Source organism: Hermetia illucens, chromosome 4 (genome assembly GCF_905115235.1).
Source record: "Hermetia illucens chromosome 4, iHerIll2.2.curated.20191125, whole genome shotgun sequence".
NCBI classification, from domain to species: Eukaryota; Metazoa; Arthropoda; class Insecta; order Diptera; family Stratiomyidae; genus Hermetia; species Hermetia illucens.
This window is the reverse complement of record NC_051852.1, coordinates 52,453,650-53,553,795: the sequence shown is the minus strand read 5'-3', so window position 1 is coordinate 53,553,795 and position 1,100,146 is coordinate 52,453,650. Positions and strand designations below refer to the sequence as shown.

General features: G+C 41.4%; 32 protein-coding genes and 3 long non-coding RNA genes across 52 annotated transcripts; 19 read left to right on the top strand and 16 right to left on the bottom strand.

Moving 5' to 3' along the window:
* Positions 1–20,870: 20,870 nt before the first annotated feature.
* On the bottom strand, positions 20,871–28,224 carry LOC119655503. Its single transcript, XM_038061406.1, has 5 exons — positions 28,010–28,224; positions 21,703–21,816; positions 21,532–21,641; positions 21,342–21,477; positions 20,871–21,285 (listed from the first exon to the last, which is right to left on the bottom strand). Exons 1-5 carry the CDS (start codon positions 28,065–28,067, stop codon positions 21,074–21,076), a joined length of 630 nt encoding a protein of 209 aa, XP_037917334.1. The 5' UTR covers positions 28,068–28,224; the 3' UTR covers positions 20,871–21,073.
* A 19,351-nt stretch (positions 28,225–47,575) lies between these two features.
* On the bottom strand, positions 47,576–48,482 carry LOC119654659 (uncharacterized protein F58A4.6). The gene is made up of 3 exons (XM_038060150.1): positions 48,159–48,482; positions 47,994–48,108; positions 47,576–47,937 (listed from the first exon to the last, which is right to left on the bottom strand). The coding sequence occupies exons 1-3, from the start codon at positions 48,437–48,439 to the stop codon at positions 47,644–47,646; spliced, it is 690 nt and encodes a 229-aa protein (XP_037916078.1). The 5' UTR covers positions 48,440–48,482; the 3' UTR covers positions 47,576–47,643.
* An 8,613-nt stretch (positions 48,483–57,095) lies between these two features.
* Positions 57,096–82,635, top strand: LOC119653718 (mitochondrial tRNA-specific 2-thiouridylase 1). Of its 2 annotated transcripts, none has more exons than XM_038058610.1 (7): positions 57,096–57,253; positions 61,061–61,197; positions 64,960–65,125; positions 65,184–65,368; positions 65,429–65,655; positions 65,720–66,201; positions 82,548–82,635. In XM_038058610.1, exons 2-7 carry the CDS (start codon positions 61,119–61,121, stop codon positions 82,618–82,620), a joined length of 1,212 nt encoding a protein of 403 aa, XP_037914538.1. In that variant the 5' UTR covers positions 57,096–57,253; positions 61,061–61,118; the 3' UTR covers positions 82,621–82,635. The 2 variants fall into 2 exon arrangements, with proteins under 2 accessions (XP_037914538.1, XP_037914539.1); XM_038058611.1 differs by lacking the exon at positions 57,096–57,253 and adding an exon at positions 60,965–60,985.
* On the bottom strand, positions 75,557–101,470 carry LOC119653717 (bleomycin hydrolase). 2 transcript variants are annotated; one of them, XM_038058608.1, is made up of 8 exons: positions 101,319–101,470; positions 85,486–85,643; positions 85,181–85,426; positions 76,700–76,837; positions 76,398–76,646; positions 76,116–76,342; positions 75,937–76,057; positions 75,557–75,878 (listed from the first exon to the last, which is right to left on the bottom strand). In XM_038058608.1, exons 1-8 carry the CDS (start codon positions 101,323–101,325, stop codon positions 75,660–75,662), a joined length of 1,365 nt encoding a protein of 454 aa, XP_037914536.1. In that variant the 5' UTR covers positions 101,326–101,470; the 3' UTR covers positions 75,557–75,659. The 2 variants fall into 2 exon arrangements, with proteins under 2 accessions (XP_037914536.1, XP_037914535.1); XM_038058607.1 differs by lacking the exon at positions 101,319–101,470 and adding an exon at positions 85,705–85,919.
* Positions 101,471–101,604: 134 nt separating this feature from the next.
* Positions 101,605–103,254, top strand: LOC119653719 (actin-related protein 10). Its single transcript, XM_038058612.1, has 4 exons — positions 101,605–101,840; positions 101,899–102,048; positions 102,106–102,467; positions 102,523–103,254. The coding sequence occupies exons 1-4, from the start codon at positions 101,770–101,772 to the stop codon at positions 103,053–103,055; spliced, it is 1,116 nt and encodes a 371-aa protein (XP_037914540.1). The 5' UTR covers positions 101,605–101,769; the 3' UTR covers positions 103,056–103,254.
* A 5,739-nt stretch (positions 103,255–108,993) lies between these two features.
* LOC119655705 (probable tRNA N6-adenosine threonylcarbamoyltransferase, mitochondrial) lies at positions 108,994–117,182 on the top strand. Of its 2 annotated transcripts, none has more exons than XM_038061722.1 (5): positions 108,994–109,130; positions 115,472–115,675; positions 115,732–115,865; positions 115,994–116,455; positions 116,512–117,182. In XM_038061722.1, the coding sequence occupies exons 2-5, from the start codon at positions 115,482–115,484 to the stop codon at positions 116,976–116,978; spliced, it is 1,257 nt and encodes a 418-aa protein (XP_037917650.1). In that variant the 5' UTR covers positions 108,994–109,130; positions 115,472–115,481; the 3' UTR covers positions 116,979–117,182. The 2 variants fall into 2 exon arrangements, with proteins under 2 accessions (XP_037917650.1, XP_037917651.1); XM_038061723.1 differs by lacking the exon at positions 108,994–109,130 and adding an exon at positions 109,163–109,412.
* A 6,019-nt stretch (positions 117,183–123,201) lies between these two features.
* Positions 123,202–129,092, bottom strand: LOC119653898 (Golgi resident protein GCP60). Of its 2 annotated transcripts, XM_038059034.1 has the most exons (6): positions 128,965–129,092; positions 128,737–128,902; positions 128,253–128,680; positions 127,820–128,200; positions 127,586–127,760; positions 123,202–123,506 (listed from the first exon to the last, which is right to left on the bottom strand). In XM_038059034.1, the coding sequence occupies exons 2-6, from the start codon at positions 128,849–128,851 to the stop codon at positions 123,268–123,270; spliced, it is 1,338 nt and encodes a 445-aa protein (XP_037914962.1). In that variant the 5' UTR covers positions 128,852–128,902; positions 128,965–129,092; the 3' UTR covers positions 123,202–123,267. The 2 variants fall into 2 exon arrangements, with proteins under 2 accessions (XP_037914962.1, XP_037914961.1); XM_038059033.1 differs by having other exon boundaries at positions 128,737–129,092.
* Positions 129,093–130,040: 948 nt separating this feature from the next.
* On the bottom strand, positions 130,041–137,176 carry LOC119653899. The gene is made up of 2 exons (XR_005249776.1): positions 137,038–137,176; positions 130,041–130,318 (listed from the first exon to the last, which is right to left on the bottom strand). It is a non-coding gene; the product is annotated as an uncharacterized LOC119653899 (long non-coding RNA).
* Positions 137,177–137,329: 153 nt separating this feature from the next.
* LOC119653897 (OTU domain-containing protein 7B-like) lies at positions 137,330–151,360 on the top strand. 2 transcript variants are annotated; one of them, XM_038059031.1, is made up of 5 exons: positions 137,330–137,477; positions 148,741–148,873; positions 148,929–149,372; positions 149,424–150,931; positions 150,994–151,360. In XM_038059031.1, the coding sequence occupies exons 2-5, from the start codon at positions 148,756–148,758 to the stop codon at positions 151,219–151,221; spliced, it is 2,298 nt and encodes a 765-aa protein (XP_037914959.1). In that variant the 5' UTR covers positions 137,330–137,477; positions 148,741–148,755; the 3' UTR covers positions 151,222–151,360. The 2 variants fall into 2 exon arrangements, with proteins under 2 accessions (XP_037914959.1, XP_037914960.1); XM_038059032.1 differs by having other exon boundaries at positions 137,351–137,481.
* Positions 151,361–159,083: 7,723 nt separating this feature from the next.
* LOC119654834 (apyrase-like) lies at positions 159,084–176,944 on the bottom strand. Its single transcript, XM_038060406.1, has 8 exons — positions 176,659–176,944; positions 171,741–171,966; positions 171,481–171,678; positions 165,221–165,629; positions 164,999–165,156; positions 164,844–164,940; positions 159,453–159,807; positions 159,084–159,379 (listed from the first exon to the last, which is right to left on the bottom strand). Exons 1-8 carry the CDS (start codon positions 176,772–176,774, stop codon positions 159,283–159,285), a joined length of 1,656 nt encoding a protein of 551 aa, XP_037916334.1. The 5' UTR covers positions 176,775–176,944; the 3' UTR covers positions 159,084–159,282.
* A 3,540-nt stretch (positions 176,945–180,484) lies between these two features.
* On the bottom strand, positions 180,485–206,872 carry LOC119654667 (apyrase-like). The gene is made up of 8 exons (XM_038060162.1): positions 206,676–206,872; positions 195,705–195,930; positions 195,445–195,642; positions 185,576–185,984; positions 185,360–185,517; positions 185,202–185,298; positions 180,810–181,164; positions 180,485–180,728 (listed from the first exon to the last, which is right to left on the bottom strand). The coding sequence occupies exons 1-8, from the start codon at positions 206,789–206,791 to the stop codon at positions 180,632–180,634; spliced, it is 1,656 nt and encodes a 551-aa protein (XP_037916090.1). The 5' UTR covers positions 206,792–206,872; the 3' UTR covers positions 180,485–180,631.
* An 8,302-nt stretch (positions 206,873–215,174) lies between these two features.
* On the bottom strand, positions 215,175–217,213 carry LOC119654666 (glucose dehydrogenase [FAD, quinone]). Its single transcript, XM_038060160.1, has 2 exons — positions 215,659–217,213; positions 215,175–215,603 (listed from the first exon to the last, which is right to left on the bottom strand). The coding sequence occupies exons 1-2, from the start codon at positions 217,174–217,176 to the stop codon at positions 215,202–215,204; spliced, it is 1,920 nt and encodes a 639-aa protein (XP_037916088.1). The 5' UTR covers positions 217,177–217,213; the 3' UTR covers positions 215,175–215,201.
* Positions 217,214–227,383: 10,170 nt separating this feature from the next.
* Positions 227,384–254,541, bottom strand: LOC119655963 (glucose dehydrogenase [FAD, quinone]-like). 2 transcript variants are annotated; one of them, XM_038062193.1, is made up of 3 exons: positions 254,420–254,541; positions 229,089–229,545; positions 227,384–229,027 (listed from the first exon to the last, which is right to left on the bottom strand). In XM_038062193.1, exons 2-3 carry the CDS (start codon positions 229,465–229,467, stop codon positions 227,529–227,531), a joined length of 1,878 nt encoding a protein of 625 aa, XP_037918121.1. In that variant the 5' UTR covers positions 229,468–229,545; positions 254,420–254,541; the 3' UTR covers positions 227,384–227,528. The 2 variants fall into 2 exon arrangements, with proteins under 2 accessions (XP_037918121.1, XP_037918120.1); XM_038062192.1 differs by lacking the exon at positions 254,420–254,541 and adding an exon at positions 253,797–254,243.
* Positions 254,542–260,981: 6,440 nt separating this feature from the next.
* On the bottom strand, positions 260,982–625,973 carry LOC119655906 (flotillin-2). 5 transcript variants are annotated; one of them, XM_038062063.1, is made up of 9 exons: positions 625,511–625,973; positions 625,273–625,441; positions 284,260–284,447; positions 274,227–274,365; positions 273,936–274,152; positions 273,742–273,877; positions 273,476–273,690; positions 262,379–262,562; positions 262,136–262,315 (listed from the first exon to the last, which is right to left on the bottom strand). In XM_038062063.1, the coding sequence occupies exons 2-9, from the start codon at positions 625,319–625,321 to the stop codon at positions 262,136–262,138; spliced, it is 1,308 nt and encodes a 435-aa protein (XP_037917991.1). In that variant the 5' UTR covers positions 625,322–625,441; positions 625,511–625,973. The 5 variants fall into 5 exon arrangements, with proteins under 5 accessions (XP_037917992.1, XP_037917991.1, XP_037917993.1 ...); XM_038062064.1 differs by having other exon boundaries at positions 260,982–262,315; positions 625,273–625,973; XM_038062065.1 differs by having other exon boundaries at positions 274,227–274,335; positions 625,273–625,973.
* On the top strand, positions 289,778–304,321 carry LOC119655905 (glucose dehydrogenase [FAD, quinone]-like). The gene is made up of 4 exons (XM_038062062.1): positions 289,778–290,146; positions 302,612–302,720; positions 302,791–302,935; positions 302,990–304,321. Exons 2-4 carry the CDS (start codon positions 302,639–302,641, stop codon positions 304,260–304,262), a joined length of 1,500 nt encoding a protein of 499 aa, XP_037917990.1. The 5' UTR covers positions 289,778–290,146; positions 302,612–302,638; the 3' UTR covers positions 304,263–304,321.
* LOC119655901 (glucose dehydrogenase [FAD, quinone]) lies at positions 322,868–345,494 on the top strand. Its single transcript, XM_038062057.1, has 3 exons — positions 322,868–323,538; positions 343,621–343,871; positions 343,932–345,494. The coding sequence occupies exons 1-3, from the start codon at positions 323,069–323,071 to the stop codon at positions 345,257–345,259; spliced, it is 2,049 nt and encodes a 682-aa protein (XP_037917985.1). The 5' UTR covers positions 322,868–323,068; the 3' UTR covers positions 345,260–345,494.
* On the top strand, positions 358,526–373,039 carry LOC119655908. The gene is made up of 2 exons (XM_038062071.1): positions 358,526–359,086; positions 372,544–373,039. Exon 2 carries the CDS (start codon positions 372,561–372,563, stop codon positions 373,005–373,007), a length of 447 nt encoding a protein of 148 aa, XP_037917999.1. The 5' UTR covers positions 358,526–359,086; positions 372,544–372,560; the 3' UTR covers positions 373,008–373,039.
* Positions 372,995–375,315, top strand: LOC119655904 (glucose dehydrogenase [FAD, quinone]-like). Its single transcript, XM_038062061.1, has 2 exons — positions 372,995–373,142; positions 373,197–375,315. The coding sequence occupies exons 1-2, from the start codon at positions 373,026–373,028 to the stop codon at positions 374,904–374,906; spliced, it is 1,827 nt and encodes a 608-aa protein (XP_037917989.1). The 5' UTR covers positions 372,995–373,025; the 3' UTR covers positions 374,907–375,315.
* On the top strand, positions 402,486–490,641 carry LOC119654693. The gene is made up of 3 exons (XM_038060205.1): positions 402,486–403,041; positions 439,986–442,012; positions 488,393–490,641. The coding sequence occupies exons 2-3, from the start codon at positions 440,126–440,128 to the stop codon at positions 490,250–490,252; spliced, it is 3,747 nt and encodes a 1,248-aa protein (XP_037916133.1). The 5' UTR covers positions 402,486–403,041; positions 439,986–440,125; the 3' UTR covers positions 490,253–490,641.
* On the top strand, positions 531,338–532,378 carry LOC119655907. 2 transcript variants are annotated; one of them, XM_038062069.1, is made up of 4 exons: positions 531,338–531,471; positions 531,583–531,735; positions 531,798–531,980; positions 532,094–532,378. In XM_038062069.1, exons 1-4 carry the CDS (start codon positions 531,403–531,405, stop codon positions 532,259–532,261), a joined length of 573 nt encoding a protein of 190 aa, XP_037917997.1. In that variant the 5' UTR covers positions 531,338–531,402; the 3' UTR covers positions 532,262–532,378. The 2 variants fall into 2 exon arrangements, with proteins under 2 accessions (XP_037917997.1, XP_037917996.1); XM_038062068.1 differs by having other exon boundaries at positions 531,339–531,471; positions 531,565–531,735.
* Positions 542,537–554,776, top strand: LOC119655903 (glucose dehydrogenase [FAD, quinone]-like). The gene is made up of 2 exons (XM_038062059.1): positions 542,537–542,943; positions 552,790–554,776. The coding sequence occupies exons 1-2, from the start codon at positions 542,784–542,786 to the stop codon at positions 554,508–554,510; spliced, it is 1,881 nt and encodes a 626-aa protein (XP_037917987.1). The 5' UTR covers positions 542,537–542,783; the 3' UTR covers positions 554,511–554,776.
* On the top strand, positions 588,467–590,886 carry LOC119655902 (glucose dehydrogenase [FAD, quinone]-like). Its single transcript, XM_038062058.1, has 2 exons — positions 588,467–588,667; positions 588,890–590,886. The coding sequence occupies exons 1-2, from the start codon at positions 588,508–588,510 to the stop codon at positions 590,647–590,649; spliced, it is 1,920 nt and encodes a 639-aa protein (XP_037917986.1). The 5' UTR covers positions 588,467–588,507; the 3' UTR covers positions 590,650–590,886.
* Positions 602,878–609,837, bottom strand: LOC119655909. The gene is made up of 3 exons (XR_005249966.1): positions 609,717–609,837; positions 603,918–604,172; positions 602,878–603,856 (listed from the first exon to the last, which is right to left on the bottom strand). It is a non-coding gene; the product is annotated as an uncharacterized LOC119655909 (long non-coding RNA).
* A 330-nt stretch (positions 625,974–626,303) lies between the features above and the next one.
* Positions 626,304–656,250, top strand: LOC119655900 (CLK4-associating serine/arginine rich protein). Of its 2 annotated transcripts, XM_038062056.1 has the most exons (9): positions 626,304–626,318; positions 626,654–626,891; positions 638,753–638,850; positions 638,931–639,100; positions 639,152–640,493; positions 640,561–640,675; positions 655,396–655,471; positions 655,529–655,634; positions 655,698–656,250. In XM_038062056.1, exons 2-9 carry the CDS (start codon positions 626,793–626,795, stop codon positions 656,197–656,199), a joined length of 2,508 nt encoding a protein of 835 aa, XP_037917984.1. In that variant the 5' UTR covers positions 626,304–626,318; positions 626,654–626,792; the 3' UTR covers positions 656,200–656,250. The 2 variants fall into 2 exon arrangements, with proteins under 2 accessions (XP_037917984.1, XP_037917983.1); XM_038062055.1 differs by lacking the exon at positions 626,304–626,318 and having other exon boundaries at positions 626,429–626,891.
* On the bottom strand, positions 656,223–679,727 carry LOC119655899 (symplekin). The gene is made up of 8 exons (XM_038062054.1): positions 679,481–679,727; positions 679,224–679,417; positions 678,974–679,169; positions 678,728–678,921; positions 668,537–669,448; positions 667,629–668,479; positions 656,466–657,379; positions 656,223–656,407 (listed from the first exon to the last, which is right to left on the bottom strand). Exons 1-8 carry the CDS (start codon positions 679,565–679,567, stop codon positions 656,297–656,299), a joined length of 3,459 nt encoding a protein of 1,152 aa, XP_037917982.1. The 5' UTR covers positions 679,568–679,727; the 3' UTR covers positions 656,223–656,296.
* A 713-nt stretch (positions 679,728–680,440) lies between these two features.
* On the top strand, positions 680,441–735,068 carry LOC119653591 (interferon regulatory factor 2-binding protein 2). The gene is made up of 4 exons (XM_038058340.1): positions 680,441–681,790; positions 716,980–717,186; positions 725,452–725,753; positions 732,406–735,068. Exons 1-4 carry the CDS (start codon positions 681,103–681,105, stop codon positions 732,544–732,546), a joined length of 1,338 nt encoding a protein of 445 aa, XP_037914268.1. The 5' UTR covers positions 680,441–681,102; the 3' UTR covers positions 732,547–735,068.
* An 11,759-nt stretch (positions 735,069–746,827) lies between these two features.
* LOC119654556 (apoptosis-stimulating of p53 protein 2) lies at positions 746,828–778,046 on the top strand. The gene is made up of 9 exons (XM_038060004.1): positions 746,828–747,251; positions 747,354–747,527; positions 758,415–758,698; positions 758,810–759,077; positions 759,291–759,508; positions 765,364–767,027; positions 767,085–767,302; positions 767,362–767,564; positions 777,052–778,046. Exons 3-9 carry the CDS (start codon positions 758,660–758,662, stop codon positions 777,094–777,096), a joined length of 2,655 nt encoding a protein of 884 aa, XP_037915932.1. The 5' UTR covers positions 746,828–747,251; positions 747,354–747,527; positions 758,415–758,659; the 3' UTR covers positions 777,097–778,046.
* A 7,626-nt stretch (positions 778,047–785,672) lies between these two features.
* On the top strand, positions 785,673–871,873 carry LOC119655103 (sodium channel protein Nach). The gene is made up of 11 exons (XM_038060825.1): positions 785,673–785,687; positions 785,929–786,050; positions 786,109–786,367; positions 800,727–800,841; positions 850,893–851,059; positions 851,116–851,319; positions 851,409–852,151; positions 859,000–859,117; positions 864,043–864,152; positions 864,220–864,562; positions 870,737–871,873. The coding sequence occupies exons 5-10, from the start codon at positions 850,920–850,922 to the stop codon at positions 864,366–864,368; spliced, it is 1,464 nt and encodes a 487-aa protein (XP_037916753.1). The 5' UTR covers positions 785,673–785,687; positions 785,929–786,050; positions 786,109–786,367; positions 800,727–800,841; positions 850,893–850,919; the 3' UTR covers positions 864,369–864,562; positions 870,737–871,873.
* On the bottom strand, positions 827,877–829,639 carry LOC119655104 (vitamin K-dependent protein C-like). Its single transcript, XM_038060826.1, has one exon. The coding sequence runs from the start codon at positions 829,616–829,618 to the stop codon at positions 828,857–828,859; it is 762 nt and encodes a 253-aa protein (XP_037916754.1). The 5' UTR covers positions 829,619–829,639; the 3' UTR covers positions 827,877–828,856.
* Positions 871,874–879,454: 7,581 nt separating the features above from the next.
* On the top strand, positions 879,455–880,481 carry LOC119654545 (vitamin K-dependent protein C-like). The gene is made up of 3 exons (XM_038059989.1): positions 879,455–880,004; positions 880,057–880,235; positions 880,293–880,481. The coding sequence occupies exons 1-3, from the start codon at positions 879,581–879,583 to the stop codon at positions 880,401–880,403; spliced, it is 714 nt and encodes a 237-aa protein (XP_037915917.1). The 5' UTR covers positions 879,455–879,580; the 3' UTR covers positions 880,404–880,481.
* Positions 880,482–887,233: 6,752 nt separating this feature from the next.
* On the top strand, positions 887,234–888,278 carry LOC119654579 (serine protease 3-like). Its single transcript, XM_038060035.1, has 2 exons — positions 887,234–887,338; positions 887,391–888,278. Exons 1-2 carry the CDS (start codon positions 887,276–887,278, stop codon positions 888,129–888,131), a joined length of 804 nt encoding a protein of 267 aa, XP_037915963.1. The 5' UTR covers positions 887,234–887,275; the 3' UTR covers positions 888,132–888,278.
* On the bottom strand, positions 888,151–888,842 carry LOC119654580. Its single transcript, XR_005249831.1, has 2 exons — positions 888,565–888,842; positions 888,151–888,493 (listed from the first exon to the last, which is right to left on the bottom strand). It is a non-coding gene; the product is annotated as an uncharacterized LOC119654580 (long non-coding RNA).
* A 9,537-nt stretch (positions 888,843–898,379) lies between these two features.
* On the bottom strand, positions 898,380–899,856 carry LOC119655860 (WD repeat-containing protein 74). Its single transcript, XM_038061980.1, has 3 exons — positions 899,661–899,856; positions 898,601–899,606; positions 898,380–898,545 (listed from the first exon to the last, which is right to left on the bottom strand). The coding sequence occupies exons 1-3, from the start codon at positions 899,746–899,748 to the stop codon at positions 898,446–898,448; spliced, it is 1,194 nt and encodes a 397-aa protein (XP_037917908.1). The 5' UTR covers positions 899,749–899,856; the 3' UTR covers positions 898,380–898,445.
* Positions 899,857–905,722: 5,866 nt separating this feature from the next.
* LOC119654184 lies at positions 905,723–1,094,776 on the bottom strand. 6 transcript variants are annotated; one of them, XM_038059374.1, is made up of 11 exons: positions 1,093,276–1,094,776; positions 1,051,536–1,051,746; positions 1,050,552–1,051,120; positions 949,504–950,752; positions 947,694–948,976; positions 937,687–937,790; positions 913,848–916,014; positions 913,618–913,751; positions 913,047–913,551; positions 909,033–909,165; positions 905,723–908,970 (listed from the first exon to the last, which is right to left on the bottom strand). In XM_038059374.1, exons 3-11 carry the CDS (start codon positions 1,050,707–1,050,709, stop codon positions 907,957–907,959), a joined length of 6,747 nt encoding a protein of 2,248 aa, XP_037915302.1. In that variant the 5' UTR covers positions 1,050,710–1,051,120; positions 1,051,536–1,051,746; positions 1,093,276–1,094,776; the 3' UTR covers positions 905,723–907,956. The 6 variants fall into 6 exon arrangements, with proteins under 6 accessions (XP_037915302.1, XP_037915303.1, XP_037915304.1 ...); XM_038059375.1 differs by having other exon boundaries at positions 1,051,567–1,051,746; XM_038059376.1 differs by having other exon boundaries at positions 1,051,690–1,051,746.
* Positions 927,824–929,979, top strand: LOC119654185 (insulinoma-associated protein 1a). The gene is made up of 2 exons (XM_038059380.1): positions 927,824–928,544; positions 928,723–929,979. Exons 1-2 carry the CDS (start codon positions 928,186–928,188, stop codon positions 929,693–929,695), a joined length of 1,332 nt encoding a protein of 443 aa, XP_037915308.1. The 5' UTR covers positions 927,824–928,185; the 3' UTR covers positions 929,696–929,979.
* Positions 1,094,777–1,100,146: the final 5,370 nt, after the last annotated feature.

Genomic DNA, 1,100,146 nt, shown 5'->3' with positions numbered 1-1,100,146 from the left:
AGGTGGTAGCGGCTTCGCTTCAGTTTTGGCATTGCCGCATCAGGCCGGTAGCGTTGAGTCCCGACCCGATGTCGAGAACAGGGTCGCTGCCGCGAGTGAAAATCGCAACAATGGTGGCATAGTCTTCTAACAGTGTAAATAGCCAACACTTTCAATTTTCACGTTCGCCGCCTGTTGGGCAGCCTTCGGTCACTGGGAACGAACTGCTCTCGATCACACAAGTAATGGGATCTGCAATTTTGTTTTCCTTCCACTTTCTGCTGACGAGCTTCTCCCACTACATTTGCACCGAAGCGAGATCCTTCACAGGGGAGTCAATTGTGATAAAGCACATTAAGTTACTTTTAACAAATTCTTCTTATTTATTAGTTCTTCATTATAAATATAAAACATAATTACAAATCTTTACTTATTTGCAATTCAAAAACTCAACTTCCACGATTGTTCTGCCGGTCTCGTGACTGTCACACAGCTACCAACAAGTAGGCAAGCCACTCAGGTGGGTAAGTTTCACTTCATGGTGAATTATATTATTCTGGTGCGGAGCTCCAACGAATCTTCGTTAATCAACTGGAGGCGCAAGCGCAAGCGAAAGTTATTTGTACACACTTCAACTCTATTATTTTCAACTTCCAAATCTGATGCCAGTTTTCTAGCATTTAGGTCGTGAGATTGCGGTATTATCAGCAAAGACAACCGTGGTCATTAGCTTATTAACAAGAAAATCCACAATACATAGAACCGAGCCCACCTCCCTGAAAAACTCCTGCTCTGATCTTTCATTATTCAGTGAGAAAAAACTTTGTATTTCACTAGAATCTGCATTTTGTTAAATACGATTCTAATAATTTGATTCTATTAATAAGATCCGTGTGCCAATCTTTATCGAATGTTTACACCACATCTAGGAATACTTTTGTGCAATATCTCCTTCGAGAGCATTGCTTACTTTTAGTGCAATCCGGCGAGATCTACCGTATTGTGCTGCTTCCTACATCGATATTGATAATTTGCTGATACGTTTCTATCTGCCAGGATCAGCAATAGTTCTGGAAGCAGAAGTTTTTGAAATACTTGGAAGAAAGCTCATCACTCTGTACGGTTTTGTTTGAATGACTTCGTTTCCAGATTTTTGAATCATTCTGACAATTGCATTTTCTTCAACAGTTTGGAATTTGAACTTCAGGATTATGTTGAAAGATTGAAAATGTAACATAGAAATTCAACGTGAAAGAAGTGACCAAATCATACTCTGAAGCTCTTTTAGGATTGACTTTCCTTAAGAAATTTTTCACTTCTTCAAGGATGTTGGCAGATGGAGCCTGGTTGGTCTAAATACTTCTTCCAAGTGAGCTTCTAACACTCCGGCTTTGTTCTTATTACTTGCAGCTCAATCGTCAGGGTCTCCCTAATCATTGATCAATTGATCTTCTTAGTTGCTTTCCACAATGAATAGTCATCATCATCATCAACGGCGCAACATACCGGTATCCGGTCTAGGCCTGCCTTAATAAGGACTCCAGACATCCCAGTTTTGCGCTAAGGTCCACCAATTCGACATCCCTAAAAGCTGTCTGGCGTCCTGAACTGCGCCATCACTCCATCTTAGGCAAGGTCTGCCTCGTCTTTTTTTTCTACCATAGATATTGCCCTTATAGACTTTCCGGGCTGGATCATCCTCATCCATACGGATTAAGTGATCCGCCGGCCGCAACCTATTGAGCCGGATTTTATCTACAACCTGACGGTCATGGCATCGTTCATAGATTTCGTCGTTATGTAGGCTATAGAATCGTCCATCCTCATGTAGGGGGCCAAAACTTCTTCGGAGTATTCTTCTTTTGAACGCTGCCAAGAGCTCATAACTTTCCTTGCTAAGAAGCCGAGGAATACATGAGGACTAGCTAGATCATTGTCTTGTACAGTAAGAGCTTTGATTGTATGGTGAAGTTGCGAGTTTCGAGCGAAACAGTTTTTATAAGCTGAAATAGGCTCTGTTGGCTGACAGCAACCGTGCGCGGATTTCATTATCGTAGCTGTTATCGGTTGTGATTTTCGACCCTAGATAGGAGAAATTATCAACGGTCTCAAAGTTGTAGTCTCCTATCTTTATTCTTCCCATTTGACCAGTGCGGTTTGATGTTGTTGGTTGGTTGGTTTTCGGTGCTGACGTTGCCACCATATATTTTGTCTTGCCTTCATTGATGTGCAGCCCAAGATTTCGCCCCAATGGCCGCCTGCTCGATCTGGATGAAAGTAGTTTGTACGTCTCGTACCTCTTGCATTTACCTCAACATCACGGATTGCTTTCTCCAGGGCCAGGTTAAAGAGGGCGCATGATAGGGCATCCCCTTGTCGTAGACCGTTGTTGATGTGTGTCAGTGGACCCATGATGAAAGTAGATAGCCCGACCAGAAACCGATACTCAGACTCCTGATACTCTGGAAGCACTGATTTAAGCGGTTTTGTTGTTTCGTTGAGTTTACTTTTCGTTCGTTGATCCCTATGTAGGTAAATACCATTCTCTTCGTGCTTTATTGTGCAAACTCTTTAAAATTGTTGATGAATTCAAATGACTTTATTGGAGATTTTAATGTTGCTACAATATAACTTTATCGGTGTTAGATTTGCTTTCTAATCAAATATCCGGCGTCAATTTCTTTCTTGTATGTTTGCCAATTCGTGGCTCTATTCTTTAATCTATTCCGCGGAACATTGCACTATGGCTTATCCCGTATCACGAAGACGTCATGAGATTAATTCCAACGGTAGATTGTATTTGAAACAACCAGTAGGAAAAGAACAATATTAAGTATCAATCAGCTAAGGTAAAGTATCGCGGTAACAATATGATTGGCTGATTTTTTTCTCAATTTGGCACGGGACTACACTACATTCCATGAATGAGAACGGGATAGCTCAGCAGGCTCCAGAAGAAATAACACACTATGGTTTCAATACAACCGGCCCCATAATCGATTTGCGACTAACAAAGACAATCAACAATGTAGGTATGGAGTCTTATTGACCCCCGAAAAGCAAGTGTAGGTTCGTCCCGTACGAGGCCAACGTTAAAAAGTTTATTTTCACACCACAAACCCAAACGAAACCATCTCCTCGGCCATGACAGGCTGCAACCCTGACGGATTTCGCTTTGCACCTAAAAATCCTTCTGGATTTTACCTGAGATTTTGCGCCATTATATGTCACTCTGAAAATATCTATTAGTTTCTCTGGAATGCCCCACCTACGTAGAGCACTCCAAATATAGTCGCTGTTTACGCTATCGAAAGCTTTCTCGGAACCCATGAACAGCTGGTGCAGCAAATATCTAAACTCTGCGCAATGTTCCAAAATGATCTGCAGGTTGTTGATGTGGTCAATGCAGAAGGATCCCAGCGGAAACTAGCCTCCTCTCTGTCGAAAAAAGCTACGAGATGTTCTTTGATGCGTTCGAGAATTATTTTAACTATTTCTCTTTGCAACAGCAGGTACCACGCAGATACTCCTCCAATTGTCGCACTCAAAACGGATCTGCTTCTTCGAGATCTTAGCGATCATATCCTTCTTCAACTCTCTGGAAAAGGTATCGGATTCTCAAGATTTTCATATGAGTGGGAGCAGCAGATCACCAGTAACTGCAGACGCATCAATAAATAACTCTGCGGGGAAGCCGTCAAGCCCAGCGGCTTTGCTCCGTTTGAGAGCATTGATGGTCGAAATGATTTCTCTTCTGCTTAAAGGAATAGTCCGTGTCCACATGTTACGGCGACTACCCATTTCATCTACATGAGGAAGAGCTTTACCGGATTTGTAAGTTGTTTATCATCGTAGATGAGAACTCGACCGTTGACGTCTTTCATAGAACCACCAAAACATTTGCAACATGCAAGCTCTTTCCTGATGCAGTATACATTCCTGATATCATTGCGATCTTCGGCAACTTCCACTTCCCTGACCAGCGCAATAGCGAATTCTCTCTTGTCACGCTAAATTAATCGGGATTCCGCTCAGTATCGCAGTTCGAACGCATTACGTCCGCCACCACTCGCAGCGATCAGTAGAGCCCAATTCTTTTCATCGATCCGTTTCTACGAACCTACAGTCAGCCAGATCTTATGACGCCGTTTCGGGACGTGGCCGACGACCTGCACAGCACCTGAGAAGAGAGCACTCTGGATGGCTGCCCAATGCTCATCGATATCCACAGGCGGGCTACTCAGTATATCTGCTGCTCGATTAGCAAGATAGCTCTCCCACTGTCGGGCGACAGCCGGGTTATACAAGCGGTCAAACTTGAACTTAGCGATTAGCAGCTCTCCAACCCTGCGAGAAGTGACGAACGGAATACGCAAGCGATCGTAAGCGACCATCAGATCCGACCGCACACCCAAAAGACAACTCCTAAATCTATTGCACGCGGGTGGTCGATCTGATTGCTCGATCAGTTGAAACTCAGCTGACCTTATGGTAGGCTCTGTGCTCTCACAATGTGCCACCAATGACGAGGCGATTGAAGTTGCAGAAATCCACGAACCTCTCACCATTACCGGTCCAGGTCAAAAGATTGCGCCTTGTGGTAGAAGTCAGAAGCAATCCGACACCGAATTCGCATCTGCTACCACTTGGCTTTCTAGAGTACGAAAGCACATTGCCCTTAGTGTAACCAGAGGAAGAGTAGTACTCTCCAGAGTCCCACCATCTTACTTCGCTTAGGGCCACAATGTCCAGCTTATATCGCTGGAATTCCCGCTCAAGTTGTAGAAGGCGGGCATTCTGAGGACACCCCATTACCGAGGAGCATCCACACATTCCAGAAGTCAATCATAATTCGTTTTTGATAGCCAAAGGTCGTTGCCGTGAGCTCAGCTATCCGAAGCATTGTTGACGTGTCGGTAGCAATAACGATTCAAAATTTACAGGTTGCTAGCCTACAAATTTCTTTTCGTTTTAGTCGCTCTTACGACAAACAGGGAAAACTTTGAGTGCATTCCTAAGTCTCAACTTACAGGAAAAGTGCGGCAAAAATTGCCAAAACCATACTAGCTAACATGGACTAACAGAGTCGATCCAGTATTCTCCGCAGCAAATATAATCAACATTCTGCTGAGGATGATAAATTAGCTCAACCTCCACCAATCCTACTTATTCGATCGTAACAGTTCCCTAATGAAATGTTAGATATTGTCTTCTATTTGTAGTTAAGTCTAATGCTACTACAGTAGCTTTGTACTGATGAAGGGAGTAAGTTGCTCCCGAAATATATATATACATAATAAAATAAAATTGTAGTTTGGAGTAAGCTACTGTTCTATCAATTTTAGTTCCATAGTGGTTAATTTTTTAATCCAGGAGATGAACAAACAATCTATAGTCACGTCCGTCCCACAGCTAATTGTCCATTAGACAAGAAAAATCCATCTGTTACAAAATATGGAAGTAGCAACCACATTACCAATTACAAGGGATGCCCGATGTATATACGTTAAAGTGTAACCCAGACAACTACAATCTGCCACTAGAATAGGAATTGTAGTATCCAATATAAAATGAAATTACAAGTATCCCTCGTCAACAGGAAGATAATCATTCTCCTTATATCGGGAACTCTTCTCACTGATAAATATAATTTTATAATACCAGACTACAGATTCTACCATACGAAACACCACGATGACAACCGTCGTGAAGGTCTTGAGATTGTCATTAAAATTCGTATAAAGCGCTAAAGTCACGGAATATTTCGCTTAGCACTGTATGCAAGCCACATCTATATGCCGTAGAATGGGGGATCCTAAAACTGTTTCTACTATACATATGCTACCCTATGAGATCTACTATCTCTTCAGTTTGTAAGTTTTTCAACATCCTTTGTAGAAGATTTATTTGGTTGGAGACTAATCTTGCCTAAGGGAAAAATCCTCCAGAGTGCCACACCAACGAACGAAAACCAGAAACACGGTGCATGAGGTAAGAAAGGTTTTGTGTATTTCCTATATATTTGCACCTAGCTAGTAATGCTTATGTTTTTAGAACGTCAAACTATCCACTCATCCATTCAGTCTAAGGTTGCAGTAAATTTACGCAAAATGGAAATCTCTGACCTATTATAACTTTGTTAGTAATGGTGCTATTTCCAGGTAGTATCATGCTCTATGTATATTATTGCCCATGTTACTGCAAATTTGATGATTCTAGGATGAACTTAACGGGTGTTTCCAGTTAACTGCTAAAAATTGTAGTAATTACTACTATTAACTCTTATATATCGTTGCGCCAGGTATCTAGAGCCTAAACATTGTCTAGTTTTAGCTTCATATTTTTTTTTCAGAATTTTCGGTTGAGTGGTTTCTGAGAATAAGCCCTTGAAGTAATTGACCATTTTTGGACCCCCCCCCCCCCCCCACTCCTTCCCTTTCCAACCAATGTCAAACTAATATGTGCTTCGAAAAGTACTAAATAAGACCTTTCATTTGACACCCCACATAATTATATCTGGTGCAAAAAATGTTCATCCCGCTTTTGAATGTATGGGGACCCCTCTTCTTACACTGAAGGATATTACTCACTGCTTGGATTCGCAGTTTCCTCATTTCCACTAAATTTCTTGTTAATAAAAACAATTGTTTGTGAGAAAGTGAGTATGGTAGACAAACAATAAACCGATTTTAATAAGGTTTTGTTTTACACGAAACCAAACTTGAAACGTGAATGGGGACAGTTCGGAAGAATATGGCATAAGGATCTGAAATACTTCTTTGAGAATCTAACTAATTTTCTCACCACGAATTATTCACTTTGGTGAGCGGTAAAGAAAAAAATCCACTTCGGATTCCACTGGATGCATCCCAATTGATTTATTACAAAGTTTCCGAAATTTCTCAAGACCACATCGGTTTCGTCCTTATTACGGGAAACTGAACGTCCAACTGAAACACTTATTTGATATTGACTTAGGCTTTGGTCCCAAATGGTGAAAACTGTTACAAATAACGAAGACTCGGCAAAAAGGTAAACGCTTCCACGCTTTTCATGTCGAATAGACCAATAAGCCTGTTCACTACGCTATCAGCCGTATTCATTCGCGTTGGTCAGGTATCTTATACAAAATCAAGGAAAAAATACTTACCAATATTCGTGTCATATCAAAGCGGTGGGCACCACAAGTAACGTCCTCAGCTGATGTATACTACAGATTTGCCCAATAAGTATAAGTATTCAACTTATTTACTTCTACTGTTGTATAATCAAAACTCAAAATTCAAAATTTCCAGCTGCATTTTGGATTCAAAATGCTAATATACAAAGCAGCGATAAAGCCAATCTGGACTTACGATGCAAAACTTTAGAAGTCTATTCGCATATCCAACAATGAACTATTACGATGAAAGTTCAGGTCACCAAGGTTGTCAGTTAACCAAACTCCTCTAATAGGTTTGCCAGTCGTGAACACCGATTGCGCGAGATAATATGTGGAACCGGACGGCACGTGCTGGAGCTCCCCGGAATACTAGCAGTTCGGCGATATGAGGGCCGGGGTTCTTAGTTCACACATATTATCTCCCTGTCAGGACACAGAGATTTTCTCATGTACCTTGACTCAATAGCCAAAAAAAAAACTAAACCCACCCCATATACCACCGACAAATTCTTTACCAAGAGTGCTAAACTGCCTAACGTTCTGATAAGGGGGGGGACAATATCACAAGAAAAACTAACGCGCGAGGGATTGACGGGAAAGGATTAGCCCCGAGTTGAGCCTTGCACGTACGCGGCGGCTGGCCCCCGTCTTTCTTTCTTCTTCGCGATTTTCGCGTTTTTGCTATTGCTGCCCAAAGATCTTATCAAAAATTGTAAATAGGAAAAATGGGCCAGAATTAAACACAATATCTTTCGTACAATTCAACAGATCTAATCAGTATCGTTTTCTGACCGTCTCGATAGATTACGGTCAGAAAACTAAAGAATGGAAATCAACGCGAGCTGTTTTTTCGCGGCAATAGGAACAGCAAACAGATAAGGAAGTCCAATGTTTTCACGGAAAGATATACAAGAATAATACCAATAATACACTACACAGCTAGAAATAATTATTAGTAAATTTCTAATTTCTTCTAACGCATGTCCATCAGTCAGAATGTTTCCTCACAGTTGGTGTTGTCACCGCTGACCACAGTAGATCTACTAGAGGCAGCACCCACACTAAAATGACCCCACTTGCGAATGTGCTTGCAGAAGCTTATCTGTACACATCAGAGATGCTAAACAAGGAAAAGGCATAATCTTCATCAAATCGTATTGGTAAGAGAGAGATCGCTGAACTTTTGCTATTCTGGTACTACGACGTGCTCACCCATATAGCAAAAAGTTGTTTCACGTATTCACTTATACTTAAGCAAAAACTTGCCAATCTCACCAATACGTTGGCAAGTCCGGGCGGTATGTCAAACACAGCTGATCGGATTTTCTTTATATCTCGCTCATGCCCAAGGGCAAAACAATTTGAAATCGTACGTACTCGCACTGATTCCCCTCGTTGAGGGGCGAAGGGGAGTGTGGTAGCTTTCTAGTATCTAACTGTGCCGCTGACATTGCAGCCTCTCCATCTTGCCCCGCTACCGCCTGCTTACTTCACGCAACAAACGGTCAAGACGGTACTGGGGCACACCTTGACGTCTACGCCAGATATGACCGCTAAAAGGTTGGCTAACGTAACGGCGATAAAGGCTTTCCAATTGAGTAAAAATCTTGGATTTAGTTCTCACTAGGGCTGAAATTCCCGTTTTTAAGGTTTTGTTTGTAAAACTAAACCTTATTAAAATCGGTTTACTGTCTGTCTGTATGTCCGTCTGTCTGTCTGTCTGTCTGTCTGTCTGTCTGTCTGTCCGTCACACGCATTTTTCTCGGAGACGGTTGTAGCGATTGGCACCAAATTTGGTAGAAAGGTGGGAACTGTGAACGCTCACGCATATAGTGAGTTACATCCTTTTATGTCCAATTTAAGGGGGGGTCCCCATACATGCAAAGGGAGGGTGTAAATTTTTTTTTAATCAAATATAGTCATTTGGGGTATCAAATTAAAGGTCTCGATTAGTACTTTTCGAAGCCAGTCTTAGTTTTGACATTTGTTGAAAAGGTGGGGGGTGCGGGGGGTTGAAAGTGATCATTTTTTTAACGAACCCATTCTCAGAAACTACTCAACCGAAAAATCTGAAAAAAATCAGGGGGCTGTCACTATATGGTGCCTAGGCTCCGAAGTACCCTCCATACCGATACCTGTTCAAATAAAGTTAACAATAGTACATTACTATAATTTTTAGTAATTGACAGGTAAACCCCCCTTAAGTTCACCCTAGAATCACAAAATTTTGCAACAATACATGATCCTGCCAAATTTGGTGAAAATCGCACTATTACTAACAAAGTAGTACTAAGTCAAAACTGTCGCTTCTCTGCAAATTCGAGACTATGAATGTCAATACCACTTGAAACTGGCTATTTTCACATAATATATGCATATTTTACGTGCTACATGCTAATGGGACAAATGCACACTCAAATCTCTTTATAAAAGAAATAAACAAAACCTTTCATACCTGAAGCGTCTAGCTTCCGGTTTCCCGACTTGTTTATTAAGGTTTTGTGTAAAACAAAACCTTATTTAAATCGATTCAATGTCTGTGTGTCTGTCACACGCATTTTTCTCCAAAACCGCTATACCGATCCGAACGAAATTTGGTGGACAGATGGGAGCTATGAAATCCCACGCATACAGCAAGTGGCATAAATTTAGGTGGAGTTTAAGGGGGGCTCCCCATACATGCAAAGGGGGGATTCAAAATTTTTTTTCATCAGATATAGTTGTGTAGAGTGTCAAATGAAAGGTCTCGATTGGTACTTTCCGAAACTGACATTAGCTTTCGCAAAAATTGCAAAGTGCGTGAGTAAGGAGTCAAAACATACGCACTTGAAGTGAGACGGCACCCATTTTCGCAAACTACCCAACCTTAAAATCCGAAAAAAAGATCAGGGTGGTGCGCCTATATGAAATCTAGGCCTGAAAATATGTCCCATCTCGATATCTGCTCAAATAAACTTACTAATAGTATATTACCACTTTTTAAAAATTTACTGAAAAACCCCCCTTAAATTCACCTAGGACTTCCGAATTTGGTACCAGCATAGAGGACAATATTTCATATATATCTTCTAAATTTCTTGGAAATCTAGCTATTAACACCAAAGTTATAGCAGTTCAAACTTTTTACCGCTTCCAAAGCCATGCAAATCAGATGCTGACGTCATAATTACCCAGAATAATTGACATTCGCTTGAAATATTAAAGTCGCATTTATGAAGAATCTATTTACCTGCAGCCCTTTTTAAGATTTTGTGTAAAACACTTATGTGAAATCTAATGTTCGAGAGATATCTCATTCCAGTATCTACTCAAATAAATTTACTAATAGTATATTATCAACTTTTGGAAATTGACTAAAAAACTCTCCTTAAGCTCATCCTAGGTGTACTAAATTTTGCACCGGCATAGGGGCAGTCTCGTGCATACACATGCCAGTTCCATGAAAATCCAACTATTAGTGTCAAAGTTATAGAAGTTCAAACTTATCAATTTCGTGCTAATTAACAGCATCCTAAGCCATACAAATAAGATGCTGACGTCATAATTAACGAGAATAATTGAAATTCGAGTGAAATATTAAAATTCCAATCAAAAAGAATCTAATTCTCCCTAGTCCTTTTTAAGGTTTTGTGTATTAAAATCGGTTTACTGTCTGTCTGTCTGTCTGTCCGTCTGTTTGTCTGTCTGTCTGTCCGTCACACGCACTTTTCTCGGAGACGGTTATAGCGATTGACACCAAATTTGGTAGAAAGGTGGGAACTGTGAACGCTCACGCATACAGTGAATTACATCCTTTTACGTCGAATTTAAGGGGGGGGAGGGGGTCCCCATACATGCAAAAGGGGGTGTAAAATTTTTTTTCATCAAATATAGTCATGTGGGGTATCAAATTAAAGGTCTCGATTAGTACTTTTCAAAGCCGATCTTAGTTTTGACATTCATTGGAAGGGTGGGGAGCGCGGGGGATTGAAAGTGATCACTTCTTTAAGGGGGCCATTCTCAGAAACTACCAAACCCAAAAATCTGAAAAAAATCAGAAGGCTGCCACTATATGGTGCCTGGGCTCCGAAATACCTTCCATGCCGATATCTGTTTAAATAAAATTAATAATAGTATATTACTACAATTTTTTGTAATTGGTTAAGAACCCCCCTTAAGTTCATCCTAGTACCAGGAAATTTTGTAGTGGTATAGGCTATAATATAGAGCATGATCTTACCAAGTTTATAATACCTCAAATTTGTTGCTTCTTTGAAAATTGAAGACTTCATAGTCAATATCACCCGAAAGTGGATACTCTCACATAATATATGGATATATTACGTGCTACGTACTAAGAAGTACACAAAACCTTTCGTACCTGAAGCGTCCAGCTTCCGGTTTCCCGACTTGTTTATATTTGTTGTTGGTTAAATTGTTGGCATTTGCTAATAATATTAAACTGAGAGCGTGAAACGTATGAGGTTGACTATTATCAATACAGGACTTTCCATCAAATGATTTATTTAAATTGCTTTCTAGAAAATAGAGGGCAATGGAATTTTTAGCTATATTACACGGAGCTGTCGTGCACTCTTCGCTCCTCACATCTTTTTCTTTTTCTTCGGCCTTCAGTTCACAAGCGGGGTCGGCTCGTGGTGATCGGTTTCGTCTTTTATTTTATCAAATGCCTGATCAGGATGTAATCGCGAGACCTTTAAATCCCCATCCAGCGTATCAAGCCACCATTGTTTTGGCCGGCTTTTTGGTTGCTTACCATTGCTTTCGATGTTCTGATCAATACTGGTTGTTGAATTCTCGTTAGCGTGAATTACGTGACCACACCATCGAAAACGCCTCTCTTGCAGTTTTTCCACGATCGATGCAAACCCATATCGATCGGGGATATTCTCATTTCAGACGTAATCAAAACGTGTCACGCCACCAGTGCAATGCAACATCTTCGTCCGCATTACCGCAAGACGCCGTTCATTGTTCTTTATAGTCGGCCAACACTCAGAACTATAGAGAGTGGCAGACGGACGACATTGCAATAAATTTTAGATTTGGGACGTGCCCTGATACGTCAATCACAAAGAAGACCAGTTGAGGAATGCCACTTCATCCATGTTGCATTAATGCGTGAAACAATTTCGTTACGCAGTTCTCCATTGGCAGATAGCATTGCCTCGAGATATTTAAATCGCTGAGTTCTGGCAATGGCAGTAACCTGCCCTTCGAGATATTTAGATCGCTCAATTCTGGTAATGGCAGTAACCTGCCCAGAACGATTTCAATATCTCGGGTCAATGCTATAAGCCAATGGAGAATTACGTTATGCTCCTCACATAGGGAAACACAAAACCTTTTATACCTGAAACGTCAAGCTTCAGGTTTCCCGACTTGTTATAGTTAAGATTCGGAATTACCGGATACTTTTCAAAGTGATAATGGCGTCCACTCTCCTGTGCGAGACCAATTTATTTGCTAGTGCAGCACAACTTATCACAAATAATCGTAGAACACGTATGGAAATGACAACGTTTGCTTCTACACTGGAAAAATATCTTTCTTGCGGCGGAGCCAACAATTGGTTAAATCTTTTTTTCCGGGCGGAAACTCTGAGATTTGAGTAATTTCTTACACTTTTCCGGAGTGCGCTAAGGAATCTTCTCCACTGATAATCAGACGCCTAGACATACACACAAACCAGACGAGAACAGTGAAATTGACTGCCAAACATATCTAGGAGAGAATCTTAAGTATGTACCGGGAAATGAACGACTCCTTGTGTCGACAAGACAAGACATTCTCCCCTTCACCGACGGATAATCTTTTTATCATCATAGGAAGATGGAAAGGTTCAAAAGCTCCAGCTGGCCCCTGCCATGCAGTTATGTGAGACTCTTACTCACTAAAACCACCGCCTTCTCTTTCCATTGTCCACATTTCCTAAGTCCGCGGACTTAGGACTCCTCAATCCCTAAACATTGCTATGTATGCAAAAAAATGTCTAGCTCCGGCCAAGTTTTGCTCTGAAGAGCAAGCGGATTTGCGTTTAATATATTTCGCACCCAGGTTGTGTATTACGAATTATAAAAGCGCATAACACCTGCGAATCCCTTCGGTTACGCTGTCCTCAGGGCAGGGGTGAGGCCGCACCTGATTATTTGCCTCTGCCTTGATACAAAACAGTGAGCCTTTCTAATTTTTTAAATGTAATCCAATTAAAAAGAAGTCAGCAGCTATTGTGAATCACTTAAATTGGCTGACATATTCAATTCTTACCCTAACTGAATTGTTTTGCTCTACTTACTTTTTTAAGGCTTTGTTTACAAAACAAAATCTTATTAAAATCGGTTCAATGTCTGTATCTCTGTCTGTCTGTCCGTCACACGCACTTTTCTCAGAAACGGCTATACCAATTGACACAAAATTTGGTGAGAAGGCGGGAACTGTGAACGACCAGACATGCAGTGAGTGATATCCTTCTACGTTGAGATTTAGCGGGGTCCCCATACATGTAAAAGGGTGGTGTAAACATTTTTTTCACCGAATATAGTCATGTAGGGTATCAAATGAAAGGTCTCGATTAGAGTAGAAGCCGGTCTTAGTTTTGAGATTTGTTGAAAAGGCGGGAAGTGGGAGGGGTGGAAAGTGTTGATTTCTTTAACGGAGCCGTTCTCAGAAACTGCTCATCCGAACAATCTGAAAAAAATTATCGAGCTGCCTCTATATGCTGCCCAGGCCTCAAAATACTCTCCATATCGATATCTGCTCAAATTAAGTTAATAATAGTATATTAACAAAGTTTTTGGGGAAATTGAGTAAAACCCCCTTAAGTTTATCCCAGTATTATAAAAGTTGGTAGTAGTATAAAATATAATATAAAGCATATTATCCCAAAGTTTGATCAAAATCACATTATTAATAACAAAGTTACAGTAGTTCAAAGTTGACTTTTACCGTGTAAATTTACTGCAACTAAATATCAATATCAACTAAAGTGGGTAGTCAGATATACATAACAGGCTACGTACAAATGGGATAGTTCTACACTCAAATATACTCACAGAAGAAGCAAACAAAACCTTTCATACCTGGAGCGGCCAGCTTCCGGTTTCCCGACTGCCTTGTTCGGTGCGCGGTGTACCAGGGGCTATCAAACATGACATGCTCCGCATTCTCAACCACGTTACCACATCTTGGGCAATATGGTGATTCGACGTGACCAAATCGATGTAAATAAGCACGATAACCTCCATGTCCGCTTAAGAATTGTGTTAACTCGTAGCTTAATTCCCCATGGTTTCGTTCAAACCATCTCCGAATATCCGGAATAATACGGTATGTCAAATGACCAGTTTGCGACTCGTCCCATCCCTTTTGCAACCCTTCAATAGATTCCCGCCGTGTCAACTGCCATCGAAATGCGCTAGACTCTCCAGCTGCATACGTTTTGTTGTAGAGTCGCCGGCCTTCATTCGCCAAGATGTCTATGGGGAGCATCCTTGCTGGTACATATGCTGCTTCTCCTGATGTTGTCCGATACGCACTGCATACATGCATGTTATTCAGAACAGTTGCCCAAACTGGAGCTGCGTAGAGTAGCACGGAACTGACTACCCTAGAGAGCAGAAGACGTCGACTTTGTCTTGGCCCACCAATGTTCGGTAGTATCCTCGAGATCGTTGCAGTGATGAAAGACGCTTCAGTTACGGCGTACTCAATGTGTCTTTTGAAGTTGAGTCTTCTGCCAATAATTACTCCCAAGTATTTGAGCGATGGTTGGGAGTAAATTGTTTTCTCGCCAACTTTGATTTTCACAACTGTGTTCTTTCTCCTCTTGCTAATGAGAACTAATTCTGTTTTATGTTCAGCAAGTGAAAGGCTAGAATTTCTCAATCAGGAATTGATCTCCCATATCGCTTCATTTACATAGATCTCGATCTCGTCTTGGTGCTTTGCAGCCACTGTTATTCCGATATCATTGGCGACGCCAGTAGTTGTCACGTTGTCCGGTAGGCGTAGCATCAACACTCCATCATACATAACTAACCACAGCAAGGGACCCAGGACAGAACCCGCAAGTTGTCGGGAATATTTTTAGCCCATCGTCCGAGTCGTAGTAAAGTCTTCTCCCAAGGAGAAACTCAGCCACAATGCGTACAATATACTTCGGGGCCTGTATCTTGTCGAGGGCCTCGATGATTTTTTTCATTTTGCACTATTGACCGCATTCTTTACGTCAAGGGTTATTACTGCACAACATTTTCCTTCTTCTATTGCAGCCTGAGCCAAGCCAGTCAGCATGCTGATTTCGTCAACAGTTGATTTCGCCTTCTTTTCTGCAACAGCGAGCAGTCTGTTATATATTGCTCGTTCAAATAGTTTACCAATGGTATTGACCAGACATATCGGTCTATATGAGGACGGGTCACCCAATGTTTTACCTACCTTCGGAATGACTATTAGCTTTTGTAGCTTCCATTGCTCGGGGAATTCTCCTTCCCTAAGGCATGCCGTGAAAACTTGGGCAAACATACCTGGCGCTGTCCTGGCGGCTACTTTCAGGGCAATATTAGGGATTCCATCCAGTCCTGGAGTCTTTTTTTCAGTCAATTTTTTACTGCACTTAGAACCTTCTCATTAACCACTACCAAAACTTCGTCGTGGTTTAAATGTACTGCAGGCAAACTCGTACAATTCACATCTACTGGAAATAGAGTGTTCACTATATTCTGCAACAACTCTGGACAAGTAATCGGTGGGGAACGCTCCCCTTTTAGTGATGACATCACCGACCTATATTCGCCACCCCATGAGTCAGAGTCAGCTTCAGACACTTAAATGTTCCGATTTGCTCTTTGCGATAGCTACTTATAATTTTTTTCTCACATTTTTATATTGCACGTGTCGCTCCTGGAACTCAAGTCGGTTTCTTCTGCCCTGGGACCGTCTCCTAGCTTTGAGGCACTGTTTCCGGCATTCCCCAATTTTGGAATTCCGCCAAAAATTAGGATTTCGTCTTCGGAAAGTGCTACGTCGAGACATAGCGACTTGTGAAACTCTGTTTTGTGCGCTCCCCAATAGCAATATATCTTCCAGAAGTACCTCCTTGAACATTTCTGCTTCGAATTTCTTAGTTACCCAGCTCATCGTTATTTGTTTTAATGGCTTCATATTATTCCTTTGCGAGGTTTGAAAGACGATAGCCTGATGATCGCTGTGTGTGTACTCCTCGCTGACACGCCACTCCAAGTCTCTGATTAGAGTATCACTGACGAAGGTGAGGTCTACCACCGATTGCAATTCTCCCCTCCGGAATGTGGCTCCCCCAGAATTGGCAAGTACCACGTTCAAGCGCGAGAATTTCTCCAGCAATATTCGTCCTCTTGCGTTGGTTTCTCTGCTACCCCATTCTTCTGCCCATGCGTTGAACTCGCCATCTATTACTTTCGGATTGTAGCGACTTGCATTGAAGGATAGTCTCTCCAACAATGACGTGAATTCCTCTAATGTGAGGCTCGGTGCTGCGTAACAGCTGTAGATGTATATCTCTCCATCTATCTACTATAGCTTCGCCTCCGCAGCTCCATATCGCCGCCTTACTGATTTGGTCTGCTATCCATACTGCTATGCAGATTTTCGTATTGTTCGGATACAATGGCAACGTCGACGTTGTTTTCGAATTCACTTTGGGAAAGTAGGTGTTGGGCCGCTTAACAGTGATGATGAACGACGCAACAACCGGTATCCGGTCTAGGCCTGCCTTAATAGGCAACTCCAGACATCCCGGTTTTGCGCCGAGGTCCACCAATTCGAATCCCTAAAAGCTGTCTGGCGTCCTGGCCTACGTCATCGCTCCATCTCAGGCAGGGTCTGCCTCGTCTTCTTTTTCTACCATAGACATTGCCCTTATAGGCTTTCCGGGTGGGATCATCCTCATCCATACGGATTAAGTGACTCGCCCACCGTAACCTATTGAGCAGGATTTTATCCACAACGGGACGGTCATGGTATCGCTCATAGATTTCATCATTATGTAGGCTACGGAACCGTCCATCCTCATGCAAGAGGCCAAAAATTCTTCGGTGGATTGTTCTCTCGAACGCGGCCAAGAGTTTGCAATTTTTCTTGCTAAGAACCCAAGTCTCCAAGGAATTCATGAGGACTGGCAAGATTATAGTCTTGTACAGTAGGAGCTTTGATCCTATAGTGAGACGATTCGAGCGGAACAGTTTTTGTAAGCTGAAATAGGTTCTGTTGGCTGACAACAACCGTGCGCGGATTTCCTTATCGTAGCTATTATCGGTTGTGATTTTCCCTAGATAGAAGAAATTATCAAGGGTCTCAAAGTTGTATTCTCCTATCCTTATTCTTCCTGTTTGACCAGTACGGTTTGATGTTGTTGGCTGGTTTGTTTTCGATGCTGACGTTGCCACCATATATTACGTCTTGCCTTCATTGATGTGCAGTCCAAGATCTCGCGCCAATGACCGCCTGCTCGATCTGAATGCAGGCAGTTTGTACGCCTCAGGTAGTTCTTCCCATGATGTCGATATCATCAGCATAGGCCAATTAGGTGGACTTAAAGAAGATCGTACCTGTTGCATTTACCTCGGCATCACGGATCACTTTCTCAAGGGCCAGTTTAAAGAGGACGCATGATAGGGCCTCGCACATTGGTCAAGGTCAGCCTAGTCAGTATTATTAATTTCGTCGGGATACCGAATTCTCTCATGGCCGTGTACAGTTTTACCTTGGCTATGCTATCATAGGCGGCTTTAAAGCCGATGAATAGATGGTGCAACTGTTGTCCATATTCTAACAGCTTTTCCATCGCTTGCCGCAGAGAGAAAATCTGATCTGTTGCTGATTTGCCTGGAGTGAAGCCTCTTTGGTATGGGCGAATGATATGTATAAGGCTTCATCCTGCTGACTTGTTGGTAAAACTTCCGCGCCTGGTGCGGTTGCTCCCTTACTTTTCTAGTTCACAGACTTGTTGGTTCTCCCAGGTTTCCTTTTTCCGTCTGTGAAGTCGCTTCTCCGCTCGACTGAGTTCGTGATAAGTCTCTGCGCGTGCCCGCGTTCTTCAAGAATGCAACATTACTCGGTATGCGGCATTCTTCCATTCCGTTGCTAGCTTACATTCATCGTCAAACCAGAAGTTCCGTCTTCTTTTGTGACTGGAGCCAAGTATGTTTGTGGCCTTATCAATGATAACGTTCTTTAGGTTCCATTTCCCTTTTATAGGTGTCGCGGAGGGTTGTTGTGGATGACTTGAGTGTTAACTCTCACCTGATTGTGAGAGGGGATTCTAGGTGGTATTGTTATTCGAGATCGGAACACCATGCCAACGAGATAGGGATCCGAGTCTATATTGGTCCCCCTATATGTTCTGACATTCAACAAGGCTGAGAGGTGGCGGCGTTTAATCAACACGTGGTCAATTCGGTTGAAAGTGGTCCCGTCTGGAGAGGCCCATGTATATTTGTGGACCGCTTTCCGCGCAAACCAGGTACTTCCAACAACCATTTCGTGTGCCGCTGCTAATTGAATAATCCGCAGTCCGTTATCATTTGTATTTTGGTGGAAGCTATGGGAGCCAGCGTATCGCCTGAATACGGGCTCCTTCCCTACTTGGCTGTTAAAAACCGCAAGTATGATTTTAATATTATATCTGGGACAGGCTTCGAGGGTTCGTTCTTCTGCCTCGTAGAAGGTATCCTTCTCCGACTCTGCAGTCTCCTCTGTAGGGGCGTGAACGTTAATGAGGCTTATTTTTCTAAACTTGCCTCACAAGCGCAGAGTGCATAGCCGTTCGCTTATGTTTTCAAAGCCGATAACAGCAGGTTTCATTTTTTGGCTGACTAAGAAACCTACTCCGAGCACATGGTTTACTGGATGGCCACTATAATATATGGTGTAGCGACTCTACTCCAGGAAACCAGTCCCTGCCCAACGCATCTCCTGTAATGCTGTTACATCAGCCCTATATTCGGACAGGGTATCGGCTAGGTGCTCATCAGCTTCATCTCTGTACAGGGAGCGCACGTTCCATGAGAAAATGCGCAAATCGTTATTCCGTTGTCGTTGCCGGGTTCGTCGTTGTATAATCCGTCCGTAGTTCGAGGCTCCTGTTGCGACTTCGTAACAAGTTGTTTTCCGTGTAGAGTTATCAGCCCTACCCAACCCCCAAGCTGGAGGACCAGATGGTATAATTTGTCCTGTTTTTAGACGCGGGATACTCGCCTTCATCCTTCTCCGTCTGTAGCTTTTCGTTAAGAAAGAGCTCCCAGCGGTCACCACGTGGAGGTGGAGATAGGGTTTGGTAGTAGAGCTGTTGGTATTAGTTCAGGAAGCATTTCCTAGGTTTTATGCTCCATCGTGGGTATCAATCCTTGTTTCGTCCTGGAACCTAAACTACCCTTTGACCACCATAAACTTCATTTGACCTTATTTATGAACGCCTTTCTAAACACTTAGCATTTATTGCTTCCTGCACGGCTGTCTTGCGAGCTAGTGCAAGCTTTCGCTATGTGACCAACCTGCCAGCACTTATAGCATTTATGCACTGAACTCTGTTTCCGTAACCGACAGACCACCCATCCAATACGTACTTTGCACTGCAATCGTCTTTTTCGCTGCTTCAATAGGAAAACTTATCGACGCTATCTGCGTGTCACCGTACGCTTTTCTAAGTCGTAGCACATTAGACTCACTCACTGATTGTAATCCTAATTGGTTTTGCAAGGACTCGCAAATCTCAGATTTTGTGGTGACTTCAGCCAAATCCTTGCATTCGATCCCCACCCAATCCTTACTCATTTGTCTGTCTGTCTGTCTGTCACACTCACTTTTCTCAGAAACGGCTATACCGATTAACACGAAATTTGAGATTTAGGGGGGTCCCATACATGTAAAAGGGGGACGTAATTTTTTTTTTCACCGAATATAGTCATGTGGGGTATCAAATGAAAGGTCTCGATTAGTACTTTTCCTTTGTTGGCCTTCGTTTTGAGATTTATTAAAAAGGTGGGGAGTGGGAAGGGTGGAAAGTGATGATTTCTTTAACGGAGCCATTCTCAGAAACTACCCAACCGGAAAATCTGAAAAAATTCGTGAAACCGCCTCTATATTGTGTCCAGGCCTCAAAATACTCTCCATATCGATATCTATTCAAATTAAGTTAATAATAGTATATTACCAAATTTTTGGGAAAATTGAGTAAAACCCCCCTTAAGTTTATCTCAGAGTAGTATAAAATATAATATGAAGCATATTTACTCCAAGTTTGATTAAAATCATACTATTAGTAACAAAGTTACAGTAGTTCAAAGTTGACTTTCCCGTGTAAATGTACTGCAACTAAATACCAATTTCACATTAAATTGGGTAGTCAGACATGTTAAATGCATATACATAACGGGCTACGTACAAATGGGATAGTTCTACACTCAAATATACTCGCAAAAAAAGCAAACAAAACCTTTCATACCTGGAATGCCCAGCTTCCGGTTTCCCGATTTGTTTAATGTAGTACTTGAAATGTGAAAATGGCTCGACCACATGCCCTGTTGCTGAATTTGCATGATGCAATTCCATCAACAATGTCTACAATGTCAATGCATGTTGGTGCTAAGAAATCGACGTCTTAAACGGCAGACATTATTGGTAGTACTTTGCTAAAAAGTTGTTAATAATTATATGGATCATGCTGGCATTTTGAATAAAAATTAACCGTGGATTAACTCTCAAAAATATATTTATTCAAAACTTTAATGACTAAGTCTTCTTCTGGACACTTCGAGTGTGTCATGATTTTTTTCGAAATCTTTTCAAGGAATACGTTAAAACTGTTAATGCTAAGTAGGGACATAAATTTTCATTTAAAAGAAAAAGTGACAATTTGACTTCTCCGGTACTCTGAGTGTGCATCCCAAAACAGTATTAGGCAATATTCGAGAGAAGGATGCCAATCAACAGAAGTGAAAGTGACACCCCAAGCATACGCCACGCGGAATCACTAGCGTTGGGGATCAACGTGTTGTTACCAGGGAGATCGTTGCATCCGTGACCATTGCATACATAGCACTGCGATATATTCCGGCAAAGGTTTGCAGTCGATGAAAGACACCCTCGCACGAACGAGTTCCTTTTAGCTGAAATTGAGAGATATTAGACATACTTCATTTCAATCATTCTGAGCAACCCTTACTTGACTTGTAGATGAAGCAGCGATCATCCTCCTTGTAAAATGGACAAGGCGATGGTATCGCGAAAGAGCTTTGAGTGCAGTTGGGACTCATTGAACTGTCGCATTGATAGCATGTCGGTCGGCTCGCAGGGAAGATCTACAATATCAAATGTTAATACAGTCATACCAGGTGGAAACCTAATAATCTTACTTCGTTATTGCAAGCGGTTCGATTGCAAGTTCGGCAGGTTCCATTCATGTAGCAAGCTTCGATGATAGTTGAATTTAAACTTGCGGTGCAACCTCGAACAGTCACACCCGCTGAAAAAGGAAGAGAGTTCTGTCAATTTTGTCACCTCCTCCATTAGCATGTTTTACTTACAAACTACCCTCGTGTAGCATGTTGAATTCGAAACTGAACAGGTTTTCGCCATCATATTCTGAGGGGCCATCGCACAAACTGGATTTCCATCTGAACTGCATTGTATACAACTTTCTGAAACGAATGATATAAGTTTTAAATTTTAAATTTTGAGCTATAGAAAATAAAGACGAGATTGCATATCATAATTCTGGACAGCAAAAATGTCATCTAATAAACTGTCTCCAACCCTTGCCTATAGGTAGCATCTTATATTAATTCGAAAAGCCTAAGAGAGCAATCAAGGAAGAAACTTCCGACTTTAATCTCAGTATAAAGATTAAAAATGCGGTATCATTTCAGAGCGCATATCATCGTGGATCATGCAAGCGAGTATAAGCGTGAATAGAGTGCAAATTGATTGCACTAAATGCACTCTTCTGGTAGCATGTAGCGTATGATATGAACTGTTTCGATTCAAATGCTTATACCCGCTTACATGCTACACACATAATAGCACAGTATTTTTTACACAACCCTACCACATTCTTTTTATAATTGCTTTCTCTACCCGATTAACCATTACGTTGATGGCAGCCACTGTTAACTGGACAACGGAGAAACCGTACCATTACTTCGGCATGCCCCTTGCTTCTTCTACAATTAGAAACAAACCGTAACATATTATCTGCTTCACTAGTTCTTCCTTACTACCCAGTAAGCAAACGGGCGTATGAGAATGGTTGATTCGAAAATTTATCCGGCCGGAATTGTATATCGCCCTTCTCCATAAAATAGCTTAATCCTTACTTTACGTACTGTTTCCACGCTTGTGGAAATTTCTTTAATTAATTCACTGAACATTCCTACGTCAAACATCTCCAAACCCCACTTCTTCGTGCGATATGGTACACCATTTCCTACTCTTCATCACATTAAATAGTACAGGTCGATGGTCACTATGTAAATAGTGTTCACTAATTCGAGAGGTACCTCATTAGCGTGATACTTACAAAGGGACAACTACACTGAACCTATTCTCCCTTTGTGAAAGGCATAGGTAGTTCCGATATTGGTAAGCAAAAGACTTTCCAGCAATATCGGTTCAATGTCTTTTAAAAATTTGCTATCTCACTCGATAGACTATACATAAAAATCTTACACGATGACAACTGCGAGAAGTGCCCAGCCACCTACCACCTACCACTTTTCATGTACGGGCCGCACATATCCTACTCTCTTCATGTCTGTGTGTATATCCTCCATCTATCTACCCACCTGTAGGTGCTGCTCCCTAAACTTGCATATGAAGGTAATCAGCGACTTGACATCAGCTAAATGTAGCCAATGCAAACTGGAAGGGCCTTGCGGAAAGAATCTATTCAAGGAAAAGTGTGTTTACTTTCTGTCTTTAGGTACCTTTTTCAGTTATGCGAAAGACTGCGAACGTCGCAGACAGGAGACCCTTTAAACGCTCAGAGAACAGTAAAATAACCCTAATATATGAGGAGTTTAGAGCTGCAGCACCTTCCAGTATCTACTTCATAACCTTACTTCCCACAACCGTATGTCTTTTCGCCCCTTTAGAGTGTTTATAACATGAACGGATATTGACTCTTCAAGGGGGAAGAAGTCACAGGATTCGATTCTACCCGGAGTTTTAAGCAATAAAGTCGCGGCCGAGGCGCGAATTTTGGATACAACTACAAAGGAGAGAAGACTTTAAGTTGCATCGTCCCTGTCAAAATCTCCTTTTCCACCGGTATGTGGAGGCAGCGGGATGATAGATGGCAGTGGGAAGAAAGACATGGGCATTTCTGCACCAACAGATGCAAAGAAATCGAACGCAAGGAAGCTAGGAACTACACTTATGTTTAAAACATAAAGGTTAGTGAAATTAACTTGCAGAATGCCAGTGCGCTTTCTTTTCATCTGGCAGAAAGGGCTAGCAGAGTTACAGAATTGCCCTCTATTGGTCAGCAAAGGGGGCTAGAATCCTCTACGATGAAAAATCCACAAGACCGACAGCCTGGGTCCTCAGACGAAATTTGTTAGAAGCAAACATGCTGGGACAATTCTGCGCCGGTTGCGGCCATCTTACAACAGGACGTTAATAGCAAAAAGGAAAACGTCATAGTCACCTCTATAGCCTCCTCTGTGTCCGACGCAAGAACTAAGAAATTCGGTAACGTATGTGAAGTTAATAGGAAGAAGTTAGGTGGTTAGGCCTATGCTTAATATATTTTTGCGGAAACACCAAATGCAGTCCTAGAGGAGCGAAGCTATTTGATATCGTCAGCTTATCTCATTACTACTTATGTGGGACCAGGAGAAAAGCTAACAATTTGCATTTCAAAGATATCAACCTTGATTAGAGACTGGCGGGTTCTAGACGGGGTATACTTTTCAGAACATCGTTACAAAGAATTTAGTCTGAATATTGCGAATTAACGGACTATCATACAAACACAGAATCCTAGGAAAACTCAACTGGAAACTCTGAATCGAACGCTTTTAGAGAGAAAGGTTTGCCGAATTCAGAGATGAGGCTATGCAAACTCTCTTGGAAATAAATCATCCAGGAGAACAGGAGAAAATGTTGCGAAGGGGATTGGAATACTGCGAGAGCAGTGGTTACCAATGAAAAAGCGAGAGTTGCTATACTATCTATTGTACCCTCCACCTGCACCTGGCATGGATTTCATTTATCTAGGAGCGATTTTTCTAGTATGTCTTGCTCTAGTCTTCATACCAAAGCCTGGAAAACATTATTATTTTAACCCAAAGAACTTCAGATAAATTCGAATAAAATCACTCTTGCTAAAATGTCTAGAAGCTGATTGAGTGTCACTTTCGCCAGAAGGCAATAAGGTTCCACCCACTAAATAAAAACCAACATGCTTACCAGTGTGAAAACTGTTATGATTCTACTCTCCATTCCTTGGCCTCAAAGACCGACGTCGTAACTCTGAAAGGAGAGCACGTGATGGGGATTTTCGTGAATATTTAAGAGGATTTTGACTGTACGCCCCTTCAAGGATTTTTGTCTTGCCCCGCCAGGTATATAGTGTTGATGATACTTTGGTTAAGTTAATCTTCGCTATGCTAACGCAGATATTGCTGTGTACTGATATAAGTAGGGATCGGTACCTGACCACAAAAGCAGTGCAATATCGCCTACAGGTAAGAGCTTTCAAAGATGAGGGGAATAACCTTTCAACTTACTCACAAGTTAAGGGAGTTTTCGTATGTGACGGCTTCCAGCAATCGATTTTTTCTTTATATTTATTTTGAAAACAGAATATGTTAGGAGTATATTGCAGAAATTTCAGACCGAAATGCAAAATATTTAGCAAGCTGCAGCGAATAGAAGAGCGGGCATGCGCCATGTTGACGTTCATACGAAACGAAACTTTAAACGCGTTTTTCATTGCATAATCAAACTGAAATTTTTACACATCAGTCGTTCTAAACCGAACCACGTTTATATATTCCCGTTAATAATCTCTTATTTTTATTCTGGGTTTTCAATGAAGAGTAGGCGCTATTTTTGAACACTTTTTTGCAATTCCACCATTTTAATAATTAGCAAGCTAAAATTATAATTCTGGTTTGGACGATAGGCGCAAGTATACAGAATAAACAAATGTTAAGATTTTTGGTATCGAATTACTACAAGTAGAGATATTCCGTCTACCATTAATCCAGCTTTTTTTACAGGAGCCCACTTTGACCGTAAAAAAAAAACAAATACAAATAAACTCCAATAATAAACATATAAAAAGATTACATCGATTTTTATTGCTAGAAAAATTCGAAAAAAAAGGTTGAAATATCGATCATCACATAGGAAACCTCCTTAAACAACTGCGAGTTATTCTAAATAAGAACCTTCTTTAGAACAAACATGTAGAGGCACAAATTAAACGAGTTCTTACCACGTATCGGCTATGTATACGAAGCTCCGCTCGACGTAAGGTTTCGTAGCCTTATGTGGTAATGGGGATATGCGTTGCTATCACTAGGCCGAAGGCCGCTAAAATGTGACAAAAGAGTTGTAAGCTAGCTTGCAAAATAAAATTTCTGGATATTATCAGTGCCATGACCGAGACACCCAGCGAAACTAGATACATTACTCAACCCTTGGATAAGTTTTGGAGCAGGGCCAACCTCTCACACAAAAACGAGAGGTGACCTTTTTCTTTGGGACAATATACAATGCATATGTGATCTTAAGATCCTTAGAACGACAATCTGAAAGGACAGGCGCATCATAATTTGCAGCAATAGCCAAGAAATCGTGATGTCTTTGACCAGTCCCTTGAGCACCTCAAAAATCGTTTAGGAATGTAGAAATCGTTTGAAATCTATATCTTGATTCAATGCGGTGGAATTATTCTACTTTAGAAAACTAGCCACTGTAGCGAAGAGGGAATAAAACCTCAGATAACTTCGCGAAATAAGGTTAAATTTTGCCCATGCTGGAACACCAGGGCCAGCAATTGGAATGCCAGTAGCATTCGTTAATGCTGTTAGCAAGCTTCACATAAGGGTAAGTGTGACAGCCTAAATACCGTTCGATACACTTTTCTTTTTCGATTGGAATCAGATAAATATACTGTAAAGTTTATCCTGTCGAAAAGCAAGAAGACATACAGGGATGTGGGCATTTTGACTGGCCATAAATCACTAGCTGGAGTATTAGAAGACGTTGCAGAATGTCTCCAATGTGAATGTTCCGGTTAAGGACGAACCAGGTATTAGATTTTTGATGCTGATGTATTCTAACTACAACGAGTGGCCTCACATCTACTAACCGCGATCGAGTGATACATAACTGTATCCATGCACCGTATACAATGGGCCACTAAGGCCTTAATGCTCAGAGACTGAGCTTCTCCCCCACCCTAAAAACATACACCCAACTGACTGTTCGACATATTTTTCCTTCTTGTTCCTTTTCATGTGTAGTATGCAGAAGAAAAACATTAAATCGTATCAAATATCATCATCAATCACCCAATAAAGCTAAATTTCGTTGTGGAAGTAAAGCAACATGGAAAGACTGAACCTCGAAAATAGCGCATATAGTTCCGCCACCGTTGCTACCAAATCAGAATAGCTTCAGTGAAAATCATTCATAATCCATTTCACATCATCTGATTTCAGAGGCAATATCGCTAAATTCGCAGCAAATTGATAAGCAATTACCAAGAGAGTACCCCAGTACGAAAATTCTGGATACGAACGTATATGGCTCTGTGCATTTAACGCTAATAAACCAATTAACTCCAGCCAAATACATAGACTGGAATTTGTATTTGACTTTCTTATCACTTCGCAACTTGCTAACTTTATCGTGTGAGTAGTCAATCGTAACCCTAAGAGTGATTCAGTGGTGAATCACGGTAGAAATATTTGTCACCCCTTCAGATAATTACTGGTTCAATCAATCACTGGTGAACACTATTTGTCCGATGTTTCATAAGGTTACGTATGTATTCCCACCGTTTATTTATAGAATTATGGTTAGTGGCTTATGTCACACATTAGCGAATAAAAGTTAACCTTCACCCCAGACTATACGTCCTAATTGAATGGCTGACTATTTTATTGGAAGAATAACAATGGAAGCTACCTATAAATTGCACAATCTATAAATTACACGATGTATTGTTATGAAAGAGACCTTCAAACCCAAGTCAACCAGTTCACCTGTTTCCAACAAAACACATAGGGCTGCGTATATGCCATGTGTTCCGTTAAAAGCCCAATCCGTGGAAGCACTTAGTTCAGGTGAACCCCCACCTGGATTTGTCTATTATTTATCATAAAAGGCGTTCACTTACAACATGTTCCATGCGATTGCGCCCATCGAAATACGGTGGTTAAATAAGTTAATACATTTACTCGGGGCTGCGTCATTGACGCTGATAAAGAAGGTGGGTATGTTCCAGTTAAAGTGCAAATAATACGGACACCTTGCACGTCTATAAAAAAGGGATACCTAAGGGCGTTGGCAAATAGTTGCTATCAGAATGGAAAGTCCAAATGGCTGACACCAATTTGATCAATAATTTTAAGTTTTCCAAACGAAAAAACTTATGTAACATTCATTGCGTTTGGAAATGTTCTCCTGGAGACAGGGCAACAATAAGGAATTGGTTTAACGGGGCGGTCTGCATGTACTACTTTTTCAAAAACTAACAATTCTAAGCAAGAGTGATGCACCAATATATTCTATCAATACAAAAAGGGTTGGAATCCTCCAACTAGCAAATACTAATATCTAGTTCAAATAATCTAATTAAACTTGACTCGCAGTTACCTGCACTGGCTCCTACCACGATAAGGAACAGGCAAAATAATATTTGTGTGTTTGACATTTTGACTGGAACCACTTCACGCACTTGATCACAACTTTACACCTTGACTGGCTTAAACACTATGTCGAAGCGAATCTTATCTACTCACTAAAATACCGAAAGTACGAGCATTATCTTATCTTTTATCTTTTCAGTTAGTGCTATTCATCACTGGCTTACTTCTAGAAAAGATAGGTAACGGGGACTTCATTGTACTGCGGCCCCACATTCAATATTTCAATTACAAATTGCACTTTATAGTTTCTCCTTAATCTGAGGTTTATTATTTGAAATGCACGCGCACAACTACATATACATATCATGTGGGTGATTGTGTGAAGCTGAGCAACCAGAGAAAAAACACGAAACTGACTAATATGATCTGAATCAAAGAATTTTCCTAGGAGAGCAGGAGGTACGCTTTGTTTCATCGTCAAACTTCTTTTGTTCTTATTGTTCCTTTTTGGGTACTAAATGGCTTAGATATCTAAGTAAATCTGCACTAAGCAAACCCCAACAGAATGGAAAATACCCCATTTACAAGAAAATATATATATAAAGCAACTTAAAAAAGCCCATATCAACTAGACCCTTGCACTTTGGTAGGTGGTAAAATCTGGAAATGACAGGATAGATAAGCATATATTGCAAGAACCTAAAGGAGATCACATTGTGAGTAGATGTCCCCATTGCATTCTAAGAGCAATTAATCTGAATTATTTAGAGCAAAGTGCCAAAAGGGATGTGTCAGCGGAATCAGCGCTTAAATTGTGTAAATAATTACGGGCGACTTCTTCTTATGGTCTGTGGAATTGGTAACCAGTCTCCTAGTAGAAGCCGAGGAAGAGAATTATTTATCGACGTATATGAATGCCTCTTTGGAGAAGGGATTAGGCTGGCAAGAAGTTGGTGAATATCATACATAGAGGAGTTGCCAAACCATCTTCGCTGACATTTTAGACAGACAAGCATAAAATCGAAAGCAAAATCAGAATATTAGAAAGGATACATTTTTGGTGGCTTTAGATGGCTTTGGACTGCTAAACGGTGAAGGCAATGCTGAGTCACCAGGAGCTGACTTAAGGGGGTAATCTCGTGTGAAGGTCGTTTTTTCTTGCCTTTTTTAAAAATTTTTTGTGAAGAACTGGGTAAGAATTCAAATACAAATTTGTTACCATAGATTTATTAATATCTTGAGCGTAAATAGTAATTTTTCCAGTCCAATAGCATAGTTCGCTATTGAAATACAGAGCAATTTATATACCCATCTCCAAAAAAAAGTATTATCCTGCTGCCACGCTAGAGGGCGCTGCGATCATCTTAAAGAAAAGAAAAAGCAAACGGCGTTTCAAAGTACAGACTTAACTACAGTCCGCAAACTAGGATTATTAAAAAATATTAAAAGGTAAATTTTTGGCGCCGTGTTAAACTTTTTTTTGTCCATTTTGGTGTTTTTTCGAGGCTTCTTCAATGAATAAAAAAAACTACTGAATGAATCGCAATTATCGTAGTTTGCGGACCGTAGAAATATGTTCTGAATAGGTCGTGAAAATTTCAAACAATTTCGTTGGATAGATTTTGAGCTACGGTGACTGCCGATTTTCAACATGCAGTTTCGAGAAAAATACATTTAACAAGTAGAATGCGATTTTCAGCCATAAAACCTTAACTGACCACTTATCTGCTTCACGTAGTCCATAAATCTTAGCTTTCTTGAAGAAACCCATGTACAGCCTTAACTTAAAATCTTCTCCTTTTAGTGAAGTCATTCGAACGTCATTCGGACCGATAAATACGCGCTTCATTACGGCGATGGGCATAAATCTGGCATGTGACTTATTAAGTGTTTAGCACTCTAATTTCCGAATGACTTCGAATATCAAAAAATCACTTTGCCCATATATTCTACACTATATCTAGATATAATTGATCCCAAAAAAACAAAATTAGATTCCGCGTATTGTGCCTTAAAGCGAACCCGAACCCAACGCATGCTGGACAAGTAATTATGAACAGAATCGCTCTACCAAACACAAACTCCCAGTTTATTTAAAGAGGAAGGAACGGTTACCTTGGTCTGAATGGCTATACAGTATCTGGAAATCTCAGAAGTAGATGGGTGAATTTTACTTCTTCTTCCTTATTCAACCTGTTTGAATCGGGTTCGTCGAGCCTTCGCTTCTTAGCACCACATTCTAGGCTACTCCGCCTTTCGTTGTGACAGAGATCATGCGGCTATGGATAGGGCAACTGACGGAGGTGTCAGCTGCCGATCCCTTCTTTTCTTTCCATCCTTTCCTTCGTATTACATTGAGTACTTCTCCACTCAACGCAAGTCTATTTGTTATTTTCTATATGCATTTCCCCACTCTCACCTGTAAGAGAAATTCTTCGATATAGAAGATCCTAACTCTAATTTTCTCCCTCCCTCGCCTTCATTATTTATGATGACTTTTTCCCTATGCTTCCCTGGCCTAGCGTTCACCACTGCTTAATAGATTCTTCCATTATTCTTCTCATTTATGCACACCTGTGTCGCTCTTCAGTTGAACCTTACCAGAAAACACTACAACTGTATTCTTCATCTCGTCCTCTATAACCTGCTTGTGCATTGCTCTCCACAATGTTTAAATAGTCCTCCTTACGTCCCTCATCCACACTTCCTTAACATGCAACCAAGCATACGATTCCTCTAATATCATTCTATCGTACCTGCTTCTTTGTCATGCACCTTCCTTCAAGCCCCTATGCTCTTCCATATTCTGGGGATCCATAAGAAGCTCTGTCTGAAACTCTCAGCGAGGAAAAAAAATGTAAAGTTCAGTAGAGTCACTGATAACTAAGTCCAGTATCTTGCCAGTGTCCAGACCCGATTAACATGCGAAAACTTCAAGCTCTTCTGATCTCACATCCGCCGTTGTTATTCCACTTTCCATGTCTTTCATCAAGTTATACTGAGAATTCCCGTCCTATTTCCCTCCTCTTCTCCTCTTCCAAAATCTTTGAGAGATATATTAATATAATATGATTGATAGCCACCTTTTAGCTTTGTAAACCGTCCGTATACTGCCACCAACCTGCAAGATTTCACTGACTTCGTGACCGATTGTCTAAATTCCCGAATGGAAGTGCATATTATCTGCAAGGATTTCTCTAAGACCTTTAACTACGTTAATCTGTTAAAATTCCGTTAAATGCCAACACTTTTGTCCAAACTCACCTTAACATTCTTCTGCAGTATTCCTTTCGACGATCGACCATCGAAGACCTGGGTGTAAATTTTGATGATAAGCTTTCAGAATTTTCGGCTCCAAATGGCGTAGTACTTCTTATTTTGACTCTGTTGAACTCCTGTTATGACTTTTCAACTCCCTCACCCGAATTATCATTGAGTATTGCTTATGCTCTTGTCCCCTTTCCATAACTGTGGTTCTATTTGCCTCGAAAAATTCAATACAATTTTACCCGATCTCTATTCTTGAAATATTATAGAACTTGCCTCGTATGAACTATCCTACCCCTTTTTACTCGTTTAATTTCCCTTACTGAAAGCTTCGTAGAACCTTACCGCAGCATGTTGATGTTATAACGCAGTGCATTAAGCCCTTTTCCTAACATAGTTTTAATCGGGAGCTAAACCTTCTATTATACTTTCCCCTCTTTCAGGGGGTAGCACTTAACTAGATTATCTCCATTAATTGTCCTCTTGAATAACTAAATTTCTCTCAGCGGTATACTTGTCTCGAATATAATTGAGATGTTGTTGAATCACCCTCTGCGTGTCAAGCCACCCCTTTTTATCCGCCAAAGTACAACGGGAAGTGCAACGTAACGTACGTCGTGGCAGATGGAATTCCACCACCTTGCGGCGTCTGTGGTTTGGGCAAAGTATACAATATTATGTCTTAGAAACCTGAGTTCTTTCCTAGGGAGTGGAAAAAGATTGTTAAAATTCCGAAAAAGAGTACCCGTCTTAAATGCGATAATTAGAGGAGGCCTGTACTCCACAGTACGGTTGAAAATAATCCGTGAACGCATCAAACTGTCCCCCGAAAAATGCTCGACAGGGAGCAGGTTTCCGGTGTAAGCTTTACTCCACCGGCCCTTCGGATTATTGGGGAACAACAGCCCGAAAGTTAGATGTTCACTCCATGTGTTTTTCATAAATCTCGAAAAGGTTATCGACAGGATAAACAGGGAGTGTATCTGGAATGCTTTACGGAAAAGGGGCATTTCAAAGAAGCTGAAACTAATGGGGCAACATTTTAAAGCCCAAATCCTATTTACATATCCGCCAATTCATATCTGTGTCGTATGATCATAGTACCCTGGACTGAGACAATAAGATACATATGAAGGTAATAGGTATCAGTGGCCGCTCCAGGGAGGCCGATTAGCGCTGGGGTGCGCCATTTTGATACCACAAACTCATAAGACGATGACTGCTGTGGTAAGAGTAAGGGAACAGAGTCCAGTCGGCTCAGATCAACGCCGTTGTAGGCTATGCCATCCACTATCCCAGAACGGCTGACGAGTTGGTTGCCTTAGAATAGTGTAGTGCATATTACACTTACCTTCAGGTTTTTGATTATTGCTCGTAGTTCGATTGTCTACTGAGGCTAGTTAGCCCACCAAAAACATGCCCTCCTCGAAAGCACCTGCAAACCAGTCAAATCCTCTTATTATTAAAAGGCCTTAGCTTACTGTTTCTTCTGCTATGTAAAGTAGTGCGCGGTGGTTGTTGCGAGTGTGGTGCTAACTCGCCCGCCAGATTATGTACCTAATAATAGATTAGTCATAAGGTCAAAAATCGATCTTTCTTTAAAAGTAGACACGTCTCCAGCATTGGCAATGAGTATCCATGCGTTATATTCAGGTTTTTGATTGCTAGCTCACTGTCTAATTCAAATGTAAATCAAGTTGAAGCTTCGATTGCCCTTTTGTAATTCATCCCCACATGCTTCAACCTTTAATTTAAAAAATAAATGTATCTTTTCCAGGTTGATGAAAATGCAAATTAACATCATATTTGAAGATTTTCCTGTATATCTACTCCTTAATAAGTTTTTGTTTATCATTTTACACTCGAAGAAGAAAGTTATGGGTGTCGCGCAGCTATTATTTTCATATATTCATATTTTGTAAATATTAACATTCTTTTGTAAAAATAAATAAGGCCTTTCGCACATTCTATACAAAGTAGTAGAAGAGGTGACAAAAACTGAATTTTTAAGGTAACATATACAAAGCAAGATATTTGATGTACTAATATGGGTATAAAACTTTTATAAGACATATATTCATGTGTTTTTTAGATGATGATTTAACCATCATCATGTTTTATAGTAAAATCAAAACCGATATCGATACCATAGGAAAAATGTGCGTCATATATGTTCAATGACGACCATCTGTCACTAGTGTTTTTCCTCAATGCCCTCGATATTGCCTTTCTTGGTGCTTACATCGTTTATTACGAAAATAAAGTAAAATTATTAATTAGTTTGAAGCTCTTCCTTCATAAAAACCCGATTTGATGACTTAATATGTGACAGTGGACGAAATATGGCTCCATTATTTCACACCAGAATCAAAACAATCGTCATCTGACTTCACGTGGTGAACCGATTCCAAAGTGTGCAAAGACGCAACTGTCGCCTGGTAAGACTATTGCATCAGTATTTTGGGATGCGCATGGTATAATATTCATCGACTATCTTGAAAAGGGAAAACCATCAACAGCGACTATTACATAGCGTTATTGGAGAATTTGACGTATGAAATCGAGGAAAACTGGTCCCATTTGGAGAAAAAGAAAATGTTGTTTCATCAAGGGAATGCACCGTGTCATAAATCAATGAAAACGATGGCAAAATTGCGTGAATTGGGCTTCACCGACCAAGCCTTTCCCCCAATGACTTTTCCCCTTCTCTCACACCTCAAGAGAATGCTCGCTGCAAGGAAACTTAGCGCCGATGAAGAGATAGTCGCCGAGGCTTAGGCCTATTTTCACCATGAAGATAAATCCTTCTATAAAAATGGTATCGAAAAATTGTATGACCGCTATAATCGTTGTACCGCCCTCGAAAGCAACTATATTGAATAATAAAATCAAATTTTATCAAAAAAATGATTTTTTCCTATGTTAGCTTACAAACTTTTCAGCCCAACTGTTACAAACAGTTTTTCAAACAACAAGCCCCAACCTCAATATTTTTGTGCAAAAAATTTTTAGAATTTTAAGTTACATATTTTTCACCCTTATGAAAGTTTTGAATACAACTTCTTTTGTTTATGCATCCTCATTTACATAAACGATCAGTTTCGTTTTCTAGTGACTCCATTGAAGTAGCTCTTCCATCTAATTAAGTCACTCTTTTCCTGGGTTTCACGCTTTTCCGCATTACAGAGAATATTCCTTTAAAATAAGAATGCACATGGGATAATCCTAAGTCTAAAATAAGTATGCTTCACCCGATTCACTGTCCGATGATATCATAGGAAAGTATAGTAAATTAATGTTACTCTAATATAAACTATTAAACTGCACTTTATTCTCCTTATAAAAGTAAGTAAGTTCAAGATTTTAAATCATACTAAAAATAATTTAAAACAATACTTCATACACCTTTATCTCACGTTTAATAAAACATTGATTCGTATCAATTAGTATTTCTACTAAGCCCCGCAACTAATTTCCAGAGTATCGTGACTTACGCCGGTTTCAAAATAAACGTGTTTGTTATACCGTTGATTAGCATAATTTTCCTAGAAGAAAATATCAATAATACTCAAATTCTAATCAATGTAATCAGTAACTTGTTTTCTTTTTAAAAGTGACTTATGCCAATTCCAAAATAAACTAGCCTCACTGCAAAGAACTATATTTGTGAGTGTTACCGGTGCCATGAGCACGACATCCGCCGAAGCTCTAAATGCGTTACTTAATTTGCAGCCCTTGGATTTATATATTTAGAGCAGTGCAATTGGTAGAAGATATGAAGTTACCCTCAGTCGTAGAGAAAACTGGGACGAACCAGAAAAATGCGGTGCTAGATATACTGAGGTCTGCTACACCGATAAAACAGAACAGGTTTCTAGAGCACCTTTCGAATAGATACGAAGACTGCAATGGGCATCGCGATTTGTAGCCATAGTCAAGTTACAATAAGAGCGTTAACCAGTCCTTTGATCACCTCAGGAACGCTGAAACCGATTAAACTCTATTTCTAGATTCAATACGGTGGAACTACTCTGAGCACCTGCTTCGATTTGCCCCATCCCAGGACCAGAACCAGCAATTTTAGCGTCAGTAGCATTGGCTAATGGTGCTATCAAGATCTTTCTCTCTATAATGTTAGATGGCAACAATTTGAATAACAAACATTTCCTGTCAGAACCAAACAAACAAAGTTTATCAAATACGGCCAAGCATGGTTCCATCAGTCTTATGAAAACATTATACAATTTCACTAAAAACAAGTCGGGAAACCGGAAGCTGGGCGCTTCAGGTATGAAAGGTTTTGTTTCCTTCTACTGAGTATATTTGAGTCCAGAACTATCCCATTTGCACATTTAGTTGCAGTAAATTTACACGGTAAAGCCAACTTTGAGCTACTGTAACTTTGTTAGGAATAGTATGCTTCATATTATGTTCTACACCACTATAATTATAACTACACTATACCACTATAACTATAACTCTAGGATAAATTTAAGGGGCGTTTTTACTCAATTTCCCCAGAAATATGGCAATATACTATTATTTACTTTTGAGCAGATATCGATATGGAGAGTATTTTGAGGCCTGGACAGCATATAGAGGCAGCTTCATAATTTTTCTGATTTTAGAGTTGGGTAGTTTTTGAGAATGGGTCCGTTAAAGAAATCATCACTTTTCCCCCTTCCCACTCCCCGCCTCTCAAACAAATGTCAAAACAGCATCAAAAAGTACTAATCGAGACCTTTTATTTAATACCCAAATTTTACACCTCCCTTTTGCATGTATGGGGACGCCCCCTTAATCTCAACGTAGAAGGATATCACTCACTGCATGTCTGGGCGTTCACAGTCTCCACTTTCTCACCAAATTTCGTGTCAATCGGTATAGCCGTTTCTGAGAAAAGGGCGTGTGACAGACAGATATTGAACCGATTTTAATAAGGTTTGCAATTTCCTGTTCAAATTTGTAGAATATGTTTCACAAATATTTAATACAATACTGAGGTATTTCATTAGGGAGATTCCGCCGGTATGACTTCCCTCGAATTTGTTTTCCTTACTTGTTTATTTAAGAAGAATTTATTTAACTGCAAATCCGAAATTGAAATGACAGTCTCCTTTCTACTTAATCAATCAGTATACTACTTCAAAAAAATTGGAAATCATAATTAACGTCACTATAATGCAAACTTTCTTTGCTCGTTGAACATCTGGCTCCGGGGTATGATTCTGGCAACAAGCATGTTGAAAAAAAAACCGTGATGGGGTCATGGAAGTCAGAAAAAAGTAGAGGTGGACGCTCACTTTAGTTTGGATAACTCTACCTACCTCTACTGCACCCTACCTGATCACATATCTTTGTCAACGGGGTCTAATGCAAATGGCCTGGACCTCCAGGTTGAGGGTTCGGGGCAATGGGTTTACAACCCGTCATCCACTAAAAAACCAAACATCATGTACGGACCAAGCCTATCCTATCCTATCCTAAGGGCCGATTCATGTTCAATATAATTCCCACTCACGTCGTGTTTTGAGAATTATATAAAGGAGGGTTTAATACGTGCGAATCGCTTCGGTCAGCATTTCGTAGACCAGGAAACGTGATATAACCGACATGAGGTCGTACACGATCACGAGGTGCCAAGGAAATCTAAGTTTGGAGCCGCTTTTATCGCAGATACGAATTTCAGAGCAAGTGTTCTCAACTTCAAACGAAAGATTGTGTGCGCTTCGCATAAAAGTACATTACATGGTTTAAAATGTTACTATACCAAAAATCAACGCCCAATGAATAAAGAGTAACGCAAATATAAAGATGTCTCTCGTTTTCATAGCTTTGAGAGTTAATTACTGTTTCAGTGAGTTAAATTTTGAGGTCCTTGTTGCAAATCGTTAGCGCAAAGTCGCATTTCGATTAGTCTTTGATTCTCAACTTTCGACTATCTAATATTACTTTTACTTGGGAATCTCTCCATGCTATGAGACGTTTTTTAAATGAAGTTAATTTGAAGACAAGGCATTCCGACTGATTCCATATTAGGTTTTACTGCCCCTAATATATTTGACCAAAGTAGGTTAATGCATCTTTTTTTCGTACACAAAGGTGTAAAAAATTTGAGAACGAATATTCCCCTCCAGTTCAGCCGCGTGAACGTCCAAGCTGGAGTGGGCGCGTGTGGGATTCGTACCATCCAAAATCTACCCCTGGTCTCAGCATATGCACATCTATATACCTCGGGTTCTTACTTCCTCCCAGCGTATGACATACATTCCTTCTCTCCATCGGGACAGTGGAATGTCACCTGCTCTGTATTCTCCGGTATGCCACCGCGTCCGGGATAATTCGGTGAATCATCCACTTCAAATCGATGCAGATACTGCTTGTAGCAACCTACGTATCCCATGAAGAACTAGATAATATGGTTACTGGCCTTTCTCTGTTTTCGCTGAAGCCATATCCTAATGTTGGGAATCAGTTAGTACGTCCAGTGACCCTTCGCAGATTCGTCCCATCCGCATTGCCAGAGATCATACGACTCTAACTTTGCCACCTTCCCGCATTGTGTGTGCTCCTTCATACATCTTGCGCGATACGGCACACTCATTTCTTTTACCAGAATGTCGACTGGAATCATGCTCGCGATTACCAGTACTGCCTCATTTGATGTGGTTCTAGAAGCGCCGCAAACCCTCAAATGACGGAGTTAAATGCATTTTTAACATCAAATACCACACTGCACAGTAGCCACCAGAACTCAGCACGTCTTTGCTCAGATTCACTACCATGCTTATTGCATCCATCGTAGGATGGGCGCAACGAAACTCATACTGGCGCCTCAAAAACCCATTGCTGCCTTACACGATGGATAGCAGTCCGTCATAGATGACTCCCTTCATCATCTTCCCAATTGTATCCAACAGGCAGATTTGGCAATATGATGTTTGATCTCCAAGTGGCTTATTGGGTTTGGGAAACAATACCAACTTTTGCTTTTTCAACTGAGCAGGTGTTAACGAAAAGGTCAGACCTAGTCTCCACTGCCAGCTTCAAAGCTGCGCTAGGAATGTCATCCCAAACCAGGACCCCGTTGCCGCCTTTCCTGCCACATATTTCTCGCAACTCCTTCTCAGTTACTGGAAGTTTCACGCACGCGTTAAACTGAACCACGGTTTGCCTTCCGCTGTTTTGTTGGTGAGGAAATAGAGTGGCAGAAATTCTTCTTCTCTTCCAAAAAGTGCGGGAAGGTCTCTTGAAGTGATTTTCGCAGCCTTTTCATTACCATCCTGTAGGCCCTACTCCAAAGATTTATATCGGCATGGTTGCACAATTGTTTGAAGCAATTCTTTTTGCTCCTCCAAATAGCCTCTTTTAAGCGGCCTGCAGTTGTGTGTGTGTCTCTTCTCGACCCTCACTACCAGGCTTTTCCCTAAGTCTTTAGTAAAACCTTGCCCGGAAATATACGACTCGCAGGCTGCTATTTCGTTGTTCCACCAGTAGTTGGGTTGCCTACTGGGGAGCAGTCGCTTGTTGGGCATAGTAGCATCGCATGCTTGCGTCACCCATTGGGTGGTTTGGATGACCTTTTCTCCGCCATACCATTTAGGGATGTATCGGGCCTGAACGCCACGAAAAACATGTCCCCGTCCACCCGGGCAACCCACCCGTCATGCAGATTACCTAATGGTCACTGTGAGAATAGTCGTCCCTGACTTGCCAACCAACTCTACTGACTAAAATGGCTTTCACGTATGGCAGGTCCGCTATAGATACCAGGCCCTTCGTCAGGTTAATGTACCCGGGAGAATAGTAAACACCAACTGTGACTGAAACTCCTAGAAGTAGGAAACATCTCAAAATCCCTGTCGGTTATACAGTGTGCGGCAGCATAACTTCCTTTTTTAAAATGCGCGCCACTCAGTAAGTTGATGTCATAGCGGAGCGCTAGTGGTCTCGTTCAAGAGGGGATAATGTAAAGTTTTGTCCCGACTTGGTTCAGTCACCATCATGCGTTGAAATAGTGAGGAGCGTGCCTTTGCCGTTGAGTTTTACTTTTCAAGCGGATGTTCGGTTATTGTAACACAGCGTGCATTTCGGAATCGCTTTAATTTAGCCCCGTTGGCTCCCGTCCCAGACCGCAAATCAATTGTTACATGGGTCACTACATTCAGACAAACTGCAAGTGCGACAAAAGGAAGAACTGGAGTCCCTCGGCCCGTTAGATCACCTGAGAACATTGAAGCAGTGAGAGCGTCAATGTTGCGATCGCCACGGCGTTCTGCGTGCAAACACGCATCTGCCCTTGGACTATCCGATCGTTCTGTGAGAAGAATTCTTCGTGGTGATCTTCATTTTCATCCCTATAAGATGGCGATAGTGCAGGAATTTTCAGAACGTGACTTCAATTCTCGGATGAACGCGTGAGCTTCTTTTTGATGTCGTTCCCGAGGGTGCTATTGTTTTTTTTAGCGATGAAGCCCATTTTCATTTGTGTGGGTCGGTTAACAAACAAAACATGCGCTACTGGGCTGACACCAACCCTCGAGAATTGCATCAAAAGCATTTACATTCACCCAAAATCACAGTGCGGTGTGCAATTTCCTCAGCTGGAATTATTGATCCCTGGTTTTTTGAGGAAAATGAGGTTACAATGACAGTGAATTCGGACCGGTATGTAAACATGCTACAGAATTTTTTTTCCCACGGCTAGAAAATTTGGATTTAGGGGACACTTGGTTCCAACAAGACGGTGCAACAGCACACACTTCAAGAGCATTGATGGCTGTTTTGAGGGAACACTTTCCAGAGCGCCTTATCTCAATTGGAGGCGATTTGGAATGGCCGGCACCCTCTCCCGATCTGCCCCCTTGTGATTTTTTCCTATGGGGTTTTTTGAAATCCCGTGTTTATGTGAACCGTCCAAGAAGCCTACACGATTTGAAGACCAACATCCAAGAAGAAATTGCCAACATAACACCTGCTATGCTAACAAGAGTCATGACAAACGCCAGAAATCGGTTTACGCAATGTATGGAGACCTAACCTAACCACCTAACAGATTTGATCTTCAAAACAATGTAAATAAAAACTTTAGACATGTACCTACATTATAAAAAATAAATAAATATTTTCCGATGCATGCAATAGTTTTTATTGAGTTTTGAAAAAAGGAAGTTATGCTGCCGCACCCTGTAGATCCGATTGACATACTACCATGAAGGTATACTACAAACCATATTAAGAGATAGGACGCGGTGCAACTTTTCTTCATACCGTTATTATTATCTGATCAGAATCTTTCCTCGGTCATAGATGTGTATGTTTGTTCTATTGCATATGTTAGATTGGCAACATCCTACCGGACACGTCTATTGTTATGATTCTTTTCCTTTCGCTATTCAACCATTCTACTGTAGATATTGCCCTTATAAACTTTTCGGGCTGGATCATCCTCACCCATATGGACACATCCCCCCCACCAGTACGTCCTGTTTTGCCGAATTTTATGCAGAACCAGATGGTTGCGGTGTCGCTTACAGATTTAATCATTATATAGACTGCGGAATCGCCCATTCTCTTGTGTCAAAAATTCGTCGGAGGATTCTTCCCTCGAGCGCGGTTAGGAGTTCGAAGTAGATTCCTTTATTAATAAATGAGTATATTGTTATAATTATAATACACTGCAACTTGGAAAGTAGGTGGGCTCGCTGTTCCTTCCTTCTTTGTTTGTGCTCCAACTCCTCCATCTTCCGCCGCTTTTGTATTTTATGAGGTGCTTCTCCGCTTGTTGGCAGGCTTCCTGACTGCTAGCGTGCTCCTTGACAAACAAAACCCCCTCTCACTTAACACGGTTGATAGTCCCACAGCAGATATTAGTATAGTATATAGCAGTGTCAATATTAGTAATTATATTTCATGTTTACAAGATGTTATGGCGCGGCAGGATTCGCAGCATTCGAAATTTAGATGGTGCGGAACTCTCCACCTTTTAGAACTCGCCACGAGAGTGGAGAACTAGCGGTGAGAATGTGCCGTTGGTTGGGGGCAGAAAGAACCACATGGAGAGGAATCGTTCTTCTGCCTCCAGCCTTGCCTGCGTACAGCCGCGTGTTGGGTTAGTGAAGCGATTTCATACAACCTAAGAATTTAGGAAACGAGAAGGTTATGTTAATATAAATACGGAAATTAATCATTTTCTTCGACGAAACAGTGAGCGCGTGTGTGCTGATCACCCATCAACGCATGGTGCTGTGGTGTTTAGGCTTGATTGGTATTTTCCGGGTTTCGTGTGGAAGTAACAAACAAAAACCAGCCAAGATGAGTTTATACAACTAGAACTAACTAAAGTGGTGACCCCGATGAGCACGCACCAAAGTGCGTGAGAGGCGCCGCCGCAGCCACGCTCGCCGCCGCAGCAGCGAATCATAATTTTAATTGAATTTATTTATTGAAAAATCAATAAATATTATACCCGCTGCAGGAGACGGCGCGGAGGTCTTAAAAGTGCTCGTCATCGTTGGTTGTCCGTTCTCTGGGGGAAGTTCTGGGAAGTGATTTCTTTGTGCGTGCGTGCATTTGTGGGTTCGGCTTGCCGTGTCGACTAGAACAGTTTCACCGCGTCTTCGCTTTAACACTCGCGTCGCAAGTAGTTTTCTTTTTGTTAATCAAGATGTCGATCGACAACAAAGACGTGGCAGTCCCATCGGACCCGCAAGTGACCGCCCTCGTCGTGCGTGTTCCTCCATTTTGGCGGCGGAACCCGGCGCTGTGGTTCATACATTTGGAAGCGCAGTTCCAAATGTCCGGAATCACATCGGACGCGAGAAAGTTATGTTAATATAAATACGGAAATTAATCATTTTCTTCGACGAAACAGTGAGCGCATGTGTGCTGATCAACCAAAATTAAACAAATATAAAACACATATTAGATCATAAAATAAATTATAAATTTTAACAAATATATTTACATATATATCTAAAGGATACATTTCATTCGCTACGAAAATTCTTCCAATATCACCCATCGACGCGTGGTGCTGTGGTGTTTAGGCTTGATTGGTATTTTCCGGGTTTTCGTGTGGAAGTAACAAACAAAAACTAGCCAAGATGAGTTTGTACAACTAGAACTAACTAAAATGTATCAATGGCTATTAAAGGGGTCATCCCGTGTGAAGGCCGTTTTTTGCCTTTTTTGAAAAATTATTTTGGGAGACTGGATAAAGATAGAAATGCGATTTTTTCACAATATGTTTATTGATATCTCTAGTATATGTGATAAATTTTTTAGCTTGATATCGTAGCTAGTTTTCGGAATACGTGTCAATTTATGCACCCATTTCCAAAAAAGGTGTTTTTCGGCTGCCACGCTTGAGGGCGCTGTGTTCATCTGAGGAAAAAAAACTAAACGGCATTTTAATGTGGACAATATTCCACGGTCCGCAAACTAGGATAATTAGAAAATGTTAAAAGGTAAATTTTTGGTGGACTTTTAAACTTAATTTTTTGTATTTTATTGTTTTTTTACGGCTTTTTTTATGAATAAAAAAAATGACCCGTCCGATTGCAATTATCCTAGTTTGCGGACCCTAGAAATATGTATTAAAGAAGTCGAGAAAATTTCGAAGAATTTGGATAGATTTTCAGCTATGATGGCAGCCGATTTTCAAGATGCAGTTTCGAGAAAAACGCATTTGAAAATTTAAATGTGATTATCAACAGTAAAATTTTAACTCACCATTCATCTACTATACCTGGTCTATAGAGAGCACCCTCCATTTCTTCAAAAAAGTCTTGTAAGGCCGATTGTTGATCTCTGGTTTCAATTCTGGCTCTTTTAGTGAGGTCAGTCGACCGTCGTTCGGACCGCCAAATTCGCGCTTCATAACGGCGGTCGACGTGAACCTGACATATGCCTCCCACTTGACAACCCATTGTCACTAGGATTTTGAGAATGCCATTGAATCCTTCATTGAAAATAATTACAGCCAGAAAAGTGGCTATTTCTACGAACTTGGCCCCAGAATGAAGGTGTTTAACAACGAAAGTCCAGATCAATGCATTTAGTGACCCACTGTTATTGTGGGTCTCTGCGCCTAAACATCTGTTCAAGAGATCATCTCGTGACAAATCTTCGTAGATTGGTTTGATGACTGTTTGAACTTCTTCTGTCAAAGGTGCCTTCTCGTGGTGGAAACTATCTAGTTCTCCTTTAGCTTCCACTTTGCGCCATTTGCACCAACTGTCCTCGCCTGCTGGACAATTTTGATGCTGAGGATTTTCGTCTGTAGAATATTTATGGAAAAAAGTTGCCCAAATTTCTTGCTTCATTCCTTCAATCGAATTTGCGTGTCGACGAATAGCTAGCGCAACAAATTTAATGAGGTCGTTAATAACCTTATCAGTAAGTTTTCCAGCACCTTTTCCACCAATGCCTTTATGATTCTTCTTTGCATTTCTAAGCCGCGTTCCCATTCTTTTCTCGACATGTCCTACGCATTCCTTTTTTACTACTACGTATATTTTATTATTTGCAGAAATACCAGAGAAAAGTTCAGCGAAATCCAATAAACAATATACAAAAATTGTCGCAATTGGAACATCCATGTTCATGTTTGCTAAAAGTTTCTTTGCTGATGTTGATGCGAAGTCCTTTTTCTTCTCTGATAAGTATCGATTCCCATGAAATACTCGTTTTATAGTGCGAGCATGACGTTGAACGTTAAAGCGATCTCCCTTCGTACGATCCATTTGGAAAAATCACTGAACACCGAAACAACACAATGCTTACGACAAAATATAACTGAGTATAGCTTGAAAGCCTTTCAGTGCTCACTCTAGACTGGATTATCCTTTTTATTCCAAACAGCAAATAAGTTTAGACAATTGATTGGTTTTCCATCTTTTTATATTTATACCTGTGTTCGAATTTATAAGGCTCAGGTAAAAAAAAGATTCGATGCTCTTTCTCATCGAGTACTCTAGCTGCGGCTGCAAACTCCTTACTTGTTTAACACTGTAATTTCTGAACGACTCGGAATATCGGAAAATCCCTTTGCCCACATATTCTCCACTATATATAGATACATTTCATGCAAAAAAAATCGATTTCTCCAACCCGATACACAGGATGACCCCCTTAAACAAGAATCAGACAGATTAAAATGAACAACTTTTCGGAAATGTATCAATATCAATATTTTCGGGGGACCAATCTCCGACTTTGCATTTCGAACCGAACTCTTTCATCTAGTGTTGTAAGAGTATTCAGTTTTGCCTGACTCAATCACAGAAACCAAATTATAGATATATCCAACTAGGCTTAGGGGTGAAACAAACCACTTAATAATGCCAAATCGACCTTTAACCTTTGAGATAGCAGAGAAGCTGGTCTTAAGGTCTGCTAAGGGAAATGTACAAGGATTGAAGAACAAATTGCTAACAATGAAATAATCGCCACTCGAACCCCTAATAGCTTCCTCGTCCAGGTTGAGACAACATTTTGGAACGTGTAATTAGGAAGTTAGCAATCCATATTCGAGTCAGTATCTTCTTACACTTGGTAAAAAAGAAGCTTTGGAGGGAGAAGCACAGCGAGCAATGGATGCGACAACCAAAACTCGGTTTACCCTGGTTATTTCGGTGCACCGCCACAGACTTTATCACCATAGAATGCTCAACAAACAGCCAGCACATATTTGTATCCTTTTGAATCTTACAAGTACCCACTTGGGAACTGATATATAACCAGAGAACGATCAGATGCAAACTACTAACAATATGCGAACACGTTCAAAGGAGAACAACTAAAAACATCACTGACTCCTATTGTGGGGAAAAGGCGCATGCACCATGAGTGTTTAAAAAAAAAATACACTTTATTGTGCGAAATGCACAGTTGCCACAAAAGAGTTCGGTAATCCACGGCAAATAGAGTAACAATACCTCAAGAAGAAGATCAACATTCAAATACAGACCGTTCACTTTCAGGTGGAAAAAAAGGTTGCTATTTTTCGTGGACGGATAGGGCATATGGCAAAAGCTTTGTCAATTTAGGGCAAAGTAGCCATCCCGTCAATAGGAAACCGCCCAAAGGTCGATTTAAAATCCGGAAACTCGAGCAATAGCTTAAGGTATAATCGAGCATCTCGAGTGGCGGTTTCAAACGCCCGTGTGGCATAAAATATATAGGAAGTGGAACTCGTCGAAGATATCGGCACGAAAATAACTTTTATTAAGGAGACTTCCTTAAAATAAAGAACAAACATAAATCATACAGAGGCATGCATACTACAAACTCAAATTTGGGAAGAGCAGATGCGAAGCTACACTACAACTATGTACGGAGACAGCATGTGAGTTCCAGGTGATACAGGACATATGTGGTATAGTAGTAGATGGGTTGTTAGGAAATGGCTTTTTGACTGACCACTCAGGAGCAGTAATCATTGGAGATTGAATGTGTAGCGAACACTCAGATGACTTTTGAAATCAGAAAGAGGGCAAAGGAACCATCCGTACTCGTACACCTATTGTCGGGACTCTAACCACTCAGTGAATTCTTCGCGTGGAGTGAAACATTGTTGGCTAGTGGATATGGTCCGATTGCCACAGGGGATAGTGTGGAATATCAAACAGGAAAAGCCGTTTGCAAATCCCAGTAACACAAAGGATCTACTGATAGAATTAGAGCAAATAATGAAGGAACCACGCGCACTCAGGCGTCTGTAAGGATAGCAGTAAAATTGGAGAAGGGCACTTTTTGTCTGTCACAGGAAGTGGGCAATAATGTCCACATATGAAATTTAAATAGTATGAATGTGTAAATATACATGAAATAGTAAATAATCAGTGAATTTACATAATATATATATATTTTGTTAATACTTCACACCTTTTTCAAATATGTGTATGCAATGGCTTATTTGGGAGTGGACAAGTGATGTGACTGTTGAAGTCTCTTCTCCGTTTGCTTTTATTATAGAATTTCTAATAGGACAGTATCCTCCGCGCTGGTCTAAGAGTTGTTTAGGCGGTTAACTTTCCATTTCCTCGTATCCTACCTTATAAAAAGTTTTCCTTGAAATTTTCTCACGGGTACTTGACCCTACTTTCTATATTTGCCCTCTGTTTCCCTTGAGGCAAGGCAATCATTTTCAACAATTGTTAGCCGTTTATGCGGCATACAGATGCACGGAAGCTTACCAGTATACATGTTTTACAAGCGGAATACACATATTTCATAACAGTTAATACCGATTGCATTAACATTTTTTTGTTTCTTCCGAACATGCAAACGGTAACAATCGGCAAATCAGAATGAAAAAGAATTTTGAAAAGTTAATTTTTTAGAGTTTTCTGTATAGTAAACTTTTTCGTATATTTAACTTTTGCGAGTCTCAACTTTGAATCTCTTTTTTATTACCCGGGTTTTGTTGAAAACCGGCCATATATATACCTTCGATGAAGGGAATAATAATAAACGATCCAATAGTCCATCTAGGTCAATTCTTCACAGCCGATGACACGACTGGCGACGAGAAAGGAGTTGGATGTAAGGGATCGCTTGAATCTGGAGGAAAGCAAGTCCATTAGAGAATTATGCGACGAATACAAGGACATATTTCACCTGAAGGGAGATATCAACCATCGAATCCCTGTGATACAAAATCAGGAGCCTATTAACAAAAAACGGTATAGATTACATTAATTTTACCGGCAGCTCGTAGAGGATTAGTTAGCTGAAATGTTAAAAGGTAGCATTGTGCAAAAAGTAGCCTTTTTGCCAATATAACATATAGACTTTGTCTAAAATTTGGCTGCGCAGTTAATTAAACACCCATGACAGCAACAGATAAATAGTAATGACCGCTCCCACACGTATTTTTTCCTTTCCAATTTTATTCATTTTAATCGACTTTTCCTCCTAAGAAAGGTAGCTGTGATCATACGCAAATTCACCAGGTTCCTTTTTGTTGAAACGATATGCTTAGGCACCTTACCCAACTCTATATTTTCCCTTGCATTTGCCAAACTGATTGCATTGAAGGATCCGTTATACTGCCGTAAGTTGGCGGAAACTTGCTTACAATACAGGAAGTGTGCATTTGTTCGAAGGGTTGAAATCTGGTGTTGTAATTATTGGATTGGTTTTGCGCTTGCCGGGATTTTTCGCTAATGCTCCCCTTTGCATATTCATTGGTAAAGGCAAAATTATTTACTAATTAATCACTTTCGATATTCTATCCAGAGAAACTTGTGTTTTTGAACAATATTCCATGGAGTGCCAAATATATTCAAAATCCTCAAAATACCTAGCTATTATCACTTTAATCAACCACCAGTAACAATATAACAAAGCGCAACATCCACACCAAAGCTATCTTGCTAATTTGTTGTTATATTTCAGCTTCCTTCGATGGCGACCTTTCTTGTGTTCATATTGCAACTTCAGCCAAATCCCCTGACACATTTTCACTAGGCGTGCGTCGTATTCCGCATACTTGACTGCAAATTTGTATTGCGACTCAATGATATGCCTCGCTAGACGCAGTTTCCCCGTCTGAATCAGTGAAATGCTGTAGAATAGCTTGCATCGGACCTGGATAAACGGGTCGCCGATCCTTATTCCTAGCGCCAGCTGTTTTAGGGATATCTTACGTGCGATTTCCGCCTAAGGGAGATATCATGCATCTTGAAATTTCCCTAATTTAATATCCGTGAACTTACGCAATTTACAAAACTGTCTCCAAGAGCAGAAAACCCGCCTCCTAGAGTGGAAAGCCAAGACATCATGTTTTCGATCTCCACCTTTTCCCATATCGTGCGGGAGGTTATTTCGTTCCTTAAATCGAGATGTCAGATTGATCAATACCAAGCACAAAAAGTACGTACCCAATATAATCCAACGGCTCCTTTTCCGGCGGAATTATCCTCAAAACAAGCGATAGATCCCTCGCACACAAAAACCCAATCAGGAACCTTCTGAAGTTATGCCACTCGGTGATCTCTTGCACGAAGTAATGCACGTCGATTCCATTTGTGTCAACTTCGAGAACGTTTTCAGGAGGAGAGGTATAGTCTGGTAGCGAACGCGAGTCAGCTTTTCTTAATCTTAATTTAATTCTATGTAGGTTTTTGTCATAATCTACTATAAAGACCTTTGCCGACCGCATAGCTGTCGATAACCATTCCAAAACAATCTCTTGACAATCAGACGTGCCACACGAACAGAACAAACGAGCACAGCTGATTGGAGAAGCGAAGGGAAATTTGGTTTTCATACAAAGGGAAATAAAGGAAATTTGAAAACAACTTTGTAACGTATCATATCAGTCGCGTGGTTTACGACGGCTTGTAATAAGTTGGCGGAGATTGTCTCATGTTATCATATAGATTACAAATTGGATGAGGGACCGCACCACAAAAGGAGCTTTTCGAACGTCCACATATATTAACCTACGTCGAATGTGAACGAATGTCGAACTTTCGCTATGGACAATTTAACGGCAGGTATCTTCTAATTAATAGCAACCTTTGCTAATTTTGTAAGTAACACTTGGTAGATGTGTCAAAAACAAGTTCTGGGAGGTTTGTGACTATCAAAACAGAGTAGCAAACTTGATATTCCAGTCCCTCAAAGTAAGGAACACCGGCTTTCCGATTATTTACCGATAAAAATAAATGCATCCATATCAGGGAATGAATAGTACCAAAAATTCTGAAGATGATTGTGAGTTCAGAATGTATCTTCGAATTATGCAGCCCATCTGGTCTCCGATCCGTTCCGTAAGGATCATAGCCAATTGTCGGGAGCACAGTGCATCAAATAATTGTTATCCATATAAAATAAAACGGACTTCGTATTGAGGAAGCTTATCCGTACACATCATACGACACCCAACCACATGTAGGTACTGCTAGATGTTGAGGGCCTATAAAGTGTACGGATAAGTTTTTCCAATGCATTTGCAAGTGCGAACCGTTTAGTGTGGGTTATGTATATACAGGAGGAACAAATCCAGCGGCAAAGGGCCGCGGAATCTCATTGTGCACCTTTCGCATAGGGACGAGGTAGGTAAGCGGCCCGGGATCCCGGGTGGTTAATGTATTGGTGTATCGATGACGACTAGATGGTTTACTTGTGTGGATTTCCTCATCCTATCCTAGCAGGAAACCGATGCATCTGAAAGATCTATTATCAAGAATGTTGTGCGTGTTTGCTTCCACCAAGAAATGAATCCTTAAAGTTCTGCCTTTGGTTCTCGTGGAAATGTGGGAAACCGTAAACAGCTTTGCAATGCTCGTAGCAACACGCAATCACGTGGACACGCCAATGCGCTACATCACATACACAGCACTAACATCATCCCTTGTGTGCGGAATTTTTGCTCGCAGCTCCCAACGCGGTCGAAGATTTGCAATAATTTTCCGTCTCCATAAAAGTTCAAAGAATGCGCTTGAAGTTGAATCTCCTGTATATAGTTTTCTTGGATGAAATATTAATCTACTTTTGTCCATAACTCCTCTAGTCCTCTATGTAAATTTTTCAAGAAAATTTAATTTTTTATTTTCTTCCGAGTTACCACAATCTCGACAGATACCGGATTTTACCTAAAACTAGCACCAAGCGCCAAGGATTTAGGCTCGGACGATCCTACCTTGTTATAAGATAAAGGGGCGCTGTTGGTGGTGGCCGGTGGTAGGTTAATGGAAGAATCGGTCGAGAACTCCCCGCAACATGGGGCACGTATTGAGAATGGTGTACTTCTGCATTCAGCCTGTAACTGATAATATGGGAATTACAACGTCAAATTTCTTTGATTTCCCGAAATAGTGGCTCAAAGTTAATCTTTTTTTCCACGTATTTCCGTTCAATGTTACTTTTATGGGGGATAGCAACATGGAAAATATGCGCGGGGTGACCCGTCTTGTCAAATAATGGCACGTCAGGCTTATTGTGTGGTATGCGGGAATCAGAACTTGCCAGTCCCAATACATATTGTAAGCAGAATTATCAAGTACTGCCTGCGGCCCATATCGGTAAACCGGAGATTTTCCTGTGGTCAGCCCATGCTTGTAGGCAGAGTTTCAGTGAATTACCCTACATACAGCGTTGTCCTTGTTCCTGTATTGCACTGGTCGTTTTCCATCCGTTTTTCATTATAAGCTCGAGTGGCGACCACGCCATCTTAGAGGGCACACCTAAATCCCTCCGTCTCTACAAAGAACTCCCCAGCAGCCATCTGTTCGACAAATGACTGCCAAAGACAATTCACGTGTTTACCATGCATTGCCTTCGACTTCCATTCATCGATCCTATCTTGGTCTGACTTTATCCCACTCGGAGGATTGAAAAATCGATCCTTCATGTTAAGTGGAGTCAGCGCACAACACAACTGCATGCAAGGGACCCGCCTGCTCTTTGCTGTAAAAATGAGCGCGCAGCGAGTTGACTTGGCGGTGATGTGCCACTACGTCAACCACACCTTTGGTTCCGATGTCATGAGGCAGGTTCGTCCGCTCCATGGCAAAGTTTGAATTATGCATTCGGAATTTGGACATAGTAGTCCGTATCCGTCGCTGGACGATTTCCAGATTGGTTTTCGTCCACGGCCATATTCCCAATGCAAAAGTCAGTGAAAGGATAATGAATACATTCAATGCGCTTATTTTATTCTTCCCCGAGAGATACGATTTCAGTACCAGCTTCATTCAGCGCCATGCATACCCAAAGGGGACTAAGCGAATCCCTCTGGAAGATGCCTCTCCGTATATGGATAGGTTTTGTGGTATTAGTACCTTGAGTACACTGATAAGGTGATATGCCACCCTTCCATAACTGTCCCCAAACTTTAATAGTTTGGGATCAATGCGATATAGACGTAGGACATTGATCAGTCAGTTGTGCGGGACGCTGTCAAATGCCTTCGCGTAATCGATATAGCAACTAAAGAGATTTCTGCGGCCTCTAGTTACTTCTCCTACAATTACCGAGTCGACAATCAGTTGCTCTTTGCAACCCCTTGATCCGACTCGACAGTCCTTCTGTTCCTCGGACAGAATGTTGTTGGTCTCAAGGTGCGCATTGACCCTTCCACTAATAATGGGCGTTATGAACTCGCAGAGGACTGGTAAACAAGTAATCGGTCTGTGTCTTGCACCGTGTTTTTTGGGACAAGGTAGGTAACTCTCCTAGTTAGGAAGGGAGGGAGTTCTTCCCAACTACGGATATCTCTCTGGGGATAGCATAGTTCCTTTAAACCCTCTGCACTTTATCTTTCAACCGTCTGCTAGCATTGTCAATTCCGATTTGAATCATCCTAGCAGTTTCCTGCTTAGTGTGCCTTTTTTTGCCTCATTGAACATTGGACTCACACATCGCTATAAGACACGTGATGTTCTGTAGAATGATACGTGGACTGAAGGATTCAAAGGACGCCCACATTCCAGAGCCATGCAAAAAGGTAAGCAAGCTCATGTCAATATTTGCCATCTTCACAATCAATTTACGCAACTTTTTAGGTTTTTAGGATTCAGGATGGTCGTTTGACCATCGCTAATCCACAAAAGTCATTACACGTATTTGTCGCTGGATCCTACCTTCTGACTCTCATTTCCTCCGGTTCAAAAAACAAAGCAAGCATTTGTCACTGGATCCTGCCTTTCATTATTGTATAAGAAGAATTAAATTATTGTAGGGAAGTTTGTGAGAAGGGAATACCTCCCACTTCAAACGCTTTGTGTACATGCATTTTATCGAAGCACTTGGGGTCTCAATGAATGAGTCGTAATTTCCGGGTAATTTTTAATCAAAAGTTCTTCGGTCCACCAGCGTCCCTTATCAGAGCTAATCTACAAGAAATTGATAGTTAGATACTTTATTTTTAATTGCTAAAAGTGTCCGGATGGCTCAAGTTGTTAGAGCGCTGGGCTGTCGTAACGGAAGGTTGCGGTTCAAATCTCGCTGATGGCATAGGGATTTGTTATCGTGACTGGATGTCGGATACCAGTCAACCCAGCTATGAATGAGCACCTGAGTCAAATCAAGGTACTGCTCTTGACCATACCGACTCCTACAACGCACTGTAGTGTACCGTTAGGGTCTTGAATGAAGTGCTCTAACACACTTCAAGGCCCTGATCCATATTAATTGCTAAAAATTAACAATTTCATGTAAATGTTTATCACATTCAATAAACTTGACCACCTCCTTAATTATACTCACCATAACTACTTCTTTTGACATGACAAAGTTGCGGAAACTTTTTATTAAATGTCTGCATGATTGAAAACAGCTTACATCCTAACCCTTCTAATCCGAAAGCTTTCCACATGTTTTTGTTCCAAGTGCCACTTCTATTGCCACATATACTCAGAAGCTATGATTTTCTATCAAAGTAAAGGTCTCCGCAATAAATTTAGCCAAAACTTCACCACAAACTGCACCTTTACTAAGCTGCAACGTTCTGGGTCCAACTTCCTTGGAGTGCCTGAAACATCACCAGCGCGTGATTTGTCGGACTATTTATTTGGTGCGCTGGGATTACTTGTGACAGTAAATGAATAGACAAATAATATAGATACTTCCATTAACAGTTGCAGACTGCAGCATTGTTTGCCACTTCATTCTTGTGGGATCATGGCACCGCACTTCTTTTCCAACATTTAAAAAAACGGGATAAAGCCCACAAGATAGCTTTATATTTTGGAATTTACACATGCATCATACTTCATTTTATTCACACTTTTGTTTCCTGTTTTACTTGGGCGTGAAACTAATTTCGAAAGACTAAAAAAAGTAAGCTAACATTATATATATATATAATAAAATCTCGATTTCAAGTTCTCATTGAAAACTAACAGGAAATATTCAAAAGTCGCACCAAAGAGCAAATTTACACTCTCGCTAATAAGAATGCACACTTTGTCTCAAACAGCGTTTTTCAACTTCAAAAAGACTAAAAAGCAGTCAAGATTTACCTATCACTCAATCCATTTTTTAACTCAGGTCAGCAAAAATCCGATAACTGTTAAACTTAATAATAGTACAGGGTGCGGCAGCATAACTTCCTTTTTTAAAATGCGCGCCACTCAGTTGGTTGATGTCATAGCGGAGCGCTAGTGGTTTCGTTCAAGAGGGGATACTGTAAAGTTTTGTCCCGACACGGTTCAGTCGCCATCATGCGTTGGAATAGTGAGGTGCGTGCCTTTGCCGTTGAGGTTTACTTTTCAAGCGAGTGTTCGGTTATTGCAACACAGCGTACATTTCGGAATCGCTTTAATTTAGCCCCGTTGGCTCCCGTCCCAGACCGCAAATCAATTGTTACATGGATCACTACATTCAGACAAACTGCAAGTGCGACAAAAGGAAGAACTGGAGTCCCTCGGCCCGTTAGATCACCTGAGAACATTGAAGCAGTGAGAGCGTCAATGTTGCGATCGCCACGGCGTTCTGCGTGCAAACACGCATCTGCCCTTGGACTATCCGATCGTTCTGTGAGAAGAATTCTTCGTGGTGATCTTCATTTTCATCCCTATAAGATGGCGATAGTGCAGGAATTTTCAGAACGTGACTTCAATTCTCGGATGAACGCGTGTGAGCTTCTTCTTGATGTCGTTACTGAGGGTGCTATTGTTTTTTTTTAGCGATGAAGCCCATTTTCATTTGTGTGAGTCGGTTAACAAACAAAACATGCGCTACTGGGCTGACACCAACCCTCGAGAATTGCATCAAAAGCCTTTGCATTCACCCAAAGTCACAGTGTGGTGTGCAATTTCCTCAGCTGGAATTATTGGTCCCTGGTTTTTTGAGGAAAATGAGGTTACAGTGACAGTGAATTCGGACCGCTATGTAAACATGCTACAGAATTTTTTTTTCCCACGGCTAGAAAATTTGGATTTGAGGGACATTTGGTTCCAACAAGACGGTGCAACAGCACACACTTCAAGAGCATCGATGCCTGTTTTGAGGGAACACTTTCCAGAGCGCCTTATCTCAATTAGAGGCGATTTGGAATGGCCGGCACGCTCTCCCGATCTGTCCCTTTGTGATTTTTTTCTATGGGGTTTTTTGAAATCCCGTGTTTATGTGAACCGTACAAGAACCCTACAAGATTTGAAGACCAACTTCCAAGAAGAAATTGCCAACATAACACCTGCTATGCTAACATGAGTCATGACAAACGCCAGAAATTGGTTTACGCAATGTATGGAGAATGGGGGACGTCACCTAACAGATTTGATCTTCAAAACAATGTAAATAAAAACTTTAGACATGTACCTACATTATAAAAAATAAATAAATATTTTCCGATGCATACAATAGTTTTTATTGAGTTTTGAAAAAAGGAAGTTATGCTGCCGCACCCTGTATGTTACAAACTAACTGCTAAGTCTCCTTAAGTTTATCCTAGAATCACCAACTGAATAGAACATGATACCACCAAATTTCGTCGAAATCGCGCCTTTACTAACAAAGTTATAACAAGACAAAATTGTTACTTTTCTGCAAATTTCTTGCATTCTAAAATTATGAAAACAAATTAAAGCCATAAAAATGACGAGCTAGTTACAAATGCCCATTCGAATGTGCTTATATAAGCAATACACAAAACCTACCTGAAGCATTCAGCTTCCCGTTTCCCGACTTGTTTTACTCGTAGATTCAGATTTCGGGCCCCATAAGTACCCCTCTTCAAAACACAACCAAGTGCCTACATTAGGTGTGTGTAGGTTTGCTATAAATGTTTTTTTCCTCTCTAATAATTCTTACATCTAGAAATAGGAGTTCCCCATAATCTCCAACTACCATTGTAAATCGTAAATTCCAATGCCCCTTTTTCAGAACCCCCGGCACCTCTTCCAGTTTGTCTTTACTATGATGAAAGTGTCTACATACCTTGTCCAGAATTTAAGAAGCAGACCATTGGGATCTAGATCATTCTCAGTCCTATTCATAAACAGGATAATCGAGAAGGGTGACAGGGGGTTCCCCATTACCACACCTTTGTTTCCTTTATAGAATTTTCCTTTAAAAATCAGGTAGCTAATTGTCATGCATACCTCGGTAAGTTTCATGAGCATTCCAGTTTCCTGTTCCCACGTCAAGGATGTAATTTTTTTTCTTAGAAACCACTTCCCCAAATAGACAAACCCCTCGTTTTCCGGAATGCTTGGAAACCAGACCTTAACGTCGAATGACACTAGTCCGGTGAAGTAATCTCCAACTCCTTTCCTGATAAGTTTTTCTCTATTCCTGATGGATTTTACAACGGGTAGTCCCCTAGCTCCTTAAACCTTCCCAACAGCCAGATCTAAGGTAGACTCTTTATTCTTGGACGTACGGGGTTAGGCATTCTTTATTTGGCTAGATTCTCGACGATGTAGCAGCATTCCTTCAATACTTTTTCTACCGTTTTGATTGAATCCGAAAAAGGGTCTTTCCTTAATTCAAAATATCCTCCCGTGTGAAATTTTTCCAACATTGCCGTGTCGTAATCTGTTTTGTTCACTATATGGTGGTGATACCCTTTTATTGACTTTAAGTTATAATTTTTCCCTATCTTTGCGCTATTCGTAGTTCCTTGACAGCTAGTTTTATACACGGAAAGAGGAGTTGCTTTTTTCAATTCGTTATTTTTAAATTGAATGCCTGCCTAAATATAGAAAACGATCTCTTCTTTCAGCATGTTGACATGCTTAATAGTTCTTCCTTGCCCTTAGTGGAGGTTTGTTTGGGCTTCTTAACTACAAAGCCCGGAAGTATTTCTAGTCTATACAGAGTAATCTTGCACGACATCCTTATCAAGTAGTTCAGTTTTTTACAAAAGTTACGTATTGGAAGGCCTTCTGAAACTTGTCTACAGTCAGCGTTTTCTTACCTCGATCCCTCTGGTGAATTTTGAATGGAAGCTGTATGTCCATAGAGATATCTAATCAAGTTTTTCATTAAAAATCGGTTTACGAAGATCCTTGTTCGTAAGGTAATTACCCCTGGTTGTACTTTTACGCTGTGCGATTTAGGTGTAACTTTGTATTTTAAAACAAGTGAAGGAACCGATTGTCTTCACTCAGAACATCACTTTTTTGTGCTTTAAAAGTTGAGTAAATTTCGAGATAGACCTGGATACCGTTGTAAACCCCGATTTTAATTTTATCGATTTTATCCACGCTTTCACTTTATAAATATTCTAATTGATTTTTTATCTAAAATGGGATATATTTCTTACTCGTAGATTCGCCCTTCGGGCGCCGTTTGTATCCTGCTCTAGTACACAATAACTGCCTACATTACATCTCTTTTTTGTTATTTGCAGATTGCATTTTACAAAGAGAAAAATGTTAATTTTTATGTGATACTTTAATTAGGTTAGCTCAAGCAATCGAGGTTTGCCACCTCTCTGAGCAGCCTCGACTGTATTTTGCCCGTGTCGTGGGTTCATCTGTTACCCTCTGGTTCCCGTAAGATCGCTTACTTTTGTTCTCACATTCCTTTACCACATATAAATACGTTGTCTTATGGGATGAAGTGTTCTTCTTCCACGACGTACCGTTCTACCATCGATTTCAATTTAAAATTTATGTTTACAATTTCGTCCAGGAGTAAGTCGACCTCCAATTAACTTTTACAAAAAGCGATGTCAGGTCTGCCTAAAGACATTCTCTTTTTTGTGTTTAAAGTATTTTTTTATTACTGAAATAAATACTTTAATACACATTGAATAAAATGCTGTAGCCTCAGCTGCAGTTCAAATTTGCAACGGAACAAAGCCGATTTTGGAGTGCTTATGATGATCATGAGAGGTTAGAAGTTGCCGGCATCTGTCATTCTCAGCTGTGGATTGCAATATTTTAAAGATTTTAATATTGCACAGCACGTTCCGCTTCCTAAACATTGTGACGACTGTAGTGATTCCTAGATATAGTAAAAATTTCAATTGTAAATATTGGCATATTGTGTTAAGAAAAAAGATGTTTTTTGTGTGAAGGTAAGAAAATATTTCCCTTGGACTAAGATAGAAATCTGTCATTCAACATCAATAAAAATTGATCCAAGATAAATTTGGGCCGTTTATCTTGTATATACTGACATTCGCATACATTTTAGAATTTATCATGAAAATGTACTTTGAGATACTATTTTAGAATCTAACTCGCACCACAATTAGAATTATATGTACCAAGTGTACAACTATGAAATGCGGGACTTTTTTTCCAAGAAAAAAACACATTTATTTCGGAAGTATCGTAAAAGGAGGTTTATTTAAAATATGTTGCCTTGATAGTTACACATTTTATGCATCTCTCAGGCAATTAGTGGACATTACGTCAGTAACAATCCTTCCCCTTCACCGCGAAACATTCATCGAGTCATTTTTTCACACCAGCCAAACTCCCCTGACAGGTGTGCGAGACGTGAACACCGACTGCGCGAAATAATATATTGAATCGGACAGCACGTGATGGACCTAACCCGAATGCTAGTAGTTCGGCGAGATGAAGCCGGGTTCTTGATTTAATCATACCTACCTGTCAAAAACAGATTTTCTCACGTGCCTTGATTCAATAGCCAAACACCGTAGCCTATCGGGGTAACCTACTCTAATAGGGACGTGAAGTCTCAAGGCAGGATGATACTTCCGAAAATTTCTTTCCTTCCTTCTTTATGGGAGCCCGATGACATGACGGCCCACTCCAACCTGATTGTTCGCCCCCTACTGCTTCAAACATAAGGGGAGAAATTCTAAATACCTGGGAGGACTGACGTATCCTTATATATAACAAGTCCTGGACTTGTTAGCACTGATGAAGGGAACAAGAGGTTTTCGAAATATCGGTATTTGCAAGCTTAATAAATATCACTAGCTAATAGAAAAAGCCAGTCTTAATTACTTCAAACAAGAGAAATAAATTCAGAAAAAAAACAGTAATATTAAAATCTAAGTCATTCCAAAAAGAAAAATATTTTTCAAACATCAAAATTTTAGAAATTAAAAACGTGACTTGCAGGCAGCATTTAAATAACGAGGTCCAAAGTATAAATGACGAATGAGCCACTGCAATGAAGCAAAACGAAGAGTTCAAGATAAAGTTCTTGCAACTTGATTTTTTTTAAGTTTTCTTTCCTATTTCATGTCAACCTCTCACGCGCAATTTACCCGCTGCATCTAATAACGTTTCATTCTAGACCCACTCCCCAATGAATCTATTTTAGTATTCCAATTTCTTTTTTACTATTTTCCTCTTTCTAATAATTTACACTAACGCCTCTTCAATTCGTAATGCAGTTATCGTTTCATTTTTTTTTTCATTTCCTGTTTATTTTACTCATACTCAGTGATTCGTTTTATGATTGATTAGGATAAGATAAATACTACAGGACCTATTGGGGTACTTTTCCTCTTATTATTCTGGACATTGAGAGGTGGAGGGAGATGTAATACAAAATAAACAGCTTATGATTCTTACTTTTGTTGTGGGTTCTTGTACTGCATCCTCATCCAGCTTCCAGCATCCAACAAGAGAATTTACTTTATGTATATTTTAACTTATTTGCTCAATTTACAAGACAACTTTAATCTGTGGCTTTCGTAGCCGTTAGGTGTATCTCCTAAATATCACCTTCAAATTTACGTTTATTATAGATTTGCTTGTTCATTTATGACTCGGTATCTCATTAGCCATTCCGAATATTCTAGAAGTCATCTTGATTTATACTTTTGTCATTTTTGTTTCACCTAGTTAAGATTAGTTTTCTTTGTCCGCTGCATAAACTAGACGAAATTAAACATAGTCTTCTCAATTGAGTTCTATTTCATCTGTGCTATGTAGGGTGTTTTTCATTCACCTTTAATAATAATAATATAATAATAATTGGTGGACTCCCAGCATCGTCAACAAAAAATTCACTTCGGCCTGGTTTAGGCTTGAACTTACGACGGATTTCACTTCAATATAATTCGCACTCATCTCGTGGTTGCGGTTATATATAAATGGAGCGATTACTACCTGTCACTACTTTCGGTCACGCTGCTCCCAGGACAGAGGTGAGGCAGCGTCTGGTGAGTTACTGCTGTCCTAAAAACGTTGTTATCTTCGTCCAGAGCACTATCAAATTTTATCTCCTCGAAACCCCTATCCAGTGGAATAATCTCTCCTTTCTCCAAGCTGGCAGCTTCAAAATGAGAAAGATCTACGTTAAACTGATGATATAGCAAAATTAGTCAAACCTTGTCAAAAAATTTGTATAAAATATACCCCGAAGATATACTTTTGAAGATAGAAGAAATTGATTGGTATTATAAAGGATAAAGCGATAGAAAAAGATGAAACGAAATTGTCTACGCATTTTGTCTCATTTAAGCTATGATAAATTTAAAAGAGCAAATATGAACAATGGAAAAACGAGAAGGCGTTTTTCGTGTATGCTTAATCAGAGAGCTAAAAATGTAACTGCGTCATAGAAACGAAGAATGAGAGGTCGATTGGAGGGGCAATTATGCAACTCCAGCAAAATTGAATTAAGGCTAGTGAACTGATTTCGTAAGAAGTCTGTAAATTGTAAAGCCCTTTAGATATGCTTCTATTTTATCCCTTAACTGCGTAATGTAACTGCATGCAAGGTATAAACTTGAACTTCCCTAGTAAAAAGGAGGGAGATGAGGGAAACTGACGTTCCATGAAAAAAAATCATCAGAACTACCAATTGATATTAATCAATTTCTCCCTTTAACTATCACTTCCAGAAAAATTTAGTTTATTAAAATCTATTCGCTTTATAACACGTAATACAAAATTCCATCGGTTAGAACGTGTCAAGAGTGAGTCCCGGGGTTTAATAGTACTGAGTAAGCACACTAATATGTTCCGGGCGGAAATATACGCCGTAGGCAGATGTGCCTCCTTCAATCTCGAAAGGAACTATAGGGGACAGAACAACAAAGCCACGCTGCGCAAGGTACTTTGAGAGACTGAACAGGCTTGGCATGCACAATAAGGTGTGGATACTCTGGGTTCCAGAAGATGTTGGTTTGGATGAACTGGCCAGGAAGGGTACACGGAACAGAACCGTTCTGTGCAATCGAAGAAGTGTTGGTGGCTATGACATTCAAAAATGAAGATGAACGGTTGAGGGAGCTATACTGGGCGAATTCAACAGGAATGGAGCAGTCCAGTGTGCTTATGAAGAGATTCAAACCCAAACGCACAAAGGAATGCTCGAACCTCACCAAGAAGACCTCTGGATTATAGTGGGAATACTCACTGGTCACTGTCGAATAAACTATTAATTGCTACGGACACTGCAGCAGGTTCTATGTTGAATGTGATTAAACCTCTATACACGTTCTGGGACAGTGTCCGGCACTTATGCAAAGTAGAACGATGTACCTGGGAAAACAATTAATACCAGATGACAACTTGAAATACCTGGAAGTAGGGAATATATTACAATATTTGATGGTTATAGACTTACTTGCATACTATAGTTAATAGGTACACTATAACCAGTAAAAGAGGCATAGCAGTCACCGCGTTTTCTTTTCCGCCTTGTGAGACTTCAAATTATAAACTATTATAATTAACAAATGAGGGTTCTGAATTTGTTTTTTTAACGGATATGGTAATTTGGCAGGTTAAACTACTATTTCGGTGTAAAAAAACATATAGTAATTTTGTAACGAGTAAAAGCGTTTGAATGGACAAAATTGTGCATTAGCCAGGTGAAAAATCTACATTTTATCTTATCTTATTATAACAAATATACATTGTAAATACCAATATATATATTTTTTCAGGAAAGCAGTAATTCGCCTACCAATTTTAAGTACTTATTAAAGGAGACATCTATAAACAATGGCTTTTCGCAAGGTGCTACTGGCCGTTTCGGGAGGGATTGACAGTGCTGTTGCGGGGCATTTGCTGAAAAGTAAAGGTAAATGACAACGATTTTATTAAATTTGATTATTATACTACCTTAATGGGCACTTAAATTGTTTAACACTCTCCGGGACTCTTCTTTTGCCAGAAGTAGTCGTGCAACCCATATTTGCGCCCCCAATAAACTAGGCGTGCGGTCGCGAGATATATGTGTCGCTGGTAATGCATTTCATTACTCAATTTTTTATTTCATTCAAACGTATTCTTACGCTATGCAACCTTTGTTTTCAGTAATTTTAGTCATAAGTTACGAAACAATGTATCAACCTTGTGGATGATTCTATTCCTGGTTTCACGTTTCGGTGTTTACATTTTCTCGTTCTTGTAAGCTCTTCATGAACTATTAAAAACCTCCCAAGTTATTAGTACAATTTTCTGGTAATTAAATTATTTATATTAAAATTGTCCTTTTATGTCAAACCGTTTCTTTCCTAGCTTCAACCCCTTCGGGACTTGTCTAAATTCAATGCTAGCATTATTTCCAACAACTTCAAATGTTTTCCGACTTTCAACACTTGAAATTCCATCGAAATCGCTCTCGTTTTTTTTAATCTTTGTCAAATAATGCTCGAACCAATTTCTAGATACAGTATATCTCTCTTTTTATGCATGTCATCGCACCCTCCTGACAATATCCATCATCGTAAGCTGCAGATTTCATAGTCGATTTACCACCTCTTTCATCGCTCAGAATTTTCAGCATTTTAGCTCTCACCAAGAAGATTATACACAGGCGATTCAACGCCCAGCACATTGTTTGAAATTTTAAAGAGATGGGAAAATTCTTGCACATCTTCGATCGCGACAGGAGTTGCTCGAGTAAATTTCCGCGGCTTGCCCTGTATGTGATGCACTGTATACGCCCACATGCATGCGAGCACATGGCCACAACTGTCAGAACAATAGATATTGCACAGCTGTTTACAGCTGCTGCCCGTATGGCACCATTCCTGGTTTGACATTTCGTCACAATATGTTTGAACTTATGACCCACCAATGGACATGAATCGTCGCCATCGAAAACTGACATTTACAAATGATGGTCGCGGTTCGACGCAAAGCTTAAATGGTACGCTTTGCGAGGCTCGCGAGCGTTCAGAAATCCAAACGGAATTCAGCTTATGGTTTCGCATATCCCCGGGGGAAGCAAAAGCACAAATTCTTAAAGATTCATTTCGGTTCAATGGTAATGGATCTTAATGAAATCACCGAGCGAATGATGCTTCAAAATTCCTCTAAAGGAAGCTTAGTGGATGATGATTCATGTTTGCTCTTCTAGGAAGTGAGGAGGATGAAGAAACACACACAAAAAAGCCATCTACGCGACATCGGCCCATCGACACCAATGCCACTTACCTAGCTCGTGCATACTTGAAAAGCGCAACATGAGATTCGGTACTCCTTTGCCGCTGAAGTTGCTCCTCCTGTGTATAGAATTCTTGGCTCTCCCCTATCATCCCATCAGGCCTGTTGAGAAGGAGGAGGTAATTGGATAATTCTCTCTAACTTCGGAGTTTTCTCAGGGTCTCAAAATAAAAACTTTTTCTGCTACAAATTTTCTTTCTACGGTCCTGCTCATATTTGAATATTTCGTAAAATTATACAAAAAGGTATTGGTCGGTTCAATCCAGGAGTTGTGAGGAAAAAGGGTACATTGCCAAGGAATTCGAAACGACGTGATATCCATGTTATATGGAAGAAAGGAGAGTTTACATAATACTCACTTTGCACACGAGAGTAGAGTCAGGAATCTTTGCAATGTGGTATATGTGATGGATTAGATCGTTGGAGCCACAGTTCGGTGGCCAGTTGAACATTGAACTATTCAACGGAAGTAATAAAAATATATACCGAAAAGGAAGGTAGGAAGGAGGAGGTCAAGAGGAGAATCAGGTAAGCGCACAGAAATATGTAGCTTTCTACAGGACAAAATGCGACTCAAGGTTGAGATAATGCACATTCCTCAGCAGGGAAGCTAACTTCCGGTGGAATGACGAACAGTCATTTAGGCGAACAATTGCCAAGAGTGCGATAAGTAGTTGCGTTACTGTTTAGCAAAATAATGATACAGCTCAGAGACGATTTGGTAGGTTTCTAGGGGCTCACCCAAAAGCCATACTATAGACCACGGGCACTGATTTCATCACCATTCAGGAGTTGTTGCCTAAGCAGAGAGAAATCACGAGTACCCTTAGATGTTTGGGATGTAATATTAACTCTGTAGCTGCATAATCAAAAAGAGGAAAGGTGTTAGCCATGACATCGAAAAACGATTTTTCATAGCGAAAATTATTTTTCGGTGTCAGTTGAAGTTTGAGAAGTCAAGCAGGAGGAGAGAGGTCACTCCTCTCAATTAATTCAAATAACATAAATTAAGTTAAAGAAATTAAAATTACAATTGGTGACCCTGATTAAAAAACTACGGAAGCGGACGGTTCGTGTCAACGAGCGTACACAGTAAAGTGCTGTTCAGGAGTTTTTGCAGCAACAAAGCACGAATCATTCAAATTGGAAACAAGCCGGCTGAAAACAGAATTCCCGGATTATTTATCATGTTGTGAATTGGAGAAAAGTTCAAGAAAATTATCGCGACGGGTGCATTTCCCGAGTATTTTCCAGCTTTTCAAAAGTCGCCATCTAAAGGCCAAACACCAGAAAGAAGGGTGGATAAAAATCAACTTTCAACGAGTTTAAGCAAGCCGAAGAATTTCGTGATAGGGATTTTCCAAATAAAACCTATCCCAGATTAGGTATATTTTGAATATTTTTCGTCCATAAAAATCGGAATTGTTTGTGAATCACTTCTTCAAAACTCACAAATTTACACCATCTGCCAAATATCAACCAAATTTGACTGTATACTCTGCTACAAACAATTGCCATATAGAGTAGTTTCCAACCGACAAATCAACTGCATTGGTTAATGTTGGATTACTACCTACTTCGTTGAACACCGTGACCATTTCCATTGAAGAGTAATAGCAGCTCATTTCCGGTGTTGGTGAAAGTATGCAATAGTAAATTCCTCGATCTCTAATTCCATTGAACTTTCACGGCGGTCACCCCCTTTAAAAAATATGGCACCAAGGTCTACCTGAGGGTGACCTCCCGTTTCAAACCCCATTGGAAATCGATGCAATCGGTCTGCAAAGCTCAAGTATTTAAATATTATCATAGTAAACTTGAATGGGGGGGGGGGCACCCACATCACGGTGATGATTGCCTTCCCATTACCCTTATTAATTAGATCAAAGTAGATGACCCTATTCCTCTTCCATTGCAAAAAAAATCAGGTGAGATATTTGAATTGTCTTCTTGAAAAACCTAATCTCGACCGTTTTGCCGCGCAGCATTTTACCAGACTTTAGTAAATTCTTCTAATTATTACAAAACCGTATGCCGTCAATTTTTCATAACATGAACCTGCAATCTACATCATCAAAGTTCCACCGCTGTGGACTTCCGATCACTCATCTGTGAAAATGATTTCATCCCGATCGATATTTTCTTCAACAAATTGCGAAAGGTTTCCTCAAAGTACTCTTGTTAGAAATCGATGTCCCTCCCTCCCCCTCCTTCATCACGTCTACTGACCCATATGTTTACATAATCCGTCGTCAAAAATAATTCTTACTACTGTGGACAACCAAATCAAGACTAACAGATTGTCAGGGAACATGCTTTAAATCGTTCTACTTTTATTTTTTTCCTTCGACATATCTACAAGCCAAGTATTACAAATCAAATTTCCTTCCAGGCTACGAAGTTATCGGTGCGTTTATGAAAAATTGGGATGATTTCGATGAGTTAGGTGCCTGCAGTGGCGAACACGACTGGCATGACGCACAAATCGTTTGCCGGAAGCTTGGAATTCCGCTTATTCAAGTTAACTTTGTCAAACATTATTGGAACAAAGTATTTGGGTGAGTATTGACTTTCCTTTGCTTTTTTAAGTAAAATTATTTCTAAATAATTATCCAGAGAGTTCCTTTCTGACTACGAAAACGGCCTCACTCCGAATCCAGATATATTATGTAATCGTTACATAAAATTTGACGAGTTCTTCAACTATGCCATGAATACCCTCAAAGTTGATGCTATTGCTACTGGCCACTATGCAAGGACATCATTTGGCCCTTATTTGGAAAACTACACCGATCAAAGAGGTATGCTCGTATTGCTCCTGATTTAAATCCTTCAACAGAATTGTCTATTTTGTAGAATAGAAGTGAGACTCCTTCAAGCGTTCGATAAATTCAAAGACCAAACATTTTTTCTAAGTCAAGTGAGACAGAATGCCCTCCGCAGAACGATGTTTCCAATTGGAACGTTCCTCAAGAGAGAAGTGAAAGAATTCGCACAAGCAATTGGCCTAGATAACGTGGCAAATAAGCCTGAGAGCACTGGCATATGTTTTATCGGTGATCGAAATTTTCAATCGTTTATCAATGAGGTGGGAAAACTTTGAATGTTTTTTTTTTCAAAATTCTGGCATAATTTTATATAATGTTTCACAGTATATTGCCCCCCGTCTTGGAAATTTTGTAGACATTGACACAGGCCAAGTAGTGGGAAATCACAATGGAATACATTGTTGGACAATAGGACAACGATGCCGCATTTCTGGTTGCCTGAAACCGTATTATGTAGCTCGCAAAGACGTTAGTTCCAATGTAATATACGTAGCCTCTGGAACAGACCATCCTTCGTTACATACACAAGACGTTTTTACTGGAACCCCGTTTTGGATTCGAGAGACAGCATTCGGATCAGTCCATTCTTTGACTTGTAAATTTCGTTTTCAACACACAAAACCGCTGGTGGATTGTACTATATATCAAAGTAATGATGAACAAGTAGGACTTTATGTTAAACTACATGAACCGTTACGAGCAATTACGCCTGGACAGTATGCAGTTTTTTATTTGGATGAAGAATGTCTAGGAGCTGCTAGGATAACTCAACCACTGAATTTTGAAAATAGATATATAGAGATCAGGTGAAAATTTGCGTTTTATTCTTTATCAATGACATGAAACGATAATTTTCTCCGTTTTGCTTCTGACAACATATCGCTAAAGACCGTCCTGGAGCCCACAGCGGTAAAAAACATTAATAATGTCAACTCCCAAAGAATATCTAGGCGTCTCGAACGATAGAGAAAGCAAAGAGAAAATATGTGCGATTGGGTTGGCCATTAAAGGCTCTTTTACCACAACAATTAACGATTTAGAGCAGACAAACCATTTATATTCTAATTTATTCTTACTATATCGATAAACTGTGTATATGTCCGGATAGCTGAGTGGTTAGAGCGCAAGGCTGTCGTACGGAAGGTCGCGGTTCAAATATCACTGGTGGCAGTGGAATTTGTATCGTGATTTGACGTCGGACACCAGTCGACTCAGCTGTGAATGAGTACCTGATTCAAATCAGGGTAATAATCTCGGGCGAGCGCAATGCTGACCACATTGCCTCCTAGTGTACCGTTACGGTCTTGAATGAAGTGCTCTAACACACTTCAAGGCCCTGATCCAACATGGATTGTTGCGCCAACGATTATTATTATTATATCGATAAACTGCATGCAAGTTATGGTTGAATATTTTATGACTTTCTTTGCAATTTTCTGATAATGATGTCAGGTAGGTACTGCTTGTTTCTCCGTGTAACACAAAAATTCCGCTCTAAGTGTAGGTTCGGCAATTTAGTTATATTAGCTTTCCCGTCTGGCAGCAAATTCTTCTGGAATGAATTTTGACTCACCTAGATTACGTAGATTCTGGAACGAAATTCTCCCACCACGTTTGAAACAAAACTTTCTTTCCATGAATATTAGATTCTAAGGTTTTGCCACTTATGGGAAATTCACACTTTTGTGCTTGTTCTATTTAAACAATCTTTGAAGTTTTGATCTCCAATATATGTCTTTCACATTAAACTCTCATTATAGTATAATTAAAGAAACTTTCAGGGATTTTCCAGCACCTTATCGACGTGAGTCCAAAAGTTGACCAGGAAGCCCAACGGCCATAGTAACATCCTAGACGAAGCACCTTGGGGATTCTGAGCGTTCCCCACAAACTACGCCACATGCACTTTCCAACAAGGCCAAGACCGGCTGCGTGTTGCTATGCTATCACACATTATTCACAACGTAACATAGCCATTTTGACTAAGTCAAGTGGCCATTAAAGCCTTGTACACAGTGGTAACATCCTCCAAGCTAGTGGGGCAGTGCAGAAATGTGCTGAACAATATATGCAACACGCTCAAAGTCACTCTCCTCTGGATTCCCGGTCATAGGAACATAGAGGGGAATGAGCAGGCAGACGGACTGGCCAGGTGAACTCTGCTTTTGGCAGTCCTTCGATGGGCACAGTCTGTGTCCGCTGGCGACCGTTAAAGGTGTAATCTACTCTCACTTGTTAGAAGCCACGGACCTCAGATAGCGAAGGACACCATCTGTGCCAAATCAAGGAGGATTTGGACCGCCTAAAACGAAACCTGATCGCGAGAGTTCCTGTGCCAGGCGCTTGAAAATATATGCATATGCCCGGCACTAGCTAGAGCCAAACTACACTAGGTAAACCTTTCTTTGAGGACCTCAAAGAGGTCTCTAGTTGCGAGAGGAGGGCTGCTTTCCTTCGTGAATATTGCGGGCTGGATCTGAGATCTGAGCTAGCTGGACTCTACCCCGTTGCTCTTACCAAAACAGTTGTATCCTTATGTGTGGCATCAAAACCGTGCACCACCGCGCTAATTGGGCACATCGAAGTGACCACTGATACATATCTATCGATCAATTTTATCGTCTATCCATTATAAAATTTCATCCTTGAAAATATGTGTTTAAAGGGTTTACTAAAAGGCTGGTATGATAGCGAACAGATGACGCATGAGAAAACAAAACATTTTGTAGCTTTCTGCTGAACGGTGAAGGGAATCCACCTGCTGAACACCACAAAATTGGATCTGCGTATGTCATATATGCAGACAGTATCACAAGAACGTGTGTGCTGTGAGCTAAAGCCGGTTTTTGTTGAGGCTTTGTGGGAAACAAAATCTATCACACCCGATTTACTCAGAAACGGCTGAACCGATTGTCACGAAATTTGATGACGTGTGGTGTGTGAATCTCCTCACATACAGTGGGTAGCATTATTTTGCACGGGGTTTACGAGCGAAAGGGAGTAGTTTTTTTTTCACGGAATATGATCGTGTGTAGTATCAATTAGTACTTTTCGGAACTGGCGATGCCTTTGATACCAGGTACAATATAGGGGAGAGAGGACTCAAAATGTGTGCCCCAGAAAGTCTAACAAGCCTCATTCTCAGAACCTATCCAACCCAAAAAACAAAAAAAACAATGGTGCATCCATATCCCATTCCGATATGTGCTCAAATAAAGTTAAAAATAGTACATTACCATATTTTATAAATTTACCCGAAAACCCCCTTTAAGTTTATGGGAAAAATACTAAATTGGTACAATTATCAAAAATAATATCATGCATCATTTTAGAAAGTTTGACAAAAATTAATTTATTAATAAATTTATAGAAAGTCAAATTTGTGCATTTCACGTGAATTTATCGCTCTGTAGTACGTGTACGAAGTCATCATCATATAAGGTCATATATTTTTAATTATACTTGAAGCGCCTAGGTTCCGATGTTCCGGCTTGTTATTATTAAGACATAATACTTGTCTGTAGTTTAAGCCGACGCCTTTCTGGACTGGATAAGGTTGGAGAAGAGAAATTGTCTGCAGTTACCAGTAGATCTTTTTAATACGCGTTGCAATTAAAATCTTAGTTTTTTTTAGTTTTGGGACAAATCAGAGATTGGTAAAATTAGTGCCGCGTACGTAAAACAGCTTGAAGTTGTCTTCCTATGGTTACACCCTAAAGAACCCGAAAATGACGTTTTCTGTGACAATGCGATGTATAAAGTTATATTTTTTTGAGTGGAAGCCATATTGAACAAGTCGGAAACCGGAAACTGGATGCTTCAGGTATAAAAAGGTTTGTGTATTTCCTATATAAAATATTTGACTGGGCATTCGGCCCACTAGTAAGTATCAGGTAATGTATTGGATATATTATGTCAGAATATTTACTTTCGCGTGCTACTGACATTCAAAGCCTTAGAGTTTGCGCTGAAGCGATAATTCTGACCTATTATAACTTTGTTATTAATGGTGGGGTTTCCCACAAACTTGGGAGGATCATGCTTTAGTTTATACCCTATATTATCGCAAACTTTCATGATTGTAGGATGAATAAACAGGGTTTTGCAGGCAATTACTAAAAATTATAATAATATACTATTATTAACCACCGCTTTGTGGCAGCTTCATGATCAGATTTTTCGGTTGGATATGTTCTGAGAATGGCCTCATGAAAGAAATAACCACTTTTCAGCCCCGCCCTCCCCCCTGTACATTAAATGTCAGAACTAAGACCAGCTTTGAGAAGTGTTAATCGAGACCACAGCCGATTATGCAGGAAATGGAAGCACGAAAAAGACATCACAAGTATATAACCCGCACAGTCACTAAATATGGTTCTGATTGAAAATGTCATAAAGCTTAAGGTTCATCACGAACCTATAGGAAATATTGAGCAGCTAACATATTATCTTCGTACGATTCCAATGACATTGGGCCGTCTCCTCTCCTCCTCCCATTGGCTTCATATAGCCGAAATCACAACTCAAATTTTTGCCAGTAGTACTCCGTTAAAAGGCCCCCAAAGTTTTCATGTCCCACTGGTTAAGGGACAACAAAAAATACTCCTCTGGGGCCCGGGGTTATTTCATAAAGACTTTCGCCTGCAGGAATTCAAAAATCTTTGTTTGGTTGCATGAATCCTTGTAATTTCCCTTTCAGAGTAGACTTGACCGTGGATGCTAAATGCTGGCATTGTAGATCCAGACCCTGGGCTAGCCAATCTATCAGCTTCCTCATTACCAGCGATGTTCGAATGCCTTACCACTCACATCAGGAATGGTAAGTCCACACCAACTGGCTTTGTTTTTATTGTTGGTATTTGGTGCTGATAACGCTCCTCGACTGTCGGAACTGATGGTCTACAGATGATGCGACCCCGTCATTTTCGTCGCAAACATTCTTCTGCAACCAATAGAATTTTTACCAAGAGGTCGGGCCAGTTCATAATCGTATCGCTCGATCCGTCTTTCATAATCGACTCGTGGGTGAAGATTATTAAGTCTGTAGTCTCAAAAAATGCCATCTATCGACCATTCTTGATAACGACGGAGTATGTTTTTTCAAAAATAAATCTGGACATCATTTGGACGGCAGGCATCAAAGGCCCCATATGTTTGTCAAGGAATTTCCAAATAGCCGCATAGCCGCATGATTGCTCGCCTTTCTGACGCCAATGCTATCAAGCCGTTATTAGCTGCTTCTACTTGACCTCCAGATTGAAGATAGCTCGAATGGGGCGGTTGGCATAGTACACATTACCCCAGTAGCATCTTCCTATACATCCAATGATTGCGTTGTGATGAAAAACCCCAGGTCTTACCTATCACAAGTTTCTACAGCGCTAGAACATCACGTATTAGTTTTACTGTCATAGAATTTAATAAAATAAATATCCATTTGTTATAGTACTTTGTTTTTCTTAAAATTGACATGTGCCTTTGTGAAAGTAGAATTAAAATGAATGTTCGGAGTAGAAGGGAAGGTATATCGATTTAAAGACAAAAAACATGGGTAATTAATTATAAGGCCCAGAAAATACGGCCTGAACCGCCTTCTATGAAAAGACAAGAAAAGAATGAAAACTGCCAGAAGGAAAAAACAAGTTAAAAATCAGAAGCTCAGAGCCCAGTAAATTCATAATGCCTTAGAGGTCAATTCACGGAAAAAGCACCGTACACTAGTGCATTTGATGATGATGAATTGTGCGCAACGTCGTCCGTCCTGTCGCCCTCTATGGTTCTGAGTGTTGGCCGACTATAAAAGACAACAAACAGCGTCTTGGGGTAATGGAGAAGAAGATGTTGCGTTGGACTAGTGGCGTGACACGTTTTGATCACATCCGGAATGAGGATATCCGCGATGGTTATGGGGTTGCACCGATCGTGGCAAAATTGTGAGAGAAGCGTCTTCGATGATATGGCCACGAAATTCGTGCTAACAAGAATTCACTTGCCGAGATTGGTCTGAACATCGAAACCGATGGTAAACAACCGAAAGGCAAGCCGAAACAACGGGGGCTTGATACGCTGTATGGGGATTTGAAAGCCTTGATATTGCACCTAGATCAGGCATTCGATAGAGCCAAATGGCGAAACCGATCACGAAGAGCCGGCCCCGCTGGTAAACGGGACAAAGACTGAAGAAAAGAAGATATGAATTGTGCGCAAGTATCATAGCCTATATTCCAACCTATACTTATGGTATATGGTAAATGGGGGAACCGTTCTCAAAAAAGGATATATGAGAGTAAATTGATTTAACTAGCTTTTCTAAAATTTTCTTACACAGTTAAGTGTATAACACAAAACGTTGAAAAAGAATTCATTTATTTACAAAGTAAAAAAAGAAATGAAAATATAATGTAAAACAAAATAAAAACAAACGGCACTAAAACAAAACGATTAACTTAAAACTAGCTAAAACTAAAATAAAATGCAAAAAGGTAACAACAGTGTAAGAAAGCAAAAACCAAAACAATTAAATAGAAAACACAAAACACACAAGACACCTTGCAAGGTTTACTGGGAACAGATTTTCCCATGGTAGTTCGCCGTTGTAACAAATTTTACTGGTACTACATTTTAGGCAATTTTCCTTACCCTACCCTATTTATTTTATACTTAATACTATATATATACTTAAACTCTACGCTCTATCCAAAATATTCTCTCGCTGTTTCCCAGTGCTGACAATAAAAAAAACTCAACATTGGGTTTACAGTGCAATGCCATCGAATTATGAACACTAAGAAAATTTTGATGTATTGCCTGTTGAACGGTGAATAAAGTTAATTATGCCTCAAAAATGTTAAAAAGTTAAGGAATTTATTAAAATGGACGATTTTAAATAAAATATACTTATTTTTATCTAAAAGTTATTAATATGATATTTTGTCCTTTCACCTTTGTTTCAAATTATGCTTTCAATTCTGCGCGCCATACACTGAACACAAGATTCTATGCATTACGAGATAAGTGGGTTGATATCAGGGGACTCGGATGGCAAAGGAAGAGTGGCGATGTTGCGATTGGACAAAACCCTCATGACAGGTTTCGTTTCATGGTAAGGTGCATTGCCTTGCATAAAGATAGGAGACCCTCCATTTGCTTCCATTTGTTGCTTAAATGGCAGAAGAACATCGTTTAAGACTTTTGAATATTGCCGCTGGTTTTTGCTGCCTATCAAAAAATGCAAGATTCCAGGACTTTTGTTCATTATCACTCCACAAACCATCACTGAATGAGGGTGTTTAACAGTTATTTGAACGCAAGAAGGGTGGTATTTTTCTCCTGATCGACTTCGAATGGAATCTGTCAACCTTCCAAGTAGAGTCATTTCTAAATCAAAGCTAAGAAACCAAAATTAGTCGCAGCTTCTTTTTGCAATACTTTGTAATTGAAATTGTTTTTAATTCAAGTCGTACCTTTTCCTAGTCAGCTGCAGAGAAGGCCTTGTGCTGCTTCGAGAAATTCAAACAGATTTTTTTATCGAATTTTGCTAATTTTATCCTTTTTTGTGGGACGGTATGATTTTAAACCTGTTTCAGTTCATCGATACTTCAAATTAGTTTGAGCTTTCTTAAACGTTGCTTTCCGTTTCCCCAATAATTTTCCAAATACAATCCGACCAAACCTCTGCGTGATTTTGCGTTTGCGCTTGCATCTCGATGGTAGATTTGATTGGTGCCCCTTTCCTCCATGGGTATTTTTAGCATATGTAGAAATAATACTCACACTTACACATTCTATCATAATTGGGCAATTTCTCGGTAATTATGCCGTTTATCACGAATGAGATAAAGAGTGGCTTCTTTTTCGACTGCTGGAATATCATCTTTTCTGCCCATACTATCAATTACACGATGCACTATAACTTGAAGAAAACGCACATTTTTTAAGTCGCTAACCTCTAAAACTGTTGAAATCTACTGATTTAATAATTAATCATAATGATGTTAAACACTTTGCAATGCGTTTGATAGCAAAACTACATACACAGAATTTCATAGTTACAGTGAAATCAGCGGTGTTCATAATTCGCTGCCACTGTACTGTACATCAGAATTTGGGAAGGGAAAAGGTTTCCACTAGGGCTTTGGCGAAAAAAGGGTTATTACTATGAGATAACGGAACAGGCCTGTTATTAACTGAAAATTGAAAGAGTCCACAAAAGGATGGGTTGAATTATCGAAATGATAGCCCCTGAGGTGCAACCAAAACTTCGTCTTCCATTAACACCTAAAGCCGTAGTGCTGTATGGAAAGCAACGAATTTTACAAAACTAATCGTTGCCTACGATATCGAATTCAATAACAGCAGAAAATAATATTGGTGACAAGAAGCAACTCCATGGTCTTCGCTTTTTTATGAGAATTTACTTCGGTCAGCAAGTGACATTTTACGTCATCATATGTCGCTCTTATGAAAGCTACTATGCCCTCTTGCATAGAGCACGCCAGATACACTCCCTTTTCACGTTGTCGAAAACCTTCTCGAAATCAATGAAGAGAAGGTGAAGCGAAAATGAAAATTCAATGCATTGTTCCAAAATGATGCGTAGGGGGTTGATGTAGTCCAGATCGGGAACCACCTTGCTCTCTGTGCATCAGTTCTTGAGATGTTCTTTGATGTCTTCCAGGATTATTTTAGTATTGTTTTTGTGACGCAGGGAGGTCTAATTGTCGTACTCAAGACGGGTGTCTTTATTCGGAATCTTAACGATCATTCCCTCCTTTCACTCTCTGGGAAAAGTCTCGGATTCCCAAGATTTCCATATAAGTGCAAGAAGCAGCATCGAAATCATTATTATATGCAGCAGCTTCTGCTTCTTTAACCAGCGTAATAACAAATTGCCTTTGGTCAAGGTGCACACTACGTTTAACTTCCCGGGGTTGCGCACGGTATCGAAGCGTCAGTCACAGCAATCAATAGAGCCTTCAATCCCTTCCGTTCGTCAATTTGCTTCCATAATTCTATATTCGGCCAGGTTTTCTGATGCCGCGCGATCATAAAATGGTGATCCCTTTCGAGGCTCATGTCAAGGCCTCTCTAGTTGCTGATCGCAAAGTGGTCAATCTGATTGCTCATACGGTGTCGGTCAGTTGAAACCCAGCTGACCTTATAACAAACTCTGTGCTTGAATAAAGTTCCACCAATGGCGACGCGTTGGAAGTCCGTTTTCGAAGTAATGAGAGCGCGCCTTGCTGTTGCCGTGAACATTAATCTAACACCGGCTTCACACTTACTTCCGCTAAGCTTTCTGGAGTACAATAACACAGCGGCGCAGGTGCGAGTAGTGCTCCCCAGAGCCCCACCATCTAATCTCTCTCAGTTTCAGAATCTTCACAAACGTCATTACCAATAGCTCCGTCCTTATTTAACGTATGGAGCATAGCTGTTAGTCCAAATACACTACTTTTTGGCACTGCCGAATTCTTCATCGAAATCAATGGCGAGCAGCTCATGCAGAGATACGAACTCCGCACACTGCGATCCGAAAGGTGTTAATGTTGTGAATACAAAGGGATGGAGAGCGAAAGTCATCCGAATCTCTATCGGTCAAGTTTTGGTGTTGCATGATGTATTCCAGAATTACTTTCCCAGCTGTCGCACTTAAGATAGGTATCCTTCCCCGGAATCCTGATTAGCATTTCCTTCTTTTACTCCGCGTGAAGCCTAAGGACTTTACCGCACTTGAATGCATTAATAGCAAAAATAATTTTCTTTTTATTTGGAGGAATAGTTCGTATCGCGTATCCTTCCACATTTCTAACTACTCGTCTTCGTGGATAAGAAGTTTACTTTCCTAGTGCAGTATACGATACTGAAATGATTATTTGCAGCAACTACTGGGTAAATAAAATCTAGAAAACGCTATGCTGTAGAGATGAAAATGGACAAAGACACCGAATATATGAATCCGGAGATGGCTGAAAATTTGGAAAATTGTAATTCTTACTAAAGTGTTTCAACAGAAACGAGTACGGATAACTAGCAAATTCCATCGGTATAAAGTGTATCGACGATAGGCAGTATTGAGGCTTTGGGCTCAGTGACCCAGATTTCGGTGCTGATTGCTTTTTATTGGCAGAGTTTATTAATAAATGTACTGAAATATGCATATCCTCTTTGGTTCAACTAGCTTTTTATTCCAATCCGCAGAAATATACGACACAATTCAAAAAACAAAAGTCACAATAAAGCCAGTATTTTAAAAATGGTAATTTTATGCTTGGGCAAGAGTGCCCATGGGATCCCATGCAGGTAAAACAATGGGTTCCATTTGGAAAACATCCAAAATTTCCTTTGGTACGTTGCTTTTATCTATGACTACTTCGAATAAGAACTCCCTGCACCAGTCGCTTGTCATCACCAAGTATCCTTTCTCGCCACGATCTTCACCCCATGAGTTTTCCACGCGGAATTTTGTTGGTTTACCATCATCCTGAAAGTGAAATTGTCTCGTTATCTTTCAATCTTCATTCAGAAGGATATTTCATTACATCAACAGAAGCTGCCGTAAAAACCATAGCATGAGTCATTGCCGATTCTCCATAAAACAAACGATCGGCCTTCGACAGAGAAATTTGAATATCCGTGTCAAACATTAGCCGGAAATCATGGCTGCAAAAGAGGACGCATCAGAAAATCAATGAAATATATATACTTGCAAAAGACTTACATGCCCAAGTCCTCAATGCCCTGCTTGCCAGCGAAACGCTTGCTCACCTCGCAGCCAAACCAGACGGGTTCGTTGCCTTTCAAGCTTTTAACTACTAAATCCATCAATATTTCTACTGGTTGATTGTTGTAAAGGACTCGTCTGCCCCCTACAACGTTGCCCAGACCGTCGACGGTGTAAGTTTGGCAATATTTGCTCGTCGGACGAGGATCGTTAACCAAGCAAACCTGGACAATAATTCAACACTCAAGAGCGATCAGATTTATTTAAAGTAGGACTTACCTTATCCTCGACATTAAAATATGGCTTTACGTGGATGTTGTAGAAATCCTGTGGTGTTAAAGGCCCAACTTTCTTATACGCTTTGCTCTTATCGTAATATTCCCAAGTAAATGTTGACGACGGAATTCCAAGGCAGATGCCAACAATTTTGTAGATTTCACCCATTTGTTCGTTTATCTTATCAATTACGACGTCATCTGGCTTACCGTCGTGGACCAAGTCGGTGATGACTTTAGCATATTCCCTGAGCTGTGGAATTTGTGCTATTATGTGAGATAATTTTAAAACGCGAAGTAACTTACTTTGCTTTTAAGGATGGCATTCATTCGTTGGCTCGATTCGCAACTAAAACTTTCGGGGAAACATTTTTTCGGCATCAAGCCATATTTAGTGATTAAATTAACTAACATATCCCATTGGCCACCGTCGCAGATGGGATCCTGGAAAAATATACTTTTGATTAGCACAGCAGACTAAGTTTTGTTTAATGTAACTATTCCCGAATCAATAAAACAGCGAATGGTAGAAAAAATTTTCAAAAAAGTTGCAAGTAAGGCCGAAAGAAAGGGAAAAAACTCAATAGGAAGGAAATAGTAGAGAAAGAAAATAAATGGAATCAGATCAGTCATGAGGGATTTCTAATGAATTGGTTATCACACAGGTAATCGCGGAAAGAGCTTCCGCAGCAAAAGGCAAAAATCTAGTCTCAAGAAAGTTTCACACAATGAATGTATTAAAATTCGGAAAGAACGATGAATCAAAACTTCACCAGTTAGCACAAAGTTCAAATTGCAGCAGCACACAGTCCTCCTGTTGTGCGTAGCCGACTTAGGTTTGACCATACGGTAGTTGGTTGCTGAGCGAAGAATTATGTCTATATTTGTTGCTCGGGGGGTTTCAAGTGGTCATCCTAGCATGCAGCAATGAAATAACACTTTTCGAGGCACCAGATTGCACATATATTCTCCATAATGCTATGCTTTATTGAAGCCGTAGCGGCGGATAAGGCATTGCTGGATATGCCCTGGACAACCAATAGCTTAGGCTAACGGTAGATATTTGATAGGTATTCATTGCACTTGCACCTTCGTTTGCTTTCGATTCCCCTTTTGATGTCTATGTAAACTATCTATCTCATCGCTTACTTGCATTGTGGTGGGACAATTTAAAGCAACGGTAAGATAGCAAAGATCAACAGTCAATTAGCAAAAAAATGATCTAAACTCGACCCTTGTCTCGGAGGAGCGTATACAAGCAGTAAAGAAACACCATTTCTCGTGGACAGCTAAATTGACAAATACAAACACATGATAAATACGGCAAAACATTATATGATTCCCTTATGGAACAACCACCCGCACGCCGAGAGTACGTCGCAGATGATAGTTAACTTGTTCTTAGCATACTCAACAAGACAGTCGCCGAATTCATTTATGCGGTAGGCAATCCTTCTACAACGAACAAATACTAGGTTGGGGAAAAAGTAATGTCGTATTTTGTCAATAGATGGCGACACTGAAACATATCTCGTGTTGAACTTATCGCATCGGGTCATACTATACGGCGATTTGAAGACGACAATCTGGACTACAGGTGTCTCTTTAACAGTTTTATAATCGTATGTTTCAGTCTCAAGTCTAGCGCGTCAAAAATGGAGTCCACCAAGGAAGAAATTCGTCATATTTTAGATTTTTACTACCTGAGAGGTAAAAATGCAACGAAGGCGGCCAAAAAAATTTGTGAAGTTTATGAGTCCGATTCTGTAACGATTCGCACAGCACAGCGTTGGTTTGATCGATTTCGTTCTGGTGTAGTGGATGTCGAAGATACACGCCGTACTAGTAGGCCAATCGTCGTAGAAACCGATGAAATCGTCGAAATCATCCAAGTAGACCGGCATGTGAGCATTCGCTCGATTGGCCAGGAACTGAGTAAGGACCATAAAACCGTTTGGAACCATTTGCAGAAGATTGGATTCCAAAAAAAGCTGGATGTTTGGGTGTCACACGAGTTGACGGAAAAAAATCTCTTGGACCGAATCAACGCCTGCGATGCACTGTTGAAACGGAACGCATTCGACCATTTTTGAAGCGGATGGTGACTGGTGATGAAAAGTGGATCACGTACGAAAATCTCCCTATATAAGAGGGGTATAATGAAGTTGCCTTCTAAATGGCAACAAGCTTGCGGACAAAACGGCAAATATTTGACTTAAATCGGATAATTCTAAGTATGTTAAAAAAAGCATTAAAATTCGATGGCAAATACGACATTAGTTTCCCCCCAACTCAATATAAAATACTGGAGTCCACCATTATGTAGCGACCCACAAATTCCTAAGAAAAGGAACTATACAGCGTTTTCACTTATTTCCAATTAGGTGATAAGCGCAGACGCAGCTCTGGCGAAAAATGACAAGTTTCACGGTAAAAAAATCACAAATGAAAGGCTGCTAGTTAATTGGAAGATTTCCATCCCACAGGACACTGGGGATCTACTGAACGCAGTAATCAAGATCCTCGACAATGGCAGCGAACTCCAAGCTAAGTTATTAGAAGGATCAAATGGAAAGACTCAATAATCTAAGTCGCCATTATCTCACTAGTTTGCAATTGTCAGACCTAGTGCGAACATCAACACTGCAATCCCTGAAGAATGAAGTCAGCTTCCTGACAACGCAAGCAACCATCAGCAATAGTACATACCTCGGAATATTTGACGCCGATGCGTGTACTGGCAAACTACCACCTATTCAAGACAGTCAGGGGAAATAAATCGGCCTATTTCGATGCAGATTACTGAGATTAGGTCCCGAGGACAGTTTCACCTGCATTTAAGCGAGCGATACCTTAATACTAAATTCTTAACCGATACAAGTTTATTCGTGTGCCTGATGCCTTCGGGTAAAATTTTACCATGCTCATTACTACCTACGATCACCAAAGCAATTCAATCTGAATTTGCATCAAGAACATCTTTGCGACTAGAAGCAGACCTGATGAAGCATCATCTCTTGGTCGACTTCAAAAACAATGATTGATCGACTTACCGACCTGTCGGTACGGGGCACCGTTGCTGTTGCAGTGTTCTATATAGTTTTCAACATCATGGACTTAATCGATAGAGATGAGCTAATCCAAAGCTACGCAAAACTTCGATCTCAACATCTGAACCCTGTCTAGATACCGAGGCTGCCACTTCGAATCTTCTAGTCTTCGTGCGCCCACGTAGTCTGATCGGCGATGAGCCTACCACCTTCACCTATCTCTTCGAGAAGGTATAGTCCTTCTTCCTCCAGTCAGTGGACAAGTACTCTCCACATGGTGCACAATAAGAATGACTCTTAATGAGTAACAGAGAACAGCTTCATTTCAAACCACTACTACTCACTTTCTCGTGTCAGAGAGTTGTTGCAGCAGAACAATGGTTTCACACCAAGGCAGTGAAATACACCGGACAAGCAAAGGTAACCTGGCTTACATCAAATCGAAGGAAGGCTTCCAACCACAGACCGAATTTTCAAAGACTTCTCAGATCTGTCTGCAAATGTCGCATTTTTGGTGTCAGATTACTGCAGGCATTTTATGCCAGGGTACATCGCCACTACAACGCCGGTTGAATATTATTTCCGAGGTGGATCGCTCTGCACGATTCAAGAAAAACTTCTGTACCGGCAGGCCGCTGCGTGAAGTCAGTTGACCTGCTCCTCTATATAGCATAATTTAACCATATCTGGGTAATAAATGGGACACATTCAAACACCTGACGGCAAATGTTTGTTGCAGAAAAAAAGTCGAGCGCTCAATTAAACAAAAGATGTGGCGCATTTTTAGCTATCTACGACCATAAAGCATGTATGACCAAAGGGAAGTGTGAGAATTCCCTAACGCATTGAAAAGCAGCTTACGAAGGCCTCCTCCCCTTTCGAGCTTCATCGAGTTAATATGTTTCATCGAAACTACGCAAAACTGATGATGCAACTATACAAGTTTGTCTTGTTGAATTTTGCTGAAAAGTTACATAGAAAAAAACCATCGAGATTGAGCTCTTTAAGAGGTTAATGTTCCTGCAATTAAGAGGAAAATGCTATCAATAGAATGGGACGACCATCACAGTCCTTAGATGCCAACCCAATGAAAATTTTTAGAAATAACCAACGAGTTCATTGCTCGCCTGAAGAGCATTTTCTTTCCATCTTATGTAAAAAAAGAACATTATTTTCTCCTATAAAATAAAGATTTTTATATGTAGAAGAAATGTTTCACTCATAGAGACCAATGAACTTATCGTGGCGTCGGAGCTCTATTTGAGGTTGCGGGCGACTCGGTGGCATTCAATGCTTTTGTCAAGAGATTGATAGGTGATGGTGAGATTTTGGGTAATCTTAAATTTGACTATTGAATCAACTTTGTTTTTGCTTTTTCTGTTATTTTGCAACAAGTATTTCACGTTCAGTTCAGTTTGCTCCAATTTACTGTTCGCAACTTCAACGACGTGGAAGTGACAGAGGGATAATAGGCTTAGGCGCGTGCACACTGATAGAAAAACCGAAATAAAAAGATTTCGTCAATGTAAACTTTCATACAGACTTAGAAAGTGATTAGTAGTGAGAGTAAGAAGAACAAACAGTTACGGAAGGCACAATGAACCCGGGAAAGAGTTTGTGGCTCAGTGAAGGATATAGAAGTTATTACCTTCGTTAACGCATTCTGATGCTCCTTCGTCCCAAATATTTATTAATGTGGAATCCTTGTTGAACTGGATCCAAAAATTTGGTAATCGCACTAGCCTAGTTAAGAAAATATACAGCACTTAGCAAGATTTGATCCTTACGATTCGCGGTAGATATTAACTCAAGCTTTTTCACCTTCATCTTCAAGCAATGATTTTCGTCATTAGTTTGTAATTTTTTCGAGCTCTTTGTGTTGTTTTTTTTGTGTATTTTTTGCTCGAAAATATGAATCATTCCAGAGCAAGATGCTCCTTCTCTTCAATGCATTTACCATCAAAATTAGTTGGTACAAGAAACATTTTACAAATGAAGTAACTCTACCAAAGGGCCCACCAAATCCAATTCGAAAATTGAGAAAGTTTCTATTGCCGAAAAATCTCTAGAGAAAAGTAGCAACAACGTGATTTCAACTCATTAAATAACTTATTGTGTTAATAAGGCTGAAAAATTCCGTGACACGATCCCAAGATTCCAACTTAGATGAAAAATCTATACTAACGTTATGTTTCTTATTTTGTGTCTAGATTAAACCATTGCTTCAGTAGGCACATTCATTTCATGTTCAGCAACGAAAAAAGGAGTTATATGGAATTTACCTCAATAAAATCATCATCATCAACGGCGCAACAACCGGTACCCGGTCTAGGCCTGCCTTAATAAGGAACTCCAGACATCCCGGTTTTGCGCCGAGGTCCACCAATTCGATATCCCTAAAAGCTGTCTGCCGTCCTGGCCTATGCCATCGTTCCATCTTAGGCAGGGTCTGCCTCGTCTTCTTTTCCTACCATAGATATTGCCCTTATAGACTTTCCGGGTGGGATCATCCTCATCCATACGGATTAAGTGACCCGCCCCCCGTAACCTATTGAGCCGCATTTTATCCACAACCGGACGGTCACGGTATCGTTCATATATTTCGTATTTATGTAGGCTACGGAATTGTCCATCCTCATGTAGGGAGCCAAGAATTCTTCATAGCGAAAAACCAAAACCGTCTAATTGTTTCAAGTATAAAATTGTTGTTTCAGAACGCTGTTTCAAATTACTACAACGAAGTAAATGTAACGCGATATACAACTGGAGACAAATTAGCAACTACTTGAGTGAAAGGCAAGCAAAAAGTTCTAACCATAGTTGCTTCCTTCTACGACTCTATTGAATCTTCTTTTTCATTAGCTTTTGTCCGATTCACAAGGGAGTCGGCTCTTCGTGATCGGTTACGCCACTTTGTTCTTTTCCCATCCAGCGTTCATGACACCATTAGACGAAGTTACTTATTAGGGTCAAGTCGAACTGATCTCGGAGAACCTGTGATTGAGCGGCTCCTACTATTGAAGCAGCCAGAATCTCACCACAAGGAAGAACGATTCAATTAAATTGTGTGCGTATAATTCATTGGATTTTCTCTTCTCTTCTAGATTGTTTGGTGGAACGAGAAAATGTTCAACCTTGACGAGTCAGACGGCTTTAGGGTTTACTTGCCACACCTAAACCGTGAATCTCGTATCTTTTCAAAATGCAACGGAGGATCATTAATCATTTGAGGAGCACGTTCGGCAAGACAACATTGGCGGTGATTTCGAACAAGATGAATAGCAAGAAATACCACCGTGTTCAGCATTATATGGTGTCAATAACGTCTTGCGTTCACGGGTCACTGAAATGCGCTTAAACTATTTACAGGACTTTGCCGAGACGCCCAAACTTCTCCTCTACTGTTCTACGCCAAGTGATCGTCAGCGTCCTTGAAGGAGTGGGTTCCACTGCATGGTGCAGCCACCAGTGGAATTGTCGCGCCTGCTTATTGCCTGCCATCGCTCACGGGTAACTGGTCTGTACACCGACAAAATTCTTCGTTTGGAATAGTATCAGGGAACCCTACTCTGATGATACGTCGCAAATACATACATACAAATACATTAAAACTTAAAGCTTTCAAGTGACAGTGGAAGTCGCGCTTCCTAAATATGTAAGTTAATCAACGCCTTCGATGCTCTGCTTATTAATGCAGATATGCGGAGTACGATGGCCAGTCAGGCTTGATTTTGCTGGTGTTTATCTTCAGGGCAACTATATTTGACTCTCTTTCCAAATCCACAGCTATTTGTACAAGGTCTATGTCGTCTGGTGAGAGCAAACAAATGTCATCAGCGTAGTCGAGGTAGCTGAGAAAAAATCTCGTGGTCCATTGAGCTTCTTTCTGCTTTTGAGGTGTTTCTTGATGCGTTCCAGGATTATTTTAGCTACTATCTTCGCGACGGTAGGGAGTACGAGGGTACCCTTATCGCACTTAGGACAGGTTCTTTGGAATCTTAACGAACGTCTCCTTCTACATTCTAGGAAAGATTTCCGTACCGGTGGAAGTAGCAGATTTGCAGAAACTGCAAGTACAGCAATGAATAACACACTCTTTCGGGAAACCATCAAGCTCAGCAGCTTTACTATGTTCGAGCGGATTGATAGCAACGATTATTTCTCTTCTGTTTGGAAAAGCAGTCCACATCCGCATGTGACCAACTATTTCATCTACAAGAGGCGGAACGTCACCGCATGTGATACCATTAAGAACCGTGGTGAAATGTTCCTTCCACCTGTTCAGCTGCTCGTCATTGTGGATGGAGAGTCCACCATTGAGATCCCTCACAGAATCATCGAAAGGTTTGCGACCACATGCAAGTTCTCCTGTGGCAGCTTCAGTTTCCCTGATCAGCGCAATAACAAATTCGGTTTTGTCATTCCGCAAAGTATGTTGAATTTTCCGGGACTTCACACGGTATCGGTGTTCGAACGCGTGGCGATCACCATCGCCCGCAGCGGCCAATATAACCTTCAATTCTTTACATCTTTGAGCTACTTCCACGATTCCGCTAATGACGCCCTTTCCGGACGAGGCCAAAAACCTGCGTAGTACCAAAAAAAGCATTTTTGATGGCAGCCCAAGACACGTCAATATTCTTAGGCGGGTTACTCAGGGCATCCGTTGTCCGACCAGCAAGAAAGCTCTCCCAATGTCGAACGACAGCTGGACCCTATAAGCGATCAATGCTGAACTTGGGGGTTTGCAGCTGTCCAAACCTGCGAGAAGTGACAACTGTCGAGACGTCAGCGCCTCTCTCAGAATTTACTGTCGCTCGGTTGAAACTGAATAGATATTCTGGCAAGCTCTGTGCTTGAACAATGTGCCACCTGGGCCGAAATCTTGCAGTCAGAATCCTATCAGGAACCAGCTCCCAGGTCAAGAGAGCGCGCCTTGCGTTAGCCGTTACTAATAATCCGACTCTGGATTTGCGTCTGCTAACACTTGGCTTTCCAGAGTACAAAAGCACATTGCCGCAAGAGGGAGAGGAATATTCTCTAGAGTCCCACCATCTTAGGAAATACCACATGTGGTTTTCTTTTAACAGGAATTTTCCAATTTAATCAAAAGCCTCTCCCAGGGCAAAGGAGGAGAGATCCACCATCCACCAGCTCCTAATTTGCCAGATACAACTTCCAGACAAAGATAGACAGTTGCAGAGTCGTCGCTAAAAGCAACAAATAATCCGTTTAAAAAAATCAGTGAAAAATGTCCATTTACGAAGGCAAAGCATCCTGAAATTGCTTCATTATAAAGACACACCGCAGGTCGAACGAAGCAGTGACAGTGGCATACGAATCGATTAGCAGACCACTTCAAAAGCAAACCCCTAAAGAGTTCCAAATCAATGTTAGGACCAATATGCAGCAGCAGCAGAAGAACGTAATATGCGCGATGCATAAGAATGGCGCAAACTTTACTATAACGAATACAGAAGTATTAAAATATGGAAATATTACAAATTCTGAACAACAGTTATTGAAAGATGATTTAGACCTTCTACTGTCAAAATCATATTAAAATATAAAGGTGGGTTTAGAGACGATCGACCTTAAATATATCAGACATTGTAACAACAGGTGCTGTGAATTATATACGGACAAGTACTAGACCTTTGAAGGCTTCCAATAAAAATACGATAGTATATGTTAGAATATGACATTGGCGTTAGAATATGACAACTAAATCTTTTACCTGCAACCAAAACGATATGAGCCGTCCATCCACTTTTTCGCCTCCAGCAACGGCCATGCGCACATTGTTAAGAAAATAATTGCAACGTTCGATCTTATCCCAGTAGAAGAGATACGCTTGCGAGAACTCAAATTCATCTAAATTGTATTGTTTCATAAATGGAATTCGGATGCAATTTAAAGCTGCGAAAAGCCAACATCTCCCTGAGCTCTTTTGATTCGTTAGAGGCTTTCCTTCCGTCTCCACCTAGAAAAATAAACAAATCCCTTCAGCGCTCGCCGCAGAAAAAGTTTGAAGGAAATTACCTTATATGTATAAACATGATTTATTTGCTCGTATGCTTTTCGAGAAATGCATAGATCGAAAGGATCAACTCTCGTGCAGGCATTTTGAGCCAAGATATTTTTCGGGCATTTCAGGAACTCCTTATTCCATATTTGAAGTTTCTCACTAGTTATTGATGCTGAAAAGAAAGACACGAATGAGAAGAAAATTCCTAGAAATTTTTTAAAAAACACGAGTACCTTCTGGAGCTAAAGGATTCTTGTAAGAATTTCTTAATACTGACATATTTCTTACTAGAGAAGTTGCCAAAATATTACCAAAACGCATTCTTACAGATAGACTAAAAATGTGACAATTCATTGACAATTTCGAAACGAAAGTCCTAAGTTTTATGACATCAGATTTCAAGTGTTAGCTTTCTAATTTGGATGGAAGCCGCAAAAATTAAAAACACCTGTCGGATATGATCAGAAATTGTAAATTAAAAAGAAAACTATTTTGAAGATCTTAAATTGCTTATCTGATTCACAGTATCCCCTTGATTACATTTAACGGTATGAGGGTTTCAAACGTTGAACATGACCTAAATTCAACCCATTGTTCATTTTAGGATTCAAACACCGTAACACTCATTGAAATTGTTATGAAAGAATTGTGTAAACATAGAGCTGAAATAATAATAATCGTTGGCGCAACAATCCAATTGGATCAGGGCCTTGAAGTGTGTTAGAGCACTTGATTCAAGACAGCAAGTCAGCATTGCGTTCGCCCGAGATTGTTACCCTGATTTGACTCAGGTACCCATTCACAGCTGAGTCGACTGGTATCCTACGTCAAATCACAATACAAACCCCACTGCCATCAGTGAGATTTGAACCGCGACCTTCCATACGCCTTGTGCTCTAACCACTTAACTAAAATTAAAGTTAATTATCTCCTCCCTCTCTCTCAAGCTCGAATCTTTGAAGCGAATACAAGTGGTTACCAGTGGCTGTGATTTGCAAATATAATAACATTTCTATGTTCTTTTCTTCTTCAGCCTTTGTTCCGATCACAAGCGGAGTTGGCTCGTGGTGATCGGTTTCGCCATTTGGTTCTATCAATTGCCTGATCTGGATGCAATCTCGAAGCATTTAAATCCCCATCCAGCGTATTAAGCCACCATTGTTTCTGCCGGCCTTTTGGTCACTTACCATCGACTTCGATGTTCAGACCAATCTTGGCAAGTGAATTCTCGTTAACGCGAATTACGTAACCATACCATCGAAGACGGCTCCCTCGCAGTTTTTCATCGATCGGTGCAACCCCATATCGATCGCTGGTATCCTCATTTCGGATGTGATCATAAGGTGTCACGCCACTAGTCCAATGCAACTTTTTCGTCTCCGTTACCGCAAAACACAGGATTAACGTAGCCTGGATAAAGTGGCGTTCCACAACTGGTGTTCTTTGTGATCGACGCATCAACGAAGGTCTCAAATCTAAAATTTAAAGTAATGTCTACCGTCCTATCGCTCTCTACGGTTCTGAGTGTAGGCCGACTATAAGAGAAAATGAACGGCGTCTTGCTGTAATGAAGACGAAGATTTTGCGTTGGACTAGTAGCGTGACCTAACGTTTTGATCACATCCGAAATAAGCATATCCGCGATCGTTATGGGGTTGCACCGATCATGGAAAAATTACGAGGCCTCTTCGATCGTATGGTCACGCAATTCGCGTTAACGAAAATTCGCTTGCAAAATTGATTTGAACATCGAAGTCGATGATAAATGACTAAAAGGCCGCCAGAAATAACGGTGGCTTGATACGCTGGATGGGTATTTAAAAGCCTCGAAATTGCATCCAAATCGGCATTTGATAGAGCCAAACGGCGAAACCGATCAAGACGAACCGACCCCGCTTGTGAACGGGACAAAGGCTGAAGAAAAAGAAGACTTTTTGGATCGTGGTAGAGCAATTGAATTCCGCACACAAGTTCTTCTGGCACTAAATGTTCGGTCAAACGCTTCCTCTAGATCCAGAAATGCAATGTAAAGAGGTCGATGCTTCTCGCGGTGTTTCTCCATGAGTAATGACGCAGCGTATATTGCATCAGTATTTCCGCAGTTCTTGACAAATCCGGCTTGATTCACGATTATTTCAACAATATCGCGAATACGGTTGTAGAGAATGTGTTCAAAAATCTTCATGGTATGCGAAAGTAACTGGATCGGACGGTAATTTAAACATTCTACTGGACTATCTTTCTTTTTCCATGTTGGAACTGTAGTACTTTCTTGCCAGTCCTGAATAACCCGATTAAACAATTCACTGAGCCACAGTGTTGGATCCCAGCTCTCGCTCTCCAAAGCTCAGATGCGATATCGTCAAGTCATGTTGCCTTTCCCGATTTCATTCGTTTTATTGCTTCCCCGACTTCAGTTACGCTGACAGATGGAACTGATCCAAATGTCGACAATGATTGTGGAAGTAGAGGATGAACAAATTATTCAATTCAAATCTGCTCGAAATATTCTCCCCATCTATTCGTCGCGGCTCGACGATCGGTACCATTCTTTTCCTTTTTCTTGTGATCTCGTATTATCCATAATAAAAGACATTAAAGTGTAAATGAGTGAGTGCGTTAGGAAGTGCACGGAAGCGACCGTATGGGGACGATTTCCATGAAGAATATTTGTTAGGGGCACATTGAAAATGAAACATGCGGGAAATATGTCGACCGCCCATAGGTTTCAGCGTTTTGCTACCCTTATGGACGCTTCAACAGCACCTGAAGCGATGGAAACAATTAAAAAGGTAAAATTGCCTCCGATTATATTTCCCAAATTGTCACGAGAGACCATAATAGCGATCACGAATGAGCTTCACATCAAAGATTTTAATATTAAACTGATGGCAAGTATTATAGCAGAATTAAGTAAAAATTGTTTATTATGTATTTTAAGGTTTCATTAAAATTATATTAAAATTTCAAAACGAAATAATGCAGCATACTAATACCTTAATGGCAAAAATGATTTTACGACTCTTTGGAGGAGAAGTCCGTATCCGAATATTACGGTGACCAGCCATTTCATCCACAACAGGTGGAACTCCTCCGGATATTGTAAGAAAGTGAAATGCCACTCCAACCTCTTAAACTGCTCGTCATCGTTAACATCCCTGATCGGAATATCGAAAGACTTGCAAGTTCTTCCCTAATACGGTATACGGAATAGGATCATAATTATTTACGGCAGCTTCTGCTTCCCTAATCAACACAGAATTATTTCCCTTTTGTCACGATCTGATTATATGCAAGTTGCCGGTCAGTTTAAACTCAACCTGGATTCTCGCTTACAGTTGCGCAAGAGAAAAAGGAAATACTTCGTAGAGTCGCACAATTTTTGTGTGGTGTCTAGCTAAATTAACCTTTATAATGGCGATGATTGTCGTCGTCAAGCCTGGTAACTGTTGTTGATTGAGAATTGGGTAGGTGATGGTTTCACTGAAATATGTAAGTGACTGCCTATTGTCGATACGAGGGGATGTTAAGTATTAGGTTGTTGCAAATGAAATGTCGGATTTTTCAATGAAGTGAAGTTAGTTATGATTTTAATGTTTAAAACTGCCGCAAGGTGACTCTGGTGGTATGGGATAATTGAGTATAAATAGTCGTTCGTTCGATCAAGGAGTCATTTCAGTTTCAATCGTCATTGAAGTTCCAAGTAAAACTCAAAGAAAAAAGCATGGAAGGGAGTCAAAAACGTCTACTTTTTCTATATGAATTTAAACTTGGTCACAACGCAGCGGAGGCAACCAGAAACATTTGCAGAGCATTTGGAGCTGACACAGCAAACGAACGAACGACACAGCGGTGGTTCGAAAAATTCCGATCAGGCGACATGACCCTCCAAAGTGAACCTCGTGGACACCCAGGACCATCGATCGACAACGACGAGTTGCGTTTGATAGTGGAATCTGATCCCCGATCATCGATTCGTGACATTGCAGAAAAAATAGGCGTACACTATTCGACAGTATCTCGGCACTTACAACAGCTTGGAAAGGTGAAGAAGCTTGATAAGTGGGTTCCGCATGAACTCAACGAGCAAAACATGGCGCTGCGAATGGAAATATCCAGTTCTCTACTCAACCGCAACAGGAACAATCCCTTTTTGCGCAGAATAGTGACATGCGATGAAAAGTGGATATTGTACGACAACCGTCGCAGATCAGTGCAATGGCTAGATGCCGATCAGCCTCCACAACACATGCCAAAACCGAGCCTTCACCCGAAGAAGGTAATGGTAACTGTTTGGTGGTCTGCATCTGGAATTATTCATTATTCGTTTTTGGAGCGTGGTGAAACAATTAATGCAGAGAAATATTGTGCCCAACTTGATGAAATGCACGAGAAATTACGTGTTCAGCGGCCTAGATTGGTCAACAGAGATGGAGTGATACTGCTCCATGATAACGCCCGACCTCATGTTTCCAGAATGACGGTCCAAAAATTAAATGAATTACGATATGAGACTCTTCCTCATCCACCATATTCACCCGACCTCTCGCCAACCGACTACCACTTTTTTAAGCATTTGGATCACTTTTTGGCGGGGAAACAATTCAGCAATGAAGTAGCTGTCAAAAGTGCCTTTGAAGAATTTCTTAGCTCTAGAAACCCAGACTTTTACGAAACTGGAATAAATGCCCTTGTTCTCGTTGGGAGAAGTGCATTGAAGCTGCTGGTTCTTATTTTGACTAATAAAATTAATTTTCATAAAAGTTATAGTTTTTGAAATTTTACTCAAATATCCGACATTTCATTTGCAACAACCTAATATATAAGAATTATTACTATTGAATTGAAGAATATTGGACCGCGTTTTCGCTTGTATAGTTTACGGAAACCGAAGCATATTGGAAACGTAGGGGTGAGATTTTAACATTTTTGTATGATGCGTTGGATGATGTTTGAACACTAATGATTTCTGGTTGCCAAATGTTAAGAAGAAGCGAAGAGCTTAAAATTCCTTCAAACTTTCAGATTAGGTCCCAGCTGTGTCGTTGTTCCGCTTAAGATCAAATCATGGTTCTATCAGCCAGGTAGATTTCCGGTTCGCAATGTAATATATGCTTATATTCTCACTTTACCAGCTGTTTTTATTGATGTGAGTGAAGCAGAAATCTTACGAAAGCTCTTTTTTAGATTAAGATAAACAGAAAAGCATAACGTGCACTAATTCTTAGATTATTTTTTTTCAGAAAACAAGAATGAAGATATAAGGACCACAATGAGTACCGTTAAATTATAAAATTACAGGGCCACAGTCCCGCCTTAGCTCTTAAATTATGTCCTATAATGACTATATCGAAACTTTGTAGATATAATGCAAGAAACGGTTTTAGTCGGTTCCCTCTTGGGCACAAGTCTGCTGAGGTGACATGCTTCTTTCTTTACAAAGTTTGAAACTTGACCAAATAGATTTGTATTTTAAAACAGAAATTGAGAATGTTTCCTTTTTTAAAATTTGCTTTCTGGGAGTCATTTTCAGGCTTATGAATATCGTAACTTTATTCAAATAAACAAAAGACTACACGGTCCGAAATATTTATATAGAATTATTGTGTTTGCCCATATATCAAATATTGAAACCCAAGTAAAAACGAATAATAGTCAATAGTTTTAAATATAAAACTCCAAAACTCTGAAAACATGATCGGTCAGTCATCTAATACACCGGTGTCAATATATTGCTTAGAAAATGTTGAGATTTACTTTGTGCCCGCTTCCTTGACTCTGATTTAGACGAAGATACGGTACGTGCCCTTTTACGTCTCCCGTTTCGATCTATTTTCACTTTTCTTTTTCTACCTAGTTTATCCAACGGCATATTTTAAATAGGGACCTAATATAAGCACTAAATAGAAAAATCACCGCGAAATGTACATAAAGCACACTTTCTACTTAAACGGCTATTGTCACAAAAAAACATCTGAAAACCCCATAATGGGCATACAAAAAAGTACACGTACTAAATATGAGGGGAAAACTTCCAAAAAAGGCAGAACTGATAAATGACATAGCTGCAAGATACATTAATTTTTTTCTGAAATATAAATTTCCGGTTTACAAGTATCATGAAATTTCCTAATTCGTGTTTGTTGTTATATTGAGCTTCACTTATTGTTTTTTTCCCCATCTCTAAACAAGTCGAAAGCGGAAGCTCGGTGCTCAAGATATAGAAGTGCTTGTGAATTTCTTATAAAAAATATCACAATATCAACTTCAATCAAACTCTACACATGCTACTTTAGAGTGCAATAAGTTTAGGCGAATGAGGGATCTTTGACCTACTGCGGCTTTGTCAATAAAGGAAGGTTTACATGTAATTTTCCAGTATCGCCTGAGAGTTTTGTTAGATTATGAAAATAAGACGGGGAGTCTATTGGACGAATTTTATAATAGTATCATTTATAATTACCAAGTGCATTCCTAATGGAAAAATTTTATAGTGATTCCTTTGGAACAGTGCCGTCCTGTACACCTAAGGTGTGGATTGTACTTCTAAAAATGTTCTATTGGGACATAGACGCAATTCTATATCGAGCTAAATTTCACCTTCTTTCCTATATGGGATCGGCACTTGGAAAGTAACCTCCACTATCACTCGAAAACTCTTCGTCGTCACGACCTTCATTGTATGATCGGTACACTCTGGGCCAACACAACTTCGAACGAAAAACGATGTCAATGTTGGATTCAAACGCTCGTGAAAATGGGGTTGGAAGAGCGGAAGTAATATTGGATAAGTCATACATTAATACCTTGAGCGCCGCAATGAAATACAGTATCGCAGTCTCCCAATTGAGACGAGTTTGCTAATTTATGATGTTCTTTGAAGACCTAACAGAAAGAATGAAAACTTCATTGTTGGTTATACTATGCGGGAAAATCCAAAAATACGCGACGAGAAATGATAAATTGTAAGCTTCTTCTTCTTCTTGTGTCCGGATAGCTGAGTGTTAAGGTCGCGGTCCGAATCTCACTGGTGGCAGGGGGGGATTTGTATTGTGATTTGACGTCGGATACCTTTCGACTCACGACGAATCAGTACCTGAGTCCACTCAGGGTAATAATCTCGGGTGAGCGCAACGCTGACCACATTGCGTCCTACAGGTACTGTAACCCTGTCATGCACCGTTACGGTCTAACACACATCAAGGCCCTGATCCAATTGGATTGTTGCACCAACGATTATTATTATTATTCTTCGGAATTCTTGTAGAGAGCTGACAAATGGCAGAGTTGTTTACGCCTCAATGAATAGGATTATATAATATATATTTCAGTATTTCATTCACCCACCCACCGTAACCTATTGAGCCGGATTTTATCCACAACCTGACGGTCATGGTATCGCTCATAGATTTCGTCGTTATGTAGGCTACGGAATCGTCCATCTTCATGTAAGGGGCCAAAAATTCTTGGGAGGATTGTTTTCTCGAACGCGGCCAAGAGTTCGCAATTCTTCTTGCTAAGAATCCAAATCTCCGAGGAATACATGAGAACTGGCAAGATCATTGTCTTGTACAGTAAGAGCTTTGACCCTATGGTGAGACGTTTCGAGTGGATTAGTACCTAGCAAGTGGCAACAACGATGGGATAACTCCGACAAGGGCCGGTGGACCCATACATTGATCCCGTGTATCGAGAAATGGGTCGACCGAAGGCACGGAGAATTGAATTACCACGTGACACAGTTCCTTACGGGACACCGTCGCTTGGAAGTACTTGCATCGCTTCGATTTGGACGAGTCTCCCAACTGTCCTGAATGCGGTGCTACACCCGAGGACCCGGAGCACGTTATGTTCAATTGTCCCAGATTTCTGCAGCAGAAAAGGAGGTTGAACAGCATCTTAGGGACGGACATCGAGCCCTCCAACCTGGTGGAAGAGATGCTGAAGTCGAAGGAAAACTGGATATAGCGAACCAGAGCCTCCTCCGCGAAGTAATACTTCACGGTCGTCCCGCGGGGAGGGGCGGAAGAGTGGGGGTGGTTTTAGTGGATGCGAGTCCCACACAGTGCTGCAACCTGGCGCAGCAACGTCTTTCTAAGATTTCCACCTCCATCCACAAAAAAAAAAGTACCTTGCTTATAATATATGCATATGCTTTCACATTATACTGATATTCAACGATTTGAATTTGATACCGAGGAGTAGCTTTCTCAAATATACAATTTTTAGTTTTAAATGTAAATATATATTTCGGGAGCGACTTACCCCCTTCATCATTACAAAGATAGACAGTATATTTGAACAGAAGCGACAACATTGACCTATTATAACTGTTAGTAACAGTGCGATTTTCAGCAAACTTGGTAGGATCATGCGTTGTCAAGCAGTGTACTGCAGGATAGACTGATGCGGAACATAGCTCCCTGAGGCCAACCTATCTTTCTCTAAGGATGAGTTGTCTCTCCTCTGGGACGGTGTGTGCCTTTTCAGGGGCCAAGCCTCTCGTCTACCAAGACCGTTAGTGAGTGGTGATAGCCACACCCTGTACGAGGCGACCCTACTATTAACAAAACGCTACGGATCTAGACTGGGGAGTCGAAAAACACCTCCCCCAATCCAGGGTGTCATGCGAACCGTGCCCATTGGATAGTTTGCAGTCGGGGGTAACCGACTGTATTCGAACGGAGCCTCACTGATACCTGGTCGCCTCAGTGAGTAAGTTAGATCTTACCGTGTTACGGGGGGCTATGGCACGGCGGACCTCTTAACCCCCATACTCGTGGGAATCAAATGAGTACAAAACTGGAAAAAAAAACAAAAACCAAAAAAGCGGGGCCCCGTACCGCACCAAAACTGGTTAATCAGGCGGAGGCACGTCTCCGAATTACTGAAAGCCAGGTGACAACACCCAAGAAGGGAGAAGTTGGGACGTCAAGCAGTGGATCCAAGGTGACCATTGGTATACTGCATGGACTACAGCCAACGAACACCACTGCTCAAAGAGCAGGGACCAGCAAAAGCACGTCTGAGATAAATATAACAGACGTCAGGAAGGAGACAGGTCTCAGTGGCGCCGGGGTTAAATGGTACCTGCGCTATCTGAAGGAAGGCCTGAAACCAGAAGAGGCCCTTAAGAAGGCTCAGGACAGACCTAAGCCATCTCTACCGGAGCCGAGAAAGCGGGGAGCAGCAGAGATCAGCCCGCATGAAGGGAATGCTCCCAAAAAACCCAGACCTGAACCCACGGGAGGAGAAAACCTGGGCAGGTCAGGAGTGAAGGCAGGACCCAAGAAGCCCGGCATTAGCTATGCTAGTGCGGTCAAGGGCATTCGACTGGCCATACTGCCAAAAAGGTTTCCCGAGCAAATACTCACTCGGGAGGAACAGGAAATCATTGAAGAACTTGTCGTCAAGCAGATGATCAAGGGTTGGACGTCGAAACTGGTGTTCACCGGGATACGCTTTCGACCAGGCCTTATACTGGTGGACTGCGCGACGGAAGGTACCGCAGAATGGGTCAGAACCTTAATTCCTAGATTGCCAGGCTGGGAAGGGGTGGAACTGTCAACATGTGCTGGAGATGATATACCAGGAGCCCACATGGTGACAGTTTTTCTCCCAAAGGCCATGGCAATAGTAACAGAAGACCTCATGAGACTCCTAATTGCTCAGAACGAAGATCTCCATACTCGACTATGGAGAGTCTTCAGAAGCAAGGTGGAGGGAAAGGGTAAACTCCTCACGATCGGGGTAGATGACCGATCCCTAGAGGCAATTAAACGTCGGAGTTGTCATATCAACTACCGATTTGGCAACATACCTGTGCATGTGCACAAGGAAAAGCCAAGGAAAGAGACCTCGGAGGAGGCATCGGGTGGAAAACTTACCGAGGTCCCTGAAGAAGTCGCGGAAGCCATAGAGGCGGAAAGAACTGGATCAACCAGGGAAATAGGCCTGCTGCCCAGTGAAGAGCAGAAGCTGGACGACCTAGACCTAGGACTCCTAGGGCTCGGGGTGGACAGCGACGCGCAGGAAAGCGCCATGTCGGAGGAGGAGGGTGACACTCCGACAGTGGAGAAGAGCTCCAAACAATAACGGAGCCAATGGCCAGCACTAGCATAGCCCAGATAAACCTCCACCATGCGAGAGCTGCATCTGCAGTGATTGCAAGGGCAAATTCCAAGGAGAACATTGGAATAGTGCTGGCTCAGGAACCCTGGGTGTACCGGGGGCAGATTCGCGGTCTGCAAGGAGGAGACATGCAGGTAATTTGGGACTCCTCTTGTGAAAAACCAAGAGCTTGCATAATTCTCAAACGTAATCTAAAATACATATGTCTTTCAGAGTTCTTAACCGGGGACCTTGTGGCTATCCAAGTCTCATTGGAAGCCGGGAGGAGCACTCGAAAGGTAGTGGTAGCATCGGGATACTTCCCAGGAGACGAGAGCCGGGCTCCACCGGAACAAGTCGCAAAGCTGATGGAGTATTGCGAGGAGAGGGCGTTACCACTTCTTCTCGGCTGCGATGCCAACGCCCACCACGAAGTGTGGGGAAGCAGTGACACTAATCGTAGAGGTGAGTACCTTCTCGAATTTATTCTTAGTAATAAGTTAGAAATATACAACGTAGGGAACACTCCAACATTTGTGACCAGCACCAGACAAGAGGTACTAGATATAACTCTAGGAAATACCCTAATGAGCGGGATGGTCAGGAATTGGAGGGTGTCGGATGAACCCTCAATGTCTGATCACAGGATAATCAGATTCGACATTGAGGGTAACTCTGAAATAAAAAGAATAATAAGGAATCCCAAGAGAACGGATTGGGAATCCTACACAATGCACCTGAGCAACAACATTGCCCACCTTCAAGTGAGCGGTGACATCAGGAGCGATTTAGAATTAGAAACGGTGGTGGAAGACCTCAACACAATCGTCATTGACGCATACGAGGCCAGCTGTCCGGCCAAGACAGTCAAGTCATCAAGGGATGTACCATGGTGGAACAGAAACTTAGCCAGAATGAGAACGGAGGTACGAAAACTCTTTAACCGGGCAAAACGAACCGGGGACTGGCGGAGGTATAAAAATGCACTGACTGCGTATAGCAACGCCATCAGGGAAGCGAAACGGAACAGCTTTAGGGAATTCTGTGAAGGGATTGAACAGATCACAGAAGCAACCAGGCTGTACAAGGCTGTAGCCAAAGACGGGAGAATATCCTCTGTCTGCTTGAAAAAGGAAGATGGGACATTCACCGAGAATGAGGAGGACAGGGTACACCTGCTTCTCAGAACTCATTTCCCGGGGTCCTACCCCTCGGCGGCAGGCGACAATAATCTGCCTGACACCCCAATAACGAATAAAAGGGGAAGGAAAGAGAGCTGGAAACTAGCAAAAGAGGTATGCTCAGAAGCTAGGCTAAGATGGGCAGTGGGAACCTTTCAACCAATGAAATCTCCCGGAGCAGATGGCATTTTCCCAGCACTTATCCAGAGAGGCCTAGGAATTATCTTAGAGTCTCTTCTGAGGGTGGTAAGGGGGAGCATAGCACTGGGTTACATACCAAGGGCATGGAGACGGGCAAAAGTGGTCTTTATTCCGAAGGCGAGTAAAAAGGATCCTTTTCACCCTAAATCTTTCAGACCAATCTGCCTAACATCGTTCGTACTCAAAACGGTGGAGAAGGTCATAGACAACTATATTAGAACTAACGTTCTAAAGCGTAATCCCTTACATCACTGTCAACACGCCTACCGGGCAGGAAGGTCAACTGAAACTGCTCTGTATCAGCTGACAGAGGTACTACGGGACGCCATAGAAACAAAAGAAATTGCACTGTGCGCGTTTTTGGATATAGAAGGAGCATTCGACAACACATCGCACACAGAGATACAGGATGCCCTGAGCCGCAAAGGAGTGGGAAACACCCTGGCACTCTGGATGGGCAAAATGCTAGAAAGCAGACAAATAGAGGTACAAACAGGTACAGATTCTATTATCATGAACACCACTCAAGGCTGTCCACAGGGCGGAGTACTATCGCCGCTGATGTGGAGTATGGTAGTGGATGAACTCCTGGACGTGTTAACTAATACTGGAATACAAGTCCAGGGCTACGCGGACGACATTGTTCTAATCTGTAGGGGCAAATATGAAGATACCCTATGTGATAGAATCCAAACTGGATTAAGGGTTACTAGTGCCTGGTGCAGGAAGGTGGGACTGCGGATCAACCCAACCAAAACCACCATAGTACCATTCACTAGGAGGCGTAAGCTAGATCACCTGAAAGCCATAACATTACATGATATGGAGGTGAAACGAGAAACAGAGGTCAAATACTTGGGAATCACGCTAGACCAAAAATTACTCTGGAAGACACATGTCGAAAACACTTGTCGGAAAGCCACGAGGGCTCTGATGACTTGCAGATCCATAGCAGGAAAAAAATGGGGTTGTAGCCCGGAGATACTACTTTGGATATATACTGCAATAGTAAGACCAATGATTACCTATGGAGCGGTAATCTGGGCAGAAAGAACCCAACTCAGCACACAAGCCAGGGAATTACATAAGCTCCAAAGGCTGGCTTGCGTGTGTATCAGTGGGGCAATGAGGACATGCCCAACGGCATCCCTGGAGGTCCTTCTGGGATTAACCCCTCTCCATTTGCACATACAGATGCAGGCAAGGAGATCAATATTCAGGATGGCCGGTAGCATGAGTGAGGCGGGGAGCTGCCTAAATCGAAGGAAGATTGATATCCTTTCTAGGCGGTATCCCGAATTACTGATACCGAGGGACAACATGACAACGAGGTTTCACTTCGATAAGAAGTTTGAAACACGTTGGAGTAACAAGGCAAACTGGGAGAGCGTGGCTGCGACATACGGCTTAAACCAGCAACTGATTACTTGGTACACTGACGGATCCCTCACAGCAGAGGGAGCGGGTGCCGGTGTCATTGGTCCAAGGAAAATGTACTTTGAGCCAATGGGCAGGTACACTAGTATATTCCAGGCGGAAATTTACGCCATAGACAAATGTGCCTCCTTTAATCTGCAAAGGAACTACAGGGGGCAGAACATAGCTATTCTCACCGATAGGCAAGCAGCGATCAAGGCACTTAGGTCCAACCAGGTGAACTCTAAACTGGTATGGGAATGCCTTGAGAGACTGAATACACTCGGCTCGTCCAACAAGGTCTGGATACTTTGGGTTCCAGGCCAGGCTGGCCTGAAGGCAATGAGGCAGCGGATGAATTAGCCAAGAAGGGAGCAGGGATGCCTTTATACGGGCCAGAACCCTTCTGTGGAATCGGAAACGATTTCATGGCTATGAATCTAAGAAACGAAGAAAAACGGTTGAGGGAACTATATTGGGCGGGCCTACCAGGGATGGAGCAGTCCAGGGTGCTTATTGGGGGATACGAACCCATGCGCACAAAGGATTGCTTAAACCTCACCAAAAAGAACCTCCGAATCATAGTGGGAATTCTCACTGGTCATTGTCGGCTGAACTACCACCTAGGAAAGCTAGGGATATCTACGGACACTGCCTGCAGGTTCTGTGAGGAGGAGGACGAAACCTCTATGCACGTCCTGGGACAGTGTCCAGCACTTGTGCAAAGTAGGTCGATACATCTGGGAGAACACTTAATACCAGATGCAAAGCTGAAACTTCTGGAAGTGGGGAACATACTAAAGTTCCTAACGGTTACTGGCCTGCTTGAGATACTATGATCAACAGGAACACTATAAGCAGTAAAAGGGGCACAATAGTTCTTCAAGGACGCGGTGCGACTTTCCCTTAACAGAATAAAATCAAAATAAAATCAAAACAGTGCGATTTTCAGCAAACTTGGTAGGATCATGCGTTGTGTTCCAGCTAACATTACTACAAAATTTCGGATGAATTTAAGGGAGTTTTACAGTTAAATACTAAAAATTATAGTAATATACTATTATTAACTTTATTCGAACAGATATCGGTATAGAAGATATTTCGGAGCGTAGGCATCATATAGTGGCAGCATCTCGTTTTTTTTTCATATTTTTCATTTCGATAGTTTTTGAGAATGAGTCCGTGAAAGAAATGATCATTGTCAGCTTCCTGCACTACCCACCTTTACAACTGTCATGTCAAAATTTTGAATTTTGCACCAAATTTGGGTCAATTGCTATAACCGTTACCGTTAAATATAAAGGAATTCACCAGCCACAAATTTCCTCGCTCTCCGGAAAATTGAGTTTAACAGAAAGCCATTAAGTAGTGCTGGTAAAGATTGGCTTTTCAATACTAGGAGACGACCTAGGAGAAATGTTTATATTTAAGCGGTTTAACAAGAAGATGCTTTGATTCCTTTGCTGGCTTTATTCTGGTTTGAAACTCACTTCAACAAAAACGGCAAACAGATTACTTTCGTACCTAAAGATTTACCAAGGGGACACGTTGTCTAAGTTATCAAGGCATGCGAAAAAAAAATTAAAAAAGAAATGCACCGACTGGAAGATAAAGTGTCTTGCAAAGCGATAACAAGATCTTATCTCAGTTTCTGACACGCTGCGAAACTTTTTAGACTGACTAAAAGCAATAAGCCTTGTAAAGCCGATAAAACAATGGTAATCCACGTACACAAGGCAAATGATGGAAAATACCTGCAAATTTAAGGGAATAACGACAGAGTAAAATTAACTAGGAACAAAGAACAGGTGAATACAATAATGATCTCCGACACATGGATTCAGAATAGTTGAGGAGGCAAGGATGTATGTTACCCATAAAGTTTAGAATGTAATTAAGAGCTAGTTTCAACAGTTGTACGGAAACGCCCTTTTTCCCTCTGATGGAAATCAGTGAACAGCGCATTTCGAATTTTATTGTCATAAATCAAATGAAATCATGCGGGCAATTAAGTGAATTGTTGGAGAATATATTAATCATTTCCATATGCACCGACGTACACTTGAACCCTAAAGGGAACAGTTCTATTGTGTTAGTTTCCTTTGCTTCCACTTCAACTTGATTCTATTTGGAAATGGAGCCGCCAATTCATCAATACAAGCAGTGGTAATGGCTGCCCCTTACTCAGAAGCAAGCCCATTGTCTCATTGGGAATTCATAGCCCCTTGTATTACGGGCAATTTTGTGCTGAGTTGCAACTTTAATTATAGATAAATCTGATGTTCTGCAATCATGTGACGGTTTTAGCTCCCCGAACGAAATACGCGATTCTTGGTACGCCTCATTGAAGCGGTCGAGATATCGCTATGGAAAATTCCACCGCTACCACGTCCCTCACATTGTTCAAACCTAAACAACTTCCCTCGCAATAGCCTGCACAGCAGATCTTCATTTTTCTGTGATTCTTCGAATACATGAGAATGAAATATTCACAGAAGACGCAATAGATAACCCATTTGCAATGCAAATTTGCTCAACATATTGTGCATCTGCTCTCGCCAGTCACGACTTTGTCTGTTATCAGAGTGACCTGAACGTCCCAAACACATCTAATCTTAACTCCTAATAAGGCAGAGGAGCAAAACAAAAGATTTACTCAAATAAAAGTTGCTCCTGACCCACAATCCCAAATACGGGGAATAGATCCACAACTCTGGGGCTTCCGAGCATCACCTCTACCTGCTCGGGAAGGGATAGTGGCACTGAACCCACTTTCTCCCGTGTCTACCCTACTGACCCACTGACATATATTTGACGCCAGTTAAATGGCCTCCTATTCCCTTTCAACTTGTTAATATCAATCCCCCGCTAGAGTAAATAATTTTACGATCAATGAAAGGTAGCTTATGAACAAAGAACAAATTGAAAATTCTTATTACCGGGCATTGCAGAAACGTAAAAAAATGAAAACCTTCCGCGTAATTCACTCACTGGACCACACTCCACCACAGTATAAAAACTCCACAACAAAAGTTGTCAAAATTGACAACAAACTCGATCGGTCTCATTGAACATGGCCACCAACTTGAAGAAGTGATTGCATTGAACGTACATGACTCAGCTCAATTCGATATTTCTTTCGATCTTTTATTACTTATAGGGTATTATTCCATATTCAAGTTCTGAATGTTATTAAAAATTGCACATCCTATATTTCAAAACTAATAATCCTCCACATACTCTACACCTTAAATTATCTCATTGTTCAAAATATATTTTCAACTAATTCGACATCGATTGGACTTTCTCCGACTCCATATAAGATTAAATTCGTTGGAATGATGACAACATTCTCCGCCCTCAATGCTGATTAGTGTCAAATAAGACAAGATGCCGATTTACGAGACGGTTCTGCAGGAAAAACCGCCGGTTGTTTTGGAGATAGGAAATGCCTACACTAAGTATGCATACACTCTCTTCTGCTCATATTGCTTTATACTAATATGCTTGCCACTACAGACTGGGATTCTCGGCTGAGCCGTTCCCTCGCTTCATCATCCCAACCCAAACGCTGAATACACTTGGACAGTCAGAGAAAATTTTGCAGTATGAAAACAAGACAAAGTTATACGACAAATTCGTGCAGCTACTGCAGACGATCTTCTTCAAGTATGTGGACACTTCCGACATTTGTTTGTTTTTATAACTTTCTCATTGTCTTTGAAGGCACCTCCTGGTCAGTCCGAAGGAGCGGAAAGTGGTCGTAGTTGAAAGTATATTCTGCCCCACGGAGATCCGTGAAACGTTGGCTAAGGCTCTATTCCACCACTTTGAAGTGTCCTCGCTGTATTTTGTGCCAGTACATCTCGTTGCGCTTTCAACATTTGCTATCGATACTGCTCTCGTTGTGGACCTCGGATTCAAGGAGACCACGATTATGCCTGTCTACTCAGGCGTGCAAGTGGTCAGGGCATTCCAGGCTCAGTCATACGGAGGGGAAGCTATACATCAGGAAATCAAGAAGCAACTAGTGTCAAGCGGCATCGATGGGGCAAATCTTTCCGACGACATAATCGAAGACATTAAAGGTAACTGTGCGAACCTTTCTTAAACCAAATATTCAGAAACGGTTCCTCTCCACAGTTCGAACCTGCTTCGTCACCAAAAGGGAACGTGCAATTAAGTCGCGTGATGGCAATTTAGATTCTTACTGTCCAGATGTCGACTACCATCTAAACGGCAAGGAAATCATAAAAGTGCCAGGCTCGCTACGGGAGACAGCAGCAGAAGTACTGTTTCCTGATGATAATGAGGATGCAAGCCTTCCTAGGCTTATATTAGACTCAATTTTGTTGTGTCCAATGGACATGAGGAAGGATTTGGCGGAGAACATTGTTCTGATTGGCGGCACGGCAATGATGACGGGACTGGCTGCCAGGCTCAAAGCGGAAATATTAGATTTGCTTTCCTCAGATTGCTACAAGGAGCGTCTGTTTGTTAAGCAGATTAAATTCCACAAGCCAGTAGCAAAGCCGAACTATGTAGGTTGGTTGGGTGGCGCGATCTACGGTGGAACGGATTTGATCCTATCCAATTCGATATCAAAAGACATTTACTGCAGGAATGGGAGAATTCCAGACTGGTCGAGCTTGGATGACAATCGAGGGCTTATTTAGTTGGCGTTGATAGTTCGATTCCTTTGAAAGAGATATTTATTACCCAACATTCATCAACGTTGAAGAAAACTTTTTCGATCCACATAAGCTTTTAGTACTCGAAATTCCACAGCCGTACCGCTTCACAGCGGAACGTGTGCCTAAATATATTCTTTGCTATAAACATAATAAAACCCATATTTATTTATTTACTACTAAACTCTTGTCTGTTTTCTTACCTAGTAGCATTTTAATTTGTAAGGTGTATTGAAGGATTTATGAGCCAAGCCCAAACATGGACGAACCTTTCGTTACCTATTCAGAATAGTCCACCGAATGCAGTATCTCTCTGGCTGGTTCACTCGCGTTTTGCAAGCTCCATATTGAGTGTTTCCTTCTGTGTCTGCAGGTTTCGCGAAATCGCGTAAACAAATCGACGAGTTGACTTCCCGTCTAAAGTAAGCGATCCTATCTCGTCCGGCTTGAACAGTGCGTTGTTGGCTTTTCGGACACTTGCAAACTCTTTCTATATGACAGGAGCGGTACTGGCTCCCGAAATGCTAACCCCCGTAGCCGTTGCACAAATTCAAAGTTCCTCTGTGTGAGCTCTTGGTTGTTTGAAAGAGATAGGTGCAACACACCTCCACATTTCAGCATATGTGTATCGTCGAATAACTCAGATGAGTTGCGGGAACGTGGAATTCTGTGAATTTCTATGGAGACACCAGGTTTCTTTGCGATGATCTCGTTACAAATCTCTTGTAAACACAACATTAGTGATTTGAATTTGGTGTTGTCAAAATTATATTTTTCATTTAATAGGAATGAAGGATGAAAACGATGCGAATTTCATGGTGTGTGGGTTCTTCGGGAAGTGAGGACTGACTACAGGGTTATTTAATTTAGCACCTATGCATCCCTAGAGCTAAGTTGAATCTTTTAAATTGGTATTCGACGGAATGATTATCGCTGCGGCGAGTTGCCGATGTAAAAGCCAAAGTGATTTTCGCATGGATTGGAAGGAATATTTCCGTCCCCTCATAAAAGCTTCACTCTATATAAGGCGGTGTAGGCATAACCCTACGGTCCTACTCAAGCAGGGATTGATTTTGGGGCTTGTAGGCTCAGTATTCATACCAGTGGATGCAAAGCCCATCTAACACATCTACCACAGGTAAGACGTACGCTCCACGAATCCCAAAATGCAACTCCAGGCATTGAGCCTGCAGGGGGCCCTTCCGGTGATATGAGTGTAACTAAAGCCACCAAGGGGTCGACTGTAAATATCGGGGTGGAAGCACATCCTCCAACAATTTTCTCGAAGTATACGCTTTCAGAAAGCCATCCCGGTTCCCATGGTATCAGATAATCTCCGTTAGGGTTTTTGGTAAGAACCATTTTAGACTCGGGTCTGATAATTGATAATTAGGGATGATCAAAATGAGCATTTTGTTCAAATAGCATCAGGCACAAGGCCAGAGCTATTGGAGGAACTAAGACTTAGGAGCTGCTCATTTGGACCATGCCCAATTATCATACTTATTAAAAGTAGCGCCCAAAATCGAGCATTTGAATCATGAAGTTCACAAAAGTGATAACAGCCTAATTGACCCCAAACTTCGTTTTGATATGTCAGATAGAGATGATAATGGTCTCTAAAGTTGTTGCTGTTCCCTGATTGAACTCTATTTTTATCCTCACATTTTAGCGAATAAAATTTGGGGGTGTCTTCGTCCTTAAGAAGCCTGGTTCTTTTCCCACCGTTTCTCATTTATATTATACCATGCAGGTTTGTAACTTTTTTTATTTTGAAACTTTTTGGTATCGCAAGGGTTCATCTTTCATAAAACTTTACTTCTGGAGTCTTGCAGCTATCGATTGGAAGGTATTTCCCGTTCCGATATGCATACATTGCACTGATGAAGGGAACAAATAGTTCCCGAAATATAGGTATTTGCAAGTATAGCCTTAATTATATCTAATAATTTAATCGCTAGAAACACCGCAAGATTATAATAAGATAATTCTCTTCTTTTGCGCCCTTACTAGCTTATACTCATCGTTTCCATGCATTTCAAAGAAATTAGATTTAATTTTCGTGAGATCCTTGTTGAGTTTTGAAGATTCATTCATCATAAACCTGTCTGCCTTCCTAAAGTATGATCTATAGGTGCTGAGGAAGGGACTCTTTACGTCCCTTTTTTTAAGCTGAGGCAGTCATGGATATTCATTCAAATGCATCCGGAACGCACCAGGTTTTTAAAATCTTGTAGGTTTTTGTACCCAAAAAACTTTCAAACCGCTTTCCAAAGAGACTCCACGCAGGATTATAGCAACCAGAAAACAGCTGGAAGAGATAGATACAACTGGGCAATTATATGGTGCTTGGATAGCAGGGTGAAGTTAAAAGAGTTTTTTATGGACTGGTTTAAACTTTAAACGCGTTTTCTCGAAATCGGAAAGAAGTAGCACATGAAGAGTTTTCATCTGATCGACTTGAAAATTTAACAGTAAGAAGTAAGGCTATCTAGAGTAGTACATACGATTTTACACGTAATAAAGATATTTTTTCGTTAATAATAAAATTGGGTAGGGTGAGTTTTCGTTGAAAATGCGAATGTTTTTCTAAACCTCGTTATTTTGCAAGAAAAGGTAATTCACTAACAAAATTTATGTGATTCCCAAAAATATTATGCTCGCAGATGTTGATTCAAGGGAGTTCTACTGATCGCCACGGGGGATCTTCGAAAATTCTTGTAGTTTTTAAACGGTCCTACAGCCGCATTTTGAAAAAAAAATATTAATAATAATTTTTTTTTATTCCCGCGGAATTACTTAATTGATTGTTATATTTGTCGTGGACTATAATTTACAAATGTACTCACAGAAAAATCTTGAAAGCCCCTTGTTTGGGTCTCCAAACATCAATCTGCTGCAACGATCTCAGTCTAAAATTCTAAGTTGTATCTCAATTCTTTCATAGCATTTCTCCAATTAAGACCTATATAAAGATATGTTAACGGGAACAATAAAGGAAGAAATTGAATATTGTCGCAGTAAACAGCAGTAACCAGGCTGAAGAGAGGACGCAACATAATGGCACATAACATTTCATCTCATAGGAGTAAAGTAAAGTAAATTGAGTTGAAAACTATTTATAGATTTCTACATTTGAACGAAATCAAATAATGAAGATAACGACATTGCGGTACTTCTCCCATTTACCGAGATGATGTTGCCATGGTAGAATCTCTTTTCTTTGCATGCATTTTGATAGGCAAGTTTCATTTTTCTACTTTAGCCTCTGTCTCTTTCGGTAGTGGGGTCGATTCATCTAGATCGAGTTCGCCACTTTTCTCGGTCACAACACCTAATGTATCAAGCCGTTGCTGTTTCGGTCTGCAATTATGTCGTTCTACATCGTCTTGGATATTACGAGTGAGTTGGCGCTGGTGTGAATTACATGACGATACCAACAGAGATACCTCTCTCACAATCGCATAGTAATGGATACAACCCGCAGTTATCCTCATTACGAATGTGATCATAGCGTGTTATACAGCTGATGCAGCGTAGCATCTTTGCTTTGCGCTTCGAAAAGCGACGTTTATCTAAGTGTAATTAGGCTGGGTTTCTAGCTATTAAATTATTTGAAATAATTAAAACTCTCTAGATTTGTTAGCACTGATGAAGGGAACAAGTGGTTCCCGAAATATCAGGTTTTGCAATATCACTAGCAAATAGAAAAAGCAAGTCAAAATTATATCAAGCGACGTTTATTGCCTTTGGTAATTAACAGCACTTAGAACCATATAATGCAACAAGGCAAACAACACTGCGATAGATTTTGCATTTGAGATGTTTGTTAATTTATCTTTCGCAAAGGGCAGATAAACGCCATACCGAAGGAAATATTTTCCCTACTTGCAGATTCGTCGAGCGGGGAATAGGTGGAGGAGATGATTAGAGCATATCATATCCAAACTGGGTTACGCGCACATATCGTGCTTGTGGATTTATATAAGAGGACGAATAACACCTATCAGCTCCCAGGTCAAAGGCCTAGCAGCGCTTGAGGAATTGCCTTTGCACTGGATGAAACCGTTAGATGTCTCTTTTATGAAAATTAGGTACTGTAAAGAATTTAAATGCACTTATCCTAATATAAAAAGAAACACAAAATAGTTCCGTCAATTTTTATTTCTTACTCATGTCGCGTCTATTCGACCGAGATCTTTTCTCTTATACCGTCTTCTATCTAATTATTTCTCGGCGTATCTGCGATTGAGAGCATTTCTTATCTTATCTACTTTAAAGCCTAAAACTTTGCAAGTGGAAGGGTTTCAAGCCAAACCTGTTTTCACACACACATGTATTATTGGAAGATTTCCGTCAAGATCCATTCCAAATTTTCTCATTTGTGTGGGATTGCAAGCTATAGCAACAAGTTTGTACGTCTACTGATTGCGTGTTACCATGCTCGTCCTAGACATTTACCTAAACTTCTTCCACGACTTTTATGTCATCACTTAGTTTACATCCGATTACGCATGGATAATCAATGAGCCGGAGACACTTTAACTCTCATTACACATTCCGAATACGAAATAAGTGAGAGATATAGAGTTCATATTTTGTCTCAGTTTTAGCTTTTTAAATATTTGATTTTATCACTTAACAGGTACAAACCCAAAAATTGACCAAAAAATAAAAGAAAGTTTCTCACAACTTGGTCGGTTCCATTATCAAATGAATGACGGATTCTGGACTTCTTCAATCTCAAAACAAAAAATATTATGTTGATTTCAATACAGAAAATAGATGTCGACTGGCCTTGATAGATAGGCTGATAAAGAAGAAAAAGGAAACAATAGAACGAAACCAATTGACAACAGTTTGAACAAGAATGAAGCAAGAAAGGCCCCAACGGAATAATACAACGCATTATGACCAAAGAAGGCATTCAGTTGAAAGGATGCAGTGTAGTTTATACTTTAAAAGTGCTATTTCTACTAGGTAGTCTACGGGTGATAATGTTTATTCCGCCGAAGAAAGCAGCAAGCAGCTGACCAAAATAAAATTAAATAAAAATGGTCATTATTTAATTATGAGTTTTTATATAGTTATTGCGAACATAATGCTTTAATGATAGTGGCCAAGGTTGTATGAATTCATTTAATTAATTGATATTAATATGGGGTAACATATGGCAGAAAAAGTTTTTTTTCCGGAAACTTTAGAAGCGAAACTGACTGGTGTATACAATGGCACCTTCACTTAATATTCCACTTCTTTCACGAACATTGCACTCTGAGGTAGGTTTCGCATATGACAGGAAACAGTCGAAACAAAAAAGTGGGGCAGCTGGATAATTCGAAAACTTGGGAATTCCTTGGGCATCTTATGTACTATACGGCCATGACTTGGGGATTTTTGATTTTGACGGGTTATAAATTTGGTCACTTTTGTGGTCTTGAAATGTATAGATTCGAGGTTGCGATGTTGAGCAGGAAAATCTCCTGGGAGTTATTCGACAACTTCCTGATAAACGTATCATTTGTATACTGTGCACTTTTTCAACTTTTCAACAACCAGGAAAGGACTGTGCTTCAAACCTCCCGATAAAAACGTCGGCTGATGTCGATGTAGTGAGTGTATCTTTTATCTATAAAGTTACTTTATAATAATGAAGAATATAATGCCGATTAGGAGCTCCATAAATTTAGCTACCAGAGCGGAAGTCAGATCTCTTTTACAGATCAACTTTTCCTTGTTATCTGGATACCGGTATAAACTCAGCTTAAAACGTTTTAATAGGTGTTAACAGAAACTTTGTAGATAAAAATTACTCACATCGGGGTTTGAGGATTGAAGTTTCAATAAACAACGACGTCATATCCGTTCGTAACGTAATAAAACCACCAATAACATTTGTCACCTGTATTGTTTGCAGTTGCAGGTAGAGGCGCTGTTTTCGGTACAATGATAAGAATCATAAATGTCATTATTGACATATTTTCGTTAGGACGTAGGTTAATAGTTTCTAGTTTTATTATTCGCGATTATTGCTGATTGTTGTCGATCCTACTATATCCAGTGAGTATGATAAAATGCCAATTTGTCTCTACATATTAACCTATAGAACTTGGGAATAAATTGGTTGCTGTCACCCGCCATGCCAATTTTCGGACCCTTTGCCTTTGGTTGCTAATGCTTAATGTTGATCTTCCTGAAAGAGGCAAAACTGACTAAATTATGAAAAATAAGTCACCTACTTCGGGTTTCGTTAATTATATGATTGTTTGTTTATATCGGAGTCCTCTGATAAACTTCGACATCGGCTTTTCTTATACCTTGTTGGTCTTTCCCAAGAAACAGGTAAGAAGGGTTATTTTTATTTCAAGTTCCGGCAAGGAAATTGTTTACGTATTTAAAGGGGGCTTTACACGCAACGATAACTCGTAACAATTCATTGAACGATTTATCGCTCCAACAAATCGAAAGAGTAGAGCACTGTTTACACGCTACGCTAAATTGTAATGATTTCTTGTCAAATGTCACCCTACATCGACCCCCCAGTCTTTATAAAAGCTTTAACCATGGAGGAAGTAGTGTTGCTGTCGCTGTACATCGGTTGTTTGATGAGAAAGGTGAAAGGTTCCAACATGTCGTTACGATTCCCAGAAATTGATGCCGGCCGGCATCAACCATCCACTCCAACTCCAATCCCAATAAATCGCTACAATCTCCCGTTTACACACAACGATAAATTGTAACAATCTGATCGTTACGATAAATTGCTACAACTTATCGTTGCGTGTAAAGCCCCCTTAATATACCATCGTAATATTCACATTCAGGCTGATTTCTATATACATATAAAGAAAACATTGAAATGAAAAACTAAGAAAGGGCTGGTTTCTTTTATATTAGGTCACAGCGGGAATAAGTACAAAGGAGACTGAAATTGCATGGGCAGTGAAGTTTCACTGCTTCCTTGGTAATGTTTTCAATCAAATATATTCCCAATGGCTGAGACGCGTTTAGAGGACACGTTCTAAACACAACAAAATTTTCTTCCTTATACCCACTGCACTACTCTTCGTCGTAAAGCTTTCAATTTTGGGGAGGATAGATGGATATGTATTGGTCTAACCGGGATTGCGAGAAGGTTAATAGAATAGGAATCAACTAGTAGTAGCTTCTAAAGAACGGTGAAAAAATATATAGATTGAAATAAAACACACTTCAACCTGAATATAAAAAATATCTATATGTCATCTATCCAAATACATGTATGCTGTTAGTCTTCCAAATTGTTGTTTGGCTTTTCCTAAAAATATATAATCCGGTGTTTTACTGTTCTAATTATTCTTCTTTTCCTTTGTCCCACTCAAAGTTCGCCGTAATCGGTTGCGACATTTTATTTCATCAAAAGCCTGATCTGGACGTAGTCGCGAGGCCTACAAATCATTATCCAGCGTATCAAGCCACCGTTGTTTCAGCCGGCCTGTTGTCCCTTATCATCGACTTCGATGTTCAGACCAATCTTAGTGCGAATTATAGAGCATATCAGATGAGTTCGTATGGCACACGGTCAAATACTTTCCCAGTTTTAACCAACCCGGCTTAATTCACGGTTATTTGAACAATTTCGCGAATACGGTTGTCAAAAATGCATTCAAAGATCTTCATATTATGGGATAGCAACTGGATCGGACCGCAATTTCAACATTCTGGTAGACTACCTTTCTTTTTCCATATTGGAACTGTAATAGTTTCTTGCTAGTCAGATGATGTTTTACCTTCCTTAATAACCCGATTGAAGAATTAACTGAGCTACATTGTTGGGTCCCAGCTCTTCGCTTTCCAGAGCTCCAATGTGATGTCGTCAGACTCTGTTGCTTTCCCCGATTGCTCGAAATGTCAGCAGTGGAAGTAGAGGATGAACAAATTCTTCCATTGAAACCTGCTTAAAATATTCTCGCCATGGCGGCTCGTCGGTCGGTAAAAAAGTACCGTTCTCGTCATTAACGCAACAGAAGAATTCGATATCCTATGTGCGTTCGTGTCGGTCTTTTACACACGATACTGATCTCCCTCGCCATCCCGAGAGTCCAGTTTGTCGTACAGATTTCCGTAATGGATTGTTTGAGTCACGGCGGTCGCTTTTTTTGCTTCCCAGTTGGCATTCTTGTAACTTTGCCAATTGGCCAGCGTTTTATCGAGAAATTTATGGTATAGGCGTTTCTTTTCACGGATCTATATTTCAACATAGTCATTCCAAAGCGAAGTATCTCGGTTAATGAACCGTCTACCTGACTTTGTGACCCCACCATCCTTGTGGATCGTGTCTTTGACTTGGTTCCACGATTCTTCCACATGCGTAATGGTTAATAATCGCGTGAGGTCATTTCTTTTTCCTCCTCATGAAGTTGCCACCATTTAATGGTAGCCGAACTATTGCGTTCCTCACGCTGTTTTATCGGTGGCTTGATTCGCAAGACGGCAATCGACGGTCGATGTTGAGGGGCGATAGTCTCATAGGGAACGACTTTGCAGTCAGCAACGGTGAAAAAATGTCGGCCTCTTATGAGAATATAGTAGATTTGCGTTTTACTGCTTCCACTATTAGATGAGGCAGCCGTTTGATGAACCATGTACTCATAATTACAAGGTTATGAGTGTCCGCAAAATTGACTCTAAGCTTGTCACCCTAATTGCGTGCTCCAAACCCTTTCCCCCCGTGGCAGCTGTTGCCGTCTGCCTTTTCATCCACATGACCATCAGGGGGCACGTTACAGATTTTTGAGTCGAGAAGTTGCCAGAAGGCATCCTTCTCAGCATCAGGTTGACCTGATTGTGGTGCGTACGCGAGGAAAAAATGAATACACATAATTCATCAGACGGTAACGAAATCGTATGGCATCTTTAATGGCCTCACGGAAATCGTTTGAGGTGGCAATCCTAACACCGTCCCAAAATAGAGAAGTTTATAGCCATTTTACTGCCTTCGCGTTCTATGTCGCAGCTTTTGGCACCAGACTGTCGGGCTTCGTGTAGGGCGAGTTCCTCGGTCTTTTCAGTAAGGGTAGCAATATGTAGTGTGCACACGTATTTGATTTGACGCCATGACGTCGTTCATGCATTAAGAACCATAGCCCAATCTTCCACAGGACCGGGTCCCGTCGACTGAGCTGAACACCCTAGCATTTTTTGCTGTTCTACTGAATAAGGTAAAAAAACAGATAATGTTTCCTTCACTAGTATATAGAGTAGTGGATGAAAAATTAGGGACAAGTAAATTTTACTCATTATTTAACATTTATTCATTTTATAGTCAAATATTTGAAGGTAAAATTACTTAGTTCTTATCTTAAAATGAGCAGAAATATGTAAGAAAACTTAAATGTAAAAAACTCAGGATGGAAAAAGTACGGCCAAACTGCTTTCTCTGTATATTTACATAAGTTTTCTTATTTTAAATATGAAATAAAGTAAGTATAAATTATTAGTAGTTCCTCGTCACTACTTCCCTTCTAGACAGATTTGGAAGTAGATGATTTCAAAAAGTCCTTAGAAAGGAGCTGCGACATTGAACCGACAGATTAGCAGACATTTTATTAGAGATGCTGCATCAGTATTCCTGCGCTTTTCCCACGATTCAGCCTTTTTATCTATGTCGCAGACTTTTTCTAGAACCTTACAAGTGGCCTATGACGTTGAGGTTTGGAAACTAGGGGACTTTCGATAAGTGACTGCAGCTAAACTTGGCATGATGGCATGATTGGCATTTTCTCCTCGTTAAAAGGTACTTTTTCCGCTTTTATGATGTGTAGTTGTTTCGAGAAATACAAGTACGTTCTCTTTTCAACTAAACGGAGACGACCAACATTAGAAGCTGAAAAGCAGCCCCAAATCATGACCGGTATAGCTTCTATGCTATACCGTCTTAATGATGTACTTTTTTTCAAACGCTTTGCTTCCAGGAAGCCGAACCTAATGGTTTCCGTCTGATCCAAATACATTTATTTTGGTTTCGTTGAACTAAATCGCGTTTTCCGAATTCGAGTGTGAAATGTATTTCACTTCTGTATTTCATTTGCTTTAGGTAGGTTTTGTTCCCATCATTTTTTCCAGCTTAAAATGTGTCTGACTGATCCTAAAATGTTTCTGTGGTGAACCATCAATAATTCCTACAGCAAAGCAGAGGTTGCTAACCTAAACGACTTTTTTTAATTCGTTGAAATGTTGGTACGACTTTTTCCTGCCACTGTATACAGTTGTAATTTACCTCTTAATGGGGCATAGCACGTCAATCATACCTACCAGCGTTCGCGATTCACTGAAATGCGTTTCACCTCCCTTCAGGACTTTTTCCACTCTCTGGGAGAGATTGTGATAAAACAAATTATTTCAAAATCAATATATTTTTATTTTATTAATCAATTGGTTGAGAGGAGTCCCCGCGGTTCGTTTTGTCTCCGACCCAGATGGAACCTAAGGGGGCTTTCAGCGAGGAACCAGACGCACAGCCCTCTCAACTCGGCTGCCGCAAGTCAAAATTGACGCTTCTCGTCCTGGTCGCGTTTTCTTGCTGGACTAAGGGATTTAGTCTAGCCAAGGAGACCCGTTTGACCGTGCCCCGACGTTGAATATTATGTCGGCCTCCCTCAATGACTTCGAAGTGGCCCTCATAAGGTGACTGCAACGGCCTCCGAGGAGAGTCCGTCCCAATCAGGATATGCGCACAAGAATCGAGATCCCTGGGCATGTCAGCCACATGGTTAAGCAGTCACCACAGACCGGTAACATTGACTGCCCACCTGATGTCAAGGACAGGGTTCCTGGGGAATCTCAAGTTCTCCCCGCACACCAGCTTCGCGGGAATTCCAGCAAATTCTTCTCGATTGGCTGTCCGGAGGCCAAATAAAACGAGTGGCAGGACCTGCGACCAAGAAGGATAGTCTTGGGCCATAGCGGCCTTTAGCGTCCTGCGCCACCTTTCGAGCATCCCATCGGACTGCGGGTGGTACCTGGTTGTCCGGTGGCGTTTAAAGCCGAGAGGTTTGTCCAACTTTCGAAAAAAGGAAGACTCCAACTAGATTCCCTCGAAATAACCGCAGAAATCGATTAAATGGTTAATTATATTTTTCGAAAACAATTCAAAAACCATGCATTTTATGTAAAATGATAACAAAAAGGATCTACTTCTTTATTTTCTGTAGATGCAATATGGGCTGAGCTATAGCGGAAAATAGTAATGGCTAAACACAAAATTAATACTTTCAACGTCAACGCTTTACAACTTTTGTTTCCTATGCTATTCTATACTCCCATCCCAAAATTCATATCAATCGGTCTTGACTGAAAGAAAACGAAAGTTGAAAACTTGAATTACTGGACTAGTAGGGAATCTGAAGAAACTGCAGGAGTAACGATGAATAATAGCAGCGTTCCGTTTGAATGCATTGGTCCTCATCAACAATCGCATAACGGCCAGTTTCCGGTCTAGCCTTGCCTTAGTAAAGAACTCCAGACATCCCGGTCTTACGCTGAGGTCCGCCAATTCGATATCCCTAATAGCTGTCTTTCGTCCTGGCCTACATCACCCCTCCATTCGAGGCAAGTCTGCCTCGTCTTCGTTTTCTACCTGGGCTTGATCATCTTCACCCATACGGTTTAAGCCCACACCTTCGCAACCTATTGCGCATAATTTTATGCACAATCAAACGGTCGTGGTTTCGCTCATTGATTTTGTCGTTATATAGGCTACAGAATTGTCCATCCTCATGTAGGGGGCAAACATTCTTTGAAAGATTGGCTGCTAGCAACCATGTGTGGATTTCATTGTCGTAGCTGTTATCGGTTGTGGTTAGGAGTAGCTCGTATCCATCCAAAAGAGGCAAAACTTCATCGGTTGTCGTTTTGTAATGCATGGTGAAATCCTTTTTATCTGGGCAACTTCAAAATCCATTTTGTCATGGAGCACATTACGTTGAGCTACCCAGCATTTCGCACTATATGGGAGTTCGAGCGCGTTACGCAGCCCTTCACGTACTTCGATCCGCTCCCATGATTCCACAATCAGTTAGATCTTGTGATGCCCTGTTTGGAGGTGACGAACGATTTGCGTAGCATCCGAGAAAAAAAAGCATTCTAAATTGCAGCCCAATGCTGCTATACTTAGACCGGTTATTCCGCTGTCGAGCAATAGCTGGATCATATAAGTGATCGATTTTGAACTTGGGAGATTGCAGCTTTCCAATCCTGCGAGAAGGGGCGGATGCAACACACAATCGAAGACAGTCAGCAAGTCTCTTGGGAACATAAGGGTACATGCTTAAAATAAACATCCAATTTAATTTAAATAATTCCTGAATATCTTAGTAAGCAAAAACTAGCGCATGTAATTAAATAAAAATTGTATTTTTCAGAAATTTTAAAATGATTATTTGTATGCGAAGTTTATTGTCCCGTCGCTCATTTGGTGCAGTTTTCAGAGACCACAGTCGTACACTTACTGTTTTAGGAATCGAAACATCCTGCGATGATACGGGAGTAGGAATAGTGAAGCAAGATGGAACGCGCGGGAAAATTATTGGCGAACAATTATTTTCTCAGCAAAATATTCATACAAGGTGAGATAGATATCCATCTTAACTTGATGTTTATTATAAAAAAAGTGTTTTTTTAGATTTGGAGGGATTATCCCGCCTATAGCGAAAGATCACCACAGGGAAAATATTGATCGTGCCGTGAAAACTTGCATAGAAAAGTCGCAGATAACCATGGATGAGATTGATGCAGTTGCTGTAACTAACCGTCCAGGTGAATACGAAATCCTACTTAAATATTGCTACTAAGGAATTAAATTCATAGGACTAATTAGTAAATAGAAATAAATGAAAATTATGCACGCTAGGTTTGCAATGCGTTCTATATTTCCTTTATTTCAGGTCTTCCGATGAGTCTAGAAATTGGACTCCGATATGCCAAATATCTTTGCAGAAAGTTTTCTAAGCCGTTGATCCCTATTCATCACATGGAAGCACATGCCTTAACAGCAAGGTTGGGTGAAAATATTCCCTTCCCATATATGTGTTTATTAATTAGTGGTGGCCACTGCCAGCTAGTCATTGTCAAAGGCGTAGATAAGTTCTATTTACTTGGTGAATCGATAGACGACGCACCTGGAGAGGCATTTGATAAGATCGCGAGAAGATTAAAGCTGCAGAACTTGCCGGAGTTCGATGGCATGAGTGGAGGTCGAGCGATTGAAGTTGCAGCCTCACAATCTGAAGATCCTACTAAATTTGATTTCCCTCTTCCACTGGCGCGCTATAGGGATTGCCAATTTAGTTTTGCTGGTCTTAAAAATAATGCACAGCGATTAATTAGCAAACTTGAACAGGAAAATGGTATGTTTCAAAAAATAAAGCATAAAGATCATATTAATTTTATGAAGCATTTACAGAAACACGTCCGGATGAAGTCATTCCCGCCTACCGAGAATTCTGCAGGGACTTTCTGGGAGCCATAGCGAAACATATACGTCACAGATTGCAACGTGGAATTGAGTACTCTTTACAGGAAGGCCTGATATCGAAGGGTGACGTTCGATCACTGGTTGTGGCAGGTGGGGTAGCCGCGAACGATTTTATATTTCGTTCATGCTCTGAAGTCGCAAAGCACTTCAACTTTGAATCGTTTCGTGCTCCGAAACGGCTTTGTGCTGACAATGGTGTTATGATTGCTTGGAACGGAATTGAAAAGCTTATATCAGAACCAACATTTTCTGCAAATTTAGAAGAAGTAAACGTTATCAATAAATGTAGCTTAGGAGAATCTTTAATAGATAAAGTGGCAGCGGCAGAATTAAGCTGTAAGTGGGTCAAAATTGATAAAACAATAAAAAAGTCGAGTATTGATAGGAAGCAATGATGAAAACGTGGTGGGGCAGATAAACTACAGACTATGTAGTCTTAGATTATGCGTATTTATCATTTTGACGAAGCGGCCTTAACTTGAATTGTGATTTTTTGTTGGATAAGTTGTGAGAATGCAAGTGTTTTATTTTATAAAACTATTGCTGAATACAATTTTAGCTAGTAAACTATCTTTCAAATAAAAAAATATTTAAAATATGTTGATTAGCTTTTCAACAGCGCTAATCCACTGTGCATGAAAAGATAATTTGGAAAAAATTTCTATTTTTTAAATAATACGGCGTATTTATTGTTGAATATATATTTGGAACTCCGAGAAACGGACGCAAGAATGAGGGCCAAGCAAAAACTTGTGTACAGTTTAACAAAGAAAAGATGAATTTATCCGATTCCGAAATTATAGACACCGCATGTTGCGGAAATTGAAAACGTTCTGCTTTACTCAAATACGTTTGTTGAAGTTGAGTTTACATTGGCGAAATCGCACTGTGTTACTGTTTGCTGGATTATGCCGGATAAGAAAAATGACATCGGCTAGTAGCGGCTGGCTTCACAACTACTTGCTCTCCAGCTAGTGACTTAAACCGCTGAAGGGTTGGACGTGTCGAGACGCGTACGCCATAAGCTAATGCCTTGTCAGTCTTTGCGTCGGCCATTTCGAGGTGTGCTAGTTTTAAAATATCTACGATGTATGATTGTCCATCGACTCGATATGGTTCGGTGTAAGGGTTTTATCTTGGAATTGGTTCGCGTTCGCAAGTCATTGATTAAGAACGCGGCATTCATTGCACAAGGCATAGCTTTTCGCGGAGGTGAAAAGGTAGGTGTTTTGGAGGACTCTGGGTGCAGAAGGAACCCCGATCGGCATACGTAGTCTCTTTTGCTAGACATGTCTGAAGATCATCTTTCAAGATGGTGCGGGACCAGATTCAACAAGCTGAACTAGGATTCTCCCTGCTCACGCGAGAAAACTATTTTGAGTATGTGGTGGATGGGTTGCCATTCCGTATGGCATTTGGATTTGGATAGTAGGCTATTTTTTGCTCAGGGCTCTTCGACGGTTGTAGCTGCATGAGTGATTAGTCTAGTATTTTTTTTAAGTTACAAAAGAAAGAAAAAACATAAGAAGCACGGCTAGAAGCCGCTTTTGACGAAACTGCAATTTCTTAGAGTAATTTTACAAGACTGGAGGAATGCGATGTTTTTGAACAATCGTAGTTCAATTTGGCCAACTAGAGCCTCTAGCAGCCGCAATTCAAGTAAGCCGTATAGAATGCAGCGAGATACTTGTTGCAACATACAGACTAAGTTTCTTTTAAAATGAAAGTTGCATTTGTTTAGAAAGTAGCTAATGATATTCCCCTGTTCACATTAGACTGCAATAGGTGATGGCTATCATATCGTGCACCCACTTCTCTAAAGATTTTTTGATATTTTAGTAATGCTTTCGATGCCATCTAGATGCTATTGTCTGTAACATTATGAATCTATGGAAAGATTACTATAGCCGGATTGGTACGGTGAGTTAAAATTATCGAACCAATTATAGTATTAACTACGTTTGCTACAGAATAGAGTAGGACGTAATATAGAAAAGAGCGTTTAGGTTTTCTTCTTCTTTTACATACTAGGAAAACATCGTTACCAAAGTCGGCATTATTTTACTTAATTTACAAGTATCTTGGCCAATCGAAGTGAGATGAATATACCATACCATCTCCATTATTTTTAGGGCGATTTGAACTAGAACACAAACGATAGATTTTGTACTGAATTGTTAGCAGCTTAGTACATAGTGGTCCATCTTTGATTGCCCTTATATGGGGGTTAGCACGTCGATGCTTGGCGTGCATTATGATTGCCGGTTTATTATAGTAGGTTGCAGTTCCCTCAGTCTACATTTCTCTACTGTGCAACTCCACGTGCTTCAAGTGTAAGTGGCACATTGATCAGCCTAGGTTAGACGATTCCATTGCGCAGCAGTCAGCAATGGAGTCATCGCCCGTTCTTAACATGTGAGCAATGGATACCCACCTCGAACGTGATTCTCCATTCAAGATTGTGTCGCCCAATGACACGATGAAAACAAGTATTTTCAAACACTTAGAGCTTTCGAGTAATAGCGGCCGCCATTTACCATGTGTTGCTCCCACAGACAGGACATTGGCACGGACCAACCTCAGCTTGGTGGTTGAATTCCCTAATTTGGAGGGAGTTTTTAGATACAAAGCTGCCTATATATATAAGTTGATTGATGTCTTCAATAATTTGTCTATTGATGGAGAGGAAGAGTGCGATGGCTCATTAAACAAAGAAGAAGAAGAAGAGAACATCGAAAATCCAATTGGATATCGGCCTTAAAAAGTGTTAAGAGTACTTCATTGAAGGCATCCTATCACAGAAGAGGTTCATCGAGTAATAAACATGATTGAAAAAACACTAGAAACAACCAAATATGTTCAGCTGTTTTTGTCGATGCTTACTAATCCTTCTATAAAGCGTAAAACCATGACTTGATATTCAAATTGCATAGAGAGCTTCCAGAAGATTTCACAAAACTATTGAAGTCTTATATCTCTGAGCGAGTCTTCCGAATAATGTATGAAGAAGCTTACTTCGATCTGAAAGAACTCGCTGACAAACCGACCCGATGCAGCGTTTTGGGAACCTTTCTCTGTCTTTTGTATACCATCTTGCAGAGTATAGGTTTAGTTGGTTTTTAAGGAGTATAAGGCAATCAGACAGTCGTATTATTTCTTTTCATTCACATGTGCAAGTAATAATCTTATAGAAACGCAACACGGACAAAGACGAACTCCAGTATCCATAACCGGTTTCGAACTCACAGCAACGAGACCGAAAGGCTCACGTTCAGCCAAATCGACCCCCGCACCGACACAATGAAGAGGGAGATAGTCATGACGATAATAACAAAGAAAACTCGCTGTTTCGTTCGGTGTCTACTGGACGATTGACTTTATTATTTTACCTACACTTGTTATAAGCAATGCTACTTGCACTGTATTGCTAACGTGAAGTGAATTTGAAGCTATGAGTGTACATTTTTTCCTTCTTGTACATCTTTCTTCCTCTCTCAAAATCTGCCCTAATTTAATGGATATTTAAAAATTCAATGAAAACAAAACGTCCGGATGGCTCAGTGGTTAAGCTCAAGGCTCTCGTACGGAAGGTTGTGGTTCAAATCTCATTGGTGGCAGTGGGGTTCCGATCCAATTGGATTACTCTGCCAACAATTATTATTATTATTATATTGCACTTTGCAGCTTCAATGTTCACGTTGCCAACTGCCTCAACCGGTAATCTTGCCCCGCTAGCTGTTACGATATTACCGGTGTTGATTTTGATTTTGTTAACAGCAGTGTCATATGAACACTTATACGGCTATCGATATATCACTCATTTGATGTGGGTACATATAACTGATTGTGCCACTTCGTGTTGTCCATGCAATGCATCATTACCGCTGTGCCTAGTTTTCTTTTTCTTGTCTCTTTTCTGTTTTCGGCAAGCTTTGGTTAAATGCCCCTTCTTAGTGCAATAATAATAAATTCGCATCTCCTTTTACTGATTATTATTTCTCTGCTTATGTGGGTTGTTGCCACCTTTTCCAAGAAAGTGCCGCTTCCTCTATATTGATTTAACTTCCTGAATGCCAGATCACGAGTTAATTTTTGAAAAGATGCCTGCACAGCAATCGTAAATGGTTGATATCTATTAGAAAGTCCTTTTACTATCAACATTGCTTGAAGCGAGTCAGGCATACTGACCCCTGAAATTTTGCATAGACTCGCAGTCTTCTAATTTTGGCGAATTTATTTTTCTTATAATCGTCTCTGGCGATTCCTTTTAACTCCAAAATAACTTTTAGCACTGTGATCATATTAAACGCGTTGTCTTCTTTTGTAATGGGCGTCATGAATTGTCGATCTACTGAAGGTGCTATCAGGCCGGCCGCATTTTCTTGCTTTGTAGATTCGGTCTCTAGGGTAGCTAGATCAAGGCACTTTGTTAAACCGTGAAAAAGAAACAGACTTTTAAGTTGAAAAAAAAAAACCAATTGTAATACTTTCCACTACTACTCAATTTGTTTATGATTAATTCCATAATGTTCATTTTTCTTTTTTTTCACTAAGCACAAAGAAAAAGTTTTACTATTATCATTAATTTGACCACGCTCTGCTATCATGAAAATGGAGGTGGGTAATCGAAACGATCTTCTTTTTCTTTTTCTTCAGCCTTTGTCCCGTTCACAAGCGGAGTCAGCTCGTCGTGACCGGTTTTGCCATTTGGCTCTATCAAATGCCTGATCTGGGTGAAATCTCGAGGATTTTAAATCCCAATCCAGCGTATCAAGCCACCGCTGTTTTGGCCCGCCTTTTGGTCGTTTACCACCGGCTTCGATGTTCAGACCAATCTTGGCAAGTAAATTCTCGTTAGCACGAATTGCGTGACCATACTATCAAAGGCGCCTCTCTCGCAATTTTTCCACGATCGGAGCAACCCCGTAACGATCGCGGATATCCTCATTTCAGATATGATCAAAACGTATCACGCCACTAGTCCAACGCAACATCTTCGACTCCATTACCGCAAGACGCTGCTAATTCTCTTTTATAGTTGGCCAACACTTAGAACCATAGAGGGCGATAGGACGGACGACATTGCGGTAAATTTTAGATTTGAGACGTTCGTTGATACGTCGTGGTTAGTCAAGACGATGAAAATAAAAAAACAGAGTGTTTCCTTCGGTGTCTACTGGATGACTGATTTTGTTATTTTATCAACACTTGTAAGCAATGCTACTTGCATTGTAATGCTAGTATGAAATGAATTTGAAGTTATATGTGTACATTTCGTTCTCTCTCTCAGCACACACCATCTATCTTCAAAACTAAAGTAGTCGCATTTGTCGATGGCACCACCACTCTAACTACAGGAGATAATGCCGAAGATGCAGTAATCAAAAAACTGTTTATGTGAACTTTAGGCTGGTTAAACTTACCCTCATACTTCAGAGAATATAAAATACTTATACATGACTCTTGAGGCTAAGCTGAACTCAGTTAGAAAACCAAAAGAAAAAGGCTGAGTTAAATGAAGGACACAGACGAATGTGGTGGCTCATCGGCAAAAATCTTTAGTTCTTCATAAACAAGCTTCAACTTTATAAACAGACTATGAAAGCCAATTCGGATGTACGGTATCCAGAGAACCTGTTGAGCTTGTCTGCACCAAGCTTGCGACTGCTAAGAGTGGCGAATCCGATCAGACGAGCCGACCCTGTTGCCGAAAGGCATAAGGGCTAAAGACTATGGTATCCAGCTTAAGAAAAGCACCATGAAAGTAAATTTAAATTTATTCGAAAATAGAAGAAGTATGGAGAGCGTACCTTGGCGCATAAGAAATGACGACCTCTGTATAACTAATAACTGTTAAAATCGTAAATATCAACTCTATTACTAATATTTGATCGCATACGAAGTATAACACTCATTATATGTAGTGAGTTGCTGGCCATCGTAGGGCACATGTTCTCATGTATCTACAATTCGACATACTGATTTTTATGTGGTAATTATGAATGAAGTTTCTATAATTGCTATTTCCGATTTCGCTTTGTTCTGTAACGGATCAAGCGATGATATTCTTAGGTCGATGATATTCGTTGGAATTTTTGTTTTGGGGAATGATGTGAGGTCATTGTAACGAGAGAGAATAAAGTTTTTTAAATCCGTGATATATGACGTCAATACTCAATACTCTCAAAAAGTCGCTCAGCTTACGAGGAAAGGGCAATCTGTGAGGAATTACTCGGTGGAATAAATCCAATAGGCGGTACCAAATTCCTATTTGAAACACGACAACCCTACATCTCTAACTTGACCGAAATTTACCACAAGTGAATCAACCCTCAATATACCTACGAAGTCTTGACTAAAACTTTGAAAAAATGTACAGCGCATTGGATTCGACAAACCCAAATAAGGGAGCAATCCTATTCTTTCTGAAGAACTTATAAAGTTCAGGAGATAGTGAAGTAGTCCTCTCGAAGAATTCTGGATCATAAATTGAATTTTTCGGATTCTAGGAAGAAGGAAAAGAAGGGGCTGAATATGAATCTAATGTTAAAATGTTTTCCTTCCTATAAATTCCCTTCAAAGCAAACTAGGTACTATATATTGAAAAGAAACTTGAAATTTACTTTCAAATATGAAATATTTATTGTAATATTAAATATAGGCCAAAAAATGTAAGCAATTAGTTTATAACGAACGTTCATAGTACACTTTATAGTACAACGTTTTCGATCTCCATATGCTAAACGAATTATCAAATTTTAACAAGTACACACCTTGCCCCGGATAAATGTGCGATCCAACATAGACTTCCTTATGGCATTCGCGCCGATAAATAGGGACTATTATTGAAATTGGATTCCGCGAATTGTACGACATAGCTGCGGCGCTGCTCTCCAAATCTCGAGATTCAAAATAATCGTCACCTGTAAAATAAATGTTGCGCTTTAAATTTAAAAGTATAAAATGGAATATTGTGAAGTTACGTAGTACAACAAATAGTATATTTGTAATGTTTCTAGCGATCATAGAACTTAACCTTCCAGAGAAATGTGCTTGACGTTATTTTGAATGACCTTCTGGTGGAATTTTTTTATAATTTTGCATAGAAAGAATTGTTTTCTCAGCCGATTGACTGCATAGGGTACCCACACACCTTTTGCTTTTTTACTATTTTTAGCATTTCATTTTCTACAGGACTGTTTTAAATGATGTGTAAATGATAAGCGTACAGCACAGACATAAACAGCCATAAATGATTTTTCCAGAACATTTGTTGAATGCACTGAAGGAAGCAAATCTGCCTCTCAAAATATCGATATATGTGGAATGAGTATAATTGCGCTGACCTTCAATTTAAAAAACACCTTTTTTATTTGTAATATCACATCGTATACGCTTTGCTATCATTTCCTATATGTCTAGGGGGAAACGAAAATTACAATAATATATTCTCTTCTTTGCTTTAAGTTGTAAATATCTCTCACAACATCATCAAACTCTTTCTTTTATAGTTTCTCAGATGCAAACCATTTATAAAGACTGTGTGAGCGGAGTGGGTGAGAGGCATAGCCCTGAGGGCTCAGAACGTGGAGGTCCACTGAAATCGACGCTCTCGTGTAGTGGAATATTGCAAACTGGGTTATGGATCGCAAGGTGTGAAACTGCAGTATATCAGCGGCAAAAATTTTATGTCTAATGTGTCCACAAGCATACCTAGACGCACAGTTCTTTGCAGCGAGACTAGCTCACAATGAAAACTTTTTTGTCTAAGCCTTAATTCACTACACTTACACTGCGAATGCATAGGCCACACTGTAAGTAATAGGTAGTAACCAAACTCAACAGTGCTGGCTTATGACTGGATCTTTTGCGCTTAACTATCATAGCCTCCAAACAAGAGGCAGGGTATAATCTCTACCAAATCCTATTGAAAAGACAGGGATGAAAACAACAACTGAATCTCCGTGGTCACCCATTCGATCAAAAGCAGCTAGAAAAGCCTTTCTTGTATTCACTATTACGTGTGTTAAAATGTATCGATTTCACCAATTCATTGACAAGTCCGTGCCAGTTCTCAAACACAACTGATTTCATTTTCTGCTCTAGCCCAGGACAATTTTAAATCGTGCATACTCACATCTATTTCATTGCTTTGAAGGGCAAGGAGGATTGTGGTAGCTATATTGTATTTGTTTCAAAATTAAAATGTTCTCTGATTTTCCGTCAGCCGGCGTTTCGACTGGCATGGCATTAATGAGAACACTAAATGTCGACTGGTTAATGGCAATTTAATAAAAATTCCAACTCAATTTATACCTTCAAATCTATGAAAATATTTGCTGACATCTGTCGTTTTAACATTATGGTTTTAGGTGAATCTTTAGCATTTTTGTTCTATGAGCGATTAGATAACACTTTGCAATTTGGATTTGTCTGTGCACTTTTGCAACATCAGTACTTTGGATTGTTAGAATGCTTATTTGATTATTAAGAATAGAACGAAATGTTATATGATCGTCATAAAAACAAATTATAAGAATTTTGAGTAAGAAAATATGAAGTTATTATGTTTGAATTATAACACTTTTGAATGAAAAATTATTATACAGTATCTGCCGGTACATAGACGGGCATCATCCCATGACACCGAGTTACGAGGACCGACTGGTAAGCTTGCAGCCTAAGGTACTTAATGAAAGAAAAGGATGATGTTATATTTTTTAATGTATTTAGTAAAATTCCTTCGCTGTCCCAGAAAATAGTTGCCGTAATCTTCGATGCCGACTTTTCCACTGAATTTCATTGGTGGCCTTTCTCCCTTTTTTCCACTGCATCGATTTTTGTTTGGACTCCGGATCATTTTGGCGGATCCAAGCTTCATCAACAGTCACAATACAGTTGCAAATTTTGTCCAAATTACTCTAACACAATTCCAAAAAATCTTTACAACTCTCCAATCGTCGTTGCTTGTCGAACGATGTGAGCATTCGCGGTACCCAACGTGCACTAATTTTTTTCTTGTGCAAATTTTCATGCAAAATATCTCCAACTCGTTCCTTGCTAATCTGCAGTTCCATTATCTGCCACAATTTAATTCCTCGATCGGCCAGTACTAATTTTTCAATTTTTTTTAACATTTTCTTCAGTGACTACTGAGAACACGGGCGGGAGTTGTCCTCACAGCACTCTCCTCCTAATTGAAATAATCGAGTCCATTTTTAAACCATTGTATGGGACGGTGCAGAGTCGCCAAGAACCGATAACATTTATTCCAACATTTCACATCGTGTCTTTTCTTGTATCAGGAATAGTTAAAAATGAACCAAATAAAGGAAGGAATACTAACAATGAGTCATGTATGATAATTAGTGTTATCAGTAGTAGCCCTAAGTCTCCATACCGACACAAAAATCCGCCTGCATACCTCATAAGCTGTGAAAGCTCGTTTGCCCCCACATATTTGCTCGAGAAAAGCTCCCTTTCTTAAATAACTGCGAAATATTTCACTTCTTGGGAGAGTAAAATGGTTATGTCCTTATCTCTGGAAGGCAAAGACCATTCAGTTTTCTTTTTATTTAAATAATATTGTGATTTTATTTGTATGTACTTAAAGCGGTGCCTGAGGCACAATTTGCCAATTAATTAAAAGACACATTGTAATTTCTACAGATAGTTCAGAGATTTTGATGAACAGCTAACACAGACACGTCATTCACATAAGCTTAGGTGTGCTTTGCAGTTCACATAGCAGTGGATCAACATAGTCCACAGAAATGGCGATAGCACACGTCAGTATACATCCTAATTTTTATTATACTAAACCCAATATATCAATATGAAATTATGTATTTTCTCCAGGAATCGTTTAACTAAGTTTTTGTAGTTCCCCAAATTTTCCGACATCATTTTTGCTTCATGCCTACTTCGAGCTTTAGAGCTATAGTATTCCAACAGACCCTTTTACCGTTCGTTCGGCCACTTCATTATACTGACTTTCATTCTTTGTCTATCGCAATCACTGTTAAGGGGAGGTCAGACCCAAAAATGACCAAAAATTAAATTTTTTTTATTGCATTAAAAAATTTGTCTTTTTCTCTGCAAAATTTGATTCTAAATATTGTAATATTATAAAACTGGAACCGGAGTAAAAAAGACCGTTTTTCCGAAAACGTTTAAAAAAAAATATTTTTCGTGATCACACCACATAAGAAAACCGGAAGCTGCCAATAGTTATTGTCTTTGATCTATACTGACATATGTGCGTATAAACCCACTACAATAATGATTCTCTCACTTTGAAAATAAATTTGAGAGAGTAACATATTATGGCTCAAAATGGACGTTGAATTAACGAGAAATATTATTTGAATGCAAACAATAACTTTCTTTTGTCCGCAAATACGCGAATTGTAGTGAAATGGTGCAAATATCCATTCGCTCCATTTAAAAGCGCAGCATTAGTGAATTCCTCATGATAAAATTTACTTGCTTGCATTTGATTCATCGTCTTTCTGTTTATAGTATTTTATCTTGCAAAATTCATTTTGGAACCGTCATTCTGAATTATATGCACTAGTCGTCCTCATCCCTTGAGGTATTAACTTGGTCAACAAAGGAAAATGGGAACTTCGCCGAAACAACATTTGACATTACACAAATTAACCACGCTCAATTTCTTACCAACATAAATGACTGGAACAATACAGAACGCTGGATCCTGATTAAAGCCAATCTACTTTCAACGCTTTAAAATGATTGCTATCCCGAAAGAAACCAAATTAGTTTTCAACTAGCCCCACATCACGTTACCCACTCTCTTAACAAATTGTTTTTATCTATAAAACGGTTATTGGCACGCGTAGGCTGTACCGCTATTTAATGAGGTTAATTGGCAGTAGTATAAGTTCATTTAAATCCTATGTGGCTCGCGATAAATTGCAAACTCCTTGACGAATCTGTAGTTACGAATTCACCACAACAACTTGGAAATGATTTCACTTACCATCATCCATTTCGTCATAAATTTCTTCGTCTTCATCGCTATCGCTCACGTGAACCGTCACATCATTCGTTGCCGGCTTGCCCCATTCAAAATAAACTCCGAACCCAATATCGTAGTCGTCGGTTGAAAATTCCCAAAATATACAATTTCCAGCCTCGTGAGTAGGAACGCGCACCTTGGGGGTGAAAGAAACGCTTGCCAAGTTGTGCATCAAGCAGATAACTCCAGACTTACCGTAACAGTTTCTCCGTGCTCTATGTTAATTACCCCGTCGCCACTTCCTGAGGATACTTCAGCCTTGAATGCTTTGATGTTCGGTCTAGTCCACATCTTGGCTGGGGACACTACACCATAGTTTTGACCTCCATCCATTCCGGCCGTCGAAGAACGACTATCCTCTTCGCAGCATTCATTCTCCATAGAGCTATCTTCGCCGCGTGTTTCCAACGCCGTGGTATTCACTTCCTCCTTCGTTTCGTCTGCAGGAACATTTTCTTCGGACTCCGACCGGGCTCGGATCTGTTGCATGTACTGGTGGTAGTGCTCGCTTTGAAGTTGGCGAATCAGTATCGCTTGCTGCTCGGGATTTCGTGGAAATTGCTTCTCCGCGTACGCCTGCAAGGGCAACTTTAGCATAATCGCAACCTCTTCACGAAATGCTTCTTACCTTGAACTGGTAGAATGTTTGCTGATTTAGAATGTCTTGTAACTGCCTGCGCTGCAATTCTGAGTTATTTTTGATTTCCTCCGTTTTCAGCGCTTCTGCCTTCTCCCGTTGTTTCTCTAGCAGCTCTCGCTGCCGATTCTCGTTTTCTAAGCAGATACGTGCTTCCTTATCGCGTCTAACAGCTTCGAGATAAGGCTCCAATGTGGGACACAATTTACTTAGGAGAATGACAAAGCCCTCCATTGACTGCGATTTGCTCAAACTCCCCAAACTTTGCCACGCCGTTCTCCTGTCCTTTCCGATTACATCCAACACTCCTAGTGGAGGAGCCTTCGCCGCAACGAAGGGGCCATTAGACGCTTGCTGCGCAAACGCTACAAGTTTTAGATTGTCTTCGTAAGAAATGTGAATGGCTTTGCCCGACTTTTCTAGAAAATAAAAATTCTATCAGGTGCGACTAGGTTGGCGTTAAAAGGCACTTTACCTCTGTAGAATAGCAAGGCGAGGGCATAGAGTTCCTCAAGAGGGAGACCCCACTTGACAATCTTTTCAGCCGCCTCGCCTTCCGGCCCCTGTTTCATGTTTTCCGCGGCTTCCATGATCGGCACCGTCTTCTACCACTACTTCCGGGAATGATGTCTACGTTGACCCTTAAGAAGGGGATACTACTGTTTGCACAAGTGTTTATGTGAAATTTATCGTAGCTTTGTACTTGATGGAATAGACACGGAGGCGTAAGTTTGTTGACAATTGCGAAAGATGTTCAACATAATTACTCTGACAGCTGGGGCATGTCAAAAGTCTATCATGCCCGTGGCACTCGGCTATCTCTCGCCATCTCGCAGATTCCGCTGCTACTAGAAGACCGTGTTGAATGCGGTAAGAAGATGGATTGAGATTTAACCCTTCAATATATTAACATGGGCCACATTCGGTTGGAATTTTTTTACGTAAATTCTTGTTTTAAAAACATGGTATCGTAAATAATTTGCCTCATAGACTATTGTTTTTTCACTCTATGAATGTATCGAAAAAGTAGAGATTGCGATATGTATTTAGTTAAAAATTTCGTGACTTCATTGAGGGAATTCGCCGCTTGCAACCGATCAAAGTATGCTTTAAAACTATACAAATGAGCAAGGAAACTACACTCTCAACTTATTTTATGCTTATTTTTTACATATGAATTTTGAATGTATTTAAGAAAACCCCTTTATGGAACATAGGTACGTAATAATGATAATACAACAATTATTGAAGTAAAGATGCAACGAAAATAAAGTTCTATTTCGCGAGGACTCTTTTAATGCTGCTAATTTTAGAATCTACCCAACCGAAAAATCTGAAAAAATCAAGAGGCTGCCACTATATGGTGCCTAGACTCAGAAATACCCTCCATACCGATATATGTTCAGATAAAGTTAATAATAACATATTACTATAATTTTTAGTAATTGACTACAAATATCCCCTTAAGTTCATCCTAGCACCACGGAATTTCACAACAACGTAGGCTACCAAGGTGGTGGAAATCGCACTATTACTAACAAAGTTATAATAAGCTGTTGCTTCTTTGCACATTCAAGACTTCGAATGTCACTATCACCCGAAAGTTGATATTCTCACATAATATATGCATATATGACATGTTACGTACTAATGGGAAAAATGCACACTCAAATGTCTTCATAAAAGAGATACACAAAACCTTTCATACCTGAAGAGATCAGCTTCCGGACTTGCCTTATAAGTATTGACGGGCGTATACAATGGAGAAACCATTAGCACTTTAGTTCAACTTCTTCTATGATGGTTTTTTTCTATTTATTTGATCAACATTATTGTTTAAATTAGATATATCACCTTAAAAATTCCATTTACAAATAATCAATTATAATAATCTGAGCATAGAGTCTCAAAATAAATATTACTAAACATTTCTGTTGTATTCATTGTCGCCGCAACTTCTTTCCATAGCTCCTCTACTCTTTATCGTATAGAAAAGGGTGATTCTTCACACTTCATATTAATTTGCCGCAGTCCATCATATTGGTTAATAAAATAGTCTGAAAATGTTTGAAACAATTTCATTAGGGTTGAAGGGTAATAAACGTAAAAGCTTAGTGGAATCTAGTTTCCTTCCATTCGCAGAGCCTGCATACGTTAAAATATGTTCGTTATGCACTCTTTGCAAATGTTAACAGAGTTAGTCATAATTGTAAAAGAAAATGCTGTTATAGCCAGCCACCTCTTTTCGAACGAAAACTGTGTGGTTTTTTCGTACCCTAGTCTTGGGCCGAATTCGGCTATGGAAAGAAAGCATTATTTTTTTTTTTTAAATTTAATAGAAACTCATTGCAAATTCAATTTACTTTTTAAAATTGGAAAAAAAATCGAAAAGAAGGTAAGAAAGCCCTTTAACGAAAAAAGAACAAAGTTGTTGACGGAACAGAAAAAAACCTGTGATTTAGATAAGAAGATTATACACAAGTGGTGAAACCTCCTAGGTAAACCTTGAATTTTTACAAGCCAAAAAATGTGGCGTCCGGGGTGTGAGACTTTCCAATACTATTCATTAATTCAATGATTCATTTTTGATCCTACTTTGTCTTTCGTTTTTCTCTTCTTGGATTTAGAATACCATGACACCTAAAAATTTTCATTTAGTCGCGAAATAAAACAAGAACTTCGATTAACGACCCATACCCAATACACAAATGAAATTACCGATGTTCATATGAAAAAAATTTATTAAAAACTCTTAAAATCTACATACGATTTGTATATCTGCCAAAAACAAAAAGAAATTCTGACTTGTCATCATCATCATCATCATCATCAACGGCGCAACAACCGGTATCCGGTCTAGGCCTGCCTTAATAAGGAACTCCAGACATCCCGGTTTTGCACCGAGGTCCACCAATTCGATATCCCTAAAAGCTGTCTGGCGTCCTGGCCCACGCCATCGCTCCATCTTAGGCAGGGTCTGCCTCGTCTTCTTTTCCTACCATAGATATTGCCCTTATAGACTTTCCGGGTGGGATCATCTTCATCCATACGGATTAAGTGACCCGCCCACCGTAACCTATTGAGCCGGATTTTATCCACAACCGGACGGTCATGGTATCGCTCATAGATTTCGTCATTGTGTAGGCTACGGAATCGTCCATCCTCATGTAGGGGGCCAAAAATTCTTCGGAGGATTCTTCTCTCGAACGCGGCCAAGAGTTCGCAATTTTTCTTGCTAAGAACCCAAGTTTCCGAGGAATACATGAGGACTGACAAGATCATAGTCTTGTACAGTAAGAGCTTTGACCCTATGGTGAGACGTTTCGAGCGGAACAGTCTTTGTAAGCTGAAGTAGGCTCTGTTGGCTGACAACAACCGTGCGCGGATTTCATCATCGTAGTTGTTATCGGTTGTGATTGTGACTTGTCATCGATTTTAGGAAAATGAATAGTTACACGTTAGATAATGAATATCCAATACCACAAATTGATAATATATTGGGAAAGTTTTGCAACGCTAATTACTTTACGTCAATTGATTTACCATAGGTAATAGTTTCCACCGGCCGGTTATCCACGTTGATAATTTATCCTATCCAGGGTTGAAAATCACAACCGGTAACAGCTACGACGATGAAATCCGCGCACGCTTGTTGGCTGCGAACAGAGCCTGTTACAGCTTACAAGAAATGTTCCGCTCAATACGTCTCATCATAGGGACAAAGCTCTTACTGTACAAGACAATGATCTTCTTAGTCCTCATGTATTCCTCGGAGACTTGAGGAATACATGTATTTCTTAACAAGAAAAATTGCGAACTCTTGGCCGCGTTCGAGAGAAGAATCCTCCGAAGATTTTTTTGCCCCCTACATGACGTAACCAGTCTTTAGAAAATCCACTATACAAATGGATCATAACCCACTTATCTTTCTGGAAAATATACAAGAGGATAATGGAAAGTTGGAACTTCTAGAATATGATTCCAACATTAAACATATCATTCATGAACATTATTGTCACGAGTCAAAATACTTGTACACGATTTAAATTTTAGTCAATTCAAAAAAGAAACAAATTGCAATGAAAACTTTCAGAAATGCAAAGTAAGTTTTACAAACACACAACGCAAGTACAACAGGTGCATACAACACATAGTGATTGGAAGAAAATAAATTAAAAGGGTTCCATTGTACCTTCTTTTTCTTCAGCCTTTGTCGCGTTCATAAGCGGTGTCGGCTCGAAAAGGGATCCATTGTATTAATAAAATACTTTATGGTTGTTCAGGTCAAGAAATAAAAAACCACATCGAGCAAGTAGTTATGTGGGAATGAATAAAAGACACAAGCTTACTCAAAGATAAATATTAATAATTAATATTGAGTAATTGCGTTATTTGCAATAAAGCGAAGTATGAAAAAACCTCACCCAAACACCTAAAAAGATTAAGGAAATATATCATTTTGATAAGAGATAGAAACTTGCTCTATATTATTTGTAAAAATAAATTCTCTAAATTAATCACAACGAACAGGCAATGGGATTCAGTTAATAGGAAAGCCGTAATCTTATCGCACACGAGAGCGGTTAAACTATGAGGAAACTAAAAAATATTTGCAGGGAGAAAACATTGCTTATCACTTTTGTATCGCACACAAACTGTTGAGTGAATTTTTGAGTGTGCATAATAATAAAGAGTAAAGTAATAAAATAAACAAGTATGAATCAATAACTTACTAAATACAACAGTACATTTCTAGTTCTTAAAAATTAGTTCCTAGATACACATGCAGAGATATAAGAAGCAAACAGGATACCGTAAGAAAAGAATTAACAATTGTAAGCAGCAACCTCGGTTATGAAGTGAGGATGGAAGGATAACTTCAACCTAAATTGCTGAATTCTACACCAGCATTTCAGGTTTAGGTGGGGAAAGTGCAACAACTTTGTAGTCTTATATAGTATTTACTGAGGAAGCTATCACAATAACTGGAAATTAGGGATAAAATTCAAACCCATTAATTGAGAAGAAAATGGTATTTAAAGGCCAGTATGGATAACCGGGGGAAACTGTCTGCCTTAGTGATTGGATCGGTTTCTCGTGATGTATAGAAATCGCTAATCATGGAGCGGTTCGAAGTCTAGGCGCCACGATGACCAGGAGCATGACTCGCCTGCTGCAATTATTTTTATTTCAAACTATGGTAGGCAGTGGATGGAATAAACTTAAGAATAGCATCAATACGAACGGGATTATGACTCGCAGCAACATAATCCCGGCTGTCATTCGGAGCGTGTTAGATTCAAGGTTGTCGCCAAGGGCCCATGGGGCAAAACCAGCGTCAGTAATAACACCGCATCGCACTGCGGGTGACAGGCTCAATACTCGCCAAAGCATGCTTCTTCACCGTCAGACTAAAGTCTCTGCTAGGGTTAGTTAAAAAGAGTGCTTACAGAAATTTCGGAAATGGATCCATTGCATAGAACACATATTCCCAGGGTCAATGCAATCCCAGCAACTCCGAGAATTCCATTTTAAATCAATGATAAGTTTGCGTCTCGAATGCGTGTTGATATTTCGCTACTGCAATTACAGTCATCAGGTGCATCAGGGTGCTGCTGTGACTGGCAGACTGCACAGCCAGAAAATTCGCATGCGCTTTGGTTTGAGTGACCAGGATGTCGGTCTTACGGATTCTTGTAGTAGGAGTTTGAGGGTTACAAAATCACTACTATCGATCAAAAACGTAACCTAAACAACAACAAAAAATACCACTAACACCAAAGGAAGGAGAACCTAAAGCTATAAAACCAACTAGTAATGTAGGGAAAACACCTCAGTAAATAGAAAATGTGGAACTGCGCCAAAAGCTCAACAAGTTAGAGAGACTTACATTTTAGCTTAGCTGGTAAACTAAAGAACTAGAGCAGGGAAATTAAATCCTCAAAAGAACATCTCAGGTTAGTTCACTCTCAGCGAAGGCGCAGCCCTAGTGTAAATCAACCAAAAGGATACCACACAGATGAAGAAAAATTGGCTAGAAAAACTAACTGGACCTTGCAAACAAGAAGAGAAGAAACCTCCTCCGCTGATTAATATTAGCGGAATCGATAAGCAGCTGAAAGATAAAAGCCTACTATCGGCAGCCACGTTTGCCCTAAACAACAATGTTTGGAAAGAACACACTGTAAACGCAGATGACTACAGGGCCCTCTCGAAAAAATTGAACACGAAAAATGCAATGCAATGGTACACATACGACGACAAAGACAACAGGACTCTCAAGGTTTTGGCTAGGGGACTCCACCCAACCTGTCAAAAAGATGACATTGTAGAAGACCTAGAGGAAAATGATTTTAACATGCTAGACTCCGTGAATGTATTGAAAATGGTTAAAAATTCCAGTTAAAAAAAAGAAACGATAGTCAGTAAGCGAGGACTCCCACTGTTCAGCTTACGTTCAGCAAGAGTGAAGACCCAAACAAAATGCGAAACTTAAAGGCTATCTTTAATATGAAGCTAAAAAAAGAATCACTGAGAAAAGTCAGCGATCCAATACCCTAGTACACACGATGCCAATGTTTCAATCACACTCAAAGGTATTGTAATTGAAATCCAAACTGTGTGAAGTGTGCTGGAGATCATGAAGCATCATGTCCAAACAACAGAGCTTCCGCGGCAAAATGTGTAAATTATATGAGCCAGCACCCAGCCAATTTCAGAGGTCGTGAAGTAGCGAATAACAGAAGGTAAGACGTTGAAGACTGCTGCCGCCAAAGTTTGGTGCTCCCGAAAAACGACAACAAGAGCCATATTATTATTATTATTATTATTAAGCAGTATAACATAGAGAGACATAAATATAACAAGAAAACTAAATGATAAATGTTCTGAAAATTGTAACGTGGAATTCAAATGGATTGCAACAGCACCTACAAGATTTGGAAGTCTTCCTTAATGCTGAGGAGGGAGATGCATGCCTTATCTCAGAAAGCCACCTTACGGGCTCAACGGAAGCAGTCCGTAACTTTGCTTTATACCATGCAACACTTTCTAGTCAGCAAGCCGATTCTGGGCATTTAGGCTAACAACATCCCAAGGCAGAGCATTATTTTGAGTAGGAAGAGCACAAAAGTGCAATTTCCACTCCAGCAATAAGCCTACATACTGACCGACTGACGTAGCAAAAACATCCGATCTGACAATCCTTTCCAGGCTGACTAATAGGCAAACAAAGTGGACACTTTTCAAAAGGTACATCCAAGTAAACGGTAGCATAAATGACCAGATCAACACTGCTTATCAATTCGAGGAGGATAATGATCTTTTAAGGATGAAGATACAAGAGGCGGGTTGGAAAAGCAGCTCACGGACTGAATAAAAAATATACTGTCTTTTGTGAGGTTAACAAACCAATTGGGGAGAAATGCAGAGCTCACAAGCTTTGACAAAAAAAACGCACAACGGAAAGAAAAAAGCCTAAACTTTCTTACAAATAAGCCTTCATTAACAAACGAGTCTTTAGTCACTGTGGGGATTATCTACCTTTTTCCTTAAAAGGACACGGTCCAGGACCAGGAGGCAATATCCATTATTAGTGAAAAGATCTATGATCTACAATTTCGAGACTAACAGTATTCTGTCCAAGAGCTAGAAGGGCTGTCAAGCTGGATCGAAGGGTTGCAATCATTATCGAGATGATAGTTATAGGACAAGCTTATGGAAGCGAATGAAATCTGTTTACTTGCTATATTGATTGCGTCAAGGCTTTTAACAGTGTCCCGCATATCTGGTTAATCAATGTTTTCCGTCTGTATCACGTAAACCTGAGGCTGGTAGTTTTTAGTGACGGTCATGAAATGCGCTCATCTGTGGTAATAATTCCTAACAAGTTGTTCAGTTGCCTTTGGTTTCACACTTCACACTAATGACCATCTTAGAAGTCTATTGCGCATAGTTAATGGTCATTTATAGAATTCATAATGTCCAGGATGAGCTTTATAGCTAGAGGAGTTACGTCATCCTTCTCCGAATGCAGTGTAACGGTACCGACAAAGGACGACTCTAAACAAGAATACCTAAGTGAATACCATAAATAATCACTAGACTAGGACTAGTGCCTAATTGTTAGTTTTATCATAGAAGGTCGAAACAAACAACACATCAATAATTGAGAGCAAATAAGTAAAGGCTCGGTCGATAAATGATAGTAAGATATTCAGCTTCCTGCTAGCTTAGATGTGTCGCTGGGAGCAAGGGATCCTGTTGTATTCTGAACATTAAAATACGCCACTAAATTAGTTTCATTTCGTTGGAATGAAACACGATGGAAAATTCATTACCATAGACTGAGAGATGCCTTGAAGGTCTGGCCTTATTCACTCCATCTGAGAAAAGAGTGGAATAGTTTGTTTTTCGGCAATACTGTTTCCTTTATTAATTGTGTCTTCAGGTTTTGTAATTTCGGACACGCGTGTGCGAATTAGCTTTCGTCTGTTTGGCCTGACGATCAACGAATATACTTTGCACGTTTAAGAACCTTGTCCTCAACTAATTTGAGCGTCGAAATTTACCTCCACTGGAAACGCAACAAACAGAAAAGGAATACTCCTCTTGTCATTGGTCTGGCAGAATTAGTACATCTAAAATCAAGATGATAGTAAAGGGGAAACAACATTTATTTGGTCTAACTGTAATCCGAAAGTTCATCTGAAAAAATTTGTCATGAATCACTGCAGAACAATACCACAACAAATCACCTTACAGGCAAAGCACTCACGTTTCGGCCATTGCCCGCTCCTCCAATTTGATCAATTCATCTCCAATGCACGTTCACCTTGGCGAATATTTAGAATTCAAAATAAGTGTTTACCGCTCTTCGAGATTAGTCACGTAGTTGTATATCCAACAGATGTCATCCCGATCAATCTTGTGTTCAAAACAAAACTGAAAGGGATGCTTACATCTTTGGCATGGTGCTGGGCTGCTCACTCTTATGGTAACTCCAGGTGTACACCCACACCTCCTCTTTTACTTCTTATGGATGTAAGTCTCGGATCTACGTATGTATTGTATATAACTCATTTATGTCAGCTGTGAATTTTGATATTGTTATGTCAATTATTATCGAGTAGTTAGGAGTAATTGTTGTTTAGATTTCGGCACTCGGAAGGGCCCCCGACTCCGCCAACCACGAATAGTTGACCCGGGAAAGCAAATGTGAGTAAGTGCCATCATCCTGCGTTAGTCGTTCTGTGTTTAATTTCAGCGCAATTACAACCACAACAGACTTAGCGTCGAATATAATTAACTTTACGCTAGGCTGCTCGGTGATCCGTAGTTGAAGGCGGAATTTTGTGGGCAGACGGTTCCGCAGTGATTCACATTCCTCTATCACTTTCTTATGACTAGGAATCGAAAGGACGAGAAGGAAAGTGCAGAATATTAAAGGGACTCGTCCAGACGTAGACTCTATGTTGGTTATGTGGAAATATCGATACCAGTGGTTTTGCATCTCAAAGAAGCAGAGCGTTCTGCGTATCGGTTCCAATGGGGTCACATTATATACTGGATTGGAGCTGGTTCCCTTAAAGGTTTGACCACTAACGGTGGCGTTCTGCAGTAATGAGGTCACGGTCGGTTCCAATGAAACCGACGTTTTCTTCCCCAAGGGCAGAACCTCTTTGTTGTGAAATTATGCCAATTTGTTCACTGAATGGTACCCTTGAAATATTTGCTATATACGTTCCTGGACGTTACCTACAACTTGGAAATTTCTAGTGTTTTATGAAGAGGAGTAAAGTGAATTTCAAGGTTATATCTTTTTATTTTCGTCGTTCTACATTCTTTCAATCGTTCCCTGTAATGAACACGGATGTGATTATTATTGAGTATCCCAACATCAACTCGAATCCATCCCAACTGAACTTGAGGAGTAACCACTATGAAAGTGAAGTTCCAGTGAAAAGCTTCTTCTTAGTTTCGTTCCTTTTGTGCTTTCGATTAATACTTCGATTGTTCTTTTGGTTGTAAACCCAATTCTGTGACCTGCTAAAGGAAGTACCTGCCGTTGTTTTTTTAAAATCCAGTAGAGCGAAAAATGCAACTGCGCCAGTTATAGCCGGCCTTATCATTGTTGGAAGGGAGTTCAAACTTTTCTTTGTATATTAGAAGAATTAGATCTAAATAATGCTGTATGCTACCTTTTCATGGTCCTATGCTTTGTGCAAAAGTAGAACATATATTATTTTTCTATTAAGGGAAGTTGCACTGCGTCCTCAAAGAACTATTGCGCCCCTTTTACTGGATGCAGCCTAACCGTCAGAAATTTAAATGTATCCCCTACTTCCAAGTATTTTAACTTGGCATCTGGTATTAAGTGTTCTCCCAGGTGCCTCGACCTATTTTGAACAAGTGTCGGACATGTGTATGGAGGTTTCATCACATTCCGCACAGAACCTGCAGGCAGTGTCCCTAACTTCCCCAGGTGACAGTTTAGTCGGCAGTGACCAGTAAGTATAATCCAGAGGTTTTTCTAGGTGAGGTTTAAACAGTCCTTTGGTTTCGGTTCCCCCCATTGAGAACCCTAGACTGCTCCATTCCTGATAGGCCCACCCTCAACCGCCGCATCTAGACCTTATTTTGTATGCAGTCTCTCAAAGCAGCCGTTCCTCTTCATTTTTCAACCTGTTTCGAATTCCACAGAAGGGTTCTGGTCGATGTAGAGGCGTCCCTACTCCCTTCCCGGCCAGTTCGTCCACTGCCTCATTACCTTCCAACCCAACATAGTCTGGAATCCAGCGTATCTAGACCTTATTTTGCAAATTCAGCGTATTCAGTCTCTCAAGGCATTCCCATACCACTTTAAAGGTCCCCTAGTTGAAACTAAGTGCCTTGATCGTCGCTTGGCTGTCGATCAGAATAGCAATGTTCTGCCCCTTATGGTTCCTTTGGAAGTTGAAAGAGTCACATTTGTCTATGGCGTATTGCTCTACCTGAAGTATACTAGTGTAATTAACCATTGGTCCAAAATACATTTTCCTTGGACTAATGACCTCGGTGCCCGCTCCTTCCGCTGTGAGGGATCCATCAGTGAACCCAGTAATCAGTTCCATGTTTGCCACCGCCACGCTCTCCGAGTTTTCCCTGTTACCCCAGCGTATTTCAAACTTTTTATCGAAGTGAAATCTGGTTATCATGTTATTCCTTCGTACTAATAATTTGGGGTACCGCCTAGAAAGAATATTAATTTTCCTTCTTCCATCCTGAAAATCGCCTTCCTTGACTGAATCTATATGTGCAGATGGAGAGGGGTTAATCCCAAAAAGATCTACAGGGATATCGTTGAGCATGTCCTCATTCCCCCACTGATACACACGTAAACCAATCTTTGGAGTTTATGTAATTCTTTGGCCGTTGTGCTGAGTTTACTATTGCAGTGTATATTCAAAGTAGCATCTTTGAGTGCAACCTTGAAAAGTATTATTCTATTTGTCTACTCTCTAATATTCTGTCCATCCATAAGACTTGGATGTTTGCCACTCCTTTGCGGATCAGGGCATCTTGTATCTCTGTGTGCGATGTGTCATCGAATGCTCTTTCGATATCCAAAAACGCACATAGTGCTATTTCTTTTGTTTCTATGGAATCTCGTGATTCATCCGTCAGCTGATACAGAGCAGTTTCGGCTGACCGTCCTGCTCGGTAAGCGTGTTGATGCTGTTGTCAATGATCTTTTCCGTCGTTAAGTATGAACGATGTTAGGCAACTTGGTCTAAAAGATTTAGAGTGAAAAGGACCCTTTTTACCTGCTTTCGGAATAAAGATTACTTTTACATGCATCCATGCCCTTGGTATATATCCCAGGACTATAATAATAATGATGATGATAATAATAATAATAATAATGCAGCGCCTGCTGCAGCTGTTTCGCCACAATCTGTGGCGACCACTTCAGCAGGTTCGCGTAGGAAGCGGATGAAATGGACTGAAGAAATGAACCTCTTCATCATCCGCTCCTACTACGAAATAACGGCGGGGGCGGGTACAACATCTTACCGCCCCTTGTTGCACCAGAGATTCGTCGAGCGTTTCCCGCAATTCGCGCACGTGACTGTGCAGCGAGTCGCAGACCAGTACCGCTTCATCACTCGCAGTGACACAATCCCGGCTACCATCAGGGAACGTGTTCGACTTGAAGTCATCGGGGAAACTGGTGACCGAGAGTCGATGGGGGCAGAGGCGGCGGCATCAACAACACCACGCCGCACTGCAGGTAACAGGTTCAGTACACGCCGAAGCACTCTTCTCCACCGTCCAGCTGAGGTTTCCGCTGAAGTTCGGGACGAATTCCAAAGAGCGTGTATAGAATTCTCGGATATGGATCCTTTGCATAGACCAGGTATTCCCAGGCTCTATTCATCTCCAGCAACTCCGGGAATTCTATCTCAAATCAATGATGAGATTGCGTCTCGACTGTGTGCTGATATGTCGCTGCTGCAACTACAATCAGTTGTGTATTGTGGTGCAGTTGCGGCTATCAGATTGCACGGTCAGAAGATTCGCTTTCGCGTTATTGGTTTGAGTGACAAAAGAGATCCACCATGGAAAATTCGTCTGGAACGTCGGCGGGACTCACTAAGGCAGGACATTGCCAGACTGATTCAGATCAGCACTGGCAGTGCCAGCCGACGGGTGAGAAATAAAGTGCAGAGGGTTTACCGGAACTATGCCATCCCCTGTGAGACACCCGTAGTTGAAATTCTGGACACACTAAAACAGAAACTTTCTGTCATATGCAGTCGGTTACGACGGTATGGCGAAAGTTATTCCAGACGTGTCCAGAATGCAACATACGCGAGGAACCAGCGGAGCTTTTTCAGATCTCTCAATGAATCCCAACAGAGCGCCCAGACAATACAGTTCTCGGTGACGGAAGCGAAAGAGTATTGGGGTGGACTTTGGGGGTTACTTGCCCAGCATGCTGAGCATGCTGAGTGGATCACCGCCGAAGGCACCCGCCATGCCAATACACCTGGCATGAATTTCGCGGATGTTACCGAAGAGGAAGTTCGACGAGCCATAAACATCTCGAAGAACTGGAGGGGCCCAGGTCTGGATCGGGTGCAGAATTGCTGGTATAAGAAATTTACCAGCGTACACAGTCGGTTGGCACGCAGTATAAATGAGGTCATGAGTCGGCCGGAGGAATTTCCACCTTTCCTCACTGCGGGAATTACCTACCTTATCCCTAAGAAGGACACGGTGCAGGACCCCGCAGACACAAGACCGATCACTTGCTTACCAACCCTCTACAAATTCATCACGTCCATTATTAGTGGAAGGATCAATGCGCACCTCGAGACCAACAACATTCTGTCCGAGGAGCAGAAGGGCTGCCGAGTTGGGTCAAGGGGTTGCAAAGAGCAACTCATTATCGACTCGGTAGTTGTAGGACAAGCAACTAGAGGCCAAAGAAACCTCTTCAGTTGCTATATCGATTATGCCAAGGCTTTTGATAGCGTTCCGCATACCTGGCTAATCGACATCCTACATCTGTATCGCATTGATCCGAAACTAATAAAGTTTTTGGCGACAGTCATGGAAGGGTGGCATACCACCTTGTCAGTCCGTACGTCTGAGGGTGCTAATACCTCAGAGCCCATCCGTATTCGGAGGGGCATCTTCCAGGGGGATTCATTGAGTCCTCTTTGGTTTTGTATGGCACTGAACCCCCTTTCATGGCTACTGAATGATGCTAGAGGGCATGGTTTTGCAATAAAATATGGCCTACGTGCTAAGTGCGAACTGACACACTTGATGTACCTAGATGACATCAAGCTGTATGCTGGTACTGACAACCATCTTAGAAGTCTGTTGCGAATAATAGACATGTTCAGCCGTGATATTCGGATGGAGTTTGGATTAGACAAATGTCGAATCCAAGCCATTCGCAAAGGTCATCACGAGCCGCATGCCGGACATAGCATTGGTGACCTCCACATCGAAGCTATGACCGAGACAGACTTCTACAAGTACCTAGGAATTCTGCAAGGAACCCATGCTCGAGTTGGTGATCTGAAGGAAGCTCTGCTGTCCGAATTCCTGCGACATGTAAAGCTGGTGCTGAAATCGCATCTCTCGGGGAAGAATAAAATAAGCGCGTTGAATGTATTCGCTATCCCTTCACTGGCTTATGCATTCGGAATATTGCCGTGGACGAAGACCGACCTGGAAAACGTCCAGCGGCGGATACGGACAACTATGTCCAAATTCCGAGTGCATCACCCAAAGTCTGCCGTGGAGCGGATGAACCTGCCTCGTGACATCGGAGGTAGGGGCATGGTTGACGTGGCGGCACAACATCATCGCCAAGTCGACTCGCTGCGCGCTTATTTTTACAGTAAAGAGCAGGCGAGCCCCTTGCATGCGGCTGTCTGTAAGGCAGACTGTGGACTGACTTCACTTAACTTGAAGGATCGATCTTTCAATCCTCTGAGTGGGGTGAAGTCGGACCAGGAGCGGATCGAGGAATGGAAGTCGAAGGCAATGCACGTTAACACGTGAATTGTCTTTGGCAGCCATTTGTCGATTTTCATCTGTCTGGCTGTGTGTTGGGGAGCTCTTTGCTGAGACGGCCATTCAGGATGGCGTGGTCGCCACCCGAGCTTATAAAAAACTCATCATGAAAGAACGGGTGGAGAACGACCAGTGCAGAATGTGTGGTTCGGCGTTAGAGACGTTGGACCATCTCATTTCTGGCTGTACTGTTATGGCACCGGTGCAATACATCACCAGGCATAATGCTGTATGTAAGGTTATCCATCAAAACCTTGCATATAAGCATGGGCTGATCACGGGGACATGTCCGGTTTACCGATATGTATTGGGACCGGCAAGTTCTGACTGATCGCCATACAGCACACAACAAGCCTGACGTACTGTTAGTTGACAAGACGGGTCGCTCCGCGTATATTATTCATGTTGCTATCCCCCATAATAGCAACATCGAACGGAAATACGTGGAAAAGAAGGTGAACTATGAGCCATTGGCTCGTGAAATCAAAGAAATTTGGCGTCTCGAGCGGGTGGTTGTAGTTCCCATAATATTGTCAGCTACAGGTATTGTACCTAAATCCCTGACGGCTTCCCTTGATGTCCTGGGACTTTCGCACAGTCTGGTTCAAACCATGCAGAAGTACACCATTCTGCATACGTGCTCGATGTTGCGGGGGGTACTCGACGGATTCTCCCACTGACCTACCACCGGCCACCACCACCAGTGCCCCTTTAGTTTTTAAGTAGGTAGGATCGTCCGAGCCTAAATGCTTGGCACTTAGTGCTAGTATTAGGTAAAATCCGGCATCTGCCGAGATTGTGATAACTCGGAAAATAATCGTTGGCGCAACAATCCATATTGGATCAGGGCCTTGAAGTGTTAGAGCACTTCATTGAAGACAGTAACGGTACACTAGGAGGCAATGTGGTCAGCATTGCGCTCGACCGAGAGTATTACCCTGATTTGACTCAGGTACTCATTCACAGCTCCGTATCCGACGTCAAATCACGATGCAAGTTCCACTGCCACCAGTGAGATTTGAACCGCGACCTTCCGTATGACAGCCTAGTGCTCTAACCACTGAGCTATCCGGACAGCTATCCCAGGACTATGCTGCCCCTTAACGCCCTTATAAGAGCCAAGCCTCTCTGAAGTAGTGCATGGAAGATAGAGTGGTTTAAAGGTTCTCACTGGCCACCTTACCCTAGCTTCCAAGCATACCTCTTTTGGTAGTTTCCAGTTCTCCTTCCTTCTCTTTTGTTCGTTGTTGTAATGTATGGTAGAATGTTGTTGCTTTCCGTCGTGGGGTAGGACACTGGGAAATGAGTTCTGAGAAGCAGGTGTACCCAGTCTTCCTCATTCTCGGTAAATATCGCATTTTCCTTCTTCAGACAGACAGAAAATTTTGCCCTGTCTTTAGCTCGTTGATTGATTGTGTGGTTTGTTCGATCCCTTCACAGAATTCCCTGAAGTCGTTCCATTTTGCTACCCTGATTACGTTGCTATACGCAGTCAGTGCATTTTTGTACCTAGACTAGTCTTCAGTTTGTTTTGCCCGGTTGAAGAGTATTCGCAATTCTCTGTTCTCATTGTGGCTACGTTCCATTTCCATTCTATGCATCTCATCGATCCTGTACTTAGCCAGATGTCTGGCTAAGCCTCATATGTGTCAATTGACAACTTTGTTGAGGCCTTCCACCACTGTTTCCAGTTCCAGGTCGCTCATTATATCACCGCTCCTTTCTAGGCGAGCCATATTGTTCCTGCCTTGCATAGTAGTCCCAATCCGTTCTCCTGGGATTCCTCATTATTCTCTTTTTTGGAGTTGCCCTCAATGTCGAATCTGAATATTCTGTGACCCAACATAGAGGGCTAATCCTGATCGGTTGGTTCATCAGAGTATTCCCTAGAGTTATGGCTAGTGCCTCTTGTCTAGTGCATGTCACAAATGTTGGAGTGTTCCCTATGTTAAATATTTCTAACTTTTTGCTAAGAATAAATTCAAGAAGATACTCACCTCTTGGGTTGATGTCGTTGCTTCGTGATGGGAGTTGAGGAGAAGCGGTAGCGCCCTTTTTAAAGGTTTTGTGTAAACACAAGACCTTATTTACAGTACTTCACGAGTCTAGCGACCAAAGTTTTCATATTTGTTAAACTGTTCTGCACTATTTACCACAAAAGCGGACTATTCGGCGACTTTCGTGAGAAGTGAGTTTTGCTGCAGACGTTGCATTGGCATTGCATTTGGCACACTGCAGCCATCGCCCGCTCTCATCCGTTGCTGTTACCATTTCAATTTCATCGGTCGCACGGTAACGTAATACTTTATTAGAGACCTTATTAGGTTGAAGTATCCAGATGCCGGTTTTCAAACAGTGGTCTATGAACTTTTGGAGTTCATGAGTGACAGTGGCGAGAAAAAGTTAGTTCACCGGGGGCTCAAGTTGATATGGAACCAGAAGAAATAGTACTTTTCATTTAGTTGTATTTTAATTTTAGAAGCGAATTTCATTATCTTCAATTTAAAAACAAACTTCAGTTCCAGTTTTTAAAAACATGGTTACGAGGTAAACGTTTTTCAAGTTTTTCAATGACAACGCCTTCTTCTTCGGCCTTTTTCCAGTTTAGAAGCGAGGTCGGCTCGTCTTGGTCGGTTGTACCATTTTGCTCGGTCATATGCCTGATCTGGATGCAGTCGGTAGGCTCTCACATCACCAAATAGCGTATCATGACGGACAACCTTTTGGTCATTTTCCATCGACTACGATGTTCACACCAATCTTGGCAAGAGAATTCTTATCAGCGCGAATTACATGTGGATAGCATGAAATGCGTCTCTCTTACAATTTCTTTATGATCGATGTAACCCCATCATAAAGGATACCCTCCTGTTGCTCGTAAAACTTTCTGGCTTCGAACTTCATTTGATTCTTCTCAATGTTTGATAATTGCACTTCAGTACCGTGTTGTATATAAAAAGCTCTCCCCTCTTGGTCGTCTTTGACTACTTTAGGATTGTCATTTCACTATCGACACTGTGTTTGAGATTACCGCGGTATATTTACGAAGATTTCAGCGCATTCCTCACATAATCTGCAGATAGTGTCCTTCCCTAGAAGGCAGTACCCTACATTAATCTGTGAGCCTACTCACTCTGATCCTAAGGTTTTTTTTGGTTGGATTGAAACAATCCTACGAACGTTTTGATTCATATGTTGCCATAAGCACCCTGGACTCCTGATAAGTTCGCCTAGCAAAGTTCACTGTTTCCCTTCTTTCGTGGGTGGCTTGACTCCATTCTCCAGGAGAGTTCTGGTCCACAAAACGGCGTTCTTTTTTTTTGCTAGCTCATTTACTGCATCATTACACTCTACCTCAGCGTGGCCCAGAACCAAAGTATTTAGACCCTGTTGGACAGGCATAGCGTTTTTAACTTATCAAGGCGTTCTCATGTTAGTTCGGAGTTCGTCTTGTTGGATTTAAGTCCCTTGGTTTCCGCCTGGACACGGTTTATCTCTTGTAATTACTTTGGAGATAAACACGTAGCGAGTAAGTAAGCACATTTGTCTATGGTGTATATTTTTACTTGAAATATGCTGCCATGCCATAGAAATTGGCACAACTCAGTTTTTCCTCGGAACAAAAATTCATGCATTTGCTTTTCTGCCTGTCGATAACCAGCTTATTATTTGCTGGTGCGGTTGTCATACTCCATCTCCCAGTCTACCTTATTGTTCATTTGCCTTGTCGAGGTGAAGCTTCGTTGTCGTTATATTTCTCGGTATCAGCAATTCGGGATACTACCAGGGAAGAATGCCGATCTTTCTTCGATTTAAGTAGGAAAGGAACTTGGTTCTCATGCGTTGGCCATATTTTTATGCTCGCAGTGGCGTAGTCTTTGAAGTTTGTTTACATCAGTGTATGGTATACTTCGCTGGATTGGTGTTTATGCCAATTGCTGGTAATCCCCAGTACCAGATGGATTTTCCCGCATAAGGTGTCCCCGTATTTATCCCTACAAATAAGTAATGTTATATTACATTACAAAACATTAAAAAACATAACCGAAGTAATGTCACCTAAACTTTGGTAATGCGGTAAAATCGGGTGATGTTATAATGTTTAGATAGCGATCAATGATGATAATGTGATATGACAGGGATAAGGTGGTATCATTTTTGTAACATTACATACATCACTTACGCATCTTTGATTATCAGCATAACCCTGGGTTCTTACCCCAGTATTAGTTAGCTCTTCCAAAAGCTCATCTCCATGTTGGATCAAGGCCTTGAAGTGTGTTAGAGCACTTCATTCAAGACCGTAACGGTACACTAGGAGGCAATGTGTCAGCATTGCGCTCGCCCGAGATTATTACCCTGATTTGACTCAGGTACTCATTCACAGCTGAGTCAACTGGTGTCCGACGTCAAATCACGATACAAATTCCATTGCCACCAGTGAAATTTGAACCTCGACCTTCCGTACGACAGCCTTGCGCTCTAACCACTCAGCTATCCGGACACCATCTACTATAATACTCTACATTAACGGTGATAATGTCCCACTTTGTGGACAATCTCGGACATGGACACAGTCACATATAATTCTCATCTGTTGGTGGGGGCGCAGGGATGGTGGTTGAAATCACAAACGACTGTACATGAGCTAAACAAGGCAATCAAGAGAATAGCTGTAGTTGGTGGTGCAAAAACAACGTGGCGTTGAGTAGAATGTACGTTGAATGAAACTTACCCAGTATAACAAAGGGATAAGATAGTCCAGAAGGACTCCTGGAGGAGATTCTGTGAGGAAATGAGGAAATGCGCTTACAGAGGATTTTAGCTTAAGATAAAGCTAATCTCGTTACAAAATTGAGGAGATTCGACCACGCAAAAACTCCTAGGAAATACGAATGGGTGGCGAGGTCCATGAAACAGTTCTGAATCGGGCGAGCAGAGATGACGAGAAACCGTGAACTAATACGTGACATTGAATAACATGAAATGGACGATAACCTGATTTGAACTCTATAAATCATCTAATCCAGATGGAGTCTACCCAGCATCACGAGAATCCATAGCTGGACCAGTAATTAGTTAAAATTTACAGAGCCAGTGCTGTGCTGGGCTATATATCCGCTTTCTAAAGAAGTCAGAGCGAGATTAAACGCAGACTAAGGCCTATAAATCTCACTTCCTTCCTTGTTAAAACACTAGCAAAAGGGCATAGCACTTTCATCAACTTAATCCAAATTTTACGTCACACAAATACTACTTTCATACCAAAATCGAAACCATGATAATTAGGTTGGAATTGGAATCATTGGAATGATATCCATCCGAAAAATCACTCATTCTGATACATAGATGAATCGAGGCAGAAGACGGAATTAGGGTTGGGATATAGGGAATAAACTCAGGGCGCGACGTATTACAACTGCTGGAATAAACTTGTGTCAGGGAAATTTTACAGTGGAATGGGCCAAACTTTATATTTTTCTAACTGTCAAGTACATCACCCCAGATCAGAGTTAACCGCATGAGAATGCCAAAACCTCAAAATCCTGGCAGGAAAGAATACGATAATATTGAACTCGATTGGGTGGCACGGAGGTATTGATATCAATGAGAGGCAGATGAACGGAACTTGCATTTGAAATCAGCAGGATTCACCAGGTACATTTAGTGAATTATCTCCATGGCCTCACGATTAACATGGGATTTTTTACTGGGAATGAACTTTGGTAGGATATACCTACAATAAGCTATATACTATAGGTGGTAACATAACCCAAGCCATTTATCCATCTATCTTTCGTTTCAACCATCCTACATAGAGTAAAATATTCTTACTCTTCATAATACATTACATTCTCTAAGGCAATCCTTTGCGTTTTATCATTACTATTAATCTTATTTGCAGGTGAAAGAGGCGACAATGAGGTCGCAGTTGATATCGGAATTTATAGCGAAGACCGGATCAACCGAAGGCAATGCTGTACGTTGCCTTGAAACATGGGATTGGAACGTTAACAAAGCGGTTACTGATTACAATGGTATTTCCATTGATTTGGTATTACCGAAGCTGTCACTGAACAATTTTATTTCCAGATACTTATGGAGATAGATTAGGTAGGACAATAGGACACTTTTCTAGTCCAGAAGAAGACAGTATTCAAGCATATGGAATTTCCGAGCCTTCAAATATGTTTTCCCATAACATGTCAACGAGCAACTCATCTGCCAATAAAAAGCTGTTACGCGGAATATCGCATGCTGGCGAAAATGCCACCTTAGTTCCACAGAAGCTTACAGAAATGGCTATGGATTGGCATAAGTTGCCTCAAAAAAGCGGAGACCAAAGTAGCTCTTTAGATACTCCAGACTACACTTTCATATTACCAGATATTTCGAATTACTCTGAGGAGTTTCAACGCTTCCTTGAAAAAGATTTGATAGATTGCACTACACTGAATGCATTAGAGCAAACGAAACGATTAAATTGGTGGTGTGAAACGGGTATTTGTCGAAAATTGTGGCCTTTAGCAACAACTGGTTAGTATAAGGTATTGTATTGATCACGATAATTAATATAGTCTGTATTAGGTGACGGCAACTGTTTACTTCATGCTGCCTCGCTCGGAATGTGGGGCTTCCATGATAGGAAGCTGACCTTGCGTTCAGCGCTCTATGATCTTCTAACGAAAGGGGAATGCCGACACGCAATATACAGACGTTGGCGTTTTCAGCAGACGCGGTTTAATAAGGAAGCTGGGTTCGTTTATTCGGAATCGGAGTGGACGAAGGAATGGAAGCAGATTGTAACCATGGCATCACCAGAACCTAGGAATTCTTACGTTTCAATGGGCTCGGGACAATGCCGGAGTTCATTCTCTGAAAAAAATAAAATGTTGGGAGATCCGATGAACGATGTTCTAACTTATGAAAGTCTCGAAGAGATTCATATTCTAGCTTTAGCGCATGTACTTCGACGGACGATAATTGTGATATCTGAAACAGTTCTCCGTGACTCGAATGGGGAAGCAATGGCCCCTATCTCATTTGGCGGCATTTACCTGCCATTCGAAATTAACTCGATTGAATGTAATAGAGGTCCATTGCTATTAGTGTACGACATGGCCCATTTCTCAGCGCTTGTTCCCATGGAATCAAGTAACGATGTGCCTCCTGCTTTAGTACCGTTAGTGGATTGCAACAATACTCTCTTCCCAATCCAGTTCTGCATAGATCCGGGCAATAATTTTGACTGGAGCAATTATGATGGCACTGAAGGCAATTGGACACTCACTGAGCAAGAAAATACAGCATTATTACGAGAGTATTTAGATATTTTGTATGCTGGCAGTTCTTTTAATTCGGAAGAGGAAATTTATGAGAACTTAACAGACGATGAGTCCGATAAAAAATTCATAGAGTCCGAGGTGACGATATCTTCCAATGCTGTTGATGCGTACGCAGAGAATTCTTCGAATAGAGGTAAAGCTGCTAAGCAACTTCAAAATGTAGCGAAGCAGTTCGGTAGCATAGGAAAAAGTATGAGTAAAAAAATAAGAAAAAATATCGGATCGATCACGAAGCTTGGCAATAAAAATGTTTCGAAAAAGGAGAAATTGCCAGGCAAATCGACAAGTCAGAATTTTTCATGCACACGGATCTTATGTGCGAGATTGAGAATCAAACGACACCAATTTCAAGAGGCAATGATCCGAAATTACCTTGAAAGTGCTAAAAGTCGTTTTCAAGAAAGTCAGCTATCTATGTGTGTTTCTAGTCCGCAAACAGAAAAAACTTCCAACGCAGAACTGGACAACGTCTACTACTGTTCAAATTTAAATTGCAAATATTTCAATGTCGGAGGCATGCACCAATTGTGTAATGATTGTTACGAGAAGGAGAGAAATTCGGAGTTATTTCTAAACAATACACCAAGATACGGGACCGGAAAGTCCAAGTTTTATACGCACGCCGACGCGAATAGTCACGAGAGTATACGACATTTAGTGCCAGTACGAAGATTGAGCGAAATGGATCAAACGCTGTACCTTTCCAATTCGACGTTCTATAATGATGCTTTACCGCCTATTTATGATGAAGTAAAACTATTTTATTATTGGAAAAATGGATGTGGGTATGATAATTGTTTTTGTCATTTCAGGAAGGTATTCCAAGATCTAGATCACTCTACCGACACGGTTACAGCCCACCATTGCGGGCCAACGAGTTGGAGGACAACGACTCAGCTGCTCGAATCTTGAATTCGGTATGCTCGCCGCGTGAAAATCTCAATTTAATTGCTTTGCGATCAGTTTTAACTAATTCTGCTATTGAAAGAGATCCGGCGTCTTCGTCGAAACGCGTTTCACCGCCTTTGTTAGATTTTTGAATGTAGCATTATCTGACCTTATGCTGAGATTAGGATGTTTTTCGAGCGATATATTTAGCTTTAGTTTTCATTGAGTTGATTTAACATAGTGAGTGTACAATCGAAGGCTTTAATAAAACAGAAAACATGACTTATTGAGCAAGAAGTCTTTTCTTGGTTTTCAGAGTTAAGTGATGCCTGTTATCCATCTTCTATCTCGCGGCAAATCGATTTGGTTTCAAGAATTCCTAATGTAGCCTCAGCCCGACTCTAGGGTTTCCATCTTGTAATTCCAAGCAAAGAGTATTACAATTTTTATTTAGTGGTGCGAGAGTATTCTTTCGACAAAAAATGTCTGACAGTAGTAATTATCGATATCAATGTTCAGATTCAATTATCTCAAAGTTCGTGCAAAAAATCTTTAATTTATCTGAAGTCCTCCAGCTCTCAAACAGAAAACTAGAATAAGTTTTCTGCTTGACAGTTGTTGCATCAAAAATTTGTTGACTTCCAGAGAAACAGCCAAGTTTTGTTTGTAATTCGCCTAATGCTCGTTAAATTGAAAGACACAAATAATCAAAAGCTACAGGTAGATCTTCGTTCCTCTTTACTTACCAGAAGATCCATTAGGATCATTCCAACAAAATCATACGCTGCCCCGCCTGAAGCTGCTTACCTATAGCATCCCTAAGCGGTAGTTCATATTTTGCCTTCTTTGAATGCTTCTTTTCAGGCCGGTGTCACCTAAAAAATGGTGGAGTCATGAATGATCAGCGGATGTATCTTGGATCTCCAATGTTGGGCGTCATCTGTGCTGGAAGTAGATTAGTATTTGCCGTCATTTCATAGCCATAATCCAAATGTCCCCTGAAATTTAATTTTGCGTCAATTATCATCTCCAGGTACGTAGTTGCTTTCAAGTGCTGGTTTGGTCATCATTCTAAATATTAATAGTATTTCCTTTCCTGTGGATGTTCATCAACATCACTTCTGTCTTCTACTTGTTAGATCAGGTTGTATTATCTCCAAACACGGTTTTATAGCCATTAGTATTTTCAGGTTGTTTTATTAGCAACCTTCTGCACGAGGAATACAACTCGTGGGACCGTGATGTCTCTCTATACGTACCCGTGTTTTTTAAGATTGGTGCATTCCCCGGTACGCAGCATTCTTCCATTCCGTTGTTAGTTAAAATCACAAAGATCTTCAGGTGGTAAAAAAGTTTATTGGTCGATGCTTCACCTCCCGAACATCTGATAGCTGCGACTATTACAGCGCCCCTTTCCCAATTATGGGTTTTACGGAGGACTTTCTTGTAGTTTCAGTGTGATTATCAGAGGGGATTCGAGGTTTGGTTATTCGAGCCCGGAGCACCATGCCACCGAGATAGTAATCCAATTTCGATTAATAGTTGATTCAGTTGTTAATTGCAACGATCGACTAGCAATTAATTAACCGTAATCGCAAGTGCGAAACTTTCTTCAATTTTCATACACTAAAAAAATAGTTACTTATTCATGATAACGACTAATCAATTGTGAATCGTTAATTACAATTGACAATTAGCTTTCTAATCCCATAGGAATCGTGCGTACGAAAGTTGTAGGTATTGAAAATGAATATTTTATGCAGGTTTTGTATAAAATGAAGCATTTTTTAAAATTGTCTGTCAACCTAAGTATCACGCTCATGGTAGGTGTTTTTTTTTAAATTTTAATGTCGCTGTCAAATGAAACCGAAAGTAAATGGCGATTCTAAATTTTAAACAGGGGTTCTTTAAGTACTTAAAATAAGTAAAATTGAAATTAAAAAAAATTAATCGTAGGTTGCCTCCTTAAGGCGGTCATCCCGTGTGATGGCTGTTTTGCGCTTTTATTTGGAATTTTTTTATGAAGAACTGGATAAAGATAGAAATACCAATTTTTCACCATATATGCACCCTATATATGGTAGTATAACTTCCTTTTTTAAAATGTGCGCCACTCAGTTAGTTGATGTCATAGCGGAGCGCTAGTGGTCTCGTTCAAGAGGGGATACTGTAAAGTTTTGTCCCGACACGGTTCAGTCGCCATCATGCGTTGGAATAGTGAGGAACGTGTCTTTGCCGTTGAGGTTTACTTTTCAAGCGGATGTTCGGTTATTGCAATACAGCGTGCATTTAGGTTAACAAACAAAACATGCGCTACTGGGCTGACACCAACCCTCGAGAATTGCATCAAAAGCCTTTGCATTCACCCAAAGTCACAGTGTGGTGTGCAATTTCCTCAGCTGGAATTATTGGTCCCTGGTTTTTTGAGGAAAATGAGGTTACAGTGACAGTGAATTCGGACCGGTATGTAAACATGCTACAGAATTTTTTTTTCCACGGCTAGAAAATTTGGATTTGGGGGACACTTGGTTCCAACAAGACGGTGCAACAGCACACACTTCAAGAGCATCGATGGCTGTTTTGAGGGAACACTTTCCAGAGCGCCTTATCTCAATTAGAGGCGATTTGGAATGGCCGGCACGCTCTCCCGATCTGTCCCCTTGTGATTTTTTTCTATGGGGTTTTTTGAAATCCCGTGTTTATGTGAACCGTCCAAGAACCCTACAAGATTTGAAGACCAACATTCAAGAAGAAATTGCCAATATAACACTTGCTATGCTAACAAGAGTCATGACAAACGCCAGAAATCGGTTTACGCAATGTATGGAGACGGGGGACGGGGACGTCACCTAACAGATTTGATCTTCAAAACAATGTAAATAAAAACTTTAGACATGTACCTACATTATAAAAAATAAATAAATATTTTCCGATGCATATAATAGTTTTTATTGAGTTTTGAAAAAAGGAAGTTATGCTGCCGCACCCTGTATTTATTAAAAAAGGCAAATTTATGGTGCCTTGTTAAATTTTGGTGTTCTTTCACGGTTTCTTTAATGCATAAAAAAGCGACTTAATAAATCGCAATTATCCTAGTTTGCGAACGATAGAAATATGTTCTGAATAAGTCCTGAAAAACTTCAAAGAATTTCGTTGGATAGATTTTGAGCTATGGTGGGAGCAGATTTTCAACATGCAGTTTCGAGAAAAAAAAAACGCATTTTAAAATTAGAATGTAATTATTAACCATAAAATTTTAACTGACCATTGTTCTGCTATACCTAGTCAATAAACCTTCGGTTTCTTAAAAAAACATAGCTTCAATTTTTGCTCTTTTAGCGAAGTCATTCGAGTGTCATTGGGACCCGGTAAATTCGCACTTCATTACGGCGGTCGACGTAAACCTAACATACGACATTTTACCTGTAACACTGTAATTTCCGAACGACTACGAATATCGAAAAATGACCCCCTCATTCTGTGTGTCAGATTCGAGGAATCGATTTTTTTTGGAATCAATTGTATAGAATGTGTGTAGAATATATGGGCAAAGTGATTTATTGATATTCGTTCGGAAATTATAGTGTTAAATACGTAATAAGTCACATGCCAGATTTATGTCGATCGCCGTAATAATGATGTAATGATGTTCGAATGACTTCACTAAAAGGACAAGAATTGAAGCCAAGGCTGTAGATGTGTTTTTTCGCGAAACCTAAGGTTTATGGACTAGATATAGCAGATTAATGATCAGTTAAGATTTTATGGCTAAAAATCACATTCTACTTTTTAAATGCGTTTTTCTCGAAACTGCATATTGAAAATCGGCTACCACCATAGCCCAAAATCTAACAAACGAAATTCCTTGAAATTTTCACGACTTATTCTGAACATATTTTTACGCCATGCTGTAGATGTGTTTTTTCGCGAAACCATAGTAAACATAGTATGCTGGTCCCAAGCCCACGTAAAGGAGGAGGGTTTGAGGCAACGTACTCTGCACTATCCTCAGTAAAACAAAAATAAAATGCTGAGATTAGGGAAAGAGATAAATAGAGTACAGTTGGAGGTATTCCACTAGGCTAAATCCTACCTGATCTCTCTTGGTGACAGGTCCCGCGTCAGGCCGACCAAGCAAATGCATACAATGTCGTTACAAACATGATCATCGGAATGAGTTACAAGCCTCGGAGAAATGCTAGGGCCTCCACGCCAGTCGACGCGGCAGGACGGGCCCCGGTCCTGTCGAGAAATGGGCAAGGGTTCTTGACGCATGGACGGCGTCAGGATGTAAGCAAGTTAGTCCGAACAAAACAAATACATGTTTGCACGCTAAATGTTGGTACCCTATCTGGAAAGACAGAGAGACTCACAAGAGCCCTTCGGAAAAGGCGCATTGATATCTGCGCTTTGTCAGAAACCCGATGTTCTGGTGCCAAAAGCTGCGACATTGAACGCGAACGCGGTAAAAATGGCTACAAACATCTCTATTTTGGTAACCCACACACTCAATATGGTGTTGGCATTGCCATCTCAGAGGGTTCCCGTGATGCCATTAAAGAAGTCGAACGATTTGATGATCGGCTGATGAAGCTCACCATTATATCAGCTGATTGCACTATTCACTTCTTCACCGCGTACGCACCACAGACAGGTCGACCTGATGCCGAGAAAGATGCCTTCTGGCAACTTCTCGATGAAAAGACTTGTCACGTGCCTGCTGACGACTATATTATCATTGCCGGTGGTCTTAATGGTCATGTGGGTGAAAAGGCAGACGGTAACAGGTGCCATGGGGGAAAGGGGTTCGGAGTGCGAAATAAGGGTGGCGAGCGTATAAACGATTTTGCGGACACCAATGACCTTGTACTTATGAATACATGGTTCATCAAAAGATTGTCTCATCTTTCTACATTTTATAGTGGGAACAGTAAAAAGCAAATCGTCTATAATCTCATAAGACGCCGACATTTTACCACTCTCACTGGTTATAAAGTCGTTCCCTATGAGGCCATCGCACCTCAACATCGGCCGTTGATTGCTGTCCTACGAGTTAAGCCACCGATAAAATATCGTGAGGAACGCGCTGGCCCGCGGTGCATTAAATGGTGGAGATTTGGTAAGAAGAAAGAAGAAAAGATCTCACTCATACGATTGCCAACCATTATGAATGTGGAAGAATCATGGAACCAAATGAAAGACATGATCCACAAAGCGTCCTCTGCAATCCTCGGGGTCACTAAGCCGGGTAAGCGGTACATCAACCGCTTTGCAAAAATGATGTTGAAATGAAGGTCCGTGGAAAGAAACGCCTCTACCATAAATTTCTCGACGATAAAATGCCTGCTAATTGGCAAATTCATAAGAATACCAACCGGGAAGCAAAGAAAGCGGTTGCTGTCACCCGAGCGAACCATTACAAAAATCTTTACGATAACTGGACACTCGGGATGGCGAGAGAGATCTGTATCGACTTGCTAAAAGCCGTGATGAACGCACACAGGATATCGAACACTTTTGTTGCATTAATGACAAGAACGGTACTTTGCTTACCAATCGTTGAGCCGCAACGGATAGATGGTGAGTATACTTCGAACAGAGTTCAATTGAAGAATTTGCTCATCCTCCACTTCCACAATCATTGCCGACATTTGGAGCAGTTCCACCTGTCAGCGCAATTGAAGTCGAGGAGGCAATAGAACGAATGAAATTGGGAAAAGCCACAGGACCTGACGACGTCGCATCTGAGCTCTGGAAAGCGAAGAGCTGGGACCCAACACTGTGGCTCAGTGAATTCTTTAATCGGGTTATTCAGGAAGGTAGAACACCATCTGATTGGTGGAAAGTACCACAGTTAAAACATGGAAAAAGAAAGGTAGCCCAGCAGAATATTCAAATTACCGTCCGCTCCGGTTACCTTGACATACCATGAAGATTTTTGAACGCATTCTTCACAACCGTATTCGCGAAATCGTTGAAATAACCGTGAATCAAGCCGTATTTGTCAAAAACTGCGGAACTACTGGAACATGGAGAAACATCGTGAGAAGCATCGCCCTCTTTACATTGCCTTTCTGGATCTAGAGAAAGCGTTTGACCGTGTACCACACGAACTCATCTGGTATGCTTTATGACAACACTTCGTGCCAGAAGAACTCGTGCGCTGCATTCAATTGCTCTACCATGATCCGAAAAGTAAAGTTCGAAGTATGGCGGGTGTATCAAAACCGCTTCGTGTCTCTGTTGGTGTTCATTAAGGAAGCGCCCTCTCAGCACTCCTCTTTGTTTTTGTTATGGACACCGTTGCACGGGATATCCAACGTCCTGCGTCCTACACATTGCTTTATGCAGATGATGTTTTCCTAGCATCTGATAGCAAAAATGATCTCGAGCAACCAAAAATGGAATGATCGCCTCATGCAACACGGTCTCAGATTAAATCTAAACAAAACTGAATTTTTGATGGTCAATCCCCATGAAACAGGCACAATCACTGTCAGCGGCAGTGATCTGCCCAGAACTGAGCGATTTAAATACTTCGGGTCAACGCTATCAGCCAATGGAGAACTGCGTTATGAAATTGCTTCACGCATTAACGCAACCTGGATGAAGTGTCGTTCCACAACTGGTGTTATTTGTGATCGACGAATCAACGAACGTCTTAAATTTAAAATTTACCGCAATGTTGTCCGTCCTTTCGCTCTCTATGGTTCTGAGTGTTGGCCAACTATAAAAGACAATGAACGGCGTCTTGCTGTAATGGAGACGAAGATGTTATGTTGGACTAGTGGCGTGACAGGTGTGATGTGATCAAACATCCGAAATGAGGATATCCGCGATCGTTATGGGGTTGCACCGATCGTGGAAAAGTTGCGAGAGAGGCGTCTTCGATGGTATGGTCATGTAATTCATGCTAACGAGAATTCACTTGCCAAGATTGGCCTGAACATCGAAGTTGATGGTAAACGACCAAAAGGCGGGCCGAAACAACGGTGGCTTGGTACGCTGGATGGGGATTTAAAAGCCTTGATATTGCAGCCAGATCAGGCATTCGATAGAGCCAAATTGCAAGTCCGATCACGACGAGCCGCCCCCGCTTGTGAATGGAGAAAAGGCTGAAAAAAAAATTCACACTAAAATTCACAAAAAAAAGTTGAACACGCCGCTAAAAATTTAGCTTTTCATATTTTTTAATAATCCTAGTTTATGGACTGTAGTTAAGTCTGCACGTTAAAATGCCGTTTACTTTTTTTCGTTAAAATGATCGCACCGCCCTCTAGCATGGCAGTAGAAAAACGCCTTTTTTTGGAGATGGGTGCATAAATTGCTCTGTATTTCAATAATGAACTATGCTATCGCGCTGGAAATTACGCACGCTCAAGATATTAGTATATATGTGGTGAAAAATTTGTATTTTTATCTTGATCCTATATATATTACAAGCTTCGTATAAATTTATCTCATTAGATCGTTGGTATTCATTTTGTTCCTGCGAGTATGGCGATTACCGCGATATCGATTCCGTGTCTATAATCTTTACTAGGAGGCTAAAGTTACCCACTGAGGTGGCTAGGTATCAGTTTGACTCTTTTCGAATATAGTTAACTATCTTCAACAGTAAGCTATCTAATGGGCACATGAGACATGGTGTGTCCACGACCTTCGTCGCTTGGCTTGTTAATTAATTCTTCTCAAGTTATAAATTTCTTTGTCTCCTACTACCTTAAAGAAGATTTCCCTCTGTTTTGTTCTTTATGAAATTTCTATAAGTGGCAGGGAATATGATCTTGGTCGGTTATTTCATGCAGAACACGTAAAAATGTCAAAGACAAAACCTAAATTCGAACGTTTTAGTAAAGCTATATAAGTAAAAAATAAACAATTCGAGAACTGTTTCACCTCTACTTCAATAACTGAAGAAGTGGACAAGTAGTCGCCGAAATATGCCTATTTGCTGAAAATATAAATTTAATGAAGTAGAAACGGTTTTTTTTTTGTTTTTTTATTTTTTAAAAATATCGTATTTAAATTTCAAGGAATCTATGTAAAGCCTTCTTAATAGAATATTGGGACTTCCATATGCTGATTGGTTCCGTTTAGATTTTTGAGTTATTGATAATAATTTATACATGAAAACAGTTTACTCACATTTACCTGTGCAATTGAATGAACGAAGGATTATTTATGATTCATTATACTTCATTACACACAATTTATGTTAACATAATAATACGATCATTCGATCCAGCTATAATCGGCGATTGTTTTTTGACGTACTCTTCAAATGCGTCTATATCAAGTTTACCAATTCTATGGATAAAAAAGGTTCATTAGAATATCTTCAAACAGAGTGATTTTAACAAGTAAAATATTTCTAACTTACCTAGTTTCCTCCTTATAGTCTCTGAACATAGTAAAACCATCGCCTCCTGCTGCCAAGAAAGACGGCATTACAACTCTGTATTTTTTTTCCAAACTAAGAGGTTCGTACTCCGGAATTATGCACTTCTGGCATCGCACAAGGACCTCCACGACGCGTTTGCCAACAGGCTTATGGATATTAAATTTCACTTGGAGGCCAGATACTTGAAGCATTTTTACTTTATTGAAATGACTGCCATCATAGGACTGAGAAACAGAATATTCGAGTGCTTCTAATAGATGTCTTCCGCGGAGGTCGAACGAATCCAAAGTGTTTCCAAATGGTAAAGTAGTGACGAGATGAGCATAAGTGAGAACTGAAACGAAAATTAAGACTTTTTAAAAGATTTTGTGAAACAAAACGTTATTAAAACCGCTTTTCTCAAAAACAGTTTTTGATACAACATTAGGTGAACATATGGAAACAGTGAAATCCGATCAGCAGCCAGGATTTTGGGTAAAGTTTAAGGGAATCCTCATAAAAGCGAAGAGGGGGGGGGGGTGTAATGAAAGTTGTTTATTAGTTCATTGGTAAATTCGGAAGCGTGAGTTATGTATACGTCATCAGATGACAACGTAACTAAAATACTTAGTCAGATAAATTCCAACCTAAGTAATAGAAATAATACCTAGAAATTCTAAAGTAACAAAATTCATTTGCAAACTAGAAATCCAGAAGTCCAGACACAATGTCAGCATTTTTGATTTCTTCAAATTACAAAAATGCAAGCGTACACCGGTAAATTGCATCAGCATAATTAGAATATATAAAGCACGTAAACGTAACACTCGCCCCATTGAAGTTGTACTCTCATAAGCCGAAACTCTGTCCGAGCCTTTTTTAAATAAACTATAATTTGTCCACAAATTGTTTAGTTCTTTTTTTTGTTCGATGCACCCGCTCGCTACGAAACTCGTGCGCTTAAAAGAGACAGAGCTCATTCACAGAAACAATCCAATCGAGTTACTCGTCCGGAGTACTGTATGTTGGGGCCATAAGGAAGTTCGCTTCCCTCGCTCCGCTCTTCAAATGAAACATTTAAATTTATTTACAATATCGAAGAAGATGACCTGGTTTTCGGTATGAATCTGGCTGTAGATATATACGCGACCGCTCTTGACCTTCAGAATCTTCAATTAATCTTCTACCATAGTAGAATCTTTATATTTTTTTATGGTTAACAAATTATTGCCATTTAATTTGCTGACTGTCGACCTTGAGGCGGATTTATAAATGATCTAAACTTTCTTTATATTTTTGGCAATGATTGTGTGCCTCCACAGACCATAACAATAGGTGATTATCCCTTTCTTTCGAGATCCTATTTTCGGTTACTGGTTCAACTCTTTTTTAAGGTTGTGTGTCTGTCACGCCCTTTTCTCCAAAACGAAACACACGTTTTTCTCCAAAAAATGGGAAAAAAGGTTCATTGTACCTACGGGGGTATCAAACGACAGGTCTCAGTTAGTACTTTCAGAAGAAAATTTTGGTTTTTACGTAAATAGGTGGGTAATGTTTTATTCATGGAAGGGAATATGGAAAGATGGATTAAAAAAAAAATCTTCATGCTAGCGCAGAGAAATTGCGTATTTGCCAAGCATTCAAGATACGCCAAAACATCGCCCCATGTGGTAGTGCTCAACTGTCGGAAGCTACCCAAAACCTCTCCTCAATCCTTGGAGTGCAATATTATTGAGAAGCTTGTGGATTATGTCGGCAGTAGGCTTCGCGAAGGTACCACATCGCACAAAAATAGTTGATAGAAAGTAAATGGTAAAATACATTCCACTGCCTAGTGAAGGAGGTATATGACGCTAAAAGTCTCCATATTAACTATTTTAATTTTGCATACGAAAATAGATTTTCCTTTGTTTCCTGCCCTCAGTAAAGGTTTTATTTTATCCTTTTTCGTTGATTCTTTTCGCATTGCTTCCAACAGACTGTACGAAACATTCCTATAAAAAACAAAACCCATTCAGCTCCTTTTGCCCCCTTTCTGAGCACATATGTACTTCGTGCGACGGTGTCCGGATTTAACTAGTCTGAAACAAAACTTTATTAAAATCGATTCAATGTCTGTCTGTCCGTTTGCCACATGAGATTTATTACAAAATGGCTGGTGCTATCGTCACAAAATTTGGTGAGAGTAGGTATTCTATGAGTCGTTACAGGCGCAAGTTTTATTATTTTATGTTAGGTTTAAGGGGGTTCCCTATATATGCGAAAGGGGGAGAAACATTTTTTTTCACGGAATATTTCTTATATTGGGTGAAACGTGGGAGTGAGGACTCAAAATGTGTGTTCTCAAAACCTATCCAATCGAAAGATCTGAAAAAATCACAGTATTGCGTCTATAAAAAGTCTAGACTTTAAAAGACATCCCATTACGATATTTGCTCCGGTATTCTGACTTTTAAATTAAGTGTTAAATGTACACGCTGTTTAGGCTTCTGATTAATTCACTTGTGTGTTTCGTTTAAGGAATGACAAAGTATTGAGTGCCAATCCAATTGACAGAACAAACCAGTTAAGGAGCAACTGTCTCCCACTTTTTAATTTTTTTAAGGGACAGACGACAATTAGTCCGGTGCGCCATGAAGTGAATGCGAACTCAGGGCACTCATGTTATGTTTGTATATACATATATAAGGGAGCGAACAAGACCTTGCTTTTGATCACGCCAGTGCCACGGTGGAGCTGAAGTAGCGTGTGGTAAGTTGCCCTGTCCTGGATGAAACCGTCCCTCGTTAACTTGACTATGTTTCTAGATATATGAACCGGAGTCAATATATTCTTCCCACCACTCTAATGGCAAATTTTTGTATTGTTGGTGGTTTGAAGACTTCTCAAGATCTCACTCCATTATATCTGTATCTCTTTTCCAGGATTTTTTGTCTTATCTTTAGAAGATGATAATTTTTTTGTTCTTCCAGTTCTTTATCGTAAGACAACTTAACGATTTATAATAATACCCGAATTTTTTTGTGGGATGTGTCAGCCATTATTATGAGTTTATATAGTTCAATTATAATCTAGCAAGTGAGAAGACCTGTTTATTCCTCTTTCTTTCTTATTATTAATATTTTGCCCGGATAGCTCAGTAGTTTCAGCGCTAGGCTGCCGCAGCGGAAGGTTGCGGTTCAAATCTCGTTGGTGGCAGGGGGAATTGTATGGTGACAGAGTGTTGGATACCATTCGCCAAAGGCACCGCGTAGACTGCATTGAATGGATGGATGGACAAAGGTGTTTTGTGGACTGGGTTATATTGCCTTATCTTTACACACTTGCTTATTGTATGTTCTAGCAAATTTCATTTATGCTAGGCTAAGAAGATAATTTATCAGGTGCACTTGATCGAGGGCCTTTTGAAGGTTTATTATTTCTCAGATGGTAAGTTTTCACTGCGAGTGTGTCGGGCGATTCAATATTATGTGGGAGGAAATCTTGCCTCTTCATTCTGAAGTTTGCATGTTGGGTCCTCCTTATAGTTCGCCATGCCACGTAGTGCATTAGACTTGTTAGTGTCCTCACTATAAGCTTGCTTTTGAACCTATGGTATTAATGGGCTATGCCTATAGTTCACAGAAGTGGTCTGCTATGCATTTCATTAAGTTTTGGGCGAGGAGGGAGGTTGATCGTTTTCGATCTTGCCTAAATATTACAGAGAATATGCATTTTAGCGCCTTCTTGTTGACACATTGGCTTATCTTATGCACTTCTGCTTGATAAACAGTGGAAAGTTGGCTTAAAGGTTGTGATATGCCGTATCTCATGTATCCTAACCCCAATCCTGTCTTAGATCTATCTTGAATGAATCCAGCTCGTTCTAATTATAGTGGTCTTTTTTTTGGAACCGAAGCAATATTTGAATCAACGCGAAATTACTGCCCATCTTCAGAGTTTTGTTTCTGAATATGTTGTCGATTCTGCTTTGTCCGAATGTAAAACAAGACCAAATGTCATTCAAATGAAAACTGCTTGCTCTAAGCCTCAGAACTGCCTTTAATAGGCAGGGGGAGTGTACACTTCATAGTGTCTACATTGCCGAGTTAGGTGAGTCTTTGAGGTAAAGATAGTTTCTTAATAGCCTGTTTCTGCTCCTTTTTTGGCCGCTGTATTAGTGCGGGCATCACTACCACTTGGCATATTCAGTTTATCGTATGTCGTTTCAATCCGGAAAAGTTTTCGCTTGCCTTTTCTATTATACGCCCAATTTAACTCCAAATTAGTATACAGAATCACCCCCAGATATTTAGCGTCATTTGATAAATAAAGCTGTTTAAAAATGAATGGAAGTTTGAGTTTATATAGTTTAAACCGTCTTTTTGTTGTTTGTTGCCATCTTAGCTACAGTAACACGGAATTTTCCGGAGTGGTTAGTATGATGGCTGCAATGCAGGAGGATGACATTAGCCTCTCCATCATGGGTTTCTCAACCAATTTTCTGAATGTCTTAACAGAAAGGAGTTGAAATTTATTAGTCTAAGACTTCAATGTATAGCCCGGCACAATACTGGTTCTCTAGCTTTGAATCAGGCACTGCTCAGGAATCCTTGCCATGAGAGTGTGGGGTAGGTTCCATTTTGGACCAACTGATTTAAACCCAATTCGGTTTGTCAGTTCCGCCTCAAGAGTAGGATAAGTGAATCGGCGGCCGCAACGTGGGTGGGATGCATTTAGTCTATCAGTTTTGCTTGTTAAGGCTGCCGGTGATAGAAAAAGACAGGCAGACATGTTTGTTTAGGCTGTGAGCGAGAATTTTATGAGCTTCTTTATCGCTGGTGAACATTATTGATAACTGTTCACACACAAATATCTTAAATTCTCTTTTCCAGGCTTTCTACTTCCAGAGTTGAACTAATGATAATGCGGCTTGCGTGGTACATTCAGTTTAACTGGAGGGGCATTGCAGGCTCTTCCAGCGTAACCTTCAGGCCAAACTAAAAGTGGATGGTATTGTGCGGTCCTCCATTTCAGATTTCGATTTCCAGTTGGAAACTTTACGGTTGTCTTTAGCCCGCCTATTCTAGAGAACTACCGTAAATTAAAAACCGATCGGATCTTAAATAAACCCTACATTCTCCATCTTCTGAATTCGGTGCTAAGTGAAGAAATAACTCTTTTTCGCATTCTAACGGGTAGCGTCTAGATAATCGAGGATAATCGTGTCTGTAGCAATCAAAAAATCATACTAACAGCTTCTCATCGTTTTTAAAGCATGATGTAACCCCTCTATTCTGGCAATGGTCTGTAAAAGGATTAACAACCTCGACACTGGCCCTATGTCCTGGCTTATTCTATTGCGCATATAGCAACTCAGCACTACATCTACAGAAAATTATATATACTCGCTTCCTTTGTTAAGTGCCGTTCGGATGCTTCCGACATTGAGCAAAGAAATAGCAGCAGTAGTCCAATAGGGGCTATCGTATGGTGTTGATTTTACATACTGGAAATAAATTATGAACACTATAGATACAATAATGCAAGCGGTAAAGATCAATTACCGAATATGTTAATGCATCGGTTATGAAACTTCCCAGGTTACATTCCTCATATGTGCAGCTGTCCCTCGAAAGTGTCACTCGCGTTTGGCCAACTTGTCGATTGCCGATAATATCAATAGCTTCTTTCCAAGACTCCAGCTCATTAACAATTTCGGGATCTGAAATTTATTAATTGTAAAGAAACCCATTCCATGTAGGAGTAAGGTACATACACATACACACCTTGAATAATATGATGAGCAAGGAAGATCGGTTTGCCCTCATAACTTACTACTTCCCCGGCTCTGTCGAAGTATACTGTGATGTCACCAACATATTTCGTGTAGCAGGACGCTTGAACAATTAGTACTTTGTGGCCATTATCTTGTATGATTTCAACAGGGTATTTATCTTTCGGGGTGTCGGGGCCTAGTGGACTTTGTCCTGAATATAGAAACGTGTGAGAGTGACCTCCAACTATGACATCGATAAGAGGTCCAGCGGTTTTTGCGATTAATCTATCAGTTTCCAATCCACAATGTGATAGAACTATGATAATGTCAACCCCATGTTTGCTCTTCAGTCGCTCTGCCTCCGCTTTAACTGACTCGGATTCATCTAGGAATTTGAGTTTACCTGTGTTAGCAAGTTGCTGAAATTTGAAAAATGTAATTTTGTAACGAATGAATTCATCCATTCACGAGAGAAGTAACAGTAGTTTTCAAAACGTAGATTAGCTAACTTCAAAAGGGAAAACCATTTGACCCAGTTTTTCGAGTAGAAACTACAGAAGTTCCTACAAACTTTTTCTTAATGGAGATTTTCGATTTTTTTTGGAGAAATGCTTGATTGCTTTCTGAGCAGGCAAGCAAATTCCTTTTGAGTTGTTCGAAAACCCGACACTCGATCGGATCGCTGTAAGTGTTTGCAAATCTACACAAACCAAGCTAAATACCCTGCTCACACGTTTCCATTTACTAGGGTTTGTTGAAGGATGGCAGAGCGAGTTGAAGCATGGAAGAAGGTACCATCCTCTCCCAATTGCTAGTAGATCGTGAATTCCCAACATATTTCTGTTCTCTCAACATTTGGCTTGGTAAAGTGCTATTTTGTGAAGGGAATAAAAACGGCTTTTGTTAGGCAGCCACACCAGTCGATACAATAGTTCATTTCGATTCCACTCACAATGTTATAGCTTTCTCCTCTTATCATCGTCTTTGTTGTCGCTTGTAACATGCTTGTAAATGCCGCTTTTTTCCGTACACTCTCTCTCCTGCCCAGACTGCGACAAGATTCTCGTAGGGCCAACAAAACGACTAGTGCACACCAGAGTGTTAGAAGATTTAAAGGAGGCCGAATCCACTAAAAACAAGAATAACCCATACATAAGTCCTCGGTTACCAGACATATAATAGAGCAGGGATCGTATATGTCGTTGGACAACGCCAATATCTTGAAAGAGGTGAACGACGTTAGGAGACTAGATTCTGAGGAGAGTCTCCACATCTCGAAAATTCCTCTCGAAAAAATTAGACACTTTTAGCCAATAAAACGTAAAAATATTTTCCAAGGCAATCTTTCATTTTAAAACTTTGGCTAACAAATTACCTCCTAATTCAAACCGAGAATATATGGTCTGTGAAGCGTTACACAAGCAACGTTTCGTTCTGTTGGGTTTAAGGGAGGCCAAGTTTCCCCATATACGCGAAAAGGTCAGGTGGAGTATCAGATGAAACGGTTTAATTAGTGTTTTTCGAAAATGATCTTATTTTTTATATTGGGTGGAACGCAAGGGGGTGGGGATTCAAAATGTGTGCTCCGAAAAGTGAAACAGGTGCCGTTCCCAGAACGTATTCATCCCATCCTTATGAAAAATTTGAAAATCTAGGCCTCCGAATACATTCCATTACGATAATAATAATAATCGTTGGCGCAACAATCCATATTGGATCAGGGCCTTGAAGTGTGTTAGAGCACTTCATTCAAGACCGTAACGGTACACTACAGAACACTGTAGGAGGCAATGTGGTCAGCATTGCGCTCGCCCGAGATTATTACCCTGATTTGACTCAGGTACTCATTCACAGCTGAGTCGACTGGCATCCGACGTCAAGTCACGATACAAATCCCACTGCCACCAGCGAGATTTGAACCGCGGCCTTCCGTATGACAACCCAGTGCTCTAACCACTGAGCTATCCGGACACTACACACACGATATCTGCTCATATTAAGTTAATAATAGCATACTATTATATTTTTGAAATTTACCTGACCCGGGGGGAGGTCATTTAGTCCTTTGATTTTGCAGGTAATATTCTTGCTTCTAACATCACACCGTAATAATGTGCAACGCACGTGATTTTTGACTGGTCTAGGATGCTACTCATTCTTTGGCTTTCTTCCTTTATGTGAAACAAAACCTTATTAAACTTGGTTCAATGTGTGTCTGTCCGCTTGTCTGTCTGTTACACTCGATTTACACGGGACCTTCTGAGAACATGTGGTCTGTGTGCCCTTTTCCATGCAGCGAGTGACGCCATTTTGTGTTGAATTTTAAGGGGGCTTCCCATATATGTGAAAGGAGGGTGTACATTTTTTTTTCACAGAACATGGTCATGTGGGGTATCAAATGAAAGGGCTCATTTAGTACTTTTCGGAACTGATCTTATCTCTGATATTGATGAAACATAGGGGAGATAGGGCACAAAATGTGGGCCTCAAAAAGTGAAACAGGTCTCGTTCACAGCACCTACCCAACTGCAAAATTCGAAATTACAGGCTTGTACTAGCCGGCTGTGAAATCATAAAAACGTTATTTGAAATGCTTTTTCGACGAAGCACGAATAGTGTCGGCATTCGAAGAATTTATTACAATATTATGCCAAGCCTGATTAAATTCTAGAAAGTTTTTAGCCTTCTTCACTAACCCTGGCGACTTACAGGCTTTGTTAATTCGTCATTTTTTGTTTCAAGTTCCAGCGGCACCAAAAGTCGACGGGACGCAGTGCAAGTTGTATGAGCGCATGCACAAATAAAGTTAATGATAGCATATTACTATGTTTTAGAAATTTGCCGGAAAGCCCACTTAAGTTCAGTCCATCCCAGGAGTACAAAATTTGACATAAGCTCAGGCGATAATATTGAAAGAAGTTTGAAGGCAATCCGACTATTATTAACAAAGTTATAGAAGGTCAAAGTTTCGCATTTCATGTAAATTGATGGCACTCAAGACTGCCAATCGTATGACACGATTCACACTAAATTCGTTCTTGGTTTGACATTTGTTGGATAGTGGGGAATACGGGAGGTCGAAAGTGATCATTCCCAGAAATTACCCAACCCAAAAATCTGAAATCAGGAAGCTGCCATTGTAAGGTGCCTAGGCTCTGGAATATCCTTCACACCGATATCTGTTCAAATAAAGGTAATAATATTATATTACTATAATTTTTAGTATTGGTTGCAAAACCTCTTTAAGTTCATTCTAGCAATAATATAGAGTATCACATAGAGCAAGTGTGGTTGAAATGGCACTATTACTAACAAAGTTATAGTAGGTCAAAGTTGTCGCTTTTTTGCAAATTCAAGACCCAATGTGGATATTTTTTCACATAATATATTGTATGCATAAATTACGTGCTACGTACTAATGGGGTAAATGCATACTCAAATGTCTTTATAAAAGAAATATACAAAACCTTTCATATCTGAAGCTTCTAGCTTACGGTTTCCCGACTTGTTTAGTTATTTGCATTTCAGTGTCAATTACTCGAGGTAGAGATGTGTATGTATAAACTAATAAAGCTTGCGAGTTGTAACCAATAGAATAGATATCTGATATCTTCACCTGGTTACCAGCGGTTTTTAATTTACGTACGTAACATATATATGTATGCTTTTGTGCACGGAGTAAAGTGGAAATGGGTGAATATGTGTTAGATCTATTTTGATACGCATATGTAGTATATATGCATGCATCGTCATGCGGTAATAGATAGTGTTTGTTTATTTATGGTGAAAACAGTATTTCTGTTGTTGATTTGTATGTACATATGTGTATCTTGGCGTTTAGCAAAATATACCGGAGTATTTTCTATTCTTAGCTATGTACGAATGGAAAATCGTGCGTAGAGAGTTTCCCAAATAAGATATACACAAAACCTTTATACCCGAAGCGCTCGGCTTCCAGTATCTCGATTCGTTTTAAGATGCAGAAATTACAGTCTTCTCATCGTTTTTTGGTTTCACAGCTAGGACCTTCGTTTATTGTTGCTCTCCGGTCGTTGGGTTTATTTCTCCTGGCGCTAACGTGAACCAGGGGCTACTTTGCCAGCGATGTATTTTTTCATTCCTTTGAGAATCAATTGACTAAGCTTCATGTTGGGAGTTTCTTTATCATACTCGGATTTGCAAGTGATGTAAGTACTTTCGGGTTTACCATTTCCAGAACATTTGACACAAAGTTGTAATTTGCCATCGCTCATACAACTTGCACTGTGTCCCTGGACTTCTGGTGCCGCTGGAAGTTGAACTAAAAAATGACGAATTATCAAAGCCTTTAAGTCGCCAGGGTTAATGGAGAAGGCTACAAGCTTTCTAGAATTTAATCAGGCTTTGCATAATATTGTAATAAATTCTTCGATACCATTCATGCTTCGTCGAAAAAGCATTTCAAATAATATTTTTCTGATTTCACAGCCGCCTCCTACAAGCCACTAAGTGGAATGTAGAAACAGGATTAAAATGCCAAGTTACTATATCCTTTGCCGATGTCTCTACTACCTACTTCGTTGCTGATACACAACAGGCACTCCTTGCCATATTGTTTGTTCCCATAAAGTGGGTCCTGTTATCTGAGGTTCTGAGGCAGTAGAATGCATACCTCCAACCATTAGTAGGCCTTGCTGGTCAATGAATGGGTGAAGTTTTCATAATTTCATGTAATTGTAGATGGCCGTTTTCTTTAATCAATCACGAGGAAAATCGAGTAAGATATGCCACCGCTTTAATGAGTTTCGAGAATTGTCAATAGCGTTTCACCACATTAAATGTATTCCAAATCCCTGAGAGAGAAGCAGCCTCTTTTTGTGGACGTTTTTTCGAAAGCTCATTCCACCACAATGGGTGTTTTCGTTATTCACCCGAACTGATACCACTTAAAACAGGTCTGCGAGTCTCTCCTTTGATTTTGTGGGTCAGCAAGTCCAAGCCTTTTTGCTGATATCCCTGATCTTAGCTACCCGATTCACGACATAATGTTCCCACTCTGTCAGTTTCCTTTTTGTTCAAACCATCATAGGCGTCGACTCACTTCACTTCACATACAGGTGCAGCGCGCAGTTGCAAAGTGGAAGGTACCATTTTCATTACCTTGACTACAATAACGGACTTCATTATCTAACCTGGGAATTTAGCTGTAGATATTGGTGGCGAATGCAGATTTCGCATCACAGAACTTTTAAGAGTAATCAATCCAACGAGGTAGACGGCAAACGCGGTAATTCGATCTTGATCCTTCTCAAGTTAGAATGTCCAATCCTCTGCATTAAAATCTTCGCAGCTGTACCACTGCAGATATTTGACAATATTTGGGATTTGGTTAACTTCTTGTCTAGATCGTATTTCACCAGCTTCAGGCGGAAATTTTCTGACATCAATCCCGGGGTGACAACTGTAGACTTCTCCATGGTCTCGTACAACTCCGCTTTGCTTGCATATTTTGGGATCTCATTTACCAGGCTCGGGTCATTGAATGCCTTTCGTAGATTGAAATCGCTGATCCCAACCACTCCGTCATTTGCCCGATTAGAACTTTGTTTTATGCTGGTCTTAGCCCTGCCCAAGAAGTTGTCGGTGTGTAGTTTCACCATCCACCAACTGGGGTAAAGTTCTGGCAGACAAATACGTTGCAGGAGTTTTGCCAAACAATACTCTTGTATAATGTTGGTTGCTAGTAACGACGGATCAATTGGAGTATTGCCTTGTAATTGTTGAGTAATATTTATAATAGGGATTTACCACCAGTGAGAAAGCTGGGAGAGGCATTTTAGAACACGTGGTACATAGGCTAAAATTTGGGAACACGATGATGATTATATGACGCGGGTGAATCGAAGCAAATTACATTTTCATAATTTGAATGACGGCGGGCGAATGACCTCCCGAACCTTCAGATGGAAATTAATCACATGGTGATTCAGACTATTAATTAGGTGATGTATTACAGTTTCATGTCTAGGTCTTACAAACTAGGCCATGACTGGAGCTACAAGGTCGAACTCGGGAAGCGTTTGAAACAAGTATCTACTGCAAAGTTTTATAGTTTCTGATTGACTGCGATTGCTGTGGGATTACCAGAAAATGTAACTGAGATAATACAATTGTAATATTATATTAATGAATGTGAGATCCAGTCATGGGGAATAATTGTTCTTACAAGAGGAGTCTGTGAAAAAGATAACCGATACAACAGAAAACTATTTAAAATCTCATCTTACTTACATATGTTGTTTTCAATATGACCCCGATGATTCCAATTTTCCTGCCATATTTATTAATAATCACGGATTTTTTATATTTGCCTTGCATTGTTGGCTCCTTGTTGTCATCAATGTTTGCTACGACTATGGGGGCTTTGATTTTTTCTAAAAATGGAGTAAGTCCATCTATGCCGTGATCGAATTCATGATTACCCAACGTCTAAAACAAAATCAAAAATGATTGGGTAATGTGAATTTTACTTTTGTTGGTTTGTGCTTTACCATGGCATCAGCGGGAAGCAGGTTGAGAAAATATTGCGTAACATCCCAGCGACCAATGTTATACCAGAGAGTTCCTTGGAAATTATCTCCAGCGTTGAGGTAGATGGGGTTCGTATTGTTGCGCTCTTTCAGTAGGTGTTTTACTATGGTAACCACTCGGCCATAACCGCCAATACATTCATTTGGATCGATACAGGTGGATGAAGACCAGTCTGTTTCTTCAAATCTAGAAATATTAGCCTACATGAGTTTTTGTGCGTTCTTTTCATTCCCTTGTGGAGTATAGGGTATCTACACAGTTTGTTCGTTCTTATTCTTATTTTTTCTATTATTTTCTTTTGAATTGGACTATGATCAGTTTCCATTAACTTTACATTTATTGCAAGCGATAAGCAGTGGCACCTCACAAAGACGAAGGCAAAGAACAAGATCACTCTAGCTGATAAGAATTTAGATAAGCATAAATTGACTTCGTCGTTTTTTTCCAGCGCAAGGTTGAAACTATGAGAAGTCATCCACGCCCCTGTTCAACGGTGCACCCGGCAACAAGTGCGGCAATAATATCCGCATAACTAACCGGGCTAGACTCTTCTGGCATGTCAAGCCTTACCAGACTATCGTAAGAAGGGTTCTAGAGGTCTGTCTATAGGATAGATCTCTGTACTAGTTCCGACGTTATCTCCGTCTTTTTCTGGCTTTCTAGCGTCTCATAGAGCAGGAGACCTCTCAGATATAATAATAGCAATTATTGGAGCAACAATCTCAATCTCATTGAGGACCGTAACGCTACACTACAGCAAACTGTAGAAGGCAATGTGGTCAGCATTGTGCTCGCCCGAGATTTGACTCAGTTACTCATTCACAGTTGAGTCGACTGGTACCCGGCATTCAGTCACGATAACAAATCCGCAACCTTCCGCTACGACAGCCCAGAGCTCTAACCACTTGAGCCATCCAGATAATACTGCAATATTCGCAAGAAGTGGAACAGTACACAGAAAGTCCAGCATATTTGTGCAACTTTCAGAATTGAAGGTATTTATTTCACCAAGCGTTCTGAGAATCACTACTCGTCGAGATCGTTGGCAATGTGAGTCAGCTCGATGAACTTCATCCAGAACCTCCAGAACAACATTCACCGTGGATTTCCCAACTTTAAAGCTGAACTGCCTTGGAATAAATTTCCGGAAGCACGTATCGCTTCAGTGAGTATGTATACGACAACTCAGGTTCTCCTTTCTCTTTACTGATTAGCGTAAGCTCCCTCAGATTCCAGCGACAGGGAAAAATGCCCTGCTTCATCTCGTCAATTAGTCCCTACCATCAGCAAGCTTTGCTTTTGTTTCACACTGCGGAGTTTCTTTTGGCATTCGTTCCCGAAAAGGCGTCCACCATACCATCAAGTCTGCGTCGAAAGTCCAGCATCGTCTCATTCGATGTTAAATAAAGGCTAAAAAACGTTATTCTTAAACACCGAATTCAGATGGTTTAAACCTTGGGCAAGAATCCGACATCGGATGCTGTCGCTAATCCAGATAGCAGCGGTATCCGATAAGTCGAGATGCCATGGTTGCTGATTAGCACTAGATCAGCTTCTTTCTCCGCAGCGACCAACTCTTGAGTGGTTGCGCTCCGGTCCATGTTAATTTGTAGAATGCGAATTAGATCTTTCCAGTTCCGCCCTGAAATTTGGAAACCGCCCTGGGCTGGTGAGTGTGTAACACTCTCATCAGATGTGCCACGATCCTTGCAGAGAAGGCAACTCACGTTTTCGTTGTAGGTTCTCGCTTTGTGACCTGCCTGGCCGCTTCTACGGCATGCTGCCCTACTGTCAGATCGGTAGATTATAGATGTGTGCCCATAAGCTCTTGTAACAACAATTGGTTGTTACTAAGCCAATTTTGATTTTCCCGTTGTGAAGGATTTTCCTTGCGTATTGCTCGGCAACTTCCACCACAGCGAGTTTTTGATATAAAAAATTCGTTCGCTTTTCATTTAGTAGACATTTCTTCTCTGTCTTCAAGTTTGACCTTATAGCGGATATCGTTAAAAATGTCCGCAAATGTTTTGCCTTTCGTCAGTTTTATAAACTGAGCCGAAGGTCTAGCCCTCCTTCGTTTCATCGTCTTTGACTTTGGGCAGACGGGCTTCTAATCAGTGCTCACTCGGGGCAACGCGGTCTACTAATACCAGTCCAATGCACACTTCCCGACCAAGGTACTGAAGGGGCTGTCTCCAGATACACGCCACAACCACCACCTTAGCAGAGCTAGGTTCATATCGATATCTGTAAAGAGCTGCTAACAGCTGCGAGGCGACCCCACGTGGACCGGTCACTCGTGGCTCGCTCCTCACCTAGAGATTTTCTCACTAAGACGCAAGTATACTACCAGCTAGGGGGCATAAATACTTTCCCGAACACTCGCCACTCCCCGCATTGTGACCCGTAAAAGATCGCAGACGGTCCCTGATGGACTGGACAACATGCCAGGAGTAAAGAGATTGGGATTAACAGGTTGGGATGAACATGCTTTCGTCAATGTGGTCAACCGTCAGTGACAGAAAGACGAATGTCAAACAATATCATCATCATGGATTATAAATATGCACGCTATGTAACAGTGGTTCCACCAAGGACCAACTGTTTCATTTCGAAATATGCTAGAAAGTAGATGGGTCACATACAAAAATGTACTAATTGTCCAAGCCACGGTCGCTTGGAGCTGTATCAAATCCCATTACTGACACTAAGCAGCGACTATTCGGCTTTCTGTCTATTCAACAGCAGCTAAAGAGCTGCCTGGTGTTTTGACCTCAGGAATTGTTTCATTTAAGGTAAGGTCTGCCACTACTTTTTTTTACCATAGATATTACCCTTTTGGAGGTCTGCTATCGCCACTTCTGTGGAGTATGCTAATCGACTGCCAATACGCTTGTGCGGATGACGTGGCTGCGCTAGTTGTTGGTCGAGATCTCGGAACGGTGTGTAAAAATCCACAACGCGCCGTTGACTTAATTGACAGTTGGTGCCTCAGGCATGAACTTTCAACAAATCCAAATGAAACCCCAATGGTATTATTTACAAGAAGAAGTTAACTGAATGGTCTTTGTCTTCCAGAGATGAGTGGTACAAACCTTCAACTCTCCGAAGAAGTGAAATATCTGGGAGTTAGTCTAGACGAAGCCTGGAACAAACATACAGAGACATAGGGATTTAGACCTCATGTGGACCCGTGGTGTGGTAGGTTAACAAATAGTTTTCGCTGTAAACTAGCCACACTGCAAAGAACTGCGGCTCTAAATGCATTACTCAAATTGGATGGGATTTTTTGTGAAACAGAGAATGTGGGGGCACAGAACATTGGATGAGTTATTGGCAAAACTGAATCCAATTCTTACAATGCCTTCTGATTCTCGGGTCCCCATATATCTGTTTGGTAGAAGAAGAAGTTATCTTAAAGCATAGAGACAACAGAGACGAATCTCAAGAATGTGTCTCAACGTATACTGACGTCTACTACACCGATGGCTCAAAAACAGGAGAGGCTTCTGGAACCGGAGTCTACTTCTTGAGTAAAAACGAAAAGTGGGCTTTTCCCTCCTAAGGGCGGTAATTTCGGTAATTGACAACGGTTGAAAGGCGGGCGCATCGTAGTCTGTAGTGATAGTCAAGCTGCATTTAGGATATTGAGCAGCCCTTTGATAATTTGAAAAATCCTTCAGGAATGTAGAAATCGATTGAGCTTTTAGATTCAATACGGTTTAACTACTATGAGTATCCGATCATTGTGATATAAAGTGGAATGAAATCTCGGATGCTTTACCGAAAGAGGGTTCAATTTCCCCCACCTCTGAACCGGCACTGGATGTGTCAGTAGCATTGGCTAATGCTGCTATCAAAAACTGGGAACAAGCTCCCCATGATGACAGGTTGTAGAGCCTTAATGCTGCTAAGCACACCACACTTTCCCTGTCAGAACCAAACAACCATACTGCAAAGTTTATCCAGTCGAAAAGCAGGAAATCATACAGGAGTCTTGCGGGCATTCTGGCAAGCCACAATTCATATGGGCATATGTTTTCAATAGGGATTCTTCAAGATGATATGAGTCCATGCTATAATAAGGCAGCGGAATCCGCGGAAGATTTTTTATGTGAGGTCCTCGGCTATGGCTGCATCAGACATCAGATTTTTGGTGCAACTGCAGCGGGTAGTACCACATCTGTTAACAGAAATCCTATAAGCGAATCCGGGACGGTGGCATTGAGTACAATGGACTACTAGGTTCTGAGTGGTCCACCTCATACATACCCACACACAAACTGGACTTTCCGAATTGAACCTACTTAGCCCTTAAGGATTAGATGTCCTGCTTTCTACAGGAGCCCTCCTCGTTTGCGTAGAGGAACCATTGTAGGCAAATCCACAGAAGAGAAATCAAAGATATGTGGTTCAGCTGTTTCATGTTTGATGATCTCATTGAAGAATTGAGATGTTGTGCAGATCACTCAAATCAAACACCAAAAGCCACTAAAAATCATAAATAAATTGGCTTAACATGCGCTGAATATTCTTTCAATCATTTAGAGAGTGTAAATCTACGGCCAATATCATTTTCTTATCTAGACATTGTCTTAATTGGATTAGACTCGTGGTGATAAGTGTGAATGGATGTCAACATACATCACAACCAATTTAGATACTTTCGCAGTAGTCCAGGCGATTTGGGACCGTGGAGCGAATATGTATAGCGCATACTTGAAATGTTCAGTGAAACTAATCTGGCGTGCATGCCATTTTGTGTGAGAGTAACACTTGAGATTGTGAAGGGCGAATTATTTATTATTCACAGAGTTAATTAAACATGATAACGATTGTTATCAAACTTACATTTTATGTTGAAATTAATTAAATTACCTGGCGTGGAAGTCATTCAGATGAATAATGGACACGGGAAACAGATCATTCTGCGTTTGGACCGCTAGGGTGACTCTAGAAAAGGTCGAAAGGAAAATGCCCGCCAGGAACAACATCTATAAGAGTGTTATTCCGTTAACAATCTATTCACTGTATTGAGATGAGCTTTGATTCAAATAGCAATGATGTCTTTAATTTAATTTGATTTATTATAACTAAAAGTGACTTATTTTGATGGATGTCGAGGTTCAGCAGTAGGAGGTTTGGAACTGAAGCGACTCCAATGATTCTGTTGGGAAAATTGTAAGACCTTGTTGAATGTCGTGCGATGAGCGTACATAGGAAATTGCATACCAGCATTGCGTATAGTTTCGCATTACCTAGACATGATGAACATAAATTAAATTTTGCGATTTAGTATTTTCATGGTGAATGTTCGCGCAAATTGAATTTTGCGTTGTTCTGTAACACATGGGGCTAACATATCATTTGATTTTAGTTCTCAGTGGATGGTGGGAAGCTATAGTTTCACATTTCAGAAAACTTACTTATAGAATCGGTCGTCTTGGATGTTGTGTCGTATTCGTGCTGTCTGAAGTACAGACTCCTTTTAACCTTGAGACCGTGTGGGTACCTTATATTCCACAAAGGAGTGAACGGGGGATATACATAGAAGCAAGGCATATATTTGTAACTGACAATCATTAGCTTCCTGTGATGAACATGTTAATGATTAAAGTGAAATAGATTCTTCGACCACCATAACTTGTATCTTCATCTGCTCGCAATGACTGTTTGAACTTTTAGTTTCGTAGAATTATTGATCAGTTTCCAAAAACTTACGATCACCTAAGGGATGCTTAACTCTTAGGTCCTCGCATACCATTCTAAGGCGAGAAACGGACTATGACACACTATCAAGGAGGCAAGGATGTAGAAATGACCTGTGGTGTGCACGAAAGGTATCATATCCCTTGTCCTATGAAATTTCTTTGAGGTCGCCTACGAACTGTTTATTTTATATCTGTTTAGTGGCTGTAGCTCAAGTGGAAAACCCTGGAATGATTCAGTATGCATTCGAAAGTGACTGGTCGATCAGTTTCCGAGCCCAAGTTTGACTATATGAGGTAGTGAGCATGGCATGCGCTCTTAGCACTTAGCAAGTGATAAGTAGTATGAGTAGATTTTGCTTCTCATCACAGCCTACGAGACGCAGATTGCATATGAAAAGTTAATCGGCTTGCTCATTCCAGACCGGAGAGAATTTGAGAAAATCGTCTAATCTTTTCAGTTCGTCCTAAAGAAACTCACCGCCTTCAACATCTGATAGCCACTTCGGTTACGCTGCTTTCAGGGAATCTTCAGCGGCAGCGTCTGATTATTTGGCTCTGCCCTGGACGAAAACATAGTCGACTGCATATTATTGAATTCTTTTGGGTTAACCCAAAAGAGGTGCTCATGGACCAGAAAGTGGGAGAAAGTTTCTCTCTAATTAGTCAGGTTCGAAATCACGTAGATGAAATGTGCGGTTGGCTGCGGCTACTATAACGGCACTCCGCCCTTGTTAGAAGGTCCGTAATAAGTTTCTCTTGAAATGCAGTCTCCAAGTAGTATGTAGAATTGAAACCATTATAAAAGAGCATAATTAAAATATGTGAATCAAATACGTCAGATAACTATAGTATTGGAAATTTATGGCTGGCGAGCTCTAGTAAAGTAACTAGAGAGCAATTTCTGGGCCTAAGAACTTGCAGTCATCAGGATCAGATTTACAATAATATTTCAGACGGAGAGATAAATCACTAATTCTTATCACTAATTTCATGCCTTACTGATAGTACTTAACGTGGCTTATAACTTACTGAGATAGTCGGTGCTTTTTAAGCCGGGGATGAAGAATTTACCTAAAGTGTTCCCCACTTGTGAGCGACTAAAAGAGATGAAGGTCCTGAGGATTTAACGTGAGTAAACTTCGCAGGCATAATTCCGCACCCATGAGCCGGCAAGGAGCTTTGACCGCGATATGGACACAACCACAACCACTATGAAACTCTGAAAAGGGACCAACCACCTATAAGCGGACTGAGAGTACATTCTCCAGGAATTCTAGTGCAGCATATGCTTTCAGAGGGCCATTCTATAGTACCAAACACCCTCAGGTTAAACTACATGGCAAGAACCATTTCATATGAGTTTCTTACGGATTCGAGTTGGACGCCCTACTCGAGTAAGTGAGAATGGCACTCCCCAATGGCTTGACTGAAAGGACTAGAAGGTATAGCAATTTGTGGGCTAGTGCAGTTCTTCTTCTTTACCCTTTGTCTCATTCACTAGAGGTGTAGGATCATTTAGATCAATTACGCTATTTTTCTCGATCATAGGCTTTGTCCGGATGGAGTCGGGGCTTTCAAATTACGATCTAATATATCAAGTCATTACTATTTGGGTTGTTTTTCATCAACTCCGATGTTCAAGCCAATCTAAGCTAGTGAGTTTTTGTCAGTGTGAGTTACATGATCATAACGTGGAAGACGTCTCTCTCGCAATTTTTGTGGTGAATTCAAAAGAATAAGAGCGCAGGTTCAGGGAAGCGGCAGGTATGTAATTGCGCTCAGTTTTCATAGGATGGTGTTAAAAGTATTAACCAGTTAATTGCTTCTAAGGTTAAGTTAAAATCGTTAGTGTTGGCTAGTTTAACTATTAATTATAGTACAATATACCAATCATAGGGCTGAGTCGGGGGAAATCGTAGATGTTTTATCATTGCGTGCGGTATTACGCATTCTTCTAGTTGAATTTCGGTCTTTGCATGTAGGATATTGTCCTAGAATGTGCATGGAGGTTGCATGGCTCTACTCACAGAATCTGTAGACAATGTCCCGCTATATTCGCAATTTTCTCAGGTGGTAATTTAGTCTTCAGTGATATATGAGTGTTCCCACTATGATCTCAAATTTAGGTTCAAATAATTCTCTGAATGCGTTGATCCTTAGTTTACTGTAAGCATTCTGGATATGATAATAAGGTATCATGCGGTGGGAGTTGCTACCTCTCGTTAACTTGGTACACGATAGATGTGAAGGTCAGCAAACCCTACTTTTGATGTATTCTTCGCGTACTAATTTTGGTTAGAGTCAGGGAGTTGTTTTAATTGGGAGTCCTCGAAATATGAATTTACATATGGTATGAGGAAAAACAATAAAAATTAGTAGAATTAAGAGAAAACAATTCGATCCTGAATTTAATTTGTATAATTTTACTCAAACGCTCGTTATAAATCTTGTTAGAGAAATAAATATGTGGCCGAAGAATGGATGCAATGAGGTGATGCCAATGTCGACAATTGCTATGCTGTGCTGGGTGACCTGTCATATCTTTTGTGGGTCTAGTTGAGTTTTCCTTCTGAGGGCGTGCGGTTGCAGACCAAAATCAGAGTATGTTGGGCTGACAACTTGGCAGCAATTTTCAGGAGCATTGGGACAATGATAAAATAAGGCTGCGGTGCAAGGGCAACCATTGTTGAGTATTTTCTAATGTCGTAGATTCATTTTCTGATGCTTAAAGTGTCCGTATCAAAATGTTGATACAGAGGGCCTTTTGCTTTGGTTGCCGATACATTGCGTCAGCTATCATATCGGTACCCGAAATTTGTAGCAAATTTGTACAGATGAACACGAAAATTAAAGAAATTTGAAGACACGAAGACGCCCTTATTAGTTCTAAAATTCACTTCACTTTAGTTCGAACATTCATATTGTTTCCTAAAATACATAATTACCAAATTGAAATACTATTCCAGTCAAAAAGAAGATGTCCTTTATTTCCATTTTCTATAAAAGCCTGGAGTATTGATAAACAAATTCCTTCATCTATATCAGGATGGTGAGAGCAAATACCTTTATGCTTTGTATAAAATTCGATATGTAGCTATGTAGATTATATTTCGTTCTTTATTTGTAAAATACAACACATTTTAACGTAAAATTATAATTCGTTCATCCGCCGCGGCTGTAATTGGCGAATGTTTCTGAACATACTCTTCAAATACATCTATATCGACTTCCCCGATTCTGTTGATAAAAAAAGATAGTATTGGAAATCTATGGAGCAAAACAATTTCTAGTAGCATTTGAAATGAATTGACGACTTACATGGTATTCTCCTTATAATCCCTAAACATGGTAAAGCCGTCTCCGCCACCAGACAAGAATGACCCTGTCACTACTCTGTAGCTTTTATTCAATTCCAGTGGTTCATACTCTGGAATTTCACATTTTTGGCACCGTACAAGGACTTCCACGACACGTTCTCCGACTGGTTTTGTAATATTGAACGTCACTCGCAGCCCAGATACTTGAAGCATATTTGCTGCACTGAATTGACCCTCATCGTATGACTTCTCAACAGAATATTCAAGCGCCTCCAATAAGTATTTGCCACGAATGTCGAACGAATCCACTGTGTTTCCAAAGGGTATAGTGGTGACAAGGTGAGCATAGGTAAGAGCTGAAAAATAAGTTGGTAGCGTTACTACGTTTGTGCATAAAAAAATACTTTAATTGTAATATTTATGGTATAAAGAGAAGTTTTGACAGACGCTAACGACCGATAGCGTAAGTCAGAATGCCAGAAAGCTTATAGGGATATCGGAATAGTGGACCTCGACGCAAAACCAGACCTAGACCGGATACCGATCGTGGCACTGTTGATGATAATGTAGGTTACTTACTACATTACGTTTGGCTAAATTTTTATAGAGCTTCATTGCGATGAATTTATCAAGGAACTTCGAACTTAGCGTACTTGAATACTCGTCGTCCATGTGGAACGTCCGTTAGCTAGCACATAAATCAGTGGTAAATTAATTCTTTATTTCCACACTTTATGAACAGTCTCCGTTTGTATACTGCTCCGTATCAAACCAATACAGACATTACATTGCGTTGGAGACTAAAGCAACTACCATTTACCAACGGATGGAAAGACAAGTAAAATCTGGGGAAATGGGCTAGCTTTTGACCACAGTCCAAGCCATCAGATATAGCCGTTTCTTCCATCTAAATAACTCAGACTTCCATTTGATATTGCTTTCGACAAAAAACTTATAACTTTTGGTGCTACGAATATAAAAAAATAATAACTTTTTAACTTCGCAGTAGACGGTCCCAAGCTCGGTTGTGAAAGGCGGAGGGATGGATAGCTTCAGTCTTAATGGCTATACGCCACCGCAGCGTCTCAGGAGGTTGGTGAGGAAAGCGCAGGAACTTTGCAGTCTTGCTTACTCACTGAGGAAACTATCACCAGACCTGGCAGTTAGGGAAAAAATGCAAATCCATCTAATGAGAAGAAGGAGAAACTTAAGGTCCGGTACGGACAACCGGGGGGAGTCGTCTGACTTGGTGGCTGGGTAGGGCTCCCGTAATAGGCAGCATTGTGTTAAAATCGCTAGTCGTGAGGCGGTTCGACGTCTAGGCCGTCTGCTGCAGCTGCTGAAGGATCCTTTGCATAGACCAGGTATTGCCAGGCTCTATACATCTCCAGCAACTCGAAGAATTCTATCTCAAGTCAATGATGAAATTTCATCTCGACTATGTGCTGATATGTCGCTGCTGCAACTACAATCACTTGTGTATTGTGGTGCAGTTGCGGCTATCCGATTGTACGGTAAGAAGATTCGCTTTCGTGTTATTGGTTTGAGTGACTGAAGAGATCCACCATGGAAAATTTGTCTGGAATGTCGGCGGGACTAACTAAGACAGCACATTGCTAGACTAATTCAGATCAGCGCTGGCAGTGCCAGCAGACGGGTGAGTATTAAAGTACAGAGGGTTTACAGAAGCCATCCCACCAGAGGCCAAAGACCCTCTTTAGTTGCTATATCGATTATGGCTTTCGATAGTGTCCCGCATATCTTACTAATCGATGTACTACATCTGTTTCGCATTGATCCGAAGCTGATAAAGTTTTTGGCGACAGTCATGGAAAGGTGGCATATCCTCTTTTCAGTGCGTGCATCTGAGGGTGCTAATACCTCAGAGCCCATCCATATACAGAGGGGCGTTTTCGAGGGGCATCCGTTGAGTCCCTTTTGGTTTTGCATAGCACTGAACCCCCTTTCATGACTACTGAATGATACTAGAGGGCATGGTTTTGCAATGAGGTATGGCCGACGTGCTAAATGCGAATTGACAAAGTTGATGTACTTAGATAACATCAAGCTGTATGCTGGTGTTGACGACAATCTTAGAAGTCTGTTGCGAATAATAGACATGTTCAGCCGTGATATTCGGTTGGAATTTGGATTAGATAAGTGTCGAATCCAAACCATCCGCAAAGGTCATCACGAGTCGCATGCCGGACATAGCATTGGTGACCTCCACATCGAAACTGCGACCGAGACAGACTTCTACAAGTACTTAGGAATTATGCAAGGAACCGATGCTCGAGTTGGTAATCTGAAGGATGCTTTGCTGTCCGAATTCCTGCGACGTGTGAAGTTGGTACAAAAATCCCATCTCCCGCGGAAGAATAAAATAAGCTCACTGAATGTATTCGCTATCCTTTCACTGACTTTTGCATTCGGAATATTGCCGTGGACGAAGATCGATCTGGAAAATGTCCGGTGGCAGACAAGGATAACTATGTCCAAATTCTGAACGCATCATCCAAAGTCTGCCGTGGAGCGGATGAACTTGCCTCATGACATCGGGGGTGGGGGTGTGGTTGACGTGGCGGCAGGACATCATCGCTAAGTCGACTCGCTGTGCGCTTATTTTTATAGCAAAGAGCAGGCGAGTCTCTTGCATGCGTCTGTCTATAAGGCAGACTGTGCTCTAGTAATAGAGGGAATGGATGCTGCAGGTAAGACTTGAGTACTTTTACGAAAACGGATTCATTGGATGTATACATCCATAATAAAACCCATTTTGATGTATGCATGTATCGTCTGATGGCCGAGACTGAACTTTGCTAAAAGCTGACGCAGATTCAGAAGCCCGGTTGCCTAAGTATTACTGGAGCAAATAGTAGTAAGCCGACCGTGGCACTGGAAGCTATTCTAAATTTACCCCAATCCATTGATGATCTGATGATCGCCAATCATATAGATTTCAGATTCGTCTTCGAAAAGACATACTCCATTGTAATCTCCAAAAGAGAAGAATAGTTTATAAATGGCTACGAGTCTTTTGGGATTACCGACTTAATAATCGTCACCGACGGATTAGTCATGGAAAACGGATCGGACGCAGGGGTGTTCTCGGGAACTCTGATTATGGAACTGGGTCGACCTTGCGGAAAAATGACGCAGCACAAGAACGTTTGCGGCAAAAATGGAGCAGTCGCATCAGTTGAATCTGTTCCGACAGTAGGGCAGTATTATCAGCGCTAAACAGCAACAAAATATCGTTGGTGTGGAGTTGTCATCAGGTGCTGAAACTTGGCCGACTGAACCGAAACATTCCTGATGTGGGCGCTAGGGCACTCAAACATCGTTGGTAATGACGAAGTTTACAGACTGGCTCGCCAGGGATCTGAATTCACGATGGTGGGCCCAGAACCAGTTTTTGGCATCCGGCCATACACTGTCAAGTTCACTCTGAAGGGTGAAATGACAAGAATTCACACCCACAGCCAAATGAAGAAATTTGAACTTCTTGTGAAGGAACCCGGAGCCGCTAGAGAGGCATTTTTGTTTTGTCCCTTAAGAGGCGGGACGTGAAAGCCCAAGTAGGGCTTTTAACGGGGCAGTGTCCCTTAAACTACCACATAGAAAAAATCAGAGTGATGGTCTCGGCCATATGCAGCCAATGCGAAGAGGAAGAAGAGATGGCCTTCTCAGACTTTAGACGAAGATACCTTGAACTTTTTCAGAGAGCAAGTGTATGTCATTAGGGTAGTGGAGGTGTTTTAGAAAAAAATGACAGCATCCATTGAACCCCTCCAAGTCATCTCTCACCGATAACGAGAGGAAAAAAGTACCAGCGGCCAGATGCATCTTTGTCGAACTCCGCCTTGGACTTCAAATCCTCTGAGATTTTAACTCGATGAGGCACGTGATATTGTTAATAGCTATTAACTTCTTCGGAATCATTTGCCGTGCCATATGCATTCCCTGTTCATGTCGTTGAAAGCTTTTTCTATATCTCAAGGTACCATCGGCTATCTTGGCATCTGAGAAAGGACGTTTTTAAGGATATGGAAGTACATGTCATCCTCAGTACTTCAGGTGTTTAGATTCTCGACATGGTCGATGTCGTTTGTTATGTTAAAATTTGTTATCAAATCCCTTGGTAATTGTCTAAATTAACGTAACTTACTCATCTTTAAAATCGAAATCTAATGTGAATTCTTTCAAATAATTCGCCGGTAAATGATCCTCTCCGAAAGTAACTTTCTCTTTTGCAAAAAACGCTGTACATAATATCCTCACCTTCAATCGATGTCTAATCACGAGTAATACTCTAACCTAATCAACCAAATATTAATACTATCGGCGCGAGTGCAGCCCAAAGTCAATATGTAGGAGACTTAGCAACCCTTACCTCCTTTGTTAAGTGTTGTTCGAATTCCTCCGACGTTACACACGGAAATAGCAGCAGTAGTCCAATAAGGATGATCATATGGCGTTGACTTTATATACTGAACATTTATCAAGTTACTAAATATTTTCTTAAGAGCGTTTACATCAAGGGTTATTTACCGAGTAAGTGTATGCATCGTTTATGAAACTTCCCAGATTGCATTCCTCATAATTACAGTCGCTCTTTGAGAGCGTCACTCGTGTTTTGCCAACTTCCCTTTTGCCAATAGCGTCAATGTCCACTTTCCAAGGCGCCAGTTCATTCACAATATCGGGATCTGAAACGATAACGGCAGGTTTAAAAAAAACTTCTCAATTTAGCAATTAAACACAAACCTTCGGGGATACCATGAGCAAGGAATATCGGTTCACCCTCGTATCGTACCACTTCGCCGGCTTTGTCGAAATATACTGTGATATTACCAAGGTACTTTGTATAGCAGGATGCTTGAACAATTAGTACCTTATGGCCGTCATCTTGTATGACTTCGACAGGGTAGTCATCTCTCGGTGTATCAGGACCTGGTGGGTTCTCTCCGGTGTACAAAAACGTGTGGGAATGTCCTCCGACAATGACGTCAATAAGAGGTCCTGCATTTTTTGCGATAATTCTATCAACTTCCAATCCACAATGCGAGAGGACTATGATAATATCAACGCCATGTTCATTCTTTAGTCGTTCGGCTTCTGCCCTAACTGTCTCAGATTCGTCTAAAAACTTGAGTTTACCGGTATTGGCGATTTGCTGAAATACGAGCAAAATTTATGGGTTAACATATGTACATTGCTTTCTTTGGAACATAGTGCTCCCGTGGACTAAGAGGGTTCATTAGTTTTGTTGTACGCAGCGGAGTATATGAGTTGCGGAGAGGGTTGGTTGCGGTTGGTCCCCTTCCATAAAGTTTTACGTAGCAGTCGCTTTCTTGCAACGACAGTGCCTTCCATTAATTTTTAGGTTTTCACATTCATGCCTCCCTTGCATTCGCTGGAAGGGAAGGAAGAAAAGGCTCATTTGGGTGGTATGGGAGTAAAAACAGAATTTTTCATGATTAGAGACCAAACATATGCGTATATTGAAAGTATGTGCGTACACTCTGTTATTCATTGCATGCCACTCAACAAGGCACGGCCTTGGTTGTGACCTCAAGGTATCTCTAGGATTCTGATATATAGTTACAGAATGCTGGACTGGCACTGACGGAGGAGAAATGGAAGTGGTCGCAATATTGGCTCCAGGGTGGTGAGTTTCCCCTCAGGGGTCGTTAGCGATTTTTAAACGGGTCGCTTACGATACGGGGTGTGACGTCCCCGAGGTGCCCGAGTAAGTAGTTTTGCCCCCTAGCTGGCAGCATACCTGCGTCCTAGGTAGTAGCCTCGAGAAAGCTTCTCGGTGAAGAGCGAACCGCGAATGACCGGTACACGTCGGGACACACTGGGAGTCTCCGGAGCCGTCGACAACTCTCTGTCGGCGTCGACGGGGTGATGTGAGCGTAGCTCTGCCAAGGTGGTAGTTGCGACGTGTATCAGGAGCCAGCCCCTTCGGGACCCTGGTCGGGAAGTGTGCATTGAACCGGTGTTAGTAGACCGCGTTGCCCCGAGCGAGCGCTGATCCGTCCGTGAATTCCGGGATCAGCTAAGCGTAGGTCAGGCCTCAGGGAACTGGGGTAGGGGCTGTGTCCCCGAGGGTATACCCGTTCTTGACTATTGCGGCCCGCTCCCTTGCACACGATGCGCTGGTAACTTTTTCATGGAGAATATTCTGAAAATTATAAAAAAAAACGACGAAACAACAGACAAGGAGGAAGAGCTGGGTGCGTTTGGGCGGAGCACAAAGATGCGTCGTTCACCGCAGCGACCAGTGAAAGAGGCAACGAGGGCTGATATACCCGATGAGACACCGGGGCGCCCAAATAAAGAGGAAGCCTCATCAAGTGGTGCGACTGACCGTGCGGGGATGGCAACTCCACTACCTTGCAGTGCCCCTGTCCTGGAAGTAAGCTCAGTGAGAAACGCTAGTCCTGAGCAGATGGATTTGGGCACAAATCGAGTGGAAATGCATTCGACCGTCCTCGCTAGAGCCGAAGAGGAAAGACTCATCCGAAAGTGCGCAGCAGTGGTGAAGCGTATGCGGTCGGCAACGTTCCTTCAGAGAAACGTCAGCAAAGGCGTCAAAAACGGGCTTATGGAACTGGAGGAACTACTGGACCGCGTTTCTTTTTATAGACGCACGTGGAGAGCAGCGGAAGACGATTGTAGAGCAGAAACAGTCGCACTCCCCGCTGAGAATGCTGCTTGCGTCAAACGGACCGCAGATAGCCCTCTGCAAAGTGAACAGGGGAAAAAGTGGAAAGAGGACGACGTGCCTGAAGGAGACTTTATCGAAGTAGTTTCCAAGGCCCAAAAAAAAAGGCGAAAAAGGATAAAAAGAAACAACGGACTCCAGCGCCAGAGACACGTCTGTCCAAAAACAAGGAGGCTGCCAACCCAAAGCCAGTAGCGGAAAAAACGAGGAAACGAAGAAGGACTAGACCGTCGGCTCTGCTCATTAAGCCGACGGAAGGCAAGACATTTGCGGAAGTCCTTAGTGAAATCCGCTACAGGATGAAACCCGAGGAGAACGGAGCAGAGGTGTCTTCGATACGGAAAACGAGGAGTGGTGGAGTTCTCGTCGAACTGGGCCCAAAGACGACCAACAAGAGCACGTTCTGCGAAGCGGTCAAGGGGCTATTGGGGGAGAAGGCCCTTGTTTCCAGCCTAGAACCCATGTGCTCTCTGGAAATACGGGATCTTGACTGCCTCACAGAAAAGGTCGAAGTAGAGGAGGCGCTAAAGCGTGAATGTCCAGAGGTAACCAATGCCCGGGTAGCTATTACCTCTGTAAATGCTCGAGGCAAAAAACTTGCCGTGGTGGATGTCCCCGAGCAATATGTGAGGAAACTCCTTAACAGCGGGAGAATCAAAATCGGATGGGTAGTATGCAGGGTACGAATGCGGATAGTCCCCACCAAGTGCTACAGGTGTCTGGACTATGGACACACGTCAGCAGTTTGCAAGGGTCCGGACAGGAGGACAGCATGCCGGAGATGCGGCCAAGCGGATCATCAAGCGAAGACTTGCAAGGAAAGCGAGAGTTGTGTTCTCTGCAGGGATCGTGGTGCGTCTGGCGAAAGCGTCGCACACACTGCGGGCTCGGGACGGTGTCCGATCTTCAGGGCGGAATTGGAGAGGGCTAGGGTGCGAACGCCATGATCCGCATTTTGCAAATTAACATGCACCGGAGTGCAACCGCTCACCAGTTGCTAGCGCAGTTCGCTGCGGAAGTAAATGCTGATCTAGTGCTGATTAGCGAGCAATACCGAAACAAGGACTCGTCCTCATGGTATCTGGACTTATCGGGCACCGCTGCCATCTGGGTTCGGGACGACGTTCGACTTCGTGTTCTTGTCGAAGGCCGGGGGGACGGATTTGTCTGGATCCGGTGTTTGGGGATAACGTTTTTTAGCGTTTACCTGACGCCGAATGAGTCGATTCCGGACTTTCGGCGCCGGCTTGATGCTCTGGAGGACGCCGTTTCGAGCACGGAGGGACGAATCCTGGTTGGCGGTGATTTTAATGCCAGGGCTCTTGAATGGGGCATGCCTCAATCAGACTCCAGAGGGAAACGGATTCTGGAAATGGCGGCGAGAACCGGGCTCGTAATTTTAAACGCCGGATCCACGCCAACGTTTCGGCGCTCAGGTTGTGAAGGAAGCATTCCCGACATCACTTTTGCGTCGGAATCTCTGGCATCATCGGTGGACGGGTGGCGAGTCCTAGAAGACTTCTCGGCAAGTGATCATCAGTACATTGCGTTCGAAGTGTTTGACGCTACTTGCCGGCGAGCACCAACACGACGTTCCCCCTGCGTGTGGAATGTCGCGAAGGTGAACATCGGAAGGTTCGTCGAAGCTCTTGGAGCAGGTAGGGCCGCACTGGGGGGCACTCCGCGGGGTGGTGGTGTCGCAGCTGACACCGTCGTAAATTCAGTGATGAATCTGATAACGACGGCCTGTGAGGCTTCCATGCCCCGGAGGGGCCCCAGGCGCGACAAGCCTTCTATGTACTGGTGGACGGCGGAAATTGCCGACCTACGGAAGGAGTGTCATAAGCTCCGCCGTTTGGCACAACGTTTGTACGCCAACGAGGAGGCATGTGCCATAAAGGCACAATATATAATAGATCAGCAAAAAGGAGACTCCGCAGCGCTATAAATAAAAGCAAAGCTCGCGGCTGGCAAAATCTTGTTAATGAGGTGAATGATGACCCGTGGGGACTAGGCTATAAGCTTGTCACTCGGAAAATCGGGGCTCTGCGGAAGCCCTGCATACTGAGCACCGACCAGATGGACCGCATTGTGCGGGCATTGTTCCCCAGACACCCTGTACGGGTTGATGTAAACAGCGCGGAAAGCCTCGTGGATTGCCCCCTTTTCACAATGGGAGAACTCGAAGAAGCGGTTCTCACTATGAAAAACAGGAAGGCGCCAGGCCCTGATGGCATCCCGGCGGAAGTTTACAAACTGGTGTTCCGCCAACGGCCAGAATTGCTGCTCGAAGCGTTCAACGCGTGCTTGAAGGAGGGCATTTTTCCTTCTCGCTGGAAAGTGGCCAGACTCGCGTTGATACGTAAGGGTAAAGGAGATCCGGAGCTCCCGTCTGCATACCGACCGCTGTGTATGCTTGACACGGCCGGAAAAGTGCTCGAGAAGCTCATCAGGGGTAGACTCGCTGAAGCGATCCGTGCTGCCGGGGACTTATCCGCAAGGCAGTTCGGGTTTAGAACCGGGAAATCTACAGTGGATGCTGTTATGGAGGTCGTAGATGCGTTTAATCGAGCCGGGGCGCACAGCCGCCGATCTCGACGGATAGTGCTCCTCATAACGCTTGACGTCAGAAATGCCTTCAATTCCGTAAGATGGACAGATATGCTGGGCACACTAGAGAACTCCTTTCACGTGCCAAGCTATCTCTTGCGGATATTGAGGGATTATCTGAAAGACCGCTCCCTGTTCTATGAGACGCTAGAGAGCTAGAGGAGGATGGAAATCACGTCGGGAGTAGCGCAGGGATCCATCCTAGGGCCGGACCTCTGGAACGCTTCCTACGATAGTCTGCTGAGACTCGATATGCCTGAAGAGTCGCGCCTGGTCGGTTATGCAGACGACGTTGCGGCACTTGTTGCCGGACGCACTGTTGAACAGGCGCAAAGCAGACTTGGCATATTGATGCGACGGGTAAGCGGATGGATGACTGCTCACGGTTTCAACCTTGCGCTGGAGAAAACCGAAGTAGTCATCCTGACCAGAAGGAGAATCCCGACCTTGCGTCCCATATCGATCGGCGAGTTGACTATAGAGTCAAAACCAGCGGTTAAATACCTTGGTTTAATGCTCGACTCGAAGATGAGCTTCTTCGAGCAAATCAAAGCAGCCGCGGACAGGGCTGCAGCAGGAGTCGCGGCCTTGAGTCGGCTAATGGCGAATGTGGGCGGCCCTATATCAACTAGGAGACGTCTCCTCATGGGAGCAACGCAGTCCGTCCTTCTCTATGGTGCGGAGGTATGGGCTGATGCCCTTGACAAGGAGGTGCATCGTAAACGCCTAGCTCAAGTGCAGAGGCGGGGAGCTTTGCGAGTGGCGTCTGCTTATCGCACTGTCTCCGAACCGGCTGTGATGGTGATTGCGGGAGTGATCCCCGTTGCCCTCCTTGCCAAGGAGCGCAAAGCTATCTATCGCCGTAAGGGCGAAAACTTAAGAGAAGTGGTTGCCCGTGAAGAACGTCAACGCACCCTTAACGAGTGGCAAGTTTCTTGGCAAAATGAGCCAAGGGGCAAGTGGACTGCGCGGCTCATCGACAAATTAGATCCATGGTTGAACAGAAAGCACGGTGAGATTGATTACTTCCTTACCCAACTTCTAAGTGGGCATGGAGGTTTTCAGTCTTACCTGCACAGGGTTGGGAAGGCGCGATCTCCTGATTGTGTGTTCTGCAATGGAGTGCCGGATGACGCTGAACACACCTTTTTCTCTTGCGAGAGGTGGGATGGCCTCCGCCAGCAGCTTTATGCAGACACAGGGGAGCTCTCTCCAGACAACATTGTCAGAGAGATGCTGAAGAGCGCTGGCAGCTGGAATCGTATTGCGCATTATGTTCGGGCTCTTCTTACTACGAAGAAGATTGAACTCGACCGGCAGAGGGATCGGACGGTAAGGGGTTCCGTGAACTAACAACTCCCTTCCTCCCCTCCCCTCCCGTTGGTGAAAGGAATTCCCTGACTAGAAGGCTCCCAAAGCCGGGAGAGCGGGAGGGCTAGCCCGAAGTAATGTGTCAAACGGTTCCAGGCTAGTTCTCTGAGTGGTGTCCGTTTTCAGGACAGTTTCAGATGATGGGGTAGCCATCATCTCGAGAATGATTTCGATTGATACCTTGGCAGAGGAGATGTTGGGAATATACGACGTGAACCAAATATTGCAGGGAGCAGTCGATGGACATACAAGCTGATCTATGCCACCAACAAACGTTTGGACGGATAGTAGCATCTAGTTTCTGACGGGACATAGTAGATATCAGCGATACCCAAATTGGACACTTCATTCGATTCTCTAAACTGCGATGGAGTCCCAGAGGACTCAGAGCACATATTTCTCCACTGTCTGAGATTCATGGACGATATGACAACCGTGGCACCCGATCTCACTGCCACGGGTGCAATTTTGTTGTTATCCTATTTCTTTACGCCCTTTAGCTTTCCTTGCTTGTGGTAAAAGGCTACTAAAAGGGAAATTTTGCAAATTTTGAAATTTTATTGCTACCGAAACGTCAACAACGCTTCGAGAAACGAAAACGGGCTATGATTCGTTTCTGGAATGTCTGTACGCTCCTTGACAACGGTAGAGAGGGTGCTCAAAATGCTCATTTTCTCCAACATGAATGGGAAGTCCAACAATATAAACTAGAAATTCTGTGCCTAAGTAAAGTAAGTTGGTGGCACTCTGGAGAGTATTCCTCTCCCTCTTTCAGCAATGTACTTTTGTACTTTGGAAAGTCAAGTGGTAGCAGAGGCGAATTCGGTGTTTGGTTGCCTCTGGCGGCAACAACATGGCGCGCTTTCTTGACCTGGGAACTGCAAGATTTCGGTTAGGGAACATCATTATCGCACAATGCTACGCACCAACGGATACTTTCGATGTGGTTGAGAAAAACGCTTTCTATGAGCAACTAAACGCAGTTCAGGGGAACCTTCCAAAAGGTGAGAATGTGATCGAGATGGGTGGTCTGAGTGCCAAGGTGGGATCTGAGAACACCTTGCTCGGACATGTGATGGGGAAACATGGTTTAGGTGACTGTAACCGTCCTCGCAGGGTTGGGGAGGTGCAATCCCCTAAGTTCAATATCGACCGCTTGTACGACTCAGATATCGCTCGACAATTTGGGTGTAATCTTGCTGATCGAGCGGTAGGTACTGAGTAACGCGCCTGAGAATATTGATGAGCATTGGGCCGCCGTCAAAAAAGCTCTTTCCGCGGGTGCTGTACAGGTCGTTGGCCACGTCCAGAAGGGGCGTCATAAGACCTGGGTCACAATGACTTCAGGACTGTGTATCGTATCACGAAAGAGCTTGCATGTGGTCATAAATGATTCGATGGTCCTGTGAGGGATGTCAATGGTCGACTTCGCATCTACGATGACGAGCAACTGAAAAAATGAAAAGAACACTTCACCATGGTTCTTAATCGTATTACATCCGGTGTGGTTCCTCCACTTGTGGATGACATGGCTAGTCACTGTAACATGCGGATACGGACTGCTCCTCAAAGCAGAATCGGAAACATTTCGGCCATCAAAGTAATCAAACGAAATAAAGCCGCTGGGCTTGTCGGTCCCCCTGCATAGTTATTTACTGCTGATCTGCTGCTTCTACTCGTAAGGAAATCTTAGAAATTGTAGACTTTTTCCGTTTTAAGTGTAGAAGTTGGAGAGGTATCTGTGTGCTTCATGCCGTGGCAAAGATAACAACTAAAATAATCCTGGAACACATCAAAGAACATCTCGAAAGCTTGATTGACAGAGAGCGGGATGGTTTCCGCTCGGGATATTACTGCATTGACTACATCAACATCCTAACATTCATTTTAGAACAGTGCGTGGAATATAAATTTCCACTGGACTTGCTCTTAATCGATTTTGAAAAAGCTTTCGATATCGTGAACAGGGAGAGTATCTGCTGATAACTATTATCAGAGCGACATATGATGGTACAAAAGTCACTTGCTGTACTGAAGTCAAATCGCGGAAAATTTTGAGATCCAAGGTGGAGTCGGCCAGGGTTACATCCTGTCACTGATATTATTTCCTTTTGGTATCGGTGACGTTTTTCATGCTGCCTTGTTCGGAGGCTGTGGATGAATTCAATGGACGATGACATCTTTCCTCAAACATCTCGACTACGTTTATGACATATGTTTGCTCTTCGTAGGGTCATAGACTTTGGCCAAATAGCTTCGGATTTGGAAAAGGGGCCAAGTAGAGTTGGATTGAAGGTAAACACCAACAAAACTAAGGTTCTCATTCTGACGGGTCTTCGCGCCCTCTCTATCTGCTTTAATGGGCAGAGCATAGAAAGCGTCGATAAATTTGTATATCTAGGAACCGTGGTTTCTGCCGACTGTGGCATCGAACTAGATGTTGCCTGACATATTAATAGCGCTAGATCCGCTGTCCTGTCTAAAATTTGCAAATGCAGCTATCTTCCGTATTGTTAGAAGGGAGTAGCACATGGAGAGTGGAGTCCGCTGTTACCCAAAAGCTCTAAGCTTTTATTAATACCTGTCTGCATCGTATCATCGGAGTACGCTGGCCTGAAACTATTTCAAACGAACAACTTGGTCGGCTTACAGGCTTGCTACTCGTACGCGATGTGATAGGAAGACGGAAGTGGCAGTGGATAGGTCACATACTGAGAAGGGGCGACAATTGCTATCCAGGCCATGCCATGCAGTAGAATCAATTCTCCCAAGATGGCCGACGGGTGCGTCGCCCCAAGGGCACTTGGCGTGGAACAGTATAGGACGAGTACGAGCGTCTTGGGAAGTCGTAGGGGAACTGAAGCGCATTTACGGTAATCGCGAGCGATAGAGCATAGGTCCTCCTTCCCCATTAAAAACTTACCCCTTTTTTCTCTTGCCTCACTAGGTAACTGTTAAGTATTACTTCATGGGGTAGATTCGGCCCTAAGGTATCACGTAACTGGATCTTCGTATTCTTTTCGTAGGTGCCTCTACTTTTACTTCGTCTTGGATTGTATCATTTCAGATATTTGGCACCAACCAGTTCTCCTTTTAATCAACCATTTCTTCAATTAAGTTCCTTGGGCTAAATACTACATTCTGGGTGTCAGATATAGAGAGAAAACTCCCCTGGAGCCAGGAGTCTTTCACCACTATGACCATAGCCTCGAGCTGGTTAACGATTTTTCTTCGAAATTTCAGATAGAATATTTGTGTTTTGCTCTATTAGTTTGTCTTCAGTTTATTTGCTTCTTTTCGGGGGTTGATGTTCAATTCTGCAGATAATGACTTCCAGTAATTTGCTCACTTTGCTTCGTGGCATACTTAAGTTTTTCCAAGTGCCGCTTATTTTTTTGTTTGTGTTTGAGTTCCTCATTCCACCCGAAATTGCCTGCTGGGGTACGCTGGTCGTTTCGGTATAAAGACATCTCCTGATCTGTGTCACTCTCTCTATAGCGGAACCTTTCTGATGTTGACCAGCTGATAACGTTTCGCGGAGCGAAAGTATAAGCTCCAGCGACTTCTTTATTCTTATATACTCATACACACTTTTTTTTGGCGAAGGACCCTTTTGCCTTTTTGGAATTTGTAGGAAATTTGATACATTTTCCTATAGCTGTATAGTTTGTGTGCATCAGTAAGGTCCGTGGTCTAAGGAGGTGATTTAGGTTAGGGTGGGAATCACGTTTTGAATTCTGAAGTATAAAACTAGAGTCCCTATTTTGATAACTATTCGTTTTTAAATTGGTTAATCTATCTTCATTACATTACAGTAAGTGCAATGTCTCCTCATACTTTAGATCTCAAATTGAAGGAGCTAATACAGTGCAAGAGATGAGCTAATGAAAAAGGAGGTAAATAACAGTTTTATTCTACTTACGTATGTTGTCTGCAATATGACCCCAATGACACCAATTTTCCTGCCATATTTATCGATAATTACAGATTTATTGTATTTGCCTTGCATAGTTGGCTCTTCGCTATCATCTATGTTGGCCACAATCATAGGTGACTTGATTGTTTCTAAAAATGGAACAACCCCTTCCACACCATGATCGAACTCATGATTTCCCAACGTCTGAAATGAAAGTCAAATGCAATTTAGCAATCCGAAGTATACCTTATGTATTTGTATGTTACTATAGCGTCGGCAGGAACCAGATTAAGGAAGTATTGGGTAACATTCCATCGGCCAATATTATACCAGATAGTTCCTTGGAAATTATCACCTGCATTGAGGTAAATGGGGTTCGACTCCTTAAGATCTTCGAACAGCTGTTTCACTACGGTAATGACTCGAGCGTAACCGCCAATACATTCATCTTCATTAGAACAAGGAGATGATGACCAATCTGTGCCTTCAAACCTGTAAAATTAACAGTTTTAATAATTAGTAGGATTTATTTATTTCTATTTATTTACAATAATAATATAAATAAACCAGATCATCAGGATAACTAAGGTTAAGGTTCTTTTCAAAGCTTACTGATCGATTAAAAGTATTATGGATGAAGGAACTATAAAGTATCAATCCATGACTTCTGGAAGCTTGGCTAAGGATATCAGCTTAAAGAAGATTTAATTAATGCTCGTTAAAGAATAGGATAGACCCTAGTACGAGAAAGTAGATGGAGAATAAAATCTGGGAACCAACACCAAGAGCTCTTCTGTCCTATCTCCACCTCCAAGTTGTGATCGCTGGGAGTTCTTTCCTAACGAAAAGCTGTAGACGCAGGGGGTCTCCGGAACGGGAAAACGGGACAAATTTTACCAACTGGTTTTCCGAGCTAGGGGCTGGATAGGGTTGACAACCATACGCGGAAAACAATTTGTTTCGCAGCCACAGAAGGAGCCCTGGACTGGATGAATATGATAACAACGGACACGACAACGAACACACGAACGATATACGCAGTTTCTTATAGATTGTGCGCTCGTTGTATAGAAAAGGAGCTTTCAAGCAATTAGCCGGTACCCTGTCCCAATATAAGGCTGATGTCACAGCTTTCTAAGAGATGTGTTGGACAAGGATCGGTTTCTGGGGGAGAGTCACTACATCACAGTGGCGATCCAGTAAACTATGTACTTGCAGTAGGTCCCTTAGTCAACCAAAAAATGAAACCATTTGTTATCGGGTTTGAAAACGTTAGCAAAAGTCTATGCACTCTGCATTTGCGAGGGAAGTTTCGAAATATAAGCCTGATTAACGTTCATACTCCTAAAGAGGAGACTGCAGAGTCGGAGAAGGATACCTTCTACTAGGTAGTGGAAGGATTTCTAGAAGGTAGGTGTGGTATCGAAAGTGTACTTGGCTATTAAACCAAGTAGTAGGGATGAATCCCCATATTATCCAATTAGCAGGGTGGCACCAAATTGTTGTTGGAAGTGCCTAGTTTGTGCGGAACGCGGTCCATAAACAAATGTGGGGCTCTTCAGATGTTACCACTTATAACCAAAATAGCCACGTGTTAATTGAACATCGCCACATTTCAGCCTTGATGAATGTGAAAACATTTATCGGGCCAATATCGACTCGAATAATAACAACGCCTAGAATACCCTCTGACAATCTGGTGAGAGTATACACTGAAGCCATTAACAACAAAACTCTCCGTCACACCTACAAGAAAGAAATTAATGCCACAATGACCCCAGTTAGTAGGTTCCCTGGAGATGAAGAATCGACTAGTTCGACGCTGAATCTAAATTAGTAATGGAACCGAAAAATGTTGCATACTGAACACTGCTGCACTGCCAAAGAACGCGACCAACTACACCAAGCGGTTTACCCTCTTATGCTCAAGGTGTGCGACGGCGAATCAATGCCTGATTACCGGTAAAGAGGCATTATCCGTTCCACACATAAAATGGGGGATATCATTCAGTGCAGCAATTGTAGAGGAACCATGTACCATCCACAAGTTATTCTCTATATGTCCAGAACATCAACAGCCCATACCAAAGAAGCTTTACTCCAGGTGAAATAAGCGCTTACCGGTCTAAGCCTACCTTAATAAGGACCGCCAACCAATCTCGTTTTGCGCTGAGGTGTACCAATAGCAATTGCTCACCGTCATATCCTACGAAACTATTCTATTGGGGGGTAGGCTCTGTCTTCTTTTTCTACGATATAGAGCGGAAAAAATTGGTGGAAAATCGTTGCGGATAGGGAAACATTTGGCGAACATGTTATTAGCGTGTATATGCGGTGCGTATTTGATATATGGGTGTACATGCCTGCCTATGCGCAGGTCGGTTATAGGGAAGTAAAAAATCAACCTAAGGCTAAAAGCTGGCTAAGGGAAGAACACTAAGAAATAAAACTAAACTTGGAAGAGGAGAGTACTGAAAAAGTTATGGAAGGTCCAGAAGGGACAGCTCCCCAGTAGACTGCCTAATTACTAGTGTAACAATGAAATCAAAACGCTGTTGGTCGCATGCTTTTGGACATGCAATATTTATCAGAGGCTCAGAGGGAAATTCGGTAATAACAACTACATATTTGCTCGACAAAATAGTTTACTGTACTAGCAAGACCCAAAAGCTGTGTGCGTAGAACAAGATAAAGCTCTGCGGCAAAGTCGGAGTTGCACGATGCTTGGCAACGCATTCCTCGAAGAATCAGTAGACCCATCAACTCACTCCTAACATTAGCAACTGGTAGCAGAAGCACCAAAGAACCAAAGAACGAACAACATTGAATCGCAGTGGTCAAACGCAAACAATAACAAGTCGGGAAACCGCAAGCTGGGCGCTTCAGGTATGAAAGGTTTTGTTTGCTTCTTCTGTGAGTATATTTGCACGTAGCCCGTTATGTATATGCATTTAGCATGTCTGACTACCCACTTTAGTGTGATATTAATATTTAGTTGCAGTACATTTACGTGGTAAAGTCAACTTTGACCTACTGTAACTTTGTTACTTATATTATGATTTTGATCAAACTTGGGATAATATGCTTCAGATTATATTTGATACTACTACCAACTTTTATAACTCTGGGATAAACTTAAGGTGGGTTTTACTCAATTCCCCCACGAATATGGTAATATACCATAATTAACTTAATTTGAGCAGATATCGGAGAGTATTTTGAGACCTGGGCACCATATAGAGGCAGCTTCATGATTTTTTTCAGATTTTTGGATTGGGTAGTTTCTGTGAATGGGTCCGTTAAAGAAATCATCACTTTCCATCCCTCCCGCTCCCCGCCTTTCTTACAAATCTCAAACTAATACCGGCTTCGAAAAGTACTAATCGAGACCTTTCATTTGATACCCCACATGACTATGTTTGACGAAAAAAATTTTTACACCTCCCTTTTACATGTATGGGGACCCCCCTAAATCTCAACGTAGATAGCCGTTTCTGAGAACAGTGCGTGTGACAGATAGACAAACGGAGAATGGTAGCCTGTTAGGAAGACTGGGATGCGATCAATTCCATGATCGCTGTAATCCACGATAAACTGCGAAAAACAGAAGAAGTGAGGAAGATGCGGTTACGAACCACCCGTGTAGACGGAAGGAAACCTAGCTAAAGTAAGCTAACTCCGCCACATGATGTAATACCTAAAGGCGGTTCCACGGGATAGGAGAGGAGTCAGGAGGTGGTTTTAGTGGGTAAAAATCCCATACTCTGGCGTGCCTAAGCCAGAGTCTTTTGAACATTTCCAACTTCTAACAAAAAAAAAAAAAAACAGAGGGATAGCCAGACAGACATTGAACTGATTTTAATAAGGTTTTGTTTTGGCCCCCTACATGAGGATGGACGATTCCGTAGCCTACATAACGATGAAATCTATGAGCAATACCACGACCGACTGGTTGTGGATAAACTCTGGCTCAACAGGTTGCGGTGGACGGGTAACCTAATCCGTATGGATGCGTATGATCCAACCCGGAAAGTCTATAAGGACAATATCGATGGTAGAAAAAGAACGAGTCAGACCCTGTCTGAAATGGTGCGATGGCGTAGGTCAAGACACCCGACAGCTTTTAGGGATATCGAATTCTCACATAATATATGCATATATTACGTGCTACGTATTAAGAAATACACAAAACCTCTCGTACCTGAAGCGTCCAGCTTCCGGTTTCCCGACTTGTTAATATATTGTTTGTAAACATGCACGCCCCAACCAAAGAAAAACATGACGATGTGAAAGAACAATTGTACGATAGCCTAGAAAGACTATACGACTCATTGCCTCCGAATGTCGTTTAGATATTGCTCGGGGATTTCACCGCCAAAGTTGGGCACGAGGAGGCCCATCAAGGAACTGTGGCGCGGCAGGATTCGCAGCATTCGAAATTTATTTCGAATGTTGCGAGCGAATAGATGGCGCGGATCTATCCACTTTGCGTGGCACACCAAGGGAGTGGAAGATCGCAGTAATTATGTTTTTCAGACCTGTCACTGAATTTAATTATTAAGTTGAAAATTGCTAAAGAATATGGAAGTCCTTTTTGAAAATAGAATTTGAGTTGAGTTTACTGTATAGAATTCGCGTTGAGTTTGCTGTATAAAATTCGCATTGAGTTCGCTTAAATATTTCAATAAAAATAATAAGTAATCATAATTACTTAATTGGATTACTTAATTGGTGACCCCGGAACTCGCACCAACAGCATCAACAACTAGGATCCCGAATTCCCAGAACCTGCAAAATTGAAAAACTCAAGCACATCATCATCCCCATCAACAAATCGCAGTCTGCGCAAGCACAATCGCCCAGCAGGCAGCCGCAACAACCGATTGGAGATAAGTAAGAGTTCCGCAGCCGCAGCCGCCATCGCTGCCGCAGCCACTTTCGCCGCCGCACTCAACTCCACCATCGCCGACATTGGTGAAGTTCTATTAACGACAAAAATTCGTCCGAACAACACGGCAGAAATAGAACTTCCAAGGACTGAGAAATCCTTCCAAAACATCAGTAGACCGTACGGCAAGCGATTTTCACGCGTTCGCATCTACAGTTGAGTGTGGAGTGCCGTGGTAAACATCCCGAGTCGGAGCAGAGGCAAGAAAGAAAAACGCGAGAAAACCTTCTCTACACAGTGTACTGCGCGACACACGTCGGACCCTCACCAGAAGTGGATTTTCACGCGACTTCCCGTACGCACGCCCTCCTGCACAACACCTTTCACGCACCGGACTAGTCATCATTGCCACAACGATCAACAACGGCAACAAACGGACGTCCCCAGCACCGCCAACGCCGCAGCTACAGCCGACAAACAACGAGGAGTTATTCTTAAGAGAAATTATTATTCATTTATATATAATATTTATTTATTTATTCAGTTAAAAAAAAAAAAAATAGTAATAAAAAAATTGAAATCGCTGCAAGAGACGGCGTGCAGGTGTTTAGCATCGCGAGTCCTCCATTCTCATTGGTGGTGTTTTTGGTCTGCGCTGGATAGCGTCCGCTTCTCGTACTTTTCGTGAAACAAGATGTCTTTTGACAATAAAGACGCAGCAGGCCCATCGAACCCGCAAGTGACCGCCCTCGCCGTACGCGTTCCTCCGTTTTGGCGGCGGTACCCCGAACTGTGGTTCGTGCATCTGGAAGCACAGTTCCAAATGTCCGGCATCACATCGGACGCGACCCGTTTCAACTACGCGGTGATCGGCCTGGACGAAGAGTCCATACTTCTGGTGTCCGACGTGGTGAAGTCGACATCGTATGTGCAGCTCAAGAGCGAGTTGATCAGGCGCCTGTCGGCAAGCGAGTCGGCAAAATTAGACCACTTGCTGGCAGGTTTAACCTTAGGTGATCGAACTCCCAGCCAATTGCTTCGTGAAATGAGGCAATTGGGTGGGAGTAAGATCGGCGAAGACCTGATCAAGTCGCTCTGGCTGCGTCGGCTCCCGGAGGGCACCCGGGCGATCCTCGCTTGCGTCTCCGGTTCCTTGGAGGAACTGGCAGCGACGGCCGACCAGGTTCAGGAGGTGTACGTACGCCCAACCTTGGCGGCCGTTCAACCACCGTCGGATGAGGTGGGTGAATTGAGGCGCGAGATTGCTGCATTAACAGCCAGTATGGCCGAGATGCGGGCGACGTTGGACGCTCAGCGTTCGGGCGCCAGATCGCGAGCACGCTCGCGGTCTGCCATCCAAAAAGGACTTCCATATTCTTTAGCAATTTTCAACTTAATAATTAAATTCAGTGACAGGTCTGAAAAACATAATTACTGCGATCTTCCACTCCCTTGGTGTGCCACGCAAAGTGGATAGATCCGCGCCATCTATTCGCTCGCAACATTCGAAATAAATTTCGAATGCTGCGAATCCTGCCGCGCCACATCACTCCGCCCCCAGATGAAACCTAGGGGGTTTCAGCGACTGATCCCCGAACTTCGTTCGCCGTTAATCCACAAAGCGGACACGACGTTGCTTCGGGGCGCACGCGGGTTTCAGCCTGGACAAAGAGACCGCCTTTTTGTGACCACCGATCTCGAGCTGGAAGAAATGTTCTCCCCGCTCGAGAACGCGGTACGGGCCCTCATATGGAGGCTGCAGCGGCTTCCGGACGGCATCCGTTCTGATCAGCACATGCGTGCATGTGTCCAGTTCCTTGGGCGAACAAGCAGGTATGGACGAGTGTCGAGTGGGTGGTGTCGCCTTGATGCGCCGGAGATTGTCCCTCAGCAGACGCACCAACCCCGACTCCGTGAGACCCGATCTCTTGTCGAAGACCGGATCGCTTGGGAGTCTTGGGTTCTCCCCGTAAACCAGCTCCGCGGGGCTGGCAGCAAATTCCTCTCGGCGGGTTGTACGAAGGCCGAGTAGGACGAGAGGCAAGACTTGCGTCCAGGACGGGTCGTCGCGTGCCATAATGGCGGCTTTCAGCGTCCGGTGCCAACGTTCCAACATCCCATTGGATTGTGGGTGGTATGCCGTAGTCCGCTGGCGTTTAAAACCAAGGAGTTTGCCTAACTCGGAGAAAAGGGTGGACTCAAATTGCATTCCCTGGTCAGTGATGACCACTGCAGGGACGCCAAAGCGAGGTATCCACTCTCGACAGAGGGCTTCAGCACATGATTGCGCCGTAATGTCTTTCAAAGGTTCATTCACTCAGTCCTGCGAAACCTCGAATTCTGTTTCGTATATTTGGATGATGTTTTGGTCGCTTCTTCCACTGAGTCTGAGCACTTAGCCCATCTCGAGTGCATTTTTCAACGTCTTCTTGAGGCCGGTTTAGTCCTAAACGTTGAGAAATGCAAATTCCTTCAACAACAGGTGAGATTCCTCGGCCATTTCATTTCCCCTGAAGGAATACAGCCCGACCCAGACAAGGTGCAAGCAATCACAAGCTTCCCGCGTCCAAAGACAGTGAGGGAGTTGAGGAGGTTCTTGGGCATGCTAAACTTCTACCGTCGTTTCCTGCCCAACACTGAAGCCATCCACATCACACCCCCTCCGCGACACCTATAAGAGGGAAATGGATGCCGCAATAATCGCAGTCAATAGAGGACCTGGAGATGAAGCATCAAAAAATGATCTTCACAACCACCTGAAGAACGTTATTATTGATACGGCCACAAACATACTTGGCCCCAGTCGCAAAAGGAGTCGGAACGTCTGGTTTGACGATGAATGTAAGCTAGCAACGGAACGACGGAAGAGTGTCGCGCACGCGCAGAGACTTTTCACAAACTCCGTCGAGCGGAGAAGCAATTTCACAGACGGAAAAGGGAAGCCTGGGAGAATCATCAGGTCTGTGAACTCGAAAAGTACAGGGAGTAATCGCACCAGGCGCGGAAGTTTTACCAACAAGTCAGCAGAATAAAGCCTTATACACCTCGATCCTTATCCTGCCGAGACAAAGAGGGAAATCTGATTTCCGACAGAATGGGCATATTGGAGCGATGGGTTGAGTACTTTGATGAGCTACTAAACAACCGCCAACTGAAGACGACGGACAAATACTGCCACCACCAAGTATAGGAGAAAGATTCCGTGCAATTCATCGACTAAAAAATCATAAGTCGCCTGTAGCCAATGGAATTACAGCCAAATTGGTTAAATATGGATGCTATCAATTACACCAAATGGTGCATCAACTTGTGCTCAAGGTATGGGACAACGAATCAATCCTCGACGATTGGCAACGAGGCATTATCTGTCTCATACATAAAAAGGGAGATATCACACAGTGCAGCAATTATAGAGTTATCACGTTGCTGAGTACCGTCTATAAGATATTCTCCGATATCTTGCTAGTCCGGATAGTCCCATACGCCCAGAACATCATTGGCCCATACCAAAGAGGCTTCACTCCAGACAAATCAGATCAGATTTTCTCTCTGCGGCAGGCGATGGAAAAACTGTTGGAACATGGACAACAGTTGCACCATCTATTCATCGACTTTAAAGCCGCGTATGATAGCATAGCCAGGGTAAAACTGTACACGGCCATGAGAGAATTCGGTATCCCGACAAAACTTATAAGATTGACTAGGCTGACTCTGACCAATGTGCGAGGCCAGATAAAAACAGCAGGATCACTCTTAAGACCATTCGACATCAACAACGGTCTACGACAAGGGGATAGTCTATCATGCGCCCTCTTTAACCTGGCCCTCAGAAAGTGGTCCGTGATGCTGAGGTAAATGCAAGAGGTACGATCCTCTTTAAGTCCACCCAACTACTGGCCTATGCTGACGATATCGGCATCATGGGAAGAACCACCCGAGACGTACAAACTGCCTTCATCCAGATCGAGCAAGCACATCAATGAAGGCAAGACAAAGTATATAGTGGCAACGTCAGCACCGAAAACCAACCAACCAATAACATCAAACCGCACTGGTCAAACGGGAAGAATAAAGATAGGAGACTAAAACTTTGAGGCCCTTGATAATTTCTCCTATCTAGGGTCGAAAATCACAACCGATAACAACTACGATGATGAAATCCGCGCACGGTTGTTGTTAGCCAACAGAGCTTATTTCAGCTTACAAAAACTGTCTTCATGTATTCCTCGGAAACTTGGGTTCTTAGCAAGTAGAATTGCGAACTCTTGGCCGCGTTCGAGAGAAGAATCCTCTAAAGAATTTTTGGCCCCCTACATGAGGATGGACGATTCCATACATAACGTACATAACGACGAAATCTATGAGCGATACCATGACCGTCAGGTTGTGGATAAAATCCGGCTCAATAGGTTACGGTGGGCGGGTCACTTAATCCGTACGGATGAGGATGATCCCACCCGGAAAGTCTATAAGGGCAATATCTATGGTAGAACAAGAAGACGAAGCAGACCCTGCCTGAGATGGAGCAATGGCCTAGGTCAGGACGCCAGAGAGCTTTTGGGGATATCGAATTGGTGCGGAAAACCGGGATGTCTGGAGTTTCTTATTAAGGCAGGGCTAGACAGGATACCGGTTGTTGAGCCGTTGATGCTGATGATGATGATTCAAAGTAGTGAAGAGCCTGTGGCGTCGATGTCAATTCAAAACCACCTTTTGTAAAACCGAAAAAACGGAGCAATCATTGGGGACGAAAGTGAGAGATGAACGGCTTATATCAAAGAAACTTTTCAATCTCTCACATATAACTCAATCACCAGAACTCTCAAGACTATGGTGGAGTATAATGGGAACATTGACCCCTAGCATTGCTTCCGGATAAATTTATAAAATATGGTAATATGCTATTATTAACTTTATTCGAGCAGGTATCGAAATGGGTTTTTTTGATGCCTACATTTGATATGGATGCACAATTGTAAATTTGTTCAGATTTTTCGGTTGGATAGACTCTGGAATCGAGACTTGTTACACTTCTCAGGGCACACACTCTTCTATGTTTCCTCCAATATCAGAAATAAGATTAGTTTCGAAAAGTACTAATTGGGCCGTTTCATTTTATAACCCAGATGAGCATATTTTGTGGAAAAGAATTAGACTTCCTTTTTACGTGTATGGGGAGTCCCTTTAAATTCGATAGAAAATGGCGCCACTTGCTATATGTAAAGGGATTCACAAACCACATGTTCTCACCAAATTTCGTGACAATAGCATCAATCGTTTCCGAATAAATCGAGTGTGATAGACAGAAATACGGACAAACATTGAAGCAATTTTAATAACATTTTGTTTCACATAAAACCTTAAAACACCAATAGTAAAAGTAGAAGTCAGTCGCCTATCACCACCATTCTTCAGGTCTGGCCTTCAGTAACTATTATTTTTTTGCGAAAGTCAATCACGCTTAAAATCTTCACCGGAGCACAGGGCTAAATCCTTCTACTATATACCTCTATAAAAAAGTATAGAAATTTTACAGAACCGATGGATTAATTGAATCATGAAGGAGACCGTCAACGAGAACAACACCGACGTTGATGATTCTTGCCTCATCATATTCTCTACCTAAATTCTCTCAATAAAAGCCGTTCTTTTCAGTGGGTGGATACCCCCTAATAAAACGGAAAAGTAGAAACGAGACCGGGACGACCTAGGCCATAGATAGCACATTATAGACTTTTTTACCCATAACAAAATTGCTTAATTCAAAAACCAGTAACTTTTTGATCGAATTAATCCACGTTTACAAAGAAAACTACTGACAAATTTCAATGGCTCCATCAAGGCATGAGGACCGGTTGATGGTTTGAATCGTATTTTTGCGATGGTCTTTGGACACTGTTAACTGGCTTGTTGGATTGGTCTAATTTGAATAATCTGCCTTTGGTTTAATATGTACATTGATCTGCGACGAGTATCATTGTCTTATGTAAAACATTTCTGTTGGGTTATACCAAAAAACCGTGATGAAAGCATGACCAATGACGACAAACGTGATTCGTAACTGACCTAGAGAGAGAGACTTGGCTTCGAATCACGAGGCAGTCGCTTGAACACGAACTGAATGAACTGACCCATATTGGATACTGCATGACAATCATTTGTCTCACCTCAGAAACACAACACAAATGCAAACACAGGTGACTTTTCCTATAGATCTAGTGGGATCACATTGAATGGAAACTTCACAAGAAATTTACAGCTCCACGAATTGTTATTCACCGAATGTAACTAATCACCATAACGACCATTATTAAGATTTTATGTGCATTATCCGATATTTAAGAGTTACCTGGCGTGAAAGTCATTCATGTGAATGATTGAAACAGGAAATAGGTCCTCTTGCGCCCGGACTACAAGGGGGGCCCCGGAAAGTGCCAACAAGAAAAGGCCCGCAAGGAACATCATCACGCCTGTCGATAGCACTTCACCCACTGAACTGATGTACAGATATCCGAGTCAAACCCAATACTAATGGTGCCTTTAATTTAATCTGCGCTTATTACCTCGAGAGAACTCTACTTACTTTTATCGAGACTTATCAACGGGAACAATGGTATCAAGGCATAATCTCCAATGATTTTTGTGGGAAAATAGAGAAAATCGTATTTAATTAGAAAATTTCAGGTGGTAAAATAATTGATATCTTATCAGGTAGATGAAGATTTATTAATACAGATTTAGTTTGAATGCCATGAGATGGATAAGCGCCAGTAACCCATACACTCTCATATTTCAGAGAAAGATAGAACAAATAAATTAAATTTTTCAATTTGTTGACTTGACTATTTAATTTCGACGTAGATCACATTTCATATCGCCCCCTCCACATCTAAGTATCTTTTTCTCATTAGGGACTTATACTCGCATGCTTTGGATCGATGATTCGGTAATTCGCGACAATCCGTGGGGTTGATATTACGGGAATGTCACTATAATTATGGACTAAATAAAAACCGGCTAACGTGAATTCTAACATGAATATGAGAGACAATTTGATTCGTGATACTGGATAATTTTCTATTATTACGCCGGTTTTTTGAATCTTATAATCACTATTCTGACTTTCAAGAGACAGGAGAGTCGATTTCCCGATTCATATTAACGCCAATCACTCTTCACAGCTTCCTAAACTTACGAAAGAAAGCTAGCAAGAGCTGAAATAATACTGATCGTTCTACATGTTAGTAACTGGGTACTTATCATTCAATTTTCATTGGACGACGAATTTGAAAGTCAGCTTTCATAACTTTTATCAGATTATCTATATATTATTTGGGCGAAATTAGATAAGCAGATAAGTGCCGGGGATACTCTCTCGACTGATTCGATAGTACCCGGTACACAACACTTCAGTACAAACTCTTCCTCGCCAATGGATACATTTGAAAAATCTTCAAGCGAAATATCAACATTAATTTAATCTAGGTGTGACTCGTGGTTTAGTTTTGAAATTCTGAGTTTCCCTAAGTATGTAAAGAAAAATGGAAACAAGTCGAAATACTGGAAGCTGGTGCCTCGGGTATAAGGGCTTTGTATTCAGTTTTGTGAGATACTTTCTAGACACATTTTTGCATCTGTATATGGCTAAAATCCCAAAATATTCCTTCATATTTAGATTATAATAATAATAAGTGGGGCTTCATGTGTGCCATTCAGGAGGGAGTGGTCGCCACCCGAGCTTATAAAAAGCTCATCATGCAAGAACGGGTGGAGAACGACCAGTGTAAAATATGTGGTTCGGCGTTAGAGGCGTTGGACCATCTCATTTCTGGCTGTACTGTTATGGCACCGGTATAATGCTGTATGTAAGGTTATCCATCAAAACCTTGCATACTAGCCTGGGCTGATCACGGGAACATGTCCGGTTTACCGATATGAACCGCAAGCAGTCCTTGACAGTTCTGCTTACAGTATGTATTGGGACTGACAAGTTCTGACTGATCGCCATACTGCACATAACAAGCTTGACGTACTGTTAGTTGACAAGGCGGGTCGCTCCGCGTATATAATTGATGTTGCTATCCCCCTTAACAGCGACATCGAACAGAAATACGTGGAGAAGGGGGTGAACTATGAGCTACTGGCTCGGGAAATCAAAGAAATTTGGCATCTCGATCGAGTGGTTGTAGTTCCCATAATATTGTCAGTCCGGCATCTGGCGAGATTGTGACAATTCGGAAATAGTAATAATTTTTGGCGCAACAATCCATATTGGACCAGGGCCTTGAAGTGGGTTAGAGCACTTCATTCAAGACCGTAACAGTACACTACAGTACACTGTAGGAGGCACTGTGGTAAGCATTATGCTCGCCCGAGATTATTACCATGATTTGACTCAGGTACTCATTCATAGCTGAGTCGACTGGTGTCCGACGTCAAAGCACGATACAAATCCCACTGCCACCAGTGAGATTTGAACCGTGGCCTTCCATACAACAGCCTTGCGCTCTAGCCACTCAGGTCTCCGGACACATATTATACAATGCGTATATTGAATTAATTACAAATATATCTGCCTGAACTACTCCAAAGCTTCATTAGCATATACATATAAATACATACATGTGTCTCTCTCGAGAAATTGATATTGATATTGATATATATAATATGTTACACTTTTTGAGGGTCATATTTTGAGCCCTCATCTTCCTACCTTTTACCCGATATCAAATATGAGATCAGTTTCGAAAAGTACTAATTGAACCCTTTCATTTGATACCCCACATGGCCATATTCTGTGAAAAAAACTTGCACCCCCCTTTCGCATGTATGGGAAATCCTCGCTATATGTAAAGGGATTCACAGACTACACGTTCTCACCAAATTTCGTGACAATCGGTCTAGCCGTTTCAGAATAAATTGCGTGTGACAGACAGACGAAAACGAAAAACCGTTCAGATCTGCATCGGCTCACATATCGTTCGCTACCAGTCATCACTAAAATACCTGGGAGTAATTTTCGACTCAAAGCTTAGTTTTAAATCTCATTTAAAGCTTATTGGGAAAAAAGCAGTGACCATCAACTTGACATTAGCAAGGATGCTTTCAAATATAGGCGGCTTGAAACACAGTCGACGGTTACTTTTATTGCGAGTCGTCAGCTCAGTTCTTGTATACGCGGCATCATTGTATCAGTGTGGGCATCTGCGATAGAAATTGTAGAAAATCGCAGGTAGTTTCAGTTTCGGCTAAGTGCTCTCTGCACATGCTCCGCCTCTTGGACAACATCGTATGAGGTAGTATGCGCAATTGCAGGAATGTTTCCAGTGGATGTTTTAGCTGATGAAGCAAGCCGCTTGTACGAGAACTATTATAGGAAGCGAACCATAGCAAGCAAACTGAGCGAATGAGGTAATTGGCTGTATGGTGGATATACAGGCTAATCCTGAGCATAAGGATGTGGACTACACGAAATAATGGCGAGACGAGTTACGATTTGATTCAATTTATAAGTGGACATGGCGAGTACAGAAAGTACCTCTTTAGGTTCCGTTTAGATGAATCTCCGCATTGCCATATGAAGGTTTCACATTTTCTTAGTCTGCCCAAGATTCGAACGCCCAAGGAGAAACCTGGAGAATGAATTGCAATCAACGTTAATGGTGGAAAATTTGGCTAGCTATATGGTAATATCGGATATCGCGTGGAATGCATAGTTGGAGCAGTGAAACGGATGCACCAACGGCTAAAAGAAGCAGAAGTTGAACGGAGGCATAGAAGAGAAGCTGAAGCAACTAACACCATATAAAGTAAAAGCAGTTATTCCATGAACAGTTAATAAACTGAACAGTCCCGCGAAGTAATACACCCGCGAAGATTTCCACCTCCTTAAAAAAACAAGACAGACAAACAGACAGATAGACGGACAGATATACGGACAGACAGACAGACAATAAACCGATTTTAATAAGGTTTTGTGTTTACACAAAACCTTAAAAAACCAACTAAAAACAGAAAACTCAAATATCTCCATGGACCCTGCTGTTATTATCTTCCAAACCTGTCACAGGAATTGTATCAAGCAGACAGTTGGCATGAAAGAATACACTCAAAGTATTCGCTGGTTATCGTGAAAGGCGACCAAAAGGGATGTTGTGGGCTAGCAAAGAAGTTCTTCAAGAGGATAAATTGTTGTAGGAGAAAGGAAAAGGAAAGGAAAAGTTTTACAATTCGGCGAAAAATTTAGCATGCAGAAACGAAATTTGTTGGAATTCGGAAATTTCAAAAACTGCCTGAAGGCTAGATGGCGTTTCAGGAAGTGTAATATGTGCAATTTATAAACATGAGAAAAAATTGCGAGTGGATGCAAAGCGAAACCGATACTGATACATTGGGTAGTGCAGACAGGTCGGTGATATCTTCATTGAAGGGCAAAACCTCCTGCATCCGTACGCCCGAATATTTACCCTAAGATATTCATCATCATCATCAACGGCGCAACAACCGGTATCCGGTCTAGGCCTGCCTTAATAAGGAACTCCAGACATCCCGGTTTTGCGCCGAGGTCCACCAATTCGATATCCCTAAAAGCTGTCTGGCGTCCTGACCCACGCCATCGCTCCATCTTAGGCAGGGTCTGCCTCGTCTTCTTTTCCTACCGTAGATATTGCCCTTATAGACTTTCCGGGTGGGATCATCTTCATCCATACGGATTAAGTGACCCGCCCACCGTAACCTATTGAGCCGGATTTTATCCACAACCGGACGGTCATGGTATCGCTCATAGATTTCGTGATTGTGTAGGCTACGGAATCGTCCATCCTTATGTAGGGGGCCAAAAATTCTTCGGAGGATTCTTCTCTCGAACGCGGCCAAGAGTTCGCAATTTTTCTTGCTAAGAACCCAAGTTTCCGAGGAATACATGAGGACTGGCAAGATCATAGTCTTGTACAGTAAGAGCTTTGACCCTATGGTGAGACGTTTCGAGCGGAACAGTCTTTTTAAGCTGAAGTAGGCTCTGTTGGCTGACAACAACCGTGCGCGGATTTCATCATCGTAGTTGTTATCGGTTGTGATTTTCGACCCTAGATAGGAGAAATTGTCAACGGTCTCAAAGTTGTATTCCCCTATCCTTATTCTTGTTCGTGTTTGTGTTTGACCAGTGCGGTTTGATGTTGTTGGTTGATTCGTCTTCGGTGCTGACGTTGCCACCATGTATTTTGTCTTGCCTTCATTGATGTGCAGCCCAAGATCTCGCGCCGCCTGCTCGATCTGGATGAAGGCAGTTTGAACGTCTCGGGTGGTTCTTCCCATGATGTCGATATTGTCAGCATAGGCCAGTAGTTGGGTGGACTTGAAGAGGATCGTACCTCTTGCATTCACCTCAGCATCACGGATCACTTTCTCGAGGGCCAGGTTAAAGAGGACGCATGATCCATCCCCTTGTCGTAGACCGTTGTTGATGTCGAATGGTCTTAAGAGTGATCCTGCTGCTTTTATCTGGCCTCGCACATTGGTAAGAGTCAGCCTAGTCAATCTTATAAGTTTTGTCGGGATACCGAATTCTCTCATGGCCGTGTACAGTTTTACCCTGGCTATGCTATCATAGGCGGCTTTAAAGTCGATGAACAGATAGTGCAACTGTTGTCCATATTCCAACAGTTTTTCCATCGCCTGCCGCAGAGAGAAAATCTGATCTGTTGCTGATTTGCCTGGAGTGAAGCCTCTTTGGTATGGGCCAATGATGTTGTGGGCGTATGGGGCTATCCGGCCTAGCAAGATAGTGGAGAATATCTTATAGATGGTACTCAGCAACGTGATACCTCTATAATTGCTGCACTGTGTGATATCTCCCTTTTTATGTATGAGACAGATTATGCCTTGCTGCCAATCGTCAGGCATTGATTCGCTGTCCCATACCTTGAGCACAAGTTGATGAACCACTTGGTGTAACTGGTCGCCTCCATATTTAACCAATTCGGCTGTAATTCCATCGGCTCCTGGCGACTTCTGATTTTTTAGCAGATGAATTGCACGGACTGTTTCCCCTAAACTTGGTGGTGGCAGTATTTGTCCGTCGTCTTCAGTTGGCGGGACCTCCAACTCGCCGATGTTCTGGTTGTTCAGTAGCTCATCAAAGTACTCAACCCATCGCTCTAATATGCCCATTCTGTTGGAAATCAGATTTCCCTCTTTGTCTCGGCAGGATGAGCATCGAGGTCTATAAGGCTTCATCCTGCTGATTTGTTGGTAAAACTTGCGCGCCTGGTGCGGTTGCTCCCTGTACTTTTCTAGTTCACAGACTTGTTGGTTCTCCCAGGCTTCCTTTTTCCGTCTGTGAAGTCGCTTCTCCGCTCGACGGAGTTCGTGATAAGTCTCTGCGCGTGTCCGCGTTCTTTGAAAATGCAACATTACTCGGTATGCGGCATTCTTCCGTTCCGTTGCTAGCTTACATTCATCGTCAAACCAGCCGTTCCGACTCCTTTTGCGGCTGGGGTCAAGTATATTTGTGGCCGTATCCATGATAACGTTCTTCAGGTGGTTGTGAAGATCATTAGTTGATGCTTCATCTCCAGGTCCTCTATTGACTGCGGTTATTGCGGCATCCATTTCCCTCTTATAGGTGTCGCGGAGGGTTGTGTTGTGGATGGCTTCAGTGTTCACTCTCACCTGATTGTCAGAGGGGATTCTAGGTGGTATTGTTATTCGAGCTCGGAGCACCATGCCAACGAGACAGTGATCCGAGTCTATATTGGCCCCCCTATATGTTCTGACATTCATCAAGGCTGAGAGGTGGCGGCGTTCGATCAACACGTGGTCAATTTGGTTGAAAGTGGTCCCGTCTGGAGAGCCCCACGTATGTTTGTGGACCGCTTTCCGCGCAAACCAGGTACTTCCAACAACCATTTCGTGTGACCCTGCTAATTGAATAGTCCGCAGTCCGTTATCATTTGTTTTTTCGTGTAAGCTATGGGAGCCAACGTATCGCCTGAATACGGGCTCCTTCCCTACTTGACTGTTAAAATCCCCAAGTATGATTTTGATATCATATCTGGGACAGGCTTCGAGGGTTCTTTCTACTGCCTCGTAGAAGGTATCCTTCTCCGACTCTGCAGTCTCCTCTGTAGGGGCGTGAACGTTTATGAGGCGTATATTTCTAAACTTGCCTCGCAAGCGCAGAGTGCATAGCCGTTCGCTTATGCTTTCAAAGCCGATAACAGCAGGTTTCATTTTTTGGCTGACTAAGAAACCTACTCCGAGCACATGGTTCACTGGATGGCCGCTATAATATATGGTGTAGTGGCTCTTCTCCAGGAAACCGGTCCCTGTCCGTCGCATCTCTTGCAACGCTGTTACATCAGCCCTATATTGGGACAGGGTATCGGCTAGCTGCTTATCAGCTTCATCTCTGTACAGGGAGCGCACGTTCCATGAGAAAATGCGCAAATCGTTGTTCCTTTGTCGTTGCCGGGTCCGTCGTTTTAACATCCGTCCTATCCGAGGCTCCTGTTGTGGCTTCGTAACAGGTTGTTTTCCGTGTAGGGTTGTCAGCCCTACCCAACCCCCAACCTGGAGGACCAGTTGGTACAATTTGTCCCGTTTTTAGGCGCGGGAGACTCGCCTTCATCCTTCTCCGTCTGCAGCTTTTCGTCAAGAAAGAGCTCCCAGCGGTCACCACGTGGAGGTGGAGATAGGGTTTGGTAGTAGAGCTGTTGGTGTTGGTTCAGCAGGCATTTCCCAGGTTTTATGCTCCATCGTGGGTACCAATCCACGTTTCGCCCCGGGACCTATACTACCCTTTGACCATGCTGATTCGTTTTGTAACATTTAAGTCCCTTCACAATCAAAACAAAATTACATAACCGCCGTCCCAAACTCAACTCGCTGCATTCGAACAAAAGCGAAGCCTTCATAACTGCATCGCTAGAAAAACAATAAAAAAAGGTTACAACCCTGATTCCCCTCAGCCAGCCTCGATAGACGCCCAGTACCCAATTTTCTGTATCATCAGCTGCTGGTTTCACATTAGGCCAAGACAAACGCTAAAAATGCACAATTTGGTAATAGCGTATTTGACAGGCCCCCTTAAAAAAATGGACCCAGTTCTGCTAGTCTCGGGCGGGGAGTGGGGGTTTAGAGGTTTGTGAAAGACAATCAGTTGGAAGACCACTAAAATGGCGAAATTTTCAACGTTTTCTTCAAGCAAGCAACAAAAGAAGGAGAAATATCGAGACGTTTCAGAGAACAACAAGACCTTCCTCCCACAACCCGCACCCGGATATCCCGAGCAAGCCGGAAAACGAGGTAGGAAGAAGAAAATGATGATGATGACAATGAAACTGAAGCACAGTCTTACTGAAAATAAAATGGGGAAAATACCAATAACAACGGCGATACCTTTTACTCCACAAACGAGTGAAAAAGAGCCATTAAAAAATGGTAAAAGGAGTGCTTCCTGCCTAGTAGGCCTTAAATGAGCCTTGTTCTCTCTACCCAGTAAACGAATTCCTCTGGCACTAGATGTTGCTGCAATGTATACCACATGAGTTTGTGTATTTCGCAGGCAAACGTCTTCTCTAGAACCAGGAAGGCGGTGTAGCTGTGGCGATGAGTGGCCTAGCAGCATGTATTGCGTAAGTAGTCTCCACAATTGGTAAAAAACAGGCGAATGAACACAGTAGCGTAAAAACAATAAACTACAAATCAGTAAAGAGTGAGATTAACTAAAACAGTTCCAAGAGAATATAAAAGCAAATTCGGTCCTTTAAGAGTTCATTGTTGTTCTTCATTGCTGTACTGTGCTGAGTTGACAGCCTCATTTTCATTGCGTAATATAGATTGAAGAAAATAAACAAAAACAAACTTGTTTATTTATTTACATATATCCTTGTGATACATAATGTTTATAACTGTAATGGTAATATTCTTCCTTAATCATATCTGCAGCCTTCTCTGCGATCATCATTGTCGGAATATTGGTATTGCCGCTCACTATCGTCGGCATAATACTGGCATCAACTACACGTAGCCCCGTTACCCCGTAGACTCGAAGTCTGGGATCCACCACTGCCATAGGATCCTCCATAACTCCCATTTTGCAAGTCCCGGATGGATGGTAAATCGTCTGTGAAAATTGACGAGCTAAGCACTCCCAAAATGGGTCACTCAAATAGGTCACATTGGGACAGGCTCGTCTGATGTACGGATTCAAAGTGGCATTCAAGTATTGGAACACTCTGGTCTGAGAAACTTGGTAGGTAAACTTCAAACCTTCCACCTTAAAAGAGGCACAAGTTTAGATGAATATTTTATTCGTAAATCTCAAAAGTTACCATCACTGCCATATCCATGGGATCCTGGAAATAATTTGCATAGATTCGCGGATGAATTTTAGGATTAGCACTTTTCAGAACAATACGTCCACGGCTTCTAGGTCGCATGACTAGTGGGATTATTGTGTAGGAGTCTCTATAGATAACTGGTTCGAATACGTCTCCATAAGCGTTGATACTGATACCTGAACCCATGAGTTCAAACAAGCCTCCATCAGAACTGAAGCCTAAACTGGCCATGAACAGCTGAACGTCCGGCCAATCAAGGCTTGGATCTTGGTATTTTGTGCTGAAATATCCCATGATCTCACACAGAGGATTCGCATAGAAAGGCCCTTTGTTATCAAACACGAAATGGTCGACGTTGGGGATACTGAACATTTTCGGAATAATGAATGAGAGAATTTGGTGGGTGATGTCGTTATTAATGAGGTAACTGGCTCCACCTGCTGCAATGTGGTCCTGCAAATTCTCTCCGACGCCGGGAGCATCTTTGATTACTGGAATGTTAAATTGGCTTAACATCCGTCTGGGCCCTACACCAGATAACATCAACAACTGTGGACTTGCAATGGCACCGGCCGAGAGAATAACTTCTTTGCGGGTAAACACTTCTTTCTGAATTCCCATCACATCGAATTTTACCGACGTAGCACTTTTCGTATTTGGGTCAATATGGACTTTGTGAACAAATGATTTTAGCGATATGTGTAAGTTTGGGCGTTTATGCACTGGTCTTAAGTAGCCTTTCGCCGAGCTGCATCTTAGCCCATCGCGGATGGACCCTTGAGCGCGTGTGAATCCTGTTTGGCTTTCACCGTTCATGTCGTTATAATAATTAAGCAAATTTAATTCACGTCCAGCTTCAAGGAAAAAGTCGAAAAGCGGAGTCACAAATTTGAAAAACTCGACTGAAATCGGACCCCCAACGCTATGGTATTCACTGTTCTGTAGCTCCGGGATTCGCATGTCTTCCAGCTTTTTGAAGTAGTAGAGGACATTGTTATAATCCCACCCGACGTTACCGAACTCCGCCCAGCGATCGTAATCCCGTCTGTTTCCGCGCACATACAACATAGCATTGAGGACACTGCAACCACCTAAGCACTTGGCACGGGGCCAATGACATTGCTGTTTCTCCATAGATAGGCAATATTGATCGGAGGGCTCGGTCTTATATTGCCAATCGTATATTCCACCTTGAAATACCGGGTACATAAGAGGTATGTCTGTAAGGGCTGGCTCGTCGGGGCCAGCTTCCAGCAGAAGAACTGTCCAATCTGGAATTTCGGATAAACGCGCTGCTAAAGCAGCTCCCGCGGATCCGCCGCCAACCACTACGAAATCATACATTTTCGCTATATCTTTCGCGGGCACCGAGCTCACTCGTCCTTCGGGATCGATGATGTCGGTCCTTTCAATTTCAACTCCTTTCATGAGCAGGATTATGGCGTACAGGCCAGGTCCAAGGCTCATAAATATACGAACTAGCGTATAATATCCATGGACAGTTACCATGGTGGCCTTCCCGTTGTATTTTCGATCTAATCGCTTTAACTACCCGCGGAGTACTACGTGAACGCATTCCTGCTTGCAATTTTCTGGGCTACAAATCTGCTGACATAAAGCCTTTTTGCGAGACCCAGCGAGCTGATGGACTATTTCGATGACTTAATAAATGGTGCGTGGAAGAAGCATAAATATTTCATCACGCTTTGACCGGCTTTCATTTTCTTGTGTTCTTGTGAGTAGTAGCAAGGGATAACTAGTCATATTTCTCACTGGGCGCTACTGCGTAAGAATGCCATCAAGTATGCATTTAAATTGCAATCAGAAGCTACCAACCTTTAACTATTTTGAACGAATCCGCGTACATATGTGGCACTAGATTTCTAAGTGGGATGTGAATCAAAAATATTAAGCCAAACAAATCGAAACTATAGCATTCAATTAATTATACTCCAACCTAGGAAGTAGAAAGGTTAATTTATTGCATATATTTAAAAGACAGTAGCAGAAGTAACTTTAACAGTGGCAGATATAACTTTAAGATAGTCTTCTGGAACATAACTTCGCTGATTTGCCAGTTTATAATACATATATCTAATTTCAATATGGGTTACCCTAGCTGGGCTGATTGAATAACACTTCAACCCTATTAAAGAGATTCTGAATATAACTTCAGATGCAATAGCGATAATGGATCGTTAACAAAGTAAGATAGTTAAAAGTAAAACTAGTAGCCAAAACAACCAGTTGGTTGGAATTCCCCCACATAAACATATAAGCATAACTTCCTTTTTTCAAAACTCAATAAAAACTATTGTATGCATCGGAAAATATTTATTTATTTTTTATAATGTAGGTACATGTCTAAAGTTTTTATTTACATTGTTTTGAAGATCAAATCTGTTAGGTGACGTCCCCCATTCTCCATACATTGCGTAAACTGATTTCTGGCGTTTGTCATGACTCTTGTTAGCATAGCAGGTGTCATGTTGGCAATTTCTTCTTGGATGGTGGTCTTCAAATCTTGTAGGGTTCTTGGACGGTTCACATAAACACGGGATTTCAAAAAACCCCATAGAAAAAAATCACAAGGGGACAGATCGGAAGAGCGTGCCGGCCATTCCAAATCGCCTCTAATTGAGATAAGGCGCTCTGGAAAGTGTTCCCTCAAAACAGCCATCGATGCTCTTGAAGTGTGTGCTGTTGCACCGTCTTGTTGGAACCAAGTGTTCCCCAAATCCAAATTTTCTAGCCGTGGGAAAAAAATTCTGTAGCATGTTTACATACCGGTCCGAATTCACTGTCACTGTAACCTCATTTTCCTCAAAAAACCAGGGACCAATAATTCCAGCTGAGGAAATTGCACACCACACTGTGACTTTGGGTGAATGCAAAGGCTTTTGATGCAATTCTCGAGGGTTGGTGTCAGCCCAGTAGCGCATGTTTTGTTTGTTAACTGACCCACACAAATGAAAATGGACTTCATCGCTAAAAAAACAATAGCACCCTCGGGAACGACATCAAGAAGAAGCTCACACGCGTTCATCCGAGAATTGAAGTCACGTTCTGAAAGTTCCTGCACTATCGCCATTTTATAGGGATGAAAATGAAGATCATCACGAAGAATTCTTCTCACAGAACGATCGGATAGTCCAAGGGCAGATGCGTGTTTGCGCGTAGAACGCCGTGGCGATCGCAACATTGATGCTCTCACTGCTTCAATGTTGTCAGGTGATCTAACGGGCTGAGGGACACCAGTTCTTCCTTTTGTCGCACTTACAGTTTGTCTGAATGTAGTTACCCATGTAACAATTGATTTGCGGTCTGGGACGGGAGCCAACGGGGCTAAATTAAAGCGATTCCGAAATGCACGCTGTGTTGCAATAACCGAACATCCGCTTGAAAAGTAAACCTCAACGGCAAAGGCACGCTCCTCACTATTCCAACGCATGATGGCGACTAAACCATGTCGGGACAAAACTTTACAGTATCCCCTCTTGAACGAGACCACTAGCGCTCCGCTATGACATCAACTAACTGAGTGGCGCGCATTTTAAAAAAGGAAGTTATGCTGCCGCATCCTGTATATACTAACTTATAATATTCGTCTTCTTCTTCAGCCTTTGTCGCGTTCAGAAACGGGGACCGCCCATCTTGATCGTCAAAATTCTGATCTGTATGGAGTCCCGAGGCTTTTAAATTACCTTCCAGCCTATCAAGCCATCTTTGTTTCGGTCTTGTGAACAGAACGCCTTTGAAATTCAATGAAATAATGACTATTATTGCATAACCCTCTTTTCCACAAGTGGTTAAACTTAAAAATTCCAGCAAGTTAATCGTTTGATCAAACTCCCAAACATCCGCAGGAACGAGAGATGCAATATCATCTGTGAGCTGTAGCAGGCGCTGGAGAAAGGAACAAGTTGTTCTCGAAATATTGGTATATGGGAGAATTATTGTTTATTGACTACATTGCAAATTCTCTGCGAAAAGCCCATTAAAGAATGAAAGAATCTACAGTGGGAATCTCCACTTATATTATGTAAAAGGCTTCAACGCTGCAAGATGTGAAACTCCGCCATGTTATTTACATAGCATGCTGATCCCAAGCCCAGATGAAGGAGGTTTGAGGCAATGAAGCAATGTACTTTGTACTATCCTCAGTAAAACAAAACTAAAATGCTGAGATTAGGGAAAGTGATAAATAAAGTATAGTTGGAGTTACTCTACTATCCTCCACTAATCCTACCTGATCTCTTTTTGTGACAGGCCTCGGAACAGGCGACTAATAAAATGCATTGTCATAAAAAAACGAAAAATGAGCGCGTTCAGTAAGAAGCTTCGGAGAAATGGTAAACCATTCACCTTAGTCGACTCCACAGGACGCGAACCAGTTCTGTTGCGATATATGGACAAGTAAGTACATTATTCCGCATGTAAAATATTGGAACCTCGAGGAGCTCGCAAGAGTTCTTCGGCAAAGGCGCATTGATATTTGGACTCTACAAGAAACTTGATATTGCGATGCTTAAGGTTGCGACATAAGACGCGAACTCGGTATAAATAGTTATAAACTTCTCTATTTTGGTACCAAACACATGTAATATGGAGTTGGCATTGCCATCTCAGAGGGTTTGCGTGATGCCATCAAAGAAGTCCAGCGATTTGATGACCAGCTGATGAACGTTACTATTATATCAGCTGATTGTACGATTCATTTCAGCGCATACGCAATGCACCCAGGTCTACCCAATGCTAAGAAGGGTGCCTTCTAGCAACTACTTGACACAAAGACCTATACCGTGCCTACCTATCATTATATCGTCGTTGCAGGCGATCTCAACTGTCATGTGGATTACTTACGCCAATAACAACCATTACAAATGTTGAAAAATCGTTGAATCAATCTAAAAACACAGTCTAAACAAGTCGGGAAACCGGAAGCTATACGCTTCAGGTACGAAAGGTTTTGTGTATTTCTTTGTACGTAGCACGTAATATATCCATATATTATGTGAGAGTATTCACTTTCGGGTGATATTGACATTCATAGTCTTCAATTTTCAAAGAAGCAACAAATTTGAGGTATTATAACTTTGTTAGTAATACTGCGATTTCCACCAAACTTGGTAAGATCATGCTCTATATTATAGCCTATATCACTGCATGGTACTAGGATGAACTTAAGGGGGGTTTCTAGCCAATTACAAAAAAATTAAAATGTGTTTATTAACAACAAAAAATTGTAATTGATCATTAATCTGCTATAAGTGGACCACTTAAGTTTTATTTCAAAGAAGTCACGTAGACTCCATTGCTGCTACTTGACTTCAATTCTTGCTCTTTTAGCGAAGTCATTCGGGCATCATGCGGGCTTCATTACGGCGATCGACATAAACCTGACATATGACACCTTACTTGTTTAACATTGTAGGTAGGTAGGTAGGTATCAGTGGCCGCTCCGAGGAGCCCAATTAGCGCTTTGGTGCGCCGTTTTGATGCCACAAACTCCCAAGACCGTGACTGTTGTTATAGGAACAGGGAAGCGGAGTCCAGCTGGCTCGGATCCTCAGAGCCAGCCCGTAGCATTCACGAAGGAAAGCAGCTCTCCGACCCTGTAACTAGAAATCTCACCGAGGTCCCCAAAGAATGGTTTACCCAGTGTCCGCAGCCTGACTCGAGCTAGAGCCGGGCAATCGCAGAGAAAGTGCATGAGGGTTTCCCTTCCTTCTCCGCAGCTTCGGCAATGCGAGTTGTAGGGTAAGCCGAGCCTAGCGGCATGGTCCCCTATGGGCCAGTGCCCCGTGCAGACCGCCGTAATCTTGAATGCATTTGCACGCGTCTGGCACAGGAGCTCTCGTGATCGGGCTATGTTATAAGCGGGCCAAATTCTCCTTGATTTGGCACAGCTTGTAAGCCTTCGCCATCTCAGGCCCGCGGCTGCTAGGTAGTGCGAGTAGACTCGGCCCCCGACAGCCGCCAGCGGAACACCGACTGTGTTCCCCGAGGGACTGCCAAGAGCAGAGCCTTTCCTGGCCAATCCGTCAGCCCGCTCATTCCCTTCTATGTTCCTATGCCCGGGAACCCAGAGGAGAGTGATCTTGAGCGTGCCGCCCAGATGGTTGAGCGTGTCTCTGCACTGCCCCACCAACCGGGAAGATGTCGTCGTTGAGTACAAGGCCTTGATGGCCGCTTGGCTGTCGGTCAGAATGGCTATGTTACGCTTGGGACTCGAATCACGCTCCAGCCATCGACAGACTTCCAATATCGCCAGTACTTCCGCCTGGAATACACTGGTGAAACCTGGGAGACCATACGACTTGGATACACCGTGTGTATTCGAGAAAACCCCCGCGCCGACTCCATAGGCCATCTTTGATCCGTCCGTAAAGAATACCGTGTCATAGTCTTGCAATACGCCGCCGGTCTTCCACTTTGCCCTGGTTGGAAGGTCCACAGCAAAGTTTCTCGTGAAGTTCAGCTTGCGTGTGACATAGTCCGTGGGGGATGCCCAGATTTCTCGAGGTATTTCATCTAGAATGTTGCTGTGGCCATAGGACTTCGCTGCCCAGCATCCGGACTCACGCAGTCTTACGGCACTGCACGCTGCAACATATTTGATGTGGAGGTCAAGGGGGAGGAGATGCAGGAGTACATTGAGAGCATCTGCCGGGCAAGACTGCAGAGCCCCCGTAGCACCTGCACACGCGGTTCTTTGAATCCTATTAAGCTTCGTTCTATTGTATTTCTTCTTCAAAGCCTGCCACCATACAATAGATCCGTACGTCAGGATCGGACGCACTACAGCGGTGTACATCCAGAGAACCATCCTCGGCTGGAGACCCCATTTCCTGGCAAAGGTTCTCTTACAGGCATAGAAGGCTATACAGGCCTTCTTAACCCTCAGTTCTATGTTCAACCTCCAATTTAGCTTAGGATCCAGGATTACACCCAAATACTTCACATTAGAGGAAAGAACCAATCTTTGTTCATTCAGCCGTGGTAGATGGAATTCAGGTATCCTTGTCTTGGTGGTGAATAGCATCAGTTGCGTTTTGGTTGGGTTTATGCTGAGTCCGCATCTTGCGGCCCACAGGCACACCTTTCGCAACGCTCCTTCCATAATGTCGCTCATAATGGACAGAAACATCCCAGATACTAGTATCACCAAGTCGTCGGCATACGCCACCACCTTCACCCCGCTGCTGTCTAAAGTACGTAAAATTTTGTCCATTACTATTAACCAGAGCACCGGTGAGATAGCACCACCCTGGGGCGTGCCTCTGTTCACAGCTCTGGTCAAGTGGTTGCCTCCCAGATCGGATTGGATTATCCTGGTACTCAGCATGGATATAATCCAATGCGTGAGATACCCCTCCAATCCAATACCGGTCAAGGCTTCCTTGATGGCGTTGGTACTGACGTTGTTGAAGGCTCCTTCTATATCCAAGAAGGCAGCAAGGGTATACTGCTTGTACTGCAGCGACCGCTCAACCGTGCCAATTACCTCGTGGAGGGCGGTTTCTGTGGATTTTCCTTTGAGGTAGGCATGCTGGGACTTGGAGAAAGGCGTTCTCTCCATAATCGTCCTTAAGTGAATGTCCAGGACGCGTTCTAGGGTCTTCAGCACGAAAGAGGTCAGGCTGATTGGTCGAAAGTCCTTCGCGGACTCATGACCGCGCCTGCCCGCTTTCGGTATGAAAACCACCCGTGCGCGCCTCCAGGACTGCGGTACGTATCCTAAAGTGATGCAGCTCCGGTAAATCTCAACAAGCCACGGCACAACCCTTTCCTGCTGCTTCTGTAGCATGACTGGCATTATGCCATCTGGGCCCGGAGATTTGTATGCGGAGAAGCTGTTTATAGCCCAGCCGATCCTATCCCCGGTAATTACCGATTTGATAGTCTCGCACAGCTGGGGTTGCCGCAAACCCTCCAAGCGAGGTTCTGACTCACAGTCCTCCTCGCTGGAGGGAAAGTGCGTTTGCACCAGCAGCTCCAAGGTTTCACTAGAAGATTCCGTCCAGGAGCCTTCCGACTTTTTAAGGAAGGATGGACTCTTATGTTCCTTGGACAGAACCTTATAGAGCCTCGCGGATTCACTAGTGCTTTCAATGTTCTGACAATAGTCTAGCCAAGACCGCCTCTTGGCGGTCCTGATGGCCGACTTGTACTTCTTTAGGCAGTCCTTGTATGGCTGCCAGTATTTTTGCCTGTAGCAGATGTTGAAGATTTCTCTGGTCAACTTCCTGAGACTAGAGAGATCTTCGTTCCACCACGGTGGCAGGGTCTTTTTGCTGTACTTAGCAGGGCACGAGACTTTGAAGGCGGTATCAAAAGCCTTCTCCAGAGCCCCGACCTTTGACTCCAGTTCGTCTGTCGTGCCAATCCTACCAATTTGCGCACCGGAGAGTTTGTTCTTAATTACCTGACCAAACTTTCTCCAGTCGATCCTCCTGGGGTCTCTAAAGGGCTTGGGGACCTCTGCGGCGAGATCTAGACTGAAGAGTATCCAACTGTGGTCAGAGAAGGATCTCTGGTCAGACACTCTCCAGTCCTCCACCCTAAGAATCCCGTTGTCGGTTATTAGGGTGATATCAAGGACCTCTTCCCAACCGTCACAGTTCTCCGAGCAGGGGAAATGAAAGGTTGGTGTACTACCCCTGTTACACACCGATAAATTTGAAGTAATAATAAAATCAAAGAATGACTCACCCCTTTCGTTGATTTCAGAGCTGCCCCAAAGCGTATGCCTTGCATTTGCGTCGCAGCCTATCAGCAGGTTGGCTTTCTTTGGTGTTATGGTGTTCATCAGATGTTGTAGTTCTTGTGGCGGAGCTGATCGGTCGTGAGCCATGTACGCCGAGGAAATATACACGTTCTCTGCCCCCACCTGCTCCAGCTTGACCACAACTAGGTCACTGGAACTCAGGTCCGGGCACAGAAAAGCGTGCAGACTCTTCCTCGCAAGAATACATGCTCTAGGTTTAGCCTGATCAGCGTCTCCTGTGCTGTGGAATAGATTAAAATATTTGTTTTGGAGCCCTTTGATGGTTCGGTCGCTTCCGACCCAGGGCTCCTGTATTAATGCGATGTCGATGTCTTCCTCTAAGAGGAAGACGAGCAGATTAGCCGAGGCACACTTCGAGTGCTGCAGATTTATCTGCGTTACCCTCAGCATGATCTGCTTTCGTGGGGGGTTCGACAGCCCCCGTCGGACCGTCGATCGTCATCTCCTCCAACAGCTCGTTGGCGGCGTCGATTGGGTCAAGGTCGTCGTCCGGTTTTGCGGAGCGGAACACTTTTACTTTGGCATACCTGACTCCGAACCACACTTTGTAATCGGCCTTTTTCAGTGCCTCCAGGCACTCCTCGTTTATGCGGAGTAGTACGGGCTGGCTGTTTATCTGAGGTTCCTCCTCCTCTATAACAACCCAGTCGTCCATGGGAATCCCGTGGTTGTGAAGGCGCAGGAAATGGACCAGCTTGTCCTTCTCCATGCGGATCTTCGGCAACCAAATGCGAGCGACCGGTCTCCTGGGAATCTCGTCGTAAGGGATAGTCTTGAGCTTAACGCCCTCCCAAGCGTCGCTGATCTTAGCGACGCACGAGCCGAGAAAGTCCTTAGAGAACTGGTCCATGCAAGCTATTACGTGGAACCCACGGACCACATGAGATGAATCAAAGTGGGGAGTGAGTCCCGGGTGTTTGCCTCCGATTTCCACGAGATGTTCATAGACCATGCCCGACAGCCTAGCCTCAACACTGGTCCACACCTCCAGCGTTAGTTTGCCGCTAGCAGAATTGCCATCCGCCAGCGCCACCCATAAGTGACTCCTGGCCACATCGCTGAAGGTCTTCGCAGTACGTGGCCCACCGGCTGACGGTTGCTGAACAATTTCCTTCGTATGTTGCTTGGCGTCTGCGCTCTTGCCCACTCTACTCCGCTTTTTATCTTGTTCGACCTCGTCTTGAGATCGGTTACGTTTTAGAGCGATGGGCTTCGCCTTCTGTTCGTCAGCCCGGCGTTTGCTGTTGTATTCATCAACAATCGCCTGGTATTTAGCGAGGTCTTTTTCATCCCGCTCGTCGACAGTACCGGCCTCCTTATTCTTGGCAATCTTGCCGAGAATATGCATGGCCTTCTGGTACTGACTCTTGAGCAGGACACCCGTGGACCTTCGCTTCTTAGCCGGTTTCCGGCGATTCTTGTCGGTTTTCGTTTTCGAGGGATCCCCCGACGCTGAGGGCTTCGGGTCAGGAGTACTATGTCTGGTACTCGCTACACCCAGCCTGACGGCAGTGGATTCCAGGCTAGAATCCACTAGTCCGTCTGACGCCTCGCTCCGGGAGGTCCCTGCGGTTGGTTTCAGCATAACGGTGCTACGGCTGGCACCGAGTGTACTGCTCTCGATGGCCACTGTCTCCTGGCTGGAGGCCAGCAGCTCGTCCTCCGATGATGCGCCTGGCATCATCGCCTCCTCTTCTATCGTCATTTTGGTTTTTTTATTATTAATTGAGTCCATGTCTTGGTCCCACGAGTAGTCCGGGAAGAATGTCCACCCTGGCTGGCCCGGCCACCAGGGTAAGGGTCTTATTTGAAACTGAAGGTGCCCAAGTTATTCAGAGTTCGCATACTAAAGACCAAGCTCCCCATTGGCCACGCAGCCCTCGGCGTATGCTGTTCCACCTTGGCTTGGGGTCCTATTAGCACCTTCTCCGATGCAGGGAGGACGATCACATTGTAGTTTTCGAATGATTCGAGAAAAAACACTTTGCCCAAATATTCCGCATTATATCTGGATACAATTGAAAAAAAAGTTGATTTATCGGGTCCGACACACCGTATGACCCTCTTAAGCTAGGTGGTGTGGGTTTGCATCAGTTGTTGCTAAAACTTAGGCGACTGAGCGAATTAATCCCGATGTGGGTGCCACGGCAATCGCATGTCTTTCGCAATGAGGAGGTTGATGGCTTTGCTCATCAAGGGTTTGGTTCAAGAAGATTGAACAGAGTAGATTCAGCTCGCAGCACATTGTTCGAAATTTTATGATGGAGAAAAATTATTGCGCACATCCGACCGTCTACGGTAAATGTGCAAGAAAAAAACTTGTGGTGACATGTTGATGTCATAAAGGGCAAGGAAGGGAAAGTTTAGAGTAAGTAATACAATGAAGACCTGAAGATGGAAATCACCATGATCTGTCGTCCCAAAGGTAATTGATAAAATAAAATAGTATTCAAAGACTTGAAGGAATACTTGGAAAGCTACGTTAAAGCAGGCTAATTTCCATGTTGAATTCTCTCACATCTACATTCTCCAAATAATTCGACCGTGCGGAACTTAGGCCCTCTTTTACTTTTGTTGTGTAAATTGTTTGAAATGCCGATATACCTATAGATTAGACTATTTTTGCAGCAAGGGATTGGCGTCCATTTTTGTTTCAAGCGATATTTTAATCAGATTTTCTGGTTTCCAATTGATACAAGTAACAAGTAAGCAAGGCTATTTTGTACAATTTACTTTTTTTCGGTATGGAATATTTTCGGCGATACATCTTTATCTTCGTGGTAGCATGGATTACCACTTATGATGAGTCCGCAAAAATATTGATTCGCTGCAGAAACTCCTCAAGGAATTAAAAGATATATAAGAAATGGAAAAGAACAGTAAACATCCTGTAAGAGTATAATTGAAGAGTAAAGCATGAAGTGATACATACGATTTTACTTTATTTTTTACCTAAGTCTACCTTAAAACCTATGAGTGATAATTTAAATATATCTACAATGAAACGACAATAATTATAAATAGACTTTCTACTCTGTATATACATAAAATATTAACCAAGTAACCTGTGTCAGTTTACGGAATGTTTTATCCAATACTCCTTAATCATGTCCGATCCTTTCTCCCCAATCATGATAATCGCGGCGTTCGTATTCGCACTGACCAATTTCGGCATTATGCTGCCATCAATCACACGCAGACCACGAATGCCGTAAACCCTTAGTTGTGGATCTACAACTGCATAAGGGTCCCAGTAGGGTCCCATTTTGCACGTTCCTACTGGATGGTATATGGTCACAGTGTAATGTCGGATCATACATTCCCAATACTGGTCGGTAAACATTTGGACATGCATGCAACCAGGCCATTTATATGCAGCCAACTGCGACCCAAACCGCTGCATTGCTTTGGTTCTCGAAACCGCTATTGCTATTTTCACTCCTTCCACTAGGGATTTCGTGTCGAAATCATCGGATAAGTAGTTCGGATAGATTAGAGGGTAATCAAAGGGATTACTACTGCGTAGTTTAATAGATCCGACACTCCTCGGTCGCAGCAACATCGGGATTATACTCCAGGCGTCTCTGTTACTAATGCTTTGGAAAACAGAGTTGTAGAAAGACTCCGTTAAGCCGTGAGCTTTTCGCAACTGCGACCCACCATCTGAATTGGTCGATCCTGATACAAAATGAAACTCTATGTCGGGATAGTCGTCTGAAGCGTTAGTGTACTTTGTGTTGACGTACGCCAGTCCTTCCACTCCGCCTAGAATAGTGAGGGGTCCCTGACCAAACACCGCGTACTGCAGCACTGTTGACATTGAGTGGAATCGGTTCTCGACTATGGATACTGGTTGATTGACCAAGAAAGTTAGTCCACCTAATCCTATGTGATCTTGCATATTTTCTCCGACATGAAGGTCCTTTATGACCGGAATTTTGTGTTTGGCCAGTTCAGCTCGTGGACCGATTCCAGAAAGCATCAGCAACTGGGGAGAATTCACTGAGCCCCCAGAAAGGATTACTTCTTTTGATGCTCTAATTCGAAATAGTTTCCTGTCTCTCATGAATTCTACTCCAAACGCAATCTTTGTGATTGGGTCGATCATAATTTTCGTTACGTGAGAGTACATAGCTATGTGCAAATTGGTTCTCAATCTTGCTGGACGCAAGAATGCCTTCGCCGTACTGCATCTGCTTCCACGTCTCGTTGTTCCTTGGGCTATCATAAAGCCCGCGTTCCTTTCGCCATTCAAATCTCGATTTTCGTACCCCATTTCAACTCCTGCTTCTACGAATGAAGCTGCTAGTGGAGTGTGATATGGGGCTTCGCCAATAGTCAAGTAACCTCCAGTAGAGTGATAAGGTGACATGGATAGGTAGGGATTTGTATTGTCTTCGGACTTTTTGAAGTAGTAGAGTGCATCTCGATATCCCCAGCCGGAATTTCCCATGGCCTCCCAACCGTCAAAGTCTTTTTTGTTGCCTCGAAGGTACAGCATGTAGTTCAAGACACTAGATCCTCCTAGAACCTTTCCTCGAGGCCAATTGCATCGTCCATTATTCATCGCTGAAATGAGAAATTTAAGTGATTATTTAGGGAAGGACTATACACTTTAATCTGTACACACCTAAGCAGAATGTGCCACTCGGTTCAGCTTTGTACTTCCAGTCCATTTTGCTCAGTTGTAGGTATCCAGCCATAAGTGGCACATCCGAAATTTCAGTCTCATCGCCACCTGCTTCCAGGAGCAGCACGTTCCAGTTTTCGATTTCTGTTAATCTGTTCGCCACAACTGCACCTGCTGATCCCGCTCCTATTATTATAAAGTCATACTGTTCCAGAAGCTCTGATGAGGGTACATTGATTGGTTTTGATTCGGGGTCCATGATTTCTTCATATTGGAAGTAAGCAATTGCAGCTACCAACATTGGGACGAACCAAACGCTACTTGCGGCTGAGGCCGCCGCACCACCGATTGCATTTGCAGCTCCAACTAAGGCACTCATCTTGAAAGTTTCAAATTTTCTCTGGTATCGAATGAAATCTCAGATAAATAACTTATTCACATGATGTTGTACGCAGTCCTGGAAAAAAGATTACAGTTACTAAGGAAATGGCAATGTAATTTTTGTATGGAAATATGGAAGATACAAATCGCTCTTAGCAGGGTGGGGTGGGCTATAGTAGCTCACTAAAGACTTAGAGTGTTCAACACCTGAATTCACCAAAGATGGGTATGGCTTCACCAAATTCGTGTTCCCTTACGTAGAATTCCATGGCAAGGGGAATACAGCAACTCCAGTGCTCGTAATGGAAGGGATCGGATTCTCTACCACGACTGGCCAATCGGCATTAATTCGAAGATTTTTAGCTATTAAAGAAGGGAGACTATAGGAGAAATTGTGCTCGTACTAAGAAAAACGGGGGAAAGGACAGTGCGAAAAGCATAAGTGTAATACATCAGTGGGGGATTAAGATTTCTGCCAGCATTAAGATTAGCTTAAATTTGTTATTGTAATTAGATTATAAGGATTTATATAAATGGAAAGTTGAAATTCAAATAAATGGCCATTATTTTCTACGACTTGAGACCTTCAGTAACCATTGTCTGATGATAATTAATATGGTGCCATCCTATCTGTGGCTCAGGCGCTTCGTTAGCCCTCTAGATACTTCCAACGTTTACAGTCATATAAGGACTTTCGAAGAGAGGGGAATGTCAAGAAGAGACACTAAAGGAAATCAGAAAATTTGAAAATAAGATCGTGGGACGTCGCCAGCATACACAATAATTTTTAGTGATTGAAGAAGCTACTGAAGAAGCAGCATCGGATCTATAACAACAGATCCGGCACCGACATGACTATAGGTTGCTCCAGTTTTTTTCTGAAAATATTGAAGTTCAGCCACATCAGGAAACTGCAGAATTTCATTTTTGTTTGGAGAGAAAAGATTGATAATGACCTTTGGCACAAACATCGCAATTTGAGGCATCTCCGGTCGCTTTTGTAGAATCACTGCTTAGGGTGGAGAAGCATCTTTTCGACTGGCAGCAAGGCTGACAAAGCTGCAGGACGGTTTTTATATCTTTCTAGAATAAGAGCTATGGGTTCGATTGGACAAAATCTGTGGTATAGCAGCAGCTAAGAAGACTGGAATATTTTACGATATTGCCGAGAGCAACTATACCGAGGCTTTTTTACAATACCAGGTTAATGGAAGATCATATTTTCTATTTTGTGTATTACGGGCCAACATAGACAAGACCGAATTTAACGAAAATGGAGCGTAGAAAGTGCAGTGAACTTCCTGGCAATAAAGTGCAGACCCTTAAGCGACTAAAGACTCTTTTGGAGATAGAAGCTCAATTGAAAATTCGTAATCGGACATTTTTTGAAGAGGCTTGTTTTCTTACCCGGGGAAATGCGATATAACATTTTCCTGCGAAAGCTCAGGAAATTAACCAGAATTAAGTTTATAAAGGGAACAAGAATGGAGACTGATTAAACTTCGGTATCTCCCAGCGTGAATATAAGAGACCCGTAGAAGTTCAAAACGGAAAGGAGACTTCAATGTTGTAAAGGATTCTTGAACCAGTGTTGCAAGAGAAACTGGAACACTGCGAGAGCGGTTCTTAGAAGTGAGAAAAGAGGTATGAGGATTTTGAAGCACCTGTCATGGATAACATCTATTCAGCGATGCTAAAGGAGGGTATACCAGGTATACCTCGGAAATACATATACCGAGTTTTGGTTTGGTTTCTTTGTCAACCCCTCTTGCAGAAGGTGAAAGTAGTCTTCTCACCAAAGCTTGGGAGGGATGGCTATTTAAGGAGGGTAGCGTTAATTCGTACAAAAAAAATAACATTTTTTTATTAAAATCAATTAAGGCATGGAATTCGGAGAATATTGTGAAAAATTTTCATGAAGATATATTGAAAAATAAGGCAATGGCAGCAATTCTTCGAAAGCGTTGGTGTTGGACCATTTGAGATAAAAAAATCAATGTTCTTTTATTACACGCGCTACCTCATAAATTATGTACAGAAATCAGGGTCGGTACAATTATTTTGGAGTTATGAGAGGTACCAACTTTGAAAAGTGAGTTTTGGGTAAAACGCTTTGAAGTTTGGAAGATCAGGAACAATTCGGAATAAAACGTGGTTGCTTAAACCGCTTTATCTTCCTTAGTTTTGTTCCAATTCATCTGAAATTTACACACAATATTCTTAGAAGATTCTCCATTCAGAAAAACTTATACACAAAGAAGGCATTAATGCGATTAAGCCTAATAAAACTTCGAACCAATTACCTTAACATCATTTTCGCTGAAACGCATGGAGAGATTGGTTAAACATCACTTTTGCGAGAAAGCTCTAAGGTAACACCTAATTAATGAAAACCAAATTTGTTAATCAGTGCACAAAGTCCTGTGCGTCTGTCCGCTATTCCTTGGATTTCAAGATAGAAGACACAACTTGGAAAGGTGAATACGCCATGGGAATATTCAGGAACATTGAAAGGGTTTTTGACTGTACGTTCTTCCAAAAGTTTGGGCTGCTGCCACAGAGCATTTGTGCATGATACTTATGTAAATCTACGCTTCCGTAGTAGGTTTTGATCATTACCTGGCGACAGAAGGCTGCTCCTAAGAAGGTGTGCTACTACCGCTTTTATGGGGTGTGGTGATTGGCACACTACTATAAATTGCAAAATTTGCCAATACACGCAGGGCATACTGAGACCTTTTACACAGGTGGCTTGAAAACAGGCTAGGAGAAAAAATCAAGAAGTGCCCTGAACAATAGCCAGCCTGAGGGCGTTCAACAGTCGCTTGATTTCATCAATTATTGTTCCGGAATGAAGAATTCGTTTGAACTCTCTCATAACTCCCAAAATACTTTGGGTACATGGTCATTGTAGCGCAGAAGGAAATAAAATCCCGGATGTCTTAGTAAAAAAGTGACTCCGAGTAATTAGCATAGCCAGTGACAGTCATCTTTCCTAGCTTGAGCGTTCTAATTATTCCAGATCAGGGCTTTCACTTAATGGTGAACTGTGCCATGAAATTACTTTGGGTATTAACGAAATATGGATGATTGAGCTCTGTAAAATTTTCTTTCTTTACCATCGATACATTAACGAACTTTTTAAATCCAAAATCCACCGTAGCGTTATTCACTTTTCCGTGCTCTATACCTTTAAGCACTAGGCGCATCATCATCATCGACGTAACAATCGGTATCCCATCATGACCTACGCCATCGCTCCATCTCAGGCAGGGTCTGCGTCGTCTTCTGGCGCATGCCTGCAGATTATAGACATCAAAACATTGGGTGGGATCAAAGGTTTTCTCCCACTATAAAAATATATTGTTCCTTCACAACCTATTGGGTATGAGAAGGATACCGAGAAAAATAAGCCAAACATGAAGAAATCGAAACGAGGTTTTCTTATGTTGCATTGCTTTGGAAAACCAATTCTGGCGTATAATCGAATGCCTCAGCATTTCGCTACCGCTAATGCTTCATTTTCGGAAGAGTTTTAAGCTCGTGAGAATGATATTTTCCTGCAGTAGTCGAGATTCGCAAGATTGGAAAAGGAATACGAAGAGTCGTTGGGCCAACACCAACACTTTTGATACAAAGGGCCAAGCAGAGCGTTTTTTCTGGAATACGCATAAATGGATTGTTTTGATTCACGAAATAGAGGCGGAATATCTACCAAAACCTACGGACCTAAATAAAGAAATTAAGTTAAGAAAATCGTGGCAAAGTCACACAAGAAACACAAATGACACCTCAATAAAATAAGGTTAGCGAGAAGGCGAAGAAATCGAGTAGGGGCGACTTCAGTATCTTAGAGTCCCAAAAAAATATCTGAGAAAGTTTATCGATTACGAGAATCTAAAACTCATGTGCAAGACCAATCGATAAAGGTTAGCAATAAAATGAGGAAAAAGGACAAAAGGAAGATCCGGATTTGGACAATAATGTGAGCCGTGTCAGGCAAACATAGAAAGGGGTTTAATGTTGGAATTAAATAGGTCCAGTCAATGGATAGTTTGCGTGGCAAGTGAAAGCAGCAAATAATAATAGCAAAAAGGATGAGGGCCGCAGACGTAGGTACACAATCACTTTCTAGCAGCATACACTAGTCATCATGGTTTTTCGAAAAGGTGCGGGAAGTGGTGAAAAAACAGCAACCTCATTACGTTCCCCCTCCTTCACCTAACTATTGGGGGAAAATCCACGATACACGTTGTGTAAAAAGATAAGAGGGTACGGAACGCCCACGCATTGCAAATGGTTGTAGGTGTTCGAAATATAGAAGTAAGTGAAGTAGATACAAATTAATCTTAATAATTGTGAGACAGCTCAAGACCTGCTCTCGCCAACTATTCGTGCAGTGAATATTAACATGGTGGTAACATTCGAACCGTATCGACAAGATAATTTGGTATTGGACATTGAATGTCACAGTTCCAAAATAAATGCTGGCGAATTCAATGCGTAAGTCTTGTAGTGGGGATGCCTCCAGATACCAAATTTTGGTAATAACCTTAGGAAGCTAGACATCATATTAGCCAACTTTGGATGTGTGTTCACTTTTCGAGTGCGAGTGAGTGAGCCAACGTGAACACCACTTCAACATTCTTCGCGACATTAAAAAAGAAAGAAGCGGCGATCGTAGACGCCCATTAACAGTGACCACCAGGCTATCTATGTCTAAATAAGAAATTAAACAAGTGAGAACTGGAAGTAAACAAGTCGGAATACCGGAAGCTCGCGCTTCGGGTATAAAGGTTTTGTGTTCATCTTATGTAAGAGACGCACATATCTCTGTCCGTATATAGCTACAAATCCAACATAATCCATCATATTTTTCCAAACTACGAGACATACGTACATATTAGAGCCATAGATATCACGCTCACCCTAAACAAACAAACTGCCTATTACCTGCTGTACACATATATGCACGTATCTAAATTTATCGTACCCATATTTCCGATTTACGTCTTATTCTATCTGAATTAGGCACTACCCGCAAAGTTCATTAGCACGCATATATTATATACCTACATACACACATGTCTGGTTGACAAATAACTAAAAAACTAAAACAAAATAATTGTCTGCGACCCAATTCATAAGAATTCATTTCGTTGTGGTATTGACGAATTGATATGTGATGATGACGTCATGCGGGTTGTAGAGTGCACGAAATTCACAAAAAATTGTAAAGTTTCACCCCCAATAACTTTGTTAATAATAGTTGGATTTTCTTCAAACTTGACCAAACTGTGCATTATGTTCTTCATTACACTCATGCCAAATTTTGTATTTCTGGGATGAACATAAGGGGGGGTCCCGGGTAAATTTCTAAAATGTGGAAATGTACTATTATTAACTTTATTTGTGCAGATATCGGAGCCGGATATATTTTGAGGCCTAGATTTCATAGAGATGCACCACTGTGATTTTTTCCAGATTTTTCGGTTGGATAGGTTCTGAGAACGAGACCTGTTACACTTTTTGTGGGTCATATTTTCAACCCTTACTCCCCTATGTTTCATCTAATATCAAATATTGAACCAGATTCGAAAAGTACTAATTGAGACCTTTCATTTGACACCCTACTTGGCTACATTCTGTGAAAAAAAAATTTGCACCCTCCATTCACATGTACGGAGAGTCCCCCCTTAAACTTAACGCAAGATGGCGCCACTTACTGCATGTAAAGGGATCACCAGATTACATACTCTCACCAATTTTCGTGACAATCGGTCTAGCCGTTTCCGAATAAATCGGGTGTGACAGACAGACAGACAGACAGACAGACAGACAGACAGACAGACGGACAGACGGACAGACAGACACCGTCACCATTCTAATAAGGTTTTGTTTCACACAAAACCTTAAAAAAGCTAGAATAGTGGGTTGATCCGCTAAGACTTTTGCACAATAGCCAAGGAGACAATGATGTAACATACGAGTTAGCCGTGCGGAAAACAAATGGAATTACTACCGCCTCAAGGTAAGCAGGTTCCGAGGTTGGAGGTGGTTCTGAACAAAGGCAGACTCGAATGATTCATGAACACATATGAATGAAGCTTGGTGGAGGGAGGTGGAAGAGGCAGAAGTTGGGTCTGCTGCCAAAACCTCAGAAACATATTACATATTACCCCATTTATCTTTCACATACTATGGGAAAAAGGAGGGGATAATAGACTACTATTTTGTGAGCTAGCGAGTGGTATTGGATTTCCGTAATGCTACGCCGTCAAACTACCAACTAAACTAAAAGAGATCTAGCCTGGAACCGTTCGTCATATTACTTCGAATTCCATTCCACCTTGCACCTTTGCAGCCTTGTCCGCTGCTGCTTTGATTTGCTCGAAAAAAACTCTTCTTTGATTGAAGAGTCAGTCTAAGGTACTACCGTTGGTTTTGACTCGATTATCAAGTGCCCTGAAGTCACCCCCGAACAGGATCTGCCCTTCTGTGCCTAAGATACCGTCCTCCAAGACATCAAGTTTGCGTTGAAAGTCTGGCACCATCTCATTTGGTATTTAATAAACGCTGAAAAATGTTACACCTAAACACCGAATCCAGACAAAGCCGTCCCCTAGGCAACGGTAACTAGGAATGTCAGGGTGCCACGAAGCTGGGTCCTTGTTTAGATACTAGATCGACATTGGTCTTCGCAGCGAACTGCGCTCACAATTTTTGAGTGGTTGCACTCCGGTGTATATTTATCTGTAGTATGCGGATCATGTTAACTGCGGCCTAGCTCTGATGACTGGACACCGTCCCGAGCCCGCAGCGTGCGCAAGGCTCTCATCAGGGGTGCCATGATCTCTGCATAGAACGCAACTCTCCTTTTCGTTGCAGGTATTGCCTGACCGCATCTACGGCCCTTCTGTCAGGTTCCCGGCAGATTTCAGACGTATGCTCACACTCTGCACATCGATGTGGTATCAACGGTCATGGATCTAGTTCGGAAAGCAATGGAAGTTAGTGGGTGCTGCACGCTGGTGGCGCAAGATATTGAAATCCATCCTATTATAATAGTTATAATAATCGCCTATTCAGCTTACAAACACTGTTCCGCTCGAAACATCTCACCATAGGGTCAAAGCTCTTACTGTACAAGACATAGATCTTGCCAGTACTCATGTATTCCTCGGAAACTTGGGTTCTTAGCAGGAAGAATTGCGAATTCTTGGTCGCGTTCGAGAGAAGAATCCTCTGAAGAATTTTTAGCCTCCTACATGAGGAAGGATGATTCCGTAGCCTACATAACGACGAAATCTATGAGCGATACCATGACCATCCGAATGTGGATAAAATCCGTCTCAATAGATTACGGTGAGCGGGTCACTTAATCCGTATGGATGAGGATGATCCCACCCGGAAAGTCTATAAGGGCAATATATATGGTAGGAAAAGAAGACGAGCAGACCCTGCCTAAGATGGAATGATGGCGTAGGTCAGGACGCTAGACAGCTTTTAGGGATATCGAATTGGTGGACCTCGGCGCAAAATCGGGATGTCTGGAGGTCCTTATTAAGGCAGGCCTAGACCAGATACCAGTTGTTTCGCCGTTAATGATGATGAAACCTGACGTACTGTTAGTTGAGAAGACGGGTCGCTCCGCGTATGTTATTGATGTTCCTATCCCCCATAATAGCAACATTGAAAGGAAATACGTGGAGAGGAAGGTGAACTGTGATCCACTGGCTCGAGAAATCGAGGAAATTTGACGTTTCGAGAAAGTCGTCGTAGTTCCCATAATTTTGTCAGCTACAGGTATTGTACCTAAATCCCTAACGGCTTCTCTTGATGAGCTGGGACTCTCACACATTCTGGTTCACACCATGTGGTCAGCATTGCGCACGCTCGAAATTATTACCCCTCATAACTGAGTCGACTGTATCCGATGTCAAATCACGATACAAATCCCTTTGCCGCCAGATTTGAACAGCGACCTTCCTTAGAACTTAGCCTTGTGCTCTAACCACCAAGCCATCCGGACACAATCCTACTATATGCACGCAATATGTATCGTTCGTCGTAGCTAATGTTCTTTTTCTTCAGCCTTTGTCCCTTTCACAAGTGGGTTCGGCTCGTCGTGATCGGTTTCTCCATTTGGCTCTAACAAATGCCTGATCTGGATGCAATCGCGAGGCTTTTAAATCCACATCCAGCGTATCAAGCCACCGTTGTTTGGGCCAGCCTTTTGGTCGTTTACCATCGACTTCGATGTTCAGACCAATCTTGGCAAGCGAATTCTCGTTAGGGCGAATTACGTGACCATACCATCGAAGATGCCTCTCTCGCAATTTTTCCACGATCGGTGCAACCCCATAACGTCTCGCCACTAGTTCAACACAACATCTTCGTATCCATTACCGCAAGACGCCGTTCATTGTCTTTTGTAGTCGGCCTCACTCAGAACCATACAAGAAATGCTCCCCTTCGATCTTCTAGCGAATGAGATGCACTGCCTCTAATAGAAAACGAAGGCGAATCTGTCCGAAGTGATTGTGTGCATTTGCATCGCATCAGATTGGGCGAGTCTCGTGATCATCCTAGGACGAACGTTTAGTAAATGTGGATTCCATATATTGCTGCAAACTTACACAGCAGTGCCTTTCTAAGCTAACATTCACCCTCCATAAAACAAAATATACTTAAATTCGACCATGTTAAAAATTTAAAGTGAAATCGAAACCACTTCTTCAACTGCTTTTTCTTTAATATGTACTTAAAGAGGTCATCGGCGGATCGGCGGAATCGTCTGATCAGATTTATGTCGATCGCCATAATAAAGCTCGTATTTATCAGTCCGAATGCCGTTCGAATGACTTCGCTAAAAGGACAAGAATTGAAGCCGAGGCTGTACATGTGTTTCTTCGCGAAACCTAAGGTTTAATGGTCAGTTAAGGTTTTATAGCTAAAAATCGCATTCTAGTTTTTAAATGTGTTTTTCTCGAAATTGTATGTTGAAAATCGGCTGCCAACATAGGCCAAAATCTATTCAACGAAATTCCTCGAAATTTTAACGATTTATTCAGAACATATTTCAACGGTCCGCAAAATAGGATAATTGCGATTCATTCACTAGTTTTTTTTCTTCATTAAAGCCGTGAAAAAACACCAAAATTCGCATAAAAAAAGTTTAACACGGCACCAAAAATTTAGCTTTTAATATTTTTTAATAATTCTTGTTTGCGGAGTGCAGCTAAGTTTGTACGTTGAAAGACCGCGCAGCGCCCTCTAGCGTGGCAGCAGAAAAAACCTTTTTTGGAGATGGGTGTATATTTTGCGCCGTATTTCAATAACAAATCATTAATTATGCACGCTGAAAATATTAATAAATCTATGGTGAAAAATCGTATGTGTATCTTTATCCAGTTCTTCACAAAAAATTTCTAAAAAACCCCAAAAAAAACCGACTTTCACACGGGATGACCCCCTTAAATGTCCCTGTCTAGTAAGAGCCTGTTTTGGTATAAGGATAATAATAGCAATTACCTTTGGTGGCACAATCCTATTGGATTAGCGCCTTGAACCGAGTGAGAGCGCAATTGCAAACTACGGTCAGCATTCCACTCCCCCGTGATTATCGTTCTGATTTATCAAAAGTATTCATTTACAGCTGAGTCGACTGGTATTCGTCAGTTTTGGTATAGGAAAACTATAATAAAGGAATTCACCCTAAAGGTAGGGTTTCAACAATTTGGGTTAGAGAGCTAGCCCCAACCTCGTTGCGCTGGGTTTGAATGTCAGTCATCATGGATGTTTTGTTGCTCTAAGCTTATCCCTTGCACAGCATTAATTGTAATGATGATGAAACCGAATCTCATTGAAATCAAATAGGAAATCAAAAACAATCCAAGAAAGAGACTGTACGGATGCTCTATACTCCACAAAGGATTGTATCGTATAGGCTTGCTGAGGAATTTGAGGAATCGTCGCTTATTTGCTGCATCCAGTATCACCTTCTTGAGGTTTAATCCATTTTTGTCAACGGAGCTCAGGAATTTCCTTGACTCAATGGAAAAAATGGTGAATGAATGACGTCGTTCACGTATAAATTAAATGCCAGCAAACGTGGTTGCACCATTGATTAAAATGATTTGCTTTTTAATGAATAGTATGAAAACGTGACGCCCCTGTTGCAAGTTATATTATGCAATGTAACTATGATTTCCTAGCTAACGTAGTTAGTTGCCCATTTTAAGAATTGGCACGTACACATTATATAAATTTCTTATTTGTTCAGCGCGCTGCCTTGCCGTTAATCTAATTTTCAGAAATTGCAAATTAAAGAATATTTAATCCAGAATACGAGTTGGTGGATTGCATCTTCACGAAAGTCAAGACTTAAAAGTTCCACAATATATCCAGCAAATGAACGAATTTTATCGCTAATGATGAGTTTGCACTTTCCATGATTTTCATTTAACAAATATCATGTTGCCTTCAGCAAATGCATCACAATTAAAAATCTAATTAACAAATTGGCCCCGCGGGAAATCGAAGGTGAGATTATCACTCACCACGTGTATTGTACATTTCAACGCATGGCTGTTCATGGGAATACATATTAGCGAGTCTGGTTTCGCCAAGCAAACAGAATTACCGTGAAATGTTTGATTTGTTGTCTGTGACTATCTTTCGAACGCGATTTAAAGTGACTTAGCAAAAATTTGTTGGATCATAAACTGCTCGTACATCGTTTTCTAAAAATATATTTATCTGAGCCAGATAAGTCTGAGGAAGGTTGGCTTATCGAAAACCAAATCCACCTAAGAAAAAGCAATTTTAAAGAAACCAATCTGTCGTTATTTTGGCTCTAGGGCTTCCATGAAAAATAGAGTGGTTGCTGGTAATTTAATTCCTCTTAATTATAAATGATCCACTCTCAAGCGATATCTATTTGATGACATAGGAATTTCCATTTAGGCGATAAAATTTGGCAGATGATCCCCTAATTATCTTATCTTCAATTCATCAAATGCTACCAATTGCTAAGTAAATGTTTATAGTTTTTCTATAGGTGCTTGGAGCCTGAACGAGATATAGGTACCTGATATCAGTGATTACGTTAATTACTCAACATTTTTAAGATTGAAGACTAAATGATTGTGACTCGAAGCTCAACAAAGAAGGACGGGAGTACAGTTTGAACGGCCGAGAAATAGTTAGATAACTCAGGGAGTACGTGGGAAAAATATCACGTGATTTTCATAATAATGCAACGTACAAATTTCTGAATTTAATCTATTGAGGAATCCATTATCCATGCCTAATAAGATCCGATTTATCGGTTACAATCTTCGACTGGGTGGTCAAAGGGTAGGATAGGTCCCAGGGCGAAACGTGGATTGGTACCCACGATGGAGCATAAAACCTGGGAAATACCTGCTAAACCAACACCAACAGCTCTACTACCAAACTCTATCTCCACCTCCATGTGGTGACCGCTAGGAGCTCTTTCTTAACGCAAAGCTGCACACGGAGAAGGACGAAGGCGAGTCTTCCTCGCCTAAAAACGGGACAAATTGTACCAACTGGTCGTCCAGGTTAGGAGCTGGCTAGGGCTGAAAACCCTACACGGAAAACAATTTGTTACGAAACCACAACAGGAGCCTCGGATAGGACGGATGTTAAAACGACGGACCCGGCAACGACAAAGGAACAACGATTTGCGCATTTTCTCATGGAACGTGCGCTCCCTGTATAGAAATGAAGCTGATGAGCAGCTAGTCGATACCCTGTCCCAATATAGTGTTGATGTAACAGTGTTACAGGAGATGCGTGGGACCGGTTTCCTGGAGAAGAGCCGCTACACCATATATTATCCAGTAAACCATGTGCTCGGAGTAGGTTTCTTAGTCAGCCAAAAAATGAAACCTGCTGTTATCGGCTTTCAAAACATAAGCGAACGGCTATGCACTCTGCGCTTGCGAGGCAAATTTGGAAATATAAGCCTCATTAACGTTCACGCCCCTACAGAGGAGACTGCGGAGTCGGAGAAGGATATCTTCTACGAGGCAGTAGAACGAACCCTCGAAGCCTGTCCCAGATATGATATCAAAATCATACTTGGGGATTTCAACAGCCAAGTAAGGAAGGAGCCCGTATTCAGGCGATACGTTGGCTCCCATAGCTTACACCAAAATACAAATGATAACGGATTGCGGATTATTCAATTAGCAGTGTCATACGAAACGGTTGTTGGAAGTATCTGCTTTGCGCGGAAAGCGGTCCACAAACATACATGGGCCTCTCCAGACGGGACCACTTTTAACCAAATTGACCACGTGTTGATCGAACGCCGCCACCTATCAGCCTTGATGAATGTCAGAACATATAGGGGGGCCGATATAGACTCGGATCATTATTTCGTTGGCATGGTGCATCGAGCTCGGATAATAACACCACCCAGAAGCCCCTCTGACAATCAGGTGGGAGTTAAAACTGAAGCCATCCACAACACAACCCTCCGCGACACCTATAAGAGGGAAATGGATGCCGCAATAACCGCAGTCAACAGAGGACCTGGGGATGAAGCATCAACAAATGATCTTCACAATCACACGAAGAACGATATCATTGATACGGCCACAAACATACTTGGCCCCAGCCGCAAAAGGAATCGGAATGGCTGGTTTGAAGATGAATGTAAGCTAGCAACGGAACGGAGGAGCGCCGCATACCGAGTAATGTTGTATTCTCAAAGAACGCGGGCACGCGCAGAGACTTATCACGAACTCCGTCGAGCGGAGAAGCGACTTCACAGACGGAAAAAGGAAGTCTGGAAGAACCAACAGGTCTGTGAACTAGAAAAGTACAGGGAGCAACCGCACCAGGCGCGCAAGATAAAGCCTTATACAACTCGATGCTCATCATTCCGAGACAAAGAGGGAAATCTGATTTCCGACAGAATGGGCATATTGGAGCGATGGGTTGAGTACTTTGATGAGTTACTGAACAACTAAAACATCGGCGAGTTGGAGGTGCCGCCCACTGAAGACGACGGACAAATACTGCCACCACCAAGTATAGAAGAAACAGCCTGTGCAATTCATCGGCTGAAAAATCATAAGTCGTTAGGAGCCGATGGAATTACAGTCGAATTGGTTAAATATGGAGGCGACCAGTTACACCAAGTGGTTCATCAACTTGTGCTCAAGGTATGGGACAGCGAATCAATGCCTGACGATTGCCAACGAGGTATTATCTGTCTCATATATAAAAAGGGAGATATCACACAGTGCAGCAATTATAGAGGTACCACGTTGCTGAGTACCATCTATAAGATATTCTCCACTATCTTGCTAGGCCGGATAGCCCCATACGCCCAGAACATCATTGGCCCATACCAAATAGGCTTCACTCCAGGCAAATCAGCAACAGATCAGATTTTCTCTGTGCGGCAGGCGATGGAAAAACTGTTGGAATATGGACATCAGTTGCACTATCTCTTCATCGACTTTAAAGCCGCCTATGATAGCATAGCCAGGGTAAAACTGTGTGTATGAGAGAATTCGGCATCCCGACGAAATTGATAAGACTAACTAGGCTGACCCTGAACAATATGCGAGGGCAGATAAAAGCAGAAGAATCACTCTCAAGACCATTCAACATGAACCAACGGTCTACGACAAGGGGATGCTCTATCATGCGTCCTCTTTAACCTGGCCCTCGAGAAAATGATCCGTGATGCTGAGGTAAATGCAAGAGGTACGATCCTCTTTAAGTCCACCCAACTACTGGCCTATGCTGACGATATCGACATCATGGGAAAAACCACCCGAGACGTAAAAACTGCCTTCATCCAGATCGGGCATGCGGCGCGAGATCTTGGGCTGCACATTAATGAAGACAAGACAAAGTATATGGTGGCAACGTCAGCACCGGAAACCAATCAACCAACAACATCAAATCGCACTGGTCAAATAGGAAGAATAAAGATAAGAGAATACAACTTTGAGACCGTTGATAATTTCTCCTATCTAGGGTCGAAAATCACAACCGCTAACTACGATGATGAAATCCGTGCATGGTTGTTGTCAGCCAACAGAGCTTATTTCAGCTTACAAAAACTGTTCCGCTCGAAATGTCTCACCATAGGGTCAAGGCTCTTACTGTACAAGACAATGATCTTGCCAGTCCCCATGTATTCCTCGGAGACTTGGGTTCTTAGCAAGAAAAATTGCGAACTCTTGGCCGCGTTCGCGAGAAAAATCCTCGGAAGAATTTTTGGCCCTCTACATGAGATGGACGATTCCGTAACCTACATAACGATCGCCTATGAGCGATACCATGACCGTCAGGTTGTGGGTAAAATCCGGCTCAATAGGTTACGGTGGGCGGGTCACTTAATCCGTATGGGTGAGGATGATCCCACCTGGGAAGTCTATAAGGGCAATATCTATGGTAGATAAAGAAGACGAGGTAGACCCTGCCTGAGATGGAACGATGGCGTAGGTCAGGACGCCAGAGAGTTTTTAGGGATATCGAATTGGTGGACCTCGGCGTAAAACCTGGATGTCCGGAGTACCTTATTAAGGCAGGGCTAGACCGGCTACCGGTTGTTGCGCAGTTGATCATGATGAAACTAGGACTATCCTATAAAGACTAAACTATTTTTTGGACTACGCTTATGTTCGGCAATAATGATATTGGGATTTCCCAGAATGGTCGCTTTCTCCGACTAAATGAGAAATTCAGGGATATCGGCTGGATGTTCTTAAGGGGGTTTTCCTATATGACGGTTTCCAAAAATTAATTTTTTCTTTCATATATATTTGCAAAGCAGAATATTTTGTAACTATACTGCAGAAATTTTAGACCGAAATACAAAATATTTTTACTAAACTACAACGAATAGAAGAGCACGCACCATGTTGACTTGCATACAAAACGAACACTTTAATCGCGTTTTTCCGAAACTACATTTATTCAATTGGTAGAAAACACAACTAAAATTCTGTTGAACCGATTGGGTTGACATTTTTACACATTATTCTACACATCAGCAGTGCTATTCCAAAGCACGATTATGCATTTTCGTTGATAATTTCTTATTTTTACTCTGGATTTTGAATGAATATTTTATTTTGCCCCTCTGCCATTTTAATTAAAGTAAAATTATAATTGTTATTCGGACGATAGAGGTAAGTATACAGAATAAGAAAACCTCTGAATGGTTCATTAAATTAATTAATTACTGCAAATGGAGATGAGCTTCCCACCAGCCAGCCGTAGAGAAGTGCACTTTGGCCGGAAAAAACTAATATAAATGATTATTGTCGTTAATTGAAAATTTTATATCATAATTCAAAATCCTAATCATAATATATCTCAGTAGCCAAAAACAAGTAGGGAAACTGGAAGCTGGACGTTTCAGGTATGAAAGGTTTTGTGTATTTCTTTTGTAAATTTACCGATGGTTCAAAGATGGTCTGTGCAGTCGGTGATTTTCTCGAATACACATAGTGTATCCGAGTCGTATGGTCTCCCAGGTTTCGCCAGTGTATTCCAAGCAGAAGTACTTGCGATACTGGAAGTCTGTCGATGACTGGAGTATGATCCGGGCGTAACATAGCCATTTTGACCGACAGCCAAGCCGCCATCAAGGCTTTGTACTCAGTGACGACATCCTGCAGGCTGATGGGGCAGTGCAGAGACGCGCTGAATAGTCTGGGCGGCACGCTCAAGTTCATCCTCCTCTAGGTTCCCGGGTATAGGAACATAGAGGGGAATGAGTGTGCTGACGGGTTGGCCAGGCGAGTCTCTGCTCTTGGCAGCCCTTTGGCGGATACAGTCGGTGTCTCGCTGGCGGCTGTCAAGAGCGGAGTCTACTCGCACTACTTGCAGCCGCGGGCATTAGATGGTGGAGACTTACCAGCTGTGCCAAGTCAAGGAGGATTTGGCCTACTTATAACATAGCTCGATCACGAGAGCTACTTTGCCAGACGCGTGCAAATGCGTTCAAGATTACAGCGGTCTGCACGGGGCAATGGCCCGTAGGGAACCGTGCCACCAGGCTCGGCATACCCTACAATTCGCATTGCCGAAGCTGCGATTGCCCAGCTCTAGCTAAAGTCAGGCTACGGACACTGGGTAAACCATTCTCTAGGGACCTCAGAGAAAGAGATTTCTAGCTGTAGGGCGAGATAGCTGCTTACCTTCGTGAATGCAACGGGCTGGCTCTGGAGATTCAAACCGGCTAGACTCTACCTCCCTGGTCTCATAACAGCAGTCACGGTAAGGAGTTTTTGGTATCAAAATGACGCACCACAGTGCTAATTGGGCACATCGGAGCGGCCACTGATGCCTACCTATCCCCTTCATAAATGAGGGGACATTTGTTCCATTAATACCTAGCAAGTAATATATGCATATATTATGTCAGAATATCCACTTTCACGTGATACTGACATTCAAAGTCGTGAATTTTCACAGAAGCGACAACTTCGACCTATTATAACTTTGTTAATAATGGTGCGATTTCCATGGTACGATTATGCTCTATGTTATAGCCTACATTGCCGCAAAGTATTCATCATTCTTGGTTGAACTTAAGGAGGGTTTTACAGTCGATTACGAAAAATTATACTAATATACTATTATTAACTTTATTTGAACAGATATCGGTATGGAGGGTATTTCGGATGCCATGCACCATATAGTGGCAGTCTTCTGTTTTTTTTCAGATTTTTCGGTTTGGTAGTTTCTGAGAATGGCCCCTTTAAGGAAATGATCACTTTCAACCTGGTATTCCTTAATAAGGCTGGCTGAAAGGCGAAAGTAAAAGCCTTGGAAATGGAAACACTGGTATCAGCACCTGCTAAAGAAGGAAGCCCAAGAAATATAACACTTAGGTAGGGGTCAAGTTTGGACCGAAAGGAAAGGTAATGAGTTTCAGTCGCATCCAGACCTGAGGAACCTTAGAGAGAACGTCAATCAATTCACAATAAGAAAAATTTAATGCTGGATATGAAAAAGCCTCCTGACGAGATAGCTGGAAATTTCCCTCACAAAAAGTAAAAGTTCTTATGGCAATAGGCTCATGCAAGGGAAGAAAGGCAGCAGAACGAAATTCAATGCAAGGATATTGATAGGGTCGGAACAAAGAACATCGATGAAGTGTCACAAAAATTGAAGGACACATTCATGAGGCGCTAGAGACTTGTTGTTATGCCTTCCGGTCTGCCTTCATGATTGGGGGAAATTCGGCGCAAACCATTTACTATAGGCTTTTTCCAATGATAGAATATAGGAAGATATTACCGGAACGACTAGCTATTTAACTAATTGATCATGAGATACCTTTTTAAAATGATACTTGTCGTCACACCGTCGACTCGCGGTTATTTACTTCTTTGCTAACCAGATTCGAGAATGTGGAGGAGTCCGTTGAACACTTCAATCCGTTACGTGTCATTCTATAAAACTTTACTTGCTCTTATACCAATGTGTGGTTCCGCACAGGAACCTGAAAAACGAACAACCACCGGGATATCGTGCAAAGCTAACGAAATATAACACGTGAGTTAAACCTGGAAATAAAAAAAAATGCGGTTCGACGCGCGATTTTCGTGAAATATTCATATAAATAAAACAGATGCTAAGTAGCCAAAGCGGTTTGATAATGAATGACTAGAAGATTACAGTCAGATATTATCTACGAATCATCCTCCCTAAAGTTACGAGCTTCTGTATGGTAGCCAAAAATCGATCAAAATAAAGTCCTGGTTTACCCTCAGAAAATCAGAATTGATTCCAAATACCTACAATCATGAAATTTTTTTAAGGAATATCATTAGGAATACTATTTACATCCTGCATTTTCCTTCGCCGATTACCTACCTTGTCGTGGTTAGGGAGCTCAGTAAGGAAGATCCTCCAGGAAATGGGAGGTGACACCTGAAGCCAAGCGGTAATCAAAACCCCAAGCCAAGGTGTGACTACCGTGCCGAGGGCTGAATGGTCACAAGGGTTAATATGTGGCCGTAAACAGTGAACTCTGGGTACCAGGCGACCCCCAGTTCCAACTAGCCTTGTCTCGGTAAAAAGGAGCTCTGCTGAGATCGACCTACTTTGCCCGATAAAACTGAGGCCATGGCAGCCAATTGTGAAAGAACAAAAAAACATAAACCTGTTAAACAAACAAAATTAAACCTCAATCATGACGATCCAACCCCGAGTGAAGGGGCAACCTTAAACTCATCGATGGAGAACCTGAGTCTAGAATCATATTCTCCACTAACTCAGGTGGGAACCAATCTAATTGGGACCCAGCCTCCAATCGGCGCCACCTGCTGAGGTTAGGGTCTTGCCCATGGGTAACCACTTGTTCACGGACAGCAAACAGCCTTCGGGATAAGCGCCTTCGGGCAAACCGCCTTCGGGCAACCTGCCTTCGGACAAAACGCCTCCGGGCAAACCGAATCCGGGCAACGCACAACTCTAACACAACCGAAGCGGCAGCGGTCCTCGGACGATTATAACTTTTCGACAAATAAGGCAGGAAAGCGCGGCCGGCAACGGTTAGGTCTTCATTTGCAGCGAAGGCTATCGAAGCCGATGGATGGGTCCTGTATGACGACTCTAATCCATCCGGTTACGATATTGAGCAGTGCGAACAGCTTAGGAGAAAACTCCTCCTAGTTGTAAGGACTGCATCCTCCAAAGGCATTAAGCTTTGCTTTGAGTCGGTAGGTTTATACCGTAAAATGTTACGGCCAAGCTTTGCCGACGAAGGCACGAACGAGTAGCTCAGGCAGTACTGCTCCTTCCTCAACGATGTGTGGGAGGATGCGCGACTAACCTTGAAAAGGCTCTCTCAGCTACCATCGTTAAAAATGCTTCCTCTGGCTACCAGAAGAAGTGCGGAATGGTGCCGGGGTTCTGGAATAAATTGGTGTGCAGAATAACCTCAACGCTTCCACTTGGATGCTGTTAGGTAGCAAAACAGGAGAGAGAGCCGATAGGTCGGCAATTTTTCTCACTATCGGCGTTCCCGAACCCGATGTTAAGAAGGTTCGGCTCTACTACGGGCTAGGGACCGTCATGTTAGAAGTGTCGGCTCCTAAAACCATTGAAGGGGACGTGCAGCCCGCGGCATTTACAACTGAAACGTAGATGAGATGGTAAATAAATTTGCAGCATTGTAAAGCGGCGACTGCACTTATCAGTCGACGAGACATTTATATACCTCATAGAAGAACCGTGAGTTGTTGGTGGGGAAGTCAGGGGCCTAAACTTCCAACATGCTGACCTGTTGTATGCCAATGGAAGCGATCGACCCCGCTCCAGCATGGTTGCCTCAAAAGAATTCCAGGTTAATTTAGTTAACGACCTATGTGATGGCGACACCACATTGGCTAAACTAACCATAAAAAGTCAACAGGGAGATAAAGAGGTACTAGGGTGCTCTGCATATTTCCCCTATGATGCAGAAGACGTTCCCAGTGGAACATTCATCAGAGCTATCCAATATGCCAAAAGTAGAGGCATGGGAGTAATAGCAGGATGTGATGTCAACGCTCGCCACATATGCTGGAGAAGTTCCAACATCAATGCAAGAAGATCGAGACTACTGGAGTATCTAGTAGGAACCGATTTGCAGGTCCTTAATTTGAGTAATGAACCCACTTTCTTAAACGTGGTCAGGCGAGAGGTCATCGACATCACGGTGGCATCTTCTGACACTGCGGCTTTGATTGGAGAGTGGAGAGTATCAAACGATATCATACTCTCGGATTACAGATGCATTGATTTCGTAATGGACATGGATCCACCTCCACCCACTCCATTTCGGAATCCTCAGAAAACAGATTGGGTGATGTATAGAATAGAATTGAGCGCCCCAGTTACGATTCCTAGGAAGCGCATCAAATCCATTGCTGGAATTGAGAAGACAACCCAGATAATCACAACTAGCATGAGAGAAGCTTTCGCTGTCCACTCAAGATGCCAAAGAAGGGTAAAACACCATGATGGAACTCGGATTTGACAAAGCAGAGGAGAACGACAAGGATTCTCCTCAATCGTGCTCTGAAGTGTGATTCAGGCGCTAGCTTGAATCGCTATAAAGAAGCACAGAAGACTCTAAAGAAGAGCATAAGATCGGCTAAACGATCATCCTGCAGACGCTCTTGCGAAGAGACTAACTTTCTTGAGGCAACCTCAAAGCTGAAGCGGATTCTGGTGAAAGAACGTAGCCAGAAACTGGGGCAGTTACGTTTACAGAACCGGAGGTCCACAGAAAGCGATGAAGAAGCGGCAAACCATCTGCTTGAAATGCACTTCCCAGGCAGCATCCAAAATCTAATCTCGGGGCCAACAGGTGCATACAGCCCTCAACTGAGAGACTGGAATCTGGCATGCAAAGTAGTATCACTGGAGTAAGTAAAATAGGCATTTAACTCGTTCCATAGATACAAGTCTGCAGATCCGGATGGCATGATTCCTGCGCTAGTAACAGAGGGAATGGATGCCCTGGGTCTACATGTTCGGAATATATATCGTGAATGACTAGCACACGCGTATATTCCAAGTAAATGGCGTGATGTGAAGGTGTTATTCATTCTCAAACCAGTGAAACCCACTTGCACAGACGCAAAAATCTTCCGACCGATCAATGTAACGTCTTTTCTACTAAAAGTACTAGAAAGACTAGTAGATCGGTTCATAAGGGATACCCACATTCCTAAGTGGCCACTTTACCATAGGCAACACGTCTACCAGAAAGGCAAAGCCACGGACACAGCATTCCACGCACTCACGGAAAGATTGAAAAGACGATGGTCGAAAAAGAATACGCCTTATGCGCATTTATGGACATCGAAGGTGTCTTCAATTATGCTTCATTCGCGGCAATTTGTAATGCGGCAAGACAGCATGGAATCGAACCGCTGCTAATCAGTTGGATCCTTCACATGCTAGAGTGGAGAAAAATCCACATATCGGTCGGCAGAAGTCTATTGAAGCAGGATGTCTTAGAGGCTGGCCACATGGAGGGATTCTCTCTCCACTGTTATGGCTTTTGGTAATGGATACCGTACTGTGGCTCCTGGAGGACAAAAAAGTCTTCGCGACCGCTTGAATGCGACTCTGCATGAAATCCATAGTTGGGTGCTTCCTCAATGGACTCACTGTGAACGCTAGGAAGACTAGACTAGTTATGTTCACTAGGAACGTCAGATGGGGCAGCTATACGCTACCCACCTTAGCAGGAGCGGAAATCCAGCTGGCACAAACAGTCAAGTATTTAGGAGTACATTTCGACTCCAAGTTAACGTATATCCAAGGACAATATCAGAAATCCTGCAGATTGTTCTGGTGCTGTAGGAATGCGATAGGTAAGACCTGGGGACTTTCAGCAAAACGAATATACTGCATGTATACATCCATAATAAAAACTCATTTTGATGTATGCATGCATCGTCTGGTGACCAAGACTGAACTTTGCTAACAGCAGGAAGCTGCTTACGCAGATTCAGAGATTTGGTTGCCTAAGTATTACTAGAGCAATGAGTACAGTGCCGACTGCGGTACTTGAAGCTATCCTAAATTTACCCCCCATTCACTTGGAGGTGAAACAGAAAGCAGCCAATGACGCATGTAGATTCGATACCATTGGGGCATGGAAAGGAGCCCAATCACATGGTCATGCCTCTATCTGGAAATTCCTTGACAAAATATGGTTTCCGGGTTCGCCTTTGAAAAGACATAAACTGTCGTAACCACCGAAAGAGAAGAATGGTCGACAAATGGCCATGAGTCTTTTCAGATTACAAACTTAACAATCTTCACCGACGGGTCTGTCATGGAGGGTGGATCGGGCGCAGGGGTGTTCTCGGGGAATCCGATTATAGAACTGGCCCAACCCCTCGGAAAAATGACGACCATATTCCAGGCGGAGATATATGCCATTTCATTGTCAGCAGAAGAATGTCTGCGACCAGTATGGAGGGGTCGCACCATTCGAATCTGTGCCGATAGTCGGGCGGCATTATCAGCACTAAATGGCATCGACATATCAAGCCAGTTGGTATGGAGTTATCATCAGGTGCTACTGAAACTTGGCCGACTGAACGAAACATTCCTGATGTGGGTGCCAGGGCACTCTAACATCGCTGGTAATGAGGAGGCTGACAGACTGGCTCGCCGAGGGTCTGGATCCACAATGGTGGGACCAGAACCAGATCTTGGAGTCCGACCGTCTACTGTCAAGTCTACTCTGATGGGTGAAATTGCAAGGATTCACGCAGTCGAGTGGAGAAATTTGGACTCTTGCCGGCAAGCGAAAATCCTTGTGAAAGAACCTAGGGCCACTAGAGCGGCATTTTTGTTGCCCTTAAGGAGTGGGACATGAAAACCCTAGTAGGGTTTTTAACGGGACTCTGCTTTATAAACTACCATATGGAAAAGATTGGGGTAGCGGTTTCGGCTATGTGCAGCCAATGTGAGGAGGAGGAAGAGGTGACTGCACTTTTTATGCAGCTCCCCGGCCTCCTCAAATCTCAGAGAAAGACACCTTGGCAAGGTTTTCTTCAACGAAGAATCTGCACACTCTCTGCTCTGGAAAATGTGCTCAGATTCGCTAAAGCCTGCGAACGCCATAGGCGGGAAACCATTGAAAGGCGATTTACGGGGATAGTACAATGGGCCTAATAATGGGCTGAGTGCTCGGAGTTGCGGCTCAACCCAGTAAACTAAACTAACTAACTACCTCCTGAATTAGAGAAAGGAAGAAGGAAGGATGGTATGCATATTCATAGATCCAAGATTGGTGAAAGTAATGAACTGGTAATGAATGACAGTAACGAAATCCCTAGGCTTCTTATTATGTTTAGACGGTACTATACGAGTAGATATTTGTATTCTAGGATATTTACGAAAAGGTTTCGTCAGCATCTTTATTCTTAAGGCAGTTCGGCAGTGATTAAGTTTTGACCTTTTATCTGCACGAAATACAACTACTAACTTCCTACAAAACCATATCCCAGTCGCGAAAAAAGAACAAAGCGGACTTCATGTGTATACCGTGACGCATTGGGATTGCAGGAATAGGCAAGACAAAAAGATTATCCAACTTTAAATATACGAAGGGCTAAAAGTCTAATATTGAAAATGCTTGGACGGCTTTTCAGAACTTAAACATTCCAAACGCTTCCTTCTATTTAACCCTCAATATAGTGAAGAAAACTTTAAACTTCAGCAGCTACACATAAGATTGGCCCATCTGAGGAAGGGTACTGAGGGCCAAACGATGTTACCAAATACATCATGACATTTTTTTAAATCAGTTAAGGGCCTAGCATAATAGCAATTTACATGTCGCAGCACATATGCAGCTATGTAGCTCTTCTATGGACTCGTTCATGTGTACATACATTAAAGTCGCACAGGTGGAATAGGCACTTTGATAACTCCTTAAAACAATTTCCTTTTATAGTTACAGCTGAATCCAAACCCCGATTATCAACTTTATTTATGAACATTTGGAAAACCACCTTTTCCATCTGAGCTTAACAAAATTACCGTTTGTTATTGTGAAAAGTACGGGTTTGTCGCTCAAATCTTTTGTTTTAGTATTCAGTTGGCATCCCAAAGAATGAAGTGAATTGTCCGAGGTAAAAGCATTTCAATCGTCGGCTTTTGTTGGACAAATGTGATAGTCAACAGTTTTTTGGATTCTCAGACCTTATCGCTGATGTCATTTGGCCGAGCAACACTTTCTCAATCACTCATTATATCACCTTATCGTTAACATAAGATATTGGCGCTGCAACCCACTCGCATGCATAGTGCATTATGATGCTTTACGTGTTCACCACATGCAGAATTTCCATTTTTCTGTAACGAGAAGCAAAATAACAAGCCATCGCTACCATCATCCAAAGAAAGGGTTATATTTTCGGTTTTCACACTAAAAATCGTACGGTCAGTTAGTCACGTCTTCTTGCGAATAAAGTTTCCAAGAGTTAAATTCGAAATTTCAAGCACAAACATAGAGCGGGGCTGTCTGAAAGTGCAATTGAAAACCTGCTTTCATTGCACAAGCCTTGATGACTTTCTTTCCACACTACGCCGATTGCTTCTTCAATTGTACCGTTGATTGCTCAACACCCAGACAAATTAGCTACGTTCTAAGTAGTTAAGTTTCAGTGGCGACGGTTGACCCAATTACCTTCCCGCATTCTTGAACCCACTCAAAAGAGTTCTGAGCACCTGCCTAATACCGCGAACGCTTCAGTATCTTCCGGTCTAATTAATATTCAAAATTGTGATATTTGATACCTTCTACTGTTGTTGTCTGTGCCAGGTCTCACGCTCGCCTCTTGCACACCAAAATTATTCATGGAAAAAGTGCGTGCTGGAACGGTTAAGCACCTCTTCACCATCCAAACCACTTACACCGCGACAAAAGAAATTATTTCCACCTGAGCGTTCTGGGAAAATTCGAGCACTTTAACGGGTTGGGCTATTTCTTTCGCGAGTTTCTCTCCCACTTTCTTGTATTTGATCTATTTGTGCCGCGATTTCAGGTCACTACTACTACACACCGGAATTCGCACAGAAGCAAAGGTACTGGGTATTTTCTTCGAACCCGGAGTAAACTACACGCAATGTCGCCGACTCGACCACAACTTCTTTTTCACAATTTCACTCGACTGACATCAAGTTCATGATCATCTGCAGCGGACTGATCCCCCGTCGTAACTAAATTGTTCTTTGGGAGCGAGTCAATCACCTGATGGAAATGCCCAGTGGAGGTGGAAAGTTAAGGTGGAAGCTATCGAAGGTAGAAAGAAAGCACCTCTAGGCCCGCCAGTGGAGTATCTTACATGGGATCGCTGGTTGAGACTTTGAGGCTGGTCCGTAAATTACTCTTCAACCTCGACCTTCCAAATTGCACTTACCGCCTTGTCTTTTGGATGTTGTACTTCTAACACCTTCTTGGCCCAAAGGTGCTGAGAAATATGGTAAAAGTCCAGTAGAAGCCGCAATGGCCTGCACGGTTTGTGCCAGTATAACGATTGTTTTCAAAAGTACGAGTACATTTCCAATTACTTTCGAATGCATACTGAATTTATATTATTCATTATTTCACTTGTTTTTGTTATGTTCTACGACTCTTTTGATGTGGTTAGTTTGGAAAAAGTGTTGAAGGTCCGCGGGGCATAATATGGTTTTTGTGCCTGGCAGCTTTGATTTGATTCTCCCAATGATCAAAACAACAAAGACCTTAATATCTGTTATTAATGTGGAAGGTTTTTTAAAAAAATATTTTTCATGTTTTGCTAATTTTCCGCATCACTTATTTTCTCCATGAAATCTTCGTCAAAGACCATTTCATGTAGCTGGCGTTCAACCATCATATATTGCCCTTATAGACTTTCCGGGTGGGATCATCCTCATCCATACGGATTAAGTGACCCGCCAACCGTAACTTATTGAGCCGGATTTTATCCACAATCGGACGGTCATGGTATCGCTCATATGTCGGCTACGGAATCGTCCAACCTCATATAGGGGGGCCAAAAATTCTTCGGAGGGTTCTTTTCTCGAACGCGGCCAAGAGTTCGCAATTTTTCTTGCTAAGAACCCAAGTCTCTGAGGAATACATGAGGACTGGCAAGATAATTGTCTTGTACAGTAAGAGCTCTATGCCTTATGGTGAGACGTTTCGAGCGGAACAGTTTTTGTAAGCTGAAATAGGCTCTGTTGGCTGACAACATTCGTGCGCGGATTTCATCATCGGTTGTGATTTTCGACCCTAGATAGGAGAAATTATCAACGGTCTCAAAGTTGTATTCTCCTATCCTTATTCTTCCTGTTTGACCAGTGCAGTTTGATGTTGTTGGTTGGTTGGTTTTCGGTGCTGACGTTGTCACCATATACTTTGTCTTGCCTTCATTGATGTGCAGCCCAAGAACTCGCGCCCCCTACTCGATCTGGATGAAGGCAGTTCGTACATCTCGGATGCTTCTTCCCACGATGTCGATATCGTCAGCATAGGCCAGTAGTTGGGTGGACTTAGAAAGGATCGTGCCTCTTGCACTTACCTTAGCATCACGGATCACTTTCTCGAGGGCCAGGTTAAAGAGGACGCATGATAGGGCATCCCCTTGTCGTAGACCGTTGGTTCATGTTGAATGGTCTTGAGAGTGATCTTGCTGCTTTCATCTGCCCTCGCATATTGGTCAGGATCAGCCTAGTCAGTCTTATTAATTTCGTCGGGATACCGAATTCTCTCATGGCCGTGTACAGTTTTACCCTGGCTATGCTATCATAGGCGGCTTTAAAGTCGATAAATAGATGGTGCAACTGTTGTCCATATTCCAACAGTTTTTCCACCGCTTGCCGCAGAGAGAAAATCTGATCTGTTGCTGATTTGCCTGGAGTGAAGCCTCTTTGGTATGGGCCAATGATGTTCTAGGCGTATGGGGCTATCCGGCCTAGCAAAATAGAGGAGAATATCTTATAGATGGTACTCAGCAACGTGGTACCTCTATAATTGCTGCACTGTGTGAATCTCCCTTTTTATGTATGAGACAGATAATGCCTCGTTGCCAATCGTCAGGCATTGATTCGCTGGTGCAACTGGCCGCCTCCATATTTAACTAATTCGGCTGTAATTCCATCCGATGAATTGCACGGACTGTTTCTCCTATACTTGGTGGTGGCAGTATTTGTCCGTCGTCTTCAGTTGCTGGAACCTCCAACTCGCCGATGTTCTGGTTGTTCAGTAGCTCATCAAAGTACCTTATTATGATCCCTCTTTAACCTCAAGTGAGTTAGAGCACTTCATTCAATACCGTACCGGTACACTACAGGATTAGGCTACCCTGTAGGAGGCAATGCAGTTAGCATTGCGCTCGTCCGAGATTATTACCTTGATTTAACTCAGTGACCGTTCACAGCTGAGTTGACTGATATCTGACGTCAAATCACGATACAAATTCCACTGTCACCAGCGAGATTTGAACCGCGAACATCCGTACGACAGCCTTGTGCTCTAACCACTCAGCTATCCGGACACATCAATGAAAGCAAGAGGAAATATATGGTGGCAACGTCAGCACCAAAAACCAACCAACCAATAACATCAAATCGCACTGGTCAAACGAGAATAATAAATATAGAATACTACAATTTTGAAACCGTTGATAACTTCTCTTATCTAGGGTCGAAAATCACAACCGATAACAGTTATGATAATGAAATCGGCGCACGGTTGTTGGCTGCCAAAAGAGCCAGCTTACAAAAACGTCTCACCATAGGGTCAAAGCTCTTACTGTACAAGACAATGATCTTGCCAGTCTTCATGTATTCCTCGGAGACTTGGGTTCTTAGCAAGAAAAATTGCGAACGCTTGGCCGCGTTCGAGAGAAGAATCCTCCGAAGAATTTTTGGCCCCCTATATGTATATAACGTGTCCGGATAGCTGAGTGGTTAGAGCCCAAGGTTGCCGGGCGGAAGGTCGCGGTTCAAATCTCATTGGTGGCAGTGGAATTTGTATCATGATTTGATGTCGGATACCAGTCGACTCAGCTATGAATTAGTACCTGAGTCAAATCAGGGTAATAATCTCAGACGAGCGCAACACTGACCACATTGCAACCTACGGTATACTGTAGTGTACCGTTATAGTGTTGAGTGAAGTGTTCTAATACACTTTAAGGCCCTGATCCAATATGGATTGTTGCGCTAACGATTATTATTATATGTACATAACGACGAAATCTATGAGCGATACCACGACCCTCTGGTTGTGGATAAAATCAGGTCCAACATGTTTCGGTGGGCGGGTCACTCAATCCGTAAGAATGAGGATGATCCAGCCCGGGAAGTCTATAAGGTAAAATGATATAGTAGAAAAAGAAGACGAAACAGGTCCTGCCTGAGATGGAGCGATGGCGTAGACCAGGATGCCAGATAACTTTTAGGGATATCGAATCGGTGGTACTCGGCTCCAAACCGGGATGTCTGGAGTTCCTTATTATGGGAGGCCTAGACCGGATACCATTTCCAGATTCTGCAGAAAATAGCAAAGCTTAATATATTGCTGCTAGGGCATCGAATGTCGTCGAGTTCAATCCCATCGTTGGCGTAAACAACGCAGCCTAGATATACAAATCGGCTAATGTCCACAATATTCTATCTATCCATTTTTTGGAATCAATAGAAATCTGTTGGAGAACTAAAATAATAACAATCCTTCCCTTTTTCATCTATGCTCCTCCAAGCTTCACATTAGTCGAGTTCAAGTACATGATCGATAGGTTGGTCTCGAGGTCTTCATGCAATTAAGCACCATCCCGATTCCTGGCATGACTTGCCTTGGTGTTTCATTAGCTATCGATATGTCCTGAAATGCCAGTGAACACTAAACCTATTGCGATCATCAGGTAATCGTCGTGGGCCGGAAGAACAAGCCAAGCAGTTGGAAGCCTGTGCGTGCAAGAATGAGAAGCTCGTCAGTTTGGTTTGCGAAAGCAGTTAGCAAATAAAATATTTATGGAATTGCAGTTAGAACACGGATCACGGAATGCATGGCGACGGCATTTATTTAATCGATGTCGACACGTTATACTTTCTCAGGTTTGATTTTCAGCAGGTGTGTCATCGGGCAAAACGAGCGGTCCAGAGAGTAGTGACTATGATTAATCTGGAGGTGACGGAATATGACAGAAAGAAGCTTGAAGAAACCTCAAGCGGCCTACACAACGAATCAAGAGAACTGTTTCAGCACAGAAGTGGATACAAAACTAAAGAGAAGCGTCTCCTGAAATATATTTACAATTTATTTCTTTAGGATATCAGGCGGGGCAATAGTCTCCCAAGACATTTAGAGGGGCAGTAAAATCAGCAGTAACAACAGAAAACTTGCTGAGGATTTGAAGTAGAGTGGAAGACAATAAAGCACCGGTCCTTGCGGTACGCCAAACATAGCCCTTCAAGCTTGCTGTTAAGAAGAGGCTGGACATATTGGTGGAGTTGTTTGAGATATACTTGGTGGATAGGACCTTTCTTGAGGTGTGGAAAGGTCAAAGGTTAGTGTTGTTTCCTCAAGTTGATAAATATTCTCCTGCAGATCTATATGCCTCTTGAGCACTATAAGTGTGCAAAATATTATCGAAATAGGTAATGTGACATAATATTACTTTTTGAAAAAGGTAGACTTCAAAATAATGCCACAAATATAACCTTTCATTGCCCTAACCGTCCATATGATGTTATATCATCAACATCAAATATTAAAATCCGGCAGCCTATAGTACTAAATTTTACTTATTATTGGAATAATTTGGCTTGTATTTATTACATTTATAACGTAAAGTATACGCATCAATGAATAATGAATGAAACTTTTACGCAAGAGCAAAAAAAAAAAAACAAACAAAAAATCTCATAGGGACCTAACACAATATGTAGATAGTACAACATTTTCACATGCAAAGAACAGGGAATCGTTATTTTTGTGAACGAGCATTTATCTTTGCTTGGCATAATTAAAGTTTGTCTATCATCCACAAAATCGAGATCACCTTTTCACACCAAAGCCAGCCGAGAGAATAAATTCGCAACCGATAGTCGCCTAGGCCGCTTGTACTAGGAAAAAGTACGTAGACCAACGCCATACTCACATCAACTAGCAGCCGACATTCATTCTATTTCATAACGTTACAAATCAATGACTTAAAGCCAAGAATCTGCATCCCCATATTCACACGCACCCGAAATCATTTTCTACCACAAAACCAGTCCGAAGTCAGCCCGATATTTAGCGCCGGCAATGATCAAAATGTAGCCGCAGCTGCTGCGATTTTTACTACGAAGAACGGTAATGTTAGGTTACATTTCGAAATGTGCTATCATATTACAGCATCACTTTTTTAATGCGGTGATATTTAGTAATGCAGTAATGTTAGGGGATGCGGTAGTGTTAGTGATGGTAGTGATGTTGTAATGTTTGGTGGTTAAATGATACCACAATTTAAGGTGATATCACTTTTATAATATTGCATACATCACCTACCCATCTCTATTGAGCACTATGGGGAAAATACAGGAACAAATGGAAAAGGGTCGATGTACCCATAAATTGATTGCTAACATAAAGAGCTTGATGTAGAGAAAGCACGGATAGATAAATTACAAATTATGAAATGCAATTTCTAACGGGGCATGGCGAATATCACCGATACCTGCATTGATTCAAACCGGGCGGTTCACCAAATTACCCCAGGAGGTGGAGACTTTGAAAAAATGGGTCATGTCAGGAAAAGTGAATTGAAGTTAGTCATGTGTAGGCAGAGGGAAGTAGAAGAGGAATGAAAGATGCAATTGCGAATGTAATTGATGGACGAATGGAGAGTTAGAATTGTGTCCACCTCGCGGTATAATGCTTTAAGGTGGATTCGCGAGAAAAATGACTGGAGTTAGAAGGGGAAGTTTTAGTCGATAAAAATCTATCTCACACACTAACCACATTTGTGTCAAGTGTCTTTGAAACCTTTTCACCTCCAGAAAAAAAGGCGGGTAAGCGGTTAAGACGACATTGCATCGATTCTAGTAACGTTTTGTTTCACACGAAGTCTAAAAATCGAGCTTAATGAATATGTCTCAAGTACGAGCTATAGACAGTAGTTGGGACATTCACCTTAAATGATTCATTTTATAAGCGAACGGATGAAGCTAATTTCAACTATTTGTATTTGTTTTTATTATCCTTCCGATATTTCTTTAAGTCGCCTTGGAATAACCAATTGGCGGAAGGCTGAAACGATAATTTGGCTTCGATCGATTTATATATTGATCAATCATTTATATCTAAAAATAAATTGTTAATTAACTAAATATAAACCAAAAGTCAACACATCAGCGTTAATATTCAACCGAAATCCTTACCTCATTTTTCAAAGATGTAATTGAGAACATTATTCTATTCGGTGGATTTGAATCAGCTCCCTTGGTTAGATATTTTCATTGGATTACGCCTTATTCAAATTTGGCTAACCTATCTCAAATATGCAATCAAAAATTCTTACCTTGTCATTGTTTCACAAAGCTGGAATCGATTCATATTTTTGCTCCATTAGTTTGTACTTTGCAATCGTACGGATAATCTTTTGTGAATGCCATATCTTCGGGAAATATCTGTGGGACTACTTGGCTTTCGTGTGATACAATGTACATTTTTATAACTCCACTTTTTCATCGTTTGTATGTTCGACTTTCGAAACGGTCCACTGGATTGGCATTCTATCTTTTTGATGGCTCGATTGCTATCGGTTCAATAACAATGATCAATAGCGTTTCCACCATCTGGGGACATGCGTTCTCAAGTTCCCTAGTTTTAACATAATAACAACATTATCTCTTCCACCATAAGTAGGAGTATAGGAAACATCGTTTCATCCCTGTTAAGAGAATCTTAATATTTATCTAAAGAATTTCCTGTCCAAAACATCTAAATGAGGTCTTACTTCAAGTATTATCATTTATTTATTCTTCTTAAATGCAGACTCAATACGAGTAAATTGTACAAAATATGGGCACACGTGCGGATTTTATGAAATGTCAAACAAACAACTTTACAAAACACTGTTTCACTGTTCTAAGGCGCATTTTGAAGGGATTCTTGGATTCTTTCTAGAATTGTTCTAAATCATTTGCATCGAGTAAATACAGAAACATTCAGTACATTTTTGCTTCGCGAAACGACAACGTAATTTTGCTAGAATAATTCAAACGCCAAAAGTATACAATAATTACATGGTATTCTCTTACCAAAAATAGTTTACACATGAGTGAAAACACCGTAAAATTCTAGACGACATACAAGCGGAATTAGTTTACCAATGAAGCTGGGCGCACTATTGATACCTTACTTTAGGAGGAAAATATCAAAACACTAATAATAGAGTCAATATATTCAAAAAGTCGGCATCCACAGAATGCTTATGGTATTCGAGATTAAGTCGACCGTCATTAAGTTCAATTTTTGCTATGAAATTATCACCTCTTATATGGAAGTTGTCTGGGTGGTTTTGGGATTTACGGAGCGTTAATCATCGCTGGTTATCGAGGGAGAACCGCCACCGAACCTTCATTTTTTAATACTAAAATACCTTAAATGCAATAGAAGAAGAATAATCAAAATTGGTATGAACGAGTTAGTTGGACTGAATGTTGCATATTTGCATTCACAAATAAGGACCGCAGAAATTGGTGGTTTTGTGCGACAGAAATCAAACAAATAATGAATATTTGGTGGGTGCTGTGGGTGGATTAGAAAAAAGACCGGATTTCGGCCCACTTTGTAACAAATTAATGAGTAAATAACAGAAGCAGCTAAAAACTAATATAACAAAAAACAAGAACGAACTTATTCCCAAAGTCTATGTGAAGACCTAAAAACAAATACTTTTACCAAAACAATAATAATTTTCATGGATCCCATTTGGGCTATCCACTTATCCTAATTGAAAGTTGAACGTTAGAACAATTTCACTTTCACACTGTATCCTAGCATTACACGAAAATGATTGAAAGAATCGCAAAAAGTAAAAATTTCATCAAGTATAAACATGAACACCATTTTAGATCTAAATACAATTAAATATCATTTATGCTTTGGCACCGGGAATTTTAGAAAAGACTTTGGATAAATCGACACCGGTGAGAGCGTTGATAGCGGGCGGTAATTGGCCCACCAAACGATTAACATCGGCAGTCGTAGTGTCGTTGCCCCCGATCAGGACAATTTCCTCCGTTTTCGCAAGCGGCGCTGCAATTTCTGCTGCAATCTGTAAGAAACATTTTATGGTAACGTCAATGGATCTTTGCTTGAACTAATTATCGTTATTTACCTTGGGCAGTGATTCTAGCACGATATTCATGATGGCAGCGTCACCGTATTGTTTATAAACAGTGGCTTTCATCTTCATGCGTTCTGCTTCGGCTTTACCAACAAGTTTGATAGCGTGAGCCTCCGCTAGACCAAGTTGTTTGATTTTTTCTGACTCAGCACGCGCCGCCTCAATAGTTTGCGCTCTGAAATGATATAAATGCGTAATTGTTGAAAACAAAGTTAATAGCAAATGGTTGTAAGAGAAAGCAGAGAAAACAGCCATTAATTTTTTAAACGATGCTGTTCCGACCAAAATATCAATATTGGGTGTCCCAAAAAGTCTAATCTTCACTCAACACAATATTTATTCTATGAGAAATCGTAGTGAACACATGGAGTTTTGGAGTTATTCGAATAGTCAACTCAAATGGACTTTTGCTAATCAGGAAGCGGATCTATACCTGATCTCGGGAAAATGGGCAAAAAATGTCCTTTCAGTTCCCCCAGACGTAGAATTGGTTGCCAATTGCCAATTCGGGTAGATTATTCCCAAATTTTAAAATGGCAAGTTTCAGGAATGCGAAACTCTTTGATAGCGCCTATTCTGACCTTAAGCTATGAAATTATTATTATTAAATTCTCTCTCTCCTTCTTTATCTAGTGCCACAAGATATTACTATTTTTGCCTACCGACTGTATCCGAATGACACCTGGCCGCCTCGATGAGTAAGGCTGTTACTGGGTATCATAGCACGGAGGGCTTTCTAAATCTCTAAACAAAAACAACAAACAAACGAGACCCAATACCGCGCACAAATTGGTACATCATGCGCAGTACCACCCCTGCAATAATGATATAATAATACCCAAGATGAAAGAAGTTCGAAATTCAGGCCGTGGAACCAAGCTCAACGCTGGCTTGCGGCGAAGATCATAACCAATGATCAGAAGGCAAGGATCAGATCAGCCGAGGTTAGCATAGCAGACGTCCGAAATAAAACAGGCCTCGGTGGAGCAGACGTTCAATGGTATCTGCGCTGTCTGAAGGAAAGCCTGGAATCAAGAAGGCTCAAGATAGATCTAAGGCTTAGACCAAAGAAGAAAAAAACTGAATAAATTAGCCCAAGGAAGAAGAGTGCTCCCAAGAAACCTAAACGCAAACCCAAAAAGAAAAGCTCGGGAAGGTTAGGGAGGAAGGTAGTAGGCAGGAGACGCGGCATTAGCCATACTAGTACGCTGAGGGGAATTTGAGCGGCTATTCTATTCAGATCATTTCTGCAGCAAATACTAACTCGTGAGGAGCGGGAAATTATCCAACACCTTATCGGCGAACAGATGTATAAGGGCTAGAATGGCAACCTTGAGTTCATCGGCATATCCCTTGGACCAGGCCTGCTACTTGTAAATTGCGCAGCGGGGGGCACGATGGAGTGGTACAGGAAAATAGTCACTAAATTACCTGGCTAGAAGAGAAAAGAAATATCAATCCATGCTGGAATTCATATCTCAAGGGCACACCTTTCTAAAGCCACAACATTGGAGACAAAGAGGCTACTGAATCTCGTAATCGCCCAAGGGGGCTCCACACAAGGCTCCGGAGAATATTCAGAAACAAGGCGAAGGGGAAAATGAAAACTCCTTACGAGCGGAGGCATTCAATAGCAACAAGTTATGCATCAATTACAGATTCGGTAATATGCTGGTGCATGTGCACAAGGAGAAACCCAAAAAGAATATTTCGGAAGACATATCGAGTGGTAAATCTATTGCGACCCTAGAAGTTATAGTTTTGAGGGGCAGGTGCGGGTAAGAAACTGGACCTACTGTCTATTGAGGAGGAGGAGAGGTTAGAGGATTTAAATGTGGTTCTTCTAAGAACTAAGACCGGCAGTGAATCATACGTCATATGTCAAAAGAAGATGACGACATTGCAGAAGAGTTCTAAGCATTAATGGACCTGATAGCCAACACTAAGATAGCCCATGGAAACCTCTATCATGTAAAAGTTGCATCTGCAAGGGTAATTTCCAAGGACAACATTGGACTAGTGAACCCTGGGCATTCGTGAGTTGCAAGGTAAGCCAGATACCATCTGATGTAAAATGAGATAACATAAACATTTTAATGGTGATTAGTACAACATGAGGGACGTAAAGTTCAAACCACGTGTTTTTAAGGTTTTGTGTAAAACAAAACCTTATTAAAATCAGTTTGCTGTCTGTCCGCCTGTCTGTCTACATGTCACACAGATTTTTCTCGGAGATGGTTATGGAGATTGACATCAAATTTGGTGGAAAGGTGGGAACTGTGAACGCTCATGCATACGGTGAGTTACATAATTCTATGTCGAATTTAAGGAGAGTGTACTTTTTTCATCAAATATTGTGATGTGGGGCATTAAATGAAAGGTCTCGATTAGTATTTGCCGAAACCGGTCTTAGTTTTGACATTTGTTGGAAAGGTAGGGAGTGAGGGGGTTTGAAAGTGATCATTTCTTTAACGGACCCATTCTCAGAAACTACTCAACTGAAAAATCTGGGAAAAAATCAAGAGGCTGCCACTGTATGGTGCTTAGGTTCCGAAATACCCTACATACCGATATCTGTTCAAATAAAGTTAATAATAGTACTAGTATATATAGTAGTAAAAGGGAAGCCTCAAGTTAAAATATCAAAGTTAGTGAAATGTTCGTGGTGAGTAGTCTGGTGTTAAAAGAGTTTAATGAGAACGGTTCCCACTCAAAACATCCTTTAAAATGAGCTCCACGACGTCAAAAGTATGCAGAAGAAAATTGGAAAAATGTTGTGTAGTCCGATGAATTAAACTTTCAAGTGAGTTTTATACGAAAATTTACACAATATTAGGGCTCTCTCTCAAACGTTTTATTTACAATTATGAAAATAATGACCAAATTCGGAAATGAATGGTTTCCGCTCTTTCAGAAGTAATCGCAACGCCAGCTGTGATAGTTACATAATGTTAAGCACGGAGGAAACAGTATTGTACTCTCGAAATACATGGCTGCCATTGGCGTCCTTAAAATGGAGATTTGTTAAGGACGCATGGACAGTGAAAAATATACGAATGCCTTGGAAGCTGCCTTGATCCCTCTATTAGCGCATATTTTCGGTGACACTAACCTGAAGAGGATTAAATTCTAAACAATACTGCCTATCACGAATCAGTGACCGCACCGCAACCAGTCCCCAGATCTTAGCCCCATTGAAGTAAGTGTGCTTTAGAACAAAATAAAGGAATAACACCCACGCGCAGATAAATGTGCAAAGCTGATAGAATGTATAATGTAAATAATCATTATCATCAACGGCGCAACAACCGAGGGCGGCTTTCGTCTCATAGATTATCGTCATGATTTTGTGGTTTGACCCTAGATAAGAGACACATGTGGGAACACAATCAAAGAACATCTCTGTAAATTACAGTTTGTCATGTCATTTGTAGCTGGGGCAGGAGGAGTTTCGGATGAGGATGTGACCGTTCGTTGATTTTCCATCTCTTGATCGAGGCCCACAGGTTTCGAGTTTTCCCGCTCCATGCGGATGATCTTAGTTTCCCAGTCGTTCCCATAATTTTCGCAGTTTGTCTGATAGGTATGGATCTAAACGGCCACCCTAGTGCGAATCTTTAAAGTTTTCCACGTTATAAAACATGTGACGTAAGAGGGGCTGCAGTATCCAAAGAATTCGACCCACCTTCCCGAGTTTAGCTAACATAGAAGCTTGCAGGCGTGCGACGACGGGATACTTTAATTGAACTTCACTTAGCCTTTCAAGTTTTTGGGAAAATTCGGCTTATTGGGGTTAGGAAATGAATCAACAAAACTTGCTTCAATTCAATTTTGCTCAATTTATGAAGCAGAAAGGACTATTAAAAAATAAGGTCGTTAGTTCATTTTGTAATTGAGCAAGATTTTAAGGTTAGATTTGTTGATGCTTCCCCATAGAGTCCGGTAGATAGAAGCTTAGGATCAGTGCGAAAAGTAGAGAGTCACAGATAAACTTATCTAAGGCAGTTCAACAAGAGTTGATCGTGTTAAGAATCCATCCATATGCATTATTTTACGCTAACATTTGGAGCAGTTCCACTTATTAGTGCAACTGAAGTCGAGGAGGTAATAATACGAATGAAATCGGGGAAAACCATAGGACCTGATGACATAACAGGCTCAGTGAATCCTTTAATCGGGTTATTCAGGAAGGTAGAACACCATCTGACTGGCAAGAAAGCACCTTCGTTCCAATATGGAAAAAGAAAGGCAGTGAACGCATTCTTAACAACCGTATTCGGGAAATCGTTCAAATAACAGTGAATCGTCAAGAACTGCGGAACTACTGACGCAATACATGCTGCGCAGTTACTCATGGAGAAATACCGTGAGAAGCATCGCCCTCTTTGCATTACATTTCTGGATCTAGAGAAAGCGTTTGACCGTGTACCACACAAACTCATCTGGTATGCTCTACGACAACACTTAGTGCCAGAAGAACGCATGCACTGGGTTCAATTGCTCTACCACGATCCGAAAAGTAAAGTTCGAAGTGTGGCAGATGTATCAACACCGCTTCGTGTCTCTTTCGGTGTTCATCAAGGAAGCGCCCTCTCACCACTCCTCTTTGTTTTTGCTATGGAGGCCCTCACATGGGACATCCAAGGTCCACTGCTCTATACACTGCTTTATGCAGATGATGTTTTCCTAGCATCTAATGGCAAAAATGATCTCGAGCAACTTGTTCAAAAATGGAATGATCGCCTCATGCAACACGGTCTCAGATTAATTCTGAATAAAAATGAATTTTCAACGACCGATCCCCATGAAACAGGCACAATTACTGTTAGCGGCAGTGACCTGCCCAGAAGTGAGCAATTTAAATACCTCGGGACAACGCTATCAACCAATGGAGAATTACGCTATGAAATTGCTTCACGCATTAACACAACCTGGATGAAATGGCGTTCCATAACTGGTGTTTTTTGTGATCGACGTATTAACGAATGACTCAAATCTAAAATTTATCGCAATGTCGTCCGTCCTGCCGCTTTCTATGGTTCTGAGTGTTGGCGGACTAAAAAAGACAATGAACGGCTTCTTGCGGTAATGGACACGAAGATGTTGCGTTGGACTAGTCGCGCGACACGTTTTGATCACATCCAAAATGACGATATCCGCGATCGATATGGAGTTGCACCGATGGTGGAAAAACTGCGAAAGAGGCGTCTTCAAGGAGTTGTACGTGACGGCTCTGGATTCTGAGGTCCTCCAGGAAATAGATTTAGCAATCACAGCCATGCCAAAATAGAAATAAAGGACACAAAATATTAAAGTGTTTTTTAATTGGTCTAGCAGTTACAATGCACGGAATAAATCCTAGATGAGACCGGGGGCTACCAGTAAAAATAAATTAACTAGAGAAACTGATGCACTTTGGTAAAGAGGTCGCAAGGTGCATGGTGGCAGTGCATACCATTTTTGGCGCAGCTGGTAGGATTGGGTAAGCCATTGTACTAACACATAAGAGCTTGGAAATCCACAACAGGGGGACTTTCGCGAGCTGAATCGGAGGCAGAAGCCAAAAACAGCAGAATTTCGAGCAGGGGTCAGTGTTATTAGAAAGTTGCATAGGGCGTCAGGGGACCAGTGAGAGGGCTGATTACCCAGAGAAAAGACGCGGAATGACAACGAACAAGTGCAGACATAAACGGCAACACTATACAATCAAGATAAAATTAAAAGAGCTAATAGCAGAGCAGAGTATCACCACGAATTCAGGCGTCGGTTAGAGTACCAGTTCATTTGGCAAAAGACACTCTCGGTCTCACAAGAAATAAGTAGCTGTGTTTACATTGGAAATAGTTTGTTACCTGGACAACCGGAGAAGTAGCCATCCCAGTTGTTAGTAGCACAGACATTGAGGTTGAACTAAAAAAGAGACATGACCTGCTTGAGGGGTATTAGGGGTATCCACAGCCGTTGGCCTCCAGCAGAACGGAGAACAAGTAAGGTTCGACCAGCTAAGAAAGGAGTTGCACTGCAAATTTCTGAGAAAAAAGTAGTGGTTAAAGAGCATGCTTAGAGAGTACATTGGAAAATGCCACAAATGTCAGGTGATGAAGACATCCTTACCTATTAAGATGCCGATGGTTATAACGGACATCGCAGAGAGGCGTGTTGATAAAGTATATGTAGACATAGTGAGTCCACTTGAAAATACGACTACTGGAAATCAGTGCATCATTATTTTTCAAGACAATCTTCAAAAACTGATGAGCTGCTTTGCAATTCCAAACGCGAAACCGGAAATCGTTGCGTGAATTTACTTTGATCAAATAGTATCTCGATATGAAATACCAAAGCAACTAGTAAAAGATCATGGAACAAACTTCCTGAGCGACCTGTTTAAAGGACTCTGTGGACTGCTAAAAATATAAAAAAACAAGTCGGGAAAACGGAAGCGCGGCACTTCAGGTATTAAAGGTTTTGTCTGTAGTCGTTATGTATGTGTATTTAGCATGTCAGGCTACTCACTTTGTGTGATATTGATATTTAGTTGCAGTAAATTTACACAATAAAGTCAACTTGAGCTACTGTAACTTTCTTAGTAATAGTACGATTTTGATCAAACTTGGAGATAACATGCTTCATATTATTATCTATGTTACTAGGATAAACTTAAGGGGGGCTTTTACTGAATTTCGCCAAAAATTAATTTGAGCATATATCGATATGGAGAAAAAAAAATTTACAACAAAAGGGGGGGGGCCCCTTTTGCATGGCCCTTCTCACCAAATTTCGTGTCAATCGGTGTAGCCGTTTCTGAGAAAAGTGCGTATGACTGACAGACAGACAGACATTAAACCGGTTTCAATAGGGTTTTTCAAAAATGCAAACTAGTACATATCACCCATAATCGAACGAAGCATTGGAGAGAACCCATCGCCCGCTGGTGGAATATCTGCGTAGGGTAGTAGATGAAAATCTGAAAGAATGGGATCAGCACTTGAGATATGCGACATTTGTCTATAACAGCAGTACTAAACTAACTCCAATGGAGTACATGTATGGATTCAATCCAAATGTTCTATCAAACCTAAGACTTAAACCAGAACCATTGTACAAACATAAAAACGACTATCACCTAGTAGATGGAGTAGGTAATGTGTTGCATTCCCTCTGTGGGCGGTTAACAGCGAAGGGGAGAAGGACTTGTAGGATAAATTTAATACATTAAAATATAGTAAAATACTATACAAGAACTGGTCACACAGCTAGCGAAACGCCAGCAGCGCCAGGCCAATGAGCTGCAGCATGTATGATAGTAGAGAAAGCAACGAAGGCACAAGGGTTTCAAAAGACCTACACCAACTTGATATTACATTTATTCGAGTTGGAAACTAGATAACAAACATTCTGAGACATAACTGACACTCAGAGCAATAGGGTGCACCCGATGTTGGTAGCACTCGACCAGATCTGGGATATGCTGTAAAAATGCCTGCTTCTTCTTTAAAGGGCAGCAGAAGTAACAACACAACAATTGAGGAATAAATTATTGGTAAAAAACGTATTACCCATTCTTCAATTACCCCGTTTTACCATGTACAGAGTACACTATTACCCCACCCGGATGGGATTACATGCAGTAATTCCATTCACAGAATAATCGCACGTGACCCTTCAAAGGAATACGCAAAAAGCGATACTATTCCACCCAAGGGAAATCAGTAATTTCAAACAAGTAACAACGACACCTGGCAATGTAACCTATATCGGTAAACCAAATGCGCCGTTATAGACACTACTTCAAACCGGAAATGTCTGCTTGCTCAATGCCATAGATCGCGCATTTAAGATGCGAAGACAAATACGAAATAATAAAACTAAGGAAGCAGGGTATTCTCTCGATAATAAGCCCCAGCTACGAGATTGAGATCGAATCGAATCGAAATTCATCAATATAGTGAGAGCATAAAAAAGTCTATAATTTTCAGACAACCATCGGTTCAAACACTTTCCGTGCTGAATCTCCAGGAGTAACTACATAAAATCCAGGTTCTACCCCCACCATCGTTGGTGGGTTACACTAATTATATCGAGTGAGCATGCACATGATGTAACCCACCCGTTCACAAGTGCTCTGGAAGAAGTTTATCATCAAACAGAGCAAGTAGGACAACCATATTCATTACCACAGCGCGATGTCTGTGATGTCTGTGACCGCAATAACGACATCCATGCTCGTGATTGCGTTAATTTACGCCCGACGCAGATGGTACAGTAATCTGCGGGCTCTGCATGGGAAGCCATCATCAGTAGATAAGGATAATATGTAAATGTACAGATAGATGTGAAGTTTCCTCGACTAGAAACCGATGCGTCTATTTCTCTTCAAAAGACATACGAGATCTACGGCAACAGCTAGAGAGGCGCATGGTACATCTGCTCCGGGAAAACCTGTCGAACCAGGGAGACAAACGACGAATTGAGCGCGACCTTCGCGAGTTTAAGGAGAGGTAGAAGCCAAAAAGACCAGAACGTAGAACAGGCCGAGCAGCTAATTTCTCGGGGCATTCGAAACTAATTGATGTCGAGGGCTCAGAGATACCGTACGTGATAGGTTACTTATTTGCAAATATGTATTTCGGCCACAAACTGCTCCCCCTTCCTCAATACCTGATCAACAAAATACGTATTTGCAAATGAATAACCTATAATAAAAATTCAACTGTTTCTGATTTAGATTCTAGTAGAAAACGCTGATAAAAACGACCAAATTTAAATTGAGAGAGACGCTAGCAAAATCTTGAGAAAGAGGTGCATGATGGCAGTACATAACATGGTCGTCTTTAGACGGAGCCACTTTCAACCGCTTTAATGAATGTCAGAACATAAAGGGGGCCAATATAGACTCAAATCACTATCTCATTGGCATAGTGGTCAGGACTCGAATTACAACACCGCTTAAAGTCCCCTCTGACAGTCAAAAGAGAGTGAATACTGAAGCCATCCACAAAAAAGTGCTCCGTAATATGTATAACCTGCGCAATAATTGCAGAGGTCCTGGAGATAAAGCATCGACAAATGATCTTCACAGCCTGAAGAGCATAAATGTAAGCTAGCAATGGAAAGGAAGAAAGTTGCATACCGGATAATTCACCACTCTCAAAGAACATGGGTACATACAGAGACTTATCACAAATTTTGTTGAGCTTGAAAATGACTTTACAGACAGAAAACTGGAAGCCTGGGAGAACCAACAAGTCAAGTGTGTCTAAGAGCGAAGTTTTGCCAACAAGTCAATAGGGTGAAGCTGAAAAGTCTGATTTCCGACCGTGTGGGCATAAGTTGAGTACTTTGATGAACTGCTCAGCCCTGAAAATATCGTTGTCCCACCAACTGAAGACGACGGAAAAATGCTGCCACAACCAAACATCGAGAAACAGGGATCGAGAGAATTGCTGCCGAACTAGTTAAATATGGAGACAACCAACTTCACCAAGCGGTTCAGTGTAGGACAGTATTGATTGACAATGGCTGATGTCTGAAAACGAGGCATTATCTGGCCCATACATTAACAAGGAAATATCATTCAGTGCAATAATTATAGCGGTATCAGGTTGCTGAATACTATCTATAAGATATTCTCCGGTATCTCGCTAGGCCGGATAACCCCATACATCAGGACACCATTGAATTACACCAAAGCAAAGCGGTTTTATTCCAACCTATTTGATCAGGTTTTCTCTCCGCCGCAAGCGATGGAGAAACTGTTAGAATATAGTTATTAGTTGGACCATCTTTTCATCGACACGGCCGAGAAGGACTAGACTGACCCTGGCCCTAGAAAAAGTATCCGCGATGCTGATGTAAATGCGAGAGGCAACATCCCCTTTCACTCAAATACTAGCCTATGATTGGGATGATGATTGGGAAAAGGACATGCGATGCACAAACTGCCTACACGAACGAAAGCAACAGCAACAAATACCACTGGTCTGCTGAAAACGATAAAGATAGGAGAAAACAACTTTGAAACCGTTGAACATTTATCTTGCCTAGGATTGCAAATTACAAACGATAACAGTTATGACGACGAAATCCACGACGATTATTGGCAGCCAACAAAATTATTTGAGCTGAAAAAACTGGTCCGCTCGAAACATCCAATCTCTTAATATATTCTTCATGTATTCTTCGGAAACTTGAGTTCTTAGCAAGACAAATTGCGAACTCGTTCGATAGAAGAATACTCCGACGAATTTTTGGTTCCCTACAAGAGGATGGACTATTCCGTAGCCTATATGTCAACGAAATTTATAAACAATACCACGACCGTCTGGCTGGATAAAATCAAGCTCAATAGGTCGCGGTGGGCGGGTCACTTAATTCGTATGGATGAAGATGATCAAGCTTATAAGGGCAAAAACTATGGCAGAAAAAGAAGACTTGACAGACCCTGTTTCAGATGGAGCGAAGGCGTAGGCCAGGACGCCAGACAGCTCGAATTGGTGGACCTCGGCGAAAAACCAGGATATTTGGAGTTGTACATTTACACAGGATTAAATTGGATACCGGTTGTTGCGCCGCTGATGATAACGTTGATGATAATTAATGGTAAAGTGCAATCCGAATGCTTCCATTCAGTTTTGTCCATTTTATTGTTGGGAGATTGATGTTTTCGTTTGGGCAATTGTTGCAGGCCATGAGATGCCAAAGTGCGATGGGGACGGTCGTTTATCGGTTTCAGGTGTGGTTAAAGAAAGTACCCAGCGAGGATCCAATACGTCGCGGCTTTCCTCGCCCTGATCACGATATTCAGGTTGTGAGATGTTTGAACCCAAGCGCATAACCGAGCCATTTATTGCCGACTGTAAGGCAGGTCCACATTTCCGAACTAACCAGCACAGCGTCTAAAAGTAGTTGTCAATAGTTACTCAGAGTGGATACTTCATCATCCACAAGCCACCTTCTTCTCTCCAACTGTCATAAAAATGGTATCTCTTTATCGAACCTGACTGGCTATAAAATATTCCTCAACTTTTTATCATTGCTCATTCATAACGAAAAATGTTCAATTGAAGAAAATGGAAGAATACTTACTGTTTACCCTGAGCAATAGTTTGAACTCTATAACTTTCAGATTCGGCTGGTAAACGTACAGTTGCAGTTAACTCACGTTCCTTTCGTAGAATTTCTTGTGCTTCAATTTCGATTTGTTTTCGTCTCTCAACAACGTCGATTTGTATTTCTTCGTTCCTAATCCTTTGCTTAATTTTCGCCGCTTGAAGTTCATAAGCAAGTTGTGATTCGGCTTTCTAGAATCAGATAAATATATTAAAAGATACATTTTTATGTAACGGTCTTACAGCAGTATTGATCTCCTGATCGAAATTAGCCTTTTGCAATTTGTACATGCGAGCGTTGTCTTCAATTTTCGTGTCTGTTGAGTATTTCACGTCCATTGCGCTCTTTTCACACTCCGCTTCGCGAATGCCAGCATCTCTGTCGAAGTACATTAGGTTAGAGTACACTTGCTCGTGAGGGTATTACTTTATCAAACCTATTCGCTTCCGCTACTCCAGCATCGGCGTCCCGTTTCACGCTAGCGGTCTGAGCTTTGCCCAATGACGCTAAATATTGAACATCGTCATAAACGTCCTTTATGGTGAAAGAAAGGATTTCTATGCCCATTCGGCCAACGTCAGGAGCAGCTACTTCTCGCACAAGCGCTGCGAATTGATCTCGATCTTTGTACACTTCCTCGACAGTTAGAGTGCCTGAAAAATATGAATAAAATGAGCGAATAAGATATTTTGGAACCATACAAATACCAAATTCCATTTCTACTTACCGAGGATCGCTCGGAGGTGTCCTTCCAATGTTTGCAGGATAGTTTGCTTGATCTCTTTCACGCTTTTCCCTAGGAATTGTTCACTAGCTGTACCCAAAAGTTCGTCAGCCTGATGGTGAAAATAATACACGTTCATCATCTAAAAGTAAAAAATGAACGAGTAGAAATATTATAATAGACCTGTCGCAAATTTGTTGTGATGTTTCAAGATGAGAGGTAGTTGGTGCATGGAAAAGTTTAGTTAACTTCACATTTGACAGCGGCAATATTCGATGGAAATATCTTTTGAAATTAGGGTTAGGGAAGCAAATAGATATTTTCGGAAGCTTGACTTTCTTGTGAGCCTTATTGCAGGGATTTGTTTTACTAGTCAGCAACTGCAATATGTAAAAAGATCGGTATAATCACATTAAGAATGTTTAGATGGCGAAATTTGCCACCGTATGCCTAAACGGTATCTTAACAGACTTGAAGTTCATAGAGCTCACTTGAAATTTGAATTAATCCTTGGATGCCAGTAAGTGCTTGAAGTGAATCAAGAGAAAACCGCAAAAAACCCTTTAGAAATAACAATCGATTTTTTTCCGATAAGGATGATCGCAGTAATTAGGAATGATCTCACAGTATCTATTGATTTCCGCTGTTTGTCTCATTCAAAAATTCGAAGAAATGGGGTGCTTCTTTTGAGTGGTTCTGAACCAGCTACGTATTTCATTGGTAACGAAAAAGCTGCTTGAACGTAAAATTTGAATCACAAAGTGCTGAATACCAAATTTCTAGAATAGTAAATTCATAGCTACTCAAAAACTAATGAAAAAGAACAAATCGGTAACGAGGAGATCATTTAAACGAGCATGCATCAAACAGCAAATTGAGGTAAAATTAAACTCTAACACGTAAAAGCAACACTGAACCAGTTTGAATAGCCAAAACTTATCGAAGTGCCTATCAACCATTATCTCTAATTTATGTGCTCATTGTTTGCTTCCATCCTTTTTGATTGTTGTTATTATTTTTCCTATTTAATTAAAAGGTTAACACTGAGATAAAGTAGCCAGCCAAGGGTAAAACCAAATTCAAACATTCATGACCGAACTAAGGTCTTAACCTAAGGCACGAGATATGGAGGTGGAGATCGCTCTGAAAGTTCTTCACGGGGTGGATCCTGTGAAGGAAAGGCCACTAAAACCTGAAGGGTCAAAAATATTTATCAATTCCAGGTAGTTGAAAGCTGGGAAAACTCCAGTAGAGATTAGTTGGCGGACAACACTAATTTTAATGAATCCAGATAGTGACTTTAAGAGAAGATGGAGATTAGTAATTCAATCACATTATTCTCTGCTCAATGTAGAAGAGGGAGAAATTTGTTAGTTGGCAACGTGCAAATCCCGGAACCAGCCAATGCTAAGGTTAAGAAGTTAAATGCTTCTCGAATGGGCACCAATTGAACGGCAACAATAAACTGAGAGAGTCTAGCCCAATATAGTCCCCAGACGGAGTAGAAAGTAGGAAGCTTAGTCCATGCCTAAGACAATGGTAGGGAGAAGAATCTAACGGATTAAATTGCAATGCATTGTGAAGGTTTTGGGGGTTCAACGTGAACACCTGCTGTGTAGGCATAATCTTCGGATCGATTTGGACACAATCGGGGTTTATTTAACACTTCTGCCGCAACTAAGAATTACGACCCCATAGTTGCACAGCGTTAATCCACGCTTGAGCCCATTAGGTGCTATTAACCGGGCTGCGAGCAGTTCCTCCAGGAATTCTCGTAGAACATATGCTCTCAGCGGGCCATCCCGGTTCCTATAATAACCTCCGAAAAGGCTTTGTGCCAAGAGCTAATTAAGATGAGTCCTTTATGGACTCGGGCCTGATCGCCCTCCTCGAGTAGGAGTGAAGGCCCCCAACACCAACATAGAACCGAAAACTGGGGAATTCTTGCATTATGCGTGCTATACAAAGCCATGTATCTTTGTAAATAGTGTTAATAGAGTAAAAAATTTGAAGAAAATGTACATTTTGAAGAAGGTTCAGCGTAGTTTCAGGTGGAAATAGATAGGATATTTGACACGGCCAAAGGTTTTTCTTACAGAAAAAAGATAGGGTGAATTTGTGTTGGACTTTTCAAGTCACAGTTGCGGGAAAGAGACTAAATTGCGAAGCAATACTCAAGGATGCTTCCAACGAGTGAATTGAAGGGTGTTAAGGAGAGTTCGGTAGGGCCAAAGTCAGATTATGAAGCCAGACATCTTGAATGCTCGATTGCTAACAACACGCCAGTGCCTGTCAAAACGGAGCTAATACTAAAAGTTACACAGTGTTCTGGAATCGAGCTTCAGTATGATAAAAGTTGGCTACCAAGAGACTAGTTGAACAGAATAGTGAGAGAGTAGCATATCGAATGGCATTTGCTAAAGTTTAATGCCAATTTATTTATAGAGTCCCAGCGAACCAGCATGTCTAAATTCGACTGTAGGGACACACAGTTTATTGGAAAAGTTATAGAAGAAAACTGTTTAGGTCACCGGCGTATATAAAGTGAGGAACAGTGAAGAATGAAGTCGTTGAGTAAGAATAAAAATAAAAATGTTAAAATGTAGGAGGTGAACTATGTGTGACAGAGAACGTCGTCGGAGAGGGTAAAATAAGCCAACTTTTTTTTGTATGAAGATACGTTTTGGTGGCAAAGACCCTTGCTGCGGCGGTCCGGTGAAGTACACAGAAGCGTTTGGTATGATGGCAGGTGTAGTTTGCAATACTACTGTGGCTATCGTCAATAGGACGTTAGTCAGAAGGCCATCCTGGTTGATTTGAATCAACTCAGAGGGGAGAGCAATTCCAAGAACCTAAAAATCTGGCGAAATTGATCGCAAAGGTCCATCGCCAAATATTGAAGCTCCATTGAAGTGCTCTGTCGACACGCGCTTGCACACCTTTGTGCCAAGCTAGGGAGGGACTAATATGGCCCGGTAAAGCAGCCTAGATGTGTTGTGCGTCGCAGAAGGCTCTCAGTGCATGCACAATGGAACGTTCAACTGCCTGTTGGATCGCCGCTAACGCCAAATTATTTTTCCGCAATATGCATCGCGATCAACAAATTTGTCACAGCCTTTTTGCAGCTTCTAACAAATACCGAAGCCTGTGTATAGACCAGCGAAGACGATGCCATAATGCTTAAATTGCGAGAGTGGGGTTTGAGACGAGAAGTCACAAAGTCACTACCCTACGAACGGATATAATAAAAGAATAAGGTGAAAAGCGTCATAGTTAATCGTTTTTTGAATTTAACTTTAACTTTAACTTGATTTTTTACTTTTTAAGATTCTATTCTATTCTATATATTCACGGTTTGCCTTAGCTTCGACAGCGATAACGACAAGGTATTTTTTTAATAATATTGTCAAGAGACGTTGCACTGCCTTCTAAATGAAGAATTATGCACCTTTACAGGTTATGTGTGTGGGTTTCTGATGGGAAAGAAGCTACAGCTTCTGAGCACACAGGCCGTGTTGGACCATTGTACTCATCACCCCCATCTAAAGGAATATTCCGGATTCGTTAACGTATTGCAGGATTTCCGTTAGTGGATGTGATGCTACCCATCGCAACTGGAGAGCTTCGGCACCGAAGATCTGATGCCTGATGCGTCCATAGGCGGAGCATTTACATAGGAAATGCTCCGTGGATTCCGCTTCCTCATTACAGGTCATCATCTTGAATAATTCTTATTCTGAACATATGCCCAGTTAGTGTTCTGTGGCCTGTCAGAATGCCCACAATACTCCTGCATGTCCTCCTGCTTTTCGACAGGATAAACTTTGCGGTACGCATGTCCGGTTCTGGCAGGAAAAGTTTGGTGTATCAAGCAGTATTTAGGCTTTACCACCTGTCATTGTGGGAAGCATGTTCCCAGTTTTTGAAGACAGACTTAGCTACTGCTACTGATACTCCAATATCCGGTTCCGGGAGATTGACCGCTCTTTCGCATTTGAGACATTTCCCTCTACGCCGCAGTGACCAGAGTAGTTCCACCGTATTGAATGTAGAGATAGAGTGCAAACGGTTTCTGCATTCCTGAACGATTTTCGAGGTGATCAAAGGACTACTCAACGACCTCAATGCAGCTTGGCTATCAATGCAGATTGCGACGCACCTGCCCTTCAACCGCTCGTCAGTTAGCCAGGTGTCCGCCCTTAGGATCGCATAAACTTCGGTTTGAAAAACCGTTGCATATTGTCCCAAAGGAAAATCCCACCGCTCGTTTTTATTCAAGAGGTAGACTCCGGCTCCTTGTTCTCTTTTTGTGCCATCGGTTTAGAAGACTTCCTCTGGGACTTCCCAGTTCTCTCTATGCTTCAGGGTTACTGGTTATAGTATACTTATAAACTATAGTATGTCATTTAAACCTATAACCGACAGAAACTTTATTCCAAGTGTTTCAAACTGCCATCCCCCATAAGCACCCTGGACTGTTCCATTCTGAGCAAATTTGCCCAGTATAGTTCTATCAGCCGCTACTCTTCGTTTTTCAATGTCTGAACCATAAACCCATTTCCGACTCCACAGAATGGCTCTGGCTCGTATTACGACATCGCTATTCCTTTCCTTGTTAGCTCGTCAGCTGCCTGATTGCCTTCTAACCCAATATGGCCTGGAACCCAAAGGATCCACACCTTATTAAGCGAGCCGAGGGTGTTCAGTCTGTTAAGGCGTTCTAATACCAGTTTCTAGGCGCAGCTTCTCATCACTGAGCTATCACAAGTATGACATAAGTACAGAACTGAGTTACACTTGAATGAGTGGTTAACACTCCTCAGGGAATCGAACCAAATTTTATAAGTAGAATGAAGTTTGTTTTTCATTAAATTTGCTATCAGAGAGACAGTTGCCAATCCTGTGGGAGTAACTGCGAAATAAATGCTGGAGTCTAGACAAAAGACAAGGTTTAATAGCCACAGTTTTCACGATGGGATCCTCCATTTGAAGTGAATTAATGGGGTTGCCTTAAGGTGAATTCTGGTCGCCGGGCTATATTCGCCTTCGTGAACATCGAGCATAACATCGGATGTTGGATCCTCGGCTCTCGAAGAAAGGCATTGTTCCTGTAATTGTTAAACAGAACAAGGGCAAAAATCTCGCAAGCTAGAAGATAAAGTTCAAGAATGTCAAGTAGAAGCGATCCAGAGATATGGAGTGTTTCAGGTAGGTGCTCAAACTGGATCAAAAGAGTTTGAGGTTGCTTAGTCGTCATATAATGCTTCGGTGGGTTTTTCCAAAATGAAGATATACTACATTACCATTGGCATAACCCTTGTATCGACGTTCACGCCATTAGAGGATCTACATGCGGCACCCACTTGTTAGAGCCAACCAACCAATCAACAGAATAAACAAGAGCTGTAGACATAAACGGAATAAGCTTCATGACAATTTGCAACAACGGACAAGGTAAGTAGGCGAAGTTTCTTGAGAATAAGATTTTAAGATTATAACATGGACAAGGGTACTGTTGTATCACCGTATGCGCGAATTCTTGAAATTTAATGATAGGTTGTGGGAGAAATTTGGTGTCCCCGGTAGGACCAACACTGAACGCAACATGTTTTTCTGAAATCTCCTTTTCTTTCTTTTTCTTTTCGAACTGTTTTAACGTATATACATGCTACCACTATCAACTATGCTAAAAGAATTATGTGCTGAGGACCTAGCAGCGGTCATATAAAAATACCAGGTTGAAATCAAGAGGAGAAATGCTATGCTTGCCTCTACTTCCTAGAATTTTCGGTGACCTCCGCTTACACATAAACTAGACGATCTATTTATTTATTTAATTTAACGGACAAGAAACAGAGTAAACTCCAATTACTTATTGTCCTCAGGAGGAGGAGAAAGCAAAAATCTTATCGTACGTTTAAAACTACTTAAAGTAGAGAAGTTATAAGGACCAAACTGTTGTGCATTGTAATTTCGGCAAAGCCTAGGAATCGGGGAATGAAAGTAGACTTCCAGCTCTGCGAAGGGAACGTTGAAGATGTCTGCGTTACGTGTGTTATAAGACGCAGGACGGCAGGTGATGTCGTCAGCGGCGGAGCAGTCCATCAGACCCGAGGAAATAGGATAGGATCTACGCGGTTGTAGAAAGGGAAGGTTCAGAAAGCGGAGGCGGGAGAGGTAGTTCACAAGGGAAGCTTTTCTTAAAGAAGAGGGAACGGGTGAATTTATGTTGCACATTTTCAAGGGCAAGACAATTACAGTTATGGGAGGTTGACCAGATCACGGAGCAGTACTCGAGGGTATTCGTCACGAGGGAGTTGAAGAGAGCTAAGAAGGGTTGGATGGAGTCAAAATGAGAGGAGGAGCGAAGTATAAAGCCTGACAATTTTGCTGCTCGATTGATGACTTCGAGGCAATGGGTGTCAAAGCGGAGCTTATTGTCGAAAGTGACTCCGAGGTCTTGAGTGGAATTTAAACAGGATAAGGAATGTCGGTTAAGAGAGTAGGAGAAAGAAGTGGGTGAGGATTTTAGGGAGTAGCACATAGAGTGATACTTTCTGACGTTTAGCGCTAAACCATTAGTCGAGCACGAACGAACCAGGGTGACCAGGTTAGATTGAAGGGAAACACAGTCCATAGGCGACGATATAGCGGAAAACAGCTTAAGGTCGTCTGCATAGAATAAACAAGGACAAGTGAGGAGAGGAGGAAGGTCATTAATAAAAGATAACAAATGGCCAAGAATAGATCCCTGTGGGGTGCCTAAGGAGGAGGAGAAGGAGCGGGAAGTGCAGACGTCAAAAGAGACGCAACAGGATCGGTTGGAAAGGTAAGAGGAAAGCTATAAGACAAGTGGTATGGGAAAGCTTAGAGACGAGAGTTTGGAGAGAAATATCTTGTGATTTACAGTGTCGAAGGCTTCCATGAAATCATTGTAAATGGTATGTACTTCTTGCCGTGAATTTAGACATTTGGCGACTAAGTTAGTAAAGTCAAGCAGGTTGCAGGTAGTGGACCTTCGCTTAACAAAGCCGTGTTGCTCTTTCATTATGTGGTGGGCAAAGTGGGCGGACAACTAGTCGCTGACAGATCTTTCCAGGATTTTGGAACAGGAGGAGAGAAGGGAAATAGAGTGTGTGTGTGTGTGTGACGTATGCAGCATCAAGTGATTTTAAACTCTTGATGAGATGTGATACGAAAGCACAGCACATTTCTTGGGAAAGTAGCAAATGTAATCCAAGAGAGTGCCAAAGGGAAGTGAAATAATCGACCTAATTTACACTTCAGATATGTGAATAATGATATAGTTGATTAGAGACTGTTGAGTGCAAACGACGAAGTCATCATTTCACAAACTCCGAAATTTCTTAACGGTGAATTTGCGCGCTCTCCGCCTCTATACGCCTCAAAGCGTAGCGAGCATTGGATTTTTGTATTCTGGAAAACCTAGTAGTTACAGACGTAAATCCAATGTTAGACTGTTACCCTTTAAGGTCCAGCTTATATATACTACTTGGAAGCATAGAAAAAGACATTGATTTAACGCTGACCTTGTGAGGATAAAGGGAATGTTGAAAGGAAGACGACTCGGCCAAATTCGTGATTACTAAACAACCAGAACTGAGATCTTTGTTAAAAAGCACAGAAAAACACTCAAAATTTCCACCACTTCCAAAATTAATGCTACAGGACCTTTGTAATGTGTGTGATAAATCACGTACCGGCGACCAAACTATATGAGACGGTGCTCAATTCGAGATAGTACCGGCCAACAGAGGTGATGTAAAAACATACAGATAAGGAGAATCTGTCAATTCCATTGGAATTCGTCGTGGTAACATGTCTTAGCAATTTAAATAAGGATTATCTCCACAATGAACATCAAATAATTTTATTTCAGCTAGGGAGGGACGCTGTACGCAAAATGGGGGTTGTCAAATTGGCCAGCAAAAGCACTCCTCCAGCAAATTTAGTGTGGTACAAGCAGACGTAGAGTTTTCTAGAAATAAATGCGACTCAATATTGAGGGGATGCACACTCCACAGTATAGAACCTAACTTCTGGTTGAATTGTGAACTGCCTAACCAGCCCATGTCCAATAAATCTTTTCAGCAAAACGGGGATACTGCAGACGCGAGTGATAAATGTGTTGGTCAGTTGATGACCTGGAAGGCTTTTCAGGCCAGCAGTCAAGCGATCCAAGCGATCTTTTTAATGAAATCATGAAACCCAATTGAGAGGTCCTTAGCGATTATTCCCACTTCTTTTGCTGACAACTACGTAAAGTAATGACGGCTTTGAAATGACACTGGTGATAAACACAAAGATTCTAGGGCTTTCCTGGGTAGCTCACACGGCTCTGTACTCCGCCCACTATTGTGGAATATCATAGGAACGATATACCCAATCTTCAAAAAGCCACAGTAGTGAATAATGGCAAAGATAGCACTGATTGCAATAACGAAACAAAAGACAAACTCGCGGATCAGAAAACGGAAACTGTACTTATGATGATAAGAGGAACTCAATTTTTATGAATGTACAAATCACATCGTCCTACAATTTTTTAAGCGACTCCTGCAGTATGCCCGTTACAAAATATATAGCGCGGGTCAGATAAAAATTATGTAGAATGCAGGGGATATATAGCATACTTTAAGATTGTTCACTCCTGAGGAGGGAAAATGAGAATCGTCATGGTCACAATTTTAAAATTTTCTCAAGGGCCCAGAATAGCTGAAACTAAAGTGATGACAACGAGGCCCGCATAATTTTCCCCCCGGGTCTGGCTTTTCTCTCGGTGGCTCTAATCAAGAGAGCATCTTGGGTATATATTACAAAATTTGAAACACTCAGTTGATATGTTAACTCGATAATTACCAATCACTTGAGCTAACATTCAATACAACCCCCATTTATGAGCTTCGAGCATTTTTTCTTTATGATATCATTCTATCAGTGACAGCAATAAAACTTCATGGGGGTGTTCGCTGGTGTTTGGTGTCCCAGAAGGCTGGACTTCTATTGGATTCAAGATGCTTATCACAACTATTCATTAACTATCACTAGCAATGTCAATTTTGAAGTGAACCTTAGATTACGTTAAATAACGACATTATCAGGCAAGCAAACGAACAAACACAATTAATTTTATCAGTGTTGGATTATCTAATATGATCAGCAATCAATTACATTCTCGATTAATTGCCTCAGCCACTGTCAAAAATGTATGATTGATTGAAAACTTATTCACATCAAGTGTATCTAATGCGATCTTACAAAAAGGTACTATGTGAGCGTTGTGTTAATAGTTTAAGCTGAAAATATCTGCGCTTTTGAAATACGAGAACATTTAAAACAACTTAATCATATCATACCTGGTTCATAATAATTAGACACTAGTCTTGTAGATACTAAGGCTAATATCCTTTGTCAAACTCGGCAAAAACGTAACACATGAAAAAATAAACAAAAAGAAAATGTAGAGATAAAAATTAAAATAAAAATGAAATGAAAATGTAGAAAATATAATTTTTCTTTTTTTTTCTAAATTTTCAAATATAATTGATCTGTTTCGATTTTTTTAAAGTAAAAAGTTTTAATTTATTATATTTATACAAAAAACTTCTTGAAAGTGGAAAAAACTTTTATAATTTCTCGAAATCTTATAAATAAAGTACATGAACATGTCAATTACAAGACGATTTTCAAGCCAATTCCCTGTTGGCAGACTTTTCAAATCTTAAAGTTGTCTGTGGATGCGTGCACCATAAATTATTTGGCAAAATATCTGATAGTTTGAAATCTCAGCTTGGGGTGGAATTTTAAGGATTTAAATTACCACTTTAATGTGCCTCATACAATAATAAAAATACAACAAAAATATTCAAGATTTTCAGCACAGGAGCATGCACTTTTCATACATGCGGATCCAATATCCTAATACTTACCTAAACTAACAAACTAAACTCTTGAAAAAAAAACTATTTCGGACATTCCGTTCTATCTGTACTTTCGATATAACGTAATTAAATACCTTCATGATTTTGCATTGTGCTACCCCAGTTACAGTTAATGGAACACCTTGTGCGGTTTCGACTCCTTCGCACATGGGATTCAGAGTCATCACTTCAAGGGATAGTCGCTGTACATCTGTTACTAGCCACCAGGCCCATGCCCAACCACCAACAATGGTTCGTTTTTTCGTAGACCCACAACAGCCGCCTGGAAATATGAAAAAGATAAATGTTACTAAAATACTACGAAAGTTATATTTTGAAAACTAAACTTTTTCGTTCACATGATGCAGAATGAACAGCAGTGACGTGGTTTGGAAAGGTGGACTGAGTACGTTTTACTCAAATTTCGCTTGATTACCTCTCAGAGATTTATTTCAACCATGTAAGATAGTCCAGTCGTAAGGAAGTACTTCTTTGGTAGAGAGCTATATAACGACAAAAGTTTAACCGCCGGAGACCGTATTGGGCAGTACTTTTTCTATGGATCTAAGTGGAAATCTTAAAAAGAAGTATATATAGTTTTCACCTATTAAAGCCATCCCCACTTTTCCGGCCATTTTCCCGCCATCTTCGGAGTCAATCCAGTTCGAGGAGTTTTTCTTATATCGCAGTTTAGTTCCGATCTGAGCATCTCCACCACGACATTATGGGGTCCGGCAATTATGTCGACGGTGTCATTCAAATCCTCTGCCATTTTATCCACAAATCTCGGACAATGGAACAAATCCTCAGATGTAACGGCGCATCCGGGACAGTCGGAGGAGTCGTCTAACCCGAAGCGACCCAAAAACCTTCTGTAATACCAAGTTGTTGCTCGAGGTACCTCTCAATACACGAGATCAGTGTCCGGGTTCAGCGCCCTTTTCTTAAATTATGCCACTGTTGTTGTTATCTCCAGCACAGCTTCTTTCTAGTGGTTTTTCGAAAGTCTGCAGTCACCTGGGACAAATTCGCACGCCGTTTATGGTGGAGGTGTCTTTTCCGCTAAAAGATCCAAAGGAATCAATGTCGCAGTAACACAGACTGCGTCACCTGGTACTGTTCTATATATGCCACATACTCTCAGCGCGATTGGCCGTCATGTCCAACACACCCTCCACTTTTTTTCGGTACATCGTGCTGTCCATCCAGAATTCATTATCCCTGCAGTAAACAGTCGGCGACTGTATTTTACCCCTCCCTCCGATTTTGATAGTATTGTTTTTCCTATGACTGGTAATAAGGACCGTCTTCGACTATTCGTCCGTTAGGTCCAGTTTAGCTATTCGTATCGAGCGATTCTACTTTCATAAAATTCCACGTTCTCCGGGTGCTTCGCAAGTACAACCACCGCCAAATACTCCACAAAATCAATCAACGTTACCTCCTCTGGCACGCGAAGATCAAACACTCCGTAATTTCAGACACACCAATATGGACCCTTGGGGAACACCTGCTGTCATAACGTATTCTTTTGGCTTGCCGTCCGTCTCGTACTAAAGAAGTCTCTCTCAGGGGGAATTCTCCATTATTCGTGCCACGTTACCAGAGACACCCAGTTTTGCAAAGGGGTCCTTAATCCAAACTCAGTTGCTCGAATTAAATGCATTCCTAACATCTCCACTTACCAGTGGGCAGTACTTACCCCACGCCTTCCCAGCCAGATAAACGGCCATTACTACCACATCGAACATATAATTCTAAATTGTTCCGGAGATCACTTGAGTTTCCTTCTTAGTAACCTCGAGAATCAACAATATGTTTGCTGAGGTCCATTTTGTGCGTGTTATATAATAATCAAGCAATTATTATATCTTAAGCATTACAGCCTTGTAGGCTGCGCTCCACAGGTTTATATTGCCTTAGCACAGTTGCCTGTAGCAATTCCGCTTACTTTCTCGTTTGGCCGTTTTAATACTACTACCAAGATCGCTATATTCTTTCCCCAACTTCCATCTTCTGGTTTCGCTCTTGCCCTTTGGAAAAGTCTTTTCACTCACAGACACAGTGATTTCAACGAAGAGACTTTCTGGTGCCACCAATAGTTTGGATCCCTACTATGGTCGCCGTCGCGTTATTGTAGATTTTCATGTCTCAGTTGCCAACTGATGGTCTTTTTCCAAGGCCGTTCCCTTCGGATCGCTACTTATGTCTAGGGCTACGCAGAACTTCGAAAGCATCACTAGCTGTCCAAGTTTTTGTACTGTTTTTCGACTATCGCCTCATCCGCTTCCCATGTCGAGAATGATGGTCTGGTGGGCACGTACCTAATATTGCCTAGTACAATGTCCAGTTTCACCATGCGTTGAAATTGCCGGTAATAATTTTAAAGCTGCGGTCTCTAGTGTCCAACATCAAACCTACTGCTGCACTATTAGTCCATTAAGAGGAACCTAAAAGCTGTAGATAAGGACATAGTTTATTTTTACCCTTACAAAGGCGGCTCCCATGCCATTATTTCTTGTATGATTTGCCTTCTGCATGCGCGCACTTTCGGAAGGTTTGTGAAAGCAGGCCTTGAGCTATTTCGCAATGGTTGACGTTGATTTGTATCAACATCATTTAGCCTTACGATTCAGTTTCTTTCTATATGTCGGAAGTCTACCACCCGCAAAATGCCATCCATGGATCCCCACAATCTTTGATCAGATGGTCGTCCTCTTCTCCTCATTTCCTACACCACTTCAATCTATCGTGTTGACTAGTGCATTCTGCTGCAAATTATCGAAATCCAGGTATCCGACTTACCCAATCCATTCTTCCCTTGCCCTCGGTAATCAGTTTAACCACTGACTCCACTGACAACTGACATTGTGCACCCTTATATGCCTTTTCCTTTTTCTACAGCCTTTCTCTCCCCATCGCAGGCAGGTTCCGCTCGTTCTGATCGGTTGCGCCATTTTACTTGATCAAAGCCCGATCTGAATGGAGTCATGAAGCTTTCAAATCACCATCGATTGTATCAAACCATCGTTGCTTCAGCCGGCCGGCCTATCCACTCCAATATTCAGGCCAGTTCTTGTTACCCGAATTGCATAATTATAACATCGAAGGCGCCTCCCTTGTAACTTTTTCACAATCGGTGGAACGCCATATCAATTGCGGATATCCTCATTTCGAATGTGGTCATGGCGTGTTACGCCACTGCTCAAAAGCAACATTGTCGTCTCCATTACCGCGAGACGTCTTTTATAATCGGCTAACCAGTGACCAGGAGGTGAAGGAGTTACAAAGAAGCTCAAAAAACCTGAAGTTACCCATACAGCGAAGCAACAGGGACTGCTTCGAACAACTCTGTGCAGACTCGGATATAGACCCATGGGGAAACGCCTACAGGGTTGTAATGAAGAGATTTAAAGGTCTAGCAGTTCTGCAAATTACATATCCCGATCTCCTATTGAAAATTGTTCACGATTTGTTTCTTCAAGAGAATAGATATCTATAGATGTGGTTGTAATATTTCCAGAAAGAAAATGCTGGAATGAATAATCTATAACAGATTGTTCTTGTCTGTAAAATATCCTGGAGGTTTATCAGATCGACAATTCGTACGACCAGATCAACCACCGACTTCATCAAACTGGTCATTGGCTTAGTTGGAAATGCAATGCCCACAAAGGGTGGCACTAGTAAATATTGCGCAGTGATTACCAGTCGCACTGGTCAAACGGGAAGAATAAAGATAGGAGACTACAACTCTGAGACCGTTGATAATTTCTCCTATCTAGGGTCGAAAATCACAACCGATAACAGCTATGATGATGAAATCCGCGCACGGTTGTTGTTAGCCAACAGAATCTATTTCAGCTTACAAAAACTGTTTCGTTCGAAACGTCTCACCATAGGGTCAAAGCTAAATAAAAATCCGGCTCAATAGGTTACGGTGGGCGGGTCACTTAATCCGTATGGATGAGGATGATCCCACCCGGAAAGTTTATAAGGGCAATATCTATGGTAGAAAAAGAAGACGAGGCAGACCCTGCCTAAGATGGAGCGATGGCGTAGGTCAGGACGCCAGACAGCTTTTAGGGATATCGAATTGGTGGACCTTGGCGCAAAACCGGGATGTCTGGAGTTCCTTATTAAGGCAGGCCTAGACCGGATACCGGTTGTTGCGTCGTTGATGATGATGATGATGAATACCAGTCCAGCTAGCTAGAACAGACAGCCCTGGTACGACGCAGGCAACGGATTCAGAGAATACATTGCTCCTGCGCCTCTATTCTGAGACCGCTATTGTGGAATATCATGTACAATGATATCCTTAACATCCCAGTTGTTAGCGAAGCCATAGCAGTGAGCTACGCCGAGGACATAGTGATGATTGTTGTTGCAAAACATCCTGCGAATGGGAAATGGTATTCATCCGAAGCAATCACTATAGCACTATAAAGAAGTGGCTGGAAGATGCAGGTCTTGCACTGGCGGAGAACAAAACAGAGGCGTTGCTTATCAAGAAGCGGCGTAGGAAAACCACTGCTCCTTTCGAAACGAGGGAGCATATCATCACTTCAAAACCAGGAATCAAATATCTTGAAATTACGATAGAAACAAGGCTTAATTTCAACCAGCATCTATAACATGTTTGCACTAAGAAGTCAAATGTTAGCATGGCTCACATGTTGAGGGCCTGGGATGACCGCAGAGGTGAGCTGTGTTTTGAAATCTACCTTCCATTTAAGGCATTATAAAGTATCTTTTCGGATTTTTCGATTGGATAGTTCTTGAGAATAAGCACGATGACTCAAAGGCCCATCACTTTCCTTCTTTTTTCGGAAGATACTAATCAGAAGTCTTTCATTTGATACCCCACACCACTATATCTATTAAAACAAGGTTACAATCGCGCTTTTTGCACAGCCCCTTCCCTCTACCATAAGCTCAACGAAAGAGCAAATTTAGTTATTGACGCAACCGTTTTTGAATAAATTGTGTATGACAAACAAATATTAAACCGATTTCGATGACAACCTTAAAGATTAATTAACAAGCTAAAATCGTGTTCAATTTACTGAGCTTTCCGTTCGCTTTCGGGGTTCGGAGAAGACACCAAGAATAGAATTGGACTGTAGATTAAGACCATGCCATCAATCATGTTTTGCAATATAATTAAGCTGAAATTCTTGGCCCTGTGTCGAATTTGTAAAATTATTAATAATTTATGCAAACTAATCGGAATCAAATCGGTCGTGTGAACCTCTGCTTTGAATCTAAGCTAAAATAGACCCGCAATATAAACATGCGTCAGACCGCGTTATTTATTTGAATGTTTCGAAATGCGAAAACCTAAAAAGAGCTCAGATGACTCCTTATTTGAAAAATATTCATGAAAATTGATATGCAGAATATTGATATTCATAATTCTACGTGCGAGCCAAATTCGAAACCCAAAAAGCTTCTAAGGGAAATTGAGTCGAATGAGAATTTAGAAAGAAATCATTTTTCCGACAAATCCGATTTATCTTGGGAGTTACCTATAAAAGTTAATGATGGCCGCAAAATGGACACAGAAATACGCCAAATTAATTAACTGCAAAGACCTACATACGTGGTACCGTTAAGTAAAACTATTTAAAAAGTTCTGATGGGCCAGCTCGATGGCCCACAAGTCATAGAATGTAAATTTCTTGACACCAAGTCATCATCTTTTTGCCTTTACCACTTAGGACGTTTTGAGAAAACCAGATATAAGACACTCTGCATGGGGATTAAAAGGTATTTAAGCCAGTCAAGATTAGATACATTTCAACAGTGAGCGGTGGAAATAGCAACAAATTTCTAGAAATTAAGACTCGGTGTTTGTGCAATAATAATAAAAACTATCGTTATTCATTGAGTGGAATAAAACGTATTTCGTGGAATTATTAGTGTATTTATAGCAAAACGAAAAAACCTAAAAGTCCAGAAAAAAGTAAAAACCATTATGTAAGTGCATAATCCCTCATTATGGAGATTTAATGAATGCAAACGGTATTGTTTTTGTTTCCTAGCAGATTTTTTTTCGTAGTGAATTTGGAGAAATTACGTACGCTTTGATGCGTGTGAAATGGACTAATTTTTAGCGATTAGATTGATAAATAAGATCAATCTTTGCCGCACTTATAGGAGCAGCATTTCGATAGATCATAGACCCCCGCCGCCATAATATTATTACGATTATTATTATAATAATTTCTTTGCTGTGTTCGTGTTCATCCATTGTGCGAGATAGTATTACAAAGCGGATTCCGGAAGCGATTTTTTGAATAAGCAGTCACAACTCTTTAATGACTTCTATAGGAAATTGTAATAGTCGTACAGTGTTGAATATGAATTTTGGTTATATTCCGATGTGCTCGCAATACAATCATCAGTTATTTAGTTGAAAATTCCCCTCATACTCTTTATTTTATTTATTTACTTGGGACACTTTGTATTTACCCTAGTGATGGAAGTCTTCCCAAAATCTAAAATGTGCTTTTTGGTGATGGTATGTATTGCTCCTTCGGAAGAACCAATTTGGTATTCCCAATGTACATTATTATTGGCACCCTGACATATCAGGTACCGCTGTCATCTGGGTTCGGGACAGTACCCTCCTTAGAGTTCTTGCCCAAGGCCGAGGGGACGGATTTGTCTGGATTCGGTGTTCAGGGATAACGTTTTTTAGTGTCTATCTTACGCCGAATGAGACGATGCCGGACTTTCGTCGGAGGCTTGATGCTTTGGAGGACGCTTAGGCACGGATGGGCGGATCCTGGTCGGGGGTGACTTCATTGCTAGGGCACTTGAATGGGGTATGCCTCATACAGATTCCAGAGGGAAACGACTTCTGGAAATGGCCGCGAGAACAGGACTGGTAGTTCTAAACACCGGATGCACCCCAACGTTCCAGCACCCGGGCTGCGAGGGAAGCATTCCAGACGTAACCTTTGCGTCGGAATCACTCGTGTCGCTGGTGGACAGGTGGCGAGTTCTGGAAAACTTCTCGGCAAGTAACCACCAATACATTGCTTTCGAAGTGGTGGATACAAGCTCTCGGTGTGCGCCACTCTGGCGATCTTTCTGGCATGGAACGTTGCGAAAGTGAACACCGGGAAATTTGTGGAAACTCAGGGAACAGGTGGAGCCACGCGGGAGGATACTACTGGGGACGGTGGCGCGGCAGCTGACACTGTCGTAAATTCAGTTATGAACCTGATAACGACGGTCTACGGAGCCTCCATGCCCAGGAAGGCATTGAGGCGCGGCAAACCTTCCATGTATTGGTGGACAGTGGAAATCGCAGAGCTCCGGAAGGATTGTCACAGGCTCCGCCGTTTAACACAACGTCTAGGCGACCGGGAGAAGGCATATACCATAATGGCGGAGTACAAATCAGCCAGGTGGTCAAAGGGTAGTATAGGTCCCGGGGCGAAACGTGGATTGGTACTCACGATGGAGCATAAAACCTGGGAAATGCCTGGTGAACCAACACCAACAGCTCTACTACCAAACCCTATCTCCACCTCCACGTGGTGACCGCTGGGAGCTCTTTCTTGACGAAAAGCTGCAGACGGAGAAGGATGAAGGCGAGTCTCCCGCGCCTAAAAACGGGACAAATTGTACCAACTGGTCCTCCCGGTTGGGGGTTGGGTAGGGCTGACAACCCTACACGGAAAACAACCGTTACGAAGCCACAACAGGAGCCTCGGATAGGACGGATATTAAAACGACGGACCCGGCAACGACAAAGGAACAACGATTTGCGCATTTTCTCATGGAACGTGCGCTCCCTGTACAGAGATGAAGCTGATAAGCAGCTAGCCGATACCCTGTCCCAATATAGGGCTGATGTAACAGCGTTGCAAGAGATGCGATGGACAGGGACCGGTTTTCTGGAGAAGAGCCACTACACAATATATTATAGCGGCCATCCAGTAAACCATGTGCTCGGAGTAGGTTTCTTAGTCAGCCAAAAAATGAAACCTGCTGTTATCGGCTTTGAAAGTATAAGCGAACGGCTATGCACTCTGCGCTTGCGAGGCAAGTTTAGAAATATAAACCTCATAAACGTTCACGCCCCTACAGAGGAGACTGCAGAGTCGGAGAAGGATACCTTCTACGAGGCAGTAGAAAGAACCCTCGAAGCCTGTCCCAGATATGATATCAAAATCATACTTGGGGATTTTAACAGCCACAGGGAAGGAGCCCGTATTCAGGCGATACGTTGGCTCCCATAGCTTACACGAAAAAACAAATGATAACGGACTGCGGACTATTCAATTAGCAGGGTCACACGAAATGGTTGTTGGAAGTACCTGGTTTGCGCGGAAAGCGGTCCACAAACGTACGTGGGCCTCTCCAGACGGGACCACTTTCAACCAAATTGACCACGTGTTGATCGAACGCCGCCACCTCTCAGCATTGATGAATGTCAGAACATATAGGGGGGCCAATATAGACTCGGATCACTATCTCGTTGGCATGGTGCTCCGGGCTCGAATAACAATACCACCTAGAATCCCCTCTGACAATCAGGTGAGAGTGAACACTGAAGCCATCCACAACACAATCCTCCGCGACACCTATAAGAAGGAAATGGATGCCGCAATAACCGCAGTCAACAGAGGACCTGGAGATGAAGCATCAACAAATAATCTTCAAAACCACCTGAAGAACGTTATCATGGATACGGCCACAAATATACTTGGCCCCAGCCGCAAAAGGAGTCGGAACGGCTGGTTTGACGATGAATGTAAGCTAGCAACGGAACGGAAGAATGCCGCATACCGAGTAATGTTGCATTCTCAAAGAACGCGGGCACGCGCAGAGACTTATCACGAACTCCGTCGAGCGGAGAAGCGACTTCACAGACGGAAAAAGGAAGCCTGGGAGAACCAACAAGTCTGTGAACTAGAAAAGTACAGGGAGCAACCGCACCAGGCGCGCAAGTTTTACCAACAAGTCAGCAGGATGAAGCCTTATACACCTCCATGCTCATCCTGCCGAGACAAAGAGGGAAATCTGATTTCCGACAGAATGGGCATATTAGAGCGATGGGTTGAGTACTTTGATGAGCTACTGAACAACCAGAACATCGGCGAGTTGGAGGTCCCGCCAACTGAAGACGACGGACAAATACTGCCACCACCAAGTTTAGGAGAAACAGTCCGTGCAATTCATCGGCTAAAAAATCATAAGTCGCCAGGAGCCGATGGAATTACAGCCGAATTGGTTAAATATGGAGGCGACCAGTTACACCAAGTGGTTCATCAACTTGTGCTCAAGGTATGGGACAGCGAATCAATGCCTGACGATTGGCAGCGAGGCATAATCTGTCTCATACATAAAAAGGGAGATATCACACAGTGCAGCAATTATAGAGGTATCACGTTGCTGAATACCATCTATAAGATATTCTCCACTATCTTGCTGGGCCGGATAGCCCCATACGCCCAGAACATCATTGGCCCATACCAAAGAGGCTTCACTCCAGGCAAATCAGCAACAGATCAGATTTTCTCTCTGCGGCAGGCGATGGAAAAACTGTTGGAATATGGACAACGGTTGCACCATCCGTTCATCGACTTTAAAGCCGCCTATGATAGCATAGCCAGGGTAAAACTGTATACGGCCATGAGGGAATTCGGTATCCCGACGAAATTAATAAGACTGACTAGGCTGACCCTGACCAATGTGCGAGGCCAGATAAAAGCAGCAGGATCACTCTTAAGACCATTCGACATCAACAACGATCTACGACAAGGGGATGCGCTATCATGGGTCCTCTTTAACCTGGCCCTCGAGAAGGTGATCCGTGATGCTGAGTTGAATGCAAGAGGTACGATCCTCTTCAAGTCGACCCAACTACTGGCCTATGCTGACGATATCAACATCATGGGAAGAACCACCCGAGACGTTCAAACTGCCTTCATCCAGATCGAGCAGGCGGCGCAAGATCTTGGGCTGCACATCAATGAAGGCAAGACAAAATACATGGTGGCAACGTCAGCACCGAAGACGAATCAACCAACAACATCAAACCGCACTGGTCAAACACAAGCACGAACAAGAATAAGGATAGGGGAATACAACTTTGAGACCGTTGACAATTTCTCCTATCTAGGGTCGCAAATCACAACCGATAACAACTACGATGATGAAATCCGCGCGCGGTTGTTGTCAGCCAACAGAGCCTACTTCAGCTTACAAAGACTGTTCCGCTCGAAACGTCTCACCATAGGGTCAAAGCTCTTACTGTACAAGACTATGATCTTGCCAGTCCTCATGTATTCCTCGGAAACTTGGGTTCTTAGCAAGAAAAATTGCGAACTCTTGGCCGCGTTCGAGAGAAGAATCCTCCGAAGAATTTTTGGCCCCCTACATGAGGATGGACGATTCCGTAGCCTACACAATGACGAAATCTATGAGCGATACCATGACCGTCCGGTTGTGGATAAAATCCGGCTCAATAGGTTACGGTGGGCGGGTCACTTAATCCGTATGGATGAAGATGATCCCACCCGGAAAGCCTATAAGGGCAATATCTATGGTAGGAAAAGAAGACGAGGCAGACCCTGCCTAAGATGGAGCGATGGCGTGGGCCAGGACGCCAGACAGCTTTTAGGGATATCGAATTGGTGGACCTCGGCGCAAAACCGGGATGTCTGGAGTTCCTTATTAAGGCAGGCCTAGACCGGATACCGGTTGTTGCGCCGTTGATGATGATGACAAATCAGCCACTTCCGCCTTCTCAGCAACATCTGACGAAGATCTTCATTTAATTTCGTCTCAAGCCAGGCTATGCCGAATGCAGGGCGCAGACATATGTTGGTGAAAATTTCGAGCTTTCGAATAAGAGTGAAGACCACTTTCCAAGCCCTATTCCCGATATAGCAAGACAGGAAGAACATTGGAGCATTTCTAGGTTATAGACAAAACAGTGGTCGTGGAGTCAGCTCAGTCAATATGTACACCGAGAGCATCAAGTTCAATCTCATTGCTTGCAGCCATCAACAATCCTTAAATTCATCAATCTACCTGCACGTTTCTGCAGTCAATGAAGTCTTACAATGTCCTTTTGCGACGTTACCGACCACTTCACTCAGCCCAGAGATAAAACTACTTTTGATTTCAATTCAGTGTTCATTAATATTTTTGGTCGATAACCGGATCGCGGAGATAACTCGTATTGAATTTAGTCGCGACGTTTTGTTGCCTTGCGGACAAACCTGCAAACGAAGAAAAGTGAACCTTTCGAGGTCGATGTCACCAGCTCTTTAGTTCCGTATATTTAGAAGGCAAATCCTAAATTTGATTTGATCAGATATTCGTTGTCAGTCAGTCGAAACCCAGCTGATGTTCTGGCGGGCCTTATTCTGGAATAATATGCCTCCAATGATGAAGTGGTGAAAGTTACCAAAATCTACGAACCTTTCACCACTGTTGACCGTAACCAAAACCATATCCGGTCTAGGCCTGCCTTAATAAGGAACTCCAGACATCCCGGTTTTGCGCCGAGGTCCACCAATTAGATATCCCTAAAAGCTGTCTGGCGTCCAGGCCCACGCCATCGCTCCATCTTAGGCAGGGTCTGCCTCGTCTTTTTTTCTACCATAGATATTGCCCTTATAGACTCTCCGGGCGGGATTATCTTCATCCATACGGATTAAGTGACCCGCCCATCGTAACCTATTGAGCCGGATTGTATCCACAACCGGACGGTCATGGTATCGCTCATAGATTTCGTCGTTATGCAGGCTACGGAATCGTCCATCCTCATGTAGGGGGCCAACAATTCTTCGGAGACGAGGCAATACGGAAAGTAATATCCTATTTTCGCACGAAATTCAGCTATTTTGTAACATGTTGGGATGCGACACGTCCCATACACAAAATTTCCGCCACAATGTGCTAGTGCTCTGAGGTGACAGCGAGGAAGACGGGGCAGCTATCATGTCTGCCAAACCAAAACCAAGTGGCCGAGGAGACCCTCCATGTGGTGGCACTGGGAAACGCTGTCTCAGTTTGGTTTACTGGCCGGCGAATGCTCCAAGGCTTAATTAAGGCCATCAGACCCAAGTGTGCACTGAAACTCATCTGAATTAGCTTTGGCCACGAAACCTTACCAGGGGTATACTAGCACCATGGGAACCAGGAACGCCCTCTGAATTTACGTGTTCCATTAAAATTAATGTCCGAAAGGCTCAAGTAGTTAGAATGCCGGCCTGTCGTAGCGGAAGGTTGCGGTTCAAATCTCACTGATGATAGAACGATTTGTTATCGTGACTGGATATCGGAATACCAGTCGACTCAGCTGTGAATGAGTACCTAAGTCAAATCAGGGTAATAATCTCGGACGAACGCAATCCTGACCACAATCCCTCCTACAGTGTACTGTAGTGTACCATTACGCTCTTGAATGAAGTGCTCTTATAGACTTAAAGGCCCTGATCCAACATGGATTGTTGCGCCACCGAATATTATTATTATTAGCATTGCTGGTTCATGTACTTTCAGCGTGGTTTACTAGTTAACCCCCTAGTGGGAGGTTCATGGGGGCTGTGGTTACTTCCATGCGGACAAAGAGACCTTCCGGCCTAAAACGTGGAGTTGCGTTTCAACTGGGGTGCCGCACTCCTTAGTTCGATAGAGATTTAGATATATCTTGGAACCACCAGTATGGATGCTGATCCTCTGTATAGACTAGCACCGTTGTCGCTTGCCACAGCGGAACTCTGATTTTGGTCACAACATTTATCCGTGTTTTAAGAAGACCGTGGAGTTATGTCAACTAGACAAGTACCACCAAAAACCACCAAGCACGTAACCACAATTTGTTGGGCGGTTCCATATGCATTGCAAAACTCACTAACAATGTCTTTTAGGCTGGTATGACGATTTTTGCGCATCATTTTTCACACTTCTTTACGTTTTCGTCGGTGTTAGACGTTGATGGAATCCGAAACGAGACAGATCCACTGTCACTATACAGACACTTTTAAAGTTTTCATACCGCTCATATGCCCGAGTTTACGACAGACCAGACTCCCCAAATACTTCTTGCAACATTTTCAATGCATCAGCACACGAAATTTCGCTAACAACGTAAAATCTAAAATAAACTCTTTGCTCAACAAAATATTAAAATGCGACAAAAGGTGAAATGTTGACGGCTGAATGATGCATTGGCACTGTATGTCAGTTAAAATGGTACCAATTAAAAAAAAACGAAAATCGGCAATTCTGCCATGTTTAAATTAAAAATTTCCAGTACTTTTTGATCATAGGGTATAATGGCCACATCTTCCTCGATATGATACACCACTGAATTAAGGTAACGGAGGAATTCCAGTCATTAAGATATTTAGCGCTTGCACGATAGTCATATTTTGACCTGCTGAAATCTGTCGGCAAATAAAGAAGTAGATTCGAACGCTTTCTGCATAAAGTGTTATGTTTCATTGAGGGATTAGATTCTATTTCAAAACTCCGCCATGCTTTTAACATAGTAAGCTGGTCCTAAGCCCAGGGGGAGGGTTTGAGGTAAAGTACTTTGTACTATCCTCAGTAAAACAAAAATAAAATGCTGAGATCAGGGAAAGAGGTAAATAGAGTATAGTTGGAGTCATTCTACTATGCTAAATCCTACCTGATCTCTCTTGGTGACAGGCCCCACGACAGGTCGACCAAGAAAATGCATACAATGTCGTTACAAACATGATGACCGGATTGAGTCACAAGCCTCGGAGAAATGCTAGGGCGTCCACCTCAGTCGACGCGGCAGGACGGGCCTCGGTCCTGTCGAGAAACGGGCAAGGGTTCTTGACGCATGGACGGCTTCAGGACGTAAGCAAATTAGTCCGCACACAACGAACAAAACAAATACGTGTCTGCACGATAAATGTTGGTACCCTAACTGGAAAGACGGAGGAACTCGCAAGAGCCCTTCGGAAAAGGCGCATTGATATCTGTGCTCTGCAAGAAACCCGATGGTCTGGTGCCGAAAGCTGCGACATTGAACGCGAACGCAGCAAAAATGGCTATAAACTTCTTTACTCTGGTATTTGTTGGCATTGCCATCTCAGATGGTTTCCGTGATGCTATTAAAGAAGTTGAACGATTTGATGATCGGCTGATGAAGCTCACCATTATATCAGCTGATTGCACTATTCACTTCTTCACCGCGTATGCACCACAGACAGGTCGACCTGATGCCGAGAAAGATGCCTTCTGGCAACTTCTCGATGAAAAGACTTGTCACGTGCCTGCTGACGATTACATAATCATTGCCGGCGACCTTAATGGTCACGTGGGTAAAAAGGAAGACGGTAACAGGTGCCATGGGTGAAAGGGGTTCGGAGCGCGCAATGAAGGTGGCGAGCGTATAATCGATTTTGCGGACACCCATGACCTTGTACTTATGAATATATGGTTCATGAAACGATTGTCTCATCTTCCTACATTTTATAGCGGGAACAGTAAAACGCAAATCGACTATATCCTCATAAGACGCCAACATTTTACCACTGTCATTGATTGCAAAGTCGTTCCCTATGAGACCATCGGCCGTTGATTGCCGTCCTGCGAATTAAGCCACCGATAAAACAGCGTGAGGAACGCACTGGCCCGCCGCGCATTAAATGGTGGCGATTTGGTGAGAAGAAAGAAGAAACGGTCTCACTCATACGATTGCCGACCATTACGAATGTCGGAGAATCATGGAACAAAATGAAAGACACGATCCACAAAGCGGCCTCTGCAACCCTCGGGGTCATCAAGCCGGGTAAGCGGTACATCAACCGTGATACTTGGCTTTGGAATGATGATGTTGAAATAAAGGTCCGTGAAAAGAAACGCCTCTACCACAAATTTCTCGACGATAAAACGCCTGCTAATTGGCAAATATATAAGAATGCCAACCGGGAAGCAAAGAAAGCGGTCGCTGTCACCCGAGCGAACCATTTCAAAAATCTTTACGATAAACTGGACACTCCGGATGGCGAGAGAGATCTGTATCGACTTGCTAAAAGCCGTAATGAACGCACACAGGATATCGAACACGTCTGTTACGTTAATGACAAGAAGGGTGCTTTGCTTACTGATCGTCGAGCCGCGACGGATAGATGACGAGAATACTTCGAGCAGATTTCAACTGAGGAATTTGCTCATCCTCCACTTCCTCAATCATTGCCGACATTTGGAGCAGTTCCACCAGTCAGCGTAACTGGTGCTCAGAGGTGGCGGTGAGGAAGATGGGGCGGCAACCCTATCGGCCAAACCAAAACCAAGTGGCCAAGGAGAACCTCCATAGTGGTGGGACCGAGAGACGTTGTAATCACTTTGGTTTGCCGGTCGTGATTCAGTAGGCAAATGCTCCAAAGGCCTAATCAGGGCGATCAGCCCGAGTCTGCACGGGGACTGATCTGAAGTGGCAAATTGGTCACGAAACCTTACCAGGGGTATACTGGTACCATGGGAATCGGGAAAGCCCCTGGACTCACATACTTCGGGTGAACTCCTGTTGTATGTGAGGACAGCTCGGTTATTTGCGGTTGGCCCCCCTAGTGGGAGTTTCATGGTGATTGTGGTTATGCTCAAGCGAGAAGAGACCTTCGGGCCTCGACGTGGTTTTGCGTATCAACACGTGTGCCGTACTCCTTAGTGCAGTAGAGATTTAGGTAATTCTTGCATCCACCAGTATGAATGCTAAGCCATGCACTTGATATAGACTGGTACCGTTGTTGCTTGTCTCAGCGGGGCTCTGATTGTGGTCACAAAATCAATCCGTGTCTGAAGAGGACCGTAGGATTAAGTCTCACGACAGGTGCCTACGTAAAACACCATGGGCTTCACAGTTATTCAGGAAGGAGGAACACCATCTGACCGGCAAGAAAGTACCACTGTTCCAATATGGAAAAAGAAAGGTAGTCCAGCAGAATGTTCAAATTACCGTCCGATCCGATTACTTTCTCATACCATGAAGATTTTTGAATGCATTCTTGACAACCGTATTCGCGAAATCGTTGAAATCACCGTGAATCAAGCCGGATTTGTCAAAAACTGTGGAACTACTGAAGCAATACACGGTGCGCGGTTATTCATGGAGAAACACCGTGAGAAGCATCGCCCTCTTTACATTGCCTTTCTGGATCTAGAGAAAGCGTTTGACCGTGTGCCACACGAACTCATCTGGTGTGCTTTACGACAACACTTCGTGCCAGAAGAACTGCGCTGCGTTCAATTGCTCTACCGCAAACAAATCAGGTCAGTCAAATTCACTTGGCCTTGCCTTTTGTGAAAGAGATGACTTCGTTGGTCCTAACAACTGACAATAGTTGACGATGCATTTCAAGGAAATTCTTTCTATCTTCTCGGAATCGATTCAGATAGATCTAGAACTTTACCTATTTTCAATTTTCTTTTAACAACTTCGGAATCCAACTCTTGAACGCCACGGAAGTTGACATGAATAGGACTTGATTTTTACGACGGTCATGAATTTCATTTCCTGGACTCCCTCGGTCGTCCCTAAATTTTCTGACCCAAGTAAGCATGCGGTTCGGGGACAGTGTTGAATATGGAAGCTCTGCTTTCAAACGAGTTAAAATTTTTGAGGGTTTAACCCCTTTATTAGTTAAAGATTTCATAAAAATAGGCTATGCAATCGGCGATGGAACATGTCGGTCACTTTAATCGAATACCATCATACCTGCTTTACTCGAATTAAGACTGAAGCCACAGATCTCACCTTAAGATCGAACCTCATAGAAGTCACCCTCCACTGTCCTCAGATTGTACATCTTATAGGGTCTACAAATAAGTTCGGTCGGTTTTCACAATAGATGGCGTAGCTTGTTTTTTATTCCATTTAACCACATTTCTAAACATTCATCGGAAAGCTACTGTCAATAGCGTCAGTATAAATTATTTAATTGAAGTGTAAACAACAATACTTTTTTCATCAACGAAAATGGCCAATTTTGTACCAAATAGTGTGTTTTTGCGGGGAGTTCTACTTCATTATTTCATTCTGAAGAAAAAAGCAACCGAAAGTCATCGCATTTTGGTGGAAGTTTATGGTGACCATGCTCTATCTGAGCGAACGTGTCAGAGGTGGTTTGAATGGTATAAAAGTGGCGATTTTGACTTGGAAGACGAAGAGCGCGCCGGACGACCAACAATTTTTGAAGATGAAGAATTAGAGGCATTGCTCGACCAAGATCCACCGCAAACGCAAGAAGAACTTGGAAAAACACTTAGAGTCACTCAGCAAGCCATTTCCCACCGTTTAAAAGCAATGGGAATGATCCGGAAGATCGGAAATTGGGTTCCGTATGAACTGAAGAGACGTCGAACGCCGTTTTTTCACGTGCGAACAACTGCTCCAACGACAAGAAAGGAAGGGTTTTCTGCATCGAATAGTTACTGGCGATGAAAAGTGGATCCATTACGATAATCCCAAGCCCCAAGCCCCAGCCATGCCTCATCATCGACGGCCAAAGCGAATATTCATGGTGAGAAGATCATGCTGTGTATATGGTGGGACCAGCTGGGTGTGGTATACTATGAGCTGCTAAAACCGAACGAAACGGTCACGGGCAAACTCTACCGACGTCAAATGATGCGTTTGAGCCGCGAGCTCAAGAAAAGACGGCCGCAATACCAGCAAAGGCATGATAAAGTTATTTATCAACATGACAATGCTCGTCCACATGTTGCACAGCCCGTTAAAACATATCTAGAAACGTTGAAATGGGAAGTCCTACCCCACCCGCCGTACTCCCCAGACATTGCTCCTTCTGATTACTATTTGTTCCGGTCGCTGCAGCATGGCCTGGCTGACCAGCACTTCTCCAATTACGAGGAACTCAAAAAATGGCTCGATGATTGGATAGCGGCCAAGCCGGCCAATTTTTGGCGCGATGGTATCTATGAATTGCCTGAAAGATGGAAGAAAGTTGTGGCTAGCGATGGGCAATACTTTGAACAATGAACCAATTTTTCACAATAAAGCTTCAAATTTAACAAAAAAACCGACAGAACTTATTTGTAGGCCCTATATAATAGTCGTTGATGAAGGAAAACAATCTTGAAACTAATATCACCATATCATCCACCGATACTACTGTTCCAATCTCAATTTTATCAACTTTCATTAAGATTTCATCTAAAGTCAAGAAGCTATTGGCGAATGGCTTTGTAGGATTCCTAAGAGGTTTTTCCATGCCTAGAAATGGATGTTCTACTGATTTATACATCAGCTTCGCCTCCCCGTCTTTAGGATGAAGACAACTCGTACTTGTCGATAGAATTATTATATTTGAGCCATATAGGGTACAGCTTCTAAGGATATCCTGATGCCATAGGACTTCTTCTTTATAATATCAAACTTAAGTTTAGTTGATTTATTCGAAACAATCCTTATAGCTACGGAATAAGGAATCTCGCCTACACATGAAGGGACCTATTGCATTATGGATAGTTTCACAACTACTTTCGAACGGAATTTGTATAAATCAGGCTCGGCAGGGAAGTGGTAAGTTTAGATGAACAAACAGAAATAAAATATTTGAAAATGAAATATTTTTATTGAATTTATCGTCAAGGCTCAGATGGGTTCGACTTCATTATAATTGGCGGAGGGCTAGCCGGAACTGTGGTAGCGAACCGCTTGAGTGAAAATCGCAACTGGACAATCCTTTTGTTGGAACAGGAATCGAATCCCTTCAGGTCGTCTGTGGTAGGCGGAAGGTGAGTGTTTCTTATTGGTCAATTAAAACCGATTAATTGAAAAATTTCAAGCAGAGACGGCCGTTTGACTGACTATCAGAGAAAAAATCACCACCTATGGAGTTGGGAAACAATCGCGAAGTATTACAACACAGAAAAACTTCTCCACACCGATCGTCCAAAGCAATCTGACAATAAGGGTGGAAGTATCGGCGAATTATTTCGCAACGCGTATAAAGAAGCGGGAATTGTCCATATTCCAGATCAAAGTGCTTACGGATATCTTAACTTGGCTAAGTCTCTTCGACTATCATCAGGCGATTACGCACAGGGGAATCTTAGAATTGTTTACAACACCATCGTCACGTCTTTGAGTATTGATGAAAAAGGCTTCGTAAATGAAGTCAATTTTATACAAAATGATGATAAAGGTACTGTTTTCGCTGTCAAACCAAAAAGAGAAGTCATTATTTCAGCGGGAACCATCTCTACACCTAAAATTTTAATGTTATCCGGCCTAGGTCCTGAACAGTATTTGAACAAATTGGGAATTAAGTCCCGATGTGACCTACCAGTTGGCCAGAACCTTTTAGACCACTTTGTGGTTCCATACTTCTTTAAAGTTCCTTGCACTAAAGTGACAGGATTAGACTCAAACCCACGAGGAAAGCCTTACCAATCACTTGATTTCATTGCCTTGATTAATTCTACTATTAGCGACAAAATGTATTCGAATTTAATGAACACATGCCGAATGGTTCAATGCAAGGACACAACGACAATGAAAATGCTCCTGGAAGACCTGCCAAATGATTTAAAAAATCAAGTTTTGGACGAACTAAATACACATAATATATTCGTAGTAGGCATCCACAATATCAAGCCTAAATCCAGAGGAGCAGTAAAATTAAAGAGCAAGGATCCATTCGATCCGCTGATTATCGAGTATAATTTGCTTTCGTCGAGAACAGATATGAATACAATTCTAGCTGGAATTCGTTTACAAAAAAATCTGTTGCAATCAGAAACTTTCAAGAAGTACCGAATCACGGAACTAACACCTCGGATAAAAGAATGTAACAAAAAAGTGGCGAATTCGCAAGCATTTTGGGAGTGTTATGTGAAAGCAGTTGGAACGCCGCTGGAGGATCCTGTAGGGACGGCCAAAATGGGAAGTCAAGCTGATCCAAAAGCTGTAGTTGATGCTTGCTTCCAAGTATTTGGAACGCAAAACTTGAGAGTTATCGATGAAAGTGTTATTCCGTCTGCTATAGTGGGACCAACATATTCATATGTAGAGCAAATTGGGGAAAGGGGGGCTCAATTGATTATGGAAGATTACTCATGAAATATGATAATTTATCACTATATAAAATATTGTAGCAGAAAATGTTATATGATGCAAAAAGTAAGATAAAATATAATTTTATTATTTATTGATTTATTCTTTAATATGATATTAATATAATATGAAATGTGAATAAAATTCGTTTTAATATATCCCCAAACGGTATATTGTTGCTGATTTTACCGGCAAAACTTTCCTTAGCAAGGTACGTACGAAATCACAGAACGAACTTTTAGACGTCATCTACGTTCCTACCATCAAATAAAATCATTTTTCCAAATGATTCAATGGTGCAACAATTGGTGCCCGATATAGGCCTGCTATTCAAGAACTTCAAACATCCTGTTTTTATTCGAGCTATACCTATTCGGTATCCCTAACAGTTCTCTACCTTCATCATCGGTTTATCTGATGCAGCATCTTCCACGTTTTCTTTTTCTACCATAAAGTATTTCCGGAATGTCACAACTTGACTTATACGGGTTGAGCTGGGTTTTATCCACAATCAAACGATCCAAAATTTTATTGTTATATAGGCTATGGAATTTTCACTTCTTGGGGGGCCAAAAATTCTTCACGGTTATGAAATCGCAATTTTGTGTAAAACATAATCGTATTAAAAATGGTTTACTATGGGTTTCTCTGTCTGTCAGCTATGCACGCTTTTCTCAGAAACGCTGCACCCATTGACACGAAATTTGTAAACCCCCATGCATATAGTAATACCTTTCTATGTTGAGTTTAAGGGGGGAGCCCCATGTATGCAAAAGGATGTCTAATTTTGTTACACTGAATATGTGTCACATCATGAAAGGTTTAGTATTTTCCAAAGCTTGCATCGGTTCTGACATTTAAAGCAAAAAAGAAAGTCTAGGAGCTAGAAAGTGATCATTTCCTCCACGGAACCATTCTCAGAAACTACCAAACCCAAAAATCTACAAAAAATGGGAAGCTGCCACTATACTAAGTTTGGTGAAAATCGCACCATTCCTAACAAAGTTATAATAAACCAATATTGTCGCATCCATGCGAAATTACTACAATCTAAGATTTTGAATGTGTAAAAGTGAATAGTCTGACATGCATGTACATTACAAGAGTGGGGACAAATGTACACTTAGATATTTTTATATTAATGATACGCAAAACCTTTCATACCGGAAGGGTCCAGCTTTTGATTTACCGACTTCTTTGTGTGTATCTTTACATCTATCCCGCAATAAAAATGCAACTCACTCGTCAAATTCATTGACAAGTCAGACTAGCTTCTCTTGATAAAGGTATAAACGAAGCAAATTAGAGAAAATATTATCGGAGAACATCCTAGATTTATGAATCAGTCTTTGAGCTATTATTTTTGGTGAAAACAATGCCCTTTTAAAGACAATTTCAATAGTTCAAACAACCGAAAATGGATTGGATGGATATCTTTTTTGATACGTTACGTAAATAATTAGGTTAGGTAAATAATACGACCATGGAGAAAAGTGGCAATCCTGATAAATTATCGTCGTCATTTGCTTTAATAAACTTTACTTGATTCAAGAGAATGTAGGCATATGCATTATTAATTGTTGTTCGTGTGTGTGAGTGATTTAAAGAAGGAGGTATTCAAAAGAAGTTGTTTCCCTTGTGCAGGACTTTGAGGGCCCCTTGTGTGGGACTTTGAGGGCACGACAGTTGCACTTGCATAATAATTAAAAATTTAATTGTACACCATTTTTCTATAGCAATATATGAACACAAATAATTTGCTCGGTAAAGTACTCTCTTCTGCAATGCGATATAGTGGAGAAGAAGTTCTCCAAGTAATTACAAGCTCTTCAGAGAAGGCTTCCTAAAGGGGACATTGCGACCGTGATGAGGGATCTGAATGTCAAGCTGGGATCTGACAACACCTTACTCGGACATTTGTGGAGAATCAGGGTCTTCGCGACCGTAATGATAATGGTGGGAGGCCACGTCCGGAAGGGTCGTCATAAGATCTGGCTGACTGCATAATCTCGGAAGCGGATGGATGAACAAAAGGGGTTGAAGACTCTACTGACCGCTGCGATTGATGGCGGGCACGACGCGCAGGAACTCCGATGCACTCAATCGGAGTAAAGTTGCTGAGACTGATGGTCTCTCAGTAGATTTATTTATTGCTGCACCTGCAATTAGGTGTTCAGTGGTGGCAGTGAGGAAGACGGGATAGCAATCCTGTCGGTCAAACCAAGGAAGAAAACCTCCATAGTGTTGGCCACGGGAAACGCTGTATTACTTTGGTTTGCCGGCCGTGATACAGTAGAGGAATGTTCTAAACGCCTAATCAGGGTGATCAGACCGGAGTCTGCACAGGGATTCATCTGAAGTGGCAGTTGGCCACGGACCCTTACCAAGGATATACTGATATTATAGCAACCAGGATACTCCTTGAATTTATATATTCCAGGAGAATTCCTGTTTCATGTGCGTTCAGCTCGGTTGTTGCGGTTGCACCCTAGTGTAAGTTTCATAGGGGTTGTAGTTACGTTCAAGCGAACAGACCCCTTCGGCCTGAAACGTGGTGTTGTATTTTACCATGGGTGTTTCAGTTTAGACCTTCGGTGCATTTGCTCTTCATCGGTCTTGAGAAAGCTTTCGATGGCGTCAAAGGGTGTGAGAGTGGGTATCTGGAGTACTGAGCGCTAGATCTGTTTTCGCTGCCCTGCCTAAAATCTGAAAATGTAGTTATCTCAATACCTAAATCAAGTTGACTATTCTATGCAAGTGTTATTTCTGTGTTGCTATATAACATAGGAGTAGCATATGGAAAAGTGAAGCCCACTGTTACTCAAAAGCTACAAGCCTTCGTCGTGCTAAGTGACAACGGTATTTATATTTTAAGTACTCTATCGATTATCCTTAATTCCATACTCTTTAGATTAGTTCAACATTATTAGCAAATGTGAAGAAGTTCGCCTATCTGGTTATTTAAGCAGATACTGGATTGAGACCAGAATTTTTTCAGATTTTATAGTTTCTGAAAATTAAGTGTGTACATTCTGACCCCTTCAGAATTTTGCAGGGTGCCGGGGAGAGGGCCAGGCTCCTTCAATTATGATGGAGGCTCGTGGTGGTCACCCCTCCTCTAGCAAAGCCCTTCAAGGTGGGTTTTTGTTATGTCGTCATGGTATTGTTTTAATTTCCAATCTGACCTCGTTAAGGAGAAAGGATTAATGGATATGGATGAGGGCGAAGAAGGTTTCCGTCTCTAACACCATTAATTATGACGGTCATTCACGCTTAAAAAGTTAAGGCGCCTCAAATTGGGGCCATTTTCATGTGAAAACGGTAGAATTTAATTTTGAACCCCATCCCCAGGTGAAACGAGAGGATGATGATGATGGGATAATGCAGTAGGAAGGAGAAGGTGCCCCTTTTTAGCATCGCCGAAGAATTATGCCGGTCATCTCCCGCTGAAAGATTATGGCGCCTCGAAAAGGGGCTATTTTCATAGCATTAATAAGCGTCAGGTAGGAAGACCTTTATGATTCCTTTGTAAGGAGAACTTTGGGCATTAAATTGTTCTATTTGTAGGCAGCTTAAAATTCATTATTTATTACTTAACAATTATTTTTCTTCAAAATTTTGTACTTTGTATGTGACGAAAATTGAGAATTATTTAAGAAACAAAAAAAATCACAATCAAATTATTTGTTTATTTATTTGTTTCTTGATTAAGAGAAGCTGAATCTATTCGGCCATTAACGAAAAAAGCGAAAAATATAAATAAGTACAGCCAGGAGTTTTTTGAAATACGTGATAAACCTGATTTTCCTAGGTTTATCAAGTTATAAAAATGTCAAAGGGCTAAGGACGCACCGCATATGGACGGTATTCGGTTACTCAAAACGGTTTTCGAAGAGAGGACAAGCAGTTGGACGAAAACCAGTAGAAAAAACCAAAAGGCATTGAGCAGTTCGATGAAGACCGATATCAGCACTCCAATTTAGTAATTGGAGGAGGCAATCAAAGGATCAATCGATCGATTGACAAGCGGATCACCTATCCGTTGAAAAAATTGACATTTAATGGGCCGGGAGATTGGTCTAACCAGTGGTGGTAATTAATAATCGTTGGCGCAACAATCTATATTGGATCAGAGCCTTGAAGTGGGTTAGAGCACTTCATTGAAGACCGTAACGATGCACTACAGGATTACAGTACCCGATAGGAGGCAATGTGGTCAGCATTGCGTTCCCCCGAGATTATTACCCTGATTTGACTAAGGTGCTCATTCACAGTTGAGTCGACTGGTATCCGACATTCAGTCACGATAACAAATCTCTCTGCCACCACTGAGATTTTAACCGCGACCTTGCCCTACGACAGTCCAGCGCTCTAACCACTTCAGCCATTATGACACAAAGGATATTGAATACTAACTGGATTAATGGCCAGCGAGGCTGAAGAGATTACCTAGCCCTAAGGAGAATCTAGTCCAATACGAGTTGATTCTTAGCATTTGTCAGTACGTTAGTAAAAATTATACCTACTGAGAGCCGGAAAACACACGGGTTACATATTGAAAACGAGAAAGATATCAACGCTGGCCGCGAAGACAACGGATGAGAAAACTTTGATGGAGGTCTGGCTAGATTGGAAGATATCCCAATCCCTGCAGGAAATTTTCCTTCAGTTTTTTTCTACAAGCCAGAAACTCTTACTAGGTGCCGGTCGGAAGCTAGGTAGCTCTTTATGAGTCGATTTAATTCATTCAAGAATTCTATATACAGAAACACAGAATTCGTCCAAAATTTCACATGATTATATAAATGTATGGCTTGTAGCACTGATGAAGGGAACAAGTGGTTCCCAAAGTAACGGAATTTGCAAGAGTAAATATTACTAACAAAAAGCAAGTCTTGATTACTTCAAGTAAAAAAATGTTGCGTTAATAATCATTGACACTGAAGAATTGTTACTTTGATGAAGGGTTCAATGCTGCGCGGCCTGAGACTCAGTGGTATGATCATAAAGCTAAATAACTGTAGGCGTCAAATTTTCATTCACAGCCGTAAGGGACCGGTTGATATCGCACGATCGGATATTTCAAAGAAATATATACATGGTACAACAGGCGATTGCTATGAGTAAGAAAATTTTATTGATTAGGGAATGCTAGTTGGATCCTTTAGGTTTTAATTAGGCAGAAGTGTGATGACCGGTCAGACGCTGAACCTTGATTTTGTTAGAATTTATCTATGATTCAACATCGTCATCGATAACGGAAGCAATAGTATGTTTTCTTCCTTAACCTCAGAACCGTTAATGTGTACTACTAGAATTCCTGCTCAAGGTAGAGAAAGCGAGCATTCTGTGAGGCCTCAACGTTAAGGACAGGATTCATTCCAGAATCCAATCCTAGACCTTTTCTTGTAAATAATTTTAGGATTGAGCTCTATTTTGAAAATGGTAAATAAGACTTTCTTCTGATATCCCAAATATCAATGTTTACAAAAAGTGTTACACCCCTCACTTGCATAGTCGTAAGCTCGTAGTCCCAAAATCCCAACGAAATTTCATGTGAATAAGGAAAATGGTGGTCTAATAGATTTCGGATGATAGATATTGAATCGATTATTTGACACAAAACTTTAAAAATGACAGAAAAACACAAATTTCAGTTAAAGTAATCAGCCTTCATCTCACGACGACAGCGCAGGTTATCTTGTATAACAGGATAACTCACTGAGGTCCTTTTCTGTGTGCCCTGCTCTATAAGAAATATGCCTTCAGTTCTACTATTTGTGTTTCACCCTCTTTTCGGAGTTTCAGTAGCTGCTTGGCAACAGTACCAGTGCGCAAAAGTAGGGTACCAGTTCACAGTCGAAGCGTAATCTTATGATTGATATGAAATGTACATTGCTACGAGAATTATCATTAATTAGGTTAGGTTGAAATTTTCCAAAAAGTGTGATGGTACCTGCCTATGCTTTCTTTGGAGTAACTGGGAGATGTTGATAGCACCCGCTTTGCCCTTACCGACTTTGAAAATGCAGTTTCCTCAATGGTTTCGTGCTTGGCATCATACCGCATTGTATTGATCTAATTTATGGGTCAGTACCGGGTTCAAGCCATTGCATAGTTACCAAGAATGCAATCTTTTTGTAAAAAAAAAATTATATATTTAAAAATAAGTAAAATAAGTAAAAAATTACAGCAAACGTTTCACTGGGTTTTAATAGTTTATGATACATTACACACTTCTGGTGCCATAAAACCCACAGCGTTGCCTACTTTCCGAGACAATTTGGTCCTGCAGCTGATATCTATGATTAATCATATAATTGGGTAACTAATAATTTTTGTACTCTACCTGAAAGGTAAACGTGAATTATCTAAATCACCTTTCACATATTCTAATTGATTGAGGGTGCTTAAAGACTTCTACAAGGAAACGATAACCTTTAACCTTTAGTAAAGATGGCAACACTTAAAGTTTCGGGACGTTGGTGCAACAATAAACTTGATATATGTATGTAGCAGCTGTCAAACGCGATATAAATTACTTTTAACGTGTACAAATAAGACTTCCAAGTTTGGGTTGAAAATGGCATCTTTTGTACCAATAAAGTAGCATTTGCGGGATTTTTTTTGCATTACTTTTTCGCCAAGAAAACCGCAGCTGAAGCACATCTACGGTGAACATTGTGCATTAGATTACCTTCCAGGTAATTTGCACGGTTTTAAAATGGAGATTTCGTTATGGACAGTAAAGATAACACGGAAAACTACCGAAAAATTGTATTTAGCATGAAAGGGGTCGTGTATTTTGAGCTATTGAAAGCTAACGAAACTATGGAAGGGACATGATATCGACAACAGATTTAATGCATTTGAAGTGAACTTTTTCTGAAAAACGACAAGAATAGGAAATTCGACATGTTGAAATTATTATTCAATATGATAATCTGGTAGTCAAAGGGTTGTATACGTTCCAGGGCAAAACGTGGATTGATACCCACGATGGGGCATAAAACCTGGGAAACGCCTGCTGAACCAGCACAAGCAGCTCTACCACCAAACCCTATCTCCACCTCCACCTAATGACCGCTGGGAGCTCTTTCTTAACGAAAAGCTGCAGACGAAGAAGGATGAAGGCGAGTCTCGCGCGCCAAAAAACGGGACAAATTGTATCAACTAGTCCTCCAGGTTGGGGGTTGGGTAGGGCTGACAACCCTACACGAAAAACAACTTGTTACGAACAACAGGGACCTCGGACTGGACGGATTACACAACGACGAACCTGCTAGCGACAGAGGAATAACGATTTGCGCATTTTCTTATGGAACATGCGCTCCCTGTACAGAGATGAAGCTGCTAAGCAGTTAATCGATACCCTGTTGCAATATAGGGCTGATGTAGCAGCGTTACAGGATATGCGTTAGACAGGGACCGGTTTCCTGGAGAAGAGTCGTTACACCATATATTGTAGTGGCCATCCAGTAAACCGAGTGCACCGAGTACGTTTCTTAGTCAGCCAAAAAATGAAACCTGCTGTTGTGCTATGCACTCTGCGTTGGCGAGGCAAATTTAGAAATATAAGCCTCATTAATGTTCATGTCCTTGGGGGAGTCGCGTTCGAGAGAAGAATCCTCCGAAGAATTTTTGGCCCCCTACATGAGGATGGATGATTCCGTAGCCTGCATTACGACGAAATCTATGAACGATACCATGACCGTCGTGGAAAAAATCCGGCTCAATACGTTACGGTGGGCGGGTCAGTTAATCCGTATGAATGAGGATGACCCAGCCCGAAAAGTCTATAAAGGCAATATCTATTGTAGAAAAAGAAGACGAGGAAGACCCTGCCTGAGATAGAGCAATAGCGTAGGTCAGGACGCCAAACAGTTTTTAGGGATATCAAATTGGTGGACCTCGGCGCAACACTGGGATGTCTGGAGTTCCTTATTAAGGCAGGCCTAGACCGGATACCGGTTGTTGCGCCGTTGATGATGATGATGATGACAATCTGCGGTATTTTACGAAAGTTGTCCTGCACAGTGACTCAAAGTGGAACTCAGATATTAAGATGTTTTTTTCTGAGGCTATTAAGAGGGTACTCATGCAAATATAATATCCTTACAAAACAAGGGAATATTTATACACATTAATCTTTAATAAATGAAAGTATGACAAATGAGCAAATCGGATCTCAAATTGAAACTGACAGAAGTTTCCCTTATGTTGTAAAGAAATAATAGGGGGCCAACTCTTACCAATGAACAAAAAAATAGTATTACGGGTTGATCTATGTTAGACTGGTTTCCACTGACTGAAGTTAAATAGTAAATATCATAGTATCTTCTAAATACCAGGTTTTTATAGGAGAAGAAAGTGGGAAGCGCCTACAGTGTTCGATCTGTTATTGGGCAACGTATCTGAAAACAGTCCATTTAAAATATCTCTAATTAGTCGTACCGTCCTCAAGAAATGGAGCTTGTTGAAAGAGCGGGAAGAAAGGTATCCTTTTATAGTAAAAAGAACGTAAAGCAAAGGTGAAAATTCGCCCATTAGCATATTCTACCTGCAAATTGGAAAAAGGATACTTTGGTTTATTAGAACAAAGTAAAATTTGTTTGGATCAGACGGCAAACACTTTGTTCAGCGTTCTGAAGATGAAAAGTTCGACCAGGAGTATACCATTAAGACAGGGTTTTCCGCACCCCCACCTCATATCCATACCATTAAGATCATAATTCATAGAGTCGGATAGGTTATAATTTGGGGTTGCTTTTCAGTTGCTGGTGTTGCTGGTCTTAACTATTTAGTGAGAAAGAGAATGTATGCTGGAGGATCTCTAAATACTCTGAGTACCTTAGTACCTTATGTCGAGGAGGAAATGCCAATGAAGCACGATTTCATGCACAATAATTTTCTAGGATATTCAGAAAAAGGTGAAAGCTTGGCTTCTGTCAGCCGAATTCCCAAATATGGAACGGTTCTCCAGCTTCCACACCTTAACCCCATAAAACATTTGTAGGGTTCTATGAAAAAGTTTGTGGCAACTCATAGGTATAAAATTAAGAGTGAATCTTGGGGAAACGTACAGGGATCATTATGCAACATTCCTAATGAATTTTGTGTTAAGTTCCTTTCATTTTAAGCACTTCTTGACATCTTGGGGAAAAGTGCAGGTCAAAAACTAATTAAAGTGAAAGGAGTTGATTTTTCTACTTTTTGGTTTTCTTAAATATTTCTATTTATTGTATTTGTTGTAAATATTTCTGTTTATTGTATTTGTTAAATTAAAGATAATAACAGTTAAAAGAATTGAATGGAGTAATTTACATCACAGTCTTTCGTGTTAAAAATCGAGTGGTTTTTCAATTTTTTGCTACAAACATGCCCACAAATGTTCAAATATATTCAAGTCTGGAGATTGAAAAGGTGCATCAAAAATATGTGGGCAATGATAGAATAGGTCCCAGGGCAACACGTGGTTCGGTACCCACGATGAAGCATAAAACCTAGGAAACGCCAGTTGAGCCAACATCAACAGTACTACTGTCAAACCCTATCTCCATTTGCATTTGGTGACCGCTGAGAGTTCTTTCCTACAGAAAAGCTGTGGACGGAGAATGATCAAGGCGAGTCGTCTCCTGCGCCTAAAAATGGGACAAATTCTAGCAACTCGTCCTCCAGGTTGGCGGTTGGGAAGATTTGACAACCCTACATGGAAAACAACTTGTTAGGAAGCCACGCACGGAGCTTTGGACTGGATCGATTTTGCAATGACGAACACGGCAATGAAAACGGACGAACGATTTGCACGTTTACTCATAGAACCTGCGCTACCTGCACAGAAAAAAAATGCTTCCCAGCCGCTAGTCGATAACCTGTCTCAATATAAACCTACGTTGGACAAGAACCGGTTTCCTGGAGAAGAGCCACTACACCATAATATATGGTGGCCATTCAGTAAACTATTTGTTCGGAGTTAGTGCCTTATAATAATAATAATCGTTGGCGCAACAATCCATGTTGGATCAGGGCCTTGAAGTGTGTTAGAGCTAAAAAGTGAAACCAATTGTTATTGCCTTGAAAACATAAACGAAAGGCTATGCTTTCAAAGCCTGCGCTTGCGAGGCAGATTTATAAATATAAGCCTCATTAACGTCCACGCCCCTACAGAGGAGCCTGTAGAGTCGGAGATAGTAGAACCAGCCCTCGAAACCTGTCCCAGAACTGATGTCAAAATCATTCTTGAGGATTTTAACAGCCAACCAGGTGCGGAATCATTATTCAGGCGATACATTGGCTCCCTTGGCTTACATAAGGATACCAATGATAACGGACTGCGGATTATTCAAGTAGCAGTGCCGAACGAAATGGTTATTGGAAGTAGCTGGTTTGCGTTGAAAGCGGTCCACAAACAAAGGTAGGCTTTTCCAAATAAGACCATTTTCAACCAAATTGACCATTTGATGATTGAACCACGTCACTTTTCGGTCTCGATAAATGTCGGAACTTACATATAGAGGACCACTATCTCGTTCTCGGCGTTTCAGTGATGAAAGGTTTTGTTGATTTTTTTGTGTAAGAATATTTTGGGTAGACTACGGTTACCTTTATACATATAATACTTACAATATACCCGATATTCGATTCGACTTGGTACTAATTTAACGTAAAAGAGGCAACTTTGACTTGCTAAAATTTTGTTAATAATAGTGGAATTTTCACCAAATTTTCCAGTATGATGCTCTATACTAAAACCTTTGTAAAATGTTACCGACCTAGCATGAACTTAAGGGTAAATATCGTAACGGAGAGTATTTTGATGTCTAGGCACAATGTACGTGATTTTTTTCAGATTTTTCGGCAGGATAATTTCTGATAACCGTTTCTTGAAGTAATTAAAGCATTTCGGATCTCCCACTCATCCGTTTTACAGCTCATGTTAAAATTAATATCTGCTTCGAAAAGAACTAATTGAGACTTTTCATTTGATACCCCATATGGGTATATTCGAGAAAAAAATTACATTGAGCAGGCTTTAAGCTTCCTCCATCGCTATAACGATTTCCAGAACATTGGTGAACTAAAACGACCTCTTCTTATTTCAAGGGTAGTTAGTTCCGTGCTACGCGATGCAACTCTAATTTGGGCAACTATTCTGGTAAACCAATTAAACTGCAGAAATCTAGGAATGGCGTATCGGCAAAGTGTAGTCTGGGTATGCAGTGCTTAAGCCAGCGTGGCATATCTACAACAAAACTTATGCAAGCGAGTCTAGTATATTTCCACGGAAGCTGGCAGGTTGGGAATCTATCGCAGAATGGTAAAGGAGAAGGAATTGGGCGTTGGATATACCGCATCATTCCGAACATTCGAAAATGGAGTGGACGAACCCACGGGGAATTAAACTAGGAGTGTGGACATGGAAGTAATCGTGCTTACCTATATAAATTTGGTTAAGACTAGTTAGCATGTTGCTCGAGATGTGGTAACATGGCCGAAAATGTGGAGCATGTTGCATTTGATTGCCCCAGTTTTATTGCGCGCTGACCAATTGGAGGCTGCCGCAGATAGACGCTTAACACTCTAAAATGTTGTTGAGTTACAAAGGAGTTATGAAGCAGTTAAGAACTGATCCAGCCTCGCGACCCAATCCTTTATAGCAGCCCTGTGAAGAGAATGAGTATGAGTCTCTATAGGTAGCAGGTTTTGAAACGTTCCACCTGCCAACGGTAAAAAAATAAGTGAGGAAACCGGCAGCTGAACACTTTTGGTATAAAAGGTTTTGTGTTTCCCTGGGTGAGAATCGATGAGCGCATGACAGTTCCGCGCTCCATTTATTGAAGGGCCAACACTGTATTGATAGTCAGATTGATAATCAACCTCATAGGTTTCACACACGCAATTCAAGATTATTAACAAATGTGAGGAAATCCACATATAACAGAGCCCTCACTCCCCTATGTTCGACCTGGTATCAAAAATATCACCATTTTCGAAAAGTATAGATTGAGCTCTTTCATTTGATGCCCCAGACGACCATATTTTGTGAAAAAAAATACACCCCCTTTCACATATATGGGGAGCACCTCGTAAACAACGTGTAAAATGATGCCATCCGTTACATGTAAAGGAATTTACAGACCACACGTTCTCGCCAAATTTCGTGACAATTGGTTTAGCCGTTTCTAAGTAAATTGGATGTGACAGACAGACAGACAACGAATCGATTTTAATAAGATTTTGTTTCACACAAAACCTTAAAAAGGGATAATTAGAAGTGGATTCTTCATAAATGGAACTTTAACATTTCAGTCGAATGTTAATTATTCTCGTTAATTATAATGTCAACATCTTATTTGCATGGGTTAAGATGCAATAAAATCCCGGGAAATTGATAAGTTTGAACTGCTATAACTAACTTTGATACTAATAGCAGTTTCCACGAAATGTGACAGTATTACGCACGACACTGTTCTCTATGCTGGTGCAAAATTTAGTACTCCTGGGATGAACTTAAGGCAGTTGGTTCAATCAATTTTGAAAAGTTTATTTAAGCAGATATCGGAGTGGAACATATTGGAACTTGATAGTTTCCATTTTTTTTCTTCTTCAGCTTTTGTTCATATGTCCTCGAAATTTCGTTTGAATCGTTATAGCGGTGTTGGAAAAAAGTCAGTGTTACAGCCAGACTAACAGACAGACAGAGAAACAATGTCTGAAAATTGAATACATTTTGAGAAACTATTCAAGCACACATGCCACGCCGTCACGCAAGAAACGAATGCCCAACTTCTGGTAGAATGCCAAAATTGAAGAACTCGCAAACGCAACGTAGCAGGAACCGACCTGAATTTGAAGAGTTCCATAACCAATATAAAAAGGGGAGGAACACACTGAGAGCAGCTATATCTACAAGTAAAACTGAAAACTTCAACAGGTTATGTCAGGAAGCGGGGAGATGCATACAAGGCAGTTATGGCATTAATCAAAGGCAAACGCTCACCACCGATCATCAACCCTGATATTATTAGTACTCGCTTCCAACAAGTTTCAAGTGAATCGAACCTATGATTTCTAGATAAATCTCGATGAAATTCCTGAGATAACCACAGAAGAACTGCTGGAAGCCGCGAAGAAGATTGCCGAAAAAACTCCAGGCTTAGACGGCATTCCAGATAAAGCTTTGGTAGTGATCATCAAAGCGGTTCTAATGTGGTTCGTTGAAACATTTACGACGTACCTGAAAGAAGGATTTTCCTCGAAAATTGGAAGCAACAGAAGCTTGTACTAACCCTGAAGCCAAATAAACTTTTGGGTGATCCTTGGTTTTATAGGCCTATATGCTTATTAAACTGCGTCGGGAAACTTTTTGAACGGGTCATCTTCAGTAGGCTTGTACCGATCACAGAAAGGGAGGTAGGTCTCTCAGATAGGCAGTTCGGATTCCGAAAGGCAAGATTTACTAAATTGTGATCAGTACGGTGACGAAAATCATGGACGAAGCAATGGAGGCCAATAAATCTGGCGCCGTAGTCTCTTTCGATATGAAAAATTCCTTTAATACTGCAAAATGGAGCAAAATAATTGCATCTTTAGCCAAATTAGGCCCTACCAAATACCTAGTGTGCATAGTTATAGAATTTCTCCAAGGGAGAAAATTTTGTTACGATTCAGACAATGGACCTAAGATATATAGAATAACCCGCGGGGTTCCACAAGGATCGGTCCTCGGTCCTATCATTTGGGTAATAATGTATGACGGAATTTTAAAGCTGCAACTGCCCAAAGTAGTATTATGCAAACCATATTAAAGTGTCTATTGTGGCACAAGATATAGAGGAGATCAAGGTCCTCACAAGCGAGCCAATTTTTGAAATCAGCTCTTGACTAGTAGACGCTGGTTTGGCGCTCGCCGGGCATAAAATCGAGGTAGTTTTGATCAGCAAACGAAGTAAGCAAGCAAATAAAATAATCAGAATTGATCTAGGAGCCATAATTGAACAAAGGTTGAAATTCAAACCCCGTCTTGAGAATTTAGCAACAAACTTCCGGGGTAGCTACATTGTTGGCAAGAATGATTGGCAGGATTGATCCCCATTGACATCTTGGCGAACGAGGGTCGACGCTTCTATGACCCATCATATGCAATCGACCAGTCCTGTACCAATTAGCACGAAGTAAAGCTATTTTGGAGTGGCAAAAAAGATGGGATGATTCACTAAAAGGACGCTGGACTCACAGGATTATTCCAGAAGTCTCTCAACTCAATTCCTAAGCGGGCACGAGGGATACCGGACATACCTTTGTCGTTTCGAGCGTAACGAGTCCGCATATTACCTGGCATGGGAGATGATTCCGGAGGATGCACAGGATATGGTTTTTAACTGCCCGAGGTTCGCCGCACACGGAGCAGAGGAGGAAATCGACAACGGTGCGCACTTATCACCAGATAATATCGTGCACCACTTACTAGCCTCTGAAACAACTTGGAGGAAAAATTAATGAATGCAATACACAATCTGCTCAGGAAGGAGGAGATCGCAGGAAAGTGACAAATAACCATACGAGCCGCAGCTGGTAACTGATACTAGTCCGCGACGTAATACCGAAATGGCAATCCCGCGGGGTAAGCGAAGGAGAATGAAGTAGCTTTAGTGAGTAAAAGTCTCATATAACTGTGCTGTAGGAGCAAACGGTAGGTTTTGAACTTTTCCATCTTGCAACAAGGCATTGTTTTACACCTTACCTTGAAAATACGTTAGTGCCTGAGTTTCGCTTTGTACCACTGTATTTAAAAGGAAATTTTTATCTCACCATATTCACTAGACGCACCTCAAAACGGGTCCTCCAGGTTGGAGGCTGGGTAGGGCTAACAACCCTACACGAAAAACCGATGTTACGAAGCCACGAAAGGAGCCTCGGACAGGACGGATTTCAAAACTACGAACCTGGCAACGACAAGGGATGAACGATTTGCGTATTTTCTCATGGAACGTGCCCTCCCTGTACTGATCGAATGTTTTTGAGCAGCTAACCGATGCCCTGTCCCAATATAAGGCTGATGTGACAGCGTTGCAAGATATGCGATAGATAGGAACCGGTTTCCTGGAGAAGAGTCGCTACACCACATATTATAGCGGCCATCCAGTAAACCATGTGCTCAGAGTAGGTTTCTTAGTGGGCAAAAAAAATGAAACCTGCTCTTGTCGGCTTTGAAAATATAAGCGAAAGACAATGCACTATGCATTTACGAGGCAAGTTTAGAAATATAAGCCTCATTAACGTTCACGCCCCTACAGAGGAGACTGCAGAGTCGGAGAAGGATACCTTATACCAGGCAGTTGAGCGGACCTTCGAAGCCCGTCCCAAGTATGATGTTAAAATCATTCTTGGAGATTTCAACAGTCAAGTAGGGACGGAGCCCGTATTCAGGCGATACGTTGGCTCCCATAGCTTAGATAGGAATACCAATGATAACGGACTGCGGATTATTCAGTTAGCAATATCGCACAAAATGATTGTTGGAAATACCTGATTTGCGCGTGGGCCTCTCCAGGCAGAACCACTTTTAACCAAATTGACCATGTGTTGATCGAATGCCGCCACCTCTCAAACTTGATGAATGTCAGAACATATAGGGGGGCCAATATAAACTCGGATCACTATCTCGTAGGCATGGTACACCGGGCTCGAATTACAACACCACCTACAATCCCGTCTGACAATCAGGTCAGAGTGAATACTGAAGCCATCCACAACACAACCCTCCGGGACACCTAGAAGAGAGAAATAGATGCCGCAATAACCGCAGTCAACAGAAATCCTGGAGATGAAGAATCAACAAATGATCTTCACAATCACCTGTAGAACGTTATCACTGATACGGCCACAAACATACTTGGCCCCAGCCGGAAAAAAATTCGGAACGGCTGGTTTGACGATGAATGTAAGCTAGCAACGGAACGGAAGAATGGTTCATACCGAGTAATGCTGCATTTTCAAAAGAAGGAAGACTTATCACGAACTCCGGCGAGCGGAGAAGCGACTTCACAGACGGAAAAGACACCTCGATGCTCATCCTGCCGAGACAAAGAAGCAAATCTGATTTCTGATGAGCTACTGAACAACTAGAACATCGGCGAGTTGGAGGTCCCGCCAACTGAAGACGACGGACAAATACTGCCACCACCAAGCATAGGAGAAACAGTCCGTGCTAAAAAATCATAAGTCGCCAGGAGCCGATGGAATTACAGCCGAATTAGTTAAATATGGAGGCGACCAGTTACACCAAGTGGTTCATCAACTTATGCTCAAGGTATGGGACAGCGAATCAATGCCTGATGACTGGCAAAGAGGCATTATCTGTCTCATACATAAAAAGGGAGATATCATACAGTACAGCAATTATAGAGATATCACGCTGTTGAGTACCATCTATAAGACTTTCTAAGCCGGATAGACCCATACGGCCAGAACATCATTGGCCCATACCAAAGAGGTTTCACTCCAGGCAAATCAGAAACAGATCAGATTTTCTCTCTATGGCAAGCGATGAAAAAACTGTGGAATATGGACATCAGTTGCACCATCTATTAATCGACTTTAAAGCCGCCTATGATAGCATAGCCAGGGTAAAACTGTACACGGCCATGAGAGAATTCGGTATCCCGACCAAATTGATAAGACTGACTAGGCTGACCCTGACCAATGTGCGAGGCCAGATAAAAGCAGCAGGATAACTCTCGAACACCATTCGACATCAACAACGGTTTACGACAAGGGGATGCCCTATCATGCGTCCTCCTTAACCTGGCCCTCGAGAAAATGATCCGTGATGCTGAGGTAAATGCAAGGGGTACGATCATTTAAAAGTCCACCCAACTACTGGCCTATGCTGACGATATCGACGTCATGGGAAGAACCACCCGAGACGTACAAACTGCCTTCATTCAGATCGAGCAGGCAGCGCGAGATCTTGGGCTGCACATCAATGAAGGCAAGACGAAATATATAGTTGTAACGTCAGCACAAAAAACCAACCAACCAATACTATCAAATCGCACTGGTCAAACGGAAAGAATAAAGATAGGAGACTACAACTTTGAGACCGTTGATAATTTCTCCTATCTAGTTGTTGACAGCCAGCGGAGCCCATTTCAGCTTACAAAAACTGTTCCACTCGAAACGCCTCACCATAGGGTCAAACTCTTGCGGTACAAGACAATGATCTTACCAGTCCTCATGTATTCCTCGGAGACTTGGAGCAGGAAAAATTGCGAATTCTTGGCCGCGTTCGAGAGAAGAATCCTTTGAAGAATTTTTGGCACCATGACCGTCAGGTTGTGGATAAAATCTGGCTCAAAAGGTTACGGTGGACGGGTCACTTAATCCGTATAGATGAGGATGATCTAGCCGGAAAATCTATAAGGGCAATATCTATGTTAGGAAAAGAAGACGAGGCAGACCCTGCCTGAGATGGAGCGATGGCGTAGGTCAGGATGCCAGACAGCTTTTAGGGATATCGAATTGGTGCACCTCGGCGCAAAACCGGGAGTTCCTTATTAAGGCAGGGCTAGACCGGCTACCGGTTGTTGCGATGTTGATGATGATATTCACCAGACATTATTTCAGGTCACAAGTTCAATAGATCAACTCCTTGAATGCGCGATTTGGTTCTGATTCTGATTGATCTCGAAAAATAGATCTCTTAAACCTAAAGAGACACCGATTTTCTTTTAAGGAATGCACTTTTTGACAGAAAAATTGAAGGAGCTTATAAAATCAATCGGTTATTGCTTTGAATAAATTCTTTGAAAATTAAAATCAAAAATACTTTTATTTGACCAAAAAGTTAAGTCTTAGGCAACTAAGAATTCACAGAAAAGGTTTTCACAGAAACGACCGTTCGGCAGATCCTTAATGTCATAATGGGTGAAAGGATATTATTTCTCTTCCTTAGGCATTGATGGCAGAGGAATCCTGCTATTTATCCGCTCAACTTTTTTTCCTCAGAGAGAGAGAGTAGAGAGGAGGCGGCTAGAGTAACTTCCGTCTGTACACTACCCTTACATACCCCTGAAAGGTTGAGCCCTTTTTTAACCCTTCAAATTGAAGTTGCACGTGGCTCCTAATTTCGCAACTACGTTTGCTACCGACTAATGATTGTATCATTTCTGCATAAGCTTTCATTGCGCAAGGTCTAATTCAGTTCTGTCCTCATGTGAATTAAAGATCTTGATCTTAGTTAAAAAAATAAAATCAGACTTTCTTTAGTAATTAGTCCGCATGTTAAGAGAAAATGGCTTACATAAAACCAATCTATTTCGTTAGCTTTGTTTTCAGCCTAAATAGCAACCCACCTTCCAGACTTTATCTCGGCTTTTCTGCTTCCGCTACGGACTTTATCCAAAGCAAATAACTATGTTTGTTCCCAGGCCTGGTCCATTACATGCATGCATGTAAAATTTTGGGAGCACTACCGCCATAAGTGACTTTAATTGCACTCAAATGAGTGAGACACAAAAATTGTGAATGAAACCCCGTAAAGACAGCACATTAGTAACGATTGGAGGAGGTGGGATCCGCTGGATCAAACCCATGTAAACTAAGCCACCATGACAAGTAGAAATGAGCGCACTTTGGCGCAGTCGAGACGTGACTTTTACTTTCATATCAACAACTCAGTCCGTAAGCAAATGAATGCGCTGTTTGCGCGCTAAAGACGCGAGTAACGATCAAGAAAGCGATCCGTCGGTGTTCGGTGAAAGTGTTTTATGTGGTGCACGTGATAGCATGAACTAAGCGCATCCTGCAACATGGTCTTCCCGATCTTTGGAACCGCAATCAAGATAGTCCCTGCGATTGGAGGCTCGATTGCAAAATTCAGTGCCGCGTCTGGTACGATCGCTGCAGTTGGCAAGGCGAGTGCAGCTATCGGCGCCACCAAGCTGGGCCTTGCAATCACGGCTGCAGTTAAGACTGCAACCGCCATTGTGGGAATCGGAAAACTCGCCATTGTCCCGGTGCTAATAGTTGCACTAGCGTACTACAATTACGATCTTTTCGACCCAGAAAATCGACCATACAATGTGAAAGAAGTCGACAAGGAATATGACTTCATAATTGTCGGCGGCGGATCTGCAGGCTCGGTGCTAGCATCACGTCTCTCAGAAATACCACAATGGAAGGTGCTGCTTCTGGAAGCTGGAGGCCACGAAACAGAAATCTCAGACGTGCCACTATTGTCTCTCTATTTACATAAGAGCAAACTGGATTGGAAGTACAGGTAAGTCACACAATTATGTAAGAAGGGTAATTATATGTCTTCATAAAAGTACGCGGAGTATGTATACCCGACTTGGCACTCACGTAGGCTAGCGATCAGTTTTCAGCCCGCATCGTGAAGCAGAAGCATCAAGTGCTTTATGGTGATGTCAAAGTTCGTTTGTGGGTAATGAAACGAGTCGTTTCTTCATGTGCTCCAAGCGATGGTTACAAAAACTCCGCTACCTGCTCGTTATGTTGCTTATTGTCGGTTACCAAATCAATTAACACGCACACTTCTAACCCTGTTTCGGTAGCTGCGAAATCGAGTACCATCAGAGCAAGATACTCAGCCCGTGAGTTGTTTAACCAGGAACTCGAGAAAACTCAAGCCGTTTGTAGTTGGCTGGGCACAAATAAAGATGCAACTAATGCCGGTGGGTCACAGTGGGCAATCTTGAATCAAATTTTCCGGGACATTGACCTTCAAAAAAATGTGTAGTTCTCGTCCATCACGTCAAGTGCAATAGGCGAATTTGAATAAGAAATGCAGCCAAGATGTTATGGAAGAATACATGGAAGAAAGTTTATTACAAATGGCTAAGCTTCGCACTTTTTATTGTTGAGCAAATTTGCATATATTGCTTCTTCCACTTTTGCTTTGATATTTTATGGCTTTTTCACCGCTGACCGCATCTATGCGAAATTTCTCCGTCCGGATCTTGTCGATTTCTCTTAAGTTTGTCATCGATTTCAATTGGGCGGCGTCGAGACCTTCAAAGATGCGATTAGGGAAACTAGTAAACATAATGGGCATCAATTACTCATATGATTTTGTAAAGTGTAGAGCGAAGCGGAAGCATCTTTCCTCAGTTTCTTGAATGGTGGAAGAAAAGATTGACTTCACTTTGAGTAAATGAATTTCAGAAAAAATACATAAATATTCAACAAGTATGCATACAGCATTAAGGTTTCATAATTTAGTGTTTCTTATATAATTTGCGAACGTGATTTGGATATGAGAAGTTAAGCACGTATGTCTTTCGCGGATTAGTTAATTTTCTGCCATCACATCTATAAAACAATCTATATTTAATCTCTTTATTATAGGAAATGCACCGAATGTTCGGATATGCAATTCAAACTGAATCCCGAAAAAATGCATTGGAAATTCGAAATGAGAAAACTTTTCGATTGATCTTTTATCCATTAGGAGTCCCACTTTTCTGATTCCTATTTCTACATGCCTGATACGTGTTTGGTGAATTGGTACGTTAACCATTTTATAGCACTTTATATTAGTGTAATCTGTCTCGTTTCTTAGCTAAATGACTGAAATCTCCCCAAAACCTCTTCATAAATTAACACCTCTCTGCAAGCACTTTTCTGAAAAGTGGATTTTATTGCTAAATATAGCCGACAATAAAATTAGGAAAACACTGCCTCATTTTCATTTTGCCATAAGTCCATCTGAGATTACATTGCTGGACTTCCACAGACAGCTATATGGGATTGCCAATATTTCCTAACTGGGGCATAGCGTTTCAATCACGCCTGCAAGTCATCGTTGCCAGTTCGGTGAAATGTGATTCAGGTTTCACCAGATTTCTCGAGTAGCCTACAATCCTACCGAATGGTCCTAGGGTGAACCATTCGCCGGTAACTCTGGATTCTATTACACGGCATAGTTGTCCAACTTTGTTAATATGTGACCTAACCACGTTCACTTCCACCTTCCATCAACTGGTACCAGGCCTGTAGGCTCAACCTGATATTAGTGTTGAAGTATCTAAATTTTCTGATGTTAGATAGAAGAGCGAAGGCAGATTTGGCACTGTTAATGCGTCGGGTGACCTCAAGCTCGATGCCACCAAAAGCAGGAAAAACGTTACCAACGCCCTTGATGTTATGCCCGTTAATGCAGATAGGAAAAGTGTGATTAGTCAACGCCGAACTGAGAACCTTGGTTTGTTAGTCTTTATCTCCAAACCGACTACGCTTGGCTTTTCCTCTAAAGCCAGAGTTATTTCGAAAAAGTGAGAGAGCAAACAGATTTCATCACATAATCGAGATATTTGAGGGAAGATGTTGTGATCCATTGAAGTCCTCGGACTTTAATTTGCATTTTCTCAGAAACATGAGATTTTGCGCCATGATATGTTGTTCTGATTATAACTATTGGTTCCTCTCTACGAAATGTTCCGAAAAATGTTGAAGTGGTCGAGCCGGCTTTCTGTTGAACAAGGCTTATTGGTGTTCTCTGATGCGTTTCAGAATTACTTTAGCTACTATCTTTACAAAAGCAGGCAGCATACAAATACCTCTCCAACTATCAAATTCAGGACGTGTGCACTTTTTCAAAATATCGACAGTCATCCTCTTTTTTCTCGGATTCCACGGATTTACAGATAAGTTGAAGCAACAACTCTACAGTGGCTGCAAACAACAGCAGCAAGTCTACAGGGACTGCAAAGAACAATTCCTCGAACAGATCGTGAATCCCCGTGGTTTTTCCCCACTTGAGTAAATTTATTGCCGGGATGATTTTCTTTTTGTTTGGAAGAGCAGTCCGCATGCATAAGTATGGTGACTAGTCGTTTCATCCATATAGGTGGAATTCCACCAGCTATTATACGATCGAGAGATGCAGCGGAGCGGTCTTTCCACCCCTTAAGCTGCTAATCGATGAGGAAACTTGCGACCATGCATAAGTTGTTTCATAATGCGGTATACCGTGGTAAAATCACAGTTATATGAGGCAGTTTCTCCCTCCCTAAGCAGCGCAATAAGAAATTTCCATTTGTTACATGACATCGGAGCTCAAGCACGTCATGCTCGTTCCCACTAGCAGCGGTCATAAGAATTCTTTGCTTGTCGAACTTTTTAAGAGTTTCGGCAGTTAGGAGATATTGTGGTCGCAGTGGAAAGAAGAGCACTTTTGATGGCACCCCAACACTTTCGGCGAGATATCCGTCGTCCGGCCAGCTAGATAGCTTTCCCACTGCCAAACGACAGACGAACTCCGAAAACAGACCGTGTTGAGTTTCAAGGGTCTAAATTCGCCAATCCTGGGAGTGGTGGCGGGCGCAATACGCAAGCGAAGGGAAGCGAACATCAAGTGTTGATCTTGCTCCGGGTAGATGCCAGCTCTTCTTTTGTTTCGCCCATCTAAAAGACAACTCCAAAATTTACTGCTCATCGCAATGTCATTAATTCGTTTAAATGTACTTTATCGGTCAGTTGGCCCAACTAAACTTCTGGCAGATTTACTGCTCGAACCGTGTGCCGCCAATGGCGAGGCGGTCGAAGGTCTTGAAAAACGCAAGCCCTCTCTCATTCAGGACCGGAATATTGTAATTCATATTCTGTCTGGTACCGGCCGTAGGAGATGAGGGCTCACCTGGTAGATGCAGTAGGAATTCATCAAACAACGGATAATGCCGCAAGAGGGAGAGAAGGACTCCCTTGAATCTTACCACGCTTAATCCCAGAATGCCTAACTTTTATCATTAAAATTATTTGTGAAATTGAAATAAACAAGCATTCTGGGCAGTCTAGATATTGCCGTACAGCAGCGTTCGTACATTCCAGAATCCAAACATATACGGTTGACGAAAGCAAAAGATTGTAGCTGAAAGATCGATCATTCCAAATTATGGTAGCCGTTTCCAAAACATAAGGGAATTTGAGAATCGCAGGAGAGTGCCTATGGCATCGGCCTTGCTACGGTAGTGGGTGCTGGTACATGACTTAGCCAACAATAGAATTGCCAGTGTTTCTGTTTTTGTATGATCTATTCGATATCATTCCCGTGACAGACTTCTAACTCACATTTGAAGTTTTGCAAAAAGTGGAATGAGCACCTCACACAACATGGTCTGAAATTGAATCTGAATAAAGCAGATTTTTTTACGACCGATCCCAATGAAACAGATACTATTAGTGGCTGTGACCCGCAAAAATCGGAGCAATTCGAATATCTTGGACCAATGCTGATACTAGCTAACGGTGAACTTTCTTAGGAAATTGTCTCACGCATCAGCGCAACTTGGATGAAGCTGCGATCCCCAACTTCTTTGTGATGAACGCATCAACGAACATTTCAAATCCAAAATTTACCGCGGTATCTATGTTCAAAGTGCTGGCCGACTATAAAAGACAATGAACTTGAATGAATATTTCGTTAAACCAGTATGCTATGATCACATCGGTAATGAGAATCTCCGCGATCGGTATGAGGTGGCACAGATAGTAGTAAAATGGTGGAAGAAGCATCTTCGATAGCATGGACATGACGGTGACAAGGACTCACTTCCTCACTTGTAAAGTTTGGGTGCTAAGCCCTAAACGAGGGGACTGTGAACCAAAAAAAGAGGGAGTAAGTTGCTCTACATTTGGTCCGGTCCGGCGTTGATGGGGGCTTAGGACCCCACAATTCTCAAAAAAAAAATATATATAGACTATTGGTAAACCATATTGGAATTATGGCGGTTGAGGATATGTTCCCGGTGGCTTCAGAAAGAACTGATGATCTGAAAGAAATGGCGATGGAGAAATAGGATCTGTTGTTTCAACATGTGACCATGTAACGCCAAGATGCCAATTACCCTCCACAGGAAACTAAACTACTAGTGTAACCAGGAAATTGGGACATCGTGGTCTACAAACTCATACCAATAATGTAAATGGCACGGACAAAAATCACCTCGATTGTGATGCTCAAGTCTTTTGTTTAATAATAATCCTTTTCCCTCAGTAAGCGGAGGATGGACCACTCGTTTTCTTGATACCCTGCATTTTTTGGAGAAGTCGTTAAATAGACTGCCAAAGTCAGGTCCAGTTAATTCAGTAGCAATTTTCATTTTATTTTCTGGCAAGTGGGAAAGATAAAGGGTGGTTTTACTATCCAAACGCACAGGGGTACACGATATCGTTCATATCGTCCCTTTTATCTTATTCAGCTGTAGCGCTGCACAAATCGTGATATTTGCTAAAAAAATCGTTTTTAGTGATACGTGGTTATTTTCTAATGTTTGATTGTTGTGGTTCCTGTCGAATACAGACGTACACCGAATTACCCCAAAATTATTGTCAGTCGTTTCCAGTAAAAAGCTCATGCTTACTTAATTTTTTAGTAAGTGCCGGCGTGCTGGGTAGCTTTTTTTATTCACAAACAAAATGATAAATTAATCCTTTAGGCTTCTAGGGTTTGAAATGATAATCGGCTTCTATCAGTAACGATCAGTGTATCAGATGTACCAACGTTTTCACTAAAAATGTCCCAAAACGAGAAACGGACACTAAGAAGCATCAGTCTGTGTTGCACAGGTTCCCCAAATTGAAAAAGGGATTTTTCAGGCCATTGAAAATCTCAAAATCGGAAAGCGAACGGAAAAGTCTAAGAGCCATCATCTCACACAATTATGCGTTCCATTTTGGAATTCTCAAAACTAATCGCACTTCTTCCACGAACGCAGAAATCCTTAATGGTGGCAACAGACAAATTCCGGACAATCCTGAGGAATTCCTTCCATCGATCACGACTAAGTTTACCTTTAAGGGATCTAACCTAAGTTTCAACATATACTGAAGCATGTGAAAATTCGGACTGAACCCTATACGGCAGCGCTGACCACTAAGTCTCTTTAAATGGATTAAATATCTGCAGCATAATAAAATGAGACTATTGGAGAAGTTCCAAATTATTCATTGAACTATTATGATATTATGATGTACTTGGCTGATGATATAAATGGACCCGAGTTTTTTTGGAAAAGACCTTACCGATTAGAAATCCGCAAGAGGATACCAAGAACATTGTAGGAGGAAAACCCTCCATCAGTACAGTTGTGAAGCATCATTCCACCCCGTAATCCAAACGATGTAATCCCCCACCGCAGAATCATCTCACCTTTGATGGTGGTATCCCCCCTTTTAATCACTCAAGCATCTAAACTACCAAAGGTTGCTAAATAAAATGTTAAAAGCTTTCGACAATATTGGGAAAATACTGCATAATGAGGAACTCAAATCCACCTACCATCCTTTCTGCAAAATAGTGGGTAGTGTCAACATTTCTAGTGATTGGATTTGTGAAAAGAGTAAATCGTCCGAACCATTCAAAATAATTTATTTCGTAAAACCAAAGTATCGCTTGAATATTTTGTTCATAACATTATTGTTGTCATAGCCCTTAGATATATTCCGGGCTGGGTAATCCTCATCCATACGGATTGGGTGACCCGCCCACCGAAACCTGTTTAGCCGGATTTTATGCACAACTAGGCGGTCGTGGTATCGCTCATAGATTTCGTCGTTATGGAGCTACGGAATCGTCCATTCTCATGAAGGGCCCGAAAATCCTTCGGAGAATTCTTGTCTCGCACGCGGGAAAGAGTTTGCAATCATTTTGCTAAAAGCCCAGGTTTCCGAAGAATAAATAAGGACTGGCAAAATCATAGTCTTGTATAGTAAGAGCCTTGACCCTATGGTGAGACGTTTAGAGCGAAACAGTGTTTGTAAGCTGAAATAGGCTCTGTTATTAGCCAACAACCGCTTGCGGATTTCATTGTCATAGCTGTTATCGGTTGCGATTTTCGACCCTAGATAGGAGAAATTTTCAACGGTCTCACAAATGTAGTCTCCTACCCTTATTGTTTTCGTTTGACCAGTGCGATTCGGTGTTTTCCGTTCTTTGGTTTTTGGCGCTGACGTTGCCACCATGTACTTCGTCTTGCCTTCATTAATGTGCAGCCCGAGATCTCGCGCTGCCTGCTCGATCTGGATGAAAGTAGACTGTACATCCCGGGTTGTTCTTCCTATAATATCAATATCGTCAGGCCAGTAGTTGGGTGGACTTGAAGAGGATCGTGCCTCTTGCATTTACGTCTGCATCGCGAATCATTTTCTCCAGGGCCAGGTTGAAGAGGATGCATGATAGACCGTTGTTGATGAGAGAGTGATCCTACTGCTTTTAGCCGGCCTCGTATATTGGTCAGGGTCAGCCTAGTCTTATTAATTTCGTTGGGATACCAAATTCTCTCATCGCCGTGTACGGTATTATCCTGGGTATGCTATCATAGGCGGCTTTAAAGTCGATGAAAAGATGGTGCAACTGATGTCCATATTCCTACAATTTTTCCATCGCTTGCCGCAGGGGGAAAATCTGATCTGTTGCTGATTTGCTTGGAGTGAAGCCTCTTTGATATAGGCCAATGATGTACTGGGCGTATGGGGCTATCCAGCCTAGTAAGATAGCTGAGTGGTACTCAGCAACTGGACGCCTCTATAATTGCTGCACTGCGTGACGAGCATTACATAGGAAAATCCTGTTAAGAAAGCTTCAGAAGAATGATGACAAATAGTCCTTTAGGTCCAGCGCCAGCATTGGAATACTAAAATGGAGGTAATAGGTCGTTTCTCCAATCTCTCACATTTATGGACTTTCATCACGAATGCGCAACTTCCCATAGGAGGCACTACTGAAATTCACATGGAATGATGAGTACAACGTCCGATACCTTGGTTTATTGAAGGCCCAATATCATGTACCCTTGCGTTTACTCCTATACATATTTTCAGAGAAACAGGAAAATTTTGATGTATCTGGCACTTCCGTTGACATCCAAAATGCCAACGAAAAGGTCGATCTGAACCGTCTGAAGTATTATTTGATTTTCATATATTCCCTACAAACATTGGATGGATGAAACATGATGGATTTTAAAGGTCCTTCATACATCAGTATTAGTTGGTTGAAATGGCGCTCCAGAGTCGAACGTCTCAAATCCGAAATCTATCATAGCATCGTTCGCGCTGTCGCCGTCTATCGTTCGATTGATGATAGAAGATAAAGATGTTGCATTATAACACGCTTGGATCACGTTCGAAATGAGAACATCTGCAATCTATATAGGGTTGCACCAATCGTTAAGAAATTGCGAGAAAGGCATCTTCGATGGTGTGGCTATACAATCCGCTCTATAATGAGAAATTACTAGCTAAGATTGGATTTTACATCCATGTTGATTGGAAACGACCCAAAAGCCGACCGAATCAGCGATTGCTTACCACCCTAGATAGTAGTTAACAGCTTTTCGACTACACCCTGACCAAACCTATGATTGAGAGAACTGGCGAATTCGATCTAAACGAGCCGATCCCGCGACTTAATAAAACAATAACTAAAGAAGAGACGACATAAGTACATAGCTCCAAAAGAAGTATCGTGTCTTAATGGTTCCAAATCTTGATGAATTGCAAACCACTTCAATTTCACTGAAAAAAAGTTACATATTCACATCTGCAAAAAGACTATCAGTTGACCATACACCGCATACTCGGAATTATGGGCGGTCGGGTCTGGATCGTTGCGCACGGAAAAATAAATCAATTATGCGAATATCGTGCAAAAAGTGAAGAAAATTCAAAAATTTCACGCCAATGTCATTCAAAAGTCAAGGTCATGTTAAAAGTCTTTTTTCTATTGTCGTGTGCATGTATCACACCATCCTATGAATCTGTTCCACCCGAACAAACTGTTACAAAAAGTGGGTATTATGCAACATCTACGTGAGGCAGTTCGCAAAAAAGATGATCAGAATTATGGGCACACAACACTTTGTGGGTGCATTACAATTATGCATCACTTCGGGCTGCTTGTTGGGACTAGGTACATACTTCACAGAAATCTCTACTCGTTAGTTTCGCAGCCGACGTACTCGCCTAAACTGGCACTACTTCACTTCTGGATATTCTTGAAGCACAAAAGATCGTTCTGGAGACATTAATGACATGCCTGCTTGAAAGGCTATTCAGAAGATACATTGGAAAAAGCAGATTTAGAACCGCACTTTTTTAACAAAGTGGTACATTCTTCACTACTTCACTTCGGGAGTTTACATTCGAAGGACTCATTTGGCAGAGATAGAGGGATACATTTCCGCATATACAAGTACTTGAGAATAGCGTGTGACTCGACTTAATAATATAGCGTTTATAGGGTTGGGGGAAATTAAAGTCGTATTTGTGATCGAAATTTGACGCTTTATTTAACATACTTAGAATTATCTGATTTAAGTCAAATATGCGCCGTTTTGTTCGCAAACTTAGTGCCATTTAGAAGGCAACTCCATTATCCCCCTCTTGTAAAACCCCCCTCCTTATTTGCAAAAAAACTCAAACAGCCAATTTTCGCAAGCCTCTTTTGAGGCCAACTTAGTAGCACCAAGAGCGTTTTGCATGGACCGGAAGAGATGGTAATCACTTGGTGTCAGGTCCGGACTATACGGTGGGTGCGATAGGACATCCCATCCGAGCTCCCGTAGCTTCTGGCGGTCATCAAAAATGTGTGAGGCCGAGCGTTGTCCTGGAGGAACAGAACACCATTCCTATTGACCAATCCTGGCTGCTTCTGGTCAATCTCCTGCTTCACAGTAGAAGACCGAATTGAGGGTCTGGCCATAGTGGAGCAGCTCGTAGTGGATAATTCCCTTCCAATCCCACCAAACACACAGCAAAACCTTCCTGGCCCTCAATCCGGGCTTGGCGATGGTTTGGGCCGGCTCGCCGCGCTTCGACCATGATATTTTCCGCTTGAGGTTATCGTACGTGATCCACTTTTCATCACCAGTCTCAATCCGCTCTAAAAATGGGTCGAATTCGCTCCGTTTCAGCAGTGCATCGCAGGCGTTGATTTGGCTCAAGAGATTTTTTTGCGCCAACTCGTGTGGCATCCAACTTTTTTGGAATCCAATCTTCTGCAAATGGTTCCAAATGGTTTTATGGTCGTTACCCAGTTCCTGGCCAATCGAGCAAATGCTCACATGCCGGTCTACTTGGATGATTTCGATGATTTTATTGGTTTCTATGACAATTGGCCTACCAGTACGGGGTGTATCTTCGACATCCACTGCACCAGAACGAAATAGATCGAACCAACGCAGTGCTGTGCGAATCGTTACAGTATCGGACCCATAAACTTCACAAATTTTTTTGACTGCCTTCGTTGCATTTTTACCTCTCAGATAGTAAAAATGTAAAATATGATGAATTTCTTCCTTGGTGGACTCCATCTTTGACGCGATATAACTTGAGACTGAAACGTACGATCATAAAACTGTCCCCAACCTAATATAATAAATGGAAACCACACTCCAATTGAATACATCTAAAAAAATTTCACCCAATTATGTAAAGTTAACAGCGAACCAGTACAACTGCGAACATTAGCAATGAAACTGTAAGGGCTAACGACCTGTTAATTGTAGTGGGTTTCGCATTCCTAAAATTGAATAACCATGGTAACAACCAAAATCTTGCTGGTCGGCTAGCTTGCAACAGCATTGGAAGGATTTCACCAGGAATTTTTTATTCAGTTTAGCATAGTTGTCGTTAATGGAGAAAAGTGGAAAGAGAAGCATTCCAGAAGAACTTATAGCTATTATTAGGACATATGGTGGCGCAAAATGACACATACTGCATCAAGTTAAATCTGCAAGGAATCCGTGTAGAACTTCCACTTATGGCTAAGTTGATACCTAATAATTATGTCCATTGCTAAACAGCCAATTAGGCTAGATTAAGTAAAGATACTCTACTACTACTTCTCGAATCCTGCCAATCCATGTCCTTCTGTCAGAATAAGAAAAATTATTTGTAGAAAATAATTCAAGTGATTTATTCTCTTATATCGGTTTAATTAAATTGAAATCCCTTTATATTAATTAGGAGGCAGTTGGTACGCTTTGGTTTATAATATGGTCCTCTACCATGCCCAAGAAAGTATATAATCGAAGACGCGATTTTGTTTTCAAATTGCAATTGATCTCAATGTCTTCAACTAAGAAGCACAGATTGATAATGAATATACAGAGGATAGTACTTCTGGTACACCCCTTAACGTCGCGGTTCACTTTTTCTACTGCCAGATTAGGAAGAATGGGTGATAGAACATCCTCCTTGCCTTAGGCCGTTATTGATGGTGAAAAGTCTCGATAGTGTCTGGCCTTGCCCATCGGTCAGGGTGGACTGATGACCATACTCTTAACAGTTTGTCCATTGATTACTGCAGACAGAAAATCTGATCTATTGCTAATTTGCCTGGAGTGAAGTATCTTTGATATGGGCCAATGACATCTGGGCACATAAGGCTATCCAGGTACTCAGTAACATGATACCTCTATAATTATTGCACTGATGATATGATATGTCGCTTTTTATGTATGGGATATCTCCCTTTTTATGTATGGTAAAGCGGTGTAATGTTAGGCATTGATTCGCTGTACAAAGCTTTGAGCATAAGTGGGTGATCAGCTTGGTGGAGCTGCTCCATTCTATATTTAGTCAATTCAGCTGTAATTTCACCAGCTCCAGTCGACTGACAGTTCAGAGGCCGATGAATTGCAGGGACTGCTTCTTCTGTGCTTCGGGATGCCGCATTGGTCTGTCGTCGGGACCTTTAATTTGTCGATATTCTTCTTGATAAACAATTCATCAAAATATTCAACCCATTCCTCTAAAATGCCTATGCAGTCGAAAATCAGGTTCGACATTTTCTACCTGAAGAATGAGGTTCTCCCATTTTTAAAACTGCTGCATTACCCGATATGCAGCATTCTTCCGTTTCATTGCTGGGGTTCAATCATCATCAAATCATCGTCTCCGGCTTTTCATGCATTTAGAACTGAATATACTTATATGCGCATGAATGATAATATTGTTCAGGTGGTTGTGAAAGTCCTGGCCTACGCCATTGCTCCATATTAGGCAGGGTCTGCCTCGTCTTCTTTTTCTACCATAGATATTGCCCTTATAGACTTTCCGGGTGGGATCATCCTCATCCATACGGATTAAGTGACCCGCCCACCGTAACTTATTGAGCCGGATTTTATCCACAACCGGACGGTCATGGTATCGCTCATAGATTTCATAATTGTGTAGGCTAAGGAATCGTCCATCCTCATGTAGGGGGCCAAAAATTCTTCGGAGGATTCTCTCTCGAACTCGGTCAAGAGTTCGCAATTTTTCTTGCTAAGAACCCAAGTTTCCGAGGAATACATGAGGACTGGCAAGATCATTGTCTTGTACAGTAAGAGCTTTGACCCTATGGTGAGACGTTTCGAGCGGAACAGTTTTTGTAAGCTGAAATAGGTTCTGTTGGTTGACAACAACCGTGCGCGGATTTCATCATCGTAGCTGTTATCGGTTGCGATTTTCGACCCTAGATAGGAGAAATTATCAACGGTCTCAAAGTTGTATTCTCCTATCTTTATTCTTCCCGTTCGATGAGTGCGGTTTGATGTTGTTGGTTGATTGGTTTTTGGTGCTGACGTTGCCACCATATATTTTGTCTTGCCTTCATTGATGTGCAGCCCAAGATATCCGCCGATTACCGCCTGCTCGATCTGGATGAAGGCAGTTTGTACGTCTCGGGTGGTTCTTCCCATGATGTCGATATCGTCAGCATAGGCCAGTAGTTGGATGGACTTAAAGAGGATCGTACCTCCTGCATTTACCTCAGCATCACGGATTACTTTCTCGAGGGCCAGGTTAAAGAGGACGCATGATAGGGCATCCTCTTGTCGTAGACCGTTGATCTGTTCTGTCACTTATTTGCCTGGAGTGAAGTTTATATTAATATAAGGATAATCGTTGGCGCAGCAATCCATATTGGACCAGGTCCTTGAAATGTGTTAGAGCACTTCATTCAAGACCGTAACGGTACACTACAAGATTACAGCACTCTGTAGGAGGCAATGTTGTCAGCATTGCGCTCGCCCGAGATTATTACCCTGATTTGACCCACGTAGTCATTCACAGCTGAGTCGACTGTATCCAGCGTCAAATCACGATACAAATCCCACTGCAACCAGTGAGATTCGAACCGCGACTTTCTGCATGACAGCCTTGTGCTCTAACCACGTAACTATCCGGACACTAGTTTATATTAGCCAGCCTATGTGTTTAAACATTCAACCTCCTCGGACAACGTTCGATTAATCGTTGTCATTGGCATATTCATGAAACCTATGCGTGTCATAGTATCTCCTAATTACTTGTTGAAATCTTCATTTTTAAGGCTGTCACACTCATTTGTCCCAAAAACGATTACGCCTATCGATATGAAATTTGGTAGAAAGGATGAAACTATGAACCCGTACACATGCGGTGAATTACGCTGCTCCACGTTAAACTTTAAAGGGGGGGGGGGGCATACAAGCAAAAGAACCATGTGGGGTATCAAAGCGAATGTAGGTTTTGACAATGCTTGCAAAGGAGAGGAGTGCATGGGCTCAAGATGGGTAAAACACTTTAAGAACCCGTTCTTAGAAGCTACCCAACCAAAAAGAGCTGAAACAAAAATTATGGTGAGCCATGCGCGATATTTAGGTCTCAAAATACTTTCCGTTGCAATATCTACTTAAATAAAGTCAATAAAAGTATATTATTATATTTTGAAAATTTGCTGTGAATCCCCCTCAAGTTTCTCCTAGATCCGTGATATATTACAGTAAAATAGGTTTTAATATGAAGCTGATGGGAAGTTTTGTGGATATCCCACTATTATTAATAAAGTTCCAATAGTTTAAAATTGTAGAGAGTAGTAACTCTAAGAGATGAAATGTCAGGACCCCATTGAACTGAATATGAGGTATATTGAAAGTATATGCACTACTAGTTATATAAAAATGAAACCATCGTGTACTCAAATATTCTCACATAAAAGATCAACAAAACCTTTTATACATAAAACGCCGAGCACTGGTTTGGGACTTGTTATGTCATACCTGGGACAGGCTCCGGGAATTTATTCCACTGCTTAGCAGAAAGCGTCCTATTAATTTTTTTTTACCAACATAGTAGAGCTGTAGTGCCTTTAGTGTTGCGGGACTATTCGAATGTCTAAAATTCTCCTCTTCTTTGGAATGCTGGGGTCGTTTCAGCTGATCCCATAGCTCAGCACTGTGAATATATTCTCACTCGCGAATGAGTCATTCTTATTTCAACTCCCCTTTTGAGCCATTCCTAAGGAGAATCAGGGACTTCTCAAGTTCATGTTCACCCTTCGAGGAATATTCTCTATTGTATATTAGTACTAAGAAACTCAATTATGACCACGACATCGAGATCAAGAGATTGAAGCTCAACCAACCCAAGTATCACGACAAGTTTCTGTAGAAAAATGCAATTTAATCGGATCCTATTGAATTTGAGCTCGGAACTTAACCTCAAAATAACCATTGCTGAATGTAAAATTGTTCAAATATTTTCGGGGCGACCCACTCATTAGCTACCTGGGGACAATGGATTCCACTTAATGCGTGACCTGTACACTACCACTACCGCTTTCTGGTCAACTCGTCCACTTGGTAACTGGTCTGTACGCCGAACAATTTCTTTTGCAAAAAAGGAACAGGTTCGATTCTATTAGTACAGAGCGAATTACTTTATAACGCACGTCTACTCATTAGCAGTTTTTAGCCATGTTACGTGGAGCAAAGAGATCCTTCAATGTTTTCGTCCTGTTTTCCATCCAACTTATTGTTCTTTTACTAGGGATAATGGGTGTTACTGGAGTTGGTAAAATGCTCTTTATTATCTCTACAATTATCCTGTGTCGCTCATTTTTCTACCAGCCAACCTAGTACAATGTTATTCCCTGTATTCTAGTGTAATGTAAATATAAAAATATATTATACAAGTATATACGCTGTGTTGAAAAATGAAACAATACAATAAAAGACAATGAAGCGAAAAAATAATAAAAGAAAATAAAAGTGAACAAAATCAGGAATATATAGTGCAGACAAACATGTCATAAATCTGGTCACATAGATTATTGCTTAGGCTATAATAATAATCGTTGTCACGACAATCTATTATAGTTGGATTCGGAGCATGAAGCGTGTTAGAGCATTCCATTCCAGAACGTAACCGTACACCACAGGACTATGGTGTACTGTAGGAAGCAATATGGTCAGCTTTGCGCTCGCTCGTGATTATTACTCTGATTTGAGTCAGATGCTTATTTACAGCTGAGTCGACTGGTATCAGACATCCAGCCACGATACAAACCCCTCTGCCACCAGTGAGATTTGACTGCGACCTTTCGTGTTACAGCCTAGCGTCCTAAGCCATCCGCAAATCCGTAGATAATTAAAATTACAAATTAACACCTGCCTCAATTAGCAGAGAAAACCATTTTGAATTCAAAAATTTTTTCATGAATCCTTTACGCGAACTGCTTCGTAGATTTATATTTAAGACCTTTACCTAGCCCACCAGGCCATCTACCTTGATATAGGGGAGTAAGTAAAAAAAAAGTAATTGATGAAATCTGAGAATTGAAATGCTGTCTGCGAGCAAATAGACTTTGCCAAAAAGCAATAAAATAGGCAGGAGCTGGAATGAGGACCCTAGCTATACCAAGAAACAAACAGGAATATTTAAAAAAGAAGTCGCGGACATTACTTATAAAGTCATTCTGAACTGGCACGGCAAATGGCACCTCAATTGACTTGCCTGCATGTGTTTTCAAATCTTGAATTAATACGGAAATTTTGGAACATATTGGGCAAAACGAAGCTCTAGAAAGTTCCAGAGTTCCGAACAGTACAGTTGACCAAGCTGAATGTTCACTGGCATTTGCATAGTACATGTTGAAAAGAATGTCTTACTACTGAAGTCCCAAACATCACCTGACGTTTCTTTTTCATGTATGGCGCGTTGAAAATATGCAATATATTGCGGATGAAATCGGGTGAGGCAGTGTGTACTACCATATGAATGATCCGTACAGCTCTTCAATTGAGGCACACTAACCTTACAAACGAATTAGAAATACATATATAGCTGATGCAACTACAGATTTCAGAAAAAACTGTGGAAGATGTAAAGTCGTGAAAAAGGTCGTTGGACTCATGCATTGATCCTAGGTATTGAGAAATAGTTTGAGCGAAAGAACAACAAGAATGAGCGCATTATCACTGCACTCTTGCATCGTGTACAATAGCTCTAGTAAAACATGGCTAATTTTCATTGAAGAATAACGTCTAGACTAATTGTATTTGTCCCAATTCGTTTCCGTTAAGTATCAGCTACTAAAGTTAAGACTTCTAATCCTAGATTCTCCCACTTTAATGAACTCCAACGTTGACGTTCCCATTCATTGGAAGTTTCTTTAATTCGGAAATATACTTTCTAAACTCCTACTACTTTTATTATGTGACATGCTGACATACTCTATCAGCAAGTCACATAATTTTAAGCATTCTGGTGAAGCCTTCGGCAGTCAAAGTGTCACTGGAAAGTGTCACTCGTTTACCACAAAATGTACGTCATTTCAAAGTTCAAGCCTCGTAGTATTTGTACTAGAGGACGTGGTCTGAAAATCATAGTGGGGGAATTAAAGAAGCATGCTCTCAAGTAGTGCAGCCAACCAACGAATGCCAACTTGAAGCATTCACAGAGGTAGTGAAAGCCCATCCACTTCCCGAAATCTAGAGGAAAAAAAGACTAAGGTCATTTCAAATATTAATGAGCGCTACCTCACAATGACCACTAGGAAGTTCCCAAGCGCATGACACGTTTTCTGCAGCACTCAAGCCCGGTATATTCCTGAACCAGAAGGTACTACAGAATGTTACCCGCCGTAGCAGTATGTGATGCTACTATGCCCAGAAGGCGACTGTCACCTAGTAAGCAGCCCAAGCGCTGGTGAAATAATGAAATCGCAAAGCGGATCGCATGCGTTCGGTGACTTAACCAGAGGCTCAGTGGGAACAATCGAGGCAAAGCATACAAGCCATTGCGAAGCAATTTCATCCGAAGAAGCGAAAGAAACTGCTTCAAATCACTGTGTAAAGATATGAATCCTTGGAGCCACGCCTACCATTTGGTAATGAAAGGCAATGTTATAAGGACAAAAACCACAGCAGGTCGCTTTCTTCTGCCTTCTCAAACAAATTGTTTCCACTCCACACCACAAAAGCAGCAAAAGGCAAACCTAAGTTCAATGCAACGAGACCACCGTATCGCCCGGTCGGAGTTTTAGATACATTGGAGAAGCTAACGAAAAAGGTCATTTATAACAGAATGCTACCCATGATCTATAATGACTATGATCTGTCGAAGCACCAGAAATCACGGTGGCTGCCATGAACACAATGATCAACCTGAAAAAAGCCGCGGTAAATTACGCCAGCCGAGGTGTCATGTTGTCGTTGGATGTCAAAATATCTCACTCTTGTTGAAGAAGAGGTTACGATTGTCGGCTTGCCTGCGGTTGTCACAGTGAATGTGAAGGTTTGCGCGACATATTCGCGTGAGAAATTATGGTATTTTGCTAACCAGATAAGATCTATAAACGCCTCTTTGTTCTTGTTATGGACACCGTCACACGGGATATCCAACGTCCAGCATCCTACACACTGCTTTATGCAGATCTGCAGCATCTGATAGCAAAAATGATCTCAAGCAATTTGTTCAAAAATGGAATGATCAAGCAACACGACCGATCCCCATGAAACAGGCACAATCACTGTCAGCGGCAGTGATCTGCCAGAACTGAGCGATTTAAATACCTCGGATCAACGCTATCAGCCAATGGAGAACTGCGTTATGAAATTGCTTCACGTATTAACGCAAGCTGGATGATGTGGCGTTCCACAACTGGTGTTCTTTGTGATCGACGTATGAACGAACATCTCAAATCTAAAATTTACCGCAATGTCGCCCGTCCTGTCGCTCTCTATGGTTCTGAGTGTTGGCCAACTATAAAAGACAATGAACGGCGTCTTGCGGTAATGGAGACAAAGATGTTGCGTTGGACTAGTGGCGTCACACATTTTGATCACCTTCGAAATGAGGATATCCGCGATCGTTATGGGGTTGCACCTATCGTGGAAAAATTGCGAAAGAGGCGTCTTCGATGGTATGGTCACGCAACTCGTGCTAACGAGAATTCACTTGCTAAAATTGGTCTGAACATCGAAGTCGATGGTAAACGACCAAAAGGCAGGCCTAAACAACGGTGGCTTGATACGCTGGATGGGGATTTAAACGCCTCGAAATTGGACCCACATTCGATAGAGCCAAATGGCGAAACCGATCAGGACGAGCCGACCCCGCTTGTGAACGGGACAAAGGCTGAAGAAAAAGATAAGATCTATAAAGGCATGCGAAGAATGCAGAAAGACGACATGGTTGGAGTTGCGTATATGAAACGAGGATATGCATGAATGCATGACCTCATTCCTAATGTAAGGAACAAGTTCAAGCAGAGATATGGGGAGATAATCATATTAGCCAGCTCTTTACTGGATACGGTGATTGTTGCATCCGGTGTTCTGGAAGCGATCATATACCAGACGATTCATAGCGGATATTTCCTTGTCCCTTTTGCTCGTGGATGTTAAAGTAAAAGAAGAACTAGCTTGGAGTTGCCTTCGGAACTGTAAAGATTTAAAACGAGCTACAAAAGCGGCAAGAAGGAGGAAAGACAAAAGCCTATGAACGCGAGGTTCTAAAAGTAAATCCACTTCGTGAAGTGGAACCAGAATTTGATAGGCAGGGGTTGTCTTTGGTAGCTGCCCATCTCTCGTGAAGTGGAATCGGAATTTGATAGGCAGGAGTTGTCTTTGGTAGTTGTGAATCTCAGGCGCCTCCACTCTACTTGCAAATCTCAGGTGCCTTGAAAATGGCTCTCTAAAATTTTCGCAACTTTTTGTAGGAACAGTTCATTCGGTTTGACTTCTCTCTAGAATTGCCGCATTACGAGTATGTTGGTTAGTTGACATTTACTACGTCCCCCATTCCGTCCATTGGTCACAAAATCTTTTTTCGAAGGATCTTCTGCCACTGCATGCTTGCATTTGAGAGTTTGTGTGACTCTCCTTTGATGTCTCTGTTAAAATAAGAGCGATTTTGCAGGATTTTTTGCCCTTGGCTGATATAATTTTCGGAACCCCATAGTCTGTATTTATGTGTGCCTATCGGTAACGTGTTATATGATTTTCTGCAGCCACTAGTGAATAGAGAGGTATCCTTATTGGTAGATGCTGTGACATTTTCTATCGGCCCCTGGGCAGATATTCCCATCACTATGTTACCTCTTTCGATTAGAAACGACCAAACGCGAACCAGGATGGCAATAGCTAAATATGGTGGTGGTCTGGGAACTTACGACTGAGAAAAGCGACCTACTAAATCCAGAAATGTTGGCCCCACTTGACAAAGGCTCATACAATGAAAAATTTTGAATCTAACACGTCCGTTATATCACATAAGCATGAAGGACAACGAGAGCTATTATTACTAAAACATGGTTTCAGCCTAAATATTTCATAGTTTTTCGGAGCTTATACTTTGTTTAGCCAACATACGAAAGATGCTTTGAAAAAAAAATTATTTCAATTGAGAAACACTTCCTGTACAAGGTCATTAGCCAATTGCCTGAAAATTTAGAGAACGACCTTCCTGAGTCCAGAAAAAACTTACTTCTTCTGTTGAAGCCATGGAAGTAATAAATTAAAGAAACGGTTATAGTTCCTGATGCCAATTATTGCCCAAACATTGTCCCGCACTTGAATAATTTCAGCTCCTTAGAGAGAATTTTGTCTGATATTGGCTAAAGCAAATTGAAAAAATTCAGGAATATAACGCGCACATGCACCCTTCCGAAATTACTGTTGCATAGAATCAAATGGGAGGTACAGATAGCCATCGAATTATGATAGCATGAGATATAGTGAACAATTATTTATTTAATTTAACGGACAGCAAACAGAGAAAACTCTAATTAATTATTGTCCTCAGGAGAAGGAGAAAGCAAAAAACTTATCCTACGTTTAAAACTACTTAAATTAGAGAAGTTCGAAGGATCAAGCTGTTTTAACCTGAGATCGCCTTGTTCCTTTTAGATATGGGATATCAATATATCTGAAATTTATTTCCCCAAACCCCAACCTACATATATTGCCACTGAAGTTTCCATAGCGAGCTAGTGAGATGCTGTGACAATCTTTCTAAGCAATCGCTCAATATGACAAAATATCGAAAAGTTGCAGTTATATAACTTCTCTAATGATATCATAATTAATTTTAGAACTCAACCCCAGAACACTGCTTGCCAGGCGATGAAAGACAAAAGGTGCTGTTGGACGCGAGGAAAGGTACTCGGGGGCAGCTCGGTACTCAACACAATGCTCTATATACGTGGTAACCGACGAGATTTCGATCAGTGGGAAGAACTTGGAAATCCAGGATGGGGATTTGACGACATCCTACCATATTTCATCAAGTCGGAGGATCAGCGAAATCCCTACCTAGCAAAGAATACACGTTATCATGGAACAGGTAAAATGTCGACTTCAATGTAACTTAGATTTTCCCTCTAAAATCTGGTTTTACCAACAGGTGGCCTTTGGACGGTGCAGGACGCACCATACAACACACCATTGGGTCCTGCTTTCCTACAAGCGGGTGAAGAGATGGGATACGACATAGTAGACGTAAATGGTCCCCAACAAACAGGCTTCGCATTTTATCAATTTAATATGCGCCGCGGAGCCCGTTGCAGTACTGCTAAAGCCTTCCTTCGTCCTGCTCGATCGCGCAAAAACCTACATGTCGCACTACTGGCTCATGTAACGAAAGTTCTTTTCGATCCTGAAACAAAACGAGCACTTGGTGTAGAATTTATACGAGACAAAGCATATCACCGTGTCTACGCAAAGCGGGAAGTTATCTTGGCTGCTGGAGCTATAGGGAGTCCGCATTTGTTGATGTTGTCAGGGGTTGGACCTGATGAAGAATTAAATCGCGTCAATATCCCCATCATTCATAGTTCACCGGGCGTTGGTAGAAACTTGCAGGACCATATTGCAGTCGGGGGTCTAGCTTTCCAAATAGATGCGCCGATCAGCATTGTCATGAAACGCATGGTCAACATAAACACAGCCTTACGATATGCTATAACAGAAGACGGACCCCTAACTAGTAGTGTTGGCTTGGAAGCGGTGGCATTCATTAATACCAAATACGCAAACGCCTCTGATGACTGGCCTGACATAAGTTTCATGCTTACAAGTGCCTCAACCAGCTCCGATGGAGGCAGTCAAGTGAGGGTCGCACATGGACTTTCGGACAGTTTCTACAACGAAGTCTTTTCGGAAATCAACAACAAGGACGTATTCGGTGTCTTCCCAATGATGCTAAGACCAAAAAGTCGGGGATTAATCAAACTCCATTCAAAGAATCCTCTTCGGTATCCACTTCTATATCACAATTACTTAACCCACCCGGACGACGTAAACGTTCTTCGAGAAGGAGTGAAAACCGCTTTAGCGCTAGCTGAAACCCAAGCCATGAAACGATTCGGAGCTAGATTTTGGAGTAAACCGCTGCCGAACTGTAAGCACTTGGCCCGATTCACCGACGAGTACTGGGAATGTGTGATAAGACAATATACCATGACCATCTATCATATGTCAGGAACAACTAAGATGGGCCCTCCTAGTGACCCGTTGGCGGTAGTTGATTCGTCACTCCGAGTGTACGGTGTCCAGGGGTTGCGAGTCATCGATGCCAGTATCATGCCAACTATCACGAATGGAAACATTCATGCTCCGGTAGTAATGATCGCAGAAAAGGGAGCAGACATGATCAAAGAACTGTGGCTGCAAAACGATATATATAAACGACGAAAGGATACTTATGTAAATGAAACACTCGAGTCAGTGTGATTTCTATTAGTAGTAAATGCCAAATGATTGCTTACTTTAGGTGCTTGATTTTAAGGTGGAATTTTAGACATACTCGATCCCTTTTTATACTTTCTAAAATTCATATTTTCGCCCTTAAAATGTTCCTGCATGATTAATTTATTTTATTTCATTTTCAGTGTTTATTCCAATCCATTTTGAAGTATGTATTTTTAAGTTAAATGTTACTTAAACCGAATAAAATTATTGACAACGATTTGCTGATAGTTTACGATCTTTTTTCGGCCTCTAGAGAAAATTTGCTAATTGGAAAGTTACTTTTCAATAATTTTCAATAATTTACATTTGGTAACCACACATGTTTTGTTTCTGCAATTCACACCTTCTCAATTTCGTTGGAATGTCATTAGATTTGGCCCGAAAAACATTAGATAGGGCGCATTATAACAAATGGATAACAATTTATTCAAAAATGGTCAACATTTGGTTATATAGTAAATATCAATTTATTTGTTTTGGAGGTAACGGAGAAAGTCAGATTAAGTAAGCTTTTTCGCAAAAGATCGATTGGCCGGCGTCTGTCCGGTTGGTCAATAGACTATCGTATATATTTGGAATGGTATCTATTTGCCGCTAGAAAGACAAATATGACCCTTGGATCGCTTGAATCGATCAATATTTCCTCAAAACTGAAGCACTTTTTCAATTCTACCGAAATATTTTTCATGATAGTAACAAGTTTTTGTCTCTATGGTATAACAGAAAATCACTAGCACTCCCAACAAGAAGGGTAAAGAGATGACACTGAAAGTATCTCCTCCCATTAAAGAATGGTGAACCGTTGTCATGACTGACAAGTCCACCAGTGTACTAGCGACATTAGCACTATGACTATCATAGAAAGGATTAGACTTCACAATTTCTAAACGAAGCTAATAATTTCAAAAATGGGGCAAGGACTAATCTTTCGATTCAAAACCAATACTCCACCTGCACCAGAACTGATTGCAGAAATCAAAGCAGATACGAGATACCATTGAGATATTTATTCAGTAGTTAATACCAGTAGATCCTCTAGGTTTTTAACAAAATCTCCAGAACTGAAGATACTCATAATTTTTAAATACAAAGCAAGGAAAATAGATATTACGATTATTTATTAGATATCGCCAGCTGTAACCCTTCTCCATTTCCACGTGGTGACCGCTGGGAGCTCTTTTTTAACGAAAAGTTGCAGACGGAAAAGGATGAAGGCGAGTCTCCCGCGCCTAAAAACGGGACAAATTTTATCAACTGATCTTCCAGGTTGGGGGTTGGGTAGGGCTGACAACCCTTCACGGAAAACAACTTGTTACGAAGTCACAACGGGAGCCTCGGAATGGATGGATGTTAAAACGACGAGTTCGGCAACAAAAACGGAATAACGATTTGCGCATCTTCCCATGGAACGTGCGCTCCCTGTACAGAGATAGAGCGTTGCAGGAGATGCGTTGGACAGGGACCGGCTTCCTGGAGAAGACTCACTACACCATATATTATAGTGGTCATCCAGTAAACCATGTGCTCAGAGTAGGTTTCTTAGTCAGCCAAAAAATGAAACCTGCCGTTATCGGCTTTGAAAACATAAGCGAACGGCTATGCACTCTGCGCTTGCGAGGCAACTTTAGAAATATAATCCTCATTAACGTTCACGCCCCTACAGAATAGACTGCAGAGTCTGAGAAGAATACCTTCTACGAGGCAGTAGAACGAACCCTCGAAGCCTGTCCCAGATATGATATCAAAATCATACTTGGGGATTTTAACAGCCAAATAGGGACGGAGCCCGTATTCAGGCGATACGTTTGCACCCATAGCTTACATCAAAATACAAATGATAACGGACTGCGCATTATTCAATCATTAGTGCAGTGTGCCACGAAATGGTTGTTGGAAATACCAGGTTTGCGTGGAAAGCGGTCCACAAACATACGTACGCCTCTCCAGACGGAACCACTTCCAACCAAATTAACCACGTGCTGATTGAACGCCGTCACCTCTCAGCCTTGATGAATGTCAGAACATATAGGCAGGCCAATATAGATTCAGATCACTATCTCGTTGGCATGTTGCTCCGAACTCGAATAACTACACCACCCCTCTGACAATCATGTGAGAGTTAACCAAAAAGCCATCTACAACACAGCACTCCGCGACACCTATAAAAGGAAAATGGATGCCACAATACCCGCAGTCAACACAGGACCTGGAGATAAAACATCAACAAATGATCTTCACAATCACCTGAAGAATGTTATCATAAATACGGCCACAAACATACTTGGCCCCAGTCGCAAAAAGAGTCGGAACGGCTGGTTTGACGATGAATGTAAGCTACCAACGAAACGGAAGAATGCTGCATACCGAGTAATGTTGCATTCTCAAAGAACGCGAGCGCGCGCAGAAACTTACCACGACCTCCGTCAAATGGAGAAGGGACTTTACAGACGGAAAAAGGAAGCCTGGCAGAGCCGAGAGGTCTGTGAACTCGAAAAGTACAGAGAGCAACCGCACTAGGCGCGGAAGTTTTACCAACAAGTCAACAGCATGAAGCCTTATATACCACGATGCAACGTGTTGGGCGGTTTACCCGCGCAATTTAAATTGAAAATTGGTCTTACTTTTGTAAAACGATCGGAATAACTACTGGTGTGCCAATAATGCTGATTCTGAAACAGTGTGGTAGCCGGTTGTTAATAACATGCAGTTCTATACGCACCAACCGCTTACGTAACATCTGCTTACTGGGGGTAAAGTTCACATTTCGGAACCGTAAAGAAAGGCAGTCTGATTCGCGCTGCTTGTCAGACCTCGTTACCCGTTGGCATTGAGGCGTTGCAAAGAGCCAAACTAGGGCTATATTTCGTTGGCTGGGACACGGGCATTTTGATAATCCCTAAATATCCACAAGAGTAACCTGAAACGTGAAAACATTATGTAGTGTACCTCACATTGACAGTGACTGCTTTGAACCTCATTCATCTGACCTCTTGGACCATTCTCTCTTCTGCCTCAATGTAGATCACCCCGTTCTAAAACTTTAATATTATAGCGAGCAACTGCCTCGCTGTGTCACATATATGGAAAGAACGGTACGCTTCGTAACCCTCCAGCAAGAAGTGAAAACATCCGTTGCCAAACTTCTCCTTCTTCTTCAACCTTTGGCCCGTTCACAAGCAAGGTCGGCTTGTCTTGGGCGGTTGCGCAGTCACGAGGCTATCAAGTCACCATCGGGTTGATAGCCCTTGCTTCGGACGGCTATTTGGTCTTTTCCTATCGATGTGATTAGCAAGTCTAGCAAGTTAGCAGAATGAAGCCTTATACACCTCGATACTAATCTTTCCGAGTTAAAGAGGGAGAGGGAGATATGCCTTGCATCCACTGGTATGAATGCTGAGCCTGCACTCAGTATAAACCAGGACCGCTGTGCTTGCATGGCGGGGCTCTGATTGTGGTCACAAAATCAATCCGCGTCCGAAGAGGACCGTGGGAATAAGCCTCCACGGCAGGTACTCACGTTAAACCCCCAGGACTTTCGAGTCAAAGAGGGATCCGACAGAATGGGCATATTGGAGTTAAAAAAAAAAACCCAACCCATTTTCTTAAGAAATGTTCAACAACCAGAATATCGGCGGACGAACAGATGCTGCCACCAAGCCCAGAACATCATTGGCCCATACCAAAGAGGTTTGACTCCAGGGAAATCAACAACAGATCAGATTTTCTCCCTGCGGCAGCCGATTGAAAAATTGTTGGAATATGGACATCAGTTGCACCGTCTTTTCATCGATTTTAAAGTCGCCTATGACAGCATAGCCAGGATAAAACTGTACACGGGTATGTGAGAATTCGGTATCCCGACGAAATTGATAAAACTGACTAGGCTGACCCTGACCGATGTGCGAAGCCAGATAAAAGCAGTAGGATCACTCCCGAGACTATTCAACATCAGCAACGGTCTAAAACAAGGGAATCCACTATCATGCGTCCTCTTCAACCTAGCCCTAAAGAAAATTATTCGCGATGCGAGATTCTGGTGCTGAATAAGGTACATCTCAATAGTACAGGGTTACGCATCAACTACGAAGAACTGAATGCAGTGAAGAAGATGACCCGAGAGCACTTTTCTCGAATATCTGAAAACGCGGTCCTGGTGTGGTGAGATATTTGCGGACTTTTCCAGTTCCCATTGCTTCGCCATTGGCGACATATTGTTTAAGTTCAGAGCTTACCATGAAGTCAAATGGATTTCAACTCTGCCCCAATTCGACGATCGTCTTATCACGCGGTGGATTTAGAAACTGTTCCCTTATGTGCATAATAGAGGTTTTGACATTGACCTCGAGAGACATCATCCCTTTATAAGGGCTCAGCTTTGCTTGCATATTGCGTCTGCGACTACTCGTTTCATGTGACCCAGCTGTCATTCATCAGTGGGAAAACTACTTTTCTGATCGGACGGCAGTTGCTGTCACTAGCCCACTGGAGAATATGGATTAGCATTGGCCGCCATCAAAAGATTTTTTTTCTCGCACTATTTACGTTATCGACACGTTCCAATGAGGCGTCCAAAACCTAGCTGACAGCTAAAATGTAGAAGAGAATCGTTGAGCATAAGGAGTGCGAGGCTTTTCTATTCGCTACGAGTAATGACGAACGTTACCGTAACAGCTACCATACACAGTATATCTAATAGGCAGTACCCACACTCAATGGACCAGACTTGTGAATGTATTAGGGAAGCTTATACGTACATATCATAGGAAAAGGGGAAAAGGGAAGCTGGTGATGTGGACGCAACTGGTCTATTTCCGGTATGTAAAAACAGACCCATGCAACCCGGACGGTGTGAACCTGGGAGGGCCCTCAGTCGACGACAACGGAAAGCACTGCGAAAAAAGGCGAACTTTCTTGAGAATGAAAATATGCGCGTTGCTAATCAGCAATGTGTGGCGATATCCAGAGAAATCGGACTTTTCAGTTAGTGGCGGTTTTCATATTAGACTACACTTATAGCTACAAACATAAGAGTTAATCAAATTAACCTGCAGCATGCCAAAAACCTCTTCTTATATACTGGCAGCAAGACTGACAAAATTGGAGGACTGTTCTTATATATTTCTGGTTCAAGGGCCATGGATGCGTTTTAACAAAATTTGTGGTGTTGGATCAGTCAGAGGACTAGGCTATTCTTCGGTTAGAGATCCTTGAGACCGAAAGACTGCGTTCTGATGACAAAATCATTAGACGCAACCATGCAAAGACAATTCTGTCCCCGGGACCTTGTTGCGATCAACTTTCAATACCAGGTTATTGCTAAGAGGAGAAACGTCATAGTTGCCTCTGTTTACATAAGCAATGGTTCTTTGTGTTCTCCGCCGACGCAAAAACTAAGTGACCTGGAAGTGTATGCAGAATCAAGTGACCTTGAATTCTTAATATATAGGTTGTGGTGGGTTCAGCATATTTGTTGGGGCAGTAGCAAATGCAGTCATAGAGGAGAGAACCTGTTTGATTTCATTACTTCAGCTGGTCCGACGACGTGGGGTCAATAAGAAGTAAAGCAATTGACCTAACAATATGCACGCCAAAGTTGTTGGAGGTGATTAGAGACTGGCTAGCGTTAGTCTCACTCTTAGATCACTATTACTTACAACAACAAACGGTCTGTAATGCAAAGATGGAATCCTAGGAAAACGGATTGGATCAAGTTCAGTGAACTCCTTGGCGACAAAGTGGAGCTCCCTAGGCGGCTAAGGACTCCTTTGGCGATAGAAGATCAATTGGAAACTCTAAATTGCACACTTTCAAGTTTGAAGTGGCTTGTCCTATTTTCCGAGGACAAGGCGGTAATTCGGTTCCATGGTAGAACCGAGAACTGCAAAGCCTCAGGAAATCAACCAGACGACTTCTAAATCGTGTTTGCAAAAGCATTATGAATTAACTCTGGTTAAATTTCCGAAACTCACAGCGTGAATATAAGAATCTCGTAAAACGTTCGAAACAACATGCATACTGTGAGGAACTGGAACATGAAAGTGACGTTTCTAGGCTGTGCAGATCCTCCTTAAGGATAAGTCGGCCAAGTTGGACTCTCTTAGGAAATCGGATGGGCATTTCATGAATTCCAGAGTTAAGTCTACACAGACTCTCTTAGAATACATCACCCGAGAGAACAAATCTTAGAAATGGGAGGAAGAAAATTGACAGTTTCTACAACCCCTTTAACAAGAAAGTGTCGCAAGGAGAATTGAGACATTGCATAATCTGGCAAAACATACTCAAGCTTATGCGGATGACGTGGTTGTGCTCATTATTGGTCGAGGTCTCACGCCGTTGATTTGATTGACAGTTGGTGTCTTAGTCATGGCCTTTTAGCTAATCTAAATAAAACCAGAATGGTATTATTTACAAAAAGGAGCAAACTGAATGGGCTTTGCCTTCCAGAGATAAGGGATACAACCCATCAACTCTCCTAAGAAGTGGGAGGGGTTATTCTAGACAAGAAGGTTCTTTAGAACAAACATGAAGAGGCGCAGGTGAAACGAGTTCTCACAGCTTATGGGCTGTGTAGGCGGACCTTTGCCTCAACATGGGCACTTACAGCTCAGATAGTAATAATAATAATAATCGTCGGCACAACAATCCAGATTGGATCAGGGCCTTGAAGTGTGTTAGAGCACTTCATTCAAGACCGTAACGGTACACTACAGAACACTGTAGGAGGTAATGTGGTCAGCATTACGCTCGCCCGAGATTATTACCCTGATTTGACTCAGGTACTCATTCACAGCTGAGTCGACTGGTATCCGACGTCAAATCACGGTACAAATCCCACTGCCGCCAGCGAGATTTGAACCGCGACCTTCCGTACGACAGCCTTGTGCTCTAACCACTCAGCTACCCAGATAGTAATGTGGATAAATGTTACATTAGACCTAGGTTCACTTATGCATCCGTGGTGTGGTGGATTAAGGTGAAACAAAAGAATTGTGCGTCTGAATACCATCGGTGCCATGATCATGACCTTCGGCGCCACTCTGAATGCATGACTCAATTCGAAACCCTTGGAATTCTTTATTCAGAATACTGCAATGAGAGCAACTAGTATAGACCAATTCGATTGGATCTATGGGGAAACAATGGACGAGGGGGGCACAGAGTATTGGAAGAGTTATCGGGAGAATTGCATCCAGTTTTCGCAATGCCTTCCGATCTCTCCCGGTGGATCCGCATATATCTGTTTAGTAAAAGACATGAAGTTATCCTGAAACGAAGAGAAAACTGGGACAAACCAGAAGAATACTTGTGAGGATATACTGGCATCTTCTACACCGATGGCTCAAAAACTGTTTTCTTTTTGTTCTGGAGCAGAAGTCTACATGTCGAATGAAAAATATAATAAAGAAACGAGATCCACGGAGCAGTTTCTATGTGAGCATCCCGCCAATGAACGAATCAGACATCAGATTTTTGGTGCTGATGTGCTACAACTGCAGTGCGTAGCATCACATTCACGAACGGAAATCCTCATCATCATCATTAACGGCGCAACAACCGGTATCCGGTCCAGGCCTGCCTTAATAAGGAACTCCACACATCCCGGTTTTGCGCCGAGGTCCACCAATTCGGTATCCCTGAAAGCTGTCTGGCGTCCTGACCTACGCCATCGCTCCATCTTAGGCAGGGTCTGCCTCGTCTTCATTTTCTACCATAGATATTACCCTTATAAACTTTCCGGGTGGGATCATCCTCATCCATCCGGATTAACTGACCCGTCCACCGTAACCTATTGAGCCGGATTTTATCCACAACCGGACAGTCATGGTATCGCTCATAGATTTCGTCATTGTATAGGCTACGAAATTGTCCATCCTCATGAAGGGGCCAAAAATTCTTCGGAGGGGGGGTCAAGAGTTCGCAATTTTTCTTCCTAAGAACCCAAGTTTCCGAGGAATACATGAGGACTGGCAAGATCATAGTCTTGTACAGTAAGAAACATGTGAGACGTTTCGAGCGGGACAGCTTTTGTAAGCTGAAATACGCTCTGTTGGCTGACAACAACCGTTTGAGGATTTCATCATCGTAGCTGTTATCGGTTGTGATTTTTGACCCTAGATAGGAGAAATTGTCAACGATCTCAAAGTTATATTCTCCTATCCTTATTCTTGTTCGTGTTTGTGTTCGACCAGTACGGTTTGATGTTGTTGGTTGATTCGTCTTCGGTGGTGACGTTGCCAGCATATATTTTGTCTTGCCTTCATTGATGTGCAGCCCAAGATCTCGCACCAATCGCCGCCTGCTCGATCTGGATGAAGGCAGTTTGTACGTCTCGGGTGGTTCTTCCCATGATGTCGATATCGTCAGCATAGGCCAATTGGGTGGACTTAAAGAGGATCGTACCTCTTGCATTTACCTCGGCATCACGGATCACTTTCTCAAGGGCCAGTTTAAAGAGGACGCATGATAGGGCATCCCCTTGTGAGTGACCCTGCTGCTTTTATCTGGCCTCGCACATTAGTCAGGGTCAGACTGGTCAGTTTTATTAATTTCGTCGGGATACCGAATTCTCTCATGGCCGTGTATAGTTTTACCCTGGCTATGGAGAAAGGGTTTGGTAGTAGAGCTGTTGGTGTTGGTTCAGCAGGCATTTCCCAGGTTTTATGCTCCATCGTGGGTACCAATCCACGTTTCGCCCTGGGACCTATACTACCCTTTGACCACCCAACGGAAATCCTGCTTTACATAAACAATGGGATATTTCGTTAGACGGGGGAATCGAGTGCAATGGACCACTAGGGTTTGAATGGTCAGAAACTTTCCTTTTCCCTCACCTTAAACAACAACAACAGTAACGCCCAGAGCACAACGATAAAAGCGGGATGCAAGCTTCTTGGGAAGTCCTGGAGTCAGCTGAAGCGCCTTTCAGTAAATCATTATAAGCGAACTTTACAAAGCACCGGGTAACTCTGCCTGGGCTCTAGTTAAAATTAAAAGTTTTTATTGGAATAAAATTCCATGGGACTTACGACGACAATTAGGAAATATGAGGTAATGTAATACAAGTTGGTAACAGAGTCGAGGAAGAGCAGATTAGTAAAATAATTAATCACAGAGGAAAATGCTCAGAAAAACAGACAATTTTTATTCTTTCCACAAGGAAGAAGCCAACTCAACATTGCACCTTCCTTAATAATAGCAACCACAGCAGGCATAACAGAAAACTACAACTCGGAAAATATCTAGTACCACGCGAAAAGGTAAGTTGCCTAGAAATAGGTAATGTCATCAGACTTTAGTCGGATTGATCGGTACACCATTCGCGATGGGTACTAGCTGGTCAAAGGGTTGTATAGGTCCCAGCATAAAACCTGGGAAATGCCTGCTGAACCAACACCAACAGCTCTACTACCAAATCCTGTCTCCTCCACCTCCACGTGGTGACCGCTGGGAGCTCTTTCTTAACGAAAAGCTGTAGACGGAGAAGGATGAAGGCGAGTCTCCCGCGCCTAAAAACGGGACAAATTGTACCAACTGGTCCTCCAGGTCGGAGGTCGGGTAGGACAGACAGCTCTAGACGGAATACCGATGTTACGAAGCCACAACAGGAGCCTCGAACTGGACGAATTATACAACGACGAACCCGGCAACGACAAAGGAAGAACGATTTGAATATTTTCTTATGGAACGTGCGCTCCCTGTACAGAGATGGAAGTACCAAGCAGCCAGCCGATATCCTGTCCCAATATAGGGCTGATGTAACAGCGATACAGGAGATGCGTTGGACAGGGACCGGTCTCCTGGAGAAGAGCCGCTACACCATATATTATAGTGGTCATCCAGTAAACCATGTGCTCGGAGTAGGTTTCTTAGTCAGCCAAAAATGAAACCTGCTGTTATCGGCTTTGAAAACATAAGCGAACGGCTATGCACTCTGCACTTGCGAGGCAAGTTTAGAAATATAAGCCTCATTAACGTTCACGCCCCTACAGAGGAGACTGCAGAGTCGGAGAAGGATATCTTCTACGAGGCTGTAGAACGAACCCTCGAAGCCTGTCCCAGATATGATATCAAAATCATACTTGGAGACTTTAACAGCCAAGTAGGGAAGGAGCCCGTACTCAGGCGATACGTTGGCTCCCATAGCTTACACGAAAATACAAATGATAACGAACTGCGGATTATTCAATTAGCAGGGTCACACAAAATGGTTGTTGGAAGTACCTGGTTTACGCGGAAAGCAGTCCACAAACATACGTCGGCCTCTCCAGATGGGACCACTTTCAACCAAATTGACCACGTGTTGATCGAACGCCGCCACCTCTTAGCCTTGATGAATGTCAGAACATATGGGGGGCCAATATAGACTCAGATCACTATCTCGTTGGCATGGTGCTTCGAGTTCGAATAACAATACCACCTAGAATCCCCTCTGACAATCAGGTAAGAGTTAGCACTGAAGCCATCTATAACACAGCCCTCCGCGACACCTATAAGAGGGAAATGGATGCCGCAATACCCGCAGTCAATAGAGGACCTGGAGATGAAGCATCAACAAATGATCTTCACAATCACGTGAAGAACGTTTTCATAGAAACGGCTACAAACATTCTTGGCCCCAGCCGCAAAAGGAGTCGGAACGGCTGGTTTGACGATGAATGTAAGCTAGCAACAGAACGGAAGAATGCCGTATACCGAGTAATGTTGCATTCACAAAGAACACGGGCACGCGCAGACTTATCACGAACTCCGTCGAACGGAGAAGCGACTTCACAGACGGGAAAAGGAAGCCTGGGAGAACCAACAAGTCTGTGAACTAGAAAAGTACAGGGAGCAACCACATCAGGCGCGCAAGTTTTACCAACAAGTCAGCCTTATACACCTCGATGTTCATCCTGCCGAAACAAAGAGGTAAATCTGATTTCCGACAGAATGAGGCATATTGGAGCGATGGATTGGGTACTTTGATGAGCTACTGAACAACCATAACCTCGGCGAGTTGGAGGTCCCGCCAACTGAAGACGACGGACAAATACTGCCACCACCAAGTATAGGAGAAACAGCCGAATTGGTTAAATATGGAGGCGACCAGTTACACCAAGTGGTTCATCAACTTGTGCTCAAGGTATGGGACAGCGAATCAATGCCTGACGATTGGCAACGAGGCATTATCTGTCTCATACATAAAAAGGGAGATATCACACAGTGCAGCAATTATAGAGGTATCATGTTGCTGAGTACCATTCTCACGGCGAAATTCTCCGCTATCTTTCTAGGCCGGATAGCCCCATACGCCCAGAACATCATTGGCCCATACCAAAGAGGCTTCACTCCAGGCAAATCAGCAACAGATCAGATTTTCTCTCTGTGGCAAGCAATGGAAAAATTGTTGGAATGTGGACAACAATTGCACCATCTATTCATCGACTTTAAACCCGCCTATGATAGCATAGCCATGGTAAAACTGTACACGGCCATGAGAGAATTCGGTATCCCGACGAAACTAATAAGACTGACTAGGCTGACCCTGACCAATGTGCGAGGCCAGATAAAAGCAGCAGGATCACTTTCAAGACCATTCGACGTCAACAACGGTCTACGACAAGGGGATGCCCTATCATGCGTCCTCTTTAAACTGGCCCTCGAGAAAGTGAACCGTGATGCTGAGGTAAATGCAAGAGGTACGATCCTCTTCAAGTCCACCCAACTACTGGCCTATGCTGTCGATATCGACATCATGGGAAGAATCACCTGAGACGTACAAACTGCCCTCATCCAGATCGAGCAGGCGGCGCGAAATCTTGGGCTGCACATCAATGAAGGCAAGATAAAATGTATGGTGGCAACGTCAGCACCGAAGACGAACCAACCAACAACGTCAAACTACACTGGTCAAACGGAAAGAATAAAGATAGGAGACTACAACTTTGAGACCGTTGATAATTTCTCCTATCTAGGGTCGAGAATCACAACCGATAACAGCTACGATGATGAAATCCTCAAACGGTTGTTGGCAGCCAACAGACCCTATTTGAGCTTACAAACACTGTTCCGCTCGAAACGTCTCACCATAGAGTCAAGCTCTTGCTGTACAAGACTATGATCTTGCCAGTCCTCATGTATCATCATCATGAAGAATTTTTGGCTCCCTACATGAGGATGGACGATTCCGTAGTCTACACAATGACGAAATCTATGAGTGATATCATGATCGTCCGGTTGTGGATAAAATCCGGCTCAATAGGTTACGGTGGGCGGGTCAGTTAATCCGTATGGATGAGGATGATCCCACCCGGAAAGTCTATAAAGGCAATATCTATGGTAGAAAAAGAAGACGAGGCAGACCCTGCCTAAGATGAAGCGATGGCGTGGGTCAGGACGCCAGGCAGCTTTTAGGGATATCGAATTGGTGGACCTCGGCGCAAAACGGGGATGTCTGGAGTTCCTTATTAAGGCAGGGCTAGACCGGATACCGGTTGTTTCGCCGTTGATGATGATGACTAGCTTACCCATTGAGGGGCAGAATAGTTCATCAGGATTCAAGTAAGACAATAGAATCCTGCTAAATCTAATTCGATAACTCAACCTTACTGTTAAGGATGAAGCTTCTTGTTGACTCTAGTGTTTTTTTTTTCAATTTATTTTGTTAAGTTCATTTTCAATTAAATCGAAAATCCTCGCCTCTCTGTTGTAATGCAATTATTTTAAGGTAATCTCATTATTGCATTTATTATGGAATTCGATAAATGTAAATACATGCACCATATGATGTGATGATATACCCATAAACAAAGAAAAGACCCTGTTGTTAGGATTTTCCCAGTTGCAAACCTCTAAATAAATCGAGTTTGGCAACTGCAATTTCAGCTTGTGCAAAATGATTGGAATGTTTCGTCCCAAGTTTACGTAACGTCTTTCTACGCTGCTGGACCGCTCAAATGCGTACTGTCACTACATCTGTTAATTACATCGCCTAATCAGATATTCCAAAAGTCACGCACTCTACGCAAAATATGCAAACTGAGAGTCATCAGGCTTAAACTGTGCCAAGCTCCACATACTCGAAACTTTTCAAAACGTTCATCATAATTGATTATGAATACAATTTCGTACATCGAAGCGATTACGTGCCGCTGATATTACATAAAAATAGTCTCGCGTGAATGAACGCTCGTATCCAGGTTGAAAGAAAGTATCGGCAGATTCATTACCGTCAACACGAACACAGATACGGGCAGTAACGTGGAAGAAAGTAAAGGTGGAAAACGATTGGGCGTCTGAGAGGTGGAATTGCTCTTTTTTCCTCTGGTCGCTAATAGATTTCGACTGCGGATGGATGTAACGTAATCGTAGTTATCCCCGGCCAAGTGCAAAGTGACTGCACAACGACTCCCTACCTCGACTACCTAAATTCCAGCTCGATGGCTTCCATACTGCGTCCCAGCGCCAAGTGCATTTTTCAGACTCCACATCCGCCGGTTTTCCAGCCACCAAGCGTAGTAAACACACAAATCTCGCGAAGAATCGAAGCTCGAAGACGCGCTCGTGGTTCGATTTGTCTATCTTTTGCGCCGTGGACGCTGAGTGAAATTTCACTTTCTACCAGAACTCGCTAAATCCAAGAGATCTTGTGACGCAGAGTTTCCGTGGCGGAACACGAGCATTGCGGATGCACTTTGCACCGGAGCGTGACTAGTGGATTTGAAAAGAACTGAGAGTGCTATGTGAAGTGTGGTTGGTTAAGTGTTGCATCTACCCTTGTTGTTGTGCTGCGTAAAATGGAACCCAACTCAAAATAAAACGGCTCAGGTGAGTCCTTTTCATTTGCTACCATCGTGGTGAAGGGTCCTCAGGTGCCAGCAATGCAAACAGATCTCAGGACTCGAAACAAGCCACGTACAAGCGCGGGACGGGAGAAAAGTTCGAGCAAAAGCGCAACCAATGGGCAGTAGTGCACTAGGCGGATTAGTTTCACCGAGGAAAATCGCCTGCAGCTAGATCGCCGTAACGCCAATTCGTTATAAACAAATCATGATTGTGATTATGATTCATTACTAACACATAAATTAGCGAAAGTCAAATAATACCACGAACGTGTTAGGTTTCATAATATTTACGGCGCTTCTGTGGTGTAATGGGCGCGCTACTGCAAGAAACAGCGATAATGAGCGGATTCATTGTAATATGTGATTGGAATTAATTCGGTAACAAAGCTCTCACTCCAAATCGTTCATCGGACTCGGTTAAATGGCAACCAGTTTGCTTTGACCACGAGCGATTTCCGCGCAGCCCCAAAACGAGGATTGTATTGAAAAAATGGGCTCAGTTTACCAAAAGAGAGTTTGGACTTTTCACTGCCAAAATCACTGAACTTTGAAGCTCCAACTTTTTTAAATTTGATCCTCGCCATATTCCGCCTAGAGAGTCTTTCCTAGTGAGCCGGAGTTTAAAGCATTTATCCAAGTTTGGGATGTTTGACTCAAGGGTCAGCCGTAACATTCGCGGACTGCCAAATTTCATGCCACCCAGTGCAGCAATAGCAGATCCAAGTAGGATTATGTACGTGATCCCGACCAGAGAGTTTCCCACTATATCGGGGGTACACGCACATGTGGGCACGAACACACTTTTTGTGAGCTCATGTCGCAATTAGGGTTGCGATGCCAAGTTCCACTTTCAAATAAACTTTCGCATAGTCCACTTGGCTGTTGAAAAATTGATAAATGAAACGAAATAAGTTAAAGCTTGAGTATTTCATTTTCTTGAAGAAAAAAGGCATAATCAAGCAACGCAGTTGTTTCGGCACGAGCAGCCTGGGGGCATGCTTTCCAGCTTTGAACATGCGCTAATTACATTTGGAGAAACCGCAAGAATCCGAATTGCCTACGGATACAATGGAAATTCTCGTTAAATGTTCCATGATCGACTAAAAATGCCGTGTCGAATCTGAGACCTCTTGGAATGAATACGTCGCAAGATAGATAAAATATGCATTGGTCGTTGGTTGCTGGCCATGGAGTCGATATATGGTTTCTTCCACTGCAAACGATTTCCCTTCCTCGGTTGCAAATTGAAGTATTATGCATTCGATTCCATAAGTCTTGCAGAACAACGTTACCACACGAGCCCCAAAGCGCTGTTTACTGCATTCGATCCGAAAACACAATTTTTAATGAGTAAACTCAATCAACATTCGATTGAGGTTATTGTCCAGGTTCTTCACTTTTTCCTCAACTGCATAGAACAGAGATTTATCGTGGATCCAGAGCAAGAAATATTGTGGCCGCTAAACCACACAATAATTGAAAACAGTTGATGCCGCCTTTTCTGAAGCAGGTTTTTCTCTAATAATTGCGCTGCTGCCTCTTCTTCTCTTGGTAGGGATTGGGGTTTAGGGATCGATTTCATAAGGGGCTAAGATCGTAGTAAGCTCGAGTGTCAGGACGACGCGACGAAAAGAACATCCCGAACGAATTTCGTTAACCAAGAGCAAACTGGTGAATAATGATCGTCCAGGTACAGGTACACATAGTGCAACCTCGCACGCTTTTCCATAACGCTTGTAAATTCAGTTCACAAAACTTGGAAAGAATGTTGGCACTTCTACCGCTGTACACCATTTACAAAAGATATCTCGGATTGGTCGCTGATTCTGTGATCCACAATTGGATGAATCTTGAGTACTAAAAATTACCGAAACCAACCGCGCGTACAAAGAAAGTACTATTCGAATTTTGACGAGTATTTTTCTCTCAATTGATTCAACCTCAGTCTCATACTGGCATCTCTTTAGGATACGTACCCCAGTCCTGGAGGCGCGCACGAGTGGTTTTCATACCGAAAGCGGGCAGGTGCGGTCATCAGTTCGCGAAGGACTTTCGACCAATCAGCCTGACCTCTTTCGTGCTGAAGAAACTAGAGTGCGTCCTGGACATTCACTTAAGGACGATTATGGAAAGAACGCCTTTCTCTAAATCCCAGCATGCCTACCTCAAAGAAAATCCACTGAAACCGACCTCCACGAGGTAATTGGCACGGTTGAGCGGTCGTTGCAGTACAAGCAGTATACCCTAGCTGCCTTCTTGGATATAGAGGGAGCTTTTAACAACGTTAGTACCAACGCCATCAAAGAAGCCTTGATCGGTATGGAGGGTTATCTCACGCATTGGATTATATCCATGCTAAGTACCAGGATAATCCAGTCGGATCTGGTAGGCAACCAGACCAGAAGAACAGAGGCATGCTCCAGGGTGGCGCCATCTCACCGGTGCTATGGTTAATAGTAATGGACAAAATTGCTGCTCTGGTTAATAGTAATGGACAAAATTTTCCGTACATTGGACAACAGCGGGGTGAACGTGATGGCGAATGCCGATGACTTGGGATATTAGTATCAATGATGTTTCTGTCCACTATGAGCAATATTATGGAAGGAGCGTTGCGAAAGGACTCAGCATAAACCCAATCAAAACGCAACTGATGCTATTCACCACCAAGACAAGGATACCTGAATTCCATCTACCACGGCTGAATGCACAAAGATTGGTTCTTTCCTTTAATGTAAAGTATCTGAGGGTAATCCTGGATCCAAAGCTAAATTGGAGATTGAACATAGAACTGATGATTAAGAAGGCCTGTGTAGCCTTCTATGCCTGCAAGAGAACCTTTGCAAAGAAACGCTGTAGTGCGTCCGATCCTAACGTAGGGCTCTATTGTATGGTGCCAGGCTTTGAAGAAAAGATACAATAGGATGAAGCTTAATAGCATTCAAAAAACCGCGTGTGCAGGTGCTACTTGGGCTCTGCAGTCCTGCCCGGCAAATGCTCTCAATGCTGCATCTCGTCCCCCTAGACCTCCACATTAAATATGTTGCAATGCGCAGTGCCATCAGACTATGGGAGTCCTACGCCACATCCTAGATGAAGTACCTCGGGATATCTGGGCATTTCCCACGGAATGTGCCACATGCAAGATGAACTTCACGAGAAACTTTGCTGAGGACTTTCCAACCAGAGCAAAGTGGAAGACCGGCGGCGTGTTGCAAGGTATTCTTTACGGACGGATAAAAGATCGCCTGTGGAGTCGTCCAGGGGGTTTTCTCGAATACACACAGTGTAACCAAGTCGTATGGTCTCCCAGGTTTCACTAGTGTATTCCAGGCGGAAGTACTGGCGATATTGGAAGTCTGTCGATGGCTGGAGCGATGTTCGAGCCCCAAGCGTAACATAGCCATTCTGACCGACAGCCAAGCGGCCATCCAGGCCTTGTACTCAGCGGCGACATCTTCCAGGCTGGCGGGGCAGTGCAGAGATGCGCTGAACCGTCTGGGCGGCACGCTCAAGGGCACTCTCGTCTGGGTTCCCGGACATAGGAACATAGAGGGGAATGAGCGAGGCTCTGCTCTTGGCGGTCCTTCGGCGCATACAATCGGTGTTCCGCTGGCGGCTGTCGGGGGCCGAGTCTACTCGCACTACCTAGCAGTCGCGGGCCTAAGATGGCGAAGGCTTACGAGCTGTGCCAAGTCAAGGAAAATTTGGCCCACTTATAACATAGCCCGATCACGCGGCAAATGCATTCAAGATTACGGCGGTCTGCATGGGGAACTGGCCCATAGGGGGCCATGCTGCTAGGCTCGACATACCTTACAATTCGCATTGCCGAAGCTGTGGAGAAGGAACAGAAACCCTCATGCACTTTCTCTGCGATTGCCCAGCACTAGTTAGTGTCAGGCTGCGGACACTGGGTAAACCTGGGACCTCAAAGAGATTTCTAGCTGCAGGGTGGGAGAGCTGCTTTCCATCGTGAATGCTACGGACTGGCTCTGAAGATCCGAGCCGGCTGGACTCTGCCTCCCTGCTCCCATAGCAACAGTCAGTCGTATCCGGATCGTTAAGGGTTGAGGAGAGCTAGCGCTCTTAATGTTACGAGTGATATTGAGTTGGTGCCACCGTTGACAAAAGCAACGCACGTAGATATACAAAATTATATGTTGCCTTCGATGTTCTGCCCATTAGAGCAAATCGACAATACAGTGAACGGTCGGACTAAGAACCTTGGTAGTTAGTAGTGATTTGGTGTTTATCTTCAGTCCAGCCTAGATTAAGAGCAAGCACATGTAATCGGCGTAGTTGGTATTTAGAGAAGATATTATCAATTTAACTCAATGTTGAACTCCTCCATGTCTTTAGGACAAGGCAACATGGAAAATGTCACCGACAACGAGAAAGAAGGATATCACGGGCAGAATGCATCCCTGTCAGATTTCACTTTGTTGTTTAAATTCATCCGAAATTTTACCTTGATGAGTCACGTAACATTTTTCGATATTTTGTATTATGAAGTCAGAAGCCCCGTAGGTTTCAGTGAGACGCGCATATTTCCGTCCAAATCGGTGGCACCGCGATCCGGGTAAGGTTTTTCTATCTGGTCGACTGAAGCTACTTAACTAATTAGACCGGTGAACCATCCCTTATTGAAGACAGCCCGAGATTTAAAATCGGATAAGATTCTAACTACTACAACCAAAAGGAAATAAACGTCTTGAGTGTTAAATGAGAATACATGCCTGTAAGCATAGTCCCACAATTCAGTGAGTGTAGGCTTAGTATCTAGTACCTTTGTCGCACAGCCAAGCACAGTCTTTGAGTTGTTGGGGACAACGGGACACATAACCACACAATATGGACACTACTATGGACACACTATGGCTGCTGCAAGAGAAATAACCGCAAATAACCGCACTGAAAGTACATCCACCGGTAATTCATATGAATCATATGTTCTCAGAGGGCCATCCGGTTCCCATTATACAAGATAATCTCCGGTCGGACTTTATGGTGAAAGTCGTTTTCCTTCCAGACTCAGGTCTATTCCTTAAAGTAAATTGAGGCGGCCTTCCCCAACGACTCAACTGGGATCAGCTCACCGGGGAGAACTGCAATCAAGCTTTTCCATCAGAAACGTATCGCTCTGCGTATGATGCAACTACCACAAAATACGTTGAGCTGGTGGCTGTCTACCGCGATCACCAGGGTCATTCGTCCATATAATTGACGACGCAGAAGCCACGAGAAACTCCTTCCGTTTTTAGAAGCAACGTGTGCATATGAATTAGCGCATCGTAGCGTTAGTAATGGCTTGCATCAAAGATTTCGTCAATTATGTACATAAACGCCCATGTCATCTAGATTGCGGATATTAGAGCAGACCGGATAGACATAAAAGGCGTAATCCATCCCGTAAGACTTTGGTCCAAAAGCCTTTCAACCGCAAGCATTCCCAATCCCTCCATCTGAATACTTCTCACGATATCATTTTGCAACAAAAGTATGCCTCTCCTGGTTCTGTAGGTCTTAGTATACCGGACTACGTGCATATTAAGAGGAGAAATAGCCGACAGTACTTGTGACACAAAGGAAAACCTGTTAACAAGGCGACATGTTAACAGGAATAAAATCGATTGCGGTCCTGTACGGTCATCGCACATTAACTTAATAAAGAAAAATAAAAGAACAGAAATACAGGTAAATTATTTTTGCTAGCTAACGCAGAATTTGCAGAAGATAAGATATTCTCCACCATCTTGCTAGGTCAGATGCCCCCATAAGGTTAGTATGTCATCACTCCAGGCAAATCAGCGGCTCAGATTTTCTCTATGCGACAACCGATGAAAAAACTGTAGAAATATGGCCATCAATTAAATCATCTTTTCATCGACTTCAAGACCGCCTATGATAGCATAGCCAGGGTAAAACTGTACACCGCCATGAGAGAATTCGGCGACTAAACTAATTAAATTGATAGGATTAACAAGGCTACATAGAAGCAGCAAGATCACTCTCTAGAGCATTCACAATCAACAACTGTCTAAGACAAGGGGGCGCCCTTTTATGCAGCCTTTTTAACGTGAACCTGGAAAAAGTGATTCACGATGCCGATGTAAATACAAAAGGCATCATCCTTTTCAAGTCTAGCCAACTACTGGCCAATACTAACGATACTGATATTATGACAAGAACAACCCGGGATGTACACCCAGATTAGAATAGGCAGAGCTTGGGCTGCACGCAACGTCAGCACCAAAACTAAAAGAAGTAACAGCATCAAATGATAAAGATAAAGACAGGAAGATACAATTTTGGAACCATCGAAAACCTCCCAAATTAAGGGTTGAAAATCACAACCGATAACAGCTATGACGGCGAAATCCGGTCGAAACGTCTCGCCATAAGGTCAAAGCTCTTACTGTACAAGACAATGATCTTGCCATTACTTATGTATTCCTCAGAAACATAGATTCTTACCAAAAATATCCGACCTCTTAGTCGCGTTCAAATTGTTGGCCTCCTACAGGAGATGGATGACATTTCTATAGTATGGATGAAAATGATCCAGCCCGAAAAGTCTTCCAGGGCAATATCTATCCAAAAGAAAAATTTTCCCAAGGAATAATATAGTATATGTTTTTCGGTCATTCAAGCTATAGAGACTCTCCCCTTCTGCTTCAACTAGGTCCGATACCATCTGTTAATGCACTCCTAAGGATGTCAGGACGTTGTGTTTCGATTGGGATGGTAAAATTTCTCAGCGCTTATATACATTCAATATTGAACATACAATGTTTAAGTGCAAACTTTGCCATAAAATCAGTGGGGACTTTCAAACAATCGTTTTCCGTCACGTATTTTGACCATAATGATAGGTCTCCCTTCCTTATTCCATGGAAAACAAAAACAATCCTAGATCTTCTAATCTACTCTGCTAGAAATGTTAAATTTGAAAGTGTAGCTTCACCAAGAAAACTGTATAAAGAAGGCAGCACTTCTGTGTATTTGAATCCATAAATCGAAGCAAGCAGTTACTAGCAACCAATAGGAAATTGGTAAAGTGACATTGCGATATCACTCGGATCGATGTGCAGCACGCAACTGCGATCTTAACTAAAAACTCCGCCCGCCGAACGTCATCTTGTTTGCCCTGTAAATTTTCAAGGCTTGCCTGGACAGTTTTACCTCCTGTGTATAATTTCAGCTCCTTCAAAGGAACTGTTCTGAATTCTCATTCACAAAAGAGTTTCAACAGTAAAATTCCGAATTTACTGCTCCCATATAAAAATTTGCTAAATGAAAACTAGCAAAGATCATTAGGCTAGTTTACAAGAAAATGTATCTTCAAAAAAGTAAAAATTACAAGCATGATTTGTAATGGCGCAACTAAAGAAGAAATGCAACCTGTAAGGTCTTTATTCATTGCTAATAGATAGGTCTGTGTCCGGATAGGTGAGTGGTTAGAGCACAAGGCTACCGTATGGAAGGTCGCAGCTCAAACCTCACTGGTGGTAGTGAGATTTGTATCGTGATTTAACGCCGGATACCAGTCGACTCAAGTGTGAATGAGTACTTGAGTCAAATCAGGGTAATAATCTCGGGCGAGCGCAATGCTGACCTAAAGAGTACTATAATCCTGTAGTGTACCGTCGCGGTCTTGAATGAAGTACTCTAACACACTTCAAAGCCCTGATCCAATTGGATTGTTGTACCAATGATTATTAATAGATAGGCCTATGGGCACTAATCACCGCCCTTTTGTATTCTCTACCAAACTGAAGATTGCCTCTAAAATAAGGGCTCCTCCAATTTTTTTATGCACAGGTCAGTCTATAATATTTATTCTGGACCCTAATAAAGATTTCTGCAACAATAATGAGTAGCAGACAAATTTCTCTAAGGGCTTATATGGATGTGTTGAAATGTTGATACTCCTGACAGCATATGTTTGTCACTCTGCGCTTATAGGTACATATTTATAACCAGTAACAAGCACCTCTTGAACACGTCTGACTGTGAACTAACTTCAATTAACTTGAAGCCTAACTGCGTTACACAATGCGAATTCCATCCGGCTTCACTAGATAGTTTCTATTCAAAAATGGCTCTATGATCCTTAACGCCACAGCATGACAAATCCGTGACCAGACGAAATTGTGATAACTGGAAGATAAGATAACAAAAATAAGCTAGATTGCATCTTGAGACTTTACTTAGGAATACACTGAACCTTTGATACCAAAAACACTCCAGAGTTCAGAAAAAAAGTACCGAAAATTACCAATTAAAACCCTGCGAATGCTTTGCAGAGCCATGCCTTCATGGGGTAGATAAGGACCTGATAATCGATCTCTACTCCAATCTTAGTTGCTCGGATGGACGTTATTATTACGCATTCAGTCCCGTTCCCTCAAAAACTTTTTTTTATTGCTCCGACCATTTAATCGAATTCTACTTCGGCAGCTGCTGTTGAAAGGGTCTAATTATAATGTCTCAAAGAAGCTTCCATTTCATTCACTGAATTTCAGGACCAATGACATGCAGTGATTGACACTGATGATGTTTTTTATTCAATCCTTTCTGGGTTTAATTTTAAAACCAACCTCGCCTCTGCTAATATTCTAAACACGTTTCGATAATAGAGTAATCGTGATGTATGTTGTTTTGTAAATACTTATTTCCTAAGGTGGACAGCAGTCAGCCCTTTTGGAGTAGATAAAGAAATTCGTGATCCGATAATTAACACACCTGAAAAGAAGAAAAAGATTGTTAATAGAGAAAGGTTATTATTATTATACTTTATTAAATAAATATCAAAAACAAGCCCAAATTTTGAAATGTATTTCTTTATTCCAAAGCAAGACATACCCTGTAAGTTAGGGTTCAAACATTCACTTAAAAGTCTTCCTTGGTTGTCAAAAAGGGATAGAAATTTCAGGGCTAGCAACCTGCGAATTTTCAAACTTTACTGTTACCGAAACGTTAACAACGTCTCGGATAGAAACTGGCTTCACGGTTACGACCTTTGGCTATAAAAAACGGACCACGATTGCTTCCTGGAATGTGCGCATGTTCCTCCACCACGGTATCGAGACCAGAATACCCATTTTCTCAAATTCAAACGAGAATTTCAGCGAAGTAAATTCGGAGCCACTTTCCTCCAGGATCTTGGCTGCAAGATTTCGGTCCAAAATAATAAATACCAATTGTACAGTGCAATGTAAAAAAGAAAATTTCCGAGATACTGGAAAGGATGCTTTGTATTAGCAATTATACGCAATTCAGGAGAGGCTTTGTAAAGACACGATGACATCTGAATATCAAGGTAGCTCTGAACACCTGCTCGGACACGTGGATTTCTGAAGGTTCCCCGCCTCGCTATTGGTAGCACATTGTTCGAGCTCAGAGCTAGCTGACCGACACCGCACGAACCATCGGATTGACCACACTGCGATCAGCAGTAAATTTAGGAATTGTCTTCCGGATAAACATAACCAGAGGGGCGTTAATGTCGGTCTCGGGAAAGGTCACCATTTAATGGTCACTTGCCTTCGCTTGCGTGTTGTGCCCGACACTTCTCGCAATATTGGAGATGTACGACCCACCAAGGTCAACACTGAAAGAACTATGTTTTTAATCGGAAGGATGCTCCTATCACTGGCTGACTGCGGAATCGTGGAGCCATAGTGTGCAAAATTCCGGAAGGTTCGACGTAATGTTCAATGTATATATGGTCGCCAGTTACCCTTTCGTGGAGCATAACGCGTCAACCTATGTTCCACCGCTCGCAGTTATCCGAAATACGCTTCAACTCCTCCATGACTTCCCGAGAAGTTCACACTTCTTCTCTACTGTTCTGCACCAACTGCCTTTCGGGCGACTTACCTATCAGCCATCTCGAGGGAGTGGATTCCTTTGCATGGCGTAGCCCACAGTGCAATTGTCGCACCTCGTTAATATGTAACCCATTCACTGCCACTTACGACCATAACGTGTACAAGTGCCAGCCCTGTCCGCCGACCAAGTGCTTCATTTGTGATAGTATCAGGGCAGTATTCTTCAATGATACGACGCAGGAAGGTGTTCACAGAAAGAACACTAGCACAGGACAGTCTCAACTTGATCTTGGTGGTCAGGTAACTTTATTTCCAACACGGCAGCGAAAGCGGATCTAACCACCGTCGGCGGAAACCACGCTTCCTACGTAGACAAATTGATCGACGCCTTTGATGTTCTCCCCATTCATGTGGATAAGGAGAATGGGATGACACATCAGACTAAGAACCTTGGTTTTGTTGGTGTTTATATTCAGTTCAACTATACTTGCCTCAGTTAAGTTGAAATTTATGTCCATGTTTCTTTTTACAGTTAATATATAAATTAAGAAAAGAACTAGGCTTTTTATCCCTTATTCTGTAAATTGTTTCGGGGACCACGTGCCTCCTTCATCAGTGATAATAATTCTAATAACAATCTTCTAACAGCATCCTAATAATTTCAGAGTTTCAGAGTTATTTGTCCAAGGTCCAGGACTCGATGAGAGAGCAAACAGATATCATTAGCGTAGTCAAGGTGTTGGAGGAAAGATCTCATTGTCCGTTCAACTCCTCCACGTCCTCCAGGCAAGGCACTAAGAGGAACGTCACTGATGACACTAAGAAATACTATCGATGACAACATACAACTCCGCTTTGAACATTAAATTTTTCAGATATTTTGGCTAGGTGCACATTTGACATTTTTTGCCACCATAAGTCGCTCTGATAATAGCTACTAGTTTTTCCGGAGGGTCCTTGTTGCGTAGAGTACGCCAGATACGCTCCCTGTTCACGCTAGCGAAAGCTTTCTCGAAATCGATGAAGAGTAGGTAAAGCAAAGATCTAAACAACGCGCAATGTACCAAAATGTTCCGTAGGATGTTGATGCAGTGACGCATTAACAGCGCTAGATCCGCCTTCGATGATTTCGTTAAAATCACGAATTTTAGTTATCTCAACCCAACTCAACTATTTGATGCCAATCTTTTTTCTTTGTTGCTATATGAGAATAGCACATGGAAAGGGACTGTAACTCAAAAGCTCTAAGCCTTCGTCAACACTTGCCTGTGATGTGTCACCGGGCACTCTGGCCCCATACAATTTCGAATGAAGAACTTCGTCGATGCACAGGACACAGTTACCCGGGGATTTGTTGTTCAGAAGGCTGAAGTGGCAGTAGATTAGTCATACATTAAGGAAAGGCGATAATTCCATCACTGGCTACGGTATGCAGTTAAATCTACTATCCCAAGGTAGCCGACGAGTGGGTTGCCCCCATTAATGCCCCCATGAATGGCAACCAAATCAAAATAACACAAAAACCAACATTAATTATTTTAAATAATTTCATAATTTTTAAACCAGTTTTTCCCAACCAAAAAACCGAGAGGTTTACGACGATTTGATGGTCGAGCTGGTGGTAACCTCTCGAACTTTTGGACTAGGTGCAAATCCCAGTCTGTGATTTCTTGGAGATGAAATAACATATTTATTTATTCTTTTATTTGAAAGATAAAGAATGAAATCAAAATAAAAAATTTGGTTCACTGTCCATCTTTCTGTCTGTCTGTCACTCCTACTTATGTGAAATTTGATAGAAAGTTGAGACCTGTGAATCTCAATGCATGCAGTGAGTAACAAAGTTCCATGTTGACTTTAAGGGGGTCCAGATATATACAAAAAGGGGGGTGCCAAATTGTTTTTCACCGGATATAGTCATGATGAATGGAAGTCTCGATTAGTACTTTCCGAAACCGATATTAGTTTTGACATTGGTTGCAAAGGGAAGGAGTGCGAGTATCCAAAAAGAGTTAGTTATTTCAAGGACTCGTTCTCAGAGACTACTCGACCCAAATATCTGAAAAGAAATATGGTGGTCCATGCACACAGTTTAAATAAAGCTACTACATAAGCATATTTATTATAAGTATATTTTTAGGTAATTGGCTGTGGGAATCTTTTCTGCAAATAAACGAGGTTTGATTTTCATAAAAGCTACATCACATTTTTAACATTTTATAAAAAGGATATATCCCAACCAGGGTAGGCTCCCGTAATTCCAGCTCTTTCAGCTATACTCTTTCATGTCTATTCGGACAGCTTCTTTTTTACCTTTATAATTGCACAGGCAACTGCAAGTCAGTTCGCCTAGAATATGCTCTCCGGGATCTTCTTCGTCTTTAGCGCCTCGTTCAAGTTTCTTGTTTGACTCTTGAATCTCGGACAGTGAAAAACTACAGGGCATGGACTTTCTTATTATCGTTAACGTATCCAAGATAGTTCGGGGAATTATCCAATCGAAAGCGGTGCGAATGCTGTGCCTAGCCACCATCCAAGGAACTGAGTAATGTGGTAGTTGGATTTGTCAAGTTTGTTCCTTTGTATGAGCATTCCATTGCAAAATCCTCTTCGGAAGGTAGGTGGACCAAACTCGCCGAGTATCCTAAAACACCTATTTAAATCGATGCGCCTTTTTACTTCAATCAGTGGATTAAATGCGTTTTGACATCCAATGCTTCCATGGCACTGCACACGCCAGAATTTACCACGTCTCTTGCCATATTTAGCTTAGTAGACTTGTAACGAGGCCTATACTGGCGCTTCGATAGGCCATTGCCATTTTGGACAATGGTAATCTGTCGTAGTCTCCTCATCATCCCCACATTTTATTCAAAAAGCAACATGCTGTTGGGACGCTGGGCGGTTTATCAGATTTGGGAAGGAATATCAGCTTTTGTCCTTTCTATCGAACAGGGGAGAGTGTTTCCCTTAGACACACCGCGAAGATGTTGACAAATAGGCCGAGCCTACTCTTCACTGTCAACTTTGTTCTTTTCCTGGAAGCGCTATTCAAACTTGGGGTTTTACGGTCGTGGATCCAAATATTTTTCGCAGTTTTTCTTTGGTAATTGAAGGTGTCGTACACGTATACGGTCTTCTTTAAAAGCTTCTGCCGTCCCCAAAAAACAAACTGCAACACTTTTTTCGAGTTCGGTTTCTCCATGAATAATGCCTGGTGGTCAATGTGAGTACAGTGTCCACGTCTATTTATCAGCGAGTAGGAATTGCAGGGGACCCATACAGACTTACTCGGCGTATTACGGTAAGTTTGTTGGCGCCTTTGAATTGTGATGATAAAAGTAATGGTTTCTACGCTCTCCGACATGTTTTGCATTGAATTCTTCAAACTGTGACTTTGAGATACCAAGAGAACATTATTGAATGGGGGATGTATACAATATTTTGCTGAGTAAAGAAAGCAAATGAAGTTTATGGATGCAAAACGCATGCTTAAACTCAAATTAAGGTAAAAATCGATCTACTCTTCGATGAACTTATATATTTTTTTCAATTTAAAATTAAAGAAATTAATTTACTAATTAAATTTATCTCTTCATTTTAGGATTAGTTGCTAATAAAATGGGACAAGAGAAATCTCTACCGGATTGTTGCAACTATAAACGAGAACACAAAGATTCCACCAAATCCAACAGCAGAAAAACATTTTCCCATAGCAAATACGCAAATCGAACATTTCCACCACTACCAGCTCCGCATCACAGTTCGAATACACAATACAGTAACTCAGAGATAAGAGACCTTAATTGTTTGGCAGCTTCCAAATCTTATTCTTTGAAGCACAACTCGACATCTTCTACCATATCTTCACTTTCAAAACAAAGCAAGGACACCCAGAAAGACTATTTGGAACATCATTTGTACATAAAATCTTACCTGGACATTCTGGACGAGGACAACAAAGCCAAAAAGAAGTTCAAACCAGCTCGTCCTGGAATACGCAACTATACACCCAAGATTCTATCGAATCAACAGAAGAGTCGGGAACAGAATGAGATCTGGATTTAATTGAATGCAGATTTCAGGATGGCTCTTATGGTATTCACATCAATTTTAGGAATAATTCCACTTTTGGCAATTGGACTCAACTTTTATAGATATCAAAATAGCGACCCAGAGTCACAAATTCAAGAAGCGCAACAGGTGAATGATTTTTGTAAACTCTTTAGTTCGAAGCTAATTTCAGTCTTCTTTCAGCTACGGCGGCAATATGACTTTATAGTAATTGGCGGGGGATCAGCCGGAGCCGTGGTTGCTTCACGACTTTCAGAAGTAAAAAATTGGACTGTGTTACTGCTCGAGGCGGGTGGTGATGAGACTGAAATATCTGACATCCCTGCATTGACAGGCTACCTCCAGCTGACCGATATGGATTGGCAATACAAAACCGAGCCTCCTGACAATCGAGGCTATTGTCAAGCAATGGTTGGAAATAGATGTAATTGGCCTCGGGGGAAAGTTCTCGGCGGGTCCAGTGTTCTCAATGCAATGGTATATGTTAGAGGTAACAAACGTGACTACGACGAATGGGAAGCTCAGGGGAATCCGGGGTGGGGATATAAAGATATTTTGAAATATTTCCTCAAATCTGAGGACATTCGGAATCCTTATTTAGCGCGAACTCCCTATCATGACACCGGTGGATATTTGACTGTACAGGAGTCTCCATGGCGGTCCCCACTTTCCCTTGCATTTCTCAAAGCCGGAATGGAAATGGGTTACGAACATCGCGATATAAATGGCGAAAAACAATCAGGCTTTATGTTGACGCAGTCCACCATCCGTCGAGGTTCACGTTGCAGCACAGCTAAAGCCTTCTTACGTCCCATTCGTCGACGCAAAAATATCGATATTGTCCTCAAAGCCCAGGCCACTAAAATCCTCATAAGCAGAGACAAGAGAGCGTTCGGTGTGAAGTTCATCAAAAACAACGTGGAGCAGACAGCGTACGCCAAGCGGGAGGTTATTTCTTCAGCAGGATCCCTGAATTCAGCACAGTTGCTTCTGTTGTCTGGAATTGGGCCAAAAGACCACTTAGCGGAAATGAAGATTCCAGTCGTATCTGACTTGCCGGTCGGAAACAATCTTCAAGATCATATAGGCCTTGGTGGCTTAACATTCATCATCGACGAGCCTATATCATTTCTAAAGAAACGATTCCAGACAGTCGCTGTAGGAATGGAGTATATACTGAACGAAAGAGGACCTATGACTTTTACCGGCGTTGAAGGCGTTGCATTTGTTAATACAAAATACCAGGATCCGGCTGTCGATTGGCCCGACATTCAGTATCACTTCGCCCCGGGATCTGTGAATTCTGATGGAGATCATATTCGGAAAATTACAAATTTGCGTGAAGGGGTCTACAATACCGTCTACAAGCCAATTGTTAACTCGGAGACGTGGACTCTTCTGCCGCTCTTGCTCCGTCCAAAAAGTTCAGGTTGGGTGCGTTTACGTAGCCGTAATCCATTGCAGCCTCCGAAAATTGAACCCAACTACTTCTCGCATCCAGACGATATGAAAATTCTGGTTGAAGGAATCAAGATTGCCGTAAATATGTCGTCGACGGCAGCATTTCAAAAGTTCCGATCCAGACCTCACAGTATTCCCTATCCCGCGTGTCGACACTTGAAGTTCTTGTCGGATGAATACTGGGCATGTGCCGTTCGACAGTTTACCTTCACCATATACCATCCTACTGGTACTTGCAAGATGGGTCCTAGTTGGGACGCGACAGCTGTGGTTGACCCCAGACTGCGCGTGTATGGAATTTCAGGACTTAGGGTTGTTGATGCCGGCATTATGCCGACTATTGTCAACGGTAATCCAAATGCTCCTGTGATTATGATTGCTGAAAAGGCTTCGGACATGATAAAGGAGGATTGGAATGCGATACGAAGATGAGGATAGGCAAGCAGAATTGATTGGGAATCTAGTACCCTTCGTCGTCAATTCTGCTACCGGGACCAGTGGAGGAATGACTAAATTTAACCCCTTTTTTCTTTTAGAATGTATTTATTGCTGAATACCTCTGTAAGGATGAAACAATTTGACTTTGGTGCCAGAATAGAAAGAAAATTGAAAACATGTCCACCAGAAGACAACGAACCTCTGCATTGTACAATACTCAATTTGAATCGCTTTATTTCGCGTCATTATGTTATAATAATATGCTCTGTGAAGGTTTTCAGTATTTCGATTTGACTTTCGTGTTTGTGGTTAGATAATAGATGAAAATTGTTGACTAATTATGTTATTATGTTCTATCAAATTGTTATTATTTATTGCGTTATGATATGTGTATTTTTTAAAAGAAAATAAACTGTTGATCTTGGAAATGTCTCTTGTTCGGCTATATAAGTTTTTATTGCATATAATTGGTCATATTTGGAATCATATACTACTTAAGTATTTTATATTATACTTAAGATTGCATTTATTGCTGGTGTATCCACTTCGAAGTTTTCTTCTACTAGAGTCAATGTTCGCGTGATAACACTAACAAGCAACACAATGAAAACAAATTTATTTTCAGTGAAATTTTATCACTGACCACAACAGTAGAAATAATAAAAGACATCCAAATAATTCTACCGCAAACAAATTCTCATTGGCATTGGAAAGCTAGATCCATCAATCATTCAGCCTTTGTATTAAAGCGTCTAACTAAAGAATATAGTAGGGTATATTTCGTTAATCGATCAAATAGCGTATCAGCGACACTCGGCTCAGTTAAAGAAGGTGACCCCAGACTGCATTAACCAAGAGTCCGTCAAAAAAACGCCAGCTGCATCTTAGACAAACACCGATTACGTCTTAGCAGTTCGTGGTATATTATGTTAGTCATCCAGTCATGACAGGTCTGGTAGTTGCACCGGTACTGAGAAGAGTTCATACAACCAGTTGCATTCCTTTCACTACTAAAAAGCTGATGAAATTACATGATTCCTCCTCCTAATTTTTGTATATCTTTTGGTCGCATGGACCTAGGAACTAGGGTCAACCGAGCATGAATAACAAAATGCTTAACTGGAACCGAATTGTGCCTAATTTCAGAATTTATGACGATTGATCAAAACAAGACCAAACAGCACCCCCAAAATCCGGCAAGGTACCTCATCATAAATGGGTACGCCTCCAACTTGCTCGACTTCACCAAGGAAGTGTATACCATTTACACTGACTTTGCTAAGGCCTTCGACACTGTAAATCACAAGATACTTCTAGCCAAACTCTCGTCTTTAAGCGTTCCAATACCATTTGTTTTATTCCTTGCCTCTTACCTTTCCAACCGATCGTGACGCGTCATTTTTGATAGCTGCATATCCCGCTCCTTCTCCCCCTTCTCTAGCGTTCAGGGACTATATTTCGCTTCCATCCAAACTAGACACTTTGGTTCATTGGTGCTCTGCTAATGTTTTAACGCTAAGCGTCAGAAAGTGTCACTCTATGTGCTACTCGCTTAAATCTTCACCCACTTCCTTCTCCTACTCTCTTAACAGACATCACTTATCGTACCTAAATTCCACTCAAGACCTCGCATTCACTTTCAACAATAAGCTCCACTTGGACACTCATTGCCTCGAAGTCCCTAATCGAGCAGCAAAACTATCAGGCTTTATACTTCGCTCCCCTTCTAATTTTGCCTCCATCCACAACCCTCCTTAGATCTCTTCAATTCCCTCGTGAGGAATATGAGGAATGGTCACCTTTTCGTATTATAATACACGTAACGCAGACCTTTTCAGTGTGCTCTTCGCAGAGCTCGTAGTCTACTTCCATTCCTCGATTCCTAGCCTTTGTCGAAGTTACAACGCACAGCAGCATGATCCTTTTAACTTCTCTTCTTTAAGTAGTTTTAAGCATAGGATAATATTATTGCTTTCTCTTCCTCCTGTGGGTAGTAAGTAGTTCAAGTTTATTCTGTTTATTGTCCGTGAAATAAATAAACCACGTTCATCTATCCAGCAGAGACTGTTGGGGATGTGCCTTTTCTGTTATCCTCCCCCATTACAATGTTTCATTAGTTCCTTTGTTCTAACACATCCCTTTTTACTAATTGAAAAGCTCGCAGGGGAATAGAGTGCCATCCATTCAAATTTAATACGGGCCGCCTCCGTGATCCGGCTGTTTTATAGCAATGGGAAAAGTCAGTTGCTGCACAACCGTGAGGTAGATCGATAAGAACATGAAGCGAGGAGTGGGATTATTGCGAGCGTGGGTAAGCAAAACCAGCTGGAGTTCTACTACCGTTCAAAGGTCGAGGAGTACAGTGTAACGTACGTCATAACACAAGATAATCAACCATCGCGTTGGTGAGGGAAGTAAAAGTTGCTACAAATGATGACAATTTCGCTATCGTGGACTGCATCACGAACGAACTGCAAGTTCGTGGTTGTAATTTTGTTTCTGGTCCTGTGAGAGATGCTAACGGTAAGCTTTTGATATGCGATAATAAGCATTGATTACTTTTCCGAATAAAAAAGAAATTACATTAAAACCGCCAGCCTTGACCATCTCTTCATAGATTTATTCCTTGCAACCCCTATAGCCAATTCCAATGAGTGGAAGAAAAGGGTGATCGTTAATATTCTGAAGAAAGGCACCTGGGTTCAGTTCGCCAAATGGAGGGGTATTTGCATCATCGCTGCTATCATAAAGATAATAACTGAATAATACTGGAACGCATCAAAGAACTTTTCGAAAGCTTGATTGATAAAGAGCAAGGTGGCTTCTTACTTACAATAAGGTGATGCATGTGTGATAGAGAAGAAGCAGATTTAGAGCAGGATTTACAAAGAAATTCAAAACTTCTTGGAGTGAAACCCAAGGCATCGATGAAAGGTAAACCACAGATATGCATCAGTCTGATCATAACCCTGAAGTAGCACTCCCAATTTTGATGTCAAATCCTCTTCCCGTTTCATCCAAAAAGTCAGCAGTAGCTCTTATTCTTGTACCATTAAAACGACATTGTTTTGGAATCACCCCTACAATACTCTGGAGAAGCAGTAGAAATTATTAGTGTCAACTCAAAGAACGGAGCTTTACCAAAATCTGAAAAAATAGCGTAATTCTACCGTGCAGATCCCCGAATACCTCAACAGCCCTACTATTTTGCCGGGACGCACTTGCAAACATCTTCGCTAGGCAAGTTTCTAATGTTCCACGGATTGGATGGAATGCTAGAGACGTGGCGAGAAGCTTGGCGTGGCAAATTATGTTTATTTGATCATTTTCTTTATTCCCTTTCATCCTCAAATACTTTCGAAATTAAAAAAACACACAGAGATATTCTGAGCTAGAATTGCTTAATACTACCCTGTTTCCGATACTTTGTTCAATAAGTATCAAATCTCCGGTTTCAGGAGTACAATAACAACCCCAGATAAAAAATAGAACCAATACCATGTTTGACGGTTGCTGCTACACAAACTAGCATCAGCTTTTTTTCGTCACCAGGATCATTGAAAATTAATATGTAGACGGAAAGAGAGGAATTTATAATCGGGACGCTTCAGTAAATATCCAAAATGATGTGCATCATTTGTAGTAATTCTGACATAAGAATGGGAGCTGCTAATATGTGTGGGTGATCAAATGATAGTAAGGATCGCATGGCAACACCGTGATCTGGTACATGGCTAGCACGAATCCTGTAAAACGTTTCCTATATTTTAACATCGACAGCTTTGCTATCGAATCCTACCTGCATCTCTGCGTGGTGACCACTGTATGCTTTGCCATCAAAGTAGCAGATGGAAAAGGATGAAAGCGAGTTTTCCGCGCCTTAAAACGGAAAGAAACTGTCCACTCCTGGTAGTTCAGCGAAGCGTTGACAACGCTTTAGCGGAAAAATCAACGTGTCCAGGAACTCAGAATACACCCTCTGAGTGGACGGATCAAACCGCAACGATTTCGGAGACCTAAAATGGATTACTTTGGATCTTGGAATGTACAACCTCTTTTTGGAACGGGTGCACGGCGGGAGCTTCTCCAAAAAGTATCCCCTAACAACATTAGAATTCCCGCGCTCCAAAAAACGAAATGGCTCAGGAGCGAAGTAAATGATTGTGGGCCTTACACAATATTTACCAACGACAAAGAACGGGGAAGCAGAGAATTCGATGTAGCCGTTGTCATAAACAACACATTTAGGCAGCTGGCAACTGATTTGAAATCGACTAATTAACGAATCTGCCTAATCCGCTTCAATATGAAGTTTCTCAATGTGTGGTATATTAACTACCATGCACAAACGGACGACAAAGATGATGTCATTAAAGACGAATTCTACGCCGAACTGGACAGAATTTTTGACCGGTTGCCCTCCAATGATATCAAAGTATTATTGGGAGATTTCAACGCTAAAATTGGCAACGAACTGTTCCACAGAGGCATAACAGATAGACAGAGCCTCCATGGTGAAACAAACGATAATGACCAAAGACTCATCGACTCGGTCAACAGCAAAAATTTAGTAACAAGCTCCACTTGCTTTTCCCATAGGAACACATACAAAATGACGTGGGCATCATCAGACATTCCATCAAATCGACCACGCCCTCGTCAGCTACAGAAGGTGGACTCCTAAAATCTATGTGGAAAATTTGAAAGACGACACGGTCAAAATAGTTTACATGAATGAATGAATGAATGAAGACAATCGTACTACGTGATGCTGGTTCTCAGGAAATTATTGACGAAAAGTGGCGCAAAATTAGGCATGATATCCGGAGTGCAGTTAAAAACACCCTTGGGCATGTAGAACGTAGAAACCGTAACGTGCCTGGTTGGAAGCGATTAACAAGAAAAACACAGCTTACTGACTACTAATCGGAAGACGAATCCGAGCCAGAGAAGACAAGTACCACGAACAGCGATGCACCAAAAAGATCTATAGACGAGAACAACGAAAGTTCAATAACAATAAAATTTTAACACTTGACCACACCTTGAAGGAGAACGTTATACGAGTAGCATTTAATACAATGAAACAGATGAGGATATATTTTAAAACCGCGAACCACCATCTGTAGAGATCAGAAAGATGGGTTCAGTATTTGCAAGACCTCTTAAACCCAACGACGCCACACTTCCACCCTTTTGTCATTCCGGATGGCTCCAAGTACCCACACCCCCGACTTAGTACGAAGTAGAGGCAGCTTTGTTTACATTAAAATCACATAAAGATGACGGAATCGGTGGCTTTTCAGCCGAGCTCTTAAAAGAGGGGGGAACAGAGCTCACCAGTCGAATTTACAAACTAATCAGCAGAATCGGGACAACCAAACGAAGATGGCTTCAGATGCGGACGATTGACAACGCACCAGATATTCGCAGTTGAGCAGGTGCTTGAAAAGTGCTGGGAATATGACATCGATGTGCACCAACTGTTCGTTGGCTAGTGTAAACCGTAAAGTTTTGTACAGAATAATGATCTACCTAAAAATCCCACCAAAGCTAGTCCTCCTAATGAAAGCCAAAGTGATTAACAACGAGGGCCAGCTAAAAATCCAAAATGAACTGAAGCTTTCCTATAATGTCAGGAGTTAAGAAAGGGGATGGTCTCGCACCCATCCTCTTTAACTTGGTGCTCGAATACTTCGTCAGAAAGGTGACCTCACTGGATACCAGAGGTGCGTTACTGGTAAAATCCGCGCAATTAGTGGCGCACGCAGACGACGTGGATATTTTTGCTCAATCGACGCTTCGCGTGCAGGAAGTGTTCAAGCAGTTCGAGTCAGCAGGGAGTGGAGCTTAGAGCCAATGAATCCAAAGCGAAATACATAGAATACTGCTAGATCTGACCATGAGTCAGTCTCTATTTTCCCAATTAATTTATTTGGCAAAAAAAAATAGTAAAAAAAATAAACTAGACCCATTTTGTTAATCAAGTTCTTACGAAGAGATCAATTAAATAGTAAAAACTGACTACACTAATATTTTATCGCTTACAGACGCAAAAGAGCAAATTTTGACTTACTGCTACTTTGTTAATAATGGTAGGATTTCCACCAAACTCTTCAGTATAATTTTTACTATGAACACCTATCTTACTGCAGAACTAGGATAAACTTGAGGAGGGTTTGCAGTAAATTTTCCAAATATAATTATAAACTATTATTTACTTTCATTGAGCAGATACTTTAACGAAGAGGCCTAGATACCATGCACATATACCACCGCAATTATTTTCAGATTTTTCGGTTAGGTAGTTTCTGAGAACCAATTAAAGTAAAAATCCCTTTCAGACCCCACACTCCTCCCTTCGTATTTGCTTCGAAAAGTACTATTAAAGACCTTTTTTTGATATCCTACATGGCTATATTCGGTGCAAATTTTTCATGTCCAAATAGTATGAAATAAAGGGAGCAGCGATAGTGAAAAACTGGCCCAGAGAAGCATGTAGTGAAAAACACAGTTTTTCAAATTAGAAGAAACTTTATGTGGACGGATTAGATAGTTAATGTCCATAGATTGATGAAAAATCTGATATGAATCGGAATAGCCATCAGGTCGGCTGACGGGAAAATCACAGTTCACAGTATAATTGAGTAAATAACCAATAAAAACACTATGATACGTATGGTAATTTCATTAAGCTGGAGTGGGGAAAAGACGTGGGCACTAGGAACCGGGTATTTCAGAAAGATAATGCTGGAATTTGTGTTCTCAAGTTTACTTGATCCATGAAAATTTTAAAATGCTGGTGGTACTTTGACCTGGCCAACTAAAAGTCCACACTTGGGTTCAGTTGAAAATGTTTAGAAATCAATTTCTTTGTGATGAACAACATTTTAAAGATACAGAAAAAAGATTGAAAGGAGCACAAAAAACATAAAAAATATAATGGCCGAAAACCATGAAAATATCAAAAATTTGACATTATTAATGTCTGATAAATGTATCCAACCAATTACAATGAGCAACAATGCATTAAGCAAATAGAAAATTAGAATAAAATTCATTAAAAACTGATTAACCAGGCGGAGACACATCTCCGAAATACAGCGAGCCAGGTGATTACACGCAAGAAAGGAGAAGTTGGGTCGTCAAGCAGTGTATCCAAGGTCAACATTGGTGTACTGTAAGGACAACAACCAACAAACACCAATGCTTAAAAAGGAGGGACTAACAAAAGCATGTCTGAGATAAATATATCAGACGTCAGGAAGAATACAGATCTCAGTGGCGCAGGTGTTAAATGGTACCTGTACTACCTGAAGGAAGGCCCGAAACCAAAAGAGGCCCTTAAGAAGGCTCAGGATAGACCTAAGCCATCTCTTTAGCGGAGCCAAGAAAGCGGGGAGCGGCGGAGATTAGCATGAAGGGAATGCTCTCAAAAAATCCAAACCTAGACCCAAGGCAGGAATCAGGAAGGCCGCCATTAGCTATGCTAGTGCGGTTAAGGGCATTCGACTGGCCATACTGCCAAAAATGTTTTCCGAGCAAATATTCACTCGTGAGGAACAGGAAACCATTGAAAACCTTGTCGGCAGGCAGATGTGCAAGGGATGGAAACTTTTGTTTATATTGCTTACCGGGATACGCTTTCGACCAAGTCATATACGGGCGGACTGCGCGACGGAAGACACTGTAGAGAGGTTAGGACGATAGTTTCTAAAATACCAGGCTGGAAAGGAGCAGAACAGTCAACATGCGCTGGGGATGATATATATATATATATATATAGAGACGGAAGATCTCATTGACCTCCTAATCGCTCAGAATGAGGATCTCCATACGCGATTATGGAGAGTCTTCAGAAGCAAGGTCGAGGGCAAAGCTAAACTCCTCACGATCGAGGTAGATGATCGATCCCTGAAGGCAATCGGAGCTGCCATATCAACTATCGATTTGGCATACCTGTGCATGTGCACAGGAAAAAACCGAAGAAAGGCACCTCGGAGGAAACACCGGGTAAAAGGGGGTCCCCGAAAAAGTCTAGAAAACCACAGACGTGGAAAGGACGGGAACTAGACCTACTACCCAGTGAAGAGCAGAAGCTGGACGACCTAGGATTTCTAGGGCTCAGGGCGGACAGCGACACGCAGGAAAGTGCCATGTCGGAGGAAGAGGGCGATACTCCGACAGTGGAGAAAAGCTGCAAAAAATAACGGAGCCAATGGCCAGCAATAAGATAGCCCAGGTAAACCTCCACCATGCGAAAGCTGCATCTGGTTCAGGAACCCTGGGTGTACTGAAGGCAGTTTCGCGGTTTGCAAAGAGGAAGCATTCAAGTAATTTGGGACTCTTGTGAAAAACCAAGAGCCAACCTGAGCAACAACATGGCCCAGCTTCAAGGGGGCCGTGACATCTGGAGCGAACTGGAACTAGAAATAATCGTGGAAAACCTCAATACAGTCGTCACTGACGCATATGAGGCCAGCTGTCCGGCTAAGACAGTTAAGTGATCAAGGGAGGTACCATGATGAAACAGGAATCTAGCCAGAATGAGAAGAGAAGTACGAAAACTCTTCAAGCGGGCAAAACAAACCGGTGACTGGTAGAGGTACAAAAATGCACTGACTGCGTATAGCAACGCGATCAGGGAAGCAAAACGGAACAGCTTCAGGGAATTCTGTGAAGGAATGGAGCAGACCACAGAAGTAATATCCTCTGTCTGTTTGAAGAAGAAAGATGGGACATTTACCGAGAATGAAGAGGACAGGGTACACCTGCTTTTCAGAACTCATTTCCCGGGGTTTTACCCCACGGCGGCAGGCGACAAAGTTCTACAACGAATAAAAGACTGGAATACAGGTCCAGGATGACATTGCTTTAATCTGTAGGGGCAAATATGAGGATACACTATGTGATAGAATCCAAACTGGACTAAGGGTTACTAGTGCCTGGTGAAAAAAGGTGGGACTCCCGATCCATCCAGCCAAAACCACCATAGTACCATTCACTAGGAGACGTAAGCTTGATCACCTGAGAGCCATAAGGTTACATGACATGGAGGTGAACCAAGAAACAGAGGTTAAGTATTTGGCAATTACGCTAGACCAAAAATTACTCTGGAAGATACATGTTGGAAGCACTTGTCGGAAAGCCAGAAGGTCTTTGATGACGCCCTATGGGGCGGTAATTTTGGCAGAAAGAACTGAACTCAACACACAAGGCAGGGAGTTACAGAAACGTGTGTATCAGTGGGGCAATGACGACATACCCAACGACATCCTTCTGGGATTAACCCCTCTCCATCTGAACATACAGATGTACGTAAGGAGGGCAATATTCAGGATGGTCGGGAGTATCAGTGACGCGGCGCGCTGCTTAAACCGAAGAAAGATTAATATTCTTTCTAGGTGGTATCCCGAATTACTAATACCAAGGGATAAAATGACAACGAGGTTTCACTTTGATAAGAAAGTTGAAACACGTTGGAGTAACAAGGCAAACTAGGGGAGTATGACATAGGGCAAACCAGCAACTGATTACTTGGTACACTGACGGATCCCTCAAAGTGTGGGGAGCGGGTGCCGGTGTCATTGGTCCAAGGAAAATGTACTTGGAGCCAATGGGTAGGTACACTAGCATATTCCAGGCGGAAATATACGCCATAGAGAGATGTGCCTCCTTTAATCTGCAAAGGAACTATAGGAGGCAGAACATAGCTATTCTCACCGATAGCCCAGCAGCGATCAAAGCACTTGGGTCCAACCAGGTGAACTCTAAACTAGTAAGGGAATGCTATAACATTAAAACATGAAGAGAAACGATTGAGGAAACTATACTGCGTGGGCCTACCAGGAATGGAGCAGTCCGAGGTGCTTATTGAAGCATATGAACCCAAGTGCACAAAGGATTGCTTAAACCTCATCAAGAAGAACCTCCGAATCATAGTGGGGAATTCTCAAACTCACTGTTTAGTAAACTATCACCTAGGGAAACACTGCCTGCAGGTTTTGTGCGAAGTGTGACGAAACATCTATACACGCTCTGGGACAGCGTCTGACACTTGTGCAAAGTAGGTCATGGCATCTGGGAAAACACTTAATACCAGATGCAAAATTTAAAGATCTGGAAGTAGGGAATATACTAAAATTCCTAATGGTTATAGGCTTGCTTGAGATACTATGATTAATAGGTACAATATAACCAGCAAAGCAGCATAATAGTTCTTTAAGGACGCGGTGCGACATTCCTTTAACAGAATAATAATAAAAATTTAAATGTTTTCTTCGAAAATATTAGCTTGCAACATATATTGAAACAAAATTTCAGTCCTCCATTTTTAAGGTTTTGTGTTTACACAAAATCGGTTTACTGTCTGTCTGTCCGTCTGTCCTTTTTTAAGGTTTTGTGTAAACACAAAACCTTATTAAAATTGGTTTACTGTCTGTCTGGCTGTCTGTCTGTCCGTCTGTCTGTCTGTCTGTCTGTCCGTCTGTCTGTCTGTCTGTCTGTCTGTCCGTCTGTCTGTCTGTCTGTCCGTCACACACATTTTTCTCGGAGACGGTTATAGCGATTGACACCAAATTTGGTAGAAAGGTGGGAACTGTGAACGCTCACGCATACAGTGAATTACATCCTTTTACGTCGAATTTAAGGGGGGGTCCTCATACATGCAAAAGGGGGGTGTAAAATTTTTTTTCATCAAATATAGTCATGTGGGGTATCAAATTAAAGGTCTCGATTAGTACTTTTCAAAGCCGATCTTAGTTTTGACATTCGTTGGAAGGGTGGGGAGCGCGGGGGATGGAAAGTTATCACTTCTTTAAGGGGGCCATTCTCAGAAACTACCAAACCGAAAAATCTGAAAAAGATCAGGAGGCTGCCACTATATGGTGCCTGGGCTCCGAAATACCTTCCATGCCGATATCTGTTTAAATAAAGTTAATAATAGTCTATTACTACAATTTTTTGTAATTGGTTAGAAATCGCCCTTAAGTTCACCCTAGTACCATGAAATTTTGCAGTGATATAGGCTATAATATAGAGGATGATCTTACTAACAAAGTCATAATACCTCAAATTTGTTGCTTCTTTGAAAATTGAAGACTATGAATGTCAATATCACCCGAAAGTGGATACTCTCACATAATATATGGATATATTACGTGCTACGTACTAAGAAATACACAAAACCTTTCGTACCTGAAGCGTCCAGCTTTCGGTTTCCCGACTTGTTTTTTTTTTCATCGTTGGAAGATGGAAAGGTTCAAAACCTACTACTGGCTCCTGCCATACAGTTAAGTGAGATTTCTACCATTAAAACCACCTCCTCCTTCTTCCACTCTGCCCACGGGACTGCTATAAGCATTGCATCGTGGGGCTGGATCAGTTCTTAATTGCGGCGCATTATTGTTCGCTCCCTTTCTTGCTTTCTTCGCAGTTCTTCATGCCTTAGCTGTTGATGAATCATTTTCCGTCTGTCTGTCTGTCCGTCACACGCATTTTTCTCGGAGATGGTTATAGCGATTGACACCAAATTTGATAGAAAGGTGGAAACTGTGAACGCTCACGCATACAGTGAATTACATCCTTTTACGTCGAATTTAATACATGCAAAAGAGGGGTGTAAAGTTTTTTTTCATCAAATATAGTCATGTGGGGTATTAAATTAAAGGTCTCGATTAGTACTTTTCAAAGCCGATCTTAGTTTTGACATTCGTTGGAAGGCTGTGGAGTGCGGGGGGTTGAAAGTGACCATTCCTTTACGGGGGCCATTCTCAGAAACTACCCAACTGAAAAATCTGAAAAAAATCAAGAGGCTGCCACTATATGGTGCCTGGGCTCCGAAATACCTTCCACACTGATATCTACACAAATAAAGTTAATAATAGTATATTACTATAATTTTTAGTAATTCGCTGCAAGACCCCCCTTAAGTTCATCCTAGTACCACGAAAATTTGCAGTGATATAGGCTGTAATATAGAGCATGATCTTACTAAGTTTGGTGTAAATTGCACTATTACTAACAAAGTTATAATACCTCAAATTTGTTGCTTCTTTGAAAATTGAAGGCTATGAATGTCAATATATCATAATATATGGAGATATTACGTGCTACGTACTAAGAAATACACAAAACCTTTCGTACCTGAAGCGTCCAGCTTCCGGTTTCCCGACTTGTTTATTATATGTCTTGTCCTTTTTGTATAAAATTAGTGTAGAAATTAGTAGTCTGTAAAGATAAATACTTTGTTATTTCAATGAAAAATTTTGCATGGCAAATCGAGGCGAGCAAAATGGTATCCAAATGTGGCGACAATATCGTAGAATGGATTTATTAGATGCAGCTTATCTAAAGGAAGGAGTCGGCGTAGGCGTCAGCAATTCTGAACGATAGATTACTATCACTATTAGCAGCTTGACGACATAAATTGCGTAGTAGTGATACGAAAAGTACAACGATGAAAGATAATAGTTTAATCGGAATCGCAAATCGCAATACTCAAACGTTTCTAAGGAATCTACGAATGTGCACTGTCAGAGACAACTGAACTGAACTGAAACTCATCTGGGAATGCAAAATTACACCGAGTGGGGGATGCTGCCTTCAAAATTTTCAACTTTTAGCAATGCCCTATTTGATCTTTCTTGTTGAAACCGACCAAAAAAACCCAACCAAAAGAGAGGTACAAAATGGTTTTTCACCGAATATAGCAATGTGGTGTATTAAATGAAAGGCCTCGATTAGTTCTTTTGAAAGCAAATATTAGTTTTGAGATGGGTTGCGAAGCAAAGGAGTACGGTGGTCCGAAAGGGCTCAGTTATCGCAGGAACCCTTTCTCAGGAGCTAACCAAAAAATATGAAAAAAAATCATGGTACTTCGTGCACATATATGGATTATTGGATGATCCGCGTGGCTGTTCTCATTCGCAAGGTCGGTGAAGAGCGACTTTTTGGTCAATACTCACAGAGAATCGGATATACGAGTATATATACCGCAATTTGAATTCTATTCTGCAGATCATAATAGAAAAGTCAAGTTCAGCACACAAGTTCTTTGAGACTAGATGTTCTCCTACTGCAAACTTCCCCTTGTATTGCCTCAGTCGAGTCAGTACTTCTGTAATTGTTGACAAACTCGACTTGGTTCACAGTAATTTGAACGAGGTCGTGAATGCGGTTATCTCATGGTATGTAATAATAACCGAATCGGATGGTAATTTGAACATTCTGCTGGACTGTCTTTCTTTTTAAGGTTTTGTGTGAAACAAAGCCTTATTAAAATCGATTCAATGTCTGTCTGTCACACCCGATTTACCCAGAAACTTCTGAACGGGTTGTCATAAAATTTGGTGACAACGTGTGGTCTATATGTCCCTTTACATGTAGTGAGTGGCGCCATTTTGTGTTGAATTTGAAATGAGGCTCCCGGTACATGCGAAAGGGGGGTGTACAATTTTTTTTTAATTATTCCAAATTCAAGTCTCTCGGTTGATGAGCATCCCGACGGTTAAGGAATTACCAAGCCGCTTTGTTGATCTTCGATTCTACGCTTCTAGATGCTCGTAATGGTCGGCGATTGAGTTTTCTTTTCTCGAGAAATTACGATGTTAACATTGTTGCAACGGCGGATTTGTTTTGCTGAACAGCAGTCAACTGCCGATGTTGAGGCACTGTTGATCCTGTATGGAATGACTATGTTATTAACGAGTGAAAGAAAATGGCAACGCCTTTTGAGAATATAATTCATTTGCGTCTTACTGTTCCGGTTATATAATCAATGAGGCAACAGCTTAATAAATTATGTATTGATAAATACAAGAAAATAAACTTCAGTAAAGTCGGCAATATCTTCTTCTTTTCTCTCTGTGGCAAGCGATGGAAAAACTGTTGGAATATGGACAACAGTTGCACCATCCATTCATCGACTTTAAAGCCGCCTATGATAGCATAGCCAGGGTAAAACTGTACACGGCCATGAGAGAATTCGGTATCCCGACGAAATTAATAAGACTGACTAGGCTAACCCTGACCAATGTGCGCGGCTAGATAAAAGCAGCAGGATCACTCTCAAGACCATTCGACATCAACAACGGTCTACGACAAGGGGATGCCCTATCATGCGTCCTCTTTAACCTGGCCCTCGAGGAAGTGATCCGTGATGCTAAGGTAAATGCAAGAGGTACGATCGTCTTTAAGTCCACCCAACTACTGGCCTATGCTGACGATATCGACATCATGGGAAGAACCACCCGAGACGTACAAACTGCCTTCATCCAGATCGAGCAAGCGGCGATCGGAGCGAGATCTTGGGCTGCACATCAATGAAGGCAAGACAAAGTATATGGTGGCAACGTCAACACCGAAAACCAACCAACCAATAACATCAAACCGCACTGGTCAAACGGGAAGAATAAAGATAGGAGACTAAAACTTTGAGGCCCTTGATAATTTCTCCTATCTAGGGTCGAAAAGCACAACCGATAACCGCTACGACGATGAAATCCGCGCACGGTTGTTATTAGCCAACAGAGCCTATTTCAGCTTACAAAGACTGTTCCGCTCGAAACGTCTCACCAAAGGGTCAAAGCTCTTACTGTACAAGACTATGATCTTGCCAGTCCTCATGTATTCCTCGGAAACTTGGGTTCTTAGCAAGAAAAATTGCGAACTCTTGACCCCCCCTCCGAAGAATTTTTGGCCCCTTCATGAGGATGGACAATTTCGTAGTCTATACAATGCCGAAATCTATGAGCGATACCATGACCGTCCGGTTGTGGATAAAATCTGGCTCAAAAGGTTATAGTGGGCGGGTCACTTAATCCGTATGGATGAGGATAATCCTACCCGGAAAGTCTATAAGGGGAATATCTAATAGAAAAAGGAGACGAGGCAGACCCAGCCTAAGATGGAGCGATGGCGTAGGTCAAGACGCCAGACAGCTTTTAGGGATATCGAATTAGTGGACCTCGACGCAAAACCGGGATGTCTGGAGTTCCTTATTAAGGCAGGCCTAGACGGGATACCGGTTGTTGCGCCGTTGATGATGATGATGAAAGTCGGCAATATGCTCGCCATTCTTCTTTTTGTGTATGCCAAAGCCTTCGTGCCAACATAGCGTGGCAGTAGAAAAACATCTTTTTGGAGTTGGGTGTATAAGTTGTATATGGTTTCAATAATGAACTACGATATCGGGCTTAATTAGTACGCATGCTCAAGATATCAACAAAAAGACGGTGAAAAATTCGTATTTGTATCTTTATCCAGTTCTTCACAAAAAATTCCCTCACTCGGGATGACTCCCTTAAGTGTATTTAAAATCTTGCTTCTACGGTAGATGCATTTGATTCATTAAACCTAGCAGATGTGAATATATTGAAGAATGCACTTCTTATTCATGCTTTGTATGTTCCAAACAAATACAACCTACCCCCGCCCACATACAGAGTTGAGTTCCAATTTCTTAATATAATCGAGAAAAGTTACCCCAATCCTATCTGAATAGCACCAGTGAACGTCACTAGTATCTTTAAGCTTATTCGCGCTTACGTTGGGATCCAGACTGCCGTTTAAAATTCGCATTCATTAGAAATTGTAGAAAAAAAGACAAACGGAAGAGAAATAAAGACCATGAATTTGAAAGAATGTGATATAATCATGTAAATAAGCGATTTTTTTATAGCCCCACAGCGACCCATAAACAATGCACATTACGGTAGGTCGTCAATCTGCAATTAAAATTGGGAACCGGTTTTGATGCGATAGTAATGAATTCAGTGTTATTAATATGGTTGCATAATTAATATAACGAAATGAGGGTCCGTTTAATGAAAGATACATTTTTCCTTCATTTGAGGAGTGTTGTAGACAAATTTGAAAAATGGAAAAAAGAGTGTCCAACAAGAAAATCTGTCTTCAATATTTCGTATTTCACTTCAATAGTCCATGACTTGGTAATACAGAGGAAGAGAAGGATTAAAATCAGCGTGGAAAATAGTGTCCTTTTCATTTTGCTTTGGCTTTTTTTCAAAGTCCACAATCCATTTAGTGAATTGACTAGTACCGCAAAGCATATATTGTACGATGACAACCATGGCCAAAAAACCCAAACATATCTTATTCACTAGTTTGCAGATCAAGAAGTCAACAGTTGCTTACTTTTGGGGGCTATTACAGAGAGCCTATTTCAGCTTACAAAAACTGTTCCGCTCGAAATGTCTCACCATAGGGTCAAAGTTCTTACTGTACAAGACAATGATCTTTCCAGTCGTCATGTATTCCTCGGAGGCTTGGGTTCTTAGCAAGAAGAATTGCGAACTCTTGGCCGCGTTCGAGAGAAGAATTCTCCGAAGAATTTTTGGTCCCCTACATGAGGATGGACGATTCCGTAGCCTACATAACGACGAAATCTATGAGTGACGGGTCACTTAATCCGTATGGATGAGGATGATCCAGTCCGGAAAGTCTATAAGGACAATATCTATGGTAGAAAAAAAAGGGGTGAAATGATGACATAGGTCAAGACGCCAGACAGCTTTTAGGGATATCGAATTGGTGGACCTAGGCGCAAAGGCGGGAAGTCTGGAGTTCCTTATTGAGGTAGGCCTAGACGGGATACCGGTTGTTGCGCCGTTGATGATGATAATGATTACAGAGAAAATAAGAGAGCAAATAAATGAAGCAATTAAATTGTTCGTCTTTCGCCTGCTCCAGAGTTCAAAGAAATCTAATATTGACCGACGATTGTACGATGTAAGTTGACCGAAACTAGCTCCTGGGAACAGAAGGCGGTTTTGGGAAGCTGCAGGTTAATTTGATTAATCTTTATGTTTGTCGAAGTGTACCCTAATGTGGAAGCGACGTCCAGTGTGGATCTCTCCGAAGTTACTAGCTTATTGCCAACGTCTGAAGAAAGCTTTGCTTTTTGGTATCCGATTTCTCTGGATATTGCCACACCTGGTGGTCCAAAAACGTCCATGTCCTCACTTACAATAGGTTTCGCCTTCTTTCGCAGTACGTTCCGCTATCGTCGGCAGGTAGCCTTCCCAGGTTCATGGTGTCCTGTATGTGTGTCAATTGACTCATTACTATGTGGACTGCAAAATCTGATGACGTGGCTGTGCTAACAGTTCGTCGAGATCTCAGAATATTGTATTGATTGACAATTGTTACTTTAGGAATCGACTTTCTGTAAATCCAAATAAAACTTTTAGTAAATCCGAATGAAACCAAAATGGTATTATTTATAAAAAGGAAAAAACTGGATGGACTTTGTCCGCAGAGATGACGGGCACAACCCTGCAAACCCCCCTTCTGGATAAAAATTTTATGAATATTCTGCACTGAGGGCGTTGAGTAGTCCTTTGATCATCTCGAAAGTCGTTCAGGAATGTAAGAATCGATTCAATACGGTAGAACTACCCTGGGTACCTTGTCACTTTGGTACAGAGGGAAATGAGATCTCAGATGCCTTATCGAAACAGAATTCAACTTTTGACATGCCGATATCCGAACCAGTAATTAGAGCATCAGCAGCATTGGCTAAGGCTGTCGTCATAAATTGCAAAGAAGCTTCGCACAATGACAGATGACAAAACCTAAATGCTGCTAGATGCACTAAACATTTCTGAACAGAACCAAACAAACGTAGGAAAACTTGAAGGAGTATTGTAGGAACTCCCTACAGAAATCAAGTCGCGGCTGAGGCACGGATTTTGGACGCCACACCAGATTCATGTTCCACATGGTGAAATCTGTGGAAGACATGCTCTCTGCTTGAATTGATTGAAAACTTTGAATCGCGCACTTTTGGAGCACTTTGAAGAGATTTGTCCTATTACCCGAAGCAAAAGCGGTGAAAGTGTTCCCTGGTTAACTGGCAACTGCAAAAATTCAAGAAATCAAGTTGGACCCGATGTAGCTTTCAGAAACTCCAGAGTTCAATTTGTACAGACTCTCTTGGAAATACATCATCCACGAGAACACTGATGTGGGAATGCCTTAACAAACTGAATATGTTTGGCTGGCACAATAGATGGATACTACTGGATATGAAGCCATATTGTCTACAGAGTCTGTGAAAATTTTACATAGCTCTAGCACTAGATGCCAAGCGGTTAAACTCTGGCGATCCTACCCATTTAAAACATACAAGGGCTTTGGTGGGTTAATAGGAAAATCCACAACATCGAGCATGTTCACAGAATGATATACTCCTTCATCATTTGAACGACTCAATATCTATATCCTACAACATTATGAGAACTACAGCCAATCTATTGAGGCGCCAAATTTATTCGATTTCCCGAGCCAGTAGACCATAGTTCACCTTCTTCTCGACATATTTCCGTTCATTGCTATTATGAGAGATAGGAACATTAACCATATACACAGAACGTCCAGTCTTGTCAAGTACAATATAGCGACCAAATACATGCTGCAAAGGAAAACTTTCGAATACTGCTTCGGTTTATATCATTCCTCCTTCTGTCAAAGATTCTGGTCAATCACTTTATATACAGCATTATGTCTGTCCGCGTATTGTTTCAGCACCATCACACTGCAACCAGAAATGAGATGGCCAAACTCCGGACCACATATGCACTGGTCATTTCCCACCGCTATTCCATTATCATCATCATCATCATCAACGGCGCAACAACCGGTATCCGGTCTAGGCCTGCCTTAATAAGGAACTCCAGATACCGAGGTTTTGCCCCGAGGTCCACCAAATCGATATCCCTAAAAGCTGTCCGGCGTCCTGACATACGCCATCGCTCCATCTCAGACAGGGTCTGCCTCATCTTCTTTTTCTACCATAGATATTGCCTTTGAAGAGTTGCCGGGCTGGATCATCCTTATCAATGCGGATTAAGTAACCCACCCACCGCAAGCTGTTGAACCTGATTTTACCCATAACCAGACGGTCGTGGTATCGCTGATAGATTTCGTCGTTATGTAGGTTACGGAATCGTCCATCCACATGTAGGGGGCCAAAAATTCTTCGGAAAATCCTTCCCTCGAACGCGACCAAGAGTTCGCAGTTTTTTTTGAAGAACCCAAGTCTCCGAGGAATATATAAGGACTGGCAAGATCATAGTCTTGTACAGTAAGAGCTTTGACCCTATGGTGAGACGTTTCGAGCGTAACAGTTTCCGTAAGCTAAAATAGGCTCTGTTGGTTGACAACAACCGTGCGCGTTTTCGACCCTAGATAGGAGAAATTTTCAACGGTCTCAAAGTTGTAGTCTCCTATCTTCATTGTTTTCGTTTGACCAGTGCGATTCGATATTGTTCGTTCTTTTGGTTTTGGCGGTGACGTTGCCACCATGTACTTCGTCTTGCCTTCATTAATGTGCAGTCCAAAATCTCGCGCTGCCTGCTCGATTTGGATGAAGGTAGACTGTACATCTCGGATTTTTCTTCCTATGATCTTAATATCGTCAGCATAGACCGTGGACTTGAAGAGGATGGTACCTCTCGCATTAACATCGGCATCGCGAATCACTTTCTCTAGGGCCAGGTTGAAGGGCATCCGCTTGTCTTAGACCGTTGTTGATGTTGAATGATCTCAAGAGTGATCCTGCTGCTTTTATCTGGCCTCGCGCATTGATCATTGATGTCATAGGCGCCTTTAAAGTCGATGAAAAGATGATGCAACAGATGTCTATATTCCAACAGTTTTTCCATCACTTGCCGCAGAGAGTAAATCTGATCTGTTGCTGATTTGCCTGGAGTGAAGCCTCTATTTCATTATCAGCCATTTATAAGTACGGGTGGTGACCACGTCATCCTGGTATGACGGAGCGATATTCGAGGTTTTTGAACTGAGTAACCGGCTTGAAGCAGTTGATGATAACGGCGCTACTCTTCACCAGAAGGTGAATTGGCAACTGTTGAGTTTCTTTTCGAAGCAGGGATTAAACTGATGAACGGAACTATAGCACTTACGATCGTGAGTTATTAGCCGCGTATCTAAATATCTAATACTTTCATTTTTCCTTTGAGGACAGGCCGTTCACCTTATTCACGGACATAGGGCCCATACACGTAAGCCCGGCAAAGCGTCCCCTCACCATCTTCCGCACTTAACCTTCATTAGCCAGTTTACTTCAGACATTCACTCGCTGCTGTTCCCCGCGTATTTGAGCATCAAGTACTGCCACATCGGCCTTCAGACAACGAACCAACTAGTCGCTAACAGATGTTTCTGGTCGTCTATGGATAAGGAGGTTAATTCTTAGGCCAGATAGTGCACTGCAAGCCAGAAGTGTAAGGTCGCTAGATACGTTAAGAAGGAAGTAGGTGTATTTCCTAGCTCAACATCTGGAGATTGTAGACTCACACGGCACACACGGCTACGAGCATTCCCTTATGATCCTAGATCAGTTTACGTGGTGACCTAAAGAAATACTTCTGAAAGACATTACTGCACATTCAGAGACAGAGAACACATTCCATGCACTTATTTTATTCCTCTCCAAAAGATACGCTTTTAGTACCAAAATTACATGGTCACGTATGCGGGCAACATGGATATTTTTACCCAATCGATTCATTATTAGAATGAGTTGTTCCAGTTGTTAGAGTAAGCAGCGGATGAAATGGGATTGAGGGTCAACGAGTCCAAAATGAAACAAGTCGGGAAACCGGAAGCTTGGCGCTTCAGGTATAAAAGGTTTTGTGTTTCCCTATGTGAGGAGCATAACGTAGTTCTCCATTGACTTATAGCATTGACCCGAGATATTGAAATCGTTCAGTTCTGGGCAGGTTACTGCCACTGCCAGAACTGAGCGAATAAAATATCTCCAAGGGCAGGTTACCGACATTGCCAAAACTCAGCGATTTAAATATCTCGAGGGGCAGGTTACTGCCATTGCCAGAACTCAGCGATTTAAATATCTCGAGTCAATGCTATCTGGCAATGGAGAACTGCGTAATGAAATTATTTCACACATTAACGCAACCTGGATGAAGTGACATTCCCCAACTGGTGTTCTTTGTGATCGACTTATCAGCACACGTCCCAAATTTCAAATTTACTCCAATGCCGTCCGTCTGCCGCTCTCTATAGTTCTGAGTATTGGCCGACTATAAAGGTCAATGAACAGCGTCTTGCGGTAATGGGGACGAAGATATTGCATTGCACTGGTGGCGTGACACGTCTTGATTACGTCTGAAATGAGAATACCCGCGATCGAACGGGTTTGCACCGATCGTGGAAAAACTGCAAGAGAGGCGTTTTCGATTGTGTGGTCACGTAATTCACACTAACGAGAATTCAACAACCAGTATTGGTCACAACATCGAAAGCAATGGTAAGCAACCACAAAGCCGGCCAAAACAATGGTGGCTTCATATGCTGGATGGGGATTTAAAGGTCTCAAGATTAGGCATTTGATAAAATAAAATGACGAAACCGATCACCACAGGCCGACCCCGCTTGTGAACTGATGGCTGAACAAAAAGAAAAAGATGTGAGGAGCGACGAATGCATGGCAGCTCCGTGTAATATAGCTAAAAATTCCATTGCCCTCTATTTTCTAGAAAGCGATTTAAATCAATCATTTGATGGAAAGTCCTGTGTTGATAATGGTCAACCTCATACGCCTCACACCCTGAGTTTAATATTATTAGCAAATACCAACAATTTAACCAACATCAAATATAAACAAGTCGGAATACCGGAAGCTCGCGCTTCGGGTATAAAGGTTTTGTGTTCATCTTATCTAAAAAATTTCAACGCACATTTTTCTATCCGTATATAGTTACAAATCCAACATACTCCTTCATATTTTTCCAAACTACGAGACATACGTCCATATTACAGCCGTAGATATTACGCTCACCCTAAACAAACAAACTGCCTATTTCCGAATACTGTACACATATATGCACGTATATCAATTGATCGTACCCATCTTTCCGATTTACTTCTTATATCTATCTGAATTAGGCACCTCCCGCAAAGTTCATTAGCACGCATATACTATATACCTACATACACACATGTCTGATTAGAGTAATTGATATTCATATACAAATGACTAAAAACCAAAACAAAATAATTCTTTCCGCCCCCATCCATATGAACTTATTTCGTTGTGGTATTGACGAATTGACATCTGATGATGACGTCATGCAGGTTGTAGAGTGCACGAAATTCACAAAAAATTGTAAAGTTTCACCTCCTATAACTTTGTTAATAATAGTCGGATTTTCTTCAAACTTGACCAAATTGTGCACCATGCCCTTCATTATACCTATGCTAATTTTTGTACTTCTGGGATGAACATAAGGGGGGTGCCGGGTAAATTTCTAAAATATGGAAATATACTATTGTTAACTTTATTTGTGCAGATATCGGAACCGGATATATTTTGAGGCCTAGATTTCACACAGATGCACTACTGTGATTTTTTTCGGATTTTTCGGTTGGATAGGTTCTGAGAACGAGACCTGTTACACTTTTTGTGGGTCACATTTTGAGCCCTCACTCCCATATGTTTCACCCAATATCAAATGTTGAACCAGTTTCGAAAAGTACTAATTGAGACCTTTCATTTGATACCCCACATGGCTACATTCTGTGAAAAAAAAATTTGCAGCCTCCTTTCACCTGTATGGGGAGCCCCCCTTAAACTTAACACAAAATGGCGCCAGTTGCTGCATGTAAAGGGAACGGCAGATCACATACTCTTACCAATTTTCGCGACAATCGGTCCAGCCGTTTCCGAATAAATCGGGTGTGACAGACAGACAGACAGACAGACAGACAGACAGACAGACAGACAGACGGACAGACAGACATCGAATCGATTCTAATAAGGTTTTGTTTCACACAAAACCTTAAAAAGGGCTAGGGAGAGTTAGATTCTTCTTGAATGGAATTTTAATATTTCACTCGAATTTCAATTATTCTCGTTAATTATGACGTCAGCATCTTATTTGTATGGCTTAGGATGCTGTTAATTAGCACGAAATTGATAAGTTTGAACTGCTATAACTTTCTCACTAATAGTTGGATTTTCATGAAACCTGGCATGTGTATGCACGAGGCTGTCCTCTATGTCGGTGCAAAATTTAGTACACTTAGCATGAACTTAAGGGGAGTTTTTTAATCTATTTCTAAAAGTTGGTAATATACTATTAGTAAATTTTTTGAGCAGATACCGGAATAGGACATCTCTCGAAGATTAGATTTCACATAAGTGTTTTACACAAAATTTTAAAAAGTGCTGCAGATAAGTAGATTCTTCATAAATGCGACTTTAATATTTCACGCGAATGTCAATTATTCCGGGTAATTATGACGTCAGCATTTGATTTGCATGGCTTTGGAAGCAGTAAATTCGCGCGAAATTGCTAAGTTTGAACTGCTATAACTTTGGCGTTAATTACCTGATTTCCATGAAATTTAGCACATATATACGAAATATTGTCCCCTATGCTGGTAAAAAATTTGGAAGTGTTAGGATGAATTTAAGGGGGTTTTTCAGTAAATTTCTAAAAAGTAGTAATATACTATTAGTAAGTTTATTTGGGCAGATATTGAAATGGGACATATTTTGAGGCCTAGATTTTATCTAGGCCCACCACCCCGATTTTTTTCGGATTTTTAGGTTGGGTAGTTTCCGAAAATGAGTCCTGTCTCACTTCAAATGCGTACATTTTGACTCCTTACTCACGCACTTTGCAATTTATGCCAAAACTAATGTCAGTGTCGGAAAGTACAAATCGAGACCTTTCATTTGATACCCTACACAACTATATCCGGTGAAAAAAAATTTTGAATCCCCCCTTTGCATGTATGGGGAGCCCCCCTTTAAACTCCACCTAAATTTATGCCACTCGCTGTATGCGTGGGATTTCATAGTTCCCATCTGTCCACCAAATTTCGTTCGGATCGGTTTAGCCATTTTGGAGAAAAATGCGTGTGACAGACAGACAGACAGACAGACATTGAATCGATTTTAATAAGGTTTTGTTTTACACAAAACCTTAATATATGACCCAAAACCGAAAAATCGAGCGAGACGACGAAAAGGCCTGGCCTATAAGATATAATAATGGACTTTCCCAGTTACTCGACAACTAGCCAACATCGACCGGAATCAAATTCTGAAAACTGCAATAGCCCGACCACACCTAAACGAACAAAGGGAAAACCAAAGAAATATTGCGAGGATCCAATTGATGCAGGTTGTAGATCACCTCGAGATTTTCTAAATATAGGCCGCGGTCATTAGATCGAGATAATTACAAAGAGTTATCAGGGACTCCAAGGCTAAGCTTGGGTCATAGAGAAAGAACTTGGAGTTAACGAAAATTTGACAATAATTCCTAAGCATCAATGCAGAAGCTTGTTATTTCTCCTAGGTTTTCGCAATGCTCAAGCACAATTTAAATATGGAAAATTATCCACTGTTAATGTATGCCGTCAACCAATCAACATTTGTCTTTTTTAGATTTTTAAGTTCAGAAAATGGGTAGAGGTGAAGCATGCTCTGTTGTGTTACGGACGAAATCCATTTGCGGTACACATATCAAGTTCAGATTAACATATACGAGGGGGAACCCAAAAAAAACGGGAATTTCGTCATAACTTCTTTATTTTTCAATATTGCTTCACGGAAAGGGCGGTGTGGGCCGGCGCGTTGTCATGATAGAAGAACCAGTCGCCTGTGCGCCAAAGATCTGCCCTTTTCTTACGGATAGACTCTTTTCAAAACCTCCAAGTAGAACTTCTGGTTGACAGTTTGACCCGGGGGAACGAACTCCGCATGCACTACACCTCTGCAATCGAAGAAACAAATGAGCATTGTCTTGATGGTTGACTTCACTTGGCGAGCTTTTTTGGGACGAGGAGAGCCAGCTGTCTTCCACTGGCTTGATATCTACTTTGTTTCGGGGTCGCATCCATAGCACCACGATTTATCACCATTCAGGGTCCTCTTCGAGCTAATTTTGAAGCTCAAAACATGCCTGAAGTCGACGCTCCCTTTGCTCGTCTGTGAGAAGGCGCGGGACGAATCTGGCTGCAACCCGTCTCATGTGCAAATCTTCGGATAAAATTCTCTGAATTGAACTCCATGACATTCCCGACATCTCACAGAGTTGATCAATGGTTCGGCGACGGTCTTCACGAACGAGGGGATTGATTCTGTCGACGTTTTCATCAATTCTTGACGTTGAGGGCCGTCCTGAACGAAGTTGATCTTCAATAGACACTTCTCCATTTTTAAAACCAATCGTAAACTCTGGTTTTACTTAAGGCAGCATCCCCATCCCCCCTTGTATACCACACAAAAAATGTTGCTCAAAGCAGAACCCAAGTACCAAAACACGTAAATCAAATAAATTCAAATAAATAAGGACAAGCCAAGCGGCATATACATATCTATATTCCCAAGAAGCCACTTCACTAAAGCAACACCTACCAGAAAGACCAGGCTCATGGCAAAAATGGCGATGTCCCAAACAAACACTCCTTAGGTGGATTCATGGGAATCGAAACTATCTTCAATTATGCCTCATTCGCGACAATTTGTGACGCGGCAAGACAGCATAGAAACGAGAGCTGGAGTGGAGAAAAATCCACCTACTGGTCGGCAAGATGTCAAATTGAGGCACAACATTTTAGGAGTTCCCCACAGAGAGGGGTTCTCTCTCTCCCCTGTTTATGGACACCTTGCCATGGCTCCGGGATGACACAAAAGTCATCGCACAAGCATTTGCGAACGATCCAGTCGTAACAATTACCGGCCAATTTGCAGACACAGTATCTGACCGCTTGACTACAACTCTACATGTAGTCCTCAGTTGGTGCCCTCCCTAATGGGTTCACGGTGAATACTTGGAAGACTGGATTCATAGTTTTCACTAGGTAAGTGGGGTAGAGCTTTAATAGGGGCGAAAAACCAGCTAGTCAAGTATTTAGGAGCGCATCTCGACTCCCAAGTTAACGTGCAAGCACCATATTCAAAAACAATATTAGAAATCCTGTAGATTTCTCTGGTGCTGTAGAACTATGATAAGGGCAAAGGCAGTCAAACATCGTTGGTAATGAGAAAGCTGACAAACTGGCCCGCCAAGGGTCTGAATCTACAATGCCCATCATTGAGACAGAGCCAGTTTTTGGCGTCCGACCATCCTCTTTCAAGTCTAGTCTGAAGGATGAAATTGCAAAGATTCACGGAGGAGGAAGAGACGAACTGCACTTCATAAGCAACTCGGCCTCCTCAGATCTCAGACGAAGACATCTCGGTTGGGTTTTCTTCAACGAAGAATCTGAGCACTCTCTGATTTTGAAGAATGTTCTCAGATTCACAAAAGCCTATAAACGCCACAGGCGAGAAACCATTTAATAGGTGAAAGATCCACAAATTCGGACAGATAGAACTCTCTCTATTCTTACAGCCAGTAAGGAATCCCTGGAATCTCAAACAAAAGCCAAGCACTAATTCTTTCTGGTTCTGCCTAAATTATCGGAAATCATTGTATCAAACAATTTGGTCTGAGAAGCAATTTACTGGCGTCCATTCGCCTCTACTTATCCTCGGATTCACCACAACCACCCAGCCATCAACAACAATGGTTCCTGCTTCCGCTAACATAGTACTTTCCCGTCAATTACTTCTTTTCATTTGCAAATCCGAGACATGATGATACCAATGCTGTCTACAGCAAGAAAACATTTAATTACCCATTGAAATTTCCGGTGAGAAAAGATGTACCTCCCACGACCGTTGACTGTTATCATCATTTGCACATTGAACCTCCAGCAGATTTTTATCTCTTAATGCATCAATTCGCGTTAAAATTTAAATTCGCACAAATTTGGATCACAAGACAAATAGTGGTAGCGGAAGAGTAGTAGTGATGGATTTGGCACCTGCTTCATTGCAGGTTTACACTCAGGGCCAAAAAATCTAGCGACGAACTCTAGTCACGATTGCAATGGTGTCAACTTTTTGCATCTAAATTTGGAACTGTAACCGTTAATTAACCGAACTCACTAGGAATAATAACTACCTCAATATTAGCAAAAGTGAGGGAGCCGTCATTTGCGAAGCCAAGAGGAATCAGAACGAATTCTTCGAGCGTCCACTTTTCGCATGGATCAGGAGTGAGCAAATTGGGCACTACACTTTCTGGCAGGAGACGCGCTTTCTTGGTTCCGTAGACTAGCTAGTGACCCTGAGGCACGCTCAGCCGACCATCCTTCATTCCAGCGCCATTTCGGTTGAGAAATCTTGGCTAATGTAGGTGGCTACGTAACGCAGCCTTTACGGAATGCCAAAGCTAAGCGGATGGTCCGCTCGAAAGAAAGTTGCGCTGGAAGTTGGAAAAGTGTCACGTACGTTAAGTCGCGCCTATCTCAATGCGCGACAAAATGTTGCAACCGTAACTCCCAAACAAACAATGACGTCATCCCAGTTAGATTATTACATATTAGCTCAACCTCAAGAGCAGCTTGAAGCCGGGTTTTGTCTTTGTTAGACGTGATAAGCCAGTCGTAAGCCGTGCACTAGTGCGGAGCACGAGAGCCCCCCTTCTTGTGGATTTCTCCGGGTCCGCACCTCGCGGATCGCGTCGAAGAAGTATCTTCGAGCACGCCACAAACAAACTGCAAAACCGATTTTCAGTGCAATGGGCTTGAACGACGGAGCTGCAAGCAAGGCCCGAAATGGCTGATTGCCGCCACGGTTGGTGATTGAACGAAATGTTTAAGAGTGTAAAGTGTTTGTTTGTCTGTGAACGTTCCTACAATTTTCTCCGTTTTAACTGACTGAACTTTCTCCAGTGCAAATTTCCACTGCGCGGTTTCAGTTGATAAACAGATAATTGTATGTGAATGCACCGCGCGACATCGGATGCAACTTTGCAAGTCACGCCGACCGAGGGTCCGAGAGCCATGCAACATTTTGCAGCCAGCGGTCAGCACATGCAAACGTAACAAACTTTGTTCGCAACTGGAACAATTTATTGGCGGCGCAACCGAATGGAATTAATGCGGCAATAACAAAGATTACAAAACAAGCAGTAACGCGACAGTAAATTGTTTATTGGACTATTGTGGAGGCACAGTGGATGGACTCAGCACAAGCCGGGGTTGGATAACACTTTGCTTGGTAAGTAGACAATCAGAGTTTGCGAAGGAATTTCAGCAGGTTGAAGTGGACTGGAAGTTGGACACAGCTGGCAGGACAGCTTCCACCTTCCTCTAAACCTGGTATCGATGGAAAGCTGCTCTCGGAATATGGCGTACGCGAGCGTTTTTACACAGTCGCCGCCTCGTTAGCCAACCTTTCCACTTCACATTCTTAGCGCTCAAGACGGAATTCATGGTCTATGCTTTCAGCCTTGTGGCGTATTTAAACGCTAAAAATGCCTTAACAGATTTTATGGCACGTGCTTCCAGAAATTTGTCGTATTTCCTTCTTCAAGCTGCATTTCCAGAGAAATTTAAATACTTCTGGCTTGAGACGTTTCGTAAGATGGCTTTGAGTTGATTTCCAATCTATCCATCAATTGCATCGAATAATTGGACAAGAGTTTACCGACAAACTGAGAAAATCGAGAACATAATAGACCCAAACTAGGAGAAGGTCAGCCGCACAACCATAACGGCGTTGAGAGTACTTTAAGATATTTGATTTGTGTCAGATGATCAGAAAACACTCGAAACGTGATCGCTGCAAAAATTCAGCGGCTTAAACTTGACATGGGAGGTCAAGGTTCGACACGGAATAAATGTAAAGCAGAAATGAATTTAACTCATGAAAAGATCCCCTGCATAAATAAGTGGCGGTATGCACTTTCACGACCTCACTTCTTGCACTGAACTCAATAATTAATAACTGTATTTATAAAAAGTATCCGATTTTCTCGCTATTGCAGTAATATCCGAATAATACTACTGGGTTTGCTTGAGTCCTTGCTCTGATCTTTCTAGCATATACTAGCTCCGAACAGTTGATTAAGAGGCATGGCTTACTTTTATATCGTTTACCAATGTTTTCGGAGCTATCCCGGATATCTACTCGTTCAGCAAATAGTAGGGTATTTTATTCAAATTCCTTCCTCAGGACAAACTGTCACCCAAAATAGGACCCAATGCTGCAACATTGGGGTGAATTTAAGCCCAAAGTCCAAGACTGTCAAATCTATGAAGCAAACCCTGGTGTTCTAGGTTCATGAAGTGGATCATCTAACCAAATACTGCTACGATTAATGGTCCCGATATACTACTGCCAGAAGAATTGCCTGAAACGTCTTGTGACACATGGAAGTCCTATTGAAAAACGCAACAAAACGCCTGTTGGCTAGCTCCACAATCCATACGATTGGATCTTAACGGACAGGAAGCACACAAAGCAACTATATTTTTAGTCAACCTTAAAGCCTATGCATGTCACACCTATTTATATCCCTTCGTTGTAATAATGATAGTTTACACCATTAAAGACGGTTTACCTACACAATAAAATTTAGGGATTGACTAGCTAATATACTTCAGCTCCTCCAAAGTCATGATTTGGACTGAAATAGGACAAGGAAATAACCAGAAATCCTCAGTGCATCTAAATATCACATCGTTCCGGGTGTGGATAATTAGCCCCGTGACAATATCGTTGCCTTTCGATTTTAGGAATGTTTTACACTATACGGAAAGTAAGGACACAGACCTGCCTATGATTCAAATAGTTTTCATAGTCGATCTATATGTCTTAAAAATTTCACGTGATTCACGCTTCCCAGTACCAACGGAAAAGATGACTCCTTTTCATCATTGGCATTTTTGTATGGTATTAGAGATACTGCCCAAAATTATGAAAACCAGTGATGTTAAGGTACCGTAGAGTTTCTGAAGATAATCAAGACCTGACAGAATACGGAATGGTGGAAGCGGAGTGATGAATGTAAAGGATTGGAAGCTCTATTGATCGCTGCAAGTGATAGTGAACATGACAGGTTTTAGCCCCAATACCACGTTAAATCTCGGGAATTGTAAGGTATGTGCGTCGTGACCCCCGCTTGACCGGTTTTTCATCGATTTCGAGAATGTTTTTCATAACGAGAACAGAGAATGTTCTGAGCAGGAGGGACATTCTGGAGAAAATAATAGCTATTATCAGAGCGACATATGATGGCGCAAAGTGTCACATTCTTCACCGAGATCAAGTTCAAAGAGGAGTTCGCCAGTGTTGCCTTTTACCACAGATACTTTCTCTTCTTGCGTTCGATGACATTCTTCATGCTGCATTGTCTGGAGCAAGTGGAGGGTTTCAATGGTCCATAACATCTTCCCTTCAACAACCAGACGACGCTAATGATATATAATAATAATAATAATAACCGTTGGCGCAACAATCCATATTAAATCAGGGCCTTGAAGTGTGGTAGAGCACTTCATTCAATACCGTAACGGTACACTACAAGATTACATTACCCTGTAGGAGGCTACGCTTGTATAAAATCATGTCATAGGCTTTGGCCAAACCGGTCGGGATTATACCATTGTAAATACCAACAAAACCAAGGTTCTCAGAATGACGGTACTTTTTCGACCTACGAGTATATTAATGGGCAAAACATTAAAAGTGGTGATCAATCTGTCTATTTTGCGGGCGGTAACTTCGAATTCGATGTTGCTCGACTTACTGATCGCACTAGATCCGCCAAATGCTTTTGGACGAGTTCTTTAAGAGCAGAACAGAACTTGATTGTGGATGAGTGACGATTGAAGAGTGGTAGCTCCATTGTTCGTTTCTTCTAGTTAGGGGAAATGGCAAAAATATAAATTTAACCCCTATCGGAAATCGTATAGCCTATATTGGAAATGGTATTCTGAACACATCTAGACTGAATGTCTTGGTTTTTAAAGAATTCCCTGTCTCTCACGGTACCTTTATTGAGGCAACTACAAAAAAGCAAAGCTACCTCCTAATATTACTCCTCTAATTACGAGTATATTTTTTGAGAGCAATGCGATAAATATGGATATTTTTGTTTCCACTGTGTGATAAAGATAGGAAAGCTCCAGTGGGCTAGCTACATTCAAGAAGTGGCAGATTTCGCGGATACATAAGATGAACGTCAAAAAAGTTAAGCCAATTGACAAGCGGAAAACATATTTGAAGGACATTGAAAAGGGTCAAATTACTACTGGTAGAATTCGAACCGATTTCAAAGGCCAATGAGTTATATTTGCCATGAAATTTAGAATACTATTCTACTGTTAATTTGTTGGTTTGTAGTTTTGTTGAATTTTTTTATTGAACAAAAAATGATAATTATAATACAAAATGTGCCCTATGTGTTGGAGCTTAAGAATATATTCACAGTCATCCCGTCGTAGAAAGCGAATAAAGCAAACTTCTAGCTGCAAAATTCCGGTCCAGATTAAGGAGCATCACAATTGTATAATGCTTCCCACCAACGGAGACTTCTGATATAGTGGCAAAAGATGCTTTCTACGAGCAATTACACGCAGTCCAGGGGAGGCTACCCAAAAGTGATATTGTGACGCGATGTGATTAACACCTAGCAAGGACCTATCTTCTTCAAGTCCACCGAACCTTCATCCAGATCGAGCAGGCAACGCGAGATCTTGAGATACACATTAATGAAGGCAAGACGAAGTACATGGTGGCCAAAAACGAAAGAACGAACAACATCGAATTGCATTGGTCGAAAACAATAAAGATAGGAGACTACAGCTTTGAGACCGATGAAAATTTCTTCTATCTAGGGTCGACAATCACAACCTATAACACCTATGACAATAAAATCCGCGCAGCTGTTAGCTGCCAACAGAGCCTATTTCAGCTTCCAAAAACTGTTTCGCTCCAAATGTCTCACCATAGGGTCAAAGCTCTTACTGTGCAAGACTATAACCATGAATTCCCCGGAGAATCCTCCGAAGAATATTTAGCCCCCTACATGAGGATGGACGATTCCATAGCCTTCATAACGACAAAATCTATGAGCGATACCATGACCGTCTGGTTGCGGATAAAATGCGGCTCAACAGGTTGTAGTGGGCGGATGATCCAGCCCGGAATGTCTATAAGGGCAATATCTATGGTAGAAAAATAAGATGAGGCAGATCCTGCGTAAATCAGGACGCCAGACAGCTTTTAAGAATATTGAATGATGGATCTCGGTACAAAACCGGGGTGGGTAGAGTTCCTTACTAAGGCAGGCCTACACCGGATACCGGTTGTTGCGCCGTTTATGATGATGAAGAACGTATGATGGGGAAACATGGTTTTCGCAACCACTTTGCGATCAGCAGTAGATTTAGGAGGTGTCTCCTGGATAGGCGTAACAAAAGAGACGCTGATGTCGGCCTCGAAAGGGATCTGATGGTCACTTACGTCCGCTCTCGTGTTGCGTCCACCACTTCTCGTAAGTTTCAGGAACTGCGACCCTGCAAATTCATCATCGATCGTTTGTATGATCCAGTTGTGGCTCGAGAATAGGAGAGCTATCTTGCTAATCGGGCGGCAGATATACCCGCACGAGAATATCAATCGATGAGCTGCTCTTTTCTCGGGTGACACAGAGGTCGTCGGCCACGTACGGAAGGAACGTCATAAAATCTGGCTAACTGTGGAATTATGGAAATGGATTCCTGATCCGAAGGGGTTGAAGACTCTATTGACCGCTGCGAGCGGTGGCGGGCGAACTCCTATATCGTGCAAAACCTCGAGAAGTCTATTAGGCTGGTCAGGGAATGATTTCAATGATTTCGGAAGTGTATACCGCACAGAAAAAGACTTGCATGTGATTGCAAATCTTTCGATGGTCCTCTGAAGCACATTAACGATCGATGAACGATGAAAGGCAACTGAATAAGTGGAAAAACACTTCACCGCGGTTCTTAATCATATCACATCCGGTGAGGCTCCAATCCTCGTGGCTGAAATTGCCAGTGACCCTAACATGCGGATACAGACTGTTCCTCCAAGTAGAAAGAGAAATCAGTGCAGCCAGTCCTCAAACGGAGTAAAGCCGCTGGGCTTCAGGGTCCCCCCGCAAAGTTTATCGTCGTATTACCACCATGGGTACAGAAATCTTGGAAATCCGAGACCTTCGCGAAGATCGCCAAGATAATGGCTAAAATAATCCTGGAACGCATTAAAAAAATCTCGACAGCTTCATCGACAGAGCTGATTCCGCTCCGGGCCCTCCTGTATTGACCACATCAACACCTTAGGGATCATTTTGGAACAGTGCGAAGAGTTTAGTACTCGCTTCACTTGCTCTTCATCGATTTCGAGAAATCTTTCGATAGCGTGAACAGAGAGTCTATCTGAAGTGCTGTACGTAGGAGGGCCATTCCGGAGAAACTAATAGCTATTATCAGAGCGACATATGATACCGCAAAATGCCACGTTTTGCACCGAGATAAAATCTTGGAGGATTTTGAGGTCCAGAGCGGATTTCCCCAGGGTTGAAATACTGTAACCAATGTTATTTATTCTTTGTATCGGTAACGTTCTTCATTCTGCGTGGTCGGTAGGGATAGAAGGAGTTGAACGGACGATGTTACCTTTCCAAAAAATACCTCGACTACGCTGATGGCATCTCTCGGTAGACGGTAGAACTGACAGAACTAGCAAACATGGTGCAAAGCGTTTTCTACCAAAAAGCACGAAGATATGCACTAACACAAATTCAACGTTTCAGAAGCGAGTTTAAAATATAAGACATACGGACGAAAAGATGCTCCATAACAAATAAAAGAAGCAGCGTTTTTTTTTGCTACGAAAAAGAAAAAAAGACGACCTGAAGATCCCCCAACGTATCACTCCATATAGATTATGGGTCTTAGAAGGAATAATTACCTCCTGAGAACTCCTTCTGATATGCAATTTGGATTCAGAAAAGATCACTTCACCATCGATGCAATGAAGGTAGTAAGTTGGTGAACTGATCTTACATCAAAACGTCGACTATCCAAGTGAATACTCTACGGTACCAGAGCAACACTGGCTTTTTCACCGACATGGAACCAAAATAGGGAGCACCAGAAACACAAATTAATACCGCGGCATAGTCGGGGCGCTCAGGGGTCGGTACAAACCTCACTCGTGTGAAATATCTTGTCCGCCCTTATGGAACATCACGATGAAGTCTTACACTTGCTTTACCAAAACTAGTTAATTTGGCCGACGAGATTATGATAAAGCACATCCACGAGACTGAGACAGCAGCAAATGAAGCAATCCGGAAGATCCAAAAGTGAATTGAAGCTGCCTGGCTAGTAAGTCAAAATAAGAGTTAGAAAGCAGACTAATATATAATACCTTCAAAAGCAGCACCACTGTTGCAGGTTTCACTCTAGCGAAAGCGGAAGGACCATGGAAACTCCGGTTTGAAGTGATATCGGATAAGACAGCGCTATCCTGAGGAAACATAATGAGTCCATATCAGGAGATCGACAACAGTATGAGTTGTCAAGATGGAGAAAAGTAGAACATCAATGAGTAAATGACAAACGAAAGGTTGATGGATACATAAGTGAATTCCTCTAAAGAGTCCGGTAGATGTGTATTCATGGCTCTAGTAACACTAACACAACCCAAGGTTGTTCACAGGTTACAAAAGGGTGAAGTTCGCATCAATTCAACCGAAGCCGACATAGTATCATTTGAGATCCGTTAGACTGCATGACATAGAAGTTGAACAAGAAGCAGAGGTAAATTATACTAGAACAAAAGTCAGAAGGCATCAACTGCAGTGGAAAAATGAGGTTAATACAAATAAACCTCAATCATTGCAGGGTCGCACAAGATTTGCTTGCGCAGACCACTTACGAATCCGCATTGGAGATTGCTATCATTAGTGAACCGTACAGAAATCTTCACGGTGGTGTATGGGCCACAAATTCGACTGATGGAGCGGCGATATGGGCGTGCGGTCGACAAGCCATACAATATAGCATGGGTCAGGCGGCTAGTGGCTTGGAATGGACAAAAATAATATTCGTATATAGCTGTTAAGCCTCACCGAGCCTCACCCTGCCTGAGTTTGAAGACCTATTAGACGATCTTGTTCACGACGCAAGGGTACCAGGTCCAAAGGTGATACCCGGTGACTTTAATGCATGGGCTATCGAGTGGGGTAGCAAAGAGACTAGCGCAAGGGGGCGGTGCTTATTAAAAGCATTCGCCCAGTTGGACGTAGTTCTGGCCAACGAAGGCGATGTAAACACTTATCGAAAAGGGGGAACTGGTTCAATTGTAGATCTGACTTTTGTCAGCCCTGCACTAGCATGTGACATGTCCTGGAAAATTAGCGAGGACTTCATATACAGCGACCACCAGACAATCACCTTTGAACTAAGGACGGAGCCACAAGGTAGGAGACCCGCACCCCGGAGGCCGAAATGCAAAAAAACACCAGGATGGTCTGCAAAAGCGATGGACGAGCAAACATTCATGAAGGTGTGGCTAGACTTGCCTAGCAAAGCAGGTACCTCCACGGAGAGAGCTCTTCATGCCACACATAACATCTCTAAAGCATGTGACACGTCGATGCCTAAGAGATGCTCATTTCCCACTAGAAGACCCAATTATTGGTGGAATAGTGAACTTGCCAGCCTTCGATCGATTTGTCACAGAACCAGACGAACGGCTCAGAGAGCAATAGGTAGGATCGATCAAGAACAAAAGGAGCATGCCTGTAGTGAAGCTCGCAAGAACCTCAGGCTTGGCATCCACCGGAATAAGAGGGAATGTTTTAAAGAGCTCTGTTTGGAAACGGACATAAGTCCGTGGGATAGCGCCTATAAAATCGTGACAGTACGATTCAGAGGCCGATCATCTCCGCAGATCACGTGCCCTATGCTCTTGTTGATAATAACCCAGGAGTTATTTCCCCAGGAAGAGGGGGTACTGACACCTTCCAGCCCCCCCTGAATATGATGCCGATTCCACCAGTTACCAGGGACGAGTTGGTGGAGATCTGCAGTTGAATAGGCGACAGCAAAGCCCTGTGTCTTGATGGCGTACAATATAAGGCCTTCAAACTTGCCGTCAAATGTAGACCGAATATGTTCGCGGAGCTGTTTGAAACGTGTATGTCCGAGGGTATCTTTCCTGCACCATGGAAGCGGCAGAAGTTGGTGCTGTTGCCTAAGGCTGGCAAACCTCAAGGGGAACCGTCCTCCTATAGAACCATATGTCTTCTAGACACAATGGGGAAAATGTTGGAGCGGGTCATTTATAATAGATTACTTCCAGTCGTCGAGAGCCAAGGGGGCCTTTCAGATAGGCAGTATGCGTTCCGTAAAGCCAAATCAACCGTTGATGCCATCAAAATGGTTGCTGGCTTGGCCGAAAATTCAATTCACGGAAAGGGTTGTAACAGCAAATATTGCGTGGTGGTGATGTGAGGAATGCATTTCACTCGGCCAATTGGAATCTTATACGAAAGTCTCTGGCGATGATTGGTGTTCCTACCTACCTCGCCGCTATTATCGATAGCTACTTGCAAGAGCGGACACTCTGGTATAATACCAATGATGAACCCAAGGAGTACGTTGGCACCCCGGGTGTCCCACAGGGCTCGGTACTGCGCCCACTACTGTGGAACATCATGTATAATGATGTACTTAACCTTCCGGTTCCGGAGGAGGCCACGGTGGTAGGTTACGCCGATGATATAAGCACTGGTTGTGGTCGCAAAGCATCTCGAGGATGATGAGTTGTACACAAGCGAAGCAATCAGTGTTGTTAAGGCTTGGTTAAAGAGTGCTGGACTGGCACTCGCAGAGGAAAAGACGGAAGCAGTCCTCATCACTAAGCGCTGCAAAAGGAATTACGCCTGCATTAGAATCGGGAATCGTCTCATCACTTCCAAGCCCGCAAATACTTGCGGGTGATGATAAACGGAGGACTCAATTTTAAGCAGCACATAGAGCATACTTGTAAAAGAGCATCCACCACGAGTAGTATTATGCCGAACGTAGGAGGACCGCGGCATACTTGCAGGCTGCTCATAGCCAGGGTAGTGAGTTCTGTCATGCTTTATGCAGTCCCAGTTTGGGGAAAAGCGCTGCAGGTTTTAGGTAATACACATAAACTCAGTACGGTTTACAGAAGAACATCCTTAAGGGTGTGTTCTGCCTTCAAACCCGTCTCAGACGATGCAGTGTTCATCATCTCAGAAATGATGCCGATTGACATCCTGGCAACCAAAATGATGAACATTTATAATACCAGGTCCATCTGCCCATACCGCAGGTGAAAAAAGCCGAAAGGGAGAGATCCATAAGCAGATGACAACAACCATGGGACCAATCAGAAAAGGGTCGTTGGACTTACAGGTTGATCCTTTCCATCGGGGAGTGGCTGTAGAGAAAGCATGGCGAGATCAACTATAATCTCACCTATTTTCTCACCGGCCATGGAGAATATCGTCAATACCTGTACAGGTTTGAATTGGACACCTCGTTTAATTGGGAAGTTGGGGAGTGATTTGAGTGGGTAAAAATCCCACACTCTGGCATGCCCAGGCCAGAGTCTTTTGAAGACTTTCACCTCCTTAAAAAAAGGATAGACAGACAGACATTGAATCGACTTTAATAAAATTTTATTTCACATAAAATCGTAAAAATGGTAACTTTCCAATATAATTACTTCGCAGGCAAAATTTCATTACCAATGGGACAGAGAATAACAAAGAAAAATAGAATAGGAAGGAACAGTGTACATTATCTCCATTCATTATTTATAGGCCAAGATATTGAAGGTGATCGACAAGGATCACCCAAAAGACAGATCCTTCGTTAATAATGACGATTTTGTCGGCTGGGTTACGATTCATACACTTTCAAGACCTTTCAACTAACGTCGTGATCGGTTTCGCCATTGGGCTCTATCGAATGCCTGATCTGGGTGCAGTCTCGAGGCTTGTCACATACTGGCAGATCTTAAAATTTCCTTTACTCAACCCTGGATTACGATATGTCCATTGTCCATTCCACTTCTTTCAATGAGCTGCTCATAGCAAATCAGTGACCTGCTGGTCGTTATAGGCATTCATTTCATTCCTCCGCATTGCTTCACCCTTGACTAAACTATTCCGACACTTTAGAATTACGATATGGTCCGAGAGTGCAAGCATAAAACCATTTGTTGTTGTTCTTCTGTTGTCCAATCTTACCAAATTCATTGCATATTCAAATGAATGCAAATAGATAGCAATATCTCCATTTTATCATTACAACCCCTTTATTTATGAATGAAACGGAGTGTGACATTTGGGAATGCATATCTTCCTCGATTTTTTTTATAAAAAGTACAAAACAATGTTCAACTTACTTTCTGGCAGCAATTTCGCTTCTATTAATTTTTTTTTTTGCCGCAGCTTCAAGTGTTTGAATAAGAGCTCGTCAGACAAGATAGCAGCAGGTGCATAAGCCAAGGTCGTTTCAATTTCAACATTGTTGATAGAAGAATGAAGGCGTAAATTAAGGTAAATAAAAAAAGGTTATCTATAATAGGAAAAAAACACAATGTGGTAGTGCGTTCCGAGATTATCAAATTTGGCTGAACCTGTTTAACTGAAGTTCATGTTTCTATAAGCTGACGAGAAATCCACTTGTCAGGGCATACCGCATAATTGGAATTCCTCCGGGTACGATCCAGGTTACCTAACACTTCATGTTGATACTTTAAAACGCTATCTTTATCTTGAATAGTTAGGAAATGAGCCGTAAACATGCGAAAATCATTACACGGCTTAGTTTTTGAGTCCGCTGGCTCTGTACCACTTTCTGGTCCAATCACATGCAACAGTGCATAAAAGCTTGGATAACCAAAAACATTCTCCCATTCGCTAATTCCGGAGCTTGTCCAGTTGTGAGGCGTGAAACTGATGATGTGGTGTCTCACAAATTGGGGGATAGTGTGAAAGTGATATAACCTACTGAGCCAAGCTGTCCCCACTAATGCGTAGCCACCTCTCCCGTTTCAAAACTGCACTTTTTGCAATATCCGATCCGAGTGTCTAACAAAATTATGGAGATCTGCCATTTACGCGTGTATGGTAATTCATGTCCGCTACTTCTGATGGATGGGAACGCATATTATCTTTTGCAACGTAACATCCGAGTATGTTTGAAGAACGTGTTGAGTAACTCAATTTTTATGTTTGGCATGTTAAGTACCCACCAAATTGTTTTCCGTACAGATCATCATGTACGCGGTTCAAAACATCGTTAAATTTCTCCGTTTAGGCAGAGGGCGAATGCTTTCACCATAGCAATATCTTGAGACGAAATCAAGGGCTAGAATGCGTACTCCACTCAATTTCCACTTACAACCCAAGCCAACAGTACAACTTCGCGCAGCAGCAAACCCGCTTACTCATTTGCCTCCGTGATTTGCAAGTCAATCTCGAGCAAAAAACAAAATACCCGAAAATCTACCCAAGGAATTTTTTTTCTTCCGACTCTTTTTGATGCACTAGCGAATCTTGAATCCGCCTAAATCCATAAACCCCGAAAAGGTGATTTGTGCATCGTGTCCGCATTGCAAGCCACTTGCATTCTTGCAACAGCCACAGTTTCCAATGATATCGGTCATTCGTGGTGATAACCAAGTCAAGGTTACAAAATCTGAGTGAGCGTTGCTTCAGGTGTGTCAAATGCAAGTGAAAGTGCTCGGCGAAGAGACCAAACATGTTGGGTATACAAATGTAGATATTGTCTGTTATATAACCAACCAACGTATGATAATTGGCTACTAAAACTGTAGATGACAAAACTATAACTCGTACCGCGATCCCATTGCAAATAGTGTGACGTGCAGGTACGGGACAATATCACATAATGGGCCACAGAGAAACCAAATTTATCGTTCAAATAAAGCCGGTTTATAAGGTATTTGGGCCAGATACGTTTTGAAATTCAGAGATAAAGGCCAATAAGGCGTTAATTTTCACTGCGACATGCGTAAGGATTGAATAATCTCAAATCGACCCAAAATTTCGCAATGGATTTTTAGTAATCGATACGAAGGTGTTTGAGGGTCTCTTAAGGTCATTCTTATCGCAAAATGATCGTTTTTTCGACCACAATTGCACTTCAATCCTATTCAACAGAAGAGTAAGGCTCAATTCCAGATTATTCCGGAAAACAAAACCTTTCCGAAACCAGCTTTCCAAACAAGTTCTGACCCAACCTCGTTGCTAATAGATGCAGGAATCGTTTCAAAAGAAGATCAACCAACTGCAAGCAGATGTATCTTTTCTTGGGTGCTTCTCTTACAAATTTTACAGTTACTTGTTTCTCCACAAAATTAAATGGTAAAAGTCGCACAGATGTGCCAAGTCCTAAAAAAACGGAAATGCTCAATTATTAGCAGAAATAATACTATGCTAATAATTTACTCTGCATAAATTGAATATGTTTATGCATTCTTTGCAGTAAAAGACTGTTTTTTGCAAAACGAATGGATTACGCAATCAACAGTGCAGTTTATTGACTCATAATTTGCTTTCGGTGGAGAAAGATGCAGTTTTTGATGTATAAAATAATAGCAGATGTTGCACTTTCTAAGGAGTTGCTCTATACATATGGCTGACTTTCACCCCTTAGTGGGGTATAATGCGTTAACCACACTTACTCGCCAGCGAACATTTCCCGGAAACCCGATACTCTACTGTTCTCCTCCAAAGGTTCTTGGGGTGACCCACTCGTCGACCACTGCGTAGTCAGCAATGGAATTGTAAACCCTCCTTAATGTGTGACCTATCCACTGCTACTTCCGCCTTCTAATCAAATCGTTCGACCAAGTTCTTTGTTTGAAATAGTTTCATGCCAGTCTTCCCCGTTAGATATAGCAACACAGGAAGAACATTAGCGTAGAACAGTATCATTTTGATCTTTTGTGAGATAATTGCATTTCCAGGTTTGAAACAACGCAATGAAGGCGGATCTAGGGCTTTGAATGCGTCGAGCGAGATCAAGATCAGTACCTCCGTCGACAGAAACAAACGAAATTGAATAGCACCGTTGAGGATATGCGATGGCCCGTTAGACTGAAAAACTTTGTTTTGTTGGTGTTTATCTTCAGGCGAGTTCTACTTCCTTCTGTTTCGAACTCCAGAGGTATTGGGTTAAGGTCCAAAACCTGTTGCGAGAAAAACAGCTGTTATGAGCGTAGTCGAGGTGTTTGAGGAAAGATGTCATAACCCATTGAACTCCACCACAACCTGTGGACAGGGCAGCATAAAGAACACCACTGATAACAGGGAGAAATAGTATCGGTGACAAGACACAATGGACTCCGCAATTGACCTCAGATTTTACCTCGATGCAGCACATGATATTTTGCGCTACCATATGTCGTTCTGATAACAGATATTAGTTGCTCAGGAATGACTCTCCTACGTAAAGCACGTCAAACACACTCCCTGTTCACGCAGTCGAAAGCTTTCTCGAAATCAATGAAGAGCAAATGAAGCGATGATCTAAACTCCGCGATCTGTTCCAAGATAATCCGTAGGGTATTGATGGGTACCCAGAGCCAAAACCAGCCTGCTCTATGTCGATCAAGCTTTCGATATGTCCTTTGATGTGTTTCAGGATAATTTTAACTATTATCTTTGTAACGGCAGAAAGCATGCAGACTCCCTTCCAATTGTTGCACTCAAAACGGATGCCCTGCTTTGGAATCTTAACAATCATCCCCTTCTTCCACACCCTGGAAAAGATTTCAGATTCAAGGATTTCCATACGAATGGAGGCAGCTTTAACTGCAGGTGCAGCGATAAAAAACTCTTTGGGGAGGCCCATGAAGCTCAGCGGTTGTACTCGGTTTGAATGCACTTCTCTTATGTTTGGAGGAACAGTTCCTATCCGCGTGTTACGGCGACTAGCATTTTCATTCGCAAGAGCCCGAATTTAACCGAATGTCATACGGATCTTAAAAAGTGAATTCTATTCCTTCAACGTGAATCCTTATTTCTATCCCTTGAGCTACTTACCATCATGGCGCCATCAAGGGCTTAACGTTAATGTCCTTCACAAAATCGTCGAAAGGTTTGCGATCACATGCAAGTTCTTTCATGATGCGGCACACAGTTCAGAAATGATTGCTATTTATAGAAGCTACTGCTTCCCTGATCATGGGTTTTTGCAGAGGGATCGGAGTTCGAGCGCGTCATGCTGGCCGATACTCACAGCGGTCAACAGAGCCTTAATTTCCCAGATCACGCATCACCATCACAATGTCATTTAGGAAACCTGTCGTAAACTGTGTCTAATTGCTCATAGAAACCATCCTACTATATCGAAAATCTTCGTTGACGTGTGTCACTGCACAATTGTGATACTCCGTAACCTTGTAGTCAAAATCCTGTTAGAAACCAGCTTCCACGTCAAGAGAGCGCTACCACTTCGCTTTCAAGACTACCAAAGCAGATTGCCGTAAATAGGGTGAAAAGTATTCTCCAGAGTCCTATCATCTCGCCTCGCTTAGGCCCAGAATATCCAGCTTATATCGTTGGAAATCTTGCTCGAATAGGAGAAAGCGTGCATTCTGGGGACCCTCGATACTCCGGCGTGAGATCAAGCCGTATCCGAGGCATTGTTAACGTTTTGGTAGCAGCAGACTTTGCAAATTCGTAGACCATAAATTTCTATTCCATTTAGTCGCCTTTTATGGAAAGCAGGGAAAACTGTGAGTAGATTCCTAACATCCAACTCACAGGTGCTCTTCTAGGAAAATCACTGAAAACGTGATTTGGAGCCATGAAAACAATTTTCTTCTTACCTTCGCTGCTTTTATATTATTGTTTAGTTCTTTTACTTTCTCTAATCAGCTTATATTTCCGCCGCTAGTTCGCTCTTTCAATGAAGAACGAACCGTCTCTGCACTTTATTTTAAGTCCCGCAATTTCTAGGATGACATTGTTCGGGTTTTATTCCCCAATACTTAAACATACGTCCTTAGTTAATATTTATTATTTCTTATCAATATTACACGCCACATTATTGTCTTTATAACACAATTTTTGTATTTATTACCTACCTCTTCCCAGGCCGGCCGACGTGAACCGAGAGTTTTCACTTTTTACAAAATTTATCTTACTGACAAATGTCATAACTGACATTTGTTTTCCAGCCGCTACCAGGCCACCTATCGACTTTGCTGCAGCTGCAGTGGATGTCCGGGTAGCTGTGTAGTTAGAGCACGAGGCTGTCTTACGGAGGGTCGCGGTTCAAATCTCACTGGTGGGAATGGGGTTTGTATCGTGATTCAGAGTAATAATCTCGGTCGAGCGCAATACTGACCACATTACCTCCTACAGTATACTGTAGTGTACCGTTTCGGTCTTGAATGAAGTGCTCTTCAAGTTCCTGATCTAATATGGATTGTTGCGCTAACGATTATTATTATTATTAATACAGTGGCGGAGGCAAATTCACAATGGTGCTCCAGATTCGCGCTTCCGCTGCACAAACCGCCTGGTTTCAGCAAAGCAAGCCGTCCGCGCGAACCTATCAAAGCGCTTGGTTGACCGAGAGAACGCACCTACTTCCTTTCGAACGTGATTGTTGATCTTGCACTTCTGGCACGCGATGCACTGTCTGGCCCAAGGGTTTACGTCCTTGTTCATGGACGGCCAGAAATATTTTTCAGTGACTAACCGGTTTGTCGTCCTGATGCTTGGGTGCTCAAGATCGTGAATCACGTGGAATATTTCCCTGCGAAAATTTCCTGGAATTAATTGTCTGGTTCCCTTATTTGAGGTTTCGTAGAGTAAGTAAGAGTTTAAGCCGAAAATAGGAAACTCCTAGAATATATATTTGGAATTTGCCTTCAAGCTCTGAAGGTATTTTTGCGCCTCGGCGATTGCGTAGCATAATCGACCGAAGCGGGGACTGTGACCTCCGAAATTCGGGACAAAGCGTCTACAACAACATTGTCCTTACCAGACACATGTTGGATATCAGAAGTAAACTGGCTGATATAACTCAAATGCCTAAGCTGGTGAGCGAACCCTTTGCCGGGCTTTTGCCTAAGCGCGAATGTAAGGGGCTTGTGGTCTGTGAACACAGTGAACGACCGGCCCTCAAGGGAGAAACAGAAGTATTTTATAGCGAGTTATGTAGCGAGTAGTTCACGATCGTAGGCACTGCAGTTGCGTTGAGCTGGGTTGAGCTGTTTTGAAGAGTGGCGCCTACCGCAATATCTGAGCCATCACGAACACAGCTAAGGGAGCATCTGGCTGAGGAAATGCCAACAGTGTTGCCTCCACAACCTGTTGTTTGATTGTCTCAAACCCATGGACACCCTCAGCAGACCACGTAATTTACTTACCTGCGAGACCAAATGAAACGGAGAGGATCAACAACTGTTTGATGGTCTACAGATCCCTGTTTCATTATATTTTCAAGCTCCCTCTTCGCAACAACAAGCTGCTGGGGTATAAGAGGACGCACCTTGGAGATTGGAGAGCCGATGGTATTGATATGGTGCTGCACATCGTGCTTCACCGGCTTGGAGAAAGTACTTTCCGTAGTGATGTTGCGAAACTTTCGAAGTGTGCGAATGCGATTATCGGCAACGTCGAGAGTGTCATTTCGGCGGGTAGAAATCTTCCCTGACGTCTGTAAGGAGGTTGCGGGGTCTATTAAGGTCTTGTTCTGTAAGTCAACCAGCAGCTCATTCTGACATAATTACTAGTGTTGATAAATAAATGCAGAAGCTATAACGTCAAATTTTAAGAAAATCATCAATGCCTCGCACTCGGAACAGTAACATTCATATTTCTCACCGCTTCTGTTTATCCCGGCCTAGAAATTTCCTCCTTTATAACAACGATTGCTTTGGTTGAGTATAACTCAATATCCGCAAAATATTTTGCAACCACAATCACTGCTATGGCATCCACGTGAACCATTATCATGGCTTTCTCAGCAAACGGAGCGTTACGGAAATTTTTATTCATGATTTTCTACAACAGCTGGATCTACAGAAAACATCTGCGGAGACAACATAATCTGTCATTCCTGTGGTACAAGAGTTTTCTCTCTATCGCATAGTAGCCAATATGTTCAGCCTGAACCTTCTTATAAGGTTCTAATTGGTATATCCAGGGTAATCACTGCAAAGTGGATTCGATGGTTGATATGAAATTATGAAAACTAGACACTGGGTTTAGGGGGCTCCCCATACATTTGAAAGGGCAGTATAATTTTTTTTACATCGACTGAAACATAAGGGAATGAGGGCTCAAAGTGTGCCCCAAAAAGTGTAACAGGCCTTGTTATCAGAACTTATCCGACCAAAAAATCTGAAAAAAATCACAATGATGTACCCATTTGAAATTTAGTTTCAAAATACATCCCATTCCGATATCTGCTTAACCAAAATTAATATTAGTACATTACTATATACATTACTATATACACTTAAGTTCGTAGCATAATGCATAAATCTGGAAAGTTTGACAAAAATCCAACTAATATTAGCAAACAAAGTTATAGAAGGTCAAAATTGTGTATTTTACGTGAATTTATCGCACTCTAAGACGTATATGACGTCATCAGCATATAAGATGCACTCATAAGAATGGCGAAGTTGGAGGTTGGAAATGCATATGTATTATCAAGGAATATTTTGAATTGAAGTTATAAGCGAATGGGGAAACGTTAGTAGGGCATTTCTCACACAAGATGAACCCAAAACCTTTATGCCCGAAGCATCCGCCTTCCGGTTTTCCGACTTGTTTTAGTGGAGATCTGAAGCGCTCGTTTTGTTTACTGCAAGACCTGTTTCGTCCAATATTTTAGCAGATCCATTGTTCATCAGCCGTTATCATGCGCTTCCTTTACTAAAGTGAATAAATACCCAGCATTTTAGTGCATCCGAAATTCTTTAAGCAGTTTGCTGCAACTACTGGTCTGGCTGTCCGAGACGCATTTTTAATGTCGAAATTACCCTTAAAAGTACTCTCCAACGCGCACATTTAATTTTACATGCACATTTTAAAACAGTGCTAGAACTCTTTTTTGAAATATCTTTCATCATTGCATTCGCATTACTCTCGGAACACTTCTCTTCTTCTTCCAACGAAGGGTCTTTTCAGTTTGGAGAATAAAAAAAAGTTACAAGCATCAAGTAGGGTGTGGGTAGGAACAGTGATTGAGTGTTTGGCAAAAAATGAGGTTTTGGGGCTGAATGAGCCAATGCCTCGTCGTAATTAAGAAAACCAGATACTTGATGTGAAAAAACATCCTTCCTATCAAAGAAAACCCTGATATTGGCAAGCTCCTCGCGTTTTCGAAACGGTCCGTCCGATCAATGAGAAATCGTACCTTCGTTTTAGTGCCATTCCCGTTATCACCTGGTATGATGCTTGACAAGAAGCTTTCATCTTTTGAAAATGAAGCAGTTCTTGACAAACTTGGATGCAATTGACGGTTTGGTCGTCCTTCATCAGGCATGACATCTCATAAACAGGTGATACATCTTCAACCACATCAAAATTGTGACAAGAACGCAACTCATATCCCACATTCTTCATCAAACTGTCATCGATTTGTAAGTACCAGGGTGTTAATTTTGTGGACTTGCGGGTAGTTGGTTGACGAGGAAGGACGTTCAGGGCATTTGTCGTCTTTAATCCACTGTCGAACATCTTTTACACTTCATAGCGGCATCATTGTAAGTCATATTGAACATAGCAAATATTTCAGTGGCAGATTTTGTAAGTTTAAGATTTCGCACCAAGTCTTTTCTGCTTCAGATTATCCAATCTAAAATCTGACTAACGCAAAAATCATGTTTCACAGACAGCAGAACAGCAGCAGAACAAGGATATGAATCTGCAATAGGAAAATGTCGTGATCATCAGCTACAAACCAAGCGGATTCCCCTGAAATCAACTGAAGCTACGAAATTTAAACAGTTCAAGTATTTTCTGAACAGACCTTGTAGATCACACAACCTTTGGTGTACTTGCGGGACCTTTTCCCTCCTTTTTGAAATAAAAACGTGAGGCAGCGTCTAATTTCTTTCCTCTGTCCTGGACTAAACAATAAACCTTCTCTTTTTTTAAAAGTAGAGGGATCCGTTGTCCACGATTAGCTCGATCAGGACTCCCCAAATCTTAAAACAAAAAACAAATCCTGCTGAGGCAGCGTTTGACGAGTTGCCTCTACCCTGGGAGCTACTACAAGTCGCCTCTTTTTCAAAAGCCTCTTCTTCGCAATTTCACATAAAAGTTGGTGCCGTGCCAATGGAATGCAGATTTTGAAACCTGTCACGACCGTTTATAATACGGTGTACCAGAATAATCGGAAAAATCGAAATTTTCCAAATCCGGGAGTAGATCGAAACTTCATAATTGTAAAGTAACCGTTCAAATTTGCTAGTATCCAGGAGCTGCTTCGCAAAAGTGTCACTCCTGTATACTTAAAAATTAAGTGGAGATTTGCTATGCTATGACTGAAAATTGAACTCAATGTGGTCTTTTGACTATCCCAATACTCCATTTCCATTATAAAAATTCTCACTTTGGGGCTCAAAACAATGAGATTGGGGGTCCCATATTATGCTGCAGAAACTAAACTGCTGGGGGAATCAGCCTTAAGTCTCACGTATGCTCCATCATCTGTTTGAGGATTGTCCTGAAAGTAAGGAGTGCCCACACCGCGAAAGTTTATCAATGACCTTTAACAAACCAAAACCACACTGGGGAACCGATTTCATGCAGCTGGGGATTTTAATACTAAGCACACTCATTTGCAATCGAGACTGATCACTCCCGAGGGAAGACAGTTGTGGGACGTGCTAGGCCACGACACTAGACTTGACACCATCTCATCTGACCAGCCCACTTATTGGCCAGCAGATCAAAAAAAAATCTCGGACCTGATTGACTTTGGTGTCACTAAAAATGTGAGGGGAGAGTTGATAACGAGCGAGCCGTGCTATGAGCTGGTTTTCAGGCCACTCGCCGAGCGTACCTCCTATAACAAGCGATGCAAATAAGGTATTAACCACCAAATCAACGAACTGGTTGAATCTTCATAAGTCGATAAGCACTCATCTTCAAATCAACGCTCCCTTGAAGACGGGAGATGAAGTAGACAAAGCCCTGTTGAAATTCAACGAAATAATGACCGCGGCCGCACAACTCTCTACACCACGACCATGTATCGCCAATTTTCCAACAAATAGTACACCGCATAGTATACTACAGCTGGTCTAAATAAAGTGGAAGTTAAGAAGACAATGGCAGGCTCACAGATCTCCAGAGCTAAAAAAACAATTGGCCAGAGCAAGTCGATCGCTCTATGAAGACCTTAAGGATCAACGGGAACATGAGTTACAAAGTTACTTACGAGGACTATCGCCTCTTACATCAACTGATTTTCTCCTGTGGAAAGCTACAGAAAAGTTGAAGAGACTCAATGCGAATGGCCACTTCAAAGGTATTTCTCCTCCTCTTGCCAGAGATGGAGTCAAGACTTCCAAAATTAATCACGGCTACACCAAAGAGAAGCTTCTCATTTAGAGCCAGACAAGTTGTTCAAGTCTTTAGAGAATAAGTGGACCCAAAGAAAGCTCTAGGATTTGATCTAGTCACCGGAAAATGTTGAATGAACTTCCAGGTATTGCAATCACTCACGTGACTCACATATTCAACGCTATTCAACGTCTCGCCTATTTCCTCAAGGCTTGGAAGGTTTTAAAAGTTACAAAGATTCCTAAATATGGGAATGACGAAACGCAGGTTGCATCATACAGGCCTAAAGTCTGCTACCCATCCTCTCAAATGTGTTCGAAAAATTACTACTTTCACCACATCTAGTGGAAAACAAAGTAACTCCTCAGCAACAGTTTGGCTTTCGAGAGAAGCATGGTACAATCGAACAAGTTCACAGGATCGTCTCTGAGATAAAGAGTGCACTGGAGAATAGAAAGTATTGCTCAGCGGGTTTTTTGAATCTGGCATAAGCTTTCGACAAACTGTAGCACGAGGGCTTTTAAAATAAAGAAGCTACATCCAGTACAGTTTCATGGAATTCTCGAATCTTTTCTCATGGTGCACACGGCGAAATACCAAAGCTTCACGTCTCGTCAGTACAACATCCAATCTGAAGTCCCTCAAGGCAGTGTCCTTGGACCGATACTTTGCTCATCTATACCTCGGATCTACCAACTGACCCTAATCTGATAACCTCAACGTTTTCAGATGATACTGCCATTTTAGGTATCCACACCACCACATACCAAAAAACTTACATACCCACCTAAGACGGATTGATAAGTAGTTTGCAAAATGGAAAATTCGCGGAAGCGAAACCAAATGCTGTCATGTCACATTCACCCTGAATCGGCAAAATTGCACTAAGGTCTCAATCAATGATGTAGCGATCCCTCAGAATGATGTAAATTGTCTCGGTTTGCACCTGGATAGACGACTAACGCGGAGAAAACGTATTGAAATGAAGGCAAGGCAAATGAAGTTGGGAACAAAAAATATGTATTGGCTCCTAAACAAAAACTCTATACTGGGCTACAAACGCCTACTCTACAAATCCGTCATAATGCCAATATGAACTTACGGAATTCAGCTGTGGGGCTCAGTGTCTACATCTAACATCGAGTTGCTACAGGAAGCCCAGTACAGGATACTCCGGATGATCACCGATACTCCTTGATATACCATCGTCATCATCATCATCAACGGCGCAACAACCGGTATCCGGTCTAGGCCTGCCTTAATAAGGAAATCCAGACATCCCAGTTTTGCACCGAGGTCCACCAATTCGATATCCCTAAAAGCTGTCTGGCGTCCTGGCCTACGCCATCGCTCCATCTTAGGCAGGGTCTGCCTCGTCTTCTTTTTCTACGATAGATATTAGACTTTCCAGGTGGGATGATCCTCATCCATATAGATTAAGTGACCCGCCCACCTAACCTATTGAGCCGGATTTTATCCACAACCGGACGGCCATAGTATTGCTCATAGATTTCGTCATTGTGTAGGCTACGGAGTCGTCCATCCTCATGTAGGGGGCCAAAAATTCTTCGGAGGAATCTTCTCTCGAACGCGACCAAGAGTTCGCAATTCTTCTTGCTAAGAACCCAAGTTTCCGAGGAATACATGAGGACTGGCAAGATCATAGTCTTGTACAGTAAGAGCTTTGACCCTATGGTGAGACGTTTCGAGTGGAACAGTTTTTGTAAGCTGAAATAGGCTCTGTTGGCTGACAACAACCGTGCGCGGATTTCATCATCGTAGCTGTTATCGGTTGTGACTTTCAACCCTAGGTAGGAGAAATTGTCAACGGTCTCAAAGTTATAGTCTCCTATCTTTATTCTTTCTGTTTGACCAGTGCGGTTTGATGTTGTTGGTTGGTTCGTTGGTTCATTCCTTGATATATGAAAAATGAAAACATCCACAGTCACCTTCGAATTGCGACAGTGAGAGAGGAGATCACACTTCAGGTGACAAAGTACAAACCAAGGTCAGGTTCCCATCCTAACCCCTGGTACAACAGCCTAGTGGAAGTTCAATTTCCGAAAACTTTCATTTCGTATGTGTGTTCATTTCATAAGTTAGACATTCATAATACGATATTGCCTGCTCAGACCAGAACATTGCTGTTGTTGCTGCGTGGGTCCAATCTGTCATCGATCTTGGCAAATGAACACTAGCCAGGCTGGCATATCCCCTTTGAATTGGCAATATCCCTGTTGCGCTTGGCTTCAAAATTGTTCAAAGTTCGTGTCGAACATTGAAAAAGACCCTGCGATGTACATTTCCATGATGAAGTTAATAATGTTGTAAACGCAGAGCCTTGCAAAGACTGAAAACATGGGCTATCTCAGGTTCCAGCCGGTGAACAATATTGAATAATCGTATTATTCGAGTATGTTGGTGATATTGGAAAAGTACAATACGGGAACTAAGTATTGTACTTTTCCTATAGGTTTTTGAAATGGATCAGCGGGAATACCCCAGGGACGATCCCGAAAATTAGAGGGAATACTCTTTGTTAACGTACACTTACTCATATAACAATGACAGTCCACTGAATAAGACCATTATTACCCTTTTCAAAAGCATCAATTCAAAGCATTAATAGTAGAAATATGTATACGTGCTATCGACACCTGGGTATGCAATTTTAAACTCTAAGCCCAATGATTTTCGGATCTTTCGAATCAGTAAATATAGGAATAAAAAGATAATTACTTACACTACAACCAAAAAAATCTTCAAAACAAGATAGACCATGAAGTAAAAAATAAACAAAAAACTCGATGAATAGACAAACTGACCTAGGACCAGTTTAAAGTATACCGGCACCTGTTTCTGCTTAGCACCAAGTAAACCCGAATTAACAGAAGTGCAGCATGTCCAAATTCGTCCAAGTGCTTCGAATCATTACCGCTGGTAATGACCTACGAGTGGATGATGTAACATCTAAGCAACCTAAACATATCGAGATGAATTGTCCGCGCATTTATTGTTATACCTTCAATTGTTACCTTGCGCGAGGTCATCAAAATACACTTCAAAGTTACACTGGAGCTTCAACTATTCAAGCATTCACAATGAAAATGAGGGTCAAATACAGTAAGTCGTTAAACATCGACCTTGATTAGGAAGTTCGATGATGCCCACCGGAAGGGACTTTACGAAATATAAGCGGCGACAATTAGTCTAGGATGACGAGATATTCGAATTGCGGGGAAATGTTTTATTTGGTGATTTTTAGAAGATTTATTGATATTAGAATGCTTGAGTTTCAAACGAAATAAATGGAGAAGATAGTATAAAAAGTCAACAACTATAACTATCATTTAATTTTTTTAGACTGGCTCACACATTTTCGGAGCATTTTTTCACCACCGGTTTAAAATGATTCGGTTGGCCTGCTGCAAGTCCGACCTTGGCTACAACTTTAATTACAGGTTAATTCGATATTCAAAATCGACAAACGCAGCTTCCATATCAACTATTTGACATGCGTATGACCTCCCAAGTTCTATGACATTTGCGATGCAACCCTCACTGTGGTCACACCAATTAGCTGTCCAATAAGCCCTTCGGACAAAGCCAACAGTGGGACATCAGTGCATATACTACCGGCCCTGTTGTCCCACTTGGGGTCTTTCTTTTTCAGACCTAGGTGACGGATGAGCAACATAAATTTTCATACACCCTATCATCACTTAACGCAAGGAGTCGTCCTTTATATATCGAGTACACTGACAATATAGGCCTCGTCCTAGCCATTAGCCCACTTGGGGTATTTTCAGATTTGGGGGACAAACCAAAATCACACATACACAAGTTCGATGAGCATTGATTGCAGCTGGACGCCAAACAATGTATAAGCGAACTCGCGAAAGAAATAGATTGTAAGCTATCATAGGACTATAATTTACAGTTACTGGAGCTATTATTGTCGAGATTCCAACAAGAATCTTCTGTGTCCATCTGCCCATCTACCCACCTTTTCGCCGAAGCTCTATTTCATGAGATCTCTCATGTTGTTGTCGGGTAGTGTGCATTAAACCGGTATTAGTAGGTCACATCACCCAGAGCCAACGCTGATTGTTAAGCTAAGCGTAGGTTAGGCCTCAGGAAACTGAAATAGGGGTTTTGTTTCCAAAGGCACAACCTTTTCTGACTATTGAAGCACACTCTTTTTGACACGATGCGCTAAAATAATAAAATTGTCAAAAAAGCAGAAAATAGGGCAGATGTGGTTGATTGGCGTTTGGTTGCGCAATGACCAGCGAAGGAGAAACAAGGGCTGGCACACCCGACTAGACACCGGAATGTGCAAGCCCAAATAAAGTGCATGTCACGCAAAATGATGCAGACGCCGGTGCCGGCAATCCAAATCCAGTAACCTATAGTGCTTATGTTCCGAGAAAAAGCCCAGGGAATCGCTGAAACAACGCAGGTCGATTTAGACTTAAGCGAAGTCAGAATGCAGCCGACTACCCTTGCTAGAGCCGAAGAGGAAAAACGTTAAAAAAGGCGTGAAAAACAGGCTGATGAAGCCGGAGGAATTTCAGGACTGCATCACTTTCTACAGGCGGACATGGAAGGCAACGGAAGAAGAGCGAAAAGTAGAAGCAATCTCGTAGCACCGTAAGCGCCAAACGAAACGCAATTAGTCCGCCGCTAAACGAACTGAGGAAAGGCAGAAAGGGGAAGATGCGTCCCCAGGAGACTTTATCCAAGTGGTCCCCAGTGCCTAGAGAAAGAAAGCAAAGGAAGACAATAGTAAACGACACGTCGTCAGAAAACCATATTCCCAACGTCACAGCGAAAGGAAAAGAGGACTAGACCGACGGAAGCCAAAGCATTTGCGGAAACTCTCAGCGAAACCCGCTATAACTAGGATCAAACTCGAAGACAGTGGAGCAGAAGTGTCTTCCATACGAAACGCGAAAGGTGGCGGAACAAGGGGCTCCTAACAGAAAAGGCTCTGGTTTCTAGTCTCGAGGCTATATACTTTTTGGAAACCCAAGAAAAAGTCGAAGTGTAGGAACTTATCAAGCGTGAATATCAAAAGGTAAACTAATTTCAGATTAGGTACCACTTCTACGAAGCTTGATGTGGTGAAAGTTGGGAAGCAACACCCGAGGAAACTCCTTGACAGCAGGAAAATCGAAATTAGTTGGGTTGTATGTAGGGTACGTACACGTGCCTAGACTATGGGCTCACGACTAAGAAATGCAAAGGATCTAACAAGAACTCAGCATGGCGGAGATGCGGCCAAGTAGGTCACAAAGCGAAGACTTGCAACAAAAAGGAGAGTTGCATTCTCTGCAGGGATCGTGGCGCATCTGATGAGAGCGTTGCATGCACTGGGGACTCAAGGTACTGTCCGGTCACTGGAACTGGAAAAGGTTAAGATGCGACTAACATTATCTGCATACTATAAATTAACATGCACAGGAGTGCAACCGCTCACAAGTTCCTAGTGCAGTTAGCCGCGGATGTAAAATCTGATTTAGTTTTAATTAGTTTCATCCCGACTTATCGGATGCCGCTGCCATCTGGGTTCGAGACGGCACCCCAGCTTTGAGTTCTTGCCCAAGGCGAGGGGATTGGTTTATTTTAACTCGGTATTTAGTGATAACGCTTGTTAACGTTTATCTAAGACCGATTGAGACGATGTCGGATTTACATAGCTGGGCGCTGTTTTGCACACGGTGGGATGGATCCTGATAGGGGGTGACTCCTCCAGGGGGCATGAATGGGACGTAGCTCACCTAGCCTAAAAAGGGAAACGGATTTTGTGGATAGCGGCGAGACCCGGAATAGCAGTTTTAAACACTGGAACCATCTCCGACATGACTTTCAGATCGGAATCACAGGTGCTGTCGGTAAACGGGTAACGATTCTCTGCCAATGCGTCGAATCCAAAGTCATTGACGCTATTTGTAGGCGGGAACCAGCCCGGTAGTCACACTACGCGAGCATAACTGCGCTGGAGTACACTTCGGATGGTACCTTGCAGCTGATGCTGTCGTAAATTCAGTTATCCATCTGATAACAACAGCCAGCGGAGATTCTGTTCTCCGGAGAGCACTAAGCCGTGATAGATCTCTTATGTATTTAATACGGAAATCTTGTTCTTCAAAGATAGTTTCCTTGATAAAACAAAGGGCATGAGAAGCACTTTCAACTTCATATTAATAGACTCCCCGCCTTATTTGCACTAATGACGAAAATCACTTCTATAATGCAATCTAACAAAACTCTCAAAGACCGTTTTTCAAAAAAACTGTTTATTTGAAATTATTAGCATTTTAAATTTCAACTAAATTCAAACGCACTGAAAAGCCCGCGCCATGTTGTGTGGCGTCACAAGTCGTACCAAAAAATTTCAGTAGATCGGCAACTGGCAGTTACTCAAAAAATGTAAAAGTGTCAAAATTAATTTCGCGTCCGAAATGTCATGGAGGACGGTGAAATATTGTTTCATGCCTCGCTGTATAAATAACTCCACAAAAACCGGGCAAAAAGTTTTTTTAGCTGCTCCGAAACGAGATATTCGTAAGAAGTGGATCGCCACGCTCAATGAAATTCGGTTTCTTTGCGGTCAGATTTATATTGTTGCGAAGATCATTTCATTGTGATTCAACATTCAATAAACAATCTTAGTTAGTAATATATGAATATATGACTGAATTTAAGAATTTAGAATTTTGTGTAACTATGACTGAAACCAGTTGAAAGATCTTGAGAATTTTATGCAGTTCTAATTAGATCCCATTTCTGAAACCTCACAACTGCTCATTCAGAGAAAATTCGACACACAGCTACGAAATTGCAAGAGAAGCAGGAGATGAATGAGCCTAATTCAAATTAAGTTAGAAGAGAAGATATCCCGCAAAATGTTCAACCCGCTCAGTGCCGCATTTGCGGCCTGTGAACCTTCCGGAAACGTACGTTTTATCGCCGCCCCGGAAAAGATGCGAGTGAAGTTTCCTGTGCAACTTTGTTCGGGCATTATTTTCGTCAAAGCCGTGTAGTAAACATTATCCTTGCACATCAACTGCAAACCTGAAAAGATGTGACGTTGGTAAAATTATTTTTTCTTGCAGGAAAAAAACTTTTAATTCAACTGGTCAATCATACTTTTGATCCACAGTCATGACTGCAATATTTCCCTAAGGTACTCTGTTATCGATTTTAAACAGGAATTTGCTGCTGACAACCCCGTTTGTGTTCGTTGTCGCAATTACAAGATGTGAATAATAATTATCGATTTGTAGGCAATTATTTTATTTTATTGAATAATGGCGTCATCTCCAATTTACGACATCCGATGCGTACAGTGTAACGAGCTTGAATCCGCGCGTTCTAAGTTCCTCGATTGCGACGGTTACTGCGGGAAATCCTACCACATCAAATGTCTAGGTATTTCTGCAGTATTCTTAGAGATTCGAGCAAAGTTCGCTAAAAGCATATCTTATCGCTGCAACACTTGCCATGGCTCCACGCTGTCTGATGCAATACAGTTACTCAATAAACAGTCCTCGACCTTGGCCGCCATTCAGCGCACCGTTGAGACTTCCGCTTTGGTACCGAAGTCAAATGGATTCCCTCTACCGGCGGCTTCTACTGTATCTACTGTACCTCCAGCTGTGTCTACATCTCCTTCTGCCAAGGACGACCATACCAAGCCCCCCGATTCAGCCCAATCACTGAATTCCGCCGAAAACGTGAACCGCAACACTGGTGCAGTGCCAAAAATTCAGCGATCGACGTCGTCATCTGCATGTTCCCGACGGCTCAGGAATCCGTTAGACGAGACTGTGACTTCCGAAAAGGCGCTTTCTACTGTGCATAACAATGTAGCCTCAACATCATCTCAGGAGTCGATGCACCAGGCCTCTCATTCTGTATTGAATTCGCCTGCAATGCCCTCCTACATCAGGGTTGCTTCCACTGGCTCTACACCCCTAATCCAGCGGCCCCCATGCGACGAGTTACAGTCCACCGAGCCTCCGATCCTGTCTCGCTCCATCGCGCCTACAACGGGACAATATCCGCAGCCTCCTCAGCAAGTTTTGAATCGGAACACAGCCGCCCCCCTTTCTGACATCGTTCCTATCACCAACGAAGCTCCGCTTCCCGCTACCGCCATATATCCTGGCACTTCATCCATCCATACCAGTGGCTCCAAGTTAAAGGTGGCGTCCCCACCTAAACAGCTCTTCATCTCGAGGCTAGCGTTCACAACGTCTACGGACGATGTTCTGGAGTATATAAGGAGCAAAGTTGGTTTACTCTCTCCTCTGTCCTGCATTAAAATCACAAAAGACGACAACACCGACCGGGTCATCGCATCTTTCAAGGTTACTTATCCGCACGAAGTTGATGTCCTCGGCAACCCTTTTTTCTGGCCTGAAGGTGTATTCATAAAGCCGTATAAGCGCCCCCATTCGCGGGTAAATTTCAGGGCAACCCGCCTGCCTCGCCGAGCCATATAACTGGATACATGTTCACTGTCCGTCTGTTTTATCAGAACGTCAGGGGTTTAAGAACCAAGCTGGGGGCCGTCAATTTATCCGCGCTGGTTCAGCAACACCATGCCATCTGTATCTCTGAAACCTGGCTAGACGATGCCATATTATACTCCGAGCTCCCCGAAGGGTACTCCACTTTCCGTTGTGACAGGGACCGGGATGCTTCTCGTAAGTCCACTGGCGGTGGAGTCCTAATTACTATAAAAGATTCACTCCCCGCTGAACTCGTCTTCTCCTCCTCTGGCTTTCCTTTTGATTGTGTTGCTCTTCGTGTCTCCCCGCCCAACTTCCTCCCGTTCATTGTTTCTTGTGTATATGTCCCCTGTGCTAGCCCTTCTCACCTGTATGAAGAATTGTTTGACAGTTTGTCTGAACTCCTTACCGTCAGATTCCCTTCCCTCCCTTTCTTCCTTTGTGGAGATTTCAACCTCCCCATGCTCAACAGGCCTAATCATCCTAGTCTTCCAATTCCTTCCAACAACCTCTCCCATTCTTCCCTCCCACTTTCTTCCTTTATGTATACTTGCTCTGCCCTGAATTTCAATACCACCAAAAACTCCTTGGGCCGCATTCTCGATCTCTTCCTTTCCAACCTCCCCGAGCGCCACCTCTCTTTATTTCCTGGCACATAAAAAATGTAAAAACCGACGCTCACCATCCCGCGGCTGAATTTGAAGCGGAGCTCCCTCGTTCAAAACCCAAAACCAAGCGTAAACCCATTAAGTTCAACTTCCGCAAAGCCGATTTTGACGGTCTGAACTCAGCTTTAGCGTCTTTCAACTGGGTACATATATTAAATAATTCATCGTGTGATCAAGCTCTTAACACCTTCTACAATATCCTCTCTGACCTCCTCTCCTGTTATGTCCCTTCTTCCCCTCCCTGCCTACGTTCTTACCCAACTTGGTTCACAACGGAACTTCATATTAACATTCGCTTGAAACATACACTGAGGAAGAAGTTTCGGGCTTCTAAAAATGACGCCGACCTTGCTCACTTTAAAGCTATACGATCTACTGTGAAGTCAATGGTCAGAAAAGCGCGTAAAAGGTACCTATTTAGCGTCGAAGCCGCCCTTGCCCGCGGTAACTTAAAACCCTTTTGGTCTCACGCTCGCAACTCTCGCAATCCAACTCAATCTGTCCCTTCTTCTATCAGCTTCGCTGACTCCACTGCCAACTCCCCACAACAATCCTTCGACCTTCTCTGCACCTACTTCTCTTCAGTGTTTTCTCCCTCGAGCCCTTCACCCTCTACACCTTTCATAACCACAGACTCCTCCGAATCACTAGCCATTCCTCTCCTTACGCCTTCCTTGGTTGAGTTCCTCATTGGTAACCTCGACCCCAATGTCGGACCTGGCCCCGATAGGCTTCCTAATCTCTTCCTCTTTAACTGTAGAAAACACATTTCCCTCCCCCTGTGTATAATCTACAACAAAAGTCTAGACGAATGCTCCTTTCCCCGTCTCTGGAAAGAGGCCCTTATCATTCCTATCCTCAAGAGCGGAGACCCTTCCCTTGCTGTGAACTAACGCCCCATTTCCCTTCTCTCCGCTTGCTCCAAAATCCTAGAAAGATACGTCAACGACTGGTTGACCGCGCACTTCGGTCACCTCATTGTCAAAGAGCAGCATGGTTTCGTGAAACATAGATCAACGGCTTCAAATCTTCTGGTCTTTACCAATTTTGTTGCTAAACGCTTGAATTCACGACAGGAGGTACATGCTGTCTATACTGATTTCTCCAAAGCCTTGACACCGTTGACCATAACATTCTCCTCTCTAAACTTTCTTCGCTAGACTTCCCTCCCTCAGTCATCTCCTGGCTTTCCTCCTATCTCTCATACCGTTCCTGCAAAGTTTCTTTTCATGGTCACTCATCTCGTTCCTTCTCTCCTTCCTCTGGTGTTCCCCAAGGCTCTACACTTGGCCCCCTACTCTTCCTGTTTTTTATCAATGACCTCGCCTCCATCCTCACCTGTCCGTATTTGCTTTACGCAGACAACCTTAAATTGTTTGCCTCTGTTTCGTCTCCATTGGACTGTGCTCTCTTACAATCCAACCTTGATAATTTAGCCCGTTGGTGTTCGGTCAACAAGCTAACACTGAATGTCAACAAATGTCACTGGATGCGCTATTCCCTGAAACCCTCCCCATCATCCTTTTCCTATTCTCTCAGTGGTCAACCCCTTTCACTACTGACCTCCTTCAAAGACCTGGGTGTAATATTCGACGACAAACTTCGTTTCAATTCCCACTTCGTTGACATCATCAATAGAGCTTCCAAAATGTCTGGTTTTATCCTACGTTCCTCGTCCGACTTTACCTCAATCCAGCCCTCCTTAACACTCTTCAATTCCCTTGTCAAAAACATCCTTGAATATTGCTGTGTAGTCTGGTCCCCCTACCGCATCCGTGACGGCCGCGCTCTTGAAGCTGTACAACGCAAATTCACCCGGACCCTCTTTTACAAAAAGAACCTTCCACGGGTTGATTATCCGTCACGACTCCGCACCCTCAATCTCCCCTCCCTACAGCAACGCCGTATCTTTCTTGATATGTGTACTCTTTTCAAACTCTGCAATGGTCTGATGGACTGCTCCGCCAACTCGGATATTACTCTCCGTATCGCCTCGTCTCATGACACACGTAATGCGGACATTTTTGATGTACCCTTCGCCGAGCTCGAGATTTACTTTCACTCTCCGATCCCGAGGTTTTGCCGGTCCTACAATGCCCTACAGCTTGGTTCCTTTAACTCTATGTCTCTCTCTAGCTTTAAGCGTAAAATATGCCATTTACTTGCTCCTCCCTCTGAGGACAATATGTAATAAGAAATTTGCTTTCTGTGTATTGTCCTCATTAAATACATAAATAAATAAATAAATATCGTTGCTTCGATATTTCAATTGAATCGGGGCCTTTGAGCGTATTAGAGCATTTCATTAAGCTCGGAACGGTACACTACAAGACCTGTAGGAGGAAATGTGGTCATCTAGTTACAATACAAGTTCCTCTGCTAGCACTAAGATTCAAAATGCTTTCGCTACGATAACCTAGCGTTCCAAAAACTGGGCCAAGATGTGAATAAGATTACGAAAAACCGACCCGGTGGCCGCTGGTGTAGAGCGAACTTGACTGGGAGCCATTGCGAAAGGCATCGTAAAGTGGGAGAGCATTGTTCCTTTCCAAAGCTTCCAGCTGGGCATAAGGCAAGACGTACGGAGTGGACATCTCTCACACGCCAGTATAGAGAGGTCAAAGGTTATATGAAACGACGGCTTCCTTTCTTCTAGACGAGAGTCCTCCCCGTTTAGTATGCCGTAAGTTACGCTGGATCGCTGCCTCAGCTCTTCCATCTCCAAACTTGTCTGGACTGCTTACTTGCCAGAAATGAATTTTACTGCGGACTCCTATCAAAAATTTTGAACTACAAACCCAGCAGAACATCCTGAGTGGTGTTAAGGCAGAATAAGGACACCACCACAAAATATGGACTTGCGATGCTAGAAAAGCGACATAGAGCGCATTTTAACCGAAAAAGATAGCGACGCAGCTCGAATGGCAATACCTTTCAGCGTATAGCAAAGGCCCTTCAATCCAGAAACTTCGAGAACTCAATCCTACGAGACGAACACCAAGGTGATAGAACTCTTGAGGTATGATACGAAGGAACGGAAGGAAAACTCTACTCTACAAGGTGATGTAACTAAACGACACCTGTTTGATGTGAAAAGGACGTGTAAATCGAAAAACGCAGGCAAACTACGTAGCCTCGACATACCAAAATGAAGATGGAGCCAGAATAGGCTATCATCCAGAGCTTGAAATAATTGTAACCTAACGAATGTTGGGCCCTGATCCTAATAAACGCCTGGCCCCAATTTGGATGAACCCGACGAATGCCTATCCCACATTGGGCGCCATTTTTTAAAAGTCGTGAAACTAGGGAAAGCCACTCAAATCAATGACTAGTCCAAAGCTATCCCAAAAACCTGCCTGAAGTAATGAAGTAATCGTATTCGAATATGCCCCGAAGAGGATAGGCACATGTGTCAGTATTTAAAAATGGATCCGCTTCAGAAGGATTTATATAAGCCATTAATATTTAGCCATTTAGGTTGAGCATAAAAGAACTATTTCCCGTTTTGGGCTAAAATATATTTTTTTGTTAACAGTAGCCGTATTTCAGGAACCAGCTGTTCGTTTCTTCAGTGTGGAATTCAGGTTTACAAACTTTAGTAACTCGGAATACCGGAGCGCTTCAAGTATTGTTATGTTCACTTTATGTGAGGAACCCTCTTTGCACATTTTTAACCTTATTAAAATCGGTTTACTGTCTGTCGCGCCTTTCGACATATATAGTTCAAAAAGCCCACGGATCCTCTTCCCGCCCAACCGGACCGGGGGGCGACCAACCTAAGGATGGGCTGAAGGCAACATAAAAAGACCCGCATCACAATGATGATACGTTTTAACGCAAAGTGTGTGCGACCATGCGAAAATGTATTGCTACATCCGAAGTCGCAAACACTTCAACCAATGACGCGGTGGTTCTACACTACAGAGACATGGATCTTATATCGAAGACAGTGTGGATCAAGACTGAAACCCACTAGGTCAGATTGTTACCGGACAGGTATCTTCGGACTATAGCACAGGTTGCAAGGACAACCGCTTTTTGTACCTCCATGTATAGTCCTAAGATCGAGCATTTTCAGTGCTTTATGTAAGTTCTGCTGGATGGTCACCTCTTCACAGTTGCATAACCTACAACTGGAGTTGGTGATTGAGGAGTCGAGAAGACTGTACCGTTTATAATTTTTTGTTGGGAGCGAAGCATCCTGAATTGAATTTAAGAATGCTTCGGTCTCATTGAAAAGAACACCATTAGTCAACCATTTGTTGGAGGCTTCGATGCCTGACAACTACAAATTTTTTATGTGACCTCCGTGAATAGGTTTCTCTTTCGACATGTCGATCTTCTGTTGGACTGAAGTAATATTCGACATGGGATCCCATTCTCTGCTTCTCAAGTTCAAAGGAGAATCGAAAATATGCCATGTTTGACTTGGAACCCATATTTGGATTCAAAGCCAAACAAAACCACAATGAGCTTAGAGAGTCGCCTTGGAAAATGCCACGCCTGATTGGTATCTCTCCTGATGTTTGTGAGGATACCGATAGCTTCGTGCTCCAATTCTTCATCACTGTTCTGAGGAGAAGAACCACATTCGGATTAATTTTGCACAAGCGTAGCACTTGTAGTAACCACGAATGTGATATGGAGTCAAAGGCTGATTCATAATCGATGTAGGCTGTCGAGATATTTGTCGCGACCGTATCGATTACAAGCTGTTCTTCACAGCCTGGGAAGCCTTTTGCGCATTCTTTTTGCTCCTCAGCTATAAATTTATGAACATCAAGATGTTTTGAGATGTTCGCGCACAAAACTGAAGTGAAGATCTTGTAGATGGGAGGAACACAATTAATTGTTCGACATTTTGAAGGAGAAGAGGCACCCTGTGCCTTGGGGATGAGAAAATTTATCCCCTTGGTGAAAAATTATTCGGATCGATAATCATCTGATTAAAATGGTTTGCCAATACCCGTTAAATACTCTTGGACCGTTTAAGCCAGAAGTTGTGAATCTTATCAACCCCTGGCGCTTTCCATTACCTGTCTTTTCAAGGGTTGCTTCTACGTCCGCTTCAGTAATGTCAGGCATGGTCATTTCGGGGAGGGCTTCGCATGAACGCATAAGGTGTGGGAGCCACGCTGCTTCTAAATTGCAACGGCTAAGTTCGCTCCAAACACTTCTCCAGAAGTTTTCTGCCTGATCCAGATCGAGGTTACCTTCCCCAATTGAGTTGGTGACATTTTTATAAAATCCCCGTTGGTTCTGGAAGAACAAGGTGTTGTCTGTCCTTCGGTGAAAGCTCTTTTAATACCTACGGTTGCGATTGGAGCATACCGCAAGTTTCTGCTTCAGCACCTCGAGGATTTCGTCGATTGGCACATCATTGGAAAGATGGTAGTTTCCAATGATGTTCGCAACGCACCTGTGCACACTTGGTGCTGGATTTCCAAGAAATGCTTGCGTGACACGGTCAATCTCCTTTCTCAACTTTTCGACTTTTTTATTGAGCCGAAATACCCAGAACGGTAAAGTCCTCCTACGCATACTTCTGTTATTCGCTCGAAGATATTGATTATAGAGGCGGATAACCATGGCAGCTGCAACGTAGATCAGGCTGTGAACCTCTGTAGCAGTAATCTCGCTAGCCAAACGATCAGCCAAAATTCTATCAACGGCAGCAATGATTTTAGTAGTTTAGTTTTAGTAGTTGCCTAGCGTCTGGGAGAATCTCAGTATATTCTGTGAATGCGACCTGGAATGCGGTCAAAGCCTCATTATAAATTGGGTCGACATCCCCAGTTACTAGGCTTCTCCTGGCTACTGGGTTCATGGAATACCTTACAGGTGGAGTACTTGTGTTGCTTCTTTGAATAGTTCGGTAATTTGATGACTCCAGACCGGGCTCAAGTGAAACCTGTTGGAAGGTTTGTTGCCTAGTTAGTAGGGCAACTCGGTTGTTATTCACTATCACCCGGTACTGGTTGACGACGTTCTGTTCCGGAACATGAACGCGTCATGTAGTCGATGTCTGTGCCCTGATGGATTCCGTTTCAAATCCGTGACACGGTAATAGGCACGGACGATAAATTCGTTGAATTGGTTCATTCAAACTTTACGACGCCTAGGTCTTCCGTCTCTGGTGGTTGACGGCATAACCGCCAAAACATCCAAGGGCGAAGAGCCGCTCTGATGTTGTTGAGCGACTCTTAACCGTGCTGGGTACTGTCTTCGTGTCCCTGGGGTCCCATCAAAAGAATTTCAAATATTATCCCCAATTTTGTTCCCACGAGTGTTGGGGAGGCAGTCAAACCTGCAACAGAGCCCCAATGTTGCAATGCCTCATGGTTACTTCCAAAGGTAGGGAAGGTAGTTGGAGGGGAGCCGCTAAAATACAGTGTAACGTCACTGCAATTCATCCGATAGGCGCGCCGATTCCTTCACCCCGGATTACGGATTTGTTAAGGAGGTTTACTCCCACTGAAAGGGAAGAATCGGTAAGGGACGGCGAACACAAAGGGAAACGTTCTGCTTGTCCGCGGCTATTTATTTACAAGATTACCTTGCGATATTCGTAGCTGACCCGGTAGGCCATGTCATTATCCGCAACCCATGACACGCGCCTGGTCATATGCAGCTCTGCGTTTGCCAGTCAGGTCGGGATTAACCTGGTGATTATTCGCAAATATTATTTTGAGCTAACCGAATTGCTGTGAGTTCAGGAGGAGCAGCTACTAATGGCGGAGCGAGTTGCCTCTCAAATTAGTGCGGCCAACCATTCGTAGATGGCGGAACCGGAACCATTGAAATACAACAAACTTTCCAGAATGTTCTATATTAACGCTTATACTGATGCCAGCTTTCATATGTCTAGCATAAACTTAAGGGGGGTTTTAACGTAAATTTCAAAAATATAGTAATATGCTATTAACTTTATTTGAGCAGATATCGTAATGGAACATGTTTCGAAGGCTAGATTTTTTTCAGATTCTTCGGGTGACAGATGAACAGCCAGATAGACAGACCGACAGATACTTTAGTTTCATACAAAGCCTTAAAAAGTACAAATTATCTTACAATACAAATACAATACAAAACGTTGAATATCCTTCGGCAATTTTCAATTCCAGAAGAAGACATACTGCAGAAATTTATTTCATGTTATCTTTCCTTTATCAGCAACTTACACTTACGTTGCTGGCATTATTTCACCTGGTTCATTCCAATTTTGAAGGAACCTATACGTTACCTGAAAAAAAACGAGACAAAAAGCTATTAGAATTTATTCAAAACTAATTTTATATTGCATATTCATAATTTGTAAATATTAGCGCTTCAATTTTCTTTCAAAGCCACCCACTTATCGCCGTCATTTTTCGATTTCAGGTTTCTTGGAAATGCAAATATCCAGCACTTGGGCATATTCAGAAAAACAAACTACTCCTTAGAAATCTGAAGGAATCATTTTGCACCGTATATACTTACAAAAGGAAGGAAACCGCGCTACGAAATAACAAGAAGAAAACATGGTTCTGAACCTACTACTGGTCTCATCAATAATCAAATCTACATTCGGTGTAGTTACGACCGGCTTATGGTTGATACCGTTAATGTTAGCTACTATTACATACTTCAGATATGACCGACTAGATCCCGAATCACGTCCCATAGATCAACAGATATTTCTCAAAGAATATGACTTTATCGTTGTAGGATCAGGATCAGCAGGAGCTGTTGTTGCAAATCGATTGACGGAAATCCAACCGTGGAAAGTCTTATTACTAGAAGCTGGTCCCGACGAAAATGAAATTTCAGATGTTCCAGCGTTGGCAGCATACCTTCAGCTAAGCAAGCTTGATTGGCAATACAAAACAGAACCTTCTGACAGAGCATGTCTAGGAATGAAGAACAATAGATGCAATTGGCCACGTGGAAAAGTCCTAGGAGGATCGAGTGTTTTAAATTATATGCTATACGTAAGAGGGAATCGGTATGACTATGATCATTGGGAGTCCCTAGGAAATCCGGGTTGGGGGTTCAAGGACGTGCTGCACTATTTTAAGAAATCAGAAGACAATCGTAATCCGTACTTGAACAAAAACAAATACCATCAAACAGGGGGTCTTCTCACGGTTCAGGAATCGCCATGGCATACTCCATTGGTAGCGGCTTTTGTGGAAGCAGGAACTGAAATTGGATACGATAATCGTGACATAAATGGCGAACAGCAAGCGGGCTTCATGATTGCTCAAGGGACAATTCGTCGAGGAAGTCGATGTAGTACTGCCAAAGCCTTCTTGCGACCCATACGATTACGTCCCAACCTGCACATTTCCATGAATTCGCATGTTACAAAAGTTGTCATCAACCCAGTTACTAAGCGTGCCACTGGAGTAGAATTCGTCAAAAATGGAAAGCTCTTCCGAATCAATGCAAGGAAAGAAGTCATTCTTTCAGCTGGAGCCATCAATTCTCCCCAAGTTTTGATGTTGTCAGGTGTAGGACCAAAGTCACATTTAGAAAGTCACGGGATTAAAGTAATCAAGGACCTTCCCGTTGGAGAAAATCTACAAGATCATGTTGGAATGGGCGGACTGACATTTTTAGTTGATAAACCAGTAGCGATTGTGCAGGATCATTTCAATCCAACTTCCTTGACTTATCAATATGTTTTGAACGAAAGGGGCCCAATGACAACGCTTGGAGGTGTTGAAGGATTAGCATTCGTGCATACGAAGTACTCTAACAAGTCAATAGATTGGCCAGACATCCAGTTTCACATGGCACCTGCCTCAATCAATTCAGATAATGGTGCTCAGGTTAAAAAAGTTCTGGGACTGAAAGAGCGCGTCTACAATGATGTCTATAAGCCAATAGGAAACAAGGACAGCTGGACCATTATGCCGTTACTTTTGCGACCCAGATCAAGAGGCTGGGTACGTTTGAAATCGAAAAACCCATTCCAGTATCCTCTAATAAATGCTAACTACTTCGATGATCCCTTGGATATAAAAACTCTTGTGGAAGGAGCAAAAATTGCCCTGCGAGTTGCTGATGCAAGGGTTTTCAAGCAATTTGGCTCAAGAGTTTATAGGAAACATTTACCAAATTGTAAGCACTTGAAGCTGTTGTCAGATGAATACTTGGAATGTCAAGCGAGGACAATATCCATGACCATATATCATCAGAGCGGGACATGTAAGATGGGACCGGCTTGGGATCAAGAAGCAGTGGTAGATCCTCGACTTCGCGTTTATGGAATCAGCGGATTGAGAGTCATTGATGCTAGTATAATGCCCACAGTATCGAGCGGAAACACGAATGCGCCAGTTATTATGATTGCTGAGAAAGGAGCCGATCTTATCAAGGAAGATTGGCTTACCAATCCGGAATATAGAAATGCTGACAAGAGTTAGGAGCTTGTTGAAAACAATTAGATTTACTTGTTTTATAATAGGATTCTCTTTCATTTTACATTTGTATACTAAACATATGAACATATTTACTGTTGTACATAAAAACATAAGCGATCCTTTAGAAATTGTAAGTAATTTTATTTGTGTATTAGTTTGAAAATGTACAATTATGGTAGTGTCGAGATTTAAGGAACGTTTGAAGCTAATTGAGATCTAAAACGATTGTAAACTATTATATGTATACCAAAAACGAGTGAGTAAGATGCAAATTATTATTTAGCAAGTTAACTTACTACTTAATTGATAGCAGCCAAAATAAAGATAAAAGCTAGGCAACAGTGATTGTATAAAATAAAAGAGTAAATTATTGAAATGTAAAGAACGTAGGAAAAATAATAAATCAAAATGTAAAATAAATAAATAAATAATAAGAGATTAGTTGTTGGTGTAAAATTTTAGAAATTTTTTAGAAGTAACCGCAACAAAACGAACTAGGGAGGGGCTTAGTTGGACAAAAAATAACTCCAATTTTTACTGCAAAACAAACGGAGTTTTAGTACCCATCTTTATTTTAAGCTTTCCTGATGCACGCATATCCCCGAAAACTCCTTAGTGTATGCAGGAATGGGTTAGATCTTAGGATCTCCGCTTACAGATATCTATTTGCAATTCAGACCATCCTAGTTCTTTAAAGAAATCAAACTGGCTTAAACTTTCAAGGATAAGACCAACTATCCACTTTTACGAAATGGCCTTCGCAAGATTTTTTAACTTAAATAAATGTCCGCTAAAGCTAACCATTTTATTAAAAATCGAAGCATTTAAAAAGATATTAATTTTAAATGTTCACAATCATCAAAGAACAATACAATTTTGATCAAGGACGACCTTATTGGTTGCCTATGGGGGGCAATGCACCTTTCCTAACCCAGAAAACTTACCCCACCAAATTCCATGCACCTAGCCTTGTCAATAAGAAAAACTTACAAACTGGAAATCTGAACCCCAGAAAATAAAACTCTGATAACAAAGAATTGAAAATGAACATTTTCCTACGTCAGACTCATATGAACTGGCTTTCGCCGAGATGTTTTCATATTTCTTGTTTTCTGGTTTCTTAGTCTTCTTCTATGACGAAACACTCCTCAGTCTCCCGAAGTTTTCTCGGAAGAACGACAATTTTGGAAATAGTGCAATGTGTTTTCCACTGAGTCCCCCATGTGTTTCGGGGTTTTCAAGTTGGTCGTTTACCACCCATTCTAAGCACAATACAATAAATATAAGCCGAGCTCCATCAAGGACCCTCGCATAGGCTCAACATACTCAATATCTGACATTTCCAATACCATCTCCACACTAAAAACAAATGCTTATAACGGGTGGCCCATTTAAAAATTGGAAATTCATTTTGCTATGAAAAACAGCTCAATATATTTCAATGATTGTCCATTTATTTAGAAGGCGGGTTTATGACATTTGGTAGAGTAGGTATCGAGGAACCCAATTAGCGCTGTGGTGCCCCGTTTTGATGCCACAGACTACTAAAACCGTGACCGCTGTTATGAGAGCAAGGAGGCAGAGTCCAGCCGGCTCCTTCAGATCCAGCCCGTAGCAATCACCCTGCAGCTGGAAATATCTTCTAGGTCACCCAAAGGAGCTGGGCAATCGAAGAGGAAGTGTCTGAGGGTTCCCCCTCTTCTCCGCAGCTTCAGGAATGCAAATTGTAGGGTATGCCGAGCCTGGCGGGATGTTTCCCTATGAACCAGTGCCCCGTGCAGACCGTCTTAAACTTGTATGGATTTGCACACGTCTGAAACAGGAGCTGTCATGGTTAGATTTTGTTACAAACAAGCCAAATCTTCCTTGACTTAGCACAAGTGGTGAGCCTTCGCCATCTGAGGTCCGCGGCTATTAATTCGTGTGACTAGATTCCGCCTCTGACAGTCCCCAGCGAAGCACCGATTGTACCCGCCGAAGGGCTGCCAAGAGCAGAGCCCCGCCTGGCTAATCCGTTAGCCCGCCCAACCCGTCTATGTTCCTATGACCGGGAACCCAGAGGAGGGGACCTTGCGCTTGTCGCCCAGACTGTTCAGTGCGTGTCTGCACTCCCTTAACAGCCTGGAGGATATCATCGCTGAGTACAAGATCTTAATGGTCGCTTGGCATTTACATTTATTTACGAAAAATAATTTCTGTTAAATGGCTACCAAGACTGACTTGCCCATTCGGCCGTTCGTCCAAGTCTTCAGTTCCAATTTTTTTGAAGAACCAATCGGTCAACATTGCGCGATAGCTCAAGGGAAATGAACCGAAGACGCCCCAAACATTCACTCATTGTGGGTGCATTGGCTTCTCTTCGACGACGTGCGATAGTTTTGCTTATTAGCATAACCACCGAAGTAGAAATTAACTTCGTCCGAAAAGATGATTTTCCGGTAAAATTAGCCATCCCCGGCCAAACAATCTTTTGTCAGATCATTTACTTTAGTATGACACCCGCATTCAAAGTCTTGGAATGCAAGAAATTCGCATAGAAGTGAAAATAACGGTATGGGAAATATTTTGAGGTCGAGAGACAATGTGCATAGGCCAACAAATTTCTTAAGATATGTGGGATGGGTAGTTTCTGGGAACGGGGACTTGAAGTAACTGACTCTTTTCGGACACTGCACTCTTCCCATTTGCAGCCAATGGCAAAACTAATACCGGCTTCGAAAAGTACTAATCGGGACCTTTACTTTGATACCCAAAATGACTATATTCGGTGAAAAAAATGCATGTATGAGAACCCCCTCCCTTTAAACACACGGCGAAAATATGCAAGGGGATTCACAGGTCACACTTTTCCACCAAATTTCATATCAATAGAAGTAACCATTTCTAAGATAGTAGGTGTGGCAGACAGAAAAACAGAACTGTGAGGAGTTGGCAGGTCCCCACAAGGCGCGTCTCTTCGTGCGGATAAGGGAATGCTCGGCGGATGCATTGGGAAGTGTGTGTTCATGATTATGTCCAGATCGAGTAGGTGGGAGGACATCATCACCCGACGATTCGGGTAAAAGAATAGAAACCTGGGGGCCAAAAAAGTCTAAAAAGGAGAAAGAGAGAATGAAATCCGTTCTGAGGCGGTCATCATCTCAAGCACGGGTAGTATGTCCTAGGCAGACATACTAAGATGAAGGAATGCGGACCCTGATCTAGAAAACTTGGGGGGAAATGTAAGCAATTTTCGAAGGAACCAAAAGGAGTGGGAAAGATCCGAAAAGAGCAAAGCAAGAACCTGGACGAGATCACTTCTAGGGTGGAAATCTGCACTAGCTTAGCGGAGCAGTTCAACCTGAGCGGCTTGCAGGAGGTATTAATTGTAAGCTTCAAAAAAGCGTATGGAGGAACAGCAGCAGCTGCGCCCAGGCGGTCGGGAAGGCCCGTATTTGGGGGGCAACCTGTCGTCTTAGAGAGCAAACCTTTTTGAAGAGATGATTCAAGTGTCTTCTGTACGACGCATGAATTGAAGGTACAAGTAGCTATAATAAGCGAACCCTATAGAAGTTCCAACAATAATGTAGGGGTAGCCGACGCTACAAGTAAGCCGGCTTTGTGGGCATGCCGGGACCAAGTCAACCAGGAGGGGATATGTTGGACAGATTGGTGTTGGACGCAAAAGGACGGAGACTAAAAGTTATCGCCGGCGACATCAATGCATAGGCCATAGAATGGATAAGTTCATTAACCAATGTAAGAGGGGTCCGGTTCGGTTGTGGATTTGTTGTCTTTTGTTAGTTCTTCACTAGCACGCACTCCTGGTACATCAATGAGTACTACACCCCCAGTGATCACCAAGCAATCGTCTTTGACTTGCAAACCACGCCAAGGGGCTGGGGACCTACCCGTCCAAGAATGAGGAGAACGTCAGATTGGTCTGCAAAATCAATTGCCGAGCAAACATTCATAATTGGACCAGGATACTATATGAAACACACCCTCAGAGAGAGCCCTACAAGTTTCAACATGTGTTTGGAACTACGTGGACCGATACCAATGCACTGCAAACATACACAGAACTAACGCCAGTCTTTATGTGCAGAATTTTGGTCACGGCCATCGGGGTTGAAGGATTTTCCGTCTCCGCTGGAAGTTGAATCTCCTGTATAAAGTCTTCTTGTCCAATCTGTATTCATAATGCATGATATCAAAATCTAATCTAATCTAATAAGGCATCAACCTCCGTTGGTGATTATAGGAATACAGGAGAGAGAATCAAGCACAAGATCTTGACTGCCCTTTCGATGTATGATATCAAAATCTAATCTCTACAATGCTAAAGCAAGCCTGAGCAGCCATGCACATCGGATTGGTTCATTAGCCACATTTGAGTGATGCATGCTTTGTAATATTCTCACCCCTTCGACAAACACTCGAAACATCTTAGCTGCTTGGGTCGCGGCCAGATATTCCTGTTCAGTAACCGTATAATTCTACTGAGCCTGAGTAAACTTCCTCTACTTCTCCATCTTCTGCATAAACACCGGTTCATTGCCACATTGACTCGCGCCTGTAGGGAAAGCAGTCAATATCGTTTAATTATTCACCTCGCTCAACAACTGCAAATGCTAAAGGAACGTTTCTATTATTGGTGCTAAGTCGTCGAGATGAACGGCAGGGTCATGAACTGGCAGACCGATCGCCTGAAACTGGGAGGCAGTCTTGTCCTTGGGTGACTTGCACAAGGAAATCTACCAGAATGCATTCTTTTGGATGATATTGAGGCCTTTTTAGGGCCCTTATATAATCTTGACATGTCAAAGCCTAAGGGATTCGAAAGGCGTTATAAAATAAACAGCGATGCCATAAAAGTTTTCCGGCACTTTCAGTAAATTCATTCAACCTACAATCTTACACATTGGATGCATGACGTGAAGGGGACTCCTTAGCCTAGCTAGCACAGAAGTGTTTCAACGGAATACTTAAGTGGGGCTGCACTTTCCCTACTTTCCAAAAAGATCTGCTCTCGTGATTGGCTAGTCAATCTGGTTTGTAATAAAGATGTTCTTACCCATCATATATATACCAGAGAAATCAGGCTAGCATCAATTTTCTGACGCAGGAAAACCACATCAGGAAATTGTCAGAATCGACTTCTTTATTGCATAGATCATTACCTTAGCTATTTCAGAATATACTGCTAAACTGGCGTTTCTCCAGATTTCATGGGCGTATGACAGAAACGAGCGCCCAGGAGGTAGTTGTTTTATGTCCTTACAAAATCTTGTAACGCTATATAAGTAACGCATTTATAAGTACTTGGCGTCAGTCCCTTCTATAAGTGCAGTTATATTTGTTGCAACTGTATTGCGTTCGTAATTAGGAGTGATAAATGTCTTCACATCCGAAAGGGGACTTTTTAAACAATTTTTATTTCAAACGGGTTTTTCTCTAAATGACGTTTTTCATATTTGTGGGAATTTTCACTCAAAAGTAATAAATTGATAATTGCGAAATTTGGAGGTATGATTCTCTATAAAACTATGAAAAACATGAACCATGGACATTTACATTTAAGGGTTTTTTTTGCATAATTAGTGAAAATTGAAATATTTTTTCAACACCTGCAACCGCATTCTGGTTCATATCCTTAGAAAATAAGATAATGATGTAAAATTAAAACCTTTTTGGTTTTAGATAAAGATCGGAGTCGCTACACGTCCCGTAGTTGGAGAACTCTAGTTACGACTTTCAGTGGAATGATGTCACGTAACTTTTTAAAGTTTTCTAAAGTTTGTCTAAAGCAAAACCTTATTAAAATTGGTTTACTGTCTGTCTGTTTATTGGAGCCACAAGGTAGGAGACCCGCACCCCGGAAGCCAAAATCCAAAAGAACACCAGGATGATCTGCAAAAGCGATGGATGACCAGAAATTCATGAAGGTGTGGCTAGACTTGCCTAGCAAAGCAGGCACCTCCACGGATAGAGCTCTCCACATCACACAGAGCATCTCTAAAGCATGTGACACGTGACACGTCGATGCCTAAGAGATGCTCATTTCCCACTAGAAGACCCAATTATTGGTGGAATAGTGAACTTCTTCGATCGATTTGAGCCAGACAAACGGCTTAGAAGGCAATAGGTAGGATCGATCAAGGACAAAAGGAGCATGCCTATAGGGAAGTTCACAAGAACCTCAAGCTTGCCGTCCAGCAAAGTAAGAGGGAATGTTTTAAAGAGCTCTGTTTGGAAGCGGACATAAGTCCATGGGGTAGCGCCTATAAAATCGTGACAGGACAATTCAGAGGCCGATCACCTCCGCAAATCTTGTGCCCTATGCTCTTGTTGAAAGTAATCCAGGAGTTATTTCCCTAGCGAAAGGGGGTTACTGACACCTTCCAGCGTCCCCCGAATGTGACGGCACGAGCTGCTGGAGATCTGTTGTCGAATAGGCGGCAACAAAGCCCCGGGTCTGGACGGCATACCAAATAAGGCCCTCAAACTTGTCGCTAAATGTAGACCGGATATGTTCGGGGAGCTGTTCGAAACGTGCATGTCCGAAGGTATTTTTTCTGCACCATGGAAACGGCAAAATTGGTGCTGGTGCCTAAGGCTGGCAAACCTCCAGGGGAACCGTCCTCTTATAGACCCATATGTCTTCTAGACACTATGGGGAAAATGTTGGAGTGTCGTACTCCCAGTCGTCGAGAGCCAGTATGGGTTTCGTAAAGCCAGATCAACCATTCATGCCATCAAAATGGTTACTGGCTTGATCGAAAATGCAATTCATGGAAAGGGTTATACCAGCAAATGTTGCGTGTTGGTAACCCTGGATGTGAGGAATACATTCAACTCTGGCAATTGGAACTTATACGAAACTGATTGAAATAATAAAAACTTGTTGTTTCTTTTTCGTTGGTGTGGGTATTTATTCTCGCAAATACCGATATTTCAGGAACCACTTGTTCCCTTCATCAGTGCAAACAAGTTTGCAAGAATAAATACCCACACCAACGAAAAAGAAACAACAAGTTTTTATTATTTCAATTAATTAATCGTTGGAAACACCGCATAATTTCACTCTGATTATACGAAACTCTCTGGCGATGATTGGTGTTCCCACCAATCGCCGCTATTATCGATAGCTACATGCAAGATCGGACACTCTGGTATAATACCGATATTGGGCCCAAGGAGTACGTTGTCTCCGCGGGTGTCCCACAGGGCTCTGCACTGGGCCCACTACTGTGGAACATCATGTATAATGATGTACTCAACCTTCAGGTTCCAGAACGCGGTTACGCCAATGAAATAGCACTGGTTGTCGTCGCAAAGCATCCCGAGGATTCTGAGTTGTACTCAAGCGAAGCAATCAGTGTTGTTAAGGCTTGATTAGAGAGTGCTGCATTGACACTCGCGGAGGAAAAGACGGAAGCGTCCTCATCACTAAGCACCGCAAAAGAAATTACGCCTGCATTAGAATCGGGAACCGTATCATAATTTTTAAGCCGACCATCAAATACTAGGGGGTGATGATAGACGGAAAACTCAACTTTAAACAGCACATAGAGCATACTTGTAAAAAGCATCCACCACGAGTATGGCTCTCACAAGGATGATGCCGAACGTAGGAGGATCGCAACACACTTGCAGGTTGCTCATAGCCAGGGTGGTGAATTCTATCACGCTGTATGCAGTCCTAGTTTGGGGAAAAACGCTGTAGGTTTTAGGCAATGCACACAAACTTAGTACGGTTTACAGAAGAACAGCCCTAAGGGTGTGTTCTAGCTTCAGGACCGTCTCAGACGATGCAGCGTTCGTTATCTCAGGATAAAGTCATGTAGCGAATCGAATGAAAAGGCTCGATTAGTACTTTCTGAACCCAGTATTAGTTTTTACATTGGTTGCAAAAGGTAGACTGGGGAGTCCGAAAATATTCAGTTAGTTCAAGGACTCGTTCTCAGAAACTACTCAACCAAAATATCTGAAAAATAATATGGTGCCCATGCCTATGGTATCTAAGGCTCTCCATACCGCTACGTATATTTTTTAGAAATTGCCTGGAAACCTGACATAAATTTATTCTAGAATCATAACGTTTTGCAGTAATAAACGCTATACTAAAGAGCATGATACTGCTAAGTCTGGTGGAAATCGTACCATTACTAACAAAGCTATAATAGGTCGAAGTTGTCACTTTTGTGCCAATTTATTGCTTTCTAAGACTTTGAATACCAGTGTCATACTAAAGTGAATGGTCTGACAAACTAAACACACAAACAGTACGAGTTAACTACAAGTGGTGCAAATGACCATTCAAAAATGCTGATATAAGCAATACATAAAACCTTTCATACCTGAAGCTTTTAGCTTCCGGTTTCCCGACTTGTTTATTTTTGGCTTAAATTTTTCCAAAAAAAAAATTTCAAAACTTGTCCGAAATATGACGAATATAATGTCCAATTTCGATTGAATTTTAATTAATTCTTCCCACTAAAAAACAAGCACAAAAACTACGTGAAAATAAGCCTTTTAATGTGGTTTCCCCCTTAATGGAAGGCTAGCTGCAGGCGGGTCAGAATGGATTCACTAAAACCATGGCTTTCAGCCAACCAACAAAACCCTTAATGTCAAAGTCATGAGTTGTCACTTTTAAAAGAAGAATTTCCACAAATAAACTTTATTATTAACACATTGCGAAAGAAAAATTCTCGTCTTGACCATGTATACAAAAGTTGATTGCTTACAATTAAAGATATAAATTTCAAACTAGGGAACACAGTTTCCATCTGTGACAAAGACAAATTAAGAAGCAAGAGACCATTTGGGCTAACGCCAAAGTATTAAGATAGAAATCACAAACTGAACCACGAGAAGTGGAAAAGATTGAATAAATCCTCAAGCACGACGACAAAAAGCTGCTGTTAGACATTATAAACCTGGGACCTTGTCTTCACGGTTCAAGATTCCTTCTATCTGATAGTCGCAATTGTATGCCACCGACTAGTGTGGAAAAATCGTGACGAGCTGCTCTTTCAAATTATTTACGCCAAGTGATAATCATTTATAGGAATTGTGTAATTTAGGTAAATTAAAATGCAGAGAGCAATACGTCAACAGAATCAAAACCAGCAATTTAGAAGGGAATATCTTTGTGATTGAGGCAAATGTGCATGTGCACAGCTAATTGATGTTATTAGTTTTCATCAAGTTGTTGGTATCGCGCGTCAATCCATGTTTCGTAACTTCCTTAAATTATAAGAGATCGACGTACACAGATTTGGGTACTTTACCCTTAAAGGAGGAAGTATCGACTTTGCTCTTTGAAATACGACAATTTGATCATAGCCATGGAAGATCTAAGCAAACTCAAACTGGTGTAGACTTGCAAATGTTCTTTCTTCCAAACGAAAGCCGGTACCCCAGATAGATGACGAGAATCTGTTTGCAACTAAGTGTCTCCCCAGGATGCTTATTCGCTTATTTGTCGAAATGAAAGCTTTTAAGTATAAGTTGCATTATTCAAACTGCTAGTCAGTAAGGAGCACAATTCTGTGGCATTCGATCATTAACACGGGCTTAGGACCTACTTCGATCATGGTAGAAAGGGGTGGAATCCCTGCGGCCCCAGAGTTTTCTCGAGGGCCTGGAATAAGAATTTTAATGAAGAGAACAGATAATAAGGAGCCTGCATAGTTTTTTCCGCAGTCCCGAATAATTTTCTTCCGGGCCAAGTTTTTCCACATAATTTTCACCTTGGGCCGCGACTTCCTCTCTACGGCCACGTCCCGTACGTTGAAAGATCCATAAGACCGAGAGCCAATTTCAGATATCAAGTTTGGTAGAAGTATCCACCCTGATACAATTTTGCGCCCAGGACCTATCATATTACAATGAAAAGTTAGTGTTAAGAGGAACAATATTATAGTTGCCTCTGCTTTCTTACATTATTATTATCCGTGTCTTCCGACGACGCGAAAATTAAAGTTTAGAAGGGTATGCGTAAAAAAGTGGTCTTAAATTGTTAATAGGTTACGATACGAACGGCCAGTATATTTGTGGGAGAAGTAGCAAATGCAATGCTTAGAAAACAGACTGGGCAGAGTCCAATAAATTTCTTGGCAATAAACTACAGCTCCCTAGGCAACTGAGAACCTTTTTGGGATAGGAACTCATTTGGTGGGCCCAATGTGAGTAAATTTTCTCTCTGCGGCAAGCGATGGAAAAACTGTTGGAATATGGACAACAGATGCACCATCTAATCATCCACTTTAAAGCCGCCTATGATAGCATAGCCAGGGTAAAACTGTACACGGCCATGAGAGAATTCGGTATCCCGACGAAATTAATAAGACTGACTAGGCTGACCCTGACCAATGTCCGAGGCCAGATAAAAGCAGCAGGATCACTCTCAAGACCATTCGACATCAACAACGGTCTACGACAAGGGGATGCGCTATCATGCGTCCTCTTTAACCTGGCCCTCGAGAAAGTGATCCGTGATGCCGAGGTAAATGCAAGAGGTACGATCCGCTTCAAGTCCACCCAACTACTGGCCTATGCTGACGATATCGACATCATGGGAAGAACCACCCGAGAAGTACAAACAATAAAGGCAAGACAAAATATATGGTGGCAACGTCAGCACCGAAGACGAATCAACCAACATCAAACCGCACTGGTCAAACACAAACACGAACAAGAATAAGGATAGGAGAATACAACTTTGAGACCGTTGACAATTTCTCCTATCTAGGGTCGAAAATCACAACCGATAACAGCTACGATGATGAAATCCGCGCACGGTTGTTGTCAGTCAACAGAGCCTATTTGAGCTTCCAAAGACTGTTCCGCTCGAAACGTCTCACCATAGGGTCAAAGCTCTTACTGTACAAGACTATGATCTTGCCAGTCCTCATTTATTCCTCGGAAACTTGGGTTCTTAGCAAGAAAAGTTGTGAACTCTTGGCCGCGTTCGAGAGAAGAATCCTCCGAAGAATTTTTGGCCCCCTACATGAGGATGGACGATTCCGTAGCCTACACAATGACGAAATCTATGAGCGATACCATGACCGTCCGGTTGTGGATAAAATCCGGCTCAATAGGTTACGGTGGGCGGGTCACTTAATCCGTATGGATGAGGATGATCCCACCCGGAAAGTCTATAAGGGCAATATCTATGGTAGAAAAAGAAGACGAGGCAGACCCTGCCTAAGATGGAGCAATGGCGTGGGTCAGGACGCCAGACAGCTTTTAGGGATATCGAATTGGTGAACCTCGGCGCAAAACCGGGATGTCTGGAGTTAAGGCAGGCCTAGACCGGATACCGGTTGTTGCGCCGTTGATGATGATGAATGTGAGTAAAAGAGGGTACGTAAGAAAATCAAAACGCACACACACCACTGTTCAAGCAAAGATCGAATACGGTCATGAAAGCAATTGTTGTAAGTTTAGAGACCATACCGCGTATCACCGCAGATGAATCGCTCTAGGTATGCAACAAAATAAAGGACAAAAAAGAATCTAGACCTGATGGTATTCCCAATAAAGCAGTGAAAGCTGCAAGACCAGACATGTTCATACAAGCAATGCAAAAATAGTTCGACAAAGGGATTTTGCTTAAAAATGGAAACGATCCGTCATCATATCGCCCAATAAGGCAATAGATACGATGGGGAAGATACTGGAGGGAATAATTTCCAACAGATTGCGCAAGGCAGCTGAACATGAAAGGGCTCTTCTTAATGTGCAGTTTAGATTCAGGAAAGGTTCACCGTCGATGTAATAAAGATAGTAGTAGACAGCGGAGTCACTGCTATAGAAGGTATAGAGGGGGATCAAAAGAGTACTGCGCAGTGGTCAGTTTGGACGTGAAGAAAGCTGTTAAGTCAGTAAATTGGTTGGCCATCAAAACGTCCCTCATCCGACTGAACACTCCTGCTACCTGAGAAACATAATGTCCAACTACAAAAAGGGAGCTGAAGTACGAGAGCGACAAAGGCAATTCGTTACTGGATGGACCTAGTAACCCCCTCTTGTGGAAATCATGTACGGTGGTAAAAGTAGTAGGTTTTGCCAACGATATTGCGGAGGTTGTACCGATCTGAAAGATCAAAAGTTGGCTGGGAGCTGCCGAACTAGTGCACAAAACAGAAGTCGTTTTGATACAAGCCGGAAGACTCTGGAATACTTCACAATTCAGGTTGAAAACCACACCATACGAAGCAAGGTGTAATACACGACAATAGACTCAAATTCAAAGTGCTTGCAGAGTACGTCTAAAAAAAGGCAGCACTGTTGCAGGCAGCACTCTTGCGAATGCTACCAAATATTGTCGGACCCAAATATGTTAATAAAGTGTTGCTATCTCGAGACATTAGCTCAGTCTTGCTCTATGCTGCTCCTGCAGCTGCAGCATTAACGACTAAGGAAATCAGGAGAAAACTATTGCACTCGTAAAAATTATGTGCCCTGAGAGTGATTTGTGGCTTCCGAACGATATCAGTCGACGGCCGATAGTTACAGCCGGGCTGTTGCCGGTAGACATCTTGGCTGAAAAGATGTCATAAATCAACATTAAGAGAACGACAATCCAAGGCGCTGTGCAATTGATCAAGAGCAAGGAAACGGTACCATAATTGGTCAGATGGGCTAGCTCAACGAAAGGCCGATGGATGCATAAGCTGATTCCGATCATCCCTATGTGGGTCAATCGTCACCATACAGCCTGTAGTTACTCGACTCGCCAGCATGTTCAACCTACCCAGGCGAGGAACAAGACGCAGAGATGCAATATTCTATTACAGTGACTTCACGGCGTAATGTGCAATAAGAGCTCCATATAGCGGAAAGGGAATGTCGAGCGACAGTCATCCAGGAATAACAACATAATTGCTAACCGGCCCCGTGAAGTAATATCCCACGACAGTTCCGCAGGGTAAACGTTTAAAGGATGCACGGGTATGGTTTAGTACGTAGATGGATTTATGTCCACGAATCGTACACGTCAGCGATTTCCGTTGATGTCTTTGGAAGTTTCTACTTCCTGGTTTAGCCGAGAAAAGACCACATGGGAGAACAAGCCATAGAAGTTTGAGGAAGAAAATTAGTAGTTTCTGCAAATCTTTCAATACTAAAATGCTGTAAAAGGAACTGGAACATTGGGCGAGCGATACTTACCAATGGAAAAGCAGAAAGTGTTATAATATCCCTTGGGCATTTCAAAGCACCTGACATGGATAGCATCTATCCAACGATGCATCAGAAGGATATGAAATATCCACAGCAACTTTTAGGAACTATTTTTCTAGCATGTCTTGCTTTGAGCAGCATGCTAGAAATCTCTTGGCAAAAGGTTAAAATGTCGTTCGAAGGCTTCAAGCCTGGGAAGGCCAACGCACTTTAGACAACTTCATTCTCGCTGAAACATCTAGAGAGACTGGCGAAAAGGCACTAAAATCACACCCACCAAATAAAAACTAACATGTTTACCAGCGTGGAAAGTTCTGTGTCTGCTCTCCATTCCTTGGCTTACAAGATGGAATTCTGAACAGGTAAGGATACAATGGGGATGCTCCTGGCCATCGGAATGACTTTTGATTGTGGGTCTTTCCAAAAACTTTCCGATGCCGTCAAACAGTATGATTTCGATGATATTTTAGTTAAGTGGATTTGTGCTATGCTAACGCAGAGATTGCTGTGCTACCTGAGGACAGGAATAACCCTTACAAACAAAACCTTAAAAATCCTTAAAGTAAGACAGCATGCTAGCACAGTTTTCTTAACCTTGCAATGATCGTAAGGTTGGCTTTGAATAAAACTTGACCTAAGGAACCAAATAAATGCCATTAGGGGTACCACCCTTCTTCAAAGCATAAAAATGTCTCTTATTTATTGTGTGCCGCGGAAGTTAGGAAGAAGAGGACACCCAAAAGGGTGCGGCTCACGAATATTTGAGCCAGGAGAAACATCCATTCAGGATGTCATTCATCGTGAAACTTCTGTATCAATCGCGGCACTCGGGTTTCGAGTTTCTTCGCGCCAGGCACGCGATCAGGCAACACTTTTTGCTCATTTTTCAGTTTTAACTCCAAAATACAAATGATAACGGACTGCGGATCATTCAATAAGCAGTGTCACACGAAATGGTTGTTGGAAGTACCTGGTGTGCGCGGAAAGTGGTCCACAAACATACGTGGGCCTCTCCAGATGGGACCACTTTCAACCAAATTGACCACGTGTTGATCGAACGCCGCCACCTCTTAACCTTCATGAACGCCAGAACGTATAGGGGGCCAATATAGACTCGGATCACTATCTCGGTGGCATGGTGCTCCGAGCTCGAATAATAACACCACCCAGAATCCCCTCTGGCAATCAGGTGAGAGTTAACACCGAAGCGATCCACAACACAGCCCTCCGCAACACCTATAAGAGGGAAATGGATGCCGCAATAACCGCAGTCAACAGAGATCCTGGAGATGAAGCATCAACAAATGATCTTCACAATCACCTGAAAAACGTTATCATTGATACGGCCACAAACATACTTGGCCCCAGCCGCAAAAAGAGTCGGAACGGCTGGTTCGACGATGAATGTAAGCTAACAACGGAACGGAAGAATGGTGTATACCGAGTAATGCTGCATTCTCACAGAAAGCGGGCACGCGCGGAGACTTATCACGAACTCCGGCGAGCGTAGAAGCGACTTCAGACACGGAAAAAGGAAGCCTGGGAGAACCAACACGTCTGTCAACTCGAAAAGTACAGGGACAAGTTTTACCAACAAGTCAGCAGGATAAAACCCTTGACACCTCGATGTTTATATTGCCGAGACAAAGAGGGAAATCTGATTTCCGACAGAATGGACATATGGGAGCGATGGGTTGAGTACTTTGATGAACTACTGAACAACCAGAACATCGGCGAGTTGGAAGTCCCACCAACTGAAGACGACGGACAAATACTGTCACCACCAAGTTTAAGAGAAACAGTCCGTGCAATTCATCGGCTAAAAAATCATAAGTCGCCAGCTGCTGATAGAATTACAGCCGAATTGGTTAAATACGGAGGCGACCAATTACACCAAGTGGTTCATCAACTTGTACACAAGGTGTGGGACAGCGAATCAATGCCTGATGACTGGCAAAGAGGCACTATCTATCTCATACATAAAAAGGAAGATATCACACAGTGCAACGATTATAGAGGTATTACGTTGCTGAGCACCATCTATAAGATATTCTCCGCTATCTTGCTAGGCCGGATAGCCCCATACGCCCAGAACATTATCGGCCCATACCAAAGAGGCATCACTCCAGGATAATCATCAACAGATCAGATTTTCTCTCTGCGGCAAGCGACGGAAAAACTGCAACTGTGGACAACAGTTGCACCATCTATTCATCGATTTTAGCCGCCTATGATAGCATATAATAATAATAATCGTTGGCGCAACAATCCATATTGGATCAAGGCCTTGAAGTGTGTTAGAGCACTTCATTCAAGACCGTAGCGGTACACTAGGAGGCAATGTGGTCAGCATTGCGCTCGCCCGAGACTATAACCCTGATTTGACTCAGGTACTCATTCACAGTTGAGTCGACTGGTGTCCGACATCCAATCACGATAACAAATTCCTCTGCCCCCAGCGAGATTTGAACCGCGACCTTCCGCTACGACAGCCCAGCGCTCTAACCACTTGAGCCATCCGCACAGGCATAGCCAGGGTAAAACTGTACACGGCCATGAGAGAATTCGATATCCCAACGAAATTAATAAGACTGACTAGGCTGACCCTGACCAATGTGCGAGGCCAGATAAAAGCAGCAGGATCACTCTCAACACCATTCGACATCAACAACGCTCTACGGCAAGGGGATGCCCTATCATGCCTCCTCTTTAACCTGGCCCTCGAGAAAGTGATCCGAGATGCTATCCGTGATGCTGAGGTAAATGCAAGAGGTACGATCCTCTTGAAGTCCACTAAATTACTGGCCTATGCTGACGATATCCACATCATAGGAACCCCGATAACCCGAGACGTACAAACTGCCTTCATCCAGATCGAACAGGCGGCCATTGGAGCGAGATCTTGGGCTGCACATCAATGAAGGCAAGACAAAGTATATGGTGGCAAAGTCAGCACCAAGAACCAACCAACAACATCAAAACACACTGGTCAAACGGGAAGAAGAAAGATAGGAGACCACAACTTTGAGACCGTTGATAATTTCTCCTATCTAGGATAGAAAATCACAATCGATAACAACTACGATAATGAAATCCGCGCACGGTTGTTGACAGCCAAAAGAACCTATTTCAGCTTTCAAAAACTGTTCCGCTCGAAATGTCTCACCATAGGGTCAAAGCTCTTACTGTACAAGACTATGATCTTGCCAGTCCTCATATATTCCTCGAAAACTTGGGTTCTTAGCAAGACAAATTGCGAACTCTTGGCCGCATTTGAGAAAAGAATCCTCCGAAAAATGTTTGGCCCGCTACATGAGGATGGACGATTCCATAGCCTACACAATGACGAAATCTCTGAGCGATACCATGACCGTCAAGTTGTGGATAAAATCCAACTCAATAGGTTACGGTGGGTGGGTCACTTAATCCGTATGGATGAGGATGATCCAGCCCGGAAAGTCTATAAGGAGAACATCTATGGTAGAAAAAGAAGACGAGGTAGACCCTGCTTGAGATGGAGCAATGGCGTAGGTCAGGACGCCAAACAGCTTTTATGGATATCGAATTGGTAGACCTCCGCGCAAAACCGGTATGTCTGAAGTTCCTTAATAAGACAGGCCTAGATAGATATCGGTTGTTGCGACGTTGATGATTATGATGATTTGCTCCTGGTATATTACTTAGCTCTAATGCATGTTCTTTTAGTAACGATAGTCTCGTTGTAATGGAAGTTAACAAAAGTTCATCAAATTTTGCTAACTTTTAAATTTTGTGATAGAGTCTCAAGGTAAATTACTAAAAAATTATAGTAATATACGTTTATTAACTTCATTTGAAGAGATGTCGGTATGGAGGGTATTTCGGAGCCTATACGTTGAAGAAATGATCAATTTCGACCCCTCGCACTACCCACTTTTCCAACAAATGTCAAAACAAACACAGGCTTCATTTGATACCCCACATGACTATATTTGATGAAAAAAATATACACAAAACCTTAAAAACAGTTCCCAAACGTAAAAAATGTTAACACTTGGACACACTGACACATGTCTGCCCGGAAGAAGGATACACCAACCAGAAAGTTGTTGGAAGAGGAGCAGTACTGCCTACATCATTCGTTCGTGATCTCGTCAAAGTAAATCATGATCATTCTTATTGATTTTTAATTTGGTATCACCAGCGATCTCTCTTGGTGACATGTACCGTGACAGGCCAACCGGGAAAAGGTATCCGATGGCGTGAAAATAACATGATCGGATCTAGCCTCGGATGCACCGATCGTGAAAAAATTGGGAGAGAGGCGTCTTCGATGGTATGGTCACGCAATTCGTGTTAAGGAGAATTCACTCACCAAGATGGTCTGAACATCGAAGTCGATGGTAAACAACCAAAAGGCCGGCCAAAACAACGCTGGCTTGATACGTTGACTGGGGATTCAAAAGCCTCGCGGCTGCACCCAAATCAGGCATTTAACAGAACCAAAAGGCGAAACCGATCACGACGCTTGTGAAGGGGACAAAGGTTGAAGAAAAAGAAGAAGAAATGACGTCCTAAAGAAAATTACAAAAAAAATCGTACTAATTGGCTAACTAGAAACAATTAAAGATATTAAATATTACAGCAGGGCTAGAAAAATTACTGAATTCAAAGCGTTTTTTATTCAGGCAATTACAACTGCACATTGACTTGAAAGGTCGGAATTTCGTTCTTAATTTGATGAATTATATAAAACAATTGAATTGTTCATGCAGCACTTCACAATCCCAAAAGCTGTTCGCTTTTCATTGAAAGTTACATGTTCAGGTAATAAATACGACAAAATCGGAAAACAAGCAATTTACAGTCCTCAAATATTCAGCAGTGAATGTAAATCAATGTAAATCAGTTGAAAAAGAAATCGCTCTAAAAGATACAGAGTGCAGCTTTGATTTACCTTTTATAGGATTGAGTGCGAAGTATCGATATTAAACACTTTTTAATATATCGATATTAGATAAAGTAGTTTTAATATTTAGACTTAATAGATCGAGATCGATACGTCGTAGGATCTTCACTCTGTATCCCTTTACCTCAGGCGTTAACGCCACCCCAACACGCCCGGATTAAGCAACAACCAAACTATGAACATATCATCCGGGCATCTGCTGCATCTTTGGAAACTTAAAAATTAGTTTCCTTTCAAGATTTTTAATGACAGGATTTGATTGGCATGCATCTTATCTCATACTTGAAAAAATAGTTCCCGAAATACCGTACAAGCAAAAATAAAATAAAATGTTTTTTTAAAATGTTTGGAAATATTTTCTTTGATTTACATTGAAGTTTTGAAAATTGAAAACAGATTTAAAGCTTTCTCAAATCTACACGATTTAAAAAATCTATCGATATCAGATTTAGTTTATATTTAACTCCTTTTGGACTTTTGATTAGCATTTTGGAAGTCGTTATCCTTACTTCTGCTCTAGATGGATTGCTGAATATTTAAATTTAAGACTTTTTTGGTTTTTCGGAAGTAGAGTAGGTGAATGCGTTTACGCACAGTGTTGTACTCCTTCAACAATACGCTATCGGACTACCAACTAAACACCTCTCTGTCATCAGAGAATTAGCCCGGAACCATTTGACACATTGCTTCGGGTTAGCCCTCCCGCTTTCCTGGCTTTGGGAGCCTTCAAGCCAGGAAATTCCTTTTACCAACGGGAAGGGATGGGAAGAAGGGAGTTGTCAGTTCAGGGGACCGGCCGATTTTAATCTTCTTCGCAATAAGAAGAGCCCGAACATACTCAACATGACTCCAGCTTCCAGCGCTCTTCAGCATCTCTCTGACAATGTCGTCTGGAGGGAGCTCCCCTGTGTCTGCATAAAGCTACTGACGAAAGCCGAGCTACCTTTAACAAGAGAAAAATGTATGTTCAGCGTCGTCCACCACTCCATTGGAAAACACACAATCAGCAGATCGCGCCTTCTCAATCCTGAGCAGGTAAGACTGAAAACCTCCATGCCCGCTTAGAAGTTGGGTAAGGAAGTAATCAATCTTAACGTGCGTTTGGTTCATTTGGACATTCATTGTCGATAAGCCGCGCAGTCCATCTGTCCCTTGGCTCATTTTGCAAAGAGAGTTGCCACTCCATAAGGGTGCTTTGACCTTCTTCACCGGCAACAACCTCCCTTAAGAGAGCTAGATAGATAGCTCCTTGGCAAAGAGAGCAACGGGGATCACTCCCGCGATCACCATCACGGCCGGTACTGAGACAGTGCGATAAGCAGATGCCACTAGCAAAGTTCTGCGTCTCTGCACTTGAGCAAGGCGTTTACGATGCACCTCCTTGTCAAGGGTATCAGCCCATACCTCCGCACCATAGAGAAGAACAGACTGCGTTCCTCCCATAAAGAGACGTCTCCTAGTAGATTCGCCATTAGCCGACTCAAGGCCGAGACCCCAGCTGCAGCCCTGTCGGCTGCTGCTTTGATTTGCTCGAAGAAGCTCATCTTCAAGTGCCGAAATTTAACACTGCAGCAGATACTTATATACACAGACTACAAAAAGCGTCCACGTGTCAATAAGGAAAGACTATCCCCGTCAAAATGGCTCTAAGCAGAGTTACAATCGTTTCCTTTTGTAGATACTTGCTGGATCGACAACGGGGAGTCATCCAACATCTGACTGTTGGAAAAGATACATGAAAAGTTGAATAAAGGCAGATAACTAAAAGTGACCGCTACGCAAAGTGGAGCAAAATTAGCGCTATTCTACGCGGTTTTAATGCCATAAATCGGCCATATGGCCATTAAAAGGGGAAGAAGTAAAATCTGGCGGACTCTAAACCTTAGAGCCGGCTCGTGTAGTTCACGAAATCTAACAACTGTCTTATTTCACAATCATATCACACACCCCTACAGCGGAGACTGCAGAGTCGGAGAAGGATACCTTCTACGAGGCAGTAGAACGAATCCTCGAAGCCTGTTCCAGATATGATATCAAAATCATACTTGGGGACTTTAATAGCCAAGTAGGGAAGGAGCCCGTATTCAGGCGATACGTTGGCTCCCATAGCTTACACGAAAAAACAAATGATAACGGACTGCGGATTATTCAATTAGCAGGGTCACACGAAATGGTTGTTGGAAGTACCTGGTTTGCACGGAAAGCGGTCCACAAACAAACGTGGGCCTCTCCAGACGGGGCCACTTTCAACCAAATTGACCACGTGTTGATCGAACGCCGCCACCTCTCAGCTTTCATGAATGTCAGAAAATATAGGGGGGCCAATATAGACTCGGATCACTATCTCGTTGGCATGGTGCTCCGAGCCCGAATAACAATACCACCTAGAGAGTGAACACTGAAGCCATCCACAACACAACCCTCCGCGACGCATATAAGAGAGAAATGGATGCCGCAATAACCCCAGTCAACAGAGGACCTGGAGATGAAGTATCAACAAATGATCTTCACAATCACCTGAAGAACGTTATCATGGATACGGCCACAAACATACTTGGCCCCAGCCGCATAAGGAGTCGGAACGGTTGGTTTGACGATGAATGTAAGCTAGGAACGAAGAATGCCGCATACCGAGTAATGTTGCATTCTCAAAGAACGCGGGCACGCGCAGAGACTTATCACGAACTCCGTCGAGCGGAGAAGCGACTTCACAGACGGAAAAAGGAAGCCTGGGAGAATCAACAAGTCTGTGAACTAGAAAAGTACAGGGAGCAACCGCACCAGGCGCGCAAGTTTTACCAACAAGTCACTGAGATGAAGCCTTGTACACCTCGATGTTCATCTTGCCGAGACAAAGAGGGAAATCTGATTTCCGACAGAATGGGCATATTGCAGCGATGGGTTGAGTACTTTGATGAGCTACTGAACAACCAGAACATCGGCGAGTTGGAGGTCCCGCCAACTGAAGACGACGGACAAATACTGCCACCACCAAGTTTAGGAGAAACAATCCGTGCAATTCATCGGTTAAAAAATCATAAGTCGCCAGGAGCCGATGAAATTACAGCCGAATTGGTTAAATATCGAGGCTACCAGTTACACCAAGTGGTTCATCAACTTGTGCTCAAGGTATGGGACAGCAAATCAATGCCTGACGATTGGCAACGAGGCCTCATACATAAAAAGGGAGATCACACAATGCAGCAATTATAGAGGTATCACGTTGCTGAGTACCATCTATAAGATATTCTCCGCTATCTTGCTAGGGCGGATAGCCCCATACGCCCACAACATAATTGGCCCATACCAAAGAGGCTTCACTCCAGGCAAATCAGCAACAGATTAGATTTTCTCTTTGCGGCAAGCGATGGAAAAACTGTTGGAATATGGACAACAGTTGCACCATCTGTTCATCAACTCTAAAGTCGCCTATGATAGCATAGCCAGGGTAAAACTGTACACGGCCATGGGAGAATTCGGTATCCCAACGAAATTGATAAGACTAACTAGGCTGACCCTGACCAATGTGTGAGGCCAGATAAAAGCAACAGGATCACTCTCAAGATCATTCGACATCAACAACGGTCTACGACAAGGGGATGCCCTATCATGCGTCCTCTTTAACCTGGCCCTCGAGAAAGTGATCCGTGATGCTGAGGTAAATGCACGAGGTACGATCCTCTTGAAGTCCACCCAACTACTGGCCTATGCTGACGATATCGACATCATGGGAAGAACCACCCGAGACGTACAAACCGCCTTCATCCAGATCGAGCAGGCGGCGATTGGCACAAGATCTTGGGCTGCACATCAATGAAGGCAACACAAAATATATGGTGGCAACGTCAGCACCGAAGACGAATCAGCCAACAATATCAAACCGCACTGATCAAACACGAAGAAGAATAAGGATAGGAGAATACAACTTTCAGATCGTTGATAATTTCTCCTATCTAGGGTCGAAAAACACAACCGATAACAGCTACGATAATGAAATTCGCGCACGGTTGTTGTCAGCAAACAGAACCTATTTCAGCTTACAAAAACTGTTCCGCTCGAAACGTCTCACCATAGGGTCAAAGCGATACCATAACTGTCTGGTTGTGGATAAAATCCGGCTCAATAGGTTACGGTGGGTGGGTCACTTAATCCGTATGAATGAGGATGATCCCGCCCGGAAAGTCTATAAGGGCAATATGTATGGTAGAAAAAGAAGACGAGGCAGACTCTGCTTAAGATGGAGTGATGGCGTAGGTCAGGACGCCAGACAGCTGTTAGGGATGTCGAATTGGTGGACCTCGGCGCAAAACCGGTATGTCTGGAGTTCCTTATTAATGCAGGCCTAGACCCGATACCGGTCGTTGCGCCGTTGATGATGATGAAAGAATGGCTAAGATAGCATCCTTTGCCTGACTATAGCTAGAACTCGGCAATCACGAAACAAGTCGGAAACTTTCAGGTAAAGGTTTTTTTATGTATGTAAATATATTTGTATGCAGAACTATTCCATTTGTACTTAGCTCGTAATGTATATGTATAGTATATTTAGTATGTCAAACTACTCATTTTAGTGTGATACTGGTATTTAGTATTTTGGTTTTATAACTCTACGATAGACTTAAGGGGGGGGTATCTAAGCAATTTCCCAAAAATATAGTCATATACTGTTATTAACTTAATTTGAGTAGATGCCGATATGAAGAGTACTTTGAGGCGTGGACACCGTATAGAGGCATCTTTATGATTCGGGACTTTTCATTTGATACCCATCATGACTACATTCGGTTAAAAAAAATCTACATCCCACTTTTGCATGTATGAGTTAAGGGGGGTGAACTTACTGCATGTGTGGGCTTTCATAGTTCCCACCTTTTCACAAAATTTTGTATTAATCGGTATAGCCATTTCTGAGAAAAGTGCGTGTGACAGACAGACAGAGAGATGAGGCTTTATCCTTCCTTACCTCAACTTCGGTAATGCATATTATATTCTATGGTATAGTCTGACGGCCAATGACCCCAATAAATCACTGTGGTTCTATGAAATTCGCTTGCATCTACTTCATAGGCTCCTGCATCCAAGTTTTGTCGTATGAGAGTCAACTCCGCCATGTTATTAACATAGTATGCTGGTCCCAAGCCCCAGGTAAAGGAGGAGGGTTTGAGGCAACGTACTCTGTACTATCCTCAGTAAAACAAAAATAAAATGCTGAGATCAGGGAAAGAGATAAATAGAGTATAGTTGGAGTTATTCCACTATGCTAAATCCTACCTGATCTCTCTTGGTGACAGGCCCCGCGACAGGTCGACCAAGAAAATGCATAGAATGTCGTTACAAACATGATGATTAAGTCACAGGCCTCGGAGAAATGCTAGGGCGTCCACCTCAGTCGACGCGGCAGGACGGGCCCCGGTCCTGTTGAGAAATGGGCAAGGGTTCTTGACGCATGGACGGCGTTAGGACATAAGCAAGTTAGTCCGCACACAACGAACAAAACAAATACGTGTCTGCACGCTAAATGTTGGTACCCTAACTGGAAAGACCGAGGAACTCGCAAGAGCCCTTCGGAAAAGGTGCATTGACATCTGCGCTCTGCAAGAAACCCGATGGTCTGGTTCCAAAAGCTGCGACATTGAACGCGAACGCGGTAAAAATGGCTACAAACTTCTCTATTTTGGCAACCCACACACTCAATATGGTGTTGGCATTGCCATCTCAGAGGGTTTCCGTGATGTCATTAAAGAAGGCGAACGATTTGATGATCGGCTGATGAAGCTCACCATTATATCAGCTGATCGCACTATTCACTTCTTCACCGCGTATGCACGACAGACAGGCCGACCTGATGCCGAGAAAGATGCCTTCTGGCAACTTCTCGATGAAAAGACTTGTCACGTGCCTGCTGACGATTACATAATCATTGCCGGCGACCTTAATGGTCATGTGGGTGAAAAGGCAGACGGTAGCAGGTGCCATGGGGGAAAGGAGTTCGGAGCGCGCAATGAAGGTGGCGAGCGTATAATCCATTTTGCGGACACCCATGACCTTGTACTTATGAATACATGGTTCATCAAACGATTGTCTCATCTTCCCACATTTTATAGTGGGAACAATAAAACGCAAATCGACTATATTCTCATAAGACGCCAACATTTTACCACTGTCACTGATTGCAAAGTCGTTCCCTATGAGACCGTCGCACCTCAACATCGGCCGTTGATTGCCGTCCTGCGAATTAAGCCACCGATAAAACAGTGTGAGGAACGCACTGGCCCGCCGCGCATTAAATGGTGGCGATTTGGTGAGAAGAAAGAAGAAACGGTCTCACTCACACGATTGCCAACCATTACGAATGTGGAAGAATCATGGAACCAAATGAAAGACACGATCCACAAAGCGGCCTCTGCAATGCTCGGGGTCACCAAGCCGGGTAAGCGGTACATCAACCGAGGTACTTGGCTTTGGAATGATGATGTTGAAATGAAGGTCCGTGAAAAGAAACGCCTCTACCACAAATTTCTCGACGCCTGCTAATTGGCAAATTTATAAGAATGACAACCGGGAAGCAAAGAAAGCGGTCGCTGTCACCCGAGCGAACCATTTCAAAAATCTTTACGATAAACTCGACACTCGGGATGGCGAGAGAGATCTGTACCGACTTGCTAAAAGCCGTGATGAACGCACACAGGATATCGAACACTTCTGTTGTGTTAATGACAAGAACGGTACTTTGCTTACCAACCGTCGAGCCGCAACGGATAGATGGCGAGAATACTTCGAGCAGACTTCAACTGAAGAATTTGCTCATCCTCCACTTCCACAATCATTGCCGACATTTGGAGCAGTTCCACCAGTCAGCGCAACTGAAGTCGAGGAGGCAATAAAACAAATGAAATCGGGGAAAGCAACAGGACCTGACGACATCGCATCTGAGCTCTGGAAAGCATTGTGGCTCAGTGAATTCTTTAAGCGGGTTATTCAGGAAGGAAGAACACCATCTGACTGGCAAGAAAGTACCACTGTTCCAATATGGAAAAAGAAAGGTAGCCCAGCAGAATGTTCAAATTACCGTCCGATCCGGTTACTTTCCCATACCATGAAGATTTTTGAATGCATTCTTGACAACCGTATTCGCGAAATCGTTGAAATAACCGTGAATCAAGCCGGATTTGTCAAGAACTGTGGAACTACTGAAGCAATACACGCTGCGCGGTTACTCATGGAGAAACACCGTGAGAAGCATCGCCCTCGTTACATTGCCTTTCTGGATCTAGAGAAAGCGTTTGACCGTGTACCACACGAACTCATCTGGTATGCTTTACGACAACACTTCGTGCCAGAAGAACTCGTGCGCTGGGTTCAATTGCTCTACCACGACCCGAAAAGTAAAGTTCGAAGTATGGCGGGTGTATCAAAACCGCTTCGTGTCTCTGTTGGAGTTCATCAAGGAAGTGCCCTCTCACCACTCCTCTTTGTTCTTGTTATGGACACCGTCACACGGGATATCCAACGTCCAGCGCCCTACACACTGCTTTATGCAGATGATGTTTTCCTAGCATCTGATAGCAAAAATGTTCTCGAGGAACTTGTTCAAAAATGGAATGATCGCCTCATGCAACACGGTCTCAGATTGAATTTAAACAAAACTGAATTTTTGACGACCGATCCCCATGAAACAGGCACAATCACTGTCAGTGGCAGTGATCTGCCCAGAACTGAGCGATTTAAATACCTCGGGTCAACGCTATCAGCCAATGGAGAGCTGCGTTATGAAATTGCTTCACGCATTAACGCAACCTGGATGAAGTGGCGTTCCACAACTGGTGTCCTTTGTGATCGACGTATCAACGAACGTCTCAAGTCTAAAATTTACCGCAATGTCGTCCGTCCAGTCGCTCTGTATGGTTTTAAGTGTTGGCCGACCATAAAAGACAATGAACGGCGTCTTGCGGTAATAGAGACGAAGATGCTACGTTGGACTAGTGGCGTCACACGTTTAGATCACATCCGAAATGAGGATATCCGCGATCGTTATGGGGTTGCATCGATCGTGGAAAAGTTGCGAGAGAGGCGTCTTCGATGGTATGGTCACGCAATTCGTGCAAACGAGAATTCACTTGTAAAGATTGGTCTGAACATCGAAGTCGATGGTAAACGACCAAAAGGCAGACCTAAGCAACGGTGGCTTGATACGCTGGATGGGGATTTGAAAGCCTCGAGATTGCACCCAGATCAGGCATTCGATAGAGCCAAATGGCGAAGCCGATCACGACGAGCCGACCCCGCTTGTGAACGGGACAAAGGCTGGAGAAAAAGAAGAAGTCGTACGAGAGTCAAATATGTCTCTATTGAGCAGCAGGCAATGGGCGTGCCGCCACCAGCAAGTAGATTGCACTTCTCACTTCAGCCACCAGGACACAGAATATACCCCCCGCGAGCAGTCAAGAGCGGAACCCCTACTAGGCAGCCTAGGAAGTTCTTTAGTTCGCCACTGCATTAACTCAATCATCATCATCAACGGCGCAACAACCGGTATCCGGTCTAGGCCTGCCTTAATAAGGAACTACAGACATCCCCCCAGCATTAACTCAATGCCGACCATTTATCTTTCACGGTGGCTTGACTGTCATTCAAAATGTCTATAAATCGGAGTCGGATCTCATCTTATCCACCTTCCATATCACCAGTATCTCCATTTGGAAGACACTTGCTTAACAAGGAAATTTATTCCATTCACTTGCTTAGAATCAGGCGGTAAAGTTTCTCATAAAGACTTACGGTTATGTAATTTTTCATTCGGAGAAAATCCGTTTGCCCGCGGAAGGTGGAACTCGAATGTTCAGAGTAGTAGTAGTGTAGCAGTGGTCGCAGTACTTTTGAATTGCGTCGTATCAGTTTTGGTTGAATTTATATATGTTAAAAAAAATTTCGCTGAAAGCGGTCGTCACTATACTCTGCCGACCCATTCCACCATTAATTAGCGTATCGAAAAGATGGTACCGCCCTGAGGCTCCTCTTTGCTCACGATCCTGGTTAAGTGGGTATCTCAAAGATCTGTTTGGATTATCCTGCTTCTTCGCATAGATACTACTGTGATCAGAGCCTCTGAGAAGGCAGTTTTGGTACTAACATTGTTGAATGCTCATTCTATCATATATCAATGTCGTTTATGTCGTATCATGTCTGTTCAATAATATTGATTTACTCATAGGCTGTTGATGAAAGAGCCAATCTTTCCATAATCGTTCTTGTTGATCTCCACTAGTTACGGAGAAACTCTATCATACTATCTCTACAACACAGCTGCTATTATTCCACCTGAGCCACAAGATTTATATGATGAGAAGCTGTATATTGCCCAGTTGATTCGTTCCTTTGAGAAAACTGACCCATTGTTTGCGGCCAAACGGCGTGTAGCCTCTAAATGGTGTTTTAGCCCATAGTGGTTTTCGTTAGTTGTGCCAAGGTCTCGCCAGAAGATTCCTTCTAGAAACCAACCGATTTTTTAAGAAAAGATGTGATAGTACTCTCAACTTCGGGTCGTCCTTATTACTTATATTACCATATATTAGAGACGTCCCCATTCATTGAGAATAGACACCATTACATTATGGTGTTCAAGTCTTTATGCTACCGTTTACCGGGCACTAGACTCTTAGGTAACTTCCATTGCCTTCTATAAAATCGTAACCTTTGACTTCAGTCTATGACGCGAATGTTACCAATAAGAGTTCTGAGAAGTTTAGTTCAGGTCACCTGAGCGATTTCCTCCATCCAGTCCTCCTAGGGTCTCTGAATGGTTTGTGTGCATGTATCACAAAGTACAGATTTATTGTATTGACATTTATCATCCTATCCACGGTTACTGTACTAAAGCGATATCGACGCTTTTCTCGCTGAGGACAACTAATAGGTCAGCCGTAGCCTACTTTGAGATCTTCAGATTAATTCACAATACTGTAAACGTTGATTACGTAATGATGAGACTTTCAAGCTGGAACGACAATTTGCAACTCCTCAAACGTCTCGTCAGTGGTGTCGACTGAACCTAGGGCCTTTTGCAGCCAGACATAGACACCGCAGCGTTATGAAGGTGTAGATCTTAGACGAGCTTGTCCCAATTGAGGCGAACCCTTTAGCATCCACATCCAACTTCAATAAATGCGTTATGTTATGACTTCGAAATCCGCACAAACATAACAACTTACAGTCTGAAGGGGATCTCCTTATACTGGCCGAACCAATGAGTCAGTTTATGATCTCGATTCAAAACTTGATGAGAGAAATGATGAGCTCACTCATAAAAATAATTTTCAAATGATTGAGATTTGCCTCTACGACACTAAGCGTCTGCAAGTGCAAGCCCTCGACGGTACCGGAATATCTATCAGACCCTGTATCAAACAGAGACTGCCTACAAGAAACTTCAGTCTTAAACGCCACCGAAAATTCCTGACGCCGTGCCTATGCATTCCCCGCTCCAAAGAAGCCGCTCTATCTCCTGGAAGTCACAAGACACTGCTCAACAAGTGTGGTGGCCGCGGCTTCGCGACGGGAGCGGAATTTCATTCGCGTTTTTCGGGACTAATTTGATCAAATAATGCATTCTGTAGTGTGCAATTACCTTAAATTTCGCCGCATATTACACATTATTGCATGCATTCGGGCGAATTGATCGCGACAAAACGGAATGATCTGCCGCATCCGTCAACGCTACTGCGTATCTTGCTGGCAACATTAACTCTAGAAGTTCAAGGCCAGGTTTAGTGGGATCGGCTTATCGAGAGACAGCTGATGAGCAGAGGAGATCATTTTTGGCTGTTGGTGAAGATGATTCAGATTTCGACCTTGCTAGAAGTGTGTCTGATTCGAAAGTTGTGCTGTTCTTTGTGCCGACAAAACGAGGAGGAGGATTTTGACCGCGAGAAATCACACTTGGAAGTGGAAGGAAATCGCGAGATTTTATTGGGAGGTTGTCATTTACTTTGTTTTTTGTTTCTATTTTGTAAATTCTTTTTTTTTTAGATAACTTCATGAAGAGGTGAATCATGGGTGAGATTCGGTGAACATTTTCAGGACGGATCGAAACCGCAAAATGTCTGTTGAAGGAGATATTTATTTTGGATTGCTAAGGAGCAGTTAGGTCGTCATCCTTTTTGTGAAGTCGGTGTGAAGGATGGAACCATCTAAGGCAGGAGAAGCAAGCCTCGAGATTGTGTTCAGTCGTGGATCTCCCCCCCCCCCCCCCCCCCCCTCTATCACGGCATCCGGAGATTCTACGCGCGCAGTCGAGCTATTCCCTGTTCCTTCTAGCAAATCGTAATGAAATTCCGAGCGATATCATTCAAAAATAGCCGCTTTTCGACTTTCTTCGAAATTCAGGGCAAACACCTCAAACACACGACAAATAGCAAATTTTCCGTACTAACTACTTGGTTGGAAGGCAGTTGCGCTTTTCTTTTGAAACCGGTTTTATTTTATCAGTTACATTTAGGAATAAAATAACGGACCTCTCATTCAACCGTTACGAGGCAATTTAAAATCGAAATCCTTATCTTTTTCCCTTTTATTAATTCGTAACTAAGAAAATTCCAGGTTAACTTCTTGATTTAGCCTTGCCGATTCAATTTTCTGACCAGCCCAATGTCCGGCTTAAAAATCCAGGCAGAACCCCCCCCCCCAGCATCATTTGCATTCATAATATGCAGCATGATCAGACCTATGTGAAAACAACAACAAAAAGGTTAATGATCGCTTTTGAAATATTAGAAAAATGGCTATATTAGAATTAGAAATATTTAAATGAATTTTAAGGTTTTGGGGGAAGTTAAAAATTGATAGGGTTTTGTTAATAAAATTACAAAAATGAAAATAAAAAATTATCACTGTTAAATTGATATTTTAAAATAGGTGATTGCCGGGGATATTAAAAGGAGGATATTGGAGAGGGGGATATTAAAATGAGGATATTGGATGTGTTGAAGGAAGTTAAGCAAGAAGAAAGGATATATGCTACATAAAAAGGAAATAAATCTCTTGTCACACGTCACAGAACAAGGCGAACGAAAGTGAAATGTCTATTTCTGACTATTTTCTTCGATGATTGAGAGGCGGCCGATACATGGTAAAACTCCAGTAACCCTGCAACAGACTAGCCTAGACTATTATTTGCTCACCATATATAGTAGCTCTATTAACTTTAACGACGTAGTAAAGTGATCGTAAACTCCACAACTCAGTCATGAGGAAACATATAGAATTCACAAACTTATTTCAATGTCTCCCCGATTATCGGACAATGCTTATATGACGTACCCTCTTTTAGAAACAGTGTCAAAACTAGTCCGTTGAAACCTGTTAACAGAGATCACAGATCGCAGATTTTTTCGATGTCGTCAATATCTGTTATTCAGATACATTTGCTCATATTCATGCAGAGGTTATTTCTATCCGATTAAATACACGCAACAACTGAAACACTAACAACAGCTAATTAACACCAAATTGTTTTTATGGCTATCAATCTCCCAATGGGCTAGAATGTCGATTCAATTTCTTCATAGATGCATTTATTATCGGCGAACAAAATTGAAATTTTTATTGATATTTACTTAGATTCAGTTTCTTCAGATTAGGCCTTGAACGGGTCAGCTTAACCGATTTTTTCTGAAACCCTCATTTTTCTCTGGCAAGCTCTACGCAATGCTATAATGTTTATTGAAATGCACGCGTGAATACTGAATAAAACAGCCGTTGGCCCGTGTCTGCAGCTATTATTAAAGGTTAATTATACTATCGACAGACACTTGTCTAAATCATCCGATTAAAATGTATTTAGCAGATGAGCTTAAGACCAACATCAAACATTAAAGCAGAACGGGCTCAAATCAAGGTTTTTCAAGGTCTCCCGTGAAGATTTCAATGGTCATTTACAGATTTATAGTTTGATTTACGATTTTGGGAGCCTGTCCACGACAGCTTCATCTGTTGCCATCGTTCAATAAGTTCAAAGTCTACACATAAATCAGAAAAGCTCGTGAATTTGAATTAAAGCCTCTTCATCTAATCTAAAAACTACAGTTCCAAGGGACTATGACGTTGTCACACAATGATGACAAATAGAGCCACAACATTAGGTCCCTTGAAGAGGTCGCCAATAACAAGGATAACACCTAAAAGTTGGTGACAATAGCCATTATTAAGTACAGTGGCCGTGAATTAGTCAGCTCAACCCCGGGTTTTTGAAATATAACATTTGGTAAATATTTGAAAAAATTGGTCATCCAGTTCGTGGTATAAACGGGTGTAGATTTGATGCCACTTACGAGCTCATTCCCAAACATCTGTTAACTACACAAAAATTGACTTGATGAAGGTGAAAATGATTTCCATTAGCATCTATTTACCGCTCGTTCCGAACAATTGCATCGAAGCCATACTGAATAAGTGAATATCCGACGAACTTCACAGAATGAAAGCGACGTTCAAACGAAATGGAAACTAGCTGCACCGAATACTACATAGTACATCGACATTGTTACTTCTAATTAGCTTTTTTGTATGCGCTGGACATGAAAATTTGAAGGCAATAGCCACTAGTACATTGGCTTTGTGCAACCATTAAAACTCTAGAAACTTGATAAGTATCCCCTCATTTTTGGACAACCCCAGTCTTCAGGCTCAAAACTGATTTCCTACTACCGAAATACGTTGTTCTTTTCTCCAATTACACATAATCTGGTATATTACTATTAAATTATAGTCCCAACTTTACTTTGTCATGAGGCTCAGAAGAACTCGTATTGGTGAATTCGCCGAAATACAGCACCCTTAATTTGAATACATTTAATTGCTACTACTGTTTATTATTTAACACCCTTTCTTCCAGATAGATGTAGCTTCCTCCAGTAATTAAAAGACGTAAGCTTTTTTTTCTTTAAAATTTTTATTCTATGAAAGGTGTACTTCGGGAGCTACTTAGTCCCTTTTTCAGTACATTTGTGGCCAAACTTTGGTTAGCTAAGATACTAAAAATGGGAGAACTTTTTCTTTTTCTTCCTAAATTCCGCGATTTGCCAAATCGACCATTGGTCTCCAGGATAGACTTGCTCCAGCCACCTCAATCTTTCAATCGCGTCCTCTAGCTGGCCTCATCCACCGAGTCCTCCTACCGTTTGCGTGACTTTCCCACTGGGCGGCGTCCTTCGGGTGTGCCTTTGAAAACCCTGTTAGGTATTCGCTTGTCGTCTATCTGTTCTACGTGACCGGCCCACTGCAATTTTCGTAGTTTTACCGCTACCGATGATGCTGGGTCGTCATAGAGCTAGTATAACTCATGGTTGTATCTAATTCGCCAGTCTGCTCCATCTTTTACCGGTTACTTTACGGTCGAATGTGTCGATGGACTTTTCTAACGTCTGCGTTAGAGTCCACCCGTCACCCGTCTTGTAAATTCGGAGCTTAGCTGAGTAGTATGATTTGTTGGTCATCATTATTCGCCGCTGAACTTTGTCCTTTTCAAATTCGCCCATTGTCAGGCCTTGTCGTATGCCGCCTGTTTTCTTGATTGAATCAGGTAAAACTGAACTGTCATCTCCACGCAGTGCCTGCTGGATTACGCCAACGGCAGTCGTAACGAATGTGAGACGCTAAATTCTCACCTACCAGCAAAGGACCGGCAACCAGGACAGCAGCCTCGAGCCCATAAAGCCCGCCATCACTCGCAACGGTCAGTAGAGCTTTCAACCCCTTCCTTTCATCCATCCACTTCCACAATTCTACAGTCAGCCAGATATTATGACACCCCTTCGGGACGTGACCGACGACCTCATCGATATTCTCAGACGCGTTACTCATCTGCCGCTCGACTAACAAGATTGCTCTACCACTGTCGAGCGACAGCTGGGTCTTAAAAGCGGTCGATGTTAAATTTAGGGAACCGCAGCTCCTCAACCCTGCGAGAAGTGGTGGACGCAACACGCAAACGAACGTAAGCGACCATCAGATGGTTACCGTTATGGTCGCCAAGACCATGCTTCCCGATCACATGTCCGAACAAGGTGTTGTCAGATCCCACCTTGATATTCAGATCACCAATCATGATCACAATGTCACCTTTACGAAACTTTCCTCTCTGTTGGTGCGTAGCATTGTACAATTGTGATGCTCCTTAATCTGGACCGAAATCTTGCAGTTAAAAGTCTGTAAAAAATCGGCTGCCAGGTCAAGAGAGTGCACCTTGCCGTAGCCGTCAGAAACAACCCGACACTGAATTCGAACTTTCCAGAGTACAAAAGCACATTCCCGCAAGAGAGAGGAGTCCTCTATACAGTTCCACCATCTTACTTCACCTAGGCCCAGCATGTCTAGTTTGTGTCGCTGGAATTCCCGCCCAAGTTGGAGAAAGTGAGCATTCTGAGGACCCTCCCTACCGTTGTTGAGGAGCGGGCACACATTCTTGAAACCAATCATAGTTCGTTTTTGATAGCCAAATGTCGTTGCCGTGACGTTTCGGTAGTAATACAGTTTCAAAATTTGTAGGTTGCTAACTCACAAATAGTTATCAGTTTTACTTAAATACGCTTTCTGTGCAGAACACTTTGGTTGCATTCCCTGTTGGCGTTGTTCAAAGCCAATGAAATGATAAAGACCAGCTGCCGCCAAGGCCAACTTGCTTTTTCATTTCGTTTGTCCTTCAGGGTCCCCCCCTCCATTCATCCATTCTAGGGATATTTTAACGGCCTTTATCCTTGCGACAGTGAAAAACATACAAATGGCAGATTTCCTTTCTCACTGCATATGGTGCATGCTTTCGTGAACGCTCACGCATACAGTGAATTACATCCTTTTACGTCGAATTTAAGGGGGGTTCCCCGTACATGCAAAAGGTGGGTGTAACATTTTTTTTCGTCAAATATAGTCATGTGGGATATCGAATTAAAGGTATCGATTAGTACTTTTCAAAGCCGATCTTAGTTTTGACATTCGTTGGAAAGGTGGGGTGCGCGGGGGGTTGAAATTGATCACTTCTTTAAGGGGGCCATTCTCAGAAGCTACCAAACCGAAAAATCTAAAAAAAATTAGGAGGCTGCCACTATATGGTGCCTGGGCTCCGAAATACCTTCCATGCCGATATCTGTTTAAATAAAGTTAATAATACAGGGTGCGGCAGCATAACTTCCTTTTTCCAAAACTCAATAAAAACTGTTGTATGCATCGGAAAATATTTATTTATTTTTTATAATGTAGGTACATGTCTAAAGTTTTTATTTACATTGTTTTGAAGATCAAATCTGATAGGTGACGTCCTCCATTCTCCATACATTGCGTAAACCGATTTCTGGCGTTTGTCATGACTCTTGTTAGCATAGCAGGTGTTATGTTGGCAATTTCTTCTTGGATGTTGGTCTTCAACCTTGCTAACCGACCCACACAAATGAAAATGGACTTCATCGCTAAAAAAAACAATAGCACCCTCGGGAACGACATCAAGAAGAAGCTCACACGCGTTCATCCGAGAATTGAAGTCACGGTCTGAAAGTTCCTGCACTATCGCCATCTTATAGGGATGAAAATGAAGATCATCACGAAGAATTCTTCTCACAGAACGATCGGATAGTCCAAGGGCGGATGCGTGTTTGCGCGCAGAACGCCGTGGCGATCGCAACACTCACTGCTTCAATGTTCTCAGGTGATCTAACGGGCCGAGGGACTCCAGTTCTTCCTTTTGTCGCATTTGCAGTTTGTCTGAATATAGTGACCCATGTAACAATTGATTTGTGGTCTGGGACGGGAGCCGACGGGGCTAAATTAAATGAAATGCACGCTGTGTTGCAATAACCGAACATCCGCTTGAAAAGAAAACCTCAACGGCAAAGGCACGCTCCTCACTATTCCAACGCATGATGGGGACTGAACCGTGTCGGGACTGAACCGTGTCGGGACAAAACTTTACAGTATCCCCTCTTGAACGGGACCACTAGCGCTCCGCTATGACATCAACTAACTGAGTGGCGCGCATTTTAAAAAAGGAAGTTATGCTGCCGCACCCTGTAGTATATTACTACAATTTTTTGTTATTGGGTAGAAACCCCCCTTAAGTTCATCCTAGTACCAAGAAATTTTGCAGTGATATAGGCTATAATATAGAGGATGATCTTACTAACAAAGTCATAATACCTTAAATTTGTTGCTTCTTTGAAAATTGAAGACTATGAATGTCAATATCACCCGAAAGTGGATACTCTCACATAATATATGGATATATTACGTGCTACGTACTAAGAAATACACAAAATCGTTCGTACCTGAAGCGTCCAGCTTTCGGTTTCCCGACTTGTTTAAAGAACATTCCGGCAGACTTTTTGTCACTTATATGCAGGTTTGCTACTAATCGTGTTATCATTGGTGGTATGCTGTTAATTAGTGATAACCCAACTAACCTTAAGGTCAATGCAGTGCTTAAGCAAACCGCCGATGATAAAGCATTGAAAGTTGTAGAAATTCATCAACCTTTCATCATTATTGTTGTGGTTCACAAAACCATAACTTCCCGTCACGTGTTCTTAGAATCCACTTTGGCACTCACTAATACTCTATGACGATCGCCATCTTGGGTTTTGGAAAGATGAATAGGTAAAAACAGAATGTCCAGCCGGTGTCGCTAATATTCTAAGGATATAAGTCCGTCCTTGTCTGTGGATTGAATGAGCTGATTTTCGGAATTTACAGTATGCTCACAAATTATGAGAAAAAGTTAAAAGAACACAGAAAAGCATTATATCTACCGACACTGTGCGCTTGCCATCGAAAATAAAACGCGATTCATAACGCTTCAGGTATAACGGTTTTGTGTATTTCTTTTATAAAAACGTTTCAGTAGACATTTTTGCCATTAGTACATGTATATATTATGTGAGAACATCCACTTTCGCGTGATACTGACATTCAAAGTCCTGAATTTGCACAGAAACGACCACTTTGACCTATTATAACTTTGTTAATAACAGTACGATTTCCACTAAACTTCGTAAGATCAAGCTCTATGATCTCTCGTAATTCTCGGATGAACTTAAGGGGAATTTTGCAGTCATTTATTTAAAATTATAGTAATATAATATTATTAACTTTATTTGAATAGATATATAGATATCGGTATGGAGGGTATTTCGGAGCCTAGGTAGTTTCTGAGAATGGGTCCGTGATCAATTTCACACCTTTACAACAAATGTCAAAACTAAGACCACCTTCGGAAAGTACTAAGCGAGACCTTTCATTTGATACTCCACATGACTATATTTGATGGGAAAAAAAAGTGCACACCCCCCTTTTGCATGTATGGGAACCCCCCGTTAAATTCGACGAAGAATAATGCAACTTGCTGCATGGATGAGCGTTCATAGTCCCCACCTTTTCACCAAATTTGTGACAGACAGACAGTAAACCGATTTTAATAGGGTTTTGTTTTACACAAAACCTTAAAAACTGTTTCGCTCGAAACGTGGCTTGGGTTCTTACCAATTTTTGGCCCTTTACATGAGGATGGACAATTCCGTAACCTATATAACGACAAAATTTATGAGCGATTCCACGACCGTTTGGTTGTAGATAAAATCCCGTTGAATAAACTACTACACCTTATCCGTATAGGCGCGGATGGCGAATTACGTATGCCAGGAGGCCAGATAGCTACTAGGGACATCGAATTCCTCTTCCTGGCGCTAAACCGGAATGCCTGGAGTTTTTTAATAAAACAGGCTCAGAGCGGATATCAGTTGCTGTCCCATTGCCTATAATGAATTATTTCTTGACTTGTTGATCCTGAGTCCAACTTCACGTGCTATTGAGAGAGTTGGATTTCTTTACCCCTCTAGACTTTGGTTCGCTAAGCAGGTTTATGACCAGCAGACTAGGCAGTCTTCTATTTGGGATTCCATTACCTCCCCCCTACCTGTGAATTGAATCATGTACATATTCTTTGTTTCCTGAATTAGTAACGAACGAAGCTGGTTTCAACCAGATATCTTACCCCTAATATACTACAATACTAATAATAGAGGAGACCAAGAATGGAAGTAGACACGTAAAAATTTGGATAATGGAGATAATAAAATTTGCTCTGCACTCTCCGTTTTAGTTCCTATTGTGTATGACCAATATAAAACTGGTAATTGACTTCTTACAAGCTCTACAAACTATCGACACAGGTAATAAACTTAGGCTAAGGTAAATTATCAGCAACAAGGGTAGACCACCAAGCACTTAATAATTTCTAAGTAAAACCGCAAACATTGATAATGCATCCCTGCATGCGCTAAACCATTGAAAACAACTGGATTCAGGGAAGCATTATCAAAAATGTTAACTATCTTGAGCAACACTTAAAAACGCAACATAATTTGCTACAATATGCGTTTAATTCTAATTAGCTTTACCAGTGTAAAGGCAGTGTAATATGAATTTTATGCAATGAATTGTCCTAGATCGACAATTCTTGCAAGAAACACGCCCAGCGCTTGTATTAGGCTGTGAACTGTTACCACACTAACAAACAAAAAACAAAATGCATTTCCAAATCAAACATTTAACTGGAAGGGACTGACGCACCAGTCCAATGTCCACTTGGAGCTCGTGGCTTCAAAACCTTGAATTCTATACCCAATGTCAAGTGCCGTTGGGGCTTTTTTATGATACTTTTATTAAAATCAAATGTAGAAGAACTAAAATAAAAAGACACAGTTTACCTTACCACAGTCAGGGGACCCAAATACTACTTTTATGGAAATACAGACAATTTTTTGAAATTCAATGCCCATGGTGAAATATTTAAGTCGTTGCATTAGCATATCAAGCCAGTCTAGTTATTCTCATCAGTGGATCGCTGCAGTACCGAATCCAGCCTGCACGCATCTAGACCGCAGTTGCAATAAGTCTTATCCGATTTCTCGAAGATAGATTCTAACATAGTTGAATGACCAGATGAAAAGATAGTCGGTAGTAAGATGGAAGGTTGCCCACCATCCCATAACGAGTTAAGTATCTAGACGAGAACCGTATTTTACGACCCATCACAGGCATTAAGCCCTTGCCAATTTGGGAATGAAATTTTAATTCCACTGAAAAACATGGGATTCATCCACAAATAAATTTCAATGAAAAAATAATAACAAACTCTCAAAACCCGGGTAACCTTCACTTCGTATTTGACTATGAAATATTCAGCCGTGTACCCAAATCCAATGACTATAAAAAATGGTTACGTAACCCCAACTCTAGTTTAATCGAACTTAGCCACTTTCCGGACTGTTCAAGAGCATTTCAAATTGATAGGAGCCGCGCTTTCATTAACCGGAAGACCGCGCAATCTGGGTCGCGACTGCAGCAACCGAAAACCAGGTCAAAGTTCTCTAGCTTTCAGCGGTTTCCGCGCCAGCTAAAAAGCACTAGGTACCCTCGCCGTTCAGCACCATTTCTGCCATTGTTCAGGCAAGTACTCCAAAACAACACTCAACAAAGTATCTTAAAATTATTGCAATTTCAGATCCCTCTAATGCTGGTGCACGAATTCAAAGTTTTGAATTTGGAAATTACCAGTAACCAACGAACCAACAGCCACCTTGGCCTAGTAAGAGTCAATAGCACCTCGAACGCGTCAGCAAGCCTCCCAATCGAAGCCAATGCAAAGTCTAAGCTGCTTAAAATATTTTTTATATAAATTTCAGAAGGAAAACTTGCCTATCGAAATGGCATTCATTCAGAGACAAAGGTGGACGTGCCGTTTGATACATAGCCAGCAGCAACGAGACATGCCATTCAACTGAAGCTGCAGCACAGCAATACCACCAAGCGGAAGACAGACCCTTGACCGAATACAACGAAGTGTAAAGTTGATTGGACTTGAAACCGTTTTTTTTTTTCGACCCATGGAGAAGGTCAAGTCAGCGAGAAAAAGATAATTGTATCTAATAAGCGCCCTTTAAGCTTAATACGCAGCAATCAGAAAAACGTGTGCAAGCGATATATAATATGAATTAGAAGAGCTGCAACTAATGATTTGTGATGCACTTGGGATAATTGCTGCTACTCTGGCTAAAAAAAGTAATGAAGGTTGCTACAAAAAAATTCCTTAATATGTGAAATAATATACTATTCGTGGTCAAGGTAGGTTGATCACGATATCAACAATAGGGCTCAAACACGTGAGATCGGCCGTACTGGTCAGTGGAAACTATTTTTGACAGCCAGATTTATCTGCATTTTGGAAATCAATTTGGCTGCTGGTTACGTTTTAAGTGCAAGTAGAACTGGGGATGGATGAATTACCACCACAAAATTGTCCTCCATGCACCTTGAAAGGTGCTGCCAACACCAAGCCAAGCTAAAACATAGCCAAAGAGGAGTATGTGCAGTATGTGGACTTTGAACACCATGAGCACCTCCCATTTAAAACATTTACCCCGACGGCCACGTTTCCGGAGCTGATCTATTGGTCACCAAACTCATGCGACCAAGAATGAAATCTGCTTTTAAACCAAAAAAACTTTAACAGTAAGGAAGATAATGCCAAATGCATCATCAGAGGACGAATTACTTTCTTCCAGGCAGGAGGTAGTAGTAGTGAATCGCAGTGCAAGGAGTAATAGCTAAACACTGGAGCTGAAAACAATGACAGTGATGGCCCCTAAAGGTGAGATTGTCGGCTTCCAGTCTGATACACCCAAAGCGCACACTTAGGAAATGTTCACATCGAAGGTTTTGCAGGAAGCAAATATAGAAAAAAACGCCAGCGACAGCGACCGAAATACGAAATCTATGAACTTATAAATCATGCTTTGGGAGAAGCGCCCCAAAGGGCAGTCTGCCCTTCCAATTTATCATCAATGGAGAACGCTAGGAGACATTAGAAATATTGGACCATGGCTTAGAAACGCAAAAGTTAGTGATCCTTTCTTCAAAACTAGACAAGAGCTTAGAACCAGCCAAGACCGCTAAAGAGATGTTGAAAAAAAGGGGTATTAACCTCCCCCTCCCCCCCTTTCTTAGATCACAAGTGGAAACTATTCAGTTTGAATATCGCGATAGATGTTGCCAAAACATCCAGAGATCTTAGGAAAACTGACTGTAGGAAGTGTCATCAAATTATTGAAACTAAAATTTCCAGAATTCGCTCTAAAACCTACTGCAATCGAAAATTGAGATTCTTAATCTGATGCCCAACCCTTCAAGATCTACTAAAAGCACAAATATCGGCAACGATGTAGGGACTATCAGAGATACAAAAAGACCATATACTAAAAGACCGTCAGGACTATAGTTGCACTTTCAATATAAACATTAGTAACTCAGTAAGATTCCAACAAAAAAGGAACTCGTCTTTTTTTAGAAGCCGGAGGGATCCTGGATGGAATCCTCTGATAAGACACCCTACAAACGAAGAAAATCGTGAACTAGAACCCGGTTTAGAAGTTAAACAGTCTCATTTGCCAAAAAAAGATTAACTGGGCAATATCCAGCTTACCACCATATAAATCCTTGTCTTAGACGACATAATAAAAATTGTCGCAGATGCAATAAGGTTGCTCCATAGTTGATAGAGACGGAACTGCACTTCACTCAGGCAGGTACCACACCTGGAAGTGCGTTGGAGTGGTTTTCACACCGAAGGCAAATAGATGTGCCAATAAGGCAACGAAAGTATTTAGGCCAATCATTTGTGTTAAAAAATCATTTACGGTCTAGATACATGGTATCTTCCTTAGTATCCCTGACAATGCAACTCGGCGACATGTTAAAAACGATATTTTTCCTTTATCTATCTCTAAGCTCACGTCTGCGAAAATTGCACAGAATCAAATTAATCTAATCAGATCGGAGAGACCAGAGAGATGCCTGAAGTCGACCCCAAGAAAGGTAAACTGATTGATTGGTATCAGAAATGTTTCCCCCTGTTATCGGCGAAATTGGGCCGCAGGATGGAAACTCAGTATAAATCCAGCCAAAGGCAAAGATATCTAGATTCCACGTCTGAACGAACATTATCCTCTAATATAAGGTTTCTTTGTCGTAATCTGAGCTCAGTCTGATGGCAGATAAGGTGAGATTAGTTTGGGACGGTTTCCAACTCAGATAGCAGATGTCACTCAAGGCAACGGAGAGTATTGATTATCAGCATTCCATAAGCAGCAGCCTGAACACCCTGAAACAAGTCTGGAAACCAGAAGCTAGACGCTTCAGGTCTGAAAGTTTTTATGAATTTCTTTTATAAAGAGATTTGAATGTGCATTTGTTCCATTAGTATGTAGCACGTAATATATACATATATTATGTTCCAATATCCACTTTCAAGTGATATTGACATTCAAGCTTGAATTTGCACAGAAGCCACAGCTTTGACTTAGTATAAACTTTGATAGTAATAATGCGATTTTCACCAGATTTGGCAGGATCGTGCTCTATGCTATAGCTTACTACACAATACTACTACTACTAAAAAATTCGCGATTCTAGAGTGAACTTAAGGGGGGTTTTCCTGTAAATTACTAAAAATTATAGTAATGTACTATTATTAACTTTACTTGAACAGGAGCCTAGGCACCACATAGAGGCAGCTTCCCGATTTTTTAAAGCTTTTTCGATTGGGTAGTTTCTGAGAATGGATTCATTAAAAAAGGATCACTTTCAACCCCCGGCACCACCCACTTTCCCAACAGATATCAAAACTAAAACCGGCTTCGAAAAGTACTAACTGAGACCTTTAATTTTATCCCCCCCAAAAGTTACACCCCTCTTCCCCTTTGCATGTATGGGGACCCCCTTAAATTCGACGTAAAAGAATGTAACTCACTATATGCGTGAGTGTTCACAGTTCCCACCTTTCTACCAAATTTGATGTGAATCGGCACAATCATCTCCGCGAAAAATGCTGTGACGGACAGACAGACAGACATTAAACCGATTTTAATAAGGTTTTGTGTTTACATAAAACCTTAAAAAGAGGCTCTCACAGACTATCTACAAAAAGGAAACTGAAGTCATCATAATCTGCGAGCCTGATTGCAATAAGCGGATCTTGGCCAAAAATGTACCCCGCAGATGGCACTATTGATGTGACAATCTGGGGATCAGACCCTGCAAGAAATGATGAAAAGTAGCTGGCCAGCTTCTACAGTTGTTATACTCCATCAAGCGCGATTGTCGCTTGATAGATTCAGAAACTCTAGGAGGCATGTTATATTCAAAGTTTTAACGAAACTATATATGCTGCATGCAAACACCAAGAATGTGCCCACTTTCGTCGATAAGTTCTTGCTCTATAAGGGGAATTATCCACAACGGATGATTTGGTTTTCGGCAATTATTAAATACCTGGACTGGATAACTGACGTTAAGGTCAATTTTCAGGAGCATGTGGATTATGCCTGCGAGAAGGTGAAAAGTTTTAACCACGAAATTCACCCGCAAAGGATAGGTCCTAATAGTAAGTGAATGTAGGTGAGGCACGCTGTGCACGGAAAGGGAATGAATCTACCTAAAGCAGGTGCAGAAAAGTGGAAACAACAATGTAATTATTTTCAAAACTTTCGCTGTTACCCACACTAAATGGATTCGGCGACGACATGGCATAATTAATCATCACCTGGTATACCCGTAGACCGCTTATAGCCAGTACCTTTCCTCTACGCAACCCCAGTTTGGGAAAGGCTATGCAACTCATATACACTGAATGCGCAGAAGGACAGCACTAAGGGTATGCTCTGCTTTCAGAACCATATCAGATGATAATCAAATAATATCGAAATCAATCGAAGGATGAATTCGTCAGAGCAAAATTGAAAGGAATCCACATATAGAGCTGGGGGATTTTAACGCGTGGACTATTGAATGGGGCAGCTGAACAACAAATTTGAAAGAACGTATTCTCCTCGAAGCGTTCGCGAAGTAGAACGTGGTACTCGTGACCTCATGCACTTTTAGAGGAATAGGTCTGGGGTCTGACATACATGAGCACCGCTTTAGTTAGTAGAGTCGCATCGCAAGTCAGTGAGGACTATACTCATAGTGACCGCTAGGCAATCTGCATGGAAATAAAGGGTGAATTGAGCTAGAAAATGAGCGCTCGTAGAATTCCGGCTGGTTTGCCTGGCTGAACGGAGGGAATTTCTGAGGGAAGCATGTTTTCCACGAAGCTCAAGCTCGACATATTCCGATACGGCCAGAAAAAAATTCACCCGAATCACCCTATGGTTGGCGGAAGCATACGATGTTTTCTGGTAGAAAAACGAAATCGAAAATTTGCTTGCCGCATGTTTTCGGGCAAGGAGACCTAGGGGAAAACACGGTCAAAAAGAGACAAAAGCAACTGCGTGGCCGCGTAGGAGGCACTACTTCAAACAGGGTAGTAATGAAAAGGCGGCTCAGGTGATTTGCCCAAGATTGTTTCCTCATTTCCGCATCACGAAAACATTTGAAGGCAAACGGTGATCTAGCTCAACGAGTATGTAATACGTGGAGTAACTGCGGAGGAGCTGTGTGAAATATGTGATGGGATCGGCGACAACATGAACAAAAGTTTGGATCTTATCCTGAAATATTCCCTGCTCAGTGCAAAAGCAAAAGTTGGTGTTACTTCTTAAAACCAACAAGCCGCCTGGAGATCCAGCATCATATCGTTCGATCTGCCGATTGGATACAATGAAGAAGATGATGGAGAGGCTGTTATCCATAGTCGAAAGCAGCGATAGCTTACCGGACCGGAAACCATACCTTCAGTAAGCATGGTAGCCAATCTGACAAAAGATGCGCTGGTTTCCGACGGCTGCTGTGCCGTGTTGGCATTGGATGTCAAAAAGTCATTTAACTCCCCCAATTGGAACCGAATTCAAGGGGTGTTGTCTAACATAGATGTTCCACAATATTTAACCAGAAAATTATGGCTCTCTGATATGGGACGGATGAGGGTCCCAAAGAGTAGATCGTCACAACAGGAGTACCACAGGGCTCGGTACTGGATCCTATGCTGTGGAATGTCATGTGTAATGGAATGCTTGCCTTTCCCATCTGAGTGTGCTACACCATGCTAGATGTATGGAGGGGCACACAGAATGCAAGAACGCAGCAAGGTCAGGGTAGAATGTTCTCTGGCAAATCAGATTAGAACGAATCTACGAAAGGTCCCTGAACGCATTATCAACATCATCATCAACGGCGCAACAGCCGGTATCCGGTCAAGACCTGCCTTAGTAAGAAACTCCAGACACCCCGGTTGTACGACGAGGTCTACCAATTCAATATCCCTAAAAGTTTTTTGGCATCCTAACCTACCTTCCATCTCAGGCAGCATCAGCCTCGTTTTCTTTCTCTACCATAGATATTCCCTTTATAGACTTTCCGGGCTGGATCATCCTCATCCATACGGATTAAGTGACCTGCCCATCGTAACCTATTGAGCCGGGTTTTATCCATAACCTGACGGTCATGGTATCGCTCATAGATTTCGTCGTTATGTAGGCTACGGAATCGTCCATGCTCATGTAGGGGGCCAAAAATTCCTTTCCAGGACAAAGTTAAAGAGGATGCATGATATGACATCTCCTTATCTTAGACTATTGTTGATGTTGATGGTCTCAAGAGTAATTCTACTACTTCAGGTCAAGGTCAGTCTTGTCAATTTCGCCGTGATAAAGAATTTTCTCATGGCCGTGTACAGTTTTATCCTGGCTGTGCGGTCATAGGCGACTTCAAGTCGATGAAAAGATGGTGCAATTGTTCGCCATATTCCACCAGTTTTTCCATCGTAGGAGTTACCGAAGGGAAAAAGAAAGATGAAGGCACATAGAAGGAGACAAACGAGTGCCTAAAGACAAATCGACCCCGCGAACTAACAAAGTACCTAAGTGATGGTCCCACGAGGCTGGACCTGGAGAGTTCGGGGGTGGTGTTTCATGGGTGCGAACCCCACACGCACCCCCTCTAGCTCCGACGTTTCGTGCGGTGGAGTTGTCGTGACTTTCTAAGATTTTACAGATACGTGTACTAACAAAAAAGATTACGTAGCATCTCTGGACAGATGCCAATTCATATTTTTGGTAGATGAAATAAGAAACACACACATATGTCATCCCTCTCGAAAAAGAAGAGATCTATAATCTAAAACTCCAAAAGTCATTCAACCAAAAGAAACTGGAGAATGAGTATGTGATCAGTGCATTCGGGGACGCATTCAGTGAAAACCGACGAAAATTGAGGAGACTAGGTAGGCGCAATTGCGGAAGGTCTGCCAAATCAGACCAATGATCAGCACTAATTTCTTAACCGAAACCGACCAAAAATTTGAACAACAAAACACAAAAACGCCGAAGTGTCTTTTTGAGGCTGCCCACTTATTTGCTGCCGAAGTCCTAAACTGTAACAATATCCACATTTAGATCTCCCCAAAAGCATATTAACCCAATTGCATCACTCACTTGTCTCAAGAATTTTGCGAAAGCTACAAAAGCAATCGTGGAAAGACTCAAAACTAATGTCCATTCACCGCATAGATGCAAAATATTACAGAACCAAAGACCGCCGCAGCTGGAAATTACACATACGAGCCAAACATTTGCAACCATTTCCAGCCTCTATTGCTGGTCCGATTGCATCCACCGTTCGCCGGCTTACGTGCAGCTATCGGAAAAGTTACCTGTTTACCTAACCACCATAATCGATCCAGTACCTGTGCAACACAGCACTCCAGCCACCTGATTGTTTTCGTGAGCGATGTCGGCAGCGAAAAGGTCAAGTAACGCCGCAAACACTCAGCAAACCAACAAATCTCCGCCGGAATTAGTGACATTGACAGTGAACTACATCAATAAAGACTCCAACCGGTTGCAGCCACCAGTCAGCCAGCGGAGCTCGGTCCTCTGTTGTTTCGCAGAATGTGGAACGTGTGGATCGTGAGTATGGCCTTTAAGGACGCACCAGAAAGCTGGCGTGCACTCAGCCAAGTGGGGGTCGAGATATACAGAGAAAAGACCTGGCCATTCATTTATAGCGAGTGACTTCGTGTACAAGAATTCATTCGTATTTGATATCTAGCAGGGATCGATCGGAGACCCTTTGAAAGTGTTTCGCGCGAAGCAGCAGTCGCGATAGCTGGTGTGAATAAGTATCTTGTATCTATAGTATCTTGCATCTTGGAGAAGAGTAATCGAGTTCAGTTGGGCGGCATCGGCCAATAACATGTGTTAGCATTGGTCTGAAGAAGAAAGTGAACTTTTTCTGCAGACATGAGGCCCCATGTATTACTTACGACTATTTTGCTGGTCGCGTGCGCTATTATCAGTGTAACGGACTCGCAGACTTACATCAAGACCGCATTGGATTTCTTGGCCCGTGGAAATGAAGACTTGCGTCTAGAAGGCATGGACAACATGCCCTTGGAGAAGGAGTACGATTTTGTAGTTGTGGGAGCTGGAACTGCCGGATGCGCTATAGCCGCTCGTTTGTCAGAGAACCCAAAATGGAAGGTGCTCCTCATCGAAGCTGGTGAACACGAGAGCTTGATCATGGATATTCCGATTGTGGTGCACTTCTTGCAATTGGGAAATATGAACTGGAAATATCGGACTCAGCCCAGTAAGAAAGCTTGTCTAGCCATGAACGACAACCGATGCAACTGGCCTCGCGGGAAGGTCATGGGTGGATCGAGTGTACTGAACTACATGATGTATACTCGCGCCAACCGACGAGATTATGACCGTTGGGAAGAACTCGGTAACGTAGGATGGAGTTATAAGAATGTTCTTCCGTACTTTAAAAAAATGGAAGACAGCAGTGTTCCAAACGCAGATAAGGATTACGTAGGTCGAGGCGGGCCAGTGACTGTGTCATACATCGACTGGAAATCTAATATTGCTCGAGCCTTCGTGGAAGCAAGTCAAGAAGATGGACTGGCATATGTTGACTATAATGGACGAGTACAAGTCGGAGTTTCATTCCTGCACACAACTACAAGAAACGCCACCAGAACCAGCTCAAATCGCGCCTACCTATACCCCATTAAAGGCAAACGACCCAACCTGCATGTACGCAAGAATAGTTTGGTAACGAAGATTATCATCGACCCCGACACGAAAACAGCCACAGGAGTCATCTTCACTTCAAAGAATAAAGAATACAAAGTCCGGGCAAGGAAAGAAGTCATTCTATCTGCTGGCGCCATAAACACACCACAGTTGCTCATGTTATCAGGAATAGGCCCAGCCGACCATCTTAAAGAGCATGGCATTGTCCCCATTGCCGATTTACCCGTGGGCTATAATCTTATGGACCACACGGCCGCGGCTGTCACCTTCACTACCAACGCCACTTCGCTGCATTTTGAAGACTTTGCTGACCTCGGACATCTAACTGAATTCATGAGGCAAGGCGGCCCCTATGGTTCTCCAGGCGGTTGTGAGGCCATTTCGTTCTACGATCTTAGCAATCCCAAGGATCCTGACGGTTGGCCAGACATCGAGTTGTTCTTAGTCGGAGGTTCCATGTCCTCAAACCCAGCTATCAGTCGTGCGTTTGGAATCAGGCCAAGTCTTTTCAAAGCCGTCTGGTCTGAAATTGAAGAGAAAAACTTGAATGCATTCATGCTTTTCCCTATGATATTGCGACCTAAAAGTCGTGGCAGAGTCATGCTGAAGAGCTCTAATCCCTACAAGTTCCCGCTAATTTACGCCAATTACTTCGACGATCCATATGACGTCGACATAGCCACCCGAGGCGTCTTGAAAACCCTTGATCTCATGAACACTAAGGCTTTTAGGAAGATCAACGCCAAACTATGGGATCGACCGCTGCCCCCATGCTTGAAATTCGGATACCCAAGCAGAAAGTATTGGGAGTGCTACGTGCGTCATGTTACCCTCACAATTTACCATTATTCCGGCACCGCCAAAATGGGACCAGAAAGTGACGATACAGCCGTTGTCGATCCTAGACTGCGAGTCTATGGCATTAAGAATCTTAGGGTGGCCGACGCTAGCATCATGCCCGAAATCATCGCCGGTCATCCAAACGGACCAGTTTTCATGATTGCCGAGAAGGCGGCCGATCTCATAAAGGAAGACCACGGGTTCATCTAAGTTTAGCGGATTTTTCGTTTATTTGTATATTTGTGTACCATAGATTTGCAATTAAGTTCAAATAGATGTAAGAAAGTGATATTGTATAGAAGAAAAGTATTTGTACAGTCTCCGAAAGTCGCGGGCCGAAAATCATGAATGACTTGGGCCAGTCACTGAATTTACGCTTGATAAATGTTAATCCCACATTAATCGGATGCTGTTGTGTTGTGAAATCCCGAACACGATGTGGATTAGGATTACTGAATTTACTAGAGTTATTTGAGGATTTGTTTTGTAATAAGTTCATCTGAAGTCTTAAATGGAATTTAGATTTAGATTTCACAAGTTGTATATAAATCAGGGTTCCCGCAATACGCACAATTGATATGAAAATAAGAATGCCAAAGTTTAAATTTGAGTTTTAATTAAAATAGTTTGAAAAAACTGAATGTTGGGGATTGATGACAATATGCAACAAGAGGAATTGATTAAACGAGTTCTGAGTACGCATCCACTTGATGGCTGACTGGACCAATGGGCGAGAAACTGTTTCCCACATTTTTAGTCCCCAGACTTCTCGTTTTGGGCAAAGCACCCAACTTCTTAAAACTAAGGGTTAAGGGTTGCGGTCAGGACAGGCCTCATCTCTGCGTTGGGAGCAGCGTAACCAAAAGTGGTTTCCAGGTGTTGTTTGCTCCTTTATATGTGTACACCAACTCGGCATAGACATGGATCATATTCAACCTGAGGTTTAGATCGGCCGAAGCAGAACCAAATTTGTTTGATGACCTCCGAAAAGCTGCCATTATCAATGTCCAGCTGATCGAAACCAGATTAACTAAAATGAAGGTGAAATTTTAAAAATATTCATTTGCATATCTATTTACCAAAGTGGAGTGAAAAAAACTTCAGGTTGATCAAACAAAATTCCAGGAAATTTCACGTCGGGGACTGCTTCAGCATTTGGAAATGCTAATTGAATTCAAAATCCATATGAGCAGATTTCGGCATTACTTATGACTTTCTATGGGCAAAACACAAGGCTCTTAGATGAACTGGATAACCCCAGTATCGCAAATACTAAAACATCATCTTAGATACACTGGAATTCCCAGACTCTAAAAATATCTACGTGCACGATTGAATTTACTTAATAGCCATGGAATTGGAAGGCCTAATACGTAGAAGACAAGAAAAGTAGAGTCAGCTATTCTTAGAAATACAAATAACCAAATAAGATTTATCTTTCTTTAAGCCATGTGACAGTTCTTGTATGCGTATGTCCGTAAGGAAATATTGAACTTCATCGTCAGAACTGTAGCAGCACAGCGACTGTTTGATAGACAACTATCGTAATGACCCTCCCATGATATCCCTCTTCTCTGGGTCTACAATGACCGACTGAGTCTTTAAAGAGACTTTACAATATAATCATCATCATCATCATCAACGGCGCAACAACCGGTATCCGGTTTAGGCCTGCCTTAATAATAATAAGATCTACCAATTCGATATCCCTAAATGTTGTCTAGTGCCCTGACCTACACCATCGTTCCATCTCAGGCAGGGTCTGCCTCGTCTTCTTTTTCTACCATAGATATTGCCCTTATAAATTTCCTGGATCATCCTCAACCTCATACGGATTAAGTGACCCGCCCACCGTAACCTATTGAGCCGGATTTTATCCACAACCTCATAGATTTCGTTGTTATGTAGGCTACGGAATCGTCCATGCTCATGTAGGGGGCCAAAAATTCATGGGAGTATTCTTCTCTCGAATGTAACCAAGAGTTTGCAGATTTCTTCGCTAAGAACCCAAGTCTCTGAGGAATACAAAAGAACTGGCAAGATTATAGTCTTTTATAGTAAGAGCTTTGACCCTATGGTGAGACGTTTCGACAGAAACAGTTTTTGTAAGCTGGAATAAGCTCTGTTGGCTGACAACAACCGTACACGGATTTCATCGTCATAGCTGTTATCGGTGGTGATTTTCGACCCTAGATAGGAGAAATTTTCAACGGTCTTAAAGTTGTAGTCTCCTATCTTTATTCTTCCCGTTTGACCAGTGCGATTCGATGTTGTTCGTTCTTTTGGTTTTGGCGCTGACGTTGCCACCATGTACTTCGCCTTGCTTTCATTAATGTGCAGCCCAAGATCTCGCGCTGCCTGCTCGATCTGGATGAAGGTAGACTGTATGTCTCGGGTTGTTCTTCCCATGATGTCGATATCGTCAGCGTAGGCCAGTAGTTGAGTGGACTTGAAGAGGATGGAGACTCTCGACATCGCGAATCACTTTCTCCAGGGACAGGTTGAAGAGGACGCATGATAGGGCATCCCGTTGTCATAGACCGTTGTTGATGTTGAATGGCCTTGAGAGTGATCCTGCTGCTTTTATCAGGTCTCGCACATTGGTCAGGTACAGCCTAGTCAGTCTTATCAATTTCATCAGGATACTGAATTCTCCCATGGCCGTGTACAGTTTTACCCTGGCTATGCTGTCATAGGCGACCTTAAATTCGATGAAAAGATGGTGCAACTGATGTCCATATTCCAACAGTTTTTCCATCGCTGCACAGAGAAAATCTGATCTGTTGCTGATTTGCTTGGAGGGAAGCTTCTTTGGTATGGGCCAATGATGTTCTGAGCGTATGGGGCTACCCGACTTAGCAAGATATAGATGGTACTCAGCAACGTGATACCTCTATAATTGTTGCACTGTGTGATATTTCCCTTTTTATGTATGAGAAAGATAATGCCTCTTTGCCAGTCGTCAGGCATTGATTCGCTGTCCCACACTTTGAACATCAGTTGATAAGCCACTTGGTATAATTGGTAGCCTCCATATTTAACCAATTCGGCTGTAATTCCATCGGCTCCTGGCGATTTATGATTTTTTAGCCGATGAATTACACGAACTGTTTCTTCTATACTTCGTGGTGGCAGTATTTGTCCGTCGTCTTCAGTTGGCGGGACCTCCAACTCGCCGATGTTCTGGTTGTTTAGTAGCTCATCAAAATACTCAACCCATCACTCCAATATGCCCATTCTGTCGAAGATTAGATTTCCCTCTTTGTCTCGGCAGGATGAACATCGAGGTGTATAGGGCTTCATCCTGCTAACTTGTTGGTAAAACTTCCGCGCCTGGTGCTCCCTGTACTTTTCGAATTCATAGACCTGTTGGTTCTCCCAAGCTTCCTTTTCCTTCTCAGTCAGAAGTCAGTTCTTCGCTCGACGGAGTTCGTGATCTCCGTGAAGCATGTGCCCGCGTTCTTTGAGAATGCAGCATTGCTCGGTATGCACCATTCTTCCGTTCCGTTGCTAGTTTACATTCATCGTCAAACCAGCCGTTCCGACTTTTTTGCGGCTGGGGCCAAGTATGTTTTTGGCCGTATCAATCATAACCTTCTTCAGGTGGTTGTCAAGATCATTTGTTGATGCTTCATCTCCAGGATCTCTGTTGACTGCGGTTATTGCGGCATCCATTTCACTCTTATAGGTGTTGCGGAGGGCTGTCTTGTAGATGGCTTCGATATTCACTGTCACCTGATTGGCAGGGGGGTTTGTAGGTGGTGTCGTAATTCGGGCTCGGAGCACTATGCCTGACATTCATCAAGGCTGAGAGGTGGCGGCGTTCAATCAGCACGTGGTCAATTTGGTTGAAAGCGGTCCCGTCTGGACAGGCCCAGGTATGTTTGTGGACCGCTTTCCCCGCAAACCAAGTACTTCCAACAAATATTTCGTGTGATACTGCTAACTGAATAATCCGCAGTCCATTATCATTGATATCCCTATGTAAGCTATGGAGCCGCCGTATCGCCTGAATACGGGCTCCGTTCCTACTTGACTGTTGAAATCTCCAAGTATGATTTAGATATCATATCTGGGACAGGCTGCGAGGGTCCGCTCAACTGCCTCGTAGAAGGTATCGTTCTCCCAACTCTGCAATCTCCTCTGTAGGGGCGTGAACGCTTATGAGGCTTATATTTCTAAACTTGCATCGCAAACGTATATTCTTTCGCTTATATTTTCAAAGCCAATAACAGCAGGTTTCATTTTTTGGCTGACTAACAAACCTACTCCGAGCACATGGTTTACTGGATGACCGCTATAGTATATGGTGTAGCGGCTCTTTTCTAGGAAATCGGTCCCTGTTCATCGCGTCTCTTACAACGCTGTTACATCAGGGGGCAAAGGATATCGGCCAGCTGCTCAGCAGCTTCATCTCTGTACAGGGAGCGCACGTTCCATGAGAAAATGCGAAAATCGTTAATCCTTTGTCGTTGCCGAGTTCGTCGTTGTAAAATCCATCCTGTCTGAGGCTCCTTCTGTGGCTTCGTAACATCGGTTTTCCAGGTAGGGTAGTCAACCTCCCTACCCGCTTGTCAGGTTTTTAGGAGCGGGAGACCCGCCTTCATCCTTCTCCGTCTGCAGTTTTTTATGAGGAAAGAACTCCCAGCGATCACCACGTGGAGGTTGAGACAGGGTTTGGTAGTAGAGCTGTTGGTGTTGGTTTAGCAAACGCTTTCCAGGTTTTATGCTCCATCGTGAGTCATCCACCAGTCAATCCACGATTCACTCTGGGGCCTATACTACCCTTTTTAGCGTCGCTTACATCAAAACGCGAGGACTTTGCGCCCGGTAATAACGTCAAGCGGGAGCTCATTTCTCAACTTGGTATCTCACAGAGGCACGTATGTGCTTATTCAGGAGTGAAGCAACAGGCACCCAACAGTTTCCCAAAGGCGCGTGCCGCCACTCTGAAGAAGGGGCTAAATTCTTGTTAAGTGCGAAAGTAACAAATAATATATAATGCCAGTAAGCGTGCCGATATCTCATCGAAAAAAACGTGACGATAAGACTAAAATTGAACTAAAAGAAGGTAAAAAAAAATATGAAGAAAATGAGGTTTTGTTACTTCAAAAACAAATGTCCCACGCAGACATACTAACAAAGGTAAAAGACAATGCGATGGTCGGGATTGTTGAAAATTCCCGATGTGGTCTCGTGCCCGGGTTTGATTGCATTTTTGGAACTTGTGGGCTTGTGATTGTCTAAAGGTGGAATCAAAGCTTCCTCCTTTTCTTTTTTCTTTACGAGAAATGAAATTGCTGATACCTTACCTAAATGTCTGGGGGAAAATGTTCCTAGGGTACAGAGCAATCAAAAATAGAATATCATGCTGGAACTAAAGAGGACCGGGAAGGGCAAAGCTAATGACTATTGCAGCCGAGTAAAGAATTTGCTTCCGAAAAATGACGCGGTATGTGTAGTATAAGAGAGTGCAAAAATCTAGCTGAGTTTACTTTTCTTTCCTTCAGCCTTAAGAACTTACCGAAAACGAACTTATTTACTCGAGAGATCTCTCTCGGCTTGGCAAACTCTCGCTTCTTTACCGATATTACGACCGCTCGCGTGTTTTTTCCAGTTATCGACTCAAACGCCAGAGCAGATCAAACAACAAGACCTATCGGAGGTAACTATTTTCAGCCTCAGAGCCGACAGATGATGATTTGCGCATCAGAGAGTAGACTTCTCTGAAGAAAAATTTCATGTACGGGCATCTTATGATAGCAAGTATTGAATCGCTATTGATCGATCTAAATGATAAACAAGTTGTGAAGGAATGGTTCAAGAACGCAAAGTAGATGTTGCACAGTTAAAGGGAAGGACTGGACAACAGGTAACTTCTCAGATACGGTAAGGGTCCTGAATTGAAAAAGTCGTTGACCACAATGGTAAAATGAGGTTGATTAACCACTATAGGATCACCCAGGATCTGCTTTCGCAGACCGCCTATAAAATCACAGGTAATAAGTAAACCTCACAGAAACTATGACATGGAAATGGCGGTGACCCTATTCGATATATCACACGGTAATATAGGAAAGTATGGGGCGACCAGCAAAATCTTTTGGGCGTAAATATGCAACAGGTACATAAGTAATTTCTATGCTCTTCAAAACCTCTAATTAATTGATTTCAAAAACGTGCTGGATAGGGTAACCTGGAACGCGAAAGGGTGGAGAGTCAGCCAGAAGTCAGTCATTGTCGATAACTTCAATGCCTCGACAGCATAACGTGCGAGTTCAGGGACCAATGTAAGGAAGTAGTGCCTCTCCCTGTTAAAGGAAAGTCACACCGCCAAAATAGGATGAAATTGATTTCTGGAACGTATCAAGAAAGGAGGAAGCCGTTCGGTTATACACCTGAAATATCAGTGAAAACTACAACCTAGTACCCAGTAGAGCGTTGCCAAAGCAAAGGGTTAGATTACGAACATCCAATGCACATCTTCCGGAGACATTCTTTTACTTACAAACCCAAGTCCACCGGTAACAATTACTACGCAACCTCCTAAATCGAAGCAAGCAGATATTTCTTAAATCTGTTCCGGCAACTACCAACCTTGCCACGGTGAATGTGAAAAATAGGAAAATGAAGCTTAGTGATAATCAAACAAGAATTAAGATATAAAAAATTTCAACTTATTTGTTAGGGAGGTTTTAGGAGCAACACCATAAAATCTTAACAAAACCAAATCTGGTAGGAACAGAGCGACGAAGTCTCAAATTAGGCGAGTGGCCTACATTCGGTTATGTCGAAGGACGAAAAAATTCATTCATATCACGAAGGCATTCCATGATATAATGGATCTCATCACAGTGTGGTGGATATCAAGCGATCACATGCTCTCTGACAACGAACACAAGAATTTTGTAATTTCGAAATATTGCTTAAATTGAGGAACCAAACGGACTGATCCTTAATAGCTTAATCAGTATCTCAAAAAAAAAAAATAACACTATAATGAAATTCGGATTTAACAAAGCAGGAAAGAACGATAAGGATACTCCTTAAGTTAGATTCGATGACCAAGCCCACCGTAATATGAAATAGATATAGGTCAAACGATCATCGTAGGACCGATTTAATTCAAAGAGAATCCTAGCTCAAAAGCGCAGCGCAAGGTCGCGGCGTTCACAACGCATAGAAGATGAACGTGAGAGATTGCTTTGAGATGGTACCTGAGCTCACTACATTGGCATTGTTAATACCCGCTACGCAAGATTACCCATTGGAAGAATTTTGAAAGGCGCCGAGGTTTCTGGTTCCTCGAACGCTGAATCCACAAAACCGTTTCATATATCTACCTCGATCCCCAGGTGTAACCCGAAAAATGCATGTCCCATTACCCCAGTTTCTAAGGAACTTAATTAGGAAAATATATAAGTCAAAGGAGAACTGGCTGACGGTTAACTGGATTAATATGATCTAGAACAAGCTGCGTCAGGTGAGCGCTCGAGAAAGATCTGCTAATATAATGACATAGGGCCAAACCTTTTCCTCGATGTACTCCTTAACGGTGGACTCGTATCAGAGAGGAAGGGGCGGGGTTTTAGTATAGGAGGAACTTACATGGAACTATACTCGCATGCAGCTATATCTTTCGAAAACATTCTCACCATCATGCGAGATTGAAGCAAAACATGTTTGGACAAGATTATTTTCGAATAATCTGGCCGGATGTGAAGGTAATATTTACTTCCAAACCTGAAAGGACTACCTACATGGATGCCGGAAAGTTCCCATCGATTAATCTAAGTTACTATCTCCTAAAACGATTGCAAGGACTCGTACTTGGTTCATAAGTGATAGGTATAGCCCCCGCTTCACTGATGCCAGCACACAAAGATTGAGGTGATTTCCTTGGCGCGGATTCGTCAACTAGGCTTCGCTAGCAACTGTTCTGGTTGGGGCATACAGTCGCCACTGTCGGTAAGTGGTGCTCTTTGTGACCCTCGACATAAGAAACGAGTTTAGTTCAGCGAGAATCATTTCCGTACTCCAGGCTACCTATTGTGGATGTTGAGGGACTATTTTAAGAACCGTACCCTACTCTACGAGATCCGTGAAGGACAGCGTCGAATGAAGGTGACATCGGGGGCGAACTTTCGAAACGCCTTATACGACAGTATTCTACGATTCGACATGTTTTATGAATCGCATCTGGTCGGAAAGCGGATGATATTGTGGCACTGGTTACCGCACGCACGGTTGAGCAAGCTCAACGCACACTAGTAACGGTGATGCGAAGTATGGATTTTGAATGCTGAGTATGGATTCTCCCTGGAGAAACCCGAAGTCGCTGTGTTGACCAAGGAGAAGGTTCCCACAGTCCTCTCTATCCAGGTGGGTGAAACCATGGTCGAATCCGGCGGTGAAATACCTCTGCATCATGATAGACACGAAGATGAGCTTTTTCGGGCAGATTCGCAACACCGCACTGCCGACTGATGTCCTATGTCGGAGGTCCCTTATCCAGCAGGTGTCACTTGCTGATCAGTGCGGTTCAATCCATCCTCCTTTACGGTTTCAAAGTATGGACCGACTCCTTCAATAAGGAAATGTGCCGTAAGCACCTAGCGCAAGTACAAAGCCGTGAGGCTCTGCAAGTTATATCTGCCTATTGTACCAGCTCGGAACCAGGTGTAATAGTGATTGTGGGAGTTATTCCGACCGTTTATCATACTGCCGAGCGGAGCCTTATATACCTCAGGACAAAAGAGGGAAATAAGGAAGCTGTCATTTGTAAAGAGAGAGCCCGTAAGCATGGCATCCCATAAAAGACGTTCGGCCATGGTTCACCCGAAAGCACAATGAGGTTGACTATTACCGAACCAAGCTGCTCACATGAGTATTTTCAATCTTATCTGCACACAATCCAAAAATCACAGTCGCCTGACTGCATTTATTGCAAAGATTGGAGCGCGATAGAAATCACCTTTCGAAAGAGGGAAACGAATAGAAGAGATGCCAGGGTAGCTGAGGCTCCCTGAATCCACCCACAGACCTCGAAGCTCTCCCAAATCTACTTACCACTTACTTGAAAGTGAAATAATGCACCACAGCCAGCAATCTTACACCCACGGACCTATTAGGAAAACCATTACAAAATATAAGGTGGCTTTATGACCGACGACGATGATTTTCCGATTCGTCTCTGAGAAGATATTCTATGTTGAGAGAAGAATAGTTACCAGAAGTGCATGAATCCTTCGTAAGTACCAGCATAATAATAATCACTCGGTTGAAATTTGTTAGTGATATTGAGTCGGGATAGACAATACTGAGGCCATCGTCTTTTAACGACGTCAAAACATCATTATTAAGTCTGTTCTGAAGGGCAATGTTACAAACAGCTTTGAGAAGGTACTTGAGCTCATTACATTGGCTTTGTTAATACACTACGCTACGCTACGAAAGATTTTGCGACTAACAGATGGTGGTCCTGTGAAGGACGTTAACGCTATACTTTTCATCCGCCATGAAGAGCAACTGAAGAAATGGAAGGAACACTTCACCACCGTTATTTACCGTATCACATCCGGTGAAGTTCCGTCCCTTGTGGATGAAATGGCTAACCACCATAATGTGCAGATAGGGGCTGTTCCTCCAAGCAGAAAAGAAATCATCTCGGTCATCAATGCACTCAAACAGAGTACAGTCGCTGGAATTGACGATTTCCCCGCAGAGATATTTAACACTGCCCCTGCAGTTTCTGAAGATCTGCTACTTCGTCTCATACGGAATTCTTGAGTCGCAAAAGATTAAAGCTAAAACGGTCTTGGACGACAGAAAGCAAACTGCTTTTCGCTCTGGATCCTCCCGGATTGACAAACCAACCCCCTGCGGAGTTTATATCTTCGCTGCACCTGCTCTTTATCGATTTTGAAAAAGCTTTCAACAGTGTGAACTGACGTGCTCTAGGCTGGAGACGTGGAACTCATTCTCCCAAGATGGCCCCAAGAGCACTTGGCACAGAATAGTAAAGGAGGAGAGTGGGGAAATCCTGGGGAGAGCTGAAGCGTATTTCACCGAACGGCGAACGATAGCGGGTAGGTATGGTTAATGCGCTATACCCCACCGAGGAATGAATGGCAAACATAGATCATCAATGACTTATGAAAACCACAGTAAAACTTTTAACAAGGCACTGCCCCTTACACTTTATGTTATTTATTTAATTTAACAATTTTTAACGAACAACAAACAGAGTAAATTCCAATTAATTATTGTCCTCAGGAGGAGGAGAAAGCAAAAAATTATCCTACGTTTAAAACTACTTAAAGTAGGGAAGTTAAAAGGACCAAGCTGTTCTGCGTTATAATTTCAGCAAAGCCTAGGAATCGGGGAATGAAAATAGACTTCGAGCTCTGCGAAGGGCACGTTGAAAATGTCTGCGCTACGTGTGTTATAAGACGCAGGACGGCAGGTGATCTCGTCAACGGCGGAGCAGTCCATCAGACCCGAGGAAAGTTTAAAAAATGTGCATAGATCTAGATAGGATCTACGCAGTTGTAGGAAGGGAAGGTTCAGAAAGCGGAGGCGGGAGGGGTAGTCCACATGAGGGAAGCTTTTCTTAAAGAAGAGGGAACGGGTGAATTTACGTTGCACATTTTCAAGGGTAAGACAATCACAGTTACGGGAGGGTGACCAGATCGCGGAGCAATAGTCGAGAGTATTCCTCGCGAGGGAATTCAAGAGAGCTAAGGAGGGTTGGATGGAGTCAAAATCAGACGAAGAGCGAAGTATAAAACCTGACAATTTCGCCGCTCGATTGATGACATCAAGACAATGGGTGTCAAAGCGGAGCTTATTATCGAAAGTAACTCCGAGGTCTTGAGTGGAATTTAAACAGGATAAGGAATGTCCGTTAAGAAGAAGAAAGAAGTGGGTGAGGATTTTAAGGAATAGCACATAGAGTGACACTTTCTGACGTTTAGCGCTAAACCATTAGTAGAGCACCAACGAACCAGAGTGTCCAGGTTAGATTGAAGGGAAACATAGGCGACGATAAAACGGAAAACAGCTTAAGGTCGTCTGCATAGAGCAAACAGGGGCAAATAAGGAGGGGAGGAAGGTCGTTAATAAAAAATAAAAATAACAAAGAACCCAGAATAGATCCCTGTGGGACGCCAGAAGAGGGGGAGAAAGAGCGGGAAGTACAGCCGTCAAAAGAGACGCGGTAGGATCGGTTGGAAAGGTAAGAGGCAGAGGAAAGGTAAGAGGAGGGAAATGGGACGGTAATTCTCAGTAAGCGAACGGTCGCCACTTTTGTGAATGGGGATGATGAGAGCCTCTTTCCACAAGCCAGGAAAATGATTCTCTTCGAGACTTTTATTGAAAATAAGAGATAGAGGAAGGGAGATGGGATTACCAGTTTTGAGCAAAAAGAGGTTTGGAAGACCATCGCAGCCAGATCCGACATTGGCATCAAGTTTACCAATGAGGTATTCGACAAGGATAGGGGTAAGAAGGGGAATGGTAGGCGATGCGGGGCAGGCTACATCCACTATCGGGAGGGATTCGGAGGAAAGAGGGGGAACATAGACTGACGAAAAGTAGCGGCAGAGTAAATCACAAGATAGTTGGGGGTAGTTAGCTAAGAAGCCAGAGAATTTAATGGACGGAGGGGATAACTGAGCAGGGCAGCGGGACTTGCCAATGTGGGACCAGAAAGGTTTCAGGTTTCCGCGCTTTAGTGAGTCTTCCACGCTGGGCAAATATTCGTTTCTGGACTTACGTATTAAGGATTTGATCGAGGATCGAAGAGATTTGAAAAAAACTAAGTCAACAACGCTTCTAGAAGACAGGAACTTCTGTCTCGCAGTCTGTTTTTGACGTAGTTTTTTGTTAATTTCAGTGGTGAACCAAACGCGGTAAGAGCGTAAGCACTTAGGAGAGCAGGGAACGTAACAAGGAAGAAGATCAGATAAAATGGTATAGAAAGTGTTGAGTGCTTGGTCAGACGTAAATGGAGAGAGGAAGGGGACCCAGTTGATTGACGCCAGAGCTGAGTTCAGACCTTCGAAATTCGCTTTCCGGAAGTTGAACTTGGTAGGCTTGTGAGCGACAGGAGAGTGGAGTCGGGATATCTGAACATCGAACTCGATAGCAGGATGATGGGCGTCAGAGGAAACGTAAGACGGAGCATGAAAGGATTGGGAAAGACAGCGCACAGGAAGGTTAGAGAGGACAAGGTCAAGAGTGCGATCTAAGTGGTTTCTAGAAAGGTTAAACTGGAGGGCGCACAGGTGTACATGAAAGTTGATAGAGGAAGGGAAGGGTGGGTTGAGTTATTAGGGAGGGAGGGCCAGGAGTAATGGACCAGGAGAGCATAAAAAGATTAAAGTCGACACAGAGGATCAAAGGAAGTGGGGAAAACAAAACGATTAAGGCCCCTGATAATCTGTCGAAGAAATCCTCGTACAGAGAAGGCTGGCTTAGGCAGGGAAAATATACACACGATATGATAAAGGGACATACGTTTGGTGGAAGGACACGTATGGTAACAGAATTGTAGGAGGAGGAGGAAAAGATGATTTCGGCACGGAGAGGGAACTTAACAGCTATTAGGACACCTCCGCCAATTGTTTTGCCAAGCACAGCGCAGTCTATGTCACAACGCGGAGCTCAGAATCTAAAATCCTGTCATCCCGCCAGGTTTCAGAAATGCAGATGACATGATGTTGGAATGCTAAGGCAGATCCCTTACATTTTGATAAAATAGCGTATAGTTGTTGGAATCATTCAAGTTCGGCGAGGCAGGCGGGCAGGCCGGAAAGGTTCACGAACCTTAGACCTCTGATAAGGCTTGACGAAGACCCCCTGTGGCCAAAAGGAAGATTGGACGATAGCATCGAAGTCGTGGGGATATGTCACTTTGAAAGAAGCTATCACTCGGCCAGGAGAGCCATCCTTCGTCAGCTTCACACATGAAAGAGGTGACAAAGTTCAGTTGGTTTTGCATCTGATATAGGTCAGAATTTCATCGGACGTGGTGGAGTACGCTAGCATTGACACGAACAGCTGTTTCGGTGGCGAGGCGACGTTCTATTGGGGGCCATATGAGGAACAGAAAATAGACTCGCATTTCCTGGGCAACTATTTGGTTTTCTCAGAATTAACGAACAATGTACACGGTGGTGTTTGGGGTTACGGTTCCTCCATTTTTTCAACCTACCTACCAACCTCTGCAATGACTCGATCACTCTTCGCCATACAAGTAGCCAATCCAGGTGACCGGAGTGCATAACTTACATTAAATGCAAATTACTTACAAAAGGTATACCTGGCTACCCCACCATTATCAGCAAATTCCTAGCATACAATTATTTATTCGTTCCTCCATACGCAGAGTAATACCCGTACCTAGTTGGTCGTTGGGTCATTGCAGGCGGCATTTTTTACTGAACTATTTCGATCCAGATTCTGGTATTAATAGAATTAACTGATTACACTACGGAAAATAACTATAAAATCATTGGAAATTTTTGGTTTTTTTTTGCAGTAAAAGTGCTTAAGGCATTTCAAACCGACCTTAAAAATCACCCAAAAATATTCTTACCCCTTAAACATGCATTTTGTTTACAGAAGGAAGAAGATTCTAGCGATCTTTACATTGAGGCACTTCAAAAACGTGGGTTTCTTACCTGAAATAAGAAAATATCTAAATTAGCAAAATTAGTAAATTTGATAATATTTAAATTCATATCCTTCAAAATTAAATTTTCTACAAGCGGAATTTCACAACTTAAAGAAAATCCAGGTACAGGATGGGTTTCTTATACGATTTTGGAATGAAATTCACAATAAAAAATCGGAAAATATTAACAAATATGTAAATTATTTGCTAACCCAGCACATTTAAATTTTTGAACAACTGAGCATCATTACCTCGAGCACAATTCGCAAATGGATTGCCACAAATGCAACTCTAACCTCTCTGGAAACATTTAAAATACGCGAGTCCTCAAACACTTAATCAGAAAGTAATCAATTATTTTCGATTACGCAATTGAAATAACTTCAAACTTGATATGATCAAACATCCAAATGCCCATGATCCACATAATAATATAGAAATTCATCAACATTTTTTTTTCAATTTGAATTTTATCTGAGACCCCGGCGCATACTAACTTGCCTACTATGAAGCTGAATCATTCACAAATTTCCAGATACAATCAAATCGAATGGCCCCATAATTGCAGCCGAAGAGAATGAGCTATTCATACGTACGAGTATTGTTGAAAAACAGCTTTTTTGATACATCTGCATTCGCAATCTATCTTAAAAGATTGTAAAAATTAGATGCAACATGAAACGTCTATGCGTGGAGTTTGGACTCGATTGTACTCGAGGAGGGTAAAAGTGGGTTGGAATGCTACAGCAAGCAATGTCGCCACCTTCGTTGGGTTATATTTTTTTCAGAAGATTTGCTGATAGGTTGGGTTCCTCCCCTTGAAAGAGGGCATTGTAACACTTCGATCTGGTGTCAATGCACTTAATTATGGGAGTCGGCCACCACCTTCTAGCTACTTTGAAAAACAGACATGATACTTCCACTAAAATACAGAAAACTACAGGGTGAGCTTAAAATAACATCATTTGTGGAAAATGCAGCAATTCACTTTTACCAGTAGTTAATGGAACTTGAGAGTGGTAATTTATGTTGGTTACGATAATATTAAGGTCCACTAAGCTTACGACTAGAATTGAACATCAAATGAAAGGGAGTTTAGGAGCTTCTTATCTTCTTCTTCTTATATATAAAAATCAATTGCTGTTCGTTAGTCTCGCTAAAACTCGAGAACGGCTGAACGGATTTATCTTATCTTGGTTTTGAAATGTCCGTGGAGGTCTAGGGAAGGTTTAAAAGGTGAGAAAAATTCGAATAATTGCCGGTAAAACCCTAAAAACAGCACTTTTCTTCTTCCCATATAAACGTTTTCTTCTAAATAAAATTTAGAGTCAATTTGAACTTTATTGATATTCAATAAAGTTCAATCACTCACTATGTTCATCGGACCTCATATTACAACCAAGTGACAATCTTTTATTTCTAAAAAGACAAAAGACATCAAATGTTTCACAGCTCAGAACGTGTTGTATTGAAAAATAGAATTTCTGTTTTTAGTATTTTTGTTTCTCACCGTTTAAACCTTCTCTGAATTTCTATAAATATTTCAAGACCAAACTAGACTACCTAGACCTAGACTAGATATTAAGTTTTGTTACAAATTAAATTTCTGAATGCAACGATAATATTTGACATTAGATTTGACAACCAACTAATATGTCAATCCATCCTCTTGCACTTTAGAACACGGAAAGAAGTATTACGATATTGTGTTACGATATCTATGAGAGAACTTTCTTTACTTTGGCGATCCTTTGTGATAGTGACATTCCAGTAAATGTGCTCTTTTTTTTGATATTTTGCGATTGTGACACTTTACTGCTAAGTGAGCGAAAAATTTCCTCACTTTGATTATTTACAATTTACGATGCCGACGAGAAAACGACCTGACTTAGGTCGTCGCAGTCAATCAAATGTGCGAAGAGCTACCTCACGTGCTAACCGCACTGATGACCAGAGAGAGACAGATCAAGAAAATAGTCGTATTGCTATGTCAAAATTGCGTTATTTAGTGAGTGATAATGAAGTAGATAGGCTTAGAATGCAACGAGTTCGAGCATATCAAACACAACAACAGCAATCACGACATAATGAAATTGATCGAATCCGCAGACGGAATGCTCCTGTGATCCTTGAACGAGCTGCATTGCACTATGATCTGGCAATTGATTATAGTGCTGACAAATCGGTAACAATTGGGGAAATGAAAATAATTTGTAAATATTGTAAGGCGTTAAAATACACTCATGAATCTACTGGATTATGTTGTGCTGGAGGCAAAGTAAAATTGCCACAATTGCTCCCACCATCAGATCCTTTATGATCTTTAGTTTCTGGGATTGGAAATGATTCTAAACACTTATTGGCCAACATTTAGAAATATAACAGCTGTTTCCAGATGATATCATTTGGCGCTATACATATTATATAGGACAATTTCATGCCCACTTTCAAGGTTCTGGTATATAATATTTGTTTATAATAATCAATATGTACTAAAATGTATGTATCGGAAATAATTAATCGACAAATTTTTAAAAATTACAGATACAAGGACACTGTTACCAGTACCTGATGCAGATTATCAATTTTTACAAATTTATTTTATGGGCAATTCAGATGCGGAAGTTGATATTCGTTGTGCTCACAATCCAACAGTGAAGAGAACCATTGTCCATGAATTACAAATGTTTCTGCATCAGAATAACAATTTAGTATACATGTTCAAAATAGCATTGGATCGGATGCCATCTGATAGCCATAATATTATCGTTCGAGCTGACAAATCGATTGAGGCAGTTCGAAGTCTGCCGGGTCAGCTAGTTATCGAATAAAAACCATATTCCCAGAATCCAACATATCTAAGTTCTGAATACTATCCGTCGTATGCAAACCATTGGGTCATTCAACCAACACTTTTGAGATATTTCATGGAAAAGAGGAGAAAGTGCAAACCCAGGAACGGCAATGCGTTGATAAGTACGATACGCACATTGCGATTCTAAGTAACTGGAACGGATGAGCTGGAACAATGTAAACTTCTTCTTGGCCACAGGAAAGTTTCGTGTTTACCTTTTCATTTTCGAGATGTATTTCCGCCTTTCGAGTAACTCCGATTAGTTGGTTTTAACTGAACAAACTGAATAGTCGCACAAAACAAAGATTCAATTTGTGCATACAAAAAGGGATCTTAAGCTGCACACATGATGGCCATGATGCGTCGCGTAAGACATTCATGTCAGCAAATGCAAAACAATTCGAAAAACAAGTTTAGGTCCCTCGGCATTTACTTCAAGAACAAAAAGGAAATATTTTTAAGAAAAAGAATTATCATTTATTGCACGCAGGACGGTTTATTGGGGAAGTTCCAAAGAACCAGTTCAACAAGAATAACAATTACGAGTAGATTCGTCGGTTCAGATTTCGATGTGATCAGAATAGCCACAATTTAATTACCGCAACCGTCCAACACTGACTTTTAAATAGTACTCAAGCTTTGTATGCAAATACTCAAAATGAATAACAAATTTTTAACAGATTAATAAGCAAATAAAGACACAGTTTATGCATGCAATCAAATATTATTTATCGGCAAGTTGAACGGGTAAAAAGTCTACAGTTGACTAAAATCTTTAGGGCGGGACTTTCTTAGAATGAACCAAACCAGTTTCTTACATCCTTATTGTTCTTAAACAATGTACTAAATTACAACAGACCGGTAAATTTCAATAGCTTCGTTGAAAAACCAAGGAATTGACAAAACCAGACGAGAATGTAACAAAAATGATTCATTTATGTTCCTTTGTATCCATAACCAACAGCAATCATCAGGAGTGCAAAATAAAGAAAATTAACTCTGGGGACCGGCAAATTTGTACGAAAAATCAATGTAATCTGTATTTAATTTCCCGATTATTCGTATTTCCGGCTAATTCGTCCGATGTTATTTTGTGCTACCGATAATTAGTACCAAAGACCCAGTCCTTTGAACACCTAGCAGCTAGGGATAAAATGCACCACCAAAAATGAGAAGAAGAAGACATTTGAGGTCCGGTACGGATAGCCGGCGGGAGTTGTCTGATTTGGTGACTGGGTCGGGCTCTCGTAATGCACAGCACGGCGTCGAAAGCGCTAGTCGTGGGGCGGTTCGGCGTCTAGGCGCCACGGCGACCAGGAGCATTGCTCCGCCTGCTGCAGCTGTTTCGCCACAATCTGTGATGACTACTTCAGTAGGTTCGCATAGGCAGCGGATGAAGTGGACTGAAGAAATGAGTCTCTTCATCATTTGCTCCTAGTACGAAATAACGCCGGGGGCGAATACAACATCTTACCGCTACTTGTTGCACCATGAGATTCGTCGAACGTTTCCCGCAATTCGTATACATGACCGTGCAGCGAGTTGCAGACCAGTACCACTTTATTACTCACAGCGACACAATCCCGGCCATCTTTAGGGAGGTTGTTCTACTTGAGGTCATCGGGGAAACTGGTGACCGAGAGTCGATGGGAGCAGAGGCGGCGGCATCAACAACACCGCGCCGCACTGCAGGCAACAGTTTCAGTACTCGCCGAAGCACTCTTCTCCACCGCCCAACTGACGTTTCCGCTGAGGTTAGGGATGAATTCCAAAGAGCGTGTATAGAATTCTCGGATATAGATCCTTTGCATAGACCAAGTATTGCCAGGCTTTATGCATATCCAGTAACTCCGGGAATTCTATCTCAAATCAATGATGAGATTGCCCCTCAAATGTGTGCTATTATGTCGCTGCTACAACTACAATCACTTGTGCATTGTGGTCCAGTCGCGGCTATCAGAGATCCACCATGGAAAATTCGTCTGGACCGTCCGCGGGACTCATTAAGGCAGGTCATTGCTAGATTGATTCAGCACTGTCAATGCCAGCACACAGGTGAGAAATAAACTACGGGGGGTTTACCGGAACTACACCATCCCCAGTGAAACATCCGTAGTTGAAATCCTGGGCACACTAAAGCAGAAACTTTCTGTCATATGTAGTCGATTACGACGATATGGCGAAAGTTATTCCAGACGTGCCCAGAAAGGAACATACGCGAGGAACCAGCGGAGCTTTTTCAGATCTCTCAACGAATCCCAACAGAGGATCCAGACAGCACAGTCTTCGGTGACGGAAGTGAAGGAGTATTGGGGTGGACTTCGGGGGTAACCCGCCCAGCCAATATGTCTGGCATGAATTTTGCGGATGTTCGGACGTTCGACGATCCATAAACAGCTCGAAGAACTGAAGAGGCCCAAGTCTGGATCAGGTGTAGAACTTCTGGTACAAAAAGTTCACCAATATACATGGTCGGTTGACACATAGCATAAATCAGGTCATTAGTCCGCCGGAGAAATTTGCACCTTTCCTCACTGCAGGGATTACCTACCTTCTCCCTAAGAAGGACACGGTGCAGGACCCCGCAGATACAAGACCGATTACTTGCTTACTAACGTCCATTATTGGTGGAAGGGTCAATGCGCACCTCGAGGCCAATAACATTCTGTCCTAGGAGCAGAAGGGCTGCCGAGTTGGGTGCAGAGGTTGCAAAGAGCAACTAATTATCGACTCGGTAGTTGTGGGACAAGCAAAGAGGCTAAAGAAACCTCTTTAGTTGTTATATCGATTATGCCGTTCCGCATATCTGGCTAATCGCTGTCTTACATCTATATTGCATTGATCCGAAACTAATAAAGTTTTTGGCGACAGTCATGGAAGGGTGGCATACCACCTTATCAGAGCATACATCTGAGGATGCCAATACCTCAGAACCCATCCGTATACGAAGAGGCATCTTCCAGGGGGATTCGTTAAATCCTCTTCGGTTTTATAGGGCACTGAACCCTCCTTTCATGGCTGCTAAATGATGCTAAAGGGCATGGTTTTGCAATAAAGTAAGGCCTACGTGCTAAGTGCGAACTGACACACTTGATGTACTTAGATGACATCAAGCTGTATGTTGGTACTGACGACCATCTTAGAAGTCTGTTGTAAATAATAGACATGTTCCGCCGTGATATTCGGATGGAGTTTGGATTAGACAAATGTCGAATCCAAGCCATCCGCAAAGGTCATCACGAGCCGCACGCCGGACATAGCATTGGTGACCTCCACATCGAAGCTATGACCGAGACAGGCTTCTACAAGTACGTAGAAATTCTGCAAGCAACCCATGCTCGAGTTGATGCTGTGAAGGATGCTCTGCTGTCCGAATTCCTGGCCGTGTAAAGCTGGTGCTGAAATCGCATCGCTCGGGTAAGAATAAAATAAGCGCGTTGAATGTATTCGCTATCCCTTCACTGGCTTATGCATTCGGAATATTGCCGTGGACGAAGCCCGATCTGGAAAACGTCCAGCGGCGGATACGGACAACTACGCCCAAATTCCGAATGCATCATCTAAACTCTGCCGTGGAGCAAATGAACCTGCCTCATGAAGTGTGTTAAAGCAGTTCTTTCTAGATCGTAACGGTACACTACAGGATTACAGTACACTGTAGGAGGCAATGTGGCATTGCGCTTGACCAAGTTTATCCCAGTTTAAATCTAGGTCACCAAGAATATTTGCAAGGACATTGAATTATATCAAAATCGGACTAGAATGGGTCCTATCATCTAAAATCTACGTTTGCTCTACTCCCCATCTAACCGCAACTTTGACGATATTCCGCTCACAGAACCCAAAACTGTCCCGGATATTTCACAGTTTGCCGAGCAATCCCCGCAGTTCATATGTGTGTATGTTTAGCATAGTGATCTCCTAAAATCCAGTCACCAAATCTGGCAGTTGCGCTAGATTTATTTTAAATCCGCCATGTTATTTACATAGTATGTAGAGGAGGAAGGTTTGGGGCAACTTTATCCTCAGTACAGAGTAGAACAAATAAAGTATAGTTGGAGTTATTCCTCTATGCTAAGTCCTACCTGACCTCTCTTGGTGATAGGTCCCACGACAGGCCGACCAAGAAAATGCATCTAATGTCGTTAAAACCAACATCATCGGATTGAGTCACAAGCCTCAGAGAAATGCTTCACCTTAGTCGACGTGGCGGGACGAACCCAGGTCCTGTCGAGAAATGGGCAAGAATTCTTGAGGCATGGCCGGCGTCAGGACGTAAGTAACTTAGTCTGTGCAAAAAAAATACGTGTCTGCACGCTAAACATTGACACCCTGACTGGAAAGACCGAGGCACTCAGAAAAGCCCTTCGAAAAAGAAGCCCTGATATCTGCGCTCTGCAAGAAACCTGATGGCCTCCTGTTAAGAGCTGCGACATTGAAAGCGAACGCATTAAAAATGGATATAAACTTCTCTATTTAGGTAGCCCCCACACTAATACAGTGTTGGCATTGCCATCTCTGAGTGTTTCCATGACACCATTAGAGAAGCCCAATGTTTTGATGACCGGCAGATGAACCTCACCATTATATCAGCTGATTGCACTATTCACTTCATCACCGCGTACGCACCGCAAGCAAGTCAACCTAATGCCGAGAAAAATACCTTCTGGCAATTTCTCGATGCAAAGAGGCTTGTAACGTGTCTGCTGATGATTATATCATCATTACAGGTGACCTTAATGGTCATGTGGGTGAAAAGACAGACGATAACAGATGCCATGGGGGAAAGGGGCTCGGAGCGCGAGGGTTGGGTGGACGTATAGACAATTTTGCAGACACCCATGACCTTGAATACTTATAAATACATGATTCATCAAACGAATGTTTCATCTTCCTACATTTTATGGTGGAAATAGTAAAACGCAAATCGACTATATTCTCATAAGACGCCGACATTTTACCACCGTCACTAATTGCAAAGCCGTTCCCTATGAGACCATTGCATCTCAACATCAGCCGTTGATTGCTGTCTTGGTAATCAAGCAACCGATAAGACAGCTTGAGGAACGCACTAGCCCGCCGCGCATTAAATAGTGATTGCGAGCGAAGCAAGAAGAAGAAATGATCTCACTTACGCGATTAACAACCATTACGAATGTGGAAGAACCGTGGCATCAAATTAAAGACACGATCAACAAAGCGGTCTCAGCAACCCTCGTGGTCACCAAACCAGGTAAACAGTTCATCAACCGAGATACTTGGCTTTGAAATGAAGATCCGTGAAAAGAAACGGCTATACCACAAGTTTCTCTGCGATAAAACCGTCTCCAATTGGCAAATTCACAAGAATGGCGACCGGGAAGCAAAGGAGACGATCGCAGTCAACCGAGTGGTCCATTAAAAAGATCGTCACGATAAAGTGGGCACTCGGGATGGCGAGAGAGATCTGTATCGACTTGCCTAAAGCCGACATGAACGCACACAGGATATTGAACACGTCTGTTGCGTTAATGACAAGCCAAATATTCTTACATAAAAAAGCAATAAAACCGTCCGTACCTGAGGCAACCAGCTTCTCTATTTTTGGGATTTTCTTTAAATCGAATAAAAATACCAATGCATATCTTTCACCATATATTTAATAATATCCTGAGCATATACTTATATCAATTTTTCCAGCCCGATATCATAGTTTATTATTTAAGTACAGAGCAGTTGACCAAAAAAAGGTATTTGCCATTTTCCTCATCTTAAAAAAAAATAGATGGCATCTTAACATATGAAGTGTATCCCGGTTCGCAAACCAAGATTATTAAAAAATATCCAAATGTAAATCTTCGGTGCCCTGTTAAATTTTTTTTCTGTAAATTTTGGTGATTTCTCGGACGTGGCACACGAGATGATTCCCTTAATTCTTCAAACTCCCCTAGCCCACAGTGTCAACCTCTGCATATCTATAGGTATCGCTGGGCACGTGGACCATCAAATATCTTTAGATATGGACCGATTAATAAAAACACATAAGAAGAAACAAGTCAAAAATCAGAAGCTGGGCATTTCACCTATGAAAGGTTTTATTTATTTCATAAAGACAATATTCACTTTAATCTGATATTGGCATTTTATCCTGTCTTAGGGTATAGTAAATTTCCGCAAAATAGACAAATTTGATCTGCTACTATTTATTCAAACTTTCGAGTATTATGCCCTATATGTACTATCTTTGTTAATGAGGTTCGAAGTATCTGTGAAATAAAATCCAATAAATTACATAAAGGGCGACACTTGTTGCCATGTCAAAAGACATAATGAGACTTGACTTGACAATGCAACACACAAAAACAACACAGCATGACTCGATTTTGAATATCTTACTATTTGCCACTCTCTCAAAATGATGTCCATTAAAATTCGCATCTTCATCCCGAGTGTAATAGTGGGGTATAGCGCGCCAACCACATGCGATATCGTTCGCGCTACCTGAAATGGGCGTCAACTCCCCCACGATTTCCCAAGGCACCACTCTCTACTGTTCGCGCCATCTTGGGAGAGTGATTTACATAGCGTAGCCAGCATCTTCCACCACTATGTCAGAAGTCTCCGTTGGTGCATAACACTGTACAATTATGATGCTCCCTAACCTGGACCGGAATTTTGTAGTGAGAAGCTTGTCAGAAACCGGCTCCAAAGTCAAGAGAGTGAGCCTTGCGGTAGCCATCGGAAATAAATCGAGACTATATTCGCGTCTGCTACTACTCGGCTTTCCGCTTAAGCTGAAGAAAGGGAGCATTCTGACCGACCGTCACTACCGTTGTTGAAGAGCATACTCATACTCTATAAATCAATCATAGTCCATTTTCAATAGCCAAAGGTCGTAGCCATAAGGTCAGTCCCTATCCGAGGCTTTGTTGATGTTTCGGTAGCAAAAATGTTTCAAAATTTGCTGCAGGTTTCTAGGCCTCAAAAGCTTTATCCCTTTTAAACGCTTTTTACGACAAGCAGGGAAGACTTTAAATGTATTCTTAAGCCCCAGCTCATAGAACATCCATTCCGAGATGTTGACAAAATTCCTATGAGACTACTCTGGTCTTTCGTTTAGGTACAGAATCATCAGCGCCCTATTTATTCCTTAGCACTAATCGTAAACTGCAGAAACAGTTGACCGTTCTTTCAGACATTCCATCAGCTGTCAAACGTCGTTTTTTAATATCAAACAAAATTCGTCGGTAATGGACTGCAACCATTGCTTTCTCTTTGGGCCAAAAGCTGCATATTCAACTAGAAACTCCATTGTGCATTTGATATCAGGATTTTCTTTAGTAATATGGTTCTTCCTTGGTCTATCTGGCTTCCCCGTGAGGACCTTTGTCTTGGTTGGCGCTTCGTCGAAGTTGCAACTTTGGGAGTTGAAATCACATCTAGAATTGGAACTGTGTTCACATCAAAGCCAAAGAAGAAAGGTGGTTATTTGAATGTTAGCGGGACATGTTCACTATGGCATCAAAGGTAACTGTCGTCAAGACGTGCTTCTCAACTCTTCTATCAGCTTCCGTGTGTAATTTTTCGCTACCTTGCTTAATGATCACCAGTGCAGCATTTTTTACTCCTCTACTCCAGACTTCTCATTTAATATTTTACTGGATATCCATTCCAAGACCATCTAATGGCCTGAGGATGCCACATTCGAGACAGCATCGATTGAGAATGCGATCTATCTCGGATCTTCCCTCTTGGTCGCGGCACTCGAGTCGGAAATGTCCACGCGCGTGGTAAAGCCGTTGTTCTTTTTTTGCTGATTTAGCTCGCATGTTGATTTTCGTGCGGGCCTATCGACCGCACGAATCGCCACGTTTGATGAACTTGTAGATTCTGATGCGCACCCACGCATGGGTAAAGAACACGTGAATTTTTAATGGCAGGTGAGAGATCGAAATATTCAGAAGAATCCTTTCCTCACATTCTCGAGCCTGACTAGCATAGAGGTAAGCAAACGACTCGTGCCCGTAAGCAAGCACGAGTCGACAGAACACTTCGATGGAGCTTCAATATTTGCGGACGGACCTTCATGGTCAACTTCACGGTCTTCTTAGGTTTCTGGTACAGCTTTCCCTTTTGGTCGTCTCCGGCCACTCAAGATGGTCTTTTGACCACCACCCTTTGACTTTTTCATTACAATCCACGCAAGTGGTGAGCACCCAAAAAGCAAAAAGGCGTGTCGCCTACCTTGAGGAAGGGCCTAAAATTTGAGTAAGGAGAGGGGCAAATAGTTCCCAAACGCTGGCGCTAACAAAGGTGCCGATATCCAACTGAAAAGAACACGACGGTTGGACTAAGAATGAACCAAAAAAAGCTTTAAAAAAAAGGAGAAAATAGAGACGTCGAGGCAGTTATCATTTCTAGCAAGGACAGTAGGTGTTACGGAGACATGCTAAGAAAAATGAAAGCTGACCCCGAACTTACAGACCTGGGGGAAATATCAGCGGGATCCTGAGCCACCATGAAAAATCTGGCGAGTACAAAGTTGAAAGAAAAAGAAACATTGGAGTATGCCAAAAGAGGTATGCTCGACCAGCTGTAGAAAGTCTTAAATTTGAGGATTGAGAAATAGTAATGAGAAATAATAACTGGTGCAGGAGTGAGTATTTATAACGGTATCTGACAGTGTACAAGTGGCAACAAAAAGCTTCAATTGCCATAGGGATATTGATGTCAACGTCCCTTTATGAAACAGTGGAGAAATATTTACAATGGTATAAGAGAGTTAGGGACAATTGTGTCAAGGTCGTTTATTCAAAATTATGATTTTATCTGGTATACACATTTCAAAAGATGGCTTAAGGGGGTAAACTATTGTAGAACAAATTTTTTGGAATTATTTTCTCAAAAAAACTAAAAAGTTATCGATATTCGGTAAAAAGATGTTTATTAAAGAAGTAGTGATGGAGGGAGTGTTTGTGAATTTCATCAAAGCTGTTCAAGCCAGATTAGAAGCCTCACGTGCTATTGCGGAGATGTCTTTTGTCGTCACAGATGCGTGGACGGACCAATGACTGCAATAACTGCAAATATACGATACTGAAACAAAAATAAACCGACTAGATATCATAACAGCTACGACACTACCTAAGATTTTCTTTTTAAATTGATTTTTGCAAAAAAAGGGGCGGTTTTCGTCTAAATTGAATTTTGTGATTTCTCCCCACTCTTAGCACCCTGATACCTATACGGTAGTCTAGCTTTGCTTTGACCAGTATTGAGTTGACAGTCACCGTATAAATTCGTTTAGTTATGCTTTGGCCTGAATGCAAAATTCTAAATATCGCAAGGTGTCTGTGAGACGTCAGGTCTATAGAAATGTTATTATTTTGTGTTTGTAGGTAGTGCTAAACTGCAATTTTTAGGCTTTTATAATTTGAATAATCAGAATGCTCCTGGTTCTTCAAAAAGGGTAAAGAGTGTGAGAAATTGTGACCCTAATTTTGAAGAACAACATTAAAGTAAAGATGAATCTGATGTGATCTGTGTGATTCTAAAATTGAAGAAGAAAACAATAACAAGTCAGGAAACCGGAAGCTGGGCGCTTCAGGTACGAAAGGTTTTGTTTGCGAACGCTACACCCACAGCGATGACCAGGAAATCTTTGAGACACGTGTCGAGCCACAGAGCAAATACCCATCATGCCCTAAACCGAGAAGGATTTCAGGCTGGTCTGCTTTGAGTAGACCTTCATAGAGGTGTGCTTAGATCAATGTGATAAGACAAGCGCCTCTACGAAAAGAGCCGTCCATCGCCAAAGCATGTGACGCATCCATGCCTAGGAGGTGCTCATTCCCAGAACTAACCAGCCTTCCGTCAGCCTGCCATTGAGCCAGAAGAGCGGCGCCATCGAGCGAAGCAAGAAGATATGCTTTAAGCAGCTTGACTCAGAAGCGGACGTAAACCCATGGGGGATTCTTATAAAATCGTGATGGGACGATTCAGAGGCCGTTCATCTCCACAGTTCACGTGTCCCACCCTCTTGCGGAAGAGCATTCAGTAGTTATTCCCTCAGCAAGAGGAGGGCACCGACACATTCCAATCACCTTTGAATGTGACGACGATTCCGCCAGTCACCAGCGACGAGCTGTTGGAGATCTGCGGAGGAGTAGGAGATAATAAAGCGCCGGGCCTGGACGGAGTACCGAATAAGGCCCCTAAGCTTCCCGCGAAATCCAGACCGGACATGTTCGCTGAGTTGTTCGAAGGAGGCATGGCCGAGGGGATATTTCCAGCGGCATGGAAGTGGCAGAAGTTGGTACTTCTGCTTAAGCCTAGTAACCCTCCAGGTGAAACATCCTCATACAGACCCATATGTCTTTTGGAGACTGTGGGGAAAATGTTAGAGTGGGTAATCTATAATAGATTACTCCCGGTTGTTGAGAGCCGAGGCGGCCTCTCAGATCGGCAATATGGGTTCCGTAAAGCCAGATCAACCATTGATGCTATCAAATTGGTTACTGACTTGGCTGAAGATGCAATTCACGGAAAGGGTAGTATCAGCAAATATTGCGTGGTAGTATCCCTGGACGTGAAAAATGCATTCAGTTCGGCCAATTAGAATCTAACACGCAAATCCCTAGCAAAGGTTGCTGTCCCGCCTATATCGCTGCTATCATCAATAGTTATTCAGCTGAGAGGAGGCTCTGGTATGACACCAATGGCGGACCCCCGGAGTACGTTGTTTCCACGGGTGTCCCGCAGAGCTCAGTAATTAACCCCTTCTGCTGCTCTATGTGACCCCAGTTTGGAGGGAAGCGTTGCAGATGTTAGTTAATACTAACAAACTGAGTGCAGTCTACAGGAGTGCAGTCCTGAGGGTATGCTCTGCCTTTAGGACTGTCTCAGATGTGGCAACATCCATCATCTCTGGAATGATGCCGATTGACATCTTGGCAGATGAGATGGCGAACAGATACCATGCAAAGTCAACCTCTCCCTTATCGCAGACGAAGAACGCTGGGAGGGAAAGATCCATAAACAGATGGCAAGAGCGGTGGGAACGATCGAGAAAGGGTCGGGGGATTCACAGACTCCTTCCTGCCATCAAGGAGTGGATGGAGAGATGACACGGTGAGATTAATTATAATCTCACCCAACTTTGTAATGGAGTCCCAGAGGACCCAGAGCATGGATCCTTCCACTGTCCGAGATTTGTGGAAGAAAGGAGGAATCTAGAGGAGACTATAGGAGAGGTTCTGGTGCCAGAATCAAGAGAATTGGGATGGGGTCAACTCCATGATTGCACATATTCAAAACAAACTCTGAAAGGCAGAGGAGAGGAGAAAAGCGCCGTCTCGTACGGCACGAGTAGAGGAAAGGCAAAAGCGAAGGGGCTCCGCCCAATGGAGCCACCATAAGTTATTACGAGGGAACGGAGCCGGGGTGGTTTTAATGGGTAAAAATCCCACACACTAGTGGTTCCAGACCAGTGTCTTTTGAAAAATTCCACCTCCTCAAAAAACAAAAAACAGGCTGACAGACAGATAGTAAGCCGATTTTAATAAGGTTTTACACAAAAGAAATCCCTATGAAGTTTTTGCCATAATTCAAGACAAGTTGACTCTTCTTTATATGCCTTCATAAAGGAAATGACGCTTTTATCTCACGTTCAAAAGAAAAACATTTGTCATTTTGGTGTCATTCATGCATCATAACGAGGCTTTAGATGTTCACACTAGGAATCCGGAAATAATAGCATATTATAATTTGACCAAAGGAGGAGTTGACTCAACCGATGAAAAATACGTTCTTCAAAAATGTTTATTAGCTTTTGAATAAAGAGTTGTATTCTTAGTTAATTTTGTTGAAGTATGTGTTTTCAATTTATTTCGTAGAATTCTAAAATAAATAAAATTCGGGACATATTCTCCGTTGTTTGTTTCATTATTTTTAGATTATCTTCTAATGTGGTTAACAGAAAATGTCTGAAGCATACATAAACTCAAAACTAGTCGCTCAACTCGTTTGTAAAAACGACAATAAATAGGCGTCTGAAAGACGTCACATCTGCTGTAAAGGGATAAGTACATCACGTCTGTAGTTATGGGTTAAGCGAAAAAAAAATTAATTTTCATATCTGGAAAATTCAAGTAGGTTTGGCCCTTGAGCTCGTTGATTAACAATACACTACCAATTCCAAAAAACAAAGCATCAACTTCCTCGCCATCAATTCTGAGTGGTTACCGTTGGATAAGGTCCATTTGCTCTAGTTCAAAAGCCGTTCTTATAAAACACTGTCATATGTTACCCACTTTTCATCAGAGCTAATATTCGCTTAAATAAAGGATCACTTCTCACTTACAGTACAGCAATCATGTTTAAGGTTTTGTGCGAACCAAAACCTTATTAAAATCGGTTTACTATCTGTCGGTTACATGCATTTTTCTCGGAGACTGTAGCAGCGATTGCCACCAAATCTGGTGGAAAGGTGGGAACTGTGAACGCTCACGCATACAGTAAGTTACATCCTTTTACGTCGAATTTATGGGGGGTTCCCATATATGCAAAAGGGGGGTGTAAATTTTTTTCACCAAATATAGTCGTATCGTACTTTCCAAACCTGGTTTTGACATTTGTTGGAAAGATGGGGAGTGCGGGGTCGAAAGTGATCATTTATTTAACAGGGCCATTCTCAGAAACTGCCCAGCCAAAAAATCTGAAAAAAATCAAGAGGCTAGCACTATATGGTGGCTAGGCTCCGAAGTACCTTCCATACATCATATAGATATCCCTTCAAATAAAGTTAATAATAGTATATGAGTATAATTTTCAGTAATTGGCTGCAGAACCCCCCTTAGGTTCATCCTAGCACCTGGAAATTGCAGTAATGTAGGCTATAATGTAGAGCTTGATCCTACCAAGTTTGGTGAAAATCACACTATTACTAACAAAGTTATAATAGATCAAAGTTGTCATTTCTTTGGAAATTCAAGATTTTGAATGTCAATATCATCCGAAAATCAATATTCTCACATAATATATGCGTATATTACGTGTTACGTACTAATGGGACAAATTCACACTCAAATGTCTTTATAAACGACTTGTTTTCACTTCAGTGGACAAACTTTTATAGTTCCCAGGAAAAACACGCAAATCTTTATGCATCTCCATTGTTAGATTGTATCTAACTAAATAACGACGTCATAAACGGGCTAGGTCAACAATGCTTTGCGAAATCACGGGTAATTAAGAATGCAAAGTCAAGTTCAATCAAGTGCAGCAAGAATGTACGATATCGCCATAAGCAACATTCCGTTTAGGAATACGAGGCTGCAAGCCGGCATGTCAATGTACGTATCGCTCAGAATTCGTGCATCTTTCCTTCAGTATCATCGTAAAAATCGTGTCTCTTCACTATCAAATCTACTACAAAATTTTCAGAATTGTTTTCAAAAGCTCAGCGGAGGCAGAAACCAGCTACTGCGATTTTTTTCGCTATGAATCGAAACCGAATTTATTTTTGGCAACATAAAATAAAGCTGCTTTGAGATATGATCCCAATAAAGACTGGACAACCTCTCCCAACCGTAGACAGTTAATACTTGACCCTCAGATTTCATACTAGCCTCGTGACAACATTTTAAGATATTTGCGGAAGCAAAGTTTATGCGAGATGACGAATTTCAGATGGTAAATATCTCCAAATTTAGATATAAAACTAACCAGTTTGTGGTGAATTAAGCTTTCCATTTCAATATGCAAACGACTGAGGTTAAATACAATACAAATGGAGCCATATTATAGGCAAACCACGTGAGGAATTCGAGATCATCTTGAACTCAGTTGGTGTGGAATTAATCATGAGGTTCATGGTCCGCAGCAAGAAGTGCAAAAATTCAACAAACTTAAAAAGCTACCACCATTTCTGCTCGTAGGAGTGTCTTTTTCGTCACAAATGGCTGCGACTGCAAAAAGATATTTGCACAATGCATATTAGCTTTTTACTTTCCGTGAAGTAATGGTTCATTAGTCCGTTAAACAAGATCCCTCAATACGAGCAAAACAAAGATGGATTACACTCTCATTTTAAAAACAACAAAATAAACTTAACTGGAAAGGCTGCGTGCTAAAACAATAACAATGTTCAAACTGCCTCGTATAGATGCCAAGCTTAGATAAAAGTATCTCAGCGGGGCAAGTGATTTATAAAAAAAAGTGGAAAACTTTATTAGCAAAGAAAGATAAATTTGCACAACACTTAATAGCCAATTGATATTCGAATGAAGTGAGTAGAATTCGGTTTCTTGTATATTTGCATAAACTCATTGATGAATATGGGGACAATTTCCCTGCAGAAGGCGATTCATGAATTTGTGGATTTTATCGTGCTTTGAAAACACAAGAGGAGTGAATCTGCATGCGACAAGGTCGAATTAAATCCTGTGCAGAGTAAGCAAAAAAAGCCATTGAAAAGGATCAAATTTTTATCCGAAACTAGTCCAAAGATAACTCCAAGAGATCATGGCCGAAACCAGATATTCGGCCTTGACAAAAAAGTAAATTTTATCAGTATGTTAGTTCCTTATCGATGTCTCCCTTTATGATTGCGTTACCTTCAATGTCTCCCTGCTCAAAATTGTTCCTTTTATTGTTCAACTTCAACAGGAATTACTTAGTCCTTCATGATCTAACCAATAATAACTTTTTTTCTGTCAATACTCCTGACATGATGCTTTAGTCGATACCACCGGCCTTATTCGCAGGTATACATCATATCTTGGGCAAAACAATGTCTTCAAGTAGACGACCTCTAGATAAACGAGTACCCTGAATTGTTTGAGCCATTAATCGTAACCGCAGTCGACTCCCTCGATGATTACCTACCTTGTCGTGGTGAGGGAGCTCAGTAAGGAAGATCCTCCAGGAAACGGGAGGTGACACCTGAAGCCAAGCGGTAATCTAAACCCCAAGCCAAGGTGTGACTACCGTGCCGAAGGCTGAATGGTCACAGGGGTTAAAATGTGGCCGTAAACGATGAACTCTGGGTACTCGGCGACCCCCAGTTTTAACTAGCCTTGTCTCGGCAAAAAGGGGCTCTGCCAACTATGAAAAACAAAAACATAAACCTATTAAGCAAACACAGTTAAACTTCGATCGTGACGATCCAACCCTGAGCTCATCGATGGAGAACCTGAGTCTAGACTCAGATTCCCCACTTATTCAAGTGGGAACCAATCCAATTGGGACCCAGTCCTTAACGGACGAGCCGAAGCAGGCCCCTCCTGTCAGTACTCCTGACCCCAGGCTCCAATCGGCGCCACCTGCTGAGGCTAAAGTCTTGCCCATGGGTAAGCACCTGTCCACGGACAGCAAACTGACAACGCACAACCCAAGAGCTGTGCCAAGGTTGAGAGGAAAGAAGCGTTCGGGGCATCTACGGCTAAGGGAAAACCGAAGCGGCTACGGTCCTGGGACGATCCTAACTCTTCGACACAAAAGGCAGCAAAAAGGGCTCGGCCGGCAACGGCTAGGCCTTCATTTGCAGTCAAGGCTATCGAAGCCGATGGATGGGTCCTGTATAACGACTCTAATCCATCCGGATACGATACTGAGCAGGAGGAAACTCCTCCTAGCTGTAAAGACTGCGTCCGCGCAAGGCATTAAGCTTTGCTTTGAGTCGGTAGGTGTATACCGTAAAATGTTACGGCTGAACTTTGTCGACGAAGACACGAACGATTGGCTCAGGCAGTACTGCTCCTCCCTTAACGATGTGTGGGAGGGTGCGCGACTAACCTTGAAAAGGGTCTCTGAGCTTCCGTCGATCAAAAAGTGCTTTCTCTGGCTTCCAGAAGAAGAGCGAAATGATGTTGGGGTTCTGGAACAACTTGGTCTACAGAACAGCCTTAACACTGGTTGCTGCTAGGCAGCAAAACAGGAGAGAGAGCCGATAGGCCGGGAACTTTCGGCGTTCCCAAACCCGATGTTAAGAAGGTTCGGGAATAATCGGGCTGCCGGCTCTACTATTGGCTGGGGACCGTCACGTTACAAGTGTCGGCTCCTAAAACCATTGAAGGGGACATGCAGCCCTCGGCATCTACATCTGAAACGTAGATGAGGTGCTACATTTCCCAAGTAAATTTGCAGCATTGTAAAGCGGCGACTGCACCTATCAGTCGTCGGATCAATAGCTGCAAGACATTTATATACCCCATACAAGAACCATGGGTTGTTTGTGGGGCAGTCAGGCTCTAAAGAAGATCATAAGATCAGCTAAACGATCATCTTGGAGGCGCTTTTGCGAAGACACTAACTCTCTTGAGGTAACCTCAAAACTGAAGCGGATTCTGGTCAAAGAACGTAGCCAAAAACTAGGTTATTTACGTTTACAGAATGGGAAGTACACAGAAAGCGATGAAGAAACGGAAAATCATTTGCTTGAAGTACACTTTCCAGGGAGCATCCAAAATCTAATCTCGGGGCCAACAAGTGCATACAGCCCTCAACCGAGAGACTGGAATCTGGCATGCAAAGTAGTATTACTGGAGCGAGTGAAATGGCCATTTAACTCGCTCCATAGATACAAGTCTGCAGGTCCGGATGGCATCGTCCCTGCGTTAGTAATAGAAGGAATGGATGCCTTGGTCTACACTTTCGGAATATATATCGTGCATGCCTAGCACATGCTTATATCCCAATTAAATGGCGGGATGTGAAGGTGTTGTTCATTCCCAAACCAAGAAAAACCCCCTACACAGATGCAAAAAGCTTTCGACCGATCAGCCTAACGTCCTTTCTGCTAAAAGGACTAGAAACACTAGTAGATCGGTTCATAAGAGATACACACATTCCTAAGTGGCCACTTCACCATAGGCAACACGCCTACCAGAAAGGCAAATCCACGGAGACAGCACTCCATGAACTTACGGCAAAAATTGAAAAGGCGATGTCTGCATTCATGGACATCGAAGGTGCCTTCAATTATGCCTCATTCGCGGCAATTTGTGATGCTGCGAGACAGCATGGAATCGAACCGCTGCTAATCAGTTGGGTCCTTCACATGCTAGAGTGGACAAAAATTCACATATCGGTCGGAAGTCTATTGAAACAGGATCTCTCAGGGGCTGCCCACAGGGAGGGATTCTCTCTCCACTGTTATGGCTCTAAGTAATGGATACCCTGCTGTGGCTCCTGGAGGACAAAAAGTCTTCGCGCAAGCATTTGCGGATGACCTAGCCGTCATAATCACTGGCAAGTTTGCGGACACAGTATGTGACCGCTTGAATGCAACTCTGCATGTAATCCACAGCTGGTGCCTCCGCAATGGACTCACGGTAAACGCTAGGAAGACTGGACTAGTTATGTTCACTAGCAACGTCAGGTGGGGCAGCTATACGCTACCCACCTTAGCAGGAGCGGAAATCTAGCTGGCACAAACAGTCAAGTACTTAGGAGTACATTTCGACTCCAAGTTAACGTGGAAGCATCATATCCAGGAACAATATCTGAAATCCTGCGGATTGCTCTAGTGCTGTGGGAATGCGATAGGTAAGACCTGGACCCTTCACCTAAACGGATATACTGGATGTATACATCCATAATAAAACCCATTTTGATGTATGCATGCATCGTCTGGTGGCCAATACTGAAATTTGCTAACAGCAAGAAGCTGCTAACGCAGATTCAGAGACTTGGTCGCCTAAGTATTACTGGAGCAATGAGTACTACACCGACTGGGCACTTGAAGCTATTCTAAATTTACCCCCCATTCACTTGGAGGTGAAACTGAAAGCGGCCAACGACGTATATAGACTCGATACCATTGGAGCGTGGAAAGGCGGTCAATTAAACGATCATGCATCTATCGGGAAATTCCTTGAAAAACATCCGTCAGCCCTGATGCCGACCGATCATATGGTTTCCAGATTCGATATAACTGCAAGAAATTAGGTTTTTCAGTCCAGTAACTAGGGAAATTACTTTATAGAAAAGGAGTATACAAAAAGCGATTAGGATCCATAGTCACAACTCTGGGCTGGCAAAAAGATTGGAAGATCGGTTTATTAGAGGCACGTGTATTCCCCAGTGGCCGCTTCATTGCAGCGTATTAAAGACCTAGATGCATAGAGAAAACCTTACAGGAAAAATCGAATAGATGATAATCGAAAAGATCTTGAAAACATATTAGGCCGTCTGAATCAGTCAACACAGTAAAGTGAGCCCGGTCCTGTCAAGGAGTGAGCAAAGGTTGTTGATGTACGGTATCAGACCGTAAGCAAATTAGTCCGAGTCAAAGCAATTCCTGTCTGCATGCTCAATATTTGTACTCTCACTGGTAATACTGAGAAACTCGATGGGGCGGTGCCAAGATCTGCAGCATAGAGCCTAATAGGTAACAAGTCGGGAAACCGGAAGCTGGACGCTTCAGGTACGAAAGGTTTTGGGTATTTCTTAGTACGTAGCACGTAATATATCCATATGTTATGTGAGAGTATCAACTTTCGGGTGATATTGACATTCATAGCCTTTAATTTCCAAAGAAACAACAATTTTAACGTATTATAACTTTGTTAGTAATAGTGCGATTTCCACCAAACTTGGTAAGATCACGCTCTACATTATACATTACATCACTGGAAAATGCGTGGTGCTAGGATGAATTTAAGGCGGGTTTCCAGCCAATTACAAAAAATTACAGTAATATACTATTACTAACTTTATCTGAACAGATATCGGTATGGAAGGTATTTCAGAGCCCAGGCACCATATAGTGGCAGCCTCCTGATTTTTTTCAGATTTTTCGGTTGGGTAGTTTTTGAGAATGCTCCCTTAAATAAATGATCACTTTCGACCCCCCGCACTCCCCACCTCTCTAACAAATGTCAAAACTAAGACCGGCTTCGAAAAGTACTAACCGAGACCATTAATTTGATATCCCACATGTATTGGGACTCCCCCTTAAATTCAACGTAAGAGGATGTAACTCACTGTATGTGTGAGCGTTCACAGTTCCCACATTTGTACGAAATTTTGCGTCAATCACTACAACCGTCTCCGAGAAAAATGCGGGTCACGGACAGACAGACAAACAGACAGTAAACCGATTTTAATAATTCTTTACTTCTTTGGCCCATGCATTCAATATGGTGTTCGCAATAACATAGCTGAAACTTTGTGTTAGGTCGATACAAACGTCGAGCGATTTGATGACCGGGTAACGAAACTCACTATCTTCTCAGCTATCCCCACTATTTATTTCGCGCGCTGGCCTGACCGTTCATGGTAGCACCAGCGTATACATGATTTCCCTCACATCCATTGTGTTAATGGTAAGAGCGTTACTTTGCTTACCGACTGACGAAATGTAATCGACAGAGGGCGCGAAACTTCAAGCCAGTTTCAATGGACATTCGCCCATCTACAACATGCCGAGCGAACTGGGGAAAAACCGGAAGGAAGACGAGGTGCCTGAAATAGACATTATCAAAGTTGTTTCCAGGCCCCCAAAAAAAAGAAGAAGAAGAAAATTAAACGAAAACAACTGGCTACGACGCCAAAGACCCGTCTGTCCAAAGACAAGCAAGCTGCAAACCAGCAGGCCGTCGGCTCTGCTTATCAAACTGACGGAAGGCAAGACATTTGCAGAAGTCCTTAGTGAAATCCGCTACAGGATGAAACAGAAAGAAAACGGAGCAGAGGTGTCTTCCATACAGAAAACGAGGAGTGGCGGAGTCCTCGTTGAACTGGGCCCAAAGGCGATTGGCAAGAGTACGTTCTGCGAAGCGGTCAAGGGGTTATTGGGGGAGAAGGCTCTTGTTTCCAGCCTAGAACCCATGTACTCTCTAAAAATCCGGGATATTGACTGGCTCACAGAAAAGGTCGAAGTGGAGGAGACGATAAAGCGTGAATGTCAATGGCAACCAATGCCCAGGTAAGTATCACCTCTGTAAATGGTCGAGGCCAAAACTCACCGTGCTGGAGAGAAATATGCGAGGAAACTCCTTAGCAGCGGTAAAATCAAATTGGATGGGTAGCATGCAGATAGTCCCCACCCAAGTTGTACAGCTGTCTGGACTATGGACACACGTCAGCAACTTGCAAGGGGCCGGACAGGAGAACGACATGCAACGCGAAAGTTGCGTTCTCTGCAGGGATCGTGACACATCTGGTGAGAGCGTCGCAAACACTGCGGGCTCGGGACGGTGTCCAATCTGTAGGGTGAAACAGGAAAGGACTAGGGCGTGAATAGCATGATCCGCATTTTACAAATTAACACCGGAATGCAACAGCTCACCAGTTGCTAGCGCAGTTGACTGCATAAGTAAATGCCGATCTAGTGCTAATCAGCGAGCAATACCGAAACAGGGACCCGGCTTCATGGCATCTCGACTTATGCTAGGGTCGTTGAATGGGGCATGCCCGACAACAGAGAGAAACGAATTTTGGAAATAGCAACAACAACCGGTCTCGTAATTTAAAACACCGGATCCACGCCAACGCTTCCGCGCCCAGGCTGTGAAGGAAGCATTCCTGCGTCGGAATCTCTAGCATCATTGGTGGATGGGCGAGTCCTGACAGACTTCTCAGCAAGTGACCACCAATACATCGCGTTCGAAGTGGTTAGCGCTACTTGCCGGCGAGCACCAACGCGACACTCCCCCTGCCTGTGAAATGTCGCGAGCGCGAACATCGGGAAGTTCGTCGAAGCCCTTGGAGCAGGCAGAACCGCGCTGGAGAGCGCTTCGGAGGATGATAGCGTCGCAGCTGACATCGTCGTAAATTCAGTGATGAACCTGATAACGGCCGCGTGTGAGGCTTCCAACCCCCGGAGGGGCCCAGCCGCGGCACGCCTTCTACGTACTAGTGGCTGGCAGAAGTTAACGACCTACGGAGCTCCGCCGTTTGGCACAACATTTACACGCCAACATGGAAGCATGCGCCATTAAAGCACAGTATAGATCAGCAAAAAGGATACTCCGTAACGCGATAAATAAAAGCAAAGCTCGCGGCTGGCGAAACCTAGTCAACGGGGTAGATGCAAAAATCGGGGCTCTGCGGAAGCCCTGCATACTAAATACCGGCCAAATGGAACACATCGTACGGGCATTATTCCCCAAACATCCTGTACGCGTTGATGACAATAGCGCGGAAAGCGTCGAGGATTGCTCCCTTTTCACAATGAGAGAGCCCGAAGAAGCGGTTCTCTTTATGAAAAAAAGCATCTCGGTGGAAGTCTACATACTGTTGTTCCGCCAACGGCCAGACTGGCTGCTTGGGGAGGGCATTTTTCCTTGTCGTTGGAAGGTAGCCACACTCGCCCTGATCAGCAACGGTAAAGGAAACCTGGAGCTCCCGTCTGCATGCTTGACACGGCCGGAAAAGTGCTCGAGGGGCTCATCAGGAGTAGACTCACTGAAGCGATCCGCGCTGCCGGGTACTTATCCCCAAGGCAATTCGAGTTCAGAACAGGGAGACCCACAGTGGATGCTATTATAGAGGTCGTAGGTGCGGTTCATCGAACCGAGACACATAGCCGTCGCTCTCGACGGATAGTGCTCCTCATAACGCTTGATGTCAGAAATGCCTTCAATTCCGTAAGATGGACAGATATGCTAGGCGCATTAGAAAACTCATTTCACGTGCCAAGCTACCTTTTGCGAGTATTAAGGGATTACCTAAAAGACCGCTCCCTGCTCTAGGAGACGCTAGAGGGCCAAAGGAGGGTGGAAATCACGTCGGGGATAGCACAACAATCCATCCTAAGACCGGACATCTGGAACGCTTCCTACGATAAGTTGCTGAGACTCGATATGCCCGAAGAGTTACGACGCACTGTTGAACAGGCGCAGAACAGACTTGGCATATTGATGCGACGGGTAAGCGAATGGATGATTCGGAATGGTTTCAGCCTTGCGCTGGAAAAAAACCGAAGTAGTCATGTTGACCAGAAAGAGAATTCCGACCCTACATCCCATATCGATTGGTGAGTTAACTATAGAGTCAAAACCAGCGGTTAAATACCCTGGCTTAATGTTCGACTCCAAGATGAGCTGAAGCTGGAGTCTCGACCTTGACTCGGCTAATGGCGAACATTTTATTGGCCCTATATCTACTAGGAGGCTCTGCTCCGCGCGGAGGTATGGGCTAATACCCTTGACAAGGAGGTGCATCGTAAGCGCCTTCTTCAAGTGCAGAGACGGAGAGCTTTGCGCGTGGCGTCTAATTATCGCACTCTCTCAGAACCCATAGCTAAACCGAATGAACGATGAGATTGATTACTTCCTAACCCAACTTCTAAGTGGGTATGGAGGTTTTCAGTCTTACCTGCACAGGATTGGGAAGGCGCGATCTCATAAGTATCTGTTCTGCAGTGGAGTGGTGAACGACGCTGAACACACTTTTTTCTCTTGCGAAAGGTGGGACGGCTTTCGTCAACAGATTTATCCAGACACAGGGGAACTCTCTCCAGACAACATTATCAGAGAGATGCTGAAAAGCGCTGACAGCTAGAGTCGTGTTGCGCATTATATTCAGGCTCTTCTTATTGGAAAGAAGATTGAACTCAACCGGCGGAGTGAGCAGATGGCAAGGGGTTCAGTAAACTAACGGCTCACTTCCTCCCCGCCCATCCCGTTGGTGAAAGCGACTTGAAGGCCCCCAAAGCCGAAAAGACGGGAAGGCTAACTCGAAATAATGTGTCAAACGGTTCCAGATTAGTTCTCTTATGACAACAAGGTGTTTAGTTGGTAGTCCGACAGCGTGCTGTTGCGGGAGTCCAACACTCTGTGCGTAAACGCATTCACCTCCCTTGCTCCCAAAAAAACATCTAAAGCGATTCGATTTCAGGATCACAGAATTTGAAGGTCTTACATCTGTCTTGAGTGGGAAAATTGGCAGGTATTTGCGTACCCTTTGCCTTCACAAAGATAATAGTGGACAGAGGGTAGGCTGATTTGCGCTTCATTCCATCTGCTCTTCATCGATTTCAAGAAGGTTTTCGACAGCGACAATAGGGAGAACATCTGGCGTGCTATACGCAAAAGAGGCGTTCCAGAGAAACGAATAGCGATTATCAGAGCGACTATTGATGGCAGAAAATGTCAGGTGCCGCTCCGAAGTAAAATCTCAGAGGAATTTCAAGTCCAAAACGGAGTCCGCCAACTGTTGTCAGTGACGTTTTTCATACTGCCTCTTCCTGAGAACGTGGTGAATTTCAATGCACCATTACATATTTCCTCCCGACTACGCTGATGGCATGTATTTGCTCTCCCTCCGGGACATGGACTTTGACTAAGAAGTTCTAGATTTGGAAACGAAGGGAAGTAAAGTTGGACTGAAGATAACCGCCAACAAAACCAAGATTCTTAATTTGAAGGGACATCGCAATCCCCTTATCTGAGTTAGTGGGCAGAACATCGAAGATGTTGATCAATGCATATATCTAAGAAGCGTGGCAGCGAACTGGATATCGACCAACGCATTAAAAGCGCTAGATCAACCTTTCCCGCCTTGTCAAAAATCTGGAAACGCAGTTATCTCAACACCAAAATCAAGTTGAGACTGTTTTGTGCTAATGCTCTAGCTGTTGTTATATAGGAGCACATAGACCCCCACTGCTGCTCAAAAGGTCTAAATCTTCATCAACAATTGTCTCCGACGTATTATCAGGATGCTCTGGACTGACATAATTTCGAACTAAGAATTTGTCGGCACACAAGCCAATTACCATGGGTGATGTTATCAGAAGGCAAAAGAAGCAATGGATAGGTCGCATGCTAAGGAAAAACGGCAATCTCATTACTAACTATGCCATGCAGTGGGATTCATTGTAACAAGATGGCCAACAAGTGGGGCGCCTCAAGAGCACTTGCTTCAGAACAGTAGAGGAAGAGTGCATACGTTTCGGAAGTCGTTGAAGCGCATTTCTGCGGACCCTGGACGATAGTGTGTAGGTGGGGCTATCGCGTTATACTCCACCAAGGAGTGAATGGTAACCAAATATTTATACGCAAAGAGAACCTTTGATAACCCCACAACTCTATCTGGATTAAATCTATGATCGAGAAACTCACGGAGCTGATCACAATGGAAAAAGTGTGAGATATTTATAAGCACTTTACTGCACCTCATTTGCAAGAATTCATAACACGGCAAGACAGCAGATTGCTCTAATGACATAGGACTGTCAAAAAAATGGGTTTACTGGTAGTGTATATCCATAATGGACCCATCACTTTGTGGACCAAGCTTAACTTCGTTAATAGTAGGAAACTGTTCACAAAAATATAAAAGCTCGGTTGACCAAGCGTTACTGGAATGATAACGGGACGCCGCCTGTAAACTACTACGTAGAAATGCCAGTGATCTGTGCTACGTGCGACCACCCTACTAGGTAATATGTGAGTAGTTCTACCAGAAAAGTCGGCATCAGCAATTAAAATAAAATAGGTATCTCTCTTTGGCTTTAACTTCTATACTAGCTAAAAACTTGGATTATCCCTTTAATGGAAATAACTGAGCAACCAAAAAACCTACGTAGTAAAGTAGACTGTTGCGGACATACCAATGCATCGCATGTTTATGGCGGTATGCTATGCAGCTAACATGATATATCAACATAAGCGTGATGTAGATCCATAAGATAAATGCATGAGCATCAAAAGAAGAATGTTCTTCATTTTAATTGAAATGAAATGTCACTAATTCTACATCTGATTCGTACAAATACCTACTTTTTCTGTGAGCCTGATCTACAGATTGCAAAATATTTTAGATATCTGGTCTATTTATTTAGGGTATTTAAGCCAATATCCAAACAAAGCCGGAAGCAGATGAATATAAATAGCGAGTATGGTTGTCAAGTGCTTCAATGCTGGTATAGTCCTTATTATTCAACTTAGTTTTTCGACGATCCTATCGGTAAGTTTTCTGCAAAAGTGGCTATGACAAGAAGTCTCTCTCTATCTGTAAATTTAAAATCAATATGTAATAAATGTCCTTTTTGTGATACAGATTTTGGTTGATTTCCAGGCGTTCGAGTTTGAAGTTTTAAGATTTGAAGATGAAACGAAACATAACAAGATCTGGGATGTGTCAAAGTTCAGAATTAAGAAGCTACAACCAGGAGTTTATGCATGCTCAGGTCAGTTAGAGCTCCTGCAAACGCTGGGAAAGAAATCACAGGTACAATTAGAACCAAACGCAAAAAATAGATTGAAAAACCAAATCAAATTTTTTAATGACAGATCGCGGTCAAATTTTTCTACAGCCAGAATGGTGGAGGTGCGATGACATTGCTGCCGTTTCATATAGGCCCACAATTCGGATGTGATTTCCTAAATAATGAATACAAAAAATATCTCTCGGATTTTCCCGACTCATCTGACTTTCCGAAAATAGGAGATGATTACTATTGTCCGTTGCCGAAGGTAAGTGGCGTTTTCAACCAGGGTATTCTTGTAAAAATTCAACAAATTTTGGTTTGCATTAGTTACTATGTTGAAAGTGTAAGCAATAAAGCTTAAATATTCGTACTTTTTAGGGTGTGTACAAAATAAACTCATACAGATTCAATACAACTACAGTTCCAAAAGTTTTGAAACCAGGATACTACAAAATTCAAGGGACTATAGATGGAGACAGCGGAGATACATGTACGATGAGTATTTTCGCCAAAATCACAATATCACAAACCAGTCTACAAAGGTAAGCCTACGTTGTCAGCACTTCAGCAATATGGTTAGCGAGAAATCACAGTCTGCAGGATAATATATTATATATATGTATTTCACCATTTTGCCACTGTAAGTAAATGTCATTAAAAGGATTTGAAAGTTTTTTATTGGGAGTACATCAATACTGCATATTCCTACCTCTAAGACAATTTTCGAATTCCCGTTCAGATTCTACCAAAGATGGGAACCGGTAAATCGCGTGAATAGTTGAATGAATTAACAGGACAATAACCCACAGGAAACAAAAGGCTTCACATCGCAAGAAAATGACAAGATGAGCACAAAGTGCCAAAGTGCCGATGAATAGGAGTAGATCCTCATCATCATCAACGGCGCAACAACCGGTATCCGGTCTAGGCCTGCCTTAATAAGGAACTCCAGATATCCCGGTTTTGCGCCGAGGTCCACCAATTCGATATCCCTAAAAGCTGTCTGGCGTCCTGGCCTACGCCATCGCTCCATCTTAGGCAGGGTCTGCCTCGTCTTCTTTTCCTACCATAGATATTGCCCTTATAGACTTTCCGGGTGGGATCATCTTCATCCATACGGATTAAGTGACCCGCCCACCGTAACCTATTGAGCCGGATTTTATCCACAACCGGACGGTCATGGTATCGCTCATAGATTTCGTCATTGTGTAGGCTACGGAATCGTCCATCCTCATGTAGGGGGCCAAAAATTCTTCGGAGGATTCTTCTCTCGAACGCGGCCAAGAGTTCGCAATTTTTCTTGCTAAGAACCCAAGTTTCCGAGGAATACATGAGGACTGGCAAGATCATAGTCTTGTACAGTAAGAGCTTTGACGTTTCGAGCGGAACAGTCTTTGTAAGCTGAAGTAGGCTCTGTTGACTGACAACAACCGTGCGCGGATTTCATCATCGTAGTTGTTATCGGTTGTGATTTTCGACCCTAGATAGGAGAAATTGTCAACGGTCTCAAAGTTGTATTCCCCTATCCTTATTCTTGTTCGTGCTTGTGTTTGACCAGTGCGGTTTGATGTTGTTGGTTGATTCGTCTTCGGTGCTGACGTTGCCACCATGTATTTTGTCTTGCCTTCATTGATGTGCAGCCCAAGATCTCGCGCCGCCTGCTCGATCTGGATGAAGGCAGTTTGAACGTCTCGGGTGGTTCTTCCCATGATGTCGATATCGTCAGCATAGGCCAGTAGTTGGGTGGACTTGAAGAGGATCGTACCTCAGCATCACGGATCACCTTCTCGAGGGCCAGGTTAAAGAGGACGCATGATAGCGCATCCCCTTGTCGTAGACCGTTGTTGATGTCGAATGGTCTTGAGAGTGATCCTGCTGCTTTTATCTGGCCTCGCACATTGGTCAGGGTCAGCCTAGTCAGTCTTATTAATTTCGTCGGGATACCGAATTCTCTCATGGCCGTGTACAGTTTTACCCTGGCTATGCTATCATAGGCGGCTTTAAAGTCGATGAACAGATGGTGCAACTGTTGTCCATATTCCAACAGTTTTTCCATCGCCTGCCGCAGAGAGAAAATCTGATCTGTTGCTGATTTGCCTGGAGTGAAGCCTCTTTGGTATGGGCCAATGATGTTCTGGGCGTATGGGGCTATCCGGCCTAGCAAGATAGTGGAGAATATCTTATAGATGGTACTCAGCAACGTGATACCTCTATAATTGCTGCACTGTGTGATATCTCCCTTTTTATGTATGAGACAGATTATGCCTCGCTGCCAATCGTCAGGCATTGATTCGCTGTCCCATACCTTGAGCACAAGTTGATGAACCACTTGGTGTAACTGGTCGCCTCCATATTTAACCAATTCGGCTGTAATTCCATCGGCTCCTGGCGACTTATGATTTTTTAGCCGATGAATTGCACGGACTGTTTCTCCTAAACTTGGTGGTGGCAGTATTTGTCCGTCGTCTTCAGTTGGCGGGACCTCCAACTCGCCGATGTTCTGGTTGTTCAGTAGCTCATCAAAGTACTCAACCCATCGCTCTAATATGCCCATTCTGTCGGAAATCAGATTTCCCTCTTTGTCTCGGCAGGATGAGCATCGAGGTGTATAAGGCTTCATCCTGCTGACTTGTTGGTAAAACTTCCGCGCCTGGTGCGGTTGCTCCCTGTACTTTTCTAGTTCACAGACTTGTTGGTTCTCCCAGGCTTCCTTTTTCCGTCTGTGAAGTCGCTTCTCCGCTCGACGGAGTTCGTGATAAGTCTCTGCGCGTGCCCGCGTTCTTTGAGAATGCAACATTACTCGGTATGCGGCATTCTTCCGTTCCGTTGCTAGCTTACATTCATCGTCAAACCAGCCGTTCCGACTCCTTTTGCGGCTGGGGCCAAGTATATTTGTGGCCGTATCCATGATAACGTTCTTCAGGTGGTTGTGAAGATCATTAGTTGATGCCTCATCTCCAGGTCCTCTATTGACTGCGGTTATTGCGGCATCCATTTCCCTCTTATAGGTGTCGCGGAGGGTTGTGTTGTGGATGGCTTCAGTGTTCACTCTCACCTGATTGTCAGAGGGGATTCTAGGTGGTATTGTTGTTCGAGCTCGGAGCACCATGCCAACGAGATAGTGATCCGAGTCTATATTGGCCCCCCTATATGTTCTGACATTCATCAAGGCTGAGAGGTGGCGGCGTTCGATCAACACGTGGTCAATTTGGTTGAAAGTGGTCCCGTCTGGAGAGGCCCACGTATGTTTGTGGACCGCTTTCCGCGCAAACCAGGTACTTCCAACAACCATTTCGTGTGACCCTGCTAATTGAATAGTCCGCAGTCCGTTATCATTTGTTTTTTCGTGTAAGCTATGGGAGCCAACGTATCGCCTGAATACGGGCTCCTTCCCTACTTGGCTGTTAAAATCCCCAAGTATGATTTTGATATCATATCTGGGACAGGCTTCGAGGGTTCTTTCTACTGCCTCGTAGAAGGTATCCTTCTCCGACTCTGCAGTCTCCTCTGTAGGGGCGTGAACGTTTATGAGGCTTATATTTCTAAACTTGCCTCGCAAGCGCAGAGTGCATAGCCGTTCGCTTATACTTTCAAAGCCGATAACAGCAGGTTTCATTTTTTGGCTGACTAAGAAACCTACTCCGAGCACATGGTTTACTGGATGGCCGCTATAATATATGGTGTAGTGGCTCTTCTCCAGGAAACCGGTCCCTGTCCATCGCATCTCTTGCAACGCTGTTACATCAGCCCTATATTGGGACAGGGTATCGGCTAGCTGCTTATCAGCTTCATCTCTGTACAGGGAGCGCACGTTCCATGAGAAAATGCGCAAATCGTTGTTCCTTTGTCGTTGCCGGGTCCGTCGTTTTAACATCCGTCCTATCCGAGGCTCCTGTTGTGGCTTCGTAACAGGTTGTTTTCCGTGTAGGGTTGTCAGCCCTACCCAACCCCCAACCTGGAGGACCAGTTGGTACAATTTGTCCCGTTTTTAGGCGCGGGAGACTCGCCTTCATCCTTCTCCGTCTGCAGCTTTTCGTCAAGAAAGAGCTCCCAGCGGTCACCACGTGGAGGTGGAGATAGGGTTTGGTAGTAGAGCTGTTGGTGTTGGTTCAGCAGGCATTTCCCAGGTTTTATGCTCCATCGTGGGTACCAATCCACGTTTCGCCCCGGAACCTATACTACCCTTTGACCAGGAGTAGATCCTACAAGACCCAAATTACACACTGTTCAGGAAGAGATAGATGCTCGGAGTACTATATTACTCTCCACTCTCACAAACTACAATAAAGACATGGAATACATGGCCATAAATAGCGAACTATATCGAAAGTGACCACATTTGGGCCAGAAACCAAACAAATCAAGCAGTGCTATGGGCTTGTGAAATGTGCTTGTGTGAAATCGAACACCCGGAAGATGGATTCCTCAAGAAGAAAATAAAAGGAATCTGCATATATAGTTTCTATGCACATTTAGCACCTGAATATGAAGAGGGCTGAGCGCTAATGCAGCCCGAAAATAACAGCGGGGAATTTGAACGCTTGGAATCATGAATGTTTTCCTCGAAGCATTCGCTAGGATGGACGTGGTACTGCTGAATATTGGGACCTCGTACACTTCCCGAAGAAGAAGCACATACCTCAGTACCACGCTAGCTAGCAGAATCATTTAGCCTGTTAATAAGCATTGTAAATATCATAATGACTTCCAGGCAATCTGCATGGAGATTAAGGGAAATTCAACCCTAACAAGCTGGAGATCCGGCATCATATAATCCGATGTGCTTATTGGGCACTCTGGAAAACATAATGGTGAACTATTTCTTGTTTTGAATGGAGCAAACTCTGAATCCGCCATCCACTTGATGGCGGACCGGACCAATTGGAGAGAAAGTGTCTCTCACCTATTCTATTAGACCAAACAAGGAGCATATTGAATTAGAGGATGCTCTGTCGTTGACGGCGTTGGATGTCAAAAGCGCATTCAACTTCGCCAACTTAGATCGAATTAAATGCTTGTCTTCTAAAATAGGCCAAGTATTCAGGAACAAATTGGCAAGTTTGATTGAGAATTTGCTCTCGGAGAAGAAATTCTCGTACGGAATCGATGGCCGACACAGTGGAACTACTACAAGGCTAAGTAGTAGGCGTCTACTGTGTAACCTGATGCACTCGCAAAGATGAAATCAGTCTGACACCTCTGAGTGTCTGCAGTGCTTTTAGAAGCCAATCCTAGATAGGATTTTTGCGCGGGATTAAGTTTCATATACCAAACAAAGAGATATGTGCAAAACACAAAAATGCACTAAGATTTGAATTGTATGATCACTGGGAACGCAGATGAAACAAATCCTCGAAGGACAGACGCATAAACTCATTCGTGACATTAGGAATTGACGCAAGCGACAACATTGAAAAATGAACTACCATATCATCCTGATCCCCACAGGACACAGTGGTTGCCGCAGACAATGTCTGCAACGGATGGATTCCATTGGATGGTTCTCCGAATTGTCCTTAGTGTGATATCAAAATAACGGGAGCATGTGATTTTTCACTGCCCGAATTCGCCAGCAAAAAGAAAGCAGAAATGAGGCGCTGAACACACTTCTATCCGTCCCCATCTAGCCCCCAACATTAACACAGCGGTCGTTGAGCAGACTTCCGTATAGAAAAAAAGAACAGGGTGATATCCGGAGTACAAGAGAGCTAGTAATGCTAAAGGTCTTGCAGAAGGCCACGGAACATTCTTGAAGATAAATTCATAAAGGCAAAAGTAGCAACACTCGCTCAATATAAAGAGATGCTGGTCACTGTACTGATAAGTGCGAGAGAATACAACCCAACTTTCTTGGATAGGACAGCCGAACGGCTAATATCAGGGAACGACTCCTGCTTAAAGCATTCACGTAATTGGATATAGTACTCGTGAAAATCGGGAACACAAACACTTTTCAAAGAAGCGAATGAGAGTTTTTACCGGAGCTAAGATATATAATGTGTCCGGATAGCTGAGTGATTAGAGCACAAGGCTGTCGTGGTTCAAATCTCACTAATGGTAGTGGAATTTGTATCTTGATTTGACGTCAGATACCAGTCGACTCAACTGTGCATGAGTACCTGAGTCAAATCAGTGTAATAATCTCGGCCGAGCCCAATGCAGACCGCATTGCCTCCTACAGGATTCTGTAATCATGTAGTGTTCCATTACGATCTTGAATGAAGTGTTCTAACACACTTCCACACTGATCCAATTGCATTGTTACGCCATCGATTATTATTATTAAGATATATGAGTGTTATATTAGTGGCAAATATCATTTACGATGTTAGTAAGCATTATCACTGCCAATGATAATGAGTGGGCAGGTCAGAGTGATTTAAGCATCTTGGATCAGTGCTCTCAGCCAACAGTGAACTGCGCTAATTGCTTCACGCATTAGCACAACTCGGAGGAAGTAGTATTCCAAAATTGTGACCTTGAATATAACGCGGCCTTATATCGTCTTTAAGTATAGATGTGCCAAAAACCACCATAAAAGATAATGGGATATCATATCACTTTACACTCATTACAAAGTAATATTAGAAACATCACTTTTCATAATCATCGGCATCATCAAACCACATCAAAACCAAGCCAAAGCCAATCAAATGATAATAATCGTTGGCACAACAATCCATATTGGATCAGGGCCTTGTAGTGTGTTAGAGCACTTCATTCAAGACCGTAACACTACACTACAGAACACTGTAGGAGGCAATGTGGTCAGCATTGTGCTCGCCCGAGATTATTACCCTGATTTTACTCAGGTACTCATTCACAGCTGAGTCGACTGGTATCCGACGTCAAACCACGATACAAACCCCACTGCCACCAGTGAGATTTGAACGGCGATCTTCCGTACGACAGTTTTGTGCTCTAACCACTCAGCTGTCCGGACAGCCAATCAAAAGAACGACAATATATTCGCAAGTGATGTTCCACGTTGGTTATTTAGACTCCTTTTTGTGTAGTCATTTTTACTGCAAGGTGTAGCCGATTTATTGAAAGTAGAAGAACGTTCTCGAAAAAAAAAATAAAAAAAACTGGCCTCTGGACGGGCTATTTTAAGGTAGTTTTAGAGGCGATTTGCTGTCATAATTTTCATATTTCACACGAACAGTTCTCACCGCACCAAACGAAAGAGAAACAAACAACAAGAATATTGTAACAATAATGTGGACTTATATTCAAAATAAAACTCGGAAAGCGCACGGCAACAAAGGCGATCCACAACAGTGAATAAACTCTTTTGACACTTCCGTCAGTTTTCTGGATTGAATTGGCATCTGGAAGCGGTCGAATCTAGAATCCAATTGGTATAAGATGAGAAGCATTACTTACAAGAAGTACAACTGCTAGCCAAGAAATATTTCTCCATTCCACAAATTATTATATGTCGTTACAAATGATTGCATGTACATCTTTCAAGTATCTTAGGAACGAATTTTAATCCCAGCCTAATTACATTTTATGTTATATTTATTCTATTAATATTACATGTTAAAAGGATTTTTTACACGGTCTGCCGTAGTTAGTACAGGGCCTTGTTAGAATCCGGTACAGCCGCGCCTTTGACAACACTCGCGTCGTTAACTTAGCTTTAGTTATGTCGTTTGACAATCAAGACGCAACAGGCCCATCTGACCCTCATGTGACCGCTCTCGCTGTCCGCGTCCCTTCATTTTGGCGACGGAATCCGGAACTGCGGTTCGTCCATTTGGAGACGCAGTTCCACATGTCCGGTATAACGGCGGACGCAACCAAATTTAACCACGCGATTGTAGGTCTGGATGAGGAGTCCATCCTCCTGGTAGCCGGACATCAGGTCGCGAGTTCGCTCGCGGTCTTCTGCTCGAAAAGGGCGATCGGGTTGTAGGTCGTCAGGACAACCTACGTTCCAAAGTATTTGTTGGTACCATCGCAGATTCGGCGAGAAAGACACCAAATGTAGGATTCCGTGTAAATTCGCGCTGGCAATGCGGGGATGTTCGCTGATGATTTTTTTGTACTCGGTGATGGCAATGTGATATTACACTTGAAGGTGATACCACTTTTGTGATATTACATACAACACCTACTCATCTCCAGTCATTAGCATTAAGATTATAAAATCTACTACATATTTGTCTCACATATGTATCTGCATCAGGGCACACATTTGCCACACTGCACTGCTATTTTCGCAGAATCAAATCGTATTAGACAAAATGCGATGAATAGAGACCAAGAATACCTGGAGAATGTTACGCTTACAATGTAAAATCATTTCGCCCTAAACCAGGTAAAATTTCCAAATTTATAAGGTTGTTGCACGTGAAATGGCCGATCTGGCAATCAAGTGAAGTTAGTTGCGATTTTGCTGTATCAAACTACCACCAGTTGGCGCTGTTGGTGGCGGATAATGAAGTATAAATACTCCTACATTTAATCAAGGAGTCATTTGAGTTTTGACCATCGTCGTGATAACAGTGAATAGAAACGAAAAAAGGATGAAAAAGAGCCAAACACCTATACTTTTTCTGTATGAGTTTTGAACGGTCATAAAGCAGCGGAGGCGACCAAGAACATAACAGCGCATTTGGAGTTGATATGATAAGCGAACGAACTATACGGCGATGGTTCGAAAAATTCCGGTCAGGCGACGTAATCCTTCAAAGTGAGCCCCTGGACATCCAGAACCATCAATTGACAACGACGAGCTGCTTGTGCTAGTCGAAATCGAGAAACTGGACGTACACTATCTGACAGTTTCCCGGCACCTGCAAAAACTTGGAAAGGTGAAAAAGCTCGACAAATGGGTTCCGCATGCCCTTACAGAGCAAAACATGGCGCTTCGAATGGAAATTTGCAGTTCTTTACTCACCCGCAACAGAAGCGATCCCTTTTTGCGCAGAATAGTGACATGTGATGAAAAGTGGATATTCTACAACAATGGCCGCCGATCAGCACAATGGCTAGTTGCTGATGAGTCACCAAAGCATATGCCGAAACCAAGCCTCCATCCCAAGAAGGTAATGGTGACTGTTTGGTGGTCTACAGCTGGAGTTATCCACTGTTCTTTTTTGGCACCTGGAGAAACGATAAATGTACAGAAATGCTGTACCCAACTCGAGGAAATGCACCAAAAGTTGAGTATTCAACGGCCGAGATTGGTCAACAGAGATGGTGTGATACTCCTTCCCGACATTGTACAACCTCATGTATCCAGAACAGTGGTTCAAAAGTTGAACGAATTACAGTATGAGACTCTGCCTCATCCACCATATTTACCGGAGCTTTCCCTAACCGACTAGCACTTTTTTAAGCATTTGGATCATTTTTTGGCGGAAAATCAATTTAGGAACGAAGAGGCTGTCAAAATTGCCTTCGACGAATTTATCAACACCCGACAATTGGACTTCAACGAAACTGGCATAAATTCTCTTGAATCTCGCTGGGAGAAGTGTTTGGAATTGACTGGCACCTATTTTGATTAAATAAATAAATTTTTGTAAGCTTTAGTCGTTTCAAATTTTAGTACCAAAACGCCCATTTCATTTGCAACAACCTAATAATTTGAAAATCCCAAATCTGCTATGACACACCCTATACACTTCATCTCCATCTCCCTATCTTAAAATAAAATTAATTAACTTCTGCACACTTGTAAACAAAATTTTTCAGCAATACGACTTCAAAAGTTCGCGCGGAATTTCAACTACTATAAACAAACTTACATGAAATCAAAATCTAAACTTACTACACCCTAAGATACCGCAGAGTACCAATATCACATCACTCTAGAGCTTCATTCAACTCGTTCTAAAATGATATGCATCATGATTTCCTATTATTAGTTACAAATTCAGGGGAAGGGGTCAACGAATTGAAGACTTTTCTACTGGGTTTCTCTACGAATTACGCAGTCCTAATGTGATTTTTTCAAATTTGCTTCAGTTCCAACTCCCTTAATGTCTACGAAAACTGTTTGGTGTTTTTCGAGATATTACGAAGCTGGTTTCAGTAGCGTTATTAGATAGCCTTTCTCAGGTCAGTCCCAGTACACGATTTAATTACAGACCCCCAACGAAACTCTAAGCAGGCCAGCCGAAAAAAGCATTTAAAAAAGTGAAAGACTTTAATTGCATCTACCAATGGTACTTCATGCATGCAGCTGCTCGCTTCAATAACACCCAGCTGTCCTTAAATGGCCCGCAATGCTTTTACTAATCATCAACTTACGCGCTATGAAAAAGCGTAATTAACTTGTTAGTTTTTTTCTATCAAATCTCCAACTCATGTAAAAGCACTTCCTCAGAGGACCTTGATTTACCACCAACCGGAACATGAACATGATCGTGGCGGCAATCATCATCGATTTTGAACAAAGTTATGGTCACTTTGACCCAAGCCGAATAAATAATAATAAACATAAAATCGTTAATTTTTTGTTTATTGTAGCTATTTTGAGCCTCACTGAATAATTCAACAAAGTGGATTTCTTGCAAAAGCTCGGCTCGCGAGTGCGAAACACCCAAGACGCAAGCTAGTCTTAAAAAACAGCAAAAAAGGATCGAAGATAAATTTCAAGTGTAGTTATGTGAGCACAGCGATCATGAATTAAAAATGAGATAATGAAACTTATTTATGAATATTAAAAATAACTGAAATACAGGTTTTTGAAACGGTTCGCCCGGGGTTAATCTAAGACTTTTACTCTTAACCTGTTTCTTGGATGAAATAGATCTACTGCACCCATCTTGACTCATTTGCCTCATAAACGCTGGCTGACACACATATCCCGCTTAAAAAAAAAACGTGTAAACAATTCTGAAACTATTTTTCGTTAAGGTCTTTTTGCTTACATTCGGGGACCGATAAAACTCGTTCGAGGTCAATAATCTCGTAATCATCTTAACTGAAATCTTGAGCATTTTCAGTTTCCTCAGAATCGGCAGACAGTTTCCAGCTACACTTTGTATTTGACTTCAAGCCGGCTAACATCATCTCCACCTGTATATCGAGAGTATCTTTTTTGTGTGATATGAATCTGTTTGTGTTTTTTGTGTGCTATCTAGCGCTAGTACCTTCCGCCTTTGGAAGTATTTTGTATAATGGTCTACCCAGTATCATGTCCACATATTTAGAGGATATCCTGAATTTTGGCAACGAAAGTGTAATTTCAGTACAGAAACAGATTGTAGGTAAGTGAAACGAACTTCAAGAGAAAATAAAGGAGATAGTGGTCTCCTAATTGTCGGACAAAATTATCGCTGAAAGAATCTGCTAAGATGACAACAAATTCGGGTACAGAAAGTTTAGTATGTGCTAGTTCAAAAGTGAAAGAAAAGTGTCCTTTGATAGTATTAAATTAAATTAAATCGTCATAATAAATTAGACTGTTACAATCCAAACTTTTCGAAACACGTAACCTCAAACTTGAAAGCGATATGTTTCCTCTATTTTGAAAAATGTTTATTTATGACACAGCGAGCATGATGTGCGATACGTGATTCGATGTTGCAATCTGCCTGTCTGACCAATTTATGAAATGTGTCTAAGTCATTCAAATATTACCAAATAAAAGTGGCATTTATAATAGGAAGTATGCAATAACGTGAAAATTGAAACACTGACCTGCCTTTTGTGACTCACATACAAAATAAGATTGTTTGGGCCATTCACTAGCCAATTAGAGATACTAGAGACAGACCATATAAAATCTGGGACGTGCCTTTTGGGCTAAAAGTGTTACACCGATTTAGCTGGACACGTAGCGGCAATGTAATTGAACCTGCAGTTCATCAGGACAGTAGCACGGGACGGGAACGCAAACAAAACAGAGCAGGCTCATCATGTTAACAAAGCCCATTTTTTGTTTTACATTCCCAAAAAAAAAGATATAAAAAAGTCAATGCTTTCTTGGCGAATATTTACGTGGCTAGAGTAATAATAAGGTAGTCCAAGGAAAAGATTCGGGGAATCGAAAAACTCTACTACCATTCACCTTTCAAAAAGTGCACCAAAAATGCTATAATAGTGATTATCTCAGCCGTCCTAATCTGTGGTAAAGTCGACATACCACAATTTATGCAAGAGATCTCCATAGAATCAACAATTTTTTTCCGCTATTGTGAGTAGTTAAAAGTGCATTCACCCGATCTGGAGACATCATCATAAGAAATTTGCATTGGCTGAAGCTGGTTCCCATAATTCTTTCGTATAAATGGAATGTCAAGAAATAATAAAAGTTTTGGTTGATGTTCTCCATTCTTCCATCCGGAATCATAATAAGTGGCGGCAGACTTGACTGGAAATTAAATCCTACCAAACCTGTCTTCCACGCAAATCAATATCTCCATGTCCACAATGGAATCAAGTTGCTTCCTCCCTTTGAACTTCTCAGCTTGCCCTTGACTAAGCGCAAGTAAATAGCCAAGTTGAACATATAAGACAATATTCATGCACTCGCTCTGGTTAACATATAACATTGTTACCAAGAGGATGCCTTTTCATGCCCATTTTTGAGTGGAACATTTTTTTATCCATCATAGATTCTCCAATTCCGTTTTTGCTTATATGAGGCCACAATCAAGATAAAAAGACTTCAGTAATTATTTTTCAAACCCGAAACCGAATCCACCCTTCAATTGAGACTGAAAGCTGAGCGCCTTTTCCCAAAACTTAGGACAGTATCAGGAGCCATTTCCAGAAATTTAAAAATAAGCAAATACTTCTTAGATCATCTCTCCTATAATACCAATAAGATTATCATGATAATCTACTCTAAATTTCTATAACATCTACAAAAGGGTTTCAAGCCAACTAATATGGTGAAAAAAGTTTCGGTTCAATGGTCATCATTGGTAACATTGATAGTGTTAACTCGATTTGCCTCGATTTGTTTTAATTAATCAATTACTTGCAAGTTCTTCTTCCTTCCGCAGAAGGTTCATGACAAACCACGCCAATAAGATGTGTGTACTCCTAGATTTCCAAGGCAAAAAGGCCTTAACATGTTGAAAACCAAATACTTCCCACATTTCGATTAGAACTACATAATCATATCCCCATATTTATCCAGAAATTATTTCAATTATAAGTTGTCATGTCTGTCTGCACTGACAACTATGTCCGTCTGTACTGATGAATCACCACACAAATTGTTATTTAGTGGTCCAGAAGTGTTCTGTATTTGCTATAAATAAATCCTATGTGGCCATAGTGGAGTAACTACACATATGCACTATCGTCGATTTGCCCAAATATACTTCAGTTCTTCGCACGACTTGCGGAGAAACTTGCATTCTCCCTTGACTGTCCTGCGCAATATAGTTCTTCCAGTAAAGCAGTTACTTTCCTTTCTTAATGGGTTACAATTCATTGTCACTTCAATCACGGGTTTTTGACCCGTCATATGTCGCTCTCATAACAGCTATTAACTCTGTTATGCCTCTCCTACATAGAGCATGGCAGATATACTTCCTTTTCACGTTGTCTAAAACCTTCTCTAAATTAATGAAGAGCAGGTGAAGTGGGAAGCCAGGTGATATCACATCACCTTTTCAAAAAAGTAGTATTACAAACATCACAGTCGCAGTCGATAGTACCAAATATTACTTATCACCAGAATGATATTTTTCCTGAATTTATCACATTCGTAGTATAAAATAGTATACGATAGCGCTCGGTAGATAATGAATGGACCTCTTTTCAAACAAGAAAAGAAACAAGTCGGGAAACCGGAAGCTTGACGCTTCAGGTATAAAAGGTTTTGTGTTCCCTATGTGAGGAGCATAATGCAGTTCTCCATTGGCTGATAGCATTGAACGGGATATTTAAATCGCTCAGATCTGTTAGCGGCAGTGACCTGTCCAGAACTGAGCGATTTAAATATCGCGGGTCAATGCTATCAGCATCCCCGGGGTTGATTCGGTCCAAGAGATTTGTTTGCGTCAACTCGTGTGACACCCAAACATCCAGTTTCTTTGGAATCCAATCTTCTGCAAGTGGTTCCAAACGGTTTTATGGTCTACACTCAGTTCCTGGTCAATCGAGCGAATGCTCACATGCTGGTCCGCTTGGATGATTTCGACGATTTTATCGGTTTCTACGACGATTGGCCTACCAGTACGGGGTGTACCTTCGACATCCACTACGCCAGAACGATGCGATAAGTACAACACAAAACATGTGGAAGTGTCGCAATCTATAGACAAAATACGACATTTCTTTTTCCCCAACCCAATATTTCATTCGAATGTCACCTATTCTCCTTAATTCTGACGCCAGCACCTTATTTGTATGGCTTAGGGTGCGATATACTCCCACGAAACTGATAAGTTTGAATTGCTATAACTTTGTCCCCAGATTTCCATGAAATTTGGCGTGTGTATGCGAAATATGATCTTCTATAATAATAATAATAATCGTTGGCACAGCAATCCATATTGAATCAGGGCCTTGAAGTGTGTTAGAGCACTTTACTCAAGACCGTAACGGTACACTACAGTACACTGGAGGAGGCAATATGGTTGGCATTCCGTTGGCGCGCTGATTTGACGCAGGTACTTATTCACGACTGGTGTCCGACGTCAAATCACGATACAAATCCCACTGCCACCAGTGAGATTTGAACTGCGATCTTTCGTATAACAGCCTTGTGCTCTAACCACGCAGTTATACGGACACATGGTCTTCAATGATGGTGTGAAATTTGGTAGTCCTAGGATGAATTTAAGGGGGGTTTTTCATAGGATGAATTTAAGGGGGGTTTTTCATAGGATGAATTTAAGGGGGGGTTTTCATAGGATGAATTTAAGGGGGGTTTTTCATAGGATGAATTTAAGGGGGGGTTTTCATAGGATGAATTTAAGGGGGGTTTTTCATAGGATGAATTTAAGGGGGGTTTTTCATAGGATGAATTTAAGGGGGGTTTTTCAATAAATTTCTAAAAATTGGTAATATACTATTAGTAAGTTTATTTGAGCAGATACCGGAATGGGACACTGAGGTCTAGATTTCATCTAAGCGCACTTTCCTGATTTTTTACAGATTTTTAGGTTGGGTAGTTTCCGTAAATGAGTCCTATCTCACTTTAAGTGCGCACATTTTGAATCCTTACTTGCGCACTTTGCAATTTGCGCCAAAACTAGTCAGTTTTTTTCCGAGACCTTTCATTTGATACCCCAGACGGTTTGCATGTATGGGGAGCCCCCCTTTAAACTGCACCTAAATTTATGTCACTCGCTGTATGCATAGGATTTCATATTTAACATCTGTCCACCAAATTTCGTTCGGATCGGTTTAGCCGTTTTGGAGAAAAGTGCGTGTGGCGGACAAACAGTGAATCGATTTTTAATAAGGTTTTGTTTTACACAGAAACTTTAAAAGCAAAATTGCACCGTAGTACAATAATTTCACGAGTAGGAAACAGGGAATTATGATTCGTGAAAACGCACAGCCGCCTTGTACTCATAAGGGCGGCATGATGTATCGAAGAATACATTATGGCATTACTCGGTGATGTTTAGTGATGCGACCTCACATCACTACGAGATTATAAAAGAATACTTTTCAGAAGAGCAATACTGTCATCGTTTCTCTACTCGGTGGTGGTGGGGTGACGGTAACGTGGTATTACACTTTAAGGTGACATGTATCTTTTTTGTGATATTGCATACATATATAACACCCCTATCTCGCTTTTTGAAGTGTTTCAATTATGGAAAGGTTCTTGATACTACTCGAGAATTTGTGAAATGAATGGGTCTCAAATTTTAAAACTACAAAAAAGTAAAAATGATTCGCCCGGACGTAGAGACCGATATAGAGGAACATCCGAGACAATCTGTTCTCATGTCCATTCACCCTAAGTCTCAAATGCAAATAAATATCGCCATGAGATGCTCTACCCTCTTGGTATCTCGGGAAATTCAAAATCAAAGTTATGTTCGCTCGCACAAACTACTCAAACAAATTGAACAACATTTAAAAGAAAGTGAACAAAATAAGCAAAAATATAAAGGAGATAATACAAAATAGTTTGAAGCTTACAACATGGTACTACCTATAGACAAGACACTCCTTGTATCAAATCGTATAGTCATCGTTAAGACCTATCCTGAAGGACTATATGCTCAACTACAAGATAGGTCATTAATATCTAACTGACAACCGATTGAATGAAACAAGTTTTGAGTTATTAAAAACGATGGAAAGAAGATAAAATATTGTTTTTGATAAAAAAAAAGGCTACCATCATAGTAGGCACCAGATAAATATTATCGGACATCAATACTATTGATTGAAATTGGAAAACAATGGTTTACGGACTTCAAGCGTGGTAGTACCAACCCCGTGGATACCGAGCACAGCAGACGTCCTCTCGAGGCAACCTGACAAGACAACATAAAAAAATCATTTTATCGTTTTGCAAAAGCGGAAAATGTGATAACAGCAACCTGCAAATTTCAAAACTTCCTTGCTCCCGAAACGTCAAAAGCGTCTCGGATGGCGACTGACCCAACCGATTACACTCTTTGGCGATCTTTAACTGAGTGTACACAACGTGTTAATAGCGGTATCGAGGACCTCCACGATGCTTGCTTTCTCCAACTTGATCAGGTATTCCACTGACATAACCTGGACATTCTGGGCCTAAGCGAAATTCAATAGTGGGACCCAGGGGAGTGGTTTTCTCCCTCTTGTGGCACTATGCTTTATTACTCTAGCGTAGTGATAGCAGACGCTGCAAGGCGATCTCTGAAGACCGGGTAGCCAGTTTCTGACAGAATTTTGACTGAAATATTCTAATCCATGTTACGGATCAATACAATCATGATGTGCTGTGCAACTGAGATTTCCGAGAAGAAGGCTTTCTAAAAACAATTACAACCAGTATAGGAAAGGGTTGACCATGATGGGTGATCTCAATGTGATTGTCCGTGACAATAAAGCAATTTTCACTACCGCGTCATCGGCAGTACGTTATTCGAGCACAGGGCATACCACAAAGTCAGTTGAGTTGATGCTGTTATAAGAATTTGGCTTTCCGGTTCGCATGAACAATCCTCATCCGGTTTCAAGCTTTAGTCAATCCCTGTCCGGTCTGTTGGCTTATACTCATCATTTGCAAATCGGATGAAGTATAAAGTTCCTTGAATGAGCCATATCTCACGAAGTGTGCAGTAAGGATAAAGAGTAATGTTTAACACCATGCTTTAAAAAGTTCTTTGACAATTTTCTGTTTGGTAAAGCCAGTTGTGTATTACAGCATTTCGAAATGGATGTGTACATGCGTGCGTTTCCACAGTTTCAAACGTCCCACCAAATTTCGTGTCGAGAAGTAAAACCGTTTTTGGCAAAAGTACGTTTGACAGACAGAGAGTAAGCCGATTTTAATAAGATTTTGTTTTACCCAAAGTCTTAAAAAGGTCCAGAACTATTTACTTTATCCCATAATTGCAATAATACTGATACTAATGCTATGAATAAAAAAATTTCGCAAAGCGGCCTGAACTTCCTCTTCGTCGTAGGACCATCTTTTTTTCAAGTCTCTCTCGGTACCAAACAGACTGCCAAAACTGAACTAGAGAGAACAAAAGTTGCCATGATACTGTTACCAAGCCACTGTTTTTGCCGATCTCTACAGTCTATTATCACTCAATTTTCTAAAGGCAATATCAACAACGCAGTCAACAGAGGTTCTTGAGATGAACTATTGACAAATCATCTTCAGAATCGCTGTGGAGAACGTTATCAATTGATACATACAATCACACACATACTTGGCTCCAGTCGTAAAAAAGTCGGAACGGCTTGCTCGACGATGAATATAAGCTAGCAACAACAACAGCAAGTAATGCTGCATTCTCAAAGAACGCGGGCACGCGCGGAGACTTATCGCGAACTTCGTCGAGCAGAGAAGCGACTTTACAGACGGAAAAAGGAAGCCTAGGAAAATGAACTGGTCTGTGAACTCGAGAAGTAAAGGGAGCAACCGTATCAAGCGCGAACGTTTTACCAACAGTCAGCAGGATGAAACCTTATACACCTCGATGCATATCCTGCCGAGGCAAAAAGAAAAATCTGATTTCCAACAATATCGGCATATTGGACCGATGGCGAATTAGAGGTCTCGCCAACTGAAGACGATGAAAAAATACTAGCACCACCAAGCATAGAAGAAACATCCCGTGTAATTCATCGACTTGACCAATGTGCGTGGCCAAATAAAAGCAACAGGCTCACTCGAGACCATTCGACATCAACAACAATCTAACACAAGGACATGCCCTGTCGTGTCCCCTTTTCAACCTAATCATGAAAAAAAGTGATCCGTGATGCTGAGGTAAATGCGAGAGGCACTATCCTCCTTAAGTCCACCCAATTACTGGCCTATGCTGACGATATTGACATCGTGGGAAGAAAAACCCGTGATGTACAATTAACCTTCATCCAAATCGAGCAGACGGCGCGAGATCTTGTGCGCACATTAATGAAGGCAAGACGAAACATGATGGCAACGTCAACACCTAAACCCAAACAGGCAACAACATCAAATAACACTGGTCAAATAAAAACAATAAAGATAGGAGACTACAACTTTGAGACTGTGATAATTTCTCTTACGATGATGAAATCCGCGCACGGTTGTTGTCAGCCAACAGAGCCTATTTCAGCTTACAAAAACTGTTCTGCTCGAAACGTCTCACCATAGGATAAAACTTTTACTGTACGAGAATATTTGTCCCCCACAAGGACATGAAGGATTCCGTAGCCAATATAACGACGAAATCTATGAGCGATACCACGACCGACCATCTGGCCTGGTTGTGGACAAACTCCAGCAGAATAGATCGCAATGAGCGGGTTACTTAATCCTTATGATGAGGATGATCCAGCGCGGAAAGTCAACAAAGGCAATATCTACCGTAGAAAAATAAGACGAGGCAGACCCTGCCTCAGATGGAGCGATGATGTAGGACTGGACGCCAGGCAACTTTTAGTGACATCGGAGTGATGGATTTCGGTGCAAAAACAGGGTAACTCAGGTTCCTTATTAAGATAGGCCTAGATCGGATACCGGTTGTTGCGCCGATGGTGATGATGAAAACACGATTCTCAAAAAAAATGTTCTACTGTTTATTTAAGGCACATGCAGAGTTCCACACTCCGAACTGCCAGTATCGTGTGTACACATTCAGAGGTCGCCCTGGGTCGGCCCGGAATACTGTGTTCCCAGCTCCAAAATTAAATCCGAAAGATTTGTTCGCCCTTACCTTTTCATGAGCCATAACTTTCACTGTCTGTATGACTTTTTGCGGCATTTTCCGCATTTTTATCACTGTTCTAGAACTCTAACGACTGTTCCTAAGGACCTAGTACCTATTGAAACCCTTTCTTCTTTCCGGCCATTCATACTTAGCACTTTTCTGAGAGTTCCCGATTTTAGCACTTTTCGCCGTCATTAGCATCGTAGGACAACTGAGGATCCTGCGACATCCTAACTTGAATCGAAGAAGGTTCTTCCTATAAGGCATTCTTCTGAGCACCTCTTAAAAACCTAATTATATTCCTTTTAAATAACTGGTTCTCCAGCCTATTTGCATCACTATATTCAACGGAGACCAAGTAAACCGATCACCTATATTCGATGGAGCTCCTTAATAAAAGCTGGTATTTCGGATGCATTGTCTACCTTGTTCTCTATCAATTCAAAGAGTAGGTCGTAAAAATTGAGAAAGACATTAAGCGATATACCAGGCAAATCCTTAGACATATATAGTTAGAACTACCTAGTAAAGCGGGAAATCGCACGAAGAGAGCTCTCAGTGGAACTTATTTGGAGCCAAAATCCAACATTATACGAGGATACTTATGACAAACTAGAAGGATTTTGGTTTGTGAAGGAAAAATTTGCATTCGCCCTCAAGACCTTGACCTTATTTGCTCCGAATCTAAAAGACTAACCAAAACTAGTGCGAAACCTGAAGTTACATGCAAGCATGAAAGATTATGCCGACAAAGCAAGAGATAGATCCAAATTTTTCGTGTCCTGTGAAGTACTATATTGTCTTGATATTCCGTTCATGATTTGATCCTAGAAATTCTGACTGTATTTCCAAACATCATTCCAACAGGATCTTGCTTCAAATGAGTACACCACTGGCGTTTCCTAAAATCCGCTATTGGTATCGATCAGTCAAATGGAAATTATTACTGTGTTTAATACTAGAAGAATTAATTTGATATTATCATTTTGTGGATTAAACGTTGTTGTTGAAAAGACAAAGAAAGAGGACAAACAGCAACGTCAATCAGGAAAGTGGGAGACGAAACGGGAAAAAAAGACTCAATTATCTGGGAAACCATAAATCCAAATTCGATATTCTGACTTAATCCAAAAACGACATCAGGTGGCCGGCTTAATTTAAGCATACATTAAATAATAAATTCGAACCAAACGGTACAACAGTAAATGAATGAACCTCCAGGAGATGACCAAAATACAATAGCCGTAAGTTAAGTCCATGGGAAATGGCCTCGAAGAGCCCCATCCAAAAGATGGGAGGACTCAACTGATGCAGAGGGCATATTGCTCTTGAGACTGGTTCAATTGGTCAACCGAAATGACGTACCAGTCAACACCTGTCGAACCTTAGAACAAGAATATTTAAACTAAGCTTTCCTTAGATTGGAAGCTAAGCAACGCTAATATACAAACGAAAAAAATGCACCATTTTCGGAGCCATCACTGGAATCCGTGATGAAAATCGCTAACTCTCAATTCTTGTCTTTTATGTAGAGCTCCGATGTGGAATCCCGAGGGACAAAATTCATTGTAATTTTTGTGTAGACTTACATTACGGCAAAATGAAAATTTTATGAACAGTTGGTAGTAGGAACAGGTGACAGAAGTTCGAAAACCATGAAGTCAAACATTAATTTCATACTTCGGAAAATGGAATTCCGAAAATATTCCCAAAACCTCCTTTCAGTGTCCTTCGAATACTTTAACTTATACGTAGTTTTCTTTTTTCTTCAAGGTCCTAAAACCGCCAGACAAGTGTACGACTTCATTATAGTAGGCTCAGGGCCAGCCGGTTCGGTCATCGCCAACCGTCTCACGGAAAATCCACAATGGAACGTTCTTCTCATAGAGACAGGTGGGGTAGAAAATCTCTTCCATGAAATTCCGGCGCTTGCTGCTTTTCTACAAGGTACTTCGTCAAACTGGAACTACAAATCCACACCTCAATACAATGCATGTTACGGAATGAACAACAACGAATGTGCTCTGCCCAGAGGAAAAGTATTGGGAGGAACTAGCGCAATCAATTATATGATCTACAATCGTGGAAATAGGAGGGATTTCGATAGGTGGGCAGCCGCCGGTAATGTTGGATGGTCATATCGAGAGGTACTACCGTATTTCCTAAAATCGGAAAGGGCCAACTTGCGAGCTTGGCGGAATTCACCATACCACAATACACAAGGTCTCCTGAGCACAGAAGATGTACCTTACAGGAGCGGCATGGTAGGGCCGTTCGTACAAGCTGGAGTAGAAGCTGGTTTAAACGAGGTGGACTATAATGGTGAAAGTCAAGTAGGAATTTCATTCGTTCAAGCTAATACACTCAGAGGACGTCGTCATAGTGCAGCCAGAGCATTTTTGAAGCCAATTCAATTCAGGCCAAACCTTCACGTCATGATAAACACGCGAGTGACGAAGGTTCTGATAAATCCAGTGTCCAAAGAAGCATATGGCGTTGAATATTCATACAAGAAAAAAAGATATGAAGTCGGTGCAAAGAGGGAAGTCATCCTTTCCGCCGGGGCTTTCAACTCTCCACAACTTCTGATGCTCTCAGGAATTGGACCTCAAGAACACCTAAATCAACTACAAATTCCCCTCATAAAAGACTTGCCAGTGGGTAAACTTCTATACGATCATATGAGTCACTTTGGCCCGACCTTTATTCTCAATTCCACTGGAAACACCCTCCTGGTCAGCGATCTGAATGTGAATGACTTCAAGCAATACATTAAAGGCAGAGGTAGATTAACCTTAATCGGCGGGGTAGAAGCATTAGCTTTCGTAAAAACTCCCAATTCTGAAGAACCTCCAGATATGCCTGACGTCGAACTGATTTTTGTTCCTGGAAGTTTTGCTTCAGATCAAGGCACTGGACTTAAAAGAGGTGCCAATGTCAAGGACGATGTCTATGATACCGTCTTTAAGCAACTAGAAACTATCCCGCAAGATCATTTCTCAACGCTAATCATGTTATTCCATCCCAAATCGGTAGGATATATCCATCTCCGGGATAAAAATCCCTTCCATTGGCCCATAATTGATCCACAGTACTTCACCAGGCAGGAAGATGTAGAAACACTCTTGTACGGAATTAAAGCAGCCATACGTCTTAGTCAATCCCCAGCGTTACAAAGACTTGGCGCCAGATTACATGACACCCCTCTGCCTCAATGTCGGGAACACCACTTCGGATCTGATAACTACTGGAGATGTTCAATTCGAACCCTGTCCTACACACTTCATCATCAAGTAGCTACATGCAAAATGGGAATTCCTGAAGATCCTACCACTGTCGTCAATCCTCAGCTCCAAGTGCATGGAATCCTAAGGTTACGAGTTGCAGACACCAGCGTCATTCCATTTCCGCCAACATCACACACAAACGCCATGTCAGTGATGATTGGAGAGAAAACAGCAGATATGATTAAAGATACATGGAAATGGGGCTGAATTTCGTTTTTAGGTCTATTAAATATTTAGTTTTATGAAATTGCTTCAGATGATATGTTGCGATATCGGAGTGGGTAGTTATGAACGAAGTATTCGAATATACGTAAGGATCTCTTACATGTTTTTTTGACATACTATTTAAGTTATTAATAAGTTACAATTGCAAAGACAACCAAAACGTCCACTAATAAGCCATTATAACATTTTGTTAATATTTTTAAATTCACAGTCATCTAAATCGTTATGTATATTATTGTTGTAATATATGGTTCCATTGTGTGAAAAGCGAATATTCTTTTGTTAAAATTACATAAGTATATCCCTTGAATTATCAAATTGTCAAATAGAAATTAGGATTTAGAATCGATGCCTGATGTCAGTTTTCAATTTGCTGGACCTTGAATGGTTCTGTATGCAGCTACCAAACCTCCCACTAAATCTTTCGTGGAAATAGGCGACACGTGTACCAATGAACTAAATTCTAATTATTCCCGGAAAACGTCTGGTAAGCCAGGAACATGCAAATTTGACAAGTAATAGAGAGAGAGAGATTATAGAGAGATTTAAGCTCAGAAATAACTAAAACCCAAGCGAAACCTTTACTTTACCTCAATGCTAACCGCCGCTAGTTGCGCTCCTACCTCCTAAGGTGTAACACATGAGCTCACATATCTCAGTACCTCGTCAGCGAAAGGTATGGCCTGCCGGAGAATGATCGCTTCACCCATAGTGATTACTACACCATCTTTCTAAATCTTTCTCAGAGGATGTGACGACCGGGGGCACCGCAATCACCGAAAAAATTTTAAGAAGGCGATTCGACCGTGATGAAACTACGGGAACTGAAGGCACAAAATTTGATTGCTACTGAAGCTAGAAAACTCAATCGTCGAGCATTTAGAGCAACATCGGAAGAGATATGTATGTCATAATGAAAATGATCCCTACAGATCTTCTAGCTAACGAAGCGCATTAAATCCAGGAGAAAAGGAAAGCGATTTCGAGGTGGCTGCAGATTTCCGAAGAATCATTGGACAGGAATTATACAGGAGAAGGCAGCAATGGCAAGGTAACTCCGATGGTATTGTCGATTCTTTCAACTGTCGTGATTACGCCACTACACCCGAAAGCCTCTGACACATTATGCTCGATTGTGGGAGGTTTAAGGAGGTTGAACTGCACTTTGGAGGTAGGTACGCGACCCCACAGTTTGGTGGTGGTTCTGAGATCATAGGCAAATTGGGTCTTGATAAACGCCACAATAGCCGTGATGCAGAAAAAGTTCCAAGAGTGCAAATCTGGAAAAGCCAGCAGACGCGTGATATAAACGGGTTGCTGTAGATCATATCCATACCCGCAAAGGAATACCTCACGATGGTTGCACGAAAATATAGACAGAAGAGTGGAAATGGTTTGAATGAATGTAAGTTCCTGGAAGGCGCAGCAAATTCTTTCCAAGATTTCCACCTTCATTCGAAACAAAGTAATATGCACTGGGACGTCAAAATTCCCTTATAAAAATTGAGACTGACCTTAACAGCTACCCAGAGAGCCAGACAAGATACTAAAAACAAGTGGAAACAGATCTGGAAACAAGTGACCAAAGCGTTCAATGTTTCCAGGTCAAATTAAACGAATTGTTCCAGTCCTGGCACGGCTTGTTATACCTATAAAAATGCGTGTTATGCAAATGAAAAGCTTGAATATCCCTAAAACGCAAATTTTCAAACACAAAAATATCAGTACCTACGATTTCATGCCATTTTCAAACTCAAATTAAAATCCCTCCCCTGTGAGTTAAGACTGAAAAATACACTCATCGTATCTTATGACTATCGCTAAAGGCAAGTAAAAGGGGTAGAAATGTGTGGCTTAGGAATCTGCAAATTTCTACACTCCCAAGGCAGTATTGATGAGCACTGAGCAGCCATCAAAAGTCCGTGAACCTCTGGTGCGTACGAAATTATCCGCCATTTCCCAAAAGGACTTTACAAGACCGGGCTGAATGTGAAAACGTGGAGGCGGATCGGTGAACGTAAGGAGCTGAGAGCTGTGCTAGGTTGAAAGAGTTCCATTGTCGTTCAAAAGTACGAGAAATGTTCCGCAGGGTATGCCGTGATAAAAAGAACTCCACTATTACATACGTTGCTCAGGGAAAAAGAAGTTGGCGCAAATAATTACGAATTCGGCATCGTATAACATATCACAAAATAAGATATAGGTGGACGTAAATACTATATTTCGATTGCCCTGTGAAAGATGCTAATGGCAGGTTTCTTATCTGCCACGGGGACGTGGTAGTACAGGAAAACACTGTATTCACAACGATCATACACAAGTTTACACGGGAACTCATCCAGAGTGGTTCACTACAGACTATCTGGTACCATGGGAATCAGGCTTGTTTCCTGTTGTTGCAAAGATATTAACTAAAATCAACCTGGAACGCATCAAGGAACAGCTTGAACAGGCTTGAATAGAGAACAGGCTAGTTTCCTGTCTGCATGATACTATATGGACCACATTTCTTCTCGTCATTGGGAACGTTGTCCATGTGGTTTCGGCTGGACATCGCGGAGGGTTTCAAACGGCTAAGCCATCTTTCCTGAAATAGTTCGACACGCTATTATCTGTTTGCTCTCAGCTTGGAGCTTGGAATTGGGGAGGCGCAGTGGGGCTGAAGATAAACAACAACAAAACCATGGTACTGCATGGGCAGAAAATCAAAGGCGTCTAAAAATTTGTGTATCTAAGTAGCGTTATTTCGATTGATAATGGCACCGAATTTCATGTCACTCATCGTATTAAAAACGCTAAATTTGCCATTTCTGTTCTGTCTATAATCTGGAAATGTAACTATCTCAACACAACAACAGTAGCGGATGTTCCCTCTGTGCTACTATATGGAAGTAGTAAATAAAAGCTGCTGTTATTCGGAAGTTCCATGTTTCATCAGTTTTTGTTACCGGATTATTTGGGCCCTTCGACAGGCTATGGATTGGATACACGTGGACGGATTGGATTGATCAAAAAATGGAAGTAGTAGTAGATAAATCACTCATAAAGAAAATGCGACAACTCCATTGGGGTTATTCCATAAAATCCAATCCATTATCCCAGCGCCCAATGCGTCGCCTTAGAAAGGCGTACCTAGTAGTAATTCGTGAACTAGAAGAATTTCCTTACAGTGTAATCAACCTATTAACAGAAAATTGACAATAATGATGCGAGTGCGAAGTCTTTTCAAAAAGTAACCGAAATTTTTCAAGTTTATTAAAGAAATTCAGAATTACACAGGACATCCATCCTGCCCTGCCCTTCCCCCTGCTTTATGAAGATTATGTTTTCCTAGCATAGCAGTTCTCATAGCAAACGTTCCCTCATACAACCCGGTCTCAGATTCAATCTGAATAAAACTGAGTTTTTGACGACCGATCCCCATGAAACAGGCACCTGCCCAAAAGTAAGCGAGTTAAATATTTCGGATCAACGCTATCAGTCAAATGTGAACTGTGTAATAAAATTGCTTCACGAATTAGGGCTACTTGGATGAAGTGGCGTTCTACAACTAGCGTTCTTTGTGATCGACGTACCAACGAACGTCTAAAATCCAAAATTTACCACAGTGTCGTCCGCCCTGCCGTCTTCCAAGGTTGTGCACCAAATATAAAATACAACGAACGATGCCTCGCGGTAATGGAGACGAAGATGTTAGTTTGGACCATTGGCATAGCACGTTATGATCACATCTAAAGTCCGCGATCGACATAGTGATGCATCAATCGGGGAAAAATTGCAGGAACCGTTTTCGATGGTATTCGCGCTGATGAGAATTCACTTGCCAAGATTGGTGTGAACATCGAAGTTGTTAAGAAATAAGCAAAACGGCGGCCGAAATAACGACGGCTTAGTACGGTGGATGGTGATTTGCGAATCCATCCAGATAAGGCCTTTGCCCGTGCAAAATGACGCTACCGCTCAACACGAGGCGACCCCGCTTCTGAAATGCACAAAGGCTAAAGAAAGAAGAAGATTTGTTGTCTCCTACTCTAGAGATACTTAAATTAATTTTTCCACTTAGCCATATAGTCTTGGATTTGTTGGCACCGATGAAGGGAACAAATGGCTCCCAAAATATCGGTATTTTCAAGCATAATAAATGTTACTAGCAAATAGAAAAGGCAAGTCTTAATTATTCCAAATGGTTTATGTGGGTATATTGATCTCTATCCTCGATGGGGTCGAAATTACGTCTTTTGAGCCGAGGCTTCAACTTGAGGAACAATTTGGCGTAATTGGATTTTTGCACAACACTCTCTAATTGACAACACTGAATAGGCACATGCATTGTTGAGATCAAGAACCGAAAATTTTTTCGTAGTCTTTAAAAAACTGCTCCATCGTAACGTTGGTTGACAGTTTCCCCTTGAGAAGAAATTCATGGTGAACAATTCTATCAAAATCGAAAGGAAAGAACAAAATATGCTGAAATTCTCCCAGGGGTTAGGCCAAAGATCCTAAAACTAATGTTTACTTCGGCAACTAACAATATCATCGCTGCGGTTGACAGAATTCCGGATGATCGTTAAGCTAGCAAGATTGTTGTGACATAAGTTCATAGCTTGATCTATGTTACAGCTGCCACAGTTATTCGTCTCCACACACTCAACAAAAGAGTCGAAAAGTTCAGAAAGAAGATTGCTCGCGTTGCTCAAGCACTTATTGGAAGAAGAGCATACAGAGGTGTTGCCGACATCATTGGCAACTAACATCTCTCCAATGATATTTTAATCGCAGAAATGCTCGAGAGGCGGAAGTATAACTCGTGGTATCCTGCAATTGCATCCGTAGATATCAAAAGAGCTTTTAGCCAAGGACAGACAACACCTTGTTCTTCCAAAAACATAGAAGATTTTATAAAAATCTCAACAACTCAGGTCAACAAAGTAATCTCGATCTGGATCAGACAGGAGACTTTTGGCGACAAACCAGCCCTTGCCAATTAGAAGCAGCATGGCTCCCACACCTTATGCGTTCATGCAAGGCTCTCCAAAAATACCCACGCCTGGCATCACTGAAGCCGATTGTGAAATAGCCCTTGAGAAGGCAGGTAATTGGAAGGCGCCAGGAGTTGACAAGATTCATAACTTTCCACAATTTTTCACTAGAGGGATAGCCTATCTAATTCCCAAAGAACAGGGTGCCTCTTGCCCTTCAAAATATCAACCAATTACTTGTCTTCCCACCAAGGTCTTTACTTCAGTTCGCTACGCGAACATCTCCACCTTGATTAATTGATTTCTGAGGAGCAAAAAAAAAATGCGCAAGAGGCTTCAGGTGCTGTAAGAACAGCTTATTGTCAATACAGTAGCTGTAAAGCAGACTGACAATCAAAAAATTAAATATCTCGACAATCTACATCGATTATAAGTCAACATTTCACTCCATATCACATTTCGGATTACTACAAGTATTACGCTTGCACTAAATCAACCCGAATGTCGTTCTTCTCCTGATGAAGAATTGAAGCACGAAACTATCGGTATCCTCAGAGGAGATAACAATCACGCATGGAATTTTCAAAGGCGACTCTCTAAGCCCTCTGTAGTTTTTCCACTATCCCAAGTCATTAGGGAGGTACTTGATTTAAAAAAATTGCACCACAATCAAGGGCGTTCTCTTTGTGAGTTTTTCTTTTAGAAACAATCTTCTAGCCAATTACATCAAGCCACTGTCATGGCAGATAATTGTCTCTTTTGAACTTGGAAAGCAGAAAATGGGATCCCATGTCGAATGTTACTTCTGTACAACAGAAAATCGACAAGTGAAAAGGAAAACCCATTCACGGAGGTAATATAAAGAATTTGTTGTTGCCAGGCATTGACATGGAAGCCTCCAACAAATGATTGCCTAATGATCTACTATTCTATGAGGCCGAAGCATTCCTCACTTCAATTCAGGATGCTTCACCCCCAGCAAAAAATTACAAACGGTACATCCTTCATGACTGCTCAATCACCACCTCCAGTTGTAGGCTATGCAACTGTGAAGAAGGGACCATCCAGCACGCAACACTTGCGTGCAGGCTGTTGAGCAGTACCGAGTACACCAGTCGCCATAACTCCGTCTGCAAGGTTCTCCATCAAAACTTTGCGTTGAAGTATAACTTGGTGGTCACCCTTATTATAAGCATACTTCGCAGAGGATCTTGGACAACAATCGGGTCAAACTATTGTGGAATCACACTATTGCCACCGAAGAAGAACGCACGTGGTTCATAATTGATGTAGCCGTACCGTTGGACGGGAAAATTGTTGAAAAACAGTAAGAAAAATCCGGGGCTACGGCAATGAAGCAGACTTGGAGACTACAAAAGATCGGAGTAGTTCCAACCGTGGATTGGTCCCGCGAAATTTACATAAAGCGCTGAAAATGCGGGATCTAAAGGCTGGGATACACATAAATATGCAGAAAGCGGTAATCTTTACAACTTGTGATAAAATCCGGCTCAACAGATAGCGGTCGGCAGATCACCTAATCGGTATGGATGAGGATGATCCAGCACGGAAAGTCTATAAGGGCAATGTCTCTGGTAAAAAAAGAAGACGAGGCTGACCCTGACTGAGATGGAGCGATAGCGTAGGTCAAGATGCCAGACAGCTTTTAGGGATATCGACTTGGTGGACCTCGGGGCAAAATCGGGGTGTCTGGAGTTCCTTGCGAAGGATACCGGTTGTTGCGCCATTGATAGTGATGATGGGTAAGCAAACAAGGGTTATTTAGATATGAGTAGACACGCAAAAACGCCTTCCCAAACAACTAATAAAAATAATGGTTGTCGCGGAAACCGACATAGTGAGCTGGCAGTTAAAGAACAAACACGATAAGCAAATTTTTAATTCTAGGTATTTTTCAACAGATATCAAATTTCTAGGAAGTCTTTAGGTGAAATTTCAAAATTCTTTGTCACTTCTGATAATGATTTCTACAACCAAACGTAAACCGTAGATTCCAAGCTAGATGTAGGGTCTGACTATCTAAAATACCCAAACAAAACTAGTTCATCTCCATAATAATCATAAACAAGCACCCAATCAACCGACAACCAAACTACTCAACAACTTATTATGGTTCAACGACACGCTGATTCAACAACAAATATTTCACCTGCAGACAAGTTTAATGAACCTCCCACCTGTGCCTGAATGCATTTAACGTGCATAACTCAATTAGCGCATGCACCGACTGTTTAAATTCTGAAAAATTAAAATCACAATGCAGCAATTTGGTCATGAAACTATCAAAATAAAAGCTTTTTCGAATTGCTCATGACGAAACGGAGTTTGTTTCTGATGCAATAATTTAGTAGACGTTAATTTCTCAGGTTTAATTTCAGACAGAAGGCACTAATGTTTAAAGGCCTAGCATGATTCAGCGAAATGAAATACTTGAATCGCAACACAATGTCGAGAGGTCTATGACCACATTATGGATGGAAGTTCAAAGTCGCTCATATACCAAATGAAAATGAAAGCCAGAAGGTGAATTAGAAAGGAAGCCGCCGCTAAGTTGAACCGGTAAGAATCAAATGGCTGCATTTCCAACATCTACTTCACTTTTGGTTATCATCCGTCCATTTTTTGCTGCTTATTCCATTGTTTACATTGTTCATTATCCAATAATATTTAAGTAATCCAATTACTTTTTATTTTAATAATTTCTTTACCGTTAAGTAATTAACACCACTTCTCATTTCAACAATCCTTATAAATATTTAAGATATTTTTAAATTAACAATTCATATGTTATTTTCATTAATGTACACTTAACATTACTTTTTAATTCAACGAACTCAAAAAGACTTCTCTGTTCAATTCCCAACTTGATATCTATAATTTGTGACAGGTCTCCTAAAACAAAATCATTCATCGCACACTTTTTTGAGATCTTCCACTCCCTTGGCGTGCCACGCAAAGTGGATAGATCCGCGCCATCTATTTGCTCGCACTCGCAACATTCGAAATAAATTTCGAATGCTGCGAATCCTGCCGCGCCACATCACTCCGCCCCCAGATGAAACCTAGGGGTTTCAGCGACTGATCCCCGAACTTCGTTCGCCGTTAATCCACAAAGCGGACACGACGTTGCTTCGGGGCGCACGCGGGTTTCAGTCTGGACAAAGAGACCGCCTTTTTGTGACCACTGATCTCGAGCTGGAAGAAATGTTCTCCCCGCTCGAGAACGCGGTACGGGCCCTCATATGGAGGCTGCAGCGGCTTCCGGACGGCATCCGTCCTGATCAGCACGTGCGTGCAAGTGTCCAGCTCCTTGGGCGAACAGGCAGGTATGGATGAGTGTCGAGTGGGTGGTGGCGCTTTGATGCGTCGGAGATTGTCTCTCAGCAGACGCACCAACCCCGACTCCGTGAGACCCGATCTCTTGTCGAAGACCGGATCGCTTGGGAGTCTCGGGTTCTCCCCGTAAACCAGCTCCGCGGGGCTGGCAGCAAACTCCTCTCGGCGGGTTGTTCGAAGGCCGAGTAGGACGAGAGGCAAGACTTGCGTCCAGGACGGGTCGTCGCGTGCCATAATGGCGGCTTTCAGCGTCCGGTGCCAACGTTCCAACATCCCATTGGATTGTGGGTGGTATGCCGTAGTCCGCTGGCGTTTAAAACCAAGGAGTTTGCCTAACTCGGAGAAAAGGGTGGACTCAAATTGCATTCCCTGGTCAGTGATGACCACTGCAGGGACGCCAAAGCGAGGTATCCACTCTCGACAGAGGGCTTCAGCACATGATTGCGCCGTGATGTCTTTCAGAGGTATTGCCTCAGGCCACCGCGTGAACCTGTCGATGATTGTGAGGCAATACTTATAACCGTGCGAGTCTCGCAAAGGCCCTATTATGTCGAGGTGTATGGTGTGGAAACGCTTGGTAGTGCGGGGGAATGAGCCCACTTCTTTCCTAACATGCCTGGAGACCTTACATTTTTGGCATGCGATGCACTCTCTGGCCCAGGAATTAATATCCTTGTTCATGGAGGGCCAGAAGTATTTTCCGGTGACTAACCGGTTTGTTGTCCTGATGCCGGGGTGCGCCAAGTCGTGAACTGCGTGGAACACTTCCTTGCGAAATGTGGCCGGAATGTATGGCCGAGGTCCCTTTTCCGAGTCTTCGCAGCAGAGCGAGAGGTTTGAGCCGAAGATGGGCAACTCCCGAAATTTGTATTTGGGGTTGGACTTGAGGCTCTGAAATGCTGCGTCATCCACTTGCGCCTTGGCAATAGCCGAGAAATCGAGTGAGGCGGGGATGTTAACTTCGGAGACACGAGACAAAGCGTCAGCAACAATGTTGTCCTTCCCGGACACGTGCTGGATGTCCGACGTAAACTGGCTTATGAAGCTCAGGTGTCGAAGCTGACGAGGGGACGCTTTGTCGGGCTTCTGTTTCAAAGCGAACGTGAGAGGCTTATGGTCCGTGAACACTGTGAACGGCCTGCCTTCTAGGGAGAAACGGAAGTATTTGATGGACAGGTATGCGGCGAGCAGTTCGCGATCGTAGGTGCTGTAGTTCCGTTGAGCGGGATTCAACTGCTTCGAGAAGAAGCTCAACGGCTGCCAAACTTGGTCCACCTTTTGGTGAAGGGCAGCACCTACTGCGTTGTCAGAGGCATCAACAAAAACGGCTAGGGGTGCATCTTGCAGAGGGAATGCCAAGAGCGTAGCGTCAGCCAGTTGTTGACGAGATTTGTCAAACGCGCAGATAGCCTCTTCAGACCACACGATCTCTCGTGTGTCCTTAGTTTTGGGGCCAGACAAGTACGCGTTCAAAATGGACTGGAGATGGGCGGCCTTGGGCAGGAAACGACGGTAGAAGTTTAGCATGCCCAAGAACCTCCTCAACTCCCTCACTGTCTTTGGACGCGGGAAGCTTGTGATTGCTTGCACCTTGTCTGGGTCGGGCTGTATTCCTTCAGGGGAAATGAAATGGCCGAGGAATCTCACCTGTTGTTGAAGGAATTTGCATTTCTCAACGTTTAGGACTAAACCGGCCTCAAGGAGACGTTGAAAAATGCACTCGAGATGGGCTAAGTGCTCAGACTCAGTGGTAGAAGCGACCAAAACATCATCCAAATATACGAAACAGAATTCGAGGTTTCGCAGGACTGAGTGAATGAACCTTTGAAAGGTTTGCGCCGCATTGCACAATCCGAAAGTCATTCGGGTGAACTCGAAGAGTCCAAAGGGTGTGCATATTGCCGTCTTTGGAATGTCTTCAGGAGCTACTGGAATTTGGTGATAAGCCTTGGTTAAGTCCAAGGTCGAAAAGATGCGGCAATTCGCGAGGTGATGCGCAAAGTCATGGATGAGTGGAATTGGATATCGGTCAGGAACAGTCTGTGCATTTAGTCTTCTGTAATCCCCACATGGGCGCCATTCGCCGTTTGGCTTAGGGACCATATGCAGTGGGGAAGACCAACAGCTGTTTGAGGGCCTGCAGATACCCTGTTGAACGAGTTGTTCAAACTCTTTCCGTGCAATTGCCAGTTTCTGAGATGGTAGAGGACGCACCTTCGAGAAGATCGGGGAACCAGTAGTGATAATGTGGTGCTGCACATTGTGCTTCACTGGTTTGGAGAGACTACAGTTGGTAGTAATCTGGCTGAACTTTTGGAGAAGTGCCCGAACACGAGAGTCGGTAATGTCTTCTAAAAGAACGGAAAGATTATTGCCTGGGTGAGATACCATATGTCCCGACGAATTAAGGTTGGTCGTGGAATCTATAAGAGACTTGTTTTGCAAGTCCACCAGCAATCCATAGTGACACAGGAAGTCTGCGCCTAGTATGGGGAAGCTGACATCCGCCAGGATGAAACGCCACGAAAACGTCCTACGCAAGCCAAGACTCACGTCCACTTGCCTATACCCGTACGTGTTTATGCGGGAGGAATTTGCTGCCGCAAGTTTGAGCGGTTGAGGGAAAAGTTGATGATGCTGGGGTACGGGAAGGACCGAAACCTCCGCACCCGTGTCGACGAGGTAGTTGCGCCTGCTGAGAGGGTCGAAAATAGTTAGGCGACGTGGCGCTGCGTTCTGGGTGGCCGCCGCCAAGACCCCCCGCGGACCTAGTTTTTTGCGGTAGGAGAGAATCTACACGGTAGCGTACATCTTGTCGCTTTATCCCCGAATCTGCGGTGGTACCAGCAAATCCCTGGGTCCGTGGACTGTCTTGACGACCTGCTACCTGATCGCCCTTTTCGGATGGCAGACCGCGAGCGTGCTCGCGATCTGGCGCCCGAACGCTGAGCGTCCAACGTCGCCCGCATCTCGGCCATACTGGCTGTTAATGCAGCAATCTCGCGCCTCAATTCACCCACCTCATCCGACGGTGGTTGAACGGCCGCCAAGGTTGGGCGTACGTACACCTCCTGAACCTGGTCGGCCGTCGCTGCCAGTTCCTCCAAGGAACCGGAGACGCAAGCGAGGATCGCCTGGGTGCCCTCCGGGAGCCGACGCAGCCAGAGCGACTTGATCAGGTCTTCGCCGATCTTACTCCCACCCAATTGCCTCATTTCACGAAGCAATTGGCTGGGAGTTCGATCACCTAAGGTTAAACCTGCCAGCAAGTGGTCTAATTTTGCCGACTCGCTTGCCGACAGGCGCCTGATCAACTCGCTCTTGAGCTGCACATACGATGTCGACTTCACCACGTCGGACACCAGAAGTATGGACTCTTCGTCCAGGCCGACCACCGCGTAGTTGAAGCGGGTCGCGTCCGATGTGATGCCGGACATTTGGAATTGTGCTTCCAAATGCACGAACCACAGTTCGGGGTTCCGCCGCCAAAACGGAGGAACGCGTACGGCGAGGGCGGTCACTTGCGGGTTCGATGGGCCCGCCGCGTCCCTATTGTCAAAAGACATCTTGTTTCACGAAAAGTACGAGATTGAAATGCAAACGCGGTGAGTTTATTCTGAAACGCGGTGAACTTTACACCGACACGGCAGGCCGCACCCACAAATGCACGCACGAAACGAGAAAAAACGAAGCGGACGCTATCCAGCGCAGACCAAAAACACCACCAATGAGAATGGAGGACTCGCGATGTTAAACACTTGCACGCCGTCTCTTGCAGCGATTTCAATTTTTTTTATTATTATTTATACAAAAAGTTGGGACAAACTCATTACGCTTAAAGAAGAGTGAAAAATACATGCGTGCCACGCGAGCATTTTAAAGTAAAACTAAAGAGAATTTCCTCAGGTCGTTAAGTTGCAGCGGTTACATTTGGTATGTATTTCGTCGTGGGGTCTTCTTATTCCGATAGCCGAGTAATCTGATGGTGATGTCCCGACGTGTGTCGCGCAGTACACTGTGTAGAGAAGGTTTGTTGATGGGGATGATGATGTGCTTGAGTTTTTCAATTATATGACACCTCGTGCACAGCCTTGAGGAATTGAGACTTCTGCATTTGGAGCATATCGATCTTCTCGATTTGTTCTTGGACGTAATCCAGTTTCCGTTTGAAGTAGTCTTTGGAGTCTTGTAGAATTTGTAGGCCACGAAGGAGATGGCTAGCAGGCCAATGGTAAGGACGATTCCTCCGATGAACGAGGGTCCATCGAAGTGGCGGCAATTCGGAGGAGGCTTGACCGTGGTTGTTGTGCTGGGACTAGGAGGCGTCGTTGGGGTTCTTGGAATTGGCGTTGTTGAAGTTGAGGTAGTTGAACTGGTGGTTGTGCGTTAGGAAGTTCCGGGGTCACCAATTAAGTAATCCAATTACTTTTTATTTTAATAATTTCTTTACCGTTAAGTAATTAACACCACTTCTCATTTCAACAATCCTTATAAATATTTAAGATATTTTTAAATTAACAATTCATATGTTATTTTCATTAATGTACACTTAACATTACTTTTTAATTCAACGAACTCAAAAAGACTTCTCTGTTCAATTCCCAACTTGATATCTATAATTTGTGACAGGTCTCCTAAAACAAAATCATTCATCGCACACTTTTTTGAGATCTTCCACTCCCTTGGCGTGCCACACAAAGTGGATAGATCCGCGCCATCTATTTGCTCGCACTCGCAACATTCGAAATAAATTTCGAATGCTGCGAATCCTGCCGCGCCACAATATCTTCACTGTCAAATTCATAAATCACTAACTCCTTGCTTACGTTAACAATTAAACCGAGAAAAAATTAAATAGTTCTAAAAATCAAAGGCTCACACAAATTTAGTGATTACAATAGTATTTCAGGACTGACGATTGCACGCAGTAAGAAGGCTCCTGATTCTATCTCTATACCTGACGTGGAGCCTTAAAATGAACGATCCATAGGATAGACATACTTTTTGGATTGAAGATAAGTACCCCACAACAAGAAGGACTTTGCTGAGGTCGCAACTTATAAAAGGATATAGGTTCTCCCAATATTACGTAAGAGCACGCAGCATCTGCTTGTACGTCAACCACAAACCTCACAAGTCCAATGTCAATATTAACACCCTTGTACTGTGACACACCAATCAATAAACCACGGGATGGCACTTCTCTTTGGTATGCTAGAAATCAGCCAAATACACGCGGGTAACATATAATATGGTACTGCCCTATTATAGGCACCAGCCTGTAGCTGTACCATTCTAGAAACATCCGTAATCATGTAAAAGGTAAAGTCCCCACTATGCTTACATAACGCAGGATTCCACAATAAACCTACTTTCTATGTTAATTTACACTTGAGAGTTCTGCCAACTGATCCTAGGCTGCTGTGGTGATAAATGTTTCCCGATGATACAACAAAGACGACTCTTGCGGCCTCTTGGAAGGCATTCAGATATCCTTCTCGGAAAATTAAAGGAAACCTCAAGATAAACAGCAACCGTACCTTCTGAAAGCTCAATGTTTAAAATTTTGGAATTAACAACAAATTATAAGCCCCATACATTTTAACTAGCCTTGCCCCAACAAGAGAAAGCTTCAGTGAGGCAGATTTACTGTGCACCAAAGACTTGGTTAACCCGAGTCTTAAATCAACAAGCCCAATCAAAATCGCAGGTGGTCCTAGTTAGAGCCAAAGAAGAAAGACTCATCAGGAAACATGTGATGAAGCGTATACGGTCGCCAAAGTTCCTCCAAAAGAACTGGACGAAATACTGAACCGCATCTCCTTCTACAAGCGAACATGGACAGCAACGGAAGACGTACGAAAAGCGGAAACAGTCGCATTTCCCACTGAGAACACAGTAAATGTCAAACGGATCGCAGATAGCCTACTGCAAAGCGAACTGGGCAAAAAGTGGAAAGAGGAAGATACGCCTGAAGGAAACTTAAAAAGTTTCCAGGGCCCAAAGCAAGAAGGCAAGAAGACAAAAGGAAAGAACACACTACGCCATCAGAGATCCATCTGCCCAAAGACAAGGAGACCACAAATAGAAATCCGGTAACAGAAAATACTATGACACGAAAAAGGGGTAGATCGTCACTGGCTCTGCTTATTAAACCAACGGAAGGTAAGACATTTGCGGAAGTTCTCAGAGTCAAGGGGCTACTGGGGGGAAGGCTCAGAAGAAAGTCGAAGTGTAGAAGGCCATAAAGTGTGAATGACAAGCCAGGATAGGAATCATTTCTATGAATGCTCGAGGCCAAAAAGCAATATGTGAGAAAACTCCTAAATAGCGGGAAAATCCAAATGATGAATATAGATATTTCCCACTAAGTGGTACAGGTCTCTGGACTATGGGCACACGTCGACAAGGCAGGCAGGAGACAGAAGGTCAGCATACCACAAATGTGGTCAGGTAGGTCACCAAGATCTGCAACGAAACCGAAAATTGCGTTCTCTGCAAAGATCGTGGCGCGTCTGGTGAAAGTACTGCACACACTGCGGATTCGGGGCGGTGTCCAGTCTTCAGTGGGGAACTGGAAAGTGCGACTAGCATAATCGGCATCCAACAATTAATATGCGCCGGAGTGTAATCGCTCACGAATTGCTAGCGCAGTTCGCTCTGGAGATACTCTAGTGCTAATCAGCGAGCAATAATGGAGCAAGGACCCGGTTTCATGGTATCTCGACTTATCCGGTACCGCTGCTATCCAAGTTCGGGACGGCATTCGATTTCGTACTATTACCCAAGGCCGAGGGAATGGCTTTGTCTGGATTCGGTGTTTAGAGATAAGGTTTTTAGTGGTTATCTAACGCTGAATGAAACGATGCCAGACTTTCGGCGCATGCTTGATGCTGTGGAAGTCGCCACACACGGAGGGGCGAATCCTACCAGGCATGCCTCACACAGGCTTCAGAGGGATGAAAGTCCTGGGGGTTTTACGTGAGTACCTGCCGTGTAGGCATAATCCCACGGTCCTCTTCGGACACGGATTGAATTTGTGACCACAATCAGAGCCCCGCCATGCAAGCACAGCGGTCCTGGTTTATACTGAGTGCAGGCTCAGCATTCATACCAGTGGATGCGAGGCCTATCTAACACCTCTACCGCAACTAAGGGGTGCGGCACCCGAGTTGTACAGCGCAACTCCACGCTTGAGCTCCGAGGAGCTCTGCCCGCGATGTAGGCATAACCACAACCACCATGAAACTCCCACTAGGGGGCCAACCGCAAATAACCGGCCCGAGAACACATCCTCCAGGAATTCTCCTGGAGCAAATGCTCTCAGAAGGCCGGGCTTCAGGGGGATGCGAATCGTGGAAATGGCGGCGAGAACTGTGTTCGTAATTTTAAACAGCGCTTCCACCTCAACGTTCCATTGTTCTGGTGTTCCGCCAACGACCAGACTTACTGCTTTTGGCGTTGAACAAGGCATGGTTAATCAGCAAAGGAAAGGGAGACCCTGAGCTACCGTCTGCATACCGACTGATGTGTATGCCTGACGCGGACGGGAAAGTGGGTCAAAAGACCACCAGATGGAGCGATTAACGCTGCCCGGGATTTATCCCCAAGGCAGTTTGTGTTCAGAGGAGGGAGTTTACAGTGGAAGCTATTATGGAAGTCGCGGATGCGGCTCATCGAGCCGAGGCACACAGCCGCTGATCGGGACGGATAGCGCTCCTCATAACACTTGACGACAGAAATCCCTTCAATTTCGTAAAATGAGAGATATGCTAGGCATATTAGAAAACTAATTCCACGTGCCGATCTATCTCTTGCGGATATTAAGGGATTAACTGAAAGACCGCTCCCTGGTCTGTGAGAAGCTAGAGGATCAGAGGAGGATGGAGATCACGTCGGGAGTGGCACAGGGATCCATCCTAAGGCCCGACCTCAGAAACAATTCCTACGATAGTCTGCTAAAAGTCGACATCCCACAAGAGTCACGCCTGGTCGATTATGCAGGCAACGTTGCAGGACTTGTTGCAGGAGCCACTGTTATACAGGTGCAAAGCAGACTTGGCGATGCGGCGGGTAAGCGGATCGATGACTACTGGTTTTAGCCTTTCTTAGCACTGGAAAAAACCGAAGTATCATCTTGACTAGAAAAATAATTCCGATCCTGCGCCCCATATCGATTGGCGAGTTGACTACAGAGTCAAAACCAGCGGTTAAATACCTTGTTTTAATGTTCGATTCGAAGATGAGCTTGTTCAAGCAAATCAAAGCAGCAGCGGACAGGACTGCATCTGGAGTCTCGGCTTCAATCGGCTAATGGCGGATTTTAGGGGCCCTATATCAGGAGGCCTCTTCTTATTGCGCGGAAGCATGGGCTGATGCTCTTAACTAGGGGGTGTATCGTAAGCACCTAGCCCAAGTACAGAAACGGAATGCTTTACGAATGGCGTCAGCTTATGACACTGTCTCAAAACCGGCCGTGAAAGTGATCGCAGGGGTGATCCCCGTTGCCCTCCTTGCTAACGAACGTAGAGCCATCTACAGCCGCAAAGGTAAAGATTTAAGAAAGGTGCCCGTGAAGAATGTCAACGCATACTTACCAAGCAGCAAATTTCTTTGCAAAGTGAGTTACGAGGCAGATGAACTGTGTGGCTCATCGACAATTTAGGTCTATGGCTGAACCGAAAGCATGGTGAAATTTATTATTTCCTTATCCAACTTCTTAGTGGGCATGCACGGTAGGTTTCAGTTTTACCTCCACAAAATTGAGAATTGTGGATTCTGCAATGTAGCGCCGAATGATGCCGACCCCACCTTTTTCTCTGCTTTCGCAGAAACTGAGGTTTACTACACTGAAAACCAAATCAACTGAAACCTGGAAGCTCTGAAGAAGGGCATTAGATCAAACATCCTGGAGCCACTTTTGTGAAGAGAGGAAATCACGTGAGGTAACATCGAAAGTAAAATAAATCCTGATTAAATAGCATAGAGAAATACTTGGCAACCTACATTTGTAGAAGGAAAGCCGTGCTTCTGGATCAATATTTTTAATTTTGATTTATAATGGAATTTTAGCTAGGATGAAATGCTTTAACAGAAATTTATTTTGGTAAAAGTTCAATTTTAAAATCAGATTCTACATTTAGTTCTACACTTAGACTCACTCATCTCAATATATAATCATTCTCGATATACCTGAAAGAAAAAAAATAGGTCATGAAAAATTGCCTGAAACATTTGAAAGGTAATCATAAACAAATTTACACACATATATATGGTTGTCATTTACTTCTTGATGGGTACAGCGCCTCAACCACACCTACGCGCCATCGCTCGCGGTTATCCAAAATGTGCTTCAACTTCTCCCCGCGCGGAGATGCTCCTCTACTGTTGCTCTTGAGGCGACGCACTCTCCGGTCATCTTGGGAGAGTGGATTCCACTATATCCCGTACCCAGCAATGCAATTGTCCCCCCTCCTTAATGTATGACGTATCAATCCCCGCTTTCACCTTCCGATCACATCGCCCACGAGTAGCATGTCTGCGCCGACCATGTTATTCGTTTGTGATAATATCAGGCAAGCGTACTTCGATGACACATCGCAAACAAGTGTTGACGGAGGATTGAAGCTTTCGAGTGAAGGTGATGATAACTTTCAATGTGCTACTCCCATATAGCAACACAGAAAGAACATTAGCGCCAAACAGTCTCACCTTGATTTTGGTGTTGCACTTCCAGATTTTAGATAAGGCAGCGAAAGAGGATCAAGCGCTGTTAATCCGCAACATCTGGTTCGACGCCACCGTTTAAAACCCACGCCTCCTAGATAGACAAATGCAGATAGCGAGAGTGCGTAAGATTGAGAACCTTCGTTTTATTAGTGTATATCTGCAGTTCAACTTCACGTGCCTCACTTTGTAAAAACAGAACCATTTCGCCAAGGTCCATGACCCGATGAGAGAGAAGACCAGTCCAAATTTTTGAGATTTTTTTTATGCGTTCCATGATTATTTTAACTATTATCTTTGCGACGACAAGCAACAAGCAAACACTCCTTTTTCCATTATCAGGCAAAGGTCTCGGTCTTGCAGAAACTGCAAGTCCAGACATAAATAACTCTGCGGGGTGGGTGGCCGTCGAACCCAGCAGTTTATTACGTTTAATTGCATTGATGGCCGAACTTATTTATCTTCTGCTTGAAGGAACAATGCGTATTCGCATGTTATGGTGGCTGGCCATTTCATCCACAGAAGGCGAAACTTCACCGAATATCATACGATTACGAAAAGTGGTGAAGTGTTCTTTTTACCTCTTCAGCTGCTCGTCATCCGCAAACCTCTCACCGTTATCGTTACGGTCACCAAAACCATGCCTCCCACCATGTTCGAACAAGCTGTTGTCAGAGCCCACCTTAGCATTCAAATCACACATCACGATCCCAATATCACTTTTAGGAAACCTCTCTACAGCTGCATTTCTCATAGAAACCATCCTTCTCTACCATATCGGAATTCTGCGTTGATGGGTAGCATCATACAATTGTGATACTCCTTAACCTGGACCGAAATCTTGCAGTAAAAAGTTTGACAGTTTGCAGTAGCCGTCAGAAGCAACCCCACCCTGGATTCTCGTCTGCTACCATTTGGCTTTCCAGAGTACAAAAGCACATTGCCATTAGGGTAACAAGAGGGAGAGGCGTACTCTCCAAAGTCCCACCAACTTACTTCGATTAGTCCGTTTTTGATAGCCAAGGGTCATAGCCATTAGGTCAGCCAATATCCGAAGCGTTGTAGCAATGAGCTTTCCAAATTTGCAGGTTGCTAGCGCACAAATTTCTATCAGTTTACGACAAGTAGGGAAGACTCTGAATGCATTCTTAAGCCTCAACTTATAGGGCCTAAGCTAAATGGACAGGTCTTGGTCCAAACTGAAAACTATCTGAGGGAATAAGAAAATTATAGGAACTTAAACTAGTCCACTTGCGTAGTAAATATATCTAAAAGAATTTGTGTCCCTAAATAAAGAAAATCATTAACCTTATTTTTCTCATCTATCTACATTTCGTCGACTTGTTGGGCGCCAACGATAGCTAGAATTGTAAGATAATGCCTGAAATATCTGTATTTCCAGATTTTACACAAAACAGCGAAGGCGGATCTAGTGTTGTTAATGTGTCGAGCTACAGCAAGTTCGGAGCCACCGTCAGCAAAAACCACATTACCATGTTCTGATCTGTTTCTGATTTGCCTGGAGTAGGGGCCTGTTTGGCATAGCAAGATAGCGGAGGATATCTTATAGATGGTACTCAGCAACGTGATACCTCTATAATTGCTACACTGTGTGATATCCCCCTTTTAATGTATGGGGCGGATAATGCCTCGTTTCCAATCGTCAAGCATTGATTCGCTGGCCCACACTTTCAACAAAAGTTGATCAACCGCTTGGTGTAGTTGGTCACCTCCATATTTAACCAATTCGACTGTAATTCCATCAGCTCCTGGCGACTTATGATTTTTAAGCCGATGAATTGCACGGACTGTTTCTTCTATGCTTGGTGGTGGCAGTATTTTTCCGTCGTCTTCAGTTGGCGGGACCTCCAACTCGCCGATATTCAAAATACTCAACCCATCGCTCCAATATGCTCATTCTGTCGGAAATCAGATTTCCCTCTTTGTCTCGGCAGGCTGAGCATCGAGGTGTATAAGGCTTCATCCTGCTGACTTGTTGGTAAAACTTTCGCGCCTGATATGGTTGCACCCAGTACTTTTCGAGTTCCCAGACCTGTTGGTTCACCCAGGCTTCCTTTTTCCGTCTGTGAAGTCACTTCTACACTCGACGAAGTTCGTGATAAGTCTCCGGGCGTGTCCACGTTCTTTGAGAGTGCAACATTACTTGGTACGCAGCATGCTTCCGTTCCGTTGCTAACTTATATTCATCGTCAAACCAGCCGTCCCGACTTTTCTTGCGACTCGGGTCAAGTATCTTCAGGTGGTTGTGAAAATCATTTATCGATGCTTCATCTTCAGGACATCTGTTAGCTGCAGTTAATACGGCATCGATTTCCCCCTTATAAGTGTTACGGAGGGCTGTGTAGTGAATAGCTTCAAAGGAGGGGTTGGTGTTGTAATTTGAGCTCGGAGCACTATGCCAACGAGATAGTGTTCCGAGTCTATATTGACCCCCCTATATGTTCTGACATGCATCAAGGCTGAGATGTGGCGGCGTTCGATCAAGACGTGGTCAATTTGGTTGAAAGTGGTCCCATCTGGAGAGGCCCATGTATGTTTGTGGACCACTTTTCGCGCAAACCAGGTACTTCCAACAACCATTTCATGTGACCCTGCTAATTCAATAATCCGCAGTCCGTATCATTTGTATTTTCGTGTAAGCTATGGAAGCCAGTGTATCGCCTGAATACGGGCTCCTTCCCTACTTGGTTGTTAAAATCCCCAAGAATGATTTTAATATCATATCTGGGACAGGCTTCGAGGGTTCGTTCTACTGTTTCGTACTTCCAACCACCATTTCGAGCGATACTGCTAACTAAATAATCCGCAGTCCGTTATCATTGGTATCCCTATGTAAGCTATGGGAACCGACGTATCGCCTGAATACGGGCTCCGTCCCTATTTGACTGTTGAAATCTCCAAGAATGATTTTGATATCATACTTGGGACAGGCCTAGAGGGTCCGCTCAACTGACTTGTAGCAGGTATGCTCCACCGACTCTGCAGTCTCCTCTGTAGGGCCGTAAACGTTTATATTATTATATTTCTAAATTTGCCTCGCAAACACAGAATGCATAGCCATTCGCTAATATTTTCAAAACCGATAAGAGCAGGTTTCATTTTTTGGCTGACTAACAAACCTACTCCGAGGACATGATTTACTGATGGCCGCTATAATATATGATGTAGTTTTCTACAGGAAACCGGTGCCTGTCCAGTGCATCTCTTGCAACGCTGTTGCATCAGAAAGAAAATTAGGACGTATAAACAGTAGTCTCCGGAACATCTCTTCCCCACACCATCAGCGGCCCTCCTCCGGATTGTACTTTATCCACATTACACTGAACGTAGCATTCTTTTCTTCTTCGCCAGACTCTAGCTCGACCATCTGAAGCATATAGGGAATTATATACTCGTCTGAGAAGAGAATAGGCAAAATGTTCTCGAGCAAAGCAAAGTTGAGCTGCTGTATGAGCGCAGGTAGCAGGAACATTAGTACAGTACAAAGTACAGATTGAGTTCAGCCAATTGTCTACATCTACGAGCAATACGAAGCCGGTTCAAGGTCCGCTGGTTTTTGCACCCGAATGTATTAGTTCCCCAGGAGTGACTCTCGTACAAAGCTTTTCAGATACACTCCCTATTCTCACTGTTGAAAGCCTTCCCCAAATTGATGAATAACAGATGGAGCGGTGATCTAGACTCCGCACACTGCTCCAAAATTATCTGAAGAATGCTGATAAGATCAAAGCAGGAGGATCTAGGGCAGAAAACAGCCTGATCTCAGTCGATCAAACTTTCAAGGCCGCCGGTAGGTAGGTATTCGAATATTCCTCCAATTAACGTACTCAAGACGAATCATCCCCTTGTTCCGCTCACTAGAAAAGATTTGAGATTTCCAGGATTTACGGAAGAAAAGTCCTGCATCCTATACATTGCTCCATGCAGATCATCTTTTCATAGCGACTTTCAACAAGCTGATCTCTAACAGCTCATTCACAAATATAATGCTCGTCTCATGCAACATCGTCTCAGACTGAATCTGAATAAAACAGAGCTTTTAGTGACACATGAAAAGCGACTGAAATTCCTCCATCGAACGTGATTTGTTAAGAAATAGCAACGAACGACTTGGCGGTTTTCAATATAAAATACAAGTCAGTGCAAAAAAGGAAAATTAACTTGTAAGGCTAACCAAAATACTGAAAAGATCTGTCCGCAAATAAAAAAGAAATATGTCCCACGCTGTTACCGTTCAAAAGTTCAGTAGCAAACGTAGGCAGAAATCACCCAATATCAAGCAAACTCACTCAGAAAGGGGACTTTATGTTGAAAACCCATTCAGTGTGGGACTCAAATCATGATTCTAGCCTTTTGACATGTAATGGATTTTTATGCTAATAAAAATTACCTTGGATAGAGACTGTCTTGACAGACATGACCTATAGCTATCAAAAACCGTTATGCACGTTGCTCGACAATAGTATCGAGAAATCCCACAATGCTCGTTTTCTCAACGAAAATTTTGACGATATAAGCTAGACATTATAGGCCTATGCAAAGTAAAATGATAAAAGGGACTGGGGAGTGCTACTTTCCCTTTTGTAATACTACTGTTGCTGGCGGCAAAATGCGCTCCCTTTACTCGGGAGCCGCTTTCTGACAGGACCTTGACAGGGAGATCCCGGGTCAGATTAAAAAGCATCACAATTATGCAGTGTTACGAAAAAGGTGATTGCAATGAGTGATCTGAATGCCAGGCTGGGTATGACAAGACCTTGCTCGGGCATGTGATAGTAAAGCATGGTTTTGGTGACCGCCACAATAACGGTAAACGGCTTGTAAACTTCTGCAGCTTTCACTATCCATTGTGGGTGGGCCACAAAGTCAGTCGGGCTTCCACTGATTGACTCTGGCTAATCAGATCAACCATATTATAATAAGCAGTAGCTTCAGGAATTATCTTTTTATGCGAAACAAATGTCAGCTGATGTAGACCCCGGGAGGGGCTGGGTGTCGCTGGTGATCGCAGACTCGGTTGTCGTCTAACAATGGCAAAATTTTTAAAAACTCGTCCGAAAATATAAATAGTTCTGGCAAAAAACATTAACGATGAGCTTTTCATCCATGAAAAGCCACCGTAACCTAATAGTACGTACGTGACGGTCTCCCTGCGGAAGGGTTCTTGGGGGCCCATACAATTTCTTCAGAGATCGCAAGAAAGGATGATGGGTAAGATCTTGAAAAAGGACACCCGTCTTGAGTGAAAAAATTGTCGTTGTTTTCACCCACAAAAAAAAACCAACCATAATGTACAGAAACAGGATGGAAAGCCTCGGATAGGATTTATACCACGGAAAGGACTGCTTCAACGAATGGTTGCCTACGATCTTGGATCGTATAACATAAGATTACTAAATAAATCAGGTGCTTTCAAAGATCTACTTTAACTAGCCAACTAGTACAAGGTCAGATTCTAGCAGTCAAAAGTTTCAAAAGTGGGAAGTTATCTGGGAAGTGTGAGGTTGGAGACGCTTTCATCGTTGATAGAAACTTCAAGGCACAAGTTATCAACCTACAGTTCTTTTAATAAATGGCTTGTCAATATACACTCCCCAACTGAAGAAAAATACGACGTAGTCCAAGAGCAATTTTACGATAGGCTAGAAAGCTTATACGATTCATTGCCTCCGAATTACGTCCAGATATCGCTCGGGAATTGCAACGCCAAGTTTGAGAGCGAGAAGACAAATCGAGAAACAACCGGAAGGAGCAGTCTCCACGATACTGACTTTGCAAATAGCAGAAGTTTAATTATAAGATAGACATGCTTCGCACACAAGCGACATGGACCCCATATGGCACTACCTTCAGAAAGACCACCTTCTCATCACCAAAAGATAGTCACCCAACAACTTCGACATGAGATGACATCTGGTATGACCTAAAACGCGCTATCAAAGCAACAGCGGAAAAAGTTGTTAAATATCTCTGGGGGCGGAGAATTTATTGGTTTGAAGAAGGAAGCCAGGGAGCGCTTGACAAAAAATGAGGCATACACGCAACATATAGAGCGAAGCGAGAAAGAAGTTAAAACCTTTTGTCCAAAAATTGGAAATTGACCACAGCATCTCGAGCTTACAAAGTAGTGAATAGCTTGAGACATGGATGTCAATACAAGCAAACCCACCTTTTGTAAAAACAAAAACGGAGCAACCACTGAGGCCGAAAGTGAATCATGTGAAAGATACGCCGCTTATTTCAAAGAGCACCTCAACCTCTTACACACAACCCAATTATTAGAACTCACAAGAATTATGGTCGAGTACAATGGAAATATCGAAACGCCATTATAATAATAATAATCGTTGGCGCAACAATCTATATTGGATCAGGGCCTTGAAGTGTGTTAGAGCACTTCATTCAAGGCCGTAACGGTACACTACAGTACACTGCAGGAGGCAATGTGGTCAGCATTGCGCTCGCCCGAGATTATTGCCCTGATTTGACTCAGGTACTCATTCACAGCTGAGTCGACTGGTATCGGACGTCAAATCACGATACAAATTCCTCTGCCACCAGTGAGATTTGAACCGCGACCTTCCGTATGACAGCCTTGTGCTCTAACGACTCAGTTATCCGAACCGCCATTGGAAGATATAATGTCAGAAACTAATGTCAAAAAATGAACAAAGTGCCAGACGTAGGTGACAACTGAGATATCCATAACTTGGTTCAAAAAATGTGATATACCCGATCAACAAAAAAGGTATTAAGTTGACATGAGACAATTATGTATGTCCTATAAAATCTTACCAAAATTCTAGAAGGTAAAATTAGACTGTACGCCGATAACATGATTAGTGAATAACAAGGACGTTTTTGGACTGAAAGATCGAGAATTTACCAGCTATTTACGGTCAAACTGGTGCTAGAAAAATGCTCCCAATTCAACATCGACGTCGAGCAAATATTCGTGGACTTCAAGCAGTGTACTGTAGAAAATAATATTTCACTTGGAAATTTCAGTAAAAGCGCAGATCAGAGTCAGTAATAGCCTAACAAATGCGTTTGAAACAAACGCCGGATTAGAAGAAAGAGATGGGCTGCACCTCTACTGTTCAATCTGCAGCAAGTTATATGAAAGTTGCCAGCATGGACAAAGGCGATTTTTATGAACCTCGATAAAACAACAAACAAAATTGGTCTACAAATTAACAAAAAAAAGACGAACATTGTGACGCAAACGATAACAAGTCGGGAAACCGGAAGCTGGACGCTTCAGGTACGAAAGGTTTTGTGTATTTCTTAGTACGCAGCACGTAATATATGCATATATTATGTGGGAATATCCACTTTCGGATGATATTGACATTTATAGTCTTGAATTTGCGAAGAAGCGACAACTTTGACATATTATAACTAGTGCGATTTCCACCAAACTTGGTAAGATCATGCTCTATATTATACCCTATATTGTTTCGTGGTCCTAGCATGAATTTAAGGGGGGTTCTGCAGCGTTTTACTAAAAATTATAGTAATATACTATTATTAACTTTATTTATGCAGATATCAGTGTGGAAGGTATTTCGGAGCCCAGGCACTATATAGTGGCAGCCTCTCAATTTTTTTCAGATTTTTCGGTTTGGTAGTTTCTGAGAATGGCCCCCTTAAAGGAATGGTCACTTTCAACCACCCGCACTCCCCACCTTTCCAACAAATGTAAAAACTAAGACCAGCTTCGAAAAGTACTGGCCGAGACCTTTAATTTGATATCCCACATGACTATATTTGATGAAAAAAAAATTTACACCCTCCTTTTGTATGTATGGGGACCCCCCCTTAAATTCGTTGTAAAAGGATGTAATTCACTGTATGCGTGAGTGTTCACAGTTCCCAGCGTTCCACCAAATTTGGTGTCAATCGCTGCAACCGTCTCCGAGAAAAATGCGTGTGACGGACAGACAGACAGACAGACAGACAGACGGTAAACCGATTTTAATAAGGTTTTGTGTTTACACAAAACCTTAAAAATGACGCCCACTAGACAAAATATAGCAATTGGCGAGTACAACTTCCGAAAATCGGAAGTGAACTTCACGAAATAAAACATCAAATCTGATTTTAAAAGCCAGTTGCATACAGAGGAAAGCAAAGCTCCAAGTATGCAGAACAATAATAAGAGCTGATACTGCGGATGTGATGTCCTTGAAGTTACCAAACTAAAAAAACTTCGGAAGTTGCAATGGGCTGGCCATGTTCAACTTATGGACGACAATTGGATACCTAAAAGGGTATTCGAAGTGAGAGCAGAAGGGCGACCAGTGGGAAAACCCCCAAAGCGCTTGGGAGGTTCTGTTGACGAAGACAACGCATCGCTGCTCGGATTTCGAAATTGGAGGATGCGATCGATGGATCAAGATGATTGGAGGAAGGACAGCCTGAAGGCAAAGCCCCGGAATGGGCTGTAGAACCTCGACGATGGCGATCTATACTTTTTCATCCCTTTATCGATGACGTCCCTTAGGTTGTCTTTGAAGAATGACTCTGAAATTTGTGAAGAATTCAGGAAGAATATTTTGATCAAACACCTCAATTGTGCTAATCTCTCTCACCAATTACTAGGAAGCAAGGATTCCAATTATCGTTGTGTTGCTTCGTTTTGATAACACAGACTCCTCAAATCATAACCACTGTTTCAACAAAAGGAGGAGCAAAATCTAACCTGCTCAAATCTTCAGAGACAACCTGTAGCGTTCACAAAGGATACCAACTGGAGAGAGTTGAAGCAAATTACCCGGAATCGACAGTGATGCCACATAGGGGTAATGGCAACCACATATAACGTAATGCAACGATAGGAAAGACATTATATACTTCTTTTCCTTCAGCCTTTGTCTGGTTCACAAGCGAGGTCGGCACACAAAACGGCAAAACTACTCGACCGCGCAGAGAAGACGCGCAAAAGCAAATCGATAACAAGAATGTGCGTCTGGTATAAGATAAATGCAAAACAACAACTGCTGCAACATCAACATCAATAAAACAAATTTCTATACGCTGGGAAATGTAAGCTAGCACTTTTTTCCAAGAGAGAGTAAATTTTCTTTTGAAAGAAGGAACAAATGGTCCCGAAAATACTGTATACCGGAAAAATCTGCTATTGATATATAGTCAACTCCTTCTCTACTGTTCTGCGCCAAGTGCCCTCGGCATGACGATACTTAATGTGTCACCTATCCACTGCCGTCTTCGCCTTCCAATCGCAATGCGTACGGGTGCCAGGCCTGTGCGCGGACAAAGTTTTCTGTTGTGGTAGTTTCAAACCAGAGGGGCGTTCACGAAGGCTTGGAGCTTTTGAGTAACAGTGGAGTTCACTTTCCATATGCTACTGCCATATAGCAATACAGAAAGAACACTAGCATAAAACAGTCTCAACATGATCTTGGTATTAAGACAGCTACATTTCGAGCGGATCTAACGCTGTTAATGCATCGGCTAGCATCCAATTTGGTGCCACCGTCAGCATAAACAACCCTTCCTATATATGCAAATTGATCGATGCCTTCGATGCTCTACCCATTGATGCACATAGGGAGAGTGCGGCGGGTCAAACCTCGGTTTAATTTATCTTCAGCCCAACTCTACTTGCTTCTCTTTCCAAATCCAGAGCCATTTTTCCAAGATCCTTGACCCGGTAAGAGAGCAAACATATCATGAGTGTAGTTTTTTCCTTAGTCTTTGTCCCATTCACATCGGATCGGATCGTCATGATCGGTCGAGGTCTTCAAATCACCATCCAGCGTTGTTTCGGCCGCCTTTTCAGTCGTTTATCACCAACTTCGATGTTCAGACCACTCTAGGCAAATGAATTCAACATAGCGAGAATCACATGAATATACCATTGAAGACCTCTCTCTCGCAATCTTTTCACGATCCTCGATCAATGGGGCTGCCTCACTTCGGATGTGATCAAGGCATGTAACGCCACTAGTCAACATCTTCGTCTTCATTACCACAAAACGCCGTTCATTGTCTTTTATAGTCGGCCAACACTCAGAACTATAGAGACCGACAGGACGAATGACAGCGCGGTAAATTTTAGATTTGAGACGTTCGTTGATACGTCAATCACAAATAACACCAGTTGTAGAACGCCACTTCATACAAGGTGCGCTAATCCGTGAAGCAATTTCATAACGCAGTTCTCCATTGGGTGATAGCATTGGACCGAGATATTTAAATCACCCAGTTCTGGGTAGGTCATTGCCATTGACAGTTATAGTGCATGTTTCATGGGGATCAGTCGTCAAAAATTCAGTTTTATCCATATTCAATCTGAGACCGTGTTGCATGAGGCAATCATTCCATTTTTGAAGAGAACATTTTGGGTAGGAGACGCCAGAAAAACATCATCTAAATAAAGCAGTGTCCATAACAAGAACGAAAAACAAAAAGGAGTGGAGAGAGGGCGAATCGATTTTGCTACACCCGGCACACTTTGAACTTTGAGAAGAAGTAATATTGGTGACAAGATGCAACCCCGACAAACTGCGGTTTTGACCCCAAAATTCTCTGACATTTTACCTCGGTGCAGCACGTGACATTTTGCATCATCATATGTTGCTCTGATAATGGCTATTAGTTTCCCTGTAATGCCCCTTATACGTAGAGCCCTCCAGATACACCCTCTGTTCACGCTATCGAAAGCTTTCTCGGAATCGATGAAAAAAGCGAAGATATAAACTCCGCGCACTCCTCTAAGATGATCAGTAGAGTTTCGACGTGATCAATGAAGGAAATTCGAAGTGGAAACGAGTCTGCTCTCTCAAGTTTTCCGAACACGTGGAAGTAATAGATCTACAGTAACTGCTGGTGCAGGGTCAAGCCTAGTGGCTTTACTCCATTTCAACGCATTGATGGCCGAAATGATTTCTCTTCTGGTTGGAGGAACAGTCCGTATCAGTATGTGACGGTAACTATCCACAATCATCTACAAGGGGAATGTCGCCGGATGTGATACAGTTAAGAACCGTGGTGAAGTATATTGAAGTCGAACGTTTACGTTCTTCACAGGACCATCGAAAATTGCAAGTTCTTTCGTGATGCGGTATACATTTCTGAAATCATTGCGTTCCGCTTCCTTGACCAGCGCAATAGCAAATTCCGTTTCGTCACAGCGTACACTACGTTCACAGTCAGCCAGATCTGATTATGTCCTTTTGGGACGACGCCGACAACCTGCACAGCACCCGGGAAAAGATGGCAACTCAATGCTCATCGATATTCTCAGGCGTCCGATCAGCAGGATAGCTCTGCCACTGTCGAGCGATAGCTGGATCATCCAAGCGGTTGATTTGGCGGACGCAACATGCAAGCGGGCGTAAGCAACAATCAGATGATGATCCTTATCGGAGCCGATGTCTCTCTTGTTACGCACATCCAGGAGACAACTCCTACATCTACTGCTGATCGCGAAATGGTCGATCTCATTGTTCATACGGTGTCGGTCACTGACCTTATGGCAGACTCTGTCTCGAGCACTATCGTTGTGGTTTAGTGAATATTCCAGAAACCCATCATAGTCCGTCTTCGATAGCCAAAGGCCGTAGCCGTGAGGTCAGTCCCTATACGAGGCCGTGATGTTTCGTTAACAATAAGGTTCCAAAATTTGCTAGTCGCCTCTTGCGATAACCAAGGAAGACTTTAAGTGTAATCTTAACCCCTAACTTATAGGCAGTAAAAAAGGGGTGCAAGGATCTCAGAAAATTTTGCAAGAAATGAAGGGCATTTAAGGTAACCCCGAGCGATGACGTCTAGCTATGGCTGACCAAGGGGTGAATGGCAACAATACATAGTCGAGGATTGGCTCCGAGCTCGAATAACAATGCCAACTAGAATCCTGGAAGGAAATGGATGCCGCAATAACCGCAGTCAACAGAGGACCTGGAGATGAAGCATCAACAAATGATCTTCAAAACCACCTGAAGAAAGTTATCATTAATACGGCCACAAACATACTTGGTCCCAGCCGCAAAAGAAGTCGGAATGGCTGGTTTGACGATGAATGTAAGCTAGCAACGGAACGGAAGAATGCTGCACACCGAATAATGCTGCATTCTCAAAGAACGCGGGCACGCGCGGAGACTTATCACGAACTCCGGCGAGCGGAGAAGCGACTTCACAGACGCAAAAAGAGAGCCTGGGAGAACCAACAAATCTGTGAACTAGAAAAGTACAGGGAGCAGTTTTACCAACAAGTCAGTAGGATGAAGCCTTATACACCTCGATGCTCATCCTGCCGAGACAAAGAGGGAAATCTAATTTCCGTCAGAATGGGCGTATTGGAGCTATGGGTTGAGTACTTTGATGAGCTACTGAACAACCAGAATATCGGCGAGTTGGAGGTCCCGCCAACTGAAGACGACGGACAAATGCTGCCACCACCAATTTTAAGAAAAACAGTCCGTGCAATTCATCGGCAAAAAAATCATAAGTCGCCAGGAGCCGATGAAATTACAGCCGAATTGGTTACATATGGAGGCGACCAATCATACCAAGTGGTTCATCAACTTGTGCTCAAGGTATGGGACAGCGAATCAATGCCTGACGATTGGCAACTAGGCATTATCTGTCTCATACATAAAAAGGGAGATATCATACAGTGCAGCAATTATAGAGGTATCACGTTGCTGAGTACCATCTATAAGATATTCTCCGCTATCTTGCTAGGCCGGATAGCCCCATACGCCCAGACCATAATTGGCCCATACCAAAGAGGCTTCACTCCAGGCGAATCAGCAACAGATCAGATTTTCTCTCTGCGGCAAGCGAAGCAAAAACTGTTGGATTATGGACATCAGTTGCACCATCTATTCATCGACTTTAAAGCCGCCTATGATAGCATAGCCAGGGTAAAACTTTACACGGCCATGAGAGAATTCGGTATCCCGACGAAGTTAATAAGACTGGCTAGGCTGACCCTGACCAATGTGCGAGGCCAGATAAAAGCAGCAGGATCACTCTCAAGACCATTCGACATCAACAACGGTCTACGACAAGGGGATGCCCTATCATGCGTCCTCTTTAACCTGGCCCTCGAGAAAGTGATCCGTGATGCCGAGGTAAATGCAAGAGGTACGATCCTCTTCAAGTCTACCCAACTACTGGCCTATGCTGACGATATCGACATCATGGGAAGAACCACCCGGGACGTACAAACTGCCTTCATCCAGATCGAGCAGGCGGCGCGAGATCTTGGGTTGCACATCAATGAAGGCAAGACAAAGCTTATGGTGGCAACGTCAGCACCAAACACCAACCAACCAACAACATCAAACCGCACTGGTCAAACACGAAGAAGAATAAGGATAGGAGAATACAACTTTGAGAACGCTGACAATTTTTCCTATCTAGGGTCGAAAATCACAACCGATAACAACTACGATGATGAAATCCGCGCACGGTTGTTGTCAGCCAACAGAGCCTATTTCAGCTTACAAAAACTGTTTCGCTCGAAACGTCTCACCATAGGGTCAAAGCTCTTACTTTACAAGACAATGATCTTGCCAGTCCTCATGTATTCCTCGGAAACTTGGGTTCTTAACAAGAAGAATTGCGAACTATTGGCCGCGTTCGAAAGAAGAATCCTCCGAAGAATTTTTGGCCACCTACATGAGGATGGACGATTATGTAGCCTACATAACGACGAAATCTATGAGCGATACCATGACCGTCCGGTTGTGGATAAAATCCGGCTCAATAGGTTACGCTGGGCGGGTCACTTAATCCATATGGGTGAGGACGATCCAGCGCGAAATGTCTATAAGGACAATATCTATGGTAGAAAAAGAAGACGAGGCAGACCCTGCCTAAGATGGAGCGATGGCGTAGGCCAGGACGCCAGACAGCTTATGGGGATATTGAATTGGTGGACCTCGGCGCAAAACGGGAATGTCTGGAATTCCTTATTAAGGAAGGCCTAGACCGGATACCGGTTGTTGCGCCGTTGATGATGATGATGATGATTGGCTAAGCAATACGCTGTATATTCAACGATTAATTTGGACAAGTCTAAAAATGAAAAGTTACACGTGCATCACACCAGCATCACACTTTTCCCCAAAATTAGGAGCACAATCAAACAGAACTTCAATGCCAGAAACCATCCAGACAATATTGCATTGTGTTGGGCACTATCTCACAACCAATAACAATCACTCCAGTAAACTTCCCCTAAAAGTGCTCGTTATCGAAATGGGAGACCTAAATACAACCACTCAATGGTTCAAACTTTAGTTATACATCACAACTCAGAAACGCTGCTTCTAGCTAGTTACATATTCCACTTGTGGGAGCTCTAAAGTAGACCCGAGTGGATTTATGTAAAAATTCCTCTTGACTAATGTAGAAATTCGGCTCAATGTGAAAATAGGCACAAGACACTATGCAAAGCCTTTCTTTGATTTCGCATAGTTCAAATGAAAGATTGCCAATACTGTTTGTATTTTATGTATCATGTATCAAAGTACTGTAGACTGAAACCACTTCAGTAACATCAATTGACCTAATTTGGACCAGAACTGTCAGAATCAATCAGATCTGCGACCTTGGCTACTTCAACATTGCCATCATAGCTGCCCTTCAAGCATGACCAAAGGATAACCCAACCGTATTTAATGTTGCACTCAAATGCACACGCTTCTGATAGCAGTGACCATTACAACGCAATCCCTAACTATCCTGCAGAATCTAAGATTGGTTCGATTCCCTTTCATCACGTAAAATAAATACTAAAAACCATTATTAAAGCAAGTTACTTTCATTTCAATGCCTGCAATGGTCAGAAAGATATCGTCAGAAAGCCTGCAAAGCAAAACAAATTCAATTTAATATTGAGCATAATAAATTTATCAAGACCTGGTTGATTGTTCAGTGGAATTTCGCAGAACCATCTATGTAGGAGATAAAGATTTTTTAAGTAAATCTGAATGCGTCGAAAGCCGTCTTCATCTTTCTTAAAAGGCCATTGTTTAGCACTGTGTATAGCGTCTTCAGTGATCCCCAAATAAGATAAAAATTTGATGCGTCTTTTGACCTTTACAAAAGAAGGGAATACTCGAAATATTTTCAGTAAACCAAAACGCATTTTAGATAGACATACATAGGTAGCTTTCCATAACCTTTATGACAACTTATCAAAGTAAATGATGATGAACAAAATATATAATTAACTTTCGGTTTTATTTTTATATCAAATGTATGACATTCATAGAAGGACATCCTCAGAGGGTCTCCAGTCATCAGGAGATTTAACCCCATGCGAGCATCCGGTTCGAACGGAATTATTGCACACTTATCTGGAAGCTAATGGAAGATAACGATTCAGTAATTATCCAATTATCCAATGCAGCAATGTGAAATCATACACGGAAAACAGGTGTTTAGCCCAGACCAAGTGTGTTTCTAAAAAAATGTTAGGCCAAAGAATATATGCGCATATATCTATGCCTGCATAATTTAACTAATTAAAACATGTTTGCCAAATGATAATGATTTGATTATGAATTAATTTAAATGTCGTCACTGAGACATAAATGTCTTGAATAATTCACTTCGCACCCGAGTACGCACAATCTGAAAGATACGAGTGTATTTATTTTGACTGCTGGTTACTCGCTTGCCTAACAAAATAGGCATACGTAATTCGAGAAAAAATAACATGCAATGAATGTTTCTACAGCTCTTTTTGCGGTGTCCAAAGAAAAACTCGTTCAAGGTTAATAATCCCATCAAGAATCCGCCTGAAAAATTTTGTAGAGTTTATGGTTTCCTCGGAAGCAGCAGATACTTCTCAATGGCATTCAGTTTGTGACTTTGAACCGGCTAACATCCAGTAGGAAGACTCTTCTAGTGATATGAAGCTGTGGTTATACCCCTTGTATTACTTTACTTTAATAAGCCCTACGCTTGGAATATTCCTGTTTAATAGATCTCCTAGAAATTTAGGACTTTATCTAGATGACATTCTAGGATTGGCGAATGATACTCTGGTGTCAGTAAACAAGCAGATCGTTGGTAAGTGTGATAAGGATTGAAGAATCGCAAGGGTAGAACTATCATCTTTGAAATATATTCGTAGTCAGAAAGTGAAATCAAGCAAAAGTGAAAATACTGAAAATTCGAAATATCCATTTAACCGGTTTTTGCATGGAATACTTATCACTATCCCACTCTTCTCTCCTGTAGTGAAAAGGACTCGTCAAATAAAATTAATCAAAACTTTCACCTCTACTACAGATCCTACAACTGCGCGCAAATCATACGACTTCATAATAGTTGGATCAGGACCAGCAGGCTCTGTCATAGCCAATCGTTTAACGGAGAATCCATCATGGAATGTACTTCTAATAGAAGCAGGGGGTGTCGAAAATTTCTTCCATGAAATTCCCGTTCTTGCTGCATTTCTACAAGGCACCTCATCAAACTGGAACTACAAATCAACACCGCAACCTTTAGCATGTTTTGGGATGTATAATAACGAATGTGCTTTGCCCAGAGGAAAAGTTCTCGGAGGCACAAGCTCCATTAACTACATGATCTACAACAGAGGAAACAAAAAAGATTTTGATAAATGGGCTGAAGCAGGAAACACCGGATGGTCATACAAGGACGTTTTACCGTATTTTTTGAAATCAGAGAGAGCAAATTTGCGGGAGTGGAGGAACTCCCCCTATCATAACACACATGGCTTACTGAGCGTGGAGGACGTGCCTTACAGAACAGGAATGGTTGGACCATTCGTTCAAGCTGGAGTTGAAGCCGGGATGAGTGTGCAAGATTACAACGGCGAAACTCAGTTAGGAATCTCATACGTGCAAGCCAACACTCTTGGAGGGCGGAGACACAGTGCAGCGAAAGCATTTTTGCGACCTATTCAATACAGATCTAATTTCCATGTAATGATCAACACTAGGGTGACAAAAGTTTTAATAAATCCAAGCACGAAGAAAGCGTACGGCGTTGAATATGTGAACAACAAGAGAACCTATAGAGTCACTGCTACCAAGGAAATCATAATTTCTGCCGGAGCATTCAACTCGCCGCAGCTTCTTATGCTTTCCGGAGTTGGACCTGCTGCCCATCTACATCAACTGCAAATTCCAGTTGTCAAGGATCTGCCGGTTGGTAAAATTTTATACGATCACATGAGCCATTTTGGTCCAACCTTCATTCTTAACTCTACCGGGAATACTTTGTACGTTGCGAATCCTAAAATTAATAACATCGTCCAACTGATTCAGGAACAAGTGACAGACCTTAGGCGTTATGTTCGTAATATGGGACGGTTCACTTCCATAGGTGGTGTGGAAGCTTTGGCCTTCGTTAAAACGCCCAACAGTGACCAGCCACCAGATGTTCCCGACATCGAGTTAATTTTAGTTCCTGGCAGCTTGGCTTCAGATCAAGGCACAGGGCTAAAGCGTGGAGCGAATATAAAAGATGATATATACAACACAGTATTTAAGCCATTGGAGACTATCCCCACGGATCACTTTACAACACTTATAATGTTATTCCACCCCAAATCAGTAGGACATGTCTATCTTCAAAGCAAGAACCCCTTTCACTGGCCAGTGATTGATCCAAAATATTTCACCAACGAAAAGGATGTAGAGACTCTCTTGCATGGGATTAAAGCCGCGATACGCCTCACACAATCACCAGCAATGCGCAGGCTGGGAGCTAGATTGCATGATATCCCACTGCCTCAGTGCAAGCATTATCATTTCGGATCCGACAATTATTGGAGATGTTCAATCCGAACATTGTCTTACACGCTACACCATCAAGTGGCGACTTGTAAAATGGGACCCAAGAGTGACCCAACGACCATTGTCAATCCACAACTCCAAGTGCATGGAATACACAAGTTGCGGGTTGCAGACACCAGTGTGATACCATTCTCTCCTACCTCTCACACGAACGCAATGTCCGTAATGATAGGCGAAAAAGCAGCTGACATGATCAAGGAGATGTGGAGCGGAAGGAAAAGTTAACGCTTATAGTTCAGATAATGAGAGATGGTACAAACTCATCCGGAATAAACCACTATCGGTAGATTAAAGGATAGGGATTATTAGACGCGTAGCTAGAAATCCTCCAAATAGGTATTAAACTCTAGTTTAAGTAATTTATGATATTATTGTTTGGTACAAAACGGCTGCTTGGTTCTTTGTCTCTAATTTAGGGTGATTTTCTAATGCGATGAGTACATACTTCATTGTTTCACACTTTCAGCATATTTATTATAAATTCAAAATTCATTTCATTGCATAACATATTTGTAAACATATTAAAAGTCCATTATGAAAATTGAATTTTTTATTCCATTAGTAAAGTATTTCTAAAAGTAAATGATTACGGACGTTTTAATAGACATCGCCTTTGCTACCATTAAAGAAGTAAGGAAAGGTGTTGCCCCCACCCATGTCTACACCTGAAGTAACAGACATTAAATGAAGAGAATGATATTAAGAATATTTTGGCAAGAACCTACAAACTCCTTTGGTCACTTGACCGAACCCTTTCTTCAAAGATAGCGACCACATGTCTCAGTAAAGGAGGGGGCCGAAAAAGCAATAAAGCGAAGAGCAATGGGCAACTTTGACGGCCAAAAGAAATCATCAAAGGTCGAAACCCGAGAATTCATCCATCATTCAATTTCCCAAGGAGTCAAATCTTTTCTTAACTGAGGTAGACTTTTATGATATCGGTTTGAAGAGTTGATTCAAATCAGCAGCCCGAAGCACCAGTGTTAAGGGGGTCATCATCAGCTTTTTTAAGATTTTTTTGTGAAAAACTGGATAATGATACAAGACATAACTACAGTCCGCAAACGAGGATTATTAAAAAATATTAAAAACCAAATTTTTGGCGTCGTATTAAATTTTTTTTGTGAATTTTGGCATTTTTTTAAGGCTTCTTTATTAAATAAAAAAAACTACTGAATGAATCGCGATTATCCTAGTTTGCGGACCGTAAAAATATGTTCTGAATAAGTCGTGAAAATTTCAAAGAATTTCGTTGGATAGATTTTGGGCTATGGTGGCAGCCGATTTTCAATATGCAGTTTCGAGAAAAACGCTTTTAAAAAGTAGAATGTGATTTTTAGTCATAAAATCTTAACTGATCATTAATCGGCTATACCTAGTCCATAAACCTTAGGTTTCTTCAAGAAACATATGTGCAGCCTTGGCTTCAATTCTTGTCCTTTTAGAGAAGTCACTCGAACGTCATTCGGATCGATAAATACGAGCTTTATTACGACGATCAACATAAATCTGGCATGTGACTTATTACGTGTTTAACACTATAATTTCCGAACGACTCCAAATATCAAAAAAACACTTTACCCATATATTCTACACTATATCTAGATACAATTGATGCAAAAAAAAATTCGATTCCGCGGATCCGACACACGGGATGACCCCCTTAAGTACGAAATCGCAAATGGCAATGAAGCCAGGCCCGAGGCTCTTTAAATGAAATTGAAAGAAAGGTTAATTACATCAGCACACCGATATCGTCCTATCGTCTCCCAAGGGGCAGCTTTGCTGAAATCATCTGTTCAGACTTATGGGCTTGAGCAAATTGGAATCTTTTCAGGCACTCGACAAGCACCAAGTCACCGACAATCATACCAATGATTTTGAGGGATATGCTGGTCTTTGAAATAATCTTGCTATTTACGCCGCCCGCATTTAAAGGCTATCTACTTTCCACGTAATATACCCTAAGCTTTGGATGTGCCTTTAGCAATGTGAGTTCAGGTTTAAGGATATACTGAAAATATTCGCTGCTTGTCCCAAAAGGTGACTAAAGAAGAGATAGAATTTGTCGTTTCTGCCACCGAAACGTGAACAACTGATAGGAACTGACCGAAAGGAACACGACCTTCGGCTGTAGAAAACAGCTAATGGTTGGTTTCCAAGTGTGCACACATACCTTGACCAAGTTAGCGAGGTTGCCCAGAATGATCGCTTTCTCCAACCCAGGATATTCTGAGCCTAAGCGAAGTGAGATAGTGGACTCTGGAGAGAACCCCCTCCCTCTTGCGGTATTTCGTTTTTGTACTCTGAGCCAAGTGGTAGCACACGCGCAACTGATGTCAAATTAGTCACTGGCGGCGTGGATGTGCGTAACAATCGAGGCGGTGAAACTGGCTTCGAAAGGGACCATCATCTGATGACCACTAACCTTCGGTTGAATCTTGGTTCCACAACTCTCACAGGGTTGGAGAGCTGCGCCCCCCAAATTTCAACAACGACTGCTGGTGTGATCCAGCTGTTGCTCTACTATGAGAGACTTATCATGACAATCAAACGACAAAGACCTTAAATAATTCGCCCGAGAATATTGATGAGCATTGGATTGCTATCAAGAATGGTCTTTTTTTGTCCAGCATAAATGAGGTGGATTGAAGGCAACGATCACTGTGAGTGATAAGTAGCGTGGCGTGCTCGAAATCCAATACCGTGCGAAATCCTAGGAAATCCAACTTAGTCTGCGCTACTGAAGAACTTGCATATCGTCCCAATCGAGGGACATTAACAGTCTACTCCTCATTCACGATGACGACAACTGAAGAGATGGAAAAAACACTACTTTTCTTAACTGTATGAAATCCGAACCTGGGAATCCAAGACCTTTCCCGGAGAGTAGAAGAGAGGAATGGTCGTTAAGATTCCGAAAAAAAATACCCGTCTTGAGTCTTGGGTGTAACAATTTGAGGACTATTTTCCGTTCCAAAGATAATAGCTAACATTTTCCTGAAATGCATCAAGGAACATCTCGAAGGCTTGATAGACAGAGAACAAGCTGGTTTTGGCTCTGAATCTTCTTGACCACATCAACACAGCACAGCAGCTTCACCGGCTCTTCCACGATTTTGAAAAGGCTTCCGACAGCGTCAATAGAAGAACGAAGAAGCTAATAGCTATTGCCAGAACGACTCTGGTGATGACGCCGAAAGTTACGTACTACATCAAGGTTCAAATCTCAGAATAATTTGAAGTCCAAACGATTACATCTTGTTCCCGATATTATTTCTTTTTGTTACCAATAACATTCTTTATGCTGCTTTGTCAGGAGGACATGAATGGTTTCAATGGATCATAACCTCTTCCCCCAAACACTTCGACTACGCTGATGACGCTTGTTTTCTCTCTCACCGAGTCATAGAATCATCGACGTCATGGATAAATTTGTATATCTAGGAAGCGTCGCTTCTTATGACGGTACCATCGATATGGCTTGACGCACGAACAACGCTATATCTACCTTCGCTGCTTTGCCTAAATTCTGGAAATGCAGTTATCTCAACAATAAGATCAAACTAAGACTGTTCTTTGCTAATTTGAGAGTGCGGAAAGTGAAGGCTACTGTTAAACATAAGCTCCAAGTCTCCGTCAACACTTTTCTGCGCCATGTCCTCAAAGCACGCCTTCAGCAGAAGATCGCACCCTGGATGCCATCATCAAGGTAGCAGACTGTATCGTTCAAATTGCAGCACAATAACAGCAACGTCAAAACACCTGCTAACAATAGGCGGCTAAGAAAATCTTGGCGTCGAATACGCCGAACTGTACCTTACCTTATATTAACGTAAGACTCTAAATACCTTTGTAGTAAAAGTAGCGGGATTTTCAACGACCACAACAGATTTGGTAAAGGACCAACCCATTCATTTGGGTGTCCCAAACCCATGAATCTAGAGAAGTACGGACACGTCGAGACAGTAAGAGCTCTTAAGCAGGACATTATAATCTGCTAGTTATATATACGTGGTTCCCAAAGCAAACGAAGAGTTAGGTACCGAGCCCCTACGGAGACTACCAAAAACGCAACACTGCGCATTGTATCGGACAAGTACCCAAAGTTCGCGTTTTAATAAAACTTAATTAATTATTTAAATTAATGACAACTTTAAAATAACCGAACCATGGCCTAATGATGACAGACAGATACACAGGTCGCCCTCTTACTACAGTACATCATCGCTGAAAAAGTCATCAATGCTTTCTACAAGACAAGGAGATCTCAGTTCAAAAAATCAATACACCTGATAACCAACAAAGTTGCAATAACTTCCTTTCCAAATACCTACCTAGCCATCATCCAACTCCACGAGAATCTGGTCAGAATCCTATCACCCCGTTTAGAATGGTATGAAAAATGATACAGGTCCATAAAAGTAAGGATCATATGCCACAGCATATGTGTGATTCAATATACTGCACACTGTCCTATAAAGGTGAGGATTGCAGGAAGTATCCCAAATGGCTTACTTATCCAAAATATATACATCCAGCAAACTGAGAAAAATGCGAAGCTTTTCACCAGGATATAAAAACGCTTGCCACCTCTTGAATGCATTGCGATCTTAAACAATGAACAAGTAGCATATTACCGCAATCAACAGCAACAGCAAGCCTACGGCCTTGTAGTCATGGTTCAGAAATCAAGGTCCTCTCATAACTGAACATTCTACGATGAGGTAGTTAGTGGCATTTGCAATACTCTTTTTTCCTAGAAATGTCACCACTCACTCCGCTGCAGGGAATCAAGTATGTTTAAGCCATATGAAGGCAGGGCAGGATCAATATACGATTTATCTCGTTATACATTAAAGAAAGCCTGATCACACGCGGCCTATGAAATAATCCTTGGCTAGAGCTATGACCCAACGAACGAATTTGAACACGAGAGAAAAGAAAAACAAAAAAAAAAAAAGGCAATAAGCAAGCTCCAGTACCATATACAAACTTGGGAATCAGAGGAAGCCAAATCTCCAAATCACTAATATCCAGGGCAACTATAAAGAAAATGGAAGTTGCAGTGAAATGTCGATAACACCCGGGAGCAATATTCTGGGGACGACATACAGGGGCACACGTGATGACACTTCATCTAGCTAAAGTCGCAAGTGTAGAAATGTCACCACCTCATTGTGTTATTAGCACAGATTCGGCTGTGAACAAAAAGCCAAAAAAAAAACATTTCAAGAAACATCGCCAAAAACCCCACGAAGTAGCTGGAGGAATTGTTAAAACAATGGAGACTGAAAGGATAGAAAGCAGTACGAAAATAGATCTGCTGCCTAATGTGAAAGAAAAGCTTCATTATTTTGACTAAGCCATCCTTACGTCTAAGACCGACAACGAGCCGCAGAGAACCGCCAAGTCAACCGGGAAGGACAGTGAACATTGGGTAAGGATCCAAATTATAATAGAATGAATGACCAGAACAAGAATTGTCCAGAAGGTTACATTTATAGTAATTCCGAAATCAAATTTCAAGTAGAGTAAGAATAACGTTAAAACAAGTCGGAATACCGGAAGCTCGCGCTTCGGGTATAAAGGTTTTGTGTTCATCTTATGTAAGAGACGCACATTTCTCTGTCCGTATATAGCTACAAATCCAACATAATCCTTCATATTTTTCCAAACTAGGAGACATACGTACATATTAGAGCCATAGATATCATGCTCACCCTAAACAAACAAACTGCCTATTACCTGCTGTACACATATATGCACATATCTAAATTTATCGTACCCATATTTCCGATTTACGGCTTATATCTATCTGAATTAGGCACTAGCCGCAAAGTTCATTAGCACGCATATATTATATACCTACATATACACATGTCTGGTTGACAAATAACTAAAAAACTAAAACAAAATAATTGTCTGCGACCCAATTCATAAAAATTCATTTCGTTGTGGTATTGACGAATTGATATGTGATGATGACGTCATGCGGGTTGTAGAGTGCACGAAATTCACAAAAAATTGTAAAGTTTCACTCCCAATAACTTTGTTAATAATAGTTGGATTTTCTTCAAACTTGACCAAACTGTGCACCATATTCTTCGTTATACCTATGCCAAATTTTGTGCTCCTGGGATGAACATAAGGGGGGGTGCCGGGTAAATTTCTAAAATGTGGAAATATACTATTATTAACTTTATTTGTGCAGATATCGGAACCGGATATATTTTGAGGCCTAGATTTCGTAGAGATGCACCACTGTGATTTTTTCCAGATTTTTCGGTTGGATAGGTTCTGAGAACGAGACCTGTTACACTTTTTGTGGGTCATATTTTGAACCCTCACTCCCCTATGTTTCATCTAATATCAAATATTGAACCAGATTCGAAAAGTACTAATTGAGACCTTTCATTTGATACCCTACTTGGCTACATTCTGTGAAAAAAAAATTTGCACCCTCCATTCACATGTACGGAGAGCCCCCCCTTAAACTTAACGCAAGATGGCGCCACTTACTGCATGTAAAGGGATCACCAGATTACATACTCTCACCAATTTTCGTGACAATCGGTCTAGCCGTTTCCGAATAAATCGGGTGTGACAGACAGACAGACAGACAGACAGACAGACAGACAGACGGACAGACGGACAGACAGACACCGTCACCATTCTAATAAGGTTTTGTTTCACACAAAACCTTAAAAAGAACCCTGGATAATCCGTGGTGTGTCGGGAGGAATTATGGGGGGAATTCGAATAATTACTGACTTTATTTTGGTTATTCTTAGTAATTAATTAAACAGTTTTTTTTTGTTAGAACGCCACATCTGTTACTGACATTCTATTCAAATTTCAGGTGGAAGTAGTGCTATCTTGAGTACATCTTCCTGTGTCACCTCCTAGATATTCTTCCAGGGAATACTCTTAGAAGTGGGCTAGTTAATAATTGAAGAGTATCATCGAATCTTTTATAATGAAAGGAATAATAAGAACTGCCAGCGGACCACAGATTAAAATTCGTATATGAGATATCTGAGAAGCGGTACATGGGGAAACAATGTAAAAGAACCATTATAGGTACGCATGAATATACCCTTGCGGAATCAGAACCCAACCAGCCTGAGAGCAGATGTTTGTAAACTTCCAACCCAACGAAACGAATTGTTCGGAGTTGCAGAGAGAGGGACATTAAGCAAATTACAAAAACATCCAGACTATACATGATAATTGCGAAGACCAGAATAATTCCCGCTGTCTATCTAAAAAGGGAAGAGAGAACATTCACCGAAAGCAAATAAATAAAATATACCTGTTCCCTGCATTGTCAGACACCCAGTGTCGACTAAAACAGATGCAAAAGCAAGTCGAAAACCGGAAGCTCGACGGTATGCACGGTTTTGTTTATTTCTTGTGTAAGTATATTTGAGTGCAGAACTACCCCATTTGTGCGTAGCGCATAATGCATATACATACATAGTTAGCATGTTAGACTACCCCTTTAGTGTGATATTAATATTTAGTATTTTGAATTGAACTATTGTAAGTTTATCAGTAACATTACGGTTTTGATTAAACTTGGGGATATCATCCTTCATACTGTATTACTATTATTACTCTAGGATACACTTAAGGGCGGTTTCTAATCAATTTCCAAAAACATAGTAATGTACTATTATTAACTTGAATAGATATTTATATGGAGAATATTTTGAGGCCTGGATATCGTGCAGAAGCAGCTTCATGATTTTTTTTTTCAAATTTTTCGGTTGTGTAGTTTCTGAGAACGGGTCAGTTTCCAGCCCTCGCACTCCCCGCCTTTTCAACAAATGTCAAAGCTAAGACCGACTTCGGAAAGTAGATACTAATCGAAACCTTTAATTCGATACCTAACCTGACTATATTTGGTGAACAAAAAATTACATCCTCCTTGAATTCAACGTAGAAAGATGCAACTCACAGCATATGCAGGCGTTCACAGTTCCCACCGTTTCTGAGAAAAGCGCGTGCGACAAACAGACGGACAAACAGATAGTCATCGGGAGAGACATTGAACCGATATTAATAAGGTTTTGTTCTACATATAATAAGGTTTTTTTTACAAACAAAACCCTAAAAAAACAGAAAGCAGCCATTTGTTCGGAAGCTAGATAAGACGAGGTAAAATTTCCACAGTACTATTTCACAAAGCCTTCAAATATACAGTAGGGGTTAAAAAAATGGAAACGGTTGGCTGATATGAAATCAAATGCTTAGAAAAGAATAGTATGTGAATCTTTTTTATCCGGATTTTTATGTTTTATTGTGGGGGTGTTTTTAATTGAAGATGGGAAGAACTTAGTCGAAAATTCAAGGTGTTCAGGGAGTCCTTTTGAAATTTTCTTCCAAGCATCACCACTGGTCCTTTGCAGATTGGGGTCATCCTCTTTGAAGTGACAAAAAGTAAATTCAATTTGTTGCCTTGCGACGGTATTTGATACCTAAGACTCCTAAGGACAAGCAAGCCCGTCTAAAATGCTAGGTGCAATAGGTTTACCACGAAGATGGAAGTGTTACCATCTGAACTATAAATTAAATCGGTCATTTTCTCATCAATATTCATTGTAGATTGAGTTGAAATTAATGTCCATGTTTTTTTTTACAGTTAATATATAAATTAAGAAATGAACTAGTTATTGTTCCTTATACTGTAAATATTTTTTATTTTCCTTCTGCATACAATTGTTTCGGTACTAGCACTGAGGAAGGAGGCACGTGGTTTCCGAAACAATTGTATGCGGAAGAAAAATAAAAATATTTACAGTATAAGGAACAATACCTAGTTCTTTTCTTAATTTACATTGTAGATTACTTTTCGCACAATAGAGTTAGTTCTTCAACGCAAGGTGAGGCCATCATAACAGTTCAAACCTACGGTCATGTCTTCGGACAAAATATGTCCGCTTATGCTCATGAAAAATTAAGTGAGCATGAGATCTTTCAAGATGATCCTAGTTCAAAACATTCGTCTAATTAGATTAAGCATTGGATTTAGTAAAAAAAAAATTAAAAAACAAATAGTATAGACGCCCCAGAAATCTGATCTAAATTCCATTGCGAGTTTTTTGGAAGCATTAAATTGTCAAGTTCGTGATAAGATATTTTCTGAAACGGTGGAATTGACGTTTGTATCACGGGAAGAATAGGTAAAGACTCCGATTGATGCCCTGATTAATCTTGTTCATTCGATGCGCTCTAACCACTAAGACATCCGAACCATCGGGTCTACATAAAACCCCATACTAAACGGAAGAGTAAACTAGACATGTAAAAATAGAAGGGAAAATTAGTTATCTACGCTTATTAGCAAGACCTGCATCTAATAGAACGTTTAAGCAAAGCAATGATTATTAAAATAAAACTGCAGTTAAACAAGTCAAGGACCCCTCGCATTGGGATGAATAAAATGGTGAAAACTAGACTAGTGTAGGTAAAGACCAATATGTACTTCACAAGGGAGCACTGTTGCGACTAAAGTAGAGTATGGGAGTATATGAGTTTCAAGAAGAGTTGACAAATAAAAGAATAAACATCTTACTAGCAGCTAGTGCAACAAAGTGGGGCTGAACATCGCAACTAGCAAAGAGAGGAACACAACTGATGCTTTATGGACCACAGGAACATCTACAGAATTGGAAAGGGGCCCATATTCGTGCAATTTCAGGTACGGAAAGAACAGTTGAGGGAATAATATTAAGTGAGCTACTATTAGGATTGGAACAGCATGCCCACCAAAGCGGCCGATGGATTGTTTTAACCAAACTATGGAGGATGATGGATGGATAGCTAAGAGGAAGTGCTACAAGATATAAAAAGCTCGAAGAACTGGAGGTGCCCTGCTCTGGACCAGGTGCAGAATTTCTGGCGTAAATAGCACAAACCAAGTCATTATTCAGTTGGAAGAATTTTTACCCTTCCCACCGTGGGGACTACCTACATTGTCCCTAAAGAGAACACGAAGTTTTTTCAGAACATTCACCGAATCCTAAAATAGCATTCAGACAGTTCAATTTTCGGTAATGGAAGCGAAAAAATATTGGGAGTGGAATTAGGGGATTATCACTGAAGGCACCCTCCGTACCACTATGGCATAAACTTTGGGGATGTTACCGAAGAGGGCCCAGGTTTGGATCGGATGCAGAGGTACAAAAATTCACCAGTATACATTGTCGATTGGCCGTATTCGGATGCGCGAAGGTCATCACAAGCCGCAAGCCGGACATAGCATTGGTGACCTCCACATTCAAACCATAACATAGACAGACTTCTAAAAGTATTTAGAAATTCTGCAAGGCGCCCATGCTCGAATTAGTGAGCTGAAGAACGCTCTGCTGTCCGAATTCCTGCGACGTGTGAAGCTGGTGCTGAAATCGCATCTCTCGAGGAAGAATAAAATAAGCGCATTCAATTATTCGCTATTCCTTCTCTGATTTATGCATTCGGAATATTACTGTAAACGAAATCCGATTAGTAGAACGTTCAGCGGCGGATACGGACCACCATGTCCAAATTCCGAATGCATCATCCAAACCCTGCCGTAGAGCAGATGAACCTGCCTGGTAACATCGGAGGCAGGGGCGTGGTTGGCGTGGCGGCACATCATCGCCAAATCGACTCGTTATGCATTTATGTTTACAGCAAAAAGCAGACGAGGCCCTTGCATGCGGCTATTTGTGAGGCAGACTGTATGCTGACTCCACTTAATTTGAAGGATCGATCTTTCAATCCTCTGAGTGGGGTGAAGTCAAACCAAAAACGAATCGATGAATGGAAGTCGAAGGCAATACACGATAAACACATGAATTGTCTCTGGCAGCCATTTGTCGAACAGATGGCTGTGTCTAGAGAACTGACAAGCTGTACCTGACAGTTCTGCTTACAGTTTTGGGACCAGCAAGTTCTAACTGATCGACATACACCGCACAACAAGCGTGAGGTGCTGTTAGTTGGCAAGACGGCTTACACCAAGTATATTATTGATGTTGTTACCATAACAGCAACATTGAACGTGGAGAAGGAGGTGAATTATAAGCCAGTGGCTAGAGAAATCAAAGAAATCGGGCGTCTCGACTGAGTGGTTGTAGTTCCTATAATATAGTCAGCTATAAGTATTGTAACTAGCAGTGAATGAGTACCTGAGTCAAATCAAGGGAATAATCTCGACCGAGCGCAATGCTGACCACATTGCCTCCTACAGGGTAGTATAATCCTGTAGTGTACCGTTACGGTCTTGAATGAAATGCTCTAACACACTTCAAAGTCCTGATCCGATTGGATTGTTGCGCCAATGATTATTATTATTATAAGTATTGTACCTAAACCCCTCACCGCTGTCCTAGAACTCTCACACAGTCTGATTCAAACCATACAGAAGTATACCATTCTTCATTCGTGCTCGATGTTGCGGTGAGTCTTCGACTGATTTTCCCACTAACCTAACACTGGTTAACACCACAAGAGCCCCTTTATTTTTTTAATAGGTAGGATCGTCCAAGCACTCAGTGCTAGTATTAAGTGAACTTTGGTATCCGCCGAGATTGCGATCACTCAGAAAATAAAAACTAAAATAATGCTCACTATCTAAAAAGCTGTATGGAACGCATGATTCTTCCAAGAAAAGACGACAAGATCATAATGAAAATAAAGAGCTAATTTCAAGAAAAAACATGGACAAGAAAACCTATCCATCGAGAGTTTCTGCGGCATATAATTCACACTAATGTCCACAAATATAGGTCTAACTTGCGGTTGAACAGCCGCGGGATTTATTCGGAAACCGAGGGAAACATTTTCACAATTCAGGGGTAGTAAGTACCCGAAATTGCTTAAAATATGTAATAAAAGATACTCAAGCTCCTTCAGACATTTGTCGGAGATATGGCAAAACATTGGGCCAAACATAATATCTGCATGGCTAGCTCTTTTCCATACTGACTACCTGAAGAGACACAATGATTACTCGAAAATAATACATCTCCGACTTGACCAGCAGTATAAATGTGTACATGCAGGTGTTAGTTACTACAACTACAATCCTGGATCAGTGTGATAAATCCAGGAACTAGTTTGTATTATGATAGAAATATATGTACGGACATAACAAAGCCCTAAATCTACCGGATGTTGTTTTACTAGATAAAATAAAAGAATTCGGAATACTAGAGCTCAACGTTCGGATAGATAGGGTTTGTGTTGATTTTGTGTGAGAAATTTTCTATGTACGTTTTTCCATTCGCACATAGTTAAAGATTCAAAATATCCCTTGGTGCATCGAACTCTGTCGTTCATATAAATTCACTTTCTATGATAATAACATCACACATGTCTTGGATTGCGATAAATTCACTTGAAATACAAAGTTTTTACCTTCTATAACTTTATTAATAATATTTGTAGTTCCTGCAAACTTTCCAAAGTTGTGTGTTATGTATTATTAGTTATAATCGTACCAATTATATACCTTTAGAATGAAAGGGGTGTTTTCGTGAAAAATTGGATAAAATTGGATATAAATCTAATTTTTCTATGTTGCTTGTTTATTTCACTTGAAGGTGAGGAGTCTCGCTGGTTTCCTCACGACGATATTTCAATTTTGAATCAATTAAACAGATTTATCTATCCATGCCTTTTTCAGCCTTAACTTTTTTTATTCAAACAAAAATGTATTTCAGTTGGGTAGTATAGTCTTTACTCATTATTCATTTTATCAAGAGGGTATCCCCCGCGCCCGAAAGAACTTTTGTGCAATTCGATGGTTATAGTAAGTCACTTAGTTCTAGGAACGACATCAATTTCAGTAGAAATTTCAATTTCAGTAGAAATAAGTTCACTTAAGTGAACAATACACTATCGCCGAATTATATAAAAGAAAACACCCAAAATGGATAATATTAATTTTCCTATTATATGAATTGAAAAAAAAAAAACTTAAAATAATAATAATTACATGCTTGTCTCCAATATCTCTAAATATCATCAAATAATTGAACTGAAAATATTTCGGATTGACTGTATCCTATTGGGCTACACGTTAAAAGTAAAAACTAAAGAACACTCAATTCAGAAAAATAACCACCCATCAAAGCAACTGAAAAATCGCATTAAAAAAATTGAAATGTGTCCATATTTAAGGCCCTGCAACTCGCATCGACCGATGAGCTCCAGTTCTACAATTTCATAAAAACTAATATCTGCATTCGCAGAATCTGCTGGGCATTTCTACACTTTCCTGCTCACTTCACTCCTCCCTTTTTCCTTTCCGGTATCTCTCATGCTGTTGAATCGTTCAATGCGTCCAATCCATTACGAGACATTATCAGAACAGAGGCTTCCGGTTCATTGCACTTGCACACTTTCCAGGTGCCATTCGTCCTTACAGAAATTATGATTCCTCGAAAGTAGAACTTTTTTTTACTTTGTCAATTTCATAATTTCAAAACGAACTGTGTTACCCTTCAAACGTTGAATCGTCCTTTTACCCCGTTGAAATTAGATTAAGATTTCCATATGACTCATCACGTCAAGACTTTTATCAGCTTTCGCGTCCGGTCTATAGGTGTTGGGAAATCGATGGCTGTCCATTAGAAATTGTTGGGATAAGCTTTTTGTATATCAAGACTTGACGTAGACGATTCTATTAATAGGCGCATTTCTGGTTGTGTTAATATAATCATATTTCCACGTATCTGATGTAGAACTTAACAGAACTTAAAAGAAAAGAAACAAAATTATTGGAAACTGAAAATCCGAATGTTCCTATGTTTACTTGAAGGTGGTATTACGTTTACTTTGGGCGCTAATAAAAAAAAAGAGAAATGTAGAAATCTATTGAGAGAAATGGTTAAAAGATCGCTCAAAAGGAAATTAGCGAATTTATTAACTAAAATTAACATTTTTTTTTAAAATATGTAGGAAAAAATTTCATAATATAAAACTTAAACGCATGCTTCTCCTTTTTATAAGTAAATTTTCGTAGATAAGTACTTATGTTATTTCGGGAGCTACGAGTACTTACTCCCGTCTTCAATGCTTAGCTCAATTTATTCTATTAGTGCCACTCATTAAGGATTGCTTAATGAGTAACGCGATTGTTAGTATTGTAGGCGATCATTCTAATGAGCCTTGATGGGCAGTTTCCTTCGTCGGTGTTGAGTCGCTTTTCCGGGTCGCTCCTCACCATTTCTAGGCTCTCTCATGCGTCCAATGTATGAGCTCTATTTACATGTCGCACTGGTTCCAGGTTGTCTGTTTTTACTGAATGTCCCTCTTCGATAATGTGCACGGCCACTGCTGATCTTATCATTTTGGTTTCTCGTCTTTGACGCTTCTTTGACGTGTTCTTAAAATCTCGTCGTGATGAGCCATTCGGTCTCTCCTATGTACTATAGACTTTGTCGCAATCGCTATAATTCGTTCTATGGGTCCTTCTCGTTGCCTAGTCGTCTTTTAACCGTGATATCTCTGCTGATACCAGCAACTTTTATGTTGAATTTTCCCATAAGAGTTTCTATTTTATAAAAATAGTTGCACATCGATACACTTATCCAATTTGTCTCGCCAGTCGTGCTCGGTTGGTCGGACAATGTTGTTGTATGTTGGCTTCTCCATATTGGTTCTTGCTTCTGCCTAATTAGTTTTTCAATCGTAGTCTTCTCGTACCCAATCTTCTGAGCTGTGTCGAGCATGTACTTCTTTTCCTTGTCAAAATCTGCCTTGGTTAGAGGATATGTGCGGAGCCTGTGTACTACGTTCGCTGGATTGTTGTTGATTTTCTAGAAAGTTGAATTCAAATTCGCCTTTGCTTTTTATGATTCACAGGTCTAAGAATGGAAGGGATCCATTTACTTCTATTTCCACAGTGAATTGGAGTTTGGATGTACCTTCTTGATTTCCGTCAGAATATTCATAAGTTTATTTTTGAACTAGCGAATACGTCGTCGGCATATCACAGCCATATTCTTGGCCTTATTCCCTTTTCTTTAATTATTGGTTCAATATACGCCATGAATATTTCGGTAATGAGTAGTGACAGTACTACCTCCGATGTAGTTTTGTAGAACATCTAGGTTTACGTATGTTTCCACTTTTTCCCTCTATTCTGACGTTTTGTCGAATTTGACGAACCACATTTCTAGCTATTGCCCGTTTCACCGGTGTATTCGGGAATAGTGCTTGAACATCATCATCATCAACGGCGCAACAACCGGTATCCGGTCTAGGCCTGCCTTAATAAGGAACTCCAGACATCCCGGTTTTGCGCCGAGGTCCACCAATTCGATATCCGTAAAAGCTGTCTGACGTCCTGACCTACGCCATCTCTCCACTCCAGGCAGGGTCTGCATCGACTTCTTTTTCTACCATAGATATTGCCCTTAAAGACTTTCCGGCCTGGATCATCCTCCTCCATACGGATTAGGTTACCTGCCCACCGTAACCTATTGAGCCGGATTTTATCCGCAACCTCAAGGCCATGATATCGCTCATAGATTTCGTCGTGATGTAAGCTGTGGAAATGTCCATCCTCATGTAGGGCCAAAAATTCTTCGGAGGATTCTTCTCTCGAACTCGGCCAAGAGTTCGCAATTTTCCTCCCTAAGAACCCAAGTCTCCGAGGAATACATGAGGTCTGGTAAGATCATTGTCTTGTACGGTAAGAGCTTTGACCCTATGGTGAGACGTTTCGAACGAAACAATTTTGTAAGCTGAAATAGGCTCTGTTGGCTGACGACAACCGTGCGCGGATTTCATCATCATAGCTGTTATCGTTTGTGGTTTTCGAACCTAGATAGGAGAAATTGTCAACGGTCTCAAAGTTGTATTCTTCTATCCTTATTCTTCCCGTTTGATCAGTGCAGTTTGATGTTGTTGGTTGGTTGGTTTTCGGTGCTGACGTTGCCACCATATATTTTGTCTTGCCTTCATTGATGTGCAGCCCAAGATCTCGCGCCGCCTGCTCGATCTGGATGAAAGCAATTTGTACGTCTCGGGTCGTTCTTCCCATGATGTCGATATCGTCAGCATAGGCCAGTAGTTAGGTGGACTTGAAGAGGATCGTACCTCTTGCATTTACATCAGCATCACGGATCACTTTCTCGAGGGCCAGGTTAAAGAGGACGCATGATAGGGCATCCCCTTGTCGTAGACCGTTATTGATGTCGAATGGTCTTGAGAGTGATCCTGCTGCTTTTATCTGGCCTCACACATTGGTCAGGGTGAGCCTAGTCAGTCTTATTAGTTTCGTCGGGATGCTGAATTCTCTCATAGCCGTGTACAGTTTTACCCCGGCTATGCTATCATAGGCGGCTTTAAAGTCGATGAAAATATGGAGCAACTGATATTCCAACAGTTTTTCCATCGCCTACCACAGAGAGAAAATATGATCTATTGCTGATTTGCCTGGAGTGAAGCCTCTTATAGATGGTATTCAGCAGCGTGATAACTATAGAGTTGCTGCACTGCGTGATATCTCCCTTTTTATGTATGAGACAGATAATGCCATGCATCGAGGTGTATACGGCTTAATCCAACTGACTTGTTGGTAAAACTTCCGCGCCTGGTGCGATTGCTCCCTGTACTTTTCTAGTTTACAGACTTGTTGATTCTCCAAGCCTTCCTTTTTCCGTCCGTGAGTCAGCTTCTCCGCTCGCCGGAGTTCGTGATAAGTCTCCGCGCGTGCCCGCGTTCTTTGAGAATGCAGCATTATTCGGTATGCAGCATTCTTCCGTTCCGTTGCTAGCTTACATTCATTGTCAAACCAGCCGTTCCAACTTCTTTTGCGGCTGGGGCCAAGTATGTTTGTGGCCGTATCAATAATAATGTTCTTCAGGTGGTAGTGAAGATCATTTGTTGATGCTTCATCTCTAGGTCCTCTGTTGTCTGCGGTTATTGCGGCATCCATTTCCCTCTTATAGGTGTCGCGGAGGGCTGTGTTGAGAATGGCTTCAGTGTTAACTCTCACCTGATTGTCGGAGGGGATTCTGGGTGGTGTTGTTATTCGAGCTCGAAGCACCATGCCAATGCTATGATCTGAGTCTATATTGGCCCCCCTATATGTTCTGACATTCATCAAGGCTGAGAAGAAGTCCCGTCTGGAGAGGCCCATGTATGTTTGTGGACCGCTTTCCGCGCAAACCAGGTACTTCGAACAACCATTTCGTGTGACACTGTTAATTGAATAATCTGCAGTTCGTTATCATTTGCATTTTGATGTAATCTATGGGAGCCAACGTATCGCCTGAATACGGGCTCCGTCTCTACTTGGCTGTTACAATCCCGAAGTATGATTTTCATATCATATCTGGGACAGGCTTCGAGGGTTCGTTCTACTGCCTCGTAGAAGGTATCCTTCTCCGATTCTGCAATCTCCTCTGTAGGGGCGTGAACGTTAATGAGGCTTAAATTTCCTAACCTACTCCGAGCACATAGTTTACTGGTTGGCCACTATAATATATGGTGTAGCGACTCTTCTCCCTCTCGGTCCCTGTCCAACGCATCTCCTGTAACGCTATAACATCAGCCCTATATTGGGACAGGGTATCGACTAGCTGCTTGGCACCTCCATTTCTGTACAGGGAGCGCACGTTCCATGAGAAAATGCGAAAATCATTATTCCTTTGTTGTTGCCGGGATCGTCGTTATGTTTTCCGCCCAGTCCGAGGCTCCAGTTGTGGCTTCGTAACAAGTTGTTTTCCATGTAGGGTTGTCAGCCCTACCCAACCCCCAACCTGGAGGACCAGTTGGTACAATTTGTTCCGTTTTTAGGCGCGGGAGAGTCGCCTTCATCATTCCCCGTCTGCAGCTTTTCGTTAAGAGCTCCCAGCGGTCACCACCTGAAGGTTGAGAAAGGGTTTGGTAGTAGACCTGTTGGTGCTGGTTCAGCAGGCGTTTCCCAGATTCTATGCTCCATCGTGGGTACCAATCCAGGTTTCGCACTGGGACCTACACTACCCTTTGACCAGCATCAAAAGATATTAAAGTCTCATTCGCGTCTATGATGTCGGGATATTTTAATACAGCGTGTTTGCTGTACACATCTGCTACCTTGGCAAACTCCGAGATTAGTCGTTTTGCAATATTATAGGTTGGAGAGTTGGGTTTCGCCATTATTTCAGTGATTTCGTTACCTTCCTTATATATCTTTGGTTGATATCTGATCCTAGGTAGCGATAGGTTTGGCATCCTTAGCTTAGTAATGTCATTGAAGACATTACTCGTTTCTATAAGGGCGCGGTCTACGCGCTTGATTAAATCGGGCATTGGATCTTTTCGCAATTCAAAAAAAAACTTTTTTGTTTAATTTTGTGGTCACAGCCTCGTCGTATTCAGTTTCATCCATTATGAAGATGTTATATTTTTGGTCGGCTTTGAGATAGTATACTGATTTTTCCCTTAGTATGCGGATTACTTCTAGGTCATCCCGATCGGAGATTGGTTTCCGCTGCTCCTCAGTAAGAATAACTTTTGATACTTGATACCACTTCGGATTTCATCTTTGGTTTCTCTGCTAAGTCGTTTTATACCTGCTTCAATGTTGACCACTGTTTCATCTGGTGATGTTGAAGGATTTAGCGCATGCACTTGTTTAAAACTGCCAATTCTTTGGGGATCAATATTACCGATGATTTATTTACTACATAGTTCGATAGTATATGTACACGGTCCTCTTCGCTCATATTATGCTGTGTCAAACGAGCCTCCCTATGTGTTCTTCGTTTTTTGGCTACCTCGCATGCTCGATGTATCTTCCCTAGCATTTGTTCTTTTCTAGCATTTATTGTAAGCGTGCGGCAATTGAAGGTGATTCTTTGCCCAGTTTTAAATGAGTGCTATATGCTTTGAGTTGTTGTTTCTCCTGTTGTGCGTACAGTTGCTCAAGGCTCATCCGTTTCCTGATGTTGCTGCTCATATCGCGGCCTGTTTTTATCTGGATACGATGTGTTTTGGCGTTATTTGATTCTTCCTGCACACGAAATATGTATTTATTTGCGAAAACAAAAAGTTACTTGTAAAATGGAGAAGCTCTGCGTTTAAGTTCTACAAAGACTTTACAAGCATCGGAAACGATAATTAATCTACATAATATAATACATAAAAATAACATAAAAGGTACTAAATACAAATTAAATGGATCCACAATTGACGAGAACCACAACATATTTACAGTCAACCCCAATTATTTTATCGTTTACACGTTAAAAGCTGGCAAAATATTTTTGAAAAAATAAGAAAATGAAAAAAGAAAACCAATTTACCACAACTCATTTGTTATATTTCCGGTGAAAGTTTTTCTGTAGTAAATTATGTGGAACTCCTGTTCACGTTTCAAACTAATTCTTCCCGAAGACCATCTGACCGTAACGACTGCCCGCAAAGCTGGGGTCAAGCCTCAGCTATTTGATAAATGGAAACGAGTGATCTGAGCTACTTGGGGCTATAATTATCTCAAAGTAAATTTCATTCTGGAGCTAAAGAAATCGAACATAAAATCAAATGTATGTTCGCCAAAGTAAAAAAATCACTTGAAGAAAAGGACAATTACGATTACATGTAAAAAGACCCTTGATGGGCCAACATATGAACGAAGATCTACACTTCTTTGAACAAATAGCTTCATCTGCAGGAACACCAGAACAGCTCCATTGGCAAAGCATAGCTCATACGAACATCAACAGAACCGGCCGTTAAATCTCCGGAGGGAATGAAAGTCTCATCAGATGGACATATGTTACCTACAAAAGTATTTTTCGTTCCTCATCTCTTAGATGCAGAAAGATCATGGAAATGGCTTCGCACTGCCAAGAAGTAGAATTCTTCCAATACATACCATATGAAACAAAAGGAGAGATTATTGTTGAGAGAGCAAGTGCCCGGATCCCCCAGGAAGATTAGAATTGGGGTTTAAGAGTACATCCAACGAAATTTGTGGTCTAGTAACCGGCAAATTTCAAAATTCTGTTGGAACCGAAACGTCAATAACCCATCGAATGTCGCTATTGAAAACGGTTTATGATTCTTTCTGGTATGTGAGCACGGTCACCAACAACAGTATCAAAAGCCCCTAGAATGCTCGCTCTCTCCAATTTCAGTAAGAGAGTGGACTTTGTATCGTGATTTGACGTCGGATACCAGTCGACTCAGCTGTGAATGAGTACCTGGGCCAAATCAGGATAATAATCTCGGGCGAGCGCGATGCTGACTCTGCCATGTGTACCGTTACGGTCTTGAATGAAGTGCTCTAACACACTTCAAGGCCCTGATTATCCCCCTCTTGTGGTACTGCGCTTTTGTACTCTAAAAAATCAAATGATAGCAGACGCGAATCCGATGGCGGATTGTTACTGAAGGCTACTGCAAGGCTCTCTTGTCCTGTAGGACGGTTTCTGATGGGATCTTGATTGCCAAATTCTAATCCAGGTTAAGGAACATCGGTGATATGCACCAACAGAGATTTACTATATAGCAGAGGAGGATATTTTCAATTAGCAATTACACACAGTTCAGGAGGCTTCCTTAAGGTAACATTGCGATCATGATATGTGATTTGAATGTCAATGTGAGTTCTGACAACACATTGTTCTGGCATGTGAAAGGAAAGCATGGTCTTCGTAACCATAACAATCATGGCGAAAGTCAGAATTGACATTTCTGCAACTTTCAACGCCTCTTTATTAACGGCACCTTTCTCGTGCACAGGGTCTGCCACAAAGTCAGTTGAGTTTCAATTGACTTGACAATGGAAATTTAATTAGAGCAACCACATCGCAATCAGCAGTAGATTTAGAAGTTGTGAGCTATCACTGCCTAATTCATTAACGTAGGTCATAAAGAATTTTATTTTATTCAAATTCAATTGCACACCGTGCCACATGAGACAATTCATTCCAATTTTGGACAAGTTGTTTGAAATCAGTTTTTCTATGAGATGCAAGCAAAAGGTCATCTACATAGGGCAGAGTGTATAGAGCTGGAAGTTGAATATCCCGCGTGACAGTCTCCACGTCAAGAACAAAGAGGAATTGCGAGGGGGCACTATTGTAAAGCCGCCTATGATAGCATAGCCGGGGTAAAACTGTACATGGCCATGAGAGATTTCGGTATCCCGACGAAATTGATAAGACTGACTAGGCTCACCCTGACCAATGTGCGAGGCCAGATAAAAGCAGCAGAATCACTCTCAAGACCATTCGACATCAACAACGGTCTACGACAAGGGAATACCCTATAATGCGTCCTCTTTAACCTAGCCCTTGAGAAAGTGATCCGTGATGCTGACGTAAATGCAAGAGGTACAATCCTCCACCCAACTACTGGCCTATGCTGACGATATCGAGATCACGAGAAGAACCACCCGAGCGTACAAACTGCCTTCATCCAGATCGAGCAGGCGGCGCGAGATATTGGACTGCACATCAATGAAGACAAGACAAAGTATATGGTGCCAACGTCAGCACCGAAAACCAACCAACCAACAACATCAAACCGCACTGATCAAACGGGAAGAATAAGGATAGGAGAATACAACTTTGAGACCGTTGATAATTTCTCCTATCTAGGTTCGAAAACCACAAACGATAACAGCTATGATGATGAAATCCGCACACGGTTGTCGTCAGCCAACAGAGCCTATTTCAGCTTACAAAATTGTTTCGTTCGAAACGTCTCACCATAGGGTCAAAGCTCTTGCTGTACAAGACAATGATCTTACCAGACCTCATGTATTCCTCGGAGACTTGGGTTCTTAGGGAGGAAAATTGCGAACTCTTGGCCGAGTTCGAGAGAAGAATCCTCCGAAGAATTTTTGGCCCTACATGAGGATGGACATTTCCACAGCTTACATCACGACGAAATCTATGAGCGATATCATGGCCTTGAGGTTGTGGATAAAATCCGGCTCAATAGGTTACGGTAGGCAGGTAACCTAATCCGTATGGAGGAGGATGATCCAGCCCGGAAAATCTTTAAGGGCAATATCTATGGTAGAAAAAGAAGTCGATGCAGACCCTGCCTGGAATGGAGAGATGGCGTAGGTCAGGACGTCAGACAGCTTTTACGGATATCGAATTGGTGGACCTCGGCGCAAAACCGAGATCTTGGGCTGCACATCAATGAAGGCAAGACAAAATATATGGTGCCAACGTCAGCACCGAAAACCAACCAACCAACAACATCAAACCGCACTGGTCAAACAGGAAGAATAAGGATAGGAGAATACAACTTTGAGCCCTTTGACAATTTCTCCTATCTAGGGTCGAAAATCACAACCGAGAACAGCTACGTTGATGAAATCCGCGCACGGTTGTTGCCAGCCAACATAGCCTATTTCAGCTTACAAAAACAATTCCTCTCGAAACGTCTCACCATAGGGTCAAAGCTCTTACTGTACAAGACTATAATCTTGTCAGTCCTCATGTATTCCTCGGAGACTTGGATTCTTAGCAAGAAGAATTGCGAACTCTTGGCCGCGTTCGAGAAAAGAATCCTTCGAAGAATTTTTGGTCAGGTTGCGGATAAAATCCGGCTACATAGGTTACGGTGGGCGGGTCACTTAATCCGTATGGATGAGGATGATACCACCCGGAAAGTCTATAAGGGCAATATCTATGGTAGTAAAAAAAGACGAGGCAGACCCTGCCTAAGATAGAGCGATGGGGTAGGTCAGGGCGCCAGACAGCTTTTAGGGATATCGAATTGGTGGAGTTCGGCGCAAAACCGGGATGTCCGGAGTTCCTGATTAAGGCAGGCCTAGACCGGATACCGGTTGTTGCGCCGTTGATGATAATGACTATTGTAGATATGGCCAGCCACCGCCACATGCGGATACGCACTGCTCCCCTTAACACAGCTCTCAACCGGAGTAAAACCGCTGGGCTGGCTCAGTAAAACCACTGCAGTCTCTGAAGAGTTGTTATTCGTACTCATTTGTAAATTCTGCAAATCTAAGATCTCTTCCAATGAGTAGAGGGATAATATGAATATTGAAATTCCGATCCGCCTTGAATGCAACAATTGAAGAGATATATGTGCACTTTCTGATGTCGCGAAAATGTTAGCTAAAATCATCCTAAGATGCATCAAAGAAAACCTTGAAAGCGTGATAGACAGAGAACAGGTTGGTTTCCGCTTTCCATGCTCCTGTACCAAAAACAGCCTCCAGATCATTATGGAACAGTGTACGGGGTTTAAACCAATGCTCAACTTGCTCTTTGTCGATTTCAAAAAAACTTTCAACAGCGTCAACAGGGAAAGCATCTGGGATGCTCTATATAGGAGGGATATTCCAGGGAAACTAATAGCTAATAGCATCGAGGTAACATCTCAAAGAAATTTGAAGTCAAAAGCGGACTAAGCCAGGAATGCATCTTACCACCGATAATTTTTTTTTTTGTTATCCGTAGCATGAACAACATTTAGCTCGAGGATGTGCAGAGTGATATGATATCTCTCCTCAAACAACTGGATTACGCTGATGGAATATGAATGCTTTCTCACCGACTCATGCAGCTTAGTCAAATATATGAGGATCTAGAAAAGGAGGTAGGCAGAACCGAAATTTTCAATTTGACTGGCCATCGCACTCTTCATATTACCATTTACGAGCAGAACATTGAATGTGTCGAACAACCGTGACAGCCAACTGGATGTCGCTCGATATTTTAGCAGCGCTAAATCAAATTGAGGCTGTTCTGCGACCATGTTCTCTATGTGCTATTATATAGGAATAGTACATGGAAACAAAACGTTACTAAATTATAGGACAAAAGGTTTCGTCCAGGGCAGAGGGATCCGCGGACCAAAGAGACGTGGGAGTAAGTTCTCTCTCCATTTGGTCCGGTCCAGCAACAAGTGATTGTGGACTTAGGATCCCTTACTTATCCTAAACAATGAACCGTTACTGCTACTCAATAGCTTCAAGCTTTCCTAAATTCAGGTATGCGACTTGTCATCGTGGTATTCTAGCCTAAAACAATAACTAATGAAGAACTTCATCGGCGTACGAGCCGGAATCTCACTGGACCTGTTGATTGGAAAGCGCAAGTACCAGTGGATAAGTCACACATTAAGGAAGGGCGACAATTCCATTGCGGATTATGCCAGATAATGAAACCCACTGCCCCCGGATGGCCCACAAGTGCATGGAACTACGTAACGTAGAACAGTGAAAGGGTAAAACAAATTTTTTTTAGAATGGCGGGGTCTGAGGAGCAACTTGCTCCCTCTTTTTTTAGTGTAAGACAGTTGAATCACATAAAAGGAGCGACAGCAATTTCACGTAGAATAAGTTGACGCGCCATGCCCTACACAGGTGTTTACGCCAACCATATATTAAAAAAAAATATTTTACGATAACACCCTTTTATTCACAATGTTTGAAATATCCAATCGTTCCTTATTCTCTTCAGCAATTTGAAATATATTCAGTTTTGATGCGAAAGGAATCAAATGAACAGTTTGTTAGTTCCCAACATGCTTCTAAGTAAACTCCATTCCATTCCAGTGCCTGGGGAGGAATGTTCAATGTGCAAGTGGAGAAATTAGCCACAAATCAAACATTACCAGTTCGCAAAATAATTAGACACATCCTTCGCCAAGACGATACTGCCCCTTTAACAATTAACTCCAATTTTTAAATTGATGAGTCAATGATTGCATGCCTACTAAATCTGCAGAAAACAAGCACAAAACGGTCTGAATATGATGGTTCCCAGAGATATGCGTGATTAATCGACATCAGACGGCAAGAATGATGTTGACCTCAAAAACAATAACCATATAATCTGCATAGATGGGAACGGCCATACTAGGAGTGCTAAACATTCTGCTGATTCTCTGGTTAAATTAAGAACCGCGGGCTGTGTGTGCAGCCCCAGCCATGTATGCTTCATCAACCAGAGAGTACAATTAGAGTTGTCAATTATTGATTATCGATTAAAACTCTTTCGATTCAGTTATATTTGAACTAAACGATATGCGAGGACTAAAAATTATTAAATTTCAGGTCATCATCACTCTTCAGGATGGCAGCAGAGGTGTCGATTACCAAACCCACTTGACTATGTTTCTATGAATTGCAATGCATATGAACTCAAGTGGCTTATCCACGTCTATCTCATGCCTTTCCGTTTCATTTCCAAACAAACTATGATATTTTTTCGGAATTCACTCTAAAATTACCTTCATCATTCCATTTTTAATAATTAAAGAACTCAACTTCCTTCCTGTAGGCAGAAAACGACTTAGGGAACTTTTTCTCGGGCCAACATTACTTTGATATGTGTATCCATATAAAGCCGGAACTTCTGATAACCAAATACATATCTGCCTGCAGCTTGTCCAAATGGAATTCGTCATGGAATTATCACGACAAACAACATGATAAAGTATAGAATTAGTGAGCCATTGCTTTATTCATAAATCATAAGAAGCAACTTAAGAGAATGACATAGAAATATGAAATGAAAGGTTCGTTTATTGATTTGTTAAATCATCTGGCATTACCGTTCGAAGGTATGCATTAAGTCTAAAAATACCTAAGGAAGAAAATTTACATTGCCTTTCCTTGGAGAGCGCGAGGATTTCCTCTGAAACATTGATATGTCAGAAAGACTCCATCATTTCGAATTATATAATACGGTGTACTTATCCCCAAATAAAAGACGGCCACCCGTCAGACGTGATGACATTTGGAAAACTTGCCTAGCACAATTCTTGACCTAATTTATAGGGCCGGATTGAAAATTGATGGAAATATCCAACCGCATCGCAGACGTGATTTTAAGAAGTACCTGAATGTTGTCGCGGTATATCGGTTGGCTGATTGTGCCACAGATTCCGTCCGAAACCATGATTGGTTGTGAATTTTGACGGTGTTCGACGCCTGCCTATTGGTAAGCTAAGAACCTCGGCGGATCGGGCTTCATAAATGATCAAGACGAGAGAGGACCTTGTTCCCCGGTGAACAGATGCTCGCCAGAGAAGAAGACAGGTTCCCATCGTTTGAAAACATATAAATTTATTTTCGTCAATAGGACACTGACCAGACGAATAACTCACACTATCAGGATCAGCTCAAAGTTTCAGCGCGGAAAATTGTATTTTGCCCACTCAAAAAATAGCCAACGTACAATGATGTTAATTTGGACAAACGATAGGAAAACGTATGACATCTCAAACCAAATGAAAACTGGCTCGAATCTCAAGGATGTTGGCGAAAATATAATAGGCATTCGCAAAACCCAAAAAAGTTAACTTTTATTACAAACTAGCAACTAGCAATACTGCAACATTATGAAACATGCATGCAAAAACTGAAGTCACCACTCGATGTTACACCATTGACCTCAGGAGCCTGCATGGAACCAACCACAATGTCCCCATTTTCAGAAGAATTGATGGTCAGTCTAAAATACACCACTTCGATGTAAATGCGGTGATCTTGTTAGGAAAGGTGTGGACAGAAAAACCGAAAGTGGTGCTAACACCAAAAGATGCCTCAGGCACAAAGAGAGAGAATGAGAGAGAATGTAAAAACAATAACAGCAGGTCGGAAACTTGCAGGCGTTGCGGAGAAGAGACAACTCACAGAAAAGTATTTTACGACCAAAACTGCTTCTTCTGGAATAGAGCAAAGGAAGGGGTGGAGACGGTAACAGATGTCTCATGGCGAAGTACAAAAAAAATTAAAAAATTTGCCCAAAAATTTGATGGCTGTTGGCATGGCAAAATTACATTTTTCATCCAATCAACAAACTGGAGGACCATTGTATGAAGAGAGATATACCAAATACGCTAGAAAAAGGACTACAATGTAATTTTGAGAAAAACGCGATTAAAGATACTGATTTCATTGCCGATAAATATAATATACAATATAATCAATACGCGAAAAATTCCTCGCATTATTACTTACTCATAACTATATTTTTCTGATTATTTATGACGTCTCCCTAACCCCAGGAATAAGTTAGGGACGGCCCCTCAGGTAGCGAAACATTCATAATCAACAAGCAGCTAGCTACCCTTAGAAGGTTGTAATTCAAAAACTATTTGAGATAAATGAATCTTGAAAATTGCATATGTTATTTTAAAACGTATAAACTATCTACTATAAATTGGTCCTATAACCATCGCCAATCATTTATGTCATTGGACCTTCAACGCCTGGGTTATAGTGTTGAATAGTCGAATTACAAATCTGTGGATCGTATCTTTGGGGAGTCACTATATAAGTTGGAGGTTTCACCGATAAATACAGCCAAACAACGATAATCTTTTTTTTTTCGATTCCTCAAGAAAATTTCTAACTGTAAGGTATCTATATTTGTAGACATTGTTAACTCTCGGCCCTCAATCTTTTATAGCCCGCTCCCTGTTAGATGTACGACAAGGTCCAGGATGAAAAATCGCCAATGAAAAAGTGAGACAGGCGACAAAAATGACGCCCATTCAAAATATGGAGTGGAACAAATCATCAGCACAACAAACAACAAGTCGGGAAACCTGGACGCTTCAGGTACGAAAGGTTTTGTGTATTTCTTAGTACATAGCACGTAATATATGCATATGTCCACTTTCGGGTGAAATTGACATTGATAGTCTTCAATTTTCAAAGAAGCAACAACTTCGACGTATTATAAATTTGTTAGTAATAGTGCGATTTCCATCAAACTTGGTATGATCATGCTCTACATTATAGCCTACATCACTGCAGAATTTCGGGCTGCTAGGATGAATTTAAGGGGGATTTCCAGTCAATTACAAAAAATTATAGTAATATACTATTATTAACTTTCTTTGAACAGATATCGGCATGAAAGGTATTTCGGAGCCAAGGCACTATATAGTGGCAGCCTCCTGATTTTTTTCAGATTTTTCGGTTTGGTAGTTTCTGAGAATGGCCCCCTTAAAGAAATGATCACTTTCAACCCCCCGCACTCCCCACCTTTCCAACAAATGTCAAAACTAAGACCGGCTTCGAAAAGTACTAATCGAGACCTTTAATTTGATACCCCACATGACTATGTTTGATGAAAAAAAATTTTACACCCCCCTTTTCCATGTATGGGGACCCCCCCTTAAATTCAACGTAAAAGGATGTAACTCACTGTATGTGTGAGCGTTTGCAGTTCCCACCTTTCTACCAAATTTGGTGCCAATCGCTATAACCGTCTCCGAGAAAAATGCGTGTGACGGACAGACAGACAGACAGACAGACAGACGGACAGACAGACAGACGGTAAACCGATTTTAATAAGGTTATGTGTTTACACAAAACCTTAAAAAGGCTTTATTTTCGAGAAGATAAAAAAGAGGCCACGCGCTCCAGCTAAAGAAATACTAGGATGCAACCGGGGACAAATTCCTGAATCCAGTTGAAAAATCCACTGGACAGAACGCAGACATAGGAAGTAGAAGGCAGAGAATCAATCTAGAATGCAAAGATATACATGATCACCATAAAGCTCGAAGCCACGAGGCCTTGGAGCAAAAGTGCGACCTTATCGGTGTTCAGGGGTCAACAGTAAAACAATACGAAAATCCCATGGTGAACTTTTAATCACTATTATCAACCTACTATGCAGTAAAAGCAATACTCAAACTGTTGGCCGCAGGGAATGTAAAATGATAAAAATAAATTGCATTAAAACTGCACCTACCTTAGGCTTGAATTTAGTTATTATGTATGGAATTGATGAAACTAATGCAAGTGACGTCAATAATTAGCTTGCCACTAAAATAGTACCTACCTCAGTTTTCAAAAAGAATCCATACAAATGAAATAAATTCAAAAAGTAACTAGCGAAAACGAAAGACGCGGTAAAATTGAGAATGCCGCGATTTGCCGACCAAAATGTTGATCCCTTAAGGCCAGAGTTCTGATGGTGCAAATTCCGCCTTGCGAATTATACACAAGGTCCGTCGAAGGCATCCAGAGTCACAATTAGAATAATGATGAGGTGAGATAAGATATGTGTTTTCTCATGTGACGAAGCACAAACTGTGAAAGCCTTCAGGGACGCAGCCAGGAGACATTTATATATGGTGCTGGAGGTGTGGACAAGTGTTGAGGCCAGACTGTCGAAGGTGGTCATCAAACATCTCCTGGGCGGCAAAAAGGGAACAGGTTGGCTCATCCCCTGCTTTGCTCCTTTGCTGGTGATCTCTGGGTTCCATATCATAGCATGCGAGGACCAATTCTCCAGAGACTTTCTCAGTTTGTGAGTCACTAAAATCAGCAACGCCTGGGAGGGGGTAAAGTTCAAGGTCATCCCATTCGATGGCATTCCCAGAAGAGCGGTCCCTCGCATCTGGTTGCCGCAGTTCGGAGTCGGGTACGCAAAGGAAAAAGTGTTCCGGTTCGCGAAACCCGACGACAACCTGGATTCAATCGACGCCGCCAACAATAGTTCGTTGGAGGAGATAAAGATCGACGGTTTGACGGGGATTGACGAAACCCCTACGCAAGCAGATAATGCGGAGGATAGCGCGGATAAATCTTTTCAGCACTCAAAGTGCACCTCAGCTGTTGGTCTTCCTGTTAGAGGAAGCCACCGACGTCGCACCAATACACAAACCTTGGATTGGAGAAGACCTAGCCATCAAAGGACTTTAAAGCAAATACATAGCATATTACAATTTATTCCCCAGCACAAGGAGAAACTGATCGGGAGAGACCTAGAGCATGTATCCGCGCCAGGAAAAGCATGCACACTTTTCTGTATTCGGACCTGAGTTCCAGCGATCTAACCGATTGATTTTATTATTAACACAAATCTATCGTTGTATAACAGGATCAGTACTATAATCTTCCATTTTCCCAGTTCTGAGATCTTCTCAGATCATAAGCCTTAGCCAGAATAGGATTGGAGAGGTATTTTACACAAAAATGAAGCTAATGTTATTCACCACTAAGAGAAGAAAACCCGAATTCCACCTCCTGCAACTAAATGAACAAAGATTGATTCTTTCCTCCAATGTAAAGTACCTGATGTGTGATCCTGGATTCTAAATGAAACTAGAGATTTAAATAGAAAGAAGAGAAAGATGCCCAGTGCCCAGCCGACCCCGCTTGTGAACGGGACAAAGGCTGAAGAAAAATAAGAAGAAAGATGCCCAGTGGAGAAGAACTCCGGGAGAAGTTCGTCATTCGCAAGTTATCTACAGAAGAGCCACTAAGTTCGAAGGATGAGAAAAAAGATCGAATTAAAAAAACAATAGAAACGCGTTTTCGATAAAGAAGGAACTACTCAAAGAAGAGCAACTGGCAAAGAGCGTCATTTTTAAGCCAACAAACAGCAGTTAGTTTACACGTGGAGGAACGCCTCATATTATATTCATATTATGCTCATTTTCTTTTTGGGAATATTTTTCATTTCGTTGCGTTAAATTTGGGTCTTAATTATTGCAATGTAGTCGGGATTAATCGTTGTCCTTTAGCAACATTTTCTATAGTTTCATAATTATTTTTTCGTTTGTTCGAAAACGAGCGTGTTCCTTTTGAATTCGTCTGCACCTTGTGTTTTAATTCAACCTGGCTAGTGTTTTTTTTTTCACCGCGGCGCTCCTTTCAATTCCGCTTTTTTCGTATAAAGTTATGCCTAGTGAAAATTAAGAAAATTAAGAGGTGACGGGACCTTCTGTCGCTCTACCATTTTGGCAGCATTTTATACCAACAAGTTATCTTACAGTATACGACCCTTAAGAAGGCGCAATTATCCAATAGACACGTGCACGGAGGTCTTGGTCCTTCCCATCCCCAGACCAGTCAAGCTTTTTCCTCAACAGCTGAAATTAGTGGCAGCAAACTCCAATTGCATCACAACATACATGAGTCTTGACCAGAACGTAGAACTTTTTGGTGGCATTTCATTTTGACTGACATCAATGTCCCCATATTAGGCGCAGAGTGCCTGTACTATTAGCTGGTGGTGGATATGCAGCCAAGAGCCCTGAGACCCCACAACCTCACCTAAGTCGTCATGGAAAATTTCAACCTGTTCACACAGCATTCTTTGTTTAGCCTCGGTTAGTTTAGGTGTGAATTTAATAAAGCGATTATTGTCTTCACTATAATTCATACACATGCCGTGTTTTTGTATTAATATAAGGAAGCAAATGCCACCTTGTAACCACTTTGGTCACGCTGCTCCCAGGGAACACATGAGGCAGTGTCTGATGAAATGCCTCTGCCTCGGACGAAATCGCAAGTCATATACTCCTACTGTTTTTGAAAACGTTACCGACCCACGTAGTCATGCATCAAAAAAAATACCGCAACATCACTACCGAGCGTAGTTTCTCTGGGCTAGTTAAACATGATATTCAGCATCACATAAAAAAAACTGACTCGCCAATCTTTTTGAAGGTACTTCATAACGTAGAATTTGAACAGCTACTTAAGCTGGTTATAGGCAGATCTTCCAACAGCATCTCCATCTCATTTTGGTCCCCAAGCTCAATGGGGAATAGCGACCTTGTGAAAATTATAGACGCCTAAATGGTCAGATGATTCTGGATCAACACCATACATTATTACCATACCATACCATACATTCCACTCATACAAGACTGCGAATTATTTAACAAACTGTCGTTTTTCGACCCTGTATCTCTCCAAAGCGGTAAGGCGGTAAGCCCGAATGTATTCCAAAGATAGCAACTTGCACATCTTTCAGACTCTTCGAGGTCACACGGATAACCCTTGGCCTGTATAATTTGGCGCAAACTTTCCAGAGATTCTTCTGTTTCGTCTATTTGGATGACATTCTGGTCGTCTCTCCCACTCAGTCCGAGCATTTGGTAGATCTCGAGTGCATTTTCCAACGTATTTCTTAACGTTGAAAAGTGCGGATTTCTCCAGCAGCAAGTGAAATTTGGAGGCCGTTCCATCATCCCCGACGGCATACAACCCAGACAAAGAGCAAGCGATCGCGCGCGAACTTCCTTCTGCCAAAGACCACAGAACGTTCTTGGGTATGGAAAATATCTACCGTTGATTCCTGCCCAAAGCCGTTCAACGCAAGATATTACTTAACGCCTTCCTTTTTGGTCCTAAGACCAAAGAATCGGGGCAGATTGTGTGGTGTGTAAGAGCTGTCCAAGCATTTGAAAGCAACAGGTAGTAGACGCTATAACTTTGGAACTTCATCAACAAGATGAATCCCTAGATGTATTCGTCAAGGCCTCAGACATTACAGTAGACACTGCTCTTCGCCAGGAGGTGAACCAAAAATGAGCCTTTGGGTTTCACCTCAAAATAAATGAATTCGGCTCAACAAAATTGATCGTGAATTACTAGCCGCGAATCTGAACGTCAAGTGCTTCCGTTTTTCCCTTGAAGGCAGGCCGTTTACCATGGCCACGGATCATAAGCTTTTCTTTAGCCTTAAGGCAAAAGCACATCTGCCAAATTGGATCGAACGATCAACATGTGTCCAGTAAAGACAATTTCGTCCCTGATGCTTCGGCTCGGATCTCCGAGATGAACCTCCCCGCCGCACTCGATTTTTCAGCAATCGTTGTTGCCCAGAAGGAGGACGAAGTTCTTCAAAGCCTGCAGACGGACTCTAAATACAAGTTTATGGAGTTCCACATCTTCAGCTCACATTCCTCTATCTGTTGCGATATCTGCAAAAATGGACCAGGCTGCGTTCCATAAGAAAGTATTTCGTTCAGTTCACGATTATTCACGGCACTCGGCTGCCGGCTAGTCTCCAATAAACATTTCCGGCCGTCAATAAACAAGGACGTGAATTCTCGGGCCAGAGAATGAAGAGAGAAAAAGGAATTAGGTGTATTCCCTATGTCAATAAAACGCTTTCCCCACCATATATCTCGACACTGTACGGCTACAAGTATCGCCTCACGATCAGTGTTCGGTTTACGCGGTGTCCTCAGGCAATACCTTTGAAGGGCATTACCGAACAATCATATGTTGAGGTCCTCTGGCGAGAGTGGATTCTGAACTTGGTGTTCTGACCATAATCATAACAGACCAGGGAATGCAATTCGAATGCACTCTCTTCTCGGAGCTCGGAAAGCTCTTGGGATTCATACGGCAACGGACAACAGCATACCAATCACACTCCAATGGGATACTAGAACGTCGCCACCGAACGTTGAAAGCCCTCATTATGGCTCACACCGAGCCAACCTGGTCGTAAGTCTTCCCCTTTTTTCTAGTTGGTCTCCGTACAGCAGCACCAGAGCTCCTCGCGGAGTTTGCTACCACCCTGCTGAGCCGGTGTACGGGGAGAATCTTCGACACGCTTGCGACGGGCTTGGGGAGACCGAGAGATAGTTGCGCCTACTACGGGGACCATTTTCAGATCGAAGCCGCCCCCGCGATCTCATCACGCCCGGTCAACAGTCCACACCCCTAGGGAGCTTGAAGACTGCACCCACGTTCTCGTGAGGCTTGATGCCACCCGTGCTGCCGCTTCAGCCACCGTACGAGAGTCCCTATAAGACCAACGAGCGTTAACCGCACGCATTCAGTTTGAACATCGCGTCGGTTTTACGAATTACGTTGGGAAAAAGAATAAAAGTTAGTGACTGATCATCACGATGATCAAAGCTCGTTAAGTTCTGTATTTGAAGAAATATAATGTAATATTAACAAATAACATAAGTTAAATAATTATTACACTCTCAATTTACTCTTACCCATCCCTCCCCATGACCTTCACATTAAATACGTTGTAGCTGTCAGGTTGCGTGAACCCAGGTGCTGAACAGCGAATCCCTGCGACCATAGTAAAAGCCTAGACGAAGTACCTCGGGAACTCTGGGCATTCCCCACGGACTACGCCACACGCAAGCCGAACTTTGCAGTGAACTTTGCAGTGAAGGGCGGAGCGGAAGGCATGTTGCAAGGGTATGACGCATTATTCGTCACAGACGGATCCAAGATGGTCTTTGGAATCGGTACGGGAATCATCTCATCACCGAGTTGTATGGACCCAGAATTCGCCAATGGGTTCCAAACGGAAACACTGGCAGTTCTGGTAGCCTGGAGATATCAGTCCTTAGCAGTCCCTCGGCAGGTACAGGCTGTGTTCCGTTGGCGCCTGTTAGGAACGTAAACTTTTGATGATAAGGGTGCACCACCTGCTCTAAGCCAAGGGAGATTTGATCCCTCTATAGCAAGACCCGAACGTAAGAAATTCTGTGCCAGACGAGTCTATACCGAGCCCTGGCCTACAGGAGACCATGTTGCCAGACTCGGTATATCCTACAACTCGCATTTTCGAAGCTGCGGAGAAAGCCTCGGGCACTTTCTTTGTGATTGTCCAGTTGCAATGGGAATGGCAGAGGTTTCAAGATCTGAACAGAAAATATAAAGCCGGCTGGCATTTGAAATCCAAAACATACTGAAAACACAAGAAAAGGTAGTGGGAGCTCTGTGAATCCCTTACGAGAGAGTAAGCTTACTGCAATGAAAGGACTCAATGTTACTAAATTGTTACGCTAGAAATGACGGATGTTGTTCAGCCGAGGGATTGCTTTCGGATAGGAGGCTAGCACCCTGCACTATTGTTAATATTAACTTGAATTATGCCACAAGACTGTCTTACACGCTACTCAATTCCCCCATTTTACTCTGGCCAAGTGGAACATTAGCTGCAAATTGGAAATGTTATCAATTAATTAATGTTAGCAGAACCGGGTGCCAAAGAGAATATATACAGAAGTATGACTTAATCGATGACATGTTTACAAAATGTAGAACACCACCCCAACTCTGAAACTACTCCTACTCCCAATAGGGCAAGATACCTCAATATTCCCAGCAAATGATTTTTTGTTTACCTGAAACTATGAGAGCCTCGTTCGGTCCAGTTGTGTGGATATTCCCCATTTTTCCAATAGAACGTCAAACTCCCTTCGCAGATTAGTCACTTTTCGCACTTAACGCTACCGGAAGTCCGCCCAGCACTCGATAATCCGCTATTGGACCGGACACTAATCAATCACCAATCTATAAACAAACGTAACTCGACACTAGAGAAAACTCAGCGGCGGTGGAAATAAACAAAAATTGGCTTATGGGCGCGACTTCTACCGGAGCACTCGAAAATATCGGGGAACAGGACGACCACTGCTCTAGTAAATAATCGTAGAAATGCTGTTCGAACCAAGCAATGAATGAGGCAAATCAAGCACCACGAACCGATCCTATTGACACCGAATTTCCTTCAAAGGACTTCTCTTGCCTATTTGACATTCAGACTCTAGACGCCACCGGCAGAGATGCGAACACGTACGGAAGGATAATGCACGATGTGGAGAGTTTCAACACTGGGCGGGATTCGAGCAGGACAGTTTGAATATTGGATTTTGAGTTCTTTTATCGCGTAAACAAAAAGATAAAAGCGATGAGAACTATCTGAATTTGATGTGGTTGTCCTTGAAATCCAATGGAATGTGAGATAACTTCCAATCAAACGTCATTCACGGGGAATATCACTAATATTAGAGGCAGAACTGCAGATTTAAATGCCAATCAAAAGCCCAGAAACGTGACTCATGAGATAATTTTTAATTGCTGTTAAAAAAAAAGATTAGACGGGCAAATACATACTCAGCTGTGGGCCAATTAGGGAAGTAATTTGTCGTAGCGCAATTTCAATTCATATTAGTAATACAGAATGGACATATTTGAATGTTCTTGTGGAACGAAATTAGATAGTAACAATAATGTTAGATATCTAATTTGTGCTTTGATCAAAATGTTTTCCGATTATATTCCTATGCTGTCAAATTTATTTATGGACACAAATATTAGAAGTAAACTCTTCTCGGTTGCTTCAGCGGATGATCTATGCTGCCCTTAAATCTACAGATTTTACCAATGAGTATGAAACGAAAACCGGATCTGTTAATCCCGCTTAAAAACTTAACTTCAAATATAAATTATTTCCTCATTATTATATATAGGAAAATAATTCTTCTTGCCTCCATCTTTGGCATAATAACCTGCGAGTTTACTAATGTTCAAGGATGAAAAATAACTCGCACTTAAGAATGTTAAAGACAATTTCAGTGTTATACAATTGATTGATTTTTCAAAGGGACGTAAAAATAAATTACATTTAAAAACCATTAATTCCCTCATCTAGAATTGTCGCATTGCATTAGTACATAGTTTCCAAATTCGAATAACCGTATCTTCTCCATTTACCACTTCAAGTGACAGCCGGTCTAATTGTCATCCATCTTTAATCTTTCGCCTACATATGTAGGACGTTTCCGAAATTGCTCTGATAATTGCTTGAAAGTGCAAAGCAGAACTGTCACTAAACAACTTGCGAACAATATTATCGAACAAAATGTGGCATGAAGCTAGAAAACAGGAGCGGAAAATTCGGGGAATGATTGTGGACTACAGAAAACGCGCGGAACGTCGACAGGACTTCTATGAGAAAATCGTAAGTAACTCTGATGTGGGAAAAAGGTTTGGATTTTGTTGGTGTTTATTTCGCGGCAAAAGAACGGAAAGCTTCTCTGGCGATTATTAATTGGGTGCAACTCGGGGGCCTTGTTTTGTGCAGCTTTACATTCATTAAACCTAAATTGAACGCAGTGAAATGTGGTGGGACGTCTGGGAGGAACCTAAGATTCTCCTCCCCGCAAGTAACAAATTTCGGATTAACAACTTTTACGGAGGAAAGTTAGAACAATCCTAAGTTTTGAACTATTGACAGCATTTCAGGATAACATTATTACATCCGCATTGACTGCCTGACACCGTTAATCACGGCAGAATAAGATTTTCATCCCATTCCTCGTTTACTCGACGGAATTTACGTATTTTCTTATTGGTAGTGGACGAATAATGATCGTTTTCGTGGTATGAGCCTGTTTACTAATTTTATTGGTTTTTCTCACTCTTGAGCCTTTGTGTCGACTAATAATTTGGACATTCCATTTTTTACACACCGAAATTCCTGTTATCCTCCTAATCAGATAGTATTCTTTCCTTCTCACTAATGCAATTGGAAAACTCACGAATCGAGGAGCTTGGCTCCCAGCTTTGCCCTTTTCAGAACTTGGCTATGATGTAACTAGATCTTGCCGCTTTTCCCGGTATCATTTCTTCCTTCCTCTTCTACTTCTGTAGCGATTATAAGTAGAATTGCAGCAAATGTCAGCAGTGGATAAGAAAATTGTTCTGTTGACATTTACATACTTTGTAACTATTCATCATCTTCATCACCGGTGCAACAACCGGTATCCGGTCTAGGCCTGCCTTAATAAGGAACTCCAGACATCCCCGTTTTGCGTCGAGGTCCACCAATTCGATATCCCTAAAAGCTGTCTGGCATCCTGACCTACGCCATCGCTCCATCTTAGGCAGGGTCTGCCTCGTCTTCTCCTTCTACCATAGATATTGTCCTTGTAGACTTTCCGGGCTGAATCATCCTCATCCGTACGGATTAAGTGACCCGCCGACCGTAACTTATTGAGCCGGATTTTGTCCACAACTTGACGGTCATGGTAGCGGTCGTAGCGGTTATCGGTTGTGATTTTCGACACTACATAGGGAAATTATCAACGGTCTCAAAGTTGTAGCCTCCCTACCTATCTTTATTCTTCCCGTTTGACCAGTGCGGTTTGATGTTGTTGTTCAGTTGGTGTTTGGTGCTGACGTTGCCACCATATACTTTGTCTTGTCTTCATTGATGTGCAGCCCATCATCTCGCCCCAATGGCCGCCTGCTCGATTTGGATGAAGGCAGTTTGTACGTCTCGGGCCGTTCTTCCCATGACATCGATATCGTCAGCATAAGCTAGTAGTTGGGTGGACTTAAAGAGGATCGTACCTCTTGCATTTACCTCAGCATCACGGATCACTTTCTCGAGGGCCAGGTTAAAGAGGACGCATGATAGGGCATCCCCTTGTTTTAAACCGTTATTGATGTTGGATGGTCTTGAGAGTGATCCTGCTGCTTTTATCTGGCTTCGCACATTGTTCAGGATCAGCCTAGTCAGTCTTATCACTTTCGTCGGTATACCGAATTCTCTCATGTACAGTTTTACCCTGGCTATGCTATCATAGGCAGTTTTAAAGTCGCTTGCCGCTGAGAGAAAATCTGATCTGTTGCTGATTCGCCTGGAGTGAAACCTCTTTGGTATGGGCCAATGATGTTCTGGGAGTATGGGGCTATCCGGCTTAGCAAGATAGCGGAGAATATCTTATAGATGGTACTCAGCAACGTGATACCTCTATAATTGCTGCACTGTGTGATATCTCCCTTTTTATGTGTGAGACAGATAATGCCTCTTTGCCAGTCGTCAGGCATTGATTCGCTGTCCCACACCTTGAGCACAAGTTGATGAACCACTTGGTGTGATTGGTCGCTTCCATATTTAACCAATTCGGCTGTAATTCCTTCGGCTCCTGGCGACTTATAATTTTAAGCCGATGATACTTGGTGGTGGCAGTATTTGTCGGTTCTCTTCAGTTGACGGGACCTCGAACTCGCCGATGTTCTGGTTATTCAGTAGCTCATCAAAGTACTCCACCCATCGCTCCAATATGCCCATTTTATCAGAAATCAGATTTCACTCTTTGTCTCGGCAGGATGAGCGTCGAGGTGTGTAAGGCTCCATCCTGCTAACTTGTTGGTAAAACTTGCGTGCCTGGTGTGGTTGTTCCCTGTACTTTTCGAGTTCACAGAGCTGTTTGTCCTCGCAGGCTTCCTTTTTCCGTCTCTGAAGTCGCTTCTCCTCGCGTTCTTTGAGAATGTAGCATTACTCGGTGTGCAGCATTCTTCCGTTCCGTTGCTAGCTTGCATTCATCGTCAAACCAGCCGTTCCGACCCTTTTTGCGGCTGGGGCCAAGTATATTTGTGGCCGTATCCATGATAACGTTCTTCAGGTGATTGTGAAGATCATTTGTTGATGCTTCATCTCCAGGATCTCTGTTGACTGCGGTTATTGCGGCATCCATTTCCCTCTTATAGGTGTCGTGCTTTCCTACTTTGCTGTTGAAATCCCCAAGTATGATTTTGATATCATATCTGGGACAGGCTTCGAGGGTTCGTTCTACTGTCTCATAGAAGGTATCCTTCTCCGACTCTGCAGTCTCCTCTGTAGGGGCGTGAACGTTTATGAGGCTTATATTTCTAAACTTGCCTCGCAAGCGCAGAGTGCATAGCCGTTCGCTTATGTTTTCAAAGCCGATAAGAGCAGGTTTCATTTTTTGGCTGACTAAGACACCTACTCCGAGCACATGGTTTACTGGATGGCCACTATAATATATGGTGTAGCGAGTCTTCTCCAGGAAACCGATGCCTGTCCAACGCATCTCCTGTAACGCTGTTACATCAACTCTATATTGGGATAGGGTATCGGCTAGCTGCTCAGCAGCTTCATCTCTGTACAGCGAGCGCACGTTCCATGAGAAAATGCGCAAATCGTTATTCGTTTGTCGTTGTCGGGTTCGTCGTGTTCAGTTCGAGGCTCCTGTTGTGGCTTCGTAACAAGTTGTTTTCCGTGTAGGGTTGTCAGCGCTATCCAACCCCCAACTAACTATTCATTCAAAGTAAATTATAAATCGTATAGAAAACAGTATCGTATTACTTTGATTCAGAAACAGTCTCAAAGACAGTAATAACAATGGTAAGAAGTTTGAGGCTTTCTGCAACTTTGAGCGCTTTGGCATTAACGGCGCATTACTCGAGTACACAGCCTGCCATAAGATCAGTTGGAATACAACGTATTTTAGTGAGGTATTATTACTTTGTTATTTCGCCCGTCTATCTATTGAGAACCAGGTTGCTGGGGGCTGTAGGATCTCCCCGTACACAAGATCAACAGGGCTGGCAACAAACTCCCCGACTCGTTGCATGCCATAATGACTGCCTTCTTTCCAACGTTCTAGCATCCCATTGGACTGCGGATGGTATGCGGCTGCCTGCTGGCTTTTGGATCTAAGGAGCTCTCCGAGTTCTCAGAAAAGGGTGGATTCGAATTGCATTCCCTAGTCTGTGATGATTACGGCGGGAACACCAAAGCGCGGAATCCTTTCTTAACAGAAGGCCTCAGTAAATGACTGTGCTATTATGTCTTTCACAGGTATTACCTGAGATCACTGCGTAAACCGGTCAATGATCGTGAGCAATTATCATTATTCTGTTAAAGAAAGTCGCACCGCGTCCTTAAAGAAGAATTGTGCCCCTTTTACTGGTTATAGTGTACCTGTTGATCATAATATCTCAAGCAGGCCTATAACCGTTAGGAACTTTAGTATGTTCCCTACTTCCAGATCTTTCAGTTATTAAGTGTTCTCCCAGATGCCTCGAGCTACTTTGCACAAGTGCCGGACATTATTCCGGGTCGTGTATAGAGGTTTTGTCATACTCCTCACAAAACTTACAGGCAGTGTCCGTAGATATCCCTAGCTTGGCCTAGGTGATAGTTTAGTAGGCAGTGACCATTGAGAATTCCCACTATGATTCGGAGGTTCTTCTTGGTGAGGTTTAAGCAATCCTTTGTGCGGATGAGTTCGTATCCCCCAATAAGCACCTTGGAGTGCTCCATCTCTGGTAGGCCCGCCCAGTATAGTTCCCTCAACCGTTCCTCTTCATTTCTTAGAGTCATAGCCATGAAACCGTTTCCGATTCCACAGAAGAGTTCTGGCCTGTGTAAAGGCGTCCCTGCTCCCAAGGCTAGTTCATCCGCTGCCTCGTGGCATTCCAACCCAGCATGGCCTGGAACCCAAAGTATCCAGAACTTGTTGGACGAGCCGAGTGTATTCAGTCTCTCAAGGCATTCTCACACCAATTTAGAGTTCACCTGGTTGGACCTAAGTGCCTTGATCACTGCTTGGTTCGTTTGGAGATTAAAGGAGGCACATTTGCCTATGGCGTATATTTCCGCATGGAATATGCTAGTGTAACTGCAAAGTACATTTTCCTTGAACCAATGACACCGTGATTGTGTGTCCGTGTCCGTGTCCGGATAGCTGAGTGGTTAGAGCACAAGGCTGTCGTATGGAAAGTCGCGGTTCAAATCTCACTGGTTGCAGTGGAATTTGTATCGTGATTTGACGTCGCATACCAGTCGACTCAGCTGTGAATGAGTACCTGAGTCAAATCAGGGTAATAATCTCGGGCGAGTGTAATGCTGGCCACATTGCCTCCAACAGTGTTAGTGTAGTGTACTTCTCTAACACACTTCAAGGCCCTGATCCAATATGGATTGTTGTGCCAACGATTATTCTTATTATTATAATGGCACCGGCACTCGCTGCCTCTGCTGTGAAGGATCTGTCAGTGTACAAAGTAATCAGCTGGTGGTTTAAGCCATATGTCGCAGCCACGCTCTCCCAGTTTGCCTTGTTACTCCAATCGTAAGCAATATTTGTAGCCGTGCGAATTTTGTCGCCAGATACCCGGCTTGTAATTCCGCTGAGCGTGATTCAACTACTTTGAATAAAAACCAAACGATTGCACGATTTGGTTGACCATTTCGTGAAGAGCAGCGTTTACTGTTGAGAGAATGCCATGTTTCAAACGCTTATAAGGCCTCAATTCGCGCGCGATTTTTGGCCTGAGGGCCAGACAGGAACGCGTTAAGAAACGCCCGGTGGTGAGCGGCTTTGAGCAGGAACCGACAGCAGAACTTTACCATACCCAAGAACTCTCTAAGGTCTTTGGCCGTCTTTGGCAACAGAAAGCTTGCGATCGCTTACACTTTGTCTGGGTCGGGTTGTATGCCGTCAGGGGTGATTGAATGACCTAGAAATTTCACCTACTTCTGGAGAAACGGTAAGAACTAGGTCATTAAAAAAGGAGGCATTGAAAAATGCACTCAGGATGTGTCAAGTGCTCAGGCTTGGTGGAAGATGAAACCAAAATGTCAACCGAATAGACAAAACAGAAGTCCAAGTTTCGTAGTCCAGATTGGATGAATCTCTGGAAGATTCGCGTCGCATTGCACAGGCCAAAGGTCATCCGTGTGAACTCGGAAGCATCCGAAAGGGGTGTAAATTGTTGTCATTGGAATATCGTCGGGATCTACAGGGATTCGGTGGTAAGCGCTGGCGAGATCCGGGATCGAGATTATACTTGGCTCTCCACTCTTCCTGTTTTTTTTATAAATGACCTCGCCTCCATCCTCACCTGTTCGTGTTTACTTTACGCAGACGACCTTAAATTATTTGCCTCTGTTTCGTCTCCACTGGACTATGCTCTCTTGCAGTCCAGCCTTGATAATGTAATCCGTTGGTGTTCAGTCACCAAGCTGATACTGAATGTCAGCAAATGTTGCTGAATGTGCTATTCGCTTAAACCCTCCCAATATCCTTTTTCTTGTCTCCTGGTGGACAACCCCTTTCACTTCTGACCTCCTTTCAAGACCTGGGTGTAATATCCGACCCTAAACTTCGTTTCAATTCTCACTTCGTTTCCATCATCAATAGAGCTTCCAAAATGTCTGTTTTATCCCAAGTTTCTCCTTCGATTTTATCTCAATTCAGCCCTCATTAACACTCTTCAACTCCCTTATCAAAAACATCCTTGAATATTGCTATGTAGTCTGATCCCCCTTCCTCATCCGTGACTGTCGCGCTCTTGAAGTTGTACAACGCAAATTCACCGGATCATCTTTTACAAAAAGAACCCCCCACGGATTCACTGTCCGTCACGACCCCGCACCCTCAATCTCCCTTCCCTGCAGCAACACCTTATCTTCCTTGATATGCATGTGTACCCTTTTAAAATTCTGCTATAACCTGATGAACTACTCACGTAGTGCGGACATTTTTGAAGTACCCTTCGCAGAGCCCGAAATTTACTTTCACTCCCCGCTCCGGAGGTTATGGCGGTCCTACAACGTCCTACAGCTTGGGTCTTTTGACTCTGTCTCCTTCTTTAGTTTTAAGCGTAAGGTAAGCCATTTACTTGCTCCTCCCTCTGAAGATAATATGTAACAAGGAATTTGTTTTCTGTATATTGTCTGAACTAAATAAATAAGTTACAGTTCGCTAAATAGTGCGCAAAGTCTTGCATGAGTGGAAAGGGTTACCGGTCCGGAGTCGTCTGAGCATTCAGCCGCAAGATCGCCATTTGGCATTGAGTTTGGGGACCACATGGAGTGCAGATGACTGCTGTTGGAAGGTTTGCATACACACCGCTTAATTAGTTCATTGAATTCTTCCCACGCAAAAGCGAGCTTCTGGGTTGGTAGAGGATGTACTTTCGAAAAGATTAGGGAACCAGTAGTGTTAATGTGGTGCTGAACATCATGCTTAACTGATTAAGAAATACTGTAGTCTGTTGTGTTGTTGCGACGGATGCCACAGCATATCTCATTGGTCGACTCTCATTGACGACGACGAGTAGCTTAAAAGGTGGAGATAACACTTCACCATGGGTCAACCACATAATTTACCGGAAAACCCTCCTTAAGTTAATCCATGGTGTACATCAGCGTAGGCGATATTATAGGACATAACCCTGAAAAGTTTGAAGGTTAACAAAGTTAACAAAGTTATCGAAGGTCAAAGTTTGGCAGTTCAAGTAAATTCATTGCACCCTAAGACGTGTATAATGTCATCGTCATATAAAGTGAACTTATATGAACAGCGGGGTCCATGGATACGTGTTGGTTTTCTTTTTTTGGCTTTCTTTTCGTCACATGTATATCAGTGTCAATTAATCGAGCTAGACATGTGTGTGTATATGTACATATAGCGCTAATAAAGCTTGCGGGGAATAACCAATATAATAAACATGTGTGTACCTGGTTGTCAGCGATTTTTAATTTACGTGCACGGAGTAAAGTGGAAATGCGTGAAGATGCAGTAGATCAGATTAGATACGGATATATATGTGCGCCTTTCGATGCATGCATCGTCATGCGGTAATACGCAATGTTTATATATTTAGAATAAACACAGTATTTATGTCGTTGATATGTATGTACATATGTGTATTTTGGAGTTTGGCAAAATATGACGGAATATTTTGTATTCTTGTCCGGGTAGCTGAGTGGTTAGAGCACTAGGCTACCGTACGGAAGGTCACGGTTCAAATCTCACTGGTGACAGTGGAATTTGAATCGTGATTTGACGTCGGATACCAGTCGACTCAGCTGTGAATGAGTACTTGAGTCAAATCAGGATAATAATCTCGAGCGAGCGCAATGCTGACCACATTGCCTCCTACAGTCTACTGTAGTGTACCGTTACGGTCTTGAATGAAGTGCTCTAACACACTTCAAGGCCTAGATCCAATATGGATTGTTGCGCCAACGATTATTATTATTATTATTTTGTATTCTTAGCTATATACGAATGGAAAATCGTACATAGAGAGTTTCTCACATAAGATGAACGCAAAACCTGTAACACCCGATGCGCTCAGCTTCCGGAATCCCGACTTGTTTCATTTAGTTCCGCACCACCTAACCTCCTCAGCTATTTTTCAAAAATTGAAGATAAGTGTTTATTTAAAGATTTTTATGTTTTGAATATAAAGAGGACAGTTTGAATATAAAGTTGAATATAAAGAACTTTTCGAAATGTGGGACAAAAGTAAAAATAATGGGCTTGATTCTGTTGCATTTCTCCGAATTTTTTTCATTACAAAACGAGTTCGAGGATTCAGCAAAGAGACTGAAGCAAAAATTATTCTTTCGAAAATAAAGCATAAATGGGAGAATGCAATGTACGCTGGGCCTTGAATAGCTTTTCCGCATTTTTGTGTAAATGTCGGGATCATACGTCGCTTGATCTAGCTAGCAATTCACTACCACAAAAATAAAAGGTCCAAACATCTTCAAAACAAAAGTATAAATTTGTTATTTGCCGCAAAAGTTCCGATTGGGACATCATATGATTATCTTCCGCCTATTAGTTACAGATTCATAATAAAACAAGTCAGAGATCGGAAGCTCGGCGCTTCAGGTATGACAAGTTTTGTGTATAGCACATGTAAGAATACGATTCCATTTGTATTCAATTAGTAATCCTTGGTGTATACGAATTTAGTTTGTCAAAGTGTTTAAAGTGATACTGGCATTCTATGCTGTATTTTGATTTACTATTCGTTAATAATAGTATGATTCCCTTCAAAATTTTTAGTATTATGGCCTATATTGTGTCCGGACAGTTGAGTGGCTATTGTAAGGAAAGTCGCGGTTCAAATATCACTAGTTGCAATGGGATTTGTATATACGAATACCAGTCGACTCAGCTGTGAATGAGTACCTGAGTCAAATCAGTAATAATCTCAGGCGAGCGCAATGCTGACCACATTGCCTCCTACAGTGTACTACTTCAAGGCTCTGATCCAATATGGATTGTTGCGCCAACGATTATTATTATTGTATTTTAAGATTTGCCAATACAATCCTCGAACGAATTTTCCAGTAGAATTCGATAATTTTTTAATGTGCTATTATTACCTTTCTTTGGACAGGGATCGATATGAGATTTGCTACCGATGTCAAATCCAAGCAAAGTATTAATCTCCCACCGCCTCCATCGTGGTATCTGTTTACTCTGGGCTGTGAACATCTCAAACGAAAATTTGATTCGGCGTACGGGCCAGGCACCGCTAGATGTATTGATTAGATGGCGAAATCGGCCGTGGACAGGTCACACTTTAAGAAAGAGTAACAACTCCACTGCAGGCCATGCCTTGCGAAAGGATTGACTATCCCGGAATAGTCGACAAATGGTTGGCCTTAGAAACGCATGTCGCAGAACAGTAAAGAACGAATCTGGTTGAGAAGACCTGTAGGGACCTGAAGTGTATTTCCATGAATCGGTAACGATGCTCATAGGCGTCGTGGACGTGGTATGCACTATTTAGAGGATATTGGCCACCATAAATTCTGATGACTGAGTCGCCTTAAGCTAAATGTACTAAATTGGTTAAAGAAAAATCTTCCAGCTCTAGTGAATTTAGTGAAATCACATAGTCAAGAAGCCGCTTTACCTTAGGTCGAGAATCTAACTTTGGCTATTCCATTCTTAAATTTTTGTGATCGACTCACGCTACCGTTCGGCGATAATTAATCATTAAAGAAATGGACAGACTAGTTCGAAATTAATTTTTGGTATAAAAGGAACCATTGAGCCTTCCCAATATTGCCCGGGATAAACCCCCAAACCGCCATCGATATTTATGGATATTATAGCCTAATTCATTCATAGTTCTCAATTACCCCTGAATGGAGCACAGCGTGCGACCATGACGCCATGTTTTATGGCTTAGTGAAATGTTTTTTCGGCAGACCTTCCTGAGAAAGTTAAACTTCTTATCCATTGTTCGGTTCAGCTCGTCACATTTTGGGTAATCCTATGTTGCTCTGATAATAGCTACTAGTTTCTCTGCAATGCTCCTCCTGCGTAGAGCCGTGATCCGAAAGGTGCAAGTGAACCTAGAGAGAAAATCGGCCTGCTTGTCAATCAAACCTTCGAGTTGTGCTTTGATATCCATCAGGATTATTTTCCAATCGTATATACGTCGTCAATAGGCATTAGCACAGATTAGTGGTAATGCACAAAATCAATAATCTAAACGTCTTTGCTTTCAAATGCGCGTTTCCCTTTAACAATCAGTCGCGTTTCCCTTTTACAACTAGTCGGCACGCGTGAAATATCGGACGACATATATACAAGAATAATGTAATTCTCTAGGGCGCTTTAAACGTTCTCGAGAAAAGTTTACTAACAATTGCTGGCACCGGATGCTCTAGTGAGCATACGTGCACCCCATCATTACAAATGTCGTGTTAGCTCTTAGGAACGTAATCGAGGTTCTGCCCGAATTCGATCTATCGTCGGAACAGTCATCAACTGTGGATTAGTTTTCAAACCGGTTGGAAGCTCTTTGCTAGAGCTACATAAAAAAAAGTTGGAAGATTGTCGATTTTATTTTAGTGGGAAAGTATACGGTCCGACTTTTCGTACTACCGGAACGATGCCTGCATGCACATTATAATGATGAGCCGAAAACTGCAGGACCATCATACATATATGTGCTTTCGGTGGACGAAGTGAACTTAAAGATTCCGCTATCATGAAAAACATCAGAAACGATTTATGTTGTATCCCTCAGAAAGCTACCGCAATTACGGATTCTGATCTGATCTGGATGCAATCGTGAAGCTTTCAAACTACCATCCAGCGTATCAAGCAGAGGATGCAGGGATCATCATCTAACGATCGTTTTTCTTCACTTGCGTATTGCGCCCACTGCTCCTCGCATGGTTGGAAAACTTCAATCCCAAGCACTACGAAAAAATTTGCAATGGACGCAAATCATTATTCATTTACGATAAGGAAAAGGTGAAAGCAACACTTCATGACTTCACTTCTAAGAATTCGAAAGAGGGTACCCATCTCCAGTGTGACGATTGGAGGGGTACTTGCGTGCTTTCTACCGTGGTAAAGATAATAGCTAAAATAATTTTGCAACGTATTAAGGGAACCCTCGGAAGCTTGATCGACAGAGATCAGGATGATTTTCGCTCCGCTATACATCATCGATTTCGAGAAAGCTTTTGATAGCGTGAATAGTGAAATCGATTCCTTTGACTAACTTAGCACTGCCATATATCAAATCCACTCCTCTTCCTCGTGAACTGTATGGAGCTTTTAACATTCCGCGAAAACTTTGAGCAAACTCAAGAGCGCCGGCATAAAAACTCGCGCTATGATTTTCGGACGACGTTTTTTCGCGTCCGATATCAGAGCACTCTCCCACTCATCTTCGATAAGTGGAGAACTAGAAGGAAAATAACAGCTGTACATGGGGATACCTTTCATCTTCGCCGGTATAAGTCTCATTTCCGGGCGTTTTATTAATTTCTGAAGCCAACCTGCTGCTGCCCGCAATGTGTCGATTTAATTTTTTTCAGTTCCGCAATCCTTATTTATATAGTTGCCCACTTCGCATTTTCTAGCATTAATTTATGCTTTCACTATATATAAGGCGACACATAACTCAGACCTATTTATTCTCGTTTGGCCACTCCCAAAACGACCCAAGTACTGGGTTTCAGTGAATCAGTAGAACGTGCTCTTGTATTCTGCTCTATATTTGGTTCTGGATATCCACCTGGCCAATTTTGCCCTTACCTACCCACCTAGCGTTGATGTACGTCTATTTGCTCGCTCCTCCGTGTACATATCGTTCATATCAGAACCGCCCAACACAATGTCAGACATAGGAATTTCGCATAGTTTTTGTCTGAATGTGTGAATATGTTTATCATATGCCTTCTTCTCTTGACTATGTTTTTAAATAAGTTCACTTTTTTTGTTCTTCTAGAAGGCGGACCCTACACAATTTATGCAAATTCATGGACGTGGTTGCAAGATACACCTCGATCCAGCTGTGGCAGCTGCAGGAGATGGCGCTGCAATCATGCAAGTGATATTCGGTTTTGACGAACTCTACATTATTTTCAGCAAAGGTCACATAGCTTAACTTGGACTTCTATTTGCAGTGTTCCATGGCAAGGGCAAAAGGACAACTTGATTGATCGATTTGATGTTAGGGCCCATCTTGATTATATTCCCCCGCCTCCCAAAGTCAATGAATTGGAAGACATCAGTCCCGAAGAGCGTCACTGCAACTATGAACGCTACAGAATTTTAGCACAGAATGATTTTTTAGGTAAGAAAATATCACTTGTTTTGAATATGAAGCTTATATTATCGGCCATAGGCACTTCGGAGGAGAAGTTCTTACATCAGCTGCATTTAGACGAACAATTTGGTGCAAATGCGCACTTAGAAATGGATAAAATGGGATCTAAGAAAAAATCGGCGGCAGGAGCCGCAATAAGTTATTCTTATGATACATCAAACGACGTTACGCCTTTCAGTCAAATACATCCCATTCCTGTACCAGGACAAGCCGCTGATGCTGAAGCCGAATCCGACTCAGATTTAGACATGGATGTATCAATCGATGTTGGAAAATTGGACACAAGCCAAGCACACGAACTAAATGCCTGCGGTCGTAACTATGGAATGATGAGTAATGACTTCTATTCATTTTTAACGAAAGATGCTGACGAAGCAGATGCCCTGAAGATGGCCAGAGAGGAGGAACAAGAGAAAATCATGCTAAGTGGTCGAAAAAGCAGGAGGGAACGAAGAGCTCAAAGAGAAAAGCGCTTTTCCGGAAGACCTATGAGCCCTCCCAGTTACGCTGCGAAGGAAGATGTTAGCAATATCAACTGTAGTATGAATGAAAACGAAAGTGATTCGCGTTCACCGTCCCCAGAGAATTCAGGGAAGATTACTTTCATAACATCATTCGGAGGGGAAGATGAACTCCGACCACATTCCAAAATTTCAATTAACCTTAATAAGCGTGGAACAGTGAAAACGCCATCAGGATTGCAAAATCAAGTTACATATGCTGATAAGCTCAAAGAAAACTTATCGCAATTCGACAGTTTTAATGAAATCGCGAAGAAAAGTTCGCCACCGCGCAAACCAATGCAGTATATGCGAAATGCGAGCTCATCGCGTAGCAGAAGCCGTAGTAGATCTTACAGGCATCGATCCAGGAAACGTAGTCCCGCTGATCGATATTCTTCTCGTCGTCCCACATACAATTCTCGAAGGCGGGGCTACTCGCGAAATCGGTCGAGATCACGCTCCAGATCAAGGACCCGTTCCAGGTCAAGATCTCCAAAATATTCGAGAAATCGCCGTTCGTCCACGTCAAGCTCATCGTCCAACTCTTCACCTCAGCGGCAAACAGCAGCAAACTGTCGGAGGGAAGTGCTAACAAAACCAAAACCAAAAGACAGCATTTCCAACATTCAAGCTAGTAGTTCAAACCTCCAGAAGTCGCCGATAATGCCGACAGTTATATGTCCTGTACCGGAACCAAGTCAACCAACAGTACAAGTGCCTACTTGTGAGCCTGAAGTCGTAGCTGAAACTATGGAGGTTCCAATTAAACGTTATTATGGTCGAAAGCGTGACGGAAATTCTTCTTCAAGCGAGGAACTAACGGATTACGAAGGGAACAGTGGGGAAGAAAATTCAAAGTAAGTCCCCCTACATCTTCATAATCTTTCAGAAACTCAAATTTTGATTTTTTCTTTAACTTGCCAGCGGTGATAAATCCAGCCAACCCTCGTCCAAAGTTCATTCTACAGGAAGTAGTGGTCAAACTGGTAAAAATGTGCCCACAGCAACTACAAGTTATCCCTCTAGTTCTCAGCTCAAAGTCAGTAAGAAAAATTTTTATATTTTCAAGATTTTCAACGCAAATATTATGTTAGGGAATGGGGAAAAACCAGGAAAGATATATCTCTGATCAGTTGAATGGTATCAGAGTGAATTGTGTTTGTTAGGAGGAATCAGCTAGCAGGGCAAGTTAGGGAATTGGTGTGGTGGCGTTGCTTAAACTATAAATACTATAAATATTTCTGTAGGAATAGCTTTCTTAGATCTTTGCAAAACAGGTGGACTTATATCTTTTCGCACTTACATTGCGGGATGGTGATATTGTTCCATTTTCGTGTATAGAATTGTTCTGCCATTATTTGATAAGCATTCTAAGAAGAAATAGGCGCTGGTTTTTTAGAAAGGTTCGTAGGTCCATTTGCTGATTTGTCCCGTGTTTACTCTGTAGATCTACAGCGCTCAACAAAAGCAGAAGATGTCAATGGGAGTGCCTCATGCAGTTTGATAAGGAATTTGTCTTTTCATGGAATTGACATAACTTAAAGGAGCCAAGTCCTTTAACAAGTTCGCAGTTGACTGTTACCAAAAGGACAACTGAGGTATAGAAAAGTGTGAATTAAAGGCGTGCTAAATTCCGTGGTTTTAGCTGTGTGAGCAGGTGCATTGTCTTCATGCAGAATTACTTCTTCTGCAAAGCAGGCCTTTTCTCATGAATTTTCAAGTCGAGCTGGTTCAAAAGGTCACAGTAATAATCTTTTATTTAATCCTCCGATAAAATTTCATCACCAAACGTCAGTGCTTAACGCCCTTCTGTTCACGAACTCGATTCGATGCCGAAGATTCTTCACTCCTTCTTTCGATTCAGAATCCAGGTCTCATCCATCCATCCTTAAACGTTCCAAATGTTGCTAAGGAAGTCGTATTCGGACGCGTTTTTGTTCTATTGTTAAAAATTGCGCGCTTAATTGGCTGAAACCCAAAATATTACTTAAGACATGGCTTAAATTCCCCGCAACTAATTCTTTCTGTGTCAGTCGCCGATTTTCCAAAATCATATCCGGTTATTTTCTCAATTTGATGCCCTTTTTGGGCGTTCTGTACGTGAATCCTCTTCAAGGCTTATACGACCTCTTTTAAATTCATCAGCCCCTTGTAAACTATTGTTTTCGAAAGAGCAGATTCTTCTAACACATCTACCATCGGTATAACTCTCCATTGGCCTCAAATCCCACTGATGTACCAAAACAACAAATTCCAATATCCTTTAAGTCAATGAGATTTCTATTATTCATCGAATACGCATTTCGGCAGCCACGTATTTAAGATTTTGGTGAAGAAAGCAGCAAGTGGCTTACGAAATACGTATTCGGAGAATTCGGCGCATTCAATCTCATTAAAAGCAAAAATGATCTCATTTGAGTTTTAGAAAGCGAGATCCAACACTATGGAAGTATGGAAAAAGAAAGTAGTCCAGCAGTGTTTAAATTATCGGCCGATCCAAGTTCTTTCCCATCTCATGAAGATTTTTGAACGCCTTCTTGACAATCGTATTCACGGCACCGTTCAAATGACCGTGAATCAATCTATCAAACGGACCTCAACCCAGCACTCAAAACAGCCTTTTTTAAATTAAAAAATCGTGCATATTTAATAAAAATTGTCAAATTTATTCCATTCAAAGTATCGGCCACCGCTAGCTACACGGTTTTTTCTATCTTTCTGCCAATTTGTGGATGCCCTACCAGTAGAATCATTAGTCCTTTGAAGCTAACCATGCTTCGAGCCGAAGTTCTGCTCAGCCAGCGCGTGTCCCATCAATGCAAACAAGTGGGAGTCAGAAGGAGTCAAGTCTGGTGAGAAGGGAGGTATGACATCACAGCGAAGTGCAGCAATGGTGCCCCTGATTGGTTTTGATATGTGTGCCGGGTCGTTGTCATGTTGAAAAATTATCCTTTCGTGTCTGGTGTCCCTTCTGGTCGCTTTTCAAACAATGCATGATTTAAATTGATCATTTGCTATCGATAGTATTGCATACCCACAGTTTCGCCAGGTTTTAGAAGCTCATAATACATCACACCCTTGTGATCCCACACGCAGAGCATTGTTTTCTCTTTAAAGCGATTTAGCCTTGCAATCGATGCTGATGGTTCATGATGACTGATGAGTTTCCGTTTAGGATTCTCGAAATAAATCCATTGTCCATCCCTCGCCACGATTCCATGGAAAAAAACGCTTTCTTTCGTGCCTTGCGAATTTCACAAGTGGTTTTTCGTTTTTCTTGCTGTCTTTCGTTCAATCCATGCGGCACCCATTTTCTGCACTTTTAACCGTTTCCCATGGCCCACACGTTTGAACGTAAGGAGATGGTCACTTGAGTCACATTCGATTGTTCTGCGAGGTGTTTTTAAGTTTTGAGTGTCATCGTCATCGAGTTTCGCATGTCGAAATTGCCACTTTTGAATCGTCGAAGCCACTCTTTGCACTGTGTTTGGGGTAGAGCTAGCTCACCGTACACCTCCCCCAACAAACAATGACTTTCAGCAGCACATTTCTCTTCAAAAGAAACAAGTCGGGAAACCGGAAGCTGGGCGCCTCAGGTATGAAAGGTTTTGGTTGCTTCTTGTGTGAGTATATTTGAGCGTAGAACTATCCCATTTGTACGTAGGCCGTTAAGAATATGCATTTAGCATGTCAGATTTAGTACTTCGGGTTGTAAATTTACACGGTAAAGACAACTTTGAGCTACTGTAACTTTGTTACTAATAGTATGATTTTGATCAAACTTGGAGATAATATGCTTCATATTATATTTTATACTACTACCAAATTTTATAACTCTGAGATAAACTTAAGTGGGGTTTTACTCAATTTTCCCAAAAATATGGTAATATACTATTATTAACTTAATTTGAACAGATATCGATATGCAGCGTATTTTGAGGCCTGGGCACCATATAGAGGCAGCTTCATGATTTTTTTCAGATTTTTCCGTTGGGTAGTTTCTCAGACTGGGTCCGTTAAAGAAATCATCAATTTCCACCCCTCCCACTCCCCGCCGAAAAGTACTAATTAAGATCTTTCATTTGATACCCCACATGACTATATTTGGTAAAAAAATTTTGACACCCCCTTTTACATGTATGGGGACCCCCCCTAAATCTCAACGTGGGAGGATATCACTCACTGCATGTCTGGGGGTCCACAGGTCCCACCTTCGTTTTGCAAACAAAACCTTAAAAAGGTTCATGAACATCTCCGCAAAATCACAATTCCTGGTAGCGAATCCGATATTTTCAAACCGATGAGAAACTATGCTGTCGTACGAAGCCACCAATGGTGTGTGTTATCTATTTTTAATAGATGTCAAACAGCAAGAAAAATTAACAGACTACTACAACCATCTATGTACGAATAGCTACGACCATCTATGTTGTACTTTATTGAAGACCGTAACCAGACACTAAAAGATTACATTACCCTGTAGGAGGCAACGTGATCAGCATTGCGCTCGCTCGAGATTATTACCCTGATTTGACTCAGGTACTCATTCACAGCTGAGTCGACTGGTATCCGACGTCAAATCACGATACAAATTCCACTGCTACCAGTGAGATTTGAACCGCGAACTTCCGTACGACAGCCTTGTGCTCTAACCACTCAGCTATCGGGACACTCCTGGTACATAGGATTAGTTAAATAAAGTACAAATTCTTTAATTTTAACGAATGAAATACTGATAAAACAAAAAAAAAACAAATGAAAATGCACACTTGCGATGTTTGAGTTGGTTGAACGTCAACCTCCCGATCTTGTTCTGCTGGATGTGAATCTCCGCCAAGTAGAGCGCTGGAAGAATGGATAGCAAAAATTTTCAAGAAATTCGCCAATTATTTTACAGATCTCAGACGTTTTTTCCGTCACGTTTTCTCCTTTCTTTTGTGGAAGAGCTGGAAGCTGATTTGAAAATTTACCGTCCGGTAGTAAAACAGTCCTATTTGGAGCTATTAGGCGTAAATCCAAACTAAATTATATTTAACACCCTCGACGAAAAATGTCATTCTTAATTAGTAAGACCATGTCGATGCGTGATGGTCAAGTTCCAGTTAGATTGATCTGCTTGCCCAGGGTTTGAATCCTCCTTTCTCATTGATGTTTGTGTTCGTCTTGGTACTGTCCCGCTGCTGTAAACTTACCACTTGCCCAAGATTAATGTGATGAAGGAAGACTACACACAGGAGATCCCAACCTAAATCTTGTATTTGTTTAACAAAAAAAATCTTTCGTTCCGATTCAATGGCCTTTGCCGGATGCATTTTTATGTACATCTTTTTTTATAAACATTGGTACTTTAGTTCTTTTTTTTTGGTTTCCAAATTATGGGTTGACTTCGTGACCTGAACATGTTTTACATGAATTAGAAGTAATTAACATCCTAACATGTCAAAGTCAATACAAGGATATTTACATGTTATAGTCAGCAATCCATCTTAAAAATATCACTCCAATTTGACACATGGATTGAATATACATGCAGAAAGAACTGACACAACAATTCATGTAAAATATGTTCACGTCACGGAGTCAGCCCATAATTCGGAACCGAAAAAAAGAATTCATGCCTAGCCATCTGCCTGCTAACTCCCCACATCACCATTCCCAGTGTGCGCTGAGCTTGTTCAACCATGCATGCGGAAATCAGTGCCGCTACATCATTCGCGTATTCGACCAGATGCGATTCATCAGGCATCTCGTGCCGTAGCAGACGTTCTAAAAGTCCGGACAAATGATAGATCCTTGAGCCGTTCCCGATGTGATCTTCATTTTGGGTTTTCGTTCTCGGGTTTGATATAGCAGGGAGCGGTTCTTTAAATAGTTTCTCAATATCCGCAAAGGTGGTCTGAAATATGGAAACGATTGTTCAGCACCTCAAGCGTGTGACACCACCTCGAGAAATTGAAGGTGTTTCTTACGTCCAGCGTCACAAGGGGCACCACTCATTGACAGTGGCGACGGTATGCCTCAGCCAAGTTCACCGCTTGGATCATTTCCTCAATCGCATGAATTGTGTAGTCTCCCGCAGCCCGTATTGTGTCTTTTCAATCAGCATACTGAGAGGAGGTTTTGTGCTGACAGCGCCTCGGGGTCGTTTTTGCCCTTAATTATCAAGACAAGCCTCGCAAACTTCCAACGGAAAGGGAAAGTTTCCAATAGCGTTATAACTGTGAAACCCAGGGTATATATTAGCGATCCTAAATTATTTGGGTACATTTCGTCTCTAGCGAAAAGTATTCTCGTTCACCTCTGAACTGTTTTTTTTTTTTTTGGGGGACTAGGGTAGGTGAATGCGTTTACGCACAGAGTGTTGGACTCCCGCAACAGCACGCTGGCGGACTACCAACTAAACACCTCCCTGTCATCAGGGAACTAGCCTGGAACCGTTTCACACATTACTTCGGGCTAGCCCTCCCGCTCTCCCGGCTTTGGGAGCCTTCAAGTCAGGGAATTCCTTTCACCAACGGGAGGGGAGGGGAGGAAGGGAGTTGTTGTTAGTTCAGGGAACCCCTTACCGTCCGATCCCTCTGCCGGTCGAGTTCAATCTTCTTCGTAGTAAGAAGAGCCCGAACATAATGCGCAATACGATTCCAGCTGCCAGCGCTCTTCAGCATCTCTCTGACAATGTTGTCTGGAGAGAGCTCCCCTGTGTCTGCATAAAGCTGCTGGCGGAGGCCGTCCCACCTCTCGCAAGAGAAAAAGGTGTGTTCAGCGTCATCCGCCACTCTATTGCAGCACACACAATCAGGAGATCGCGCCTTCCCAACCCTGTGCAGGTAAGACTGAAAACTTCCATGCCCACTTAGAAGTTGAGTAAGGCAGTAATCAATCTCACCGTGCTTTCTGTTCAACCATGGGTCTAATTTGTCGATGAGCTGCGCAGTCCACTTGCCCCTTGGCTCATTTTGCCAAGAAAGGGTGCGTTGACGTTCTTCACGGGCAACCACTTCTCTTAAGTTTTGACCCTTACGGCGATAGATAGCTTTGCGCTCCTTGGCAAGGAGGGTAATGGGGATCACTCCCGCAATCACCATCACAGCCGGTTCGGAGGCGGTGCGATAAGCAGACGCCACTCGCAAAGCTCCCCGCCTCTTACACCAGTTTGTAAACTTCCGCCGGGATGCCATCAGGACCTGGCGCCTTCCTGTTTTTCATAGTGAGAACCGCTTCTTCGAGTTCTCCCATTGTGAAAAGGGGGCAATCCACGACGCTTTCCGCGCTATTTACATCAACCCGTACAGGGTGTCTGGGGAACAATCTGGTCGGTGCTCAATATGCAGGGCTTCCGCAGAGCCCCGATTTTCCGAGTGACAAGCTTATAGCCAAGTCCCCACGGGTCATTATTCACCTCATTAACAAGATTTTGCCAGCCGCGAGCTTTGCTTTTATTTATAGCGCTGCGGAGTCTCCTTTTTGCTGATCTATATTGTGCCTTTATGGCACATGCCTCCTCGTTGGCGTACAAAGGTTGTGCCAAACGGCGGACCTTATGACACTCCTTCCGTAGGTCGGCAATTTCTGCCGTCCACCAGTACATAGAAGGCTTGTCGCGCCTGGGGCCTCTCCGGGGCATGGAAGCCTCACACACCGTGGTTATCAGATTCATCACTGAATTTACCACGGTGTCAGCTGCGACACCACCACCCCCCGAAGTGCCCCCCAGCGCGGCCCTACCTGCTCCAAGAGCTTCGACGAACTTTCCGATGTTCACCTTCGCGACATTCCACGCGCAGGGGGAACGTCGTGTTGGCGCTCGCCGGCAAGTAGCGTCAAACACTTCGAACGCAATGTACAGATGATCACTTGCCTCTGAACTGTTAACGTATACGTTGACGTAGATTGTGCTCGTTAGTAACAGTTGTGCACGTATTTTTCCGTTCGTGTTGTTATGGGCTGTGACTTTTGCCCTTGGAAGAATCTTCCTATCTGCAATTAACTAATTTGTTTCGTGGTTGTTTTCGATACTATCAATATCATCATTTTTGTTAGCTCTGCTATTATACCATCGACTCCAGACTGGTTCTTCAATTAATGAATTGCACCAGCAGTTTTTGGTTGGTTGGTGACAGCATCAGTATTCCATCTTCTGTTAATCGTATCGCCAATTCACTCAGCTGATTGTGCGCAATTCATCAAAGAATTCTACCCATGGCTCAAATATGCCCATCCGATTGAAAAACGGATTCCGCTCTACATCATAGGAAGAGACGCAACATGGTGTACTGACGCACACTATTTACGCTTTGGTGAAACTCTCGCGGCTTCTGTTTGCCTGGACCTGTTCTATCTGTAAAGTTCATTTTTCAGTTCGGCCAAGTTCCCGATGATCTTTGTGGCGTCTCCGGTGGGACGATAACATTTCCTTCTGCGGTAATGTTAGGATGATATGTGGACAGAGCATCGTCTAGCTTATATGTAGTTCGGGCTTTATACAAGAAAACGTGTGGTTCCCTTTCTCATTGCCGTCTAATCAATCCGTTAATGTGCGTGTCTCTTTAATAAGTTTGAGTTTTGAAGAGGAGAGGCTGGGGCCAACTAGACTGTATAAATACAGTGTCGCGACGAGGAGGTGATAGATCTTTACTAGAAGAACTAAGGTATCTTATAGCAGGAAATATTTTGAAGTTTTGTTGCCTTGAGTGGTGGAATTCGTAAAATAATAAAAAAACGTTTGTCCGATCATGCCATTTCCAACAAAGGAGTATATTTTCTCCCGGTGAAATGAATTGTCCTGCAATGGGCAATCACATTTCACTAACCCCCACTATTTCGATTTTGCCTCTCTGCATATCTGTTTTCAACTATTCTTTTTCTTGTTTAGGAATTGAAGAGTCCTAAGTTCCCTTGATGTCGAACCAGGCCAAATAGAGAGCAACTTACTCCCATGTTTGTTTTTTTTGCCCACGGACCCCTCTCGGCCCTGGTACCAATCTGTAAACCGTCTTACATTACATTATTATTATGTTTTAATCTTGTGATGCATAGATTGGATAATTTTGTTTTTTCCTGTCCTTGAGGTATAAAGTCGGTTCAACTTTCCTTCAAGCGTAACTAGCTTAACCACCTCCAGAACCACGGTATTACTTGCTGGCGCAAAGCGATCCGGTATTGGCTATATTGACTTGAAATCCGAAAGATTCCAACAATTACTGTTTATCCCGATCCATGGGAGAGTTCTCAGCAAAAAATAATTGATGAAATGATTGAATTGAAACAGACAGTACTATTTGATGTGGCGGAAGCAGGGATAACAGCGGGTCACCGTTGATGTATGTCACAGAACAGTTGAAGTGGTATGTGAAATTCGGGAAACCGTAACGATATTTGAAGCCCATATTCAAGAACAAAAGCGATGGGCCCTAGCTTTGTATATTGTTCATAGCACTTCTTTTATCTCAATAACCTTATCATCTCCAGCAATGCGTTTTTTCGATTCTGGTACTTCACCAAAAAAATAACATGCCAGCTATGCATTCATTTCAACAGAGCCTCGAAAACACATGTCCAGTCGCGATGATATGTCATATGTCATAATCAAAAACATGTCAAACGATGTCAAGTAACCAAATCCATAGGCTTTCAATGAGTTTCGACAAAAATTGCATCATTATCATCAAGAGAGTTTCCTATCATTTCTTTAAGTAGTACACCTGAAGGGTTTGTACTTTCTCCTGTTCGGAGGCTTGTCGTCTGGAAGATAATTGCCTTGCAGTATGTATTGGGACCGGCAAGTTCTAACTTATCGCCACATACGCACAAAAAGCCTGTTAGTTGTCAAGACGGGTCCGTATCCGTGTATATTATTAATGGTGCTATCCACACAATAGCAATATTGAGCAGAAATGGGTGTAGAAAAAAGCTGGCGGGTCGGGAAATCAAAGAAATTTAGCGTCTCGAGTAGGTGTTTGTAGTTCCTATAATACTGTCAGCTGCAGGTATTGTACTTAAATCCCTCACGACTTCCCTTGATGCCCTGGGATACAGCATGGTTCAAACCATGCAAAAATACAGAACATGTGTGAAGGTTTCATCACCCTCCTCACAGTAGACAGTGTACGTTGATATCCCTAGTTTCCCCAGGTGATAGATAATTCAACCTGCAGTGATCAGTTAGTATTCCTACTATGATCTGGAGGCCTTCTTGGTAAGGTTTTCGAGCACTTGGGTCCGTATTATTGTGTAAAACAAAACCTTATTAAAATCGGTTTACTGTCTGTCTGTCCGTCACACACATTTTTCTCGGAGACCGTTATAGCGATTGACACAAAATTTGGTAGAAAGGTGGGAACTGTGAACACCCACGCATACAGTTATATTCGTTTATGTTCAATTTAAGGCGGGGTCCCCATACATTCAAAAGGGTGGTGTAATTTTTTTTTCACCAAATATAGTCATCTGAGGTATCAAATGAACGCCTCGGTTAGTACTTAGCTAATCTTAGTTTTTACATTTGTTGCAAAGGTGGGGAGTGCGAGGGGTCGAACGTGATCATTTCTTTAACGCGCCCATTCTTAGAAACTACCCAACCGAAAGATCTGAAAAAATCAGGAGTTTGTGATTATATGGTGCCTAGGCTCCGAAATACCTTCCATACCGATATCCCTTCAAATAAAGTTAATAATAGTATATTGCTATAATTTTTAGTAATTGGCCGCAAAACCCCCCTTAAATTCATCCTAGTACCACGAAATTTTGCAGCAATGTAGGCTATAAAAATAGTACCATGTTTTGTGGAATTCGCACTATTACTGACAAGGTTATAACAGGTCAAAGTTGTCGATTCTTAACAAATTCAAGACTATGAACGTCAATATCACCCGAAAGTGGATAATCTCACATAATATATGTATATATTACATGCTAGTAGGGTTTAAGCCGTATGCCGATGCCATGCGCTCCTAGTTTGCCCTCGTTAATATGAGTAATTCGGAATGCCGCCTAGAAAGAATATCTATTCCTTCGATTAAGGCAGCTCCACGTATCACTGGTAATCCCGGACATTTTGAAGATCGCCGTCCTTGTCTGCATCTGCATATGCACATGGGAAGGAGTCAATCCTAGAAAGACCTTCAGGGATGCTGTCTTTGAAGTTTGTGTAACTTTCTCGCTGTCGTGGAACATCGAAAACTCGCGATTTTCTTTTTGCTTAATTGGTTTATCCCATGCTCTGACGGCGCACTATGAGTATGTGCAAAAATTTCGCGCAGAATACAAACAAATTTTGCCATCAATGAGTTCTACGTGTAGTGTAGTATGGAATCGAAAGTTGTGAGAAAGGAGTCTTCGAAATTCTCTTGTTTCAACTTCAACGAGCCATTACATAGATGTACATATGGGTGGATGAAAAGATGTTGTTAAACGAAATCATATTTTTTTTGGTATAAGCCTGGAGAGAGCCACTGCTATTTATGTCCACATAGAGAACTCTTGTTTAATAATGGCGACATCAAAAGATGTTTCTGCACAGTACCATTAAGGCAATCAACTTATCCCAATTTACCGCTTAGTTTGGTTTACTTCAGAGAGATTATGCGGGACCCAAACACCTGGTCTGCTTCGTTGGCTGGTCTGCTGCAAATGTTCTTGGGTGGTTGATTCCAAAAGTTTGAAAAATAGAAGTTGCTGCGTCTCAACTTCGCCACTTGTAAGACCTCACCGTCTGTCTGATGGTGGAAAGCGATGCGAGCAGTACTTCCTGAAGAAGAGGATATGGTCAACATAATCAAAAGCTTTGGATGCAATTTCTTTGGTAAGGGATTTACTAACAAAGTTGGTCAACTCCAATAAGTTAGTTACGGTCAAGCGTTTCTTTTGATACCCATATTGCTCCTTCGCAATGAAATGGCTGAAACTAATTGAAAGCTACACTTTGAAGTACTTCTCGAGAGCTTCAAAGGTAGCGCAAGTAAGCAGTATTGGGCAGTAGTTTTCAGTCAATAAGAGATTACCTTTTTTGCGTAGGATTATAGGAGCCTTTCCACTTATATGGAGGTGTACCTTCGAATAAACCTTTGGTATAAATTAATAGAGAAGGGAAACGTGTTGTTTACATTTTTTTATAAATAGATTAGAAAGACAATCCTGCCCTATGAGTTGGGGCTTAAGAATACACTCAGTCTTGTTTGTTTGTTGTAACAATTGACTAAAATGGATTGAAAGTTCCACCGATATAAGCTGGACATTCTGAGCCTAAGCGAACTAAGATTATGGGGAATACTTATCTCTCTTTTTCGGCAATGTGCTTTTTTGTCTGGAAAGCCGAGTGGTAGCAGATACGATCTAGTGTCGGGTTGTTTCTAACGATTATCGCAAGGCGTGCTCTCTGTACCTAGGAGCCAGTTTTTGACAGACCTCTGAATGCAAGATTGGAGGTTAAGGAGCATCACAATTGTACAGTTCTATGAACCAATAGAGACTTCCGATATAGTGGAAAAGGATGTTTTCTACGAGTAATTATACGCAGTTCGGGGAACCTTCCTAAAGGTAAAAGTGTAATCTAAACGCCAACTCGAACCAAACACCGTACGAGCAATTAAGTCGGCTGTCTCCTGGATGCGCGCAATAAGAGAGAAGCTGCCTCGAAAGGGATCATCATCTGATGTTCGCTTGCCTGTTGCGTCTGCTAGTTTTCGCAGGGTTATGCCCCCTAAGTTCAACATCGACAGCTTATATGATCCAACTGTTACTTGACAGTAGGAGGGCTAGCTACACTGAGAATACCGATGAGTATTGGGCCGTCATCAACAATGCTCTTTTCTCGTCATATGATCTCGCTGGCTACGGAATCATGGAAGCAGATCGATTAATGGAAGAGTTTGAAGGTTTTTTTACCACTGCGGGTGATGGTGGGTGTGATGCGCTCGAACTCCGATACCGAGCGAAGTCACGAGAAGTCCAGCGTAGTGTGCAGTGTGACAAAAAGAAATTTTTTATTGTGCTGGTAAGCAAGCGGTTGATGGCGCAGAATCCAATGATATTAGAAGTGTATACCATCCCAGAAAGAGTTTGCATGCGACCGCAAATCTTTCGATGATCCTGTGAAAGATGTTAACGGTCGATTTCTCATCTACGATGACGAGCAACTGAAAAGGTGGAAGCACCACCACGGTCGGTAACCATATCATATCCCGTCCGTGAAGTTCCGATTCTTGTAGATGAGATAACCAGTCACCGTAACATGCAGATACGGATTGTTCCACCCAGCAGATGCAATCAAACGGAGTGAAGCCGCTGGGTTTGACGGTCTCCCCTCAGAGCTGTTTATCCCTCTACCTGTAGTTATGCTACTTCCACTCGTACGGAAAACTTGGAAATCCGAGACCTTTCCGATTGAGTGGAAGGAGGGGATGATCGTTAACATTGCAAAGAAAGGTACCCTTTCCTGAATATAACGATTGGAAGGTAATCTGAGACAGCGGGAAGCTGCTGCAAAATAATAGCTAAAGTACTTCTGAAATGCATCAAAGAAAATTTCGAAACCTTGATCGACAGAGAACAGGCTGGTTTCCGCTCCAAATCCTCTTGCATTGACCATATCAATACCCTACAGATCATTTTGAAACAGGAATTTATATCTTCGATTCACCTGCTCGTAATCGATTTCGAGAAAACTGTCTATAGTGTGAGCAGGGAGTGTATCTGGAATGCTCTATGGAGGAGGGGTATTCCGGAGAAACAAATAGCTATTATCATAGCTACATACGATGGCACAAAATGCTTTCTCGAGATAAAATCTCAGGAATTTGAGGTCCAAATTCGAGTCCACTTGGGTTACATCTTTTCTTATTTCTTCTTGTTATCGGTGATGTTTTTCATGCTGCCTTGTCCGAAGGACGTGGAGGGGTTCAATGGACGATGATATCTTCCTACAAACACCTCGATTACGCTGATAACATCTGCTTTCTTTCTCACCGGGCCGGACTCCCGATTTACACTAATAGGCTTAGTATCGAAGGTATAGATCAATTTGCATAATCTAGTAAGCGTGGTTTCTGCTGACGGCGGACCGAAGTGGATTTTTCCCAACGCATTGGCAGTGCTAGATCGTTTTCGTTGCCCTGTCTAAAATTTGGAAATGCAGTTATGACAACACCAAGATGAAGTTAAGAGTATTCTATGCAAGTGTTCTTTCTGTGTTGCCTTCGTTAGCACCTGTCTATGTCGTATCTTCGAAGTACGCTGCCTGGAAACTATCACAAACGAAAAAATTGGTCGGTGCACAGTCCTGGCACCCGTATTTGTTGTGATCGGAAGTGGCAGTGGCTATGCCGCACATTAAGGAGGAGCGATAATTCCACTGCTGGCTACGCCGTGCATTGGAATACACTCTCCTAAGGTGACCGACGAGTGGGTCGCCTCAAAAGCACTTGGTGGAAGACAATGGAGGAGTGTGGGCGTCTCAGGAAATCATGGAAGAGCTGAAGCGCATTTCAGGTAACCGCGAGCAATGGCGCATAATTGTGATCACGCGCTATACACCACCACGGGGTAAATGGCAACCATATGTATCAACATCTCAACATCACAACAGCAATTAATATCAACTTGTCGATGAGAAATTCAACAATAGCATGGTTCAGAAGAGGAATAAGAAGCCGAAAAAGAGTATTGGAAGTATCGGAAGAGGGAAGGTGGGCGGAGTAGATGGTGATGTTGGAAATATCGCCACTGCTTTCCGAATGTCTAATGTACTTCGGTGAAAATCGCAATTGTTATATCACTTGGAAGCACACAATACTGTACACTTGCTCCTGTCCCTTTATTTGGCCTCTCAGTTAAGAGGATCCGGAAAATAGTAAAAGATTTGATAGCAGACTCCGAAAACTATTTAGTATAAATAAATATTCACTTGCCCAGAACTTTACATTCTTATTTTTCTAATGTAAACCACTTGTACAATGTGTATACTCACACTAGATACGATTCGCAAGGCATTTCAAGATGAAGCAAACCATTACCGAGCCGATAATACATTCCCCCATAATCAAAAACCTTAAAAGGAGCACTACCAATCGACAGAGACGAATGAGCACCTCGACTTTATGGACTATTAGCACTACCTCCACGAGTAGCTTCATTATCGAGGATCTCATACTGCAAACCCATCGCCACGAGGCCAGATTCTTGATAACATCCTCGAGACGATTCCATTCTCTGTCCAGTATTCTTTGCTCGACGTTCGGTTTGTGTCGGGTGTCTTCTCTGTTGTATTTACCAATTGCCTTCTATCAGCAATTTGTTCGTTTCCGAATGATTTCACGTCACAGGGCGTGTTCTTGTTTATATGAAGAATTGAAACTAAAATCACATCACATGGAACGAGCTTCGCATTGAAACACACAACACAGTCTTGCTAGGCATCGTTTTTCTAGTTACCTTTAGACAATTGCATTCTGCTCAACTGTGTTAGACTCTTTTCCGGAATCTCCAGGTTTGGTGCTGGTTACCGCATAGCTTAATGTGAATATCTTCTGGACAACGTGTGGTCCGGTTTTTTCTCTATCACCATTTTCACTCATCCATATAATCTGTCCTTTACTCGAGTTAGTAGATCATTCTTCCCCCATCTTTGCGAATTTTTTAGCATTTTGCTTCCAAGGTATAATTTTCGGGCATCAGTTGGGGGTTTGACCTCTTTTTCATAAAGGCCACCACACTCAAATGCTATTCATCTCCAAATCACTTTTATTCGCTAAGTCCTCTTTTCAGGGATCAATGGCAGGCGAGAAGCAAAATTTGCGTGATCGTTTGAAGCGAAAGATGCAGATATTACTCAACAAACAATGTAGGCTTGAACAGACGTGAAAGATGTATCAAAACTAATAATGAATTGCTTTCCTAGATAAGGCAGACAAAAAGGCTGAGATCGAAAGGACAGAAAGGCAAATGCAACAACAGCAGGAACGGGAAGATGAAATGCGCGAATTGGCTCTAAAATTACGAAAAAGGTAAAACCATTAACCAAATTGCGTAGCTAGTAAATGGACTCATCCTTCACGTCTTTTTTACAGACAACGTGAAATTCGCCATAAGTATGGAACACCCAACAGCGAGTCTTCAGATAGCTCCCAAAGTGATGGCAGTGAAGCGAAAAATAACGGTAATGCTGCCAGACACTCTTCACGTCAACCCCAGGCAAAGTCCCGATCGAAATCTCGTGACAGAGAAAGTCGGGATCGAAAAATTCCACGTTCAAGCTCGAATAGGAACCCTAGTCCGTCACGATCGTATAGCAGTAATCGGTCTCGTAGAAGCAGATCAGGCTCCCGTCATGTCAACAACAAAGATTACGCTGGCGATAGGAGATATGAGAGAAATTATCGTCGCCAGGACGACAATGATAGGCATCGCAGTCCTAGGAGGTACGCTCCCCCCAGTAGAGACCGTCGTGAACGAGAATCCAGCAATTACGAAGGAGGTCGAAGAGATCGTCGTGATTCGAAAAGTAGAGATCGAGACAGAACACGGGATCGAAGAGCATATTCTCCGAAGAGACGCCTAGTGGACTATTAGCATAATTCAATTCAATGCAGAAATTAGAATAAAAACGGCTATTTTTTATTATGTGAATTCTTGTCTTTGAAATATTTGGATTGCATTTAAGAATTCCTTAGTCTTCTCCTGGTGGGAGGGGTTGTCCACGAGTTGGAGTCGGCATTTCGACGTAATCTTCCTTCTCTTTTTTGATATTCTCAATTTGGATGTATCCCAAGCTTTCATCCTGAAATGAAGAGGCGTCAGTGAAATGAAAAGATTGGAATACAGAAACCTTTACTCACCGTAACAAAAACATCTTGTGAATTGCCTGTCAATACATCCATGATTTGCTGTGAAATGTGACCACCTTGGTTTTGATTTATTGCTTCCGCGTATTCAACGAGAGGCTGCCGCAAGTCTGGACATTGTGTTAGAGTGTCTTGGAGCTGAGCCAAGGGCAGCTGTATCAGAACCGGATAAGACTGCGGCTTCAAGCGCTGACAGCATTTCAAAAATCCATCCCAAATCACTTTATACTTCCACACTTGCTTCAAAATCAAACGTTGCAAAAGATTCACAACGAACGTGGTCAAACGAGTGTACAGCGTCAGCGATTGGATAACTGTCCTCATGAGCAGTGTTGGCAAGGGGGTAATTTCCACTAATTGTTGTAGGCACGAAGCTAACACATCCTGAGTATAAACATCTTTCTCAGCCAAACACATCGAGGTAGCCTTCACCACATACTTCAGCTCGCACTTGGATATGTCGATCGTGTGCAGAGCAAGAAGTATTTCGTTTGGTGTCACCGGAATTGTTTGCGACGAGAACTCCGGGCCAACACCCAGCAACCGGTTGAATACTTCCTTGACGACAACTGGATTCAGTTTTAAAAATTTGGGCAGAGCTGCTAAGATTTCGGATTTAGTCAACCCACTCAGGACGGGGATTAGAATTCGAACATCATTCACTTTGTTTTGATAGAGCTCTCTGACACGCGAAACTAATTCTAATGTTGGTGACGACTTTTCGGTTAACGTGTGCACAATTCTTGTGATGAGTGTCTCAACGCCTTTCGGGCATTGTTCGATGAGTTTTAATATTTGCGCATTGTCTGGTCCCATTTTCTTGACTGGCGCTTCCACTGCACGCAGAATTATTCTTTTGATGTCAGATGTCGCTACTATGTAAACCTCACTAAGATTGTGAATCATGTCTGGAAATAGTACAAAATAAATCATTAACGTAAAATTGTTCGGATATTAACTGGAATTAAGCAAAAATTTGGGAGGAATTAGTTCATTGTAATCTTGGATCCTTGTAAACAAAATGGCAGTGAAATATTCGGGATGTTTGCATCGTTCGAGTAGAATGGGAGCCAAAATGACCTGGGCGTCATATTTTCGATTCCAGCTAAGTAAGATGGTGGAGCACTGCAAATTTCTTCTTTCTCGGTTTTTGGATATTGTGGGAATTAGCGACAACGTAATGAATGAGACAACAATAAGAGGTAGTAGAATAAGAATCCATGACTTGCAAATGTGTATTTTCGAATAATATGCCGTTTTCAGCACTAGAACTGCAAATCGATAAAAACAGCCAGATGGAAACTGCCGTTAGTGTGACTTTTAGCATTTGAAATGGAGCTTTGGGCGGTGACTTCTGCCAATCGTACACGTCAGGGCTCCCTGTCCTGATCGCGTTCATAGCCCAAGTCCGAAAGTTTTCATCTCCGATTTTCAATGAACATTTATATAGATCACAAAACCGTTCCAGGACTGAAAATCATTTTAAAAGGAGGCTACAGGAACTGTATAGCGACGACAAGAACATTCTGTCATTGTGTCTTTTGCATGAGCTACGAAGCTTTCTTAGAGTATGTACTAATTACCGGCAAGTAAGTACGTTTCAAGAACGCCAGACCTACTGCATTAAATGTTCGTGCTAAGTCCATAAATGCTGCAGTTAGACCCGTCGAGAAAAGGTGAGGAAGAGGAGAAATAATGGTCGAATCCGCGGATCCGAATAGAGAAACTTGAACATAATTAGATTATCGCCATAGTTTGCGACGTCATTACTCACTGACTCAATTTCTCCGCTGCTTGCAGAACCCTTTTAGAGCCGATGCTGAAAGATTTAGCAACTGACAAGCTCTACGTGGGACTTTGTTCGACAGCAACAATTGTCAAGCCAAATTGCAGTTAAACAAGAATCTCACTCCGTGAAGATATTTGGGTGTAGACGCTCTGTGCCGATAGCATCGCACAGTCCAGGTCCAAAACCCTTCGTTCCCAAAATATATTCTGGTATCATCGGAGATTTAAATCCGAAGCTAGCAAAGGCAAGAAATTGTCGTTAAAGGTGGCGAACGAGACCTTTCTATCTTCATCATTTCGCCTGTTTGTGTTCGACAAAATAACGAAAACACAGCGCGGTCGTTCGGAGATCTACGGGGTACCAATTTCTCCCACAATAACCGCCCCTAACAGAGATCCTGGAGATGAAACATTAACAAATAATCTCTACAACCACCTGAAGTACGGCCACAGCCGCAAAAAAAATGGGAGCGACTTTTCAAAGGGCGCAGGCACGCGCATATGTCTATCACGAGCTCCGCCGAGTGGAGAAACGACTTCACAGACAGGAAAGGAAACCTGGGCAACCAACAGATCTGTGAACTCGATAAGTACCGGGAGCAAATGCACCGGAAGTTTTACCTACAAGTCAGCAGGATGAAGCCTTATACACCTCGATGCTCACCCTGCCGAGACAAAGAGGGAAATCTGATTAACGACTGTATGGGCACATTGGAGCGATGAATGGAGCACTTTGGTGAACTGCTCAACAACTAAAGTATCGGCTAGTTGAAGGTGCCGCCAACTGAAGACAACGGACAAATGCTGCCACCACCAAGCATAGAAGAAACAGTTCCTGCAATCCATCGGCTTAAAAACCATAAGTCGTCAGGAGCCGATGAAATTACAGCCGAATTGGTTAAATATGAAGGCGACAAACAACGCCAAGCAGTTCGATGCTCAAGGTGTGGGACAACGACTGACGACTGGCAACAAGACATTATCTGCCCCGTACATAAAAACGGGGGATATCGCGCAGTGCAGCGATTATAGAGGTATCACCTTGCTGGCTACCATCTATAAGATATTGAGTGCTATTTTGCTAGGTCGAGCAGCCCTATATGTCCAAAACGTCTTTGGTCCATACTAAAGAGGTTCCACTCCAGGCAAATCAGCAATAAATTAGATTTTCTCTCTGCGGAAACCGATGGCAAAAGCTATTGGAACATGGCCATCAGTTACATTATCTTTCCATCGACCTCAAGGCCATCCGTGATAGCGTAGCCAGGATAAACTATACACATGTGATAACACTGACTAGACTGATTCTGATCAATGTGCGAGGCCAGATAAAAGCAGCAGGATCATTTTCGAGACCATTCAATATCAACTACGGTCTAAGGCAAGGGGATATCCTATCATGCATCCTCTTTAACCTGGTCCTGGAAAAAGTGATCCCTGATGCTACGAGATCCACCATTCTGGACTATGCTGACACTGTTGACAGTATAGAAAAACAATCCAAGATGTACATTCTACCTTCATCAAGATTGAGCAGGAGTTGCCAAAATCAGTACCAAAAACCAAAGAACCCACAACACAGGCATGAGAACAATAAAGTTTTGGAGACTACAACTTTGAGGTCGTTGATAATTTCTCCTATTTAGGGCAAAATATTACAACCGATAACAGGCGTCGACAAACACCCAGTTCGGCACATCTAGGATTTCATCCAGCGTTTCTTCAACAATAAACTTGGTAAGATTTTCCAGCAACTTATTAACGAGACTTGGTGAAGTTTAGACTTCTGTCACGTCTACAGTGGGAGTGCGGCAAAATCGAAGGAAATTCACCAATCAACTGGGCCCACGTATCTATCGCAGCTTTTTAACCTTAAAAAATGCACCGAAACAGGCTACGCTGTTTGCACATCAGAAACTCAACGCAACTTTGGTCATGTTGTCATGTATCTAACTTCACAACTGAAGCAGTCCAATAATAAATGAATCCTGAGTATCCTCGATCTGGTGAAATGAAAATACGGGGTGTACGACCCCGGGAACTAGTACGTGGCCAGCGATAAAACGGTTTTCCAATATGGTTGAAACAGGGAAGTTTACCATTTTTAAGAATCACAAGCCAGTAACCGTCGCCTTCCAAAAATGTACCAAAACTCACCACGTCAGCTGCGTCATCTAGATTATATCGGATAGTTTACCACCGATATCCAGGAAAAATCCGATTTTCCACAACCTTTCTCGGACGCATTATCGCGAATTGAGGAGCAGCAATCAATTATTGATTACACCCCAGTCTGAAGCAATGGCAATTTCCGAAGGATGGCTGTAAGGTATGTTGCAATGTGTCTACTGATGCTATCCGACTTTACATCGCTCATTCATTCTGAAAAACTGTTTTCAACAGCGCGAAAGGAGACCGGTCTCGGACAAACACCCGAAAACATCCCAAAAATCGGTCAGGCTCTCGTTCAACAACCCACTGTGGAAAACCCAACGAAATCCCGTTGGGTTTAGGGTCAGGTTTCCTGATCATTAAAAGGCGGGACCTCAGTTATTTCTTAACCCACCAACAGTTCAATAATAATAAGTTCCACAAGGCTCAATTACCGGCTGGGAAGTGCTGCGGTGGAGCCACTTTCAGACAATTATCGAAAACAAGAAAGTCGTAAATCCTCTTAACTACTTTGATTACCTTCTTTTTCTATCCGAGTGCTCTTCTCTTTAAAGGTTGGCGATTCCCAAAACACCAGTCACCCTGTTTCACCGAAGCATTAAAGTAGAAAATGCCCTACAGTAACTACTATTGCAGCCTAAGGAAAAGGAATTAAGGAAATAAGATTTGGTCTTAGTAGTGACGGATAGTAAAAGTAAGAAAAAACCGTGATTCCACACCCTAAACTAAATATTATGATAAAAGGAATGGTGATATTTTCGCCATTTAAAAAGCTGTGACGTAGGTATTAAAGGGCATTCCTAAAGCTTACATAAAATTAGTGCATCGTGTTAGAAAGTGTAAAATTAAAAAAAAACAAACTTTTTGTACGAAACTCTTGTTATTTTCCAGGCTGTGATTCGCGCCCGCATTGAACTCAAGCCGGGACTATGGACCTATTGTTTGTGAATCCAAATCTTGCATTCAAACGTCAGCTGAGTAAGGTGTAATTGTTGCGAGGACTGGTATCATTTAAGAAACCGCTCGGAACTTCACAGCGCCGACCAGGGTAAAAATAATTAACAACACACATTTCTAACTACCAGACATAGAAGCTCACAGACTTTTCGACGATAAAGCCTATAAACGAGACGTAGCTCACCTACAACGTGATGTCTTAAAGTCAGTTATGAAACATAAACCCAATCCGGTAATCATGGAACAACTTATTACTGGGCGAGAAAACCCTACCTAACCAACAAGAACTACTCTTGCTCAGCATTGATGAGATACTGCTCCCGCTTCAATTCATACCCTTTTCGAACTGACTACAATGTTCATAATATTTGCCTAGCGTGCAAAGGAACTCTCATGGTGCTGAACCCATTTTGAATGTTGGCCGACTACTGAACTGCGCCTCACGATAATGGAGGCGAAAATGTTGCATTGGATCAGTGACGTAACACACCATCATCACATCCGAAATGAGGTCATCCACAATCGACATGGGGCTGCACAAGTATCTTTGAACATCAAAGTTGATGGAAAAAGACCAAAAGGCTGGCCGAATCATTCGCTAGATGGTGATTTGAGAGCCTCTCGACCAGGCATATGATCCAGCAAAATGGTGCGACCGATCAAGACGAGCTGAACCCGCTTCATGTAGCTGTCGCATCATGGGCAATATCAAAACCAGGCTTCTGAAACCAAAGTGGAATTGATGTCATCAGGGAAGATATTTACCTACAAAAAATAATAAGAATAATCGTTGGCGCAACAATCCAATTTAATCAGGGCCTTGCAATGTCTTAGATCACTTTATTCAAGACCGTAACGGTACACTACAGGATTACAGTACCCTGTAGGAGGCAATGTAGCCAGCATTGTGCTTGCCCGAGATTTAATGTTGTTTCTTATTCACAATTGACTCGACTCGTAGCCGACATCCAGTCACGACAACAAATCCCTCTGCCGCCAGTGAGATTTGAACCGCGACCTTCCACTACGACAGCCCGGCGATCTAACCACTTGAACCATCCGAACAATTACCTAGCTTACCTACAAAAGTCGATGGTAAAGATGCCTAGCGTAGCGCCTCGAAAGGCCTTCGGGGTTGGTATCTGCGGAATGGGAGCTCATGCGCATGAAAGCTATAAAGGAAAATGAATCAAAATAGAGGTTTTAGATGAAAGAATCTAACGGGAGATCTTCTCGACGAACTAAAAAGAAGCCATGTTCAGATCTCTTGGTTGTTAGAGCACAAGGTTGTCACAACACAATACTAGTTGATTCAGCTGTGAATGAGTACCTCACTAAAATCAGGGTGATAATCCTACTGTACCATTGCGGTCTTGGATAAAGTACTCTAACTAGCTTCTACGCATATATCCAATGGATTGTTGCGTTAACGATTTCAGGGGAGACACACGCTTAGTCGAATGACGTTGAATAATATAGGAGTGTATATAGTATGTAGGACATTTTTTTTTTTTTTTTTTTTGTGCGTACACGGAGGTGGAAAATCTTAGAAAGACACGTCCGCCACAGCTCCGCCGCCCGAACGGCGGAACTACAGCGGGCGCGTGTGGGATTCACACCCACTAAAAACCACCCCCGGTCTCTCCAGCCCCAGCCCCGCGGGACCACCATTGAGGTATTACTTCGCGGGGTAGGTTTGCTCTTAGGCACTCATCCTTCTCCTATTTGCAGCTTTCCTCCTTCTTTGTTCTTTCAGCAACTCCTCCTGCATTTGGATGATTGCGGAGCTAACCGCAAGCCACTTCTCCTCGGACTCCAGCATCTCAGTAACCAAGCTCTCCGGGGTCCCGCTCCTGCCCAGCACCTGGTTTAAGCTCCTTCTCTCCATCGCAAATCGTGGGCAGTGAAACATCACATGCTCTGGATCCTCCGGTATGCCATCGCATCTGGGACAGTTCGGAGAATCATCCAACCCAAAGCGGTGCAGATACTGCCTGTAGCAACCACCGTGTCCCGTGAGGAACTGGGTAATGTGGTAGTTGGTATCCCCATGTTTTCGCTCAAGCCACACCCTAATGTTGGGAATGAGCCTGTGCGTCCACCGACCTTTCGCAGACTCGTCCCATCTGCGTTGCCAGAGATCAAGCGACTCTGACCTTGCCGCATTTCTACGCTGTGCATGCCCCTCCATATGTCTTGCATTGTACAGGACACTCATTTCTTTGGCCAGAATGTCAACCGGGATCATGCCTGCCACCACCAATACTGCCTCATCTGATGTGGTTCTAAAAGCACTGCAAACCCTCAAAGCCATCCGCCGGTAAACCGAGTTCACCTGCTTCCGTCTCTGAGAGTTTGCAAGCGCCTCCGCCCACACAGGCGACGAGTAGAGCAGGATGGAGCGCACCACTCCGGCTAACACCAACCTCCGGCAATGTTTCGGCCCACCAATATTTGGTAACATTTTTGCAAGTGCCGTGGTGGCACTGGCTGCCTTTTGGCATGCATACTCTAGGTGCTCCCTAAAACTCAATTTGGTGTCAATTATTACCCCCAGGTATTTGATAGCCGGCTTTGATACGACCGTATGTCCACCGACCTCCACTTTTACAGTATTATTTTTCCTGCGTTTCGTTATCAAGACCGCTTCCGTTTTCGCGTCCGCCAAGGTCAGCCCGGCCTTTTCTAGCCAGGACTTTACCGCTCTCACTGTTTCCGTTGCGTAAACCTCCACATCTTCTGGGTGTTTTGCTGCAACAACCACAGCTAGGTCATCAGCAAAGCCGACAATCGTAGTCCCCTCTGGGACGGGAAGAGCAAGCACCCCATTATACATGATATTCCACAACAGGGGACCAAGTACCGATCCCTGTGGTACCCCGGCTGTGACAATGTACTCTTTGGGGCCCTCATCCGTCCCGTACCAGAGAGTCCTCTCTGAGAGGTAGTTTTCCACCAAATTCGCTAAGTATCCAGGGACACCTATGTCAGCCAACGCCCCTTTAATTCTATTCCAGTTGGCCGAGTTGAATGCGTTTTTGACATCCAATGCCACCACGGCACAGCAGCTGCCAGAAATCAGTGCACCTTTTGCCAGATTTACCACCATGCCAATTGCGTCCACCGTAGAGTGGGCGCGTCGGAAACCAAACTGGCGTTCCGACAAACCATTGTTGGCTTCGACGATGGGCAGGAGTCGGTTGTAGATGACTCTCTCCATCATCTTCCCCATTGTATCCAACAGGCAGATAGGACGATACGACGCTGGGTTTCCAGGTTGCTTGCCAGGCTTCGGAAGCAACACCAACTTTTGCTTTTTCCACTGGGCAGGGAATATTCCTTCTTTTAGGCACGCCTCGAAGGTGTTGGCGAAAAGGTCGGGCCTAGTCTTCACTGCCAGTTTCAAAGCTCGGTTGGGGATGCCATCCAAACCTGGGGCCTTGTTGTCACCGAACCTACCACATATTTCCCGCAGCTCCTCCACAGTTACAGGCGGTATTATGCCGTCATTTGACTGGACAAAAACTTGCCTTCCCCTATTTTCGTGGTGAGGGAACAGAGTGGTAACAATCTGTTTCAGGAGGCGCGGACAGGTCACCTGGGGTGATTTCCGCAGCCTTTTCATCACCACTCTGTAAGCCTCGCCCCAAGGGTTTATGTCGGCCTGGTCGCACAGCTGTTTGAAGCAGTTCTTTTTGCTCCTCCGAATGGCTTCCTTTAGGCGGCCACGCAATTGCTTGTGTGCCTCCTCTCGACCGTCGCCACCGGGTTTTCCCCTGAGCCTCTGGCAAAGCCTCCTTGCCCGAAAACATGCGGCTCGCAAACTTGCGATTTCATTGTTCCACCAGTAGTTGGGTTGCCTACTGGGGAGCAATCGCCTTCTGGGCATAGTAGCATCGCATGCTTCCGTCACCCATCGAGTGATCTGGGTGGCTTTCTCTCCAGCCGTACCATTCAGGGATATGTCGGATTTGAGCACCGCGGAAAACGTGTCCCCCTCGAACGCTTTCACTGTCCAGCCAAGCATACCACCCGGCATTTTGCGAAAACTCTTTTTCGAGCTCGATCCGCCCTTGATCTCTATGCAGATTGCCTGGTGGTCGCTGTGAGTATAGTCCTCACTGACATGCCAAGCGATTCTACTGGCTAAAGTGGCACTCACGTATGTCAGGTCCACTATAGACCCCAGGCCTCTTCCCCGGAAAGTGTAGGAAGACCCAACATTCGCCAGTACCACGTCCAGCTCCGCGAATGCTTCGAGGAGAACACGTCCCCTGACATTAGTTATCCGGCTGCCCCATTCAAGAGCCCACGCATTGAAATCGCCTCCTATTATGATCGGCCAACGTCCTCTTGCATCCAAAACAAGAGCAGCAAGCATCCGCTCATACTCGACGAGTGTAGCGCTGGGTGGAGCATAGCAGCTGTAGATGTGGATGCCCTTCACCTTCGCTCTGATGAAGCCCTCCTCGGGGTGCTCCATTATTTCCTGGAAAGCTTGTTCTCCACAAGTCCACAGCGCTGCTTGGCCCGTTTCGTCTTTGACCCAAACGCTACCACCGCGGTTTCGGTATGGTTCACTTAGTATGGCCACATCGATGTTTTTCTCGCGGATGGTTTGCGCGAGTAGATCCTGCGCCGCCTCGCAGTGGTTGAGGTTGATTTGTATCAACCTCATCTGCGATTTGTGCTAAGGGCTCTCCTGTATTCCGGGCACCTGCTGCTGCCTGCAATGTGCCGATGGTCCACACCCTCCTTTCCTTTGCACAGTAGACAATTTGGGTCAGCTCCGCAGTCCTTGCTGATGTAACCCTCCACTCCGCATCTCCTGCATTGCTTTGACCTGTCATTTGGGTTAGTGCATGACTTCGCAATGTGACCAAAGCCAAGGCATCTAAAGCACCGTTTTAACGCCACCTGTTCCCTAAGGCGACACATAACCCAGCCTATTCTCACTCTCCCTGCTGCTAACAGTTTGAGTGCGTTCTCCACTGGTAGGCTGATGATGGCGGTTTGTGTTCCCCCATAGGCTTTCCTTAGAGTTTTTACCGCTGACTCTTGTAGTCCGGCAAGATCGAACTGTTTCTCCAACGCTTCGCGAACCTCCTCCTTCGTCGTGATTTCATCTATATCTTTGCAGATTATAGTGATCTCCGGCCTGCTAGCTCTTATGTCGGCTTCCTGCCCTAAAGTCTTCCCGATTTGGCTTAAGAATTTGTCCGCGGTTACATCCTTGGATTTCTTAAGTTCCAACATAAGATCTCCCTTCTGCGACCGTCTAATACGGCTGACGTTGTCTCCCAAATTGGTGAGTTCGGGGTCTGCCTTCACTTTCCTGAGTATGTCGGCGTATGACCCTTCGCCTCGTTTGGAAATGAAAATCACCTCCGGTCTAATCTTCCTCCGATAGTTTCTTTTCCGCGGTTCTACCTTCCTCCAAGCTTCCGCATCCGCCTTTGAAGGTTCGATCCCTTTTCTCGAGGTAGCCACTGCAGTATTTTCCCTGGTAGCTTCAGACATAATTTTCATGAACTCCGCCTTTTTGGGAGTTGAGTCCTTTCTTCTTTTCGGGGTTTGCTGGCCTGTTGAGTCATTCAGCTTCTCGCGCAGCCTCTTCCCCGGTTTCTCCCCTTTTGTGTTTTGAACCGGCGTTACTTGAGTTGCCTGGTTCACTTTTCCAATCGGCGACTTCCCTACTCGTTCATCCTGGGCCTTGCCGTACGTCAAACGGATGCCTCTTATCATGGCCCTTATATTTTGGTGAATGTTCCTGCGCTCCTTTATGAACTCACACAGCTCCATGATCTTTTTACCGAGGGCAGTAAAGGCAGCTCCAGACTGATCATTGCCCAAAACATCGCTCGGGTGAATCGGCGTCAGCGATTCTTCCTCATCGAAGACTCCCGCTATACGCTTCCCACTGGGGGTAGCGATCGTGGGTGCTTGTGCCCGTGTGGGAGGGGATCTGCGAAAAATCGAGCTCCTTCTGAACGGATCCATCACTGGAGCCAGTTCAAGTTCCTCCCGTACGCTTGTAACATTAGATGTAGGACATAATGTAGTGAAAAAAGTAGGAGATAAAATAAGTCCTAATTGATGTAATAAGATAAATGGTTTGATATCAGTGTCCTACAATCTGAAGATGATTTTTTCATTTTCATTAGAAAAAATTTACACTTTGTGTTCCTAAACATTTCATTATCTACATAACTAGCCAACCGTAATGCATTTTCTACTCACCTTCATGATATGGCATCAAAGCAAGAACAACAGTCAAACAAATTTTTATCAAATCCTCGTTCCAGACGAGAACTGCTTCCGGTCGCCCATATTCCGCACTGAACATCTGAGCCGGGGGTTTCTCAGCTTCCAAAAACTTGAGCCATTCCAAAGCGAATTCGTCTACCTTATTAGTAAGGACTTTATGTGTAACATACAACGAAATAACACTTTCTAAGGCCCTCTCGCGAAGAGCACCGTTCTCATGTACACTATAAGTAAGCAAAATATTCAGGAAACGACTTCTTCTCGTCGGTCTTCGCACAGCCAAATCTTTCACTAATTCTAAGCAATGAAAAGACATTTCTTCGAGCTCGCACATTGAGATCAGATTGGTAATTGAATCATCAGGCAGTATTGGTGACTCTAAGTAGATTCGCCGGAGCAGAATAACTTTCTCCTTCGTTTCTTTTTTGGCTATGGTTCCTGCAACTAATTGACTGAATAATTTGTTATACGCATGATCTGGCTTATGCTCCGTCTTGATGTACGAATGCCGTGTAAATCCCTGAAGTAGACAGTATTCCTCATAAAGCCACGAAAAAGCCAATTCAATTCTATTCTTGAGATCTGCCATAATAAAGTTCAAAATTACTTCGCGAACGTTATCAGGAAATGTAGCTGCCATAACAGTCAAGATTTTTCGACGTTTCACCGAGACCCCGCCTTTAACGCATTGCCACTCCGCTTTCAGAATGCGTGATATTGCATCAAGCATAAACTGCTCCTTTGCTTGCTTCGATAGAGGTTTCGTGATTTCTTGCAATTTCAAAGTTTTCACGCGTTGTTTCATGCGTTGAAGCAAAGCTTCCCTGAAAGTAACAACAATAAGGTACTAAACAGAGACAAATAAAAGTCGTCGTACACACCCCTTTGCTCTTTCCATTGTTTCCCGTAATTTCTTCGTCGCCTCCTCCTTTCGAATATCTCCTGAATTTTTAACACCTTCATCTCGTTCAGCCATTTCCAGGTCAATGATTGGACTTTCTTCCCCAACCGTCCTTGACTCAGTGGTAATAATATCATCATCGTCCGTTTGCGCACATAAACGCATCGGCGGTTCTTTCGTAAATGCGGAAGTTCCAGGACCGATGCGGCTTTCGGTCATTTGCTCCGCCAGCATTGAAGCAATTTTCGTTATTTGCTGCGCCTTCGACATATTTACAATTGGCTTGTAACTATTTGTGAAGAAAGTCGGAATTTCATTGGGTAGACTTGTAATCGAAGCCATCACAAGTTGCACGACTGTTTCTAAGTTATTCAAGTGATCCGCGATAAACTTCTCGTTGAGTTTGTTCGATCGGAGTTTTTGCTGATCTAATTCGTCGTAGTCTATTTCCATTGGTCGTGAATCAATTGGAATGGGCGCTTCTACCTTAGTTCGCTTTGCACTAGACGTTTCATTGGCATTCTCCAAATTTCGTTTTGCACGTCGCTGTTGCTCTTGCTTATCAATTTTCGGGATTGCTCGGGAAATCTCCTGTATGGAAGCTCCCAAATCTTGGAGGAGTGCTACAATGATATGTTGCATATCGATCGAACCACGGTTTTTGAGTAGATTCAAAAGTTGCATTTTTAAGTTTTTCTTTACGGAACTGACTTGTGAATCTGTTAATGTTGGAGGAAGGTTCGACAGCAAATTTTTTATAGCATCTACAACCGGTTTCATTAGGGATGTCCGCAGTTTGGCAATAGTGCAAAGAGTCCCAGTGCAAGCAATCAAATTTACTGAAGAAATATGAGATGCCCCATGAAATTTTAATAAGCAATCGAATATATTTCTGGAAGAGAAATGTGAAGATTAAAACATTATCTTTGAAATGTAAACTCAAATTATTAAACCTTTCGGAGGAAAAACAAAAATTTACAAATTAATAAGGAAGTTATCGATAAAAATAAAGGGAAAAATTGTGAAGACCTGAAACTTTGAATTTAAGCATCATTCGAACAAGTCATGGTATTATCGCTGAAAAATTATTCATTATTCGCAACCATCAACAGAGTACCATAGATAAGACACTTTTGATGGCGACCCAGTGCTCGTGAATAGAATGTACGGAGTTTTAGTCGTTTGCGATGCAGAGGCGGTCTATCATATATTGAACTTGGAGATCGACACAACGCTCTGTTCCCCAAGGTAGACGATCATCAGATGATGATCTCTTTCGAGGACGATGTTAGCACCGTTTCTTTATGTACACTCAGGTGACAACTCTTACATTTACTGCTGATCGTTACAGTTGATCTGATAAGGCAGAACGGCTGGTTCGACGATGAATGTAAGTTGGCAACGTAACAGAAGAATGTTGCATACCGGGCAATGCTGCACTCTCAAAATATGTGGGTGTGCGTTGAGGCCTATCATGAATTTCGTCAGGTGGGGAAGCGTCTTTATAGACAGAAAAAGAAAGCATGGGAGCACTAACAATTCCGTGAAATCGAGGAGGACAGGAAGCAAATGCACCAGGCGCGGAAGTTTTACCTACAAGTAAGCAGGATGAAGCCTTATACACCTCGATGCTCATCGTGCCGGATGGAAAGTGGATGGGGTGCAGGGGTGTTCTCGGAGATCCGATTATAGAACTGGCCCGACCCCTCGGAAAAATGACGACCATATTTCAGGCGGAGATATATGCCATTTCATTGGCAGTACAAGAATATCTGCGACAAAAATGGAGTTCCGACAGTCGGGCAGCATTATCAGCATTGAACAGCAATGACATGTTAAGCCTGAATCCACAATGGTGGGACCAAAACCAGCTTTTGGAATCCGACCATCCACTGTCAAGTCTACTGTGAAAGGTGAAATTGCAGGGATTCACGCAGCCGAGTGCAGAAGTTTGAACTCTTATCGGCAGGCGAAAATCCTTGTGAAAGAACCTGGGGTCACCAGAGCGGCATTTTTGTTGTCCCTTAAGAAGTGAGACATGAAAACGCTAGTAGGGCTTTTAACGGGACACCGTTCTTTAAACTACCATTTGGAAACGATTGCGATTGTGGTTTCGGCTATATGCAGCCAATGTGAGGAGGAGGAGACGGCCTTGTACTTTTAATGCAGCTGCCCGGCCTCCTCAGATCTCAGACGAATACACCTTGGCAGGATTTTCTTTAATGAAGAATCACAATCACCGAGGCAGACCTCTGGAGAGAGCCTGCGAACGCCGTAGGCGGAAAGCCATTGAATAGACCATTTACGGTGATAGTGTTCATTGCCAATCAACCGCAATCAACCTGACTTTATGGCCTTTTGACAGGCCGTGTGAACAATGTTTCACTGATGACAAGGCGGTGAAATCTGTGATCGTCAAGAACATGCCTGTCAATCACATTGCTTCAAAAAGTTGTTGCAAAAGCCCGCCTTGGCATTCAGATCACCCATTACAATCACAATGTCACCTTTAGGAAGCTCATCAAACCAGCTAATCGCGCGATTCACTTCTTCACCATATACGCACCATAAAAAAGTCAACTTGAAGCCGAAAAAGATGACTTCTAGTAACTTCTTCAAAAACCTGTAATATGCCTCCTGACTAAATCGTCATTGCGGACTATCTTAATGAACACGGTAATAGGTGCCATGGGGAAAAGAATTTGGAACACGTAATAAAGATGGCGAGCGTATTGTCGATTTTAGAGACACTCACGGCCTTGGACTTGTAAATACATGGTTTAGCAAACGTTTGATTCATCTACCTACATTTCATAGTGGGAAGATTAAAACGCAGATTGGCTATATTCTCATAAGAAGCCGGCATTTTATCACCGTCATTGACTACAAAGCCGAACCTCAACAACGGCTGTTGATTGCTCTCTTGCTGCACTGGCCCGCGGCGAATGGAAGCTATTAGGTGAGAAAAAAGAAGAAATGATCTGAATTACGCGATTGCCAACCATTACGAATATCGAAGAATCTTAAAACCAAATCAAAAACACAATCCAGCGGCCTATGCAGCCCCCGGGGTCCCAAAACCACTTAAGCCGTTCATCAACCGTGATACTTGGCTTTTGGATAATCATGTCCAAATGAAGATCCACGACAAGAAACGCCTCTACCATACGTTTCTTGGCAATAAAACACAATTTATAAGAATGCCAACCGACAAGCAAAGCACGAGCGGTCAATTACAAAAATCTTAACGATCAAACCGGGTTAGCCTAGAACTGTGGAATTACTAATCCGTAAGGAAGATCGCCCTCTGCACTGCACTGCATTTCTTAGATTTGGAGAAGGTATTTGACCGTGTGCCACACGAACTCATCTGGTGTGTTCTGCGGCAACACCTAGTACAGGAGAATTCATACGCTGGAAAAGTCCAGTCCCTCATGCACTGCTTTATGTAGGTGAAGTGTTCCTAGCGTCTCATATCAAAGCTGATCTCAAGCAACTTTTGCAAAAATGGAATGATCGCCTCATCCAACACAGTCTCAGATTGTATCTGAATGAAACAGAATTTTTGAGCGATTTAAACATCTCGGATCAACACTATCAGCCAATGGTGAACTGCGTTACGAAATTCCTTCACACATTAGCCCAACTTGGAGGAATTAGCGTTCTACAGCTGAGGTTCTTTGTGATCAACTAATCAACGAATATCTCAAATTCAAAATGTACCGCAGTGACGTCAGCCCTGTCCCCCTCTATGGTTCTGAGCGTTGGCCGACTATAAAAGACAATGAAAGGTGTCCCGCGGTGATGGAGATGAAGATGTTGCTTTAGACTAATGGCGTGACACATTTTGCTCACATCCGAAATGGAAAAATTGTATGCTACGATCATGTAATTCGCGCTAACGAGAGTTCACTTTTCTGTCTGAACATCGAAGTCGATCGGAAACGATCAAAAAATCGGCCGAAACAACGATGACTTGTTACGCTGGATGGATGGTGATTTGAATGCCTCTCGACTCCATTAGATTAGGCCTTTGACCGTTTCTGAACGGGAAAAGAAGAAGGAAATCTCCCCTGAACTGCATGTAGTTCCTCGAAAAAAGCATCCTTTTCCTTTGTATTAGAAATTTCCGTTGATGCGTAACACTGCACAATTGTAATCTTCCTCAATCTGGATTGAGATTTTGCAGTCAGGATCTTGTCAGAAACTACCTCCCAGGTGATGAGAGCGCACATGGTGCACAGCACAGTGCCGCAAGCGATAGAGGAACACTCCTTAGAGTCCCACAACTTAACTTCGTATAAGTCCAGAATGTTTAGCTTAAATTACGAGAATTTCCGTTGAAAAATTTGGTGTTTTCATATAATTACTCGCGGGTAATTTGACACTTTGCCATACTTCCAAATTTCAATATTTGAGACGTTGATGCGTCTTAGGCATACAACTTAGTGAGCTATTGGTAACAGCATCCGAACTGGGAAAACAAATGTTAATGCCAACGACAGTATAAACTCGTTAGGTTTATTTGGGTTTCTCCTATTGGAAGAAATTGCTTTTACTATCCTGATTGGGAAAATTATATTCCTCAAAGCCACTCTTCAACTTCTGAAAATTTTGACGATCCTACAACGGGACACGAATAGATCGGGTCAACAACCAGAGCCGCGAAGGGCGCTATATTTCTGGCCTGGTTAGGCCAGATAGGGTCAGGGGTGAGCAGCTAGTGAGCTACTATCGCTCGGCTTCCTGTGCAATGAAAAGCATTGTAGCACAACTCTGATCGGTCATTTCATTCCAGGAGAAGCTTAGCTATGGTAGGCTTAGAGTTCGTGAACATGATTCGACAGCTTGCTTTCCTACGATCGTGATTGGTGATGACCAGGGAAAATCTAATGAATCGCCGTGTTTTGTTAGGTTATGCGCAATTGGACATGTAACTGGCCAACAAAAGCGATACGAACAAGTAGCGAAAATGTAGGACTAACTCAGCCTGAATTTATTACCGCTGCGCAGAAAGCATTACCTCCACATCGTCCACCAAGCAATTTTATTTCAGCCAGGAAAAAGAGGCTTTAGGAAGCTTACACGGATCTAAAATGGCAGAACGTCAAACTGTTGGAGAAAAGTGATGGATTGGCAAACTCTATGGATGTGTTGTTAAATCGTCTATCCAGGCAAGGAGATTTTTCTACTGATCAAAATGCAATTCAATGTTGAAATGATGCATAGCATATTCCCCAGCAAAGAAACCTATCTAATAATAGAATACCCGAATATATGATTAAGAAGGAAAGGAGGATGATATAATATAATATAAAGATATCTAAAAAAAACTTATTATAGTTGTGTGGCGAAGTGGGGGAAACTCTTGAAATCAATAATATCCCTTCACTGGCTTATGCATTCGGAATATTGCCGTGGACGAAGACCGACTTGGAAAATGTCCAGCGGCGGATACGGACAACTATGTCCAAATACCGAATGCATCATCCAAAGTCTGCCGTGGAGCGGATGAACCTGCCTCGTGACATCGGAGGTAGGGGCGTGGTTGACGTGGCGACACAACATCATCGCCAAGTCGACTCGCTGCGCGCTTATTTTTACAGCAAAGAGCAGGCGAGTCTCTTGTATGCGGCTGTCTGTAAGGCAGAATGTGGAGTGACTCCACTTAACTAGAAGGGTCGATTTTTCAATCCTCTGAGTGGGGTCGGACCAAGAGCGGATCGATGAATGGAAGTCGAAGACAATGCACGGTAAACACGTGAATTGTCTTTGGCAGCCATTTGTCGATTTGCATTTGTCGAACAGATGGCTGTGTGCTGTCTTTGCTGAAACGGAGGGGTTCATGTGTGCCATTCAGGACGGCGTGGTCGCCACCCGAGCTTATCAAGAAAGAACGGGTGGAGAACGATCAGTGCAGAATGTGTGGTTCGGCGTTAGAGATGTTGGACCATCTCATTTCTGGCTGTACTGTTATGGCACCGGTGCAATACATCACCAGGCATAATGCTGTATGTAAGGTTATCCATCAAAACCTTGCATGGGCAAGCATGGGCTGATCACGGGAACATGTCCAGTTTACCGATATGAGCCGCAAGCAGTAATTGATAGTTCTGCTTACAGCATGTATTGGGACCGGCAAGTTCTGACTGATCGCCACACTCTACACAACAAGCCTGACGTACTGTTAGTTGACAAGACGGGTCGCTCCGCGTATATTATTGATGTTGCTATCCCGCATAATAGCAACATTGAACGAAAATACGTGGAGAAGAAGGTGAACTATGAGCCATTGGCTCGGGAAATTAAAGAAATTTGGCGTCTCGAGCGGGTGGTTGTAGTTCCCATAATATTGTCAGTTACAGGTATTGTACTGACTTTCGCACAGTCTGGTTCAAACCATGCAGAAGTACACCATTCTGCATACGTGCTCGATGTTGCGGGGAGTACTCGACGGATTCTCCCACTGACCTACCACCGGCCACCACCACCAGCGCCCCTTTAGTTTTTAAGTAGGTAGGATCGTCCGAGCCTAAATGCTTGGCACTTAGTGCTAGTAAAATCCGGCATCTGCCGAGATTGTGATAACTCGGAAAATAATAATCGGTAGCGCATTATCACAATCTCGGCAGATGCCGGACTTTCGGTGGCGCACAATCTATATTGAATCAGAGCATTGAAGTGTGTTAGAGCACTTCATTCAACTTACGACTCTGAAAAAACAGCACAGTACAGTTCCTTTCTTCTAGAAAAGAAACCATTAAATGCATTAACTTGCATGGAATTAAAGGGCAGACCAAGAACCGTTTGAAGAACGACGACACCATTTACATTGCTCGTCAAATTGCACACTAACTTAGACTCGAAGAAAATAGGAAGTGGTGGATTCGGATTTATTCCTATAGATTTTCTTGCAAATTGAAGGTACTATGATAAACAAAACAAATCTGAGAATCTGGCCCTAAAGGACACCAGAACGTGAAAAAACTTGGAGTTGATATCACAATCGTTAGCGTCTCCGCGAGTAAGTGTCGATCGCTAAACGAGACAGTGGCGCATGTGCACTTTTTAGCCTTGCAATTCTCAGCCACCGTAGCTTCGAAGTATTTCTCATCGACACTAGAGCCGAAGTCTCCATCATCCCACCAACAAGACGTTACCGCCTCTGCGCCGAGAAGGCTGCACGAACAATACGGAAATACGTATATTTGGTAAAAGACTTATCAAACTTCTGGGACTTCGTCAACATGTTGTTTTCGGAGTTGATTTTCTAGACTACTGCGAACTTTTTAGTCAACATGCTCCATTGGAAACTCATCGACGGGGAAACGAATCTACAGCGTCTCAATTGCGGACAATGAATGAAGCAACCACGTCTATACTGCACTATCGTTTGCAGCAGTTCACCTTTACAAGAGTATCGAGACATAACCAGCATTTAGCCGCACCGCCAGATCGAGTGCCGAACAACTCATCGCATTGTGAAAAGGTTCAAGGACATTATGAAACGCGTGTCAGTGCCAGCGAATTGCTGAATTTAAATATCTCGGATCAATGCTATCAAACAACGGTGAACTGCACTATGAAATCGCTTCAAGGATCATAGCAACATGGATAAAGTAGCATTCCTCAGATGGTCTTCTTTCTGACTGACGCATCAACGAACGTCTCAAATCCAAAATCTGCCGCATTGTCGTCAGCCTTTGGAGTGCTAGCTACGAATCATAATCTGTGAAGTCACATGTCATGTCCCAAAGTTTTATGATGTCTTGAATTCGTATTCGCCTATATTGACGTCATTATTGTTCGAAGAGGGAAACGCATTAGAAACATTTGTTCTGAGATATTTGCCCGACTGAAAAAAATGTGGACTTCCCTTAAAGATTGATAAATGTGAGCTGGTTCATACAATGGTCTCCTTTATCAGACACCTTGTATTAGCTATGGGATTTAACCCTTTACCAAATAAAGGAGAGGCCATATTCCCAATTATTTATTGATGCAGCTGCAGCTACTGCAGATCTGCTACTTCCACTCGTATGGAAATCTTGGGTATCCGAGACTTTTTTTAGAGAATGGAAGAAAAGGATGATTGCCAAGAATCAAAACAAGGGTACTTGCCTTGAGTGAGAAAATTGGAAGAGTATCTGCGAACTCCCTGCCGTCGCAAAGATAATAGCTAAAATAAGCCTGGAACATCTCGAAAGCTTGATCGACAGAGATCAAGCTGATTTCAGGTCTGGATCGTCCTGCATTGACCACATCAACCCGCTGGAGATCATTTTGGGTACGCGGGTTAGATTTTCACTTCACCTGCATTTCATTGATTACGACAGCGCAAATACGGAGTTACGGAGAAAATAATAACTATTAGTTTCGCGGGAGGTAAAACCTCGGTGGCATTTAAGGTCCAAAGCTGATATCGTCTTGCCACTGATATTATTTCTTCCTACTAATGGTGACGTTCCCCGTGCTGCCTTGCCCAGAGGACGTGGAGGAGTTCAATGGACCATGAAATTTTTCCTCAAACACCTCGACTACGCTAATGATATCTTTCTACTCTCTCATTGGGTCATGGACCTTGCCTAAATGGCTCTGGACTTGGAAAAAGTGGCAAGTACAGCTGGGCTGAAGATAAACGGCAACAAAACTGAGGTTCTCAGTCTTACGGGTCACCACACTCACTCTATCTACATTAATGTGCAGAGCATCGAAGGCGTTGATAAATTTGTATATCCAGGTTTCTGCCGATTGTATATCGAAGTGGGGGTTGTTCGAAGCTGAATCCGATTTTTCTGCCCTGTCTAAAATTTGAAAATGCAATTATCTCAACACCAAGATTAGGTTGAGACTTCTCTGTGCTAATGTTCTTTTTGTATTGCTATTTGGAAGTAGTATGTGGAAAGCTACCCACAATGTCACTCAAAAGCTCCAACCCTACGATAATAATAATAATCGTTGGCCATCCATATTGGATCAGGGCCTTAAAGTGTGTTAGAGAACTTCATTTAAGACCGTACCGTACCGTACCGTACCGGTACACTACAGTACACTCTAGGAGGCAATGTGGTCATCATTGTGCTCGCCCGAGATTATTGCCCTGATTTGATTTAGGTACTCATTCACAGCTGAGTCGACTGGTGTCCTACATCTAGTCACGATAGCAAATCCCTCTGTCGCCAGTGAGATTTGGACCGTGACCTTCCGCTACAACAGTCCAGCGCTCTAACCACTTGAGCCATCCGGACACAAACCTACGATACTGTTTCCTTTAAAGAACTTGTTCGGCACGCAGGCCAGTTACCCGATTTGATCAGAAGACGAAATCACAATGAATAGGTCACACATTAAGGATGGGCGGCAATGCATATACTCTCCGAAGATAGCCGATGAATGAGCCGCCCCAAGAGCACTTGGTGTCTCATGCAGTCCTGGAAGGAGTTGAAGCGCATTTTAATGCACTGTGTACGATGGGCCGCAAGCGTGGTTGATGCGCTATACCCACCCAAGTAGTGAATGGCAATTATATCTATGGAAGACTCGACGATACCACTCGGTCTTTTTCATGAAAACTCTCTATTTGCCAGCAGAAGTATAGTACGTACGGCATGAAATTATTTGGCATTTGTGAGGACATTAAACACTGATTCAAGGAAGAGCCCTCACCATATTTTCGGACCAACGGGACGCTCCGATTTGGACACAATCGGATCCGAACTGGAAAGTTCAGAGTCGCATTTGTCATATCCCAGTCAAGCCAATTCTATCGCTGACTCTGGATATTTCTGCTCTCGCTTCAGCTCAACATTACGACAAAGAACTGCAAACCCTACTTCTGGCCCGTGACAACCCGTTCGGGTGGAGAAAACAACAAGTTCCCAGTTCACCTGTTTGCATCAATTTCGTTTAAATGATTCTCGAACACTCTTGAATGAATCGCTACACGTAGATGCGGCGCGTAAATGTGGCCATACGCCCAACAAATTGATTGATGAATTGCGAAAATTTTAAGATAGGAGGAGACCTAGGCCACGGTAAACCCATCGATACAGATTACACAAAACAAGAACTACGCCAGTAAAACTGCTTTCTTAACTCGGTCCCCAAAATTCCACTCACGCAATAAAAAGAAATAAAGAAAAGAAACAAGATATTTGTCTAGGGTACTCACAATGCCTCCACTTCTAGCTTACGCCTGCGTGCGATCTTCAGTGTTATTGGAACGTCTTCCAACGAAAAGTCTTTACTTCGTTTCATGCTGTCCTCATCTGCGTAGGTTTGGAGAATAACGACACCTTCTAGGAACTTCACAGCATTCGTTCGTATACCATCGTTATCGTGGTCGATCATGTCAACAATTTCCGCCTAAAAGAAAAAGCTTCGTGAGAAATTGAGCCCAGCAACATGTAGGCAGTACCTTTATCAAGGACATAGTATTCCACGCCTGCTCCACTTCCTCTGTGATTTCTATGTTGGAGCAAATCCATTTCAGGGCGTTCTTATAGATTGAGCCGCACGCCTGAATTACACGTTTGATAACTTGTGGCGAGGAGTCTCGTAACAACATCGCCAGGATATTCACTACCCGCGGAAGGTATTCTATTTTGACTTTACTGGAAGGACAAAAACGTAAGAAGGTGTATGAATGTCCTGCCACTGATAATTACCAAATCTGTTCAATAAATCCGACAACTGCTCGGCGTACGTCCTGCACGGGATCTTGCGAGAAGCAAAGAATATTCTCCGTAAACTCCTCGATCAGATCCACTTGTGTGTTTAAGATGATTTCCTGGATCTTCGCCAACGAATCGCACTTTTCCGTGGTGCTCCCCATTGCCGCCGTGTTGAGCCATTCTACAATCTTCCGTCAAAATTCATTTACAAAATCAAACATTCACGGAGAAAGTCAAATATTTTCACTCACCTTTGCTCTGGCATCCGTAACTTTTTGGTCCGTGAAAAGTACGGCGGACTCCTCGAGAAAGGGCGTCCTGTTCAGAAGCCCCGACATTTTCGAACAGCAGTAAACCGAAAAGGTTTAAAACTATACTCACACTGATCACAACCGCTGGTTATCACTTTGCCGGTTATTTTTACAAGAACACGGGGAAACTCGCGGCCAAAGCAACACAACTTAAACGTCAGCTGTCAAATATAAATGACAACCAGGAAGGAAAGAGAGATGCAAGAGGTATGCGATTCTAGCCAGCTCGAATGACCGATCCACAGATTCCACAGTCTTAGAAGAGGGGAAAATTTTGGAACATGCTGAGGAGTTCAAAAAGGAGCCGGGTAAGAAGTTAATCTTGAACTAGCGAGTTCGCTACGAAATAAACCCCTCAAATGTGAAAAAACAGAAAGGCCAAATTACTTATTCACTAGAGAAATGTTAGGGTTGGCGAATAGTTTGTCCGATATAATAATCATTTTGTTTTTCTTTTATGGAGCGATGCTTGAAATTCACACCGATTTACCATAATATAATATTAATTTAGAATTTTCTCGGAAAAGATAAGTAACTTAGATCATTTCCACTTTTCGTATGGTTTGTATTAATTTTCTATTGGAAACCTGATATATTTTGGAAAGAAAAAATATTTTCCTTTCCATCCAGTGACATGGAACATAAACCGAAAACTAGGTAGACGCTAGGTATGGAAACAGGCTTAAATTTTCTACCCAAATTAAGTCAACAATTAAGTAAACAGAAGCTCAAAACTTAACAAAGGCTTTAATATGTTTTATGAGTAAGGCAACCACTAAATCCTGTTCCTATTTAAAATTAAGTTTCCCATTCCCGCCCTTATCAACCTCCAGCATCGAATGAAGTTAGATGCAAACCACTTGTGCAATTGCCGCTCCTCATTGCGCACTGCTCTACGGCGTTTTCCCAAGATGTGGTGGCAATTGATTATTTAAATTTCTGCTGGGCGAATGACTGTATTTGTGTGTGCGTACACACTCCTCGATTGGAATTCTGAGCTGACTTCGCTGCAGATTTCGTTCCTAAATTTGGTTTTACAAATTTCTAGCGTCGCGGCGGTGCTGTGCGAGTCGAGTGCGAAAGTTTACTGCAAAGAAATCAGATAAATGCAATTGCGATAAGACAAATCTCGCGTAGATTTCCCAGTGAAGTTTTGATACGTTGGAGTCGCGGTCGTTGCGTACGGCGATTGGACGTCGTTCGCCTCGCGAATTGTGTGTCGGGCGTAGCTTCCATATTTGTTTTTCGCGTGTGTACGACGGGGCCTGGTTCTAGCCTGCGAGCGGGGTGCGCGTCGGGGCATAGGTGCAGCAGCCGTTCTAGTGCAAATGGCGAGAACACCGTGACGATTTGTCTCGTTTCGTGATTTCTGCCGTGGCGAGCAGTGGCGATGTGAGGTTAGGTTGCGGAGTGCCCTGTTCGGTTGTGCGATAAAATTTGCCGTGGCTGCGGCGAGTGGAGCTGCTCGAGCGCTATCGATTGATACTTTTGCAGTGAGGCAGTGAGGCTTGCGTTCGTTGGAGTGTTTTGTCGGGCTGGAAGCGAGAGTGCGGACCGTGAAAATGTCGCTGCAAACAAAACGACAGCACTGCTATCTGTGCGACCTGCCCCGAATGCCGTGGGCGATGATAAACGACTTTTCAGAGGCTGTGTGCCGCGGGTGTGTGAACTACGAAGGCGCCGACCGAATCGAACTTGTGTTGGATGCTGCACGTCAGATGAAGCGCCTCCACCAGGCGGCGAAAAGAGGTCACGAAAACGGCGAAATACAGCAGCAGAGCGGTCATAGGGCGGGTGTTGCGGGCGGGGTGGCAGGGGCAGGAGGCCCGTCGTCGCACCATCACAGCTACCCTGCGCAGAGGATAGCCCCGACATTGATCGACTTTTCAGGTAAAATGGAGCCGCACGAGTCCAGTGGGCGGCCAGTGCGAATCACCCACATGCCGCCACACCACATGTCCCTGTCGAACAGAGCAGTGGTGGCGGCTGCTGCAGGCGGGCCGCAGAACATGCCAACGCTGTCAGTGAATCTGAAGCGTCCACCGCCGGAAGAGGACGAGCACAGCGACGTCCCGAATGTGGCAATCAAACGTCCAGCAGAGGAGGCCTCCTCAGGCAGACCGCCACTCACTCGCGGGGAGTCTTTGCCCTCGGCACCGTTCGTTCCTGACAGGCAACAGAGCTTCAAAGACAAACATCCAGTTCGGGCGCCATCCTTCGACACGGCCACATTTAAGGCCGGCACCGGAGGTAAGTGACGTATGTGTGTGATGGGTGTTTGGGAAAAGGATGCCAGTGCAATCCCGACGTGCGCCTCGCAGTCGGTTGCGCGCGAATCTGGTCAAGTGCAGAGAAATTGGGGGCAACAGACGAGGCTCGTCGTGATGACGCGAATGTCGTGTCTCTCTGAGGTTCCAGGCCCTGTTTTTAGGTCGTTCCTGTTCCAATTTGACTCCTTTTCAATGATTTGCCTTGCGTCCACATTAGCAGAACAGTCTCAAGCTTTTGCAACCAAAACAAATATTTACGGGTCAATTGGGTTCCAATAAGTTCCCAAGAAATTGCCCCGGTCCCTGCGACAACAAACAACATTGTAGCACGCGGATTGTTTGCTTCGCTTCAGTATTTGGCGTGCAAATAAGTGGAGGAGACCTATTGGCGTCAATCAATAAAATGACGACGACGTTTGAGTAACAACTGCAACTGCTCTCGAACGTGTCGGAAAGTTGCGTCGATGATAGTGAAATCAGAACAACGTAATATCGGCTCACTAGCAAGCTGGGGGTGAATCATTGGAGAAAAATGCATTAAAGTTGTGAGAATGCAATGAGAAATTTGCTTCTCTTGCATCGGTTGATCCGAGAGTTGCAATTAATGAAAACTTTCGTTCTAGACCGTGCTGGATTGTTCCAATGATTTTAATGAAGCTATCGTCGTGGTTTTAGTGAAAATACCGTCTTGATGTATGTCATCCCTTATCAAAATTATGCAAAGAATGTCTTCTTGTAATTTGATTGTGTCGCTCGTAATATTCTTTGAGTTGATTTAATTCTGGATACAATCTCTGGAAATCTATTTTTTTAAGGGGGCAAAGGGAAGTCGTCTTTATTTCCAATGAAATTAGATCAATAATGATCTAAAGGCAATAGAAACTTAAGATGGGTAATTGAAAAGGGAAATCCCAGATGGAGCTGGACAATTAACTTGTTGAAAGCTGCACGTTAGGGAATCTTCATTGTACAACACAATTAAAGAAGAGATTCGCATGCAGATTTTAAACATTTTATTTAAGAACCCTTGGATGCAAACATGTTTTTCAACAGTTCTGCCCTAGCTAGGTAAGCTTAACGAGAACATATTACTGTCAGACTGTGATAAGGTAACATACTTGAGGCAAACATGAAGACGATCCCTGGCTTAATCGGCAAAGATAAAATTGCAGGACCAAATACTTCGTAAACTTGAAAATTGCAATGAAAACGAGTTGTAGTAATTTTTTATTTAAAAAAAAAAATCCTTTGTGATTGAATCCAGTGAATGATACAGCTGTACGTTAAGCTTGAAGAGATGGTCATGTTCGGTACCAAAGGGAAAGTCTCAATCAGAACTTTCCGCAAATCTTAGTTTTGACCGGTGTGTCCGGTTGGCTGAGTGGTTAGAGCACAAGGCTGTCGTACGGAAGGTCGCGGTCCAAATCTCATTGGTAGCAGTGGCATTTGTATCCTGATTTGACGTCGATACCAGTCGACTCAGCTGTGAATGAGTACCTGAGTCAAATCAGGTTAATAATCTCGGACGAGCGCAACGCTCACCACATTGCCTCCTACAGTGGACTGTAGTGTATCGTTACGGTCTTAAATGAAGTGCTCTAACATACTTCAAGGCCCAGTCCCAATATGGATTGTCGAGACAACGATTATTATTGTTAGTTTTGACAAAACGTGGGAGTGAGGATTGGGGCCGCTTAAATTAAGAGGGTTTTCCTATGGACCAATATTTCAATTTTTATTTTGCAATAAAAACTATACTTTCGATCTTTTTATATTATTATTAGCGCCTGGAATATAATACAGGGTGCGGCAACATAACTTCCTTTTTTCAAAACTCAATAAAAACTATTGTATGCGTCGGAAAATATTTATTTATTTTTTATAATGTAGGTACATGTCTAAAGTTTTTATTTACATTGTTTTGAAGATCAAATCTGTTAGGTGACGTCCCCCATTCTCCATACATTGCGTAAACCACTTGTTATGTTGGCAATTTCTTCTTGGATGTTGGTCTTCAAATCTTGTAGGGTTCTTGGACGGTTCACATAAAGACGGGATTTCAAAAAACCTCATAAAAAAAACACAATGGGACAGATCAGGAGAGCGTGCCGGCCATTCCAAATCGCTTCTAATTGAGACAAGGCGCTCTGGAAAGTGCTCCCTCAAAACAGCCATCGATGCTCTTGAAGTGTGTGCTGTTGCACCGTCTTGTTGGAACCAAGTGTCCCCCAAATCCAAATTTTCTAGCCGTGGGTTTTGGGTGAATGCAAAGGCTTTTGATGCAATTCTCGAGAGTTGGTGTCAGCCCAGTAGCGCATGTTTTGTTTGTTAACCGACCCACACGCTGTGTTGCAATAACCGAACATCCGCTTGAAAAGTAAACCTCAACGGCAAAGGCACCCTCCTCACTATTCCAACGCATGATGGCGACTGAACCGTGTCTGGACAAAACTTTACAGTATCCCCTCTTGAACGAGACCACTAGCGCTCCGCTATGACATCAACTAACTGAGTGGCGCGCATTTTAAAAAAGGAAGTTATGCTGCCGCACCCTGTACAATATTTGTTATTCTTGATTTTGATAATCATTCGTTTTTATTTTTTTGCCATCAGTTAAGACTTCTTTAAAAAAATCATAGGACCATAAAGGAGAATGAAGATCCTGTCAACCGATCATGCCGATCATACCATGGTCTAGACAGTTCCTTGGCTATCAAGGATGGAACATACTCGTAATACTTAACAATCGCTGACTTCAGCTGGCGAAGGTAAATCTTGCGCCAAGTTAAGGAAAATCTGACCCTTCTACAACAAGATCCAATCGGAAGAGCGTTTGGGCCAGACGCGCCGAAATACGTACCGGGTTAGGGCAGTTTGCACACTCGGCATATCTCACAATTCGTATTGCCGAAATTGTGGAGAAGAGAGGCGAACCATCAAGCACTTCCTTTCTATCTAGGTCTAGCTATTGCCAGGCTGCGGACGCTAGCAGAGCATTTTTGGGGACTTCAAAGGGATTTGAGATTGCAGGGTAGGGGCTGCTTTCCATCGTAAAAGCTATGGACTGCTCTGAATTCGTGACATCAAAATGGCGCACAACGCACAAGCTCACCGGAGTGGGTGATGATGCCTACCTATTAATCCATCCTTACAAACCAAATTCCATATATACTACATATACACTCATAATTCGGATTCAGAATGTTAATCGTATTTTCGTTGGGTAAAAACGAATTTCGTGTTTTGTGCATTCAGTTAAAGGTACTTATACTCAGAAATGAAGCAACAACTGTCTTGCAGATTTTCCTCCTTGGAAGTCATGTAATAGAACACAGCCTACACATCCTTCATTCGTTCAACAGAATCAATTTTTTGGCATTTTTTCCATCTATCTTTTCGGCCTACGTTTCTAACCCGTTTTTTCATCTTCTCCCAGTTGTTTTTAGCTATCATTATTTCTTTACACGTAAAAACGGCCGTCGTAAGCAGGGTTGACTGATTTAAACCAAGTGTCAAGTGTTTTTTTTTTTATAAAACTTGATTTTTGATAATTCAGCATAATTCATTCATTTCATTCTTAGATTACTTAAAATCATAATAATCATAATCGTAATTTATTACACCCTGTCCAGCCTGCTTCGAAGATTAGATTGGACCTGATCAAACCTCGAGAAAATCCTTTCTTCAGAGGCAGAGAAAGCCACGGCTGTAAACAACCAGTACAAAATAGGCGTTAATTGACCACACTCGTTTATACTGGTGGTGTACATTTGGTCATGTGTGGTATCGAATGAAAAAAAATAGTACTTTCTGAACTGATCTTATTTCTGATATTGGGTGAAGTATAGAAAAGATAGAGTTTGTTCTCAGAACCTATCCACCCGGAAAATTTGAAAAAAACAAGGTGATGCATCTATATGAAATTTTGGTCTCAAAATACATCACGATCCGATATCTGCACAAGTAAAATATTAGGTTGTTGCCAATGAAATGGCCGTTTTGGTATTAAAGTTTAAAACGACAGTAAAGCTTCCAAAATTTATTTATTTAATCAAAATTGTTGCCAGTCGATTCAAAACACTTCTCCCAGCGAGATTCAAGAGCATGTAACATATGCCAGTTTCGTAGAAGTCCAACTGTCGGGTGTTGATAAATTCGTCGAAGGCAATTTTGACAGCCTCTTCGTTCCTAAATTGTTTTTCCGCCAAAAATGATCCAAATGCTTAAAAAAGTGGTAGTCGGTTGGCGAAAGGTCCGGTGAAGATGGTGGATGAGGGAGAGTCTCATAGTGCAATTCGTTCAACTTTTGAACCGTTGTTCTGGATACGTCTTTATTGACCAATCTCGGCCGTTGAATACTCAATTTTTGGTCCACTCCCTCGAATTAAGCACAGTATTTCTACGCATTTATCGTTTCTTCAGGTGGCAAAAAAGAATAGTGGATAACTCCATCTGTACACCACCAAACAGTCACCATTACCTTCTTCGGATGGAGGCTCGGTTTCAGCATATGCTTCGGTGGCTCATCAGCATTTTGCTGATCGGCGATTGTCGTATAATATCCATTTTTCATCACTATTCTGTGCAAAAAGGGATCGCTTCTGTTGCGGATGAGTAAACAACTGCAAATTTCCATTCGAAGCGCCATGTTTTGCTCCGTACGGACATGCGGAGCTCATTTGTCGAGCTTTTTCACCTTTCCAAGTTGTTCGAAGCGCCATATTTTGCTTCGTAAGGACATGCGGAGCTCATTTGTCGAGCTTCCAAGTTGTTGCAAGTGCCGGAAAACTGTCAAATAGTGTACGCCCAGTTGCTTTGCAATGTCTCTCACAGACTGACGTGTGTCGGATTCGACTAACAAACGCAATACGTCGTTGTCAACCGAAGGTCCAGGATGTCCACGTGGCTCACTTTGAAGGTTTACGTCGCCTGATTGGAAGTTTTCGGACCACCGCCGTGTGGTTCGTTCGCTTGCCGTATCAGCTCCAAATGCGCTGTTACTGTTCTTGGTTGCCTCCGCTGCTTTATGAAGGAGTTTGAACTCATACAGAAAAAGTATACATTCTTGGCTCTTTTCCATCCTTTTTTACTTTCTATTCACTGTCACCACAAAGATGGTCAACACTGAAATGACTCCTTGATTAAATGTAGGAGTATTTATACTTGGTTATCCGATATCAACAACTTGCAAAAGTTTTGATCCTAGTTCATTCGTTCATTCCACAAGGAATTCCTTGTTGCTAGAAACCCCGTGATAATTTTTTGAGACGTTGCGCGGATCCGAAATCATGAAGGCTGTGGCTTAAAATTTCGCAGACAAGAAATCGTCTGGAAAATTCCAAAAACTACACAACTATACAATATTTCCTTAAAATTTGATATTTCGATTCAACAGTTTTAACCACAGTGATGGCGTTTCATCCGATGAAAATATTTAAAAATACTTCCCAAATGGTTTCTGGCATTTGTTTGAAGTTATCACTACTGTTACTTATCCGGCAAATATATTTATTGTCGTCTCGGTTAACCTCTTTTCCCTCTCCACGGTTCGCCACCAGGATGGCTTTTCTTTTGTGATACAGTTTCGAAATGTTGTATTCATTTCCAACGTACTTCTGAGAAAATTCCCAAAATTTTCGCCTAAATACTTTGGGTTGTTCATATTATGTATATTTAGAAGCCGACGATTTATACAGGGGTAGTAAACTGACGTATTTCTATGTTTAACGAAACAAGGTTCTAAAAATAAAAACCTTTAGGTTTAGTTTAGTTCAGTTGTTACCGAAATCTTCTTGCGAACAATTCAAAATTTCAAAACAACATAATCGCACTTTCATTAAGTTACAACCATCCGGAGCCCAGAGCTAATGACTGAGCGAAAGTAGAATAAAGTTGAACATAATTCACTCGGAACATTACCATACAGTAGGAGAAACTGTAAGGCGACTTAAGTCCAACATGGTTAGGGCTGCTGGACTGAAACTGTTGGAGTATGGACAACAGTTGCACCACATTTTTATTGACTTAAAAGCCGCCTATGACCGGCAGGGTAGAACTGTACACGTCCATGAGACGATTCGGTATCCCGACGAAATTGATAAGACTGACTAGGCTGACCCTGACCAACATGCGAGGCCAGATAAAGCAGCCGGATTCAACATGAACAGTGGTCTAAGACAGGGGGATGCCCTATCATGCGTCCTCTTTAACTTGCCCCTGGGGAAAGTGATTCGCGATGCAGATGTCAATGCAAGAGCCACCATCCTCCACCAAGATCTTGGGCTCCACATCAATGAAGCCAAGACAAAATATATGGTGGCAACGTCAGCACCGAAGACGAATCAACCAACAACATCAAATCGCACTGGTCAAACACAAAGAAGAATAAGGATAGGAGAATACAACTTTGAGACTGTTGACAATTTCTCCTATCTAGGGTCGAAAATCACAATCGCAAGCTACGATGATGAAATCCGCGCACGGTTGTTGGCTGACAACCCTATTCAGAGCCTATTTCGCTTGAAACGTCTCACCATAGGGTCAAAGACTATAATCTTGCCAATCCTCATGTATTCCTCGGAAACTTGGGTTCTTAACAAGAAAAATTGCGAACTCTTGGCCGCGTTCGAGAGAAGAATCCTCCGAAGAATTTTTGGCCCCCTACATGAGGATGGACGATTCCGTAGCCTACACAATGACGAAATCTATGAGCGATACCATGACCGTCCGTTTGTGGATAAAATCCAGCTCAATAGGTTACGGTGGGCGGGTCACTTAATCCGTATGGATGAGGATGATCCCACCCGGAAAGTCTATAAGGGCAATATCTATGGTAGAAAAAGAAGACGAGGCAGACCCTGCCTAAGATGGATGGATAGCGTAGGTCAGGACGCCAGACAGCTTTTAAGGATACCGAATTGGTGGGCCTCGGCGTAAAACCGGGATGTCTGGAGTTCCCTATTAAGGCAGGCCTAGACCGGATACCGGTTGTTGCGCCGTTGATGATGATGATAGTTACGGCTTATCCCGTACGCCTAAAATTTGTCAAGGCGATAGTAGATAAGTTAGTGAGCGAAGTCGCAGTTGTTTCTTGTTCTTTAGCGACGAGGAGACACATTCTGATTTAAGTTAATCTGACAAGGAGGAAAATGTTCAGGTGACCGTCACGTATGGACGGTATTCAGAACGAGTCACGTTACAGTGTGGAGTGGCAGAGTGGTGAATCGTAGGTCCGTATTTTTAAAGGCTCCGTCATTACAGATCTCGGCCATCCTAGAAACATTTCTGATACCAGAGCTTAAGAAAAGGAGGAAATTAAGTCGAACAATTTTCCTTCCAGGTTTCTCCGAAAACATCGCCTCCTTCGCCTAACTTTTTTATTGGAGACTGTTGTTTATGGGGATATTAAAGTCTCGTGTATATCGATGAATAAGTGTACCTTGACTCAAGTGTGGTCAAATATTCAACATGAAATTCGCACGACATTGCAAAAAGTTTATGATAATTTCGAAAATCACTTTCAAAAGTGTACACACAATAACGGGCTGTATTTATCTGGTGTAATATTTCATAACCAGATCAACATAAACAAATCATTGGATGTGAAATTTTGTTTTCATTTTTTAAGAAGATAGTAAAATAATCATTTGAAATCTGTCCCTAATATGTTAAATAATTTTTCTCTACACCATTCAAAGTCGCCAGATAGAAAATTGAGGGCGAGATTAAGCTATAATTATAACACTTTCGGCATTCTTATCTTCTACCAGCGCTGGCCCTTCTTTAATATGCAGTGCTGTCGCTTTCATGACAAAGCTTGAAAAACACAAATGTCAAGCACTTTTCTAGTGCCCACATGTCCACACTAATGGAGTTTCTCCCATACCGTTCAATGACAGATAACCTTACTTCTACAAGGACTCATCAATGGCAATTGATAAATCTTAAGGTATTTTATTATACATATATAAAAATATAGCGTCAGAAACAATGATTTTCTTACAATTGTAATATCACTTCGAATTATCACAGTGAACAGTGAGGTCGAAGACCAATGCAATTCTCGTTGGGGTATACAAGTTTTGTTGCGCTCATATGGCATCCTCTTGTCGAACTTTTTGATTTTCTATTACGTGTGATTGGAGACCTTCATGTGCATCACCTCTAATCTAAATCTTTTTATGCGGGTTGACTTGGGCCGACAATTAAAAGTTTTTGATGATTTAGGTGAGCAAAAGTGTTTATTGAAGGAACGCCATTTTCATGAGTTCAGAATTAGGAATTCCCTCAAAGTATTTCCTGTTCGTAAAAGGTCACTAGAAGGGGAGAAATCTCAAATTGTATTTATGTAGCAGACATGTTAACCACATTCGGAGGTGGAAAATCATACCCAAGAAAACAGGGTATGATTTTTTGCTTTCATCAACGAACACAAACTGGTATCGATGCCATCAGAATGCTTGCTCTTTCCAACTGGAGTGGGGATGGCAGCGATACAGGCTGGATGTTCTAGAGTTAAGCTAGGTACAATGGTGATGTTGAAATGAGAACCCGTTTCTCTCTTGCTACAATATTATTGAGCCCTGGAAAGCCCGCCGGAAATAGCCGTGAAACCGATATGATAAGTGCTGACTGCATCTACCAGGCTCTCCCTCATATCCTGGAACTCCCATAACATTGTAATCTTGATGGGTGATTTTTGCTCGGACTTGTGGTGGAGAGACACGGTCCTCGGGACCGTCACGATAACGGGAAGAGATTTGTAAATTTCTGCGGCTTCCACCAACCCGGTATTGTTTGGACAAAGCCAGCACATGTGGGATATTGTTCGGACGAAACCAGTCACAAGGTTAATTCAACAGTAGATTTAGTAGTTGTCTTTTGAATGTACGTAACAAGAGACGTGCGGACATCGACCTCGTAAGAGAACATCACTTCATGATTGCTTGTCCAACTTGTGTATTGCGTCCGGAGCTATTCGGGAGTTTGGAAATCTTCGAAGTGGAATTGGCTTTCAATTTGTTGTTATTTTTGTTGACGCTTCGTACTGCTTAAAATGAGAAGATGTAAATGTCTCTTTAAAGCTGCTAAAGCTGAAATTTATGTTTATTCTAAATATGGACGCTGCAATCGGTGCAACGAAAATTCCACTTTGCCAAGATGTTGCAAAATACCATAGTAAGTACTAGTTTAAAAAGCATGCAGGTAACATACTACAGTTCCTTGTAACGAAATCAATACGAAGTCTGAACTGAAAAGAAATTGGTTATTTGACAAACATTTAAGATATGCCAAGACAATGATCCATCGCATAAAGCATGAAAAACACGCACATGGTAGTTTCCAACTGTTTGAATCTTCTCGAAACCTCTCCACAATCCCCGGACTTCAAATTATTGAGAACCTGCGGGATTATTTCGACGATAGCAAGCCGAGCAAAAATATTTAATCGATCATCTTCTCGAATAATGAAAAAACAAAGCAGCGAAATATGTCGTACTACGAAGAGTGACACCCGTAACTGATGCTAAATGTCATGTTATGTTTTTAATGTGATTATTACGATTTTTCAGTCTGTCTCGATTTTAGTTTTGCCTACCAAAGTAGTTTTTTTCTTTGTAATTTGCTCCCAATAAAGGCAAAATACATGCAACTACTTTTACCTTCTTTCTGAGCCCATATACTTCTTATGATGGTGTCTAAATTTCAATTTTGCTCACTGTAAATGAAATATATTTCAATTTGGAAGGTAACCAGTGTCATTTGTTGTTTTTATTTTGTAAATCATTTATTCGAATGGGAAAAAAATTTTCTGGATAGTCGAGGTAGATTCAGAGAATGTTGGGGTTACTTGCGGAAGGAACCAAGAATATTTTCGCGTAACCACATCGAAAGTGTTTATCCATAAAAGCCTGAATTCAAATTTTTTTAATTACCTAAGTGAAAAAGTTACCCATTGTAATATTTTTCCCTATTCCTCGTTAATATGCCACTAGATCTCTCACGGTTTATCCTCCGTTTATAGCTGTTTTATCTATAGTTGAATAATTCAAAATGCTCAGAAGTTATTATATATGTATAACTAAAAGAGAATACTTTGAGGCTGATTTTTGGAATTATCCGACGCACTCTGACTCAGTGACTTCTCGTCTTGAGTAACGTTGCCCAACTTCTGAGGCACTGGAAAACGCATATAGACAGCTCTTATCCTTTTCATTCACGTAATCTTTCGATAAAAGCGTTGAATTCTATACTACCGGCTTCGATGAAAACAGGGAATACAAACTGCCCTGACATTTTTTCAGTTCTAATAAACAGCCATCAGATGAATGAATATCTAAGATTGGTTGCCAGTTGTTCTCTGTAAAGGGTGCTTTATTCCAATTGGTCCGACCTGTGATCATGTGGATGTGAAGTAAGAATTCTGTCAATCTTAAAACAAAATTGTACTTTAAATTTTTCAGAATAATTTCCGGAAACTGTAGTTTTATCCGGTTTTATCCTTTTTATTCCCGTTTCAACTTCTGTGCAATTGACAGATGGAATTACTCCAAACATCGGCAGTGCTTGTAGAAGTGGTAAATGTCAAATTCTTCTGTTGAAGTCAATCACTTGGTCAGCTTTCCATCAATAAGGAGTTTATGAGAGACGCGTTTTCTCTCACGGATCTTAATTAAGATATCTTTATTCCAAAGCCAAACATCATGATTGATGAATTGTTCTCCGTTCTTGGTAATCCTGATAGCTGCAAAGACGACTGTAATGAATGTGTTGTTGATTCGATTCCATGTTCCTAATGATTTTCTGTCAATCCGGTGATTGACTCCTTTCTCAGGAAATCGTCATCACACACTTTTGTTTTCAGTGATAATGAGAAAATGGTGGCGTCTTATGAGAATATAGTGACCTCCGTCTTATTTTCTCAATATAAAATGTAGGAAGATGAGACAACCGTTGTATTGATAAGTATAAAGTCGTGAAAATCCACTAAGCGACGATATGCTCTCTTTTTATTTGTGCCAAAGTCTTTAATTTCGTGGCGGCTCTTGTCTGTCGTCTCGTCGATGTAGTCAGTAAAGTCACCAGCGATGATGGTATAGTCATCTTCAAGTATTTTATAGGTCTCTACTAAGTATATCAAAAAAATCGCTAAACACTAACTATCCATCGATATTCAAACTAGGGTTTCGATAACATTCAATATGGCATGAAACATTCCTTGAATTTCAACTCCATCTGGCAATTGATTTTGTTTACAATGGATTATAAGTTGGCACGTCAGTGCATTTTTCAACAATAAAAAACAAAGAACATTGTGCAGTTATTAAATTTGTAAAAAAGAGTTTGAAGCCAATGGAGGGTATACCGAAATGGTAAATGTGTTAGGTGAATCTGCTCATTGGAAAAAAAAATGGTTTACTAGTACGCTGATGAATTTAAAGGAGGGCATACAAACATTCAACACAATGCACCTGCAGGACGCCCAAAAAGTGCATTAGATTCATACAACATAAGAAAAATACGGGATATGGTTTTGGTAAATCGTCGAATGACACAGAAGAAATTAGTGGAGGCCGTAGGCATCTCCACGGGCAGTGTACGAGGGGAAACCCAAAAAAAAAAATGGGAATTTCGTCATAACTTCTTTATTTCTCAATATTTTTACACCAAATTTTGATCACCTTCAAAGTATTCGCCTTTAACTACAATGCACTTCTCCAAACGAATCTTCCATTATTCAAAACATTTTTTAAATTCACTCATCGGGATGTCCATTAAGCCTTCCAGCAATTTTTGTTTCACCTCCTTCACAGTGGCAAAACGCTTTCCTTTCATATTCCTTTTGAGTCGTATCCATAGCACCAGGGCATTGATTTTGTCGATATTTTCATCAATTCTTGACGTTGAGGGGCGTCCTGAACGAAATTGAACCAATTATAAACCCTGGTTTTACTTAAGGTCTTAAGCATTGCAATAGTTTCCGCTGCCGCTTTCCCCAACAGGAAACAACATTTCACAGCCGCGCGTTGTTCTCAACAATCTGCCATTACGTTTTCGACGAAATGTAGAAAGTTGTTTTACTAAAAAAAATCTCACAGGCGAACCCCGATGCACTCACCACAACTTTGCACAGTAAGGCAGGTGGCGTAACACTAGCGGACATGTGGCCAAACAATAGGTTCCCCACTCTCCCTGCCCACCACAGCGTAATTCCCGGAACTTATGGGCCCCCCTCGTAAGCCATGTCTTAAGTCAAATTTTAGGTTTCAAAAAGCTGGTCGCACATTTTGTGCCGCATTTTTTAACAATGGAACAAAAACGCATCCGAATGCGATTTTCTCAGCCAAATTTGGAGCGCTTGCATCTTTCATCACCATGGATTGCATCGATTCATCACCATGGATGAAATCTGAATCTGATCTTGTAAAGGCTAAGGAGTAATGTTCATCCGAATCTTCTGCACCGAAGCGAATTCGTGAGCAGAAATCAGCTGAAAAGGTGTTTGCGTCAGTGTTATGGGATGCCAAAGGAATTTAGTGGATTACCTCCGAACTGGTAAGACAATAAACTAAGATTAGTACTGTTACCTTTTGGATAAAATTCATGAGAAAGGTCCTGGTTTGCAGAAGAAAAAAGTAATTTTGCATCAAGGCAATGCACCTGCTCACACAGCGCACAAAATCGTAGCTAAAATCACGGAATTAAAGTACGATTTGTTTCAATATCCACCTTATTCGCCAGATTTAGCTAACTCTGACTTATGGCTGTTCCCGCACCTGAAAAATTCTTATGTGGATATCTACTTTCTCAAATAGCTGCCGTAGACGAGTACTTTGCAAATCTTCCAGAAAACCACTACGGGGATGCGATCCTTAAATTGGAGAATTGTTGGAATAAGGGTATAGAAGCTAAGGGAGATTACACAGAAAAGTAATTTTTAAACTATAAATTCGCTTTTCCATTTCGCGAACTTTTTAATATATTAAGTTGTTGACAATGAAAGGGCCGATTTGGTACCCAAATTTGAAATGACTGTAAAGCTTACAAAAATTTATTTATCAAAATAGGTGCCAGTCGATTCAAAACAGCGAGATACAAGAGCATGTAGGCCAATTTCGTAGAAGTCCAATTTTCGAGTGTTGATAACCTCGTCGACGGCAATTTTGATGGCCTCTTCATTCCTACATTGTTTTTCCGCCATTGTTCTGGATATATGAGGTCTTGCGTTGTCATGAAGGAGTATCACACTATTTCTGTTGATTACTCTCGGTCGTTGAATACTCAATTTTTGATGCATTTTCTCGATTTGGGCGCAGTGTTTCTGTGCATTTATCGTTTCTCTAGCTGCCTAAAAAGAACAGTGGATAACTCCAGCTGTAGACCACCAAACAGCATCTAGCCATTGTGCTGATCGGCGACGATTGTCGTATAATACCCACTTTCCATCACATGTCACTATTCTGTGCAAAAAGGGATCGCTTCTGTTGCGGGAGAGTAAAGAACTGCAAATTTCCATTCGAACCGCCATGTTTTGCTTCGTAAGGTCATGCGGAACTCAATTGCCGAGCTTTTTCACTTTTCCAAGTTGTTGCAAGTGCCGGGAAACTGTCGAATAGGGAACGCCCAGTTTCTCTGTAATGTCTCTCACAGACTGACGTGTGTCGATTTCGACTAGCAAACGCAGCTCGTCGTTGTCAATCGATAGGCCTGGATGTCCACGTGGCTCACTTTGAAGGTTTACGTCGCCTGACCGGAATTTTTCCAACCACCGCCGTGTGGATCGTTCGCTTACCGTATCAACTTCAAATGCACTGTTAATGTTCCTGGTGGCCTCCGCTGCTTTATGACCGAGTTTGAACTCATACAGAAAAAGTACACGTTCTTGGCTATTTTCCATCCTTTTTTCTTTTTTATTCACTGTTACCACAACGATGGTCAAAACTGAAATGACTCCTTGATTGAATGTAGGAGTATTTATACTTCATTATCCGACACCAACAGCGACAACTGGTGGTGGTTTGATACAACAAAATCGCAACTAACTTCACTTGATTGCCAAATCGGCCATTTCATGTGCAGCAAACTAATACTTAGTAGCTGCCAAAAGGTGTTTTTCTCGATATCAGTTCCACCTGTCTGTGCTGCGCAGACAGTCAAGATATGAATTTTGCGATCAGCTGAATATATAATGATCTTCATTAACGGGTCATCAATTCGACTTCCGTAACAGCATCGCGAAAACTTTTAGAAACAGCAAAGCCGATACTATATTGAGTTCGCGGGCTACCAAAGTAGAGAAGTTTATAGGCGCAGTTATTGCATTTACGTTTTTATGTTGCAACTCTTCTATTTTCAACGGCATCGTGTATACAACTTCGGTTTAGCAGTCTATTCAGATCCGAACGCCTTTTCTGATCGGGTCACACATTTTACCAGTGAGGCTACCAATATTTAAAATGAAGACATCGTCCTTGTGCTAGAACGACCGCTCATTTTTCTACCAGACTGAGGTCCCTCCCGCCGTAGAATGTTAATTGGCATCGATTTTTTTTTCATTTCAACATTCAACGCTTTTTTTTGGTCGGCAGTTGACAGATCAGGTAGGGTTCAGTGGGAAGTAGAGGAACTCCACCTGTACGTTATTCATTTCATTCATATGATGGCAAACCCTTCTCTCTCATCTGGGGTTGAGAAAAAATATGTTATGCAGGAATATGCCAAAGTTTGCAAATGATTCACTGTTCGAATAAATATCGGAAGATAAGAAAAATGTTGGGATATTCACGTGATATTCCTTGTCTAATTTGAGATTTGCCAGAAACGTTAAACCCATACTCTATCTCCTAATACTATAGCACCAATAAGCGCATATCGCGTGTTTCTAAAGAAAGGCAGCTAATATAAGATTAGAAAACATTGGCTACTTGATACCCTAGACGCTTCAATTTTAAAAGTAATAAGAATCTGTAAAACTTCTGTGCTTTGATGGTAAATTTAGCTCTTCTTCTAAACTATGTAACGTGAAAATTAGAAAATGAAAGTGTCCATTTTGTTTTTTTCTGAATGCCATTGTTTCTGGATGTTTGCTTTTACAACTTTACGAAAATAATAATATAGTTTGACTCACGTCGTATTGTAGCTGGATTACAAGGGAACGGTTCTCATTGGACTTCTCTTAAAGTTCCAATCCACCTATAAAAATTCAAGGCTGCAGATCTCCAACTGAAATACGTTTCCAATGTATTGAAGCCATCTCCGTCGAAGATAAATATAGTAGAATGACGTCCAAATTACCGCACTATCCCCTAAACGCCTTCGCTTAATGTTTATGTTTCTAAGAACTTTCATTCAGTGTAATTTGAAATCAATACACGTCCCGCAGAAAGTCTTCGAATCCTCAATGATATATCGCCGAAATGTTGATTGCTTTCTGGTGCTGGGAGGAGAAAGTGCCATTTCAGGGTTCTACCTCAACCAGCCCCCTGGAACTCCTGGTCCACATTGAGGAGAAGTTGGAACTTGTAAAAACTATCGCCTGATTACATACTACAAGTGTTCACCCATAATTCGCACACGCCATGCATGCAACTGAATTAAAGTCGGGTCGGGGCAAATGGCCAGTAGCTGTGGCACACCTGCTTGAGTTATGTACGAATGTCGCGTGAAACGTAAAAATGGCAACGACGCGACCTCTTGCAGATCACTCTTTGCATTTGTCATGTTAGGGGAGGATTTATATATGTACAGCCAGCCAGACTAGAGACTACACTATTACATCATGCTAAGTTACTCAATGTTTACTATACCCGTGCGAGTAGAGATACGGTACCAACACTCGCAAGTTGTGACGCGGCTGCGCATTCCTATCTCCACGTTTTATTCTGGACAACGAGCACACGTTTGGGTTATACGGGAAAATCGATTGGCAAAGCAATCGAAACTTTGTGTCGCTTAAAGTGGAGCGAATTGAATATTGTCCATTGCATGAAACCAAGCTGGAGAGGTGTCTAAGGGTAGCCAACCGGGAGTTATCCTTCCACTCGACAATCAGGAATCAGGTAAAAGGGTTCAATAATCGAACAATGGAAATTATTGAATTTAACTTCCATAGCTCTCAGTGCTCGCAAAATTATGAAATAGATTTTCCTCGAAAGGAAACCATAAACATGTTTAAAAGCTCATGAAAATGTATTTGTAATGATCATGATAAACAATGGCAATATAAACGAACAAATTCCATGCACACATGCTCGTAAATCATGTATACGTTGCTTCCGAACTGATTAAAGGAACGGTTTTGATATTTCTTATCAACGGTTTTTCTTTTTCATTGAGGCCTGATAACGACTGATAATGTTCGACCGATAAAAATGATCGAATACGTGCCAAATTAAAGGGTTTTATAACCGTCTTATCAGGAGCATCAGAATTTTATCACACGAACTATTTTTTAACTGCTCCTGCTCCAATTTATACTTTTTATACAGACAAATCCGAAGCTATACCTTTCTTGTGGCTTTCTTCTCGGCTATTCTAGCCATATATGTACAAACTTGCATCTAATTCAAGTGATCCATCACAAGAAATTTGTTGTAGTCGTTAGCGGGTTTCCAATTGTTGGTGATATAAGTATAATAGATTGTACGAAAAAAAGTTTTATTTTTAAAGTATTACGGCTGCAAAACTAAATGTTGTTGATTATACAGGGTGCGGCAGCATAACTTCCTTTTTTCAAAACTCAATAAAAACTATTGTATGCATCGGAAAATATTTTTTTTTATAATGTAGGTACATGTCTAAAGTTTTTATTTACATTGTTTTGAAGATCAAATCTGTTAGGTGACGTCCCCCATTCTCCATACATTGCGTAAACCGATTTCTGGCGTTTGTCATGACTCTTGTTAGCATAGCAAGGTGTTATGTTGGCAATTTCTTCTTGGATGTTGGTCTTCAAATCTTATAGGGTTCTTGGACGGTTCACATAAACACGGGATTTAAAAAAAACCCATAGGAAAAAATCACAAGGGGACAGATCGGGAGAGCGTGCCGGCCATTCCAAATCGCTTCTAATTGAGATAAGGCGCTCTGGAAAGTGTTCCCTCAAAACAGCCATCGATGCTCTTGAAGTGTGTGCTGTTGCACCGTCTTGTTGGAACCAAGTGTCCCCCAAATCCAAATTTTCTAGCCGTGGGAAAAAAAATTCTGTAGCATGTTTACATACCGGTCCGAATTCGCTGTCACCGTAACCTCATTTTCCTCAAAAAACCAGGGACCAATAATTCCAGCTGTGGAAATTGCACACCACACTGTGACTTTGGGTGAATGCAAAGGCTTTTGATGCAGTTCTCGAGGGTTGGTGTCAGCTCAGTAGCGCATGTTTTGTTTGTTAACCGACCCACACAAATGAAAATGGGCTTCATCGCTAAAAAAAAACAATAGCACCCTCGGGAACGACATCAAGAAGAAGCTCACACGCGTTCATCCGAGAATTGAAGTCACGTTCTGAAAGTTCCTGCGCTATCGCCATCTTATAGGGATGAAAATGAAGATCATCACGAAGAATTCTTCTCACAGAACGATCGGATAGTCCAAGGGCAGATGCGTGTTTGCGCGCAGAACGCCGTGGCGATCGCAACATTGACGCTCTCACTGTTTCACTGTTCTCAGGTGATCTAACGGGCCGAGGAACTCCAGTTCTTCCTTGCAGTTTGTCTGAATGTAGTGACCCATGTAACAATTGATTTGCGGTCTGAGACGGGAGCCAACGGGGCTAAATTAAAGCGATTCCGAAATGCACGCTGTGTTGCAATAACCGAACATCCGCTTGAAAAGTAAACCTCAACGGCAAAGGCACGCTCCTCACTATTCCAACGCATGATGGCGACCGAACCGTGTCGGGACAAAACTTTACGGTATCCCCTCTTGAACGAGACCACTAGCGCTCCACTATGACATCAACTAACTGAGTAATTAACTAACGCATTTTAAAAAAGGAAGTTATGCTGCCGCACCCTGTATTATTAGAGCCTACCTTTGTTGACAGATGGGTATACGCCTTTGTTATAAGCATAATATGTTCGACATTTTGTTCCATTACCAATACCCCTGATAGTAAATTTACTCGAAAAGATTGTATTCTATTTTGAAATGAAAAAAAGTCTGATCCATATTTTTATTATGCATAATTATAATATGCTCCTTTGAATATATATGTATATATATATCCTGGCGTACAAGTCATCCTGGCAACAAGTTTGCGAACAAAACGGCACATATTTGACTTAAATCGGATAATTCTAAATATGTTAAATAAAGCGTCAAATTTCGATCACAAATACGACATTTCTTTCGCCCCAACCTAATATATATATATTCTGTTTACTCCTTTTCCTTATCATCACACTTAGTTAGTTAGTTTAGTTAACTGGGGGGAGCCGCAGCCCCGAGCACTCAGGCCATTATTAGGCTCATTGTACTATCTCCGTAGTTGCCTATTCAATGGCTTCCCGCCTACGGTGTTCGCAGGCTTTAAGGAATCTGAGAACATTCTCCAGAGGCAGAGAGTGTGCACATTCTTCATTGAAGAAAACCTTGCCAAGGTGTCTTCGTCTGAGATCTGAGGATGCCGGGCAGCTGCATAAAAAGTGCAGGGCCGTCTCCTCCTTCTCCTCACATTGGCTGCACACAGCCGAAATCACTACCCCAATCTTTTCCATATGGTAGTTTAAGGGGCAGTGTCCCGTCAAAAGCCCTACTAGGGTTTTCATGTCCGACTTTTTAAGAGACAACAAAAATGCCGCTCTAGTGGCCCTAGGCTCTTTCACAAGGGTTTTCGCTTGCCGGCAAGAGTCCAAATTTTTCCACTCGGTTGCGTGAATCCTTGCAATTTCACTCTTCAGAGTAGACTTGACAGTAGATCGTCGGATTCCAAGAGCTGGTTCTGGCCCCACCATTGTGGATCCAGACCCTCATTGCCGGCGATGTTAGAGTGCCCCGGCACCCACATCAGGAATGTTTCGTTCAGTCGGCCAAGTTCCAGCAGCACCTGATGACAACTCCACACCAACTTGCTTGATATGTTATTGCCATTTAGCGCTGATAATGCCGCCCGACTGTCGGAACAGATTCGAATGGTGCGACCCCTCCATTTCTGTCGCAGACATTCTTCTGCTGCCAATGAAATGGCATATATCTCCGCCTGGAATATGGTCGTCATTTATCCGAGAAGTCGGGCCAGTTCTATAATCGGATTCTCCGAGAACACCCCTGCACCTGATCCATCCTCCATGACTGACCCGTCGGTGAAGATTATTAGGTCTGTAATCTGAAAAGACTCATGGCCACTAGTCGACAATTCTTCTCTTTCGGTGATTACGACAGTGTATGTCTTTTCAAAGACGAATCTGGAAACCATATGATCGGTCGGCATCAGGGCTACCGGATGTTTTTCAAGAAATTTACAGATAGACGCATGCCCGTTGGATTGGCCGCCTTTCCAAGCCCCAATGGTATCGAGCCTATATGCGTCGTTGGCCGCTTTCCGTTTCACCTCCAAGTGAATTGGGGGTAAATTTAGGATAGCTTCAAGTGCCGCAGTCGGCGTAGTACTGATTGCTCCAGTAATACTTAGGCAACCAAGCCTCTGAATCTGCGTTAGCAGCTTCCTGCTGTTAGCAAAGTTCAGTCTTGGCCACCAGACGATGCATGCATACATCAAAATGGGTTTTATTATGGATGTATACATCCAGTGTATCCGTTTAGGTGAAAGTCCCCAGGTCTTACCTATCGTATTCCTTCCAGAGCAATCTGCAGGATTTCTGATATTGTTCCTGGATATGATGCTTCCACGTTAACTTGGAGTCGAAATGTACTCCTAAGTACTTGACTGTTTGTGCCAGCTGGATTTCCGCCCCTGCTAAGGTGGGTAGCGTATAGCTACCCCATCTGACGTTCCTAGTGAACATAACTAGTCCAGTCTTCCTAGCGTTCACCGTGAGTCCATTGCGGAGGCACCAGCTGTGGATTACATGCAGAGTTGCATTCAAGCGGTCAAATACTGTGTCCGCAAACTTGACGGTAATTATTACGGCTAGGTCGTCCGCAAATGCTTGCGCGAAGACTTTTTTGTCCTCCAGGAGCCACAGCAGGGTATCCATCACCAAGAGCTATAACAGTGGAGAGGGAACCCCTCCCTGTGGGCAGCCCCTGAGACATCCTGCTTCAATAGACTTCTGGCCGACCGATATGTGGATTTTTCTCCACTCTAGCATGTGAAGGATCCAACTGATTAGCAGCGGTTCGATTCCATGCTGTCTTGCCGCATCACAAATTGCCGTGAATGAGGCATAATTGAACGCACCTTCGATGTCCATGAATGCGCCTAAGGCGTATTCTTTTTCGGACATCGCCTTTTCAATTTTTGCCGTAAGTTCATGGAGTGCTGTCTCCGTGGATTTGCCTTTCTGGTAGGCGTGTTGCCTATGGTGAAGTGGCCACTTAGGAATGTGTGTATCCCTTATGAACCGATCTACTAATCTTTCTAGTCCTTTTAGCAGAAAGGACGTTAGGCTGAACGGTCGAAAACTTTTTGCGTCTGTGTAGGTGGGTTTTCCTGGTTTGGGAATGAACAACACCTTCACATCACGCCATTTAATTGGAATATAAGCGTGTGCTAGGCATGCGCGATATATATTCCGAATATGTAGACCCATGGCATCCATTCCTTCTATTACTAGCGCAGGGATGTCATCCAGACCTGCAGACTTGTATCTATGGAACGAGTTAAATGTTCACTCGCTCCAGTGATACTACTTTGCATGCCAGATTCCAGTCTCTCGGTTGAGGGCTGTATGCACCTGTTGGCCCCGAGATTAGATTTTGGATGCTGCCTGGGAAGTGTATTTCAAGCAAATGATTTGCCGTTTCTTCATCGCTTTCTGTGTACTTCCCATTCTGTAAACGTAAATAACCCAGTTGCTGGCTACGTTCTTTAACCAGAATCCGCTTCAGCTTCGAGGTTGCCTCAAGAGAGTTAGTCTCTTCGCAAAAGCGTCTCCAAGATGATCGTTTGGCAGATCTTATGCTCTTCTTTAGAGCCTTCTGTGCCTCTTTATAGCGATTCCAGCTAGTGCTTGGTTCACCCTTCAGAGCACGATTGAGGAGCATCCTTGTCGTTCTCCTCTGTTTTGCCAAATCCGAGTTCCACCATGGTGTTTTACCCTTCTTTGGCATCTTGAGTGGACAGCTTTTTTCGAAAGCTTCTCTCATGCTAGTTGTGATCATCTGGGTTGTCTTCTCAATTCCAGTAATGGATTTGATGCGCTTCCCAGGGTTCGTGATTCGGGCGCTCAATTCTGTTTGATACATTACCCAATCTGTCTTCCTCGGATTCCGAAATGGAGTGGGTGGAGGTGGATCCATGCCCCTAACGAAATCAATGCGTCTGTGATCCGAGAGTGTGATATCGTTTGATACTCTCCACTCTCCGATCAGAGCCGCGATGTCAGGAGATGCCACCGTGATGTCGATGACCTCTCGCCTGACCACGTTGAAGAAAGTGGGTTCATTACCCACATTTAGGATTTGCAAATCGGTTCCTACTAGATACTCCAGTAGTCTCGATCCTCTTGCATTGATGTTCGAACTTCCCCAGCATATGTCATCATCACACTTAATGCTGTGCAAGTGATAAGTCTTGACAGTAGACGGACACAAACGTCCCTGAAAAACAGCTGACAAGTTAACACTCAACCACATCAGCTCAGTCATCTCAACGTCACCATGTTTTAAATGCTAAATTAATATATAGTAATCACACATACTTTTCATCAAGTTAGCTTTTTTTATTTTTGCTTGCGAATTATTATCATACATATATAACATGCAATATTTATAAAAAAAGTGATAATTCGTTCTAAAACATCAAATCATCAAAACAATCTAGCTTCTAGTATATTAATAGCATTTCACTTTCCAGTATTATTTTTAAGGTTTTGTGTGAAACAAAACCTTATTAGAATCGATTCGATGTCTGTCTGTCCGTCTGTCTGTCTGTCTGTCTGTCTGTCTGTCTGTCTGTCTGTCTGTCTGTCTGTCTGTCTGTCTGTCTGTCTGTCTGTCTGTCTGTCTGTCTGTCTGTCTGTCTGTCTGTCTGTCTGTCTGTCTGTCTGTCTGTCTGTCTGTCTGTCTGTCTGTCTGTCTGTCTGTCTGTCTGTCTGTCTGTCTGTCTGTCTGTCTGTCTGTCTGTCTGTCTGTCTGTCTGTCTGTCTGTCTGTCTGTCTGTCTGTCTGTCTGTCTGTCTGTCTGTCTGTCTGTCTGTCTGTCTGTCTGTCTGTCTGTCTGTCTGTCTGTCTGTCTGTCTGTCTGTCTGTCTGTCTGTCTGTCTGTCTGTCTGTCTGTCTGTCTGTCTGTCTGTCTGTCTGTCTGTCTGTCTGTCTGTCTGTCTGTCTGTCTGTCTGTCTGTCTGTCTGTCTGTCTGTCTGTCTGTCTGTCTGTCTGTCTGTCTGTCTGTCTGTCTGTCTGTCTGTCTGTCTGTCTGTCTGTCTGTCTGTCTGTCTGTCTGTCTGTCTGTCTGTCTGTCTGTCTGTCTGTCTGTCTGTCTGTCTGTCTGTCTGTCTGTCTGTCTGTCTGTCTGTCTGTCTGTCTGTCTGTCTGTCTGTCTGTCTGTCTGTCTGTCTGTCTGTCTGTCTGTCTGTCTGTCTGTCTGTCTGTCTGTCTGTCTGTCTGTCTGTCTGTCTGTCTGTCTGTCTGTCTGTCTGTCTGTCTGTCTGTCTGTCTGTCTGTCTGTCTGTCTGTCTGTCTGTCTGTCTGTCTGTCTGTCTGTCTGTCTGTCTGTCTGTCTGTCTGTCTGTCTGTCTGTCTGTCTGTCTGTCTGTCTGTCTGTCTGTCTGTCTGTCTGTCTGTCTGTCTGTCTGTCTGTCTGTCTGTCTGTCTGTCTGTCTGTCTGTCTGTCTGTCTGTCTGTCTGTCTGTCTGTCTGTCTGTCTGTCTGTCTGTCTGTCTGTCTGTCTGTCTGTCTGTCTGTCTGTCTGTCTGTCTGTCTGTCTGTCTGTCTGTCTGTCTGTCTGTCTGTCTGTCTGTCTGTCTGTCTGTCTGTCTGTCTGTCTGTCTGTCTGTCTGTCTGTCTGTCTGTCTGTCTGTCTGTCTGTCTGTCTGTCTGTCTGTCTGTCTGTCTGTCTGTCTGTCTGTCTGTCTGTCTGTCTGTCTGTCTGTCTGTCTGTCTGTCTGTCTGTCTGTCTGTCTGTCTGTCTGTCTGTCTGTCTGTCTGTCTGTCTGTCTGTCTGTCTGTCTGTCACAGCCAATTTATACGGAAACGGCTGAACCGATTGTCACGAAAATTGGTAGGAGTATGTAATCTGCCGTTCCCTTTACATGCAGCAACTGACGCCATTTTGCGTTAAGTTTAAGGGGGGGCTCCCCATACATGTAAAAGGAGGGTGCAAAATTTCTTTTCATAAAATGTGGCCATGTGGGGTATCAAATGAAAGGTCTCAATTAGTACTTTTCGAAGCTGATCCAATATTTGATATTGGGTGAAACATAGGGGAGTGAAGGCTCAAAATATGACCCCCAAAAAGTGTAACAGGTCTCGTTCTCAGAACCTATCCAACCGAAAAATCTGAAAAAAATATCAGTAGTGCATCTCTACGAAATCTAGGCCTCAAAATATATCCGGTTCCGATATCTGTACAAATAAAGTTAATAATAGTATATTTCCACATTTTAGAAATTTGCCCGGCGCCCCCCTTATGTTCATCCCAGAAGTACAAAATTTGGCATGCATATAATGAAGAACATAGTGCACAATTTGGTCAAGTTTGAAGAAAATCCTACTATTATTAACAAAGTTATAGAGGGTAAAACTTTACAATATTTTGTGAATTTCGTGCACTCTACAACCTGCACGACGTCATCATCACATATCAATTCGTCAATACCACAACGAAGTAAGTTCGTACGAATTGGGTGGAAAATAATTATTTTGTTTTAGTTCTTTAATCATTTGGATATGAATATCAATTATTCCAACGAGACATGTGTGTATGTAGGTATATAGTATATGCGGGCTAATGAACTTTGCGGGTAGAGCCTAATTCAGATAGATATAAGAAGTAAATCTCAAATATGGGTACGATCAATTTATATACATGCCTATATGTGTACAGTATTCAAAAATAGGCCGTTTGTTTGTTTAGGGTGAGCGTAATATCTACGGCTGTAATATGTACGTATGTCTCGTAGTTTTGTAGCTGTATACGGGTGGAAAAATGTGCGTTGAAATTTCTTAGATAAGATGAACACAAAACCTTTATACCCGAAGCACGAGCTTCCGGTATTCCGACTTGTTTTTTTTCTATTTTCCATTGGAGTTACGTGGCGAATCGGCCGTTCCAAATTTGGAAAGTGTGTTTTTGACAATTGTATATATGCTACAGTGCATCCTAAAATGATTTTATAATTTCAAGTAGTTTAATATAATTACATGTTTTCCCTAATCCTAATCTCTGTAAATTTGCAACAAAAAACATTCGGCTTCCACTCTTTCTTTATCCATTCCAAAAACATAGATCTTTTTATAATAATTTTTTATGGCAATTAATTAATTAATAAGTTGGCCTTCAGAAATTTAACCATGAATTTTCTCTTCGATCCAACCCAATTTGGTGAGAAGTCGTTTCCCCGGGTATCCCACACTTAGTAATAGGCGTTTTCAACTCATCGACAGATGCGCATTGCTGACTGCCTAGACCATTTCTTACCAACTCCATTAGGAGAATTCCCCGTCTTTAATCCATTGTAATATTGACATGTTATCCCTTAGGTAAACGAAGGCATGTGCCAAAAACGTTATAAAGTTCGAGTGAAGTACTTTAACATACCCACGTCTTTTCGTTCGAGAAGACATGAAAAGCAACTTGAGTGTACCGAGCGAAGGAAACGTTGACTTCATGGCCCTGGTGATCCCTTTTCGTATGCGTACATTACACGAATAAGTTCTCTTTCTCCTTACGGAAGGCTTTTCCCTCCTCAAATTTGTAGGGAAGTTAACTAAAAAGAATAATAAATCAAGCAACGACGCTTCAGGTATGAAAGGTTTTGTTGATTTTTTGTGTAATAATATTTGGGTACATGATGATTCCATTTATGCATAGCTCTTAGTAAATAAAAACCTATATTATAATAATAATAATCGTTAACACGACAAACCAATTGGATCTGGATTTTGAAGTGATTTAGAGCACTTCAATCAAGACTGCACAGTGCACTGTAGGAGACATTGTGCTTGTCCGTCATTATTACCCTGATTTGACTCAGATACCCATTCACAGCTGAATTGATTGGTATCCGATATCTAGTCAGGATACAAACCGATGTGCCACCAGTCAGATTTGAACCGCGATCTTTTACCTAGCCTTCAACCATTGAGCTCTTCGAACACACCTACAAATCAAGGAGGATTTGGCCCGCTTATAACATAGCCCGATCACAAGAGCCCCTGTACCAGTTGCGTGAAAATGCATTCAATATTACGGCGGTCTGCACGGGGCACTGGTCCATAGAGGACCATGTCACCAAGCTCGGCATACCCTACAATTGGCATTGCCGAAGCTGCGGAGAAGGGGGGAAACCCTAATGCATTTTCTCTGCGATTGCCTAGCTCTAGCTAGAGTTAGGCTACGGACACTGGGTAAACCATTCCTTTCTCAGAGAGATAACTTGCCGCAGGCTGGAAGAGCTGCTTTCCTTCGTGAATGCTACGGCTGGCTCTGAAGATCCGAGTCGGCTGGACTCTGCCTCCCTGCTACCATAACAGCAGTCACGGTCTCAGGAGCTTGTTCCATCGCCACGTATCTGGGGTGAACTTAAAAGGGCTTTGCAGTAAATTTGCAAAATATAATAATATGCTATTATTAGCTATATTTGAGCAGGTATAGTTATATAGGGTATTTTGAGGCCTAGGTATTATGTGCGTGAACAACTATATGTTTTTCAGATTTTTCGGGTGAGTAGTTTCTGGGAACGGATCCTTGAAATAATTAACCTTTTCCGGACTTCGGTATTTCTGCCCTATGTAACCAATATAAAAATTGATATTTACTTTCGAAAGTACTGATCGAAATCTTTCTTCTGATACCCCACCTGGCTATAGTCCGTGAAAAAAACATGTTGCACTCAACTTTCTACCGAATTTCGGGTCAATAGAGTTTCTAAGAAAAGAGTTTGTGACAAACAGTCAGAGAATCGATTTGAATAATCTTTAGTTTTTCAAAAAAACCTAAAAATGGAGTATTGAAGTTAACAATTTTAAAAAATCAAAAAAAAAAATTAAAATATTTTGTATTGTTGCGGAAGAGCCAAAGAATGTATGAAGGGCAGTTGTCAAATCATGTAATATTATTGAACTACATTAAATCATACAAAGTTTTTTTATTTTGAAATGCATTATACCTTGATCGAAATAATAATAATCGTTGGCGCAGCAACCATATAGGATCAGGGTCTTGAAGTGTGTTAGAGCACTTCATTCAAGGTCGTCACGGTATACTACAGTACATTGTTGTAGGCAATGTGGTCAGCATTGCGCTCGCCCGAGATTATTACTGTTATTTGATTCAGGTACTCATTCACAGCTGATTCTACGAGTATCTGACATCCAGTCATGATAACAAATTCCTTTGCCACCAGTGGGATTTGAACCGCGACTTTCAGCTACAACAGCCTAGCGCTCTAACCATTTGAATCATCCCCCTCTGTTAGGTTGTCATATTTGTTATTGGCACTTCCTCCAAGTTTCAGCGTCATAGCTCAACAGCTGTGAAATAACGCCTCTGGTAGCAGGCGATCAACATCGAAAACCGATGACAAAGTTAATGCCAAAAGATCTAAATTTCATGCAAAAAAGCTATCGTGTTAACGTTGCAGAAAACATGATTTCCATGGATGAAACAATAGGTGGGCTGGGAAAACCACGTAATTTTTAGTCGAAAAAAGGCGACGCTCACAATTCTTACCGATTACAACGGCGTTATGTATTAGATGATGAACAAGGAATATTATTTGGACGTCATGAGACGCTTGCCTGAGAGGATTTGGGAGCTACCTGTAAATTTAGTGTCACTTTTGATTAAAGTATAATTGGTATCGTCTCTCTACATACAATGTGTTCTAATAGAACTTCTTACTAATTTCGGGAAGAAAATTTAAGTATAAATCCTGAGTCTCGTACAAGGTCATTCAAATCGTGCTATTTAACAAGATGGTTTGGATGAATTTGCACATCAAAATAAATAAGCTCTTGTGGAGCATGAACTCGATTTTTATCTTTAGGAAACCGTGGTGGTAAATCATTGTTGTGCCGAGGAGCTAATATTCTTCCCGACACAAATAAACAATGCGAGGACTAGGGTCGTCGATTGATTTATGTCAAGTGATTTTTTCTATATAAATCCACACTAAAATCAAACTTTTTTTTTCGTGAAAGTTTTCGTATTACTTAAAATTTGGCCGGATGTTCCGAAGATTAGATTGATCAAATGATGTCACGTCTGAATAAAATCAGGTTCTAATTGGTAGTTTGTAACAACAAATATATGATAATTCTTGCCGGTGATCTTATTCGTCATTCCTCGTGATAACTTTTCCGCTGCCTACATTGCCTACAACAAAATTCGGTCAAACACAAAAAATCATGATTTTTATCAACCCTAGTGTAGACCACTTTACCGGCTACGAATTTCCAATCTTGCCTACCTACATTAATATAAAATTCTCTTATTAGTGATCAAAGAGCTATTTACCGCGCCCTGAAGAACTAATTGTATTCCTTCGATGGTTATAGTAGGCCTATCGGAAGGATTCTGCTCCGAATTGCCTCAAGATATATAGGAAAGTTTTGTAGCTCTCCTTATTGAATATGCAGCCGATATCTTCAGATAATTGCAGTTTTGAAGGGTGATAATTTAGCGTATGTTGTTTGTGAGAATAACCGAACGATTTTGTTTACTAGTCCGAGATTCCTAGGCTGCTCGATTCCGGATTCCGAAAAAAAAATATTCAACTAGGCCGCTATGGACATGCCTGAGTTCTCTTTGATCATGCTTAGTGGAAGGAATGGTTACCATCCAGTGAAAGAGGTAAAGGTTGGTTCTACTACTGAAGCTCCAACAACCACTTGACGTACCCTCTTCATTTCACCTTATCTATTAGAAGACACTATGGGGAAGATGTTGAAGAGAGTTATATTGGATAGACTACTCCCGTTTATCGAGCTAATGGGGAGCGTGAGTATGGGTTAATTCATATAGATTGAGGTAGCCGGCTTTACCCAAGGCCTTCTGTTGTGAAACATTAGATATATTGGCGGGCTTGACAAAAGAGGCAACGTTCATCGGTTTTGCAGAATATAATCATATACTGCTTTTCATAGGGACGATGAAATTTATTTTACTATACGCAGCTTTTATTTTACCGCGAGAGCTGCGATCCGGGGAATGTGAGTTCGGCCCTCATATGGTGAGGTTCTCTTAAGACTTCTTAGCAAAACTTACAAGCACATCTCCATCTACCTGGAAGAGAAGGCACGATAAAGATATTGCATTTCTCAAGGAATTCTGGAAAATCCAGCGACATCTGACATTTAATTATTAAATCACAAGGTGACCACACAATGCCTGAATCGATTAAGATGTCTGCTTCGCGATTTTGGCCTCAAGCCCCGGGTTCAAATATCGTTTACAATTATTTAAAGGAAATGGATAAGATAATACAATGGCTTTATCATTGCGTTAATATTTCAACATTCCGTTTAAAGTTGATATGCTTTTGTTCGTTTTAAACCCTAAGAATTTACCAAGTTCCGTGAAATGGGTACCCTCAATTTGTCGTACCTAATCAGCGATTATTTTAGTTGGAGCTTTGAAGCTTGATATCCATTCTCAACATAAAACTTCAGCAGATTGGGCGGAAGTACTGACCAAAGATATTTCTTTAGGCCATCCTGTGAACTTACCTATAATCGTGAATTGGCATTTGAACTCTTTCGAATATTTCATGGGATTTAACGTTAGCTTCAAGAAGGGACATATTTCTTTCTGCACATCTCGATAGATTTTACACTTTTAACATACGATACCCTGCCTGACAAAATTTTTATTTTTGTTCATAACGGGATGTCGTTGAAAAAAGCTCTCTAAATGTTTCAAATGTTACGACTGGTAGGAAGAAGCAACCAAAACATCTCGCAAATAACTGAAACAGAAATGAAGGGCTTCGCAATACAGATTGAACGATTCTCTAAAAAGTTTTATGCTGCATTGTCCAGTCCGAGGGCCATTTGTGAGAACTCAAAGGTGTGCGAATTGCAGTATTTGGAATGTCTTTCAATCACAGAAATGTTATGATACGCTTTTAGCTAGACTCAAAGTCGAAAATATTCGCCAATTTGTAATGTTGTCCACAAAGTCGTGGAGCAGACAGGCCGTAGCGATCCGCGATAGTGTAAACATTTAGTCTCCACTGTCCATTTTGTTTAGGCCTCATATGTGAAGACGAAGACGACACACATCTCCCAACATCAAGTTCCTCCAGATAATAAAGAATATGTCTTAGAAAAAATTTAAGTATTAGTTGCGCTAATGTAATAGTAATTTCGCTATATTTTTGAAGAACTACCATCCCCAAAATAATAGAAAGGGTATTATCTGAAAAGGATGAAATTTTCCGGATGGTTTCATGGGGTTATAAGGTCTATCGAAGACCTATTCTTTAAATCAACGAACAACCTAGTGATACAGAAAGTCTTCTCCTATTATTAGGTAGCCCATGTCTGGGACTATAAATTTCATAAATACTTATTTGTGTTGAGCTAACTTCCGCTAGTTTTAAGTTTTGATTAAACCATGTATCGCAATGTCGTCCGTCCAGTCGCTCTCTATGGTTCTGAGTGTTGGCCGACCATAAAAGACAATGAACGGCGTCTTGCGGTAATGGAGACGAAGATGCTACGTTGGACTAGTGGCGTCACACGTTTAGATCACATCCGAAATGAGGATATCCGCGATCGTTATGGGGTTGCACCGATCGTGGAAAAGTTGCGAGAGAGGCGTCTTCGATGGCATGGTCACGCAATTCGTGCAAACGAGAATTCACTGGCCAAGATTGGTCTGAACATCGAAGTCTATGGTAAACGACCAAAAGGTAGACCTAAGCAACGGTGGCTTGATACGCTGGATGGGGATTTGAAAGCTTCAAGATTGCACCCAGATTCGATAGAGCCAAATGGCGAAGCCGATCACGACGAGCCGACCCCGCTTGTGAACGGGATAAAGGCTGAAGAAAAAGAAGAAGAAAGATATACAACTTTTGAGCACGTGAAGTACTAGGACATTTACACCTATGACTTGGTTACTTTACTACATTTACTTAAATTGTCATAAATTAGAAGGCGTAGTTTAACGTAGGCTTTCCGCAAATTCGAATACTTATTTGAGTTATCTTCTTGGGAATGTGAAGACTGACAACAAAATTGTGTCAATTTTTTTCATAGACAATACCGTGTGTCTTGGTGCTATGGCTATGATACAGAAACTAGACGACAATCAAGTCTAAAAAAGCTTGTCATGTGAAATCGAATGTGAGAATGATGCTGATTTGCTTTATCACATCAAGGGAATGGATCATTCAGTCAAAATTCGTTTCACAAAACACAATGAACCAACAATTTTGTTTAAGGATGTTCATAGGGCTTTGTGAAACTCGGGCGAGCTGTTAAAGTATCATGGCAACGCTCCAGCGCATACGGCTTTCAATATTGGTCAAATTTTGTTCCCAACAAAAACCACTTCACCCAGGCAGTGGAAAGGACTATATTTCAAGACAAAAATCGTTTGAGTCAAAATAATATGCTGTTTGGAAAAAAAAATTATAGGCAACCCTGTATCTAGCAATTTACATATTTTTGTGGAGCCCAATTCCTGACTGTTTGAACAAACTTAAATTATTGTATGAATGAGATTTTTTGGCTTAGGTAAAATCCAAGAAATGACGTTTTTCAAGTTGATAATATTTGAACATGTGGGTGCCATTCCATCTAGATAAATAGAGGGAAAACGAATAGTTTATTTTATTGGAGTTCCGTCTTCAAATTTCAGTAACCGTTGGAAAAATACATCTGTTAGTGTTTGGAAGGGGGATTTTTAATTAAGAAACCAAAATATTTAACAACTCTGTAATAGCGATTTTTAATCACAGATGTTTTATTAAAAAGAAAGTCCAATTACGAATTATTACATTCGTGTATTCATTCCTTAATCAGAAAAACACGTCCGAATGAGGGCAGATGTAAGGTTTACTGTGAAATCTCCTCAATCTGTTCCACAATTGTAATTGTGTAAACAGGACTTGCAATCAATTATGACTTCATATGCTGATAAGTTCCTGAGAAACTTTGCTTTTCGATAAACGAATTGTCGCGCTCCAATTTTTCGGTGCCTGCCAGTCATGTTTTCGGAAGTTGCCCAATCCGTTTGTGGTCCACAACAAGAAAAGCAAGTCGGAAAACCGGAAGCTAGACGCTTCACGTATGAAAGGTTTTGTGTATTTCTTTCATGAAGATATTTGATATTTGTGCATTTGTCCCATTAGCATGTAGCACGTAAAATATGCATATATTACGTGAAAATAGCCACTTTCAAGTGATATTGACTTTCATAGTCTTGAATTTACAGAGGAGCGACAGTTTTGACCTAGTGTAACTTTGTTAGTAATAGTGAGATTTTCACCAAATTTGGCAGGGTCATGCCCTATACTGTAGCCTACATAGCTGCAAAATTTTGTGATTCTAGGGGGGGTTTTCTTGTCAATTACTAAAAGTTATAGTAATGTACTATTATTAGCTTTATTTGAATATATATCGGTATGGAGGGTATTTCGGAGCCTAGGCACCATACAGTGGCAGCCTGCTGATTTTTTTTCAGATTTTTCAGTTGGGTAGTTTCTGAGAATGTGTTCGTTAAAAAAAATGACCACTTTCAACCCCCTGCACTCCCCACCTTTTCAACAGAAGTCAAAACTAAGACCGGCTTCAAAAAGTACTAACCGAGGCCTTTAATTTGATACCCCACATGACTATATTAGATGAAAAAAAATGTACCCCCCCTTTTGCATGTGTGGGGACCCCCCTTAAATTCGCCGTAAAAGGATGTAACTCACTATATGTGTGAGCGTTGACAGTTCCCACCTTTCTACCAAATTTGGTGTGAATCGCTATAACCGTCTCCGATAAAAATGCGTGTGACGGACAGACAGACAGACAGTAAACCGATTTTAATAAGGTTTTGTGTTTACACAAAATCTTAAAAATAGCTCAATTTCGCAATTCAATAACGTTGAATTAATTAGTTGGATTTTTTTCGTAGCTAGGGGTGACTGGTTTGGGTTTCAGTGGTACTTTAAACCCAGGGGTTTTCACAACTTTGGCAAAAAAAGAATATTTTTTTGGATTCATTTTGCGAATTATACCGCTTATAATAATTTAATTCCTTTTGGGTTACACCCTTGAAATATAATAAGCTATTTTTTATTAATACTACATTATGATTAATTGATTATAACATTATAAAAATGGCTTTAAAACAAAAGTAGACCACTTGCATTGTAAAAATCTTCTATTTGGATGGTGTGAAACAGGAGAAGCTATCGTTCCTACTGATTGAAGTATGAAAATGGTAGACATCGGAGAAAAAATCAGCAAAATCTACTATTAAATTTTATATTTTAACTTGGTTCTTGGCCTTCCGAAGGGTTGGTCACGATCATACGACTGCATTTTCCAGCAGCATCTGGTTCGCCCATGGGGTCAACTTGGCTGGACTTACATAAAGATGGGTGCTTTTGGTTCGTTTATCTGGTATATAACTCCACGTTGTATCTTATTCATCATCACAATCATCTTTCGCTGGTTCTAATGTTAATCTGAGGGCCCTTCATTTGAAGATATTTACTACTTACGCTCTGAACTGTCATAGTCCACACCGCACTGTCATAACGCAGGGCGGGACGAATTAAAACCTTGCATATTGTCAATTTGGTTTTCCTGTGTACGCTATTGTCTTTTAGAGTATGTTAGGTAGCATGAAGTAATAGACTTTATTTGTAAACATTTAGTTTTACCAAAATTTTTTTTGGCGTAAAATTTAAATTTTATCAGAAAACTTACATCGTTTAAATATACAATTATTTAAGATATTTTGTTATGTTTGGGTCCCTCATAACGTTTAGCGGTTTCCGCGTTATGTCCTCAAAGGCGAGATGAACAATTTTAGGGCCAGCCTAGACTCACAATCTGCATTTGAGCGTATCTTCCGACGCACAATTTAGTTCAACTGTTTCATCAGAAGACAATGAATGCTTCTCTCGCGCCTGAGGCGCCCATGCTTTGCTGATTGAATTGTCAATTTGTCACAGTTGCAATTATATTACAATTTGATGCTTAATGCACTTAGATATCCCAATCAAGTTTGGAAAATTTTCAGTAATCGGTGAATACGGTTATGTACAAAAATTTCTCATAACAGAACATCTGACACCTTTCTCTGTGGTTGGAAAAATGGGATGATCGTTCGGACCCCGGACCACTCGTCTTTAGTATGGCAGTTAGATTGGTCCTGCCGTCGCAAATTGGTTGGAATAATCTTTTAATCCATCAAAAATACTTCGAAAACCTGGTCAAAATTATGATGTTGGTTTCTGTTCTGCATCATCCTTCGGGTCATTGTAGAGTTCAGATCTTTGGTCTTGCCTTGTCTGGACGACGTGGAGGATTTTAATAGACTGGTCATCTCATCATCTTGGTTCAAATTATACTCGTAATTATTCTCATCAAGTCATAGACCTTGACCAAGTGACACCAGATTTACAAAGGAAAGCAAGGGGAGTCGGATTAAAGATAAATAACAGACCAAGGTTCCGAATTTGATGCGCAACGCTTTTATTTGCAATAATGGAAATTTGAATTGAAGCTGACAGTAATCTCCCATGCTTAGTGAATCGGCGCGTCACGTCATATCGCGGCTTGAACGCCAGCTAAAACCCTCGCTTTTAAATCATTTCTAATACATTCAAGGTTACGATTTTCCATGAGGTAACAACCCCATCTCTTCACCTCGAAATATTACAATGCACCAGAGCATTTTCTTTCAATAACATTGAAATTATTATCTTGGAAGCCTCTAAATCTATTTCTCGGGCAGGAGATCACCTAAAAAGGTGTTTCAGTGGATAGAATTCTTGTTTTTCTTTAGCCTTTGTTCGAATCGGCAAAGTGATATTTTCATGTACATCGAATTTGCCACTTCTCTCAGTTATAAACTAGGTCGGGATGGAGTTGAGAGCTTCTCAAATAGGCCTAATTCAGAAGGCCTGAACTTAAAACTGTTGTGTGACTGTTTTCAGTTTTTCAACTTAACTTTCAAGCTTTAGTGTCTACTTTCGCAATTGTTGTAATGTTCCTACCTTTAAAAAAGTAGCCATAAACTACCCTTAGGTTAAGTAGACTATGGTGAGTGAATTGGAAGGGATGGATGGATTTCATTCTCTCGTCGGGTAGAGATGCAGTCAGGAAACAACCTGCATATTCGACTCTTTGTTTTTATGCTTTTCATGGGTAAACTTTCGAATCAAATAACTCTTTCTTGTGGAAATAGCTTGAAGCTGTTTCTCAACACCTTCAGTATTCAGTCCCTCATGATGATATAATATAATATAATGAAAACTGTATCGTATAGAGAATTGAAAGCTAAAGGAGTTAATGAACAGAGCTTGTTAACTAACTTGTAATTTGTATTCGCGGTTGGCGTTGGGAACTCGATCCCCAGCAAATTCGATCAGTAAAAGGGAGAGTCCACCATTTGGGAAACAGCTTCGCGGGGAATATTATGACGTGTTTCAATCTTCATTTTAAACAAATAGGTTTGCTTGGTTTTGTAAGTCTAAACGGCTCAGAAATATTTGAAGTTAAATTGTTGACCCAGAGAGATTTGTCATTGTCTGTTCAAAATATCATCAATGGTAACAATCTTCTTCAAATTTAAAATTTATTAGATTTATAAAAAAAATCAAAATATGACCCATATTTCACCATAATTAATCTTTGTTTATATGTTTCTCTTTTTAGTATATCCTACAATGGCGCATACCCCCGTAACTATGGGCGATTCTACACCTCCTGCACCACCTGTCTCACTACAAAGTCCTATGACGAATTTGATAAACATTACAGACACTTTACCGCCCGGTAGCCCCCGAAATGGACCAAGTCCTCCTGGACCACCGCCACCTCGAACTGCATCTCGTGGTAGTCAGCATTCTCCAAATAGTTCAGGTATGTAAATATGTGTATATGTTCTTTTAATTAAATGGACCATCATCTATATCAGCTTTTTGTTAAATTTATCTGGGAAGGTGTGTTATCTTAGTAGAATATCTCTGGCTCTTCTCCAGAAATTTTCAATATGTTTGAATGTATTCAACAGGTTATCCGACATGAGCTGGGGAGCTGGGTAGTATTTGGTTTGTTTCCTATAGCCGATTATCCGCCGTTTGAGGCATGATAGAAGAAAAATATAGTTTATTACTGAAAGAGGAATAGCCTCTAGATCTATATGGACAAATGGATCCTAATTCGGTTGTGAGATCCGGTCATGTTACTGGTAAAAAATGATTATGTCCCATGAACGACATCATAAAAGATGTAATTATGTATAGCAGAAAATCCACAGTTTTGACCCACAGATTTATGTAACTGTAACAGAATCTAATATTTTGACGACTAAGTTAACAAGTAATCTAAATAGACTGCATTGCTACTAGCCAGATATTGGGACAGAAGGGATTTTATATTTTTTTAATGTGTGCTCCTCATTTGTGGGGGTCCTTTGCACCATAATAAATTAGCATATGTATTATTAGATCGTTCGGCTTGTAAACAAAAAATCTTATGCTTGGAATAAATTGTATTGATTCTTCTAGAATCACAATTTTCTGAAAATTAATGTTGCCTTTTATTTCCGTAAATAGGGTGTAGCTTTGTATAAATCGTCTTGAGATGTTGGCTCTTGGCTCGTTTCTCGCGAAATGAAGAGACCTCGAAATCAACTAAGGTCTATCTCTGGATATAAAAGCGTTAATAATATCAAGAATTTGTTTAGCAATAGGGAGAAAAACTTGGTAATTTCACATTCCCTGACAAAAACAAAAGGCCTATGTCTATTGTTGCACATGAAATAGCCGTTTAAAAATACAAACTAATATAATATTAATTAGAATTAATTTCATTAGTCAAGATAATCACCAACAGCTTCAATACATCTTTCCCAGCGAGATACAAGTGCATTTATGTCATTTGATGCAATTTCTGTACTGTTGTGCTCGATACATGTGGCTTGATGTTATTGTGGAGAAAAATGACACCATGCTTTCTGACTAATGCTGGCGTTTTTCTTAATAATCTGTCAATAATTTCGTAGAGTTCTGTACAATACTTTGTTGCGTCTATTGTTTGACCGGGGTTTGGAAAGGAATAATGAATAATATCAGCTGCAGACCACCAAACGGTCATCATCATGTTCTTTGAGTAAAGACTTGGCTTTGGCATTTGTCCTGGTGTTTGGTCGGCTTCAAGTCAATAAGCAGATCATCGTCGTACAGGATCCATTTTTCACCGCACATCATAATTCTGTGTAAAAATGGTTTGTTTTTTTTTTGCGCAAAGAGAGAAGTGCATACTTCTAATCGTGTCTTATGCCGCTCCGTCAATTGATGTGGGATCCATTTGATCATCTTTTTCACCTTTTCGATCGAATCCGGATGTCGTTAGAACAATTGAATAATTAACTCATATATCACGAACTGATTGTCGGGGATCAGATTCGGCGAAAGACCCATATCTCCTGACCGAAACTTTCCAAACTTACGCTCTGTGAATTCTTCACTAGCAGTTCCTTCTCCTTGTTGCCTCTGGGTTACCATTGGCTTCGATGTTCAGACCAATATTGGTGAGTGAATTCTCGTTAGCGGGAATTACGTAACCACACCATCGAAAATACCTCTCGCAGTTTTTCCACGATCTATGCAACCCCATATCGATCGCGGACATCCTCATTTCAGATGTGATCAAAACGTGTCACGCCACTAGTCCAATAGAACATCTCAGCCCCCTTACCGCAAAACGCCGTTCATTGTCTTTTATATCAGGCCAACACTCAGAAGCATAGAGATACGTTGATCACATAGAACACCGGTTGTGGAATGCCACTTCATTCAGATTGCGTTAATGCGTGAAGCAGTTTCATTACGCAGTTGTCCATTGGCTGATAGCATTGACCCGAGATATTTAAATCGCTTAGTTCTGGGCAGGTCGCCGCCGTTGACAGAACTGAGCGATTTAAATATCTCGGGTCAATGCTATCGGCCACTGGAGAACTGCGTTATGCTCCTCACATAAGGAAACACAAAACCTTTTATACCTGAAGCGTCAAGCTTTCGGTTTCCCGACTTGTTTTCTTAATAATCTGTTAAGAATTTCTTAGAGTTCTATACAGTACTTTGCTACGTCTTTTTTTTTTTACCGGGGTTTGGAAAGGAATAATCAATAGCACCAGCTGCAGACCACCAAACGGACACCATTATATTCTTTGAGTAAAAATTTGGCTTTGGCATTTATCCTGGGGTTTGGTCGGCGTCAAGTCAATGAGCAGATCATCGTTGTACATCACAATTCTGTGTAAAAATGGATTGATTTTGTTTTGCGCCGCTCCGTCATTTATGTGGGACCCATTTGTCCACATTTTCGATCGAATCCTGATGTCGTTAGAACAATTGAATAATGAACTGATATATCACGAATTGAGTGTCGGGGATCAGATTCGACCAAAAACCCATATCTCCTGACCGAAACTTTCCAAAATTAAGCTTTGTGATTCCTTCACTAGCTGTTCCTTCTCCTTGTTGCCTCTGCTGCACTATGTTTTAGTTTAAATTCATCCGAAAAAATACCCTTTTTGGTTCATCATCATCAATGGCACAACAACCGGTATCCGGTCTAGGCCTGCCTTAATAAAGAACTCGAGACATCTCGGTTTTGTACTGAGGTCCACAATCGCAAAGCTATCCATTTTTTCCGTAATTGCTTGAAAAAAACTCGTAAATGAAATGACTCATGAATTATATAGAGCATCACTTTCGTTTGGAATTAGACTTCATCCAACGGCCAAATTACGCCACGTTCGAAAGCGGCCATTTCATATGCAACAACCTAATATATGGAAGTAAATCATTTCAAGCGATTAGGTGTTTAATTTCATAGCTCAGCTGTCACAACTTCTGCGGGGTCTATTGTGTAAGCGTTATCGTTAAAATTAATCCTTGTTTATTAATAAATATCGGGTATATATACTAATGATAGTTTTGCCCAGATTTAGTAACACCAATAGTTAAGAAAGGCAGCAGACCATCAAACAGGCAAGGAGGTTTGACGGAAATGCTTCTCTGGAAAATATTTTACTGTATGATAACTTTTGAAAAAATATTATAATTGGCTAGTTAAATCATTAAGTTTTTTTACGTGGAGTCTACGATGGGAAAGGCCCATTGAAATAGTTCGCTAAGGGTAAGCGTGGTGGATCCCTAGTCTCAGCTTTGAATGAACGGCGAAACCAAAGCGGCGGATGCAAAAGTTCCATGTGCAACGGCCGGGCCAACGTTGCCACGTATTGTGTGAGTCAGAAATAGTTCCTTTTTGTGATGGAGAAAGAACTTGGAAGCGATGAATTGTTAGTGAATTATATTGTTTTATACTTATTATCCCCTAGCAAAAAATGAAGTCTGAATAGTTGCTATTCACACTTGAGTAGACAAAAATCAGAAGGTTTTCTATCCTATTTAGTCACGGGAGATGAGGATTGGGTTCTTTACAAAAATGTTAGATGCGCAAGGTGTGTTAGGTGTGCAAGGTCAAGGTATTCACTGGGAAATCAAACCCTAATAGTGCAAATATATTGTACCCAGTTAGAGCATCCCGAGGAGACGTTGAAGGAAAATCGCCTATACCTTACAATGCTAAGCCTCACATTGCTAGACTCACTCAGAGCAAAATTCAAAAGTTAAGTTGACAGCAGTTGGTCTAATCCATCTACTCCGCTATCGTTGCCCATCAAAATTTTGCTTCTTCCGTTATTTGGACAATCATTCCAACGGAAAGCATTTTTTTACTTTTTCCATTTCCTAGTGATCTGAATTTTACAAAAAGGTGATTATGTTGCTATCAGATCGTTTTCAAAATGTAATAGACCACAACACTTAATAATAAAAAATTCAACAAAAAATAAAATCGAAAAACTGACAATTTCCCGAAAATAACGTCAATAAATGTAAAAAATTATAAAGTGAAATAAATCTTTGTAATGATATTATTTTTGCAAGTTAGGAATGGGAAACTTCTAGCATGAACTATTTTATGTAACACCCATCTCCAAAAAGGTGCTTTCTGCTGCCACGCTAGAGGGCGCTGGGATCATTTTAAAGAAAAAATGTAAACGGCATTTTAACGTAAGGACTTAACCGCACTCTGCAAACTAGGATTTTTAAAAAGTATCGAAAGTTAAATGTTTGGTGCATTTTTAAACTTTTTTTTTGTAAATTTTGGTCCTTTTTCAAGGCTTCTTTAATGAATAAGAAAAAACTACTGAATGAATTACAATTATCCTAGTCTGCGAACCGTAGAAATATTATATGTTCTGAATAAGTTGTGGAAATTTTAAGGAATTTCGATGGGTAGATTTTGGTCTATGGTGGCAGCCGATTTTCAACATGCAATTTCGAGAAAAACGCGTTTAAAAAGTAGAATGCGATTTTTAACCCTGAAATCTTTACTACCAAATATCAAAAAATCACTTTGCCTATATATTCTACACTATATCTAAATACAATTCATGCCAGAAAAAAATCGATTCCTCGGATCCGACACATGGGATGACCCACAATCCCACAATCCAACCCGAGATAAAAATTGATTTTGCATAATTACCACAATTGAATGGGTTTTTGTTTTATATTTCTCCTTCTAGTGCATCTATTTATTTTTTTGGATAGGAAATATATACAATATGCACAATATGATTTCTATTATTTTAAAATACAGAAATCTGAAGTGTTCACTAACTTGTAGAAAATTGATAAGCTCTGTTCCTTTTTTTATTGTAGGTTCTACGCGTCCTATCAGAAGAGAAGTCCGTGTCTCGCCCGTGAAAGCAAGATTGATTCCTTAAATTCCCATGTGTATGAATCTTCAAATATATTTTAATCTTTGTATAAACTGGATGCCCAGGGCTAACAAGGGGAGGAAGGGAAGGGGGTGCATAATGGTCAGTGGGGCCCGACATTTTTTTGGTCCAGACCATAACTAATAATTAGTTGATCATTTTACGGGTGGAAACCTCACATATTTCGACATTGATCTTCTTTTTCTTCAGCCTTTGTCCCGTTCACAAGCGGGGTCGGCTCGTCGTGATCGGCTTCGCCATTTGGCTCTATCGAATGCCTGATCTGGGTGCAATCTCGAGGCTTTCAAATCCCCATCCAGCATATCAAGCCACCGTTGTTTAGGTCTGCCTTTTGGTCGTTTACCATCGACCTCGATGTTCAGACCAATCTTGACCAGTGAATTCTCGTTTGCACGAATTGCGTGACCATACCATCGAAGACACCTCTCTCGCAACTTTTCCACGATCGGTGCAACTCCATAACGATCGCGGATATCCTCATTTCGGATGTGATCTAAACGTGTGACGCCACTAGTCCAACGTAGCATCTTCGTCTCCATTACCGCAAGACGCCGTTCATTGTCTTTTATGGTCGACCAACACTCAGAACCATAGAGAGCGACTGGACGGGCGACATTGCGGTAAATTTTAGATTTGAAACGTTCGTTGATACGTCGATCACAAAGAACACAAGTTGTGGAACGCCACTTCATCCAGGTTGCGTTAATGCGTGAAGCAATTTCATAACGCAGATCTCTATTGGCTGATAGCGAGGTACTTAAATCGCTCAGTTCTGGGCAGATCACTGCCGCTGACAGTGATTGTGCCTGTTTCACGGGGATCGGTCGTCAAGAATTCAGTTTTGTTTAGATTCAATATGAGACCGTGTTGCATGAGGCGATCTTTCCATTTTTGGACAAGTTGCTCGAAATCATTTTTGCTCTCAGATGCTAGGAAAACATCATCTGCATAAAGCAGTGTATAGGGCGCTGAACATTGGATATCCCGTGTGACGGTGTCCATAATAAGAACAAAGAGGAGTGATGAGAGGGCACTTCCTTGATGAACACCAACAGAGACACGAAGCGGTTTTGATACACCCGCATACTTCGAACTTTACTTTTCGGATCGTGGTAGAGCAATTGAACCCAGCGCACGAGTTCTTCTGGCACGAAGTGTTGTCGTAAAGCATACCAGATGAGTTCGTGTGGTACACGGTCAAACGCTTTCTCTAGATCCAGAAATGCAATATAAAGAGGGCGATGCTTTTCACATTGATAATGTATTGAATTATGTTATTGCAGGATAGATATTTTGAATGCTGTAGTTCAGTTGCGGATTGAAGCGAGAGCGCCATCCTGATCGAAGCTGGGCAAGAATAGTGCTTGTTGATCGGGGTAGAGCTCTCTTGCTTAGTTATATGAGAAATATTCATCCTTAAAAGTTTGGGTTGAATTTCGCATACGCTCCTTCTGTATGGTGTATAAACAACATGTCCAGAAGTTTGCTCCTGAGGCTTTAGACATCCCTTTCGAGGTCACCCTTGTTGTATCGGATGTTACGCGCTCGTGGTGTTTAGTCCATTAACTGGTGGTTGACTTGATAATTTCGGTAAAATTGTACAAAACTTGTCTGTCTGCAAGTTTTGTGGTTCATCCTGGACACCTTTTAATCCTCTGTTGCGGGAGGGTGACAGAAAGCAGCATTTCACGGTGTGGCATATTTACAGGTTTTAAAAGCTCGTATATTGGATGTTAGGGATAATAGGAGGAAGCTGCATAATTCGGTAGATCAACCGATCGCTTTATAGCTTACATGCGATTTTTTTTTTCATTCTTTCCATCTAAGAATTTGAATTCTTTGCTCCTGCTATACATCTTTCTATATATCTTAGAGGTATGTGCCTACTTTCTCTGCAGGTGCATCTATACTCCCTTAGTCAATAGAGTTTCAAGGTTCTTTGTGTTAATATCGATGAAGATGTTAAACTCGCCCCAAATAACTTTTAAATAGAGTACACATGCTGGAGCATTGTGGAGTCCAAAAGCTGGACACTTGAGGTATGAAAGGCTCTGTGTATTTCTTCTATAAAAACATTTATGTGACAATATCCAATTTTGCGTGCTACTGACATTCATTGAATTTCCACAGAAGCGACAAATTAGACCTATTATAACTTCGTTAGTAATAATGCGATTTTCACCAAACTTGGTAATATCATGCTCTATGTTAAAACCTATATTGCTGCATGCTCCTAAGGTTTTGCAGTCATTTACTGAACATTATAGTAATATATTATTATATACGGTATGGAGGGTATTTCGGAGAATAGGCACCATATAGTGGCAGCTTTTCGATTTTTTTTATATTTTTGGGTGGGGTGGTTTCTGAGAATGGGCCCGTGAAAGAACTGATCTCTTTCGACCCCTCGTACTCCCAACGTTTCTAACAAATGTCAAAAAAAAACTGCCCGAGAACTTTCATTTGATACTCCACATAATTATATTTGGTAAAAAAAATTACACGTAGAATGATGTACCTCACTGCAGACATAAGCGTTCACAAATTTGGTGTCACTCGCCATAACTGTTTCCAAGAGAAATGTGTGTGACAGACAGGCAGACGGTAAACTGATTTTGATAAGGTTTTGCTTCACACAAAAACCTTAAAAAGATCAGGAGCAAATCTGAAAATAATTTCCAGGTGGTACTCTTCTGCGTAATGGTTCTAATCATCTTTGTTCATAATATCAGTGATCTGACCTTTGATATTCAAATATTGAAATATAAATGGTTTCTTCCACCACCAGTGCCCCAGTTGAGTTGTATTTAGTTGTTTGAGTTACCTGTGTTAATAATAAGTGAATGCAGGGCTGCTTCCCTCGAACGCCATGAGCCGATTAGAACAGAGTCCTAAGCCAAGTTCCTCATTCACACCAGCTCAGTAAATTTGCACCTTGCTTTGCCCTTTACGAAAATAATTTGAGAAAGGAATTTAAGAGATGAAGTTCCAACTTCTCAGCTTGGGTTCCGTTATTGAATCACCATAATATCAGAATTAGAAACATTATATATTTCCCATAGAGACCTTTGGATATTTTTCAAACGTTTTCAATAACACAAGAAATTTTCAAATTATTTAGAAAATATCTAATCACCTTGGGTAGGATTTTCATAAAAAGTGAATTATGACCGTAAGCAAAATTTTCAATGTCGGAACTTCAAATAAGACACATTTTGCGTGAACCTTGGAAAGGAATAAGCATTTTTAATTCTCATTCATTCTAATATTTTGATTGAGTTTAATTTTGATTTCTCCTCTTCCTACAGGATCATCAAGTGGTCGACGATCATCCGGTTCCAGACACGTTTCAAGTACAACAGTTACAAGTACCGAAGCACAATCTAATCAACCACCTGGAGTAGGTGCAAATAATGCCACAACTACACCACAAAGTTCTGAAGGAACAGTTCCGACATCAGCAGCATCAGTGCCAACAGTACAAACGGCAACATTAAAGTGCACACTGTGCCAGGAACGATTGGAAGATACACATTTTGTACAATGTCCTTCTGTTAATCATCACAAATTTTGTTTCCCTTGTAGTCGAGAGAGCATCAAACGGCAAAACGTGAGTATCGAAAGAACTGTTTCGGAATGTTTTTTCTATTTGAGTTATAATTTTATAAGTTATACCGTCATAACATTCATCGGGATAGTTAAACTGATGTTACCATCTTGCTTTAACATCCACTACACGCTGAAACAAATGAAGGAGGTTATTCCGTTCTTTAATGAAACAGTAATTAAATAAAAGCTTACGTTTACAAAACGTATTAGATAGACACTGAAAAGTCATTCAATTTCTCTCAAAGTGACTGCCAGGTGGTTTAATATGGCTTAACACAAAGTTGTGAAGAGAAAGTTGCCAAACACAACAAAAAATCCTGGCAACTTCTGAGATCAGTGAACTAGCGAGTCAAAAAAAGCTTAACGAAGAGCTCAACCACAATTTTAATCAAAATGTCGTCACTAGTCGGAGAATTGGCCAACTTTGGTGGACGTCAATCGGAACGCCGAGTGGGTTCAGATCTCAATTATATATATAAGTCTTAAAATGATGACAGCAATTATTTTCTTCTAATTAGGAAATTGGTACGGGCAGTCTTCTGTAAATGAGATCTTCTTGTTGACATTTCGATGAGAACGCCAATGACATATTGTTAGTTGACCCAGCTTGAACTTATCGACTTCTGCTCAAGCAAGGGGTTTCTTTGGTAGTCATTCGACACTGATCGCAATATGACTCAAATATTGCGAGAAAATATGTCTTAAGGCCGCCGTCCACGATACGGCAGGCCTGTCAGGTGCGCATGAACAGTCCAACCAGTTGTCTGTTGAACAGCACGTACTGGCAAATCGGACGACACTATTTGTTCAACTCTGAACCTGGAAGGTGTTGAGATATAAATCAGAGATATTATTGTGTTTGAGCATTTATAAAAAATTTTACCAACGATGAAGATGCTCATAAAATTCTCGCTCACAGTCCAAACAAACATGGAACTCTCGTTCACGTACGGTTTTCCTAATCGTTTTTCATTCGATCATTCCATTTGTCCAAACTGACAGACTAGCCACGTTCTGGACGTCAGTCAACTACGGATTGTTAGGCGGAACTGATCGTGTTCCTGATTACTTATCGAAATCACGACAGACTACATATGTAAATGGCTTCTTAAAGTGCGCCTCCACCAAAAAGTTGGCTGGTTAATATATTTACAGAAACTTTTCCAAGCAAGGGATGAAAGTCGATTTTGATACGAAACCTACCGAAGAGCAATTCTACTCGGATGATTATCGCAATTTTTTTTTCGATTATGCTGCTGAAAGTTCCTACGAATAACCCATCACTATGAATTTTGCTAACTAAAAACTAAATATGTAAATGTAAGATGAAGACCACTTACAGTTTCGTCCAGGATAGAAGCACCTCACTAAAGGTTGGCCTACCCCTGCCCTGGGAGAAACTTGATCGAAGCGTTCGTAGATACTGAAAGCTTCCTTATGTACATTCGCAATATAATGCCAGGTCGAATTACATCGAATGTAAAACTGCCACCGTTAAGGCCTAAGTTTGGCGGAAGGTACATTTTTGTTTAATGAATGAAGAATCCTAAGTTCGCATCCAATTAGACCAACCTATAACTCGCTTTCGTTTTTTTTTTCCTCTGTGGTCCATGTTAAATCTAGATCTAAACTGAGAGATGCCTTTATGTATCTCAGCATCCCCGAACTTTGCACATCAGCTTTGATTGTCCACGGCATTAGAATCAGATTGACAAACTGTTTTCCTTTTACCCAAAACCCATTTGTGCAGCACAGAAAATTCCTTCACTAATAATCATCGTCATCCTGGTAGCAGAGTTGTGACTGTATCATAGGTTTCTCCGTAGTCCGGTAGTCTGGGTGTACCCTATGCTTGCTAATTTTATTTTGTGTCTCTCGGGGTTGCTGTATGATTTTTAAAATGCAGTTGTTGTCAATTCACGGACTTTGTTCTGGTTTCTTCGTTTTGTTATTTCCAGGCTTGTATTCCTTTTCTTGTTTCGATTTCTCTCTGTGGTCTTTCAGCCCAGCTCCTGATCATCTCGTCCTATTTATATATTGTGGATTACGCGTTCTGTTGAAAACAGGCCCATTTCAATGCTCTCCATTCTTGTAGAACTTCTCAAAATTGAAAACTTCTAACTTGAATTCCACTGCGTATACAACTGCCATGTGGGTAAAATCATCGATCTATACCAAAACATTCTATTTTTCACTGTAAGACTGTAATTGGAATCCACAAGCCAGTCAACCACCTTGAGCTTGCATGACGATTGCTGCCTTTGCTAGTTGTAAGATTACTTACTCTCGATACACTTGCTGCAATTTCTGCATGTCTTCTGTCAAGTGCCCCAGCCGTTGCTCGGTTGCAGGTACTCTATTCCCAATTTGATCATGTTTGATGCTTTTGCGTTCTTAAGAATATTCCCGAGCTCTTTGATTTTTAATTTTCTTACTGACGGTAGCTCTACCACCTTCTGTCTCAAGCTTTCCTTTCTACTATCTTCGCTTAAGACTTTCACGCTATCTCTCTCAGTTGCTTGCAGGTATGTTCCATTCTATACGACTTTGACTACTACCTAAGTCGATAAGTAAATGCGTTCTGTCGCGCCAAGCTCTAGGATGTACTGTGTGGAAATAAAGGTAGCACTGAAGCTTAATGTGACCAGGAATAGGATTTGTCAAATATTGCATGAAAATCGAAACGTTCAATATACTTCGCAGATAACGGAAGCTATATTGAAACCAATTCAAATAAGAACCCAATTGTGTCTTGCCGAAAGACACCAACTTTGAAGGCAGGAATTTCCATGAAATTTTATTTAATGGTGAAAAAGTGTTGGTGTGATTTACGGCGTCATTGATGCAATTTTGGTGAGGGCTCGGTAATGTTTTGGGCTGTCCTAGATCGCAGAAACATTAAAGTTGGGGAGTCGAGGCCTTGTGTCTCTTCGGATACACATACCGATGACACGCAAGCGAAATGAAGTGATCAATTGATGGCCTTTTTTAAGTCGATATCAGTGAACACTTTGTTGTGCAAACTGGGAAACAGCTTCTAAATCTACTGTTGATGGTGATGTTGTCGATCCCTGTGGGTGCTCTCTCAAGTAGATACGAAATTATCTCTATCATCAATACGCTCAATTGGAGTCAAATCAACCACCTTGATGGTTTCCCTGTACAATCGTTCCTTGCATTATCTTCGGAACTGCCTTTTCCACTTATTCGTAAATTTCACATTCTTCATCTATTTCGAAAAGGCTTTGGATAGCATAAACTGGGCGTTCTATGCAGGAGGGGTATTCAAAAGGAAATATTAGCTATTATTAGAGTATATGGTTGCCATTTATCGCTTGGTGGCTTCAGCTACCCCCAGGACTTCTCAACATTCCCTTCTGTTCTGCGCTAAGTGCTCTTGATTCGAACCACTCGTCGGCCATTTTGAAAGAGTGGGTTCGGCCACAAGGCGTAGCCCGCAATGCAATTACCGCTCCTCAATATGTGACCTATTCACTGCGAGTTCCGATCACATCGCCCACAGTTGGTAGGCCGATGTACCGATCAAGTTTTTCGTTTGCAACAGTATCAAGCCAACGTACTACGATGATATGAGGCAGACAGGTGAAAGAGTAAACAGATGTCATGAGCGTATTCGAGGCGTTTAGAAAAGATGTCATTGTCCGTTGAACTCCTCCACATCCTCCGGATAAGGCAGCATAAAGAACGTCACCGATGACAGAGTAGTATATAACGGGTCAAAATGTCCGTGCATCGAGGTAAAATCTGATCCCATGACATCGATGTCTTTTCTTCTTTTTCCCTACCAGTTCGTTTTCATGGAAGGAAGGAGAGTGCAGTGGTTCTCAAACGTTGACAGTAGTTTTTTAATGTTGGATGCAACCACTCGTTTTGATGAAAATTGTTGGAACCGCCACTCTATCATTTACCATTACAGAGCTGAAATGGTAAATGTGAATAGTGCCGAAAAGCTGTTCAACCAAATTACAATTTGCCGCTTTGTTATTATAATTAGAACTACTACTAATCTACTACTACTACTACTATCTAAGTCAATACAAAAACCAGATTTTCTCTCATTGAATGCGTAATATTCGTAAATTACCTATTAAATTACCTAAAATTAAGCCCATCATTTTTACATTTACATATGAAAGCTAACATAATGGGGCAAGTTTTGGCAAATGACGGCGATCTTCGTAATTCGAAAAACATCCATTTATATGAAATTTTATGCCCTTTTTCTTCAGCCTATGTCCCGTTCACAAGCGAGGTCGGTTCGTCGTGATCGGCCTTACCATTTGGCCCTATCAAATGCCTGATCTAGATGTAATCTGGAGTGGTTTCTGCCTGCCTTTTGGTCGCTTACCATCGACTTGATGTTCAGACCAATCTTGGCAAGTGAATTCTCGTTAGCACGGATTACGTTACCATACCATCGGAGGCGCCTCTCTCGGTTTTTTCACTGTCGGCGCAATTCCATATCAATTGCGGATACGCTCGTTTCGAATGTAATCAACACGGGTCACGTTACTAACCCAACACAACCTCTTCATCTCCATTACGTCGTTCATAGTCGGTCAACACTCAGAACCGTAGAGGGCTACAGGACGGACGACATTGCGCTAAATTTTAGATTTGAAACGTTCGTTGATACGTCGATCATAAAGAACACCGGGTGTGGTTGTGTCCATTGGCTGATAGCGTTGACCTGAATTATTTAAAGCGCTCAGTTCTGGGCAGGTCACTGCCGCTGACAGTGATTGTGGAAGTGGAGGATGAGCAAATTTTTCTGTTGAAATCTGCTCGAAGTATTCTCTCCATATATCCGTCTCGACTCGACGATTGGTAAGCCAAGTACTGTTCTTGTCATTAACGCAACAGAAGTGTTCGACATTCGTGCGTTCGTTTCAGCTTTTGGCAAGTCGATATAGATCGCTCTCGCCATCCGGAGTGTCCAGTTTATCGTAAAAATTTTTGTAATAGTCTGCTCAGGTGACAGCGCTTTCTTTGCTTCCCGGTTGGAATTCTTAGAAATTTGCCAATTGGCCAGCATTTTATCATCAAGAAACTTGTGGTAGAGGCGTTTCTTTTATTGTTCCCACTATAAAAAGTAGGAAGATGAGACAATCGTTTGATGAACCATGTATTCATAAGTACAAGTCGTGGAGTTAGCAATCGATTATACGCTCGCCACCCTCATTGCGCGCTCCAAACCTCTTTCCTTATTGCCCCTGCTGCCGTCTACCTTTTTATCCACATGGCCATTAAGGTCGCATGCAATGAAATATAGTCATCAGCAGACACGTGACAAGTCTTTTCATCGAGAAGTTGCCAGAAGGCATCTTTCTCCGCTTCAAGTCGACCTGTCTGTGGTGCATACGTGGTGAAGAAATGAATAGTGTGATCAGCTGATGTAGAGGTGAGCTTCATCAGCCGATCATCAAATCGTTCGACTTCTTTAATGGCATCACGGAAACCTTCTGAAATGGCAATGCCAACAGCGTATGTGAGGTGTGGGCTACCAAAATAGAAAAGTATATAGCCATTTTTACCGCGCTCGCGTGCATTATCGCAGTTTTTGGCGCCAGACCATCGGGTTTCTTGCAGAGCGCAGATATTAGTGTGCTTTTTCCGAAGGACTTGTGAGTTCCTCTATCCAGTTAGGATGCCAACATTTAGCGTGCAGACACGTACTTGTTTTGTTCGGACTAACTTGCTTACGTTGTGACGCCGTCCATGCCTCAAGAACACTTGCCCATTTCTTGACAGGACCGGGGCCCGTATTGTCGCGTCGACTGAGGTGGACGCCCTCGCATTTTCCGAGGCTTGTTACTCGATCTCTTGTTTCTAACGGCTTTGGATGCATTTTCTTGGACGGCCTGTCACCAAGGGAGATCAGGTAGGATCTAGCATAGTGGAATAACTCCTATCATACTTTATTTATCTCTTTCCCTGATCTCAGCACTTTATTTTTGTTTTTACTGAGGATAGTACAAAGTACGTTGCCTAAAACCCTCCTCATTTACCGAGGCTTGGAACCAGCAGACTATGTTAATAGCGTGGCGGAGTTCATTTATATGAAATTAAATGATGAAATTGGGGAAATAAAAAATTGTCATTTAGTTAGACGGCTCAATTTTTTTTTTTTTTTTTTTTTTTTGACGATATTCATGCAAAATGCTATTACTTTAAAACGTAACCATTCCATGTAACAATTTTTTTCCTCAAATGAGCGGTGGTACCTATCATTAAAATTTCTTCAATGTTATCCAAAATCTGCAAGCTTTTATCAGATCGCTGACTACGATCAGATTGCAGACAACGCTATGCAATAAATCCATCATTTGAGGATGCCTGACGGATGGGTCACTCTGTAGCTCATAAGTGTAGTTTACATAAAAGTACAACTTCCTTGGAAAATCTTAGAAGGGAGCTGGAATACATCCTCAGGAACCGACAAAGATCCTGTGTAGGTGAACCACATCTAATGCATAAGGGCCTACATAAGGATTTACGACAACCTTATTCAAACCAAAATTCAACTCTCTGACACTTTGGTTTTTCCTTTTCTATTTTTTAATTACTTGAATTTAATTACTTTCCACTGATAATATAATCGACCTCTGTATAACATTTCGTCTACATTTCAGGGTGCTGGAAACGAAGTATATTGTCCGAGTGGCGAACGTTGCCCGCTCGCTAATTCGACCATACCGTGGGCATTTATGCAAGGTGAAATTGCAACTATTCTAGGCGAGGAAGTCAAAGTCAAAAAGGAGCGGGATTCTTAATAATTTGACGGCGCCGGTACTTTTGGATAATTTTTTTAATGCTTTAACAATGAGAAATTTGGAAGGGGAGGAAGAATGATGCTAGCTGTTTGACGCTAGCGCGACATTGCACCTCCTTTTGTATTTTTGTGTTTGAAGGATATTCTCGAAATATCTCTTTCTAAGAAGCAAAGTTGATAAAAGTATAAAGTTGTATCAATAAACTTAAAATGTGATATTGCTGAAATTGAATATGTAGTAAATTATAGCAATAAAATTTTAAATAAACAGATCAAGACTAGAGGATACATGTTTGTTTTAAGGCACTTAGCTATATAAAGTAAAGAGTAACAATAGCGTAATTGATTCTCCTAAAATGGCCCGTTTTTATTAATTTAATTGTAAAAGTGAGAGTGCTATTGTACAATGGAGATGAACTCGTAAGCAGTTGCTTTCAACTTTTGGAATGTATCCACAGAATAAATGTAAACGTTTCCGTCAAGTAAGTTGTTCTTTTTTAGTTGTAACGAAATACTAGCGTAAGGATGAAGAAACTTGTACGTCGTCTTATTGTATTAAAAGAAAAGAATAACATAATTGTCATTACTATTAGAATTTATCCTTAAGACCCACTTAAATCAAGCATAATATTATGTAATTGCATAGAAAACATATTTAATACGTGCTTTCGATTAGGGCCGTTTCCATTTTTTGGAGTCTGTTTTGTATATATATCTATAAATATCGCCTTCATCGTAAACATTAAAAAAACTAATAAAATTATAAAATTTAATAGTCGTGCACTTACTACTGCAAACATAAATATATGATATAGGAGTTTATCTGATTTTGAATTTCTCTTCAATTTGGACGCTACAGTCACGTCTTTCAGGACCGAAAATGCACAAAATATTTACGGGTGTAGTTCGCGTAACATTTAGAATGCGAAGGTCGGGATAACACCAAATTTTATAGCAGCGTAGCAGTGAAATTGAAGAAATATTGTCTGAAACAGAATTGGGGTGAATTAGGTAAACAAAAATGGTGTCTTCTGTCGACTATAACTAAGAAGCGTAAAATTGTGGAAAATGTGCAATGTTCGATAATTTAACGATTCTAGTTTCGATTCCTATTTCAGCTTCAAGTTGGATTATTCTCAAATGTAATCGATTTTAAAGATCCTCGCAACAACTTTTGTAGACAAGATACACAAAATAATGAATTTTATCCGAAAGGTATCTGTTCTTGAAGCTTTCGAAGTAACAGTTGCATATGCCGAGAGAAAATGAAACCGATGGCTACTGTGATAAGACAGTGTCTATTGAGTTCACCTTGTTGCTGGACCAAGTCCCCCTAAAAAGTTGTGATGAACATTGCACACCAAATAAAGCAAAGATAGAAGAAATATTTAGTTTAAATGCCAGTGCAATGGCTGAAGTAGCTTTTGTGCTTTGGTAACCATTTCGGGTTGTATTGTTGGGAAATTTAGATGAAATTTAAAGGCAATTCATACTAAAGAGATAACTCTCGAAATAAGAGAAAATCTCCTAGCCGATGACCATATACAGTTTCAGAGTTGAATCAATTTCCACATATTATGCGCGAATAAAATTCATAACACAATTGAACAAAAGTAAAAACCTTTCGATATCGTATTTTGTAGTAGACATTTGTAACTAATACCGTTAATTCCTATTGGCTGCGTGCTACTACAATTACTACCGACAAATGTAAAACGTATTTGCTATATAAACGTTAACCTTTAAAGAAATTAGCTTCACTTCCTCCTAAGTTGTGCTTCTTTCATGTTAAATCTAACTTCAAAACAACCATTTGCCATCTTGCAAAACTATAAACAGTTTCATGCAATAGATAAACAAATGCCTTTCTAACAAGTATCGGCATTACACTCTTCTCATGTGTGAAGTGAAATTTAATGTTCACAAGCACAAAAATCTTAGTCTCTGAGACGAAACTTTTCATCCATTAAATATATCATTCTTGTTTGACCAATTTAGGAGCATATTAGACAAGATAAATAACGATCACGGTGTACATAAGCAATTTTGAAAATCAATTCTGGCGGTATTACTTGATATGGAGTCGTTTAAGGCTGGTCGGCGTAATTTTTCATGAGAAGCTTTACCCTTTGCCACTTATCTCCTTCTCTGCCTGATTAAATCGAACATTTTTTAATGTTGTTGATTTACAGCAAAAAAAGTGTTCATTGTGAACTTGTATGAGAGGAAATTAACGATAAAAGCCTTCGTACCTGATCATATGTTTCTCTATAAAAGAAACTACATGTTCTTGTCTGGAGGAGCTTACCACCATCATACCGAGCAGGTCTCTCAAGTGGTGACCTGAGGAGGCGAAAGGCCAACCAGTTAATGGTTAGTAAACATATCTTTACTGATCACTTCGAACTGGATATTTGTCAAATTGTTAACTCAATGATGAAATCATTGTTAACTACTCCTTATTGATTATATAATTGCATTACATTTTTAAAGATGGAAACTGGAAAATACAATCAGAAATATCTTTTGTACAAAAACAAACAACTGTATATATATAAACTTTATAGAAAGCATACAGAATAAGTAAATCTATAAAATTAAGGCTTATGTTAGAGAAATCATACTGAATATCTTTTAATTTGTAATCATTACTTTCTCCTTTTATGTGTACAAAAAACGTAAATAAAAAGTTTTTAAATTTAGTTTCCTTTGTTGGTAGTTGAAAATTAATTTGACGTTCTTACAGGCATATGGAATGAAATTGAAAATGAACCTTTTAGAACTTTGTTGGAGCATAGAGAGATTAATCTGTCAACGTTGCTAACGACCTTCTAGCGTAACTGAATTAAGAGAATTTCAAATAGCGAGCCGTTCTTTGCTAATATACCTTCGTATTTTACCCTTCGCATAATGAAATAGAGCCTCTTAACACCATTAGATGGTGCAGCATATGACCGGGCAAAATATCGCTATGGATCAAAAAGAGCTGACCCCGCATCTGAAAAAGATAAAGACTAAAGAAGATCTAATGAAATTGGGAATTGGGTATGTAAGTCCTTTAATTATAAATCCTTTTATTCTCACGACCATTTTTTATTTATACCTTTTAAGGAACGACAAGCAAGCGCTTATAAGCTTACAAAGAAAATGGGAACTTTGAGATTGTTGCAGGGATTTTCCCAATAATGGGTCTGATGCCATCAGTATGCCCTTGAGCATGATTGCCCACTTCGTTCAGTTAGAGTAACTCAATGATTTCAGAATCGTATCCTGCATTACGGAAGAACTAGCATGTGGTCGCAAATTTTTGGATGATCCTGTGAAGGACGTTAACGGACGACTTCTTATCCACAATGACGAGAAACTAAAGAGGTTGAAGGAACTCGATTTTTAAACGTTTCACATCCGGTGAAATTATGCCTCTAGTAGATGAAATGTTTAGTCACCGTAACATGCGGGTACGGACTGTTCCTTCAAGCAAAAGAGAAACTATATCGGTCATCAATGTACTCAGACGAAATAAAGCCTTGACGATCACCCCGCTTGACGATCACCCCGCAGAGTTATTTATCACTGCACCTGCAGTTTCTGCAGACCTGCTACTTCTACTTGTACAGAAATCCTGGGAATCCGATACCTTTCCCAGAGAGTGGAAGAAGGGAATGATCGTTAAGATTTCAAAGAAGAGCGTCCTTTTTGAGTGTGGCAATTAGAGGGGTATCTGCATGCTTCCTGCGGTCGCAAAGGTAATAGTTAAAATAATCCTGGAAAGAATCAAAGAAGATTTGACAAAGAGCAAGCTGGTTTTCGCTCTAAATTCTCCTGCATTGACGCTATCAACACCCCACGAATCATTTTGGAACAGTGCACGGAGTTTAGATCTTCGCTTCACCTGCTCTTCATCGATTTCGAGAAAGCTTCCGATAATGCGAGCAGGGAATGTATCAGGAGTATTGTACGCAAGAGGGACATTCCGGAGAAATTAATAGCTATTATCAGAGCGACATATGATGTCGCAACATGTCACGTGTTGCACCGAGGTAAAGTCTCAGAGGATTTTGAAGTCAAAAGCAGAGTCCGCCGATATTATTTCCGCTTGTTATTAGTGAAGTTCTTCATTCTACCCCGCCCGGAGTGCGTGGATTTCAATGGACGATGATATCTTTCCTCCTCGACAGCGCTAGTGATGTCCTGCTCTACGGCGCAGAGGTATGGGCTGGCGCTCTTAACAAGGAGGTATATCGTAAACGCCTCGCGCAAGTACAGAGACGGGTGGCGTCTGCGTACCGCACTGTCTCTGAACCGGCCGTGATCGCGGGAGTGATCCCCGTTGCTCTTCTTGCTAAGGAGCGTCAGGCCATATACAAGCGCAAGGGAGGTGGTTGCTCGCGAAGAACGGCAACACACTCTAGACGAGTGGCAGCTCTCTTGGTAAAATGAAACTAGAGGAGATGGACTGCGCGGCTCATCGCCAACTTAGGTGCGTGGCTGAATCGGAAACATGGTGAGACTGACTATTTCCTTACCCAATTTTTAAGTGGGCATGGAAGTTTTCAGTTTTATCTGCACAAGATTGGAAAGGCTCGTTCTCCGGATTGTGTGTTTTGCAATGGAGTTGTGGACGACGCCTACCACACTTTTTTTTCTTGTGGAAGGTGGGATGGGGTTCGTCAACAGCTCTATTTAAACACAGGGGATCTCTCTCCAGACAACATTGTCGAGGAGATGCTGAGGACTGCTGACAGATGGAACCGTGTTGCCCATTACGTTCGGGCACTTCTCGTTGTTAAGAAGACAGAACTCGACCGGTGGAGGAGCCGAATGGCAGGGGGTTCCTTGAACTGACAGTTCCCTTCCTCCTCTTCCCTGATTTGAAGGCTCCGCAAGGCGGGAGAGTTCGGGGACTAGCCCGAAGTAATGTGACAAACGGTTCCAGGCTAGCTCTCTGACGATGAGGAGGTGTTTAGTTGGTAGTCCGACGACGTGCATTCACCTACCCTATTAAAAAAAGGGGGGTTTCGGGTAAATTTCTAAAATATAGTAATATACTATTATGAACTTCATTTGAGCAAATATCGGAATGGAATGTATTTTGAGCTCTTGATTTCATTTAAATGCACCATTGTGAATTTTTTAGATTTTTCGATTGGATAACTTCTGAGAATAAGACCTGTTTTACTTTTTGGGACACACATTTCGAGTCTTCACTCCCCTGTGCTTCACCCAATATTAAAAATAAGGCAGCTGGATGTAAAGGGACACACAGACCACCTAATTTCAAGACAATCGGTTCAGCCGTTTCCGAGTAAATCGGGTGTGTCAGACGGACAGACAGATATTGAATTGATTTTAATAGGACTTTGTTTCACACAAAACTTTTTAGGGTTTTGTGTGAAACAAAGCTGAGCGGAGAGAATGGAAAATTTTGTGAAGTTTAAATTCTGTTTTTTAAAAGCAAGTCTTAAGAAAAACAAATGGACGAGCAATCTCAAAAGGTATTTGAGAACACGTAGTGTAAAAAGCGTGCTAATGCAATCCATAGGAGCAATGTATTGTTTTCTGTTTTCTTGTTAATTAGTTATTTGTATGAAATCTCGATTTTTGCCTGACATGCCTTCACAAAAAAGTTCTCTAAAAGAAACTACTGCAAGTTTCGACTTGGAATTTTGAGGTATGATTCTTGGGGCTATATTCTATCGAATTAATATAATAATAAGCTGATTTGGCTTAGGTACTCATTCACAGCTTAGTTGACTGGTATCCGACGTCCAATCATGACACAAACAACTTTGCCACCAATGAGGTTTGAATCGCGAGTTTCCTCTGCCTAGCGCCTTAATTACTATGCCATCTAAACCACATCGAGTATCGAAGCGGATTAGCAAACAAAAAAATCTGTTGCCATTAAGGGAGTCATCCCGCTTGTTGTTTTGCAATTTTTTTGTGGCGAAATTAAAAAAATGTAGAGCTTCCAAATTTTTACCATAATACACTTACTTACTACTTATTACATCTAAAAATTATATGTGTAATGTTTTTTATTTAAAAATATGGCGCCACTGAGATGGTTACCATGTAAAAAAATTGCATTTCAATCTATAGGTTAGGTAGAATGGCGAACAAGGATTTTGTGAAAATATTCAAAATTCAATTTTTGCACGCTTTTGAAAGTTGATAACTCAAAATCGCATGACAGTTTGCTACTATTTTTTATGCGGACAGGAAACGGTTGGATATTTTTAAAAAATTCTAGTTCCCACGATAGCTAGACATGTGCTGAATCTTCCATTAAAATTTTATTTAAATCCACTCAACATTTTCCGAAATGACGGGAATCAGTTAAAAAAATTCAATTTCGCTGTAACTTTTGAAGAATTTAGAATTTGGGCAAATTACTTTGCCAGTATATTCTACTCATACAAATACAAATAAGAAAATTCGATTTCTTAAAGCCGTCATACGGGATGACTCCCTTAAACGTTATAACCTACCCTAACAAATAGTTTTTCTTTCAATATTTTTTTTTTTAATATTTACTGATTTAATTTAAAACAAGTCGGGAAACCGGAAGCTGGACGCTTCAGGTACGAAAGGTTTTGTGTATTTCTTAGTACATAGCACGTAATATATGCATATGTCCACTTTCGGGTGATATTGACATTGATAGTCTTCAATTTTCAAAGAAGCAACAACTTCGACGTATTATAAATTTGTTAGTAATAGTGCGATTTCCATTTCCATTCCATTGGTATGATCATGCTCTACATTATAGCCTACATCACTGCAGAATTTCGTGCCGCTAGGATGAATTTAGGGGGGGTTTCCAGCCAATTACAAAAAATTATAGTAATATACTATTATTTACTTTATTTGGACAGATATCGGTATGAAAGGTATTTCGGAGCCAAGGCACCATATAGTGGCAACCTCCTGATTTTTTTTCAGATTTTTCGGTTTGGTAGTTTCTGAGAACGGCCCCCTTAAAGAAATGATCACTTTCAACCCCCCAAACTCCCCACGTTTCCAAAAAATGCCAAACTAAGACCGGCTTCGAAAAGTACTAACCGAGACCTTTAATTTGATACCCCACATGACTATATTTGATGAAAAAAAATTTTACACCCTCCTTTTGCATGTATGGGGACCCCCCCTTAAATTCAACGTAAAAGGATGTAACTCACTGTATGTGTGAGCGTTCACAGTTCCCACCTTTCTACCAAATTTGGTGTCAATCGCTATAACCGTCTACGAGAAAAATGCGTGTGACGGACAGACAGACAGACAGACGGTAAACCGGTTTTAATAAGGTTTTGTGTTTACACAACACCTTAAAAAGAGTGTTTTTCCCTCTACTGTACTGCATCCTTTCAACCGTCTACATTTCTCTGGCATTTTTGCTGGGGTGGTCACAAAACCACATTTACTTGTCAACCTCGGGGCTGAACTATAACACAAATTGTAAAAATAAAGTTAAGAAACGATTCATGTAGATTTTTTCAAAGAGAATCAAAAGTTTTGATAAAACATAGTATTTTAATTCGTTGGTAGTTAAAATAAAAATCAGAAATCATTTCGTTTTGCTTTTCTATTCTTCTATTAATTAGTAAATATCGATATTTCGGCGACCACTTGCCGCCTTCCTCAGTGCAGTGGGATCGTTATGGGTCAACCCCGGAGGTAAAAAAAAGCTTGCTTTATTCTATTGCATTGAGTTTTGATAGATATAATGCCTAGGCTCTCAGGTTGTAGGCTAAAAAACTGTCAGAGACTTCCGCAAATTAAAAATGTACTTAGGAGCCTCTTATAAAAAACTTTTAAAATTTGATGGTAATTCTGTAGGTAGCTAACAGATGGTACCTACGTAACATATATCATACATATAATTGAAAATATATATTTTTGATGAAACTTACTTTTTCCTAAGTAGCTGGAGAAGATTTTGAGATTGATATATTATATTAAACTATAATGTACTATGTAAATTGCAAAGGATTATTACTGCTACTAGAAATACTAAACAAATAGGACGTATTCATTAAAACATTACCTAAACCTCGACGGTGGATTGAGTTTTCAGCTACGACTGTTTTTCGTTCGTCAAGAGATTAGGATTGCCTTTTGGAATATTCGTAAATTCTTCAACAACGGTAGCGAGTGCCTCCGTATGCTCACTAACTCCAAATTGAGCGGGAATTTCAGTGGTACAGGCTGGTCATTTTGGAGTTGGGCGAAGTAAGATAATGAAATATTGAAAAGGACGCCTCTCTCACTCGCACTGTATAGTGGTATTCCGGAAAACCTGCCGAAGGTCAGCGTGAATTCAATGGAAAATTAACTAGCTGCAGAAAGGAAATTGGAAAATTTGCCAATTTTTTTAAAAAAAAAAGATCTATGTTTTTCTATCAAATATGGTAGAAGAGACTCATGTTCAACTATTTGAATAGAAAAAAGTGAAGCGATGGCGGCTTTACGGTTTCTTACCAGGGCAGAGGCAAATCGTCAGACGCTGCCTCACCTCTGCCCTGGGAGCAGCGTGACCGTAGCGGCTCGCAGATGTTGAGTGCTCCCAGGGCAGAGGTGAGGCAGCTTCTGACGATTTGCCTCTGCCCTGGTAAGAAACCGTAAAGCCGCCATCGCTTCACTTTTTTGAGAAGTTTGGGTGCAAGCCCTAAGCGAGGGGTCCGTGGACCAGGAAAGAGGGAGTAAGTTGCTTCCCATTTGGTCCGGTCCAGCATTAAGTTGATGCGGACTTAGGACCCTATCATTCCTAAAACGAATATTTGAATAGTTTTCAGCAGCAGCTACTTGAGATTTTCTCTGTTTTTTATATATTTTAGTATGATAATCCTCCCGCTTTTCATACATATGTATATGGACTAGAGGATAACAACAACAACAAAAGATGCCGAGATATTAGTCCTTCATATTTCTTATCAGAGGAAGCGTGAATACTAAACATTAAATTCATCAAGTACTATACTTACCCTACACAATCAGTATTTCATCAGTCGTCAATGACAAAATTATGGCAAACTGTTCGTTTTTTAATTTCTAAATAAAATCCGTCACTCTGGTTGGACTGATGACAGAGTTTAGTGCAGTTGCCATTAGGTTATTAGTTGAGACATCACTTCCGAATTTCTATTTCTCTCTAAATTAAAAGTTCGATTTTTTCCTTTTTCAGTTTATTCAAAAATTATTCTTTTTCCTGCAGTGCATGCATGCACATTTCGACGACTTACATACTTGTTAGTGGTGGAAGGTTCGATGAGTTTCCTCTGCCACGTACGAAACTTAAGGCGCCCGTTAAAAAAAATCGGTACTAATCTCAAAAAAGGGTTCCGTGGACCAAATGGTTCTGTCTGTCGTCAATAAATAAAAGACGAAAATGTGTCTGGTGGCAGTGGTATTTGTATCGTGATTTGATGTCGAATCAGCTGTGAATGCGTACCTGAATCAAATCAGGTTAACAATCTCAAACGAGCGCAATGCTGACCCCATTACCTCCTACAAGATATCTTGCAGGGTACCGTTTTTTTTTTGGGGAGTAGGGTAGGTGAATGCGTCTACGCACAGAGTGTTGGACTCCCGCAACAGCACGCTGGCGGACTACCAACTAAACAACTCCCTGTCATCAGAGAACTAGCCTGGAACCGTTTGACACATTATTCGGGCTAGCCCTCCCGCTCTCCCGGCTTTGGGAGCCTTCAAGTCAGGGTATTCCTTTCACTAACGGAAGGAGAGGGGAGGAAGGGAGTTGTTGTTAGTTCAGGGAACCCCTTACCGTCCGATCCCTCTGCCGGTCGAGTTCAATCTTCTTCGTAATAAAAAGAGCCCGAACATAATGCGCAATACGATTCCAGCTGCCAGCGCTCTTCAGCATCTCTCTGACAATGTTGTCTGGAGAGAGCTCCCCTGTGTCTGCATAAAGCTGCTGGCGGAGGCCGTCCCACCTCTCGCAAGAGAAAAAGATGTGTTCAGCATCATCCGCCACTCCATTGCAGAACACACAATCAGGAGATCGCGCCTTCCCAATCCTGTACAGGTAAGACTGAAAACATCCATGCCCACTTAGAAGTTGGGTAAGGAAGTAATCAATCTCACCGTGCTTTCTGTTCAACCATGGGTCTAATTTGTCGATGAGTCGCGCAGTCCACTTGTCCCTTGGCTCATTTTGCCAAGAAAGTTGCCACTCGCTAAGGGTGCGTTGACATTCTTCACGGGCAACCACTTCTCTTAAGTTTTCGCCCTTACGGCGATAGATAGCTTTGCACTCCTTGGCAAGGAGGGCAATGCGGGACGGTGCGATAAGCAGACGCCACTCGCAAAGCTCCCCGCCTCTGCACTTGAGCGAGGCGTTTACGATACACCTCCTTATCAAGGACATCAGCCCATACCTCCGCACCATAGAGAAGGACGGACTGCGTTGCTCCCGTGAGGAGACGTCTCCTAGTTGATATAGGGCCGCCGACATTCGCCATTAGCCGACTCAAGGCCGCGACGCCTGCTGCAGCCCTGTCCGCGGCTACTTTGATTTGCTCGAAGAAGCTCATCTTCGAGTCGAGCATTAAACCAAGGTATTTAATCGCTGGTTTTGACTCTATAGTAAACTAGCCGATCGATATGGGACGCAAGGTCGGGATTCTCCTTCTGGTCAGGATGACTACTTCGGTTTTTTCCAGCGCAAGGTTGAAACCGTGAGCAGTCATCCATCCGCTTACCCGTCGCATCAATATGCCAAGGGTACCGTTACGGTGCAGGGTACCGTAACGGTCTTGAATGAAGTGCTCTAACACACTTCAGAGCCCTGATGCAATGGATTGTTGCGCCAACGATTATTATTATAATACTAATATTTTAAGTTCATTTCCTCAGTTCATTACTTTATCATTGGTCATTAGGTATATTAAAAAATTTAGAGCTTTTTTGAATCTTTACTCCCGTGCTACACAATCGGCGTTCTAGAAAGTACTAATCACGACTTTCATTTGATACCCTACACCTGCTGGGACCGCATGGGTTACCTATATATATACAGCATATTTCATGTCAATAAGTCAACCATTTCCCGGAAAAGTACATTACAAAAAACCCAAAAAAAGAATTTTGACTGACTATAACTTTTTTATGTACCGTATATTTATGTAATATAGTTACCACCAAATTTTCGAGTATTGTTCATTATTTATGAAATATATTTACTGCCAATGTATTAATTCTACGACAAATTTAGATGTTTACCGACACCTTTTGCATGCATCACTGTAAAATGATGTCATTCATTGCCTGCATGAGGGCTCATGGTTTGTACTTACCCAATAAATTTTACATCAACGGTTGAGACATCTGGTCATTTCATTATTAGGTATGGAAGGGAGGTTAGTCCTTCCGAATATATATGAATGATTTTTTATTTTCAATCGAATCACACTGCAAGGTGAAGGAACTTGCGGGTAATTGCAGGTCCCGCTATGGTCCAGTCAAGAACCTTAACGATAACCTCCTTTCGTAATTGCCCCTGCAATTTTTGCAAAAACTGCTGCTACGCTTGTTAAAAATCCTTGGAATTTAAGAGCGGCCCCAAGGAGTAGGAAAAAGGGATAATCGTTAAAATTCTGAAGAACGGCACGCACCGTGATTGACACAATTGGAGGAGTATTTCTGACCATGTTAGCAACCTGCGGCGGATGATTGTGGAGTACTGCGCGAAGTTTAGATCTCTACTTCTCTTGGTCTTCATTCACTTTGAGGACGCTTTTGGTAGCGTGTCCGGATAGCTGAGTGATTTGAACACAAAGCTGTCGTACGGAAGGTCGTAGTTCAAATCTCACTGGTAGCAGTGGGGTTTGTATCGTGATTTGACGTCGGATACCAGTCGACTCAGCGTGAATAAGTACCTGAGTCAAATCAGGGTAATAATTTCTACATTGCTTCCTACAGGGTACTCTAATCCTGTAGAGTACCGTTACGATCTTGAATAAAGTCCTCTAACACACTTCAAGGCCCTGGTGCAATTGGATTGGTGCGCCAACGATTATTATAATTATTATTATTTTGGCAGCGTGAACAGAGAATACTAAAATATATGAAGTGCTCTACGCCACTCCCCAAAGACGCCTGAAAGTGTAACTATTTTCATGTCAAAACGTTAGGGTTTAATTCTGAATTCTATCACCGCTGGGGTAAAGGAGGGTATGAAGGGAGAAGCGGGAGGCTCTCTCTCTCAAATCTCGTTGAAGTTTCGCAGCGATCATCCTCTCTTAAAAAGTTATGACGATTCAAATGTGAGGTATTTTCGCATCATGACAGTAAAGTTTGATTTGCTAGCCACACCTCTGGAGAGGAACTGGAAAGAGGATATGGCAGTAGGAAGCAGAAGGTCTACATTTTCCAACATGGTTGAAGAATTGTGGCACTGATTGGAAGGTTATGACGCTCCGAAAAGTATAATTAATTAGTTCATTGGTAGGCTAATCACCGTCACAATGTGGAAGAGGAGGGGGGGGGGGGGGGTACAGAGGGGCCGCTCCAGCTTGTAGCAGGTAGAAATACGAAATCTTTTTCTTCCTCCTATATATTCGCTTTACCGCTATCTCTCCCTCTCCGGGGATGTGGTTAGCAAACCCCACTTTACCACGATGATATCAAAATAACCTATTTTGAAGCGCCTTAACTTTTTAAGAAGGGGTGACCATCACAATTCTTCAATGGGATTTGAGAAGACCTCACGCTGGCTTCCTCAGATTGAACTATAATGCAGGCAAAAATTATATTATATTCACGTTTTTCAAGAAATCTTAAAAATAAGAGGATCCCTAGCAACTATGTATGTATCTGAGATGATCGAACCACATTACAGTTTCCTTTTCGGGCGAAACATATTGAGCAGTTAAAACAAGTAGGAATACCGGAAGCTGGGCGCTTCAGGTAGAAAGATTTTGTGTTTATCTTATGTGAGGAACTTTCTATGCACGTTTTTCAATCCGTACCTAAGAATTCAAAACATTTCTTCATATATTATTACGTATTAGAGACTGATTTTGTGTTTATCCTGAATAAACATTGCCTCTACCACATACTGACGCCTACATACATATATATATGTGCGCAATTGATCAAAAGCGTCTAAATATTTCCTCTTTACCCCGTGCCCAAAAGCATAAGTGCATATAGCTGTTTTTGTTTTACACAAAACCTTAGAAAATTAAATTTCATGTGGTGGACAGTTAAGAAAGTTAAGGCATTTCCGCACGTCGGAAGCTGTTTATTCTTAAATTGAAAACAGAATTTTCAACTGTTCTTTGCCCAAAACATCATATTTTCGGCGCCATATTGTCTCTTGCTTGACATTTTTGCATATTTCTTTAAACTTTGGAAATTATATGATCCTTTTCTACCATAAAAGTTGAAAGACAACACTTTTTCTTCCAACGCTAGCAGCTTTCAGCAGAGGCTATCCTGGCCATTTTATACCCTCCTATAAGATACGGGTTTCTCTGCAAATTACAGAACTTAAGAGACTCCGTTCGTGCGAAAATATTTCGAATATTTATAATCTATGTATCAATGTCTTCTCTGCTTTTAGCTCCCTAAAATCAAACTTTTTTTGATTACTCGCTGCATTGTACAGGAAAAGCTCCGTAAATTACTCAGGAAAACGTAACGTTGTGGAATCATCTCAGATACATGCATAACGAATTCTTGAAAAACAGGGAGTGTCTTATAATTTTTCCCTGCACTGTATATGTTGATTAACTCTTCGAATTGGGTTTACAAACATCGTTACTTTTCAAATGTGATGCTCGATTCTGCCTACATATGACATCTTCCCTGTTCACATTATGTTACCGGGATAGCTGACAGCACTTGAAACAAGTGTAAAGTCTTTGCAATTCCTTAATTTCGAATGACGATATAAAAATACATATCTGTGAAATTACGTTCTTAATGCATTTTATTTTAATATATCAGTGGACATTTTCCGCTTCCGGATTAGGTTGCTTTAGCCTTGTTGATGCAAACCCATCGTCTAAGAGTTATTGATATGACTATATTCCGTTATTTTGAATTTGCTGCACGTGCGGATTTCAAAACCGGTTTACCGTTGATGTGGTTAGCATTTTGTTTACAGCCATCACGTAGTCTTGCGATGCGCATTGATGGCGTGCATTCTGGTCGCCGCTTTAAAACACCTTTGGAACACGAAAGAGAAGTGCAAAACACCTGTCGTCATTTCGCTCACTCCAATAGGAATTCCAACGGTCCCACGGTTCACGCTTAGCATGGCTGTCATTGGGTACCTCGTATTTTGCTTTTCGCCAACTTGACAGTCTTGGGTGGTTTTGACATCCGCTTGGCGAGATTTAACATATTTTTGTTGAAAACATTTGCAACGGCAGGTTTCACGTCGGGAATAAACTTCGGTCAAAGCGCGAGTATACTGAGGAACGCAATTAACACGGATTTCTACAAGGAGCTTGGCCCGGTTGTTTGGAATTGTGCACTAGGACCAACCCTCGAAGCAGACCGTATAGCTCGTGTACACTTTGATAGGTCTTGCTTGTAACCGCGGTAGTACGGGAAATTTCTAATCGTTTAAGCGACTTAAAAGGTTTCACAGTTCGCGAACTGCTTAAAGTGAAAATCGGTGTGCAACTTGTGGCCTGAACTCGCGCCTCGCTCCTTGGGCACTTGCTCTGATGGCAGGTAAGAAGAACAGGTGCCCTACATGTCCGCCGCGGCGAGGGACTGTCACAAATCCATAGAAACGACAATATCAGCGTCGAATGATTCAATGTTTGCTTGCAGGACAATCGATAGCAGAAAATGAAATGAAGGCCACGGGCTAGACGGGATTAGCCTTTCTGTGCCAACGATAGCGGCCGCGTTGGTTTCGTGCCAGTTGCCCTCCAGCTGATTCAATGTGATAAATAAGCGCCACAACGTCGCGGATCAGTGTTGGAATTTCGATAAGCGTCCAAGGTGAGAATATTTAAATGCGATTAAGTCGGTGATGAGTTTGTTTTGTCAAACGGGCATCGGATGAGATGTCTTTCTCAGGGAGGCTATGAAGCGTAACCGAATGGGTTGAGTATCTGCGTGAAGACAACTTCAGAAATTGTGTCAATTTGTTTGCGCTGCTGCATTTGTCGACTGATATTATACAACTGTTGCTGTGTGAAAGTGGAAGACAAGTAGGGCACGGCTTGACTGTACTAAGGGCGTGCACAGTTGTGGCTTCGTTGCTGGGAAAACATTTGTCAATAGGTTCGAGTGTAGTTTTTGACTGGGATTTTGAAATTCGGAGAAAAAGTGCTGATTTCCCATGTGAAGTATTAATCCTTTCATTCACTCCCCAACCGTTTGTTCCAATTAATGTCGCCTAGCAACGAGTGACTCAGATTAGCTATTGCGTCCACCTCCTGGTTTGAAATTTCCCAAGAGAGTAATTATCCTTCAGATTTAATTTCTGGTTTATATATGTCTGAAGATTCGTATCGTTTATCCTTTTTATTAAAACAGTAAGACCAGCGGAAATATTGTATTGAACTAATTATGATGATGACCCATCCATTCGTTGGAATTTGGTGGTAAGAAGCTCCTTTATGGACCATAAACGTGAAATGTATCTCATGTTGCTTTTCGTTATTTACGATGTCTGTGCTTATGGCTTCAAAGAAATCCTTTTCTACAGTTCTATAATATATTACGACGGGCTTGCTTGGGTGTAATTTTAACTAATTCATATATTGGTTCATGGGGGGGTTCATAAATTAGTATTTTTCTCCAGATTATGTTGATCCAAACGTCATGATGTCGCTTTCAGGCCAAAATTAAACCATTCCCGGAACTATTCTACGATTATTATTATTCTGTTAAGGGAAAGTCGCACCGCGTCCTTGAAGAACTATTGTGCCCCTTTTACTGGTTATAGTGTACCTGTTGATCATAGTATCTCAAGCAGGCCTATGACCGTTAGGAACTTTAGTATGTTCCCTACTTCCAGATTTTTCAGCTTTGCATCTTGTATTAAGTGTTTTCCCAGATGCCTCGACCTACTTTGCACAAGTGCCGGACACTGACTCAGGACGTATATAGAGGTTTCGTCATCCCCCTCACAAAACCTGCAGGTAGTGTCCGTAGATATCCCTAGCTTCCCTAGGTGATAGTTCAGCCGACAATGACCAGTGAGAATTCCCACTATGATTCGGAAGTTCTCTTTGGTGAGGTTTAAGCAATCCTCCCCTCCCCCTCCGTATGGGTTCGTATCCCCCAATAATCACCCTGGACTGCTCCATCCCTGGTAGGCCCGCCCAGTATAGTTCCCTCAACCGTACCTCTTCATTTCTTAGATTCATAGCCATGTTCTGGCCCGTGTAAAGGCGTCCCTGCTCCCTTCTTAGCTAGTTCATCCGCTGTCTCGTTGCCTTCCAACCCAGCATGGCGTGGAACCCAAAGTATCCAGATCTTGTTGGACGAGCCGAGTGTATTCAGTCCCTCAAGGCATTCCCATACCAGTTTAGAATTCACCTGGTTGGACCTAAGTGCCTTGACCGCTGCTTAGCTATCGGTGACAATAGCTATGTTCTGCCCCCTATAATTCCTTTGCAGATTAAAGGAGGCATATTTGGCTATGGCGTATATTTCCCTCTGGAATATGCTAGCGTACCTACCTATTGGCTCAAAGTACATTTTCCTTGGACCAATGACACCGGCATCCGCTTTCTCTGTTGTGAGGGATCCGTCAGTGTACCAAGTAATCAGTTGCTGGTTTAAGCCGTATGTCGCAGCCACGCTCTCCCAGTTTGCCTTGCTACTCCAACGTGTTTCAAACTTCTTATCAAAGTGAAACCTCGTTGTCATTTTATCCCTTGGTATCAATAATTCGGGATACCGCCTAGAAAGAATACCAATTTTCCTTCGATTTAGGCAGCTCCTCGGCTCACTGATACTCCCGGCCATCCTGAATATTGCCCTCCTTGCCTGCATCTGTATGTGCAGATGGAGAGGGGTTAATCCCAGAAGGACCTCCAGGGATACCGTTGGGCATGTCCTTATTGGCCCACTGAAACACACGCAAGCCAGCCTTTGGAGCTTATGTAATTCCCTGGCTTGTGTGCTGAGTTCGGTTCTTTCTGCCCAGATTACCGTTCCATAGGTAATAATTGGCCTTACTATTGCAGTATATATCCAAAGTAGTATCTTCGGGCTGCAACCCCATTTTTTTCCTGCTATGGATCTGCAAGTCATCAGAGCCCTCGTGGCTTTTCGACAAGTGTCTTCCAGAGTAATTTTTGGTCTAGTGTAATTCCCAAATATTTGACCTCTGTTTCTCGTTTCACCTCCATATCATGTAATGTTATGGCTCTCAGGTGATCAAGCTTACGCCTCCTAGTGAATGGTACTGTGGTGGTTTTGGCCGGGTTGATCCGCAGTCCCACTTTCCTGCACCAGGCACTAGTAATCCTTAGTCCAGTTTGGATTCTATCACATAGGGTATCTTTATATTTGCCCCTAAAGATTAAAACAATGTCGTCCGCGTAACCCTGGACTTGTATTCCAGTATTTGTTAACACGTCCAGGAGTTCATCCACTACCATACTCCACATCAGCGGCGATAATACCCCACCCTGTGGACAGCCTTGAGCGGTGTTCATGATAATATAATTTGATACTAACAGTCTTGGGGCATATACTTCTAAATAATGCTATTATTGGTAATGAATCACACTAAACATGAAATAGATTAAAAATAAGTGTCAAAAGCCAATATTTTAAGAAAAGCGGCAATGAACAAAAGGCAATTAGCCGGCAAAGCTTATTTCACAAGACAACGATTACGTATGTGAAGTAGTCCCGCTCCTTCGAATCGGCCTCGTGGAAGGTCGTGCGCTCTTCCAGTGCGTTCGGTATCACTCCGCTCCAGCTGAAACCTAGGCTACTCGGCCGCAGTCGACTGGCGGACGTCAAAACGAACGCGGCGCTCTCGTTTCCTTCCAGTGGCGTCTAGCTGGCAGCAAACTCCTCACGGGCGGCTTTACGGAGGCCAAGCAGAACGAAAGGCAGGACCTACGACCAGGACGCTCGTCACCCGCCATAATGGCTGCCTTCAGTGTCCGGTGCCAACGTTTTAGCATCCTATTGGACAGCGGATGATATGCAGCTGTCCGATGATGTTTAAATTTCATTCCCTTGTCTGTGATGATGTTGTGCTGTGATTTCCAAGGAATTGCCTCAGCCCACTGCGTAAACCGATCAATGATCGTGAGGCAATACTTTGAGCCGTGGAAGTCTCGCAAAGGGCATATAATGTCGGGGCGTGTGTGTGTCCGAATATCTGAGTGGTTAGAGTACAAGGCTGTCGTGCGGAAGAAATCTCACTGGTGGCAGTGGAATTTGTATCGTGATTTGACGTCGAATACCAGCCGACTCAGATGTGAATGAGTACCTGAGTCAGATCAGGGTAATAGTCTCGGGCAAGCGCAATGTTGCCCACATTGCCTCCTACAGGGTACCGTAATCCTACAGTGTACTGTTACGTTCTTGAATGAAGTGCTCTAACACCTTTCAAGGCCCTGATCCAATTAGATTGTTGCGCCAATGATTATTATTATTATTAATGTCGAGGTGTATAGTGTGGAAGCGCTTTGTTGACCTAGGAAATATTACGAAAAGCGGCTGGAATACCTAGGTCACTTTTCAGAGATCTCGCAGTATATAGAGAAATGCGAGCCGAAAATAGGGAACTCCTTATACTTGTATTTGGAGTCCGATTGCTAAATTCTTCTGGGCCACAGCGATTGCCGAAAAATCGACTGCGGCTAGCATGTTGATTTCGGAGATCCGGGGCAAAGAGTCAGCAAAAAATCTAAATTTAGCTAATGTAAATTAAGCGCCGAAGTTGACGAAGGGCTTTATTTACTTCTAAGGTCTTTGGCTCGCTATCGGCTCCACTTTGACTGGGTCGGGTTGAATACCGTCAGGGGTGATGGAATGGCCAAGAAATTTCACCTGCGCTAGAGAAACTTGCATTTGTCAACGTCGAGAGTTGAGGGTTGAAAAATGCACTCGAAATGTGCCAAATGCTCAAACTCGGTGGAAGAAGCGACCAGATCACCATCCAAATAGACGAAACAGAAGTCCAAGTTTCGTAGAAGGAAGGTTTGCGCCGCAATGTGCAGATCAGAAGTCATTCATGTGAACTCGAAGAAGTGAAGAGTGTGCAAATTGCTGTCTTTGGAATATCTTCGGGAGCAGCAGTGATTTGATGGTAGGCCTTAGCGAGATCCAAGGTCGAGAAAGCACCACAGTTGCTAATAATGCGCAATGTCTTGAATGTGTGGAAGGGGGTACCGGTCTGGTATCATTTGAGAACTCAGGCGTCTATAATCTCCATTCGCCGTTGGGTTTGGGGACTAAATGGAGTGGAAATACCCAACTGCTGTTGAAAGGCTTGCATATAGCCTGTTTAAGTAGTTGTTCAAACTCTTTCCGCGCAACGGCGAGCTTCTGAGGTGATAGAGGGCGCACCTTCGAGAAGATTGGGGAAATATTAGTGTTGATGTAATGCTGGACACCATGCTTAACTGGCTGAGAGAGACTACATTCGGTAGTAATGTTGCGATACTTTTGGAGGAGTGCGCAAATGCGTGGATCGGCAACATCCTCAAAAATAATAGAAAGAGTGTTGTTGTTAGGGCAAATTTTCCCTGGCGACCGAAGAGAGGTTGTGGGGCCTATCAGGGACCTAATGCTGCATTCTCCCAGCAACCCATAGTGACACAGTCCGACTAATATGGGGACACTTCACTAATATGGGGACAATTCACTAAAGTGAAGTACCACGAAAAGGTCCCACGAAAGCCAAGACTCAGGTCTACCTGCCTGTAACCGTAAGTTGTGATGGGCGTGGAGTTTGCTGCCGCTCATTTTAGCTGCTTTTAGCGGTCAAACAGAAGCAACAAAATAAATTATGAAAACAGCCCACGACGCTCTTGCTTTTTATTTTCAATGGGTCCAGGTTGTGAAAATCGTTGTAAATTCGTAGATGATGCTTCTAAGTTAGAAACAGTGGAAATGTGATATTCGATTTTGCAGTTGCCAGTGTAGCTGCGGAATTGATGGTCCTGAAGCTGCTAACCTTGGAGCCGCAGGTTGCGAGTTTGCCGGTAGCGTTTGTCACCTTGCCAACGCGTTCTTAAAATTAACAGCCTTGTTTCTTCGAAAGTGATGGTGTGACGCTCATCACGAATGGCGAAATGTTCCAATGAAAATAACTCCTAGAGGTACTCGACGCACTAAGGTTTAGTTGCGGCGAGGATGACGGTGACAGTTGATTGTTGGTTCACTGTGGAACAATCTATGTTGCTTGCGCGACACCTATAAAAGAGGTTTCTGAAGCAAAATATCGAGCTGTAATTATTTACTCCGATAGTGAATTGGATCCATAAGTTGTATGAAAACTTGAATTGCTGCTCATTTGACTTTCTTAGTTCGGCTACTTCGCCATCGAGTCCTGGTCCTGCTGATATTTCCTTTCGCCGGACGTGCGATTGATCTTCTCCTTGATTTCGGAGAATTTGCAGGCGATCTGACGTTCGAGATCGTTGCAGCTGCATGCCTCGAAATTCACGTGCTCCTGAGGTACTCCTCCGTTCACAAACAAACCATGTGAGTTCGCCGCTGTTGTTGGCAACGAAACGATGAAAGCATTCAATGCAACTTCTCATGGCATGCACGCCCCAATGCAAACGCAAACTCAGATATTGAGAAACGAATTTTCGATGGAAAACACTTTTTCCGCAAATTGTGCGCAGCTTTCGATTGATCACTAACTGAATTACGTCGGTCTTAAGCTGAACTTGCGCCGGTCCATCGATGAACGACGCTTATCTTGTAACTGCTGGTGATTTTCTTTGAATCTTCAAGAAAGTGTGTTTCTTAATCGGGGTCATGAACTATATTTTAAAATTAAGAACACATTTAATTCAATTAAAACATTTTACTTTTGTTATTTTTAATTAATTTATTAATATCTAGAAAATTAAAAAAAGATTGACTGACGGTTTCGCCCAGGGCTGAGGCAATTCATCAGACACTGCCTCACCTCTGCCGTGGGAGCAGCGTGACTGAACTTCGCGCCTAACTCACGAATTGTCTGTCCGATTTGCAGATTTTGACTTTGGGCTTGATCAGACATAACGTTTTCCGGGAGAATTTTTCAAAAACTTTGAATGCCGATATCTGCAGTGATTTCATATCTCTAGTGGGCAGAGTCCCTGCGGGAAGTGTTAATCAATATTCGATCCAAAAAGACATGGTGGAGGCAGTGCCATGTTTTTTCTCAGCCGTAGTGGTGTTCGGATTTTAGTTGCCAAAATTTTATGCTTTCAGTGTATTTGTTTTTCTTTTTGTCAAAAAGCGCGGTTGATGTGATGCGATTTTCATCGTACATACAATTCTTTGGGTAAACGAGGACTGACTAAAAGTTTGATAGACTTGTTTAAATTGATGTCCAAGGGAATGCAGGTGTTCTTGTCGATAGTGGTTTCCTAAATAGCTCGAATATTCATGTTATATGTTAGTATATTTCGTACTTCCAGATCGTTCTCCCAGATGCTCCGACCTACTTAGCACAAGTGCCGGATACTGTCCCAGAACGTGTATAGAGGTTTCATCACACTCCGCACAGAACCTGCAGTCAATGTCGGTAGTTATCTGTAGCTTCTCTAGGTGATAGCTTAGCCGACAGTGACCAACGAAAATTCTCACTATGATTCGGAGGTTCTTTTTGATGAAGTTTAAGCAATCGTTTGTGCGCTTGGGTTCGCATCCCCCAATAAGCACCCTGGATTGCTCCATTCCTGGTAGGCCTGCTTAGTGTAGTTCCCTCAACCATTTCTCTTCATTTTTTAGTGCCATAGCCATGAACCCGTTTCCGATTCCACAGAAGGGTTCTGGTCCGTGTAAAGGTTCGTCCGCTGCCTCATTGCCTTCCAACCCAAGATGGCCTGGAATCCAGAGTATCCAGACCTTGTTGGACGAGACGTTCTGCCCCCTGTAGTTCTTTTGGAGATTAAAGGAGGCCCATCTGTCTATGGCGTATATTTTCGCTGTAATATGCTAGTGCACCTACCCATTGGCTCCAAGTACATTTTCCTTGGACCAATGACACCAGGACCCGCTCGCTCTGCTGTGAGGGATCCGTCAGTATACCAAGTAATCAATTGATGGTTTAAATCGTATGTTACAGCCACCCTTTCCCAGTTTGTCTTGTTACTCCAACGTGTTTCAAACTTCTTATCAAAGTGAAACCTCGTTGTCATTTTATTTCTTGGTATCAATAATTCGGGATACCGCCTAGAAAGAATACCAATCTTCCTTCGATTTAGGCAGCTCCCCGGCTCACTGATACTCCCGGCCATCCCGAATATTGCTCTCCTTGCCTGCATCTGTATGTGCAGATGGAGAGGGGTTAATCCCAGAAGGATCTCCAGGGGTGCTGTTGGGCATGTCCTCATTGCCATACTGATACACACCGAAACCAGTCTTTGGAGTTTGTGTAACTCCCTGGTTTGTGTGCTGAGTTCAGTTCTTTCTGCCCAGATTACCGCTCCATAGGTAATCATCACATATTTGACCTCTGTTTCTCGTTTAGCCTCTATGTCATGTAATCTTATAGCCTTCAGGTGATCAAGCTTACATCTCCTAGTGAATGGTACTATGGTTGTTTTGGCTGGATTGACCCGCTTCGGAATAAAGACCACTTCTGCCCCGCTCCATACCCTTGGTATATATCCCAGGGCTATGCTGCCCCTTACCACCCTTAGAAGAGACTCTAAAATGATTCCTAGGCCTCTCTGAATCAGTGGCGGGTAAGTGCCATCTACTCCGGGTTATTTCAGTGTTTTTCATTGCCCACCCTAGCTTCTGAGCATACCTCTTTTGTTAGTTTCCAGTTCTCCTTTCTTCCCCTTTTATCCGTTTTTGGGGTGGCAGGCAGAATATTGGTTGCTCCTGTGCTCTGTTCGATCCCTTCACAGAATTCCCTGAAACTGTTCCGTTTTGCTTCCCTGATCGCGTTGCTGTAACACGCATACGATTCTTTTGAAGGAGTCTTCGAAGGAAGTTTCATCGAAAAGTTAGTATTCATCTGAAACATTATAATTCCTCTGAAATATTGCAATTGTTCCTTTTCTGATTTAATCTAATGTAAAAAAATAATTCAATGGTGTTAAATCACTGAATCTGGTTCAATAATTATATTATATATATATATATTTTTTTTTGAGAATTGTGGGGTCCTAAGTCCGCATCAACTTAATGCTGGACCGGACCAAATGGGGAGCAACTTACTCCCTCTTTTTTATTATTATTATATATTATTATTATGTGGTGCAGACTAAAATACGGCGACAATGCGTCAACTTGTCACGAAACAAATGTACCTAATACATTAGATTGTACTGTGACTTTTGTTTGAACGGCGCGACATCAGATCATTTTTATGTGAATCCGCTTACTGATAGAATTCTGAACTTTCCTCGAAAATTTCATGATTTGAGCTTGCATAAAATTTCCAATGACAACAGACAGAAGATTATTTAATTAGCAGTGTTACACAAAATGACTGTTGGATGTATCTTGTTTACGCCGAAAGCGATGCGTAGAGGTTTACTAGGAACAAGAAGACTATACACAGGAGGAGTAACTGCAGCGGCCAAGGGACATGGAATCTCATTGTCACCTTTCGGGTAGGGACGAGGTAGGTCCACCAAGCTTCCCATAGAGGAATTTTGAAGCATCATTCGCTCAGTGATTCCATTAAGAGCCAGTGCCATTAATCCAAAATGAATCTTTAAAGAAGTTCTGCCTTTGCTACTCGCTGGAATGTGGGAAGCCATAAACAGTTATGCAAATTCTGTTATGACAGATGCTGCCACGTGCTCGCAGCAACTCGTCGCTATGTACTCGTAACCACGCGTGGGGCAAGAACACCAGCCCTTATGCGCGGAATATTGCTCCCGCGACTCCCGTCGCAGTCAAAGAAGTGCAAGACTTTTCTGTCCCCATAAAATTTCAAAGAATGTGCTGTTTGCATAGTATTTTTGACTAAGAACTTCGGCGAGCGAAGGAGCGATTTATCAGAGAGAAAAAAGAGCCCTGGAAGAACCAACAAGTCTGTGAATTCGAGAAATACATTGAGCAAGTGCCCAGTAAGTCAGTAGGATGAAGCTATATACACATCGATGCTCATCCTGTCGAGACAAAGAGCGAGATCTGATCGCATGGGCATATTGGAGTGGTGTGTTGACTATTTTGATGAATTGTTCAACAACCAGAATAGAATGGATAAATTTCCACCGAGAACATCATCGGCCCATTTCAAAGAGGCGAGACAGCAATAGATAAGGATTTCTCTCTGTAGCAAGCGATGGAAAAACAGTTGGAATATGGACATCAGTTACACCATCTTAGCCTATATGACGACCGTTTGATTGTGGATAAAATTCGGTGGGCGAATCAATTAATCCGTATGGATAAGGATGATCTATCCCGGCAAGGCTATAGGGGCAATATATCTGAAAAAAAAAACGATTATAGTGCAGTGAACATAATTATTTGGGTTGAAAGTGGTCGCGCATGCAAACATTGATATTTGGCTATTTAGGAATATCGACTGTGAGGATATTAAAAATCATCGGACTGGGATATGAAACCGGCGAAAACACTAGTATCTACTTGGTTGTAGAGAAACTAACTTTATGGTATTGAAATAGTGATTGTTAAGGAACAATCAGAATGGTTAGTATTTAATAACAGCTTGTCAAGAAGGAAAGTAAGGAGAGTCGGATATCATTTCAACTACCGATCTGACTCACAACAATTTGGCAATTGTTAAATATACATATATCGTGTCGCAGTAAAATGTGAATGGAACATCTTTGGCTCCAGTAAACATTTATGACTACAAATGGATTATTCTTGTTTTATTTGTTTCTTTAACCTATTTAGTCGTAACTTCGCCTAGGTATCAATGTTTTCTTGTGTTCTCTTCGTGTATCACAAATTCATTATTGCATTTTTGTAACGGTAGAAGTTGAAAGTCTTGCTGTATCAAAATTTCAAGTCCGATTCATTCAAAAGCTTTTCAAATCATTCATAAATTCAGGCACAGTTTACGTTTTACGAAGGAAAGTGTTGATTGTAGTAATTAGTCAGTAATAGAGCACTTAGTGTGGAATGTTCTGATGAACTGATTAGTCAAACACTACGCAGACATTTCGAGAACTAACATTAGCTGAATGATTGAAGCGTTAGGTTTCATAATACGTTTTCTGCTAATTTCGATCTCAAACAGTTTTCAAATCTAAGCCGTGTATTTAGATCATCACATGAAAGGCGATTACTCGGTTAACCCGGTGTATGCTAGTAGACAGCAACAATATAAGCATCTGCTTCTCTAATTCATAAATCTGTTCGGCAAAAAAGAACATTTATTTCGAAATAAGATAATGTTTGATTTTCATTTATCTATAAAAACAAAGTTTTATGTAAACATAATTAGTGATAATTGTGTGTAGTAAACATACATTTCCGTATGAAGTTCTCAAAGATTCAGCAGTTGGTTAAATTTGACGTACTCTTTTTAGTAATATATTGGTTTAGCCTATAGCCCTTCGTGGTTTTTCATGGCCAAATTTTAATTTTGCTAGAGGAGATAAGAATGCGGTTAATTAATTTTGGCGATGAAGCATATCTCTTACCATTAAAAATATTATTCAAATAAACTTGCTCTGTTTAGAAGAATATGTTATAGAAGGTATCATTATAATTTACTCTAAACAATGCTGAACATTTGCTTTTCAGGTCCAAATAGCATCTGAAGTAACCCGAAACGAGCCAACGAAAACGCATCGGGGCGTATATACGTAAATTTAGTCACAACTCAAGCCTTATTGCATCGAGGGCGTAAAATATGTTGTGATATTTTATCACAAACTCAATTTATTCTCGAATCATACAACGATTGATTTATATTCTAATCAGTTGGAAGCAATCTCTTAACTGAAAGATTTCACGTGATGCTGGGTGGAATCAATTGAAATATACTTATGTTGGTGGATACTGTCGGGCAGGTTATTGCCTCTGAGGTAAGCGTAGTTTTATCTATTTCATTGTCTGGTTCTTCGAATTGACCAGAGTAAAGTAATAAGTTGCGCTGTCTATATCATTGAACATTTTTACTGATTTGATTTAACTAGGTGCCCGTAAGGCTATCGGCTGCTGAACTCAGGGCAATGGCATTGCGACAGCAGCAACAAATTGACTCGCAGCATCAGTTGCTAGCTGCTAAAGAGCAACGCCTGCGATTTTTAAAGGCTCAAGAGGCGCGAAATGTGGCGTCGGTTGCAGAAGAGGAGAAGCTCAGACGATTACGGGAGCGTGTAGAAGCTCAGGAAAGTAAGTTGCGGCAATTGCGGGCGCTGCGAGGACAAGTTGATCTGCAGAAAACTTACAACGTTACATTAAGTAAGATTCTAGTTTTACTACTACTTTATGTGATAGGCATATCCATTTAATTTGGCTTTTGTTTATTGAGTGGTATTGTTACTATAACTGGTAAAGGAAACGATCATCTCAATAAATAATTTCCTGTTTTACCTATGTTTTGCTTTACGTCTTTTCTATTGATCGCAAGAAAATTTATTAATGAATGTTTGCAATTTCCTTTTTTGTTTTTAGACAATGACCTGGATTCAATACGTGCATTGTTTAGTGAAAAAGAAAAAGAACTCAGTCTGGCAGTGGCAAAAGTTGATGCACTTACAAGACAGTTGGAAGAACTGCGACGGGATCGTAGAGGCACAATCAACATATTGTCCAGCACTGCGACTGGGTTAAACCAGCAATATAATTCACCATCTATAAGAGAGTTGGAGAAGCTAAGGAGAGAACTAATGGTATGTAGTTTATTGAAACATAACATTGAAAATTATCTTTAGAAAGAGGTTTAAATGATTTGTACTTTGTACAATTATATTTAAACAAGTTGATTTTTAAGGTTTTGTCTTTTTAAAATCTTATTAAAATCGGTTTACTGTCTGTGTATCTGTCCGTCACACGCCTTTTTCTCGGAGACGGTTATAGCGATTGACACCAAATTTTGTGAAAAGGTGGGAACTGTGAACACTCACACATACAGTGAGTTTCATACATACAGTCCTTATACATGCAAAGGGGGGTGTAATTTTTTTTTACGAAATAGTCATGTGGGGTATTAAATGAAAGGTCTCAGTTAGTACTTTCCGAAGCCGATCTAAGTTTCGACATTTGGTGGAAAGGTGGGGAGTGCGGGGTGGTCGAAAATGGTCATCTCTTCAACGGACTCATTCTTAGAAACTACTCAACTGAAAAATCTGAAAAAAGTCAAAAGGCCACTATATGGTGCCTAGGCTCCGAAATACCCTCCATATCGGTATCCTTGCAAATGAAGTTAATAATAGTATCTTACTATAATTTTTAGTAATTGGCTGTAAAACCCCCCTTAAGTTCATCCTAGCTTTTGACTTTACAAGGGGATTAACTTTTCCTTCACTGTGCTGCGCCATGTAGTTTTAGTTCGACTTATTCATTTGTCATTCTCGGGTTGCGAATGCCATCGCGTCGCAGGGTTGGACCAAGATCCTATTTGAGTGATGTCGTCAGTGTTGTTAAGGTGTTCAAGAGAAGATATCATGATTTTTTGAATCCCTTCAGATCTTCAAGGAAAGTTAGATTGAAGGACTTTTGCTGTCGAAATCCCTTTCGAAATCGATGAAGTTGAGAAACCGCTGATCTGATATTCACGCACTGCTCAACAATAATTGATAGAGTGATTTTAGGAAAATTTAAAATAGACTACTCTTTCTAGACCAAGTTTTCAAGGTGTCCCTTCATGCATGTCTCGACTTCTCATGATTCCAAATCGAGTGGATGAGGCAGTACTTCAGGAATTATAACTGCGCGTTTTTTTCGTTCGAGTATGTTGATACCCATGATGCTGATGATGATGATTTAGTTTTTATTTAAGGGAGCAGCCCATATCCGAATTTCTTTCACTAGATCTTAGATTTCATCAGATTTGATACTACTGAATATCACGATTAAGTGCTCCTTCCAGTTCTTAAATTCTTCATCATCGTATTATTATTATTCTGTTTAGGGAAAGTCGCACCGCGTCCTTGAAGAACTTTTACTGGGTATAGTGTACCTATTGATCATAGTATCTCAAGCAGGCCTATAACTGTAATGAACTTTAGTATGTTCCCTACTTCCAGATTTTACAGCTTTGCATCTGGTATTAAGTGTTCTCCCAGATGCCTCGACCTACTTTGCACAAGTGCCGGACACTGTCTCAGGACGTGTATAGAGGTTTCGTCATCCTCCTCACAAAACCTGCAGGTAGTGTCCGTAGATATCCCTAGCTTCCCTAGGTGATAGTTTAGCCGACAAAAACCAGTGAGAATTCCCACTATGATTCGGAGGTTCTTTTTGGTGAGGTTTAAGCAATCCTCCCTCCGTATGGGTTCGTATCCCCCAATAATCACCCTGGACTGCTCCATCTCTGGTAGGCCCGTCCAGTATAGTTCCCTCAACCGTACCTCTTCATTTCTTAGATTCATAGCCATGAAACCGTTTCCGATTCCACAGAAGGGTTCTGGCCCGTGTAAAGGCGTCCCTGCTCCCTTCTTGGCTAGTTCATCCGCTGCCTCGTTGCCTTCCAACCCAGCATGGCCTGCAACCCAAAGTATCCAGGCCTTGTTGGACGAGCCGAGTGTATTCAGTCTCTCAAGGAATTCCCATATCAGTTTAGAGTTCACCTGGTTGGCCCTAAGTGCCTTGATCGCTGCTTGGCTATCAGTGAGAATAGCTATGTTCTGCCCCCTATAGTTCCTTTGCAGATTAAAGGAGGCACATTTGTCTATGGCGTATATTTCCGCCTGGAATATGCTAGTGTACCTACCTATTGGCTCCAAGTACATTTTCCTTGGACCAATGACACCAGGACCCTCTCCCTCTGCTGTGAGGGATCCGTCAGTATACCAAGTAATCAGTTGCTGGTCGTATGTCGCAGCCACGCTCTCCCAGTTCGCCTGATACCGCCTAGAAAGAATATCAATCTTCCTTCGATTTAGGCAGCTCCCCGCCTCACTCATACTACCGGCCACCCTGAATATTGCCCTCCTTGCCTGCATCTGTATGTGCAGATGGAGAGGGGTTAATCCCAGAAGGACCTCCAGGGATGCTGTTGGGCATGTCCTCATTACCCCACTGATACACACGCAAGCCAGCCTTTGGAGCTTATGTAATTCCCTGGCTTGTGTGCTGAGTTCGGTTCTTTCTGCCCAGATTACCGCTTCATAGGTAATCATTCCACCTTCCTGCACCAGGCACTAGTAACCCTTAGTCCAGTTTGGATTCTATTACATAGGGTATCTTCATATTTGCCCCTACAGATTAAAACAATGTCGTCCGCGTAACCCTGGACTTGTATTCCAGTATTTGTTAACACATCCAGGAGTTCATCCACTACCATACTCCATATCAGCGATAGAACCCCACCCTGTGGACAGCCTTGAGTGGTGTTCATGATAATAGAATTTGTACCTGCCGGTACTTCTATTTGCCTGATTTCTAGCATTTTGCCCATCCAGAATGCCAGAGTGTTTCTCACTCCTTTGCTGTTCAGGGCATCTTGTATCTCTGTGTGCGATGTTTTGTAGAATGCTCCTTCGATATCCAAAAACGGGCACATCATCGTAAATAAGAGGTCTACCGCTAATAGCTTTCAAATAACCATCGGGAAACTTACGACTTGTAAACTGTTTAGTGATAGGAATACAGTATCGAAATCGAAAACTTCTGTTTTCCTGAACAGCGCTATATTGAATTTCTTTTTTCACGTCGTCAGTTACTCTGGACATTTTTTGCTTTGTCACGGTGTAGGAGCCTTAGCGCATTGTGGTCGCCCCACTAACAGTATTTGTCATTTCCTTACCTTCGTCGTTGCGGTCCCACGTATCTACCGTCGGGATTTTCTTGGCACCCTCTTAGGGTGTAACTGACAGTTTGGCATACATCAGAGATGAAACCACTTGTTGACGGCTTGTTCCTTGTTCCTTGTCTGGTACACTGTCAATATCGTTGTCAACAGCTTAATAAGAAAATTTTCCCTTTATTGAAGAACAGTTGCATGACATAGCCAGTAATTGAATTGCCCCTCTCCATTTTATGTGACTTATCCGCTACCACTTCTGCCTTTCGGTCACATCGTGTACGGGTGACAGGCCTGTGCGCTGACCAAGTGCTTCATATGAAATAGTATTAGACCAGCGTACCCTGACAATAAGTCCTAAACAAATGTTCACGAAGGCTGAGTGTTAGTCACTTCCCATGTGCTACTCCGATATAGCACGACAGAAAGAGTAGTGTCAACATTGAATTCCTCCACGTCTTACGATAACAAGAAGATGCAGGTTGTCTGCAATCCTGACGAACTTCGCTTTGAATTTGAAATTCCTTTGAAATTTTATCTTGATGCAGCATGTGATATATTGTGCCATTAATGCCGTTGATAGCTATTAGTTTCTCCGTAGTACCCTGCCCTGATCACGCAGAAACTGCAGATGCAGCAATAAATAACTCTGCAGGGAGACCGTGAAATTCAGCGGCTTAATCCGTTCAAATGCATTGATGGCTGAAAAGATTTCTCTTCTGCTTGGTGGAATAGTTCGTAACCGCATGTTATGGTGACTGACCATTTCATCCACAAGAGGTATTTCAACCGATCGTTAACGTTCTGCACAAGATCATGGAGAGGTTTGCGAGCATATGCAAGCTCTTTTGTGATGCGATATAAACTTCAGAAATCATTGCATGCTTCTGCCTCTTCCCTGACCAGGGCAATAACAAATTCCTTTTGTAGTGGTGCACACTATGTGGCCGATCAGGAAGATAGTTCTCCCACTGTCGAGCAACAGCCAATTCATAAAAGCGGTCGATGCTGAACTTGGGGGGTCGGAGCTCTCCAACCCTGCGAGAAGTGGCAGACCCAACACGTAAGCGAAGGTAAGTGAGCATCAGATGGTGATCTCTTTCGATGCCAATATTAACACCTTTCTTGTTACCCACTTCCAGAAGACAATCCCCGAATCTACTGTTGACTTTGAATTGGTTAATCTGATTGTTCGAACAATGTGCAACAAATAACGAAGCGGTGGAAGCTGCAGAAATCCTCAAACCTCCCATCATTATCGTTACGGTTGCCAAGACCTTGCTTGTCCATTACATGTTCGAGCAAAGTATTGTCAGAATCCCCTTGGAATTCAGGTCACCCATTACAATAACAGTATCCCTTTTAGGAAGCCTCTCCTGACCTAATTGCTCGCAGAAAGCATCCTTCTCACTATATCGGAATTCTGCGGTCAGAATCCTGTCAGAAACCAGCTCCCAGGTCAAGAGAGCACATCTTGTGGTAGCCGTCAGAAACAACCCGATACCAGATTCGCAACTGCTACCACTTGTTTTTCCAGAGTACAAAAACACATTGCCACAACAAGGAGAGGAATACTCTTCAGAGTTCCACCATCTTACTTCGCTTAGACCCAGAATATCCAGCTTCTTTGGAATTCTCGCTCGAGCTGGAGAAAACTATCATCTTGGGGACCCTCTATACCGTAGTCAAGGAATGGTTACAGCCACGAGGCAACTCTTAAATCTCATCGTGGTATGATCGATTTGATTATTTGTTCTTTGCCGATCAATTAAAATTTATCGTATTGTATGCTCTGCGGCCCTAAAAATAAATGCTGACAAAGAGACGATAAGGATTGCAGGCTTACCTTACGCTGTTGTTTTCATTACATGGTTGAGCAAAATATTCGCACAGCTCACCTTCACACTCAGCAGCGACAGCGCTGAACAAAAACATTATGTATTATGCCATGTACTAAAGATTTTCTTAGGACCTTCAACGGCATCTTGTTCTCCACGCTATCGCCTCGAGAATTGAAAATTAAGACCACCTTAAAGGGCACAATTTCGATGGTATCGAGGTGATCCAAACCGCCATGATGGTCACTCTGAATGGCGTTTCAGTCGAAGCCTTCAAAAGTATATTTCCTTTATGCATGGTTTTACTTTTTTGGATAAGATTCGCCACTTTCTAAGCTTGGTCCAAATGGAGTCGAGAATTTTCAAAACAAACTCAATCATATCAAACCATCGTCATTTCGCTCGGCCTTCGGATATTTTCCCATCGGATTCGACCATTCTTAGCTAGCGAATTATCCTCTCTATAGATTGAAGTGCTCTGGTATTCATACGATTTGTCATTATAAGAAATCAGGTAGACTTCAGCATTGTTATTTGTCACTTCTTTTGATCTCGGCATATTTTACTTTATTGAAGGATATTACTAGTTCCATTACCTTGAACTCTTCTCGTTTACATGGGTTCGGTAGCAGTCAGGATGGCTCAAGTGGCTAGAACGCTGGGCTGTCATGACGAATGGTTGCGGTTCACTCCTCACTGGAGGCAGGGGATTTGTTATCGTGACCTGAGTCAGTATATTGAAGTGTACCGTTACGGCCTTGAATGAAGTGCTCTAACACGCTTCAAGGCCCTGATCCAATTTGAGTGTTGCGCCAACAATTATTATGAAAACCTTACTCAATGTAGGTGATCAATATATGTACGGTTTTAATGGTAAACACAAGATATCTTTGCAAATTGACACGATCCAAAATTTAACTTGCTGCATTCTTTCTGATTTCAGTACCGCAACCAATTATCTCTTCAACAAGATGCACGGTTACATCTCCAAAGAGAAGCCCTTCAACAAAGGCAAGCTGAATTGAAATCCGTCGACCAACGTATTATGGAGTTACAGACGCGGTTACAGAAAAGAAAAGCTTCAAATTTAGTTCAAACGAATGCACCTAGTATTCCAACCGAGCAAACAATACAGCAAACCCCAAACCAAGCGTTACTACTGCAGCAAAGTTCGAGGAACAGAGACAACAATAAAAACGCATTAAATGTACGACCATCCAATAGTGTATATCCTTGTCAGCGAGTAGTGCCGCGTGGAAACATTGCTGCAGTGGAGCCGTTTATCCACACTCCGCAAAATAATTCTGCTCATATGTCGTCTGTCTCTAACGCTGAAGTGACCAAGCAATCTCTAAATAAGGCGAACGGAAATCTCGAAAATCCTCTGGCACAAGGTTTCAAAAAATTAAAATTGAACTTACACCCTACACAATCTAATAGCAATGTGTTGAGTTCTGCTGAAAGTGATGAAAGCAAACTCGCTCAACAGAAATTAGTCATGAAATTCAGTGACTCGAATGATACAGCAAGTTCAACTGCTCAGGATGCTGACAATCAATTTTCGACCAACGCCGAGATTAATGAATGCGACAGTGATAAAGCTGGAAAAGTCGGACAGGGACGTGACTTGATAGCCGACAAAGAGAATACTCAGCTGACAGTGTATAGTACTCCTTTAGATGCTGCGAGTAAATCAATCGCAACTGCTGTATCTAACACTGCACATTTACACGTCGGAAAAGCACATAGCTATGATATTAACGAAAATAAAACAGCTCTCAAATCCAAGGTTTTGCCACCAATTCCTTCTGGAAACTTGGTAGTTCCCCCTCGGAAACCCATTAGTAGTGTTGCTCCAACTTCAATAACTCAGACATTATCAAAGATTAACAAGCCGAAAATCAACATGGTGGCTCCCAGTGTAATATTGGCCTCTGATGCAGACAAATCAAGGCCGGCTTTGCCGCCTAAACCTAATAAGTCACTACAATCATCGTCCGAACATTCCAGCACGTTACCCACAGTGGTAAACATTATAAATAAAGTACCGGCGCCTGAAGCGATGGAAACAAATTCGCCAGTAGGAGCTTCTCACATTCCGACAAGTGTTGACAACCAACCAATAAAAGCAAGACCTTTGACAATAAAGAAGCAGCCGCTGTCTGAACAGCCCAAATTGAAATCTTCGTCTGCCGGCATTAAGCCGTTGCAGTATAATGCAAAGAGAATAGAAGTGTCTCAATCCTTCTTACTTCAAGAAATGGAAAACGATGGATCAACTGAGAACGACGGATCTCAGCAATCAAATGATACAATTACTAATGAAGAACTTCAAAGATCAGTGAATTCATCTGCAACCAGTGAGGAAAAGACCCCCGAAGACTCGAGACGAAGAAGCAAACATATAATGAGGGACCAGAGTAAACTGAAACTATCGCGAAGAGTTAGCTTTGATCCGTTGGCGCTGCTTTTAGACGCCAGCCTAGAAGGTGAACTAGAATTAGTTAAGAAAACCGCAATGCAGGTTGCAAACCCTAGCGCAGCGAATGACGAGGGAATAACCGCCTTACACAATGCGATATGCGCCGGTCATTTCGAAATAGTGAAGTAAGTGTAAACCATTTAAAAGTTTAACTTCAAATATGATTGGTATTTTTTATACAGGTTTCTCGTCGAATTCGGTTGCGATGTTAATGCTCAAGATTCTGATGGATGGACACCTCTGCACTGTGCTGCAAGCTGCAATAATTTAAACATGGTTAAGTTTCTGGTTGAATCGGGAGCATGTTTGTTTGCATCGACACTATCCGATCACGAAACACCAGCAGAAAAATGCGAAGAAGATGAAGAGGGATTTGACGGTTGCTCAGAATACCTATACAGTAAGTGTTTGTATTGGAAGTAAAGCGAAAATATATCTTAATCTTATTTATTTTGTTAGGTATCCAAGAGAAATTAGGAATACTCAACGGTGGCGAAGTGTATGCAGTGTTTTCATATGATGCCCAACAGGGTGATGAGCTCAGCTTTTCCGTGAATGATCATTTGATCATTCTTCGAAAAGGCGATGATGCAGAACGTGAATGGTGGTGGGCAAAAGATAGAAATGATCAAGAGGGCTACGTACCACGCAATTTACTTGGGGTGAGTACGCATATTTAATTACTTCGAGATTTCAATAGCTTTAATTATGTGGAAAATTTGTTGAATATAAGACCATAAGGAGACATTTCTTAGTGGTGGGTGGATACTTCAACCATTTGAGGTAAAAGGTTTTATAAAATAAAAATATGTGAAGTCGTACTCGAACTAAATGAAAGAAGTTCGAAAAAGTTTGGTAGTTCCTATAATTTATCAAGTTTCATTTCTCACCTATAATCATTATCAATTCATTACCAAAAACTTTCTTTTGCTTCTATTGCGCTTCTATTATTGATTTGGCCCTTTTAAATCTCTGAATGAATACCTCGTAGATTTCTTCTCACAAATGAAGCCGGGATAACCAAGTTTTTAGATCTAGGATTTATACAGGAGATTTGGGAGAGTCAACACATCTGATGTGGTCCAAATTTCTCTAATGACGTTTCGTAAGAAACAAGCAGCAATCGTTTCCCCATTAAACGCAATTAGACGGTTGAAGTTGTTGATCAATGTTCCCAAATAAGGTCTCTCTGTAGAATATGCTGCCCTTTTTTAGGAACGATTTGGTAAAACGGCTTTATATTGGAGAAACTCCGTTTAATACTATTTGAACCGCTTATGTATGAATAGAAAACGTATATATTCACTTGCCCTTGTGATATTGATATTTATTTATAAAAAAGTGGTTTGAGAAATGTTTATTCCCTTGATGTAAGTAGTAAAATTACTCTCAAACGCGGCTAATTGCCGAAAATCTTCTTGTTAAGAGGAATGAGGAGTGTATAAGGACTGACTTGTACCTTCGAATCTTTGACCCTGCGGTGGGACACTTTGAACGAAACAGTTTTTCTAAGCTGAAGTAGAATCGAGTGACTGTCCGTGTGCAGATGTTTTCTAAATACCTGGCATCAGTTGTGATTTTCGATCCTAGTACGGCAAAATTCTTAATGGTTTCAAAGTTGCAGTTTTCTATCTTTTTTTCTCTCTGTTTTTCGGGGTCATGGTTTCGTGACCACTTTTTTGGCGAAAGCAAGCTTCACTTTGTGTCCAGAAAATAGGAAGACGCTTGAAAAACGGTTTGCATGGTCAAAAGTTTGCTGCACTGATGTCTCATAATTCTCCTCCGATAGCCAAGGGAGTGTAATGTAATGTTATGATCACCAAAAAACGATTTGCCAGTCAGGTTTTGAAAACCATGGAAATTAGTAAATAGTGACTGTGGAGGCTCCTGCTTCGGAGAAATGTTCGTAGGAAAGCAGTTTGGGAAAATGAACCGGGTGTGGATGTGAATTATTAATAATTTGGAAACCACTTTCCATTGCCCAGAACTTTTCTTTCTCCTTAGGGATTTTTTTCTATCAGGGATGTGGCGTTACATTTTTTTGTTCCCAAATAATTGATTTGCCATTGGAGAGCATAGTTGCATATATGTTGTCTTCATCCTTTCCAAAGCAGAGTCATCGAAAACTTATCTTTCTCAAAGGCCGAAATGTCGTACGATTGGTCATCGTTCCAGCACTAATGATACCAAGCCTATGTACGTCGTTAGCGTCACTTGGCATCTAAGTGAATGGGTTATAAATTTGCGGTAACTTTAAGTGCCCAGGAAGGCAATAATGCTTAGGTTGCCAAATCTTTGGATTTTTATCAGTAGCTTTTTGTCATTAGCAGAGTTCAGCTTTGGCAACCTAAAAACGGATGCATACGTCAAAATGGACTTTTAATTTATATCTTGTGAACCCGGTGCGGTAAAATCCTATGTGTCTTAGCTATCACAGAATAATCTACAAAATTTCTGATATTGTTCCTCCATATAGTGCTTTCACATTCCCAAAATATTTGGAGTGTCCATCTCTGATGGGGACTGGGTAACGGAGCTTCTCGCTCAACGTTCTAAGTGAACATAACTGGTAGAGTCTTTTAACTGTGTGTGTCCGGATAGCTCGATGGTTAGAGCTAGGCTGTCATATAGAAGGTTGCGGTTCAAATCTCAATGGTGCCAGTGGAATTTTTATGGTGATTTGACGTCGGATACCAGTCGACTCGAAAAAAAGAAGACGAGGCAGACCCTGCCTAAGATGGAGCGATGGCGTAGGTCAGGATGCCAGACAGATTTTAGGGATATCGAATTGGTGGATCTCAGCACAAAACCGGGATGTCTGGAGTTCCTTATTAAGGCAGGCCTAGACCGGATACCGGTTGTTGCGCCGTTGATGATGATACCAGTCGACTCAGCTGGGAATGTGTACTTGAGTCAAATCAGGGTAATAATCTCGGGCGAGCACATGCCGATCACATTGGCTTCTATAGGGTACTGTAATTCTATAGTGTTCCGTTACGATCTTGAATGAAGTGCTCCAAGGCACTGAACCAATTGGATTATGGCACCAACGATTATTATATTCGAGTTGACACAATCTCGGCAGATGCCGGATTTTACCTAATACTAGCAGGAAGTGCCAAGCATTTACGCTCGGACGATCCTACTTACTTAAAAGCTTAAGGGGCGCTGATGGTGGTGGCATGCGGCTCAGGATGACCTTTGTAGATGGCTTGGATTCGACACGTGTCTAATCCAAACTCCATCCGAATATCACAGCTGAATATGTCTACTATTCGCAACAGACTTCTCAGGTGGTCGTCAGCACCAGCATACAACTTGATGTCATCTAAGAGTAATCAAGTGTGTCAGTTCACACTTACCACGTAGACCATACTTTATTGCAAAACCATGCCCTCTAGCATCATTCAATAGCCATCAAAGGGGGTTAAATGCCATGCAAAACCAAAGGGGGCTCAAAGAATCCCCCTGGAAGGTGCCTCTCCGTGTATGGATAGGCTCTGAGGTATTGGCATCCTCAGATGAAGACACTGATAAGGTGGTGTGCCACCCTTGCATGACTGTTGCCAAAAAACTTTATCAGCTTCGGATAAATGCGATACACATGTACGACATCGATTAGCCAACGTATGGAGGACGCTGTCGAAAACCTTGGCATAATGGATATGTCTGCGAGGATCCCGCAGCGTCTCTTTTATAGGGATAAGGTAGGTAATCCCGGTAGTGAGGAAAGGCGGAAATTCCTCCGGTCGACTAATGACCTGATTTATGCTGTATGCCAACCTGTGGACTGGTGAACTTTTTGTACCAGAAATTCTATACACGATCCAGACCTGGGCCCCTCCAGTTCTTCGAGCTGTTTATGGCTCGTGGAACTTCCTCTTCGGTAACATCCGCAAAATTCATGCCAGGCGTATTGTCATGGCGGGTGCCTTTGGCGGTGATCCACTCAGCGTGCTCAGCATGCTTGGCAGGTAACCCACAAAGTCCACCCCAATAATCTTTCGCTTCCGTCACCGAAAACTGTACTGTCTGGACGCTCTGTTGGAGCGTTAAGATGTTGTATCCGCCCCAGCCGTTATCTCGTAGTAGGAGCGGACGATGAAGAGGTTCATTTCCTCAGTCCATTTCCACCGCAGCCTACGCGAGCCTGCTGAAGTGGTCGCCACAGGTTGTGGCGAAACAGCTTCAGCAGGCGGAGCAATGCTCTTGATCGTCGTGGCGCCTAGACGTCGAACCGTCCCACGATTAGCGGTTTCGACGCAGTGCGGTCCATTACGGGAGCCCGACCCAGTCACCAAGTTAGATGATTTCCGTCGGTTATCCCTCTCATTTTTGGGTTTGCATTTTACACTGTGCCAGGTGTGGTGATAGCTTTCTCAGTGACTAATCTGCAGGATTGAAAAGTTCCTGCACTGTTCTTACCTACCCCGTGAGACGCTGGTGGCGGCCTACAGCCATTCAGACTGAAGCTATTCATCCCTCCTCCTTTCACAATCGGGCTTGGGACCGGCTGCGGCAGAGTTTGTTTTCAATTATCATTATTGTTATTATTATTACTGTGAGTCGGTTATGGAGGCACCACTTTTGGACCATCTGCAAAATGATACTCATGTCGTCACGTACTTTGATGGAAAGCTTGCCCATTGTTACAACACCGCTGCTAGATCGTCTCCAGTGACCAATGAGTATTCTCACTATGATCCGGAGCCTCTCCTTGGTGAGATTTAAACTATCCTTTGAGCGCTTGGGTTCGCATCCCTCCATGAACAACCTGGGCTGGTCTATTTCTGGACCCCGTCTCCGTATCCACAGAAGGGTTCTGTCTATATTTCCGCCTGGAATCACTAGCGTACTTACTCATTGGTTCGCTGCCTCTGCTGTGAGCATCGGCTCAGAACAATTAACTTGAAGTTAGTGTGAACATATTTGCATGTCTAGAACACCAAACACAAATCTACCGCTATTAATGCGCCTAGCGGCGCGGTAGTAATAACACTACCTAAATATAATAATATTCAATTTATGAGCGCCTTCTATGCGTGCTGTCAGACTGAGGGCCTTGGTTTTGCTGGTATTATCTTCAGTATCAGTCTTCTTCCTCCAAACTCGATGCCATTTGTCTCTATGCAAAATCAAACAGATACAGAACATTTCTATCAGTGAGGGTACCAAAACTTAGCGTGCAGCAATATGTTTGTTTCGCTTGGACTATTTTACTTCTGTCCTGACGTCGTCCATGCAAAAAGTTAAATTCACAATTAACTCGCTCAAATGGCACTATCTTCCGTACCACTTGGGACGATTGCCCTTCCCCCATGATTTCGATGTACATCTCTTTTCCACTCTCTTGAAAAGTTTCAGATTCTGTAATAAACAAGAAAGTTGGAGATACATAAAATAAGCGGCCAACCTGATTATTGTCAACTATTAGTTCAGAGCTATCAAACAACCCAAAAAGATGGCGGTTTGCTATCGTACAAGTCTACCAAAACCTAAGTACAGATCCAACGAAGTACCTGTCGACCGAATTACGATTCCTTAGTATTTGTGCGAAACAAAACCTTATTACAATCGATTTAATGTCTGTCTGGGCCTCGTAATTAGAACCTATCGAATAGAAAAATCGGAAAAAAATCGTAGTGGTGTATCTAGACTTCAAAATACATTCTGTTCCAATTACTGCACAAATAAAATTAATAATACTATATTAGCATATTTTAGAAATTTAGCCGGAAAACCCTCTTAAGCTCATGCTAGAAGTAGTCGGTAGTGGTATAAGAGATAACATAAGGCATAACTTTGGAAATAATAATAATAATCGTTGGCGCAACAATCCATATTGGATCAGGGCCTTGAAGTGTGTTAGAGCACTTCATTCAAGACCGTAACGGTACACTAGGAGACAATGTGGTCAGCATTGCGCTCGCCCGAGATTATTACCCTGATTTGACTCAGGTACTCATTCACAGCTGAGTCGACTGGTATCCGACGTCAAATCACGATACAAATCCCACTGCCACCAGCGAGATTTGAACCGCGACCTTCCGTACGACAGCCTTGTGCTCTAACCACTCAGCTATCCGGACACAACTTTGGAAAGTTTGAAGGAAATTCTACCATTATTAACAAAGTTATAGAAAGTGAAACTTTTACATTTTATGTGAATTTCGTGCATTCTAAAACGTGTATGGCGTCATCATAATATATCAATTCGTCAATACCACATCAAAGTTAACTCATATAAATGAGGGGCCGCAGGGAAACGTACGATCAATTTATATACGTGCGTGTATAAGTATAGTATTCGGTAATAGGCAATGCTTGTTTGTTTAGGATAATCATAATATCTACGTCTTTAATATGTACGTATATCTTGTAGTTTGAAAAAATATGAAGGAATATATGGTTAATATACGAATGGAAAATGTGCGTAGAAAGTTTCTCACATAAGATGAACACAAAACTTTTTTACCCGAAGCACTAACTTCCGGTATTACCAACAAGAATACCCAAATAATATAAATTACAAATCACCCTACCTATTTTAATAATTAGTTCGAATCCATTTGAGGTAATACATGTAAGAAACAACACCGTGCTACAGGTTGCTATAGGTTGCCGATGAAATGGTTCTGAAGGATTTTGTTACTTTGCCCAGTGCCGTGCTCAAATGTTGATCAAACTCCAATCTCAAGTAGTCCATGATTGTACTTTTTCAAAAAGGAAACCCTCGGTTTTTTTAGATTTTCGGGAGAAATTTTCTGCTTTTGCTTCTTTATGAAAGCTTTTAATTCAACCCCTTTCAATGCTCTTCGAATCTTCATATGCTAAGGGGATTATTTACAAGAGCAATAGCTTTTTTAGTCTTTTTTAGCCTACCATAAACGAACAATCGCCAAAAAATACGCCAGCTGGAGACCTCTGGCGTGGGAATTTGGTTTATAATAGTTTAGTCTGATTTAAATTATTTATAATTTTAATTACAGATTTTAGACCAATCCCCAATAATTTTGCTTTTTGTTGGCTTGATTTACCTTGGTGCCAGAAATAACTTAGATTGTTATTGCGATGCTAAGGGCGCTCATTGGAACTAAATAATATTGTGTAGCTTAGCACGTGTTCAAAGAATGGCTACAAAAGTTTAGTTTCCCATTACAAATAATATTATAAGAATAATTTTTGACCTAATGCAAAATTGAGTCAATGCGGTAGGAAAGGGGGGGAGAAAGAAGAAGAGGCCAAATTTCAAACCGAATGGCTTATTCCCATCGTATAGAATATGTTAATAAATACATTTTTCTGCTAACTTTGACACATGCGCTGTAATGAGAGGATCTTTACACTTTCAAAAAGTATTGACTTATTTTTACGCCATACTGTATACTATATCTGTATTACGAAATCATATGATGTTGGACGGCGAAGGTAAAGAAAAACAGGAAAATTACACGGTGGATTGTATCCTTTAACCTTTAAGTTTCTTTTCCAGTTTTAGCATCTCCGCGCTTATCAAAACAGATGTTCCCTCCGGAGGAGGAGAAAAAGGTTCTGACATTGAACTCAATTGAATTAAATTGTAATTCATGAGAAATATGAAAGGAAGTAAACTATAAAAAGTCATAGGAATTAACCTAATAAAAGAAAGAAACAGAAGAACTGATCCTTGCGATATTTTTTTTTTATTTGTGTATATCCTTGTAAGTTTACGCAGAAAATATAAACTAAACATTTTCATTCAAGAAATTGCAATTAGTCTCGAAAAACCGTTGGAAGAAAAGCCAACTCATTCTAATTGAATTATTTATTTTAATTAGTACATTCTTCTTCTGCTCATAAATGATCTGATTCCTCAGTCGTTTGGAGGCGATGTGATGATTGTATTGGATTTTTTGACGGTTTGCCTTGTACGTTGACCATATTCAGCCATTTAGTCATCCATTATCTTGAGTCGATGGTAATATTGCAAGTGGTGTTTTAGTGGCTGGAATTTTTTGGGGGGATCAGCTGCTCACTTAATCTGGTTATCAGTTTTCTGCATTGCTCAATCATATATGCCATTTTAAAAGGATGAGTGGGTGGTCCGAAGTCAGCCATAGCGCGATGCGATGGCTTTTTCGTTCCGCTTTAAAACGGTGAAATTAATCTGGGTTATGCTGATTGCGGCATTTTATTTTATCAAAGCCCTGATCTGGATGCAGTCGTTGGGCCTTCAAATCATCATCCAGCGTATCAAGCCAAAGTTGTTTGGATCGGGCTTTTGGTCCCTACCATCGACTTCGCTGTTCACATTAATCTTCGCGAGTGAATTCCCTTTAGCGCAAATTATATGATTATACCAAGCCTCTCTCTCAATTCGTTGCACGATCGGTGCAACCCCATATCGATCGCGGATATCCTCATTTCGGATGTGATCAAGGCGTGTCATGTCACTAGTCCAACGCAATATCATTTCATTGTCTTTTATAGTCGGCCAACACTCAAAATCATAGAGAGCGACAGAGCAGATGACATTGCGGTAAATTTTAGATTTGAGACGTTCGTTGATATGTCGATCACAAAGAACACCAGTTGTGAAACGCCATTTCATCTAGTTTGCGGTAATGCGTGAAGCAATTTCATAACGCAGTTTTCCATTGGCTGATAGCATTGGTTCGAGATATTTAAATCGCTCAGTTCTGGGCAGGTCACCGGCATTCACAGTTATAGTGTCTGTTTGGTCGTCGAAAATTCAGTTTTATTCAGATTTAATCTGAGACGGCGTTGCATGAGACGATCATTCCATTTTTGGACGAGTTGCTCGAGATCAATTTTATTATGAGACGCCAGAAAAACATCTGCATAAAGCAGTGTATAGGACGCTGGACATTAAATGTCCGGTGTGACAGTGTCCATAACAAGAACAAAGAGAAGTGGTGAGAGGGCGCTCTCTAGATGAGCACCGACAGAGACGCGAAGCGGTTTTGATACACCCGCCACAGGCGGTGTTACTAGGTGTTGTAGTAGAGCATACCAGATTAGTTCATGTGGCACAAGGTCAAACACCTTCTCCACATCCAGAAATGAATGAATTGGTGAATACGGTTTCAAGAATGCGTTCAAAAATCTTCATGGTATGGGACAGTCGCGACTTGTCGGTCGGTAAGCAAAGTACCGTCCTTGTCATTAACGCAACAGTTTTCGATATCCTGTGTGCGCTTGTGTCGGCTTTTGATAAGTCGATACAGATCTCTCTCTCGCCATCCCGAGTATCCATTTTATCGTAGAGATCTTTGTAGTGGGCCGCTCGGGTGACAGCGATCGCTTTCCTTGCTTCCCTGTTGGCATTCTTGTAAATTTACCAATTTGCCAGCGTTTTATCGTTGAGAAACTTGTGATAGAGGCGTTTCTTTTCACGGTCATTCATTTGGACATCGTCATTCCAAAGCATAGAAATAATATTCAATTAAAGGAAATTACCTAAATAATGAGGCGAAAATTGAAATAGGATATAGAGATAAAGTGACAATATAAGTATAAATTGTTAGCACCGAAATATTATATTTTTGATGTTTATTGGGAATTATTTGGTAGGTCCGCCAAAAAAGTGTCTGTTAACTAGATTAGCAAACCTGCTTCTCAGTCCATTGCCTGATATCGTTTTTGCTAGAACCATGACTATTTTTATTAACGAAGTTTTCATATGCAATGGTCTATTCTTTCCATCGATTTTTTGAAAATTCTTGTGACTTTCAGAGATTATAATGTCCGAAGTGTAAACATAACCAAATGGTTCGCATTTGGTTATGTTTACACTTCCTTTTCCTAGCAGTGACTTAACAGTCGACTTTTTTGTCGGTGAGTGAGCTGTGCCTTGTCTGCATCATCGTCCTCGTTGTCAAATTCTACGGTGCTAACCTCAATTTGACAATACTGGTATTTCCAGTTGATTTGCCCGTACTTCCGTGGCGAATTAATTAAAGCTATTGCTCTCTAGATACTGTACTTTCTTTGGTACCATTGTTTCCAAAAACCGCAATTAATACTACCATCTCCTTTCTTAATGACTTCGTTACAACTGAAGCCTGTGTGTGCACTTGATACCATATTATATTCAATTTCTTAAAAATTTTCACTACATACAACTTTACATTCCTTCTCTTCTTTCAGCTCTACCCACGAGTAGCAATAGATAGTTCTGGAACGTCGGACTAGCGGTCGTTTCAATACTGTACAATTCGCCAATCCGGGAAAATTACGCGAAAATTGTACGTATCTCAATACATATAGAAGATATGCGAACGGCTCATAGCTTGTAAGTGTTTCTCGAATTCTCAAAATAAAGGAAGAATCTAAATTGCCATAGACTAGGAAAATGTAATATATACATTCCTCGTTCGCATATGACCGTATTTATACTCGAATATTTTGTTAATATCTCTAAGTACTAGGCATAAAGTTGTTAAGACTCAATTTAAGCATTTAATGATTTATGTATACACAAAATATTTAGGTGCCTGAAGAAAAAAGAAACTGCTTTTATTTCAAATTGTGATGAGGAGTGACAATATTTAACTGTATATAGAACTACTTTAAAGTGCAAATTTCTTTACATCAAAATTTTTATGAGAATAAGCAATTCGATGGTCTAATCGTACGAGTCTATCTTAATAACACATTCACGTATCACGAGAACTCCACCACTTTGTGCATAATAATTTAAATAAACAACACACTCGAGATTTATAGTTATGGTCCTATAAATGTTTCGTAATCAAAACTGGGCACCATTTAACATTCCAATGCAAATATGTAGTTATATTGCCCCTGGGAGGATAAGTGCAATCGAGGAGACAAAGTAGGGGGGGCTTTACGAGTATTTAATTTTAAGATCTGTCAACATACGATAAACATACAGATATACACGCATGAATATATGAATAAGAGATATATAGGATATTTATTTTCTCGAATTGTAGCCTTCATGAATATTCTTCAAAATATTTTATCTTATATTTGCACCAAAAGCGACTCTCAAGACTCTATTATAATGAAATTTTTCATACAAACGTTTTTGTGGTAATCAATGTTAATAGGTAGATAAAATCTATAAGAAAAATATTATCAAACTATGAATATTAAAAGAACTTGTTATCTTATACATATATTGGAGTTTTTCTATACTTCCTTCAACAGGAGAAGTAAATTGCATATAGACACAGTGAATATGTAAGTACTTAGGCATCATGAAGGAAAAGTGAATAGTTTAGACAAAAACTTACGTTTTTCTGGTTAATTATTCACTTTTGTTATTTCAATATCTATTGAGTTTCTGCTAGGATCCTTTTTTAGCATAACTAAGTAAAGTCCAAGACCGTTTCATTCTTTACTAAATGTTGCAATGTATTCATATTTCGGCGACTACTTGTCGCCCTTAACAGTGCTGGGGTTTTAGTGAACACTAATATGCTTCCGATTTTTTTTCGATTTTCAACTTTTTCTTTCATCATCAACGGCGCAACAATCGGTGTCCGGTCTAGGCCTGCCTTAATAAGGAACTCCAGACATCCCGGTTTTGCGCCGAAGTCCACTTTTTCTTTGCCTTTGTGGCAGGATCGACATGTATGTAATATATGAGAGTAGTGAGGGTCGTCACTTGTAGTATCTGTAGCCGAAAGATCCCCTTGTAGATCGGAATCCTTGCTGACTCCCCTGCGCCTGCTAAGGCCCTCTCACAGTCTCTGGAATCAAGGGATTAGCTCATCTATTCTTTTCAATATATCTTTATCCTCAGATGGCAGATTATTCCATTCTAATAAAAAATCGTTAATGAGGAGTTCAAGGGCGAATCTTTTGTGTTGAAAAGTTAGAATGGCGCTATACTTTACTGTACTAGACAATTTGATGCTCAAGCAAAGAAGATTCCTGAATTCTCGCCGCGATAATAACGCGTCGGTACTAACAGTCACGAGTTCTGTATCCAGTTGAAAATTTATTCAAAAATCATTATCCCTTATATACTTTTCAAAACCGAAAATCAATAAATTGTATGATTTAATTCCGTACTCATCAATAATTTAAACAGTTTCATTGCAAACCCGCTAATACGTACGGACGTAATTCGACACTCAAATTTCTCGACCACATAATCTACTAGGGTAGTTAATTGATTTTCCCAATTACCATGAAGCTCTGCCTATATGGATCAAATTCGTTCTTCCTGTACATGATAACGATAGAGTTATTCTCAATATGTTTACTATACTTTTGGAGTGTTCGTTGACATGGTTTGTTTGCATGGTTATGCAATTGAGTTATCTTTTATTCTTATTTTTATTTACAATTTGTTAAAATACGCGATGTACAGTTGACATTGTGATGTATCTTAATATTACTACACTACACGAGTTTTGGGTTCTGCTGACTCTGCCTCTAGCGCTCTCGATTCAGTAACTGCATGGTCAAGCTCTTACGTTTAGTAATGATGCAGTGTGGACACAGAATGAATTCTTCAATCGTTTTCTCGTTTTTTTTAACAGCCTTAACATCACTTTTCCAATTGAGTTCATTTGTTGTTTTCCTCGAATTGTCGATATTTGTGACAAACAGGTAAGCGGCATATCAACCGAGATACTTGGCTTTGGAATGACGATTTTGAAATGAAGGTCCGTGAAAAGAAACGCCTCTACCACAAGTTTCTCGACGATAAAACGCTGGCCAATTGGTAAATTTATAAGAATGTCAACCGAGATGCAAAAAAAGCGATCGCTGTCAACCGAGCGGACCATTACAAAGATCTTTACGATAAACTGGATACTCGAGATAGCAAGAGAGATTTGTATCGACTTGCCAAAAGCCAAAATGAATGCACACAAGATATGGAACACTTCTGTTGCGTTAATGACAAGAACGGTCTTTGCTTACTAACCGTCGAGCGGCGACGGATAGATAACGAGAATATTTGGAGCAGATTTGAACTGACGAATTTGCTCATCCTCCACTTCCACAATCATTGCCGACATCTGGAATAGTTCTACCTGCCAGCGCAACTGAAGTCCAGGAGGCAATAAAACGAGTGAAATTGGGGAAAGCCCCAGGACTGGGACCCAACACTGTGGCTGAGTAAATTCTCTAACCGGGTTATTCAGGAAGAAAGAACACTATCTGACTGGCAAGAAAGTACTACTGTTCCAATATGAAAAAAGAAAGGTAGTTCAGCAGAATGTTCAAATTTCCGTCCGCTTCGGTTACTTTCCCATACCATGAAAATTTTTTAATGCATTCTTGTCAACCGTATTCGCGAAATCGTTGAAATAACTGTGAATCAAGCCGAATTTGTCAAGAACTGTGGAACTTTCACAATACACGCTGCGCGGTTACTCAAGGAGAAACACCTTGAGAAACATCGCCCTCTTAAGATTGCATTTCCGGATCTAGAGAAAGCTTTTGACATTGTGCCACACAAACTCATTTGGTATACTCTACGACAACACTTAGTGCCAGAAGAACTCGTGCGCTGGGTTCAATTGTCCTACCACGATCCGAAAAGTAAAGTTCGAAGTGTTGCGGTTGTATCCCTCTCATCACTCTTCTTTGTTCTTGTCATGGACACCGTCATACGGGACATCCAACGTCCAGCGCCCTATGCACTGCTTTATGTAGATGATGTTTTTCTAGCGTCTAATAGCACAAATGATCTCGAGCAACTTGTCCAAAAAATGGAATGTTCGCCTCATGCAACACTGTCTCAGGTTGAACAATCAGAATAAATCTGAGTTTTTGACGACCGATCCCATGAAACAAGTACAATCACTGTCAGCGGCAGTGACCTGCCCAGAACTGAGCGATTTGAATATCTCGGGTCAATGCTATCAACCAATGGAGAACTGCGTTATGATATTGCTCCACGCATTAACGCAACTTGGATGAAGTCGCTTTTGTTCTTTGTGATCAACATATAACGAATGTCTCAAACCTAAAATTTACTGCAATGTCATCCGTCCTGTGGTTCTCTATGGTCCTGAGTGTTGGCCGACTATAAAAGACAATGAACGGCGTCTTGCGGCAGTGGAGACGAAGAGTACATATATCTATTAGTCTACAAAAACTCTAATGTGTTAGTCGCCTGGCCACTTGATAATGACCAGATAAACTAAAGATTTTTATATGACTACATCAGATTGTTTTCAATGCCAGTACTCGAAATTCTTAACGAATTACCATAAATTCATTTGATAACCCGTTCTACATGATGATTACCCACTGCCAGTTCCTTTGGAAAAGTCCATGTAGAGTGAATGAGCTTAGATTAACGGACAGCCTTTGCGGAACGATTGTCTATTTGATTTGCGTTATTAGCGAGTGAATAAAATAAAATAATAGTTTGTTCCATCACACTTCTACTAAATATTGGTGTATGTTATTGTAATTGGTCGGATGTTAGGCTAAACTAAATAGTTGTTACAAGGTGTTTTATTCTTATTAAAAAATCAAACTGTGTAGTGACTAAAGCGAGTGTTGTAACCGTGATAGTATTTTAGGTTCTCAGTAAGTGGCTATAACAGTGCTAGTTATATTTGCAGATATTTTCTTTATTCATTAAGATGTAATATTGTGGTCCTGAAATAAAGCAACATTTTGAGTTATTAAATCATGATAGAAAAAAAGAAATGATTAAAAAAAGCTTGCTGGTTGAGAACATCGGGAAAGAAAAGTTGAAAAATATCAACAAAAATAATTTAAAGAAAATTCTAAGCTAAAAACTTCGGACATTGTACACAAATATATATGCAGTCGTCATCGTCATAAGTGTTTGTCTAGAAAACATAGAATTTCGTCTAATATATTATTTTCTCCAGATAATGCAAAATTGTTAGGTCTTGTACAATTATCGGAAGAGCATGTCAGATTGGTAGTGAACGTTAGTTTAGCTGATCTTTATTGCGGCGAAAATATATAAAATGAAATAAGAGAACTTGCGACATCAAAAGTTATATCTACAATATTATATCGCGCATAAAGAGTCCTAGGTATCATGCAAACATAGCTGATATTTCTTGATATAGGCTATAAAAAACAACTTACAATTATATTCAGATGAGCTGAATTTGCTGTTTTTTACTATGTGAATCACATAGGTGCAATAAAATTTATTATCACCTGCTGCTGAAAACCCATCAGTAGAAAAATCAACTACGACTGGGATGTTGATCTTGGAAATCCGATACAGGCGCGGAATAGAAATTTTAACGCAAAAGGGTATAATAGAGGCCTCGTATTTTTCACCCCAAACCCGTATAAATTTCATTTCGGCCCCTTTTTTCTCAAAATTTTCACCCCGGGTTTTCTCTCTACGGCCTTGTGAACGTCCAATGTAAATTGACGTTCAGCGGGATTCTATTGTCTTGAGAAGAAACCCAAAGGGTGCTAGCTTTGGTCCCCCATCTGTTTAAGAGCAGCGCAAAATGCGGTCTTTGAGGCATCGACGAACACGACTGGGGGTGCATCTTACTAAAGGAACGCCAACATTGTAGCGGCTATTAGCTGTTGCTTGGTAGTTACGGACATTTGGACGGCTTCTGGAGGCCACACAACCTCCTACGATTCTTAGGACTATACAGGAAGGCGTTAAGTAAGACTCGGCGGTGAATGGTTTTGGTCAGGAAACGACGGTAGAAGAAACCTTTTAAGGTCTTTGACCGTTTTGGCAGCAGAAAGCTTGCAACCGCTTGCACTTTTTCTGGTGTAGAAATTTTACCTGTTGCTGAAGAAATCTGCACTTTTCAACATTGAGAATTAGGATATTATCAAGGAGGCATTGACCAGAAAGTCATTTAAGTAAACGAAACAGACGTCCAAGTTTCTTAGTACAGAGTGGGAATTTTTGAAAGGTTTGCGCCCCATTGCACGGGCTAAAAGTCATCCTTATAAACTTGAAGAGTCCGAAAGGGGTGCAAAGTGCTATCTTTGGAATATTTTCGGGAACGACAGTGATTTTGTGGTAAATCTTGGTGAAATCCAATGTCGAGAGCGACAGTTTGCTAAATAATGCGCAAAATCTTGGACGAGTGGAAGGGGGGTACCGATCCAGAATCGTCTGATGCTGTCTTAGGCGCCTATAAGGGTGAAAATGACCAACTGTTGTTGGAATATCTACATGTAACTTGCTTAAGTAGTTGCTCAAACTCTCCGCGTAACACCGAGCTTCGAGAAGATTGTGGAGCCAGTAGTGTTGATGTGGTCCTGAAAATTCAAATCAAATAAAAAATGATGGAAAGAGTATTGTTTGCGCAGGTTGAAATTTTCCTTGACGATACTGATGTCAGCTAAATGAAGCCCCACGCAAGGAAAGACTCACGTCTACTTGCTTGTATCCGTAAGTAGTGAAGGACATGGTATTTGCTGCCACTAATTTGAGCTGTGGAGGGAAAAGCACTGGATCTTGAGGTGGAGAAGACCAAGGCTCCCGCGCCTGTGTCTTATTAGATAATTGCGTTTACTGGGAGGGTCGTAGTAAGGTGACATGTTGCCGCGCTTCGAGTAGACGCCGTTTGCCGTCTTATTCCTGGCACGTCGACCATCTACTGCAATATTTCCGCGGCTACAGGGCGCGTGTGCACCTCGCCAATTTTGTCCGCACTCGCGGCCAACACCTCCAGAGAATCGCCGTCGGCACAGGCTAGTAGGACTTGCGGGTCCTTTGGCAGGCCAACCCTGCCCCACCCAGCTGATTCATCTTCCGAAGTAGCTAGCTGGGAGTGCGGTCGCGAAGCGTCAGATCCGTCAGCAAGTGATTCAGCTCAGCTGTCTCAGTTACTAACATGCTCCTGATGAGGGCGTAGGAGACCTCGCTTAGTACGTCAGCGATGAGTGCGATTGACTCTTCGTCCAGGCCAACGAGCGCGTGATGAAACTTAATAGCGTCCGTGGTGAAGCCATCAGCGCGAACTGCGTCTCCAACTAGAGGAACCACGCCTCCGGGTTCCGCCGCCAAAACGGTGAAGGTTCCGCGAGATCCTCGATTGTTCTTTTCACAAGTCAATATTTAGTTAATTCAAGTTAATAATCATCCTTAAAGTATAAGGTCGAATTACCAAATTTTGAGTTTGTGAGGTCATTTAGCGCCTTGGTGAGACCTTGTGGCTTAGGAGTGTCTCCTACTAGCATGTGCGGACAGAGCGCCCCGTGCATATCTACTTCGCGTTGTGGCCTTTTGAATTTCTGTAGTTAGGTCGTTTTGAACAGGTCTTTCTTGAACTGACATCATGCCATGTCATAAAGGAAACGGTCCTTCCACATTTTCCGAATGCGATCGACACTCATGAACGGCGTCTCCGTGCTGCAGTGCACGTTGATGTGTTTGAACACTTCACGCACCACAACGCCAAACTCCTTCACTCTGTTTATCCGTTAGTTTTTTTCTAGTATTTGGCGGGGGTGAATGAGAATTACTTTTTCTAATGGATTCTCTGGTGGGAACGGGAGATTTGGCCAGAGAGTAAATTATTGCAGCGGGGATATCACAAGCATGGTGTCATATCTTTTACTGCGGATTATGATTTAAAGCCGCGTTCTTGTCCCATTCGATCTAGAAGGCCTTGATGGTTAGTATTTCGGATGAGTTTGTGTTCGCCGTCACGCCCGGAGAATGCGTAAGTTTACACTCTGCAAAAAGTAAGGGCGGTGAATTCTTAGAATAAGTAGGTTTGACATTCATGGAAAAGAAAAGGGAAGCGGACATGTCACAGCCTTAGGCAGAGAAGCATTCAACGTGGAAGTCGATAAGGGTCTAGAAGCTAGGAGCATCTAGAAGCTGACTACTTCAATGTGATAATCTACATCATATTAAGCTCCCTGCCTACCCAAAGATAATAATTAAAATAATCTTAAAATGCATCAAAGAACATCTCGAAATCTTTCTGAACTGAACATAACAACACCTTCCCGATAATTTTGGAACATCGCGTGGAGTTCATATCTCCACTTCACCTGCTCTTCTACGATTTTAAAAAGACTTTCAATAATTTGAACAGGGAGTATATCTGGAGTACTCTCTGCAGGATTCCAAGAAAACTATTATCAGAGCGACAAATGATGGCGCATAATATCACGTGTTACATCGAGGGTTTCATCTTGTTACCAATATTATTACTGCTTGTTATCGGCGACGTTCATGTTGCATTGTCCGCAGGATGTGGAGGGCTTCAATGGATTATGACATCACATCTTTCCTCAGGTGTCTTGACTACGGTGATGTTAACTGTTTGCTCTTCTTCCGGGTCATGGACCGTGGCCAAATTGCTCTGGAGATGAATGCCAACAAAACCAAGGTGCTCAATTTAACGCCTCGATGTGCGCCCATTGCTGAGTGTTGCTGACAAAGTAGACAAGAAACCAGTTGAAGCAAATGCAAGCGGAGCATACGTGCTTCATTGACGAAGGTTCATTACAACATGCACCAATGAAAATAGGACTAGATTTAGCAGATATTTAATGCAAAATGGGAAACTTACAGCACTGAAAACGTGTTTCCAGCCAAATAAAAAGATTGGAGTTTTAAATTAAGGAATGAAGTATTTTTCACTTCATACATAGAATTGGGAACCCAAATTTGCAAATAAATGATGAAGCACCACATCTTTCAGGAATGTTGCTGGATCCAGAAATTCTATATTACAGATTTTTTAATATCCGGTAATTTGCTGTTTTCATTTATTTTGCTAATGAAGTTCAATTTCATACGTGAATAGTTAATAATCTTGATTGCCGTTATCATACTCGAATTCAATTCTTTTTGTCAGGAATAGGTAGAAAGCAGTATGAAAATGAGAAATTTGAGACGCCTGTTTTGTTCTTCTATGTAGGGATAGTCTAATAACTAATTAATAATTAAAAAAAGTAAATCTTAAATTTGGAAAAGTAACTGCAAACGAGAATTTATCGATACTCGAAGCATTCGTCTCAAGTTTCAAGATATATAACCGATTCCCGCTAGTAGATGGCACTTAAGCGCTTGCCAATAATCTGAATTTGTTTACAATTTTTGAGCCGTAAGTGACAGCTGAATCTTTTCTGAGCTTTCCATTTGCCGGTTGAGTGACAGTTTGAATTTGGGCTAACGTTTTTAATGAGAAATGGCTACAGAAGATATTGGCAACATACAAGCATGGGTTCGATTGCAAATGTGCATTATTGTTCAAGTTTTTAATGGAGTTTGTATCGTTCTAGGTGGAAAAGACGAACTTACAGCTCAGCGCAATGTCCTCGAAGTTTTCACAAATGAAAGCAGTGTCGGGAACTCCTTCCAGTGATTGCACTGATCTGCAAAATGTTCTACGCGAAGTAGGGGACGTCGAGACTGAATGCCATCACCTGAGGACTTCGCATCCGAATGTTATTAGTGATTGCAAGAATATGGCGGGGACAATTCGGTTTCATCTGGATGCACTTGAAAAAACGTTCGCGATATTAAGGAATGGACAATAATGTTCGTATTTTATTAGATTCTCTTGACTAGATTTGATCTAAATTTGTAGCAAGTAAGTTTATAGTTAGTGCCAAAGTTACAGACAGAGGCAAATATGGCAAATAAAGTGACCGGATTTGTCAACCTCCTAAGAGAGGATTTCATTCTTGTTCCCCGTGGTCTAAACGGGCTTGGGAATTAGACAATTTACTATTTCACTCATAGAATTAAGATTGGAAAGGATCCGAAATAAATGGCAAATTTTATGATAATTGCGAAGTATAAAAGTAGGGAAGGACGATTTTGTTATTTGTAAATGATTCCCAGAAATTATGTCGAGATTGCTTGGCTTCCGATGCATTATCAAATTCAAGCCAAACATGGTGGCTTATTTCTAGAAAGTCTTTCACTTTATTCTGATGGCATTCTGGCCGTTAATGATGATGAATGTATAACATTAATCTTCATCAACGGCGCAACAACCGTTGTCCAGTCTAGGCCTGTCTTAATAAGGAACTCCAGACATCCCGGTTTTGCGCCGAGGTCCACCAATTCGATATTCCTTAAAGCTGCCTGGCGTCCTGATCTACGCCATCACTCCATTTCAGGCAGGCTTTGACTCGTCTTCTTTTTTTCATAGATATTGCCCTTATAGACTTTCCGGGCTGGATCATCCTCATCCATATGGATTAAGTGATCCGCCCACTACAACCTGTTGAGCCCGATTTTATCCTCTACCAGACGGTCGTGTTATCGCTCATAGATTTCCTCGTTATGTAGGCTATGAAATCGTCCATCCTCATGTAGGGGGCCAAAAATTTTTCGCAGGATTCTTTTCTCGAACGCGGCCAAGAGTTCCGAGGAATACATGAAGACTGGCAAGATCATGGTCTTGTACAGTAAGAGCTTTGACCCTATGGTGAGACGTTTCGAGCGGAACAGTTTTTGTAAGCTAATAGGAGAAATGATCAACGGTCTCAAGTTGTAGTCTCCTATCTTTATTCTTCCAGTTTGACCAGTGCTGTTTGATGTTGTTGGTTGGTTGGTTTTTGGTGCTGACGTTGCCACCATATACTTTGTCTTGCCTTCATTGATGTGCAGCCCAAGATCTCGCGTCGGCTGCTCGATCTCAATGAAGGCAGTTTGTACGTCTCGGGTCGTTCATCCCATGATGTCGATATCGTCAGCACAGGCCAGTAGTTGGGTGGACTTGAAGAGGATGTTTCCTCTTGCATTTACATCAGCATCGCGAATCACTTTTTCCAGGGCCAGGTTGACGAGGATACATGATAGGGCATCCCATTGTTGTAGACCGTTGTTGTCGTTGAATGGTCTTGAGAGTGATCCTGCTGCTTTATTTAGCCTCGCACATCGGTCAGGGTCAGCTTAATCTTATCAATTTCGTCGGGATACTGAATTATCTCATGGCCGTGTACAGTTTTACCCTGGCTATGCTGGCATAGGCGGCTTTAAAGTCGATGAAGAGATGGTGTAGCTGATGTCCATATTCTAATAGTTTTTCCATAACTTGCCACAGAGAGAAAATCTGATCTGTTGCTGATTTGCCTGGAGTGAAGCCTCTTTCGTATGGGCCAATGATGTTCTGGGCGTATGGGGCTATCCGACCTAGCAAGATAGAGGAGAATATCTTATAGATGGTATTCAGCAAAGTGATACCTCTATAATTGCTGCCCTGTGTGATATCCCCCTTTTTATGTATGAGCCAGATAATGCCTCGTTGTCAGTCGTCAGGCATTGATTCGCTGTCCCATACTTTGAGCATCAGTTGATGAACCACTTGGTGTAATTGGTCGCCTCCATAGTTAACCAATTCGGCTGTAATTCCATCGGCTCCTGGCGACTTATGATTTTTAAGCCGATGAATTGCACGAACCAAGTATCTTTGTGGCCGTATCAGCGATAACGTTCTTCAGGTGGTTGTGAAGGCCATTTGCTGATGCTTCATCTCCAGGATCTCTGTTGACTGCAGTTATTGCATCCATTTCCCTCTTATAGGTATTGCGGAGGGCTGTGTTGTTAATGGCTTTGGTATTCACTCTCACCTGATTGTCAAAGGGGATTGTAGGTGCCAACGAGATAGTGGCCCGAGTCTATATTGACCCCCCTATATGTTCTGACATTCATCAAGGCTGAGAACTGGCGGTGGTCAATTTGGTTGAAAGTGGTGCACGTATGTTTGTGGACCGCTTTGAGCGCAAACCAGGTACTTCCAACCAACCATTTCGTGCGATGCTGCTAACTGAATAATCCGCGGGCCGTTATCATTCGTAACCCTGAATACAGGCTCCGTCCCTACTTGACTACTGAAATCTCCAAGTATGATTTTGATATCATACTTGGGACACGCTTCGAGGGTCCGCTCAACTGCCTCGTAGAAGGTATCCTTCTCCGACTCTGCAGTCTTCTCTGTAGGGGCGTGGACGTGTATGTGGCTTATATTTCTAAATTTGCCACGCAGAGTACAGAGTGCTTATATTTTCAAAGCCGATAACAGCAGGTGTCATTTTTTGGCTGACTAAGAAACCTGCTCCGAGCACATCGTTTACTGGATGGCCACTATAATATATGGTGTAGCGGCTTTTCTATAGGACCCCGGTCCCTATCCATCGCACCTCTTGCAACGCTGTTACATCAGCCTTATATTGGGACAGGGTATCGGCTAGCTGGTCAGCAGCATTCGGTCTGTACAGGGAGCGCACGTTCCATGAGAAATTGCGCAAATCGTTAATCCATTGTCGTTTCCGGGTTCGTCGTTGTAAAATCCATCCTGTCCGAGGCTCCTTTCGTGGCATCGTAACATCGGTTTTCCGTGTAGGGTTGTCAGCCCTACCCAACCCCCAACCTTGAGGACCAGTTGGTACATTTTGCCCAATCCAATCCACGTTTCGCCCTGGGACTTATACTACCCTTTGACCGCCTTTCATTCAAGCAACTCGATCTGGCCATTTTGTCCTGTAACAGGACCTGTAACAATTTGAATGATAAGGCATAATCCCAGAAGTGGTCCAAAATTTCATCAAGATGAAATATTGGCAGGAGCAGGTAAATCAACTAATGCATTATTAGCAATTTTAAAAAGAGATTGTCTTACTCATATAGGTTTGTTCATTTGTTTAGCATGTGAGTGCATTCAACAATGAAAAACATTGAACATCGTGGAGTTATTCCATTTTTTGTAAAGAAGTTTTGAGGCCAATGGAGATTTATTTCCAAATGGTAAATATGTTGGGTGAATGTGCTTCTTCGAAAAAAGGGGAGGCAGGACTCAATTTTGCATGCCCCCAATGTTCTCGTTGTCAGAACCTATCCAACCGAAAAATCTGAAAAAATCACATTCCGATATGTGCTCAATACATAGAGTTAAAAATAGCATTTTACCATATTTTAGAAAATTACCCGGAATTTAAGTTCCTCCTAGAAGTTCAAAATTCGGCATCGGTATAAATGATGTGATAACATAAGTTATAATATTTTCTTTTAAATGTACGTGCATATATCTTGGAACTTGGAAATATATAAAGGATTATTTTAAATTCTTAGCTATGTACAAAAAGGAAAACGTGGATAGAAAGTTTCTAACACCTGATGTACACAAAACCTTTATACCCAAGCACCTGACTTCCCGTATTCTAATTAGTTTATGTATGGGATAGATAGTTGCTAGTCATTAGGTATTCATTTCTTGTCTTAAACCTTGAGCAGAAGGTCAGTTGCTAGCTTTTACTTGTAAACTGGAACGGATGCGAGTATGGACTTTGAATGATATCAACGACCTGTCGATAGACGAGTAACTGAGTCATCACATCTTGCCTCGCCTTTTAAAATATATACACTATTCCATTTGTATATGACAAAATATCGTCCGGATAGCTCAGTGGTTAGAGCACTAGGCTGTCATACGGAAGGTCGCGGTTCAAATCTCACTGGTGGCAGTGGAATTTGCATCGTGATTTGACGTCGGATACCAGTCGACTCAGCTGTGAATGAGTATCTGAGTCAAATCAGGGTAATAATCTCGGGCGAGCGCAATGCTGACCACATTGCCTCCTAGTGTACCGTTACGGTCTTGAATGAAGTGCTCTAACACACTTCAAGGCCCTGATCCAATATGGATTGTTGCGCCAACGATTATTATTATTATTAAAATATCGAACCCAGCGCTATCCTAACTTACCTTAACTGCAATGGCCCTTATTTCCTATATATGTACATGTTAATTCTTAAGTTAATTGGAATAATGTACATGGCTGCTCAATTTCCTGTACCATCTTAACCACTGGGTTGTCCGATTGCGTGCAGCTATATCTCCAGGATGTTCATGTCCAGAGGATCCTTATTTAAAAGTTGCTAAAGAACTTGAAGCAAATCCTTGTTGAAAAGTAATGCCGAATGCAAGCAACATTTTATTTTCAGACGTATAATCCTGGCCCTTGATTTACACTTGTTGTCGGCTCTACCTAATTGGTTACACATCTTCTTCATATTCCATTTATGAACTCCGGTTCTTTTCTATTATCCATCACTTTGATCTTAGCCAGGATAGTTCAATGTGCATGAAATTCAAAGTTCCTTGTTCCAACACTTCGAAAAGCGTGCCAGTTGATACGGCTTATCCGCAAAGGCTCGGATAAGACCACACGATATACCTAATGCAGCCAAGAATATCATTATTATCACAAAATTAAGTAGAATTACTTTTAGGAATAAAATCAATCAAATTATTTTCCATTGTAATAACCAAATTCATGAAACTATCTTTACTTTTGACAACAAAATTAATTTAGTTACTTTTTTCCTTTAATATTAAAATTATTTAAATCTTTGATTTTTCACAATAGACTTACTACTTTTAACTTTGACAATAAAATTAGTCAAATTATTTTTACTTTTAGAATTATTTACCTTACCAATTAAATTAATCTTAAGGAAAAGGTGGCACCTCCCATTCAACTTCGATCGAAAATTCCCTATTGTATTCTATTCTATCCTATCACTGGGTGCAAAAGGGATCAACATTCTTCGCCCGACGTTCCTTTGCGCGATGCTTTAGGCTGTTAAAATTGAAACATCGAATGAGGTTTCGGGGTCTATCAGCGATTCCTCTGCTTCCGGCATGGGGCCTGTCTCGCCCAGATCTTTCCATTCCACCGTACTCAATGTCAATAAATTTCTTCCAATTGGGGGTGACCACGTGTTATCATGCTGTAGTGTCAATTTGAAAGCAGCTATATTGTCCTTTTCGAACTCTTTCTTTAATCCTTTATTCCTTTATTCCTTTCCTGCATATTTTGCGCTAATCGCATCTTGCATCCGTTCTTCGGAATACTGTTTGCAACCCGTATCTCATCTCGCAAGTCGTTAAGTGATTGCCTAGGCATACATGCGTTTTCTAAGTTTTCCTTTAAATCTGGATCGAAGAGATACAGCAGTACGCATCCTCACCAATGTGTTTTTCACACAACTGAGAAATATATACTTTTGATCCTCTGGCACTCGACTACTTAATTCGGATACACAGTGTAAAAACTTGAAAAGCTCGGTCACGACAGGGCCAGATTTTTCACATGAGAAAAACGAAATAAACTTTAAGACCATGTCTATTACTCTGTCGTATACCTCGTTCCCTAAATTAGCCATATTTTTACTGGTCTTCACTAGTTCAAGTACACTTTTTGTCCACCTTAACGGGGTTCTTCTGAACTTTTGGTGTACGTGCCCGAGGGCTTAGGCTACTGTCACAAACAGACGGTGAAGTCTGGTCGAAGTATTCAGGGCAACTGCTCAAGCCGGTAAGCAAGTATCGTTCTTGTCATTAATACATCAGGAGTGTTCGGTGTCTTGTGGGGATTGGTATTGGTTTTTGACACGGCGATTGATATCTTTCTTGCCACCCTGAGTGCCCAGTTTAACATAAACATCTACATCCCTATTCTCACGAAATTCACGTTTGCTGTCAGTGATGGTGAACAAATGTCGTTTAATGAGGATATAGTTGGTTTTTGTTTTACTCTTGGCACTATAAAGTGTAAAAAGATGGGACAATCGTTCAATAAACCATTCAGTATTACGGTTTTGAATGAAGCGCTCTAACACACTCCAATTGGATTGTCGCGTCAATGATTTTTTATTTTTAATATTAATAAGAACAAATAGGCAACAATTTGAGCTAGATTTTTTGAGCATATTAATTTGGCCACCCTTTGTCATTACAATAATCTACACAAAAATTACCTGGAGTGTATTGATAACTCAGTTCAGTCACAAATTATTCCTAATTATATTTCCACAATATTTCCAACCTCGATTACAACGATATCAATAAAACTATATAATCTCGTCAAGTTTGCTGAATTTACAACTTGCTGATGCGCGAAAGAAAACATTGTAATAGTTCCTATTGAAATACGATTTTACCCATACAAAATTTGACTACAACTATCCCCCAGCTATCGATTTGGTAGCGTCATTGAAGCAGACACCATCAAAATAGGTTGGGTATGGCTTGTTGCCCATTAGATAATGTTTCTTTTTGAAAAATACCTCAGAACTACCTATTACTCGGTTTTCTTACCGCTACTGTATATAATAATATCATATTATTAGTACAAATTAATAATTCTAGCCGAGCTGAACCCGCTTGTGAACGGGACAAAGGCTGAGGGAAAAGAAGAAGAATTAATAATTCTAGCCCTTAAAGATGTCCCGCTGTTAATAATCCTAACTATGGACTTAAGGCACCGCACAAGTTTTGTAATGTGCTTTTCAACAAAAGGCATAAAATATAATTTGATATCAAACACAATAATAAAATTTTGCAGCAAATTGCAGACGCTTTGATTTTAACTTTGCAAAAGTCGCAAGATTACTTAATAAATTTAAATATTCGATTTTCCAAACGAAGAATGAAAAGTGACAACACAACGCAAATTTTCAAAACAACATATCCACAGATTTCAAAGTTGTTACCATCCGGATCGTACAACTAAAGTGAAAGCTCAAGCATTGAACGAATATAGCCATGTGAAGTATCAAATAAATCAATTACTTTAAGGACTCGTTTTCAGAAACTACCCTACCAAAAAATCTGCTGGTTTATACGCATGGTAACCAGGCTCCGAAATAATCTCCGTTACGATATCTACTCAAATAAAGTTAGTAAAAGTATATTACTATATTTTGAAAATTTACCGCAAATCCTCCTTAAGTTCATCGTAGACCAACAAAATTGCAGTAGTATAGGCTTTAATATGAAACAGCGTAATGGAAAGTTTGGTAGTAATCTTACTATTATTAACAAAGTTGGAGTAGTTCGAATTTGCCTCTGTCAGTACCACATCGAATTGAACATCGGGTATATTCAATGTACGTGTATATGCACTACGAGCTATGGAATCATCGTGTACCCAAATGTTCTTGCATAAAAAATCAACAAAACCTTTCATACCTGAACCACCGAGCTTCCGGTTTCCGACTTCTTTTTACTTGTTTACAAGCAATCCTTGATTCGTGATCCTGGTTGAAGTGTTTGTGGGGGTCGGGTCGGTGAAAAAATGAGTTTTCGTACCTTCTTCAACGAGAACTCTGCGGCCACTCATTTCCCGTCTGGAAGACGCTTCAGGCTCAGAATTCATTGTCTTGAGAACATCGGCAAAGGCTTTCTCTTCCATCGGTGTAATAGGTTGTGCAAATTCAAATTCTCAAGAAGCTACAGAAAGCTATAAACCTCTCACTTTTGTCCCGTGGCCATCTATGTGTAACTATATACTATTGAGATGTTTCTCATTCTGGAGCGGAATCTCGTAGTTAATATTTTGTCCAATCGGTTCTCAGTGAGCATTAATCATCATCATCATCAACGGCGCAAAAACCGGTATCCGGTCTAGGCCTGCCTTAATAAGGAACTCCGGACATCCCGGTTTTGCGCCGAACTCCACCAATTCGATATCCCTAAAAGTTGTCTGGCGCCCTGACCTACCCCATCGCTCTATCTTAGGCAGGGTCTGCCTCGTGTTTTTTTTTTCTACCATAGATATTGCCCTTATAGACTTTCCGGGTGGCATCATCCCATCGTAACCTATTGAGCCGGATTTTATCCACAACCTGACGGTTATGGTATCGCTCATGGATTTCGTCATTATGTAGGCTATGGAATCGTCCATCCTCATGTAGGGGGCCGAAAATTCTTTGGAGGATTCTTCTCTCGAATGCGGCCAAGAGTTCGCAATTCTTCTTGCTAAGAATCCAAGTCTCCGAGGAATACATGAGGACTGACAAGATTATAGTCTTGTACAGTAAAAACTTTGACCCTATGGTGAGACGTTTCGAACGGAACAGTTTTGTAAGCTGAAATAGGCTCTATTGGCTGACAACAACCGTTCGCGGATTTCATCATCGTAGCTGTTATCGGTTTTGATTTTCGACCCTAGATAGAAGAAATTATCAACAGCCTCAAAGTTGCATTCTCCGATCTTTATTCTTCCCGTTTGACCAGTGCGGTTTGATGTTGTTGGTTGGTTGCCACCATATACTTTGTCTTGTCTTCGTTGATGTGCAGCCCATGATCTCGCCCCAATGGCCGCCTGCTCGATTTGGATGAAGGCAGTTTGTATGTCTCGGGCCGTTCTTCCCATGACATCGATATCATCAGCATAAGCTAGTAGTTGGGTGGACTTAAAGAGGATCGTACCTTTTGCATTTACCTCACCATCACGGATCACTTTCTCGAGGGCCAGATTAAAGAGGACGCAGGATAGGACATCCCCTTGTCTTAGACCGTTGTTGATGTCGAATGGTCTTGAGAGTGATCCTGCTGCTTTTATCCGGTCTCGCACATTGGTCAGGGTCAGCCTAGTCAGCCTTATCAATTTCGTCGGAATACCGAATTCTCTCATGGCCGTGTACAGTTTTACCCTGGCTATCTATCATAGGCGGCTTTAAAGTCGATGAATAGATGATGCAACTGGTGCCCATATTCCAACAGTTTTTCCATCGCTTGCCGCAGAGAGAAAATCTGATCTGTTGCTGATTTGCCTGAAGTGAAGCCTTTTCGGTATGGGCCAATGATGTTGTGGGCGTATGGGGCTATCCGGCATAGCAGGATAGCGGAGAATATCTTATAGATGGTACTCAGCAACGTGATACCCCTATAATTGCTGCACTTTTTATGTATGAGACAGATAATGCTTCGTTGCCAATCGTCAGGCATTGATTCGCTATCCCATACCTTGAACACAAGTTGATGAACCACTTGGTGTAACTGGTCGTCTTCATATTTAACTAATTCGGCTGCAATTCCATCGGTTCCTGGCGACTTATGATTTTTAAGCCGATGAATTGCACGGACTGTTTCTCGCACTTACTTTTCCCTGACTTACCAAGAGTGCAATAATTAAGTGCCCCAAAAGGGTAGGGAATTCTGTCCAGAGTCCCAGCACCTTAACTCGCTTAACCGATTCGATACCGCTGGAATTCCTGCTGAAGTTGAAGCAAGCTGCAATCCGAGGAGCCTCGATACCGTCATTGAGGAGCGTTCGCATATTCCAGAACGAAAGCAAAAGTTTGAAGCTAAAAAACAGTTCCACTTGGAAGCATGATAGTCATTTTAAAAGCATAAATAAGATTCCAGATTTGCAGGTTACTATTCCTCTATTCGCTTTTTATGAGGAATAAGGAATACTCATAAATTTCTTGGTCTAACAGTAAATATTATTAGCCCGGGCGAGCTTTGCCTCTCCTTCCTCCTCTCTCAAACGGGCTTAGGACCGTCTATGGTTGGGTTTATTCATTAATGATTACTATTAATTTGAATTATTCTCATTGTTTGGGGGGGTTTATGTTGTCTTTCATTGCGAACTGTATACAATTAATCAATCAATTTCTTAAATCGATTTGGCACGGTCATTCTGTCTCGATTAGTAGTTAATTTACAATTTACCATATGGTATCCCATTTTCAGACTGTAGCTGGCTTCCCTGACGTACAATGTTTGTTTTAATGATGATTTCTTAGGAGTACTGACATTACAAGCTTTCTTATTATAAACATTTCAATCACGAATATATTTTAAATTCAAGTTATTAAATCGAGTAACGCCGACAATACGTCTCATAATTTACTTGGGTTTTCCCATTTACTCGTACTATAAGTCGTCTCTCAACTTTGTTCAAAATGGAATGGAATTTAATCGCACGACGTCAGTAAATTTAGCTTAATTTCGATAGTATTAATTTCGGGTAGTGGAAATGGGATTACATTTTTAATGCCGTGTACACGTAAATGCATTGATTTCTATTTAGGTGCAGATTTGACATTGCAATTGAAAGGAAGGAATGGTTCGTTGTGAGACTTATGAGCGCTAGAACGGATTATATTGTACATTATTTTCTGAGCTACACAACTTTAAATAGCTCTGATTTCATGTGAATAAAAATCTAATCGAAAAGTTGATGGTGCATAACTGTAGATGATTCAAAACACTCCTGCACGTTCTATGCTAATTAGTCTAAAGCCAACCATTGACGACCTTTGCAATTATCCCACTAAGCCTCCGTGCCACGCCACCTTGTTTTTAATTTGATCCTCCAAGGATTTGTTACTTATTAGTATTATTATTACTTTTAAAAAATAGTAGTACTCACAATATTGAAATAGCGCAAAATTATATAAGAAATCTCAGCGACTCAACAATAGGAAGGGGTGATAAATTTCTAATATGATTTTGTAGAGCTAAGTGGCTCTGTTGCATAGTTTAAACACCAATTAAATGTCATTGTCTTTTAATTCTCGGATAACATTAAAGACATTATATGTGATATTTCCCGTTATCATTTTTATATCCTTTTCCTCTTTATCAGGATATTTAATCAGTGCGCAAAGTTTGCTTTCTTCTGGTTCTAATTCCACAATCAAATAGAAATCATGGTATTTAAAAAAGAGTCATAGTATGTATATTACTACATTCTGTACAAGGCGATACTATAAGATTATTCTCACAAGCTGTAAACTACCGAATACTTAACCTGCATCCACATTTAACGCAATCAAACAAGTTTTGAAGAAAAACAAGTCGGGGTACCGGAAGCTGGGCGCTTCGGGTAACAGGTTTCGTGTTCATATTATGTGAGGAACTCCCTGCGCATGGTTTTCTATTCGTATATAGCTATAAACGCAAAATATTCCTTTATTAATTGCTAAACTCCAGATATACATCGATACATACATATCAAAGACATCAATATTTTGCTAATCCTAAATAAAAAACGTTGCCTATCCAAATTGATCTGATGCATCTTCAGGTATTTCCATTTTACACCGTACACAAAAGCATACAAATCTATACTTAAAGTAAATACCATTAGTACTAACGTGCTCCCATGTCTACCCTATTGGACACTACCCGCAAACTTAATTAGCGCATACATTTATATACACATATCTGTGTGCATATGTATGCGCCGTTCATATAATTTAATTTTATATGAATTTTAACGCCAATAACTTTATTAATAGTAGTTGGATGTCATTCAAACTTCCCAAAGATATGCCTTATATTATCACTTATACCAATACCACTTCTAAGATGAAATTAAGGGGTATTTTCGGGTAAAATAGATGTAGGAATGGGATCTATTATATTTTGCGGCCTAGATTACGATTTTTTTCAGATTTTTTGGATGGATATGTTCTGAGAGCAAGATCTATTTCACTTTTTGTTGAACACATTTTTAGCCCTCACTCCCCGATGTCTCACCCAATATCATAAATAAGATGAGTTTGGAAAGGTACTAATCGAGTCCTTTCATACCCGATATGAACATATTCTGTGAAAAAAAGTTCCACCTCCCTTTCGCATTTATGGGGCGCCCATAAATATGTAAAGGGGTTCACAGATCACACCTTCTCACCAGATTTCGTGACAATTGGTTCACTCGTTTCTGAGTAAATCGGGTGAGACAGACGGACAGACAATCAGATGGACATTGAATCAGTTTCAATAAGGTTTCATTTCATAAAAACAGCTTTCGTTCCCCTTCTTTCTTTCATACATAGAAAACCCAAATCTTCTATACTTGGAATTCGAGATGGATAGGTGATACCTGTAATATAACAAAAGTGATATCACCTCAAAATGTAATACCAAATTTCCATCATCGAGTGCGATCCGAACATGGCTTAACACCACAATTCTTGTGATAAGTAATTTCTTATAATGTCATTGTTGGTATGATATCACATCATAATGCATCATCAAATGTCACCGAGTAATATTGTAATCCGGTCGATACGTTAAACGTCCTTAGAACAGAAGTACATTATATTAGGCGGCTGCTATGCACGGAGCTACCCCTATATAGTGTCTAGGGCACACAATATTCTCCTTACCGCTGCTGCTGCTGCTCAAATGAAGTAAATAATAGTATATATATAATATGTGTCCCGATAGCTGAGTGGTTAGAGCACAAGGCTGTCATACGGAAGGTCGCTTTTCAAATCTCACTGGTGGGAGTGGGATTTGTATCGTGATTTAACGTCGGATACCAGTCGACTCAGCTGTGAATGAGTACCTGAGTTAAATCAGGGTAATAATCTCGGGCGAGCGCGATGCTGACCACATTGCCTCCTATAGGGTACTATAATCCTGTAGTGTACCGTTACGGTCTTGAATGAAGTGCTTTAACACACTTCAAGGCCCTGATCTAATTGGATTGTTGCGCCAACGATTATTATTGCTATTATTATGTATATACAGGGTGCGTACGGTATTTGAGGACAACTTGAGAGTAAAACTATTATCATTAGCTTTTAGTTTGAACATGAATGAATGAAACTTGACGAATTTTTTAACTTATTATATATCAATAAACTCATTCAATAAAATGTCCATTAGCTGCAATAACCTCCTCGATCCGGGTCCGGAAACGATTGCATGCCCGAATCAAATGCTCCTTGTTCATATTGGCCATAACGGTATTAATTGCAGTCTTCAGACAAGAAATAGTGTTATGAGGATGTTTGTTGATTTCACGTTCAACTACGCCCAATACGTAATAATCGTAAGGCCTGGGGTGCTAGGCGGCCATAAGTTCGGTGTTATGTGGTCATGGAAATCCTCAGCCATCCAATCTTGTGTCGCGATCGCTTTGTGTGAAGGAGCAGAGTCTTGTTGAAAGATGTATAGGCTGTCACCGCGAAAACTATCAATCCAGGGTTTCACTACTGTCTCTAGAACCTCGAGTATGCAACAGAAGTCGCTCCAAGTCCTTGAGTGAAGAAGTGAGGTGACATGACATGTCCTTTGTTGCTCACAACACCCAAAACCACAACAGTAGCTGGAAACTTCGTGTGAATGACAACAGGAACCCCTGGTTGGTCAGAAACATTAAGCTCTCTCGCAGATTTTGAAGAGTTCTCGTCAATGATCATTTGCACTTTTTGAACAAATTCTGCAGATCGAACAATGTCAGAACGTCGCACGTGTTTTTTGCGTTTTACAACAGATTCTGTATCACCGCCTGATGCTTCCAATTCACGGCGAACCTTATGAACAAATGTACGGGCGCATTTAAGAAAATTAGAGATTTCTAAATCGGTGTGATTTGCACATGTAGCGACGATAACCGCATGTTTTTTCATTTCTTGAGTTAACTTGTAGTCCTCCATGTCTTATCTGAAAAAGAGCAAAAAGAAAAATAATGGTTTCGGGAAATTATAGCGACATATATGCATGTCCTCAAATACCGTACGCACCCTGTATATAATATATATTTTGTGAAAAATGCGCGAAAACCCCCTTTACGTTCATACTAGACTCATGATGTTAATGCATGACTGGATCAAAATCGGCTATAATATAAAGCATCTAATGAAAATCCTACTATTAATGGTAAAGTTATAGACCGTTTGGCTCTGTTGTGTAAATTCACGGCAACCCAATACCACCTTAACGTGATTAATCTGACATGTTAAATGCATATACATCACTAGCTACGTGCGAATGGAACAGTTCTTCACTCAAATTCTCTTGCACAGAAAATATGTACACAACAAAAAGGGCCAACCTTCCGGTTTTTGATTTTTTTTAGAATAATTCTAGTTAACGATTGCAAGTATAGTATGAGTATGAAATATATTGCGTAGACGAAATATGTCCTTAGACATTTGAAAACAAGTACAGCTGCATAGTGAAATGATTTCATAAATCGTAGGGCTATTTTAGTTGAAATTGAATCAAATATTTTTTTAAGGAGATTTAAGTATAAACTGTCAGCCATATTACCTCTTGCTCCTTTATTCCAAATTCAGTTTTACAAATTATTTCCGACTTTTGCTCAAATCCAATACTTAATTCTTTTCCTTTCAGGTATCGTAAGAAGATATGGTAATATTAACTGCCTAAGTGTGATGGAATAAAGCCGTAAACGAAACTAGATTAACCCAATGTCCAAAGTATCGATTCAGTGCCTTAAGAATGACAGGTATGATAACTCTAAACGAAAATTGGCATAACAATGGTTCATTATCGTTTCTCTAAAAATATTTTTGAAGTTAAACCATCTTATACGTTTTATTTCAATTTTCTAATGCATTTTAAGCCTCCACTTTGATATACTTTGTTGAAACCCATTTTCATTAGATTTTATCTAATAAATACTAATATTATTCCGGGAGGTTTCTCATGACTTAACTGTTTTTGAGAATTACCCACAGGAGTCCAGAGATATTCTACACAATTTTTATTTTTTTGTTTGATGAATTCATTTTCTATAAATACGAGTGTGGAAATACGACTTTCACAATTTCTAGATATTGTTCAGCTCGGTTAATATTTATTGAAATATATAATGAGGACTAACAATAAAGTTTATACATTGAGTCCATAATCATTATAAAAACCGTAGAGTGCCTGAACCTAACCTATAACTATCTTAATAGAGCCGCCATCACTGACATAACGATTCAACCAGGGGGTTGCTTGAAGATCTCTGTATAGGGGGGAAACGGAAAAGTTATAAATGAAATTGAGGCGTTTATTTTGTATTATTCGTATTTTGGTTGACGAGTGTTCGCACTATGATACCATATAGACGATCCATCTGCGTAATAAGAATAATCTTGTTTTGAAAATGTTATTATTTATTCCTAGAGTTGATTTTGTGGTTTCCTGAATAACGTTTATGTGTCGGGGGTCGAAGGTGATACGCATATAGTATTTACAGTATTCTTTTACTCTACCTTTGGCCATCACACATTAATTTGATATATCTAGCCTACCACGTGTTGTTTTAAACTCCATGTTCTTCTTGTGTCAACAGTAGTTGCTTACCTTTGTTACATGCTCACAATGTTTTCTCCAATTAAGCTTTGTATTCAGTACTACCCCCAGATATTTCCTCCAAAACAGATATAGTCCAGTCATTAAAGCCGCAAATCCGGTGCGATTTCCGAATTCTTTCAGTCAAGATCGATTGACATGAAATTTGGGGTGGGCGTAGAGGGTGATGTAAGAAACAAAAGTTATACAGCCCCGATGGGCGCTTCTCCCCGGAGGGGTGAAAAAACAGGATTTCAATCAGCATGGAATTCTCTATAGAATGAAACAAAATCAAAAAATTTAATTCTGTTGTTTTGAATGTGTACAATGACATATTAAAATTTTGAAGCGAATGGTCAAGTGCTTTTTTTAATCCTCCACGCCAATCTAAAAAACGTTGTTTTGAGGAAATATGTTTAAAACTTTATTACAGTATTGACAGTAATGACTTTTCAGTACACAATCCAAATCACATGTTCCCTTCTATTTCTACAACATTTTAATAAAACAATAATAGCAGATATTTTGAAGATATTTTGAAGAGAAAGGCTCGATACAAGAAGTAAGAGGTTCAATATACTGTAATATACTATATACTGGCTACTCATATCCAAAACCGAATATAGATATCATATTCTTACCATATATTTTCGGATGTATTTTCAACCAAAATCAATCATAAAAGCGCACATCAGTGAAATATAACTTTTGCTTCTTATGTCACTTTCTACCCCCACTCCAAAATTCCTGTCAATCGGTCTTGACTGAAAGAATTCGGCGGTTGAAAGCTTTAATGACTGGACTAATAGAAGTTTGTATTCGTTTACCTATCTTTTCTTGGGATAGAACAGGGGAGTGATTTTATTGGGGTCTTTCGTAAGATTTTCATTATTACCCAAACCTTGCATTAAGGGGGTCATCCCGTGCGAAGGTCGTTTTTTTTGCCTTTTTTTAGAATTCTTTTGTGAAGAACTGGATAAAGATACATATACGAATTATTCACTATAGATTTATTAATATCTGGAGCGTGCATAGTAATTTTTTTCACCTCGATCGCATAGTTTGTTATTGAAATACAGAGCAATTCATATACCCATCTCTAAAAAAAAGGTGTTTTTCTTCTGCCACGCTAGAGGGCGCTGCGATAATCTTAAAGAAGTAAACGGTATGTTAACGTACAGACTTAACTACAGTCCGCAAACTAGGATTATTAAAAAATATTAAAAGCAAAATTTTTGGTGCTGTGTTAAACTTTTTTTTTGTGAATTTTGGTGTTTTTTTTCACGCCTTCTTCAATGAATAAAAAAAACTACTGAATGAATCGCAATTATCCTAGTTTGCGGACCGTAGAAATATGTTCTGAATAAGTCCTGAAAATTTCAAAGAAGTTCGTTGGATAGATTTTGGGTTATGGTGGCAGCCGATTTTCAACATGTAGTTTCGAGAAAAACGCATTTAAAAAGTAGAATGCGATTTTTAGCTATAAAACCTTAACTGGACATTAATCTGTTATGCTTAGTCCATAAACCTTAGGTTTCTTCAAGAAAGACATGTACAGCCTTGGCTTCAACTCTTGTCTATTTAGCGAAGTCATTTGAACGTCATTCAGACCGATAAATACGAGATTTATTACGGCGAGAAGAATTTTCCAATAGTAAAACTACTGATATGATATTCCTGAGCGTTATATCCTACTTTATTTAGTAAGATCAGCAGTTGGTGCACTGTAAGGTCACAGTAGTGGTAAAAGAATTAGCCCCTGCGGGCATTCCTTACGAATAACAACTACTATAGTCTCACCATATGTGTAAGTGCATTTGGACCAGTCTGCCCTTTAGCAGTGATAGCAGCAATCTACATACAGTGCTTCTATATTGCGACTTCTGGCCCCTGGTATCATAGACTTAAAGGAGGTATTATTGAAAGTCTCTGCTATTTTCATCAGAACTATAGTAGTCGTCTCTTTCTTGTTAAAAACGGTTTCAATTCCTCATATTATAGTCAAATATATTTATTGAATCGCTGGCGTCTCCATTCTTGATCGCGAGCGATATTGAGCGTGATTTATTTAGGATATTCGTTACCATTTATTTCAAATTGGTTTTGAACACAAATATATTGGGCATTCTGCATAACATTGGCTAATATTTTGGGCATTATAGTTATTATTTTGGCTCGTATGCTAGCTTTGATTATGTGAATGGTGTTCGACTTGTTGGCATAAAGATTACTTTTTCAGATTCCACAGAAAAAAATCTGGTCCTATCGAATCCGGAAAACGAGCTCCAAAGCACAAATCTTCATTTTTGAATGCAACGTGTCCCAGGAATTTGTACTGCAATAACTTCATGGTTGCGGCTACGGTGTGGGCCCTTTGGTTGAAAAGTCGTGAGACCAGTTTCACGCACGAAGTGCTCCAATGTTCATAGCGACACGTTAGCGTGCTCCGTTGATGGTTTCTTTAATTTTGAAGAAAAGTCATCCGATCACTAACTTTTTCCTCGTGCGTTGGGTTTTCGTGAACGATGTGTGAGTTCTGTGTTCTCCCAATCCAAATTTGTTTTTTAGTATCGCCAAAAGTCCACCATCAAAATTTTGTCTTAGAAATCAGGTTCAGCATCGCTCATTCTTGTGATGGTATTTTTAAATTGCAAACGGCGTGGATTGGAGATTTTCAACCTTTTTTGAGTAAGTTGGATTTTGTATGGGAAGAGATGATGACGTTGCTTCATAATCCTCCTTAGAGTCGTTCCACTCTTGAGGTGAGCGAGAACAGATAAAATCGAATACTAGAGGTTCTTAAATCACTGTTCGGCGTATTAGGCCATCGTTTATCCGAACGACGTTTTGGTCGTTTCCCCTCAACTTCGATATTCATAAAAATTTTAGCAAATGAGTTCTCGTTAGCGTAAATTACATGTTCATACCATCGCGGACGCCTCTCTCACAATTTTCGGAGGTGATCATCACATGTTACGCCACTGGTCCGACGCAAAATCCTCGTCTCCATTACGGATAGGCGCTGTCCATTGTTTTTGATAGTCGGCCAACACTCAGAACCATAGAAAGCGACAGTACAGATGACACTCCGGATAATTTTGAATTTAAGATATTTGCTTATGCGTCGATTACAAAAAAATTCCGGAATCTTCGAAGTTACACTGATGCATGAAGTAATTTCAAAATGCAGTTCACAATTGGCTGATAACATTGATCCGAGATATTTGAATCGTTAAGTTCTTGTCAGGTCGCTGCCGCTGACAGTGATAGTGCCGGTTTCATAAAGGTCGTCAAAAATTCAGTTTTATTCAGATTCAATCTGAGACCGGCTTGCATAAGGCCATCAAGTTTTCGAGATCAGCTTTGTTATAAAACGCCGGGAAAACATCATCGGCACAGAGCAGTGTATAGGTCGCTGGATGTTGTCCCATGTGACAGTGTCCATAACAAGAACAAAGAGGAGTGGCGATAGAATAGATTTCGATAGTCCTGCCGCCTTTCGAATTTCACTTTTCGGAACGTAGTAGAGCAATTTGACTCGGCGTACGAGCTTCTCTGGCACTAGGTGCTGCCGCAGAGCAGCACAATGACGTGATTGAAGAACTCACTGAGCCACTTTATTGGACCTCGGCTCTTCGCTTTCCAAAGCTTTTCGGCGATGTCTTCAGGTTCTGTTGCTTTTCTCGATTTTATTGGTTCTATGCTTCCTGAACTTCAGTGGCGCTGACAGGTGGAATTGCTCCAAATGGCGGAAGTCCTGGTGGAAGTGGAGGATGAATGCCTTCATCCTGTAGTTGAAAGCTGTTCGAAATATTGTCGCCATGTGTTCGTTGCAGTTCGTCGATCGGTGAGCGAAGTACTGTTCTTGTTATTAATGCGGCAAAAGTGTTCAATATCCTGTATGCGTTGGTGTCGGGTTTTGAGTTCTCATTAGCGAATTACGCGACCATACCATCGAAGACGCCTCTCTCGCAATTTTTCCACGATTAGTGCAACTCCATATCGATCACGGATATCCTTATTTCGGATGTGATTAAAACATCTTAGGTCACTAGTCCAACGAAATATTTTCGTCTCCATTCATTGTCTTTTATATAGTCGGCCAATACTAAGAAACGTATAAGGCGTTAGGGCGAACGACATTGCGGTAAATTTTAGATTCGAGATACTCATTGATACGTCGATGACAAAAAACGCCAATTGTGGAAGGCCACTTCATCCAGATTGCGCTAATGCGTGAAACAATTTCATAATGCAGTTCTCCATTGGCTGATAGTATTGACCCGAGATATTAAATCACTTAATTCTGGGGAGGTTACTGCCACTCAATGATAATTTCTGGGTTATTAGGATCGGTTGTCCAAAATTCAGTTTCATTCAGATTAAATCTGAGACCGTGTTGCATGAGGCGATCACTTTACTTTTGGACAAGTTGCTCGAGATCAGCTTTGCTATAAAATGCGAGGAAAGCATAATATGCATAAAGCAATGTATAGGGCCTGGACGTGAAAGGTATGACAATGTCCATAACAAGAACAAAGAGTAGTGGTTAGAGGTCGTAGGAATGGTAGTAAAATGTTGGCATTTTAAGAGAAAATAGTCTATTTGCAATTACAAGTTCATGAGTGTCCGCAAAATCCACTATACGTTCGCCATCCTCATTGCGCGCTACAGACTCTTTCCCCCGTTGGCACCTGTAGCCGTTTGCCTTTTCCCTTACATGAAGATTAAGTTCGCCCGCAATGACGATATAATCATCAGCAGGTACGTTATAGGTCTTTGCATCGGGAAGTTGCCAGAAGGAATTTTTCTTGGCATCTGGTCGATATGTCTGCGGTGCGTATGCGGCGAAGAAGTGAATGGTACGATCAGCTGATATGACAGTGAACTTAATCAGCCGGTCATCAAATCGTTCGACTTCTTTAATGGTATCATGGAGACCCTATGAAATGACAATGCTAATACCGTGTCGAGTGTGTGGGCTACCAAAATAGAGAAATATATATCTATCTTCACCGCGTTCGCGTTCTATGTTGCAGGTTTTTGGCTCCATATCATCGGGTTTCTTGTAGAGCACAGGTATCCATGCGCCTTTGCAAAAGGCTCTTGCGAGTTCCTTGGTCTTTCCAGTCAGAGTACAAATATTTAGCATGTAGACACGTACTTTTTCTGCTCGGACCATTTTTTTTTACGTCGTGACACTGACCATAGGTCAAGAATCCTTTCCCATTTCTCGGTAGGAATGGGGCCCATCCTGCCGCGCCGACTTATTCATTATATTATTCATTCGAGGATTGTCGATTCACCAGGATTTCAATTATAATTCCAACCAGTAGCAACGAGGATTCATTCATGAAAATAAGAATCAGCAATTATATTAAGGTCATATTAGTTAAAATTATCCTGACGATCAATATATTGTTTGTATACCAATCCAAGATTTGCCTGCTTGTAGATAGAATTCGGTCGAATGCAGAATCCAATCTGTCGCTTTTGCTGTTGGCCGAATGCAAATCCGTTCAAAAGCTATCAGTCACAAATAATTACGCCGCTATCAATCTCAATAGCGGATGGATAACAATTCAAGGCTAGGTTCGCAATTGACTACACTTTATTCACAATATCATACAAATTTATACATTAAAATTGCTTACATGTCTGCCTGAAAATGAATTTTTATATCCAGAATTTATTGGAACCGAAATTCAATTGCAAAACGCAAACGAAAAAAGGGGCGATTTATTAAGTACACAACAGTACATTGATCTTAAGTAAACGCTGGCAAAATCAACATTCAGCAAAACCAAAATAGAGTTCAATACTCATTGGATAAAGCTGAAGAATATTATATTTATAGTATATTACGGATTGTTGTATTGCGAGGCCGTTGAGCGGTAGATCAACTCTCATTGTTACTGGTCGATCGCGATCGTGAAAGGTTTTGTTGTGTTGGTTCTAGGTTGAGGTCCTAACATCTTCGGCCTGCTGCTGGCTACTACCTATCGGTTGGTGCAGAGGAGATAGCTTGAGATAATTACGATGTCAATGAACACTAGATAGCTCACTGAGACAGAATGAATATTGCCTGTATTCCAAGGGGTATGTAGCATTTTCCGCTGCTGCAGCTTCCTTAGTTCACTTCGTAACCCGGTGAAATTCCTTTGGAAGGAATCCCTCGAGCTCACATTGTTGCTTAATTCTGTTTGATGGATTGCAAGAATGAATTCTGAGATGCTTCTGATCAGTATAAAAGATATGTAAAGCCTTAGGTGTTCTGTGGGCAACAGGATTGGTGGAGACCATCGTTCAGGGTGAAATAACCGTTGCACTTTGTGCTTGGATCAATCCAGGTTCACAACCCCTGTTCATATGCTTACAGTCAGCGACTGGAGGCAAGCCATTTGCTTCATTGTCAGTAATTGTTGGCGGTAACCATTCTCAAGATAGTCAACATAATTATTGCTACTAATCAATGTTTCACCTTAATGTGAAAGAAACTAAGGTAGGATGGTTAAGATAGTTTTATCAAATATATGGGCAGTCAACCGAGCCCTCGTACGATTTTTTGATGAGAGCAAGCTACATGGTGAATCTACCCTGTTGTGGTATCGGAAAGGATGTATGTAACAGATTGGTAGCACGAAATAATTATAATAAGGTATAAATATGATGTTGATAACTATCTATTTATTTATCTAGTATGCCCTGATAATTTGGGTACACGAGTTTGATAATTAATAATAGTTACTGTACCCTGTACACTATTGTGCATCCGTACTCAAAAATAGGATCACATGATTTAGATTTGTGGGAATCGTGGCAGCAAAAAGTTTACGATTTTAGACATGTAAATATCGTAACAACCTCGAATATATATTTCACACACTATATATTTTTATAATAGTAATTGGACGGAAATCCTGAGCTACGTGTTTTAAGAAAGCTGTAAAAAAATATATCAAGATAAAGCATATGGAACAGAAAGTTACTTTTACAGGAGAGGAAACATACTTTTATTATTTTTCTCATCATTTGGTGGTGAAATTAAAAGGCTCCACAAAGGTATTTCTGACCCTTGGTAACATGGTTTCAATTTTACAAAAAACTAGTCTCACCGAAAAGAGTATAACATAAAATGTTTTATTTCCCTTCATTGTCCCATTACCAATCTTTCTTGTTTGAGCGTTCATTGGGGTATTAACATACAAAAATCTATTCGACTAGAAACGAGATCCAAATATCCAAAAAGTGTTATGTAGGTATTATAAGTATGAGATTGGACTAAAATATGTTAGTCTGTCTAGGTACATATCAACTTCACTTTATTGAGGCGTCGTCGGACGAAATAACAGTAACCACCAGAAGCAATAATTATTAAATAAACGTATATAATTTTGAAACGATTGATTATCGTCTAAATTAAATTGACGTCATATCATATGCGAAGAATACAATAAATTATGTTTCTTTGCCGATATACTGACTTTTAGTACCAATGATAGATCAAACGCTACTAAGGCGGCTCAGTTATGCAAGATCAATTAAAATACGAATGCAGTAGGGTTCATAAATCAGTTAATGGATTTTGGAGACTACCAGAGAGCTTAAGTGTGACATATAATTTACGAGCCAAACAAATGTCGAAAGATATAAAAGTATGAATACAAATATAAAACTATAACATAACTTATTTTTGAGTTTAACTGTACCGAGGAGTTACTACTCCAAAGAGCTGAAAAATACTAGACAATACTGCAAACCAAAAGCAACTGGATTGTTGAGCAATTATTTCGGTGGAAATAAGTTTGAAGTTTAAAGTTTTGTGTAAACGAAAGCTATATTAATTTCGATTCAATTTTTGTCTGTCAGTCCGTCACACTCGATTTATAAGCGGAAAACTGAAGCTATGATCACGAAATTTGAGGAGAACATGTAGTCTGTGATTCCCTTTGCATAGAATGACTGGCATGATTTAGTGTTAAATTTAAGAAGGGGGGGGGGGGGAGGGGTCATGTAAGGTCATGTAATTTTCAAAATTAACCTAACTTCCAATGTCTGCCGGGAGGGAAGAACAAGTGCAGTTAGGACCCAAAATTTATGTACCATAGAATGCAACAGGTCTCGTTCTCAGGACTTATTTAGCCGAAAAATCAGAAACAAATCACACCTACATAAAATTTAGGCTTCATGTATCCTATCTACTCATATAAAGGTAGTAAGAGTGCGTTATTCTATGTTAGAAGTTAATCAAAAACCCCCTCAAATTCATCCTAGGAGAACAAAATGGTATGAATATAAAGGATAATATAGGGCAGAATACTGGAAAGTGTTGAGGAGATCATGTTATTACCAACAAGGTTACAGTAGATCAATGTTTTCTATTTCGTGTAAATTTACTGCCTCCTAAGACATCGTTCATAGACATACATATAGAAGTATAGCGATTAGCTATATGAGCGCCGACATAAAACCGAAAATTATGAGAGCCTCTATGTATGTATGTGTATGTATACGAGGGCTACATAGGAATATCTTATTTTTACTGTTTTAATATGTATAATATTTACATATCTATATCTGAAAAAGGTACTAGCGTCCAGCTAGGATAATTCATTCAAACTGGCCCGCCGTACCTTGACAAAGATTTCAAAGAGTTACACATTTTTTGTAGAAACTTAAAATGAGATTGGAAAAATTGGACCACTTTGTGTAGTGTTTCTCTCAAAAACTACTTAACAGATCGTTACAAATTTTGCGTTTTTCTAAGTATGACTTACTGACCAATTTGACCTGAATGATAAACTTTACACTTTTTAAGGTTTGCTATGTCGGTCTGTCCGCCTGTATTTTCTTTTTTGAGGAAGTGGAAATCTTCAAAAGACACAGGCCTAAACACCGCGGCATGTGGGACTTACTCTCCCTATGCCCTGTGGAACCACCATAAGGTATTACATCACGGAACGGAGTCAACTCACTCTGGCTTGGCCACCTTTCTCCTCTACGCGGCGTACATAATCGCACTTTTCTAGCTTCCTCTCCTCTCTCTCTCCTTTCGCAGTTTGTTCTGGAGGGGTGCCATCATGATGTTGATCACATCCCAGTCCCCCTGGCATGCTAGCATTCTTGGGACCTGCACCTCCCTTAGAGCCTCCTCTAGGTTCTTTCTTTCTTCTACAAATCATGGATAATGGAAGAATACGTGCTCTGGGTCCTTTGGAACTCCATCACCATTTGGACAATCGGGTAAGGTATCCAGTTTAAACCTGGACGATAACCTCCATGTCACTTGACAAACTAGGTAAGATCATAATTAACCTCACCGTGCCGTGTTTCCAACTACTCATTGATGGCAGGAATGAGCATGTGTGTCCACCGACCTTTTCCCGATCGTTCCCAAGGCTCTTGCCATCTATTTACAGATCTTTCCCTTGCGACTTTCTTCGTCTCTGATAAAGGAGAGATGGGTGTGACTTTATATATGTTGGTTATCTCATTTGCCAGGATATCAATCGGCATTCCCGATATGACAAACGCAGCGTCAATTGAGACAGTCCTGAAGACAGAGTACACCCTTAGAGCTGTTCTTCTGTAGACTGCACCGAGTTTATTATCTTTAAATGTGATATGCAAAGCTTTTCCCCAAATTGGGGCTTCGTAGAGCAAGATCGAGGTCACTACCCTAGCGATAAGCAACTTGGGAGCGTATCCTGGTTTTTCCACTTTCGGCATCATGCTTGCTAGAGCCATATTTGCAGTGGACGCTTTGTCGTAAGCATATTGCACGTGTTGCTTATAATTGAGCTTCACATCTATCGTCACTCCTAAGTATTTTATGGAAGTGGTAATATTATTCCCAATACGGGGCGTATTTTTTCGGGACACGGGGCTTTGCTTCCTCCTATTCTACCGAAAATCCTCAGCAACTCGTCTCTGGTGACTGGCGGTATCGTCGTCACATTCAGCGGTCGCTGGAAGCTGTGAGTGCCCCCCACTTGCAGAAGGAATAGTCTGTGGATGATTTTTAACAAAAGGGTAGGGAACGTGATCTGCGTAGATAAGCGGTCTCTGAATCGGGTCATCACGATTCTATAGATGCTCTCCCAAGGTCTTTATCCGCTCCTTAAAGCATTCCCGCTTGTTCCGTTGGATGGCGACCTGGAAACCCTCCAAACCCTTTTGGGCTTCCTTATAGACGCGCTCATTCCCCTTGATCGATTTCATTTACTCTGAGCCGCTCTTCTGGTTCGGTGGCAGGCTGATCGAAGACACCAGTAGTTTGGCCTTCTACTGGGGAATTAAGATCACCACCAATATATCTGTGTGGGGTATCAAACAAAAACTCTCGATTAATAATAATAAAAATTAATAATAAAGACGTCCTTTAAAAAATGTAGATCGTAAAATAGAAGTTAAATGTAAAACATACTGAATAGTTTGAAGGGAATCGCAGTATTATAAACAAAGTTATGGTGCTTCAACTTCAACTTAAGACAGGATAGAATAGAAATAGCACGCTAAATTGACTGGTCTAACATATTTGATTCATATACACCATGACTTGCCAGCTCGATACAAATGATGTAGTCGTGTGACGAAATATTCTGACATATGAAATAGGTTTCATATTGAAACGTCAGGCTTCTGGATTACGACTTGTTTTATGGTTCTGACCGGAACCCTATCTCTATAAAACCTCCCCAATTGAACATTGGGAAACGAAGTATTTCACTCATATTGTAAGCAGGAGCGATGCTTTCGTCACCCCGATTTTTCATGAATAATATATATATTACACAATTTTTTAAGATTAAAAAGGGAAAACATGATTTTTTAAAAAAATTTTGCCACTTCGGCCTCCATTTAAAGGTCATACTTTTCCAGCTTACGACGCCTTTCTGAAAACTGTTTTGCGTATCACCTAATTCTCAATTGGTTTATCTGGGACAACCAAAACAATTTGTCGCGTTTTTGTGGGATTGTCGATGTTGATTATCTATCTTTATATCTAATCCTACATGGTGCTTTTTGGAAAATTTATATCTGTTTGTTCATCGGAATAAAGCAAGTAGTGTATTGAATAAGTAGAGGATTAACATCCAGATCTAATCTGAAACAAATGAAGATTTATGTCTTTAGTTACTACTGATAATAAAGAGACAGTAATACAGATTAATGATTGGGAATATCGATGTGACAAATAGATAAAAATGATAAGTAGCATATATTTTGGTAAAATTTAGATTGGATATTTTTAATGAGAAATACTTTCACTGCCTTGTTTCGATTGAGTTGGGAAGGAGATCGTGTGGTTTAATGGATTATTGAAAAAAAATTTTAATAATAATAATAATTTTTGTCGCGACAATCCAATTGAATCAGGGTTTTGAAATGTATTAGAGCACTTCATTCAAGACCGAAAGGATTACGATACCATGTAGGAGGCAATATGATCAACTTTGCGCTCGCTCGTGATTATTACCCTGATTTGAGCCAAGTACTTATTCACACGTCAACGTCAAGTCACTATACAAATCCCACTGCCACCAGTGAGATTTGAACGGCAACCTTGTGTTATAACCACTGAGCTATCCGGACATTGAAGAAAAATCGTTCCAATTTATTCAGTGTTTCTTACATTACTTTTCTAATGGAGCGACAAATTTATCTGTTACTAACCATACGAAACAATTGTGATTGCCAAACATGACTCAACCGACCTTCTTATTCTGCGTAAATTTGCTTTGTTACACCGACCTTAAACCATTTTCGTTTCCAATATGCTTCAGGTATAAAGATTTTGTGTTCATCTTGTGTGCGAAATTTTCTATGCACGTTTTTCCATTCGTGTATCCTTAAAAATTCCAAATATTTCTTGATATATCTAACTCCACCGTTCATATGAGTTCACTTTATATGGTGATGTCGTTATACACGTCTTAGATTGCGATAAATTCACGTAAAATACAAAACTTTGACCTTCTATAGCTTTGTTAATAACGTTTGGTTGAATTTTTTTCAAACTGTGTATTCTATTATTACTTATAATGACACCAAATTTTTTACTTCTAGGATGAACTTAAGCGGAGTTTTCGAATAAATTTCTAAAATATGTTACTATACTATTATTATTATTTAATCAGATATCGGAACGGGATGTATTTTGAGGCCAAGATTTTGTATAGTTCCGTGATTGTTACTTGTCGGTTGAATAGGTTCTGAAAACGAGACCTATTACACTTTTCGGGGCATATATTGTATATTGAGCCCTCACTCCCCTATGTTTCACTCGATATCAGAAATAAATTAATAATCAAGGCCTTTCATTTGATACCCCCATAATCATATTCTGTGAAAGAAAATTTTACATCCCACCATGAAAATAGCGTCTTTTACTATATGTAAAAGGATTCACAGACCACATGTTCTAACCAAATATAGCGACAAATAAATCGTGTGGGACAGACAGGCAGATAGACCGACGTTGAATCGATTCTAATAAGGTTTTGTTTCACACAAAACATTAGCTTTGTACTGATGAAGGGAGTAAGTTGCTCCCGAAATATATATATACATAATAAAATAAAATTGTAGTTGGGATTAAGCTAATGGTCTATTAAATTTAGACTTAACTACAAACAGAAGGCGATATCTAACATTTTAAAACCGTAACAAGCACTCGAACTGAAAGTTTGAAGGTTTTTTTTTTTTACTTAGGAACTACTATTTACACATACATATGTCCTACCCCTCGGTGGCTGGCGACAACAGTCTGCCTGACACCCCAACAACGAATAAAAGGGGAAGGAAGGGGAGCTGGAAACTAGCAAAAGAGGTATGTTCAGAAGCTAGGCTAAGATGGGCAGTGGGAACTTTTAAACCAATGAAATCTCCCGGAGTAGATGGCATTTTCCCAGCACTTATCCAGAGAGGCCTAGGAATTATCTTAGAGTCTCTTCTGAGGGTGGTAAGTGGGAGCATAGCACTGGGTTACATACCAAAGGCATGGAAACGGGCAAAAGTGGCCTTTATTCCGAAAGCCTAAATCTTTCAGACCAATCTGCCTAACATCGTTCTTACTCAAAACGGTGGAGAAAGTCATAGACACCTATATTAGAACTAACGTTCTAAAGCGTAATCCCCTACATCACTGTCAACACGCTTACCGGGCAGGACGGTCAACTGAAACTGCTCTGTATCAGCTGACAGAGGTACTACGGGACGCCATAGAAACAAAAGAAATTGCACTGTGCGCGATTTTGGATATCGAAGGAGCATTCGACAACACATCGCACATTGAGATACAGGATGACCTGAGCCGCAAAGGAGTGGGAAACACCCTGGCACTCTGGATGGGCAAAATGCTAGAAAGCAGACAAATAGAGGTACCGACAGGTACAAATTCTATTATCATGAACACCACTCAAGGCTGTCGACAGGGTGGAGTACTATCGCCGCTGATGTGGAGTATGGTAGTGGATGAACTCCTGGACGTGTTAACAAATACTGGAAGACAAGTCCAGGGCTACGCGGACGACATTGTTTTAATCTGTAGGGGCAAATATGAAGATACCCTATGTGATAGAATCCAAACTGGATTACGGGTTACTAGTGCCTGGTGCAGGACGGTGGGACTGCGGATCAACCCAACCAAAACCACCATAGTACCATTCACTAGGAGGCGTAAGCTGGATCACCTGAGAGCCATAACATTACATGATATGGAGGTGAAATGAGAAACAGAGGTCAAATATTTGGGAATTACGCTAGACCAAAAATTACTCTGGAAGACACATGTCGGAAACACTTGTCGGAAAGCCACGAGGGCTCTGATGATTTGCAGATCCATAGCAGGAAAAAAAATGGGGTTGCAGCCAGAAGATACTACTTTGGATATATACTGCAATAGTAAGGCCAATGATTACCTATGGAACGGTAATCTGGCCAGAAAGAACCGAACTCAGCACACAAGCCAGGGAATTACATAAGCTCCAAAGGCTGGCTTGCGTGTGTATCAGTGGGGCAATGAGGACATGCCCAACGGCATCCCTGGAGGTCCTTCTGGGATTAACCCTTCTCCATCTGCGCATACAGATGCAGGCAAGGAGATCAATATTCAGGATGGCCGGTAGTATGAGTGAGGCGGGGAGCTGTCTAAATCAAAGTAAGATTGATATTCTTTCTAGGCAGTATTCCGAATTACTGATACCAAGGGATAACATGACAACGAGGTTTCACTTCGATAAGAAGTTTGAAACACGTTGGAGTAACAAGGCAAACTGGGAGAGCGTGGTTGCGACATACGGCTTAAACCAGCAACTGATTATTTGGTACACTGACGGATCCCTCACAACAGAGGGAGCGGGTGCCGGTGTCATTGGTCCAATGGGCAGGTACACTAGCATATTCCAGGCGGAAATATACGCCATAGACAAATGTGTCTCCTTTAATCTGCAAATGCTGCTATTCTCACCGATAGCCAAGCAGCGATCAAGGCACTTAAGTCCAACCAGGTGAATTCTAAACTGGTATGGGAATGCCTTGAGAGGCTGAATACACTCGGTTCGTCCAACAAGGTCTTGATACTTTGGGTTCCAGGCCATGCTGGGTTGGAAGGCAACGAGGCAGCGGACGAACTAGCCAAGAAAAGAGCAGGGACGTCTTTACACGGGCCAGAACCCGCCGCACAAAGGATTGCTTAAACCTCACCAAAAAGAACCTTCGAATCGTGGTGGGAATTCTCACTGATCATTGTCGGTTGAACTATCACCTAGGGAAGCTAGGGATATCTACGGACACTGCCTGCAGGTTTTGTGAGGAGGAGGACGAAACCTGTATACACGTCCTGGGACAGTGTCCGGCACTTGTTCAAAGTAGGTCCAGACATCTGGGAGAACACTTAATACCAGGTACAAAGCTGAAAGATCTGGAAGTGGGGAACATACTAAAGTTCCTAACGGTTACAGGCCTGCTTGAGATACTATGATCAACAGGTACACTATAACCAGTAAAAGCGGCACAATAGTTCTTCAAGGACGCGGTGCGACTTTCCCTTAACAGAATAATAATAATAATACATATGTTTAATTCTAAGTCAAGATACTTAAAACTCCATATAAGACGACGGACATATGCTGCCACTACCAAGCATAGAAGAAACAGTCCGTGCAATCTATCAGCTTAAAAACCCAAAGTCGCCAGGAGCCGATGGAATTACAGCGGAATTGGTTAAATATGGAGGCGACTAACTACACCAAGTGATTCATTAACTGAGGCTCAAGGTGACGACTGGCAACGAGGCATTATCTGTCCCATACATAAAAAGGGAGATATCACGCAGTACATGGTGGCAACGTCACTGCCAAAAACCAAAGAACGAACAACATCGAATCGTACTGGTTAAACGAAAACAATAAAGATGAGAGACTACAACTTTGAGACCGTTGAAAATTTCTCCTATCTAGAGTCGAAAATCACAACCGATAACAACTATGACGATGAAATCCGCGCACGGTTGTTGGCTGCCAGCAGAGCCTATTTCATTTAAAAAAAAAACTATTTCGCTCGAAACGTCGAAGACAATGATGATGACAAATGCCAGTCCTTATGCATTCCTCGGAGACCTGGGTTCTTAGCAAAAAAAAACTGCGAACTCTTAGCCGCGTTGGAGAGAAAAATCCTCCGAAGAATTTTTGGCCTCCTACATTAGGATAGTCTGCAGTTCCTTACTAAGACAGGTCTAGACCGGATACCGGTTGTTGCGCCGTTGATGATGATAATTGTATTTTGAGCTGGCGTGAAAGATTAAAAAAATAATTGATCAATCACTTTGAAATGTAAATATGACATTCAAAACAATAGAACCACTCCATGCTAAATATTTAGATCAATTTTTGGCGCCACAATTGCCAAATTTAAGCCGTGGTTTTGTCTTTTTTTTTTATGTTTTATCAAAAAATCTGTAGCAAACAAGAACCGTCTCGTATATTCTAAAAATGTTTTAAGTAAGTAAGTTTCATCAAGGTAATTCCGTAAACGTTTCTTTCGCTAGGTAACTGTTTTCGCATATTTATAGAAGTATTCTGGGAACAACTTGTTCCCTTCTTCAGTGCAAGGTACACCGGCGGTTTTCATTTGGATATAACTAACATTCATGATGTATTTGCGGCTGAAGGGGCGAAAAACATTCAGAAACTATTGCGGTTACGCTGCCAGGGCAGAGGTAGTACAACGTATAATGAGTTCTCTCTGCCCTGGACGAAACTGTAGTCGTCTGCTAGAATCACCAAATAAGTGGTACTTCTTCTGTGGTATATTGTAGAATCGTATTCTCTAGGATGTTTTTGTTCTCAAATAATATTCCCGTCTATTAAGGTTTCGTGTGTACTCTCCAGCCATTCTGAGATAGTTGAACTTCGAGCATAGTACCACTGTCGGGCAGTAGATTCTGCGGTGAGATACGTTCGATCATAAACGCGTTGGCCTTCTCTCGCCAGAATATCAATCGGGATCATTCCTACTACCACGCAAAGCGTTCGGAGTGCACTTATGCGAATCGCAGCTCCAGTTTTTCCTATACTTGCTTTATTTTCCAATGCATCTGCCCGCACTGGAACTGCATATAGTAGGAATTAGCTGACCAGCCTTGAAATGAGGAGTCGACGGCTCGGCTTTTGACCACCTATATTTGGTAGCATTCTCGCGATTAGTGCTTACGCAACAGGTACTTCGGCCCACCTAATTTGATTAGGGACACTTGTATTTTAGTTCACCTCGCGGAATTAAGTGGCATTCTTCACATCGAGTATTATCATTGTCTAGTCCCGTCGAATGTTTGTCATCAGGTAAACTGCATCGGTTGTAGACCTCCTCTTTCGAAAACCGGACTAATTCTCTGAGAGCGTGCCTTCCTTGCCGGCATTGGTAAGTAATGTTATGGATTATGCTTTGGAATGATACTCCAGTGTTAGTTGATATGCATATCGGCCTGTAGGACGAAGGTTCACCCAAAAGTTTTTTTTCGCTTGGGAATAATTATTAGTTTCTGCTTCCTCCATTGTGTGGGAAATATATTAGGCACTATTTTGACTGTTGCCTTAAGTGATCTGTTGGGGGATACTATCTAGGCCAAGGACTTTATTTTCGGCTATTTTCTTCACGGCTTCTAGGACCTCCTCCTCACTTACCTTTGGAATTTCAGCTGGGTCTAACTCGACGGTGAGAAAGTTGGCGATACCCATATTTTGTAAAAAAAAAGAGGGCACCACTTTTTCATGTAGGAATCTTGGGCAATTAATCGATGGAGAGCGTTTTTCTTTGACTTGCGACATTATTGTTTTGTATGCGCAGTCCTAGGGGCCCCTGTTAGCTTCTTTACATAGTTGCTTAAAGTGATCATTCTTACTTTTAATTACAGTCACATACAATTTCTTCCGAGTCTCTTTGTATTGCTCATGTAGCTGCTCGTATCCGGATCGATTTCTGTTTCACTGACTGTACCTGGTGTTGAGGCAGCCCGTTCCACCAAAAGGTCGGAGCTTGTTGCTGGGATATATTGCACCTTGGTATGGACGAGTCACATGCTGGCTGTAACTTCATCTACGTTTCCGTCAAGCGTTTTATTTTGCTGCAAAACTTCTTTAATAGTTTCCTCGTCAAACTTGTTAGCTGCTCATCTTATAGCTGACTTTCTGGGCCAATTTATTTTTGTACATTGTATGGTTTCAAAAATAATGGCCTGGTGGTCACTGTGTGTATAGCCTTCACAGACGTACCACTGGGCATTCTTGGCTAAAATGTGGCTAAAAGATCGGAAAGTTGAAGCAAGAGTAAGGAAGGTGCACATTTTTTTTTACAGAATATGGTCATATATATATAGCATATTACCATATTTGCGAAATATACACGAAAGCCCCCTTTAAGTTCATCCTAGAAGTACAAAATTTGGCACCGTTGTAGAAGGTCAAAGTTGTGTGTTTCACGTGAATTTAAGTACATTAATGAATTAAGCGATCATCATATAAAGAGAACTCATATGAACGGAGGAATATTTTTAATTTTTAGCTACATTCGAATGGAAAAACGTGCATAGGAAATTTCTCACAAGATGAATACAAAACCTTTATACCCGAAGAATTCAGCTTGCAGCGTTCCGACTTGTTTTTATTCGTGCTCCCCTACCAGATGAAGAAAAGCATTCTCAAACCACCATCATATTTTAGGGTTGACGATTGATAATTAATATTCTATTTTTTCCCCTCGGTTGACCATCTCAAATACAATCTAACGGACGAATTAAAGACGTGAAATTGGCTTTTATCACTCCAGAGGACAGTACTTCAATTTTGAGGGGTTCAAATAACGTTCAGCAAACATAATTCTGGGGTGGCGGTTGAAGATGAGGAGTTTCTTAACTGCAACCTTTCCCATAAGTCCAGCATCACATAACCTACGTTCCAGAGTGCAATCCAAGCAATTCACATTACATTGATGGCGGATTTCTTATTTTATTTTAGTTGATGGTCTTCTTGGAACTTATTCGTTTAATTTGTTTTTCTAGCTTTGAATCGTCTTGGCCGTCCAGTTTTTGAGGCTTTCATTACATTATCCGTTAACATTTCTCTTTTTTTTTAGAAACAGTACCTTACGAAACTCCCAAGCTGCTTGAAAATTTTATTAAAATAAGTAGACTATTGCCAGAGAGTTTTATCGGTTAGCAATTTGCTTGTATTTCAGAGTAAATTTAAGAAATTATTTTCAAGAATTTCATTATTATTATTATTGCTAAAATTTATTGTATGACGAAAAGGCTATGAGAGGAGACGAAAACTGTTAAATAATTAGCTTTGACAAAATTCGTGGATTTAGTCAATGGAAAAGAGTCTTAGAGGACAAATTTTTGTTCAGTAAATAAAATTTGTTTTTGGATGACTAAATTGTCTTTAATAGAGTAAAACTACAAACGACATGTCTTGCACGTCGTTAGGAACGAGAAAAATGTGTGTAGTCCATTATTTTCTAAAAGTTAAATTTTGTCGCCGTATCCCATATTATGAATTTTTTTGGGAATATTATCAATTTGGTTAGGAAAATTACGGACTTAACTGAAAAAACCATATACAATTCAATTAACTGATTGATTATTAACTTTTGAAGCTGACGAAAGTTTACAGTCAACCCGGCTACAGATGCACCTTGATATTTTCACAATTGTTATCATTCGTCACGATAATAGCTGCTTTTAACCGAATCCTAAAATCTGTACAATTATCATATATAACACAGGCAAAATTATGTATTTGGGAAATACAACATAATTGTATGAAGTTGAAGGCTGTTATCTGTAGGATTTGTTACTGCAACCAAAAATAATTTCATTTATGAGAGGTGTTAAGGCTCTTTTATGTTTACACAAATAAATGTTGAGTATACATGAAACTAGAAACCTATTTTTTGGTATACTACTCTCAATTTACCATACTTTAAAGTGACATAGGTTAGAATGATTTTGTTAGCAATATTTGCTTTTGAAACACGCTTTTCAATTTTATTGTCTGCTTTTAGAAACTATATAGATATACAAATATATCTATATAGTTTGTTCCAAGAAAAAGATGACTAGTTACAAATAAGGGAATTGTTTATCAAATCCATTTTTTGATAATATTAGGTTTGGCATATTCGATGTTTTTTTTTGTTTTGGATATGAAGGATCCTAAGTCCACATCTACTTGATGTTAGACCGGACCCGATAGAGGCCAACTTACTCTCGTTTTTTGGCCCACGAACCCCCCGTTTTGGGTATAGAACCCAAGTATTAAAAAAATAGAAAGAAAGACTAACGGTTTCGTCCAGGCCAGACGCAACGCATTAGACGCTGTTTCACCTCTGCCCTGGGAGCAGCGTGACCGAAAGTGACAACAGATGGAAATCGCTTTTTTTATATAATCACAAATACAACAAGGGTATCAATTATATCCAACAACCCGCCAGTACTTTAAGCCTAACCCAGGCTAAAGCTATTTTTTTTTGGTTTGGAATCTGAGGGATCCCCACTTACTTGATGTTATACCGGACCAGATGAAAAGCTACTTACATTTCCTTTTGTTCACCGGTCCCCTCGTTTTGTGCATAGAACCCAAGTATTCAAAAAATAGAAAGAATGACTAACGGCTTCCTCCAGGGCAGAGGCAACTCCGACAACTTTAGACTCTTTTATCAAGACGTAAGGGGTCTAAGGACCAAGCTGTCGGATTTCAAACTGTCTGCCTTAGCATTCCAACATCACGTGATCTGCATTTCTGAAACCTGGCTGGATGACATGATTTTAGATTCAGAGCTCCTCGAAGGTTACTCTGTCTTTGGTTGTGACAGAGACTGCGCTGCGCTTGGCAAGACAACTGGCGGAGGATCTCTAATAGCTGTTAAGTCCCCTCTCCGTGCCGTGCATCTTTTGCTCCTCCTCCTCCAACTACAGTTCTGTCTGAGTTATTCCTCCTAATGTATACTCCTTTATCATATCGTGTGTATATTTGCATGCATCAGTCTACCTTCTCTGTACAAGGATTTCTTCGACAGATTATCAGAGGTCCTAATCGTTTTGTTTCTCTCACTTCTTTTGATCTTCTGTGGCGACTTTAATCTTCCCATGCTCGCCTGGCCTCCCGTCCCTTCCTAACAAAAACTCCATCCACCCTTCCTTTCCTCTATCCACTTTCATGTACACTTGTGGCGTCCTCCAGTTTAACCTTTCCAGAAACCACTTAGATTGCACTCTTGATCTTGTCCTCTCTAATCTTCCTGGGTGTTGCCTTTCCCATTCCCTTCATGCCCCGTCTCACGTTGCCCCTGACGCCCATCATCCTGCTCTTGAGTTCGATGCTCAGATATCCCGACCCGACTCTCCTGTCGCTCGCTGCCTATCAAGTTCAACTTTCGTAAGGCGAACTTGCAAGGCAATCAACTGGGTTCACCTCCTCTCTCCATTTACGTGTGACCAAGCACTCCACACCTTCTATACCACTTTATCTGATATTCTTACTTGTTACGTCCCCTCCCCTTAAGTGCTTATGCTCTTACCCTGTCTGGTTCACCACTGAAGTCCACAAAAAACTACGTCAAAAACATACTGCGAGGAAGAAGTTCCTATCTTCTAGTTCTAGTTTTTTTTCAAATCTCTACATTCCTCGCTCAAATCCCTAATACGCAAGTCCAGAAAGGAATATTTGACCAGTGTTGAAAACTCACTAAAGCGCGGAAACCTCAAACTTTTCTGGTCCCACATTCGCAACTCCCGCTGTTCTGCCCAGCTATCCCCTCATCATCATCATCATCAACGGCGCAACAACCGGTATCCGGTCTAGGCTTGCTTTAATAAGGAACGTTTCGGAATGTTTCCAAACATCCCGGTTTTGCGCCGAGGTCCACCAATTCGATATCCCTAAAACTGTCTGGCGTCCTGGACTACGCCATCGCTCCTTCTTAGGCAGGGTCTGCCTCGTCTTCTTTTTCTACCATAGATATTGGCCTTATAGACTTTCCGGGCTGGATCACCCTCATTCACACGGATCAAGTGACCCGCCCACCGTAACTTATTGAGCCGGATTTTATCCACAACCGGACGGTCGTGGTATCGCTCATAGATATCATCGTTATGTAGGCTACGGAATCGTCCATCCTCATGTAGGGGGCCAAAAGTTCTTCGGAGGATTCTTCTCTCGAACACGGCCAAGAGTTCGCAATTTTTCTTGCTAAGAACCCAAGTTTCCGAGGAATACATGAGGACTGGCAAGATCGTAGTCTTGTACAGTAAGAACTTTGACCCTATGGTGAGACGTTTTGAGCGGAACAGTTTTTGTAAGCTGAAATAGCCTCTATTGGCTGACAACAACCGTGCGCGGATTTCATCATCGTAGCTGTTATCGGTTGTGATTTTCGACACTAGATAGGAGAAATTATCAACGGTCTCAAAGTTGTATTCTCCTATCCTTATTCTTCCTGTTTGACCAGTGCGGTTTGATGTTGGTGACTGGTTCGTTTTCGGTGCTGACGTTGCCACCATATATTTTGTCCTCCCTTCATTGATGTACAGCCGAAGATCTCGCCCCAATGGCCGCTTGCTCGATCTGGATGAAGGCAGTTTGTACGTCTCATATAGGCAGCATAGGCCAGTAGTTGGGTGGACTTAAAGAGGATCGTACCTCTTGCATTTACCTCAGCATCACGGATCACTTTCTCAAGGACCAGGTTAAAGAGGACGCATGAAAGGGCATCCCCTTGTCGTAGACTGTTGTTGATGTCGAATGGTCTTGAGAGTGATCCTGCTGCTTTTATCTGGCCTCGCACATTGGTCTGGGTCAGCCCAGTCAGTCTTATTAATGTCGTAGGGATACCGAATTCTCTTATGGCCGTGTACAGTTTTACCCTGGCTATGCTATCATAGGCGGCTTTAAACTCGATGAATAGATGGTGCAACTTTTGTCCATATTCCAAGAGTTTTTCCATCGCTTGCCGCAGAGAGAAAATCTGATCTGTTGCTGATTTGCCTGGAGTGAAGCCTGTTTGGTATGGGCCAATGATGTTCTGGGCGTATGGGGCTATCCGGTTTACAACGTGATACCTTTATGAGCTATCCCCTCCGTCCGTTAAATTCTCTGGCATCTCAGCCAACTCCCCCCAACTATCTTGTGATTTACTCTGCCGCTACTTTTCCTCAGTCTATGTTCCCCCTTTTTCCTCCGAATCCCTCTCGATAGTGGATGTAGCCTGGCCCGAATCGCCTCCCATTCCCCTCCTTACCCCTCTTCTTGTCGAGTACCTCATTGGCAAGCTTGATGCTAATGTCGGACCTGGCTACGATAGTCTTAAAAACCTCTTTTTGCTTAAAACTGGTAAGTCCATCTCCCTTATTTTCAACAAAAGCCTCGAAGAGTATCATTTTCCCGGCTTGTAGAAAGAGACTCTCATCATCCCTATACACAAAAGTGGCGATCGTACACTTGCCGAGAATTACCGTCCCATTTCCCTCCCCTTCCCCTGTTCTAAAATCTTCGGCCACTACATAATGAAAGAGCAACACGGCTTTGTTAAACGTAGGTCCACTCCACTCCAACCTGCTTGACTTTGCCAACTTTGTCGCCAAATACCTAAATTCACGGCAAGAAGTATTATACATGCCATTTACACTGATTTCGCTAAAGCCTTCGACACTGTAAACCATAAGATACTTCTACTACTCTACTATTTCTCGCCTCTAAGCGTGCCCATACCACTTGTTTTATGGCTTGCCTCTTACTTTTCCATCCGATCCTGCTGCGTCTCTTTTAACGGCTGCACTTTCCGCTCCTTCTTCCCCTCCTCTGGTGTTCCACAGTGATCTATTCTGGACTCTGTTATTTTTATTTTTTACCAACGACCTCCCTATTTTAGGTATATTGTGGACTTTTTGTATCATAAAAATAAAGAAAACCCATATTTCAATTTTTTGGACTTATTATTACTTAAATTTTTTAATACAAAAAAAATTTTTTGAAATAAAAAAAAATAGGTCCTAGACAATGTTAACCATTCTGGCTATTTTAATCTGAAAAATAAAAACCCTAAAAATTATTAATCAGTATGAGTGCAGTTATGTCCGGAATTATAAAGAAAGAAAAAAATGAAAATTCCTTCTGAATGCACACAGAAAGTTTGAATCCTAAACCATGTGCTGCACTTCGTCTATATTTTAACAAGACTTTTTAGTTCCGCAGTTACGTGCAACTGAACTGTTAGCATTTTTGTCAAAACACAGATTATAAATCCTTGGCCTTGCGTATGATAAAGCCAGTTTTATGAGGAAAACGTAATCATACTATAAATAAGATAATGGGTAAATATGTAAATCTTTTGATTGCTTTAAATATTTTATTGTATTTTTATTTCTCAAATGCAAGGGAAGGAGAACATTACAAATTCCAGTTTTCCCTTGTTTCCGCAATTTGTTGATTTGTCTTTTACTGAACGCACACTGATTAGAATTTTCCGCGCTCATCTATTACATTTTAGTAATTTTTACAATATCTACATTTGGTATCATACATATTTGAGACTCAATTAAGAGATAATGAATAAAAAACTGACCTTTCTAGACAATTTTCGCACTTTCACGTTCACTCCACTAAAGACAGCATCATAAAAATTTGACATTATTCTTTCAAAAAGCGAGTGAAATTGCAATTATAAATAAAGCCTGATTATTTATGAAAATGGCAAAAGTATGTAAGTGCTTGCTAAGAAGTTATGGACAGGAAGTGCATCCACTTCGCTTCTAAAGGAACAATTACTGAATAACGATGGACTTTTGGATATGGCAGGAAAGTACTTCCATTTCGCTTCCAAAGAAATCGTTTTCAAGTTTTCCTATTGGGATGAGCGGTGTGAAATGTGTGAACGAATCTTGCCGACTTGGAGCGAACTTCGCCGGCGTGGAAAGTTCATTGAATTGTAATTCACATCGCGCGTTGCTAGGAGTTTTTGAGTTTCCTAGCAGGAAAAAATATGCTTACTGCGCGGGGTTGAAAAACAATACTTTGCTTACTTGCTTTAAAAATGAAATGTTTTTTCTATAATATACTTGTAAAATATAATATTTCCACTTACTCAATGAAGCCTATCTTTATACCAACGCACTGTTGATCTTAAAACTGTTATTTGCTTCACTGCCCTTGAGTAAGTAGCTTAGATCAACCAAACGTTTTCCTGAAAAGTTCATGCGCGAAAATAGAAACTAAAAACAGGCATCCGACAGAGGAATTTTGAAGCATCATTCGCTCACAGATTCCATGAAGATCATTAATCCTAAATGAATCTTTAATGAAGTCGAAGACAGACCTTTCGTTCACACTGTGTTGCGGCGAGCAATAAACGTGTTGAGCCGGCTTGATACTAGTCACATACGTGCAAGCAAGTTATAAAGTAGGTTGTTGGATGCAGGAAGATTGGACGTTTGTCGGCAAGTTGCGGTTGCAACGAGATTGCACGTCTGTGGGCAAGTTTTGATAGACCGATTAGTTGTGACAACTGCATCTTGCCTACACAAGTGCAATCTCGCGCCAACAACTTGGTTGCATACAGTGACGATGTTGATGCGCAAAATCAAGGTAAATATTTGTTAAAGGTTTGGAGTTTGCGGCAAACAGCAAGTGTCTGTACACGGCATTATATGCGTTGATTGCAAAAGGCGCCATCTGTGGAACATCGTTTCATCGGCTTATACATGAAGTAATTTCAAGGTATAGTTTCCTATTGGCTAAGGCGCCAACCCAATGTGATTAAAACGTTATATTCTAGATAGGTCATCGACAGTGATCATACCAGCTTTTTGGCCTCTGTCATCAGAAACTCTGCTTCGGATTTAGACAGGGCCGTAAGGAAAAAATCGGGGCCCGGAGTGCAAATTATGCGGAATAGCGGGGCTCGGGGTGCAAATTAAATGAAATTAGTGAAAGTTATTCGCCCCTTCCCTATTATCCTTTTTTCTCATTGAAATTTCTTATTGCGGGATCCCGAGAAAACTCTCTGCTCTCTCTCTCTGCTTTTTGGCCTCTGTCATCAGAAACTCTGCTTCGGATTTAGACAGGGCCGTAAGGAAAAAATCGGGGCCCGGAGTGCAAATTATGCGGAATAGCGGGGCTCGGGGTGCAAATTAAATGAAATTAGTGAAAGTTATTCGCCCCTTCCCTATTATCCTTTTTTCTCATTGAAATTTCTTATTGCGGGATCCCGAGAAAACTCTCTGCTCGTGGGAATCTCCTGTTTCCACCCACTACTCATCAGGCTTGGATTTAGGCTTAAACCGTGCTATGGGTGCGTTGATCTTTCATTTGGACATGTCGCGAGATTGGCTTTGTTATGAGACAATGGGAAAACATAATTGCGTACAAAAAAGTGTAGGACATTGGACGTCAATGATAAGAACAACGGAGACACGGAGCAATTTCTATGTACCTGCAAAACTCTGTTATTTGGAACCGGAACGAGTTTTTCCTCTGGGACTAGATGCTGCCGTAGTACATACCGAATCAGTTTTTATGGTAAAGGGTCAAACACCTTCTTTAGATCTAGGAAGGGGTGGAGAGGGCGCAGTGTACTGTTCTTGACACTTTAAGATAGATGGTGTGGTTACTTCTTTTTAGATATTGTAAAAAGTGTTGCAAACATACATACTGTCCGGTTGGCATTTTATTTCTGTGTAGTATTACATAATTACTTAACGATAAAAATGCGCCATTCCACAAGAATATTTGCAGGTCGATGTCCACCTCTCCTTATCAGTTTTATTATTTATTGTTTCAGAAACTGTTATGTTTTTGCGAGGTAAGTCTGATAACCCCAGGTGTGACCTGCATATTTTGTAGCCAACTTGAATAGTATTTACTTCGTGTGTTGATTTTTAACTATTATCATTTGTTTTTTAAGAAGACTACTGGATTTTAAATTCCTCCTACAGTGGAATTTATAGCCACACATGCATCTAGTAATACATTAAAATAAGTTGAATACTATACAGTATACTTTTTGGACTTAAATTCATTACCCCCTAATATCACTGCTGTGTTAAAGTAGGGGGACTATTGTATGACCTAGAATTTTCTACTTGTCATGTACTTGCACGTAGATAACTATGTGATACAACTCTGAATGATATGGCCACCAACATTAGAAGAATTTAAGGAAAAATGCTGTTACTACAATTACTTTGAGGACGTCAATCAGCTTCCGGGATTCCTTATCAATAGATAGGCTTCAAAGTGATTAATGTGTTTCTAGATCCAATAATTCGTTGCATTCGTGATAAAACTCACATTCGAAATGTGTCACGTCCATGACTGACTTTGTACCGGGGAGACGTAAACAGTGAATAGAAGATAAAGATATGGTTTTTGTATAAAAGTGTATTTAGATACATATATCAGATGAAAGTATAAAAAATGTACAATAATGTAATGTTTTATAAATATAGAAATGATGGCGTGACAAATGAAGTATGAAAATACATTAAAAAAATTTAATACATAATATATGTGCACTTAAATATATATATATATCAAATCAAACTATATTTTATGACTTAGTTTCACTTAGATCAATTCATAGAGAGATGATTGTTTGGTGCAGACTTCAATGTAGGTGCCCTGTGGCAACTACTGAGTCCCCTGTGTTTCTTGGTTTATCCAGTCAAGATATAAGGGTAACCGCATATACGCCGACATAGTCCCTGATGCAGGTTGGGTAAATGATGCAACTCCAATTTGCATCCATGCAGCATCCTCAAAAATGACAAGCGCCGCACCGTAATCACCTGGTGTAATATTGCCTTTCTTCAGAGCTTCGGCGCAAATGTTTTTATCGGTTATCTGGGAGCCCAAGTACTGTATGCATTTAGACTTTTCAATCACAGATAGCTCGGCAAAATATAAGGGTCCGTCGTTTGCCAAAGATGGTGTCTCCCAACCAGCTATTCTTGATTTACATCCGACGAATGTGATGAGTTGATGTGATTTGTTCGGTAGTTTAACTGGTTTAATCTGATCAGAGAACTCCAACGGAATCGGAAGCTTGATGAGAGCCAGGTCATTAGACAAAGGGCCCGAATAATCAGGATGAAGAACTGATACATTAGAGTAAAGTGTGAGTTGCGAATAATTGCTTTCGTTTCGGCCCAGAATAATTTTGAAACTATCGAAACCTTTGACACACTGTCCGGCAGTTAAAATCCACTCCGACGATATAATTGTCCCACCGCATTCTTTAGTCTCGTTTGAATCAATAGCTTCGATAGACGCGTGCCACGGAAAGTCATTTTCATCAATTGTATTCCCGTTTATTATACGACCTGCTGGACCTGCCTTGCTAGTGCTAATAACTGTGAGCGCAAACACCAAGAACACAATTGCGAACGCCATAGCTCAATAACTAAATTCACTCTACGCAAAAATGCGAATTTATAGCTTGCGAAAAAGTTGCGATTAAATTTTCGCCTAGGAAGATATCTTAAAATTGGTTGATAAGATTGCATGTAGTAATCCGGAGGCGTCGTAAAGCTTCGGAAATGTATAGATAAGACATTGTATTTAATAATCTCTTAAGTATGTAAACAAATGAATTTGTGGCTTATCGTAGATGCAGGTCTACACAGATATATCAATGTGCACATATCCAGCAACGTTTCTATTTACATCTGAAATAAAATAACAACAAAGTTAATTTTATTTTAATGGGATAATTGGGAACCTTCCGTACATATTGTTTTCTTTGATTCCTTGTTAAAATTGATTAGGGAAAACCTTTCATATTTTTAATTTTCCTAGCCATTTAGAAATGTTAAAATAACGATAAAATAAAAAAAAATATTGCCCATGTTTTTTTTTACAGTTAATATATGAATTAAGAAAAGAACTAGGTATTGTTTCTGATACTGTAAATGTTTTTATTCTCCTTGCGCATACAATTGTTTCAGAGACCATGTGCCTCCTTCATCAGTGCTAGTACCTATTTGCTTGATTGATTAGTCTCCTTCATCAATGCTAGTGGTGAAGGAGGCACGTGGTCTCCGAAACAATTGTATGCGGAAGGAAAATAAAAATATTTACAGTATAAGTTCTTTTCTTAATTTATAATAAAATAATAAAAATCAGAATGTTGGTTGTTGCTTGGGTCTCCTCATCAAAGAGATTGCGATATACAAGTTCCATATTTCAAGTGGGGAAACCAGAAACTAGACGCTTCGGCACTGAAAGGTTGTGTTGTGTGTTTTTCTTGTGCGAGAGACATTCAAAGTCTTAGATTGCAGTAAATTTGCGCAAAAGCGACAACTTTGACCTATTACAACTTTGTTAGAAATACTGCGATTTCCACGAAACTTGGCAACTTCATGCCTTATATCATAGCTTATATTGCTGCAGAAGTTTAAGATTCTATGATGAATTTATATAATTATATAATATGCTATTATTCACTTTATTTGAACGAATATCGATATAGATGGTATTTTAAGGCGGTCTTCTATCGTAAATCGCAATTTTCAAGCCTATTTTTGAGAATTAATTGCAAAGCAACCACTAAAGATAATCTAATGATTTTGTTTATTTCATTTGTATATGTTTTGATTTTTCAAAAATATTTTTGAAAAATACGCATCGTTTTTCTTATGTTCTTGAAACGTCCTTACTACTGCTCAGTTTATTGTGACGCTGATATATATTATCACTATAATGTATGTATGAGAATGAATTCCATGTGTGAATTCTTGGGGCGCAGTAAATTCAAACCTTACTTCCAGTAAAAAAAGTCAAGCGACGACGGCTTTACGGTTTCATACCAGGGCAGAGGCAAATCGTCAGACGCTGCCTCACCTCTGCCCTGGGAGCAGCGTGACCGTAGCGGCTCGCAGATGTTGAATGCTCCTTTATATAACTCGCAGAACACGACATGCCTACGAATTATATTGAGCGCGAATCCACCTTATTGACCAGAGCTTGGCCAGAGCTGAAATATTCGTTTTGAGAATGATGGGGTCCTAAGTCCGCATCAACTTACTTCCAGTATTATGTCCTACATTATTATTTATACTCACGTTAAATCGTATAGTTCTAGAAGGATTTTCTGATAAGTTTCTAAAATATATTTAGTAATATACCATTATTAACTTTATTTGAGCAGATATCGTAATGGGATGTGTTTTTATGCCTAGATTTGTTATAGTTACATCAGTATGATTTGTCTTTTTTACAAAACCTTAAAATAGGGGTCTTCTGAAACCAGTTGTGTTATAGGATTCTTATTTAAATTTTAAAGTCTCGTGTCCCCTTCTAAAGTTTTATATAAACGTCAGGTTGCAACAATGTGCAAGATACACATTCTTTAAACTAACGTCTTCTTTCCTTTCTCTTTTATCACCGATTTTAATGACGATATTTTCTGCTCCTCGCATTCCGCATTGCCAAGCTCCACCCGAATACATGTTTATGGAGTTTACTTTACGTCAGTTTTTTTTGTGTGTTATCTTGACTTTCAGGGTATTTTTGAAGATTTTTTGTCTGACTAAAGTCGCAATCAGTAGAATATGACATGTGTAGGTCTTCAGATGTGCTACTACATGAAGAGCAAATGAGAGAATCATCCAGTCTGAATCGGCCATGATGTAGATTAACCATAAATCCCCATGAGGAATTGTGTAGACGATACTACAAACAATAAAACAGTTATAAGGTATCGCCGATGAATGAACGCTTCAATATGGGATATGAGCTGTCCCATTGCAAATTATCTCGCCTTGTTGTCATTTCTTCACTTACTTTTGCCTTACCGCTCTTCAGTATTTTGTTCATATTTCAGATACATAGATTGGTTTTCATTTTCTTGTAAAGACAACACGTCTCGCTTACTAGGAGATCTGTCGGAACCACTCCTTCAATAATACACTCTTCCTGTTTTTAATTTTTTCAAACGGTTTATTTTTTGAGAAAAAACATATTTTGATGAAATTTTGCACATATATTATGTTTAAGGCTAAAAGAAGAATTTATGAAATTTTTTAGGCTTTTTTTTTTATTTGATACAGATTTTTAATAAAACGTCAAAAATTGACAACGTGGGTGATTTCGGGTCACTGAAACGTCTGAAAAAAAAAAACAAAAAAAGTGGTTTTCATCAACTTGAAATTCTCTATAGAGTGTACCACAATCAAAAAATTTCGCTAAAAAATAAAAAATGGCGTCGATTTTTTAAATTTTTCCGATTTTTAGCACCAAAAAACCTGATGTACATCAAAATATTTAGCACCGAGGTTCATTCTATTGCTTTGAATGTGTACAATAACATATTAAAAGTTCAAAGCGAATACTCAAGTCGTTTTTTTAATCACCTACGCTAACCTAAAAAACGTTGTTTTGAGAAAAACGCGTCTTGCTCATTTGAAACAAAAAATTAAATGGTGAGGATTACTAACTAGTATTTGAATTACGATTATTAAAAAATGTCCGAAAATCATTTCATACATATTTTGCTCTACATATACATACTTGGATACAATTGAGGCAATATAAAAGGCTGAATGGACGGTTTGATAATGGGTCTTCCAGTGGCTTATTCTGCGGCAAAACTGTTGGATTATTCGTGAACAGAAACGGCTATGCAATTGTGTTCTTGTCTTTTTACTAGAGGATTTAAATCCTGATTTCCAGAGGGCTATATTTAAAAATAAGGAAATAATGGCATATATGGTCTTAATGAGCACAATTTTGTTAATAATAGTAGAATTTCCTCAAAGCCTTGTGTTATCATTATGAATCAATTGTTCTTCCTCAATAATTTGAAGCGTCGACATATACGTATGCATATATAGTATATGGGTTTTAATGACTTTTCTTTGTAATATAATATTGACATTCTATAATGATTTGGAACGCAGCAAGTTCCTACGAAAATAGAAGGAGCAAGGTGCCGGGACCTTATATCTACCAAATTGATAATTTCATAGTAATCTTCGAGGGCCTTCACAGACCAACAGCTGAAACTTTCAAACAATGCCGTATAAGGTCAAGCAGATATTTCACTGCACACTCTCCGACATCATCAGGTTTTTGTTAATCTAAGTTACTGGGATATTAATTTCAGTAGATTTCTTAAGTAAATTTGGTCTGTGATTACTTTGTGAGTAATGAAAGGATTTCCGTCACTTTCCAGTATCATGCTCCATGCTCCAAGTTGATATATTATGTATTGATGTGGAAGTATTTTAAGGCCTAACATTTGTAGAATATTTAGGGTATCATGTGGCCATACTTTTCGGTTGGGTAGTTTTTAAGATTGGGTTATTGATTTAGGTGTTCACTTTTTAAGGTTTTTTCTGCATCGGGTGAAAAGTCTTGATTAGTACTTTCTGATGTCGGTCTTAGTTTTGACATTTGTTGGAAAAGCGGGGAGTGGGAGAGGTCGAAAGTGGTGTTTTCTTTAATGGACTCATTCTCAGAAACCACCCAACCGAAAAATCTCTATACGGTGTCCAGGTCTCAAAATAGTTTCCTTATCGATATCTGCTCAAATTAAGTTAATAATATATAATATTACTATATTTTGGAGGAAATTGAGTAGAAACCCCCCTTAAGTTTATCCTAGAATTATAAAAATTTGTAGTAATATAGATTATAGCATGAAGCAATGCCATGCAAATTTATTGCAACTAAATATCAATATCACACTAAAGTGAGTAGTCTGCAAAATGCATATAGATAACGGCTACGTACAAATGGGATAGTTCTGCATTCAAATATACTCACAAGCGAAACAAAAAACCTTTCATACCTGAAGCGCTGAGCTTCCAGTTTCCAGGTTTGTTTACAAACGTCAAAAATAATGCCAATTTCGAAAAATATTAATATACACCTTCCACATGTGGTGAAAAAAAAAATTGATAGCCCCCTTTTGTATGTATGGTGACCCCTCCTAAACGCCACTTGGTAGGAGTTAATAGTTCCAACCTTTTCACGAAATTTTGTGTCAGTCGGTGTAACCGTTTCCTAGCAAAGTGTCAAATAGACAGATAGGCATAAAACAAACCGATTTTAATAACTAAAGTTGATGATGAAACTTGGGTCTTTAAAAGAATATAGTCGGCACCAGGGGAATCACTTTTTGTTACATTGAATAATCAGACTTTTAGATAGTTTACCGAAAGTAGATTTAGTACTATTTGTTATCGCGGAAACAATGCTTTGTGTGTATTAATCGGTGTGATTGTGCATTGCAGATAAGATAGATTGTGAATATTAATTTTGTTACTGCTATGAGTACTCCAGATTATTACGAATACTACGAGCTATCTAATATCGATCAAGGAGGTGAAATGAACATTCATAAAAATAAGTTGTCACCATGATTTTTGATTTTTTTTTTTTTTTGAGAGTAGGGTAGGTGAATACGTTTGCGCACAGAGTGTTGGACTCCCGCAACAGTACGCTGATGAACTACCAACTAAACACCTCCCTGTCATCAGAGAACTAGCCTGGAACTGTTTGACACATTACTTCGGGCTAGCCCTCCCGCTCTCCCGGCTTCGGGAGCCTTCAAGTCAGGGAATTCCTTTCACCAACGGGAGGGGAGGGGAGGAAGGGAGTTGTTGTTAGTTCAGGGAACCCCTTACCACCCGATCCCTCCGCCGGTCGAGTTCAATCTTGTCTGGAGAGAGCTCCCCTGCGTCTGCATAAAGCTGCTGGCGGAGGCTGTTCCACCTCTCGCAAGGTGTGTTCAGCGTCATCCGCCACTCCATTGCAGAAAACACAATCAGGAGATCGCACCTTCCCAATCCTGTACAGGTAAAACTGAAAACCCCCATGCCCACTTAGAAGTTGGGTAAGGAAGTAATCAATCTCACCGTGCGTTCTGTTTAACCATGGGTCTAATTTGTCGATGAGCCGCGCAGTCCACTTGCCCCTTGGCTCATTTTGCCAAGAAAGTTGCCACTCGCTAAGGGTGCGTTGACATTCTTCACGGGAAACCACTTCTCTTAAGTTTTCGCCCTTACGGCGATAGATAGCTTTGCGTTCCTTGGCAAGGAGGGCAACGGGGATCACTCCCGCAATCACCATCACAGCCGGTTCGGAGACGGTGCGATAAGCAGACGCCACTCGCAAAGCTCCCCGCCTCTGCACTTGAATGAGGCGTTTACGATGCATCTCCTTGTCAAGGGCATCAGCCCATACCTCCGCACCATAGAGAAGAACGGACTGCGTTGCTCCCATAAGGAGACGTTCTCTAGTTGATATAGGGCCCCCAACATTTGTCATTAGCCGACTCAAGGCCGCGACGCCTGCTGCAGCCCTGTCCGCGACTACTTTGATTTGCTCGAAGAAGCTCATCTTCGAGTCGAGCATTAAACCAAGGTATTTAATCGCTGGTTTTGACTCTATAGTGAACTAGCCGATCGATATGGGACGCAAGGTCGGGATTCCCCTTCTGGTCAGGATGACTACTTCGGTTTTTTCCAGCGTAAGGTTGACACCCTGAGCTTACTCGTCGCATCAATATGTCAAGTCTGCGTTGCGCCTGTTTAACAGTGCGTCCGGCAACAAGTGCCGCAACGTCGTCTGCATAACCGACCAGGCGCGACTCTTCCGGCATCCGGCTTCCGGTCTCAGCAGATTATCGTAGGAAGCGTTCCAGAGGTCCGGCCCTAGGATGGATGTGCTACTCCCGACGTGATTTTCATCCTCCTCTGGCCCTCTAGCGTCTCATAGAGCAGGGAGCGGTCTTTCAGATAATCCCTCAATATCCGCAAGAGATAGCTTGGCACGTGAAAGGAGTTCTCTAGTGTGCCTAGCATATCTGTCCATTTTATGGAATTAAAGGCATTTATGAGGAGCCCTATCCGTCGAGATCGGCGGCTGTGTGCCCCGGCTCGATTAAACGCATCTACGACCTCCATAACAGCATCCACTGTAGATTTCCCTGTTCTAAACCCGAACTGCCTTGCGGATAAGTCCCCGGCAGCACGGATCGCTTCAGCGAGTCTAACCCTGATGAGCTTCTCGAGCACTTTTCCGGCCGTGTCAAGCATACACAGCGGTCGGTATGCAGACGAGAGCTCCGGATATCTTTTACCCTTACTGATCAACGCGAGTCTGGCCCCTTTCCAGCGACAAGGAAAAATGCCCTCCTTCAAGCACGCGTTGAACACTTCAAGCAGCAATTCTGGCCGTTGGCGGAACATCAGTTTGTAAACTTCCGCCGGGATGCCATCAGGATCTGGCCCCTTCCTGTTTTTCATAGTGAGAACCGCTTCTTCGAGCTCTCTCATTGTGAAAAGGGGACAGTCCACAACGCTTCCCGCGCTATTTACATCAACCCGTACAGGGTGTCTGGGAAACAATGCCCGCACAATGCGGTCCATCTGGTCGGTGCTCAGTATGCAGGGCTTCCGCAAAGCCCCGATTTTCTGACTGACAAGCTTATAGCCAAGTCCCCACCGGACCTCATTCACCTCATTAACAAGATTCTGCCAGCCGCGAGCTTTGCTTTTATTTATAGCGCTGCGGAGTCTCCTTTTTGCTGATCTATATTGTGCCTTTATGGCACATGCCTCCTCGTTGGCGTGCAAATGTTGTGCCAAACGGCGGAGGTTATGACACTCCTTCCGTAAGTCGGAAATTTCTGCCGTCCACCAGTACATAGAAGACTTGTCGCGTCTGGGGCCTCTCCGGGGCATGGAAGCCTCACACGCCGTCGTTATCAGATTCATCACTGAATTTACGACGGTGTCAGCTGCGACACTACCAGCCCCCGGAGGACCCCCCAGCGCGGCCCTACCTGCTCCAAGAGCTTCGACGAACTTTCCGATGTTCACCCTCGCGACGTTCCACACGCAGGGAGAACGTCGTGTTGATGCTCGCCGGCAAGTAGCGTCAAACACTTCGAACGCAATGTACTGATGATCACTTGCCGAGAAGTCTTCTAGAACTCGCCACCCGTCCACCGATGATGCCAGAGATTCCGACGCAAAAGTAATGTCAGGAATACTTCCTTCACAACCTGGGCGCCGAAACGTTGGCGTGGATCCGGTGTTTAAAACTACGAGCCCGGTTTTCGCCGCCATTTCCAGAATCCGTTGCCCTCTGGAGTCTGATTGAGGCATGCCCCATTCAAGAGCCCTGGCATTTGCTCACTTGATTGGCGTGTAGACTCATATGCAATTTCGGTCGATTATTTAGATATTCATGACCACTGTGCTGTAATTGATGGCATTATACTTTCATACTGTTTAGAATACCGACCGCTGTTATGGCCTCGGGCAGATATTTTTAAATTACCCTCAAACTATAAACAAAAAACTGCAATATCAATAAGCCAGCAATTATCAAGATACTTTTAGGATTATCACTCCCAAAACAAAGTTACAAAATTGTAGCTTTGTTTTGCGAGTGATGCACTGAAATATAGCGTTATCAGATGGTCCACATGGGAGAAAGAAGAACGCACCACTAGCGATGATCTAAAAATATAATAAAATGCTCTCAATGTCCCATTATAGGACTAGTTATTGATATATGATATTTTAGAATTTGTTTTACATGGATTTGGAAAAGTGCTTTCAATTTTACTGGTGCTAATTGCAGCATGCAAATTTGGTAGATAAACACTTTCTTCTAGTTGTCATTTTACCACGATTTGCAATGGTTGGAATTTATTGTTTGAGTTTTTTTATTAGCAAGTAGAACAAATATGCATTCGAAAATTTTTAGATATCGCACCTCCATGAGAAAAGTGAGAACTAGGTTTGAGACCCGAATCACATTCCATGTTCACAGATTTGATTACTAAGGGCAAAATTGGTAACTAACTCAAATTCAAGTTTCGTTTTATTATATCATTTCTCTTTCAAGGGGAGGATATACTATACATTGTGCATTTGGTTCCAATGCCATGTAGAAAATAAACTGTAGCAAAAAGTAAATGAAATACTGAGATGCGTTTGGAATTAACCTACTTTCTCCTAAGCATACTTCTAAAATAATTGTTAAGATTTTTAATTGCATTAGCATCACCAACAATATTAGACAAATATTTTATTTATAACCCCAAATTGCTCTTTTTAAGTTAGTTATAATGAAATTATTGCTTAAGCCAGAATGAAACGCGAAAAATGTCCAAAACAATGCGCTACTCCATTAATCGTATTGGAAAGTGATATTTTAAAATGTGTTTAGTTTAATGCTGAATTTGGATACCTGATGACTCCACGAAAAGAGAAAACTCCCTAAAATAAAAATTATAATAATGCGCAAAGAAGAGAAATGGTGACCCATAATCCACGGAGAAGTGAACAGAAAACATATATATACAGTCGAACCTCTCTAAGTGGAAATTCCTCTATATTTTTTAGACCGAAAGGAAAATATATTCGACAAAAGGTGGAAACAAACCGTTCAGATAAAAATAACAGATTACCTGATTTTCGAAATAATGGAATTTATTAAAATTGAATCAGATTTTCGAGTATCACTCTTAAAGATTTCATATTCTTAGATTCTAACTTCAGTTTTTCTATACTGATTAGTCATTTCATTAATCAAATTGATTAAAAATTCTAAACTTTTCACAAAAAATCTGTTTTCAATGGCAATATGACATTTTTAATTTTGCCTAAAGTTTGAATCCGCATCCTGTAAAAAAAAAATACTGACCTAACTTGGCTAGTTACTCGAAAAGTTTGTTCATTTAATGTAATTTTCAAAACTATGCAACATTTGTCAAGTGTTCACCAATGAAACACGATACTGAACAAAGAACCATTGTTCTAATAATTTACTGGTAATGACTTATAGTAAAGGGTAAACGTAATCTACTTTATGTGATCATTTTGAAAAATCAAATAAACTGAATCATGTCTAAAGTACAGTTTTTAAATAACATGTTCGAATTGCCTACCATCAATGCAAATGCAGGCAGGTCTTAAAAATGACCTCTTTATTCTTTATTCAACTCTTGGGCCGCGTTAGCTATTCGTAGACTTAATAGACCGATATTATTTATTATAAGTGACCCGCCCACCGTAACCTATTGAGCCGGATTTTATCCACAACCGGACGGTCATGTCGGTCATGCAGGCCAGCATTGCGCTCGCCCGAGATTATTACCCTGATGTGACTCAATGGTCGAATGGTATCCGACGTCAAACCACGACGCAAATTCCATTGTCACCAGTGAGATTTGAACCGCGACCTTCCGTACAACGCATATGATATGGATGATACTGAAATCACCTAGTGATCATATTTACGGTCGATTTTTAATAGTGGTAAACTTGGTCATCATAATCCATACGAGGTCTTTTTTCCCGAACAGGAGCGAGTGGCAACCTGTTTTCGGTATCTGTGCCGTGAACATTAATAAACATACAATAGTCAGCGCACTAGTAAAGAAATAGACAGTAGATTATTCTCTAATTGTTTACTATAAAGTGTTCGTTCTACGCTCACAATGATTTGATTTATACTTTAAAAAATCGGGACACCGGAAACTGGGCGCATCGGGTATAAAGGTTTTGTGTTCATCTTATGTGAGAAACTCTCTATGCACGAGTTTCCATTCGTACAAAGCTAAGAATACGAAATATTTCGTCACAAAAGCATATATATATGTTATGTACGTACGTTCAAAACGACTGGTATCCAAGTGCACACATGTCTATTATATTGGTTACTACCCGCAAACTTTATTAACACATACATATACATACGCATGTCCACCTCGAGTAATTGACACTGATATACAAATAAGTTAAAAAATCCAAGGAAGGAAAACTAAATGTGGCCATGAACCCCGCTGTTCATATAAGTTTACTTTAGATGATGATGACGTCGTACACGTCTTAGGGTGCAATAAGTTTACCCGAATTGCGAAACTTTGACCTTCTATAACTTTGTTAATAGTAGTTACCTTGCCTTCAAATTTTTCTTAATTATGATACATATGTCCTATGTTATCTATGTTGATGCTGTACTTCTATACTATTATCAGCTTTATTTGTGGAGATCTCAAACGGGATGTATTTTCAGGCCTAGATTTCATATATTTCATTAATCAAATTGATTAAAAATTCTAAACTTTTCACAAAAAATCTGTTTTCAATGGCAATATGACATTTTTAATTTTGCCTAAAGTTTGAATCCGCATCCTGTAAAAAAAAAATACTGACCTAACTTGGCTAGTTACTCGAAAAGTTTGTTCATTTAATGTAATTTTCAAAACTATGCAACATTTGTCAAGTGTTCACCAATGAAACACGATACTGAACAAAGAACCATTGTTCTAATAATTTACTGGTAATGACTTATAGTAAAGGGTAAACGTAATCTACTTTATGTGATCATTTTGAAAAATCAAATAAACTGAATCATGTCTAAAGTACAGTTTTTAAATAACATGTTCGAATTGCCTACCATCAATGCAAATGCAGGCAGGTCTTAAAAATGACCTCTTTATTCTTTATTCAACTCTTGGGCCGCGTTAGCTATTCGTAGACTTAATAGACCGATATTATTTATTATAAGTGACCCGCCCACCGTAACCTATTGAGCCGGATTTTATCCACAACCGGACGGTCATGTCGGTCATGCAGGCCAGCATTGCGCTCGCCCGAGATTATTACCCTGATGTGACTCAATGGTCGAATGGTATCCGACGTCAAACCACGACGCAAATTCCATTGTCACCAGTGAGATTTGAACCGCGACCTTCCGTACAACGCATATGATATGGATGATACTGAAATCACCTAGTGATCATATTTACGGTCGATTTTTAATAGTGGTAAACTTGGTCATCATAATCCATACGAGGTCTTTTTTCCCGAACAGGAGCGAGTGGCAACCTGTTTTCGGTATCTGTGCCGTGAACATTAATAAACATACAATAGTCAGCGCACTAGTAAAGAAATAGACAGTAGATTATTCTCTAATTGTTTACTATAAAGTGTTCGTTCTACGCTCACAATGATTTGATTTATACTTTAAAAAATCGGGACACCGGAAACTGGGCGCATCGGGTATAAAGGTTTTGTGTTCATCTTATGTGAGAAACTCTCTATGCACGAGTTTCCATTCGTACAAAGCTAAGAATACGAAATATTTCGTCACAAAAGCATATATATATGTTATGTACGTACGTTCAAAACGACTGGTATCCAAGTGCACACATGTCTATTATATTGGTTACTACCCGCAAACTTTATTAACACATACATATACATACGCATGTCCACCTCGAGTAATTGACACTGATATACAAATAAGTTAAAAAATCCAAGGAAGGAAAACTAAATGTGGCCATGAACCCCGCTGTTCATATAAGTTTACTTTAGATGATGATGACGTCGTACACGTCTTAGGGTGCAATAAGTTTACCCGAATTGCGAAACTTTGACCTTCTATAACTTTGTTAATAGTAGTTACCTTGCCTTCAAATTTTTCTTAATTATGATACATATGTCCTATGTTATCTATGTTGATGCTGTACTTCTATACTATTATCAGCTTTATTTGTGGAGATCTCAAACGGGATGTATTTTCAGGCCTAGATTTCATATAGACGCATTGTGACTTTTTCAGATTTTTCGGCTGAATAGATTCTGAGAGGTACACATTTTGAGCTCAATCTCCACAATGTTTCACCCAATATCAGAAATACGAATGAATCGATTTTAATAACGTTTTGTTTTACACAAAACACTGACCAAAGAATTCATTTTTAAGGTTTCGTGTTAAACAAAACCTTAAAAATGAGTCCTTTGTTCAATAAAATGATAATAGCGTTTTCTTGTCAATGAATACCTGACAGATGTTGCATGGTTTTAAAAAATACATTGCACGGGCAAACTTTTCTAGTCACTGGCCAGTAGCCAGTTAGCTCAGTAATTGTTTTTACAGAATGGAGGTTCAAACTTTAATCAAATGTTGCCATTATGAATGAAATGGTTAATCAGTATAGAAAAACTGAAATCAGAATCTAGGAATATGATAAAGTATGTATAAAGGTTTTGTGTTCATCTTGTGTGAGAAGTTTCTTTTTCATGTTTTCCCATTCCCACATACCTCAAATTCAAATTATTTCTTGATATACCCATATATTTCTAAACTCCAACTTTGCCGTTCATATAAGTTCACTTTATATGACGATGATGTCATCCACGTCTTAGAGTGTAATAAATTCATGTGAAATACACAATTTTGATTTTCTATAACTTTGTTGATAATGGTCGGATTTTTGTCAAACTTTCCAAAATTATGGGTTATATTATTATATTACTTATAATTGTACCACTTTTAGGATGAACTTAAGGGGGTGTTCGGATAAATTTCTAAAATATGGTAATAATTATTGACTTTATTTAAGCAGGTATCGGATGTATTTCTAGGCCTAGATTTCGTACGGATTTGCCATTGTGATTTTCAGATTTTTCGGTTGGAGAGGTTCTGAGCACGAGACCTGTTACACTTTTTGGGGCGCAAATTTTGACCCTCACTCCCTTACGTTTCACCCAGTGCCAAAAATATCATCAGTTTCGAAAAGTACTAATGTATTCTGTGAAAGAAAAATGTACACTCCTTTTTCACATATATGGGGAGCCCCCTCTTAAACCCAGTGCAATTTATGTAAAGAGATTCACAGACTACACTTTCTCACCAAATTTCGTGACAATTGTTTTAGCTGTTTCCGAATAACTCAGGTGTGACAGACATCGAATCGTTTTACACAAAACCTTAAAACTGTTTTACACAAAACCTTAAAACTGTTTTACACAAAACCTTAAAACCGATTTACACAAAACCTTAAAAATGAGTGCACTGCTAATAGCCCAATACTAAAAGCCCAAATAGAGGGTCCAGCTACGCAGAAATCTTGAAAAGTCTTTCGTTCGAAAGACTAAACAAAAGTGGCAAAAACAATATGTGGCATCTGAAAACAGGAGGAATGCTTTTAGGCTTATACAAATTGAGAACCCGGACCCTTCATGAAATGTGTTATATCTTAGGAATATAATTTATGATTAACTAAAAACAGACAAAAAGGGCGAAAATAAATTTTGTATCGAGCCGGCCACCTAAGCAACTATTTCAAACAGCGGTGGGATCCTGACGTCTAGCTCTTAACCCATTGAAGAAATTTTGAACTAACTAAATTCTTTCTGTAATTAGTAATATAATATGATGCAGTATAACATAATGTTATATATTATGATATGAAAATTGAAATGGGAAAGGGCTAGGTTTTGAGATTCATTTCTGATAGATGCATCATAGTGAGTTTTTTCAAACTTATTTGATTGGATAGGTTCCGAAAAAGAGACCTGTTTTATTTTACAAAGCACACATTTCAGGCCTCAACTGATGTTCTAAATTAGGCCAGTTTCAAAAAGCGCTAATCAATTCTTTCCATGTGAATTCAAGATAAAATTGTACCACCCGCTGCACGTAAACCTGTATGACCTTATACAAAGTTTGAATATAAAAAGTTCAATCGTTTTCAAGTGAATTTGGTGTAACAGACAGACAAACGGACAAATAGACATTGAGTTGTTTTTTGTTGTTTGTTTTGCACCATCCTTCTTTTATGAATTATCATTCAGATAAATGAAAGATTGATATTTCATGCCAGCAAAGTTAATCAAAGATTATATATAATCCTGGAACGTATCAAGGAACATCTTGAAAGCTTGAGTGAGAAGAGAAACTAATAACTATTTTGAAAGTGACAAATGGCTGTGCATAATGTCTCTGCATCAAAGTAAAATTTCTGAGTAACTTCAAAGACGAAGAAAACGAAGCTTATTGTACAAGTCGTAAAGTGAAAATTCTAGGAAATTAGAAGCAATTGAATAAACAGGAAGTAAATGCATATGGTTACTCTTTCTGAAAACTTAGAAATTACTGAAACTCCCGCAAAGTACAAGACTTTGATTCAAATTTGTGAGGAAACTTAGGAGTCGATCTGCTATCTGGGAATTTATGGTTCCAGTGAATTCCGAATTTTGAAAAATTTTAAATAATCACTTCAACATCAAGAATAGGATTCAAATTATGTATACTTATATGTAAAAAAAATCTAAGGTTGGATGATGGTTTTTCAGTGGTTTTCAAATTTTTAACTCATTGTATTTTCAAAAGAGCTGCAATATTGAAAATGCGATTTTAAAATAATTTCGATATTTTGAGGTGCAGTTGCTTCATACGTGTTAAAACGCATTTTTGTTCTAGGATTAAGATGAATTAATTTTGATGACGCGCTTTATAATCCAAAGCATTTACGGCTTTCCAATTAAATTCTGAACAAATATAAATTCTCCATATCTTCGTGGATTAAATTGCTAATGATTACTTTTACTTTTATAGCTCGCCATATTCGTTAATCAGCATAAGAAGAGACTTGTCTAATTATAGACAATGTTCTAAATGTTGAAAAATCTTGGTGGTCAAAGCCCGAATGGGTTTATCTTGATTATGAAGTGCTCTCGTTAATCGTCATAAACGTGTATAATAATTTATGAATGGTGTTCACACCTTTTCAAAGAGCTTTCTTGTGGCTCATATCTGTCACTGATCAAATCTTTGCAATTGAACTGTACGGTATAATCAATGAGCTATTTTTAGCCTATTATATTATCATTTGCTCATAGATTAACAAAACGTCATATCTAATAATATTAGACTAAAACTGTTCATTATGCGCACCGTGTGGTGTTTAATCTGGTGCGTGTGCATTTGTAGTTTGTTAACGGGCCACATAATTCTTTCTAAGCTTCTTAGTACTATAAACTATAATGAAACTTATAGGTATATAAGATCCAAAGAGCAATTGATAAGGATATCTAGTTAGCCATACTCGGCAACAGTGAGAAAATCATGTTGGTGACTTTTATTTCATACATAGAAGATTACATTACCGGAACTTAGATTTTCTGATAATTCTTTCCTGGTAACGCTTTCTGTTATCAAATGATTGTACATTAATTCTCTTTAAAACGTGTGACGATGCTTTCCTTATACAGCATTAATATTCCTAATCATTGATGTTAGATAAAAATCAGAGATGATCCATACATATGAACATACGTTCGTATGAGAGGGAAGACTTGAAATATTGACAATAAGTACTTCCCAGACGTTCATTTTTTTGAAAAAGTGAAGATAGCTGTATGAATTTCTCCTTTTACTCCTTTGTAGAATATAGACCACAGTATATTTAATAGGCAGTACTCACAATCACTGGTCGCGGACTTGCGAATGGATCCGTACAGGAGGAACAAATCCAGCTGCAAAGGGGATGGAATCTCATTCTGCACCTTTCAGTGTTTCCACTAAAATCCATTGCCATTAATCCCAAATGAATCTTTAAAGTTCCCGGTGGGATGCGCGATGCCATAAACAGCTGTTGTGACAGACAACTCGCGGCCATGTGTTCGCAACCACGTGGGCGCACACCAATGCACTGCATCACATACACGGCACTAACACCAGCTCCTACGCGCGGAATATTCGTCGCGCAATTCTCATCGCGGCCGAAGATGTGCAATGATTTTTTGTCTCCATAAAATTTTAAAGAATGTGCTGGGAGTTGTTGAAACTCAGTTTTCACGGATTTAGTTTCATTAGAATCACTCTTAATGCTGTACAGTGGAAAAGTGTGCAACAGCGGAACAGCATAAAAGCGAACGTCGCTCCGTCATAGTTGGGAGCCATTATTTCCTTATTAACTTCGAATTCATCAAAAAGGAACTAAAAATCAATAGCAATTGGATTGGATCGCTGATTAAAAAAGTCAGAATACCGGAAGCTCCACGCTTCGGGTATCATTCATTCATCTTCATCTTATTCATTCTTATGTATTCATCTTATGTGAGAAACTTTCTGTGCACTTTTTTTCCATTGACATATAGTTAAAAGTTCAAACTAGTCCTGCCTTTATTTCCAAACTGCAAAATATATGTGCACGTGTAAATATTAAAGCCATAAAAATGGTACTCATCCTAAACAAAAAAGCATTTCCTATTACCTATTACGCATCTATGTAAATTTATTGTACGCAAATGAAAATCCCCGCCTTACTCTCCGAGCAAATTAAATTGAAGATCGCTGGTGCTAGCTTATACATATAAGTACGAGTTGAACTGAAAAATTCGGAGGCGAACACACAGATGGCGTACCACAACAGAATAGGCCTAGTGTATTTCCCAGGTAAACCTATTGAAAGCACTATTATTAACTTATGTTTGGTTCAAACAACAGACAGACAGACAAATATCTGTGCATGTTTCAGACTTCAGACACACAAATGTCCGCGTTAGACAAATGTCTGATTTGTCTAACGCATCAGACAAATGTCTGCGTCTGTCACACACATCAGAGAGACGTGGACATTTGTCCGATGCAGGAAAAGGTTTTGTCTGATGCAGAGATTTGTCTGTCTGATGCCGACTCGGACATTTATCCGACAAATACCTGCCTGATGTATAAGGCAGACACAGAAATTTATCTTCTGCAGTAAAAGATTTCGTCTGAAACAGGTATTTGCTTGACGCCGGCTCATATATTTGTCTGACAAATATTTGTCTGATTTGTGAGACAGACACAGAGATTTGCCTGCTGCAGACAAAGATTTTGTCTGAAACAGACATTTGTCTGACGTCTAAAACATGCACAGACATTTGTCTACCTGTTTTCTGAGGGAGTAATAAGTTAATAATAGTGTTTTCAATATGTTTACTTAGCAAATAAACTAGGCAATATTCTGTCGTGTCGTTTCCAGTGGGTGTTAGCTAGTCTGTCGTGTTTTGTCGTGTCGTTCCAAGTGAGCGTTAACAAAACTACCGTGTCCTGTTGGTCCCAATGAGCTCGCTGTTTCAGAGTGCCATCCATTTATATAAATTACAAAACTTGCACCCTTTATAACTTTGTTAATACTGGTTATACTTCCTTCGAACTCTAACCCAAAATTATGCCTTACACCATCCTTTATAACGGTACCGGTATAACGGTAATTTTGTACTTGGTATATGGTAATATGCCATTATTAATATTATTTAAGCAGATATTTGAACGGATGTACGGATGGATGGATATACCAATATGATTTTTTCAGATTTTTCGTTTGGATAGGTTCTGAGAACTAGATCTCTTTCATTTTTTGGCACACACGTTTTGATCCTGTTTCACTTAATATCAAAAATATGACCAGTTTCGAAAAGTACTAATCGAACTTTTTCATTGGATACCCAACACGGCCATACTCGGTGGAAAAGTATTGCATACGGGAGCCCCCTTAAAGTTTACGGATAATGGCGACATGACTATATATAAAGGATTCACATACCCTCTCACCAAATTTCGCAATAATAAGCTCAGCCGTTTCCGCATAAATCAGATGTGACAGATAGACATTGAATCGATTTTAATAAGGAATTGTCTTACAAAATCTTGAAAAGGTGGCAGGACATGGCTTTGTTTAAAGCTACTTTGCACTGCAACGTCCTGTTACACTTTACCATGGTATAATATTCCGGAATATACTCCAATAACAGTTTGTTAATGATCCCGAAATTGTTATTCCTGCCCAAATTATTCCTTGAACTCGATGGAACATAAGTGGAGCGAGGATTGCGAAACTTACAGAAATCTTTCAATATGACCGGTAAGTTTACTATTATATATAGGATGTTTCAACGCAGAAACTAGTCTGTTCTTTGATAAATATCCTTTCGAGGCGCCTCTTTTTAAGTTCGAGGATGACTCTAGGTATTTTCTTAGCGACTGTACTGTGAATTCCTCCAGGTTTAAATTGGGGTAAGTGGGGGTAAGTGCTTTTTTTGATAAAGGCTCGGTACTCATTGCGAATCTCTGGTTAATTATTCAAAGTTTCCGCGGAATAAAATTATACTCCAATGCAATTAAACATTCAGTCAACTTTTTTTATTGCTTATTTTTTACAGGCATATTTTTTATTTCATAGAACATAAAAACTGTCTAAAATAGTAGTAATTAGTGGATAACAAACAGAATCTATACACAGATATATTCAAAATTGAATGGGCTGGGTAGTGTGAACATTAAAACATATGACTGTTATCTTTGAAATTTGTTTGAATATTGTTGAGTATACAACTCGGTAATGAAGTGTTAATTTTATCCGTTTATGCCTAAAATAGTGGGTTGTAAAGTTTGTGGAACCTATTTACGTTTTATAGGAATTAATTGGCCCGAGTTAAATTTATGGTGTTTGTGTCATTTCTAAAGCTTTCCAGAAATTCTACAAATTGTATTAATTGCCATCACAGTAGGTTATCAATGTTTTCATAAACTATAAAAGTAGAATGAAGCTGGTTAGGTAGCAACCTAAAGATTTTAAAATTTTCTTGCTACCTAAATGTGAACAACGTGTCGAATAGAGAATAACGTAACGACGGCACTGTGCCTTCGTATTCTGGAAAGTCACGTGATGGCAGACTCGAATCAGGTGTCAAACTGCTACAGACGACTTGAACTGTGAACCAGTATCTGGCGGGAACTTTACTGCGAAATTCCGTTCAAGGCAAAGGAGCGTCACAATTGTGGAGTGTTATGCACCAAAAGAGATACTACTCGGAGCTCAGGAGAGGCTTCGTAAAAGTGGCTTTGAGGTCGTGATGGGTGATCTGAATGTCCTTAATCAATGGAATTACTTTCTTGCTGTGCAAACGGCAAAAAATCTAAATTACCCGCCAGGGAATATTGATTAGACTGGTCTGCCATCAAAAGCATTTTTACCTTTGGCGAGGAAGAAATTTTCGGTCACGTTCGAAAAGGACATTACACCTGGCTGATTCCGGAAACATAGAGGCATATCAAGAGAGCTTTGGTGATGGCTACGACTGGTGGTGAATGGAAAGCGCCCGGAAGTTCTGTTAATGCGAAAAGGTGCGATAACTTAAGGGGATTACGATCTCCGTTGCCTCACGATTTAAGGACGAATTCTGGTACAATGGTCCAAAATAAGACTAAAGTACTATATTAAGTACAATTTCTCGATATCTCCTTTCATTTTCCAAATACCGAAAGTTGAAGTTTTCGAAATTTCCTCTAACCAAAACATGAACTTCGTCACGGCTCCAGTGGTAGTGGGTTTTTATGATGGATTCTGGTAAAATATATCAAAGTGAAACGAAATTAAATAAAAAGTTTATACCTCTCGGTTATCTTTGGAAATATTGAAAAATGAAGCCTGTCAATATCTGGTTCAGTCTTCGAAGTTTCGACGGTTGATTTTTCGTGAAATTGAATTTCAGTTCGTTCATTTTTTTGCAATTTGTTCTCTCATATTAATTAAAGAAAAATTTGAAATTTTTAAATCCTCACAAACTACGTTCCTGTCTGTAAAGTTAGATTTATTTTTTTGAATTTTTTTTACATTACTCTCTTCCTCCTCATTCTCTTATACAGTGCCGGAAAAAGATTTGCTCCAAATTTTTAAAGATGTTGTCCGTTAAAGGATAAATGTATTTTTAATTTTTGTTATATTTTATGTGTGATTTCAATTTTTAGAAAAAGTTGTCATAAAGTAACTATTTTCATTATTGCCATTTTCGATTTTTTGGGTGAGAAAAAACGGGCTCGAACTAATTTTTCCTATTTTTGATTCATTTGGCGGAGAAAAAAAAACGTGATCAACGTAAAGCGACAAGAATGAAAATGGTTACTTTATGAAAACTTTTTCAAATACGATTAACAAACTCCGAATTAGAAACAATTGCAACTGGTTTATTGCACGGCAATGTTTTCGATCCAATACGAAATCTTCAGTGTGCCGAGACAACTAAAAAGGGTCATGTCGAATAATAATAAATTGCCTGAGGGCTAAATCATATCAGGTATAGGCAGTTCTACGCTAAAATCGACTAAAGTTGTGAACCCCGTAATAGGATCTTTTCCCTACAAGTCCGAACCTGAGATATACAAGGAAAGCTTCTGGATGGGGAAAATCTCAGTCACAGTTAACAATAGTTGGTTTTAGTGTTAACGGTAACTAATAGAGCTGGCCTTTTGAATATTTCCATTTGAAATCGAAGATTTTATTCCGTCCTACTTTGTTTAATTTCGCTCGTAGAGCTTGGGACGTATATATATAGTGTTTATTTTTTTTTTTTTTTTAATTTTATTTTCAATGAAGCTTGTATCATTATTATTTGTGTGGATAAATGAGCATTTGCTAATGCCTTATTGGTAATAATAAACTTCTTCCTTTACATTAAAATGAAAATGATGGCTTAAATTGTCGCTTCGATTAATTCTCAGTTAACCCATGAACATTTTTGAGTTCATCACATTATCCTATCTTTGGAATAATGTTTCCAACCTTCATATCACTGTTAGAAGTAAAAACAGCATCTTAATATGCTTCACAAGTGACTGGAATACCAAATACGTATTGTTGTTAATTGTTCCCATTATCCTGAATGAAGCGAAGTACTCAACTTTTATAGGTATTTCTACTATAATAAAGGCTACTATAAATGACCGTTAATTCCAATAATGCATTCAAGAAAAGAAATAATTAATTTAATGATAGCTGTGTACTTATAATCTGTTAGGAATATGAATATATGACAACAGGCCGTTTAGCAAATACTGTAGTTAGAAACGAATAACTAATTTTCAGAAAGCCAGGAGACTTTAATATGCTAGCATGAGGACTCAAAGTGGTCTCACGTTGTTCCGCAAAAGTTTGCGAGAAACATTCTATCAATACGTAGATAATACTAAAGTGAATGGGCTGTGGATGTTACGTCGCAAACCAAATTCCACGAACCATGATGAGTTGAAAAGGTGATTCTTAATGCAAATGATTTTATTAATTATAGGTGTAATAACTGTATTTTTAGGTTCTGTTGGTCGGTGATTTTGTTCTCTTTACTAATTCTTGGAGTATTTCTATCGATCATGCTCTGGAATAAATTCTACTCTCTACCAACAATCGTCAGTATAGAGAATCATGTTCCCGTCACTAATGTGGCTTTTCCTGGTGTGACATTGTGCAGTCCTTTGGCTATTCTTGAATATAAGTTGGACGCCTTTATGGAACGAATGTAAGTAACTACCAACAAAAATTTCTATTACTTAAGCAGGAATCGACCACGAACACTTGGGAAGCGTCTGATTTCTTTTTAATTTTCAGAATCAATAAATTAAACTATTCCTCAAATGATATAAAAATAGCGCTAAGAAGTCTTGAAGGTTTCACTAGTCGCCATACAATCAACGAAACTCGCTACAATATGGTTGACGAAATTCTGGAGGAAAATAATTTAACTGTTTTTGAAACGATGTCACTACTTGGCGGAAGTTGTGAAGACTTTCTTCAATATTGCTATTGGGGTTCGAAACAGTTCCCATGTTATCAGAAGAACGATGATCTAACTTTCACTACATCGATTTCGCACGTGGGATATTGCTGTTCGTTTAACTACAGACCAGAAGATCAGTCATACATACCATTCTCTGCGAACAACTTTGGCGTTAACGGTGGCTTGGTCATAGTTGGGTTGGATAGAATAATGGGCAATCAATCGACAGGGCTACTTATGAAAGTTCACCATCCCTTAGATTACGTAGTGGAAGCCCATACCTTAATTACTTTGAATCCATATCATGAGACTTTTGTCGTTGTCTACCCGGTGGAGCTGAGTTCATCAAAAGAGGTTCTGGAATTGAGTGCAACAAAGAGGAACTGTCGAATTTCTAGTGATTACAAAAGATCCAAAAGATATTATCGCCAAGCCGGTTGCATATTGAATTGTCACCATCAACTTGTATATCGAACTTGTGGATGTCATCCATTTCATTACCCAGCTATTTATAGAAGAAAGGGAATACGGAACTGCTCAGCTAAAGATATTTCATGCTTCATTCGGAACTTTGGTAAGTCAAATTTTTTATAATTTTTTACAGGAAACGCATTTATTCAAAAATTGATTATTTTTAAAGTTGTGTGTCCATCTGTGTGTCTGTCTTATTAATTAAATGACTGGGGCTATTGCCCTGAAATTTGGCGAAAGTATGTATTCTGTGGAGTCCTTTGGATGCAACAATTGGGTTGTGTTTAGAGTGTGACAATTGGAGGGGTATCTGCATAATCCCTGTCATTGCAAAGATAATAGTTAAAGTAATCCTTCAACGCATTAAAGAACATCTCGGAAGTTTGATTAACAGAGAGTAGGTTGTTTTTTGCTCCCGATACTCCCTCATTGCCTACATCATTTTGGCGAGCTCTACGTAGGAGGGGCATTCCGGAGAAACTAATAGGTATTAAAAAACCGGTATATGATGGTGCAAAATGTCACGCGCTGCACCGAGTTAAAATCTCAGAGGATTTTGAGGTCTAAAGTGGAGCCCGCCACGGTTGTATCTTGTCACTGATATTATTTCTTCTTGTTATCGGTGACGTTCTCTATGCGGCTTTATCCGGAGAACGTGGAGGAATTCAATGGACTATGACGTATTTCCTCAAACACCTCGGCTAGGTTGATGACATCTGTTTGCTCTCTCACGGGGTCATGAACCTTGGCCAAACGGCTCTGGATTTGGAAAAAGAGGCAAGTAAAGTTGGACTGAAAATTAACACAATAGCACTCTTCCCATCTGCATTAATGAGCAGAGCATCGAAAGCGTAGATCAATTTTTATATCTAGGAAACGTGTTTTGTACTGAAGATAGTACCCAATTGGATGTTGTCCAATACAATCACAGCGGTAGATCCGCTTTCGCTGCTTCGTCTTAAATTTGAAAATGCAATTTATCTGAACACCAAGATCAAGATGAGACCGTCCTATGCTAGTGTTCTTTCTGTGTTACTTTATGGAATAATACATGAACCCCACAGTTATTCAAAAGCTCCAAGCCTTCATCTACACCTGGCTGCGTGGTATCATCCTAGTACACTTGCCTGATACTATCACAAACAAAGAACTTGGCCGGCGCACACCCATGACACTCGTACGGACTGTGATGGCAAAGCGGAAGTGGCAGTGGATAGGTCACACATAAAGGTGGGGCCAAAAATTACATTACTGGCTACGTCATGCAATAGAATCCACTATTCCAAGATAGCCGACGGGTTGGTTACCCCAAAAACACTTGGTGCAGAACAGTTCAGAAGGAGTACAGGCTACCCTGGCGTGGACAGCTGACGCGCATTTCAGGTAACCGCGAACGATGGCACGTAGGTATGTTTGACGTTCTATACCCCCCAGGAATAAATGGTATCCATATATATATATATATAGGGGCGGACACCTTTCTTAGTCCCAATTTTTTTTGTTATCCCTCTCTTTTTTCATATTTAAACGGTTATATTTTTTGCCAATCAAATGGTGTTCTACACTCGTCAATAACACGATCGGAGAACTCACTGAGCTACAATGCTGCGTCCGAGCTCTTCGCATTCCAGATCTCGGTTACAATTACGGCAGGTGTTGCTTTGCCCTACTATTCGTTTGCTCCTCTTTTGTCACGACCCACATTACTTTGAACTTTCGGAATTTCATATGGTAACGGAGATCGATTGCGTCACCCTTTCCATCACTTACAGCGGTCAATAATGTTTTCTCAATCATTTCTACTAATCGATCCGAATCCACGATTTTGCAATCAGCTAGATCTTGTGACGCCCTTCCGAACGTGGCCGATGACCTGCGTAACACCTGAGAAAAAAATATTTTTTAATTGCGGCCCAGTGCTCATCGATACTCTCAGGCGGGTTACTCGTTGTATGTATGCTCCTTTCTTATTACGCACACAAGAATACAACTTCTAAATCTACTGTTAGTCACAAAATGGTTAATCTGATTGTTTGTATGTATTTTCCCATCACATGTCCGAGCAAGGTTTTGTCAGAGCCCACCTTGGCATTCAGATCGTTTTGTCAGGCATCACGATCATAATGTCACCTTAAAAACTGCGTAGAAACCATCCTTCTCCACTATATCAGAAATCTCCGTTAGTGCATAGCAATGCACAACTTCGATGCTCCTTACCTTGGACCGGAATCTTACAGTTAAAATTCTATCAGAAACTGACTCTCAGGTGAAGAGAGCGTGCCTTGCGGTAGCCGTCAAAAACAATCCGATACCTGATTCATGTCTGCTACCACTCGGCTTTTCAGCGTACAAAAGCACATCCACCGAAGAGTACTTTCCAAGGCCCCACCATCTTACTTCGCTTAGGCCCACAATGTCGAATTATATCCTCGGAATACTCGTTCGAGTTGGAGAAAGCGAACATTCTAGGGATCCTCACTACCGTTGTCGAGGAGCGCGCGTGCATTCCATAAACCAATTGTAGTTCGTTTTCGGTAGCCAAAGGTCTTCAACATGAGTTCAGTCACTATCCGAGGCGTTGTTAACGAATCGGAAGCATTAAAGCTTCGAAATTTAAAACTTTCTCTACCTTTTATTCGTCTTTTACAACAAGCAGGGGAGACTCACAAGAAAAAATAGCGGTCTGGTCTGCTGTTCATGCATCAATTGCACAACCATCATGGTTTTCAATTTTGCATCTGCAATTTAACATATGTATAAATATAATAAAGATTTACATTAATTCAACAAACGCTTCAATCAAACTCCATATTTTTATCAGCTTTGTCAGAAATCAAACTTGAGAAAATTATAATAAATAAACTAGCAGTTCAAAAATTCTTTTCAATGGATATTTCAACAAAGAAGTGTAATCTACTACTACTATTTTGGCACAAAATCATGCTTATTTTTTAAGGCGTGGAGTCTACTACTCAAAAATAGATCAAGGTGTATCGATTAGAATGCTAAATAAAGTAGCTGCTGAACCTATCTATGCTTTTTAAAAAATTCTTAGCTCTCTTAATAAAGTCACACACTTTCGTAAATGCACTGTCCAGAGTATTCCCAGCACAATAATCCTCATTTAAACAGATTAAAACAATGCTACAGAAATAAGTTTCACGCGTACATTACTCAAATCGTTTAATATTAGTTTTCCAATTTGTTTACTATCAGAATGACTGTATGACATGTTAGGATAAAAATACTGAAGAGGCCGATCAAAGCAGTATTGTGTGTGTGGTGGGGGAGAAGCTACAGCTTCTGAACACTCAGGCCGTGTTGGCCCATTGTACTCGCCAGCTTGTTCCCAGTTTTTGAAGACAAATTTAGCCAATGCTACTAATACTCCAATTGCTGGTTCCGGTCCCGGCATAGGGGAGATTGATCCCTCTTTCGCTAAAGCATTCGAGATTTCATTTCCCTCTACGTCACAGCGACCAGGTACCCAGAATATAGAATCTAGAGATAGAGTTCAAACGGTTTCTTCATTCCTGAAAGATTTTCGAGGTGATCGAAGGACTACTCAACGCCCTCAATGCAGCTTGGCTATTACTGCAGATTGTGATGCGCCTGCCCTTCAACCGCTCGTCAATCAGCCAGTTTGGTGCCCTTACGATCGCATAAACTTCGGCTTGAAAAACCTTTCCATATTGTCCCAAAGGAAAAGTCCACTTCCCGTTTTTATTCGAGAGGTAGACTCCGGCTCCAGAACCCTGTTCTGTTTTTGAGCCATCGGTATAGAAGACTTCCGTATATCCCGCCACGCATACCTCTGGGACTTTCCAGCTCTATCTACGCTTCAGGGTAACTTCATATCTTCTACCAAACAGATGTATGGGGACACGAGAATCGGAAGGCATTGTAAGAACTGGTTTTAGTACTCCTAGTAACTCTTCCAATACTCTGTGCCCCACACATCCGTTATTTTTGAACATGGAGAAATGCATTTAGAGCTGCGCCGGATGTCGTGCTCATAGCATCAGTGATACCCAGACACACAGTTCTTTGCAGTGCGGCTATTTTACGATGAAAATCTTTTAGTTTCACCTTAACCCACCACACTACGAATGAATAAACGAACATCGGGCTAATGATAGCAACGTATATCTGCATTACCACATGAGGCCTGAGTCCCCATGTCGAGGCAAAGGTCCGTCTGCACAGCCCATAAGCTGTGATAGCTCGTTCCACCTTTACCTCTACATGTTTATTCCAACGAAGTTTTTTATCTAGAGTGACATAGCATAAGCTTGAGCGTGTATTGGCAAATTTTGCAGTTCGCATAGTAGTTAGTCGATCCGCAATCTCCACTGAATTGGCCCCTTGGGGGGCAGCATTTCGTTACTTCTGCAGGCATATAACGAACGACATCCACCTTAGCATCCACCTCAGCGCACAGCAATCTCTGCGTTAGCATAGCATGGATCCACTTAATTAAAGCACCATTAACACCTTGCGCTCTGGCAGCATCACAAAGTTTTTGAAAAGGCGCACAGTCAACAGCCCCTTCAATGTCCACGAACACTCCCATCGCGTACTCACAATTCAAAGTTACATCCTCTATCTTTGTAACCAACGAATGAAGAGCAGACTCACAGGACTTTCTACGCTGATAAGCATGTTGGTTTTCATTAAGTGGGTGCGACCTAAGGCGTTTTCACGAGTGTGACACTCCACCAGGCTCTCCAAACCTTTCAGCAAGAATGAAGTCAAGCTGATCTATCTGAAGTTCTTTGGATTAGAATAGTCATCTTTCCCAGGTTTCGGAACTACCTGAACGTTTTGCCAAGATTTAAATATTTCTTAGAGGTTGCTCTAAGTGCTCCATATTCTCCTTTAACATTGTCGGATAGATGCCATCCATGCCAGGTGCTTTGAAATGTTCAAAGGACAGTATGGCAGCTCTCACTTTTTCATGGGTAACAACCGCTTTCACAGTGTTTTCGTTCCTCTTGCTGCACTTGCGTGTTGGGGTTGCAAGAACCGTCAACCCCCATGCCACTTCTCTCAACCGTTCTCCCGGATGGTGTACTTCCAGGAGGTCTGTACTGAATCCAGTCTGGAGCTTGTGAAAGTGTCGTCAGGTTTTCTAAGAGAGTCCAACTTGGCCGATTCATCCCTTTAAGGACTCTGCACAGCCTTGAAGTCCCCCTTTCGGCTTACAGTTCCTCACAGTACGCTCTAAAGAAATCTCGTTGCGAACACCTAACGATCTGACAGTGAGACCTCGTCTATCATTCGCCAGTGTGTAATCAACTCTAACACTTTTGAGGTACAGATTGTTAGCTCAATTACTTCGCTTCTTCTCGGTCCCACGAACGTAGGGGCCACCCTACATTTGCAGTCATAAGACCAGCTGAAGTGATGAAATCAAATAGCTTCTCTCCTCTTGGGTTGCATTTGCTACTGCCCCAACAAATATATTGAGCATTCGCATCGCAACTTATTAAGAGTTCGAGACCACTTGATTCTGCATACGCCACCAGATCCTTAAACTCTTGCGTCGGTGGGCGATACAAAGAATCATAGGGTAAATAAGCGGAGACAACTATGATGTTTTTCATCTCGTCATTTATCTGATATTGTATGATGACCGTAACTAAGTCCTGGGAACATAACTGTCTCAGCATGGTTGCCTCTAACTGCCTTCACATCAGGGCGCAAGCTCTTGGTCTTATGGATCTTTCGTCGTAGAAGATCCTAGCTCCCTTTACTGATTCAATTCCACACATTCTGTTAAATCGAATCCACGGCTCTTGCAACATAAAGATGTAGGAGAAGTCCTGCAGCTTTGTCAGTTTCGCCGCCAAAACATAGGAGGAAGCTTTGGCATGCTGCAGGTTGATTTGACCAATCTTTCTGTTTTTCGTCATAAACTTAGTGTAATGTCTTATGGAAAACAGTTAGAAGCGTACGCCGCAGTGCGCGTATGACGGGGTTGCCCCTACACCATGCCGCCAGAGACTCGATCCCTTCGTGTTTGATTTCTCTGAGAAAAGCCGCCCTTGGAGATACCGCAGTTCCCATGTCCTCATCCATGAAAAATCTCATCTCATCCCGCAGAGCATTCGTCTGTTTTCTACTTAGCACCTAGACTGGTTTGCGGCGTCGGGTTGCGACCATTCGAAATGGCATCAAGTCAGTTCCGTTCACGTCTCCAGCTTCCCTTTCTTCCACCTGCTCCTTGGAAAGTGTAGGAGAAGTTACTAGCAGGAAGGATTCACTCTGTAGTCCCTTCACCAGTGCGATCCCCCATACGGGGGTTCTGCCGCTATATTCACTATCCTCCGCGCGCAACTCCATTCTGGGAGAGCGCACCGCTCTATATTGTGTGAGTCGAAGATCATCATTGTCCTTCGTTCTCAAAATAGAGATGATGCTCTACAGTTTCCTGATATGACTGAATTTCAATCTATCTAGGAAAAAGTGGAGCACCATATGCTTACATCCCCTAAGCACATTCAGACTCTTTTGGTCCAGTTCGAATAGCAAGTTGGAACCCTCCACGTTTGTAGATTTGTCCTTCCTGGCATTCATGAACTTTGCCCTCCAGTGTCTAAAGTCCATGCCCGGGTTCTGTTCACCCAGCATGCGGATGATATCCTCTGCCTTCCTTCGAGGGCCCTTGTTCAGTGCTGGTTACGGGGTTACCTTACATTATATAAGCGAATAGGTATAAACGTAAACCGATTGTATCCACCCTGTGCGATGGTTTAGTCTCGGTATGTTATTCTCATACATGATAAGAATCCTTTATATCGATAGTACCAATTTATGATTCAACTGATATTTATGTTCAGTGTGCTCGAAGAATGTTTTTTCATTTGGGTAGTAATTACTAATGTTCATATAATAAATAATGAACTTATTTCAAAAATTCAATTTATGGTTTGTATATTTTTTTTACAGATTACTTCAAAAGCGTCAAGTGCAAGGAATGTTTACCTAATTGTTACGATGTCACGTATTCAACATCAACAGATTATACGGATCTAATGCAGCACAATATTTCTGCTAGTGTAATTTAGTAAGTTTAATTTTTTGTGTTCTAAATAAAATTTCCCATTCCAAATTGAAATTGAGTCAGCTCAGCGAGTAGATACTTCACGACTGCTTGATCTTGTAAATTGTTGTCGGGAGTAAGGGATCATCTCAAGAATATTTTCACTAAGTTTCATTATGATCGGAGCGTTAGGTACGAAGCTATAAATACAGATTTATAACGCGTTACCTCGCTGCTCCGAACCTTGATTGCCGTATATACTGCTTGTAGTTGGAGTCACAAGAGAAACTACATTGGCATTAGCTCACATTTCGAAGCTGCCATATTTACTACATTTTGACTAGCTTTATTTGACCAGCTTGTCATCTAGGATAGACAAATACTCTTTCAATATCTATGTTAAGAAGTAATTATGACGTCAACCTGATTGCCTCTGATATTCTGCGTGCGATGTTTTCAACCTCGAGAAAACATATATCTATATACTCTCTAAACAAGTCTAGAAACCGTAAGCTAAACGTTTCAGCTAGAAAGGATTTGTGTTTCTTCTATAAGAATATTGTCCCATTTGCAGCTAGCTGGTAATGTTTATGTATTTAGTTTGTCAGGATATTCACTTTAGTGTGATACTGACATTCAAAGTCTTAGATTGCAATAAATTTGCGTAAAAGAGACAACTTTGATCTTTGTATTATAACCTTGTTAGTAATAGTGCGATTTTCACCACTAGTAATATCATGCACAAGTTGGTAATTCTGAGATAAATTTACCGGGGTTTCCAGTCCATTTGAGAAACTAATTTCAACTAATAATAAATATACAGTGTGTCCATTAACAACGTGTACACCATTATTTCCTTATAATATAAAAACAGGAGGTAATCAGGATTTAAATCCTGTAATAGTCCGTGTTAAATTCAGAAGTAGCTGGCTATTTAAAGAGAATGTGGGCCAAGTACACGAAACGCTTCGAAGCGGTATTTCTCGCCAGTCATAAGAAGCGCCCAAAAATGGCCTAGCCTAGGTAGATAGAAACCTAAAAGTTTCGAGGACATTCGTAGGGAAGTGAGTCAGACGGTTTGCCACTGATGGCAATGTCGGTGAGAGTCAAGTAGGGATATCACTAAAACGCAGAGCAAGGACATTATCGTTTTGTTCACGAAGTTTTTGCATACAGCAAGGGAAACATTACGAAAAAAGAATATTAAGGTGTCATTAAACATGTGTTTAATGTGTGATGTGTGCTTCCCCGAGTGCTATCATCTATTTTTCAATGAGTCCACTTTGGCCAAATAATTTAGTTTTTTGTATATTTTAAGATTCCACTAAAATCATATTAAAATTTCAAAACCATCATGTATTATTTTCTTGTTAAAAAGTAATGAAATAACTTTGAACTACTGTTCTACTACCTTGAGAAAATCTATGATTTTTGTCACTCATCTAATAAAAAGTAAAGTAGTAAATATTCTTATACATCCTTTTTACTTTTTTATTATTTTAAGGATTGAAAAATCCTAAGTCCGCATCCAGTTGATATCAGACTTTTTTATTGGTCAATCGTTTTGGACTTAACAAAAATTATAAGCGAAACGGTTTCGAACTTGGGTAGATACTCATGAGGCGCCGCTCAACCTCTGCGAATCACTTCCTTCACGCTGCTCTCAGAGCATAGATGAGGCAGGTTTTGATGAGTTGCGTCTACCCTGCTAAGAAACCATCAAGCCGTTTTCGCCTATTATCCTTTTTATTACTTTTAACAACAATATTTATACAAAATGTTTAAAAACGATTTAAAAATGTTATAATTCTTTTAATTGTGTTTGCAAATATGTACGTACTTCCTCTAAGATGACGATATTTAGGTCTTTCATCATATTTTCATTATATTGGCTTTCTTATTGGCGTTCGAAAAAAAAACAACCAACCAAAAACATCAAATCGAAGTGGTCAAACGAGAATAGAAAAGATAGGAGCCTACAACTTTGAGACCGTTGATAACTTCTCTTACCTAGGGTTCAAAATCACAACCGATAAAAGAGGATGCCAGCAGAGCCTATTTCAACTTCCGCTCGAAACGTCTCACCATAGGGCTCTTACTGTACAAGACAATGATCTTGCTTGGGCTCTAAGCAAGAAAAATTGCGAACTTTTGGCAGCGTTCGAGAAAAGAATCCTTTGAAGAATTTTTGGTCCCCTACATGAAGATGGACGATTCCGTAGCCTACATAACGAGGAAATCTACGTGCGATATCACAACCGTCTAGTTGTGGATAAAATCTGGCTCAATAGGTTACGATAGGCGGGTCACTTAATCCGCATGGATGAGGATGATCCAGCCCGGAAAGTCTATAAGGGTAGAAAAGAGGACGAGGTAAACCCTGCTTGAGATGGAGCGATGGCTTAGGTCAAGACGTCAGACAGCTTTTAAGGATATCGAATTGGTAGACCTCGGCGCAAAACCGGGATGTCTGGAGTTCCTTATTAAGGCAGGCCTAGACCGGATACCGGTTGTTGCGCCGTTATTGATCATGATTGGCGTACGCATTCTGCAATGTCTTGATGGAAATGTTCTCCATTTTGTTTTGAATACTACTGCTTTGAAACTACTACTAAGCATTTTTCTCTCATTGGTAAATTGTTTTCGAATTTATAAATTAACGAAAATTCCAGCTTCTGATAACTTAGGAAAAAACCTCTTAAACATTTCAAAACTTCCAACGCCAATATATAAAGGTGGCATTAAAATGTTTTCAGGTTCAATAATAAGTTCACATTCACTATTTTACTTTCCTTCCTGAAATTCTGTCTTTTCCGATTATTATCTTCGATCGTTTTGCTGAGGACCAATTTATTATGCCATTAACCATGATAACAGGTAATGGTGCAATCCAATTGAAAATCTCACCATTTTAAAATCTCCAGGAAACTGGCACATATACTTGTAACTCTTTCATAGTTTTTTTTCACGCCTGATGTTTCCTTATGGTCAATGAATATGTTTTTCCACAACTGAATCTTCCGCTAAAAAAATAGCAAATGGTAGTCGAAATAAGTATACGACTATAAGGAAACTGAAATTTTTTACTTTTTGAGTATGATTTTAGTCAATGCAAATCAGCTCAGCGTAACACCTGGCGCTATTCCTAGGGTTATTTTTCGTATTGTTTTTGCAATTTGGTACAGCACAAATGGTATTCTCTATACTAAATCATTTGTTCCATTTGAATTTTTCATGCCGATGTGACGGTTTGGCCGAGATCGATTCTTTCGTCTCTTTAATAACCGGCACGGCAAGCCAATTAGATCTGTACCTTTGAAATGTGTTAGAGCGCATCGTTGAAAACCGAACAGGTTTACGGTACACTGTAGGCCACAGTTAGATACTAGACAGCTACCACACTCCCCCTTGCCCCTCAAAGGGGGAAATCAGTGCGAGTACACACGATTTCAAATTGTTTTGCCCTTGAGCATGAGCGAGATGTAACGAAAATCCGATCAGCTGTGTTTGACATACCGCCCGGACTTGCCAATGTATTGGTGAGATTGGCAAGTTTTTGCTTATTTATAAGTGATACGTGAAACAACTTTTTGCTAATGGGTGAGCACGGCGTAGTACCAGAATAGCAGAAGCTCACCGATCTCTCTCTTACGAATACGATTTGACGAAGATTATGCCTTTTCCTTGTTTAGCGTCTCTGATGTGTACAGATAAGCTCCTGCAAGCACATTCGCAAGTGGGGTCATTTTAGTAAGGGTACTGCCTATAGTAGATCTACTGTGCTGTAGGCAACAACGTGATGAGTATTGCGCTAGCCCGTGATTATTACCCTGATTTGTCCCAGATAGATTCACAGCTGAGTTGACTGGTATCCGACATCCAGTAACGATACAAATCTCTCTGCCATCAGTGAGATTCGAATCGTGACCTTCCGCTACAGTTGCGTGGCGCTCTAACCACCCATCTGGATATCAGTGTTCTTAGCGATGATTAAATTTACGCGTTTTGCACTCAATTTAAAAAATTTAAAATTCCGAAATAATAGTACTTTTATTCTGTCGATTCAATCAGAGAATAGAAATGCATGTTCCCAATTAGCCAATTGCCCCCAAGAAGTATATATTCTTTCTGTAAGCTCATAGCGTATATTGCAGCAATCATATCTACGTGTGTCCGGGTATTTGAGTGGTTAAGGCACAAAGCTGTCGTACGGAAAGTCGCGGTTCAAATCTCACTGGTAGCAGTGGGATTTGTATCGTGATTTAACGTCGGATACCAGTCGAGTTAGCTGTGAATGAGTACCTGAACCAAATCAGGGTAATAATCTCGGGCGAGCGCAATGCTGACCACATTGCCTCCTATAGGATACCGTCACGATCTTGAATGAAGTGCTCTAACACACTTCAAGGCCCTAATCCAATTGGATTGTTGCCCCAACGATTTTTATTATGTCTACTTGCCATCATCGCTAATTTCTGTCAATGTGTCTTAGCTCTCCTGGGGGCTTGGCATCGTTTGGTACTAACCTTCTGTTTTTTTACCCACCATATTTCTAAAAGCACACATAGTGTTTGGCAAGCTATCTGCCTGCTTCTTCTTTGTGCATAAGTAGATAAATAAATATTCCCATTGGCAAGAAACATTTTAGTATCTTTTATTTTGTCATTATATCAACAGATAATCCTTTCCATGAAATTCATATACAATCGGATATTAAGATGTTTTTGAAATTTTCGAATTTATTAGGATTGCTTCAGTTGCTTAAATTAGACTTCAGATAAATTTCATTTTGTTTTATTGTAATCATCCCATATTTTTCCGCAAAGCGGAATTGGAATTTTTATTGAAATTTTGAAGCAAAGCTGCTGAAAGGAGTTTTCAATTAATATTTATTGATTGGAAAGTATTTGGAGTTCATAATTATATTCAATTGCGCTTATATTTTTCAGCTCTGCACATAATCTCAGCCAACACAGCTTCATTGTGCGTGTTTATCTGGCAAATCAAGTGGTTACATCTCACAAGAAAATCATAATTATGTCAGTTGTAAGCCTTCTAGGTGAATATATGATAATAACTATAAACAAACTAATAAAGGTTACTAACACTCTGATCTATGTTTTCAGCTGACCTGGGTGGAGTGTTCAACTTATGTTTAGGCATAAGTGTCATTTCAATTGTTGAATTTTTTTACTTTTTCACGTATCGACTTTATGTCAATTATAGATCTCAGACAGCTATAATATATGTCAAAGAAAAAAAGCAATATTTGTAAAAAAAAAATCAAATTGAATATTTTAGATTAGAAATATTATTTTATGCTTTTGTGTGCGTGTTTATAATATTTTGATTACGCCATGGTTGTAATTAAGGAATGCTTTCCCAGCCGAGTTGATTTCATAGCGGATTACTTAGCGAAACGCAGACAGCAACTGGAAATATTACAACAACGAAAATTTAAAATTTCGTGTAAGTAACGGCACGTAACGCATCATAATGTTCCCTCATATATTTCAGGGTAGTATAGTATAAGCATTCAATTTATAATTGGCAGATTCTTCTCAACCTGGTTTCGTAAAAAGTAGAATTGACATCATTCACGCAAATGTAGAAGATGTCTGTCTCGTCCTTTTTACTTGTTCTTCTTTAGCTTTTGTCCATTTAGAATGAGGGTCAGCTCGTCTTGATCGAATACACCATGTCTCTCAGTCATAGTTTTTATTCCGGGTGGAGCCGAAAAGCTCCTATATCGAACCAGTTTAGTTTATCTCATCTTTCTTACTACCTATTTTTACTTGAATGACATACAAACTGCTCAATGCGCCCTGCTTATGCATGAGCAGAATGGTGGTTGACACACTACGACTCACCAAGTGCGAATGGCAACCATATGCATATCAACAAAACCGTGGAATGTGAACAATTGTTTTGTTGTTCATCACCAAGGTAGGTTGCTTGACCAAAAAAAAAAAATTACTCCCTGATATTGCCAATTGTTTTTAATTTCTTCGTAACTGAATGCAAGGTTTGAATATATTTACACCGATGCTTCAATATTAAGTGCATCGTACGTATCATTGGAAATGCTAGGACGAGTTTGAGTACGATGTACTGTTATTCATAACTTCTCATTTTATTACTATTAAATTCAAATATCTACCGAGGCTTAACAAAAGCCATAGGAGCTGTTTGGAAGCATTCTCTGAACCCCGATTGTTTTCTATATGACTCACTCAATTAGTAATTTGATATCTTTCTATTAGGGACTTCATTGCAACCCGCCTTGAACATGCTGGTTTTGATTGGATCGAGATTTTTTTTTGCAATCATTGAATATCATGAAATTGAATGCATTCATTAAATTATTCAATAATGGTTGCTGACGTACAAAATCGTTTCTAACAAAAAATCCAATTACCTATTTCTAATCTTTGTTAACTTAGACTTTACCAAAGTGTTTGCGCTATGATTTTAATTGGACTGCAGAAAGCCGCCGAGTTTTCTATTTTTGTTATTGCACTCCTTATCACTGGTTAATTTGAATGTGTTGAAAATCAAGGTCTTGATATGCTTGGACGGCTGTGTTTATATTTGATTGTTGATTATTGGGCACGGAGACCTGAGTTTGTCTCAAATGTAGTTACTATTGCTGACCACTGCAGGCCATCAAAATATCATAAAAGCGTAATGTCAAGTTTAATGATATAATCTCAAATAGAAAGTACCTGGAAACCGGCCCACAAAGTGATTCACAGGAGTTTGAAATTCTAGTTTATATAGTTTTGCTTAAATTGTCCCTTGGTAAATGTTGTAGTCGTTACCGAAAAGTTTGCCATTAACCAAGGTGTAGACAATACCTCGTTAGCATTCAGTCAATTTCAAAGTTGCTAACTCTCAAATTCCTATGCCTATTACGAAAAGCAGGAAATACTTTCAAAATGGGGTCACTATTTGCGGGGTATTTGCTGCCTCGAATAAAAGTGACTATTATGCAGGATAAGTGCCCCTGGTACCTTCTGCTCCCTAAGATGCCTAGATGTTATATTCATACTATAGTCCCTTCTCCTTCTTTCTAGGACGGATAAGGTAGTTCAAAATGGTGATCGCAATCTTTCTATATTTCATCGATCATTGGATCATTGCACTGGTTATTCCCGGGTTTCTACACCTAACGGGTCAAATCATTTTTTCTATGACCTTTTCCGATGACTTGCCGTTGAGGGCATCATTCAACATCCCTTAATCATCCGCTGAGGGACAACATGTGGATAACATGCTCCGGGTCCACAGGTGTATTGGCTTTTCCGAGGCAATCGAGGGACTTGTCCAATCAGAAGCGATACGGCTGAACTCAATACACGGGTTCAATTTATTTCCGCGGTCATCACACCATTGCTGCCAATCCCTGTATTTTGAATATTAGGCATCGTCCTTGCTAGAAATGAAGTAAATTTTGCTGTTTTTTGTCATGCAAGAGCCTTAGGAAATCGATCATTACCCCCAGGTATCTAATGATCAATTTTTACGCGGCCTCATGATTACCCAACCGGATTTTATCTTGCGATTAGTAATCAAACTCGCTTCCGTCTTTTCTTCCACAAGGTCTAGCTTTACCATTCATGCTTTGATGACGCGAATAATTTCACTTCTATGAACTTCAACGTTCTTGGGGTGCTTCGCAAATACCACCACGTCAACAGTCGCGATCAAAAACCTATCTGCATCTGAAGTGTTTTTTCACCCAACACGGATGAACTAAATAATATGTTTACTAAATGCCGGTATTTGCGAAGATTATTTTTTTCTAGCTAGGCAAAGAAACAACATCCTTATCCTTTTCTTTTAATTATCTTGATCGCTAGAAACAATATGATATAGTCTTATAATATTTCTAATCCTGATCTTACCAGCTCCCTTCTTTTCAGTTGCCTTATAAACATGAGGATAAATATCAAGCGTCGATTCTTTAACCTGAATCACCAATAACCTCTTATGTTCACCCTGCTCCCTGAGATGCTTGGAAGTTTCTTGGTCTTTGAAATCAATATGACTGATTCGAAGTGTAATTTCGTGGTGTTTCTAACGATTAAATAATTTGAAATAATTGAGACTTGCTTTTCTCTATTCGCAAGTGAGAGAATTCCTTAGCACTAATGAAGGGAGCAAGTGGTTCGCGAAATATCGGTATTTGCAAGCATAATAAATATCACTAGCCAGTAGAGAAAAGTAAGTCTCAATCATTTCAAATAATTATGTTATAAGCGAATTCGGTACCTCCTATTTACATATATTATGGTATTTTAGTCATCTTTCTTTTTTAACGAAAAATTAAAAACTGACTATAAAGTATTATACTTTAGACATGAATTACAATAAATGTTTTTTTCTCAAGGCTTCTTCTAGGGACTTCTAAATCCATTAGCATTACGTATTACAAACACTAAAGATTTGTTTATCTCATGTGTCTATTTTTTTTAAAGAGAGCGAGTACAGCGCTTATCGAACAAAAAATAAGTAAAATCAGAAACTGGACGCTTCAGATAGCATTATCATCATCAACGGGGCAACAACCGGTATCCGGTCTAGACCTGCCTTAATAAGGAACTCCAGACATCCCGGTTTTGCGCCGAGGTCCACCAATTCGATATCCCTAAAAGCTGTCTAGCGTCCTGACCTACGCCATCGCTCCATCTTAGGCAGGTTCTGCCTCGTCTTCTTTTTCTACCATAGATATTGCCCTTATAGACTTTGCGGGCTGGATCATCCTCATCCATATGGATTAAGTGACCCGCCCATCGTAACCTATTGAGCCGGATTTTATCTACAACCTAATGGTCATGGTATTGCTCATAGATTTCGTCGTTATGTAGGCTACGGAATCGTCCATCCTCATGTAGGGGGCCAAAAAATTCTTGGGAGGATTCTTCTCTCGAACGCTACCGAAAGTTCGCAATTTTTCTTGCTAAGAACCCAAGTCTCCGAGGAATACATGTGGACTAGCAAAATCATTGTCTTGTACAGTAAAAACTTTGACCCTATGGTGAGAAATTTTTGTAAGCTGAAATAGGCTCTGTTGGCAGCCAACAACCGTGCGCAGATTTCATCATCTCAGCTGTTTCGGTTTTGACTTTCGACCCTAGATAGGAGAATTATCAACGGCCTCAAAGTTGTGGTCTCTTATCTTTATTCTTCCTGTTTGACCAGTGCAGTTTGATGTTGTTGATTGGTTGATTTTTGGTGCTGACGTTGATACCATATACTTTCTGGCGGCCCCGCCTGCTCGATCTGGATGAAAGCAGTTTGTACGTCTCGGGTCGTTCTTCCCATGATGTCGATATCGTCAACATAGGCCAGTAGTTGAGTGGACTCAAAGAGAATCGTACCTCAGCATCACGGATCACTTTCTCGAGGGTCAGGTAAAAGAGGACGCAGGATAGGACATCCCCTTGTCTTAGACCGTTGTTGATGTCGAATGGTCTTGAGAGTGATCCTGCTGCTTTTATCCCGCCTCGCACATTGGTCAGGGTCAGCCTAGTCAGTCGTATTAATTTCGCCGGGATACCGAATTCTCTCATTGCCGTGTATAGTTTTACCCTGGCTGTCGTAGGCAACTTTAAAGTCGATGAAAAGATGGTGCAACTGATGTCCATATTAAAACAGTTTTTGCATCGTTTGCCGCAGAGAGAAAATCTGATCTGTTGCTGATTTGCCTGGAGTGAAGTCTCTTGGGTATGGGCCATACTTTTCGAGTTCACAGATCTGTTGGTTCTCCTAGACTTCCTTTTTCCGTCTGTTGAGTCGCTTCTCCGCTCGACGGAGTTCGTGATGAGTCTGCACCCGTGCCCGCGTTCTTTGAGAATGCAACAATACTCGGTATGCGGCATTCTTCCGTTCCGTTGCTGGTCTACATTGATCGTGGAACCAGCCGTTCCAACTCCTTTTGCGGCTGGGGCCAAGTATGTTTGTGGCCGTATTTATGATATCGTTCTTCAGGTGATTGTGAAGATCATTTGTTGATGCTTCATCTCTAGGATCTCTGTTGACTGCGGTTATTGCGGCATCCATTTCCCCCTTTTAGATGTTGCGGAGGTCTGTGTTGTGGATGGCTTCAGTGTTAACTCTCACCTGATTGTCAGAGGGGATTCTGGGTGGTGTTATTAAGTAAGTAAGTTTGTGGACTGCTTTCCGCGCAAACCTGGTACTTCCAACAACCATTTCGTATGACACTGCTAATTGAATAATCCGCAGTCCGTTATCATTTGTATTTTGATGTAAGCTATGAGAGCCAACGTATCGCCTGAATAAAGGCTCCTTCCCTACTTAGCTGTTACAATCCCCAAGTATGATTTTTATCATATCTGGGACATGCTTCGAGGGTTCGTTCTACTTCCTCGTAGATAGTATCCTTCGCCGACTCTGCAGGCTCCTCTGTAGGGGCGTGAACGTTAATGGGGCTTATATTTCAAAATTTGCCTCGCTAGCGCAAAGTGGATGGACGATCGCTTATATTTTCAAAGCCGATAACAGCAGGTTTCATTTTTTGGCTAACTAAGAAACACACTCCGAGCACATGGTTTACGGGATGGCCACTATAATATATGGTGTAGTGACTCTTCTCCAGGAAACCGGTTCCTGTCCAACGCATCTCCTGTAACGCTGTTACATCAGCCCTATATTGGGACAGGGTATCGGCTAGTTGCTTGGCAACTTCATCTCTGTACAAGGAGCACACGTTCCATGAGAAAATGCCCAAATCGTCATTCCTTTGTCATTGCCGGGTTCATCGTCGTATTATCCGTCCAGTCCGAACCTCCTGTTGTGGCTTCGTAACTTCGGTTTTCCGTGTAGATATATTACTTCAAAACTTAATGATTCTAGGATAAACTTAAAGGAGTTTCCAGTCAATTTTTGAAAAATATAGTAACATAAGGTCGCGGTTCAAATCTCACTGGTAGCAGTGGAATTTGTATCGTGATTTGACGTCGGATACCAGTCGACTCAGCTGTGAATGAGTACCTGAGTTAAATCAGGGTAATAATCTTGGGCGAGCGCAATGCTGACCACATTGCCTCCTAGTGTACCGTTACGGTCTTGAATGAAGTGCTCTAAAACACTTCAAGGCCCTGATCCAACATGGATTGTTGCGCCAACGATTATTATAGTAACATATATTATATTTAAGGGCTCGATACCGTGGGCCTGGGTCATCATATTTTTTTTCAGATTTTTCGGTTAAGTAATTTCTAAGAACGAGTCCTTGAAGTAATTGACACCTTTCGAACCCCCGCATTCCCCTCCTCTCTTTGCAACCAATGCTAAAACGAATATCTGCTCCGACAACTGTCATTTGATTACTTACTGCATGCGGGGGGATCCACAGTTTCCAACTTCTCACCAAATTTCGTATCAGTAAAGTAACGGAATGGATGTGAGAAACACACAAACAGATGAGGAGACAGACAGACAGTAATCCAATTTAATAAGGTTTGTTTCATAGTAGACACTATACATCATGCAGATGGTCGCTTTCGTTCTAAAGCGTACGTTAGTATCTGTGAAAATAGCATCTTCTATCTAACATTGTTGGTTTATCCATCACTAGGAGTTCTACTTTCACAAGAGATTTTATGTTAATATTTTCAGTTGTACCACGAGGAGAGGATAAAATTATACCTGTTGAGCTCAATGTCGACATCCATGAAACCGAGAAATTAACCGAAGGGATAGAAGATTCTAGCATACAAACTCCAGTTATTATTCCAGTGCAAGAAGAGCCGAAGTATGTCAAAAATTTCAACGCGTTCATTGAACAAACTCATCAGCACCTCAACCAAGTTTTGGCAAACAATCAAAGAATCGACGATGTTCATGGAATTGTAACCGAAATACAGAAACCTGCTCCTGCTGGGACACTCCTTACAGCAGAAAGTGCACCAGATTTGATCCACAGCAAATTGATTTCTGAAGAATCTTTTCATAATCAAAATGGTCGAGTTACAAGCGATCTCACTCCCGGAAGATCAGATACTTCTACTGTACTTGAAGAATCGGTGGACACTCGAAAATCCATGATCAAAACGCCTAAACAATCGTCTACCAGAGCCGCCACAAGCCGATCTACAATGCAAACGCATCGAAGCATAGGCAAAATAGAGCCGCTTAAGTTAAAATCGATTTCAGAAAGGAACTTAACAGCAAGATCGGCAATTCAGCAAAGTAAGTTTGTACCTACTCGGAAAATCACTACTCAGATCTCTAGCACTTCGAGGACGGGTAGAACAGAAAAAGGAGAAAGAAAACCATTTATGAAAAATAATCCGACATCAGTTAAATCTATATCGTCACGTACATTGGCACCGCCCACTCTGTCTTCACGAAATCTTCCCTCCTGCAGCATCTCTAAACGTGAAAGCGGCATGGATACAGCAAGGACCGATCGATCGAATTGGAAAGACAAGAAAATGACCAGTGTACCTATATCAGTTATAAATTTGCAACTATGACGCCATTCTAATTTATTTATTACTTGTTGTTTGATGTATATTCGTGAATAGACTTTGAATGGAGTAAATGCACAACAGAACTTTGTTTTAGAAAATTGAGGGTATTTAACACAAATGCAATTCACGTTGACGTCTAGATATTTTTTTTGTTTCGTTAAGATATTATGAAAAGAAACGAACATTACCTTTTTACTAAGCAACCTTCATTGATCCGTATAAATACAACTATGTTACCAAAGTGGTGCACCTCCAAATCGCCCCCTTAGTTCAAAAAGGACAAGTAACAGAGGAACAATTACATCTAACTATCTTTCATTATCAGTAGGTAAGTCTACAACAAATTGTGTATCTTTTTTTATGCTTTTATCTATTAATCGAAAAATAATTGACAATTTTTCCGTTTTCTAATTGAATCCTATTCATTCCAGTAAGGGATTGGTTGAATACTTAATAAAAAGTAAAGATTGAATTGTATCATATAATGTGGAAGGGTTCACACAAGACAAGTTTTTTATATATTCGTTTTGTATTTTTTCCTTATAAATTTTGCGTAGTTCCTGTCTAATGGGATTTGACCTGCCATAGAAATCCATAATGGTTCCGCTTTACTCCTTTCTGTAGCAAGGGTATCCACACAGTCCCTTCTTCCTTATTTTTTTCCATTTCCTTTTTAAATGAGGCTGTGTTTAAATTTCATGTTGTGAAAGTGGTAAACCTATATCGCCAGGTCAAACATAAAGGCGAATAAAACAAGGACCGGGCGGGACCGGATTTCGAACCTGAAACAGGAGACTAAACATTCAATCCCGGCCATCGTCTTATCATGTAAATGATTGGCGGTGCAAATAGTCTAAATCCTACCCGGTCTAACGGGTTTCATCTTGGAAGTTTTAAGCTAGAATATAAGTCTCCTGCAGTCCCTGTATGGCCAAGTGCATGGTGAACTCAATAAGAAATCGAAAACGAGAGCATAACCTAGGCCAACATTAATTCACATAACAAAACCGTATTCTTAAAACAAGTGATTTCGGTTTTTTCCAAATGGAGTATAATTACTTCCGAAATGGCAAAAATTCTAATTAAACGCTGACAAATTGACGTCGCCTCACAGAAGGTGTTTCAATTCATATCTTTCATGTTACCATTCACTTTTCAGTATGCCATATAAAAGTTGAATATCTTGTTCAGCGGTTATCGATTCCCAATCAAAAATGTTGCTTCTACGAAATGTGTATTATTTTTTCATTTACAAATATTATGTTTATACACAGTTTCGGTTCGTAACGCATTAATTGCTATCATCTAAAGACAATGAAACCATATTTTGTAGAACACGAATACCAGCTAAAGTAGACGGCCAATTTATAGTGATTCTGCACAGCCCAGGGTATTTATTTAATTACAGGTGCTTAAGAAATAAATGTCTGCTACCATTGGTTATTGAATGGATGGTTTTTTGTTGAACTTTTTAATTTTTTTTTAATTGTGGACCATATACAACTCTAAAGCCTTTTCATTTGCTTCTGCCGCCAAGTTTACTACTGTAACTATGTAGGCAATTGAAATTTAATTTTTTATTACTAAAGATAAAAAGGGACAAACAAATATGGAAAATAATAATTTACAAGAAAATAGGAAGAACAGATCTTTGCCAAGTGAATTTTAATAACGATGGCGAAAGCGCTCAGCACGTTAGGCTCTCTAAATGAAGAGAAATTCGAATTTAAGTTTGAGAAGGGCGAAGTAAAACTGTAGAAATCATGCTACGTTGTACGCTAGCAGGCCCTCCATACACGTTCCAAAAATCAGTCTTATCCAGTAAATAATAGCCGAAAGCCGTAGCCAAAATGATTTATTTGAACGTAATTTGAAATCCGCATGTTGCCTATAACTTCCTGAATTATTTCCATTTTATGACAAGCAACACTTAACTTTCTATTTATAGAAGGATCATTATATAATCAAAATCGATTCTTTAGTGTATTAAATTATCATCAACTGCAAATATCAAGGTTTTCCATCGATGTCCACCAATTCTATATCCGAATCAGCTGGCTGCTGTTCTGACCTACGTGTGTAACTTAGGTCACGCCTTTCTTTTCCACCTTCCGAGTTGGATCATCTTCACCCATACGTGTATTCATAGCCGAAATAATTCTGTTAAAATAAAACAAGTGGTAAAATGTATTTGTTAAGAAGGTTTTGTGTGAAACAAAACCTTATCAAATTCGGTTTACTGTGCCTGCCTGTCCGTCTCTGTCTGTTTGTCTCTCACACCCATTTTCTCAGAAACGATTACTCCTGTTGATATAAAATTTAGTGATAAGGTGGGAGCTGCGAATTCCCTCACATGCACCAAATATAGTCATGTAGAGTATCAGACCTGATGATCTCTATAGACCATCCTTAAATTCCACATAAAACGATGGAACTCACTGTATCATGAGCATTCACAGTTTCCACCTTTCCCACAAATTTGGTGTCAATCGGCACAATCGTTTTGAGAAAAAAGCGTGTGGCAGGCAGGCTGAGATTAAACCGATTTTAATAAGCTTTTGTTAAAAAGGACCCACATTGCCACCCCCTATGATCAAACGTGTGCTAAATTACAGAAAAAATACTTCTTGTTTAAAAGATAAACAGTACAAAAGATTTTAATCTTAACTAACAGAGTCAGTGTTAATTAACAAAAGAAGCTAAATAGTTCTACGTGTAACTTAAGGAAAGTTTTTTTCACCGAATATAATCATGTAGGGAATCAAATTAAAGTTCTCGATTAGTATGTTTCAATTCTGTACCCCGTTATGATATTTAATGCAGAAGAGGGAAGGGGAAGGCCGGGAATAGGTAATTTCTTTCACCCATTCCATTCTCAGAACCCATCCAACCGAAAATTTGAAAAAAATCACGAAGCAGCCACTATACGGCGCCTAGGCTGCGATATATCGCCCATACTGATATTTGTTCAAATAAAGTTTATAATAGTATATTGCTATAATCTTTAGTAATTGAGTGTAAAAACCCCCCTTAAGTTCATCTTAGAAACGTTGCAGTAACATAGATAAAAGCACAAAAATGATTCTGCTAGGTTTGGTGGAAATCGCACTATTACTAACAAAGTGTCGCTCCAGTGCAAATTCCTAGGGAGGGGGGGAGACAGACAGACATTTGTCTGTCTGATATCTGAGGTCTGTTGCCTGAGCGAAACAGACAACAGACATATGTTACAGTGCCACTTGTGCTTTACTGTGCTTGTGCTTGCGTGATTATGATTACAGTGGTTACGATTATACAACTAAATGGTTGCCTGGTTGTAATCACAGTGATCACGTATATAATCACATAATCACGAATCATGCTTATAATATAATGGGGTACTTTCCCTGTTCCCCCAGGTTTTCTCTGTTACCCCCTGTGGTGAGTTCAATTTTCCTTTTTTCGAATACTACATCCTCATATTTGGCTCTGACGACCTTCGTAGATTCCTGTATCAGCTGCGAAATCAATGTTAATTGCAGTTATAATAACAAAGTCTTCAATCTGTAATGCCTAATGACAAGGTTTGCAAATGTCTTAAAGTCGTTCGACACCACCCCTGCCTGACCCCAAACTAGATTTCTCATGTAACATATGAGACCACTAAGGCAAGGAAATCAACGGCACCAGCTACGCAGAGCAAGCGTACATTTCTAATGGCAAATATGAGTTTGGTACTACTACGAGTACATATTGTATTTAAACTTTTGGTTATTAGCAACGCTTCTCTTGTTGATCTGCTCGTTCACAAGCGGAAGAAAACTTTGAACCTCAAAGAAGCAGAAGCTGTTAAGACTCAGGCAATTAAACCAAAAAATTTCGTTCCAGTTTTGCTAATGTGTTATTAATATTGCTGGCAGAAAGGTGCAAACCACAATGTGTTAAATAATTGCCAATCAAACGATGTAAAGTACATTCAATTTAATCAGGTCGAGATTTAAGAATAGTTTATTCAGTTGTACAATAGACACCGAGAGATACCGTATAATGAAGTCAATTATGTTAAGATTTTTTACTTTACAAATATCGCCAATTTGGTTGCGCAGTCTCTGAATGTAAGAAAAGCTGTTCATGTAATTTAATTCCTAACTCACAGGGGAGCCACTATCTTAGCATGGCATCGACAGTAAAGTAAAGACTATTAGTCCAAGTGAAGATGTTACGCGACCTTTCAGACTGTAGTGGCTCTTCCCTTCTCCTCTATCGCGGAGTTCCTGTGTTTTAAGAATGACTAGCAGCTCTGCGAACATTGGTTTTTCAACATCCTGTAGCCTCCACAATAACTCCAGTTAGCATCCCTCTTCAATCCATTCTTTATCAAGTTTTACATTGAAGGGCACAATAGACAATGAATACTAAATAATGCGAAATTTTATAAAATTTACAAAAAATACATAACGAGAAAAATTGGTAACAGAATTTTCTTGCACTATATATACGATTTTATGTCCGGATGGCTCAACTGGTTAGAGCACTGGGCTGTTGTACGGAAGGTTGGGGTTCAAATCTAACTGGTGGCAGTGGGATTTATATCGTGAGCTGTGAATGAGTATCTGAGTTAAATGAGGGTAATAATCTCAGGCGAGCGCAATGCTGACTACATTGCCTCCTATAGGGTACTATAATCCTGTAGTGTACTGTTATGGGCTTGAAGTGCTCTAACACCCTTCAAGGCCCTGATCCAATATGGATTGTTGCGCCAACGATTATTATTTCTGACTTGTCACAATCTTGGCAGATGCCAGATTTTACCTAATACTAGCACGAAGTGCCAAGCATGCTCGGACGATCCTACCTACTTAAAAGCTAAAGGGGCGCTGGTGGTGGTGGGTGGTGGTAGGTTAGTGGGAGAATCCGCCGAGAACTGCCCGCAACATCAAGCACGTATGCAGAATTGTGTACTTCTGCATGGTTTGAACCAGACTGTGTGAAAGTCCCAGGACATCAAGGGAAGCCGTGAGCGATTTAAGTATGATACAATGCCTGTAGCTGACAATATTATGGGAACCACAACCATCCGCCCGAGACGCCAAATTTCTTTGATTTCCTGAGCCAGTGACTCATAGTTCACCTTCTTCTCTACGTATTTCCGTTCGATGTTGCTATTAGCAGCATCAATAATATACGCAGACTGACCCGTCTTGTTAACTAACAGCACGCGAGACTTGTTGTGCGGTATGTGGCGATCATTAGAACTTGCCGATCCCAATACATACTGTAAGCAAAACTATCAAGCACTGCTTGCGGCTCTTATCGGTAAACCGGACATGTTCCCGTGATCAGCCAATGATTGTATGCAAGGTTTTAATGAATCATCAATACAGCATTGTACCTGGTGATGTATTTCACCGGTGCCGTAACAGTGCAACCAGAAATGAGATGGTCCAACGTCTCTAACGCCGAACCACACATTCTGCACTGGTCGTTCTCCACCCGTTCTTTCATGATGAACTTTTTATAAGCTCGGCTCGTGACTATGCCGTCCTGAATGGCACAGAAGAACCCCTCCGTCTCAACAAAGGGCTCCCAAGCACACAGCCATCTGTTCGACAAATGCAAATCCACAAATAGCTGCCAAAGACAATTCACGTGTTTACCGTGCATTGCCTTCGACTTCCATTCATCGACCCGCTCTTGGTCCAACTTCACCCCACTCAAAGAATTGAAAGATCGATCCTTCAAGTTAAGTGGAGTCAGTCCACAGTCTATCTTACAGACAGCCGCATACAAGGGACTCGCCTGCTCTTTGCTGTAAAAATAAGCACACAGTGAGTCGACTTGGTGTTGATGTTGTGCCGCCACGTCAACCACGCCCCTACCTCCAATGTCACGAGGCAGGTTCATCCGCTTCACGGTAGAGTTTCGATGAAGCATTCGGAATTTGGACATAGTAATCTCTATCCACCGCTACGTTTTCCAGATCAGTCTTCGTCCACGGCAATATTCTGAATGCATAAGCCAGTGAAGGGAATTTGAACAGCAGAGCATCCTTCATATCACCATCTCGAGCATGAATTCCTTGCAGAATTCCTAGGTATTTGTAGAATTCTGTCTCGGTCATAGTTTGGATGTAGATGTCACCAATGCTATGTCCGGCATGCGGCTCATGATAACCTTTCCGAATGGCTTGGATTCGACACTTGTCTAATCCAAACTCCATCCGAATATCACGGCTGAACATTTCTACTATTCACAACTGACTTCCAAGATGGTCGTCAGTACCAGCATACAACTTGATCTCATCTAAGTACATCAAGTGTGTCAGTTCGCACTTAGCACGTAGGTCATACTTTATTGCAAAACCATGCCCTCTAGCATCATTCAGTAGCCATGAAAGGGGTTTCGGTGAAATACAAAACCAAAGGGGACTCAACGAATCCCCCTGGAAAATGCCCCTCCGTAGACGGACGTACAGATGTACGCACTGATAAGGTGATATGTCACCCTTTCATGACTGTCGCCTCTAGTTGCTTGCCCTACAACTACCGAGTCGATAATGAGTTGCTCTTTGTTACTCCTTGACCTAATTCGGCAGCCCTTCTGCTCCTCGGACAGAATGTTGATTGTCTCGAGGTGCGCATTGACCCTTCCACTAATAATGGACCTTATGAATTTGTAGAGGGTTGGTAAGCAAGTAATCGGTCTTGTGTCAGCGGGTTCCTGCACCGTGTGCTTCTTAGGGATAAGGTAGGTAATCCCCGCAGTCAGAAAGGGTGGAAATTCCTCCGACCGATGCATGACCTGTTTATATTGTGCGTCAACTGACTGTATACGTTAGTAAATTTAAATTTTAAATATACTAGAAATTTTGCACCCGACCTGGGCCCCTCCGGTTCTTCGAACTGTTTATGGCTCTTCGGTAACATCCGCAAAATTCAAGCCAGGCGTATTTGCATGGCGAGTGCCTTCTGCGGTGATCCACTCAACATGGTGGGCGGGTAACCCCCAAAAACCACCCTAGTATCCTTTCTCTTCCATTATCGAAAACTGTACTGTCTGGACGCTCTGTTGGGATTCGTTGTGAGATCTGAAAAAGCTCCGCTGGCTCCTCGCATATGTTACATTCTGGACACGTCTGGAGTCACTTTCGCCATACTGAATGTCTGCTTTAGTGTGTCCAGAAATTCAACTACTGGTGTCTCACTGGGGATGGCATAATTTCTGTAAACCCTCTGCACTTTATTTCTCGCCTGTCTGCTGGCATCGCCACTGCTAATTTGAATCGTGGCGCTTAGAAGTCGAGCCGCCCCACGACTAGCGGTTTCGACGCCGTGCTATCCATCACGGGAGCCGGACCCAGTCAGACGACTCCCGCCAGTTATCCGCACCGGATCTCAAGTTTCTCCTTATTCTCATTAGATAGATTTGCATTTTATACCTAACTGCCAGGCGTGGTGATAGCTTGCTCAGTGAGTAATCTGCAAGACTTCAAAGTTCCTACACTCTCCTCACTTACCCTGAGGTACCTGAGGTACTTGTGGCTTCAGACTGAAGCTATCCATCCCACAACCGGGCTTGGGACCGGCTAGGGCGGAGTTTATAATATTGTTATTTATTATGATTACAATTATATATACGATTCCTTCAAAATTGTGTAAAGAATACCATACCATACCATCTATGTATATATACATTTGAATATGCCATTTGAAAGCCTATAACTTAATATCTATCCAGACTTTGAAATTCAAGATAAAAAATCATTGCATTTGAAAGAGTCGCATCCAGTGTGAGACACTGTTCGAATCATAGAATCAATTACTTAAATTTGATAAAATTCGATATATTAGTCGCGCCTCCCTATCATTTTTCTCATCATTTATCGAGGAACACAACTGATCATTTATCTTTTCCCGCTTCCGGAAGTCAATATTTAAGTCATTTCCACTACGAAAAATTTTAGTCAGTCAAGCAGCCATACTACCAGCAAGTGGTCCGGGTCATTGAGATGAAAATTCTGGTAATTTGTGCTCTAATCGGTTTGGCAACGGCCGTTGATGAGTATGTTCCTCATCACGTGGATTTATTGATTCGCGACGGAAAGCAATCCTCCTTTCCTGGAAGTGGTGTAATAGTGTCTCTCAAGCATGTCCTTACTGTGGCCATAAACATTAAAGGATTTGTAGAATGGGAAGTGACCCACGGCAATCAAGAATTCGGGCGCGAAACATTGCTTTCCAAAAATGCATTTGCGCATCCTAATTTTGATTTCTCAACAATGAAACACAATTTAGGAATCATTGTGTTGCCTAAGTCATTGAAAGTGACTCCGGCAACATTGCCCGTGCGACTTCCGGAACTCAATGAAGACTCACCGAACGTTGGAGACTTTGGACTTGTGGCGACATACCATGGACTAGGCAAAAAGAATGGTAGAAACAAAACCGACATGAAACATTTCCTCAAGCCAAATTATTATTGCAGGTGAAAAAAAGTTAACATATGGTCCGCATCAGGTTGTTGAAAACGCTCTTTGCGAGAAAATATATCCAAAGATAAAGAGTTTGCCGAATTTCTTCTGCGCCTTGGAAAATCAATTCAGGGTCTGCGGAGGCACTCAGGGAAGCGGATTTTTGGAAGATGTTCATAGAAAACGAACCTTGGTAATTTGAAAGTCTAATTTAATTTCGGTACATGGTTTTTATGAGCATTGTTCGCAGGGCGGAATCTTATCGATTGGCGAACTCTGGGATGATTGCAGCACAACAAATTACCTAGTATATCTCCGTATTAGTCCTTACGCTCACTGGATTCGCCGCAACACATCATAAATATTATTCATATTTCACTCAATTCTTCTGAAAATTGGAAGCATTCACTGCGAAAAATAAATTTCATTTTCTATAGAATTGACGGTAGTTTTTATGTTCAGCATATAAAGGTAGAGTGCTTGGCAGTGCACTTAGATACGCCTCAAGTACGAGAGTTCAAATCTGTTGAAGTGGTAACGTTTACGAATTTAAATTTCTTATGCCTTACATTTAATTAGATAAAAAATTGATGCACCTCATTTTAGTGTATTAAAATGTATCAGTTAAATTTAGAAAGTTTAAAATGTATCAGTGAAATTTGGACTCCAAATCGAATAGACTTTTATTCCACATTGACTGTGAAGTCGCACCAGAACAAAAATTTAAAAAGCAATGGAATCGTTGAAATTTAAAAAAAGAAAATATGAGTAAACAGGACTCTTGTCATTGGGTCTTGGTTCATGGCCATGGTTTCTAGGTCTAGGGTGTCAATTTCCTTAGAAGAATAATTTTATAGACACATATGTGGACATAGCGAGTCAACCACGCCCACGCAACATCGCTGATGGTTCCTTGCAATGTATTTCACTATTCACTATTCTCTTCCAGGGTGATCCACACGTCAGTCATTGTGATATACTGTATTTCCCTGCATGGAAAAGTCAACAATGTAATTAGAATAGTATTTCCTAAACTTGTGACTCACTTTTCAATCAACACACCCACAGGCATTGGGCTGGGCTGCGACGTAATTTTTGCTTTCATTTTATCTCAAGTCAAAGTACTCTGATGATACGTCACAAATAAGAGTTGATGAAAGGTTGGAGTATTACAACAGTTTAAAATTGATGTTGACATTGAGATGCCAGTATATCGCCGCTATCAAGGAACGCGTGGAGATTCCAAAACCCCATTCTAATCTGTGTAGTTTAATCGAAGGTCCTATCCAGTAAGTCTCTCCTCAAAGAATCTACTTTCAATTCGTCACCAAACAATATATGCGCAATATTAATTGTTGTGACTTCTGCAGTCCTTTCGCGGCCTTCCACAAGGAGTAATTTCAGGTTTTTTGAGTTAGACATCGTATATTCGTCCATATCTACTGAAATTCCTATTCTTACATCTCGTAATTGACCTTTTTACCTTTTTGAACAAGAAATTTAAGATTTTTTTTCCTTTTTGGCGTGGAATTACTTTTCTCTAATATGTACCTGGTTGCACTCTCTGCAATTCGTTTTTATTTGTATTTTTTTTTTTTCGTGGAGAGCAGGTGTGTTTTTCTCTGCTACCTCCTCTTCACAACTTCATCAATGTTAATTGTAAGGTATGCAAAATCTGGCTACATAACTTCTTATAGACCACTGTCCCGTATAAATTGTTGAAATCCTGTACGCCTTCGCTAACTAGAGTGAGCGGCTGTCAAGCTATGCCACCCACAGTCCAGTCATTAAAGCTTTCTCCGAATTCTTTCAGTCAAGACCGATTGACACGAAATTTGAGGTGAGGATAGAGTGTGGCATAAGAAACCAAAGTTACATAGCGCGGATGTACGCCTCCCCTTCCGAGTGGAATTTTTTTTCGAAATAACCATAGAAATCGATTAAATCGTCAATTCAAACAAAAAATTTTTCAGACAGAAGTAGTAATTTTCGAGTTATTCAAGTTCAAACTTGTCGGTTTTTTCATCCAAAACATGCATATTTTCAATGGTTCGACACTTGTCTAATCCAAACTCCATCCGAATATCACGGCTGAACATTTCTACTATTCGCAACAGACTTCTAAGACGGTCGTCAGTACCAGCATACAACTTGATGTCATTTAAGTACATCAAGTGTGCCAGTTCGCACTTATTACGTAGGCCATACTTTATTGCAAAACCATGCCCTCTAGCATCATTCAGTAACCATCAAAGGGGGTTCAGTGCCATACAAAACCAAAGAAGACTCAACGAATTCCCTGGAAGATGCCCCTCCGTATACGGATGGGCTCTCAGGTATAAGCACCCTCAGATGTACGCACTGATAAGGTGGTATGCCACCTTTCCATGACTGTTGTCAAAAACTTTATTAGTTTCGGATCAATGCAATACAGATTTAGGACATCGATTAGCCAGGTATGCGGGACGCTATCGAAAGCCTTGGCACAATTGATATAGCAACTAAAGAAATTTCTTTGGCCTCTGGCTGCTTGCCCTACAACTACCGAGGCGATAATGAGTTGCTCGTTGCAACCCCTTGACCCAACTCGGCAGCCCTTCTGCTTCTCGGACAGAATGTTGATTGTCTCGAGGTGCGCATTGACCCTTCCACTAATTATAGACGTTGTGAATTTGTAGAGGGTTGGTAAACAAGTAATCGGTCTTTTATCTGCGAGGTCCTGCACCGTGTCCTTCTTAGGGATAAGGTAGGTAATCCCCGCAGTAAGAAAGGGTGGAAATTCCTCCGGCCGATTAATGACCTGATTTATACTGTGTATCAACCGATCATGTATACTGGTGAGCTTTTTGTACCAGAAATTCTGCACCCGATCCAGACCTGGGCCCCTCCAGTTCTTCGAGCTGTTTATGGCTCATCGAACTTCCTCTTCGGTAACATCCGGTAAATTCATGCCAGGTGTATCAGCATGGCGGGTGCCTTCGGCGGTGATCCACTCATGCTGGGCGGATAACCCCCAAAAACCACCCTAGTATTTTTTGTCTTCCGTTACCGAAAACTGTGCTGTCTGGACGTTCTGTTGGTATACGTTGTGAGATCTGAAAAGGCTCCGCTGGTTCCTCGCATATGTTACATTCTGGATACGTCTAGATCGGACGACAAAAAGTTTCTGCTCTAGTGGGTCCAACTACAGGTATCTCACTTATTATTAATTATTATATATACTATTATTAACTTTATTTGAATATTTATTTATTTTTCGAAGACAATTCTATATTTAAAGATTTTTATGTTTTAAATGTAATATTTGTTTGGATACCGTCTCATAATGTTAGCTTTGTAAAGATCTAACTTCTTATTTTTTCCTTCTAATGTAAATGTTATTACTAAAAATTATCGCAGTAATTTTTATGTTAAAACCATAAAATAATATGCCGATTCACCAACATATTGTTACGTACTTGCTTTACGTAGATATCCACTTAGATACTGAGACTTCCGTACACGACTGGTTTACCTTAAAAACCTGGGACTTCCTAAGCCCACTTTACTAGAACCCCGAGACTGGATTGCGTAGCACTAGACAGTTTACTTCACACTTAATTATACGATATTATGCATAATTAATTATAGAACAATTCGTATTTATAAGCAATCCGTTCTGTTTCAACTCAAGAACTAGATTGACTCCAAGGGCAATTCAATTTCAATTTATTTATTTAGTGACTTACAACTAGACAATACGACAATACTTACGACTGGGTAAAATAATAGCTAATTATAATTAACTCAATAAAATGGGTGACTATTACATAGTTTGGCCAACTCGACCTACTCTGTAATCTATTTTACTGTGTATGTATACTCCAGGGGCGGACCACCAGTCCTTTTATACCCGGCGGAAAAGCATGTGAATACTTTGCTAGAAAGCTGCTTTACAACTTTTACAGAATTTCCTTATTGACATTAAAGTCATCTGTTATCATTCATCCTAACTAAATATCCAAGCCACTGTTATATAATTTTGGTATCCTGGCAAATTGTCAATAATAATAATCATTGGCGCAACAATCCATATTGGATCAGGGCCTTGAAATATGTTAGAGCACTTCATTCAAGTACATAACGGTACACTACAGTATTATAGTACTTTACTCAGGTACGCGTTCACAGCTGAGTCGACTGGTATCCGACGTCAAATCACCATACAAATTCCACTGCCACCAGTGAGATTTGAACCGCGACCTTCCGTACTTACATATCATTACTACGATTTAAGTTGACGTCACACGTATTTTTCCTAAAATAATTTTCGTCGCAATATGTGGGCACATTTTTGTTAGTCCAGAGGTAAATTGATTATGACGTAAAATGTATGCACCATGAAGTGTAATAAGGCTCGCTCTGAGAATCTGTCGAACCAAAACAATACAAACAAATCACAATGATGCACCTATATAAAGGTCTAGGTTACAAAATGCATCCCATTCCCCTACCTACTTACCTTCGTTGTACATAGCGTACCAAGCACAACTACGCACCATCGCTGTTGTTGCCCTTTCTTAATGAAAAACTTATCCTTTTCCACTTCCAATTTCTGGTTAACACTTCCACTGGTATCTGACTCGTGCGCCAATTAAATTCCTCGTTAATAATTGTCTTAGACCCGAGTACCCTGATCACATGATTTGATGAAAGCTTGAAGCTTTTGAGTAACAAAGCCTATAACCTTCCATGTTCTACTCTCAATATTATAACAGAAGGACGGCACCGTCAACTTGATGTTAGTGTTTAAACAGTTACATTTTCAAATTTTGGAGCGAAAGCAAAATTGCCGATATTAATGCGTTATGCGACATCAGGTTCGATGCCGCCGCCGGTAGAAGGAAAGCTTCCTAGATATATAAATTGATCAACTCCTTTAATATTCTGCTAATAAATACAAATAATTGCAGATACATTCTTTGTTTATACTGTCGACAGATTTCTCGAAATTGACGAAAAGCAAGTGTAGCAGTATTCTATATTCCGCATCTTGCTCCACAATGATCCGAAACGTGTTAATGTGGTCGGCATAGGAGAATTCAAAGCGGACCTCCTCTTTCATCTATTATTAGGAGAGATTTCAAAACTCCAGCACTTACGAATGAAAGGAAGTAGCAACTCTGCCGAGGCTGCTGAGCCGAATGGAGCTATTCCCCAGGGAGGGCGTCCATCCCGGCGGCTTTATTTCGTTTGAGTGCATTAATGGCGGAAATAATTTCAATTCTGTTTCGGCGAGCAGAACAAGAGGACGAACTTCGCCGAATATTATAAGCTAAATAATTGTAGTGAAGTGTTCTTCAACTGCTCATCATCGTGGATGAGAAGCCTACCATTAACTTATGTCTCGCAGGCCTATCGAAATGCTTACAACCACCTGCACCTGATTGCAATATGGCCCATATATTGTATTTAGAGGTTGTTTACCAGTCATTCAAAACCCAACTGACCTTGTGTCCCGCCGAGTTACCGTTGTCGAGAAGGTGAAGCAGATTCCAGAAACAAATCACAGGCCATTTTCAGTAGCCAAGTTTGTGGTCATGAAGTATAGAAGTCTTATTGATGTTTCCGTAGCAGAAGAAATTCGAAATTTGCAGATTGGTAGAACAAAAATGCTTACACCTTACATAGCAAGCATAGAATACTACACCCGGGATAAGCTACTCTGATAGAGACGTGAAATCTCGAGGCTCTCCTTTTTTCTCTTGAAATGCTAACTTCCAAATCACCCCAAAAATGATAAATTTAATGGTACTAGTCTTTCCAGCCTCTTTAATAGAAATGAAGTAAGAATGATTGGTCGGAAATATTTGGGTCGGTGTAGGTGGAATAAAACCGCGTGTCATGTGCCGTATATATTCCGAATGTGTAGAATCAGTGCATCCATTTCCTCTGTTACTAGATGATGATGCCATGCCATCTGAGCTTGCAGATTTATTTCTATGCAACGAGTTAAATGCCTATTTTACTCACTCAAATGACAGTATTTCACATGCCAGTCTCTCGATTGATGATCATATAACAAAGCTTATTCTTTCCGCGGAGTTGTCAGTGTCTCTTTATATCGATTCCACCCAACAGCTAAATCTGACTTCAGAGCGCGTTTGAGGAGTGCTTTTGTCGTTCTCCTCTGTTTAGCCAAAACCGAGTTTCACCATTCTTTGAATCATTGAGTGGACAGTTTTCTTCGAAAACTTCTTCAATACTAGCAGTTCCGGCAAAAAGTTTGATGCACCTCCAAGGAATCATTTGTTTGTATAAAACTGATATCCATAAAATCGATCATTCTAAATGAATGGACGAAGAGCCGTGGACCAATAGCACGGCAAAAAACTAGAAAGCGTTGAAAAAGCGACAAAGACTGGAATTGAAACATGCCTAACTTGGAACATTCACATTATTCTACGGACCTATCAACTTAGAAAATAACACTCCTTAGACAAGGTAAAAAAACCCACTCATATCGAGATGTCTTTTCGACTTTTTATATTACTATTCTATTGTTATACTCAACTCAGATATGTGTTACAGAATTTTTCAATACTTTGCCCCAACGAAAGTATCAATTTAAGAAGGAAATAGAATTTACTATCGTTGAATAAGACAATGGCAATCAAGCTATGAAATTAAAATCAATTGGGAAATTGTTAAATATCAATTTTTATATTCAGCCCAAACATTATCTGGATCGACCGAATGTAGCCATCAAAAAAAATCTATTCAAACTCAGGCCAATCCCTGAAGTTAAATATAACATTAAAGTAAATGTTCGTACTACCATTCGGAAGCACGTAGATAAATCACAAACAACCAGTGCTTCCAACGCAAAAAGGAAGGAGAGGAATCAATTTACTGAATAGAACCAATTAGTTAACTACTATTAGTTTCCATTTAAGTTAAAACTGAATCCAAAAGAACAACTAAATAGTGAACAAATTATCATGGAGTCGCGTGGGGTATCTACATTCATAAAAAATAAGAACATTCACATTATCGAACAGCAATATTTAACATGGGAAAAATTTAAATCCCCGCCGGTACTTCAAAGACTCTTTTAATGGAAATTCCTGGTTTTATGTACGGAAAATATACGTTGATAATAACCTTATCTTCACCATGTACAATAAATTACTCTCAAATAATTTCAAATTATTTAAACGTAATGATTGTGCTTAACAACAATAGTTCAGTTAAATGTACAAACTCAACATGAGAGCTGCAATTATCCTGGTGCTTTCCTTTATTTTGGGGCTGGGAGTAAGTTCGCTTTATTTGTCAAGTTCTTTTTGTGTAACGCAAATCTTTTCAGCCCCTTGAGGCTAGTTTCATTCATCCTCGTATCATAAATGGGCACAATGCAACATCCGGCCAATTCCCTTGGATAGTGACAATTACTGGAAAAACGAAATCCGGTGATCAGACTTTTTGCAATGGTGTCCTAGTATCGAATAAGGCCATTCTGACTGCGGCTCAATGCTTAGACGGTATTAAGAGGGTTTCGGTCAGCTTAGGATCTGTAAAACGTGATGTGCCATTGGTTCACACAACAAGCCATCACTTTGCTATTCATCCAAAATACAACGCTACCACATTTGCTAACAATATCGGACTTATCACGCTAGCCAACCCGCTGAGCTTCACCAAGTTCATAAAAGCAATCCAACTTCCGTCTTACATACATCGAAGCGATACCTTTACAAATTCCATCGCCACCCTCGTTGGTTTCGGTCGGTTGGGTAACACGGGATCACCCGCTTCCCGTTTACAATTTGCCAAAGTGAAAATACTTCCAGAGAAAAAGTGTCAATCCTACTACGGGTCATTAGTGAGCACAACCAACACAATGTGTTCAGTGGGAAGTGAAAACGATGTCCAAGGAGCTTGTCCTAACGATAATGGCAGTCCCCTTATAATAACGGAAAAACTTACAGACATTCTTATCGGAATAGCATCTTTTATCTCAACGAAAGGATGTGAAGCAGGGCATCCCACCGGATATGTACGAATTGGACCCTATGTTACGTGGATACGCGAACATATTGGCTATTAAAAAATAAATCATTCACCTGGAATTTCATGAATTGCTTTAATGTTAACAAAGCTAAATGAGAAAAATTATAAAATAAAAATTTGAGGATTGGTTGCTACGATACATTGAATAGTTGGCTTCATTAAAAGATAGAGGAATGTAACAATTAAAATCTTTTATTTAGAATCAAACGGTTTTGTTTTTATTGTCATCTTGGTCCAATATTTTCGACTACCTCAAGCACTTTTCATTCAATCCCTCTCCATTTATCTATATGCTTATCTTAACATGAAATCATTTTCACCAAGGAACGAAGGAATTCATTCTGTACGTTTATTCAAGTTATCACCAGTAAATAAAAGGATGAGGATGACATTTCAACCCTATCAATGAGAACAGCATAACGACGATCGCGTATATAAAAGCTTAGATTTATTCTAAAACATATACTTACAACTATGGATAGAATAATAGCACTCTATTCGTTTTCAATAAAAAACACAATTTTAAATTATAAAGTTAACACAAATATTCCTATTAGATTTTTTTGTGGCGATATTAGCGCATGTTGATTGTTGCAGCACACTTGGAAATACTTGTAAAAAAAGATGAACATTTGTATGAGTCGTACCTTAAAATTAATGACGGACGTAGATGCCACATGGCATACTATCGACCATTTTTTGGCATCGGCCCCTCAGGGCATGTCTTCCATATCTCAATATGGAGGACATGCTTCATGAATAGGTATAGGCTCCAATTTCGTTGTCGTTTTTGTATTTGTCCTGCCCGATCTTGTGTATAACATTCTTCCAAAGATTTTCCATCAGGTTAAGATAGGGATAGGGTTAGGGGTAGCTGACAATATTATGGGAACCACAACCATCCGCCCGAGACGCCAAATTTCTTTGATTTCCCGAGGCAGTGGCTCATAGTTCACCTTCTTCTCCACGTATTTCCGTTCGATGTTGCTATTATGGGGGATAGCAACATCAATAACTAACAGCACGTCAGGCTCGTTGTGCCGCGTGTGGCGATTATTTGAACTTGCCGATCCCAATACATACTGTAAGCAGAACTATCAAGTACTGCTGGTCATATCGGTAAACCGGACATGTTCCCGTGATCAGCCCATGCTTGTATGCAAGGTTTTGATGGACAACCTTACATACAGCATTATGTCTGGTGATGTATTGCACCGGTGCCATAACAGTACAGCCAGAAATAAGATGGTCCAACGTCTCTAACGCCGAACCACACATTCTGCAATGGTCGTTTTCTACCCGTTCTTTCATGACGAGCTTTTTATAAGCTCGGGTGGTGACCACGCTGTCCTGAATGGCACACATGAACCCCTCCATCTCAGCAAAGAGCTCCCCAGCACACAGCCATCTGTTCGACAAATTCAAATCGACAAATAGCTGCCAAAAACAATTCACGTGTTTACCGTGCATTGCCTTCGACTCGCTCTTGGTGTTTCGACACTTGTCTAATCCAAACTCCATCCGAATATCACGGCTGAACATGTCTTTTATTCGCAACAGACTTCTAAGATGGTCGTCAGTACCAGCATACAGCTTGATGTCATCTAGCTGTACATCAAGTTTGTCAGTTCGCAGTTATATTATTATATTAGCTATATCTAGCATTGTATTCTTGGCACTTTGTACGATGAAAGGACGTTTTACCATTAGGTTCAATGCGATTGCGCTCCAAAGCATTCTCTTTCGAAAATACAAGTCCTTATTAACATGAGCTTTTGCGAAAGTTAATTTCGATTTTATATTTTTTCGAACAATAGTATTTTTTTCTGCTGAGCCGTCCAAACAGTCCTGCAATCGTTGAATTGCCTTCTTTCAAGTCTACTTGAAACACACGTGCCTAACTCCTTCCTGACAATCGTTCTGACGACAGTTTTACGTTGAGGAGACTTGTATGTATAATTTTTGTTGAATAAATCTGGATTTTTCTTTATTGTGTTAATGGCATTGTAAACTATTTTTCTGAAGCAACCAACAATTTCAGATATTTCGGGCCGGGTTTTCCCTTTTTCGAGCAATAAATAAATTATTTTCCTTTTTTCTGGAATACTAAGATCTGCCCATTTTTGCGATCGATCACTTTAATTAGTCATCAAAACAAAATTCAATCACTTTCGCGAACAACATTTCATTTACGAAAGAATACTCATCACTGTGAAGTGTGCTATTTCAGTGTCAACCTGTAATAGGCTACCCAATGAGTTAACTAGTCAATAACAAAATCTATGATTGATAACGGTATATAATTTAACGGTATTTTTCTGGTCATTCGATAAAGCATTGCCCGAAGCCATATTACTGTAATCATTCAAGTTAAAAGGAAAAATTGTAAATTTCCATTAGTATTATTTATATTTTCCTCGTAATTGCTTATTTCAAAGCAGAGTACTTCTAAGAGTTTGTATAAAACAAAACTTTATTAATGTTCGGCATGGAACCGTTTGAATTTAATATTGGTGTTGAGATAGTTGTATTTCTAGATTTTGTAAGAAGGCGTATTTAGCGCTATCAATGTGTCAACATTAAGTTCGGTATCGCCGTAAGCAGAAACAACGCAACAATTCAGTGAGAGAACAGGTAGAAGTGATCAGCGTAGTCGGGATCACAATATATCTAAAAGGCAATCTCCACACTCAGTAGTCTCGGAGTTGCAAATATATTGGGGAAGCTTATCCATACACATCCTAGATCCTAGTATCTGCCTGTGATTCAGTGCCTATGATCTGTACGGATAAACTTCCCAAATCATTTGCAAATCCTAAACCATTTAATGTGGAAACTGCCTTTTAGATGTACTGTGGGTCGGAATGCTTGCGGAATGATGGCATCGTCCATTGAACCCCTCCACACCCTCCGGATAAGGCAGAATGTAGAACTTCACCGATATTAAGACAAACATTTTTGGTTACCTCGATGCAACACGTGACCTTTTGCACCATCATAAACCGCTCTAATAATAACTGTGTCTTCAAAATGCCTTTCTGGCGTAGAGCACTCCAGATATTGTCCTTACTCACGATGTTGAAAGCTTTCTTGAAATCGATGAAGAGACAGTGAGAGGTGATTCTGCACACTGCTCTAAATAATCCGGAGGGTGGTAATATAGTCAATGTAGGAGGATCCAAAGCAAAAATCACCCTGTTCTCTGATGATCAAGCTGTCGCGTTTTTCCTTGATCCGGTCCGGATGATTCCGCGGCTCCAAGCGCCTGATAAGAATTTCAACCAGCTTAGTCCAATTTAATGTAGAACGTGTATTAAAGCACTTAATTTTGACGAGACTGTAACAGTAGACTAGGAGACAATCTATTCGCATTGCTTCCATCCTTGTTTATAACCCTGATTTTATTTCGATATTTTTATGGATGAATTAGCTGATTCCAAAATCTCTCTGCCACCTACCGAATTTTCTCAAAAATACTAAATTTGATGATCTAGTAGTCTTTCCAAGCCCTTTAGTACAATCGAAGTTAGACTGATCGGTGGGAAACTTTTTGCATCCGTGTAGGTGGAATAAAATCATGAGCGAAGCATACGTCGTATATATTCCGAACTACAGGCCCAGGACATCCATTCCTTCCATTACTAGAGCAGGAATGATGTCACCTGGGCCTACAGATTTATGTCTATGGAATGAGTTAAATGCCCATTTTACTCACTCAAATGGCACTATTTTACAGCCAGTCTCTCGGTTGATGATCGTTTTGCCAGCCTTATGCTTTTCCTCAGAACTTTCTAAACCTCTTTGTACCAACTTCACCCAACAGGTAATTCAGATTTCAGGGCTCGGTTTAGGAGTGCCCTTGTCGTTCTCCTCTGTTTAGCCAAAACCGAGTTTCATTATGGAATTTTACTTTTCTTTGAAGTACTGAAAGCTTCTCATGCTAGCTATGATCGTCTAGGTTGTTCTCTCAATTCCGGCAATGAATCTAATGCGTCTCGCAGAAATCGTTTGTGTACACAAAACTAGTATCCATCGATCATTCCCAATGAATAAACTAAGAGCAGTGAACCATAGCACGGCAAAAAACTGGGAAGCGTTGAGAGAGTAATGAAAACTGGAATTGAACATACCTTCAAGAATCGAAACTATTGGGGGTAATACTTGTTTAAATTATGGCTACAAATGGACTAGGAGACGGCAACAATATCATAATAAGAGCAAAAATTCACCTAATACTTTACTACTTGATGTCGAAAATCCCTCTGCAACCAGTGAGATTCGACAATTCGAAGCAAAAGAGTTTAGCAAAAGCTGCCCTCTTCCTATATCAGTTCTGTTGGACCGTTGATCCGTTTTTTTTCAAAATTCTCTTCACACCGGACGTTCCCAAACGCGCTCTAATCACAATTCAAGATTCTCTAATAAGCCGATGGCCTCATAATTTACACCTCCAGGAAGGGCGTAGTATGCCGCAAGACCCTTTGAATTTATATGTGAATGAACTTGACTGATATAAGTGGAAAGTAGCTCCCAAGCTCCCCCAAGTCCTAAACGCATGTCTTCCGAGGGAACAGAATGAGAATGAATCCGAAAATGTCTCCTTGTGGAAAGAACCTACCCTCCAACATCAATTCAATTCCCATTTCTAGCAAACAACAAGTCATCCATCTAGGCGTCACAATCACTGTTATCGTTCCGTCCATCACACCTCAATATTTCTAATTCTCTAACTCCACCTTGCATCTTTGCTGTATATCGTATTTTTTCCTGCAGTTTAAGATTTTTCTTCCACATCTGGACAATGTAACATAAACATTCCAATATCCTAATACATGCATACAGGGTCGGCAAGACAAAACTGTAATTTATAGCTTTCTTGGCATATGAGTAGACAGACAAGTTAACGACTGATGTCTGACCATCAGTGGGACTGCCTCCTAACCACTAAAACGACTGAAGTCGCAAAGCTGGAGTCGCATGGCTGAAAGCATCTTCCTTGGACGGTTTAAGCTGTACGACTTCATTGTGCTACTGAGTAGACAAGTCGCCCATACCACTACCAATTGTGAAAAAAAAACGAATGCAATCCTTCATTTGCACTTTTTTATTCTACAGTAAAAAATTCGTTACATTATGATTTATTCCTCTTGATCTGTTCCCTTGCAACCAAATATATCAACTTTTTATTGGTGGCTGCTCCGAATTTGAAAGAGTAAAATTACATATACATATACCATATGATTCTAGAAAAGCATCTCTAAGCATATTGTGAAGGCAACAGACAGATAGTATTAATATATAGTTGCGAATATTCCCTAAAATTTATTTTTAAACAGCTCGGGAAACTCGAAGCTGGTCCCTTTAGGTATGAAAGGATTTAGGTTTTCACCTTCAGTGGGCGAGAGTTGTATGCGCCATTTTTAAAGAAATACTTATTTCCGTTCTGAAAAGTATTTTTTATCGACAATAGTCCACTGACGTTAGAATCTGGCTTCAAAGTGTACATAAGTTTACTTAAAATAGATATAAACAAATCAGAAACCGGTAGCTCTGCACTTCGGGTGTAAGTTTTTTTGAGGATTTTTTATTTGTTTAATTATTTATAGAATATTTAGTGCAAGATCTGCACATTGCCCGCAATGTACATGCATTGAATATGTCCGAGTATTTACTTCACAGTTCCCTCAAAGTGCACTAATTTCACACGATGGAGGCAACTTTCACCTATATCAACTTGGTTAATAATAGTAGGATTTTCATCAAATTTTCAATATCATGCTCCATATTTTGAACTATGTTGCTGCAATTTTTTTTTATTTTAGAATCAATTTCTCCTTCATCAATTAAGTAACCTCTTTCCAGCCCCCGCGCTCCTACCCTTCATACCTGACGTCAAAACTAGGACCGGCATGGAAGAATGCCGATCGATCCTTTTGAAGATACACCTCCCCCCTCCCCACCCCCGCACGCTGAACAAATATTGCCATACACACCGAATCACACTTTTTCATTATCAGGATAAAGTCTCAAGACGAATTCCAAAAAGCATCTGTGGAATTTTCGGAAAAGGATCCATTGTGTAGAGCAATCATTCCCAGGCTCTATGCATCTCCTCCGAAAATTTTATCTCAGATCAATGATAAGATAACGTCTCGACTGTGTGCTGATGTGTCGCTAGTGCAACTACAATTACTTGTGTATTGTGATACAGTTACGGTCAGCAGATTCGCTTTTGTGTTATTGGTTTGAGTAACCGAAGAGATCTACCATGGCAAATTCGTTTGGAACGTCATTAAGGCAAAACATTCCTAAGCTAACTCAAATCAGTCCTGATAATGGCAAATTGAAGAATAAAGTGCAGAGGGTTTACCAGAACTATGCCATCCCAAGTAAAACGACCTACGCATGGCGAAAGTCAGTAGAGCATCACTGTAACGAAAGCAAAGGAATATTGGAATAATCTTTGGGATTTGCTGAGTATACCGTACATTGTATAAACGGAGATTACCTACCTTGCCCTATTTCTTACTTAGCACTTGGCCTTCTACAAACTCATAACGTCAGTTATTAGTCGAACGGTGAGTGTGCATCACATTCTATCCAATGAACAGGAAGGTTGGTAAGCTAGATCAGAGGTTGGAAAGAGCAACTCTTTATCGACTCAATCGACTCGATTACGCCAAGACTTTTGAAAGCGCCCCGCAACATGACTGATCGATGTCCTATGTCTATATCGCATTGATCTGAAGTTACTAAATTTTTTGGCGACAAAGCAGGAAGAGTAGCATACAACTTGTCAGTTACTAACAACTGAGACGCCATCCGCATAGCAAGGGCAATCCTTCAAGGCGATTCAATGGGCCCCTTTGGGTTTGTTTGGCACTGAAATTTCTGTTATGGCTACTGAAGAATGTTAGAAGGCACGGTTTTGCAAGTGCAAATTGACACACTTATATACTTAGATGACATCAAGTTGTATGTTGATGACCATCTTAGAAGTCTGTTGAGCATATTTGAAATGTGATATTCGAATGGACTTGTGTCGAATACAACATCTGCAAAGGTCATCATAAGCCGCACGCCGAACATAGCATTGGAGATCTCCGCGCCCAAGGTATGGCAGAGACAGTTTTCTACAAGTGCCTAGGAATACCGCAAGGAACCCACATTCGCTCTGATGATTTGAAGGATGCTCTGCTGTCCGAATTCCTTTTAAATAGAAAGCTAGTTCTGTAATCATGAACGGAGTTGAGCGACTTACACGTAAATATTTATATAAGCGTATTTCGTAAATGGCATTTGTTTATGTGTACATCCTATCTGAGTCAATTATCCAGTTCAAACAGGTGGTTCCTGTTTACTTCAGACACAGACGTAAGTCGGCCTGTTTTTTGACATAGACTATCTGATGCCTGAGGCAAACTCAAACGTTTGTCTGACACAGAAACAGAATTTGTTCAGAACAGTCATTCAGCTGAGGCAGACATTTGTTTGAAACAGTCACAGAGATTTACCTGATTGGAAATTGAGGCAGACTCAGGCATTTGTCTGATACAGAAACTCGCTTTGTCTGAAACAGACATTTGTCTGCCTGGCTTGTGTTCGTATTCATATGCATAGAAAATCATTGTACGATAATCGAATTTACAAATATTATATAAATATGCCAAACTCTACTACTACTACTCAAATAAGCGCACTGGATGTGTTCGGAATATTGGTGTGTGCGAAGAACGATCAGGAAAACGTCCAACGACGGATACGAGCTACTATGCCCAAATTGCGAAGGCTTCACCCAAATTCTGGCGTGGAACAACTGAAATCGACTCATGACTCGGAAGCAGAGGTTTAATTGACGTTGCGGTACGGCATCATCACCAAGTCGACTTGCTTCGCGCTCATTTTTACAGCAAGGAGCAAGCGGCAGTGCATGTGGTTTCTTGTAAAGCAAATTGCGCGCTGACACCATTTAACTTAAAGGATCAATACCTCAATACTCTGAATGGGGTGATATCCGATCGAGAGCGGATTGATGGTAAAGGTAATTTACCGTAACCACGTGAATTGTCTCTGGCAGCCATCTGTCGAACAGACGGCTGCGAAGCTCTGTGCTGGCTTACGTGCGCGATCCAAAACGGCGTGGTCGCTGCCCGTGCTTATAAAAAGCTGGTAATGGAAAAAAACGGGCAAAATGATGCACATACATATGCCTGGTGATTCATTGAAACCCTGCGCTGGTCAGAGGAACGTGTCCGGTTAACCAATATGAGCAGTAGGCACTACTCCATAGTTCTACTTACGGCATGTATTGGGACCGAAAGTGAAGATGAACTATAAACCACTGACTCGTGAAGGTAGTTCATAGCATTACCTAAATCCTTCAAGGCTTTCTTAGATGTTCTGCGACTCTCGTACAGTCTAGTTCAAACCATTCAAAAGTACACTATTCTTCAAACGTTCTCGATGCTGCGGGGGAACGTTCTTATTCTTTTTTAGGTAAGTGAATCGTCCGTTTCTTTGGCATTAGTGCTAGTGCTAAGCAAAATCTGGAAAAATCATTGCAATCTGACCATTAGTTGCACCATTTTTTCTTATACTTCAAGACCACCTATGAAAGCGTAGCAGAGTAAAACTTTGTACCGTTATGAGAGAAACTACGAACTGTCCAGACCGAGCAGGCCAAACGAGATCGTGGGCTTCCCATTAATGAAGGTAAGACGAAATACACCGTGCCAACGTCAGTGCCAACGTCAGCACCAAAAACAAAAGGAACAATATGTTGTGGCGCGGAAGGATTCGCGGCATTCGAAATTCACTCTCCACTCAGTTTAGACCTCACTACAGGAGTGAAGAGCAGAGTGCCATGTAGGTGACGAAAATGTCATATTTGAAGAAAAAAAAAGAGAATGAGTTACAAAAAAAAATGTCTATACAGACTAGACATAGTTGTCATAAATCAATTAAATTATAATTCCAATAAAGTATATCGCATATCGCGCGGTGAACGATTTCGTACGAAGATATAGGCCGCAGACAAGTCCCTGTAAAGATGACCATGAAAACATCCTAGGTAACCCCGACGATATCAAGAAAATATGGATGAAATACTTTAAAAGCTGTACAATCAAGTTGGAGCGCCAACAAAAAGTACAGCTTTAACGAACCCGGAAGTTATAAACAGCACACCAGTCGAACCTCCTTCTATTGAAGAGGGGAAAGCAGCCATGTGCGGATAATCTCCGTAAACTTATTTTCTAAATTTGGAGAAAAGGAGAATTACCTGACGACTATACACAAAAAAGGAGACAAACTTATCTGTGACAAATACAGAGACATTTCATTGTTGTGCACGTCCTACAAGATCCCTTCGAAAAAGACGATCCACGATGAACCAAATTTTCACAGTCAAACAACTACTGCAAAAGTGCTACGTGTTCAATATCGACTTTGTGTACCTAGGAGTAAACATAGCGAAGGATAGTAGTGAAAAGGACGAAGTTCAGCGACGAACAATGATGGCCAACAAACCATACTACTCAGTTCTACATATAAGGAAAAGTGAAAGGGTCCACAGGAAAAACAAGCTCCGAATCTACAAGACTATAATACGACATGTGCTACTGTACGGCTGTGAAGCGTGGACTCTAACGCAAGCGTTAGAGAAGTTCATCGACAGATTCGAACGTAAACTTCTACGTCGTATACTTAGACCGGTAAAAGATGGAGCCGACTGGCGAATTAGATACAACCATGAATTGTACCAGCTGAAGACACAGCAACATTGATGGGGGTAAAACTACGAAAATTAAAGTGGACCGATCACGTAGGACTGATGGACGACAAGCGAACACCTGGCAGGGTATGCAAAGGCACACCCAAAGGACACCGCCCAGTGGGAAAGTCGCGCAAACGTTCGAAGGATTCAGTGGACGAGGCCGCAAAAAGCTGCTGAAACTTTCCAACCGGAGGACGCGATTGAACGATCGAGATGGCTGCAGGAAGTCTATCCTGGAAACCAAGGGCCAGTTTAACCTGTCGCACCGCAGAAGAAGTTGGAAAATCTAAATCTTAAGGACAAGGCAGAATTATAGTGTACACCGTTTGTTAAGCCGTTAATAACCATGCAAAATGAACATTTACACCAACAAAGTACTTTCCATAATAAAAATACATCTGCGGAAATAATGCTATTCGACAATTCAATTCCTGCCACTTTTCAGGCCATATGCAAGTGGAATCCATACGGATCAACCTAACTTCAACAATGTATCAAACAGGAGGCAACTTGGATGATAAAAACATTTCCTTATATTTAGCTTATCAAAACGTATCACTTAGGCCTATTGCAGTTTTAATGCTTTTTCTTCTTTTTCACGTCGTTGGTCTTTGATTTTCTTTTCCTTTTGGAGACTTTACTCTGCAAATCATCACCTCCATCCTTTTCCGCGTCTCTGTAATGAAGGCATTATATCAAAAATCAGTTTAAAAAAGACTCGAACAAATTACCTTATCGTAGGCATTTGATCGAACAGAGCATTGTACTCGTCGTCGTCGTCGCTCTGCTCATCTCCATTAGCTTCCCCAACAATTAAAACGCTGTCGTCTTCCTCACCTCTACTCGCAACTGCCGCCGTCGCATCCCTCACCAGCACCCTCGTGACTTTCGATTTCACGTAACACTGGTACAACATAACGCAACTGTCCGTTTGGTGAACGCGGACGTACCTGTCCAAGCTACCGGACACAATGAACTTCCCGCTATGATCCAAAGCCAAGTCGCTTACACTTCCTGTGAATCCCTTGTAAGTATGAACGAAATTTTTCATGTTTCTTGTGTCGAATGCCTTCAGTGCACCCATCGTTGTGCCGCAGTACACGTAAGGATCTTTTGCAATTAAACAAGCAAAACTCATTTGATCTTCTGCAGAATACAAAGCAACGGGACGCCTTTGCGCCCGAGTGTCGTAGTAGCGGACGTAGCCGTACCTAGAACAAGTGCTCACTCGATTCACGTCAAGGAAGGCCATGTCACTGTCCCAAGTAGGAACTTCCAAATTCAGAAAATCATTGGGCAAGTTCTTAGAGCTGAATACCTGTTTCATGCTCTCCAGATTGAATATTTTCAGATTGTTCTGCCGCTCCTTGCCGCCGGTTGCAACCAGTTTCCCATCGAAGGCACACTGACGCATCCGGGACATACAATCGCCCGCCGTCAACACTGTTGCCTCAGGATCTGTTAGGATGGATAGCTTGCCGCTTGCAAAGCCCGCAACCAGTTTCCCATCGTACCGGTTAAGACCAACGATTGGACTCTCTGCCAATTCTATGTTACTTGTGTACTCGTTCGAAGGCAGGTCGTAAATTTTAACGAATTTATTGAGCCGGCCTATTAGAATTTCAGTCTCTTCCTGGTTTCCATAGCTCAGAGCAGTGATCTTCGAATCCTTTGTTAACGTTTGGATACTCTGAAGGTTCGTCTGGGCATGTGGGTTCTCAGCCGCAACGTCCAGCTCTGGAATGAGGTGTAGAATTAGCACATAACCTGCGAAGAACGAAATCAACTTACTTTTGAAAGAGCCAGTATGAGTGCCCACATAGATTTCATGGTTTTCCGTGTAATTGGCGTTTTTCGAGTTGGCTGTTGTCCACTTCATGATAGAAACTTTATGAAATCCTAACACGAGACGACGAATGTAGTGAGCGGGGCCCACATGCTACAACCAAAACACGAGTGTTGACATTTGCCGAACATTAGTAAATAGTAAAACAGAATGACGTTCAGAGTTTCTCAAACTTTAAATGCAACTTATTTTAGGAAGCACACTTAATTATTAAATGTGAAATTAATAAACAAAAGTTATAATTTACAAATCAATTAACGATGAGAAATGTTTTGTGAATACGGGGCGATTGCATCTAAAATAGTGGAAAAATTTACATAGCACAGCAGCAGTGTAGCACATTCCCATAGAGAACTTTTCACCTTGGAACACAATTAATGACTATTTACTTTTTGGGACTTGATTTATTATAATAAAAATTGCATAAACTTTTTGTTACTTCCAATGTGACCGTGGAGATGTCTAACGAAAGATCTTAATGAGTATTTTCTACAAAAGATCTTATTTTTGAAAGCAAAATAGGGTAGCGAAGGATCAAAATGTATATACCTGAAACAAATCAGAACTCATTCTCCAAAAGCGTCTAACGAAAAAAATTGTAGTAATGTGTCTGTATAAAGTTCAAAATACAACCCAGGCATACGCTTGCTCAAATAAAATTACTATTAATAAAAAATATGGATACCTTTCGAAATTCACTAGAAAATCCCCCTTAAATTTGCGCTAGGAGAATAACATTTATAGAAATACGAGTCATATTATAACCGATAACAACTACGATGATTAGAAGAATTTTTGGTCCCCTAAATGAGGATGGACGATTCCGTAGCCTACATAACGACGAAATCTATGAGCGATACCATGACCGTCTGGTTGTGGATAAAATCCGGCTCAATAGGTTACGGTAGGCGGATCACTTAATCCGTATGGATGAGGATGATCCAGGCTGGAAAGTTTATAAGGGCAATATCTATGGTAGAAAAAGAAGACGAGGCAGACCCTGCCTCAGATGGAGCGATGGCGTAGGTCAGGACGGCAGACAGCTTTTAGGAATATAATTGGTGGACCTTGGCGCAAAACCGGGATGTCTGGAGTTCCTTATTAAGACAGGCCTAGACCGGATACCGGTTGTTGCGCCGTTGATGATGAATATAAGTTGCGATGCCCGAAAAGTTTCGTGCAAGTCCTACTATAATTAATAATACATTGAGAGGGAGATTAGGAGGTTTTCATAATCGACTGTTTATTGTTACAGTCAAAAATTTCAAAGTGAAATTCGTGTTGTTTTAGATTTTATGAGCGCGGAAGCGAGCGCTTATCAGGTACAGGCTCGAGCACCCTTACGCAGTCTTTTAGTACTATGTAAATAGCGTAGTTATTAATACTTGGCGTCAGTCCTACGAGTGCTTTTGGATTTGTTGCCACTGTATTGTGTTGGAGAACTCACCTTCAGCGGAATAATGCCGCGTAACCCTTTTATTCTTGACTCAAATTTTTCAAAAAAAAATCTCAAAAGTAGCTCGGAATGATAATATAATGTCTAAATTTGATTGAATTCCAGTTATTTTTTTCTACTAAAAAAGTCATTTTTTTCTACTAAAAAAAATTCTGAAAACATACGTGGAAATAGCCCTTCTAATGTAGTTTCCTCCCTTAAGTGTTTCGGGTAAATTTACTCCACCCTGAACCATCAAATATATAATATGAAAATAGACAATTATTTTTTTTCAATGAAAAAATCAATACTTGTTTATATTTATACAGTAAAATCCCGATATTTCGTATTTCCGGTTAATGGTTACAAATTCGCCGGTCCCAAGAGAAAATCCTGATGAGTCGTATAAAAATGCATCTCTCGGTAATTCGTATTATTTTTATGCTCGAGGTCAGTTAAAAGTCTTATAATTCGTATCTCCAGATTAAAAACTTTGCTAATTCGTACTGTATTGAAAACGGGAGAGAGAGCAGTGATAAGTGCGAAATAAATGTTTCCTAGGAAATCATGCAATCCTTACAGAGTCGGAGGGGAATTTTATTGATCTGGTGCTCAATTTTCTTTCTAGAATTTGTTTCCGTTTCTTTGTGACATGTAACCATCCCTTAAAAAAATAAACTTTCTATTGATGAGAAATAACAAATCATAACACCATGACGAGTGACGGTAAACAAATTGATGTATTCAAGTGTGTTGAAGTCTCCCGCTCAATCACATCAATCCTGAAGGACAAGGACAAAATCACGCCCCAGATATCGAACAGCAAAGTAGACATTTTTGTTACATATTTGCATTACTTTTTATGTAGGGCATTTTCAACTTTTTTATTTTGCACTCCCAATAATTGGCAATCCCGATAGTTCGTACCAAATCGTCAATCCTTTGACGATACGAATTATCGGGATTCTACTGTAAATCGTCTACTACACATTATATGTAAAATCATTAAACAGGCAGGCTATATGCAATTTCGAATGGAAATAAAGAGAAGCATGCACAGGTTCCCAATTCTCAAATATTGCGTGGGATATCCCATAAAGGATCTAGGCGTTTTTCCTCGACAAATTTCAAAAAGCGGTTCTGGTCTACCACAAGCAATAAAGCCATTAACAATCAGGCAGGGAGCGCATCGCACATCAAAAGTGTAAAGGCTTGTGAACATGACAAAATGTAAGTTGAAACCTTCACCAAATCCTTTTATTTTCTAAAATGTACGCGGTGTTTTGTGGGTTACTTATCTGTTTCTTCAATAGAGTTGGATAAGTGGTACATGTAATATCACAAAAATGATATCAATGTAAAGTGTAACTTCACATTACCATCACCAAGCACGATCAAAACATCACCCAACATCATCGCATTATGAACGTAATGCTGATATTACTTCTGTGATAGGTAATATTTTGTAATGTGATATTACATTACAAAACATCACCTAATATCACCACTTTTCACAGTGCAAGTGGCGGCGGCAGTTATCGAGTGCCGAGCCGATGCCGACGCCGAGTATTGCTTACGGATCTATTGTAGTTATGATAACCTATTCTTTTGGGTGACTTCGGACTGGTATCAGGCTGCCTTTGGGCTGGAAAATGTCGGAGCGCAGATTCTTAGGTTTAAGTAATTGATTTTAAAAGTTATGACTTGATAAAGCATGTTGGCTGCTGTGTATGGGGTTAAACTAAGTAATATTTACTAGTACAAGTGGCCGAGGAAACTCTCGAGTTCCAATGGCGACTATCGGTTGCGAATCTGTTCTCTCGACTGGCTTTGGGATGAAAAGATTATATCGGCTGTTGCCCAGCCAAGATAATAAATAATGATTCCCTGTTCTATGCATATGAATATATTGTATGCAGTATCTAATATCTGATATGGGATCTTTTCTTTTTTTTAAGCTTAAGCTTAAGCTCTTCCATGATACATCACCATCATTATTTCACACGTCAGGAAATACAAAACAAATCAGAAAAATGTCTTTCGCTCTAGAGGATACTCTCGACCGCAATATCAGACATTATAGTTCGATCCATGCATCTGAACATAATCATCGAAACTACAACGTTTCACTTGTTGCATTCATTACAAATACTTTATCGCCTTTTTTACTGTAGTTGAATTCCACCGTAGTGATTCAATGTATATCAAATGTATATATAATCATTATCAAAATTATTCAGAAAACCTCGTAAATTATTTACATCACATACTAGAGGGTTTGAAGCGATGTACATAGTAATATCCTCAGTAAAATAAAAACATAATTCTGAGATTAGAGAAAGAGAAGAATAATGTATAGCTTAAGTTACTCCACCCTGCTAAATCTTACTTTATCTCTTTAGGTAACAGGTCCCACGACAACACCCCGACAAAAAAAGCGCATTGAATTTTATTCCTAAAAAAATCATATCAATTAACAAAATTCAGAAAAATACTAAGGCGTCCACTTTGATCGTTACATCATTTCTCAAGCAAACAAGTCAGGGCCACACAAATCCGTCGCTGTGCACTATATACTGGTACCTCCACTAGTGATACAGAGATTTTGAGAAACGAGACGGAATGATCTCATTTTCACCAATACAGACCATTACGAGCGTGGAAGCAACATTGGATCAAATCAAAAATACGACCAGCAAAGCAGCTTGCGACCACACCAAGCTTGGTAAACAGTTCATTAACCGAGATCATTGGTTTTGTAATGATGATGAAATCTCCCATCACGTGATTGAAGAGAGTAGAGCGCCATCTGATGTGCAAGGAAACACAATTGTTCCAATATGGAAAAATAAAGGCAGTCTAGCCGAATATATAAATTACCATTCGACTCGGTGTTGTCCCATACCATGAAGATTTTTGAACGCATTCTTGGCAACCGTGTTCACCACCACCGCTCAAATTACCGTGAGCCAATCCGGGTTTATCAAGAACTGCGGAACTACTGGCGCAATACATGCTGCATGATTATTATGCCGAAACAATGTGAGAAGCAGTCTCTACATCACATTCCTAGATCTACAGACGATCTATGACTGCGTGACACACAAACTCACCGATATGAATTGTGACAGCCCCTAATGCCATAAGATCGTGTTCGCTGGATTTAATTGCTTATTCGCGGTCTGAGGTCCAGCGAAGTATGGCACGTATATCAACATCGCTTGGGGTGTCTGTGGTTCTTGGTATGCACACTCAATACAAAATCCAGTACTGTTCTACTCGATTCAAGCTGACAAGTTCTATTCAGCTTGAGTCCAAGTGAACTACCCCAATAGAATAGGGACTAACACTGTAAATGACAGCCATCTACCAAGAACTGAGCTATTTAAATATCTCGGATCAATACTATAAGCCAACGGTAAACTCCATAAAATAAGTAGCTTTCCATAACTACTGCGGTAGTTGTCCGTCTTGATGCCCTCCAGGGTTCTGAGTGCTATCGACAGCCAATAACAACAAGAAGTTTTTGCATTTGGAACAATGACATAACACACTATGATCACGTCCAAAATGCGGGCATTCTAGATCGATATAGGGTTGTACATACGGTAAAACAATAGCGAGAGGCGTTTTTGATGATATAGTCAAGCAATTCGTGTTGACGAGATGTGGAACTGGCTAGGATTGACCTGAAGATTCAAATCAATCGGAAACAACCTAAAGGCCGACAGATATAGCGATGACTTAATATGATAGTAGATGATTTGGACTATTGACTTAACCTGAACCTGGTCTATGACCAAGAAAAATTACAAATTCGACCTAGTGGAGCCGACTCTGCCACCGAACCGGAAGGAGGGTAAACTCACATATTAAGATCATTGAAATCAAAGAATAATAAGCTCCTGAGAGTACGGGGGACAACGAGTGGCATTTTTTTTCAAACAATACGATGCAGTCAATGCTTGGGAAATCATATTGTCACATTTGGTAGAATGGAAGATGGTACCTTGGAAATGATGTTGTTCACACTTCTTTTCATTCTACCAAACCAATGATGATAGATAGACATAGATCTCTAGTATGATGTAGTTACGCCGTCTGTTAGAAATTCTTTGAAAATACTTCACACATTCAACATATAACACAACATAGTTTCAGAATAGTGTACACCTCTTTGGAATTCGTAGCAAATTTCACTCATAAGCAAGAGCCAGCAGCATAATAGATAGCGGTGGATCATGCCTTACGAGTTTTCGACTAACTACACACAATCTTCGAAAATTGACGCAGATTTATTTCTGTGCATATTAGAAATTTTGATGAATGCATCTGTTCCTTCGAATACTAACCGTCAGCCATTCGTAATTGTTTTCAACTGTTGATTGTTCTTTTGGAAAAAAATTCTTATTTCCACGTTTTCGTTGGTGTGAATTTTCTGGATCCATAACTATCCTCAGCGGCGTAATTTGAAGTTAAAACCAGGCGAGTTCAGTTAATTATTTAATAAATTCTTCTTCTTTGCAATTAATTCTTTTATACACTTTTCGAGCGAATGAAATAAAGATGAAATAAAATATCCTTAGATTTATTTTATTTTTATTTGTTTCCTTGTTAAATGTCTCTCATCAATCTCATGCTCTGAACTTTTCTTTACCGCGATCACTTTCTTCTTGTTCATTATCATCCTTTTGTTTATATTTTTAACTAAACTAAATTCATTTATATAATGCATATGTTTTCTGTTTTTTTTTCATTTAATAAGTTCTTTATGTATTCATATTTTTTGTTTCCTTTGAATCTGTACTCTTCTCGATCTAAGTGTTCATATCTTTTTCTTTTTCTTTCACTTTACTCAGTGTATTTTATGTAAAAAACAGATAATTGTATACATATTTATAAAAAAAGGTTTTACAAACGAAAAATTAAAAGCAAAAGGAAAAATGTTGCAATTGCATCACTAGTTCGATACTCTCTATTAGCTAAATTAAAATCGGTTAAAAAACGAAATGATAAGTGGGAAAACAAGAGACAGATACAACGAAAATACATTCAAACTTACACATCGACGAAATAGTGAAGAGATGATCACTAAAAATAAAATGTAGACCTTTTTGTTTGTAACTATTTTTTCCTTTTTTACTTACACAAAGCCCTAAAGATACGAAATCAGAATTTTACATTGTTTATTTCCACTTTCTTCAGTGTTCTTTTTCTTTTGCTAATTATTTATTCTTTATAATGAAATATTTCCTTAAAAAACTAAAAATTTCCTTCTCTGTGTATATGATTATAAGTATAGTTAATGCTTATATTTTTTGTTTATTTTTCCTAGTTTTTAAATTTTTTTTCGCGCTTTTCACTATTTTTCTTATTCTCAATATTACAAGTATCTAAGATGTAGCATATCTTTATGTTCATATTTATATATTTATATATACTTTTTATTATATTTTTATTTATATATAACAGTTTCAATAATCATACTCCTCTCGTCTCGCTTCAGACAGTACTTAAGTAAATTAGGGGAAATAATTAAAAATGTACACCTTAAAATGTAGAACGAAATGCAAAGTGCAATAGAAAAACTATTCGAAAGTTAGCTGTTCATCTTTTCTCCTCACAACTGATATTTTACAATTTCAAATCTAGACAACGTTCAACGATACACCTTACACGTCCCGAACCGACTCGCGCGCTCTTTCGCACTCACTTATCTTTGACTTAATCGTAGTCAACTTAAACGTACTCAATTAAAAAAAGAAACAGTTCCTAGACGAAAATTAGTTAGATAAAACGACAGTGTGAATACAAATCAAGATGATCCAAACTTGGCGAAATAAACATTAGTTCTTATTCTGTTATCTATGTATGCGTACATTCCGTTTGTTTCCTATGTGTTTAACGTAATATTTCTAGCTTCTGCGCAAACAATTTAATGCAAGTCTTAAAACTAAAAATTATTTATTCTCGAAAAAGGAACGGAAAAAGTTCTAATTAGCACGGGTTCTTGCCTTCTTTGTATGATGACATAGCGCACCGAACAACTGCGGGTGGTTGACTGTCTCTGCACATAACCGTGCGTAGTAGGTTGCAGTGAGATCTAATTGAAGCGCGTATAGCCTGCCTAGTAGAGCTTTCCGCTGACTGGGGGTGACAAAATGTAAACCATCGGCGAGTGTCGTCAAGTGATGTGCCTGTCTCCGATATGAAAAAAAAGTTTCGAGAATTGGAGTGCGTGGCCAAACATATTTTCAAGCACACCAACAATTATCATGTCAAGAAATCGCTTTGAACTTAAGCCGAACAACGATAGGTGAAGTACTACGCTTCGAAAAATAAGCCTTCCACCTACACAAAACAGTGTAGGGAGACATACAGAGGAAAATTAACCCGAAAATCCATTGGAATAAAAATGCCCGAATAAAGTCAAATGATGAATAACTTCGGCCGATCCACCCGCCAGCCAACCTCATCCAGTCAGTATCGCTTGCTAAAATATGCAGAGAAACAAAGCCACGAGAAAGGAAGCAAACCATACACTCCTTTTTTTCTTTTTCCATTTCTTTTTCACCTACTCCATTCCCCTTCCACATTTCTACTATTTCATCAAGCAACGTTATGAAACAAGCTATAGCCCGTATTCCACAGCCAAAATCACTGCCACCAATAACCATTGTCGTTATCGTTAATTTCACCCTCATGTTTGATTCCCGCCTACTAACTGTCGTTCTCGCAATGTCGCCATCCCTGCTGTCGATGTTCCAATCCTTTAGAACTAATCCCATCGCCAACATCATCGGCAACTAGTCTTCATCACTTAGAGCTTCATAGTGAGGAACCAGCAATGGTTTCGGTTCGGCTATCGCCTGTTGTGGTGGTGGTGGTGGCACACCACTATCCACTTTTTTCGAGGATGGAGGTGGCGGCCCGGACACATTCAGAATGTTGTACGGATAAGCGCAAGTCGTCGAGGCGAACGTGGTTACCGGTGCAGATTGTTGTCCCTGATGTGGAGGACACTGTAACGGACCGTGGGAGGAGTCATTATTCGGGGTCATTGGCATGCCGCTACTGCTATTGCTCATACTCCGGCGATCATCTTCATAGTTAACTGGTGTAGAATTTCCACCCATGCCACTACCACTATTCGGTCTCCCGTCCATTTCCCTTGCATATCCACCAACCTGACGGAGGCCATCCTGTTGGTCATGGTGGCCCTGCATATGGCCGTCATCTGATGGCCTGCGGTCATCTTCAGTTCGCATCGCTTCTACGATCCGGTTTTTAACATAACAGTCGAATGCAACTTGATGCGACGGTGCTCCCCCTCCCATGCGTCGATCTATTGGTGAACTACTCGCAACAGGAGGTGGTGGAGCTCCATGTACGGTTGAATAGTAATGTGACTGGGGCATAATCGAAAATTTGTTGCGAGGACTCTGAGGCTGCGCCATTCGTATTATTTGCCGTTCGTCAGGCGTTCCGGAACGACCATGTGATGCTGATTTGTTGCGTTCAGCTGCAGCTTGTTCCGCTTCTTTCTGTTGCATTCTCCGTCTATGCCATTGATCCGTCGTTACAATAGGTTCTTGCATAGTTGGCATCATGTAGGGTCCACCTCGCGATAGAGTAGGATTCGGCCCAAAGTCCTTGGCAATTATAGAGTCCGTTAATTCCCCTAAGGTTATCGTTCCTACCTCCTGCTTTCTGCCTCGATCACCATCTAACTCTACGTTTATTACATTCGGTGAACTCGATTTTCCGTTGTTTTCCGATACGGAGATTGAACTTGAATGAGGTTGGTCACGAGCACCATACTGTAATGAAGCGGAATAAATTTCATTTCCCAAAATTAATAGTTATTATTTTATGCACTTACATATGATCGTCCTGATGGATCTCGTCGCGACGGTGGCTCTGAAGTGCCCTTTATTGAACTCTGAATAATTGCATCGATAATCGTCGAAGAACTTATTTCAAATGGTTGAAGACCAGGCTGGGTCCTGCGAATACTAATATTAATAATTTACGTTTAAAAACTAATATTAACATGAGCGTGCGACTTTGCGTTATAACAAAATCACATTTAGATGCTTAAATGAAGTTGAAAGATGTTTGCCTATACAGTGTGAGAAAAGAAACAGAAATGCGGATAATTAGCTTTCTAAGAAGAGTCTATACGTAAGTAGCCCGCAGGCTGCATTGATATAGTAATCGTTGGCGCATCAATCCCATTAAATCTAGGGATTGAAGTGTTTTAAAGCATTTCACTCAAGACCGTAACGATACATAAGCTCATGGCGGGCATGCTTATGGATGTCTTTTTTTACATTTGGTTTCAGTTGTATGCAGTAAGAGATATAAAAGTTATTCAAGCGAGTATAACCACCAACAATGTGTTAATCAGACGCCTTTCGCAAGAGTTGGACCTATCTACGATGACTTCTTAGCGTATTTTTTGCGCTCGGACCTTGGATTGCCTTGTATTGACACAATCACGAAATCACCATCGTGTACAACGTGAATGCGCAAATTGAGCTCTCAGGGTGATAGAAATAGTTTAGTTAAGAAGTAAAATTGTCTTTATCAGTCAGTCAGTATCAGTCAAACCCTCAATGAATCCCCATTATATCTGGAGAAATTTATTGTTTGCTGTAGTTTATGGTATGGTAGCATCATCAAACCATATTTCTCCAGAAATGAAAATGACGAGCCGTAACTGTGAATGAAGAGCGCTATCGTTCGATTTTTTCCCAAAAATTTAATGATAATGACGCGGGCAACATTTACTTTTAACAAAATGGCACAACTTGGCATATTGCGGCCATAACAATGGATTTATTGCGCGGAAATTTCGATTAATCATTAATTTCGATGGCACGATGGTTAAGGAGCAGAGCCTCTCAATTTCGCTGCTCTGGGTTCGAATCCTAGTCGTCATGGATGACTGTGTTTGTATTGTATTTGACTCGGTGATATAAGCGTATCATTTGCACAGCATAAAGCGTCATGATAATGAAACTGAAGCACAGTCTCACCAGAATCTGTGTGGTTGCCCTATGCTCCCCTAAGGAGTGAACAGCAAACACTAACTATTAATTTTGAGAAATGACTCCCAGAACTGACCGTCAAGATCGTGTCATTTGATACCATTAGACTATTTTCTGTGAGGGCATGTTTAAGTTTATGGCAAAAAACTCAAGCCTCTTGTAAGAAAGCAACGACCAATACACTGCAGATAGTGGCAAATGTTCGGCATATAAAAAGGAGCTACAACGGGCGGGAAAATGTGTTTGATACAAATCAATTCCATTCGAGATTTGGCTCTCGTACTGTGGCGATAATTTGCAAGCCAAACCGAAATTATGGCGGCGCTTCTTGAGTGAGATTTATCTTGCAACGCTGCATGGGCATGTGTAAGACAAACGATACTATTCCAAGGATTTGATTTTGTAAGGGAGGCAAATCAATGGCGCCCGTACCTACAATTACTAAGTAACTTCTAGGCCGAGTGATGAACACCGAGGACTAAATCTTTCTCGAAACCTTCGTAGAGCTGGAGATCTAGTATGATCTCCAACGTTGAATGTGTGCTCACCCTTGATATAGAAAGTTAGATTTGATTATCAATACCTTGTTGGAAAAGAGGGTGATGGTCATTTGGGTGAATGAGTACTAGACCCACAGTGATTTTCGAACCAGAGGAAAGGGAAAGATGGAACAACAAGAGCTAAAGGAAAAATGGAACTACTATAGGTAGCTCTGTGCTTGATAATCACAAGAAGCACACGACGGAATTGCTCGAGTCGACCTTTCCCAGGCTTTCCCCTCACCTTTCTCAGGACGTATTACTTTACAATGGACCCGCGGGTGAGAGTTGTTTCAGTGGATGTGAATCCCTGACGCGACGGCTGGCTGTTACAGCACGGGGCTTCTAAAGTCCATCCGATACAAAAAAAAACTCAAAAAAAAAAAGAATTGTCAACCTAATCTGTATGTGTGCATGTGTTACAGCAGTGAATTAAATAGATAATAATATCAACCATTAACAATCCTCTACAGAGGCTAAGATGGGAATGCTAAGGATAACACTACGGACATTACATGTACATAATAATAATAATAATCGTTGGCGCAACAATCCATGTTGGATCAGGGCCTTGAAGTGTGTTAGAGCACTTCATTCAAGACCGTAACGGTACACTAGGAGGCAATGTGGTCAGCATTGCGCTCGCCCGAGATTATTACCCTGATTTGACTCAGGTACTCATTCACAGCTGAGTCGACTGGTATCCGACGTCAAATCACGATACAAATTCCACTGCCACCAGTGAGATTTGAACCGCGACCTTCCATACGACAACCTTGTGCTCTAACCACTCAGCTGTCCGGACACTGTACATAGATTGAATATTTCCGAAATTCGCTAAATTCGACAAAATCGCAGGAAGGTAGGTCCTACTTCTATGCCAACTCTGGAAAAAGTAGAGAGAGAGAGAGGAAGTAGAAACTAAAAAGTTAACAAAATTATCAGAATGATCACTAAACTCGGAAAGAAGTTACTTGAAGACTGCCGGAAAAGCATATATAAAAAGATGACTGAAATTTGAAAACTACAGCAAAATATCCTTACTGCACACGTCCTGCAAAGTACTAAAATGATCGAAACACGATTGAAGACATACGCAGATAACATCATAGTATCAAATAGTTTCGTCGACCTACATCAACTATTCTTGGATAGTTACGATAATATTAATCATATTGCATTATATAAAACATTATAGCTACGAAATACCCCCGAAATTGATCCGGTTGGTAGGGATCTAGAAAACGAACCATTATCGAAATAAATCAAAACTAAAACAAGGAAATGGTCTCGAGTGTGAAATGTGCTATCAGAAAAGTAGCCTCTGTGGATACAAAAAAGCGTGAAGGACGCGCCGATTCCAGAAAACCGATATTGGGGAAGAAGAAATTTTCTGTTGAGAATCCAACAACCGCACAGTCGATTATCACTGTAAAGCGCTTTGAACGCGCCACATCAGTACCAAGGACGCAAAAAACGTTGCTTTCATTTCACGGCACCAGAGAGTATTAGAAGAATCCATTGACATTCTCTTATGAATTGGAAAAGACTAAACGTTTCCGTTGAGTGGGTAAAAATTGGCCACAATCTAACTTTGAATATGAAGAATATAATCGTGCGAGTCCAAGCCAGAAGTAGCGGATTCCGAGTTCGGGTTGATTTTGTTACAGCCTAATCAGCACACATTACGTGGCGGGGTCGAATCGACTTCGCCGTGCAAAGCGTCCGAAAACCCAATAGCCGGGAAAGATATATCCAACAATTTTTCTGGTATACTCAGGATAAATTATTTGGAGAAAAGAGAAACCATAACGGAAAACTATTACGCTGCTTTACTAACCCGTTTGTATGATCAAGAAATAACAGCCGCAAACAGCAAGGAAATAAGTGGCACGTTGATCGATGAACGCTGCTTTCAAAATGGATAACGTACTTCGATTTGATGCACCACCCACCATATTGTAAAATCTGGTAATTTCTTCGGGAAAAGAAATTTTCATCAATTTCGACCAATCTTTTTATTCGAAAGGTACCAAAATGTTGGAAGACCAATGGATTAAGTGCGTGGCTATAATATCGGACAATAAAAATATGTATGTTGTCATTTAGTAGAGGGATACGAGGAGTCAGTACAGCTTGACCCAAGCAATGGATGTTTAATCAATGAAGGCATTTATCGCTGGTTCGGTTATTTGAAAAAATGTAAAAAAGCAAACAAATTTCCCCTAACAATGTCAACTACCTCTTCTCCTTATTAATTTCCGCATATAAAATGACAAAATGAAAGAAACTTTCAATACTTACGCTTCTCTTTCCTTCTCAGGCATTCGATTAACAGCTGGAGGCATATTACGCATATACGCTCCCATGACACTGGTAGGCATTCCTCTTGCCGACTCCCTTTTCCTTTCTTCACGCTCACGTTCTTCCATACGGAGACGTTCACGATCCCGATCCCGTTCGCGTTCCATCTCTCTTTCACGCTCACGTTCAATGCGATCTCGTTCGGCCTGTAACCGCTCTTGATTTTGACGTTCAGCATTTTCACGCTCCTGGCGTTCACGATGATCACGCTCTTGCTGGGCATAAATTCGTCGTTGCATATCAGCGGCTGCTGCAGCCTGTTGTTGTTGTCGCAAGTGATGCATTTGTTGTTCTGGAGTCATTTGGTATCGCATGTCGTAGTGAGGAGATGGACCCTGATGCTCACCAACTGGCATAAGAACAGCTCGTTTATCGTCCGTCTTAGGGACAGGCAGTTGTGGTTGTTGTACAGCGACCTCAACAAATGACGAAAATGCTTCGTGACCTGCACAAAATTTTTATATTAATCTCCTTTGCATTCAGAAAATATAATCTTCAAATGTATATTTACCTGCTGAAGGATAGTGCTGCATAATTGGGTGGCGGTTGGGGGAAGGAGAAGGCGGCTTTGATCCTCCCGTGTTATGTCTCTGTATGACACCTTGTCTCTGAGGCGGTGGTGGAGTTCTATGAGGACTCGATGTACTGCAATACAAAATTTACCATTAAACAACATCAATTTACCTACCAAAACCAAACAGACGACAAATGGGTACTTCTATTAAGTAACATTTTACTCACCTATTTATATGCTCCGCCGGTGAAGTTCTACTCAGGAATTCCGATCTGGCGCGGTCCTTTTCTGTGAAATACATCATCGTGCGTGGCGATTGAGATTCTTTATCATTTCGGCCTTGACGACAATGTTGACCATGCATTTGCTGCGATGTTATGTAATCGTGCATGACAATCTGGCGCGAGCTCAATTGTTGCGTTTGCTCCAAAGCGTATGAACGCCCGTATGGAGAGCTCATGAAACTTTGTGTTTGAGGACTAGATTGAGGCGGTTGAGGTGGTGGTTGTGGTTGCGCCTGTGGTGGAGGTGGACCCTGTTGTGCTGGGCTTTGCCGATTGGCCTTATATTCGAAATAAACTCGTTGCTTATCGTGAATGTGATGAACGGGAGTGCCCTGGGTAATTGATCCCAGCTTATTACCATCTGGCCCGGGAGGAGTCTGCCTGGGCAGATTCTCATATCTTGGACTCAACGCAGTAGCACTTTGAATTAACATTTGCTGCTGTTGCGAATTCACAGGTGTTCCATGAGTTATGGATCCTTTCGGACCTGCACTCATCATTTGACTGGGACTTGGCGACTGTTGATGAATTTTCGGACTCAACTTAGGCGTTACTTTTTGTTTCACTTGCATTTGCGACTGTTGATGTTGGATACCAATGTTTGGTTGCAGAGGTGGAGCAGGTGCAGGTACTTGAGATACGTAAATTGAACGAGGCTTGGTCGGCCGATTCATATCAACTTGGTGGTACGCTAAATACGCAGAATTATTCGCCAATTCATTACGATACATCGGCATCGAACCACTGTGCTGTTGTTGCTGTTGTACCTTAGCATGCGAAACAGGCGTATGAACCGAAATATTGTCGCGGGTTGATGATTTCTTGATGCTAAGATCCAGCGTTTGTGGTTCTGGCTCATTTCGACTGCCATAAATTATGTCGTCCTTCGCAATTTCATGAGCAATAACTCCACTTTGTTGCTGAATTTGTGAGGGTGGCGGTGGTGCTTGCGATTGTTGCATGGGCGGTTTGACGGGTGTGATTGTAGCGGTTAGTCCATGCGGGTGACTTATTATTTGTTGCGGCATATGTGATTGAGAATTCACTACAGAAAGAGTCGCTAGGCTTTCTGCTGGACCAGATTGGGATTGGGGTTGCAGCTGGAGCTGACGAGTTTGAGGTATTTGCTGTGCAACTTGCGCAACAGACTGCATAGAAGCCGGCAATGATGCCGATGTCGTTGCTGGCTTGGATACGTTATCATTCCTATATTCTCGAACAAATGCTACATCTCGCGAATCATTCAAAATTGGTTGCTTGGGTTTCGTCTTAACATGGAATTCGATTACATTGTACACTATCTCTTGGACATTGGTCTGCTGGTCGTTTGGCTGATCTCGTTGTGGACCATTTTGTAAGTTAGATGGTGGTACCATTGCTGCTACCCCTCCCTGATTAACATGCAACATAGACTTCGGACTTTGTCTATTTGCTGGTGAGTTCTCATTCTCCTCATCGGCAGTCTCCGTCGCAGAGCTATCATACTCTTCTGCTGTCTTTTGTTTTCGCGGAGCTTGTCCAAGTGGTGGAAGTAGTCGATCATCCTCAAAAGAGGATGCTTTTCTACTAAGCGGCACAATCGTTGGATCCGATGTTTGACTATCATCTTTTTGTGATATACTCGGTCTCAATGGATTATTTGGACTTTCAGCTGATGCTGTATCGCTACTTGCTGCGTCCCTTTCATCACATGAAGATGTACTTAAGTCTGATTCATCGCCATCCGTGAGCATTGTTCGTCTCTCATCATCCGTCAGTGTCGAGTGAGGATCTAATTTCCGTCGTATTCGCATCAAACACGCCGAACAACACTTTGTCGCATTTGGAGGTATTTGAAATTCTTGTAGAATTGCATCGCGAATCTCTGGTGCCAATTCGTATAATCGCGATGGAATATTATTTTTCGCGCGATCCTTCGAATTTGGGCATGTAGGCAACGGGCAGTTCGGGTAGCGATTTCGAACCGATTTACATTGACACGAATTACACACTCTAGCTCCGGCTGGAATTGTATCATCAGATATTCCATATTGCTGTCCTCGGCCTTTCTTCAGTGGACGCGTGCGTGGACAAGATTCCGTTTTGCATACAAAGCAAGGATGAAATTTATCTGCAAAGAAAGGAAAGAAAATTCAGGTAAGTTTTCTGTTATTGACGCCTGAAAATGCTTTAATATCAATATTACAAAACTCGTGGTTTTCTTTAATTAGTTTGCAAATATGTAATATTTACTTCTTCGGAAAATAAACTTCTCAACAATTTTGCACATTCAGAACAAATCTCTTGCTCTAGTCTCGTTACATGCCGAATTCATTCAAGTCGATAAAATAATTCGGGCTAAACTTGCGACAAAAAAACCTCTTCATCCACTTAAAAAAGCATAAGAAAATTTAATGATAATCAAACAGAAGTCAGTGCTTCTGACGCTGCCCCTACAGTTGATATGACGATGTGACGGATAACAAGGCGGTGGATATCCCATTGCAATCTGCGTAACGACAAAGTATCTTTTTCTCGTACAAATTTCTGCTTTTCGTTCCATTACCCTCAAAACTTTATACAACATTCAAAAATACACACTCAGCATCCCCTCGAATAAGACGAGATATCTCGCTAATTAATAAAATCATTTCGTGGAATCTCTGGTTTAGTAGCAATTAATAAATCGTCAGCGTAAAATTTTGAATTTTATCGGTCTCGGGTAATGCGAGCAAATTAGATGAGTTTGACATCTAATTATAATAGTATTATCAAAATTGTACGAATTGATTTAGAAGGGCGGTTTCCCTTCTTAGAGTGGGGGTCTACAGTCTATAGATTTGTATTTGATGGAGGGCGATGTTGATAGGATTGGAGTTGGTTAACATACACCGGTCATGTAATGAAAGCTTCTAGGCTACCATAGTCGGGTACGCCTAAGGTAAGTTAAAAATTAACAGAATACAAAGTAATGCTTACACATAATTCGGGGTCGCTGAAAGGGCTCGCAAAGACAATATCTTAACACCTACACCTACTGTTAATTTAGTAAATGCCTAACTAAAGTGCAGTAATATCATAATTACCTTCCAGATCATCTAAATGTAATCAAAATCAATTCACCATTTCATATGTCAAAATAACAGGACCACGATAATTCTGCCAATCAAAAATGTTTGCCTAAGCTCGATTGACAATCTCGGTGATTGTTTCCTCATTCGTCACAGATATCAAACCAGCGTTACCCTTTAGCTTAGTCCACCATATCACCCTTTCCTCAGCTCAAAGTCCAATTCCAAAAACAGGCGAGCAAACGCTGTTACCATAAAGCCGAACCGCGCGTACATTAGGGTCAGAAAATTTAATATTTACTCGTTTCAGCCATTAATAATGCATCACCAAATTAGCTAATTAACTCCTCGAGGTATAAAGCGAAACCCAAGTGAGAATAGAGTACTCGCCAGAGAGAAGAAAGGCAGCAAAATTTGAAAATCAACAAGTAGTTTTTAGCTCCATTGCTCCCCAAACCTCCCCCTTCGGCATCTTCATCATCGCCTTCTACCCAGCTTCCGCACTTGCATTCACATCCTAAAGAGAATTACTAATAAATTCTATTTAGGAAATTAAAGCGACTGAAAGAACGTTGGGGCGATCTCAAATCTACACGACTTTGTATAAAGCGTTTTTAAAACGGTAGATACTTAACCGCAACTTCCATTCATCCCCATCATCTACTCGCTCCAACCACCCTTGCCCCGTCGTGTATTTCTGCATCCCCTTAGCACGCTCTTTCCAACCATTCTAAGAGCGAGAAACTGAATTTGAAAAAATGCAAATAAATGTTGTGGCTCAGATTAAAAATGATTACCCAGATCTCTTGGGAGTCGATGTTGAAAGGCGAAGAAGAGGAGCAGAATTGTTGTCCACGACAGGAGGATGTGCGGTGTGGTCTCAAAGGGAATGCTTTAGTAATTTTTTGCCAATAGCGACTACAAGCAAATTACCATGATTAAACTAAGAATCACGGCCTTAGTATTGAAACATGAATACAGAAGTGTAGGCGAGACTGTAATAAAAGAAGGCAATTAAGTTTTAATCATGTTTACACTATTTTATGTGCTCAATTCATTTAATTTATTCTTATCATTAGCTTTCATAGAATTGAGTTCAAATGAGAGAAAGGCGTTAGTCCTTACAAGTTTAGTGGATAGCTTGCAACGACAACAAAATGATAATGTTGAAGGCAAAGGGTAAGTGGGGGGAGGATAAAAATCGTCGTAAAACTACCGAAGGGTTCATTTGTAAACGCCTAGCTTTACAAAAACGAACGTGAACCTGACCTTCTAATGTGGTTTCACTCTTAAGGAGATAGGGGTTGCACCACTGGAAGAGCTCAAGGGTATACCAATAAATGCGTATCAGAAGTCATCACTTTTCTGGGCACTCTTCATTATTTCTAGGTTCTTCCATGCGTCCAATGTATGAGCTCTACTTATATGTCGCACTGGTTCCAGGCTATCTGCTGTTACTGATTCAGTAACTGGGAAGCGGTCATCATCACTCTTCAGGACATCTTCTTGCTTTCCACACTCAACGTAAGAGTTTTGTCCAAATTATCTACCTACTACTGATTGAACTGTGTTCAAAACTAAGCTAACTCAATTTTTTAACCTGGAATCCAGCCTTCAATCGATGCACCTTATCATTGAGGTGAGCAATTTATTGTTGATTTCCAGCCAGCAACAGAAGACAGTACCCCCACGAAGTGTAGCAAAGTATGTTCCCGCATAAAATATCCTCCTTGAGTATGTTGCAGACTTAATTGCAAGAAAATAACCTTCAACAGGCTCAGTAATCTTCTGAAAAAACGCACGGCGTATTTTGCCGAAGAATTTGGTTGTATAGCCTCGTTAGCCGCAACTGGTACAGGAATTAGAGCCAGCAGATCCCTTTCAATGTCAATAATTTGCTGATTGTTTCATTAAATATAGCGCATTCAGCCTTTCCAGACCGAAGATGATTTTATTGAATACACACATTCATCACGATTTATGGATAGGGTGCAAGAAGACTAGATCCAGAAGAAACAAATTGAGTTTCTAGGCGGCACGGAATGTCGTTGCGTATGCGCGAGTTAGGTAGGGAGTAGCTAACTGGCGAGTATGTCGATCACAACTAGATGTTTTTTTGTGTTTCCCATGCATGACATATATGACACCAACAGCATCAAAAAATGCAAGGAATTCTTCACCTGCAAGTGATTGAAGAGCGTCGAACATGGGGAATGTTTTTCTTCCACCCTACAAATTTAAGCAATCGACCGGGAAACGGATCTCTTGTATGTATCCTTGGTAGGACGCATTACTCCTCAGTTTTATTTTTTGTGAAAGAAGAGATTGATGTTAACGTTATTGCACTGCGCTATGGACATATAGGAACTAATCCTTTCTCGCCGGACAGGAACAATTTGTGGTTTCAACTAATTTGTTGAACACCAAATTTAATTTCGTGAAGAGATCATTTGATTTAACGTCGTGGAATTTCTTTTCTTGTGGTACTATGTGAAAAATACTGTTACGACATTAACCCATAAACATGCTTCAATAAAAAATTGGAAAATTTCCTAAAAAATGTTTTTTTGTAACTTAAAATTTAAGTCCTAATTGGTGGACTAATTTGTATGGGTATGTACCAGGTCCAACGAACTCAAAACGAAAAGTTATGAAGTTTATTCCGAGGGCAGATGTGGTTTTCTTTTACAAGTCCTATAAATATCCAGTAATTTCACAACATGCATAATAGGATGTTAAATTAATGAACCTCGAAATGGACTGCCTGCGCTGCATAACAAATACCTTCGCTAATTATACCGTAAAACATTGCCCATAGAGTGGCTATTAGTTACATGTTAGATAGCATTCATAATTGTTATTTAATACCCTACGATTGTATCAGCTACTATCCACCTATCAAAACAACGAGTATCCGTTTCGCTGAGTATAACTTGCTTAATTTCATTGATAAAATAGGCATTTCACTGCTGTTCTACACAATCACTTATGATAAATCAATTAATACACCGCCACGGCTACTCCATGCATTTACACACTATCTTCGCTTCAATTGTTCCAATTGAAACTCCCATTCCCTATGCCAAATATCTTTCCATATTGGAAACGAACCCACCGCAAATCCCAGGAATGAGGAAAGTAGTATCTCATGGACTATTCTACATTCGTCTGAATTAATAATGCCCGCCAGAGTGTGTGGAGCTTTTTGGTTACACTTGCCTGATCCCGTTGTAATTATTTTTATTAATGTTGACCGTCAATTACGTTTTAATTGTCATAAAAGCGACCCGCCAAAACCGAGGTGCAACTGATCCTTTTGTGTCGATTGTTGAACACTTAAAAAATTAAACGGACTTCAGAATGATGTGCTCCCGGCAATTGCAGTACCATTGCAGCCATTAGCCTCTGACTTCAGGCTAGTTGCTGCCCGCTATTGTGATATCATATGAATTTCTGTCAAATGCAATTTGTCGCTGACTCCATTCTGTTGTTATCTTAGTCCTGGTACGTCCTGTACGGCGAATACAGTAAAGGTAGTACTCGGACAGGGGTTTTGAAACTTTCGATTTTGAAATCATTTCAAAGATGTTAATGGTGGTCGGATAAACTGAGTGTTTGCCATGAACAGGGTTGATCCTGACACTCATGACATTCCTACGATAATTTGAGATATTGTTTTTAATCAAATATCCTCAACAATCAAAAAGCTTCTTCGTTTTCTTTTTCTTTTCTGGGCTGCGATTTTATCAACTATTACCGTAGGACAATTTTTCTTAGGAGCTCACTTGGTTGTAGCTTTCTTTATGGTCAGCTATATTTTACAAATTTAAGGATCAATCTCGTCCAGAACAATATCACAACTTGCGCACCACTGTCCCACCATTTTCATGAAAGGATCTCTCTCCCAGTCACCGAAATGCGAGGATGGATTCGTTCGTCACAGAATAGTTCACTGGACATTTAGAAGACTGGGGAGTTTTATTGCACTCCCAAAGTCGCACCACAGTCAGCGTTGCAATTTAATTTAATCCTCATGAAAATCAAATGACTGTAGGGTAGCGGGTAAAAACGCGCAAAAGTCGGAAAAACTGAAACGATGAAACGAACCCTAAAGACCGTAGACAAACATAACGAAAGAGTCTGGAGAGTTCTAGGAAGTGTGCAAACAAATTTTCCACAAATCTCTGACTTGGCTTTGTGCTATTTGTACATGAAAATTTCTGCCAAGTTAGCGCAATTAATCCTCGCCACACGTTAATTAGCGCCATTGGGATTAACAATACGGGACGGAGGGCGGCGTGTATTCGAATCGGTATGGATTTCTGGGTAGAAATGGAGGTTTATTTAGAAGAGTGCCAGTGATATTGGGGATGGTTAGTATTGATATGGTGGTAGCAATGGCGAGCGCGGTGATTACTCTCTGCCGAAATGTTGCATATCACAGCATCGTTCTCATTCGATTAAAAATTCAATTAAAAATGGTTACACATGTGGCAGAAATGCATAAAATGCAATATTACAAACGAAATTTAAATCTTTATCTCAATTAATAAAACTAAGAGAGAATTTGTTAATTGAGTTTACCATTATTTCCAATGGGAAAACGCTGATGAAGGTTTTCAGGGAATAATTATGACGCTGCAAAAAAGATGCTTGTGATTGGCACAATAGTTCATTCCTATAATTTTGAATAAATGAAATTCATAGTACAGGTTAATTTAGTAGTTCAAATATGTAGAGATGAAACAAATTTTTGGACAATTGAAACAGAAATATACCATTGAAATCTGTGATGGACACAAACGAAATGGAAGGTTCGTTTTAAAAAACAAAAGAAATAGATACATTAAGTACAAATTTGAGTGGAATTTAACCACCAATACAATGGGAACCAGCTAGGCTACTTTTATATGTTTTAGAGTTAAGAGAATCCTAAGCACATTACCCACTTGATAGCGGCCGGACCTATCCGAAAATATCTCCCCCTATTTTAGTCAAGCGACCCCTTTTTAGCCAGCAACGAATTTTAAAAAAGGAAAGAACAGACGGCTTGTGAAATCATCCAGGACAGAGACAATTGATCAGATCAGGTCAACTGTTTGATTTTCAGTAACTGTTTAACTATTCGTCACAATAATTTTAATTAAATTCACTATTAACCGTTCGATACCATTTGAAATAGACCTTGGAGTTGTTAGAACTATTAGTATCGGATGTTACTTCCTAAATGAATATACACCAAAACCAGTGAAAGAGATAACTCGTGAGGAAATGATGCGATAACACCACAATGAAAAATGGTGACAAAATCACTTCAATTGACTCAGGTTCGTGGAAATATGACCACATTATCATCAATATATACAAGAGTCATGAAAGGATGATGCCACACTCACCATCAAACATAGAAAATAAAAGTTCCATAAGATTAAATACCCATCATCAGTTGGTGAGTTAATTAACAACTTTCATCCCGATGTGGATTGGCATTATCAAAATTTTTTGAGGATTCCCAACCATCACAACAAAAGAGGTAAAATGGCTGGACCTGAAATTCTGTGACAGATGCAATGAAATTGTCCACAGAGCAGAAATAACACATCGCGGTACACACTTTCTAGAAAACCAGTAAACTAACGCCGATAACTACACGGTCGAAAGCTGGAATAACCCGTGCGCACTATGTCCAGGATTTCACATAACTTTTCAACACCGTCCAACAACAACCATGTTTCGGGAATGAAAACTAGTTTGGCTCCCTCTCCTCATGAACCACTTTTTTTCTTTTATTAACAGTCTTACAATTCAAAGCCTAGCCTATTGTTGATCCCAGGCGCAACGAGCTATAAAGCCTACTATACAAAATCGGGCAGGCCTGTCAGCCACGCCTGAACACTCCAGAGTTTACCGATTGCCGGAATGTATGTGTGATCCGGCTGACCTGTTAGCTTGGACTACACAGACAACCGAGGATCCGGTTGGTGGGAAAATAGATCAGGCAAACTGGCCTGATTATCACCGGACAGGCCGTCTAGGCATAAATAGTCACACACAAAAATATCTCAACTTTACAACTTTCGGGATCAGAGTTAAACTGATAGTAACGTCTGGCTTGCCGATACGAAAGGATCATATAAACAACAGTTTGCCAATGAAGACATTATCTTCACCGTTATACGCTGTCATATCTACTTGTAGTACTCATCATTAAAAACGTAATGAGTTTTGCAAAACTTATCGAATAATGCCAATACCGCATTATACTCCCGTTAAGAATACAAAATCAGAAAAAACATCTAAGCTCAAAAAAGGAAACGTCCTCCTAAAGTAAAAGCTACTAGAGACGCAAAACGAAATTAAAATAATATTTATCAAATTTTACTTTAATTTTTCAATGAAAGATTCACCATTAGAAGAGACTTTGTCGACTTGAAAACATAATAGCGATAGATCCATTTTGGCGTCTTTTCAACTTTTAAGAAGAGCTCAGTAACCAAAAGAGTTTGCATCAGTCCAAATAAATGGTAACTAAAAGAACCATGTCTGGCGAATAAGACGCATTTAGGAGAAATTAATAATAATAATCGTTGCTTCGACAACTCAATTGAATTAGGACCTTGAAGTGTATCACAGCACTTCATTCAATACCATAGTGATATCTCACAGGATTACAGAACTCTATAGGGGGCAATTGGTTAGCATTGATTATCACACTGATTTGACTTAAGTATTCATTCATAGCTGAATCGACTGATATCCGACATCAATTCCCGATACAATTTCCATTACCACCAGTGAGTTTTCAACCGCGACCTTCCGTACCACAACCTAGTGCTCTAACTACTGAGCCAACCGGAAAAATCCCCAACATAAAAAGAAAATGATATGTTTCACTGACAAGATGTGCTGAAGAATAGGAGACCAAAATGTACTGAAGAACAAGAGACCAAGAAAATCACTTTCCGAATGCTGCTTTATGGAGCTAAATGATCTTTTCTTTAAATATGTTCATTGTGTTTACCGTTATCCAGTCACTAAATTTGAGAAGTTCATCATGCAGCATTCCTTTCATATTCAAGAAGATGCAACGGAGAACTTTGTATCCATGGATGATACGATTAAGAGGGTACCAGAAACAATCCATAATTTTTCCACCTAGTTATCCCACAAAATGAGAATTTTGTAAAAAGAATCCTTTTTTGAAAGAGGAAACGAAGGAACTGCATCTTGTTTCTTTAACTTGATTCGCAAAAAAAAATTGCGCATTTTCTGATACAAGTAAACATACCAATACATTCTTCGATCTTCTCGTTCTTTCTGAATACTAATAACGTCAAGCTGATCTAGAAACGACTTTTCATGATCTTACCACCAATTTTAATTTTGCAAGAAAGAAGAATTTTAGAAAGGAAGATATGCTCTCGTCTCCTTAAAGAATCAATTCATATATTATGTAATGTCACAAATAGACTAACGAACCCTCCACCCACAAATGCCACGTTCTAGTCACCCGGAATGAAAGTGTGTAAAGGCCTTTTTTTGCTACAGTGAAACCGGAAATAATATTCTACTACCAAGTACTGATTATATATAATAGGGGAATCTCGAATTTCCTACCTTCCAATTATGGAGCGAGCACAACCCATTAAATTGAAATTTATAGATCCTTCTCTCCCCAAACTGTGCCGAATTTCTTAAATTACCTTTTCAGTAATAATTTCTAATTACTCTTAAAATTACGAAAAGCAAATAATAACCTCAAAACATTACAATAAATCATTTTAATATTAATTGGAATCTCTGCTACCCTCAATTGCCTACACAAGTGCACGTTTGTTTTCCCTTCCAATGTTTGATTGATTCCTTTTATTATATATATTTCCTCCCTTCCAAAGAATATTTGAACTATCAAACGATTTTCAAGATGAAATAAAGGGAAAAAATCACGATATCAACCACCGTCGCCTCTATTAGCTTTGGGCTGCTTTCGAATTCTCTCAAGACAAGAGCCCCTGCAAAGGAAGGAGCAGCACATATACAGCGGCGGAGGGTAAAAAAAACTAGAAGGAACTGCTGAAAATTGTTTGCACAAAATCCCATTTATTGAATTAAAAATTTCTACCTTCTTTTTCGTTTTACAGTCGTTCGCTTTCGTATTTGCTTAGGAATTCACTTAAGTTATTTTCGAATTGTACTTCGACATTAAAAATCGGCAACGAAAGGACAGTATCGCGGTTCACAAAACGGTGAAAATCTTAGAAATAACAATAAAATCAATTGATAGCTGGTCGAATAAATATTTGTTTCGATTGAATTTCATAAAATATGGAAATTGTAAAAGGAATGCTCTTCAATTCATTGACTTATATTGGAATTAAGTTGGGTGGAATAAACAAAACCACGAATCCGTGTAAGACCCCCGCAAATAAGTTTGAATTTGTGCTTTTTTTAAGACATAATGCGGAACAAAATTGCAGATGTTACAATGAAATCTAATCCCAGAATTCATACACATCTCTTCTCGTCTTCGCTAGTATTTTCTTGGAATTATTAAGGTACTCCATTCTGCTAAATATGTAACCAAACAGACAACACTTTTCCGAAATTATAATAATTATACAGACAATGTAAATTTACTCATAGAAATGCTTTGAATTTGAAAAAATTCAAAGTAAATTGACCATTTCTCAATTATTGAATGAAAAGTGTTCAGTTCTATGGAGTAATAGCATTCCTCCTATGCCCACTAGAGAGCATAATATCAAAGGTACCGAAAAATTGGTCTACTTGGAGCATATTGGTTCTCACTTCCATTCGGATCAAGCTTCCGACCGAAACAAGTGGTGGAATGAGACAATGGCATTACGAAGTGTAGTGATTCACCTCATCCACCAATATATCATTCCTTACATTCTACAAATATTGTATGAAACGGTTAATTATAATGAAAACCAAATATTTACACAGCAATTTCATCGTTCCAGATACTTGGTCCTCCGTCTAAATACTAACCACTTCCAGCAACGCTTAACATCGGTGATCAAATAAGTGCTAATTTTTTTTTAGTCACCCTATCAAATCTATCAGTCCAATTGTTTCCATATCTTCGTAATTGTTGGTAATTATTCTTCTGTTTCTGTGAAATTTTGAATTCTACCAAACATAGTTATACAAATGAACGAAAGCCAGTTTTTTTGGTTCTAAACTCATTTCATGTATTAAGCATCTGCGGCCGAAAACGGTGAGAGCACTATTTTGAAGAGTAATTTAATAAAAAGTGATATATGATAATTTTTATCGTTCAAATAAAACATACAAACTAGGAAGAATTTTTCGAGATTTGTTTTAAACGGTATTCCATATTTTTTCTGAGTTTTAATTTTGAAAACTATTCGTCGTATCATGGATTGGTAAATGCAAAGCATTATTTCAATATTCGCGATAGACAAACCCTCCCATTGAATCTTTATCAAGCTATTCAGAGATCTTCGATATTTGTTCGGTACAAAGTATCGATTCAAAATCATCTGGGTAAAAATCCATGAAGGCTTTTTCTTTTAAAATCTCTCAAGTAAAATTATGGCAAGCTCTTTTGAAAGACCAATTCTTTGGCAAACAAGCTCATATGCTGAGATATGACTGTACTTGCAAAAATTTCGATTCTGAAATTTATTTCGAACTGCCCATAGTTAATAGTTTTTTCTATGTAAAGTTTAGAAAGAATTCCTTCTTAAATGACCGAACAATTTCAAAGGCTCTAATGATTTTCGAGCGGTATCAAGCATCACCCTGGGATCTGATCTTGCAAGAATATCATAACATATTTCTCTGTGAATTGCTGCTTTCAGATGTATGTTTGGAAAAACTCCGAATGGCTAATTTTTGATAACCACCATTTCATATCTGTCAACACGGTTGTCAGGCGACTCGATGTTTTTTGAATTCCACATAGCCACTAATTCACAATTGCATGACCAATGAGTTGGACTCAAATTTTTCACGGTGTATTGTAGATTTACTTTTTATTGTTAAATGTTGATGGCTTCAACATTTTCCAAACTCTTGACCAGAATTCCTAGCATTTTAGATTTAATAATTGGGAATTAAAGTCAAAAAATGTTCGACATTCTGCCATGTCTTAAGGTGCACAACAAAACGTTAACCTATTCGAATCAAAATTTTGTGAAAACCTTAAAATTCAACATAAAGTCATTCTGTTAACTGTTACGTGGGCAGGGTATACAATGCCAAAATCTCCACCAAACTTCGTGTCAGTACACCGATTTTAAAAAGACTTTGTTTGTATCATTCCAAACATATTCAACTTATTGCAACTGTTACATCTCAGAGATAGTTACCCATATCTATAGATTTTAGACGATGCAATCACAGTAAGGTGCGCTTACTAACACACGTGGACTGACCTCGCTACCCATCTGAACAAAGGCCAAAGAAAAACACTTTGGCGAAATGAAGTTATCAGAGTAGTGAATCGGAAAAATTAAATCCTTATTAATCTTGAGCCTACTTTAAAGAGACAAGAGAATCAATATTAGTGCTTGCAGGAAGCTCAAAGACAATTATTAACAACACAATAAAAACATTGCTGTCATACACATATTTCAATATATTTCACCCACTATTAATTTGAAATCATTGTACTTCATCTTTTCGCAATGATTAACAGCTATTACCACGTCTTTTCATTCTTTTCTGCATTAAATTAATCTTCTCCAAAGTAAAATTATCCCCATTCATAGAGAATGTAAACAAAACCACATTGCATGCCTGGTCGTATAGGAATACTAAGAGAACTCCGAAACGCATGGAAGGAATCTCTTTCTAAGCGCAGGCAATCAAACTGGCAATAATACACTGAATAACAGGAATGCTCAACCATCAAACGTTCGTGGAAGAGAAATCGCATCAATTCGTCAACGAAGAGAGAAAGTCAAGAGCACCCGACATCCATCGTGAGTTCCATTCAGTTATGAGTTATGACTTGATAAGGGGAGGAAATCTGTTAAAATATGACCATCGAGTGGCGCCTCGATGGGGTACCGTTCTTGAACAGTTATCTCAATATAAGATCTGGTAGTTAATTGGACACCCATTCAGTTCTATTTTCGTCCTCCATAAGTTCGGTTCACTCAAAAATTGGTCTCTATCTCTCGGTTTTGTGAAGTGCCGTTCATTAGTGGAAGCTTCGCGGGTGCATTGTATAAAAAAAAATGTTCACAAATTGGTTAACGAGTCCTACCTCGGCCGCTATTACCGCTCCGCCTAACCTCATTACTACACCGCCTGATGTGATCCTTGAGGTAGGACCCTCGCATAGTACTCGTTTTATGGCGCATAGTGTCTTGCTCGCAATGCATAGTGGATACTTACGTTCAGCAATGCGCTTAGATGAAAATGGTGTCCCTAATCCAGAATTACCCATCTTCTTGGCAAATGTAACTCCTGAACAGTTCGCTCCGCTTTTTACTTATATGTATACTGGATATTTGGATTTAAATATTGAAAACATTTTCGGAGTACTTTTGGCGACACATGTCCTTCATATGCCGCGCGCTTTAGAAATTTGCAGGTGAATATTTTCTTTCCATAAGGACTTAAGAGTCATTACTGTGGATGTCTTGAATTACATTTGGCTACTTCATTATTCCAAGTAAAAAGACATTCTGCCTTAGGCTCTGTATATTTTAGTCAACATGAAATTTTAATTAATCGTTAAGTATGTACTAAATAATTGGCACTCTTTCTAGGGCATTTCTATCCCGAACCCAATCAGAAGGATATTTAGCCAATGGATTTCTTGCTCATATTACGGAGACTGCAACGTGCAATAAAAATCCCAGTTCCAGTCCAGTCAAAGTGATTCGTCCAATAGCCAGTAAACCTGCCATATCCAATTTAGGATTTATCGTCCCTCCTATGCCACATATCTCCCTTCCTAGTACCGACACACCATTCCGTTCATTTAGCACCCAACACAACTATCAAAACTCATCAACACCCACTCCTAAAAATCCCAACAACGAGAGAAAGAACTCCTCATCTCCCATTGCCACCAACTCTAAACTAGCCTCGTCCACAAAAGACACAACTTCCACAAAACGGGGCTCCAAAAACAAAACCCTAATAGTAGCTGAGAAACCAAAAAAACTTACTGAATCCGATAAAACTATTGTAGTGCGAAAAGAAAGTGAAAGTGAAAATAAGACAATTATCGATGTAGCAAGTTGTGATGGTCCTGTGAGGTTTCAACGAGTTCTCAATGACGCTTACGGACAAGTGGTATCACCCGAGAACTCTGTAACCGGCCCACAACGAACTCACAAAAGTGTTTCAATATCTTTTCATCAACAAATGGCTAAGAACATACGGCAGCAACAGTCGAACGAAGCAGAAAATTCCGATTCCAAAGGACATAAACCATCCTCGAGCGAAGTTTTTAATTGTGTCTACTGTAAACACACCTTCAAGTCACAATACTGTTATCAAAAACATGCTAGGCGACATCTCAATCCGCTTTCACTCGATATTGCTCTCCACGAGACTGCAACTAAGGACGAGAAAGTTGCTGTTAATCCGAAGGACATGAAACGCGAGGTGAGACCATTAGATATGAATGTGCAGTACTATCCGTGCAAGACGTGTGGAAGTAAATTTCCCAGTTACTATTTCGTTCACAAGCATCGTAAGATGTGTCACGCTAATGAGGAGAGTAATCAATAAAGACGTGTTTGATTTTGCTATTAAACAAGTCCTTGACATATCCAAATTGGACACATCATTGAAATATCCAAAGAACATATTAGTACATAGTTTATTGTGATTGTGTTAAATGCATTGGGATCTCGAAAACCAGAAAATTATTGGACTCAATTGTGAATAATTGTGCTCAAGTTAGAAGCTAAATTCTGAAAAGTATTAATAATTTTTAAGATAATAACAAATGAAAATAAATAGAAGAATAAAATAAACAAAAATATCTAAGAAATTGTGTTCGTTTGTAATTCTTTGAAATTCATGTAGGTTTTGGAACAAATTGACAATGGGCACCTAATCGCTTGGTATTTTTCCCTATCGTGCATGAAAGAACCTTTTTCTACAATCGCTCATCATCATAAACAAAATGAAATTACTGTATCCTATGTTGTCGAAAGTACCACAAAATTGAATCCTTGGCTCGTTGTCAAGCGATATATCAGTTTACCCTTAGGCTGAACGAGGGGATGGGATTGAACTTCTCCCTAACACCATGCGTTGTGTCAGTGATTAACATACCAATGTAGACCTACAAAATTGGTAAATCAAGGGTCGAAAACAAGGTGAGGAGTCCCCATGACGCCAAACCAGTAGCTCCGCTCCTCAATCTAGCGCCAGAGCATAATTTCGTTTTTATACAGCAATTTCCCAAGAACAGCAGCAGTAACAATAGTCACAAAGGAAGCAAAGTTGTTCCAGGGCATCAATTCTTGAACATACAACAAGTTGACTAAGTTATGGATACCGTCAACTAAACCCGACAATCTACTTGCCCCCAAACTGCTATTAAAGACAAACACCCAATAGTAATAGGAAGATTAATATTTTATGGCAATGTCGGCACTGTCATAATTTGGAACATTTAGATTTTTAAAAAATCCTAAGCCTTTGAGAGAAGGATAGTGCTGACTAACGATAAAACTTAAGAATTTATTCTAACAGCCGAAAGTTACGATTTGCAACAATTGCGAATATTTCTTCAGCCTCCATACCGCTATTTGAACCCAAAGATCATTTCAATAATAACGATCACATCTATGAGGTAAGTTGTCGAGGAAAGTGACAATATTATATCATTCCTAAGAGAAGACTTTCTACTCAAAAATTGAAATTAATCAAGTGATTCCGTGCTTCGAAGGAATATAAAATTAAGCTACCCGTAAATCAATCGAAGTTACTTGAACAGGAAGCAGTGGCAGTAAGTCGACTCATCACTCACTATCCTAAACAATAATTTGGCTTTAGCCTAGTTTAGGCTCAAACTATTTGCGGTTTCACTTGGATATAATTCGCAGCCTTGTCGTATTTTTGCGAGTAAGAAGCGTTTTCCACCTGTTGCCACTTACGGTCACGCTGCTCCCAGGGCAGCGGTGAGGCAGCCTCTGCTCTGGACGAAATCGTATGTCCCTATTTTTAAATGCTTGGGTATCATGCCCTTAACGAGGGATCCGTGGACCAAAAAACGTGAGAGTAAGTTGCTCTCCATTTGGTCCGGTCCAACATCAAGTAGATGTGTACTTAGGATCCCTCACTATCCTAAACAATCGACTCATCAGTTCCAGAGAGTGTTCAAAAACAATATTTTAAGAGCAAGCTTCGCTCTACATTGAAGGAAGCAATAGTAGAATAAAGGCCGGTCGGTTCCTTTTAGATTTAAAACAATACATGTGAGATTAAGTCATAACTTATAAGAAAATGCCAAACAAATAACTCGAGAATAGGTTTTCCACTTCTGTTCTGTCGGTGCTCTTTTGGAAAATCACACCTGCATCTTACCGATATTTTCGCAAGCGATCTATAAAGAAAGACAAGGACACAAAAAAGCAGTAATTTTCCTGTATCCGCTAGTGACAGGTGGAGCAGGGGAGCTTGATGAGTTGAACTGGCCGCTTTGGAGCGGGGTATGCTTCGAAGATATTTGGGATTAATATAGAGCAGATTCGAGAGTGCAATGCATAAGATTTTCGTCCCGCGTGATTCGCTCATCGACGCTAGAGTGCGCGAAAATGCGGGTGAGGCGGTTCCATATTACAGGAAGTGTAAATAAGTAGGGTATGCAGGATTAAGCCCCCTCTAACGGCAGAAAAGTTCACAAACGACCTCTAAATTTCTGAGTCAGATACAATTTCTGAGTTTGATTAACACGGTCCGTTGAAAGTAGTATCATCTGCCTGATATCATCGTTAAGACTGTGCAAAGTGAATAGAATAAATAAACTAAATGCTGTTAGTCGAAAAGGAAATAAATCCAAGCCTAAATTCCTTTTTTTAATTGAACTTCGCAATCAGCGAGTTCCTCTTCTCCACTTTGTATAACAGCGTGCAAGTTCACGGTCACTTGAGTTCTTGTGGATTTGGTACCGAAGCCAAAACAAATAAGTCTGATGATACCCTTAATAATGTTCAGCGCAATACTAGCATTCCATGCACGCAATATCAGAACCTCTTTCGCCTAGAAAGACATGACCTTTCCCATCAATGAAGCAAAAAAAGTCCTAAATTTTGCTCAATTTGGGCTTGATTCGCAATAGTTTTCATTCTTTTTCATTGTCTCTTTGAGTACCTAAAAATAGGAACTCTGTCAGGACCATCAATAAACTATGTATAAACCCTTATCTGAGATGGTATATACAGAGTCTTAGGCGTTCTTTTCAATATGAGGCAATAGTTCCCACCATTGGTTCGTTACGTGAATATTGTATTGGATTGGCGCTTGAAGTCTGAAGTACCGTTGAAAAGAAAAATACAAAAAAATTATTACTATACTATGTAGTTCGAAAACGGTCTCACGCCTAGATGCCAACTCTAAAACAAAATCCTTGTAATTGAAGACGAGGCAGACCCTACATAAGATGGAACGATGGCGTAGGCCAGGACGCCAGACAGCTTTTAGGGATATCGAATTGGTGGACCCCGGCGCAAAACCGGGATGTCTGGAGTTCCTAAGGCAGGCCTAGACCGGATACCGGTTGTTGCGCCGTTGATGATGATGAATTTTTGGAAAATACCATCCTTTACTTTACAAGTTACAGTAGTTTTAGCGAAATGAAAATGAAAATCACAGAAAATCATGTTGTCCTTAGCTGAACTTAAATGAAGTTCTAAAAAACACCGATAACAACTTCAGTGACCACGAAAAGTAATTTCACATTTAGTAACTGGTGACAAAACGTGTCATATGACTCCGAAATTAAGCGCCAAAGTGACAAAGATCTGGATGAGACAAATCCGAAACGGCGAGGTTAGAGAAGTCGAAAGTGATCTCTATATTGACTTGTTGCGATACTAAGCAAATTGTGCACAAAGAATTTGTTTCCTTGGGTCAAACCACCAACGGTGTGTTTTATCTGAGTGTAATGACACATGCGCGACCAAAACATCTGAAAAGTGGAAGTTGGCGCTCAACGCTTAATAACCGATATTATATTTCTTCGGTTGTGTGTCGTTTTTTCGGCTTATTTTATAATGAAAAAAAGACAAATTTTATTTTCTAATGCCGAATAGTGAGTTTTTTATTCCTCATATACCGGTATTTCGAGGACCAGCTGTCCTCTTCCTCAGTGAGTTTTCACATATCGTATTCACCTAGTTTAGCTCGATGCTATTTCCGTTTGTTCGGAAAACTAAATTTGGCCATGAGATATCGGATAAAGAGTATTTTGAGGCCAAGTTGTTACATACAAGCCTACCATGGATTTTCCCAATCTTTTGGCTCCAGTCCTTTGCAACTGACGTCAAAATTCAGACTTAGTTTGGAAAGTACTAATCGAGGCATTTCGTTTGATCGCCCACATAGCCATATTCTATGAAAAAAAGAGCCCGCCATTTTGCAAGAATGCCCCTCCCCAACTGCTCCCTGTTCAACGTAGAACGATGCATTGGATCCGTGAGGGTGCATCGTTGCACCAATAATTGCATACTCGTTTTCCACGCCGACCGATGGACGAAGTCATAATTAAATATCGAAAAACAATTATCATTTAAGATCTGTTTCAAATTAATTGTCTCCATTTGACGCTGAATCTCAGGAAACGGATAAATGAGAATACTGACCAACAGTGGTAGATTTGGAATGAAAGTGGATTACTCCCTAACTTGTTTGTTGACAATCAACAGCAACATCAAATCTTCTGTCGCAATTCCACGTGGTACCCCCTATTCGGTAAACCTCCAGCCTCACATTTATTTGTTAGTATATTTTCAAGCAAAAGTCAAAAACCATCACAATCACGACTATCACCATAATTGTATTTTACAATGATTGCAGTGGTCATGGATGAAACGCAAATAAAAACTCGAAAATCCCCAGAGAACACAAGAACCGACTTACATATAACTGCACCAAATGAAAAAAGATTCATTTTTTTCTGAACCGCGATCATGAACGGTATCAATATAAATTGTAATTGATATCAAATAAAATGCAATCCATCGAAACGATAATCTCCATTTACGATGGAAGCGAACATCAAACGAACAGGCATCGCCATACAGTAAAACTCCCCAAACCGGATATCCCACACCTACCCTTAAATCCTACCATACATCACTGGGGCTGCCCCACTCGTGTGTGTACCAGTATATATAAAAACAAATCAACTTTTTTAATTAATCGATACAATTTGTCTACATGAATATTTTAAAAATTGAATTCAATTAACTCATCCTCGTGGTTGCTGCCATCCAGTGGCCAGAGGATTGGGGAACATGCCGAGCAGCAAGGGGAAGCAGTTGCAATATCACAGCTACATCATTTCAGTTTTTACGGGTTGGGAAAAACATTTTTATTTGGGCTGATTTTTTATGAGACCCGTAAGTTCAAATAAAAATGTAATCGTTTTCTCAATGGCCCTTAATTAAAATTTTTTAACTGCATTCAATGATGTGTGTATGCGATAGTACAGAATGTGGAAGTGGAACGCATGAAAATTCAACAAATATTTGATTGGTTGCAGTGTATTTTCGAGTCGAGTTTTGAATATTTCATTTTCTAGAATTCAGTGCGACATTAAAAACTGGGGATTAGGTCATGCAGAATCAAACTTTGCATATGAGTTATATATACTGCAGCAATTTGCCAATATAATCAGAATTTTCCCGGTCTTGTCAAATAGTGACTTTTTCAAACGTTGTTGTCTGAGGTGCATCTTCGGCCCTTAATCTATGCCTTGCAATTTGGAAGGAGAAAGTCACCGCTTAAAACCATGCCCGGCGAATGCGATTACTGTAGGACAAATTTCTTACCAGTACGTTGAAACATGTACACAAGCGCCTTTAAATAATAATTTTCTGATCAATTGTGATCACTGTGAACATCCACCGATTTGTTCAATAGACAAGCGTAGAAATCATTACCTTGTGCTCTTGCATTTCAGTTGTCAATCTACCTGGACAGTAGTCAGTGAATGATGGCTTATGTTGCCAAAAATTATACTCCTAAGATGAAATTATGGAGAACCTTACAGTGAATTCACAAAATTTAGTAATATAATATTATTAATTTTATTTAAGTCGATAATGCAGTAGTATCTACTTTACGGCCACACTTTATATAAGGGCATCGTCATGTTTTTTTCAGAATTTTCGAATGAATGGTTTCTGATAATAAATCCTGTCTTGATTCGAAACGAAAAAATTGTACAGCCCATATTTGGACCATGACAATGCAATGGCTGAGTTGGTTGAACGACAACCTCTCGATTTTGTTGTCCTGGGTTCGAATCCCAGTTCGAAACGGATGTTTGTGTTCATTTTTATGTTATCTTGCTGCTGTGAGCCTATAACCTAGATAGATAGCAGTAAGTGTGATGATAGTGACCAACTTTGAGATCATGTAATACTGAAACTTTATAGTTTCTATATCATCATCAACGGTACAACGACTAGTATCCCGTCGGGGTCTGCCTTATTAACGAACTCCAGCCATCCTGGTTTTGCGCCGAGGTCCATCAATTCGATATCCCTGAAAGCTGTCTGATGTCTTGGCCTACGCCATCGCTCCATCTGGGACAGGGTCTGCCACATCTTCTTTTCCTACCATAGATATTACCCTTCCAGATTTTCCGAGCTGGATCATCCTAACCCACATGAATTAAGAGACCCGCCAACCACAACCTATTGAGCTGGATTTTATCTGCAACCAAACGATCGTCGTATTGTTCATCACGTTCGTCTTTATATAGGCTAAGCAATCGTCTATCATCATTCTTCGAAAGATTCTTCCTCCATATACCACCCTCACCCTAAGTAAAACTGTTTCTGAATAAAATGGCGCCACAAATGGACGGATAGTAACACCGATTTGATTGATTTAAAGTTTTGCCTGATTTGCCTCCCATCTTTTTGACTAGGCAATGGCAAAGTTTTTGTATCAGCCTTTCAATTCTTGTAGGCTTTAAATTCTGGTTTCGACCATTGATACTTATGTTTGTTTGCGGTTGTAAGCTCATCATTTGAACTGCATCAAGGGTCATAATAATCAACCGGGTGATCTTTTCAAGAATGAATACATTGATGAAAACTGCTGCATTTGAAAAATGGTTTTTGGAGGTTACTTCAGCGGTACAGACAAATATGAAAAAGGACAAAGTGATCATGTAAATCTTCCTGCTCTGAAACTGTGTGCTCATGCTTACTGAAAAGGCACTCAATGCTTCTATTAATTTATTCGACAGCGTTTATACCGAAATCCATGCTTTTGACTTTTTTGATAATTGGGATCGGTCGAATGTTTCATTTGAGATGAACCACATCTTTCGACTTGGATTCCTATAAAATGTGTATATTCTATCCGTAATGCCCCCTATCCGATAAGTGTTTAGCGCCTTCAAATAAAAAAAGGTAGTCCGCAATGGCGAATTGTTGTTGTAATCAACATGCCAAAAAGTTTCTACATCAAGCAAATCGACTCCCTAGCATATCAATTACAAAAAGTCCTCCCTCCTTCTACAGTATGAAAGCCACTATACGTCCATCATCCTCCACGACGGAAATCATGCCTTATGTAACAGATCGACAGCGAAAAGGTCTCTAGCTAGACGAGTCACAGGGTTCAGCTACTTTTACATAATGCTTCTGAATCATATTAAGCTCAAAAACCATAGTGAAATTACAGTTTATGCCTTCAGAACTTAAAACGAGGACTTAAGTCGGGAAACCAGTTTTGTATATTTCTTCTATAAAGAGATTTAAGTGTGCATTTGCCCCATTAGTATGTAGCACGTAATATTTGCATATATTATATGAAAATATTCACTTTCAAGTGAAGCTTGAATTTGCCAACAAGCGTCAACTTTGACCTATTATAACTTTGCTAGTAATAGTGCAATACTACTAAACTTGCCAGGATCATGCTCTATGTTATAGCCTACATTGCTGCAAAACTTCGTGGTACTACGTTGAAATTAAGGGGAGTTTTGCAGCCAATTACTGAAATCTATAGTAATATACTATTATAAATTTTATTTGAACAGATAGCGGTATGGAGGGTATTTCGGAGCCTAGGGACCATATAGTAGCACCCTCTTCATTTTTTTTCCATTAAAGAAATGATCACTCTTAACCCCCCGTACTCCCCACTTTTCCAACAAATGTCAAAACTAAGACCGGCTTCGAAAAGTACTAACAGAGACCTTTCATGTGATACCCCGCATGAATATATTTGGTGAATAATAATAATGAACTCAGATTATTAAAGAAATGCAGACGTAGAAAATGATTTTCATCACGAAAGCGTATTTCGACAATATTTCGAATTCTCGTTTCAAGGATAATATACAGAATGCTAAAGCATTACTTTAGCTGAGCTAAATTAAGGTGATTGTTAAAAATATATTTTTTCTCCATAAACCATTCACCTATTATATATCCGGAACTGGCTCCCTAAAAACTGCCACACATTCTAGCCCCAAATTTAAAAGCCAAAATATCACTTCAATCAACTTAAAAAATAAACCTTACCTTTACTATCTGCTGCATTCGCTTCGGGCGTCTTCTCATTATTCGGCAGTAGCGACGTTTGGTTCGACGATGAATCTGAATCCAGACGAGTCTTCTTCGGCTCACTAAAATCAAAGTAAATATTTGGATTAGGCACAGAAGTGAAAAAAAGCTAAAAATCTTTCTAATTACAATTCGATAGATTTTAGAGTGCATAGTCGGGATGCATGCAATAGCTTAAAATTAAAATAAATAAAGTAAATTGAAAAGAGAGAAGGCAAAAGCGAAAATTGATTTCACCGAGAGGATAAAGGAACGCAGTGGATAACCGAATCCTTCCCTCATGCTAAATTCTCTACAGCTTTGAAAGGAAACGCTATGACGATGAGGATTTGTTTACATTTCATACTCTATGCAATTATCCGCAATTTAATGAAAATCAAAATTAATTTAATTCACAAAATGGATTTTAGGAAGGCTCTGGCATATGATGATGATTTTATGTCAATTGACTAATGAATGGAAGATCATTCGTGTGGAACATATTAGTGGATAATTGCTTTTAAAATATTAGGTAGTAATATTGGTAGCGTTCAAATTAAATCCGTATATAGAAATGAATATTAATATCCTAATTAGTAGTTGATTTGGGGCTAAATTCCTAAACGGATTGTAAATGTTGTTCATGATTGACTGGCATGGCATATCTACAATTCGTTTCTTTCTTGATGAATCAATCAACGGGAGAGTAGCTAAGTAATAGCAGTCAGGATCATTTGATACACTTCTTCAATTGGAATCCAACTAAGAATAGTATAATCCTTAAATACTAATGTATTTTTGATACGTAAAAGACATATCCATTCGTTGTCTCAAATTCGAACCAATTGGAAAGTTAACAGTCATTTTCAGAAACTGAATTAAGTGATCCCATTTCCGCTTTTTCTCGCTTTCATTATTTGCACACGTTCCAGAGTGTTGGCTGACTATACAAGATAATACACGGCGCCTCCCGGCAATTCAGGCCAAGATGTTACGTTAGAGAAGTGGCGTAACTTGATATTTGATCATCCCAAATGACGATAACCGCGATCGCAATCATGGTCAAATCACGCTAACGAGAACTCATTTCCCAAGATTGGTCTGAACATCAAAGCCGATGGGAAACGACCAAAAGGCCGTCCGAAACAACGATGGCTTGATATGCTAGATGGTGATTTGAGAGCTTTTCGACTACACCCAAATCAGGCCTTGACCAAACAAAATGGCACAATCGATTAAGATGAGCCAAACTCGCTTCTGAACGGGACAAGCGCTGAAGAAGAAGTATGTTCATAAAGAACATGTGCAAGTATGCCGCTAATATGTTCTTATTTCTAAACATGAAATCTAGAATTTGAACCCTCTAGTATAAAAGTTCGGTCCCAATTGCATTTTTGGTTTAGACCGCATTAAACTCAGAATGAACTGTTTAAGGAAAATGAGTATCAATTAAAGAGGAAATACTTCAACTCGATATTTCTAGGCTTTTATAAGAAGAGGCCCAAATTGAGCCCAGCCTGCCAGTTTGAGACTCATGGCAATGTCGACGGGCTACCTAGAATAGGATCAACAAGAAGCACCATTAAAGCACAGAACAAGACCATTATCGCTTTGTTCACGGAGTCCCCAGCATTATCTTTGGACAAAACAAAAGAAAAATTGCGGAAACAGAATATTGCTATCAAACATAATCAGAAAAAAACTTCAAAAATTGGGTATTTTTTACAAGAGCGCTGCAAGCAAAAATCCGAAAAACCTCTTAATTAGGCCAACGAAAATTCCAACCGAGATTGGAGCTATGTAATATTGACAAACAAATCGGCTTTTACGATTAGTAGTTGCTGGAAGTAAGATTGGTCAAAAAAGAGAAAAGATTTTGCAATGGAAGTTTAAACATCTAGTAAGTGTAAGGATGATTTTCTCAACAAAGATTCAACAAAAACCAGAAAATCATGCTACCGAAGCTAGCAAAAATCACGCAACTAAGCTAAAAAACAATGTTCAGGAACCGTAAGCCAGGCAAACTTTTTAGAAAGGACTTCATTCCTAGCATGGATTTAAGATCATGTCAACCTCTAAAACACCAGCAGAAGGTGGATGACCATAAAGTGTTTTTATCTATACATCACTGAGCCCTGTTAATGTGGCTAGCCTAAAATAACGCCGTGTCCTGTTGTTTTATATGTTGACAGGCATGATCTTTGTTTTGTAAGGAACACAAAATCGAGAATTAACAAAACTTGCGTTTAGAGCGTTTGAATAAAGTGGTGTGGTAAAAAATCCAAAACAGTTTTCTTTAACTTTACTAGAAGTTTTTTGATTAATTTGCAAATATGAATATTTCGATTGCTATTTGTCGCATTCCTCAGTCTATAAGAGCAGTAAGTGGAAAGCGTTTTGGATCTTTATCCACTTTTCAAAAAAAAACCTTGGCCGAATCTGATTACTTCCATCATCAATCGTTCTTCATTGCAAAGAAGAGGACTGAAGAGGTCCGAAAAGGATAAATTAGACCCGCTTTCAGAAACTACCCAACCAAAAAATCTATTCAACAAAGTATCTATTCCTCAAAATACCCTACCTTATGATATCTGTTCAAATAAATTAATAAATAGCATATTATTTTATTTGAGAAATTTACTACGAACCGCCATTAAGCTCACTCTAAATGCAGCAATATAAGTTTAAGTATGAAGCAACATACTGGGAAGTTTAGTGGCAATCCTACTATTATTAGGTTATATTAGGACCACGTGAAATTGTTACTCCCTACCTGTCTATTCCACACCGTATATACGCTACGAGCTATGCATAACCAGAAACATTATGTACTCAAAGATTCTAACATAAAAAATCAACATAAGCTTTCATCTCTAAAGCAGGAAAATTCCGGTTTCCGATTTATTTTCTTCTAGGAATTGTTTAAAGGCATAACGAAACATAATCCAAAATTAGGGCCATGAAAATTGAGACACTGCGCTATCGAACTTTAACATTGTCCCGAATTTGGGACGAGGTATTAAATCCAATATTCTATAATTTTAATTACTGACTGCATGAGATTCCAATTATTCATATGGCACCTTTGTGACTTTAATAGTGTCATAAGCTATTCATCGGGATTGTGAAGGATTTTTTTCAATACATCAAAATTCAATAAAGCAAACTGCCCCATTATTGATACTTTTACCGGTGCAAGACAAATTATAAATTATCAATTTCGCGTTAATATCTGATGCATCAATTGTGTAAAAGGCTGCTCCCTAGTAGTGGTTCTAGGGTGTTTTAGAGGGGTATTACGAATTATCTGCTTACAACTTCGAATTGCAGTAAAACCCAACAAACATTCCAGATTATAGGATGCGACGAATATGAAATGACTAAAAAGATACTCGTGAAGGAGCCCACCCATCACTTCAGATCCATTATTAATGACAGCCTACATGTAACCCAATAAATTTAATATAAAAGGAAGGTATTCGGAAATAATATATTCTGCCTTCAAGCTTCATTTATATGTATATTGTCGGATAGAGATGTCAGTCTCTTACTTACGAACTAATTCCAGGCTTGACCCAACGCATACTTGTTTATTTCTAATACAATAACTCTCGTTCAACATACCACTTCTCCAAATCCCCGTCTAGTTTAGGCTTTCAAACAAGAAAAGATTGACCTTTACAGTGTCCCTTGTTGATTAGTAATTTGTATACCCTGAGGTGGTAATGACACCCTGTTATTGGAAAAATGATGTTGCAATTTTTATAAATTTTAAATCGCTCCACTTGCCATATTTAGACAGAGTGCCAGTTGCATTCGGGCGGGTCCATTAGACAGTGTCTCGAGGTTGCAAGGAAACACACTGCCCATAGGGATAATACTTCAATCGGCGTCTTTATCTTGAGTTATACCAATTCCAAGCTCTGACTTCAAACTCGTTCACAACATATCATTCGCCACAACAGTAATTTGCCTTAGCTCGTGCGACACATGAGGACGAGTATAATGATTACTTTTATTATGATGACGATTATTACACAAGAGACATAAGCATATGTAGCATATGCACCTATCCTATTCGACCACTGAACAACAGACTGTTATTGGACGAATCGACTGGTATTAGATGGATCGACTACTCCTCATTTCGTGCTTAGTTCAGAGACGTTTTACTTAACTGAAATATCCTTTAGCTGATATTAAACCGCACGCAAAATTTATTCGAGTTTTTCGACAGTTATGGCGAGGCTTTTCTTTTCCTTACTAACCAGCCAAGACTCAGTAATGAAAATATGGCTGATATATAATTTCAGCATCATGAGCTGATATCCCGGTATACAACGGAGACTTTTTAAGGTTTTGTGTGAAACAAAACCTTATTAAAATCAATTCAGTCTCTATCTGCCTGTCACACTCGATTTATTCCGAAACAGCTGGACCGATTGTTACGAAATTTTGTGAGAACATGTGGTCTTTGTGTCCCTTTACATGCAGCGAGTGGCGCCATTTTGTGTTGGGTTTGAAGGGTTTCCACTGAATATGGTCATTTGGAGTATCAAATGAAAGGGAGCGGTTTGTACTTTTCAAAACTGATATTATATCTCTAAGGTGAAACATAGGGCAGTCAAGACTCAAAATGTGTGCCCAAAAACTGAAGCAGGTCTCGTTCTCAGCCGAAAAAATTGAAAAAAAAAATCAGAGTAATGCATTCCTACAATCTCCCTCTCTAAGCCTCAATATAATTAATAATAGTATATAACCATATTTTGGAAATTTATCCGAAAACCCCCCTTAAGTTTGTCCTGGAAATGCAGGTGCCAGGATAGACGATAATATAGGACATAAGTCTGGGAAGTTTGAACGCAATCTAACTACTAAAGTTATTGAAAGTTGTTTAACATTCACAGGAGTACCTATTATAAACTACACGAAATCGAGGTTCAGTTGAAATAGTCGCAAGGGTCCAGTCGCAAGGATCCAAACCAAATTAGTTTGATATTATCACGACAAATACTTCATACTGACTCTCACGATGAGATCGAATATGTTGAGAATAACCTATTTGCAGCCATAAATTTGCAATAATACCAGGCCCTAATGAAATAATTTTCAGTGTAACAAAAGTGACGAAGTTAAAACCTGTTGATACCATTCTACCTTGCACATCTCGCAACGATGCATGAAATTAAACTGAGGTCACAGGTTTGGGTGTGAGGACAACGACATTGATAGACATCAGAGCCACAGTAAGTTACTTGGTTTCGGAATTTATGAAAACCGTTATCAACAATTAGCACATGCATTACATTTCAAACTCAAGCAAACTGACGTGACTAGCCACAATGTTGTCAATGATAGTTTTTAAAGCTTAAATATTGCAAGTCTAACAATACACTTGACTGAAACCAATAGTGGTAAACTATTTCAGCAGGTACCTATTCAAATCTCTCTCCTTCCACCGATAAACTCTTCTGTACAAAAATTAATTTGACGCGGTCATTAACAATCCAGCTTTGCGTTCATCACTGTGTGTAACCTTAAGACGCACTTACATAATTTTGTTTGCTAACATTCAATGCAGTGTCCAATTATCTGAAAAGTCAGTGCTTATCGATGGGTAGATGAATCGCTATCTAGCAAATGTTTCTCTATTGCTAGTTTCCAAGTGGGTAAATCTAAACTGATTTTGAAAATGCTCTACGGATAGATCAATCTCTTTCATAAAAATTTGCATATCGCAAAAACATATGAGCCCAATAGCTGTTACCCATTAACGCCAAATTAGAAAGATTCATTTAAAGCGAAGTATCATACAGCTTAGTCTAGAGCCGATAAGAGGGCGTTTAACTAAAGAAATTCACATGCTTGCCTTTAAATACCTGATGCTGAACGGTGTTTCGGTTTCCGAGAGCATCTTAAAGATCTTAGAAACGATCAAGTCCGGAATTGGGGTATACCGAGTTAATATTGTGAAGAAATGCGACAGGAGCATTCTCGGAGCTTGGATCATATAATCCACGGTGACGAGAACTTACTAGCTAAGATTATCCAGAACAACCAAATCGAAGGGAAACGATCCAGAAGATGACCGAAACAAATATCGATGACTTGATATGCTAAATGTTGACTTGCGAGACTCTAGACTCTACCCGAACCAAGCCTATGACTCAGAAGTCGATCTAGACAAATCGAGTCCGGTACTGAACGGAACAAAGCCTCAGAGGAAAAGGGCATCTTAAAGAAAGAGACGAAAAGTTGCTAGTTGTTGTCTTCAAGTTTCTGGAACCTGACACCAATTGCGGCGTCCGCAAAGGAAAAAACCAGAGCTTAATCATTGAGCAGCGCGTTATACCTAAGGTATCACGGGTGAATCATTGGATGTGAAACCGCATGAAAAAAAATCTGATTTGGCGAAGAAAAAAGGCATCCTTTATCATGGTATTGTACTTTCTCACAGATCTGCTTCAACCAACTCTCTAAACTGGCAAAATTGAAGTACAAATTGTTGAAATATCATCAACCCTAAGCATTAGAATTCCATCTATTCCCGAAAGTAAAGAGATTTTGACATGAAAAACATTTTTCTTCGAATGAAAAGGTAATTGCAATCGAACGGTGTTTTGAACAAGTTCCATAAATCGTGTATTGAAATTAAGGCAAAATATATCAACCACATGTGAACATCAAACTCATAGTCCTAGTCCAGATTCCATAATGAACCAAGGGCCTAAGGCTAAATAAAACGCCTTCCCGAAGTGGCTTTTATTAACGTGGTCATCCCGTGCGAAAGCCGTTTTTTTCGCTTTTCTAAGAAATTTTTTGTGAAGAACTGCCAATTTTTCACCAATATAATAATATGAGCATACGTAGTAATTTTTCCAGCCCGATAGCATAGTTTATTATTGAAATACAGAGCAACTTATACACCCATCTCCAAAAAATGTGTTTTTCTACTGCCACGCTAGAAGGCGATGCGATCATATTGAAGAAAAAATGTAAACGACATTTTAACGTGCGGACTTAACCAAAGTCCACAACTAGGATTATTGAAAAATATTGAAAGTTAAAGCTTTTTATGAATTTTAGTGTTTTTTGAATGAATCGCAATTATGCTACGAGGGTAGTTCAATAAGTCCTTAGAATGACCAACGGATGGCGTGCGATTCGCCCTAAATCATCTGTTTTTAGTCAGCGCCACTCCCGACTAGATATATAGTGCATCTTCTGAGTTTACATGTTTTTATAATCAATTGAAAAAAAAATTGCTGGTTAAAAAAAATAGAAAAAAACGAGTTCAGAGCGGTAATAAAACATTTTCATTTAAAGGGCTTAACTCCATATGAGATAAAAAATGAATTAGACTCGGTTCATGGCACATCTGCCCCCGCCTTAGCAACGGTTTATAATTGGGTAAATGAATTGAAGCGTGGTCGTAAATCAAGTGACGAACCACGTTCAGGAAGGCCCGTAGAAGTGACTACTCCCGAAATCATCAATAAAATCCACGACATGGTGTTGAAGGATAGAAGATTAAAAGTGCGCGAGTTAGCTGTGGCCACAGGGCAGGTACAGTTTTTTCAATTATAAATGAAAAATTAGGCATGAGAAAGCTATCAGCAAGATGGGTGGCGCGTTTGCTCTCAGCTGAGAATAAACAAAATAGAGTGGTCACCTCTGAGGGTGCATAAGTCGCCTGATACGAAGGAACAGTCAAAACAGTGGATCGGCACGGGTGAACCAGCTCCAAAGAAGGCGAAGACCGTAAAGTCAGCTGGTAAGGTTATGGCTCCAATTTTTTGGGATGCCCGTGGAATTATCCTTATTGACTACTTGGAAAAGGGTAAAACAATTACTGGTGAGTATTAGGCATCATTATTAGGGCAGCTGAAAGAAGAAATTTAAAAAAAACGACCACATTTGGCGAAAAAAAAAATTCTTTTTCATCACGACAACGCCCGAGTTCACACGTGCTTCGTTTCAATGGCTAAAATTGAAGAATTAAAATTTGAATTGGTCGAACACCCACCGTATTCACCAGATTGAGCCCCCAGTGACTTTTTCTTATTTCCAAACTTGAAAAAATGGCTCGGTTGACAGAGATTTACGGACAACGAAGACGTCATCGCCTCTGTAAGTGCTTATTTTGAGGTATTTCCGAAAACACACTTTTCTGAAGGATTAAAAAAACTTGAAAAACGATTGACCAAGTGTATAGAGCTCCAAGGAGATTATGTTAAAAAAAAATTTACTCACACACTTTATTCTAAAGACTTATTGAACTACCCTCGTAGTTTACGAACCGTAGAAATATGTTCTGAATAAGGCGTGAAAATTTCCAAGAATTTTATTTTAAGTAATGAGAATATTTTTGTCACCATGCGAGAGTACGTCGATAGAGCAAAGCATTGAACAAAGTTACACGATCAAGTTTCGTGCTCGCCTTGTAAAAGAAGAATCAGCAGAAGTACGGCAATGAAAACTTAAGCTTAAGTGTTTAGGTGACACAAAATGTTTACAGAAAGCCGGGAAGGCGCGGAGGAGGAATCCCGAGCAGATCGAGAAACGTGTGCGAATTTGTTGAACACGACAGGCGTTTATGTGTTCGTATGATCGCTAATACCATCGGAATCGATCGAATCATCAGGTCAGGATCTTACGACGAGGAGGGTTCGCCCGAGAGCGATGGCGAATGAACAGAAACAAACCCGTAAGGCCATTTCAAAACATCTTTCGGGATGCATTGACAAAGATCCTGATTTAATTAGTTTAGACAACGCCGTTATCGAGGATAGAACTTGGATTTTGGAGGACCCTGAAACAAAACCGCAAAGCAGCAATTAGCACTCTCGGTTTTTAAAAAATAGGGTCGGATGTCAAAGTCCAGAATTAAAGGGATGCCGATTGCTTTCCATGACAAGAGAGGTGGTGTCCGCTTGGAATTTGAGTCAGAACAGACAGCCAATAGTCCTTTCTTAGTGGAAGTGTTTGTGATGGATCAACCAAATTGTCGCCAATTGGAAGCTCTCTCACGACAGTGCGCCATCTCACACCTGTTTTGTCGTTGCCGATCGGCAAGAAACGGCATCGCAATAATTGTCAAGCCTCCCTACAGCCCCGACAGACTTTCATCCTTTTTCAGTGAAAACCAACCACAAACGACGCCACCAAGGGACACTAAACACTGTTAGAACAACTTGCACAGAAACCCTGACGGATGTTTCGGTTGCTCATTTCTAGGGAGCGTTTATAAAGTTGAAAACTCGCCTGCTCGAGGAGACTACTTTAAAGCCTCCCAAATTTTGTATCAATATCTCCAATAAATTTTATTTTGTGGAGTTCATGCAGTAAACCCAAAAAATGTCAAAGTTGGTATCTGACGTAAGATGAGAATTTTCATGTTAAATCCATCATATTTTCGCAAACCGAAACACTAAATACAAGAACTACGTAAACATAACTCCCGATTAACCTAATTTGAAAAAAAAATCTTTGCGAGGAACAACAGTAAAATTACCGATTTTAATGCTCACTTCGGAAACACCCAGCATCAGACCTCATTTTAAAAGCAAGAAACCAATAATGCTACGATACTCGCCTAAATTAAGCTTAACAGACAAGAAGGCATTTAAAGGCTGGGTAGGTGGGGAAGTTAATTTATTCAAAGAACACCGACAGATTGTTGGTTCTTTGGAAGTCCAATGAAAGAAGAGAAGAAACAACCAAAACCTTGAAAACGACAGTTGCAATGATTTATTCTGTGACATCTCGTCAGTTTTGAGCTCCTATTTGCACAAATAAACATAGTGGCGTTAGCCTTTTTAATTTATTTAAAAAATAATTTTCGCTTTGCCTTACAATATTGTGTTGGGAAAGAGCAGGAAAACATTGGAAAGCGAAATGGTAGAAAGTTTGCGGTGCACCTATATGTATTCTAGACAACCACCACTCTGGCTCTCTCTAATTTAATCCTATACAAATCGACTTACCTTGCATCGCAACTGTCTGCACTCCTGGGACGAGTCCTGCCGCCATTATTCAGATTACTCTTGTCGTCGCCGCCACTGGCTGTAACCCCGACGGCTGGCGACTTCCTCTCTTTGTCATTGCACAGCGATTTGCCATCATTCAAATTTACTACGTTCGTTATCACAAGTTCGGTCTTCAAACCGTTGAAAGTGGGCACAGTGGCCGTCGTGGCGCCCAGCGAATTCGCATTCCCGGAGGTTGCTGTCGCCGATGATGTCTCAGTCGCACTCGGTGTACCCGAGTTCAGCACCGCGTTGCAATTACTGTTACCGTTGCTGCTGCCAGTGGTGCTAGTGCCGGATGGTGTGTTCATGCTATCTTTACTGACTGCTATAAATGCGCCCTCGCTACTTGCTGGTTGTTGTTCCGAATTCAGCACATTTTCACTTGAGTTTGTAGATGATGTTAGCTGCTCTTTGTTCGTGTCTGTGCTAGCCCCGCTGTTCGGGCCATTCATAGACTGCGAGGAAGTTTCATTTAACCCACTCGACGCCGAGGCACCTTCTTCCTCATTCTTAATTGCCGTCGTCGTGGTCGCGGCGGTTGTCGTTGTAGTTCCTGAAACCGCGGTTGAAGCCACGGTCGTAACGGTTGCGCTCCCACTGTTCACAGTGGAGCCAGCCGTTGTGGGGGATTGTACAGTTGATGAAGATGAACTCGTAGACGCGACAGCTGAAGCTAGCCCGCTTGTCGCAGCAACCCCCACTCCCCCCGTCGTTGTCGACGCCGTGCTACTGCCTGCAGTCGCTCCCGCGGCTCCAGAAACTGTCGACACCGCCGTTGAGTGTGCGGCGCGATCGCGACCGCCAGTCTTTTGTTGTTGCTCACGCTGCAGACGGGTGGTCACGCCCGTCGTCAGTGAGTCCACGATACACTGCGCTTGTGCCTGTTGCGCCTTTTGCGGATTTCGGGAGCTACGGGTTCGTTGACGCGACTTTCGCAGCAACTGTTTGTAGTTTTCCGTCTTCTTGCTGAGGTAGTAATACCGTACGCAGTCTTGGGCAGATTTACGATCTAAACTCGCCGCAATTGCACCAAAATTTTTTGGATGCTGAAGGAACTTCTCCTTGAATATTTCCTTCTCGCCTGCCGTCCATACGTTAATATTTTGACTCTCCTTGTAGTTTGCCACCATGTCCGGCAAAAAGCCGTTCTCGTTTGAATAGTAATTACGACGCTGACGTGCGTCATACATTAGGGGTGGTATCACAGCGTATGAACGCATCTTCTTATCTTCCATTGCCTGAAAAGAGTAACAACGTTAGTACGGAAAAACACAAGTGATTAATTAGAACACAAAAAGGCCATGGTGCAGTGCATGTGGCGTACCCACGACTTGCTAATACTTGAGTTCAGAACACTTTATCCAGGTCAAATACCAATTGCAATGCATATATCCTTAAATCCCGTCAATGAGATAAACCATGCAAACCCTAAAGGAGAAAACTACAATCTGACGCTATCTGGTCATCAGGGCTAAGTCCCGAGCATATAATTTCTTCATTTCAAAGGCTCACAGATTTTTTGTTTTGAAGATACAATGAAAGACTGGCAGAACCTGTCAGAACATTTATGCTGAAGGACTCACCTAACACTTCAACGCATATATAACAAACTATAAAGTATTATTTACTCATGGGAACTAGTTAGCCTTAGTGATTCCATTTTTTAAGTAACACTTGAAAATGATCCTTAAGAGCGTCACAAGGGAAGCCAATCGTACTCGCCACACACACTGCAAATGTCCCAATGTATACCAAGTCAAATTACCTGCTCTTGCAACCCATCCATTATCTCCTCCAGATCGGCTTCCGATTTTATTCTGGATCCCACACGGTTGAATCTCTCCTTGTCCTCTCGTTGTTTTCGTAATTCCGTGAATACCTTCTCGAAGAATTCACGATTTTTCGCTTCTTTCGCTTTCCGCTTCGCACTCGATTCGATCTTTTCCACACGCTTGAGCCACTCCTGCGAAAGCTGAGAGTACTTTTCCACCAACGCCGCATTCTTAGCTGCCTTCTCTGATTTCAAGCGACGCAGATGCAATATGAGGCGAGATTTGATCGATTGATGACGTTGGATTATCTCTTGGCAGATCTCCACGTCTGAAGGTTGGTTGTACAGCGGAAGTTCGTGCTGAGGTCCTAAATGGTTAAGAACAGCGTGCTCTTCGGCAGCCCGTTTCCGATTCTCCGCATAGATCTTCTGGGCCAAGCTACGATGCCGTATAGGCGCCTCCGATGGCTCGGGTTCCTTTGAGGGCTTAGCGGACGCCTCTTCCAACGCTTTCTCTTTGTTCTTAAGTATTGCCTTCGCGTTCTCCGCTTTCGTTATCTCATTATCTACTTTATTGATCTGCATAAGCAGATCATCTTTCGTCGTACGCCGCTCCTCGACAGTGTCGTTTGGAAGCGTTGGCGAGATCGCCTCTACTTGCGGATGGTATGCTTCTGTCGTCGCGGGCCGATGTTCCCGAGTATCAACTTTCAATTGCTGGGCAGGCGAGTGATTGGTTTCTCCTAAACGAATTTTCTTGAAAGGCTGTCCCCCTGGATCGGGTGGAGCTTGTGGCGGTGGCCTCGTGTTCGACATATATTCGGTCGCATGCTGAGGTGCTGAAATGAGCGACATTCGCTGCCGCCCCGAAGAATGTCCCTGAGCACTGGCCTCCATCGTACTGGTGGATCCAACTGATACCAAAGACATGTTACTGTTTCCCGTAACAATCGGTTGACCACCGGCCGGTCGATGGTATTCTTGAATTGAGGCAGGTACCTGAGAGATTCGAGCGTAGGGATTCTCTCGAAATGTTTGCACTTGCCCAACACCGTATTGTGTTTGCGGAACATATCGCAATGAGGTGGCTGTGACATCGCTGAAACGTGGATAGGCAGTGTGATTGACTGCTCCGCCAGGTCGTGGAGGTGATAACGGACTAGCCGCTGATCGAGATGTAGGCTGTTGGGATGGTGGCGGTCCGATGCCACCTTTTGTGTAGGGTTGAGGAGTGTCCACTGGCCTAAAATAGAAACAGTAAAAAACGTATTAGTTCCTCTGTGAAAAACAAAATTAATACTAAAATCGATTAAAACTAACTGAACACTATCAAACAAAATTATCCTCATTGGAGCTGAATGTATTCTAATGTTAGAAGACTTCAACCTCACTTATCTTTTTCAAATCAAAATTGTATACCGAAATTTGCAAAATTGCTAAGTTAGAAAATTCTTCTTTGCCTAATTCTAAAAGATCCTAAATATTAGTTTTAACAAACTTTACCAGTGGCTCCAATTCGAGACGTAGCCATGAGAATTACAAGCCATATTGCCAAAGTCGTTGAGCACTTCGACAAAACTAAATCCCCTGTGAGACTGACTTCACTGAAAATGCCTCCTTTCTTTTTAAACTAATAAAATTAGAAACACATAGAATTTCAAAAACAAGACCTAACCATTGACAGGTATGTAAAACCAGGCCCAAAAATAAACATTAGCCGCTCTTTCTAAGAAAATCAATTAAAAATCAACTTTTAACGAAACTCATTAGGAATGTCCCTCATTCTAGGCCTCTGTAAAGTTCTTTGACTAAGTATAGTGCCTACCTAGACTCCTTTTCAACCTTCAAATTCTTCCTGGAATTTTTTCTTTGCTTTGCATGACCCCCAAGATTAATTATAAAAATGTTGTGTCTTCATTTTGTGGAAATTTCCTGGCTACTTTTTAGAATGATTTTTGGTTTAAAGAGCTACTAAATCTGCCAATTGTTCACCTTAAGAAAGGTAATCTCTTGATTACCGCTATGAATATTTTTTAACAATATCAAAAACTCCCAATAACTTAAAAAATTGACAACGTTTTTTATATTGGGGAGATGTGTTTACCCCACGTATTCGATGGATATCGATCTGGATAAAACTAAATTGATAGACAACCAGGAGTTTATTCGAAAGCGATTTGGCGTTTTTAAAAAACTTGCGCCTGAGCTTCGGATTCAGCTTGTTCCCAATCGAATCACCATTGCCCAAACAAAGTGGAAACATTTACTAACATCAATGGAACATCTTAAGATGGAAAAGCTTCTTCTCCTTTCACTATAAAATCGAATACCTTAGTAAGAACTCGCAATAATCCGCTTTTCTCTGTCAGTACTCCAAGGTCATGTTTATGAAACCTTTGGAAGGTATGAACAGGAATAAGAGAAGCGAATAAGACCTTAACTATTCTTCAAATGCTTTACGTATAGAATCCTCTAACACGCGAGGTAATTAATTCCGAACAACGCAGAAAATGCAAGGCAGAAAGCTATATCAATAGAAATTCATATAATTCAAATAAAATGGAGGCTTTGACAAAGAAAGAATTCCAGGAGAACATTAAACGCAAACCTCCAATAAACATAATGTATATTACAGACCAGTTGCACCATCTATTCATCGATTTAAAGCCGCCTATGATAACATAGCCAGGGTAAAACTGTACACTGCCATGAGAGAATTCGGTATCCCGACCAAATTGATAATACTAACTAGGCTGACCCTGACCAATGTGCGAGGCCAAATAAAAGCAGTAGAATCACTCTCAAGACCATTCGACATCAACAACGGTCTACGACAAGGGGATGCCCTATCATGCGTCCTCTGTAACCTGGCCCTCGAGAAAGTGATCCGTGATGTTGCGGTAAATGCAAAAGGCACGATCCTCTTTAAGTCTACCCAACTACTGGCCTATGCTGACGATATCGACATCATGGGAAGAACCACCCGAGACGTACAAAGTGCCTTCATCCAGATCGAGCAGGCGGCGCGAGGTCTTGGGCTGCACATCAATGAAGACAAGACAAAGTATATATGGTGGCAACGTCAGCATCGAAAACCAACCAACCAACAACATCAAACCGCACTCGTCAAACAAGAAGAATAAGGATAGGAGAATACAACTTTGAGACCGTTGATGATTTCTCCTATCTAAATCGCAACCGATAGCAGCTACGATGATGAAATCCGCGCACGGTTGTTGTCAGCCAACAGGGCATATTTCAGCTAACAAAAACTGTTCCGCTCGAAACGTCTCACCATAGGGTCAAAGCTCTTACTGTACAAGACAATGATCTTGCCAGTCCTCATGTATTCCTCGGAGACTTGGGTTCTTAGCAAGAAGAATTGCGAACTCTGGCCGTGTTCGAGAGAAGAATTCTCCGAAGAATTTTTGGCCCCCTACTTGAGGATGGACGATTCCGTAGCCTACATAACGACAAAATATATGAGCGATACCATGAGCGTCAGGTTGTGGATAAAATCCGGCTCAATAGGTTACGGTGGGTGGGTCATTTGATCCGTATGGATAAGGATGATCTCACCCGGAAAGTCTATAAGGGCAATATCTATGGTAGACAAAGAAGACGAGGCAGACCCTGCCTAAGATGGAGCGATGGCGTAGGCCAGGACGCCAGACAGCTTTTAGGGATATCGAATTGGTGGACCTCGCTGCAAAACCAGGATGTCTGGAGTTTCTTATTAAGGCAGGCCTAGACCGGATACCGGTTGTTCCGCCGTTGATGATGATGATTATATTACAGACACTGCGAAGTAGTGCAGGGCTCCCGATTGAGCAATGAAAGAAAAAAATCTTCCATGAGGTGATGAAATATCCTAAATTTTGTTTCCCAAAATGAAAGGCAAGCAACAGCAGGCAAACTGAAATTGTCACCTCCCTGAAGTGCTAAATGGATAACCACGGTAGTAACAGCGAGATGTAATATTTTCACCTACAAGTGAAGGGCCGATAACCGCTCCTGGCATTACCTTTTTGCCACGAAATTCGAAGATACATTTCGAAAAGTATTGCACCAAGGAAAACGGTCGTGCAAATGGAATACTAACCTACTCTCTTGGATAATGGAATGTGCGATCCCTACACAAATTTTGATCACCAGACACCCTACGGAACAGATCAGACATGAAATAGTGCACAATTTTTCGACGCGAGAAATCTGTAGCTGATTTTGGTAGTTTCATTCATTATTGATAAAAACCATAAGCCACTCGTTATAAACTTCAAACCAATCAATGAAAAGTTTGGTGCGATTTGAAGACGAATTAAGTATTCTAAATTATGATTTGTGAACGTGAATGCTTCCAGAAGAAAATAATTAGATAAGTAAAGAGGGATTTCTGCAGCTGACTTGAAACTGTGCAGGATTTACTTCCATTACGACGTAGGGAATTTAATGCCCAAAATGAAATGGGGACGTAAACTGAGGAACAACAAGAGACCACATCCTGACGAAAAATGATACGCCTTTAGTATGAATATGGTAATTAGCTCCACATGCTTTTTACATAGGTGTATAATAGAAACTGAGCATCTCTAGATGACTAGTCTTCCAACCAGAAAGTAGTTCTCTAGCCCAAAGAACTGAGAAAGTTATTAAAGGCTTTGGAAGCGGAATCCCGAAAGAAAACAGATGACTTGGCTTAACGATTGAATGCCAACAAAATAATGGATAAAAAAACGAGGAGCTACTATGCTTTTCGGGCAATCACAAACATTAATGACTATGGCCGGGATTCGAACGCGGAGCACCCAACCATCTCGGCCATCGCACGGTCAAACCAAGGGAGAACCATGACGGTGTATCTCTGAGTTTAACTAGCTTCGCCAACCAAGTTTTGAAACTCGCGTGATAGGGGCTAGGCACGGCCTGAATGCAAAACGTTACATTGCCCTAATTAGCTACTAGACATCATGAACAACATTTTAGTAATCTCTTTCTAATTGTATTGAGTTCGGTTTCTCTGAACCAGGTTCGTAATTCGCATTTGCTCTTTGGGTGAGTCTATCGGCCGCTTCCTATTGACTTTAATTTTCAAACCAATAGGGAGTCACTTTCAGTAGGGATAACATTACCATTCCATCAAAGACACCTCTCACGAAACTTCCCCACTAATTCTTCGCCACCACACCCACGGGACCGTGTTCATGGTCTTTACGGGTTGCCTAGCACTTGGAACCAAAGACAGCAACAGCGCAAACAACAATGCCGTTCATTTTGGATTTGAGATGTTGGTTGATGCATCGATTGCGAAGACCATCAATTTTCGAGCGCCCAGGTTGCTCTAGTAGTCAAGTAACTCATTGCGCATTTTATCACCGATAAGTAGAAGCTTGGGGTCAAAATCTTCTAAAGAGTTTATGGTCATGTCAAAAAAAAATTGATCAATTGGCTACCCCCAAAATGGTATAATTTAGCTTGCTCTAAACTGCTAGCACCGGGTAAAGGAGGTCATCCATTAAGTGTAAATTTGGCAGTGCCAGCCCTGTTAACAACTATCGTAGTGTGATTTGTGAAGCAAAAAACTTTTACAATTAAATGTCCAATCATCTGTGCTCATCTGGTTTTGTATATTCCATGTGAAGTACGACAGAATCAAAAACATAAATTCAAACAATACAGGTCAGAACTTCAAATAATCTACGACAGGACGTCAAGTAATCTATAATAAGGTTTCCACCGCTGCAGGCTTATCACATCATTAATACAACTGAAGCAGTAAGCAAGAAAAGGTTCCAAAGATACCTTATGCGGCCCAAATAGGCAAGGAAAACCACAGAGATTGAGCATATCAAAGAAAGGCTAATCCTTTTGTTGAAACTTCCGTCAAAAAAAACATTTAAATGGATTATTGCCAGCATAATCTAGTAAAATAAAAGGTTACAATGAATTCCAATACCTGCCATATTACCTATCAACAATTTAATACCCCTAAATTTGATATATAACTCCAAGTCAGCTGAATTGCCAGAACTCATCCAGCGAGGCTTTAAATTCGAATTAAATTATATTCCCAGTAAAAAAACGCTATTCTTCCTTCTATCGGCCAGACCACCATTTATATCGGTCTCTGTCTAATTTAGGAAGCTGCCGGCATTGAATTTTTACAGTCCCAGCTCCATAACCACCAACAATGGCCGGCACCATTCATCACACTCCATTCTCATCAGTCCGTAGGATATTTGCCGTTAAGAAACAACAATCTAGAAGCCGAACATGCGCACATTCCAGCCAAATTCTTTATAAATAAATAACTACCAAGGCAGAATCGTTCAGCAGTTCACAAAGTTGCTGGGAGATTACCCCATTTTCCTAGCACTTTTTCCAACGAGGGCGGAATAGAGGAGGACAATATTGGGCGAGCAAGCAGGACGGCATGGTATGAAAGGGAATATTATTATTGTTGAAGATGGCGGGTAGCACGGCATACAGGACTCTCAGCAGGGGGTTGGTTGCTATAAATCAAGCAGAATAGCAAAGCAAACGGCTGACCGACACAAGAACACTTCGCGTCAGTATCAGGTGCCAGATGCCGGGTTGCCTGGATCCCTTGAATTTCCTGCGGTTGAGGGGTGAGAAGTTGGCAAAAACTTTCTAGTTAAAGTTGAAAGTATATTAAAGTTTCACCTACGCGAAAATTAAAGGAGAACTACTAGGTGCCTTCGCGTCAGGGTTGAAAGTTTATCAAAGAACTGAGCGAACAATGCACCGAAGGTATTTATTAGTGAGTCGTTTGAAATGGTAGCAATTACGGTAATGTGTAGTTGTTCTAACTTTTGTGCTCTGTAATGATTTCTCGGGAAATACATGTTTGTTTCCTTTCCTTGAATAGTTGAACACGATATGAATCGAATAGTTTGAAAAATTCATGTTTGCTTTGACGATTTCTTACTTTACGTTCAAAGTTTCTGTGACATTTTGCGGTTACTAATCCAATTATTCTTTATATGAATCGAAAAAATGGATAATTAATGAAAAAAACTCCTTCTGAATTGAAACTTGTCGCCGTCACAACTTATAGTGTATCCAAATTTCCAACACAATGATTTCAAGAAGAAGAAATGAGAACAAAAATTGTTTGTCTATTCACAAACCAGACTCACATATAGGAAAATCCAACAAACTGAATCTATACAGTTGCAGCGATATGAGCCCGGGACATAAAATCGAGATCGCGAAGCTGAGCTGACTCAGACGTTCATTCACAGCTGAGTCGACTGGTATCCGATGTCAAATCACGATACAAATCCCATTGCCACCAGTGAGATTTGAACCGTGACCTTCCGTATGACAGCATTGTGCTCTAACCACTCAGCTATCGGGAGTGTGGCAATACCCAAAGAAATCAGATGCAAGGAGATGCAACCTGTGACAGGCCTGCATGGTTTGGAAAGTGGAAACACCCGAAGAAAAATTAGTCCCAGTACATCGCATTAAAGTACATTAGGATATAGTTTTATGATTTCCGTGGAGGTTACGACTGGTGTCTTAAACTCAAAGAAACGATCCTCCACATAGAAGCATCAACACGAAAGCGGTAAAGAAGAGAACGGATGCGTGAGGGGCAGTCTGGTTTGACCGTTGTTTTCTCCATGGATGGAAGACCGGACCAAAGCCGAGATTCCCACTATGATCTTCCCCATTTAACGTGTATGGCAACCTTAGCATGGCTGCAGCAGACAAAACGGAGAGTTCTGATGTAACTCTCTATCCTGAATATAGAATTGGGTAGGAAAATCTATTCTAATATTAAATTTGGTGAAAGAAAGGCAGTTCTGTGACCAAGATCTAGTTGCGATCATGCTACAATACTATGTGAATGGCGAGAGAATAATCATAGTTGCCTCTGTATACCTGCTGTGAAATTCTGTTTCCTCCTTTGATACAAAAACTAAAGGATCTGGTTGTGAATTTTTGAGAATTTTGAGAACATATATACTAAATAAATTGTTAGAGGAGAACTATTTGATTTTTTAGCTGTCCTCATTAAACGTGCGCTCCAAGAACCAAGCAAAACGATAAAGAAAGTTCCTTGGGGAAGCCGAGAGCTCCAACGACTCATGAAAACAACCAGACGACTTCTGAATGGCACTGGCAAAAGCAATTAGAATGAAGATAATTTAAACTGCAGCAGCTCTTACTGTAAATATATATTATATATAAGCAAGACCTCTTTATACCATACTGTGCGAGTTAGATCATGCGCATTAAATGAAACCTGACGTGCTCATCAGCGTAGAAAGTGCTGTGGTTTCCAAGACTAAGGATGTTATTCTAAAAGAGTAAAAAAAGACTAAAGTAAAAAAATGTGGCCTCTCTTTCGCCAGACCCCTCCGGCTCTATATAAATGTTGTTTCTTATGCCACCCTCTACCTCCATCCCAAATTTCATGTCAATCGGTCTTGACTGAAACAATTCGGAGGTTAAAAGCGTGAATGATTGCACTACCTGGAAACCCGCTTCTCTTAAGTGGCGGAAACTAAATGTGGCTATACATACCAAAACTTCTAGTCAAAGCTAAGCATACATACAGCAATACGTTTTGTTGCAAAGCATGCATATATGCAGAAGTATTGTGGGCAATCTGACAGAACAAGGATTTTACAAAATGAATATGTTCAACCTTTCCTAGGCCGCGAAATCCACGGGAAACTTCCTAGATGAGTACCGCTTCTACCTCTACCCATAAATATGCATGCCATCGTTGCTAGTTTCTGGAAATGTCTCAATAGATCGATGTAGTTCTTTGTTCAACATTTTACCAGGACAGAGTACCCCAAAAACAACGGGGCAAGTGTTCACAAAGGGTCAAGGCTTTCCAATAACAGTGACAATTATTTTAAATAGGGTGCTCCTATATAACAGTGCAGAGAGATCATGCAAAACGACTTTAACTTGATGTTGGCATTAGTAACTGCAATTCCAGATATCGGGCAAGTAGCGCTGTTGATGCGCCAGGTAACACAAAGGTTCAGTACTACCGTCGGCAAAAACAACGCTATCTATATTTTCATTGAATTTTCAATTTTCCGACAGTTGTTTTGTTGTCCGGTTAAATTGTTTTTATTAATATTTTTCTTCAGTCCGACATTCCTCCAAATCCAAGGCCATTTGACTAAAGTTAGTTAAAGATGTTATGGACTCCTTGATTTCATTATCTCCACCGACAAAAGAAAAGACTCCGTTTGGAACTCCAAATTTCTTCTATTTCAAGTTACTGAAGTACACATTTTTCGCAGTCACATATATATTTTTCTTTGAAAACTCATAGCTTTTAGTTTGCCTCGAATTCCCCTCCTGTGTAAAACGTTCTGGAGATACCCTTCCTAATGACGATGCCGAAAGTGTTCTAAAATCAATGAAGACTAGTTGAACCAGGATCTTAAAACCGCAAATTTTTCTACAATGATCCCAAATTTGTTAATACAAGAAAGATTTAAAGTTGAAACTAGTCTACTTAGTCTCAATCAGGCTCTCGAATAGTTTTCGATGCGTGTCAGGCTATTTTAATTATGCAGCAGGGAGCACGTAAATATACGTACAAATATCGGTTCGGAATCTTAAGAATTATGGTCTCTTCCCGATCTTCCATAATCAGCACTTTCGCCAGGCTTGATCATCGTTGAATTTCTACGTCGATTTTAGACGTTTGTTGGAAATTGGTATCTTTAGTCTATACTGAAAAACGACAGTCTACAATAGTACATATGCGAGAGAGTGTGATCACCGACTCGTGAGGGCGAAACAATAATAGTTACGCCAAACTTGAATTCTCTTTTTCCAAAACAAGTATTCTTCCTAGCCAAAGTAAATAAATCTGTTTACTGTTTACTTTTTTATGGAATATAGGGTATCCGTACAGTGTTTTTTTCTAATTATAGGGTTGAGGAAAAAGTAATGTCGTATTTGTGATCGAATTTTAACGCTTTATTTAACATACTGAGAATTATCTGATTTCAAATATGCGCCGTTTTGTTCGCAAACTTGTTGCCATTTAGAAGGCAACTCCATTATCCCCCTCTTGTAACCCCCCTCCTTATTTGCAAAAAAATCGTACAGCCAGTTTTCGCGAGCCTCTTTTAAGGCGAACTTAGTAGCACCAAGAGGGTTTTGCATGGACCGGAAGAGATGGTTATCACTTGGCGCAAGTCCGGATTACACGGTGGGTGCGATAGGACATCCCATCGGAGCTCCCGTAGCTTCTGGCGGGTCATCAAAGATGTGTGAGGCCAAACGTTGTCCTGGTGGAACAGAACACCATTTCTATTGACCAATCCTGGTCGCTTCTGGTAAATCACCTGCTTCAAACGGTCGAGTTGCTCATAGTAGAGGACCGAATTGAGGGTCTGGCCATAGTTGAGCAGCTCATAGTGGATGACTCCCTTCCAATCCCACCAAACACACAGCAAAACCTTCCTGGCCGTCAATCCGGGCTTGGCGATGGCTTGGGCCGGTTCGCCGCGCTTCGACCACGATCTTTTTCGCTTGGGATTTTCGTACGTGATCAACTTTTCATCACCAGTCACCATCCGCTTCAAAAATGGGTCGAATTCGTTCCGTTTCAGCAGTGCATCGCAGCCTTAATTCGATCCAAGAGATTTTTTTCCGTCAACTTGTGCTGTACCCAAACATCCAATTTTTTTGGAGTCCAATCTTCTGCAAATGGTTCCAAACGATTTTATGGTCTATACTCAGTTCCTGGCCAATGGGGCGAATGCTCACATGCCGGTCTACTTAGATGATTTCGACGATTTTACAGGTTTCTACGACGATTGGCCTACCAGTACGGGGTGCACCTTCGACATCGAATATACCAGAACGAAATCGTTCGAACCAACGCTGTGCTGTGCGAATCATTACAGTATCGGACCCATAAACTTCACAAATTTTTTTGTTGTATTTTTACCTCTCAGCTAGTAAAAATGTAAAATATGCCGAATTTCTTGCTTGGTGGACTCCAGCTTTGACGCGCTATAACTTGAGACTGAAACGTACGTTCATAAAACTGTCGAAGAGATACCTGCAGCCCAGATTGTCGTTTTCAAATCGCCGTATAGTATGACCCGATGTGATAAGCGCAACACAAGATATGTTTAAGTGTCGCCATCTATTGACAAAATACGACACTACTTTTTCCCTAACCTAATATTTTTTTCCCTGTGTGATTTGAGCCTGATTATTATCATCGTTATCAATGCAACAACAACAGCCTATCTTAGTAAGAAATTCTAAACAGCGCTTTTGCATCGAGGTCCACCAATTCCATATCCGTAAAACCTGTGTGGTATCTTGACTTACTGCATAGTTCCTTCTGAGGCAGGGTCGGCCATGTCTTCTTTTTCTACCATAGACATTGCCCTTATGGACATTTCGGGCTGAATCGCCCTTACCTATGCGGATTAAATGACCTGCATACCAGATTGCGGTATGCGATTGAGCCGGATTTTAACCATAACCAGAAAAGTCGTGGCTTCGCTCTTAACCTTCGGCGTTATATAGGCTACGGCTATGAAATCGTCATCCTGATGTAGGCGGCCCAAAATTCTTCGAAGGATTCTTCTCTCAAACGCGGCTAAGGCTTCGCAGTTCTTCTTGCTAAGAACTTCTTTTTATCATCGCATCATTGCTGCACAAATGATAAGTCTACAGAATCGGGAGAGTATAAAGGCGAACATAAACGTCCATGACGAAACGCGATTCCAACCGGGATTATTCTATACATTTATCGCAGTGACCAGTTCTGATTTTTCTTTTCTCCTCAATGGCTGATGTTATTGCTGTACAAAGTACTCAACATAATAAAGGAAAAAAGAAATTAAAATTGCTATGGCTGCTATAGTGTCTCATGTGCTATAGTATTGTAGAGGACCATATACTTCAAATCCTTAAAGAAAGAATATAGTAACATTCCATCTTTCACTCGCAACCGTAACGCACTCAGCAACTAATTTTTTGGATAATCATCTCAAGAAGAGCCCCTAGTGAGTAACATTAGACAACCATTAAAGAAAAGTTTCAGCTTTGTCATCTGATTTTTCTTCGCCAGCACACAAATTGAAGTATCTTCTGGGCACCTTCTCCTCCCCCAGAAGCAAATTCTGTTTCAGAATTCCAACCTCATCAGAACATATTGTAAGATTCGATAATTTTGCTATACTTTCTTGGGCTGCTTCCAAGAATACGATACAAAAGTCACGTAGTTCGGTTCCAAAGCTTCAGGGTCTTCACGCTGTATGGTTAAACCGTTCTACCGCATCGGCTTCGGGTTTAACGGACAGTCCTTGCTGTAATGTAAATAACAGGCACTTGGATACCCAAAAGCAACAGTTGGTGGCAGCTTCACATTCTATCAGCTCTTTGGAAAGTATATAGAAATTTCAGGAGTTTTGAACACTCTACGCTTTGTCGACACTCCACTCAGCCAATGTTTGAATGTATTCATTTTTTCCGTTAGAAACTCTAACCTTGAACTCACCTATGAAGTCGCCCCCACGAGGTAATAAGACCACTTGCCTGCATTGTTTGGCATAGTAACTACTCTCTTTGGAGCCAAACATTGAAAAAAGTGGAAAAGCACAACCACTAAACCGGTCCCAAAAACAATCCATGCGAGTGGATTCGAGCGAAAATGCTCTGATCCCTGTTACGCCCCAATAAATTAGTTAAATTTTCCGAAAGCCATAGATTCCCATTGCCATGGAGCGGGTTCTAAGCTGGTAGTGCCCCCGGTATACAACGCGCACAACCAGTAGGTGACTGGGTTCAAGAACCTCACACCGAACGCACTCACTGGAAGAGTGCCTGGAATTACAAAGAGGCCAAATAACTTCTTGATAAGAAACAGCCAAATTTGCGAATGTCAGTCATCCTTCAAACACCCTCATCACGGACCCCATTCACCAACTTTCCTGGGCTTATCGAATTTCCAGGCGCAAACACCAAATAAAACGCTCCACGTCGGCCCGAGTCGCACGAATTGACAGCATGTAATCATCCCGTCTCCCGCTTCATCTTTCCTTTGTCATTTGTTCCTCTTCAGGCTCTGCACCCGGCAATTTTCTCTGTTTTCTCTACTCACCCAGAAATAACTTGTGATACTCAAATGACTGAAATTTTGCTTTTTTTCTTTTTCTTGTTTCTTTCGCATCACGTCCAAATGTTCCTCGGTTCCATGTCCTTCCTCTTTGATCCCGCTCGAAGGAGGCGAAGAAGTGGACACCGAGATCCGAGCGAGAAATGGAAGGCCTGCGGAAAATCGCCTTGTGCACTTGTTAAACACACTCGTCTAGCAGCCAAGAACAAGGTTCGTTTGCAAAACAACTTTCGACGCAAGGCAGAGAGCAAAAAATAGATCGTCATCTCGCCATCATGGCGGCCGCTCGTTTTAAAACTCAACTGCCGGCAAAATTACACACAACGGCAGTAGCAGACAGCATAATAAAAACCAGACATGGCACAACCAGCCGCCCGTCCCGCTCTTACCCCCGCTTCTAGTGAACAACCCTTTCGAGTCGAAAGTAAAACCATTCCGACGGCATCTTGCCGCGAGAGCGAGCGAAACGCAACCGCGCTGCCCGTTGAGTGCGACCGGGACAGCCGACCAGCGGAGCAATAACATCCCAAACCAAAAAGAACCCATAAAATCGTAATCGAGTGCCTTCCATGTGTTGGTAAAAAAAGTATGGCCGCCGTCGACTGTGAACACGCCCCTTGACAACAGAACCGTTTGCGGAGTCGGGGCGAGCCCCAGTCACATTCTCAACCGGTTCGGGCACCAGCAGTCTGACCGCATCGCGAGCCAGTCTACCCGCTCCAGCGGGCCGGGGACGGGGCCTGGCAAACGGGTCATTCACTGTCAGTCACGGACGCGTCGGGGTGGGGATAATTGTTTTGGTATTTCGTACTCCCACACAAGCACTCTTCGTTTTTTACTGCTCCTGATAAATCAACGCACATGTGCGTCTTTTCCGTTTCTCTTCCATTCGCCCGCCAGCCCCCGCTCTCCGCGCCCGCTTCCCTACTTGCTTCTATTCAACTTTATTTTTCTTGGGCAAGTTTATATTTATGCAGAGCGAGGAGGAATTGAATGACGGGCACGATGACGAACGACACGGTGAATGGTGATTAATGATGTCATTTAGTTTTAAATTTCTTTTGTGGAGAATTCAATGTTATTATTATTGCAAATAGATGGGCGGGCGAGGTGTGTGCGGTTGGAATGCGGTGCGTGCGTATGCGTCTCGCTGCCATGGTACCCTAAAGTGCAGGCCGAGCGCTTCAATGCCCAATAATTTGATGAAAAGGAGTCATTTGCACAAGTTCTTGCAGCCTAGGGAAAGTTAATGCACCCTGGAAAGGCTCTGGAGACGAGAGCGAATGTCCTTTGATCCGAAGTTTCGCAGACAGATTATGAAAATCATGCATCGATTGGCCGTTTTCGTGGATTTTTTTTGAGAAATTGGTTGGGGATGGAAGTGTATTCGTATTTCTGTGATTTTGTATCATGAAATATGATATCTAACTCTATCATGGGACCCGTGGAACACGGTTCCAGTTCCAATGGACGCTATTACTAATTGGAGCCCAGTTGGTGTTGTTGGAGTTTAATTCCGATAACTATTTCCAGGCAGAATGGAATTAGGGCGGAGGCCCAACGCGGTAATAAAAGAAATATTGATAAACGGGACCTACCCGCACTTTTGCAATATGACATAGACTCCTGTTATATCTCACATTATTTGAGAATTTCAGCTGAAAGTGGACTATCTCTCTGCAGTGACATGGAGCCACTATCGGCAAATTTGGCGTTCATTTAGTTGCGCTATGTGTGTTTGAAGTGAAACCCTTTTATATTCTGGTATTTTGAATAGTTTTTATTTTTAGGTCGTCTTGCCTTCGAGGAAAACCACAAATAATCCTTTTCGGAAGGGCATAAAACTTGGATTATACCCAATAATCCCACAAATATTGTTACAAACATAAAATGGTGTAGAAACAACACAACACAATATATTAAAACTAAAATAATGGTATTGCCAATAACTAAGGAATAAGGACATGAAAAACTACTCGAAGTATCCACTTTTAGCCTTAATACGAACTTTGAAACGATTACGCCAGATATCCATCTGTCGCGGTCCATAATATGTTCGTACGAAAACTTTCCACTGCTCGTTTTAATGTTTTCTTAAGCAAGTCGATATTTGGGTGTTGTTTGAGCATATTATGCCGTCTAAAACTGACCATAATTTGTAGTCCAAAGGATTAAAATCTAGACTAGAGAAATTGCCTGTAGAAGAACGAACCTTATAAGTCGGCCCAGAATCCTGATGAACACCCCAACGCTGATTTTCGAAGAGGGATTGACTGTGAGTTTTAACAATGGCTTCCAAAATACCTTCTTGGTACATTGCTGCCGATGTTTTCCCCCCTTTTTCACAGAAATGAATCCTTACGACAACATCGTAACTAACACCCCACCAAACCATCACTGAGGTAGGGTGGTAACATCGTTGAGCTCTTAGAACCAGTGTTGGAGTTTCTTTTGCTGATCACGTATAAACTCCGTCATTCCACTTATAAAATGACTCTTCTACTGTTAAAATATTTTCGTCAAAAAAGGGGATCGTTTCAAGGTTGTTACCTGCATACCTTTGCGAAAGCATTTTCCATTTTACCACTCTACTGTTAGATCTAAATCTTCGTCGATTATGCGAAACATTGTATTTTTCGATATTTCCATTCGTTTCGACTTCTGTCAGATTCGAACGTCGACCACTTTTATGGCCTACCGTGTCCCTACAGTACATCATCTCCCCAAACTTTGACGGTCATTCACATCACCAGTGTCCTCAAGTAGTTATGTAGCGCGATAAACAAACCCACAGCTTATCCAGAGTGTCTCAAATACCACATTTTTTTATATCGCACTTACAAGCGCTATTACCGCGATTTCATTTTCTTTATCGGTCCACTCCATCCACATTAGCCTAACTGCAAAACATGGCAACTATCAAATTTTAACGAATTTTCGGGCATTTAAAATTATAATATTTATGCAAGAACTAGGTACTATAAGGGAACGTTTTCACAAGTTCAGTCACCGAGAAAGCGCCACGAGAGATCTGCGGGCATCTTGGGGACAGTAAAGCTCCGCGATTGATTGGAATTCTAAAGGGGGTCTAGAAATAATTAACAAGATCAGGTGCAATTGATTTGTTAGCACTTTTGAATCGCTTATGGCATGGAGAGCGTTTTCCGTTTAGTGCAGAAGATGGAATTCGATTTCATTTCCGAAATCCCAAAAACCACGGTATTGAATACGTTGGAAAAGATGTTGAAGAACGCATTATACGGCAAACTACTTTCGGTCGTTTATCAGAATGGAAATATAGGCTTCGGCAAATCCATTCTACGACTGATGTGATAGAGCTAACTCGGTATACATAGTTGCTTTTTCTGCTTTTGGGGCCTATACATATCAACCACACCTGCGCGCTATCGTTCGCAGTTCGCTGAAATGCATTTCAATTCGCTCCAGGACTTCCCCAGAAGCCCGCACTTCTACTCTACTGTGTTGTTGCGACCTACATGCGTAGCCTGCAATGCAATTGTCGTCAGTTCTTGATGTCCACTGCCACTTCAGCTCTCCAATCACATCGCATACGGATGACAGGTCTATGCGCCGACCAAATTCTTCCTTTGAAATAGTGTATCAGGCCAGCGTACTCCAATGACGAAAGCTTGGAGCCCTTCAGTGGCAGTGGGTATGATTTTCCATGCACTACTCTCACACAGCAATACAGAAAGATCACAGCATGATCTTGGTGTTGAGATAACTGCATTTTCAGATTTTAGACAAGTGAGCGTTAGCAGACCAAGTGCTATTAATGCGTCCAGCAACATCCAGTTCGGTGTCACCATCGGCAGAAACCACGCTTTGCCCAATTATGCATATAGGGAGAGTGCGATGACCCGTTAAACTGAGAAACTTGATTTGGTTGATGTTTATCTTCAGTCCAATTCTACTGGCCACTCTTTCCAAGTTAAAAGTCATTTGGACAAGTCTCATGACTCGGTGGGAGAGCAAACAACACAAATCATCAGCCTAGTCCAGGTGTTTGAAGAAAGATGTCATAATCCATGGAGTTCCTCAACGTCCTCCGGATAAAGCAGTATGAAGAACGTCACTGATAACAAGAATAAATAATATTGGTGACAAAATGCAGCCCTGGCGGTCTTTGCCATGGACCTCATATTCCTGTGAGATCTTACCTAGATAAAGCACGTAACTTTTGCGCCATCACAAGTCCCTCTGATAATAGCTAATAGTTTTTCCGAAGAGCATGAAAGATACAACCCTGTTCCTAATGTCGAAAGTTTTCTATAATAGAAATCGATGAAGAGCAGTTGAAGCGAAGATCTAAACTCCGCACTCTGTTCCAAAATGATCCGTAAGGTATTGATGTAGTTAATGCAGCAGGATCAGTCGGTGAAAATTCCGAAGTGTTTTCTGATGCGTTTTTACCTATTAAAATATGATCTTTGTGACAGCAAGGAGCACGTAGCTGCACGTCATCATAAATGAGGAATCGACGAAAGATTTGCGACCACATGAAGGCTCTTTCTTGGCCGATATACAGTTCTGAAATTATTGCGTTCTGCAGCTTTTTCCTTTTCCCTGACCACTTATCATTATCGTTACGGTCGCCAAGACATGTCCGAGCACGATGCTGCCATAGCCCACATTGCCATTAAGATCACCCATCACAATCATAATGTAGCCTCTCCTAAATTGCGTGCAATTTCTCGTATAAAATATCCTTTTGTATTGTATCGAAGATCTCTGTTGGCGCATAGCACTGACTGTATTATTGCGATGTTCCTTAACCTGGATCTTGTAGTCGAAATTCTGTCAGAAACCGGATTCGCGTCTATTACCTAAGGTACAGAAGCACACCGCCATTAGTGTGGATCGCTGGAACTCTCACTGAAGTTGGAGAAATCGAGCATTTTCAGATTTTCCTACGCACATTCCAGAAATCCATCATAATGCGTTTTTAACCAAAGGTCGTAGCCGTGAGATCACTCCCTATCGGAGGCATTCTTGACGTTTCGATAGCAGTAAAGTTTCAAAATTTGCATGCTAGCCCACCCATTTCTATCCCTTTCAGTTGTTGTGTACGGCAAAGAAAAAAAAATTAAAGCTGAGTTGGACGAAGTTCATGAAGTTCATGCCCCTGTGTTTGCAACTATTTACAATTGGAAAAATGAATTTAAACATAACCGTACATCCATAAATGATAACAACAATTTGGAACGCCTAGTGGAAGTGACTACTCCTGAAATAACTAACGATTCATAGAATCCACAATAAGATTTTAAGTGACCGCTGCAGCCAGGCATACTAAGGGTACAATGTTTTCGATTATGTATGTAAAACAAATTTCAGCAAGATTCTAGACGCATTTGTTCTCAGGCACTTTCCTGTTGCTATCCTCAAGAATTTTTGCAGCGAAAGATTGCTGTCGACGAATCGTGAATACACTCTAACCCCCTTGAGAAAAAGGAACAGTAAAGTTAGTGAGTTTTTAAAGACAAACGAAACGAAAAAAGGATACTTCAAAGGACACATCGAGTGAAAAATTTACTGTGATTCCTCAGGAAATTTCGCAGATTATGAAAACCGAGAGACTAAGAACGACTAAAGTAGCCCCACTGGAAGATCTCGACCTGGAGATTCAGTCAATTATAGGCAAGAAGGACAATATTCTGCATTCTACATTTACGCAGGCTTTCAAACGTTTTCGGAAGTTAACAACGATAGCGCGCCCTTAGCAGAGAAGCAGCGATTCGACTAATGCATAAGTTTTAGCGTACATTTTCGTCTTCAAAATCCCCCATTGATACGATGTCAATGCATACTGCGGAGTTTGGATAAATAGAAACACGAACCGAAGAGAGAAATACCTTGATTTATACTTAATAGTAGGTTAAAAATATACAATGTAAAAATAATTGACTTGCACCAGGCTTAGGTCCTACACATAACGTCAAGGAATATTTTTATGAATGGGCGAATTTCGGAGTTTAGGGCAATTCTTTTCTCAGATGAACAGATTGGGACTCCTATGTGAGGAATCTAAAAAAAGCATGGCTCACCTAGAGGTAGGCAATGATACAAGGAACAAACTGTAGACAATGGTGATATGGTATGCGTATGAGGTCAGTAGTCTGCGGTAAAAATAGTCACTTCATCCAGAGACGTACCTGGTGCAACAAGAACTTAGCTAGGATGAAAATAGAGATCCGACAATCCTTCAGCCGGTCGAAACAACAAACAAATGGCCAAGGTGCAAAACCAATCGGGAAAACTAAGCGAAATAACTTCAGGGAACTCCATGAAAAGATTGAACAAACTACAGAAACATGCAGGTTATACGAAATTTTAACTAAGGACAGAACAAATTTCCGTCTGAAGCAGGATAATGGAACATTAAACATTAAAAATCATTTCCCAGGAATCTATGCTACGACGGGACGGAAACGGAACTAAAGTGTAGCTACTCTGAGTTTCATGCCAGGGTGCTTATGGGGAAATATGTATAAGCCAAAACGTTTTGCAGGATTGTTTAAACGTCACCAAGAATAGCGTTAGAATAATAGTCGGAATACTCACAGCACGCTAACCTAACATTTGGAGAAACTGGAGATATCTGCGGGCATCGTCAGCACTATGTCGGAAAAAGAATGAAGCATGCGTTCATATTCTGAGACCATGTCCAGCACTTGTTCACAGTATTGTAGGAAAAAGTATTAATAATAGACACAGCGATAAAAACCTTTGAAACCACCTACAATTTTTTCCGGACTATCTTTAAAGGAATATTTTTCGCTTTCATCCAAGACAATATTACAAATAACTTAACGAATCTCTAAAATATTCTAAAGATCTATTCTACATTCAACCATTTTAACGCATTGGTGAGAACTGGAGATTTGAGCAACAAATGATGTCCAAAAGAAGGAAGATCACCTGGTTTGTCCCGTTGTTCTGAGAAAACTTGTTATTGTTGAGAATAAGAAGAAGAATAAGAATCCTAATTGAGGATAATTCAGTCCTGCGATAAGCTACTTGGCATACAAGTAATATGGGGCAGTTTTATTTTGGCTGAAGAAAAACAAAATTAGGCTTAGACTATGAGGTTGTATATGATTCGCACCCATCTGGTGTATGTAATTATATAAAAGGGAGCGACTGCCAGCTGCTACCATTTGCGATCAAGTTGCTTCCAGGACAGAGGTGAGGCAGCGTCTGATGAATTGCCTAGTTGCCTCTGCCGTGGACGAAGGCAGAGGGTTTGTCCTTTTAGCATCCAATAATTGCTGTGTGAGTTATGTAGATCGAATGGAAGTCACTCCCAGAGTGTACACACGTTCGCCAGCCCCAAAACCCGAGATATCCCAACAGCAATTGTAACATTGTAAAATAAATATTCGATCCAATTCTGCTCCTCTGTGCTCCTAATTGAAAAAAATATCGAGATCAGATCACATCATAATATTATCACACTGTCGCCTCCAACTGTAAATACCGCAATGAGAAATCAAAACATATTATAGATTCTATTACACAACCGCGTCCCCTCCAAAATCTAGCTAGAAAGCCAACCAAAATAGTACGAAAATACCTTATAACCCATCATAATAGAAAAAAAAACAATATCTTTTTCCAGATCGAGTACTTGAATTGTTTAATTCATTCTCAATCTCAACGTTTAAATATTCATCTTAAAATTGCAGACAAATTACAACATTTTTTGGAAAATAATTGTAAATTCCGCCCAATTTTGTAAATTGTAATCATATAAAATTGTTGCCACAAATTCAAAGGAATTTTTTTCCAAAGGATAGCTGCCTATTACGGCTCACCTTGGCCTGTGATGGAACGTTTCTAGTGCTTAATATTTATGGACGTACCCCAACAACCCTGACTGCCTACTCACCCAAGATATATTGCGTCTTGAGAATTTTTAATTAACTTGTTAGTATTTGCAAATTCATCCAACTCCAGCCGTCTTTCCTCTGCTGCTTTCCACTAATTCAAATTTTAATTGAAGTCTCAACAAAGTCAAGAAACTAACCAAGAAAAAAACATAATCATGTATTTATTATTTTCCTCTTAAATTTTTTAATTTTCTTAGAAATTCTTTCAAAATGCCAGACTTTAAAGCATTTTTGTTGCATGTCGTTAAGTGCGTTTACTTCCACCTCTCCATGTATGAAAGTGTTCCATAAAATGTTTAAAGAGATCCATTCGTCGTTGTCGTCGTCTTTGTTTTGCTCGGCGTTTTTACTATGCAGCAATAAAACATGGAGAATAGCCCCATGCATGCAAACCGGCAGGAAGACACCACCAGCCGACATTCAGGTCCTTTTACAACCCACTAAAATTTCAGTACTTTCGTCGACTTTCCGATTTCACCTTTAAGTCGCCGGAACCCATCGTCGTTTCTATGCGATGTGACTGGCATATTTTACTTTAATCAGACCCCGGTCCCAGCCCCAACAAAAACCACTCTACCACGATTCACCCAAGTTTTATGGAACACTAAAAAGAACCACCCGAGAACCTCGCCTCCTATATCGCTCGCAATTCGTACCCGGGCCAAGTGGCATCTGGCAACCCCGCATGATTCTCAGTCTCCTCCTCATGCTTCATCCTTGTGCCTGCAGCATGTATCTGTACGTATTCTGACATAGAGCTAAGATGGGTATCTATGCAGGATTTATATAAGTCTGACTACATCAATGCCATTCCAGAGCCCTTAGGATGGGTTCGTGTACGGGTGTTCGAGCTCTCCAGCCCCAAGTGAATGTGGAGTGCAGTGGAGTTGTTGTTGTTGCTGATTGCCTACTCGAACACTGTCTTCGCTCTCCAATTCCTTGCCGGGATCCGCTCAATGGCGAAGTTGAGAGCAATAAAAGGAGGCAATCGCCGAGTGTAAGGAATAAAGGGGCTTAGTTAATATTCCTCGAATGTTGTCGTTGTCATGGACGTGGTGGCTCGTATTCGGGCTCACGGGGCAAGGGACGTTGCTCCAGGCTGTGTTATATTGTGCCGAGGCATCTTAAAGCGGATGTGCCATTATAACGAATCGACTTGAACCTCTACATGACTTCCCTGTTTGGCTTGGCCCGTTGTAAATCAGCGGCTCAGAAGTGGAAGAATAGTTGGGCTGATGACAGTGCACAATTCATATTTCTGCAAAAAATGGAGTATACTGGAGTCAAGTCAAATTATCTACTCTAGTGGAGATTGGAGCGTTCCCAAATGAATGAATGAATCATGAAGCAGCCGCTGCGAACTGATCTCACATTCCGCATTGTCATTATGCGGAGACCAATCTAGCCCCCACTTCACGTCTCTCTGTAAACATTCTACTGAAAAAATTGAAAGCAACTAAGCTGAACAATGAAATCTAATTCTAGCGTGGAGCATGCACTGTGAGCCTTCAAAGCCGAATCCTGTCGATTGTTCATTCCTGTCTAATGAATGCCGAATTAAGAATTCAATGCTGTATTGTGTTAAATTATAGAAAAGTTTATGAAACACTGTTCCATGGTAAACTTCTGAATGGCTCGTCTGGCATGGCATACTGCGACTTGGAGCTGACATATATCAACGGCAGTGCAGTAACGCCATCAGCAGCAGTAGCAGTAACAGCACACCAGTATGGATGGCGAGTTTTTATTCCTCTTGGCGTTCATTTCCTTGCCGTCATACCGTCAACTCGAGCGTTCAGCAGCACCACCACCAGAGCTAGACAGCTCCAATGAGCTTCGATGTGCCGCTTTCCTGATCCGTGGGATTTTGCAGATGTTCGCCCAAGACCATGCATACTCTTGTGATTACCCCACCAGCCCGCCCTTCCTACTCTTTCCGCACTTGCTTGCCGGAATGATGAGAGTTTATGGCGGCTTTGACTTTTTACTGCAACGCGACGCGTTTCACACTACACCCTGTTCTCTACTTCGGCCCCCCTTTTATGTTAGGCCTTCAGTTCCCTGGCGAAGAAAGAAATATTTGAATTTCCCGCCATTTAATTGGAATTTGTTCGGAAAGTCGACTGGAGTCGTTCTGGAGATTTCACTTTTAAATTGAACTCAGCAGAACAGGGAAACCAGAAAGGAAGGAAGGAAGCATCGAGGGAACGGTTTACTTGGACTGATTGGGAATTGTTCCAGCTGGAGATTCAATGCCGCATTGCACTCAAATCCAGTATGATAATTAGCACTTAATTGGGGATGAGAAAAAATTAAGGAAAACGAGGAAGGAATTGCTTTTATCTGAAAATATGCTTGCGAGGGAAAAACTCTAATTAAGGGTTTTTGTTAAATAGGGCATGAAAGAGTATGAAACAAGTGATAGTTGAGGAGTTGACCATTCGTTATTTTTAACTTTTCTTCCGACATTTGATTTGAGGAAAACCGAGAGAGGAGGGTCACCCCTGTCGAAATATTATTAGCATATCTATGGTAGTTCAGAAAACAAAAGCATGGTCACTTTCATCTTTCCCTCGCAGGGTGCCATGTAGCTCTGTAGAGCTAAACCAAATACCATAGTCCCCTAGTCCCCCTGTGATATGTATTGTGAGGACGTTAAGACTCTTAATATAGATAAGCCTTAGTAACGTCATACAACCAGAAGTATAGCATAATATGGCAAGATCATCTGTTTATGGAGCTCCTCTTGCTGCATTCCATCTTCAACAATCATATAGAATCGTATGAAAGTTCCGGGCATCATTATTCAGTATGAACTCATTGATTGAGACTAGAAACGCACGCTGAAAAAATAAAACTAACAATTTACTCGTTGGGGATCCCCGTCCGGGAAGTTCTTCCCGTCTACTACTATCCCGATGAATTTTATAATTATAATTTTGTAACAAAGATCTCACTAGGAGGATAAAAATGCCATTGAGACAACCATGTAAACTACACTTTTCAAACGTTCCAGTTTCACAAACAACCACTATTGTTGGTTGACCAGATTGAAACTTGAAATTTCTTCACAATTGAACTTTAAGGAACTAAATTTAATAGCCGTCGACACAGACTTGTATGTCACCGAGCTTCCTAGTTTGAAAATGTAACGGGGCGGGGCTATCTATCACTCACATGGTATGGATCAATATTTCACGTGTCTTCATTCTCTTGATTTGGATTTCGCAACAGGATGGATTTTAGATAGCCACCACAAATGGAATCGGAAGCCAGAGGCCATAGAGATGAACCATGTGGACAGCCTAGTACACACAAAACTATTTGCTTGGCGGACGGTAGGTTCTATCAGTAAAAAAGTGATCGATCTCAGAAGTGGTCCACGCCATGATATTGGTCGTCAGGTCATCCATCTTAGTTTTCATTCAGCTATTAACGTGGTAGTTTGTGTCTCCATTAGTGAGCATGGCGAATACGGAAGCAACAACCAGCCTTCATCAGCACGTAGTCCAGGTAACAAAGGCAAAATCATCATCATCATCATCATCAACAGCGCAACAACCGGTATCCGGTCTAGGCCTGCCTTAATAAGGATCTCCAGACATCCCGGTTTTACGCCGAGATCCACCAATTCCAATATCCGTAAAAGCTGTCTGGCATCCTGGCCTACGCCATCGCTCCATCTTAGGCAGTGTCTGCCTCGTCTTCTTTTTCTACCATAGATATTGTCCTTATAGACTTTCCGGGCTTGATCATCCTTATCCATATGGGTTAAGTGACCCGCCCACCGTAACCTATTGAGCCGGATTTTATCCACAACCTGACGGTCATATCGCTCATAGATTTCGTCGTTATGTAGGCTACGCAATCATCCATCCTCATGTAGGGGCCAAAAATTCTTCGGAGGATTCCTCTTTCGAACGCGGCCAAGGGTTCACAATTTTTCTTGCTAAGAACCCAAGTTTCCGAGGAATACATGAGGACTGCCAAGATCATTGGCTTGTACAGTAAGAGCTTTGACCCTATGGTGAGACGTTTCGAGCGGAACAGTTTTTGTAACAAAGGCAAAATAGGGAGAAAAATTCGTATAGAAGCTAATTTTGGGCTAACAGTCCTGATAGATTTTTTTTTCCCAGTTTTACTTGAAATTTTTTTTTTAAACGTAATTGAATATTGAAATTGAGTTTCGAGGGTTTCATATATAGGCACTAATCTTTACATGAAGATCTTAACAGAATTCGCAATGGATTATTAACAAAATATAAATGTTAAACAATCAATTGAACTAGAAGAGGGCTAGAAGTTAAATATGATTTCCGACTTTAAAAATTTGTTGGTCCAACTTCTTTTTGAAAGACTAATACTGACAACATGTATACATACAGTTTCATCTGAAGAGATGATGAGATAAGAAGATTTTAAGATCAGAATAAATCCAAAACTCCAATTGCGCTTTATATACCTGAAATTAAAGAAAATAGCTTGATTAGTTAAATGAAAAAAATAATTGAGGTTTTATGTGGAAAAAGCAAAATGGTTAATCTAAAAAAAGTATAGTCATGCCTTTTGACAGGAACTCCATAATAGAACTCTTATACATCAGTCAAGTAGTACTATACGGGAAAGAACTGGTACGGTAAGGCCAGCCTCAAAACCAAACTCGAATAAAACTGCAGCAACAACATTATGGCTCTTGGATCCTGGAACGTTCGAACCCTGTCTGTAGAAGCTACGCGCTTCAAAGAGCGTTGAAAATCACTGTCCAGGTGATAAAAAAAACACAATGATTTGATACGATGGACAATGTTAGATTGGCTGCACACCAAACAGAAAGGATCTGATGGTTATTCTTTTAGTTGTCAAATCCAAATTAGATATCTACAATGGTTCGAAAAAACGAAGTACCAATGAGATTGTGAACCCTTTGCACTGCACAAACTAAGAGGATTAGAAAGATCATATCACACTTCACTTTCACTGAGATTGTGATTCAATTTTATTATCATCATAATAGTGTTAAGTCTACAGGAGCGGAACAAACATACACTTTCATGACACAACTGGGATCTGAACCGGAAGCCATTGGAGTGTCGCAACCAACTCGACAGCCATACCGATTTCATTTTTGTAACAACTTGTATTTCTTTGAATTTTTGGATAGTTCAGACTTAGTTTAGACGAATAGTTTAGGGTTTCATTTTGCTGGATGCTTGACGAGATTGGTCCATCATTCCATCGTAAAATTCAATTCTAGCTCACCAATGTAGGGGACAGCAAAATATAAACCATACTGCGACATTATTCGTCAAGTCAAGGTAAGCAAAACCAGCACGGTCTAAAGCAGAAGAAACCAAGGATGTAAGTAATTCTTTTTCACTAGTGCTTACTTACTTGGTGCGCTATATAGCGTTGAAGAAGGGAACAAGTTCTTCCAAAAATAAATAAACACTAGTAAAAAAGAAGACAATTGGCATATTTACATCAATTTAGTCGCTAGAAACACCACCAGAATAGACTTAGTTGAGACTTCCAAAGGTTTTGCCAGTCCTATATTCCAATGAGCTATTTCATTCCAACTTGTATCCAAAAGGGGAAGTTAGAAACCCAGCGGAAAGCATCGCCGCCTCAACGATGCAACCATTCTAGACAAATATCAAATTGCATATCTGTATGATTTCGCTCACAAATTGGAAGTTTTCAAAATTTTTATTATGATACTACCTCACGAGAATATATTGTATTATCATAACTCAGTTATTCTAGATAATGTTCGACAATAGTCGCTGTCAATCCTTCTGACTTCTCTGCAACGGCATTTAACAATTTACTAACGCCACTACCTGAGACCCCCTGATTTGCTTTGCGTATATATGACTATGATGACTATGCATTGCCTTGGAATATCTTCGAGAATTTGTCCTTCATATCGCCAAAAAAGTCTTTGGGCTCTCAATAATGAATTACTTTGATCACCAAATCAATGAAAACAATTTAAGACCACTGCCCGAGCAAAAAGCAACAATCCTAAGTTTTGCGAAACGAGTTTCCGCTAACCAACTTATGAAATTTCTATCGTCAGCACTTGTCAAATGCAGCACTGTTCCAGGATGGCGAAGAAAAGAATAAAACACCCCACCTCTTCTCGGCTTCTAAATTCAGTTAAATTTCGTTCAAGACGTAATAACGCTCAAATACACAGCTCCCGCGATTCACAGCGGCGCCTCCAACATTTCAACAGGTGCTGCTCTCGACAGCTTAACGGTAACACTTAGAAGCTACTAGACTTTTCCTGGAAAAACTTCAGCGAGACGCAATATGATACGGCACTTATGATATAGAGTTGCAGGCATTTAATAGCAGCAAAAAGTTAATACCTTATCGAGGACAGACCAGTGGTGATAAAGCCAAAATATAAGTCGCTCATGTACGCATATTTATTTACATATCTAGCGAAGGCTTTACTTCACCAGATTCATTAACTCCACTCTATAAAGTCAGTTCACTACTGATTTTCACTACATTGCAAGTAAGGACGTTACGATAGACGCCCTATTACGTATTGTAGGAAATCATAATTAATGGTAATCGTTTAGGCGTTAAAAATCACTGCTACGCAGCTTGAAAGTATGAATAGTTTATTGCACGCCACAAGACGAAGAGATGCGGCCATACAATAGCGCAAGTCGAAAAAAACTCACTATTACTCATGACCTTTTATACCCAAGTGACCATTCAACGAAGAGATCCATCGAGAGTTAATACATACATCCTCCAGGAATCCCCTGGAGCGTATGCTCTCAGAGGGCCATCCCAGTTCCCATGGTACCAGATAACCCCCGATGAGGCTTCGTGGCAAGAGCCACTTCAGATCAGACTCGGGTCTGATCGCCCTCCTCGAGTACGTGGGGAGGCACTCCCCAACGGAATCAGCCAATTAAAAAGTGATAATAAATGAGTTCGTTACTGTTTGCTTTGCCAAAAAATTAAATTAGTAAGCACACTGACAGACTAACCCTGACCAGCCTGAGAGGCCAGATAAAAGCAGCAGGATCACTCTCAAGACTACTCGAAATCAGCAATGTTCTATGAAAAGGGGATGCCCTACAATGCGTCCTCTTTCACCTGACTCTCGAGAAAGTGATCCATGATGCTGAGGTAAATGCAAGAGGTATGATCCTCTTTAAGTCCACCCAACTACTGGCCTATGCTCACGATATCAACATCATGGGAAGAACCACCCGAAACGTACAAACTGCCTTCATCCAGATTGAGCAGGCGGCGCGAGAACTTGAACTGCACATCAAGACAAAACAAAATATATGGTGGCAACGTCAGCACAAAAACCAACCAACCAACAACACCAAACCGCACTGGTCAAACGGGAAGAATAAAGATAGGACACTATAACTTTGAGATCGTTGATAATTTCTCCTATCTAGGGTCGAAAATCACAACCGATAACAGCTACAATGATGAAATCCACGCACGGTTGTTGGCAGCCAACAGAGCCTATTTTAGCTTACAGAAACTGTTTCGCTCGAAACGTCTCGCCATAGGATCAAAGCTCTCACTGTACAAAACAATGATCTTGCCAGTCCTCATGTATTCCTCGGAAACTTGGGTTCTTAGCAAGAAAAATTGCGAACTCTTGACCGCGATCGAGGATCGACGATTCCGTAGCCTACATAACACCGAAATCTATGAGCGATACCATAACCGTCAAGTTGTGGATAAAATCCAGCTCAATAGGTTACGGTGGGCGGGTCACTTAATCCGTATGGATGAGGATGATCCAACCCGGAAAGTCTGTAAGGGCAATATCTATGGTAGAAAAAGAAGACGAAGCAGACCCTGCCTGAGATGGAGCGATGACGTAGGTCAGGACGCCAGACAGCTTTTAGGGATATCGAATTGGTGGACCACGCCGCAATACCGGGATGTCTGGAGTCCCTTATAAAGGCAGGCCTAAACCGGGTACCGGTTGTTGCGTAAGCAGTTAGCATTGTACTATTATTAACTTTATTTGAATAGGTATCGGTATGAAGAGTATTTCGGAGCCTAGGCACCATATAGTGGCAGCTCCCTAATTTTTTTCAGATTTTTCGGTTAAGTAGTTTCTGAGAATGGGTTCTTTAAAGAAATGGTCACTTTCAACCCCCCGCACTCACCACCTTCTCAACAAATGTCAAAACTAAGATCAACTTCGAAAGTACTAACTGAGACCTTTAATTTGATACCCCACATGACTATATTTGATGAAAAAAAAATGTACCCGAGCGTTCACAGTTCCCACCTTTCTACGAAATTTGGTGCCAATCGCCACAACCGTCTCCAAGAAAAATGCGTGTGACGGACAGACGGACAGACAAACAGACAGTAAACCGATTTGAATAAGGTTTTGTGTTTACACAAAACCTTAAAAACGAAAAGAACTTCGAATTCAAGCAGCCCAAATCTAACTAATACGATTCGGTTAAGTTGTTACGTTGGTATACTACCGAAGGTAATAGGGTTCCTACATAAGAAGGCTGTATGGTTACTGTTAGAGCCTTTCCTCAAATGCTATGTTTCAGGATTCGCAATCATTTCAGGTTTATAGAAGTTCGCGTTCTTCTACTGTCTTGATCGATCATTTGAATAATCATGTCTTGTTGGATAAGGAAGTACCAGTCGGTACCCCTTGAAACGCCTCTCAGTTTTGATTGGGAAATACAAGGAAAAAGATTGATGCGCATCTCTTTCTCTTCAATTATTTGAAGACAAACCATTAATTATGTAACTTTAAGGGAAACAAACTCCATGTAACCATTACTGATAAACACCATAGGAGATATTTCTACTATCTGAGTTTCAAGTGGGTCTCCAACGCCCGCTCGATATACGAGTAAAAGTAAGCCCTCGCCAACATGTCTCCTGCCCTTTAGCGACAGACCCTAAAAGAAAGGTGCAAATTCCACATGAAAATCGAGGGGATTGCTTTCGTGATTGGCGATATCTCATCAACTAGATCGAACACTTTAGATAAGATGTTCAGATAGAGTACCACCCGAGCACCATGAAATCTGCCAACTCCACTACCAACTGTCCACTATCGCACCTTCATATCTGGGTCGATATCACTGGCCAGCCAAAACAATCTAGAGGATTTAATCTGAGCGTGTATTGCATGCAACCTCTCGTTAACGGACCTCATGGCCATGTTCGTATTCCAAGAGATTGTCGGCGATAAATCTGTCCCAGGCTCTGTAAGGTGCCGTTGCTCCATCGCTTCTTGCAACGTAGCAAAAAATCAACGCAAAAGATTCCTCCAGAAACCCTATTGAGATCCTTAACTTAAGATCGACCGCTCTTTTACAGTGGCTAATTACTATTTATTATTCTCAAGACTTCAGATTATATTTAGATTTATTGATTTATTGACACATCACGTAATTTTCCAAGAGTCAGAACTTGCGATCAAGTCGTTTCTCTTCCATTGGCAAACTTGAAAATTGTAACTAAGATTTCAAAATGGAACTTGGCATGAATTTCAATCTAAGATCTGGTTTGAAATGTGTACTAACGAGCTCTTGTAATGAATCGCAAATTGTAAGTCGTAAATTTGGACGGGCTCAGGTGCGAGGTAAACGAGACACGACTACGGGTCTATGAAGCACCTTTTCTGATTGCCTTCCACGTTTCTGCCCCGAATAGTGCATTCTATTGCAACACACATTGTGCGACCATGCCATTTTGATCCTTTTTGTAGAACGCAACTGTTTACGGGCATTTTCTACCTAGTTCCAGGCATTTTCCTCTTACTCTCCTCACTTCCAAGAAGCGTTGAGTAGGGTACCTAGCAGCAACAACTACTCAACGAAAACCACATGAAACCAGACAATCTTCTTTACAACATTTTCAAGTTTCTTTCGCTCTTGCCACCTGCAGGTCGTGTACAACCGGTTTCGTCCGTTAACCGTTATAAGTCCATAGGAAAATTACCAAGTCGATGGCCAAAGGCCAGTCAATAGCAATATTAGCAACGCCATATATAAGAGCTGAAAAGGTAGAAAAAATAGACAAGACGTTCGTTTACTTCTCCTTTCGGCAAACGAATGGAAATCAAGAAGATATGGAAAAAAAAACCTAATGATGTCACACGATTATAGCATGATAAGATACAGAAGTGCCGGGGCGACTGTAATTCTTCTTCTGCGACGTAGGTTGTTGATGTGTGGACTGAGGGCGCTCTGAAGGGCAGACGATTCGTAGGTTGGAAAACAAGTACAGATTACAGATTTGTGTTAGCTTATCACCATTTGCAATAAGATTGAAGTATGTTTAGACGCATAAGATTCCAATTCAAACAAACATGTACAATAGAAGTTGTTGAGGTCTCTTGACGTGAGTCAGACCAAAAGATTGTTTCAAATTCTAGGAATTTTAGGTTAATTCTGAACCCCAAATACAAATTCCGGAAAGTTCTCGAAAAGTTTTAGGCTAAATCGCCTTCAATGGTATCAGACTGAAAAGTGTTGATAGTGAAGAATCTTAGATGAGTTTTTGATGGCATATAGGTCAGATCCGTCATACCCTATGACATTCAAAAAGTGCGGTAGCAGCCTTATCACTTGCTTCAATACTTGAATTGTAGCAAATCAACAAGACATGTCCAATTACATTGCCAGCAGATAATTCGAAAGTAAGATAACGATCTCATCGAACAATCTATCTCATCATCAATCAACACCTAACAGTGTCTCCTAAGCTGGTCTGGAGAGGAGACCTTCTACTTGGTCAAGACGATCTGCCACAATCACCTCAATAAATTTTCACTAAATCTTTCCATTTCAGGCTGTTTTCTTTCCTTCGGCAAATCTAATATCTATATCTCCACATTTTATACCTCCACATATAGATAAACGACACTACCTGGTTCATTGGATTTTCCATTGAAATATTGTAACGGTCGCAACGCAGGGTCATTCCTCGGACCCAAAATATATAATCACGACAGATAGATGTCGCAGAGTTCACCATTTTAGACATTCTAAAATCTATAATGGAATTATGCATGAGATGACATTTTAGTATTTTATTTATTTTTTTCCTGTCAATTCAAATGGAAGAAATTTACATTTTTTCTGAGGCAGCCATTATGAATGTGTATATAAACAAAGATTCATTTTAAGAATTATTTATGTGATATGGAAAAAATTAAGAGAAAGGAAAGAAAACAGAAAAGTATGTTAGATAGAAGAGAATGACACAATGAATTAATTATATAAAAACCGAAAAAGAAACAAATGGGTGGAAAGAGATTTGGTTCTTAGCAAGGTACATGAACGATTTTAATTTGAATGCGGGGTGAGGAAAGTGTGATATTCGTTCACCGATCATGTGCTAATTTTCAACTGAATCTCGTGTTTCGATTAGTCGAACCAATTATCAGATCAAGCGAAACTATGAATTTTAATAGATACAAAACTGTATAATTTACTAATTCTTTATCGGTTATAATTATAAAATAAGACGTAGAACAGGAAAGGATCAATAGTTTCAATCAGATAAATTCGATTGCTTTAGATTTCACATCGTTTTTAGGACAAAGCCGTAAAGATGCGATACTCAGATACGTGTGAAGGTGCAAATTTTTTTGGTCAACCCAATCCAACTTTGAATTTAATGAGTAGTATTTGAAATCAAAGAGCGACCTAAATAAGTATTTCATCATCTAAACTAGACAGACATATTTTTTTTTAAAAAAAGAGGGTCGCAATATTCAGTTTTAAGTTTTTTAAGCAGATAAGACATCGGCAAACATTGAAAAGTTAATTAGTTAAAACAATAGCAAAGTGAGCTATTCTAGAAGGAAATTCAATATCGAGCTGCCTACCTGCCTTCATATTTACAATTTCACTTACATGATTGAGGAGTTCGAGATGATACGATGGCTTATGCGATTGAGGTGTCACGGGCATAGATGTTTGTAGTTGTCTAAAAGAATATATCGGTGACGTTTGTTTTCGATACTGCCCTGGCTAGAGGAAATGGAAGATTCATTGGAGGATATTATCTTTTTTGAAACACCTGGACTATGCGGAAAGACATCCGCTTACCTTTTCACTAAGTCATGGAACTTGCACTCGAACTGCGTGGCGTAGGATAATGGGAGGGAAGTGAAATCCCCTCGGAAGAGGAGGCAGTTGAAGCACATCCCCAAGGACCCACAACAACGCTGACGTATAGTTGTAGATCCACGATCACGATCAGGCAGCCCTGTCAGTAACGTCTGAACAGTTCACAGTCAATCCAGCTGTCTGTCGGACTGTAAACAACATCCACGTGCTGCCAAGCCGGACAACATCATGTGTTCAACTCTGGTAGTGAAAGGTGTTGAGACACAGACATATTTTTGTGTTTGAGCATTTATAAAAAATGTTCACCAGCGATGAAAATGCCTAAACATCGTTTTTCTCATTCGATCACCGGCCACCTGAACAGTACAAGTTGGCCGCCGATCCCATCCACATTCCGGCCGTCGGTTGACTGTGGCCTTAAAGTAGATAAGTTAAGCCTTCTACCCTCCTCCTTCTTTTAAAAAAGCAGGAGATACGAGAAGGGTCAACAATTTCACGTAATAGAGACTAAGGAGAGTGAAATGAAACTAATAATTATTTTTCCTTTTTCGATTAATTATCCCTTGACTCTAATACATTCTGCATATATTTCACTATGTTTATTTATCCGTTCGGAAAAAATCTAACTACTTTTTGTCTCTAAAATAATCAGAAATTGCAAAAATGTTTTTCCTTGAAGCACTATTTTCAAAATCTGGGTTATATGAAGGATGGTCCAGTATTTCAGGCCATTATTGTTTAAATGGCTGCCATCGCAGCGCACGTCTTGTCCACAGGTCCTTTGGACCACTTTCCCACCTTTTCCCCATCGCAGTATCTTTTAATTTTTGCTGTATCCCAGAATAGCATTTCACTGTTTGGGGACTACTTTTTATTTGTAGTCCATCAACTGTAGCCATGAGTTTTTTTCGTTGACTTATTTGGTGCCATTCCATTATGTTGTTTAACTCGGGTTCGTAATGATAAACCCAAGTTTCATCCCCAGTAGCACCTCGGGCAAAAATGTTTTATCTGTTCCTACTACAGAAGTTCAGAAAGTCGCAGCAGTACGAAACTCGCCGCTCTTTCTAATGCGATGTGAACATTGGTTTCCATGTTGTGCAGATCTTAGGCAAACCAAGATGGTCATTGATTTGTGCAAGCTTTTTCTTTCTCAGATGAGAATCTTCCAGTGATAGGTTTTCAAATTTTTCAATATTTTCAGCAGTGGCAGGGCCTTCCTCTCTGCCTTGTTTGAAAAAAATGTATCACCAATAAACCATAGTTTTCCATGTTCGGCCCCATAAACAGATGACACTTCTTCCAAAATGGTTTTATGAGATTTTCATTGTTTTCTAAAGAATTCAATTAAGACGCAAAACTTGTTTTTTTGTTGCTTGCACTTCTCTACCAAATTATCCTGTGACTGACGAGCACTCTCTGAATAAATGCACGATTTTTATACAACTAGTTATTTATCCACTTGATGAAAGAAAACTCCCTCAAAATCTTTTCATTTCAAACTGGATGGAAGATTATTTAACAACAAATGGTTCACACTCGGATAAAGGACTAGAAAGAGGTGAAAACCACAAAGGGAGAGCCCGAATTGTCAAAATCAAAATTAATTTGTTAGTCGAGAAGACGATGGCATTGATTTTCTGGAACCTGGAGTTTTGGAGTTTCTGTTTGACCATCTTTTTTGAACAGCTTTCACATCGGTCAAGCAAACACTCTCAGAATTTTTCTCCTTTCTCGTTACAGGTACCTTTTTTAAAATAAGCGTAACTACACTATGGGAAGCTCTTCTTACGATTTGGGATATTAAACACATCTAATGTGATGCTGCCCTATAGTTTGGAAAGGCAACCAGATCTGCACTTATGAGACGCTTCACCAAGAAAACAAACACATGAAACCGGGCCAAAAGGAGTATCTCGAATCATATGCTCCTTCCAATTCGGCTTTGCCAGTAGCTATTTCACAGTTGTCTCAGCATTTCACTATGTGATTCTCACATAATTGAGTTCCTCGAGGAAGCACACGTTAAGAATTCAAGTGTAATTGAATAAAGATCCGTCCTAGATTATTCTTTGAAAACAACATAAGGAAAAATATAAGTTGATGGAAAACATGTATATATTCTTCCAGAGTTCCCACTAGACTAGTTGGCGCTACTACATCCCAGACTAGCTTCAGTTACTGACCCAAATTGACACGATAATCAGTTGTTACAACTTATAAATAGGCTTCCTAGTCTGTTCCCCTCCATATGGATAATATGGACAACCAAAGAAGATTGCAAAGATCCGGAATCTAACATACAACTTTCTGCCTATATCCTTGAAACAAACTATCAAAAGGAACTTAAGAAATCCAGGACCCGGTAGAGGAAAAGAGCAGCAGGATCGTCAACGGTGTAAAAAAATCATTAGTCCAGATCCTGGCGCAGAAAAACCTTTACACCGATGTCTTTCAGAACAAGACCGATGATATTGAATCTCCGTCCATAGAAGTGGTATTATGAAGTTGCATTACCGGCTGCAAAATACCAACAGGAACAAAGCAATAAGCCAAGCATTCAGCACTTTTCGATCAGGTAGAATAATTAATTCAAGACAAGCTTGGATATGTGATAACGGCGCTCAATGCAAGACAAAACAAGATCTTTCAACCCTGTGAGTTTATTAAGAATAGGAAGCGATTGAGCGCCGACAAAAGATACAGCAGACAAATCAAAAGCTACGGATTGGGTCAGAAGGTTTTCCCGAAACCTCGAAGAAGCACTTGCCAAGTCAATATAAGAAAGTAGGCGAGCCGGATATTCAAGCTTCGATACAGTGGGAAAAATATGATACTCAAAATAGAACGTAAAGGCTTGAAGTAAAGTTGAGATAAGGAAGGGAATCCGATTCGATGTAACCATTATCTTGAAAAAGGAGAGATAACCTACGGAATTGAATGGCCTGAGAAAGAACTTAAGCCATATTAGACGACTCAAAAGATAGGTTTCTTGCTAGAGTTGAGCAAATCTGATGAAAAAATAGCATATGATTGCTACAACAAAGTGGAAAAATGAGGAATGAGACCAAGATTGAGGTACGTTATTACGAGGTATTCAGTTGCGCATAAGAACTCAATTATAGGACCAGACCGCCTTGTATCAATAGCAGTAAAGGGCCTGAAGAACGCATATGGTAGCATCTACGGTAGAACCAGCGGTTTGACGGTGGAAACCACAGTAAAACTATTAGCAGTGGCAAAACGAAAACCGATTGGATGGTTTGCTACCTTGGAGGGCAAAGATATTATAAACACATGAGTTTGGCAACCTAGCGACAGCATTAGAAAATGTAGAAGGTGTATGGGAGAAGGTTGTAGACCTACCGAATGCATAAATGAAATGAAATGGACGTTATCCAAAGAGAAATAGTGCGCTGATCTGACATAGATTACATCGATCATCGCAGAAGTAGATGCCCGGTAATTAGAGAGGACTGAATGCCATAAGGTTGATATAAATCAACTTTAATCACTGCGACGGAGTGCACACTTGCTTTCTAAAGCATATTCAAATTAAAATGGCAGCAGATGTTGCAGTAATAAGGAATCCTTATCGAATTCGATGCAGCAATAAATGAGGCATGTTCTTCTCAGAGCTAGATACAGACTTGGTCAATGTCGGAAGCGTGCCTACTTTCCAAAGTGTCTAGAATCGGCCGCTTAAATAACATTTGTGGATACCACGATATGAAGAAACTTGGGTTTTCATCTTAGCGAACGTTTCACTCATAGTAATCAATAGGCAATCCTTCTACCGGTTGAAAGGAAAGTGGGAGAAGCGAGAAGAGCAATTATCAGCAGATAATCCAAAGTGTGTTGTGATTCAGAAATCCTGAATACTAATAACAGCGTTACAAACTGCAAATCTGAAATGCTTCCCCAAACGCTCCCGTCTCTAACTATTCCTCATTCGGTTAAAATGCTTCATCCAGACCAAAGAAGAAACTTCCTCTGAGCCAACCATTCCGAGAATTACACAGTCAGACAATCAAATTACAATATTCTACTGAGACTCTCTAATTATGTCAACAAAATTAGACCATTGCGACTCTAAATATAGCCCAAAACACTGTTTCACGCCAACTCTTCTCTCATAATTATTACTAAATAACAAACAGAACAGAGTAAAAAAGACACATTGGAACGAATTATTTGGCAGTCTACAATATGCCTACGTAATTATCCGCGTTTTTTAGGCAGAGATCTAGCCGACGAAACAGCCAAAAAAAAGTGGAAATTTGCCCTGAACATGCTTGAAAGAATTTCAAGTATATATTATATATCGCAGCCGTTGTCGTCGTCCATCGCATACAATTTTATATGGGCGGGGTGGTCTTGGGTTCAAGCAAACATACACCCATGAAAAACAATCCAACAAGCTGGTTTGAAATTGCGACTCGAACGTTGACGTATGGGCTCAACGGACCGAAAAAAATAGTATGGAGCGATATTTCAGTGTGTACATTGGCACGTTGTGATAACAGGCGAATGAGAGGCCCAACGGCATGTAGTGCTGATAAGCAATGTCGTCTTTGGGGCATGTGAGCGTTTTATGTGGTTCTATGGCGTCTTTTCTATATCTTATGTACTATGATATATACAAGTTCGAACACATGAAATTTATGCTGATGATGAGGTTTTGTAAGAATTCTAGGAACTATCACAACAAAACAAACCCACAGGATGTAAATCTACAGCTCAATAACATATCAAATATTGAAACAATGTAAAGACAGAATGAAAATGAAGCCTTTTCTCATTTTGTAAAAAATGAAGTCAACACACTAGACTTTAATTCAATAATACTGTAGAAAAGAGATACCACAAGAGCTTTGACTATTCAAAAGGTATACGATTTCCCTTTACAACTCCATCTACGGGAAGCTAGCCCTACAGCTGGTAAACACCACTTCTGTTTTCAGAAAAGAAAGCCACAAAACCCTGAATCGCTGAGTGACTACAATTTTTCTATATATAAATAATCCACGCCACATAGCGTACAGAGAACAACTAGTTTCATACTCTACACGAGAACATGTGTGCGCTTATAACTAAGTAGAGCATGCCAGAGTCTGATAAGCGTAGAGTCGGGGGCGACCTTCAAACCCAAGTACCTTTAAGTTCACTTTAAATGAATGTTTGATTACGGAATATTTATTATCAAAGAGACGATAACAGCCACTATAATTAGTCATCGTTCAGCCGATATTCAAGTACATTCATACATACGATAAATAGGTACACGTGCTTGTGTACACATGGCATACGTAACGCAAATAGAAAGGATGAGATTTCCGGGTATAATCACAAATTTTGTATTTTTCCACGAGAAAAGTAAACAATTGATAGCAATTGATCGATTAAACAGTTTTCGTTCAAATAATTTCTGTTCCATAATCGAGAGAATCATACATAATTCAGTTGGAATATGGTTAAAAAAAAAAGAATTTGTTACATAACATTTGCTCGGTAACAAGAAGCATCCCCTTCCTGACCTAGGCGTAAATGTATGGAAGGACATCATGTCATAATGGAAGGATTGAATGCTTCCTGAACAAGTGTAAACGGGGTATGGATGGTTACACAAGAAATAACGTCACAGAAAGAACCCTTTTCAAGGATATAATCGTATGTTGGAGGAAATTATTAAATACTCCCGTTTATTGCTGTAGCAACCCCTGCTGCATACGCCGGAAGCTGGCGGTTCGGGTATAAAAGTTTTGCGTTCATTTTATATAAGAAACTTTCTTCGCTCACTTTTCCATTCATATATGGCTGAAAACTCAAAATATTCTTTCATATTTTTTTTCAAACTAGGAGAAGTACGTATTGATTACACATAGATATTATGCTTACAAATACTGTATTCTATATGCGTGTATACAAAATGATCACACACCTATTTTCGGTTTACTTCTTAAATACCGAGGGATACGATCCCCTTGGAGTCCATCCAACTACTGGCCTATGCAACTGATATCGACATTATTCGAAGAACATCCCGAGACGTACAAACTGCCTTCATCCAGATCGAGAAGGCGGCGCGACGTCCTGGGCTGCACATCAAAAAAGACAAGACTAAATATATGGTGGCAACCTCAGAACTGAAAACCAACCAACAACATCAAACCGCATAGGTCAAACGGGAAGAATAAAGATAGGAGACTACAACTTTGGGACCGGTGATAATTTCTCCCATCTAGGGTCGAAAATCACCACCGATAACAGTTACGACGACGAAATCGGCGCATGGTTGTTGGCAGCCTATTTCAGCTTCTAAAAACTGTTCCGCTCAAAGGGTCTCACCATAAGGTTAAGGCCTTTACTGTACAACACAATAATCTTGGCAGTCCTCATGTATTCCTCGGAAACTTGGGTTCTTAGCAAGAAAATTTAGAATTTTTTTAATACATGCATATGGCTGTCTGGTGTAATTGATATTGATATATAAATGATTAAAAAACCAAAACAAAAAGTTTCTCTTCGACCTCCCATTCAAGTGAGCTCACTTTGTTGTGGCATTGACGAATTGATATGTTATGATGACGTCATACACGTTTTGGAATGAAAAAAATTCACACAAAATGTAAAAATTTCACCTTCTATAACTTTGTCGATAATAGTTGGATTTCCTTCAAACCATCCTTCCCACAGTTATGAGTTAAACCTTACGTTATCCTTTATGCAAGTTCCATTTTTTTTACTTCTAGCGTGAGCTTAAGGGGCGGTTTCCAGCAAAGATTCTAAATTATGCTAACATACTATTATTAATTCGATTTATGCAGATATCGGAACGGAATGTATTTTGAGATCTAGATTTCGTTTATAGGCATAGGAATATAGAGGGGAATGAGCGGGCTGACGAATTGGCCAAGCGAGGCTCCGCTCTTCGCAGCCCTTCGGTGAATACAGTCGGCGTTTCGCTGGTGGCCTAAGGCGAAGGCGAAGGCTTACGAACTGTGCCAAATCTAAAGATCCGAGCCAGCTAGACTCTGCCTCCCTGCTCCCATAACACCAGTCACGGTCTTAGGATTTTGTGGCATCAAAACGGCGCACCACAGCGCCAATTGTGCTCCTCGGAGCGGCCACTGATACCTACCTACCTACCCTACTAATTGAGCTCTTTTATTTGGTACCCCTCCATTCACATGTATGGGGACCTGCTCTTAAACAATATAAAATGGCACCACTTGCTTTATATAAAGGGAACAACAGACCACACACCCTCTCACCAATTTTCGTGGCAATCGGTTCAGTCGTTTCCGAATAAATCGGGTGTGAAAAACAGACAGACAGACAGGCATCGACACGATCAAGTTTTGTTTCATACAAAAACTTAAAAAACACTTAACTTCATTCAATAGTAGAAGTAAACATTGCAAGGCTTCCAGGCATTGCATTGGGATATTCTTCTACATCTTAAAAAATGTTAGCTTCTTCTTAACTTTGAGAATAGCACAATTACCCTGTGCTCTTACAGACAAAGCGCATAACCATTCCCTCTGACATTTTGTTTTACTTGCAAACTTGATTGGGTTTTTATTGACTGTCGTAAAATTCGAAAGGACAACCTTCTCTCCACAACACAAAGTTTCGTAGTTGAAGCGTTAATTAAGCAACCTTAAAAGTTTCAAATTCGTGGTGACAATTGCGATTCATTAGAATAAAATGAACTGAAATTAACTTAAGTTTCAGGAATGGAATAATCTCCTAGGTGATTTCCTTGCCAAAAGCCACTGATAGTATGGTCCTTAGCAGCTATACTTTATAAAGTATTACCGTCTAGACTTCCGGGAAGTGTCCTTCCTTCTGTTAAGGTTGAATGAGGGCTATTTCAACATATTTTGGAAAAAAACGGGAAGAGAGGCGAGGTCCGAATTAATTTCTTCGTCATAGGTTGGCTAAGCTGCCGCCACCAGAAGGTTACAGTTCAAATTTCACTGCTTTCACGGGACCACATTGCCTCTACTGTTACGATCTTGAACGAAGATCTCTAACTCTCTTCAAAGCCTAGATACAGATCTCAGAACCAAGGAACCGGGGGATGCATTTGCTGCCATTGGAAGAAGCTATGATTTTTCACCTCCATCAATGATAATATCAGAAGAGAAGTCTCAACACTGCGGAGAGATACTTGTTTGCAGCACAGATTGCAAGCTTAGATAAGTCAAACAAATCTTCCTATAACTAAATATAACCTCCGTGCCTTGTGAAGGATCGCATAGGATCATAGCAGGCAAGGACGAAGGAAAACAGTGTGGAGGACCTTAATGAAGCTTTACATGGTTTATGTTATAATTGGACAGTTTAAATATACTATATCCAGAATTTCCTTTCACAAATTTTCACATAAGATATTTTCAACGAATTTTCACACTACAAAGAGCATATCAGCAGATATTTGTGCGTAGAAATGTGTACTAAACCATCTTTTTAGAAACTCTCGAGTGGATGAAGGTAGTGCATGTTACGTACAAAAAGGGAGAACATACAGAGCTTCCTCAAGGGCTTAGATGCGAAGAAAAAATGTTCAAAATGCTCTGGACTTCGTATTTGTTCAACAGCATGATGAGACCAGTCTTGAGCAAGCATCGTATTATTATCAGGGGAACCGTTTTATACATATGCACTGCGTAATTTGGCCCTATGCAATAAAAAGCGCAAAGGGTTTATAATGCGTAAAGTATTGCATCGGCACGCCACAAACGAGGGTAAAGAGAAAACTCATAATGCCAATTGCAGAAGTAACGAGCATCCGACTTTGTATCATTGACATCATGCATACTGCAACGTTAAGGCTACAAAGCAATAGCTGCCAGCATTAGCCTAAAGCCGAAAGCAACGTCGGTGCTGGGGACTAACACTTTACGCCAGACAGAGATACGAGGGTGCAAACAAGACACAGGTGACAAGATGATCATCTTCCTAATGAAGATACTACCTAGAAGCAAACGAAATTACAGTAATGGTTGCTATTACCCTCTAAATGCAGCATAGTGCATCAACTAAACCAATGAACCAATACTGCCGGTTCTGCATAAACGTATTTTAGCACCCTCCAGGTCCACTTGATTATTATATAATATATTCCCCCTCTTACTATGCTACTCCTTTGGATGGGCTGCGGATCATCGCTATTAACGTGAATTCCATTGTAGAAATCAACTAAAGAATGGACCTCCTCGACTTTACTGCCAGACGACACAGCCTGGTATTGTTCTACTTTCAGAAACCCACCTCAATCCAAGGCATCCATGATAGTGATGATAAGCGATCTGAATGATAGGCATACTCGGCATAAACAATCCCAGGGAGGTATTTCTCGACTTTTGGGTAGATGAATACTAGATAATACCAATGCAAACACTATGGACCAGAGAGTCAGAATTGAGCCAGTACAAATTTGTTTCGTGGACGAATAGTTCGCCTTCTATCGACGGACAGCCATGTTCTCAAGCTGAATTTTTAACGAGCAGATCGGAGAGGCTTCTTCGAGGATATCGGAAGTAATGTCCACCCCCTGATGGGAAAAATGATAGTAAAATGGTCTTCGAGGATAGGACCTTGAGGAATGAGATGATTCACTGTTTTCACAAATTGGAGAACCTGACACCAAACACTCTTGAATGATTCATTCAAACCTGGAAGTAACATGGAAGAACTTAACCGCAAGAAGTCTTTAAAAAAAAAATAGATACTTAGCCCAATATGAGAAGTCTTTGGGTGAAAATTTCTCACCAATTGTTCCGCTCCGTCATCAAGTGGATGAGAACTTGTTGTCCTTCTCTATAGGAGTCCTTATGAGACATTAAGTTACCTTTCATCGAAACATCAACCAGCACATATTAGTGCCTAAAACATCTGTATCTTCAACTGGATCGAAGAGAAATTAGAAATATGTCCCCCTTCAAGGGAAGGATTCTAATAATTGGAAGTTGCAAGTTTTCATCAAGTCGGATGTACATCCATGCTTTGTTTACTCGAGGGATATTAACAAAGTCATGTTGGTTCCACTGTAATATCACATACAGTTTCTATAGTACTTCACAATATTTCCCTGTTTGAGAACCAAATCACTTGTATCCCATTCATTCCTTATTCATTCACACATCCACGATATTTCCTATCGAAAAATTTACATATCTTCTGCACCTTCTCCGTTTTCCTTAGCCATTCAAAATAAAATCGATTTGAGTGTAATGACACCGTACATATGTGAATCTCCTTCCCTGCATGTTAGGCCGTGTCATGTGTGAATCAGATAATGAGAATGCAGTGTGAGGAATTGAAATTACCCCCTACCGTCTCCACTATGTGTCCCACGCGAGCTTGCATGCCAGGAGGGCTAAAAACTGTATTTTCACCTTCAGCTGGTGATATTATTATGGTGCACAGCAGCGCTTGCATTGCAATGTGTAGGTCGTCGATAGAATGACTCTAATTACCTTAATGACATTTAATATGTCTGAAGCGGTGTTCACGTAACCACACAATTCCGAGTGCCGCTCGACGCGCTCTACATAACTGTGCGCTCACCTCACCATTGTTGTATTCGAATGTAATTGTTGCTTGATGGTGATTAGCGAAGTCGCATGAGTTGCACTATCCGCGTCATAGAGAGGCTTTCAGGATTACATTGGTGCATTTGGTGGGGTTTTGTAGGTAACTAAACTCTATTTAATTGCTTATCTGTCCGTCTTTTCGGTCTGCCACAGAATGTTTAATAGTAAAAAAACCAGTATTTTCGTCAATTAACGTTTCCTTGAAGGGTGTATCCACCTTTTTATCCGAATGCGAGTGCTCATGTGAGTTACCAAACAAAATGTCTGAAGTCATGCGTATATTGATAGAAAAGTGCAGAACAAATCTCGTCCTCATTGATCATCCAACCGTTGTTGTTGACATAAACCCAACAATCACATTTCTCGATATTCCCGAAATCAAATGAGAAAGTCACTTGACTTAATTTTATTAATGAATACTACGAGTAATAGAATCTGGAAAGTCTACTATAAATCGTACCAATATTAATGAAATTACCAAAGGTCAATAGTTACAGCTTCGTTACTTCGTCCCGATAACTTACCAAGCTCACTGAGTTCTCAAGTTAATAATTGTTGATTTTTTCAAGATCCTGGAAGTTATACCAAACTCAACCAGTTCAGAAAAGTTACTGGCATGGACTTTCCCCCTCAAAAATTTAAATATCGCTTCCTAAGAAAAGCAGCAAATTAAGTAAACAAATAGGTGAGTAGGCGAAAAGAAGCAACAAATATATCACTGGAAGGCTGGGAAAAATCGAAAAGATTTGGAATGTCGAAATGATGGTCTCTTTCGTCATAAAAAAGTTAGTTCCGCTTCTGCACACTACATTGTTTTGAAGAATGGCTAAAAATCCAGTAACAAACTGCTGAAAGGAAAAAGCGAATTCGCATAAAAATCAAATATAATAACTTGCAGGAAACTGTGCTTTTTAACTATCGCAATAAGAATGAAACTCATGGTTTTCATAATTGAATGCGCAGAATACAATGATTCTCGACAAACATCGACAGAAGCGAGACAATCATCATCAGAGGCTTTGTACTTGATGCAGAAAGAACATGTATACCTTTGGGTGTGAGGACCAACAATAAGGGAACTTACGGTTACACCTCGGACACAATAGCCACTTTAAAACCGAAAGTAAAGTGCATTGGATGAAATCGGGCATTGTTCAAAACTATACCCTTAGAAGAAGAAACGACTTTCACGGGCCAGCCTTTGTAAGAACTTCCAAACATCTCGATTTTGCAACGAAGTCCTCCAATTCTGCATCCCTAATCACTACTTGGTATCGTGTCCCCCACCATTGCTTCATCTAAGATGAAATCTGCCAAGATTTCTTTTTCTTTTCCGGATCAAGCTCATGACCATACGCTGATACCAAAAGCCCTCTGGCGAAGAATTACTTAATTTTCTGTTCTTCTCACCAAATAATATTGCATCACCCGTTCCAAAACATTACAGTCATAGCCTCTCGAAATTGCGTAGAATACGCAACACTTTATTAAGGCGCTCTTTGAGATCCATACTGATCGTCATCTCATTTAATCCTATATCCCTACTTCAGTTTTATTTCAAACAACCAATCTACCAAAAAATATGTTTTCGGCGCGTTAGTTGTGGGAGTAGAGTGTCAGCCTCTCAATTTCGTTGCGCTGGGTTCGAATTTCGGTCGTCATAGATGTCTGTGTTTGTCTCGCCGCGGTGAGCTTATCGCTTGTACAATATTAAGTGTAATAACAAGGAAACTGAAGCACAGCCTGACTGTGTGGATTTCCTATACTCTACTGAGGAAAGCAAGGAAACACCAATATCAGAATGCAGCTTTATTTTAGCTACTGGATTAGCTGTGCAAATCGTTATCTCCAGCTCCTTCCTGTTTTCTTCATTCATAGCTAAGCCTAGCCTGTTAGACGAAGCTTGCATTTGAGATTAGACATAACTCAAAAAGCGACTAGAAACGAAATACACCTAGATATTATTTGAAACGCTCAATCAACGTAACTCCAACCTCCAACTTAACTAATGACAGGAAACCTAATTATAATTTAGTAAGGCGCTTATATAGGAAATCGAATATTTAGTGAGCATCAAACGTTCAAACTTAAATCCTTAGGGACCTAAAATGTGAAGTACCACAATGCACAATTCTGAAAAGTACCCGAACTCTAAGACAAAATTCTACCGTTATCATCATCATCAACGGCGCAACAACCGATATCCGATCTAGGCCTGCCTTAGTAAGGAACTCCAAACATCCCGGTTTTGCACCAAGGTCTACCAATTCGATATCCCTAAAAGCTGTCTAGCGTCCTGACTTACGCGATCGTCTCATCTCAGGCAGGGTCTGCTTCGTCTTCTTTTTCTACCATAGATATTGCCCTTATAGACTTTCCGGGCTGGATCATCCTCCCTCATACGGATTAAGTGACCCGCCCACCGTAATCTATTGAGCCGGATTTTATCCACAACTTGACGGTCATGATATCGCTCATAGATTTCCTCGGTATGTAGGCTACGGAATCGTACATCCTCATGTAGGAGGCCAAAAATTCTTCGGAGGATTCTTCTCTCGAACGTGACCAAGGGTTCGCAATTCTTCTTGCTAAGAACCCAAGTCTCCGAGGAATACATGAGGACTGGCAAGATCATTGTCTTGTATAGTAAAAGCTTTGACCGCATGGTGAGACGTTTCGTGACGACCGGAACAGTTTTTGTATGTTATTCTACCGTCACTTCCACATAGTGACCGCGAGGTGCATTTAGCCCACAGTAGACGAATTAGGGGAATTTTCTGCGTCGCTAACCAGAATCACGTTAAATTTGCTCTCAAGATTGCAGAGTTTATGTAGGTGGATAATAGCTTATTCCCAGATAAATTTTGCTATGAAAGCAACTAATTAATCTCGGGTCTGAGGAATTGAAGCTAGTAATCTTTTATGGAAGTCCGGTCTGGAAAACAAAACGGATATCGAGATATCGAGAAGCGATAACAAGTTATAAAGCAAGTCGGGAAACCGAAAGCTGAACGCTTCAGGTATGAAAAATGTTGTGTATTGCTTACATAAGCTTACTTGAATGCGCATTCGTCCCATTCATACCTAGCTCGTAATGTTCATGCATTTAGTGTATAAGACCATTTAATATAATACTGACATTCAACGTCTTAGAATGCAAGAAATTTGCACAATAGTGACAACTATGATAACTCTGTTAGTAAGAATGTGAAATCCACCATGCTCTATAGTATAGCCTATATTACTGTAAAAGTTGATGATTTTAGGATAAATTTAAGCGGCATTTCCCAAGCTATTTTCAAAAAATTACTTATAATAAAGATGGCAATATACTACTATTAACTTTATTTAAACAAGTATCAATATGGAGAGAATTGTGAGGCCTAGATATCGTGTGCATGGACCACCATATTTCTTTTCAGATATTTGGATTGAGTAGTACTGAGAACAGGTCCTTGAAGTAAGTGGCCCCTTTCGAACTCCTGCCCCTTTGAAACTAATGTCAAAGCTAATACCGGCTTCGGAAAGTATTAATCGAGACGTTTAATATGATGCTCCACATATATTCGGAGAAAAAAAGTATACAACCCCCTTTTGTATGTTTGGGGCCTCCGCCCTTAAGGTCATTGTTGAACTACGTTACTCACTGCATATCCCACTTTTCTACCAAATTTGGTATCAATAGGAGTAATTGCTTCTGAGATAATAGGAATGACAGGATAGGATAGAGAGACAGACAGACGACGAGCAGACAGACAGACAGACAACCGATTTTAATAATTTCAACTGCCGGAAAAAGTAAGAAGACTATGATACTATCACTATCATGCCTATAAAAATTATTTTGACCTGCCTATACAAAACAAGAAAAGAAATCTATGGCAACCTTCTTAGCACGTAATGAATTTCATACATTGCGTATGCGTCTGATTCTGGTCACAGTTTATAACGGTTAGACACAATGCCAAGTTTTGCAATTTATGGCAATAATAAGCGATCTAAAAATTGTTGGCACGCTATACGAGGATGAACGATTCCTTAGCTTATATAACGACAAAATTGATGAGCGGTACCACGATCGTTTAATTGTGGATAAAATCTAGGCCAATAGGTTGCGGTAGGCGGGTCCCTTAATCCGTATGGGCAGACGACAGACAGTTCTTAGGAAGATGTCTAGAATTTCTTACTAAGGCAGACATAGACCGGATACTGATTGTTGCACCGTCGATAATAATGATGTTTATGACGAAATTAATGAAATACCGTCCATACTAATCAAAAAGGGCAGTGAAAACCTGCGCACCTTTTTTTCACAAACTTATGTTGAAGGTGTAGGCAAAGATTGGTCTGAACATCGAAGTCGATGGTAAACGACCAAAAGGCAGACCTAAGCAACGGTGGCTTGATACGCTGGATGGGGATTTGAAAGCCTCGAGATTGCACCCAGATCAGGCATTCGATAGAGCCAAATGGCGAAGCCGATCACGACGAGCCGACCCCGCTTGTGAACGGGACAAAGGCTGAAGAAAAAGAAGAAGATGTTGAAGGTGTAGGCAAGAAAAAAAAATCCGGACGAGGATAGGGACAGGGAGTGATCCTCAGGTTTGTAAAATGGAAGAGCCAGTTGCAACATCTAAGATGGCTGCAAGAGCGTGTAGCTGGATATCTCCTAAATGGGGTAGCAGAGCGTGTCAACCATAGCTACATGCAATTATTGCTAGTTCTCCCAAATGTATTTCAACGCTCTTCAGGTCTTCCCAAGTAGCTTACCCCGCTCCTCTACTGTTCTGCGACAAGTGTTTCTGGAGCTATCTATGCGTCGGCCATGTTTGTACAGTCAGAAACGGATTTGCCCCTTTTTCTTTAAGTATGACTTATCCATTGCCACTTCCTTTAATCGTTCCTGAAGCCAGGACTCAATTTTGACTCTAACCTCATCAATTGTTATAATTGAAACTCGATCATTACTTGTCAGGAAAACTGATTAAGAATCCAGATCAGCTTATGATTAGGAAAAATTTCAACATTACTAACTTAGGCAATATCAGGGCCTAGTGCCAATAAGGAAAAAGATGTCGAGGTAAAGTATATCAAATTCCGTTTTTAATGGGAAAATGTAAGGTATAGCGGAAATTAGTTAGACCAAAAAATCAATACTAATTGCCTTCTTTTGCTTTCTATTTTACAAGGAAACGTTATGGAGAAACAGTTGTTTCTGTTGACAAGAAGCAACCATATTTTTGAAAATATCCCAAAAAAGTTCGAAGACATGAGGCCCATATGGATAGAATAGGAAAATGAGAACGAAAACAAAGTAGCATCAACACTTAATTACACGTTGTTCCTGTTAGCACTGTTAGGGGTGAATTTGAGATCGTGAAAGCTAAGCGATATAGAGAGTTGTCATAATTTTCATTGTAGTTGCTTTGAAATTTCAGAATATTATCTAGCAGATATGGACACACAATAATGCCACGAATCCTTCGTATCTGAAACGCAGTTTCCAGTTTGCACTTCAGGAATCATAATTCCAGCACTCACGCCTTTAATAGGCAATTCTATACTCTTTTTAAGATAATCGCAAACATCTATGCCCTCTATTCGTCGCGATTTGACCCCGGGGCACAATATCGAGGTCGTAAAAGTTACACCCCCACCATTTTGACCCAGTCCCATTTAGTTTTTATTATTGCTTAGCCGTGAATTGATTTGTATCTATATATTTATATCTATTCAATTATATTCAATTACAATTGCAGGCACCAAACTGTCTACCCCATATCCGGTTTTTGAATAGTCAGGTGAAAATGTCTTTAACTAGAGTATACTTTTTGGCCGCAAGTCCTTAAATAAAAGTGCAGCAGTTTCAGATACGTTTGCTGCAACATTTTACTCATTCTCTTTACATTCGTATACAATGAAGTAAATAACATAATTTTTTCATGCGGCACTTAGCCAAGTTTCCGTTATGAAACCCCCTTTTAATTCGTACCCGTCAAAACTACACTAAAAGCTTATTGATGTTCTTCGTATAATCGCACGAAAATACACTCATCGTCAAGTGTCATTATGCAATTTAAATGAATAAAATGCACTTTTCATGCTCGGTCCATTCATTCATTCACTGCAATTACCGAAATTGATCAATTGCTTAAAAGCAAGCAAATGCGAATACATAAACATCGACTAAAGATAGAAACGTTCAAAAAACGAGAAGGAATCCATATTTCAAGTCAGTTCTGGCGGCGATTTCTCATAAAAATAGTGCAATGGCATGAACAAAAATAGATCGGGCAACTACTACTGCATGCCACCTCCAATCCACCCCTTGACGAAACACAGGAATACTATCTTCATCTGCACACATGAGGAGGAAGCAGAAAAATCGATAGATGAGGCGGCAGCCACACTCTAGCTCTAGTTCGCTGACTAGATATACTGCCAGAAGTACCCTGACTTAGCTTTTTTAGTACACGTAAGCTTTTCGCAATTTAGTACGGCTTCTGTTATTATTTAAATTAAGACGATGACGACGAAGGAGAAGCGCTTGGGATGGCAAAGATACAAACGAAAAAGGGCAGGTCAGAGACAGGCAGAGGTAAAAAGGGGATGACCTATGCAAAGCAACTTATTGCGATATTCGCTCAGGGGCGCTTAAGCTGCAGCAGCTTTTCTAAGGATTTCACCCAGCTAAGTATTGCGTTATATGACATAAAAGAGTTTAGCATGCATGCATGGGTGTTTATGGTGCAATGCTTCACGTTCCAATCGATATGCGGTTGCGATTATCGCGACTGCTATAGAATAGACAATCCGATAAGTATGATGGAAACATCAATACGACTGGAATTTTTATGAACGCTATCTCCATAACTGCAATTAATTGTTACTTTAATACCTATTCAACTCATCTACTCAAAATGCAACTCAATGCATAATAAATGTCATGTGGGAAATGTCGATATTAGCCTCGCAAAATTTTTAATATTAGTATCTCTCAGTAGTCAAGCTTGTATTCCATACTTAAATGGAGAAGTTCACCTATTTATAGCAAAAATAATTATTATTGACAAACTGCTAAATGTGAGGGATGAAGTTGCGTGCACGTGACAGCACATACAAACTACTAAAACATAACTGGCACATTCAATATATGACATTTGGTTCACGTGTGAACAACTATTTCCTTGCGTTACGTGGAAACTTATAAATGTGGAAAGTCTTACAGTTAGGGTAGGTTGACTTGAGGTCCTAGACAAACAAAATTTAGTATTGATATAAAGGACAATATAGGGCGTAATTCTGAAAAGTTTGAATACAATCCAACTACTACTAACAAAGTTATATAAAGTGAAAGTTTTGCATTTCACGTGAATTGCACTCTAAGACATGTATGAGGTCATCATCATATAAAGTGTACTCATATTAACCGCGGAGTTGGATTTTGGAAACATATCAAGGACTATTTTAAATTTAACTGTCTACGAGTGAAAAACATGCATAGAAATTTTTTCATACAAGATGAACACAAAACCTTAATACACGAAGAGTCCAACTCCTGGCATTCTGACTTATTTTAATTTCAAAGAAAAGTATTGCGAAAATTATCTTTAATGTCCGACATCGGCTATCATTCCCTTCAAGAAGTTCTAATATAAACTCAAAAGGTATAAAAATATAAGCTCCAAAATAGGTAATGAAAAAGCTGTAGAAGGTTGCTCTTAGATTTGCTATGGTTACAGTAAATCAAAAACAAGGATACGATAGTCACGGATGTCATCAACTGGATCAGGTTCTAGGACTCCCTGAAAAAATAATTCTTCTTAAGTTTGCTTGGATTCGATTCAAGTGATTTCGCTCTAGTTATAACTTACAACGATATTATATTTGCGAATTAATGAAAGGGAGCAACTTACAATTGGCTACTACTTATGGTCATGCTGGTCCTAGGGCGGAAGCGAGTTACCGTCTGTTGCTTGTGCTTTGAATAAAAACCTAGGTTTTTTTTCGAAACATGGTACTAATGTTACGCCCTGTATCTGATGACATTTGAGGAGTAATTGTACCATCAGCTGCACGTAGCATCTGTGTTGCATTAGAAGGGAACTGTACTACTACTACTACTAAAAAAAGGGGACCGGCATATTTTTAAGGATTAGCCGGAAATACAAATATTCGATGTACGAATTACCGGGATTCCACTTTATAAGCAACCGAAATATACACGAGGCATCTTTCTTTCAAATTCATATAGCCCCTTTAATTCTCGAAGAAAAAATCCGGAATTTCAATTACGATATGCTTCATAACCTCAGTCACCTAGGTCGCTCATACCAACTGAAGAAAAGTTACCGCTTAATGGTCACACACCAACCGTCACCACTTTCTTATTGTTAAAATGTTAATGGAAAGATATGCGACATCGGGCCATAGCAAGTTGTAAGATATCCGCTGTAGGCAATATCAATGATCCATCTTTTAGGCTGACCTTAGACGATCAGTATGTCATCATGGCGTCAATCAGAATGACAAAATTATTGGAAACTGATCCTCTAAGCTATTTTTATGGCAATGACTGATGGACTGATAAAAATTAAAATTTTTAAATAAAATCTGTCAATCTGGCTGGACTGATGCTAAGTTCGAGTGTAGTGTTGTCATTAATCGAAGCATGACTTCCGTATGTTTCGGATCTTTAAATAAATTCAACAACAATTGTTTTTTGTCGTCTTGCTTATACTGAACACGTCAGTCCATCAGTTGTTTGATCAGTCCATTTCTGATGGATTGACTTATGAAAGAGTGATCGTGTAAGGTCAGCTTTAGATACGTTTTCCCACGACATTTCTCGACACATTGTCAGGGTCAGGTGACTTAGAGGATGGTATCTGGAGGCGCAGCGAAACAAGGATTTTCATAAAAACAAGCAGACTTAGCGCCATGGTCGAAGCTTCGCCACCATAACTTTGTCTCCGGGTTTGAATACCAGTCAAGTTCGCTGTTTGTGATTATCTAAAGGGGATAGGTATGTAGTACAATAAACCCGATAAAGGCTGGGGTCCTGAGACTACCATCACCCCTTGTGTCAAACTTTTGAATTCCAGGGTTCTAGCATGTTCCGACAGGATTTCAATTACACTCTCCATACAACATACAATGTCTACAAAAAATATCTCCCGTTTCGTGCATTGTCAGAAGACAATTTTCAAATAGAATTTTTCTGTAAAAGACAATAACGATAGACATACTGATCACTTCTGATTTACAATACAGAGCGGTATTGCATTCAAAAACCGCGAGGCTGGCACAGAGATAGCATAGCTTATATCAAATCATGTATATCATACTTGAGAACTATCCTTTAGAGGTTTTCGTGCAAAATTTTGACATTACATTCCTTAGTATTCGGATGACAGGAAATGTGACAGAAGTATTGAGAAGAGCTTTGCTTGTTAATAAAATTTTATTTTTATGGGAAGTAATACCCCCAAAAGTAGGCTAGCTAAATACCACTGTGAAACGACGATTTATAGTTGTCAAACATGGCCTAACCCGCAGCACCGAGGATACTTAGTGCAGTAAATATCCGTTTGAGACTATTACAAATCGGAAAATGAAGTTGTCTGGAATAGCATAGGCTCTAGGCTTACCCGGTTGGATATGATGAAATTAAGAAATGTGTTGATGATTCCGTGCCTAATTCGATGTATCACGGGAAACGAACTAAACTAAGAGTATTGTTTAAGCAAACCAATTCGTGCTCTTGTGGTTTCCAATAGAGCAGCCTTATATGCCCAATATAATTTGAAGATTAGATGGACTTCAGTTCAGAGAGTTCTTCAGCTTTCCTAAATCTACATGCCATGCCCAATCTATAACTATTTGCTCATTATCGTGCGTAAGAACGAACATATCACGGTGGTTGAACTCCTTAAGTGAAGGAAAATGAATGCGAAGTACTACAAAAGGTCACACGGCATCAAGACTGATACTAAGGCCACTATGACAACCCAGGCGAACACCTGGAAAAATCCAGATTCAACGAAATCTGAAGCGCTCGCGGCGCAAATTGGCGGTTTACATTAACAAAAAGATTACACTCATAGCCAAAAAGAAATTAAAAGGAAATAATTGCAAGCTGCAATTGGGGGAGAGTCAATTGAAAATAGACAAAAAGAAAATTGAACCCTTAGGGACTGGTATCTGATAACTTACTGTGTTTGGAACTCCAGAAAAATCAATATAAATCACACATATAATGTTGGTGAAGCCAGGTAGATTGGTAGTCGGAGACCAACGCTTGATAAAGCTGTGGTGCTTTCCACGGTGAAGTATAAAAAGTGTGCGCTCAACCATTCAATGACATATCTCCCAAGGAAGTATTTAGATAGATGAAATGAGGTGCTTTTTTCTAAAACTGCATTTTGTTTAAAGTGCAACTTTTCAAAAAGGCTTTCATTGAAATTTTGATCAGCAAAAAGGAGGAACACAATCAGGACTCGATTTACTGTAGAATCGAGGGCTACTAACGACAAATTCAACCAAAAAGGATTCAGAAGAATATCTGCCGTTAAAAATTTTGGTGAGGAGAAAAACAGCCCAAGGGCCGATTCAACCTTTCGCGCCATTGAAGAAGACAAAGGAGAAAACAGCAATATTCCGATGAATACTATTTGCTCCGGAAGCAACAAGATAAATGAATAGACTGGCATTATATTATTAAATTTGTTGAAAGAAGCACCAGATTGGGCAGGACGTTCGATCAAAAAAGTTTGTACTTCCGGATTTCCAGGGATTTTTCAATATTGACTGAACATTGTTTACAAGAATTCTTGATAAACATTTTGACAAATTTCATGATTTAAAAGGTTCCTACAACGTTTGGACGTGTGAATTTCAAAGACGAGATTATCATGAATTTAATTGTTAAACCAGACCAACCGCAGTTATAATGGAAATAAGGAAAAACGTTCCCCATCGATTCCTGCATCGTTATACGACATAATTAATGATATATTCTCGGCAAATGAAAACACAGAAAACTTCATTGTCCGGGTGAACCTTGGCAAAGTAAACGAATAAAGCGAAAGGTGTTAGATGCTGTAAAGCAGATTGGTGTTAATAAGGTCGCTGAACTGAATGGGATACCAAATAATGTCATCAAACTGCCCAAAAAAGTAATGTCGAATACGGAGAAAGTCTCCACTGGACAAAGGATGCAAAAGCTAGTACTCATTCCAAACTGAATAAACTCCTAAGAATAGCAGATAGAGTGAACCACAAAAAACGGTCATTTGACATATAGAATCATTCCAGATGTCTCAAGGTACAATAGCTTCAACGAGGCATGGAGAAATTAGCCAGGAATTGGCCCAATTTCTCAATAGAGATGGAGATACTCACATACATATGGTTCGCTAATGAGGAAGTGCAATCTTACGCATTGGACCTTTGGCGATCTCTGTTCTCGTTATAACCCCTAAACATATCCACCATGGGACATGAACACCACTTTTGGGATCAAGGACCTGTTGAAAACAGTTAAGTTTGAAACAGCTTCGCAACCCATTTAGTGTATATGCTGTCGAAGGGTTTTGCCGAGTTCTATGATCCTTGTTAACATTCAGTTGTGTACCATTCCCAATTCCTCAAATATTCGATATTCTGAAGTACACAGTGGCGAATCAAAGCCAGAGACCAAGTAATTATTTCTTGAAACGATTTTCTAGCCACTACTGAGCAAATTATACAATAAATTGCATTTATCAGTTTGAGGAGAACAGATTGACACCACAAATGGAATAAATGGAAAACATTTCTACAAAACACGTTCGGAGGGCATCTAGTGTAGTATTTTCTTCAGCTCTATTAACTTCTTCATACTATCTTTCAACGCAGGAAGCAATTTAAAAAAAATCAAGCAGAACATAATCGAAATAAATTAGGACTACATCAGTGTGAAATTACTTGCAGTCCGACAGGTAATTATGTAGAATGAGAAGGGATATCCTTTGAATTTCATTACCCCAAGAAATAAGATATCGCCGGGTAGTTATCCTCATTTTAAACAATTGTTTCCCAAGCAATTTATTTATTTGCCATCAATATTAATCCAGCCGTTGTCTTAATATGTGGACGAGATGCAAACACGCAAACCACTCATTTTGCCATAAGATTAGGAGAGTTTAGTCTTCGTTTAGAAATTTAAATGCCGCTCAACACTATCACACTTACATTCTTCGCTATCCAGATTTTTAAAATTTACGGTAGTAAATCCAATTGAATATTTCGCATACCTGGAAAAAAAGAAAAAAAATTAATTACTTTTAACTATCTTTAAATTTAAATAAATTTTTGGGAACAGGTAATTTACTGTATTTGCTAGGGTTTTCCCGAATATCAAGAGTTTGAAACATAAACCCAGTGCTCATTTGCTGGTGATGCAATATTTAGAGGCAGGTTTCATCATTTCCTAAGTAATATAATACACAGTTGACTAAAACAAGGTTTCACCTGGAATAACGGCAAATAACTGTTTCGGGAAAAAGAACGTTTAGCGAATTACAAACACATCATCTCTTCCTCTGAATAGATAAGTATTCTGTGATAATTATTGCTGTTTAAAAAACAACTTTATGGATTTCTTTAACTTCACAAAGGTACCCTTCGTTTTAAAATATTATCTACCGCTATATGCAGGTAAAAGACTTACTACAAAAGCCATACCGAGCGAAAGAGGATCTCGTTAAACTTCAATTCAGAAACTAAATTTTGAAGGAAACATTGTATGGCTGGTTGCGGATTAAAGCTTAAATTTGCATGCGCAATTCTATCAATCTGTTTGGAAAATTACTGATCTACAACTAGTGCTAAGTACGACCACTTTTGTTGCAAATTATTTGCAGGAAACTGTGAAATAAAAGAATGACACAGATTTTAACGAATAGAAAAGATATTGCTTGAATTGTGGTTGTTATAAAAGATTGTCGTTGTGTCTTCTTTTCACACATGAGACCAAATCGGTAAAATATCAGTACGTTGGATTCCTTTGCCACAACCACATGTTTTTGGAATCCTAGAAAGGACAACATAGAAGCGATTAACCAAGCACGACACAATCAAATCAAGACCCTGAATTTCAATCACATCCCTACAAGATTACATTTTTGCATTGAGCAACTGTGCAACAAGATTAAATCCAAATTACTGATTGACTTCTGAGCTAACTAATCATTCATAACTAAAGCTTTAAGGAACAATTCATGACGTTTTCGTTTTTCTAAGAAAATCGTAGTAATCTTCGAATTGGGGAAACCGAAACTTCACTACTCGACCCTTTAGTTGTATTGTTCTACCTATTCCCTTAAGGCAATCAAAAATAGTCAGTAGCGTGCCAGGAATCGAAACGGAGTTCGTAGTTCCGACTTCTACCAGCTCGAATGTTTCAGTTCCTAATTTACCACCAAATATACCCCATTATTACAATAATTTTTGATCAAATTCTGGGTAGGGAACGCGAACGCTGATAAAGGCTCACCATAAATAGTCGACGTTCTTTGCCAGATTCAATTTTCGTCCATGACCCAGTTTTCATTCTCAATTGTGACACATTTCTGAGATGACTCCATTACATTGGATTCCAGCTTTTCGCCGCAAATGTAAATTTGGTCAGTCATGTTTTTAAGCTCATTTCGTGAGGAATTCGCCAATAGAGTTCATTTTTTATCCCGCTTGGTGAAAACTTTTCAACTTTGAAAAAAAATCATTAAATTGACATCAAAGTGTTCAGAACGAAAAAAAAAAAACGAATCAAAAGCGTGAATTTAAAAGAAGTGTTAACCTAAAACTAACAATGAAAAAACGCAACGAATAATTAAGACCATTTTTGACAGGAAGGCTGATATATTTCAGTTCAAGGTAATCCTTAAGGATTTTGGTGATAGTACAACAGTACAAGGGGAGATCAAAATACAATCAGATTTCCAAAAGGAAATATCCTTAAGTCGGACAAATATAGGAGCGGAAGTATATCACAGAACTCCAGCAAATCATACCTTTCAAAAGCTAAATAGGTGCCGTTTTTCTTGATTTAGGAATAACGTAATGGCTTATCATTCCAATAAAGAAGGTGACTATCCTAGTTTAATGCTTGAAATAAAAATCAGTTGGGAACCCCACCTAGCTAAGCAATATACTGCAAAACTGAAACTCTTTCATGATCAATCTTAATATATTATTCGAACAATTGGCATAATGGACCAAGACCAATAAAAGAACAGTCATGGCAATTCCGGGCAGAATTCAGAGGTTTTAACGTCTTTACTACGCTTTAAACAGTACATCATTTGATGTAAAAATCAATTATGAATCAACTCACACGAAAAATCCAAACTCCAAAATATTCAAGCATCGTAGACTGAAGAAATGTGCCGGCATACGGGCGATCGGCCCGGCTCGGCTGATATCCGTTGACGTGATGTGGATACGTCACACCATGTAGCGGATTTGGCAGTTAATAGGTCACACATTAAGGAAATGTACCGAATGCTTTGCGGATTATGCCATTCCATGGAATCCACTCTCCCAGGTTCGCCGACTTGGTCGTGCTAGAGCTACGTTGCGCAAAGCAATGAAGAAAGAATACAGGCTTCTTGGAAAATCGTAGAAGCAGGTCAACCGCATTGCCAACAATCTCCCGGGAAGCCATTCCAAATTTTGTTTATCTAGAATATGGTCACATTTTTTGGAGAATTATTTTTCTTAATTACTTTTCTTGTCAGTCACTAAGTAAGCTAAGAAAACAAGACAAAGTTGGGTCGCAAAAGATAATTTGTTCGCAATCAAGGAATTGAAAATCACTGAGAAACCCCGAAGTCACCTCGATTGTTACAATGTGTTTCCAAGATAATCTTAAAAACATACTTTCTAGAACTTCCGTCGGTATAGTTTAGGATTTCTGTTTAAGCAATTTAATTCAATGTTGGATTTCCGTTTCAAAAATTCGATTGAGTTAAATTGAATTCCCAGCATAACTGAAGATTATGACACTTGCGGAATCGTATCTTTTGCATTTTTGGCGAAATATTTGCAAATAATGACTATACAATGGGACGGTGCGTTGTTATGCTATAAAATCTATGAATCATTTGTCCATAACTCTGATATTTTTTTTACCAATAACTTCACGAAAACAATGCATCATTTGTGAATAATACCCTAATTAACAAGCCTTCTCCTAGCAGAAATTCATGACGCAACACATCGCAATCATCTAGCTTAAGTAGTATCTATCTTTATTTGAGAATTGATTTAATCGCGTCTTAGATTTTTGGTGCGCTGCCCTAGATTTGTGGCTAAGAAGCTCCTTTCTTCAAAAACTCAAAAATAACTGACTGCTTGGTCCATGAAAAGCAAGCTAAGCCAACTGGTCATACGCAAACACGCTACCTCCAGGATAGGGGTGAGATAGCGTCTAAACGCACGGATGGACGAAATTATCAGCTGCTTTGCAAATTTGTAACCCATGGGATGCGTATTTTACCAATGAAGAAGACGACAGGTAATCGTTAAAATATGCGTATTCGTAAAAAAAAGAAGAATTTTGTGTGGTTGAAGAGGAGAAAAAATTCGAATGATAATTGAATGTCAAACGCGTAATTGTCAGCAGTCATAAAGCATTTGACAAACATCGAATTCAAACATGAACTCGAAGCTTTTTTTGCCAAAAATACTAACCAAATTAACAATAACCAATAGTTTTAGAAATGTTGGTGACATATATTTGAAACCCAAAACAGTGGAATTGACACACCTACGTCTTTAGTGACCTCTTTTAAAAACAAGAAATATTTTCGAATATTTTGTTTTTGTTCGTTTGAATATTTTCCTAAATTAATGATGTCCCATGGTCAGGTTTCCCTCCTGCACATTCATGACCTTCTTTGAAAAACTTGTTCCACTAGAATGCACTTTTTCTTGTCAGTCATACAACTTCAGATTTTTTTGAAACATTATAATACTATTAATTTCTTCAATACTAAACATTTTAAAATGAACTATGCTTATTACATTGACCCGAAAAGAGCTGAAGAAGTAAGCTATGGAAAGGCAATTGTATGGTGCTGGAATAGCGGAGTATAGTTAGTAAAAAAATGGACCATATCATTTTGGTTTCGAAAAATTAATAGTTTTGAACTTCAAGCGATCGACTTGAAAATTTAACATCTTCACTTGATGCACACACAATTTTAACAATTGATGGAAAGGTTTTTTTTAGTAAAAAATTAAAGTCATTTTTTGGTCGAAAATGCAAAACTCCTGCTGTCAAAGAAAAAAAATTTTTTAGGCTTTCAGTTAGTGATCCAAGGGCCGCGGAAAAACTCTAAAAAATCGTGTATTATTTACATCACAGTACATGTAATGGATCAATGGACCGGACTTGCGAATGTATTGGGAAGCTTATCCGTACACATCATAGACCCTCAACATGTGTGTACGGATAAGCCTCCCAATACATTTGGAAGTCCGGTCCAATGAGGATGGGTACTGCTTGTTAGATGTACTGTGGTTTACACAAGGGAGAAATTTTAAAATCTTGAAAAAAAAAAAACGTGTTTCCAAACATATATAACCCCTTAAGGTCCGCAGATGCCAGGCGAATGAGATTGAGCAGTCCTAACAGGGCTTTATCGAAGTGGAGCTGTAAATAATTGCCATGGGGCATACCACGTCAACCACACCTACCCAGCATCACTGACGCCTCCTACTAATGTACTAAACTCAATCTAGAATTACACCACGTAATTGCAGCGTGACCCACCCTTTGACTATTCTGTGAAATAGTCAACAGGTTCTAATGCATGCCATAACTAGCAATGGAGTTTTCGCCCATTCTTAATTTGTGACCAATGCCACTTCACATCAAGGAACATATGGCCCGTCCACCGGCGAAATTCTTTATTTGTTATTGTGTCGCAGAACCTCGGGGACACAGTTCAAATATGAATTCATTAAACCTTGAAGTATCCGAGTAACAAATGTCACCACTTTTTTCTTGCCCCTTCTCTAAATCCAGATCCATTTGACCAAAGGACATGATTCGGTGAGAGAGTAAGCAAGCGTTACCAGTTAGTTGAAGAGGTTAAGGAAAATCACACACTGCTTAATCCATCTCAAAATGAATGAAACACAGGTAGTGCGGTGACTTAAACTCTGCAACCTGCTCCACAATAATCCCTAGGGTGTTAATACAGGAGGATTCAGAATAGCAACCAGTTCGCTCCCTGTTGATCAAGCCTGTTCCTGTTCCTTGATGTGTTTCAGGTTTATTTCAACTAGTAACTTTGCGGCAAGCCCGTAAGTAGCTCTTCAGTTGACGTTCTCAATACGGACGCTCTTCGCAATCTTAATGATCATCCCCTTTCTCCACTCATTGTTAAGGCCACCGATTTTACTCCACATGAGCGCACTCCTTTGAAAAAGTAATTCGTCTAAAAGTACCATCATCACTTTTAAACAGAGCCAACTCTACATTTGGGGTCATCTTACTAATGAACGTCAAGACCCTATCTCGGAAAGTTGACCCAATATGTGTTTGTCCTCCCGTTTCAAGGTGTAACTTGTAATTTCGCAGAAAAAGTGTTTATTGTTTACTCAAACAGTACAGCCAGAAATGAAATAGTCCAATACTCTTTGCGTAGAATCTCACTGTCCTCACTGGTCCTTCTTGCAGGATTACTTCCAAGTATAGGCAACAGAATAGACCGGATCACTCTGAATAGCAAATAGATAGTTTTTTCGTCATATTTTATTTACTCTTCATTAAAATTCTGTAGTTCCGCTATCTTAGCAGACCCACAATCGTCCGAACCTTTGCAATTTAAATTTCCACTTCTTCAAAAATTTCGCATGTGAACTTGGTCGCAGTAGACCGGACCGAAATACATACGGAATTCTTGCAATGCTGCTTGCAGTCTAACCCAAATCTAAGATCAGATTCAAAATCAATGCAGAAATCTTTTACCTCGACCCAAAACAAGATCAAAATCGTGCAAAAACATGTTTTCTCTATTTTCACTGAAAAACATGCAACTAATCTTATTTACTTGACTTAGTCAGAGGTTGTGTCTTGCTGTTTGGAGCCAAACAATTTCTCCTTTGCTAATCGTTCATCTTTTTCTTCGGCTAAAACAAAAAAAATCACTAATGAAATTGCCAAGGAAACTCAGGGGAGGAAAGAAATACAAACGGAATCGAAATCCCTGGTGGATTGTTGTTGGGACTGCTGCCTGTACAGAACGAAAACAAAGCGTGTTGTTATTTTTAGTTGCGAAATTTCCACAATAACGCAATGAACATCGGAGCGATAAAAGAACCAAATGAAAATCAGTCAGAAAAAATCGTGGCGGATACGCGCGCAATATGGCAACGCCGCATGGCTGCCCTGCCTCAGAACTTTTCATTCAAATCCCATGCCATGGCGTTTCATGTCGACCTCGCATGTACATTGCTCTCGGCTCTCGACTCCACGTAAAAAACACAAATGGGAATGCTGTCGTTGGTTTTTTTCATCGGCTACGCGGCCGCCTTTCTCCGCCACGCCGCGCCGTTGCCTACTCCAACCATACCTTCTTGTCAGCCTGCCCGCCTTGCGTCGCTCCCCTTCGCTGATTCTATACATTCCATTTCTTTTTATGCAGGTACGGTTTTATGTACGCGTTTATAAAAAACTACTCGATTCCACACACCGTGCCGTGTACATATACATGCTTTGTATATGCTTCATGTATTTACTTAAGCTCTACGCGTTCTGAACGCACCCCACGGTCTGATCGTTGGGTAGAAGCTCAGCGAAAAAGTTATCTTTAATCGCTCCGCTGCCGAGGAAGCTTATGTGCCCGCGCGCCCGCTGCGTTTCTAACCGAGGACAGCACGTTCGCCAGCGCGTACACCAATACACTCACGGCCCAGCTCGGTGCCCACATCGAGAAGAATTAAAAATAAAAATCAAATCCGTGCACGTCACAGGCTCGATGTAAGGTGATAATTCGTTTCTCCGCAGCAGGAAAATGTCGGACAGCGTTCGATGAGCACCCGCGAAGGACGAGCCGCACGGGGCGGCAATAGACGACGACCCTCTTTGCATTTCTTCCGTGTTTACCCATTCACGATGATGACGGCGGCTACGTACTCATTATTTGTTTTTGTTGCCAAATTTTCTTAATTTGGAAGGTCAACGCGGTGCAGTGACACTTATCAAGCCACCGATTGATTCGTCGATATGGCGGAGGGATGAGCGGTGCACGGCAAGTGGATCTTTCCCGCGTTTCGGGTAAAAAATGTTTGAATAAAATATCAGGTTTTAGTTACTACTTTTTCTCCGAATTAGCTTTATAAATGTGAATGATCTTTCCAGGAAATCCGGGAGGCAGATTTTTTGCGCACATTTCAGTTTGCATCAGGCTCGCTCTTATGTGGAGTTTTCAATGCATTCAACATATTCATCGCATTATTGATAAGACTACGCTTGACTTTCATTATCTTTGCAGTTATCGCTGAGCAACATATCACGTTACGTGATGATAAACAGGAGCACGGTTTAATTCCATATTGGATCACGGAGCACGGACATTTATGGGATCGGGAGACGGACACGTCTGCTTAGATTGTGGCATCCAATAAATAGATACTTTTTCAGAAAACAAAAGATTAGCCCTTATAGGTTGGCTAATCTTTGTGTTTTATGCAATGCAGTGTGCCAAAAGTTCTGATGTCGCTTTTATTACTTACGATCAAAATGAGGACATTAAATTTCAGGAATTTCCAGCGTGAATAGAAGGCGACGAGACTACTGCAGAACTTACTGCCATGAGCTGTACTTCTGTTCCTGAGACTTCTGTGAAGAGTCGGCCAAGTTGGATTCTCTTAGAAAACCGGGTGGTTCTTTCACCTTTTAGAATTGGGGGGTACTTTTAACATTCTAAAACTGAGTCAGTGCAGACTCCCTTGGAAGTACACCATCCATGAGAACAACAGGCGGAAGTGGGAGGGAGAGAATTGGCAATTTCTGTAAATCTTTCAATACGTAATTGCTTCAAGGAGAATTAGGTCACTTCGAAAGGGCTGATTGCCACTGCAAAGGCGTGATCTGGTATACTGTTCTTTGAACATTTCGAAGTAACTGCGCATGGACAGTATCTATCCAGCAATTCTAAACGAGAATGTGAACACCCAGAGAGACTTATAGGAAATATCTTTCTGGCGAGTTTTACACTAGGCAAGAAGTTAGGGTAGGCCTACGATGAAGGATGGCAATTTAAATCCAATGAACGTCAGGCAAATCAGCTTAGTACCTATCATTCTCACTGAAATGTCTGAGACTGAACGATTCATTCGCGAGAAAATGCTAAGATCGCACCCCTAATTTAGAAACCAAAGTGGTTGGTTATCATTGTGGAAAGTCCTGTGTGTCTTTTCTTCTTTTTAAGGCTTTGTGTAAAACAAAACCTTATTAAAATCGATTGTCTATCTGTCTGCCCGTCACACGCATTTTTCTCGGAGACCGTAGCAGCGATTGACACCAAATTTTGTAGAAAGGTGGGAACTATGAACCCTGACGCATACAGTGAAGTAAATCCTTTTACGTCGAATTTAAGGAGAGGTCTCCATACAGGCAAAAGGGAGTGTACACTTTTTTTCCACTAAATATAGTCATGTGAGGTATCAAATGAAAGGTATCGGTTAGTACTTTCCGAAGCTGTCTTAATTTTGACATTTGTTGGAAAGGCGGGGAATTCGGGAGTCGAAAATGATCATTTATTTAACGGACCCATTCTCAGAAACTACCCAACCGAAAAATCTGAAAAAAATCAAGGGGCTATCATACCGATATCCCTTCAAATAAAGTTAATAACCGTATATTACTATAATTTTCAATAATTGCTGAACCCCCCTTAAATTCATCCTCCACCACGCAGCAATATAGGCTATAATATAGAGCTTGATCCTACCAAGTTTGGTGGAAATCGCAATGTTACTAGCAAAGTTATAATAGGTCAAAGTTGTCACTTTTTTACAAATTCAAGATGTTGAATGTCAACATCACCCGAAAGTGGATATTCTCACATAATATAAGCATATAATACGTGTTACGTACTAATGGGACAAATTCACACACAAATGTCCTTATAAAAGAAATACACAAAACTTTTCATACTGGAAGCATCCAGCTTCCGGTTCCCGACTTGTTTAGTTTTCGTTCAATTTATACGAATGACGCAGCTATGCAAGGTGTGAGTGAGTGACAAGTGTTTAGAAAAAAAAACGGGACTCACTTTCATAGGTCTGAGCCATGATGGGATTATTTCCAAAAAGAGGAAGGAGGTGTTTGCCTTCCAAAGATGTTGAAGACAACCCTTCAACTGTCCGGTGAAGTATCTGGAAGTCATTTTAGATAAGAATACTTTGGAATAAGCAACTCTTATGACCTGTGCAAACGGATCTTTTCCGTAATGAGGTAGGTTTAGATGAGACAAAAGACTTTTTGCTGCAAGCTAGTCTCTGCAAAGAACTGTATTGGCGCCAGCGTAGCTCTAAAATATATTACTCAATTCCAAATCTTCAGATATATACAGTGGCGGACATAGAAATGTCAACAGGAAGAGAGCAATAAAAGAGTTACGCTGTGTTTTTCTTATCTAATATTTTTTCTGAACATAAACTGAAGTCTTATGATTCAAATTAAGTTTTGGAACTAATTTGACGGTATTGCTGTGTTGAGTGAAAAAGATGCCACGTCGTAGCGAAAATGATGGAAAGCAATAACATTTAAATTCCTACACTACCATCAGAAGATGTAGGTTTGCGTGATAACGTTAGCAGAGTTGGGCTGAGCAGACTCACAATAAGCAAACTTTTTAATATTTATCTGCCTGCTGGACGTATTGAGAAGAAAAATAAGCTCCGAAGAGTCTGAAAAACCACCGCTGGTGAGGATCACTTGATAAAGAGAATATTTTTGCGGGATTGTTCCCAAGATGTGTTCATTAGAAATGTTTGTGAAAGATGGAATAAAATAGAGTACACGGACCGCACCAAGGAAACTGTCGGAGGGTAACTTTTGTGTTCAAAAACCTGCAAAAAACTCACTTTCAACCGAAAAATTGCGTAAGGCGTTTGGAATGGGCGAAGAGTATGTAAATTGGATGGCCCTCGACTTCAGAAGGATAATATTCTACGATGAATCCATATTATTTATTTTAAGTAGAAACCCAAATCTTTGACGGAGTTAGATAAAGTGATCGAAGATGTACGGTATAATAAAATAACATCGCACCTTTTGTAGAATTTCACAAATCGATACCTGATAGGATTCAAACCCTAATAGAAATGAAGGTGGCCTCAAAGACATTGAAAAGTTAGATTAAGAATCATTTACAATTTAATAAGAAATAATTATAATATTGGCTTGACGGTTTCGATCGCAGGGCAGAGGCGATCTCATCAGACGTTGCCTCAGCGCCTCTACCCTGCGGAGCAGCGTGACCGAAAGCGGCAACAGGTGAAATTTAGCTCGTTTTTATTGAATTCAAAGCCCGCCAAGGGTATGAATTAGAACGACCGAAATCGCCTGGTTAGAATCTAAACTGGTTTAAGCCCACCATCTACTAATGGATATCCGGTCTATGCCTGCTATGGTAAAGAACTCCAGACATTCTTAATTTGCGCGAAGGTCCACCAATTCAATCCCTAGAAGCTGTCTGGCGTCCCGGCCTACACCTTCACACCCTCTGAATTACAATCTGCCACGTCTTTTTTTCTACCATAGATATTGTGCCCTTATAGACTTTCCATCCACCACAAACTATTGAGCCGAATTTTACACACAACCAGACGATCAATTTGGTCATTATATAGGCTGCGGAGTCGGCCATCTTCCTAATGGGGGCCAACAATTTTTTGCAGGATTCTTTTCTTAAACAGCTAAGAGTCTCTGAGATTTAGATGATTAGATGTCTCGTACAGTAATATCTTTGACTCTATAGTGAGACCTTTCGAGCGGAAGATTGAAGCTAAAATAGGTTCTGTTGGCTGCCAACAACCATGAGCCATCATAGTTGTTATCAGTTGTGATTTCTTCTTATATCTTTGTCGTTCTGAGTTGACCAGTGTTATTTGTTATCGTTCCTTTCGCTTTTTGGTTCTAACGTAGTCACCATTGTCTCACGTTCATGTGCAGTCCAATATCTCTGGTTGAAGGCACTTTGTACATATCTGTACATATCGATATCGTAATCATCGATCAGTTGACATCATCATCACGGATCAAATTTTCCAGCCCGGGTTAAAAAGGATAGATAATAGCGCTTGCTTTTGTCTTAGGCCGTTGTTAATGGTGAATGGTCCTGAGAGTGATCCTGCTGTTTTTATCTGGCCTCGCACACTGATTAGGGTCAGCCTAATCAATCGGGATACCGAACACTCTCATGACCGGGTACAGTCTTACCCTAGCTATGCTATCATAGGCGGCTTTGAACTGGAACAAAAGACGGTAGAGCTGATGGCCATCTTCCAACAGTTTTTCCATTGCTTGCCTCGAGAAGCAGGACAGCGTGCAGACATATTGGGAGCATTTTGACTGGCGGTAATGCACTTACTAATCGTCGTACAGCGGCATGGAATCTACGGAACGTTTGTGGGTGATTAATATAACATATTTTTTATACTGACATACTTCAGCTGGGACATTCCGTTTGACGGATGCGTAAAGTAAAATGAACCGCTACGGTCTGAGTGGTCAAATGTTATGTCTTTCCCTCAAAGCCAATCGCACAGGCGGACTAACATCAATAAAAAGTTTTAATTCGTCTACATATTACATACTGGGACAGGTAAATAATGAAGGAAGATCATTCAAAAAAATGACAACCAGAAATGAGATGGTGATAAAGCGCTGACCCCGGCTGAAAGAAAATAGGGGTCAAATACAGCATTGGAAGAGCCCTGATTTACTCAACCATATAAGTAAGATTTCGAATAAAAGGGAATAGTTGATGGAAAACCATACAATCGGAGTTTGTTAAGAAACAGTAATCAATAGAAAGCATTGAAGAAGTCAGTATAGGTCATCTTTCCTTGTATTCAGAGGCGCGACGAAATTGTTGAACTCGCAATAAGGTGACAGAAACGAAACTAAAAGCACTCTTTTACGTACCTTACGAAAATTTTGGAGACGGAAAAAATTAGGGATTATAAGTAGGTTACCACCAGGACAATGTCATCTTTTTGGGCAAGGAGATAATACCAGCCACTTTTCCACTATCCGGAAAGAAACTTTCGGACAAGCTCCTGTTATCAATGACAGCAAGGGGAAAGGAGATGTTATGGTTACTATTTTTAACGAAGAGCTCCAGCAGAAGAGTAATTATCAGGGTCGGAAGAATGGCCGGATAAGATTATATAAACAAAACCTAAGGATCAGTGATTCCAAAGAAAACCACATATTAAATGAAGAGAATAAGATATTAGCAGCAAAAAGAGTAGTGAACAACTGGATTTGACGTATGACCAGAAGGGTGAGTGCATTTTAAATGCTAACACTAGGAATAGTTATTTTTCTTTAGAATTTCTGTAGTCGACCATAGGGTTATGAAGTTTATCCAATCTTCGTTATTACCGGAATGTCGGAACTCAGTCAGGATTTACATTTCGCTTGAGGAGCATCCAACACTTTCAATCTTTCGTGACAAATGGTAATTTCTATTACAGATATGATGTTCGAAAGCTCCATTATATATCTGCATCAAAGATGGTAAGGTTCGTATACGAGAGAGAAAATCGTAGTAACTTTGGACGGAAGATTTTCGCTGAAATACAAATCCTGAATTTATGTAGTATATTTGAAGCACATGAAATGAATGGAATTAAGAAAAAGAAGCCAATCCGAGCAAGTCTTCCTGAAATGCTGGAGGAGAAGAGTTGATCTCATAGTGCCCTGTTTGTTTCCTGGAGATAAAGTAAGCGAGTTATCTACTATAGATTATAGATAATTATCTGAGATTACATAATTTTATGTAATATATTTCCGAAAATATTTTGCCTCCATTAACCTTGACATGAAAAAAGATTAACAATATTGACCCTGACTAAACTAAGTACTAGTTAAGTTCACCTTGGAACGAACAAAGAAACTTAAGCTTGAACGTCAGAGAGCAGGCTGGTTTCCGCTCTGGATCCTCCTAAAACGACAACATTAACACACCTCGAGCCATTGTGGAGTTTTTTATTGATTTTGACAAAGCTTTTAACAGCGTAAACAGAGAATGCATTGACAATGCTCTACGCAGGAAAGGCGCTTCGAAGAATATACTATCAGGTCGGCATATGATGGCGCAAAATGTTATGTGTTGCATCGAGGTAGAATCTCGAAGGAGTTCCAAACGGAGTCCACCAGGAATACATTTTGTTGACGATACTTTTTCTTGACGTTATCGATGACTTATTTTATTTGCCGTGGTTGGAAGAGTTCAATAGACGGCATCAGGTTGTTTCTCAACAAGTAAAATCCTTGAGCAAATAGCTCTTGATTTGGAAAAGGCAAGAAGATAAGATACCAATAAGATATATGTATGTTGCAGTAGTAGGTAGCGTTGTTTCTGCCGAACTTGATATCATTCATCGTATTAAAAGCGTTAAATTCGACTTCGCTGTCTTGTCCAAAGTCTTCAAATACAACTATCTCAACGCCAACCTTAAGTTGAGGCTGCTCCATTCCAACGTTCCATAGCACACGTAAAGTAACCTACACTTTTACTTGGAAGCTCCGAGCCTTCGTCAACACTTGTCTGCTTCGTATCATACAATTTAGAATGAAGAATTTCATGGGCGCTTAGGTCAATTACCCGTGGACGTGTTGATCAAAAGGCGGAAATAGCAATGGATAGTGTAACAAGTTAACTAGTTAAGTACCTCGTGTGTAGTTCTATATTTTCTTGTTCAGCTTTGACCCTACACTGCGTTACCTTTCTAATAAGTATCTCGACCTGGCAAGATACAAGGGTAGTTAGTTGGCAATAGAAAAAAACTTGCTAAAAATTAGCATAGCATACAAGCACCTACGTCCACTAGGGAATAGATCGCCTTTTATAACTAGGCCAAGGACTTCGAAATCATACATTGTAACATTTCATATTTGGTGGCCAAATTAAAACCGGATAGCCTTAATGGAAACTTTTCGTCTTCTTTCTTGAAGGAAGTATGTAAAATTCTTTGATGACACTATCGCAGTTGGTCAAAGAGTAGTATAGGTCCCAGGGCGAAAGGTGAATTGGTACCCACGATTAACCATAAAACCTGGGAAATGCCTGCTGAACCAACACCAACAGCTCTACTACCAAACCCTGTCTCCACCTCCAAGTGGTGACCGCTAGGAGCTTTTTCTTAACGAAAAGTTGCAGACGGAGAATGATGAAGGCGAGTCTCCCGCGCCTAAAAACGGGACAAATTGTACCAACAGGTCCTCCAGGTTGGGGGTTAGGTAGGGCTGACAACCCTACACGGAAAATAACTTGTTACGAAGCCACAACATCGTAATACGTATATGCAAAGCGTTCTAGCGTGACACATTGAGAGAAATGATACCATCATTCCCTGTCTCATATCACAGCTGATGTAACACTTCCACGAAAAGCAAATTGATGGGGGAATTTCTTTTCCGCATGATGCTGAGTAATGATTAGGTCAGGCCTTGAAACTTATCGCAACCAGAAAACAGTTTCAATTCACTTTCAGGCCATTATCTACGAAGCAATCTGTGGCGTGACGCATTCCCATCTAAATTTCCAATCGCACAGAAATTCACGCTGCTTTTTATATCTCCTAACTGTAATGATAATTTCAGTGCCGCCAAGCGGTTCAACTTTTATGATTTTCCGCATTTGACTCTATTCGCTCCGCATAGCCCCACGTACCCCCATTCCCCCATCCCCCCATACCGGCCCCTGCCGATAGCAACTAGTCATTACACTTCGCATTTTCTTTCATAATTTCAAGAGTAGCATTTTAATGGGTCCCAAGTTGAAGGTCTCTCTCCCCGTCGCCATTATCATTACAATCATAAGAAATTCGTAGAAATTCCAATTGTTGTTGCCGTTTCACATTCGCAATGAAATGCGCGCGAATTGTGTGCTAATGGCGCGTAAAGAGCAAGCGGTCGTTTGGCCGCTTCTTGCCTACCTGCCTGAATATTAATTGCATATTTCAGGTGCGTTGTTGGTTTAGATGATTGGACTTAATATTCGTAGAAGGTATTCGCCAACTGCCTTTTCTCCACGCACTTGGCTACCTCCATTTGGCAATGAACGGATTTTCAGGTGCTCGCGTGGAGCCCCTTTAAAATCGTTACGAAATCGCACTCAATTGGCGACCGTAGAAGTTTATGGTTTCGATGATGACTTTTTTCATCGAGTCCGTAATAGGAAGGCAGTAATGGGCTATAGCAGTCAATTTTGTGGATCGATAGCTTTTCTGAGAAAGGTCAAGTTTTAAGGTGACTGGCGTCGTTAACGGAGCATTAGAGGAAAAGGGGTGATTAGGGTGTTACTCATCAAATGGACGTTATCAAGTTTATGGGGGCTGTCAATGTCTTTTGGTGAATGTGAGGCGCCTGCGTTTCGTGGTAGCTCTTGCCTGCAATTTAGTTCGATACCATTCTGTAGGATTTTATGGACTCTTTTTTGGATTTAGCTTCCGTCATTTTGTTTAACGCTAGCTTAAGGTTTACACTGAAGGGCAAAAGCTGGTTGTTCAAGGCCTGAGGCTAATGAATTTGAATCAATGATGATCAAATTGTATTTAAAACAAAGCATGAGAAAGGAAGGAAAACTGTTTCCATATACGGGTGATAGGTATCATCGGGTCATTAAATGAAATGATAAAACGTACGCACTGACGTAACATCAACTGCTAGGCCTAAATCCTGCTGTCACTTTGACCAGTGGGTCTTCAAACGTCGATCAAATACATAGAACCGAAGTTCTGCGGGAATTTCTAGATGAAATTTCAGATATAGTACAGGGAGAAATCGACTAACGATGCGACCAGAAAGTTTCTGAACGTTTCCAACTGCAGGATGCTCTCGAAGATTCGACTTGTCTGGAAGAGCTGTATTAGGGAAGCCACAAGTTCATTTCGACTATCGCATCATTGAAGCAGTAGAAGAGAAACACTAGTTTAAGCCACCGTGCACGGAGGAAGAGGACAAATTGCTCCGAAATACCTGAGTTTACAAAGACCGGATATGGCAGGCAGGCTGTTTTAGTGTACCTTAAAACCGGCTGAGCTGAGCTGAGCTGAGTATTGGGTGTACTCCCTGAAAGTGTGGTATTCAAATGACTAGTTCGTCGAAGAATACCTGGATGCTGTCATAAGCAAGAATGAAGTGCGCAAACATCGAAAGATGCAATCGGGGCGAAAAATAAGAGAAAAGCAAATAATATTTTAAAACTTGACAAATATTATATATTTGAAAAATTACCTGCATGTGACATACAGTGGCATTGAGTCAAGGTTACAAACGATACGTAAACCTCTAGAAGAACGAGGTTGGAAATGAAAATTGGTAGGCAGTATATCATTTATCTCCTACAAAGGCCACCACTCTGACGCGGCAAGAGGAACAACTACTTCATGACTAGCGAAAGATAATTCGAAAAACAACAAACTCCGCTGTAACAATTTAGAAGGCATCTCATTACTGTGTACGCGCATAGAAAATTCCTATAAAAAATATTGAAAGAATGAAACCGAATACTGAGAAAATCGTTGACGTATACCAAAAGTGATCTAGAATCGGATCAAATATGCGCAATTAAATATATACCAAGAAATTCAGGTTGTTACTGATGTTAATCAGGCAAAGGACAACAATAGCAGCAATAACAAGGGACATTGCACTGCATTCTAAAAGCCATTCTTTTTTAATGGTTAGATTAGATTTTAGCCTTGTGTCTCGTATTATTATGATTCTAAGGCTTCCTTAGGCGGTTTCAATCCTAACAAGAGAAGACTGAAAAGAGGATTCCCCCTGGCCTGTCCTGGGTACTTTTGTTCATATTTTACCATTAACGCCCTGGACAGTTCCATTGCTGGTAAGTTCACCCATTATAGGTTCCAAAGCAATTTTTTTCTTTTTTGAGTGTTATAGCCATAAATCCCCTTCTACAGAAAGGTTCTGACATGTAGACTAGCATTTCTACTCCCTTCCTGGCTAGCTGATTTGTTGCGTCGATGCGCAAAGTATACAGACCTTATGGCTGGCTATCAGTTTGGATGTTAAAGGACATAGGCACACCTATCTATAGCGGATATTTCCGTTTAAAATATATTGATATGTTTACCCTTGGTTCAAAGTACTTTTTGCTTGGAACAACGGCTCTTGAACCTCTCGTTTTGCTGTCTGTGGATATAATCCTCCATTCCCTACCGATTACTCAAGCTTGATTCATATTTCTCATCAGAAGAAGACATTATCAAGTTATCCTTGAGCCAATCCTAGGACTTCCAGTGATGCCATTGGACATGCCCTCATAGGGGCTATGGGGTAAGAAAACTACAATGGGTTTCGCGTCTACAGTAGAAAATAAATGAGGGTGAACCCCAAAAATACTACGTTTGATATACACTGCAATATTTCGGCAAATGATTACTTATAGAGCGGACAGAACCAAATTTGGCTTCACAGTCAAAGAGATTTTTACAAATTTCAGAGACTGGCTTTTGCGATAATCATTTATCGAAGTGTTACAGTGTATATCAAACGTAGTATTTTCGGAGTTCACCCTCATTTCTTTCCTACTAATGACGTGAACACCATTGTTTTTTTACGTATATTTCCGAGTTGTGTAGCGTAATTCCAAAATATGTATTTTTTCTCTGTTTTCTGTTTCATGCCGTTAAACCAAATTGGCTGTCAAGTCCCGCCATCCTGCATTAGTTACTAGTAATCGTCAATCTCAATTGGGTTTTACAACATAGTGCGCCCACATATTTACCCCTACAGGTTAATTCAAAATCATCAATGTAACCTTAGTTTTTAACTCCAGCATTATTCAGCTCTTCTAATAGCTCCAACAACTATTACATACACTCTTCATCAGCGGCGGTATTTATTTATGTTCTAGCAGTTTGTCCATCCAGAAGCCCAGAGTATGGGTATGGTCATGTAAAGAGTATATATGATGGGGGAATCCTCACGTGCACATTGAAGAGAAAAGCTCATTGAAAGTGACTATCTTCCCGAAAAAAACGGTAGAGAACTCAGTCAATGCGGAAAATGAAGGACGCGATCGTTGAATCTAGAGAGCTGAAGACGATGTACCCCTGCCATGGAGGACAAATCCCGATTTGAACCAAATCACCATTGAAGAAGAAAGTCACATGAGTGAAGTTGCCTGGCTTTGACGACGCAGTTACCAAATGGTTGATAGTTTAGCTACGCGATATTGGCCTGGTATCCCAAGCTCGGATATTTATAAAAGCATGATCGCTGGAAATATAGCCCTTCTTTCATTTGTCATTGAATACTTACGTGGCAGGATACTACCAAAATTGAACATTTTATGTTCAAAATAAAAACTCAAAACGTTAAATTAATTCTGATGATGTTAATATATTTCAAATATGACGTCCGGTATCTATTACCACAGCCAGTGCAGATGGTGGGAACGTTTATGAAACCCCCGTTTCTATCTCGAAGCGGCTTGCGAAACGCCTCTGTCAATTATCAACACGTAATGAAAGGAATAGGAGTCTTTAGTAAATATTAGGTAGCAAATCTAACCATATCTCTGAACATGTGTCTAAACAAGAACGTTTAGAACACTTTCAAGGTATTCCACTTACTCCTTTTTTAAGGAAAAGATATATTTGGACCAATAATCGACAGGCTGATTGAAAAGCCTCGACATAGACGAAAGATTTCAGGAAGCCAAGGACCGAAATCGAGCTGGGAAAAGCGTACACCTAGGACGCGATCGTCTCGGACTACCCCAACCCTAAAATAAAAACCAATTCAAATATGTACCTCGTCTTGCAGAAATTGGCGAAACCAACTCAAGACTGAACCACCGGGTTATACAGTTATATGTTCCAAGGCGTTTTTGTTCCCGACAAATTAAAACTGAGGTCATTCTGTTCCTCTCCGTAAACGAGATATAAGATCTGTCTGTTGGGAGCCACACCTAAACCTGGTTAAAACGTTGCGAGAGCCGAGATTATTCGGAAGTCAGTTTGACCATGTCGATCTCGTGCTTCGGGAAGTTCCTAGTCACACTCATGGATATTTTTGACTGTATATAGAAGGGACTTATTTATTTATCTAAAATTCAGCATTGTTGGGAGAAACTATGTTCGGTTGATGCAAATCGGGGACGTTATAAAAATCATAAGCACATAATCAAATTTATAAACCAATTATGCAAGAAATTTTGCATGCCTTAAACATGAGCTGCGAAGTATATACACCTCCTTTAATACTCATTCGACATTATCTGGAATTCTGAAAGATCTTAATGGGTTTCCACGTGTTTTCGCACTTCAATTCCTCTGGAAAAAGTAGGTAACATGAGAGTACAATGTAATATTGCCTCCAAATACTTGGCCTAGATCACTGCAAAAAAACTTTCCTTTCCTCAATTTTATTTTCGTTTGAGTTTTCCTGAAATTGCACAACACGTCATAAGGCGCAAACCCATTACGAGCAAGTGGAAATTGAAAATATGTGTGGTCGATACGGAACATCGAAAAGAAGAGTGCCAAAAGTAATCCTTGCGTGTACTTTTCACTTAAAAGCAAACATTTCATGCAGGATCTCCATCGTTTCCTCCGTACCGCCAAAGCGGACGAACTGATATTATTCAGCTGTTTTCTCTGCTTTTGCGTGCTTCCTCGGCATTCAGGACAAGAGTCGGTGATGGCTTTTAAGGATGCGAGAAAGGCATACAGGAGCGAATGAACGACTTCACTTATTTTCAAGTTACGGCCTCGATTTAAAAACAATATATTTTTGTGTATGTTGAGGATTCTAGCTTTCATGTTCCTACTGCTGTGTTGCTGTGACTACTCCTTTTGTTCCGTTTATTGTAGCCATCATCATCGTCATCGCTACCGTCATTCTCATCAGAACAGTTCTCAACAAGAGAAATTCAAACAAACAAGTTTTTAGTGTACGAGCCTGAATAATGGATGCGATGCAGAAAGTAAATAATGGCAGAGCAAACAAGAAAAGTAGAAGTTTTAGAAGTTTCTCTTGTTAAATATAAAAATTTCTGCAGCAGCCAGGACTAACAAGAACGTATCCTTCACGATTTGGGCCTCATGCAGGAGACCTGATATTTATATCACATACATATATGATGTTGCTGGTTGCTTTTTTCAGTTTGGAGGGACCTATTTGCCATGAATTTTAAATTTTGGGAGGTAAGAGGTTGAAGTGACGTCAAATATGTAGTGGTACATGGAATTGATGTGGTTCAGAAAATCTCAATCAGTGCATTTTCGGGATTTTGGGTATGTAGGTCCTGAAATCAATGAAAATTCCTTTCAAACTCAAGGCCTTGACCTCACTACAGACAAAATATAGGTCTTTCAAACACAATAGGAATTCAGCCAAAACGGATGAGAGCATCAGCGTAACGGCAAGCCCGTCCTTCATGGTTTGTGGGGTTTTAAAAATAGCGTAATAAATGAAGTATAATGCTGCCTTTTCTAATGGTTCCCCACGGGCCAGGATTCGTTTAAATTATTTTTCCCCGAGCACATGTTTCTTAAGAGATATGACAAACAATTGCATCTGAATTTGTTGTTGTATAAGCAGGCGGTGGCAAAGGGATTTGTATTGTCACTGAATGTCGGGCACCAGTCGACTCAGCTGTGAATCAGTCAAGTCAGGGTAATAATCTCGGGCGACCGCAATGCTGACCACATTGCCTCCTAAAGTGTACCGTTACGCTCTTGGATGAAGTGCTCTAACACACTTCAAGGCCCTGGTCTAATCCGATTGTTGCACCAACGATTATTATAATTATAAACAGGTCACTTTGATTCGAAGATTGCTGGAAAGCGAATTTTCACTAAGTGTCTTGGACATTTCAAATGTTAGCTGTCTATATCATAAAGGCTTCCCTAGTATCCAGTGTTTTTCCTAAGGGAAAGTGGTCTCATTTTGGTCGTTGATTACTAAAACATTGTCACGGCTAAAAACGCTGAACAGTCCCATTGCTTTGTTGATATTCTAGGTTTTAAGTTTTCCCAATCAATCAATCAATAATATGTGCAAAACAAAGGAAATTTTTTAAAGAAATACGATTAGAACAACCCATACGCCAGGCATCTCCACGAAGAGATCCCATTACTTTGAAAACGTGTGACTCGTCCATGTGAGATACACATTTCCCAACGCCAGAGCGAAACTATCTAAGCTCGACTAACCATCAACCTAGATGAGTGGCCCAGAGTGAGAGCCCAGAGTGGAAAGAACAAGTCCACAAAAAAGCCTCTAAAACCCTGAAACTAGTTGTCTATCACGGCAAATGGGGGAAATTTAGGTATTTTTGCCGAGAGCTAAATAAGGCCATTCCGATGGTAATATTCGTATTCTTGCTGAAAATTATTCGGTGGCAGCCCAAACAAATTTTTGGGCTTAACAGTAATACCCATCTTGATCTTGCCAGTCCTCATGTGTTCCTCGGAGACTTGGGATCTTGGCAATAAAATTGCGAACTCTTCGTCGCGTTCGAGAGAAGAATCTTTAGAAGAATTTTTGGCCCCCTACATGAGGATGGACGATTTCGTAGCCTACTTAACGACGAAATCTATGAGCGATACTATGACTGTCAGGTTGTGGATAAAATCCGGCTCAATAGGTTACGACGGGCGGGTTACTTAATCCGTATGGATGAGGATGATCCAGCCCGGAAAGTCTATAAGGGCCATATCTATGGTAGAATAAGAAAACGAGGCAGACCATGCCTGAGATGGAGCGATGGCGTAGGTCAGGACGCCAGACAGCTTTTAAGGATATCGAATCGGTGGACTTCTGCGCAAAACCGGGATATCTGGAGGTCCCTTTTAAGGCAGGCCTAGACCGGATAGCGGTTGTTGTGCTGTTTGTGAAAATGATAGTAATACCTAATATAATAATAGTAACAATAATGTCAAGGGATGTCACATTGCGTTCTAAAAGAAATATTGGGCCCCTTTGCTGATTATAGCATAGTTATAAACTATAGTTGATGTTCCCTATTTCCAAGTGTTTCAACCTACCATCTACAGACAATCTCCGTAGATATTACTAGCTTCCCCAGGCGATAGTTTAGCCTGCAATGATCAGTGAGTATTCCCACTTTGATCCGGAGGTTCTTCTTAGTGAGGCTTAAACAATCTTTCGAGTGCTTGGATTCGTATCTCCGCATAAGCTCATATCACCCCTGTTCCATTCTGGTGAGTTCTTCCAGTAAAGTTCTCTCAAGCGTTCATTGAATAAGGGATCTGCACTATTAATCAGAAACTTGTAACGACCACGTGAGACTTCTATTTCCTAAATTGGAAATCCAGCAAAATTTAATTCATAAACTACTCTTTACTATTTTTCTTTCCTGTTTAAGGTCTACATACAGGTCATACAGGTGTTTAAGGTCTACATCAGCCGAAATTTAATCGAAGAATGGCCATTCCAATTGTTTTTCTCGACATTTTAACTAACCTTTAGGATTTAACTGCTAGACCAAATTGTACGAGCCTCATTTCTCATGGTTAGCTGTGATAAAAGCACAGACATCAGATTTTATCACAACATTGTGGGATTTAGGGAGAAATAAGTTTGATAAATTTTTAAAATAAATTGTCCTAATTATGGATTAATGTAGTTGCATGTTTGTTGTTCGGGAAGGGGCTCAGCATTCAGATCAATGGATACAACTCCTACCCACCGAATCATAAAATACAACTCCTTATACTGAGCTCAAAAGGAGCCCTGTCTTCGAAACCAGAGTCACCACAAGAAAACCAACCGCTATCAACCGAACCGAAAACGCATTCTTCAAGAATTCCTCTAGAGCATTTGCTAGCAAAAGGCTTTCCTGGTTCCCATGATAATAGGTAACCTCCAAGGAGGTTTCGTGGCAAGAGCCACTTCAGTGCCCTTCGAGCCTGATCGCCTTCCTCGGATATGGGATACAGAATAATAGCGATAGGAAAACATTCTTTTTGGTATTCCATTTAGTACCATCGAAATCTCTCTATTTAAATTTTTAAAGATGCTCATATAGATCCTGTCGCCATTCATGCATTCGATTTTTTTTTCTCATTTTTGAGTGTTCTGTGTGTGATGAAAGCCGGAAAAGTGCTAATCACCTTACTTGCTAAAATATCATCTGCTTTTGAAAACTATTGTGAAGCGTTATATGAGCAAAAATGTCGCTATTACAAGTAAATCACAACATATGCCCATGATAACTGCTGGCACGGGTTGAACCCCTTGCATTTACTCATCATTTGAACAAATGAGGTAAAACAACGTACACTTTCTTCAAAAATGTAGTTTGCCATAATAGATCTCAGATTGCCCGAGTCAGTTCATACCAGCGAAATCCGCACATAGTGAGTTCTGAATACTAAATTCTTCTACTCTATCAGCGAGTGAATGGCCAGATTAGCAATAATCGCTTTGACAGGGCTCATTTCAAATCCTGGCTCGGGGATTTGTGTATTGTATGCTTATTAAAATTATTCTAAAATATCAGCCTTCAAACTCTGCAATTTATTCGGGATTACGCAAGATTGCCTTCGCATGTCTTGACAGATTTTCAATCAACGTGAATGGAATGTTCAATTTTTAGGCTGATGACAGACACATTCTCAGAATCAGTTGTCTACATTTAAATATTTAAATTTGATTTCAGACCAAGTCCGACAACCTGTTTTTGCGCTCAAAACAAATAAGCAAAACATACCGCATTCATACACCATTCGATTTACAGCTATTATTTATTTTAATAAAACGCAATTCAACTCGGAACATTTGTGACAATCAGAAAATTTAACTACCATACAATGGTTTTATGGGCCATAAACAGCTTCCCTCCGCTTTTCTTATTTCGCCCGTAATCAACTGAACAAACCAGTCAGCCAAGCGTCTTTTATACTCATTCTTCCATTAGAATATTTGTATACATCCGAGCTTAAATTGATAATGAGGTACTATGGGTGCATTGTGAATGCCACCTCACTCAGCCCCCTCCACTTGTGGCTACTATTATTCGGATAAGTTGTAAATTTTTCAATGCACTGCACTCCAAGTGAAAAAAAATAAACAAATAAAGACCTTTGAGCCATGTCATTGTGAGTGCATTGAAAAAATACGGTCCGGATGTGATTATCCGGGGATATGTCAATCGCCCAATGACAGCGATGATGATGATAATAGCTTGGATCCAAGTTGGAGATGAATTCACGCCAAGTGAACATGTGGAAAAATAATAATGGAAAGAGAGACTCATAAAGTTTGTGTTTGCATGTCTGCCGTACCTAAGAAAGCAGAGAAAAAACCACCACATGACTAACAACAAATGATTCAGAGGTTTTTTATGCGTTTATTGAATGATAGTTTTATGGAAATTGCGCTTGCCCTGTGGGGTCAATATAGTCTCCCAAGGTTTTTCATTTTTGCAAATGCATTTAGATTGTTGTGAATAATTGCTAAAAGCCCCTAGGTAAGGCAGTGTGTGCACTGATCACACGCCTGCATGCTTGATCCTAGGGTTATAAGTATTTCCAAGGCTTCCTTTTTAGCTGGTCTTTTGCTGAGTTGAGGTGTTTAGAAATGTGCCCAATGTATTCCTGTTTTTTGCACGAAAATTTAACTTCAACTGCAAATAGCACGTGACAACTCTATCGCATACACTCCCTAGAAAGGGATCAAGGATTATCATTGCTCCAAAGATGACACCAGGACTGGAGAGAAATCGTACAAGAAGCTGGATTGATATCATCAAACAAACATCGGTTCACCTAATAACCCCGGCTTACAATGTTAATTAAACTACTAATTCTCGTTTTTTTTTGCCTTAGAAGAAGCTGATGCTCCTCAGATAAAGATAGGGTTTTCAGCTACAACTTTACATATAATACTTTTTCATATTTTTTATGTATATTCCAAAACAATTTTAACCTACTTGCGTCTGCGTTCTTCAAATCTCTCAGCTTGTAAAGTTCACTTTTGATCTCTACTTTTGAGTGGGGATCGTAGGTCCACCACACAGACCTTTAGCAGGCTTATTATATGTATTCCCAATGAAGTAGAAACCAGGCACGCGAGTGAAACTGCTTTCTGTTAAATATTATGTCTTATTTCACACTGGTAGACTAGACAATAGTAAATTACGCATATAATATGGTGAAATATATTACGGAGAGAGTAGTAACTTTTTTTAAAGGAGAACCGTAGCTCAAGCCCTTAGTACTTTTTAGTAAACCCACTACACTAACCAATCTTCTTCAGACAATAACTGTTCCAAGATCGTGGTCACGATTCGAATCATCCAGGGTACGAAGAGAAGATGGATGAGCGGATTCCCTCACTATCTCGCCTATTGCACCCTGGAGGTTGACTCAACATCAGAAGATCTGTGGGGTTATCCTGAAAAGGCTTTTACAATGATTGTGACCCGATTAAGCGTGAGAGAGGCAGTCCGATCCAATCATAGAAAAATAAAAACATATTTTTTATTAAATTGTTCCCATCGCAAAGGTCGATAGTGTTGTTACTGATTGCGAAAGGTCGTTACAACCTATGTTTTCCCCACATTGGTTAGCGTTGTCACCATAACTGTAAGGAAATAAGCGGACATGATGATGGTTGGAGGAACCACCAACACACTCGCCCCTAAAATTTCAATTCATATCTGCAACGATGTGCTTCAGAGAAACCCATATCCCGCAAGCGATTTGTATCCCTCTGAGTAAATGCATGGATCCCTGCAAGGTGTGGGCAAATACGCTGCTGCCTCGAGTCAGTAGTTGAATTAATACTATGATTCCTGTTTTTTTCGTTTGCTAAGCATTTTCTTATCCAAACAACACCTCAGCGAAAGTAAAAGTTAAAAAATGCATGTTTTACAATGTCGCAAAGCCTAGCCTTAATCAACTTCCAGACTAACTTTAGTATAATGCGGGGTTGTATTTTTATATGTACGTACTGCATGGATGCCTAGGCTTCTGGGAAATCCCTTCTTACGAACAAAAAACCCCTAAAGTGCAGTTTGTGACCCCCATGACCATGAACACAATACCACCTGTACGTGGATTGTAACACCTCCGTCACGTGGGAGAAAGTTTCTTCCAAATCGGCTCGATCTGCCATTTAGTAGACTGCGGACTCCATCAATTCCTAAACAAAATCTAGATCTGATTCGTTTGGCGTAGTAAGCTATTTTCGTCTTGCCTATAATTCAGATTTACGTCGTGTTTAGGGAGTAAATAATATATCTTGTTACCACTTCGATCATGGTGGTCTCAATGAAGAGGGCGACTGATTCGCTGACTCTGCCTTCCAAGAAATTGCAGTTCTTCTATCACTTTCAGTTTGTGTTTACTAGTGTAAATAATAATCGTTGGACCTACAGTCCGATTGGAAGCTAGCCTGTAAAGTGTGCTAGAATAGATCATTCTGAGATCCTGATATCCATTGGCAGTTGTTTCCATAAATATAACACATCCAAAATATCTTACCATACAAATTACTCTGCCACCAGTGAAAGTTGAAATGCAATCTTAGGCTATGGAAGCTTCAACCGCTAGCGCATTTGGATACGCTCCACAAGTGTGCCAACCATCGTAATAACTTCACCCTTCAAAGAGCTAGTTTATATCACATTCGTTAAGATAATGGTTCCCTTCTATCGAAAATAGAAGATGACGTTTCTTGTGATAAACTCTTCACGTTCTATCGAAATTAAAATCCTATTTAATGAGAAAGCAGACATCCTTGTTTATATTCTTAGTGCAAAATTTGAAATTGAACTGATTAAGTTACTTTGACCTGCTTTTGTACAATTCTCAAGATCACTAGAGATTTTCAGATATGCTAGACATTATATCGATAGATTATTTTGCAAAAGGACAACATCAATCACAACCATATGAGGATCTTATTGACATTTGCGGGCGTTACCTAAGTTATCTTCGTCGCCGTCTGAGAGAAATCAGTGATATGCTGACAGGAACATCTTAAATTTTAGACTCAGATGAATCAAAGACGGTATATTCGACATCATTAGTGTACGAATACGAGAAAAGACCAACTAAAGCTCAAAACTGGAACAATTGATACCAGAATATCAATATTGCTTTTGGCCGATCTGAAGGTTTCACTACGTTCACAGGTGGGAAAACTAGAGATATGTTAACGATATGACAAAACAGCATATCGCGACCAATATCACCGAATATTTCAAAGCGTGAGCAATGTGTGAGGGAACCTTTAAACAGAAACAAGAGTCAAATATAAATCCATAAATATTGAACGACAGGACAAGATTCGAACTTAATAGATTAATTTTGTATTTATAATTTTTGGTATTTCTAATATACGACACGTATCGACACATTCCAAAGAGAGGGGGAAATGACAAACTGTATGCATCAGTGAGCAGACGCATGTGAACTTTTCTTTTATTGGATGGTTGGGACAAACCAATTTTTTCGGAAATGATGCACGCGATTTCTTGAATTACACGGTAACCAATGGTTTTAACGAATTTCGAGATCTTCCGCATCAATTGATGATATCCAAATAAAATCGCAAATTCTCACTGAAGGAGTTGGAATCCCGATTGGGTAGTTTCATAAAACTTTGACTGAAAAACGCATCGAGTCGCAGTAAAGTTCATTCGTTAGACGATAGTCTAAGAGGAGAAACATCAAGTGAATTTTTGCTAGGAACTCTTTCAATATACCAACAATGATGAAAGATTCATGAGAAGGATCGTAATAGGCAACGAAATCTATATGTTTTGATATAAAGTTCATTCAACACACCAGACTGGGGAAGAATATTCGCCTGCGAAATAAATACACAACAGTTCCGCTCGAATACCGAAGTGATGATCCCAGTTTCCAATTTTAATGGTAAATTGATGTACCCGAGCGAATTAGTCAAACGCCGTCATATTGAACGTGTTTTGCAAAAACTGCTCGGAAAAATTCGCAAGAAAAGACCACACCATGACAAAAAAATCGTAGCCCCTGCATTGCGAAAATGCACCTGCCTGTTTAAACATGTCAATTAGAGAATTTTTCAGAAAAGGATTCTGAAGCTGGAGTCTACCTCTCCAATAAAAACGAGAAGTTGGCTTTCCGTTTGGGACAATATGCAGCGGTTTTCAAGCCGAAATTTATGCGATCCTAAGGGCGGCAAACTGGGTGATTGACGAGCGGTTGAAGGGCAGGCGCATCGCAATCTGCAGTGACAGCCAAGCTGTATTGAAGGCGTTGAGTAGTCCTTTGATCACCTCGAAAATCGTTCAGGAATGCAGAAACCGTTTGAACTCTAGATCTCTAGATTCAATGCGGTGGCACTACTCTGGGTACCTGGTCACTGTGGCGTAGAGGGAAATGAAATCTCGGATGCTTTAGCGAAAGATGGGCCAATCTCCCCTATCCCGGGACTGGAGCCAGCAATTGGAGTATTAGCAGCATTGGCTAAATCTGTTTTCAAAATCTTCCCATAATAACAGGTCGTAGGGGCTAAATGCTGCTCGACACACCAAATTTTTCCTGCCAGAACCGATCATACGTACCGCAAAATTTAACCTGTTGAAAAGCAGGAGGATTTGCAGGTGTGTTGTGGGCATTCTGACAGGCTATAATTCACTAGCTGGGCATATGTTCAGAATAGGAATTACTCAAGATGATACATGTCCCTCCTGTAATGAGGAAGCGGAATCCACGGAGCATTTCCTATGTGAATGCCCTGCCTATGGACGCATTAGGCATCAGATCTTTGGTGCCGATGTTCTCCAATCGCGACGAGTAGCATCATATCCCCAAATGGAAATTCGGCGATACGTTAACGAATCCGGAATCTTCCATTAGACGGGGGTGGCGAGTACAATGGGCCAACACGACCTGAGTGCTCAGAAGCTGTAGCTTCTCTCCCACCATATATATTTACACACACACACACACAAAATTTTTCGAAAACTCCCTCCATTATCCCGACCTAGTTGACCTGGCCTTTGCTATCTGCGTTTATTCCCCAAATTTAGATCTGTTCTCAAAGGCATTGTATGGTTTATGCGAAATGTAATCTGATAACAGAGATTGTGAAAGAAAGCTTCCATGATTGTATGGTAAATATCGCTGGAATATATATATATATATCACTCCCTTCCAGATGAGTAGAGTACTTCGGAGGAAAAATCAACAACTCGAAGTTCTGTGAATCTCAGAGTTCAGTAACTCTCTGTCTGTTCAACCACGTGAAAAGAACTTTGCGTGTTGCGTCGTTCCTTCAATCATCGTTCAAACTAATTGGATCTAAAGAGATCGGATTGAAGACCTTATTTCGGAACAAATGGGCTTCATTGCAATATACTCTATTTATCAGAAACACACAAATCGATCGTTGGGCATGTCAAAAAAAGAATAAACGGACAACAGACAACCAGGAGAAACTTTAGATATCTCGGCCATAATAATAAACAAAAATATTACTGGAACATACAAATGCAGAAATTCTGAAAATATTGAGGTCATCTTAGTTTCCTTGTCAAAACTTCTTCCCCAACAGCACCTGTATTGAAAATGACAGAAAACCTACTTTCGGCTGAGGTGAAAAAGTGAATGCAATTGTTGATCTAGACCAAACTAACCAGATATCAAAATATGCAGAGAGGATACCACAAAATATGTTTCGAACAGGCGTTCGACTCAAACACATGAATTAGCCTCAATTAAAACTTCGCGAAAGTCCTTAAAAGGATCGTTAAAAATTGGGTAAAAACCAATAGTAAAGACAGGTTCTGTAAGACCGCCATTACCGAAATCGCTCATGAACTGATCAAATTGAAGAAAACTGACGAGTAAAAGTAGTCCTGAACATTTTTTAGCGCAGTTAAGAATGGGATGAAATTGCCTTCATCAACCAAAAATTTAAGCGAATTAGCAAGCATGGTATTCCTCTTGCTTTTCAAGGGATGAACCACAGGTTCAGTATTCAGGCCTTCCATAGCCTTAACAGGTCTCAAATATGCATTGCCTTTGCCGGGATTTGAACCCAGGTTGCAAAGTCTTGAGTGGAAAACATCATATTGCGTGGAATTTACAGATATTTAGATAAATCAAACCATGCTTAGTTGCTTGTCTGACCTAAGGTCTCCCCAAAATTAACAATATCTCCCATATCTTTTAGGGTTACGGCGAAAGATCTAGTTGAATTTTGCGGGTTTTCAGAGAAAACTGAAATTAAAGAGTAGTCGAAATTAAGTTCACGGATTTTGTTGATAGGCTGGTACTAGAAATAGGATGAAATGGAAGAATATTGAATCTTCTCCTTATTTTAATAAAAGGACTTTTCCGCAGCCTTCTTTTCCACTCAACTTTTCATTCATTAACTAGACAGAAGAACCGTAAACATCTGAGGCTTTCACTCTGCGTTTTTTGCTTACATTCTAAGTCAAAGATGGGAAAAACACCATAATGCATCTTAGCTAGAGTAAAGTTTCTGGTTGCCCAACCAACTTTATCTTTGATCTCGATCTCCCAAACATACTGCTGCCTCGAAATTCCTGAGAACCACATGCATAAACACAATAACACGCCGCATTCTTTCCATCATGTGCAAAGGAATGGTTGGTTACGTGAGATTAAAACAGAAAAATCAGCGCAAAAAAATGTTATGGAACAAAAATACGAAATTACCTTTGGCGAGAGAAAAAAAACGGTTGCACGCTCGACCTCGAAACACAATTTTAGCTCGAGCGACCGCGGCGATGCAATTCTAGTTTATAGCCGAGAAACATGGTGTGCAGTGTGGTGATCATATTGTGGATCAGAATTAAGCCGCCATCACAGAAAAATGCGGCTCGTTCGAAATGCAGAACGAATGGCCAGAAAGCAACACTCCCTTGCGCCCCGTGCTCCTGCCATCACTCCTTCCGCGCCACACATAGTCCCCATACGCGAAAATACTGTACGCTATGTGTCGTGCGCTGAGTTATCTGATGGAGCCAGATACACATCACAAAACCAGTCGTAAATAAGCCTCTCCTAAATGGGAAATGGAGGAATGACTCTAAATATGCTTTTCTCTGTAGCGCGCAGAATTAACAAGTAAATGTTGTTATACCGTTTTGTGCCGAGCCAGCCAAGCAAAAGCAGGAACACAAGAAAAGATCCCCACAGCATGGAGGGAAGCGCTTTAGCGGTCATTTAAAGGCCACACAAAATAAGCTCCCATGTGGATGCACACCGAGCCTCTGGGCGAATTTCAGAGAAACTCGATTCTGCAATGTAACAGAATGCGTCAGTCGCTGGCTCGGCAAAAAACCGGTTCCCCATTCTATTATTCATCATCTCGCCAGGGCACACCATTTTTCTACAACAAACACAATGCAACAATGGCGGGAACTGGAAAGGTTAAAAGTGATCACGTCGTGGAGGCGGCCTGCTACCTTTTCTCCTCCAGCCCCGCAATGGCGGCCGCAAGAGATGAGTTTCAATTGTGTTGCAACTCTTTCATAAAACAAACATTTTTCACGTGTTCCACCGCCACGCCACCCACTCAATTACTAATTAGAATTATTGAGTTTGTTCGTGGGGGAGCCAGCCGCAGGTCACGATTGCTCTCCGCCACATTCGCTTGATTAATATGTGCATAAATGTATTTTTAACGCAAGACAAATCATTGCTCGGAAGTTGCGTTCGGTTTGAATGGAGTCCTGAACATCTTGAGAAATTTTATGAGAATTTAAATAAATTGTCGTTTTGAGGGTTGACAAATTAATTCCACAAATTTTGAATTTGCCAGAATTTTTCTGATGGAAAGTCATTTTAGTTCAAGACAGAAGTAATCCTTCGGAAGCTGCGTCAAGCAAAACACATTCCATGTGTATCTCCTTCTTATTTAGTACCCTCTTCACACATTCGAGGGGAGAAGATCACATCCGAGGATGCAAAGGATTTGTCTGAGGTGGCTCTATCCTCGAAACTAGTTATTTCATATCAGGAGAACCGCTTAGTCCCCCGAAAACCTATGTTATCACTTAGGCCTGACGATGTGATAGTCAAGGTAATCTAGGCATCAACTTCGCCATCTCCACCTCCTTCTCGGGTCAGAATCGAACCACGGCCGTGGATGTTTTGATTGTGATTGTCTAAAGCAAATAAATAGTACAATATGTTCTTCTTTTTTTTCAGCCTTTGTCCCGTTCACAAGCGGGGTCGGCTCCTCATGATCAGTTTCGCCATTTGGCTCTATCGAATGCCTGATCTGGGTGCAATCTCAGGGCTTTTAAATCCCCACCCAGCGTATCGAGCTACCGTTGTTTCGGCGGGCCTTTTGGTCGTTTACCATCGACTTCGATGTTCAGACCAATCTTGGCAAGTGAATTCTCGTTAACACGAATTGCGTGACTATATCATCGAAGACGCCTCTCTCACAGCTTTTTCACGATCAGTGCAACCCCATAACGATCGCGGATATCCTAATTTCGGATGTGATCAAAACGTGTCACGCCACTAGTCCAACGTAACATCTTCGTCTCCATTACCGCAAGACACCGTTCATTGTCCTTTATAATCGGCCAACATTCAAAACCATAGAGAGCGACAGGACGGACCACATTACGGTAAAGTTTAGATTTGAGACATCACATCAAGTCAATCACAAAGAACACCAATTGTAGAACGCCACTTCACCCAGGTTGCGCTAATGCGTGAAGCAATTTCATAATACAGCTCTCCATTGGCTGACAGCATTAACCTGACATATTTAAATCGCCCATTTCTGCGCAGATCACTGCCGCTAACATCGGATCTCTTGTCGAAAATTCAGTTTTATTTAGATTCAATCTGAGACCGTGTTGCATTGGGCAATCATTCCATTTTTGAACAAGTTGCTCGAGATCATGTTTGCTATAGAGATCATCTGCATAAAGCAGCGTATAGGGCGCTGGACGTTGGATGTCCCGTGTGACAGTGTCCATAACAAGAACAACGAGTAGTGGTTAAAGGGCGCTTCCTTGATGAACATCAACAGAGAAACGAAGCGGTTTTGATACACCGGTCATACTTCGAACTTTACTTTTCGGATTGTGGAGGAGCAATTGAACCCAGCGCACGAGTTCTTCTGGCACTAAGTCTTGTCGTAAACCATACCAGATGGCACACGATCAAACGCTTTCTCTAGATCCAGAAATTCAATGTAAAGAGAGCGATGTTTCTCACGGTGTTTCTCCGTGAGCAACCGCGCAGCGTGTATTGCGTCAGTAGTTTCGCAGTTTTTGACAAATCAACGATTTCGCGAATACGGTTGTCAAGAATGCGTTCAAAAATCTTCATGGTATGGGAAAGTAACCGGATCGTCAGGTCCTTGGGCTTTCCCCGATTTCATTCGTTTTATTGTCTACTTGTCTGCTCCAAATGTCGGCAACAATTGTGGAAGTGGAAGATGAGCAAATTTTTCAGTTGAAATCTGCTCGAAGTGTTCTCGCCAACTATCCGTCGCGGTTCGACGGTTGATAAGCAAAGTACCGTTCTTGTCATTAACACAACAGAAGTGTTCGATATCCTGTGTACGTTCGTTACGGCTTTTAGCAAGTCGATACAGATCTCTCTCGCCATCCCGAGTGTCCAGTTTATTGTAAAGATTTTTGTAATGGTTCGCTCGGGTGACGTCGACTGCTTTCTTTGCTTCCCGGTTGGCGTTCTTATAAATTTGACAATTACCAGGCGGTTTATCGTCGAGAAATTTGTGGTAGAGGCGTTTCTTTTCACGGACCTTCATTTCAACATCATCATTCCAAAGCCAAGTATCTCGGTTGATGTTCCGCTTACCCGGCTTGGTGACCCCGAGTGTTGCCGCTTTGTGGATGGTGTCTTTCATTTATTAGGTTGTTGCAAATGAAATGTCGGATATTTGAGTAAAATTTCAAAAAACTATAACTTTTATGAAAATTAATTTTATTAGTCAAAATAAGAACCAGCAGCTTCAATGCACTTCTCCCAACGAGATGCAAGGGCATTTATTCCAGTTTCGTAAAAGTCTGGGTTTCTAGAGCTAAGAAATTCTTCAAAGGCACTTTTGACAGCTACTTCATTGCTGAATTGTTTCCCCGCCAAAAAGTGATCCAAATGCTTAAAAAAGTGGTAGTCGGTTGGCGAGAGGTCGGGTGAATATGGTGGATGAGGAAGAGTCTCATATCGTAATTCATTTAATTTTTGGACCGTCATTCTGGAAACATGAGGTCGGGCGTTATCATGGAGCAGTATCACTCCATCTCTGTTGACCAATCTAGGCCGCTGAACACGTAATTTCTCGTGCATTTCATCAAGTTGGGCACAATATTTCTCTGCATTAATTGTTTCACCACGCTCCAAAAACGAATAATGAATAATTCCAGATGCAGACCACCAAACAGTTACCATTACCTTCTTCGGGTGAAGGCTCGGTTTTGGCATGTGTTGTGGAGGCTGATCGGCATCTAGCCATTGCGCTGATCTGCGACGGTTGTCGTACAATATCCACTTTTCATCGCATGTCACTATTCTGCGCAAAAAGGGATTGTTTCTGTTGCGGTTGAGTAGAGAACTGGATATTTCCATTCGCAGCGCCATGTTTTGCTCGTTGAGTACATGCGGAACCCACTTATCAAGCTTCTTCACCTTTCCAAGCTGTTGTAAGTGCCGAGATACTGTCGAATAGTGTACGCCTATTTTCTCTGCAATGTCACGAATCGATGATCGGGGATCAGATTCCACTATCAAACGCAACTCGTCGTTGTCGATCGATGGTCCTGGGTGTGCACGAGGTTCACTTTGGAGGGTCATGTCGCCTGATCGGAATTTTTGGAACCACCGCTGTGTCATTCGTTCGTTTGCTGCGTCAGCTCCAAATGCTCTGCAAATGTTTCTGGTTGCCTCCGCTGCGTTGTGACCAAGTTTAAATTCATATAGAAAAAGTAGACGTTTTTGACTCCCTTCCATGCTTTTTTCTTTGAGTTTTACTTGGAACTTCAATGACGATTGAAACTGAAATGACTCCTTGATCGAACGAACGACTATTTATACTCAATTATCCCATACCACCAGAGTCACCTTGCGGCAGTTTTAAACATTAAAATCATAACTAACTTCACTTCATTGAAAAATCCGACATTTCATTTGCAACAACCTAATAGTTCCATGATTCTTCCCCATTCGTAATGGTCAATGCCGCTTAAAAAAAGGGATCTTTTGTGACGTGAGAACTTTTGGATAATATGCCAACCACCCCAATGATCGATTCTTCACTCATTGAAACCAGGTAAAAACTCTATTTTTTTCTTCTATCTCCATTTTAAATATGATCAAACTTAAGAAAAGTAGTTGCACCTCATATCTTACCTCCTACCCCCTTCCAATGCCATCTCAGGTTACTTCCTTCGCGCCACAAAACCACCGTTTTTCAACAACCTCCTTATCACAAGCAAACAACAGATAAAAATGCATTTTAAAAGTCAACTCTGTTGAGACTTATCAGTATTGTGTCAAGTCATATGATGTACATTTGATGTTTCCTAGTCTTATCTCGGCTTGAATCAAGAAAGACCGTTGTGTTGGTACACACACGGATATTTGGTCGTAAAGATAAGGCTTGTCTTATCAGCAAAGTTAATTTTAGAATCGAACGAATTCCATTCATTTTATATTGAGGAATTTTAATTGAGAAATAGTTTCTTCACTGATCATTCATTAATTACATGGGCTGCAAGGGTCGGTTATATTCGTTTATTTGGGACGTTTTGGAACAATGACCTCGGTTAAACTAATCAAAGCCAATAAATGGAGCGTATCTCTCTCTCGGTTCTGTGTAGACGCCAATCTCCTTGTGGTCGTAGAAAAACTTCCCCAGCGATGAGCTTCTTGATCTAACTGGGCTTAAACAGTTGCAACCGGAATAAGATAGAGTTTTCATCTAAATGATATTTATAAAAATATACTTGACATCGCTATGCAGTCCAGTCTTCGATTTGCCTATGGCTCACGCACACTGCTACCATTCTAAATATTATTGCATTGAAACAACTTATATAATAAATGCTTCTATCAATGTCGGTTGAATGCTATGGTCTCCGCCTTTCGAAGTCGACTGCATACGCGAAGACAGTGCGTTGACCGAGGTGGCCGTCTTTGGAATATATATCTCATGCCCCGTGTCTGCATATTTATGATTATCTAAAGTGTATAGGAACCACCACTTTAAAAAATCAGGCCTTCCTCTCCCTTTTTTTAGAAGGGCCTGCGATTGTTACGATATCTATGTGGACCTTTTAAATTTGTCAACAGTAAAACAAAAATGATTGAACCTCCCGTACAGGATATATTCTCACAACCTTGTAATGCCCACTAAAGGTTAGAGGTAACAATGACCAGCAAAAGCGAACTATTGCCAATTACGAGTGCAGGATCATACCCCACTTTTACAAAACTAACAATTGGTGGGGAATAGATCAGCTAAGTTCTCGGAAGCACTCATTAACATGGTGATTACATCGTCTTCCAGAAATACTGCCTTAGATGGTGAACCATCCACTTGAACTGATATCACACTTTACACCAAGCTGAGCATCATTCACGCTCGCGATAAAGACCAGGCCACCTTTCTTGACATTGGAGGCTAATGTGGCGACAATCGATAGAGCCCCGGGTTTTTTTTGGAGAAACATTCCTGGCGGCTCTCAAAAGAGATTAAGGCCGAAAAAGAACAGCAATGAAATAGATAGGCTAAATATCTCAGTATATAGCTGAGGAAAGTACCGCTTCGATGTCGGCTTTTGCACCGAGCAAGAAATCAAAATGCTGACGGAATTAACAATTGTCGACGTTGAGATTGCTTTATCTCCGAGAATGAAGATTTTTAATGGGCAAGAAGGAATTGTGAAAACCAGCAGCCAGAGGAAAAATACAGGCGTTAAGATGGCCATGCAAAAAAACAAGCATGATGCAGCAAAGGCTAGTTCACCTCCAGCACAGATGATGCTTAATATTAAGGAGCTAAAAGATAGTCGTATTTTGCGTAACGTAGAGATCTAAAAATACATCCCGCCTGACTCTTTTTGGAATAGGAACAGAGGACAGCTGAGTGTGTAGCGTGTATGTGGCAGCGTCAGATGAGGCATTCTATCTTATAAGGAACACCGCTAAGCCAATAGAGAGAAATTATACACGGAATGTCGGCAACTGCAGGTGGCATAACTCCTGCCTACTGACACCATTTCTTTGCGGACTAAGCCAGATATAAAGAAAATATTTAAATTGTTTCGAAGTGTTACATTTCATTGTCTGAGGATCATGGAGAAGATGAAGTTGAGCGAGAGATTGAATGCAGATATCTGTTTCCACAATTTCGTCGAAGAAATGATGGGGGGGGGGGGATTGCGGTAAACGCCGCCTGGAGAAACTTCCAACACAACAGATGCGTTGTATTAACGTGCTGGTATAGATCAGAACAATCCTCACCTAACAGCAAAAAGAATCTACGCCAGACCAAGGGACGAGAGAGCAGGCTGAAAATACTAGCTACATCGAGGACACCTGCCTCCCAGACGCGGAAAACGGAATCCCTCCTGGCAACAAACAACATCAACTCACATTAACGGTGACGCAATAGTAAATACAGGGCGTACTTATGCTAAAACAAGATACTGCTTTCTCTCGCGTAAGGAAAAAACCTTTCGGTATCTGAATTAAGAAAGGTGTTCCATATATTTTTCACTCTGGGAAAACGTCAAATTCATCATTTTTCCTTCGTTCAAACAGATTCCAAAAGGTGCCCCAATTGATCTACACGGACCTCTGTAAGCGAATGAGAGTAGATTCGCAAAGCAGAATTGGATCCCACACGACATTTGCAAAAAATTACAATAGGTGATGTAAGGCGCTCCTTCTGAAAAGTCAACCTAAACCTTCGAAGTAACCTAAATCGTGAACAGAATGAAAGCACTACCATCTGATGGTGCAGCATTCGTAGTCTGAAATGTCGAAAATCCCCAAGGAAACAGAAATTTTACAATGCCTGAAGTCCCATATGATCTGCATTAAAAAAGTGTCGCTGATCAGAACAATAGGAGACCGTCCGATGCATATTCATGCAGTCAGAAATATAACCGTTCTTCTAGGCGGAAGTGTGATTGCAGAAAACGATGGTCTCAGAGAAAAATTCTAGCCAAGAGTCCCAAAGGCGTATTCGTTGGCTATTCAGAAAACCCAAGAAAAAGCATACAGAAAACTGTCTCCGGAAGAAACGAATATCATCGTCTCTAGGGACGTAAAATTCTTGGAAAATTTCAAACGTAATAGATAATAGATAACTGCACTCAAAGCGGGAGAAATTCTCTTCTTACTAGCGAAATCTACTTATATAGTACCTTCGCGAAGGTGATATGAATGAACTTTCGTGGACCATCATTAAAAGTCCTGAGAAAAGTCACTGTCAGGCCCCTCACAACACGCCCTGAGAAAAAACAAAATTTTTAAAACTTCAACGATGAAGGATGGCGAAATGAGGACCCGAAGCAGGGAAATATGGAATTAAATGAAGAATTTTCATAGATCGCCATACTTGTTTATGAGCCACTGTTTCAAGTTTTGGCGAAACCTGAGCTGTTGTAAACGAGAGGTTAGATATAAGATCTTCTCCGCATCCACCAGGATTGCAAAGCAAATCATCATCATCATCAGACTTATCATAATTAAAGTCAAAGATCCATTATGATTTGACGAGCCTGATCTATTGCTCCATTGCTACTAGTGAAAAAGCCATTTGAAAGTCATTGTGGGTGACAATTGCGTGGATGAATTTCTTCTAAAATGGAATCGCTGGTTGAATGGTCAGCGCCATTAAATGTCATTGTTATTAATTATTTTCAACAAAGCACTTCAAGTAGTTTTCCGTCTGTTCACAATTCAACATATTTCGGGTTAACAAAACGACTCGTCATCCGTCCGAGAAACATAAAGCACAAAGCACTCAAATTATGTCTATTAATAGCTATCAGTGCACTTGACATTGGCAGCTGCATTATATCAACCTCTATTTTTTCATTCCAAGATGTCATCAACATTAAGACTAAAAATAAAATAGGAAAACTTTGTTTCACCTACACTTACTGTCAGCAGGTATGCATATTCCATCCTCGGAAAGATATCGACATGATTTTTTTATAATTTCAAGTGGTCATTATTCGGACACTAAAAAACGATCGCCTTCAAGCGACTCGGCTTGGCAGATACTCTCCACAAAGCATCTGAGTATGCTTGGACAAAAAGATACTTTGATATTTCATAATTAAACGTACAGCCGGGGCCCAGGGAGATCAGTGGAGTGCAGTGCGACGGGCTCATAATCACTGAAGACTGATTACAGAGTTCGTCATCGAGTTAGAAAAAATCGCCTTCAATTACAAACGACCTTCAAAACAATGAAACCACACATATCATCAATCAAGATCACTCCCGGTGAGAGGAATCGCGGAATAGAGCAAGCTCGTTTCGGATGACTATAGTGGCAGAAACAGGGAGCGAACTGGGCCTGGAGTAGTTGCAATAGTAGAGACAATCTTAAAAGTCATCTGCCATCGGAGATCGTTACGTTTTCATTATATCGCATTACCCACTTACCTCTCTCCACATTTGTGTACTTATTATGAAAGTCAAGACAAAGTCGAGATTCTTAAGAAGCCCCTCGGGGTTTCGAAGCTTAAGTGACCCAAGTGCCAAGCTGAACAGAGCCGTATAGCCTCGTGGCGGAAATCTGAGTCGATGACTTGTTTTCAGATTTCAATTCTTGGTTTTGTTTCTCTGATTTCATTTTTGTGGTCTCGGGCGTCTTCTTGGTACGGCATACATTTCACGAGAATTGTTGTTGGGATGCCTTCACCAACTACTATTTTTACTACGGGGGATGCCAGCTAGCTGGGTCATATTTGGATTAATTTCAAACGCACGGAAGTCGACATCGTGCCTCTAGGGAAAAACTGATGGAATTTGACATCTTCAAGCTGCAGTACCGAAAAATTGAGTAGTCATTAAACGAAGATAGTTGCTGCAACTAGGTTTCAATAAGGTTTAAAAACTTCGGTTTGAACTCATCTGATTCCTGATTTTAGACACTTGTAAGAATTGAAGAAAATAAGTTAATAGTACTGGGAGTCTCATCTAGCATTGGGTATCCCATATTGTCAAAAGTAATATGACTGAATAATCGACCTTAAAAATGTTATTTAGTTCTGCTAGTGTGTGAGGGCCGACAAACAAGTTTTCAGCAAATTTTAAGTTTTCTTTCTGCTTTGGATAGAAGAAATGAAAACAAAACTCAACAAGTTTCTGTGATATACAGTTGTGGTTGCTATGGGGGCAATTCATAATAGAAGTTTACGTCGCATTACCTAAGGAATTTACTGGGTGTTGTGAACCAACCTCCATGAACTAGGTTGATTCTTAAATTAGCAGCACTAAAAAGTGGAAATTGAAATAAACGCTATTGAACTCCTGATGAAGAGCCGTAAAAAGCCCTTCACATTCTTAACAAGATTCCAAGAACACTGAGGACGAGATTCCCAGAAGTCATATTGATAGGATTTCGTTACGTTAGTAGAATAAGGCTAATTTAATCTCTGTGCCCCCGAAATCCCATAATCAGGGGACTGGACAATCACTCAGGGAGGGGCGCCCTAGGAAAACAGTTCCTATTTTCTCATCCGTTGAGGAGCTGCTTTCCTTTGTAAATGCTACAAGCTGAAGATTTGGGCCAACGGGATTCTGCTCCCCTTGCCCTCCTCATAACAGGCATGAGCTTGAGTGTGTGCTAATTTCACTTCTCGAAGGGATCACTGCCTACCCATCCTTCTCATTCGTTATGAGTGCCCAAAAGCACTAGAAAAAGCAGACTACAGACTAACTCTGCAATTTCGAAGAAAAGGTAATCCGATGCACAAAAGTGGACGACAATCTTAAACCGTTGAAGACATAAATAACTTCCTGGAAGAAATATCGTTCCAGGAGAATGTCGCAGCCAGGTTGCGAACCTTCCTGTGCATTTTAATCTATAATATTCCAAGTGTGCTTCAGCGAAAACACAGAGGTTGCATATATGAACTCCTGTCCCAGAAATAAAAGATCACCTTACCTCTGTGGACTGAAAACCTCAATGACCTTAAAAAACTGACTAGAGCTATCGCCATTAGAACTGTCAACAATCACCGACTCGGCAAGACTGAGTAAGATTCTGCTAAAGAGCAAAGAACGATGTCCTTTCTGAGATCTAATGTTTGACAATACTCTAGAATGATATAGATCCTCTCCAGTGCAGACTATAGCACAAAGCAGAGTTGCAGTATGCTGGCGAAAGAGGTTACACCAATAATTATCGATGAGAGGATATCAAGAGCTATCAACCATTTCTCGCTTTGCAAACCATGGACTCAGTTACCAATGGAAACAGGTATAATGCTTTTCACCATAAAAACTGCATTTTTAGACGTACACAAGCACAGTGTATTCCAACCTCATTTGTAACTCTTTAATGAAATGGACTGCACTGAGAAAAGGTTATAAAGAGAGAGCCACCGCAAGTACTTTACTATCATGCATTATAGAGGCTCTTAATCTTTTAGTACATCTCCTCACTTCCTTCTCTAAAGAGGTAGATAACGGAGATTAGGCAGAGCATAAATAGAGAATTTTACGGACGGCTCTGATAAAAATATCTCAAACCTTTCCTATAGGTTTTGAGTCACATTGTGAAGGCCAAATTAATTTTAACTGCACTAATTGAACCTGCATAAACATTTGCAGAGCGGCATTTTAAGCCAGTGAATTAGCAATCCTGGGGGAAGAGTTTAAGGGAAGTTACCATTTGAAACTACCCTTAGATCTTGTTTTTTACATACAGTGATCAGACAAATCAGACTTAGATACTTCCACCTTTGATAAAAGAATGCGTTAGGGACCAAGGGCAACGCTGTTAGGTAAATGTTCGTTTTCCCCATTGTGGTAAATCGACTCTGTTGATGAAAAAGCGGAACAGGTAGTAATACTTCTTATCAATGTGGCGCGGCGGGATTCGCAACAGATGTAAGGCCGAGGTCCCTTTTCCGAGTCTTCGCAGCAGAGAGAGAGGTTTGAGCCGAAGATGGGCAACTCCCGAAATTTGTATTTGGGGTTGGATTTGAGGCTCTGAAATACTGCGTCATCCTCCTGCGCCTTGGCGATAGCCGAGAAGTCGAGTGAGGCGGGGATGTTAACCTCGGAGACACGAGACAAAGCGTCAGCAACTATGTTGTCCTTGCCGGACACGTGCTGGATGTTTGACGTAAACTGGCTTATAAAGCTCAGATGTCGAAGCTGACGAGGAGACGCTTTGTCGGGCTTTTGTTTCAAAGCATAAGTAAGAGGCTTATGGTCCGTGAACACTGCGACCGGCCTGCCTTCAAGGGAGAAGCGGAAGTATTTGATGCTCAAGTACGTGGCGAGCAGTTCAGGATCGTAGGTACTGCAGTTCCATTGAGCGGGGTTCAATTGCCTAGAGAAGAAGCTCAACGGTTGCCAGACATGATTCACCTTTTGGTGAAGAGCGGCACCTACGGCGGTGTCAGAGGCATCAACAAAAACGGCTAGAGGTGCATCTTGCAGAGGAAATGCCAAGAGTGTAGCTTCAGCCAGTTGCTGTCGGGATTTATTGAACGCGCGGACAGCCTCTTCAGACCACACGATCTCTCGTGTGTCCTTAGTTTTGGGGCCAGACAAGTACGCGTTCAAAACGGATTGGTGCTGGGCGGCCTTGGGCAGGAAACGACGATAGAAGTTTAGCATACCCAAGAACCTCCGCAAATCCTTTACAGTTTTAGGATGCGGGAAGCTTGTAATCGCTTGCACCTTGTCTGAGTCGGGCTGTATTCCTTCAGGGGAAATGGAGTGACCGAGGAATCTCACCTGTGTTTGAAGGAAATTACATTTCTCAACGTTTAAAACTAACCCGGCGTCAAGGAGACGTTGAAAAATGCACTCGAGATGGGCTAAGTGCTCAGACTCTAAGGAAGAAGCGACCAAAACATCATCCAAATATACGAAACAGAAGTCGAGGTTTCGCAAGACCGAGTGGATGAACCTTTGAAAGGTTTACGCCGCATTGCACAAATCATCCGGGTGAACTCGAAGAGTCCAAAGGGTGTGCATATTGCCGTCTTTGGAATGCCTTCTGGAACTACAGGGATTTGATGATAAGCCTTGGTTAAGTCCAAGGTCGAAAAGATGCGGCAATTCGCGAGGTGATGAGTCGTGGATGAGTGGAATTGGATATCGGTCAGGAACAATCTGTGCATTTAGCCTTCTGTAATCCCCAAATGGGCGCCATTCGCCGTTTGGCTTAGGGACCATATGCAGTGGGGAAGACCAACAGCTGTTTGAGAGCCTGCAGATATACTGTTGAACCAGTTGTTCAAACTCTTTCCGTGCAATAGCCAGTTTCTGGGATGGTAGAGGACGCACCTTCGAGAAGATCGGGGAACCAGTTTATTTCGAATGTTGCGAATTCCGCCGCGCCACATCAACATGACATCAAAAAATTAGTGGGGTGGACACTAAGAAGGAAAACAAAAACCGTATAGTCAAATTACGGTGACAACTAATCTATCTAAGTAGTAAATACTATGTGATGACTTCAATCATCAATAAAGAAGGGACCAAGGGGCTCGAAAACCTAAATAATGGACGGGAATTGTCCAAATGTTACTTAAATAACGACTTAAGCCTTTGTTCCCAGTCATTTTTAGGGACCAGGAAAAACAAAAACAAGACGTTCTGCACTAATCAGTGGTCCCAAGGCAACATTATTGGCATATGGGTGCCAATTCAGCACATCAAAAACCCCAATTAGCTCCATCCAATTACAAATGGAAACAACTCTGCATGTTTAACCCCAATTCATATTAGAACAAACAAATCTAATCACATACACAAAATCTATTCGTGGCGAATTTTTCTCAATTTTGATGGCAGTGACCGGACACATATTGGGACATTTAACTCAAGATTAAATACGACAGTAATCAAATCCAGCTCAGCCATGGCATACAGAAATGGCACGTTTAGTTTACATAAGACAAAAATAAATGCACCACGCTGAAAAACCGTTTCGAGTGAAAACTTGGAAAAGACCATAGGATCCATGTCTCCAAATTGAGACCAGTGCCAATTTAAACTTCACATGTGCTGCATATGTGTCATGCGATTCGCTTGTTTGTTTTTGCATGGCGGCGACGGCGACAACGCACCATAATATCATGATGATGGCGGTGATGTCAGTCAGAAGACCAATAAAGCTACTAAATTCGGATTATGCTTTCCCATAATGGAGTAGAGGAACTTGTTATGGTTGGCCGTGGAGAGAGAGAACGGCGTTAATCCACTTTAAGCAGACTCATCGATTCAGACACATGGTTCTAATTAGGTGGAGTTAGTCTGCACAGTTTCGCGGAAATAGGCAGAGGGAGGAGCTGAACAGGCTCAATTTTGGTCTATGACAGAAAGTTCCGGGATAAGTCCCTTTTGCTGCTGTCGAGCACGACAGAAATTATTTTTTAGCCCCAAACTTTGCCTGTCAAGCATATATCTCGATATTTATTATTTGTTAGGAGCTTATAGCGGAAGATTAGTGCTAAAGCAGGATTTATATTGAGCAATAGAAAGAACAGGGTACTGTGTAGGTTATTCAGGATGGAATGAAGTAATGGCTTTGCCTTGATGCTTTTTTTCTACCTGAAGCCAGGGGATCATGAAAAGGTAAACTGAATAGACTGGAATTGGATTGAATAGGAGCCAAAAGGGTTACTTTAAGACAAATGGAAATTTTAAGGCCAAAACCCTTGATCTTCAGAGATTTATGAAAATTAATCTCTTCTTGCTTCTAATGCGGACAGTTAATAGGCAAAATAACAAACGTCATCCGTACCTGTGAATCGGTGAGGCTCCTGATGATATCCGTTGCTGATAAGCAAGTGTGGGTGGTGGGGGCTGTGATTGCTGCGTCGGTGGCCCAGGGTCAGACGCCCTCTGACCGGGCGGCGGACCACCCACCTGCACTGATGGACGTACGGCGGCTGCTTCCATCTCATTCCGACGTGATCATATTATAAAAGCACTTCATGATTTTTTTTCTACACTTATTATTTTTAAATATTAGATTATTAGATTTTATTAGATCATTCCCTTTTTACAACTATATCTAATATATTTGAAATTTCTCTATTTTCCTATAGAACACTTTCACTTAAACCAGAAACATTTTTACTTCTATTTTACTTTCACAACTCCATTGAAGTTATTATTAAAGGAGAGGCAGATTGAACTTCTTCGTTAAGGGTTAAAAAATTACGTGATTTTAAAATACACTTGTTAAAACTATATTGGGATACATATTCTTCAACTGTGATGCAATTTACTTCTCCCGTTTCATTTAAAAAGCTCCACGACTCTACTTTAAGCATAAAAACAAAACAAAGAAACAACTCGGCGTGGCCTCTACAAGAATAGAAAAGAAAACATCCATCATTTCTCCACGAAATAAAATTACAAAGCAATTATTGTAAATTTATTTCGCAGATTAAGCTAAACCACTAATTAAATTTTTTTATTATTTAATTTTCATTAACGAGCGAAACAACTACACAGACACATTTTTTATAACGAAATTATTATTAAAAAACATTTCAGCAAAGCTGACAGGGAAAACGATTGCCGAGCGGTAAAGTAAAATGCGCAAAATGAAAAAAAAAAAAACTAAATAAAATAATGAAAATATTCGGAAGAGATTATGGCAGACACAAGAATTGCAGCTTAAGGGAAATTGTACGCTTTTCCGTTTCGCTCCCTGGAGAAGTCAATTTCGTAAATTAAATTGAGGAAAACAATTTCTTTGCAAGCATTTAAAGCGTACGGGCAGGAATTGGCTTCTGTTTCGAACGTACAGAAAATTGAGGTTTGCAGTCGAACGAGAGAAGGTTGTGTCGGTTAGATTGTCTCTGTTTCAAATGTTATGCATCTGACGTTGTAGCACGTGAAATTCTGATGAAATTAAAGGAAGGTCCGACCCATCTCATTGTGATGTAGTCCTGAGTGAGCTTAGTTCGACGCGCCTTGAGTAACATCTGAAAATAGAAAAATGAAATTGTTGTTAGAAAGTGATTTCAGATCATATAAACAAATATTAGACACTAGCCTTAGTTGGCGGACAAGAAGAATATAACAGAGGTTTTCGGAACTGAATTGAAAATGTATTCACGTGTCTTAAGATGCAAAGTGCTTTTACTACAATGTCCTATCCAAGGGGTGTCAGAGGTGGCGGGGAGGAAGACGGGGCGGCAACCCTGTCGGCTGAATCAAAACCAAGTGGCCGAGGAGAACCTCCATAGTGGTGGCACCGGGAGACGATGTATCGCATTGGCTTGCCGGCCGTGATGCAGTAGGCGAATGCTCCAAAGGCCTAATCAGGGCGACCAGACCCGAGTCTGCACGGGGACTCATCTGAAGTGGCAATAGCGACGAAACCTTACCAGTGGTATACTGGTACCATGGGAACCGGGATAGCCCCTGGACACTCATACTTCGGGTGAACTCCCGTTGTATGTGAGTACAGCTGAGTTGTTTGCGGTTGGTCTCCTAATGGGAGTTTAATTAGGGCTGTGGTTATGTTCGGGCCTCGGCGTGGTGTTGCATTTCAACACGGGTGCCGTACTCCTTAGTTCGGTAGACATTTAGGTAGGTCTTGCATCCATCAATATGAATGCTAAGCCATGCACTTGGTATAGACTGGTACCGTTGTTGCTTGTCTCAGCGGGGCTCTGATTGTGGTCACAAAATCAATCCGTGTCTTAAGAAAACCGTGGGATTTAGTCTTCCAGACAGGTGTTCACGTTAAACTCTCAAGGACTCACTGTCATATCCAAGGGAACTGCCAGTTAATGCGACCCAAAAAGCTATGAATAACCATTACCCAAATTTGGATCTCAATGTTGATCTGTATTGTTTACGATTTAGGCAATATTAGCTAACTTCATACCTATCATTTTGACATAATGTTTTAACAGTGTTACATGTAAAACTATCGTTTATGAACTAATTCTCTCAGTGTGTTCTCAGCAACTGAAGCGAAAAGTCCCAAGTGTTTTACTTAATTGAAAATCTCACACTACGGACAATCGAAGCAACATTTGCGAGAAGTGTTATAAGTGTTCTCCATAAAAAATGTAACCGAAAATCACAATCTACTCTCTAAATCTTTCAAAAATTGGAGGCGTTACTCGGAGGAGAGTCGAACCAAACTTATGACGAATTTTCAGTGTCAATGGAAGTTACCCACTAATCCATCTATAAGCGTTCCGAAACGATACCCAAATTCCTCTAACAGCATTAGCCCGACAAAACGTCACGTCCCCAACTTCGGCACTTAACTTTTGTTAGAAAATTTACTTCGGATTTCATTGTGTCCGGTAAAGACTACATAATCACTGACGCTTTGTACCGGATCTTTGGGACTAACATCCCAGCCGTAGTCGATTTTTTGGCAATTGCTGCGGCATAGAAAGATGACAGAGTTCGTCACAGCTGTCGTATTCCAAATATAAGTTCAAAGTTGCATATCTTCGGTTCACCTTCCTTTAATTGCTGCGAAATATACGAAAAGGGAGCTAGGCCATGTATTTCCGCCGCTTTTCCTAAGAAAGTGTTTCGTTCAGTTCACGATCTTACGCACCCCGGCATTCGGACAACGAACCGGCTAGTCTCTAGCAAGTATTTACGGCCGTACATGAACAAGGACGTTAATTGTTGGGCCAGAGGGTGGCCAGTAGATTTAAGAGGAAGAAAGTAGAGATATTCAGAAGCGCTTCCACACCATGCACCTCGACATTGTAGGCGCTACATGAGACTCGCACCGCACACAGCGCTTCACGTTCGATCAATGGTCACTTTACGCGGTGGCCTGAGCTAATACCTCTGAAGGTCATTTGCCAAGGCCCTCTGTCGAAAGTGAATTCCACGCTTTGATGTTCCCGCCGTGATAATCACAGACCAGAGAATGCAGTTCGAATCTACCCTCTTCGCGGAGCTCGGAAAGCTCCTAGGTTTCAAACGCTAGCGGACAATTACATTTTATCTGTAGTACAGTGACATGCTGGAACGTTGTCATTGGAGGCCGTAGCCATTATACCGGGACGACTCGTCCTGGTTGCATTGTCCCGCCTTTTTTTGTGCTTGTTCTCCGTGCAGCTACCTTCAAAGAGTTTGCTAGCCCGACGAATTTAGTTTACGGGGAGAACCTACGACTCCCTGGCCACCTGGTCCTCAACAAAAGAGCCGGTCTTGGAGAGACCAGATTGTTACGCTTGTTACGAGAGGACATCGCCAAGTTGAAACTGCGTCCACCATTTTATCATCCGCAGTCAATAGTCAACACCCCGTTATGGTTGATTACTGGCGACGAAAAGTGGATACATTATGATGATGCGAAATTAAAAACATGAGGAAAGCCCCACCATGCTTCAACAGCAAAGGCAAATACCCATTCGTTGAATTACATGCTATATATTTGATAGAATCAGCAAGTGTAGTGTACTATGAGATAATGAAACTCCATGATTGTAGATCGATATGAACTGCAATTAATAATACTGAAGGAACCGTTGATTAAAAAACGATCACAATGGTAAGGATTGGTCACATGTTGCCAGACAGTTAAAACATACTTGGAACCACTGAAATAGGAACTTCTACCCCATCCGCCGTTTTCACTAAACATCGCTCCTCCGGAATGTCACTTGTTTCAATCGACAGCACATGTCCTATCTGCACAGTACTTTAGTCTTTTTGTGAGCAACCGAAAAATCATGGTGGATTCAAAGATAACACCATTCCAACGTGGTATCCGCCTACTGCAAAAAAATGGGGAAACAGTAGCTAGAGCTGGACACTATTTTGAATAACTTATAACTATTTTTTGTAAATAGAAGTCCATTTCATTATTAACATTTATTCGTATTTCCATCAACAGATTAGCATGTATATATAAAGGGTAATTGCGACATCTGACAAACTAGCTTCAGAGTTACCTTCCTTCGAGGTATTTTTGAAAAACGTACCAACAACGGGACGTTAGCGAGATTTAGCACATTGTTAATATTATAAGAATATTCTAGAGCCGATTGACAGCGTTTTCAGTGGAAAGTGTTTTTCGTGTTCGGCGATTCCTTGGTTTGATCAGAACTGTTTGACCACCATTGCCTCCTACAGAGTACTGTAGTTCTATAGTGTACTGCCTTAAATGAAGGGTCTTACCACATTTCAAGGTTCTGATCGAATAGGCTGTCGCCCTTACTATTATTAGTCTTCTTCTTTTTCTTCACGCTTTGTCCCGTTCACAAGCGGGGTCGGCTCGTCGTGATCAGTTTCGCCATTTGGCTCTTTCAAATGCCTGATCTGGATGGAACCTCGAGGCTTTTAAATCCTCATCCAACGTAACAAGCCACCGTTTTTTCGGCCGGCCTTTTGGTCGTTTCAGATGTGATTATTAGTATTAATACTTAATAAATTTACATAAAGACGTTTTGTTCAGATCTTGAAAATATGTTACCATTAAATCTTCAGGAGTAATTAGGAAAATCTCTCCCCCCCCCCTTCCATTTCCAATTCTCCCATTATCTTGAAAATCGAAAAAAAAAAAAATCTTCAACGTCTTATGACTTCTACCATTTTTTTGCACGATGTTTTGGGTCAGTAAATGTTCCTATCTAAAAGTTTATCTTAGTTTATAAGTAAACAACAGTATGAAATCAAAAAACAGCGAAAAACAAATGAATTTCAGATGCACAATCTTTTCTTTTTGGATTTGTCAATTGATTTCATCAGCTGAATCTATAATTTTATAGTAGATGGCTTTTTCGCTTCGTTTCGATAAACAATCGTGTTATATCTCTGAACTGACGGGTTTTTTCCGTTACATGTAATAAAAACCTTAATTGATAAGGTATTTGGTTTCAAAAGAAGCATTAAATACCACCATGATGATATCAGTTGTTTGTATTTGACAAAATATCCTTTCTGATTAGAATATGTAACAGTAAACGGAAGTGACCACTACCCGACATAATGCTTATTGTCTCAGAATTTGCTGGGATGATGATCAAGAGAGATCATATTCGTTGCCCTATTTGCTAAGGAATGAAAGACCATAAGGGAGAGGACTCGAAAGAAGTGGTTGGTTATGAGGAATGACGGCACACGCTGAATGAGTCACAGCTCTCTTGATAAAATGGATAAAGATGCAGATGGACTGCCCTTCTCATCGAAAAATTAGGTCGGACACTGAATGAAGTTGATCACATCCCAGTCCTCCTGGCATGCTAGCATTCTTGGGACCCGCAGCTTCCTTAGAGTCTCCTCTAGGTTCTTTCTTTCTTCTACAAATTATGGGCAGTGGAAGAATATGTGCTCTCGGTTCTCTGGGACTCCATCAACATTTGGGCAATTGAGTGAGGTATCCAGTTTAAACCTGAACGATAACCTGCAAGTCACGTGAGGTAAGATCATAATTAATCTCACCGTGCCGTCTCTCCAACCACTCCTTGATGGCAGGGTCCATCAACCTCCACCAACCTCTTCCCGATCGTTCCCAAGGCTCTTGTCATCTATTTACAGATCTTTCCCTTGCGACTTTCTTCGTCTGTGATAAAGGGGAGAGGGATCTGACGTTATATTTTTTGGTTATTTCATTTGCCAATTGACATCATTCCCGAAATGAACGCAGCATCATCTGAGACAGTCCTGAAGACAGAGTACACTCTTAGGGCTGTTCTTCTGTAGACTGCACGCAGTTTGTTATCTTTAAATGTGACATGCAAAGCTTCGTAGAGCAAGATCGAGGTCACCACCCTAGCGATAACCACCTTGGGAGCATTCCCTGGTTCCCCCGCCTTCGGCATCATCCTTGCTAGGGCCATACTTGCAGTGGACGCTTTCTCGTAAGTATACTGCACGTGCTGCTTATAATTGAGCTTCACATCTATCGTTACTCCTAAGTATTTGATGGAAGTGATAATATGATTCCCAATACGGGCCTAATTTCTTTTACAGCACATGGTGGTGAAGACCGCTTGCATTTTCCCTCCTCAAGCGTCAAACCAGAACTGTCTAGCCAACCCTTAAGAACACTGATCGCTTCGCATGATTATAACTCAGTATCTTCCAGATGCTTTGCGACCACAACCAGTCCTATATGGCTGGCGTAACCTACCACCGTGACTTGCTCCCCAACCAGAAGATTTAGAACACACCAGTGGGCCCAGTGCTGTGTAACGCTCGTGGAAACAACGTACTCCTTCGGTCCGTGATCGGTATCGTTACAGAGCCTTCGTTTTTGTAACTAGCTAAGATATAGGCGGCAATAACTATCTATGTCAGAGATTTTCGTATTAGGTTCCTATTGATCGAATTGAATACATTTATCACGCCCAATGTCACCACCACGCAATATTTGCTGGATTTTACGCAAGCTTAAGTGCCCTATTCGCTATACTATCCAGACACGGGACTTTGCTCCCTCCTATTCTACCGCAGATCCTTAGCAACTCGTCTCTGGTGACTGGCGGTATCGTCGTCACATTCGGCGGTCGCTGGAAGCTGTGAGTGCCCCCCACTTGCAGGGGGAATAGTCGGTGGATGATTTTTAACAAAAGGGTAGGGAGCGTGATCTGCGTAGATAAACGGTCTCTGAATCGCCTCATCACGATTCTATAGATGCTCCCCAAGGTCTTAGATCCGCTTCCAAGTAAAGTTCCTTAAAGCATTCCCCCTTGTTCCGTTGGATGGCGACCTGGAGGGTTTTTCGGGCTTCCTTATAGACGCGCTCATTCTTCTGTATCCGTAAAAATAACTTCATATTTGAATCAAGACACATATATCAAACTTTCTTAAAAAACTGATGTCTTGAGGGCTCTATATCATCAACTCCAGACTTTCTAAATGTTGTTTTGGCTTCAGAAAAATTAATCGTTTTCGATTAAGAACCGCAGTCTCTCCCTGCCCCCATGAACCCGACGAAGCCGCTCATATGTCGATTGTTGCATAATTCATGGCCCATTTCCGATCGATTCCATCATTTTTCCAATAATATAAACAACATTTGCGACTACCCATAATCAACACCCCCTCGTCCGGCCGAAACGGCATTGCACCCTCTGCACTCTGCACTCGACCGAATTCAGATAGCCTGACTCCACTCTACATATTTTCGTGTATAAATTTCAATGCGAATTGTTATTGCTGAGTGGCGCAATGACGATGGCGGCTATATAGTGTGCGGGTTCGTGACGATTTCGATTGACATCTTGACCGTTGTTGCCGTTGCCAAATGCGCCCATGTCTTGCTGTGCGACTCCACACGCCTCGCTTGCTTCTTTTTCCAGTCAGACCAGCCTCGGTTTATTTTTGGATCACAAGATGGGGTTGTGGCGGAACGGGGGGCCGACGCGGCCGTGCGCGGGGGTGGCGAACGGACAAGACTCCCTCATTCTTTTCGGAAACAATGGGAACCAAGAAAAACCAAAGAGGTTGCTTTTGTGTGTCGTCAAGTGCGACCAGTCGTCGGTGTATGTGTGTCAATACACAAGATTTGTTTCTTTTTTCTTTGATTCTGTTTCGTACTCGTTTTCGGTATTATTCAATTTGGCAAACACATGCCTCGAATGCCATTTGAATGCGGTTTTGTGCTCTTGAGCCTCTGCTCGCTTTAATTTCCAATTAGGCCCATGTGACGTCAAATATTGAGCTTCATATTAAATGTCAATAGACTCGGATAACAATTATGCGCTATGGGTGTACACACACGGGGCATTGTGTTCCGTGCAACGTTGTCATGTTTCCATTTTTCTGATGGTAGATGACTGCCATGGCTGGAAAGAAGTTTCCACGTAAAGTTATACAGTCAGACTCATTAATTTGGGTTTCGAAAAAGGAGGAAAAATGAATTTTCCAAGCAAAGCATATATTCCAATAGCGCTGGGAAATCAGTGAAAATGTCCACCAGGATTGCATTTCAAACGAGCATAGGACAGTATTGATCGTAATAACTTACCTAAAATATTATTTGGAATTCAATTAAGGAAGTCTCTTTATTCTTCTATGGAAATTCATACCGGTTTCGATTCGTGGTTCCGGGATTAATTTCGTATTGAAACAAGAATATTCACGACGGCGGAGTAACAAGTCAAAGATGATCCTTGCCAGTCACAAGGACGTACCTAAACCTAACTGAAAATAGCGAACAATGACCGCATAAATCTCCCAGCGCCTAAGTAAACACCCCTACATACCCCTATTCTAGCCAACTCGAGGAAGAATAACTGATTTTTGTGCTACACAGATATTGTTCAAAAATTCATTTCTCAGCAAACTTGGCCAACAGAGTCAATTTTGAATTCTAAAACTGTTGACTCCACGATTATGTCCTGATAGGACAACAAAATTAGATTAAAATTAATAAAAAACGATCTAGTTCAAATTTAATTTCGGATGAAATGGTGAATAATATTTAATTTGGAGGTGGTCTGTTACTGAAAAATAATCATTTCAATGTGGGGCCAGGAAACATTCAGCTACACAAGAGCGGCACTCTCGAACTAATTCTTTTGCAGTCTGCCGAATAGAGGGGAAATGTGGTTTCCCAAAACTGTGTTCGTGGATTGGCTCCCTGCTCTAGAACAATTGCACTTTATTTTTTGCGTTAACATTGCACAATCTATTCTGTCCTACAAAGTTTTTAATCCTTTAGTTGGTAGCATACTATCCAAAAATTATTTTTCCCGTCCTTTTAGATCGAATTTTGTGGACTTATCGATTTTCTTCTTGTTAGGAAAAAAGAAATGGATTGTTGCAAATATGAAGCGGGGTCGTCCCCAACTTCCATTTTTGTTTTTTGTTGTCATTTAATTTTTCTACTGTGACAGAGATTGACTTAGTTGATTCACTGTCTTCTGATTGGTTTTTACCACCGATATTATGTACTTAGTGAGAACTTGTCGCTTGGATAGTCTTAAAGAAAAAGTTTTGGCTGAGTTGAAAATTAAGGGGAATTCCTAGGAACCGATATTTACCTTTGTTGTTGACAAAAATCAACCTAGTACAGAACATTACAAATGTAAACACAAATGGTAATGCCACTATCTGAGTTCACCTATGCCTAACCCATTTTAGATCCAATTTGTAATAAGCAAGCGCCTTGCTGCGGTGAAAACGATCAAGCTTAGTATATGTACTGGTGAACAGTCCATACGCTAGAATTGATCATTCTTAACGCTATTGACCGTAGTAACCGTGCTATCTATCCGAAACCAATAATCTTCAATCACGAAAATCCGTGACAAGATGTGACACATTATCCTTTCAGGCGATTTTTGGAAAAACGAAATCCTCAGTGATTTAAAACCCTAAAGTACTTTATTGCAAACCGTCGACTTCAAGGTAGTAAAGTTAAATCCTTAAAAATTCACAATCTATTAAGATAACCTCATTGCATTACGCTTAACAACAAGTGATGAAGTCAAAAACAAAATACCCAAAACAAAATATGAGATCTTGAAATGCCCGAAGATTTTGCAAAACAAATGCGTTACAGGAACCTCTAGATGAGAGATTCAGGGAATAAAGTGGTTTCCGAAAACAAAGAGTTTAGGATCACATTTGTCCTGAGTAACAGGATTGACCAGAGAGAGAAGCTGCACAAAAATGTTTAACTGTAGGTACGTCATTGCTCCAACTGGTACAGGGGTTCTGCCCAGTTGCCTTTTTGCTCCTAGATATTTCCCTTATGGACTACTCGTATTTGAGGTAGATTATCCTCTAGATACTATATAAAACAATGCTTAAAATTGCGAAGTGACAGAGGTCAAAAACAATTGAATGAATTGACCTAATGACTTTTAATCTATCATATCTGATTTGCGTTTCCATTTGACGTTATCGATACTCTCAAATAGTAACTTTTCTCGGAGACATAAGTGTATTCAGTAGTTCAGAGGATAAAGTAGTATTTTTATGCCTAGAATCTGAGGCCACAATTATTGACTTTGGTCAATTAAAAAAAGATCACCTTCACGAACTACGCCAGAAAAACAAAAAAACGTTATTAAGATAAAAACCGTGAAAGAAAGACAATTTTGTATATTTGGGCGACCCTAAGTACATTGATAAGACCGTTATTAAGCCTAGGCCTAGGCTATTTTCAAAAAAGGAATTAAAAATCTTTGAACATAACATCCAAAGGAGAATTTTGTGCCTAAAAAACAAGGCATAGAATAGGGAAGATAGTACGACTGTGATTTATTGAACTGTAAACGCAGACAGGTTATCATAGCAAGCGCATAACTCACTGTGGTACCGTATTTTCAAACCGTATGAAATCGAGTAGAATATATCGGGAGGAATGCAGGATAAAGCATAAGAAAAGCATCCCCGTGAAAGCCAGGAAGCATAGTAGATCTCCCTCTATCAATACTGATGAACAATTCTAACTAAAATTCACCAACTAAATATTCCATTCCTACAATTGAACCGAATGGAAGGGAATGTTACTGGAGGCTAAAGCTTCACTTAGGATGTAGTGCCATCAATGGCACCTGGAACATTTTACCCAATTATTCGTTTTTAGCAATTCATAACAAGGAAAATACTTAATTAATAAAATAAAAAAATACGCTATACATAGTAGGAGAATATATTATACAAGTAGACGTTAGGACGATGATACGATCAAGGTTATCTCATGCCCCGGATTGAAATCGCGACTATGGCGACACATGTTTGATACTGTCTAAAAAGAAAGCAGTACAATGACCTTACTGAAGGCATGAAAGTTTCAACTGAGTGCCCCCCCCCCCTCCTTTTACAAAAAATTTAATAATCCCACCTATTCTCGATCTTCGGGTTTCTCATTTTTCTCATGTATTACTTTTCATCAACACCGAAATCACAATTGCGTTTAAACCACTTTTCAGACGTTCTCATCGCTGGATCATGTTCAGAATAAAAGGGACAGGAAACACGTTATTATATGTGTTAAATGAGGTAAGCAAGAAAAAAAATAAGGGTGCCGCTGTCATCATGTTTTCACAATGTAATTGAGGTTTATTGAAGAATAAGCTTCCATCTAACTTGATAAGTTATACGACGCAAACGAATTTAATTAAATTCCTTGCTGAGAAAAAAAAATATATCTTTTTTAACGTTTGTCATTTCTTTAGACAATTTGCGATAATATCATCTGTATGAGACCGTAATTTTTGCGTCCGATCTGGCCAATTAAATGAGTTTTTCCATTTTATATTATGTGACATTTTTATCAACGTCTAATTCAGAAAAACAGAGAAGAACTTGGACAAAAGCTGTCTTATAATGATGATTTTATGTATTTATTTTATAGAAATCAAAGCATTATGTTCTCGACTACAATTCCCACATCTTCAGCAGTTTACGAAGCTTAAATTCATGCCATAAAGTCATTCTTGCGATAAAGCAGCATCAAGTTAGTTCAGCGGTCATTGACGCATTATCCTCTGGCAAAGGTGACTAGCCCACCAGAACGCGTCCTATGTAAAAAAAAGACGTTTAAGAATAAGAATCCACTATTCGTTACTGGAAACCTGCCGTGGAGACTGCATCAAAGGAAAAATATACAAACTGTTTTTCACGATCAGCAAATCAAGGTCTGGACCAGGTGGAGAGTTTATTCACAACGACGTCTGCGATCTCACAGAACAAAGAACATTAGGAAAAACACTGAACTCCTGCTAAAAATCACTTTGTACCCTGAAGTTTGGACGACTTTACTAGTTACACAATCCAAAGTAGCCAGTGCATTACCGAATTTCTTAAAAAATCAGAAAAAAAAACTGGGGAGAAAATCCTACAATCTCACAATAACTTCAAAAACAAATAGATAAGTTAACCGTTGATTATAGCGTAATCCATCAGAAAACTGTTCGGTATATACGTCAGCAGTACGGATCGAACGAACAAGCGAGCCATAATGGAACCAGCACGAATCTCACTTCTCACATGCAAATCGAAGAGGCGAACTCCATCATTCATATTTTGGACTTTACCGGGTCAAACAGGGTGAGTGGCAAGATGCCAGCTTAACACTGGAGTAGCGAAAGTTCACTCCTACCTCCCTCCTTGTTACGAAACCATAAAGCCGCCGTTTTTTTTATAATTTGTCGATTATTACAGCGAGCCCAAAAATTAACTAGTTTGACTTCCCGAGTAAGAAAAGATAAGACTACACAGAGATGCTGCTTTCATAGAGAAATAGGACAAGAATCGTTGGTCTCACCAGTAGAACTAATCATCGAAGTGAACGGGCCCATTCCAGAAGACGAATGTGACAAATTCAAACTCAGCTCAGGTGCAAGCTGGAAACTCCCGAAATAACGAACGATGGACGCCAAGGCATGGATCAGATCATATTGGATAATAATAATAATAAAAAATAAATAAAAATCTCTTAGGCGCAGAGATGAACTGAAGGAAGTTTATCACAAGCAAAATAAGGGAAGTTGTCAGGAAGCCGAGAAAAGCTGCATAAGAAAAATGGGAAGTCGTAGCGAGCGATGAGTTTAAACCGCGCAGTGATGCCCAAATTTTGGCCATGCTGGAAGCTCCAATCATGCATTTGCATCTAATCAGTATCAACCATTGTCATTTTACTTTTTTTGTTGTTAAATTTGACGGCGGCTTCCACGCGACCGTGAAAGAATCGCTACCAAACGAAATGACCAGAGAATTTAGAATAACCTCAATCAATTCTGAAATGTTTCTAAGGTTCGATCGAACAGCATACAGCAAAATATTGTCACGTTATTGTTTTGGTGTCTGTCACTACATGACATCCCAACATATTTTTCTGTCCCGATTTTCCTGCATCCAGAGATCTATGCATGACACGTTTAGAGTCGCTTCAAGATGGAGGAAACAAACAGATAGCAATACTGCCCGACTCACGCGAGTACCTTAACCCTAAGATGCGCCCAAAAGAAAACAGAGAAAATATTCTCAAAGGTCTACCGAAATGCAGGTGGGCCTGTATTTTCCAGTCAGAAAATTGGCTAATCTGGTAGACATCAACCACAAAAAAAAATTGTAGCCCTATTCTTAAAGAACGGCCAAAATGTAGCGGCATGCGTACCGCTTTAAGGAGCTGACCCTGATGAAAGCAATTTTGCGATGGCCCCACCCTTAACAAGAACCTCAAGACCAGATGAAGGAGGAGGAAATTTAAAAATATAATAAGAAATTTTTGTAACAATATTTACATGTCTGTCCTATCCAGTTAACCCGTTGGTGAGTTCCGTCCCCACGTACTCGAGGAGGATGATCAGACCCGAGTCTGTAAGGGACTCATCTGAAGTGGCTCTGCCACGAAGCCTCACCGGAGGTTATCTGGTACCATGGGAACCGGGATGGCCCTCTGAGAGCATATGTTCCAGGAGAATTCCGGTTGGCCCCCTAGTGGAAGTTTCATGGTGGTTGTGGTTATGCCCACATCGCGGGCAGAGCTCCTCGGAGCTCGAGCGTGGAGTTGCGCTGTACAATTCGGGTGCCGTACCCCTTAGTTGCGGCAGAGGTGTTAGATAGGCCTCGCACCCACTGGTATGAATGCTGAGCCTGCACTCAGTATAAACCAGGACCGCTGTGCTTGCATGGCGGGGCTCTGATTGTAGTCCCAAAATCAATCCGTATCCGAAGAGGACCGTGGGATTAAGCCTTCATGGCAGGTACTCACATTAAACCTCCAGGACTTTCGTGTCCGTTCTATCGGATCCCCAAAAATCTTCCCTCTTTGAATAATTGTAACGTAGATGAACATAAGGCTGGAATATGAACAATCTGTCCTCAATTCTAGGAACTGATTGTTTGAGGATTGAGGAAGTCCTGAGTGGGCATCCCTTTGGTGACTGACTTATTTCAATTCTTTCAAACGACCATAACCAAATTTTAGTGACTATTCATCAACGCGACCAACTCGAATAAATTTTATTTATATTTTTAGCTGGAAAAAACGCTTTGTGTTCATTATCTCTAGACATGTGCTCTCGCTTGCGACCTCTAATCCAAGCGACCATGCTGTTTCAGACTTTATCATACTTTTGCGCCAATCGTCAGGCACCTTATCAGGCCAGGCATGCGGTCGCAATTGTGGCATAATCAATTACCAGTCGCGAACGTGAACTTCCATCGAACAGCATTCACAACAAATATCAATAAATGCTGACCAACTGTGCTGCACCCTCAATGCGCCCGGCCCAGAACCCGCTCCCGTGCACCGAAACTTGCCAACGCCGCTCCGGCTTCCCGTTTTATATTATTGAAGGGCTTGGAATTTTATATAATTGGGAATTACGATCCGAAAGAAAACAACTGCAATTCGAATCCCAACCCACTCACACACGCAACGCCATCATTTCGTAAGCTCCTCGCTACACATTGTACGCAGAGTTCAGCGCTCGTTCTGATGACGTACTTGTGTGCGTGTGTACGTGGGCAAGAAGGCAGCCAGAACAGAAAGGCTGCATGGAAAAATCATCTGCCGTGCGATGTCGTGCACAAGAGCTCCACAAAATGGCGGCCAGAAGCACGAACCCACCACTACACACAACGCCCGGGTCGTGCATGTTGGATTGCTGTTTGTCTGCCTCTCTGCCTGTGTCCAATAAATACAAAAAAAACCCGTATTTGCAAGGCGAGTTCAGCAGCGCGACGTTGCCAGGTTTGCGCCCCGCAATCTCCGCATGGAAAAGCAACTCCGACTTGGATTGATTGCCGTGTCTGTGCCCCATGTTGTTGGCGCAACGCGTTTCTTCCTCTGCTTCGTTCTTGCCGCCTTCTTGGCCCCTTGCTGGACTCCTAACCGCTTTTTGCACCGCGCTCCCATTTGTCTTGTGTTGGTATCTAATTGGGCTCGGAAAAAGTCCACGAGAAGAAAAAGGCATTCCGCTCCACAGAAATATCGAAATGAATATTGGAGTTGTTGACGGGCGTAGTTGGGCGCAGAGAAACTTTTCCAATATTATCATGTGGGACTCGATTTGCTTTATTGATTGGAGCCCGAGTCGGACCGGGACACGGTGGGCTCGGGAGCAGGCTGACTGGAGTTTGGGGGGAACGAGGTCGACCCGGCCAAGTAGCGGCAGGGTGGCGGCGATGCTGACGGCAAACACGCCTTGGCCTTGAAATAATGGAATTCCGTCCGAGGAAAGGGTGATCTGTGTGAATTGACCGTAATTCGTGGCTCGGGCGGTTTGGGAAAGCATTTCCATCGCGTCCTCAGCAGGACCGGGACCCAACCCAGGCCAGCACAGCTCTGCAAAGTTCTCCGTTCGCTTTCTGGTGAAATTTTCTGCTGCCACGGAAAACACGAGCCAGCGGAATGGAATGGCTAGTAGAAAACATGTTTGGACGTGTTTGCTTGCAGAAAGTTTCTATCTCGCCCGACGTTAGCGAAAATTATTGGGAGTTTTGCTCAACACTTTTCGGGAGTGATGGATGTGCTCCGAACATAGAACGTAATCTACCACGGGCTGCAGGGCACTCCTCCCTCCGACTGAACATGGCGGACGGCGGCATGTACAAATTGTGCCTGCAAAACTCCAGGAAAGTAGATCATTTGTGGCGACGTGCTTGGCAGCAAGGGGGGCTTCGTAGTCTTCTGCGGGTATGCGGTCCAGATTGTGGAACTGGTTGAAAGATGGAAAGAGCCCAGGCCAAGCAAATGGAGCTGGAATGCAAGGTGAGTGAGGTTTGCACTCCGGTAGGGAGTAGTTGCCAGAAAATGAGTCACACTTTTAAGGCGTAATTTGGAGTTTTGTATGAATTCAGGAAATCCCACCGGGATTGATTCAATTTCGACTGAAACTCGCAACTAATTCGCACTTAAGCGAAAATTGTTCAAACAAATTTAAAGGGAATGCGTCGTTCCTTGGCAGATTAGATCCCTCTTTTCACTTGGAAATTTTATCTGAATTGAGCGTAATAATGGCGACTACAACATTATTCTGTGTTTTGCTGCCAAAATGGCATAAACAAGAGAATGTTTGTGCGCATAATCAATCGGTTAGTAAAACCAAAATAAATGGCAGCGAAAATAAGTTTCGATTTCTAAAAAAAGGCCAACATTTCCTGCCCAATTTTGCGATGAGAAAAAGTAATCATGTCGGTCCAATTTTATAGAATAAACAATTTCTTTGATTAGTGAGTAAGGAAGAACGAGGACAGATCGATTAATTTGGACACAATATCAAATAAGGGCGCCACTAATATGGAGACTCATTCCCTGAACCAGTCAGGCTATGCTTCAAGTTAAGGTTAGTGACCACTGGCAATTATGTTCTGATCGACTAAGAGTGTATTGAGCTGGGCTGGGGGCGGATACTAGCAGGACTCCTCGCTTTCCAGGAGGAGCTCGGACTTGAGTATGCGGAATTCGAATACATTAGGTATCTTCATTTTTAGTTAAGGCCTTTACCTTATGGCCGAATCAACCAGGATGAGGCTCTTTCCCAATAACTTTTTGATACCAAGCACCGAACTCCGTTTTAAAGCAAAAAATACGCTAGGCCGAGAAAGTGAGTTGCTTTCCTCCAATCAAGAGGATCAGGATCGCAGTGCATTTAGTATGCTAAAACCAAGATAGAAGGACCTTTGGAAGAGAAAATGAAGACGGACAACTTAAAGTACAGGCAAAATATTGACATTCATAGTCTTGAATTTGCAAGGAAGCGACAACTTTGACGTATGATAACTTTGTTAGTAATAGTGCTATTCCGACCAAACTTGGTAAAATCATGCTCAATGTTATACCCTATGCGAAACTTCATGGTGCCAACATGAACTTAAGGGGGGTTTTTCTGCCAATTACTAAAAATTATGGTAATATACTATTATTAACTTTATTTGTACAGATATCAGTATGGAAGGAATTTCGGAGCCATATAGTGGCAGCCTCCTGATTTTTTTCAGATTTTTTGGTTCAGTAGTTTCTGAGAATGGCCCCCTTAAAGGAATGGTCACTTTCAACCCCCCGCACTCCCCACCTTTCCAACAAATGTCAAAACTAAGACCAGCTTCGAAAAGTACTAATCGAGACCTTTAATTTGATACCCCACATGAGTATATTTGGTGAAAAAAAAATTTACACCCCCCTCTTGCATGTATGGGGACCCCCCCTTAAATTCGACGTAAAAGGATGTAACTCACTGTATGCGTGAGTGTTCACAGTTCCCACCTTTCCACCAAATTTGGTGTCAATCGCTATAACCGTCTCCGAGAAAAATGCGTGTGACGGACAGACAGACAGACAGACGAACAGACAGACAGACAGACGGTAAACCGATTTTAATAAGGTTTTGTGTTTACACAAAACCTTAAAAGTGGTACCAGTTACCAAGATTAGAAGAAACGCACGTCCTCGGGAGTTCTTCTCAAAAATCAATGCCAGAAAGCCATCTGTGTTTGGAAGATTGTGAAGAATAAAAACGTCAACATGGTTGATGAATAAGAGATGCTGATTAGTATGACAACCAAATAATCTAAAATGATCATTGAGTACCTCCTTGGCAGTGAATTGGACCAGGACCGACCTATTTCTTGTTTTGACTCCTACCAGCTTGTCCATGAATACTACATCGGTGTCCGTATCTAGTTTATGCCGTTCCAGATCGAAGTTCACATCTACGTAGACATGGGATAGAGTGGGAGATCAGCAAATATTCGTTGTTACATTAATAATATAATAATCGTTGGCACAACAATCCATATTGGATCAGGACCTTGAAGTATGTTAGAGCACTTAATTCAAGACCGTAATGGTACACTGTAGAAGGCAATGTGATCAGTATTGCGCTCGCCCGAGATTGTTACCCTGATTTGACTCAGGTACTCACTCACAACTGAGTCGACTGGTATCCGACGTCAAATCACGATACAAATCCCACCAGTGAGATTTGAACCGCGACCTTCCGTATGACACCCTTGTGCTCTAACCACTCAGTTATCCGGACAGGGAGGAGGTTTGACTATAAACACTACAATTTATTCTACAATTTAAAAAGAATGATTGGAATTCAGTCGAAACCTACATCATTCCCAGCTTAAGCTTGTAGGCTCTATCTAACCGTGATAAAGCTGCATCCAGTGAGAATAGAGACATATATGTCTCTGCTAAAAAGAACTAAAGTACTTAGTGAAAGTCAGCCTATTGATAGGATGAGCAAGGCAGACATTTTAGAGTAATATGGAGAGAAGTATGGAATATCTGCTTCCTGTTCAGGGTTAGAGCCCCTAGAGCACTAATAGAGTGTACAAGCACCCGTAAGCACAAAGCAAACATAATAGTAATGAAGAAAGAGAAATGATTAGATAGCAAGATACGATCCGGGTCCGGAAGATGTGAATACTAAGTGCCCCTGTGAAATTTTCCTTAAAATTGGCAGCGTTAAGTAGTAATGGGCTTTCCTTTGAATGTGAAAAAAAAAAACACAAGCGAAGCCTTGTTAGTTTGAAAAATTGAACCGTACAGCTTGCTTATTTAAAGTATGACAATAAGAAATTCTGCTTAGTGCGAAGAGCATGCTGTCATCAGATTCCACCCCTCAAGATAAAACTTCGGTTGAGATTTATTCAAGGATCAAAACTGTATATGGTGATGCTGTAATGGGCTAAACGAATGTGTTTGCGTGGTGTTGTGAATTGAATGAAGGCAAAAAAATGCTCACGACGATGGGAGGCTTGGTAGACCTTCAGACAAACGATTGAGAACACTATACGTGACTATCGACGATTGAGACTTATTTTTTAGATCATGTTTTCAGATCTCTCTTAAGTCCACCATCCACGTTAAGGTTGGCCTGTCAGCTACACCTGAAGAGTCCGCATTTGACCGACGATCGTAATGTGGATGGGTTGCAGTTGGTTTGTCAGTTTTGACTGTTCAGGAGGTCGGTGATCGAAAGCTGAGATTCCGAAAAGTCTACGGAAGATCCCAATACAACATACTGAATCGGATCGCTAGAGCTCTTGAGGTCAATGAATGATTTAATTTCGGAGGTGATGATTTCTTAAATTACATTTTTCAACATAGTGGCGGTTCCCTCTTTGCCAAAAAATGAGAAACAGCAAAAATATTGGTTGAATGTCTTCCTCATGTCGTTCTATTCCTGAAACGATGCTGTTTCGAGTATTTTATAAATTTTTCGAATAGAAGAAAAACGTTTTTATTTCTAGATTCAGAACTATGAAGTGTCAAGTTGATAAAAGGGTATTTATGTCATCTTCTTTTATTCTTGAGGCTGCCAGGAACATGTGCACCGTTTATAGTAAAGATGCTATCAACAAAAGAACAGTTCGAAAGTGGTTTTCACGTTTCAAGGAGGACATTTTTGACTTAAACGACGTATCATATACCGGACGATCACCAAACTTGGATAAAGACTGTTTGAATGCAATAATCCATGTTTACTCTCATCAAACAACAAGAGAACTCGCCAATATAAAGCGGTCACCCATCGTTTGACGTCTGAAATTCATGGGCAAACCTCAAAAGCTGGGAGTATGGGTACCGTATCTTTTGAAAGAGAATAGTTTCAATAAGCGCTTCGTTTCTCACTTGTCGACATAACAACAGCGTCAGTCGTTTCTTTTTTTCTCCTATAGTCAGTGGCGAAGAAAAGTGGTGTTTGTATGTGAATGTCAAACAAAGGAAAGAATGGCTGAGTCAACACCATCAGGGAACGCCTGGTGCCAAACACGGTCCTTACCCAAAGATGATGTCATACATACGCATGGGTGGAGTGGGATCAACTGGGTGTCATTTACTCCGAACTACCCCAGCAAAATCAGGCAATTATTGCCCAACTTAACATATTGTCCATAAATATGCCCATATTAAGGAGCTATTCAAGATAAAAGGCCAGATTGAGAGTACCAAGTGATTTTACAGCATGACAATGCGAGTCTTTACATAGCAAATGTGATAAAAGTGGTCTTTCAAGAGCTTGGTTCGGAAGTTCTTCCACATTCGCCATATTTAATGGATCTCGCGTCATGCGAATGTCATTTATTTCGATCATTTTCGAAAAAAGCTGTGCGGAATTTTCTTCAATAGCGAGGCTGAACTCCAAAATTGGCTTCAAGAATTCTTTGACTGAAAACCGCCCAACTTTTTCAAGCAAGGGATGGAAAAGTTCCCGGAACGTTGGCAGAAAATCGTAAATAATTAAAAAGAATACATTATTGACTAATTATATGTTCTTTTTTTGAAGACAAAAAAATTTAAAAACTGAGAAAAGGCCACACATTATGCACCAACCTAACATATATTTCAGCAGAAGAAAAAGATAACTCTATAAAACATGATATTTTTAGTGACATGAGGCCGAAAAAGTTCACGCCAAAGGGTTGGTTGAAAGGTATAATTTTCCACAATACAAAAGATCGATAAAATCTGCCACGAAATTTATAGTTGCAGCATTTCATCGCTGTGTACGAGCTAGAAGGTCTTGCCTAAAATTATTGGGAATGGGTTAAAGTTTTACACAATGAATATAATCGGCGCATTTCAAGAAGGAATTTGAACCAAGCAAATTGACAATCGAATAATCAGTGAAGCAAACCAGGGGAAATATTGAGAATGTCAGATCTGCAAGGACTTCAGAGAAGCACACGGCAATATTGATTGTATCTATTCAGACCTCGTCAAAATTGTTTATACTCATTGACAATGACTATTATAATCATCATCTGAGGTAAAAGTGTACGGGCAATTCTCGCGAAATTGTAGGATGGATTCTGGGTTTAAGCAATTGATCTAAAGATGTTTAACTTTGCCTTGGAGCACAGATGGCAGAAATACTAGACAATTTAAAAGGCAATCCACTTAACAAAACGTCTGACATAGTAGTCTATGCAGGCCATGTAATCATTCTGGTAAGATCCAAATCCTATGCCAAAAAGATCTTGAAGAAATTAGACGAGGTAACGAGAAAAATCGGTCGGACAATAAATGAGAAAAAGGTCAACTCGATGATACAGAATTGTATCACAGAGAGGACAAAACATAGCCCTGGTCGATTATAACTTTAAACAGCTTTGTCCACTTAGATTTACGGATAATGGATGCTAATAATAAGATTGAGGTCATGTTGCCTATATCTATGGATAATAACGTACATAAGGATTCGAAACGATTCGATATGCAAGATTCACCTTCTCCGATGTTATAGAAGCCAAACATATACTACGAAAACTGCTTAGAACCATGAATCCTCAGGCGAACATTGAGCGCAAAGAGAGAGAGAAAGAGTGACAGGTGGCGAATACTCTATATAGTCGAAAGTTTCCCTTTTTTTTTTAGTCCGGACGCTACTATGGATCGGAAGCGTAAAACGTATTGATGAAGTGATAATTCCCAGACGACTTTTGAAACAAAAAAGGGGAATAGGACGATGACTATTTGGAAAGCACCGAAAAAAAAAGATGCGATTCGACAAAGTTAGTTAAGAACTGGAAAGTTTTTCAAATTTAAGTGCTCAGTCGTAGAACGTGACTAATAGAGGCGAGTCCTTCCGGACGCCAAGAATAGAAATCGATCTACAGTGCCACAGAAGAGGGAGAAAAATCAACTGACATTGGTCTATAAAAATTGAGGCAAACTCTTTCAGTGGTTTTTTCTTCAGTAGCAATAACATCAATAAAATTTCAAACCTTTGTGAATTTTGTCAATATATGTTGTCTGTACTATTTGTGCAACGAATGAGTAGCTTAAAAATCATAGATTGGAATTAAAAGAGCCTGAATATACTACCGAAGTAATTCCCTTGGAATATGTTATTTATGGAAGATATTGGGTTGAATCAATGCCCATTTTCACCGTAAAATTTGTTTACCTGAAGGCAAATCCTACAAATGAAAAGAAGAAAATTGGCAATAAGAATATCTGCGACACCCGCATACTTGAAAATAGGTGCCGGCTTACGTTATTTTAAGGGTAACTCTCACTCAATACCAGATTTCTCTCGTGATCTCGCGAGAAGTTCGCCTGGAAACTTATCTAAATCAGCTCCTGTTTCCGTTAAAAACTGCCAGTTTGTTACACGATCTCTCATAAAAATCAAAAGTGACGTCAACAGAGCATTATCGTTTACTAGTGTTTACGACTAATCTTAGCTGCCTCTGGCTTTGTAACGTTAGTGTGTTTCTGGTATAATCTAATCTGGTTGGTGTAACGAAATATCAAGGGTTGAAACATATAGAAAAATGTTTAAATTATAACCCTAAAATGGCGATTCAGTACATTTCATCTTGAAGTGATATCTTGAGCTCCAGCTTTGACCTTTATCCCATTCGACTCTTCTGGGGCGAGTCCGCTACTTTCATCGCCTTTGGAGGGCATTTTAGGTTACCTGCGAAAAGAGGACTTGGTAGAGAAATGTTTTTTGGCGGTTTCTTTAGCCAGGACAGAAGCAAAGCCACCAGAAGCTGCCTCACTTCTGTAATTCGGAACAGTCTGATCGAAAGTATCTACAAGTGTTGTTAGCCTCAAATATATAACGACCGAAAACAGCAGTTTCTCCTTTGCCTCTACACCTAGTTACCGATATTTCTATCAATAAAAAAGTATTCATTGAAAGTTAATTTTGCCATTTATAAAATTGAAACCAAATTAGAAGTTTTCTTCTTCGGAGTAATATGAATTATTAAACCATTAACAATGAATGTATGTTTCCTTATATTTCGCACTAAATGGGAACCATTTGTTGAAGAATAGCCTTATTTGATATTCCCCGATTTTTTCTTTACTTTTTTTCAAAAAAGGGTAAACGAAAAAGTTCTATTTATATCAGCAATGATTCATAATGATCAAATATAGTTTTCAAAGATCTAAACAAGCTGGTTTAATGGCACGAAAGATGGTGTTAATTTATTTGATCAGGCAGTCTACACCTGTCAGAAAACGTGTTGAATGGTGTGGCTACGAATGTGACTAATGCACGAAGACCATAAAAGCTGCACAATTTGGATATGCCAAAATGTGAATGAACAGTAAAAGAATGGTAAACTTTCATGACAAAAGTAGTGTTTATTGGAGACAGGGAGGGAGAGAAAATTTCACATTTAAGGTATGACCGCGATTAGTGGTTAAACATAAGCATGTTCTGAATCAATTGAAAGTCAGCATGAAACTAGAGAGCAGCAGGTTACTTTCTGAATAAACGTTAATAAAATATTATATAAAGGGTTTTGCTGTGTTATCTGAGGGTTTTGCCTCTCCGGGAGTTGAACCTAGTTTTTCCAATGAAGATCAGGATGGACAATGTTAGAATCAACAACATATTTTCCGGGTCCTGCGGTCATCATTGGAGTCAATCTTTCGTTGAGGTGTTTCGAACATTTGTTTTTCAACACTTTCCCACCACTTGACGCGTCTCGAGGAGAAAATTTCTGTGAATGTACACTTCTGTCCAAGAAGCAGAAAATTTCAATCAGTTTGATTTTACGGCAAAGAAATGGTAGTAACTTTGGACAGAATATCCACTTGCATTTTAAGCAAGGTAGCACAGAAACTGATAAGCATCACATTTAACAATGCATGGTTTTTTAAAGGTGTAAATTCTAGGCAGAAGTTCTTTACTTTAGTGATTAATATTTTTGGAATTGAACTTAAATAACATTCTCTTGAATCAATATTCCATGACCGTCTTGTACTGAAATTGTCAACAACAATAAATTTCATAATGAAAAATTCGCCGAAAATTGTAAAATCGGAAATCCAAATCATACATCATATTCCAGACAATCTGATCCTCTGGCTTGATTTCGTTGTAACCAGACTTTACCCTACTTAACCGATAAACAGAAAAGTTCAAATAAATTGTGCAATTATAAATACTCTACGAGGCAAAAACGGTTGCGAAAGAATTCAATTAATATACTTTCTTATCACTTGATAGCACCAAATCTTATCTCGTCAGAGTATGCAATCGTGTCTAGTGTTTATCCAATGGTGAACGTGCGGAGTTTCAGGAAATTGCGCACAATTTCTGAGAAAATGAGCAATACTCGATCAATGTGTAGACTATTTAGGAAGAATGACTTCAGGTGGAAGAAGACGTATGAAGGGTATTCTGCAATTTCATTAATCGTTAAAATAATCTTGAAGTAGTTTGAAGATTACCGCATAAAATGCCAATGGACTTTGTATACTTCTATTTGATCAAAATGGATGACTAAATATCTTGAACTTGAGCTGTCTTTGCGACGGAACCCTAGAAAATATTTAGAGATAATTTTAGGAATAGGTTACTCACATAAAAATTGGATATTTCCAATTTTTATATGAGCAACAGATTCTTGCTACCCTGCAGTATAACTGTTAGGTCCTACAATTCTAAAATTTTTGGAGAGCGACCAGAGATGAGCTCCTAATCCGAGTCTTGTTTGTAATATTATTGTAGTATGTATCTCCATCCTAAGAGATTTATAAGGGCGTTGGCTGTGTGGGTGTTGTGAATACATATATAAATGGAAGGAGATAGCCAAAAAAATGGGAAATTAAAAAAAAAAATAAATATCCCCATTCGGTCCTCCATCAGAGTACTAATAATTCTCTACAAAGCTTAACCTCAGGCGAGAATCACGTGAGTATGGCGGATGAGACAACACATCCTTCCCAAATTTTTATAGCAGATGATTAAAATGATGCAGTTTCGCGTTGTGGTGGTGGAACACAATCTCCCCTACGATTATCTAGGTCTGGGTGTTTTCTTTAGTTTTCAGAATCAAATGTTTCCAACTCCCCAAAGAACACAATTCCGTTTTAATCTTTTGATTCCTTGCTCCCAGCTCGAATTGTACAACACTTTTGAAATACCTTCTTTTTGTGAATGTTTGCTTTCGACTTAGATTGAGGGGTTACTGCCCTTTTTCCAAGGCGTTTTCGTTCAACATTATTGCAAACAACATTTCTCATCGTCATTGAGTATATGCTTAACAACTGACTTATTTCTCTCCCGTTTAAGAGGCATGTCGCAGATAGTGAAAGGCTACATCAATTGAGTTTTCTTTAACTCATGAAGAATCCAAACATCAAGTTTGATTCTGAATTCGAGCTCATTTGAATGGTTATCAACGATTGATTGACAAATGTTTAATACCTTTGAAGTTTCGATCAACGTCTTTATTTCGTTATCATAAGCCTGAGTATCATTCAATTCAAAATCTTTAGAAAGTAATAATTTCACAAACCAGCGCTGGCATTCGCGTTCCTATTTTTTGGAAATGAAACACAAAAGAAAGAAACGGTTAACGTCCATGATATCAACAGCATTGAGGGATCTTCAGTAAGTTACAACGACCTGATATTCTGAATGATATAAAATAAATATGAGAGCGAGGGCATCGGTGCCGACTAAGAAAAAAATTGACAATCAAAGTTGAACCAACAAAACCTGGCTTAAAAACATCTAATTAGAATTTGTCAAAAACTTTGATTGTATGGTGCTTAATTACTATCAAAAAGGCACTAATGTATACAGGAGGACAACCTTTGTAGACTGTTATAGTGAGAAGAGTTGATGTTTGGTCATTCACCACTCAACATCATCAACTCCAGACATCTCGGTTTTGCGCCGAGGTCGACCAATTCGATATCTCTAAAAGCTGTCTGGCATCCTGTTCTATGCCATTGCTCCATTTCAGGCAGAGTCTGCCTCGTCTTCTTTTCCTACCGTAGATATTGTCCTTATAGACTTTGCGGGCTGGATCATCCTCATCTATACGGATTAAGTGACCCGCCCGCCGTAACCTATTGAGCCGGACTTTATCCACAACTTGAAGGTCATGGTATCGCTCATAGATTTCGTCGTTATGTAGGCTACGGCATCGTCCATTCTCATGTAGGGGGCAAAAAATTCTTCGGAGGATTCTTCTCTCGAACGCCGCCAAGAGTTCGTAATTCTTCTTGATAAGAACCCAAGTCTCCGAGGAATACATGAGGACTGGCAAGATCATTGTCTTGTACAGAGCTTTGACCCTATGGTGAGACGTTTCGAGCGGAACAGTTTTTGTAAGCTGAAATAGGCTCTGTTGGCACCCAAAAACCGTGTGTGGATTTCATCGTCGTAGCTATTATCGGTTGTGATTTTCGACTCTAGATAGGAGAAGTTATCAACGGTCTTAAAGTTGTAGTCTCCTATCTTTATTCGTCCCGTTTGACCAGTGCGGTTTGATGATGGTTGGTTGTTTTTGGTGCTGACGTTGACACCATATACTTTGTCTTTCCTTCATTGATGTGCAGCCCAAGATCTCGCGCCGCCTGCTCGATCTAGATGAAGGCAGTTTGTACATCTTGGGTCGTTCTTCCCTTGAGGTCGATATCGTCAGCATAGGCCAGTAGTTGGGTGGACTTAAAGAGGATCGTTCCTCTTGCATTTACCTCAGCATCACGGATCACTTTCTCCAGGGTCCCTTGTCGTAGACATTCACCACTACCATGATGTAAGTCAAATGCGTTGCGAACTTACCAGAAGATTGTAGAACAATTGGTGGATGTAAGAAACCTTAGAACCTCGATAGCCTTTGGATTTTACGACTCTTTATATAAAACTAGTGGTTTCTTAGAAACTGCAAACTATCGTAGATTTTAGATTGCTTGAGTGTGCATAGTAATCCAAAATGTTATCCGAGCTTGGGTTTTTACACCATATTCTTCTTATCGAGCTGAAATTTGAGAGTCTATTCCCCGTAATACCGGCTCATTCCCTGCATGCCAAATTAAAACCGAAATCAATTGAATAACCTAAAATAGCACTTTTCCCCGCTTCCAACATCTTAAATGCACACTGACTGCTTGGAAATAATTGGCAATTTTCCCCCATAAAAAGCCAGCACAAAAAATTGCTCGACATTGACATTGATTTTAAATGAAGTTGAATTTTTATGTGTTCTGCAATTTAAAATTTCATCACAGAGTGCACGAAACTCTCGAAGCCAACCGCCTGGCTAGCATCTTCCAAAAACCCCACAAGAGCAACGCTTGTATATCCACAAAAAAAATTCGTACGTGTGTAATACAAATCTAATTATGGTTTCAAATTAAATTTCGTCTTGTCAGCGTTTACTTTTTGGACCCGAATCCATCCATTTTCTAGTCAAGGTCAATTTTAATTTAAGCGTAGCTCCAAGACTCAAGTCGTAGCGCGAGGCACAAGCACACATTCGTGTGTAGCTCCCAAAAATCTCCTCCATCTTCAATCTTTTATCTCATTTGGCTTTGTGTGTGTATCTTTTTGTCAGACATTCAAATTTACTTGAATAGCTAAGTTAGGCTTGAGCGGCTTGAAGCGTAAGCCCTGCCAAAATGTATCTGGAAATCTTCAAGCGAGCCGAGGCTGACGCCGAGCAGGTCAAGCCATGGAGAAACCATAAAACTAGACACACTGCTATTCCCTGCGACTGAATCTCGAATTGGGTAAATAAAAAAGGTGCGAAATAATAAAAATTTACATTCAATTCGAATAGAACACGGGCAATGTGATGTTAAGTAGTTTTTCAAAGTGCCTGGCCTGGTCTGGTCTGGGTGCGAGAAGATGGCGAAAAAGCTGCTTTTGAGGGAGACTTGCAAAAAGACCGTCTTCTTTTGAAGGTTCCTGTAACCTTCAACGTCGCTTGGAGGAGTTTGGAAGGAAATGTGCTCCGTAGATTTTACATACGTTCTTCTTATTACTTCTAGAGACTTTTATTTGACACGAAATGGCAATAGGAAGGTGCCGTGACAGCTTTAAGTGCGCAAAAAGCATGCTTGCACGAACATTCAGCTACCCCGGCATGTTTACTCACCACTTCTAGACGGGGCAAAGTGTACAGTGGTAATATGCAAAAATAAATAATCTTCCCACCATTGCTGTTCCCTGAGTAGGTTATTAGAATCGCAAACTGGCACTGTGCAAACGATGGAGACTTTTGACAACCTCTGACTTGCGAAATTCCTGCTTTGATTCGACACTGATGAAATGCGATTAGGTCACGACATCATCAAATTGAGAGACTTCTCGTTGGAATATGACTTGGAAAAGTTCAGTTTAATAAAACAATAATAGCATCAGTTGTTTATGACAGGGAGAAGGCAGTTTACTTTTTATTTAAGGAACTTTGTTATAACTGATGTTGTGTAGATTGCATAAGGCAATGATACGCGCGAATACAAATCGAAAGTAAAAACGAGACAGGCGATGTTACGCGAAATGTACTCTGGACTGTTTACAATTAACCAAACTGCAGTGTCAATATTATCAATTTGAAAGTTCATTTGCATACAATAGACAACCCAATGAGTAAGGGTTTGAGAATTACAAAAAATCTGCCACAAAATGGTCCAATTTTAACTAAAATACCGCCAAGCATTGGGTTCTTTTGGAGAGATATTTCGAGGATTATCCGACTCTGACGTTTGACGGACACCAAAAGTAACTCGAACTGAATCAAAAAATAGATAAATACAATCTCAGACAATTCTTAACCATTTTCATCGATAACTCTTGATTTTTTCTTGTTGCGTTCCCTGAAATTTAGCAATTGCTCGAAGACGCCTTTCTCGCAATTTTTCCATGATCAGTGCTACCCCATATTGATCGTGGATACCCTTATTTTAGATGTGATCATGGCGTGTTACGCAACTGGTCCAACATAACTTCTTCGCCTTCATTAACGCAAGACACCCTTAATTGTCTTTCATATATGGCCAACATTCAGAACCATAGAGGGCAACAGGGCGGACATTTTAAATTTGAGACGTTCGATGATACGTCGATCACAAAGGACACCAGTTGTGGAATGCTACTCAATCCAGGTTGAGCTAATGCGTTAAGCAATTTCGTAACGCAGTTCTCCATTGGCTGATAACATTGACCTGGAATATTTAAATCGCTCAGTTCTGGGCATGTGACTGCCACTGACAGTGCTTTCTTCATGGGGATGAGTCGTTAATAATTTTGTTTTATTCACATTCAATCTAAGATCGTGTTGCATGACTCGATCATTCCATTTTTTAATAAATTGCTCGAGATCAGCTTTGCTATGCGATGCCGGCAATACACCATCCGCATAAAACAACGCTAGACGCTGGATGTCTCTTGAGAGGAGGACGATTCTTTAATGAACATTGACAGGGACACGAACGTTTTCGATATGCGCGCCATATTTCTTTAATTTTTACTTTTCGGGTCGTGGTAGAGCAATTTAACCCAACCGAGGGTAGTTATGACCAGACACTCTCATTAATTACAAGTGGTTTCATGATACAAGGTATAAAGACGAGAATAACGATTTTTTTTTTCAAAATCAGAAACGTTTGGCGTAGCATTAGCCACTTGACAGCCCTTAGCGGAAGCCACAAATTCCTCCGCCAATGCCTGCAACTAAACTCTTGTTTAATACCATAGAAGCTACTAGACGTCTTTCAGTGCGCACTGACTGAATAGTAGAATTTCGAAAAGCAGATCGGCACAAACTATGGTTAGGATTAGTAGATGCAGTTCTGAAACATAAATCTACCACAGAATTTGTTTATTCAATTTTGCGTGGTGAAACGATATTTGGCTAGAAAAAGCTGTCAAATTCCTGGCATAACTTTGGGAAGGTATATACGCACACAAACTGGATTGCGAAGAGCTATAACCATGTGGAAATGAATACACGATATGGTGGGTCGCAATATCTGCATAGAACCTAACTATGGAGTTTTGAGATAATATTGGCCCAAGCCTGCACAGAATCAATATTGTATTGGACGTGCTTCGCAAAATAGATGCAAATCGGATATAAGAAGGTTACCCAGAATAATTAATAAATAATTGTATTCCGCTTCAAAATCCAGTGTATCTGTATATCCATGACCTATTAAGTTTACACATAGTAACCTGAAAGTTAGAGGTGAGTGCCAACCCAAAATCAGCATAATCTGGATGAATTTCAGCAAGCATGCTCAGAAGCAAGAAATAGTCTGTATCTAGCTATTCGAAACAACAAAATAGAATTATGTGATGAAGCCATAATTGATTTATTGGGCGAAGCGGATCAGGTTGAGACTTCAAGCAATCACAAGATTACCCGGATGAAAAGCTTCTACAGCTAGGCAAGCAACTTGGAAAAGAGGATATCCTCTTAAGCCTGCCATACACGATTGGGTAAGCCTGTCAGTTACATCCATTCTACCGCATCTTGGACTCAAAACACAATAAATGTACTGGAAAGCCGGATGGCACCATCAGTTTAACTCTGGCCGTGAAAGGCGGGGAGAAGTAGATATTTTTGTGTGTAAGCATTTATAATAGAACGCTCACTACCTAGACGTACTGTCCGACGAACGTTGCTCGAGCGTCTGTCTCAGCACACACACGTGCCGACTTGCCTGATTTTCTTCCCGATCAGTTGGATGGCTGAATGGTTTTTCAATCGATCACTAGCTGCCTGTATAGTTCAAGCTGACAGATCAGCCGGAACCATACAAATTAAAAAAAATCTTGTTCGGCTACAAAAGCCAAGCAAACCTTTTAAACAATCGAAATCGAACCCATACGACCATATGAGTTCATTTTGTGGATGGACTAGGCGAAGTACTAGAACACAATTCTACCGACAGTAGAAGCAAACGAAGGGATACCTAATCTTTATTCGGTTTCCGTAAGGCGAGATCGCCAATTGATGCGCTAAACGAGCTCATAGAACTGATAAAGTCTGAAACAATTGAAGCTCCACGAAAGTATTATTCTTTCATCTCTCTTGTCTTCAAAAAATTCCGACGACGATCGAAAACACTCGCCAAGATCTATTTTGTAACTCCCCCGTTTTACCACCATTTACTAAACTAATAGTTCACAAAGGAAGTAACAATCATTGAATGTGCAGATGATATAGCAGTGGCAATATTGGCAATATTTCGAAGTATAGCGGGAGTAACGAAACCGCTTCGTGTCTCTGTTGGTGTTCATCAAGGAAGCATCCTCCCACCATTCCCCTTTCTTCTTGTTATGGACACCGTCAAACGGGATATTCAACGTCCTGCGCCCTACACACTTTATACGGATGATGTTTTCCTAGCATCTGATAGCAAAAATGATCTCGAGCAATTTGTCCCAAAATGGAATGATCGCCTCATGCAACACGGTCTCAGATTGAATCTAAACAAAACTGAATTTTTGATGACCGATCCCATGAAACAGGCACAATCACTATCAACGGCAGTGATCTGCCCAGAACTGAGCGATCTAAATACCTCGGGTCAACGCCATCAGCCAATGGAAAATTGCGTTATGAAATTTCTTCACGCATTAATGCAACCTGGATGAAGTGGCGTTCTACAACTGGTGTTCTTTGTGATCGACGTATCAACGAACGTCTCAAATCTAAAATTTACCACAATGTCGTCCGTCCTGTCGCTCTCTATGGTTTTGAGTGTTGGCCGACTATAAAAGACAATGAACGGCGTCTTGCAGTAATGGAGGTGAAGATGTTGTGTTGGACTAGTGGCGTCACACGTTTTGATCACATCCAAAATGAGGATATCCGAAGCTATGTTTAATATGCAGACTTGGTATGGTGAAAGATTAAAGTCATAGTTGGCGATCAAACAGTTCCATTTGACTGTAAGGATCATGTGTGCAAGAAGACTTTTAAGGTAAGCGCAGCGCTTGCGAGGATGTTATCCAGTGTTGGTGGACCTAACCAGAGTCGTAGAATACTCATCTTTAACCATAGCTGATAGCTGAGGATGAGCAGCACAGATAAGTGTAATGCCAACTATATTCCCCCCTTGCAACTGTGTGAAATATAGCATTAGATAATTTTAACACTTCTCGGAAAACGTTAGTTCACTAGTAAATTTGAGCTTTGCACGGATAAGCCTCCCTTCTCTCAAAATTACAAGTCACCACATTTTCTGAAAATTAGCTATAATTATAAATAAATATTGAAATTTGTACATTTCGCGAATATCTTCTTGGCCTAAAAATATATGAAACTGCACGGATCATTATGTTCATCACAAACTGAACATCTGCCGAATACACATCAAGAAGCAAATTCCCCCATTCAAATTACACTGTCAAGTATCATCCCATTATTTCCCTTCGTAGTCCCCGGCTCCTATCAAAAATCAAGAGAAAACCCAGTCCCCTTCAAAAAGAAATTATATTTTTCATCCTATTCGTATGAGCTGCGTTGAAATTATGTTATTAGCAGCGAATATTGTTTCTAAATACAGATACTACCACAGACATCTACGAATGCAATTTCTTTCACATCATACACAAAGTACGTAATTCTGAAGAAGGCATCTTTTCATCCAGGCTCTTTTCCCGCGCTCCACTTTTGCCTGAAAACAGCTATTTCTCAGTAACGACCTTTCGCCTGGGAAGCCACACACTAACACACACATAGCAATCTATACGCAGAAATTTATTAACAACCGAAAAAGAAAAGCAAATGAAATAAATTCTGAGAAATGCACCGGGTCCTTCTATTATCCTGAATAAATGAACCTTCTTCATCTTGTTTCACCTCTCTAAATGCCTGTAGGGTCGTTTTTCTTGCTTCTTTGGAAAATTTCAAAAAAAAAAAGTAAGAAGGATGAGTGGGAAAAAAGGTCATCCTGTATAATTTTCTTGTGCAGAATTCACTCAAGGGAATGAGGACAACGCAGGTAAGAAGGAATAATTGATGACAGAGGTTTTGGTAGGTTTGGAATATTCAAAAATAGCAATAGACATTTTCGTGTTTTTTTTCTTCAAGGATAATGTCTGCATGAACTGCGGCAGAAAAACTGACCGTCCTGTGTAATTTTTTTCTTTTGTGGCAAATCGGTGTCGAAAATAAATCGCACGTAAGCTATTGGGAAACCTTGGATGAATGGTTCCATGATGAATTGTCGTTGCAGAAAATATCCTTAAAAGGACGGATTACTCTAGGCAAATTTAAACAGGGGACAATAGTTTCCGATTTCCAGTTTAGCAAGTTCTAAGTGGAAGTGGTTTATATAAATGAGAAAAAAAATGATACCGAGGCACCTTATGAACCAGTGTTTATTCTTCCAATAAATACGGCTAACTACTACTCAGTAACAAACTAAAGCTACTGCATATGTTTACCATCATTGATAATCTTGTCAAGCTCCCAAAAATTCATTTCCCATTTGTTATTTAGTGTTGAAAACAAAACCTTATTAAAATCGGTTCACTGTCTGTCTGTCACACGTTTTTTTTAAGAAAGAGTTACACTTATTGTCAGTATTTTTGGAGGCAAGTATTTGTTTTAACATTGGTTTCAAAGGGAGGAGTGCGGAGGTCCGAAAGGAGTGTCAATTACGTCAAGAACCCGTTCTCAGAAACTACCCACACGAAAAATCTAAAAAAATGTGGTGGTATCTAGGCCTCAAAATATTGTCCATTGCGATGTTATTAATACCACATTATTGTATTTTGAAAATTAAGCTCATCCTAGATCCGTAAAATTTGCCATAATGCTCGAAAGATCAACAGAATTTTTCATACCTGAAGCACTGAGCTTCCGATTCCCGACTTATTTATGAGTTTAGTTTTCCTTCAAAAAAGTGTATTTCTCAAGCTAAACTTGAAATAACTCTATAAAGGCATCGATTGCGGCTGATTTCGAAAAGCTTTCCAGACGAAATCGATGTGTTTCAGAAGGAAGGAATAGGGAGACAGTCTTAACCATCAAAAAAGGAAGGAAGCGATCATCCATGTGAAGCTACTCGTGAGGAAGCAACAAAAATGTATACTTTAGTAAGAATAATACCTAGACTTAGACATAGACACCGACTAGTAAGCTAGCACGGTCTATTTCCCTAGAGGTAGTTACAGTTCGAGCGAAAGCATTGGCCATCGATATAAGCCAGGCTACTGTAAATTCAGAGTGTAAGATACTTAAGAAAATATAATGGCTAAAAAAAAAACAAATTTCTGCTTAGACTTTGGACTTTTTTGATTATTAGAGGGTTAGCTTTGGCAACATTCTTGATGAAATAATAGAAAAAATATGAATCGGTACGGTGTATCAGGGGTACCCAAAACCTTATCTCTTCCAAATTCCTCTCCATAACAAATAATATATTTGTCCCACCGCTGCTTCCACTGTTCGAAATATTTTTTGTAATCATCTTGAGAAACGAATGAAAGCCTTTGATGCCTCTTTTCATGCGTGGAAATAAGAAAAGGTCGCACGTACCAGACTATGCGAGTAAGGTACTTGGGATAGCGGAACGATGCCATTTTTAGCCAAAAACTTTTGAAGATTTAGATTGTCTTGGCAGCAACCCTTTGTACTCCCAGATCTTCCGTTAAAATCCGTCGAACCGATTTCCATGATAACCCGCTACTCCGGATAGTTGATCAATTGTGAGCCGACTTCTTCGACATTTTCGTCGCTTCGACCAGTTGATGGACGACCCGAACGATCTGTGAGTAAAAGCTCTTCAATTTTCTTCAACATTTTTGTCGATTCGCACAGTTGCCGGACGATCAGGGAAATGAATATGAAAGTGGGAATTGCAGAATACAAACGTAGTTAGGAATACAATTCCAACAATCTATACAATTCTATCTTAAATAATGTGTAGAAATTCCATAAGCAAAGGATTTAGAACGGGCTGCATAAGGGTCAGGAGTGACAGTTTGTATGATTTTAGTGACAAAATAATTTGAGATTTCAACCGTGCCACCCGCAATTCCAGTAGGAATTTTTGACGTTACTTCTCCGCAAATGCCAAACATGGTAGGCTCCCGAATATAAAAAGACCACGAATTCACCGAAATAAAATCAATGGCTCTATTGCCGCGAGTACCAGATCTTTCCCAGGAATAAAGGACAAGGTGGTCTTCTCACCCAAGACTGAAGGTATCGATTTCAACAGGCTAAGACAACACAGATTGTAATGCCGCAAACACAAATAAAATTGTAAAACATTAAAAATGCTAGATAAATAAAGAGTGGAGGAAAACTCATTGATTCTAAAAGAATATTAAAAATAATATTGTAACAAGTATTAATCCAACAACCTTCAACTAGCATTTCACATAAAAAATGAAATTTTAGCACTTTTGACGGACATAAAAATTAACAAAGAATCACTGAGTACATCAACGCAAAAGTGTTTTCTACAGCTTTTATGTTGTATTTTTTCATTGTGGTGATTGAAGTATTAAAAAAGGAATTCGGGTCCCCAAGGGCTGACAGATGGTTGTAGTAACATATTGTTCCCCTGAATAAAATCAAACCTAGAAAATTTCTTCCGAGTTAAAAAACTAAACTAAAGGTATCACATTATCAAGACAAAACGATTGATAGGAAAGAAATTTGGTACTTTAAGGATTTTAAACTGACATCAGTGGGATAAACTGATACGTTTATATTGATCTGTTTGAAAATAATTCAAGTGGTAATTTACTCCACCATTACCGGTAAATTCTGTGGATGCATCTCCCTGTTTGTGTTAGCTGTCAAATGACTTGTGATCTACTTTTATATGTTATAATTCAAAAGATGTGATTAGAAAAAAACAACAAATATTTATTTTCAAAAGCCCAAAGTGGACCGTGAACGCCGGATGAAATGAATAAACCGTTGTAAGATCAATTCAAAAAGAATGATTGTTCACCGCCAGTTGAAAATTCAATTTCTTTTTTTGAAACTCGAACTGACACGTAAAGGCTAATCTATCAAATCTAAACTTATATATATATATAGCACGATTTTTGGAATAGATCATAAAATCATCAAAGATACGCTTATGCAGAGTTTGAACAACATCGAAAATGGAGGGCATTATTCGCATGGAGTGGAAAGGTGATGTTGCCAATCTTTTCGAATACTCCTTCGTTCCATAAATCAATGACTTCAATTCCGCTTTTCTGATTAGCGATGAATGTTGTTTATGTTGGTGGGAAAGCAACAACTATCACAGTAAAACCTGTGATGGCTAAAACATTTGAAATTAATTAGACATCACCTATATTATCAGTTATTGAAACATGACACATGAGCTAGAAATAGCCAAGTATAAATCAACATTAACAACAAATAAAGAAAGCAAACTTTCAAAGGTAAGAAGTTACATACAAGATTGATCGTAAATCGCCCACACCTACATATATTTTGATCTAATTTGTTAAGATCACCTAAATGACACTAAGCCCAAGGGAGGAACAAGCAGTCTACAGGCGCTTTGCTTTTTGTAGAACATCCCGAATTTTGGACTAAAACAGCTAGTGTTAACGAAAATGATAATGCGCCGACTTTAGGGTACAGTCTTAGAAGTGATGCCTCCCGTCAAGATAGTTGCGCGGTTATATCAAAGTCAAAACTAAACACACAAAAAAAGATAAACAGAAGCTGACACGAAGAAGAGATAACGTCACTCTAATTAGTTTATCATTGGACATGGTGAATACTAAATCGACTCACTAACAAACTCGAAGAAGTTGGCTCGATTAGTTAAACTGTTCTGAACAAACTTGAAAGATATCTGCATAAAATTATAATTTAAAAAGCCCAATCAAATCAATACGAGACATACGAAAGAAGAATATCAGTAAAATGCTAGTCACAACAAGGATTATTTGCCCGGTCTATAAGATACTGTTTGGAATTTCTGACAAGAAATCAAAAATATACGCAATAAGTCATCTCAGTCGACAAAATTAGGAACCACTAGGTACACTAAGTGGCTTAACGGCACTCACCCCAACCTCAGTATGTCATGAAAGCCTTTCATACGCTGCTTTTTTATAAAATTCCAACAAACTCCTGACTTAATTTTTGCCTCTCGTACCTATAGAAAAAGCGCTATTAAGAAAATTTATTTTCCTAGAACTGCCAACTGCGCATTATATTCTGATTATCAAGTGCCCACTTTGATGGTGGAGGCCGTTGTTTTATGGAATGACTGCTACGAACTCTGCTAGTACATTCATACAGAAAACAATATAATATCATATATCCTAGATGTTTATCATTTATCTAACTATAATTTTCAAATAATAATAACCGTTGGCGCAACAATCCATATTGGATCAGGGCCTTGAAGTGTGTTAGAGCACTTCACTCAAGACCGTAACGGTACACTACAGTACACTATAGGAGGCAATGTGGTCAGCGTGGCGCTCGCCCGAGATTATTACCCTAAACTAAATCAGATACTCATTCACATCTCTCATTTCTGGAGTTCCTTATTAAGGCGGACCTAAACCGGATACCGACTGTTGGCAAGTTGATGGCGAAGAATATAAATAATAAAACTGCAAACTTGTTCAATATGATTCCAATTCAAGATTTCTGAAGAATGGTCCTTAATAAAGACTTCCAATTACGAAGCGTAAGAAAGTTCTAATGAACGCATCTAGACTTTTGTTCTATCACACCACAATAATAATAGCACAAACACACTGGTCTAACATTTTCTCAAAACTAGCAAATAATGCAGCCAATAGCCTCCACAACACCAAACCACAATTGCCATAATTACGGGCTCGATGTCCACGACCAGATTACGAGATTGTAACGCTCAACCGTGGAGACATACCTCTTTGATAACTAGTTGGTTGATTCTCAAATTCCTCCCAAGAATACGTGATAATTTGGATCATCCAATGATCATCAAGTAACGAAAATTTTCAAAAAGTTAGGTGAATGTCATAGCTGCCTTGGTCAGAAAGTTTCCGTAATTACCACATCGATCCTGCTGGCCGATTGAAATTGTGTTAGTTTTGGCAGGTTACCACATTCGTTACTGATATCGCAAACAAATTTCAGCGTCATATTTCAACAATTGTTAAAGTGACATCTGTTTGCAGCTTTTCAAATTGTTTGTTTGTTTGTTTTACACAAAACCTCAAAAAAACGGATTCAACACCAAAAAGCTCTTCTCCATAATATTCAACAGTGGATTTTTGGATTTAAAAACAGATTGTAGGAACACTGAGGACGCATCCGCATTATTCTACATAAACATTGAAGCGTGAAGCTCTCAATTAGGTAGGGCTGGGTTTGTTAACGCCCATTCAGAAGATAACTTCAAATCGGCTACGATCGCTAATTTGGCATTCTACTTGTGAAATCCCGGCGAATTTTCGGGTATATTTACAACTTTGAATGAAACTTGGGTTCACTATTACACTTTAACTTCGAATTAGACAGGTGCATTTTTACTTTGGTACAATTTTCCGGTGACTAAGATTGTGGCGACATTTTTTTCGAAACACAAAAGGAACTCATTTGACTTCATTGGTTATATTCAGAAAGATAAAACTATCATTGGTAAATACTATGCAAGATTATTGTAGCATTCCATGATGGAGTGGAGTGCGAAAAAAGCCGCACTTGGTGGACGAAAACTCTAGTTTCTCCATGATAATGCACCCGTCCTACGTCAATCGTTGCAATAGCTGGAATGAACGAGTTGACGTTCGAATTGTCGTAACACCCCCTCCTCTTTCGTTACATTTAGTCCCTGGTCACTGTAATTTGTAAAAAAAAATTGGGGACAACGAGGAAGTTGTCAATGCGTATTTTGAGGAACTTGATTATTGTACTATAAAAATGGTATCAGTGCATTTGCAATTTGCTTGAATTCATCAAAAAATTAAAAAAGGCGTGAATTTTGAACAACGATAATGTACCACCACACAATGCTGTTGTTATCTGCGAATTTTAGACGAAACACCCATTGAATACCATTATCTTATAGCCAAAGGAATTCACCTTATTTGGCTTCTCTTCAATCAAGCCAAAAAAACCCGCGTTCGATGGGGATTACATTAGAGTTAACAATATCGATTTGGATGAATAATATTGTATTTTTGATTTTCTGACTAAATTTCAGTAAATTTTTGGTCAACATGTTATACCCACACATTTAAATAAAGTTTTCGATTGGATATACCTAACAACTTTTAATGGAAAAAAAAACCCTTCTTCGATTTTGTATATTGATTCACTTGGTCCAAAAGACAATGATTGTTTCAACCAAGATAAACCAGAATCAGCCAGTTTTTTTAACCCAACATAATTGCTATGAAAATCGTGCAAAATATTAAACTGATGATTGCAATGTGGCCTTAGAGAAGACTAAAATAAACAAGATCCCAAATTGACCCAATAAATAGTTGCTAATGAACTAGATTTAAATGCCATTGATGAGTCACGAATATTTGATCATTATCTGGGATACAGGAAAAAATCGTCTAGATGGGTTCTACTCATTTTAAATGGTGCTCTAAAGGAAGCTTTCATTTCGATAAATACTTCCTAACGAAATCTAAAAACGGCTAGTCTAGCATCTCCGACAAATCGTTAGTGGTGACGAAGCTGGGTTCTATAAGTACGATCCGGAAATTAATCCACATTCTATGGTATGGAACCCAGAATGAACCAATCTACTCGCCAAGGCAAGATAACAAAAATGATGATAACAATTTATTTCACCAGGGCCGAAATCATAGCTGCCATTCCTCTGAAAACCGATCCAACAGTAACGACGAAGTGACACGACCCCAAACGTATTTATCAACACTTTTTAAAAATTTGTAAGGCAAGTAAAAAAGGAACTTTGACGCTACTTTATACTCCATGACAAAAAGCGAGCTCACACTACTGAAAAAAAAAAAACAATAAAGTTATTGCGCAGGCATCGAAGAAGTTCGTCCAGCCTTACACTCCCCTGATCTAGTCCCGTGTGAATGCTGGTTATTTCCAAAATGAAATGTGGAAGTTACGAATGCAAAGTTGAAATTCATAAGCCTAACAAAGACGATTTCAAGGAATGTTTTAAAAAGTAACTTTTGTTAATCCCCTCCTGTTATTCCCATAAGCCCGCATGTGAGGTATAAGGCTTCAAGTATACCTATGGATAATGATGAAAGCTGTTCGTAATAATTCAGTTCCTTCCACAACTTTCCGAGAAACTCGAACTCTTCCTCCATGTAATTCTAAGGTAACCCACTCGTCATCCGCCCTAGGATAAGAGGATCCCATTGCATGGATTACCCGTTTCTCTTGTCACTGCTGTGTAGAATATTCACGATGTTGACAGCTTTCTCGAAATCACAATGATCCAAAACGTGGTAACGTGATCAATACAGCAGCGTCCCAAGTGGAAACTAGCCTACTTCCGGTCGATCAAGTTTTCGATGTGTTTTTTGATGCGTTCTAAGATTAGTTTAGTTATTATCTTCGCAATAGCAGGAAGCAGGAAATACCCCTCCAGTTGTCGCACTCAAGGCCAGCGCCTACCTTCGAAATCTTCAATTCGTCCACTCATATTTCAGATTCCAAGGATTTGCGAATAAATAGAAATAACAGTTCTGCAGCGGCTGCAGCAGCAACACGGAAAAGTTCCCCAGGGAGACCATCAAGGCGAGCGCTATATTCTCGCTTGCATGGAGTAGCAGCTGGTAACGGCATGTTACGGTGGCTTATTATATTATGTTTTGGATGTTATACAATTTAACTCCTTGGACCATTTCAGCTTGTCATTATCGTCCACAATAAGATGTATATCCTTAACGTTTCTCACAGGACCATCGAAAGGGTTACGGCCATCTGCAAACTATTTCGTGATGCGATCCACGATGGTGAAATCGTTGGTACTTTCGGCGCTTTCCACGCTCATATCTCGACTTGATTCTTTCATTAAACACCTTACGACAAGGAGATCATGCCTTCTTCTCTTAGCCTCTGTGACCACTAATTAAGCAAATTATGTAATATAGACCGCGTACAAGGTGTTCCTGACTTAGCACTGGCGAATTGTTCAATGGAGCTTGAATTTTCTTTATTATTTTTCAATAAGTAAATCGGCATGATCTCAACTCAGCTATACATAGGGAATCTACAACCGACTGGAACTGAATTTGTTTGAACAACTTCATCAAAGATAAAATAATGAACATTCAGGACACAATCGCAAGTGTGACAAGGGGAGCCGTAAAGTTTTCACCCTGGTCCTGATTTAATCACCTAATTTTCAAAGCCGGGCCGGGATTACCTTTCTACGACCCTGACATTTCGACATATTACCCTAATAAATTTGCTTGTCTCTTACATAAGGTGGCAGTACAAAAATATCCTCTCAAGATCATACCATCGAACATCTACGATCTACACTGAAGACTTAAATGGAATTAAAGATTTAGATATCATCTCTTCAAGGTAAGCCAATCCGCGGAGATCACTTAACAAAATAATTCTCTCTATACATCTTCACACCATTTGCCTTTTGTAATTCTAAATTATTGGAAGGAGCAACTCCAAACTTGATACAGACTCCATTATTTCTTTCAGATACAAAGAAACAAACTATGCAAAAATAGTATCATCTTAACAGGGCGAAATACACAATGAATGATGACTGAAACTTTGCCCAAATAAACGAAGAGTATGTAATCCAAGAATCCTCTCCCGTCTGAGGTTTCATCGATTTTAACTCGAAATAAAATTTACGATGCAAATTTAAAGAGGCCAAAGCGTTATTTTCCCCAAATTTTATACGTTTTCCGAACCTCTACATCATCAGTTCTTCCTCTTTGCTCCATATATCCAGTAAAACAAAGTCGTAAGCCGTTTTCGTCCCTGATTTTTGAACTTCAAGTGGATGCGGACTTAACAATCTTCAAAAAAATACCCCGTCAATATTTCCAATGTATTATCGCCATGAACGGTGTTATCCTATAACTTTGTATCACTTTTAAAATCAAAGTCCGTTAGTACCACCAGCATGTACTGCAAATTCAGACAGGTCATTTCTTGCACTGTGATGGTCACATAACACGCCCTAACTCCGCACAATTATGTGTCAAAACCTGGCCAGACTTACTAATCTCAGTTTAAAAATGATCCAGTTCTAACTGAAGTACCGCAAGAAAGCCAGTTAGGGTCGAAGCTCTTCACCGCACATGGGACCCATATGGTGTGATATTTCTATCAATATTTTCGCTGCTAAAGTGCGACACAAAAGAATTATGAAGAGTTAATAACAGGGCGGGATTGCCAAGTGAAGATTGATAGTGGGAAATGGCTTCACGTAACCCACCCCCTTCAGTGTTATTTACCGATCCCTGATAGCGATTTTCAGAGTACTGCGAACGGAAATAATGTGCCCACATCCTTTCCACAGATTCTGTACCTCCAGAGCCGCCGACCTTAGGCTGATTTGACCTAGCCCTTATTCCAATCCGACCGGACACCTGCCCAATTAGTTTTGCGTCTTTAAATCAGTTTCATGCCAGCAGAATTCTTACGTAAGCTAATCCAATCTACTCCTCGCGGCCATGTGCTCGTTTCCACCTGCAAATCACCAACCAAGCAAATTCGAAGAAAACGTTGCGTAAGCACTCAATTCTCGCTACTTCCAAGCAGGGCGTACTAGCCACAGGGATCCAATTGAAAGAAAGGCCCTAGCAACCCAAAAGCACGAAATTCCGCTTCTAAAAATACTTAAGGGCGCGGGATCAGGTTGAGAAAAGCGGAAATTCAATCCGGGTGCGCTCAAATTAAGCTGAGAGGTGGAAAAAACTTACATTTTTCACGAGGAACGCCTCGCTCCGCTACACAATAAATCCAAAACGGCAGTCGCTCAGCCAGCAATTTCCGCTACATCATCATCGTTTCGGCTTCATTTCCTTTCGCCCTCCCCGGAATCGATTTTTCACTTGCGAAAACTTTTCTACTTGATCAATTTTCTTCCTTCCTTCTCCTCCTCCTCTACTCTTCGCTCATTTTTCTTTTTGGACGGAACGGCCCCAACAAAAAGCCCGGAATGACAACTTCAACTTCACGCACGCACACCAACACACAATTCACTTTTTGCCTGTATCGCACTACTGTCACTGCCGCTGCCTGCTGACGGCGAGCCCATGCCCGCGCCCGTTCCGCTGTTCCGTTTCCCACATGACGAATTCTCGCCCTTTGCAAGGCAGCTGCTCGCTCGCCTGCCTGCAGCCTTCCTCACGACTGTTTTTCTCTCGTGGCGATTTCCTCGGGGGATTTTCACGCTAGTTCCATGCAAATGTGCAATTTCAGGTCCTGTTCTCTTGGCGTGATCTAGACGGGCGAGTTGGGGACGCTTTGTAGCGTGCGGAAGGCACTCAAACGGCTGCTTACCGCCTGGCCTGGCGCTATCTGGGGCTTTGGTTCTCACCTAGTCTTTGCTTTTCCTGGAGCAATCTCGACTTTGCCCAGCAAACTCCTGTCCGGGACACAGCAGGCTTCAGATACTTTCTCGAGGCAACCAATGGGCTCTAAGGGCTCAGCAAAATCCGCTAGTTCTGAAAGGACTTTAAGGACAGTTCCTGCGTTCCGGAACACCGAACAGTCACGCGGTTCCTGCGGGCCGCACCGGGCGAGGACGTGTACACGTGGGGGCGCGAAACGAACTCACTGGGGCGCACACATGCCAGCCTTCGGATCCCGGATGGGCGACTACAACCTGGGCCCAGCTCGCGCCTAGCCCGACTCAACGGGGTTCTGGGCTGTCCGCAGGACCTAGGGACCTGCTTACACCGCTCGCGTACAATTTCCACTTCAGCCGCAATCTTGCACCGCACCAATCACTCACTAACCGCTCTCGGGACACAATCTAGGACGAACCGCTCGCGGCAGGCGCTCCACTGTGCCGTGAAACTGTATTTTCCCCTGCTGTTGGCCGTAGGCTTCCTGGTTTCACTTCTTCGCACTTCACTTTGACGGCAACGATGCCATTGTTCCACCCTCGCGGGTTCCCTTCGAAACGACCAATTCGCAACGAATTTTCACGCGAGCGATCCTCGATGCCCTGGAAAATGCGTCCACTGGTCTAGGGCGACAGTTTGCTCACGATTTTCCCTAATTTACACACAGAAAACGTTTTCCCGATCACACAGAACACGACCACGACAAACATTCACGTTCACGGCGATTCCGATTCCCAAGTTTCGAAAAATTCACGATAGTCCGAGACCAACCCGCTCCCGCGCCAAGAGATGACTTGAACACCACGTATTTGTGTGAGTGCGCGCGGAACGTTGCCCGATGCGAACACTTCCATACAACGATGGCTACCGACAATGACAAAAATGGAAGCCGTCGTCGTGGAAGGGAATTTTTCTTTATTCCAATGATTGTGACACGATGCAATGTTGCCAGATTTTCCTCTATTTGAATTTGGTCTTTTTTTTTTTTTTTGAAAATAAGTTTTGTATTAATTACTTCTTTTGCTTCAATCTGAAAAATAACATTACAAACGCCAGAGCAGCGAAGCTAGGGTATCTTATCAGCTTATCATCGCAGAACAAATAACTGCTTTTAGTATATATATAAATTCAAAACAAAACCTATGGCACGCGGTGATTACTCCCTTGTTATCATATTTATGACTAATTTTAAGGAATGGATTCGGTTTGTTTTCTGAGGAAAATTTTCCTTTCGAACACAAATGTTTTTCTGGGTAATTTCCTATTTTTGCTTTGTCTTTCGAACTTTTTTTTTAATTTTTTGTGTGCCGTTGTTGACTGTTTAGTGCAATATTACTCTGGAATATTTGCTAAACATAATCGGCATTTGGAGAACGTTATTAATTTATGTAAGAAAACATCAGTTAACACGGATAATAGTAATCATTCATCTGCTACCTACGTCGAATGAACCCTATTATTTTTCATTTTAATTGCTTCCAGTACGATTGACTGATAATAAGCTTGCGGAATTTGATTTAAGTAGATGCTGGTAAGCTATCAACCGGTTGATACAATTCGTGTTGTATCAAGTTCATCCTAGCCTTTGACTGTTTTGTATTTCTTCCGAGAATTTTTCACTAAAACACATGGATCTAATTTTCTACTGCCTACGTTGGCGGCCTGATTTCGCAACCGCAACTTTCTTACTTTCTTTCGCAACCGCAACTTTCTTACCTTGATAATGAGGAAGACTGCGAAAATGTCTCTTTGTGATTCGTCGTTGAATTTTGCGAGCAAGACCTTTAAGAACAAACGCGAATAGTGTGAATCAGTCTGCTCGTGATCCACGTCATAGACTGGTCAAGACTAGCCAAGTAACTGAGGGCTTAACGGTGCCCGAGGTGGTTAGATCATGAGTTTCATGATTTTGATATCATGGTCCGGGGTCGAATCCCGGATACATATCTTTGTGATTGTCCAAATAAAATAGGCCTAGTAAAGACTTGGATGCTGGAACTAAGGTTCTCCTCTTTTAGTGCTTCTTAGCACTAAACAACATCTTGTGTTCAAATGAAGTTCATTTTTAAAACAACGGAAGGTGGTTAAGCAGATTTACTGTTATTGGAGTTCAGCAATTTCGAAAGACAGGCATCTAAGTTCAACTAAGTTGATTGTATGGGTTGCAATCTGCGGGCGAGGGATAATTGACTCGTATTTTTTTATAAATAATTTTAAATAATACATGCAATTCCGAATATTATGTAGATAATCACACGAATTTTTTGGACCTTAGCTGCAAAGCTTTTCTAGTTATAATGAAAGAACATAGATTCTACAGGATATAGCAATGGTTAAACATGTTTCTTATGGTAATAGATGCGTCCTCTCTAACCCGGCCCTGGGGAAAGTGATTCGCGATGCAGAGGTAAATGCGAGGGGCACCATCCTCTTCAAGTCCACCCAACTACTCGCCTACGCTGACGATATTGACATCATGGGAAGAACAACCCGAGAAGTACAGTCTACCTTCACCCATATCGAGCAGGCGGCGCGATATCTCGGGCTGCACATTAATGAAGGCAAGACAAAGTACATGGTGGCAACGTTAGCACCAAAAACCAAAGAACCAACAACATCGAATGGCACTGGCCAAACGAAAGCAATAAAGATAGGAGACTAGAACTTTGAGACCGTTGAAAATTTCCCCTATCTAGGGTCGAAAATCACAATCGATAACAGCTATGACGATGAAATCCGCGTATAGTTGTTGGCTGCCAACAGAGCCTATTTCAGCTTACAAAAATTGTTTGGCTCGAAACGTCTCACCAGAGGGTCAACGCTCTTACTGTACAAAACTATGATCTTGCTAGTCCTTATGTATTCCTTGGAGACCTGGATTCTCAGCAAAAAAAACTGTAAACTCTCGCCTGGTTGTGAATAAAATCAGACTGAATAGGCTGCAGTGATTAATTCGTATGGGTGAGGATAATCCAGCCTGGAAAGTCTATATGGGCAATATCTACGGTAGAAAAAGAAGACGAGGCAGACCCTGCCGGGGATGGAGCGATGGCGTAGGTCAGGACGCCAGACAGCTTTTAGGGACATCGAATTGGTGGACCCCGACGTTAAACCAGGGTGTCTGGAGTTCCTTATTAAGGCAGGCCTAGACCGGATACAGGCTGTTGCACCGTTGTTGATGATGATGATGGTGATAGACCGAGTCTAAACTGATAGTTCTACTTCTCTCGTTTGAAATAACTTAATCGCTAGAAACACCGCGAAATTACACTTGAACTTCTTTCAGTTGAGAGAAAACATCCGAATCTACGAGTAAATCCCTTGAATTCTTTACTTCCGCGTAAACCTGATGACGGACCGGGCCAACTGGAAAGCAAGTTACACCCAATCTTGTGGTCTTCTGACCGCTCTTTTTGAGTTAAACCCTCTGTCTGGGACAAAAGCGCCATTTTTAAAAAATTCATTGAAATTTCAGCTGAAATGAGCTGGTATGCTAGGTTGGAGAATGTGGAAATTTCCTTTTGAAGCCTTCAGCTCCCCCGATGTGATGTATAAAATTTCGCCAGTCTTATCCGTGGAGTGTTAGGATCGCATCGGGATCAGAAATCATAAATGGTTGGAGAAATCTGCGAGAAGATACGAAAACAAACGTGAAGCAAAATTGCAAATAAAAAAAAAGCACCTGAAATCGTAGAACTCGATCGAGGAGAGAAGATCTACAATGGATCGCATCCTCAAATTATGGTTCTTTTGCATCAGGTGTCGATGAGCTCTCTTGTGGAACCGGCATAAACATTTTTTGAGAAAGGGTTGACCTGTATTATGTTTACTTGCTGAGTTGATTAGGAAATTTTCCCCTTGAATTAAAAAACGCATGGTTCAAAGATAACAGTACTTCATCCTAAACATAAAGAGCACTACTCTATGCGAAGAAGTATAGATCACGGGCAGCGCACATTTTTTATGAGGAAACCCGGTCTTCGAAGGACTGTCTTCTCAGACTTATGATCAGATATTAACTGAAAAAGTACTGTTTTGATAGAAGGGGGGATGCAAATACGAAAATAGCTCAAAAGGGAATATTTTCTAGGAAAGCACTATGAACATTGTCACTTCGTCTTCGTCGACATATAAACTCATTTCAATATTATTCTCTAATACAAAAGCCTAGTCTAGCGCTCAGAAAAAGAGGATAGGCAAAAACCTTAAAAATTGGCCAGCCATTTTGCGCTCATCATACTAATAAAAGTGTGAAGTTATGATAGAAGACCTTATAACTTTCACTTTATTTTGATTATACAGGACATGGAGGTATAACTAAGGAGTTCTTTTAAGAACGGTGGCAGAGCTTTGAAAGCACACACACCCGCTGCATTGTAAACACTACATTGCTACACTTCAATTCAAAGAAGCCAAGGACACAAAGGAAGCCGCGATGTATAGACTACGACTATTTGTATTTTCTCTCTAACATTTGTTGAAGACATAAGAGCCGCTTACAGAGATAAAGAAACCATAGTCGGTCAGGATGTGAATTCCCAAATTGTGTCAATATGCATATTATCTAAAAGCTCTTTCTGACCGTTTACTCTTGGAAACGAAGTATGATATTTTGGTCTTCATAAAGAAGGCATAAAGTCTATCTTACTGTTGACGTTGGACCTTACAGGTTTCAGAGTTCCTGATCATAGATAAAAAGATGAACATTTATGCGTGCTTGACCACATAAGTTGCACATTTATTCCTTGATTTTCCAATTTTCGTGGAATTCCTGCCATGATTAGTCACCAAAGTTTCAATCGCATGGTGCGACTTTGAGGAGATTTCTTATTAGGAATACAATAGAAAGAGGTGGGCCCCCCTTTTCCCACTCCCGTAAACACTTACGGATTATCCTCCTTAAAAAGTTATGGCGCCTCAAAGCAGGTCTATTTTCTTATCAATAGCATTTCTTTTCTATAAATAATGGAACAATTGAGAAGTCTTTGTTTCTTTTGCTAAAGTCTGGTGTCATATGCAAATTAAAGTTGTAGTGTAGATAGTGTTCCCTCTCTTCGTATCTCCATCTCTCTAGATTATCAAATGCTATACAAGTTGTTTCAAGTGTAATTAGTAACTTGGCACCCAAATTACGTGTAATTAATTCATAATCAACAGTTTCTATCTTCATTCCAGGCAATACGAAATCTTGTCGCGTCGCTTTCAAGCCATTCCAACGTCACTGACATCTGGCCATCCCGTTCAGTTGGGAAATTTCCCTTTAGTTCGAAAAAATACCGAAAATCCCGTTGGCGATGGAAACTTTGCCCCGTTGCCGATTCCTTCGAAAGTCTGAACACAAGCGTACCGAATTACCTTCAGAATGGCATCATCGCACCAATAAATTTGGCATCATCTTTATTCACACACACTGCCACTCCGTGAAACAATTCATCTATACACAGTATTGTGGCGGCCAGTAGCGCTGCGAGCATGTGTGAGAGTACGATGAGTCGCCGTGTCGCGTACACGTTGGCCTGACCCGCTCCAGAAATGTGCGACGGCCATTTTTGATTCTCCGACGATAATGACGGGGAGCATGTATCACTTTTTGCAGTTCTCCGTTTCGCTTTGGTGTTTTTCAACTTTGCGCTAGGCTTTCTGGTCGCTGTTTTTCTTGGACAAAAGCATGTTGGCTGCCGTCCCGTTCTTTTTTTTGGACAGCGACGACACGTCCGCCAAACACGTCCCGCATGCAGATTGGAGTGTAATTACTGCGGTGGAGTTGGATGATTTCGTCTTGGCTGGATGCGGGGCGGGAGCTGCTTGCGCTGAGCGGGTCGCGTGGCGTGACGGAGAAAGTTGGTCGCATCCAGATAAGATCGACTCCGCGGATTTGACTCTGGAGTGAATGCAACCGCAGGGGCAAGCATGATGCGACCTGGTCTCAAGACGCGCCAACATCTATTCCACCACGTGCACAAGGGCAGGACGGAAGGCAGTGGCAACACTCAATTCAGCATTGACTTTGTGTCTCATTACAAAATGGATGGGAATCCCAAACAGCGCAGAGATTGGCATGTTTCCAGGAAATCCTGAGAATGGAGTGTGTAACTCTTGCATTGTAGCTTGGCAGGCAACTGCCCAGTGTGGCGAGCTACAACGGTTGTCTACGAATATGACTCAAGATTGATTAATTTCTGTTTGTATCCCGGGGACTGGGTAAGCTGTGAAGTGGGAA

Excerpts from the sequence above, each read along its gene's own strand:
- LOC119655902 (XM_038062058.1), top strand. The coding sequence starts at position 588,508 with ATGAAGCTGTGGTTATACCCCTTGTATTACTTTACTTTAATAAGCCCT. Across the intron at positions 588,668-588,889 it reads AGTAAACAAGCAGATCGTTG|ATCCTACAACTGCGCGCAAA; the intron begins GTAAGTGTGATA and ends CCTCTACTACAG.
- LOC119655905 (XM_038062062.1), top strand. The coding sequence starts at position 302,639 with ATGAAGGGACCTATTGCATTATGGATAGTTTCACAACTACTTTCGAAC. Across the intron at positions 302,721-302,790 it reads TCAGGCTCGGCAGGGAAGTG|GCTCAGATGGGTTCGACTTC; the intron begins GTAAGTTTAGAT and ends TTTATCGTCAAG. Across the intron at positions 302,936-302,989 it reads TCGTCTGTGGTAGGCGGAAG|AGACGGCCGTTTGACTGACT; the intron begins GTGAGTGTTTCT and ends AATTTCAAGCAG.
- LOC119654185 (XM_038059380.1), top strand. The coding sequence starts at position 928,186 with ATGTTCACAAATTGGTTAACGAGTCCTACCTCGGCCGCTATTACCGCT. Across the intron at positions 928,545-928,722 it reads CGCGCTTTAGAAATTTGCAG|GGCATTTCTATCCCGAACCC; the intron begins GTGAATATTTTC and ends CACTCTTTCTAG.
- LOC119654667 (XM_038060162.1), bottom strand. The coding sequence starts at position 206,791 with ATGATGTTCCTTGCGGGCCTTTTCTTGTTGGCACTTTCCGGGGCCCCC. Across the intron at positions 195,643-195,704 it reads TGGTTCCTGCCGACGCTATA|ACGTTGGGAAATCATGAGTT; the intron begins GTAACATACAAA and ends CTTTCATTTCAG. Across the intron at positions 185,299-185,359 it reads ACGATGCATACACTTACTCG|TATATAAAGTCAACGCCATA; the intron begins GTAAATAACCCT and ends ATAAATGTTCAG.
- LOC119655900 (XM_038062056.1), top strand. The coding sequence starts at position 626,793 with ATGTGGCATGAAGCTAGAAAACAGGAGCGGAAAATTCGGGGAATGATT. Across the intron at positions 640,676-655,395 it reads CCTCTAGTTCTCAGCTCAAA|GGATCAATGGCAGGCGAGAA; the intron begins GTCAGTAAGAAA and ends TCCTCTTTTCAG. Across the intron at positions 655,472-655,528 it reads GATATTACTCAACAAACAAT|ATAAGGCAGACAAAAAGGCT; the intron begins GTAGGCTTGAAC and ends TTGCTTTCCTAG.
- LOC119654834 (XM_038060406.1), bottom strand. The coding sequence starts at position 176,774 with ATGTTGTTCCTGGCGGGCATTTTCCTTTCGACCTTTTCTAGAGTCACC. Across the intron at positions 165,630-171,480 it reads TCATATTGAAAACAACATAT|CAACTTGCTAACACAGGTAA; the intron begins GTAAGTAAGATG and ends TTCAAATTTCAG. Across the intron at positions 164,941-164,998 it reads CCGATGCATTAACATATTCG|TATGTAAAATCAACACCATA; the intron begins GTAATTGATCTT and ends ATTTATTTCCAG.
- LOC119655908 (XM_038062071.1), top strand. The coding sequence starts at position 372,561 with ATGGGACAAGAGAAATCTCTACCGGATTGTTGCAACTATAAACGAGAA.
- LOC119655899 (XM_038062054.1), bottom strand. The coding sequence starts at position 679,567 with ATGTCGGGGCTTCTGAACAGGACGCCCTTTCTCGAGGAGTCCGCCGTA. Across the intron at positions 679,170-679,223 it reads GGATTTATTGAACAGATTTG|TAAAGTCAAAATAGAATACC; the intron begins GTAATTATCAGT and ends TTGTCCTTCCAG. Across the intron at positions 668,480-668,536 it reads ACAATGGAAAGAGCAAAGGG|GGAAGCTTTGCTTCAACGCA; the intron begins GTGTGTACGACG and ends TGTTACTTTCAG.
- LOC119653591 (XM_038058340.1), top strand. The coding sequence starts at position 681,103 with ATGTCGCTGCAAACAAAACGACAGCACTGCTATCTGTGCGACCTGCCC. Across the intron at positions 681,791-716,979 it reads ATTTAAGGCCGGCACCGGAG|TATATCCTACAATGGCGCAT; the intron begins GTAAGTGACGTA and ends TTCTCTTTTTAG. Across the intron at positions 725,754-732,405 it reads AGAGCATCAAACGGCAAAAC|GGTGCTGGAAACGAAGTATA; the intron begins GTGAGTATCGAA and ends TCTACATTTCAG.
- LOC119653718 (XM_038058610.1), top strand. The coding sequence starts at position 61,119 with ATGGCTTTTCGCAAGGTGCTACTGGCCGTTTCGGGAGGGATTGACAGT. Across the intron at positions 65,126-65,183 it reads TATTGGAACAAAGTATTTGG|AGAGTTCCTTTCTGACTACG; the intron begins GTGAGTATTGAC and ends ATAATTATCCAG. Across the intron at positions 65,656-65,719 it reads TTCAATCGTTTATCAATGAG|TATATTGCCCCCCGTCTTGG; the intron begins GTGGGAAAACTT and ends AATGTTTCACAG.
- LOC119653898 (XM_038059033.1), bottom strand. The coding sequence starts at position 128,851 with ATGGAAGCCGCGGAAAACATGAAACAGGGGCCGGAAGGCGAGGCGGCT. Across the intron at positions 128,681-128,736 it reads CGCCTTGCTATTCTACAGAG|AAAAGTCGGGCAAAGCCATT; the intron begins GTAAAGTGCCTT and ends TTTATTTTCTAG. Across the intron at positions 123,507-127,585 it reads TTATGACGAAATGGATGATG|GTGACGATTATTTTGAATCT; the intron begins GTAAGTGAAATC and ends TTTATTTTACAG.
- LOC119654693 (XM_038060205.1), top strand. The coding sequence starts at position 440,126 with ATGGTTCTGAACCTACTACTGGTCTCATCAATAATCAAATCTACATTC. Across the intron at positions 442,013-488,392 it reads ATAGAAATGCTGACAAGAGT|TTTTCTGCAGACATGAGGCC; the intron begins TAGGAGCTTGTT and ends AGAAAGTGAACT.
- LOC119654666 (XM_038060160.1), bottom strand. The coding sequence starts at position 217,176 with ATGGTAACTGTCCATGGATATTATACGCTAGTTCGTATATTTATGAGC. Across the intron at positions 215,604-215,658 it reads CCATGGATATGGCAGTGATG|GTGGAAGGTTTGAAGTTTAC; the intron begins GTAACTTTTGAG and ends GCCTCTTTTAAG.
- LOC119654556 (XM_038060004.1), top strand. The coding sequence starts at position 758,660 with ATGTTGGTGGATACTGTCGGGCAGGTTATTGCCTCTGAG. Across the intron at positions 758,699-758,809 it reads GGCAGGTTATTGCCTCTGAG|GTGCCCGTAAGGCTATCGGC; the intron begins GTAAGCGTAGTT and ends TGATTTAACTAG. Across the intron at positions 767,028-767,084 it reads GGTCATTTCGAAATAGTGAA|GTTTCTCGTCGAATTCGGTT; the intron begins GTAAGTGTAAAC and ends TTTTTTATACAG.
- LOC119655907 (XM_038062068.1), top strand. The coding sequence starts at position 531,403 with ATGGTTGTCAAGTGCTTCAATGCTGGTATAGTCCTTATTATTCAACTT. Across the intron at positions 531,472-531,564 it reads GTTTTTCGACGATCCTATCG|ATTTTGGTTGATTTCCAGGC; the intron begins GTAAGTTTTCTG and ends TTTGTGATACAG. Across the intron at positions 531,736-531,797 it reads CGCTGGGAAAGAAATCACAG|ATCGCGGTCAAATTTTTCTA; the intron begins GTACAATTAGAA and ends TTTTAATGACAG.
- LOC119654545 (XM_038059989.1), top strand. The coding sequence starts at position 879,581 with ATGAAAATTCTGGTAATTTGTGCTCTAATCGGTTTGGCAACGGCCGTT. Across the intron at positions 880,005-880,056 it reads TGGACTAGGCAAAAAGAATG|GTGAAAAAAAGTTAACATAT; the intron begins GTAGAAACAAAA and ends TTATTATTGCAG. Across the intron at positions 880,236-880,292 it reads TTCATAGAAAACGAACCTTG|GGCGGAATCTTATCGATTGG; the intron begins GTAATTTGAAAG and ends CATTGTTCGCAG.
- LOC119655705 (XM_038061722.1), top strand. The coding sequence starts at position 115,482 with ATGATTATTTGTATGCGAAGTTTATTGTCCCGTCGCTCATTTGGTGCA. Across the intron at positions 115,676-115,731 it reads CAGCAAAATATTCATACAAG|ATTTGGAGGGATTATCCCGC; the intron begins GTGAGATAGATA and ends GTGTTTTTTTAG. Across the intron at positions 115,866-115,993 it reads TGCTGTAACTAACCGTCCAG|GTCTTCCGATGAGTCTAGAA; the intron begins GTGAATACGAAA and ends CCTTTATTTCAG.
- LOC119654659 (XM_038060150.1), bottom strand. The coding sequence starts at position 48,439 with ATGCGGTCGGCAAAGGTCTTTATAGTAGATTATGACAAAAACCTACAT. Across the intron at positions 48,109-48,158 it reads GAGCCGTTGGATTATATTGG|GAACGAAATAACCTCCCGCA; the intron begins GTACGTACTTTT and ends TCTCGATTTAAG. Across the intron at positions 47,938-47,993 it reads GAGACAGTTTTGTAAATTGC|GCGGAAATCGCACGTAAGAT; the intron begins GTAAGTTCACGG and ends TATCTCCCTTAG.
- LOC119654184 (XM_038059374.1), bottom strand. The coding sequence starts at position 1,050,709 with ATGGAAGCAGCCGCCGTACGTCCATCAGTGCAGGTGGGTGGTCCGCCG. Across the intron at positions 950,753-1,050,551 it reads GGAGCCTCACCGATTCACAG|GCCAGTGGACACTCCTCAAC; the intron begins GTACGGATGACG and ends TTTCTATTTTAG. Across the intron at positions 948,977-949,503 it reads TGGATGGGTTGCAAGAGCAG|GCAATGGAAGATAAGAAGAT; the intron begins GTAATTTGACTT and ends TACTCTTTTCAG.
- LOC119655904 (XM_038062061.1), top strand. The coding sequence starts at position 373,026 with ATGGCTCTTATGGTATTCACATCAATTTTAGGAATAATTCCACTTTTG. Across the intron at positions 373,143-373,196 it reads AAATTCAAGAAGCGCAACAG|CTACGGCGGCAATATGACTT; the intron begins GTGAATGATTTT and ends GTCTTCTTTCAG.
- LOC119653717 (XM_038058607.1), bottom strand. The coding sequence starts at position 85,825 with ATGAATTGTCACATTTTTAGTCTATCTGTAAGAATGCGTTTTGGTAAT. Across the intron at positions 85,644-85,704 it reads GAATCCTTTAGCTCCAGAAG|CATCAATAACTAGTGAGAAA; the intron begins GTACTCGTGTTT and ends CTTTCTTTTCAG. Across the intron at positions 76,838-85,180 it reads TCATATCGTTTTGGTTGCAG|GATCCCATCTGCGACGGTGG; the intron begins GTAAAAGATTTA and ends ATATTTTTCCAG.
- LOC119653897 (XM_038059031.1), top strand. The coding sequence starts at position 148,756 with ATGAGGTCGCAGTTGATATCGGAATTTATAGCGAAGACCGGATCAACC. Across the intron at positions 148,874-148,928 it reads AGCGGTTACTGATTACAATG|ATACTTATGGAGATAGATTA; the intron begins GTATTTCCATTG and ends TTTTATTTCCAG. Across the intron at positions 149,373-149,423 it reads GTGGCCTTTAGCAACAACTG|GTGACGGCAACTGTTTACTT; the intron begins GTTAGTATAAGG and ends AGTCTGTATTAG.
- LOC119655906 (XM_038062064.1), bottom strand. The coding sequence starts at position 625,321 with ATGGGGAATATCCACACAACTGGACCGAACGAGGCTCTCATAGTTTCA. Across the intron at positions 273,691-273,741 it reads ATCAGGAGATCAATACTGCT|AAAGCCGAATCACAACTTGC; the intron begins GTAAGACCGTTA and ends ATCTGATTCTAG. Across the intron at positions 262,563-273,475 it reads ACTATTGCTCAGGGTAAACA|AGCGCAAACTATTGAGGCGG; the intron begins GTAAGTATTCTT and ends ATATCATTTCAG.
- LOC119655901 (XM_038062057.1), top strand. The coding sequence starts at position 323,069 with ATGGTCTTCCCGATCTTTGGAACCGCAATCAAGATAGTCCCTGCGATT. Across the intron at positions 323,539-343,620 it reads AAACTGGATTGGAAGTACAG|AACTCAACCCCAGAACACTG; the intron begins GTAAGTCACACA and ends AATTAATTTTAG. Across the intron at positions 343,872-343,931 it reads TACACGTTATCATGGAACAG|GTGGCCTTTGGACGGTGCAG; the intron begins GTAAAATGTCGA and ends TTTTACCAACAG.
- LOC119655860 (XM_038061980.1), bottom strand. The coding sequence starts at position 899,748 with ATGAAGTGGACAACAGCCAACTCGAAAAACGCCAATTACACGGAAAAC. Across the intron at positions 899,607-899,660 it reads TCATACTGGCTCTTTCAAAA|AGCTGGACGTTGCGGCTGAG; the intron begins GTAAGTTGATTT and ends ACCTCATTCCAG. Across the intron at positions 898,546-898,600 it reads GATCAAATGCCTACGATAAG|AGACGCGGAAAAGGATGGAG; the intron begins GTAATTTGTTCG and ends CCTTCATTACAG.
- LOC119655903 (XM_038062059.1), top strand. The coding sequence starts at position 542,784 with ATGAATCTGTTTGTGTTTTTTGTGTGCTATCTAGCGCTAGTACCTTCC. Across the intron at positions 542,944-552,789 it reads AGTACAGAAACAGATTGTAG|GTCCTAAAACCGCCAGACAA; the intron begins GTAAGTGAAACG and ends TTTTTCTTCAAG.
- LOC119655503 (XM_038061406.1), bottom strand. The coding sequence starts at position 28,067 with ATGTCAAACACACAAATATTATTTTGCCTGTTCCTTATCGTGGTAGGA. Across the intron at positions 21,817-28,009 it reads CGTGGTAGGAGCCAGTGCAG|AAAGTTGTATACAATGCAGT; the intron begins GTAACTGCGAGT and ends CATTCGTTTCAG. Across the intron at positions 21,286-21,341 it reads CTGCTTCATCTACAAGTCAA|CTAAAAGGAACTCGTTCGTG; the intron begins GTAAGGGTTGCT and ends TCTCAATTTCAG.
- LOC119655104 (XM_038060826.1), bottom strand. The coding sequence starts at position 829,618 with ATGGCGTTCGCAATTGTGTTCTTGGTGTTTGCGCTCACAGTTATTAGC.
- LOC119655963 (XM_038062193.1), bottom strand. The coding sequence starts at position 229,467 with ATGAGTGCCTTAGTTGGAGCTGCAAATGCAATCGGTGGTGCGGCGGCC. Across the intron at positions 229,028-229,088 it reads GAGTGGCACATTCTGCTTAG|CGATGAATAATGGACGATGC; the intron begins GTGTGTACAGAT and ends TTCTCATTTCAG.
- LOC119654579 (XM_038060035.1), top strand. The coding sequence starts at position 887,276 with ATGTACAAACTCAACATGAGAGCTGCAATTATCCTGGTGCTTTCCTTT. Across the intron at positions 887,339-887,390 it reads CCTTTATTTTGGGGCTGGGA|CCCCTTGAGGCTAGTTTCAT; the intron begins GTAAGTTCGCTT and ends AAATCTTTTCAG.
- LOC119655103 (XM_038060825.1), top strand. The coding sequence starts at position 850,920 with ATGAGGACTCAAAGTGGTCTCACGTTGTTCCGCAAAAGTTTGCGAGAA. Across the intron at positions 852,152-858,999 it reads ATGCTTCATTCGGAACTTTG|ATTACTTCAAAAGCGTCAAG; the intron begins GTAAGTCAAATT and ends TTTTTTTTACAG. Across the intron at positions 864,153-864,219 it reads GTCAGTTGTAAGCCTTCTAG|CTGACCTGGGTGGAGTGTTC; the intron begins GTGAATATATGA and ends CTATGTTTTCAG.
- LOC119653719 (XM_038058612.1), top strand. The coding sequence starts at position 101,770 with ATGCCGATTTACGAGACGGTTCTGCAGGAAAAACCGCCGGTTGTTTTG. Across the intron at positions 102,049-102,105 it reads CTGCAGACGATCTTCTTCAA|GCACCTCCTGGTCAGTCCGA; the intron begins GTATGTGGACAC and ends TTGTCTTTGAAG. Across the intron at positions 102,468-102,522 it reads CATAATCGAAGACATTAAAG|TTCGAACCTGCTTCGTCACC; the intron begins GTAACTGTGCGA and ends TCCTCTCCACAG.